This window comes from Mesoplodon densirostris, chromosome 9 (genome assembly GCF_025265405.1).
Source record: "Mesoplodon densirostris isolate mMesDen1 chromosome 9, mMesDen1 primary haplotype, whole genome shotgun sequence".
Lineage (NCBI taxonomy): Eukaryota > Metazoa > Chordata > Mammalia > Artiodactyla > Ziphiidae > Mesoplodon > Mesoplodon densirostris.
In genome coordinates, this window is record NC_082669.1 from 68710070 (window position 1) to 69639072 (window position 929003).

General features: G+C 41.6%; 8 protein-coding genes, 1 long non-coding RNA gene and 1 other non-coding gene across 15 annotated transcripts; 4 read left to right on the forward strand and 6 right to left on the reverse strand.

The window, feature by feature from the left end:
- Positions 1 to 4625: 4625 nt before the first annotated feature.
- PPP1R17 (protein phosphatase 1 regulatory subunit 17) lies at positions 4626 to 16116 on the forward strand. Its single transcript, XM_060108858.1, has 4 exons — positions 4626 to 4707; positions 8397 to 8549; positions 9825 to 9977; positions 16046 to 16116. The coding sequence occupies exons 1-4, from the start codon at positions 4626 to 4628 to the stop codon at positions 16114 to 16116; spliced, it is 459 nt and encodes a 152-aa protein (XP_059964841.1).
- Positions 16117 to 36679: 20563 nt separating this feature from the next.
- PDE1C (phosphodiesterase 1C) lies at positions 36680 to 582519 on the reverse strand. 3 transcript variants are annotated; one of them, XM_060107830.1, is made up of 19 exons: positions 582210 to 582519; positions 424098 to 424148; positions 390310 to 390481; positions 147710 to 147823; positions 145494 to 145676; positions 144476 to 144542; positions 139348 to 139464; positions 137263 to 137403; positions 126756 to 126856; positions 123869 to 123997; positions 116176 to 116277; positions 114128 to 114248; positions 104883 to 104964; positions 101077 to 101197; positions 99060 to 99235; positions 90301 to 90531; positions 83417 to 83494; positions 55887 to 55955; positions 36680 to 36849 (listed from the first exon to the last, which is right to left on the reverse strand). In XM_060107830.1, exons 1-19 carry the CDS (start codon positions 582517 to 582519, stop codon positions 36680 to 36682), a joined length of 2535 nt encoding a protein of 844 aa, XP_059963813.1. The 3 variants fall into 3 exon arrangements, with proteins under 3 accessions (XP_059963813.1, XP_059963814.1, XP_059963815.1); XM_060107831.1 differs by lacking the exon at positions 582210 to 582519 and adding an exon at positions 510758 to 510842; XM_060107832.1 differs by lacking the exons at positions 390310 to 390481; positions 424098 to 424148; positions 582210 to 582519 and adding exons at positions 294288 to 294314; positions 312803 to 312903.
- A 39213-nt stretch (positions 582520 to 621732) lies between these two features.
- LSM5 (LSM5 homolog, U6 small nuclear RNA and mRNA degradation associated) lies at positions 621733 to 625700 on the reverse strand. The gene is made up of 5 exons (XM_060108122.1): positions 625555 to 625700; positions 623926 to 624021; positions 623618 to 623645; positions 622829 to 622901; positions 621733 to 621995 (listed from the first exon to the last, which is right to left on the reverse strand). Exons 1-5 carry the CDS (start codon positions 625598 to 625600, stop codon positions 621963 to 621965), a joined length of 276 nt encoding a protein of 91 aa, XP_059964105.1. The 5' UTR covers positions 625601 to 625700; the 3' UTR covers positions 621733 to 621962.
- A 7521-nt stretch (positions 625701 to 633221) lies between these two features.
- On the forward strand, positions 633222 to 703806 carry AVL9 (AVL9 cell migration associated). Its single transcript, XM_060108121.1, has 16 exons — positions 633222 to 633543; positions 649856 to 649976; positions 652188 to 652273; positions 655416 to 655487; positions 658899 to 658988; positions 659687 to 659753; positions 661155 to 661195; positions 662328 to 662366; positions 666735 to 666804; positions 681052 to 681590; positions 689092 to 689226; positions 690851 to 691070; positions 693337 to 693454; positions 695747 to 695800; positions 696261 to 696349; positions 698688 to 703806. Exons 1-16 carry the CDS (start codon positions 633451 to 633453, stop codon positions 698801 to 698803), a joined length of 1950 nt encoding a protein of 649 aa, XP_059964104.1. The 5' UTR covers positions 633222 to 633450; the 3' UTR covers positions 698804 to 703806.
- A 26540-nt stretch (positions 703807 to 730346) lies between these two features.
- Positions 730347 to 741316, reverse strand: KBTBD2 (kelch repeat and BTB domain containing 2). Its single transcript, XM_060107495.1, has 3 exons — positions 740883 to 741316; positions 735250 to 735415; positions 730347 to 733041 (listed from the first exon to the last, which is right to left on the reverse strand). Exons 1-3 carry the CDS (start codon positions 741050 to 741052, stop codon positions 731506 to 731508), a joined length of 1872 nt encoding a protein of 623 aa, XP_059963478.1. The 5' UTR covers positions 741053 to 741316; the 3' UTR covers positions 730347 to 731505.
- On the forward strand, positions 734677 to 734749 carry TRNAK-UUU (transfer RNA lysine (anticodon UUU)). Its single transcript has one exon. It is a non-coding gene; the product is annotated as a tRNA-Lys (tRNA).
- On the reverse strand, positions 741317 to 753766 carry LOC132495643 (uncharacterized). Its single transcript, XR_009533324.1, has 3 exons — positions 753275 to 753766; positions 752111 to 752192; positions 741317 to 741395 (listed from the first exon to the last, which is right to left on the reverse strand). It is a non-coding gene; the product is annotated as an uncharacterized LOC132495643 (long non-coding RNA).
- Positions 753767 to 778713: 24947 nt separating this feature from the next.
- LOC132495642 (retinitis pigmentosa 9 protein-like) lies at positions 778714 to 800843 on the reverse strand. 2 transcript variants are annotated; one of them, XM_060107497.1, is made up of 6 exons: positions 800550 to 800843; positions 798102 to 798132; positions 796832 to 796961; positions 789984 to 790075; positions 786210 to 786271; positions 778714 to 783460 (listed from the first exon to the last, which is right to left on the reverse strand). In XM_060107497.1, the coding sequence occupies exons 1-6, from the start codon at positions 800699 to 800701 to the stop codon at positions 783412 to 783414; spliced, it is 516 nt and encodes a 171-aa protein (XP_059963480.1). In that variant the 5' UTR covers positions 800702 to 800843; the 3' UTR covers positions 778714 to 783411. The 2 variants fall into 2 exon arrangements, with proteins under 2 accessions (XP_059963480.1, XP_059963479.1); XM_060107496.1 differs by having other exon boundaries at positions 778714 to 785211; positions 800550 to 800826.
- Positions 800844 to 806860: 6017 nt separating this feature from the next.
- Positions 806861 to 855358, forward strand: FKBP9 (FKBP prolyl isomerase 9). Its single transcript, XM_060107559.1, has 10 exons — positions 806861 to 807234; positions 821258 to 821403; positions 821953 to 822142; positions 822409 to 822554; positions 832009 to 832198; positions 836634 to 836779; positions 845928 to 846114; positions 850793 to 850938; positions 852563 to 852726; positions 853953 to 855358. Exons 1-10 carry the CDS (start codon positions 807002 to 807004, stop codon positions 854127 to 854129), a joined length of 1725 nt encoding a protein of 574 aa, XP_059963542.1. The 5' UTR covers positions 806861 to 807001; the 3' UTR covers positions 854130 to 855358.
- Positions 855359 to 858770: 3412 nt separating this feature from the next.
- Positions 858771 to 901570, reverse strand: NT5C3A (5'-nucleotidase, cytosolic IIIA). 3 transcript variants are annotated; one of them, XM_060107865.1, is made up of 11 exons: positions 901354 to 901442; positions 878985 to 879080; positions 875320 to 875374; positions 868882 to 868980; positions 867506 to 867575; positions 866461 to 866507; positions 864920 to 865005; positions 863394 to 863483; positions 861862 to 862024; positions 861060 to 861260; positions 858771 to 860134 (listed from the first exon to the last, which is right to left on the reverse strand). In XM_060107865.1, the coding sequence occupies exons 3-11, from the start codon at positions 875353 to 875355 to the stop codon at positions 860033 to 860035; spliced, it is 894 nt and encodes a 297-aa protein (XP_059963848.1). In that variant the 5' UTR covers positions 875356 to 875374; positions 878985 to 879080; positions 901354 to 901442; the 3' UTR covers positions 858771 to 860032. The 3 variants fall into 3 exon arrangements, with proteins under 3 accessions (XP_059963848.1, XP_059963849.1, XP_059963847.1); XM_060107866.1 differs by lacking the exon at positions 878985 to 879080 and having other exon boundaries at positions 901354 to 901438; XM_060107864.1 differs by lacking the exons at positions 875320 to 875374; positions 878985 to 879080 and having other exon boundaries at positions 901354 to 901570.
- Between the last annotated feature and the right edge of the window lie 27433 nt (positions 901571 to 929003).

Consider the following 929003-nt stretch of genomic DNA (forward strand, 5'->3'; position numbering starts at 1 on the left):
CTGGGCTGGGAGCTTGACACACATTGTACTGTTAATACTCTCAACAACCCTGGAGAAGAGCCACTATCGTGCCCATTTCACAGATGTGGAAACTAAGTTTCCAAGAGGACATATAACTTTCCCAAGTTTACCCAGCTAGAGAGTGGGACAAGCAACCAAGCCTTCGTTTCTACCTTATATCACCTCACAGCACCAAATGCTTACAGTCAGTGAGGAATTTTCTGTGAATTAAACTACATATTCTAACACCCAACTGAGAAATCTACTCAGTGTTAAGAGAAAGGACAAAATGCCCAGAGCAGCTTCTGACCTTAAAGTGAACTGACCAATCTTCTTTAGCTGCAGAAATAGCACTACTATCCTCCTGAAATAGGAACCAGCTGTGAGCTAGTGGAGACAGGCTCCCTCAAAGGTGTCCTCGGCTTTAGCAGGCTGCTCTGGCGTTCCTGTCCTGCAACTTAGCCAGCTTCCTTCCCTGGCATCCAGCTCCCTGGACCTTTCCTCTCCTGTTCTCAAAAGAGAAAGAGACCTTTGTCATTAATAACCCCTGTGTGTTGTGACATCAGTTAATGTATCTCCTCTCTCAGTGGTATTTGTGTTTACAAGTGTCTCTCTGAGAAAAGGAATGTAAGAATTACCAAGAGGAATTGCAAGAGTTTAGCGTCAGGATCCTGAAAACCTCCTCAAACCCCTGAAATGCCATCACCTGGTCTCTTGTACATGCTACAACAATACATCCACATTCTTTCAAACAACAATGAGAAAAGTAATACAGACCCACAGCTCTTTCTTCTCTAATGGAAAAATCTGAAAACCAAAAGTTTTTGTTGTTGTTAGGTTCAACATATATTTATTTGGTAGCTAAACCTGACATGAAAGGTATGAATCATTTTGCAGGCTTTATTTATGTGATATAGTGTGAATATTCATATTTTTGCTACAGAAGTAATGCCTGTGATTGTGGAGCTTCCTGAGACTCCTCTGGAGGTGTTACATAATAAAAATATCCTGATTTCCACCATACATGTGGCCCCAGGCTTTTCAGGAGAGGTTGGGAGGGCCAATACTGACAGTCACAGTGGTGGTCCCAGTCGCCACTATGTGAGTATTCAAATTCAGAGACCACACTGAACCAATAAACGGCAAGAGAATGCTAAAGGATCACAAATCTTTGACTAGAAAATAGTTTATAAAATAGCCACAAAGCATCTCTTCAGTCCCTAGCCCTTTGGTTGGAATCTGAAGACCCAGGGTAGCAGGTGTTTAGGTACGAAAGAAAGAGCTGATTCTTCAGAAATTTCCCATATTACAGTGAACTGCTGAGGGAGATGATGAAACATTCCCTGGGCAGCATGACAAAAGCAACATCCATATGCTGTGCTTGGGGTGGAGACTGAATTAAAGAGAGAAATGCATGGGCAGAGTCAGGAATACAAAGTAGAAATATTCCATTTCCCAGTTCAAGAATTAGACCAGCTCCTGACTTACAATGGCTCAATTATCCTGAGCACCCCTTCTCACTGAGGATAGAAATGCAGAGGGGGTCGGGAGACGGGGTCATCTTATACTAAGATTCAACAGGCAGATAAAATGATGATCATTAATAAGGTAATGCTAAACTCCAAATACATCTCTCCTCCGTGTAATCGTTCCTTTCTTTGTGTGAAGGTTTTTTTTTTTTTTTACAGCCAAGAAGACTGTAGTGACATCATCCATAGTAAAAGTAGCTTCTAATCCCATGGGCAAAATGCATCCCTGCCCAGCATGGAATATTTTTGTAAAGTAAAATCCCAAATGTGAAAATCATCTCTCAGCCTCCTAGTAAACAGAGGCTTAACCATCATTTTTTCCCTCACACTGATTTAAAATAGTGATGTGTGCCCCATAGCACACTAGGTGCTACCTTGGGGAGGAGGCATGTGTCAGTTTTGTGACTAATCACCAGGTACGCTTACCTTGTCCGTGTAAGTTTTGTGACTCATCACCAGGTACGCTTACCTTGTCTGTAGACTTCTGACACTTGCACAGTTCGTCTCTCAAGGGCAGCCTCCTTTCTCTCAAGTCCAGTACTGTGAAAGCCAATTTGCTCAGATGGTGGCTGGCTGTCCCATGGGTCAGCATCTAGATGAAAATGAAAAAGTCAATGATTTTTAGAATTGTTCAGTTCGTCAGCTGGTCTGCATTAGCCAGCTATCTAGTAAGCTATAGACAATGTTACATGACTGACATTTACTCAATACCTACAATGTGCAAAGCACATAGCTACTATTTAATCGTCATAGTAACTCTGGGATAGTTACTATTAAGTCTATTTTACAGATAAGAAAACTGAGGCTAAGAATGGGGGCAGAGAGGACCATATGTCCCCGGGTACCAGTCTGTGGGTGCACCAGGAAGACGCTCACCTTGGCAAATTCTACCACAGCAGCAATAGACTGTAGGTAGAAAGGGCAAAAACGATTATATTGCACTTGGGCTCCATCTACCCTCACTACATCATGACGATTTAGCCACTTCATCAAAGTATTACTGCTTTTAGGTAAAGGGCTGAAACTTAACCTAGATCTATTTGACTTGAAAGCTCAGATTCAAATTAAATAAACCAGCTATTGAGCACATAGGAGCAGCCATATGATCCAAGTACAAAAAACAGCTTACATTATGTTGGAGAGAAGGAGAGGGGTACTCCTGCCAGAGAGGACCTAGAGTAGAATGTAAGAGGCCTGAGTTCGAATGATGACTCTGACTCTAAGTATGTAACTAATTGAAGGTCATTTTTTTTTTTTTTTTTTTTTTTTTTTGCGGTACGCGGGCCTCTCACTGTTGTGGCCTCTCCCATTGCGGAGCACAGGCTCCGGACGCTCAGGCTCAGCGGCCATGGCTCATGGGCCCAGCCGCTCCGCAGCACGTGGGATCTTCCCGGACCGGGGCACGAACCTGTGCCCCCTGCATCGGCAGGTGAACTCTCAACCACTGTGCCACCAGGGAAGCCCCTAATTGTAGGTCATTTTAAGCTCTTTGAGTCTCAGTTTCTTCTTCTAGAGAATGAATATTTTAACTAGTTCCTGCATGGGGTGATGTTTAGCACAATGTCTATGACAGGGCCCATGACTTTCTGCCCAAAGAGATGAAAGATTGAGTAGGTACACAGGCCATATCTGAATGACTTTGCCTCCAGACCCCAACACTAACACTGAGCCCACTAATCCTGAATGATGGTCCCATAGCTTTTCTCTTCACACAAGCAGGTAGGGGCCGGCCACCCAAGTTAATAGCGTACTTCCTTATGGTCCCAGGGAGTTGGCAGTCTCTATACAAACACTAAAAACAATGGTCTGAATTGATTTCTGCTGAAGTCACTCAGTGAAGTCAGTCTGCTCAGAATGACACTAAAAGCTGGCTCAAGTAATCCGTTAATGGCTCCATCTGCTACACAATGATCTCAGCTTGTAGGAGGAGAGGCCTTCTAGCTTTCCCGGAGAACATTGGCTTATTCCTCAGAAGACAACTGAGTTGAACTAATTCAGTGAGCTTGAAACGTTAACACAATTGGTCTGTGTGTTCCTCTGCATGGCAGTGATCCAAGAATCTCAAGATAAAAGGACCACTTGGGTCATTTTAATCTTATTCCTCTCCAACCATTCTTGCTATGGTAGGACATGAGTAATAAATTATCTAAAAGAAACAGAATATAGGCAGACTCTAATGAAGATTTCCTATAAATCTCAACTAATGCATTTCTCATTCAGACCTGACACATGTCCATTCTGAATTTCTACTCCTTCTGGACAATGGCTACAACTAATAGCTCTGAAAAATTCAATGGATTTGCGGTTTAGGAAAAATGGGCTATGGGGGGAGGAGGAAGAGGAAACAGATTTGCTATAACGTCAGAAATCTCTAGGGAGAAAATAATAAAGATCCATTTCAAGACCTAGATTTTTTCCTACCACGTCTCTACGACTGTTGTAATACGGATAGGGAAGAAGTCTCATTACTTCATAGTTATAAGCATGTAATGGTAGAAAACCAGAAGCCTGTTTCAATTTCGATTCAAAGGAACCACAGTTTTAAGAGTCTTGGGTCTCTAGTGGAAGTCTTCAGAAATGGAGACGGATCCAAGCTTTGCTATTTAATAGATGTGTGACTACATAATTAGATGTTCTGATCCTCAGTTTCCTCACCTGTGAAGTAGGCATAATCTTACTTTGCAGAACTCAACAGAAAAAAATACAGGCAAGGTTTAATCAAGATTTTCTGTAACTCCCAGCTAACTCTTTTCTAATTCAGACTTTACAAGAGTTCATTCTTGAAACTCCCACAGTGCTTCTGAAAGACAGCAAATATTGAACATTTGATACGTGACAATTACTGATAATCTGTGTGTGTGTGTGTGTGTGTGTGTGTGACTCATTTATTTTGGCTTAAATCTTAAGTTTGGAGCTTCTGGTAGCTAAGTAGAAGAAGCAGACTTTAAAAATAGGATTGAATTGAGAACACAGTAGTCAGTGCTCAGTAGATATACTTATTTAATACGTGAGTGAATAAACAGAAGAGGTACTAATGGACTTGTTTCTATACTTCTGTGGTGCTGGAGAAGAAATCCACACACGGGCCCTCCTTTGATGATGTCCACTGAGCAAATGCAGCCACTGGAGCTCTCAGAAGACAGACTGGACAAGCTTGACCCTCGTTGTGGCCACTTAGGTAAATGCTCCAGTGTGAATGTCAATGGTGAAAGTCAGAAAGGGGGCATCTCTGCCATTCAGTTTGCAAGCAAGTCAGAGGGAGGCATCCTGAAACCTGATAGTTTGTGACTTTTGATGACAGCCAACACCAGATGGACGGGCAAATAGCCATGGGTCTGTGGGGTCTGCCATGTAAATATTAGCTGAAGCACTGTAGAGAAGTTCATTAGAATTAAAAAAAGAGGGGAGAGGCATTGTCCTCTTTTTTGGGTCTGACAGAGTCCCAGGCAGAGCATTTTTGAGGCAATAAATGGAATGTGACATTATAGCTTGTTTCCAGTACTTCCCAGCACACTTACACCCCATGTGCAGTGCCAATAAAATATTTCAAATATCTCTCTTTGCCTATCAAGACAGAATTTTAAATAGCCTTTTTCTGCTTTATTGTCAATCTGTTTCCTTTCCAGAACTGACTTTTTGCATAACATTTGTAATGAAAATACCAGAAACATTTCTGCCTCTACCCATTTCTAAAAATGAGACACTCAGACTTTTGATGGATGGGCCTTTTGCATATTCATAGCCTTTGTTTATGCCTCGCCTGGTTATGACTCCCCTTGCCTCTCCCCTCTCCCCATCTACCATCAAGATATTTTATATTCAGGATTTCTCCAAAAATGGGAAAAAAGGCAATTGAAGTAAAAGTCAAAATTGAAGGAAATGTCTTGCTCTTTATACGGTGCCCTGAATCACTTCTTGGGGTTGAACGGTGACACATGGCTGGTCCATAGCCAGCCTGTACTTCCAGAGACCCCACAGCTGGGCAGCACCCATTCTGAGCCACTTTAATTGATTCAACACATGTCTATGGTATGTATAATATGGGGGGAAATGAACTGTGCTCTGTGGTAATAAATTTTTAAAATTACATTTTCCGCCCGGCATTAAGATACATAGACTCAAGAGCCTGGGTTTAATCCTGATGCCATAACCTGCCAGCAGTGGAATCTTCAGCCTTTTAGCTGGCCTTCTAAACCTCAGTTTCCTCATCTGCAAGTTCGGGATAATTGTACCTTTCCTCGTGGGCATGGTGTGAGAACTAAATGAGATAATATATTCAGGATGGTGTGAATATTTAACATCTGGTAAAACACAGGCATTGACGAATCAGGAAAGGTGTTGGTCCAACCCACACACTAAAATGAGGTGAAATCACCTAGTACATAAGTAGTACTCAATAAAGCCCCCTTCTCATCTCCTTTTTTTGCATGCATGTAAACATAAAATCATATAGTCCAATGCCTTACACATAGTACAATTTCAATCAATGCTTATTAAATTGAAATGATTGGATGAAATTATTAAAATCTCCTAGATAAAAGGAACTATTTATTACTATTAAATATGGCTGGAGAATGATGCTGCTGGTTTTTTGGTTATATATTATGATTTTCTGATGAGGCAGGCATAATGATATACAGTTACTAAATATTTCTGATAGTCAGTTCCTCACACGTATTGGGTTTTCTAAAACAAAGGATCATCCAGATATAACATCCAATAGACCATAAGTAACTTGGAAGCAAGGGCCATTTCTTACTTTTCTTTTTAGTCCTAGCTCAATGCCGGCATATACAGTAGAGGTTTAATCAATGTTTGTTGAATAAATAAATGAATGAATGACACAGGTTATGTCTAGACCCACAAAAGTGAAGTGAAAAGGTTTGGCACATTTAATCCACAATATTTTAAAGAAAGTGACCTGAATATTTTCATAAACAAAAGAAAGAGAAAGAGAGGGAGGGAGGGAGGGATTAAAAAAATCCAATTACTCTCTGAATTTCCCCAACATCATTCATAGTTGTAAATCTAGCTGGACAGTATCCAGGCCATAGTGAGTTTCCAGAGAGACAAATAGCTTCACTGCCTTGCACCTTCTTTGAATCCTAACGGGATAGCTCCTTATCCATAATATGTTTGAGTTCATTCATTCAAGCATACATTCGACAAATATTTATTCATTGTTGCTAAGGAGATAAAACACAGGACACCTGTCATAAAAGAAGGCCAAGAAGATATGCATAAGTAATCATTAGATCACCCTTTAAAGGTGTTAACATGAGTAAAAATGCTGTGGATACTTAGAAAATGAGAAAGGACACCCAGGACTAGGGTTAATAAGAAAAGACAATGATGGGGTGGGAGTGGGAGGGTTGGCTTTCCTCTGAGCCTTGGGGAAAGTATTGGGGGTAAGCAATGGCCAGAGTGAACATTTTTTGAGGATATGAAATATATCAAATGTATAAAATGCTTTACCATCCTTAACAAATTTAGTTATCTCTCTCTCTCCCTTTCTCTCTCTTTCTCTCTCTTTCTCTCTCTTCTCTCTCTCTCACACACACACACCGATTAATATTATCCTCACCTTAAAATTTGAGAGAATATTAAAGTTCCTAGAAATTAAGTCCGCCTCCCAAAAAAAAGGAAAAAAAAAGAAATTATGGCCTACGTTCTCAGAACTAACAAGAAACTGAGTCAGGATTTGAACTTAGATCAGTCTAACTCTACTTATTTATCCATTCAGCAAGCATTTACTGGTGGGAGAGGCAATTAAGAATAACGTTATCAAAAGGATATATAATCTTTAATCTCCAAAAAGGTTCTATCTAAAGCAGGAGATAAATCATTATGGAATGAACAAATGCTAGAACAGTGACAGAGGAGCTCAAAGGACAGCAACATAAACCAAAGCACAGAGGAGTAAAATGGAACGGAGAGAATACTTTAATGGGCAAGGGGTGATCAGATCGAATTAATTACATACAATGACATCTGATGGACATGATGTAGAATCCAGGCTTCAAAAGCTCTAGTGAGGTAATGCAGGGGACTGAGGAAAATAAAGAGATGAATAAGAAGATGTGAGGACCTGGGGTTAGGATGGGCAAATAGAATTGCAAAGCCAGGGGGCAGGGTAAAGACCAATGCTGATATACACACTACTATATATAAAATAGATAATCAACAAGGACCTACTACTGTATAGCACAGGGAACTCTACTCACTACTCTGTAATAACCTATATGGGGAAAGAATCTGAAAAAGAATAGATACATGTATATGTATAACTGAATCACTTTGCTGGACACCTGAAACTAACACAACATTGTAAATCAACTATACTCCAATATAAAATAAAAATTTTTTAGAAAGACCAATGATGCAGTGTAAGTGTGAATCACTGGTATGACTTGGCCAGTCATAGAAATGAAGGCAGTGAGGAACAGACTGAGAACCCAACTACAAAACCAAAGAGAGCCTAAGGCACCATACCGGCCCTTGGGCTCTCCAAAGAGAATAAGGCTTGAGCAAAGGAAATTGGGAAGGAGCATTTGACACCTGTTCTCCCATCAGAAATGTAACTTAAACCCACTCTGTGCCTTGCTTAACTATATTTTAAAATTCCTCTTTGCCTTGATTATCCATCCCATTTAAGCTCTCTCCATTTGGAATTTTACAGAATTGTAGTTGTATTACATGATTTATGCATGTAAAGTCTGCTGTAGAAGAGGCCACAATAAATAAACACTTTTCTTTTTCAGACCAAACGACTTCTACTCCTATCATCAGGTATAATTGGAATCCAACCAGTCCATGACTGGACACTTACGTAATATTCTTTTTTTCTTTGCGTCTTGTCAAAATCAGATGACCTTTCAGACCAGTTTATTAAGGACTGTGATCTCAAAAAGAAGCCAAGAAAAGGGAAAAATGTACAAGTCACCCTGAATGTTGAGTCAGACCAGAAAAAACCAAGGAGAAAAGATACACCGGCCCTGCACATCCCACCTTTCATACCAGGTAATGGACAATGAGGAGAGTTTGCACATCTGTAAAAGGGAACTGATTGCCTCTAGATCACATTGGTCTTACAAATTTTTCCTTAAATATCTGGAGGTTTTTAAATCATTGTTACAATCTCTACATTTGTCTTAGTTACGATAAGGCCAGCCATTATAACATATATATATATATAGTCCAAAATATTAGTGGCTAACACAATACAAGTTTACTTTTCCCTCATCAGTGGAAGTTGGGGGCGGGAGAGGCAGGCTGTGCTCCAAACAGTCCCACAGGGACTCGAGTCGATGGACGTCAGCACTACACGGTTTCTAAAGTCACTGGAGGCATCCAGTAGGCCCAGGGCAGACAGAGTGGAGAACTGGCAAGCCTGCAAGTGGCACACACACTTCCTTCCGTCACAACCCTCATCCGACTGCAAGGGAGGCAGAGAAATGCAGCCCAGCTGTGTGCCCAGAAGAGCAAAACAGTCTGGTGAATAGCTAACGAGTCTCTATAACAACCATGCGTGTGGCATGTGACACTCTCTTGTTTCCAAACGTTTTATTTCCTTTACCCCTTCCCTCCAGGCCATTTATTTAATGTCCTCTCTATTCACAACCCACTCAGGGGGATACAAAACAAATAGAACACAGAGCATTCTGAAAAGGAACTTCCTTTCAGTTTTATAAGAAATAAGAGAAACACATAAACAGCTGAAATACACAGCAAGAAGTAACATCATAACGGAGGTCCTCAGATAAGGACCCTGGGAGCTCAGTGTGGGCAGTGAATTTGGACAGTTTTATAGAGGAGGCTGTTTTTAGAGAGTTTTCTCCATTCTACAGATGGAGAAAACTCTCACGCGTAGAAGAGAGGAGAGTAGGCAGGTAGGTGGAAGTAGAGGGCTAATTAAGTCAGTGAAGAGTGTAGCCCGTGGCTTATGGAACAGCAAAGGCCCCATCGCTCTAATGGGGGTGGACTTTGGCAGCAGACAGACCTGGGCTCCATTCCTCAGGCACAGGTCTTTGCCTCACTTTCCTCAGCGAGTGGACGGTGGTAGTAATATTAAATTGCTCAGGGTTTTGTGAGGTTAAAATGAAATCAGACATGTAAAATCCTTTGCACAAGTGATGTTCCCTAGTGTAGCCTCAGTAGATACTAATTCTTATTTTAAAGAAACTGCTTTGATTAAGATGTTTGAAAAGATCTATTGACTACCATCACCAGGTGTATGTGCAAATATGGATGCATGTATTTGACCCTGTTTCTCCCTCTGTTCCCCTAATTATGCAGGTGTGCTTTCAGAACAATTAATTAAAAGATACGATGTCCAAGAGAGACATCCAAAAGGCAAAATGAATCCAGCTCTTCATAATACTGACCTGGAACAGAAAAAGCCACGGAGAAAAGACACACCTGCCCTGCACGTGTCCCCCTTTGCAGCAGGTAAAAGAGCTGGTGCAGGGCATTTTCAGGGTGTGATGGAAACAGGTCAAGAGCCTTACCATCTGGAGGTGCCAGAGGCATGGCCTTTGTCCTGGCCCAGCAATCTGTGTCTCAAAGAAGTGCCCAGGGGTGGAGCAGCATTTACAGCTGCCTTTCAGGTTTACCTTCATTGGCCGCTCCCCTGGGGCTGACTTGGAGCTGGGTGAGGATCAGAGCATAACTCATGCTTCAGCAGAACTGGTCGAATTCACTGAGCCAATGAAATAGAAATGTCAGTGGGTCCTTGAAAAGAGTTTAAATACCCTCCTCCCCAGGCTTCCAGGAATCTTGCCTTCTATGGCTGACAGCTGAGTCTCTCAAGACACCTGGATATATTTACCAAATCCTCAAAGGAAGAGAAAGAGAGAGCGAAAGGGAGAGAAAGAGAGCTGCAGAAATCATGATAGCTCTCTTAATGTGTCAAATCAAACCAAAATATCTTGCTGAACTATGTGCACAACCCCACGTTATAGGGCAGAGCAGCCAGCATGTGAGGTATAGTCTTGTCCCTGAGAATTTTATGTACAAGTTGGGGAGAAAGACACATACAATCACAGTTAGAGTATAAGACGGAGTGCGTGTTTGTTTTCTATAGTAGTTGGGGGTGGGAGAATGGCAGAAGAGAAAATATGCTAATGTTTATTGACACCCTACTTAATGTTAGCTACTGAGTTTACATGTCTTGTGGATTTTCAAAAATCAGCTGAATAACACAATAACTATCATCTCACTTTACAGATAAAAGAAATTGAGAGAGAATTTAAGTAACTTAGCTACTCTAAAGTCTTCTGTTGATGAAATTGATGGATGGATGGCTGATGGGCTAATTGATGATGGGATGATTAGAACGATTGATGAATGGATCAAATTATGCTCACGTTCAAACACTGTCACATGACAGAGCTGAGGCTCCCATCCAGGTCTGTCTCATCTGTGAGCAGTTTTTCATCGCACCATGCTATGGTTTGGACTGGTAGCATTTTAGCAATCCCGAAGGGACACTTGGGAGGAGATGAGATTTAGTCATTATTATAAAACTGTATTTTCCCATTATTGCATCCAATAACAAAATTGAAAGACGGCTCAGAACACATCATGAAAAGACAGTCAGGGGAGCAGACAGGGGTACTGACCTCTGAGAAGAGCCAGGCAAGGAGGAATGGAGCATGAGGAAGCACCTGTCTGGAGAAATGGACCAAGGACCAGTTGGGAGGGTCTGAACCTGCCTCGGCCATGTTTCTTATAGGCTACATGCATCCCTTCCTACACTGACCCTTCAACCCACCACACGTTTCCTCCAAGCTCTGCCTCTGCCCCACTTCTAGTCACCTTTTAAGACTCAGCCAGCTTGAAGTCTCTGCCAACAGACCCCTCCAAGGCCAAAATGAATACTTTTTATTCTGAACTAACTCTGTATTAGAGCTGGGCATGCAAATACCAAGACTTGGCCCTCTCTTTTAGTATTGTCCTTATTGTTTTTGTTGCTGTTGTGGTAGCTGTTATTTAAATTGACTTACATCAAAGACTTTTTCGATGAAGTCATGAGAATTGGCCTGGGATTGCCCTGTGTTGCTGGTATTCACCTTGATATCTGGTCCACTCCCTCCTATATAGCCGTGCTCAATAAGTATCTGTTCATTAGATATTCCATTTGGCAATCATGGCTTAGCAGTTTCAGGTTCTCCATTAGGAGACTGATTATTTTCTGCTCATTCTTGTATTTGTTTTTATTGAAGTCCTTCTAGAGGAAGACTTAGTAGAGGAACAAAAATACTGACGGTCAGAGTTACCTTAGTACACAGCACTGAACATGGGCTTTGGAGTCAGACAGGTGTAGGTTTGATCTCTGGTTCTGCTCCATTCTAGCTTTGTGACCTTGGGAAACAGACCCTAAGAGCCTCCTTCCTTTCATCCATCTCTTAAAGGAGAACCATAAAATCTGTCTCTCAAGGTTGTTAACACAATTAAATAAAGTATATAAAGCACCTAGCACAGTTCCTGGCTTATTGAAAGTCCTCAATAAATGTTAGTTCACCTTTAACTCTTTTCAAACTTATATTCTTTTTTTTTAACATCTTTATTGGAGTATAATTGCTTTACAGTAGTGTATTAGTTTCTGCTTTATAACAAAGTGAATCAGCTATACATATACATATATCCCCATATCTCCTCCCTCTTGCATCTCGCTCCCACCCTCCCTATCCCACCCCTCTAGGTGGTCACAAAGCACCAAGCTGATCTCCCTGTGCTATGCGGCTGCTTCCCACTAGCTATCTACTTCACGTTTGTAGTGTATATATGTCCATGCCACTCTCTCACTTCGTCCCAGCTTACCCTTCCCCCTCCCCGTGTCCTCAAGAACCTTATATTCTTTGAGATAAGTTAAATCATTTCTAAAGGTGAGAATTTTTCTAGTCACAGTATTTTACCTCTCCACAGAACCCTGCTGATTCAAGGAACTTCCTAAACTGTTAAGCTCTATTTCTCTGGGAATGAAGGCTGCTTACGTCCCAATATCGACATCCTAAGAGAGCAGCTTCCCGGACAAATAAAAAATGTTTATCAAACAGTGCAAAGTACACAAGAGTTGGAGCAGTGGCCTGTATACATTATGGAATTCATTGAATCAGCAAATCTTTGGGTTGCAAGTATGTGCAATTATAGATAGTGTTCTATGATTCTAGCTTTCATTAGCATATTAGCTGAAGTACTTTATTTTTGAAGAGCCTTTTAGTATCTAAAGATTTGGCAGTAATCGAAATGCTAGTTAGGCTGATAAGAATAGAGCCTTCAGCAGAGGTTCAGAGAGACACACTGGTTCTAATAAGGGTTTGAGAGGAACTCACAGGAAAATGCACTCCAGAGACATCTCCTCTCATTAGCCCTTGGCAAGTGAAGGCTGGACAGGGATTCACTCTCTTCTTTAAATCTCTAGCTAACTACCTTCATTCCCTGAGGTTAATGAGCTTCTCTGACAGCTTCCAACCATCAGACAACTCCTCTGAGCAGTGAGGAGGCATCTCGGGCTTCCTTGCCAGCCCAAGCTTTGCTCTCAATGTGACCCACAGTTGCCAGGGCCAAGGAACTGCAGGGCAGGGAGCACTGGTTTGGGATTGGTCAGATCTGCGTAGCCGAGACCTGCTTAAGAAGCAGTGAAGTCTTCAGTTGAGGTCTGTGGCAAAAGGAACTGGAGAAAGTAATGAATAATGAGGCTGCAAGCATTGAAGAGAAACTTCCTGAAAAATTGGCCTATGAGCTGTGAACACCTGGAGATCAAAGCTCAATATGGTGCTTGTAGAAAGGAGCCTGATGTGTCCTTTGAAAGTGACATCTCTTCTGTCCTGCCGGGAATAGAGCGCTCTCTCTGGTGTGGTTTACCAGAAGTGGTGGTGTCTTAGCCCTGGCTGCCTTAGATCTGCACACACCTGTAATGCAGGTGACTGGCTTTAGATGGTGCTCTGGCGGGGATCATGGCCTAAACAGCTTGCTGCAGGGCTAATTGACCCTTTAGAGACCTTGGACTAACAGCTTTGGCCTTAAAAACACATCAAGCTCTAAGAAGCAACCAAGTGCCCCTAAACTCTTCTACATAGAGAGTGGAAGGGAAAGAAGTGACATTTTTCTAAATCCTTACTATATTCCAAGTCTTGTGCTAGATGTTAGAATATCCTTTGAGAATCTCATAGTTTGGTAAGGAGACGGATGTCTTGTCCAGTGATTCCTACAATGTGTAAAGTACTTTAACAGAGGTTCATGTAAGGTGTGATTGAAGCATAAAAGAATGTTGGGCTAAATCTATCTTGGCGGAATCACCCCCTGTGGGAGATACAAATTATGCTTCCTCCAGTTTTACAGACGAATAAACTGAGGCTCAGACAGGTTACGTGACCTGCTCCAAGTTCAGTGGCCAATGAAGGGAAAGCTTTCTGGCTCTAGAGCACATTTCTCCAATAATACACCTCTGCTTATACAGGAAAATGTGAGGATCAGGACTGGGTTAAATCAGATAGACTAGTGTTTGTTAAATCTCATTCAAATGACCAAAGGCAATGATATGAAGCATCAGGGATAAGCACACAGTGATGACATATACATGCTACTGATTTAAGCCTCATCCTAAGCAATGATATCCATGAAATCAAGATTCTGATAAACTACCATATATTTTTTCATTATAAGACATTAAAATGAATGCTTAATTATACTAATATAAATTCTAGTTCACCTCCACTTGAAAGTATCTCCTGTGTCCCTGTGGAAAACCTAGCCCACTTTGGGAAGGGCTGACCTTGTGATTTAACAGCCTCCTCCCTTCCCTGACATCCCAGGCTTTTTTTTTTTTTTTTTTTTGGCCCAGATGCTTGTACAACTAGGTGTCAAGGATACTTAAAATAACCAGAAAGTTGACTAGGATCTGAGAATTTAAAGGCTCCTGTCCACATTGAACCCACCCAAATTTGGTGTAATGTGAAGAAATATCAAGGATGGAAGGATTGTATGCTTGGGGGTCTCAGCATAGCTAACTCTATGTTCTTCTATCAAGATAGCCTTAATTCTAAATTAAAATCCAAACCTCTGTGCAACTGGTATAAGAGAAAATATCTCCCACTCTGCTTCATAAGTGATTTATGCAAAAGCCTTATTTTCATCCAGACTCTTGAAATTGTTTTTCTCCTCCAATAAATATCAGCTAATTGGTAAAGAACCCATATGAACAGACTAGGGACTGAATCAAATGAATAATCATTAAGATCAACACATAGTTTTCATCAATTTGCCACTGTTGAATGGAGTCCAGTGTTGTAGAAAGGCCTCTCGTGGTGCACAGCTTTCCTCCCTCAAGTTTAGATCTTTATGAAATGCTTCATGAACAGAAAGGTCTCTAATTCTGAGAAGAGTGGGGAGTGATTCAAGGCAGTGGTGGGAAAACAAAGCTGACTGACTGGAGTGGGATGACAGAAACCATGGAGGACTGGCCCTGAATCACAGCTCCCTTTCCTTTTATTAAAACAACCGATTTCACAATTCACAGGATGAGCAGAACCATCCAGACCTCCTTGGATAGTTTTTTCTGGGCTGATCAGTCCAGAAAATGGTGCTCAGGTTTCTGAATTCCACAGACTAGTAAACTTTTAAAAACAAGATATTGTGAGCCTAACATAGGGATAGCAACTTCGAATTTTTCCTAGTAAGGATAATGACAAAACAACCATCTAACACCCCTAAAATTTCATAAAAGGATATTTTAATCCCCAAAATAAGAAAAAGAATCATCTCAAAATAAAGGACAGAATTGTAGCCATATAGCTGTATGAAAAAAATTCACTGCATTTTCCTTATTTTCTCGTTTTGCTCTAAACCACATAAAATTTATCATCTACCAGCACTGACATTCAGAAACAGCATGTTCAGAGTCTCAGCTCAATATTTTCCCCAGATGTTAGTAAAATATGTTTAGTTTGACTTCATGAGGCTTACCAGTTCTTTTCAAAGGGAAAATAAACTAGCAAATTGTGAAAGGAGAGGAAGAACTGAGTTGCTCATGGCTGTAGCACTGTGCTAAGAATTATTACATACTTCTCATCTAGTTGTCACAATAACCCTTAATATAAATATTAATGCCCTCATTTTACATACCAGAAAACTTAGGTCTGAAGGTGTTATCTGGCCCAACACAGATTAAGTGAGTGGCAAAATGAGTCCAAAGCAGTTAGGCTCCAAAATCCATATGCTTCCATCCTACTGCTGTAAGCTTAAACGTAGAATGTAGAGAAGGGGGTGAAAGTTGCCTCTGACTCCTAGGTTGAGCATCTCTTATAACAATAACGGTGTTCTCACTCAGCCACAGCTCCTCTGGGAAGGCCACATAAGGCCCCTCAGTTCCCTCTCTGTTGGCACCTTTAGCAGTTAGCTTTGCAGACATTCAAACGTTTCTGCGTCGCCATGCTCCTGTGTACTGTCTATGCTGTAAGGTCGTCTAATATTTTAATTAGAGGCATTTAATTGCAGATCTGTGCTTTGTTTTGCAGGTGTGACACTGCTCAGGGACGAGAGACCCAAAGTGATCATGGAAGATGATGAAAAAGATGGTGACAAATAGCTATTTAAAGATATTTCCCCTGAGACCACCTGTAAATAGGTTAGATTGGTTCCCTATGGCGACCTAGAAAAAGTAGACTTGTTTCTGCTCTCATTTTGTCATAGTCTGCCTTTAAGATCCAGACACATTTTCCCCAGGAGGCATACTATATCAGATTGCCAGTCACCTCTTTGTCTTCCTCTTCTTTTTTTGAATCTAGTTTCTATTCCCACTTCTTGAATTTTCATTGTCTGATGCAGTGGAAAGGAAGCAGATCATCCTAACTTGGGAGATAACAGGGAAAGCTTTAGTGCTCAGCATCTGCATCTTCTGGATCAATTCGTGGAACAAAGAGCATGGATCACATGGGAAGCCTTTACTTCTTGGCTTATGCTGCTGGGTGGGACTTGACTTCACATCATCCAAATACTAGTTCATGTTGGGGCTCCCTGTTGCCAGTTAGGGAAATCAGAATGTTTGGGTTCTAACTCACTGATTGCTTTGGAGAACATGGTCTTTTATCTCTTTTATCCTTTCTTAAGAGTCCAAGTGTCTCTTGTGACATACCTAACTAAGACCCTTGTAACTGGTACCCTAAAAGTGAATATGTGAGCTGGGGGAGTCAACCCAACCAACCATGCCTTGACTGAAAACACCACAGGTAGAGGGTGCTGGTCTATCTGGGAAGCTTAGCAATATACCCTATTTATTTCTTAAAATGTTTCTTAACTATGTTGTCCTGAAATTTTGTGAGCTGTGTCACAAATGACCATTACTAATGATAGATATAATACCAATGTTTGTGATGAATTTACTTTTTAAAAACTTAATTAAGATCAATGGAAGGCCATTCTTATACTTTTAGCAATCTCACTTATTTAGACCCCAATATGCTTTCTTGGATGCGAGGGAAAGATGTGGCATTAGCTAGTAAGCAGGAGTCTATGTATGACCCCTGCCCCAGCCTGCCGTCTGTGAGTGCCGTAAGAAGGTTTTGCACGAGGGCCTCATCTATCAGGTGATGGACATGGGGAAAAACGAAAGCTGTCGTTCAAAGGTATAAAGGTGGATATTCAAACAGATCCTGCCTAAGTGATAATTTGGAAGCTCTGTATACATCCTGACTCCAATAGTTTGTTAATCCCTTCTGTCTTTCTGTCCTTCTCACAAATGTGGAAAAGATACAGGACCCTGCTGGTAATAAAGATGCTTCTGGTAATAAGATGCATTGCTATGTCTGGGTGCATTTCTCCTAAAAATACCCTATTTTACACTTATAAATACCCTATATTACACTTATAAAGAGAAGAGGTTGCAAAAGAGACTCAAGGATTGTTTTGTTTGTTTTTGGCCCACAGAGGTTTAAAAATGTTTGAATCAACATTAATATTTAATAATCTAATCAGGAGAATTTACATAAAATCCTAGATTTCCAGATTCTCTTGAGAAACCATCTCAAGGTCTGGCAACCTGAGCCTGATTTAGAAGCATGGCGACCATCAGCGGGCACTGAGCACCAGATGTCCTTTTAGGAGAAATATACATTCTCCAGCTCTCCATCTGCCCCACCTGGCATATTTCACCCACTGACTTCACCCCCCAGCCTTCACGTTTGAGTTTGGAACCTCTGGTGAAAACCCATACGTTGTGTCCCTAATGATCTCTCCCTCTTTGATCCCACTCCACTTTTACTAGTGGTGGCCCCAATCACAGCTTTGGGAAGAGGGGAGCAAGATTGTGGCCAGGCTGCTGGTTGAAGCATAAGTGGTGAAACAGGCCACCATAAAGAAGCCAAATGCATTTACACGTATGTGGATAATAGGATTACATCACCACCAAGGGATTCTTAGTGAGAAAACACAGATGAACTCTCATTCTATCAGCTTTGCCGTACAAGCATGGTGTACGTGCAGCCATGCCCATCGGTTGTGCTCAATAAACTCGCAGGTGCTCAGAAAAGCTCTCCTCATTTCTGATTCCTGGGGTGGGGTGGAAAGTAGACTGGCTGTTGAAGAGACAAAGGTCTTGGGTTCTTGCCTCAACTGTGCAACACTGAGCAAGTCCCTCGATTTCTCTGAGTCTGTTTCTTTATCTTGAAAATGAGGTTAATAATCCCCACTTTGCCTTCATAGTCTGAGAATTAAGTGAGATAATATAAGGCAAAGGGTGTAGTAAGCTTAAAAGCCTTATTCGTCTGTAACAGGATTGTTTTAAGACATTTTCAGAGTGAGGAATGTGCCTTTTCTATTGCCAAACCCCATTGCCAGGGTATTAAATCAGTAGCAATTATGTGGACTTGAATCAGAACCTCTGAAGAAATACTCCAAGTAGGGAGTCACTTGCGTAGCCTTAACTGAAAGACCAGCCCTCCTCTTTCCAGGAAGATGGTCTTTGTAATTCTCCCAGCCTCAAAGAAGCACTCACAGAAATGGTGAGGGACAAAGCCAGTCAGAATATCTAACCAACGCTGGATGTCACTGGGCGATTTGGAATGAAGCCAAATCTCCCTCACCTCCCTTGATGCATGTACCCCTTTTCTAGGCAGGTAAAATAGAGGTTTAATGATTAGGATTACATTCGGATTAAAGTCGTTTTCAATACATTGTGAATAACTTCCCTCCAACTAAATAATCATCATATTAAGAAACTAAAGAGCATTACATGGGAGCCCATTCAGAAAGAAGGCCCCAACTGAAGGCATCCCAACAGAACTGGCAAATCGGTCGGCCATCTGTTCATTTGGATGGCATCTACCCCAAGCCCAGGCTGCCTGAGAGGAGGAGGCGCTAGACATGAGACTCTTAGCTGCACGTAGCACTGGTGGCTTCATTTAAATCCAGATCCTCCTTAAAAGCTGCTGCCTGAGATCACAGGGCCAGCTTCTAATGTTTAATTATTATCACCTGGAGAGGCCGGAGCCAGGTGCTGGGAAAGGACTCAAGCAGCGTTTCCTTTTAAATGCAATTAAATGAATTGCAGGCCTCCCAAGCCTGTGTTGTCCACATTGTTTTCTTAAAACAAGGATAGAGTTAGATGACATGTGGTTGTGCAAATAGGTTGATTGAGCACTTACTTTTCCTAGTTACATGAAGGATTGTGTAGACTCTCTGTCATCTTGTGTAAATAAGGCTCCCTTGTCACTTGTAATTTCTAAGTGTGGAAGACTTACTCAGAAAACTCCCCAAGGCAGTGAATGAATGCAGAGAAAATAGATGGACTGAAAATCTCCTCCTCCTGGTCTCCTGGACACAGGATCGCCTTTGAACTGGCGTTAAGGTATCACCTTCACAGAAGTTCAGAACACAATAATGACCATAATTCCTGACCCCCAAAAATCAGGGCAGGAGACTCTCCACAGATAAGTGTATTTACAGGGAAAACAATGTAGTATTTGAAATGTGGTCTGCCCTGGAAAAATCCAAGATATCAGCTTATTTTTCTCAAGAAGAAAGGATAGGTATTTCCTAACTTACAGTAGCAGGTCCTTCCAACAACGTGAGACTCCTCGTCTTCAGGAGACTTGCTGAGAAGAAGCAGCAGAAAATGGAAGATAACTGAGCTCCTCTGAACCAACGTCACTCTTCCAATCTGTTGCCAAATGGGAATTTTGAGAGTTGCATAAAAACAGCGAACCAAGGCTTCACTGGTGGCGCAGTGGTTGAGAGTCCGGCTGCCGATGCAGGGGACACGGGTTCATGCCCCGGTCCGCGAAGATCCCACATGCCGCGGAGCGGCTGGGCCCGTGAGCCATGGCCGCTGAGCCTGCGCGTCCGGAGCCTGTGCTCCGCAGTGGGAGGGGCCACAACAGTGAGAGGCCCGCGTACCGAGGGAAAAAAAAAAAAAAAAAAAAACAGCGAAGCACAGATCCTCACATCCTTACAATTATGTGTTAGTGCGCCAGAAAAACAATATTTATCCATCAAATCATGTATAATCTATATTTAAAATGTATTGTTTAATCACTACTTAAATAATGCCCTTCATGAAAAGAACAGCGTGCTCTCAGCCCTTGCATTTGTTCAATCTTTTTCCTCTATCGTCTCGTTTGATCCTCGAAAGCAATTGTAAGGAAACTAAATAGCCAAGGAAACTGACTTGGAGAAGCCAGGATGGAAACTCAGGCCTCCGAACTCATGAGTGCTGTGATCCTGGCAGCTGGGTGTGGAGGAATGACCACTGTGTACAACCTTCTGCAGCTCCTAGCTGCTGGGCACCCAGGGTAGTTCCTATGGGCTTGTCACGGGTCCTAAGGATCGCCTTAGGGGGAAGGTGTCTGAAACATCCTCTGGTATAAGTAGAGTCAAGGTTGTGCCCCTCCTGGAGTTATATAACTAGAGCCTTTATACCAAACTGACCCTCAGTTACCAACACGGGGCCGCCAAACAGCAGCAGTGATACAGACAAAGTCAGGTTAAGAGACAGGAGTTTGAAAGGTGTGTGAAACCTGGAGACGGGGTGGGGAGGATGTGGGATTGGGGAGAGGTTGAGGCCAGTGGTAGATCCAGGTTCTGGAATCTTGAATATCTGGGTGCTTTTCTTCTGCAATTTCTTTAGCAACTTACCAGAAATATTTTCTGATGGCACCCTGGCTTTCCCTGCTCCCTGAACACTCTGTGGTTCCCAGCTACCCCCAGAACTCAAGAGGGCACATGCTAGTGAGGGGCCCTGGAGTTTAAGCTTTATTAGCTCCTTGATAAATCTGCCCCTAGCAGGCAAGAGACAGCTGTCTGCCCATACTATGAGGGAAAGGGAGCTGCTATGAGTCTGAGCAAGTCTGGCCACCTGTTTCCTTCACCCTTTTTTGCAGTGGTTCTCAAATAGTATATATTCACCACACAATTTCATTAACCACATTTTTTAGCAGGATGATTGCTGGAATTAAAAGGTGAATACTAATAACATAAGAGTACCCATTTCAGGAAATTCAAAAAAGAAAACTTCCTAGAGTTCTTGTAGTGTTGACGAGGTGGTCCTTCAATGCTGAGTGACTGATACAGCGCTTTACTGCCCTGGTCAATGCTATTATAATTTCTTGGTATTGAGTTCTCACTTGTCCCAGGAAACATAGCTCTTTCCTTGATCCCTCTATCCTTTCCCCAGCCACACGTTACCTTCCCACCCCATCCCACTGCATGACCACATGGCTCTGTGTTCCATCTGAAAGGCAGTAGCTGGAACAAGAATGAATCCCACACATTCATTGAAATGAGCCATCACACATAGGAGAGGCTTGAGGCATACCAGCCAATACCCATTGCTCTAAGGCTTCTACCCAGAAAGAAAACAAGTACCATGGCCAATCCCGCTCCTCCCTAAGCCCCTTAATCCCACAGGAAAGCTTCTTGCTTCCATTATCCAGTGTTTGGGGGATCCTTTTGTTGAAGGGAAATCATACTGAGAAGGCTAGCATGTAGAACACATCGAATCTGAAGAACTGAGTGGGAGTACGATAGGAAGCCCCATGATCACCCCCGCCTTCCCTCCTCCTCCCATCACCTCCTTTGGTGGCCTTTAAGGAAACACTAGGACTTTGCCAGGCAGGGTCAGAAGCCCTGTAACTAGATAAGTAAGGAGGCCAAGCATTCCTTCAGCTGCCTCCAGCATGAGAGGCCTCCATTCACACTCAGCCCCAAGCTTCCCGTGTCCAATGGGATGAGGGTTTTCATTGTGTGCGTAATGTATGGGTTTTAATATGCACGTTTGCAAGCTCCGTCTTTGATATACCCTGTGCATTTCTGAATAGGAGCAACATCCCTGGCGATTCCTCAGTCTGAGCAGCAGCCAAACCTGCAGTCGCTCTCCTACAGAGCAAAGCAAAAAGCCAGCAATAAACAAAACTAAATAGCAAATCAACAGGGTGTAGTTCTTGAACAAATGCACATTCATAATTTGTAATTGTGTAGTTATAAATCCCCTCCTAGGGCTTTGCTCTAATGACCCAAAACAGAAAGGAAGCCTTTATTTTCTTCTGCATTTGGGTATTTGGTGACAGAGCAATGTACATTTGCCAACAGTACAAATATTTATATTTTTTTAGTACTTTAAAAGCATTATTTCAGGTGTAGTGGAGTTCCAGAGAATCAATACCTGATTTTACCAAACCCTGCCTCTGAAAAAAATTCTTATCAGTCTATGAGATATTAATCTTAGAGAGAAAAGAGTATTCTTGGTTTCTCCCAAGAGGTTTAAAGACACAGGCTCCATCACCAAATCCCCAGTAGAATGCTTGTATGTGTATATGAGTGTATGCACATAAATCCAACCAAAGCCAAGCACACAATGGCTTGTCAAGAGGCAGAACATTCTGGGGTCCATTTCATTTCAATCTCAACCCTGATTGAGAGGCATAGAGGAAGAAGTCAACAGAAAGAGAATTCTAGAGCAAAGGTTATGTTTGTCATTCAGAGATGATAGGACCCCAACTACAGGGCTCATTTATTACGGTGCTGAAATTAGGAAACAACACCAAATTATTTGGAACAGCGCTGACCATAGAACTCCCTGTAATGATGGAAATGTTCTAGGTCTGTGCTGTCCAATATGGTAGGCACCTTGTGCCAACTGAGTACTTGAAATGTGGCTAATGAACTATGGAACTCAATGTTTAATTTTACTTAATTTTGAAGAATTTAAATAGTCACATGTGGGTGGTGGCTACTGTATTGGACAATGCAGGTTTGGAATGTTAAACTCTCTACTTCAGGAGGCTGTGGTTGGAAATAGAATCAACCATCTAAGCAGTCTGATGGAGGACATGGGGCCCAGGGGACCCTGGAGCTGCCACCTGTCCTCCAGGAAAGAAAATAAGCCAGCACTTCTCTCTGGGGTGAAGACAATCAGATCTCCCAAGGCACAACCCATCAGCCCACAGGCCACCAGCCTGTTTCTCCCATTTGCTAATAAGGGTCATTCTAGGCCAACCAAATCCCCAAAGTATGAGAGATGCAGCAAATGTTTTATCTGGTTCTGTTTTTGACTGTCTTGTTTTGGAAGTCATTTCACAGTGCTTGTAGTCAATTTTCTGTTCTGAAGTTCTGGAATTTATGTTAATTCATTTATGTATGTATTCTCTCATTCCTCAGGTATTTATGGATCATCCACTGTCTTCTGAGCACTGAGGTTCAGAGATAGAATCAGACACAGTCCCAGGCTTCCCTGAGCTCACACCATCCTGGAGGGAGCCACCAGCAAATATCGATGACCCACTATGTTCAGTGCTGAACAAATGTCAGTCCGGGAGCCCAGAAGAGCTGTGGGGCAGGGGATGCTCAGTGCTGTCAGGGAGGTCTTAGGAGAATTCACAGAGGAGGTGAAATTTGGGCTTGCTTTGAAAACGAATGGAAAGGAGGGAGTATTTCAGACCTAAGGACACCTGAATGAAAGCAAAGCAGGGTGGAAGCAAAAGAATCTATTCCACCTCCTATGGGGATAAATCTTTCTGCCTAGAACCTGAGTTTGTTTTTTTGTTTTTTTGTTTGTTTTGTTTGTTTGTTTTTGTGGTACGTGGGCCTCTCACTGTTGTGGCCTCTCCCGTTGCGGAGCACAGGCTCCGGATGCACAGGCCCAGCGGCCATGGCTCACGGGCCCAGCCACTCCGCGGCATATGGGATCCTCCCAGACCGGGGCACGAACCCGTATCCCCTGCATCGGCAGGCGGACTCTCAACCACTGCGCCACCAGGGAGGCCCCAGAACCTGAGTTTTGTACCTTGTGATCAGGTGGACTTGGTTTGGTTTCAGGCTTCACACCACTGACTTGGGACTTCACCTTAGACCTGCATCTTTACCTCCTTGGAGTCTTGCTTCCTCACTGGCAAAAACAAATGATACATGTAGATTTTGTTAGGTTTTTGTGAGGATTAAATGTAAAAACACTTGTGAAATTTTCTAGTCCTCATCCTGGCAAGAAGGAGGGACAAAAGTTAATTTTCTGTCTTCATTCCACTGGACAGCTAATCTTCCATGTGGGCCTTTCTTGGAAACAGCTGCCCCGGCCCAGAGAACCACTTGACAGGCCTTGTCTGGGGTTACCTTGGGTTGAATGAATTCCATTTGTTCCTTCTCGAAGGATTTGCTCTGGCAGGAATGACAAATTTCATAAAAACTCAACTCCTGATACTCCACAAGTCTTCACAGGGGAGACATTTGGTGAGGAACCAGTGAGAAAAAAAGAGTATGATATGTTTTGCATTTTTGAAGATTTTCTCTGTTGCATGATACTTTTAAAATTGAACAATAGCAGTAAATTTAATCTCAGCAATACCTGCGGAGTTTGAATCTAAAGCACCCAGTAGGTGACACACCTGTTTCCATTGGGGAAGAATGGCTCACACCAAGGGTATGAGAGAAAGGGAGGGCTACCACCCAGATAATTCCCACCCAGACTGTTGACGAGAGGTCAGGTCCAAATCTTAAGCTCAGTCCAGTAAGGAAAACAGGATCTGGCAAGTGAAGGATGCTTGGACTCAAAAAAGGATCTCGAAAGATCTTCTCCCTATAATCCGGGATCCATAATAGCTACGTAAGACATGTTTTTCTGATGGAGTCACCTTTGGGATGCAAAAAATTTTTAACTGTCCTCAGGACAATTCTGTATAGAGATCATGCAAACATAATTGATACAATGAGGAGCTTTGGAACCAGACTCCTGGGATACCGCTAACAGCTCAGTCGTTTGCTAGCTATGCCTCTGTGGCAAGTTACTGAACCTCTCTTAGCTTCAGTGTCTTCGTCTGTAAAAACTGTTTGGTTATACCGCCTTTCCAGGTTGATGTGACAAGCAATTGAGATCATGCATTGAAAGCCTCTGGTTCCCTAGACATTAATTCAATCTTAGTTCACCTCTCTTTCCCATCACTTTCCTCTTGGTGTCTGAGACCTTGTTTACATCATTTAGGAGGTTCACCAACAGATACTGTGCTGCGCAAAGTGCACATTGAACACATACACGCACGCACACACATACACACACACACTGATGTCATCCTTTCAGCTCAATCAAAACAATTCAGGATCACTGACCTCCAATCTCAGTTCTGCTCCCTTCACTCTACTTCCTCCTCAGCCCCTTCACCGGGCAAAAAAGAATATGAAGGATGGACAAAAAAAGAAAATGACACTGCAGAGGGATGAAGGAAGCAACAAGTAAAGTAGACCCAAAATCTCCTGGTAGGTCAGAAAATCTAATGACTAGATCAGAAAATGCAAGGAGATTAGGGAAAATAAGATGAGAAAATTACAGGGAGGCAGACCATGGAGGGCCTTGCAGGCCATGCACAGGACGTGGACCTTCATCGTCCCATCAACAGTCAGCCATGGAGTGGGCATTACAGGAAGGGGTGACTCCATGGTTTGTGTTTCGCTGCATGGGGGTTGGGGGCGGGTGTGGATTGGGAGTTGGTCCCTGAGGGAGGCAGGTAAGGGAATCAGGAGCCACAGCTCAGCAAGCCAAGCTCACGGAAACCTGCAAGACCCTAAGGATGGAAAGGGAGCCTGAGGATCAATGGGTGAGTTGGTTTAGCTCTTTTCAGAAGCTCCAGCCAATCACTGGCTAGAAATCACCTCCTAATACAACTAAGCACAACATCATTTGGGGAGTGGGAGGGAGGGAATGATACATTTTAATAAGTAGGCAAAATATTTCTAAGAATACCTTTTTCATGATACTCCAGGCATGGGCCAACCTTCCAACACGTTAACCTCTTGCCACCAGGCTGATCTGACTCACGTTCTGGCCGAGGGAGAGGGAAGAGATGGGTAGGAGGACATTATTTTCCCTGAGTGACGATTTTGCATTGTTTATTTTCCCAGAGCTCCACCCCTCCTCTGGATCTGATAAAGCAGAGAGTTACTCAGAAAGGACTCACCCCAGTGGAGGAGAAACTATTGATGAAAAGGGTACATCAAGCCAAAGATTGATTGCCTTGCAGTGAACACACCTGTGCAGGTGTTTCCACACCCACCCAGATGTTCCCGTTCACTGTGTAGAGCCAGGAAGCCCAGACACGGGCTGTTGGAGGAGGGACTTTGGTGTTTCATTTTCCTAAGACATTTACCTGGGAAAGTTTCTCCAGCCTGAGTCTCTACTCCCACGTGGTTTTATTCATCTTACGGTGGTACCAGTTGAATTACAATAAACAGCTGATTTTAGGCTGTTTTGGATGGACTCAGTCATTTTTTGGATACCAACTCTGATGCTTGATTTTATATGTCAACTTGGGTAGGCTAACATATTCAGTGGTTTTGTCAAACACCAGTCTAGATATTGCTGTGAGGTAATTTTTAGATGTGATTAATTTAAATCAGTAGCCTTTTGAGTAAAGCATTGGGCCTCATCTAATAGTTGATGGCCTTGAGAACAAAGACAGAGATTTCCCAAAGAGCAAGAAATTTGGACTCAAGACTGCAAAACAGAAACCCTGTCTGAGTTTCTAGGCTTCCAGCGTGACCTACAGGTTTCAGACTTGCCAAACCCCACAACTGCATGAGCTAATTCCTCAAAACCTCTCTCTCTCTCTTGCTCTCTGTTTCTCATTGTGTGTGTGTGTGTGTTATTGGTTCTGTTTCTCTGAATAACTCTGATGAATATACCCACACACATAGAGTTCTTCATTCCCACAAAATGTGTTTGGTCTATTTTAGGTTTAATAGTTAATATGGCTAAAATCAATAATGATGAACTGTAAACCCAAGAGACACCTTTTGGATTAATTGGTGTCTGTTCTTGGATCTGATTCTCAAAAGAGAGGGTTAGGTGGCGCAGTGGTTGAGAGTCCGCCTGCCGATGCAGGGGACATGGGTTCGTGCCCCGGTCTGGGAAGATCCCACATGATGTGGAGCGGCTAGGCCCGTGACCCATGGCCGCTGGGCCTGTGCGTCCAGAGCCTGTGCTCTGCAACGGGAGAGGCCACAACAGTGAGAGACCCGCGTACCGCAAAAAGGAAAAAAAAAAAAGAGAGAGGGTTAGTAGAACCCTGAGGCCTCATCAATTAGGGGACAGGAGGACGGCTTAGGTGGGTGGAAAAAGTGATTCATCTTGATACTGAGGTGAGATCGGAAGATGGTTCTATCGTTTTAGGGAGAAGTATCAGGTTCTGAGCTTGGAATTTCCATTTTTAAGGGAAAGCCATTCCATAGCTTGATTTGTCCCAAGGAAAGACTAAGAATGATTGGCATTCTGCTGATGTCCATTTTCTTTTGTTCCTTGGATGAAGATGAAACAGTCTGTCTCAAAGGACACACACGTATTTATGAAATACATTGACTTATGATGCCTCATTTATCACCTCTCACAAGGCCAGAGATTGAGTGCCTCTTTGTCTTCTCCTTCCCGCTCTTCTCCGATTACCTGGATCACATCGGAGCCCCATAATTCAAGTAGGGATGCTGGGCAGGGATCTCTACTCCTCAGGGTCCTCCCATGTGTACGTGTGTATCTCTTAGCCAAGATGGATTCTAGCAAAGAAGCCTATGGGTAGGCTATGGGTAGGTTGCCATCTTCTACTATGCGGTGGTACCTCCTCCCTTTTTGACCTTCAAGGAACCTTTCTGCATGTGTGTAGCCGGGAAGGTCTCCTGGACTTTGAGAATGAGGAATATGTGGTCTTCTATCTAGGCAGGGCACGGCTTCTCCCGCCTCCTGCTATTTTGTAGTTTCTGTCCACAGAAGACGAACTCCAGCTGCTCAGCCTGGGGCCCATCTATCTCCAGCCTCACTACTAGTAAGTAATTGTGCTTATTCAAGAATAAAATAAAAACATTATCGTTTTCTTCAATTTACATATCCATAATTGTTTAATGGCTACTAAGCTGTTAGAACATAATACTTAGTAAGTTGTTTGGAACTAACAACTTAAAAAACAGAATAGGGGGCTTCCCTGGTGGCGCAGTGGTTGGGAGTCTGCCCGCTAATGCAGGGGACACCGGTTCGAGCCCTGGTCTGGGAGGATCCCACATGCCGTAGAGCGACGGGGCCCGTGAGCCACAACTACTGAGCCTGCACGTCTGGAGCCTGTGCTCCGCAACAAGGGAGGCCACGATAGTGAGAGGCCCATGCACAGCGATGAAGAGTGGCCCCCGCTTGCCACAACTAGAGAAAGCCCTCGCACAGAAATGAAGACCCATCACAGCAAAAATTAATTAATTAATTAATAAACTCCTACCCCCAACATCTTAAAAAAAAAACAAAAACAGAATAGGAATTTCTTTAGAACCCAAGTCCTGAGAAAAAGCTGCTGAGACAATGAGAAAGTTTGGGAACCCCTGCAAATTAAAGTCTTGCTACTCAAAGTGATACCAGCACTTTTGGTATCCCCTAACAGCTCATTAGAAATGCAGAATCCCCTGCCAAGCCAAGTCAGAATTTCATTTTTTACAAGGGACGCCGCTGGGGATCCCTAACACTTGATTCACATTTGAAAAGCACTGCATTTTAGCATCATAAAGGCAGTAAAAGCAAAAGGCCCACACCTGTTAGCTCCTCATCAGACCACACAGAGAGCCTCCATCTGAGCAGTCAGAACTCAGATCCTGCCCCCCTGACGCTTACTAGCTATGGATCTTGGGTAACACTGTGAACTTTGAGCCACAATTTCCTTACTTGCCAAGGGAGAATGATGGCTGATCCTGTCTCTTTGAGGTGATTAAATAAAGGTTAAGCGAGACAATGCTCACAAAGTAGAATGCCTGGCCCAGAGTAGAACAATAAACTATGGTGTCTTTTTGCTTCCTGGGTCTGCAGCTTTAGGGCAGGTGACTGTGTTCTTTTTCTACACCTTTGAAAGGTCACAACTGCAGGAGGGAGAAATCAAATTTCATATTCAGTCATTGGATTGATGACCACACCTACTACGATAGCCAAGCAAACGTCAACACACCCTCTCTTTCCAGGTCTTGAACCAAAGTGTGCAGCCTAGAAATGTGTGTAGGTTTGCCTTAGGGATTTCGCTGTGTCCCTACAGTATGGGGAAACACTGCAGACAGGCTAACAGGCAGAGAAGAATTTGCTTCTGGGGTGGTGGTGTGTATGTGGTAAAGTACACATAACAGAGCATTTACCATCTTAACCATGTTTAAGTGTACAGTTCAATGGTGCTAAATATATTCATATTGTATAACCATCTATCTCCGGAACCCTTTTCATCTTGTAAAACTGAAACTCTGTAACTAAACCCTAATTCCCCTCCCTCCAGCCCCTGGCAACCACCATTCTACTTTCTGTCTCTATGAATGCAACTACTCCAAGTACTTCATAAAAGTGGAATCACACAGTATTTGTCTTTTGTGAATGGCTTATTTCACTCAGCATAATGCCCTCAAGCTTCATCCATGTTGTAGCATGTATCAGAATTCTCCTCCTTTTTAAGGCTGAATAATAAATAGTCCATTGTATAATATACCACATTTTGTTTATCCATTCATCCATCTATAGACACTTCGGCTGTTTCCACATTTTAACTATTGTGATTAGGGGTATTATGAACACGGTGTACAAATATCTCTTCCAGACCCTGCTTTTGATTCTTTTAGGTATATATCCAGAAGTGGAATTGCTGGGTAATATGGTAATTCTGTTTTTAATTTTTTGAGGAACCACCTTACTGTTTTTCACCACTTTACATTCCTACCAACAATGCACAAGGTGTGGGGTTTGTTTTTAAGTTCTTTTCCAAGCAGCATGAATGAATGACTTTGCCTGACAGACAAGGACACATTCTCCCCTAAGACTGTGAGCTCCCAAAGCTGAGGGACACTACCTCACTCCTTTTGGATTTACTGCACACCTAGGGCAGTGCCTGGAAACTAGAAATGTTCAATTAGTGTTTGCTGAGGGTTGTCCCCAGCCAGCCTCCATTCTCCTCTAGCCTGAGGGTAGCTTTTCCTCCTGCACAGCATCGCCACCTGCTGGAGAAATTGTCACATTGCAGTTTCCTGTCTATTGTTAGTGCCTTTAATACTCAGCAAACGTTGATTTGCAATATTCAGATTTTTGTGATCCTTTAGACAAGACTGAGGTTTATTTTTTGCTTTGTGAAGTTTTTTTTATCAGAGATAAAAATGTAATAGAGTTAACATTATGGAGGCACAAACAATTTGTCTGTGTGCGTGTGTGTATGTATGCAAGAAAGAGAAGCCAGGTAACGTTCCAAACCGTAAAGTGTGGCAACGGTGTGAAAGGACACGGGAGGCTAAGGCCAAACCAGGTCAGCCTCGAAGTATTTTAAAAGTGGCCATTTAATGCGGTTAACATTCTCATTGCAAACCATTTGTTCATTATAACAGCTCCTCTAACTCTAGCCATTGCTGCAGGAAAAAAAATAAATGAACACCACTACCATTAACCTAGTTTGGTCTCTTCGTCTTCACTTACAATAAAACTATTCCTGTTGAAACCTAGTATCAAGCATTTAGCTTTTCAGCAGTTCAAACTGAACTCCCCAAAAGAGTAGTCTGAATTCATTCTCTCACATATGAAATGTTCCCTCACTCCAAAGAAATTAGATGTACTGTAGTAAGTCTAAAGCCTAAACTCACGTCTATTTCTTCTGCCACAACCATTCTGAAATACTCTGATTTGGGTCCTCATTAATGAGAGGAATGAACAGGTGATTTAAGCCTTGGTTGCATCAGAGGACTGTAATGTAGGTCAAGGAAGATAATACAACACCTGAAAAACATAGTAACAGAGTAGATGCTCCATAGACATTTGTTTGCTTTCTCAGTGGGAGTTTCTCTCCCCAGCCCCCATCTATGCTCCACCACCTCCCTGCCACCACCATGAAGCCAAGGCCATGGTGGCAGGCCATGAAGCCATGCCCCAGATGATGCCGTTGGTCCTGGGAGTTATCCCTTCATACCTCCTTCCAGCAGCTCAGCCAAGCAGGCCAGGAGGAGGGATTGTGTAGTTGAGAAGGAGTAAGGAAAAGCTGGGATAAACATAAGCTCATCTCAAACAGGTGTTGCCTGAAAAGACGCATGGCTAGGCGAAGAGGTGTTTCTGAAAGGGCACCCTAAAGGGGAGTAATTTCCACAGCACCAAGCACTTCAAAAGAGGCCCTCAAAGGGCCAGGATGACATCAAACCCGTGGGTTCCCTGGGGAGGGAGTGAAGCCAGGGCTTTGGGCTCAGGCCGGGGTTCAACCACAAGCTTCAGCTGTCGCCAGTCGTGTGGCCTCATGCAGGGCACTGGATCCTCTGAGCCTCTGTTTTCTCCTGTGTAGAACAGGGATGGTCATTCCTACTCATGACGCGATAAGAATATAATGGTCTAACATGTGAAAGCCTGCTCTGTAGAGACCTTCTCATCGGCAGGGCTCAAAATGTGTTTGTCCCCTTTGGAGAAACACCTGGTGCCCCTCCTGGTCTCACCCCCGACCCGCGAAAACATACATACATACCTTACCTCACCGCATACCCCTATGGATGCCTCCACCTGTTGGCCCCCATCCTCAAGTACTTGGTCTCCTAAATCAGTGGCAACATGGACACTTTAAATGACTCAATTTCCTAATTTTAACTTGACTCTCTCTCCTACATCTGCACTGTCTGAGATCTGATATGCATGCTCGTGAAGATTCCATTTCCTATCTCACTCTGCAAAAGGTAGGCACGACACAGGCACACCACAAAACGTCAGTCAGTAACCAAAGCTGTCTTTTGCTATGAAGGGTTAGAACACAGCATTTGGTTTTGCTGTCACGGAACTCCTTTTCTTTGGGGGATGCAATGAAGTCACCCACCACCCCACTCTCTAATGTGCCAAGAGAATAATATTGACATGGATGCACTGAAACTAGTGGTTCTATTTTCCCAAGGGGTGAATGACTGACATGCAGACTCATCATTGATGAGTTTAGGTAAAACATTTTGGTGTATTTGAAAAAACTGAGAAAGTGAGTGACTCTAATGCCTAGATTAAAATCCTTTTCCAATTCAGGTCATTTCCAATTCTTCACTTACATCAAAATTGAAATAGAACATATTTAAGTTGTCAGAATAAATATTTGATGCTAGATTACCACAGGCTTATTGTGGGTACGTTACCCACAAAGAGTTAAAAGATTTAAAGAACACTGCCACTTTTTAGTTTCTTAATTTCTACCTATCCTTCAGATGTCTGAGAACTGCCCTCCTACAGCAGTTAAGATAAAGGGAAGCAAACAGGAACATAAGAAAAAACAGTAGCTTGTAGTTTCAATGGTGTCAACAACTGAAATCATAAGATCACATCAGCACTGGATAATTGCCCAGAGAATGCAGTGTGCGCACGTGCACGCGCACACACACACACACACACACACACAAATTCTGTGTTTTTTTTTTTTTAAAACTAAAATGTAAGCATCTTAATGGAACTTTAGGGAAGCAAGGTCTTTTACTTAGGAATAGGCTTCAGAGGTAGCAAGAGAAATAATAACAGTTACTCAAAGAAATATGTTTATTTTCCTCACACAACACTAAGTCTCAAGGAGTCAGTCCAGAGATGGTATAGCAGTTCGGTGATATAATCAGAGCCACGGGCTCTTTCTAGCTTTCTGCTCCATTTACTTTCAGTATGTTGGACTTTATTTCCATGCTCATCAACACCTCACAGACCCAAGATGGCTGCTGCACATCCAGGCTAAAGTCTCTATTCCAGGCAAGAAGGAGAACTGGAAAAGGCAGCTTATAGCTCATTAGCTGAAACTGTGTCACATGGCTGCCCCTACATGTAAGAAAACTGAGGAATTGAATGTTAACTTTTACAGCTTCTCCAGGAGAGACAGGTGAAAAGGAAAGGGTTTAGAAATGGAGATTGTGTGAGCATATGGGCATACTAGGGATAATAAAGTAATGGTACTGTAATTAAATGGTAATTAATTAATTAAATGGTGCTGTAAATAGTTTATTTCCATATTTTAAATGTCACAGGTATTGTCTTTTATTTAGCATTCTGTCACTATTACATTTACCAGGACTTCTGCAATTTGTCTCCCAATATGCCCCCCAATTTTATTTTATTTTCTCCATAGATTAAGATTTCTTAGTGTGTTCATGTGTGTATTATTATTGTTTTTAAACAATAGGACTCTTCAAGGCCCTGTGTTTGCTAGCAGAGTAAACCTATTCAGAAATGGAGCAACACTGTTATGAGAATGAGAATGGTTTTCTCCACAGGCACCTGCCCTTTTAAATTCCAAGATTCATCCAGCTAAAAACTATCATCATTAACCATAAAACTTCCTTTTATAAAGGAAAAAAAAAAAAAAGATCTCGGGGAACTCAGCAAACATTTCATGCCTCTAAGAGACACCAGGTGGCAGTGCAGCGTAAGAAGTGAGTGGATCTAGTTGGATCCATACCTTGATTCCATCAAATTGAATAAATATAATTTTTAAGTGTGTGCCTTATCCAGATCCTTGTGCCACCAGTTCATCATGGTTTCAACCTCATTTCCAGAAATGAGCTATTCATGATGCCCTTTGGGTGACACACATTTCATTTGACTTATTAACATAAAGATTCTCTTCAGATGGGAGATTGTTTACTGGAAACACAATTGTGTTGTCTAATGCAACATCACCCAAGGCATTTTAGGAAATGATGAGTTCACAACCTGATATTTGTGTCCACAACTCTGGGTCATATGGGACCTCCATGGGTAAATGTTTGTGGTGCAGAATGGCTTAGGCAAACTACCTACTTTTAAGGGTGAGGCTCTAAGGGCTAGAGCTGCATTCTTTTCTTCTCCAGGAATTTTGAATCCAAAGATAAAACAGAGACACATATGAAGAGCAAAGTCGCTTTTTTTTTTTTAAAAAGAAAAGTATAATGGCACTTTAATCTTCAAACATATATTCCTTTTTCTGAATCCACTGAGATTTCAGACTAAGCTATACACCTTCATCTGAAATGATATAAACTGAGTTGATAACACAGATGTTTACTTATGGACTAGCTGCTATTATTACTCAACAAATTAACTTACTGGGTTTGTGGTGTAGGGAGGAGGAGGTTTTTTTTTTTTTTTTAAAAAAAGCTTTCGCCTATACAATCAGGAAGCAAGCTGAAAAGGGTTAGCCTATTCATCTTGACAAGATATTCAGGACTGAACAGTGCCAAGCATAAGGGAAATCTAACTCTTTTCCTATGAATCCCAGAATTCTGCAGAAGAAAAAGATGACTCACATACAAGAAAGTTCTTTAAAAGCATCACTTTATTTGCTATAAGAATATAATCTGGCCTGTCCATACAACCAAAAAAACATGGTAGGCATTTTACAAGCAATGCAGAATTTCAATACTTGTACATTTGCTCAATTAAAAGATTAGCAAAGGCTGAAGAGTAACAGCTTGGGATAAAAGAATACAGAAGGAGTCAACTTTCTTCCTCAGGATCATGGCTTCCAATGCCAAGGAGCACAGTCAAGAAAGCACAGCTACAATCTCAATACCTAAGACTGAAGATATTGAGGGACAGGTGAGGACCATCATTTGTGGGTTGATCCACTGGAGGCCACTACCCCATGGACAGTTTCACTGTGTGGCCAAATAACTGTGCAGCAAGCACTAAGGCATCTGTATACAAACAGGTAGAAATTACCTGTTGAGTTAACCTAATTCAGGTTGATTAGACTCTACCAGCCTGCAGAAGGGTCCTCTTGTTCAGGCACCAAGCAGGGAGCTAAGAATTAATTGCTTCCTTAATGAAAAGTCACAGTGATTTTCCTTTCTGTATAGCAATTAAATTTCCCTGAAATACCGTTGTAAAGCACATTATAAATAAATTTCTCAATAGCCTGATGGGCACTAAACTCTGGTGCAGACTCAACTTGCAAAACTGTGGTTTATCGGAAATGAACGTGGAGAATAAGAAGAGAAGATGCTACGCCCTTTACAATCAGACCCCAAATGCTGTGGCTCAGGGTACAGTCTCCTCTTTGAGGGGCATCCCAGAGAGTTTTCTCAGCAGTGGGATGCTCACGGCTACCTCTGCTGTGTACCTATGACTCTCCAGGCTCAGCCATAGCAAACAAAACCTATGTTATCCCTAATCTTCATCACAAAAGGCAAGAGTGGGGATTATGAAGCCCATTTTCTAGTCAAGCAAACTGAGCCTTTTAAAGGTTATGCCATTTAGACTGAGGACCTGCAACTAGTTATAGACAGAACAGGCTCGGAGATCAGACCTGACAGACAACAAACCTGAAGTTTTCCACCACACCAGACCATTTCTGAAGGGATCAAAAGCTATTTCTGACCTTGAGATTTTTCTCACCATTTCTGTGAATTTAGTCCCAAAGTAAAAACTATAGGGAGAGATACAGAAAGGCTCAAAAATGCCACCGTGAAGAGAGGTAAGTTATAGACCTCTATCCCGCCAACAGCTGTGAGAGCAATTGGGCTCCCAAAGGGACTCAGATCTGTGGTCTGTTGGGAAGATGACCTGAAATTTAACTTACAGTCACCTCCAAACTTATGGAGAAAAATCTGCCAATAAGGAATTCAAATTAGCTTCAGCATTTTATACTCTCTTGAACCAGGACCGTAAGACTAAATGGACATTTCCTGGGTAAATCTCAAACCAGGAGTCCCTGAGGTACAGGCATCCCATTGACTTCTGGCATTGTCTACTGTGAGTGAAGAGGAAAGATCGGAGAAAAGCAGATCCAAAATCCATCTCCTATAAACTCTCATGTTCTTAAAGGTACAGCGAGGCTATCAGGCATGAGGCATACAATGAGAACCGAAGACAACGGTCTTTATTTTTAACTTGGATCTGCTTTATGAAGCCTAAGTTCAGAAGTACATATGAATACAATTCATCAGTTCTCCTTTCCCTCTAAGATAGTTCCATTCAGAAGTACAACTTTTGTTGGGAATGCAATGACTTTGAAAGTTCCATGTTTACTTGAATTGTAAATATTTGTATTAAAAATTGGAAAAGATGTTTTTAGAAGTGCATTTCTTTTTTTTTTTTTTTTTTTTTTTTTGTGGTACGCGGGCTTCTCACTGTTGTGGCCTCTCCCGTTGCGGAGCACAGGCTCCGGATGTGCAGGCTCAGCGGCCATGGCTCACGGTCCTAGCCGCTCCGCGGCATGTGGGATCTTCCCGGACCCGGGCACGAACCCATGTCCCCTGAATCGGCAGGTGGACTCTCAACCACTTGCGCCACCAGGGAAGCCCAGAAGTGCATTTCTTAAATACAGTGATTATTATTAAACTGATATTCTCATTGGGGCAAGTCAATTTCCAGGGATGAAAAAAGTGTCAATGGGAAGAATTTCATTTTTTTCTGAACGGGTAGCATCATTTTAACTTGGGTCCAATTTAGACTTTGAAAGATCTATACCAATAAAAGCCACATGAGACAACTCTCTTACTGGTTTGCTGCTAGAGGCTGCATGGGCTTCCAAATCCTGTGACTGATGGCTCTATAACAGAACAGCAAAGGGGAAACTCACATATAGGCTTCACCGTGCCTTGGTAGAGTCAACAATGTTAGCACCAGCCCTGAAGGCCTCATTCTGGAGACATATCCCACTGTGGCTGGTTAGTGCCCAGAGGCAGATGGGTGGGCCTCTCCTTCACTCCCTCTTCCCCTTGATTTATTTTCTGTTCCAGTTATGTGAGATGTTCTGAATCTTTTTCATTTTGATCCTCTGATCCAGCATCTTGTACCTTGCAGGATGCTCATCAGTTTTCTTTGGGACCGAAGGTGCGTAGGAGCTAGATGCATAAGCAGGGCATTTAAAATAACGCAGAGGAGGCTTGATGACTGCAGGCCATGCAAAGGAAGACAGACAATGGTTAGCCTTACCAACTACACAGTGCTCCTAAATCCTGCGGGTGACTTCCTGGCCCCCAGACCTGTTTGTCTTCTTTAAAACCAGGAAACAAACAGGGTTGAACTCTCACTAGAAAACTTATTGCAAATAGATGAATAAGCACATCATCACTTTGGTCATTCACTTAAAGTAAATAAAGACAAATGCCTAGGAAAAGAAAATTCCTAGAGGTAGACAGTGATGACCCCAGAATACAAAGGTTCTTTGACAATGAATGGATGGGGTTAAGGAAGTGAGAGGGAGCAGTGGCGTCACTTTGGGAAATAGCAAAGCAAACACAGGTGAGCACAGCCATCTCATTAATCAGCACTTAGCACTGTATGTAAGCTTTTAGGGTTGCAAAGTGGCACACAATCCCGGAGTGCTAATAAGAAGCACATCACTGGGTCTCCCTGGTGGCGCAGTGGTTAAGAGTCCGCCTGCCGATGCAGGGGATACGGGTTCGTGCCCCGGTCTGGGAGGATCCCATATGCCGCGGAGCGGCTGGGCCCGTGAGCCATGGCCGCTGGGCCTGCGCATCCGGAGCCTGTGCTCCACAACGGGAGAGGCCACAACAGTGAGAGGCCCGCATACCGCAAAAAGAAAAAAAAAAAAAAAAAAAAAAAGAAGCACATCACTGAGAAAATATTTGCAAAGCACATGTATAAAGGTCTTGTACCCAAAATATGGAAAGAACTCTTAAAATTCAACAAAAGGAAACAAACAACCCAATTTAAATATATGCAAAGATCTGAACAGACTCCTTGCCAAAGAAGATATACATATGGCCAAAAAGCATAGGCAAAGATGCTCAACAATTTTTGTCACTCGGGAATTGAAAATTAAAACAACAATGATATATACTACACACCTATTAGGATGTAGTACTGCTGAATGAAAAAAAGCATATATACATCTAATCTTAATATTATAAAAACGTATAAGTGTGTGCATAGGAAAATCTGGGAGAACATACATTTAAACCATACCAGTGATTATCTCTGAGTAGTATAAACATGGCAATTTTATTTCTAATTGTTTACACTTTCTATTTTTTCTATGATGATCAAGTTTTAGTGATGTAACTTTTTAAAAAGAAACATACTACTAAAAATTTCTTCCATAGAATCAAGTATCAAAGCTATTCTACAAAACTATACATAATGGAAAGTCAGGAAACCTGAGTTTACTCTGCACTTTAGTCCGAGACCTTTCAGAGCACTCATAGCTGAGTATACTTTTCACAGCCTAGAGATCAATATTCATTCACCCGCTTCTTAAAGCACTTAACTGTGTGTCCTGCTGATACAACAATGAAAAAAACAGGCAGAAACCTCTACCCTCATGGGGCTTCCATTCCAGTAACCCCCTCTGAAACCTGTGACTTGCTTATAGAAGAAAAAGTGTTCAATCATAATAAGTAATGCTATTACTACAAGCTCCACACTATCCACACCTACTTTGCCTTTGGAGTTAGGCTAACCCATAGGTTAAGATTTTCAGCAAATGGTCCTATAGTGCCATAATAATGTATATGCAGATTTTTTTTTTAAAGATCTCAGAATGTTTAATTCTGTTTCTTGGGGTAAACAAGGGATTGCAGCACAAAACACTCTAGGAACAAATATAAAAACAGTCCCGTTACCCTGGAGAATGGAGTAGAAACAGGCGAGGGCTTCGAATTAAAAGCTGATTGTCCCACACTTCTGGGCTAGCTGATTTACTGCTCTTTAAGTCACAGTCCCTCTCCATATTCATTCTATTTTCACTACTCAGCATGAACCCAGCCAAAGTATTATTGAATTTCCCACTTCTCAGCATGAAGAAACATTTACCCTTTGCTAGAATTCTGATTGTCAGAACGAAAGCTCTCCTTGCCACTGGAGTCGCTGCAAATAGAGTTGAATCTGCTGATAGAGATCGGCTCCCCACCGAGATTGTGGAAATACTTATATGCCTGCTGTCACCCTCACTCAAAATGTGGGAAAAAATAAAAATTCACACAGTGTTGTTTGTATGCATTGACTGCCTTTCCCCTCTCCAGGGGAACATGAAATGATGACAGGGCAAAACAGCAGCACCTGGGATGAGGGTACCATTTTGAATTTAATGGGGACCTTTCTTCCGGGGTGGTGCTGTGGCTACTTAAGGACTCTTTCATTTGTCTTTTGGCGATTCCTGAGATATTTCTGGAGGGAGATCTGGCCCTTTCCCTTTCGATGGCTGGGTACCTCCCACAGCTGAACTCAGGCAGTAGTGTTACAATCCTCTTCTGCTCTCTCACCCTGAGCCCCTCCCTGCCCCAACCAGAGAAGAACCAAATTGGGAACAGAATCCCCTCCCTTCATATGCTTATCAACAAGTTGGACCCTTTTCCTCTTGGGGACACATTCACAAAGTCTGCTCTTGTCTCCTAGAGCAATTTACTTGGAGAAAACGATCTCATTGGCTAATGAAGATTTGACAAAGGCACGTTTCTCTGCACAGAGCCTGAACTAGGGAAAGTCATTATCTATATTACTTTCAAATGTGCTTAGGAAAAGACAAGTTCAAGACAAAAACTGACACATCATCATCCTTTATTATACAATTACAGTGTTTGTTTTTCATAGATGTTAACGCTCTTTTAGGAGTTTTAATCCTCATTTGTTTAAATCTTATCTTTTTCATAAACGCAATTTCTCCCAAAGGTGTCTATGACTTTCGCCCTTTTATCTGCCATCACCAACCTTTTATTCTCTCTCTCTGAGGCCACTTTGCTTGGTGGCTACTTTTTTTCCCCATAGGAAAGTAATGCATAGACTTATTCTTCTTCAGAAAATAGACTGCGATTTATTCATATATCAAACGTAACTGTGTTAAACTAGTATGTCCATGGCAGGACTTCTCAGAGACCTAAATGATGGCGACATGTATTATGAATCCCTAAGAACAGCCAACAGCATGTGTTTTTCTCATTTTGATTAGGCCAAGGCGTCCCTTTATCAGGAGCATGTCACACTTTCGGAAAGACTGGATTAATTCATTATCACTGTCGTTATCATGTCATAACATGTTGTATCTTATTAATTCGGTATGCCCTGTTGTTTGCACTGACAGCAGGCAGAAGGAATGGTCAACAGGGCTCGTCTAATCTACGTGCAGCCTAATTCCCGTGTGGTAAACCATGATCTGTGTTAGAACCCAAATCTGTGTCTTCAATCCCCCACGGCTTCAGTGTGATCTTGCAGGGCCACTGCACAGCAGCGGCAACTGGGAAAATTTCTGAATCTCTGCGGTAGAGGACTGCCTCCAAAGGCAGAAACTTGGTTTACTCTTAGCTTCTGAATAAATTCTAATATTGGCACCTTTAAAAAAAAAAAAAAGTGTTGTGCATGTGTTTTCTTCTCTTTCAAGATAATGCCATAACATGACCTTTGGAAAAAACATTTCCACATGTAGACATTTTCTAACTGCATTTACACACACACACACACACAACACAACACATACACTAACAAGATAAAAAACAATCATTTATTGCTTCATAAATGTTGTTTTACATGAGGAACAAAAGCCCACTGCCATACATTCCATTTCTAAAAGTGTCTACTGATATCTGTCTGAAATTTGATGCAAAGTCCTTATAAAAATGCTCAAAAATCATCCATGAGTTTTGAATTGCAAGGGATTGACGTGTCAACATCCATTCCACGAGGATAAAATGATGTAAGAACTGAGCCTGTGATTTTCATTTCAGGATCCGTGATGGTAAAATAATGATAATATCTGACATGCATCGCGTACTAGGCACAATGCTAAGAACTTAATGTGAAGCAGCCTTTAATCTTCACTACAATTCAACAGGCAAGCACTATTATCACCACCATCCCCCCTTTTTTTTTTTTGCGGTACGCGGGCCTCTCACTGTTGTGGCCTCTCCCGTTGCGGAGCACAGGCTCCGCGGCCATGGCTCACGGGCCCAGCCGCTCTGCGGCATGTGGGATCTTCCCGGACCGGGACACGGACCCGTGTCCCCTGCATCAGCAGGTGGACTCTCAACCACTGCGCCACCAGGGAAGCCCCGATCACCCCCTTTTTGAGTGAGGAAACTGAGCTTCAGTAACTTGCCAAAGTTTACACAGCTAGCATTGCAGGAAGTCTGGATTCTGGGTTCACATCCAAGTGGTCTAGCCTCAGACCTCACATATTTAAAATAACCCGGGACCAAAGTTCAGGGTAAGTTTTAATAACTACCATAATAAGTTAAAATAGTAATTCATTTATACTCTCAATAATTTGAGTATATATCTATGATATATAGGATTCTTGAATACCATTGTTAGTAGCCATAATCATACTTCCCCCAAAGCAAAAGCAAACCATTCCTCCTTAATACAATTTGTGTGGTAATGGCTCAGGAAGGAATTGCATAAAAATCGTGGCTAACAGGTCTCTTAAATAGCTGCTTTTGTCTTTTCCCTCACCTACTGTGGGTTTGGGATGGAACAGGTGTTCCAGAAGTCTAAGCACCGGAGACAAGCAATCAAGTCAGAGGAGCCCCAGGGTCTTGGGTGAAATTTTTAACTTGGTGGTTCTCACCCCCTCGCTGCATATGAGAACCACCTGGGGAGCTTTTAAAAATCCTGGGTACCACAGACCCATGAAAGCAGAATCTGTGTGGGGTTAGGCTGAGGCCTCAGGAGTTTCTAAAGCTCTTCAGATAATTCCACTGTGCCGGAGTTTGCAAACTACTGTTTCAGTCTCACCAATCTCCCCCCTCCTTATCTTCACAAAGGGAACAACAGTGATGATATTTTGCACACACTGCAAGTATTCTATAAATTGTAAAGAGCTCGCCAGGGCTCTTGCTATAGTTTGATCACAACCAACTGCCTGGCTGGTGAAGAGTCCTTTACGCATCAATTAAAGTTACTTGTGGTCTTCAAAATTAGGCTTTTTTTTTTTTTCTCTCCTACCCACATAGTGTGTTCTTCCTGTTGGGTCTAACATGAAGACAAAAGCTCTGAGAAATGAAGGAAAAAAATGTTCTTTTTGTTGGAAAAAACAACTTTGATGCTATCACCTGAGGATTGTGAGGAAATCTGTAACATGAAGAGCCAACACTTAGAGTCAGCGATCTTTCCTAAATATATTGAGCACTTGGAAAAGCAAAGAGTAAGACCAAAGAGGATGTTCCTGGTGTCTGACTAAGGCGTCAGAGCAAGAGTAGGTGCTTTGAAGTCGGAGAGACCTGGTTTTAAAGCCTCCTTCACCTCCCCCAGCTGTTCAGTCTTAGGCAAACACTTCCCCTCTCTAAGTGTCACTTTTCCCCTCTGAATAACAATGTTACACACTTAACAGGGCTTCTTGGGAGGACTCGGCAAGATGGGGCATGTGGACCATGTGAATCACAGTGACTGGCATATAGAAGGCCTCCGTTAAGGGCAACTTCTATTATTATTGTAGTGACAGTGACCATGTCCAGGGGAACTGCTGATGGGTAAGGGGAGCTCTGGAAAGACTCTGGGACAGGCACCACCATCCCTGGCAGTGCCGATCTTGGGCTGGTGGAAAGGGTGTCGCTCACTCCTCCTGCCCTTTTCAGAGAATCGGCCTGACATCAGTTTCGCCCTCTGGATTCGTCTTCTCTCTGGACTCTTTCTAGCTTCTTTCTGGGACATCTTCTCAGAGCATCTGGAATTCCAAACCCGACTTATACCTGTTTCTGACTGAGGCAGCCACACTAGCACATTTGGTCTGAATTAACTGCCTTCTGGAGATAAGCTCGTGGGAAGACACACAATCAGCCAAAAGACTCCTCTCACTAACGTCAGCTCCACAGAGAGTGGAATCAAGACGGGTTCATCCCAGTCCCAAAGGAAGAAACACACCCTTTAAAATGAGCAGTTTGGCTGAATTGGTTTTCATAGCTGGTCTTTTCCTTAAAGGGCAAGTGGAAGATGTTCATTCTTTCTCTGTCCCCATATGACTGGGACACATAATTTCAGTTTCCCATAAAAAGAAAAAAAAAAAGGTAGTAACACTCACTGCAGAGGCCTGCGTGAGAATGACAAGAAACCAACGTATAAGAAACAGCCAGCACAGCGCTGACACATAGTAGGCGTTCACCCAGTATCAGTTTCCATCCCTTTCCTCAGAGGAAGATCCTACATTTCAGGAATTATCTGGAAGATTTGCAATTGCCAGGAAAACTCAACAGCAGAATACTTTCCCAGCTAGGGAACTGCTTTGTCTCCTCAAGACATGAAAGCATTACATGAAGGCCACGCTGATAGGTCTTCCTTCCTTTTGCAGAAATACAATCTAGCAACATGAACCCAGCCAGAAAATTACTCTTAAACCCATGCACATTAGATGTAGTGCTGTCTAAGGTGAGGGTCTATGCTTAAACTCTTCAAGGTGTAGTTTATATTAAAACTAGAATAAAAAACCCAGCATCTACACTGGAAAAGACTGGTTCTCCAAGGACTCTTCCTCAAGAAAATGAGAATACTAACTAATCTACTGGTTCCATATCTGAAGCTCACAGAGAAAAGAGCACAGGAGACAGGAAGCTTGCTGTCTGAGAAGCTATCCAGAAAAAGCCAGTTGACACTGCCTGAACCAAACCACTCCCTAGTGTGGAAAGATCACCTGACCAGCATTTCCAGGTCCCCAGAGGAATACATGGCCACAGGGAAAAAAAATAAACCACATAGTTTTATTGCCCTTCATCCAACCTGAAGCTGTTTGCTTCCACCTGCATTTCTCAACCCTGGATGTCCATCAGATCACCTGGAAAGCTTCAAATTTACTGATTCCTAAGCCCCACCTCCAAGAGTCCTGAAAGTAATCTGTTATTTTAAGGTGAAGCTCAAGCAAGTATGTTTGTAATGCCCAGTGGTTCTAACTCGTAGCCAGGTTGAGAACCACTGGCTTAGGTGCTGAGTTTGTTTTGAGAATATGTCGGCTTATCCTTAAGTTTCGAGGGATGCCTGGGGCAGCTGACAGGGTCTGGTCATTGCACACAGGAGTGGCCAACCCTTGGCCACATGCTAAGATCTGTGACAAGAATCAAATCCACGAAGATCTACTTTTGGGAGAGGTGGTGTGGTATTGTGAGAGAAGCGTGGGTTTGGGGTGTCACAGAACTGGATTAAACTATTACCAGCTGTGAGATCCTAAGGAGGTACTCTGTTTGGGGATTCAGGGTTTTGGGTTTGTTTCTGTTTTTTTCTGTAAAATGGGGAAAATGGTAACTTCTTTGCATGGTTGTTGTGAGGATTTTAAAGGGGCTATAACTGAGATGACGTATGTATGGTACCTTGCAACCTCGCGGAGTGCCAGTATGTCGTAGGTGCTTGGTATGTGGCTACCATCATTACACAGCACAGGAGATGAAAGGTCATCACCAGGAGCCTTTTAAGGGTGGCCTCCCTGGTGGATTTCTTATTATAGTATAGGAAAGTCATGTCATTCCCCATACAAATGGATTTTACCACATGAAAGACCTCAGCACACAACGAAGAGATTAACTTAATGAATTTATTTGTGACTATTTGGCAGAGAACACACCACTGTGACTCACAAAAGGCTAATTATCCAAAATGGGCATTTGTGGGGAAAAAATACATACATACATATATATATACATATATATATATATATATGTATGTATATATGTTTGCTTTTCCATTCAGCTACCTAAGAGAAACACTTTGCTGAAACCCAGTGCCATTTTAAGCAAAGCAGAAACATCTATCCCACATTCTAAACTATTTATACCATGTACAAATACGGAGGTTCATTCAATCACTTTGGGCTATTTCTAACCATGAGTGTAGAGCACTGGAACCCCCAGATGGGAAGTGTGGCTTAGATACCCAACCAGGATGGAAGGAGTTTCAGTCCCTGAACTCTCATCTTGACGTAATTAGGAAAATGACAAACAAATGACTTTTGATTCTTAAGACTCTTTGCATTTATTATGCTGAGCCATAATAATTCTTTGAGTCACCTTCATTGGAAGCCATTCGCGAGCCACTGATTCCCTGGTCTTTGAGATACCTCTTCCTTATGCTTCACCCTACAGATCACTGATCCTGGCTATAAACTTCATTAGGACGGGACAGGGTGTTATACACATTTGCATCCCCAGAATTTAATCCCAGTACTGATAACAGTTGGTGCTGAAAAATATTTAATGAATGAGTAAACTACTCGGCATCATATTCAGTAACCTTCATAAATCTCTCATTTACTAAAGAAGAGGGGAATCACTTAGAATACACACCAGCTGACCCAGTTGACTAGAATCTACAAAACCTAATATTTCTCCCTTGCATCAGCAATGCCTTGATACCTAGATTTGCTGCCCGTGTTTGCTCAAAGAAGAATGTCGGCAAGTTCCTTTCCTTTGAAGTTTCAAACTTGAGGCCTGAGCACTTTTGTTTGACACCAAAGCTATAACCTCAACTCAGGTCTTACTATCGTCTGGAGAGGCTGAGGCACAGTTTTCAAGTCTCTCTGACAAACAGGTGAAAGAGCAGGAACAATTAGGTAATAAGGCTGGAAAATAAGCTCTTTTCTTGTTCAAACAACTGCTAGCTATTCAATGCCCTGTGACCTTATGATTTAATGATTAATTGTTTAATTTAACAAAAATATTATTTTAATTAATAAAAACGAATAAGAAAGCCCTCCCTCAAGGAGATGATCATCTTCAATTGAGTTCTTTGTTTTCATTTTGTTTCTCCTGGCAAGCACAAAGAACATGAGGCATGCTCCTTCAAAGGAGAAAAATATTGGGGAGATTACGCAAGCTAAGTCTTTTGTTCGATATTTTTCATCAGTGTGTGCCTTTTTCCACGTGTGCATCTGAAGATGGGGAGTGTAAGGCCAAGTCAGTAGCTCAGTCCTTTGCTCACTCCAACTATGACCTCTGCCAGAAGAAGCCTGTAAAGTTAAATTTCTTTAGGGTTCTAGAGCTCTGAAGTGCTAAATCACGTATAACAAATGTGTTTTGCTCTAGTCCATAGTAAGAATGACAACTGGCATCCCTTAAACTGAACTCAAGATAAAAGGCAATTGCAAAGAGACCACTCATGGGAACCTTTACTTAAAATGAAGACAATGCAGGATCCCTTCACACCCCACAGCTGTGCCTGAAATCGGTACATGCCTAATTGTACTCTACCCCAGGCAGAGTACAACTGTGAAAGAAAGGCTGTTCCAGTGTGGACTGTTTGACACCAGTCTTTACCCTTGACAATGAAACTCGAGCAAAGAGTACAGGATTGCCATCTGCTAACTTTGGGCAAGCTATTTATCTGAGTATGCCTCCGTTTCCTAATTTGTGAAATGGGGATAACAGTACCTTCCTTAGAGGGTTGTTGTGAAGATTAAATGAGATAATACGTGTGAAGAACCTAGCATTGTCCCTGATATTTGAGAGATGTGCAATACATACCAAAGTATTTACTGTTAAAAATCTGTATTAGGAAGATCAGAAGTTACCATTTTTGAAGTTAATCGCTCAGTAACTTACAATACACATAATATTTTGTTTCTGTAAAAGCAACATAAGCTTCCTAAAATGTCTTCAGACCTCAGGGCTGGTCAGTTCTCTTCCGAGGAATCCTCTGGATGGATGTTTTATCCATAGTCCCCTAGAACAGGACACACAAAAAATGTCATTGCAAGCCAGCTGGCATCTCAACGCACCAACTCTTTCTACATCAGGCAACGGAGATTAGAAGCAGAGCTGCATCTATGGCCAACACTACCGTGCAAGCCAGAAGCTGCACACACAGGAGCAATCAGCTATCTGCATCAGCAAATGACTCCGGTACTGTACCTTTCCATCTAACGATCACTTCGGGAAAGTGATGTGACCGAGGCGCTGGGGGCATCTGCTCAGAAGCCACTGACTAGTCTCCATCGTTAGCAGTCATGATTGGAAGTGAAGCTCTGGGCCACTCCTCCAGCGAGAGCCAACATTTGCTCAGCTCTCCATCATTTACGGCCCGCCCATGAGCTTGACTGCGTTCACAAACCTCATGGGCCACACTTGAAGTTGGCACTAGAAAAAAATTGTCTGCAGGTGCTATTACTTTACCATATAAGAGTCACTTTGCTATGGGCGTGCAAGGAATCAAGGTGATGTCCTCAGAGCAGGTTCCTGGTGCTGGCATGTCAGGAGAAAGCTTTGATAATTTCGGAAACCACACAAGCAGTTCTTTAATGAAGTGGTCTCTGGTGGCTTCAGGACTGACACATGTGACAAACAAAACTGTCTTGGAAGACAGTCACAGGTTTTTCACTAGGAAATTCTCTAGTATATAATACTTGACATACAGAACCTATAATTAATAATATAACAAATACCCAGGTACTCTCTCAATACAGTTTAAGCAGATCTTAACATTTTGCATGTGTGTTCAAAAATTTGTTTAAAGAGATTAAATATCAAGGTAGAATTTAAGTACCTAATATACCCTTCCCTTCCCCCCACAAAAAAACATCCAGAATTTGATGTTTATTATTCCTGTGCATATAGTCATTCAATTATTGCATTTCTATGCAACCATAAAATATCTACTTTTATTTTTTGCTTGTTTTTAAAAGATAATACAAATTGTGTTAGATGGTATAAATCTTATTGAAACTTGCTTTTCTTGCCCAACATTATGTTGAGCATTGTTTGCAATAGCAAAAAAATGGAGAACCACCATCAACAGAAAAATGATTAAATATCCTGTGGCACATTTATATAATAGGATTTGTACAGATGTTAAAATGGATGATATTTTTCAAAGAACTAGCTTTATATTTTGCATGGAATTTCTTTTGCCATACATTAGCAGACTTTCTGGGAGTTTTTCTTTTTTTTTTTTTTTTTTTTGCTGTACGCGGGCCTCTCACTGTTGTGGCCTCCCCCATTGCGGAGCACAGGCTCCGGACGCACAGGCCCAGCGGCCATGGCTCACGGGCCCAGCCTCTCCGCGGCATGTGGGATCTTCCCAGACCGGGGCACGAACCCGTATCCCCTGCATCGGCAGGCGGACTCTCAACCACTGCGCCACCAGGGAAGCCCTCTGGGAGTTTTTCTTAAAAGTGTTTCTTTTAAAAGACAGACAGGGCTGGATTTTGTTTTTCTTATCCAAATTTCTGTATTTTAAGAGCAGAGTTTGAGCCATTTGCAATTATTCTTATTACTGATAGTTTTGGACTTGATTCTACTATCTAATTTTGTTTTGGTTTTGGACTTGATTCGACTCTCTGATTTTATAATCATTCTTTATTCCTTGCTTCTTTTTTTTCCTTTCTGCCTTCTATCAAGTAGATACATTTTCTGTATTCCCTTTCTTTGTTGTTGTTCATTTGCTGACTTAGATGCTATAGGTTATATTTCTATTATTTTACTGATGATCCTTTGCGTTGCAAAAAAAGTTACAAAATTACAAAGCTCTGCCCAAAGACAGAATAGATCTTAGCATTTCTTAACTCCCTCTTAAATATCCCCTCTTCCATCTATAGCTTCTGTTTCCTATTTTAATGCAAAAAATATGGACATTATTTTTATGGTGACCAGTTACTCACATTTACCAACAGGCTTTATTTACTTGTGTGCTCACCATTAATTCCTGTCTCTCACACTATGCTTTTGGGTTCACTTTTCTTCTTCTTGAGGTATATCCCTTATACTTCTTTTAGTGAAGTCTGGAGTGCTAAATTATGTCATTGTAAACCTAAAATGTTTTTACTTTGCCTTCATTCATAACTAATAATTTAGCTATTTTAGCTATTATATAATGCTTTATTTTCCCTCAGCCTATGAAAGATATATCTTCATTGTCTTTTGGCATCTGCTGTTGCTAACGCAAATTTTGCTGTCAGTTGGTTGTCATTTTATTACAGGAAACCTGCTTGCAGCTCCCTTGAACACAACCAGCTTCTTATAGCATTTAATATTTTCTCACCCTTGACATAATTTGGAACAATCTCACACAATGCATTTTGGTATGTGTTTGGTATTACTTAGGTATGACAAGTGAGGTGCATTTACTGTCTAGGAATTTGAGCCTTTAGAGCTGTTTATCTATCTTCCACGCTCTTTCATTTTTAAAATTGAGATATAGTTCACATACCATATAATTCACCATTTGAAGTGTACAGTTCAGTGCTTTTTATTTTATTCACAAGGTTGTGCAATCATCACCAATATTTAATTACAAAACATTTTTTTTCACATCTTTATTGGAGTATAATTGCTTCACAATGTTGTGTCAGTTTCTGCTGTACAACAAAGTGAATCAGCTATATGTATACATATATCCCCATATCCCCTCCCTCTTAAGCCTTCCTCCCACCCCCCCATACCATCCCTCTAGGTCATCACACAGCACTGAGCTGATCTCCCCGTGCCATGCAGCAGCTTCCCACTAGCCATCCATTTTACATTAGGTAGTGTATGTATGTCCATGCTACTCTCTCACTTCGTCCCAGCTTTCCCTTCCACCCCTGTGTCCTCAAGTCCATCTCTACGTCTGTGTCTTTATTCCTGCCCTGCCACTAGGTTCATCAGTACAGCTTTTTTAGTTTCCATATATATGCGTTAGCATACAGTATTTGTTTTTCTCTTTCTGACTTACTTCACTCTGTATGACAGACTCTAGGTCCATCCACCTCACTACAAATAATAACTCAATTTCGTTTCTTTTTATGGCTGAGTAATAGTCTATTGTATATATGTGCCACATCTTCTTTATCCATTCATCTGTTGATAGACATTTAGGTTGCTTCCATGTCCTGGCTATTGTATATAGTGCTGCAATGAACAGTGTGGTATAGCTATCTTTTTTTTTTTAAGTTGACCATTTTTTTGATATAAATTTATTTATTTATATATATATTTTGGCTGCGTTGGGTCTTTGTTGCTGTGTGCGGGCTTTCTCTAGTTGTGGTGAGCGGGGGCTACTCTTCATTGCGGTGCACAGGCTTCTCATTGCGGTGGCTTCTCTTGTTGCAGAGCACAAGCTCTAGGCATGCGGGCTTCAGTGGTTGCGATGTGTGGACTCAGTAGTTGTGGCTCACAGGCTTAGTTGCTCTGTGGCATGTGGGATCTTCCTGGACTAGGGCTCGAACCCGTGTCCCCTGCATTGGCAGGTGGATTCTTAACCACTGCACCACCAGGGAAGTCCACATGTATATTTTTGAATTATGGTTTTCTCAGGGTATATGCCCAGTAGTGGGATTGCTGGTTCGTATGGTAGTTCTATTTTTAGTTTTTTAAGGAACCTCCATACTGTTCTCCATAGTGGGGTATCAATTTACATTCCCACCAACAGTGCAAGAGGGTCCCCTTTTCTCCACGCCCTCTCCAGCATTTATTGTTTCTAGATTTTTTGATGATGGCCATTCTGACTGGTGCGAGGTGATACCTCATTGTGGTTTTGATTTGCATTTCTCTAATGATTAGTGATGCTGAGCATCTTTTCATGTGTTTGTTGGCCATCTGTATGTCTACTTGGGAGAAATGTCTATTTAGGTCGTCTGCCCATTTTTGGACTGGGTTGTTTGTTTTTTTGATATTGTGCTGCATGAGCTGCTTGTATATTTTGGAGATTAATCCTTTGTTAGTTGCTTTGTTTGTAAATATTTTCTCCCATTCTGAGGGTTGTCTTTTTGTCTTATTTATGGTTTCCTTTGCTGTGGGAAAGTTTTGAGTTTCATTAGGTCCCATTTGTTTATTTTTGTTTTTACTTCCATTTCTCTAGGAGGTGGGTCAAAAAGGATCTTGCTGTGATTTATGTCATAGAGTGTTCTGCCTATGTTTTCTCTAAGAGTTTTATAGTGTCTGGCCTTATGTTTAGGTCTTTAATCCATTTTGAATTTATTTTTGTGTATGGTGTTAGGGAGTGTTCTAATTTCATTCTTATACATGTACCTGTCCAGTTTTCCCAGCACCACTTATTGAAGAGGCTGTCTTTTCTCCATTGGATATTCTTGCCTCCTTTGTCAAAGATAAGGTGACCATAGGTGTCACCTATATTTTGTGCCAGTACCATACTGTCTTGACTACTGTAGCCTTGTAGTATAGTCAGAAGTCAGGGAGCCTGATTCCTCCAGCTCTGTTTTTCTTTCTCAAGATTGCTTTGGCTATTCGGGGTCTTTTGTGTTTCCATACAAATTGTAAAAATTTTTGCTCTAGTTCTGTGAAAAATGCCCTTGGTAATTTGACAGGGATTGCATTGAACCTGTAGATTGTTTTGGGTAGTATAGTCATTTTCACAATGTTGATTCTTCTAATCCAGGAGCATGGTATATCTCTCCATCTGTATATGTCATCTTTGATTTCTTTCATCATTGTTTTATAGTTTTCTGCATACAGGTCTTTTGTCTCCTTAGGTAGGTTTATTCCTAGGTATTTTATTCTTTTTGTTGCAATGGTAAATGGGATTGTTTCCTTAATTTCTCTTTCTGATCTTTCGTTATTAGTGTATAAGAATGCAAGAGATTTCTGTGCATTGATTTTGTATCCTGAAATCTTACCAAATTCATTGATTAGTTCTAGTAGTTTTCTGGTGGCATCTTTAGGATTTTCTTTGTATAGTATCATGTCATCAGCAAACAGTGACAGTTTACAAAACATTTTCTTCACCAATAAAAAAAAATCCCATACCCATGAGAATTCACTCTCCATTCTTCTCCCTCCCCAGGCTCTAGTAACCACAAGTCTACGTTCTGTCTCTATAGATTTGTCTATTCTGCATATTTCACATAAATGGAATCATACAATATGTGGCCATTTGTGTCTGGCTTCTTTCACTTGGCAAAATGTTGTCAAGGTTCATTCATGTTGTAGAACGTATCAGTACTTTATTCCTTTAGTACGGTCAAATAATAAGCTATTGTATGGATATACCACATTTTGTTTATATATTCATCAGTTGATGGGCATTTAGGTTGTCTCCAGTTTTTGGCTATTATGAGTAATGTTGCTATGAATATTTGTGGACAAGTTTTTGTGTGAACATATGTTTTCAGTTCTCTCGAGAACATACCTAGGAGCAGAACTGCTGGGTGTTATGGTCACTCTATGATTAACATTTTAAGGAACTGCCAAACTGTTTTCCAAAGTAGTTGCACCATTTACATTCCCATCAGCAATGTATGGTGGTACTAATGTTTCCACATCATTGTCAACACTTGTTATTATCCATCTTTTTTATTCTTGCCTTTCTAGTGCATGTGAAGTGGTATCTGACTGTGGTTTTGATTTGCATTTCCCTCATGACTAATGATGTTGAGCATCTTTTCACGTTCCATTTGCCTATCTTCTTTGGAGAAATGTTTCTTCAAATCTTTTGCCCACTTTTTAATTGTCTTGTTTGTCTTTTTATTGTTGAGTTATAAGAATTCTTTACATATTTTGGATACTAAATCCTTATCAGATTTATGGTTTGCAAATATTTTCTTTCATTACATGAATTTTCTTTTAGTTTTCTTGATAACAGAACGTTTTTAATTTTGATGAAGTTGTATTATTAATTTTTCTTTGGCAGCGTGGTCTTTCAGTATCATATCTAAGAAACCGTTGTCTAATTCAAGGTCATAAGGATGTTTTCTTCTAAGAGTTTTATGGTTCAAGCTCTTTCTTTTCTTTTTTTATATGGTTCCATCTGTACAATATGTTTGGTAGAAAGTCCTAAGGACTATCTTCCAACATTAATTCTCTTTTCAGCTGTGTTCTACCTTGAGTTTATACCACCAACTGTGTTTTTCTTTGTTTTTAAAAAATTCCAATGACTATATGTTTGTTTGCTTTTTAAAAAATTATTAATTAATTTATTATTTATTTTTGGCTGCATTGGGTGCTTGTTGCGGTGCATGGGCTTCTCATTGCGGTGGCTTCTCTTGTTGTGGAGCATGGGCTCTAGGCACACAGGCTTCAGTAGTTGTGGCTTGCAGGCTTAGTTGCTACGCAGCATGTGGGATCTTCCCAGACCAGGGCTCGAATCTATGTCCCCTGCATTGGCAGGCGAGTTCTTAACCACTGTGCCACCAGGGAAGCCCTGTTTGTTTGCTTTTTAACATTTCAGACTTTGGATTGCTTCTTTTGCATATCTCTGTTCTTGTTTGGCTTCAGCATAATTTTCCTTTATTGGTTTTAAAGGATTTTTATTCCTCCATTTGGCTCTTTGAGTATCTTAAAACATATTTTAAGTTGCTTGACAGCCTGCACCAAGAGCTTGTGATAGAGGCATGTGCACTGTGGGAGGTAATGTGTGGCGTTCGTGAGGTCACAAGGAGAAACAGCGGGCTGGCTGTCATTATGAATGATGTGGAGGGCGTCTGCTAAACAAAGCATGGTTTATTATGTCAAGTGTTTTGAGAACGACCCACTCCACCTCCACAGGTTTTCAAGTGGTTGGAACTCAGGTCCTGACACCCAATTTGGGACCACTTTAGACTGCGAAACTAAGGCCAAAGACAGGTGGCTGAGACTCTGACTCAGAGGTCTTAGAATCCTAGCAGGCCAGCAATAGGTCCCTGGCATAGCAGGTGGGAACCAGGTTAGGTCTGCATGTTCATGCAGATGTCCAGTATGTCAGAGGTCCCACCTGACCCAGGAATGTTATGACTTTACAAAGAAGAGCAAACACCATCACTATAGACTGAAGTTGTTGGGTTTAGAAATGTTTTCCTCATAATGACTATAATCCTAAGAGCACAATAACCACAAACAGGGACAAGATGAAATGGGCTTCCAGAGACTACAGAGCAAGGTCTACTCAGTACTAAAAAACAGTCAGTACAGTTGTATAGTTATAGTTGTATAGCTGTAAGTTAGTATAGTTGATACAAATCCAATTTCCAAGATGAGCCTTCTTCTGAGGATGGCTGCTTTCTATCTAGTCATAAATTAAATTGGATAATGCTCACTCACACACCAGGGCACCCGGCCTCATAAACATTTATGAGCACACAATATGTGCTTGTCACCTCAGCAGGCACTGGGACAAAAAAGAATAAGACAGTCCCTACCCTTGAAAAAGCCACCGATCAATGGTTAAAGGACTTATAAGCAAATAATTATACGTCAGCATTAATTCTACCTAGATAGTTTGGAGAGAATGCAAAGAGAAATTAACCAGGGGAGAAAAGGGTAAAGACTGTTCTAGGCAGAGTGAGAGGCAAGTAAGTTCAGGGGCTACTCAGTGGACACTGAGTCCAGCTGTTGGACTGGGGTAGGGACACTGCATTAAGCTGAGGCTGAAAAAGCAGATGGACATAGATTATATTTCATCTAATCTAAGATGCCGCTGATTATAAAGTGAACTATTATCTCATGTACAACCAAGAAAAAAATGCTGTTAATCCAATTATAACACCCCATTGCTTGCAAAACATTCCTATTTCAGAGTAGCTAAAATGCAAGTCACTGTCCCTCTTTGAATGGATGAAATATGGAAATTCCCCAAAGAAACAATGTAAAAGATAAATCAACATTAGAAAACAGATTTTTTTAAAGATAAACTAAATGCAAACAAAATATGAATATAATTTTTCTTATCAAAGTAGTTAAGTATCAATGTTAGCAGTAGCAAGAGCAAAGTGAAATGGCAAACTCATTGCTTAAAGTATAAAATAATACTACTTTTCTGGAAATCACTTTGATAATAATGGGTCAAGAACCTAAGTATGTACATACTCTTTGAGTCAGTAATTGCACCTACAGGAATCTGTCCTAAATCCATATTTACAGACTCAGAAGAAGACTTATGTACAAGAATGTAAAGTTATTAATGATAAAAAAGGCAAGCTATATAAATGCCAGATTATTAATGAATACAGTTGGCCCCTTGTATCTATAGATGTGGAACCTGCAGATATGGAGGGTTAACTGTGGGTGACTTGAGCATCCATGGATTCTGGTATTTGTGGGTAGTCCTGAAACCAATTCCATGGATGCTGTATATAAATAAATGTGGCATAATCATATGAAATGTTAGTCAATTGCTGAAATATTTTTAAAATATTTAATAACACGAGGGAAAGCTCATAATGTAATAGTAAATTTTAAAAGGGGGGAAACAAAACTCCATGTAGAGTATAATCTCAATCTAGAAAAAAAAAGGTATTTAAGAAGCACTGGAAGGAGAGGTAATCTTGATTAGCTCTGAGTGGCAGCATTTTGGCAACATCCTTCCTTCTTTTAATTTGTATTAATTTTTGATTTTTCTACAATGTCTATATTTACCTTTTATAATCTCTCCTTCCCTCCAAATAAATGTGTTTTTCCAAGTTTTACTTGGAACCTAATTTGCATGGAGAATGTAAGCCTGTGTATGGAGACAGTGACCAATAGGTACCTCTCATATTAAATAGTGATTACACAGGATTGTCATGAATGCTTAAAATTTTCTAATAAATGTTAGATAGGATCCAGTACAGATCGTCCATGACCTCCTTATTTCTCAATAGTAGATACTCGCTATGAGCACCCTCTATGAGTCAGTACTATGTTAAATTGATGAGTATTATTTCTAATTCTTATTATCATGCAGACAGATGAGAAAACAGATGCTCTAAGAAGCTGAATAAGTGTAGTGAGCCTGCACAGGGTGAACATGGCAAAGCTGAGATTTGAACCCAAGTCTCTCTCTCTCACCAAAAATTCATTCTTCCCCCTGTGCCATCTGCCTCTCAAAGAAATACTTGCACAGCGTGTCCTGATGAACCTTAAGGAAGATCAAGATTCTACCCTTTCCATCAGTGAGCAGGAGAGATTGTGAACCAACTATGAATATGTTATGTCCATTCTTGGGAGAACCTTACAAATGTGGATGACAGAGACAAAGCCCTCTGATAACATGGGGTCAACAGGATACACAAGGGGCCAGATTCCCCACTTATCAACTGCTAAACTCAACTCCTGAGAAACGGGTCCTTTCTGCTGTCTGTGATCAACTAAGATTATGAAGCAACGATATTTACCCACCTGGCAAGGTAAGGCAGCTCGTGGAGCTAGTGCTTGGGGCTGGTGAGCCATGAGAATGTTTCTTTGTGCCTGTAAAGAGGAAAGAGAGGATGAGAAAGAATAGGATTGTGGACAGACTTTTCAGACCGGTAAATGCTTATGTGCAATGTTATCAAATGATCCAAAAGTTTGTGTCTGAAGACAACATTGAGAAGAAGGTTGGGTGATGGTGTAGGAGCAAAGCAGGGCATAGTCCACGGTCCAGTAAAGCCAGGAGCACAGCCTTTACCTCTGTGCGTGTGATGGTTCTCGGTCTCCAGACTGGTCTGAGCAGGCGTGCACTTTAGGATCACCAGGGAAGCGTTCTAAATATGCAGTTACCTGAGCGCCACACCCAGAGATTCTGTGTTCATTGTACTGGGCTGGAGCTCTGGCATCCGGATTTTCAAAGCCCACCCCAGGTGATGCTAATGTGCATCCAGAGTGGAGAACTGCTGCGGTGAAAGGGAAAGTTCTGGATTTAGAAGTGAGAAGTCAGGGGTTTGTCCCTGCTTTGTCCCTATAGCCTTTACTCCCTATTGGACCTCAAGCAACAAACTTGATTTCTCTGGAACCTCTGAAGAGCTGTGAAGATGAAGTCTTCATCTGCAAAACGAGGGAAATAACAACTACGTCTAAGTGTTCTGGCGAGAAATAAAGGAAGCGAGGTGAATTGTTCTGCAAAAGAACATTTACACATATGTGTGTGTGTGTATGTTTGTATATATATATGCCTATACACACATACATGTATATATTATTTTATACATAAATATACGTATACACATAAAATGCACATACACATATATACATATATATTTTATCTATAAATGCAAATATTATTTGTTTATTCGTTCGTTTCTTTGTTTATTTGGCCATACAGAGTGGGGCAAAAGAGGCCTGAAGGCCAGAATCCAGCAACATGACAAATGCCTGGAGTCTGAGCTGGCAGAAAAGCAGAGAGAATTCTCAGGCAGAGGGTAGGCATGATTTAACGTCAAGTTATTTGTCACAAGTCCCCTGAACCTACGCAAACTTTTTGTAAAGCCTACTTTCCATGCAGGGGCCTGGTGTGAGTGGAGGTTGTGCTAGTCTGAGTGAACATAGTCATGGGCAAAGATAACGAGAAGACACACTGACTGATCTCAACATCAGACAAAGTAGGAACTTGGGGTCCAGGCGAGGGATAAGCTTTCCCAACCTCGGAATACCTGGTGAGATGTGAAGATATACACTAGGGATGGTGTTTGAGACTGTTCCATTTTAGTCTTAAAGAATAGGGTACTACCCTTGACATTCTGTGTTACTGTTAATTATTATTATTATCATTATTATTATTATTATCAGTGGAAGTACCATTAATAGTGTTAGTAGTAGTAGTAATAATAATAGTAAAAATAGAGAACACGAAATTAATCCAAATACCTCAGACCCACAAAAACTGTTAATTTGCATGGGGTGAGAGAAGTGGTATCTGGCAGAACTTTTAGGTCTTCATTTTCCAGATCTTGTAGATGCCCTGAACGTAAGAGTTGGGGGATTTTTATAAATATGGCTTCCAGGGTCATTTGCTGACCCACTGAAGGGGAACCTCCAGGGAATGAAGCCACAAGGTTGCAGGTCAACACGTTCCCCAGGTGAGTCTAATGATCATCCATCATATGGGGGTGCTCAGATACTAGAGGTAAAAAGATTTACCCAAAGGGATAAGTGGGGTCTGGGCCAGGGATGCCTCACCGCACAGCTCCAGGGGGTGCCACTCACATTGTATCCTACAGGAAGAATGGTGGACCTGAGTGTATAACAAGCCAGTCCCGATCAAAGGCACTACCAGGGTGCAGACCCATAGCCATTCCTGACCCACCAGAAACAACCTGTGTCCCACTGGATCTGCCTCCACGGTGGGGAAGCCAATGATTCAAAGTGTTTATCCCTCCACTCACGGGATGTTTCACTTGTCTCACTGTCCCTTTCAGATAGGGTTTCTCTCGACAGATGCACACTGATATTTTGTCACATCATTCTTTGCTGTCCTGTGCATGGTAGGATGTTTAGCAGCATCCCTGACCTCTACCGCTAGGTGTCAGCAGCAAACCCCCTCCTCACCCCCCCACCAAGCCCTCCACCGTCATGATCATCAAAAATGTCCTCCAGACACTGACAAATGTCCCCTAGGAACAAAATTGCCCTCCGTTAAGAACCATTGCTTTAGGAAGGAGGCAGAGTTTAGGGTTTTTTATTCAGAGCTGTGACACACAATTTGGCCACTTGGTCATTAGCGTCCGTCACTGTCACATATCAGGCAGCTACCATGTTCTAGGCACTGTATTAGTAATGGACAATTAAACGTACGTTAGTTATCTTTTCTGATACTAACTCTCTGATGATAGAATGATTCCTAATTTATGGAATTTGGAGACAAAGTGTAAGTAATTTTCACAAAGTTACTGAATGTTGGGGGGCAAAATTTAAGCCAAGATCCTTCAGAGTTTAAACCTAGAGAAAGGTTTCCCAATGACTCTTGCTATTTCTTGACCAATCCGTTATTCAGGTTTCCTTCAGGTGCCTTCTTCCTAAATTTGCCTACACATAAGAACTACCTGGGATTATTAACAAAAAGGAAAAGAAACCCAGATCCCCTAGCCCAGCCAAGCGCTAGTGAGCCAGCATTTCTGGAGGGGCGTGGATCTTTCACAAGTGTCCCAGGTGATTCTGATCTTCAGGGAGGCTTGGAAAACCTTATGTGATAGAAATTTCCTTCTTTTTTTTTTTTTTTTTTTTTTTTGCGGTATGCGGGCCTCTCACTGTTGTGGCCTCCCCCGTTGCGGAGCACAGGCTCCGGACGCGCAGGCTCCGGACGCGCAGGCTCAGCGGCCATGGCTCACGGGCCCAGCCGCTCCGCGGCATATGGGATCCTCCCAGACCGGGGCACGAACCCGTATCCCCTGCATCGGCAGGCGGACTCTCAACCACTTGCGCCACCAGGGAGGCCCAGAAATTTCCTTCTTTAACTGCTGGAAAATAGGGCACTCTGCTTTCCACAGATACCCTCATGAAGCGGAGAGATCAAATGTAATGTGACCTAAATGAGCACTTAAAAACCTGCAAAGCACTGAATGACGACAAGCTTTTAATGGTGTTACCTGTAGAAATATTCACTATTGCCAGGTTATTTCATAGAAATGCTTGGCGCAATTAAAGTCACCTATCAAGGGACTTCCCTTGTAGCGCACTGGTTAAGAATCCACCTTCCGATGCAAGGGACACGGGTTCGATCTCTGGGCCGGGAAGATCCCATATGCCGTGGAGCAACTAAGCCCGTGCACCACCACTACTGAGCCTGCGCTCTACAGCCCGTGCTCTGCAACAAGAGAAGCCACTGCAATGAGAAGCCCGTGCACAGCAACGAAGAGTAGCCCCGCTCACCACAACTAAAGAAAAGTCCGCGTGCAGCAATGAAGACCCAACGCAGCCAAAAATAAATAAAAATAAAATAAATATTTTTTTTAAAAATGACCTATCATGAGCTTCCCAAAGCCTGAAGCTTGATGGCTTTTTCTTGGGGCAGCTTTTCATTCCCTTGGTGTCTCCTTTGCAGATAGTGAATGAGACAGAAAACTCTGGGGGCCGTGGGTCAGTGGAAAAGCAGAGCTGCAAGCCCTCTACCAATGCGGTTATTTTCTCTGTATGCTTGACGAAATGCCCAATATAACAGGAAAAGGGAGAAACCACGTGCGCCCCTCCTAGTCGTGAGTCACAAACAGGTAGCAGGCAGAGACGCATAAAATAAAACTGTTGCCAATTTCTCCAGACCATCAGGTAGCCCCATGGACCATTGGGGGTGGTTAGGCTCTGAGTCAGCCTCCCCTGGGCTCCCTGTTAAGTCAGGTTGTGTCCCTGAAATCATTTTCCACTCCATAGCCACCAAATAACCGATCACTTTACTCAAAGTTCCGTTTGTGGGAATAATAGCTTACCTAAGTTTCATTTTCTACTCAGCTTATCTAAGTTTCATTTTCTAAAACCCTTCACCCTCCCTTGCTCCCATTCCCAGGGAACACATCAGAAATTAAGCTGGGGCCTCCCTGGTGGCGCAAGTGGTTGAGAGTCCGCCTGCCGATGCAGGGGATACGGGTTCGTGCCCCGGTCTGGGAGGATCCCATATGCCGCGGAGCGGCTGGGCCCGTGAGCCATGGCCGCTGAGCCTGCGTGTCCGGAGCCTGTGCTCCGCAACGGGGGAGGCCACAGCAGTGAGAGGCCCGCATACCGAAAAAAAAAAAAAAAAAAAAAAAGAAATTAAGCTGGAAGATCCACGTCCAGATCAGCTTTCAAACTGACCCCTACTGTTCCAGGCTGGTGGACACTAGACCTCATTCTGGGATTTATTGTAGAAATCTACCTGGGATGCTGCTCCGTGAGTGACTCAGAATTCACTCTTTCAGTGCTTTTCATTCCTGGCTCCACATTAGGATGGTCTGGGGAGTTCTAAAGAAAATATGCTGATACCTGGGCCTCCCCCTAGACATGCTGTTTCACTGATCTAGGATGGGGCCCGGGTGAGCCTGTCTGCAGCCAGGAGTGAGAAGCAGTGTACCCAGTGAATACCTGTGGAAGACATTTCTTTCAGCTGTAAGGGAAGCGTTCTTTCTTCTGATGAACTGGCGTGCTTTATCCTCATGAATGATGTGAATCTTGTAAATGGTTTCTTTTCATTTTTATTTAGGTTTCCCGGAAACTCAGACCCAATTTATGATCTAACGCTGGGAACTGGGGAGGCCTATTCAGCCTGCATGACCATACACTAACGTTTGCCCTGTTTGACTCAATCTACACTAGCTTGACTTCCTGCCTCTGGTTTTATTCTGCAGTCTTCATTTTTTAAAGGTAAATTGGTTACATTTATGTGATTTTAGACTTCTGAAATATTTTGTAAATGAGGTAAGGAAAATAAAAACATGAATAAACAACTACATCAGCTCTGACATTGTTCCATTTTCCTCATCTATAAAAATTTAAAAACATCGATTTCAGGATGTCATTGTGAGGACCAAGTGAGAGAACTTAGCAAACTGAAGTGTGATAGAGTGTGTGTTATTAGTTTATATTCAAAAGAAAGGGGTGTGTGTGTGTGTGTGTACAGTAGCTAATATGTCATCTTTGGGAGAGAAGCACCTTAAGGTCACGCATTACACTGTCCTTGACCCAGAGCATGTGAATGTTCAAGGAGTAAACAACCCAATCAGTCAGCTCGGGGCAGAGATGCCAACACAGCAGCTTGTGTGACTGGAAGTATCTTTTGACAAACAAATAGCTTTCAGATATTTCAAATTAATGTCCTTGGTTGGTTCAGCTACAGGGCAACAAATCCAATTCATCAGGAGTCTGGAGAAGAGGACAGTGATGAAAGTGACAACCAAGGCTTCCTGCCTTGGGGCAAATACACACACCTAAGACTCAGGACGTGAGGTTAGCACTAAACCCAATGATTGGCAACTTGACCTCAAGTAATTTCCCTCTGCAAAGTAAAATTAGCACGGCCAGGCCTAAGCCTGCCGGGAAAGGCGATTTAAAAGCCCTTGAGACCTAGCATCATCGTTAGTAATGGTCCAACAATAGAAATGTTGTTACAACACAAGCAGGTCCTAAGGCAGAAGTGGGTGCTGAAGGATTAAGGTAGGAAAAGTGTCTGTCAGCCTACTGTGCATTTTCACTTTCTTTCTTTTAGCCTATTGCAGTGTCTGCCTTTACGACACCCACAACATTTGATAGCCGTTGCTGAGCACATCCATCAACATTTTCTCTGTGTTCCATTTAGGGGGTGGCAGAGATCAATGAGCTAAATGAATCGTTATCTTTGCCCTTTTGCAGCCTTGAAAAAAGGGCATCAAGAGAAGTCCACGTTCTGCTTAGGGCTGTGGAATCTCTGAAAGTTTGGAGGGCTTCAAGCGCACCTCCTGTACTTTCCTAAGAGTTGTTTTCCAACAGTGTATAAGCTAGAGCAGCAGAGTCAGAGTGTTTGATAACATTTCTCCTCCACAATGCATGAATACCATGCTTTCTTTTGTGTGACCTGATCTCTATGCATCACAAAGAACAATGATCAAAAACATAAGAGCTATTCAGACATGCAACGTTATATGCTATTTAAATATGGCCGTCTTAATATCTGAATATGCCTTGGGATTGGGTCTATGAATGAGGAGTCTGAAAAAAGGTCCACGACCTTTGACCCAGTATTCTAAGAATTCTTCCAATGGAGATATTCAGAAATGCGACAAAGGCTTATGTACAAAGAGCCCCGCTGCTGTTATTTACAACTTCTGAAAATAAAAGCATATAACAATTGTCCAACAGCAGACAGGTAGTTAAGTAAACTTCACTAGAGCCACAAAATGAAAAATTATGTTGCAATTGAAATTATATTAGTAAAGAGTTTTTTTAAATGGGTAATGCTTACAATCCAATGTTATGAGAACAAAGCATAATACAAAATTAAATATATTGTACTGTATGGCCTCAACTGTACAAAAACACATAGCAAAAGACCATTGGGAAGTAAAGAACTGACAGTGAATGGGGTATTACAAGTGATTTAAATTTTATTATACTGCTCTATATTTTTCAAAATAAGTTCTGTTTTTTGCTCTCAGGAAAAAAAGGGAATTGAAAAAAAAGTGTCTCAACGCATGGCCGCTTGGGAGGAACATCCCAGCCTCTTTAGTCAGTAATTACCCAGCGGAGTTACTGCAGAGGAACAACATACAGAGGTGGTCCAGATAAGGGGGTGGTACTTGTATAATATGCACCATCACCACTAGAGGTGCCTCTTAGTGGCTGGTTTGAAGGCTGGACGCCATTCACTATATTAAACCATGTATGTATGCTCACAAATAGGGGTAATGGCTAGTCCCTAGTCAGACTCCCTATGTTTGTAGCTGGAGAGAAAGAAAATATTGCCAGGTAGCCCTTTCTACCTGAGGGAGAAAGAAAAGGAAAAAATGTTTGGAATTCAAAAACTAGCATCATAGGAATGTAAAACCATATCATGGTACCCAGAAGAAAACTGAACATGTGGAAGCCAGCCTAATTCCTGGAACACTGACATTTCTTATGCCTCCAAGGAGCTTCTGATAGCCCATCCACTCATCCCTCAAAAAAGATTATATGAGACGTGATACACTGTGTATATCTTCAGTGTGCAGGCAAAAGCACTTGGTACCTGGATATTGCTTGGCATTTGGAAGAATACAAAAGAGACAGATGGTTGAGTGAGTCTGGACAGCCTCCCATCTGGGACAGAACATTGACAACAATGAAAAGCATTAAAGTAAAGAAAAACAGCCTTTTCATTTTTCAAATTTCAATAGAGAGGTTAACTCATTGTTTTTATTTGGTAATCAGAAGAACATACAAGTACTTATTCATTACTAGATGCCGGGGGAAAATTATACATTGAGGGACTGTCAGCCTCATCTGTGCAATAAAGATTTACAATAAACACATAATTTACTGAGAGCAGTTTAGCATATTCTGTTTTACATGAATACCTATGATTTATTTTTGCATTTAGAGATGTGAGGCTATGGCATTTGAATAGTTTCTTTTAGTACAAACCAGCATCACAGGGAACAAAACACTTTTCTTAAAATGGATGGTCATTCTCTTGCAAATTGCAACCTGCATTTTATCTGCTAAAAACATATTTCACATCATGGAAGTACATTCTATCACTGCCATAAAACACAGACAAAGTCCATTTTATCATCTTCTGTTTTGGAAGAGCTGTCTCAGAACATATCTAGAAATATCTTCCTTATTCCTGAAAAGAACTATTTATTCAGCATGATTTGGGTTGAGGTTCGGGGTTTTGATTCTGCTTGCCTCCCTCTTTTGAGTCTTGTTAAACATTCTTGATTCTAATCCAGACATCTCCCCGAAATCCAGCTGAACAGCAGCAAGATCTCAGGCTGAGGAGATGAGCTGAGTTGGTGGCCAGTGCCCTAGTACGGAAAGGTCTAGAGACCCATGGTGAGGGCTTAACATCCTAAGGAGAAAAACCCTGTACAAAAATTGTGCCGTAGACTGAGAAGAGATAATAAGAGCATTATATTAGGCTCAAGGTGAGTCACCTTACTTTGGGTAATGGATATCCCATGAGGATTTCCTTTTTCCTGCTTCCTTTCCCCAAACTATTCCCTCCTCCCCATCTACCCATACCCCATCCCTGGCCCACAACCTTTCCTCATGTGGATCACACTGGAACAAGATAATTTTGTTTTTTCCATTATTTTGTGTTTCCATGTGCTAAAAAGATGCTGCAAGCAGAATGGCTTGCCTGGACAGAGGCAAAAGAAGGAATTTGCAAAAGGTATAAAAATGAGAGAAGAAAATAAGGAGAGAGAAAAAGTATGAAAAAGCGAGAGAATGCTTAGATTAGGTGGAGGGAGGAATCTGGCTGTACATAGGGCACCAGAGCTGATAAAAACCTAACTGAGCTCTACAAATGAAAATAGCAAATATTTAAAAAAATTTTTTACAGCATATAAAATTTTATAAAAATATCATCAAAGCAAGAAAAAAGGAAAATTTATACAGTTCTATCTCTAGAATCAGTTACTGGACAATACCTATGGCTGTAGATTTTTACTATAAATCTATGTTTATTGGTGTGCAACTATATTCTGTACCATCACACATATATCCACTCAAAGACAAGGACACTAGTACACAAATACCTACCCCACGACAGATCACCACAGAGAAGCAAAAACTGTACAAGGTTATGCCTCCAGGGCAATCTATTGAAAAGCCATTCCATAGCCATTGGGTTTTCATGGGCTTTATTTTAAATGAGTTCTCCTGTACTGTAACCTGACAGAGAGATGCTTCTGTTGTCCAAAAGCCAGCTTCCATGAAGATACTTGGGTGAGGTTCAGCAAACATGACTGAAGCTGACCAAAGCTGACAGCCTCCAAGATGGCAATGACTGACCTACTACAGCAAGCATTAAGCCCCAGAAATGGTGAGATCTCCTCAATGGAGGCTAAGTGTGCCCTGAGTGAGGTGAAGGGCCCACACACCACTCCTTGGTTCAGTGGATGGCTATCTAGGCTGGGTTCAAGTTCATTTAGTGAAGCCAGCCATTGTCAGTGTCAGTCCATTTCTGCTTGAGAACAGAAGCCAGAATAAATGTCAATTCATTTCAAATATGTCTGCCAATATTTTAAAGAAAAAAATGGATGAGGTGGAGGGGCATTAGTTAAAATAATCAGGACTTAATAATGTTGAAATTCACTTTCATGAACCTTTCAGTCCGGGTCTCCCACTGCACCCCACTCTTGTTCAATGTAAAAACAAGATATTCTTTTGATGAAACAATCCTTGTTTATTGCAGATTTCCTGGAGGAGCATCCAGGCTTTTGCAAATGTCCAATGAAAACATCCAGAGGACTTCTTCCCATTTTCTAAACTTTCCTGGACCCAAATTCACTTATCAGATGAACCCTGTCTAATGTCCTACAGGCTCTGTTACCATTCTAATTCTGCCATCATCTCTGTGCCCACCAGTGTGCTTGATGAGAGGAAACCTTAACAACTGACATCTGGTCTTGGCAGATAATGTGTCTCTTGGTTCTCAGAGGGATATTTTATACAAATATTGTGCTGTTCATTACAATTTTTTCAAGTTCATTTTCTAAATGATAATGAGGCCTTTAATCATGGATCACTATCAATGAATTACATATATTACTTTCCACTTATTCACAAAGAAGACCCAATATAACATCATTATTGCAACGTTATTTCTTTAACATCCAACTGTGCTGTGGTTCAGTACTATACCGACCATAATATTGGCAGAGCACCGATTCCCCATGCTGCACATATAGATGCTTTTACTCGCTTCAAGAAAGTCTATTTTGGATTTTAAATATTACAACTTGGATTATAAATAAATCCACTGGTAATGGTGTCATCATCCCTTTTGGAAGTGAATTTTCATATAAATCCTGTTTTGGTTTGTTTCTGTTTTTTCATTTGTTTGTTTTTCTTAAACCCCCAAACCACAGAGAAGTTTTATTCTCATAAACTTGGCACTGCTAATTTCCCCCATACTACTTGCAATTTCCTGTCCCTTATAATAAGCTATTTGTGTCACTAGGGTATGTCTGCACATACTTAGAAGATAAGCCTTTAGCAATACACTGACATACAGAAGATGTTGAGTGCGTTTTCAGGTAAATTTGAACTTTGCACTCACAGGTGGCTAGTGGAATTCAGCTGGACAGTTCTGCATGTGTTTCCTGAACGCTGACTGTATGCCAGGCACTGTGGTGGGTCAGTGGTGCAAATCCTGTTGGGATGTGTGGGAATCTTGCAACCAGAATGAAGTTTATTTCCTAAAATCCCCTTTATGGGGGACATAATGCTACATACATAGGTTTTAATCTCAGAATCTTCTCTATCTCATTATGAGAAGAAGATTTTGTGCCTTTTTTCTTTTGTTTTCCTCCTTACTCCATGGGGAATGATATGAAGTCATTTCTACCATGTAAGTCTCTGCTGAAAGGTTAAGAATAGAAGAAAACATATTACATATTCTTCCTATCTATCTATCTAAAGAAAATTCATCCATGACAGAAGTGACATTAAAAGACCAGCAACCTTACTCCTAAAATATGGATTACAAAATTAGTCTCCATCTTTTTATTTGCTGTCTCACATCCTGTGATAATATTGCTCTTTACTTTCTATTTTTCATATTTACTAGAGGCATCACTTCAGGTGGAAAATATAATATAATGGCTTTAAATCTGCAAATGAAATGAACAGGTGCACTAGATAGTTCTTTGGCTCTCAGATGTCTAGATAGCATTTTATTGTTTAAGTATATCAGGTCCTAAATGGGATCCTGTCAGATGTCTTCAATGCTTTTTTAAAGCTCCAGGAATGAAATGGACATAGGAAGAAAATCCATTTGAATTTAATGGGTTAGAAATGAGTCTCTTGCCTGCTGCCATAAACAACTAGGGCTCATAACCTAAGAAAGGTGGGAGTGAATAAAAGCTGGAACAAAGACCCACCTATGGTTCGGTCATTATGGCAGCAAAACATACTGCATCAACAAAACTTGGCTGTAGAGCTAGTTGGTGACATGGGGGTCCAAACTCAAGGGCTAATTCCATTTGTCACTTTCTACCCAGGGACATATAGAACTGGTGGTTTGTCAATGATGGGAATATCCCTAGTACTTTCCCCACATACCAGTTAATTCTTAACTCAGGTGTGCAAGCCTTTGCTTTTTAAGTGACAATGGGACACAGAGTAAGGTGTCACAATCCGTGCAATGGAAGAATGTGTCTTCCACTTCACTGCTCAACTTGGAAGAAGCTGTTTCAAGAGAATGGAAAGACCACAGCAAGTGAGCTAGAGCTCTGGAAATACTGTTCTTCCAGTTAATACTGTTGTCTTACCAGCTCTAGTATCAATTTATAGCACAGTAATACATTGTTTTTTATTTTAAAAAATAGATAATTTTGCTTTTTTACTCAAAGTCCCTTCAAAACACTTTCTAAGGATTTAAAAATAAGAGTTACACGGTGCTTTTGTTTTTCCACGCTGAGAGTTCCAAGCAGAGTGCTATCCTGAATAAAATTCTCTTCCCACCTTTTCCCAGCTAAATTAATGACTTAAAGCAAATGTAAAACATTTCCATCTTTATTGGTGCTAGAAAAAACGGCTATATTCCTATTTCTTTTTCAAATATTGTTTAGTCTTGATTGAGTATAAAAGGGAAGCTGTACCTTTCTATTTTGATTGGTTGCAAAGCTCTACATAGAAAAATACAGAATTGAAGTGAGGTCAAAAGTTCAGGTTCCAAGGTCAAGAACTGACACGCACTGGTTGTATTTCACTTCTATTTAAAACCACCTCAAAGAGCATAGTTTGCAAATCGATGTCCCATGCATTGAATGCAGTTCATAGGGATGTTTTCTTTGGCCAGCACAGTGTTTGTAAGTTTCTGAATTAGTTGCCAATATTAAAAAATTTGGAGGGGGTTTACATAAAATCTTAGGTATCTAGGACACTCATTCCCACGTAGCACTGATCCCGTAGCTGCCAGCCACTGCCCGCTTGGGGCAGTGCATGCCCTCCCCACTTCCTCCCTACTGTTCCTCACTGGCTCTCTGATACCCAGGCCCACGATGAATTGCCATTTATCGCAATCATTCTGATATTATAGCTTGCTGTACTCATTTACTTGACCTGCTGAGCTCCTGTTCTGAATTTGTGACCACGTGACTTACTGTGGTCACTGTTAGCAAAACAAGAAGATCAACAGAAAAATCCGTGTTATTACCAAGCAAAATGGAAATCTGATCTAAGAACGCTGCTCGAATATCAGTACACGACTGTGCATTCCACACCACAGAGTTCTCCAGATCTTTCTGTTGGGGAATATTTCAGTGAGACAAAAGGCCTGGTAGACTACATACCCAGTCTCCTTTCTGTCTGAAGAAATACCACCATTTTGCCTTAGTACTGAGAGGAGTTTTTAAATGTTTGTTTTCATGTTTTCAATGTGGAAATTAAATCTGCAACGAGGAATACAGTTAAGCCTACCATCCAGCTCTCTCTCTCTTCGTATTTGTATTCCTCTTCCATCACCAGCCTATTCATGTGATTTACCCTTAGGAAGGACTCAAAGATTCCTCTCTGTGAACCACAACTCCATTTTAAGAATCAGTTTCATTCAAATCACACCACTTAGATCCACAAAATTCCTTGACTTGCATTCCACTGGATCCCATTCTTGATTTGGTTTCAGGGGGCTGTGTTTTTCGTCTCTTTCCCTGTGACATCCACTATTCTTATTTTTGATTCGTGCTATTAATCATCTCCTATCTGGTATTTCTAAAGGCTCATTAAAATGAAAAAAAAATTATTGGACATATCTCCCTGATACTAATTCCCTTAGCACTTCCCTGAATAGAAGGAAGAGCAATTAGGTCAAACCATAAATATTCAAAAGAAGAGGACCAGCCAGTGGTAAAAATTTCAGTAATCACTTAGTCATGGATGCTACTCAATGAAAACACTGGGTTTCCCACCTGAACAATATGGTCATGAGCTGAAACATTCAGGTTTGTATTAATGAATGCACAGGTAAATTAAGCATCAAATAAAGAAGAGGAAAATCTCCTTTTTTATAAAACAGAAAGTATTTCATATCATACAAATGGAAAGAAAAGCATGGGAACAATTTCTAAGTCTGAAAGAAAACTGGAGAGAAAGAACGTTCCTGACTCAGGAAAGGAACAACCAGAGACTGAAATCATCATCTTAGCTGCAGTGAAGGCCAGCTTGGCTGCATCCACCATCAGCAACCAGTGCAAAAATAACAACACATAAAGAAATACAGTGGCAATTCCTGCGTGTGTGGCTTTCTCAGGCCTCTCTCAGCGTTTCCAGGATGTCCGTTCAGGCCAGACAGGTGCCTTGAAAGCCAGGGCATTAGCAAAGGATTCTGAGGAAGTCCCTTCATGTGTTTCTGTTTGTGCAAAAATCGGAAGTTGTGTTGTTTGCTTGGGCTGGGGGGGATTCCCCCAGAGTTCTAAGACCTCAAACCAGCTCCCAGAAAGTCATCTCCTGGGAGGAGATGGCATGAGAGAAGGCCAAGTGCAGGGGTGGGGCTTGTTTTTGAAAGTTGTACACCTTCCCCAGATACAGGTCTTTGTGGAAGGAGAAGAGAATGAAGCAGCTCAGCTAAAATGATGCAAGACATTGGCAGCCTCTCTTATTGTCTATGAGTTGTGTTTTTCTCTTCTGAATCTGAAAAAAAGACAAAGACAAAGAAAAGTGTCAATGCTGCCTTTCCCCCCCTTCTCAACCCTCCAGGTGTGAGAAGAAAATCTGAGGGACAAAAAGAAGAGGGATCAATTACACATTTCAGTGCTAGTCACTGCTGTCTCCTTTGTAACACAATCCTTCTATTCATAAAGGGGAAATCTCAGTGGAGAATTTGAAACACTGGTTACGTTGGAAGGCTTAATAGTTGCTTTAAACTGAAGCATCAAATATTTGGTTCAGGCAGTATGGGTTTTAAGATGCCTTATTTTGCAATCAGGATGACAGTGACTGCCAGATCTGATCTGGTCAAGTTGCCTCAGGGGTCAGTGGGACTGGAAGAAATTGGATTCATCTAATCCCAATCATTTCCATACCAAAGCAACGTTCCTCTATCAGGATTCATAGCTATCTGCAGGAAGATGTTCTGCCCCAGACTATCGGACTCCTTGAAGGCAGGGAAGATATCTTATCTTTATAACTCTTTTTGCATGTAGTGCAATGCCTGACACACAGCATATGCTTAACAAATGTTTCCCAAAAAGATTCAAAGCAAGATGCGCCCCAACTGAAATCACTGTGCAAATGGATAAATCACCTGAAGTCTCTACGGGGCCTAGAGTGAGGTGGTAGAAGAAGACAAAGATTGAAACAGGACTCATGAATGGAAATAAACAATCTTGGATTTTTTTTTCACCTGGCTTATTCGATAACATGTAACCTCAACAGACTTGGACAGGATTTTTAAAAAGCAAACAAACAAAAATTATTATGGTTGCTTCCCCTAAGTGTTGTGTGCTCTCCAAGTCAGCATGCCTCAGAGAGGATTCCCTCCTACGCAAGGTTCCAGAGGGATAGGAGACTTTAAAAAGAATAACATCATCATCTCCAGAAATGTTAGGAGTCACTAGAGGACAAGGAAATTTTCCATTCAACTTTAAAGACTTAACACTCTCCTAAATAAGACTTGGTCGAAATTAGGTACAAACCAGTTGGGAGACAGGAGAGCCCTTTCTGATCTATTGTAATTATGGTCAATTCTCAAATTTTCAGGGGCCACTGATCCAGACCTCCTGTGGTTCCTCTTTCTTCATTCTGGTCTTGTGAGTGTTTACTCTCCATTAGCACCTTCACCCATTTGGGAGAAATAACAGAAAAAAGAAAAACTTCTGGCCAATCACTTTACTCTGATTCTAGTAGGATCGGTGAGGGAAGTTGCCGGTTGCCTCACTGGAACTTGCCAGGGAGGGAAAGAGGTGAAACAAAAGCTGAAATCATGGATTAGAAATTTTCCATTGTTTCTGATTGTCTCTAGGTAGTTTGGGCCACAAGGGAATTGCAAGACAGGGCCCGTTAGTGCTCTGGCCCTGTCATTATCAATTTGGGGTCATAGGTAATGAGACTCCTTTTAGATGGTCATTATAGCATTAGTCACCTTAAGAGATGTCCCCAGGCCCTCACATATAAAACCCAATATATTGTTATGATGATATAAGGTTAATCTCCTACTAAATGATAGATTGGTCGGAAGGAAGTCAGGACAGATAGCTGGAGATGGCTGACAAGGATCACTGTTACACCCGGTGAGCTCCAATTTGCCAAGAAGGAAAGTGATGCACCTCCTGTGTCATAGAGCCTGGGTTAGCAGAGGCCCGCTGTCCAGACGGCTGTGTCCCAGAGATGGAAGAGGTACATCCAGGGTATGTGAATGGAACCCAAAGGCCCCTGAGAGGAGATCTTCCTCCCTTGCTAGTCATTGCTTATGGGTGAAATGGTGGAGTGGTCGGCTATGGATCTCTACCCTCCCCTCCTCGGCCTTCTGGTCAAGGGACAGAGGAAAGGAGTTGGTCAAGGAGTGGCAAAAAGGGGTAAATAAAGGCAGCCTGTATGTTTAAGCAGTGCCTGTGTTCACTGTCATTAAATACGACCAACATAAAAGAACAAGAGGCAGATACTCTGCAGCTGGGTCTGTGACCTGAGTGACTGTTCCCAGCCTTCCCAAACACGTTTTCTCTAAAAAACTTCCTCTTAGGGCACTCACCCCTGTGGTGGCTAGTATCATATCTATCTGCAGGAAGATATTCTACCTCAGACCGGAGACTCCTTGAGGGCAGGGAAAATATCTTATTTATCTTTGTAACTCCTCTTGAATGTAGTATAATACCTGACACACAGCATATGCTCAACAAATCATTAGTTTTTCATTGAAAGGAAGTGAATTGAATAAGCGTGAGGTGGATGGGACAGATGAAGGTGTAATGATGAATAGGAAGTCTCTCTCCAACCTTTTTCTAATCCTGACTTTCATAGTGTGACGTAAAAAGGAAATCATAAGTACATTGATTTTACAATTTATTCAACAGCAAATTATGATATGTCAAAAATGTATACTCCTTATGAAGAAATAGCCCCACTGTGCATGGCTCTTTGTGGAACTAAGCTCCCAGAGAAAGAGCACCTGCCATCCAGGTGGCTTCGACATGGTTTGTCATTCTCCTTACTCCACACTTCCTCTCCTAAACTTCAAATGTCATAGACTTGCTCTGTTGTGTTTTGGTTTCGTGTATATGTTTTCAATGTAAACTAAAATTGCATAAGCATTTAAAACAAAAATTGGGTAAGACTACAAAGTATATAAAAATGAGGATCTAAAAACAAAGTGTGAGAAGTCGCTCTGTATTGATCCGATTTACACGACTATTTTTGTTACAGCTGCTTTGAATTCCATTGATTGTAAGTCTATGTTGGCTTTTTGGAGGCCACAAAAAGTGGTTAAACTCCCTCATCTTTTTAAGAGTGACTGATGAACTGAAATGGAAAATATCTTTACCCAACGTGAGAAAATTCAAGAAAATATCTAAAGAAGTGCTACCTCCTGACCTGCCCCTGGAAGAAAGACTTCTCACATCTCATAGAGGGGCAGCCATGGGGGCTCTGAAGCCTGAAGTGTGTGGTGTACAAATTCACAGAAATGTATTTACTCTAAGGGAATGAATAGCAAAGAATGTTTCAGCAACTTAATTTAGAAAATAGGAGATGGAGACTTACAACAATGTGGCCTTACTCCTCCCTTCTCAGGCTACTCCTGAAGGTAAGTGGAGATGCTACAGAAAACCATTTGGTTTAAAGATAGTTGTTTTAAAAAGAGGCTTAAAGTTCAAGTTTGATTTGACTCTAAAAATGTGTTTAGCAATCATAATGTTTATTACTAGATCACAAGCTGACCATCTGTGAGGCAGCCCTCATAGAATCTGGCACTGGGTTTTAAAAACATCTGTAAACACTTTTATTTTTCATTTTCTTGGGTTTGATTTTTTTTTTACAGCCTGATTCAACTATCACCCAAGCTCAAAAGTAAGCTGACTTGGCTGAGCACAGAGCTGGGATTTAAACCAGATTTTCAAGTCCCAGAAACCCTTCCAGAGCTGCCTCTCTATGGAGTCAACTTTCTACAAAAACAACAAAGTGATACTGTAAGCAACAGAAAGAGGTGTAAAAGGCTAAATAGGAAACAAACAAACAAACAAACAAACAGGGAAGAATAAATGTGGTAAAACCAAACCCATTTTAAATGTTGAGTAGCAGGATTTCTGTGGGGCTTATAAGCACGTCTTGGTTTGGTTTTGTTTCTTAATAATGAGGAAATACTAAAAACAAACAAACATTGTCTGAGAGATAGCTGTTAAGATTTACCCAGGCATTGTTTTCACTCTTCTGGTCATAAGTGCAAGACAGATATTTTAAATGGTTACCACCAAATACCCCAACATATGCATCCATGCTTTCTCCTTGCCCCAAATGATAGAGGATATATTAGGATTATTCTATATTAATTTTACTGCATATAATACCAATGCTATAGCCCTGCTAAGATGGGTGGATTGTTGGATGGATGAATGGATGGATGATGGATGGATAGAATAGATAAATAGATGATAGATAGATAAATTTGTAGGAATATAACTTCCTGAAACCTTGCCTATGCCATCATGTCCTAAAATTTGCCCACTGGATCCAAATATAAAGAATAAGAATAAGTACTGTACAAAGGGTAGTAGCATTGCATTTTTAACAGCTCTCTAGCTTGTCGGCGACTAGAAGAAAAAAATGGCATTAACAATGGAGACATCTCTAGCTCCTGGTTTTGGCACATATTTCAAAGGCAGCTGTTATTTTAAAGAATTTTTTTATAATGTTAATAGAGTTTCTTTTGACAAATGTATTGTTACTTGCGTTTCTCCAATCACTTGCAAAGAATCTGACAAAATACAATTTTTCTAGGGGGAGAACAGATAAATATTTATTTCATGAATACTAAAAAGTTATTTTTAATCCTGAACATCAGTATTAAGAAAAAAAAGACAAATCACATTTCCCCAGTAGTTCCAAAATTGTAATCCTCTCTGTCAAACCAGGTTCCTTTAAAAATACAATGGTACATTAAGAGTGTAAAGAAATGTCTAGAAGATAGAGTGAAACAATGAAAGCTTATACACCAATAATTGCAAGGGAAAAGTTGTTTAAAAATATTAATTTCCTCATTAACAAAGAGTACACAATATAGTTTTATGTGACATTTCTACTAGGTAGTTATTTGGTAAGAGACTGGAATCTAAACAGCTATGTGAAAAGCATGAATTGACTTTAGAAGTTTTCTTTAGTAGAACACAATTTAATTATTTTTAAACCCACCAATCTTACATTGTATTATATATATGTATATATACATGTATACACACACAATACATATATATATATATACACAATATACATACATACATATATATGTATATACACACACACAATTTCAGTTGCTGTTTGATACTACAAATGTGAATTTCAAAAACACAAAACCTACAGGAAGATAATAATAGCTGCATGTCACGCTGTTCCTTTATAATCCACCATGAGGCTATGTACTATATACCCTCCTTAAAAAGCACAAGGATATTCACTGAACCTAAAACTATACTAAAAACACATTGGTTTGAAATGGATGATCGTAACCAAAAGAGCTCACTGTTCTGATTCACTGTGACTCATCAATGCTAGAACCATGTGGATGTCAATGGCTTCTGTACCTCCATGCTCTCAAGTGTATCATCCGCAGCAAAAAGGAACAAAGAAATTTTCTGAGTTCACCCCATTTGACCACTTCCAACCCACGTATAATGGATTGGTTAATAGTTTTCCCCAAAATCCATCCAAAAAAATTATATTGGGTTTCAGTATTGTTGCACTCACAACAACTCTTGTTGGGTCAACCTACAGCATGGCTTCAAAAATCAATTAGAAAATGGCACTGAAGTATATAAATCAAAAATTTTAAGCAAAAAAACCTTTTAGAATCTAATTAGGGGATCTTATCTAGATGCATAAGAATAACAGGTATCTAAAAACAATACTGCAATTCTCTCATACATTTATCAACTTTTTGTTGTTTTCCTTTGACAGGGACATTGCAGTGGAGGGTTAAGACACTTGGGTTATCACACTACTTGAGAAAATAAGGCATAAAATATTTTTTTTTTTTTTTTTTTTTTTTTTTTGCAGCACGCGGGCCTCTCACTGCCGTGACCTCTCCCATTGCGGAGCACAGGCTCCAGACGCGCAGGCTGAGCGGCCATGGCTCACGGGCCCAGCCGCTCCGCGGCACGTGGGATCTTCCCGGACCGGGGCACGAACCCTCGTCCCCTACACTGGCAGGCGGACTCTCAACCACTGCGCCACCAGGGAAGCCCAGGCATAAAATATTTTTAAAAGCAAATGTTTCATTCCTCTTTCTTGCTAAACCACAGCATGTACTTACTGTTGATGCTCTATGTGCTGCTACACATAAATATGTTAAGTAAATGGGTCACGAGAGTTTTCATGGACAAATGGCTAAGGGAAATGGGATATTAATCAGAACATGTGTTGTTATGATGACTTATCTTAATTGGGACCCAGGGCACTCCAGATGTTTTTTGGTCCCTGTACACTCATGAAAAATAACCCATAAGGATCCTAGATTCTCATGTGGAAGGCAATTCCTTCATTAAAGAAACAGACCACTTTTGTCAATACATAGAAGGCTACAGTGAGATATCTTCCCAGAACTAAGAAATAATGTTATCCTCTGAGAAGGAAGTGAATAAAAAATCCAAAGGACGGGATTAACTATTTGTAGAAACTACCTCAAGACAGCAGTGTTGATATCAGTGCCATAATCAATGGTGAAGTGTGTTGCAAATCAATCATTGCTAAAAAACAGTTAAGCCCTACAGTCTTACAGGTTTAATTTTTAAAGTAAACTAGAAAGGACTCAAGGTTATTGTTACAGTGTAGCACCATCCTGGGTATGAGAGAAAAGGACAGGGTACCAGCTAGTGTCCCCAGAACTGTTCATCATCTTTGGCCTATTTTACCCACCAGAGCTCATGATCTGGGCATAATTTTGGGAGGTATGCAAAGCTTATGATAATATGTTAGGAAAAGAAAATAAGAGAGAAAAAGTTTGAGGACCGTTGCCTTAAAAACAAAGAAGTTTCATCAAAATCAAGGTCCAGACATGTCATCAAGGATGACTGAAAATGAACAAGAATGAGAATCTACCCCAAGATATCAACATATCTGATACTGAATGTGAGATCCAAAAGGAGACTAGACGTAAAAGGGGTGCCATGGAGGGCCGCCTCTTGCACTGTCAGTATCTAGTGTACACAAGATGGTCCCTATTCCCTCTATTGGCAGATCCATCCCAATGGTAGAGACAGACATTTCAGGATATTCTACCTTGAAGTCACAATTCATCAACTAACTCCCCCTACATTCTCAGCTTAGCAGGCAACTTTCTGATATGATTTGACTTCCCCAGTAGGTTTTCCTTCGGGAGAAAGAAACCGCTGACTGGCCAGTAGATGTGAGCATTCCAGTGTACATGAAGGATATATTTCACAGTAAACTGGCAATCAAAACCACACATTGGTCACAACTATTCATTTTAGTGTCAACAAGTCTTCTACAGCATAATCCACCCTTCATTTACTGTCAATGTAGACTTCCTTCATCTGACGATGTCAAAAATAAGAAGCCCATATACATGTGGATCTATTTCTAGACCCTCTATTCTACTCCACTGACCCATTTGTCTATCTCGATGCCAGTACTATACTGCCTTGATTATTATAGCTTTATAAGTCTTGAAATCAGGCCTACCTGTTTAGTCCTCCAATTTTTTCCTTCTTTTCCCAAGTTTCTTTGTCTATTCTGAGTGATTTGCATTTCCATATACATTTTAAAACCAGCATGTCAATTTCTACCCAAAAAGCCTGCTAGGATTTTAATTGGGATTGCATGGAATCTACAGATCAATTTAGAAAGAACTTAAATTTCAACTATCTCTGGAAAATTCCCAAATATTTGGAAACTAAGAATATATTTCTAAATAATCCTTAGATCAGTGTAGAAATTTAAATAAAAATTAGAAAATATTTTGAAATGAATGTGAATAAAAATGCAACAAATCAGAGTTTGTTACTGAAATAGTATTTAGAGGGAAATATACAGCATTAAAGGCCTATATTAGAAAAGGAAAAACATCTCAAATCAATGACATTAGCTTCCACTTTAAGAAACTAGAAAAATAAGGCAAACCAAACCCAAAAGCAAGCAGAAGAGAGGAAATAATACAGATCAGATCAGAATCAATGAAATAGAAACAGAAAAACAATGGGAAATATTAATGACAATGATTAATAAAATTTATTAACCTCTAGCCAGACTGGTTAGGAAAAAAAGAGAATACACAAATCACCAATATAAAAAATGATAAAGACAACATCACTATAAATTCTATAGCTATTAAAAAGAAACTAAAACAATATGAACATCCTATGACAATGTAATTCCACTGTGACCTGTGAACATTCTTTGTATGACTTGAATCATTTTACATTTGTTGGGACTTGTTTTACGTCCCAAAATGTAATCTATATTTATAAATGTCCTATGTGCACTTGAAAAGAATATGTATTCTCATACTGTGGGTGTTCTGGGAAGGCCAATTAAGTCAAGTTTGTTGATAATGTCATTCAAGTCTTCTTTTCCTCGCTGATTTTATATATACTTAGCCTATCGATGATTGAGAGAGGGATGTTAATGCTTCCAAACAGAATTGTGTATTAAAATTTGTTTACACTTCATTTCATGCATTTTGGTACATAAATGTAAAGGATTATTATATCCTCTTGATAAATAGACTTTATCATGAAATGAACCTCCTTTCTCTGGTGACAGTGTTTGCTATGAAATCTACTTTATCAGGTATTAATATAATCATGCAAGCTTTCTTTTGATTACTGTTAGCTTGGCATACCAGTTTCCATCCTTTTGTTTTTGGGTTTTTGTGTCTTTTAATATAAAGGCAGAATATACTTGGGTCTTACAATCTGAAAAGTTCTGCCTTTTATTTGGGCTGTTTAGGCCATTTACATTTAATGTGATAACTGATACGCTTAGTGTTAAGTCTATATTCTTGCTATTTGCTTCCTATTTGTCTCATCTATTCTTTGTTCTCTTCTTATTCTTTTTCTACCTTTTTTTGGATTAATTATTCTTATGATTCCATTTTATCTCTTTTGGCTTATTAGCTATATGTCATTATCTTGTTATTTTAGTAATTGCTTTAGAGTTTATAGTATATGCTCTTAATTTATCTCAATCTATTGGGTTGGCCAAAAACCCAAATGAACTTTTTGGCCAACCCAATACCTTCAATTGATATTATATCACTTCATGTATGATATTAGAACTTTACAATAGCATATTTACATTTCTCCCCTTCTCACTTTTATGCTATTGTCATCATACATTTTAGTTTTATATATGCTATAAACTCAGTAATATATTATTATTTTGTTCAAATAGTCAATTATTTAAAGTCAAGATATTTAAATGATAAGAAAAATGTTGTATATTTATCCATCTAGTTACCATTTTTAGTGCTCCTCATTTCTTTGTGTGGATCCATATTTCCATCTGGCATATCTATCCTTCTGCTGTTCTTTAACATTTTTTGTAGTATAGGTCTACCAGTAATGAATTCTTTCAGTTTTTATATCTGAAAAATATTGCTGCTGGGTATAAAATTCTTGTTGAATTTTTCCCCTTAGCACTTTAAAGATGTTGCTCCACTGTTTTCTCACTTGCATTGTTTCTGATGAGATATCTACTGTTATCCTTATCTTTGTTCATCTCTCCATATGTATCATTTTTTCTCTAGCTGTTTTTAAATTTTTTCTCTTCATTACTGGTTTAGAGTAATTTGATTATAATATGCTTTTGGTGTAATTTTCTTTATATTCCTTGTGCTTGTGTTTTATTGAGCTTCTTAAGTCTATGGACTTATAGTTTTCATCATTTGGCAAAATTTTAGCCATTACTTCATCAAATATTCTTTCCTCCTTTCCCTCTTCTTTACTTTAGGGACTCCAATTACACATACATTAGGCTGTTTGAAGGTGTCTTACAACTCATTGATGCTCTTTACAATTTCTATTCTTGTTTCCTGTGCTTCATTTCAGATAGTTTCTATTGCTAATTCTCACTACTCTTTTCTTCCAAAATGTCTAATCATATCCAGTGTGTTTATCATTAATCCCACACAATATTATTTAGTTAATACCATCCAGTATATTTTTCATATCAGACACTGTAGTTTTCATTTCTAGACATTTGATCTTTTTTATATCTTTCATGTCTCTACTTAAACATATGGGCTACAGTTGTAAGAATTGTAAGAACTACTTTAATGCTCTTGTCTGCTAATTCTAACATCTGTTTCAGTTCTGGGTTGATTTCAATTGGTTGTTATTTTCCTCTTATTACTGGTAGTGTTTTCTTCCTTCTTTGCACGTCCAGTAAATTTTGATTGGATGTTAGATATTGTGAATTTTAGCTTGCTGGGAGTGTGTATACACACACACACACACACACACACGCTTTATCCTGGGATGCAGTTACTTGGAAACACTTTGATCCTCTTATATCTTGATTTTAAGATTTGTTAGGTGAGCCTAAAGCAACATTTAGCCTACAACTAATTATTCCCCTGCTAAGGCAAGACAATTATGAGTATTCTACCCAATTCCCTTTAAATTCCAATTCCCTTTAAATTATGAGGTATTCTAGTCTGGCTAGTAGGAATAGGCACTTTTATTGCTCTGTGTTAAGTGTGAACATCAGGACTGTTCTTTCTAAACCTCTTGAATGGTTCTTTCCTGGTCTCAGATGGATTCCTTATTGAGAGTCAATTAGTACTCTGATGAATACTCTTCAGATTTCTAGAGTTCTATCTCTCTTCAGTTCTATCCTCTCTGGTGTTTTATCCCATTAATTATAGCTGCCTTGGTATCCATGGATCCTTAGTCAACTCCTCAACTCAAGGAATCCATCAGGTCTGCCTGGAAACCCTCTCAATGCTGTAAGCTGAGGCAATCGTTGGGCTTACTTCATTTGTTTCTTGTCTCTTAGAGAGCACTGTCTTCATTTCTTGATGCCCAATATTTCTTGATGTCTTCATTTCTTGAAAAACCATTCTTCCACATATGTTGTCTTTTTTAAAAAATTGTTTCAGGTAGAAGGGTAAACCTAATTCTTGGTAGCCCTCTTTGCAGAAGCAGATGTCCATGGATTGTATTTTGTCCACTCTTTCCACTCTTCACAACTGACTTACATTTCATGAACTGACATCTTTAAACATTCCAATTCCCAGAACATTCAATAAAGGAAAAATTCCTGCTGAACTCCCTCCCTGGGACTTGGTAAATAACCTTGCAGGGCCTAATTATAGAGAATCATTTGAGAGACACAAACAGTGGCTATCTCTTATATCTCTGTTAATGTAGTCAAGTAAAGTTAAGGGAAAATTCATATTTCTGGGCAACTATAAAAATTATAGCTATGCTATTTCAAACATGACTAAAAACACACTGAAAATAATTCATTCATGTGGCACCCCACAAGTCTCCCAATGACAGTGTAAAAACTTAGCCCCTGAGAGAATCTTGGCTCAGAAACCTAGATCTTTTTATGTTAGTACATTTCTCCCTAAGAAACAAGGTATTTTCAAAGAGCATTCATTTTTTGAAGTCAGTTAGAAAATTAATGCTGCAGGGTACTAAACAGTACTTTAGTAGCCTGACAGAGATAATGTACAACTGCAATGTGTTCATTTTGCAAGGATGTAATTTACCCTTTCAGCACATGCTCCTTCCCTCTGTATGTGCCTCAGCTCATTGGAGTTTGGGAATAGCCAACTGTAGTCTAGTTTCCATTGAGTTTCTTTCTGAATGCATACAATATTAAACTTCAAAACATAGTGGGTTTGATCACACTGGGCACCAAATTGTGCTTGGATACGCCCTTTCAAAAATTAGAGCTGGTTCCCAGGCGTTGGATTAAGGGTAGGAGCATTAAAAATAGTTAAATTGACTCCCTCTGGTCATGAGATGTAATAAGATTCATTAAAAAGAAATGTTCAATAAGTATCTGTTTGTTACTAGATAGTTTCTAAAAATCAATATATCTACAGATATGCATATCATTTAAAATTTTTTCTAAAGTAGAGAGTTTTAATGCAATGGAGAAGGGGTATATGAAGCTGATCAAATTCTTTTCCACTTCATGCCACCAAGAAATAATTTTAGTCCTGATAAGATTTTGGGCTAAGATAACACAAGTAACTAAAGTCCAATGATCTAAGTCCTGATGACACCAAAGCAATAATGACTGATGTCGTGTTAGCCCATCAATGAAATTAAAATACAAAGTTGTTCATGCCCAGACTTACAAGTATATGGACACACCAGACTCAATTTGAATCAGTGGAAGGTTGGAGTTATGGAAGGAAAAAGGATAGACATCAGAAAATGTCCCTTCTTTATTTACTGCATCCTGTTCACTGCCCTATGGGATCAAGAATCCTGTTCATTAAATAATCAAGCTTTATGCTTATTTGTACAATAGAACAAAATATCTATTTCATCACTTCACCCCACCAAAAAAAACCAGTTTAATTATTTAAAATACTGGTGATAATTCAATTTAAAAAGACACAGGTAAAATAAAAGGGCGTAATGAAGGTGATAAAATTTAACCTACAATGCTCACATGAATACATTACAACAGTTATTTATAGCACAATACAAGCATACAACAAGATTCAAGACCCCGTGTTAAAGAGCTGGGAATTGGTTTATTCTGGGCTTTTATGCTGTAGGAATTCAGATGGGTCAGTCACTGGATATAGGATGGGTCAGGTGTCCAGGTGCTGGGTTTATAACTAACAGCATTCTCCTCTACTGTACATATTCTGGCTTGTGTTACCTTGACTTGGGTCTAATGATGTCTGGTACTTGAACAAACCTTACCCATAACAGAGTCTGGCTAAGAGACTGTCATTCTGAATCCTATTTTATCTCCATGTAATTCATGTCTTAGTCACAATTATTCAAGGAGGGTATGTATTAAGCAAGTGGTTTCCATTTGCATAAACAATTTGGTAAAAAAAATTGGACATGTATGTTCCCCAGATATTATGTGATAAGACACCTGGGATGAATTATTTGAATGATCTTCAAAGAAAGAACTGATTTCATGCATATGGGTAAAGAGAGCATATCACAATGGCTTAGAGGTGAAAACTAAAGGCAATTCTCTCTTTTTAACAGATGTATGAGTTGTATTCAAATTTCTTCTTACTCCTCAACCCAATTATCCTGCATTTGTTCTTCTCTGACTAACCAAACTACTCAAAGAATAGCTTAGCATCTAATACAATGTCTGCAGGGAGGTACAGTTCAAAGAGTCTGAGACCCTAATAAAAACCACTTCCTAAAACTTTCATTTTTAGTTTAATATCATTTATATGTATGGGGGGATAACTAGGAATAAGCCCATGTTATAATTGAAACAGGAGGATTATATAAAAGGTGAGAGTAGTTTTCTCAATCTGATGGTCCAAAGTTTGGAGGGCAATATAATTTGAACTTTCAGATTTTATAAAGAATGGAATGCTATTTATACAAAGTAAAAGCAGTGTTTATGAAGCCCATTACAATGTAGGTTCATTCTAACTGGTCTGGGATTGTCATCCAAAGCTTGCCTTTAAGACGTACTCTTGCTGACCAAACTGTATTCTACAGCTATGCACAGTCTCCAGTATGTGGGCCTCCCAACATACTGATAACACTGAACAGATTTCTGTTTTTGTTTTTCCCAAAAATAATAACTCATTAAAGGTATAAAAAATTGAAAACTCAAAACATGGAACATTTCCCATTTACGCTGCATAATTCACAAAGACTTATATTCCATTCCATTATAATCAGCAAGCCCAGAATCAACTTTTCATAAAGTTTAAAATGAAAAATGGCAAGTGGGAAAAGAAAGAGTATAGAACTCATTTGTGATGGAGAAAATATGGTGGAAGGGAAAAGATACAACAATAATTTGTAAATTATTGAAAAAGGGATAATAGTACTCTTTAAATGTAGTGAATGTTTTTTTCAGGGTATAAGGCTATATTAACAATTTCACACAATTGCAACTTTATGTGTAAATCTAACAAGCTTGCATTAAATTGCACAATTTATGGAAAAATATAATGGGAATTATGCTCTTACCATCTGTTTTCTTTGAATCATTTCTGACATTGGATTGATCCTTCTGGTCTGTCTTATTTTTACCATCTTTCAAGTCACCTGAAAGTAATAAACATGACAAACAGTACATGTATAAAGCTAACGGGGAAGTTATAAATATCTTTAAAACTGTCAAGGTAAAAAAAGAGAAAAAACCACATAATTTTAGTCGTGAGGGGTTACATGTCTGAGTGTAAATATCAGGAAACTGGATTAGGTCCTGAAAATTGGATTATGATCTGGAAATTAAGACTGAAAGTTCATGTTAAACAGGATTGTACTTAAGTCAATGGTGTTATTTTCCAAGGAAGGCAGTTCAGCTTTACTATTAGGCTGTGGAGTGAGGAAAAACCTGCGTTACTGTAAGTTATATCAATTAATAGCTACTATTTAACTTCTATGTGCTTTTCCTTATCTGCAAAATGGTGATAATAATACCTACTTTATAGGCATAATATAAGGATAAATGCATTTAAGGTATTGAATGTGCTATCTGGCACGTCACTCAATGACAGCTGTTATTCTAAAACAGAGCTGTAAATGGTACTTTAATTAATGAGCTTGTTGAAATGTAATACGTAAAAGTTAAAAAACACTATGCACACCAGTGTAGAGTGAACATGTGTCCAAAATTTATTTAATTCATTTATGAAGGAACCAGGAAGACAGTAAGGATGGTTCCAAGAGCATTTAAGGAAATGGATATTTCTAGGTATTTTAGAAATATGTTAAAATAAGATTGCTAGGTTAGAGACGAAACTGGTTATGTCTTACAGGGCAATAAAACTGTAACTGTTGGGGTTATCTCCTCTAGTAGTCAAAAATCTACACGTTAGTACATAACTTCACAGTACCTAGGCTTGAGCAAATAGTAAATGACAAAGTTAAACACAGTCATGTTCTTCTAAAACAAGGGGTCAGCAAATTATTGTCTGTGGGCAAATCTGGCTTGTTATCATTTTTGGAAATAAAGTTTTACTGGAAACATAGCTACATCCATTCATTTATATAATGTCTGTAGTTGCTTTCCTGCTGCAATGGTAGAGTTGAATAGTTCCAGCAGAGACATGCAAAGCCAGGAATATTTATTATCTGGGCCTACACAGAAAAAGTTTGCTGACCCCTGCCTAAGACAGTTAAATAATCCTTGGGCAGGTCTTTTTGACAATATGCCAGTGTGACATTGAAAGGACATGGTATTTCTTCTCTCAGATTTATTCTTAAGTTTTGGATATTTTTCTTACAAATCTTACCGATGGCGGCTTTCTTTTTAGCCTGCATAAAACCAAGAATAGATTACTACTAAATTACTGGCATTGATAAAGCAAAAAGACCCTAATAATTATTGCAGCCAGGAAGCAGGGAGTAGGGCCCAAGGCGGGAAGGGTACATTTATCTTTTCTACTTTCTTTGTGCTAGGCAGTGTGCTAAATGCTTTACATGCATCATTTCATTAAATTCTCATAGCAACCTCATTATGAAGGTACTATTATTGAAAGTAGACAAATTCATCAGAGATTAATTCACTAAGTGATCAATTTGCTGAATCACCAAATGATTGAGGATGTTTTCCAAGTTTGAGTTTTTCCTTGACTTCACTGCAGACACTCTGTCACACGCTGGTCAGGCCAGCTGTGTTGAGTGTAGTGGACTGCTCTCCTGAATGTGTTTCACATGCTCTCAGGCTGCATCTCTGCCCCAAACTTTGCAAGAGTGTCTGCTGCTATAGCAAAACTGCTCCTGTTGGCTACTTTAGATCTGGTTTAAGCCATCGATCTGACAAATGACCAACTGATCTTTCTACAAAGTGATTTTGCTTAAATATTAAATAGTCTTAAGCAAAACCCCACAGAATCATCTCCATTTTATGGCTCTGGAACCTAAGGCACAGATAAAGTAATTTACCATAACATACACAGACAGGTCTGATTCTAGAGGCCAAGCTCTCAAGTACTGTATTTTGCAACTTCCCTAGGAAGCTTAAGCTCTAGATTTCAGACTTCCATTTACTGTTGCCATTTTTATTTTTATTTTTATTTTTTATTTTTTTGCGGTACGCGGGCCCCTCACTGTTGTGGCCTCTCCCGCTGTGGAGCACAGGCTCCGGACGTGCAGGCTCAGCGGCCACGGCTCACGGGCCCAGCCACTCCGCGGCATGTGGGATCTTCCCGGACCGGGGCACGAACCTGTGTCCCCTGCATTGGCAGGCGGACTCTCAACCACTGCGCCACCAGGGAAGCCCTACTGTTGCCATTTTTAAATGCCTTTGGCCTATAGATTTATATAGAAATGGTTACCCAAGGATAATTCAAGACCATTTTAGGTTACATTCTACAAAATAAGTAGTTTTAATGGAATTTGACAAATTCTAAGCTTGAGGGAAGGGGAGTCATCTCTGGCCACAGTGCCAGCAGGAGGAGTGTGAGTGAAGCACATGGTCATTGCACATTACCACCACCAATGGCCAAAATAGATGGATTCCTTTGGAAACCCCATGGAACAGTTCAAACACTGGCTTTTCCCTATTTTAAGGATGCCAGAAATGAACTCAAGGATGATCCTGAGCCTTGTAGTCAAACTAATTCCCTACAGAAAAATGGTCTTTCTTTCCTCAATGAGACTTCACACCTCTAATGCACAATACTTTAAGGTTTCAGGGTTGCCCTGGACTGCAGCTTTACCCACAGCTGCAGCAGGGCCAGGATGTCTTCTAGAAGTCAGCAGGAGTAGTCTGATGTGCTGGATGCTAGCCAACAGCCTGTGGAAGCCTGCCTTCTCCTCAGTCAGGGTTGGGGAGGCTAAAGGGGAAAGTACCTTGATGGAGACCAAAGCTTAGGGGTTCCCATGATAGCTGATAGGGGACCAAATGTCTAGAACCACAATTAGCCAATATCCTTCAGCTCCATCCTGGAAGTATCTTGAGCGACCACAAAGAAGGGTGCCGGGAAAGTGACACATGTTTGTTTGATGATGTTCCTTGAACAGAATCCATTAGGTAATTTCCCATGGGTTGAATATGGACTAACGGCTGATGTGAGCTGTTATTCAATAAACAGGGGGAAACAAAAGAGCCTTTCTGTGCAGTTATAAATCATTTTAATTAGGCTGCTGCAACCAAGTCCCGAACCACCATTAGCTTTTATTATTATTGCTCAAAATTGATTTCTTTCCCCACCTCTCATTTAATACTTAATTTTTAAGGGAAATGGTAGACTACTGCTTACTTTGGGAAATGAATGCAGTTGTGAGTCAGTCCAGCCTAGCCGAAGGCTCAGGCTCCTGTTTTCTTTCAGGCACTCCCCTAACCATCTTAAAAATAAATTATTGCCACCTCTGCCCTCTCTGAGTATTTGTTTATACCTGTCTCGTAGAATGTATAACCTCCTTTGTGACCAGCATGTTTGTATTCATTGGCTTCTCTCCCTGACCAGACCAGGGGTTGGCAAACTATGGCCCATGAGCCAAACGTGGTCCCAATGCCTGGGTCATATAGGTCCCACAACCTGAAAACAGTTTTTAATATTATTAAATGGTTGAAAAAAGAGAAGGATATTTAATGACATGTGAAAATTTAAATTTAAATTTTCATAAATAAAGTTTTATTGCAACATAGCCATGCTCACTTTACATGTTATCTGTGGCTGCTTTTGTACTAAAACAGGCGTGTTAAGTAGTTGCAACAGAAACTGTATGGCTGCAAAGCATAAAATTTACTGTCTGGTCCTTTATAGAAAGAGTGTGACAACCCCTGGAATAAACAGATTATAAGATTCTTGTGGACAGTAGCTGGGTCTCAATATTCCTTCTATTTCCTACTCTCACCAATAGCGCCGAACCGCGCAAATAAGGGCATGCTGGTTAAGGAGTACAGAATTTGGACTCACACATTCCTATTTGACCTGAAATCTCTACTTAATGTTTGCTTGGCCTTAAGCAAGTGATTTAACCTTTCTGAGTCTCGGTTTCCTCATCTGCAAAATGGAAATGAGTATATCTACCTCATACAGTTGTTAGGATTTTTAAATGATTTAATGTATGTAAAATCCCACGTACAGTGTCCGGCACATATTAAGCATTCCATAACTGTTACTGACATAATAATGGCTGTTTTTATTAAGGAAAAGACATTTTAAACCCACTTCCCTAACAGAAAAAAAAGTAGGGAAGAAACACATCTTGCCTTTCTCACCAGTCCTTACATATTCCCCCTCTGGGAAGGAGAGACTCATGTAGAAGGAAGAGTTGAGTATGCACAGCTCAGCCCAGCCACCCGTTTCTCCAGCCCCCAGCCCCCTCTGAGATGCGTTTTCCACGAGACACACACCTTTTCTGTTACTGCAGAAGCAGCCTGCTTAGGTGTGGAGTGGGGGGTAAGGGACGAGGCCTGATCCCACCTGCTCTGCCAGTGTCCCGTGGGCCATGCCCAGTTCAGGGCAGATGTGTGCAGAAGCCCATGTGCTCAGCAGATCAAGTCTGTGTTTTCCAGTTCAGCTCCAGTTGCAGTGGAGCTAACATTGTGATCACTTTCTGATTCTGGTGTCTCCCTCTTAGTTGGTTCCACCCTCAGTAGGGGAAGACAGGGGTGTTTTGCATTGCTCTCTAAAACTCCAACAGTTGTATTAGAAATTCTTATTGAATTGAACATATTTTCTGACCTATGATGCGTTTGAATACAAAGCAAACTAGTTACGAGCTGTCTCCAGAACCTGGCTGCTGAGGGGCTGGGCAAGTCGGATGATGGCCTTCCCTGCCTCCTGGGGTGTTCGTGGGGCTTACCTGAAGGAATTTAGGCAAAGCTCTTGGAACACGACATGAGCTTTTTTTTTTTAAACACCTTTTCATTTTATTTATTTATTTATTTATTTATTTTATTTATTTGGCTGTGACGGGTCTTTGTTGCTGTGCGCGGGTTTTCTCTAGTTGCAGCAAGTGGGGGCTACTCTTCATTGTGGTGTGTGGGCTTCTCACTGTGGTGGCTTCTCTTGTTGCAGAGCACGGGCTCTAGGCGCGAGGACTTCAGGATTTGTGACACGTGGGCTCAGTAATTGTGGTTCACAGGCTCTAGAGTGCAGGCTCAGTAGTTGCGGCACACAGGACTAGTTGCTCCGCGGCATGTGGGATCTTCCGGGAGCAGGGATCGAACTCGTGTCCCCTGCATTGGCAGGCGGGTTCTTAACCACTGCGCCACCAGGGAAGTCCTGACATGAGCTCTTATCATTATTACATGTATTAAAACATTGTTTTCTGTTCTACATGTTATATATGTCAATTGCAAAAATAATTGGAGAGTGTCGTGCTAAGCACTTTCTACGTATTTCTCATTTACTTGGGCTGTGTAGCATAATAGCTAGACCATGGTTCAGAGGAGATCACCTGGACCTACGAGGCAGGTGAGAGTGAATATGTAAAGAGAGAATTTATGTATTTATGTATTTATTTATTTATTTATTTTTATTCTTTTTAAAGGATGGTCTTTTATTTTTTATTTATTTTTTGGCTGTGCCACGTGGCTTGCCCGATCTTAGTTCCCAAACCAGGGATCGAACCCAGGCCCTCTGCAGTGGAAGCGCCGAGTCCTAACCACTGAACCACCAGGAAATTCCCAAGAGAGAATTTTAAACAGCATCTGGTGTATAATCAACAAATGCTAGTTGTTTTATTGTCATTGTTGCTTTTGCTACCATTATTATTATTGGAAGCTCACAAGTGGCCCAAGCTATGAGCAGTTATTATTATGCACATTTTACAGAGACAATGGAAGGTTAAGTAACCTGGACAAGGCCAGCAAGAAGTGAGAGGCACAGCTGTGACTTGAATCCAGGTCTGACTGCCAAACGACCATGCCACAACCTGGCACTTGAAAGCTCCAGTGACTCTGAACTTCCTGCTCTTCCCTAAACAAGGTAAGCAATTCCATGCCCCTATGCATTAGCTCATCGTATTCTCTCTGGCTGAGAAGTCCCTGTGTCCCCCCAAATTTCAGCATTTGAAACACAGCTTAGACATCACCTCTTCTTGAAGCTTTCTTTGACATTTACTACATCTTGCAATCCCCAGACCCAACAAAGCTACTCTTTTCTGCACATGGCCCTTGGGTATTTTATCTGCCATGCCACTACTGTTACTGGCTCAGAATTAATTCTGAGGGTGTCCATATCCCCTAGGAGATTGTGGACTTCTTGTGGCCTTTTCATTTCTAAATTCTCAGTGCCAAGAGCAGTGCTTGGCATTGAGTTGTTAACCAATAAATATTTGTTGCATTAAATATAAGAAATCATCAACTGTATGCACACAAAAGTGACCAGCTCATCCTGGTTTGTCTGGAACTTTTCTGGTTTTACTACTGAAAGCCCTGAATCCCAGGAAACCGCTCATTCCCAGGCTAACTGGGATGACTGGTCATCCTAATGTATACACTTGTTCACCTACAGATATATAGACAATACTATGGAAATAGACCTTAGGCAGACATGAGTGCCGGCCCTGCCAGGGGGATGGTACCTACAGAAGACTGCCTTTCTATTCATTCATTCCTGTGCTAAGCACTCAGAAATGTGCTGGGATTGCTAATAGGAACTTCTCCTGCTGGTAGGCAGGCACTGGCCAGAGTCTCCAGGACTACCCAGCTGGAAAGGGCCCAAAAGATATAAATCTCCCCAGAGAGCATGGCTTAAGCAAGCTTCTGGCTGCTTTTGATGGGATCCTAATAGGATCCTCAGCCTAGGGAGGTATGATCATCAGCAGCTGGATGGCCAGGACAGCCCTGCTCTGTGACCTGTCCTCACAGGGGCAGTTCTTTGCCAGCATCCATTCATCATATCATTAGCACCCTGAAAAGAGCCCTTCACCAGTGCAATCCTACTCACCATCCTGTTGCTTTTCTCCTGATGACTTCTCAGCTTTGGAATTTTTCCCACGAGGGCTGTCACTTTTGTTTGTTCCTGTTCCATTGACTTGATTCTTAGCTTCCCCAGATGCCTTTTTCTCGGCTTTACCAGATGCACCTTCTTCAGCCTGGCTTTTGGCTTCCATTTCCTTTTGCTTCTCCTCTGCGGCCAGGCGAGCCTTTTCTTCTGCTTCCTTCTTGGCCTTCTCCTCTGCATCCAGAACAAGCCAGGAAAGGTGGAGAAAATATAAAAAGAGGTCATGCCATTAGGAGAATTGCCTCTTTGAACAAAAGCAAGAATTTGCATTGGGAATTAATGCATTAAAATGACCTAAGGTGTTTACTGTGCGTTTGGGGTATAATTTTGGTTATTTCAAGTCAGATTGGTATGTATATTCAGGAAACCAATAAAATCTGTTCATGGTGATGTCATTTCTGAAAACAGTGGGCTAGAAGAAGGGGATGGGGAGAAAGTAATAATAAGGATAATAATAATAATTAATAAACCAATACTGTAATTGGCATTAATATTAATATTACCACCAATAAGTTCTCTTGAGTGTGTCCTCTATGCCAGGTATTATACTAAGCGCTTTCCAAGGATTACTTCCTCTCATTCTCAACCTCATATGGCAGCTACTATTATTGTAACCCTATTTTACAAATGTGGAATTGAGGCTCAGAGACATTACAAAGCTCTCCCACAGCCCAGTAAAAACTGAAGTTTCATGTAGATTTGCTTAGAAACTGGAGTTTAAACATAAAAAAACTGATTACAAAACCAAAATACAGGGAAAATAACCACCACTAGAATAATGCTGTTGCAGGCCACTGTCTGTGAATTTAAAAGTAGGAGGAGGGTAATTAGGCCTCACAAAAAAACATGGTCTTCAAACTGTCCACAGGGTGAGAGGCAGCCTTTAGTTTGGCCAGGGATGCTGGTCTGTGTCTTCCTCTTTAATGAGAGGGTGTCAGCCTTATTTCCAATTTGGTTGACTGTGAAAGGGTCTGGCTCTGTGTTTAATCAAAAACATAGTGTAATTGCCTATGGTCAAGGATTCATGAAAAAATGGATACATTCATTCAACTAATATTTATTGAGCAGCTACAGTGTCAAGTACTGTTTTAGGCACTGGGAATACAGCAGCAAGCAAGAAGACATATAGAGTAGAAAATACCATAATTAAGCAAACAAATCACTAGGATAATTTCAGATGGTGAAAAGAGTTTTACAAAAAAGTAAAGCAGAGTAATATGATGGAACGTGATCAGCATAAGGGAAGGAGGTGGCATTAGGTAAGGAGGTGAAGTAGGTGACATTTGACCAAATCTTGAATGATGAATTGCTGACCATGCAATAATCAAGAAAAAAGAGCATTCCAGGCAGAGGAAATAAAAAGTGTAAGGCCGTAAGACTGGAATGAGCTTGGTATGTTCCAGGGACAATGAGTTAGCCAGTATGGCTAAAGCAAATTTAGTAAGGGGTTAGTGACAGATGATGTGGTCAAGTGACCAAGGACATGCAAGGTTGAGATCATGCAGAGCCTTGGAGGCAATGAAGTGGAGCTGGATTGTAGGAAGTAACCTACAGAGACCAACGGAAGGCACCTAACAGAAACCAATCCTCCCTTAAGGTCTACAGACTCACTGTCTAGCATTCAATTCACTCAAAAGGGCTTCCAACCTCCACTATGAATAGCATTATTGCATTTTTTTCTCTAGATGTGTTACAAATGCCCCACACCTCATTACCAGGAGTCTTCTTTACTTCCCTTGGTTAGCCCTGGTCCTGAAAACAGCTGGCTTTCATAGATGACAAGTGAGATTTTAATCTAATGGGCACCAGAGTGGTTATGCATGTGATCACATTTCCCTTAGTTTCAGCTGCTAAATAGCACAAAGCCCAGATTTGGTTCCAGGTTCACACACTCACCGGGCTTTATGGCGTTGTATTTTGTGTATGTCTATGACCTCTGGCTTCATTTTACTCTTCCTGCCCTTACATTTGCCTGGCTCAGATGTCCTCCTTAGTATATTATGAAGTTTTCATTCATCCTTTCATTGAGTCATCCAACCACCTATCCAAACCAATACCCTGGCCTCACCCCTGACAAAGTAAATCAGACTCTGGAGGGAGAGAGGCAAGAAGAGGATATTTTTAATGCTCTCCAGATGAGTCTACCATGCAATAAGGATTGATAAGCACTGATTTAAATTTTAAATGTTTGCCATTCAATATTTCATGATATTCTACTTCCCAACAGGATGTATTGATAATTTACAGTGAAAAGGTAAGGAAAATTTTCTTAACAAAATTGCATAATTATGTGCATATATAGTATAATATGTCTTCTGACTCCTACAGAAAGGTACAACTAAAGAGTAAAAGAATGCCCTTGCAGAAGATAGGGAGATGGCATTCTCAAATAGGCTGCAGGCCCACAGAAGGCTCCCTAGAATGTTCGTCCAGACTTCCTCTTATTCTTCTGTAATGCCCTGAGGACAAAGGTCAAATGTCATCTCCATCACTGAATTCCCAGTGCTTGGTATAACACCTGGCACCTAGCAGATGCTCATGGAGTATTTGTTGACTAAATGAAATGTACACAGAGGGTGTGATTCACACTATCTGCCAATGAACCTGACTCATATTCCATCATCAGCAATCCAGACCAGTATAAAATACAGGAACTATACACACCCTAAAGTCCTATCCTGAAAAAAATTAGCCATTTCAGGGGGCTTCCCTGGTGGCGCAGTGGTTGAGAGTCCGCCTGCCGATGCAGGGGACACGGGTTCGTGCCCCGGTCCGGGTGGATCCCACGTGCCGCGGAGCGGCTGGGCCCGTGAGCCATGGCCGCTGAGCCTGTGCGTCCAGAGCCTGTGCTCCGCAACGGGAGAGGCCACAACGGTGAGAGGCCCGTGTACCGCAAAAAAAAAAAAAAAAAAAAAAAAAAAAAAAATTAGCCATTTGACTGTGTTTGACTATAGGTAAGTAAAAAGATGACTGTACTTACTACGCAGAGAGGGAAAGAGGGCCAAGGGGGAAGAGAATTCATTTATACTCAGATATCACGTAAAATAATGTATAATCCTCTCACAGAATCCCCACTGAATCTACTGCAAACTTTCAACATTCAAAATATCCCCAAGTTAAAAGTAATTTTGAGGAAAGCCGAAGGTGTTAAATTCTGCTTTGCTACAAGAGTGCAACATATTATCCGAGCAAGAAAAATTCATTTGACAACTGAGTCAGACCAATTTTCTATGGAAAATCTAGCAAAACCCCCCCAAAAAACCAGGGGGTACATTTCAGAAACAAATCTGTTTGGGCTCAACTACAGTTGACAGCAGGCAATTAATGTTTAAATTAGTGAATGGTAGCTCTTATGACATCATAATCAGATCCGACATGATTCCTTTCTCTGCAGCAATCATGTTCCAATGGATGGCTCTGAAATGTTCTACAACTTCTCTACTCTGCTCCTATCTCTTCTTTGTATCTCTGAAATATCTGATATTAGTGAGATCAGCCATCAGCATCCAGTGCTACTACTCAAAATAAGTAGACAAAAACAAGCAAACACATAAATAAGAAAAGAGAAAATAAATTGACAGAAGGAACATCTGTTCCACTGTAATCCAATCCCCTTATATTTTCAAGGTGAAATATTAATATATATAAAATCTTTCCTACTATGAGACAAAGTAGGTGATAGAACAATTAATTTGTATATGATAACAGTTCTAGAGATGACATATATACAAAGAATTAACTTTTCAGGTTTTAGATTTAACATCCATGGAACTCCTAGGCTCCTAGACTAGTAGAAAGCAAACACTGTAGTTCAATCTCATTTCCTTCTGCTTTCCATTTCACACCATCTGTAGTGATGTGATCATTATGAAAATGGCCAAAAGCAAGGAGCTAAAGACTTAAGGTAGAGCACAGCCCTCATGATCTATAAATTACATTCCTCCTGAGAGCTGGTTCTATCCCACACTGAATGTCTGTGCAGTCTTGGAGAAATACATTGATTTCTTCATTTAATTTGCCTTTCTGAATAATGATACTATAGGCTCTTGGTTAAAAATGATATTGGGCTAATTATTCCTTAATATAATTCTCTGAAATGCCTACCTAAACCACCTACAAACAGAGAGAGAAAAGGAGAGAAACTAACTTAATAAAGACAACCAAGACACTATGTGAATTCTGAATAGTCAACTTTTGATTATATACAAGAACAACAGAAAGGTACTCTTAGCCAATTCAGGACTCAGAAGATGTTCCCATTGGACCTTTCTAAAAATTTTAGCAAAAGTGCTTCAGCTGACAGAAAAATTCAATCAACATTAAAAACTCAGAATGAGGGAATTCCCTGGCAGTCCTGTGGTTAGGACTCTGCACTTTCACTGCCAAGGGAGCAGGTTCAGTCTCTGGTCGGGGAACTAAGACTCTGAAAGCCACGCAGAGTGGCCAAAAAAAAAAAAAGGAAAAAAAAACTCAGAATGAGGAAAATATGTTAATGATGTACAGTAAAACTAGTACATCATAGTGTTAAATAAAAATAATTGTTAAGCTAGATATAAAACTTGATGCAAATATTTAAAATAATATTAAAGAATAAGTTAATTGTAAAATAGCAATTTACTTACAATCACCTAGGTTGAAAATCTTTTATTGTTTCAACAAAAACCGAGTGACAATGGAGGAAATTTTTAAAAATTCAATAAACTTCTCAGCACATGCAAAGGAGTATCATTATATACTATTTCATATTTACCTTGATAGAGAGATAATTCAATAAAAAATATGAAGATAATCTGTAGTAAAATAAAAATAGGATATATTTAAAAAATATATAAACAGGGCTTCCCTGGTGGCGCAGTGGTTGAGAGTCCGCCTGCCAATGCAGGGGACATGGGTTCGTGCCCCGGTCCGGGAGAATCCCACATGCCGCGGAGTGGCTGGGCCCGTGAGCCATGGCTGCTGAGCCTGCACGTCCAGAGCCTGTGCTCCGCAATGGGAGAGGCCACAACAGTGAGAGGCCCGCGTACCACAAAAAAACAAAAAAAAACAAAAAAAACAAAAAAAACCCCTATAAACAAAGTTAAAAGGTATAATATACGGCAAACTAACTAATTGGACAGAGGTAGGGCAGAAACTGCAAGACAGTTTGTCAACTGAAGAGTTACTATTCTTAATATATAAAAAGTTATTATTAATCAGTAATAAAAATATAAACATCCCAATGAGAAAAATAAAGGGGGAAAATATAGGGAAATGGCACTCTCACTACACTTCTACTGAAAGAGAACACGGTTTAAAAAAAAAAACTTTCCTGAAAGAAATTTGATAATATACATCAAGAGCTTTAGAATTTTTCATCTACTTTGACAGAGGAATTCCATATCTAGAAATTTACCCTAAATAATCAGATGTAGGCTCAAAGACTGCTGAACTTGTATGTTCATAACAATGTTATATACAATAACGAAGAACTGGAAACCAAAATGCTCAGTAACAGAGAAATGGTTCAACTATGGTATTCCAATGTAGCCATTTACATCATATTTTCTAAGAATATTCAGTATCAGAATAAAATCTTCAAAATAGAAATAGAGAAGGAAAATACTATATTACATACACTATAATCTCAACTTAAGGGGAAATTTTTACTTATAAATATGCATAGAAAATCAAATTAAAAAGAATTACATCAGAATTTCAACAGTAGTTATATTTGGCTGGAGAGGTTATGAGTGATTTTTATTTTCTTCTTTATATATTTTGTTTATATTTCAGCATGGTAACCTAAACACCTACTATTCTTATACCAGAAAAAAATGTTTAAAAAGTATTAAATCCTGAATGGAAACTGATCAATATTTATCAGACTTGCAAATTGTTATATCTATATATCTTTGTTTGGGAATAATGATTTTCAGCCCTAAGACCTGTAAAAAAAATACTGATTCAATCTTCCCTAACAACTATGCGTTCTGGCCTAGCTAGCTTTGTAAATCAGGTTGATTAATAAAACTAAGACTTTAGATCCAATTCCATTTCTGATCAATTTAATAACAACATATATTCAAGTGCCCCATACAGGGCAGCCTTTGCTGAAATCGGGGTTTTCTGGTAAAAACGAATCATGAGCAAAACAGCCTGGAATAGTATAGCACAAACCAATCACCAATGGAAAAACAGATGCAAACTGAATTTCTTAATACCAGCCAACCAGCCAACGGCATTATTGGGAAGCTGCAAATGTTATAAAATATTAATTATAGGTGGGCATTCTGACCACCACCTTCTTAACTTTGCATTCAAACTTCTTTCTTTTCCAGTTTTTCAAAATAACAGCTACTACTTATCAGGTACTAACCATGTGCAGGCTCTGTTCTCAGTGCTTTACATATGTAATTTCTGTTCTTTTCATCAACTCTGCGATGTCTATTATCATCCCCCAAAGGGAATTTTTCTCAAAGACTCGGCCTGAATTTGCCAAAGAGCACAGGGCAAGTAGGGATTCAACTCTCTCTTTCCCCAACTAACTTTTGCTTTGATACCCAAACTATCCGCCCACGAAATATATGTGTGCCTTTGTCTACCCCGTTTTCCTTGTTCTCCCTTTCCAAATTCATGGCTCAACCCCAGGCATCCTTCAAATCCTAGCTACAAGATGCCTTCTCAAGCACCTCAACCAAGGTTAGGGACAAGTTAGCTTAAGACTATCTCTATCAGCATACCTCACATATTCAAAAACTATTAGTGCTTATTTATCTGTTCTTTTTTTTTTTTTTTTTTTTTTTTTTTTGCTGTATGCGGGCCTCTCACTGCTGTGGCCTCCCCCGCTGCGGAGCACAGGCTCCGGACGCGCAGGCTCCGGACGCGCAGGCCCAGCGGCCATGGCTCACGGGCCCAGCCGCTCCGCGGCACATGGGATCCTCCCAGACCGGGGCACGAACCCGTATCCCCTGCATCGGCAGGCGGACTCTCAACCACTTGCGCCACCAGGGAGGCCCTATCTGTTCTTTTTAAAGGGCCAGTTTTCTCCTAGAAAAGAAACTGTCTAATGCTCCCCCAGGTGATTAGTTTCAGAAGGTAATTTTAGTAAGCCAGATAATAGTAAGCCAGGTACTTCAAATTATTTTGAAGTACCACTTTCAATTGCGTGTTGTCAGGAACTGAATTTTCAAGTGTAATGAGTGTAATTGACTATAAGAGAGTGCTTCTTTGAAATGATGCAGTAGCTACCATTGCTGTTTGCAGTGCCTGCCAACAGGGAGGATTTCAATGTTTAAAGCAGCTGAATAGACTGTGAGAGGCCACACCTAAAATATGGAAGAGATGTTGGCTCCCTCCAGAGCTCAGGATGCAACCTCTGTCCCCAAATGATGAGGGCCCAATTATGCCTTAAAAGAGTCGTAAAGATAAACCCTTTGCCCCACCTGAACTGAAGAGCCACTTGGACAGGACACAATGTTGGCCTTTGAATAACTCCAGCAGTGAGGTCTCATCTCTTCCACACTAGAAGCAGCCCCCTGCCCCCAATGTTTGAGGACCAAGACTGCCAGAATGTGCTGTGCCCGTCTACTCCTACTCTTCTTCTCACTTGTGCAGACACTGGGTGGATAAAAGTGTGGGATGCTGTGACTGGAGATAAAACTTTCCTTGCCTATAATGAGTGTCTGGGGCTCAGGGCCAGTAGGTGCTGGCGATGAGTGCAAAGCTTCAACTGAACTCCCGTTCTTACTTTGAAAGAAACTCTGTACAAATGCCTCCCTGCCCCACCCAGGAGACTGCGAGCTTTGAGGACAAGGATGTCTGTTATTCACCTCTGTGAATAACACAGAGTACAGAGCCTGGCATACGGTAGGCATTCAATAGATGTTGGCGAAAACTGACTGTTTTTGAAGGCTCACCTCCACAAACCCCATTGAGATCAGTCTCCTTGCTGAGCTCTAGAGCCATCCACGTCTGTGCCCTCTCTGGAATCAGGCATCACAGCTTCCTAAGACTTACCTCAGGGATATGTTCCTACCTAGACTATAGCATGAGCATGTAGTATGTACGAATCATGTAGCACATGCTCAATAAACACAAACATGCATATGAGCAAATGAATTTCAGCTTTCAAAAAACAGATTTCAGGGGTTTTGTTTGTTTGTTTCTAGTATCAACAGTGATGACTATTCTGTCTTCAAATTTCTGTTAACCTGCACATTACCTTCATCTTAAAAGGTTAGCCTGAGTAATGGCTAAAGGGAAATTGAGAACATGAAAGATAAAAATGCATGTAAGGAGATTAAAGCCCCTTCTATCTCAACATACTGGCCGAAGTGGCTACTGGCCAGGCTTCATTTAGATAAAAGAAGGAATAAAGCCCTAATAAATGTGCCACATGACATGAAATAAGAATGACAAAATGGCCTAGCAGAAACCAAGAAATAGCAACACCCATTCTCTGTAGAATCTTCATTTCGAGAAGAGTCTGGTCATATAGCACAAAGGTCACGCTGTCGGGAAGCTTGGTGGTCAGCCTCATTCTCTCATGCACTGAGTGTTAGATATAATGAAGATCAAAAGATGGTCGATCCTAACGTTCAGCAATTTGAATTTATATCCTGAGTTTGTGCTTCATTTGCAACACCTATAAATCAGGGGCGGCAGCGCCTTGCTTTGTAAGCGGGTCTGAGTGGTTTGGATAATATTCCCCAGCAGCACGTTACCTTTGGGCACCTTGGCCCTCCATCTCTCCCGATTGACGTGCACCACCTCAGTCCAAGTGACTTTAAAATTCTTATAGTCAACAGGGATGACCGAATTGTTGATTGGGGCACTTCCTTCTGAACCAGAGCTCTTGACACCTGATCGCTTTGCATCTGCCGAACTGATGCTGTTCAAACTGGAGGACAAAAAAAAAACATACGGAAGAATTGGGAGACTGGGATTGACATACATACACTAATATGTATAAAATAGATAACTAATAAGAACCTGCTATATAAAAAAATAAAATAAAATTCAAAAATTCAAAAAAAAAAAACCACACGGAAGAGGAGGGTTAGTCTTTGGAAAATGTGTGCCGATAAACAAGCCTAAGAGAAGAGTGGTTAACACTCAGTTAACACTCAATTTCACTGTTGTGAAATTCCTGGGGCCTGAGCTTTGTAATTCCTATTTTCCATATTCAACAGCTGGGAAAGTCTCCATATTCAGCAGGAAAAAAAAAACCCAAGATTTCAGCCTCATGACTATTGATTGTCCCCACAGTCCCCATATTTCAGGTGTTCTTTTTCCATATGACTAGGTTCCCCACACAAGAATTCTCTGCCTTTGACTTTCGGAAATTAATGCATTTAAACTTGACTTCTACTTGGTTCCACAGTTCACCCACCTGCCTCCACACTGACCACTTTTCCAAGTTACCCAGTCACTTGGTCCTCTTTCTTTCCAGCTCTCCCTCCCCCTGAAGTCAAGATCCTCTAATCTCAGGATCCCCAAAGCCAGAGTAAGGTGATTTCCTTATGTTCCTGGGGAAGGTGGAGAGGCACAGACAGCATGGAGACTGTGGGAGATCGGTCATGCAGGAAACCTTTTTAAAGATGATATCATTTTAAGCTTTAAACGTAGGGACTACGGTGTATAATATTATAATACAGAAAGTGCCATCCTTCTGGGAAACTTTAAAGTATCACACACTTCCAAGGAGCTACAGTAGTGACTGACACAAATGCAAATCCACTGAATGACAACCAAGACTGACTAGGTAAGAAGGGCAGGTCTCAGCCCAGCACCGGCAGAGCTGTGGAGCTGTGGGACTCGGGCAGGGGGCTTCTGTCCTCCTTGTTAGCAGCCTTGACTGGGTCCCTCCACCTTAAGCATCCCTGGGGTCCCACTGTCCTAATAGTCTTCTTGCCTTTCTTCCTCCTATTTACTCCTTCTCTTGCCCTTTTCTTCTTTTTCTTCATTACATTTCTCTCCTTTATGACAAAGCCCAAGGTTTTACGTGGACGAGGAGGAGGAGGGGAGAGTTGTACTACTGGTAATACGACTAGTAAAGACTGAGCGTTAGCTTTATTGTAGCTGACACTTCCCCTGTGCTGGACCCTGTTATAAGGGCTTCGGAGATTAAATAATTCATTTAATCCTCCCAGTAACCTATGAGTATAATCCATGCTTTCTCAGATGGGGAAACTGAGGTAAATTGCCTGAGATGGCACAGCTAATAAGTAATGGAATCAGGATGTTTAACCCAGGATTGTGACTCCAGAGGCTGTGCTCTTTGACTATGAAACTACCCTCAATATAGTGAAGTTGTGGCAGAAGGTGATTTAAAATTTCAGTTTTTTTCTATTTTCTTCCTGAACCTAGAAATGAAAGTCAGTTTCATTTCTTGTGATAACTCTGATCAGTGGTACTTTCCTTTTGGAGTATGGGGAGCAAGGACCCTCTGGGCACAGCAGGTAAAGTGCAGTGACTGATGCTGTTGTGAGCAAAGCCGCCAAAAGAGAGAATGAAGGGTGGGGGGTTGGTACTGGGAAGCTGCTGGTCATCACCTAGACCCTGGTCACCCCCTTACAGGCCAGCCTGGAGAGTACAGAGAGTACAACTTTGAGTCCTCTTTTTATCTTTTATAAGGAGGAGGTAGGATGAACATAATTATGAAGTCCCATCCCTTCCAGAAGAAGTCTATCCCCATGGACGGGCCACCCTGACCCCCAGCTTTCAAGATTCAGCACTGACCTTGAACGTCTCTGTCCTGTCCCACCAGTTTGAGAGGTTTCATCAATTAGTGGACTCAAGATCTTTTCTGTCATGTCCGTAAGCACAGTGAAGGTGGGTTCCACAATGAAATCAATGAAGCCTGAAGAGAAACAGCAAAACTTCAGAGGAACTGCATATTAACTTGGGCCTTTCCATATGTTCCCATGCCAACTGATGGGTTGTATTTTTCTTTTAAAATTCATCTTCATAGGAGCGCCGGATCAGATTAGGAGAGACTAGGTTGGTCTTAATCATTTAATATATTCCTTGTTTTGAATATCATGAGTCAGTTCCATTTCTCCTACATAACCTTCCTATAACTTTTTAGGAGATAGTTCAATAAAGTGCTTAAAAATGCAAGTTCAACATCTACTATGTAAAAAAACGATGTAATAGGTGCTGCATAAAAGACTAAGATGTGTAACACAAACTGCCTGCCCTTGGAAGCTTATAGGGGGAATTAAATGAGCACAAAAATGGAAGGGCTAAAGGAGAAGCCCAAATAAAGGCCCCTGAGAAGGTAAGGCAGGGAGGATATTTTCCCTCCCACCGAGAAGGCTGCAAACAGCATCATGGAGGTTGTGATGTTTGAGCTGAGCCCTTAAGGGTATTCATTCTAGATGCAGGGGGTGAAATAAGCAAAGTGACAAGGATAGGGAAAAGTGCAGGATGTGTCTGGAGAATGACTGGGGCTTAGGGATTCTTTTGAAGTCAGAAAGGGAAAGCCTGGGGAGGCAGGTCATTATCAGCTCAGGAGGGAGGATTTTTTTTTTGCGGTACACAGGCCTCTCACTGTTGTGGCCTCTCCCACTGCGGAGCACAGGCTCCGGACGTGCAGGCTCAGCGGCCATGGCTCGGGGAGCCAGCCGCTCCGCGGCACGTGGGATCTTCCCGAACCAGGGCATGAACCCGTGTCCCCTGCATCGGCAGGCGGACTCTCAACCACTGCGCCACCATGGAAGCCCAGGAGGGAGGTTCTTAAGTATCAGGCTAAAGGTTAGGATTTAGATAGGCACTAGAAGCCCCTTGAGATGTCTGGGCAGCATTGTAATAAGATTTTTTTCTGATGTTATTTGGGAAAGTTAATCTGGCAAGATGGATGGGAAGGGAGAGAGCAATAGGGGTTGAGGCTGGGAAACTCATTTTAGAAGCTGTTGCAATAGCTCAAAGGCAAGGTAAGGAAGGCAAGATCCAGTGCCATTTTAAGGTGAGAGTGTGATGGAGGCACAGATACATGCACAGCGGGAGGTGGTCCTGCCTCTAGGTGGGATCTGTCTGAGACTTCCAACAGGAAGGCAGAGAGAACAGGGACAATGGGGGAGAATGTGACTGGGGAGGAAGATGGTGGGCTTGGTCTTAGATTTGCTGACTTGAGGTACCAGGGACCTACCCAGATGGAAGAGGGTCAAAAGAATTGGAAGAAACGGGGTTGGAAACTAGGAGAAGGGTCAGATCTGGAACTATACCTTTGAGAGATCACCATGCTGGGGAGATAGTTGATGCTGGGCTAGACTGACTGTCTCAACAGTTCAAAAATACCCAAGTGTTCTGTGACACATCAGGAGAAAATACAGAATCTAGAACTAAGGGTGATAATTCATTACACAGCCACATGAAACTAAATACCAGTCAAAGGAAATATAGTGTTTGGAAATATACAAATGCTTATTTGGTTTTTACAGTGACCAAGGTGGAAGTGATACTGGCATTTAATGCCCAGCAGTGAAGGATGCTAAAAATCCTGTAATGTAATTGGCAAGACAAGAATTGTCCCAAGCAAATACCAATAGTGTCCTGATAAAGAAACACTGATAGCCAAATTTGAATTGCAGTTAATTGCAGTATAATTTTAAGCTGAAATGGAAGTGTTTGATGACAGTATTTTCACCTTTTTTTTTTTTCTCACAAGTTAAATTCATTCAACATGTCCAAACCCAAACTAACTCATCAGCTTTCCCTCCAATCCTTGTAAATAGGACATGGCTCAACCACTCAATCTAGATTGCTGCCTTTATCTTAGTCTTGCATCCAGCTGAATCCTTAATGTTTTATATGCTACCTCTCTCCTGTATTGTCTTAGTTCTGATACTCAACATCTCCTCCCTGTAACCTTGCAGGAAGCACCAGCTGGAGCCCTTGCCTCTAGTCTTACTCAAAACCCTCCAATTAATCCTCCATACTACTGATAGAGAAATCTTTCTAAAGCAGGGATTGGCAAATCTTTTCTGTAAAGGGCCAGATAGTAATATTTTAGGTTTGGGGGGCCACATACAAAACCTAAACAAAGGAGTTTGTCATACAACTGCTTAACTCTGCCACTGTAGTGCAAAAGCAGCCATAGACAATATGCAAATGAATGAGCTTAACTGTGTTGTAATAAATCTTTATTCACAAGACCAAGCAGTTGGCCAGATTTGGCCCACAGGCTATAGTTTGCTGATTCTTACTCTAAAACATCAATTTATATATAGTTTTAACCTTACTTAAAATTCTTTAGCTGTGCCCTCATTTCCTACAGGAAAGTATAAGCACACGCTATTCCTAACCTGGACCTGATTTTCTCTCCAAACATGTCCCTCACCACATCCTACTCCCTACCTACTGCTCCAGCCAAATGGAACTATTTGTAATTAATTCCCTGACAATACTATACTGTTTTAAATTTCCTTGTTTAGTATATGCTGATCCTTGTCTGCAATTTCCTTCCACCCACCCCTATCTACCTCTAACACATATCACCATATGCCTAGACACTGCCTACTTATCTCCTAGGACTTAACTCAAATATTACCTTTAAACAAGTCTTTCTGGGTCTAATGTTCACAACTCTGTTCTGTATCTCATTGTACCATGTACAATCTCTGCCTTAGCATTGTAACAATCTAATAGATTTTGTTTTCTCAACCTCTTGCCTACCACCCAATACTGGTTCAATGTCTTTGGGAGCAGACACCATGTATAATTTGTCTTTTTTTTTTTATAACATCTGTTACAGTGCCTAGCTGTGCCCTACACCTAACAGGAACTCAATATATTAATATGAAAAAAATTAATAAGTCCCCAAAACACAAGTAGAAAAAAATCAATAAATCTTTGTTGAATTTATTTTTTCAATGATTTCAGACTCTTCCAAGGTGGAGATCACTGATGACACTTAATTTATGTTTGGCACTGCTACCCTCCCTCACACCTGAAGAATTCTGTAATGCCCATATATTATGGTTATTAGCAGTGTAAAAGTTATCTTTACCAAAAAAAAAAAAAGGTGCTAAATTTTTTTTTAAAGGAAGGAAGGAAGGGAGGGAGGAGGGATGGAGGGAGAGAGGAGGAAGGAAGGGAGGAAAGAAGGAAGGGGAAGGAAACATTTTTAAAGAGCCATTCCTGGAAGTAGGGTCATCCAGGAAATGGTACTGTCCTGGAAACAGGGCTAGAGGAAGCATCACTGAGGAAACTTCTGGTATTGCATGCAGAATGGAGAGACTGAAATAGAATGGGCTTCCCACCACTAATTCTTGTCATTGCCTTAGTGTTAAGGTCCCTTTTTCTCTTGGCAGGGAATGATGGAGACAGCAGAGTGTCACTGTCTAATCTTCCTGGGAACCAGCTACACTCCAGGGAGAAGGATGGGGAGAGCTGCTCCATCAGCCCAACCAGCCAAAGCCATGAGCACAGCAAGCAGAATGGAGCCAGGTTCCCAGCTGAAGAATCACTGGGAGCATCTGAGCTTACTTCCAGACACTCCTTTCTGGTTTCTCGTTCCATCCAATGGATTGGCAAACACATACCTACTTGTGACTGGGCAACCATGGTGGACTTTCGGTCACACAGAGGAGAAAAAGGCAGCCCCAGCTCTGCTTCTCTATCACCCTAGAAAAACAGGAGGTCAAAGTAAATTAACAACAACAGGCTGAGCTGCCCAGATTTTATTTCACAACTTCAGCTGCCACAAAGGCCACTGGTCTTTATTTTAATTATTCCAATTACATTATGTAATATGTCCTTTTGGGACCTGCTCCTCTGCATAAAAGACACCAAGAGGCTGAAGCCCTCCGGGGTCCAATCATTCCATCCAACTGCAAAGGTGCATGCTGTTGTATAGAAAGCCTCATCAGACAGCTATAGGTCCCCCAAGGAAAATAAGAAAAGCAACGTGTCTTGTGGCCTAGAGCCAGCAGAGCAGTCAGAATTCTTGTGTGTTCTCCAGTTGCCCTGTGCTGACCTGTGGCCTTTCTTGAGCCAGCAAACCCCTCCCAGTTGTGGGGAGTGTCTAACACACCAATTCTAATGGGATTGATTTGGACTCATTCTCCAAGTGCTACCTAAAGCCATAAACAACTGGAATAAGTGCTTCTGGGGTCTTCACTGCAGGGCTCAGTGATGATGAAAAGTGGAACGAAAAAGAAGCAAAGTAAATAATTGCTTGTGTTTATCAAGTTAGACAATAATAAAACATGATTCTCTGGCCAATATGTTCTCAACCTCATCAAAAAGCAAGACTATAATAAGTGCTATGGAAAGTCTGAATAATGATGGAGATGATTTTTAAAAACCATTCTGAACCAGAGCACAATACTTCAGTCACACGCCCAGAGGAAAGGGAAAATGTCACCCTTCTGAGAGCCGCAAAGTTGTGCTGATTCAATTTAACAGAAAAGAATCTGCCCAGGTTAATGGCTACTGATTTGGGCTTGAATCTGGCCTTGCTCTCGCCACCTGTGTGATCGTAGGAAGTTTATATTCCCTCTCCACATTTCAATTTTTTTAAATAAATAAATAAATTAATTAATTAATTAATTTATCTATCTATCTATCTATCTGGCTGTGTTGGGTCTTCGTTGCTGCGCACAGGCTTTCTCTAGTTGTGGCAAGCAGGGGCTACTCTTCGATGCGGTGCGGTGTGGTGCGCAGGGTTCTCATTGTGGTGGCTTCTCTTGTTGTGGAGCACAGGCTCCAGGTGCATGGGCTCAGTAGTTGTGGCTCGCGGGCTCTGGAGTGCAGGCTCAGTAGTTGTGGTGCATGGGCTTTGTTGCTCTGCGGCATGTGGGATCTTCCCGGACCAGGGCTCGAACCCGTGTCCCCTGCATTGGCAGGCAGATTCTTAACCACTGCACCACCAGGGAAGCCCCACACATTCAATTCAAATGTGGGATAATAATCCCTATGTCATCAAGTAACAATGAAGATTAAGTGACAAAATGTATATAAATTAAAAGAACACTTACTGTTTCCCAGTAGATATTTCTACCATCTAAGTGAAGATCTGAGAAACTTTTAGTGAACTTGTTACATCTAATTGTTACACTCTGATTATAATAAATATCACCAGTGAACCTACAGTAAATAAAGAGTAATGACCTAATTCGATAACCAAAGTTAAAAAACTGAATGCTTTTTCTTTCTAAGGCATGTTACCAAAGAGAAAGGATGCTAGTTCACATGCACATTTAAGATCTATTGAAAAGAAGGAAAAGGAATGGGCATCTGAGGAAGCTGAATAGTGGGGGTCACAATGGGCGCTGGGGACATCCAAGGGTCTCAGGAACAGACCTGAAGTGGCTTAGTTCCTTCTGTACTCTTTCCTATATGAACAGCCCATGGGACACAATGGTCCCTCTGTTTCTGAGTATACCTTGCTGAGGGCTGCTCTATCTCTCAAGTGGCATGCTGAAAATAACTTACTCCAAAGCTATTTCTACTTGGGCAGTATGACGAGAAGGAAGAGTATTTATAACATAAATTGTTGTTGTGTAGCTGGTTTAGTGGGCTAGCTCAGCTAACACAAATAAAACCCACTCTTATTCCTTATGAAGCAGGGATATAAGTTGTTTTGTTGGTGCATTTTAATGGGTGTGGCTTAGAAGAACACTAACCACTTGACTATTAAGATGTCTGCATTAATTTGGATTTTATTACCGAAAAAGTGCATGATATTAAGCAACTTCTTATCCCATGGACTTGTCCATACCCACATCCACACATCACTTACATCTTTTGGATTTAATTAACTATTACTACCAGCTACTAAAAACCTATTTTAAGATAGTGGTCCCTGAATTCCCTCTGGAGGACAGATATATTTATAAATTGGAAAGATTATGCAGAAAGCAATACAGAAGAATGCACTTCTACAGGCGAATCCAGCTTGACTGATACAATATTGTACAACTCTTTAACTACTGGCCCTTGTGGAATTATTCATATACCTTCCTCTTTGTTAAAGAGGTCAATATTTTCAAAAAAGGGGGAAAGTCTCAGTCAGCACAAAGGATATTTTTTTTAAAGGAACTCATTTTTTTTTCTTCCAGGACAGTGCAGAAAAATAAGTAACTATCATTCTTGTGGTGGGGGTTAAGATAACTGACTGATAAGGTCACAGAATCAATCTACAAAAGGAACACAAGGAATGTTAGTTGAAGGAATGAAAAGATGAATTTGGTTAGAAACACTCAAGTTCCTTTGGTCACTTGGACATTTATCACAAGCAAGCTGGGAGAGCAATTAGGCAGTTAGTTGTTCACAAACCACCACCACCCTCCATTTCCTGTCCACAGGTAGCTAGACTATGATTCCCAGAATCTGTGCCAGTTTGTGCTAGATAATAAAACAGGGGAGAGGGAGTGTATTTCCACCACAGTTCTGGCCTATAAAATCACCTATGCCTATGTTTCTATGTCCTCCCTTCTTTTGCTGGCTTGATGTAGATAAGCACCATGGAAGCCATGTAGATGGTAGAGTCTGGATCTAAAATCACTGCTTACTGTAAACCATCTGCCAATCAAGAAACACTTGTCGGTACTTTACATGAGTGGGTGATAAAATTCCATTTTATGTGTACTGTTATACATGTGGGTGTTTGTTTGTTACAGCAGCTATCTGTAAGCAGCAAACCAATTAAGAGAAACAAAGGTTCTTTCTGTATTGGAAGTTCACAGGGCAGACGGCATCTCTCAATGCAAGAGCTTCAAAAGACTGTTAGGTGACATCTCAAGTGAGTGTTTCCAGGTAGACCGAAGAAAAGGTATTTGATTGGGGAGGCAACAAGAGCATCAAGTTGAACAAAATGCAGCAATATACATTCTTCTTTCCCAGAGGAAGACGTTACAAATGTGAGGTATGAGAAAATTATTATGATTTTGGATTTAAGATAAGTATAGTAAAGACATCTTTGCCCTTCTCTCTCAGAAATTATCTTCTCAAAACAGGAGAATGACAAACAACAGAAACACAAATGAATATTAGGAGAAATCTGTAATCTCAAATCAAAACTACATGAGGAACGGCTGCAAAATGCTGTGAATATCTGGGAGGGGTGAGGTAAGATGCCCAGAGAAGAGGCCTATGGCTGCAGATCTCAGATGAAGCTTGAAGAATAGAGGTTTCCAAAGTTCACTCAGACCAGAAAAGTACCCCACATCCAGTACATGGGAAAACCAGAGAGACAGTAAGCGCTGGTGTGAGGAGCTACTCTGCACCTTATTTAGCTCCAAGAATAGTAGAGAAGAAAATGTTGAATGATAAAACACACAAGCATGGCAAGAGAGTGGGTGGATGACAGAGACTGAACTGTGAGCAGTCCTACAACTGTTGCCTACTGTCGACCAGGAAGAAGTAAAGGCTAACACACTACACACACACACACATACCCCATGTCATAGAAGCCTCATAATAAACCATGGAACTTAGAATATTGCTGTTCCAGTTTCTCCCTGGCACATACCTCCTGCAAATAGTTGGTCAAAAAATAATATATTTCACTCAAAGATGGTAAATAATAATAAAATGAAGACGAAGAAGGAAGAAGGGAGGAGAATGAGAAGAGGGGGAGGAGCAACGGGGGGGTAGAAAGAGGGGGGGGAGAAAGAGGAGGCAGCACTATCACCACTACCAGGAAAAAAAAACTTATGAAAAGATACTTCACATGAAAAGAAAAAAACCAAAGGAACAGAAAAATAAAAATAACAGATAGGGAACATTCACCAGAAAAAACAGTGCCACCAAGTGATGACCAAACATACTGCCACGATCAGAAAGAAACTCCTGAAATTATCAAGAACCAGGGCTTAGGGAACCAGGAGCTAGCAGAGCTCAGAGGAGATATGGGAAAGAAAAACAGAACCATCATATAAATGAAGATTGTGTTGGAAGCCAAACAAAGGAGAGTTATTCTGGATAAAAACACATTAAGGGACATGGAGTTCAGGACTGAAAAAAAATACCACTGATCGAAGAGTTAAAGAAGATTTAAAGGAAAATAACAGACATGGAAGAAAAACAAGAGAGGCCACATATGAATAACTGTTTTTCCTAAAGAAGGAAACAAAAACAAATGGAAAAGGAAATCATGAAAGATTTAATGAATATAACTTGAACCTATACAGAAAAAGAGCATGCCAGGTCCCAAGAAAAGCTATTATAGAACAATCATTATTGAAATATATCCTAGTAATGTCACCGGGCTTCAAAGGTAAAGAAATTATCCTTAGGGCACATAAGCAAAGAGATATATCACCTAGACGTGGAAATAATTCTAGCATGGCCTCCAACCTCTCCATAACAACATTCATAGGTGGAAGACATTTGAACAAAATCTAAAAAAGACCTCAGGGAAAGAAGGTTTGATTCAAAAAAATGTCTTACCCAGGCAAACTGTGACCCAACTATAACAGCAGTAGAAAAACTTGCAAACACACAAAAATGTGGTTTTTAGCACTTCTAGAAGAAACCACTCAAGGAACAACTTTGACCAACCAATAGATGAATGGATCAACCATGGTCAAAGTGCCAGCACTGAGTAGAGCCAGGACAAGAACAACTGGAGAATTATGCCTTTGCCAAATTTGTTTATTTTCCACTTTTCTGGGTCACACTGTTTTGGGTGTGTTTTTTGTAAACAGCATATAGTACATGAGATAGAATGCTCACTTAGAAAATATTAAGAATTTAGAAATGATATAGCCAACAAACAGTAACAAGGAATTAGTTATATTACAAAAGGAAAATGGGAAAGGTGTTGAGAGGTATGAATAAGTGCTGTCCTTCTTATGCGTTAAAAATGGGGGTGCAAATATACCATTTAAACCTGATATATAAAGGAATAGAGTTCTATTTAAATAACAAAGGTACAGACTACAAAAATTAAGCAAGTTACAAGGAGGTGTTGGGGAAGCAGCAAGAGGAACAGAAGTTTACTATTGCAGGGAGGCAATAGATACTATCTAAATAAATAGAGGATGTAAAGTTTTCATTATCACGTTAGCCACTAGAACATAATATAAAACTTCCAAGTCATCAGAAGAAATAAAAACATAACAAAGCAGATGGTACCACCAACATAGTGAAAGATTTAAAAAGAAGCCACAAAAACAGAAATCATAATATAAAATATGACAGCACCTAAGAGCAAAGATGCCTGTCATTTCAATAGATGTTAATATGGCTGATTTCAAATAATAAAAGAATCTTAGACTGACTCATAGAAAAACCTCAATTATATACAGTGTTAAAAGACACACCCAAATGAAAGCATCTCTGAAAAGGTTAGAGTAGAAAGTTGTGCAAAGACAAGAGTCTCCTCTTAAAATGAACCGAATTTGAATTCTAGGTAAAAGCATTAGATAAGACAAAGAAGCAGGCTTTATAATGATAAAGGTACAGTAAACTATGAAAATTTAACAGTTATGAATATCCAAGAACACAAATAACACAGAATCAACATGCATGAAGCAAAAACTATACCACATAGTAAATGAAAATAATAGAAACACCTGTCAGCCCACGATAGATCAAAGTTTTTAAAATAATATATAAAATACTTAAATGACATAATTAATAAGGTGGATGTGCTTGGTGTTCTTTGAATTTTATACCCTGCAAGTAGAAAATAAACCTACTTTTCAAGAGCCATGAACATTCACAAAAATTGATTATATAGTAGGTGACAAACGAGTTTTACAGTAAGATCCAAACAATGAAAAATATCCTTTGATCAAATTTCAATAAGCCACAAATTAATTGCAAAAGTAGAAAGCAAAGGAAACTACCACTGGAAAATTACATAAAGAAACATCTCCATCTGAAGCAATTTTGGACAAAAGAAAAATCAAAACCCAAATTACAGAATATTTAGAAAAGAAGGATTGTGAACACCTACATATTAGAACCTACGAGATTCATGATAACACACACTCCTAGCCTTATATTTTCTAATATCAAACAGGCAGAATGAAAATAATTGAATTGAGCATCCAACTCAGGGAATTAGCAAAATAACAAAATAAACTCAAGCAGAAGAAATGAATTAATAAAAATGAAAACAGTAACTGACATCATAAAATAAAAAAGATTAGCTAAAGATTAGCAAATAATCAAATGATTAGCTAATTTCATACAGAAGAAAGGGAAAAAAAAGACTGATACAGGAAATAAACAAAAGTGGGGAAACCACCACAAACACAGAGGAAATTAAAAGAATTGTAGATGTTTGAAAAATATACAGCAATACTAAGGAAATGAATCTCAAAATGTATTCACCAAAGAGGCAAACTTATACTTTCTTAAAGTTAATATTTCATTGTAAAAGACTTGAGGCAGTGGCTTGGATTTTGTAAAAAATGGTTGTAAAACTGAACATGTAACTTACTCTTTTAGCAAAGCATAGAAGGTCTGGTCTATCAACACTGAGGCTATGCCCTTATTTTGAAATATAACCCAACTTCTAAATGTAATTTTTTCAAAGATCCTACAGTCCCATTGAGATTTCCCATTTGAACTGTCCAATTTAAAATCTATAGTTAAGAACTCAGGCAACATTTCTCCTACATGGGTTACTTACCATGGCTTAGGCATCTGGGTTAAAATATTAAGTCAATAAAAATAATTTACTGAATCATAATTGCTAAAAAATAGTTCCAGTCCAGTGAGATAACATTCCATTCCCAATTGGCAAGAAATTCAATATGCTTATTTTCACATTGCCTCTGGTACATTTTCTTTCAATTCAAGCTTATGTTTGTGCAAACAAGCCTTCCTTTAATGGGAAAAAATGTTCACATATTTAAGTAATTTCTCATATTCACTCTCTTACAATTAAAAAAAGGAATCACTTCAATACCTCAAACTTATATGAGTTAGTGATGATTTACCTCTGGCTATAGATTAAATATTCCTAGTTATAGGGAGTATCATTACAAAAGCAATAATCAAAAAAAGCATATGATAAGGGAAGTGGAGATTTGGAGAAAATTCTTTCATTAATATTAGAAAAGTAACCTCTGGAAAAATGACTCAAAATTAGCCCTCCATTAAGGATGATTTTGCAGTCATTCTTGTATATACAGCATGGCCACACCTGTACAGCTCTAGTTCCTCTCACACCCTTGGGTTCCCCTTGAGAACTACTCTGTGAGGCCAAGCAATGACCATGTAAGGGAAACAGCCATATGCTGAATAAGGTACCTGCTGGCGTATTCATAGAACAGCTTAAGGGGGCACACGTGTGTGCATGTGTTGATGTGCACCCTTGGACAGAATGAAGGAATTGTAGAACATTTAATGTGGGAAGGACACTAAGGAAAAAATCTGGTCCAACCTTCCTTTAAATCCTCCCACCTTCCAAAAAACAAATCACAGATGAGACCACTGGGAACCAGAGGAGTGATTTTATTAGTTCCAGACCACAAACCAGTTGGAATAAAAATTCCAGTAAAGGGCCTTCTGAACTTTGCCTAATATGTTGTTAACTCTAGTCCCACTTTGTTACTGGATATTGTGTGCAGCTTCAGAAGGAAAAAAACAAACACAGAAATGCCTTCTAAAATTTCTCCATTCAAACTAGAATCATAAGAATAAGAGTAATCATAAGAGTAATTTGCTTCCAAAAATCTGAGTAACCAGCGAAAGAGTACACCTCTTGTCAGTTGAGGGGACAAAGTTGAGACTGGTGTTGATATGTAGTGTTTTATGGAATCTCAGAGGTCTCTGAATCTGTACTGTAACCTCCCTCAGTAAATTAACAAGAATTAATGGGCCTCCCTGGTGGCGCAGTGGTTAAGAGTCCGCCTGCCGATGCAGGGGATGCGGGTTCGTGCCCCGGTCTGGGAGGATCCCATATGCCGCGGAGCGGCTGGGCCCGTGAGCCATGGCCGCTGGGCCTGCGCATCCGGAGCCTGTGCTCCGCAACGGGAGAGGCCACAACAGTGAGAGGCCCGCATACCGCAAAAAGAAAAAAAAAAAAAAAGAAAAAAAAGAATTAATGAATTAACTGTATTAATCTGACTTAACTGTAATTCAGGTCCCACAATCTACATGTCATCTTGCCTTCAGCCTCAGGACCTCATGTCTCGAAGCAGATATTTAATGGCAGCTCTTCTTGAGATGAGCTTAGCACACCTGTCTGGGTTTGAGAAGACAGCAGTCCTGGGCTATGCATTTATTTACCTTTTTATTTCTCTACTTCTATGCACCTCTTTAAAAAATAAATTTAAAGCAATGTATCCTCATTAAAGACTCTCACTATTCTTGTAGAAAATACAACCCTGTGTCTTAGGATGTACTAAGTTTAAATATAATTGGAATAGTAGCTTCTAGTGATTTCTTGACCTCAAATTGCCCCACCTGGCTTTGGAATTTGACAACATGGGTTTGTCTGCTAGAAAGGAACAATCCAGCCAATTATAACAGAGAAGCGAGTTGAAGCGACTGCCATTTGGTCACCCACCCCCCAAAAAAGTAAAAGCATTCCGCAGCTGACATTCTGACAAAAGACTGCCACAAGGAAATGCATTTTTTTTTTTGCATAGGATAGAAATACCATAACATTCCGAAAATCAGAATTTAGGTGAAATTCAAATATCACATGACCAGAAGACCAAAAAAAAAAAAAAAAAAAAAAAAAAAAGCTGTGATTCCTCCCTCCACAAAGAAGGTGACTGTAATCGTAATAGTCTTTATCACAATGTTGCTGAAATATAAAATTCAGGATATGTCCATGGATGACAGCAGTGGGAGCGTGGTTAGCAGAGCAACAAGGTACCTGTCTGAAGAACTCCTCCAGGAGTGACATCGTCCAGCGGTGGTGGAGCTCCCAGGCTTTTGCTGGATGGCTAATGTCTGCCGTGTGCAACATCAGGGATAATGCTTTCGGCTTTTCAATTCTGTAAACCCAAAGGATCCAAACACATGATGACCAAACTTACAGAACCTCAATAAGAGTTTTTAACAAATCACCATTTTTAAAAATCCCTTCCAGAACACTCTTTGACATAAATCATAGCAAGATCTTTTTTTTTTTTTTTTCTTTTTGCGGTATGCGGGCCTCTCACTGTTGTGGCCTCTCCCGTTGCGGAGCACAGGCTCCGGACGCGCAGGCCCAGCGGCCATGGCTCACGGGCCCAGCCGCTCCGCGGCATATGGGATCCTCCCAGACCGGGGCACGAACCCGCATCCCCTGCATCGGCAGGCGGACTCTCAACCACTGCGCCACCAGGGAGGCCCGCAAGATCTTTTTTGATCCACCTCCTAGAGTAATGGAAATAAAAACAAAAATAAACACATGGGACCTAATGAAACTTAAAAGCTTTTGCACAGCAAAGGAAACCATAAACAAGACGAAAAGACAACCCTCAGAATGAGAGAAAATATTTGCGAACGAATCAATGGACAAAAGATTAATCTCCAAAATACATAAACAGTTCATGCAGCTCAGTGTTAAAAAAACAAACAACCCAATCAAAAAATGGGCAGAAGACCTAAATAGACATTTCTCCAAAGAAGCCATACAGATGGCCAAGAAGCACATGAAAAGCTGCTCAACATCACTAATTATTAGAGAAATGCAAATCAAAACTACAATGAGATATCACCTCACACCAGTTAGAATGGGCATCAACAGAAAATCTACAAACAACAAATGCTGGAGAGGGTGTGGAGAAAAGGGAACCCTCTTGCACTGTTGGCGGGAATGTAAATTGATACAGCCACTATGGAGAACAGTATGGAGGTTCCTTAAAAAACTAAAAATAGAACTACCATATGACCCAGCAATCCCACTACTGGGCATATACCCAGAGAAAACCATGATTCACAAAGACACATGCACCCCAATGTTTACTGCAGCACTATTTACAATAGCCAGGTCATGGAAGCAACCTAAATAAATGCCCATTGACAGACGAATGGATAAAGAACATGTGGCACATATATACAATGGAATATTACTCAGCCATAAAAAGGAACAAAATTGGGTCATTTGTAGAGACGTGGATGGATCTAGAGACTGTCATATAGAGTGAAGTAAGTCAGAAAGAGAAAAACAAATATCGTGTATTAACGCATGTATGTGGAACCTAGAAAAATGGTACAGATGAACCGGTTTGCAGGGCAGAAATAGAAACACAGATGTAGAGAACAAACGTATGGACATCAAGGGGGGAAAACCGCAGAGGGTGGGGGTGGTGGTGGGATGAATTGGGCAATTGGGATTGACATGTATACACTGATGTGTGTAAAATCAATAACTAATAAGAACCTGCTGTATAAAAAGTAAATAAAATAAAATTCAAAATTTTTTAAAAATAAAAAATAAAAAAATAAAATCCCTTCCATTCTCCCATCTCAAACCCCACTGCAGCTGAACTAGGGGAAAACCATCAATTCATCCTACAACTTGGATTTTCATCAGCAAGGTCTCCATGCTTATTGAACTGGACACCTCAAAAACTGACTCAAAACCGTTTCTGGAATGACTGCCATCATTAAAAAGACAACAAAAATCCAAGAGTTACTCACTGACCTTTATTTGCTGCCTCTGCATTGAGTGGATCTTCGATAATTTCATTTCTGACAGAAATATTTTAAATTCTAATTGGGGCAAATTGTTACTGGGGCAAATTGTTATTTCAACTCTAATGAGAATATATCTGTGATAGGTACAATTCTCAGGCTTTCTCCTCCAAGCATCATTATTTTATGAGATCACTCAATAATGTCATATTGAAGGAGATAAACTTTAAAGGTACAGTGACATGGACAAAGACAAGGTCAAACACCTATGAAAACACATGATGTCACAGGCTCACTCACGCTTCTGGCTGCTGCAGAGCAGTCTTCATCGCTTTGATTTGCTGGAAATGACAGGACATATCCGTAGCCATCACCATCTCAATTACCAAGGTCCGAAACTCCCTTTCAGGGACACCCCATGGAGAAAAAAGGATAGAAGTAAAAAATGGAAAGAAAAATTAGTTTATTCTTTGCAATTTCTAACCAAAATCAGTTAATTGGTTGTGACATTTTGAATCTAACTTGAGTCTTTTAGGTGGACTTTTTTGGGAGGAATAAAGGAAGGTTAAAGATTAAGGATATCATTTATTAGGAATAGGATATGTGGAATGCACATATCATTTGGAAAATTAACTCACAGGAAAAATTCCAAAGAAACTGAAGGTGTAGTAAAGCATTCTTTTCTCTACTGAATTCAAGTTTTAAGAAAAAATTAATTTGAAATTAATCCTAGGAGGGGGACTGATAATCCATAGTACATGTTGGATATAGGTATTTCACTTTTTTTAATAGACTTTTTTAGAGCAGTTGTAGGTTTACAGAAAAATTGAGAAGATAGTATAGAGAGCTCCCATATACTCTCTCCCCACCCTGCAGTTTCCCTCAGTATTAACCTCTTACATTAATGCGGTACATGTGTCACAAATGATAACCAATATCGATACCTTACATTCACTCCAGTCCATAGTTTACCTGAGGGTCCACTCTCATGTTGCACAGTTCTATGAGGTTTGGCAAATGCATACTCGCATGTTCCCCCATTAACAGTATCAGACAGAATAGTTTCAACACCCTAAAATCCCGTGCTCCACTTATTCATTCCTCTTGCTCCTGAACCCCTGCCAAACACTGATCTTTTTATTCTAAGAACTTTATTAAAGTAGAATTCGCATAGAATAAACTGCTTCCCTAAAAGTTGCACATTTCAATTAGTTTTAACAGTTGAGTAAAACTTTTGGAAGGACCACCACAGTCGTGGTTCTGAACATTTCCATCACCCTCAAACCTCTCTGCAGCTCACCTCTTCCTCTACCCACAGGCCCCAGGCAATGTTTGATCTGCTTTATGTCTAGACAGTTTGCTTTATGTCTTTCTGGTTTTATTATATATGTGTGTGTGTACTCATACATATATATAACTAGAAAATGCAAACCAGAGAGGCATAAAGCAGATATATATGTGTATGTGTATATACACATATATGTAGAGTACATAGGTACATGCACGTATATATTAAACTAGACACTAGGTATACACACTTATATGTATCTGCCTATGCACACACACACACACACACACACACATATAAAATACAAAATGTACTCTTATTTTTCTAGCCTTCTTTGCTCAGCATAATGATTTGCAATTCATCCGCATAGTTGTTCATCAATAGTTCATTGGTTTTGACTACTGAATGGTATTCCATCATACGAGGACACCACAATTAATTTATCCATTCACCAGCTGATGGACATTTGGGTTATTCGATTCTAGTTTGGAGCCCTTATGAATAAAACTATGAGTGTTTATGTACTAGTCACTGTGTAGATATGTTTTCATTTCTTTTGAGTAAATACCTAGGAGTAGAATGGCTTGTTTATAAGATACAGGAGTGTTTAACTTTATTAAAAAAAACTACCAAAATTTTTCAAAGTGGTTTGTATCACTTTACATTTTGACAATCAGTGTATGAAAGTTCCAGATTTTCTATATCTCAGCCATTCTAAGGGATATGTAGTGGTATCTCAGTGTGTTTTTCATTTGTATTTCTTTGATGACTAATGATGTCAGGCACCTTTTCATGTACTTATAGGCCATTTGTATATCCTTATTTAGGGAAATGCCTCTTTCAGACCCTTCCTCCCCCCCTTTTTTTAAATTCAGCTATGATTGATTTACAATATTATATTAGTTTTAGGTGTAAAACATAAGGATTGAAAGTTTTTATTCCATTTAAAGCTATTATAAAATATTGGCCATGTTCCCTATGTTGTACAATATAGTCTTGTAGCTTATTTATTTTATACATAGTAGCTTGTACTTCTTAATCTCCTACCTCTATCATATAAGTGATATCATACAGTATTTGTCTTTCTCTGTCTGACTTATTTCACTACACATAAGACCCTCCAGGTCCAGCCATGTTGTCGCAAATGGCAAGATTTCATTCTTTTTTATGTCTGAGTAGTATTATATACATATACCACATCTTCTTTATCCATTTGTCTGTTGATACACACTTAAGTTGCGTCCATATTTTGGCTATTATAAATAATGTTGCTATGAACATTGGGAAGAATGTATCTTTTCTAATTAGTGTTTTCATTTTCTTTGGATATCTACACAGGAGTGGAATTGCTGGGTCATATGGTAGTTCTGTTTTTAGTTTTTTGAGGAACCTCCATACAGTGTTCCACAGTGGCAGCACCGATTTACATTCCCACAAACAGTGTACAAAGATTCCCTTTCTCCACATCCTCCCCAAGATTTGTTATTTGTGGTCTTTTTGATGATAGCCATTCTGACAGGTGTGAGATGATATCTCATTGTGGTTTTGACTTGCATCTCTGATGATTAGCAATGTTGAGCATCTTTCCATATGCTTGCTGGCCATCTGTATGTCTTCTTTGCAAAAATGTCTATTCATGGACCTTACCCTTTTTAAAATTGAGTTGTTTGTGTTCTTCTTATTGAGCGGTAGAAGTACACTATACATTCTGGATACAAATCATATGTAAGATATATGTGTTGTGAATAACTTCTCCTACTTCCTACCTCGCTTTTTTTTTAACAGTGTCTTTCAAAGAGCAAAAGTTTTAAATTTTAATACCATTTTAAAAAATTTTAGTGGAGTATAGTTGATTTACAATGTTGTGTAGTTTCAGGTGTACAGCAAAGTGATTCAGTTATACTTATTCATATATTCATTCTTTTTCAGATTCTTTACCCATATAGGTTACTGTAGAATATTGAGTAGAGTTCCCTGTGCTATACAGCAGGTCCTTGTTGGTTATCTATTTTATATATAATAGTGTCTGTATGTTAATCTAAATTTTAATACAATTTTTTTAATGCTTCATTCTTTTTGGGGTCCTATCTGAGAAACCTCCAACTACCCCAAGGACTTTGTTTTCCTCTGGAAGTCTTACCATTTTAATCTTTTATATTTGGTCTATGATAAATTTCAAGGTAAATTTTGAGTATGGCGTGAGGTAAGGATAAAAAGTTTTTTTCATATTGATATCCATTTGTTTCAACACCACTTGTTGAAAAGCTTTTCCTTTCCCCATTGAATGCCTTGGATGGAGATATAGATAAAGATATACAGATATATCTATACACACACACACATACACACACACACACAGACTAGCAGCAAGCCATTGGAAAATAAATAAAATAATTTATTTTACAATAGCACAAAATATAAAACACTTAGTAGTAACTTTAAAAAGTAAGTGTAACTCCTGTTCACTGCAAACTACAGAACACTGCTGATTAAAGAGGACCTAAATAAATTAAGAGATATACTGTCATCATGTAGTTCTTTAGCATTTCTTAAAATGCAGCTCTGTTGGTGACAAATTTCTGTAGTTTTCCATCATCTGAAAATAATGTTATGTCATCTTCACTTTTAAAGGATATTTTCATGGGACATAGCATTCTGTGTCAACTTTTTTGTTGTTGTTTCTTTTAACACTTTAAAGACATTATTCCATTGCCTTCTGGCCTCCATGGTTTCTGATGAAAAGTCCAAAGTAAATCAAATTGTTCCCTTGAATGTAATGTGTCATTTTTCTCTAATTTTATCTTTGACTCTTAGCAGTTTGACTATAATATGCATGCAGGTATGTTTTTCTTTGAATTTATCCTGTTTAAGTTTGCTGAGGTTCTTGCATCTATAAATTTATCTCATTCACCATGTTTGGAAAGTTTTCAGCCATTATTTCTTCAAACATATCTTGTGTCTCATTCTCTCTCTCTCTCTCCTGTCTTTCTGAGACTGTAGTTGTCCCTATATTTGACCACCTGAAATTGTCCCATAGGTCCCTAAAACTGCTCATTTTTAAAAATCTTTTTTTTCTCCTACTTCTTCAATATGGATAATTTGGATTGATCTTTTTTTTTTTTTGCAGTATGTGGGCCTCTCACTGTTGTGGCCTCTCCCGTTGCGGAGCACAGGCTCCAGACGCGCAGGCTCGGCGGCCATGGCTCATGGGCCAAGCCGCTCTGTGGCATGTGGGATCTTTCCAGACCGGGGCACGAACCCGTGTCCCCTGCATCGGCAGGCGGACTCTCAACCACTGCACCACCAGGGAAGCCCCTGGATTGATCTTTTCAAGCTCACTGAATTCTTTCTTCTGTCCTCTCCAACTTGCTACTAAGCCAATACAGTGAATTTTCTATATAGATACTTTACTTTTTCAGTTCTAAAATTTGTGTGCTCTTGCTTCTATTGTCATTTCACTGGTTAAATTTTACTGTATTTTATTTATTACAAGCATATTTTCCTTTACCTCACTGAGCATAAATATAATAACTGCTTTAAAAGTTCTTGTCTGATAATTCCAACAATAGTTCATCTTGGAGATTGCATCTGTTGATTGTCTTTTCCCTTGCAAACAAATCACATTTTCCTGCTCTCTGTATTGTCACTGAGACTGTCACAGAATTTAAGTTTCCCCTTACTTGGCAATCTCTTTTATGGAGTTCTAATTCACTTGCTAGCAGCTCTGGTAGTTCCTACACTGGTTTCTCTAGCCAGAAACATAGTGGAGGTTTTTGTATAAATATAGCTTTATCCATCTAGTGTTGCCTTGACTGAGACTGTGTTCAGAGTAAAGACACAAAACATCACACTCACCTCATCCTGTCAGATTCTCCAAATTTTAACACATCTCCAAAATTTGTCTGATTTTGTTTACTCTCTACAGCTCTCACATCATTGGAGGTTGTGTTTATTTGTGTCTTTGTATTTTGTCCATAGTTTATAGCTTTATTTGCAGGAGAATTGCTTTATCAGTAGCTGATTTGGCCTGCCCAAAGTGGAATTCCATATTTTTCCACTTTGAAATGCAGTAAATACCTGGTAATACATTCATTTATAAAGGTCCTAAAAGTCTAATGCGCTTATGTATCCAAATAGAATCTATCAGATATTAAATTGCTTTCCTAGAAAGACATAGGATACTAAACATATGTTGTGTTTGGGTTGATGGGCTTAACTGAGAGTCCTTAATAATAAGTTAACATTTTATTTGTGAGATAATACCACTGTCTTAGAGCAATGTATCTCAACATTAATAAAATATGATAACATAATAAAACAATATTTTAAAAACTGTCCTTAAATGAAAATATAATAGAACACTAAATCTATGTAACTTAAGTTACATCAACTGCAATCTTTTCTTAACCTACAGGATCCTCAAAAACAGGAGTAGCTAAAAAGCATGGCACTATGGGCTATAATTATAAAGTTTCCACTGAATCAGAATGTTCCTGTACCTGAGACGTTCCATGATTCTAAATCAATTATATTTCACTCTGTCTTTGAGATAGTAAAGACAGTGTTGAATAAAACACACAAATATATAAGGCTTGTACATAAACAGATTTCATTAAACTCTATTTTTCAAGTAACTTGTTTGACTTTTTTTATATTAAATTCACTTAAGTTTTGCTGGATCACTCAGTTTTACAACTTGCTTTGGTCAGAGGTAGTATTCAAATTATTCACAACTAGTACTTCACAAATACGCACCAATAAGAACGCAGAGCTAATGATACATAATTAGGATGGTTGCACTGGTGAATATCAGTGTATTCCAGTGTGAACTGATATACTCTGGTCTGTTGCAATGATTCTGGGTTTAGATATTGCCGAAACCAGCCTCACTAACACAGTAGCAGACTGAACAATGAACGAGGCTTATGATCATAGCAGAGTGGAAACACAAGTAATCTAAGCTAAATTTTGACAAATGTATAGTTAAGCAGAAATAGAAAACCCTTAACAAAAATACAGATAACAGAGGTGGCATATCTATGCTTTCAAAATAGATTAAGAGGCAATTATGCCTATCCAGCCATAAATCCCATGTGCTCACAAATCCCACAGGCCAGCAATATCAGTGCATTACCTGAAAGCAATTTGACAAAGTTCAACAAGAGCCTTAAAACAACATTCTTTGATCCATTAATTCTACACATAAAAATACATTAAAGAGATGTTCATTACAGGATTCTTTATAATAGCCAAAACACACGAACACACCCATACTCACACACTCAAAAGTAATTATGGGACTTCCATAGATGCGAGTATTATACAGCCATTTAATATCATATTTTAATTTCCATGGGACAGTGGCCATGAGAACATACCACACAGACCTCCAACTACAGGAATTTAATTGGCTATGGGCCTCAGCTACTACATTCTGAAAACTGTTGCCATTTTTGCCCAAGGCCATGCTTCCCATGGGCTGCTCCAAGCCAATGACTGAGGGCATCCCTTCCTGGGAGACATGGGACTCCTCTGATGGCCGACTTTGGCTCAAGAATTTCCTGACAGCCTTGCTGAACTTTTTTTAGGATGCATGGAGATCTAGGATGCTTCTACCCAATTCTCCCTCTCTCTCTCCTTCCTCTGGGATCAAAGGGATATATCTGAATATGTGTAAAGCTGTTCTCTGCCATATTCAAATCTTTTATTATACTTTTACAAACATTTAAATTGGATAGAGGGCTTCTTTTTCTACAAGATTTGCATTGATTAACTGAAATGCTCTGCATTTTTTAGCTGCTGCTTAAATCTAACATTTTCCAACAAAATTCAAGCCAAATATTCCTCTCTGTTTTAATGAACTAGAGTTGCAGGGAAACTAATAGCCAACTCTTACTGAAAATCAGTTTCAGATTTGTTGTTCAGAATGGCTTATTTCTCTGAATCCTTGAATAATGGTACAGAGATACTCAATAAACAGCTGATCATTTAATTAAAATATAAGTATTATTTGCATCACAGTAGATTCAGAAGTTTTTAAGCATTTAAATGATTTTGCCTACAAGCTTTGAAACACCTTCACCTATATTACGGATCTGTAGGCTACAAGGATCTGCAGGCTTGCTATATGTGTCACAAACTGTGCTAAGCATTTTAAATGGATTATATCATGTATTATTACCCTAACCAAATTACAAACTAAATGTTATCTATTTTCTAGAAATTAAATTTTAAAAAGGTGTAAAGGGGTTGAGTAACTTCCTAAATATCATACAGCTAGTAAATAATTGTGTTCACATCCAAATTCAGGTCTGCCCAAATTCAAAGACACATAGTGCCACTTAGGCGACAGAATTAAGTGCCCATGATTATTTTAAAGCGTCAATTTCCTCAGCAAATTTTGAAAGATTTTTTTTAAGAAGTCCAATCCAATATAAGGTGAAAAAAAAGTTAATTGATGAAATTTAGGTTTAAGAAGGTAAGATAAAAAGAACACAAGTTTCCTAAGGTAACCAACAGCAAATATTCCCAAGGTGCCTACAATATATTTGAGTATCTGTGTCAAGAAAGAGAACAGAGATAGAGAAAGAAAGAAACAGCAATAACAATTTCAAACAGAGTATTATTTCTTCAAAAGATGCATGCTCCGTCTCTCCTCACGGCTCCTTTCCTGGCCTCCTAATCTCTCTCTTAGCTCCTCCTTACCTCCAGTCATCCTTTGAGAGGTTAATCAAAATATTCATTTCCTCATCCTCCTGTAGAAGGCGATAGGCTGCACTTAAATGGTGATTTTCTAAAACAGACCTATCGTTGTACAGAATCGCTGGGTCAGACCTGAGAGGAAAGCCAAGCAAAATAATTTAGGATGTTGAACAGCTGAGATTTTTCAGGTAACTCTCCTAAAGGTAGAATACACCATCTCTTTATCCTATTTTAGCAATTAACTTTGCCCCCATGCCATTTATATCGACCAAAAAGCTAACACCAACACTACAAATTATCAATAGATGTACGTAGAGTATTTTAATGTCAATATGTGGATGTTATTTCACATGTGATGTCCAACTTGAGAACTCTCTGAAAACTATTCTGTAAGCAGATCTCAATTACCTGCAGTAGTGGCAAAGGTGATTATTTAAAAAATGTGGGTCATGTCAAACATCCTTATATTTTCTGGAATGACTTTTTATTTTTATTTTATTCAATGAGGGAATGTGTTTACATTTGTTTTAGTTGTAATTCTCTGAACACATACCACCTGGCAGGTACAGTTTTCAAGTTCTTCTGTTAGTAGCTTGACCTTAAAATTTTGCCATGCAGAAGCCATACATGGGAAATCGAGGAAGGGTTATATGACAATTGTTAGTCGCTTTCTCAAACAGCTGAATGACACCAAACATAGGGCAGTATACTATTTTAATATATTTAATTTAATGAAACCTTAGATTGTTAGAGCTTATTCATTTCTCATCAAGGAGGCTAAATCCCAGAGATATAAAGTGAGAGTTCACAGAGCCCCACAGTGGCTAAGTGGCAGTGCTGGGATGAAGGTAATGTCCTCTGACAGTTGAGCCATTTCTCCCCAAGATAACTTCCACCTGTCATCGGCCAAACTTTGGGATATATTTAGCATACCTTTAAAGTGTTAGGCTTAACAGTCTGTCCATCAAAGGGCAAAGAACCAGGTCACAGATTTAGTTTCCTAAACAGGGATCTCACAGGCTGAGATGCTTTGGATAAAATTCAGTTTAAAGAAGGCGAATGTTTAAATTTCATTCCAAAGCAAGCTCAACTGAACCCTCTGGCATTTTTCCATTCCAATGGACGTAACACAAAACAAGCAAATCCCGAGGTGAAGGATCTAATCTTATATCCATTGAGTAAGTAAGGCACCAACTGATGTGTATTTTGTGACATTAAGCTATTTTCCAACTCCTGTAATTAAGCCATTTTCCCCTGAGTTGTGACTACTTTTTTTTTTTTTTTAATTTTTATTTTTTTGGGGGGTGGGTATGCGGGCCTCTCACTGTTGTGGCCTCTACCGTTGCGGAGCACAGGCTCCGGACGCGCAGGCTCAGCGGCCATGGCTCACGGGCCCAGCCGCTCCGCGGCACGTGGGATCTTCCCGGACCGGGCCACGAACCCATGTCCCCTGCATCGGCAGGCGGACTCCCAACCACTGCGCCACCAGGGAAGCCCAAGTTGTGACTACTTTTGACACTGGTCTCCAGCCAAGATCCATGTACAACTCTGTTCCACCCACCTCTCTTCCTTCAGCAGGTGCTATTCACGGCTGTCTCTTCCTCAGAGCAAAGGTTCCACTGGCAGATACACATTAAACAGAGATGCTCTGTGGAATCCCTGTATTCAAAGACCTTGCAACAGAACTACAGAAGGCTGCTTCACGGCAGCCAAAACTACTCTGTGAGGAAGCAGGAGGCAGAAGATGAAGCATGTGGCTTAGGTCCTTTTGTCCGCTTCCATTCTGCTGAAATCCCCTTCTGAGCAGAGATCAGATGATGTTGTTGATATTGTCGTCTTTCGTGTTCCCCATAATTAAGTGCTGGCTTCGTTAAATAATGTATGGAATGACTTAACGAACACAAATCTATTTGGAGTGCGCACCTGCTTTTTTCAAGTGAAATCAGCAAGTATTTATTTAGCCTTAAACTCTCAACCCTCCCCACTATATTCTTTCTCTGTGTCTCACCACCTTTTTCCAATTCTAGCTTCTTTTGATTCCTACCTCAAGACCCAATTAATCCTACTGTCAGAGTCTCTCCAGTTCCACATCATTGTCTTAAGAGACGCTATGTTCTTAGACCCCGAGAAGGCAGATAAGGTTTCATCCTAAATGGAAATGACAGCTGACTGTACTGCTTGCCTGGAATTCTGTGCTAAGACGAATACTAAGGATAAATCTGCAGCTCGTTAAGAAAAAAAATACCAATATCAATTAGTGATGCCTGTTACAGTCAAAGGTTCAGAGGCAGGCAACTGGACCTGTATTTAATACCCCCACAGAGGTTTGTGTCTACCTGTGAAGTTCCTTACGGAGGGTGCAAAGTGGCCTACATGAGACAACCTAGCTCCCCAAGCCCTGTGCGAGGGAGTAACATATGCACTGAACAGAGCAGAGATGAAATCAGGGAAGATGAGAAGAGCATCACCAGAATTCCAGAGGTAAGAGGGTAAGATGGCTCTGCCATTGTTAATGTCAACAGACTCACTCCAATCCTTGCCCGTCCTCAGTGATTTAGTCTACACGGTATCTGCACCTTTATGGAAACTGTTCCACCTCCTATTAGAAATGGGTAGAGTATGCATAGTACATACATACATAAATAGCTAGCATTATAATAGAGAAGAAAAGGATATCCATATTTAATGTGAATAACATAGGAGAATTAGGAGCAAATGGCTTCTTTAAGTTTTGATTGAAGCTGACTGGGCTAATCTCTTATTTATAATTTGTTTTTCAGAAACTCAACATAGAGCCACCATGCAAAAGAAAGGGGACTGCACCCCTCTGACTTCAACACTCTATCCCTGCCCCCTCTCGCCTCTTCTCCAAACGTTTCAACATCCTCACCGGGTCTGAATGTGGAAATTGTTGGTGGTTCCGGTGTGCTCATAGTCATGGATGGCAGCTGAGAAGATTATAGCAAAGATCTCCAGCTCTGTCAGCCAGTTCTGAAAGGGAGATTACAGAGCAATCAGATAATCTGTCTCCTTCTCAAAGTCTTCAGCTTGCTGACAACACACCATTGCTGCCTTTCCTCTCTGCAGCTGGCAAGCTACTGCCAAACACACATTTTCTGACAGACAGAAATGGGTTTTTTCCTTCTGTAGGAAGACTGGAAGATGTGTGATTTGAAAACAGCATGCCCAGCACAGTTGAAAGAGCTAACTAGTAGTTTTTATTTTATTTTTTCAAAGAAGCAAAAAACAATGAACATGAAAACTTTACAGCCCTCATTGCATCCTCTCCCAAATTCCAAATGAAGTTCCGAAGTAGACAGAGAAAAAAAAAAGAATTTGCTTCAACACAATACCAAAAACTAAGAGTAACAGAAAACCTAATGCCTATCCACTAGAAGGAGGATAGGTAGACACAGATGGAAAGATAACATCTGGTCTTCTGCCTTGTGCAAGCTGATGTTTGAAGAGACCTGTCCCCATCCACATCACCAAAACTGGCTGTAGCTCAGTGGTCCTCAAATTGTGTTCCCTGGAACCGCAGTGTTAGTTATCACCTGGAAAGTTGTTAGAAATGCAAAACCCCACCCCAGTCCCACTGGATCAGAAACTCTGGGTTGCAGCACACCAATCTGTGTTTTACCAAGCCATCCAGATAATTCTGATACACACTGGAGTCTGAGAACCACAGCTGTGTTTGAAGTTCCCTCAACCGACTTCCATTTCAGAGACTCTATGGATTCACTGATGCCTCCCCTCCCTTCTGTAAACCACACTGCTCAGTGCCCACAAGATGGAGCTTCCATACTCTCAGCTCACCCTTTGGTATCCCTGCTTACTTTTGTACTAGTTGAGTTAATGATTCCAAGTTTCAGTGTGGTTTATCCCAAACCCAATTTTAACAAATTGCAGTTATTATTATAATTATGTAATAAAATATAACCTAAACCAATAAAATGTGAATACAAAAAGTTATGTCCATAGAAGTTCAATGCTTTACACAGTCACTAAAAGAACTGGTATCATAATAGATGTGACAACTGGGAAACAGTAGAAAACAATTATAAAAATTTAGGGAGATTCTGCACTCAGTTTTCTTCATGAGAATCATTAAGTTCCCATTTCCTTTTAAAGAAATGACACTAGAAGTCTTAGACAGGAGCAGGGGTAATGCAAGACAAACATGGGAACCTAAACTGGAAGAATTCAGAAAGCAGCCTGGGTACTGAATTAAAGATTAGTGAATAAAATATATTTATTTGATTTAAGTTAATAAAATGATTTAAAAATGAACAGGTCAATTTTTAATAATTCTCACTTTAACTTTTTTCCAATTATTACTAATTTTCATCTTCACCTAAGAAACTTACTGAAATTATTACCTTCTTTGAAGATGGCTAAGGGAAAAATAAATAAACTACATACAACCTATGAAAAAAAGACTTCAGAGTTAAGGAAAGAATGAGCACAGAAATAGCTCAGGAAAAAACTACATTTAAAAAAGTGACTTCCATTCTGAGAAAGCCTCTGTGCCATTGCCTCAAAGTAGAGTGGCTACTGCAGATGGGAAGCCAGAAGCCACGTCTGTCAGTTGATAGTTTGTCTTGGGAACCAGGTGACTTCGGAGGATTTGTATTTCAAATTCTTTAAACAGAATTCTTTCTGACCATCTCTCACTAAAGGACAACCCAGACTACCTTGTTTTTCTTCTGGGTTATCAAGTGCTACAGTCAAAACTAAATGTTGGGGGAAGGGACCAATAGTGTCTAAAAGTTGTGGATGTCTTCCCACTCTAGGCAAGGAAGAGAGATAGGTGATTCCTGTCAGAGCTGCTGGGATTGAGAGTATTTGGGACTGTGCTTACTTAAGGGGAGAGAGATTTCTGTAATGCTATTTCCCAAGTCTTGGGACATTGATGGACCCAATGACTGGATAACTGTCTAGCAGCCTGTGTTTTAGCCTTTCCTCACCTCTCACCTAATTGGGTAATCTGAAGCCCCTCCCCTCAATGAACTCTGACCTATAGCCTCTGAGAAAATAGCTCACAGACTGGGCCCTCCCTAACCATCCATCTTACTTCTTACGTATGTAAATTTCTGTAGTGGCTATCTTATGTAAGATACAATAAAAAAATTATTGTACCTAGTTTCTATTAAGTGTTAAAATGTTATGAAAATGTAAAACAAAAACAAACAAACAAACAAAAATGATTTCTAGCAGAATCCAGCATGAAATGTCAGGAAACGTTTTGGAATCCTTGATAATACGTTGCAAAATACAAATTGATGTACTACTAGGAGCAGAAAGACACAAGGAGAAAACAGAATAAGATGAAAAGTCAACAGAATTAAATAAAAAAGAGATGGGTAAATAAGTGCAGACTGCAAGAAAACTGAAAAACTCGTCTGAAAGCAGCAAAGGAAATCATCCTCATCAGGGTTAACACTTACGGGAGCTCACTTTGTGTCGGCTTATTTATACATAGAAACTCATACAATACATACAAGTCCATAAAGGTAGGTACTCTGTCATCCACGTTTCATAGATGAGAAAACTGAGGCTGGGAGAGGTTCAGTAACTTACCCAAGGTCTCAGAGCTAGTCCTGAGACAAGCCACACCCTCTGACTCCAGAATTCTTACTTATAATTTTTAAGTCACATTTCCTTTGGGTCGTTGTTCATGTGTTTACTCAATTCTTCATAAAATTACATAGGTATGATTTTATATTACAAATTTTCTTGATATTTTCCATTCATATGTACTTTTCTCATTTTGGCAATGTCTTTCTTTTCTTCCCCAACGCCCTGTCCCCACCCATCTGCCCCAACTCCCTCTACCCACTCCCAAGTACCAATGTATCTCTTTCTCCAAGTTCATGCCAAGTTAATTTAACATGTTAAAATAAGATCATGAATGGGAGACAGTGTACCATCTAAATAAATCTGAATCACAGAGCATCAGCCCAGCCAGCAGAAAGTGTCTAAGTAATTACATAATCACAGTTCTCACAAACAGCAGTGTAACTCCTGTCCTTATCCAAATATACTGATAAAATCCTATCTTAAGTGTAACTTACTTCTAACAAACCAGAATCAACAAATGATTAAATGAACAAACAATAAAACCGTAATGAAGATTGGACTGAGCAAGAATGGAATTAGGCATTTTCAGAATGAACAATGAAGCAAGTCCCAGTGGCAAAAGCTGATTCATCACCAGTAAGGAAATGATTCCCTTTAGTGGAGCAGGAATGAGGGTTGATTAGGGCCCTATGATGACAGGCATTAAAAGCCAAAGGAACACAAACCAGGTTCATTAGGCAGTGAAGTTTACATGCAAGAGAGTAATATGGTCAGCATGCCACTGAAAGGGAGAAAGAAGAGCTGAGAGCAGAAAGGAAAGAAATAAGAGCTGAACTTTTGGATTGGAAAGTCCTTATAGAATGTACAGACAGTATGGAGGTAGAATCCTTAGAGCTGAGCAGTTCACTGAATGCAGAGGGGCAGGAAGAGGCTGCAGTCAAAGAAAACAATGCATTCAAGATGACCGTGACATTCCTAGCCTGAGCGGAAAGAAAAAATGGTGGGTGGCATTAGATGGCAGGATTAATAGAAACAGAGAAAGTGGGAGAAGCTATTTTGAGGGAAATGGGATTTAATATTTTAATATAGCTCAGATTTCCTTGCCTTTTCCAAATTCATTATTACTATGAACCCCGAAGGTTTTATGACCATCCATAAAATGTCAGAAATCTAAGTCCTGTGACAATTTTATTCAAGATTTATCAAACTGTGACAAGTACAAGTCACAGATCCTATCCAGAATTTCCCTACCTACAAAATATGAGTGTCACAGCTAATTCAATGACAGGGATACCTTGACAACTGGTAAAGGTAGACTTTGAATTCTGCTGTGTAGGACTCAGGAGAGCAAGCTGTGCATGTATGTGGGTTAGGGGGGACACGTGGGGGGCAGTGAAAACCTGAAGGAAAAGACACGGATAATTCCCCATTGCTAGTGGAGACATTATTAGCAAGTTCTGACTTCGATAGGTAAATGATAGAGTTTCTTTAGTAATCTGTTTCCAACTCTTATTGGTTTTCTATTGCTCCCTTAACAGATTACCATGAATGTAAAGCACACACTCCCATTTACTGGCACACGGTTCTGTAGGTCAGAAGCCAGCACCATGAGGCTGGATTTTCTGGTGAGGACCTCACAAGGCTGAAACCAAGGTGTTGGCAGGCTGTGTTCCTCCCAGAAGCTCTGTGGAAAATCTGCTTCCAGGTGCACTCAGGGTACTGGCAGAATTCATCTCCTTCTCATGCTTTCCACTTGGGTCCTCCATCTTCAAGCAACAGCTGATTGAGTCCTGCTCACCCTTCTTCTGTCACATCTCTTGACTTTTAAGGACTCATGTGATTACACTGGGCCCACCTGAAGAATCCAGCATAATCTCCCTAGTTTAAGGCCCCCTGATTAGCAACCTTCTGTATCTGCAGAATCCCTTTTGCCATCTCATGTAACTTATTCACAAGTGTGACATCAGAGGGCAAAGGTCATGGGGGCCAAAATTCTACTGACCACAACCTTTATAAAATTACTTAGCACCAAGATGCCATTTAGATAGATGTCCTTAGTGTTTCCCTTGTAAATACAATGATGTCATATATGATCAAAAGAATAAGATATACAGCTTCTCCCTTCTAAAAAAAAATAAGCAAAGGGAAAATTAACAGCACCTTTCCTGATAAAAGCAATGAAAGGGCCAGAGGACAGGTTTGGAGTCTGGAATCTTTTGACCTAACTCAAAAGCAGACTGGAGCTCAGAGTGTGATTCATATCTATTCAATCAACAACTCTTCAATCTAATTCTGTTCAAGGATTTTCTCTTAGACGTGAGCAAAATCATTATGAAAAGATTCAAGCATCTCCTAGGCATCTTAGCTAAGCAATAATGAGTAATATAAACAGATTACAATGAGTAATACTGTTGATGTTGAAGCCCAGGCACCACTTTATCAATGGGATATTTTTATTCCCTATGTGTCTTACAGTTTATAAAGCTGAAATGCTCTCCAGCATTTTCCCCCTCTTGGTTTGTAATGAAAGGTTAGTGTAACAATATGTTCTCCATTCATCAGAATGCTTCCTACTGTTTTCGTAAGCTTGCAATGAAAGAAGCTTGTTTTGAGCTGCGTTTCCAAGAGTGGGTGGGAAGTAGTTTCTATATTTAAGAATTATTCTGAATATGGCCTGAATTGATAATGAAAATTCAATGGCAAATGAGCTCATTTAAGAATAGTATGCAGTACATCATGATCATTGGCTGCTATGATATAACATCTATGTAATGATAACTTGCATTAGTATAAAGACTTGAGAGTTTTTCTAGGGGGTAAAAAGGCTGTGTATGATTCACCTTTATATCTCCAAAGTACAATGTACACAGTAGGTATTAACTAAAGATATGTCAAACAGATGATTTCAAAGTACATTTTCACATCCATTTTGATCCTTACCACAGTACTTTGAAGTACCACATGAGGATACTGAGGTGTAAGAATATAAGGGGTCCTTTTTTGCCACCAGCATTGCAGAAGCATGGCTAAATATTTAAACTTTTATATTTTATATTTAAATATTAGACTGAAACCAAATCCTGGCTCTGCTACTGTATTAGTTTGCTAGAACTGCCATAACAAAATGACACAGACTAGGCAGCTTAAACAACAGAAATTTATTTTCTCAGAGTTCTGGAGGCTAGTAGTCCAAGATCAAGGTTTTAGGAGGGTTGGTTTGTGGTGACAGCTCACTTCCCAGCTTGCAGAGGGCCACCTTTTCTCTGTATCCTCACAAGGTCTTTCCTCAGTACACATGCATGTCTGTGTCCTAATCCCTTCTTCTTATAAGGACACCAATCATATTGGTTTAGGGCCCACCCATAAGACCTTATTTTACCTGAATTATCTCTTTAAAGGCTCTATCTCCAAATATAGTCACATTCTGAGGCACTGGAGATTAGGACTTCACCACATAAATTTGAGGGAGGGGGAACAAAATTCAGCCCATGCCAGAGACTTTACGATAGGAGAATCTTAACTCTGTCAATGTGTTTCCTCCTATTTTTCCATGGAATTTGTGCCATTTTCTTTTTGATTTATTTATGTAATCTGGATCTTAATCCTTGCTCTCTATGCATTTTCCTCAAGTACTTACTTCATTATGGTGATTTTTTTTTATTCTACAGAAGGCTTTAATTTCCATGTACTCAAAATAATCAATATTTTGTTATATAACTCATGTTTTGAGGCTTATTTAAGGATTTCCTTTTTCAAGCCTATACACATATCCTCATATCTTCTTCTAATATAATCAAAATTTTATGCTCACATCTTTAATTCATTTGTCTGATATTTGGTGAATGATTTCAAGTAGGACAAAAACAGTATGTTTTTTCCAAATGAACTGTCCCCAAAACATTTTTTGAACTGAGTAATTTTCCCTCTAATATTGTTTTCTATAGACGTATCCTCACCTTCTCACCTGCGATTCTGTCCTTATACTCCAGTCCATGTTCCATCCCCACCAAACTACTGGGACTGGTCATGACAAGGGCACCAATGACTTCCATGTTACCAAAGGCAGTGGTCACTTCTCTGTCCTCATCCCACTAGACCTTTCAGTATGTCCCGCATAAGTCACAGTTTTCTTTGGAGCACTTTCTTTCCTTGGTGTCCATAACCCCACACTCTCTTGGGTTTTGTCCAATGTTACTGGCCATACTTTTTTAGTTATTATTGTTGGCTCTAATTCTTTACCCTCATTTTAAACTTTAGAACTGCTCCAAGACTCACTTCAGAGCCCCTCTACTTTTCTATTTATGCCGTCTCTTTATATCACGTCATCTGGTTCCATGTTCTTAAATAATATTGATATGCCCCTGAATGCTTAATCTCCATGTCCTTCCCTGACCCTTCTCCAGAACTCTAGACTCCTTAGTTTTCTTCCTGCTTGACATCTCCACAATGATATCTAATAAGGATCTTAAACTCAACATGTCTGAATCAAAACTCTTGACTTCCCTTCCCCTAAAGCTTGCTTTGCTACCAGGTTCTCTCATCAACCCTGTTTATCAAACCCAAAAATCTAAGATGTCCTCTTGATTCCTCTCCTTAGTGTTCCAAATCCTATTCACCACCCAATTCTTTTAACTCTACCTCAGAAATAGAACTTTTGGTCTCTATATCCCAGCAATGTCCTTCCTAGTCCAAACTACCATTATCTCACCAGTATCTCTTCTAACAAGCCACCTCAAGATCCATTCTCCACAGTAATCCTTGTCTAGTCTTTATCAGATCATCTCATTCCATTGTCAAAACCCTTTAGTTGCCTCACACTGTACTTAGAATAACACTGGAACTCATTACCCAGGCCTACAAAGCTGACCTGGTCTGACTCCCATTTTCTCCTCCAACTTTATCTTGAACCTCTGTCCCCTTCATGTGCTTGCCTTATTACTGCTCCTCGAATGTAGCAAAGCTGCTCTCTCACGAGGGACTTTTTTTTTTTTTTTTTTTAAGTTGAGGTATAACTGACATACAACATTACATTAGTTTCAGATGTACAACACAGTGATTCAATATTTGTACATATTGCAAGATGATCACCACGGTAAGTCTCCACACCACACACAGTTATAGAATTTTTTTTCTTGTGATGAGAACTTTTAAGATCTACTCTCTATGCAACTTTCAAATCCACAATACAGTATTATTAACTATAGTCACTATACTGTACATTACATCCCCATGGCTTATTTTATAAATGAAAGTGTATACATTTTCACTCCCTCTAGTCATGAGGGACATTGTACTAATACTGCACTAATTCTGCTGGCATACCTTCCTCAGTTCTTAGCATGGCTCAAGCCTAAAATCACAACTGTCTCAGATTAAACATTACTTCTGGAAAGGTGCCTTTCCTGACTATATAATAAAACTCCCAGTTTTCCCTATGTGGGTGCCCTATTTTAATACTCTGCAGAACACTAGTGATATTTTCTTGTTTACTTTTTCATTTGTGTTCTATCTGTAACCTCTCACTAGAATGCACGTTCTGTAAGAGCACCAATGTATCTCCATCCTGTAAAGAAGTACCTGGCACATAAAAAGTGTTCAATAAATATTTGGGTTCAGTTTTTTAAATTCCACTCAATTCCATTGATACATTTGTCTATTTTTGCACAAATGCCACACTGTTTTTATTACTATAGCTTCAGCAGATATTTTAACATCTAGTAGAGTAAGAACTACCCCACCACACACATTGTCTTTTTCAAAACTGTTTTTTCTAAGGTTGTTAAATATCTATTTTACATAAATTTTAGACTCAGCTTATCATGTTTCATGTTAAATCCTACTAGAATTTTTATTGGTATTGCTTTGAATCTATAAACAATACTTTGAGGAAAATTGACATCTATTTAATACTGAGATTTTCCATTAAAAACATGGTGTATTTCTTCACTTATTTAAACATTATTATTATTATTATTATTTTTTTTTTGCGGTACGTGGGCCTCTCACTGTTGTGGCCTCTCCCGTTGCAGAGCACAGGCTCCGGATGCACAGGCTCAGCATCCATGGCTCATGGGCCTAGCTGCTCCACGGCATGTGGGATCTTCCCGGACCGGGGCACGAACCCGTGTCCCCTGAATCGGCAGGTGGACTCTCAACCACTGCGCCACCAGGGAAGCCCTAAACATTATTTTTGTACCCTTAATTTAATTTTACAGTCTCCTTTTCATTAATTTTGAAGTTCTTCATGGGTAATTTATAGATTTTTTAATAACTGTTGGGAATGCATGTCTTTCTACTATACTTGTTAATTTCCCGTGTATAAGACAGCTATTTTATCCATATCTTATTGAGGCCTTTTATATGATCTAATAATTTATAGTTGGCTTTTTTTGTTGTTTTTTAAAGGAGATGATCAAATTATTTTCATAGGATGCTTCTTCAACTTTTGTAGATACCATATTGCACTGCCTGAGATCTCCAGAAAAATGCTCACTAGCAATATTAATATCAGCATCCCTGTTTTGCTCCATGCTTTTACTGAACCACCATTAACTATGACGTGTGCTCTAAATTTTGGGCAAAACTATCATATTAAACAGGTTTCCTATGTAGTGTTTCTAAAATTTAAAAAACAGCTCTTTAAGCAATATTTTTAAGAAATCAGCTTTACAATAAGGAAAAAATGAAAACTGCTGAGAGGTTTGGGGGAAATCTTTAATAACAACACTTCCTAACTGTTGAGCTTCCTTTATGAGACACAGCATTTCATACTTTTGATACTTTATTCCTAACCAACACAGTACTTTTACAGACAGAGTATTTTTCACTATTTTAGAAATGAGGAAATCCTGACTCAGAGATTCAAGCAATTTATCATAGATCACAAAATCTAATAAGTAATTATGCAAGGATTTATATGCAACTATATCTAGCTCTAGAGCCCACACTCCTCCCACTTTATTCCATATTTAATATGAGATATTAGACCAAGCCTCTCAACACACCCTAGCAGAAAAAGATAACAAATGTGTACTGGGTTTATGGGTTAATTAATAACCACACCCCCCAAAAATGTCTATCTCCATGTCAATTCAGAAGATTTCAAAGTAAAAAGTCACAGTGTCTATTTACTATAGAGACCTAGCTGTTTGTCACTAACAGCTATACATTTAAAGTGAATGGCTTATATTAAGGTAAAGAAGGCAAAGGCACAGATAACCAAGTTGAGTAGGTCTGTTAATGCAATGAATTATAGAACAGAGATTCAAAAATATCTAAAGAGCTAAAACGTTCAAAACAAGCAAGAAAATTCCAAATGGTTGGAGGTAAAGACTAATCCTTAGGTTCAAAAAAATCAAATGCATATAAATGAAAATAAACAGAGTCCTTGTGAAAAAGATCTACTGGTTTAAACCAAAAGCTAACTGTGTATAGCATGGTTCCCAAGTATACTCAATATAATTTCAATATGCATGGTTATCATTGTAACTGACCATAGCAAGAGATTAATAGTACCACTCTCCATACCTGGAAATACATATTTAGTTATAGAAATTATATTTAACTTGGCCATAGCCTAGTAAGGATACAAGGCACTACCAGATATTTCTTTCATCAAGTCCAAGATGGAGAAAAATTCAAAGGCAATAAGGAACCCCAAGACTTTCCATGATTGGTTAGATAATTACTGGGGAACAGGCAGTCCATGAAACAATGCACTTCTTGTGGGTTCAACCTCATCAGAATAGAAACAGCCTCCAATTCAAAAAAAATTATCACATCTTTTGTGTAATCTAAGAGTTTCTATCTGTACTTACTGCTACTCCTGTCTTATAGAGGAGGTAATGCACAGTCTGTGTAACGTCGGCAGCGTGCATCAAATTGTGGTAAGGGTTTTTGTGCTTGCTGTATCCTACTTCCAGGGCCTCCACAAATGAGACAAGTGCAGAAATGGGGATCTGAAAGAGAGCGGCAAGGTTAATTAGCTAGTGATTTAGCAGCTTTGAGTGACGATGCAAAAGTCTAAGGTACTCTAGCTGCCTCTTTCTGAAGGCGTAAGATATCATATGAGGACATTAGAACTTTTCTAAGTTAATAAAAGTCACTGAACAAAGTATTGGATAATTTGAAAATCTAACTGGACGCCCCTGATCCACCCTGCAAATTGTTCTTTGTTCTCCAGTTCAGAGGCCCAGGGTAATGACACAGGATCATCTCAAGGACATTGAGGGCAAAAAGGTAGGTGCTCATTTATTTCTCAGGCAAAGGCTCAAGTCTTTATTTCCTGAGAAATAAATGAACACATAGTATGCAGCATCTCATTTACTTGTGGGAAAACATAAGTACACAAAGATCTTAAGCTATAAAATGACTGCAGACAAACACAAGCTGCCGCCTTCTGAAAACTGCACCCTTTAGAAGGAGTGATGTATACACTGGACAGCTGAGAAAAAAAAAAAACCAAAACACAAGTGATAGTCTGTTCTATAACAGAAACAAGCTGTGTTCTTGTGTTTATTACTTGGCAATTTATTATTGGTGCCTTGCAATTTGGAAAAATACTTCCAGTTATCCTAGCCGCTTTCTGTCTCAAATATGTGTAACACACACACCTTCGTTTCCTATTTGGCAGAAAGTAAGCAAGTGCAGAATGCCTGTACAAAATAAGGAGACTCGGAAAACATTCATTGTATAGTTTTCTGGATCAGTTCCTTGGCTTGGGGTAAATTATCAATTACAAGACTGGGGGAAAAGGAGAGAGTGTATGTTCCAGGAGACTAGAAATCACATTCATAAGAAAAAATGAGGAAAATACTACTACAGTGCTTCATGAGAATCCACACTATGTTCTTCCTTGGGCACATTGTTCCATATTTACTATTTGTGGATTTTTAAAATTTAAATATAGCCTTTTAGATGTGAGAGATTAATTCATTATCATTTTAAAAAATGAAGATCCAATGAACCTCGGTTCTTTGGGCTGTTCTTTGGAGATCTATGAGCCACTGAAATGCTAGGTAAAGGTGTGTGCATATGCACGGGAACTTTCTTCTGAGGTCTTGAGGAGCCATCGGCTCTTCAAGCAGGTTTCTGATGCAAAAGAAATTAAGGACCATTGCCATAAAGTGCTTATGGCTATGTAAGAAAGATATCCCAAAATGTGCACTCCTTAGGAAAGTGATAAAGAACCATGCTGACCAGAGAAATCAATATGTTATACAGAAAAAGACCTGCATTTTCCGGAGACTCATCCATATGATGAGAGAAATGTAACTGGCAAGATATGACAGATGCCAGCAGATGATGCTCAAGTTCTCTAGAGAACCAGACCCCACCCCCAGAGTCTGTGGAATTAGAAGGCCGAGGAGGTGGAACACTGGAATCGATTCATGCTCTTTACTTAAAGGTGAAGAATTAATTTGAAGCATGAATGGCTGGGAAATACCAATGATCTGTCACAGATGATAAGTGAGAATATCTGTGTGAATTTGAGCCAAGTGGCCAAAAGAGAAGTTTCTGGAGATAACAGACGGGCACTCTGTCTCCATTCCTGTCTCCTTGCTGGTGGTGGTCATTAGCACACGAAGTCTCACTGAAATGAGATCTGTGGGCAGAGCCGGCGGGGGATCTCTGCTGGTTCAGGCTTCCAGCCATACTTCTAGGATGACTGGGATCTAAATGGGCAGCTCCAGCCTCTCCCCTGCTGATGAGCCCACCAGACAAGGGAGTAATGAAAAGTTCCCACCACAGAGGAGTTCATGGCAGTGGCTGTCCAGATGATGCTTCCCAAGTCACCCCAGAGAGTTTTCAGTCTACATTAAAAGGATTCTCTTGGTCTTAGCCCCAAAATCATGCAAGGATGGACAAATGTGTGCAGTTTTTTTTTTTAATTAGACACTGACCTTGAAACGGCTGATCAGATCATAGCGTGTGAGTAATTCATAGAAAATGAATTTCAGTGCATGATCCCCGCTGGCTTCATTGAGGGAAAAGACATTAAAGGACCACTTGTCCACATCCTACAGGAGAGGATGGAGAGAAATAATTCATTAGTTGGTAGCCACTTACACAGCTACTAATCTCCCTACTTTGGAGTTAGCCCACAGCACTCACCTAGGTATTTACAGCCTAAGACTCTAATACCCTTTCCACTCTCAAACTGTTTCCAATATGGCAGTCCTACATAGCATTTACTGATGCAATATTCAATAGTTTTATTAGTAATAACAATAGCTCTAATTTATTAGGTACCTACCATATGCTAGGCATTCTGATCAGTGATAAACATGTAATCTTTCCTGAAGACAACTCTAAGTGGTAGGTATGATCAGTCACATCTTACAGATGAGAAAACTGAGAAGTTACCTAATTTCCCTAAGACCCATGGCAAGCCAGTGCTAGGGACAAAACACGAACACATGTTCAACTGATGCCTAAACTCAGGCTCTTTCCATTAACCTTCTATTATCTCTGCCGAATTCCAAAATTTTAATTGATTTCACAATAACCTAGGGTGTTCCCTACTCTAAACTTCTCCCAAGCCCCATGATACTATCTACTGACTTCCTCTTAGTCCACCATTGAGAATGCTAACCCACTTAAAAGTGTTCAGAAACATGCATGATGTATATCACAAAGTAATGTGTCACCTCAACAATCCAGACTGCTGAGCTGAAACCAAGGAGAGAGCCCTCATTTCACGGGATGGAAAAATGCTACCACTTCTGGAGTCACTGATCTGGGGACTGAGCCCTCAAATCTGTAAGTCACTTTACTGAAAAAGTAAAACTAAGGGCTAAGCTGAACACACTCCTCACACACCACTCCTGAAGTTCAAAGCCTTATCTGTCCATAAATAGCGACTCTAAAATATATGTAAACATTGCCTGATGTGTCTTTGACTTATAACTAGCTACTTGTGGGTGTTATGAACAAAGGTGTGTTTAAGCAATAATTAAAGCAATAGTATTTGGTTTCTCAGTATACCAAGAGTCTCCCTTTCAGTGGCTAAGGAAAGTGTGCTGCCATGAGTGTGACAATATGGACCCATATGAGACCACATTGAGTTCAGGCTAGGTGTCAGATGGTCCCCTGGAAGAGACCTTGGCTCTCAGGAACTGCTGGACCCAGTGACTCCCACCTCAGCCCTCACTGCATTCCAACATCATCTATCCATCCCAATCCTGTCCCTCTCCCAATATCCCAACCATCAAGATCACCCCAAGACCATGAACAGCCTCTCTCATGGATGCCAGGGCACAGGAAAACCAAATTGTATACAGGTGAAACCAAATATTTCCAAAAGGGTTTCAAATAGATTGTTTCAATTCACACTTAGTGGTAACCACACCTCAGCCTTCAATAATTTCTCCTCCATTATAATAACTAAAGAAATAGCTACAAGTATTAAGGACATTTTCTGTGCCAGGCACAGTGGGAAGTGTTGATACACATTTGCAAACCCTCACAACTCTAGAAACAGGCATCACTTTCCCCAGTTTCACAGATGGCAACCTCAGAGAGATGAAATGAAGTGTCTAATGCCAACTGGTAGCAGAACCAGGTAATAACCCCACTGACACCCCTTGGTGATACCATTACTGACAGATGACATTGTAAACTCAATGAATACATGCTGTGACCCAAGCCTCATGCCCTAAATACCCCAATAGGGCCTAGGCCATAGACAGTGGGGTCATTTAAGATTAATCCAAGACCTAAAGCTTCACCTTGGCTACTGTAATTGGCATTGTCATGACAGCCACTGTCTAGCCAATAGTCCTAAAGAAAAGTCCACTGACAACTCAGTAGATAGGAAAACCCTTTGTCATATCTGACAATTTTTAATCCTCTTCACTGGAATGACTGAAAAAGAGAAGAGCTCTCTAACACTGGAAATCAAGAGATTATCATAGTAAAAAGTCAAGATTTATTCTGAATATTAAGTCTTAGAGAAACAGAAGGATGAGTAAATACAGACAGTGAGATAGACATTCACTCCAGCCCCTCATTTTTGGGAAGACTTAGCTGTGATTCTCAAATTTCAGTGTTCTTTAGAACCACCTGGGGGTACTCAGAAAAAAATGTCGATTCCCTGGTGGAGGGCTCTGCAGAATCCTGGCTTGTGGCCTGGAATCTGCATTTTAACAAGCACCTTAAACTATTCTTCCTTTCTTAGCAAATTTGGCCCAAGCACCATTCCTGTGGAAACACTGCATGAATTTACTATTAGTCTAAAGTGAAGAAAGCCTGAACCTCCTCATTTCCTCCCGCTTTAAACCTGGAGTCTGTCCAGAGTGTCTCTTCCTGAGTCACACAACAGATGCCCTTCTAAAGAACAGCACAATTCTACATTTCCAATAACCCCACCTTAGAAGGTTAGAGATAAAACACCCCAAATTAGAAGTGAGTATTCATTGCATGGAAACAAATAAAAAGAACAAAACTGCAACATATTTAAAATTTAGGAATTGGTGGTGGTGAAGTATTCTCTTTACTTAAATGTTATTTTATGCCATGTTCTTACATTAATCACAAAGGTTAACATGACAGTAGCATGATGATTATTTTATAGACTTGTATTCTCTCAGGCTTTAGGGAAATTTTCTGTAATAGAAGAAAACAATAGTGATTCCATATAAATTGCTGGCACTGGAGTGAAAGTAACCTTTTTCTAATAGGCACTATGTAAAAAAAGAATCTATGTCATATCTCCAATTTACCTCCAATCCACTGAAAATAAAACTGGAGTCTAGGGATGCAGAAAAATATTACATTGTAAAAAGGTCTTGAACTTCTGCAGTAAACAGAGCATACAACCAAGAGAAACAACAGCTTTAGCCTTCTGTACACATCAGCAATAGTGTGGAGAAGGACAGCAATTCAGAGAGTTAGTATTTACTTTTTGTCTGAATCATCAAGGTAACGTTCCCCTCAGAAAGACAACATGTGTGCCTCTGAGAATTACTTTTCCCTAAGCATAAAACAACAATTCATGCACATCACAGGTTATTCCACATTTCTTCAATTATTCTGCATAGAAAAGATGCTCCAATTTGGAAGAAATATTTTCATAAATTTCTTAGCACTGGTATAACCACCTGTATTTATGTTCATGATAAAGGAAGAAATTAAGGATAAAAGATGCTTTTAGGGCTTCCCTGGTGGCGCAGTGGTTGAGAGTCCGCCTGCCGATGCAGGGGATACGGGTTCGTGCCCTGGTCCGGGAAGATCCCACATGCCGCGGAGCGGCTGGGCCCATGAGCCATGGCTGCTGAGCCTGCGCGTCCGGAGCCTGTGCTCCGCAACGGGAGAGGCCACAACAGTAAGAGGCCCGCGTACCGGGAAAAAAAAAAAAAAAAAAAAAAGATGCTTTTAATGTTCCCAAGATTTTCACTGAATGTTTCGGGTTCAATTATGAAAATCAATGCAACTTCATAGTGGGTGTTATGAAACATCAGATCTCATGAAGTGATTTCACAGATTAAATGGGAAACTGCTGTAAATTACACAATAATTTATTGGGCATTAGAGTGGGGGTTGAAGCGGAGGGAGAGAAAACATGTGTCTTCTTGCTGTTTCCTTCCTGAGCATCCTACCTGTCCTAGATCAGGGGTCTCCAACCCCCCAGCCTCTGACTGGTACCAGTCTGCGGCCTGTTAGGAACCGGGCTGCACAGCAGGAGTTGAGCAGCGGGCAAGCGAGCAAAGCTTCATCTGCCGCTCCCCATCGCTCCCCATCGTTCGCATTACCACCCTCCCCACCCTGCCCCCCGTCCGTGTAAAAATGTCTTCCATGAAACTGGTCCCTGGTGCCAAAAAGTTTGGGGACTGCTGTCCTAGATGACTTAAGAAGAAACATAAAATGGAGAACTGAGGATCTGAATATATAGGGTCTCCCAAATTCAGCTAGTGAATGTCTCTGAGTCAAGCGAAAGGGACTATGAAATACAAAATCAAAATGACCCTCAAGGGCCCTCTCTTGACATTAAATTGATCAAGAAGCACTCCCACCTCTGATTCTGTGAAAAGGGAATTTAAATTATCTTCTGAAAATTTCATCAGGAACACACTTTTCAGGTTTCAGAGAAAGACTAAAATAGCTTTAAGAAGAGTCGGAATGCTGGGATGCCCCTGAGCAAGTTGACACAACTCCCTGTGTAGGCACCAGGCAATGTCAACCAGCTCTGTGATCCTGAACCTTAGCACAGCCCCTCCTTCAAATCCAGAAGTCAAATCAGCTTCAGCACAGCTGGGATATCCTTAGACCAATGGGTCTGAATGAACACACTTCTACAGGAATACATCTACTTGGGGGCTCTTAGAGATACTCTATACAATTCCAAGAGCTTGCCTGATTGGGACTCATCTTGCAGTATTTAGCCCCTTTAAACTCAAGCATCTGTGTGACTTCCCATGGAACTTCTGGGCTCAGTGAGGGACTTGGGAAAACAGTAGGATATATGAAGAGGACAAGGGCTCTGGGGGACATACTTTCATGCAGTAATATGTTACTGAGAGCTTAGCTTACTATGTGCTTGGAACTCTGGTATCAAACCTCAGTTCTGTCTCTGTGTCTTTTTTTTGTTTTTTAGTCTCACTGAGTCTTAGTTTCTTCATCTATAAAATGGATATAGAGCAGGTAAGCAGATAATGGTAGAATTATAATCACCAAAGATCCTCTTAATGTTGAATATTTATAACCAGTACAAATTTGATCTCCTATGGCCAAAGTCAGACTGAGTCTCATAATGCCAGATCGCTATACAGATCACTAAACTACTCCAAGAGAGTAGAAAGAAATGAAACCAAACAGAGTTCAATTTTTAAAAAATTTGGCAGTACAAAGGCTGAAAAGATAGTGATACTGTTAGAATGAATAGCAAACAGATAATGAAGGAAAGAAGTCAGGAATGACTAGGAAAACTGTAAATAGAATTGTAAATGAAAATTTCTCATTTTCTAACAAGAAATTTAACTGTACTTTTTATAAGGTACCTTGAACACTGTAAGACCTTTTTATTGGTATTACCTTTAATGCTTCAATAACAGCTGGTGGGTAGCTCAGTCCAACCATGTTTGATGTTCGTCTATACATTCTGGCAAAGTCAGAAGGGAAAAATGCAATATTATGTCTTACAAAGAAGAATTAGCAGGCCACAGACTTATACCAGTATTGACAATTAACAAGAAGTCATGTCATCTGATGGACCCACGGAACCTAAAATTTCTTTTATAACCTTTTTCATAGTCATTCAAGTGGCCTATGAAATGAAATTAAAGCAACCTCAAACATGTACAGCATTGGAAATAAAAAAAATTAAGTCTATGTGCCCCAAATTGGAAATTAAATTATTAAAATGGGTCTCCTCTTCTGCTGGAAGTGAATTATAGTATAGCACGGACAGTATGTAATGTAGTACTTTAACCTGAAAAAGAACTCCTATGGGTAACCTATTTAGAAGAGTTTGTTCTTTAGAACTGTCAAAAACTAGAGGGAACTTCAAGCTGACCATGGCATTTCTAAAACGTGTAATTGTGTGATAAGGGCTGTAGGAAGAATAAATCGATTTCTGGAATCTATTTCTGGGAAAAGGGGGCAATTTAATTTCAGAGAGCAAAGTGACTTACAAAATTGGAAAGTGTCATGGGGAACTCAAACACCTTGAATGAACTCCTCCCTGGCTCAATACCCTCAACAAAGCATCTCTAACCTGTTCCAAATGTAGACATCATCCATATGTGTCAAATGATAATGGATGAGATGTCCTTCTTTAAAAATTAGAGACTCAACTCAAACTAAATCTTTTCTAGTTAACATTAACAAAAAGAATTCAAAGCAAAGGCAAAAGCTTGTCCTAACGATGCTGCGGAGATATGTTTTTGCCATCTCTCATTCAAGACTGTCTGTTTCCACCCAGAATTTTCAGCATTTATAAAGATACCAAAACTACATCAAAGCAAAGCCTTTGGTTATTAGAAACTGGTGTCCCTTTTGCTGCTTTGGTCACTAAATGACAGCCTTGTCACTGAATGACAGCCATCTTTACCTCTCCACAAATATCCCAGCTTGCACTGCGTGGACGATGCTCTTAAACCGCGGCTTCTCCTCACTCCTTCTGAGTATCATCCCCATCTGCCGTGTAAAGGTGGAGGCCAGCCAGTCTCGGACCTCAGAGGGCACCGCATCTGACTGAATGTCACTGAGCTCATCTTCTGTATCCAGGAGTCTCCTGAACCCAAGAAACAGAACCAGGACACAGCTTAAATCTGAACTTAGAGCTCTCTGTTCAAAGCAGCTGTTCCTTCTCTCCACCCCACCTGCATACACAGGTGCAAAGAAACCAAAATAAATTGGCCACAAAAAAATCCAGCACCTTTTTGACAAGGCTTGTGAAAGCCCACCATTTGTTTTTCAGGCTGGACAAAGGAACAAAGGAATCAGAGAAAGTCAAATATACTTTATCTCATGCTTTATAGGTCCAAGACACATTGCACTCAGGAGCACCCAGTATCTTTATTCCTAGATGGTTTGTGGAATTTGAATGGAATCTAAACCTTCCATTTAAAAATGCATTCACCGGGAGGTTTATTTCATAGATGGCCATGTGGCATTATTTTGTTTTAAAAATAATGGCACTTAAAAACTATAGACAACAATACTGTATTATAAACTTCACACTTACTAAGAGCCTAGATCTTAATAGTTGCCACCACAAAAAATAATAATTAGGAGGTGTTAGTTAATGCTATGGTACTAATCATATTGTAATATGTAAATATATCAAGTCAACACATTGTACACCCTAAACTTATACAATGTTACATGTCAATTACATCTCAATAAAAATAAATTTTAAAAAAGAAAAAGAAAGACTGCAAAGTATTACCCAAATCACATCAAATCAGTCCTCTGAAGTAATGAACCCAAATAATATCAACTGCTATTCTCTCTAGTTTGTTAGGACATTACAGAAACTTAAATGTCTAAATTTAAGCAAAATTTCCAAAACAATGCAGTTCTTTATTTGAACACAGTGATTTAAGTCATCTGTCAGGTGTGCTCAGCAGATTTTTCAAATGTGTTCATAGGTCAGGCTAGAACAGAACATAAGTAGTAATAAATTACAATAAAACTTTGAATGCTGTATTTTATACTTATACTAAGCCCCACTAAAAATAAGCAGTAAAAACAGGTGTCAATGGAAAGTTTTGTTTTGTTTTTTTTCCCTTTAGACCCATCAATTGGGAGGTAGGGGAGAAAAATGTAACATTTGGGAAAAAACTATGGTATCAAATTTCCTTAAATTAGGAACCAAGCATATCACCGAAAACCAAGCCACACGATTCTTAGATTACTGGGAAATCCTTTTGGATTGGAATTTGGCATAGAAAAGTAATACAACACAAATACTAACAGAGAAGCTTGTCTGAAGTAGAAAAAAGAAGAAAAGCCTTTCATGTTTACCATTTCCACACTTTTCTAAAGAAAAGCAATTTTGTTACTTTCAAATTCATTTTACAATAGTAACTGGAAGTGCTTTAGTATTTATGGATAATTCAAGTGGAGAGGGTCTGCTAAGTAAATCAATAACATACCTAAGGATTAAGGGAGGAATACTGGGTGTTTAAGAGAACAAATGCTTCTCCATCCCTTCAGAAGCTTCCATTTACAGATAGATAACATGAATTAAAACATGAACATAATTTTTAGGCTGAGATGAATAATATTCAATAATTCCAGTCGAACTTTACATTTGATTAAAAATCTGGTAAGATTTTTTTTTTTTTTTTTTTGCGGTACGCGGGCCTCTCACTGTTGTGGCCTCTCCCGTTGCGGAGCACAGGCTCCGGACGCGCAGGCTCAGCGGCCATGGCTCACGGGCCCAGCCGCTCCGCGGCATGTGGGATCTTCCCGGACCGGGGCACGAACCCGTGTCCCCTGCATCGGCAGGCGGACTCTCAACCACTGCGCCACCTGGGATGCCCTGGTAAGATTTTTTAAAATCACTTTTTTTCCTCTTACATTTTCTTACTTCACTGTCATAATGGGCATGTGAGAGGTAAGTTCTATTTGCTCCTTTTTATAAATGAGCATGTACAGAGGATATGTGATGTCCAAATCTACCCCACTTGTTTGTGAAAACTAAAGCTCCAAGACCAATCATTCGAATGCTACCTCCTACATGCCATGGGGGACATTTCAGAAAAGCCATATAACAGAAAATTTATATTACCACATCAACTTCTTGTCATTTTAGCTTACCTGGTTTCATCAATGTATACGGATTCAAGCACTGTGGCTGCATAGTCCAAATTCTTCTTAAGATCTACCACTGAAGCCTCCCCTCTCTCTAATTGTTTGACCAAAGACCGTAACCTGGAGGGAAAAGACATGATTCAATTAGAATAGAGGAAAAACAATTAGAGGAAGCCAAAGATAATCCTACAATTAGAGGGACACAGTTCATAGCCATTAAATGTTTTTATTTATCCCAATATAACTGAAAGGAAAATACAAATCTAATGATGGAACTGACCAGTATTTCTCAAAGAAGCAAGTTATAAAATAAATGCACACATTTTTTCCACTCTAAATCAAGAACAAAAGTATTCTCATCTACCAGGCACTGACAGCCCCCAACACTTTCTAACTACCTTTTATCTTGCTAAGAGTTTCCTAAATTATCAGTGATTTTGCTTCTCTTCTGATTTTCGTTATTTTTTTGGTCCTAACTGTATGTAGTAAAGCATGACCAGCAACAACATCACCAAACACTGCTTGAGATCCTGCTATGTTGCAGGTACTTTGTTCAGCTGTGACCACAGAGAATAGCAGTCCCATGGCCCACACATGTTCCAAGACAGGTGAGGAGACTTAGACCACCAAAATAACCACGGAGGGCTCCATAAGGAATACATGAAGGCAAACTGTTTTACTGGACAGGAAGAATTCCTCTAGGAGCAGATAAATACCCTAGTTTTTTTGTTTGTTTGTTTGTTTTTTGTTTTTTTTAAGGAGGATGGATGACAAACCAAGGTACTGAGGACAAGACCTTTCCCACTGCTAGTCAAGAGCTCCAGACAGTAAAAGAGGAACAATAAAACATGCTCTCCTCTTATGTATATGAACACTAACCCCACAGAGAAGGACTCAGTACATATGAGAGCAATAAAATGCCAACAGATTATCAAAGACCAGCAACTGGGAACACTGTAAATACCACAGAGATATGGAGATTGGACAAGTCTTCAGGCTCTTTGACAGCCAGCAAAGAACAGAAACTTTGAGGACAACCTTGGGTTTGAATTGTACATCACAGAGTATTAGCTATGCAATCCCAGGCAATAGCTGAATGTCAGCTATAAAATGAAGAAGCAACCACCAAACTTCCTAGGTTGATATAAAGATTCAATCAAATTGATATTGATGTAGTCACAACAACCATGTGACCAACGATTGGTAATTTTTTTCAGCTTTCTGAATATAATTGATATATAACATTGTGTCTTTATACAACATGATGATTTGATACACATATATGTTGCAAAATGACTAGCACAGTAAGGCTAGTTAATACAGCCAAAACCTCACAAATTTAATTTCTTTTTCTGGTGAGAACATTTAGGATTTACTATTCTAGCAACTTTCGTATACAATACTTAAAACCAGTACTTGCTAACTATAACCACCAGGTTGTACATTAGATCCCCAGAATTCATTTATCTTACAACTGTAAGTTTGTACTCTGAACAACTTCCCCCATTTCCCCGTTGTTTTTTTAAAAGGCATTTGTTATCATTATTGTCATTGTTGTTATTCAGTGACCTTGGTCATCAGAGGTAACCAGATGAGAAACACGCTATCAGGATACTTAAGATTATTATCAAGTCTCCATTTCCCAAGGCTGCTCCCACTTTCCTGACTTCAAAATAGCCTCTGATTTGCATTTATAAGAGAGCACAGGTCAAGTTCTCTGCAAGGCATAAACCACTCCCCTCCAGATCTACATGAAAATGATCAACAATAAAGAAAGAGGAAAAACTCAGGATCACCCTTAAAAAGTAGGCAAGAGGGTCAGCCATACAAAATAAATTCCCAGGAATTTCAGGGATGTAAACTACAGAGGAAATTAGACTGAGGGTAGTGGCTACCTGACTTGTGAATCTCCAACATGCAAAAGGGAAATATGCAAAGGAAATCAGCAGAGGCCTCTGCAGTCTTGGGAGGTGAGGGTTAGCCTGTGGATCCCATTAGCAGCACTAGGAGGTGTTCTGGTTTCAAGGGCAGTGCGAGACAGGGAGTTGGCATGGAAGGGTTTATCAGTCCCTCACACACGGTGGACAGCCAGCCTGCCAAACAATGGGGAGACTGCAGAGGCAAGCCCTGAGAGTTGTTCCAAATAAGAAATGGAAGCTCTTTAGCAAAACACATTCCTGGCTAAGTCTGCCTCCAATTCTGACTCTCACTTCCAGAAGCCCAACTACCCCCAGCCTGTTTTGACTCTCCACTGGCAAGGAAAAATGAGGGTAAGTTTAAACTTCCTAAAAATGTTCTCCCTTGATTTGGGGCTTAAAGATTCTACCAAGAATTGACATGAATCCCTAACAGGACCCATCTCAGCTCTCAAAACCTGAGAGGAGAAGACAAAACATAAAAAATGATGACGGAAACTACAAGACTAACAGAAATAAGAACCAGATGATTCTATCTTCCTACAAAAGGAAATAAGAAATAAACCAACAGAAGCAGCTTTAATCAAAAAAGTTTTCCTAGACTGAAGAAAAACCTTTATAAGCAGATGAAAAGGGATCATATAAAACCAGAAAAAGAAATCCAACATATGCAGTTGTAATTTTTTATCTCCAAGAATTAAAAAAAGATGAAAATTGTTGAGAAAAAAATATATTACTTACAAAGTAACAAAAATTCAAGCTGGCCATAAGACTTCAACCATGCCAAATATCAAAAAGCAATTTAATAACAACACCAGTTTTTGAAAATAATATGGTATAATTCAAGATATCTACATCTGCCTGTGTATACTAGGACTGCCATGTATATGTGAAGCCAACAAATACATTCTCAGTTGTGGACAAGCTCAAAATTTCATCATTAATATGCTTTTCCAGAAAATAAAAACAAAAACAAAAAACTTTAAGGCCAACTGTGGGACAGTGATCTTTCAAGGAGGATAGATTCATGAATCTCCAATTAAATTGACTCATGACTGGAGAAGCTTCAAGATGGCGGAAGAGTAAGATGCGGAGATCACCTTCCTCCTCACAAATACATCAGAAATACATCTACATGTGGAACAGCTCCTACAGAAAAGTAAGGTACTGAATGCTGGCAAGACCTCAGACCTCCCAAAAGGCAGGAAACTCCTCACGTACCTGGGTAGGGCAAAAGAAAAAAGAAAAAACAGAGACAAAAGAATAGGGACGGGGGCTTCCCTGGCGGCACAGTGGTTGAGAGTCCGCCTGACGATGCAGGGGACACGGGTTCGTGCCCCGGTCCGGGAGGATTCCACAGGCCACGGAGCGGCTGGGCCTGTGAGCCATGGCCGCTAAGCCTGCGCGTCCGGAGCCTGTGCTCCGCAACGGGAGAGGCCACAACAGTGAGAGACCCGCATACCGCAGAAAAAAAAAAAAAAAGGATAGGGACGGGACCCGCACCAGTGGGAGGGAGCTGTGAAGGAGAAAAGGTTTCCACACACTAGGAAGCCCCTTTGCAGGCGGAGACTGCGGGTGGCAGAGGAGGGAAACTTCGGAGCTCCAGAGACGGGCGCGAGCCGCGGCTATCAGCGCGGACACCAGAAACGGGCATGAGACACTAAGGCAAAAAGCCTGTGTGCGAGCACAGGTGACTATCCCCACCTCCCCTCCCGGGAGCTTCTGCAGCCCGCCACTGCCAAGGTCCTATGATCCAGGGACAACTTCCCCGGGAGAGCGCACGGCGCGCCTCAGGCTGGTGCAACGTCACGCTGGCCTCCGCTGCGCAGGCTCGACACGCACTCCGTGCCCCTCCCTTCCCCCCGGCCTGAGTGAGCAAGAGCCCCCGAATCAGCTGCTTCTTTAACCCCGTCCTGTCTGAGCGAAGAACAGACGCCCTCAGGCGACCTACACGCAGAAGCGGGGCCAAATCCAAAGCTGAACCCTGGGAGCTGTGCGAACAAAGAAGAGAAAGGAAAATCTCTCCTAGCAGCCTCAGGAGCAGCGGATTAAATCTCCACAATCAACTTGATGTGCCCTGCATCTGTGGAATACCTGAATAGACAATGAATCATCCCAAATTGAGGAGGTGGACTTTGGGAGCAACAATATATATATATTTTTCCCTTTTTCTCTTTTTGTGAGTGTGTATGTGTATGCTTCTGTGTGTGATTCTGTCTGTATAGCTTTGCTTTTACCATTTGTCCTAGGGTTCTGTCTGTCCATTTTTTTTTATTAAAAATTTTTTTTCTTAATAATTATTTTTTATTTTAATAACTTTATTTTACTTTATTTTATTTTATCTTCTTTCTTTCTTCCTTCCTTCCTTCCTCCCTCCCTTCCTTCCTTCCTTCTCTCCCTTTTATTCTGAGCCATGTGGAGGACAGGTTCTTAGTGCTCCAGCCAGGCATCAGGGCTGTGCCACTGAGGTGGGAGAGCTAAGTTCAGGACACTGGTCCACAAGAGACCTCCTAGCTCCACGTAATATCAAACGGTGAGAATCTCCCAGAGATCCTCATCTCAACGCCAAGACCCAGCTCCACTCAATGACCAGCAAGCTACAGTGCAGGACACCCTGTGCCAAACAACTAGCAAGACAGGAACACAACCCCATCCATTAGCACAGAGGCTGCCTAAAATCATAATAAGGCCACAGACACCCCAAAACACACCACCAGACGTGGACCTGCCCAGCAGAGAGACAAGATCCAGCCTCATCCACCAGAACACAGGCACTAGTCCCCTCCACCAGGAAGCCTACACAACCCACTGAACCAACCTTAGCCACTGGGGACAGACACCAAAAACAACAGAAACTACGAACCTGCAGCCTGCGAAAAGGAGACCCCAAACACAGTAAGTTAAGCAAAATGAGAAGACAGAGAAATACACAGATGAAGGAGCAAGGCAAAAACCCACCAGACCTAACAAATGAAGAGGAAATAGTCAGTTACTTGAAAAAGAATTCAGAGTAATGATAGTAAAGTAGATCCAAAATCTTGGAAATAGAATGGAGAAAATAAAAGAAACGTATAACAAGGATCTACAAGAACTAAAGAGCAAACAAAAAGAGATGAACAACACAATAAATGAAATTAAAAATTCTCTAGAAGGGATAAATAGCAGAATAACTGAAGCAGAAGAACGGATAAGTGACCTGGAAGATAAAATAGTGGAAATAACTACTGCAGAGCAGAATAAAGAAAAAAGAATGAAAAGAACTAAGGATAGTCTCAGAGACCTCTGGGTGGATTTTCCTTAAAAAACTAAAAACAGAACTACCATAAGACCCAGCAATCCCACTACTGGGCATATACCCTGAGAAAACCATAATTCAAAAAGAGTCATGTACCACTGTGTTCATTGTAGCTCTATTTACAATAGCTAGGACAAGGAAGCAAACTAAGTGTCCATCGACAGACGAATGGATAAAGAAGATGTGGCACATATATACAATGGAATGTTACTCAGCTATAAAAAGGAATGAAACTGAGTTATTTGTAGTGAGGTGGATGGACCTAGAGTCTGTCATACAGAGTGAAGTAAGTCAGAAAGAGAAAAACAAATACTGTATGTTAACACATCTGTATGGAATCTAAAAAAAAAAAAAAAAAAGAAAAAAAGATCAGAAGAACCTAGGGGCAAGACGGGAATAAAGATGCAGACCTACTAGAGAATGGACTTGAGGATACAGGGAGGGGGAAGGATAATCTGGGACAAAGTGAGACAGTGCCATGGACATATATACACTACGAAACGTAAAATAAATAGCTAGTGGGAAGCAGCCGCTTAGCACAGGGAGATCAGCTCGGTGCTTTGTGACCACCTAGAGGGGTGGGATTGGGAGGGTGGGAGGGAGGGAGATGCAAGAGGGAAGAGATATGGGGACATATGTATATGTATAACTGATTCACTCTGTTATAAAGCACAAACTAACACACCATTGTAAAGCAATTATACTCCAATAAAGATGTTAAAAATAAATAAATAAATAAATAAATAAATAAATAAATAGACTCACGACCAAGATTTAACAAAGCCAACCTTAACAACATGGAAAAGTAGTTTTAAAAGATTAAAAATGAGTGGTAGATGAAATATAGTGCTAACTATACTAGGAAAACTACACATGAAAAGGGCTGATACATCTTCTTTTCCTGAGACAAGCTCCTATTCCTAGTGTAAATGCTTCCTATGTCACTTTTATGGACTAAAAACTCATTATAATCATTCAGAAAACAACTGAAATTATTAAGAACATTATATGGAATATCACTTTATAGCCATTACTATTAACAATTCCCACTCCAGGGAAAGCACAATATTGGGGGAACTGAGTTGTGAAGAGCCTCATGCAATATGTCATCCAGGACCTTAGGCCAGAGCAGGAGTAGTGCTCTCGGGGAAAGCATCATTTGGACTCCCACTCAGCAGTTCAGATCAGCAGCACTGAAAATCCTCTCTCCCGGAAAGTCCCAGACTTTATGCCATAGTTAGCAGAAAATCAGCAGTGTGGGGCTTCCCCCAGATGTAGTCACCAGCAGTGCCTGACAGACATTAGGCACGGCCACATTTATGTATCCAGTGCAAAAGTCTGACCTAACAGAAAGCTATAAACAGAAGCAAACCCCTAGCCCAGTGGCTTCGACAAAGCCAGAGATGAAATGACACAGAATAAAGTACTTGCGGGATGCATAAGACATGCTAGAAATTCACATCTACTCCCATCTCTCTAGTTAATGAGATGAGCAGGAGATCCACTAACACCCTGGCAGACAGGAAGGTAGCCTAGGACAACATATCCCCACAGTTTATGGAAAACACCCAGCAACATTCACCTCTCTTTATTCAAGGACAACTAAACAGGAAAAAGATATATTTACAGAAAGATTCAGCAATAAAGAAAGTGAAGAATAGTCTTCAAAATGCAGAGGAAGGACTCACTTTTCAAGATTCACTAAAGGAAACACAAGTAAATTTTAGGGAGCATCTGCTTTGTGTTCAATAAAATGCAGGAAAACAGATCTTTGAAACAAATGTGAAAGCTGAAATCATAATGTAATAAAAGTGAACATATGGAGAGAGAAGAAATGAAAAAGAAACAAAACATGACATTAAAAAGACTATAAGAACTTTTTTTTAAAAAAGTGACCAACTTCTTATATACCCAGCTCCTATTTGGACTAGCACCTATCAGAGGTATAAGCTACAGCTGTCCCTGTCCACACAGCTGCCAGCTTTCTGCTTTATGTAGCTGCCACACAAACCCTAGGAAATTCCAGATGTCCCTATTTTCAAATATTGTTGAGTTCTAGGGTATCACTCAGGTGGGTGCTGCTCCACTGGCCCCTAAGTCCCTCCTCTCCTCCAATCCTTTATCCTTCTTGGAACATCCTGCCTTGACCCTCACCCCACTCTGCCACCTACCATCTACCTCTTGGTAAAATTGCTGCTTTGTGGGCAGAAGAGTTTCAAATTAGCCTTTCACCACTAGTCACCAACTAGTCTCAAAAACTGAAAAATGTCCTAAAGTTTTCGGAATAAGGAGGCACCCTTCCCTAGTACGGGTTTGCCCTGGATCTCAAGCCATCAGACTGCAGGTTTGCCCTAGATCTCAAGCCATCTTAAGAAGGGTTGTCTAAAAATAGCCAAGATCCTTCATACCCATACTACAAAGTATTTTTGTTAAACTTGAAGAAGACTAGCTAAGCAGGAAGGCTCAGATGCCTTCGTTTTCCTAGTAAAGATTGTCTGGATGTTTTTCTCTGTGAATTCATTTACCTAAAAGGCCAATGTCCCCAAGGACAAGTCCCACAGTAAGTTGCAGTCTGTACATCTAGCTTTTTAATACTATTCAAAAGGATTTTTGGTCTGGGCACCTAAAGGAAGGGAGGGAGGGAGAAGAGAAACATATACTACAACAAAAATAATAATAGAGTTTCTCTTCTGAGTGAATGTTCATAGTTTCCAGCACTCCATCCATTTCTGTCACTGTGGCTGCCAGATAATAGTTCCAGTATAGAAGCACAACACCATTTTAGGAATAGCTTACACTTTCAAACTTTGGCAAGACGTCTTTCTCTGAAGAGAGTGTATAATTTCATTGTGGATGAGCCCTTGCATCTTTACACGAATCTTTCATTTCTCCACATAAACTCTTTGCTTTCTCTAGGCTTCTTTGCTACAAGGCATATGATAAAATGCTGCATCACTTCGGTTCCTAGTGCCCTCAGGTCTGGAGCAAGTCCTGGATGGATGCTGAGTTGCTTGGAAACTATGTCATTATTTGGGATGTAGAAAAGTGTTGGAAGAGAGAAACTAAGTGAGGCAAGGCCCACACACTGTATTTTGGAACTTGAAAGGTTGTTGGAGTGGAAGAGACAAAGTCTTCTTTTTTTCCACAAAGATAATTTCTAGGACCAACGGGGTTGACTTTATTAGGAAGCAACCTTTGAACTCAACTTCTTAACTTAGAAAACTGCCCTACCATGGACTCGGCATTATTCCCTATCCAAGTGAGGTCCCAAAAACCCTTCAACACCATGCCTTGAGAGCACACTCATTTGCTGAGCTGGAATGAAATCAGAAAAGAACAAGCAAAAATAAACTGGAATAAAGAGTCATGAAACAAAGTTTCTTATATCTGTCCATTCTGCCCAAGGTTATTCCTCCTGAGAATGGATAAGCAGCTCCTAAAATGCCAGTGTGGCCGCCAACGGCTGTTGTCTCAGACAGGCTTTGTTAGTTTGAAAGAACGTCAAAGGGACCTGGATCCTTTACAGCACTTCCCGTACATGTCCCAATGAATCATGTGTCCTAAAAACTCATCTGAATAAAAAAAATCACCATCTCAGTTCATCACATCCGTGTATTTGTAAGGCAAAGGCGTCTCTGTGTATTTATACACACCTGTTTCCTCTGTCACTCCCATCCCTGCCACTTACCTAAATGCCATAGAAAGTAAATTGAAACAACTCCTCCAAATGGGATTTCAGGCTTATGTTTTAATGTCACCCAAAGATGTCATCTGAATATTTGTCTGGAGATCTGTTTGTTTCTATAATTAACATTGTGGTACTTGAAACATCCCTTCAACATAGACTGGGTGCTCTCTGAATGCAAATACTGTGATAGGCTCCAGGAATACAAAGGGGGACAATGCAGTGCCTTCCCTCAATTAGGGAAGACAGACAGCTAATCAGCACCTACCGTGCAAGTACAGCAAGCGTGATGGCAGAGTGTGACAAGGGTGCTAAGAAAGCACACAGGAGAGGAATCTCCAAGTAACAAGGCCCTCCCTAGAAGAGGTGACATCAGAGCTGAATTGAGGCCATATAGGCATCATCCAGGCAAGAAAGATGGGATAGAGAAATGGTGGACTTGGAGGACGGTGATCCATTCAAGGAATCCCATGGTAGCTGGAACTCAGGGGACATGAAGAGATAAAACTTCAGAACAAGGCCGGAGTCAGACCCTGGTGGGCTTAGCAGGCCAAGCTAAAGAAATTTCATTTTCTCCTGGAGATAACGGGGAGTCCCTGGAGAATTTTTAAATGGGGTGGGAGGTGGTGTGATAAGATTGGCAATTTAGAAAGATCAATCTAGCAATAGAGTAGAAGAGTGCAGGTCCTTGGTGAGTGGGGAGATTCTATATTTTTGTTGTAATTTGGCTTGTCTGGTACCCTGAACAGTGGAGTATGAATATCATTTCTCCTGTGATAGCACTTTGATAAGGTGTTACAGGAATATGGTTAGGCAGTACGGATCACTGCTTCTAGTAATTTTTAGGAAAGGGCTTGTTTTAGGTATGTGGTTTCCTGATTTAGTGACCTCCAAACCAAAAACAAGAATACCAACAAAAATAAAGACTGGCAAGAATAGCCCAGCTATGTAAATTTTACCCCCTTTCAATGCCATAAGTAAACAAATTTTGCTTTTACATTTCTCAATTACACATGCTTAAGGCAGAGGTACAAATAGATTTAAATAAATTATTGGCCTCTAATTACTTTTTCACTTAAGAAAAAAATTCGGCACCTAGGTTCATATCTCTATTTTTATATACCTCTGTATATAAGTTATTAACTAGTAAAAAAAATCAGTAACGTTATAGAAGATTTTAAATAACATCATTAATAAAACTGACCTAATTGAACATGTACTGAACACTACACCCAGTGAACACTACACCCAGTTGCAGAATAAAACATTCTCTTCAAGTACACATGTAACAGTTATCAAAACTGACATTATGCTGGGTCATAGCAAAAGCCTCAACAAATTTCAAATAATTGAAATCATACAGATAATGTTCGCTGACAACAGTGGAACTCAGCTTGAAATCAATAACAAAAAAATGTCTATAAATATTCCAAATGCTTGGAAATTTAGGAATACACTTCTAAATAACCATGGGCCAAAGATTAAAACAGAAAATAATTATTTTCTGTTTTAAACAAATGGGATCTAATGAAACTTAAAATCTTTTGCACAGCAAAGGAAACCATAAAGAAGACGAAAAGACAACTCTCAGAATGGGAGAAAATATTTGCAAATGAAGCAAGTGACAAAGGATTAATCTCCAAAATTTACAAGCAGCTTAAGCAGCTCAATATCAAAAAAACCAAACAACCCAATCCAAAAATGAGCAGACCTAAATAGACATTTCTCCAAAGAAGATATACTGATTGCGAACAAACACATGAAAGAATGCTCACCATCACTAATCATTAGAGAAATGAAAATCAAAACTACAATGAGGTATCACCTCACACCAGTCAGAATGTCTATCATCAAAAAATCTACAAACAATAAATGCTGCAGAGGGTGTGGAGAAAAGGGAACTCTCTTGCATTGTTGGTGGGAATGTAAATTGATACAGCCACTATGGAGAACAGTGTGGAGGTTCCTTAAAACACTAAAAATATAAGGTAGATAGCTAGTGGGAAGCAGCCGCATAGCACAGGGAGATCAGCTCGGTTCTTTGTGACTGCCTGGAGGGATGGGATAGGGAGGGTGGGAGGGAGACGCAAAAGGGAGGGGATATGGGAACATATGTATATGTATAACTGATTAAATTTGTAAAAAAAAAAAAAAAAACACTAAAAATAGAACTACCATATGACACAGCAATGCCACTACTGGGCATATACCCTGAAAACCGTAATTCAAAACGAGTCATGTACCACAATGTTCACTGCAGCTCTATTTACAATAGCTAGGACATGGAATCAACCTAAGTGTCCATCAACAGATGAATGGATAAAGAAGATGTGGCACATATATACAATGGAATATTACTCAGCCATAAAAAGAAAAGAAATTGAGTTATTTGTAGTGAGGTGAATGTACCTAGAGTCTGTCATACAGAGTGAAGTAAGTCAGAAAGAGAAAAACAAATACCATATGCTAACACATATATATGGAATCTAAAAAAAAATGGTCATGAAGAACCTAGGGGCAATACGGGAATAAAGACGCAGACCTACTAGAGAATGGACTTGAGGACACGGGGAGGGGGAAGGGTAAGCTGGGACAAAGTGAGAGAGTGGCATGGACTTATATACGCTACCAAATGTAAAATAGATAGCTAGTGGAAAGCAGCCGCATAGCACAGGGAGATCAGCTCAGTGCTTTGTGACCACCTAGAGGGGCGGGATAGGGAGGGTGGGAGGGAGATGCAAGAGGGAGGAGATATGGGGATATATGTATATGTACAACTGATTCATTTTGTTATAAAGCAGAAACTAACACACCACTGTAAAGCAATTATACTCCAATAAAGATGTTTAAAAAAAATGTCTATTGAAAAGGTTATGCCTTTTCTTGCAAAATTATGCTATGCAAGGATCTGTAAAATAACTTCCGTCTACACTTTAGAGCCAGGAAACATTTTGCCACTTCAACGGACAGTTGCAACTATATAACTTAATGTGTACACATTTTTATCTTCTTTTAAAGCCTTTGTGGTTGATCACAGTGGACATTAAGTAAATTATGTTGGATGAATAATAAATGTGAAACCAAACATTTTACTTTAAGTACATTTTCTCTTGGGTGTAAATTGAATACAAAATGAATCACTATCAGTTTCTTTTTAAATCTTCTTATATTTGAAGTCATTATGTAACCATAACCTTCTTTAATGTTTATGTTAAATATTCTCAAGTCATTTCTTCACAAATACCACACTTAACAGCCTTAATCATCTCACTCATTCTTACACAAATCTTCTAGTTTCTTCAGGCTCCTTTCAAAGTGTTAGTATCAAGAGTTTCTAATTAGTTATTATCTCTCAAATGTCAACTTCTCTTAATAATTCCTAAGAGCATGTTAACTTTTTATATTACATTATAAGTTTTTACTCGGATGGCAATCAATCTGTGAATGCTGTCTTTGCTTTTGCTTTAAATATATTAGATGTACAGTGAAATGCACTTTCTTTTGGTTGGTCTTGATATAGGAAGATGTGTAGATCAGAAATCGCCATGCCCTTGGCCAAGTGTACTGTTGAGTCAACAGTATTTGTTGTTGCCAAGTCCATGGCAGGTGCCATATAGGCTATAGAGAGAAAAGATGCAAGAAGCTTCCAGTTGAGTGTTGGAGACAAGCATTGACTCATGCACCAGTGAGTGAACAAAAGAAGGGATAGCCCAGCAGTCCAGCATGTGGTGTTTGGAGTATAAAGCCTTCTGATCCAAAGCCTAGCTTTTCCATTTACTAGTTGTATAACCTTGAACAAAGTTTTTCAAACTCCCAATATTTCCATTTCTTCTTTGGTAAAATAGGGATGACAAGAGTATCTACGTCATAGGTTAGGTGATAATTACATAAAATAACTTATGTAGAGAGTTTAGCACAGTGCTTTTAAACCCTCAGTAGCTGCTGTGTGTGCATGTGTGTGTATACTTTGTGCTAGGTACTCTGCTAGGTATATAAATAACTATGCTGCAAGGCAGAATTTTAAAAGAGAGAGGGCTAAACTGAAGAGCAAGAATAGATTTTGAGAGTGAGCCAACCACCTTCTAATAGATATGTCATGAATGTCACGAATGTGTGTGTGTGTGTGTGTGTGTGTAGTCAAAAATAACTTCAGCGAGTGAGAAGTTCTGAGCCTACAGGTAAAAGCAAGATAAATATCCTTTTCCAAGGAAGTAAAGAGCAAGAAAAGTGGCATCCAAGTAATATTATATGGGAATCTAGCCTCATCTGCATTCCTGTGCACAATTCTTCCCTTCCCAAACCATAGAGGCCTCCATAGATAGGGTTGACTGTGACTCATAAGTCCTTCTATACAGAGACTAGCACCGAGAAAAGTCGGCAAGCATAAAAGGTATTTAATAAATTTGAACCTGTAAAACTTTATGGGAAGCAGGTGTTTGAGTCCCATTTTATGGAACACGAGCCCAATGAAAAGGGTTATATGAACTATTGTGAGGCTGTTCAGCCTGTGAACAACGATGGGAATGTAATCACATGTCCCACAAACTAGACTATGTTAAGTCTCCTATTGTTAGAATAATGCCATTTATACATCTATTTATAATTTTGTATTCCTCCCTTTCATTTCACTCTTCATTGAAAGTTAATGTATTGCAACTCACTGGCAGGCAATTTATTTTAGGGTAAAAATTAATCTAATAAAAAACAATAAAATCTGTGAATGTGAAAAAAATCCCAAAGATATAAGCAGATTTATTATACACAGCTGGAAAATATCTCTTACACGAAGGCATTCATAAAGTGAGTTAACGGTCTCTGTGCACAAGTTCTTTGAAAATATACTTGACAGAGTCATTTACTTTCAACATCAGAAATCACCAGGGAACAGGTGAAAATTACTCCTGCAAGTAAGAAGTATTTATATACAGCCAAATAACTAGAGCAAAATAAAACCTTATGGAAAAAAAACAGATGAGTGCAAGGGGAAAAGGGGGGTAGGGAAGAGAGAAAGATGTAAAACAATAATTTAAAGACAAAGTTAAAATGAAGCCAGTAACCATACAGTGATTTAATTACAGGACACAACTTTGTAAAGTTATCTATACAAAGTCACCATGACAAAAAGGAGGATAAAAATCAATAAAGCCTATTAATTCTGAAACAACAGATAAGGAAAAAGAACTCTACCTCAAATCTAGTTAATCTTATGGTCTTATAGCCACACTATTATTACCAGAAATATTCAGAATATTTTGACTTGGCATACAGATATCTTTCTGTTTGGGTAAACATGTATTTCTAAAATGAAATTTATTGGGGGAGAGGAAGTACTATTTTCATATCATGGTATATTAAAACATAGATAATAAAAAAATATTTTGGCCTTTGAGACAGGGAGTTAGTTCCCTTTAAAACAGCAGGATGCATCCAATAGGGCTGTTTTTAAGAAGGACAGCAGTTAGTGGGCTAGAAATTATATGGAAAATACATTTTATTTTTTGCACACACAAACATGTTTAACAGGTAATCACTGAGGATGATTTGTTTCATAGATTAGTACTCCAATGTTTGCTGACATAGTTGGGCTTATTTTTATCTTCATGACCCCAAGTAGTTGGCTAGACCAAGTGTTTCATACTTCAACTTGTAGTTTTGGTGATCAAGAGACATTAGGGCCCAGGACCCAAAATGTCTTCCCAGCTCTATTGATTTACCCCATAAATTCGAGGACACAAACATCCTGGACCTCAGATTTCTCCCCTGAAAAGGGGTGGTGGTAAGGGTTCAATATCATCATTATCATTAAAGGATTCACACACTTGGGGCTATACTTTATCCCACACTCTTTAAAATTCATAAACCTTATTTTCACTTTCACTTTACCTCTCTATGTTGTACACAGTCAATCACATGAATGTTCAATGAAAAGCTTTCAGTGAAATTTCAATGTTGCTTAAAAGAAAAGCAATCCCCAGGGTACGAGCCAATGCTGTGCAGCAGCTGTGTCCAGCACCATTTTATAAGGCAGTGGACTGGGGAAAAAAGCACCCTGAATAATAAGTGGTGGCCACTTGGGGGTCATGTAGAAGGAGGGAGGCTAAAGGTAACAGCTAACATTGGGCCAGAAAGACAAAGCCAAAGTCTGGAGTCAGAAGGGCAGGAGTGATGCAGCAGGTGTCAAATTGAAGATGCGACTGTGGATGAACAGAGAAATAGCAGACAAAAGACACCAGAATGACTAGGGCAAGCAGTGGGCTGATTTGAGGTTTAAAGGCAACCCAAATGATCAAATCAAGTCTGGGGTTTGTGGTCTGGGGCCAAAACAAGAATAGTCTGGAGTCATTTCAAAAGGGATGCTGGCATCAGCACCCCTTCTGAAGGACCAAGCGCTAACCAGTATTCATCCTTACACGGAGCTCTCCAATCCTAGTCTCATAAGACCAGTTCAGCTGTGGCTATGGAGCAGCATTTGCATGCTGGTTTGCCATCTCTGTTCATGAGCACAAAGAGAAGAGTTTTTCAAAAAGAACCTGCACAGTCCATTTCATTAATCTCCCTTCAGCTTGCTACCTTCTGCCTACATCTCAGGGTTGTATGCCAGTTCAATCTACAACAGCCATATATATTTTTTTAACATCTTTCTTGGAGTATAATTTCTTGACAATGTTGTGTTCGTTTCTGCTGTATAACAAAGTGAATCAGCTATACATATACATATAGCCCCATATCTTTTCCCTCTTGCGTCTCCCTCCCCCACTCCCTATCCTACCCCTCTAGGTGGTCACAAAGCAGGGAGCTGATCTCCCTGTGCTATGCGGCTGCTTCCCACTAGCTATTTTACATTTGGTAGTGTATATATGTCCATGCCACTCTCTCACTTCGTCCCAGCTTACCCTTCCCCCTCCCCGTGTCCTCAAGTCTATTCTCTACGTCCAACAGCTATATTTTTAAACCAGCAATTATCTTCATTCCTTCTTACTGACACTCCATACAGTGAGTCTGAATTCAGTCCAAGGCAAAAAAAGAAGCATATACTAGCTAAAATAAATTCACATAAACCTAACACAGATTGTCTCAGAATCACTCAGATGATTTTTAAGCAGCTCCAATCTGATTTACAGGCCAGGTTCAAAGTTGGTTCTGTACCAAGTATAAATCAATTACACAAATTCTCCAAAACAGCTATAAAAGAAATCAAAGGCCAAGAACTTAATTAAAATACAGTCTACTTTAGAGAATGTAGAGATTATCATTGGGAAAAACTTATCACATCAAAACAAATGTAATAGTTCTGATTACATGTGTGAGAATAAGCATGGGCTGGAAGGGAAAACTTTATGACAAGGAGTTCAGGGAAGAATTTAGCAATTCTATATCCAACTTGATCCATCTACATCCAAATGTCAATACACGCCTTGCTTTTTCTTTGTGTATTAAATAGGGATGCTTACACTGGCTTGATAATAAGAGGAATCTAGTGAAAGCAAATAGTAGACCTAACATAATACCTCTCACTTTACCTATAGTCAACCCGCTCTAAATACATGTTTTCGAGGCAAGGATACATGGATAAAGCAAACTGATTCCTTTCTTTCCCCCATTACCAGATGTCTTCTTCAATCATCACAAAGGTTGAATATTAAGCTATCAAATAAATAAAAAGACATTACCTCAATAACAACTTTGGTAAAAGATGTTCATGCTACATAGACAAATATAACTTCATGGTTACTTCAAGTTTTTTCTTCTATTATAAATGCTGCCTTTTAGCATCTATAATAGCAAAGATTCCTGTCCATTTGAAAACAGTTTGGAAGACAAGACTCAAGTTACAAAATACAGTCACCATTCCTCTGAAGCTACGAGAGGGTTTGCTCAAGAGTAAATCCATTATCACAGAAAAACCACTTACATGACAACGATGCATCTGTCTGTCTGTCCCTAAGTATGTCTAATTCATTTAGCTCTATTTACTTAGCCTCACCAAGACGATGTCCATTCATTCATTCATTCATTCATTCAAATATTCACTCATTCTATTAGCCCTCTAGAACCAATCCATTTGCTAGCCGAGATGGGACTTAAGGTTCCCAAAGAATCTAATCAAAAGTCAGCCGTATTCCTGTGTATACACTGACCTGTAGGTTCTGAGCCTGTGTCCTTCAATAAGACCCTACCTAACCCAATGAGAGTTGTGCTTTCATGTCCCAATCTCTGTCACAATAGCCCAACCCAGATGCTCCCCAGCAGCCCCAGACCCAGGCTTGGCCTTGCTCTCCAGTGTTTCCAATATTCAAGGTTCAGCTGCTGTTACAGTCCTTCCATCTAGGTCTTGGATGGATATTGCTATATCTTCCTAAAAATCCCTGCCTGCCTGCTATGCCTGCTGCCTGAAGCTGAGTTACCTCACCATGAAAACCTACCCTACCTCCAGTTTTTTTTTTTTTTTTTTTTTTTTTTTTGCGGTACGTGGGCCTCTCACTGTTGTGGCCTCTCCCCTTGAGGAGCACAGTCTCCGGACACGCAGGCTCAGCGGCCGTGGCTCACAGGCCCAGCCACTCCACGGCATGTGGGATCCTCCAGGATCGGGTCACGAACCCGTGTCCCCTGCATCGGCAGGCGGACTCCCAACCACTGCGCCACCAGGGAAGCCCCTACCTCCAGTTTTGATATTAACAAAATTGGCCTAGACTGATGCTACTTATGCATTATGGGGGATTAATGGTATCCACTTATCTTTCATATTTCATTGAATCCATGGAATTATTCTCCAGGAATGCTTAGCGTTAAATGTCTATACTAACTTCTCTATGTCTTGGTTTCCTTATCTGTAAAAGAGAAATAATGCTAGTATCTACCACAGAGGATACTATGAAGATAAAATTTATATATTTTATAAGTATATTAAATGTATACACTTTATAAGTTTTATAAATATATAAAACATAGAACCTTACAGTAGAGCCTGGAAGATAATACATGCTCTACAAGTGTTAGTATTATTATTACAGTTATGATTGACTTCCTCCAGTGAGCTGTAGGATCTCTGAAGATACTGTCTCTTTCATTCTTAAAACTCCTCAGACCTAAAGGGTGATTTGCATATCTCAGGCAATAAGTGGTTTCAAGTAAAACTGAATTACTGAGTACTTTACAAAGCTATCTAGAAATACTATATCTATCATATAGCTGTAGAAAGTATGACCATAGAAATCCAGGTACCTACTTAAGAACATAAAGTCACCAAAACAGCCAAGAATGCAAGATACTCATAAGCCCACACTGCTAGTTCCACACACCATCTTCACACCATACTGTTCTCGTGATATGAGACCTAATGCATTTACTCCAACCTTGTCTTATGTAAATTTACTTCTCCGTAGGCAAGGACATGGCATAGGGTAGTTTAGGCATTGGTCATTCATTCATATATTTATTGTGCAGTCCTGTGTTGGACTCTATATTAGGTATAAAGAGACTACAGTAAACCAAACAGACAAAAAGCATTGCCTCATGGAGCTAATGTTTTGGGGGAGGAGGAAGAGGGAGTTTATACAAACAAAACATTCCTTCATATCAAACTGTGATAAGTGTGGAGCATGATATTGAGGGACTGTTCCATTGTATCACCTGTAATGATAATATCAGCTTATGTCCCATTTATTCATATCCCTTTCTAGAAGCCACTGGACCAGTTTTCCCCAACACTTGGTCGGTGAAGGGAAATGTATTGATTTGATGCTGAGAGAGGTGCGATATTATCTTGCTGCCAATCCCTGCGCTGAAAGTATATACTTTCCAACCTACCTAGAGAAGAATCCCAACTACCAGTTATGAACAGAAATGTTAAGTGGCCCCTAGGAAGGCCCAGCAGCTCCAAGTAAGGCAGTGCTCCTGCATGGGAAAGGCATCACTTCTATTCAGCCACAGGTGGAGAAGTAACTGGCCCCAATCCTGACCCAGGTTCCATCTCAAATACCACAGATTAACAAAGAATTTATTTTCGTGGGGATAATCCTCTTTTTACAAATAGAAGATAAGCTATGTTAGATGATCTGATCTAAGATTCCAGGGATCGTTTTAAAGAAAGAGAAGATTTGTACAGTCATCAATTTCATTTTAAGGTTTTTGAGCCACATTCAAGATTTCATGACCTTTTACCAACACAATAGTCACAGATGGGCATTGCTTTTTAAAGCGAATTAATGTCAACCTAAATATAAGTGAGTCAGACCTATGAGTCTCTGAGCATTTTGGTTCATTACACTGCCAAAACCAAGCCTTTGTAGAATAGTTCTAATTTTTCAGCTCTACGAATAAGCCTGCCGAACAAATATTTTGCTTAATGACATTAATTGCCTTGATACTGGGTTTGGGTAAGTTGCTTTTTCATATAGCAACTGAGTGAAAAACCAAACCTAACAAGAAACACACGAAAAACCATAAGGATCAATCAATAATATTATTTTTACCTGAATTAGTATACTAAACCTACATCAAGGACCTGGCAAGCTATCGATCTACTCGTCATAACTCTCTGTGTTTCTTCCAAGTAACCATACTCTTCAGTATGATACTAATCTTCAATCATGATGTCTGATAATCAACTTGCCTTGCCAAAAGACCTGTTAAAAATATCTACACCTCTGCACTAGGAAAGCCTCTCTTAGAAATGCTGTATTGAAGAGTTTAGATTCAAATCACTGCCCTGATTTAAACCCTGTGGAAATAATAATACAATAGTAAATAATATTGAGTGCTACCCACATCCCATATATCAAAGACCGTCAAAGATATTTAGTACTGAAGGCCTTTCCAATACCAGCCCCAGGAGATTTACAAGAGATCAAGGTGATTAGACCTCCTTAATTAGAATGTAAATTCATTTATTGATTTACTGTATCAAACAGATCCATGAATAGCTACTGATTTTTTTAATGTGTTCATTTTCGATTTCAATGAGCAGTATTAATAAAATATGAATCAGACTCCCCCACCTCACCTGTAGTTCCAGTGTCCTGGTCTCAAGTTAAGCATGACAGAGACATTTTGTGTCACAATTTTCTCCGCTTCTGGCTTCAGAGTTTTGAAAATGGAATATCCCATGACAAACAAAATTTGCATCAAACTGCCAACTCTGAGGCAAAGCATTATTCATTTTTGTATAGATACGTATCATGCATGTATGCCCAGGCCAGCTCTGCAGACTCATGAAAACCCAACTGACTTCTCTTCATCCCAGAGTAAAAAGAAGAGAGTTGCTTAGCTGGGCATATTGCAGAGGGGACTTGGGGGTCCAACTGTCCCTGTGAAGACTGTGAACCATCATTTGAGCTTCCTCAGCCCCCAGGTCCTGAGTCTTTCTGTTGTTATGAGCACAAAGGGGCTTGTTTCTTGTCACCTTCTCTTTCTGAAGGCTTTTCTGCTGTGTCCAGTCTGCTAAGACAGTGACCACTAGCTTTCAAATTTTTCAGGCAATTCCCAGCTTTTGATTTTTTATTGATATCTCTTTTCTTCTGTCATTTCCTCTCCCCTTCTGTTCTTGTACATTTATGCCTTCTTCCTTGCTTTACTGTCACATGGAAGAGTTTTATAAAGGAGCAGAGGTAAACCCAAGTGTTTAATCTGCCATATTTTGCCAGAAGTCTCCACTGTACTATACACAGTATATCACTCCAATCTAAATCTATTTGGCTCAAGATGACCAACTTCTAATGTGGAACAGACTAAGATAAAATAAAGTGAATGGCATTCCTTTTCTTCTTTCCTGATCCTCTGTTTCCATGGATCAGATTATATGCAAATAATAATCAGCAGCACTGCTATGAATAAATTATATTAGGCTGGGACTTACAGATAAATTCCAAAGTTCAAATTTGAGCATCTGGATAATTATTAGTATCTTATTAAAATACTTAAAATAGGAACGAATGCTCAGGACAACAGAAGTAGTTGAGTCATGGTGTCAGGGGATAACTCATACAACCCTAAATACAGTATGGTCATATTGGAAGTAAAAAGAGTGAGGTTGATGAAGTAAAGATTACATGATAAGAGAACACTTCTTCCACTTGATCTTGTCCGCTGTTGAACCTCTCAATTCAGTTTTTCAGTTCAAGTATTGTATCCTTCATCTCTTCAATTTCTGCTTGGTATTTTTTCATATTTTCTATGTCTTTGTTGCATTTCTCACTTTGTTCATGCATTGCTTTCCTGACCTCGGTAAGCAGCTTTATTACCATTATTTTGAACTCTATTCTATAAATCACTTAGCTCTGGCTCATTAAGCTAGAGTTCTGGAGATTTATCTCATTCTTTTGTTTGGAACTCATTCCCATTTCTTCATTTTCCTTGACTCTCTGTGTTGATTTCTGTGCATTAGATAAAATAGCTACCTCTCCCAGTTTTAACAGACTGTGTAGTCTTGTGTAGGAGATAAACCTCATCAACCAGCACAGCCTGAGCCCCTATTTGCCTTTCAAACCTTTGTGATTGTCCAAGTGGCTTGCAGTAGTTGAGGGTGTGCTAAGACTCATCAGTACCCCAAAGGGGAGGATTACAGTCAGCACCTAGATGCAGGCTGCTCAGGAGGCAGACCCACAGGCAGCAGCTGGGAAATTATGCAGTCAAACCCCTTCCAGGGAGAATCTGGGAGATGGGCATTTTTGTCTCCTCCCTCTGCACTGAGCCCAGGTGTATAGCCACTGTGCTATATGTCCATTTAACAACTGCTTCTTTGTTTGCTATAGTCCTGTGGGACTCATGAATGCGAGCCCCACTGACTTTCAGAGCTATGTGATTTGGGGGCCTGTCCTTCTGGTAGTAGCCTTAAAAATTGGGGTGTCACACCAGTCAGAATGGTCATCATCAAAAAATCTAGAAATAGGGCCTCCCTGGTGGCGCAAGTGGTTGAGAGTCCGCCTGCCGATGCAGGGGATACGGGTTCGTGCCCCGGTCTGGGAGGATCCCATATGCCGCGGAGAGGCTGGGCCCGTGAGCCATGGCCGCTGAGCCTGCGCGTCCGGAGCCTGCGCGTCCGGAGCCTGTGCTCCGCAACGGGGGAGGCCACAACAGTGAGAGGCCCGCATACCGCAAAAAAAAAAAAAAAAAAAAAAAAATCTAGAAACAATAAATGCTGAAGAGGGTACGGAGAAAAGGGAACACTCTTGCACTGCTGGTGGGAATGTGAATTGGTACAGCCGCTATGGAGAACGGTATGGAGGTTCCTTTAAAAACTACAAATAGAACTACCATATGACCCAGCAATCCCACTACTGGGCATATACCCTGAGAAAACCATAATTCAAAAAGAGTCATGTACCACAGTGTTCATTGCAGCTCTATTCACAATAGCCAGGACATGGAAACAACCTAAGTGTCCATCATCGGATGAATGGATAAAGAAGATGTGGCACATATATACAATGGAATATTACTCAGCCATAAAAAGAAATGAAATTGATCTATTTGTAATGAGGTGGATGGACCTAGAGTCTGTCATACAGAGTGAAGTAAGTCAGAAAGAGAAAGACAAATACTGTATGCTGACACATATATATGGAATCTAAAAAAAAATGTCATGAAGAACCTAGGGGTAAAACAGGAATAAAGATACAGACCTACTTGAGAATGGACTTGAGGATATGGGGAGGGGGAAGGGTAAGCTGTGACAAAGTGAAAGAGCAGCATGGACATATATACACTACCAAACGTAAGGTAGATAGCTAGTGGGAAGCAGCCGCGTAGCACAGGGAGATCAGCTTGGTGCTTTGTGACCGCCTGGAGGGGTGGGATAGGGAGGGAAGGAGGGAGGGAGACACAAGAGGGAAGGGATATGGGAACAGATGTATATGTATAACTGATTCACTTTGTTATAAAGCAGAAACTAACACACACACAAAAAAAAGTTGGGGTGCTAGACGTGTGGTCCAAATGCTTTGGGAGTTGGGGATTCCCTCTCAATTTCATGTGCTATGCCATTAGTGGGGTTTATGGCGAGAGCATGTCTCAGCCTTTACTACCCGATTTAATGTGGGTATTCTCTGTTTCCTGATGGGTAGGAATCACACGACTAGTTTCTGGATTTCTCTTAGAGGGACTTGATCCATGTGTAGCTGTATATTTGGTGAGTCCACGGGAGGAGGGAACTCCAGGAGCCTCTTGTCACCATCTTGCTCTCAAGTCTGATTTTTATTTTTTTCTTTGTGAAAATGGAATCAACAGACTCAATACTGCTTCTATTATTAATAATTAATGTATTTAACAATTTAAATAACTCCTTTGAACATTTGTTTTGTTTCAGCCATTATGCCAAGTGTTTGATGTACGTTAACTCATTTAATCCTTACAACCATATGAGATACATATTATTAATTACCAATTGTATAGGTGAGAAAGTTGGAATTAAGAAAGGTCAATAAATAATTTGCCAAAGTTGCACAGATAAGTGGTAGAACTACAGTTTGAATCCTGTCAGCTTACAAAGCTCACCTCTTAACTTCATTATTATACTACCTTAGTATGCTGTGAAATTCCATAGCATGAAGAATGAAAAGAGAAGCTACATTGATAATATTTAAGTTTTCTTTAAATACTTTATGGTACAATGTCCTTGGCCCCTCTTATAAATACTTCAGATTATTTTGGGTAGACTTGTTAACAATCTTAGGGAAATGCTCTGGAAACACCAATGGAATTGAGCTTTTAAAATATAAAATCTCATTGCCCCAAGCAAGAATGCTTTCTGAAATTAGAGCCAGATTTTCTTATAATGTAATAGTCTTTTTTCTCCATCATTTGCATAGTGATACAGATTTTATAGAGTTTTAATTCTGAATTTATATTCTGAAAGTGTCAATCTGGAGGCTGTAATCCTACTAACTTTTCTGTTTGCCTATTTTTCTGAATGAGTATAAATGTTTACTTTCTTTAAGCAGCATATTCCAGAGGTAAAATGTATCCCAAAGCCTTTAATCTAAGCACAGGCTGTCGTAAAACTTCCCTGGCATATCTTTCTCTTACAGTTAATCAAATTACATTTGGGAATTTGAAGCAAATGAGGATATAACAAAGTGATTTGGGTGGACAAAATGTATGAACTGCATCCTGTTATGGAACATTTTTACAATTGTATAGCTGACAGCTATGCTCAGAGAAACAGTTGAAGAAGCAAATACAATTATTCACTCAGTGGTTTATAAGCAAAAGGGGAAAAAGGATATTAATCTTCAAGATAAAAGTGTGGAGTCAAAAATGAGTTTTATTTTTAAAAAATCCATTACAAAAGTCGTTGAAAGGATGTAAAAGACAATGTAATTGGGAAAGTGGGTCCACTATTCCAGAATTGAAAGCCTCTGTCCTTTTTTCTTCCTATCTCTCTCTACATAAAGACGTTTCTGTCAGCTTGGGTGCATTTTCATCATATCTGGAGTGTACGTTTGGGAAGCTATAACTAAACATAGACCAATGGCATATGCTGAATCGACTTGGGCAGAGAAATGTGGGGGCAGTACTCAGAGCAGCTGATGCTCAAGCACAGTAGGGAGATCAAATCAACATGCATTAATAAGATCTTCTAAACAGAGAAAGCTACAGGGATTTTAAATGTGAGCCCCCAAATCAATAATTCCAGTGGCAGATACTCTAAAATGTCCTGATTTTGGATTGAGCTGCTTCTCACCTGAGCCACACAGTAGGATTCAAGCACAGTGGCCGCGTGTTAGCATCATTTGGAGGACTTTTTTTTTTTTTTAATTTTGATTGGAGTATGGCTGCTTCACACTGTTGTGTTAGCCTCCACTGCACAAAATGAATCAGCCACACACATGCAGGTAGGCCCTCCCTTTTGGACTTCCCTCCCATTTAGGTTACCACAGTGCATTAGGTAGAGAAGAGGACTTTTAAAAATCATGAGTGCCCAGGTCCCAGCCAGACTAGTTAAATTGGAATCTACTGGGGGATGAGGGGAGGCAGATGAAGCGTCCCAAGGCATCGGCATTTTTAAAAGCTCCCCAGGTGATTCTAAGGAGCAGCCAGAGTTGAGAACCACTGGTTCAGGGTGAGTAGAAGGCAAAATTTATTTGATGATTAATGATTGAGTAAAATGGAACTAATATGGAAGAGGCCAGCTAGCACTCAATAAAAACTTTTTTAGTTAAAAAAAATTTTTTATTGACGTATAGTTGATGTACATTATTATATGTTTCAGGTGTACAACATAATGATTCACAATTTTTAGGGTTATACTCCATTTATAGTTATTATAAACTATTGGCTATATTCCCTGTGTTATATAATATACCCTTGTAGCTTATTTATTTTATACATAGTAATTTGTGCCTCTTAATCCCCTACCCCTATCTTGCTCCTCTCCCCACTGGTAACCACTAGTTGGTCCTCTGTATCTGTGAGTCTGTTTCTTTTTTGTTAAATTCACTAATTTGTTGTATTTTTTAGATTCCACATGAGTGATATCATACAGTATTTGTCTTTTTCTGTTTGACTTATTTCACTTAACATAATATACTCCAAGCCCATCTATGTTGTTGCAAATGTCAAAATCTCATTCTTTTTATGGTTGAGTAGTATCCCATTGTGTGTGTGTGTGTGTCTGTGTGTGTGTGTGTGTGTATATATATATATATTGTACATGGTAAAAAAAGGTATTCTCCAGTAGCAAGTGTAATAGTCCCAACTTCCTAAGGTGAATTTTTTTTCTATTGCACAGGGTCCCAAGAAACCTGAGTTTTAAAATCCAAGTGTGAGGGTTCCTATAATCTTGGCTAGCGCTATTTGTTTTGGGTACTTTCAATAGAAAAGGGTAATACAGGGTCTCTGCCCAAATAAGTAGAAGCACCCATTTTATTTTTTTTTTATTTTTTATTTTTTATTTTTTTTTTTTGCGGTATGCGGGCCTCTCACTGTTGTGGCCTCCCCCGTTGCGGAGCACAGGCTCCAGACGCGCAGGCTCAGCGGCCATGGCTCACGGGCCCAGCCGCTCCGCGGCATATGGGATCCTCCCAGACCGGGGCACGAACCCGTATCCCCTGCATCGGCAGGCGGACTCTCAACCACTTGCGCCACCAGGGAGGCCCAGAAGCACCCATTTTAATTTGCAGCAAAACTGAATAGAAGATTCCTCTGAGCTGACAAGCATTTCCCATTCCTCGCATGGGATCAGCTTTGGAACCCAACCTAAGGAACCTAAAGGACTCGCTTGTGGCCTGCAAGCACATGACTGGCACTGATAAATCCCTGCCTTGCAGCGTTTCAGACAGCTTTGATCAACAAATCAATGAGAGCCACAGGCACCTGGTTTATGTAAAGAGCCTTTCATTTCCTCCACTGATCCAGCAGCTGCTCCTTCCTTTTGGGGACCCTGCTTTTATATACAGGCAGAGTTCAGAAGAAGGACACTGCAGCAGTGTTTACTCTGATGCCTTCCCCATTCAAGGAAATGGGCAGCCGTCCACGCTCTGCTCTGCTGCTAGAACTAACTGGAAAGTATAAGCATTGCACTTTCCTCAGGGGGAAAATGTTGGTGCCTATGGAGACAATATGTTCCTGTTATTAAAATAATTTTAGGATCCAAAAGAGTGAAGTTCAAACACAGGACCATCAGCAAAGAATGAGAAGAATCTTAGACTACTGTAACTCTTACATGCCAACAGTACACTTTTTTTTTTCACATCTTTATGGGAGTATAATTGCTTTACAATGGTGTGTTAGCTTCTGCTTTATAACAAAGTGAATCAGTTATACATATACATATGTCCCTATATCTCTTCCCTCTTGCATCTCCCTCCCTCCCACCCTCCCTATCCCACCCCTCTAGGTGGTCACAAAGCACTGAGCTGATCTCCCTGTGCTATGAGGCTGCTTCCCACTAGCTATCTATTTTACATTTGGTAGTGTATATATGTCCATGCCACTCTCTCACTTCGTCCCAGCTTACCCTTCCCCCTCTCCATGTCCTCAAGTCCATTCTTTTTGAAGCATAATTTATTCAGATTACATCTACCAAGTCAGCTGATGTACATTCCACCTAATGCCAAAATATATTAAAGATGGGAGACAAATGAATGAGTGAAAGGTGATATATCATGGATCTAAGTAAGAACTATACCTTTCTGAGATGTGAAAAGAAGATAGAACTTCAGTGTTCAATCAAACACAACCTAACTATAGTAATCAAGGAGCTTTTACAGCAGATCAGAAAGAGCAGTCAACTCAGACATCAACGTCAAATTCCCAAATACATGGCTCAATTGGTCAGATTTATAGAAATTATCCGATAGAAAATCTATTCCAGGGCTTCCCTGGTGGCGCAGTGGTTAAGAATCCGCCTGCCAATGCAGGGGACACAGGTTCGAGCCCTGGTCCGGGAAGATCCCACATGCTGCAGAGCAACGAAGCCCGTGCGCCACAACTACTGAGCCTGCACTCTAGAGCCCGTGGGCCACAACTACTGAAGCCTGTGCACCTAGAGACCGTGCTCTGCAGCAAGAGAAGCCACCGCAATGAAAAGCCCTCGCACCACAACGAATAGTAGCCCCCGCTTACTGCAACTAGAGAAAGCCCGTGTGCAGCAATGAAGACCCAACACAGCCAAGAATAAATAAATAACATAAATAAATTTGTTTAAAAAAATCTATTCCTTATACTTGAAGCAGCTCTTTAGGCACGGACATGTCTTTATATGTGTGTGTGAAATTCATTACTACCAAGATCAGAGCTGAAGAATTTCTTTAAGCAGTGGCAACACTGAGTAGACTCCAAGAGATAAAGGTTTGTAATGCTGACTTGAACCTAATTATTAGTTTTTATTTTTCCCTTGAATATGTCTCTTATCAGTCAGATACCCTTCTCCATCAGTGGGAGGGGCAGTTAAATAAATTACTAAAGTTATTAAATCAACAAATATTTACCAAGTGTATATCATGTGTGAGGTACTAGTTAAGACACTGGGTCATCCATACAATAAAATTCCACACAGTCTAAAAAGAATGAGGAAAATCTGTACAAGATGCTTGGGGAAGAAGAAGGAGGAGGGGGACAAGGAGGAAGACGAATGAGGAGGAGGAGGAGGGGAAGGGGGAGGAGGGGAAGAGGAGGAGGGGGAGGGAGAGGAGGAGAAAGAAAGAAAGAAAAGATGATCATGTAAACAGTCTTTCATTTACATTTTTAAATTATTTATATTTGTATTTGTATGTGCACTTAATTACATGGTCGACTTTTGGTACAATAGACAAGAAACCACTGACAATCTCTGGAGAGTGGGGTGCCTTTGGGTGGAAGGGAAACTCAATTTCCATCACCGTGACTACATTTTTTTTTACCATGTACAGATGTATTAAATATCTCATAATTAAAAAGTAAATGTTTAAGTCACAGCACCACTTTCTAAAGTAGACATCATTTTCACTGAAAATGAAAAAAGCGATTTCAAAGATGATCCAGCCCAGGACATGAATCATCACTTCGTGTACCATATACCACCTATTAGTTACTTAGTAGCCATCTGGGTTATCAGATCAACAATCATGGTATCAAAGTGCTTGTGTTCAAGTAACCTTTATTTTCCTTAATAACCGCCCCACTCCTTGCTCCCAGAATTGAATCAAAGGGTATATCTGCTCCTGAGATCTTGACAGATCCAGGGAGGAGGTATCAAATAATGTCGGTACTCTAAATTAACATGTAAATATCAAGGATTTTGTTGCCCTCCCAACATCCCCCTCCCGTTAGTCATCCCTAATCGAAATCTTTCAGACATTTTGAGAAAAGAGCATTGGACTAAAGTTGTCAGGGAACCTAGTTTCTAATTTTCTCTCTCCTGCTTTTTAACCTGGTGACCTGGGCACATCCCTTACCTTCTTACATCAAGGACTTTGTCATTTGTAATCTAACAATGATGTGAGCCTCTCAGGGTTCCAATGTTGGCCAAATAAGATGATGTATGAAAGTGCCTTGAAAACTGTTAATCACAATTTAGTGGTATTTTGAGTGGTCTTATTTGATAGAAATGATGTTGATACTTAAAATTAAAAATGCAAAGATGCATGAAACAAGGAATATTCTTCCAGCTGAGAATCAGGTATATATCTGTGAAACAGATATCTACTCATGTGAATACACAGAGGGGAGGTAGATAACCTTTCCGGGTTTTCTTTTTACATTCACCTCTAAAGACAATAACTAAACATCTTCCTAAGAATAAAGAAAAAAGCCCATTTTTTTCCTTCAAGAGCAGCCTGAGGAAACCACACTAATAAGAGCCTGGCGTGATACAGACTCAAGTGGAAGAGTCCGTGGATACCTCATTTCAAAGCTCAGGAGGGAAATCATAAGCTGTATCAAGCACTGTGTTTTGTGTCAGTCTGAATCATGACTCCCTCCAAACTTCTCCAGGAACAGTTATCAGCTTAAGGGTTGCTAGCTCCCAACTTATGCCCCTAAACTAGCCTTTTATCATAACGCAATTCCCTCATGCTGCCAGTGTTGCCCCAGAAAAGGGTACATTTTTTAAGTTATGACCCTCAATAATTTATAAACCTGGCAAAATGATGCCAAAGCCATTTGAATTCCCAGAAGAAATACACCCTAGAAATGGCATGGGTTGAAATTGATCCAAGGGGTATTAAAATGGATGTGTGCTGCCCTTTGTCTCATAGGTAATAAATGATGCTGTACAAGTAAGCAGCAATGCAAAATATTAGAAGGATCTGAGATAGTAACTTGAGATCAATCTTCTTAGAAGCCACTTATTTCTAGAGGCAAGTGATAGTTACTGTCTAGAGGCAGTAATAAGAAAGCATAGTCTCACTTAGATTAGATCTATCATGATGGTCAATTGCTATCCTTAGGATATGTTCCAATGTGAAAAGCAAACACAATCTATATTGTCCTCATTTACATTTCATCCAATAGAGCTGATCCTCACATGTAATAACAAAATATCTCTTCATTCACTGAAGAAATTGTTTTCTGCTGATAAGTCTAACAATCTTGTTCCTGTCACTAAGATGTTTTTAAAAAGTTACTGTTGTTGATATACAAAAACTACACATTTTTAATGTATACAATTTGTTGAGTTTAGACATATGCATGAAACCATATCTCAGTAAAGCTGTTACAAAAAATAAAAAAATAAAGACACATGTAAACAAGAAAAAAAATGCTACCATGTGGGCTATTTTAGAAGCAAGGTGTCCACAATGCTCAAAAACACAAATGGCCATGATTGGTGGAGAATAAATAGCTGTAGTAGCTGAGGTGTCCAAGAACACATCCACAGTATAAAGGAAATTCCCAATGCCTGAAAGCATGCAAATTTCCTATGCTAGGAGTGCTTCCTGGTTAGGGCTTCCCTTAAAAAAGACCCTGTCCTTTGGCAGTTTGGAAACCTTTGAGCTCCAGGGTACAGGGTGCACGTGGAAGAGCTATAAATGCAGAACAAGTGCTGCTGGATTAGTTCCATGTGAGGTAACAATTAAGAGCCATATGCCTATAATCTATCTCCCAACATCAAAAGCATATATGAAGTCTAGCCCAGTGAGGCTCAGAACACATGAGGTTTGACCTCTGCCCTGCAGTCACTGCTCACCAGACAACTGGGGGTCAGAAACCTGTGGGAGCCACATCAGGGAATTTGTTCCAAGGGAAGTCTCATTCAACAAAGAGATATATTGATTGTTGATTCATTTTCTATTTTTTTAATGAAATAGATAAATAAACTGATTTGCCTAACCCAGGGTAATACACCTGGAGATATGAGAGTCCTCATTTTCTGTCAATCTAAAATTAGTACTCAAATCTTAAGGTAAGAGCAAGTCCACCAACAGTAGCCTCATAAACATCAATTACCATTAGTATAAACTCCTAAATAACAGGGGTTTCCAAGGTATTTAACTAATTCTCCCCAGAATTTCTGTACACACAGAGGTCTTCTTTCCAGAGGCATGTGATGAGGGCTTCCTCTCAAGGAATGGGAAACTACATATTTCATTGGAATAGGATCAGAATTTCAGATAAAAACTGTTAGAGGATTTTACTGAATCCCTACCAGTGAAAGAACAGTAAATTCAGAAAAACTATAGTGGAATCTCTAAGATACTATTTCTTCATGATATGGAGAGTAGATAAAAAACAAAGAATATCAGAATCTCATCAAATAAACATCAAGTAGGACAAAATTCATATTTGTTAAATCTCCCCCAATCTTCACAGTGGGACCCCACCCCCAGTCATCCTGTGGTCAAGTAGAGCTCTCCAACAGAAGCTGTCCATTACTCTCAGCACAGTTCCCTGCCCTCCCGTCCCCAGACCAATGGCTTCGCCTCAACTAAAATGATTTCCTTCTTACCTTGTATTTAAACTTCACTTAGGCCAAACCCCACTTTTCAAATCACCAAAACAAGACCCATGAAAAGACATCCTTTACCAGTTTCAAATTCTTTTGAGACTTCCTCATCTTACTCTGCTCTTGCTGATTTTCTCTCCCCATCACTATCATGCTCAAGCATTCCCCTACATCAGGGTCAACAAGTACATGGCACATGATTCACTACATGGCCAGGAGCTGGCAGAATAATGGCCCCCCCAAAGATGTCCACATGTTAATTCCCAGAACCTGAATACACAGCAAAGAAAGAATGCAGATATGATGAAGATTATGAACCTTAGAATGGAGAGTGTGTCCTGGGTTACCCAGGTGGATCAAATCTAATCAAATGAGTCTTTGAAAGCTGAGAGCCTTTCCTGGCTGCAGTAGCAAGAGGAGGCGGAAGAAGAGGCAGGAGAAATTTTAAGCACGAGAGAGACTCAACCCACCATTGCTGGCTTTGAAGATAGGAAACGAACCACAAGCCAAGGGATGTGGGTAACCTCCAGAAGCTGAGAACCACCCCTGGCCAACAGTCAGCAAGAAAATGGTTGTGTTGTTTCAAGCCACTAAATTTGTGGTAATTTGTTACAGCAACAATAGAAAATTAATATAGTGGTCATTATCTGTATTTACAGCTATAATAAATTGCCCTTCCTTAATATTTAGTACAGGCTTTTGTCTGGTTCTTTGTGAATTATTTTCATAACACAAGAATTTGACTAGCTTACTATTTTACCATTTTATTGCTTTTACTTTAAGATTTTCCATTTATGTATAACTGAGTATAGAAATCCACCATCTTATCAAATGATTAGGAAACGTTTTTAACAGAAAAATCATAATCCTCCATCCCCAAACTATCTAAATAGGTACATTCTTTAGCTCTATAAATGTTATACTAAGTTCTAGTAATGCCAAATAGATTTGGTTGCCTAAATATGGAAGAATCAAATTTCAGGCTGTGAAAGTTCTAAATTCCTTCAAGTGAGACAGCCCTAGAAGAGATACGGTGCTAAGGAAACTCAGTAAACAGTTCTATTCAGTCCCTAACTCTGTTTCAACAACATACATTCACACTCACTCTCACAAATGGAATTTGCTTAAAAATAAAACCTCTCAAATCTGTTGACCGATGTTAACATTGTCCAAGGCCCAGATTACCCGTAAATGTAGTTATTCTTAAAACATTCTTTGTTTATCAAAGTGTTGGTACTTTGAGTTCTCCTTTGAACCAGTTGTAACATCTTACTAGTTTCCTCATTAATAAGTGAGTTAAATAAAATATTTGGCATGTATATTAGTCAGGGTTCTCCAGAGAAACAGAACCAATAGTAGAAATATATACATAGTATATTTAGGGTTTTAAAATTATCATTAGATATATAGAGGTGTATAGATATACTGTACAGTAGTCCCCCCCAACCGTATCCATGATTTCTGCAGTTCTAGTTATCCAGTCAAACACAGTCCAAAAATATTAAATGGAAAATTCCAGAAATAAACAATTCATCAGTTTTAAATTGTGTGCCATTCTAAGTAGCATGATGAAAGTTTGAGCCATCCTTCTCCATCCCACCCAGGAAGTGAATTACCTTCGTCCACTACCTGTGTACACTACCTACCCATCAGTATAGGAAAAAACATAGTATATATAGGATTTGGTATTATATTCGAGGTTTCAGGCATCCAATGGAGGTAGTGGAACATATCTCCCACAGATAAGGAGGGACAGACTACTGTATATACTATATATATATGATATGTATAGAGAGAATATATATATATAATCTATATCTGTAGATAGAGACGAGAGAGCCTGAGAGATTGATTTTAAGGAACTGGCTCCTGTAGACTCTGGTAAGTCCAAACTCTGCAGGGTAGGCCAGACCCAGGAAAGAGTTAATATTGTAGCTTGAGGCCAAAGGCGGTCTGTTGGCAGAATTCCCTCTTCCTCCAGGAAGTCAGTATTTTTTCTTTTAAGGCCTTCAACTGATTGGATATACTGACTGGATGAGGCTCACCCATAGAATGAAGGGTAATCTGCTGTATTCAAAGTCTACTGATTTAAATGTTAATCTCATTTAAGAAAAGTAGCTTCACAGAAACATGTAAATAATGTTTGATCAAATATCTGGGTCCCATGGTCTCACCAAGCTGACACATAAAATTAACCATTACAACATATGTCCATGTTATACCTGAATGAGAGCCATGATTTACCTCTATTAAAAAAAAAATTAACCTTTAACAACTGGCAGGCCTTTGAGGCCAAGTCAGGCAGCATCTTTTTCACTTCCAAAGGCATCACTGCACACCTCCAAAGTCAGCCAGGCCTTCACAGGTCTCCATTCACCACAGGGGGAAAGCCTCCAATCATACCTCACTGCTGAGGAAAGAACTCCAAATATCATTTTACTGATCTGTGTCAGTGATCTTCATATATTCAGGGTCACCAATGATAAATGTTCTCATAGTCCCTTGTCCTGAAGTAGCTTTTAGAAAATTAATTCAGCATTCACTCAAAATATTGATTGAACATCTATTGTAATCAAGTCATTGTAGGAGATTAACGGTAGTAAATACCTCAAGGAACTTAAAATGTAGTTGCAGAGATAAGATATAATGCATCAGTTCAACACACACTCTTAAGGAGAGGTCAAGTCCAGATACTAGGTATATTTACCTGGAGAGGCCCACTCTAGCTATATTACTAATCGAAAGAAAACGCAGTCAGATGCACAGGTGACTGTGGTAAAATGTGACAAACAATGTTAAGAGATTTACCTCTATTTTCAGGATCATGTCAAAGATTGGGAGACTAAACCCCCATACTAACCAGATCAGCCGTGAGGTCCTGCCCACTGGTACAGCTCCTGAAACATTGCTAGTCCTCAACCACAACTTCTCTCTGGGACTTTTTAATAACCCAGCTCACCAGGCAACTAGCTGACATCTTTTCAAACACTCACACAAAAATACATTCCAATTCCCCTAGAGATGTCACTTTTAGGGACTCATTTGAGAGTTCCTCCCTTATAAATACAGTTATGTATACTTTGAACCTGACTAATAGGAATTCTCTTACTCGGTAAACATAGGTATCTTAGCTGATTGGTAACCAGGAAAAGGAGCTGTAAATGATAAACTCTGCACAAGTATAGTTCAGTTTACCTTTAATACAACGGTCTAGATACTAGCTGAAAAAATATCACCTGAAGTTTAGAAACAATTATTTAAAGTGATAGTTGAATTTTATTTTATTAATATCATTTGGAAATGATTCATTCCTTTACATCCACTTAGCTCCATGAAGGTTGTGAATCATATTCTTGTGACTTTAAGCATAAAATAAAGTGATGTTCAAAATCACCACTTCTTGACATCTTCTCCAGACTTTTTTCCTTCTCCCAACTTTCTTTCCTTACTTTTCCATGTCCTGGATGTTTTAGTATTACCTATACTTTTGCAGGGAGGGACGTATCTGTTTGGGGAGGGGGACATTTTTATGTTTGGTTTTTTTTTTTTTAATTATCATCCTAACACCTAGTACTCTTTCCTGATCATCTAGGTGAGAGATAGTTTGTTAAAGCTACAGATCACAGTTTAATAGCAATCACAAATCTGGCAACTAAGATCCATGACAAGCCCCAAGCTGGAGCACAGCAAAAAGAGAGCCCCCAAATTTGTGCAGTTTTCTGGAAGGCCCCTAATCTTACAGATAGCCCTAACTGTGTAACGACTGGTTCACCACTCCCAAGCATATTAGAAATTGCAAACTTAAGGGGTGGGCAAAGGCAGTAGGCTGACATGCTGTCTCCAGTGGGAGGTTTTACCGGGCATGAGAAAACCTACAATGAGCAAACAAAATTGCTCAAACAACGAAGACTGGGTTCCTTTAGACTGATGAACTATTTTCAATAGCCCTATCCAGTTTGGTCTTAATTACTAACATTTTCCTCTACGTTTTCACTTTTTAATGTTTCTGAAATTGAAATCAGTCTTGGAAATGATGTGTTCCTTTAACATAGTAGTGTTTCTTTCCTTTAATGAAATTCAGTAATGATATATCTTACAATCTACAACAGAAGAAATGAAGTCATTAATATGCATTAAAAGGTTGAACTGGGCTCACTGTCCTCTGGATTGAGAACTTTCAATATTTTACAGGAATTTTCACCCCAAATAAAGCATTTTTATCTCTTCATTTGACGTAAAGGGGTAACCCAGGAAATTATGTTATATGGAGCACTTTGTTCTCCAAAGATGCCTGATCATAAATGAACTATATACTTAGGCATACGGAGCGCCCAAAAAAGCAGCCAACTGTTACCACAAACAGTTGCTAGTTTAGTTTCTTTTTTCCTCATTAACTGGTGTTTGACTTTCCTGTGTCTTCAAAGACCTGCTCTAGTGAAGTCTGAAGGCTTCATAAGCTTGAAAGTATAACTTTTCAGCTTCCACATTAAAAAAATGTACATGTCTTTCTATTCTCACTTAATAAAGAAAAGCTCTATACTAGAGCAGACAGTGTTCTTGCCCATTTCTCTTGCTTTATTTTGGTAACAGTTAACTAACCTAGTCCTTAAGCTATTCTTCTGCAAGTTAAAAAATTGAAATTCCCATTTAAATATTTATAAATCTCTCTGGCACTGCGATCAATCAGCACTGCATGCAAAGGTCTCCCAAGGGGTCCGAGAGAGTGTGACATAAAAACAGAGGTCTTTTTAAGGGCTGACCATTAATCAATCTAAAACATGTGAAACACATTCTCACAGCTCATCCCAATTTTGATAAAGTGAAACATACTTGCATAGCCCACCCCAATGTCAATACTAAATTGAAGCATACCCTCATAGCTCACCCTAATTTCCCTAACACCCTAAAAATATGCAGAGCAGAATAGAACTAATAAATTGTTATTGCCATAATTGCTAACCACATGTCAGATAAGGGATCTCTTTGGCAGAGACTTTCAGTACATGTGAGTGTGAGTTTAAGCATGCACACACATATGTTCTTATATGTTCTAAGTATGTTCCTGTTATCACTCCACTCCCTTTCTCTCTCATTCATGAAAAGTATATTTGAAGGAAAGTAAGAGTTACAGGAATTGGGCTTCCCTGGTGGCGCAGTGGTTGAGAGTCCGCCTGCTGATGCAGGGGACACGGGTTCGTGCCCCAGTCCGGGAGGATCCCACATGCCGCGGAGCAGCTGGGCCTGTGAGCCATGGCCGCTGAGCCTGCGCATCCGGAGCCTGTGCTCCGCAACAGGAGGGGCCACAGCAGTGAGAGGCCCTCATACCGCAAAAAAAAAAAAAAAAAAAAAAAAAAAAAAAAAAAGTTACAGGAATAGCCTTGAGTCCACTTATTAATTTAAGTGAATCATTCACAAACTTTACTGTTTTCCTATTAGTAACAAATTACTTGTGACACCCCACAAGATCAATCCACAGTGGACATTGCCCAGAGACTCTAATCTCATGTAAATGTTACATATTAATAAAGAATAAAGACCTCAACTTGAAATAGAATTAAAGAAGATTAGAAATGTCAGTATCTTCACCAAGGTACAGAGTACCCTGACTGCATGATAACCTCCCAGGAGTTTAGCTATTATTCCTATTAATGTAAGAGCCATCTGACCCAGAAATTATCCATGAATAGATTCAAAGAAAAGTAGGTTCCAAACCTATTAAGTGATTTGGAACCTACCAACTACATGTGGTAGTTCAGCCACTAGCTCCTAAACTTTTCAGGTCTCAGTTAAGCTGTCTTTCCCTCCCCAAGTTTGCTCTTTCTCACTGGAGGTTGCTATCAACATTTATTGGTAACCAGTAAGTCTGAGCAATGAGGCAAAGGAGAAATGGTGAAACTAACAGTTATTTCACTTGCTACTGCACAATTCTCAGTTTTTCTTCCCAACTGTGGGCATCACTCAGTAGGCTGAGACTTCCCCCTAATAGCTAACCACATGTTGGCAGGGCCTTCTTTTATCCAGCATACCCTCATGGGTCTTCTCCGTGGAGAATAGTTCTGTTTTACTTGGCCTAATATCCGATCCCAATGGCAGCTAAGCCTAAACCACGTGTGTGAGAGAGCTAGTCTGGCCACTGTCTCTCTCTCTCTCTCTCTCTGTGCCTTCCATGGAAAGGTTGGTGCACTAACCTTTCCCACCTTCCCTTTGATCTTCCACAAGGAGACACCAACTTACAGTTCCGCTTGCCCTACCACTGTTATGAAATCCATATGCTATTTGGAATAGAATGAACTTCCTGATTTCAAGCTATATATACTACTGTATTTTCTCACTTATATGTGGAATCTTTAAAAAAAAAGCAACCAGCTCACAGGAAAAGAGATCAGATTTGTGGTTATCCAAGGGCAGGGGTGGGAGGGAGGAAATTGGAGGAAGGTGGTCAAAAGGTACAAACTTCCAGTTACAAGATAAATAAGTACTGCAGATGTACAACAAGACAAATATAATGAACACTGCTGTATGTTATATATGAAAGTTGTTTAGACAGTAAATCCTAAGAGTTGTCACCACAAGGAAAAACATTTTTTGCTCTTTTTGCCTTTTCTTTTACTATTCCTATATAAGATGATGAATCGACCTAAACTTATTGCAGTAATCATGTCACACTATGTGTAAGTCGAACCATTAGGCTATATACCTTATACAGAGATGTATGTCAATTATATCTAAAAAAAACTGGAAAAAATACTTTAAAAATAAAATAAGAAGTACTAGTTAGTGAGTGCTTACTGCTTGCTAGGCACTGTGCTATTTCCCTTATATTGTTTTGCAAATCCTCTCAACAAATCCAAGTATTTACAGAAGTGAGAACTGAGACTCAGAGAGGTTAAGTAACTCCCCCAGGATCATATAACTAGTAAATGGCAGAGTGAATATTCTAATCCCTTTATTTCTAACACTCAAGCTTTGTCTACTATCTTTCCCTGCTTACTCAAGCATAAATTTTCTACCAACTTAGGTATAAGAATGTACCTCTATTAGGGAACTATTTATTTTTAGCAAAAGTTTATTATATAGGGAGGTACAAAGTCTCATAGAAAAAATACTACTTCTGGTTTAGTCCTGGATTTCACACACTCTGGATATCTGGTGGAGCTCCTGCTATGACTTTCTGTGCTTCAAGTTCCACATCTGGAAAACAGACCAATAATACCTGCTCTTCACATTTACAAACAGCTGAAACAATACAAATGGGACGCTGCATGTGAATGCGTTTTGAGGAAAACCAATAAACAGTCAATCAAAAAGTTAAATAAACTTGTCATTTATATTAATCAAAGTTCAAGGAAGAATACCATTACCCATGGTATCTCCCCTGACATAAAAATCCTAGCCGTCCAAGTTCCCTCCCTCCTCCAAAGTCGTCTAAGAATTCAGTTTGTTTCACTCTCTTGGCCCTAAGACAAATGTCACAGCTGGTATTATTAACATGCATCTATCTAGAAACATGGATGAACCATAAATACCTCGATTTTGGAGATTATGTTTGCTCATTATTCTTAATATTTCCAATAGTGCGCCCTGTATGCTTTCCATATGATAGATATTCAAAAAATATCGTGTGGTGGAATTGATAATAAATATGTATATTTACTGTCACAGCCAGAAAGCTGGTATTAACTGGCAGCCATTTAAAACAGCAGATTAAAAGGTATTTCAAAATTAACTGCATGTTTACTAATTGCATCTTTGACCAACATGCCTAAAGCTGTTCGGGCCTACAAGAACACAGATTTGCAACTGCGCTGATTCAATTAGTAATCGCAGGAGGTTCTACCCATAACTCGGCTTAATGGACTCCACCATTTATATCCCATTTCCATAGCTAAGGGACCCCACACTCCATTCTGAAGGCAGAGGGGGAACCTTGGGAGTGAAGAGGAAGGTTCTGACTCTTTAGTCTCCAAGTAAATGCAAAATAATTTGCCCCACTGTCTAAGTTTGATATCGACAGGTTCTCAGCAAAATTACTGAAAGTATAAAAGCCAAAACTGGAAATTGGTAACAATCAGGGTACTTGACAGCTCTATATAAGAACACCTTCACTAGGAAGAGTCTTTGCTAGATTTCTCAATAAGCTCAGATTTTGCTTTCATTTCAAACCAGTCTCTCCAGGGAAAATATTTATTCATCCTGCCAGCTACTCTGACACAGGAATTCCATGCTAAGAGAAATGCATTTTGACACATCAGAATAGCTGTAGAAACTGTCACAGATGATGTCATTAAAAACACTCTTGGCAAGCCTCTGTGTTTACAGAGCTACAACTCAGAAACCATTTCATGATCTCTTGCATGAAAAAAATAGAAAAAAGAAAGGAAAAAAAAAGGCAGAAAGTCCTGTTCTTTTGAGTTTGTAAAATGTTAAGAAAACAACAACAACGAAACAGGAGAAGTAGAGCTACAGAAATAGGGTATCTTAGGACCTTGTGCACAATATTTTGATGGGAATATTTTAAACTGTGATGACTGGAAACGTCGCCATTTGAAGTTAAGCACCACGCTGCCCCTTTCCCAAATATATTCTCCAATTCAATCCTCTGCTGTGACAAGTAAGTGAAACTCATTTAGGTGAGGTCTAGAAGGCCCATTTGTGTAGCCAAGTGGCTGATGATCTCCCAAAGACTCATGCTGCCTCTTCCAAAGTGTAGAGTTGTTTCTGGGAAGTGGCTGCACAGTCAGGGGCTACATTTCCCAACCCCCCCGTTGCACCGAGGTGAGGAGGCCACGGGACTAGTTCTTGAGTGATACTAATGTATGTCACTCTAGGACCAGGAATATTAAGGAGCAACTGTGCTATCTTCACTCTTTTTCCCCACTCTCTGCCGAATGCAGAGGTTTCACAGACTGTACAAAGAACAGAAAGAGCCCGCGTACCCAAATCACTGATTAGATGGGTGGTCACCCGCTTGACCAGGAACATGAGAGCAAGAAGTAAAGTTCAGTAACACTGAGGCACCGAGAGTCTGGTGTTTGTTATGCAGCTAGCTTTACCCTAACTGGTCCAATTTGCTATTTTAGTTCTCTATCTATTAAACAACTTTTCATTTTGACGTGTCTTTTAATGAGTCTGTGGCTCTATAACTAACAGTTTGATTCTCTCATCTATTCCTGGCTTTGATGTAGTGTGGATTGCCAAGAATTTGTCCCTCTGCCTTACTGAAATAGTTATATATCTGTTATTTTCTCCATTCATCCGTAGCAGCTTGGCTTACCATACCACACTACTACTATGTGATGGAAGTGATTAAAATAGAGTTGTTGTGTAGTGTATAGATGTAAGTTTAACAGCTGATTCTGGGTAACCATGGGCAAATTATTTACTTTTTGCCAAGCCTCAGTTTCTTCCTTTGTAAAAGGACAATAACACATTTTATCTCTCTTTTGACATTTCATTCTCTCATCTCAAAATATGAAGAGATAACTTTTCACTTAGTCTCCAAACGGTCTCATACACATCTTTCTTCAACTCTGAATCATCACCCAACAGACCTGGCAATAGTTCTGGTACTAAGGAATCTTGTTTGACGTAACAGATGAGAAGCACATCTGGAAGCAGCCACATGTGATCTGACGCAGGTTTATCCTGACAATCTTCCCCACCCCCAATCTGGATTATGTTATGTACAATTTGATGTGGCTGCTCATTTATTTGTCAAACTGATATCGATTAGGCCCATTTCATTAAATCCTTCTCGCTGAAACAGGCCACATTCATGGATACCCATTTCAGAAGTTTTCCTCCTCCTTATTCTTGCAGTTAAGGAAAAAGGGCTCAAGTTTCACCCTCACTGGTAAAACTACTCACCCTCAAATCAAAACCACATGCTGAAACCATCAGTTAAATGTGAGCTAGTCCAACAAAGAAGTCAAAAAGTGTGGCCTTCAGAAGGCAATTTCCAGAGAGTAGGTTCAAAAACAAATCTCCTTGTGCCCAAAATGGAGTGGGGCAGTATGAAGTTTATACTGGTTAACTGTCTTAAAATGGAAAACTCCCCCACTCTCAATAAGTAATTGAAGTACTCCAGACTGGACATTTAACCTATGGAAGTACATACTTGGACGCTTAAAGAATATTATCAAGCCCAGATGGCATTCTGTCCAACTGTCTCGTTTGAAACGTAAGGAAACTGAGGCCCCAGGAGATTAAGTGACCTGCCCGTGGTCACTGAAGGAACATACTGATTTACCATGTAACAGCCAAGCGACTCCCACTCCCCTGGCTGCATGTCACTCTGGTGTCAGAAGCTCACTGTAGAGAGAGCTCCTCTTCTGTCTGAACCATCTTCCTTTAGAGGCAATACAGATAATGCTGAGAGCTCTGGGGAAATAATGACCTGATTCAAGCTGAGTAACCGTGACCCAGTCACACCCTTACTAAGGTTCAGTTTCCCCAGCAGTAAAATGGGATTAATAAAAGGACCTAAAATGGGGGATGTGATGGGGACCCATGGAGCCTTCTGTCCTGGCACTGAATGTGGCTTCAGCAAGTGTCTGCCTTTTTTTCTTTTGAACATAGATTGTCTGACTGAACATCCAGTCAGACAGTCTATTACAGTAGGGAAAGCCCCTTCTGACTGATCTATTTCTTTGATCATTCCTGAGAGGATTCTGGTTAAAAAAAAAAAAAAAAAAAGAAGGCTGCAACTCATATATATGTAAGTACCCATATGCAAACAAGCAGAAGGGCCCTGCTCAAGGAGGGAGAAAACCCTTCTTCCTACTTTAGATGTGAATTTGAAGGCTTAAGGAACTGTCCCCACGTGAATTAGTTCAAAAGTCTGTCTTTGCTTATACTTTCCCAAGTTAAAGGTGAAGATGATCAATTTGACTTGGAGGGCAAGTCATGAAAGATGAAACATTTTTAAACTTTTAATATTTACACTTTTAATGTTTTAATATTTAAAATACAGAGTTAAATGTATGGACATAGTGTGATCAATAACAGATTTACAAATAAAATGAGCTTCCACATGTGTGCACAAACCTTCTTGTCAGGGAGAATGTGCTATTTAAATCTCTCAGTAGGCAGAGATAAGTTAAGCTAGGTGAAAATTTCTTAAATGGGGTTTAAATGGAAGTGACTTGTAATTAATAAGTTTCTCTCTTTCTCCCCACAGGGTGAATGTGTGAGTCACCTCAAACTTGCCTTTTCAGGAATCTTGCCTTGAAATTTGCTTCTATTTAACCTACTGATCCACATCACCTGCAGCCACCCAGGGAAAAAAATATTCAGAATGAGTTAATCAAGAAAAAACCCAAACTAAAATCAAACTCACTTGTTTTCCAAGAATCAAAGACTCAACAACCAAACCAAAATTCCTAACCTTTATCACAACTATAAGAGTTTTTCAAAATATCCACAAACAGAAAATTGAAAATCAATCAGTCAAAATCATGGGCAGATAAACAATGAAACGAATTTATATTTGTACGGGTTTCTGCTACCCTTTTATAAACTGACATGTCCAATTATGCAGAAGAGATTTTTCTCCTGGAGTACAATAATTCTTCCTAAGCCCACCTATTTCTCTACAAAGAGATCATAATCTAAACATATGCCAGTGCCAGAGGCAAAATTGGCTAATATGTACACTATAAGGAATAAAAATTGGAAGACTCATTATTTATCCTGTTTAAGGAGGCAAAAAAATGCTCTGTATTAAAACCATAGTGCCATTAACATAGAAGTTTTGTTTCTTTTTTTAAAGCTTCTTTTTTTTTTAAATTTATTTTTGGCTGCTTTGGGTCTTCGTTGCTGCACGCAGGCTTTCTCTAGTTGTGGTGAGCAGGGGCTACTCTTCGTTGTGGTGCATGGGCTTCTCACTGCGGTGGCTTCTCTTGTTGTGGAGCACGGGCTCCAGGCGTGTGGGCTCAGTAGTTGTGGCACGTGGGCTCTAGAACACAGGCTCAGTAGTTGTGGCGCACGGGCCTATTTGCTCCATGGGATGTGGGATCTTCCGGGACTAGGGATTGAACCTGTGTCCCCTGCATTGGCAGGCAGACTCTTAACCACTGCACCACCAGGGAAGTCCCTAAAATAGAAGTTTTAAAATGTATATGATTTTCCCGAGTCTTACATTTCATTTCATTAACAGCCAAGTCAGTTAACTCCTCTGACGCTGACATAAAGAAGTTTTATGCAACAAAATATTTGGCATTTCAAGCATAAGGTAACATGTCAGTTTTTCATTTGTTCTTCTACTGTGGACATTAGCTAACCTGTGGCTCAGGCACAAATATAAACCTCTTCCTGTAACCCTGGCATCACCCAATTCTGTCATTCAAAAGTGTCTTTCTATGTGGTCCTCGAAAACAGCTACAGACAGTAGAGTCTAGGTAGTCCATTTCCTGTATGGACAGAACAAACCACCTAACCCTCACTGATACACTGGGTTCTAACAGTCAAGGTGCAGAGCAAGAGGACAGTAGGAAATGACTCAGTATCTGGGAGCTGTGCCATCACTGGCACATTTAGATTGGTCCTCTGTAAGACAGAACAAGAGAATTCTTCCTTTTTCTATTAGCACTGTCGTTTTCTTAAAGTGGGAAACACTGGCCACATTAGTTTGCATGCAGCATTACCTACACTGGTGTTCCCTTCCTGAGTAGCTTAGCAAACATGCATTTTCTCAGCAGTTCATGTCTCAGGTGTGGCTTTGGTTACCGGTGGCAGTGGAGGAAGCTGAGGACAGGGCAAGTAGAAAACATCATCTCTATCAAGTCACTGCACAGCAACCAGGACCTGAAGTGCTTTATATTTTTTAACAAGCTTCCATTCATATGATAAATGACTGAAAATCAACTGGGTTTTATTAAAAGCACAGTTTCTAGCCAAGGCTCTCCAGTTGGCCCCACATGGGATGCTGGATATGCCAAACGAAGATATGCCATCTTCACCTTCAACTTGGGAAAGTATAAGCAAAGACAGACTTTTGAACTAATTCATGTGGGGACAGTTCCTTAAGCCTTCAAATTCACATCTAAAGTAGGAAGAAGGGTTTTCTCCCTCCTTGAGCAGGGCCCTTCTGCTTGTTTGCATATGGGCACTTACATATATATGAGTTGCAGCCTTCTTTTTTTTTCTCTTTTTTTTTTTTGGCTTTCCACTCGCTGAGGAGTTCTAAACCTTGAATATACTGCAGCGATTAAATAAAAAGCTTCTTCTGGTTTACAAACTGTTCTAAAGTTAATGTTGTAAATGTTTTCTTATGCAAACATCTGCAGGGTAAATTACCTTGCATCCATGCTAGAACCAAGCCATGTGACACAGACAAGAAGGGCATTTGATCCATCTTGAGTTCATTTTTGTGTATGGTGTTAGGAAGTGTTCTACTTTCATTCTTTTACATGCAGCTGTCCGGTTTTCCCAGCACCACTCACTGAAGAGGCTGTCTTTTCTCCATTGTATATTCTTGCCTCTTTATCAAAGATAAGATGACCATATGTGTGTGGGTTTATCTCTGGGCTTTCTAACCTGTTCCATTGATCTATATTTCTGTTTTTGTGCCAGTACCATACTGTCTTGATTACTGTAGCTTTGTAGTATAGTCCGAAGTCAGGGAGCCTGATTCCTCCAGCTCTATTTATCTTTCTCAAGATTGCTTTGACTATTCGAGGTCTTTGTGTTTCCAAACGAAGTGTGAAATTTTTTGTTCTAGTTCTGTGAAAAATGCCCTTGGTAGGTTTTTTTTTTTTTTGTGTGGTATGCGGGCCTCTCACTGTTGTGGCCTCTCCCCTTGCGGAGCACAGGCTCTGGATGCGCAGGCTCAGCTGCCATGGCTCACGGGCCCAGCCGCTCCGCGGCATATGGGATCCTCCTGGACCGGGGCACGAACCCGTATCCCCTGCATCGGCAGGCGGACTCTCAACCACTGCGCCACCAGGGAGGCCCGCCATTGGTAGTTTGACAGGGATTGCACTGAATCTGTACATTGCTTTGGGGAGTATAGTCATTTTCACAATGTTGATTCTTCCAATCCAAAAATGGGCAGAAGACCTAAATAGACATTTCACCAAAGAAGATATACAGATTGCCAACAAACACATGAAAGAATGCTCAACATCACTAATCATTAGAGAAATGCAAATCAAAACTACAATGAGGTATCACCTCACACCAGTCAACATCAAGAATGGTCAACATCAAAAAATCTACAAACAATAAATGCTGGAGAGGGTGTGGAGAAAAGGGAACCCTATTGCACTGTTGGTGGGAATGTAAATTAATATAGCCACTATGGAGAACAGTCTGGAGGTTCCTTAAAAAACTAAAAATAGAACTACCATATGACCCAGCAACCCCACTACTGGGCATACACCCTGAGAAAACCATAATTCAAGAAGGGTCATGTACCATAATGTTCATTGCAGCACTATTTACAATAGCCAGGACATGGAAGCAACCTAAGTGTCCATCAACAGATGAATGGATAAAGAAGATGTGGCACATATATACAATGGAATATTACCCAGCCATAAAAAGAAATGAAATTGGGTTATTTGTAGTGAGGTGGATGGACCTAGAGTCTTTCATACAGAGTGAAGTAAGTCAGAAAGAGAAAAACAAATACCATATGCTAACACATATATATGGAATCTAACAAAATGGTTATGAAGAACCTAGGGGCAGGACAGGAATAAAGCCACAGACATAGAGAATGGACTTGAGGACACAGCAGGGTGGGGGGCAGGGAAGGGTAAGCTGGGACGAAGTGAGAGAGTGGCATGGACATATATACACTACCAAATGTAAAATAGATAGCTAGTGGGAAGCAGCCACATAGCACAGGGAGATCAGCTCAGTACTCTGTGACCACCTAGAGAGGTGGGATAGGGAGGGTGGGAGGGAGACGCAAGAGGGAGGAGATAGGGGGATATGTGTATATGTATAGCTGATTCACTCTGAAAACTAACACACCATTGTAAAGCAATTATACTCCAATAAAGATGTTAAAAAAAGTATAACTGCCTATATTTATTGATCAATTGATCAATTACTATATGCCAGACACCCTACTAAGCATACAAATACTATCTTATTTAATCCTCGTGGTAAAACTTGTTTTAAAAAAAGAAAGAAAGAAAAGGAAAGGGAAAAAGTTGTGAAGCCTATTTTACAGGTATTTGAGACCAAATGCCATGCTGCGTTGCAAGGTTATATTGTGCAGCATATATTTGCTGGTTTGTTTGTTTGTTGTTATGCACTTAGACACTTACTGAGTGATGAAATGATTTCTATCTTAAAATTTGAAGTCTTCCCATTCAAAAACATGGAATATTTGCCAATTTATTCAGAGCTTCTCTCAGTAAAGAACTACGGTGTTTTGTTCTTCATATATATTCTTACTAGCTGTGTGATCTTGAGAGAGTTACTTAATCACACTGAGGCTTAGTTTCTTCATTAATAAAATGGGGAGAAAACTTTTTTTTGCTAGTAAACAGCAGAGCTGATATTCAAACCCTAGTTTTATGTTCCCAAGCCTGTGTGTATATGCCTCACTTATGCTATAACTAGTCTGAGCCTCACTATGAGAATTATGTATATAGAGTACTATGAGGGTCTAGGACCACTATGACGATTGTGGATACACAGCAGTTTGCACAGTGCCTGGCACAGAGCAAGAACACAACAGATGGCAGCCAGTATTACTCGGATCTGCATGGATTCTTCTGTTTGCTTTCACCTCCACTCTGGATCATCCTCCTGCCTTCTCTGCCCTGTTCTATGACCTGAGACTTCCTCCTAAAGATACATTACCCAGAGCCCCTCTACTGGCAGGCTTCTGGTTGGACTAGACCAATGGGAGCCACTAACTAGAGGTCAGGTCAGGAGGAAGGAAGTTGAGGAATCTTCTCCCACTGTCTTCTTCCAGTGAGCTACATTTTCGGGCACTGTCTGTGGCCCCCCGAGACTCCAGCTCCTGTCTCTCACTGGCTTCCTGTAATGCTAATTCTTCTCCTTGTGCCGTCAGAGCTAAGGGTAGTAACAGCTTCCCATTGTTACTAGTCTCTGGGAACACCAATACCCTTATCCTGTGCCCATGCTTGCAAGTAGCCACTTCCTTAAAAATCTCTTGCCCACGCACATATGGTCAACTTATCTTTGATAAAGGAGGCAGGAATGTACAGTGGAGAAAGGACAGCCTCTTCAATAAGTGGTGCTGGGAAAACTGGACAGGGACATGTAAAAGTATGAGATTAGATCATTCCCTAACACCATACACAAAAATAAGCTCAAAATGGATTAAAGACCTAAATGTAAGGCCAGAAACTATCAAACTCTTAGAGGAAAACACAGGCAGAACACTCTATGACATAAATCACAGCAAGATCCTTTTTGACCCACCTCCTAGAGAAATGGAAATAAAAACAAAGATAAACAAATGGGACCTAATGAAACTTCAAAGCTTTTGCACAGCAAAGGAAACCATAAACAAGACCAAAAGAGAACCCTCAGAATGGGAGAAAATATTTGCAAATGAAGCAACTGACAAAGGATTAATCTCCAAAATTTATAAACAGCTCATGCAGCTCAATAGCAAAAAAACAAACAACCCAATCGAAAAATGCGCAGAAGACTTAAATAGGCATTTCTCCAAAGAAGATATACAGACTGCCAACAAACATATGAAAGAATGCTCAACATCATTAATCATTAGAGAAATGCAAATCAAAACTACAATGAGATATCATCTCACACCAGTCAGAATGGCCATCATCAAGAAATCTAGAAACAATAAATGCTGGAGAGGGTGTGGAGAAAAGGGAACACTCTTGCACTGCTGGTGGGAATGTGAATTGGTACAGCCACTATGGAGAACAGTATGGAGGTTCCTTAAAAAACTAAAAATAGAACTACCATATGACCCAGCAATCCCACTACTGGGCATATACCCTGAGAAAACCATAATTCAAAAAGAGACATGTACCAAAATGTTCACTGCAGCTCTATTCACAATAGCCCGGAGCTGGAAACAACCTAAATGTCCATCATCGGATGAATGGATAAAGAAGATGTGGCACATATATACAATGGAATATTACTCAGCCATAAAAAGAAATGAAACTGAGCTATTTGTAATGAGGTGGATGGACCTAGAGTCTGTCATACAGAGTGAAGTAAGTCAGAAAGAGAAAGACAAATACCGTATTCTAACACATATATATGGAATTAAAAAAAAAATGTCATGAAGAACCTAGGGGTAAAACGGGAATAAAGACACAGACCTACTTGAGAATGGACTTGAGGATATGGGGTGGGGGAAGTGTAAGCTGTGACAAAGCGAAAGAGAGGCATGGACATGTATACACTACCAAACGTGAGGTAGATAGATAGTGGGAAGCAGCCGCAGAGCACGGGGAGATCAGCTTGGTGCTTTGTGACCGCCTGGAGGGGTGGGATGGGGAGGGTGGGAGGGAGGGAGATGCATGAGGGAAGGGATGTGGGAACGGATGTATATGTATGACTGATTCACTTTGTTATAAAGCAGAAACTAAGTAAAAAAAAATTTTTTTTTAAATCTCTTGAACCATCTGAGTTGGAGTCTGCTCCCTGCCAAACCCTTTGTAATACCCAAACTCAAAATTCGTATGTTAGTAAGTGAGGGACCCAGCTACCACTAAGATTCATTGCCAATGGTAATTTACAGTACAGCAGAAGTTTATAAACGACCAAATATTTTAAATAACCATTCTTAGAAGGGAGAGGAGCATTGTTAAACTAGCAATTACAGAAAAACCCATTTGGTGATTTGATGATATTGGAAACATTCTCTATCTCATTCCTAAAGCCCTACCACAATTACACAGGTTGGTCCAAACCCAGTCCCACACATGGCACCAACTACAATCCAGCTTTCTTCCTGTGAAATGTCGATATGACTTTACTCTGAGAAAAAGGAAGACCAAGACTCTTGATAGAATCTTGAGAAAGACTTCCCAGCTGCAGCCAGCACAGTTTTTCTCAGGTCCTTCTGAAAACTGTTTATCACAAACTTCAAGTTTTGGAAACCATCATTATCGAAATAACCACCAGAGTCATTTTGCAAACAATCATTTTCAACCATGTTTAGTTACCACTTGACAGAAAACACTTCAGCAGGTCTCATTCTTTCCCCTAGCAATTCCATGTGTAATTGCTAATCAATCCACAGGGCATGAATAAGCATGTAATTACTCAGTTAAAGAGTAATTATATGGGCATTTATTTGTACACTCCAAGCTCAAGGGATATTGGTTGCAATATCCAAAAGAGGCGTAGTGTATGTTTTCAAAGACTCAAATTTGTGTTTGCTTCAGTGTTTCCTTTTTGCTGTTTCTGCAGATCTTTTTATAGCTTTTGTTTTGGTGCAGTTTTGCTGTGTGAAGCTTAGGCACATTAGATGAAACATTCAAAGTAATGTGCCATAGTGTTTCACATGACTGTAATCAGTTTTGATGATTTGAAGCAATTTTATAAGTGACCTCACATTATTAGTGAATCATTGAAAATTTCCCATTTTGGAATGGAGCTATAAAAGAGTGGTCTTGACAACTGCTGGTCATCAACAAGCTGGCAAGGCAGGCACAGAGTATGAGCTCTGAGAACCTGGCGGCTTGCCACTTTCAATAAGTATATTCTACTAATCTTAATTCCCAGCTGCAATGTCAGCTGGATACATAACTTTTACCAACTCCCTGCCCTGTACACTGCACCACACGGCCACACAGCTGCTGGGTTTTGTCCCAGATGCTAGGGCATTCCACTGTGGATTGTTATGCTTATAAAATTCCTTCCTATTAGAGAGATATGCCATCAGAGTATTTTGGAGTCAGATGGGCCCATGAAGAATGAGGCCACCTAAGCCACACTTCCTCGTCATCTGGGCCTCCTTCCATGCACACTCTATTCATCCAGACCTATTCATCCTTTTTGTCAGGATGCTTCTATATTTACATTCATCTTTCCAGTTGCCAACCCCTATTTAGCTCTTGGGTTATTGCCTAGCACATAGCAGGAAAAAATAAATACTTGATAAATGGGTAAGTGAACAACTGAATGGACGAATGAATGAATGAGTCCACCTGGATGTCTCAAAACTTAGCTCACGGGCTTCCCTGGTGGCGCAGTGGTTGAGAGTCCACCTGCCGATACAGGGGACGCGGTTCGTGCCCCAGTCTGGGAAGATTCCACATGCCGCGGAGCAGCTGGGCCTGTGAGCCATGGCCGCTGAGCCTGCGCGTCCGGAGCCTGTGCTCCGCAACGGGAGAGGCCACAGCAGTGAGAGGCCCGCATACCGCCAAAAAAAAAAAAAAAAAAGACTTAGCTCACTTTGCCATCTAATTAATGTGTTCCACATCAAAGCATCGCTCATTGTTCCACACCAAATGTCATGGGCATCCTATACCCATCAGACCCTACCTGGTTTGCACACACTCAGAGAACCCAGCATGTGCTTGGCACCTCTGCTATCAGAGCTCCACCTCCTGTCTACCTCTACACTCCCCGTGCCAGACCCATGGCAATCAGCCACTACAGGAGGAACCATACCTGGGAGAGAGCAATTACTCAACAAATGTTCACTATCGTCAGTATGAACATTTTAACAAATGCTGTACCCTCATCTGAGTGCTATATGAGTGACTTAAGATGCACCTGTCAACTTTTCCCACATCTTTTTCACAGAAGTCAGTTATATATTGGAAATCACAGCAGATAAAGTTAAACAATGGTACCAAACCAAAACATGAGGAGAAAACAGCAAATTTGGCATGGAGATGTCAACAAAACCATGGAATTGTTTCCATTTGGAAGGAAAGTATAGAGCACGGAGTTCATTCAGCCCCTTCCTTTCTAGAGCTAAAGAAACTCAGGTCCACAAAGGTGATGCTCCCAAGCCAATGTCACAGAGCTAATTAACAGCAGAGTCATACGTTGAGCTTCCAGCTCCCTAAACTGGAAGAGGGAACGGGAGGAAGAACAGATGATGAGCAAGACCAAAGTGAGGTTAGGTTGAATCACTTCATGGCAAGAGCAGGAAATGAGAAAGTAACACTTTTAAAGCTGATGTTTCCCTCCTACCAGTCCTTATGCAGAGCATCTCCTCACTGATGAGGATGTAGTATATGTAGTTCAGGGTTTGTCAAAGTGTGCATGAGGGCTTCCCTGGTGGCGCAGTGGTTGGGAGTCCGCCTGCCGATGCAGGGGATGCGGGTTCGTGCCCCGGTCCGGGAAGATCCCACATGCCGCAGAGTGGCTGGGCCTGTGAGCCATGGCTGCTGAGCCTGCGTGTCTGGAGCCTGTGCTCCGCAACGGGAGAGGCCACAACAGTGAGAGGCCCGCGTACCGCACAAAAAAAAAAAAAAAAAAAGAATAAAGTTTATATTCTGCTTGCAGTACACAAGTCAAAAAACTATGTCAGCAGCAATTTAAAAAAATGGGTTAAAACAACAACAACAAAAACACTCTCATGTACAGTAGTAAGAACAAACTTTGAAGTCAGGGACCTGAGTTCAAACCCTGCTCCACCATTTACTAGTTATATCCAAGTTACTTAACCTCCCCAAGGAGCACTGTTACGGAGTTTGCTGAAATCTAATCCCCAGTGTAATGGTATTAACAGGTGGGGCCTCTGGAAGGTAATTAGGTCCTGAGGGCACCCTTATAAGAAGAGGCCAGAGAGTGAGTTCACTCTCTCTGCGGTCCACCATGTGAAGCCACAATGAGAAGCTGGTAATATGCACCCCAGAAAAGGGTTTTCGCCAGAACCCAACCATGCAGGTACCCTGGTCTCAGACTTCCAGACTCCAGACAGGCAAGAAATAAATTTTTGTCATTCATAAGCTACCCAGTCCATAATACTTCATTACAGCAGCCTGAACTAAGACAAGCACATAACTTTCTCATCTGTAAAATGGAGCTGTACCTACACCTCACAGTTTATTATAAGGAATAGTTACACTATTTACAGATGTAATTTCATTTCTATTTCCTTATTTAGGTCACTGGGTCAATAATTAACATTATTGAAAACCAGATGTGCTAAGAACCACATCACTGACTTACACTCTCCTCCATGTTTGACCCAGAGGTGACCAACCAAAACAGCATCACAACTGAGACTGATGGCAGCCAGTCTCACCTCCCATAGCATCTCCATCTGCTTTTAAAGCCACAAGTCTGTAGAGCTTATTCCAATAGACAATGTTCATCATCAGGCCATGAGCCGTCAAGAGAATACTCAATTCTTTTTAGAACACTGTGTAAGAAGGCAGGGAAATATATATGGGCTATAAGCAGGTTTCCTTCAAAGGAAAATAACATTTTAGCATGTAAAGAATTAACATACAACCTGGGAAATCAAATAATATGTAATTGCACGTTCCCACAGTAGATGAAAAATTCTGGGATCTCTGTATGCAATCTAGTTTAGGGAAGAAGAAATTTATTCATTCAACAACCAATTCAAACATTTGTTGAACAAATGATAAATGAAAGGGCAAAAGCACCAGTCCAGAAGGTGGAATGTTTATTACAGAGGACCATAAGAAGAATGCTATTGGAACCTTAGTCTTAGAATTAATAAAAGATTCACGGTCAGTGATAATTAAATTTATAATAAGTATGTAAAAGAATGAAAGATGAACATATCTAAGCAGATATGGGGTTTCCATTAAATATTCAATATTGATTAAGTCATCCTTACTTAGTACCTTTTCCTCTAGTCATATCCAAACTACCAGCAACCACTGGAGGGTCTACCTCCAAAGTGCTTGTTGAACCTGTGCACCCCTCTGCCACCATCTGGACCATGTCAGTACAGTCCCTCATAGGGACAAGTCTGGTAACCTCCTAACCAGTCTCCCTCAAAGCAGAGTGAAGCTTTGAAAACATATCAAATTATATCATGCCCCAGGTTAACACTTATCAAAGCCTTCCCTTTGTGCTTGGAATAACAAGCAAATCCCTTCTCATGGGCCCATGACCCGCATGTCCTGGCCTCTACCTTCCTCTTTAGCATCATCACCAGCCAAGGTGTGGTCCCAGAATCAGCAGCATCAACATTACCTGAGACCTTTTTAGAAAATCAGATTCTCAGACCTCATTTCATATCTGCTGAATCACAGACTCTGTTTGAGGCCCAGAAAGCTGTGTTTCAACAAGTCCTCCAATGATTCAGAAAAACAGAATTTGAGAACCACTGCTCTAGATTCATTAGCCTTCTTTCTATTGTCAGAAAACTCCAAGTTCTTTTCCATCTCAGGGGCTTTGCATTTTACTGTAGCGCTGCCTAGAACGTGCCTACCCCAGATCACTGCCTTGATCACCCTTTCCCCATGGACATGTAAAAACTGCATCTGACCCTAGTTATTCTCTATCATATCACACTATTTACTTCCATCATAACACTTAGCCCAGTCTTATTTTGTCTCATTTGCTTCATGTGTTGATTTTCTGTCTATACACTAAAATATGACTGCCTTGAGAGCAAGGAACTTGTCCGTCTAATCAATCCCTGGGACCCCAATGGGTTAAACACAATAGTTGCTTAACAGCTACTAAAATAAGTTAATAAATAAATCCAATATAAACTCACTTAACATAAAGTTAGAACAATAACAGTGATAAAGACTCAATCCTGGCTTACAACAACAATGATCCAAATTGCCTGCTTACTATGGGCCAGTCCTTGGGTTGAATCTTTTCTGGTATTTTCCCCTTTAATTCTCCCTAGAGCTCAGTGAGGTGGAATCATCATCATCCCCACTTTAGAGATGAAGACATTGAGATGTAGAGAAGTTAATTCAACTACCTGAGACTACAGAGCTGGTATTTACAGAGCCAGGGTTCAAACCCAGCCTGCCCAATTCCAAAAGTTCATACTCCTAACCACCACATGACCCTGCCTGGATATCTTCAACATGGGTTGCAGCCTTCTCTCTGTGGCGATGCCCCAAGTCTGATCTCCTACAGATGGAAGCTGGGCACAGGAGTAGCCAATTCTGCCCTCCTAACCTCATGAAATTATTATGTTAACTGATGGGCACTTAGAGAATGTACGTTCCAGAAGACTCTTAAATTGAGTACAGATGTTTGGAAGATGAGTGTCAAAGCAGGAAGCAGTAAGCTGACATTCAGGCAGACCAAAGTGGTCTTTTTGGGAAGCTGGGTCAGAATGAAAGATGTGCGTCCTTGCTAAGAAGGCCAGGTGATTCAGGGCAGAGACTGAGCCAGAGTAAGACATCTAAACCCTGGGCTGAAGGACTGAGCTAAACACTTTCAGATGAGGTGGAAGGACGGTGGATTACCCATATTTGCAGGCTTTGCTTTGAGATCTCCATGTGAAAATTCCTAGAAAAATACATAATTATTACTCCAAGTCCTAGACAAGGAGAAACAGAAGCAGCAGGATCGTCTGGACCCAAGTACAGTTATTTTGCTACAGGTCAACAGCTAGAGCAGATGCTGGTCTCCATCTTCTTGACAGGTGACAGATAGGACCAACCTTCTCAAACCATAAGACCTCAAAATACTCATCTTACCCTGACAGTAGGGGAGAAATAACATATAAATCACCATGGGGAGATAGAGGCCTACGTAAATGTTCTAGGAAAGAGCTCCTTTAGCAAAAAGTAGCCTTCTTCACACTTGCTCAGACTTCAGGAAGGAGGTACCCTGTGGCTGTCAGCTCTCCTCTGCTCTGCAAATGATGAGCCTTCCAGCCAGGTGATGGCTTCTTCTAGCAATTCAATCTAGCATTCTGCTGGTTCCCCAGCACAAAGCTGTGTAGATCCACTTCATCACAAGGTTTCAGGTGAGTCACAAATAAAAAGGGAGTCCATAAGTATCAGGGATTAAGATTTTAGGAAGTCATTATTTTTTAGAAATAATATTTAATTTTAAGAAATATAGAAATTAAAGCTTTATCCTATACAGAATGATTTAAATTATGGCTTAATTTCCACCTATTAATATAATTATGAAGACTAATCTTGATAAAAGTACTTTGAATTTGCCTAACACCTCCTAACTGATGAATTCCAAGGGCTTCAGTAAGTCCTGGGTAGCAGGACTACCAATTTTTTTCTATATTTTATAAGATCTTTGGTTTACTACTCTAGGAAATGAGCCACAAACTGGTTTCACCTTCTTGATCAAAAACACATTTATACCTATGACCAACCCACTTCCTGACTAAACTCAGTGGCTTAAAACAACACAAATCGTATATTGCAGTTCTGGAGGTCAGAAATCTAAAATGGGTTTCACTGGGCTAAAAACAAGACATCAGCAGTGTTGAGTTCCTTCTGGTGGCTCTATTTCATTGCCTTTTCTATCTTCTAGAGACTGTCTGCGTTCCATGGCTTATGGCCCCTTCCTTCCTCTTAAAGCCAGCCAGTGTGGCATTTTCAGTCTCTCTTGATCTCTGGCACTCCTGCCCCCCTCTTATGAGTAGCCTTACAACTACATTGGGCTCACCTGGATAATCCAGAATAATCTTCCCAGCTCAAGATACTTAACTTAATCACACCTACAAAGTCCTTTTTGCCACCAAAGGTAACATATTCACAGATTTCAAGGGTTAGGATATAGACAACTTTAGTTGCGGGGTGGGGGGGGGCCGGAGGGCAGGGTCATTATTCTACCTGCCACTTGACCCTTAAGACTTTAATTCTTTTTTTTTTTTTTTTTTTTTTCTTTTTGCGGTATGCGGGCCTCTCACTGTTGTGGCCTCTCCCATTGCGGAGCACAGGCTCCGGACGCGCAGGCCCAGCGGCCACGGCTCACGGGCCCAGCCGCTCTGCGGCATATGGGATCCTCCCAGACCGGGGCACGAACCCGTATCCCCTGCATCGGCAGGCGGACTCTTAACCACTGCGCCACCAGGGAGGCCCAAGACTTTAATTCTTAAAGCCTTTTCTCCTACTCTATAAAACCACTAAATGCCCCAAATACTGAGTTTTAAGTTATTTTTGCAACTATACACCACCTTGTCCGCATCTAGCAGCTCAACCCTATAATAGAAAGTTACGTTAGACTACAGCCAAGACTACTGGCATTGTAATATCAACTGTGTAAAAGTATAGCAAAAAAAATTTAAATCTTAAGTTATGCTTTTGTGCATTCATATATTTATGAATTTATAGATAATTGAGATTTGGTAGACCAAATTCTAAGTAAATTTAACATTATAGCATATCACTTGTCTTTAGCCCATTTCATATATTTTAATTATAAAATTCTTTGCTAACAAAAAAATCTTTGCTCAAATGTTCCAACAGATCCATCAGTCTAAATCAAGTTTTCTCTCTGGATTTTGATCAATAAAATTTTCACTCAAGAATAAAGACCTGGGCCTCCCTGGTGGCGCAGTGGTTGAGAGTCCGCCTGCCGATGCAGGGGATACGGGTTCGTGCCCCAATCTGGGAGGATCCCATATGCCGCGGAGCGGCTGGGCCCGTGAGCCATGGCCGCTGGGCCTGTGCATCCGGAGCCTGTGCTCCGCAACGGGAGAGGCCACGACAGTGAGAGGCCCGCGTACCGCAAAAAGAAAAAAAAAAAAAAAAAAAAGAATAAAGACCTTACAAACCATGATCTACAGTTTACCCCACTACCTCCAATGACAAAATTTTAATCACTGCTTTAGTTTTAAAACTTATGTCTGCCTACAAGCACTTTTTCTAGACAGCCATGCCTACTTTCTTAGCTTAAGGAGATGATACTTATATAGCAATACATACAGTTGTATGTGTCAAAACACATAAAAGAAAAGAGGAGATAACTGGGAAAGTGTTACCTGCATATATTATATCTTTTCATGATATTGAAGCAATTTAGAAAGTGTTCTATCTGAAAGTTAAATATGAGATAGAAAAAAGAAAGTTCCATATCTTACAGATGAACTTGATGCCTGGCAAGTGGGAATAGAACATTTTCTGAGCACAGTTCACGTGTGAGACTTTGTTCCAAGTGCTCTGCTCAAACAGCCATTCTCCAATCTATCATAGCATTCGTCAGTGCCTTAAAAATAGCCTATTAGATTACCTTAGATAACCCTCTTCTAAGCTGCACAACACAATTCATTCACTATCGGGTCTGATGTTCTACCTGAGGTGCAGAGTAGAGCATTGTTCTTTCCATGTGCAAACATCCAAACAGAGTTATGTGGAGATTAAGCGTCTCTGCCAAGGAACCAAAGGCAACCCAGGGAAGGGCTCTCAACTTGCCCCCAGATCTGGCAGCCATTTAGTCACAGGCGGCTGCCAGCAGAAGTCACAGTGAGGTTCCTGCTGTTCAGACATTCCTCTCAACAAGCACATCAGTATGAATTCAAAAGAATGAAAAACAGTTCTCTATGATATTCATCTGATTGTCAGATACAAACCAGGAATTTAATGTCAACCTCTCTTTTCAGCTAGGCATAACAGTCCACTCTCGGTAGCCTATATAAAAGAAGGTGAAAGGGCTTCCCTGGTGGCGCAGTGGTTGGGAGTCCGCCTGCCGATGCAGGGGATACGGGTTCGTGCCCCGGTCCGGGAAGATCCCACATGCCGCAGAGTGGCTGGGCCCGTGAGCCATGGCCGCTGAGCCTGTGCATCTGGAGCCTGTGCTCCACAACGGGAGAGGCCACGACAGTGAGAGGCCCGTGTACCGCAAAAAAAAAAAAAAAAAAAAAAAAAGAAGGTGAAAGGATAAAGATAAACAAAATTCAAAAAACTAAGAATACTTAATTGGAACCAATAGGTGTAACAACTTCCTGTCATTAAACATATTATTATAGAAGGTTCTATGCTTCTTTTTTTTTTTTTCTTGCATACAGGTAGAAGTCAATGGGTCCCTCTTAGTTTGGAAAATTCTTAGTGACAAGCCAAAACCAATAGATTTTGAAAGGGGCCTGTGAATAACACACACACACACACAAATTGCCTAACTGGAGTCAAGATCCAACTCACCATAATAATTGTTGAATCTAGGTGGTAGGTGTAAGGGTGTTCATTACATTACTCTTTTCACTTTCCTTTATGTTTGGAAAAAATTCAAAATCAAAAGTTGGAAATAAAAGAGTAAAATAGAAAAAGAAATAATTCATAAGAAATTTTTTGAAACATGAACTTTGAGAAATTTGCATAAATTTGGGGCACATTCAGACAAACCAGTTACTTCGTCTCTCCGTGTATAGCCCCATCCCCCCAAAATTTTTACATACAATCTACCACATGAGAAACTGGAAATCCACATTGCTTCATACCTCTCCTGAATGACAAAACGTGACTGGCATAGGGTTAAATTCTTTAGAGAAGTTTCCTTTTGCAGATCATGTCATACTGACATGTACTAGAACAGCAATTAAAATATTCTAAGCCCATCCCCCTCTTCATGTAACTGTCCTTGTCACACCCTTTAAGTCAGAGTACAAACTGCCCCAGGGTTAAGCAATGACAGAAACATCTCCCAATCTCCCAATTGCTCCTCATTACACAGACTCAGAGATAGGGACGATGAACATTCTAATGCCTGCACACTCCTTAGTGAACTCAAATTTCCCAAAACAATGAATGATCAAGAAGAGTCTCATGAAAGCTTCTGTGAAAGAGGAAGGAAATAAGACAGGAATGGGGTTGGGGAGGAATAACCCAGGAGGGAGATACAAAAAGAGCCTTTACTTAAGACCAGTTGATGGATGACTCCTTAACACACACAGAAAATCTGGCACAAAAGCAAATGCACTGAAATGTGAATTCCCTTTACTATCACGGTTGATAACCCAAAACATTTTGTCATTATTAGAAAGTGAAACAAGTGCTCCTGAAAAAGTGAAATGAGAATCAAAAAGTGCCATGGTTGGGACTTCCCTGGTGGTCCAGTGGTTAAGACTTTGCCTTCCAATGCAGGGGGTGTGAGTTCAATCCCTGGTCGGGGAACTAAGATCCCACATGCCTCGGGGCCAAAAAACCAAAACATAAAATAGAAGCAATATTTTAACAAATTCAATAAAAGACTTTAAAAATGGTCCACATCAAAAAAATCTTAAAAAAAAAAGTGCCATAGTTCACAGGGAAGAACACTGCTACTGCTACCCAGAACTTACACATCCCAAAGAGTGATGCAAATGCCTCCTTATCCTTTTCACTAAACATGAGAGTTAATGTAAACACTAGGAAACCCTGGGATTTATAATTCCAACAGCTTACATATTTTGCTTGTAAAACCAACTAAGCAGGAAAAACAAAAGAGTAACTCTTGGCAAAGGTGCCAAGAACCTCTGAGTTACTCCAGGTAGCAAACTTCATTCTCCACACACCTCACGCCCTGACCTCTTCCTTCTCTCCCACCTCATCTCTCAGGTACACTACCATCCCTTGTAGTCCAGTATTTCTTTTCCACTTTTGTCTTTCTATTTTTGCCTGCTCCTTTTAGGCAACCTGCAGCCACAAGCACACGGCCATCCCAGCTGGCTATAGTTAGTTCTAAAGAAATAACACCGGCAGGAATTAGTGACCAAACCATACAGAAAGTCATTTTAGAACTTAGTGACCAAACTACATAGAATGAGTGACCGGACTATACAGGACATTGTAAAGAAAGAATAAGAAGAGTCCTGCTTATGCTTTGTAAACTAACCTTCAACAAGCAGATGAATCTCCAGTAAGTGGCCAACCCAACCAAATGTAGGTGAAGAAGTATTCAGGGCATACACAAGGCTTTAAAAACTAAGTTACCTGAAACCCTCTGTAAAAACATTAACTGAGGATTACCAACTTTTGAAAAGCAGTATTTGTCTTAGAAAGACCAGTGACTTTGGAATAGACAGATCTGGGGCACCACCCAGCTGGGAAACCTTGGGCAAACCTTTCTGAGCTTTGTTGTTTTATCTGTAGCAAGGAGATAACACCTATAGAACAAAGCAAGAGGAATAGGAGAGTATCCATAAAAGGGCCCCTGGTATACATTCAGTAAAATAAACAATACGCACGTGGGTTAGTGAACACCAGGCATTGTGACAGTGTTTTGCATGTGTGGTCAGCCAAACTTTAAGACAACCTGATCAGATGAAGCTTTAGCCTACTCCTCCCTGGGAGAGGTCAGAGTCATTGTCAACACCAGTGGGTCCCAAATTTGACTTCATGTTTGAATTACCTTAAACAATCCCAATGCCTGAGCTTCTTATTTAAGCCTTCTGGGGTGAGGCCTGGGCACTGAGGATCTCACACACTCCCTAGGTGATCCCGGTGTGCAGCCGAGGGTGAGAATCACTGTTTTAGAAGCACTTCCCCACCCCACCACCACCTTCTGCCTTGCTGTATCTCTGGGGCAATACTTTCACCCACAATGAGGAAAATGCATTTCTTCCACACAGCTGGGCTATTTCCCTCTCATATTATGGTGGCCCTTATCAATGAATGAATCATTCATGCATTTCTTCACTGGGAATTTGGAGAGAAATAAAATACACAGGAATACCTCTGAGATACTGCAGGTTTGGTTCTAGACCACTGCAATAAAGCAAATGTTACAATAAAGCAAGACTGAATTTTTTGGTTTTCCAGTGTATATAAAAGTTATGTTTACCCTATACTGTAGTCTGTTAAATGCACAGTAGCACTATGTCTAAAAAAACAATGTACATGCCTTAATCAAAAAATACTTATTGCTAAAAAATGCCAACCATCATCTGGGCCTTCAGTGAGTTATAGTAGTAACATCAAAGATCACTGATCACAGATCACCATACCAAATGTAAAAATAATGAAAAATGTGAAATATTTCGAGAATTACCAAAATGTGACAGAGACACAAAGTGAGCAAATGCTGTTGGAAAAATGGCGCTGATAGACTTGCTCAATGCAGGATGGCCACGAACCTTCAATTTGTAAAAAACACATTATCTGGAAAGCACACTAAAATGAGGTGTGCCTGTAGTCACTGCTACAGGAAATAACTCAAAGTCTAGAGTGTAAATATATGAGTAAGCCAACAGTAATCATCTGGAGTGTTTACTCATGCATTAAACAGATATATAATTTAATGCCTACTAAGTCCGTGGCCTAGTGCTAGACCCTGGAAACAGAGCAATGAACAACCCTGACACACAGCCTGACCTGATGGAGTTTCCAGTCAACTGATAAGAACTATAACCAAGGTAAGTTCTGGTTGCTATGGAAAAAAAAGAATGACCTCTGTTCAGGCTCTGTTTTCCAGAATCGTCCTTCCAGGTTGGAGACGCACTAAGCCTTCCAGCAGACACGCACGCAGGATGCAACACAGTGTGAGGGTGGGAAGGTGGAAAAGAGGAGAGGTCTAGCAAAGCTGTAAGTCAAATTGCAAATACTGAGTTATCAGCAAAGCCTTGAAAGTATCTTGCTCTCTCACACTCAGCCAGGGAATTCAGGAACGTCTGCATGAGGAGAACTCTACACTGACTCTTTTTTTTTTGCGGTATGCGGGCCTCTCACTGTTGTGGCCTCCCCCATTGCGGAGCACAGGCTCCGGACGCGCAGGCTCAGCGGCCATGGCCCACAGGCCCAGCCACTCCGCGGCATATGGGATCCTCCCAGACCGGGGCACGAACCCGCATCCCCTGCATCGGCAGGCGGACTCTCAACCACTTGCGCCACCAGGGAGGCCCTACACTGACTCTTCATGAAGAGACAGTGATGCTCAGGTTAGAAGATGGTGTGAGGATCCTAGGGAAAGAGGAAACAAGCACAACTTTGAGGCAACATCAGTGGCAAACTGCATCCAGACCATCTAGCCCTTTGCCTCTCCTTCTCTCTGGTACCATCTTTCACTTACTCTTAATCCTCGTTCCCTTTTGACTGTCTTTCCCCACGCCTTTATTTTCCTGTCTTTTTTTGCCTTATTCTTTGCTTGTTCCTTCTGGTCAGCCTTCAGCATCTTTAACGGACCCCACCTCACGTGTACCCTCCACTGTACTCTCTCATCCTGGGTCATCATCCTGGAAGTCCACCAGGATTCATCAGCCCCTGCACTTGATTTAATGCTCTGGTGTCGTCGTCTTGAAATTCTTAATAATTTTTGAACAAGGGGCCCCATGTTTTCATTTTGCACTGGGTCGCACAAATTATGTAGCTGGTCCTGCCAAGAAGATTTAGGGATTCGCCAGTCTGGACAGAGAGTTCTGAGAAAAAATTCCTGAGAAAGGTCACTTCTGGTGCAATGATCTTTTAAAAATTGATTCAGTTTGGGGATTCTCTATAACCTCAGTTTATAAAAACACTGACTGCTGAACTAAATGCTGACATAAATGGAATTTGTCATGAGGAATACCAACATTTTCTGTCTCAGAAATTCCAGTAAATCAACAAATTGCAATATGGAAGCCTCAGACAGGAAAGCCAGGAAGTTAACAAGACATTGTCCTTCGGAGCAGCTGTACATTAAAGTTTTTAACCCAGGTTCATTCCTCAGCTCCTCTGAAAGAAAGATGATCCTTACTTCAAAATACTAGAGGAGAAATGTAGGGAAATGATAATTAAAAATCAACGCTTAGAGGAAAAGCACTGAGGGACTGCTGTTGAGAACCATCAAGCCATGAGTGTATAATATTTCTCTTCTGAGGAAAGATTTATCAGTCCAGGGAGAAGGGCTGAGAGAGTCAATCAGTACCATAACAGTCATGAAATAAAATACCACATCCTCACTGGGAAGGGAAGGGATGAGCTTCCCCATGATTCTCCTTTGCTCTACCAAAGCACTAAAAAGCAGGGGTCCCCAACCCCTGGGCTGTGGACCAGTACAGGTCCGGGGCCTGTTAGGAACCGGGCTGCACAGCAGGAGGTGAGTGGTGGGCGAGGGAGTGAAGCTTCATCTGCCGCTCCCCATCGCTGCCCGCCTCGTTCTCCACCTTGCTCCCCCCCTCCCCCCCGCTCCCCCTGGCTCCCCCCGCTCCCCATCTTTCCCCCTCTCTCCCCATCACTCCCCCTTCTCCCCCTCGCTCCCCCCCGCTCCCCATCTTTCCCCCTCATTCCCCCTTGCTCCCCATCACTCCCCCTGCTCCCCCTCACTCCCCCTTGCTCCCCATTGCTCCCCATCACTCCCCCCCGCTCCCCCTCACTCCCCATCACTACCCCCCGCTCCCCCCTGCTCCCCCTCGCTCCCCATTGCTCCCCCCCATTCCCCCTCGCTCTCCATCACTCCCCATCGCCCCCCTCGCTCCCCCTCGGTCCCCCTCTCTCCCCATTGCTCCCCTCCACTCCCCCTCGCTCCCCCTCTCTCCCCATTGCTCCCCCCGCTACCCCTCTCTCCCCCTCGCTCCCCTCCACTCCCCCTTGCTCCCCCTCTCTCCCCATCGCTCCCCCTCTCTCCCCATTGCTCCCCCCCGCTCCCCCTCTCTCCCCTCCACTCCCCCTCGCTCCCCATTGCTCCCCCCGCTCCCCCTCTCTCCCCCTCGCTCTCCATCACTCCCCATCGCCCCCCTCGCTCCCCCTCGGTCCCCCTCTCTCCCCATTGCTCCCCTCCACTCCCCCTCGCTCCCCCTCTCTCCCCATTGCTCCCCCCGCTACCCCTCTCTCCCCCTCGCTCCCCTCCACTCCCCCTTGCTCCCCCCCTCTCTCCATCGCTCCCCCTCTCTCCCCATTGCTCCCCCCCACTCCCCCTCTCTCCCCTCCACTCCCCCTCGCTCCCCATTGCTCCCCCCACTCCCCCTCTCTCCCCCTCGCTCCCCTCCACTCCCCCTCGCTCCCCCTCTCTCCCCATTGCTCCCCCCCACTCCCCCTCTCTCCCCCTTGCTCCCCTCCACTCCCCATCACTCCCCCTCGCTCCCCACCACTCCCCCTCGCTCTCCATCACTCCCCATCGCCCCCCCTCGCTCCCCCTCGCTCCACCCCCGCTCCCCATCGCCCCCCCCCCCCCCCCCCCGCTCACATTACCACCTGAACCAACCCCCACAACCCCATTGGTGGAAAAATTGCCTTCCACGAAACTGGTCCCTGGTGACAAAAAGGTTGGGGACCACTGCACTGAAGGGTCTTAGGGCACATTTTTTAAATAGCAGTGTTGTTTATATAATTAGATAAATCAAATTTATAACTGAACCCAGAGAAATGGTTTCTCAGAAAACAAGAATTCTTATCTCCAAGAGAAAAGAGTTTTGAACTTCAATTCAGAAAACAAAACAAAGTAACGTAAAATAAAATAAAAAATAAACTCAAATTCTTGCACTGTGCTTTCCTTTAGTGCCTCATTTGTGTAACAGGTAGAACAACACTGGCCAACTCCCCTCACAGTACGGACTCCTAACAGCCAAATAAAAAGTTCATTTATATGAAGGTGTTTCTGAATTAAGCTGGGTGAATAGTCGCTAATGCAAAGTGTTGCTCTTCCTACCTGGGACAGCTCCCTTTCTTCCCCATAAATCAAGACGTCCTAAGACATGCTTTTCCTCACTCAGACTAAGCCTGTCAGCCCCTGCCTGCCCCTGCCCTGCCCCAGCTACAGATGCTGCTCAGGATCTCCCTCTTCACGAGCAGGACAGCTTTGGAATTAGGGCACCTGCACTAGACCCCCAAACTGGCATAAGCAGAGTGTGACCCCAGCCAAGCCCGGACATGTCCTCTCCCAGTGGCTCTCTCTGACCCCTACAATGCACACACTGTTCTGGCTTCCTGGTTTCCTGAAATGAGGGTTCATTCTTCCGATTTCAATTTGGATGTTGGTTACAAAGTCACTTCTTTTTTTTTTTTAAAGAGAAAACTTCAGAGCTTTAATACAGAAATACAGAAGTCCATGAGTACCCAAAAGTTATCTAAGTCCTACAATTTAGCAAACAAGAGATACTTATTTTGCAAACATTTTCTTTTCAACTTTCCCAGGCATTTGAGCACAGGCTCTTAAGTCATAGCTAAGAATTACTTCCCAAATAAGTTCCATATGTTATAACTCTCATTCCTGGTCTTTTCCAAAGTCAGACCTGGGCATAAACTATGGGCTAGTTTACCACATACAGTGTCAGTTCTTCCAAGAAGTCTTCTCTAATACACGTGTGCAGCGCACGTGTGCACGCACGCACACACACTCCTGATGTAATGGCATCCCTGCATTCTTCCACACCACTCTGCCTTCAACCGTACCATAGCACTTGGAGCAGTATAGCATAATAGTATCCTCCAGGTGGTGTTTTTCTCCCCCTCACTAGACTGGGAGCTCCTGGAAGGCAGGACCTGTGTTTATTTTATTTTGGGGAAGTTTTCACTTGGCACAGTGCCTGGCAAGAGTAGATGTTCAGTAAATGTTTAAAAAGTGGCAAAGAAGAGAAGTAGGTGAAAGAGGTATGGTGGATTGAATAGGGTCCGGCAAATTCATGCTAACCTGGAAACCCAGAGCGTGATTGTTAGTTTCCTAGGACCACATAACAAATAATCACAAACTCGGTGGTTTAAAACAGCAGAAATTTATTCTCTCACAATTCTGGACTCCAGAATGCCAAAATCAAAGTTTTGGCAGGGCCATGCTCTCTCTGCAGACTTGAAAAGAATCCTTCCTTTTCCCTTCCTAGCTTCTAGTGGCCCCCAACAATCCTTCATGTTCCTTGGCTTGTGGCTGCATTATTCCAATCTCTTCCTCCTACTTCACATGCCTTCTTCTCTCTGGGTCCTCTGCCCTTCTTATAAAGATACCAGTCATTGGATTTAGGTCCACACTAATCCAGTATGACCTCATGGTAATTTAACTAATTACATGTGCAAAGGCTCTATTTCCAAATAAAGGCACATCCTGAGGTTCCAGGTGGACATGACTTTTGGGGGGACATTATTCAACCCATTACGGTGATCTTATTTGGAAACAGGTCCTTACAGATGTAATTAGTTAAGGATTAAGGTGAGAGCATACTGGAATAGGGTTTCCCCTAAATCTGATGACTGCTGTCCCTTTAAGAAGATGACAGAACACAGAGTGAAGATTGAGACAGAGATTGGGGCCATGCAGCCCCCAAACCAAGAGACGTGGAGTCACCAGAAGCTGGAAGAGTCAAGGAAAGATTCTTCCCTAGAGTCATCAGAGGGAGCATGGCCCACTAACACCTTGATTCTGGACTTCCAGCCAACAGAACTGTGAGGGAATAAATTCCTATTGTTTGAAACCACCAAGTTTGTGGCAATTTGTTGCAGCAGCCCTAGGAACTAACTGGGAGGATGAAAGGTTGATGAAGATTAATTATTGCAACACTTACTGGAGCTTCCATTTTCCAAAAGAAAAATGGAAGGGAGGGCGGGAGGGAGGGAGGAAGGGAGGAAGGAAGGAAGAAAAGAGGGAAGGGGAAATACATCTGTTTCAAGACAAAAATCCAAACATATAATTTAATATCAACACTGATTAAATCAGAGGAATATAAGAGTCAGAACGATTTAAATTTCATTGAATCTGTGCCTTAAACAGCTGAGTGGAAAAAAGCATTCTTGGATGGACTAGGATTAAGCTACTATTTTCTTTCTTTATTTATTCATTCATGTATTTATTTATTTAGTGGAGTGTGTTTTTAAAAAGGGACCTTTAAACTGTTTATCAGGAAATCCCTGCTAAAGAAACAACCAGCTCTTAATGCACTAAGGATTCTTGAGGAGACTAAGAAAAGTAAACAAAGAGATGTGCTATTGAAAGCATTTATTCCCAGTGGCGCTGAGGAACCAGGACAGGGTGGGTCCACCCAGCTGAGCTCATCTTGCATCCATCTCACTCTTTCAGAATGTCTCTAAGCTAAATCCTTCCTCAATCCCTTCTCAGGAGCACTGGAAGCTACTACAGAGATCTGGAACTTCTTTTATTGCCTAAAGAGAAAACCACACCCGGCCTAAAAGAAAAAAATGAGCTTTGAAACCAAGAAAATGTCTCCAGCTACAGTTTCCTTGCAGGGCTTTGTTCTCTCAGTCTCATCTCTGCAAAGTACCAGGATGAAATGAAGGGGAAGGGTCCTGGATAACAAAATATCCCCTTCCCTAATAAAACTAACTTATTGAAGCATAATTACAATTTTTCCCCTGGAGAACCATGTTATAGCTTCATTAGCATACAAAGTAGATTTAAAAGAGGTTATTTCTGGTAGCTTCAGTAATAAAATCTCTTTGAAAGATGCCCAATATGGAGCTATTTTTCTGAGTTCTCTGATGTAAACAGTTCTATAATGAACTTTCAGTTTAAAGCTGGAATCCGTAGAAAATACTATGTATCTGTGCTGGTTATCCTCTGCCAGCTCCTATGGGGGTGACTCCCATGGCCTGTGCATCACTCTGGCCCTCCACTCCCTGTTGAGTTTCTGTTGGAGGCACCAGTAGAAGATCAGAGAGTGGAAAGAGAAGGAAGCTGGAGTACTTATGACATGACCTATCCCGAGATCACTATTGTTCCAACAGTGACAGGTGGAACTGTCACTGTTCACACAGCTCTGAGCTGTCTCCAGCCCTCCCCCTGCCCCATCAGGCCCAGGCAGGGACAGCTTCCTGCTATTGCCAGTCCCTGGGTGCCTTACCATTCCTTTTGGTTCTGTTAACTCTGCCCACATGTCTGTAAAGAGCACCTTCATTAAATGGCCCTGAGTTAAACCCTCAGATGTGTCATTGGCCTCCAGCCAGAACCAGGACTGATAAGTAACAATGCCAACATCTGTAAGTCTATTTTGAATATGTCCATGTAATTTAAATAAACAATCACAACAACTCATAAGATGACTGACTTCATCTTACCTGCCTTCTCTCCATTCCACCTTCACCTGTTGAAATTTTGCCCATGCTTCAAGAACCATCTTTTAACAAATTTTCTAACTGCATACAGTTTCTTCCACATTTGGGCCTCTATGTTTTTTTAAAATTGTATCATTTTGGACTCTACTTATGGTATTTTTCCTCATTCTGCTTTATTTTCATTTGTATTCAGGTCAAATCCTCTTTCTCTGGCTATTAACTCCTTAAGATCAATGACAAAATAGTCCTAATTTTTATATCTCCTCCCACGCCAGTAACTAGTTCAGTGCCAGACACATACTCAATAAATGTGTGCTGTTGCTATAAGCTCTAGCCAGGTGGGTACTGTCAATCATAAATCACCATGAAACCAAGAACATTTCCATAAACATGCATAGCAGGTTTTTATATATTACATACATACATTATATCTTCTATATCCACATACACACTGTACACTGAAATTTTCTTGTTAAATCAACTTTTCCTCTCTATTTTGACATATATACATGTAGATAGATGATACAGATACAAATATAGATATAGGGATAGAGATAGAGATATAAAAAAGTTTCCACCTTTGGTCAAGTAGTTTTCCAAACACTTTATACATTCTTATACTTCAGTGTCTCTTCAGTGTCTCTGTCTCTTCAGTGTCTCTTCAGTGTCTCTTCAGTGTTTCCAAGAGAAAATTTACTTTCTCCCTTTTTGCTTTAACGAGACCCCATTAATGTTGCTCATTACAGCCGTAGTTGGCCCCTGATGGGTGAACTGTCTTTGGTCTCTCTGGCTATGATAACTCCAGAGACCAGCTGTGTCTTTGTCTTTAGCCTTCTTCTGGGCAGGCACTTTCTCCATCACTTACTTATACAATCACAGTCAATTATTCTGTCTGAGCTTTGCTTTCCCCAACCAGAAAAAAATGGGAATCATTTAGTCATTCACTGATTTGATTATTCAGTAACCGCTTATTGAGGGTTAGACACTGTGCGGGGCACAGGGAAGGGGTGGATCTGAAGCAGCCCCTCCGACAAGGAGCCTGCAGTCTGGTGGGGACCCAGAGGAACAGAAAGACCACTACAGTGCGTGTGGTCTGGGAACAAGACGGGTGGTTAGTGCAGGGCCGTGTGGGAGCACACAGGAGGGTGTCTTCCAGTTGGCTGGTGGGCAGGGATGAGAGAGGACTTCCCAGAAGAAGGGGCCACTAAACCAAGTCCCTAATGCTAAGTAGAATTAGACAGATTAAAAAACACCCTCAGGGCTTCCCTGGTGGCGCAGTGGTTGAGAGTACACCTGCTGATGCAAGGGACGCGGGTTCGTGCCCCAGTCCGGTCCGGGAAGATTCCACATGCCGCGGAGCGGCTGGGCCCGTGAGCCTTGGCCGCTGAGCCTGTGCGTCCGGAGCCTGTGGTCCGCAATGGGAGAGGCCGCGTACAGCAAACAAACCAACCAACAAACAAACAAACAAAAACACAAACAACCCTCAATATCTGGTTGATTTTGAGAATTATGGAAACAATATCACTCACAGTGGCAATAGCCAAAAGATGCTTTCCTCAACTGAAATTAATACAAATTTACTTGAATTTTATATGTGTAAAGAGAAATTTTCTGCTTTTCTGAGTCTGACTACTGAACTTAATTCAGCTTCAAAATTAAATTGTTCCTCTACTGGAGATTCCCTTAGAGCAGCAAGATGTAGGGGAAAAATTCATTTAAATGAAAAGTACACTTAAAAGTTCAATACATCATTGTGATCTTACTATTTATTTCATGTTTAAACCACAAGAATTTTCTTCTCATATCAGGGAGCTTCCTACATGACTTTTACCAGCAACTCTGAGCTGCCTCCATCCTGGCTCCTAGAGTCCTCACACATGACTACAAGAGAGGGTGATGGACACTGAAGAAGATAGTTCTCTTTTTTTTCTAATAAATTTAACTCAATTAATGCTATGTATAGCCAACTAACAAATTTTCAAAGTTTATTACATATATATGTTTGAATATCTATTACATATTCAAAGTTTATTTGTAAGTTGTTTAATTGGAATGTGCCATGCATTTTCTTATAGAAATGATATTTAATAGTGCTGAGGTTTCCAGGCTAGCCCTCAAAAGTCTATTATGCTAATCTGCAAAAATACTGAAACCCTATGCTGTACATCTGAAAATAATATAATAGTGTAAATCAACTATACTTCAATTTTTAAAAAAATAAGTCTGTTATACTATAGCATCTGGTCACCAAATCAAACACCTCCATGGAGAAAATACGGAAAATGGTCAAATTCAGAGGCTTTGAGCCCTGGTTCTGGCGAAGTAAATAACGTTAGGGTGTCGGAGGCAAAAATTGGAAATGGGTAGTGGGTACAGAGTTAAATGAGGTCTCCACGGCTCTTGTCTTGATTCTGACCAGGGTCGGAATCTCAGATTTATCAGTAACTAACTTTGTGGCCATTGACAAATTACATTCTCTGTGCCTTTATATCTGTACCGGCAAAATGGGAATAGCTAAGAGGACTAAGTAAGGTAACACATGCACTACACCTCCACGATGCCTGGCGCAGAGCAGCACTCAGTACATACTGGCTCCCTTCCTTTCCTTCCTCTGCTTTCTGAGCCTGTCACCTGTCCTAGTGTACAGAGAAAATGACCTCCATTGTAGGACTGAAAAAAAATTAAATGAAATGCATGCATATATGTGTTTATGTGCATATATATGTGTGTGCATGCATTATGTGCATATATACCCGTGTGTATGAAGTTAGTAAATATCAATACTAAGAACATGGTTCAGTGAATGGTAAGAACTCAGTAAATACTGGTTTATTTTTGCACCAGCTCGAAGCAATCTACCGAACAGCGCGCTTCCTTTTCCACTGATACAGCCTGTAAATTCTTGCTCACCATTCTGCCCGAGCCTCTACAGTACAAATCACACTGTTTCTTCTAACAGTCACAAAGCCATTGTCATGGCTGGTAATATGTTATAGGGTTGCTAGTTGGTTCCAGATCTCTGGGTTAATCTGGAAAAGGGGTAGGGAGGCAGCCTGAAGACATCTATTTCATGAGTTGATTTGCAAGGCCTGAAAAAGGCTCTGGAGTCAGGAGTGAGTATAAAGAGAATGACCGGGCTTCCCTGGTGGCGCAGTGGTTGAGAGTCCGCCTGCCGATGCAGGGGACACGGGTTCGTGCCCCAGTCCGGGAAGATCCCACATGCCACAGAGCGGCTGGGCCTGTGAGCCATGGCCGCTGAGCCTGCGCGTCCGGAGCCTGTGCTCCGCAATGGGAGAGGCCACAACAGTGAGGGCCGCCAACCCAGAAAAAAAAAAAAAAGAATGACCTGTAAAGAGTATCTGTCCCCCAGTGGGCTCCCCACACACCAGGCATGAGCCCATTTGAGAGGAGGAATGTAGTCAGAGGCTGTAGGAGTATCTTCACAAGGATATCCAGGGTGTGAGAAAATGGAAAAGAGAAACCCCTCTCGTGTATGCACGGAACACCCATGACTTCAACTCAGTGACACCCGAGGGACCACAACACCATTGGACTATCACAGAGTTTGCACTTTTAGGAGAAACAGAAATCTACACCAGTCCAGGGAAAGCCACTTTCCTAAAGAGGACACCAGCCACAGGGGCAAGGATGAGTGAAGCACTAGAATCTGGGGTTCCAACCAATTTGAACATCAGGGAAGAAAGGGTTCACAGAGGAAAACCATGAAAGGACTTCTCATGACCCCATCTGAGACACCCCTTGCAACTCCCAAACAACTGGGGAAGACTTGGTTGGGGAGCAGGGAGGTGGTAATACCTCCTCAGTAGCAATGCCAGCCAGGAAAATTTGAATTCCCTCGATGTGATTCATTTTGCATCACAGGCTGGGAAGGTCTGAGGAGGGGTGCAGAGAGAAGGGCACATCCAAGAAGTCCAGCACCTTAAATAAGGGGTGTCTGCAGCCATGCTCAGAGTCATTGGGGGAGCTCAGTTTCAATGGCTTGATAGCACAACAGAGTAAGTGGTTACATTATAGCTGTGTAAATAACATAGTTTCTAAATATTATGGCACCAATATTAGTAAGCTTGACTTTTCTTTTTTTTTTTTTTTTTTTGCGGTACGCGGGCCTCTTACTGTTGTGGCCTCTCCCGTTGCGGAGCACAGGCTCCAGACGCACAGGCTCAGCAGCCATGGCTCACGGGCCCAGCCGCTCCGCGGCATGTGGGATCTTCCTGGACCGGGGCACGAACCCGTGTCCCCTGCATCGGCAGGCGGACTCTCAACCACTGCGCCACCAGGGAAGCCCTAAGCCTGACTTTTTTAAGCAAACATATGCTGAACCCTTATTGTTCACTGCCATACAGAAATGACAGATAATGATGGCTTGTCCAGATCTTGGGAGAAAGACACTATATAAATATCAATTACAAGCAGTTGAAGCTTTATTGTTTTCCATTCTACAGTGGCATTTTATACAGAACATAATGAAGTTTTGATCTCTAATCTTCACCCCATACAATCAGCACCTATGTAGTGTATTGTCTATAATACTTAACTCTGATTAGTTTATGCCAATTGCTCTGGGAACATTTCTTACAAGGGATGGAGGTTCCTCAAAAAACTAAAAATAAAACTACCATATGACCCAGCAATCCCACTACTGGGCATATACCCTGAGAAAACCATAATTTAAAAAGAGTCATGTACCACAATGTTCATTGCAGCACTATTTACAATAGCCAGGACATAGAAGCAACCTAAGTGTCCACTGACAGATGAATGGATAAAGAAGATGTGGCATATATATACAATGGAATATTACTCAGCCATAAAAAGAAGCGAAACTGAGTTATTTGTAGTGAGGTGGATGGACCTAGAGTCTGTCATACAGAGCGAAGTAAGTCAGAAAGAGAAAAACAAATACCGTATGCTAACACATATATATGGAATCTAAAAAAAAAATAATTATGCTTTTGATGTCTTCCAATACTTGCCAATACATACTGGTTAATATTTAAGTGATTTCACACTGAGATACTATAAAATGATGTTGTGAATATGCCTCAGCTATGTCTGACACATAGAGAAGAGCTGTGACCTTACTCTCTGCCTGAACCAGAACATGATCATTCGTGATCATTCAATATGAATGTTTAACCCAATAAATAATTGTTTTCCAGGCTAATACTTGAGTTGGCTGATTTAAGGGTATTCTGGGGTATGCAAAGCATTCTAACATACACAAAGGATCACAGTTTGAGCTAGAAATGAGGGGAGGAGGGCAAACGCAGAGTGCTGGAGGGCCTGGTTGGCAAGCATTCAGAACTGGAACTTGGGAAGAACAAGAAAGAAAAACATAGGGATGCGGGGCATATATTTTCAAATCTCCTACATGATCGACTAGAAATAAGGAGGATGAATGGATACCCTTTATAAGTCTATTTTTTTCCTATTACACAACATAATCGTTTATAGATATAAAAGCTTTCGATATGGGAAATTGAAGGAAGAAATTTTGGAGGGAGAAGTCTCATAAAATCTTACAAAACGGTAGGAAATATTATTAAATAACAAATAGTTTGCATGCCAACATATGCAAAAGATATAATAGAGTAAAAAGTGAATAGAACAGAAAATGAGAAGGCTTGAGTCCTGGTGCTAAAGTTTGTAAGCTTAACAAGTCTTTTCACCTCCCTTAGTCTCTTTCCTTATCAGTAAAAAGAAAATGATGGACAAAAGTGATATCTTAAAAACAAACAAAACTAAAAAACTCTTTTGTGGCTGACCAAATGTAACAGTCCTGCATTTTCCCTTTTTGGACAATATTTATGTAAAAAAGCATACAACCCACTTCTCAATCGCCCTATGTAGAAGACAGAATAAATCATTAACCTCCAAGGCAGAGAAACTAGAAAGTGGAAATTCCATGATGTTGCTGAATCACAGTTCGTGTCAGATACCCACGTCCCCTTTTCCTGTATTTCTTCAATATCTCAAGTAGCAGCAAGTGCTTCAAGCCGGAGGAAGCAGGACACAAAGGCAAACAACAATCGCAATGTGCGGTAGAAAAGGCCAAATTCTCTGAGGCCCCGCCTCTAATTTCATTTTATGACCTTGAGTAAGCCCCCAAATTTCCCTATGCCTTAGTTTTCTCATCTGGATATGTAATTAATATTATCTAAACTACCTTTGTCATCAAAAGAATAAATATTTTTAAAATATTCAAAATCAAAGCATTAAAGAATAGAAAGCACGACTAGTTTTGAGAGCTAATGTGCTTAATGGAAACAGTACTGAAGTTGGAATAAAATACTGATTTATAGCAGGTTTACTATCAATGAGCTGGATGACCTCCTGACCTCTCTCTCTCAGTTTTCTCATCTAATAAGGGCAAATTGTAAAATCTTCCCGTCCACCCCAAGGTTGCCAAATTCAAATGAGATTATGAAATGCATGGCATTCTTTGAACTACAGCAGGCGATCAAAAGTGAGCTCTGGATAGCTCATCACAATCAGAAGGAAACCAACAACCATTTTCCCACTCTCCTTTAGCCATTCGGTTTCACAGGTCCAACAGCTGGGCAACAGGGAACTTCAGGATCCTCAGAAAGTGAAAGAACATCTATGAAGGAAGTAAATTCAACCTAAGGTTCATAGCTTTATGCGAATCTAAGAAGAGTAACTGATTCTTGTCAGAATCTGTTTAGCCATCATTCTTAACTGGTTTGTAAAACAGCAGCAGTAGAGGGGTTAGCAAATGCTTATTCACCAACGATTACAGCAAAATCTCTGGTCCCACTCAAAATGTAGCAAGCGCTAGTCTGTAATGATATGGGTCTTCACCCATGGAACAAAAACCCACGTTGTCAGGACAGACTGGACCATGATAACGCTTTCTAGAAATGTTTTCCATCCTGTATCCTAAACAGGACCATCCTGGAGAGAAGCCCAAATAATCCTAGATGATCTTTGCTCATTTCATGGTTATTCTTGTTTCTAGATACTATTTTGGATATTTTTCCTTATTCAAAAAAGAAGCTTTTTCTTCCCCCTGAGTACCCCCTGTAATGCCTGTAATTACAGGTATACTTACTGGGCAAGGTCCTCCTAAAATTATAGTGAAAAGATAAGGGGAAGGAAGAGAGCCAGCGAAGCCCCTCTTGGTCGGAGGTCTATTTTGTAAAATACTTAACGGACAAGATAGTCCATTCTGCAACTTTTGAGGACCCTAAATACAAACTTACACACCCATCTGAAGCGACTCATTCTCCACCACACCTCCAATGCCCAGAAGCCCTGTTCTATAAGTAGAGAATATTTCTTCAGAATTTTTCCATTTTTCCAACTCTGCAACTAAATCTATTTAATAGTAAGCCATTTGTAAAATTACAATGTAATTATCATATTGCATGCCTAATTTTGCACCAAAGGGTTTTTTTTTTTTTCCCTAACTCCCTTAGATTTTGGCATTGGAAAAACTGTTTGGCTCACAAGCTTCTTGGGAGCAAGAATTGATTATCTACTCAACTCTTAAATTCCCCAAAGAATCTCATAGAGTTGATATCTATACAGAGGGAGTGCTGCTTATAGCTGATAGGCCAACTGGTCTCCTAGCAGAAAGCACCAAATTCAAGGACCAAAACAAACAAACAAAAAGCATCGATTCTAAATTGTCATCAGCATTCAGGCCAAACAAAGGCCTTTGTGCTTGTTCATGTTACTTGAGGTGCAGGTTGCCCGTGCAGAGGAAGGATCCTTGGCAATGGGTTTAGGTGCCAGAAAACAGAGGTTTATCGGGCAGCCGGCATTACCCCAAGAGGGAGAGCTGCTCAGCAGGAAGTTCCCACTTTGTGCCAGCTTTCAGAACCATCTGCCGCTTTATGCTTCAGGACACACACACAGACACACACACACACACTCCTCTATGCATTGACTGGGTATGAAACCCAAGCTGGAGAGAGAAGCTGGCAACATTAAATGTTGAACAATGAAGAACCACTATGATTACTATAGACTTGTCCTTGCCTGGGAGGACAAGGACCTCATCTGCTCATGCTCCACTCCAGCCGCAGCCTCCAGGCTAGAGTAGTCATTTATAGCCTGAAAGACTTAAAGATCATCCAAGGTAATGTCCAAAACTAAATTTCAAGGTCATAGATCTACTGTAAAGTCTTCAAATACTCAGAAATTGCCTCTTTTAAACAGCTTTAACACGAGGGAGTTAGACGAGTGAGAGGGAGTGTCCTCTGGATGGATGACCTTTAGCTACACTGTGTGGTTGGTCAGATCAGGTGACCAGAGGGTCAGTGAAACCAATGCCACACAAGACAGACAGATGCAAGCCATGGGCAGGAGACTCAAAGGGCATGTCCCACTAATAGTGTGTGTGCATCCACATGGATATACTCGTGCACACGTTTGTGCGTGAAAGGACAAGATATAAAGCTATAGCTTAAATGGATCCAGTATCTCCCTATTTGTTGAACATTTTTAAGCTGATTTCCAAGATGAGTAAAGCTGTTTAAATGTTTGAAAAATACTATGATGATTTTATAATTTATACTTTAAGAAATAATTTGGAAGCTTAAGAGGCAAGTTAAAATAAGAGAAAAAGATCAATAGAAAATTCTAGATAGAAAGGGGGAGATAATAGTACCAGAAATCAGAGATGAGAACTGTTACACCTGAGCACTCAACTTGGCTCTCCAGTCAAGCAAAAAGAAACTATGAGAAGTGAAATAACCCTCATGATCTAATAAAAAGGAGCATCATCAGCTTATAGAAAGATCAGTCTTTCTGGCACAGAATTTAGGAGAAATTTACTGCATGAAAATGTAGAGAATGAATTGATAGGTTGAAAATATTAACAAAACATTAAATAACAACAAACAGTGCTGCATGAAGCAAGTCAGCATAGAACTTTCGAGTATGGGTTTTGCAGTAGACAAACCTGAGTTCAAATTAGTAACTAGAACATTGGTCAAGCTACATAAGCACATGAGACTTCTGATTCCTCATCTCTAAAATGGAGGTGATGGTACCTCCCTCTTTAGGTTGTCATGCAGATTAAATGAGATAACACAGGCAAAGGATCTTACATAGTACCTGAATAGCAGGTGCACAAAATATTGGTTCCATCTCCCATCCCTTGCCCCCACTCCCAATGGTTAGATTCAGGTCTTTGTATGAATGGAACAAAAGTCAGAGACCTAATGCCCTTGAAGACATTCCACTCAAAGTGTAGATATTACAACGATCTAAATAAATTGTTAGACAGACTCAACAACAGAGAATCCGAAGAAATGGTGGCTGGTCTGTCTCTTAGATTGACAGTGGTCTCAACCACAGTCAGGGAGTTGTTGCAGGACTCACTGCCAAAGTGGTGGCGTTAACATCTTTTGGACTGTCTCACCCAGATAGTGGGCCATCCTACCTCCACATAGAGGGCCGACTATAGGCATGATTACAGACAAAGCTAATTCTTTGTCTCAGAGAAAATATATATCGTAAACCAGTCAAATGCTTAGACGGTAATGAATTGGGATTCTAGAACTCTGTATCATAGATCTCTGCAGCAATAATTTGAACTTGGAATATTTAACAATAAAGGCCACCTACTTTAAAAAAAAACAACAAAAAATAAAATGCCCCTATATGGCTGCAAAAAAATATTTTAATAGTACTACCACCAGATGGGAAAATGGATGTATGCATATTAGATAGATGACTAAATACTTAGCAATCCTCTACCATATGTCTGACTCTGTGCTAGGCCTTTGCATGTATATTATTTCAATTAATACCAGCAACAAGAAAACAAACGTAATACACTGGATTATCATCATTAATCACGCTTGTACACATCTAGGTACAACTATAAGATTATATCAGTGATTCACAAAAGAACTGTTAAACTAAATTAAAGAATGCTACAGGATTGTGTATATGGTCCACAATACAACTGAAGGGACGGAAGCAGAAAATGACCATTAGTAGCAAAATTATGGTAATTTAGTCATCATATACACTGCTTTGAGCATAATTAATAATTTGATTAACACATGGCTAAAAGTTCTTTAGTTAAAGGTGGGATTAACTGAAATTCACTTCCATAGGCAAATTCTGGGCCCTGGCAAATTTTCGAATATATGCACTTTTTCCCAAATGATGAAGGCAGGTCAACAGCACTAAGCCAAAGCAACAGTTTAATTTTAGCAACTCTCTGTCGAAAAGCCAATGCACCAAGAAGGTTACAGCCAAGGTTACTGTGCCACCTCCTAATGGCTGTGGTCAGAAACATCACGAATCATTTGCAAGTAAAGAAACATGAAGGAAATGTCAGGGTTCAGTAACAGAGGAACTGATATACTTGCAGCGTTTTCAGAAACTCTTTCCCACCCAGAATCATTCTCACCTCCCTAAAGACACAACCATTAATTCACTCAATATTTATGTTATGGTAGCTCACTGTGTGCCAGGTACTGTGCCAGGGGACAGAGTTACATTAGACACAGGCTTGGCTTTGCTAGAACTTACAGATATTCTCAGACCTAAGCACAAACTTCAGTGGCACAGTCCTAAGGAAGTAAAGGGCTTAGAATCAAAATGCAGGCACATTAATATGCAAATATACTCTTCATAAGGGCACATCACTTGTTCAACATGCTCAAGTTGCACTTGGGAAACTGACCCAACATAACTGATATACACTCTATGACAACTCCATCCAAACGCCCATCTCAGGGTCTGCACAGCCAGGTGTATGTGGGTTTGGCCAGGGGATCTGTGTACAACACCCTCAGTAGAGCACAGCAGAACCCAGAAGAAGCGCCAGGAATCCCTGTGGGTCCCCAGCTCTTGGACCCTGAAGCCACTTCACAGGACAAGCCCCATGTGACACTGATAAATTATTAAATCTGTTGATTTCATGTAACGTCAGGAATGTGGAAGGAAAGGCACTCCCACATGGATGTAAAAACACCTTTGGGCAAGAACACAGACGAGGGCTTCCCTGGTGGTGCAGTGGTTAAGAATCCGCCTGCCAATGCAGGGGACACGGGTTCGAACCCTGGTCCGGGAGGATCCCAATGCCACGAAGCAACTAAGCCTGTGCACCACAACTACTGAGCCTGTACTCTAGAGCCCGTGAGCCACAACTACTGAAGCCCGCGTGCCTAGAGCCTGTGCTCCGCAACAAGAGAAGCCACCTTAATGAGAGGTCTGAGCACCACAACAAAGAGTGGCCCCCGCTCGCTGCAACTAAAAAGAAAGCCCGCGTGCAGCAACGAAGACCCAACGCAGCCAAAAATAAAAAAATAAATATATTAAAAAAAAAAAAAGAATACAGATGAACTCCATGTGACATGACAACATTAAGCCATCACAGGTTTTGACACTTTTCCATCTATAATTTCAAAATGATTGCAGTGAGACATGCCTTTCAGTTTAGGTAAGGTAAGAACCCTCACACAGCCAAAAGAAAGACTGGTCATGAAACAATTACTTACTGGGCATCGGCTATACGCCAGGAGCAGTGCCAAGCATGGTTGCTGCTGGGGGAGAGAAGAAGACTACAGTAGCGGTGAGTACATCAGGCACAAGGGCCTCTAGTACCCTAGGTGTATGTGCAGAGACAGTAAGTTAGAGGGGAAAGGAGATGCGAACCAGATGGAAAAAACCCAGTTCTGCCTCTTACTACTGCATGCATTTGCCAAGTTGCTTTGCTCCCATTTCCTCATCTGTAAAAATGGAGATAACCAAACCTACATCAAGGTCATTGTGAGGGCTAAATGGTAGAAATTACGGCTGTTACATCAGACAGTTCATTGGACTGCCATAATTTGAGACTGGGCTTCACCACTGATTAAATGCGTGAACTTTCTGTGTCTCAGCCTCCCTCATCTATAAAAATGAGGATGATAAGAGTCTCTCATAGGGCGGTAGTGAGGATTCAATGAGCAAATTCATGTAAAGAACTTAGTGTCTGGAATGTAGTGAGAACTTGGAACAATTCAGCTCTTACCACTGCTACACTCCCAGTGTTTTAAAAGGGAGCATGTAGGTGCAGGGGAAGGTTTTGAAGGAAGAGTAGGATTTCACCAGGGAAGGTTGGTGAGAGCCTGGGTCAGGGAGGAGTAGAAATGCAGAAAGGGGTCAGGGCGAACAGACCAGGTAAGTGGTCTGGGAGGCCTGGGGCCCAAGATTGCGGCCCTTTCCCTCTCAGGTCCCTGTCATCAGCTGCACTGTCCCATCCAATTCCCAAGCTAAGCCTGACCAGCACAGCACCCTCCCACCAGCCTCAGCCACCAGCCAGAGGGGTGGGAATTAGTGCTTTCCCCACAGAGCAGGTGCCTGAGATGAGCCCTGGACACACACTGCCCAGCAACACTCTCTCCACAACCACCCACTTGCCCACAGAGCCACATTCCACCTCCTTAGGTAAGCCGCCCCAGAACCAGAGTCCTTTCATGATGCCACTTAGCTCGAGCTCCAAGACCCCAGCCAGTTCTTAGGGGTTATATTTACTCTTTTATATTTTTACGGTTACAGAATACATTCACATGATATGACTTTTTTAAACTACTGATTCCCCGAGAAAGAGAACTAATCACTATCAAAAGTAATGAGGTGGAGATTGACCTCTCTCCGTGTACGTGTGTGTGTGTGTGTGTGTATGTGTGTGTGTGTGTGTGTGTGTAGTGAGACAGACAGAGGGAGAGACAGAGGCAGAGACAGAAAGAAAGTGCATGGAGTATAAAAAGAAGATGTAGAATTGTACACAATATGGTTGCATCTGTGTGAAAGAATGGATATGAGTATATTGCCAGTACCTGAATGAGAGTTCTTGAAGGATACAAAAAAAGTTTACAATGAGTTTACTTTGGAGAGTAGGACTGAGAAATCTACAGTGAAAGAGATGAACTTTTCATTTAATGCACTTTTGTATCTTAATTCTATACTACACATGTGTCCTATTTTAAATTTTTAAGTGATTTTAAAAAACAAGCAAGAAATCTCACATCAGAAGTTGATTCTAATGCCTAAATAAAAGTACATTTTCCTGATACATAGTTAACTGTTGTTGGTAAATGGCAGCTGCCTGTTGCGCTACCATTATTATTTGTATAGAACTATTGCATAATTAATAAGTAAGGTATAATTATTTGGATGATAATTATGTGTAGAGTAATAACTGTGCTCAAGCTCAGTTATGTGCATCAGATTCCCCCAGTGAGGCTGTGAGCTCCATGGGGACAGCTCCTGTCTGGACTGGCCTGTACTCACACAGGATACACAGTGTCTCCCACACATGAGATCATTATCACAGACTAGCTGAGTGAGCCAACACACAGGCATAAATGTCCTGCCCACAGCCCCTGGGTGAGGGAGCAAATTCATCCTTATGCCCATTATGCAGATGTGGAAACTGAGGTCCAGTGGAGTCACGTGAATGGCCAAAAGTCAAAAAGTTGGGAGAGAAGCTAAAGAAAAATCTAGGTCCCCAAGACTTCCAGGCAGAACTTTCTATCAGCAGTAGTGGGCACATTCAAACACAATAGATTGGACTCAGTGCTGGAGACTAATACTGAGAACCCAGTGAGAACCACAGCTTGGACTACTAGGAAGTGAGCTTTCTAAAACAGACCAACAATGTCATTTCATTGCACACATATGTAGTTAAGATATTCCCCTGACACGAGCTGTATTAGTCAGGATTCTCCAGAGAAAAAGAACCAGTGGGATGTATACATACACACACACATAAAAGGAGATTTATCACGAGGAATTGGCTCATGCAATTACGGATGATCTGCTCTTCTCAAGCTGGAGACCCTGGAAGGCCGGTGGTGTAATTCAGTCCAAGTGTGAAGGCCTGAGAACCAGGGAAGCTGATGGCATAAATTTCAGTCCAAAGGCAGGAGAAGATAAGGTGAGATGTTCCAGCTCAAGTAGTGGGAAAGAAAAAAGAGGCAAATTCCTCCTTCCTCCACCCTTTGTTCTATTCAGGTCCTCAATGGATTGGATGATGCCCACACACAATGGGGAAGGCGAGCTACTTTACTGAGTTTACCATGTCAAATGCTCATCTCATTTGGAAGCATCCTCACAGACACATCCAGAAACAATGTTTAATCTAGGCACTCCAGAGCCAGTCAGGCTGACTCACAAAATGAACCATCACATTAGTAAAGTCACTTTAGAGGCACACACATATGATGGATTCCACACAGGAAGAGAGTAACCTGTATGTACGGGAAGGAAACAACCCCTTAGGATCCACAGAGAGCACTTCCAGGAGACTCCTGTCAACTAGCATGGAAGCAAGGGGTCCAGTGGTGCTGGGAGGCCACAGGTAACAAGAGTCACCTAGACGAATACAGGCTCTGCCTCATGAACCTGAACAAGTTACTGATCCTCTGTGAGCCTCAGTTTCCTCTTTTGCAAAATGAGGAAGATCCGGATACCTTCTCCATAGAAGCTACTACAAGGATTAAATGAGATCATAGGTATAAAGTAATTAGAACAGCGCCTGACATAAAAAGCACTCAATGAATGTTAACTGTGTATTTACTGCTTCCATTATTATTAGAGATAAAAAGCCATAGGCAGGGCATAAATACCACACGCATATATACACACACACCCCACTCCAAGAAGAATTACTTGCCACTTCCTATGGTATTTTGCACAGACTTCTATCATACTACTTACCATAGATTTTCAAATTAGGTGTGTGCAGATCTGTCTCTCCTTTCTAGACTGAGTGTTTTTCTGAAACCAAAACAGATTTATCTTATTCAAATTTATATCCTCAGTGCTTAGTACTTGGAAAGTGCTCATATATGTTCGTTAAAAATGTCAAAATGGAGTGAAAATTTTTGAAACATTTAGACTCACAGAGTGATGACTACAAGCAATATTCTGAGAACTGAAATTCACTTTCTTTTCATTTTGTTGATGTCTTTTTAGCTAGTTCACCATAAAAGCAATATCTATAAATAAAGCTAACTTGTACTCTGAGGTCCACTAATGTGCTACACCATCAGCCCTGTAGCTTCTCTTGACCTCCATTCAACTTCATTTCTGCAAAGTTGAAGCCAACACATTTGACCAAATGAATCCAATCTGTCAAGGAGTCCAGCCTGCCACAAACCTACACAGAGATCCAATCTCTAGGTTCTCTCTAGAATGGGGAAGTGCAGACCCCCTTTAACAAGTGCAGTCACTGGAATCAGTTTTCCTTCTCACGGCTTGCTGGGAGGAGGGAGGCACGTGTGGAGGAATTAACAATGGAAACTCTAACTCACTTCCAGGCACTATGGTAAAATTCTCTGGGTAATGACTTAGAAATCTCTGCCAAGTAGATTGTGAGACCGTGAGCTCCAAGACTGCATTAATAACAAACCTTATTCCATTTCTACATAGTCAATCATGCTTGTCCTCAGATGCAATTATGTCGTTCAAGATAAAAAAGTCCCAAGTACAACGCTTATTGTCTTGTGTAAGCCCCATCTATCATGGAGGCCAGACTCATTCCTTGCCTAAAGCCAGTAATATGTCTTTTGGATAAAGTACAAACTTTGGAAGTTAATAACTTCACTATATTACATGGCCCATCCATTATAACAACATGGCTATAGCTGGATTCAGCTATTGTATTTACTCCAGCCAACCTCATTTATAGAGGACACTTCGCGCCTAGTGAGGCAGTATAAGAATGGTTTGTAGGAGCCGTTCATTCATGCCCTAGTGTTTGCTGAGTGCCTACTATGTGTCCTACACTGTTCCAGGTGCTATGGCTACTGAAGAAAACAAAATAAAAAAATTTTTTTGCTCTTATGGAGTTTAACATTAGTGAGGAAAAAATAAATAAAATAAAACAAAAGCTATTTTCAGATAATGATGTATTGTTAAGAATCAGGAAGGCCTTTCTGATGAAGTGAAATATGGATGACAAGAAAGGGCCATCCATGCAAAGAACTGCCCTTTGCCCAGAATTAACATGGCTGTTCTGTTCATACTTCCGTGGAGCTTCTGTGGAGCTATTGTTCAGTTTGCCAGAAAGTCACAGCTAAGATGGATTGTGAACACTTGAACTCAATTCCAAGCACCAAAATCTCTGGATCCCTAGAGAGATCATGTCAGACCCTTAAGTGTAGTTTAGACATTTGGGGAAAGCCTCTGTTGTTTAAATGACCCCCAAGATACCTGAAAACAGATAGGAATCATATAACAAAATAGACTATTTTGAATTGTCACTACCTCGTTAAGGATAATATCCCTTCTCTAAACTTTACTTGAGCAGGAATGGGTTACAAAGGCCTGAAGAGGACAACCAAGGGGTCCACAGATGGAGTGAACACTGGCTGTATATTGGCCACCTGGTGTCCCCTTTCCCTGTCTTCTGGCAGTAGCTCACTCTTCCATCCCCCATTCTCAGATCACCTGCTTCCAGAGGAACCCACTCCCAGCTCCAAGCAGGCATGCCTCACCCAGACCTGCCAGTGGGCATCCTGAATCCCCTCCCTTCCACAGGAACTGGCAAGCAACAGGTATGTGGCTCAAGCTTCTCCAGGCCACGTAAGTCCTGGGATTTGTGTAAGAGTTCCTACAGACAACTTTTTTTTCTGCTGGACTGAACCTGGAGGTATGTGAGGCCTCATTGCAACAGGTAAGCCTGGCAGAGAACAGAGCCTCTGTGGAACAGGATGTGGGAAGATAGAGTGAGACACTGGGCCTAGATGCCTTCATCTGAGCATCTGGATCAAGCCACACATAAATCCAATAGGTTCTCAGACTCTCAAAATCATTGGTTAATTAACTATCTCTTTTTTTTCCTATTCTATTTGAAGATGGGTTTTTTTTTTAACTCACATGCCACAGAAAGAGTCCAAACACATATCATAGGTAAATTCCCCTTAATACCAAATTATTGAGAACTGAACATACCTCTCAATATAGACAAAGAGCCATTTGTTATAAGAGAAAAATGAGGTCTCTTCTGATTTCTATTAATCAGTAATTCTTTATTTGGCACATATTACGTGTCCCTATTGGTGCCAGCTCCTACAGAGGTTGAAAATGTATACAATATTGCTTCCCTGGCCTTAAAGTGTATATCCTATAATCTATCACAATTACTAACACTTTACCAATTCACAGAGCTTTCTAGGATATAGAGCACTTCTAAAACATTGAAGTGCAGGTGCAGAGAATCAGACTAGATTCATCCAAATCCTTAGTTTATGAACTCTCACCACTGCCCCACACATGGGCCTTTTTACTGAGTCCCCACCAACGCCTTACTCTCCTCATCACACAGCACCTGCACACTGAACAAGGAAGTGGAGATTCTGAGAAATCACCCAAACCTCACAACTAGTGAGTTCCAGATCCAAAGTTTTAACTGTGCTCTCCCCACACCCCTCACTGGCCTGTCCATAAATGTATACAAGGAGTTCCTCCAATCACACCAGCAAGGAACTACACCAGACTGGCTGGTATATTTGAAAGGTGTGTAGTTCAGGACAGGCACTTTACCACTAAGCATGGAGCCAGAGTTTACGGGATTGCTTCTAGCCAATTGCTGATTTGGCATCTTTGAATGTGGTCATTTTAAAGAGATCTGCAGACACACTGAAATACTCAAGCCAGACTGAAATCAGATTTTCCCAGTGTAACAAGAGGAGATAGCTTAAAGTATTCATGAAGAAAACATTTTTTTCAAAAGTCACTTCTTTAAAATGTCATTACTGCCTTTGGTGGCATTTTCTTTTTGCAGATCAGTATCACTATTATCACTTTCTTGGTTCCACTGGTCTGACTGAAACCAATCAGGCAGGAAAAGGTAAGGAGTTTCATTTATTTAATCTATAAGTAAATTCACCTAAAAAAGGAATTAAAAAATTTTTACAGGTAATTGATTTCTACTTCTTTGCCTGAAATGACTCTTCTCTTGTTCTCCTGGCATGCTAAATTGGTGAAGCAGTTTCACTTTATAGGAAAGATGCTCTCAGAAGAATTAACATTCTCTGCCTTGGCTGATCAATTTAGAAAAATTGTCTTCTTCACCTTAAAATACAAAATCCTCTCCCACACTGTACAAGTCAAGGGGGTGGAAGATATGAGTAAAAGAAAAGAAATGCCTCTACAGTAGCGGATGTTTACAGGGGAAATAAACCATGGCCTGGGTCCCAGATCCTTCAGACACCAGTAGATGGGTGTCCTGGTTCAGAAGCCCTGTGCTCCATTGCCAGGCCCATCACTTACAGTTGGTGCTGGCAGTACAGGAGATTGGTGACATTTTCCATAGGAGGATAAGCGCTCAATGTTGGAACGTTTTCCTTCTACCCAGAGGCACAGCAGGAAACAAAAACATGGTGAAATTCCATATATGGGTAGGTTGGGTGTGGAAGAGATACATGATTGACACTGGTAATGAGGTGCACTTAGGGCCAATAGACATAAGAAAGAAGATGATGCTGTGGGCCCTGGAGCCACCAAATATAATCAGAAAAAAAGGGACAGCCATGACCCAAAGTGCTCGATCCATGGAGTCAGCCAGGGCAGGTCTAAGTCCCAGCTCTGCTACACTCCAGCTTCACTGTCAAATAGCAAGACAAGAATATGAAGCATCCAGTGCCTGGCACATCAACACTTCGGTGGTACTGGTCTCCCTTTCTCTCTGCCCCACTCAGTTTCTTTTTTTTCTAATTGAAGTATAGTTGATTTACAATATTGTGTTAATTTCAAGTATACAGCACAACAATTCTTTTTTTTTTTTGCAGATTATATTCCATTATAGGTTATCACAAGATATTGGGTATAATTCCCTGTGCTATAGAGTAAATCCTGGTTGCTTAGCTATTTTAAATATAGTAGTTCGTATCTGTCAATCCCACACTCTTAAACTATCCCTCCCAGACCTCCCCTTTGCTAAACATAACTTTGTTTTCCATGTCTGTGAGTCTGTTTCTGTTGTGTATATACATTGATTTGTATTATTTTTTAGATTCTACATATAAGTGATATCATACAGTATTTTTCTTTCTCTACTTGACATTTCACGAAGCATAATATTCTCTAGATCCATCCACGTTGCTGCAAATGGCAGTAGTTCATTCTTTGTCATGACTGAGTAGTATACCACTGTGTGTGTGTGCGTGTATGTATACACACACACACACACACACATATATATCACATCTTCTTAAGCCTATCCTCTGTTGATGGGCACTTGGACTGCTACTATGTCTTGGCTATTGTAAACAGTGCTGCTATGAACTGTGGGCTGCATATATCTTTTTGAATTTGAGTTTTTGTTTTTTCCAGATATACCCAAGAGTGGAATAGCTGAATCATATGGTAGATCAAAATGAGTGTGCAAATGATGCGACCAATAGGTTAGTATCCAAAATATACAAACAGCTCATAAAACTCAATATCAAAAAACAAACAACCCAATCAAAAAATGGACAGAAGACCTGAACAGACATTTTTACAAATTAGACATACAAATGGCCCACGACACATGAAATGATGCTCAACACTGCTAATTATTAGAGAAATGCAAGTCAGAACCACAATGAGGTATCACTTCACACTTGTCAGAATGGCCATCATCAAAAAGTCTGCAGGGCTTCCCTGGTGGCGCAGTGGTTGAGAGTCCGCCTGCCGATGCGGGGGACACGGGTTTGTGCCCCGGTCCAGGAAGATCCCACGTGCTGCGAAGCGGCTGGGCCCGTGAGCCATGGCCGCTGAGCCTGCTCGTCCGGAGCCTGTGCTCCGCAATGGGAGAGGCCACAACAGTGAGAGGCCCGCGTACAGCAAAAAAAAAAAAAAAAAAAAGTCTGCAAATAATAAATGCTGGAGAGGGTATGTAGAAAGGGAACCCTCCTACATTGTTGGTGGGAATGTAAATTGGTGTACCCACTATGGAGAACAGTATGAAGATTAATTAAAAAACCCACCCAATTTCTAAGATGGTCCTTTGTATAATTAAAGTCCCATGTCTTCCAAGGTTTACCTTATTGTTAATGATATTCAAGTGCAGGTACCACGACTAAATTAATGAGTACAGAATTTGAAAGCCCATAGCAACATATTTTTCATTTAATTAGTCTAATTAACTCTATCAGGACCCAGAGAGGTTTTAAAACTAGAACTTACCTGTGTCAAAGTTAATTGTATGCCACTGTTACTCAATACTTCTGTCTGTACCTAAGCCTTGTGGTCTCAGAAACAAGCTTTACCCTCACATATGCCGCATTAATTCTCTTCCCCCAAACAGCCACCTCAGCACACCTACCATATTGGCCTGCCACACATACTTTTCTGTTTTTTTGTTTTTTGGGTTTTTCTTGGGCTGTGCCATGCGGTTTACAGGATCTTAGTTCCCCAACCAGGGATTAAACCTGGGCCCTTGGCAGTGAGAGTGCCGAGTCCTAACCACTGGACTGCCAGGGAACTCCGCACCCCTCCTCCACTTTTTCTTTTCCTAACAAAGCCTCCACCCAGTGGCTTTAAGAATACTGTAAATCAGATCTGCCGTACTCCTAATTCGCTTGGCTAGGATCAGGATTATGAATAAAGGAGGCTACTGAAAAGAATTGAGCTTGAAAATTGATTTTAATTGTTATTTTGAATATATCATGGAGGTTTACCACAAGATAAATAATCAAAATAGCTAATGATATAAATAATGACCACCCACTTCAGGTCTTTGCCTTACCCCACCTCACTATTTTTATTTGTACCCCAATACCACTAACACCACCACTATCATCACCAGTCCCAACTAGCCTTATTTTTCTCCATAGCACTGGTGGTTCCACATATTTTACTTATTTACTTTCTTCATTTTATGTGTCATGCTATTCAAATGGAAGCTTGAAAAAATCAATTTGGTTATTTTCACCTCTATACCCTCCATATCCCTAAAACACTATCTGGCACAGAGCAGGTGCTCAAAAATATCTGTTGAATGAATGGTCAGATCTAATATTTCTTTGAGATCTTCTCTCTAAAAAGAAGGTCATAAAAAGTAAAAGCTGGGGCTTCCCTGGTGGCACAGTGGTTGAGAGTCCGCCTGCCGATGCAGGGGACACGGGTTCATGCCCCGGTCCGGGAGGATCCCACATGCCACAGAGCGGCTGGGCCCTGGAGCCATGGCCGCTGAGCCTGCGTGTCCGGAGCCTGTGCTCCGCAACAGGAGAGGCCACAACAGTGAGAGGCCCGCCTACCGCAAAAAAAAAAAAAAAAAAAAAAAAACTAACTAAAGGCTAGTATAATATGAAAAATATTAAATAATAGGTTTCAGGGAAACTCCCAAGATAAGTGGTAGAAGCATGTTTTCTACAAACAAAATCTTCTGATAGCAATTCATGTATGGTTTTTAGACATAAAAAATGGTAAACATGGATATTTCTAATGCCATCTGGATCAATGGGCCCAATCCCCTACTCCACTGGACATCAAGGCAACAAAGAATAGGTAAGGAAGAGTGGTATTTAAGACTCAGGAAACAAACAAGGGGAGCTCTATGACTGCCACAGCTTACAGCCTTGAGAAAGTTTACAGGGCTCAGTGCAAGGAGGGGTAACCCAGCTGAAGGCCCATGGACTCTCTGAGTTAGGAGGGGGATTTGAGATTCCAGAGAGACCAAGGCAGCTAGAAGGTGCAGGAAACACTACCTGAGAAAGAAGAAATGCACAAAATGAAAACACCAGAGATCTGCAGAGAATCCCACCTGAGTATGCAGCAAAGTAATGTCAGTGCATATATGTGAGAAAGATATGGCTGCTTCTGTACTACCATGTCAGAGTCGAGTAGTTACAACGGAGACCATGTGGTCCTCAAAGCCAAAAATGTACTATTTGGCTCTTTACAGAAAAAAAAATTGGCAACTACTGAGTAACATCATACTTAACAGTAAAAGACTGAACACTTTCCTCCTAAGATCAGGAACAAGACAAGGATGTCCCCTCTCACTACCTCCATTCAACATTATTCTGAAGGTTGTACCCAGTGCATTAAGGCAAGAGAAAGAAACAAAAGGCATACAGATTGGAAGGGAAGAAGTAAAACTGTATTTACAGACAACATGATCTTTTATATTGAAAACCTGATGGAATCTACCAAAAAGCTACTAGAACTAATCAATCAGTTTTCAAGCTTTCAGGATACAAGATCATCATACAACAATCAATTGTATTTATATATACTATAAATGAACAAACAGAAGTTGAAATTTTAAAGTAATACCATTTATATAGATTATCTTACTTACAAAGCAGAAATAGAGACACTGATGTAGAGAACAAATGTATGGGTACCAAGGGGGAAAGGGGTGGGGTGAGCGGAATTGGGAGACCAGGATTGACACATATACATTACTGATACTATGTATAAAACAGACAACTGATGGGAACATACTGTATAGCACAGGGAACTCTACCTAATGCACTGTGGTAACCTAAATGGAAGTGAAGTCCAAAAGGGAGGGGATATCTGCATGTATGGCTGATTCATTTTGTTGTGCAATGAAGGCTAACACAACATTGTAAAGCAACCATACTCCAATAAAAATTAATTTAAAAAAAAGTATTATCATTTATAATAATATCAAAAATATGAAACACTAATAAATCTGATAAAAGGTTGTCAAGACCTGAATACAGAAAATTACAAAATGTTGCTGAGAAAAATTAAAGAAAACCTAAAATAATGATGAGATAAAGCGTGCTTATGGGTCAAAAGACTCAATGTTGTTAAGATGTCAAGCCTCCGCAAATTTATCTATATATTCAGCACAATCCAAATCAAAATCACAGAGGGACTTTTTGTAGAAATGGACAAACTGATTCTAAAAATCATATGGAAACATAAAGGTCCTAAAATAGCCAAAGCAACTATGAAAAAGAAGAAAGATAGAAGACTAATGCAACCTGTTTTCAAGTCTTATCATAATGTTAGTTTGGTATTAGCATAAAGATAGACAAAGCAATGGAACAGAATGTCTTAAAACAGACATACAAATGCATGAAAACTGATTTTAATCAAAGATGTAATAGCAATTCAGTGGAGAAAGGATAGTCTTTTCAACAAATGGGGCTGGAACTACTGGATATTCATGTGCAAAAAATTAAGCTTCAATACTATTTACAATAGCCAGGACATGGAACCAACCAAAGTGCCCATCGACAGATGAATGGATAAAGAAGATGTGGCACATATATACAATGGATATTACTCAGCCATAAAAAGAAACGAAATTGAGTTATTAGTGAGGTGGATGGACCTAGAGTCTGTCATACAGAGTGAAGTAACTCAGAAAGAGAAAAACAAATACCGTATGCTAACACATATACATGGAATCTTAAAAAAACGGTTCTGAAGAACCTAGGGGCAGGACAGGAATAAAGACACAGACACAGAGGGCTTCCCTGATGGCGCAGTGGTTGAGAGTCCACCTGCCAATGCAGGGGACATGGGTTCGAGCCCTTGTCCGGGAAGATCCCACATGCCGCAGAGCAACTAAGCCCGTGCACCACAACTACTGAGCCTGTGCTCTGGAGCCCACAAGCCACAACTACTGAAGCCCGTGCGCCTAGAGCCTGTGCTCCACAACAAGAGAAGCCACTGCAATGAGAAGCCCACGAAGTCCACGCACCGCAACGAAGAGTGGCCCCCGCTTGCCGCAACTAGAGAAAGCATGGGCGCAGCAACAAAGACCCAATACAGCCAAATAAATAAATTAATTGAATACATTTATTTTAAAAAAAAGACACAGATGTAGAGAATGGACTTGAGGACACGGGGAGGGGGAAGGGTAAGCTGGGACGATGTAAGAGAGTAGCATTGACATATATACACTACCAAATGTAAAATAAATATCTAGTGGGAAGCAGCTGCATAGCACAGGGAGGTCAGCTTGGTGCTTTGTGACCACCTAGAGGGGTGGGATAAGGAGGGTGGGAGGGAGACACAAAAGGGAGGGGATATGGGGATATACGTATGCATATAGCTGATTCACTTTGTTATGCAGCAGAAACTAACACAACACTGTAATGCAATTATACTCCAATAAAGATGTTAAAAAAAATTAAGCTTCAATCTATACCTTCCACCACATACAAAAATCAACTCAAAATGTATATAGACCTACATATAAGTCCTAAAACTATAAAACTTCTAAAATAAAATACAGGCGAATATCTTTGCGACACCGTATTAGTTTGCTATGGCATAACAAAACTGGGTGACTTAAACAACAGAAATTTATCGTCTCATAGTTTTGGAGGTTAGAAGTCTGAGGTCAAGATGTTGACAGGTTGGTTCCTTCTGCGGGCTGTGAGGAAAAGATCTGTTCCAGGCCTCTCTCCTTGGCTTGAAAATGGCTATCTTTACCCTGTGTCTCCTTACCTAGTCTTCCCTATGTGTGTATCTGTCTCTGTATCCAAACTTCCCCATTTCATAAGGATACCAGTCAGACTGGATTAGCACCCATCCTAATGACTCATCTTAACTTGATTACCTCTGTAAAGACCCTATCTTCAGTAGGTATAAATAAGGTCATATTCTGAGGTACAAAGGCTAGGATTCCAATATATCTTTTTGGGGTGAGACATAATTCTGCCTATAATAAACACCAAAAGCACAATCCATAAAAAGAACAAATTGATAAACTGGCCTTCATCAAAAGTAAGACCATCTACTCTTTAAAAAACAGTGTTAAGAATATGACAAGCAAGCCACAGACTGCAAGAAAATATTTTCAAATCACATATCTGATAAAAAAAATTGTGTCTAAAATATACAAAGACTCTCAAAAAGCAATAATAATTAACAATTTTTAAAACAAGCAAAAGAGTAGAACAGGCATTTTACCAAAGAAGATCTTCAGGTGGCAAATAAGCACATGAAAGAAGCTTCAACATCATAAGATGTTACAGAAATACAAATTAAAACGACAATGAGATACCACTGCTCATCTATTAGGACAGCTAAAATTAAAAAGACTGGCAAAAAAAAAAATGGTTATGAAGAACCTAAGGGCAGGACGGGAATAAAGACGCAGACCTACTAGAGAATGTACTTGAGGACATGGGGAGGGGGAAGGGTAAGCTGTGACAAAGCGAAAGAGTGGCATGGACATATATACACTACCAAATGTAAAATAGATAGCTAGTGGGAAGCAGCTGCATAGCACAGGGAGATCAGCTCAGTGCTTTGTGACCACCTAGAGGGGTGGGATAGGGAGGGTGGGAGGGAGACGTAAGAGGGAGGAGATATGGGGATATATGCATATGTATAGCTGATTCACTTTGTTATAAAGCAGAAACTAACAACAACAACAACAAAAAGATTGGCCATACCAAGTGCTTCAAAAGTGCTTCAAGGATATGGATTAGTGGAGCTCTCATACTCTGCTGGTGGGAATGTAAACTGGCACAAGTTTGGAAAACACTTTGGCAGTTTCTTAAAACTTTAAACATGTGGCTACGATATGATTTAGCCATTCTACTTTTACGTATTTACTCTAGAGAAATAAAAGTCTATGTCCATACAAAACTTGCCTATGAATATTCTTAACAACTTTGTAACAGCCCCAAGCTTCAAACAACTCAAATGCCCATCAACAGTGAATGAATAAAATACTGTGGCATATAATCCATACAATGGAATACTATTTCACAATATAAGGACTGAGCCACTGATGCATGCAACGACATGGATGACTCTCAAAACGGTTATAGTAAGTAAAAGAAGCCAGTTTTTAAAAAGCACACACTGTATAAATCCATTGATGTAAAATTCTAGAAAATGCAAATAATCTACAGAGCTAGAAAGTAGATAATTGGCTGCCTGGAAAGGGGCCTACGGGGAGAGAAGGGTAGGGTGGAGCTGGAGGGAGGCATTAAAAAGCGTCCTGAGCAAAGTTCTGGAGGTGATGGATACGTTCTTTCTTGAACGTGGTAATGGTTTCACGGGTGTACGCATATGTCAAAATTTATATTGTGTACTTTAAGTACAGTGCATTACATGTGAATTATGCTCAATAAAGCTGATTTTTAAATGTGTATTTCACATTCAGATGGCCTCCTGTGTCAAGTCCTGGCTCTATCTCTTTCCAGCTTTGTTACCTCAAACAAGTTATCTCTGAGCCTCACACTGTCCAAGTGTAAAAATGGTAATTCATAATACTTATTTTCCACAGTTATTGCAGATGTCAGCTGATAACTAACTCAGTGAAACATGAGTTACTCAATAACTTGCATCTATTATTAATAATAACAATAATAACATTACCCATTCTTACTTAATCTCCTATAAAAGCTAATGTGAAAGATAAGACATACAGCCCGTATTTTTAGAGCCTAGAAAGCTGAGTCTTCTCCACTTTCTTCAGTGTTTCAGATAGTGCTAATGTGAATTTTGCTAAATCAAAGGTGCACTGGCAGAAAGCCAAAAGGGTGTTTTTCGGATTCTTTAAAATCATATTTTCAAATGTGAGTTGTGACCTACCCTGGTATAAATGGTTATACAGTCTCAGCAAAATAACACTCTTTCATACATATGTAATCCTTCTTCAATTGCAGTTGGCAAAACCACATTTCAAGTTTTAAACACACACACACGAATACACACACACATATGAAAATGTTCAACTTTAAAGGTCTTTTTACACATGTGCGGTTTAGACCATCTAGAAAAAAAGCATGCATGATTGCTGTTCTCTCCCATAGACTGGTGGGTAGGCCTGTGGGATTGTGCAAAGAGAAAAAACAGGTCTGATTAATGTCCTCATAATATGTGGGTGGAAGACCAAGCCTAGAAAGATGCCCTTAGCACTGCAATAATTCAGTAAAAATGCAAGATACGCAAGTACTTTGCTGAGACTTTGGAAAATAAAATAAGGAAAATTTACATGCAAAAGGTATCAAATGTCAAGCCAGTAAGAAGATAGTTTGAAAACATTTAAAACCTATACAGTCAACAAAACGAACCAAAACAAAAACCTCTGGTGTAATCTGACTGAAAAGATCACATCTTCACAGCAATGGATAATGAAAAAGCAATGACATTTTAATGACTACAGATCTGGTTTGTTGAGGAACAAACACCTTCAAGAACTTTTATTTACTGAATCTCTAAGAAATATATTAACGATTTTTTTGTAACTCTGAGATTATAAAGTACTCATTTATTCCTAGCACGTATTTTCCAAGCTCATAGAAAAAGATAGGGTCTACAGTCCTGCACAGAAATCTCAATTATACGTATGCTGTTGAAAGCCTAGCTTTCTAGGTGTGTATATTTATAACTTTCAGAGGCAAAACAAACATTAGTGAACACATGACCAAAAAATGAGGAATCAAATGCTTAGATGACAATATAAATGGTGGCTCTTTTACACCTTTAACTTATATAATATTGTACATCAACTATATACTTCAATTTTTAAAAACTGAAAAAAAATTTATAAATGGTGGCCCTCTAGTCTGCAGGTTTTTACAGATATAATAACACCTATAATAATAATGGGTTTCTATTGTAAAGCAATTATACTCCAATAAAGATGTTAAAAAGATAAAAAAATTAAAAGGGTACATTAAAAAAAGAATTTAAGATAAGAAAATAAAAATGGGTTTCTAGTATGTACAGGCACTAAAGTTTATCTCCATATGTGTAAGGCTTCAACTACACTTAAAGTCAAAATTGTTATCTAACTCCTTTCCCCTATGTGCTACTGCACAGCCCTACTCTGGAGACCTGGATTTGAATCTGTAGAACTTTTTCCTAGATCTTTGATCTTGGGCAGCTTAACTTGACCTCACTCAGTTTCCTCCTATGCAAAACTGGCATAAAAATAGCATATTTTTATTGTGAGGATTAAATGAGATAAAACTGATAAAGTGTTCAACAGTGCTTTGCAAAAGAAAGTACTTAGTATTAGCTTCTATTTAAGGCAGGCACATTTCCAGTCCTCTGTCTAAACCCTTTGAAAGAGAATAAATCTGAAATGGAGCTGGGAGAAAATAAGCAATGTATTTCATCCATGTGGGAAAACCAGACTAAAGTGAAAAAAATGCATTTTCTAAATCAATCGTGTGAAATCAATCTGCTTGTCATCATCATCTTTTTTTTTTTTTTTTTTGCGGTATGCGGGCCTCTCACTGTTGTGGCCTCCCCCGTTGCGGAGCACAGGCTCCGGACGCGCAGGCTCAGTGGCCATGGCTCACGGGCCCAGCTGCTCCGCGGCATATGGGATCCTCCCAGACCGGGGCACGAACCCGTATCCCCTGCATCGGCAGGCGGACTCTCAACCGCTTGCGCCACCAGGGAGGCCCTGTCATCATCATCTTAACCACAAATCAGATTAGGAGACCAGAAAATTGTTCCACTGCTTGAAGAATAACCAGTTGACTCAGGCAGAAGATCCCAAATCTCCATGTTATACTAACTGAGATGGCACATGAGTGAAGCTCACAGTTGGATAGTATGCAATTTTTCTAACCTATGTTGCTAAGAAAGTCCACATTATCTCATACAAATTAAGTTGTTTGAGTTTTAAGATATCATGTCTAAATGCTAGGAGCAAACTTAAATGAGTACACACCATGGAGCGGGCAGTTAAAATACTGCCGAAAACCATACACCATGCAATTTAGAGGAGACCCGAGTTCTCCATCCCAGCCTGTCTCACCACTAACATTTTAATGCCAAATGGTTCAATCGATGGTTTATTTTCTCTATAAGCTAAAGGAATATAGATAACCAATGTTTAAAATAAAACAAGCTGGGGAAATATAAGGGAAAATTACTAGTTCTCATATCCTGCCCCAGCTCATGGAAGCCAGATGCTGAAAACAGTATTTTGACACTTTATTTTTAAATAAAAAGATGCCATAAATGAAAGGCTTAATATATTTTTGCTACTATATTTTGGTTTTTTTTGTTTTTTTGTTTTTTTGCGGTATGCGGGCCTCTCACTGTTGTGGCCTCCCCCGTTGCGGAGCACAGGCTCCAGACGCGCAGGCTCCAGACGCGCAGGCTCTGGACGCGCAGGCTCAGCGGCCATGGCTCACGGGCCCAGCCGCTCCGCGGCATATGGGATCCTCCCAGACCGGGGCACGAACCCGTATCCCCTGCATCGGCAGGCGGACTCTCAACCACTTGCGCCACCAGGGAGGCCCTGCTACTATATTTTGATACTAAGAAATTTAATTCTCTATACATCAAAAAAGTCATGAGAAAAAATTTAAAAACAATGATAAACTAGAGGGGAATGCAAAAAAAGGACACAGGGTTAATATTTTTTAATATATAAAGAGCTCTTAGATGAAAATAGGAATAAAATATGAATAGGTAATTCACAAAAGAAAAATTACAGTTGTTGATACATGTTCAATCTCACTGATAATAGAAAAGATGTACACTAAAGCAATGTAGGATCAGAGTCACCTATCAAATATAAAATATCAATGGTAAGCATATGGAAACTTCTTGGAGAACAAGTTTTCAATATGTATTAAAAGCCCTACAGATTTTTCATACTCCTTAAATTCCCGCTAAAGGAATTTTTCCCCTATCCTAAGAAAAAAAAAAGTGGAAAAGTACATAAATGAATACATGCATCAGAACACTGTTTATGAAATGAAAAACTAAAAGCAACCTAAACGGCCAACAACAGTGGATTGGTTAAATCAATGGTGGTGCAGACATGTGGTAGAATAGTTTGCAGCCATTAAGAATGATGCTTTAGATGCAGATTTATGGACAAGGAAAGTCAGTAATAATACACCAATAAACTGAATAAAACCACCTCAATAATGTATATGTAGTCTAATCCCATTGTTATAACATTTTTTTACATTGAACAAAGTTTGGAAGGATGTATATGAAAATGTCAACATTAGTACTCTGGAGATTGAATTTTGGCTGTTTTAAATTTTTATTTTTCCTGAGAACAAGACACAGTCAGACAAAGCATAATGGTTAAGAACACAGGCTGTAGAGTCAGCCTGCCTGTGTCCAAATCCTGGCTCCAACACTGCCTGTGTCCAAATCCTGGCTCCAGCTGTGTGTCCTTTTTCAAGTTATTTAGCCTTCCCATGCTTCCTTATCTGTAAAATGGGGATAACAGTGGCTATCTCACAGAGTTATCATGAGGACTAAATGGTAGGTCTCCTAGAACAGTGCCTGATACCTAGTAAAAACTTAATAATGCTAATTATTATTACTGCTTTCTGCCATGTATTACTTATATAAATAATAATAATAATAGCACTGAGAACAAGTAAGACGAAAACACCTGGACACTGAGAAGAATGCCAAGAGAATTCAATGAGAAAATCAACGTCTTTTCAGCAAGTGACTCTGGAACAACTGAATATGTGCACACAAAAGAATGAAGTTGGACTGCTACCTTTCATTATACACAAAAATCAACTCAAAATGGATTATAGATCTAAATGTAAGAGCTAAAACTATAAAACTCTTAGTAAAAAACATAGGAGTAAATCTCAAGTTGGATTAGACATTTTCTCAAATATGACACCAAAAACATAAGTGACAAAACAAAAAAACTGAAAAACAGGACTCATTGAAAGCCTTTGTGCTTCAGAGAATACCATCAAGAAAATACAAAGATAACAAACAGAATGGAAGAAAATATTTCCAAATCATATATTTGATAAGGAACTTGTACACAGACTATATAAAGAACTCTTAAAACTTAATAATTAAAAAGACAAATAACCCAATTAAAAATGGGCAAAGGATCTGAATAGATATTTCTCCAAAAAAAATATACAAATGGCCAATAAGCACATGAAAAAATGCTCAATATAATTATCCATTAAGGAAATGCAAATCAAAACCACAATGAGATACCACTTCACAACCACTAGGATGGCAACAATCCAAAAAAACAGATAATAAGTGTTATTGATAATGTGAAGAAATTGAAACCCATATTCCTTGTTGATAGGAATGTAATATTATGCAGCTGCTTTGGAAAACTATTTGGAAATTTCTCAAAATGTTAAACATAGAGTTACCACATAACCCAGCAAATACACACCTACTTATATACTCAGTAGAAATGAAAACATTAAAAACAGTCCACACAAAAACTTACAGAGGAATGTTCACAGCAGCATTATTCATAATAGCCAATATGTGGAAACAACCCAAATGTCTATCAACTGAGGAATGGTTAAAGTCATCATTATCAACTGATGAATGGATAATGTTATATCCATTAGATGGAATATTATTTGGCAATAACAAGGAATAAAATACTGATACATGCTACAACATGGATGAATCTTGAAGACATTATGCTAACTGAAAGAAGCCAAACACAAGAGGCCACAGTGGTGAGCTTGGTCAGCCTGGGCGCTTATGGCCTGACCATTGAAGGATTTGCTCTTCCTTCCTTAGCCCACAGACATCCTAGCCCTTTGTGCTCCTTGGATGAACTTTCATCCCAAGAATATTAAGTGAGGCTGAGTGCCAAGCACTGTCCTGGGTGCTGGGATATAAAGAAACCAACAGATCCCCTGCCATAAAAACACCTAGTTGGGCAGGGAGACAAAAAGAATGCAAGTGACATCAGGCTCACGTGGCAAGTGCCTCTAGTGAGGGCCACACCCACAGGAAGAGCACACTTCTACTCAGGAAGTACAGGCAGGTCCCAGCAAAGAGTGCTTCCAGCCTGTGCATTTTAGAGGAAGGGGAGAAATCAAACACACCTAAGTAAAACACACCCAGAAACGTTTAGGGGATGCAAGTATTTCAGAATGGCTGTAGCTCAAAGCACAAGTGAAGAAATCCTTTTATCTCAAGATGGGGGAAATCACTGAAGGATGTTGAGTCAGATAGTGCTTTGATGAGGTTTGTGTTTTTAAAAAGCAAGCACTAAAAGGAAAATTCTAATCCATGAGCCAGAGCCAGGTCCCACTCACTAGGGTGCCTTTCAAAAGTGCAATACAAATGTTAGTCTATAATCATTTTGCTATATGTGAATACACTCGTAGAAATTCTAATAACTCAAGGAGCAGCTGTGCTAGCCAAAAGGGACCAACATCTTCCAGGTAGCTTATCCACCAACGCATTTACAATTTCTGCACCTTTTCATTACACCTAAAACAATAACCAAAAACAAACATACAGAAATTCTCTATATTTTTTCCTCCTTTTTTTGTGGACAAAAACCAAAAGAAGGTAATTTAATTTTATAAATTCTGGATTTGTTTTTCTGAAATAGTAAGCACATACAGTGATACAAGGACTTCCAAAATACCAAAATTTTAATAGATCCTTTTCTGAAAATTGGACACTTAGGACAAATCCCATAGATCTAAAAGCACAGAAATTTGGAGATATTTTAAAATCAAGACAGAAAAAAAAACACAGATTCTTGGTTTTACAGAGTAAAAACATTTAGTGTAATATTGCAGTTACATTTTCTGAAAAGCACACCAGAGCCTCAAATCCAGGCAATTTGTACAAGGATAGACTGTATTCAAACAAGGCCCAAAAGAGTTCAGTCTGTGTCGAATGAATTTTACACAAATCTAAAATTTTACTCTGGGGAGCAAATCAAAATCTTCCTGACAAAGTACAGATCCTACAGCGTTTGTTTTCCTTGCGACTGCCAGGAACAAAAAGTCATGTTTTTGCATTGCAGTAATTTCTATACCCTCGATCTGCTAAAACTCTTATGACCAGTGATGGGGGGGGGGCAGCTATATTTCTCTGCTGCCAAATGCTTTGCTCTGGACAGAGGCCAATTACCCGCAGAAGAAAAACTCCACAAAACTAACATCAGAGGAGGACATATAAGTGAATTTTAGAAAGAGCTCCTCAATCCATCCCTCTACATTCCTTCCTATCTTGCACTGTGATCCAGTTATACTGGTAACCTCACTGTCCATTTTATACCACGTGAAGCCAGTCATCAAAGGCTGCCCTGAATCTTCACTTTCTCAGCCCATCTCCTTGAGATTCCCACATTCATCGTTCCATAGGCCTTCCTCAAGCTTCACTGAAAGGAACATTTCCCCGAGAGTTTGTTGTTTAGAAATGGACTTATTCAGTCTCCTTACAATTTTTTCCTTGAAATCCAGGGCACTCAACTTCTGACAGCTTTGTAGACATTTCCCTAGAAATCCCTACCTTGCTGACTTCTCTTTAAACAAATTATACTCAGTGAAAGTTCTCAGTTTGGGTTTTTTTTTTTTTTTTTTTTTGCCGTACGCGCGCCTCTCACTGCTGTGGCCTCTCCTGTTGCGGAGCACAGGCTCCGGACATGCAGGCTCAGCGACCATGGCTCACGGGCCCAGCCACTCCGCGGCACGTGGGATCCTCCTGGACCGGGGCACGAACCCGTGTCCCCTGCATCGGCAGGCAGACTCTCAACCACTGCGCCACCAGGGAAGCCCTTGGGTATGATTTTTCCACAGTAACTTTTTTAGAGAAGAGTTAGAGGATGCCATGAAGAAAACACATCTACCTGTTATAGACACAATTCCTGTTTACCATTTATCAAGCACCTCCATCAGGGGACAAGATACAACATCAGATACCATACAGGTAAGTGATAAGCAAAACAAATGCTTATCCTCTACTTCCTCTTATCTTTTTACATTTTCAGAGCTTCCAAAATGCTTGGCTGAAGCATTTTATGTACCAATAAAAGTTATTTTAACACATAATTTGAATTCCAGTCATGTTTTATTTGACATTTTCAATTTTTATCATCAGCTGACACTCTCCTGATGTCTGTCAACAAAACTTAGGAACACAATAATTTTTCTTAAACTCACAGAATCCTGAATCTAGGAGTGAAATTGGTCCTATTTAAGGAAGACTACATTTACATGCCCCTCTCTCAGGAAAAAAACAATTTACCTTTGTGTAAAATTTCTGAAGAGGAATATTCCATACTCTCTCTTTTAATATGTCCCTGATCTCTCAATAGACCAATCAGATTTTTTTTATTCCTAATGTGTAACTTAAATACATAATCAAGTTAACCCAGGGACCTAGTATTTGTTTTTATTCTCTCTACCCAAAACCCCTATTATAGTCTCTGGCACATAGCAGGTGGTAAGCAAATATTTAATGAATACCCATAAGAGGGAAAAAAATGAACAGAAGGAGACATGGAAGAAAAGGCAGAAGAAAGAGCAAGAAGGAGGAAGGAAGAAAGGAAAGGGAGATAAGGAGAGAACAAATAAATACTAAGGAGAATCAAACATGAATTCAGCATTCAAGCAATTAACAGTAGGTAGCAAAGATGTGAAATGTACATAAATAATCATAATACAAAGTAGAAAATATTAAAGGGCTACAGATAAAATGTTGGGGAAAATCAAAAGAAAGTTTTGTAATTTCTAGATAAGAGAGATCAGGAGCAAGTCAATAGAGAAAACATTTGAGGTGCCTTGAAGAACAGGTAGAATTCAGACAAGTGATCATAAGGGGAAAATGTAATCCAAGCAGAAGTCATGAATGTGAGAAATCACGGGATGAGAAATAAAGTATTTTCAGGGAGTATAGAATATGGAAAGGAGTTCCTTTAGTATCCAGGCTTATAATGATATAGCAGAAGTATTACTAATGATTTGGGAGACCATTTGAATGAGTAAGGAAATGAATGAATGAACAAATGAATAAACAAATGAATGAGGTTAGACCTGGCACTTTAACAATAAAAGAGGAATATGAATATGGCTTCTACTATCAATCGGCTGATGTCAATTGCAAATTACACTTCTATCTCTCTGTAAGGGATCTTTTGGGAAAGGCTTCTTCCATCAAATTGGGTCTACTTGAATTTAAAAAAATGAATGCCAAAGCTATCTTGAGAAAAAAGAACAAAGCTGGAGGTATCACACTCCCTGACTTTAGACTATACTACAAAGCTACAATCAAAACAGCACAGTACTGGCAAAAAAAGAGACACACAGATCAATGGAACAGAATAGAGAGTCCAGAAATAAACCCACACATTCATGGTCAATTCATCTACAACATAGGAGGCAGGAATATATAATGGAGAAAAGACACTCTCTTCAGTAAGTGGTGTTGGGAAAACTGGACAGTTTCATGTAAAAGAATGAAATTTCATCAGAACATTTTCTCACACCATATAACAAAATAGACTCAAAGGACTTCCCTGGTGGTCCACTGGTAAAGAATCTGCCGTACAATGCAGGGGACCCGGGTTCGATCCCTGGTCAGGGAACTAAGATCCCACATGCTGCAGGGCAACTAAGCCCACATGCCACAACTACAGAGCCCACACGCTCTGGAGCCCATGCACCACAACTAGAGAAGAGAAAACCCGCACGGCACAACTAGAGAGAAGCCTGCACGCTGCAACATTGAGCCCATGCTGCAACAAAAGATCTGGCATGCCTCAAGGAAGATCCTGCGTGCCACAACTAAGACCCGATGCAACCCCCAAAAATTAAATAAATAAATAAACTCAAAATGGATTAAAGACCTAAATGTAAGACCAGAAACCATAAAACTCCTAGAAGAGAACATAGGCAGAACACTCTTTGACATGAATCACAGAAATATTTTTTTGGATCTGTCTCGTAAGGCAAAAGAAACAAAAACAAAAATAAACAAATGGGAACTAATTAAACTTAAAAGCTTTTGCACAGCAAAGGAAACCATCAACAAAATGAAAAGACAACCTACTGAATGGGAGAAAATACCTGCAAGTGATATGACTGATAAGGGGTTTATATCCAAAATATATAAACAGCTCATACAACTCAATATCAAAAAGAAAACAAACAACCCAATCAAAAAATGGGTGGAAGACCTAAATAGACATTTCTCCAAAGAAGATATACAGATGGCCAAGAGGCACATGAAAAGATGCTCAGTATCACTAGTTATTAGAGAGATGCAAATCAAAACCACAATGAGATATCACTTTGTACCTGTCAAAATGGCTATCATCAAAAAGTCTACAAATAACAAATGTTGGCAAGGATATGGATAAAAGGGAACCCTAGTACACTATTGGTGGGAATGTAAATTGGTGCAGCCACTATGGAAAACAGGATGGAGGTTGCTCAAAAAAGTAAAAACAGAGCTACCATATGATCCTGCAAGTCCACTGCTGGGTATATACCCAAAGAAAATGAAAACACTAATTCAAAAAGATGCACACACCCCAGTGTTCATAGCAGCATTGTTTACAATAGCAAAGATATGGAAGCAACCTAAGTGTCCACCAACAGATGAACGGATGAAGAAGATGTGATCTATATATACAATGGAATATTACTCAGCCATAAAACAGAATGAAATTCTGCCATTCGCAACAACATAGATGGACCTAGAAGGTATTGTGCTTAGTGAAATGTCAGATAGAGAAAAACAAATATTCTGTGTTATCACTTATATGTGGAAACTTAAAAATAAAACAAATTAATAAAACAAAACAGACTCACAGATATAAAGAACAAACTAGTGGCTACCAGTTAGGGGAGGGAAGGAGGGAGGGGCAAGATAGTGGTGTGGAATTAAGAGATACAACTACTATGTATAAAATAAATAAGCAGCAAGAATATATTGTACAAGACAGGGAAATGTAGTCATTATCTTATAATCTCTTTAAATGGAGTATAATCTATAAAAATATTCAATCACTATGTTGTACACCTGAAACTAGCATAACATTGTAAATCAACTGTACTACAATAAAAAAGAATGACAATTTTAATTATTTCACATTTGCATGCCAATTTATTTGAATCCCAAGGATATGGGAAATCAATATGAAATAGATTGTTATTTTCCTGTTAACAATACAGAAATCCAGTGTGAGTTTGCTTTCCGTGGCTTTCTTTTTATTTCTGATATTTTCTAACATTTAAAAGTCAACAAAAAAGGCTCTGTTCCTATTCTTCCACTTGCCTGTTTGTTCCCCACCATTTATTACATGTACACGTTAAAGACTGGCCAACCAATGGGTCAACGAAGTACTTCTCCTGTTGGCTTTTATGGCTGAGTTATTTCTATTAAAGAACTAAGAAATAGGACACGCGGCTGCACAACTGGTCCTGGCAGAAATACCGACTCTAAAGTAAGATGGATAAAGCAAAATCATATAAAAGCCGGTGAGATTAGTGAAAGCTTTAACATACGGCTTACAATGGGGGAAATCTCTTCTGACAGTGATGTTAGTTAAAGATTATATTTGCTGAAAAACAACCTCAGCCACTATCAAGTTCTAATGGAGTTTTCACTCTACGTCAAACTTCCTATACAGCATGATGATTTATTTTCATGCCTCAGTTCAAATAAAATTTTAAACATACATCAGAAGAACTTAATTTCTTTTTTATGTACACAAATGTTCATAGCTGATTTATTTGTAATAGTCCCAAACTGGAAGCTACCCAGACATCTTACAATGAGTGAATGATTAAACAAACTGTGGTCCATCCGTACCATGAACTACTACTCAGCAATAAAAAGGAAGTATTCTCATGCACAACAACTTAAATGAACCTCAAGGAAACTGTGCTGAGTAGAGAAAAAGCCAGTCATAAAATTATACATACTGTATGATTCCATTTATGGAACCCTCATTAAATAAAACTATAAAGATGAAGAACAGATTAGTAGTTGCCAGGGATGAGAGATGGAGGAGAGGAGATGAATATAGCTATAAAGGAATAACATGAAGGAGTCTCATAGTAATGGTACAACAGCCTTTTGGTTGTGGGGGTCATTACACAAGGTTATACATGTGACAAAATTGCATAGAGCTATACACACACACACGTGAATGAGCGCATGCATAAAATCTGAATAAGCTCTATGGATTGCACCAATGTTAATTTCTTAGTTTTGATATCATGCGATAGTCATGTAAGATGTTAACTCTGGAGGAGGCTAGAAGATGGATGCAGAGGACTTCCCTGTACATTTCTTCATAACCTCCTAGGAATCTATCATTATTTAAAAATTAAAAATTTTTTGGGCTTCCCTGGTGGTGCAGTGGTTGAGAGTCCACCTGCCGATGCAGGGGACACGGGTTCGTGCCCCGGTCCGGGAAGACCCCACATGCCGCGGAGCGGCTGGGCCCGTGAGCCATGGCCGCTGAGCCTGCGCGTCGGGAGCCTGTGCTCTGCAACGGGAGAGGCCACAGCAGTGAGAGGCCCGCGTACCGCAAAAAAAAAAAAAAAAAAAAAAAAATTAAAAAAAATTTAAATATATGGTCAATTCATATCAGAATGTGTCAGAGGATCACTGCTACTGAACTCCAACAGTACTAAATCCAGTACTGAGCGCAGATTAAGGTACAAAATACAGCAGCCCTCTGTATCCGGGGGAGATTGATTGCAGGACCCCCTCAACAGATACCAAACCTGCAGATGCTCAAGTCCCTTATGTAACATGTAGTACAGTTGGCCCTCTGTATCCTCGGGTTCTGCATCTGTGGGATGAATCCACGGTTGGTTGAATCCATGGATGCAGAACCCACGGATTTGCAGGGCTGACTGTAAATGCTTTTTGAAGAAAGGAAGGGAGAGAGGGAAAAGGGAGGAAGATGGACAACATCCCTAGCAGATCTAAAATTGATGAAAACCTGATTTGGAGAACGTTACAAAGTTGTCTTAAGTTTTCAGTATACCTTTATACGATGGGGACACTACCATCAACTTTGTAAGGTAGTTGTGCAAATTAAAGAAACATCCATGGCATTTACTAAGAGCTTGGGAATCAGTAAGTATTCACTCTCTTCCAGTAAGCAAAAAAAAAAAAAAAAGAAAAAGAAAATTCTCTATCATTTCCTTCTTCTTTCCTTATTCCCTTATTGCATGACCTTATTTCTTGATAGAATTATTTCTTCTTTCTTCAACAACCATCAGAGACAGCAAAGATTAAACATAAAATCAGAGCTCATTTCATCCAGGCACATCTGTTGCAAGTATGCCTAAGTTTAATCACTGAACTACAGAGTCACAGTTCTATAAGCTCTCAGAAGCACAGAATCCCATACACAATTCAGCCACGGGGCTGAAATGTTACAGCACTTTAACAAGAGCCATGCTTTGAACATTTAACACCTAAACTCTCTACCTCTGTCTTCTTCCCAAGGTAACTGCAATTCCCCTTCTCTCAGTGAATATAATCTCCCCTCACCTTTTTTTTCCTTTCAGTGAATTATTATAACCTGCGCAGATGGCAAACAGAACACTAGAAAAGCGATGCCTTCAAGTACCGGCCCAACGAGGGAATCCATCCAGGGGGCTTAAAATGTCACAGTCGAGCAGGTCAAGGACCAGCAAAGCAGGAAATGGTCCCAGGATCAGCTGACGGAGAGGCAAATATCCCAAGGTCACTGGGTCCTTGCTGACCTCAAGGGTCAAAGCAGACACAGCAGAAAATGGGCAGCACACTGAGAGTCATCTTCGTATCACGTTGCCATCTTTTCAGAAAACACTTTCCCATCTCTAAATGTGCCTACTTCTTTACATTAATCTGTATGTTAGACACCAAAAAGACAGTATAAGAGAGAGGTCAGACACAAGGACAGACTGAAACCCAAGGCCAGGGGCCAGGTGGGTGGAGAGGAGGTGGAGGTGAAATACAACAGTAGGGGGTGGGGAGGGACACTCAGCAGAAACCGAGGAGCATGAAGACAGGAAGCAGGGGCGTGTATGTATTCATGGCGTGAAGACATCACGGAAACGGCCGCCTGCTACCACTCAGAACACGAGCGGCTGATGCCAGCAGGGCTGGCTGAGGCTTCCAAGATGGGACAGACAACCAGAGGAGCCTGGCAGAAGTGGGAGGTGCCTGGGAGAGTGGGAACAGCAGCTCCAGGTGAGCCAATTCTAATAGCGTCAGCACAGAGGCAGAGCCATAAGGTAGGTTCGCCATGGGTGAGATTCCACCACAGTGGGGAAAGGATGGTTAAGGTCAATTATCGGCCGACTCAGACTGGCTTGCCTGTAATTACTCATTCAGCACCCATGTTACAGATGCAGTTCCCAATCCACTCTTACAGCCAAAAGTCACACAGTCAGGGTGGAGGCCCCCCTCCACCGATCTGTTCACAGCGGAACACATTCCCTTTCAGTCTCTTTTTGATCAGAAGGGGGAGGATCAGAACACCTACATAGTTGTGTCTTTTCAGGCCAACCAAGCCCTGGCAGTGCGTTTCCTTGTAATAACTTCCCGGGAATTTGCTCCACTAATGAGACCCCTCCAACCGACAGCTGGTTACACAAGCTGCTCTCAGAGAACAAAAGCTGCATGTTGAAGTAACCAGTATTCCCCTACATGCACACACACAACGGTACAATTCATAAACTGTGGTCAGAATGAACCCAGCACCAAATAGAACAAAGGCTGCCTCCAGCTTAGACTCAGAATGCCCACTTTTTCCTTTGGCAGGTCCACAGCCTGTGCTATACTTGTGTTCACCCATAGAGCAGAGGTGGCCACAACTTGCAATTCTGGGTGAAATGTGGGTGCCCCATCTTCTGGTCTGCCATCTTCTCTTCTGTCTTAATAGCCACCACAGAAGGGACTCACTGTCCATCTCAGAACATCAAGAACATACCTCATCCCTCTAAGAACAGCATTCTGCTGGGACAACAGAATTCCAACCGAATCACTCACTTATCTGGTCATATTAAAGCAACTGTCACCACTACCCACCTATTAGAATGGCCAAAATCCAGAATGCTGATAACACCAAATGCTGGAGAGGATGTGGAGCAACAGGAACACTCATTCATTGCTAGTGGGAATGAAAAATGGTTCAACAACTTTGGAAGACAGTTTGGTGATTTCTTACCAAACTAAATATACTCATCTTACAATCATGCTCCTTGATATTTACCAAAATGAATGGAAAACTCGTCCACACAAAAACCTGCAAACAGATGTTTACAGCAGCTTTATTTATAACTGCCAAAACTTGGAAGCAGCAAAATGTCCTTCAGTAGGCGAATGGATAAACTGTGGTACATCCAGACGATGAAACATCATTCATTGCTAAAAAGAAATGAGCTATCAAGCCATGAAAGGACACGGAGGAAACTTAAGTGCATATTAGTAAATGAAAGAATCCAATCCGAAAAGGCTAAATACTGTCTGACTCCAACTATATGACATTATGGAAAAGACAAAATTATGAAGACGGTAAAAAGATCAGTGGATGCCAGACGTTGAGGGAGGAATGGATGAATAGACGGAGCACAGAGGATTTGGGGGGCAGTGAAATTACTCTATATGATACCATAATGAATGGATACATGTCATTATGCATTTGTCTACACCCATAGAAAAAACAACTCCAAGAGTGAACCCCAGTGTAAACTGCGGACTTTGGATGATAGCGACGTGTCAGTGTAGGTTCCTTGATTGAGAGTGGGGAGGCTGTATGTGCGTAGGAGTAGGGGTATGTGGGAACTCCCTGTGCGTTCCATTATTCAGTTTTGCTGTGAACCTAAAACTGACTTAAAACAATAAAGCTTATTGATTAAAAAAAAACGCTTCAGAGACTGACAAAGCCAAAGAGAAACAAAAATACTGACATACTAAATTAGTGGTGTGTTGTGTGTTTATGTGTGTGTTCGAATAGATACTATATTATAGCACTCTAAAGGAATGCTGGTTTTACTAGATGTGGCAAACTATAAGACTTCAAGTAGGGCAGAAATGAATGCAACTGCTTCAGTTTTCTTTGCAAAGGAGCCCATAATAAAATGGTAGAGGCTAAAGGAGGGAGTTTTTATCAATCAAAAATCACAACTCTGATTCTCTATCAAAATGAGCCTCACTGCTATGAGCTGCATTACAAACGACTTCAGGAAAACTTGGAAAAGGAATTGTTTTTATCTGTTAGGCTAGTGTAGTGATTACCATTTCCTCAAGTTCTTCACTTTATATTTTCAGAGCAGCAAAAATATGATATAATAAGTCTTACACTGAAACCACATTAATTAAATCTTCAAAAACTAATCGGAAAGAAAGAATAAGCAAGCCTTCTTGGGATTTTGACGTAATCACCTTTAGGGACTAAAGGTAGGATTAGAATTTAAGTATGTCCTTAACAAAGAGGGTGATGCAAAAGCAGTCCTGGACAGTTAACAGCTAGAGCAGTGCTGTCCAATAGACAGATACTGCCAGTCACATACGGCATTTTAAACTTCCTAGTACCTACATTTTAAAAAACAAATGAAATTAATACTAATGGTATATTTTATTTGGCTCAATGTAGCCAAATATTTACCATTTTAATATGTGGCAGCAGCAGCCATATTTCAAGGGATCAATAGCCACATGTGGCTAGTGGTTACCATATTGAACAGCACATATTTTGACTTTCAGTGGAAATCTAAACAGTCCCAAGCTTCCCCTTCTCAAATATTAATTTATTCATTCAAATACACTTATTGAATCTCTTCATACATGTCATTATTCTTGCTACAAGGACTTCACCAGAAGAAGCAGTAATAGACTTAAGTCACCGCTTCAATCTACGCAAACCTTAAAAAAAGGTTAAGATCTATTTTAATGTGAAAACCAGTTCAACTTCAATTTTTATTATTATTATTAATTTTATTTCCAGCTCATATTCTTCCCACGTGGTTTGAAAAAGCAAAGAATTTCTCATCTCAAGTTTATCTTTGTGATTCATAGTGATGTTGTACATAGTTCTGTCTTAATAATCTACAGATTCTCAAGATGTAGAATAAATCAAGAAATATCATGTGCAAGGCTATTTGGGGCCTGCATAACAAGTGGATGTAAGTGCGGTGAGAGACGAGAGGAAAGGAAAGGAGCAGAGGAGAGAAAGCTGAGGTGGAGGGCGGATATAACATCATTTCATACACATAAATTCAAGGGGGCTTCCCTGGTGGCACAGTGGTTGAGTCCGCCTGCCGATGCAGGGGATACGGGTTCGTGCCCCGGTCCAGGAGGATCCCACGTGCCGCGGAGCGGCTGGGCCCGTGAGCCATGGCCACTGAGACTGCGCGTCTGGAGCCTGTGCTCTGCAACGGGAGAGGTCACAACAGTGAGAGGCCCGCGTACCGCAAAATTAAATGAATAAATAAATAAATAAATTCAAGGAATCAGGAGTTTAAGAGCAGGATGTTCATACTGAATGACTCTCACCCAAACAGGTAATGTGACCTGGGTTTTAAAAAACTGTGTAAATGTTATAAAAGGGGTTTTCAGAGCAATGAACCTTAATTACATGCACCAATACACCTGAAAGAACAAGAAAGCAGAGTTTAGCCATTGCGTTTGTGCATTTTAAAGACTGTCGCTTAATAAACACATGATGGGCCTTCCTATTTCATTGCAGCATAACTTATCCCAGCAAAGAACCGGAAACAACCTAAATGCCTATCATTAGAAGAACAACCCAATTAATTATGATGACCCATATTATGAATTTATTTAAAGAGGTAAACTTTTATGAGCTGACCTATAGAACTTTCCAAGATATCATTGAGTAGAAAAAGCAAGTTGCAGAAAAATGCCTATTATATAAAATATGTATACATCCCATGCTGATGAAAGTTACACTATCTGAGGAGGAACCTGGGAGAAGGTTGGTTGAAGGGACAGACAGGGAGTCGAAGGAGACTGGACACTTCAGCCTTCTCAGCAATATTTTAATTTCTTTATAGAGAATGTATTCATATTTTACTTGCAGAGAAAAAAAAAGAATTTAAAACAAGGCACACCCTCAAATGTGCTTATCCAAAATCAAAATTTAATACATTAGAACCCACCATACTTATGCTTAGGTGTTTGTGCTCACCTAAGAATAAAGCTTCTCCCACTATATCTGTGTGTGTATTTGAACATGTGGATGGATTCTGAATACAGAGAAGTAGTTCCTCTGAATTGTTTATTTTAAAAAATTCGGATCTCTGCAAGTCTTCTCATGTAAAGCTGAACACATCAGCATGTTTCTACATATCTGTGTATGAATCAGGGTCTTGGTGATACTATGAAATAAAAATAAAATGGAGAAATAAACCAGATGAGCTTGACGCAAGATTGCAACTGTGATTCACAGCTCTTCATCATCTTTGATCAACTTTATAATAAACCCGATTTAGAATTTATAATAAATCTGATTAAGAATTTATAAAATAAATGCTAACTGCTGAAGATGCTATTGTCATTTGCTAATATGGACCTCTTCTCCCTCCACGGGAGGACTACACTCCTCCATCCACTGATGTTGGATTCGGCCATAAGATTTGTATGATCCAAAGCAATGTGAGTCATGACATACACTGCAACGAAGTAAAAGCTTTAAAGGTGACCAAGTGGTTTGTCTTTCTCTTGCTTCTGTCCTCACCACAAGAGGCACATCCCACATAGCCTTTGAGCTACTTTACGACTTTGTAAACTGTGGATAACTGATAATAATACAAAATAATCCTTGTCTATAGACAGGCAAATACATTCTGTCTGGTGGAGAATCAGTTGACTTCCCTTCTCCATGGTGGAAGAAGTTTTGCCCGGCCATTTGCACATTTCTAATTTATAAATATGTCTACTCTTTGGATTGTCATCTGAACTGCTTGTAACTTCTTACCAGTTCCCTCATTAATAATGAGTTAATGAAGATCTTTAACACACATTTATTTTACATCTGAATGAGTTATAATTTTACTATTTAAAAAAATTATCTTAACAGTGTTAATATGCATTAGATAATTTTACTATGCATTTAATCCTCCTAACAGCCCCATCTTTTACTAATGATGAAATGGAGACCCAGAGATTAAACAACTTGCATAATGCCACACAGTGATAAATAGTAGAGCTGGAAATCTAAACTCGAGTCTAGTTGAGAGAAGTGCCACTATTCTGAGAAAGGAGTGATTAGTGTGGAACTGGAGTATCGCAAAATCAGAGAAATATCAAGGTCCAGTTCCTTTGTCATAGGAGGGAACTGGGGCACAAAGGTCTAAAGATTTTGTGCATGTCACATAGCTTATTTTGGGTAGAGACTAGAACTCAGGGCTCCTGACACCCAGCCCAGTGATCTTGGGTTCAAGGAAGAAGATGAATTTGACCAGGGTCTTGATGGATAAGCAGAATCAATAGAGTTGGCAGGACACAGGAAACAGACGTAAGGGCACAGTGTGGATATGTGGTACGGCAAAAAAGGGAAACCCCACCACCATCACCACAAGGTCCAAGGGCAGGTACACAGCAGGGGGTGTGAAAGTGGGAGGAGGTGGGCAAGGAGGCTCTGTATCCAGACGTTGTCAGAGGCACCAAAGAGCAGAAGCCACAGGTGTGTATTGGAGGCGCAGCTCTGCTTGGTGGAAAAACACCAAGAGGCTGTGAAGTGAGCTCTCTACTTTCCTAGAAGTCAGGAGATGAGATGCAAGGCTGTAGGACCTTGGGCACAACCCTTCACCATATGAGTTTTCTGTCTCACCTGAGGCTGAACAAGATGACATCTAAGATTCCTTCTAGGACCAAGCTACAGCAAGGTCAAAAGAACAGATGAGATTTAGGATTCCTCCTAAATTGATGGTGGTGGTGTGTTGCATTATAATTGCATGCGTTACAGAAATCCAGGATGCCATAACTAGTTAGAAAAGCCATGTGCTGTCCTGGAGAAAACAGGCTGCACTGAGGGGTTTTTTGAAGAGGAGTGGAAACCCCAGGGCTTAAAGAGGAAAACAAAGCTACTTGCTGTCGCTCGACTGAGTGTTAGGCTCTGTCTCAGATCAGCAGGAACTTCACAACAAGGCTAGGCTGCTTTTTTCTGGTTTAATGTGTCACTATCAAGAATTTCTCACACCCTGAGAGTTTTCCCATCTCTCTGCCACCTGGGCATACCATGCTCCTCACAATTGCAAGGCAAGAATCGGGGTCACAGTGAATCCATTCACTGCCAAGGGTGTGTGGAGACAGCCACTGCCAGGAAACAGGACCTTTATTCCCAAAAGGCACATGTGAAATACAAGATGAATGCATAAAGAGAAGTGATCAGACTGGAGGGTACAGAGCAACTCTACCTTGAAGGAATGATCAGTCCTGCTTCTCTTCTCATAGATTAAAATCTACCACCCCATAGTCACATATATATCACTTTGAAAACGATAAACACACACACAGACAGTGCCCTCTCAGCCATCTACACACCAACCTGTTGAGTCTCGCTATTCACAGAACGGCCGAGGACCCGGGGCACCAGCATCATCCATTAGAAATTCAGAGTCTCAGGCCCTACCCCAGACCTACTAGATTGAAATTTGCATTTTAGCAACCTTGCTAGATGATCACATTAAAGTTTGAGAAGTGCTGCTTGTAGAGTGTGTCTAGGAGTGATGAGGCAGCAAAGCATGGGTATACAGAGGACTAACAAGCAAAGAGATGGAGGTGGGGAAGACCAGGCCATGAACTGGAAAACAGGAGCTCTATTACCAGCACAATCCATTCAGAAGGTGACTGCTCAAAAGTCATCCTCAACTGAGATCAGCTGACAACTCTAAGGCCTTCCCACGGTGAACTGAGGACAGAACCCAAAGACAGGGAGAAGCAAGAGGGGAGGGGCTGTAGCTCTCTTGATTGCATCCCAGCAGAATCAAACGTCAGTCCCCAAAGCTGTGTCTTAGGATGCGGGATGCACTGTGGTGCATCTGCTGTCTCTTTGTGACTCAGCCACAGCTGAATGAGCTTAAAGCAAAGGGAGAAGCGAGCCATGAAGTATAGTAAATTACAGCTTAATCTTCCCTACCCTGGAATTCATTCAGTAGTTTTAACGAACTTACAGTCTGGAAGGCAGGGTGAAGAACACATATGGAATATGTTGGCAGCAAGCATGTCATGCCACCCTGTGCATCAGAGAAGCCCAACTCCCTTTGTCATTAAAGGGATAAATGTCCTTCCCCCGTCAGTACTTTGGCAAAGGAAAACAAACAAAAATTGCTTTCCATTATTGCTGTTATCTATTCTGAAGTCCCAAAGAATGCAGATGGTCAAGGGCTTATTACAGTAAGAAGTGGTTCCCAAGACACAGTCAACTCCCATAACTTATGCCCTCACCTTGCACCATGTAGGCAGGCGAAGGCCAAGGGCCTTCACTGTGCAACTCCAACCGGTTCATTCTCTGTGGGTTACTTCCTTTGGCTTGACCCACAGACCTGAGAGAGGTGTTCAAATGACTTGCATCTAATTCAGGTTAGAGGAAAATCTAGAGACTCCTGAAAGGATACTGAGTTAGCCACAGAAAAAAAATATGACACCTGGGTTTATTAATGCACTCAGGCTGGACATGGATGTTCAAATATATCCACAAAAGGATACAGTTTATGCTCTTATACTCAGTTCCCACCAATGACCATCAGTAATTTTCAAATTATGGGGTGCCACCCATCAGTGAATAAGAACATCAGTTTGCTAGGTCACAGTCAACATTTTGTATGTTAATAAAACAGAATAGAGGAGATAGGTTCAAGATACCAGAGTAGAAGGAGGTGCACTCACTCCCTCTTGCGAGAGCACCAGAATCACAACTAAGTGCTGAACAATCATCGACAGGAAGACACTGGAACTCACCAAAAAAGATACCCCGCATCCAAAGACAAAGGAGAATCCACAATGAGACGGTAGGAAGGGCGCAATCACAATAAAATCAAGTCCCACAACCGCTGGGTGGGTGACTCACAGACTGGAGACCAATTATACCACAGAAGTCAACCCACTGGAGTGAAGGTTCTGAGCCCCACATCAGGCTTCCCAACCTGGGGGTCTGGCAACGGGAGGAGGAATTCCCAGAGAATCAGACTTTGAAGGCTAGCAGGATTTGACTGCAGGACTTCAACAGGACTGGGGGAAACAGAGACTGCACTCTTGGAGGGCACACACAAAGTAGTGTGCGCATCGGGACCCAGCGGAAGGAGCAGTGACCCCACAGGAGACTGAACCAGACCTACCTGCTAGTGTTGGAGGGTCTCCTGCAGAGGCAGAGGGTGGCTGTGGCTCACCGCAGGGACAAGGACACTGGCAGCAGAAGTTCTGGGAAGTACCCCTTGGCATGAGCGCACCCAGAGTCTGCCATTAGCCCCACCAAACAGCCTGTACACTCCACTGCTGGGTCGATTCAGCCAAACAACCAACAGGGAGGGAACTCAGCCCCACCCATCATTAGACAAGCAGATTAAAGTTTTACGTAGCTCTGCCCACCAGAGCAACACCCAGCTCTACCCACCACCAGTCCCTCGCAACAGGAAACTTGCACAAGCCTCTTAGATAGCCTCATCCACCAGAAGGCAGAGAGCAGAAGGAGGAAGAACTACAGTCCTGCAGCCTGTGGAACAAAAACCACATTCACAGAAAGACAGACAAGATGAAAAGGCAGAGGACTATGTACCAGATGAAGCAAAAAGATAAAACCCCAGAAAAACAACTACATGAAGTGGAGATAGGCAACCTTCCAGAAAAAGAATTCAGAATAATGATAGTGAAGATGATCCAGGACCTTGGAAAAAGCATGGAGGCAAAGATTGAGAAGATGCGGCTGCCGCCGCCAAGAAGCCTGTGTGCGAGCGCAGATCACTGTCCACACCGCCCTTCCGGGAGCCTGTGCAGCCCGACACTGCCGGGGTCCCGGGATCCAGGGGCGGCTTCCCTGGGAGAACGCACGGCGCGCCTCGGGCTGGTGCAACGTCACGCCGACCTCTGCCGCTGCAGGCTCGCCCCGCACTCCGTGCCTCTCCCTCCCGCCCGGCCTGAGTGAGCCAGAGTCCCCGAAGAGGCTGCTCCTTTAACCCTGTCCTGTCTGAGCGAAGAACAGACACCCTCCGGTGACCTACACGCAGAGGCGGGGCCAAATCCAAAGCTGAGACCGAGGAGCTGTGAGAACAAAGAAGAGAAAGGGAAACCTCTCCCAGCAGCCTCAGAAGCAGTGGATTAAAGCTCCACAATCAACTTGATGTACCCTGCATCTGTGGAATACAGGAATAGACAACAAACCATCCCAAATTGAGGAGCCAGGAGTCAGTGCTGTGCCTCTGAGGTGGGAGAGCCAACTTCAGGACACTGGTCCACAAGAGACCTCCCAGCTCCACACAATATCAAATGGCGAAAATCTTCCAGAGATCTCCATCTCAACAGCAGCACCCAGCTTCACTCAACGACCAGCAAGCTATAGTGCTGGACACCCTATGCCAAACAACTAGCAAGACAGGAACACAACGCCACCCATTAGCAGAGAGGTGGCCTAAAATCATAAAAAGTCTGCAGACACCCCAAAACACACCACCAGACGTGGACCTGCCCACCAGAAAGACAAGATCCAGCCTCATCCACCAGAACACAGGCAGTAGTCCCCTCCACCAAGAAGCCTACACAACCCACTAAACCAACCTTGGCCACTGGGGACAGACACCAAAAACAACGGGAACTACAAACCTGCAGCCTGCAAAAAGGAGACCCCAAACACAGTAACATAAGCAAAATGAGAAGACAGAAAAACACACAGCAGGAGAAGGAGCAAGATAAAAACCCACCAGACCTAACAAATGAAGAGGTAATAGGCAGTCTACCTGAAAAAGAATTCAGAATAATGTTGGTAAAGATGATCCAAAATCTTGGAAATAGAATAGACAAAATGCAAGAAACAGTTAACAAGGACCTAGAAGAACTAAAGATGAATCAAGCATCGATTAAAAACACAATACATGAAATAAAAAATACTCTACATGGGATCAATAGCAGAATAACTGAGGCAGAAGAACGGATAAGTGAGGTGGAAGATAAAATAGTGGAAATAACTGCTGCACAGCAAAATAAAGAAAAAAGAATGAAAAGAACAGAGGACAGTCTCAGAGACCTCTGGGACAACATTAAACGAACCAACATTCGAATTATAGGGGTTCCAGAAGAAGAAGAGAAAAAGAAAGGGACTGAGAAAATATTTGAAGAGATTATAGTTGAAAACTTTCCTAATATGGGAAAGGAAATAGTTAATCAAGTCCAGGAGGCACAGAGAGTCCCATACAGAATAAATCCAAGGAGAAATACACCAAGACACATATTAATCAAACTGTCAAAAATTAAACACAAAGAAATCATATTAAAAGCAGCAAGGCAAAAACAACAAATGACACACAAGGGAATCCCCATCAGGATAACAGCTGATCTCTCAGCAGAAACTCTACAAGCCAGAAGGGAGTGGCAGGACATAATTAAAGTGATGAAGGAGAAAAACCTGCAACCAAGATTACTCTACCCAGCAAGGATCTCATTCAGATTTGATGGAGAAATTAAAACGTTTACAGACAAGCAAAAGCTGAGAGAGTTCAGCACCACCAAACCAGCTTTACAACAAATGCTAAAGGAACTTCTCTAGGCAAGAAACACAACAGAAGGAAAAGAACTACAATAACGAACCCAAAACAATTAAGAAAATGGGAATAGGAACATACATATCAATAATTACCTTAAATGTAAATGGACTAAATGCTCCCACCAAAAGACACAGACTGGCTGAATGGATACAAAAACAAGACCCATATATATGCTGTCTACAAGAGACCCACTTCAGACCTAGAGACACATACAGACTGAAAGTAAGGGGATGGAAAAAGATATTCCATGCAAATGGAAACCAAAAGAAAGCTGGAGTAGCAATTCTCATATCAGACAAAATAGACTTTAAAATAAAGACTACTAGAAGAGACAAAGAAGGACACTACATAATGATCAAGGGATCAATCCAAGAAGAAGATATAACGATTGTAAATATTTATGCACCAAACATAGGAGCACCTCAATACATAAGGGAATTATTAACAGCCATAAAAGGAGAAATCGACAGTAACACAATCATAGTAGGGGACTTTAACACCCCACTTTCACCAATGGACAGGTCATCCAAAATGAAAATAAATAAGGAAACACAAGCTTTAAATGATACATTAAACAAGATGGACTTAATTGATACTTACAGGACATTTCATCCAAAAACAACAGAATACACATTTTTCTCAAGTGCTCATGGAACATTCTCCAGGATAGATCATATCTTGGGTCACAAATCAAGCCTTGGTAAATTTAAGAAAATTGAAATTGTATCAAGTATCTTTTCTGACCACAATGCTATGAGACTAGATATCAATTACAGGAAAAGAGCTGTAAAACATACAAACACATGGAGGCTAAACAATACACTACTTAATAACGAAGTGATCACTGAAGAAATCAAAGAGGAAATTAAAAAATACCTAGAAACAAATGACAATGGAGACACGACGACCCAAAACCTATGGGATGCAGCAAAAGCAGTTCTAAGAGGGAAGTTTATAGCAATACAATCCCACCTTAAGAAACAGGAAACATCTCGAATAAACAACCTAACCTTGCACCTAAAGCAATTAGAGAAAGAAGAACAAAAACATCCCAAAGTTAGCAGAAGGAAAGAAATCATAAAAATCAGATCAGAAATAAATGAAAAAGAAATGAAGGAAACGATAGCAAAGATCAATAAAACTAAAAGCTGGTTCTTTGAGAAGATAAACAAAATTGATAAACCATTAGCCAGACTCATCAAGAAAAAAAGGGAGAAGACTCAAATCAATAGAATTAGAAATGAAAAAGGAGAAGTAACAACTGACACGGCAGAAATACAAAAGATCATGAGAGATTACTATAAGCAACTCTATGCCAATAAAATGGACAATCTGGAAGAAATGGACCAATTCTTAGAAATGCACAACCTGCCAAGACTGAATCAGGAAGAAATAGAAAATATGAACAGACCAATCACAAGCACTGAAATTGAAACTGTGATCAAAAATCTTCCAACAAACAAAAGCCCAGGACCAGATGGCTTCACAGGCGAATTCTATCAAGCATTTAGAGAAGAGCTAACACCTATCCTTCTCAAACTCTTCCAAAATATAGCAGAGGGAGGAACACTCCCAAACTCATTCTACGAGGCCACCATCACCTTGATACCAAAACCAGACAAGGATGTCACAAAGAAAGAAAACTACAGGCCAATATCACTGATGAACATAGATGCAAAAATCCTCAACAAAATACTAGCAAACAGAATCCAACAGCACATTAAAAGGATCATACACCATGATCAAGTGGGGTTTATTCCAGGAATGCAAGGATTCTTCAATATACGCAAATCAATCAACGTGATACACCATATTAACAAACTGAAGGAGAAAAACCATATGATCATCTCAATAGATGCAGAGAAAGCTTTTGACAAAATTCAACACCCATTTATGATAAAAACCCTCCAGAAAGTAGGCATAGAGGGAACTTTCCTCAACATAATAAAGGCCATATATGACAAACCCACAGCCAGCATCGTCCTCAATGGTGAAAAATTGAAACCATTTCCACTAAGATCAGGAACAAGACAAGGTTGCCCACTCTCACCACTCTTATTCAACATAGTTTTGGAAGTTTTAGCCACAGCAATCAGAGAAGAAAAGGAAATAAAAGGAATCCAAATGGGAAAAGAAGAAGTAAAGCTGTCACTGTTTGCAGATGACATGATACTATACATAGAGAATCCTAAAGATGCTACCAGAAAACTACTAGAGCTAATCAATGAATTTGGTAAAGTTGCAGGATACAAAATTAATGCACAGAAATCTCTGGCATTCCTATATACTAATAATGAAAAATCTGAAAGTGAAATCAAGGAAACACTCCCATTTACCATTGCAACAAAAAGAATAAAATATCTAGGAATAAACCTACCTAAGGAGACAAAAGACCTGTATGCAGAAAATTATAAGACACTGATGAAAGAAATTAAAGATGATACAAATAGATGGAGAGATGTACCATGTTCTTGGATTGGAAGAATCAACATTGTGAAAATGACTCTACTACCCAAAGCAATCTACAGATTCAATGCAATCCCTATCAAACTACCACTGGCATTTTTCACAGAACTAGAACAAAAAATTTCACAATTTGTATGGAAACACAAAAGACCCCGAATAGCCAAAGCAATCTTGAGAACGAAAAATGGAGCTGGAGGAATCAGGCTCCCTGACTTCAGACTATACTACAAGGCTACAGTAATCAAGACAGTATGGTACTGGCACAAAAACAGAAAGATAGATCAATGGAACAGGATAGAAAGCCCAGAGATAAACCCACGCACATATGGTCACCTTTTCTTTGATAAAGGAGGCAGGAATGTACAGTGGAGAAAGGACAGTCTCTTCAATAAGTGGTGCTGGGAAAACTGGACAGGGACATGTAAAAGTATGAGATTAGATCACTCCCTAACACCATACACAAAAATAAGCTCAAAATGGATTAAAGACCTAAATGTAAGGCCAGACACTATCAAACTCCTAGAGGAAAACATAGGCAGAACACTCTATGACATAAATCACAGCAAGATCCTTTTTGACCGACCTCCTAGAGAAATGGAAATAAAGACAAAAATAAACACATGGGACCTAATGAAACTTCAAAGCTTTTGCACAGCAAAGGAAACCATAAACAAGACGAAAAGACAACCCTCAGAATGGGAGAAAATATTTGCAAATGAAGCAACTGACAAAGGATTAATCTCCAAAATTTATAAGCAGCTCATGCAGCTCAATAACAAAAAAACAAACAACCCAATCCAAAAATGGGCAGAAGACCTAAATAGACATTTCTCCACAGAAGATATACAGACTGCCAACAAACACATGAAAGGATGCTCAACATCTTTACTCATTAGAGAAATGCAAATCAAAACTACAATGAGATATCATCTCACACCAGTCAGAATGGCCATCATCAAAAAATCTAGAAACAATAAATGCTGGAGAGGGTGTGGAAAAAAGGGAACACTCTTGCACTGCTGGTGGGAATGTGAATTGGTACAGCCACTATGGAGAACGGTATGGAGGTTCCTTAAAAAACTACAAATAGAACTACCATATGACCCAGCAATCCCACTACTGGGCATATACCCTGAGAAAACCATAATTCAAAAAGAGACATGTACCAAAATGTTCATTGCAGCTCTATTCACAATAGCCCGGAGATGGAAACAACCTAAGTGTCCATCATCGGATGAATGGATAAAGAAGATGTGGCACATATATACAATGGAATATTACTCAGCCATAAAAAGAAATGAAATTGAGCTATTTGTAATGAGGTGGATAGACCTAGAGTCTGTCATACAGAGTGAAGTAAGTCAGAAAGAGAAAGACAAATACTGTATGCTGACACATATATATGGAATTTAAGAAAAAAAATGTCATCAAGAACATAGGAGTAAGACAGGAATAAAGACACAGACCTACTAGAGCATGGACTTGAGGATATGGGGAGGGGGAAGGGTAAGCTGTGACAAAATGAAAGAGCGGCATGGACATATATACACTACCAAACGTAAGGTAGATAGCTATTGGGAAGCAGCCGCATAGCACAGGGAGATCAGCTCGGTGCTTTGTGACTGCCTGGAGGGGTGGGATAGGGAGGGTGGGAGGGTGACGCAAAAGGGAGGGGATATGGGAACATATGTATATGTATAACTGATTAAATTTGTAAAAAAAAAAAAAAAAAAAAAAAAAGATTGAGAAGATGCAAGAAATATTTAACAAAGACCCAGAAGAATTAAAGAACAAATAAACACAGATGAACAATACAATAACTGAAATGAAAAAAATACACTAGAAGGAATCAACAGCAGAATAACTGAGGCAGAAGAATGGATAAGTGACCTGGAAGACAGAATGGTGGAATTCACTGATGCCATAAAGTACAGACTAAAGAAAAAAGAATGAAAAGAAATGAAGACAGCCTAAGAGACCTCTGGGACAACATTAAACACACAAACATTTGCATTATAGGGATCCCAGAAGGAGAAGAGAGACAGAAAGGACCCAAGAAAATGTTTGAAGAGATTGTAGTCAAAAACTTCCCTAACATGGGAAAGGAAATAGCCACCCAAGTCCTGCAGAGAGTCCCAGGCAGGATAAACCAAGGGAGAAACACACCAAGAGACACAGTAATCAAACTGACAAAAATTAAAGACAAAGAAAAATTATTGAAAGCAACAAGGGAGAAACAACAAATAACATACAAGGGAACTCCCATAAGGTTAGCAGCTGATTTCTCAGCAGACATCCTACAAGCCAGAAAGGAGTAGCACAATATATTTAAAGTGATGAAAGGGAAAAATCTACAACCAAGATAACTCTACCCAGCAAGGATCTCATTCAGATTCAATAGAGAAACCAAAAGCTTTACAGACAAGCAAAAGCTAAGAGAATTCAGCACCACCAAACCAGCTCTACAGCAAATGCTAAAGGAACTTCTCTAAGTGGGAAACACAAGAGAAGAAAAGGACCTACCAAAATAAACCCAAAACAATTAAGAAAATGGTAACAGGAACATACGTATCGATAATTACCTAAATGTGAATGGATTAAATGCCCCAACCAAAAGACACAGGTTCACTGAAGGGATACAAAAACAAGACCCATATATATGCTGTCTACAAAAGACCCACTTCAGACCTACAGACACATACAGACTGAAAGTGAGGGGATGGAAAAAGTTATTCCATGCAAATGGAAACCAAAAGAAAGCTGGAGTAGCAATACTCATATCAGATAAAATAGAGTTTAAAATAAAGAATATTACAAGAGACAAGGAAGGACACTACATAATGATCAAGGGATCAATCCAAGAAGAAGATATAACAATTATAAATACATACACACCCAACATAGGAGCACCTCAATACATAAGGAAAATACTAACAGCTATAAAAGGGGAAACCGACAGTAACACAATAATAGTGCAGGATTTTAACACCTCACTTACACCAATGGACAGATCATGCAGACAGAAAATTAATAAGGAAAACCAAGCTTTAAATGATACATTAAACAAGTTGGACTTAATTGATATTTATAGGACATTCCATCCTGAAACAACAGAATACACTCTCTTCTCAAGTGCACAGGCAACATTCTCCACGATATATCACATCCTGGGTAACAAATCAAGCCTCAGTATATTTAAGAAAATTGAAATCATATCAAGCATCTTTTCTGACCACAACGCTATGAGATTAGAAATCAATAACAGGGGAAAAATGTAAAAAAAAACACAAACACACGGAGGCTAAACAATACATTACTAAATAACCAAGTGATCACTGAAGAAATCAAAGAGGAAATCAAAAATACCTAGAGACAAATGACAACAAAAAAACAACAATCCAAAACCTACAGGATGCAGCAAAAGCAGTTCTAAGAAGGAAGTTTATAGCAATATAAGCCTACTTCAAGAAACAAGAAAAATCTCAAATAAACAATCTAACCTTACACCTAATGGAACTAGAGAAGGAAGAACAAACAAAACCCAAAGTTAGTAGAAGGAAAGAAATCATAAAGATCAGAGCTGAAATAAATGAAATAGAAACAAAGAAAACAATAGCAAAGATCAATAAAACTAAAAGCTGGTCCTTTGAGAAGATAAACAAAATCGATAAACCATTAGCCAGACTCATTAAGAAAAAGAGGGAGAGGACTCAAATCATTAAAATTAGAAATGAAAAAGGAGAAGTTACAACAGACACCGCAGAAATACAAAGCATCCTAAGAGACTACTACAAGCAACTCTATGCCAATAAAATGGACAACTTGGAAGAAATGCACAAATTCTCAGAAAGGTATAAGCTTCCAAGACTGAACCAGGAAGAAATAGAAAATATGAACAGACCAATCACAAGTAATGAAATTGAAACTGTGATTAAAAATCTTCCAACAAACAAAAGTCCAGGACCAGATGGCTTCACAGGTGAATTCTACCAAACATTTAGAGAAGAGCTAACACCCATCCTTCTCAAACTCTTCCAAAAAATTGCAGAGGAAGGAACACTCCCAAACTCATTCTATGAGGCCACCATCACCCTGATACCAAAACCAGACAAAGATACTACAAAAAAATAAGATTACAGACCAATATCACTGATGAATATAGGTACAAAAATCCCCAACAAAATACTAGCAAACAGAATCCAACAACACCTTAAAAGGATCATACACCACGATCAAGTGGGATTTATCCCAGGGATGCAAGGATTCTTCAATATACAGAAATCAATCAACTGATACACCATATTAACAAATTGAAGAAGAAAAACCATATGATCATCTCAATAGATGCAGAAAAAGCTTTTGACAAAATTCAACACCCATTTATGATAAAAACTCTCCAGAAAGTGGGCATAGAGGGAAACTACCTCAACATAATAAAGGCCATATATGACAAACCCATGGCAAATAACATTCTCAATGGTGAAAAACTGAAAGCATTTCCTCTAAGATCAGGAACAAGACAAGGATGTCTACTCTCGCCACTATTATTCAACATAGCTCTGGAAGTCCTAGACATGGCCCACAGAGAAGAAAAAGAAATAAGTGGAATACAAACTGGAAAGGAAGAAGTACAACTGTCACTGTTTGCAGATGACATGATACTATACACAGAGAATCCTAAAGATGCCACCAGAAAACTACCAGAGCTAATCAATTAATTAGGAAAAGTTGCAGGATGAAAAATTAATGCACAGAAATATCTTCCATTCCTATACACTAACAATGAAAGATCAGAAAGAGAAATTAAAGAAACAATCCCATTCATCATTGCAACAAAAAGAATAAAATACGTAGTAATAAAACTACGTAAGGAGGTAAAAGACCTGTACTCAGAAAACTATAAGACACTGATGAAAAAAATCAAAGATCACACAAACAGATGGAGAGATATACCATGTTCTTGGATTGGAAGAATCAATATTGTGAAAATGACTATACTACCCAAAGCAATCTACAGATTCAATGCAATCCCTATCAAATTACCAATGACATTTTTTACAGAACTAGAACAAAAAATCTTAAAATATGTATGGAGAGGGCTTCCCTGGTGGCGCAGTGGTTGAGAGTCCACCTGCCAATGCAGGGGACACGGGTTTGTGCCCCGGTCTGGGAAGATCCCACATGCCACAGAGCAGCTAGGCCCATGAGCCACGGCTGCTGAGCCTGCATGTCCGGAGCCTGTGCTCCACAACGGGAGAGGCCATAACAGTGAGAGGACTGCGTACCGCAAAAAAAAAAAAAAAAAAAAGTATGGAGACACAAAAGACCCCAAATAACCAAAGCAATCTTGAGGGGAAAAAAATGGAGCTGGAGGAATCAGGCTCCCTGACTTCAGACTATACTACAAAGCTACAGTAATCAAGACAACGTGGTACTGGCACAAAAACAGAAATATAGATCAATGGGACAGGATAGAAAGCCCAGAGATAAACCCACCCACCTATGGTCAACTCAGCTATGACAAAGGAGGTGAAGATATACAATGGAGAAAAGGCAATCTCTTCAATAAGTGGTGCTGGGAAAACTGGACAGCTACATGTAAAAGAATGAAATTAGAACACTCCCTAACACCATACACAAAAATAAACCCAAAATGGAGTACAGACCTAAATGTAAGACCAGACACTATAAAATTCTTAGAGGAAAACGTAGGAAGAACACTCTTTGACATAAATCACAGCAAGATCTTTTTTGACCCACCTCCTAGAGTAATGGAAATTAAAACAAAAATAAACAAATGGGACCTAATGAAACTTAAAAGATTTTGCACAGCAAAGGAAACCATAAACAAGAGGAAAAGACAGCCTTCAGAATGGGAGGAAATATTTGCAAACAAATCAACAGACAAAGGATTAATCTCCAAAATATATAAACAGCTCATGCAGCTCAATATCAAGAAAACAACCTAGTCAAAAAATGGGCAGAAGACCTAAATAGACATTTCTCCAAAGAAGACATACAGATGGCCAAGGGGCACATGAAAAGCTGCTCAACATCACTAATCATTAGAGAAATGCAAATCAAAACTACAACGGGGTACCACCTCACATGGGTTAGAACGGTAATCATTAGAAAATCTACAAACAATAAATGCTGGAGAGGGTGTGGAGAAAAGGGAACCCTCTTGTACTGTTGCTGGGAATGTAAATTGATACAACCACTATGGAGAACAGTATGGAGGTTCCTTAAAAAACTAAAAATGGAATTACCATATGAACCAGCAATCCCACTATTGGGCATATACCCTGAGAAAACCATAATTCAAAAAGAGTCATGTACCAAAATGTTCATTGCAGCTGTATTTACAATAGCTAGGACATGGAAGCAACCTAAGTGTCCATCAACAGATGAATGGATAAAGAAGATGTGGCATGGGCTTCCCTGGTGGCACAGTGGTTGGCGGTCCACCTGCCAATGCAGGGGCCACGGGTTCGTGCCCCAGTCTGGGAGGATCCCACGTGCCGCGGAGCGGCTGGGCCCGTGGGCCATGGCCTCTGGGCCCGCGTGTCCAGAGCCTGTGCTCCGCAACAGGAGAGGCCACAGCAGTGAGAGGCCCGCGTACGGCCAAAAAAAAAAAAAAAAAAAACAAAGAAGATGTGGCACATATATACAATGGATATTACTCAGCCATAAAAAGAAATGAAATTGAGTTATTCATAGTGAGGTGGATGGACCTAGAGTCTGTCATACAGAATGAAGTAAGTCAGAAAGAGAAAAACAAATACCGTATGTTAACACATATATATGGAATCTAAGAAAAAAAGAAAAAAGGTCATGAAGAACCTAGGGGTAAGATGGGAATAAAGCCACAGACCTACTAGAGAATGGACTTGAGGATACGGGGAGGGGGAAGGGTAAGCTGTGACAAAATGAGAGAGTGGCATGGACATATATACACTACCAAATGTAAAATAGATAGCTAGTGGGAAGCAGCTGCATAGCACAGGGAGATCAGCTCGGTGCTTTGTGATCACCTAGAGGGTGGGACAGGGAGGGTGGGAGGGAGGGAGACACAAGAGGGAAGAGATATGGGGACATATGTGTATGTATAACTGATTCACTTTGTTATAAAGCAGAAACTAACACACCATTGTAAAGCAATTATACTCCAATGAAGATTTTTTAAAACAAGAATCTGCTGTATCGCACATGGAACTCTACTTCACTTTGCTGTACAGTGGAAACTAAAACAACTTTGTAAAACAACTATACCTCAACAACATAATTAATTAATTAATTAATTATTTTAAAAAAGAAAATGAATTGAGTTCCACCTCAGTGCCAGGCACTGTACTAAAAGCTGTGAAATAATGGCGTATTATTTTTCACCTTCTACAAAAATAAATAAATAAATAAAAATAGAATAGAATAGGAAATATCAGATGTAGTCACCGGTAGTAAGATAAAACTTTTATTTCCATGTTGAGTGTGAGAGTGTGTGTGTGTGTGTGTGTATGAGTATGAACACACACTGAGCCACAGTGTGTGTTCATGTGTTTTTCACTGTGGGTCACAGTAAGCAGGAAAGGTACTTGCTGCCTTACAGCACCTGCAGATCGGCCCCTTGCTGAAAAGAGAAGGGAAGAATCATGGGAAGAGAACAGGAAAAACCAGTTTCCTCATATAATAAGCTTCTATAAACAGACAGAGGAAGAAATCAAGTCCTCCTGTGGTCAGACAGATGGGACTGGAGCTTCTGGGTACTCCCCTCTTTCCTCCGTCCCCTCCCCCAGTTACAGCTCAATCAGAAGCCACATCTCATAAATCTCATTAAAAGGAAGAAAAGCTGATTTGTGCTCTTCTTCACAGATTTGTGCCTCGCACAGAGGTGCCAATCTGGCGTGTGGACTTCCCTTAGCAGTAGAAGAAAAAAGAAAGCCTCAACAAAGCGGAGATCCTTTTCTTCAACAGAGTTTTCATTAAGGTCCTCGTTCTCTACAAAGATTATTTTCCTTTTCTGCCCTGGGTATGTTCATGGTAGCCCCCACTCACAAATGCACAGGAAAACTAAACAGAGGAATTAAGAAGATGTCCAAATCATCTACATCAGAATGACTGTAATCAGCACTTATGATGAATTTTAATGCAAACACCAAGTCATAACCCCACTTTTGTCACCATATCCCAATGCCCCCAAAGTGAAACACAGAGGCAGGATAGCACAGGGCTTAAAGGTTTGGGGTCAAGAGCCAAACCAACATCATTTGAAACCAAGTCCAACTATTTTCTACCTTGAGAAAGTTATATTCTCGAAGACTCCGTTTTCTCACCCATAAAATAGGGACAATAATAGCCCCTACCTTGGAGGCTATAGTAAAAACTAAATGAGATACATGTGGAAAGCACATAACCCAGTGCCAGGAACATAATAACTATCATGTATTATCATGTATTATTATGGCTATTATTATTATTATTATTACCATCACAGTCATTAGCATTTCAAATCAAAGTTTGATTTCTCCTCAGCCTAGCTTGTTTGTTTTGAGATCTATACCACTGGTGTAGATTTTGAAGTGTGAGAATAAAAAAGAATATTTTGGTATAATTGTTTATTGTAAGTGATTTGCACAATGATGGGCCCCAAAACTCAATCCCCCAGAGAAGTTCCCATTTTCCCCTGGGAAACAAACACCCTAATTCTTCTGCCTTTAAAGGAGTTGCCAAAAGTCAGAAAATCCATGCACTTGAGAGTTTTTGTCTCTGAAGAGCCAGGAGCTAGAAATTCCAACAGGATGGCTCCGCATCTGCCCTAGGATGGGAGTACATTAGCAGAGGGCTGTTCGTGCCTCTCACAGCCACAGATACCAGCTGCTGCTGAGGAAATGGGAAAAGCAACCCCACTTTTCAGCTACAATGCACCTGGTCAATTGTGAAATCCGACTTGAATGGAGAGAAATCTCATCTTGACTCCATTTGGTATTGAGCACGAAGGGTAGCCTGGCCTCCAAGGAAATGCCAGAGGCAGGGAAACTCAGAGAAAATTCAAGCAACAACCAGCTTAGGCAGTGGAACAGTGTTCTCTGAGTGCCAGGCCGGCCTTACTGACACCTACTGTAACAGTTTTTCAAAACAAGGACAGCTCTACTCTCACATAGCTTGCTTCAGAAAAGACTTTTCCTCGTATAAGTGGTGTTCCTTTGTCTGACAACCACACATGCAAGAAACAAGAACAAAGGAGGAAGCATCTAAGCCACCAGATTGAACACATTCACACATCCACCTGCTGCAACATACTCATCCTATGAGTTTATTAGGGGGACAAAAATGAGTAGGAGGGTCTTTTCTATGAAGGAGTTTATCGGACCGTTATGGAGAGAAACAAAAATCCAGCTGACAATTGTAAAACTACAAGTATGGATGAGGTACCAGGGAGGTACAGAGGAGAAACAGAACTCAGAGGGAACTGTATAGCTTAGATGCTTGTATTAGAAAAGATGAAAGTTTAAAATCAATGCTTTAAGTTTCATCTTAAGAAGTTAGAAAATTAAACCCAAAGTAAACAGAAGAAATAATCAAAATAAGAACATAAGGCAATGAAATATAAAACAGATAATCAGTAGAAAAAGTTAGGTTTTTAAAAACATTAACAAAAGTAATAAACAAGCAGCAAGATTGATCAAGAAACAATGAGAAGGGCCTCCCTGGTGGCGCAAGTGGTTGAGAGTCCGCCTGCCGATGCAGGGGATGCGGGTTCGTGCCCCGGTCTGGGAGGATCCCATATGCCGCGGAGCGGCTGGGCCCGTGAGCCATGGCCGCTGGGCCTGCGCGTCCGGAGCCTGTGCTCCGCAACGGGAGAGGCCACAACAGTGAGAGGCCCGCATACCGCAAAAAGAAAAAAAAAAAAAAAAAAAAAAAAGAAACAATGAGAAAAAAGCACAAATTACCAATACCAGGAATGAAATCCACTGCAGATTTTACAAACATTAAAAAGATGGTAAGCAACATTATACCAATGAATATCACAACACAGATGAAATGAACAAATTTCTTGACAAATACAACTTATCAAGAATGACACAGAAGAAATAGAAAATCCAAATAGCCCTATTCCTATTAAGGCAGTGGTTATCCAAGCGTGGTTCTCCAGAATGGCACCATCAGGTACACGTGGGAACTTTTTGAAAGGTAAATCCTCAGGCCCCACTCCAGACCTACGGAATCAGAATCTGGGGGTGCAGTCTCAGCAAGTTGTGTTTTAACAGGCTCTCCTGGTGATCCTGATATCATTTGAGAATTGCTTGAATACCATCTTCCCACAAGAAATGCAGGCCCAGATGGTTTTGGCTAATAAATTTTACCAGACACAGAAGAAAGAAAAATACCAGCCTTACAAAAACTCTTTGAGAAAATAGAGAACACTTCTCATCATTACTTTTAATTTCTACTCCCTTATGGAAGATGTAGGAGATTTTTTTAATCCGCCCTTTGATTCTTGTTTTGAAGTGACAGTTTCTTTGGGATGAGGCATTCTGAGAGACAATAGGTCCACAGTGCCCAGGTGGCCACACCGCATGCCTTCAAGTAGAGAAGTCTTTATGAATTGTCTTCTCTCCTTTTCTTGCAGCCCTAAGAGGAGTGATTATCTACTTCTCTGTGCAGCAGCTAAGGCTCGAGGCTCACCCACAAGGATACCCACAGCACAGTGACCCTGCCTTAAGCTGTCATACCAAACCTCACTCAAGCCAGAGCAGACACCGGAGCTCAGATAACAAAACTGATTAAAATCGACTATCTGCTCATGTTATTCCCTCTAAATAAATACCCATACGACCTTTCCACATCTGCCTATTTTCGCTTATTCATCCTGAAGTTTCAGCTCAGGCATCACCTCCAGCAAGCCTTAACTGAACCCAAACTAAGCAGAGTTTGGGTTCAGTAAACGGTAGGGTAGAAAGGGTAGAAACCACATCTTACTCTTTTTATTTATTTTTGAATGTCTCACAGTACCTGACCATCACATAGTTGACACTCAGTAAACATGAAGTGAAATAAAGAGTCTGCAAGTGGAGTCAGACAGGCCAAAGTCTACATCCATAAATAAAATATGCTTAACTTGATTTTACTCAATACTTTTGGTAGAACTCATTTTTAAAACTAAACACCTCTAATGTACTCTTCATTCAACCTCTCAATAACACTGTCAGTGCAAACCACGTGGACTGGCTTTCATTTTGCATACTTGACCTCCCTTTTTAAAAACTCTGGTGGGTGTGTTAGGTGTCTGCCCATTGACCTGTGCATTGCAGGACCTCTTTGAGAATGAATACAGGGACCAAGAGAGCAGCAGTGAACAGAGGACACCTAGAATCTCTGACTAAAATGGCTGGATTCCTTCTTTTAGGCTCTTTCTACAGACCTGTACTTTATCTTCACGCTTTGTGGATCAGCCTGAAGCAAAAGGCGGCAACTTCTCCCACCCCCTGCCCATAATTTGCTGGCACCATTCCAACTACTCCTTTGCCACATGAGATCACGAAGAATTAATCTCCTGTACAAGTAGAATAAGTCCTTGAGGGAGGTCAAGTTTTGCAGAGAACATGCAAGGTCTCATTCTTAATTATGATGAAGAATGGCATTCTGTGGCCGTTAATTTTTATTGGAAGGCAGGGCATTATATTAACAGCTAATATTTATTAGGCACTTACTATATACCTAGAACTGGGTCACATACTATACATACATTGTCTCATTTAATCCTTATCAACAACCTTATGGTACTATCAGTAGCCCATACCCTGAGAATATTTATGTTTAACCAGCTGAAAAATCACAAAGTTAAGGAGGGGTGAAAATGGGATTTAAATTTAGGCCTCTCAGACCCCCAAATCTATGCTCTGAGTGCCAATGCTGTATTGTCTTGCTTACAGACTTCTGGTGTAATTATGCCCCTACAAGATCCCGTGCAAACCAATGGCAGAAGTAAGTCACTGATATCAAGGAGGAGGAACCATCCAGCCCACCAATTTAAAGATCAAAAGTACCCTTCAAACGTGATTCATTTTCCACATAAGAGACTAATTTAAGGAAATTTTCTTTCTATTCAAAATAATGGTGCTAAATGAAAAGCAATTTAGCTTTACAATGGCTTCATCAGAACCTCATCTGTCAAATCCCTAAATCATGCTCTCGGAACACATTTCTCAACGCAGAGAAATCAGCAGGGGAAAAAAGCAACTGTAAAGCAAACAGGCGAAAGTATGAAGTTAGTGTGATCTAACGAGCATAAGCTACAGTCTTAATGAATAGCTGTGCTCGTGGGCCACCACCAACACCATCACCATCGTCATCACCATCACCACCAGCATCACCATCATTGGCACTGTTATTATAAAGCACCTTCATTCCCAAGGCGGAACACTGTGACCTCTAATGAATGAGGCTTCTGTTTACCCATCAAACAGGCACTGTTTGCATTACCAAAGGGTTAATTTTCGATCTTTCTTAATAATGGGTCACGAGTGAGCAGTGGTAGCTAGCAAATATATTACTCTTCCTAACAACACAGTACACTCGAATTAGTAAAATGATCACAAAATCATGACAACGTTATTTGGAATTATGGACTTGGCGTACCAGCAGAAGTGATCACACACCTCACAGTCCACATTGCACACATCACATTCTTTTCTTAAGCTATTTAATTGTTGTGCTAACTCTAAGAAACGCTTGATTATGATGTAAATGATAAAACGTACCTTAAAGATTAAGAAACTGATTATTAAAAAGTCAACCATTTGTATTTATATCAGAGGGCAACAAGACAACAAGGGCAACCCTATCCCCTAGCGGCTGAGCACTGCCATTCACAAACTCACAGCAGAGAGGAGCTTGCCCTGTGACTCCAGATAGAGCCAAGCTTTCAGAGGTGTTGCACTGGCTCTGGACTTGTATGAATATCAATTTTTGTTGTCTGGTGTACTAAGTAGGAATCCATCCCAATTTATATTGAGGCTCACTTTGTCGTTACCAGCTTTCACTCAAATCACTGTGATAATTAACTTTCTCTACCCCCGCATGTAAGAGATGGGACTTGATTTCTCAGTAAATTTGCTCTGTTTTATTGCCTATGTAACAATATGCCATATCAAATTATTTCTTTTAAGATCTGTGATTTTATGCTTTTTAGGTCTAACAGACTATAACAGCATGTAGAACTTATGGTTTCTGATTTGTTTCAGCACAGAGTATACATAAGCCAAACAGTATTATCCCTTCAAGACAACTTCAAAATCTCTTTTAATGCATGATTTAAAGTACTTCAAAATGTTTTCCTTATAAAATTTAAATGCATCTAAACACCTGTAAAGTTGTATGTGTCAGCTCCATAAACTATGAAACAGAATTCATAAATCTGCTACATTAACAATGAATCATAGGTCAAAACAGTAATGTTAATAATAATGGCAAAAATACTCTTTACACTTACTAAAAGCCAGGAAGTGCACTGAATGTGTTTCATCTTTATCTCATTTAACCCTTACAACAACCCTATGAGGTAAGTACTATTATTATTCCCTCTGTACAGATGAAGAAAGTAAGGCTTAGAGCAAGGTTTCTCAACCTTGGCACTGCTGACATTTTGGACCAGATAATTCTTTGTTATGGTGGGGATGTTCTGTGTATTGTAGGATGTTTAGCGGCATCCTTGGCCGCTAAACATCCATCTATCTACCAGATGCCAGTAGTATATCCCACTCCCAGATGTGACAACCAAAAATGTCTTCAACACTGCCAAATGTCCCCTGGGGGAAAAATCGCCTCCACTTGAGAACCACTGGCTTAGAGAAATTAAGGAATTTACTAAAGGTCATATACTTAAAATAGTAGAGCAGGGATTAGAAGCCAGGCATGCTGAGTCTAGAAGGCATTCCATCAACCAATAAAACATAGTGCTGTCCACTCTGTGATAGTTTAAAGGACATATATTTTCCCTCAAAATAGAAAACTAAATATGAAGATGAACTATGAGTGTCTTCCTGTGGAAAGATTTTCCATGACTACACCCAACTGGGCCCTTCCAAGTTTTTTTCCTAATTAAGGCCCATGTCTCAGTGGCTGTTGACCTTGCATAGGACTCCCCTACCCCACCTACTCCAACCTTCTTTCCAAAAGATGGTCACCAATCACTTGGTTAAGGCTGATTCCATACTTCAGTAAAAAAGACACAATCCCTGCCCCTAAAGAGCAGGGCCATCTGCTTCCTACCAGTTCCCTTACTTGACCCTACTCTGTCTCAAAGTGCAAGCCATTTGCACAGTGGCCACTGAATGCTGGTTTCTCTCTGAGGGATCCCCCTAGCCTTCAGTGACTAAGCACTTTCCAAGTACCAAAGCCTTCCTATGTGCTTCACATATACTATATCATTCTGGGCTCCCAAGAACCTTAGGAAGTATCATTATTTCCATCTGACCTACAGGAAACAAAGGTTCTGGTAAGTACTCATATTTCAATCTAGAAATGGGTGACTCCAAACTCCTGCTCTTGACCCAACTTTCTGCCCTTCTTTCATGGATGAGCAAAGACTACAGACATGCCTCTTCCAAAGCACATTCTCGGCTTAGTCTACTCCCTCCAGCTTGCTTAGAAATTTTCTTGCAGGTCCCCTCTCCTCAAAGTTATGGGAATAAACAATACAGTGCAGAGAGTCATTCTACTTGTGCAGAGACAAAGGGAAAAATTCAAGCAGTGATCTCATGAATTTTGAAAAGCCATTATCATATTAAATCAGAGGGTAGAAAAATACAGGACAAATTTTCCTTTATCTGATTCTATTTTGCTGTTTACTTTTTATGCATAAAGAGTTATGTATTCATGTATGACTGATTACATTGCTCCAAAGCACTTTAAGCAGTTAAGTACTAAAACAGATGATTTTGAAAAAAAACCTGGTGGTAGAGGTGAAGGATTTTTCCCCTTTCAATCACATTATTTAAATATCACTGTTGCTTGTTGGGTTTCTTTTTTTAAGTCTTCATTGAATTTTCCTGAGAACTTCAACTTGTGGGTTGAGGCCAAATATGAAAAATTTCAGATGTAAAATGTCTTGATGAGAAAATAAAAATTGGCAGAGTAGGGAAATGAACTCCAAAAGGCATATTTTTCTGACACTTTGATTTTATCCAGCTTTAAGCTGCTTCATTTGGGGGCGGGCAGGTTCCACAGCTGTAAAAAATTATAAAACCACCGGAATGGAAAAAAAAACCAAGACATTTTTAGCATCTCAAATACCTGCCTTTAAACCCTAGCCCAACCATTTCTCTGCTTTGTGACATCAGTCAAGTTACTTATTTTCCCTGGTTCTTCATCCGTAAAAGGATCACTGTGAAGATTAAATAAGATAATGCATGTGAAGCCCTGCCACATGGTAAACACACAATAAATTTAATCAATAAAATGCCTTTTAGACATATCTATGTTTTGGCCAAAGTTTATGTTTTGGCATTTGTCCTTTTAATGTCCTTCTCATGATTAGTTCACACTATTTAGGTGAAATTAGAAGTATCTAAATCATGGGTAATCTGGCTGGTGGCCAAAGGACCATCACTATGAGGCCAGACCATGGTACCTGCCCAATGACCTCCATGCTAATCAGCAATGTTGCTCCTCCTCAGTGATTCAGTTATAGGTCATAGAGGGCTTGTCATCACTGGAAATGTTGTTTGGTGGTCTCGGTTTTCCTGTAGAAAACCTTAGTAATTAGAATCAGAGAGTATCATTCTTGAGCCAAAAGGAACCATAGAAATTCTTGTGTTCAACCTCATCCCTTTATAGATGAGGACACTGAGATCAGAGAGGAGTGAACTGCAAAGCTAAACTAGCGACAGAATACAAATCTGATCCTTCATCTTTCATCTATACCAGTGGTTTTCAACCACAGATGACTTTGCCCCCCAAGGGACATTTCTGGTTGTCACAACTAGGTATAGGGGGTTTGCTATTGGAATCTAGTGAGTAGAGGCCAGGGATGTTACAAAACACCCTACAATGCACAGGACAGTCCCTACAATGAAAACACCCATAGTACCAAGGTTAAGAAACTCTGATCTACACTACTGGACCCAGTGTCTCCCGATACTCCAAAAGCTGCCTCTTAAGCTGCTGTTGGGCATTGGACTTGGTCCCAATTTGGAAGCTCTCACCAATGATTGAATCGATCAAGTTAATTCTGCCTCTTTAGTATTGAAGGCTATTGGGATTAGGAGGGATTTATAGAGTTGCCTACTTGGGCAACTGAAAGTCTGGGCGTAACTTCTGAAGCACAGTGATATGCCCAGCGTGAGTGCTGCTGAAGTCTTAAAGAAGCACTTAGGTCTTATTAGGCAATCTAAGAAAATGATTCTCAAAACACCACAGAACAGTCAAATGATGCACACCACACAGTTATCAAATATTCAGAATAATGCACCACAAACAAATACACTGACACTGCACTAAACATCTCCAGGACTAATGGTTCGAATGGAGGAGAGGTAGAGATTGAAGTACTGATGTAGAGCAAAAATACTCTCAGAGTTTCCACCCAAAGCTAGAGACCCATATTTAAAGTACTTAAACAGAAAAGCAGAGTCAATGATCCAAGCAATTGCATATTTTTTGATTCTTGTCCATGCATGCCATCTGGCTTGCTGACCTCATAGGTCCCCACCCTGGCCAGTGTGACGGCCAAATAGAGGCTGAATGTGGGAGTATGTGGTGATCTACAAGTATGAATCATTTATCAATCTGAGCTTATTTACCCGCAGTTCCACCTGGTAATTCTGGCTTTAGTTCTGACCCATGGTAGAAATACATGAAGGATCCCAATCTGATACACTCATAAATTCAATCCACACTAATAAATACTAATCAGGTCCAAGGCACCATGCTTTGGGGGAGCAAAGCCCCTACTCAAAAAAGAAAAATCACAATGATGCCAAGAAGAATGACATGCACCCAGCTAATTCTTGTACATGGTTCACAGGCCAACAGCCGCGGCTTCAGAGCCGGGAAAGGGCGGAGAGCATAGCAAGCACGGCGCCCCTAGCCCCTGACCCGTGATGCTCCGCGGAGGCGCCGGAACCTCGCCGCACGCTTCCCCAACACAAGCGACCTCTGAGCCCGCCTGTCCCACGGACCCGGGCGCACCTCCGGCCACCGGGACCCAGGACGGAGGCGCGGGGCGCGGGGCTCGGCTGGCGGCGGGCGCTGGGGTGGGCGGGGACCCCGGCTCCAGCCCTGAGGCCGTGTGGACCCGCCACACCCACCTCCGTCCCCGCCGCCAGGAAAGCCATATGTTTCTTTTTTACGTCCCTGAGTCTGTTTATGTTTTCTCAATGATTTCAGTGGTGTGCATTTTTTGATTCCACATATAAGTGATATCAAATAATACTTGTCTTTCTGACTGACTTACTTTACTTAGTATGGTTACCTACGTTTACGTTTTACCTATCTTTATATTCCTGTAAATGACATTATTTCATTCTTTCACACAGCAGAGTCATATACCACTATGTACATATATCACTTGTTTTTTATCTGTTCATCTGTCCATGGACATTTTGTATCTCTCCACATCTTGGGTATTGTAAACGGTGCTGCCGGGCACACTTGGGTGCATGTGACTTTTCTTTGGAATTCTGGTTTTCTAAACATATACTCTTAGGGGAGGGGATATGGGGTTATATGTATACATACAGCTGATTCACTTTGTTATATAGCAGAAACTTAACACAACATTGTAAAGCAATTATACTCCAATAAAGATGTTGGGAAAAAAAAAAAAAAAAACTACAATGAGGTATCACCTCACACCAGTCAGAGTGGCCATCATCAAAAATCTACAAATGGGCTTCCCTGGTGGCGCAGTGGTTGGGAGTCCGCCTGCTGATGCGGGGGACGCGGGTTCGTGCCCCTGTCCGGGAGGGTCCTGCATGCCGTCGAGCGGCTGGGCCCGTGGGCCATGGCCGCTGGGCCTGCGTGTCTGGAGCCTGTGCTCCGCAGCGGTGGGGGGGCACAGCGGTGAGAGGCCCGCGTACCGCAAAAAAAAAAAAAAAAAAATCTACAAACAACAAATGCTGGAGAGGGTGTGGAGAAAAGGGAACCCTCTTGCACTGTTGCTGGGAATGTAAATTGATACAGCCACTATGGAGAACAGTATGGAGGTTCCTTAAAAAACTAAAAATAGAACTACCATATGACCCAGCAATCCCACTCCTGGGCATATACCCAGAGAAAACCATAATTCAAAAAGAGTCATGTACCAAAATGTTCATTGCAGCTGTATTTATAATAGCCAGGACATGGAAGCAACCTAAGTGTCCATCAACAGATGAATGGTTAAAGAAGATGTGGCACATATATACAATGGAATATTACTCAACCATAAAAAGAAACAAAATTGAGTTATTTGTAATGAGGTGGATGGACCTAGAGTCTGTCATACAGAGTGAAGTAAGTCAGAAAGAGAAAAACAAATACCATATGCTAACACACATATATGGAATTTAAGAAAGAAAGAAAAAAAAGGTCATGAAGAACCTAGGGGCAAGACGGGAATAAAGACACAGACCTACTAGAGAATGGACTTGAGGATATGGGGAGGGGGAAGGGTAAGCTGTGACAAAGTGAGAGAGTCGCATGGACATATATACACTGCCAAATGTAAAACAGCTAGCTAGTGGGAAGCAGCCGCATAGCACAGGGAGATCAGCTCGGTGCTCTGTGACCACCTAGAGGGGTGGGATAGGGAGGGTGGGAGGGAGGGAGACGCAAGAGGGAAGAGATATGGGAACATACATATATGTATAACTGATTCACCTTGTTATAAAGCAGAAACTAACACACCATTGTAAAGCAATTATACTCCAATAAAGATGTTAAAACAACAACAACAACAAAAAGACACATGCACCCCAATGTTCACTGCAGCACTATTTACAATAGCCAGGACATGGAAGCAACCTAAATGCCCACTGACAGATGAATGGATAAAGAAGATGTGGTATATATATACAATGGAATATTACTCAGCCATAAAAAGGAACAAAATTGGGTCATTTGTAGAGACGTGGATGGACCTAGAGACCGTCATACAGAGTGAAGGAAGTCAGAAAGAGAAAAACAAATATTGTTTATTAATGCATATATGTGGAATCTAGAAAAATGGTACAGATGAACCAGTTTGCAAGGCAGAAATAGAGACACAGATGTAGAGAACAAATGTATGGACACCAAGGGGGGAAAGCGGGGAGTGGGTGGTGGTGGTGGGATGAATTGGGAGATTGGGATTGACATATATACACTAATGTGTATAAAATAGATAACTAATAAGAACCTGCTATATTAAAAATAAAATAAAATTCAAAAAACAAAAAAGACAGCCTCTTCAATAAGTGGTGCTGGGAAAACCCAACAGCTACATGTAAAAGAATGAAATTAGAACACTTCCTAACACCATACACAAAAATAAACTCAAAATGGATTAAAGACCTAAATGTAAGGAAAGATTGTTAATGAAGAAGGAATGATAGAGAACACAAGGCAAATATGACCATCAGCAAGGAGTTGAGCTTGACTGGAACTCAGGGTGAATGAAAGAGCGTAACAGAGACAAACAGGAAAATTGAGATGGAGGTAGATGACGAAACCCTTAAAATCCCAGACAAGAAGATAGTCTTTACTAGCTGAAAGGAAGCCAGTGGAGGTTTGTTGCTGTTGAGTTACTGTTGCTTTTTTTCTAAACAGATGTGACACTGTGGAAAAAGGAATGAGACATGGGTAAGCAGAATGGAGATGAAGAAACCAGAATAACAAGAGTGGTTAGGAGGCTATTCAAGACTCTAAGAGATGGATAATGAGACTGGACCAAGATGATGAGAATGAAAATAGTGAGGAGGAAAAGCCCACAACCTGTTAGAGACCCATGTATCACAGGTGAAGGAGAGAACAAAAAGGAAAAGTTGAAGAAATACACACAACAGAAGCTCATATAAAAGGACTCAAAAGTGTTGATCCTGGGTGAGTGGGAGAATGGTAGTAATTATCAGACCTGAAGATGGAAGAGAAAAGAAGATTGAATTGTGCCTAGACAATCCTCGATTCAGAAAATGACAGCTCAATGCCAAGGTCATTCTTCCTACTAGTGTCTAAATATACTACCCAGACTCAGTGCCTGAGCTACTGACTCCACCTCTGAGGGAGGGAGCACCCTCTCACCATACTTCGTTCCCAACTCCTGCTACACAGACTCTGAGTCTAGATCCCTGCACCTGTGCTGCCCAGACTCCTGCTGATCTATTAAGAAGGCGAATGAGTGAGTGAGGGATGATGAGTGGCAGTTGCCTGATACTTTGAAATCTGACCAAACTATCTACGTGGACCCTCCATCACCCTCCTTTCTCCCCTGGCTGTTTCACCTGAAATCACAGTACTTGTAGGCCATTTCCCATGTTAACTCCCTTGGGCATTATCCTTTGTGGCTAATTCTCAGTGTCCATCTGTGATTTGTGCCCTAACCAGACCACTTGGCTCCTTTCTCTGGCATTCTGTCTGCCACCATTCATTGTAAACTCACCCTGACTCAGCTGGCCAACTTGGAATGTAAACTGGACGTATTCTCATAGCTGATGCGCACGTTCCTACTACTTTGAGAATTATAGTCATCCCAAATACATATAGGAAAATATTTTTTAAAGGACTTTATTTCTTAGAAGATCCTCTTGCCCCAGATTTCACCACTAATACTTGGGCTCTAAATGTCAATACTACTGAGTAAGTAGTAGTGTGCAAGATTGGTTATCCATAAGCATGCACAAATATGTGCGTTGATATACCCTATCACCCCTTTAACTTCCCCCACAAGTTATCTGGCTGTCTTTTTTTTACCACAAAGGTAGGGGGACCAACATCCACTGAGTCTATGTCAGTGACTCCAAAAGAGCTTCAGGATTCACCAATGAGTCCGGAATGAAATGGGACACAATTCAGCAAAAGATGCACCTGCTAACGTAAGAATACGAGTGCTTGGAAGGCAGTCGTGCCAAAGGGTGATATCCACTCACCTTCCTACCCATCCCCGCCCACACAAGACAATCTATTATTAACAGCAAAGGTGGAGGTTCTGCTGATGACTCATTAAGTATGCTGATTCATGGAGGACGACATGGGCAGACCTGACTAAAGAAATCATTTGCTGGATTTAATCAATTATTGGGTTCATCAAATGTGAGTACTGAGCCACATAAAACTCCAAGTAAAAGAAGGCATTAGACACTTGAGGGAAAAAAATAACTCCTTGTTATGCCTTGCAACAGATAGAGGCCATTCTGTTATCTACATGTGCAAGACGCACTTTATCAATTATTTCCACACGTTTGTATCCTGGGCTGTCTTCCTCCTAATGTCCAGAATATTTTTGAGCCATTTGCCCCTTTGAGAAAAAGTGTAAAGAATCAGCAAAACATACATGTTTAAAATAACTGAAAACATGAAGAAAAAAAATTCTCAACTATCCCATTAGACTTTAATACGCGCATACGTTCAAGCACCATGAATAATAAAAAATACTGTCAGCTCTCTTTTGTGATCTAGTGAAAGAAGAGCAGGCGATAATGTAAGGATCCTCCCCAAAGATCTAACTGTTCCCAATGACATTCAGTATTTACATCTATTATAGTACTTACTAAATTTTATTATAATTTTTTCACAGTCACACCTACAAGCCTGTATACCTCCTCACAGAGGCTATTTTTTATGTATTGTTTTATTTCTGGTATTGATTTCAGTGTATGGCAACAGTAAGTATTCAGTAAACTTTTGTTAAAATGGGAGATTTTTGTAAAGTGCTATGCATGTGACTATCAATCTGATTATCAACAAAAAGAGAGAAAACTTTGGCTAAAGTTAACTGTTCACAGAAATGTCTAGGTTTATGAAATGAGTAAATCAGAGTCAGAACCAGAACTTCTACTTAAATGATCTTAACAAAGCTAGGGTTAGTAACAAACAAATCAACAAAAACCTTCATGCCACTGAGAGTTTTGCTATCTGGTGGCCTTAAAACTCCAACCCCTGGCCATCCTGACCAAAGTATTTCCACCGCCCACACATATGAAAACAGAACAGTTGTCTGTGGAGGTCCCTCAGGTTTGTGGATATGTCTTTATTTGTACAACTGCCTCTAATTGTGTTGACCATTCACAGATTCCCTAGCACACTGAAACAGGGAGTGAGTGTGTGTGCATGGTGTGTGTGTTGGAAGCTCTTCTAATATAGACTCAGCTTATAACATCATCCCTCATAGAAATTCTATTCTTTAGGGGCAGCCCCGAAATATTAGATTATTTACAGATATTTGTGATTATTTTGTACATGGTCTGGCATGCTTTCTCAAAGATACAAACTTCTCAGAGCCAGACCTGATAACTTGAAGCTGCAGCTGTATTGAAAACAACCTGATGAGAATTTTATGGGGAAGCAGGTTTCCGGTGTAATCCCCTCTAGCTGTCAAATTACCATCCCCTCTAGCTGTGAAATGGTAAATCTCAGCATTTCAGCAAATCTCTTGAAATGATTGGCCTTTGTGGACAAGCCCCATTCAGAAAGCAAAAGGATGGTTCCCCTTAATTGTGTTTATTTAAAGCCCAATCTAATAAAGTTGTGCAGGGAGAAGCTTACCTCCTACCTACAGGTGCCCTTGCTAACCCAGTAAACAGTACTTATAACATCACTCTTTCTGTTGAAATTCTGGTCTTGAAAGACATGAGTACATTTCCCTTAACACTAAAAGTGAGACTTAGTAGAGTCACTGTCATCAAAATATTCTTCTGGACGGGAATAAAGACACAGACCTACTAGAGAATGGACTTGAGGACACAGGGAGGGGGAAGGGTAAGCTGGGACAAAGTGAGAGAGTCGCATGGACATATATACACTACCAAATGTAAAATAGATAGCTAGTGGGAAGCAGCCGCATAGCACAGGGAGATCAGCTCCGTGCTTTGTGACCACCTAGAGGGGTGGGATAGGGAGGGTGGGAGGGAGGGAGATGCAAGAGGGAAGAGATATGGGGATATATGTATATGTATAGCTGATTCACTCTGTTATAAAGCAGAAACTAACACACCATTGTAAAGCAATTATACTCCAATAAAGAGGTTAAAAAAATATTCTTGTGGGTTACTAAAATCTGCCTAGTACTTTATGAAATATTTAAAGAAATATATCTACCTCAGTGGAGTTGTAGTGGGATAATGATGACGTTGAAAGCTAGTCAATTTTTTTTTCTTTAACATGGCTTTAGAAGGTAAATAAATACATGAGTAAAAGGAAATGAAACTTAGCAAGAAAAGTTTAAACAAAGGTAGATTATTTTTGTATCCTGGGCTGTTTTTCCCCTTATGTCCAAAGCAAACCTACAAGACCTAAATGTTTTTAATGTAGCATTTGTGTCACTTAGTTTTCCTACATGAAGCCACCAACTTTACCTGACTAATTATTGACTGAATCCAAATAACCACACTTAGAATTCAACTAACCAGTTGAGTCCACACTAGTACACCTGTCACTAACATGAAAAAGGAATCACAGCTATTCCCAGTCCAAATGAATCATCCAATAGACAAGCATATATTCAAACAGACCAGCATCTGACGGGGTATCAAGATATATTTAGAAGTGTCTACCATTCATCAAATGAGGTATCCACATACTCCAAATTTACAGATCCCTGGAAAAGGTCTCAAGCAAGATCATTCTGATAAAGGTTGAAGGTTTGATGCATGACAATGGCCTCAAATTCTTTAACACCTTCCCATCAAGAAATGTAATCTATATCCCCTTCTCTTGACTCTGGGTGGATTCTGCAATAGCTTGACCAATAAGATACAGAAGAAGTAACATTAAGGCAGTTTCAGGGACACCAGCACCTTCCACTCCTTTTCTCTTGGAACACATGGCCTAGGAAGCCAGTTAAGAGTGCAACACCCCTGAGACCACCATGCAGTAGAAGCCCAAACTCCTGGAGACATTCTGGAGGATGAAAGCCATGTGGAGAGAGAGAAAGAAAGGAGCACCGAAGCTCCCCACACGCGAGTGAAGAATCGATCTTGGAAGTGGATCCTCCATCCACATCAGCCCCAGCTGACACCAGGTGGGTCAGATCCAAACCACCCAGACAAGTCCTTCCTGAACTCCTGACCTATAAAATCATGAGCAAAGTAAAACCCTTGTTCTAAGCCGTAAGTGCAGGGAGGGTTTGTTACTCAATGATAGATTAGTAGACATGGATATATTTCACATGAGAATATGCATGTGATTAAAAGCAGAAGAGCTCACACCAAGCCTCTATTAATTTGCACTTTATAAGACTTCAATAAAGCTGATACAAACCAGTTTTTTTTGACATCGACATAAAAATGCAACAGCTTTCACATCAGACATGCAAAAATATGCTTTCCCAAAAAATTGACACAGTAATTTGAAACCTGACAGGTTTGAGCAGTTCTCTTGAGAAACTCCCTCTTACCTGTCTATTTATCTCCCCTTAAAATAAAATTGAGGCAACTTTGAAACATCTCATACCCTAAGTTAACTACATGTGAAAATGATAAATTACCTTTTACTACTAAAGACTACTATGCCCTCTAATCTGAGTGATTAATTTACACCCTGCTCAGTGGTTCACATGCAATTACTACCATGAGCCTGATGAACCTGAACAAGACAGAATTATTCGGCCATCTGTATAAGCTCGCTAATTTTAGAAAAGTATAGCAACCTCTAGGAAGCTTTTAAAGTTTTAGTTCATTTTCTCTCAATGATTTGTGTACCTCCACACTGCACATCAAATGATGACACCACTACTTTGGATTACTGACTTTATTTGGGAACCACAGGACATAGGAGCCTCTACTATGAGATGAGATCCACTAGAAGAGGTCAGATTAAAGTCGTCACTGAAAGTACCATTGTTGAAACCTATTGGAAGATTTTAATTGCAACAGCAATTTTTGATCTCATAGAATCTGTTTAAAGCCATAATACCAAAGTCAAACAATGAAAAGCAGACACTAGGCTTTGAGACTGAGCCGTAGTCTTCTGCTGCTTGGCGAACAGAAGGTCTAAGCAACTCTATTTCTTTGGAATGTGCTTTCCAAACTCTTCTCAATAAAACAGAGTAATGGAGGGTGAAGACAGATGATATTCTACTTTAAATTACCCTTTCCATGGTTAAATCAAAAGACTGCCCTTAAAGGAATTTGTATCTATGTTTTGAGCTCAACAGCATTTTGTCAGCAAATCAGGCAAAGGAGAATCCAAACACTAAACATGCATTTGCAAACCTTTTCTGCTCCACCTATAATCCTTCACACATGCCCTCAGCCCAGCCCCACTCTGGTCAAGGTTTTAATAAAATCACTAGATAACTTAGCAGTAAACAAGCTTTTTAAGCCACCGGATCCACTCTCACGTGAAGGTGTACACTTACTATGCCACACTAAATGCCTGCAATCAATTTTTAATTACAGAAACAGTAGTGACTCGAAGATAAAGCAGGCAACTCACTGAGAAGGAACTGAGAGACTGTTTATTACAATGAACGCCCACCATGAGCCAGACTTGCGAAGAGTTGTGACACAAAGGAGTCAACCAACCAGTTCCCCTTTCTCAGAGGGATTTCTCTTACCTCTGGGACGTTTTCTTATATTTCCTCCTGTGGGAAAAGAAGCATAAACACACATCAGAAAAGAGTTTGAGGCAGGTGGTAGGTTAGAAAAAGATAGCTTCAGCGGGGATGGACACAGAGGTGAACACTTTGTAGAAAGTTCTCTCTGTGAGGCTTGTGGGTCTCAAAGCCCACTTAAAAGTTTTGGATTATTGTGTTACATTGTGGCTGGATGCAGAGAATCATAGTCTTATCAGCTACACATAGCATCCCAAGAGCTCAATGGCTCTGCCCCTGATATTCTGCTCTTTCCCCTCTGAGAGCACTGTAGCATCTTGGTTGAGATCAGACCTTAAAGACGGCAAGATCCAGGTTCAGATGTAAATGTGTAATCATGTGTAATCATGCAACTAAACCGTAAGACCAGTCTAAGGTCTTCAGAGAAGGAAGACATGAGAAAAGGGACAATGAGAAAGTCTAGAAGCAAAAATAGTGAGAGCAGAATCAGGAACTTGCTACTGGCTAAGCTGTGGGCTCAGGCCCCTGGAAGAACAGGTCCCCAGGAAGCACAAGTAGCTGGAGTTCTACTCCACCTCTGCTATTTAGAGTCCTCACTTAGCCTTGGGCAAATCTATTGGGTGCAGGGCTTCTTAATCTATCAAACGGAGGTCACATCTTCCCTGGTTATCTCACCTGGGTCACAGTGGCATTCGAGGAGGAAATGGCCATAAAAGTTTATTTTCCAGTGTATCCCAATGTTTTTCACATTTGTGTCAGCTTTTGTAGGCTCTGAAGACCCTCAAAAGAGTTTTAAAAGACTCTTCAATGGAGGGGATTAAAGGAAAGGAAGTGCTGGGAGAGGAAGACGCATCTCCCGGTAGCATCTCCAGGAAGGGCAATGCAGCTGTCCTTGGTTCCACACCAACATTCCCATTACAGTCACTGCACCAGAAAGCCAAGCTACTGATTTGTTAATAGAGCTACATGTCACACATGCTTTAAAAAAAGGCACAGATGTTTCAAATTCAGAATCCCTATGACCTGTGACATCTCTGTTTAAATGAAAACATACATGGCAGTGTGACATGTTAAGTGACGTAAGCAGCATGCAGCACCGAACCCACAATATGATCTTGACCTGATAGGTACTGATACCTATTTATCTATAAGGAAAAACACCAGAGTGATAATCACGAGCCCAGGGTAGTAGGTTAATGAATCATTACTTTTATTTTTACTTGTATGAATTTTCTATATTTTCTATTTTAAATGAGCATTATGATTATAATTAGAATAATTATAAAAATTTATAAAATATTCAGTCACATATACAGATATATACATCTATTGGAAGAACATACAGAGATATTTACATGTTTGAATTATATCATATATGTAGGGAGGAAGGTCAACTAACAGATGGGTTAGGGCTTGGGCTTGAGAGCAAACTACCTGTGTTCTGATCTTGGCTGTGGCACTCAGCTCTACAGTGTTGGACCAGATATTCAACCCCTCTGAGCCTCACTTTCTTTATCTGTAAAGTGGGAATAATCAGAGCACCTCTCTCAAGACCTTGTGGTGAGAAATAAATGAGATAACCCACCTGAATGTCAGCTCCCCACAGGCAGATTCTTTGTATGCTGCCCCACTGTATCCCACTGCTTAAAACAGTGTTTTGCACCCCCTCCAAAAGCTGTGATGGGTGTGCACTGACTATCCTGGACCATCCCCCCACCCCAGCAGTGATAGTTCACACGCTCTAGGCAGTAGCAAAGGCAGAGGTTTCATCCACAGGCACAAACACAGTGAGCTGTGGGTGTGACCCATGCCCTTGGCCCTCGTTAGAACTGCTGTCTAATGCACCGGGCTCGGGAGTCTCTGGCAAGACTGGAAAATAACCCAGTGAGAGTGTGCAAGGGCCAAAGGTAAGGGGGCAGTCGGGGCAGATGGATGCCCCTGGTTCCCACCCAGAAACTCAACTAGTTCTGTCAACAGAGTGTATCTTCAGAGGCCAGAAGAAGACAACCTTTGCTATTGGCTTCCACAGAATTCTGCCAACATTTGCCAAGGATCCTACAAAGGCACTGCTGGGAACGCTGAGTGCATCAAAATGAACAAAAATAAGAATAGCTTCCAATTTCAGCACCTACTAGTAACAAGCACTTAACATACATCACTAATCCTCATAATAATTCTACTAAGATCTACCCTCTGAAAGAATCTGAATCCTAAAAAAGGAAATTAATACATGTTACCAAAAATGTTATATTATAACAACCAAGACAAGGGGTGGCTCAGGAAGCTTCGTGAAAGAGGTAGCTTTGATTGATGGGCAGGAGTTCAACAAGGAGGAATACGTAAGTACGTGGGCAAGCAGGTAAGAAGGGCGTGCCTAATGACCTCCAACCAGCCCAACTCAGCCCAGCCAGATTCAGAGGCAGATAGCGGGTTCTAAGGCTAAAAAGTGCTGAGCTAATCAAAAAAAGTAATGAAATGTATACTTTTTTTAAAAAGATGACACCTGAGAGAAGGGGTCACCTGTTGCATTGTCTTGTGGAAAGACAATAGGTTTCTGGAATGTGATAAACCTGGTTCAAAATCCAACTTCTCCCTCTCTAGCCACGAGACTCAGACAAGCTCTACACTAAAGCAAGCTTTAGCTTCCCCATCTATAAAATGGGAGGAATGATCTCAGAGAACATAATGCACTGAATTTGCCAGGTACCATGCATGCCATATAAGGGGAATTCTAAAAGTTTTAGGACCCTGTCGCCTTGTTTTGAGTTTCTTGAGCTCAGGGGTCCTGTCATATGAGTCTCTGTATCTATCCCAAGGGCATGCACATCGACGGGCACATGGTTGGTACACAACCAATGTCTGGCAAAATAAATACATCATTCGTAGCTGCCACCCACACATATCAAAAACATGGGTTGTGCATTTGGTAGACCCAAAAAAGAGAGACCAAAAAATCTGATTTTCAGTCCAACTCACCTTCCCAACATTCACTCCCCACCTTCACAGATGCATTCCTGACTTCACAGATTCTGAAGCTCTCCCTTCCCATGTTGTCCCATTTAGACAGACAGCCCCCATGTCCAAAGAGACCCAACCCAAACAGTGTCATCTTACACTGGAGCTGGAAGGTCAGCACTTAAAGCACAAGAGAAAATACAGATCCATGGAAATTACTCTACTCAAGATCCTACTCACAGATCATCTTGACTGGGCAAGATGGTGAGGCTTGAGTCCTACTTATCCTTGAGCTTTCAGCTTTCAGCTGAGTCATCACTTTCTCCTGGAAACCTTCTAGGGCCTCCCAAACTGGATCATCCCTTTTGTGTGTTCCATGGTGGCCAGAGCTCATCTGTTATGCTGATAGCAAGATCGATAGCTTGTCCACTACCTGCTAGTGTTTCTCCCTTGCCTAACATCGTGCTTGACAAATGACAGCTGTTCAATATACTGCTGTTGCGTGAATGAGTGAATTTATCAAGACACTGATCAAAATGCTTTCTTTTTACTCATTTTTTTTCTGTTTAGTGATGAGTTACTACAAGCAGTGAGGCCATCTACCACAGTCATGGTTTTCTACACACAGGAGGAATGCAATGAGAGAAGGCTGGCAGGGGGAAGCTGGAGAGGAGGCTCACAATTGTTGAGCATCTCCTCTGTTCCATGTCTGTTACATAAATTAACTCACTTTGACCTCCTACAGACCCTAGGAGGTTTACCTCACTTTATACTTGATGGCAATGAGGCTCAGAGAGGTTAAGTAACTTTTCTAAGGATACAGAACCTTGAACTGGTTGAGACAGAAAGCAAACTCTGAAGCCCTCAAAGAAAATTGAGGACATTAGTCAAAGAAGTCAAAGGATGCCTGGAGGAAATTTAGACACTCGACAAAAACAAACAAAACCAACCACAGAACATACTGGGCTCTTTCCATCCAAACGCAGGAAATGAGCTGGAAAAGAACCTAGTTTATTCTTGGCCTTTTGTTTTTAAGAACTTCAACAGAATTTGCCCCTGATTCATAACCTTAAAGACAAAGGGAATGTTTTTAAATGCTCTGTTTGGGTTTCTCAAACTTACTTTACATTTATAATTTTTTGAAACTTATAACAATACATCACAAGTCTCAAGATTCACGGAGCTAGACTGACCTCATTCAGACCACAGAGAATGACCAGGAGCTGCTGTGCTCTGGTATCTCGGCAGTGTGGGAGATGGAGAGGGCACACCTGCACACTGAGGCAGAAGGCAGGCCATCTTCACAAGGCCAGGCTGAGGAAGCCACATGGATGAAGGCCTAGGGCACTTTGCAAACTCTGTTCCCCGGAAGGCCCTCTACCCTTCACCACACACACACACACACACACACACACACACACGCACACACACGGCATTGTTTGTTTGTCTATTCACTTGTTTTTTAAAGAGAGGCATTACAGTATAGAGTTTAGGATCACTTACCTAAGCTAAATCCCTTCTTCAACTTACTGTGTCCAGTAAGCTATGTGACCTTTGGCAACTTACATCACTTTCCCAACCACCAGTTTCCTTATCTGCAAAATTTGGGTAACAATAATATGCATTTCACAGGTTGATGTGAGAGTTGAATGTAATAATGAATGTAAAGTTTTAGCACAGTGTTGGGCATCCAGTAAATGTTCAAGAACGAGTCAGCTACTGTACTTATAACAGTAGTACTGCATAAGTCATAATGGTATTATAATTCCATACGTTTCCAAATTTTGTTTGAAAAAAAAGCCTTTCATTGATTAAAAAAGTTTTAAAAAGAAGTTTAAGATTGTTTTCTAAAGTAGAAAAATTGAATACTCCCAGTTCTCATCTTAGAACACTTGAGCCACAAAGAAAGCAGGTGCTAATCTCAGTCCTACTAAGCAGAGGAGGAACTGAAACTCTGCCCAGCTCTCCTCACTCCTCACACGCCCAAGGGAGCCTACAGGCTGTATACACTCTGACACCCACCCAGCAGTGGTCCCTGTTAGCCTAGCAGACCCACACACTTTCCTCTAATGTCAAAGCTGGGTCGTTGCTCAGAAAGCAGGAAAAAAAAAAAGTAAAATTAGATATTTAGGAACTGGACACCATGATAATCCTTAGAAATATCTAAAATTATCTTTAAGAAAAAACCTTTTTATCGATAATTCCCTAAAAACTGAAGCCCAGTGAGTTGCTTACACAGAATCCCTAAGCATCCTCTAGAAGTTATAACTCAACACAGAGATATCATGCTATAACTAGTAAAATTATTGATTGACCACATCCACTTACCTGTTAGGCAAATTAAAAGACTCCTGGTCTTCACTGAAAATCCATGTCTGTTTAACTCTGGAATGTTTCTATGAAATCGTGGATTGCCCAAGAGGTATCAAATAGTGTGCACGTGTCATGTGTGCATGCATGTGTACAGAACAGGGGAAGTGATAAGTTGGAAAAATCTCCCCTGGAAGGCTTCAGTCCATTTACGTCCAGCTGATCACATTCTGACAAGTGGCTACTGAGAAGGGAGTATCAGCAAAGAGCACTGACCCCCAATATTTAAAAAGGTTCCCCAGGGCTTCCCTGGTGGCGCAGTGGTTGAGAGTCCGCCTGCCGATGCAGGGGACGCCGGTTCGTGCCCCGGTCCGGGAGGATCCCACGTGCCACGGAGCGGCTGGGCCCGTGAGCCATTGCCGCTGAGCCTGCGCGTCCGGAGCCTGTGCTCCGCAACGGGAGAGGCCACAACAGTGAGAGGCCCGTGTACCGCAAAAAAAAAAAAAAAGGTTCCCCAAAGCTGTCCATGGCTGTGTCATCCACACCTTGAACTTCAAGACCCTGCACTTCATTTTACCTCTCTTGGCTCCAATTTGGGAGAGAAGGGACGAAACTAAGCAAGCATAAGGAGTGATTTCGGCCACAGTACACCTGGACCTGCCAAAGGGCAGAGTAGAGACAGCAAGGAAATAGCAAAAAAGAAACAACAGTGTGGCAGACGCAGGATGCTTTTAAAGAGCTTTTTTTGTTTTTTGATGGCTAGCAGTTTGCAGAGTACTGGGCATACCCACAATCACATGTAAGTTTCACAGACTCCAAAGTCAAACAGATGACTTGGGAATCATTCCTGATAGCCTGGGTGAGTGAGAGTCAATTAAGCATTGAGGTTAAATCATGAAGTACCTGGCAGTCTTTCACTTTTTTAAAGTGGGTATCTTTGAGTAAGAGCCATATGGTTGCTGCAATAATGAGGTTTATAAATAGGCTTAATATTCAAACAAGCTGGCTTAGAAAAAAACCAAAACTTGCGCTTAGTCTCTAAGTTGACAGCAAGATAGCTCCCAGTTGAGCACAAGAAGATTTTCTGGTCTGGGAAGTTGAATATGCAACAACTCCACACACACAGTGAGAAGTCCAGTTCTGTCTGCAATGTTCTCCAGGGTTTCTGAGCAATAATGACTCACTCTGCTCCAGATCCCATCAGATCCCATCTCCATCCTTCCTTAATGAGGTCACTACTGCCGCTGATGCATAGATAGCTTTGGAAATGTTGGTTCTCAGGCTTCAGCTCCCTCAAGGGAGAGGAGATTGGGGGACAGGCTTAGAAAAAAAAGTGCACAGCAAAACTCAGGGAGTGAAGTACAAGTTCTCACGAGTTCAGGTCACATGCGGCTCACTCGTGGGAAAGTGGACTGAGATAAAATGCCACAAATATCCGTGAAATGATCGAGGATCTGAATGATCCTCTGATCCTCTGGTTTTGTTTTTTACTGGCATATGGGGTGCCGATTGAACAAAACTGGATATCGCTAGAAACTTCCACTGAATCTGTCTTAAATCATTTGTATGAACTACTTTAGATGTTGCTGAGAATGGAAGGCCCTTGTACATTTCTTCTCATTTCTCCCAGTGATTTCATTTCCATGATACCCATGTTAAAACCTACATTTGCAAAGCTATATATACTGATTGCTTTACGGCCTTTCACTTTTTTTTTTTTTTTTTTTTTTTTTTTTTTTGCGATACGCAGGCCTCTCACTGTTGTGGCCTTTCCAGTTGCGGAGCACAGGCTCCGGATATGCAGGCTCAGCAGCCATGGCTCACGGGCCCAGCCGCTCCATGGCATGTGGGATCTTCCCAGACCAGGGCACGAACCCGTGTTCCCTGCATCGGCAGGCGGACTCTCAACCACTGCGCCACCAGGGAAGCCCCTTTCCCATATTTTTAACAAGTAAATGCCAATGAGAAAATATATATAAATTGTGGTTTCCTGGCACCTTCCAGCAGACTATTTGGGGAAGGGGTGGGGAGAAGAAAGATATTAGAGAAAATGAGAAACTTTCTTCTCTTACTAGCTCAAATATTTCTTAACTGATGAGCTACAGAATGAAAATCCATATGGGCAACAATTCTATTTTCCTGGTTGGCCAAAGATCCAAGGCAGGACAAAAAATAAAAAATAATGAAGTAATATAAACTCACTTTTACTTGGAATAACCCAATAATTAGGAAGGAGTTGTTTTTGCTTAAATTTTCTACAGAATTTTTCTGCCAGGTTGTCTATTGGGGAAAATTGTCCTACAGATTCCCACCCTTTCATTTAGGGCTCTTAGAAAAGGAAGATCATGTCTGGGGACAGCAACTCCCAGAGTACAAAATTCCAATATGTTTAACCCAAAGTGATGAGATCAAATTCAAATGAAGGAAGCCTTCGAGAGTGTGGTTTGGGGTTGAGCATGGTAAATCAGAAAAATGAGAGAATGCTAATCCGAAACACAGCTGTAAATAAGATGATCAATGTTTAACTCACTTCTGGAAGCAAATGTGTTTCTATCTAATGCCGGCTGGGCAGTGGAAACAGGAGAAATCCTTGAGGAGAAGGTTTAGTTCAAACTAAACAACCCCATAGGAAGCCCCACCTGGACCGGCACCAACTCACAGTCAATCCACCCCGCGCCGGGTGCGCCCACATTCCCACAGGGCTGTGTCTTCATTGCTCCCCCTCCCCAGACCCCTCATCTAGCTGCAGTCAGCTGGCCAGACACAAAAATCCAAATCTCCTGTTCATGCTTGTTTCTCTCCTGGGCCTGGGTTAAAAATTCCAGCACTCAGATTACTGTCTAACAGATCCCAAAATAGGACCCCTCCCCAAAGAAAGCTGAAATCTTCCTCTGAAAAGCATTATTTTTTAGCAAACCAAGGACCATTTCCCTCTAGCTTAAAATCTACTGCTTAAAGCTGGGCAGTGAGCTCATCAGTGGCACCAATGAAAAAATACGGAAAGGTTGTTAAAGAAAACAGGAAGTAAATGTCATGCTTGTAGAAGTCCAAGTAGTACTTTTTTGTATAAATAATCTATCCCTCCATTCACATATTTACAACCACTTGCAGTGTTCTAAGTACAATAAAACTGTGTGGGCGGGAATGGAAGAGATCTTTGTGACCTCCTTCCTGGGAGCCTGTCTCCTGTTTCGATAAACATCAGTGAGAAAGGCTGAAAACAAAAATATTTCTTAATATCTGTGACAACACTGCCAGAGTGGAGATAAATCCAAAGGACTGAGACAAAACCTCACTCTTCACAGATATAGCCCTGTAATTAGGGGAGGGATAGGTTTTTTAACTGAATTATCCAGAGAGATGCTTGAATTCTCTACTCTGTTTTCCCCATGTAGATTTAGCTAGAACAAGAACTGTATCTTCTGCCAAGTTTAACTTCAGTGACCAGTCTAATGTTTTTAAGCCTTTCCTATCTCCCCAAGTAGTACCTCCTTCCTTCTCTCCTCCACCTTTCCTCCCAACTTGTTATCAAAACCTACTCCGGGCAGAAAGCAGCTATTGGCCATTTACAATTCCAGGTGAACGTGAGTCACTACAACAGCTCCTTGAAAGCAGATGTCCTTCCTATTTCCTCTCAAATCTTCTCTCACAATAGAATCATCTATAGAAGGCTCTTCTCTGGACATAGGCTCTGTAAATTTCAACAATTTAAATATGGCAAAAGCAAGGCCAATCCCCAAAATACAGAAAAAAACCCCAACCCACTCAGCTAGCAGATGCACTCCTAGGGACCATTTTGAGCGCCACTGTCAACTGAATCAGTTGAGTATTTGAACCAGATTCTCCTCAGCTACAGTTATCCTCACTGAAAGTATCCAAGACTCCCACAAATGGATGCTTTGAACAATTCTTTCATTTTTTTAACCATGACTAATTTCAGTTAGTAGTTTTATAGACAGAATGGCAGTTCTAAACATTTATGAAGCTTGATTTACAATAATTCATCCTTATATTTCACAAATGAGCTATGCAGGACCCTGTTCATGAAAGTGTTTATAGTTTCTCATAGTTAGCAGACAGGGCTCCAAGTTACAACCTAGAGTAGTACACTAAATATAAAATACTTTGGGGGGGTTAATTTAAAGATATTGTAAGACCCCTTAGAGTCATCCTCAGACAAGACTCAGAGACGTAGAGAAAAAAAAAGGGGTGGGATATTAATCTGAATTTGAACTACTCCTAAAAACACACCTGGAAGTAGCTTTCAAAGACTAATCTTTCACTACCAGATTTACTCAGTGTCTCTAGAGTGTAGGAGAAGTCTTGCTTATTTAAGAATTTTGGTTGTTTGGAATCTGGATAAACAGAATTTAATGGTCTTTGGATGTCTAATAGTGACTTTCAGTCAAAATGCATCCTCACATTGCTTCTCACTCTTCTACTGGCCTTAAGGGAAAGGAAAGCTCTATTTTGGCAGACTATTGAATATTGGGTCCCTGCAATAGGTCTTTGGAAGGGAGTGGAAAAGAAGGGAGGAAGGTCCATTTTTGGAAGGCCTTCAAGAGCTTCCGGGGAAAAGGCCATGAATGAGGCACAGCTGATGCAGAGGGTGAGCACCATGGCAGAACTGTGGATGCCCCAAGAGACAGAGGCCTGGTGTGTGCACGCAGGACACCTTGGGAGCAGCAGCAATGAGGCGGCGTCCACTGGACGAGCCTAGACAACAGGACAGCCTCCTGCAGGGTCCAGGGAGCCTCCACCCAGCCAAGCTCCACCAGACCCTTCTGCAGGGGGCTGGGCTCCAAGTTCCGAGTCTCACTGCCTGGCTCATGCCTGACAGTCCCCACGAGGTCCATGATGAGGGCCTCATTCCATTTAGCTTCTTGGGTCACGGGCTCTTTCTGCCTCTGGAATACTGGAAATGACCCTGCCTAGCCCTCAGGTTTCTGTCTTTGCTGCAAACCCATGTTGTGGTGGACATGACACCAAGCAGTCAGTACGAGGGTTCCAAGCAAAGCCATGTAGATTGGCTACTAGCTGGTCTTTCCCAAATGTTAAACAAGTAAATGCCAATGAGCAAGTATATATAAACTCATAGGCTTCTGGCAACTTCTGTCAGACTATTTAGAGAGGTCACACTAAACTATGTTCTCTCTACTTGTAAAATTTATAGAAATATTAATTTAGCATCATTCAGACACATACATGAATACACATATTCACATATACATATTTATACACATATATATTATTTACAATATGTATTATATCATTATTTTATATATATATAATTTTTTCTTCTTACTTTGTTGGGCTGTGCCTTATATCTCCAACACAGACCTTTCCTTAAATCTCCAGGCCCTCTTATCCAACTGCTCATGTCTCCTCAGGGACATCTTATAGGCCCCTCATAGCCAATATGTCCAAAACTGAGCTCATGATTTCTACTCCGCATTCATTCTGCTGCCACACACAACCAAACTTGCAAACTTGATCCCTCCTCAGTGATCCCGATCTAAGTAAACAGTACCTGTGGATTCAAGCTAAAAGCCTCGGAGTTATTCTAAATTCCACATTCTCCCTCACATGCCAAGTCCAAATCCTGTTGAGTCTATCTCCTAAAAATCTCTCAAATCCATCCCCACAGACCTACAGTGGTTTCCCATTGCTAAGGCTCCCTGGTCTAAAAGAAGAGGCAAGATCTGCCCCTTTCTCCAGCTGTGCCTTGAGCCTCCTGTCTCCACACTGTTTTTGCTGCAGCCACTTGGCCTTCTTTTGGCTTCTCGGAGGCGTCATGTCCCTTTGGCTCTTTGCACGTGCTATTTTCCCAGGTCTTGGACACCTTAGAACACTCTTCCTCAACTCTTAACTAACACCTACTTATTCTTCACATCTCAGCTTAAATCTCACTTCTTCAGAGAAGGCTTCCCTGATTCCTAGACCTGGTGTGGGCCCCCTCTTATGTGTTTCCACAGCACCCTGTACTTCTTTGCGGCACTCATCACAGTAAATATCTATTTGGGGAATTAGATGTTTAACATTCGCCTCTACCTGTAGACTGAATGCTCCCTAAAGGAGGGGACATTTGTCTTGTTTCCCACTGTATCCCTGGTGCCTAGCATAGTGCCTGCCACATGGTAAGTGCTAGAGAAATGTTTGTTGAGTGAATGAGTGATAGATGAGATTCCTGCATTTGGATGAGTGCGTATTCATTCAAATTTATAAATAAAACTCATTACCTATAGTTATGAATGATGTCTTCTTGACTGAATTATTCTCTTAAGATTTTTCATAATTTCACAACCTAGGAACATCTAGATTTTTCTTATACTCGTTTATTTTATTCAATAAGAGCTGTCAAAAGGTCTTTAAATAAAGAGTACATTCCAATAAGCCTGAAGAATATAGCACTTTACATGGATTCAGTATACGTTCTCCAGAAATAGAGTATTTTATTTGTTGTAGAATTCATTTGTATTACTAATGGGAAATTGTGATGGTCATTCTCAAAGCTGTTACAGACTGCATTATGTGTCTCATATTTGATCATTATTTTCCTTGTCATCTCTCAAAAAGCTATGAGGTGGGTCATGTGAGCACTTTCCCTCCATATGGGGAAACTGGAACCAAGGAAAGTATTTTTCTATGAACCAAAGAAAATTAAAGACGGAAAATGGAGCTAGAAATGAAGAAACCTCTTTGCTTAGGGCTGCTTACCAACAGACAGAGGCTGTAAAACTTAGCCAAAATAATAAACAGCTGCTAAGTACTGAGTTGTAATTAGTTAATAAGTTAGCACAACCAAATTCTGATAAGCAAGTGATGATGTACTAATATATGACATTAGTATTCAAGTAAAGAAAATTTCATTCTAAATATAAGAATCTACTTAACCCTTTTTGATATTCACCTCTTTCTCCCCTTCAATATACATTAAGAACATAATTCAGGGAGACTTAACTGGCCTTTATTAGGAAAAGAAAGACTCAAAAACAATCCCTCAAACACAAATGTCTTCCTTCTCTAAATCCTAGGACATTGTGTCAATGTCATTTACCTAGCAATTAATTATTGCCCATACTTTTTTTGTTGTTTTATAACTTTTCACTTCTATAAAGAATTATCCTGTCTCCCTAACTAGACTCTGTTTCCTGAAAGCAGGGCTTTTCTCCTGATACTTTCATTTCTCTTCTGAAGCTCCTAATATCCGGTATATAATAAGAGCCCAATAAAATTATGCTGAACCACCTGACATTTGCAATTAAATGGGAGAGTGAAAGGCCCAATTAACACCCTAAAATATGTAATCTGGGGGAAAGAAACATCAATTTTTAAAAATTATTCTTTTGGAATTGCTTTATTAGTGAGGTTCAGGTGAAGCCCCTCTTCCCTGGGTCATCTGTTCACAAGGCTTTAACTCAGAACCATGACTCTCAGACCTGAGGCTCTAGGCCAAAGGTCTCTCCACAGTTCCAGGCTGCTATCACCACCAGCTACTTGAACCTTACAGAGCCTGCTCCAGTCCAGCACGTCTAAACCCAAATTTATCATTCTGCTGTATCCAAGCCTGCACTTCTCTTCGTGGTCTCTAACAAGGCAAATGGCACCAAACTCACTAATACATCCGAGACAAAACAAGCTTGGAAGACAACTTCTCCTTCTCTCTTTCTCTCTGCTCCATTCTACTGTCAACTGTACCCCTTATTTTTTCCTCCTCAGTAGTACTACCATAACTGAAGAATCTTCTCCAACTGATCTCCAGGCCTCAAGTCTCATCTTCAATCTGTCCTCCATACTTCTTCCAGAATAGCCATCCTAAAAGTCAAATCTCATTGTGTTACTCTCTAGCTTAAAGTCTTTTTAACAATTCCTTAGAACTTAAGGGATAAAGTGTAAACTCCTTAAAATTACATGCATTCAAAAAAAAGATTCCCTGAAAGATGAATGGAGAATGTCTGAAACACATTTGGATGTGTGTGTAACGTGTTCGAAGACCTGCCTCCTTAAACTATGAGGATGTATAGTTTTGAATAAAACAAAAAGTAAATTTTTTAAAATTCCATGTGTCACTACCTGGCCCATGCTTTTTTTTCCAACTTTCTCTCTCATTCCTCCTTGATGTGTCAATGTCTCCCATACCTCTGTATTTGTACACTGTTACCTCCATTCACTAGCTTTATCTATCCCTCAATATTGCACTAGATGAGCTGCGAGAGGATACCTCACAACTACCTTTTAAGGAGAGTATCTAAGACCTCTGGGGATTGGTTTGTCAGGGAAGGTAACCCTGTTACCTGCACAGCTGATGGACCAGGGACCAATGTAGGGGCCAACTGCTTCTGAGGTGACCTGGGAGATTTCTGTCCAATAGCTCCATGTTGAATGACAGCAGCTAGACCCAACCACACCCTCTCTTTTGGGATTACCAGTAAGAGGTGAGCATAGGGAAGGGCACTAGGACTCAGGCTATATTCCTAGTTAAGTAGACACAGCTTTTCCAGTTGTCCATAAAAACAGCTCAGAATTCTGAGCTGATGTACTCTGTGCTGACTGGATGACTCCTTGTTTTCCTCACATCTCTGCAAAAGGCTGACATGAATGAAAGAAATCTGTGCAAGTTTCTTCCTTGTGACTAAGGACTCTGCTCCGAGTAAGTCTGCAGCTCACTGCTCACACCTTCTCTGGCCCTTCCAGGCAGAGGTAGCTCCCCGTGTATCCTCTGTAACTACAGGCAACACTTCAGGGTGTTCATCTCTTTAGCTATAGCCTTATATCTTACAGCCTTATGGCTTATCTACTTTTGCACAGAGTTTATCAAAGTGCCCGGCACATAACAGACACTCAGTAAATGTTAACGGACTAAACTTCTGTTGCCTGAACACTGATGACCCTATTGAAAATTTCACATGAGTAGAAAGAAAATACAGAATGAGACGCCTTTATTAAATAAGAAATACAAAACCAAAGATCCAGGCTTCTTTGCCTCTGGATTTTGCCCCCCCCACCTTTGATGTATACTTTGGAAAAGTCACTTAAGTTCTCTGGACTTCAGTGGCGGGTATTAGTGAAGACTTTCAGAGACACCAAACTTGAAGTAGCCTGTGCAGGAACACAGCCTGATGGATTCGCGTAGCTGGGACAGCAGACAGAATCAGAGAAACAACTGCAGCAACTGGGGCTTGTGGGAGCAGACCCAGGGACTTCCACTCCATCTTCTCCCCTCTGCTTCTCTGTAAGTTCTGGCCTGTCTTCTGTCACTGAAAGCTCTTCTCCATGCAGTAAGAAATGGAGCCAGCAGCAGCCACCAGGAAAACCCAGAAGAGAAAGCAGCACTCTCCCCCAGCCAATAGAGAATCTCAGCGGAGGACTCTACTGCTTCTGCTTGGGTTCTGTGCCACACTTGAGACCAACCGCTGTTGGCAGAACGGCGAAATTCTATGATTGGCCAATCCTGGATCTTGAGCCCATGGAGGGCTGGGGGGCAGGGGGGAGGGTCTACTGCCATAATAAGGGGGATGGGAAAGCTTGCTGAATAGACAGAAACAATAATCCCAGTCTGTGACCCTAATAACCATAAACCTGGGGATACTCCAGTAACCAAAACAGATCAAAAAAAAAAAAAAAAAAAAAAAAAACTATGTCCTCATGGAACTTATATTTTAGTTGGAGGAAATACACAATAAACATAATAAACCATACCTCTGTGTATGTTCATAATACTATTTTAGATCATGCAAAAAAAGCATCATCATCTTCATAGAGTATTATAAAAGCATAAAGTTTATTGTACTGATTACCTCATAGTTGGGCAAAACAAATATACAAAAGCTTAATTACAATTGTGACAATAAATGCCAAGAAATAAGTGAAACCTGTTCTCTTGCTCTAAATTTTTTTTTTTTTAAAGTATAGAACACCTTTTGTCATCATATAACAGGAAAAAACTCTTGGTCAGGACCCAGGGTACAAGTTATGACTCAAAACCATACAGCCGTGAGGCTCCCCCTCATCATCAGAGGAGGCAAGTGCAGTCGTCATGTTTTCCCTGACTGGAAGATTCCCTAACAAAACAGGCATTGGGAGGGGCTCTTAACAATTCCACCCACTCCTACAGAGGATAGAGTAAGGACAACAGCACTTGGGGGACAACCGAGGAAATGGAAACACAAAAAAAGAGGCTCCTTCCTCAAGGAACTTCTATTTTAATTGGAGGAAACAGACAATAAGCATAATAAATAAATTAAATATATAGTATTAAGACAGTGAAACATGCTAGAGAAAAAAGGAAAGCGTGGAAAGGGGGATGTGTGGGGCTTGTAATATAGAGAGGACCATCTCCTATAATCTCCACACTGTAGATTCTTGGCAACAAACCTCTTGCTGCTGGTAAAGACCACTCCAGGCAAGTGCAGAAAAGGGAAGGAAAAGAGAGAACCTGGGTAAACATAAGAGTGGGATTCTGCCCTGGGTCGTGGCTTTGCCACATCTTGCCCAGTTTCCACCTCAGTTTAGATTCCTGTGCCCAACCTGGGTAATGATGTTAATTAAATCCACCTCCCATCTAGTTCATGGAATATTATGTTGATAGTATCACGTGGCCTATAAGCTGACCCAGATATACACTTACCTTCATTTTGAATACTGAAAAGTTCATCTTTGGGTCTTTATGCTTCCTTCATCACCTATTCATTGAGCACCTACTATGTGCCAAACCCTGTTCTAGGCACTGGAGGTACAGCAGTGAGCAAGACACACAAAGTGTCTGTCCTAAGGAACTGACATTCTACTGGAGGAGATGAAAAATTCAAGGATAGATTAAGTAGGCGAGATACTGACAATACCACTAAATAGTCCAGGCATGAGATGATCAAGTCCTGAAACTTAGATGGCTCTCAAACAAGGTGAACCAAATTCCTGACTATCTGTGGTCACCTGTAAAGCCCCTTCTATACAGGTGTCATGGTAATAAATTGGTATGAAAATTCAATTTTGGCTATTGAGTTTTCCTAAAATGTTGAAAGAACATCTTCCTTTCTCTTACTGTTAATCCACTGTGGGAGCAAAGAGACACACACCCTTCCATCTCCTAAGGTTTCTATTTTGTTAACTGCAAAAGTGTTATTCCAAGTTGTATAAAAAAGCATGCGCTTTGGTTTCCGGAGTCTTTAGCAACTTATTATAGCACTACTGTTTTGTTTAAAAAAAAAAAAAAAGTGGTAGTAAGAACCATAACAGTAGTAAAAAAAAAAAAAAATGTCATAACAATAGTAACATGTCCTTTTCCAAATCAGAAAGTGAAGCTACAGATCTCCTGGGACTGCTGTTGGGCAGGGTGTTTCAGTAGGAAGGGTAAAAAGAGAAGGATTCAAAAACACACATTTGGAAAAGAATCAACCCACACCTTTTACGTTCAAAGGTACAGGGTGCTAGGTAAACACGAGAGACTTGAAAACAAAAATGCAGACAACAATTTGGGGAGAGAAGCCTAACAGATGAAACAGAGGAAGCTACAAGACAGTGCGTTGTAAGCTCTAAACGCTTTTTCACACAAGTTTCCCACCTCAACCTGGCTGATTTGCCCAAACACTCTTTCCCAGCCTGAGTAGCTCTGTGGAGTTGGTTGGAATTGTAAAGCAGCCTGAGAGAAGCAGTTCCTGAGTGTGTGCACATGAGTCCCTCCAGCTGGGACGTCAGGAAGACCAGCTTGACAACACTTTGACATTGTATATTTTGGACCCAGATTTTGTGGATGCAGCAAACTTTCTGTGTGCACCACAATATGATCACAAGGAGTGTTCATCACATATAACATGAGCTTATTGTAAACACCTCTCTGAGACAGGTGCTGCATTGTGTGCATCTCAACTGTTGGAAGAGCCCGCCAGCCAGAAAGACAAGATTTCCAAATAAGTTTACAGCCTCTGCTTGCAGCAGCCAGACAACCCAAAAATCATGTTATTTGGCATGGTTTCCCATTTAGATCAATGGCAATGAAACTCACTTTGATTATTGATGGAAGGGCTTTTATAAATTGCACTTTAAATGGGGATACCTTGAAGAAACACCTACATTATTGCTTCCCTCTAGAAACTGTGAATATCCTGGTTGGAATGTGGTCTCCCCCAAGATAAAGATAACTTAGATCAGTGCCTTTCTGACTTGTTTTGGGGTGTGTGTGTGTGTGCGTGTGCGTGTGCGTGTGTGTGTGTGTGTATGCTTTCAAAAACAATAACTGCAGCAAAACAAACTGCCAAGATGCTGGTTTTCCCATCACTGCCCTTGGTAGGAACAGAAGGTCTGGAGAATATACTTGGAGAAAACCTATTTTTTTTAATCTGCACTAGATATTTGATGCCAAATATCTGGGAAATGAGTATCTGGTGGCTATGGAAGGTATCTTTGGGACCTGCCTGGTCAACTGAGGAGCAAGCTGTAACCATACAGCTGTCACTACAGCTTCCTGACTGGGATAACCAGCAGTTCATTGTTTATGAAATCTATTCACAGAAAATAACACATATTTTCAGGTCACCTCTCCTAAGTACCCAAAAACAGACAGCACCCAATGAAGTGAATGAAATTCAGAGATCTCTGTTCACCAGTCCAACTAGAATTCTGGCCACTGTATTGAAAGCAAACGCCTTATTTCACTATTCAAATATTACTAGGAAACTCCAATATTGGTTCTGAACCCTACTTTCTCCAAAAATAGTCCCTCCTTTCAGTAACTATTTTCCTGCTAGAAAGAATCCTAAGAAAATACCAGAAGTTGAAGTAGGCTAGGGAGAGGGAGAGGAAAATCTAACAGCCAGAATGCATGCTGAATTGGAACTGTTGGTAAGTTCTTGGACCACCTGCCAAGGTGTCTGCAAGCATTCTGCAGAGAATAACTCTTCCTTTGATTAAAAGTCTGTGACCTGAGTCCCCAAACTTTTCTCCCCTGACAAACAAACAAACAGAAATATCTCCATGAATACTGAGCTACTATAACTGAAATCTAAGGACATCTCCTCTTCCCCAAAGAAAGCATGACTTGGAAACAGCAAGGCATTCCGAAGCACTCAGAAAGACAAGTCTCGCTGTTGAAAGGAAGGTAGCAGTGACTGTAATTAACAGAGAAGCGGTTGTGGAACTTCTAGGGCTGTATTTTTAAGGGTCACGCAGGAATGGGGGTGAGCAGTCGTGACTGTGGCTGTGTAGTAAAATACTGATGAGAGGGAAATAGGGCGAGAGAAGTAAACAGATCTACTTACAGCCCTCGGAGCCGAAGCCAGATTTTCTCGATCTGTTCTGGTTGCAGGTATTTCAGAGAGTTGCTCTCAAATTCTTCAATCTCCTTGGTTGGCGACTCCATAGCTGCAGGTTATCACTGGGAGTGAGGCCGAGAGAGTTTGGGCTGTCCCCTCCCGCCTCTTTGCCCAGCCCTGCCCTCGAGCCCCAGTCAGGTGGCGAGCGCGTCTGCCTGTCACTTTCTGCGTGCGCTCCCCCTTCTGCGACCCCCAAATCATGGCTTAAAGCGGGCCCGGAGGGCTGGCGACCCCGGGACCAGGTGCCCCCCAGAGGCAGCTGCGGGAACCAGCCATGATCGTGGGCTAATGCCAAGGGCAGGAATTGTGCTCCTGATCTAGGAGAAAACACCTCAGACCTATTCGGATTCTTTTTTTTTTTTTTTTTTTTTTCTCAAACAAAGCCAAGGAAGCGAACAGTTTGGCAGCTGAAGGACTGCAGGGGGGGAAAGGGAGGACCGAGTGGGGAGGAAAGGCGGCGAGGAGGGAGAAAGTGAGAAGGGGAGAGCGAGGAGGGGGGTGAGCCTAGGGGGAGCCGACACGGAGCTGGGCGGTCCGACCCGGAGGCCGTGCACCCCGGCTCCACCCGCGCCCCCTGCCCTGGGGCGCCCCGCGGCTCCCCCTCCAGGTCGCTCTCTCCCCAGCCACGCTGCCTTCCCGTCCCCTCTCTGTTTTCTGTCACTTACCAGCAGCTCTGCTGACAAGCGAGAAAACTGACAACTGAGAAGAGTCGTCTGCGAGCGCGCCGGGACCAGCGTCTGGTCTGGCACCCGCGGGCGCGGAGGGAGGGGTGCGCCGGACACAGCCGGCAGCAGGGCACACGCTTGCCGGGCTCCAGCCCCGCACCCGGTGACCCGCGCGTGCCAGGGCGGCCCGCCGCGGCGCAGGGCCCCCAGCCCTGGCGCGCCGATGGCTCCCAAAGCCCGCACAAAATGAATAGCACGGCACCGCGCGCGGAAATCCCAGAGAACCGAGGTCCGTGTCCTCCCAGGGGGCCGGTGGGACAAACAGCCACGGCGAGGTTCCGCGGAGTTTGTGCTTGGAGCTTTCATTCACAGCGCTCACTTCCACGCCCGCCAGAGAGTCGGTTCCATTTTGAAATATTAAAGCAATTGACAGGGACTAAAGTAACCACATATCACACTTAGAAAGTCCTGATATGTTTTTGCTAATGAGAGTCCTCTCTCTCTCTCTCTCTCTCTCTCTCTCTCTCTCTCTCTCTCTCTCTCTCTCCAAAATGGTGTGAAAAAAGGAAAATATAAACAAAAGTAAGGAAATTGGAGTTTCCACTGATTCATTACAGTCTCCTCAAAGGGTCCCTGGGCAGATGTTGACACTGGAGAGGAGTTTCAGCTCCACGAAGCTACAACTCAGTATCTGCGTCCCCCTACGTCATTCACAATGTCAATAAAGTGTAATGCTCAGGGAGAGTGGGACCAGGTAATGCAGTTAAGAGGGGAGGAGAGAGGTGGGATTAAAAGAAAGACCAAAGACAGAAAAAGAAAAGAGAGAAAAGATCCTGGCTCAAGCTGACTGAGGCCCGGACATCACAGGAACTGGTGGTCAAGCTCCCTTCTAGATGCAGCCACCACCACTTCCCACTTCCCAGGGGCCATTTCAAACCTGGGACTCAGGGCTCCTGAGATTCAGGACGCAGCTTGCCCTATAATGGTATTGTCCCTCATTGGCAGTTAATGATTCAGTCACAATCCCAGCATTCTGATTCTATCCATCAGATATTTGCCTGCTTCTCAAAATTCAGATAAACTTAAAGGTGAGAACTAGTTTTTTTCCATTGCTCAAGTAAATTTCCATTCAAGTGGCCTTGATAAAGAAATTTTAAAACCAGTGTTTAAATGCTAAATGCTCATATAGTTGGAAGTGGGCATTTACTTTCCAGAAATTAGAGATGAGAGTGATGAGAATGGCATGGCTAGCCCCATTCATTGCAGTGGAGAAGGTACCTGCCTCAAGGTGAGATGACAGAGCTTTTTGATTGAAAAGAACTTACACACTCACCTACCACACAAGCTGAAGTCACCTCATTAAAGTCAGTCCTTAAGGATTTTCTGGAAGCACATACAGTTCCAGTGAGTTAAAGCATTACTCTCAAGCAAAGACAGCATTAAGCAGTCAACATCTTACAATAAAATTTGTTTACCTGAAGAAACCAATTTACCAACCCAATGTCACCCAATGCGAAACTGTGACTTGATGGAATTGGACTTTAAGAGATTATTTTATGTTATTTTATTTTTTAACATCTTTATTGGAGTATAATTGCTTTACAATGGTGTGTTAGTTTCTGCTTTATAACAACTTGAATCAGCTATACATATACATATATCCCCATATCTCCTCCCTCTTGCATCTCCCTCCCACCCTCCCTATCCCACCCCTCTAGGTGGTCACAAAGCACCAAGCTGATCTCCCTGTGCTAAGCGGCTGCTTCCCACTAGCTATCTATTTTACATTTGGTAGTATTTATAAGTCCATGCCACTCTCTCACTTCGTCCCAGCTTACCCTTCCCCCTCCCCGTGTCCTCAAGTCCGTTCTCTACGTCTGCGTCTTTATTCCTGTCCTGCCCCTAGGTTCTTCAGAACCTGTTTTTTTTTATTCCATATATATGTGTTAGCATATGGTATTTGTTTTTCTCTTTCTGACTTACTTCACTCTGTATGACAGACTCTAGGTCCAACCACTACTACAAATAACTCAATTTCTTTTTCTTTTTATGGCTGAGTAATATTCCATAGTATATATGTATATATGTGCCACATCTTCTTTATCCATTCATCCGTCAATGAACACTTAGGTTGCTTCCATGTCCCGGCGATTGTAAATAGAGCTGCAATGAACATTGTGGTACAAGATTCTTTTTGAATTATAGTTTTCTCAGGGTATATGCCCAGTAGTGGAATTGTTGGATCATATGGTAATTCTATTTTTATTTTTTTAAGGAACCTCCATACTGTTCTCCATAGTGGCTGTATCAATTTACATTCCCACCAACAGTGCAAGAGGGTTCCCTTTTCTCCACACCCTCTCCAGCATTTGTTGTTTGTAGGTTTTCTTATGATGCCCATTCTAACTGGTGTGAGGTGATACCTCATTGTAGTTTTGATTTGCATTTCTCTAATAATTAGTGATGTTGAGAAGCTTTTCATGTGCTTCTTGGCCATCTGTATGTCTTCTTTGGAGAAATGTCTATTTAGGTCTTCTGCCCATTTTTGTTTTTTTTTTTTTTTTTGCGGTATGCGGGCCTCTCACTGTTGTGGCCCCCCCCGTTGCGGAGCACAGGCTCCGGACGCGCAGGCTCCGGACGCGCAGGCCCAGCGGCCAAGGCTCACGGGCCCAGCCGCTCCGCGGCATATGGGATCCTCCCAGACCGGGGCACGAACCCGTATCCCCTGCATCGGCAGGCGGACTCTCAACCACTTGCGCCACCAGGGAGGCCCTTCTGCCCATTTTTGGATTGGGTTGTTTTTGTTTCTTTAATATTGAGCTGCATGAGCTGTTTATATATTTTGGAGATTAATCCTTTGTCTGTTTATTCGTTTGCAAATATTTTCTCCCATTCTGAGGATTGTCTTTTCGTCTTGTTTATGATTTCCTTTGCTGTGCAAAAGCTTTTAAGTTTCATTAGGTCCCATTTGTTTATTTTTGTTTTTATTTCCATTTCTCTAGGAGGTGGGTCAAAAAGGATCTTGCTGTGATTTATGTCATGGAGTGTTCTGCCTATGTTTTCCTCTAAGAGTTTTATAGTGCCTGGCCTTACATTTAGGTCTGTAATCCATCTTGAGTTTATTTTTGTGTATGGTGTTAGGGAATGTTCTAATTTCATTCTTTTACATGCAGCTGTCCAGTTTTCCCAGCACCACTTATTGAAGAGGCTGTCTTTTCTTCATTGGATATTCTTACCTCCTTTATCAAAAATAAGCTGACCATATGTGTGTGGGTTTATCTCTGGGCTTTCTCTCCTGTCCCATTGATCTATATTTCTGTTTTTGTGCCAGTACCATATTGTCTTGATTACTGTAGCTTTGTAGTATAGTCTGAAGTCAGGGAGCCTGATTCCTCCAGCTCCGTTTTTCGTTCTCAAGATTGCTTTGGCTATTCAGGGTCTTTTGGGTTACAATACAAATTGTGAAATTTTTTGTTCCAGTTCTGTGAAAAATGCCATTGGTAGTTTGATAGGGATTGCATTGAATCTGTAGATTGCTTTGGGTAGTATAGTCATTTTCACAATGTTGATTCTTCCAATCCAAGAGATTATTTTAATGACTTGTTTTGGGGATACAAGACAGAAGGATGATCCCCAAATGGAGTTGCCATCAGATTGTGCACCTTGTGCAGCATGCTGTCAGAATATGGAAGCTAGTAATGATAACAATGGCAACCTTATATCCGAAACTTTCTACGGTCTGGTCTGTACTATTCTAAGGGCTCTACACTCACATAACACTAGCAACAATGTTATGAAGCAAAAGCTACTATTGTCGTCTCCATTTTATAGCAGAAAACTGAAGCACAAGGAGTTTATCTTGACCTACCAGAAAGAGAACTGAACTGGAAAAGACCAGACATTACTGTATCCAAGACAAAACTGTCAACCTCACAGGATCCCATTTTCCACATCTTTAAAGTAAAGAATTTATGCAAAAAGTTTTTTATGTCTGTTCCATCTTCATGATTCTATGAGGTCATCTGGAGAGAAGTGGGGAAAGGAAATGCTGAAAAGGCAGATGCGTATTGCTGAATACATACTTTAACTACGTCATGGTTTCTCCAAGGACTGGCCTACAATGAAAGGATCGAAGGGAATGATAAAGGATGATACTCAACTTCCTACCCTCCACCATACCTATGACTTTTCCTCATATTAGTGGGATTTTTTTTTTTTTTTTTTTTTTTTGCTGTACGCGGGCCTCTCACTGTTGTGGCCCCTCCCACCGCGGAGCACAGGCTCCGGACGCGGAGGCTCAGCGGCCATGGCTCATGGGCCCAGCCGCTCCACGGCATGTGGGATCTTCCCGGACCGGGGCACGAACCCGTGTCCCTTGCATCGGCGGGCGGACTCTCAACCACTGCGCCACCAGGGAAGCCCATGAGTGGGATTTTGATCAAGTCAGAGAAAAGCAAATTTTGAAAGAAAGAGGAAAAGAATACCCTTTCACTTTAAGTAAGCTAATCAGAGAAGGAGAACCAAAAATCATCTTTAAAAAAGTTTGTGAAACATGATTTTGTTTCATTTTAGAAAACTTAAAAAGTAAACATGTATGGGAAAGTTAATAAGGATATAACTTTTCTTTATTTTAGAGCCATAGTTTTTGGAGCTGGAGGAACCTTAAAGATAATCTAATTTAGACATCTTCGAATTTCTTAAGCAACAGAATATTTTACTTCAAATTAACATCTTATAACTGATTCTAATGCCTACCTCAGATTTTAAAAGTAAAGAAAGAGCTGCTCTGGTTGAATGAGGAAGTGGAGTACTTAGTTCTCAGGGTCAGAGTCCACCTCTGCCTTCTCCATATCCCATCTCTGAGTGACCAATGCTCCCACTTCACAGATGAGAACACTGAGGCCAAAGTACCACAAAACACCACAGGATTCCTTGCTTCTCATTCAGGGTTCTTTCTAAACTACATTAGGAAGAGTTTGCCTTCTCTCTGCCAACAAAATATTACTACTTTTAGATACACCATGTTATTATGTTACTCAGATTTTATTTTCTCTTTATCTATCAAAGACAGGGTATGCTTGTATGTTGTAGCAACATTACAAGCCACAATTTCTACTGGCATCCTGCTCAGAGGCAAGCAAAAAAAAAAAAAAATTTAGATACAAATCCACCCAGAAACAAAAGATCTAGGAAAACACAAAGCCATTCCCAATCTTGTTTTGGAGGTCAATTTCCATGGTGACTTTCTATCCCAGCTTTTTGAGTAAGACTTTTTAGAAAATCTTATATGGTGAAACATCATTAATTATACATAGACATGCATATATACATAAATATATTATATATAACATATATACAGATACATCCACACTCACATATATACATACATATAACTGCCAATTTAAGGTAGTCCACCAAATCAACCTACCTAAGGAGGAAAAAGACCTGTACTTGAAAAACTATAAGACACTAATGAAAGAAATTAAACACAAGCAGATGGAAAGATATACTGTGTTCTTGGTTTAGAAGAATCAGTATTGTTAACATGACCACATTACCCAAGGCAATCTACAGATTCAATGCAATCCCTATCAAAATACCAATGGCATTTTTCACAGAAATAGAACAAATAATTTTAAAATTTGTATGGAAACACAAAAGTCCCTGAATAGCCAAAACAACCTTGAGAAAGAAGAACAGAGCTAGAGGAATCATGCTCCCTGACTTCACACAATACTACAAAGCCACAGTAATCAAAACAGTATGGTATTGGCACAAAAATAGACACAGAGATCAATGGAACAGGATAAAGAGTCCAGAAATAAACCCACACACGAACGGTCAATTAATCTAAACAAAGGAGGCAAGAATATACAATGGAGAAAAGACAGTCTCATCAATAAGTGGTGCTCGGAAAACTGGACAGCTACATGTTAAAAAATGAAATTAGAACAATTTCTAACACTGTATACAAAAATAAACTCAAAATGGATTTAAGACCTAAATTTAAGATTGGATACTATAAAACTCTAGAGGAAAGCACAGGCAGAACACTCATTGACATAAATCATAGAAATATTTTTTTGGATCCGTCTCCTAAAATAAAGGGAAAAAAAGCAAAAATAAACAAACAGGACTTAATCAAACTTAAAAGCTTTTGCACAGCAAAGGGAACCACTGACAAAACAAAAAGACAACCTACTGAATGGGAGAAAATATTTGCAAATGATATGACCGGTAAGAGATTAATATCCAACATATATAAACAGTTCATATAACTCAACATCAAAAAAACAAACAACCCGATTAAAAAATGGGCAGAAAAACTGAATTGACAATTTTTTCAAAGAGGAAATGCAGATGGCCAACAGGCACATGAAAAGATGCTCAACATCACTAGCCATGAGGGAAATTCAAATCAAAACCACAATGAGATATCACCTCACACCTGTCAGAATGGCTATCATCAAAAAGAACACAAATAACAAATGTTGGCGAGGATGTGGAGAAAAGGGAATCTTTGTACACTGTTTGTGGGAATGTAAATTGGTGCAGCCACTGTGGAAACATTATGGAAATTTCTCGAAAAACTAAAAATAGAACTACCATATGACCCAGCAATTCTACTCCTCGCTATGTATCAGAAAAAAAACAAAAACACTAATTTGAAAAGATACGTGCACGGGGACTTCCCTGGTGGTCCAGTGGTTAGGACTGCGCACTTCCACTGCAGGAGGTATGGGTTTGATCCCTGGTTAGGGAACTCAGACCCCACAAACTGCGCAGCACGGCCAGAAAAAAAAGAAAGAGAAGATATGGGCACCCAATGTTCATAACAGCATTATTTACAATTACCAAGGTATGAAGCAACCTAACTGTCCATCAACAGATGAATGTCTAAAGAAGATGTATATATTCTATATACATAATGGAATACTACTCAGCCATAAACTAGAATGAAATTTTGCCATTTGCAGCAATATGGATGGACTTGGAGGGCACTATGCTAAGTGAAATAAGTCACACAGAGAAAGACAAATACTGTATGATCTCTCTTATATGTGGAATCTAAAAAAATACAACAAACTAGTGAATAAAACAAAAAAAGAAGCAGACTCACAGATATAGAGAACAAACTAGTGGTTACCAGTGGGGAGAGGTGGGGAGAGGCAACAGAGGGATGGGGGAGGGGGAATGCAAACTATTGGGTGTAAGATAGGCTACAGAGATGTATTGTACAACACAGGGAATATAGCCAATATTTTGTAATAACTGTGAAGTGGAGTATAACCTTTAAAACTGTATAAAAAATAAAAACAAAAATAAATAAATAAAACCTCTGGTTCAAGAAAAAAATAAAGTAAAATAGTGTCCCAAATAGACAAAGAGTAACTTAGCCTAAGTACTATCAAACCTCTGCATAATCAGCATTAAGTATCAGAAGATCAGAAGGAAAGTGAACTCCCTGTACATGGCAGAGTTCAAGGAGAAGCTGCATGACTATCAGACAAGGGAGCAGGAATCAGGCTTCACAGGCATGAGAATGACCCCTCAGTTCCCTTTCATCACTAAAATGTCACAATTCAATAATAACCGCAATAAAAACAACCACTACCCTTACTGGCTACTGAGAACTACCATGTGCCAAGCACCATGCTAAAAGCACATCACAGGTCAGTTCATTTTCACCCTCAACGAAACACTTCAGAAGAATTCATTACGTCCATTTACAAGTAAAGATAGAAGAGGCTCCCAAAGGTCAGATCAATTTTGCAAAGACGTACTGCTAAAGTGGCAAAGCCGTACTGCTAAAGTGGCAAAGCCAGGTTTTAAACCAAGACCAGAGAGCAAAGTTCTTTTCCCTTTGTTATTATCTCCTCCCTACAGACACATAAAAAGACAAATTAAAAGGTATATAACAGAGAGGGTGGAGCTACAGGAGCACAGATGAGGGGTCCCGAAAACTGCGGGGGAATTACGGCGGCTACGTAGTGGAGATAATATCTGAACTGGATCTTGAAGGTGGAAGGTGGGTGGAGGCAGGTGATTCTAGAAAGATGGAACTGTATGAGAGGATACACAGAAGCGTGAGAAGGGGTGGAGTGGCCAGAGATCCACAAACAATTTTGTGGCTTGACTATAAGTGCATGACTAAGAAGAACAGGAGAAAAATGCTGGCAGTGTCAGCCAGACCTGTGTGGTCATGGAAGAAGTTTGGGCTCTCTTCTGCAGATGATAGGGAGCTATGGGTGGCTCTAGGCAGAGGGAAGCATGGTCACATGTGGAGGGTACCTGCTGCCTGAATATGCATCATATACTGAGGTCAGCTCAGGGAACCTGCCTCAGGACCATGCATCAACCACGGGGCAAATGATGACCAGGGCTCCATAAGAGGAATCCAACTACCAAATGCAAACAAGCTCCTCAGCTTACCAAGGAAGAGCTAGACAAAGAAAACAGACAAAATCAGAAAAAGCACAGCATTATTTCCCATGAACACCCATCTTCTAGCTACAAGATTATGACTGCTTGCTTTGACCTCCATGAAGCAAGCCAGTGTCCTTGATACATTTTTCATAATTTGGCAATGGCGTCATCTAGAGTCTTTTGATGGGAAAATTCTGGAGAAGCATTTATGACATTGGAAGTAGCACCAGCAAGCAGAGCAGCCCCTCCTTCCTGCCCACACCAGGAGTGAGCCAGCCCCCAGGACACACAGTCAACACAGGCTCTTCTCTCCCATGAGCGTTTCTTTCCAGCAAGGGGCCTCTTTGGTGACAGTCACACTGCTTTTCCATTTGATGTCTTCTCTTTTTGGTTTCAAGTTTGGGGCAGATTCTATACTAGGAACTACCTCCACCAGGAAAAAAAAAAAAGATGCAAAAAGAGACAGTGGACTGACGAAGCCCAGAGAACCTATTCTCAGCCCCATGTGAAATGGGGCTCAACTATCCAGAGTGTAGCCCAGCGAGGCAGGGAGAGGAGATGGGAGGAGAGACAGCATGGAGTCCCAGCTCAGGGGTGGTCTGATGTAACCTGCATGTGATCCAGTTTTTGCCCCTATCTCTGGAAGGATCCTTCAGTTGCTCTGACAGGAGAAGTTCATGTAACCCTTCCAGTGGAGGTAAATACAGGAAAAGGAAAGGACTAGGAGTAGCACTGAATTGCCTGTGACCCAGAACAAGACCCTTCTCTTCTCTTCTCTGGCCATGGCTGGGTTGGGCTTAGTGACCTCTGGATCTTTTCCCAGCTCTCACATACCCTGATTCAAAACCCGCAGCCTGACCTGAGCTAACCAAGCTTTTCATTGACCCAAAAAAGCTGTAGGAAAACCTGGAGTCTAGCCCCTGGCTAGATTTGACTATAACAAACATGGCCTAGGTTGGCCAATCAGAGCCATCCACCTCCTATCTCTGAACAAAGTGATTGGTCTGAGGGTGACATGTAACTAAAGCAGATCCAACACCAGTTCCTTATGGGAGATTTGATGTGGTCCCTGGGAAAGAGAGAGGAGGTCTATTTGTCTTTTCTCTGGGATAACAGAGAAAAGCAGACAGAAGAACTAAAAAGACAAAGAAAAAAATGTGAAAGGGTCTTTCGAGCCCCTTGATCCTGCTATGCCTGAAGCCAGAACTACCCATGGACTTTTAAGTTATATGAACAAAATAAATATCTCCTCCACACCCATCCCGTTTTTTTTCACTTAAACTAGCGTGAATCAGATTTCTGTCACTGACGACTAAGAGAATCCTAATAATACAACTCCTCCCTTAGAGGACTACTGTAAGGAATTAAAAAAAAAAAATGTATGACCAGTGCCTTAAACACTGAAGGCTCTCGTGAGACGGTAGTTCCTCTCCCATCTTACCCGTCCAACAGCACATGAAGGAAGGGAAGATGGAAAACGGTACAGGACCCTTGGCGTGCAGAGCACCCAAGATAAATATAAAGACACTTTATTATCCTGATAAAGAGATAAGTCAAAAATTGTGTTTCAGCATTGATGGGATTACTTTTGAAGATGGTGGAGTAGAAGGACGTGCTCTCACTCCCTCTTGTGAAAACACCAGAATCACAACTAGCTTCTGGACAATCATCAACAGGAAGACATTGGAACTCACCAAAAAAGACACCCCACATCCAAAGACAAAGGAGAAGCCACAATGAGACAGTAGGAGGGGCGCAATCATAGTAAAATCAAATCTCATAACTGGTGGGTGGATGACTCACAGACTGGCAAACACTTATACCACAGAAGTCCACCCACTGGAGTGAAGGTTCTGAGCCCCACGTCAGGCTTCCCAACCTGGGGATCAGGCAATGGGAGGAGGAATTCCTAGAGAATCAAACTTTGAAGCCTAGTGGGCACTGATTGCAGGACTTCAACAGGACTGGGGGGAACAGAGACTCCACTCTTGGAGGGCACACACAAAGTAGTGTGCGCATCGGGACCAAGGGGAAGGAGCAGTGACCCCAGGGGAGACTGAACCAGACCTACCTGCTAGTGTTGGAGGGTCTCCTGCAGAGGCAGGGGGTGGCTCTGTTTCACCATGGGGACAAGGACACTGGCAGCAGAAGTTCTGGGAAGTACTCCTTGGCGTGAGCCCTCCCAGAGTCTGTCATTAGCTCCACCAAAGAGCCCAGGAAGGCTCCAGTGTTAGGTTGCCTCAGGTCAAACAACAAACAGGGAGAGAACCCAGCCCCAACCATCAACAGTCAAGTGAATTAAAGTTTTACTGAGATCTGCCCACCAGAGCAACAGTCAGCTCTACCCACCACCAGTCCCTCCAATCAAGCCTCTTAGATAACCTCATCCACCAGAGGGCAGACAGCAGAAGCAAGAAGAACTACAATCCTGCAGCCTGTGGAACAAAAATTACATTCACAGAAAGACAGACAAGATGAAAAGGCAGAGGACTATATACCAGATGAAGGAACAAGATAAAACCCCAGAAAAACAACTAAATGAAGTGGAGATAGGCAACTTCCAGAAAAAGAATTCAGAATAATGATAGTGAAGATGATCCAGGACCTCGGAAAAACAATGGAGGCAAAGATTGAGAAGATGCAAGAAATGTTTAACAAAGACCTAGAAGAATTAAAGAACAAACAAAAGAGATGAACAATACAATAACTGAAATGAAAACTACACTAGAAGGAATCAATAGCAGAATAACTGAGGCAGAAGAACAGATAAGTGACCTGGAAGACAGGATGGTGGAATTCACTGCTGAAGAACAGACTAAAGAAAAAAGAATGAAAAGAAATGAAGACAGCCTAAGAGACCTCTGGGACAACATTAAACGCAACAACATTCGCATTATAGGGGTCCCAGAAGGAGAAGAGAGAGAGAAAGGACCAGAGAAAATATTTGAAGAGATTATAGTAGAAAACTTCCCTAACATGGGAAAGGAAATAGCCACCCAAGTCCAGGAAGCACAGCAAGTCCCATATAGGAGAAACACGCCAAGACACATAGTAATCAAATTGGCAAAAATTGAAGACAAAGAAAACTTATTGAAAGCAGCAAGGGAAAAAACGACAAATAGCACACAAGGGAACTCCCATAAGGTTAACAGCTGATTTCTCAGCAGAAACTCTACAAGCCATAAGGGAGGGGCATGATATACTTAAAGTGATGAAAGGGAAGAACCTACAACCAAGATTACTCGACCCTTAAAGGATCTCATTCAGATTCGATGGAGAATTCAAAAACTTTACAGACAAGCGAAAGCTAAGAGAATTCAGAACCACAAAACCAGCTCTACAACAAATGCTAAAGGAACTTCTCTAAGTGGGAAACACAAGAGAAGAAAAGGACCTACAAAAACAAACCCAAAACAATTAAGAAAATGGTCATAGGAACATACATATCAATAATTACCTTAAACATGAATGGATTAAATGCTCCAACCAAAAGACACAGGCTTGCTGAATGGATACAAAAACAAGACCCATATATATGCTGTCTACAAGAGACTCACTTCAGATCTAGGGATACATACAGACTGAAAGTGAGGGGATGGAAAAAGATATTCCACACAAATGGAAATCAAAAGAAAGCTGGAGTAGCTATACTCATATCAGATAAAATAGACTTTAAAATAAAGAATGTTATAAGAGACAAGGAAGGACACTGCATAATGATCAAGGGATCAATCCAAGAAGAAGATATAACAATTATAAATATATATGCACCAAACATAGGAGCACCTCAATACATAAGGCAACTGCTAACAGCTATAAAAGTGGAAATCGACACTAACACAATAAGAGTGGGGGACTTTAACACCTCACTTACACCAATGGACAGATCATACAAAATGAAAATAAATAAGGAAACAGAAGCTTTAAATGACACAATAGACCAGATAGATTTAATTGATATTTATAGGACATTCCATCCAAAAACAGCAGATTACACTTTCTTCTCAAGTGCGGACGAAACATTCTCCAGAATAGATCACATCTTGGGTCATAAATCAAGCCTCAGTAAATTTAAGAAAATTGAAATCATATCAAGCATCTTTTCTGACCACAACACTATGAGATTAGAAATGAATTACAGGGAAAAAAACGGGAAGAACACAAACACATGGAGGCTAAACAATATGTTACTAAATAACCAACAGATCACTGAAGAAATCAAAGAGGAAATCAAAAAATACCTAGAGACAAATGACAATGAAAATATGACAATCCAAAACCTATGGGATGCAGCAAAAGCAGTTCTAAGAGGGAAGTTTATAGCTATAAAAGCCTACCTCAAGAAACAAGAAAAATCTCAAATAAACAATCTAACCTTACACCTAAAGGAGCTAGAGAAAGACGAACAAACAAAACCCAAAGTTAGCAGAAGGAAAGAAATCATAAAGATCAGAGCAGAAATAAATGAAATAGAAACAAAGAAAACAATAGCAAAGATCAATAAAACTAAAAGCTGATTCTTTGAGAAGATAAACAAAATTGATAAACCATTAGCCAGGAAAAAGGAGAAGTTACAACAGACACCGCAGAAAAACAAAGCATACTAAGAGACTACTACAAGCAACTCTATGCCAATAAAATGGACAACTTGGAAGAAATGCACAAATTCTTAGAAAGGTATAAGCTTCCAAGACTGAACCAGGAAGAAACAGAAAATATGAACAGACCAATCACAAGTAATGAAATTGAAATTCTGATTAAAAATCTTCTAACAAACAAAAGTCCAGGACCAGATGGCTTCACAGGTGAACTTTATCAAACATTTAGAGAAGAGCTAACACCCATCCTTCTCAAACTCTTCCCAAAAACTGCAGAGGAAGGAACACTCACAAACTCATTCTATGAGGCCACCATCACCCTGATACCAAAACCAGACAAAGATACTACAAAAAAATAAGATTACAGACCAATATCACTGATGAATATAGGTGCAAAAATCCCCAACAAAATACTAGCAAACAGAATCCAACAACACCTTAAAAGGATCATACACCACGATCAAGTGGGATTTATCCCAGGGATGCAAGGATTCTTCAATATACACAAATCAATCAATTGATACACCATATTAACAAATTGAAGAAGAAAAACCATATGATCATCTCAATAGATGCAGAAAAAGCTTTTGACAATATTCAACACCCATTTATGATAAAAACTCTCCAGAAAGTGGGCATAGAGGGAACCTACCTCAACATAATAAAGGCCATATACGACAAACCCACAGCAAACATCATTCTCAATGGTGAAAAACTGAAAGCATTTCCTCTAAGATCAGGAACGAGAGACAAGGATGTCCACTCTCACCCCTATTATTCAACATAGTTTTGGAAGTCCTAGCCACGGCAATCAGAGAAGAAAAAGAAATAAAAGGAATACAAATTGGAAAACAAGAAGTAAAACTGTCACTGTTTGCTGATGACATGATACTATACATAGAGAATCCTAAAAATGCCACCAGAAAACTAGTAGAGCTAATCAATGAATTTGGTAAAGTTGCAGGATACAAAATTAATGCACAGAAATCTCTTGCATTCCTATACACTAATGATGGAAAATCTGAAAGAGAAATTATGGAAACACTCCCATTTACCATTGCAACAAAAAGAATAAAATACCTAGGAATAAACCTACCTAGGGAGACAAAAGACCTGTATGCAGAAAATTATAAGACACTGATGAAAGAAATTAAAGATGATACCAACAGATGGAGAGATACACCATATTCATGGATTGGAAGAATCAACATTGTGAAAATGACTATACTACCCAAAGCAATCTACACATTCAATGCAATCTCTATCAAATTACCAATAGCATTTTTTACAGAACTAGAACAAATCATCTTAAAATTTGTATGGAAACACAAAAGACCCCGAATAGCCAAAGCAGGCTTCAGGGACAAAAACGGAGCTGGAGGAATCAGACTCCCTGACTTCAGACTATACTACAAAGCTACAGTAATCAAGACAATAGGGTACTGGCACACACACAAAAAAAAACCATAGATCAATGGAACAAGATAGAAAGCCCAGAGATAAACCCACGCACCTATGGTCCACTAATCTATGACAAAGGAGGCAAAGATATACAGTGGAGAAAAGGCAGCCTCTTCAATAAGTGGTGCTGGGAAAACTGGACAGCTACATGTAAAAGAATGAAATTAGAACACTCCCTAACACCATACACAAAAATAAACTCAAAATGGATTTGAGACCTAAATGTAAGACTGGACACTATAAAACTCTTAGAGGAAAACATAGGAAGAACACTCTTTGACATAAATCATGGCAAAATCTTTTTTGATACACCTCCTAGAGTAATGGAAATAAAAACAAAAATAAACAAATGGGACCTAATGAAACTTAAAAGCTTTTGCACAGCAAAGGAAACCATAAACAAGACGAAAAGACAATCCTCAGAATGGGAGAAAATATTTGCAAATGAATAAACAGACAAAGGATTAATCTCCAAAATATATAAACAGCTCATGCAGCTCAATATTAAAGAAACAAACAACCCAATCCAAAAATGGGCAGAAGACCTAAATACACATTTCTCCAAAGAGGACATACAGATGGCCAAGAAGCACATGAAAAGCTGCTCAACATCACTAATTATTAGAGAAATGCAAATCAAAACTACAATGAGGTATCACCTCACACCAGTTAGAATGGGTATCATCAGAAAATCTACAAAGAACAAATGCTAGAGAGGGTGTGGAGAAAAGGGAACCCTCTTGCACTGTTGGTGAGAATGTAAATTGATACAGCCACTATGGAGAACAGTATGGAGGTTCCTTAAAAAAATAAAAATAGAATTACCATATGATCCAGCAATCCCACTACTGGGCATATACCCTGAGAAAACCATAATTCAAAAAGACACATGCACCCCAGTGTTCACTGCAGCACTATTTACAATAGCCAGGACATGGAAGCAACCTAAATGCCCATCGACAGACAAATGGATAAAGAAGTTGTGGTACATGTATACAACGGAATATTACTCAGCCATAAAAAGGAACGAAATTGAGTCATTTGTTGAGACATGGATGGATCTAGAGACTGTCATACAGAGTGAAGTAAGTCAGAAAGAGAAAAAGAAATATCGTATATTAACGCATGTATGTGGAAACTAGAAATATGGTACAGATGAACCGGTTTGCAGGGCAGAAGTTGAGACACAGGTGTAGAGAACAAACGTATGGACACCAAGGAGTGAAAACTGTGGTGGGGTGGGGATGGTGGTGTGCTGTATTGGGTGATTGGGATTGACATGTATATACTGATGTGTATAAAATTGATGACTAATAAGAACCTGCAGTTTAAAAAAACAAACAAACAAAAACAACTAATACTAAACTTTCTTTGGGTTATTTGTATGGAAATATGTTAATATAAATGTTTCAGACATTACATGAAATTTCTAAAAATCTTATATGTTCTGGTATAATGTTATAAGTCATAATTCTAGTCATTACTTCAAAATGTATATCTCAGAAATAACTAAATTTCCTTGTCAATTGCATTATTATGAACTTACATCAAATCTTTAAAAAAAAATTGTGTTTCAATAATTTTTTGATAATGGCCTCTCAAAGCATTGCCATATTACACACATCAGCCCCTCCGAACAACCCTAGAGTGAATGAAACACATATTATTTTTATCCCCAGTTTAGAAAGGAAGTGGATGAGATCCAAGAGGTCTCTCGGTGCCCTCTGGATGGCCTACACTCCAGCTAGTGGCCGGGAAACATGACAGCACAAGGCTTTTCTGACTCCTGGCCCCAGTGGCCACTCTGCCTCTCAGAAAAATTGACAACCCTGCAAAATTAACTTGGCTGTACTAATGAAATTGAAAACTTTGTTCATGTAAAACTGCTTATGATACAGTCAGCCAAATTCTGACCCAAATGCACATAAATCAGCGGGTTGTTCTTCTGTCACTATAAAGCAAATTTGAATGTGGAAATCCTCAGTGCTGAAAGGGAACTTAGCGATCCCTTTACCTAAGCTCCGAATTCTACTGAGAGAAAAGGGCAGCCCCAGCAGGTTAGATAACTGCACATGGCCCAGCGCTTGATGTTGGCAAAGCCAGGAGCAGAAGCCATGTCCCCATACCCCCAGCCCAAGGCTCCTTTATCTCTGAACTTCCTTCCCAGGTCTCAAGAACAGCTCCTGCTTCCACCTGAGGATTTGATTCAAGGGTTTGTTCACAGATAAGAAGAAGAAATGCCCACTAAAACCAGAGGCCACTGGCAAAGGTTTCCTGAAGGAAAAAACTAGAGGAAGAGAGACTCCAAGAAAGTGGAAATGTGTGTGATGGCTCAGGTCATAACCAGGAGTGATGGGTGTAAGGGGGCCAAGAAAGGGACAGTGGAGAAAGGCTGGATCTGCAGACTGAGGTGGGCCTGAACTACCATAGGAAAGTGTAGTCTTTTTATGCTCTTGCCAATAGGGAATCATTAAAATCTGCTGAGCAGGTGTGTAGCAGATGCAAAGTAGAATTGTGATTTAACAAGTATGATTTATAAAGAACGATAAAAAGAAATTTTAAAAATTGTTTTTGAACCGCCACCAGAAAAGATTTGCAGATGCTTGTCTCTGTATTTGGGGGGTGGGGGGTGGAGGGAGACAATCTTACAAATAAATGCTGGAAACTTTTAAATTCATTCATTCATTCATTCAACAAACCTTTTCTTAGTGCTTACTATGTGCCAGGCACTCTGTGATAATAGGTATGCAGTGGTCAATAAAAAATCCAGTGCCTGCACCATGGAGCACCAGTCTAATTAGGGTAACAGATGTTAAACAGATCATAAAACAATAAATACATCAATATCAATTGTGAAAAGTGCTGAAAAGAAAAAAAACAGAAACTGTTTTCTCCAGTATAGAAAACAATGGGGGTGGGACCTATTTATAAATAAGTTGGGCATTTCAACCAACTACTGCTATGTAACAAACAACCCTCTAAGATTTAGTGGCTAAAATTTAGAACAACAGCAAAACCATCTTTAATCTCCCATGATTCTGTGGGTTGACCAGGCAGTTCTTCTGCTGGTCTTGTTTGGGGTCTCTCATGCAGTTGCAGTCAGATGTCTGTTGGGGCTAGAATAACCAATATGATTTCACTCACATGTCTGGGGCCTTGGCAGGGACATCTCCCTCTCTCTCCCTATCTCTCCCTCTCCCCCTGCCCCCTCTCCCTCTCTCTCCCTTCCCCCCCCTCCCCTCTCCTCTGTCCACATGGTCTCTGTGTGGTTTGCTGAGACTTCTTTATTTATTTTTTTAACATCTTTATTGGAGTATAATTGCTTTACAATGGCGTGTTAGTTTCTGCTTTATAACAAAGTGAATCAGCTTTACATATACATGTATCCCCATATCTCCTCCCTCTTGCATCTCCCTCCCACCCTCCCTATCCCACCCCTCTAGGTGGTCACAAAGCACCGAGCTGATCTCCCTGTGCTATGTGGCTGCTTCCCACTAGCTACCTATTTTACATTTGGTAGTATTTATAAGTCCGTGCCACTCTCTCACTTCGTCCCAGCTTACCCTTCCCCCTCCCCGTGTCCTCAAGTCCATTCTCTACGTCTGCGTCTTTATTCCTGTCCTGCCCCTAGGTTCTTCAGAACCATTTTTTTTTCTTAAATTCCATATATATGTGTTAGCATACGGTATTTGTTTTTCTCTTTCTGACTGACTTCACTCTGTATGACAGTCTCTAGATCCATCCACCTCACTACAGATAACTCAATTTCATTTCTCTTTACAGCTGAGTAATATTCCATTGTATATATGTGCCACGTCTTCTTTACCCATTCATCTGTCAAATGGACCCTTAGGTTGCTTCCATGTCCTGGCTATTGTAAATAGAGCTACAGTGAACATTGTGGTACATGACTCTTCTTGAATTATGGTTTTCTCAGGGTATATGCCCAGTAGTGGGGTTGCTGGGTCATATGGTAGTTCTATTTTTAGTTTTTTAAGGAACCTCCATACTGTTCTCCATAGTGGCTGTATCAATTTACATTCCCACCAACAGTGCAAGAGGGTTCCCTTTTCTCCACACCCTCGCCAGCATTTGTTGTTTGTAGATTTTTTGATGATGGCCATGCTGAGACTTCTTTAGATGGCAAGTTCATTGCCAGAGCAAGCGTTCTAAGTGGGAGGAGGCAGAAGCAGTCATAACCTTAAAGGCCAGGCCCAGAACTGGCATAGCATCATTTCTGCTGCATTTGGCTGATTAAAGCAACCACACGGCCTAGCTCTGATTCAAGGGCAGGAGAAATAAAGTCCACCTCTCAAGGCAGCGGGGAAGGTGGAAGTGACACAGATTTTACGGCCATCTTTACTCCACCTAGGTGGTCAGGGATGGCCTCCGTGAGCAGGTGACATCTGAGCCAAGACCTGAAGGAGATAAAGGAGTCATCCAGGTAATAAGCAGAAGAAAAGCATTTCCGACAAAAGGGAACAGCAAATGAAAAGATTCTGGGGCAGGAAGAAGCATTTGATGGGGTCAAGGAACTGGAAGGAGACAAGTTGAGACTGGAGAGATGCGGCAAAGGGAAGAGTGGCCTGGGATTAGGTGGAGGAAGCAGGTGGCTAGGGCCACAGCAGAGACTTGAGGGCAGATTTACAGACCAGCTTCCACTTGAAGTGCAATGGGAAATCATTAGGGATTACAAGAGCTGCATGTTCATAAAGGGTTACTCTGGTTGCTATGTGAAGAATGGCCGGAAAGGAGCAAGAATGTCCCCTGGCTTAATCAAAGACGCTAAAGGATCTCAAGAAGTGACCTGAACTGAGGACAGACTCTAGACACATGAGCTCCAGCATCCAAAATCCACAGTGACAATACGGGACTAATTCGTCACTGATGATGAACTAATTTCCCTGTTGGTAGGGTTACTACAGGATTCACTAGACCACTCTCCTGGAGGACAGAGATCACAACTGTCTTGTCCATCCCTGTCTCTCGAGTGCATAACAGACCAAATGACAAACGACCAAATGGGCTTCTCAGAGAAGGACTGTAATATTTATTTCATTATGGTCCAAGATGATTCCTTCCATATAAAGTATAATCAAAGAGCAAACCCGAGACATGGAAACAAATGAACCTTCAACAAGACCAGAAGCGAATGTGGGATTATCCAGGGACAGGCAATAAAGCATTGCCCAGGTTACATTTTGGTGCATAAAATGTTACTTTCAATTATCTGGCAGCTGTACCTCCAGAGAAGTGAAATGTTACTTTCTGTGTGATTGAGCACACAAGGGGAATGAGGGATATTAACTACTCCTGACAGTATTTTCAAAATTGTCCTTGGGTACATCTACATGGTCCATTCTAGTCCCTGTGATTCTCAGAAGTGAAAGGATTTTTAAGACCCAGGAGAGTTAAAGAACAACAGCTCCATTAATGCCTTCCACCCACACACTTTTGACAGATTCGGGCTAATAAAAAAGACCCTGAAGGCACCTTGATTTGGCCCATAATCCTTCACACTTACAGACTGTCAGACCCATCAGAAGTTGATATATGTTTACATTTCTACTTCTAAGATATAAACAGACTCCTATAAGCAGGGAGTGGGACTTGGTTTATGGAGAGGAATGGAAACTTATGGACACAGTTTAAAAGTAATTAGCATGCAAAGCAAATTAGCAAAAGACTCTAAACGTGTTAGATGCCTCCATTACCACCATGGGAACAGGTGGACCCTCACACATACGGTTATGTGACTTCCCCACAGCCTGGGCTGATGTAAATGAAGACATGAAAATTACTCTCCTCAATGGGACTGAGGAGGCACGCGACAATTTTAACTAAAGCGTTGAAAGGGAAGAGTGCTGAGTCCTTGAAAATACCTCCAATCAAGTCAATTAAGATCAACTGTAAGTCAATTAGAAGCCATTCTGCTTTCACTATGGGCAAACCAAACAGAGCCTTCTGAATCAGTCTCTAAATAAAAAAGACTTCATTTAATACTTCCCTTTCCCCCCCCAAGCACAGAGAGCATTCGTGAAAATCAGTCCCCACCTCACTCATCCATACAACATAATGGAAGTGCCCTCTGCATCCTGTGCAGAAATCAGTCTCATCTGCCGCGGAGGTTGGAATTTTAATGATCAGAATTTTAATGTTCACAATAATTTCCCATTCTTCAATTCTATAGTATATGATTCAATCCACCAGAAACCAACCATTTCTGCCAGATCAGTTCCACGCAATTCCTCAAGATGCTACCATTGCCTGAGACTTGGGACCACTTTTCCTATTAATTTATTGCAGGACTTATCTGCCTGTGTGTGCCAGAGCCAGCTGGTCAGAGAGGAAATTTTAATGCATGACCTTTTCAAAACCTCTCCACCTCCCATAGCAAAGCCCAACTTGGTTAAGGGTTTATTGACAGAGGGCTGGTCATTTACTACTGGTAACCTCGGGAGTTTTATTTGATAACTTTGGCTTTTAGAAACAACATTCCCATCAAAATGAAAATGTGTTTATGTTAGAATATTGGCAGGGAGACTTACACCATTCAATTTGATTTTAAATTTTGATTAGAATTTCAGTGACAGCCTACCTTCCACGGTCACTATCTAGCCCTGGAGGCCACGACTAACAAATGCATCATCATAAACCATTTATAACACAAAAGAAAGGAGGTAAAAAAAAAAAGGAAACAAGGAACAAAAACCACTCCTAAAAAAGCTATGGAATATTTCAAGGCAAAAGGACTTCTGAAAATGTAGTGACTGGACTTTCTCTCTTTTTTTAAACCAATTAAGCAGGTGCCTACATTTGAGAGCTTATCTGAGCTTGCTCTGCAAAAGTACACGTGAACAATTATTCTGGGCATCCTGGCTGTAGCCTGGCTCGCGTCATTTAGTGCCGCTGGCTGAGCCCATCCCGCCTGGCATTTGCAAACACTCGGCCACGCTTTTCTTGTCTTTGGGTCGCAAAGGCGGCCGGAGCCCCGCAGCGGCGAGGAGGCCCCATTTGTCCCAGCTGCTGCGAACCCTCGCACCGAATCAATATTCCGTCAGCCTGCGCTTTCACCGCCGCAACTGATAGCGCCCCCGAGGCTCCGTGATGTCGCCCGGTGTTTGCAAAGCGGAGGAAAATCCCTCTTCGCATTGTCGGGCTCTGACCTCACTCCAGCGGAGCGGGGCGCGCTGGCCTGCCTTTAATCACCCGTGAAATGGTGCAGGAGAGAAGCTGCGCGGAGGAGAGGCTGCGCAGAAATCACCCACCGGGACGACCAGATGTGACTCACGCTTTTCACCTTTGGAGGGAAGTAACATTTTGGAGCAGGATTGCACCCTGGCCTGCCTCCAAGGGACACAGGAGAGAGAGAATACCCTTCCTGTTCTCGACAGACAAGGAGCGTGCAGTGCAGCTGGAAGAAAAAGGGCCAACATCAATAATGCATTGGGACCCATGGCTGACATTTTTCAGCTATCTGGGTAATTGAGCAGTGGTCAAAATACAGCCCTAGGGCTTCCCTGGTGGCGCAGTGGTTGAGAGTCCGCCTGCCGATGCAGGGGACACGGGTTCGTGCCCCAGTCCAGGAAGATCCCACATGCCGCGGAGCGGCTGGGCCCGTGAGCCATGGCCGCTGAGCCTGCGCGTCCGGAGCCTGTACTCCGCAACGGGAGAGGCCACAACAGTGAGAGGCCCGCGTATCGCAAAAAAAAAAAAAAAAAAAAAAAAAAAAAACAGCCCTAAAAGGCCACGTGTGAACAAAGCCATCACTGTTACTGAAAGGGCAGGTTTAACCCTGGATGATATCTAGAGGACCTATCCAATCCCTCTTCTTTCCCCAGACATAAATATTGCTCCCAACATGAGTAGTAACAGTAACAGTAGTAGTACAATTAATAATAGTAATAATAATGGCTACTCTCTATTGTATGTATGTGTGTACTTCCCTCTTGGCAAGTACGATATCCCATGAAACCCTCACACTGCCACTTAACTTGCCCAAGGTCACACTGTAAGGGGCAGAACTGGATTTAAACTGAAGGCTGTCATTGACCCGCCCCACTATGGGTTCTCTCAGACGTCGGGGTTTTTGAGTAAGTTGGGAGGCTAACTCTGTGTCTGAACAACGAACAGCCCTCTGACCCAAAGCCTTCTGACGACGGTACCAGAACTTTGCAGTTACCAACCACTTCAAGCCATGTTTAAGCAGCTGTACAAACAAGAATGAGTACAGTAGAGACCGCTAGCCCAAGGCCACACTTGCAGACAGTGGCAGTGCTGGAATAAAAAGAAGCCTGCAGTGAGAACACTTGAGGGCAAACCTCAGGTACACAATACAGTGTTATTAACTACAGTTGCCGTGCTGTGCATTAGATTTCTGGAGCTTATTCCTCCTGCATAGCTGAAACTTTGTACCCTTTGACCAGCATCTCCCCATTTCCCCTTTCCCCCCACCCCTGGCAACCACTATCCTACTCTCTGCTACTCTTTGTTGGACTGCTAAGAGAGTATATCTCTTTTTTGGCATTTTTTCAATTTGTATTAAAATATAGTTGATTTACAGTGTTCTGTTAGTTTCAGGTGTACAACAAAGTGAAATATACATATATGTGTATATATATAGATATTCTTCTTTAGATTCTTTTCCATTATAGGTTATTATAAGATACTGAGTATAGTTGCCTGTGCTATACAGTAGGTCCTTGTTGGTTATCTATTTTATATATAGTAGTGTGTATATTTTAACACCAAACTCCTAATTTATCCCTGCCCCTCCCTTTCCCCTTTAATAACCATAAGTTTTTTTCTATACCTGTGAGTCTATTTCTGCTTTGTAAATAAGTTCCTTTGTATCATTTTTTAGATTCCACATATAAGCCATATCATATGATATTTGTCTTTCTCTGTCTGACTTGCTTCACTTAATATGATAATCTCTAGGTCCATCCATGTTGCTGCAATTGGCATTATTTCATTCTTCTTTACGGCTGAGTAATGTTCCATTGTGAATATATCCCACATTTTTAAAAAAAAACATCTTTATTGGAGTATAATTGCTTTACAATGGTGTGTTAGTTTCTGCTTTATATCAAAGTGAATCAGCTATACATATACATATATCCCCATATCTCCCGGGAAACTCCTCCATTACCCACTCTGGTTTTTGCTTTTGCCTGGCAGCATTTTTCCTACTCTCCAAGCAGAGAGAAGACCACAGTAAAAATTTTACTTGCTTGCTTCATTAAGGCAAGGCAAAGCAGTTTCTTGGTACCATTTTCTTGCCTTTAAAACTCCTCTCATTCCTTTCATCTAATTTTCCTCTTGCAAGAAGCAAGAAATCAAAACAAAATGTTTTCCTGGAATGATACATGTAAATGAAGACAAAATGATGGGAACTGGGATTAAATGCTACAGAGCTGGAAATAATGCATGGGGCTAAGTGGGCCAGCAGCCCTACTGTTAACAACGTAAATAACAGTCATAATAAAGTAATAACGCTTCTGCATTTAACTCTTTTTGGGATGGTCCTTTTCTCAGGCTTTCCAAAATCACAGCCTAGAATTACGCTGAGGGCTGGAGGGGTTCTGCCCTCTGTGATCTGTACTCAACCTAGATTAATGAAGCCTTCACAACACCTGTGTCTACACTTCTTGCACTGTCATCCCAGTCATCTCAGGGGTGGTTTCATCTGCGTGGGAGCAAGCCTCTAAATTCCAGTGGTACCAGGGATTCAAAAGGCAATGACCTTGACATACACAGGCTCTCCTCTCACCACCCACGAAGCTTAGCACCAAGACTAGACAAAAGCTGTCTTCCACCCTGGAATTAATCATCATTTTGGAGTTTCCATTACAAATCTTTGTTTAGAGAAGCCCAGAAAAGCAGACCAATCATTGGGCGTTGGAAATGTTTTCAACTTTTAAGGATCAAGGGCACACTTTGAGAATCTGATAAAAGTTACAGGCTTTGTTTCTATCTATTTAAATAAAATGTGTATACCATGATTTGCATATATTTTAGGAGGCTCTTTGACCCTCCCAGAGCTCATCCAGCCCCCTTTCCCAAAAATCCTGCTGTAGCTTAATGACGACATGGGGTGTGTGTGTGTGTGTGTGTTTGCTCTTCATAGCACCAAAAGAAAATGGCATGAACTAAAAAGGGAAGAAAATTAAAAGTATATTCAAGGTCTTCAAAAAAAAAAAAGGAACTGTGCTTAATGAGCAACAAATATATGTCGAGCTCTCTACCAGGCATATGACATGCATTTTTGCATTTAATACGCTTCACAGTTGTATTAACAACAAGGACGGTGTCTTTCATATTCACCTCTCTGTCCCCAGAGCCTTTCACAGTGCTGGTGCTTACTGAGTATTTGAGTGAATTAATTATTACTAATTTGTAGATGAGGCAACAGAGCCTCTGAGAGGTTAACTGACACAAATCAGACAGGGAATGAGTGGTAGAGGTGGAATTTGAACTCAGATCTGTCTGTCCCCTTCCTCCTGCACTTTGACGAACATTTGATGTGATCTTCTCTGAGACTAAAGCAAAGACATGAACACAAATAAATTATATACAGTGTTGGAGGCCAGTGCTGTGGGAAACAGGAAAAGCCAAGGAGGAGGGACTGAGAGTATGCGGGAGGGGCAGGTTATAGCTCTGACCAGGGTGGTGAGTGTCAGCCTCTCCAGAGGTGAGATTTCAGCAAAACCTTGAAGGAGGTGAAGGGGTGAGCTGTGCAGAGGCATAGAGGAACAGCTCGACGCTCGAGCGAAGAGCTCAAGCCAGGCCCCCACGCAGTAGCATGCCTGGTGGCTCAAGGAACAAGGAGCTATAGCGTGGCAGAATCAGGCGAGGGGGCGCAGAGAGGTAACAGGGGGCTGAGAAAGACCATGTGTCAGTCACTGCAAGGACTCTGGCCTTTACTCAGAGTGAAATGGGAACTCACTGCAAGACTCAGAGCAGGGTGGGAGCATAATCTGACTTCCAGCCTACAAAGACGTCTTTGGCTGCAGGCACGAGGCCGGAGCGTAGCAGGGGCCAGGGCAAGAGTGGGGAGACCAGGCGGGAGGCCACATCCAGTTATTCAGACAAAAGATGATGGTGGCTTGGCCAGGTGCCAGCAGTGGAGATGGGGAGAAGCATATCCCTGATATGCAAGAGGGAGTTAAGGATGACTCTAAGGTTTTTGCCCAAGCAACAAAACTGTCATCTGTTTAGGCTCATTCCTGCATTCTAAGAAGGCAAGCCTTAAAAGCCTGCTGTCTTATTCTCAAAGCCTCAAAATCAACCTGGGAGAAATAATATGATGTTTAAAGTTTCCGAAGATGTTTCCCTTTCTCTTTTCATAAGAGAGATGTCACTCCGTGTAGCCCTGTGACAAGAGGCAGGAAGGAATTCCTTTAAAAGTGTTTGTTATTCACTTGATTTAAGTTTTGGAAAGCAAGCTTTGGAAAGTGTTTCCTTTGTCTTACTCTCTCCCTTCATGTCTAAGGCTGCCCAAGGCTGCAAAATCTTCTCTCCTGCTCTGCTAGACCCCAGGTCAGTACCTGGACACACACACCCCTGCTGGCCACAAAACGCTGGTGGTTTCAAACAGCTTTCTGAAACTGGGAGCTCTCGACAGATGCTGACTTCCGGGTGACCTGAATCTGACACCAAGAGTGGGAAGTCCGGGCTGTCTCTCCCCCACCAGCATTCCTGGTTAGTCTAGGCTAGGCTGCCAGGCAAACGTTGAGCCACCGGCTCTGGACACAATCAAGAGTGAAACTGGAGCTCACTTCCAGACCACACTGCTCAGCCAAGCAGATACTCCACAGGAAGTTAAAGCAGAAAGTGCTGAACACTTTGCAGAGGGTAAGTGTCCCACTTTTTCCTTTGAGGGTTTGCTTTTAAACATGCTAAAACAGAAAAAAGCCAAGATGATAGACAAACTATATTTTTGGAAGGAAAAATTTATTGCATGCCTACTAGGTGCCTGGCACTGTGCCGAGTGTTTTTTAAAAGCACTGTGTTGCTGAATCTACACAACATCTCAGAAGTCAGCATAATTTTCTCCATTGTTCTGAGAAGGAAAGTTTAAGAGAGGTTAAGCAACTTGCCCAAAGTGACCCAGCTAGTCAGTACAGATGTCCGACTTCAGAGTAGAGCTTTCACCACAACTGCCTCTAGGGTGACTGACAGTCTCCATGTGCCTGGGACTGAGCGGGTTCCTGGGATGCTGGACTTTCCATTTTAAATGCAGGAAAGTGTAGGGCAAACCGTGCCCAGAGAGTCACCCTAGCACCCTAGCTGCCTCTTTAACTGAAAATATGCACATGTAAAATGCAGTCATTTCACAAATACCTAGATAATTCAGTAGAAGCACTGAAGTCTTTTAAAACATCATTGAGAGAGTTATAAATAACACCTTTAGTCAAGGTAAATACGGGCTCCTACGGGGTCCACCTTTAAGAAAAGCAGGTTTCTTTCCCACCCAGTTAAAAGCCAGTCTTCTGCAGTTATAAGAGTGGAGTCCTTGGTGAGAATTTGCTGCAGAACATTAATCCCCAATTTCCTACACATTTTACCAGGATCGATTCCGCCAGCTGACTCCCAAAGCAAGCTTGCCAGTGTGTGTTCCCCAAATCCAGTTCCCTTTTGCATCTGTTTGCTGCAAAATGTCAACTAGATCTCTTGCTCTGGTCATTGTAATTTATACCCTTGACTAATTTACCGGAGGACTCTGGCCCAATACCTTGCTAAGGGGACATCAATGAATTCAGCTGCTTGGGATAAGAGTCAGCTGCTTAGAACCTAGAACTTGGGAGAATTCTCCAGAGCCTGGCTTGCACGATTTGCTAGTACTGCTCACTCATTGTTATGCATCTTTCCACCCATTTATTGTCCTTAGTTCTTTAAAAGACAGTCTAGCCCTCTATACTAAATAAACTCTTCAAAGGCAAGGACTAGGCTAATTTTTCCTCCAGAACATATACGAAAAATTGAATAAATGTTTGCTGAATCATCTTGTTGTTTCATTAAGAAGAACAGTTTTCGTGCTCAGATTGCCTAAAGACTGAAAATCTCCTTAGGAAAGAAACCAGCCAAGGTATTTCTGATGAGGCTGAAGTCAGACAACAACCAAAGACTGTGTTCCCAGGATGGGCAGATCTGGTGCCCCTCTATGGGTGCACAGGAAATTCCACCTTATCTTCAGTTTCTTCCCTCCAGACAATGGCATCTGAGATGTGTCACTCCCAGCAGACTTCCTCAGCTGGACTGGCCTGCCCTTTGCTGCTGTGTATGCAGCTTGGCCACAATCACACTGGCCTTGACCTGGGTCAGGGTATCCCAAGCAGGACATGAGTGTCTATTCTCATAGTTGTACAGCCCACTTTGGCTCTCAGACGTATGTGCAGCTTTGTTACATACTTCTAGTATACCCAATATGCTGCTTCTAGCATGGATGTTCCTCATCAACTCAGTTTGCAGAATTAGAACACTGCTTCTAGGGAAGCTTTTCTTTCTGCTTTTTGAACTTTAGAAACTGGATGCATCAGACTATCCTTATGCAAATGTGGGTATATCCTCCAGGCCTTCACCCCAAATAAGACCTAAACAAACCAGGCCCTAAGTAAAGTGCCTACAGAATAGCACAATCCAATGTCCCTCACACCTGGCCCCTCCCCAGTCTCGACAAGTGCCACTTCAAACACCTACCCCATGCTTAGGCCAATATTTCCCATAATATTATGTTGCAAAGAATTATAAACTGGCATCATAAAAATGGCCTTTGGTCAAATAAATTATGGAAATGCTGGGTTACAGAATATGAAGAGGGTGTCTTTACCGGAGGACATTTGAGACCTTTAACATGCTAAGGTATATTATGAACCTCCAAAATGGGGTACAGTATGCAGTGTTTCCCAGACTTAATGGACCATGGGAACCCTCACCACCTCCATCTTTGGTGCATCATCTTAAGGCATTGCTGCTCTCCCAGCATAACTTTGGAAATTCAGCTCTAGCCTCATGAACTCATTCAATCACTGAGCAGGTGAGGGACGTCACCCAAAGCCAGAGGAAGAAAGCATTAATGGTTTTGGAAGATGTTCTTTAAAGCCCTCATCAGAGGTATACAGGGTGAATTTAGACAATAGAATGTTAAACAGAAAACGTTAAGGGATCTCCAAAGCAAACATTTTTTAATCCTCAGTTTAGAGCCATAGTGAGCATCAAATACTGTCAAGAGAATGAACTGTTCATTTCCCCTGACATCTTATCAATTCTCATCATGGTGGAATGAGCACAGGTTTGGGAATTAGATACATCTGTTTTCAAATCTTCACTTCTAGGTCTGTTGTGAGAATTCAATAAGATAATGAACACCATCTCATAATAAAAAAGAATTAGGGGCTTCCCTGGTGGCGCAGTGGTTGAGAGTCTGCCTGCCGATGCAGGGGTACACGGGTTTGTGCCCTGGTCCGGGAAGATCCCACATGCCGTGGAGCGGCTGGGCCCATGAGCCATGGCCGCTGAGCCTGCACGTCCGGGGCCTGTGCTCTGCAATGGGAGAGGCCACAACAGTGAGAGGCCCGCGTACCACCAAAAAAAAAAATGAGCAAAAAGAATATGGAGGAGGTACCAGAGGGTGAAAGATTCCAACAGATCACTGGAGGGCTAAAGATAAAGTTTGGCTACGCTACCAGAGCAGAGAACACTACAGTCTAAAAGAGGAGTGAGCTGATTCATCCTGCAGAACACTGGGAAAATCTGAGACCAGAGAAGTCAAGTTCAGTAGAAGGTAGGGATGAGGATGGGGCTGAGGACACAAGTCTTAGCCCAGTCCTTATCCCCAGGATGCTGGCAGCCAGACAGATATCTCCCAACCACTCCTGCCCAGCTGGGAGACTGGAAAATTCTTTCTTGAGAATTGGAAGAGCGTCAGAGAAAATACCACTAGGTACTAAGATGAGATTCCCCAAAAAGAGATGATGAGCCAGAAACCTGCGCAGTTACCCTACAGTAAAGCCCAATAGTTGACAAGCCTACTCATGTAGACAGGGCTTGCTGTCAGCTTTTAGTGCTCTTAAATATGAACGGACAGACAAGGACTGTCATATATTCAAGAAAATCCTTCAACATGATAAGAATCAAAAACAAAAAAACAAAAAGAAACTTGAGGGGGGGTAATCAATACAACGAGGGAAAGAGAAGAAACTTCTGAAGGTAAACAATAACTAATATCTGCAGAGATATGAGGAAACATTGCAGGCAAGACACAAGAATAGGATGCTACTCAAATAAAAAGAAAGAGAACAAGAAAGCTATAAAATATTTAAAGTATGTTAGAAAAAATAAAAAGATTCAACACAAAGGATAGAAGATAAGGTTGGAAAAATCTAATGTAAAGTTAAGCAAAAGACAAAGACATGGAAAATCCTAGAAAAGATCTTTTAAAATGAGAGGACAATGCAGAATATCCAACACCTCATGGAGGAGAGTTCTGGATAAAGAGAAAACGGAAGGGAAAAATTATCAGAGGAATGATACAACACATTTCCCCGAACTGGGCACAATTAAAATGAAATCAAAGCTCATAATATATGTTGAGGAATCCTTCCACAGAATAGAGCAAAAAAGAAAAAATGCATAAGCAGAAATAGAAAATCTGAGAAAATTAGAGGATCAATTCAGAAGAAAGTGAAAGCTCAAAGGATTTGCCTAGGCCATGATGCCAGAAGAAAATTATAGAGATGCAAGACACACAACCCCAATCCTTCCCTAAGTGTTTACTGAGCACTTACTATGTTCCCAGTACCATGACAAAGATCAACATTTGGCTCCAAACCTGTATCAATTTGCTCCCTCCTTGTTCTAATAAGCACATAGGATGCACAGCATAAAGGATCATGATCTAGAAAATCTGGCCATGTTTTTTTCCTGTATTCCACGTTGTCAAATATCAACCGAGGTCCTCCCTGGCCTGATCTAGGCCCACAGAACCAGGCCTATGGGTTGTGCCAGAGCTTGAAGATTTGAAATGGAATCTGAGTCACTCAGTGCAGAACTCCAGCTACCACATGCTACTGTTCCAATGTTCGTGGCTTCTCTTCAGTTCAACCTTACCCCTGGCACACACATACTCTGATTCATCTGGTCCTCACTCCAGGACTTTACATAAAATAAGAACCCTGGGCCAAAGGACCATGCAGGGAATTGGACACAAATACTGTAGAAGCAGAGGATTGAGAGAGATGAAGTTCAGCCTTGGGATACACTTATCAAGTTCCCACCCTTCTCTAGGCACAGTGTGAGTCACTGGGGTACAAAATTTAACAAAATGCATAAATATTTATGTACAAGAATTCTCCTCATACTGTTGTTTATGATCAGAAAAATCAAAAACAAAAAGCTGGAAATAATCCAAATAGCTGAAAATTTAGAAGAGGTTATTTAAGTCACAGCACATCCATACGAAGGAAAGGATAACACAGACTCTAATAATAACAGAGAGATGGGTTTATATACAAGGATAGATGTTTATCACTATGTGAGGAAAAAGATTACAAAATAATATATACCTTTGATTCCATTTTTGTTTTTAATAAAAGTACAGAGAGCACATCTAATAGGTCTAAATGAGGGTTTCTCAGCTTCACAACTATTGACGTTTTGTACCAGATAATTTGTTGTGGGGCTGTCCTGTGCGTTACAGGATTTTTAGCAGCATCCCTGGACTCCACCCACTAGGTGCCAGTAGCTACTCCCAAGCTGTGACAACCCAAAATGTTTCCGGACATTGCCAAATGTACCTCAGTAGCAAAACTGTCCCCAGTTGAGAATCGCTGCCCTAAATGAAGAAGCCTGGAGGGCACACAGTGTAGATTTTGGTATTTACTAGTCAGCAAGTCTTCACCATGGCTATCTCTGCTTGGTAAAATAACAGGTGATTCGCCTTTTCTACATTTTAGAGTGAGGTTGTCCTCTGAGGTATCTTCAGATTTTTATAGCTTAAACATGTATTTCTTAAGGAGTTATTAATAATTTTAAATACTGCATATTCAAGTTGAAACAAAGAACTCGCCTTGGTCAGTGGAGTTTGTTGATAAACCCAAAATGAAACGTACTATTTCTGTGCTTGGACCTTGAATGTCCATGCTTAGATATACCTGAAATAGAGATGATTTTTCATTCAGTGAATAGCAGAATTTCAGAGATGGAAGGGAGCTCTAGTGACCCTCTAGTCCCCCCACATCCCCCTCACGTCCTCCACCTCCATGCTCCCCACTCTGCTCCAGCCCACACACGCCATCCTCCTCACTGTTCCTCAACCAACTCCCTCCTCCAGGCCTCTGCACTGGCCCTTCCTGTGGCCTGAAGTTCTCTCTCACAGGTCTACCTGACTCACTCCCTCACCCCTCTCAGGTCTCTGCTCAAATTCACCTTCTCAGGGAGGCCAGAATTGACATTGTAACCCCTCTCCCCACTCCAGCACTCTCCACCCACTCCTTTCCCTGTTTTGTTTTGTTTTTGACTTTTTGCCCATAGCCCTTCTCCAGGTGACACACTCTGTGTTTTAGTTATTTACTACTAGCTGTAGAATGTGAGCTAAAAATGACCAGGGACTTGTGTCTGTTGTGTTCACTGCGGTACGCCCAGTGCCTAGAACAGTGCCTGGCACATGCCAACATTCTAAATAAATACCTGAATATCAAGCATGCAAATTCACCAGCAGGGGTACACATGTTCCTCCCGATACCCTCGTATATGTGCATGAATTAGCTTTCTTGAGGCCACAGAGAGTGGGTTCTGGCTGGGAAGTGTGTAGGCATTCTCACCCACTACCTTCATGAATCCCTGAGAGAGCTGTCACAGCACTTTCATGATCTATTTAGCTCTGGCTGGCCCCAGCCTGGCCCAGCAGGGAGAGAGCAGCAGAGAGCTGACCACTGCCCTCTGCAGGGCTTCACTTTCAAGACAGACATGTGAATGTGCACAGGACAGAGGGATGGACGGCCAAACAAAATCACTAGACCATCACATGGATGGGGAGTAACAGACCTAGGTGATGCACAAAGTGAGGGAAGGATATTTCACAGCAGCAAGATGAGGACATGTTTAGGGCTGAGATGAGATGTACCACACCCAGGTCAAGAAGAATCAATGAAGGATCATGAAACAAAACTGCCATGGAGGGCCTGCCACCAGCCAGTGTTACAGCACCTTCTCTTACTACCCTTCAGAGTAAGGCTACCGAGGCTTAGAAAAGTCACTCTCCCAAAATTACAACACACAAGTGATAGATCCAGGTGTGTCTGTCTTCAAAGCCCGTGAACTTTCTCCAAAATGATATCTATCATTAAGAGCTTAGAGCAGTGCCCAGCACATAGTAAGATACATAATTCAGCATCACTTTCATTACAAAGTCCTGATGCCTCTCCTGAAGAAACCATGGCAACTAAGGAAGAATGGGTCTTTCCCTTGACTGACCAAAAGAAGGCGGTAGCTACACAGTGGTCTCACCAAGTCCCACTTCCCTGGTCCTTTCTGTCATCATCCCTTTCCCTCCCCGCCCTTTTCCTCTCTCTCTGCCTAATTTAAAGTGGACTAACCTCACTCCATACACACTGTAATGATGATGCCGATGAGTCATCGTCCCTCAAGATGGTACCGCTGCCACCAACCCAGCAGCCTTTCAGGGCCTGCCATCTGATTAAACCCCAGAGATGGGTGGTATTTTCCAAACAACTGCATTTAAAATCTCGGAACCAGGTGGGGAAGTAACAACTCCGCTCTTGAGAAGACAACTTTAACTGCCTGAGAAGAAACCAGAAATCTCCTTCAACTCCCCAGAGAAATCTCAAAACCTCCAGAGCGCCTCCAAGCATAGCTACACATTTGCTAGAAATAAGATATCTCACGTCGAACATACTCTCATTCAGTGAACAAAGCTGGCTGCTGCTGGCAGAGGCAAGGGAGGGAATGAACTGACACGAATGAGACTCGTGTTGTGAGGCCTTTCACACACACGGCAGCAAGAAAAGGGGGTTGTAGCCAGATGGCAAAACAAGGCTGCTGTTCCATCTTCTCTGACCCGCAGCAAACTCAAGAGCCCTCTCGAAGTCAGGCTCAAAAGGATGAAACCTCTTAAAAGTTCGAAAAAATGTAAGCAAATGTAATCAGAAGCTTCAAAAATTACATATGACCAGTTCCAAGTCTCTAGATTTTCAAGCTTGGAGCAGAGAAGGCAGGTGTGAAGTGACAATAGGGATGTTTCTGCGACACCAAAGATGGTACATTTGATTATAGACCCTGAAATCTTCTAACGATTACCACACTCATAGCATTTTAAAGACACAAAAGTGTATGAGTGTGGGGTGTTGGTCATATTTAACTTGCTGGAATGCCTCTCTCATTATGGGAAGTGGTGCAGGGACTAGAGGTGGAGTAAGGCAGCAGGCAAGGATGGCTTCATCACAACCAATTAGCCTGAGACTGTAGAACCACAGTTGGGGGGTGGGTTCTTCTGCCACTGAAGTGGTAGGAGCCATGAGCTCCCCAAATCAAAGTCTGTTTGGGAGACTGAGGTTCAGGCCAGAAGACCTTCGGACCACAATCAGGCAGCAATCAGAACTGCAGGGGAACAAGTCAGAGCTAAGGAGACAGGATGAGAACAAGAACAGCTTGGGAATGAGGGAGGTGTACCACCACTCTTTAAAGGCTGGGACCTCACCTTTATGGGTCAGGACATGAATGGCCTAGGGGCAGAAGGGTAGACAGAACAAGATTCAGTAATGAACCCCTGTAAGTTACCTGCCTGCCTACTTTACAAGAAAATATCAATGGAAAATAAATAAAGCTGACTTTCCTTGATGTTCTCCCAACCTCATCTTGGTATCTTCTTCCAACACTGCTTGAACTCCTTCATGGCTATAATATTACCCTTCAATCATGAAACCAGATTCTCTGTTCCCAAAAGATGAGTCATCAGAAACCTAAATTTTCTAAACACCCTGGGAATCATAAGGGAATCTCTGTTTTAAAGAGAATGTGTCTCCCTCAAGGTGGCTATGAGGCCTCTCATGGATCTTCCCACAATTTCAGGTCTTTACCCCAGGCTGCTGAAGAGCCCCCCCTTCAGTCTTCCTCACCTCAGAAATGATGTTTTCTACGCTTTCTCCCACTTCCTTAGGTTATTTTCCTCATCTTCCTCTTCTTTCTCCTCCTCCTTATGCTTCCTCATCCTCTCTCTCCTCTTCCTCTTCTCCTTTTTATATTTTTTTCTTTCTAAAGCTTATTGTATGAATGACATAAGGGCTCCAACTTCATTCTTAACAAATGTGTTGCCAGTAATCCCAATATATTTTATTGACCTCGCTATCCTTCACCCACCAATTAAAAAACCTTCTTTATTATACATAAAACTCATATATACTTGGGTCCATTTCTGGACTTTTTTACTCTGTTTTCATCATCTCTGTTTGTCTACACTTGAATCTGTACACAGCATTTTAATCATTATAGTTTTATAATACATATTTCTAACAGGGAAAATCTTCCTCCATTACTATTTTTTGTGTTCTAAAAAAAACCTATCCTTCTATTCTACTTTTGTAAGAGATAACTTAGAAATGGATACTGCCAACATTACACTTAAAAATCTGTTAAGAGGGTAGATCTCTTGTTAAGTGTTCTTACCACATTTTTTTAAAATAACAGAAAAAAAGAAAAGAAACGGATATTGCCTTTTAAAGTCAATTTATCAGGCTTCCCTGGTGGCACAGTGGTTAAGAATCTGCCTGCCATTGCAGGGGACACAGGTTCGAACCCTGGTCCGGGAAGATCCCACATGCCACGGAGCAACTAAGCCCATGCGCCACAACTACTGAGCCTGTGCTCTAGAGCCGGTGAGCCACAACTACTGAGCCCATATGCCACAACTACTGAAGCCCATGAGCCTAGAGCCCGTACTCCACAAGAGAAGCCACCGCAATGAGAAGCCTGCACACCACAACGAAGAGTAGTCCCCGCTCACCACAACTAGAGAAAGCCCGCAAGCAGCAACGAAGACTCAACACAGCCAAAAATAAATAAATAAATTTTAAAAAATAAAAAAATAAAGTCAATTTATCTTGTAATATAATGCATTTCTAGTACTGAACTATCCTTGCATTTCTGGCCTACACTTCACTTGGTCATTATACTACTAGACTTAATTTGATAATGTTCTTAGAATTTTTCACATCTGTATTGAGAAATGAGATTGGCCAGTAGTTGCCTCGGAGGTACAATTTCTAAGAAAAATTATAACCAAGATCTGCAAAGTTGAGCTCACTGTAAATCTCCCAGTTTCTAAACTCTGGGAGGCTGAAGAGTCCTAATGAGGAAAGATAAGCCAAAAAAGCCAATGAGTCTAGGCAATCTGCCAAATAGTTGGTCAACAAGTGTGATAACTTAATCTTTATAAGATACAATTATAAATGTAGGGTATTTTACCATATTTCCTCAATTTCTTTGCTCTCTTACCTTCTTCCTTGCCCCCAGCTCTCTGAGGAGAGAAAGGATGAAAGCTGCACAGGCAGATTCTGAAGAGAACAGCCATCAGAAGGAAGAACTACACCTCCTGAATGCTCTGCACAGTGGAAAGATGTGACTTCTCAGAAGTCCATCATGCAAAGGGACCAAGCTGGTGGGGGCAAAATGGCATGGATGAAAGAGGTCTGCTCAAGTAAAAGTGTAAGGAAATCCCAGGAGATTGGGGTTATAAAAAGAGAGAATGAAATGGTGAATAATCTATAAAAAATATTGAATCACACTATTGTACACCTGAAACTAATATAATATTGTAAATCAAATATACTTCAATAAAAAATAAATAAAGACAGAATGAGGGGTTTTTAATTGAGTTTCCTTAGACCAAGCCTTTAAAATCCCTGAAACATTACAAAAGTATAAGTCAAGAAAGTTTTGTCCTTAAATGCGACATTTCCCTGGGATGGAACTATAGGGTGCTTTGAAACTTCAGGGGATGTTTTAGAAGCATCATCTTCGTCAATCCATCCCCCTTTTTATTCCTGCATCTACGTCTGCTATGGGGTGCTCATATGCTACTCAGTTTGTAGGAGATTTGGCATATTTCTCTTCTTCCTAGCACAGAGCTGTACCTACCTCATTGACAAAGGACACTCCTAATAGGCTCAGCAAACCCCAGAAGATAATACACCTGCTATTCCCAGGGGATGGGAGGATCGTGTCCTTGCTGCTTCTGATTAGAGCTGATGCATCCTAATAATGAAGAAGCAGGCGGGGTTTGTCAGATTTATTCCACGTAAACACCTTGATGATCTCCCCAAATGGCAGGGGGGCTGCTCATAACAGGCACATACATAGGTAAAACGCAAAAGAGAAGGTGCCAGAATTTTTCTGCCACCTGTACTTTCTTCTCCTGATTCCACCGCCTAGGGTGAGAAGGATGATGAGCTATTGGAAACATAGAAGGTGCAGTAACCTTGGAAAGCTGGGAGCTGAGGGAGCCAGAGAGTGAGAGGAAGCCAGAACAAGAGAGGTGGATCTGACAGCCCTTTCAGTCCACATTCCCTGTTAGGTGATTTGGATCCTCTTTTGCTATTGTTTTGGACCATAAAACTACAGAATTATAAAACTTGTGCCCATTATAGTTACAGAGTTATTTCTGTCCAGAGCTTCAGTCACATCTCTGGACAAGTTCATCAACAGCACCCTATAGCCCATTTCATGGCAATAAACTAAACATTAAAATGGAGTGCTAGCACTCCTCATCTCACTTGACTTCCTGGACCATATGGGAAAGAGCATTCTTATTTGCAAGTTATTACTCAGCAATGCAAGTGAAAACCTCTGCTTCTCTGCTCTTGGGAGCAGGCAGATGCAAAATGCAGAAATCAAAACCGTTACTTGGTATGCATCTGGAAGCCCATCAGAGGGAAAACAGCCTTGAAATTTCTCATCCCCTTGACATGATCAACTTTTCTTTCTATTCAACCCCTCAAAGAGATTTTGTTTTAAAGGTCAAGAGAAAAATATTCATCTCAAGCTGTTTGTCTGGCTAGGCTTTCCAAACTAGTTGACCAAGCGTTATTTCACCAAACTCGGCTAATAATAATAACAACTATAAGAAAACTATCTCATGTGTAAATGGAACTTTACAGTTTGTACGGTGATTTCATGTATGTGATTCCTTTTGGGTCTCAGAGTCTGTGAGTGCAGGTTTATTACACTCTTTTACAGATAATAAAACAGAGACCCATAGCAGTTGAGAGACTTGCTAAAAATTATTATCAGAGACATAACAGGAACATAAGACTTCTAACTCCAGCATAGTAAGTACTCTTTCACCTCTTTGTGTCTTAAGTCTTTCAAGTTTATTATAACAGTTAGTTCACCACATAACTGGGCACACACGTGGCACAAATACATGTATGTGTACCAGGATCTATAGTGGTGTCCCATCCTCCATTCCTGATATTGGCCACTTGTCTTCTCTCTTATTTTCTTGATCAGTCTGGCTAGGTCTATTTGTTATCATAGGTTGTGGCCAGGAATGTTCAAAATGCACTGCTCGGGCTTCCCTGGTGGCGCAGTGGTTGAGAGTCCATCTGCCGATGCAGGGGACATGGGTTCGTGCCCCGGTCCGGGAAGATCCCACATGCCGCGGAGTCTGCGCGTCCGGAGCCTGTGCTCCGCAACGGGAGAAGCCACAACAGTGGGAGGCCCCGTGTACCGCAAAAAATAAATAAATAAAATAAAATAAAATAAAATAAATGCACTGCTCACCTTTTCTCCCCTAAATGTCTAAAATAATTCTGGAATCGGGTAAGTTATTGAAAAATTAAATTGGTACCATGCTTTTAATTTGCGGGGGGGGCGGGGCCAGGATGTTGTGATTTCATTAGCTGCAAGAACAAAAGCTATTCTTGCATTCTCCACTCAAGAGGGAGCTGGGGTCTGTGTCCTTAAAGGCTGGTTTCTGTTGCCCTCAGGGAAAAGTTAACAAGACAATACTTTAGGAAAGACTGTCCAAAGGAGGACAGGATAGACACTGGTGCAACAAGAGGAAGACAGACTTGTCCTTTCCCTAAGGATTGGATTCCCAGAGCCTGGGAAGTCATGTGAGTATGTTTTAGGAAGTGAGGGGTAGGGAGAAGGAAGTGAGGGGGTTGTACAGTGTCCCATGATCAAGTCGGAAGGGATCCTGTGAGCATCCTCACATGCAAGTCTAGAAGCAGAGCCTGACAGAATGAAGGACCAGGTGTCAAGTGGAGCACTTAGGAGCAGATGGAAGGATACTGATAATGCTGACCGCTGTGGACTTCAGGCCAGTTCCTTCCTCCATTTCACGAGGCACATATAACTGCTGAGGTCTCTGCATGATTCAGTAGAGAAGAAAGAGAGCCCCAATAAAAAGGAACATTAGATTCTTCCCCCACCATAGCTAGCAGCGCTTAAAGCCAGGTTTGATTTTATTTTAAAAATAAAAATAAAACATGACAGTACTTGTACCTCGAGGTCATAAAGCATTTTGCAGTTGCTCTGTGTTCTTTGTGATACTATGATGATATGGCTGACTTCTGACCTGACCCAGAATTTCTTCTATAATTACTCCTCCAGGAAGGGGGGAGTAGCACCAATGCCAAGCCAAATAATGTGTGAGAGGGTAACCAAGGCATGGGGACTGAGGAGCTGAAAAATACCAGCCTCAATGGCAAACTGAAAGTCAGTTTTTATTTTCTCTTTCTCCCTCCCTCACTGAATCCCTCCCTTTCACAATGACCATGGATATATTTGGACATCCTTTGTTTATACTAAAATTCTAAGTCTACAAAAAGCTCAAGAAGATTCTCAGGAAACTGGAAGAAATGAAGGGAGACTGCAAACACTCAAGCTAGTAAGCCAAAACTGTCAACTGGAAACATACAGGATGACACTGAAAAGCCCCAGGTTAAGCCAAAGTCTTAAATGCAAGTCTAAGCTTGCCTCACTTAAGGCTCCTACTGAGGGCTGACAGAGGAGTCTCAAAAAAGCAACAGCTTAATAGGAAAGGTTCCACTTTTCATAACAGCCTGAAACTGACCCTCTGGTGAGTAAGAGGGAATAGCCCCTGCCTGACTTTCTTCAGCGAGGACATTGGTTCTTTTCTGCCTTCAGACTCAAATTACCCTTCCTGGGTCTCAAGCCTGTCAGCATTTGTACCAGAACCATAACATCGACCCTCCAGGGTCACTGGCATGGCAAATGCAGGTCCTGGGACTTGTCAGCCTCCACAATCATGTGAACCAATTCCTTAAAATCTCTTTCTATCTATACATACATCCTATTGGTTCTGTATCTGTAGTGAACCCTAACTAATATAGAGATTAATGTGGAAGACCAACTTAAGAGCTCTTCAGAATGCAAAGAAAAACACTGAGAAAGTACAGTCAACCCTCCATATCCTCAGGTTTCTTATCCTTTAGTTGAATCCTGCAGATATGGAGGGCCCTCTGTATTCATTGTATTATTTTATATCCGGGACTTGAGCATCCATGGATTTTGGTATCCACAGGGACTCCTGAAACCAATCTCCCGTGGATACTCAGGGACCATTATACTTTAATATAATAGTAGCTCCTAATGAAGGAGCAGCACTAATGAAACAAGAGTAATAATCAAAGACATAAGAGAAGATAACTTTTCTGGGTTGATCTGCAAATGCTGTGATTGTCTACCAGGAAAACTCAAAAGAGGACCAATAAGAACTCTGAAAGAAAAATAACAAAATATAGTATAAAAAATTTCCAATATATATCAACAACAATCAAGACAACATAATGTGGAAGGTGGGGATCTTCTAATAGCAACAATAAATATAAAATACCTAGAAATAAGCATAACAAGTACCATATAAAAAAATAATAAAACCTTCTTGAAGAACACAGAAGAGGACTAGAATAAGTAGAGAGCACACCAATTCCAGAAAGGAAAGATTCAATATTGTACAGATGGAAATTATCCCCCAAATAATCTACACATTTAATGCCATCTCAATTGGATTTTGAGATGTATGTAAAAGATACTCTAATTTTTTCTTGGAAGGTTAAATGTATACATTGATTAAGATGTTTCTGGAAAAAAGAAAAGAACAGCAATGAAAGGAAACTTACCCAACCAGAAACTAATAGATGTTTTCTAAAGCTACAGTAAGTCGAATAATGTGATACCAGTGCAGGAAAAATAAGGCAGATTAACAGCTTAGAATTTGAAGTCCAGAAAGAATTGAAGTAAACTTCAGAATTTAGAATATGAAAAGGTGGCATTTAACATTGGTGGAGAAAGAATTTTAATATTGTATTAGCTATACAGCAATTTGGTAAAAAAATTAATTTAGTACCTATCTTATGCAAAACACCAAAATAAACACCAGTACATTAAAGGTAGAAATGGAAAAAATTTGAAATACATACATGCTAAATTAAAGCTTAAGGAACTGTGTATATGATATGAAAGTGAACATTTTATTCATAAATTTTACTTAGAAAATATTTTTCTAAGCATGAAAAACAAAGAAAATAGTTAAGAAATTTGGCTTTGTAAGAATTCTTACATGTCAACACCCAACATAAAATTAAAAGTAAACAATAGGGGGCTTCCCTGGTGACGCAGTGGTTGAGAGTCCGCCTGCCAATGCAGGGGACACGGGTTCGTGCCCCGGCCCGGGAAAATCCCACATGCCGCAGAGCGGCTGGGCCCATGAGCCATGGCCGCTGAGCCTGCGTGTCCGGAGCCTGTGCTCCGCAACAGGAGAGGCCACAACAGAGAGAGGCCCGCGTACCACAGAAAAAAAAAAAAAAAAAAAAAAAGTAAACAATATATGAGGGAGAAACTGTAACATGTTAATGACATAAAAATGGAGTAATGTCATAATTCTTACAATTCACAAGATAAATATATATTATGAAACACATATAAAAAGAAATTCAAATAGTCTATAAAATTATAAAAATGTTCATCTTCATCATTCAGTTTTAAAATGTGAATGAAACAATGATAACTTTTTTCTGTCATCAAACTGGCATCGATTTTTTAAAATGACCTGGGCCTAAATGGTAGAATATGGACAATCTCATAAACTACTAGTAATAGTATCAACTGGAATGACACTTCTGGGGACAATTTGGCAATGGCCTAAAATCAAGGTACTGCTAGTGCAGGAAAGGCTCTTTGATAGCATAATTCTATGCCTAGAAATTTATTGTAAAGAAATAACCAGATGGGGGTGGGGAGGAGTGTTTATCACAATATTACACATTATGTTTCAAAATTAGAAACAACCTAAATGGCCAACAATTGGGAATTTGTTTTTAAAACATTATAATTTATACAATCATTAAAAGTGATGTTACAGATAGCTATTTGTCACGTGGAGCTTTTTCGACATAAACTGACCATTTTTCCTCCCTCCTCTCCACCCCATCTCCTCACCCCTTAAAAAAAGAGTCCCGGGCCTCCCTGGTGGCGCAAGTGGTTGAGAGTCCGCCTGCCGATGCAGGGGATACGGGTTCGTGCCCCGGTCTGGGAGGATCCCATATGCCGCGGAGCGGCTGGGCCCGTGAGCCATGGCTGCTGAGCCTGCGCGTCCGGAGCCTGCGCGTCCGGAGCCTGTGCTCCGCGACGGGGGAGGCCACAACAGTGAGAGGCCCGCATACCGCAAAAAAAAAAAAAAAAAAAAAAAAAGAGTCCCACGTAAAATAGATAGCTAGTGGGAAGCAGCTGCATAGCACAGGGAGATCAGCTCGGTGCTTTGTGACCACCTAGAGGGTGGGACAGGGAGGATGGGAGGGAGGGAGATGCAAGAGGGAAGAGATATGGGAACATATGTATACGTATAACTGATTCACTTTGTTATAAAGCAGAAACTAACACACCATTGTAAAGCAATTATACTCCAATAAAGATGTTAAAAAAAAAAAAAGAGTTGACAGAATACCGCTATCGATACTGTGTTTAATTCCTCAGTTATGCTGGAGTAAAACAAAATGGTTGAGACCACTGTATTGAAGATGCACATCTACTGATATGGAAAGATGCCCCTGATATAGTGTTCGTGCAAAGAACACATTATAATTTGCTTTATAATTATAATTTATAATAAAATTTAATTATAAATTTAAATTATAAAGTTGTTCTTGAGAAACACATATGAAAACAGTAAAAGACATTGCAATGGTTATATCTGGGTATTGGAATTACATTTTAATTTTTTTCTTATTGTTTTTATACTAATTTCAATATACTAATGTATACTCTTTTTTTTAACATCTTTATTGGAGTATCATTGCTTTACAATGTTGTGTTAGTTTCTGCTGTATACCAAAGTGAATCAGCTACACATATACATATATCCCCATATTCCCTCCCTCTTGCGTCTCCCTCCCACCCTCCCTATCCCACCCCTCAAGGTGTCACAAAGCACCAAGCTGATCTCCCTGTGCTATGCAGCTGCTTCCCACTAGCTATCTATTTTACGTTTGGTAGTGTATATATGTCAATGCCACTCTCTTACTTCGTCCCAGCTTACACTTCCCCCTCCCCATGTCCTCAAGTCCATTCTCTATGTCTGCATCTTTATTCCTGTCCCACCCCTAGGTTCTTCAGAACCATTTCTTTTTTTTTAGATTCCATATATATGTGTTAGCATACAGTATTTCTTTTTCTCTTTCTGACTTACTCCACTGTATGACAGACTCTAGGTCCATCTACCTCACTACAAATAACTCAATTTCGTTTCTTTTTATGGCGAATATTCCATTGTATATATGTGCCACATCGTCTTTATCCATCCATCTGTCAATGGACACTTAGGTTGCTTCCATGTCCTGGCTATTGTAAATAGTGCTGCACTGAACATTGTGGTACATGACTCTTTTTGAATTATGGTTTTCTCAGGGTATATGCCCAGTAGTGTGATTGCTGGGTCGTCTAATGTATACTTACTTGCTTACCAAATTCAGCATATTAGTGAACATGTGACATAATACTTTAGTAACAGGAAAACAAATTATTTTTAAGTTGTTAAAATATAATAGTAGCTCTCAATTTTCTTTTTATCAAGGCATTACATTAGTAGCGATTTATCAAAAGAAAAAAACAATACTAATAAACTCACTCTTGCTTTTCAATTGCCTTGCTGTTAAATAGTTTTCCTCAGATTCAAAGCTTTTTGCATTTAATCTCTTCAAGTCACTCCACATTAACTTGAAATAACACAAAAACAGTCTTGTAATAGTATAACTTCTTTACTGCTTTCATTCAAAGACCCTAAGTTGTTTTAATGGGCTTATATTTTTTTTCTTCGTCTCCTAAATTAAGACAGAAATAATCTTCCCAATGACTCTGTTATCTCAGTTCAGGATTAAAATAGAGCACACATTGTTCCAATATAATTAAGCCTAAAGTTCTCTTATATGGTACTTTACAAAGTTAGAGAATTATAAAATTGTGATTCTGAGCTTCCAAGCTTTTTCTTCCCTGTTACCTGGAAACAACATACCTCATACAATAATAATGAAAGAATATTTCCAATACACAAGTCTAAAAACGAAGCTGACCACTTACTTAGATTAAATAGTTTTAATATAGATTTCTCTTTCTGGTTGTTGTTTGTTCTTATTTTCAGAAAATAGTGCTAATATGTGCAAATAGGAAAGGCAGAGCCTACAGGAACAGTTTTTCACTCATGTTCAAAACAACTCTTTCTCTCTCTCATTACAGAAGCTACGTATCTATCTATCTTCCAAAGGAAAAATACCACAGTTTTTTCCTGAAATAAATACGAACTAACAATTCTCTATTACAAAGTACAGAATCTAAGTAACTAAGACCAGGAAAGTACATTGCAAACTTGGTCAAAATATGAATATTAATTAAGGATTTCTTCCTCTCCTTCCTTTTTCTCCTCTCCTCTCTTCCTTTCTTTCTCTCTTCCTCCCTTCCCTGTGGTATTTCGGGGAAAAGTACCTGAGTAGGAGTTAGAATACTTGGGTATTACTGTCCTAGTAGGACCATTATTCGTATCTGTAATCTCAGCATAATGAATTTCCCTCATTAGACCCCCTGTTCCTGAGCTGCAAAATGATCACAGTCCTTTACTTCCCTAACTACTTATGACCAAACTCCTCTGGCCCTGCAGCATTCACCAACAACCTAACCAGTAGAAAGCAGATTCCCTTGTGCCTCTCTCTCCTCCTTGATCAACTCTGGTGCAAGAGATAATGAAGTACTTAGATGGCATCTCCACAAATATTATTGATATGTTGAGGAAAAGTAGAGAAGCAAGACCCTGAAAAATGACAGCCTCTCTGCCCTTACTACCTCCCAACTGGGCAAGTGATGACAAGAAGTACAAGAGAACCTCCTGAGCTCATCTCTGCCCAGCCCCCATTCTACTGATAATGGTAATAAGTGCCATCATTACTGCAAACTTTTTTGGGGCATTTTGGATACTAATCCCTGCTTCATGTTCTTAGTTTCTTCAAGTTGAGGGGGTCAGGATAAAGCTATGTGAATCAAGACTGCCACATTCCACCAGAGGGTGCTGGAATTTTCCCACTGGTTATGGACCCCTTCATGGTTTCTCTGCATGGATCTGCACACAAGCTTTTCCCTTAGTGTCTGAGGAGTTTTATTTGTCCTTCAAATGTCACAACTCAAGCATCTCCTTTCAAAATGCTCCCTGAACCCTTCATACTCATTCTCAAAGTGACAGGCCCTGGCACATACCCTGTATAGAGCATTTTATCATGCTGGATGGCACTGACTGTTTTGAACTTCTGACTCTACTAGTCTTATAACATAAGGTACGTACATAATCACCCCTGTATACTCAGGATCTGGCCCAGGATCCAACTCTCAGTACGGGTAATAATTTGTTGGTTAGATGATTGGTTCCTTGGATGGATTAACTGAAAATCTTAAATCCTTAAATATTTAGAAAGAAGCAAATGCTCTGTCATTTGTACATCAGAGCCAAGCCTTGGGCCCCCATGAATGAATTAGTGACCCTTAGGAGCCCTAATGAAGCCACCTCATTAGAGTCAATGAGATCTATTTAAACCTAATTCACTCAATCTCTGCCTTAGGATAATCTGCTTGAATTGAATTTCAAACTGATCTGATAATATTACTGATGATAAGATACCTTACTGGGTATATCTTTTCTTCCTCCTGATTGCCGGTGTCCTAGTTCAGCTTCTCCTTGTATCACTCTAGACCACAGACATTACCTTCTTTCCTTGCCAGACATTGTTCTAGATAGTGAAGACACAGCCGTGACCAAGATAGACAAGGACCCTAACTTCATTAAGTTTATAGTAGGGGCAGACAGACAAAGAAGATTCGGTGAATTTGAAGATAGATGTCATAGAAATCACCAATCTGAAGAACAAGGAAAAAAATTGAAAAAAATTAAAAGAGCCTAGGGACTTGTGGGAAATTTCAAAAGGTCCATCATAAAGGTAGTTGGAATCCCAGGAGAAGAGAAAGAAATTGGGCCAGAAAAAATATAATAGAAAAAATGGCCCAAACTTCCCAAATTTAGTAAAAAACAAAAATGTACAGACTCAAGAGCACATTCAAGAAAACCTCACCTAGGCACATAATAGTCTAAGTGTTGAAACAAAAGATAAAGACTTGGGACAGATAAAATCAGCAAAGGTAAGCCTAGAGAAGAAGCTGAAGAATAAGCCCTAAGATCATCTGAGATTGAGAGGTCAAATAGAGGATGAAGAGCTGGTAAAGAAGACTGAGGAAAAAAATGGCCAATGAGGTATTTTTTAAAAAAACAGGAGAATGTGGTGGTCACATTAGCCAAGAGAAAAAGTGTTTTAAGAAGAAGGAATTGGTTAATTCCTTTGGCATGGACCAAATGAGATGAAGGCAAACAAGCTGCAATCAGATTTGGTAATGTGGGAATCAGTAGGAACCTAGACAAGAGCAGTCCCAACAAAGGGATAGAGAGGAAAGTGCAACAAGAAGAAGTTGAAGAAAGAAAGGAAGGCAAAGAAGAGAGGCAAGGACTTCCATCCTTCACTCTGATGATAGAGAACTCCTTCTAAATGCAAAACTCATTATGCCTTGCTCCTAAGCAAAACCATTCAGTAAACTGCATACAGAGATCTAAAGTCTTCCCCAAAAAGAGTTCACAGCAGATTAAGAGTCTTAAGTGTTGCTTCCCAACATGCCAATCTAGAAGGAAGACTAAAGCATCAAGGGATATGTGACACGATAGAGAAAATTACATTGCCAGAACTCCTCTCACAGCAAATCCTATAGGTTGTTGGAAATACTTTGAAAAAGACCTTTTGGGGTAGTGATGGTGAGAAGGGAGACCTCTCAAAGTAAATTTTGAAGGAAGCACGGATAGCCCTCTATGGTCAACTCTGCTAACTTAACCTTAATTCATTCATCTGTTTTTTCTTCCTCTGTGCCCAGAAGTATCTAACACATAGTAAACGGCCAATAAATATTTGTTGAAAGAATGAATTGATTCAAAGTGCTCAATGTTACTTCTCTCTTGGTTTTATCTCTCATCAAAGGACTCTTTCTGACAAAAATGATTATTTAGTTACAAAGAGAGAGGGGGCCAAAACAAGCATGTATCAATAACAGCAGGCCAAAGTTGCTGAAATATTGTTCCATGTTGAGGAGGCTTTAGCTCAGTTCTTTGTTCCCAGGATAAATCTATACTGCATCATTCACAATATATACAAATATCAAATCATTATGTTGTACACCTGAAACAAGCATAAAATTATGTCAATTATATTTCAATTTAAAAAATATCTACTGCATCATAATTAAGCAGAGGAAGTGTGTGAGCCTCAGAGAATCTAAAATGTCTGCCTCCTTTTCCAAAAAGTTGCCTAGTTGCCTTCATGTGAAAAGGCATGCAGAGTTCACTTGTTTAATTGGAAGTAGTTTGGTATTGTTTATTTAGCAGTCCTTAGTAGAAAAAGAAGGAAGCAATTACACCCAAGAGGCTGTTTTTAAACTCAGTAGTTATAAAGCATTGCAATTTCTTTATGTAGTTCACCCCTACTCACAGAGTCATGTATTCATTCATCCATTCACCCATTTTATTCCTGTTTATAGCAATCTATGATGGGGCATGAGAATATCACAGTGCTTTTACAGAGTAAGGGTCTGGTTCAATAAAGACCCTGCAAGATACAAGACACAATATGTATTATGAAGAGAAGTTTGCTTCCAGAAACCAGCTTTCCTGCTGCAAGCAAAGATGCACAGCAAGTAATCCACAGCAAGATAAACCAAGATCCACCTCCAGTCCCAGCACTTTCCATCTTCACTCCCCATTAGGAAAATGTCAGCATCACCTGGTTCTTCAAGGGCTGTACAACTGCAGCATCCTTAGAGCCCATGCTCCATTTTCTGGACAACACAATTAAATTAATCCTTGTCACATGCTTTGCTTGGGTGCCACCATTATTAAAAAGCAATGTGGAGACTGCCTGGATAAAAGCTGATTAGCAACCACAGTTAAATAAAGGTCCTAAAATTGAATAATCAACCAGGTGAGGGATGGATTCATTGCCAGCTGTTGTATCTCCTCTATCCACTGGGTAAGAAACAGAAGGGGAGGTGACAAAGGATGTTCATCATCAGGTTAAATAATGAAAAGATCCAATAACCATTTTCCACTTCAATATTTGTTATCCAGTTCACTCGACCTATTATTCAAGTTTTGTCTACATCAGTTGAAACAGTGTTTCCTCTCTGGAAACAATATTAACAGAGAACACATGAGAGAAAAAAGACATGTCAGTCCATTCAATTCACCATCTCCTACTCCTACCCTCCATTCTCTTTGACATTATCCCAGCATGTACATAAAAATGGCTACTTATGGTGAATAAGAGGCTTGCGTCAACCCATAAGTGTTTACATCTCTGAATGAAAAAGGAAATTCTATTATAATCTATGTACCTCTATATAATTATAATTCAGCAAACCTTTCACGTCAAGATCCCCAAGTTCTTTCATGACTATTTATGAAGTGAGTCCCTTTACTTTGTATTTCACAACTTCCTATGAGAGTTTAGCATGGCCATGTGTCAATTATCTCTGGCAAAGGGGAAAGGTACAAAGTATAGAAAAGAGCAAAGAATGCAGCCACAGATATGAATAGCACCAAATTTTGAATCAGAAGTTCTGTGTTCAAATTCTAGTTTTATAACCTTTTGAAACACATGCTGTGTGTGTGTGTGTGTGTGTGTGTGTGTATTCAGTGTGTGTTTTATTAAGCCAAATTCAAATAAAATTAAATAAAATTAAAAAATATTAACCCCAACCAATGTACCACATTACACAATAGTAATTTAGTCTCTTTTCCTGTATGAAAATGAGGATAATGCAATAACTTACAGGAAGATTAAATGAAATAAAAAATGTGAAAGGGAGATGCCTATATAAGGTACTATTAGTAATAATACCAGTCTATAGTTAAATCAACAGATGGTCCAAACTTCTTATTTGAACCAATGTTCTCTCACCAAACCTCCACTCAAGACACTGACAAGCTGTAATTTTTCACTATTTGAATTCAATACACTCTCCTTTCCCCATCTTCTGGTTGATGAAGATGTTAACAGCTGGGAAATGCAGAGTACTGGGCAGACCAAGACAAGAGAGAAAATAATAAGGTCAGAAATTATCACTCCCAGAATACGCAAGAATTGAGGTTTGTAGGAATAAATGAGTAAGCACAAAAGAAATTAAATACTAATTAATTAAAACTCATATTGCAGATTTAGGCACATTGAGAATCATTAATTCTACTTCACATGGATCAGTTGACAAATAATTTATGGTAAGAATTTCTAAACGTTGACCCATAAGTTATTTTTGTTTTTTTTCCAACCGATCAATATACCCATCAAATTATTAAATCTGTACATAGACATTGGTAATCCTGAGTCTGTTCTTCAGAATTTTAAAACTGGAACGGTCTGGAGGACAACCTATAGCAGTGGTGTCCAGAAGAACTTTCTGCAATGATGGAAATGTTATATAATTGGAATTGTTTAATACAGTACCTACTAGCCACATGTGGCTACTGAGCACTTGAAACGTGCCTAGCACAACTGAGGAACTGAACTTGTAACTTTATTTAACTTCAATTAATTTTGATGTAAATAATCACCTCAAGATATGACCCCAGGGTTGGTTCACCAGAAGCCATTCATCCATGCTTCAGGGAGACTCCTGTATACTGGTGGGAGTTCAAGAAAAGGAAGTAATCATTCTTTAGACATGCTTTAAAGAGATTCCTTCAAACTCTGACATTCTACCATATTAAAGAGTGAACCAATTTAAAGGGGAGGAAGAGATATCTACATTTTAATCAATCAGGTCAATGTCCATCCTCATGAACTACTGCAATAACCTTGTTTTGCTGAACCTGCAAAAGTTTTGACATATTCAGATGCTCCTCCTTCTTAACAGTATTCATATTTTTCTTCAGGTATCAGGGAGGCTGGACCAGCATTTGCCTCAGGATGGATCCTGATTGGTCTAACCAATTACAGTGTCCCAGGAGTGGATCCTGATTGGTCTAAACCAATTATGGTGACCCATGATTCAGACACAAATCTGTGGTGTAATTCTCGTCAATGAGATGTGAAGAGCAGTCAACTAGGAAAGGAAGAATGGGGATGGGTTGCTTTTGAAAATGGTTTCCTCACCCTTAAGAAAGACACTGGGAGAGATACCTTATCTTCCTCTGGGGTGTCATCTATGAACGTGATGCCTGGAAGTCAGCAGCCATGTTATGACTGTGAGGAGAGCTACTCTGAAGACTAACCCATCCTGCTGAGGACAACAGAGCAGAAAAATGGAAAGAACCTGGACTTTTGATAACAATGTTGAGCCTCTGAAACAACCAATCTTGGAGTAATCCTACTATTATTCTTCTATTTATATGAAATAACATAAATATTCTTTTGATTCTTTTGCCCATTTTCAGTTGGATTTTCTGTTATTTGCACCAAAAGCATTCTGATGCAGCTGCCATCTATTAAATATCAGGTAGGTACATAACAGGTATTTCCTCATTTAATCCTTGCAACAACTATCCTAAGAAAATTTCAGTAACTCCACTTTGCAGCTGAGAAATCTGAGGCTCAAGAGAGATAAAGTTGCAAAGGTTACTTGACTAATACAAATGGCAGTGTCAATATTGAAACTCAGTTGCCATACAATCCTGCAATCACACTCCCGGGCATATATCTGAAGAAAACTCTCATTCGAAAAGATACATGCACCCCAATGTTCACTGCAGCATTATTTACAATAGCCAAGACATGGAAGCAACCGAAATGTCCAATGACAGATGAATGGATAAAGACGGTGTGGTACATATATATACAACGGAATACTACTCAGACATAACAAAGAATGAAATAATGCCATCTGCAGCAACATGGATGGACCTAGAGATTATCATACTAAGTGGAGTGAGTCAGAAAGAGAAAGACAAATACCGTTATGATATCACTTGTATGTGGAATCTAAAATATGACACAAATGAACTTATCTACTAAACAGAAACAGATGCACAGACATAGAGAACAGACTTGTGGTTGTCAAGGGGGAGGATGGTGAGGGAGGGATGGATTGGGAGCTTGGGATTAGCACATGCAAACTATTATATATAGAATGGATAAACAACAAGGTCCTACTGTATAGCACAGGGAACTATATTCAACATCCTGTGATAAACCATAATGGAAAAGAATATGAAAAAGAATGTACATATACGTATAACTGAATCACTTTGCTGTACAGCAGAAATTAACACAACATTGTAAATCAACTATACTTCAGTAAAATAAATTTTTTTAAAAAGATTGAAACTTGGGTGTGCCTAATGCCAAAACCCACATTCTTCTTTCTCTTCCAGCTCCTGCCTCTCAGAACTGTATGTCCCAATGAGCAAGTGAATTAGCAGGTATGTCTTAAGGTGGCCTGGTTCCTGCACTCAGCTGCATTACTTCTCACATCATCTGTAGATTCTCACATGTAGAATAAAGTGATCCATCTAGATGATCTCACCCAACTATGATTATAAATGGAAAACAATTAGAGCTGTGATTCATTTCAATTTTTATTTCAAAAGCATTCTCTTCACACTTTTCCTGACAGCTGAGAAAGGGGGCTTTGAAGTGAGAAACCCCACCTCCCATCAAACATTCTAAGGTTCCTCTCTGACATCCCTGAGGCTCTTAGCTAGCTAGGGAGGGCATGACTGTGGCTGTTACAGCAGCAAAATGCACCCTCTTGCCCACTTCCCTTACTCACCAACAGAACACCCCAGCACCTTAGCCTGCCACAAAGAACGGGAGCAGTTTTGGAAAGCTTAGGCACCTCACCACTTCACCCAAGAGTGAGCGTGTGCATTCATGAGTAATGGAGGTGGTGATGAGTCAAGCAGCGTTTTGCAGTCATTAGCCGACTCCAAGGTGTGCTACTTCACAGAAGGGTTAGATGCTAATAGGTTTATTTGCTCGCTTTGTTTTGATTCCTCAGGATGGACTCTTCCTCTTACCTATGGGATAAGAATTTGCAAGGCTCTTCATTTAGTTGTCAGAGAGAGAGTTTTTGAGGCCATGATTTATGTCTGCCATTGAGGCAAAAATCTATTTATAGGGGCTTTGAAAGCATTTAAGTGGGAAAGCATAAAGAATTGGAGGCTCCAAATAATATTAAGTAGATATTCTCTCTTTCAGGAATCCCATTCCCCCTTGAGCTGGACTTAGTGAGTAGTAGCCAGTGAATAAGAGTATGGAAGGAAGAAAACAGTAACATTACAGTAGAGAAATTTAGCAAACACTACCTTAAACAAGTGATCAAGTTTATTATAATGAGTGATGTCATGTGGATATCATTTATCCCTGGATATGATGCGATGGGGACAGAACTTCACCTCTGTGGTCTTCCTCCCAAGAACCCTGACTAATCATATGAAAAATATCAAATAAACCCACATTGAGGGACTTTCTACACAATATCTGACCAGTTTGCCTCCAAAAGTGTCAAAGTCATCCAAAACAAAGACTGAGAAACTATTACTGACTAGATGAGACTTAAGGAGACATGAAAACCAAATGCAATGTGGTACCCTGAATGGGATCCTACAACAGAAAAAGGACACTGGTGGAAAAAATTGGCACAATCCAAATAAAGTTTGGAATTCAGTTAATAGCACTGTACTAATGTTAGTTTCTTAGTTTTGACAAAAGTACCCCATAAATATAAGATGTTAACGTTAGGGGAAACTGGGTGAGGGGTATATGGAGATGCTCTATCATCTTTGCAACTTTTCTGAAAATCTAAAACTATTCCCAAATAAAAGGTTTATTTAACACCCCCCCCCAAAAAAAGAATAGAAGGAATTGGAGTGGTTAGCATCTTTTCAACCTGCCCAAGAACACAAACATATCCATTCCTGACTCTGTGTATACTTACACCTTTTGCAATTGGCTTTTGGGTGAGAATTAAAGTAGGTTAAGAGAAGGCAAAGAGGATAGGAAAAATTTAGATAATAAGGAGGAAAAATGTAAACAGAAGAAGGAGGAGGAGAAGGGGGAGAAGAAGTGGGGAGAAGGTATAAAGTGAAGGCACTAAAGGTTTTATCCCTGCTCAGGAGCAAGAAAGCAAAATAAAGTAGCAAAAGATAATGTGTGCAGTGCTGCCCGTACACAGGTCCTCATGGGTGTCAATTTCACTGTCACCTTATATGTTTAGGGCCCTTTGTTCAGAAATGCCAAAGGGTGCAGAAATGATGAGACAAATTTCTCCAGTAGGAAGCTGGAAGTGACTCACCGATTCCATTTCTTCTTCCAGGGTTCACATGGAAACTACATGGAAACTACATTCCCCAGCCACCCTTGCTTTTAGACTGGTACCATAAGGCTCAGTTCTGGCCAGCGGCATGTAGATGGAAATAACATGTGCCACTTCCCAGCCTGGCCTCTAAAACATCTCACACCATCCACCATCCTCTCTCTCTTTCTCTCCTGCTCTCTAGACAGAGAAGCTAAGGTCTCTGAGATGGTAAAGCCACATTATGGAAGATGCCCAGATTCCTGAGTTTCTGAGTTGGAGGTGGCCAGAGAGAAGAGATGTTCAGGCTGCATAGGATGGTGGCCAAGTGAGAAATACAGTTTTATTGTGTTAAGCCTCTGAGATTTGAGGCTTGTCTTGTTCATTACAGTGGCAAGCCTATCCTAATATAGAATGTATATACAAATGACCCTAATGACTAAAACATTCTAGGGCAGTTCCAAATGCGGAAAAGGGAGGGGGTGACATTCATCTGTGGCATCAAAGGATGACAGCTATTGGTCTTGCAGAGTTGGGAACTGAATATTCCAGGTGGAGAGGTCTCCCTAAGAGAACTACCAAAACAGAAAACAGCAGGCCATGGTCAACAGTCAGGACTGGCATATGGTTTGCTTTAGCTGGAACACTACAGGGAAGAATGGGAGTCCTGGAAAATGAGCCTGTAAAAGAAAGTTCAGGCCCTACCATAGCAAGTCCTAAGTGATGATTTAAAGAGGTATCTCAGGGACTTAAAGCTTGCAAGCAACTGCATGACAGGGGCAGATTTACAGGATCATTCTGACCCAACATACAGGATGAATTCTGTGTGAAAGAAGGTGGCAAGGAGCCCAGTGAGAAGACTTCTGCAGTAGTCCAGTGTTCAGGGACAGCCTGAACCAGGGAATATGAAAAAGAGAGTCCTGAGAGACATTCCAGAGTTGACATCCCATCAGCGGGTAGGAGTTACTCAGCTGTGCAGGACACAGTATCACTGACGGTGACTTCATGTAACTTAGAATCATCTCTTCAGCCTCTCTTTTTACCATCCCCGTATGCTAGCCTAAATTCCTCCCATCTTCGGGCTACCAAATATTTTGCAGCTGTCAAGTACAAACAGTTTTCAGGAAAAGGGATTAAATAGGTTTAACTTGTTATTCAACAAGTTGTTCCCATCTTCCTTTATCCACAGTCCAAGACCAAGACTCACATTTTAAAGGGCAAAATGCACTTTTTCTCTTTCTTTTTCTTTCTTTATTTCTTACTTTTATTATTTCTCTTTTTCTACTAAATTCAGATCAACAAGTATTTATTGTTTATTCACAGAAGCTATGCAAAGTGTTCGGGACATACATTTAAATAAGAAAGTGTCTGAAATTAATAAGTATCTCATAAGTAAGGGGTCAGAAATTCCAATGCACGTGTAGCAACTGTAAGACAAAATGAAATGACTTGTGTGACCCCAGGATATAGGAACTCACAGAGAAGAACTCATTCTGCCCAGGCAGGATGCGAAGGCAGTGGTGATACCTGACCTGGGCGGAGAAAGATACATAGAACACTGCTGGGCTGAGAGAGGGGGAGGAGCATTCCAGGCCATGAGCAAAAACATGTCATGGTAATGAGCTTGCCAAGATTGCAGATGGTAAGGAGTCTAGTATATTGGTCAGGACTCAGTTTGAGATGACAGAAACTAAACTCAAACAGACTTAAGCAAGGCAGACAGACAGACAGACAGACACTAAATCGGCTCATAAAACCAAGCTTTATCTAGCTTCAAGTGGATCCAGGGGCTCAAGTGATGCCGCCAAGACTCTGTGTCCACTTCTCTCTCAGTGTTCCTATCTTCTGTGTCAGCTTCATACCCAGACAGCCTTTTCCTCAGGCAGCAACATAGCCCCTGGGAGGACCTGACACATCCTACCAGCTTTGCACCACACTCCCAATACTTCCTACAAAAACACAGGTTGGTTCTGATTGGCCCAGCTAGAGGCACCTGCCCATCTCCAGCCAATCCCCATGGTTGGAGGAATCCTATACTTCTGCCAGTCAGGCTTGAGATACAGGGCCAACCCAGGAGGCTGAAGGTGGGGTCAGCCCCACCCAAGCCATGTGGGTGGAAGGTAGAGGAACAGAGCTTCCCTAAAGGGAATGAGGCTGCTGTTCCCACAGAAGAAAGAACACATGCTGGGTAGGAAACAAAGGTCACCACAACCGGTATGGCTGGGGAATAACACAGCGGGTAAGGATGGCAGGAGTGGTGAGGTGGGGGAATGGGGGAGGATCAAGACGAAATAAGGACTTACCATGGATCATTTTTATGATACGCAAAGGAACACAGATTTTATTCTTCAGGCTCCCATTTCTCAACTATTTTCTCCCATAACATAAATGATGGATGGCACCATCTTGCAGGTGTATCTGGGGTTTATTCGCGATTTTTCCATGCATTAGCTCCAATTCCACCCTTACTCTCTCACGCTAGACAGAATGATACAGTGAACCCTGCTCTAGTGGGTTTTTAAAGAGTAAAACAAAAAGAGAATAAATTATTCACAGACTTTTGATTCAACAATGTTTCCCAATGCCTCAGATGAGCACAGATGCTGTAGGCAGTGGGGAGTCACTGAAGGTTTTTAAAGGTAGGATGGGTCCGATGAGGAGATTCTCAAGGCAAAGCGGCCAGTTGGGAGGCTATTAGAGTAGAAAGGTGAGGAGTGTCAAGGACTTGAGCCAAACTAATAGTTGGAGAGAATGGAAAAGGAGAAGCTAATTACAGAGCTATTGCACAGGATGTAACTACTTACTGAATGGAGAGCAGCAACAGAGGATGCTTCAGGTTTAGCTGACAGCTTCCACACCATCCATTCTCATCCCTCCTCCCCTTCACTCTGCACTTGCCTCCCAACTACAACATTCACATGGGAAAAAAAGCAAATCATGGGGAGCAGATATGGAGATTCCTATCTAAACAAAGTTCTTCCTCTCAGGTTCAAAAGAGTGTTTCTTCATAACTGCTTATTAATTGTACTTTAAAATATAGTCAAATTATAATTTGTAACAATAACTGTTGGTGATTTTATGTGATTATTAACGATTGTGTGGGCATTGCTAATAATACCTATAATTGTAATTGCCAATTATTACAGAATTATTATTACTGACAACTCAAAACAGTGCCTTATGTTTTATAGCACTTTGCCAACTTTATACTTTTATTTATCTCCATTTATTTCATTTTCACAATAATTCTGAAACAAGTGTTATTGATCCCATTCCACAAACTTTATCAGAATGAGCGACTTGCCCAAAATCATACAACAGATAAGTGGCAGGGGCAGGGTTGAAACTCCAGATTTCTGATTCCTAGGACCATGATTTTTCCACTTGGTTTTGGTCCTCATTACTTGCAGTAAAAATTAATAAATAAAAACTGTATTCCCAGTCTGAGAACTGGATCAACATTTAGCTTTTAGATTTTTAGCTGCTCACATTTGCCCAAAAAGAACATTTAAATCAGGAGGAATGAGGTATAGGTGGTTTGGGGAAAGTAGAAACTAATACTCAGCCCTAAGGGCAGATGGCAGATGGCTGCCAAGTGGTTTGGTCTTAAGGATCCCACAAGAATCCTGTCTCCAAGTCACTCTGGCACTAGAGCACCACAAGACTGTCCCAAAGTCACTATGGCCCCAGAAACTACCTGTCTGTATTTCTGTTACAGACCTATGTCCAGAATGCCCCAGCTAATGTGCTTTTGGGAAGAGTATATATTTTCTATCACCCCCTGGGGGATCAGGATGACATTGCAGGATACCTGGGCAGAGCTCAGCATAAGAGAACTTTAAAACCCTGAGGCTTCCAAATAAGGCAGAGCAGAAGCTGATAACATTAAAAAAAAAAAAAAATCCATTATACTTCCTAATAACAGGTCCCAAACCCTCTGACCACTATACTTTTGTGAAAGCTGCTTCCTCTTACTGGAATTTGCTCTTCCTTAATAAAACCTAACCTTAAAAATAGTCATATAGCTTGCCTTCAAGGCTCAGTCAAATGACATTGTTCCAAGAAGCTTTGCTGAACCCCCCCACAGGTGAAATGCTTCTTTTCTCCACCTCCAAAATTCCCAGAGCATTTTGCACCTCAGTGCAGCCTGCACTAGAGCTCCCACTGTGGCTCACTCATCTCTACTTACATTGGTGCTGCCAGTAGAAACATAATGCAACCTGCATGCCTAATTTTCCAGCAGCCACATTTAAGAAAGTAAAAAGAAGTAGGTGAATTAACAATATATTTTATTTAACCTAATACATCCAAAATATTATTTGAACATATAAACAATATTGAAATTATTAATTAAATATTTCACTTTTTTGTATATGTTAAGTCTTAGAAATCAGTGTAGATTTTACTCTTACAGAATATCTCAATTAGGAGGCTAAATTTTCATTGGAAATCCTTGATTGTATTTAGATTTCATACAATGTACAGCTTAAAATGTAGATTCACATACTCAAGTTGTTCCAGACATAATTCTCAATGGAAAACGTTAGTTTTCCAATAATGGTTACTGAATGATCTCTTTTTTCAAGCTTATATTTAAATAGCTTAAAATTAAATAAAATAAAAAATTCAGTTCCTCACTGGCACTAGCCACATGTAGGAAATGGCCATCATACTGGACAGTACAGCTATCTATACTACTAGATTATAAACTCCTCAATGGTTTACAGGGCCTTATTCACCACTGTATGCCCAGCATTCAGGTCATTGCACTGCACATAGTAGTTACTCAATAAATGTTTGCTGAATAAATGAATGCATGAATGCATGAATGGTTCCTCTTAGTATCGCCCACAGTATCAAGCAGAACACTTTCCATGTATGACAATAATTGTGCCTCTTACTTATATAACACTACACAGTTTACTAAGGCCATCATCTTTTCATCTTCATGAATACCCACCGAGAGAGATGTTATTTCCACATCTTAGGCAGAAAACAAAACTACAGCAAGCTTAGTCTCTGTGTGTAAGGTCACTTAATAAAGGGCAGAGCCAAACTTTGAACCTACATTTTCTGACTCCCAATTAACACTCCTTCAAATTCACTGGCAGCTGCTCTTTAGTGATCAACAAACGTATGTAGAATTGAATTAAACACTTCAGAGTGCACAAAGAATGCTCAGTACAGCTGCAAAAGGATTCTCTCCAATGTCCTGTATCAATAGATAATATGAATATCAATATTACATAGATCTTGTGCATCAATTAGCGGAAGATATGGTTGCTTGACAAAAGTCAAGTCAAAACATTTTAAGACCGGGCCTCCCTGGTGGCGCAGTGGTTGAGAGTCCGCCTGCCGATGCAGGGGATACGGGTTCGTGCCCCGGTCTGGGAGGATCCCATATGCCGCGGAGCGGCTGGGCCCGTGAGCCATGGCCGCTGGGCCTGCGCATCTGGAGCCTGTGCTCCGCAACGGGAGAGGCCACAACAGTGAGAGGCCCACATACCGCAAAAAGAAAAAAAAGAAAAAAAAAAAAACAAAAAAAAACAAACATTTTAAGACCAAAGAGATTACAGTTAATACCTGTTTGATAAGAAAATGCCAAGTGAAGGAGAGTTAGAACAGTACCTAAAGAAGAACATCAAAGGCATTAACAGCTGGAGCACCTCTTATCTCAGACCACACTGTGCTTCTGGGGAGTTCCACAAATCTGCCTGGGGTATGAGAATCTAACCCAAGTAAATGATCCTAAATCTACAACAATCTATTTACACAAAGATGTCCCTCATAGCATTGTTTATATTACATTTGCAAAACACTGGAAAATTTTCAAATATCAGCAAATTGTTTACTAAATTACAGTACATCCACTAAGTGACTAAATTTAAGAGTTTTTGATGTTCATAAAAGTTTAAACATGGAGAAATGTTGGGTGGGTCATAATGTTAAATTTTAGAACATGATACTGTGAGATTAAAGAGAACTTAAACATATTCATAGAAGAAATCAAATTTTAGCAATCTGCAAAGAAAGAATAATGGGTAACATTTTCCCTTTTCCTTTTTCTATGAGCATGTATTACATTTATAATAGAAACATATTTTTTTAAAAAAGCTTTAAACAAACAGGTAAACACATCTCAATACCCCCTTGTCCATCCCTCACCATGGATAAGGAAGCTCAAGTAAAGGAAAAGATTCTTCTACTTTTTGTTTAGAAAATGGGCTTCCACTTGTAATCAAGGAGATAATCCTTTTCTCTGAATTGTTGGTCTAAGCTACTGAGTCAAGAACTATCATCACCCTTTAGAAGGATGTGACAACTGCAGGGCCACAGTCTAACTTGATGCCCAAGGTCGCACAGCTCTGCAGAACTGAGTCCAGCCCACAGACGCACTCAACTTTCACAGCAGAGCTGCTCATATTCCCAAAGTACTCTGGCTGGCTTCCAGCAGATCCACTTCCCACTGGGCCACAACAGTGTGGGGCTGCCTTACACACTTGGCTGATCACCTCCCAGCTCTGGGAGATGTTGTTCACACTATTTTAAGGGAATCAGCCACATCGTGTTCTCAGTGATAAAGAGACTGGGATACGAAATGCTCTTACAGCAAGCCAAAAGCTGGCAAAGACCACTCCCAAACCTCCTAGGCTTCCCTCTGGCCTGGACTATGAAATAGACCATCCTTCTTCCGAGTTTGGTAGGATATCCCAAGGATGAGCAAGGGCTAATATGCAGAAGGACCCCTGCCAAGAAGACAAAGTCTCACATCTTGCTGATGGCTTCCAGAAGGACAGGCAGAACCATTCAAACTCAGCTGAGGGGTTAAGCATAGTTCAGTGATTAATCACTTGGATTCTGGAGACAAGAGAGAACAGAGGTTCAAAACCCAGCTCCAACACTTGAGAGCTAAGTGATCTTGGACAAGTTATTTAACTATATTTCAGTATTCCCATCTGTCAAAGGAGCATGCTAGTAGTACCTATCCCAAAAGATTATTATAAGGATTAAAGGAACATTTAGAATAGGGCCAGGCCCTTAGTAAGAACCATGAAAGGGTCCTTCATTTGCAATATTGGTTGACCACCTCCTAGTACCAGGACCATTTGCAGTTCACCAAGCACTGTGCTGAGCTTTACATACTGTATTGTTTTTAATCCTCACAGTAGCCCCAAAGCATAAGTATGATTATTTCTGTTCTACACATGAGGAAACTAGTGCTGGGGGGGGGGGGCGGGGGGGTTGGGATTAAGCAGCTTGGCCGGGTCACGTATGACAGAGGCCCCATCCAAACCCAGGTATCTTGGGATCCAAAAACAAAAGGTCTTCCCAGGTGAGGCCCAGACTCAGAGTAAACGTATTTAGGAGAAATAAGTACATTTCTCTATCATACTTACTTGGTAAGGTTTGCTTACTCTGTTAAGTGTTCTCTCTTTGGTGTGGGGTTCTGTTTTTTCCTGCGTATGTCATCCACACAAGATTTTCTCTTCCTTCTCCTGACTCCTGTTTCTTACCCTAGGATGAATTAGAGCTCACAGCAAAGGCCCCAGGGCTTGGGTGAATTAAGGACACTGAGGCACCAGGAAAGATTGCTAATCCTCTCCCTGATGATGGGGAAAGATGCCTTGCCCAAATTCAACTCCTCTCCCTGTCCTGCATCCCCTGCCCCAGCTACTAACCCCACCATGATCTGCCATGGTAATAGCAGCAACAGTGTACTGATTTTCCATGGTACTGGGCATTTTCTAAGCACTTTCATGTACAATCATCTCCTTTGATCTCACAATGATCCCGATGGGTAGAAAGGGAAAATATTTATCCCTGTTGTACAGATGATAAAACTGAGGTACCGGGAGTTAACAACTTGCCTGATATATGGCTAGAGAAGGGCCCAGGTTTCTTGCCACCTACAGTGCTCTTTCCAAAGCACTGAAGGTTCTGAAGCTTTTCTTGAATCACAAACTCTCGTGACAATCTGTTGAAAGGTTCAGATTCCCTGAAAAATAAATATGTAACCCTAGGCCCTCTTTGAGGCATTCCCAGACCCCCTGAAGTCATCCACTAGTGCCTGACCCCAGGTTAAGAGCCTGCACTACACTTAATGCACATCCATACTAACCCAAGGGAGAAAAACTGAACATCAGGAGCCACAGGGAGGTGCCAAGGCCTTGGTCAGGACAGAATCCTCAAGAAAAAAATCCTCCACATTGTTTTGCTTTAGTCAGTGTGGGACAGGGAAGTGAAGGATTCTCTTGTACCTTCAAAGAATGCCTGGTAACTCTAAGTTCCAGAAATGCCTTTCCGGGGTAAACACCCAGTGACCACAGGACCTAAGTTTTTCAGGGCAGAAAAGCTAGGTTTTAGTCCAACGGTCTCTTTGATGTTTGATTAGAATAAAAATGGTCACTTTGGAGGGCCTCTTTGAGTCCAGACTTGAGGAAGTCCTTAGCTCCCTGCCATGTACTAGAGCTATAAACTCTACGAGGACAGGGACCACGCCTATTTTGTTTCCATGTTAAACCTAAAGCCTACTACAGTGCCTGGCACGTGGTAGGAGTTCGACAATGGTTATCATGAATGAATGAACCCTAAGAAGTTCCCACATCCATGCCTGACCTGATTCCCCTACTTTTCAAAACTTGCTCTTTTCTAAGCCACCTCCTCTACATGGCACATCTGACCACATTCCCTGATTGTACTTCCTCTGTGCCATGGACATGGTTCAGTGGTGTTTCTGCCAGGTAACTGCTGCTATTCAATGATGAATGCAGAGATCAGAGAGGAACATTTTGGGATCATGTGGAATAAAAAGCAATCCTATAAATGTAAATTGTTACCCTATAAACATGGATTATTATTCACAGAGAGGAAGATGTATAAAATACTAAAGGACAGGGCTTCCCTGGTGGCGCAGTGGTTGAGAGTCCGCCTGCTGATGCAGGGGACATGGGTTTGTGCCCCAGTCCGGGAAGATCCCACATGCCGTGGGGCGGCTGGGCCCGTGAGCCATGGCCACTGAGCCTGAGCGTCTGGAGTGTGTGCTCCGCAACAGGAGAGGCCACAGCAGTGAGAGGCCTGCGCACAGCAAAAAAAAAACAAAAAAGAAAAAGAAAAACTGGAGACAACCTAAATGTCCAACATATATTCTCACACACACACACACACACATTATGTGGCAACTTGGAAAAATGCTTAAGATAAAACATTCAGTAAAAAAAATTAGAATACAAAACTGTATCCACACTGTAATTATGACTGTAAGAATAAGTCATAGATATAAAGACTTCAGGAAGGATGCCAAAATGACAGCAGGGATTATATTCAGGATTCTTTTCTTTTACCCTTTATCAAATGTTCTACAAAATAAGTATATTATTTTTATGACAAAATCTCATTTTGTAAAAGATGAATAAAGGAGGACTGGTGACTAAGAAACTGAGGCAATGTTGCAAAGTGAGTTTATCCAGAAGGTGGTGAAAACACGTCAGCCACTGAAACTGTAAGCAAAAGTAGTCAGTGCCTTCTGAAAACTTCCACCTATCACATTCCCAAAAGAAAACATGTACGTCGCCTAAATTCTGTTGAATTGGCTTTTGGAGAAAGACAACATAAGGGACATTTGGTGACACTTAAGTTATCTAAAATGTCATGGACATATGGCATCTCGAGGGGTGGGAGAGCTCATTCTGTGATGATTCCAAAACTCCAGACCTCCGCTCCAGATAAAGACTGTAAAGAAAAGGAGCAACGTCTGTATCCAGGAACCATGGTCAGGAAAGGCCTTGATGGTCATTAGAAAAATGGTGCCCTGTGGAAGCAGCAAACACCAAGGCAATGTGGATGTGGGAGAAGGAGGGAAGGGAGAAAGGGCCGAAGGGGAGTCTGCAATGCAGGTAGAACCGTGGTTCTCAGGCCTGCTGCACTCCACAAACCAAAGAAGCTTTCAAATCATACAGCTCTCTGGGTGCTACCCCAGGGATGCTGTTTTAATCACTCGTGAGTATACTGTGAAGCCCGGATTAAGAACCACTGAAATAGAAGGTAAATAATAAATCTGAAGAGAATAGGGATTACTAAGTAAAAGACAAGGTTTTCAACTGGGAGAAGATGAAACTACAGCACGGAGGGAATTTGCCTGTGGTTGCTGCTGATGCCACTGATATTATTCATTAGAAAAGGGAAATAATTTTAGAAGTTGTCTGGTCTACTTTATCTTAGACCTCTCTCTCTCTCTCTCTCTCTCTCTCTCTCACACACACACACACACAAATACACACACCTCAAAAAGTTGAACTTGAGCCAAGTAACTGACTTGTTGGTGATATTTTATAATTTAAAAACTACAATTAATTGAGATTTGGGACTATGCTAAATGTTTTTTAAATCTTTTTTTGAAATGATTCCATGGCTTTTTTTTTTTTTTTTTTTTTTTTTTGCGGTACGCGGGCCTCTCACTGTTGTGGCCTCTCCCGTTGCGGAGCACAGGCTCCGGACACGCAGGCTCAGCGGCCATGGCTCACGGGCCCAGCTGCTCCGCGGCATGTGGGACCTTCCCGGACCGGGGCACGAACCCGCGTCCCCTGCATCGGCAGGCGGACTCTCAACCACTGCGCCACCAGGGAAGCCCTGAAATGACTGTAGACACACAGTAAGTTCCAAAACTAGTACAGAGAGCTTCGACATACCCATTACCCAGTTTCTGCCAATGATAACATCTTACACAACTACAGTATGTTATCAAAGCCAGAAAGGTGACATTGACACAGTATAAGTACCTAGCCTATGACCTTACTCAGATTTCAGGAGTTTTTATGCTAAGTGTTTTGACATACACTTTCTCATCTTATCCTCCCATCATTACTATTTCCATTTTGCAGAAAAGAAAACTGAGGCCAGGAGAAGCTGAGTAACTTTCCCAAGGTGGTAAGTGACAGACAGGATTAGGATAGAAACTCAGCTTTGCCTGATTCCAAGCTCCAGTTCTAAACCACCTTCCTGTACCAAGTCCCTGCATTGCACACACACACCACCATGGTTCATGGCCGCTGGGGACAAAGGGCTCTGGCAAGACTGCAGGGTGATGCTGGTGACAAGCTCGTAGGAGAGGCCTGTGGGTAGCAAGTGTGTGAGGCCACAGCTAGGAGAGCAGTAAGTCTTAAGAAGGGCCTTCTAGGGCCTCCCTGGTGGCACAGTGGTTGAGAGTCCGCCTGCCGATGCAGGGGACGCGGGTTCGTGCCCCGATCCCGGAGGATCCCACATGCCGCGGAGCGGCTGGGCCCGCGAGCCATGGCCGCGGGGCCTGTGTGTCCGGAGCCTGTGCTCCGCAACGGGAGAGGCCACAGCAGTGAGAGGCCCGCGTACAGCAAAAAAAAAAAAATAAATAAAATAAAATAAAATAAGGGCCTTCTAGTTCTCCAGCCCAGCAGCTAAAGTGGCATTTGTGGGCTGAGCTATGTTCTGCAGGAGGAAGGGGCAAGCAGGGGATGAAGCCCAAGAGAGCAGGCCAGCAGGCAGTGAAGTAAGAGTCCATCCTGGGCACGAGGAAATGGCAGGAAATGAAGAGAGTAGGCTGATGCTGGTACTTCACTGGGAAGCAGGCAGGAAGCAGGAGCCTAGCTAGAAAGCAAATCCACACCAACAACCAAACCAGAAGACAAAGACCCCCTCGTCCATGCTAGACCAGGGAGGAAGTGTGGTCTAGTGGTTATATGTGGGTTCTGGAGCCAGAATGTGTGGCTCTAAATCCCACCCACACCTACCAGTTGGTGGTCTGACTGACTTTTGGTAAGTTAACTTTGCACCTCAGTTTCTCCATCTGTAAATGTAAAGTAATAAAAATTTAAAAATCTCCCAGGATTGCTGGGCAGATCGAACAGACAGCAATGTAAAGCATGTAGAAAAGTGCTTGACACATCACCTTCAGTCGGGTTAGCTACTGTTATTACACACAACGTGACTGGACAAGGATTAAGAGGAAAACGCTAGAAACTAAAGAGAGGGGGAGGGTGCCTCAAAGGTCCCTGGTGTCAGAGTGGCTTTTCAGTACTAAGGGACACACCTGAGGGACAGCCAGATAAAGCGAATTCCTTCGCACAACACAGGGCCTACAGCTAACTGTACATCTCCCAGCAGCACTCAGCAGGATGCTGACACGGGATGGCATTACCTATGACTACAAGGCACTTGCTGGTACCAGACACTGTGCTCACTGCTCCACATGCAGAGCCCCCTTGACTCCTCACAGGTATCCCTCGAGGAAAAGAAGATTTCATCCCATTAAACGGTTGAGGAAACTGAGGCTCAGCTTCAACTGCCTGCTCAAGGTCACACAGCAGGCGAGGAGTGGAGCTGGGATTAAAACCAGAGCTCAGAGGCTTCCCTAGTGGCGCAGTGGTTGAGAGTCCGCCTGCCGATGCAGGGGACACAGGTTCGTGAGCCATGGCCGCTGAGCCTGCGTGTCCGGAGCCTGTGTTCCGCAACGGGAGAGGCCACAACAGTGATAGGCCCGTGTACCACACACACAAAAAAAGTCCAGACAATACATTCACACTCCTTTCTCTGGCTAAGTAATGCCTCCCCCAACCCACTCCATGGCACTCTCGCCACTCTGCAATTTCCCATCATTCCAGTGGCACCACCAGCTTCAGGTCAAGATACTGCCTTCCACCAGATTAGAGCACCCAGGAGCCCCTACCCGCAGGACAGGGGATTATTTAGAGCCTGGATTTGTTGATACACTTCTTCATATTCCAAGTCAAACTTATTTCTGCCCATTAGGGTTGATGCATTTTAGACTAAAGGACTGCCCATACCACCCTTCTTTGTGTCCTTTCTCTCACAAACACCCTCCCTGGGCTCCAGGTAGGATGAAGATATAACAGCTTATAAAACAATGGATGAAAGAAAAATCCAGAATCCATACTGACACTACAATCTAGAAAGGGAGCAAGAGAGGAAGGAAAGGGAAAGCTCTTATTTACCATCAAATGTCATTTAATAAATGGAGAAAAAATAATAGAGTTAGAAACTACCATTGATTCAGGCAAGAATCATCAATTGATGCTAAAACCATTGCATAAAAGTTTGTTAAAAAAGAGATTATCAGCAGCTGCATAGCACAGGGAGATCAGCTCGGTGCTTTGTGACCACCTAGAGGGGTGGGATAGGGAGGGTGGGAGGGAGACACAAGAGGGAGAAGATACGGGGATAGATGTATATGTATAGCTGATTCACTTTGTTATAAAGCAGAAACTAACACACCATTGTAAAGCAATTATACTCCAATAAAGATGTTTAAAAAAAAAAAAAGAAAGAAGAGATTATCTTCATCGTCTCAAAGTTATCTCCCGCAGATAACTTACTACCTACAAAGGGCAGAACGGCACCTTTACCGGGGAGACATTAGGGGAAACAACCTTAATGAAATAAAGCTAACATCACTAGTAATGGGACAATCGACAGCCCTCTTTCAGTGCTGCATGGAGGACGCAACATCTACATCACTTATATAGTATTCCTGTCAACATGAATAACCTGAATCAAATCGCAAGGCAATGATCAGACAATCCCAAATTGAGGAACATTCTGCAGCACAAAACATGTGACCCGTTTGCTTCAAAATGTTAATGCCATGCAAGACAAAGAAAGACTAAAAAGCTGCTTCAAATTAAAGGAGACTGACAACTAAATGTAATGTGTGCTTCAGGAATGGGTTCTGGATCAGAAAAAAAGATTGTCATAAAAGACATTGGAACATTTGGTGAAATCTGAATGTGGGCTGTATATTAGATAATAGTATTATAGCAGAGTTAAGCTTCCTGAATTTGGTAATTATACTGTGTGTGTAAGAAAGTGGTCTCACTCTTAAGCAATACAAGCTGAAGCTGAAAGGTCATGATGTCTACAACTTAAGGTCAAAAGATTTGGAAAAAAAAGATAAATAGATGATAGATTTGATAGCAAGCAAGCAAAAGTGACTCTAGGTGGAAGATAGACAGTTGTTCATTTTACTAGTCTTATAACTTCTCTGAAGGTTTAAAAATTGTCAAAATAGTTTTTTGAAAAACAAGGTAGGTACCTACCAGTTGGCTCAGAGCTAGACACAAAAGCCTGATTCAGTGCTACCCATGGAAACCTAATGACCAATGAAACTCAGCCCCAACAGGGCCAGACAGGGTCGAAGATAGAATAATTATCAAAACAGTAGAGAAACACAAAATTTAATAAATATAATTCAGCCCCCTGCATACATCCCCTTTCTAATTCTCAATCTAGACCATTTTCAAAGAATGAAACTGATGTACAGATCAAGGTTTGGATCCCGGAATCCAAGTTTGCTATTTGATTTACATCCTCCTGTTTCTGGCTTTGCAGAGTGTGCACAAGTTATACTCTTGGGCAGTTTGCAATGTGTCTGCCTCCAAGTACTTGACCCCATCACCTGAGCCAGAATCATCATCCCTTTCAAAGGAGGACAAGCATGTCTACAGCTCTTGTTCAAATAACCATCCTTCCCCAACGAAGCTGGCCTCTGGGGTCTACAGATAATTCACCTTAGCAAATTCAACTCCTGTTGCACTTAACAGTAATCAATAAATGGGGAGCAGCTAGACTACAGTTATGGGGCTGTCTATTCAATAACCATTAGCTGCTACTACATTTAGAAGTAATAGAAAAAACAACGGTCCCTGTTCCAATCCACGTGGGAAGACATATTTTCACAAGTGTCTTCCCCAGATTGTCCATGCTCTTCTTCCTCCATAGGTTTTTAAATCCCACGCTGTTCTCCAGCTCCATTACTCCATCTCTGCTGCCAGGCAGAAAACCTTAGTCTTGATGTTCTGTGTATAGAGGGCAGAAGCATGTAAATATAAATCCTAATTCTGTAATTTAATTAGAAAAAAATATGCAGTCTTCTTTCTGCTTCCCCAAAGATTTCCAAAAGCTCCAAAGATCTCTGCCTATGGAATAAAAGTGAACCTTCTTCTCGTGGCAAACAACACCCTGCCATATTTGGTCTCAACTTTACATTTCCAATACTGCCTCACTTTCACATGCCTTAGACACAAATCCAACAGTTCCTTCAACATATGCTGTGTCTTCCTGCCTCCTGACCCTGGCTAACACCGTTCCTTTTGCTTCCCTTTTAATGTCCACCATGATCCAGCCTGGCCTGTTTCAATGGTTACACCAAGTGTCATTCAACATATTCACTGATCCATGTGAGGTCCGGGGGCAAGGGTACGTGCTGGTCCAGTTCTCCTCAAGTGGCTCCAGTGCCGGGCATGGGATGTGACTGCAGAACAAGCACTGAGCACTTGAATGGGAAGAGAGCATCTGTTATTAGAAAGATTCAATAAGAAGGAAATCTCTCCTTTCCTGCTAGCAAGGGCAGAAACCCTGCCTTAAGGCTGCAAGTGGGGACAAAAATTTCTACAGAGTAAAACACAAGGTAACATTATTGTGAGGTTCATAACATAACCCGGGATCCCCCACTGCTGAGGACAGGGACCAATCACCAATCAAGGGATATCCAGACTTGCATTACCGCAGGGCACAGTTTCAAAGGGTTTTGCTCTATTTTTATTTAGGGAACCTTAATTTTACTTCAGAAAAACCAATGAGGTAAAGTCATTCATCACTGAAAGTTTCTAAGGCATAACATATGGTGCTTCTGAGGTATTTCCCACTGTAGGGTCCCGTATCAGTTAGGCCAATCTGTCTCTTTACCTCATCCACCATTAAGACTTAGCCCAAGGCCTGGTCCTGGGAAAGAGGAGGATATAATGTAGGAGAAGCAGGAAGCCAGAGACCCAGCTTTTCGGACTTGGGGGATTATAGGGAGATGAGGCAGACAGGGCAGGAGTGAGACTTCCTCTTCTCTTTCTAGAGGGACATCTACCCATAAACCAGAAGGTCCACATCTGAGTAAACTCTGTGGCCAATAGAGGCAGGTAGAAGGAGGCTGGGTTTTAGCTTCCCCAGGTTGTCTCTTGGGTTCTGTGTGGTTTGGACAGGACCCAGAGGTTCCCACAAGCTCCTGAGGTTGAACCTCAGAAGTTACCAGGGATTGTGCTTGGGGAGCTGGCCCATGAGGTTGACATGGGACAAAGTACCCAAGGGCTAAAGGCCAGACCATCTGATCCAGAAGCACATGAGAATCATGACCAGACCTTGATGGGATGCACAGCACTGCCATAGAGAGATGGGAGGCCTTCTTTCACTTAGAGAGAGCTTCAGAGACTCCTAGCACACTTCAGGTCTCTGTGTGACCAAGGACAGAAGTTCCTGTTGCTCATCAGGAAGCACGGGAGGTTGACCCACGCTGCACTCTGGCAGAGAGATGGAGATGAAGCCTCCAGGAGTATCCGAGCCTCTCCCCTGCCTGACAGTACTGAAGCTCCCCACTCCTCCCTGTGGGATTCTCCTAGGATGACTCACTCACACTTTGTAAAATGTGCTGCTAGGAGCTATTCTGATTTAGGCATAGACCAAGCTGTTGAGGACACCTCGGATGAGTGCCATTCCTATGGGTAGAACCCTGGCTTCCCCAATAGCCTGATGAGAATGTGTCTGGTTTGAAAAAGGATTTGCTCTTAAGGGGAAGTTAGCCTTGGAGACCGGTCCACTGGCTGGCAACCAAAGTGTTCAAACCAACTGTACGATGTCCAACATTCTTTAGCATTTCCCTTGTACAAAAGAAACAATTATATTTGGGGTACGATTTTAAATGCTCCCTTCTCATGTTGTAATTTCTTTAGTTAATCTCAATGTTTCAGCAAAGTCTCCAGTGGGTAATAAAAGTACAAAAGACTAAAAAAAATTGTGGCCTGCCCCATGTTCACCCCACCACTAGAGCCCACGGGGGAAGATGCAGCATCAAATATAAAATCAAGTACAGAAAACTGGTCCAGGATTCCTAGGCCAGTAGCCTTGAAGCTGAAGCTGTGCCCACAGCACAGAGCTGGCAGTGGTGGGCCAGCAGAGGATCGCAGCATGGTGTGAGACTGCGTTAGCCGGGGCCTTCTGAGAAGCAGGTGCCGAGGAAGGATTAGACGTGCAAGAAGTGTATCAGGGGGGAACATCTGAAAGAGAAAATGGGGAAGGAGCCAGAGGAGGCAGGGAGAGGCGAGATGCAGGTCTGACTCCCAGTGAAGGAGACAAGGACGGCAGGTTGGGTGGGAGCGTCTTAGATCACAGTGCAGCTCTAAAGAAAGTTCACCAAGGAACTTGGAGTCCTCGAGCTGAAGTCACCATCAGAGGAGTCCCGTGTCTCCCAGGAATGGCCACCCTTAGGATCCCTGGCACTCTTAGCCATTGGCTGAAAGTGCCCTTGAGAAACACAGCCAGAGCCATCATAGGGACAAATATCCTCGCACAGAAGCTGGGGCCATGGGTCAAGTACATTCCCTTTGGTCAGAGATGTGAGAGGTGCATTCACATGGCCACCACAGAGACAAGCTGCCTCTTTCCCAATATACTAGTGGAAGGACCAGGAAGAATGCAAACGGAATGGTGTCTGCATGATATATGCTTTGTCAATTTCCAACACTGGAAAATCTGTCTATAAAAACTTGCTTTGCAAAGAGAAGCCTAAATATTTCCCTTGTGGGAAGCCAAAGTTGCAACAGAAACTCTTCTGAGTTTTAAAAAAAATCAGAATTCATTCTTTCATTTTTCCCCTTCACAGACCTGAGCAAAACTCTACTGCTTTGGATTAGCGAAGACTAGAAAGAAAAAATGTCAACTCCAGGGAGACAGCACTAAGTCACGGAAGTAGGGGACCCCCGAAGTTCCCGGTGGGTGACCAACATATGGTGATAGAGAAAGACATGTGACCAGACTTTCCCATGAGCTAATTGGGAATTTTAACCCATGACTCATCCCGGGGTGGGGTCTGAAGCTGCAGGGGACGCTACCCCACACCAAGCCATAGCATCAGCCAGACTGCACATTTCCTGAAAGTAATCAAGTCAGAAACTGGTTTCTTGGCTATAGCTGTTGGTGGAAAAATGAATGCCAAAAGCCAAAATGAGGATGAGTTCAACGACTGAATTCTGCGTGGAAAACGCAATCCATTAAATGGCACCTGACAAGGACTTAATCTCATCTGCGGCCGAGGGTGTTGGCTCAATGCAGTTTTGCTGTCTGGAACGTATTCTTAGTAAGTTATGTATAGAATCAGGAACGCTTTTGCCAAAGCCCAAATAAGTCCATTCTGTGTGGGAGGAGAAGTTCATCAATCCCCCAGTGACTCTCCAGGGAGTGAGCATACTCTTCTTCCAAATGCAAAATTATCAAAACCTATGTTGAGTCACACAATTCAAGGTAAGTAACTGAGATGGCCAACGTGCTGGATGGCTTCAGAATTTCCACTACTGCGCAAGGAGGTCAGGCCAGAGGCCAGCCTTGCTCACAAAGTACCTACTGGGCTTGTATTCCCAGCCTGGGGCACATTGCACAGCCCAGTCACAGAAGAAGGGGTCAAGGTGCAGAGGATCAATCCACTCCTCAACAGGATTTTGAAAAACTGGGAGGGAAGGAATGAGGGGCTGTCATATTCATCGCCCACTTAATCCTAGCAACAGGACCCAAGGCCACTGCTGTTATTTCACTGTTTCCATTTGTAAAATGAGGCAACTGAGAATCAAAACCATGACTCAAAATCACACAGTTGAGAAGAGCATTTGCAAATTCATGCCTGTGGTATTCCAAAGCCCATGCCTCACTCCTCAGAGGGTGGTCCTTGGACCATCACATCACTTGGGAGCTTGTCAGAAACACAGATTCACAGGCTGCTACCCAGACCTACTGAATGTGGGTCTGCATTTAACAGGATCCCTCAACGAATTTATTGGACATAAAGTTTACCTTAATGGGCTCCTACTGGAAAGGGGTAGGTGGATCAAAAACGTAAGTTTAGACTAGAAAAAAGATTGAGTGAAATAGAACAGGGTCAGTCTCATAGGATAAGCCTCAAACTATATGTCCAAATTGCACATCCAGATTAGTAAAATCAATCACACTATCTTATTTCACCAACAGCAAACCCAGAAGCAGGAAAGCCAAGGTGATGTGGTGGTAGAACATGGTGGACAGGTAAGGCTTTGGAGCCAGGTGGACTGGGTTGAAATTTCCAGCTCTGCCACTTGCTGGGTGGCTTTGGGTAAGTTACTTGATCTCTCTGAGACTCAGTTTCCTGACCTGCACAACTGGGATAGCAATACACACCCTGCCAGGGTTTGGGGAGATTCAATGAGCAAATGAATGTACGGTTCCTAGACATAGCTGATGCTCAATAAACATTGGTTTCCTTGACTTTCAGTACAATGTGGGCTGGGTCTCACCTTTGCAAATGTGCACACTAGAAGCTGGGGAGATAAAGGGTTCTCAGCAGCCAGCTCTTTCCTGTTCTCTTGGGTCCTCTAGTGGTAAATACTAAGATTCCGGTCACTAATCAGACTGGCTGGACTGGTCTATCTTCCTTAAGCTTCAGGCTCAGCATATTCTCCCATCTCTTTTAAGACAAACCTGAGCAGAACAAGGTTCAAAGGGACAGGTCGTGAGGAACAAGGAAAACAGGCATCTGGGTACAGTTCCCAGAAGTGTCTGTTTTTGAGACACTCGAGCCTTTTTATTTAGCTATGGTTCCCACTTTCCTCTTTTCAAAAGTCTCGGGTTTTGAAAGCAGACTTTTTCATGCCAGAGGCTTCGTGAGCTTTCAGAGCCCACAGTGTCTGCACCTGGACCCACAAAACCCAAGTCTGATCTTATTCACTCTGTGTGTATCTGCTCAAAGGCGTGGAGGAGCGGGAAGTGGCTGCCAAGCACTACCTGCACATGCGTCCCCAGCTGCTGCCCGGAAGGACACCCCCACCTACCACGCCCACTTCTGCATCAGTTACAGAAGCTGATACAAGAGGTGCCCTTGGAACAGAGTATCTCCCACGGATGGAAGTAGCTGAGGGCAAGGGTCCCAGTGAGGGTCCCATGGTCTGACTGCCTCAGGAACAGCTCCAGCACCAATAAAGAGGAATTTATTTCCTTGCCCAAGCAAAAAAAATTTTGTGGCCCCAAATTCCAAATGCCCTCCAAGTGTGAACAAGGAGAAAGAGAAGGGAGTAGGCAAAGCTATCACTTCTCCCCTGTTGCTCGGTGGTAACGATCCTGCAGAGGAGCGATGAGGACAGAGGATGCCAATTCACGAGAACCATGTGTTCCTCCGCAGCAAACAAGACTGCAGAACTGCAAAGGGCAGGATGTTCACAGTCACATGCCTGGATCCCTTAATTGTGTGTGGGGTTGTGTATAAGTGTGTCCACACACACACACACACACACACGGCACGGTGGCTGAGACACTGAATTTCAGAGTCAGAAAAAAGAACCCAACACCTCAATCTCAGCAAAGGGACGACTGTACTGCTTGGTTAAAGAAGTTCTCGTAGGGCTTGAGAGCGCTGATCATGGATACACCCCTGAAGTTTAAAGCTGTAGGAGCATAATGCACTGGTCGTCCTAGATTTTCCAGAGTCACTAATATTGGAGTCAGCAATTACCAGGTTTTTTCACTCCTGGAGTAAAAAGGGAGGTGGGAGGGAGCACACTGTGATATATTCCTATCACATTATTTAATATCCAGCTATAACTCATTCCTTCTCTGCAATCCAAAAGACATCTAGAAAACAAGTGGTATTATTACAAGGACAACCTTTTTTTTTGAATTTTATTTTATTTATTTTTTATACAGCAGGTTCTTATTACTTCTCTATTTTATACATATTAGTGTATACATGTCAATCTTAATCTCCCAATTCATCCCACCACCCCCACCCCTGCTTTCCCCCCTTGGTATCCATACATTTGTTCTCTACACCTGTGTCTCTATTTCTGCCTTGCAAACCGGTTCATCTGCACCATTTTTCTAGATTCCACATATACGCGTTAATATATGATGTTTTTCTCTTTCTGACTTACTTCACTCTGTATGACAGTCTCTACAAATGACGCAATTTCGTTCCTTTTAATGGCTGAGTAATATTTCATTGTATATATGTAACACATCTTCTTTATCCATTCGTCTGTCGATGGGCATTTAGGTTGCTTCCATGACCTGGCTATCGTAAATACTGCTGCAATGAACATTGGGGTGTATGTGTCTTTTTGAATTATGGCTTTCTCTGGGTATATGCCCAGAAGTGGGATTGCTGGGTCATATGGTAGTTCTATTTTTAGTTTTTTAAGGAACCTCCATACTGTTCTCCATAGTGACTGTAACAACTTACATTCCCACCAACAGTGCAAGAGGGTTCCCTTTTCTCCACACCCTCTTGAGCATTTGTTGTTTGTAGATTTTCTGATGATGCCCATTCTGACTGTTGTGAGGTGATACCTCATTATAGTTTTGATTTGCATTTCTCTAATGATTAGTGATGTTGAGCAGCTTTTCATGTGTGGTCATCTGTATGTCTTCTTTGAAGAAAGGTCTATTTAGGTCTTCTGCTACAAGAGCAACCTTGATTCTGCCCTAAATTATTTCTCGATAAGTAAGCTGTTCCCACATTTTGCTTATAATAATTTACCTGCAACAAATCTCACAACTGACGTTACTACCACAATTAAGGACAACTGCATTAGAGAATATTTACCCTCTAACATTGCTGTTGAAATCAACTATCTTCTTTGGAAGAAAGGATGGTTCCAGGATAGCACAGAATTGTATTAAGGAGACCAGTGAATGAACAACAAATGCCAATACATTTCTGGCTTCCACTGCTATAGGACTGGCATATTTACACCTACTGTGTTTTTCCTACTACACGCCAAGCTCTACAAGGAATCAGAAATAAATCCTGACCTTAACAAACTTATAACTTAATCTCTTTCTGGAACCAAGACAGTGGCACATAATACAACTAGCAGATCAAAAGAAGTTCATGGTCATCAGTACCTTTTCTCTATTAAAGAGCACAGAGGGAATGCAAAAAGAAGGGATGATGGTAATGGAGTTGGACTAGCAAATAAGATGTTCCTTTCATGGCGGCAGCTCTTTAGCTGTTCACTGAAGAAGACGATGAACCTGGTTTGAGGTGGCAGGTGTAAGTACCAGAAGACAGTATATGAAGGGGTTGACTCCACCAGAGACACTTGGAGATAAGAACACACAGACCATGAGACCCATTCACCCTCCCCTCTTCCCCCCCACCAGTCACTTGCAGAGAATCACAGGTTCACAGAATGTACTTCTCTCTACTTGAGTGGTTTTTATTTTATTTAAACCTCACAATGCAGTAAACCCTTACTAGGAATAAGAAAAGCATTTGCCTTGCAATTCTGGTCCCGCCACTGCATCAGTCACATTATATAAAGAAATCCAAACCCCTATTCATCACTCCTTTTCAGAACTCATCTATAATTCAGTCCACACTAAGAACCTTCACACAATGAAATGGTTTTTACTGGGCGATTACACATATCACCTAGAGGCAAAAGAGAGCACATTTTTCGAGTATATTTCCTGTACTCCAAATCCTGTCTGATTTGTTTATGAGGGAAGAAAAGGGAAGCTTACATGTACTACTAGCCATGTGGAGAGTATGAAAGCCTTATATAATGGAAAGAAAAATGAAAGAAGTAAAATTAGAAATACAGGGGGAAAGGAGGGGAGGAAGGCAGGCTGGCAAAATCATTAAAACGTAATTTCTGATACCAGTACGACTGCATATTTCAAAAGTGAGTTTGAAAGACCCATTCAGAAAAAAGAATCACTTTTCTATACCGCATCCATACCCAGACTGATTTTTATTTAATACAGGTGAGAAGGTAAGGAGATGCCTCATGATGGAAGTGGAGTACAATACAAAAAGAAAACACCAGAGAATTTTGCAGGAAAACGCAGGACTAAACGATGAACAAGAACAGAGTCAACAGCCACCTGGGAAACCACACAAGAAGATCCGCACTTCATTTCAGAAGGCAGCAGCTCTCATTTCTCTTACAACTAGAAAACTTCCCCCAGCAAGGGACTCTAAAGGCACGGGGCTGAGTTAATTCCCACCACATGCTTTTTCCCTGTGCACTTATCTCCCTGCGTCATCCTCCTTTGAAGCAAAAGACTCATTAATCCAATGCAAATTGCCAATGTCAGTAAATCCTTTGCCTCAGCATTTAAACGCCAATACCAATTAAATACCAACAGCAACTTAACTACTGATACGGTCTTCACTACATTCAGGAAATCCAGCCAGAAGTTTAGTGGGCATTACTTCCGACACTACTTCATCAATTCTAATTTACTTCGTGCAGAGAAATGAGGTAATTTGCTGGCCACGCTGACGTGGCATCCAACTGGACTGAAATAACTCCACAAGCAAATAAAAAGGAACAAAGTGAGTTGCAATCCACCAAACCTGAAGGACGTTTTCACCAAGGCTTCCGGGCTATCAAGCTGAGGCAATTCATCAGCTAGGATTTCCTCCGGTGGCCGGGGGTCATGGACAATCGTTGGCCGTGGCTTCTCCTTGACATTCCCTGTGAGACCGTCGATGAGGGAGTTCCACAGACAGTTCTGCGACTTAGACCCTGAGGCATGAGGGGGAAAAAGGGGTGCAGGTGAGTTACCAACCAACTCCATGGCCTGCTTTGCCCAACTCGGGATTTTCAAAAGCACAGCAGGAACACTGACATACCTTTCATGATCTCCACCAACATCAGAGGGCTCCAAAAGGTTTTGGTCAGGCAACTTATGGAGTAACCAGGATTTTTAAAATTTATATACAAAAATAGGTTAATACTCTGAGCATTTTAACTCATAGCTAAGTATTATGAATATATATCCTGTCTCATTTCAGTGGTAATCAACTCCAATTCCTGACAGAGTTGTCGGTATTTACTGAAGTATTTATTCAGCAACTGGAAGTATACAAAGGACTACCATTTTAGAGAACAGCAGGATATTCAGACAAAAGTCTCCCCTGTGAACGTATCTTGCCTAAGGCCCAAGTTTCAAGACTGTATTCTGTGGAGACACCCACCCCAAAGAGGGGCCCCTGTCTAAGAACTAGAACCCACTACAGGCAGGTTCATTCTTCTGGAAGATCAAGACTCAAGGAAAACTACACTGGATGTTTACCAATACCTTACCCTACAAACACTTCAAACATATGAGATGAACATTAAAGGCAGACCTGAAGTAGATATGATGCCAAAAATAGGGCCTGATCAGCCAGGTAATCAAGGTCAATATCAACAGTGATAAGTTATATCCTTGATACGATGTGATGAAAATGGCACTTTACCTCCATGGTCTTTCTCCCCAAAATATATAACCCCAGAGTACTAAGCACGTTTCTATCTTCTGTAAACGTAATACTTTAATATCTGCCCTACATGCGTATCCCAGACATTCCCTGTTTGGACAACCAGAAAATACCCTTGAGTCATCTTGCCTTGGCCTCCTGCCTCTGTCACCTCCCCCTTCCTCCCTCCCCTCCATTCCTCAGGAAGAGTCCCCCCTCCAAGGGGCATGCTTTTCAGATACCAGCCAACCAAACCAGCAACCACACCCCAACACCTCCCTCACCAAGCTTTCACATCCTGAGCCACTCTCCACCTGCCCCAATAACCCCAGACAGGTACCAGACATCTAGGGGCAGCCCCTATGCCCCAGAGCGCACTAAAATTATTCAAACTAGCCAGTCCTGAGCCTGCTTACCTGGCAGAACCCATTCCTTCCTGCAGAAACCACAGTAAAGACTCTTGCCCACAGTTCCTCCCTCCCTCGGCCTCACAACAACCCCAATGCTTCTCAGCGTGGCTCCGTGGGATGACGTGTACCCCCTCTTTTGGGATCTGTGAATACTAACAAACTATCTTTTCAATGGCAGTCATCCCCTGATCTGTTGGCCTTACCACACCTAAAAATAATAAAACCCATTAAAACACTCAGTCTAGTCACAGGGAAAAGACAGATCCCAACAGACAGAGACTCTGCAAAACATCTGACCAGGACTCCTCAAAACCGTCAAGGTAATCAAAAAACAAGGAAAGTCTGAAAACCTGTCACAGCCTAGAGGAGTCTAAGAAGACACGATAACTAAATGTGGTATCCTGATGGGGTCCTGAAACTAAGAAAGGACATTAGGAAAAACTAAGGAAATTTGAATAAAGTATGTACACTAGTTAATAATAATATATATCGATATTGGTTCATTAATTGTGACAAATGTACCATACTAATATAAAAGCTTAATAATTGGGGAAACTGGGAATGGGGTATTTGGGAGCTCTTTGTACTATCTTTGCAAATTTTCTGTAAATCTAAAAATGTTCTAAAATTAAGAGTTATTATAAAAATACAAATAAGTATTAAAAATAAATAATAAAAATAGTTATTATTTTAAATGTCTATGAGCAAGTTATATTTTTAAGGTACAGACTGAGGGCATGACCACTATCATTACCCAGTTACCATTGGCTGGAGCTGGTTATCCTCTTCCCAGAGGAAAGAAAGCCTTTATCTTTGCTCAGATATACTGTCAGGTCTCTTAGTCATGCACCCATGGAGCTGTGTCCATCCAGAGGGGGTTGGCTTTTTCTATCCCATCCGTGCAGAAGGAGGACCTTTTTCTAATTCACACAAAGACTCTTTATGGGGCATGACGAGGTGGGCACGGAGGGGTAAGGGGCAGTGTCAGCTAATGCACATGCATGTGATCGGTGGGTAGAGAACAGATTCGTATGCTTGTGAGGATGCCTCCCTGATCAACCATCCACAGCCCACAACAGAAGAAATCACCGTAGTTTGTTGTGCCTGAAGGTTGTCTCTGCAGCTAAGATCAAAAGAACTTCACACACAAAAGGGAGCACCTCATGAGGACCCCTGAACCTTCACCAAGGACACCCATGGGTCCAAAAACAACTCTTTTAATGACCATGGTCACGAATGATCCTTGGGGGTGTACCACATCCAAACTGCTTTTGTGTCAATCCAGAGAAAATTAAGGCACATTAAGAGCAGGAAACAGAGCCTTCCAACTCCTGAAATGCAAGACAGCTTTTTCAAAGTCCTAAACACATATCTTAATAAGATCTGGTCCTATTAATGAAAGTCTGGTTTTGTGTTAATGAAGGTCTGGTTCTAGGAGGAAGACAAAAGCAGCAGCCTGTTTTCTTAGATTTGATCTAAGTGAAGACCTTACAATAAACTCCCTGCCTATTTCCCTTCATTCTTTCATTTACTCATTCAATATACAAATTTTGAATTCCCTCAATATGCCAGATTCCATTATGGGCTCTCGAAATAGATGAATGAGACTGGTTCCCTTGGGATGAGTCAGCCTATAAGTAATCACAATAAATGGACAATGCACCATAACTAAGGGACAAAGAAGTGCTAGAAGGGGCAGAGGAGAGCTCCCCCCCTCTGCCTCAGGGCCCTGGGGAAAGCCACACAGCGAACGTAATGTCTGATATGGGTCTAAAGCAGGAACAGATCTTCAGCAGATGGGGAAGAGAGAGAAGAGCATTCAGTGCAAATAGAATGTGCAGAGGCTCCGCGGCAGAACAAAGCAGCTCGAGAGAGAGGACAGTGACCAGAGATAAGGCCAAAGATTGGTTGTATAGGGTCTTGAATAAAATGCTAATTATTTTAGAATTTCTTCTGTAGGCAAAAAAGAACTAAAGATTTTTAACCAAGGTTATGGTGACATGACCATTTCTGTGTTTCTGAAAGGAAACTAGGGTGCTGTAGAGTAGTGAACCCGTGGGGACTAGCAAGGCTATATGAAGAGGTCTGTGAATCCACTGTATCTGTAGATGAAATAATGAAGTCTATATATACGACTAATTTTTAAGTATATATAGATATGATTAATAAACTAGAAATTTATGTAAAAGCACTAATGAATGCATAATAGGTTTTTCATTTTCTCAGTCAGTGAATCAGAAGGGTCATGTGATCCAAGCTATCTGTCCATCAGGGGTCCCAGATGGACATGCAATAACACCTTCAGAAGTTGTACCAGCAGCTGCAAAGATACACTGGCAAGTTTAAAAGAAGACAGCCGCTATGGAGAACAGTATGGAGGTTCCTTAAAAAACTAAAACTAGAACTACCATACGACCCAGCAATCCCCCTACTGGGCATATACCCTGAGAAAACCATAATTCAAAAAGAGTCATGTACCACAATGTTCATTGCAGCACTATTTACAATAGCCAGGACATGGAAGCAACCTAAGTGTCCATTGACAGATGAATGGATAAAGAAGATGTAGCAATGGAATATTACTCAGCCATAAAAAGAAAGGAAATTGAGTTATTTGTAGTGAGGTGGATGGACCTAGAGTCTGTCATACAGAGTGAAGTAAGTCAGAAAGAGAAAAACAAATACCGTACGCTAACACATATACATGGAATCTAAAAAAAAAAAAAAAAAAGGTTCTGAAGAACCTAGGGGCAGGATAGGAATAAAGACACAGATGTAGAGAATGGACTTGAGGACATGGGGAGGGGGAAGGGTAGGCTGGGACGAAGTGAGAGAGTGGCATTGACATATATACAATACCAAATGTAAAATAGATAGCTAGTGGGAAGCAGCTGCATAGCACAGGGAGATCAGCTCCGTGCTTTGTGACCACCTGGAGGGGTAGGATAGGGAGGCTGGGAGAGAGACACAAGAGGGAGGGGATATGGGGATATATGTATATGTATAGCTGATTCACTTTGTTATACAGCAGAATGTAACACAACAATGTAAAGCAATTATATTCCAATAAAGATGTTTAAAAAAATACAAATAAAAATAATTTTTTAAGGTTAAGTTACGTAAATTTCACCTCAATAAAAAAATATATAAAAAGGAAGAAGAAAAAAAAAAAGAAGATGACTGTGGCAGAAGCTATAAATACGATTCACTCAACATTCATTCCCAACTCCCTTTTTACTTGCCTTCCTCTTCCAAAGAGGCTAGAAGACAATATACTCAATTTCCCAGCCTCCCTTACTGCTATGGCTAACCATATGTTATAATTCTGGCCAATGAAATGTAGGTGGAAATCCCTGGGACTAGTGTCCCTGTCCCAATGAAAAAGTAAAGCCTCAACAGGAGAAAAACATTTTTGTCCCTTTAAATTTTGCCTTTCCTTATTTTCCCCTTTGCTTTTCTTTCTTCTTCTTACTGGAAGGTGAACGGGTGTTAGAGCTACAGCAGCCATCTCGTGACCATGAGGTTGACAAGCATTAGGACAAAAGCTTACACCTTGCATATGGAAAAACAGAAAGGTGGAAAGAACCTGAATCCCCGACAACACAGTTGAACAGCTTCCCTGGTCTCCCTCATCTCCAGATTTCTAGATGTGAGACATATGAATACTGACTTATTACATTCTTAGGTATTTGGTTGTTTGTAGCCAAATGTTTTCCTAAATGTTATATGTGTGCTCAGCATATTAACATAAAGGTGTTCCCCATATTCAAATGATACACCCTCTATAAAGTACTAAGAACTGACATTTTAATAAATCCTCCAATTATCTTGTGAAAGGCATAACTACACTGCAGTTTTCTCATGTTAAAATTATTAATTTGTTAAACACAAACAGTTGTAACACACTACAATTTTTATAGCTTATTTTGGCATTTCCTCACATTTTTTAATATTCTGGGAAACTCAAAAAATGGAAATGGCCTGGTTCTCTTGACCTTTGAGAACCCAGAGAACAATCACTCTCATGGGATAGTCTTTGATTTGATTTTTGTTTTGTTTTGTTTTTTAACTTAAGGGGGGGCGGGGCGGGGTCTTTGCTCAAAAAAATGTTGGGAACCAGCAATACAGAGGATGTTTCAGTTGGGAGGTGTGCGTGAGCCTAGAACCGGGTGATCAACCAAAAGGCAAACTGGCCGTGAGAAAATAAGGGGTCTGGAAAAGCATAGTGATAATGAAGACAGACAGAAACAGGTGGATTTAGGAGATAAGCAAGTAGAATCAGTAGGATTTGGTAACTGATTGGGTGTAGACGATGAAGAGAGAAGTGGCAAGATGGATTGAGGTTTCTGGTTAAGCAGCCAGGTAGACTGTGATGCCGTTAGAAAATGCTGGGGGTGGAGCAGCTCATGGGCCTGCAGTTGAACCGTGCTCTGAAAAGCTGTATTTCAAGATAGAAAATATAAGCAAAGATTCCCTCCATATTCATGAAGAGGAAGCACACAGATGATGAATATGTGATTCAAATGAGAATATTCTATTTCAGCAAACACTTCTATCGTGACTGAGATAAGAAAATTTTTCACAGCAGGATAAACTGGGGAATAAATTACCCTTCTCACTGAACCCAAACAATAATTTTTAAAAAACTATAATAATAATAATAAATGTTTCAAAGAAGGGCAATATCAAAGCCCCAGCCCTGTCCTGGAGTGTTCCAGCCATTATCTGACTTGATAAAAGCTGTAATTTAAGTAGAACTTGGGCTCCATCCACAAGGATCTAATTATAACAGCTCATTAGTACCATATCACCTATAACCTGGCCTAAGGCACAAACCTGAGAGAGATCCAGGAAGCTGGCATAACACGAAGCATTAAAAGGAGAATTTTGCTATTTCTGTTTTAATCTCTTTCAGAAGGTAAATTACTGACAACAGTCTGCTGTACGTCAACAACACAGCACAAAATGGGAAGACAAGAATAGTGGATATGACTGGGGCATGAGTCCACTGATACATGCCAACCATCAACAGAAGGGGATTTACGATTGTGCCCCCAATACTCTAGCACAGTGCGGAGCACTCTAGAGCTCTGTGCTGAATCCTTCAAGACATACAGAAGCTTTTATTACACCATCCCTGCCCTCAAGAAACTTTGGAGAGGCAGAAAAATGCAAGGCAACTACTGAGTGGTTCAGACTAGAGCCAGTCTTCGGAAAAATAAATCTGTTTTCCCCTACCCCTCATCCCCATCCCCTCCATAAACATTGTTAAGAAAAATGGTTAAAAACTTGAAATGAACAAAAAAGTTTAGTGAATATCCTGTCTAGCTCACCCATCTCAGTTATCTCCATTTTCTAATATCTTGTAGCTATTTCACAGTTCTGAAAATTGGAGAAAACTAATAGTAATGCAAATGATTTTTGGTTTTAGAAATGTAAAGTTGTCCCATGGAATGCAATTAATTATTGCCTTGTAGATATGATGTATTTTGCCAGTTTTACATCTAATAAGCAAATTCACCTCAGCTTTTCTGACGGATTTGTATATTTGCTCTTTGGATTCTCCTTCAAACCAGTTGTAACATCTTACTGGTTTCTTCATCAATTAATGAGTTAAATAAGATCTTTAACATATATTCACTTTGGATTCTTACGATTTTTTAAATTAGCCTTTAGCAATACCAAAGTCCTCATGCTGTCCATAACCAATATTTGCTGCACCCCTTGAGAAATTCCTATAATTAACCTAACCATACTAGTCAATTGAATTAACTATGCTACATATATATAATGAGCTACTAATATCCCAAAGTCTGTAAACTGATGAGGAGTGATTTCCAATATATATTCTAAGTAGGGAAAAAGCAACATGTGTGAGTTGTATACTATGCTATCTAGTATTTGATAGTGTATTATGCTATCTCTGGAGTAAAAGATAGGGGAGATGTCTTTGCATATTTTTGCAAAAAGACAAACAAGAATAACAGACTAGAAACCATGAAAATGGTTATCTACAGGGGGATGGGTTGACAGTAGGCAGAATACACTAAAGATGACAGAAAGACTTCGCATTTACAGATAGTTTTTACTTTTGAACTATGCAAATGTTTTAATATTCAAAAAGAAAATCATATCAGCAAGGAATAAAGAAATCCTAAAACTGAATACAAACAGAAACTAAAAATCTAACTGTATATCAAATTGGTAACATAACCATAATGGAAAACGAGAATTAATTTAAATATCTTTTGAATACCATACTCCAACTATACATCCTCAGAGACCAACTCTTAGGGCACACACACAAACATATACACTGCAAAGAAATCTTGAACTCCCATTAGCAGGTTTCTAGTCAGTAGTAATCATAAAGTAGTAATCTAAACTATGTCATACATATCGTAGGAAAGAGCAAATGAGCAGCTGTCATGAGGGTGCAGAGATCCAGAGTTCTCACTTCAGGAGAAGGAAAACAAAAGTAGGCAATAGGAGAATGTGAAGAATCTTGTCGTTTAGGATCTGAATTAGAACTATTAGTATGAACTTATGATTGTTCTCAACAGGCCTTGGAAAGATGTTTGCTAAGTAAATTAGTTAGTAATGACAGACTATTTTTCAAAAAATAAACCTTTGGGCTTCCCTGGTGGCGCAGTGGTTGAGAGTCTGCCTGCCGATGCAGGGGACACGGGTTCGTGCCCCGGTCCAGGAAGATCCCACATGCCGCGGAACGGCTGGGCCCGTGAGCCATGGCTGCTGAGCCTGCGCGTCTGGAGCCTGTGCTCCGTAACGGGAGAGGCCACAACAGTGAGAGGCCCGCGTACCGCAAAAACTAACTAACTAAATAAATAAACCTTTAAGGCAAAAGGTGAACAGAATGGTTTCAACAATTTTAAGTAAAAAATATATCACAGGAAACATATTAAGAGTGAAACAAAGAATACCACCATATCCAGAGAAAGGGGCCTTTCCTAGCCCATCCTGAATTGCTTCCAATGTAGGGTCATGGCCTAGTTTCCTTCTAGAAAGTAGATCCTGAGACAAGGGCTAAGTAGGTTATCTGAATGTGATTTCAGGAAGCAGGAGTGAGTGGAGGACAGAGAGAGTGGATCAGGGTACAACAAGGGAAAGCCAGCCTACAGGGGCAATATTGAGCTATCACCATGGTTGGTTATTAACCATGTTTTCATCAGTACATTGAAACCATTGGTCAATTTAGACCACTGACATTTAAATGATTATTTATATAACCGGATTAATAGCTACCATATTTATTACTGTTTTCTCTTTGCTGTCTTTGTTTTCTGTTCTTATTTTTGTCTTCCACTGTTTTTCTGCCTTTTATGGTTTTAAATGAGCATCTTACATGATTCCTCTTTCTTAGCATATTGCTTATTGTTATTTTTTAACTTTTTTTAGCTGTTGCCCTAGAGTTCACAATATACATTTACAGCTAATATAAGTTCACTTTCAAATAATACCATACCCCTTCACAGGTAGTTTGAGTACCTTATAACAACAAAATAATCCTAACTCCTCCCTCCCATCTCTTATATTACTGCTGTCAGAGACCTTCAGAGGAGCTGTAGGTGACGCTCAGAATGATCCTCCCGAGGAATGGAAGAGACAGCATTTATCTACAGGCTCTCATCCCATGGATAAGGGTAACACCATAGGGTATTAATTCCCTAGCTCTCTGGGCCTACTGTGCATGACTGTGGCGCCACTTCCACATCATCAGAGACTCCCTGGGACAGAAAGAAAGAGAACGCAGTAGAGCTAGAGCTTTAGAAGGGGGCCAACAGGAGTGACACTGAGTTCAAAAGGTACCCAATTCATAGAGTTTCCACACAGTCTTTGGATCCTAGAGGATACAACCAGAATTCCATCTGCTACTCATTCCTGCCTTAGGAGGATCACAGCCCCCTGACACGGCTCATCCCAACTCAATTTGATGTGAGCCTTTTGGGCACTCTCCTCTTTGAAATCCGAGAGAATGGGAAAGAACTCTTCCTCTGATTCTCCACAAACGTGGGCCTCTGAGCAACCTCCAGGGACACTGGAATGGTCTGTTCTGACAAAAAAAAAAAAAAAAAAAAAAAAAAAAATTCCCCTGCTCTAATTTATTTTAAGTTGACTTTGAAAGCATGAAACGTTTCTGACTAAGTAGAAGCAAAAATATGGAAACAGTCACACAGGTCTCTCTTAATAATATCAAAAACCCCACGAGGGAAATCATAGATAAACTGAGCCTTCAGGGTACCAAAAATAATGCGGCTCAGGTGCAGGAGATGAGCAACTCCATTCAGCCCATCTCATCTGCTTCTGCCCACTCCCCTCCCCTCCCCATCCCAGCTTTCCTCTCTCCTTTGACTTGTTCCTGACTCTCACTAAATGCCCATTACATTCACCTTTGCTGTTATCACCCCCTCTTTCCCTGCCATAAATCTTCTCTGTTCTCTTCACGAAGACAACTTTTTGTATACTCTATGAACGCTCCAGATTGATTATAAATTTTCCAGAGTCACAAACTCTGGTAGCAGCATCCTTATCACTGAGCTTATCAGGAGAACAAGTGCTCAGATTCAGATGAACCAACATTTGTTCAGTATTTGCTATGTGCTGGGCACTGTCATGTTGCCTTCATCTGCATTACGTCATTTAATCATCACATCAACCCTCCAAAGTAAGTATTATTGAAACACTATTGAACACTAGGACATTAAGCCTCCAAGAGATCAAACCACCTAGACCATAGAGTTAGAGTTAGAAAACACAAATTGCTTTGACCCCAAATTCTCATTCTCCTAATCCAGGGCTCAGGGTGATACATCACACTGTTTGTATTTTATTTATGAGTAAATAAACACACACATAGTGTAGATCAAGCAAAATATTCTGCATTTTTTACTATGAAAAAGACATCCTTTTACATAAGAAGTAAGATACACCCCATCTGCAACTAGAGAGAACCTTGATGTGTAGTCTCTTGCATGTTTGCAGCTTCCTTTAAAGAAGGAGGTTCAGGCTGCAGGGAGAAATGAATAATGCAAGATGAGTTTAATGGGTTAAGAAAAGACAAGAAGGCAAGAAAATGAGATGAGAAGAATCTAAATCCGAAATAACTACAGATTCATTTTGAAGCGTGTCTAATGGTGGCAGCCTGATAAACTGCTGGCATGAGGAGCCCAAGGTGATGTGGTAATCCTATTGAAATCTGACAAGTGACTTATCAGCTGGGTTCCTGATTAAAAAAAAAATACAGAAGCATTATGCTGGCAGAAGGCTGAGAAGTTAGAGTTCTACAAAGGACAGAAGAGACTTAATTCTCCAGAAAGGTAAAAAAAAAAAAAAAAAGAAAAAACCTTGGAAACCTTCAACGATTCTCAAAATATCTATGACATGGCATCCACAGGCATTCTCTCTTTTTGCAAGGATAAGGCTCCTAAAATTCCCAAGGGGTAGGAAAATTGGGGCTTGGGTACAGAGGTCCGGAATGAACCTAATGAAGCCCAGATGAAGAGTTTTATGCTGACTAAAATAGAACAATAATGATGGTGCAGAACATAAAGTGTCAAGAATGTTTTGAATATCTTTAAAAAGTCACACAGGTACTGCTCTGTTATTTTCAATATACTAAGTCTTGGTTTTAGAAACTTTTCAGAAATTCTGCTACCTGCAATTTCAAAGAGGTTTGAAAATTTAATTCCATTTCAGATATCATACACATTGAGGTAGGGCGCGGGGGGCTAGCAAAATATAAGATTACAACTTGATTTGTGATGACATTCTAAATTCTCAAATATGTTAGTGTTTATTTCTGAGTTATCATGTTAAATTAACCTTTTAAACAGCTGAATCACATTATTTACTTATAACTTTATAATATCTGATAGTGCAACACTTCCCCCTTTCTTTCAGCTTTTCTTACTTGTTTAAGTCTCTAAGAAAACCTTAGTTAAAATCACTTCTTTTAATTTCTAAAGAGAAATCTCCCTTCTGAATTTATATTGAGATGGTATTTAACAAAAGTATAATTAATTGTTTCATTAATTTATTTCTCATAAGCATTATCATCTTCACAATATATCATGTCCATATCCAGGGAGATGAAATGTCCTTTCAGTATGTAATATCTATCATATTTGTTTACCCAAGCACCATTTCCTCCCTACTTATAACAGCCCCTCTCACTTTATTTTGGGAATGTCTCCTCCCCATTACTCATCCCATGTGAGTCTGGTGGGCTTTCTAGCTATATTATTCCATGGCCCTAGCCTCAGTAATGAGCCAAGGAGTTGGTATACAACCCAATCTCAGATAATCACAGTTCTTCCCTGTGGTATTTTTCATACTGAAACCAAAGAGGAAAGTCACTTCCTTCTCTTTAGATTGCTAGTGCCAGCAACCATGTCCCAATCAATGCATGGAGGAGCCTGAGAAAATGAAGCCAGTCGCCTAAGGAAAGGAGGAAAAAAGAATGAGAGTGGCATGTGCTGGTTCTAATGCCTTATATTCCCAAATGAGAGCCAGAGATAATAAGAAACCTAGAGAAACTCCTGAAAAATCCACTGATTGAATTTTAGAGATTGAAACTGATGTGGGATGGGGATTTGAGATAACCATGCATAGGTCTTAAAAGTCATGTCTATACGACATCTGAATTATACTATAAAATGCTTCTTAATAGTGAAGCCACCTTGCATTACTCCAATAAGTTCTATTTGGTCACGTTGTATTGTTATTGTAGTATACTTAGAGATTTGCGTTGCTAGAATTCTATTTAAGACTTTTTGCATATTATATTCATAAAGGAAATAAGCCATTAGTTTCATCTCTTATGTAGTCATCATGGGAATAATCTATTCCCTGGTATTTGAATAAAGTTGCCTATAAAACTCTTAGGATCCAAAGTATCTTTAGCAAAGTAATCATTTCACAAATTTTTCAATGTCTTCTTTTGTTATTGCTGCATTCAGAGTATCTATTTCTTTTGGAGTCAATATTTTCCTTTAGAAATTACCAGTTTGTAGAGATATTCAATTTTCTTAGCACAGATTTCTATGGCATTTTGTATTTTAATCTTCACCTATATATTAATAGTTTTGAGTATTTCTTTATTTATTTTCTTCTCTGTTTACTTTCTAGAGCTGTTTTGTCCAATATGGTAGCCATTAATCATATGTGGTGACTTAAATTTAGATCAATTAAAACTGGATAAAATTGTATTCAATATCTTGTAATAACCTATAATGGAAAAGAATCTGAAAAAGAATATACATATATACATTAAAGTATAGTTGATTTACAATGTTGTGTTAGTTTCAAGTGTTCAGATATGTATGAATCACTGAAACTAACACAACATTGTAAATCAACTATACTTCAATTAAAAAATTAAAATAAAATTAAATTAAAATGGAATAAAATTAAAAATTTACTTCCTCGGTTGCACCAGTCACACTTCAAGTGTTTAACAGACACATGTGACTAGCAGCTACTGTATTGGACAGTGCCAATATAGAACATTCTATCATCATAGAACGTTTTCTGGACAGTGCCGTTCCATAAGTTACTTTTATTTCCTTAAGGAGCTAGCTCTTGAATCTATACATTCTACTGCTTTTCTCATTTCTAATTCACTTGTTTTGGCTTTTAGATTGATATTTTCATTCCCCTACTTTGAATAAGTTTATATTCCTCTTTTTTCCGTAATTTATTTTTTTAAATCAGAGCATTTGTGTCTATGGCTTTGGATACATGTTATCAGTTTTGATATGCCAACTTCTCATTGAATATCCTTTCTAAGAAGACTGCAATGGAAATTTTCATGTCCTTTTTGACCCAGAAGTTGACTACTTCTGAAAAAATATTTCAAGTGGTTAAAGTATTTTTGGTTGTTGTAACTTACGCTTTTCTTTCTTTCTTTTTTCCATTCTCCTTTTTTCTTTCTTCCTTCCTTTTTTCCTTCCTTCTTTAACTCTTTTTTTTTCTTTTTACTTTCTAGATTTTATAACAATATAGTCAGAGATTATGTTCTATGTGATCTAATCTTGATTTGGGGAATCTATTGATGTCATCCGTCATCCAACACATGGTAATTTTTGTAACTATTTCATGGGCACTGAATTTAAAGAAAAGATTCACTCTGTGTGTAGAAAACAAGGTATAGAGCTATCACATCTGCATTGTGGACTACATCCTTCATCAGGAGAAAATGACTCAGCTCTTTATTTCTTGAGTTCTGCATTTTATCAAGTTTAATACTGCCACAGCTATCTCCTTCTCCTTTGTACTCACCTGAAACATTCTTGCTTATCATTTTTTTGTTTTAATTTTGCCTTTTGAAATAATATATAGTTGTAATAATTGGAACACTATGATGGTTACTTTTAAATTTAAGAATATACATTCTTCTATTCTTTCTCTTATTATCTTATTGCCAACATCAATAACAACAGTTTCCATTGATTCTTGCCTGTATGAGATGATTAAATGAGTCTTCCTAGACTTCCTATTCCTCTATTCACTTTCACTGATGTTATGTGAATTTTTGAATTTTATTTCTAAATTGTTATTTTAATATTAAGAAGTTCCGCTGTTAAGAATTGCGTTTCACATTACATTTTGTTTTCTAACTTTATGTCCAATAGCTAGTTGAACTTAAGGATAAATTTACCTGGTTTTGATGCTCAACAGTTCTTCAACATAATAATTTATCTTCAAGAGCAGCACTGTCCAACAGAATAGATATAAGCCACATGTGTAATTTTAAATTTTCTGGTAGCTACATTTATTAAAGACAAGCAAATGAAATTAATTTTAATAAATTATGATCTTTAAGTCAATAAATCCAAAATATTACATTTAAATAAGTAATCAACATAAAAATTATTAATGAGATTTTTATATTTTTCTTTTTTTTTCAAAACCCAATGTGTGTTTAAACTTACAGATCTTAGTTAGGACTATCCACATTTCAAGTGCCCAACAGCCACATTTAATGGGACAGAACAGCTCTACAGAATTTATTTTGACTCATGTTTCAGTTGGCTTAAGTATATCCTTGAATAATTCTTTCCAAGAATGATATGTTGGTTAATGAGATACACATGAACAACACTGTAGGGACAGATTTATTGAATTTACATTAAACTCTGAACAATTTCTCAATTATCTTCTGCTATTTATATGCTGTAGAAGAGAATTAGGAACCCAGTCTTGATAGTGCTTTTTCCCTTTGTAGGCAGACATTTTTCTTTATCTTTGTATTTCAAAAATTTTGCTGGCGTATATGTAATTGTGGGTTACTTTTACTGATTTTTATTTTTTTTCTGGAACACAACAAGCCCTTTCAATATGCAGACTCAGACCTTACTTTTTTCTGTTCAGGCAAGCTGCCTTCAACTTTATCTTTGATTACTGCTTCTGTTCCAACTGTGTGGCTTTAGTCTCAGAATATGTATGATTAATTTATTTGTGTTGGTTCTTTCTTCTCTGACCTCCTACTATCTTTTCTCAGCGTTTTCAATTCTTCATCACTTTCCTCTATAGTCTAACACACTGGTTCTCAAGTTTGTCTTCCAATCATTGATTAAAATCTTTTCAGTGCCATTTCTATATTTCAGTGAGGATTTTAATTCCTATGCTTCATATTTACTTTCTGTGCATTGTTCCTTTTTGCATCTCAACTCAAAATCAACCTGCTTTTCTTCTTAGCGGCTTTCTGCTCCTATCTCACAGGGTCTATGTCTTTTTGCTTCTTACGGAGAATGCAAAGTAGCATTTATATTTTTTCTTTTGGCTCCTATATTAGGTAATTTTTTAGAAGTCTATCTATTCCCTAAGTCTTTAGGATGGTGTTTCATTTCCCTAGTTCTTCATATTTTGTTTGGAGTTTTATTTTGGATTTAACCCTAGTTTAATCATTCTGGGATGCAAAAAGATTGATACAGAGCCTGTTGTTTTCTGAAAGGCAAGGTGTGTAAGTCACTCTAGGTTTCACTCACTGTCTACCTCGGCTGCCAGATAAATTCAACAGAAAGAACCAAGAGTAAGACTGACATTCCTATTCAAACAGCTAGTTTTCACAATAAGTAATGCATAACCCAAGCCTAAAGAGAACACTAAGAACAGTGCCCAATCTGCTTTGTAGCAAAGCCTTGCATCTGTATTTACCCAACTGATGGGCACAGCTCCCACATAATTTTCAAAGTCTATTTAGAAATTCATCTGGTGCAGTGGATCACTATATAGTGAGACCATCAATTCCAAGAGGAAATGTCTCGATTACTCTTCATCACACATCAAAAGAATGAGTCTGTTCAGCAGAGTAATGATGTAGACAAGATTAAAGGGAGACTGTTTTCAAGAAATTTGACAGCATTCATTTAGTATACTAATTAAAAGAGAAGCTTTACCTACTAAGAGTGAAATCTACTTGACAAACACCATTAATGGTTAGGGTAAGTTGGGTACTTGAGAGTTAGAAGATAGTATTTTTTAAGTTTTCTATAACTTAGACTATCGCTAATTCAGATACCACCTCCCCCATAATTGTGAAAATTTTTCAATGCATAACTACCTTGAAGTATGCTAATGTCTGCAAAGCATGCAAAAACCCAAGTCTTACCATCTGCTGGATGATTCATTTGTAAATCTGCCTAGTATTCCTTTGGGAAGTTCCAGGATTGATTTTTTAACCTTATTATAAAAACTTGGTGGGAATGAATTCGGTAATATAGTCTATATGAAAGTGCTCTGAGCACTTGGGAGAATGTGCCACATTCATTCTGGACATGTTTAAATGGTATGTATATTGTGATCAAAAATATAAGTGTTTGAAAGTAATTGCTTGGAGATTTGGAGATTTTAATCAAGAGTTCCAGAAAAACAGAGGCTTTGGGGACAATATATTAGGCACAGAGAAGAACTCTTTCTAATTCTGGCCCAAACTAGCCATTGCCGATAATAAAATAAGAACAATGGATCATCTGTTGGCAGTAAACTCCTTTAGGGAAAGGACTGTGATTTACTCATTTTCATACTCCTGCACCCAAAATGTCCTTCCAGGTTAACTTTTTTTATCTGCTTCTAAGATATCTGCTTCTGAGGCTGTAAACCAATATTAAAAACATGAATGAATCTCTTGTCAGTCTTTTCTTCTACGTGTTTTAATTGTATCATGCATGAGTTTTCTTCAGTTTCTCACCCAACTGGCTTCACATCTTGACCTCCCTTCCTATCTTGCCCTGTATCAGGGAACCTAGCTTCCCTAAAGCTAAAATTTACAGACTTGGAACCAAGGCAATTCTTTCACAAGTTTCAAGAACTGCACCTGCAAACATGAGACTTTCAACAGAGCCTCCAGGACTGTACAGTTGCAGAGGAAGTTGTTCATAGCTTAGTTTATAGGATGATGTCCTTGGAGTCACATATTTCACAGCCTACAGGACTATAGGTGTCCACCCTGTGCTTCAATCCAAGACTTAGCCAGGGCCTAATGCACATGATGGCAGGAACCACTGTACCACCTTGGCCTACCTGCCTGTCCAAGGAGGGGAGTAGACACAGTACTTGGCACACAATAAGGTGCTCCATAAATAGTTGTTGAAAAGAAGGCATCACAGGATGTTGTGACTGGTAAATCATGGGAGTCCTGTAAGTTAAAATGCATCTGACTTCTTTCTAGTTAGGTAACTGAGTATGGATCCCTAAGAGCTGTCCAGTCAATAAGTGGGATTCCTCCCCTTGTCTGGAATTGTTACAGATCTAGAACATTCCCATTCACTCTGCTTTCAGTCCAACTAAACAAACATTTATTGAACATTTATATACTGACTGGCAAGGCATAGTTTCTGCTTTCAAATGACTCAAAATCTAGTAGGGAAACAGTCAATAAAGAGCTACTTATAATACAGTATGAAGCAAGTAATAATATAACTGTGTAGAAATATATAGATGTCAAACAAATGAGGGAGTGATCATTTTGTCCTGGGGGCCAGACCAGGCTTTATAGAAAAGGTGCCCTCTGACCAGAGTTTTGAGAGATGAATGGGTTGGCTTGGTGATAAGCAGAGGGAAACACACGTGCAAAGGCACGGAGGAGTGAAGCAGCATGGACAGGCAAGTACTTTCATGTTTCTGGGGCTTAAATGATGAATTAGTGTGACAGAAGAGGTCAGCTGGGGCCAGATTTTGAAGGGCATTTCGTGGTATGCCAAGAACTTTGTAACAGGTAACACGAAGATCCCTGTACCCTTACCCAGTTTCCCCTGATGGTAACATTTTGTAACACTATATACAACAGCACAACTAGGATGTTGACACAGATGCAGAACACTGCCATCACCACCAGGATCCCTCACGTTGCCCACTTACAGCCACACCCACTTCCCTCCCACCTCACTCCCTCTTTAACTCTGGGCAACCACTGATCTGTTCTCCATTTCTATATTTTTGTCATTTCAAGAATGCTATATACATGGAATTTATAACCTTTTGGGGTTGGCTTTTTCACTCAGCATCATTCTCTGGAGATTCATCCAAGTTGTTGCACATACCAATAGTTTGTGCTTTTCATTGCTGAGTAGCATTCCATGGTAGAAACGTACCACAGTCTGTTTAACCATTCACTGGATAAATACATCTGAGTTGTTTCCAATTTGAGGTTATTATGAATAAAGCTTTTATAAATATTCATGTATAGGGTTTTTTAAATTGTGGTTAAAATGCACATAACATAAAATTTACCGTCTTAACCATTTTTAAGTATACGGTTTAGTGGCATGAAGTACATCCACACTGTTGTACAACCATCACCACCAACCATCTCCAGAGCTCTTTTTATCTTGCAGAATTGAAGCTGTGTACCCATTCAACAATATTCTCCCCTCCTCTGAGTCCCCTGCATCCATGATTCTACTTTCTGTCTCTATGTATCTGAATACTCTAGATACCTCATACAACTGGAATCATATAGCATTTGTCTTTTTGTGACTGGCTAGTTTCATTTAACATAAAGTCCTCAAGGTTCATTCATGTTGCAACATGTCAGAATTTCCTTTGCTTTCATGAATGAATAATATTCCATTGTATGTACTTACCATATTTTGTTTATTCATTCATCCATCAACGGACAATTGGGTTGCTTCTACCTCTTGGCTGCTGTGAATAATGCTGCTATGAACAAGAGAGTACAAATATCTTTTCAAGTCCTTGTTTTCAACTCTTTGGGGTATATATCCAGAAGTGAAATTGCTGGATCACATGGTAATTCTATTTTTAATTTTTTGAGGTGCCATCAAACTGTTTTCCACAGTGGCTACACCATCTTACATTCCCAAAAACAGTGAACAAAGGTTCTAATTTCTCCACATCCTCACCAACCCCTGTATCTAATAGGTGTGAGATCTCATGTACAGATTTTTGTGTGAATGTAAGACTTCATTTCTCTGGGATAAATTCCAAGGAGTGCAATTGCTGGGTCATATGGTAGTTGCATGTTAGTTTTTTAAGTAACAGCCAAATTTTTTCAGAGTGGCTGTACCACCAGCAATGTATGAATGATGTGGTTTCTCTGTATCCTCACCAGGATTTGATGTGATCATTATTTTTTTATTTTAGCCATTCTTTTTTCTTTCTCTTAAGACTTTTTAAATAGCTTTACTGAAGTATAACTGACATGTAATAAATTGCATATGTTTAAATAGTGTATTTGTTTTTTCTAATTTTTATTTTATATTGGAGTATAGTTGATTAACAATGATGTATTAGTCACAGATGTACAGCAAAGTGATTCAGTTATATCTATACAAGTATCCATTCTTTTTCAAATTCTTTTCCCATTTAGGTTATTACAGAATATTGAGCCAAGTTCCCTGTGCTGTACAGTAGGTCCTTGCTGGTTATCTGTTTTAAATATAGTAGTGTGTACATATCAATCCCAAACTCCCAATCTGTCCTCCCCCACCCTTTCCCCCTGGTAACCATAAATTCATTCCCTAAGTCTGTGAGTGTTTCTGTTTTGTAAATAAGTTAATTTGTATCATTTTTTTTTGATTCCACATATAAGTGATATCATATGACATTTGTCCTTCTGTGTCTGACTTACTTCACTTAGTATGATAATCTCCAGGTCCACCCCTGTTGCTGCAAATGGCATTATTTCATTTTTTTAATGGCTGAGTAATATTCCATAGCATATATATATATATATATATATATACCACATTTCCTTTATCCATTCATCTGTCGATGGACATTCAGGTTTGCTTCCATGTCTTGGTTATTGTAAACAGCGCTGCAAGGAACATCGGGGTACATGTGTCCTTTCCAACCATAGTTTTCTCCGTATTTTAGTCATTCTGATAGGTATATAGAGGTATCTCATTGTGGTTTTAATTTGCATTTCCCTAATGGCTACTGATGTTGAACACCTTTTCAAGTGCTTATTTGCCACCTGTACACCTTCCTTGGTAAAATGTCTCTTCATATCTTTTGGCCATACTCTAAATGGATTGTTTACTTTTTTACTTTTGAGTTTTGAGAATTATAGATACCAGAACTTTCTTGGATAGCAGCATTACTTGCAAATATTTTCTCCCTGACTGTAGCTTGTCTTTTCAACCTCTTGACAGAGTATTTTGTAGAAGAAAGGTTTTATGTTGATGAAGTCCAACTTATCCATTTTCTTCCTGTTATAGATCATGTTTTCAATAACATTTTTTTTCCTAGCCCTACCTATATTCCAAAGATTTTCTCCTGTTTTGTTTTTCTAAGTTTCATAGTATCAGTATTACATTTTACATTGAAGTCCATTTTTGTATAAGTTTTGAAACATAGGTTGAGGTTTGAATTTTTGCCTATGAATGATCAAATACTCCAACAACATTTAACTATATTATCTCCATTGAATTACTTTTACACTTTTGTCAAAAATCAGTTGGGCTTATTTGTATGGATCTATTTCTGGCTTCTCTATTGTGTTCCATTGATCTATGGATCTGTCCTTCCACCAGTACCACCTAGTCCTTATTTATACATTGTTTTAAATTCAAATACACTGATTCTTTGCACCTTATTCTTCTTTTTCAAAATTATTTTAACTATTCTAGTTTCTTTGACACCTAAGGAGGGGAGGCAAATTTGTTACTGCTGGAAAAGGCTGAGCATTTCAGCTCCCCAAGTGACCTCTAGTGACATCTGATGAGTTTGGCCTCTGTACCATTTGGCAGTTACGGAGTCCTGATTCTCCACTAGTCCTCCTGTGACATCACCTCAACAGGGAAGAAGAAGGATGCCTCATTACCAGTTGGAAGTGGAACTCCATGTTCCCCACATGTTCTCCACTGATACCATGGTGGGAAAGAAACCTCATTACTGGCCAGCTCCCTACTTGGCCTTCTCCAAGGCCACCACAGGGGGGGGTCTTAGGGCACCTCATAGTCATGTGAGGCTAGACATTCAGTTTCCCTACCCAGCCATTGTTGGCATGGGTGAGGATGGGGCCCCAGTTTTTCTGTGGTATTTGGTTGGAGTGGAGTGTCTAGTTATTGTCTAAACGTTTTCTGTCTTGCTAGACTGTCCCTTCCCTGGTCCTTTGGATACAGAGAGCAGGGTTTTGCTGGGCCTTTTGTTGTCTGATCTGTTGGCATTTCTAGGATTCTGGCTTCTCCATCTCCAAGAATGGGATGTATAAGGCAAAAAGAAAATCCAGAGAATTCACCACTCTTTCATTACCCAGGCCCCAATTATCTCTAGCTGGTCTGGCTTCTTCTCTTCATCTTTCAGAGTCTTTTGTTTGTTTGTTTGTTTTTGTTTTTTGCTTGTCTTATATACAATGACCAGAGTTTTTAGTTGTACTTAACAAGAGTGACAGGGAAAAGTGTGTCTACTCCATCTTCCCAGAAGCAGACATCTGAAGGCTTTTAAGGAGAGGAATGACATGGTCAGCTTTATCTTTTGGAAGATTGTTCTGGCAGGGAAGAGAACAGACTTCACAGAGGAAAATGGAGGCTCAGTGAAATCTATTAGGTAGGAGATGACAAGGGGCTAAAATAAAGCTGTGGCAGTGAGAATGGAATGAAAGGATCTGAAGGAAACAGAATTCAGGCGATGGATCCAGTACAATTTGGTGACTGCTGAGGGAGAAGAGGGATGCACGTATGATTTCTAGGTTTTTGGTTGATGTTGCCTAGTGAATAAAATGGCAACAATTCAGTTAGGAAACACAGGAGTAGGAACTCATATAGAGATGATGAGTCCAGTGTGGGAACTGATGCTTTTGAGGTCTCTGTTTTCTTCCACTTTTTATTCATAAATAATTGGCAGCTTCCTTGTGATGACTGTTCTTCATTTTATTGTACTTCCTTCAACTAGAAAATCAGAGAATGGAATGCTGCCTTTTGTCTTAAAAACTAACTAGCTCTCCAAAGAAGATATACAAATGGCCAAAGAGCATATGGAAAGATGCTTAATGTTATTAGTAATTAGGTAAATGGAAATCAAAGCCACCATATGATACAACTTCACACCTACTAGGCTTAAAATTTTAAAGAATAACCATACCAAGTGTAAGGGAGGATTTAGAGAAACTAGAACCCTCATATATTGCTGATACGAATATAAAATTGTCTAGCCACTTTGAAAAAGACCTGAGCAGTTTCTCAAAATGTTGAACTCAGTGTTACCTTATGATCTAACAATTCCACTCCTAGGTATACATCCAAGCTGAATGAAAACAGACATCCACACAAAAACTTGAACACAAATATTCATAGCAACATTATTCACAGTGGAACCAACTCAAATGAAAAGAAAAATAAAATGTAGAATATCCATACTATGGAACATCATTCACCAATTTAAAGGAATGATATTCTGATACATGCTATGACATGGATGAACCTTGAACACACTATGCTAAGTCAAAAAAGCCAATCACAAAAGACCATATATTATATGACTCCTTTTATAATATATACAATGGCCAGAACAGACAAATATATAGAAACACAAAGTAGATTTGTGATATACTAGGACTAGGAGTATGAGTCTCAATGAAAAGTGACTGCTATTGGGCACAAGATTTCTTTTAGGAATGACAAAAGTTTTCTGAAATTAGATTATGGTGATGGTTGCACAACTCCACAAATACATTAAAAGCCATTGAATTGTACACTTTTAACAGGGAAACCTTATGGTATATGAATTATATCTCAATAAAGCTGTTTTTTAAAAAACTAAAAACATCCCAATATTCTTTTTAACTAATTGTTAAACATAATTTATTCTTATTTCTGGGTTCAGTTGTCTTCTTCCTGAGATATAGCATTTAGTAATTCTCTGTGCAAGGGTATACATATAATAAATTCTCTTGGAATTTCTTTGCCTGAAAAATGTCTTTATTTTGGCCTCACTCTTGAATGATATTTCTCTCAGTATAGTATTCCAGGTTGGCAGTTCTTTTCCCTCATCATTGCACAAATATTCAATTGTCTTCTGACTTCTAAATATGCTATTAAGAAGTATGCAGTCAGTCTAATTATTACTCTTGGTAGATGCATTAGTTAGCATTATACATGTCTGTGTAGCAGAGACTCAAAATTCCAAAATATCAAACAAGATAGAAGTTTATGTTAAGCTCTCTAAAATCTAGAGGTAAGCATTTCATGGCTGATATAGCAGCTCTGTTCCACAAAGTCTTCATATTACCACACTAACAATCCTTGGTGTGACAATTATCCCTGTGGTCCAAGGTGGCAGCTAGAGCTTTCAGTATCACATTTGTGTTCCAGGAAGCAGGGTGGAGAAGGGATAAATAAGAAAAGGAAAAAAGGAAGCACAGACCCTCAAGAAAGTTTCCAGAAATCTGCCCCAACAGTTCTGCTTACACTTCATTGACCAGAACTTAGTTACATCATCATACCTAGCTTCAAGAGAACCTGAGAAATGCACTCTATTTGGAGGGATGGGGACATAGGCCCCACTAAAAAATCAAGGTTCTTTTAATATAGGAGAACTAAACTTACAGTTTCAGACACAGTAGGTAATCTTTCTTCTCTCCAACTGTTTTTAGTTTTTTCTCATTGCTTATGTTCTACAGTTTCATTATTATATGTCTAGCAATGGGTTAATTTTTATTTTCGGGCTTGAAACTAGGTATGATTCTTCAATCTGATGATTCATATCACTAGTCAATTCTGCAGGACTCTCAGCTACTAGATTTTCAGTTACTAGTTTTCCCATATTCCCTCTGGTCTTTCGTTCTAGAATTCCTATTTGATGTATGTTGGACTTTCTCGTTCTATCTTCCATATTGTTTAACCATTCTTTCATGTTTGCCTGTGCTGCATTCTGGATAATTTCCTCAGATATATCTTCCAGTTCATTATTTCCCTTTTTAGTCCTACCCAACACAGGTGGATAAACTGTGTTTGGGTTTATTTGTCTGTTTGTTTGTTTGTTGTTAATGTTAACTTTCACATTTTTGGAAGTTCTATAGGTTCTCTTAAAAATCTTCCTTTTTGTTCCTTTCTTAGAGTTTCAATTCTTTTTATATCTTTATTTTTAAATATATATAGTTCATGTTTTCTTTCAGTTTGTCAATATATTACCTCGAGGTCTTAGGGTTCTAATTCTCTATTCATTGTGCTCACTGACTCTTGTTCATCCTGGTGGATTGCTGCCCCTGTGGATTTTTTTTAAAATTTTGATTGTGAGCTGATACTTAGTGCTCCTTGTTTTCTTTATGAAAATACATTATGACTTGGGTTGCACTTCAGAATATTTTTACAATTGATTTTACTGCGTTTTTCCATTTGATTCTGCCATTACTAGCCCACAGAACCAATTTTTACTAATTTCTTAGTTTGAAAGGGTACCTGGACCAGGCAGGTAGTTTCCATTGCCCAGGGGAGACTTTTCCTCAACAGCAAGAGGAGGCAAACAAGCTTCCTAGTTATCTCCCTATGCTAATAGATGTATTTTGTTCTTCAGGTCCCTCTTTCACTGAGGATGTAGCCCTTTGTTCCAGTTATCTATTGCTGCATAACAAATCACCCCAAACTTAGTGGCTTCAAACCACAACAACAACCATTTATTTTGCTCACAAACCTGTATTTTGGGATGGGTGGTGCAGCAGTGGGCTCACCATATGGCCTCTCTGTTTCCTCACAGCATGATGACAGTGTTCCAAGAACAAGCATCCCAACAGGCCCCAGGTGGAAGCTGCATCACTCTTGATGATGTAACTTTGCAAGTCACGGAGCAACATTCTGCCAGGGTTATAGGCCACCCAAATTCAAGGGGAGGGAACATAGGCTTCACATCTCAGTGGGAGGCTTGTCAACATCCCTCTGCAAGAAGAGCATGTGGGATGGGAGATAGAGCTGCAAATATTTTTGGAAAACATGATCTGCCATATGTTTTAAGAGTCAAGTTCAGGCAGAAGTCTCATATCCAACTCCCCAGCCTGCACAGGCCAAGGCCTTAACTTCTTTCCCCAGTTGGATGTTAAAACATGTGTTACTAGATCCCATGGAACTAGCAGCACCACCCCCATGCAGCATAGCTGCAGAATCAGCAGGCATGTTTACAGCTTGCTGTACTGATATTAAATTCCTCTTTCATTTCTACCACCTGCAGAGTTCCGTTTCTATATTGCACGTTTAACTATGCATTTAAGGGCATTTAAAAAATATTTTACTCAGCATTCCTACAGGCTTATAAAAATTGGAGGATTTTCAGGTTTTCTTAGTCCACCTCTTACTGGAATCAGAAACTTTATCCTAACTTTATTGAAAGGAGTATACATTGAGAGGGGAGGGGAGGAGGTGCTTGGCATACAACAGCCAATCCATGTCTTCCCTGCCCTCCCTGGGGTCACATTACACACACACACACACACACACACACACACACACACACACACACTCTAATCAGATTTTTTAATTGTGTAAGCTTATACACTTGTGGCAAGGAGTTAAATATCTGTTAGTACCTCAACAGGTTGGACCACAATTCCCATTAAGGAAGAAGAAACTCGCCTTCATGGACAAAAAGAAATAAGTTGAAAGTAAAGGAGAGATGGTGAAGGCAAGGGTGTCAGCAAATACCAAAGCAACTAACATGATGGTCATGCTGCTCTGCACGAGAGACTGGGAGGAGTGTCTTTTTATTCCTAAGAGAGAAGTGGAAATAAAGGGTAAAGAATGGAGGACGGTGGATAGAGGAGGATCAAGGGGTGGTAGGACAGGAGCTACATGGGCAGCGTGGTCTTTAAAAAAATTACTGGCTGTGGGATGGGTGAAAGAACTGTTGAGAAGAGAACTATGACTTTAAATTGTCTGCACACAATTGCATATTGTGATCTCTCTTTCCCTAATCTTCAGTCAAGTCTCGCTTTGACCAATAGCCTCTGGTTACACGGGAAGAAGAGAAGAGGAAGGGGCTTTGGCTTGCATCTGAGTCTATGTCAGAGCAGATATGAAAATAGCCAGAAGCATACAGAGGAACACAATCAAGAGAGGTAGGAAATCAGAGCCAGAAGAACACTAAATCAATCCCAGATATTCACGGAAACACTGTGGTCTGCTCTGAACCTCCAAAGGGCACACAACAGTCATTTGAGCCTCTTTAACTAGATCTCAATGGACCAAGAGCCTCCAGCTAACATCTGGGTTACATATTGTCCACAAGCTTCTAGAAGCTACTTATAGTATCATCAGCCATCCACTGGTGGACCAAGGGCTAACATATTGGGGACCAAGTGATATAGTGGACGTATTCAGAGACTTGATCAAACGCATTCAAAAAAAGAAAAGCAGAGTGAGTTTCAGTTCCCCAAACACATAACATTCCAGTCCATCACTATACCGTTACCATCAACCCTCGCTAAGACAAGGTGAGTTTTCCATCACTGGATGGGTTCCTTCAGAGAACTCATGACCCTCTGACAGGGATGTCACAAAGAGGATGAGTTTTACAGGAAGTAGTGAGGTTTGGACTGGATCATTTGCAAGTTCTAGTCTAACTTGAAATTTTTCAAATCTAAGATAATGGGTTGATATATCTGTTTACTGAACCAAGCAGATTTGCATGGCTGATAACGACTATATTTGATGAAAGGGATGGAGAAAGGGGGTAAGAACAAGCAGTGGGACCCTTGTGGTCAGGCAGATAAATCTTGGATGAACACAAGTTAGGGAGTAACTCCCTGTGGTTCTGAAACACAAATATGTCATGACAAAAACTAGAGCGTGACGGTACAGGTTACTGTGGGGAGGGTGATCTGAAGCTACAAGCAAGCTAGGGGCCAACCAAGCAGTTCTTATAATGACCTTGTTGTGGAGTAGGAAAGTCAGGGCCAGGTAGGAGATGATCTTAGAAAAGAGAGGATTAGATTCAAGAGATGATGCAGAGCAGTGCCAGTCACAAGGGAGGATTAGGGGGGACCTTTAGACCATCTTCCCATAACCTCCATCAGCCCTCACAAACTCCTCCAATAAAAATAAAATAAAATAATAATAATATACGATTCTTTGACAAGGACAATTAACATTTGCTCTGTCTTATGTCTGTATGCAATTACATATTACAAGCAGTTATCGAAAACTGCTAGTTGTATTATTCTGTAATGTATAAACTAAATAAAACCATTGTACTGCTCTGCATGCTGCCTTTTACCTCTACCTCTATCTCTGCCACCAACATAACATAGTCCTTCCAACTATAGCAGTGGTTCTCAAATACTGGCATGCATCAGAATCACCACTAGAGTCTGTTAAAATACATATTGCTGAGACCCACCCCCAGGAGTTTCTGATTCAGCAGATCCAGTAAAGGGCTCAAATACTCATATCTCTAACAAGTTCCCAGGGACCCCACTTTGAAGACCACTGAGCTGCGTTGCTACCCCTAAGCCCCTAGAGCTGCCACTGCTGAAGTTAACTTTCTGCGGAAGCAAGTAGGAAATGAAGATGCTCGGTCTGTGGATACTATTGAGGTAGGACCTAGAGCTCTACAGAGGATCTGAACATTTTGGAAATAGTTACAGTTGTTTAAGACAAACCAGGACATCTCCATATCTGCTTCCTACCCTGTCCTGGGCCCTTTAATATGGCTCTAGCTCATAGTACACACCCCTGAGAACGCTGAACACCCAGCCAACAGCCACAGCCCATCACTGCTCATGGCATTTCTCAGCCCTTACTCCCACCCATTTTATCCTTCCTTGTTCTCATCATCCTGGTTCTGTAACCCATCCACCCCCAACTCGATGCTTGTGAGAAACCCTCCTTGCTGTGACAGTCAGTTTAGAAAACATCTCTGGCTGGACTTGAGCGCTCTGTCAGACATGATTTGAATTTGCCTTGGGGTTCCACAATGGCCATTACCGGGTAATAGGTACTAGGCTCACCCAGCACCCACCCTAGCTGTACATCCCTGCCTGCCCCTGCCCATCTCTGCCCAGGAAAGGGGACCATTCACCCAATCATACACCCAATATAAAAATACTAGGCGACCTCCCTTTGCTTTATCATCCATCCACCGAAACTACTCCAGCTCTTTTATAGAATAATCTATTTTCAACACTATCTGGATTATTACCTCCCAAAGCAAAAGAGGCCAAATTTGCAGGCATTACTAATTAGGCTCAATTTTCTTACTGCTTTTGACACCACTATTTTCTTTTCAATCATTACTCATCTCAGGGGAGAAACTGTTCTTCCTCAATTAGGGAAGCAATCAAAACTCCAGGATGGAGCTGTCCAGCTACACAAGCTCTGGGGCCAACCCCTCCCTCAGGACAGTCTCTTCCAATTCCGCGCACTCCCTTCTCAGAAGGTGCTCTGTCCATTGCACTGCATGCAGCCTCTTTTAAGCCTTCTGGAGTAGAGATGTACACCCAAACCTGAGCTTTTCCTGCCACACTGTGGCCACGTCTGAACACTACACATGGCCTTTATTCCTTGAAGAGTGGTATAGCTTCTTTTTTTTTTTCCCTACCTTTTCTACCTGTTAACCCACACACACTCCCCAAGCCTCAGCTAATGCTTTTCTCCTACAGGAAGACTCCCTTGAACCCACCCCCAACACAGGCCAGATGAGGTCTCCCCCATATAGCTCCCACCACCCCCGTACCAATCTCTCGCATTTCCCTCCGCACACTGCACTGGAGCCATTTACTTCTCCAACTCTCCAACTCCCTGATTAGATTGTGAGCTCTTGGAAGACAAACTTACTCATCTGTGTGTCCCCAGGGCCTAGCAGAGAAAAATCTTCAAGAAACACATGTGAAAGGAATGGAGGGAGGAAAGGAGGGAGGGAGAGAGGTAGGCGGGGAGAGGAAAATGACTCAGGGTAATAATATACGTAACGACAATCACCCACACTTACTGAGCTCTTACAGTGTGCAAACACTATGCTTTATATTATTTACCCCAAGTAATCAGGGCCCCCGCCCCACCCAGTGACTGACCTATCAGTGCCTCCTGCACCCTCCTTCACATCAGCCATGGCCAACATCTGTCCTGATTGGTCGGTGACCACGTCACATGTTTTTAAGCATTTTAGCACTCATTTCTGCTTAGAGTAATTAAGTTACCTGCCCAAGTTCACACAGAATTCAGAATTCCTGGACTCAGAACCCAAACCCAGGCCTGACACCAGAGCCCATGTCCCTCGTGGCTTCTGAGGACCCTCACGGTAGTATATGGGATCCCCCTGAGGGAGGCCTGGATCCAGAGGCATCTGGGAGTGTGTGTGCTGGCAGTGGGAGAGCCTACCCTGCCCACGAAGTTAGGATAAGGAGGAGTGGGGACAGCTGCAGGCAGGGTAACAGTTCACTCAGTCTTCATTCAACAGGCAGTTGTTCCTGCACCAGGCGCAGTCAATATACACTCAACCAGGGGTCCGTTGGCCTCCAGGAGCCTACTGTCTAATGGGAGACAGACATACACATAAAACAGACCTCTCCAGAGAGGAGGGCTCTCTGGGGCTGGCGCTGAAGGGCAGCCTCCCAGCATCCCAGACATCTGGACCAGCAGGAGTCCCGGCCCCAGAGCCAGCTGACTCCATCCCAACAGTCCCAATGTCAGGAGCCCAGTGTCAGGGGGCTCCAGGAGCTCGTCCTCTGACTGGGATCTGGAGCTGGGCTGGGAGGTCCAGTTCTTCACCACACAGCTCTGGTCCCCCGAGGCCACCTCCAGCTCCAGGAGGAGGGGGAGATGCTGGCCAAGTGGGACACCCTTCAAAGGTTTCCCCAGAATCAGGGTCCACTCCATGGGCTAGCACAAAGACCCCTCTTAGCCTGACCCGGGGCTGCCTCTCCAGCCAGTTTCCCTAACGTGCGAGGCTCCTCTGTGCCCATGTGTTCTCTCTGCCTGGGACATGCTTCCCACACCTTCTTCAAAAGCACCCTTCAACACTCAAGGGTGTTGAACTCGCAGCACCCTTCAACACTCAAGGCAAGCATGCCCTTCCCAGGGAAACCTGATCTAACCTGTTTAGAGGCCCTTCCCTGTGTTCCCTCTGCCCCCACTTCCTGAGCCCCTCTGATAGCACACTCCTCATTGTTGACTAAGTTTTCTGTCTTCTCACATCAGGCTTTACACTCCTTGATGGCAGGGATCTTGTTTTAATCAGCATTTGTATCCTCAGCACGAGGATGAGCCAGGCCCCTGATGAGTGTTCAGTACCTATTGAATGAGTAACTAAATGAATGAGTGAGTGAACAATTAAATGAAGTACCCCTTTGTCCCCTCTCTTTACACACTGAGAATACATTTTCAGGTATCTGGAGAAAACAATTAAAAGGTCTGCTATCAATCATTTTCACCATAGTAAAAATGAATCCCTGTGTTCCCACTTCCGAGGGGATTTGTATATCAAGTTTTTCCCTTATTTTAGGTGATTTCTGATATAAGTAAGCTGGTGGAAGGGCATGTTGGAGGAAAAGTCTTCCTGCCCCAGATGAAACCAACTGTAGTAGAGGTCACAGCCACGTGGATCTCTGAAGCCTGCCCTGTGGTAAAGCTTGAGTACCTCCATGACTGAGCTGGAAGACCCCCAATCCCCAAGTCCCAGAATCAGCAAACTCTAACCCCTAGACCAAGGAGGAAGTCATGTGCACTGGGAACAGCCAAGACTTGGAGTTGCAAGATCTAGAATTCCAGCAGTGAGCGATTCTCAGTGTTTTCTCCCAGCCTCACTGTCCTCATTTGTAAAAATGGAGACACCGCATAGCTGTGTGAGCACTGCCTGTCAGAAAGCTTTGCATGCAGTACCCATGGGAGATGCTCTGCCCACTCACCCCACCCACTGCACAGAGAGGGGTGGTCCCCACACACAGGGACTCCAACCCAAGGATAGATAGCCTTGTGGTGGGAGCCATTCTAAACCATCCGTTGACCCAAAGCCAACGTGCTTTGGGCTCACACGGTGCCTTAGAGTCGGGGTCGCTCTCAATCCTTCATTCTCCTTGACACTGTCATTCTTCTGTAGGTTTTGGAGGGAAAGATAATATTCTCCACTTTTTTTGAATACGGCTCCCCCCCCCTGCTCCTTCCCCAACCCACTCCTAGGAGGATGACTTCCTTGTTACTCTATGTGTCCGTCGTTGCTAGATAGATGCTCTGACTAAGGCTGAGTCGATCAAAAGTCACTGCTAAGACTAAAATGATGAAGATGGGGTGGCAAAGGGTCCTGATAGGATCCAGAGTCTCACAGGACTCACTCCACGGCACCCATCACCTCAGCACTGCTGTTTGATGGCACAGCAAGTGTCTCCAGTCTAAAAGTCATAGGAAGTAAGCTTGACCCATATAGGTTTTTGAATCCATTTCTTTGAGGAAAGCACAGTGTCCCGGGTGGTGGTGTCAGTCACATAGAGAAGAAAGCCAAGCACAGGGTTGTATTGTGGAAGCGACCCTCTTTGGAAACGGACTGGAATGAGCCTGCAAGGCTGGTAAACTAGATGGCCAAGGTAGGATGGGAAGCCAGCCCTTGGAAAAGCCAGATGTCTTCATGACTCCTACACTCTATTTCCTCTGGTTCTCCTTTAGGATTTCTTACTACAATCATCATAGCTCATTTCCATTACAGGAGAGGGTAGCCAAGAAAAGTATATGGATTCAAGCAGGGGCAAAATCTACAGAGAAATGAGGCACTGGGAATCAGAATGTGAAAACCCCAAAGGGGATGAACATCTTGGGACTACTTGGGTGGCCACTGGGCCAGCCCCTTCCTCCCTACCCTGAGCTCTTTTCTGCTTAACCCCAGAGGGTCCAGTTTTCACAACATTACCGGCCTGTGTTCTTGCCTCCCACTCTGAATTCCTCCTAATTACGTGCTGGGCCACGAACACTGTCAGGGCTTTCATATGTCTTGCAAAGTGCAAAAGTTAGAGAATGCTGCAGTATTTCATTTTCCAGTCTCCCAAGGAAAGTCCATCATCCAAATCCTTCCAGTCTTCCCAAACTGAACACTTCATTCACATGAAAAAGGTCATTTTCAATGTGGTGACGTGTGGTGAGTGTCAATCAGACAATGCTACATTAAGGATTTTTTTCCCTTCCTAAAAGCCACCTAATTTTTTCCCTCTAGTATTTGCTACAAAAAGATTTAGTAGCTAATGTGCCATCTCACTTTTTTCCAGGACATTGCACTAAGTCAGGAGACTTTTTTCCTTTTTTTCTTTTCAGAATCAGCCCAACTTAATTGGTTTGCCACTAATTACTTTTTTCCTATATAGATATTATTTTCCCTCATATCCTCACTTAGCTCCTACTAATAAGCTTTCAAGTGACACACCATCCCTCCAACCCAGTCACACAATTTAGAATCTGTAGAAGCCGTTCACAAGAGAAGGTACCCTCTTCTCTCTGTGAAGGGCCAAACTGCTCCAGGTTTCATTCTAGCTTCTCGGTTAAAGGGCTCCATCCCCTTCCCAAACCTCGTGATGAGCCTCTGAACGGCAGAAACTCCCATGGGGGTGCAGGCTGCACAGCATGGTCGGATTACCACCCCAGCTTATTAATTTGCCTGACTACTGCTCAGGAGATGAAGAAATAAAGGGACTAAAAGCATATTCATCATCCTCACTGAGCTGTGGGATGAAATACTTATTTTGGAAATAATGATTCCAGGTAGGAGGGCAGTGAAAAATGGGGCCTGTGAGAAGCAAGTGTTTTATTACACAGTTTCTAAAATGTGAGCATTTAATGCTCTTTCATTAGCATATATTATTACAGTTCTATAAAAGTCATTTTTAGGAATCAATCCCAAAGTTCTGAAGCCCCCCCCCAAAAGTGCTAGAAGGCAGAATTTGGAAGAAGCCCTATAAACAGAGAAATGATACTTTCGACTCTACGTGTTAAGACTTATGTTGGCAGAATCCACACACAAGACTTTGTCAGCCCTATGTGAACAATGCAGTGACTCTCATGCCATCACTTCAAAAGATGGTAAGTTTTTTATAAAAGAAGATGGGTATGAGTTTACTATTTTTCAGATGGGAAAACTGAGGCTCGGAAAGCATAAGTGAAATTACTTTAAGTGAAAGCCAGCAAGTAGTGGTGGTGCTGGAAAGAAAAATCCATCTATTTTGATTTATAGTTCCACTATTTCTCCACTGGATGCTCAGCCCATTTGGGGAGCATCTCCACCCAACCCTACTCAATCTCCCTTGGTATTTCCACTCCCTTCATTGGCATCTGGGTTTTCATCCCAGGGAATGCATTAACTTGCAAATGTATTACTTGCTGATCACTCTGGCACAGAAAACATCAAGAGGCTTTTGACTCTTGCTCATCCATTGGGATGAAGACCTGGGGACAAAGGAGTCAAGTGAAATTGATGGGGAGCTCCTAGGCCCTTACAAACATCCCCGTGCCAAAGGAGAACCAGTTACAGATTCCATCTGAGCTTCAAAATATCACCAAACTGAGGTAAAGCCAGTGGAGCTAGGCCTTACATCCACATGGGGAGGTGACGATGCTTCCACACGTGTAACGGACCTTGACAACTACAGGCATTTCATAGACTCTTCTGCATTCATTCTTCAGAAAAAGCCCACCCCACGGCAAGGTACTCTGAGGGGATTCTCCAGTGCAGTGTTTCTCAAACTCAATTGTGCACAGGAATCTGGGGATTTGTTGAAATCCAGACCCTGATTCAGTAGGTCTGGGGTGAGCCTGGGGCTCTGCATTTCTAAAAAGCCACCAGTCAATGTCGATTCTGCTACTCCCAGGTCCACACTTCGAATAGCAAAGCCCTAGAACACGGTTTGATAAACCACAATTCTAAGGACTGAAAAGGCAATAGCAATGAATAACTCACTGGAGATGGGGCTCAAATGGAGTAATAACCCACTGAAGACATTTCCTATATTACTCTTACTGGCAGTGTTTTACTGACACCTGGCAGGGTGAACCACACAGGCAAAAAGGCTCTGAAGGAGCCCAGGAAAGGAGTAAAACAAGATTTACTCACGAGAGAAGCAGGCAAGTGGTCTGGCAGTCTTATCTCCGGCTTCATTTGCAACTGGAAAAAAAAAAAGATACAATTAAGAGCAAGGCACATGTGTCCATAGAATATGCCCAACCTACAGCTAATCCTCTGGATGATTCACTATTAAGCTGTTTTTGAGAGTCTTTGTAAGAGGATAAAAGCAACTTCACTCCCTCTCTTTCTATATTTCCAGTGCTGCTCTCAATGTCTAAACGAGGTCAAGAGTCTTAATCATTCTGATTAGAAGAGTGAATTAAGCTGGAGACGACCTAAACAATACCTAGTTTACTAGGCTTACAGGAGTTAACTGGCTTGCATGCACTGATTAAGAGGCGTGCACACCAGGCTTCAAAGCCAGCGCACATCCTTCTGCTTTAAGCTTCCTCTCACCGGGATGTCCTTCAGCACAGAAATGCACCCCAACCACCTGACATCAGTCTGATTTTCTTGATCCATGGCACAAAGCAAGGCAGGGATTTCAGAAGATAGTAAGATTGGTATTGTTAAGAAGGATATTTAAATTTAGAGTCTAACAAATAGGAGGATGGAGAAAATTGTCCAGAGAGCTGCCCTAGAAAACCTTACCCCTAACGCTTCTCAGCAGGGTCGTTCACCCTCCTCTGAAAAGCCTCTATATAATTTATCATCTTGATAGGGTCATAATTACTATCCCCTATATTTACGAACACCATCTTCATGGATAAAAAAAGATATCAAGGGCTTCCCTGGTGGCGCAGTGGTTGAGAGTCCGCCTGCCGATGCAGGGGATGCAGGTTCGTGCCCCAGTCCGGGAAGATCCCACATGCCGCGGAGCGGCTAGGCCCGTGAGCCATGGCTGCTGAGCCTGCGTGTCCGGAGCCTGTGCTCCACAAAGGGAAAGGCCACAACAGTGAGAGGCCCACGTACCGCAAAAAAAAAAAAAAAAAGGTATCAATTGTTAAATTGAAACACAAGTATCATCCCCTTTAAATATCACTTTTAATGCCCATAATGATTATAAACTTGGGTGTTTTGTAGATATTTGTGATCAACTTGAATGAACATTCAAAGCAATCAACTGGAAAAACCTGTTCATTTTAGTTTAGGAAAGAACATCCAATACATGTGCAGAATAAAGGAGACTGCCAATGTAATCATTAAAATCATTCTCATCTATGAGAATTTACAGTACAGGACAAAAGAAATAACTACTTCAGAAATGTATTACATCATTTTGCAAAGAATGGAAGGAGTCAAAAATTCCTTTCACCCTTTCAAAAGGGTGAAAAATTTTAAATTTACCATAATTTTTTAAATTAATGAATTTAATCCCAGTCTACTTTGTGCTTCTGTCATTTGCATTGCCCCACTGTCTGCACTCTCTGTATATATTACAAACAAGACATTATACAAAACAACCAGCAGGGAGAGGTGACATTGCATCCTGCTCCCATTATCTCTCACACCCCAGCATTTTGGAAAGAAAGAGAGAGAGAAATGGAGAGTGGAAGACAGAGAGGGAGGGCGGGAGAACGGAGCAAGACCTAGTTGGCTATTGACGTGAGTTTCCTGGCCTTGAGTTCAAATCGTTTCCTCTTTGGACACTACAGATCTCTAAAGAAAGAAATAGAGCAAGGTTATGTTTGCTGCAGAAACTGACGGGCTGCTTTTAAAGTAGGAATATGAAGACCATCGCCATTGCTGAGAACACCAGCAAGCACTAAAACGTTCAGCTTGGAGAGCGCGTGTATTCCCTGAGGGAAGAAGGAGGGGTGGTCACAACACCATCACAGTTTCACATGCAGCCATGGCTGCTTCCTCACCCACAGGCTTTTTCCTCCCCTCCCGCCACCCTATCCAACAGTGGGAATTGCTGACCCAGATCCAAGTCACGCCAGGAGAGGCAGGAATCAAGATCTAGGCCAGTGAGAGTTGTCTCTACCCAGAAGGAATCTGAACCCTGCTACCAGTATTATTTTCCTAAATGCAGACCCAGTGCCCCAAGGTCTCCCATGATGTCCCAACATCTACAAGATGCAATCCAGCTAACCTGACCTAGTACTGAAAACCTGGCACCACCTAGTCTTCTCAGCTCACTGTATCTCCCAGCGCTTCCTTCAGAGCCCAGCCACAGGCTCTAAATGGACAAATCCCAAACACGCCCTACATACTCTCTGTCCTCTTTGCTACTGCTCCTTTGCCCCCTCCCCTCTACACACCCCTCCCCACTGCTTCATTCCTGCTCATCCTTTAAGATTCAGGAGGAGCCGTTCATTTCTGAAAAGCTCCCCTGGCTCCCAGCATGGCTTCTGCAGTCCACAGACCTCTGCCCGTGCTCTGCACTCCCCGCGCAAACCAGTGCTTCTCAAGCTTCAGTGGTGAGACCAGCGATGCCCCGCGCAGGCACCAGAGTTACCAGGAAGGTTTGTTAAAATAAATTGCAAGGTTTCTTAAAATGCAAGTTCTGATTCAGTGGGTCTGGGATGGGACCCGAGAGTTGGCATTTCTAACAAGTTTCCAGGTGATACTGAGAATGCACGTCTGGGGACCATATTCTGAGAACAGCCGCTCTAAACTATAAATTACCCCACCCAAGACAAGGATCATAACTTTTCATCTTTCTGTTTCCAATCTTTCAAACAGTGACTGGCACACAGAATAATGCATTCAGTCAATATTTTTAGAACTGAATGAAGTAGACTGAAATTCATACCAAGTGCCACAGATGGCTCCGTAGAGAGAGCCCTCATATTGGCTTCCAGAGGACTCTAAAAAGCCCCAGGTGTGTTCTGCTTGGCCCCTACAATGTCCTTAATTTTTAAACAATTAGTTGTCTGCATTTAAAAATCAACAGGTTTCAAATATAAATGCAGATTGTCAGCTTCTCTCAATAACTGAGTAACGATCCAGACCCATGGGCCAGCAATGGGTCACCACTGAGACGCCCCCTATGGGTGAGTCCAGCTCCTCGATGTTCGGGAGGCAGCTCTTTGCTGACTGGCGTGGGCTTTCTATACCCTTGGTGTGGGTCCAGAAGGCAGGTGAAAACAGGACCTCTTAAAGGTCTTAAAGAATGAAACTAAGACTCAACAGAGACCAGCACTACAAGGAGTGGCTGTGGCCAAGCTTGCTAAGCCCCTCTGTTCCGAGCCCACAAACTGCCCCGACATGTTCGATGGTCCACCAGCACAATGCTGGCCGGGTCAGACACACGGGGGCTTCTTGACCAGCAGAGGGGCTTCCCTACACTGCTGTTTGCCTTTTATTTAAAAAAAATATCTAGGGCTTCCCTGGTGGCGCAGTGGTTGAGAGTCCGCCTGCCGATGTGGGGGACACAGGTTCGTGCCCAGGTCTGGGAAGATCCCACATGCCGCGGAGCGGCTGGGCCCGTGAGCCATGGCCGCTGAGCCTGCGCATCTGGAGCCCGTGCTCCGCAACGGGAGAGGCCACAACAGTGAGAGGCCCGCGTACCACCAAAAAAAAAAAAAAAAAATCTAGCAAGCTCCAACAATGAAGTACATGTTCCATTTATCAAGTGCAATTAGAGCTTGAATTTGGCAAGATCTCATAAAAATGATTCTGTAGATTTAAGGAAAGTTAACCATTTAAGGAAAGTTATGTAGATTTACCGAAAGACATGTTGGGTATAACAGGTAGACCGGTATGTATTATTAATTCCATTGGTGTTGAATTGTATATCTCGGCTGCGTGTGTATTTAGCCACAGAGAAATGAGCGGAAGGATGTGCACCAGATATATTAACAGTTATTTCTTCCATGTGCTGGCATTTGGGGAGATTATCAGCCTTTTTTATACTTTTCTACATAAACCCAACAGTTGGATAAGCACATGCCATCCATAAAATCAGAAACAAACGTTTTCATTAAAGGGGTAGAAAACAATTAACTATTATATATAGTTTGGGTCATTATATATGTATGTATATTTATTTATATGAAACATATTTTAGATTCAGATTTCAGAGCAGTCTTGGATCACAGAATCCAGAGGACCTTCTATCTTTAGTCCAAGGGGACTCCCTATAAGTCTCAAGAAATGAATCACCCACTCCCCTCTCCAGGGGGTTCCACACTTTCTAGGTCAGTGGTTTGCAGCCCTGGCCACATGTAAGAATCACTAGAGAAGTTTTTAAAAATCCTGATGCCCAGACCAATTAAGTAGGGCCTCAGCGGGTGGGACCCAAGCATCCATACTTTCCAAGTTCCCAGATGATTCCAATGAGCAGCTAAGGCTGAGAAGCACTAACAAATGGTGTAACTTCAGACACCTTTATCAAAGCAACATTCAGAGAGGAAGATGCCTTCAAAAATAATTACCCCTATTCAGTTCTTCTTTTCAGGATGCTATTGTTTTGTCATTAAAATCCTGAACAGAGACATGCCTCTGCTTTATGAAAAATTCAACAGTTAAGACTGCAAACATAACTATGGAGACCAATTAGTGGGCAACTCTTCACATAGTGAAGGGTTCTTTATAAAAGGATTCACCTCACATTGCCTCTAACCTTCAATACATGTGTACTGAGAGCCACCTGGGAGCTCAACACAGGGCTAAACTCTGGGAGGATTGCAACAGTAGATTTCATTCAGTTTTGACATACAAGCAAGTTAGGGAGGTAAACTATGTCTCTCAATCTGGGTTTATCCAAGTGTGTTCAGCTAGGGAACTGACTTTAAGATAATGATGATGATGATATGATACAGATTCCTTGGTCCCATTCCAGACCCACTGAAATGGAATCCTGCAGGGGAAGACAAGATTCTAGAATTTAAACAACTGCCTCGAAAGCTACTTAATGTTTGAGAGGCAGCGTTCTAAATGAAGTGTGCCCCTGGTATGTTTGCTTTATGTTTTCCCCCCAGAAAATTGGCCAGAAACAAATCTTAAAGATTCTCCAAAGGAGACCAGTGGGGAGAGGCAGGTGAGACAGGATGGTGAGAAAGGAAGTTAACTCAGAGCAATGAGCATCTCAACCCCAACTGAGTCACAAACATTCCAGGCCATCAGAAAAAGATGGGGAGGGTGGTCCAAACAGTCATAGTGGTGGCATGGGCAGGTACACACTGCTTTGTAACCAAAACTAGCACCAAAAACACTGCCACCCTTGTTTTGAAAACCCTGGCACCTGGGTGAACATAAATGCAGCTGGGGTGCTGGGTGCCAGGGCAAACACACAATGAGAAAGCTGTTCCACAGGAGAGCCTTGCTTCCTGCAAGGAAATCTGCCTGGCATGCTGGCTGGCTGCTGTTCTGCCACTAGCTCTGGGGCTTGCCAGGGACCCTCTCCAGGTGAGGTCCTTTGGGAAGCCTGCTGGCTGGAAAACCACACACAAGGGACTTCAGAGAAGAGAGTGTTGCAGTGAGGTTCCAGGCACCCTCCTAGTTTCTGTAGAAGGTGAAGCTCGGCATTGCTCACAGATGCTTGGCCTCACCTCACCTTGCCTTCCACTTGCAAAGACCCAAGCAAGGAAAACCGAATGGAATACTGGGGAGAAAGAGACTCCGTCCAAGATCGAGTGACAGCTTACCTAGCTGTCACCTTCTAATTAAGGTGTTCCATGACCACCTTATTAAGATCGCAGCTCCCGACTCCCCTTCTCTCTCTGCCTCATCCCCCTTCCCTGCACGATCCCTCCTGGAAGCACTTATCACCTTCTCATATGCTCTGTTCTTCATTCACTGGGTTTACTGCGTTTTCCTTCCACTACAGTCTAATCCCCACACAAGCACAGATTCTCTGCCAATGAAAAAACTATTATATTCCTAATGCCTAAATGCCTGGCACAGTATTGAATCAATGACCAACCTCCTACCATGCAGAGTGTGATGGGGGCCAAGAACTGGAAGCAGAATAACAAGATGGTAAAAGGACATTAACACCCACTGAGCACTGAAATGTTCTATAAGTATTAGTTCTGGGGACTCGCTGGTGGTCCAGTGGCTAAGAGTCTGCACTCCCAATGCAGGGGGCCCGGGTTCAATCTCTGGTCAGGGAACTAGATCCCACATGCTGCAACTAAAGATCCCACATGCCGCAACGAAGATCCCGCACGCCGCAACGAAGATCCCGCCCACAGCAACGAAGGTCCCACATGCCACAACTAAGACCCGGCACATCCAAATAAATAAATAAATAAATAATTTTCTTTTAGAAATTTATTCATTTGTTTTTATTTTGGGCTGTGTTGGGCCTTCATTACTGCGCACTGGCATTCTCTAGTTGCGGCGAGCAGGGGTTACTCTTCATTGAGGTGCACGGGCTTCTCATTGCGGTGGCTTCTCTTGTTGGGGAGCATGGGCTCTAGGCACACAGGCTTCAGTAGTTGTGGCTCGTGGGCTCCAGAGTGCAGGCTCAGTAGTTGTGGTGCACGGGCTTAGCTGCTCCGTGGCATGTGGGATCTTCCCGGGCCAGAGATCGAACTCATGTCCTCTGCATTGGCAGGCGGATTCTTAACCACTGTGCCACCAGGGAAGCCCAATAAATATATATTTTTTAAAGTATTCATTCTGTCCTTCAGGAATACTTATAAAGCATTGACTAAATTGCAGATAAAGCCCTGAACAATCAGTCATGGTCCCTGCCTTCACACTGAGTAAGACTGTCATTCCCATTTGATAGACAGGGCATTGAAACTCAGAAAAGTCAGGTAACTTTTCCAAGACCACAAAGTTGTGTGTCAGAATTCCCAATCAAGGTATGCCTGTCTCCAAAGCCCAGGTTCTTTCCATTTAGCCTCTCTGCCTTCCAAGAAAGGTAGGCAGATAAGAGCTGTGCTCCAGAGAGAGCTACCCCTAGAGAAAAGTCACACTAAGTCCTGACCCTCTACCCCATGGCTCTAGCCCCAGTGAGAGCCATGTACCAGCCTACAGAGATTGGGGTAGGTCACCTGCCTGGAGATTTCGTACCTGGCACAAGACCAGGAGGTGGTCAGCAGAGAGGGGCCCTTTTGTGAGATGGTCACAGGGGCCAGGACTCACAATAACAGGATCCAGAAGAGGAAGAATCTAGTTACAGAGAGGAGCTTCATTGCCACATTCATGCAAGAACCCCAGCTACCAGGTGTCTCCCTAACCCTATTAAATCTTCCACAGTTAGAAAACAGTAACAAGGGAATAGGAACTAGAATCAAATTCATCTTCACGTGAAAACAGTACAACTCATAAAACCAGCCCCCAGGAGGCAAGACCTATTCTCTTAACAGGGGAAGAAACTGACATTCCAAGAGATCAAGTGGCTCATCCAAGATGAGACCAAGGCCAAGCATCAGAGTTGGAAATATCATCCATTTCTTCCGGCTCCAAGTCCAGCATTCTCAGAGAAGGGAAGGTACCCCATCTCTTTAACTCCCTCGTAGTGGTCTGTCAAGGGTAAAAGTAAAGGGCTTGGTTTCCTTTACCCCCATTGGGTTTGATAAATATTGATGCTTGACAACCCCAGGATATGTTTTAAATGTAAACATATACAACTCTGCTTGGCAATGGCTGAGCAGAGTACTGTTAGGGAGCCTTGTGATGCTGAGTCTGAGTTTAGCAAGATGTGTCTGTGATACATTACCAAAGCCTGTCATGGGCGGGATGGGGAGAGGCTGGAGGGGGAAGGCAGGATGGGTATGTGGGAAAATCTCTGCCAGGTTGCATAGACCATAAAATAATAGGGCCCCAAAAATGGACAATTCGCAGAGATAACTGAATTAATTAAATACTTATATAAAAATATATTACTTGACTTGCTTAAAATGAGAGCTGCTATATAACTAAGGACCAGACTAAGCACTGCTCGTTCATTACCTAATTTTATCTTCACAGCAACTCTCTGAGGTTATCACTATTATTTTCCTATTTTCCAGATATGGAAACTGAGTCTTTGAAAACTTAAGTAAATTCCCTGTGATGAAACAACTAGCGAATGGCAGATGTGGAAACTGAATCCAGTAGCACCTTATTCCAGAGCCAGTGCTCTTAACCTGCATGCTACCCATCACACCTTTAGCATGTGAGTATCAGTACTGTTTGACAAGCCTTACTGCCGAGAAACCCAGCCCTGGCAGGAGAACCCCTTGCCTCCCCTCCACTGAGCCTCAGGTCAGAAGCACCACAGAGGGAGGCACTCTGTTCTCCTGCCCCATAAACGGAACAGAGCTCTGCAGTCCAACTGGACTGTGTGCCCCAGAGACATAAAGGGCCTCACCACCCCTCAGCCTGTTCCTTTCTCCACTTCGTTCTTCAGAAATGCTTGGTGTTGCCTCATTATACCTTTTGGGCCCATTTGCCTGTCAAATCGACTCCGAGTCAGGCTCTTGCACAAAAGAAAATAAAACCTATTTGTAGTGATGACTCATCGGTGCTGATAATTTGAGAGTGGAAGGGATGGTGCACCTTCCAGGCCCTTCTCTCCTGGAGTAATGAGCAAATCCTTGCAGAGGGCAAGGCTTGCCTGACAGAGGGCAGAGTGGTTCGCCAGCTCATTCAACCCAGGGTGCGATGAAACACAGACAGAGAGGAAAATCAAAGAAGTCTTTGCCAACCGGAGAAGACAGCTTGGGAAACAGATTGCCCTTTATGTTCTTTTTAAAATTAATTTGAAGGAATTGGGGTCATATGAAAAAGCTCATGTAATATATTTCTTTCTTCCCTGGTCCTAATTGTATACATTTGTTTATCTATATCCAACCTCATTCCACAAATTATACTTTATTTCTATTTTGCTCTGTACACCAATCCTTTATGTAACAAAGTGGGATATTAATAAAAGTGAATTTTACGTTTTTCAATCACTTCCTGGCTCCCTTTCCCTGGCCTCTCTTTCCAAGTTGCCAGGTTTCAGACTGACCTTCCACGGCTTCCAGTTACTCTGATCAAACAATCTATTAACCTCTACTGAGCACTCACTCTCTGAGCCCCTTCCTCCCCATGTCTTGCTGGACTCAAGGATGGATACAACTGGTCCTTGGGTGGACAGGAGTCCACTGAGACCAGAGGCCTGGCACTGAGCTTCCTGACACAGATTACTGGAGTTACCGCAATACAAATTTATTATGGTACCTGGTATTTCTGCAGAAACCACCTGGCCAAGCTACCAGGTCCTGACCTCAGGAGGCCCGAGGCCAAGTTGGGGAAACATAATATTAATACATGACATGATCTAAACTCTGCTGAATGCCAAATGAAGGGTCCTTGTTCACAGAAGGTAGAGACTGTCGGTTTCGGAGAGGAGAACAGAAGGCTTCTAGGAGACCCGGGGCAGGTGAGAGCCAGGGAGGTGGAGAGGATGATGGGATCTGTTCCAGGGAGAGGGGAGAAGTGTGGTATATTCAAGGCCTGGGAGCAGACTGAGATGGACCAACCATACCCTAAATCTCTCCCTTTCTCAGGCCAGAAAAGCTTTTAATTGAGGGAGGGGGCTGTAAAAAGCAGAGAAAAGAGCTCTCTCCTCTCTTGATACATTATAAAATGCCTCTCACTGCAACTCTGCCTTCTTTCCTATTCCCATCTACAAAAGTGTTGCATCTGCGGATGGACACATGAATTTATCCAAGAGCAGATATGTCTAAACATGCTCTAAATTCAGGTGCTGGTACACCAGTCCAGAGTCAGCAGTCACTCCAAAGCACCACCACCCGACATGCACCTGGCTGCTTCCCAATGGTAACAGCCTGTGGGGCTCTGTCCAGCCCTCCTGGCTGATGCCCTGGTGACAACCACAGACCTCGGGCTGCAGGATTGCTGGCTCACAACAAGGGTGACACCTGAGTGACCAAAGCAGTGCCCATACAGGGCCACCTTACTACTCTGGCCTCATTAAAACACCCCAGTTGAGCAAACCAGGACCACTAGCAGTTAACAAGAATCAGAAATGAACAAGGTTAAAATACAATATCAAGCCAGCTGTCCAAACTGTTAACTAATTAAGTCCAACCCAAATAAGGCAAAGGAAATAAGTACAGAGAAGAGGAAGGAAAAACACTGTAATGTATTAAGCCTTACTTCATGCCAGGCACTGGTAAGAACTTTACACCCATAATTTTTTATACCCATAATTTTTATTTAATTTTCACACCATCCCATGAGATGAGTATTATTATTCCCGTTTTCAGATAAGGAAACTGAGGCTTAGAAAAGTTAAATAACTTGCCCAAATCAGGTCTAGTAAATGGGAAAGCTGGAACTGAACCCAGTTCTGTGAGCCCTTTTCTTTTCTCGACAGTTCACAGGACTGGAACTGGTCCAGCTCCACATGTCCTGCTTAGACCCCCTGCAACATCCCAAACAAGAGCAGGTCCAACTCATGCCTGGACTGCCCCTACAGATGGCAGCTCGGCCCCTGTGGAGATAGGCCCCCCTTCACCTCTAACTAGTTCTGCGACCTTAGCAAGGTCATCTTCATGATTGTGGAATCCTTCTGAAGGTCTTCCTTCTGCCCTCACAGCACAAGCCTGATTCCCATCCCTCCTCAGGGTCCTTCCAACATTTGATGACAACTATCATGGCCTCAGCCCTTTGAGCCCCCTCTTCTCCAGACTGAAAAGCCCCATTCACTCCGCATTTGACAAAAATATCCCAAGCCCTTTACGCACAAAAGTAAAATCACTTAAATCATTGCCAAAAGAAAAGAGAGATGTTTTTATTTTAAATAAGCCTCAGCAACCCACTGGTTAACACTCACTTCCACAATGATCTCCAGGCGAAGCCAAACCTCCACCTCCTCGGCCAAGCCTCTTTTTTTTGCTTGATTCTCAGGAGATACGCAGGGCGCCTGGGAACCTTCTTCTGCGTTGTACATTCAGGAGCCATCCAAAGGGACTGAATTTTCCAGAAGGCTGCCTTCCAAAACACTGAATCTCAGACTTCCCCATGCATGAAAACCACTTGGGGATCTTGTTAAACTGCAGATTCTGTCTCAGTCGGTTTCGGGTGGGGCCTGTGATTCTGCATCTCAAATGAGCTCCCAGGTGGCGCTGATGGTACTGGTCCAGAAGCAAGGTGTTGAAGGACGTAACCCACCTTGAAAAGGAACAGCCAAGCACACTTTCTAAGAGATCCCTGACAAGCCCCTGGGTGGTTTTGAAAATGCACACTATTGAATTCAATGTCCAATTCCCCTGGTTTCTTTCAGCCATGCTGTGAGAAAGAACAGTTACCAGCACGACTTTGAAACCTACTTGAGGATAGATGCTGAGAGGGTGTGCATGTGAGAAGGAGGGTCCAAGCAGAGAGGGCAAGGGAAACTCACCCCCCTCCACAGGCATTAAATAGAACAGCTGACCTAGAAGATCACTGCCCACCCTGGCCAAGCCACCAGCAGGGCGCAAAGCCTGAAACAAACAAGGAGGTCCTCAGATCCGGGGTACGGGTCAACCACACAGCCACAACTAACCAGAGCTGCTCCATTTCTCTCTAAGCACCTCACAGTAAGTTGAGCTCATGAGAGCCAATGTGCCCGGGCACGAGTGCGAGCACACACCACACACACACACACACACACACACACACACACACTAAACATTGCTCAGACATGCACTGCCAGCACTGTTACATCCAGCACCATAAATCACCGCATCATTACCAGCTGCCTGCAGGCTGAACAGATCAAATGCATCCAATAAATAAAACTAGCACACAAGTATCTACTGTATAGCACAGAAAGACCCTGTAAATAAATGAATGTGGCTGAACACCAGAACACTTAATTCTGTTGGGGAAACGTGATATCGGCCTCTAAGAGGGCTCCCAGTGAGCCTCACCTCCTAATGCTCACACCCTTGTGTGCTCCCTTCTCACACTGAGTCAGTAGTAACCCAGGGACCAACAAGATACTGGGGTAGGGATGGTGTATGACTTCCAAGTCCTGGTCATAGAAACATCACTACTCACACCTTGCTCTCTCTTGGATCCCTTCTCTGGGGAAACCAGGCAGCCATGCTGTGAAGACACTCAAGCAGCCCTGTGGAGAGGTCCACATGGTGAAGAGCTGAGGCCTCCCACCAAAAGCCAACGTCAACTTGCCAGTCATGGGAGTGGCCATATGGAAGCAGGTCCTCCAGGCCTAGTCAAGGCTTCAGATGAATGCAGCCCCAGCTGACATCTTGAATGTGACTTCATGAGAGACCCTGAGCCCAAACCCACCTAGCTAATCTGATTCTAGATTCTTGACCCACAGAACTGTGTGAAATGATATGTGTTCATTGTTGCTTTCAGCTACTAAGCTGCAGGGTAATTTGTTACTCGGCAATAGATAACTGATACGGGAAAGGACTAGAGAACCTTCAGAGAACAGGGCTTTGAAGAACAAGGAGGATTTCACCAGGCCCAGAAGAGACAAACACTGTATTTCCTGCAGAGGGGAAAAAATAAGGAAAGGCATGGAGCGTGCATGGGGATTGTGTGTTTGGGAAATGGGAGAGCATCTCAGATGGCCAGAGGGCAAGGTACCAGGAAAGATACTGAAAAGGTAGGTTGGGGCTGGGTCCTGACGGTCCTTGAATATTATACTAAAGGGTCTGAACTCTCTAGAGGTGGGAATAATAACTATTTACATCTTATAAGTGAAGCAATTGAAGCTCAGAAAGGTTAAGGAATTTGTCCAAGGGCACCTGCCTTCTTTTTGTATCCTTGTGTGGATGAGAGACAGGGGTGGGGAAAGGAGGGCTAGCTCTCTTCCTCTTCATATAACGACACTGATTCCATCACGGGGGCTACACTCTCATGACCTAATTACCTCTCAAAGGCCCTACCTCCAAATACCATCACATTCATTGATTCATATCAATTGGGAGGGGGGCGGGGACAAAAGTAGCAGTCCAGAAACTCAAAGGCAGGAGGAATTAACACCAGAGCCAGTGCTCTTACCAACACCTCTGTGTTAGGAGAGCTCCATGACTCCAACCAGGGGCCACAGCAGCCTCCACCCCAGCTCCTCTGACTCAGTGGATGACCAATGCTTCTGCCCTACCTGCCGGGAGGAGCAGGACAAGGCATGAACTGCCTGTGTGTCTCTGCTTGCCCTGCCCATGTAGAGGGCTCTCCAGGGTATCCCCAGGCCAGGCAAGAACTCCTTGCAGTCTGTGCCACTCTTCCTTTCTGGCCCGGCTCTCCTGAGCCTCCCCACTGCCTCGCAATAGTGACGCCACTCTACGCCCCAGGTAATTGCCCTGCCACTGGGGGTAAACCAAGGCAACATTCCAAGGCATCTTGGAATGAACTCCCAAGACAGCACCGGAAGCTGAGGCAAACTGACAGAATGTGATTCCAAGCTCCAAACCCACCTTGGAAACACTAAGCCACCACCTGCTGCTCTTTTGGGAGGAGGAGGTGCTTTGGGCCCTGAAGACTACATCCCAGGAAGACTATTCCTCGAAAAAGAAAAGGGAAATTTATATTTCCAGAGCAACTACTCTATACGAGCCCTGGGCTTTTTACGCACAATTCTATCCTCACCACTACCCTGTGAGACAGACATCGTATCTTCTTTTTCCAGATGAGCAAACAGAGTTCCAAAGAGGTTGAGTAACTTGCCCAAGGACACAGACAGCTGTTGTGTACAGCTGGCCAGGCTGGGCACTGCACAACTCTAGGAAGCACAAGTCACATCACAGTCACTGTAGATTTATATATTTGTCATGAAAATTTTCCAGCAGAAAGTAACTTCAGAAATCTTTTTCTAATCTGCACAAAGGCTCATATGAGTCAGCAATGGTTCTACTAGACAACCACCACCTTGCTGGTAGGTGGGGATTTGACCCTATGTATGTCTGACTCCAAAGCCCTTGCTCTTTCCCCCAGATGTCTATACCTTCCTTAGGAGAACTCCAAGAATTTCCATACCTTCACAGTTCAACTGGCAGAGATGGAGTCACAGACCTCAAGACCATCTCAGCTGGAAAAAATGTTGACAATCAATAATCTACCTCAAAACTTTCCTTCTGCATTGAAAGAATACAAGGCCCAGAGAGGGGAAGTGAGCTGCCCAAGATCACACAGCTAGCTATGGCACAGCTGGGGCTTGCATCTTGTGCAACTAAAGGCAGGTCCAGCCCTGATACAAAGTTGTTCTAAGCACAACCATAGATGATCAGAGCTAGATTATCTAGGCTAGAGTCTCAACTTTTTGCATCAGAATCGCTTTTTCAATTGTAGGTGGAGGCAGTGAGTGAAGGGTCTTAGGGGGTATCCCTTACCAGACAACTTTCTGAAGTCCAAGCTTAAGAACAAAGGAGGTTGGAGGGAAGGGGGAGCTGAAGGGGCCACAGCTCAGAAGCGTCTCCAGCATAGGCAAGAAGTACGTTCCTCTGTAGGCCTGCCAGGTCCTGGGAGGGAAACTGTTGCTAAGTGGAAGCTTCCAGGCCCTCCCCAGTGGCTCTCAAGGCAGTAGGCATCCACCTTGAAGGGAGAACTCAGACTCTGCACAGGCCTCCCTGGGAGCCCCTAAAAACCATGGTGACGGTCCCCAAGCAGCAACTCAGTTCTGTCTGGGCTCCAGCCAGCATGACAGGGGCCAAGGGAGAAAGAACACAGGTAGGAAATCTGAGCACCTAATTTCCTATTCCGTGGAAGATGCCAATTAAAACGCTTCATGCTTCTGAGGCTGCTTTCAGCCCTGCTCCTGTTGGTGCCTCATTAACAGCCCCTTCCAGATGCCCTAAGGCCCACCCAGCTTCCTTTCCAGACAGTGGAGCCCAAGAATCCCCAAGGTAGGCTAAACAGCATGATGGCCTTAAAAACCTCTAGAACCATGGAGACTCCCCCGGACACTGAAGCTTAGGGATCCAGCGTGACCTGCTCGAAATCACTGAGCTGGTCCTTCCTGGCTCAACAGCATTCATGAGATGACATTTTAGACATCACTGAACACAGTCACGCCCATCTTCCATGAAGCTGGCCCATCCATTCTCTGCTTGAGTCACTGACACTGACCCAGCACACAGCTAGTTAGGAACCAGGCAGGAAGAAGATCCAGGACTCCAGGCTCCCAGGTTCCACACCTTGCACACAGCCCAGGAGGGAAGAGACTAGTGAGTTACCTGTAAACTGATGCTGGAAGAAGCTTTTATGTAACTCCTAGAAGAAGGGTCTAGTGACCACTAACAGTTCTCTCTGTATAGCTGTCTTCTAGTTTAGCACTCTTCCATTATACTTAGAGTCCAATTTTTATAAAGTAGGAAGACCAGCTTACCTTTTCACAGGGGCAAAGTAAATCTTAAAGCCCGCATGTGGGGATAATTATTTAAAAGAGAAATACATTGAAAGAGTATGGGAAAGTTTAATATTTTCATGTTACTAACATAAACATGCACATAGGGGAAATAATAGTAAAAAACACCAGAGCCAACACCAGTTAGTAAACTGAAAGCAAAACTGTTTTTTATAATACAGCTTAAACAAATTCTGCTTATCACAGAGGTGTAAGAATAATATTAGAGAATCTATTAATGTTATAATTTAGCATACTAAGAAATTACAGCAGAAAGCAAAAATATCATATCCATAGATGTAGGAAGAGTCTTTGAAAAAAATCAAAGAATACTTATTCATGAATAAAAGAACAGAATAAACAACAAGGTCCTACTGTATAGCACAGGAAACTATATTCAATATCCTGAGATAAACCATAATGGAAAAAAGAATATAAAAAAGAATGTGTGTGTGTGTGTATATATATATATATATATATATAACCGAGTCACTTTGCTGTACAGCAGAAATTAACACAACATTGTAAATCAACTATAGTTCAATTTTTTTTAATGAATAAAAGAACACAAACACAAAACAAAAATGATGATCCAGCAATTCCACTCCTAGGTATATACCCCAAAGAACTGAAAGCCAGGATTCAATGTGATACTTGTACACCAATGTTCATAGTAGGATTATTTACAATAGCCAAAAAATGGAAACAACCCAAATGTCCATCAACAGATGAATAAATAAACAAAATGTAGTACACCCATATAGTGGAACATTTTTCATTCATAAAAAAGGAATGGAATTCTGATAATGATACATGCTACAACATGTATATACTTTGAAAGCATTAAGCTAAGTAATATAAGCCAGACACAAAAGGACAAATGTTGTATGATTCTACTTATATGAGGTACCCAGAATGGGCAAATTCATAGAGATAGAGAGCAGAACAGAGGTTACCAGGGAGTGGAGGGAGCAGGGAATGGGGAGTTATTATATAATGGGTACAATTTCTGTTTGGGCTGATGAAAGAGTTCTGGAAATAGATGGTGGTGATGGTTGTACAACACTGGGAATGTACTTAATGCCACTAAGTTATAAACTTAAAAATGGTTAAAATGGTAAATTTTATGTTATGTAAATTTTACCATAATTTAAAAAAACCCAATAGTAGGAAAAGAAACAACACAATTAAAAACTGGGCAAAAACATAGCCACTTCACCAAAAAATATATACAGTAGGCTTAAAAAGCACATAAAAAGATGATCAACATGCTTAGACATTAGAGAAGTACAAATTAAAACCACTATGAGATATCACTACACACTTCTTAGGACAAATAAGATAGCTAAAATAAAAAACTTTGACAATATGAAGTGCTAGTGAAAGTGCAGAGCAACTGAAACTCTCAAACATGGTGAGAATGCAAACTGGTAGAGCCACTCCGGAAAATAACTTGTCACTTCCTTACAAAGTTACACATACACTTAAGTATTTATCTAAAGAAATGAAAATTTAGGCCACACAAAAACCTGTATACAAATGTTTATGGCAGCTCTACTCATAATCATCAAAACCCAGAAACAACCCATATGCCCTTCAGCGAGTAAACAGACAAACAGACTGTGGTACCTCCACGCAATGGGTTACTGCTCAGCCACACAACAAACTTCTGATATTTGCAACTTGGATGAATCTCACAGGCATTAGGCCAAATGAAAAAAGTCTCAAAGGTTATATACTGTAAGATTCCAATCATGTGTCATTCTTGAAAAGAATAAAATTATAGTGACAGAGAAGAGATTAGTGGTTGCCAGACATTAGAGCTGGAGAGAGGGTTTAAAGAATAGCATGAGGGAGGTATTTGGGACAACAGAACTGTTCTATAAACTCACTGGCAGTGCTTATACAAATCTAAGCATAAGTTAAAATATTTAGAACCATACACCAGAAAAAATTCTATGTTAAAAAATAAAATTCAAAACAAAACAAAAATCTCTCAGCAAACTAAAACTATAAGGATACTTCCTTAATCTGATAAAAAGAACCTACCAGACAACTACAGAAAACTTCTCCTTAGTGGTGAAAAATGAGAAAGATTCTCTTTAAAGTCAGGAATGAAGTAAAGATGCCCATTATCACCACTTCTGCTCAACCAGGAGTCCTAACCAGCAGAGGTTATAATTTTCACCTAGGAAATCCAAGAGAATTCACAGGCAAATAATGAGAATTAACAAGAGAGTTAAGCAAAGTTGCTGGATTTAAGGTTAACAATAAGAATCTATTTGCACTGGCTTCCTTTACACCAGCAATCTACAATTAGGAAGTGTAATTTTTCAAATGATATCCTCTACAACAGCAATAAAAATTTACAAAGTGCCAAGGAATAAATCTAGCTGAACAATCAAGATCATTATGGAAAAAATTATAAAATGTTATTAAAAGATATTAAAGAAGGCCAGATCTTTTGCCATGTTCATGAATGGGAAGACTCAATAGCATAAAGATGTCAATTCTCTCCAAATAAAAGTATACTTTTAACTGAATAAGTATTCGTAAAGCATTTAGAACAGTGCCTGGCACATAATAAGTGATATATAACTTGTTAAACAAATAAATCAAAATTCCAACAAGGCTTTCCATGGAACTTGACAAGCTTGTTGTAAAAATTTTTAAGGCAGAACAATGGTCCAAAAATAGCCAAAGCAATCTTGAAGAACAGAGGTGGGAAGAAGGATAATTCTCATTCTATTAGACATTAGCACTTAATTATGAAGCCATTAAGAATGTTAATTAGCCCCGGAGCAGACACACAGAGTAATGGAACAGAATAAAGAGTCCTGGAATATTTGCTATATGAAAACTTGATATATAAGAGAAAAAGCATTATAAATTAGTGGATGCTGGAACTGTTCATTACTCTTACTGGAGAAGAAATAAAGTCCTAATTCACGCCATGTACAACTTTCAACTCAAGGTAGAATAAAGACCTATATTTGAAAAGCAAAACTTTCAAAAGAAAGTATTATTTCCTCAGGGTAGGAAAAGATTTCTTAAGCAAGATGCAAAAATCACAAACCATAAAACAGAAGATTAAAAGGTAAACAATAAAGTGTTTTAAAATTTCTGTGTTTCAAAAGATTCCATAAATAAAGGGTATTATACACCATGGAGTAGAATATATTTATAACAAATAACCAACAGAGTGCTAGTATCCAAAATACATAAAGAACTCTAATAAATCAATATAAAAGCAACAAATAATATAATTTTTAAAATTATATATGTTTATATAAACAGGCAACTCACAAAAGAGAAAACGAAAATAGTTAATAAATATAAAATGATGCTCAACTTCAATAATAATCAGGGAAATAAAAATTAACACAATGAGATATCACCAAATTAAGCATACTGATAGTCTCTAGAGACAGGGAAAAATGAGGCCAGGAAGGGGTTCACAGAGGGCTATAACTATATGTGTAAATGTGACAGTTATTAGACTGATATATAAATGTCTGAGTTCCCCTCCTCTGAGTACACAGCAGGATTGCACTTCCCCACCCTGTTAAGCTAGGCAAGTATGTGTGATTTGCTTCTGCCAAGCAAGTGTATGCAGAGGTGTCACTCATAGGTAGAAACCTTTGAGTCAGTATGCAATCTGTCATCTCTCTTTCCCTTTGCATGATTGACAATAATGCTCTCAGCCTGGACCCTGGACTGGGCCTCTGCCAGCCCATGAATGGACTTGCAACATGACTAATTATTTATCTATTTGTTTGTCTTAAGCCACTTAAATGTGAGAGCTGCGATGCTTTCTGACCACCTAGAGGGGTGGGTTAGGGAGGGTGGGAGGGAGATGCAAGAGGGAGGGGATATGGGGATATATGTATACGTATAGCTGACTCACTTTGTTATACAGCAGAAACTAACACACCATTGTAAAGCAATTATACTCCAATAAAGATGTTAAATAAATAAATAAATAAATAAATAAATAAAAATGTGAGAGCTGTTTGTTACAGCAGCATAAACTAGCTCCCTGATTTCATGCTCCCTGGTTTCAAACTCTACTACAAAGTTATAGTAATCAAAACAGTATGGTAGTGGCACAAAAACAGATACAGATCAATGGAACAGAATAGACAGCCCAGAAATATGTTTATAGGGTCAATTAATCTATAAAAAGGAGAACTGGGGACTTCCGGGTAAGATGGCGGAAGAGTAAGACGCGGAGATCACCTTCCTCCCCACGGATACACCAGAAATACAGCTACACGTGGAACAACTCCTACAGAACACCTACTGAACGCTGGCAGAAGACCCCAGACCTCCCAAAAGGCAAGAAACCCCCCACATACCTGGGTAGGGCAAAGCGGAGAGATCCCCACACAGAGGATCAGTGCCGAGCGGCACTCACCAGCCCGAGAGGCTTGTCTGCTCCCCCGCCGGGGCACGCAGCGCTGGAAGCTGAGGCTCGGGCTACGGTCAGAGCTCAGGGAGAGGACTGGGGCTGGCGGCGAGAACTCAGCCTGAAGGGGGCTAATGTGCCACAGCTAGCCGGGAGGGAGTCCGGGAAAACTCTGGAGCTGCCGAAGAGGCAAGAGACTTTTTCTTCCCTCTTGGTTTCCTGGTGCGCGAGGAGAGGGGATTAAGAGCGCTGCTTAAAGGGGCTCCACAGACGGGCGCGAGTCGCGACTGAAAGCGCGGAGCCCAGTGACGGGCGTGGGACGCTGGGGCTGCTGCTGCCGCCGCCAAGAAGCCTGTGTGCGAGCGCAGGTCACTGCCCACACCGCCCTTCCGGGAGCCTGTGCAGCCCGCCACTGCCGGGGTCCCGAGATCCAGGGGTGGCTTCCCTGGGAGAACGCACGGCGCACCTCGGGCTGGTGCAACGTCACGCCGACCTTTGCCGCTGCAGGCTCGCCCCGCACTCCGTGCCCCTCCCTCCCGCCCGGCCTGAGTGAGCCAGAGTGCCCGAAGAGGCTGCTCCTTTAACCCTGTCCTGTCTGAGCGAAGAACAGACGCCCTCCGGCGACCTACACGCAGAGGCGGGGCCAAATCCAAAGCTGAGACCCAGGAGCTGTGAGAACAAAGAAGAGAAAGGGAAACCTCTCCCAGCAGCCTCAGAAGCAGCGGATTAAAGCTCCACAATCAACTTGATGTACCCTGCATCTGTGGAATATATGAATAGACAACACATCATCCCAAATTGAGGAGCCAGGAGTCAGTGCTGTGCCTCTGAGGCGGGAGAGCCAACTTCAGGACACTGGTCCACAAGAGACCTCCCAGCTCCACATAATATCAAACGGCAAAAATCTTCCAGAGATCTCCATCTCAACACCAGCACCCAGCTTCACTCAACGACCAGCAAGCTACAGTGCTGGACACCCTAAGCCAAACAACTAGCAAGACAGGAACACAACGCCACCCATTAGCAGAGAGGTGGCCTAAACTCATAAAAAGTCCGCAGACACCCCAAAACACACCACCAGACGTGGACCTGCCCACCAGAAAGACAAGATCCAGCCTTATCCACCAGAACACAGGCACTAGTCCCCTCCACCAGGAAGCCTACACAACCCACTAAACCAACCTTAGCCACTGGGGACAGACACCAAAAACAACGGGAACTACGAACCTGCAGCCTGCAAAAAGGAGACCCCAAACACAGTAACATAAGCAAAATGAGAAGACAGAAAAACACACAGCAGGAGAAGGAGCAAGATAAAAACCCACCAGACCTAACAAATGAAGAGGTAATAGGCAGTCTACCTGAAAAAGAATTCAGAATAATGATGGTAAGGATGATCCAAGATTCTATTTCCCAGATCCAAAATCTTGGAAATAGAATAGACAAAATGCAAGAAACAGTTAACAAGGACCTAGAAGAACTAAAGATGAATCAAGCATTGATTAAAAACACAATACATGAAATAAAAAATACTCTAAATGGGATCAATAGCAGAATAACTGAGGCAGAAGAACGGATAAGTGAGGTGGAAGATAAAATAGTGGAAATAACTGCTGCAGAGCAAAATAAAGAAAAAAGAATGAAAAGAACAGAGGACAGTCTCAGAGACCTCTGGGACAACATTAAATGCACCAACATTCGAATTATAGGGGTTCCAGAAGAAGAAGAGAAAAAGAAAGGGACTGAGAAAATATTTGAAGAGATTATAGTTGAAAACTTCCCCAATATGGGAAAGGAAATAGTTAATCAAGTCCAGGAGGCACAGAGAGTCCCATACAGAATAAATCCAAGGAGAAATATGCCAAGACACATATTAATCAAACTGTCAAAAATTAAACACAAAGAAATCATATTAAAAGCAGCAAGGCAAAAACAACAAATAACACACAAGGGAATCCCCATCAGGATAACAGCTGATCTCTCAGCAGAAACTCTACAAGCCAGAAGGGAGTGGCAGGACATAATTAAAGTGATGAAGGAGAAAAACCTGCAACCAAGATTACTCTACCCAGCAAGGATCTCATTCAGATTTGATGGAGAAATTAAAACGTTTACAGACAAGCAAAAGCTGAGAGAGTTCAGCACCACCAAACCAGCTTTACAACAAATGCTAAAGGAACTTCTCTAGGCAAGAGACACAACAGAATGAAAAGACCTACAACAACGAACCCAAAACAATTAAGAAAATGGGAACAGGAACATACATATCAATAATTACCTTAAATGTAAATGGACTAAATGCTCCCACCAAAAGACACAGATTGGCTGAATGGATACAAAAACAAGACCCATATATATGCTGTCTACAAGAGACCCACTTCAGACCTAGAGACACATACAGACTGAAAGTAAGGGGATGGAAAAAGATATTCCATGCAAATGGAAACCAAAAGAAAGCTGGAGTAGCAATTCTCATATCAGACAAAATAGACTTTAAAATAAAGACTACTAGAAGAGACAAAGAAGGACACTACATAATGATCAAGGGATCGATCCAAGAAGAAGATATAACAATTGTAAATATTTATGCACCCAACATAGGAGCACCTCAATACATAAGGCAAATACTAACAGCCATAAAAGGAGAAATCGACAGTAACACACTCATAGTAGGGGACTTTAACACCCCACTTTCACCAATGGGCAGATCATCCAAAATGAAAATAAATAAGGAAACACAAGCTTTAAATGATACATTAAACAAGATGGACTTAATTGATATTTATAGGACATTCCATCCAAAAACAACAGAATACACATTTTTCTCAAGTGCTCATGGAACATTCTCCAGGATAGATCATATCTTGGGTCACAAATCAAGCCTTGGTAAATTTAAGAAAATTGAAATTGTATCAAGTATCTTTTCCAACCACAATGCTATGAGACTAGATATCAATTACAGGAAAAGATCTGTAAAAAATACAAACACATGGAGGCTAAACAATACACTACTTAATAACGAAGTGATCACTGAAGAAATCAAAGAAGAAATTAAAAAATACCTAGAAACTAATGACAATGGAGACACGACGACCCAAAACCTATGGGATGCAGCAAAAGCAGTTCTAAGAGGGAAGTTTATAGCAATACAATCCCACCTTAAGAAACAGGAAACATCTCGAATAAACAACCTAACCTTGCACCTAAAGCAATTAGAGAAAGAAGAACAAAAACATCCCAAAGTTAGCAGAAGGAAAGAAATCATAAAAATCAGATCAGAAATAAATGAAAAAGAAATGAAGGAAACGATAGCAAAGATCAATAAAACTAAAAGCTGGTTCTTTGAGAAGATAAACAAAATTGATAAACCATTAGCCAGACTGATCAAGAAAAAAAGTGAGAAGATTCAAATCAATAGAATTAGAAATGAAAAAGGAGAAGTAACAACTGACACTGCAGAAATACAAAAGATCATGAGAGATTACTATAAGCAACTCTATGCCAATAAAATGGACAACCTGGAAGAAATGGACAAATTCTTAGAAATGCACAACCTGCCAAGACTGAATCAGGAAGAAATAGAAACTATGAACAGACCAATCACAAGCACTGAAATTGAAACTGTGATAAAAAATCTTCCAACAAACAAAAGCCCAGGACCAGATGGCTTCACAGGCGAATTCTATCAAGCATTTAGAGAAGAGCTAACACCTATCCTTCTGAAACTCTTCCAAAATATAGCAGAGGGAGGAACACTCCCAAACTCATTCTACGAGGCCACCATCACCTTGATACCAAAACCAGACAAGGATGTCACAAAGAAAGAAAACTACAGGCCAATATCACTGATGAACATAGATGCAAAAATCCTCAACAAAATACTAGCAAACAGAATCCAACAGCACATTAAAAGGATCATACACCATGATCATGTGGGGTTTATTCCAGGAATGCAAGGATTCTTCAATATACGCAAATCAATCAACGTGATACACCATATTAACAAGTTGAAGGAGAAAAACCATATGATCATCTCAATAGATGCAGAGAAAGCTTTCGACAAAATTCAACACCCATTTATGATAAAAACCCTGCAGAAAGTAGGCATAGAGGGAACTTTCCTCAACATAATAAAGGCCATATATGACAAACCCACAGCCAGCATCGTCCTCAATGGTGAAAAACTGAAACCATTTCCACTAAGATCAGGAACAAGACAAGGTTGCCCACTCTCACCACTCTTATTCAACCTAGTTTTGGAAGTTTTAGCCACAGCAATCAGAGAAGAAAAGGAAATAAAAGGAATCCAAATCGGAAAAGAAGAAGTAAAGCTGTCACTGTTTGCAGATGACATGATACTATACATAGAGAATCCTAAAGATGCTACCAGAAAACTACTAGAGTTAATCAATGAATTTGGTAAAGTTGCAGGATACAAAATTAATGCACAGAAATCTCTGGCATTCCTATATACTAATGATGAAAAATCTGAAAGTGAAATCAAGGAAACACTCCCATTTACCATTGCAACAAAAAGAATAAAATATCTAGGAATAAACCTACCTAAGGAGACAAAAGACCTGTATGCAGAAAATTATAAGACACTGATGAAAGAAATTAAAGATGATACAAATAGATGGAGAGATGTACCATGTTCTTGGATTGGAAGAATCAACATTGTGAAAATGACTCTACTACCCAAAGCAATCTACAGATTCAATGCAATCCCTATCAAACTACCACTGGCATTTTTCACAGAACTAGAACAAAAAATTTCACAATTTGTATGGAAACACAAAAGACCCCGAATAGCCAAAGCAATCTTGAGAACGAAAAATGGAGCTGGAGGAATCAGGCTCCCTGACTTCAGACTATACTACAAAGCTACAGTAATCAAGACAGTATGGTACTGGCACAAAAACAGAAAGATAGATCAATGGAACAGGATAGAAAGCCCAGAGTTAAACCCACGGACATACGGTCACCTTATCTTTGATAAAGGAGGCAGGAATGTACAGTGGAGAAAGGACAGTCTCTTCAATAAGTGGTGCTGGGAAAACTGGATAGGGACATGTAAAAGTATGAGATTAGATCACTCCCTAACACCATACACAAAAATAAGCTCAAAATGGATTAAAGACCTAAATGTAAGGCCAGACACTATCAAACTCTTAGAGGAAAACATAGGCAGAACACTCTATGACATAAAACACAGCAAGATCCTTTTTGACCCACCTCCTAGAGAAATGGAAATAAAGACAAAAATAAACACATGGGACCTAATGAAACTTAAAAGCTTTTGCACAGCAAAGGAAACCATAAACAAGACCAAAAGACAACCCTCAGAATGGGAGAAAATATTTGCAAATGAAGCAACTGACAAAGGATTAATCTCCAAAATTTATAAGCAGCTCATGCAGCTCAATAGCAAAAAAACAAACAACCCAATCCAAAAATGGGCAGAAGACCTAAATAGACATTTCTCCACAGAAGATATACAGACTGCCAACACACACATGAAAGGATGCTCAACATCTTTACTCATTAGAGAAATGCAAATCAAAACTACAATGAGATATCATCTCACACCAGTCAGAATGGCCATCATCAAAAAATCTAGAAACAATAAGTGCTGGAGAGGGTGTGGAAAAAAGGGAACACTCTTGCACTGCTGGTGGGAATGTGAATTGGTACAGCCGCTATGGAGGTTCCTTAAAAAACTAAAAATAGAACTACCATATGACCCAGCAATCCCACTACTGGGCATATACCCTGAGAAAACCATAATTCAAAAAGAGACATGTACCAAAATGTTCATAGCAGCCCTATTTACAATAGCCCGGAGATGGAAACAACCTAAGTGTCCATCATCGGATGAATGGATAAAGAAGATGTGGCACATATATACAATAGAATATTACTCAGCCATAAAAAGAAATGAAATTGAGCTATTTGTAATGAGGTGGATAGATCTAGAGTCTGTCATACAGAGTGAAGTAAGTCAGAAAGAGAAAGACAAATACTGTATGCTAACACATATATATGGAATTTAAGAAAAAAAAATGTCATGAAGAACATAGGGGTAAGACAGGAATAAAGACACAGACCTACTAGAGAATGGACTTGAGGATATGGGGAGGGGGAAGGGTAAGCTGTGACAAAGTGAAAGAGCGGCATGGACATATATACACTACCAAACGTAAGGTAGATAGCTAGTGGGAAGCAGCCGCATAGCACAGGGAGATCAGCTCGGTGCTTTGTGACCACCTGGAGGGGTGGGATAGGGAGGGTGGGAGGGAGACGCAAAAGGGAGAGGATATGGAAACATATGTATATGTATAACTGATTAAATTTGAAAAAAAAAAAGGAGAACTGGGAGACTGGGATTGACATATATACTCTACTATGTATAAAATAAATAACTAATGAGAACCTTCTGTATAGCACAGGGAACTCTACTCAGGGCTCTGTGGTGACCTAAATGGGAAGGAAATCTAAAAAAGAGGGGATATATGTATATGTATAACTGATTTACTTTGCTGTAGGGCAGAAACTAACACAACATTGTAAAGCAACTATACTCCAATAAAAATTAATTTTTTTAATCTCCAAAAAGAGGTAAGAGTATATGATGGGGAAAAGACAGCCTCTTCAATAAATGGTGTTTCCTCTTCAATAAAAGTTGAGGAAACTCAACTTTTGCAACATGCAAAAGAATCAAACTGGAGTACTTCATCACATCATATACAAAAATAAACTCAAAATGGGTTAAAGACTTTAATGTATTTGCAAATGATATATCCAATAAGGAGTTAATCCAAAATATACAAAGAATTCATACCACCCAGCATCAAAAAAAAAAAAAAAACTTGACTAAAAAATGAGTAGAGAACCTGAAGAGACATTTTTCCAAAGAAGACCACCTGGCCAACAGGCACATGAAAAGATGCTCGATATACCAATCATCAGGAAAATGCAAATCAAAACCACAACAAGGTACCTCCTCATACCTGTCAGAATGGCTATCATCAAAAAGGCAACAACTAACAAGTACTGGCAAGGATGAGAAGAAAAGGGAGCCCTCGTGCATTGTTGGTGAGAATGTAACTTGGTGCAGGCACTATGGAAAACAATAAGGAGGTTCCTCAAAAAATTATAAATAGGGCAGCCCTGGTGGCACAGTGGTTAAGAATCCACCTGCCAATGCAGGCGACATGGGTTTGAGCCCTGGTCCGGGAAGATCCCACATGCCACAGAGCAACAAAGCCTGTGTGCCACAACTATTGAGCCTGCGCTCTAGAGCCCGCAAGCCACAACTACTGAGCCTGCAAGCAACAACTACTGAAGCCCATGCACCTAGAGCCCGTGTTCCACAACAAGAGAAGCCACCGCAATGAGATGCCCGCGCACCACAACAAAGAGTAGCCCCCACTCACCGCAACTAGAGAAAGACCACACGCAGCAACGAAGACCCGACACAGCCAAAACTAAAAATAAATAAAAGAAAAGAAAAGAAAAAGAAAATCTAACTTTAAAAAAAAATTATAAATGGAACTACCATATGACCCAGCAATTTCACTTCTGGGTATTTACCCAAAGAAAACAAAAAACACTAGTTTGAAAAGATATATGCACCCCAGTGTTCACTGCAGCACTATTTACAATAGCCAAGATATGGGAGCAACTTCAGTGTCCCTCAACAGATGAATGGATAAAGAAGATGTGGTATATATATACAACAGAATATTATTCAGCCAACAAAAAAATGAAATCTTGCCATTTGTGACAACATGGATGGATCTAGAGTGTATTTTGCTAAGTGAAATAAGACAGAGAAAGACAAATACCATATGATTTCACTATTTGTGGAATCTAAAAAACAAAACAAACAAAATGAAAATAGTCTCATAAATGCAGAGAACAAACATAAGGTTGCCAGAAGGGAGGGAGGTCAGGAATGGTAGAAATTAGGTGAAGGGGATTAAGAGGTATAAACCTCAAGCTATAAAATAAATAAGCCATGGGGATGCAATATACAGCATAAGAAATATGGTCAATAATATTGTAATAACTTTGTATGGGGACAGATGGTTATCAGACTTACCATGGTTATCACTTCATAATGAATGCAAATGTCAAATCACTATGTAGTACACCTGAAGCAAACATAATACTACATGTCAACTATATTTCAGTTGAAAAAAAGAGAAAACTGAGCCAGCATGTATAAAAATTATGCTGAGAAATTTTTCTACCAAGGAGATCCAAGAAATGGGGCAATCACTGGAGGAGAATGTTATGTTCACACAGGATTTCTTTCTTTCTTTTTAAGACAGAAGCTTTTAGAGCATGTTTGTATGCTGGTGAGAATGACCCCATGGAAAAAGAAAAATTGATGAAGAAATGGAGGAGAATTATTGTGAGCAAAGTTCCTGAGAAGGTGAGAGGATATAGGGTCCACTGCACAAGTGGAGATGTTGGCCTTAGACACAGTCCATGTGCTGTACCTGGAGAGAGTACGTGTGGAGAAACAGCAGGTGTAGGATATAAATGCAGAGTCTATGAGTACAGATGCAGGAGGGTGGAAGACGTGGCAATGGGAGCACGTGGAAGTTCTCTTCTGATTGCTTCTATTTTCTCAGGGAAATAAGAAGCAAGGTCATCAGTAGAGAATGAGGAGGAGATAGAGTGAAAGTTTTGAGGAGAGAAGAGAGTATATAAAACAGTTGTCTCTCACAGTGGGAGAAGGTATTAAGGTTTGCCAGGAAGTACAAGCGTCCAATATGAGATTCATTCATGGTCATGAATTTTTCTTACTGAGGTATAATTGTTGTATAATATTATATGTTTCAGGTATACAGCTGAGTGATTCACAGTTTTTAAAGGTTATATTCCATTTATAGTGATTAGAAAATAGTGGCTACATTCCGTGTTGTACTATATATCCTTGTAGCTTATCTATTTCATACATAGTAGTTTGTACATCTTAAGCTCCTACTCCTATCGCCTGCCCCTTCCCTCTCCTCACTGGTAAACCACTAGTTTGTTCTCTGTATCTGTGAGTCTATTTCATTTTTGTTATGCTCACTAGTTTATTTTTTAGATTCCATATATAAGTGATATCATACAGTATTTGTCTTTCTCTGTCTGACTTATTTCATTTAGCATAATACCCTCCAAGTCCATCTCATGGTCATGAATTTTTAAATAAGACAGTCAGCCTGGCTATATGTTCTTCTCAGCCACATTCAGCTGCCAGAGAGCAGGCAGAGGGTTGCTGGCTTACCTGCCATGGGGTTGTGCTAGGCAAGTAAAACAGAGGGTAAGTAGAAACGGTAGGCAAAGGAGTGATTATAATGGTGGCCTGTGGAAACGAGATGGGTAAGAAGGAAACTGATGATCTGACAGGGGCAATGGCCAGTGAAAAGAAAGTAGGTTCAGTAGTTTGGAGTTGCCAGGGGGTTGAATAATTGTTGGAGGTGGGCTTCTAGAAGGAATGATCTGGAAGGAAGGAAAGGATCAGTCAACGAGTGGGATATTGCTAATGGAATTATGGGTTGGGGGTGGAGAGTACAATGATTGGTAGCGACCAAGTCTGGGGCATACCCAAGGGAATGAGTGGCTGAGAAAGGACAAGATCATTCAAGGGGAGGCAATAAATTAATAGAAATTGAGGATCACCTACTTGGTATCTTAAAAACACCAAAAACTGTGACAAGAGTTGTGAATCAGGTACAGCAGTCTGCAAGGAATGACTAGAGAGGGTTTATAGATGACCATAATGAGGAAGAGTGGTAGACAGCACCAACTGAGGCAGGAGCTTCAAAAGACCCGGGGGGGCTTCCCTGGTGGCGCAGTGGTTGAGAGTCTGCCTGCCGATGCAGGGGACACGGGTTCGTGCCCTGGTCCGGGAAGATCCCACATGCCGCGGAGCGGCTGGGCCCGTGAGCCATGGCCATGGAGCCTGTGCTCCGCAACAGTGAGAGGCCCGCGTACAGCAAAAAAAAAAAAAAAAAAAAAAAAAGTAAAAGACCTGGGGGCTTCTCAGGAGAAGACAAGAACAACGGGCTGAAGTGGCCATGAGGAGTGAGAAGTTCACGTACACACCCCTGAGCCTGGTGGGCATGGGAGAATAAAACCGCCAGTGGAAGCAATGTCCTCAGAAGACAGCCCAGCTTAAATTGGAGCAAAAAAGGTAAAGTGGCCATTCAAAGAAAAGATTGAGGACACAGGGGATTTTACTGATAAGATACTGAGGGTTCCATAGGGCCCTGTGGAAGGTTTAAGGGAACAGGGAGAAGAGAGAGATTTAGTCCAATTAAAAGATACAAGAGCCGGGCTTCCCTGGTGGCGCAGTGGTTGAGAGTCCGCCTGCCGATGCGGGAGACACGGGTCCTCCGCCTGCCGATGCGGGAGACACGGGTCCGTGCCCCGGCCCGGGAGGATCCCGCATGCCGCGGAGCGGCTGGGCCCGTGAGCCGTGGCCGCTGAGCCTGCGCGTCCGGAGCCTGTGCCCCGCAACGGGGGAGACCACAGCAGTGAGAGGCCCGCGTACCGCAAAAAAAAAAAAAAAAAAGATACAAGAGCCATATGGAGATGAGTGTCCAGGAGATAGTGATGGATGACCCAGAGTCTTGACTTCCTGGGGTGCCTGATACAAATGAGTTACTCCCAATGGACAACTAGGGAGAGATGGTCTATTGGGCAGATTGGGGTGGGAAGTTGGGGGGGACAGGAGGAGGGAGAGTGGGGCTTGCCTGGATCACACGGGCACTACACACTCTTGCACAGTGAACACATGCATGATGTATTTTTTTAGGGAAATGGCTCCAAGACAAATAGCTTTTTTTTTTTTTTTTTTTTTTTTGCGGTACGCGGGCCTCTCACCGCTGTGGCCTCTCCCGTTGCGGAGCACAGGCTCCGGACGCGCAGGCTCAGCGGCCATGGCTCACGGGCCAAGCCGCTCCGCGGCATGTGGGATCTTCCCGGACCGGGGCACGAACCCGTGTCCCCTGCATCGGCAGGTGGACTCTCAACCACTGCGCCACCAGGGAAGCCCCGACAAATAGCTTTTTACATATGAATGCTGTAAGAGGCGGCTCCACGCACAGGCAGTGCCTGTCTTCCTGGGTTGACGTGCACAGACTACTTACAAGGCAGAGAGAACGAGGAACACTCAGATTAGCCCTTTGAGCCCTTAAAGATCAGCAGCTTGGGGTGATGTTTTTGAGTGGGAGGAAGCTGATGACACTAGTTTAAAATGGAATGTGGAAATCATCTGTGGTTTTCAATGAGTCACCCTTTCCTTGACCCACCTGCCACGGGAACTGGCTCTGGGTGGACTTAAAATCATTCAAACTGCACATCAGAAATAACAAAACACTGTATGGTAATTATACCTCAATAAAACTGGAAGAAAAAAACAAAAACAAAACAAACAAATAACAAAACAGTCCTCCTCCATCACACAGGTCAGCAGGAGAGTCAGGTCTTCAAGAACATTGTGGTTGGGGGGAGAGTTGGTGATAGTGGGGCCTGGAAAAGTCCTTCTAATAATCAACAGCTGAAGGTAAGAGTCAGCAGGCCTGGGTTCAAATCCTGCCTCTTTCCTGGGGGAAGTCATGCCTCCAAGTTTTAGTTCCTCTCCATGTAAATATAGGGGACAATGATATTTACATTTGAGAGCAGCTGTGAAGAGAAAGTCTACTGAGCTCTCAGGACTAAATCAGTGCTAGTTTTCTTTATCACCTTTCCCAGAAAGAAACACTGAAATCCGGGACATACAGACCTGAGTAAGAGGACAAGAAAATATCGGTGTTGCTGATCAGGAAGCACACTTAGCCACAAGAGTTTCTGAACTGGCTGTAGAATGAAGCACGTCTCAAAAGCCTTCAAGATGAGGATTTATGTGTCAGTGGGTTTCCAAGGAGATAAATTTTACAAAAGCCACTATGAGACTCACTTCCTCTACAAAAACAAGATAACATCATGCTCCTGCTCTCCGAGAGCTCTTTCTACATTCTTATCATCGATGGAAATGTAGGAGGAAAAGGCCTAGAAGCAGGATGTGAAGGCAACACCTCCACACCCAATTTGTGGAATGAATGAATGGATGAATGAACGAATGCTGTGTTTTTCCTTCAAGCAGAGATGGAGGAAGAGAAAGGAGAAGGACATGTAAAAGCAGCCACATGGGGCCCCAGGCAGTAGGTACAAGTAGTAGTGCTAGATAACAAGAAACAAGACAAGAGCCCAGACTGGTTCTTAAAGCTTCCAGTGCACTTGAAGGCCATGCGGCCATGCAGCCAAAAATCACACATGGAAGCTGGCCTCCAGAGAACACTCAATATTCCAGAACCCACTGCCCTGACCTGGGCCAGTCCTGCACTGAAGCAGCATTCTGACAGCAGGTGTCTGTGAGCCCTGACATTGAACATGGAAAATGGAATCCACTTTAGTTCTCTTTCCTTTGTGGGTGTTCAGTATTTCTACCTAATCACTGGCTCCCTCAGCCTAGGGCACTGTTTTCCAATGAGCATTCCATGGAATACCAACCTGCAAGACAGTCCATGCAGGAAGGGTGTCTTCCCACCAAAAAGACCTAAGCTAAAGATTTGGACTCTGCAAAAGTGAGGAGACTCTGACTTCCTTCATCCCACAAATAAAGAGGAAGAATGTAAAGATTCTTTAAAAGATGTTGGCATCATGAAAGAGGAACAGACAAGATGTTATAGGACTTCAGAAGAGGGGAAGGTTGACAATTTCGATGACCCGAGAATACTCTTAGAAGGAAGGCATTGTGAAGACCATCTCAATTTTAAGGTTTCCCTTTGTCACATGAGTATCTAGGGCCATTAACCAACCTCACTGTGAGGATAGGTGCTTTATACCTGTTCCTCAAAACTACCATTTTTCCCATAAATCCATGGATTGAAAAATATCACATGAATTAAAAGACTGTGAGTAAAAATGTTGTTAACGGGAGTAGGGCAAATATTTCTCAGTGTGTCATCACCCTACCTCCTGTGTTGGAATCACAAAAGAAGCTTGATAAAATGCACATTCCCAAGTCCACTCAGACCTTCTGGATCAGAATTAGGGGGGAGGGTGTCCTAGGAATCTGCATTTTAAGCAGGCTTCCCCCACATGCTTCTGATCCATGCTTGTGTCTGAACACCACTGAACCCGGGATTTCCAAAACTATTAAGAGCTCACAACACAACACTGTAAATCAACTATACTTCAATTTAAAAAAATCATAAAAAAATGGAGTTCACAAAGAGTTTTGGGGAAAGGCATGACTTTAAAAAACCAAGAGCAGAAATTGATGGCATCAAATTCACGGTGACTAACAACAAAGGAAGCCCAAGAAAAAGAACGTGTCAGTTACACGCCAGATTTTCGGGAAACTGCCTTGACAACAGCCAAGGATTTTTACGGTCCCACCAGCAGGGACACTCCCAGGTGGAAGCAAGCTGCCTCAGCTGGTCACAACTTGACAAGAGCAGCCATTAAAAGCATGTATTTTTCAATGGGAACTCTAATCTCAGCAAGCACACTTCCAAGGGTCACGTGGCTTTTCATATAAACTGTCAAACTGAGGAGCTCATCTCTCTGAGCACAGCCTCCTGTTGGAGCAGTGCTGGGTGCTCTGCACATGTTAGCTCATGGGGACCTTGGGAAAGCCCTGCAAGGCAGGCCCTCTCTCCTCGTGCTGCTGGGCTGGGCCAAGCTTGCACAACTAGTGTGTGGCAGGGCAGGATCCAGCCAAGGCTGGAGGGAACCCAAAGGCTGCACTCTTGCCTTTGCTATGTGTGCTCCGCAGAAGAAAATGCACTGGCCTCAACACGGTAGGGCTAGCGCCCTTGGAAGTTAAATTTCTCCCTGTAAATAAATAAATTGGTGGGAGCCGTGGTAACCCTATCCTGGCACTGCCATCGAGTCTTGCCCAAGCAGACAGACAGACAGCTCCTCTCTTGGCTTATCTTTAGGTGAAACAACAAAACCTCTAAGACCCCTTCCAATCCTGAAATACCTTGCATTTATAAAATAATTAGGCAATATAATAAGCTCCTTGGTTGCACAAAGCTAATCCTAAGTCCATTTATGAAGAAAGCAGAATTCATTTCTGTGAGCTCTGCTGCCTAATGCCATTTTCTGGCTCTAGTCCAGCCCAGCCCCTTCCACTCCCCGCTCTCACCCCCACCCCCTGCCATCCCACCTCTGCTCTCTGCTCACCAGCGAATGACAGCCCACTGAGCATTCTGTGCTCCTGTGTTCTCTTCCAAGTGCATCAGGTATGGACTCAAACTCATGATGAAAGAAGGGCTTTGCCCCCTCAGAGGCAGGTCAGAGGCAGGAGCAGGGGATGGGGTGTATACTCTCCCTGCCCCAAAGCCAACTAGATAATGCCGAGAAAACCTGGATGTTCAGAGCTCCTGCAGGGAACACAGCCCTAATTCGCTATTGGCCATACTATTCCATGTTTATGTATCTGGAATCTTCTTAGAACCCAGAGAAGCAGCACTTGGCAAAAGTGAGCCAGTGGTATAGAAACGTGGAAATGTATAACTTCTGGGAAGTCCTGTCATTGACGCATTCAAGAAATATCTACTGCAAGAGGCAGGGAGGCACATTTGTGAAGAACAGGGGCTCTGGAGTCCAAGAGATGAGCGGTCAACCCGGGCTCTCCTAATTACCAGCTGTGTGACCTTAGGCACGTTAACACTGTAAAGCCTCAGCTTCCTCAGGTGCAAATGGGTTTCATAATAATGTCTCCCTCAGAAGACCGCTATGAAAACAAAATGAGATAACTCGTGTTAATAACTTCTTGTCACAATGCACAGCACTTAAGAGGTCAATAAACAATGGCTATAATTTTTATTAAACGAACTGGGTGACTTCCCTGAGCCAAGCACAATACTGTGCTGAGGCTGAGGAGGTAAATAAAACACAGTGCCTGCCTTCAAGAAGCACTCAGTGGGGACTTCACTGGTGGTCCAGTGGTTAAGAATCCGCCTTCCAATGCAGGGGAGGTGAGTTCGATCCCTGGTCGGGGAACTAAGATCCCACATGCCGTGGGGCAACTAAGCCCACATGCCACAACTACTGAGCCCACGAGCTCTGGAGCCTGCACTTCACAACTAGAGAGAAACCTGCATGCCGTAAGGAAGATCCTGCATGCCGCAACTAAGACCCGATGCAGCCAAATTAATTAATTAATTTTTTAAAATGCTCGTTAAGAAGCACTCAGTGGAAGAGACAGGCATGTAAACAAATAATCATAATCATAACCTTACAGGTTCAATAAGAGAAGTACAAAAGTTAGTGCTGTGGAGATCCGGAAGGAGTGACTAACCTCCTTGGGAAAGTTAAGGAAGGCTCCACAGAAGAGATGACACTTGAACCTATAAAGGAGAAGTAGGAGTTAATAGATGAAAAAAAGAGTTCAGCATGTGCAAAGGCCAAGAAGCATTTATGAGTATGATGTGTTTGGGAATGACTAGCAGAGATGTTGTATAAGATGGAGCAGGGAACAAGGACTAGGGCTTGAGAGCCAAGGGCCTTGTTGGCCAAGCTCAGGATTTTTTATTTATTGCCTGTCTCTCCAAACAATGTCAGCTCTATGGTAGTAGGGAGGGCCTCCAGGGAGGCATGACTACAGGGATGGAGAGGAGAGAATGGATTTCACAGACATTTCCAAAGTTGGATTACCTCAACTCAATAAATAACTGAATATACTACATGGGTATGGTCAAGGGCTGGCTGTTAGTTGAAGTAAGATATGTTGCCATGCAGAACAGGCTTGGGTGGCCCAGGTGAGGGTTTAAAAGATACTTAGTTAATATGGTATATGTTGCATTTGAGGTCCCTGGGGGATGTATAAAAAGAGAGATTCAGGTGACAATGGGACGCATGGGTCTGCGGTTTGATATAGACAACGAGGGAATCCATACAGAAACCACTGCAACAGGTGAGGTTCCAAAGGAAAAGAATTTAGTATTGAAGGGAAGACCAAATCCTCTTCAAATCAATATAGTCATTGAACACCAAGAATGTGAAAAATCAATGGACTAGAAATACTCATATGTACAAGCCAGAATCCTGACCTTAAATGAGCTTATCATCTAGCAGGGGAGTCAAGAGAGAAACATATGGAGAATGAAAACAGCATGTAAAATTGAAACAACAGCTTGATTCAGCCCCAGAAGGGATTTCCCAGGACCTGGAAGAATGCCTACACAGTGAATTACATAGATACAAAGCCAGATGACATGACAGAATGACAGGAGACCTCCAGAGGAGGTAAGCCCAGCAGAGACCTAGAAGGACAGGTAAGATTCACTACAGAAAAATACAACCTCGACAAATAACCACTACTGCCTCTCATCAAAGAGACGTGCCAGGACCCACTGCTGCAGCAAATTCTCTCTGACCCAGATGTTGCAGCATTATTAACTTCTAACCATACCGTTGGGCAAAATGGCATCAACACTTGGAAAACAAAACACTTGGAGAGAAAGACGCTGTGAAAAGCTTCCTTTTGTTTCTGTGCATTGCACATATGTAAAGAACAGGCAGGAGACATGCTGGGTGGGAGCAGCAGTAAAGTTGTTTATGCTCAAGAAGAGAAGTATCTACAGTCTTCAAATGTATGAAAGGCTGTCATGCAGAAGACAGACTGGCCGTAGGTTCTAAGGTACCAATGGATGGAAGCTCTTGGGAGTTAAATGTTTCATGAAACACTATAAAGAAAAGAAAATATCCAATAGTCAAAGATATTCAGAAGAAAGTGGGCCACCTTGGGTGAAAATAGGACAAGTGATTCCCTGTCATCACTGGAATTGTCCAAGCAGGGTCTGGACAACCTCTTATCAGGGACGCTATGGAGCACATTCCAGTATGTCACAGAAAATCCCTTCTAAGATTCTAAGGTTTTATAGTTCTTAAGCAAAGAATCTAGATCATTTCACTGAAGGTGGTGCTTCTAAATGCTTCAAAATATGGCTTGGAGAACCAGCGGTGGGTCTCTCCTTTCCTTACAGTGGGTAAATGCAGGCCCACAGAAGTGGGCATTTAACTGCACATTAGAGGATCTGGTCAACAATAACGTCCACACCTTACTTGGACCATGGGAAATGGCACTAGCGCTGTAAACAACGGTGTCCCCTCAGTTCCTCCATGGGATGCTGGGGGAAAGGAGAAAGGCCCCTTGAACACCAGCCTAATAAAAATGCTATTCACAGCTGTGGGAAGGGGACAGAAGATGCCCCAGATCAGTTTCTGGGAGTTGATCATAATGGGCCATGCCACCACACTGGTGACTATTTTTGTCAGTTCTACTTTGGACTAATTTAAAACTTTTTCTTTTTAAGAAATAAGTGCCTTTCACAACTGCGATCTCATGTATCCACCCAACATCCCATGAGATGATTTCAATTTTGCAGATTAAAAAAAAAAAATCAAGGCACAAAAATAAGTTAATCATTGTGTCTTAAGTATAGTGGAGTCACACCTTCCGTGGGGGTGAGGTTCTAAAGTTAGCTCAGAAGACAAAAATCAAATGTGCTCGATTGCCTTTGAAAATCCCTTAAATCAATTGTAAAGTAGAGTCTCTTTGTTCTTACGTATACAATCCTAAACAGTGCCCGAGATCAATGCATGCAGTTAGGTAGAGTGTTTATAAAGAATATACATGCAGGGCTTCCCTGGTGGTGCAGTGGTTGAGAGTCCGCCTGCCGATGCAGGGGACGCAGGTTCGTGCCCCAGTCCGGGAAGATCCCACATGCCGCGGAGCGGCTGCGCCTGTGAGCCATGGCCACTGAGCCTGCGTGTCCGGAGCCTATGCTCCGCAACGGGAGAGGCCACAACAGTGAGAGGCCCGCATACCACAAAAAAAAAAAAAAAAAAAAAGAATATACATGCAAACTATAAATTTGGAGAATTTTAAATTACATCAAAGAGAGGAAAATGAGCATGTACAGTTAAGTTTTTGTAAATCAAGCATGCATATGCTACCACTCTACCATATGCAGAGCCTATTAAACTCTATAGCTTTGTATTAAGACAGAGGAGCTGCCCTATGTCGGCTAGCCTGGCAGGAGCTGAATGGTTTCCATTTACTGGGCACCTACTGCCTGCTAAGCTCTGCGCTGAGCATTTTATTGAATCCTCTCTACCACCCATCTATGGGGTAGACACTGCTCCTATCCTCATTTTACAGATGACACATTTGAGGCTGAAAGGAAGCAGTGACTCTGGGTTACACACACAGCCAATAAGTAGCAGAACTGGAGCCAAAGGTCTGTATGATTCAAAAACATGGGCTTACAGGTGTGATTCTCAAATCAGGTGATTCTGCATCAGAATCACCTAGGGAGCAAAATGTTAAAAATGGAGTTTCCTAGGTCCATTTCAGATTAATGGACTCAGAATCCTGGCTCCCTTCCCCAGTGGATTCTGTCTGGTGTGGACAAACCACCGACCATACTTTGAGAAATCCTGCTGTAGGCTCTAACTCCCTGCTTTATACACTTTCTACTAAACCACATTCGATGTGGAAGGTGAGGGAAAAGGAGCGAAGGTTGGTGGATGACTAGGTGCCTGGTCTGGAAAGCTGTCTGCCTGGTGCTGTCAGGGCTATTAATAAAATGCTTGATGATGATGGCTGATAATACTATAGCCGCATCTTCTTACCACTCATCTCGGAGGCAACGTGCCCTGAGTCCTTCCAAAAGCACATCCGGCTGCCCGGGGTCTACTTTAATGATTCAGGGCAGAGTAAAGCCCCTGAAACTGTGAGAACTTTTCCTGCATGAAATCTATTTTATTGTTAATCCAAACAAGCTTTGTACTTAAAAGATACCCCAAAGGCTGATTACAAGTTCGAGTTTGGCCATAACACACCACGAAGGCATTCAGTCATGGGCTTACATTTCTGAATGGAATCATTCCACTCTTTTTGATTGAAAAGGCACACGATCTAGTGCCAGATGGTGACATTTGTACAAGTCAAGCTAGATTAAGTCAAGAGCTTTAGTGAAGCATGATGCAGATAAAGAAAATGATGGATTAAACACACATACACACACGCACACATGGCTAATGCTAAATTCTTTGAACTGTGGCGGCAGATTCCCCATCAGCCTAGTTCTGCTCCCAGCCTCTGCAGTCCCCAGCCCCTCACAGCTGGATATTCTTCTGCATCCATTCACCTGCAGCTGGCATGTCCACAGACAAGTACACTTAGGCCTAAGGCAAACAACCCAGGCTAAGCCCCTTAGGTCCTTTTCCAACCCACCCCTGCCTGCACATTTGAAGCTGGGTTGGCCCAATCTAAGCATAGCACAAGCAGCCTGAAGCTGCAGCTCAGGGAAAGGCACCATCATCCATTCAGCTTTCCAGACCAGGCACCTAGTCATCCACCATCCTTCGCTCCTTTTCCCTCACCTTCCACGTCGAATCCATCACCAACTCCTGTCAATTCTACCTAGTCTGTCTGCCTCTTTCCATCCCACCACTACCAGGATGATCCTAGCTTCCTGTTCTAGCCGCTATGCTCCCTCACAGGATTACTGTAACAGTCTCCTAACTGCTCTCCTGCCTCAAGATTCTTCCCTGTCTTGTGGATTGCTCTCTCCCCAGCACCTGCACAGAGGAGGTACCTGGCTCAGAGGAGGGTAATATGCACACTGAACCATCGATCCATGCATAACAAAGACCTAATTAAAATATGTACAGCCTCTTGCCCTTCCCCCATTCTCCATTCTCTACTCCAAACGCCTTAAACTTTCACAGCTCCCTCGTGCTATTAAAATAAAGCCCAAACTCCTTGTGATCGCTTACAAAGTTTGGTCACAGTCATCGCTCCAGCTGTGTTGTTGGCCACTTCCCTCATCCCACTCTACACTCCAGCCAAAGTGAAATTCTTTTAGCTGAGATCTCATCTGATTGACTGTATCAATCAGATTTCAGCCTGGGGTTGTAAAGAAACCCAACTGATGGCTAATGTGTCCAGGGAGGATTCCATTTTGTATTTCTCTATTAAATTCAGGGATTATGAGTATTTTAGGCAAATTCTAATTATTCTGGGGGTGATGATCTAATCGTGTGATGTACAGATCACCTGCATCCCCTCCTCTCTCACCTGCCTACTCTTAGGCAACTGCTCTCGTTTTAAAATTATAGCCAATATAACCAGATAAACAATGTGTACCAAGAACATTTGCCAATTGATTCTGCACTCACTCACTCGGTAACTTTATTGAGCATATACTAGGTGCCTGGCACTGTGCACTATCCCAAGATTACAGGGCAGTCTGCAAAGCAGGAACAGCCCCTTTCCTCTTGGAACAATATCCTAGTCGGAAAATAGGCTTTAAACAAGTTATACAATTAATTATTTGATGATTATTTTGTATTATAAAGAAGAACCAGGTGCAAGGAGAGCATATAACTAGCCAGTCTGGAGGGAAAAAGAAAAAAAGAAGACTTCTTTGGGAAACTGATGAGTGAGCTGAGACCTGAAGGATAAGCGGGAATTAAATCCGTGGGGAAGACAGGCAGGGAAGAAGCATCCCAAGCCGAGGGAACAGCGTCTGTCAATCTCCACGTGGAAGGAGAATGAACGTGAGGAGGCCGGTGTGGCTGCAGCACAAAGGAGGATGTGACAAGACCTCTAGGGAGGCAGGCAGGGCCAGAACTTTCAGGCCTTGAAGGCCAGTGCTGCTCAAACGATTTACTGCCAATGTGTCCCAGACTGACACTTTTAAAAAATAGCATAAAAATTAAAAGACAGAGAAAATACAAGCCCATTTTTTTTCACTATTAGATTTAACAGACATAAAATATTTTGCCAGTTACTATAAGAGCTTCTAAATGCTTGCTCTCAATGTGTGTCCTTTCTCAGGGCTTACTGGTAACAAGCAGGCACTTGTCCACAGACCACATTTTGAGAAGCATGGTGGATGGGAAGCCATCAAAGGCTTTAAGCCTGGGTAAGGTAAATTCAGAATTGGGTTTCAGAGATCACTCTGGCTGGTGTGTGGGTAATGCCTTTGGGGCCAGAGGGGGCAACTGGGGCTCTTGAAGGTGTCTTGGTGAGAGATGACATTCCTTAGTGGGAATGATATTTAACACTTGCAATAACCTACAAAGGAGTCATCAACATTCATTATTAAGTGAGATTTAAGGTCATCTCCAGAAGTAGCATTCACATTTCCCAAAACCTGGTAAATCCAGGCTCTCTGAAGCCTTATTTAAATACAGTTCTTAGGGCCACCTTATTGGTGACCTTATAACAAGATCTTTATTGCTGCTTCTGTAAATAGCCTTTCTATGCCATCTACAGCCGACTGGCCTTTACTGAAACCCCACAGTGATCCATCAGCATTACCCAGCCTTCCAGAGAACACAGCTGCCATTCTTCATGCAAATGCCTTGCAATGAATGAAACCCCAGAGGTAGAAAGAGAATCTGCTTATAATGGGCTGTGCTTTTCACCATTTTCTCATCTCTCTTAAGCTGATGGATTTCCAAAAGGTCCTGATGACTTTTAAAAGGAGACAATTGAGTTTATGCAGCTGGGGAAGGGAAGGGTTCAGGGGGGCCAAGAAGCAGCCCAGCCCAGGAACAAGAGCAGAGGACTCTGCCTTTACAGATGGGAGGCACCTGAGACCCGCCTCTATCATGCACCTGCTGCAAGACCCAGTGCCCATCACTCAGCCTCTCTGAGACTTGGTTTCCTCATCTACAAAATGGAGCCAATGATCTCTGCTCTGGCTCACTCACAGGGCTCATGTAAAGATGGTTTCAATTTCATTCAAACAAACATTGCTGTGGCACGAGCAATGTGCCAGTCATTGAGCCGGACCCTGAGCTTACAGACACAGGGCGACAACGTGTAAATAATAAAAGGCAATGCTGCAGGGTGAATGCCCTACACAGACACACACACCTGGAAGAGGGAGTGTCCACTCTGAGGGCAGGGGACAGTGGGTCAGGGAAGCCTTCCTGGATGAGGTGGTGGCTGATCTTTAAAGCAGGGAAAGGAATTTCCCAAGCAGACACTCCTAAGAACACCATCCTGGGCAGCGAGATCAGCATGATGCATTTGGAAACCACAGGAAGCTCACTACCGGGAAAATGTATAGGAATAAGGGAAAAGCAATAAGGCAGGACAAGGACAGGGGTACCACAAAGGGCCTTGTGCACCAATGAAACAATGAGATGAGACAATACAGAGCATGTCTGAGGATCTGGGCTGGACCAGACTCCACATCTGAGTGTGGGTCATTTTTGGCATTATTTGTTATAGCTGAAAGAGCACCAAAAGGTGGTTGTGTACTCATGACACCCCTTTGTGGATACCTCCAGAAACAACGGTGAGACTCTGAGGGGGCTGGAAGTCCTATGATATGCAGGTTGGGGCAAAATCCAGTGACATCTGACTTGCTAATGTGACCTCACGGGTACTGACAGATCCAGGAAACTCAGGTTCTCTGCACATTCATAAGAAGGTACAAAACTCTGGGTGGTGCCCGGTGGGAAAGAACAATTTTTCTCTACTCAGCCCCGAGAGAGCAAGGAAAAAACCCTCACCCTTCCTCCCAACTTTAAAATGTAGCCAGAAAGCCCAACAGCTTCCTTCAGTGATATCACCAGATTCCCAAAGCAATCAATAAATGCTATTTTTTAGGCAGATGGGGAAGAAAGGAAGATCCTGACTTTTTCTCTCTACTATTCTTAGGGAAATAGCATCTACTTAGGGAAATCCACCCACAGTGGATGAATGTGTGTGTGGCCGGGGGGCAGACATCTGCATGTCTCTGTGCACTGGCATGTGTGTATGTGTGTGCACATGTGAACGTGTGTGCATGTCTGAGTGCCTGTACATGCACGTGTGTGCACACGTGTGTAGGTGAGCAAGGAGAGGGCAGAGGACATCTCAGAGACCCCCACTAGAAGGAGTTGTCCACTTCTAGGAAGGACTGCCGTAGAAAGGGGTCTAGGACCCTACAATCAACTCTATGCTTCCAACACAGCCTTTCCTGCTGATGTAATTCTCTCAGGAAATAAAGGCTCCCCCAGAAAGTCAAATGCACATTCTTAAATCTGACTTGGAGAAACACGTTTCCTTTCTCTTAGAAGTCTGTCAAAAGCAGCCATTCTAAAGTAACTGAAACAACTCAACCTTTTCCCGTTGCCAAACTGTTCCCAGAAGAGCTATGAAACCCAAGACTCTCTGTTGTGGAAATCACCCACATTGATAACAAGAGGTCCCAGAGGTGGGTGAGAGCCCAGGGCATGAACCCAGGGTGCCTGACGTCGCCTTGCAGAGCTGTTAAGAGCATTAATGAGTTAACAGGGGTCAAGGCCACTCAGATGAGAGACACCAACATAAACTGCCCAGATTTATTTCTACGCCAGAGGGGTCCTTTCCCACATCCTTCCCTTTTTTCGCTGAGAGAGCAGACCCAGGGAGGGAAGGAGAAGCCTTCGGAGATGCGTATACCTCAGTTTAAATACAGCCAGCATACTTAAAATTCTTAAACTTGAGTGTCCATCAGAGCTACCTGGAGAGTTTGTTAAAACACAGATTCCTGAGCCTCACCCTAGAGTTTCTGATTCAGTGAGGCTGGTGAAGCCCTGAGAATTTGCATTTTGCCCGAGCTCCCAGGTGAGGCCAGTGCAGCCCAGGCTGTGGACCACATTTTGAGCAGCCCTGGGCTACCACTTATTAACTCTGTGACCTGTGCCAAGTTACCTAACTTCCCTAGGCCTCAGTTTCCTCATCTTTTGTTTTCTTTTTTTAACTGGAGTATAATTGCTTTACAAAGTTGTGTTAGTTTCTGCTGTACAATGAAGTGAATCAGCTATATGTATACATATATCCCCTCACTCTTGGACCTCCCTCCCATGCCCCCGCCCCCGTCCCACTCATCTAGGTCGTCACAGGGCACCAAGCTGAGCTCCCTGTGCTATACAGCAGGTTCCCACTAGCTACCTATTTTATACATGGTAATGTATTTATGTCAAATCTAATCTACCAATTCGTCCCACCCTCCCCTTCCCACCCTGTGTCCACACGTCCATTCTCTATGTCTACGCCTCTATTCCCGCCCTACAAAAAGGTTCACCTGTACCATTTTTCTAGATTCCACATATATGTGTTAATATACGATATTTGTTTTCCTCTTTCTGGCTTATTTCACTCTGTATGACAGACTCTAGGTCCATCCACATCTCTACAAATGACCCAATTTCGTTCCCTTTTAAGGCTGACTAATATTCCATTGTATATATGTACCACATCTTCTTTATCCATTCATCTATCATTGGACATTTAGGTTGTTTGCAAGTCCTAGCTATTGTAAATAGTGCTGCAATGAACACTGGAGTACACGTGTCCTTTTGAATTACGGTTTTCTCAGGGTATATGCCAAGTAGTGGGATTGCTGGGTCGTATGGTAGTTCTATTTTCAGTTCTTTAAGGAACCTCCATACTGTTCTCCATGGTGGCTGTATCGATTTACATTCCCACCAACAGTGCAAAAGGGTTCCCTTTCCTCCACAGCCTCTCCAGCATTTATTGTTTGTAGATTTTTTGATGATGCCCATTCTGACAGGTGTGAGGTGATACCTCATTGTGGTTTTGATTTGTATTTCTCTAGTAGTTAGTGATGCTGAGCAGCTTTTCATGTGCCCCTTGGCCATCTGTATGTCTTCCTTGGAGAAATGTCTATTTAGGTCTTTAATTGGGTTGTTTATTTTTTTGATACTGAGCTCCATGAGCTGTTTGTAGATTTTGGAAATTTCAGTTTCCTCATCTTCTGAATGAGCATAACAGTACCTGTCACCTAGAGTCACCATGGGCATCGCATGGGAGAACCCGTCTTTCAGGGACTAGCACTTAAGAAGCATTCCATAAATGGAATCTAGACTTTTAAATGGAATCTAGACTTTTAAATGGAATCTAGACTTTTAAATGGAATCTAGACTTTTAAATGGAATCTAGACTTTTAAATGGAATCTAGACTTTTAAATGGAATCTAGACTTTTAAATGCAATCTAGACTTTTAAATGGAATCTAGACTTTTAAATGGAATCTAGACTTTTAAATGGAATCTAGACTTTTAAATGGAATCTAGACTTTTGCACCAAGAGAGCCACAAGCTCCCAAGGTACTAATACAAGTGGAATCCTGGGGCCCTGAAGCCCGGATCTCAGAAATAAAGTATCGCGCGCGTGCGTGTACTTGTGCACGCGCGCACACACACACACACGCCCCTTCATTTACTAAAATATTATCCAATCTCTGGGTTCCTTAAGGTTTACCTCTTCTTGAGAAGAAAGAACGCAGCTACAAAGGACAGCCCTACTGGACTCTGGCTTCACCATCATCTAGTCGTGAAACATTTCATCAGAAGGAGCCACAGTTTGTGCTGGGCACTGGGGACTGAGCTGAACAGGCCCCCTCTCCTGTCCCTGAGCATATCATGGAGCCAGGCACAAGCAGATGACTAAAATGCATTGTTTTAAGTACAACACTGGAAATATTATGAAATGCTATGGAAACCAAAGAAAAGAGTATATTTGTCCTGCCTGCAGGGAAGCAAAGAATTTGAAAAGCTTCACCGAGGAAGGTGCATTGCAACAAGCCTTGAAGGATCCACAGGAAGAGGAGAAAGGACACCCCAGGCGGAAACAAGAGCACAGGCAGGACAAGAGATGGCAAGCCTGGGAGTGAACTGGCTCGTACTGTTGTGTGTCCAGACACACATAAGTACGCATGGACAGGAGGGGCAGAGGCTAGTTCAGACACAGGAAGGGCCTGGTAGACTATGGTGAGAAATACCTCAGGATTTCAGGGGAATAAAGACACATTGAATGTTGAAGCAAAGTAGTGACACAATCATATCTGTGTTTTGGACTGAGCGCTGTAGCCACTGTGGAGGTGGGCTGGAGGACCAAGATTAGAAGTAGGAAAATCTTTCAGGAGGCAAGATGGCAAAAGTCTGACCCAGAGTCATTACATGGGGAAGAAGATGCGGGAAGGAAGCCAAAAGACATTTCACAAGACTTGCCCTCACTGCTTCCTGTGTGTTTTATTAGTTCATGTAAGGCAAGGTTCATATAAGGAATTAATTCTCAGAGACCTAAGCATCTGAACTTTAACAAACGGAATCTCCTAGAAGGTTTCACTCAAGTGGGTACAAGGTATAAGCAGCTTGTTTAATGAAGCTTTCTGAAAGCTTAGTGTAGACCTCCTATTTGGAGTTAGAGATAAGGAGCTCCCACCGTGAGCCTGGCAGTATGACTGTCCTGCCAGGTGACAAGAGTGGAAGGCCCAAGAAAGGGAGTGCCAAGGCAGCTGTCCAGTGGCAAAGCCCTAGGCATCCACATCCTAGCTCCCCTTCCTCCAAAGCATGGGCTGAATGGCAGCCAACTCACCAGGGGGACTGTATGTCTGTCACAAGCAGCCAGTTCCCTCTGCCAACACTTTTACCAGCCTAGCCAAGAGATTCCTGCTGCCCACTCAGCCTCACCTGGCCACAGGGGTGCTCAGCGGCTCACCTGACACCCCTGCCCTACTCCGGGTCTGGCCAGTCCCATGGAGCAGTAGGAAAACCACTGGATACACAGTAGTGTGACCTTGGGCAAGTCACTTCTCCTGCCCTCAGTTTCCTCATCTGTAAAATGGAAGCAGTAACATCTGCTCTACCCCTAAAGTGGGCTATTGTGAGGATTAAATATGACAATGTATATAAAAATGTTTTCTGATCTGAAAATCAGTAAATGGTCCATTCTTTCTACTTCCAACCCAGCCTCCTAGTTTCAGCTTCTTGCTTGTCACTTCTAGCCAATTCATCAGTCCATCCGTCCACCCCTCCACAACCCTGTTCTACAAACATGTTCCAAGAATAGTTTATGCATCAAGCTTTGTATAGCTGCTGAGATGACTAGGCACACAGTTCCTGACCTCCAGGAGCCACAGAGAAGCCTCTCAGCCAGAGTTTGATGACCAGGGAGGCTCGATGAAGATTTATTTATACTTAAATGATGCGTCAGAAACCAACTCCCTAAATTCAAATCCCAGTTCCATCATTTACTGGGTGATCATGGGCAAATTATGTGACTTGTCTATGCCTTGGCATCTTCATCTATAAAAGAGATAGATAATGGTTGCACTACTTTAAAGTGTTGTTGTGAAGATTAAAATGAGTAAATATTTACAAAATGCTCAGAACAGTGCTTGGCAACATAATCATTCTATGAGTGTTTTTATTATTGTTGTTGTCATCGTTATTATTACTATTATTATTATCAATTCTTAATCAATCGTGAAATGGAAGAGGTGGCGGCTGTCTCTTGGGCAGCAGGACAGACGGCGCACTCAAGTTCACATTCATCTCAATTGCCCGAGCCCAGCATAGGTTCTTGGCGAGACTAGAGTCCCAGTGGGGGGCGGGCAGGGGAGGGCTGCCCCCAGCCCACCAGACACCAGAAGAGCCCTGCCTGGCACTTTGCTTGGCCACATTCTGTCTCTGGGAGCGGAACCAGATACGCTCACTGCATCCTGACAGTGCATCTGCAAGAAACAGAGACCAGCCCTAAACAGGGCTGCCCTGCAGCCAAGGAGATAGGTTCAGCGGGCTATGTGCTATCCATCCCATCTACATGCTCGGCAAGTTGGCTGATCTCCAAGGAGCCAGCCAGACAGGCTCAAAGACACCAGACCCCTCTGCAGAGTTTCCAAGGGCAGCAGATGAAGGAATAAGTGCCCCAAAGGTATAGGACAAATGCCTCTGAATTCGAATTTGCTCTCAGCCTCCCACCAGCTGGGGACCTTGGGCAAGTTCCCTAACCTCTTAGAATCCATGCATCTTCATCTATATAATGAGAATACAAAATAAACTTCTCAAAATTAAATCATGTCATAGCACAAGGTCTAGCACATCAGAGACATTCCAAACTGTAAAAGGAAATGGAATCTGTACTGAATCTGGTATGAATATCAGCCCTTGTCTGTTAACCTGCCAATTCAAAACACAGAAGCCTGACAACGACTCTCTCACCAACACATCTTCTGTGCGCTTCCCTTCTCCCCCGTGAGAGCTGGGCCCCTGCACGTGGCATGACGGGGATGACTGGTGTGCAGAGGGACAAGGGCAAGGGCATACCCTTGGCGAATTCTCAGCTACCAAGCTTTGTGTGCCAAGCACACCCCGTGCCAGCCAAGGGAATTCAAGATTTTGGGGTCCCTGAGGAATCATCATGTTTTTAAAAAAAATAGCCAGGCCAGTGAATGCAAGTGACTCAATTTAGGGACTTGCTCACACATGGAAGCTCCAGGAAACCCAGAAGGCAAGGCAGTCAACTTCCTGAAACTTTATTCTGGCCAAGCTTGCAGCCTTCTGTGATTTTTTTTACTGAAGCCAAAGAATATCTTTCGTCATAACCTCAAAGAATTCTTCAGAAGGATGAGCTCCTTCCTGGGGCAGCTCTCGCTCTCAAAAGGCCTGCTAGACCCAAGTCAGTGACCCTCCCGGAGCCTCAGTCTTCTCACCTGTGAATTGGAAACAACTGGATCTACCTCTCAGAACAACTATGGGATTGAAGGAGCTGACATATTCGTCATGCCCAGCATGGAGGTCCTCAGCAGGTCCCCTATCTCACTCCATGGTTTGGACCTCGATGGACCATCGCACATGGTAGGCAATCAGCAAAAGTTTATCAAAACAAAAAAGACACTTTTACAGTCCTGATTTTTAAACATTTCATATGGTGTGTGTTTCCCAACTCCCCAGACTCAGAGGTGTCGCCGGCATTTTTATCCTGTCAAAAAAGTTCTGATAAACTGCTGTCCCGTACTGCAAACAAGGAGGATGACAGGGCCAAGACTGGTAAGGGGCAGTAGCGAGACCCCAGTTGGAGAATTTCCCTCTCCTGCTTTCTTCTTCCTTCTCCTCTCTGCCTTCATCAGCGCATCCTTAAATTCCACCCATGCACCGGCACAGGTAGGCGTGACTGGACAAGTGCCCCAAAGGTACAGGACAAATGCCTCATGTTCGTGGGCCCGGGACAAGTCTCTGCTCCAGACAGGATACTGCCTTGGAATCAGGACAAGTGCATCCAATTTGGGCTCCGCCTCTCAGCAGCAGGGGGACCTTGGACAAGTTCTCAAACCTCTACGTGTCCTCGTATGGAGGATGAGGTATTCCTGGGACTTGAATTTTGATCTGACTTAAAATCTCAGTTTCCTCACTACACTGGGCTTAAGTTTTAAAAAGCAAAACAAACAAACAAACAAACAAGCAGAACACTGCTCTTCAGGAAGGAGTTTACTTATTCTCTCATCCACTCCCAGAGAAACGCCTTGAGCAAATATCGTCACATTTCCACCCTGTGATATCGCGCTAAGGTAGCCAAAGTGGACCCAATTAATCTAAAGATAGAGAACACTGTCAACAGAGGCCACCTGTCACCCCAACTCGCTCCTCCAGCCTTCAAACAGAGGATGAGTCGATTTATTCTGCAGGCTGACTTCTCAACACTTCCGCTCCACACATCTGTCAGAGTCACTGCATAAACAAACCCTAGCGTGTCCTTCCTTTCACCCAGTCATGGACGGGCGCCCAGAAATTCTCTGACCCACCTAAACATTGGGCTGTTCCCCAAGAACTGTGGTCAAACCCCAAGAACTGGGCCTAACCAGTCTCCTGAGAGACGCTACGTGGATCTCCCTGTGTCCAGGCTCACTGACGAGGGTCACCTCTCCAGAGGAGACTTCAGTGATTAGGACTTCGGCTTCAAGTTTCTGACCCCAAGCAGGAAGTCTGTGAATATTAGAGTCAAGGCTGGGGAGGGAGGCAATGACGGAAAGGGCAGTAACTGAATTTAACACCATCCAACCGAAAGTAAGTGAACTAACCAGTCAGCAGTGGAGAGGTAGGCAAGCCTGGCTCCACCCCTCATTAGCTACATGACTTTGGAAAAGCCATGCAATTTTCTGGGCCTCAGTGTTCCCATGTGCAAAATGGGGATGCGTAATTACCTCTACTTTTCAGGACTGCTGTAAGCATTATGGGTCGACGTATCAGTAAAACACGTGGCACAGAGAAGGTCCTGATGAAACATGAGTCACTTTTCTCTCAAATTCCACCCACCCCAATTCTTTGTTTCACGGACAGAGTGGTCAGCTCGTGGAGGGCAACCCTCCATGGGTTTTCTCTGGGGAGAGATCTCATCTTCCTCACCCCTGGGGGACTGAGAGGACCCAGAAAGTTCCCATCTCTGCACGGTGAGTTCACTTCTGGCCTCTAGGATCAGAAGCCAGAATTTAAGTCAACTGTGATTTTTATACTGAACCTGCCAGGAAGTGTCTAGTCATGTGACAGGAAAACAATGGGAATCAAAAGAGCTACACAGACATTTTGGTGGGTGTAAGTCATTCACTACTTTGAAATCATTCATTCCCTCCACATCAATTCAATATCACTACTTTGTAGAGTTTCCTTTTAACATGCTACCAGTCTTAAAGTATTGTTCTTAGTGAAAAAAAAAATCCCTGACGGACTAAAATTATCCTGAGCCTTCCATTCTGAACACCAAAATATTTATAAACCTGTGTGCTGACCCCAAAAGAGAAGGTTCACACCTGGGGCTGCTCTGAGATTTTCAGATGTGACACCTAGTGGCTGGTGAGAAAACAGCTTCTAAAGACCAGGCAGAAATGCCCCCGATTTGCCCGTATTGATGGGAATATTTTTAAAATTTGAAATTGGACTACGTATACATAGGAAATAAAAAGTTACACGTCAAGATATTTTTTGACATTCATTTGTTTTTTTCTGTGGTTCCCACCTCCACCTCACACCCAATTCCAAGCAAGTAACTAGGTGGCTAAGTCTGTGGTCCCATCTTGTCTTTTGTAAAATCCTAAACTCACTGAAAAAATTATGCTGATGGGTGAGTAGCTAGTCTGGGAGGATGGCACAGAGGGTGCTGTGTAACTTTGAAGGTTCTGAAGAAGGAAAGGCAGACAATTCCCCAGATGGTAAGCAATCCGGACTGGGGATGGGGTCCCATGGGGAGCAGTGGCCCACACCCTGCCATGTGCACCAGGGTGGTAGTGGGAGGACCTCACAGGGGTGACCGCAAGAGGCCCCCAGCATGGCATCACCCCTGGCACACAGGTGCCCCGACTGGCCAAAGACTCCCTGTGTATTGAACACGGTGGAGAATCAGCCAGCCAAGCCACCAAACAGGGTGGGACCTGCAGGAAACCAGGCTGGGACCAGGCAACGCCACGGTCCCCAGTGTGGAACTCCATGGTCCCCAGTGAGGACCAGTGACACGCTCATTCCTAGGACCTAGGAAGGTGAGCCCCCGTAATGACTCTTTGAACTTCCTGCCAACCAACTGGGATAGGAGATCGGAATAAAGCTTTAAATAATTCTTAGAAAGACAGTATGTCTTGCACACCTAGGTGTGCGGGTGAAAATTTCTACCCAAAGGCTCTCCTTGCCCCTTACGGCCTCGATTCCCTCTTTCTTTCCTGAATCCTCTAGTCCTCCTCAGTCACAAATACCATTTCATTCAAGACTCTGCAAAATTATGACTGTTGATTTTACCACCTCTGAGTCGTGATTAAAGAACTAAGGTGTCAAGTGGGATTCCCCCCGCAGAGTCCAGCTCCCACCTTTCAATCAGGCATGGTTGGGAGGATATCAGAATCACCTTGACAGTTTTCCTTATGCACACCTGTTCACCTCCACCACACCAAGATCCTTTGTGCTCCAGGTCTCTGGGGGCAGGGAAGGTGAGAAGAGCATGACGAATTATTTTTAACTGTTGAGAAATTTTGCAAAAAGTTGCCCCAAAAATGGTACAAGGAACACCCATAAACACTTCACCCACATTCACCTATTATTACCATTTTACCTCATTTGTTTTCCTTTCTCTCTCTCTCCCTCTCTCGCTCTCTCTCAGCCGCCCCTTCTCTCTCTCCCCGCTCCATAGGTATATGTTCATTCATATGTAATGTGTATATATGGGCGTGGGTGTAGCTGTGGATATACATATAAATTTATTTTTCTGAACCATTTTGGAGTCAGTTACATACATTATGGCCTTTTACTCCTAAAGGCTTATGGGTATATTTCCTAACAATAGGAATAACCACAATACAGTTTTCACCTTCATAAATTTACATTGACAGTGCTTTTATCTAAGCGACCATCCATATTCCAATTTTTTCACCTGACCTAATAACATCCCTTATGGCCTTTCCCATCCATAACAGGATCCAGTTTAGGGTCAGGCATTGCATTTAACTGTCATGTCTCCTTAGCCTTCTTCAATCTGGACCATTTCCAATAACCTTTGCTTATCTTTTTATGACATTGACATTTTTGAAGACTACAGCTCCACCCATGCACACTTGGTTATTTTCAGGTTTTTTTAATTTAATTTAATTTGATTTTTGAAGTACAGCAGGTTCTTATTAGTAATCTATTTTATACATATTAGTGTATACAGGTCAATCCCAATCTCCCAATTCATCCCAAAACCACCCACCACCCCATTTTCCCCTTTGGTATCCAGGTGTTTGTTCTCTACATCTGTGTCTCTATTTCTGCCTTGCAAACCGGTTCATCTGTATCATTTTTCTAGATTCCACATATGTGCGTTAACATACGATATTTGTCTCTTTCTGACTTACTTCACTCTGTATGACAGTCTCTAGGTCCATCTCCCTCTCTACAAATGACCCAATTTCGTTCTTTTTTATGGCTGAGTAATATTCCATTGTATGTATGTGCCACATCTTCTTTATCCATTCGTCTGTCAATGGGCATTTAGGTTGCTTCCATGACCTGGCTATTGTAAACAGAGCTGCAGTGAACACTGGGCTGCATGTGTCTTTTTGAATTATGGTTTTCTCTGGGTATATGTCCAGTAGTGGGATTGCTGAGTCATACGGTAATTATATTTTTAGATTTTTAAGGAACCTCCATACTGTTCTCCATAGTGACTGTATCAATTTATATTCCCACCAACAGTGCAAGAGGGTTCCCTTTTCCCCACACCCTCTCCAGCATCTGTCATTTGTAGATTTTCTGATGATGCCCATTCTAACCGGTATGAGATGATACCTCATTGTAGTTTTGCTTTGCATTTCTCTAATAATTAGTGATGTTGAGAAGCTTTTCATGTGCCCCTTAGCCATCTGTACATCTTCTTTGGAGAAATATCTATTTAGGTCTTCTGCCCATTTTTTGATTAGGTTGTTTGTTTTCTTGATATTGAGCCGCATAAGCTGTTTATGTATTTTGGAGATTAATCCTTTGTCCTTTGATTTGTTTGCAAATATTTTCTCCCATTGTGAGGGTTATCTTTTTGTCTTATTTATAATTTCCTTTACTGTGCAAAACCCTTTAAGTTTCATTAGGTCCCATTTGTTTATTTTTGTTTTTATTTCCATTACTCTAGGAGGTGGGTCAAAAAAGATCTTGCTGTGATTTATGTCAAAGAGTGTTCTTCCTATGTTTTCCTCTAAGAGTTTTATAGTGTCTGGCTCTACATTTAGGTCTTTAATCCATTTTGAGTTTATTTTTGTGTATGGTGTTAGGGATTCTTTTACATGTAGCTGACCAGTTTTCCCAGCACCACTCATTGAAGAGACTGTCTTTTCTCCATTGTATATCTTTGCCTCCTTTGTCATAGATTAGTTGACCATAGGTGCGTGGGTTTATCTCTGGGCTTTCTATCCTGTTCCACCGATCTATGTTTCTGTTTTTGTGCCAGTACCACATTGTCTTGATTACTGTAGCTTTGTACTATAGTCTGAAGTCAGGGAGTCTGATTACTCCAGCTCCGTTTTTTTCCCTCAAGATTGCTTTGGCTATTCAGGGTCTTTTGTGTCTCCATACAAATTTTAGGATTTTTTTGTTCTAGTTCTGTAAAAAAAAATGCCATTGGTAATTTGATAGGGATTGCATCGAATCTGTAGATTGCTTTGGGTAGTATAGTCATTTTCACAATATTGATTCTCCAAGAACAGGGCATATCTCCCCATCTGTTTGTGTCATCTTTGATTTCTTTAATCAGTGTCTTATAGTTTTCTGAGTACAGGTTTTTTACCTCCTCAGGTAGGTTTATTCCTAGGTATTTTATTCTTTTTGTTGCAATGGTGAATGGAATTGTTTCCTTAAATTCTCTTTCTGATCTTTCATTGTTAGTGTATAGAAATACAAGAGATTTCTATGCATTAATTTTGTATCCTGCAACTTTACCAAATTCACTGATTAGCTCTAGTAGTTTTCTGGTGGCATTTTTAGGATTCTCTATGTATAGTATCATGTCATCTGCAAACATGACAGTTTTATTTCTTCTTTTCTAATTTGGATTCCTTTTATTTCTTTTTCTTCTCTGATTGCCGTGGCTAGGAATTCCAAAACTATGTTGAATAATAGTGGTGAGAGTGGACATCCTTGTCTTGTTCCTGATCTTAGAGGAAATGCTTTCAGTTTCTCACCATTGAGAATGATGTTTGCCATATATGGCCTTTATTATGTTGAGGTAGGTTCCCTCTATGCCCACTTTCTGGAGAGTTTTTATCATAAATGGGTGCTGAATTTTGTCAAAAGCTTTTTCTGCATCTACTGAGATGATCATATGGTTTTTATTCTTCTATTTGTTAATATGGTGTATCACATTGACTTGCATACATTGAAGAATCCTTGCATCCCTAGGATAAATCCCACTTGATCATGGTGTATGATCCTTTTAATGTGTTGTTGGGTTCTGTTTGCTAGTATTTTGTGGAGGATTTCTGCATCTATATTCATCAGTGATACTGGTCTGTAATTTTTTTTTGTAGTACCTTTGTCTAGTTTTGGTATCAGGGTGATGGTGGCCACATAGAATGAGTTTGGGAGTGTTCCTTCCTCTGCAATTTTTTGGAAGAGATTGAGACAGATGGTGTTAGCTCTTCTCTAAATGCTTGATAGAATTCACCTGTGAAGCCATCTGGCCCTGGACTTTTGTTGGTTGGAAGATTTTTCAATTTCATTACTTGTGATTGGTCTGTTCATATTTTCTATTTCTTCCTGGTTCAGTCTTAGAAGGTTATACCTTTCTAAGAACTTGTCCATTTCTTCCAGGTTGTCCATTTTATTGGCATAGAGTTGCTTGTAGTAGTCTCTTAGGATGCTTTGTATTTCTGCAGTGTCCATTGTAACTTCTTTTTCATTTCTAATTTTATTGATTTGAGTCCTCTCCTTCTTTTTCTTGATGAGTCTGGATAAAGGTTTATCCATTTTGTTTATCTTCTCTAAGAACCAGCTTTTAGTTTTATTGATCTTTGCTATTGTTTTCTTTGTTCCTATTTCATTTATTTCTGCTCTGATCTTTATGATTTCTTTCCTTCTACTAACTCTGGGTTTTGTCTGTTCTTCTTTTTCTAGTTCCTTTAGGTGTAATGTTAGCTTGTTTATTTGAGATTTTTCTTGTTTCTTCAGGTAGGCTTGTATTGCTATAAACTTCCCTCTTAGAACTGCCTTTGCTGCATCCCATAGGTTTTGGATTGTCATGTTTTCATTGTCATTTATCTCTAGGTATTTTTTTATTTTCTCTTTGATTTCTTCAGTGATCTCTTGGTTATTTAGTAACGTATTTTTTAGCCTCCATGTGTTTGTGTTTTTTATGCTTTTTTGCCTGTTACTGATGTCTAATCTCATAGCATTGTTGTCAGAAAAGATGCCTGATATGATTTCAATTTTCTTAAATTTACTGAGGCTTGATTTGTGACCCAAGATGTGATCTATCCTGGAGAACGTTCTGTGTGCACTTGAGAAGAAAGTGTAATCTGCTGTTTTCAGATGAAATGTCCTACAAATATCAATTAAATCTATCTGATCTATTGTGTCATTTAGAGCTTGTGTTTCCTTATTAATTTTCTGTCTGACTGATCTGTCCACTGGTGTAAGTGAGGTGTTAAAGTCCCCCTCTATTATTGTGTTGCTGTCGATTTCCTCTTTTATAGCTGTTAGCAGTTGCCTTATGTATTGAGGTGCTCCTAGGTTGGGCGCATATATATTTATAATTGTTATATCTTCTTCTTGGATTGATCCCTTGATCATTATGTAGTGTCCTTCCTTGTTTCTTGTAACATTCTTTATTTTAAAGTCTATTTTATCTGATATGAGTATTGCTACTCCAGCTTTCTTTTGATTTCCATTTGCATGGAATATCTTTTTCCATCCCCTCACTTTCAGTCTGTATGTGTCCCTAGGTCTGAAGTGGGTCTCTTGTAGACAGCATATATATGGGTCTTGTTTGTGTATCCATTCAGCAAGCCTGTGTCTTTTGGTTGGAGCATTTAATCTATTCACATTTAAGGTAATTATCAATATGTATGTTCTTATTACCATTTTCTTAATTGTTTTGGGTTTGTTTTTGTAGGGCCTTTTCTTCTCTTGTGTTTCCCACACAGAGAAGTTCCTATAGCATTTGTTGTAGAGCTGGTTTGGTGGTGCTGAATTCTCTTAGCTTTTGTTTGTCTGTAAAGCTTTTGATTTCTCCATCGAATCTGAATGAGATCCTTGCCTGGTAGAGTAATCTTGGTTGTAGGTTCTTCCCTTTCAACACTTTAAATATGTAGTGCCACTCCCTTCTGGCTTGTAGAGTTTCTGCTGAGAAATCAGCGTTAACCTTATGCAAATTCCCTTGTACGCTATTTGTCATTTTTAACTTGCTGCTTTTAATAATTTTTCTTTGTCTTTAATTTTGGTCAACTTGATTACTATGTGTCTCGGTGTGTTTCTCCCTGTGTCTATCCTGCCTGGGACTCTCTGTGCTTCCTGGACTTGGGTGGCTATTTCCTTTCCCATGTTAGGAAAGTTTTTGACTATAATTTCTTCAAATATTTTCTCGGGTCCTTTCTCTCTCTCTTCTCCTTCTGGGACCCCTATATTGCAAATGTTGGTATGCTTAATGTTGTCCCAGAGGTCTCTTAGGCTGTCTTCATTTCTTTGCATTCTTTTTTCTTTATTCTGTTCTTTACGGTGGCAGTGAATTCCACCATTCTGTCTTCCAGGTCACTTATCCGTTCTTCTGCCTCAGTTATTCTGCTATTGATTCCTTCTAGTGTATTTTTCATTTCAGTTATTATATTGTTCATCTCTGTTTATTTGTTCTTTATTCTTCTAGGTGTTTTTTCTTTAATTCTTCTAGGTCTTTGTTAAACATTTCTTTCATCTTCTCAGTCTCTGCCTCCATTCTTTTTCCAAGGTCCTGTATCATCTTCACTATCATTATTCTGAATTCTTTTTCTGGAAGATTGCCTATCTCCACTTCAATTAGTTGTTTTTCTGGGGTTTTATCTTTTTCCTTCATCTGGTACACAGTCCTCTGCCTTTTCATTTTGTCTATCTTTCTGTGAATGTGGTTTTCATTCCACAGGCTGCAGGATTGTAGATCTTCTTGCTTCTGCTGTCTGCCCTCTGGTGGATGAGACTAAGAGGCTTGTGCAAGCTTCCTGATGGGAGGGACTGGTGGTGGTAGAGCTCAGTATTGCTCTGGTAGGCAGAGCTCAGTAAAACTTTAATCCGCTTGTCTGCTGATGGGTGGGGCTGAGTTCCCTCCCTGTTGTTTGTTTGGCCTGAGGCAACCCAGCATTGGAGGCTACAGGCTCTTTGGTGGGACTAATGGCAGACTCCAGGAGGGCTCATGCCAAGGAGTACTTCCCAGAACTTCTGCTGCCAGTGTCCTTGTCCCCACGGTGAGCCACAGCTGCACCCCGCTTCTGCAGGAGACCCTCCAACACTAGCAGGTAGGTAGGTCTGGTTCAGTCTCCTGTGGGGTCACTGCTCCTTCCCCATGGGTCCTGATGCACACACTACTTTGTGTGTGCCCTCAAAGAGTGGGGTCTCTGTTTCCCCCAGTCCTGTCAAAGTCCTGCAATCATATCCCACTAGCCTTCAAAGTCTGATTCTCTAGGAATTACTCCTCCCATTGACAGACCCCCAGGTTGGGAAGCCTGACGTGGGGCTCAGAACCTTCACTCCAGTGGGTGGACTTCTGTGGTATAAGTGTTCTCTAGTTTGTGAGTCACCCACCCAGCGGTTATGGGATTTGATTTTATTGTAACTGTGCCTCTCCTACTGTCTCATTGCAGCTTCTCCTTTGTCTTTGGATGTGGGGTGTCTTTTTTGGTGAGTTCCAGTGTCTTCCTGTTGATGACTGTTCAGCAGTTAGTTGTGATTCCGGTGCTCTCACAAGAGGGAGTGAGCGCATGTCCTTCTAGTCCACCATCTTGAACCAATCGCCTTGTTCTTTATTATAAGAGAATGTTCCTCATTTTGCGTGTCTGAAGTTTCCTTGTGATTAGACAGAGGTCTGCATTCTCAGCCAGAACACTGCACAGACATTTCCCTCTATGGGTCTCACAGTCAGAGGCACATGATGTCCATCTATCCTTCATAAGTCATTTTAATTTTGAACACTTGATCAAGGGGGATGTCAGATTTTTTTCTCAATATCCCTACTGTTTTATTTCTTCCCCTGCAAGATGCTTTAGGACCATGCAACTATCCTTCATCAAAACCCCACCCAACCCCTTAGATTTAGTACATATCCATTGATGATTCTTTCCTGATCCAATCTTTACTATGATGTTTGCAAAATTATAATTAAATGCTCCCACTTCCCACAGAGAGGTCTCTAGGGTACCATTATACTCCAAACAATTGAGAACCATTAGGTAGAAAACTCCCAAAACACTGGCAGGTGTTGAAGATTTAATGTGCAAACTACAGGGGTCATAAAAGATAACGTTTGAAGGAACGGAAGCCAATATTTATCAATCACCTACTATTTTCAAGCCCTTTATATACATTATCTCAACGACCCTATGAGGTAGGTGTTTTTATTTTTTTCACAAATTCACACTCAGGCTCAGAGGGATTAGCTAACATGCCCAGAGTCAAACAACTACCAAGTGACTGCCTTGAGATTTTAATGTAGGTCCATCTGACTCAAGAGCCTGTGCCTGGGCTTTCCTGATGGCACAGTGGTTGAGAGTCCACCTGCCGATGCAGGGGACACGGGTTCGTGCCCCAGTCCAGGAGGATCCCACATGCCGCAGAGTGGCTGGGCCCGCTGAGCCTGCGCGTCCGGAGCCTGTGCTCCGCAACGGGAGAGGCCGCAGCAGTGAGAGGCCCGCGTACCGCAAAAAAAAAAAAAAGCCTGTGCCTTTGACACACTAGTACTTTCACGGCTAGTTTCTGATTCCCTCCGAAATGGATCCAAGCTGTTAGGTCTCATCACACTGTGTCCACTGGGGTTGGAGACCTCAGGCAGGAACATCCCATGCCACCCAGGACTCTGGCTGGGTGCAGCCCACGTACAATGCTCAAGGAATGGCCAATGAAGTCCACCAGGAAGGGACTTCCCTGGTGGCGCAGTGGTTAAGAATCTGTCTGCCAACGCAGGGAACACGAGTTTGACCCCTAGGCCAGGAAGATCCCACATGCCACAAAGCAACTAAGCCCATGTGCCACAACTACTGAGGCTGCGCTCTACAGCCTGCGAGCCACAACTCAGCCACAACGGCAGCTACTGAAGCCCGTGCGCCTAGAGCCTGTGCTGCACAACAAGAGAAGCCACAGCAGTGAGAAGCCTGTGCACCACAACGAAGAGTAGCCCCTGCTTGCCGCAACTAGAGAAAGCCCATGTGCAGCAACAAAGACCCAACGCAGCCAAAGGTAAATAAATAAAATAAAATAATTTTTTTTAAAGTCCACCAGGAATTATTCAAATGGATCCACTGGATCCGGTGCTCACATTGATCCTATCCTTTTTTCCTATCTGTCCTAACGTTGATGAACCACAGTGTTCCACACTCCACATTCTCTAGGCCTATCATGGAGCTAGAAAACAACCAACCATCCAGCACTAACAAAGGTTCTGCCTAGAAGCCTTCTGAACTTCTCCCTCCCTTTTCAAGCAGGCTTTTCCAAAATGCCCAAACAGATGCTTTTTTGTTCCTCCAGTTCATACTACAATGCCCCCTATTGTTCTTTAATCCAAATTACATTTCCCTTTGGAATCCAGGCTGACTTTGCCAAGAAACGGGCAACAGTCCAGTTTGTGATAAAACTCATTCAGATATATAAAATTAAGAATAGTCATAAACATTGGACACCTGAACTAATATAATGCTGTCAATTATACCTCAATAAAAAAATCTTTTAATAAAAAATGTTTTTTTTAAAAAGAGTATCAATGGGTTTAAGCAGTTAACAAAACAGAATAGCTGGACCACTCAGAGAAGGCAAGATTAGCAAGAAAGAAGAGAGAAGGAAATTCATTTCACCAGCACTCTGAGCTGTCTCACTACCCTTTAGCCCGATAATTACATTGCTACTAACAGCTAATGAGCAAATCTAGGCAGGGCACACACTCAAGCCCTCTCACTTGATGAGGTGTGATGAAGCTCCTCAGCTCTAGGGGTGGTCATCTGATTTAAGCCTAGCCAATCAGGGCATCCTGATGAGAAACACAGATAAGAAAGAGGCTGGAGAGATGGAGAGAAGGGTGGATTTGAGAATATGTAAGAGAGAAAATCTCCAGGAGCGGAATCAAGGATGAATACCAACTTTCTGATTAAGGCAGAGGTAGGGTGAGCAAGTGGCCCCATTAGCAGAAGCAGAAGAGAGACTTGGAAAAGAACAAATTAACAATTCAAGAAACCATTCTGGAGAACCTGCCATATGCAGGCAGTGCTCCTTACACTGGAACCCAGGTGAGAACAAGACAGACAAAATCCCTATCTTTTAGAGCTTACATTCCAATTGATGGGTGAGGGAGAGGAGTAGCAACAAAAGCAAGTTTGGCAAATAAAAAGAATTCAGAAGGCTGTGAAGGAATTAAAATCCATGATGTGACAGATAAGGTCGGTGGCCAGGGGTGAGGGGTGGCCTTCTTTCTTCTTTAGAATAGAAAGGTCAGAGCAGGCCTTTCTGAGGACACGGCATTTGAGCAGGGACCTGAATGAGGAGATGAGCTGGCCCTGAGGATGAACACTCAAGGCAGAGGGAACCACAAGTGCAAAGGCCCTGGGGTGTGAATGAGTGTGTTAGCTCAATCCTCAGTGCAAAATGGGATTAAACAGGCAAGAACATCATGAGATGAGATGCCTGTGAGTAAAGAGAGGGAGGGAGCTGGAGAGGCTGGAAGAGCCCACTGACTGTGCAATGCAAGAGCTTGACCCCAGGGGAGGAGGGTGGAAGAGAAGGCTGGGTGGAGGTATCCTAGACCACAGAGCAGTCTAAAGGAGGCCTGGCAGGGCAGTACCGGAGCCAGAGTCAGCAGTCAGAGGAGTCCCTGGCTCGGCTCAGGGAACCTGTCTGCCTCGGTCTCCCTGCACCTCAGTCACTGGCTGGGAGAGGCCCTGGGAGGCACATCCTCAGCACCAATGCCACTAAACACTGCAGAGAGGCCCTCGGTCAGTTACTCTCCTTAGTTACAGATCCGGTGAGGGGGAAAGGCCCTGTGAGCAAGGCCTAGTGTGGAGATGGGGTCAGAAAGGGATACACAGGCCAGACCACAGGCTGGGGTTAGGGGACTTCATCTAAGGGCAGAGGGAGAACGGGAGTGTGTTCAGTTTGGGGCAAGTTGAGCGGGACGCGTCTAGGGGACATGAGGGTGGAGATGTCCAGTGGGCAGGGGGAGCAGGGGTCAGGAGTTTGAGAGAGATCTCGGGGCTGGGGAGGGAGCTCTGGGAATCTCTGGCACAACCTTGAAGTGGATGGGAACCCTCAGAGTGTGTATTGCGAAAAGAGGGTGGGCTGAGATCCAAACCCAGGGCACCTCCATGTAAGGAACAGGTCGAGAAACAGGAGCCAGGTGGAAGGGGAGCATCCATCAAGCACTGGAGGCAGGGAAGCTTCTGGGAGAAGAGGGAGCCAAAGGGCCTTTTCCCCTCAAACTGCAGAAAAATCTCTCTCTCTCTCTGTCTCTCTGTCACTGTCCCTCTCTGTCTCTCTCCCCCCTAACATCCCAGCAAATGACACCCTCAACCACCCGAAGTGGAGTCTCTTCTCACACCCTTGGCAGGGAAGGGATATAATGTCACAGTGGAGAAAATCCCCTCCAAAATCACTTCTTTTTTTCCTGTCACCGTCTCCTTTCTCTACCCAGCAGGGGCCACCCACAAACAGCAATCACAATACCTCCTCTACTGGAGCACTCGGCACTTTACATTCATTATTATTTTTAATCGTCACAGCACTCCTAGGAATTAGGGATTATTCTCCCCACTTTACAGAAGTGGAAACAGAGGCTCAAAGAGGCTTAGTGAGGACAACTGTCCTAAAAGTGATACCATGTGCCCGTCAGTAAAGAAAGAGGCTGGCAGCGCTCCAGGGACGTGGCAAGCGCACCAGATATGGTCACAGGGAGGCGGGGAAGCAGCAGGCTCCTGCAGGGCTGCCAACCCAGCCACATGGGCTGAGCCAGACGCGGAGCCCCAGCTGTGGTCGTTCTTTCCTAGACCTTGCCTTGAGGTGCTGAGGGTAAGACCTGATGTCAGGAATTTAAATTCAGTTTGGTCTCGACGTTTCTGAAGGATTCATCCCTACATTTTCCCAAAAGGCTTAGGAGGCTGCCTTGCTGAGCACAGATTGGGTCAGAGGTGGGGCGGGGGGCGGGGGCGGGAAGTGGAGACAGACCTGGGTTTCAACTCTAGCCCCACCGAATACTGACCCCATGGCTATGGGCCAATCACCAACAGCTCCAGCCCCCATTCCTTTACTAGAAAAATGAGACTAATGATACCTCTCCTTTTGGAATGATGGAAGGATTGAATAACAATATATAAAGCACAGCATTTGGAGGATACAGGAAATGCTACAGTGAAAAAAAAAAAAAGTAGAGGCTCTACATTTATTTATTTCTACCTTGCCTTGTTCTAAAGACAGTTAAGGCAGCTGGCACATGATAAATATTTGTTGACTGAGTAAATGTGAAAGAGAGACTAATGAGCCTGCTCTGCCACAGAGAGACTCAAGGAGAAAATGAGGAAAAATTGCCTACAGTGAAATTCGTTAGGTTGTTTTTAATATCTATGATTTGAATTCCAGCCTTTCACTGGGAAGGGGAGAAACAGTCTAGTGTTTAAATGCACTTAGGATAATAGGTAACATTTCAAATAACATGCAGCTTTTCACTAATTAATAGCATTGAACTAAACCTCTCGTCTCCCCTCCTCAAACTCATGCACATGAAAGGATTCCTGGATGCCGGTCAAGGAGGGGGCAAGAGAGGACACAGAACCAGTTAGCACCCCTGATGATGAATTATTACTTAACTTGACTTGGCGAGAACCTCTCAAATCTTGTGAGTTCTTTCCCCATGAGGCCTCAAAGAGTCAGTGAGTTATAAAACACAAGTTGCCAGGAAGTGCTCAACTCACGTTGTCATGACAGCTGTGAATGCAGTATATAGAGACCTCCTGAAAAATGCCTGCTAAAGATGTGTTCATCACAGTGCTGTTTATAGTTAAAAGACTGGAATGTTCCACGAGGAAGACTGCATCCAACCAGTGCTCCTCACGCATTAACGTGACACGAATCACCTGGGAGTCGTGCTGAACTGCAGATTCCAAGCCAGCAGGCCTGGCGGTAGCAAGATTCCGCCTGTCTAACAAGCTTCCTGATGAGACAACGCTGCTGACCCACAAACCACACTTTGAGTAGCAAGGCCTTGCTTACACAGTAACCAGTGTATATAGGAATAATGTGCACCTGTTAAAAATGATGATGTGCGTATACATATATTCATACAGACAGGCGTTTAGGATATATTTTTAGGCAATAAAAGGAGGCCATCCGATTAAAAAGATTTAAAAGCAGAGCATAAACAGTATATACATAACAATTCTATTTTATATGCAAATTTTGCATGTAAAAAATCTAAAATAATACACTACAAAATCTAACAGTATTTATCTCCAGGTGGTGGACTTTAGAGTGATTTTAATTAATTTTTCTGTTTGTGCAACTGTACTTTCTAATGTTTTTTCTTTTTACAATAATCAAGTAGCATTTGAGTTGAAAGACAGAGAGGGGAAGAGAGGGAGGGAAGGAGGAAGAAAAGAGTGGGGGAGAGAGAGAGAAGAAAGAAATCTGCAAAAGGTTCTGAGGCCAAGGAGAAGGCTTTCTCTCTGGATTAATAGGCAAGAATGTATCTACAAGCACAGCCAAGAAAGGAAAGAGATGAAAGACTTCTCGGGAAGTCAGGCTGATTTCAAATGTGCCCACCCTGCCCATCAAGGTCCTCCAAAAGGCCTTTAGAAAATGAAATTGGTCTCCAGGGGCCTGACCTGAGGAAAGAACTCTATACATGAAAACTCAAAACTCCACAAATAAGGAGCTGGTTAGGAACAGTGGCCAAGGTGCCACCTGGCCTCGAGAACTGAGGCACCCCTAGCCTGGATGCCGTGACCCTCAAGATCCTAGTCAACAGTCTTCTGGCACACGGGCTGAACGGTGCAGGGGCATGGGCTTTGGAGTGGCTGGGACCCAGATTCAGATCAGCTTTGCCATTTGGCGCAAGTCCTTTAACTGCTCTCTACGTCTCCATTTCCTCACATGCAAAATAGAGGTACAAACAGGGCTCGGATGAATTGTGCAATGAGATGGCCTTTGAGAAGTCCCTTCCATAATGCCGGCCCTCTGGACAACCTAATCAACTTCAGGCAGTGCCCATGGACAGAATTTTTTTTTTAACTTTTTATTTTATATTGGAGTATAAGTGATGTTGTGATAGTTTCAGATGCACAGCAAAACAACAACCATATATATACACATATCCATTCTCCCCCAGACTCCCCTCCCATCCAGGCTGCCACGTAACACTGAGCAGAGTTCCCTGTGCTATACAGTAGGTCCTTGTTGGTTATCCTTTTTAAATATAGCAGTGTGTACATGTCGATCGCTAACTCCGTAACTATCCCTTCCCTCCACCCTTCCCCCGACCCTCACCTCAGTAACCATAAGTTCATTCCCTAAGTCTTTGAGTCCTTTTCTGTTCGGTAAATACGTTCATTTGTATCATTTCTTTTTAGATTCCGCATGTAAGCAATATCATCCAATATTTCTCTTTCTCTGTCTGACTCACTTCACTCAGTATGACAATCTCTGGGTCCATCCATGTTGCTGCAAATGGCATTATTTCTTTCTTTTTTATGGCTGAGTATTATTCCATTGTATATATACCACATCTTCTTTATCCACTCCCCTGTCGATGGACATTTAGGTTGCTTCCATGTCTTGGCTACTGTAAACAGTGCTGCAGTGAACACTGGGGTGCATGTATCCTTTCGGATTTTTTTAACCTAAGTACATATTGTTGTGCTAAACCGGGTAAACATCCCTTCCTTTGAATGACTGTGTAGGAGGATAGAATGCTATGATATTCTAGAATAAACAAGAAGAGGTACCTTTTTTTTTTTTTTTTTTTTGCGGTATGTGGGCCTCTCACTGTTGTGGCCTCTCCCGTTGCGGAGCACAGGCTCCGGACGCGCAGGTCCAGCGGCCATGGCTCACGGGCCCAGCCGCTCCGCGGCATATGGGATCCTCCCAGACCGGGGCACGAACCCGTATCCCCTGCATCGGCAGGCGGACTCTTAACCACTGCGCCGAGGTACCATTTTTTAAAGAAATATTTGTAAGAGAAAAAGTTTAAAAATAAGAATTTTTTCTACAAACAATGAACGCTGGAGAGGGTGTGGAGAAAAGGGAACCCTCATACACTGTTGGTGGGAATGTAAATTGATACAGCCACTATGGAGAACAGTATGGAGGTTCCTTAAATAACTAAAAATAGAACTACGATATGACCAGCAATCCCACTACTGGGCATATACCCTGAAAACCATAATTCAAAAAGAGTCATGTACCACAATGTTCACTGAAGCTCTATTTACAATAGCCAGGACATGGAAGGAACATAAGTGTCCATCAACAGATGAATGGATAAAGAAGATGTGGCACATACATACAATGGAATATTACTCAGACATAAAAAGAAACGAAATTGAGTTATTTGTAGTGAGGTGGATGGACCCAGAGTCTGTCATACAGAGTGAAGTAAGTCAGAAAGAGAAAAACAAATACCGTATGCTAATACATATATATGGAATCTAAAAAAAAAAAAAAAAGGTCATGAAGAACCTAGGGGCAAGATGGGAATAAAGACGCAGACCTACTAGAGAATGGACTTGAGGACACGGGGAGGGGTAAGGGTAAGCTGGGACAAAGTGAGAGAGTGGCATGGACATATATACACTACCAAATGTAAAATAGATAGCTAGTGGGAAGCAGCTGCATAGCACAGGGGGATCAGCTCGGTGCTTTGTGACCACCTAGAGGGGTAGGATAGGGAGGGTGGGAGGGCGGGAGATGCAAGCGGGAAGAGATATGGGGATATATGTATATGTATAACTGATTCACTTTGTTTTAAAGCAGAAGCTAACACACCATTGTAAAGCAACTATACTCCAATAAAGATGTTAGAAAAAAAAGTCAATTAAAAGAAACCCACAACTACCCACATGCTTGTACAACTATTTAATTACAAGGATAAATTTTTTAATTAAAAAAATATATAAGTGGGCTTCCCTGGTGGTGCAGTGGTTGAGAGTCTGCCTGCCGATGCAGGGGACACGGGTTCATGCCCCGGTCCGGGAAGATCCCACATACCGCGGAGAGGCTGGGCCCGTGAGCCATGGCCACTGGGCCTGCGCGTCCGGAGCCTGTGCTCCGCAACGGGAGAGGCCGCAAAAGTGAGAGGCCTGTGTACCGCAAAAAAAAAAAAAAAAGCAAGTTAAACAACCCCCCCACACTTCCAAAAGCATTAAACTTTCCCTAAACCTACTTCTGACATCTTGGTGAACACCCTTTATTATTCTATTGGGTGTGTGTGCACATGAACACACACATTCACAATTTGCCATGGGGTCACTCTATATATGCTGGTATGAAATCTGCATTTTTTTTCCACTTAAAATTTGTTGTAGTCATCTTTCTGTTGCAATGAACATTTAAAAAAACATTAAAAATTAAGTTCTTCTTGGTAAGAAACGTCTGTATTTTTCATCAGATCAAGCAATTAGGCTTCTCATTTTTTGTCCTTTTCTTGTTTGTTTTACTGTGCTTTATGTACAATATTTTGGTTTTTTGCTCCAATCTGATAGTTTTAATTTTAAATTGAGGAGACTAATATAAATATCATTACAGTATTTATAGTTGCTCTTATTTCTGTAACATGAACAATATTTTTTACTGAAAAAAAAACCCTGCGTTCTCTTTCCTATTTATTTTTTTGGTATATGGACTGCATTTTCTTTTATCTTTTCTAGTGTTTGGAAGGCATTACATTAGCAGTTAACTTTCATTTTTCAAAAGTTTCTTTAATCAACTTTTTCAGATTGTCAGAGTCAAATGTGAAATGGTATCTTTGGTGATAAGGTATTTGGCACACTTTTACTTGTCTTGCCCACTTCTTAGGCTATGTTGATATAACCTTGGCTTTGAAAATCCAGATGATTTTTATATTATTATTTTTAGCATTATAAATTTTTCTCTTTGGATACATTTTTAGATTTGATTTTTGAAAGCAATGTGATGGTTAATTTTATGTGTCAACTTGACTGGGCTAAGGGATGCCCAGAGAGCTGGAAAAACATAATTTCTGGGTGTGTCTGTGAGGGTGTTTATGGTAAAGATTAGCTTTTGAATTTGTAGACTGAGTATAGACCACCCTTATTAGTGCTGGTGGGCATCATCCAATTTGTGGCAGATCATGGGACTTCTTGCCTCCGTGATTGTGTGAGCCAATTTCTATAATAAATCTCCTCCTATATATCTCCATATGTATCCTACTGGTTCTGTTTGTTTGGAGAATTCAGGTTAATACAAACAGCTTTATGGAGGTGTAATTTACCATAAACTTAACCTACTTTAAGAATACAACTAAATAGGCTTCCCTGGTGGCACAGTGGTTAAGAATCTGCCTGCCGGGCTTCCCTGGTGGCGCAGTGGTTGAGAGTCCGCCTGCCGATGCCGGGGATACGGGTTCGTGCCCCGATCCGGGAAGATCCCACATGCCGCGGAGCGGCTGGGCCCGTGAGCCATGGCCGCTGAGCCTGCGCATACGGAGCCTGTGCTCTGCAACGGGAGTGGCCACAACAGTGAGAGGCCCGCGTACCGCAAAAAAAAAAAAAAAAAAAAAAAAAAAAAAAAAGAATCTGCCTGCCAATGCAGGGGACACAGGTTCAAGTCCTGGTCTGGGAAGATCCCACATGCTGCGGAGCAACTAAGCCCGTGCGCCACAACTACTGAGCCTGCGCTCTAGAGCCCACGAAACACAACTACTGAAACCCGCGTGCCACAACTACTGAAGTCTGGGGGCCTAGAGCCTATGCTCCACAACAAGAGAAGCCACCGCAATGAGAAGCCCACTCACCGCAATGAAGAGTAGCCCCCGCTCTCTGCAACTAGAGAAAGCCTGCACGCAGCAACGAAGACCCAACGCAGCCAAAAATAAATTAATTAATTTATAAGGAAAAAAAGAATACAACTAAATGATTTTTAGTAAATTTACAGAATTGTGTCACCATCACTACCATCCAATTTTAGAACATTTCCATTACCCCCCAGAGAGCTCTTATACCCATTTGTAGTACTTGAATCTGGTTTCATAGCCAGCTTTCTGCCAGTTGATTATCTCTTTGACTAGTTTTACTTTTTACTGCCAGTCACTTTCGTGCCATTCTGGAACTGTTGTCTTAATATTCAGATTGTTAGATTACAAATTCAAGAGATTTTCTAGAAGCTCCTGTGTTAGCTTAAGAGCTCACATACCTGAAAATCCCTTCCTAAAATAACAAATAAATTGGTGGCATAAAATTGCTGCATGGTAACTTTTTTCTTCTTTAAAATTCTGTAAGCATTGATTCAGTATCTCCTTGAATTTAGCCTAGCATTGGGGAAATCTGGGGCCTGACTTATTTTTCGTATTTTCTAGGCAAGCTGGTTTATCTGCCTGAGTACTTATATATATACATATATATGTTTATATATATATGTTTTTATATACTTATATATATCTAAGTTATATATATATATAAAAAAGTAACCTCCATTTTTCAGCACCCATGGCATATTTTTTAAAGTTTATTTAGAATTAGGTCACCTGGGAAGTTGCTAATTCATGCTTATAACTACAACCTTATCAAAAATCCTAAGGACTTTAAAATGCAAACTAGCAAATTTAAAGTCCATCAAGAAGAAAAATAAGCAAGAGTAGCCAATAACTTTTTGAAAAAGCTGAACAAGTATAGCCTTGCCATACTGGATATTAAAATGTATCACAAAGCTCCAATAACTAAAGAGCATCACACCAGCATAGGAAAAGACGGACTGATAGAAGAATGGAATAGAAATTCCAAAGGGACACCCAAATGTGTGTATGTATGTGAGTGTAACATTATATTATAAAGTTAATATTTTAAATCAGTGCAGAGAAAAACGGATAAATTTAGAGGGGAAACAAAATTAAATCTCTACCTCAACACAAAATGAATTTTAGATGAATTCAAAGATTTCAATCAAAAAATTTATAAAAATAAAACTATAGGGCTTCCCTGATGGCACAGTGGTTGGGAGTCCCCCTGCTGATGCAGGGGACACGGGTTCATGCCCCGGTCCAGGAAGATCCCACATGCCGTGGAGCGGCTGGGCCCGTGAGCCATGGCCACTGAGCCTGGGCATCCGGAGCCTGTGCTCCGCAGCAGGAGAGGCCACAGCAGTGAGAGGCCCACATACCTCAAAATAAATAAATAAATAAAATAAAATAAAATAAAATAAAATAAAACTATAAAGTACTAGAAGAAAAAGAGTGATACATATTTTCATAATCTGTTCAATTTAGAAGGTTTTTCTAAATATGAACCAAAAATGGGAAAAAAACTGGTTTATTTTTAAATTTAAAGTCTGAACATAAAAAAGGGTTAAAAGGCATATATACAAATGGTGAAAATTATTTGCAGAAAATATCACCAAAGTTTAAATAGCCTTAATATATAAAAAGTTTATAGAAATCAGAGAACTCCCCAATAGAAAAATGAGTATGCTATTTATAAAAGAAATAACAGATAAGAAATAAAGGTTCAAATTCACAAATAATCAAACAAATTAACAGAAGGGTTATATGCCATTTTTTGACCTACCAAATTATAGCTTTTTTTAAAGGTTGAGATCCAATATAAGGGTCAACAGGCAAAGTCATACTTGTGTGTGGAATTGTAAACTGGTTCAATTCTGCGGGGGTAGAATATATATTTCAAATGCTTCAAAAATACTCAACTCTTATTACTCAACAACTTTACTTCTAAGAATTTATCCTAAGGCAAAAAGGATTTATAGGGCTTCCCTGGTGGCACAGTGTTTAAGAATCCACCTGCCAATGCAGGGGACAAGGGTTCAAGCCCGGTGCGGGAAGATCCCACATGCCGCAGAGCACCTAAGCCCATGCGCCACAACTACTGAGCCTGTGCTCTAGAGCCCGCGAGCCACAAGTACTGAGCCCACGTGCCACAAATACTGAAGCCTGCGCGCCTAGGGCCCGTGCTCCACAACAAGAGAAGCCACCGCAATGAGAAGCCCATGTACCACAACGAAGAGTAGCCCCCGCTCGCCACAACTAGAGAAAACCCATGCACAGCAATGAAGACCCAACACAGCCAAAAAATTTTTAAATTTTTTAAAAAAGGATTTCTAAAGATGTAAAGATGATGGTAGTCACTGAGCAGTATTTGTGACAGCAAGAAAGCAGAAAGAACTTAAACGTCCAACAACAGAGACCAGTTAAATAAACCATGGTACCTTAAAAACTCTGTTGAGGAAGACTATTGAAATGAAATGATATTAATTACACACTGTTAGATAGGAGGAAAAAAGTAAACAACAATACAATAATGGTCTCATATTTGAAAAAATGAATGTTCATGTGTTAAAACTCAAGCAGAAAACACTTTTCTCAAAATGTTAACAGTAATTCTCTGTACGTGTTGATATTATAAGTAGGATTTTGTGTTCTCTTTGCCAATCTTTATTTTATAACTTTTTCCACAATCAACATGTACAACTTGCATAATAATTGTTAAAATGATAACAACAATAGAAGTAATATGTTTAAAATCATTAAGCTTTATTCTCCTTTCAAAGAGCATTAATATGCTAGTTCTTTTTCTCCTCATCATGGAAGAAAGCACCATGAATTCCCATTAATGAAAAAAGACGTGGCTTCCCATCACCCTGAGGGACACTTTCAGTGGGATAATTACACTGCTATGACAACAAGGGGAGGATGTGATGTCACATAATGATCCAGTGACTGCAATGTCCCTGTCCCAATGCAGAGCTCTCACTGCCAGCTGGAAATCCAGCAGAGACCTCATTAAGAGCATCTGTTCAGTAATTACTAGAAGTTTCCCCTCATCATGCATCCAACTCTGAAAACAGCTATACCACAGAACTCCCAACTCCTGATTCACAGAGGGCTTAATCTCCCCCTTCTGTAGAGCACAGACTGACAGCCACCAGAGATCCCGGTCAAGTGTTGGCACAGTCAGTAAATGCAACCTGGATCAACAGGGACCAGGAAAGAAGCAGCAGCCAGAGGACTTTCACTGAAGTAGACATAAAGTCTCAAGGTGTTTAGAATATTTAAATATTGTCATTTCCATTAGAGAAAATCTAATACACCTCTAACCCACAGAAAGGAAGAGCAAATAGCAGTGATCACATAGCAAGCTGGAGAGTCAAGTTTAATATGAAAATGCATAATGAATTCTTCTATAATGAATATGAAATCCCAAGACCCTGTTCACACACTGTGCTCTGCACAGAGTTGGGGCAAATTGCTATAATGGAAAGAGCTAGACAAACCCGGTTTCAAGTCCCAACCCTACTACTTAATTTCCAAAGCCTCAGTTTCCTTACCTGTAAACTGAGAATAATAAGGTTTAAAAAGAATTGCTGAAAATTAAATATAAAGCTCTGAGCCTAGTGCCTGGTACTCAAAAAAAGTTAGTTCCCCTAAAAATTTTCACAGAAAACTAAATGGATAGGTCAATGAATTAATTGGTCTTGACTGGACCAAGGCAAAAATCTCCTAACTGGCCTCTCTCTCTGGCCACTCCTACTGCTAACCATTCATTACAAGCACATATTATGCAGTTCTTACACATGCCATTTTCTCTGCCTAGAATTTTCCCAGAATCTCTCCTCTTCCCATCCCCTCCTGAACCTCATACAGTTCAGTGATTCCCAAACAAAACCACACATCAGAGTTACTTAGACAGCTTCCTAAAAATGCACATGCCCAGGTCCCACTCCATAACTACAGAAGCAGAATCTCCAAAGCATGGGGCCCAGAAATCTTTAACAACTTCCCCATTTGGTTCGTATGCAGCCAGCCCTGCCCTTGCAGTATCTGAAAACCACTGATATAGCTAATTCCTACTTCTTTAAAACTTGGTTTAAAACTGGGACTCTCATACAAGCTGGTAGAATTGTAAAATGGTACAACCACTTTGGAAAACAGTTTGGCAATTCATCAAAAGTTAAACATTAATTTATCATACAACCCAGCAATTCCACTCCTAGGAATCTACCCAAGAAAATGACAATACGTGTGCACACAAAGACTTGTATGTGAATGTTTATAGCAGCATTATTCGTAGTAGCCAAAAAATGGAAACAGTGAAGTAATTATACATGGTAATGATTGCATAACTCTGTAAATTTACTAAAAATCATGAATTTTACTTTTTAAATGGGTGAATTTTATGGTATGTAAATTGAATAAAAACTGAATAAAGCTGAATGAATGGAAGGGAAGGGGGAGGGAAAAGGAAGACAAGATAAGACAGGAAAAAACTGGGTCCAAACTCCCGCAGGCAGTGAGCCCCTCCTGCGCTTGTGTTACCCTCGTTCTTCATAAATCCCTCAAACAACACTTGGCCCATGGATGTTATTTTTTTAATATCAGTCTCCTCACAAGCCCACACACTTTTCAAGAATGAGAAAATTGTCTAATGTCTCCGTATATTTGCAGGGCAGTCAAAGGGCACCTAGCAAATGTTTGTAAGACAAGGAATGAGTGGCTGACTGAGCTTTCTGTTGAAATAAACTGTAAGAAACATTCTGGCCCTAAGACCTTCATACCCAGTTGCCTCCCCCATTCAAGGTCATAAACCCTCTCACTGGGAGGCTAAGAGGAAATGCTGGATGTCCCAAAAGTACTTTGAATTTTTACCAAATGCATGTGCCACAGGTGTAAGAAGGCCCTTCCTCTGACATCTCCCATGCATGGCCAGGCTCACACACGACCACGTTAGCTTCAGATGCCCCGGATTCAAGCCCTGGGCTCTTCACTTCCCAGGGCAAGTGTGATGAAAATGGGGAACTAAATGAGCTAGTGCTTTCAAAGCCCTTAGAACACTGCCTGGTGAACAGCAAATGCTCAATCACAGAGAGAGAGAAGATAAGTGTATGTGGTGTGTGTGTGTTTGTACATAAAATGTGTGTGTGTATAACTGGTGAGACGGCACTGCCCAAACAGGCCACCTTGGGAGATGCTCAGATAAGTTTCACCTGGCTCGTGAGGTATCCAGGTTGAAGCAGCCAAGAACAGCGCAAAAGAGGGCCAAGGCACTAAGAGAGAGAGGGAGCTGAGTAATTTTAAATGTCCATGCATACAATTAAGTTTTGAAATGCAGATAACAGAACAACATGGATGATCCCATTTAAATATAAAATTGCTACAGAATATTATGTGAATTTAAGATAAAAAAATATGGAAGCAGATTCACCTAAATATTAACAGAGGTCATCTCTGGATAATGAGTTTTTCTTTCCTGAGTTCCCAAAATGAATACAAATCATTTTTACAGGCAAATGAAATTAATAATCCCATCTTCATTGTGTTTAAAAAATGAATTAAGTGATTAGGAAAGTGAAGAAAGTCTCCTGCCCCCACGGACCACCTGCCTCTCTGGCAGCCTGAAAGTTTGTCTGGTTTGTTCCGAAGACAGAATCAATACTCCGAAGGGTATAGGAAGGCCCAGATACAGAGGAGGAACACCATGTGCAGTAGTTGCCCATTATGACACAACAGCAGGGCCAGTCAACAAACACTCACACAGTGATTCGCCCCAGTGCAGCTAACCCCTGCATTTGTGAACACAAATCTGATCAAATCACTTCTGCTTAAAACTATTAGTTGCCTCCCACTGCTCTTGGGAAAAAGACCAAACCCTTCAGCTGGTCCACAAGAACTTCTGCCCACCTTTCCGGACTCTTCTTAACCCATATTCCTCCTCTACCCACCCTCCAGGCGCAGGGCCTGGGCTGCCCGCTCCATCTGGATGCTTCCCCACCTCCTTCTCCCACCCCCTTCATCAGGGGAGCCCACCCCAACACCCCCCGGACTAGGTTCCATGCCATTTCCGGGCACTTGGACAGCACCCCAGCCATTCCATCAGAGCACAGTTACACCACTGTGGGCTCCACTGGACTGGTCAGTTTGACTCACATTGTATCCCTACTGCCTAACACAATAGCTGGCATGTGGTGGGCACCCCATAAAGAAAGGCCAAGTGAATGACTACCATCCACGCGTAGGCAGGGACACTGCAAAGTGTAAGCCTAGAGAAAAGACCAGATCACAGAAGGCCTGCAAGCCTCACTTGGGAATGTGGGCTTGATCTTGCTCGTGACAGGAAGCTACTGGACAGTTTTAAACTGCAGGGCAGCAGGATCAGCTGTGTGTTCCAGAAGAACATTCTAGCTGTGGTGCTGAGAGGCGTTTGGAGGGGAGGCAAGTTGGGAAGGGGGGGAGACCACTTGGAAATATTGCAGTAGACTCGGGGAGAGTAAAGGGGGTCTAAACTAAGGCAGGGGAGGTGGAGGGCAAAGTATGAAGAGGAAAGAGCTTAGAGAAGAAAATCCACAGGACCTGATGACTGACTAGATGTAGGGACACAGAAAAAGGAATCTATTAAGATGGTTCTCAGATTTCTGCTTCAGATGCATGAGCTTTCCAAAATGCAGAAACTGGATTTAGGTCACTGCTCTTGAAATAAGTCACTTTGACTTCTTGAAGCCCCCTTGAAATGGAGCTGCTCATAGTTCTCTTGCAGGGTTATTGGTAGAATCAAATGAGTTGCTGTTTGGGAAAGTGCTTCACAAACGGTAAAACCTTATTATTATCATCATCAACATGGGGGTAACAGCTTACAAAACAACTGCATAATCACGTCCAGAAAACAGCTTCCTTGGGGGACTTCCCCAGTGGCACAGTGGTTGAGAATCCGCCTGCCAATGCAGGGGACACGGGTTCGAGCCCGGGTCTGGGAAGATCCCACATGCCACAGAGCAACTAAGCCCATGTGCCACAACTACTGAGCCTGCACTCTAGAGCCCGTGAGCCACAACTACTGAAGCCCGCACGCCGCAACTACTGAAGCCTGCATGCCTAGAGCCCGTGCTCTGCAACAAGAGAAGCCACCGCAATGAGAAGCCCACACACCACAATGAAGAGTAGCCCCCGCTCGCCGCAACTAGAGAAAGCTGGCGCGCAGCAACGAAGACCCAACGCAGCCAAAATTAATTAATTAATTAATTAATTTTTTAAAAAGAACACAACAAATACCTAGGAATAAATCTGAAAAAAGTTGTGCAAGACCACTATTCAAAAAAAAAAAAAAACAGCCTCCTTGGAATAGTCACCAAGACCAGGCTTATAGTCTTACACAACTGGCCAAATTTCTGCATCTTTTAAAGTTTTAAACTTTTAAACAGTTAGCCTCATGAATAACCCAGATAAGAAAAGAAGAAAAGGCATCTTGTTGGAAAGTTGGGTTTCTCTGGGGCCCAGCAGATGGCTGGGATCTGGTCCAGTTCAGAGTGCTGTTGGTTCTCTCTTTAAGAGATGCTGGATTCCCCTTCAATACTTACTGACTTGACAAATTTTGAAAATCTAAACTTCCAACTGTTAAAGAAAGATGAGTCACTAGACACAATGAGCCTTTCTTGGAAATTTTAAACTAATGACTTTAAAATAGAAATCCATCCACTTTCCCACTTGCTGACTAAATCCCATGTGTTCATTTGGGATCCTCAGGAGTCAGGAGTAAATCAATGCCAGCTTTTTCCGGGGGGCCTCTCAGAGAGATGAAGTTTCCAAAGGGCTGGAGGGTTCCCATACTTTGTATCACAGGTGAACATGTAACCCAGCCAAAATGCCTTCAGGTCTGGCATGAGCTAAGGAAGGAGAATAGAGAAGGGAAAGGAATTAAGATTTATAAGTACCTGGGATGGTCTCATTACTAGGCCAGCACTTTATAAATGGCATAATCGAATATAGATATTATTATTCCTACTTTACAGGATTCAGAAAGGTGAAGACTGTAGTCAGATAGCTCATCAATGGTGAACATCAGAGCTTAGCAATTCAACTTCTGGTTTGTGCAAAAAAACAAACAGTCGATCCCTAGCTCCCCAACCAGGGATCGAACCTGTGCCCCCTGCAGTGGAAGCTCGGAGTCTTAACCTCTGGACTGCCAGGGAAGTCCCTAGAGGTCCCTTTTTAAAGGCTAAACAAACGCTGGTAGTTAGTAGTGATGCAAGTCCAGCATAGCTGATCCTTCTCCTACTTTCTTCTCCAAGCCCAGGGAATCACACCGGAGCCACTCTATGCCGTTATCAAGAAGAGAGGAAGCACAGCTGTCTGGAGAAGCAAAGCAAAAAGGCAGGAATCAGCAAATCAATTAATGTGATGTCCTCTCCGAGAAACGAACCTCGGCAGCAGTGTTAGTGGACTAATACTCATAGATGGAGTCTTGAGTGGTTTGGACCTTTGTCCGGCAGATACTGCCCTCCAACAGGTAAAAACCAACTTCCAGCAGCTCGGCTTCCAAGACCCCCGCGGGCCCCTTGAGGAAGGCCTGGTTCTCAGGCCAAGCTGCTGCCACACTCCAGAGCCTGCCTGCCAAACAGCACAGGAAGTGCCAGCCAGCTCTCCCCAGAGTAGCTGGCACCAATTACCCAGAGCCAGCTGGAAACACTCGTCTGGGCTCCAGATCCCTGGCCTGATGGGAAATCCTACACTAAAACAAAGACAGCCTTGCGGCCACGCCAGCACCCAACGTAAGTGGCTGGTCGGGGGCTATGAGAGGCAGCCAGGGGGCAGGCTGGGGAGCACCAGCCAAGGAAGCAGCTGTGGGTCCGGGAGACTTGCCCGCTCCCTGATTTCAGAGCCTCTCCACAGTCACAACCAACAGCTACCAATTACTGGGCATCTAGAGTATGCTGGGTTCCATCGTTGCCCATCCTACTGAATTCCCCCAACAACACAACAAAGAAGGAAGTGTTATCCTCATTTACAAGTGAGGGACCCGAGGCTCAGAAAGATTGATGCTCTTTCCCACAGTCACAGAGACAGGAAGCCCCAGGGCTGGATCTAGAGCCCAGGTCTTCTGCCTCTCCTTCCTTTCCACATAACATCGTGACCTAGGAGAGCTAACCACCTAAAAAGGGCCTGGCAGTTAGGGACTCACTCTGCAAAGCTATCACAAGTCCTAAAAGATGATTAACTGGTTAAGAAGATGGGAACATTTGTAGGTCCACCATGGATTCATCAAGAACAACTGTACAGCACTGGGACGCCAATGTCCAAGAACACACAGAAGTGAATGCCTTTTGGCAGGAAATGCCAGTTTTGAACAACAGAAAGCAGAAGACCAAGGTCATCCTTACAGCTTTTCAAGGAACGGCATAAATGGGTGTTTGATCAAGCAGGACTCAGCGATGGTTATTATTATCTTCATGTTAATAATATTGTTATGGAAATTTATTATTATTATTACTACATACAGTATGAATATTATAATAATAATATGGAAAATATCATAACATTTTATAGAGAACTTACTATGTGCCAGGTGCTGTTCAGAGTGCTTGATGTACATTAACTCATTTAATCCTCCAACACTCTAGGAGACAGGTAATATAATTATCTCTGTTTAACAGATGAGCACATTGAGATACAGAATGGGTAAGTAACTTGTCCAAGGTCACAGTGATCACACAGCTAATAAACTGTGAAGCCAAAATTCAAACCAAGGTAGTCAAGCTCCAGAATCCATACTCTTAACCTCTACACTTACTGCCTCTCAAATACAGCAAACATTCATTAAGCAGGATCCATGCTAGGTGCTTCCATGACTATCATCTATTATCACATTTATTGTTCATTACAAACAAATCTAGCAACATGAACGGAAGCCATGAAGGCTTCATAACACATCAGAGTGGAGCTAACCCTGCAGGCAAGCAGAAACACTTGGAAATCTCCACCTAGCCCCCCATTTCTCATTGGGATTTGATATCACAAAGGTGAAACAGCCGAAAGGCCCAGGCAGCTACACATTGACTTGTCTTTGGTTAGAGCTCCGCAGTTATCAAACTTCACTGTGAGTACAGTGAATTACCATACAAAGTCGTGTACACAAAATCTAGTCTACTTACTTCAAGAATAATTTCGGTTCTTTGCTAGTCCTACATTCAATTTGCCTCTGCGTTGTTCTGAACTCTGCAAATTTCTTTCACCAGAAATCCTGAGAGTGCCAAACTTAGCCATTCCCCTGCACCTTCCGGCTCTGGGACAGCTATGGTGGTCTTCAGGACTCAAAGCTCACCGCCTTCCCTTCCTGGAGTGGCAGGAACCAGAGAGATTTTTGTACCCAACCAGCACACTTACAGGTGGAGAAACTGTCGCCCATGTTAAGCGACTGGCCCAGGATTACAGAGCGAGTTAGGAAGAAACTAACCCTAACTTTCAATTCTGAGTCTGATACATGTTTTCCACTACACTGTGCATTTTATTTCCCCTGGCTCTTCTACAGTGCTATATTCAGCAAACGTTTATTAACCCCCAATATTAATAGTGCTATAGACTGATTTTGTGTCCCTTCAAAATTCATATGTTGTAACCTAATCCCCACTGTGATGGTATTAGGTGGTGGGGTCTTTGGAAGGTAATTAGGTCATGAGGGTGGAGCCCCATAAATGGGATTAGCACCCTTATAAAAGAGACCCCAGAGAGCTCCTTCACCCCTTCTGCCATGTGAGGACAGCCCACAGTGAGAAGACAGCCCTCTATGAACCAGAAGCAGGCCCTCACCAGACACCAAGTCTTCCCAGCCTCCAGAGCTGTGAGAAATACATTTCTGTTAAGCCACCCCATCTATGGTATTCTGTTATGGTCGCCTGAATGGACTAAGATAATGCCTAGGAGCTCTGCTTGCATTATCTCACTTAATTGCCCAACCCAGCAAGGTAGATACTATATTTATTATGTCCATTTTACAGCTTAAGACACTAAACTTTAGCCATTTGATGCCACCTCTCCAAGATCATGGCAAAAGATGAGGTTCAGAATCTGAACCCCAAGTGTCTAACTCCAGAGCTTGTTATATTCTGGACTCTATGAGGTCCAATTTCAACATCCCGGTCCCCTTTTCTTTCTGTGTCCCACGGCCAATCCCCAAGTCAAGTTCAGAAGCTCTTTCCTGCAATGCTGTTCTCCCCACTACCCACAACGTCCCCATGGCCCCAGGTGGACTGTGCCCATTGCTCTGCTAGGTCCATGAGCGTTGGTAGACATGCCAGGGACACCGTGTGGCCCCAGAAGGTGCATCGGTCCATGAGAGGGCAGGAGGGTGTCCAGTGCCCATTCTGCTCTTGCTCCCATCTGGTGTCAGTGGCCAGGTATACAGTACAGGGTTTCCTGGTGGCCACTCCCGCACCAGCACAGACCAGTAGTGACCCGCGTCTAAGCCTGCCCCAGAACACACCCACAAACCCTCAGGATCACACCACCGACCCTCACCTACTCGCAGCCAGAGCCAGCTCTAGTCAGTATAATTTCAGGGGAAGGGAAGGGTTGCTGAGCAAACGCGCAGTGTGACAGCAGGCACTGGGCGTAGAACTTCACTCCCCAGGCCGCGTTCACGCACGAGGAAGCTGTCACTAGCCCCGTTTATTCTAAGAAGGAAACCGAGGCTCAGAGAAGCTAACTGACTTGCCTGACCAGCACAATAAGTCTTTGTGTGACTCCAAAGCCCAGGGTTTCCCACTACAAATGCCCCCTCTCAGCTGACAGACATCCTTAAAGCTATGCACTCCAGTTGCTGGCTGACCATCAGAACCCCGTCATGAGAGCCTCATTCCTCAAGCTTCCCTTTGTTGAAGTGCAAATGCTGTGCAGAGGGGTGCACAAGTTTCAACCAGTATTTAAGTCTCCCCTAATAACAAGAAGCATTTTAATGGCATTTCAGGGTTAACAAACAACTTTTTCATGCATAACTTCACTTGATTCCCACCACACCCCGTATCTTACACGTGACGAACTGAGGCTCAGATGCAGGAGTTGGGATCGAGGGGGGCAGCTGAGAGCCAGAGTAGAGACTGCAGTCCCAGGTTGCGTGAGCCCTCAGTCCACACACCACCTCACCTCACTCTGCTCCAGTCTCCCCAGGGATGTGAGAAGGAGGAGGGAATTAGGGCAACGGGCACTGGGAGGTGGCGGTAGGACAGTTTGCCTTGGATCCTTATTCAGTTCCTTGTGACCCACCATCACCCCCAACCAGGCGTACAATGCCCAAAGGTCTCGCCTCCACCCAGACAAACAAGCAGGCAGACATGACTCTCAGCCAACAGAGCACTGAGACCGGTCTGGGCTGAGAAAGTCCCCAGCCATACGCACCAAGGGAGGCCAGGGGCCGCTATGCCTGGGCTGGAGAGGGGGCCACACCCCCAGTGCATGCAGCCCCATCACCCCAGCCACCCACGGAGCCCTGCCCACCCAGAACCCCTGTGAAAGGAGCATCCTCCAGCAGACCTCCCCACTTAGTGGGGCTTCCCAGCACCCGGCAGTCCCAGGGTGGGACAGGGAACCCTCACTCCTAGCCCCTTGGGCCTCTGATTGCTGTCTAGGGGCCCCTTGTTTTTCCTCCTCTGGGACAACCCTGCAGAGAGAAACGCAGGGGCAAGGGAGCCAGTGGCAGCTGCTACAGGAAACATATCCCTCTGTTAGCAACACTTCTTCAGTACAGGCCTAGAATTTTCCACAACACCACCAGGTTCATTTTTGAAGGAGGCAGCTTCTTTTCCATACGTCCCACCAACTTCACATCCTCCCAGCCCATGGCTTCACCCACTTCCTTCTGACACCCTGGAGGTCATCGCTGAGGGGAGAAGGGGAAATGAGGATCCCCCGAGCCCAATTTTCTCAGCTATAAACTGAGTGGTGAGTAGCACCAAGGGAGATCGAGGGAGGCCCCCTCAGGCGGCTGAAAAAGAAAAAGTGCTTTTGTTTTCTGAGGACATACCTCACTTTGGGGGAAAAGGTGTGTGCTTGTATTTCAGGCAGGCTCATGGAGAAAGTAAGAATCTACAAATCCACTGAATACAAACCCAAACATATAACCAAGCCCCCGAAGACGAGGAAAGTTCTTCTGGAAACCAGCGATACTGCAACTCCCGCAACAAGCATTCATTTCATATTCAAATGCGAGTTCACAGTCAAACTACACTTGAACTTCTACATATGGGCTTCAATTAATGTTAACAGTTAAAATCGTTGGCTACAATCATCACTTCAGTGGTTTCCTAGGGATGGGACCCTCAAATCACGAAGGCTGATGACAGTAGTGCTTTCTGGATGTGGCATGTGTTCAAGCTCATGATCTCGTTTCCAAGACCTCTTGATCGCATACCTGATTTCATGACCTGAGAACATCATACAGAGAGGACACAAGACCATTTCCCAGGTACATGAGGGGAGCGCTGAACAGGCGGCCTTGGTGGGAGGTGGATTAACAAGCCTATTTCTTCAACCTGATCTTCCTCTCAGGAGCAGCCCTCCCCTACCTGTGACAATGGTCCATCTTTTCCTGGTTTTGCCCCAGCCTGTGCTCGTTCATCAGACCTTGGCAAACTCCCTGACCTGTCCTCATCAGGATGATGGGCTGGTCCCAAGGCTCAGGCACAAATAAAGTCCACCATGGGAGGGAGCATGGTTGGGACAAACCCTGGGCTGAGGAGTCAGGGCAGATGTCGTCTGAACCCAACCCTGCCACGTCCTAGCTTGTGACTTCCGGCAGATTACTTCCTCTCGGAGTCTCAGGAGCTTCTTCTCCTAAAATGGGGGTCATGACACATACCTTTCAGAGTCGTTGTGAAAGGTGGTCAAATGAGCTGAGTAGAACACCTAGTTCAGTGCCTGGCCCACACCCCATAGCTATGCATGGCAAATGGCAGGGCCCGTTCTTCGTGCAGCCTTGACCGTCAGTGTCCCAGAGTCCCTGCAGCCAGGGCATAGGCCAGCTCAGGAGCCCCAGGCTTCCATGTCAGAGGGAACCCTCACAGGGTTTCTCCCTGGGGGTGTCACTGGCGTTCAGGGCAATTCCTCACTGTGCAGGACTGCCTCTTACACTGCAGAACACTGAACCCCTCTGATCTCTGCTCACTGTCTGTAGAGCCTGTCCCCAGCCCCCTAGAACTCAACGACTAATAGTGTACCATATGTGTCCAAACACCTCCTGGGGAGTATCATTCCTGGCAGAGAAACACAGCTGAAGCCTTCTCCCTGCCAATCTGAACCACACGTCTCTGAGCCAGATGCCTCCCCTTATCCCAGAGACATCCATTTAACAGAGAGAAGTTCTTTCAGGAGCCCTCCAAGGAAACGTGATTCTTGACCTTGTCACAGGGGTGGGTCACGCCTCCCTTTCTTTTTTTTTTTTTCTTTTTTTCTTTTTTTTTTTTTTTTGCTGTACGCAGGCCTCTCACTGCTGTGGCCTCTCCCGTTGCGGAGCACAGGCTCCGGACACACAGGCTCCGCGGCCATGGCTCGCGGGCCCAGCCGCTCCGCGGCACGTGGGATCTTCCGGGATCGGGGCACGAACCCGTGTCCCCTGCATCGGCAGGCGGACTCTCAACCACTGCGCCACCAGGGAAGCCCCACGCCTCCCTTTCTGAAGAACCCTCAAGACCCCCATTGTCCTCAAAAGCTTCTCCTGGTAAGAATCTCTTGACTCGCCAGGACCATAACATAAATTCCTTTAGTCAAGTTCTTTGACCTGGAAATTTTACATAATTAACAGACTGGAAGAGAAGGTGATTCTTGATGACAGAATGTCAGACACTTGAGAAAGGGAGTGATCTGGGCACCAGGATCTCTTCAGGATTCTTCTCTCACGTGGTAAGAGGGGGACTGTCCATTTATTCCACCCTGCTGAAACCATGGGACAAGCTGGCGACCATAGGCATGGGCTACAAGATATCTGTATGTCCTGAAATCAAGTCCTACCTGCCACACACTGACGTTGCAGTAATATGAAGTCCCCTGCTCAGAAAAAAAGTCACATAACATATATGACAGACAGCACTTGCAAATCATACACACACACGTACATGTTTGTATATAATGTGTATTATTATACATATTAATTATATAATTATTATGTGATTAGTATATTGTATAATTAATATATAGTGATTATAATTATATATTATGTATATTAATATATTGATTATATGTATAACTAACATGTATTATGTACATTAAGAGTACAGTTGACTCTTGAACAACTCAGGGGTTATGGTTAGTTGAAAATCTGCATTATAACTAACCTCAGCCTTTCCTGTATGTGATTCCTCCATATCCCCAATTCCACATCCGCAGATTCAGCCAACTGCGGATCGTATAGTACTGTAATATTTACTATAGAAAAAAATTCTCATATAAGTGGACCTGCGCGATTCAAACCCACGTTGTTCAAGGGTCAACTGTACTTGCAAATTAAAAATAAATGATGAAATTCCCCCAGAGGAAAAACATACAGGCAAAGAACGTAAAATGGCAATTTCACAAAAGAAGTGAAATAACATGTGGAAGTAAGATACTACCTTCCACCTCTCAAACCAACAGCTTTTGAAAAATTATAGTGTCCAGTCTCATGAGAGTGTGTGAGCACCTGATATGCTGCTGATGGGAGTGTAAGTTGGTATTTCCAGAGGGTAGTTGAGCAATATGTTTTAAAATCCCTAAAAATATACATAGTCTTGGACCAAGCAATCGTACTTCTAGAAATTTATTCTCAGAAGTACTAATGGATGTACTCAAAGATTGAGCCTGTTTTCATTGTCTATTATGGTAAAAATTAAAAGCAACCTAAATAGCCAACAATAGAAGATTTTTTAAATAAAAACGTTGTATATAGCTTGAAACAAAGCTATTATGATATTAAATAACATTACCAAACATTATGACTGCATTTTGTTAAAAAAACTGTGTATATACAAAAAAAGTACTGGAAGTCTATATAAGAAATATTAATAATGTTTAGCATCAGGTGATAAAATTACAAGTGATTTTCTTTCTTTCTTTTTGATCATCTGTGTTTGCTAAAATGTCTATATTGGCCTAAAACTTCTAAAACGTCTCTTATGGCATTTAGTAGCTTCTACTTTGTAAAATGTTATGTATGAACACATCGCAGCACCTCAAGAGTACAAATTCCTTGAACACTAGGTTCTAAGTCTGATTCATCATCATAAACTCCCCATGATATTAGCTTAGGGCCTTGAATAATTACAACAATTACCATTTATTGAATGTTTGCCATATGGCAGGCACTGTACTAAATTGTATCTTTTAATACAATAAAATTCAATAAGCATTTTTTGAAGAAAGGAGGAGGGCAGATGGAAAGGAGTGAATGAATAAATGCCCAAAGATCTGAAACAAGCTGGCAGCTCTCTCAACAGGAAGTGACCTGCTCACTTTTGAGGTCCTTTCTGACTAGCAGACCACACCAATGTGCCAGACCATTTCCTCTAGTGAGGATGGGAGCAAAAAGAGGGGCAGGGAGGGCCACACTGTAAACCTGGGTTTTAGAAGCCACACTTTGTGGAAGATAAGATTTCACAGGGAACTGCCAGGTAAAACTTCAAAATCATTTTTGGGAGCTTCCTTATCAGATTCCAAAAAACTAATATTAAGACGGCAAAGCCCTTTTAATGCATCACTTTTGACCTTGGCAACCTTTAATTCATTCCTACAAAAACTCCCAAGCACCCACCATCACCATTATGAAGGATAAATTAGACACAGTCTCATCCTTAAGGAATCTGTAATGCAAGAGGACAACGAATAGTTGCTGAAATAAGTGATTCAAGGCCGGGTGTGAGCTCTCACCGAGGACTAAGAGGCTGAGAGGAGTGCAGAGCGAGAAATTCTTTCTGATGGGGAAGGAGAGCAGAGGAGGTGGCAAGTGAGACCCAGGAGAGACAAGATGTCTCAATGCAGAGCTGGGGGAAATGGCACTCCTGGCTGAGCCAACAGCCTGAGCAGAGGCTCTGAGGGGTGGGATGTGGGCAAACAATCGTGAGTGTGTGGAAGAAACAGGTTTGAAGTGACCGTTGAGGCAGGAAAAGCAAGTTCAAGCCAGAATGGAGAGGCTTGGGAAGCAGGCAAAGGAGTGTAGACTTAATTCTGGTAATACTTGTTCAGCCCATGCCCCCACATCTTGGGCCACTTCATGAGAAGGAGCAAAAGTGGTCCAGAGATGAGCTCCTGTCCATCAGCCTCTTCTCGCCCCTGGCAAATTCCTGCTACACTTCCAAAAAGCACATTAATACACCCCTCACTTTCAAAGGCTCTGGGGTGAAGTTCAGATTTAAAGCCATAGTGACCTGAGCACACACAGAAGTAGAAATGCTGAAGCAGCTCCTTGACACCTGGCTCTGCCCTGCCATTCTCCAAACTCTGACATTCCAGAGAGGAAGCTGCCCTGGCTTAGCCCATCTCCTGGGAAGATGAGGAGGCAATCCCTGGACCAGCTGGTGTGCAGCAGAGAATGGGCAGTAAAAGCACCAAGAACTGATCTCTTCAAATTCAGCTTCCAGAGGGTCAAGCCCTGTGGTCCTGCTTCCTCTAATAGCCATGAAGACACCCCCAGCCCCCTCTGGTACCCCTCTTGGTAAAGGGTTTGGGAAAGGAGTCACTAGGAGTCCAGAGGACAACAGACAGATTTTTCTCAAATATTTCAGCAGCATGATACATCCTTCCCTCCCTGCCTTCTCTCTCTCTCTCTCTCTCTCTCTCTAAATGTGCCTCTTTTTCTGCTTTATCTTCACTCTCTCCCTCCCTCCCTCCTTCCTCTTTCTCTCTCCTTGTGTCTCTTTCTCTTCTTGCTTCACTTTTTGTAGAACCTATCCTTCAATCTCTTTCTCTGAATCTCTCTATCTCTATGTGTCTCTCAAAGCCTCTGCCTCTCTGGTTCTATAACTGTCTCCACGTCTTTGACATTCTATCAGTCAGTCTCTGTCTTGGCATCTCCGACTTTGTATTTCTGACCTGCTGTCTACGTGTTTCTACTATTGTCTCTGTCTAGATGTCTCTGTCATTCTGTCTCTCTATGTGTCTCTGTGTCTCTGTCTTAGTGCCTGTCATGCCCACGTCTTTCTGTCACTCTCTCTCTCTCCCGGTATTTTCATCTCTCTGCCTCCACATCTCTGTCTCTATTCCTCCTCTCCCGGCTTGTGTTACTAAAATCGCAGAGAGGAAATCGAGCAGTTCCAAAAGCTGTGACCCTAAAAAGCAGCTTCAGCGGGACGCCGGGTTAGAGCGGCGGGAGGGGCACCGCGGGGACAGCCCCGGTGAGGCGGCCGGGCCACACACGCGACTTCGCGGCCCCGTTGCCGCTCCCCGGGTCTCCCGCCTGGCGAGCGCCTCGCCTCGCCTCGCCTCGCGGCCCAGCCCGACCCCGAGGACCCTCGGCGCCACCGGCGAGGGGGTTTGCCCCAGCCGGGAGTAGAACAACAGAGGGCGGAAAGTTCTCACCGATGGTGAAGCTGTAGCCATCGATGCTGAAAGTGGCACTCCGGCATTTTTTGAAGCCCTCTTTCCTGTTGCTGGCGTCCGTCATGGCTCGGCCGGCGGCGTCCCGGGGTCCCCCGCGGCGGAGCGCGCAGCCCCGCGCCGGCGCCCCGCGCTCGGCCGCGTCCCCTCCTCCGTCGCGCCGCGCGCTCTCCCCGCTGGACCGCCGCTCGCTGCGAGCGGAGCGCTCCGGCTGCAGGCGCCGCGACCGCGAGGTTGACTGACGAACGCACTAGGCACACGGCGCAGCCAGCGAGCGTCGCAACTGCTCCATCTCCAGTGCCAGGTTCCAGACACCACGAGAGGAGTGCTAAGAAAGGCAGGCGACGCGGACCGGTGCGCGTGGATGCAGGCCGGTGGGTGGGTGGGTGCCGAAATCCCTGTCTTTGCCACCCTACTCCCTGGGAGCCGCTGAAGCCGGCACGCTTCAGGCACGCCTGTTTTCTCTCAGCTTCGCCTTCCCCTCTCTGGAGGCTGGTGGGGTTTGGGGACTCTAGGGAATGGCTAAGATTTGGCGTCGGCTTCTTCTAGATGTTTTCTCTGGCGGACAAGAGAGCTCCCAAAAAGCACATCAACAGATGGAAAAGCAAACATCTAAGCCGGTCAGATGCCGCCAAAGTTTGCTCCAAACAAGGAAGTCAGGCAAATCGCCACGCCCACTTCCTCCCAGCAGCTGTCTCCCTCACTAGCCTGGAACCCCGGTAAGATTACCTCTTGGCAGTCCCTGGCCAGAAGGTAATTATCAAAGTAACCCATATTTGTGGCTAAGCGCTTACACACAGAGGCTCTAAGATGTGCAAGTTCTAGTCGATTCCAAACGAATTGTCCAAGCTCTTTCCAATTTGGTTTTGACAAATAGAGACTCCTGGAATGTGTTGCCAAGTAAAGATGCCTGGAATTTGTGGAGGTGGCAGAAATTTAACCAATCCTACAGCTAACCCCTCTTGTTACAGAAGAGGAAACTGAGGTCGACAGGGCCTTGACTAAGGTCCTACAGGTAAAAAGTGGCAGCGTTTGGACAGAGGAGTTTCACTTTATGACATCAAATCAATCATTGGTCTTTCCAGTACCTGAAATGACTGAGTTAGGCAAGGTTTGTACAGGGGAAATCATTCCCTCCAACCAGCAAGCAACTGCTAAGGATTTACAGCTGCAGTGTTCTGTGTCAGGGGCTGGGGAGCTCATGTAATGAGACCAGAGCTGAGTCCCTTGGTGGAGTCCACGCAGTGTAACACGTGGAATGACAGTGCTACGCTCAGGTTATTAAGGGACTAGAGTTAATTTAACCTCATTTGTCATGATGGAGTTTGACACAATTACCAAACACTTGTCAATACTAACAGAGTCAATCAGGTATATCCCTCATTGTTTCTGAGAGAACAGTGGGTCCACACGTCTTCAGAATCTAACTAAAATTATGTCTTCTCCAAAAAAAAGGCAGATATACACACATGTGCAGTATTCCACATGCAATTTCAGGGGACCCATAAAACCCTCAAGCCCACTGGCAACCAGGTTAGTGAATATCTCAGGAACTGAATCTTCTTCAATTTACCATATATTTTTAGAGAAATGGATATTTTTTTAATGTCAGATGTAGTTGGAACGTCAATTATAAATTCTCTCTGGTAAGACCTAGAACCACATTAATAGTTTTCTCAGGTCAGTGGCAAGATTAATTGATCCAAAAGGCAATGGATGTCACAGACCCCATGTCACACAGAATGGCATGTCCTAGCTTGGAAGTAAGAGAGTGCTTCAAACCCTGAGGCACTCCTTGAGACTGAAACTTGTTACAACACAAAAGCATGAAAAAGACTCTAGGAACAAACAGACCTGGGTCTGAAATATGGCTCCACCACTTACCACTTACCAGCTATATGACCTTGAGCAAGAAGCTAGACCTTCCTGAGTCTGCTTTCCTCATCTTACAATGTGAATTAAGGAGAGGAAATGGGTGAAACCTAGGCATGCAGTGGGCCTTCAGTTATTGCAATCACCAGGTGACTCCCAAGTTTCATTATGTAGACAGTGAAGAAAATTCTTCACAGCAATAATATATTTTCATTACTGTTATCATTAATTTTTTTTTTTTGGCTGCATTGGGTCTTCGTTGCTGTGCACTGGCTTTCTCTAGTTGCAGGGAGTGAGGGCTACTCTTCGTTGCAGTGTGCGGGCTTCTCATTGTGGTGGCTTCTCTTGTTGCAGAGCACAGGCTCTAGGCATGCGGGCTTCAGTAGTTGTGGCTTATGGGCTCAGTAGTTGTGACTCGTGGGCTCTGGAGCACAGGCTCTAGTTGTGGCACATGGACTTAGTTGCTCCGCAGCATGTGGGATCTTCCTGGACCCGGGCTCGAACCCATGTCCCCTGCATTGGCAGGTGGATTCTTAACCACTGAGCCACCAGGGAAGTCCCTGTTATCATTAATTTTATAAGAAAATTTTATACATAAAATGTTTATATGTATTATATAGAATGTATTTTAAATATAGTACCCCCAAAAGTTTCTTATCGTTCTCATTTTCCTGTATTTCTCCCACTTTCTCAAACCTTCAGCAGAATCACATGCCTTCTTTTCTGGCACTGTAAGTTCCGGAATGAGGATCCTGAAAGCCCTGAGTTATAGTCTCCTACGGTTAAGTTATCAAGAAAAAAAAATCCTAATGTGATGGAAAATTTTCCCTGAGTGAGTGAAATTACAACTTGGTATTTAACCACTCTTAGCAGAAAAGCTTTTTGAAATATAATCTATAAAAATAATAACAATGTGATCATTTATCTGTCCCCTAAAGACTGGTAAAAATAACTTGCCTGAACAATTAGAACTGTTTTTAAATTGCTTCTCCCCAGAATCGTTCTCTCTCTCCCTGGTTTTAGAGATTGCACACCTACAGAACCACTGAATGCACTGCTTCAAGTGCAAGGTCTGAAAGCAGCCTTCTCAGTGTGGGGCTCTTACACGAAACCAAGTGAAGTCGAGTGCTGACGTTACATAAGCCGAGGAAGAATGAGTTCAAGACTAAGATCAACAGAAGCATTGCTTTTGCTTGTTCTTTCAGAAATGCTCCTTTAAGAATGCCTGTGAAGTAAGGAAACTAAACCAAGATACCCAAGCAGATGGGTGAATCCTATGCTCTTATTGTTAGAGCAGGGGTCAGCAAACAGACCTGCAGGTCAGATCCAGCCTGTCACCTGTTTTTGTAGAGTCTTCAAGCTAAGAAGTGATTAAGTGAATGAAAAAAAAATTCAAAAGAAGAACATGTGACACATTAAAACTGCATGAAATTCAAATTTCAGTGTCCACAAATAAAGTTTTATTGGAACATAACTACGCTCATTTATTTACATATTGTGTATGGCTGCTTTGAAACCAACAGGCAGAGTTGAGTCGTTGTGCCCAAGTCTGCATGGCCTACAAAGCCAAAAAAGGCTGTCTGTCCCTTTACGGAAAATGTTTGCTGACTCCTAGATTATAGTAAATATCTCACACCTGTCCAGGCTTAGATAACTTCTAGTTTTATTATATTTACTTTAAAATAAGTTTGGAAAATCATTGATCTGCTTTTAATTACTGGAATGGATTCTAACAAGGAAGGCACAGCAACAAATGCTTGATGAACAAAAGAAGGAAGGAAAGAAACAATATACATAATAATAGTTTGCTCCAGTTATTAGCCAAGATTAATTAGGTTAGAATTAATTTCTCCCAAGATAATGCACGACCCTGGTTTCATCCCAAGAAAGCAGAATAGGAACTGAATTCAGTACCTAAATTAGTTCATAGCTCATGGAACAAATAATGTCCTTCAAACTAAACAACTATAAAGGAAAAATTTTAATCTGGCAGGATACTCCTCTGACTCAGGTGCTAATATCATGTCCTTTGATACTCCTTGTGAAGGGGCTGATAACTGTTCCTATGTAAGAGAAAGAGTGTCAGTGGAAAGTACTTATTGTTCATTGGTTTTAAACCTCTAGAAAAAGATGAGCATATATATATGTGTAGCATATGTTATCCAAAAAGTCCATTTTCTAAGAAAATAACTTTTTATTTGTCATACCAAAGAGAAGACAGCTACTCAGCACTTCATTAATGCATTTCAACCGTTCTCAGATAGGAAGCCATCTACCATTTGGAATTCTCCCAACAGCCAATGGCCCAAGAATTGTAAACCCAAGTTGCCCCAATAAGAGCATTGTTTATACCCCTCATGGACATCCTCAGCTCTCTGACAACTACTCCAGTTATGGGAGAGGACCCCCTTGCATTCACATCATCACAGAAATGGCTACAGGCAATGAAGTTTCTGAATTGCAACCCTGTTCTTCTGGCTGTAACTGGTACAGTCCAGATAAGGCTAATGAGTATCTTTGCTGCGAGTAGGAATTGTGAGAGGTGAAGAGAAAGTTCTAGGAAATTCTAGTCGCAGTTCCAGCCTGCATCTAAAAATCAGCTCCTCCCAAATTCTATGAGATGCCCTAGTACCTTATACTACATTCCCTTTTTGTGAGTGACCCAGCATAAGGGAGTTTCTGCTGCTTGCAAACATGAGTCCTAACTAATCCATCAAACACGCTCCCTTTCAAGGAGAGAAGGAAAAAATAAACAGAGAAAGAAAGGGTGGAATTAAATTAACATTACTGAGTGCCAACTGTGTGTTAGGCATTGTGCTAACCAAGAAACAGTCCCTGCCTTTGAGGACTTTACAAGAAGAGAAAGTCCCAGAACACTCTCTAGAACCAGGGGTCCAAACAAGAGAGCAGTCTCAGAAAATCTGTATCTATGGAAGCGACTCCCTTCAGCTGTCACTAACACCCTTCTCTGTTTCATTTTGCTTCTACCTTATTGCTTCCCTAGAGCCTATTCTTTGTTTCTCGTATTAATTAGGCCCAGGGATGGCAGCGACTATCTAAATAAACAGAGAGAATAAAAAGCAAAGTGCCTACACACTTGAGGGTCAGAGAAAGTTCCCAGAAACATGACTCAAAAGCCCTGATGAAAATTACAGAATTCTATTTGCACAATGAGGCAATTTTTCTTTGTGATAGGAATGGCCACTGTCCATTTTTCAACTTTTTTTCTAAGTTTACATATCATTAGTGCATCTGTGAAAATGACTATTTTTCTATACCTGCCTTCAGTGTCTCAAAAAATCCTTCCATGTCTCAAAAAATATTAGCTGAGCAATGTTTCCCCCATAACATCAGGAGCAAATTAGAGTAAATTAATTCTTTTTTGCTCTAAGAATTTAGGGAGAATTTTCTGGTAGCCTTTGTAGTTACGAGATTTTTAGAACTGGAGACACTCTGCAGTGGACGTGGAGAGACCAAAATGATGGTCTTGAATTTCTTTTCCATAATCCTGAATATCAAGCCTGGACTATTCTTTCACCCTCAGCCCACCTAGTTTGCCTAGAGACCTCCTCCTCATCCTTCAAGTCTCCACTGATGTCCCAGGTCCTCCAGAAAGCATTTCCTGCCTGCCTCTTCTGGAGGGAGGTGGCCACTCCACTGTAAGCCTCCCCTGGACCCCATTCTGCACCTCCATACTAGAACCATCACACTGCACTCACACGGCTTGTTTGCATGCTGGTCACCCCACAAGGATATAAGCTGCTGGTAGCAGGGATGGGTCTTCCATCTCAGCCCCAGCAGTGCCTGGCACAGAGTAGGCCCTCACTAAAACATTTGATCAATTAAGGAGTGAACACAGATGTAACATGCAGTGCTGCACAGCCAGCAGGTGACATGATTGGGGCAGAACAGTCATTCCCTCTCTCCATTCACCCTCTGTCTTCCTCTGTGATGGGCTTTGGAGCCAGCTCATAATAAACAGGTTAACAACATTTAAAACTAATAAATACAGGGAGATCAGCTTGGTGCTTTGTGACCACCTAGAGGGGTGGGTTAGGGAGGGTGGGAGGGAGATGCAAGAGGGAGGAGATATGGGGATATATGTATATGTATAGCTGATTCACTTTGTGATACAGCAGAAACTAACACACCATTGTAAAGCAATTATACTCCAATAAAGATGTTTTAAAGAAAACTAATAAATAAAACAAAAAGCTCCTCTGTTTGCTAGCTGTGTGACCTTGAGCAAGTTGCTTAGCCTCTCTGAGTCTCGACTTTTTTCTTCTGTAAAACAGAGGTGTAATAACTACCTTATAGGGAATATGTGAGTTATACCAAGATAAGTTAAAGACGTTCCCTGAACCTGACCCATAGTAAACTTTCAATATATGGTGTATTGTTTTTTTTTTTTTAATTTGGCCACACTGTGCGGCTTGCAGGATTTTAGTTCCCCTACCAGGGACTGAACCCGTGCCCTTGGCAGTGAAAGCGTGGAGTCCTAACCACTGGATCGCCAGGGAATTCCCATCAATATATGTTATTTTTTAACATCATCATCATCACTAGGACACTAGGTCCCTTTTGTGCTTGTTTCCTGCATAGAGTGCTGGAGATAATGCATACTCAGAGGCAAGAGGAACGGGCTCAGAGCTCACTCACCCTGGGCCCAAGGCCCCAGAGTATCAATCACCCCGTGAGCAATGGAGCCAGAGGTTCTAAGCCTCCATCACTCAACTGAGCTGCAGACACCCACGGGCTGCCTGAGAGCTGGAGTCTGGAGCATGGACAGGGCCTGGCTCAGAAAGCACCCTCAGGAAATGCTCAGATACTCTCCCACCCACCAGCCTCCGTCCCCCTCCCTGTTCCACGACACTTCTGTCACCTAGGCATCACTGCATTTAGTGGACATGTTGTGGCCTTCATCTTCTCAGCCTCTTGTCAGCGTTTAACTCTGTGGACCACAGCTGCATCATTTAGGATTTCTTTTGTTCCCTGGGCATCCAGGGCACAACCTGCTCCTGGTTTTCCCTCTAGCTTTCTTAGCCACTTCCTTTACTGTTGTTAACCAGAGAAGCTCTTATCCAGGAACCTCTTCTCACTTGATTCCCTCGCTGCTGAGCAAACCTCTTCACTCTGATAGCTCTGTTAATGACTCTCAAGTATCTATTTCCAGCTCAGATCACTTCCCCAAGCCACAGGGTATCTCCTTTCTCTTCAGAAGGTCCTATAGGCACCTAACCTCGACTCATCCAAATCTGAACTCTTCATCTTCCTAATCCACCTCCAGAGTTCCCCTGGGGTGTTGGAGAAGGGGGATAATGCTTCCACTCCCCTTCCCAGGTCAGGCCCACCTTTATCACCCTCCTTCGAATTTCTTCTCTGGCTGATTAGGGTTCCAAGGCATTCCTCAGGCCAAACTCACTAGGACAAGGATCTCTGCTAGGAAGAGCCACCCGGCACCTTAGAGTTAGAAAAGGGTCCCCTTCCCCTGGGGGAAGCAGCCCAGGCAAGGACAAACACAGAGCTTGGTGAGTGGACGTGGGCTGAGTGTTGCTCCCATACTGTCCTTGTAGTCCTCAGGCATTTTGGGGTTCCTCGCCATAATACCTCCAGAATACCATCAAAGCCTCACTCTTAACCTCCAATCGCCCCATCTCTGTAAATGGTCCCCATCTCTGTAAATGGTCCCCATCTCTGTAAATGGTCCTCCCGTGCACTCTGCCATCGGATCAGAACCTACGAGCCATGACTGCCCCCTCTGTCTCCTCATCTAAACAGCCACGAAGTCCTGACGGAACTACCACCTAAACGTCTGGCATCCACCCACCCCTCTCCATGCTCCCCCTCCGCAGTCCAGGCTACACTGTCCCTCACGTGAACTGTCACAACGGCCTCCTAACCCTGCAACCTGCTGACGTTCTTGCTCCAAGCCTTTGTCTATCCAGCAGCCAAGATGACCTTTTTAAGCAAAAATTTAGTCCTGTCCTTTCTCTTTCTAAAACACTTCAGACACTCCCCATCGCTCTAGAAAAACTCTCAGAACAAAGTAAAACCTCTTAGAATAAACTAACAGAATAAACACTTAAAAGTTAGTTAAAACAAAGAAACAAACAAACAAACAAAAAAAAACCCACCTCCTTACCTTGGCTCATAAGGCCCTACAGAATCTTGGGGGGAACTGGGAGTGGTCCAGGGGAGTATAGGTGATACTGGGAGAGGTAAGTCCTGAGTTAGATCATGAGGGACCTTGGTTTTCATGATGGGAAGTTTGGACTGTCCCCTATAGAAAGTAGAAAGCATGAAATGCTTTTATAGGAGATGGGGACTCTCAGGAAGGGAGTGGGAAAGTTTGACAGGGTAGGGAAAGCAGCAGTAAAGACAGGCTAGTTCTGTGGGCAACTGCAGCTTAATCCTCTACAGAACATCAGGAACCAGTGTGAGGCACCTGCCTCAGCTGTCAGCCAGAAGAGAGAAGGAGCGGGGCACTCCCTCAGTCACTGGTGAAGGGCTGCTCCCAGAAGACACCAATTCCCTGGCACAGTCACCCCCTGCTGTCTGCAGGGGATTGATTCCAGAACCCCCGTTGGATGCCAAAATCCTCAGATGCTCAAGTATCACATAAAAGGTAGAGCATTTGCATATAACCTACACACATCCTCCCATAAACTTTCAATCATCTCTAGATTACTTATAATACCTAAAACGATATAAATGCTATATAAATAGTTGACTGAGCATGGCAAATTCAAGTTCTGCTTTTTAGGAACTTTCTGGAATTTTTTTTCAAATATTTTCGATATGCTGTTAGCTGAATCCACAGATGCAGAACCGTGGAAACAGAAGATGAACTGTATTCCTGGCCTCCTGAAATGGCAGCAGAGCAAAATCTGGTGGACAGATGAAGGTTGCAAGCAAAGAAATGCCAGTTCAGCAACTGGGAGTGGTAAGAGCATGGGACAGAGATCAGGCCTCGACAGAATCTGCTACATTGCGCTCATCTGATTTGCTTTGTATAAAGAAGACTCTAACTACAGTTGCAGAGAACAAGCCAGAGAATGGGCATTTGGGTGTTTCATTTTTCATGCACACTTTGACAGGTAGAGAGTGCATGTGAGGGCCAAGAGGATTGTGATGGCTAATTTTATATCAACTGGGCCAGGCCATGGTACCCAGCTCTGTAGTCAAACATTCTGGATGTTTTGTGAATATCTGGGGTGGTGGGGGGCGATGAGATTAACATTTAAATCAGTGGACTCTGAGGAAAGCTGATTACACTCCATAATGTAGGTGAGCCTCATCCAATCAGTTGAAGATCTTACTACAAAAAAGCCTGACCTCCCGCTAGCAAGAAGGAATTCTACCAACAGACAACCTTTGCACTCAAACTGCAACTCTTCCCTGGGTCTCCAGCCTGTCAATCTACCCTGCAAATTTTGGACTTGCCAAGCCTCTACAATCACATGAGCCAACTCCTTAAAATAAACCAACCTCTCTCTGGAGAGATAGATAGATAGACAGACAGACAGGTTGATAGATAGACGGATGGGTGCATCCTGCTGGTTCTGTTTCTCTGACTAATACACAGGTAATAAGAAGGAATTTGGAGAAGATGGGAAATGGATACTAGTGGCCATCAAGCAGCTTGAGAGGACCCAGGAATCAGAGAACCTACAGGGATCATATTCTACACCTCAAGGAAGGTCTGAATGCCAAGGAAAAAAAAGTCATAGATGCCCCGGTGTGTTTGAGCCGTAATTTCTTCTGGCAGCAACGATCTCTGACCTTTACTTAGCATGCCATAATATTACTCAGTCCCTTTGGGTCATCCAAGCATGCCTCACACTAGTACCCACTGCTCAGTAAAGATGAGGCACAGATGCTTCAATACTGTTCACAGCAGCGGTTCTCAACAACAACAGCATGCTGAAATCACCTGTGGAATGAGTCGATCATATAGACATCAGGGCTCACCAAAACAGATTCTGATTCACTGGTCTGAATAGGGATGGGAGGCTAAGCACTGGTATTTTTTTAAAGCTCACCAGATGATTCTAGGGAGAAGCCAAGGATCAGAACCACTGCCAGTTTGCAACATTCATCCCAAATACTCCTGGTCTATTTCCATCGTGATGTTCCTATCTGGCTCCTGGTCTGGAGCCCTGTCTTCCTCGCAAACCCCACCATGTGCCATTAGCGATGTATTTGGCTTTCCTGCTTGACTGCTGACTTTCTCTCAAGGGCTTTGCTTAGATGTATCAACTCTTCTCAGTTCAGATTTCCTTGAGAGGATTCTGACATTCTGTGCTTCCTGAGGACCAAAAGAAAAACACACTAATATTTGCTGAACTAATATTCCTGTGCCCAATCCTGTATTAGTTTGTGTAGCTAATTTCTATAACAACTATCCAAAGTGTCAGTGGCCTGACACCACTTAAAGGTTTATTTCTTGCTCATTACGAAGCCCTATATGCAGAGGGCAGGGAGAGATTGAAGAAAGAGGCAGACCACTCCAGACTGGTGGGTGGCAGGTTTAATAAACAAGGGAACTTTCTTACCAGGCCTGTCTTGGGCGTCCACGAGATGAGTAAGTTTCCGCACACACCCGCTGAATCTTAAAAGTTTATATAGAGGACTCAGCTGGGTTCAGTCACATATACCATCCAGATAGTCTCAACACCACCTTTCTATCTTAAGGCTGTATCCTTAGAGAAGCTTCTGAAAATGCAGAAGGCAAGGGGCCAAGGACAGGGGAGGTGGTGGGGAGCCTCCAGTTGCCTGGGTCCAGCTCACAGGTCAACCAGCCGTCACATCTCCTCGAAGACCTCCCCCAAGAGCCTGGAAGAAAACACATATCCCTTCTTCCTACATTCCATTAGCCAGAAATTAGTCATATGGCCCCATCAAACTGCAAGAGGGGCTCCAGGAAATGAAATTAGGAAAGAAAAGAGGGTTTGGTAAACATGTGGATCCATTTGAAACCCTACCCTCTTCACCGTTTTGACCAAATTTCCAATTCACCAGGTGCAGACATAGTACACCAAGGGCTGAGGGAAAAATCTGCCCCCAAATCACAGCTGTAACCTTTTGGTCTGAAGTTGCAAAAAGTACCTAAGCCTACCGCCATGATATATAAATTAAAACTTTGCCCCAGAAAGAACACCTCTTTTTCATGTGGTCTGATGTTGGTATTATCACTTACAGAAGGTTTAAGAGTATAGACGAGAAACACACACACACACACACACACACACACACACACACAAAGAGTATAGACAATTTCAATAGTACATTATAGCTCTGGCTTTAGTAAGCAAGCCAAAAGAATAATTCGTTAATAGTAGTTGAAAATTACATCATCTTATGACATATGATTTTTTCCTTTCTGTAAATAGAAAACATAAATATATAGAAATACAAAAATGTCAGTATGTTATGAGGCAAGGGGCAAAACAGAGAGAAACTCGGTGAAGAATCTTCTGTAGGCCAGCAAAATCTGCCACATCCAAGATGTCTGACGAGGCTCTGGGGAATAGGGATTAGAATAAATACAGAGCAGCCAGGGTTACAACTTGCACAGCAACAGGTCCCAGATGGATAACTGTTAAAGGTAGAGTCAGCACGCACCTGCACTTGAACGTGGGGAAGGGAGCATGGTTTCTTAGGGGTCTAACATAGTGGCCTTAGGGATCTAACAGCTACCATGTGCCAGGCTCTGTGCTAAGTATTTTACACAGGCATCTCATTTCAAGCCCTCCAATAACAAAGAATGGAATTATGGTGTTAGATTTAGTTCGAAAATCTTTCTTACTGTGGTTCTGAAATCCCTGGAGGAGGTAACTCCTCTCAGTGGCAACCTTGCAACAGAATCATCAAGAGCACCAAGAACACTGGAACCAAAGAGAACAGACAGGCAGCTCAAAAGGGGATTTCTGACACCAGAGTGGATCCAACTATTTGTTGGAATGACTTGTAATAGAGAGTTTCTCCCCCATCTGTTGTTCACTAGCAGCTAAATTCATCCAGGACTTTGTTCCAGCTTAGTGATTCACTTCAAACAGAATTAACAAACATGTCCCTTATCACCAGCAAACACACACCCACACAGATATACACAGCTAGCTACACACACACACACACACACACCACCCACACTTTGTGTCCTGGATGTGGTCTCTGCTGCTGATGATAATGATAAGGATGCTGGGGTTTTAGAGAAAATGTCACAGAAAAACATTGTTGGTGACAGCAAAAAACTATAAGAAAAAGAGCAAAGTAGGATACAATATGGTCACAACTATGTAAAAAATGCACTTCAGAAAGACAGGGAGAAAACATACCAAAATGGTGATAGTGATTACAGTCTAGTGCTGGAGTTATAGGTAACCTGGTTACCCAGAGGCAACAAGTTCAGGCTTATCCTCCCACCCAGGAACGTTGGTAGAATTTAGTTTCTTCTTTTATGTGTCCTCCAAATTTTTTACTCTGCCCATTATTAGAAAAAAAGAAAAACATTTAAAAAGTCAGTTGTCAGGAATTCCCTGGAGGTCCAGTGGTTAGGACTCGGCACTTTCACTGCATTGGCCCAGGTTCAATCCCTGGTCGGGGAACTAAAATCCTGCAAGCCTCAAGGAGCAGTCAAAAAAATAAAATAATAATAAAATAAATAAAAAGTCAGTTGTCAATGCAAACATGGGTCTCTAAATTATTTCCTGTATTTGTCCTGTTTTGAAATTTTTATGATTTAAAAAATATATTAAAGTAAATTATCCTGAGCCAGATCAATGACCCGTGCCTAGACTGTAAGCTTCATGAGGGCTATGTCTGTTTTGCTCACTGATGTATTCCAAATACCTAGAACAATCCTGGCACTGAGTCAGCAGTTAATAAATACTTGTTGAATGAATATTCTGGTTCTGACAGTAGCTTTAAGAAGAAACATGGAAATTAACATGTCAGCCTTCTCAGTCAAGGATGTGCTCTAACCAGCCTCCATGAATCAGGATAAATGGTCCATCTTTACCACCAACTGTGTAAAGGAGAATTCATATTCATTGTCTAAAAACTCTTGGGCTCCTCTTCTCAGAAGAGATTTCATTCTTCCATCATACCAGGACTTAATGGAAAAGTCCTGCTATCACATTATCAGTGACACCTTATTTACTGGTACTTTACAAAATATTAGGCATGTTCACTATACAAGGCAACCTGGTACAAAGAGATTGTAGTCTTGTATAGTGGAAATTCTAAATTACGATCTTAAATTATAAAAACCTTCATGGGTGGGGAAAGCACAAAGTCTCTACATTGACAAGATGACTGAAATCTCAGAATCACAAGCTCATTTTTCCAGATGTTGATTATGCTGCCGCCCAAAAACTCTACCAGAGAATCAGACAGTCTGTATTATCATGACAAAAGAAAGCAGTTATGTTGGCAGCAGGTGGGAGTATTAACGATTTAATGCTGAGATGCTTTTGTCAGGTATTTAAGTTACCAAAAGGCATTTTTTAAATTGTGATAAATTGTTACACATACATTTGGCAACTGAATTTCTAACAAAATGGCTCTCAGGCCAACAAAGGGCATTTGAGAGAATGGAAGCAATTTGGTTTCCTCTTTTCACATGAGTTGCCTCTTGGCTTAATTAATCTCCCTGTGATTTTGAAGATATCCTCCAAACAACAAAGCACTGTCACTGACACACGGCCTGCATTCAGCGAATGGTTACGGGATTGACTCAAAATGTGTGACAACTGAAGCAAATCACAAGAAAATTGAATTGATGAAGTGTGCTGGAAATCAAGACCAGTTGTTGGAAATAAGAAGTGAAACAGGTGTTAACTCAGTGGTTAAATTCAAAGAAGAGTCAGTGGGTCCTCATTTTCAACTCCTGTTTGTCGAGGTCCTCACTGTGGTCCAACCACTGTGACAGACCCTTTCATCTCCAGAAAGAATCTTAGCCCTCACAACAACTCCCATGTTGCAAATTAAGAAACCAAGGCCAGGTGCAGCAAGCTGGATGTGACATCTAAATGGGGACCAATCTGACTTCTCCCCAGACCTCCATCTGCCATGCTAGGCTGCCTGTCTTCATCTTCTCAGAGGGTGCAAAGTTCCAGACACTCCCATCTGTGGGCCCTTCCACCCATTATTACTTTTTCAACCTCTCCCTTGTTTAATCAAGTCCAAAGAAATACATAAGCAGAGAGGAGACAGGTGCTAGTTAGAGGCCACAGAGTAGGCCCTATTCCTTTCCCATCTCCCACCTGGAATACAGAACTGTGCCCTTGAGCTGTCCTTGAGGTTTCTGTCCCTGGGAGAGGAGCCCTTAGCCACCTCCAAGCCTCTCCCCCAGCCCATCCTCCAAGTACCTTATGTGGTCCTGGTTCCCATCCACAATACTGGCCAGGCCCCAGCCGCACTGACCACCTTCAGCTTCCTGCTACACAAGGGGAAGTGAGAAAACCCAAGCGTCATGAAGATGACTCACCTAAAGTCAGCAGCCCCTTAGAGGACTGCAGACCTGCCTCTCTGATTGATACCCAGATGGACCCTGGAAACCACTTAACAGGGACTCTCCTGGGAAGATGGGAGGGAGATCTAGTTGCCTCAAAGGAGTGTCAAGGAGAGAGGAAGGGAAGAAAATGCCAACAGTACCCAGAGGCCCAGCGTCCAAGCTCCACAATCTACCTGCCAGGCTCATTGTCCCTGCCTTCAGGCAGCTCACTGTCTAGGTGGACTGACCCACAAGTGAACAAATGATAACTGAACATGATGCATAGACAGAGGGACATCCAGGAGGTGGGGGGAGCCCAGCATGGGGCCGTTAGTCCAGCCCACAATTTCCTGGAGGAGATAACATCCACACTAGTCTCTTTTTTTTGAGATAAGAGTGATAAAAAGAGGTGAGCAAAAAGGATAAGGTTTCTGTTTGTCTTTTGTTTGTTTGTTTTTATAACAATATTGGTGTCATTTTCACCCTAACCATACTCATTTTCATCCGACCCCACTCATGTTAAGGCAGTAAAACATCAACGATGAATAGCACAAGTTCTGAAGCTGACCTGCCAAGGTCAAATCCTGGTGCTGCTCTTACTGGCTGTATGCCCTTGGGCTTTGCCTCAGTTTCCTTATTTGACTGCTGTGAGGACTAAATGACTTAACACATGAAAGGTGCTTAGAGCAGTATCTAGCACAAAGTAACCACTCAACAAATATCAGCTGCTGCTATCATGTCATTGTTACTTTGTTTTCACACCTTATGCATTTCGGTGCACTTTGGCACAGTAGTAACCTGTGAAGGGTCGGAAGTCATAGGTAAAGTGACAGGGTCAGAGAGGGAAACAGGTTGTCCTAACAACTAGTTAGCGCAGTTCCAGAACCAGAACTTCTGACAGCCCATGTTATTTCTAACGCTTCACAACACTTTATAAAATTGTTTTAAAACCCTGAACTCTTAACACAACATTGTAAATCAACTATACTTCAGTAAATTTTTTTTAAAAACCCTGAGCTCTTAGATGAAAGTTCCTTTAAAAGCCTTAATTTTCACAAAAACAAGGAGGGAAATGGCACTAGGAGACAGTGTGACTGTCAACATTCAACAGATTGGAGGACCCCACACCTAGGGTTAATTTGGTTAGAATCCAAACCAAACGTCCTTCTGAGTGTGATAAAAATCCATGCAAAGTCTCACGGGGTTCCTCTGTCCAAAATCCCCCAAACTGCCACAGCCCACAGCACCAGGAACCTCACTTTGGAAAACACAGGCTCTCCCTCCCCTGCCCAGGTCCTTAGGGCGCCGTCCACACAGCTGCGCTTACCGACAGCACCGCTGGGGGGCGCCTGTGTGCTGGCAGGACTCCGAGCACAATTTCGGGCTGCCCCTGGTCTCTTCTCACCGGGACGAAGGGACCCCCCCGGGACCCCCCTCCCCACCCCCGACTTAACTGGCAGAAGTGATCAGGGGCAAGGGCGGTGAGCACAGGAGCAGGAGTAAAGGCAAGAACTCATGAAGTGATTAGCCATGAGGATGCTAAGATGGACCACATTTGCTTGGATATTTTTCCATAGGGAGAGACAGCGTGGAGTCCTGCATGGTGGCCTTTTGCGTGGCCAAGAGACCTGCAGGAAGCGCTGCATTGCTGCTTTGGTAGACGCTTAGGAAACTCCCGAAAGACGCGGCCGGTTCAGTGAGAAGGGCTCGGGACTAAGGTTCAGAAGAGGTGGATCCAAACCTAGCTTCTCCATGGCTGAAAAAAAGCATTAGCACTCTGAGTCCCGATTTTTCCATCATTTCACTGAAACTGATAGTACTGGTCACTTCTGTGTTCCCTTAAGCTGTTGCCAGAGCTGAGGAAAGAAGAGTGTTTGGAGGATTCTGAACCAAGTCAGGTGCGCACAGGGGGGCTGACCTTGCTCTCCTGCGTCTTCGAGTTTCTCCTTGGTTTCCCCCGGGCTGTTCCACTCTTCTTCCACGGTTGTCCTCCTGGCTCCTGCCTCTATCCGCAAAGAAAAGAAACGTGCCCTGTCAGCCACCTGAAGATAACCAGAGGAGCCCATCCTCGCTGACCTCTCTGGGGTGTCTGCTGCAGTTCACTAGTTCTTCTGCCTTCACTTTTGACTTTGGGTCTTCCTGCACTCCCATGCCCAGCTCCCTCCTGGCTGGCCTTTGACCCTCCTCTGCACCCTAAACACTGGTGTTCTGTTCCAGACCCTTTTTCTCTTCTCACTCTCCAAGTGATGGCATCCACCCCCTCGGGTGCTACTGACTCCTAATCTCTTCAGCCAACACAGGAAGGGACTGAGCCATCTGGGCAATGGGCAAACCAACCCTGGAAAGGGACCAGCTGGAAAAGTGAGAGGAGCTTCCTCCAGACACTTGGGACGATCCCCACAAATCATTTTGGAGGAGGCAAATATTCCTGCATCTTGACAGTACTGGTCCAGAGGAGACAGGAATAGGAACACAAGACAAACTTCAGTATAGAATATCACTTGCTGCAACTCTGTGAGTAGTTATAATGACTCCCATTTTTCAAGTGGAAAAATAAACTCAGAGAGGTTGAGTAATATGCTCAAGGTCACGGAGCTCATAGAGGCAAGTCAGGGTTTGAACATGGGTCTTCAACAGGTCTAGCGCACTTTCTTCCTCTCCGTAGCCACCCCTCTGAATACGAAGGCTGGAAAGTTAAGTCCATTCTAAAGTGAAGATACTCCTACAGAAATTTTTCTTAAGATGGTGTTTAATTGCACGGATTTTACGATGACAAAGCAGTTTCTCTGTTTTCTATAGTTTTTATGCCTCCTGAGCATAGATAAATAAAACATAATTTACATTTTATTAACCCAAAATCCTAATGAACAGGGTGGGTAAAAGACCATCCAGAATGCCATGGCCTTGGACACAGAGCAAAACTTCCCTACCCACAACTCAGCCAACTTGTGATTTTAAGTCAATTCTATAATAATTTTATCATTTTAATAATTTTATCATTTTAAAAATGATAATTTCCCAAACAGTTAATCTTCAACCTGCTAATTGGCAGATTACTGACAGACTCTTGTCTGTAGTGACATGCCGTAATATTCACAAATTTGGGGGGTCACTGAGACTACACAATGTATAGTATATTTTGAGAATGACAATTGCTTGTGTGTTGTGAATTTCAAGTATCATGCTTGTCACAAATAGCAAAGATTTTGTAAGAATGGAATGGGGTTTTCTTGTTCGGTGCCTTTTCAGACCTGTCTGCTACTTTTTTCTGTTCCTCTTTGTTAATGGATTTGCTTTCTTGATGGAAGAGAAGAAAAAGGTGGAGTTGAAGGTAGTATGCAAGTAACTGTTCTAGAAATATTGTCAGTCTTGTACGTGCCTGCCCTCCAAGAGCAAACACACACAAACATGTACACCCATAGTCCTGTACACATTCACACAATAGATGTTTCATCTGGATGTTAATTTTCACATATCTTTGTCAATTTAAATATGTTTAAGGAAAATCCTACCATTCATAGGACACTTTCTGGGAGAAAAAAAACTTTGAAACGTGAGGAAAGAAGCATTTCTTGAGCACCTACTAAGCCACTGGGGCTCTGCCTCTTACTGTCACCGCAGAGCTCCATCTCACTGAAACCCACACCTCCAGCCAGGTAGGTGTCATAATCCTGTTTACAGAAGACAAAAGTGAAGCTCAAAATAAAAGGTGCATCACAGGTCTTAGATAACTCACTGCAAAGTGACAGAGTCATTCAAACCAGATCTGTCTTGCCTCAGAGGCTATGAATTTTGGAGTGGGGGGAAGACGAAGGATAAATTTCACAACAGTCCTGATTCTTCGTCTACAGCAGTCCTCATCCCTTTGCTCTGATCTACTCCTAGCAGCTGAAGAACAATTACTCAATAACAAAGGAATAAAAACCTCAAAGAGAATTATGTCAACCTCAATCACTGTGCAGGTCCTAAAAAAGGCAAATTAATACCCCTCCCTTCTGTGGGGAAGCAGCCTTTCTTTTAACACAATCACGGGGCAGAGCCATGCATTATCAGTGAGCGTGGCTTTGATTTGCCAAAAGACAGCACAGGTGAGTTCTGAAAGGAAAAATAATTCACAAAAGGCAAAGTGACAATGCATGTGAGAATGGAAAGGGTCAAGGGGTCACAATCTCTCAGTCACTGTAAAATTACTTTTGGATGCTGTGGAAATGTCACCATCTTATGTTAATTTCTCCAGAATGCATAAAATTGATGCTCCAGAGTTACAGAACATTCCTGACTTCCTGCTTTCCCTTCAAGTGCATCGTTCAATAATTAAAATCTATTATATTCCTAAAGCAAAACACTTGGAAACACCTCAGCAGGCACTGGGGAGGAGAGAGATGAAATTTTGATAGCAGGTCTGCTACTAACTTGAGATGAAATCAGCTTAATGCTAATTATTTTTCACATTCAGTTTCTATATTTACCAAATGGCCTAACTTTTGGAGTGCCAACTGAATTAACCATTAACTTTCCCCAGCTATCCACACTCAACCAACCCTTCAAGCCCTATTTCAAATCCCATTAGTTGTTCAAATCCCCTTACTACAGCCCACAAGGATCACTCCCTTCTCTACCTCTATTTGTACTTTTGCTCATACAATTAGTATTTAATATACATATTAAATGTATTAAGTGTGTACCATATCACATGTGCCAGACAATAGATGGGAATTGAAAACATAATGATTACTAATAATAGCTGAATTCACCGAATGTTTACTAAGGGCAGATATTGTTCTAGGTGCTTTTGTGTACATGAAATTATTTAGCCCTTGCAAATCTGACCAATTATACAGATGAAGTAAACTGAGTTACTTAATAACTCGCTCAGGGTTACTCGGATCATAAGTGATAGAACCAGAATTTGGACCCAGACAGCCTGGCTCTATAGTCCTGACAATTAATCACTACTCTACGGCTGCCTCTCCAGGCCCACATTCCAGGAGATCACAGTTGAATGAAAGACACACATAGAATCAGAAGATGACACAAAAGTGTGATATGACTGAACACACCAAGGAAGAGGGACCAACACAAACTGGGAGAGTCTAGTAGGAATGTGTCAGGAAGGTACAGGAGGGCAGTACCTTCCAGGCATTTTTAACAGTTTAGTAATTGACACTACACTACACTACACTACAAATTTCTCCCAGGCTGAGTAGGGTTGTATAATATCCTAAAAAATAATCTTGCCTGGGCTTATAAAGAGTGCTGTGCCGGGCTTCCCTGGTAGTGCAGTGGTTGAGAGTCCGCCTGCCAATGCAGGGGACACGGGTTCGTGCCCCGGTCCGGGAAGATCCCACATGCCGTGGAGCGGCTGGGCCCGTGAGCCATGGCCGCTGAGCCTGCGCGTCCAAAGCCTGTGCTCCGCAACGGGAGAGGCCACAACAGTGAGAGGCCCGTGTACCGCAAAAAAAAAAAAAAAAAAAGAGTGCTGTGCCAGTAAAACAGTTTTCCTGGGCAGAAATGGCCACAGCTGAGGGGATGGGGCGGGGGGTAGTGCTGATTTGTATTTGCAGGTTTTCTTTGCCAATTACTATGGGGTAAATACTTCCACCACAGCAGATTTCAAGCTACCAACCAAACGTCACTGAACTCATTTGGGATGAGATGTGTACGTTTGGGTCTCATGAGCCGATCTGCACTGGCACCAGCACACCACTGTGTGAAGTTCCTGTAGTGATGAGTGCCAGAAACTGAGGGAGCGGAGAGCTAGGTGGGTGGGGAAATACCACCCCCTGGGGAGACAGGCCGAGGGCACTCAGGAGGGAGGGAACACGTGCTCAATCTCTAGAAGGTTGCAGCAGCCAGGAGGGTACTCGAAAGTTAAAGCCCCCAAAGTAAACTGGGGGCAAATGAGGATATAAGACCATAGAAACAAGTCAAGGAGGCAAAAGGAAAATAGTAGCACCAGAAAAGAGACTCTAGGTGAACACTAATGCCCAGACAGAAAAGGAAACCCTGAGTTCAGGCAGGCATACCCTTCAGGCAACATCCAACCAGGTCTTGAAGACAAAGCAGAGAATCCAGAGTGCCTTCGCTGTTAGCTCCCCTCCTAACCCATCCAACTCCCTCCCAGCGCCTCCTCTGGGCTCTCAGAGCATCCTATGCTGACCTCCACTACAACCTTTTCCACAACACACTGTAATTACCCATGTACATGTCTCCCACTAGGCTGGGAGCTCCTGAAGGCATACAGCACACGATGTTGGCAAACCAGTGTGCCAAATGTGGCCCGCCCAACACTTGCTTTTAAAGGGTATGCAGGGACTTCCCTGGTGGCACAGTGGTTAAGAATCCACCTGTAAACGCAGGGGACACGGGTTCGAGCCCTGGTCCAGGAAGATCCCACATGCCGTGCAGCAACGAAGCTCGGGTGCCACAACTACTGAGCCTGCGCTCTAGACCCCATGAGCCACAACTACTGAGCCTGCGTGCCACAACTAATGAAGCCCACGTGCCTAGAGCCCGTGCTCCGCAACAAGAGAAGCCACCGCAATGAGAAGGCCGTGCACCACAACGAAAAGTAGCCCCCGCTCGCCGCAACTAGAGAAAGCCCGCGCGCAACAATGAAGACCCAACGCAGCCAAAAATAAATAAATAAATAAAAATTTTAAAATAAATAAATAAATAAAGGGTATGCAAGCCAAGAATGGCTTTTACAACCTTAAATGGTTGGGAAAAGAAAAGTAATATTTTATGATACATGTAAATTATGTTAAATTCAAATTTCAGTATCCATAAACAAAGTTTTATTGAAACACAGCCATGCTCCTTCATTAATGTATTATCTATAGCTGCTTACATACTACCATATGGCCCACAAAACCTAAAATGCTTACTCTCTGGTCCTTTACAGAAAAAGTTTGCCAACTCTCGGCACGTAGACGCCACAAGAAAGGAAACATTGAACAAATGTTTGATTAATAATTATTTGACCCTAGATGCATTCCCAGCCATTCTTAATCTCATAACTATCTAGACTTTCCTGGTTGGAGGACCCCACTCACCCTAGCAACTAGCTTTGTTTTCCAGCTCCTGCAAGCACTTTGCTCCTAGTGAGAACCCAATCAAATCTTCCCAGAATGGTTGGTTCCAATCTGTCTATGTAAGTATTTCCAAGTTTGTAGTTCTATGGAATTTAACTAGAAGTTCCATCTAAAAAAAAAAAAAGGATTCCACAACTAAATAAGCTTAATAAATGTTGAGCTAAACATGCTTCTTTAGCGCAGAATCCCACAAAGCCTTTACGATGCTGATGTTCCCTGTGAAACTCCAAGGAACATTTACCAAACTCTTTGCTCATGAAATCGTTTTGCTGAGAACTGTTGCTCAGAATCCACTTTGGGAATCTGATTCTAAAGGAAGTAGGGATCTGACAAATATATTTCCATCAAGGCTACATGGAGAGCTCATTGTTCTGACCTAACTTACTTGGCTTAACCATGACCACCACTCCCACTCCTTGGCTGTGGGTAGCATAATCTCCATGGCAGCTTCAGCCTGCATCACGCTGGAGGGAGCAGCCATTGCTCCACTCCCAGCATGGCCACTGCCTGAAGACCTCATCACCACTGTCACTTGCAGTGCTAACTCCCCCCACTACTACAAGGCTTTGCTGAGATATCACTTTCTCAGCAAGGCCACCTTATTTAAAACCACACTCTCGGACTTCCCTGGTGGCTCAGTGGTTAAGGATCCACCTGCCAATGCAGGGGACACAGGTTTGAGCCCTGGTCTGGGAAGATCCCACATGCCGTGGAGCGACTAAGACCGCGAGCCACAACTACTGAGCCCACGTGCCTAGAGCCCGCGAGCCACAACTACTGAGCCCGTGTGCCACAACTACTGAGCCTGTGTGTCTGGAGCGTGCGCTCCACAACAAGAGAAGCCACCGCAATGAGAAGCCCGCACACCGCAACAAAGAGTGGCCCCCACTCAATGCAACTAGAGAAAGCCTGTGTGCAAGAAGGAAGGCCCAACGCAGCCAAAAAATAATTAATTAATTAAATTTAAAAAAAAAACAAAAGACCACACTCTCCCCCCCCCTCCAAGACTCTGGATTTTTCCTTACCCTAACTACCTTTTCCCCCAATACTTATTTCCTTCTAACAAATTATGTAATTTAGTTATTTACTATGTAAGTTCCATGAGGCAGAGACTTCTTATCTGATTTGTCACCAGCATGTCCCAAGCACCTAGGAGTGCCTGGCACATGGCAGGGTCTCAATAACTATTTGTTGAAGGAATGACTGAATGAATAAATGGTTATAGCCACTGATTTCCCCCTCCAGTGTTTTACCCACTGGCTTTTTTTTTTTTGAGGTGTCCACATATCTAATATTTTCTTTAATTTTTATTGGAGCATAGTTGATTTACAATGTTGTGTTAGTTTCAGGTGTACAGCAAAGTGAATCTGTTATACATATATATATATATCCACTCTTTTTTAGATTCTTTTCCCATATAGGCCATGACAGAGTACTGAGTAGAGTTCCCTGTGATATATAGTAGGTCCTTATTACTTATCTATTTTATATACAGTAGTGTGTATATGTCAATCCCAATCTCCCAATTTATCCCTCCCCGCCCCACTTTCCCCTGGTAACCATAAGTTTGTTTTCTACATCTGTGCCTCTATTTCTGTTTTGTAAATAAGTCCATTTGTACCATTTTTAGAGACTCTACATATAAGCTATATCATATGATATTTGTCTTTCTCTGTCTGACTCACTTCACTCAGTATGACAATCTCTAAGTCCATCCATGTTGCTGCAAATGGCATTATTTAGTTCTTTTTTATGGCTGAGTAATATTCCATTGTATATATGTACCACATCTTCTTTATCCATTCCTCTGTTGATGAACATTTAGGTTTCTTCCATGTCCTGGCTATTGTAAACAGTGCTGCAATGAACATTGGTGTGCATGTATCTTTTCGAATGAGAGTTTTCTCCAGATATATGCCCAGGAGTGGGATTGCTGGGTCATATGGTAGTTGTATCTTTAGTTTTTTAAGGAACCTCCATACTATTCTCCATAGTGGCTGTACCAATTTACATTCCCACAACAGTGTAGGAGAGTTCCCTCTTCTCCACACCCGCTCCAGCATGTATTGTTTGTAGATTTTTTGATGATGGCCATTCTGAATGGTGTGTACCCACTGGCTTTGTACCCAGGATCTAAGAGGTAAAGGGAGGGGCCAGATTGTACAATGGTAAGAAAGTTTGCTTTCACTCTGAGATGGGGAAACATTGGAAGGTTTTGACCACAAGAGGGAGATAATGTGACAGCATTCTTAGCCAAGCTGCTGGGAAGTGATTGCAATAATTCAGACTAGAGAGATGGTGGCTTGGATCGGGGTAGAGGAGTGGAGGTGGGGAGGAGTGGTGAGATTCTATTATAACTTAGAGGAGGCAGCTGGATTTTCTGGCAGGGCAGGTGTGGTCTGAGAAGGAAAAAAGGAGTCAAGGATAATGCCAAACTTTCTGACCTGAGCAACTGGAAAGATGGAATTGCCAAAAACTGAAATGGAAAAACTGCAGGTGAAGTAGGTTTGGGGGAAGAAGGGTGGGCTCCCACTGCATTCAGAATAAACCCAAGCACATAACCACAGCCTCCAAGTGCCTGCATGATCTGGCTTCTACCCACCTGTCCACTTCATCTCACGCCAACCACACTCCCCGTCTTTCGCCATGTTCCAGGCACACCCATCTCCTTCGTTGCCTGGAACAAGCGAAGCTCTGTCCCAGTTGAGGGGCTCTGCGTACGTTGTCCTCTCTGCCTGGAACACAGCCCTACTCTCCATCCCCCACCCCACCTTCTTGCTTTAATCCTTCAGGTCTCAACTTACAAGTGGCCTCCTTAGATGGGAACTCTTACCTGACTTCCCTATCAAGAGTTTATTTCCTCTGCAGCACCTACACATCTACACATCGTATTTCTTTATTTATTTGACCACATTCTGTCTTCTCCACCAGCTTATGAGGTCCAAGGCAGCAAGGACATGACTCTCTTGTTCACTACTGCATACCCAGTACCTGGCACATAATAAGAACTCAATAAATTTTTATCAGCTGGTTGGTTTAAAAATAGTATCTCTGGGCTTCCCTGGTGGTGCAGTGGTGGAAAGTCTGCCTGCCGATGCAGGGGACACGGGTTCGTGCCCCGGTCCGGGAAGATCCCATATGCCGCGGAGCGGCTGGGCCCGTGAGCCATGGCCGCTGAGCCTGCGCATCCGGAGCCTGTGCTCCACAACGGGAGAGGCCACAACGGTGAGAGGCCCGCATACCGCAAAAACAAACAAACAAACAAACAAAAAATAGTATCCCTATCTGGAGGGAATCCAAGCTAAGCAGGCATTTCTCACTGAGGAAAATAGAGCAAAATGTTCTGAGATCATTGGAAGAGAAGCACCATTCATTCATCACCTTAGCTACTGTTTACTGAGCACCTACTATGAATGGAATAAGCCTCTTGTACTCAGCAACAGAAACCACATTCATGTTCCCTCTTAATGCTGATGAGCTTTTAATCCAGTATGTATGACCTTGAGGTGCCCTGGGCCTGCTGCTCCCTGCTTTGACCACTTTACATAGGTTCACCCTTGCTTCAGAAGTGCAGCAGCATTTAAATTAACTTGCCCAGTGTTTTAACTCAGAAAGTTTTGGGGGAAGGGGATTCTGATAATAATGCTAATAAATTATCACTTACAAAATGTGGGACACAGATGAGAAAAATAATAACCATCCATACTTCTACTACCCAGGAAACATCAGCAGATCTCTTCCAAGTCTTCGCTTTTTCTTTTTTCCCTTACTGTCAGTGTTGCTCAAAAGGCTCACAAGAGCACATGTCCAGAACTGCTGAGTAAAGTAGGGCATTTGGGGGATTCTAATTAATCAGGCCTGTGCTAGGAGTGGAGGGAATTAAAGTCCTCTACACCCATAACTGGTGGGAATTAATTGGGAATGAACTGAAGATAGATTATTAAAAGCTTCAGGGTTTGGGCCTGTTTCCAGCTCATTTGCTCAAATCAGCGTCTACACCTTGCCTTTGTCTCCCCATCAAGGATGCCAAGGAGGCTGGCAGTACCTTGCAGTATAGCAATTCAGCAAATACTGTCCTAGAATCAGGAGTGTAAATGTAGTTATCTCCCAGAACAACCAAATAGATTCAGTAAGCCATATTAGACCATCTTTCCCAGAAGATGGGAGACTCTGTTTGGAAAAAGAATCATCTCATACAGGACACCTAGTCATACTAGCTACAGTGCTGGACACCTTCTATAACTTACTTAATCTTCACAATGGCCCTGGAGGTAAGAATTAGCTCCACTTTGCAGATGAGGACATTGAGACTCAGCAAGGTAAGTGAATGTCTGGGGTCCCACTTGACAAGTGGCTTGATCAAGCTAGAATGCAGCTCTCTCTGGCTCCAAGGCCTTGTTGAGCTACACTGATAGACTTAGCCTTGGCTGTGAACTGTGGGGATACAAGGAGTACCTTTCCTGTGTTGGATTTAAAATTGCTCATGAACCCACAGTGCTGAGTACAGACTATCTAAAGGGAACTGGGGAAGACGTCAAATTAATTGAGGTCATCACAGGGTGAGATTCCTACTTAATAGACTAACTAAACACTGGGGACACGGCCTGAATACAGCCAGAATTTCAAACTGTAGCCTTGTCTCTTTCAGGGGATGCATTTGGATACCTAGCTCCCTGCCACCACCTCTGATGAAAGTGAGTTCAGTAATTCACATTCAGGTAAGGAGCTGAGCCACTGAGAGATGGGTGAGGCTCATTTTGGAGGCCCAGATCATGATGTGTTCCACTCTGGACCTCAGTTCCAGAGGGAGAGGTCAGAGCCATGGCATGGGAACAAGATCGACACCACCTCCCAAGCTTGTTTTGCCCCCAAAACAGAAGTGCACTGTGTTCCCTAGAAACACTGCGGGTGGGAGGGAAGTTAGGGCCAAAGAGCCAGGAACTGCATCTGATGACTAAGGGGAGTCTTCCAACTAAAACAATTAAGCAAGGACATTGGTGCCTTGGGAAGATTTTCCTATTTCCGGTCTTACTGGGACCTCAGCCTTCCTTCAGCTTGCACACTTTGCCTCCTCTTTGAACACTGAAGTTAGGTATGTTGCTTTTCTTTCAAATACAGGACAGGTGGCCTCAGGGGTACTGAGAACTCCATCCCCTGAAGTATCCAGAAGAGGCTGGATAACCACCTGAAAGGGGAACTGGGGACTTGATTCAGATCTGACACGAGGTGTTCATTCAATCTCTCGTGTTCAAATGCAACAACTATTGAGCTGCACTGGTGTACAAAGTAGGTCTGACCCCTTCACGGAATTGACAGGTCAGTGGAGAAGACAGACATGAAAACAAAGGCAGAAAGAAACATGTAATTACCAATTGTGATAGAGCTATGAGGGAAAGAAGAGGGGCTATGAGGACTAATAACAGGGAGAATAAAGAACTTCAAGGAAGGTTCACTATGTGTTTTTAAACAGTTCACTGCGGCAGTTGGAGGCCCATTTGGAAGCCATCTCATTGGCCTCCGGGAAGAGCGACATGCCTTGAACCAGGTGCTGGTGGTAGAAGCGGGGCACAGTGATCCAATTGGATGCATATTTTGGACATAGAATTGCCAGGACTTGGTGGGACTGGAGAGGTGAGGGCTTGGAGGAGAGGTGAGGAAACAGAGAGGACACCCAAGTTTGGGACTGGACAAGAGCATCTGAAATTGTGAGTTTAGAATAATGTATAGATTCCCAGACGATGGGGCTTCAAAATCCAGATCAATAGGCAAGAGGTGGGGCCAGCCTACCCCTTGGTGAAGCACAGAGCCACCAGGGACTAAAGGCATTGCCGCCTAAAATACCTTTCCCATGTCAGGGCTGAAAGGAGAAGCAAATGGGGTTTTACCCAGGTGCCCCAAACTCCTTTCTGTTCTTCTCCCCTCAGTACCACACCTTCCAGGATCCCAGGACTTTCATGCTGCCTCTAGCTGCTACATTATCTGGGAGAATACAAAGAATTCCTGCAATCAATAAAACAACACAAACAACCCAATAGAAAATGGGCAAGAGATCTTTTTTTTTTTTTTTTTTTTTTTTTTTTGCGGTATGCGGGCCTCTCACTGTCGTGGCCTCTCCCGTTGCGGAGCACAGGCTCCGGACGCGCAGGCCCAGCGGCCATGGCTCACGGGCCCAGCCGCTCCGCGGCATATGGGATCCTCCCAGATCGGGGCACGAACCCGTATCCCCTGCATCGGCAGGCGGACTCTCAACCACTGCGCCACCAGGGAGGCCCTGGGCAAGAGATCTGAACAGGCATTTCACAAAAAAAGGATATCCGGGGCTTCCCTGGTGGTGCAGTGGTTGAGAGCCCGCCTGCCGATGCAGGGGTCACGGGTTCGTGCCCCAGTCTGGGAAGATCCCACATGCTGCGGAGCGGCTGGGCCCGTGAGCCATGGCCGCTGAGCCTGGGTGTCCGGAGCCTGTGCTCTGCAACAGGGGAGGCCATAACAGTGAGAGGCCCGCATACCACACAAAAAAAAAAAAAAAAAAAAAAAAAAAAAGATATTCAAGTTTCCAACAAACATATGAAAAGGTGCTCGACTTCATTAGTTATTAGAGAAACACAGACTAAAACCATAATGAGCCTACCCACTAAATGGCAAGGATGAAAAAGACTAACAGTATCGATTTTTGGCAAAGATCCAGAGCAGCAAAATCTCTTATATATTATGAATGGGAATTTAAATTGGTACAACTACTTTGGAAGAAAGTGTTTGGTAGCATCTACTAAAGCTGAATATGTATATAGCCCATAACCCAGCAATCCACTCCTAGGCATTTATCCAATGACATATATATGTATTTGTATCAGAAGATATGTATGAGAATGTTTTTAGGGGCACTATTCATAATAGCAAAAAACGGGAAAACTCAGGTGTCCATCCATAAGAGAATGGATAAAATAAATTGTGACTTATTCTGACAAAGTAAAGCTGTGTAGAAATGAACGTGGATAAACAAATACTGCATGTAAGAGCATGGATGAATCTCACAAAATAACATTGAAAAATGAAACCAAATGCAAAATTTTCTATGATTCAACTTACATGAAGTTCAAAAACAAGCAAAACTGGTGATAAAAGTCAGGAGACTAGAAGCCTTTGGGGAGGGGGTGATGGTGATTAAGACTGGGTATGAGGGGGTTTCTCTGATGCTGGTAATGTTCTTTTCCTTAATCTGGGTGTCAGCTACACGGGTGAGTCCATTTCATGAAAATCCATCAACCTGTACCTTGTGACCTGTCTACCCTGAAACGTATTTATGTCATACATCAAAAAACAATGTACTCTAAAAACATCTCGGAAGAGTGTTTGCCTATGGCAACCAGGGGCAATACAGCTGCAATAAATAACCAAAAGCATAGTCAAGGTAAACCAAGGTCATAGCCAATCAGTGCCAAGCACCAAGTTAAAAGAATGAGGGTGAAAAAAATAGTAATAGGGGCCTCCCTGGTGGCGCAGTGGTTGGGAGTCCGCCTGCCGATGCAGGGGATACGGGTTCGTGCCCCGGTCTGGGGGGATCCCATATGCCGCGGAGCGGCTGGGCCCGTGAGCCATGGCCGCTGGGCCTGCGCGTCCGGAGCCTGTGCTCCGCAGCGGGGGAGGCCACAACAGTGAGAGGCCCGCATACCGCAAAAAAAAAAAAAAAAAAAAAAATAGTAATAAATAGTAAAACCTTTTTATTTTCAAATATTAATTTTCTGAGCCTTGATGTACTGTTATTACAGCATTTGGCTGCCAACTTGTGTTTTGACTATAGGATTTGGCTGGGTTTTGGAGGTTTACAAAGGCATCATTCTATCCTTTTCAAGGTAGGCTTTTGTACCTGTATATATGTACACACCCACTACCCACAAGGATATATACTCTACATAATGTAAGTTTGTGACTATAAAACAAAGAGAATGATTCCCATAACCACCCACAAAATGAGTCTGATTATTTTATCATCACACCTGGTCTATGTGTGCATGCTCCTTGCCACTGAATGCCCATTAAAGAAGTCCAAAAATGATCTGAGGAGCTGTCCTGGTCATCAAAAAACTGTACTGTGTAATGAAAAAGAACACATGCTTTGGAGCCCACCACTTACCTATGTGCCTCTGGACAAGCAATTCAACCTCTTTGACTCAGTTTCTGCTCATATAAAATGGAGAAAATTCTACATAAATTGTGAGACTGGAGTGAGAATGAAATGAAATAATTTACAGGAAAGTGCCTGCCATGTATTAAGCTCTTGACAAATGCTAGAGAGTTGCAGTAACATAGCAGATAGTTAATCTTGCAATTCTACTCATTTTAAAGTAAACACATTAACATTCTCTATTTTCTCCACAACTTAATGAAGACAAAAGTTCAGGTCTTTTGAACTTGCTTCATAGATATTTTCAGAAAATGTTTAAAAACGTGCCAGGCCCTTTCATTTCAGAAAGAAAAGCAGACAAATACAAGGAGGAAAACCATTGGAACCTTAAACTGGAATTCATGGAACAGACACCATTTCAGGTACACACACTTACACTAAAAATAAAATGAACCACCAATTAACGATTCACTGAAAAGAAGGTTAAAAATAAAAGTCATAAAAGTAAATTTACTCAAATTTCATAATTTAATCAAATTTCTTTCAGTAAAACTAAACTACCTACAGTGACAACACATAATTACTGAGAAAGAATAACTTCAATTGCAATTGTCTAAATAAAAGTCCTTAATTTGGGGGTAACGAAATATATAATATGTCCTTTAAAAATTTTTTCCTGACTTACATTTTTTCAACATAATTCCACTAACATTTTGACCACATCTGTGATTAGAAAATGAACTTAGTGAAGAGGAGAAGGGAGCCACAGTGAGTTTCCAGTGGCCACATACTAGCCAAGGCTTGTCAGTGAAAAGTTCCTGGGGCTGAAGAGCCAGCTGCATTGTTCCAAGATGACTATTTCAGTGGCAGAATTTTGCCTAAGCATTGCCAGTTTCGGTTCCTCAACAAGCCTCATTCAACAGGGTCACCTTTGAATCTGTCAGCTACCTAATACTCTTCCAATAAATGTATTTTATGCTTCAAAAATAAATAAATAAATAAATAAAATGGTAAAAAAGAAGAAAATGAACTTACTTTACTTGAATACTAGGATATTAATTAAATAAAGTGTGGCGTATTTGTATAATGGACATTAAAAATGTAACTGTAAGAGTTGCGTTTTCAAAGACTATTTGATGATTTGGGAGAATGTCCATAAAATATTTCCAAACGGGGACTTCCCTGGTGGCACAGTGGTTAAGAATCCGCCCGCCAATGCAGGGGACATGGGTTCGAACCCTGGTCCGGGAAGATCCCACATGCCACGGAGCAACTAAGCCCGTGCGCCACTACTGAGACTGTGCTCTAGAGCCCACGAGCCACAACTACTGAAGCCCATGCACCTAGAGCCTGTGCTCCGCAACAAGAGAAGCCACCACAATGAGAAGCCCGCACACCACCACGAAGAGTAGCCCCGGCTCGCAGCAACTGGAGAAAGCCCGCGCACAGGAACGAAGACCCAACGCAGCCATAAATAAATAAATAAATTAAATTAAATAAATATATATATATATTTCCAAACGGATAAAATAGATGTTATAAAATTGTACATGTACACTGTAATTTCATTTTTGTGATACATATGTATGTTTGCATAGGCATAGAATAAAATTTTGGAAAGATGGCTATTTAATTGTTCCTAAGAGTTATTTTTGAATGGTCAGATTGTGAGGGATAGATGTTTCTTTCTTTAAACTTTTGCCTTTTGCAAATGTTACACCATAAATATTTATTACTTTTATAATAACATAAGAAAATATTCTTCTTTTTAAAAATGACCTGTAATTGATTTTTACTTTTTTGGTGTTTTTTTACATCTTGGCAGAGATCTAAGTGTAGGTTTGTAATATCTCCCCTCCCCCATCATTGCTCTCTCCCTTACCACTTCTGTCATTTTGGCCATTCGTGTGAAACATTTAAGAACATTATCATGAAATCTAAAGAAGGATAGCATCTGTTTGCAAGTGATTACATGGATGTATTCAAAATGGTATGCCTTAACCAGCATTTTATCAAATAGACTAAAAAATTGACAGGTCCAAATCTCTCAAGGGGGCTATGTGGTGAACAGTAAACTCAAATCTACAGTCTGGCCTCCTCCTGGGCGTGTGCCTCTGGACAAGTCATCCTACCACTCATAACCTCTGTTCCTTGCTTGGGCCCTAAGGGAATGCTTCTCCACCTCTAAGGCCCAGAGGACCCTGCAAGGCTGAGAGGGTGTCCAAGGGGTCTCACCAGTAAGGCTGGTGGCGTTTGGTCAAGGAGTTCTGTATTAGTGTGCTGGGGCAGCCATAACCAAGTACCACAGACTGGGAGGCTTAAACAACAGAAATTAATGTTCAAACAGTTTGGCAGGCTAGAAGTCCTAGATCAAGATGTTGGTAGAATTGGTTTCTTCTAAGGCCTCTCTCTTTGGCTTGCAGATGGCCATCTCCTCCCTGGGTCTTCACATGGTCTTCCCTCTGTGTGTGTATGTCCTAATCTCCTCTTCTTAAAAGTCATATTGGATTGGGGCCCATCCATATAACCTCCTTTTACCTTAATGACTTCTTTAAATGCCTTATCTCCAAATAGAGTCACATTCTAAGGTACTAGGGGCTAGGACTTCAACATTTGAATTCAGCTGGGGGGAGAGGGTGGAGCACAATTCAGCCCATAACAAGTTCCTGTCAAAGAAACGAACACAGTGAGTAGAAAGACTAGCTCCGATAGAAGCACGAGAGTCCAATTAAAGGTATTACACAGAGCTACCTGCAAATTTCCTGAAGTATAAGTAGAGTTCCATTTTCTTCGCAACCCTTTTACAGCAGGGCACTTCTTAACAAAGGTGCCCTCAGCATGGGGGATCTTTTGTATATTACCTAACAAGCAAACTGTTCAAACTGTCATGCCAGCCAACAGTTCATAGTTCAATTTTAGCAGCACCCCACTTCTATCCATTAGAGATTGTTTACACACTTATTTGAATATTTTACTGCATTTTGCCCTTATTATGTCAAATAAAGGTGTAGACAGTGGGAAAATGACAGACTGGAACTATAGTGATTAGACACATTAAGTCTCATAACCTAATTGCAGTTGACACAAAAATGGGAATTGTCATTTGAGCTTGAATCAGGGACTCTCTCAACTGGGAGTTCACTGAACTTAAGCTGATGTGTGTACATCTGTGACAGAAAAAGAAAAAAAGCTAAAGAACACAGATTAGGTTCTAAAACCAGATGATGCAAGATTGCACCTAGAAGACAAGATGTAACTTGGGAAGTGTGTCTTAGCTCTCGGAGAATGGAGTTCACCTGTAGCATCCAAATACCTTATACAGCCTTCATACATTTAACATTTGTACAGTTTTTCAGGAAGTGCCTATAGAAAAGAACTTTCCATAGCAAAGGAAATTTTCTACACAGAAGAAGAGAATTCTCTACAGGAAAGTAGGAAACTACTTAATATAGTTCTTTGCTAACAGTGTTTCAGTAAATTATATTAAACAACTCTGGTGAGCATGATTTATCAAGTACCAGGCCACATCACTGAAGCATACTTTCTGCACAAGTTCTGAGTCACCCCTCCCTCCTCATCCCCAGACATTCATATTCCATGGATTCAGCTTTCATGATTCTTAACTATATCTCTTCCTTTCCACCCCAACTTCCCTAGCTCAGATATTTATCACCTCTTACTTAGAGAGATTCCTAAATGGGTTCCCTAACTCCAGTCTCCTCACCTCTAAGCCTCTCATACTCCACGGCCAGATCATTCATTCGTTCAATCAACAGGTATTTATTGAGCCCCTACCATGTCCCAGACAATACGCTGAGGGCTGGGGATTCTATCTTGAGCAAAGCAGGCACACCCCTGGAGGTGATAGTCTAGTGTAGGAGACAGCCAATTGCTAGAAACAAATAATTACGATAAACTAGAGTCATGGGCCCTTTGGTAGGTAAGAACACATGCTATGAGAGCAGGTAATTGGGAGACCCAAACCAGTGCAGTAAAGTGAAAAAAAAAAATTTGCTGTTAAAAAATGATTATTCTTTTTTGGGGAAGATCAGCAAAGTGGGAGATGGTGGGAACAAGGAAGGAGCAGACTTTGATGGGGTAATCAATACTGTGAGGTTAAGATGTTTCTTAGACATCTGAATGAAGATATCAAAAAATAAGTGGATGTGTGAGCCCGGAATACAGGATCTGGGATGGAGGTAGAGAATTGGGGGTTGTCATGATTTAAAAACATGGAATTGAATGAGATCACCTAGGGAAGGGAGGGAAGGGAGGGGAAAGAGACAGGTACTGAGCTTATAGAGATTCAGTATTTGGAGGTCAGAAAGAAGAGGAACCAGCATAATAGATGGAGAGGGAACAGTCATTGAGGTAAGAGGCAAGGCAGGAAAATGCAGAGTCACAGAGCACTAGAAAAGCAAGTGTTTCAGAAGTGAAGTGGAGTCTTTTCAACAAATGGCGCTGGAAAAATGAAATATCCACATGCCAAAAAAAAAAAAAAAAGAATTTGGATCCTTATGCTACATAACAAAATTAACTCAAAATGGATCAAAAATGTAGACATAGGGCTTCCCTGGTGGCGCAGTGGTTGAGAGTCCGCCTGCTGATGCAGGGGATGCGGGTTTGTGCCCCAGTCCGGAAAGATCTCACATGCCATGGAGCGGCTGGGCCCGGGAGCCATGGCCGCTGAGCCTGCACGTCCAGAGCCTGTGCTCCGCAATGGGAGAGGCCACAACAGTGAGAAGCCCATGTACCACACACACACAAAAAAAGTAGACATAAGGCCTAAAACTATAAAGCTCTCAGAAGAAAATATAGGGGGAAAGCTTCATGACATGGAATTGGCAACGATTTCTTGGATATGACACCAAAAGCACAGGCAACAAAAGAAAAAATAGATAAATTGGACTTGATCAAAATTTAAAACTTCTGTGTGTCAAAGGACACAAGCAGTAGAATGAGGAGACAACCTAAAGAATGGGAGAAAATATTTGCAAATCATATATCTGGGGCTTCCCTGGTGGTGCAGTGGTTGAGAGTCCGCCTGCCGATGCAGGGGACGCAGGTTCGTGCCCTGGTCTGGGAAGATCCCACATGCCGCAGAGCAGCTGGGCCCGTGAGCCATGGCCGCTGAGCCTGCGCGTCCGGAGCCTGTGCTCCGCAACAGGAGAGGGCACAACAGTGAGAGGCCCACGTACCGCAAAATAATAATAATAATAAATAAATAAATTTTAAAAAAAATCATATATCTGATAAGGAGTTAATACCTAGAATATATAAGGAACTCTCATTCAACTCAACAACAACAACAAACCCAACAATCCAATTTAAAAATGGATGAAGGACTTGAATAGACATTTCTCCAAGGAAGATATGGAAATGGCCAACAAGCGCATGAAAAGATACTCAACATCACTAATTGTTAGAAAAATTAATATCAAAACCACAGTGAGATACCACCTCACACTCATTAGGACAGCTACTATATAAAAAAAAAAAACAGAATATAACAAGTGTTGACAAGGATGTGGAGAAATTGGAACTCTTGTACACCGCTGGTTGGGATGTAAAATGATGCAGCCACTAAGGAAAAGAGTTTTGGAGGTTCATAAAAAAATTACATATAGAATTACCATATGATCCAGCAATTCCCCTTCTGGGTATATACTCCAAAGAACTGAAAGCAGGGACTTGAACAGATATTTGTACACCCATGTTCATAGCAGCTTTACTGACAACAGCCAAAGGGTGGAGGCAAATCTACATGTCCATCAACGGGTGGACAGATAAGGAAAATATGCTATATACATACAATGGACTATTTTACAGCCTTAAAAAAGAAGGAAATCCTGGGCTTCCCTGGTGGCGCAGTGGTTGAGAGTCTGCCTGCCGATGCAGGGGACACGGGTTCGTGCCCTGGTCCGGGAGGATCCCACATGCTGCGGAGCGGCTGGGCCTGTGAGCCATGGCTGCTGAGCCTGCGCGTCCGGAGCGTGTGCTCCGCAACGGGAGAGGCCACAATGGTGAGAGGCCCACGTACAGCCAAAAAAAAAAAAAAGAAGGAAATCCTGCCACATGCTACCACATGCATGAACCTTGAGGACATTACGTTAAGTGAAATACGTCAGTCACGAAAGGACAAATACTGTATGATTCCACTTATACGCAGTACTTAAAGTAGTCAAAATCACAGGGACAGAAAGTAGAATGCTGGTTGCCAGGGCTGGAGGGAGAGAGGAATGAGGAGTTGTTGTTTAATGGGTACAGAGAAAAGACTGCTGGAGACTGGCTGCCCAACAACGTGAAGGTGCCTGACACTGCTGAACTGTGCACTTAAACATGGTTAATATGGTAAATTGTGTATCACATGTATTTTACCACAATTTTAATTTTTTTGAAGGATAAAAAAATGAATAAAGGGCCTCCCTGGTGGCGCAGTGGTTGAGAGTTCGCCTGCCGATGCAGGGGATACGGGTTCGTGCCCCGGTCTGGGAGGATCCCATATGCCGCGGAGCGGCTGGGCCCGTGAGCCATGGCCGCTGAGCCTGCGCATCCGGAGCACATCCGCAACGGGAGAGGCCACAACAGTGAGAGGCCCGCGTACGGCAAAAAAAAAAAAAAAAAAAAAGAATAAGTAGTTCATTTTACTAACAGGTCGAACAAGATGAGGACAGAACTGTCTGTGGCAAGATGTGGCATTTGGAGGCTTTGATAAAGCTCTTTCAGTACAGTGAGTTATGGAGCCTTATGGAAACATAGGGAGGAGAGAGACCAGGAGGTGAGGGAATCAAGCAAGTGAGGACACATGACTTCTCAAACTTCTTAGCTTCGAACAGAAGCACAGAGATGCGGCCATAGCTGGAGGAGGAGGTGGGGTCAAGGCTGGCAGGGTGAAGATGAGCAAGATTAAAGGCTGTTCATGGGGAACCGTGGTGCCGCCGTTTGGGTTCTCTGGTCTTATGTATTGAAACAAGTGGTTATGGCCTTTTCTCCAACAGAGCACAGCTGTGCAGGGGCAGGGGCAGAGTTAGTGGCTTTAACCTGGCTTTAACCAGGTTGTGGTTTTTTACAGGCAGGGACAATAGAGGAGGGAGAGAGGCAAGAGGCTTATAAGCCTTTGCAAGGGAAGGATTAAATACCAGGCCATAGAATCTATGCTGCACAGAGAGGGAAGTGAGGGTATGAGGAGGGGGATGGGTACAGAAGTAGAGGCTGCACTGTGGTCTGCAACTTGCCTGGGTGGGAGTCCTGTTTAAACAAGTGAGCTGGAGACATAGGAGGGAAGGATCAGAGAGCAGGATGCCAGAAATCCAGATTTAAGAGGTGGGGCAGTTATTGTCCATGACTTTTCGAATAGGAGGCTTAATCAGGTCAAATGAAAGGTCTTTGGAGCCGGAGGTCAAGGAACTAAGAGTCCAGAATATTGAATGAACCACCTACATTGATGCTAAAGTCACCATGAAGAATGATAAGATAGGAGGAGAACAAAGAGCTAGAGTAGGGGGAGGATGTGAAGCAAGGGGGAAACAGCATGTGCAAAGGCCGTGGGGTAAGTGAGAATATGTCACTTTGAGGAACAGAAAGAAGTTCATTAAGGATGGAGAACTGAGTACCATGGGGAAGGTAATGGATAGAATGCAAGGCTATTTTTGTGAAGACTTTGGAACACATGCAAATGAGTTTATTTTTTATCCACAGGGAAGCTATTAAAGGACTTTAAGCAGAGAGAACTACAATCAGATTTGTGTTTTTGAAAGATCACTCTGATAAATAAACTGGTACATCTGACAATGGAGTATTATTCAGTGCTTAAAAGAAATGAGCAATCAAGCCGTGAAAAGACATGGAGGAACCTTAAAGGCATATTTCTAAGTGAAAGAAGTCAATCTGAAAAGCCTACATCCTGTATGAATCCAACTATGTGACATTCTGGAAAAGGCAAAACTATGGAGACAGGAAAAAGAAAAGATCAGCAGTTACCATGAGTTAGGGGAGAAGAAGGAATGAAGAGGCGGAGCACAGGGGCTTTTTAAGGCAGTGAAACTACTCTGTATGCTGCTGTAACGGTGGATACATGTCATTATAGATTTGTCCAAACCCACAGAACGCACAACGCCAAGAGTGAACCCTAAGGTAAACTATGGACTTGGGCAATAATCTGTCAACATAGGTTCATCAATGGTAACAAACGTACTCCTGGCAGAAGCCAGTGCAGGAGGCCAGCTGTGTGGACGGGGCATATGAGAACTCTGTACTTTATGTTCAATTTTACTGTGAACCTAAAACTGCTAGAAAAAATTAAGTCTATTTTTTTTAATCACTCTGGAGTGCTGTGTGGAGCATGGATGGGACAGGGTTAACCCTGGAGAAAGGAAGCCCTGACAAGAGACTGTTGTTGCCACCTGCTGAGACAGGGAGCAGAGAAGAGGAGTGAGTTTAGGGACTGGGGGAAGGGCATGGTGAGTTCAGTTGTGGGGTGGGGGGAGGCGTGTGAAATCTGAGTTTCCCGGAGCTGAAAGGAGTCCATGCCTAATACTTTTTCCATCATAAGCACTAAGCACAGAAAAAGCCACGCAGGGTGCACCCCTGCAGCTCTGTAAACACACTCATCATAGCCAAGGCCAGCTCAGACCTGTTTGCATGAGGCCATGTAGCATGGTGGTTGAGCTCATGGACGCCAGAGCCAAACATCCTGGTTTGAATCTTAGCTCTGCCACTTACCAGCTTGGACAACTTATTTAACCTCTGTGCCTCAGTTTCTTTACCTATAGAATGTTGAGTAATAGCAGTACATACCTCATAAGGTTGCTGTAGATAGAATTAGTGCATATAAAGTAGCAAGGAAAGTGATGAATCATCAACAGCATATGAGCCTTTGCTATCAATACAATGAATACTCACTACTTTGAATAAAGTTTAGCTCATATATTGACTCCATTATTCATCCATTCAATAAGTATTGATAGATTCCCCACTACTGGCACTCAAAGTTAAATCATATCCTAATTCTACTCTCAAGAAACTTAGACACAGAGATTAAGACATGCAAACTTTATATTTTCAACCCCAATCTGAAGAACAACTTGAATTAATAAATGACAGCACACGTTATCAGAATATATGCATCACCACAAAGAAAACAACTCAAACACTTCTGAAGTCAAAGCGATGTATTTATCTTCCTTCATATATATAATCTTCCTTTTTATATAGCTGTCTTTAAATGATATATTTAACTTAATATATATTTTACGTGTGTGTATGTACAAATACATACAAGTATTTCACCTTGCTTTGCTTTTAAAAAGCAAAGTACCCAGAGAAAACCATAATTCAAAAAGACACATGCACCCCAATGTTCACTGCATGCAGCACTATTTACAAAAGCCAGGACACAGAAACAACCTAAAAGTCCATCAACAGAGGAGTGGATAAAGAAGATGTGGTACATATATACAATGGTATATTACTCAGCCATAAAAAGGAATGAAATTGGGTTATTTGTAGAGATGTGGATGGACCTAGAGACTGTCATACAGTGTGAAGTAAGTCAGAAAGAGAAAAGCAAATATCGTATATTAATGGATATATGTGGAATCTAGAAAAATGTTATAGATCTTATTTGAAAAGCAGAAATAGAGACACAGACATAGAGAACAGCAAATGTATGGATACCAAGGGGGAAAGGCAGGGCGGGGGGACGGGGGGAATGAATTGGGAGATTGGGATTGACATATATACACTACTGATACTCTGTATAAAATAGATAACTAATGAGAACCTACTGTATAGCACAGGGAACTCTACTGAATGCTCTGTGGTGGCCTAAATTGGAAGGAAATCCAAAAAAGAGGGGATATATGTATACGTATAGTTGATTCACTTTGCTGTACAGCAGAAACTAACACAACACTGTAAAGCAACTATACTCCAAAAAAAATTAGTAAAAATAAATAAATAAATAAATAATAAAAACAAAAAGCAAAGTATTTGAAGAATGACAAGAGAACCGGGCACTGACAAAACCAACTATGTACCCAGCCAAATAAGGGATAGTATAGTGTAGTGATTAAGAGCACAGAATCTGGAAGAAGACTTCCTGAGTTTAAATCCCAGCTCTCCCACTTACTAGCTGTGTGAACTTGTGCAAATGAGACCTCTTTGTACCTCAGTTTCCCCTTCTGTAAAATGGGAATATAAGAGCACCTCATGCCTCTTCAATAAGTGGTGCTGGGAAAACTGGACAGCTACATGTAAAAGAATGAAATTAGAACACCCCCTAACACCATACACAAAAATAAACTCAAAATGGATTAGAGACCTAAATGTAAGGCCAGACACTATCAAACTCTCAGAGGAAAACATAGGCAGAACATTCTATGACATAAATCACAGCAAGATCCTTTTTGACCCACCTCCTAGAGAAATGGTAATAAAAACAAAAATGAACAAATGGGACCTAATGAAACTTAAAAGCTTTTGCACAGCAAAGGAAACCATAAACAAGACCGAAAGACAACCCTCAGAATGGGAGAAAGTATGTGCAAATGAAGCAACTGACAAAGGATTAATCTCCAAAATTTACAAGCAGCTCATGCAGCTCAATATCAAAAAAACAAACAACCCAATCCAAAAATGGGCAGAAGACCTAAATAGACATTTCTCCAAAGAAGATATACAGATTGCCAACAAACACATGAAAGAATGCTCAACATCATTAATCATTAGAGAAATGCAAATCAAAACTACAATGAGATATCATCTCACACCAGTCAGAATGGCCATCATCGAAAAATCTACAAACAATAAATGCTGGAGAGGGTGTGGAGAAAAGGGAACCCTTCTGCACTGTTGGTGGGGATGTGAATTGATACAGCCACTATGGAGAAAAAAACTAAAAATAGAACTACTGTACGACCCAGCAATCCCAGTACTGGGCATATACCCTGAGAAAACCATAATTCAAAAAGAGTCATGTAGGGCTGCACTAGTGGCGCAGTGGTTGAGAGTCCGCCTGCCGATGCAGGGGTCACGGGTTCGTGCCCCAGTCTGGGAAGATCCCACATGCCGCGGAGTGGCTAGGCCCGTGAGCCATGGCCGCTGAGCCTGCACGTCCGAAGCCTGTGCTCCGCAACGGGAGAGGCCACAACAGTGAGAGGCCCATGTACCGCCAAAAAAAAAAAAAAAGAGTCATGTACCACAATGCTCATTGCAGCTCTATTTACAATAGCCAGGACATGGAAGCAACCTAAGTGTCCATCAACAGATGAATGGATAAAGATGTAGCACATATATACAATGGAATATTACTCAGCCATAAAAAGAAACGAAATTGAGTTGTTTGTAGTGAGGTGGATGGACCCAGAGTCTGTCATACAGAGTGAAGTAAGTCAGAAAGAGAAAGACAAATACCGTATGCTAACACATATATATGGAATCTAAAAAAAAAAAAAAAAAAAGGTCATGAAGAACCTAGGGGCAGGACAGGAATAAAGACGCAGACCTACTAGACAATGGACTTGAGGACGTGGGGAGGGGGAAGGGTAAGCTGGGACGAAGTGAGAGAGTGGCATGGACATGTATACACTACCAAATGTAAAATAGATAGCTAGTGGGAAGCAGCCACATAGCACAGGGAGATCAGCTCAGTGCTTTGTGACCACCTAGAGGGGTGGGATAGGGAGGGTGGGAGGGAGACGCAAGAGGGAGGAGATATGGGGATATATGTATATGTATAGCTGATTCACTTTGTTATAAAGCCGAAACTAACACACCACTGTTAAGCAATTATACTCCAAAAAAGATGTTTAAAATAATAATAATAACACCTCATACAGTTGTTGTATGACTTAAATGAGTTAATAAATGTGAAGCACTCAGAATAGTAAGAACCCCAAAAGTACTAGCTATTATCATGCAGAAATATTCCACGTGCTTATTTATTTGTAAGCCCAAATCAGTGTTCAAGTAATTTTATTAAACTCTGGAATATGCACCACTAACAAAGGGAAATGCTAGATTTTACAAGCAGTGAGTTGGTACACTCATTTCTCATGAAGTAAGGGCTGTTAGGCCATGTTAACAGCAAGGTGTTGCCAGTCACTAGGCCTCATCTTGAACCTGCCACCAGAGGGCGCCAACAATGGGTTTCTGACAAAGCTGCGCAAAAATGAACACCGAGAAAGGCAGAAAACAGGTCAATTTACACCAGAATGACTTCTGGGTCTACTTCCAGTCCCTCTGAGGCAGGATATTTTCTTTACATTTAAAGGTCCAGTTTCGGCTTGGAGAACCTTCTGGTCTAAATGATTGATATTTGTTTGAGTTTTAAGCCACATAGCCGACACTTTTTCTAAGTCACGTTGTCACCCGACTTGTAGATTTGGTTGCAAGACGCATACTTTCTCGTAGATGGTGAGCTGGGTTCACAAACCACCAACGGTGGGCCCAGCCCATTCCCTAAGGAGTTAGTGGGTTCATGCTGTACCTTTCTTCCCCCAGTGCACAAGGAGATACTCTGATTGAATCACTGTCCATATTATTCCATATTACTCAAGTGTAAGTAAAAATATCTTTAAGCGTGCATCCTACTTGTACCTAATAATGGCATATTCTGGTGAGTCACTTTTTAAATCTACGACTTCACTGTAACATTGTACTTCCCCATTTATAGCCTGCTTTGTAATAAATTATCTTTTGTAATTTCCCAGTCTCCATTTTTAATAACCCATTTAAAACCTATTTCAAAGAAAATAGATGCATTTTTATATTTAAATTTTATTCATTTGTACATAGGCCAGTATTTTCATCTTTTTGGCAGCTCCATAATAACATTTTAGATCCACTTGTTATCTTTTATTATCCACACAGCATCATTTGCCATTTTTAAAAGTTAACTATTATTCAGTCACATACTGAATTCCTTGTATTCTTCAGGAAATCATTTAAGGAAAATGTAACTGTTGAACACCTGAATGGAAAAGAAACTTGGATATTACAGTTGCACAAAATGTGTCCTAGTTCACTCTCTGTAAGAGCTCAGATCTTAATGGGTTTTGAGGCCGACATTATCCAGCCCCATTTCCTCTCTGGTGTGTCTCCTGCTTCACTCTTCCCTGCCCTTTCTACCCGGACCTCCACACGAGCCCATGAACGTGCTGGGCAAACCATCGTCTTGGAGCTTCTGCACTGTCTGAGGTCTCTTCCTTTTTCGCTCTTTCCCCAGATACCACTTCCTTACCTCAAATAGCACCCCTTCAGTGAGTTCTCTCCTGACCACCCTATATGATATGAAACATCTTCAGCATCCCTCACCCCCCATCCCCTGCTATTTTTTCCTGTGACATCTGTCACTTCTATCATACTGTGTCATTTTCCTTACTTTTATTATTTTTTTTTTTGCAGTATGCGGGCCTCTCACTGTTGTGGCCTCTCCTGCTGTGGAGCACAGGCTCCGGACGTGCAGGCTCAGCGGCCATGGCTCACGGGCCCAGCCGCTCCGCAGCATGTGGGATCTTCCCGGACTGGGGCACGAACCCGCGTCCTCTGCATCGGCAGGCGGACTCTCAACCACTGCGCCACCAGGAAAGCCCATTTTTCTTACTTTTTATGTATTGTCTGTCTCCCCCTCCTGGAATATAAGCTCCACAAGAGCAAGGATTTTTGTTTGCTTTGTCCTTTATAGGACAAAGGGGGCCTAGAACAGTGCCTGCACATAATGGGTGTTCGGTAAATACTTTTTAAGCTAACTGAAAGATATTAATAATATAAAAATATCCTGAGTGATAAAATGTCTCTTTACCATTTATGAGTATCGCATCTATCATCCTATTTGCAGTTTTAGCTAAAACTGAGGTTTCTGCTAATCATTCACTTTGAATGGTGCTTAGATTTTGAAAAAAAGAAAAAACTAGAGCTTCAGCTTCAAATCATTCCCCTTCCAGCATAATCACAAGGTCAGATATTCTGGAAAAATCCCTCATGCAGGGTCGGAGGATCCCACGATGCCTTAAATTTCCATGTGATGTTTTCCCTTTTCATGTGGAGAGTGGAACTGTCAGGCTATGACTCTTCTCCATCATCTCTAAGTCTCCCCACAAGACTCTCCCCAGACACATTGTACTGCACGTCTGCAATGGGGAGGAAGGCAAGGGGAGGCTGCAAAAGTCCTGTTCATCTAAAAATCACATTCATTTTCTCTGTGTGTTTCTATAAAACAATCAAGATAAATCAGTCCCTCAGAGCCCCCAAACAAATAAGAAAGCAGTGACTGTCTTTCACCATGGCCCCCAATTTCTCCCCTGAAGCGAATAATAAAAAGAATCAGATGTGGGCCTCCCTGGTGGCGCAGTGGTTGAGAGTCCGCCTGCCGATGCAGGGGATACGGGTTCGTGCCCCGGTCTGGGAGGATCCCATGTGCCGCGGAGCGGCTGGGCCCGTGAGCCATGGCCGCTGGGCCTGCGCGTCCGGAGCCTGTGCTCCGCAACGGGAGAGGCCACAACAGTGAGAGGCCCACATACCGCAAAAAGAAAAAAAAAAAAAAAAAAAAAAAAAAAAAAAAAGAATCAGATGTCACCAAAAGTATGGACCATAAAAGAAAAAAATTTTTTGATTAATTGGACTTCATTAAAATTAAAAACATTTGCTGTTCAAAAGACAGCATTAAGTGCTTCCCTGGTGGCGCAGTGGTTGAGAGTCCGCCTGCCAATGCAGGGGACACAGGTTTGTGCCCCGGTCCGGGAAGATCCCACATGCCGCGGAGCGGCTGGGACCGTGAGCCATGGCCGCTGAGCCTGCGCGTCCGGAGTCTGTGCTCCACAACGGGAGAGGCCACAACAGTGAGAGGCCTGTGTACTGCAAAAAAAAAAAAAAAAAAAAAAAAAAGCACCATGGCAGACTAAGAAAGAGACCACAGAAGGAAAGGAAAAGCTTTATATTTTAATAATGTTAATGGCACTTTTTCCTGCTTTTTGAACAAAGGGACTGGCATTTGCATTTTGCACTGGGCCTACAAGTTATGTAGCCAGACCTGAAAGAAATAGTATGCAGTAGTAAAGAAGAATGAAGTAATGATACATGCAACAACATAAGTGAACCTCACAACCACTCTGCTTGATAAAACAAGCTGACATCAAGGACCACATATTACATGAGTCTATTTATATAGTATTTCTAGGGGGAAAAAGGCAAAACTATAGAGTCAGACAGCAGATCAGTGGTTATCTGGGGCTGGGGGATGGGAGGAGAGATTGAGTACAAAAGGCTCAAGGGAACTTTCAGGGTAATGGAGGTATCCTAAAACTGGATTGTGACGCTGGTTTAAATGTATAAACAAACTAAAACTCATTGAACTGTACACTTAAGATGGGTAAATTTTATGGTATTCAAATTATATCTCAATAAAGTTGCTTAAAAAAGAATCTGACGTCCTCATTCCTATTTCCCACAACTGACCCACACATCTCGTAAGGTAGCCTGGTCAGGCCGGCAGACTCAGCTGCACAGGACAGGGATATCTCAGTCCAAAGCCAAGGAAACACTATCAGCCCTGAGGCTGAGAACACCTGGGCAACTGAAGATCCCCCCCACCTTCTGCCAAGAGGGGGAACAGTACAGCCAATACCCAGGTAGTACACGGTACTGAATTTTTTTTAAGGAATCAAAGAAGAGTGGAACCCTATTGGCTAGCCTGTCTTTATGGAACCTGCATTTTCTGTGATACTGGAATACAAAAGAATCAAGAACAATCTTACTGTGGTAGACAGAATTTTAAGATGGCCCCCATGGATCCCTGCCCCCTCATGGTCATTCCCTATATAATCTCTTTCCTTCAGTGTGGGCGGGATCTGTGACTTACTTCCAGCCAGTAGAATATGGCAAAGGTGAAGACACTGCAGATGTAATTAAGGTTCCAAATCAGTTGATTTTGTGTTCATCAAAAGGGAGATTATCAAGGGTGGGCCTGGCTTAATCAGGTGAGAGCTTTTCCCGAGGTCAGGGATTCTCCTTGCTGGCTTAATGAAGTAAGCCAGCATGTCGAGGAAACCCACAGGCAGGGAGATGCGGGTAAGCTCTAGGATCTGAAGGCAGCCTTCAGCTGAAAGCCAGCAAAAAGCTGGAGCCCTCAGTTACAGGGCCGTAAGGAAATGAATTCTGCCAACAACCTGGAGGAGCTTAGAGGCAGATACCTCTCCAGACGAGAATGAAGTCCAGCCAACACCTTAACTGCAGCCTAATGAGCTTGCCAGCAGAGGACCCAGCTAAACTATACTAACCTCCAGACCCACTGAAACTGGGAGATAATAAATGTATGTTGTTTTTAACAGCTATGTTTATGGTAATTCATTACCGTAAACAAGAAAGAAAGAAAAATATTCATTGCCTATACAAAAGAGGCATCCTTAACTCTGTCCAACCTTAAGACAGATTGTTACATCTTATCAAGGCACTTGAGCTGCTGTGCTCATGGGAGTACACTATAAGTGCGGCAACTGTGTTCACTGAACTGAATATTAGCATCCATAGTCTGAGAACTACAAGTGACTTTACAGGGGGAATGGGACTGGGTCTGAAATCAATTTTATCCCATGAACATCAGAATGGGTGGTTGCCATAGCTTAAAATGGGAAGGTATGTGAAAGGGCCTACAGCAATATCTGGCACACAACGGGTACGCAGTTAAGTGTAACTTTACTCTTTACCCATGTGAAGACTCCTCCTCTCTGCCTAACCCAAAATGTCAGTGTGTATTTTAACAGTGACCTTCTAGAGGCAATAGATCCAGCTTCGTTTTCTTATCTAGGGTAGGAGGACTCCCTAGGAGGCCAGCAAAGGATGTACCTTAAGCCAGTGACTCCCTGAAGCTATTACAGAGCTGTACATGGCCACCCCATTTGCACCATCCAATGGCCTGGCATATGCAGGTGGGCTCACCTATACTGGCCACTCCTACATTAAAGAGCAATAAATGACAAGAGCTGCCAGTTGCAGCTTGGATTCATGACAAAGGATTCTAAATTCTCTTCTGCCACACAGCCCAAGCAGTGAATGACAGCTCCTTGAAGAAGCTATTCTAACAGAGAACCACCAGGGGGCGTCACAGCATCAAAGAAAAAATGAACCGGCTCCTCAAACAGGGATCACTTCAAATTCATTCTCAAACGTCAAGGACCCTTTCCAAGCCCCTCCACAGAGGCAGCCCTCCGGGTGACCTGTGGCCTCCTGGGAGTTCTCTAGACATGGCAGAAAGTTCAGAGACTGGACCAATTGTTATTCAATTCAGTTCAGTTCATTTTTGTTGAATCCCACGGTGCTCCAGGCCCTGGGCCGTGGCTGGGGACACAAAGTGCGATTGAGGCACATCCTTGCTCTTAAGGAACTCAGGACAGTAGGGCAGACCATGGCACAGGGCAAATATGCTTGATCTATAAAGACACAGATGAGTGAGGAGGGGTGAGGGAAAGGGCAGGACTGCCTGTTCCAGAGAGGAGATCCAAATTAAATTCACCCAGAAATGTATGGGCTAAAGTTAACTTTAGAGAACTGTCTTCTAAGAACACTGAGAGCAAAGGATTTTCAAAACTGGCCTTTATAACATCTATTAAGGAATGTGTTTGTCAATTAGAGCTGTCTCCTCTATTCATTAAAGTGGATCCAAAAAAGCTCTGTTTAGAATATTCTGTGAGACCTACTGTATAGCACAGGAAACTACACTCAATACCTTATAATAACCTGTAATGGAAAAGAATCTGAGAAATTATATATATATATATATATATATGAATCACTGTGCTGTACACTTGAAACACATTATAAATTAACTATGCTTCCATTTTTAAAAATAGTTCCTTTTTAACAAAAAAATTAATTTAAAAAAATCTTTAAAAAAATAATATTCTGCGGGCAATAAGTTTCTTTACTCTATGAACAACAGTATGCTCCTTACTTTGTATTCATATCCCTGATACATTACAATTACGTGATACATAACCGTGTCCTGCCTTGTGGCATTCCTCTGTATTGTCTTTTTTGGACATACCTAAAAGTAGACAAAACAATACGATGAACCCCCATGTACCCACTGACCAGCCCCAACTACCAGCAATCTACCACCAATTTTGTTCTCTGTACACCTCCATCCAGCTCTCCCCCTCTGGTATCATTTTGAAGCAAACCCCAGACGTCATATCATTTCATCTTACATACTACAATACGTATCTCTAAAACATAAAGGGTCGTTCTCTTTTAATATAAGCACAATACCATCACCATACCTAAACCAAGTGAAGAACAATTCCTTAATATCATCAAATATTCAGTGTCCTAATGTCCCCTAAAAGTCAAATGGTTGTGGTGTTCCTTTTTAGTTTGTTAGCATCAGGGTCCAACTAAAGTCTGTACATGGCACTTGATAGATACTTGCTGAAATCTCTTTTAGTCTATAGGTATCACCTCCATTCTTTATTTTCCATGCAATTAATTTGTTGAGTATTACTTGTTGCCTTTTAGATTGCTTAAATTTCTTATGTTACAGGATCTGAAGCTTGGAGGAGTCTATGAAATGATCTTAGAGAAAAAGATATTTTTCTCTTTCTCATATTAGTCTTATATTAGAAATGTCCGTTTTGGAGCTGAGATAGGGACATTCGTATCCTCACTCCCAGTGTGCCCAACTGAGTATCATGACATCAAAACAATCTCTTCTGATCCAACAAGTCAGATGTTGTCTCCTTCAAAGTCAATCCCGGATCTCAAAGAACCAAAACTACTGAGAGAGTGCCCCAGTGCAGGGAACAATGCAGAACAATGGCAGGACGCTTGGGCATATTCATTCCTTTGACATTCACCTGTCCTCTTTCCTTCACAAGACTGTAATCCTCACTGATTAGTATGACATCTAAATCTCTTAGAAAAGACCTAACTACCAAATGATTTCAGGAGAATAAAATACACCAGACCCCAGGCCACCCCCTTGAGCTCTGATAAAATGTAAATATCTAGCCAGTGAAGATGAACGTGGAGAATCCTCTTTTTTTTTTTTTTTTTTTTTTTTTTTTTTTTTTTTTGCGGTACATGGGCCTCTCACTGTTGTGGCCTCTCCCGTTGTGGAGCACAGGCTCTGGACGCGCAGGCTCAGCGGCCAGAGCTCACGGGCCCAGCCGCTCCACAGCATGTGGGATCTTCCCGGACCTGGGCAAGAACCCATGTCCCCTGCATCAGCAGGCGGACTCTCAACCACTGCACCACCAGGGAAGCCCGAGAATCCACTTTTTCTCTTCATTCATGACATTTGTCAGGATGCTGTTATCTAGTTGACTCCCAGAGATCTCTGAATTTTTCTGACTTTTATGAGGTTGTAAAAATCCTCGCGCGGAAAGAGCCTATGCCCCATGGGTTCAGAACGGCCACACCATGTGTCCCAAAGTCCCGCCCAGGAATCACGAGATCTGGATTCCAACGTTGCCACTCACCTCACAGGAGACCCTTTCCCATTTGTCCAAAGCATCCTCAAGCCAGCCTTCCAGACAACCACCACCATTCAATGAGAGACAGTACAAAAGAGGAAACACACTTGCTGTCCCAAGGCTAGAAGATTTCTACAAGGTCTAAGAATCCTCACCACTCTTTAGGACTTTCTTTTTAATTCTAAAACCTTCTTTACAAAGTCTTTCTCAGGCCCTCCCAACCCCCTGAGGCTCTTGCAGCGCTCAAAGGGTCGCAGGCAACTCACCGCAGGCCCTTCACCCACAAAGAAGTTCAGAAAGCCAGAGATGGCTCTGTCGGGTAAAGGGAGGCCTAAGTGTGAAAGCCAGCCACCACCATTTAAACTGTACTTCCAGTTAAAAGGGGAGGTCTGGGGCTTCCCTGGTGGTGCAGTGGTTGAGAGTCCGCCTGCCGATGCAGGGGACACGGGTTCGTGCCCCGGTCTGGGAAGATCCCACATGCCGCGGAGCGGCTGGGCCCGTGAGCCATGGCCGCTGAGCCTGCGCGTCCGGAGCCTGTGCTCCACAACGGGAGAGGCCACGACAGTGAGAGGCCTGCGTACCGCAAAAAAAAAAAAGGGGGGGGGGAGCTCTGAATTTTTTATTAACTAAAGAATCTAGGTAAGGCAAGATTGCTGAAATCAGCCCAGTCCTGAAGCAAGCCAAGCCTCCCTTATTCCTCACCACAGACTTACTGTAAAAAGAAAACACACAACCCCACCCAGGAGAGGCAGTCAGGCTCCAAGCATGCACTGCAGCACCTCACTAGGTGAAAGGATTTCTACTGAAACAAAGAAAAGGCATCATGGCACTCACTCCTTAGAGTGTCACAATACTGTTCCCTTTCCTACTATGTGTCTCCACCTCACCAGTTCTCTTCCACTGCTTCTGCTTCTTCACCAAATCCAGTCAACTCCTCCCCATGTTTCAAGATCTAGTAAGTTCCATCATAAATAGTGTTACCTGTCTTAGCTCTCCTTGCCTCTCCACACCTGGAGTGAACGCTCCAGGTGTGGAGCTCCCTCATCTGAGTTCCCTTAGCAGTTTGTTCCTGTTTCTAAGGTATCTCCCAATGTGCTGTACTATAGTTATTTGTTTATTCACCTGCATCCTAGGCAGACCATGAACTCCCCAGGGACAGGGACCTTATTTATCTCTGCAGCCTCCTGGTTTATCCCAGGGTCTGGCAAAAGGGAGGTACTCAACAAATGTCAGCTGAATTAAAATGAAACTGAATTACAGTCATTCTTATCACTTCAACTTTATGAAATAGATATTTCCTAAAGGAGCTTCAAGGTTTTATAAATATTAGAGATAGCTTTTCTCAAAGGCCCCATCTAAGCTAAGATACAAATTTATTCTCAAGTTCCCCCATGATACTCTTTTTTTTTTTCTTTTTTACTTACTTATTTATTTGGTTGTGCCGGGTCTTAACTGTGGCAGGTGGGCTCCTTAATTGTGGCACATGGGCTTCTTAGTTGCAGGAGACAAACTTTTAGTCGCGGCACGCATGTGGGATCTAGTTCCCTGACCGAGGATCGAACCCGGGCCCCCTGCATTGGGAGCGTGGAGTCTCAACCACTGTGCCACCAGGAAAGTACCCCCCACCATGATACTCTTAAGTGTAAAGTATAACTCACTTGGCCACCATTTTTCATTTCACTGGGATGTGTTCCTCACTGAGAAGAAGAAATCCATTGACAATATCTTGAAAGATGATTGTACAACAGGATCTGACCCATGCACAAAGTGGACATTAGGGGAACTAAGAAACCACTTCAGATGGAAAAAATTCTCTGTTCCACCAGAGAATGAACGGATGGTCTGTCAGAGGACGGGGATGGAATATTGGAGCAGATGACCACCTAGGCTCTAGCCAACCCTCAGACTTCAGAACTACAGGAAATCCAAGACACTGGTCAACTGGCAAAGGCACCATAATGTCTCCTTGGTAAACTTAGTGTTTCCCACGCACTGGGACAGCAAAGAAAGAAAAAACTTCTGCCCTTTGTTAATTACAATGACCTTGCCTTGATGGTATTAGGAGATAAATGCCTGCTCCATGAAATAAAACATTGCTGACTGGGAGCTGTTAAAAGCAGACACGGTGGTCTGAGGGTGTGAGGGTGTGAGGGACCCCCGGGGTGGACTAAATCAGCATTTGCTGGAGCCTCCTAAGCCCATATCTCTTTGTATAAACATAAAAATACAATGCCTTCCGCTTTTCAAAGATCCTCCTGTAGCCATTCCCTGAGTGTGGGCCCCCTTTTGGGGCCCAGGTAAGAATCACCTACTGCAGCCACCTCTCCCCCTACCCTTCCACTCTCCAGTCAATCTAAGAATGAAATGGAAAGGATGAGACAATGACCCCAGGATATTCAGTAGCTGAGCAAAGTGGAAGCTGCCCCAGGGTGGTCCAGATAGTCACAGTGTGTAAGGCTGAGTCTCTGAAGCTTGCCTTAAGATTAATGTGCGCTCTCTTTTTTTTTTTTTTTTTTTTTTTCCGGTACGCGGGCCTCTCACTGCTGTGGCCTCTCCCGTTGCGGAGCACAGGCTCCGGACGCGCAGGCTCCGCGGCATGTGGGATCTTCCCAGACCGGGGCACGAACCCGTGTCCCCTGCATCGGCAGGTGGACTCTCAACCACTGCGCCACCAGGGAAGCCCAATGTGCACTTTCTATTAGCTATTTTAAAATAGTCTATGGGCCCCATCACTGCCTCTTTGGTACCCCAGTTGGGAAGGACTATTTTGGTGAGTCTTTTTATAGTCACTTTGCCACTGAGAAGCATTTCATCCTTGCCCTCTGGTCCTCAAACGTTCCAAGTCACCAATAATAATAGGTAAGATGCAGTAAGTCCTACTATGACCAAGCCCTAGTCTAGGTACCCTACAGGTATTATTTCACTTAACCTTCACAGTAACAATATGATATAGGTTACTATTATTATCCTTATTTTAGAGATGAGGAAGTTGAAACAGGGGAGGTTCAGTAACTTGCCCAGAGTCACTAGTAAACGGTGGAGCTGGGATTCAGGCAATCCAGGCAATTCAGTTACAAAATGTGTGCTTTCCAACACTATACTCTGTTACCTCTCATCGAGCAAAACAAAGCAGCAACAGAGGAAGGAAAGGTGAAAACAGCACATGAGTTTCCTCTTTTGTTTTGTCTCAATGGTCCATAGGCTGGGAGTGTAATTTCTGGTGCACAAGAGTCCACAAAGAAAGATAATCCCTTCCTCTAGTCTCTACAAAGAAAGAATATTTCTGGGAGGAGGAAACAGTATTTAAAGTCACACCACTGCCAAGCCCCTACGTCTGGGAGAGTAAGGGGTTTGTATGAGGACTGAAGGAAATCAGGTTTGTGCAAGGAACTTCAGCAGCATCGTGTTCTAGAGCCGAGCTGGGAGTCCTGCCAACTGAGTGCATTTACTCTCTTTGATGTCTGCCTCCACATCTCCTCCGCCACCTGCCTGGCTCAGACAGGTGCAGAGATGAGTGAAGCCTGCTCACCTGTCTTCCTGTCCCCTCCAGCCTGTGCTCCTCACACCAGCAGCAGAAGCCAGAGAGATATGCAAATCTCAAATGCAAATAATACACATCATTGACCTTCTTAAAACCTCAGTGGCTCCCCCTTGCCCTCAGTGTGAAGTCCCAGCTCTGGCCCACCTACGTCCCCAGCTCCAGCCCCATCACACTTCAGCTCCAGCCCTGAAGGACTTGCAGTTCCCTGAGAGAAGGATGGTGATTCCCCGCTGTGGCTGGTCTCCCCACTGTACTGTCAGACCCTTGAGGGCATGTCCCAATTGTCTCTGAGTCCCCAAGGCCAAGCATAGCCCTGACCCAGCATAGAGTATCAATATAGGTATGAGGCTGGTCCAGGCAGGCAGGTGGATCTCCTCAGGGCTCAGGTAGGGCCTGGGGCACCATTCCTCTGCCAGTCAGATCTTGGAGCTGACAACCAGAAACTCAGTAGCCATACAGGGCAAGACCTGCAGGCAGGTAGGATAGTCAGAGCCCAAGTCCAGACAACAAGACACTGCTCAGGACAGCACAGGTGGAGACCCCTTGAGCTAAGGACAGAAAGATCAGAGGTACCAACCAAGACGATCACTTGGGATTCAAACAAAAGGGACAAAGAGGGAAGGTTGGGCTTTCAATAATGAAGAAAAACAGAAACAACATCAGAAACAAAGACAGAACTGCTCTCAGCCACAGCAAAATCCCCAAATGCCCTGTTTGCGGACAATGCCACAAGCTACCCCAGCCAGTTTGCAAGGTTATAAGCCATAATTAGGGCTGGCAAATAGAGACTGCCTACAACTCAGGATTCCTGAAAAAAAAAAAAAAATGAAAGAAATTGTGCCTTGGGGTAAAAAAGGAAGACGCTTGCCCATGAGCTGCAGGAAGTCTGTTATTTGAAGGGTCAGCCTCTCAGACTGTCAATTCCCGGCGCAGCAACGTTGACATAAAGCAGCCCAAGATTCCATCCTTATAAGAGTTGCCTAGAATATCTAAAAATAAGCCGAACGGGTGGACTTGCATCTCATGAATTTTCCTGAGGGTTTCACTCTGACCCTTTTTAATGCTGACAAACCGCTGTTGCCCGAGAGCTTTAACTGAGCTGTTGATGGACAACTGCATAATTTGGAAGCCAAGAACTTCCTACAGCTGCTATTAGCGGCTGGCCTATCTGGTTTCTGGTAATAAGCTCATCAAATTCACTGTACATGTAAGACCAAAACTCTGAAGCTGGGCTTCCCTGGTGGCGCAGTGGTTGAGAGTCCGCCTGCCGATGCAGGGGACACAGGTTCGCGCCCCGTTCCGGGAAGATCCCACATGCCGCGGAGCAGCTGGGCCCGTGAGCCGTGGCCGCTGAGCCTGTGCGTCTGGAGCCTGTGCTCTGCAATGAGAGAGGCCAGAGCAGTGAGAGGCCCACGTACCGCAAAAAAAAAAAAAAAAAAAAAAAAAAAAAAAACTCTGAAGCTATAAAAAGAATTTAGCGTTGGTCTCTGGAATGAGCCTTTCAACGTTCCCTGCAGGACTCCCTATGCCACCGCTGCCCCTCCCCCAGGAAGTGCCCAGTCAGCACCTAGGGCTCCGCTGGGAGTATGAAGAGCTGTGCAAGGCCAGCGCCTCCCCAGGGTACACAGGTCCATCCCCTGTTGTCTACTCAAGGACACGGCTCCTGCCATTGCCCCCTCTCCTGCACTCTCAGTGTCCCTCCCTTTACTGGATCATTCTCATCAGCACACAAATCTGTTATTTCTTCCATCATAAAAGAAAACCCTCTCTCACTTGACTACACGCTCTTCCACATACTGTTCCATTCTCTGCTCCCTTTTATAATAAAACTCTTCAAAGGACGTGTCTATAATTATCACCTCTTCTCCTCTCTTCCCAGCCTCTCTTGAACCTGCCCCAGCTGGACTGTCACCCCACCACTCTTCTGGCGCTGCTCTTATCAAGCTCAGCAATGGCTCTGTGTTCCCAAATCAATGGTCAGCCTCAAGCCTCACCTCACTGGGCCTCCGAAGCCTGTGACACATTTGATCGCTATCCCCTTCTGGAAACATGCACCTCACTGGCTTCTGGACACCACGCTCCTGGTTTTCCTCCCTCCTCAGTGGCCATTCCTTCCCAGCCTCCTTTGAGGACTGTCCTCATCCTTCTGACCTCCAACTTTGGGGAGCCCCAGGGCTGAGTTCTTCTCTATTTAGTCTCACTCCCCAGGGGACGTGCCCACATACATGCTAACCATGCCCCGTTCCACACCTCCAGTTGCAGCCTCTCGCCTGAACAGCTTCCTGGCAACCTCAGTTAGACGTCTCCCACTATTCTCAAGCTTAACACGTCCAGAGCAGGACTGTTTTCCCCTCAACCTCTTCTCCTCCCCATCTTCTTTATATCCAAGGAGATAGGATACAGCAACTCCATTTTCCAGTCGCTCAGACCGAAGGTGTTAAGAGTCATCCTTGACTCCCCTCTTTCTTACTCCACCTCCACTCTGCCTTCAAATTACATCAGAGTGCGGTTACTCCTTACGACCCACCACTTCTTCTCTAATTCAAGCCACTGCTCTGTCTGGCCGGTACTACTGCAGTAGCTACAAAGGTTACCCCATTTCCCCAACACACCAGTCTATTCTCTACTCAGGCACCCTGGGTGAAACTGACACCTCAACTGCTCAATTGCCTGCCCTCCATGGCCTTCCATCTCCCTTATAATCCTCACTGTGGCTTCACCTAGGTCTACGTGCACTTGCCTCAATTACTTCTCCAACCTCACTCCCCACTATCCTGCTGGCTCCCCACCACTCCGGCTGCACTGGCCTCCTGACTGTTTTCTGAACGCCCAAGCATGCTTCCACCTCAGGCTCCCCCAGTTACTCTTTCTTCAGCCTGGAAAGCTACTCTCCTCTAATATCCACATGACTCTCTCAATTACTCATGCCTCTTGGTTTGTTTTTTTTTTACATCTTTATTGGAGTATAATTGCTTTACAATGGTGTGTTAGTTTCTGCTTTATAACAAAGTGAATCAGTTATACATATACATATGTTCCCATATCTCTTCCCTCTTGGGTCTCCCTCCCTCCCACCCTCCCTAAGTCTCCTAGCCAGAGAGGCTTTCCCTGACCACTTCATCCAAAATACTTCCTCCAGGGCTTCCTTGGTGGTGCAGTGGTTGAGAATCCGCCTGCCAATGCAGGGAACACGGGTTCGAGCCCTGGTCCGGGAAGATCCCACAAGCCACGGAGCAACTAAACCCATGCGCCACAACTACTGAGCCTGCACTCTAGAGCCCACAAGCCACAACTCCTGAGCCCACGTGCCACAACTGCTGGGGCCCGCATGCCTGGAGCCCGTGCTCCGCATCGGGAGAGGCCACCACAATGAGAGGCCTGTGCACCGCAGCGAGGAGTGGTCCCCGCTCGCTGCAACTAGAGAAAGCCCGCACAGAGCAGCGAAGACCCAACACAGCCAAAGATAAATAAATAAATAAATATTTTTTAAAAAGAAAAAATACCTCCTCCCCTTTGATCTTTCTGCCCTGCTCAGCCTGCCTTACCTATTATTCCTCAACAGTATATATGTATTTGTGTATTTGTTTATTATTTGTCTGCCCCTCCCCGCCACATACACACTATAATGTCAGCTCCATGAGAAAAGAAACCTTGTTTGGTCTCCTGCCACATTCCTGGAGCCTGGAACAGTGCCTGGCATGTAGAAGAGCCTCTAAATCTTCACTGCATGCTGCCATATGTGAAGCACTGATTTGGGTCCTTTACATAAATGAACTCATTTAATCCTCCAAAGGGACTACAAGATAAGCAATATGATTATCATTCCCATTTCACAGAAGAAGGTAAAGCACAGAAAAGTGGTACATCTTGCTCAAAATCACACAGCTAGTTAGATGACAGAACCAGGATTCGAATCCAGACAGTCTGGTCCCAGCACCTGCTCTCTAACCACCACTGTGCACCTCCCTTAAGGAGCTCAGTGTGTAGTTTGGAGGAATTTTGAGGCTCCATCCTGCCTAGACTTAACATCCAGCACCTTGGCTCTGACCTTGGCCCCAGCTCTGCTCACAGGGCTCTGCCCTGCTGACAGCTGGGCCCCAATTCTGGTAGCTTCATCTCCATCTTACTCTTTGGTAAAAGAGTCCTAAGTCTCTGTCTTGGCTCACCTGCTCAGAATCCCTGTCCCCAGAACCGGGTCCTGTAAGAGCCCTCCCCAGAGACAAGAAGGCTTCTGGTTCTACACAGGCCAAGGGGCCTTCAGGTGCTGACCATCCAGCTATTTGGACAGAGCCCACCCCAGGAGCACCATGCAGTCGGCTCACCCCTCAGAACATGGCTGGCAGCCTAGTAGTAAATGCATCCAAAACCAGCCCATGGGGAGAAGCCTGTCCACAAGTCCCTACCAGCTAACCTTACCAGTCACTCCTGTACGGTTCACTAACCATTCCCAAATCATGTGCAATGCGCCAGGCGCTGTGTACAGCACTTCCCACACGTTACCTTATGTGATCCCGTGAGATAGGTAGTATCAAACCCACTTTGTAAATCTATGCCAAGGGTCAGGGTGGGACTGAGCCCAGAGTCCATCTGACGCCAGCGCCTGTGCTGTCCCTCCTCCTCCTCACTGTGGCCAGGCAGACTCTCTCCCAGCCTGCGGACATGGCTGCTTGTTCTTCGTGCATCTCAAAGGCAACAGCAGGTAGAAAATTCTGAAACATATTGTCCTGGCTGTCTGGGTGTTACACTCAAATGCATGTGTGCATGCGTGCACGCACACACACACACACACACACACACACACACACACACTCATTTTCTCCATGTCTCTCTCTCTCTCTCTCTCTCTCTCTCTCTCTCTCTCGGAGTCATGAGGCAAGGCCTCAGCCAGTGCATGTCTCTGTTTAAAATTAACAGACATCTGCATTGGGGCATCTCAGGACTATCCCCCTTTACATTTAATAATAACAATCAAGTTATTATCTTTGACACTAATTGCAGGCATTTGAACAGATAATCATAGCTCAAGACATGAACTTCTCCTTTGCTTACTAAGAATCACTGGGGACTTGCCTCTGACTGAGGCCTGAGTCACTCCATACACTTCCAGAGCTGCCAGCAGTGAGCAACAATCACAAGACTATCAATAAGCATTTCTTGAATACCTATTGCATACGAGGTGGCAAAGTCCAGCAGATAGAGCTCTGAATGGACTCCTCAAAGGTCCAGGTTTGAGCTCCAGCTCAGTCACTTATTTGTTGTGTTACCTTGGGTAAGTCACTCTGTGTCTCTGAGCCTTGATGAAAAGAGAGATGGAACCAACTGGAGTCTAATGAGATCTCTTCTACATTTGGCATTCTATGGAGAGGCAAAGAGGCTTCAGATCCCACACAGTAGAGGCCAAAGGAAAGTTTTCTTTGAGGGAGTCTGCTGTCCATGGAAAACACCAGAAAGGATTGTTCTACGTGAGAGATGGTTGGCCTTTTGAATGTGAAATGCCTGATATACTAAAATAACTATCAGAATGATGGACAGATGCCTGTATGCACTCATTCATTCATTCAGGATGGGAGTGGCCAAACTGACCTTTACTCAGGTCCTGACTCTGGAAAAAGTTCCCAGCTTTGGAGTCAGCCACCCCTGGGTTGGAGTCGCAGCTCCAACTCTTACAATCAGTGGATCCCTTGGCAAGTTGGTTAACCTCTCTGAACCTCAGTTTCTGCATCTTTAAAATGAAATAATCGTTCCCATCGCCTCCATTTCCCAGTCTCCAGAAGACTGAGAATAGACCTCTTTGAGCACACTCAGATAAAAGGCAGTAAAAGTTTGTCATCACCCCCCCTTAATTCACCAAATAGGTCCTTTATATTCCATACTCATCATCAGTATACTTGGGGCTCCCCATCCATTTAACAAGTTTTTATTGAGTGTCATTTTTTCCTAATTATATATTTATTTTATGTATCTCTTTTTAACATCTTTATTGGAGTATAATTGCTTTACAATGTTGTGCTACTTTCTGCTTTATAACAAAGTGAATCAGCTGTATATATACATATATCCCCATATCTCTTCCCTCTTGCGTCTCCCTCCCTCCCATCCTCCCTATCCCACCCCTCTAGGTGGTCACAAAGCACGGAGCTGATCTCCCTGTGCTATGTGGCTGCTTCCCACTAGCTATCTATTTTACGTTTGGTAGTGTATACATGTCCATGCCTCTCTCTCACTTTGTCCCAGCTTACCCTTCCCCCTCCCCATGTCCTCAAGTCCATTCTCTATGTCTGCATCTTTATTCCTGTCCTGCCGCTAGGTTTATCAGAAACATTTTTTTTTTAGATTCCTTATGTATGTGTTAGCATACAGTATTTGTTTTTCTCTTTCTGACTTACCTCACTCTGTATGACAGACTCTAGGTCCATCAATCTCACTACAAATAGTTCAATTTCGTTTCTTTTTATGGCTGAGTAATATTCCATGGTATATATGTACCACATCTTCTTTATCCATTCATCTGTGAATGGATGCTTAGGTTGCTTTTCATGTCCTGGGGCTACTGTAAATAGTGCTGCAATGAACATTGTGGTACATGTCTCTTTTTGAATTATGTTTCTCATGGTATATGCCCAATAGTGGGACTGCTGGGTCATATGGTAGTTCTATTTTTAGTTTTTTAAGGAATCTCCATAGTGTCTGTATCAATTTACATTCCCACCAACAGTGCAAGAGGGTTCCCTTTCTCCACACCCTCTCCAGCAGGAGATTTGTTTGTAGATTTTGTAGATTTTGTTTGTAGATTGTTTGTAGATCTTTTGATGATGGCCATTCTGACCTGTGTGAGGTGATACCTCATTGTAGTTTTGATTTGCATTTTTTTTTTTCTTTTTTTTGCGGTACGCGGGCCTCTCACTGCTGTGGCCTCTCCCGTTGCGGAGCACAGGCTCCGGACGCGCAGGCTCAGCGGCCATGGCTCACGGGCCCAGCCGCTCCGCGGCATGTGGGATCTTCCCGGACCAGGGCACGAACCCGTGTGCCCTGCATCCGCAGGCGGACTCTCAACCACTGCGCCACCAGGGAAGCCCTGATTTGCATTTTTGAGTGTCATTTTGCTCCAGGTATTATGCTAGGTCTCAGGATCACAAGTGAATAAATAAACATCGCTTCCATCTACACTAAGCTTCAAGTCTAGAGGGGGAGATGGAGATGAACACAGCATCCACAGGGTATTCTCAGCAGCTTGCATCCCAGCACAGAGCAAACAGGTACATGTACTGTATAAATATTATTTGATAAAGTTAAAAAAAGAATTAATTGGCAAGAAAAGGGAAATCCACAGGAACACATAGAAGGGAAACCAAGATCAGATATGGGAGGTCACAAAGACTTCCTTGGGGAAGAAATGTTTCAGAGAAAGAATATTCCAGGCAGAGGGAAAAACACATGCAAATCCTGGAGAAAAGACACAGAGAACTGAAAGCAGGGCAGTGACTGTTTCTCAGAGGTCACCACAGTACCAAGAAAAGAGACATATCTGCCTAGGTCCATAGGGACTAGATCTTAAAAGACATTATGGGCTCATTTAAGGAGGACGGATTTTACTGAGGGCAGTAGAAAGCCTTTAAGGGATTTTACAAGGCAGAGATATCATGAGATATTTATTTTAGAGCTATGCTTCTCAAATCCCAGTGTACTTAGGTATGTATCATCTGGGTGCTTTATAAATGCAAATTCTGATTCAGCAGATCTGGGGTGGGGCCTAGGATTCTGCATTTCTAATGAGCTCCCAGGTGATGCTAATGGTGCTGGTCCATGGACCACATTTTTGAGCACCAAGGTTTTAGAGTGATCACTCTAACTAGTTTTGATAAATGAATTGGGAGAGAGCAGAACCAAGGAGACAGGGACACCAGCTGGATAAGTGATAGTGAGGAAATGGGCTGAGGAAGTGGCAAATGGAACAGAAATAGATGAGCAGAGATGGAATATTACAGGATTTGTCAGGGGAGAAGAAGCCAAGAATGGTGTTCCTGTTCCTGGCTTAGGCATCTGAGTGAATCAAGGTGGCATTCACCGAGACAGGGGCCCAGAAGGAAAAGCCAAGTTCGGGAGAGAAGATGAATTTATCTTTGTACACACTGTTCTTATGAGGTTCCTCTAAAAATTTTAAGTAGAGATATCAAGTAAGTAGTTGAATATACAGATAGAGAGTTCAGAAGAGAATTCTAGATCACAGACATATAACTGGGAGCCATCAGCAGGTATATATTTTTTTCTCTTCTCTGAAATGCCAAAGAAGCTAGAGCTGCAATTTCCTTCCTTCTGGCAGCTTCTGAAATACTTCCAATATAATGGGGCAGGGAGCAGGTAGCTGGTAGCTCCATGGCACTCCCCTTCTTAAGCTTGTCTACTGCTCCCTCAAGGTTCCCCACAAGCAATCATGGTTGGGACCTGCTAGGGAGAAGAGTGCTCCCTCACAGAGGCTAGGGGACTTTATTTCTACCCACTGAAATCCAAATTCAATCTCCTTCATAGACTATTTGAGAAAAGGAAATAAGAGAAGATTATGAAGGGTGTCTGGCATGATGCCTACTAGCAGAGAGTGGAGAGAGGGAGCTAGGCTGTAGTCGCATGCATTACCATGTCCAGGAGGACTAGCAAGAACTTGGCAGGGCTTAAGTCCCAGAAGGTCAAATAAGCCCCAGAAAGGAGCAGGCACAGGAAACAAGAAAGACAGGAGGAAGCCCCACATATACAGTCAATTAATATTTAACAAAGGATCCAAGAATACTCAATGGGGAAGAAAATGGTCTCTTCAACAAATGGTGTAGGGAAACTGGATAACCACATGCAGAAAAATTAAACAGGATCCTTATCTTACACCACTCAAAAAAGTTAACTTGAAATGAATTAAACACTTAAACATAAGACCTGATACCATAAAATTCCTAAAGGAAAACAGGGGAGAAGCTCCTTGATATTGGTCTAGGTGATGATTTTTTTGGATGTGGGACTGGGACTGACCAAGACTGGGACCTGTTTCAAAGACTGGGGTGACCAAGTAGCTCTGACTGTAGGGTTTGAAAGATGCTATTTCACAACCCCGCCTCAGCTCACTCCACTCCTTCTTTCATCTCTCCACCCTTTCCTTTCAAACCCCAGCTCAAGTCAGCTTTTGCCAGAAGATTTCCCTGGACCCTCTGTTCATGTCTTTGTGTCCCCATTTACCCTGTATGGATGACCAACATATCCTCCATATCAATTTTTTGTGTATAATGGTTTAATGACTACCTCCTTCAATAGACTGTGAGCTCCATATGGCTGTTGCACTGGAGTGATATCAAGATAACATCCAAATGTAACAGTCTAACTCTTCTGCTGAATATAAATAGACTTTCATTTTCAACAATATGACAGACTTGGAAGTCAAGGAAAAAGACTCCTGGCACAGGGATACCAAAAATGCTACTAAAACATTTTAAAACCTCTTTTCATTGACATGTCTGAGCTGGCATGAGAGTTATAGAAAGGCTCAAAGGTTAGGAACAATGAGAAACCATAAATCCAGAGAGATAAGCAAGTACTGAAACTGGCATTCTCCCTGGAGAAATCTGGCAATCTCTGTTGGCTTAGGGACTGATTTTAATTGGCCTCATGAGCATGAGAGGACAGGAAATAAAGTCTGGAACCAAAAAGGGGTGGAATGCTAAAGTAGAGCTCTTACCAAAAAATTGGACCTCAAAAAAAGCACCATCCTCAATTGTATGAACTAGATTTTTTTTTTTTTTTTTTGCAGTACATGGGCCTCTCACTGTTGTGGCCTCTCCCATTATGGAGCACAGGCTCCGGACGCGCAGGCTCAGCGGCCATGGCTCACGGGCCTAGCCGCTCCATGGCATGTGGGATCTTCCCGGACCGGGGCACGAACCCGTGTCCCCTGCATTGGCAGGCGGATTCTCAACCACTGCGCCACCAGGGAAGCCCGATTCTACATTTTTTGACATTTTTGCAACAAGTTGTATTATTTTTATAACAACAATAATGCCATTTTTAACTCATACTAAAATAGTAAAAGAAGTTGGTACTATCTACTACCAGATGATCTCCTTGGAACCTTCCAGCTATGAAGATTCACTAATGCCATGTATGCCCAAATGACGAGCAAGGATTGTGTGTGTGTGTGTGTGTGTGTCTGTACGCACGCACATGCGCACACGTCAAGTCAGCCCTCAGGAAAGAGGGACTCACTGAAACTTGAGCTCTCAAGTCTCTCCTTTCTAGCAAGTTAGAGGTCAGACTTCACGAAAGGAGGAGGAGAAGTGAATCTGAATGTCTGAAAGCTAAACCTCGGTCAGTCCATGCCTTGTAAAAGTTCCTGGGACGGCATTACTCACAGATTCCAAAAGTGCTGTCATACAAACAGCTTAGACACAGGTGAAGATGATGTGCTCTGGAAAACTGTTAGATGATACCAAAATGACTTTAGTAAAGACAATAATACTAGTGATAAAAAGCCATGTAAGAAGAGTAAATAAAAGTGTTTTGGGTACATAAAGAACATGCAGATATCTGTTAAGTTATTGAATAAATCAGGTCTCGGGAAAACCAAAATAAAAACAGTTTTATGAAATATAAGAGTGGAAAAAGGAATATTTTAAACTAATGCATTTTCTGCCTCTTGAGATTTTTAAATAGGTATAACAAAGTAAAATAAATATTAAAAATACATGTGGGGCTTCCCTGGTGGCGCAGTGGTTGAGAATCTGCCTGCCAATGCAGGGGACACGGGTTCGAGCCCTGGTCTGGGAAGATCCCACATGCCGCGGAGCAACTAGACCCGTGAGCCACAACTACTGAGCCTGCGCATCTGGAGCCTGTGCTCCGCAACGAGAGGCCGCAACAGTGAGAGGCCCGCGCACCGTGATGAAGAGTGGCCCCCACTCGCCACAACTAGAGAAAGCCCTCGCACAGAAACGAAGACCCAACACAGCCAAAAATAATAAATAATTAATTAAATAAATAAAATTTAAAAAATATATGTGATTTTTTTTCTAGTCCCCTCGAAGTCTGTATGTTCAAGTACGCCATTTTAAAAAATTTTTTTGAGGAATCTTCTCAAAGGGGAAAAAGAGGACTCACCTTGTATTAGGGGTCATTTCTTTATGAGACAGCTTGAAAAGCGACGTGGGGTGCAGGCAGTGGTCTGGGGCCCCTACTTACCTGGCACTCTCATCCTCTCTCCCTTTCCCAACCCAGTGGAGCCCAAATCTCAGGACATAACAAAGCAAAAGGCTGGAAGCTGGAGAGGGCTGGAGCAGACTGCACACGCCGCCTTTCCTTCTCCCTGGGGAGGCCACAATTAGTATGGCTGTGGAAAAAGTGACAAGGCAGAAAAAGCAAAAACTCTTGCTGGCTGGCTTACAGGCGAGTCATTGCCAAGGCCACACGGTGAGTGAAAATCCCTGTAGAAGAAGAGTTTTCCCCTGAATTGGGCAGGGGTTGGTTCTTAGGGAAGGGACCTCAGAATTCTGAAAAGCCAGGGCAGTGGGTGGCGGGCTGAGAGCTTTTCTCCGTCCCTCCCTCAGCAGTGCAGAGGGGCTGCATGCTGTGTGGGACCCCCTCACCACCCCTGCAGCCTTCAGGTGTGATGAGGCTCGATATACCTGCCACTGGAGACTTGGAGTGGGTCAGGGCGCTCAGGGCTGATGGGTGCTGATATGTAAATAGGGGTCTGGGTTGAGCTGACAGGACACATTGAGAATCTTAGATCTAAGATCACAGGATCTTCCCAGAGCCCTCCTCCCATCCTCTCTCCCTCCCTCTGGGATGCAGAGGCTCAGAGTGTGCTTGGGAATGACCTAGATATTTATTCAGGGGCAGGGGTGAGAAGGGCCTCTGGGAAATCCTTGCCCTCAGGGTGTGGTCTGGAAGGGAAAGAGAGGTGGAGACATCCCCTGCCCCGCTCCACTAGGAAACTCAAAATATAACCTTGGAGGGATTTGGCCAAGTGGCTACTCTCTATGAAGAAACACACCACACCCATACATTAAAAACAAAGGGACATTTTGATGTCCATTTTGACATGGTTGTCTTGTTTTTGGTTTTTGTCTTTGTCTTTTTTCTTCTTGACATGACTGTTTTGATGTGGCCAACTGTTTTTTAAAAAGTTATTATAAGGGCCTCCCTGGTGGTGCAGTGGTTGAGAGTCCCCCTGCCGATGCAGGGAACACGGGCTCATGCCCCGGTCCAGGAAGATCCCACATGAGCCACGGCCACTGAGCCTGCGCGTCCGGAGCCTATGCTCCACAACGGGAGAGGCCACAACAGTGAGAGGCCCGCATACCGCAAAAAAAAATTTTTTTTGAAGTTATTATAATCAATATGCACAACTTAATCAGCTAGCCTCAGCCTTTGTCTCCCACCCAAATCAGAGACGTAGGATTAGGATGTCACTCAGGCAGGTATATAGCGCACTGGACTCGTCAGATTCTTACTCCTCACTCGTGCAAGGGCAGAAGTTCCCTGGCATACCTTCAACATCACTCATTGTGACCAATGAAAAATTATTCCCAATTACCTTTATTCTGATTTTAAAATCTTTAACACAATTAGGCATTACATAATTGGAGCAGTTGGAGGAATAGGTGAAGAATGTAGGAATACACTTCTTATTGAGTATTTCTGAATAGGGCGTTAACTACCTGCCCCTAGAAAGCAGATTGAAACACACACACACACACACACACACACACACACACGCACACACACACACGCACCACTGCACAGGCTGAACAGTTTGAGTAAATTACAGACAATATAACATCAAGGGTGACATATGTATGTGGGATCTATGTCCTTACCCCAGAAGTAGGTGATCGAGGGCCCCAGCCCCCTAACACCAAAGGCTTTGTGTTTTCTTGCTTTCTTCCCCTTTGTCTCCAGTATTTCTCTGGTTCTACATCCTCCTCTTTCCTATCTTTCTCACTGCAGTTATTGTTTTATTTCCACAGAAGAATCACCATGACATTGTGAAAAGAGAACTGGACTAGAAATCATATCTGTACATCTACATGTACAGAGTCTACATCTCTGATTGTTTATTTATCTGTAAAGATAATTAATATTTAAATGATTATCATGTCCCAACGCATGTACTAAGTTCCTTGCATAAATTACCTTGTGTAGGTGAGGTCAATACCAATACCGTTTCCATTTCCATTTCCCAGGTAAGGAAATGGGCTCAGAGAAGGCAAGTTTCTATAGCCAGGATGTATCAGAGCCAAGGATTAAGATTCCAGAGCCTATTTTCCTGGTACCCACTTGCTGGAAGAATTAATAATGGGCCACCTGAAAGTCTAACTAACTGCAAGTGATCTAGGATAAAGCATGTCATCAATAAAAAATAAAAGTTGATTTAAATCTTTCTTTATTAAAGGCCAGCAATAAGGCCACGTGTCTCACCTACCACAGAAAGCTGTCCTGAAGATCAAAGACAAAGAGACTCTCTAGGGCCTTTCTAAGCTGTAAAGTGCTGTACAGCTGTGAAGCATCCTCCCCCAAGTTCTCCACCCAACAGGAGCAAATACACCACTGGTGGCTCAGAGCTAAACAGGTTACTCAACCCTGCCCTAAGCTGAGACTGGCTTTGCAAGCAATGACTCAAGTAACTGCCAGGAAAGAGAATCAAAGGAAAGTGACTCAGAGGCTTTTCAGCCTTGATAGGGCACTGGGACCAGGGCTGGCCTACCTACGGGGAAGACATTGTGGAAGTGGGGGCAGTTCCTGCAGGTAATGCCAAATCCATAGGGGTCCAGCACTTGCCCATCACACCTCCGTTCTCATCAGTATTGCCTGACACTAACCTAAGCTTTTAGAAGGCCATTTGTGTCTGTTTAAATTACCTTGGAACAGGGAAATACCTTAGAAGATGCTGTGAGTGTTAAAGATTAAGACACTAGTAGTATCACCATCCACCCTCTGGTCTTTAAAAATGATAAAAGCTTTTGTTTTATTTTTATATTAATCAGTCCTTTTAGTTCGGCTAAAAATTTCCAAAAAATGTAATCCCAAATTAAAAGCATCACTGGTAAAGAATCGTAATTATCCTGTCATTTTAGAAATTAGCAATAGTGGTTGCTAAGGGGCTGGGCAGGTGAAGCAGAGAGACTGGGCAAATGAAAGCTGCCTAGGATCCAGAGTCTCTTTTTGGGGATCTGTGAAGATCCCAAATCAAGAATTCAATAATGGCTATAACACAATGTATCTAAGAATAGTGTTCCTTCTAGGTGGTTTCTATGCATTGACCAGTGGTTTTCAAAGTGTGATCCCTTGACCTGCAGCATCAACAGCATTTGGGAACTTGTTATGAATGCAAATTCTCAGACTGCTTGCCAGACTTACTCATCAGAAACTCTGGAGTTGGGGCCCAGGAGCCTGTGTTCTGGCCAGCCTCCAGGTGACTATGATACATACATTGGCGGTAAGGGAGTCACCTGGGAAATTTGGTTACAGTAATTAACACCCCCAGCCCTATCTCATACCCACAAGCCTGGGCTTCGGAAATTAGCTCTCCACGTGATTAAGATAAACACCAAGATTTGAAAACCACTGATCCTAGCATATGAGAGGACTGAAGTTAGAGGCAAACAGTGACAAAGGGATTAATAGCCCACCCACCAAAGTGGTATGACATTTACTTTAAACTGAAAACATCTTATCAGCAGCAACAGCAAGAAACACTTTCTAAACTTAAGCAGAGCCTCCTGAAAATACAGTTGCGCTTGACCACCACCCCACCCCAAGGGGGTCTCCAGATTGCTGGGACGTACACAAATTCAGCTGTCCATTAGCATCAAAAAGCCCAATAAAACCTTTCATATTTTCCCACTGAAGGCCTAAACAGCCTCTCTTTTTTTTGTCAAGTCGGTATATAAACCTTTATCTCTAGCTATTCAGCAAGTTACTCATTACTAAGTACTCCCTCAGGTGAATATAATTAAACCTTGTCTTTTCTCCTCTTAAACTACTGTCAGTTAATTTGCAGGCTCCTGACTATAAGCCTAAGCGGGTAGAAGAAAACTTTTCCTCCCAACGGCGGTAACGTTTTCAGGAGTCACAGAGGATTTAGATGAAAACCAAGAAACAGAAAATAAAATTCAGCAAGACAGGGAATTCCCTGGTGGTCCAGTGGTTAGGACTCGGTGCTTTCACTTCCAGGGCTCGGGTTTGGTCCCTGGTCGGGGAACTAAGATCCCATGAGATGTGAGGTGTAGCCAAAAAAAAAAAAAAAAAAATTCAGCAAGACAATGTTCCAAGACCATCATTTGACAAATATCGGTTGCAGTATGAAACTACCTCTTGTAGGACAGACCTTTTCCAAACGTTAAAACAGCAGGACAAAAAAAAGGCAGGGGGGGAATAACAACTGAAAATTGAAAAAGCCCTAATAATTTTAATACACAGATTATTAACCAAAAACCACCTTAATGAATAATGTCAAAGTCTCTCCCCATCCAGGGGAATTTCTGACAAAAGCTAGGAGCCTCAGATAATCTACTGCTGATTATTACACAACAGACAGGTAGCTGTGGAAGGTATTTTGTTTATCTGGCTATTGGTTTATTCTGAGATACCTTTTTATTGAAAATGGATCAACCTGATCCTTACTTTCTACCAGTGAGCAGGGCCGCAAAGCTCTAAAATACAAACATACAAAACACCCATGCTTAATATAAGCCAGGTCCCCACTTGGGTTTTGATACCTTACCTTCACAATAGTATCATGAGAGAGGAGTAGGGAACTATCACCATCCGGAGTAAAATGAATCTCAGAGGCTCAAAGCCTTTAATGAAGATGAGGAGAAACAGCTGGCCTTACTGCCCTGATTCTGCGCACTGAGTCTTTCCGCTTAAAGTTTTTTCACTTTAATTACCACCACAATAATATCCAAGGTAACTGTTTCTTCCTTAATACTCTGACATCTCCCTCCCAGGACCAACGCACTTTCCCTTGGTTCCCCTGGGTATAGCTCAGACAAGACAAAGCTTTCAAAGGACGTTACTAAATACTAGTAAAGTAAAGGACTGGAAAATGGGAAATAAACCCATAGCACTTAAGACAAGTAGTATAAAGAAGTAGATAAGAATATAAGTCCAGGACTAGACTACCAAGGTTTAAATTCTGGCTGTCATTTACTAGCTGTGTGACCAGTTACTGAACCTCTCTGTGCCTTGATATCTTCATCTGTAAAATGATAATTAAAGGACCCATCCCACCATCTCATAAAATAACATCTGGCACATAGCACACATGTATATATTCAGTTTGGTTTGTAAAGTACAAGTTTTAGTTTGCAGCATATCTCCTTTTCTCCCAGATTCACAAGCTCTGTGCTATTCGACCCAATATCTGGAGAAATTCAATCTAGTCCAACAAAGGGCCACCCAGATTCACAGGTAAGGGCAACTCACCTCACTTTTAAAGATGATAAAACTGAGTCTCATCTGCAATTCCAACTATCTAAACCCACCACACTTCAAAGATTCAAGCTCAAATACCATTCTTTTTCTTTTAAGAGCAAAATATAGAAATTGAATAACTTTGTATAAGTATCCTAGGTGACATAAAACTCTGAATGTTATTTTTAATTTGAGATATTCTTTATGAAATAAAATGGAGGGAATGGAAAAAAGGAATTTTCATACAGTCAAAAAGTTAAAGTTAGGGGCCTCCCTGGTGGCGCAGTGGTTGAGAGTCCGCCTGCCGATGCAGGGGACACGGGTTCGTGCCCCGATCCCGGAGGATCCCACATGCCGCGGAGCGGCTGGGCCCGCGAGCCATGGCCACGGAGCCTGTGTGTCCGGAGCCTGTGCTCCGCAACGGGAGAGGCCACAGCGGTGAGAGGCCCACGTACAGCAAAAAAAAAAAAAAAAAAAAAAAGTTAAAGTTAAAAGTATTTCCAAGGTGTATTCATCAAATCCAGAACAGAAATTAATTCAATGCAAATTCCTAGAAATTAGTTTTCAGGACTTACAAATGTGTGAATTAACTGCAATATACAACTCTTCTGTCCATATCATCAAAAGCATGAGGAAAAAATATGGTAATATTCTTCCATAGACATCTATATATTTGTAATTCAACTGATATCACACACAATCTAGTATTGAGTTGTTTCATCCAATGTAACTATGATAAGATTATATAAAAATGAAATTTCCTTCCTACACATTAGAAAATATTGTCTCCAGATACTTTAATAATGTCTTACACTTGTATAGTACTTATAGTTTACAAACCAATTTTATCTCCATAATTTCCTTTCAGCTTCATGGCATAGGAGATGGCACAACTCTATTTGTACTCATTTTAAAAGAGCTGATAGTACAGGCTTAGAAAATATAGGTCTCCTGGCCTAGGATGCAGACCTTAGCAGGACCCAGATATCCTGACTCCAAATCTGGTTCTCTTTCCATTAACACCACAAGATATCCTATGAATGCAAAAAAAAAAAAACTAAATATTTTATGATGATAAATCCCCCCTTGCAAGCATAATGTACATGTATCTTCTTTTAATTTTTGTTTTAAAACGCTGTTTGAGTGAAATGAGAACAAATAAAAGCTAATAGATAAACTCACACTATTTTTTTAAAGGAAATTCTCAAGGGAATAAGGTTACACGTATACTTACCTCTCATGAGTCAAAGTGAGAGCCAATCCCCCTCTCCACTAACCTCATCTTTCTCTTCAGGGGAACTAATATTGCCCACTGTATCTACTGAATCCCTCTTGAACACTCAACAGACAATAGCAATAAGCATCACAACCTTGCTTGGGATGAAGTGGGGATTTATGTATGAGACCAAAAGCCCAGCTGATGTATTTGGTAACTTTTCTAGTGTGATTTTTTAAATTACATGTACCAACTGAGAACTCTTCCTCCCACTTACACAAAACAGGACTTACTCTATGAAATGGACCTTTGAATATCTCAAACTAAAAATTGAAACGTTTCACAATTCCCTTCAGTTTCAGCTGAAGAGTTTTAGAGGTCTGGTTCAGGCATCATACTCAGTATTTGCACAGCACTTGACAGTTTCAAAGTACTACTGCATGCACTGTGTCTGGTTAGATTTTCCAGCTACCTAGTGAGAAATGTATTATTATCATCCCTATGTCAGAGATGATAAAACTGAGGCGCAAGGAGGGTATCCTGCCCAAGACCACAATGAAAGCAGGAGATGGAGACTCAGACCCACCACCGACTCCAAATCTCATGGGCTCTTTTCACTTCTCCCTTGCTGCCTACCCTTAAGATGTCCTCCCCAGCCACACACCCCCAAGTCCCTTCAGAAGAGACTAGCTCAAATACCGGTTTCCTTCTTCACACATGGATAAGTCTTGGACAAGCTGCAATCTCCTGCCCGTTTCCCACTTCCCCTGGGAGGAAGGTGCACCTCCTTTATCCTTGTCTTTCCAAGACAACAAGGAAGACGTCTCCCCATGGTGCCGACACCAGTACAAAGATAGGGAAAGGGATCCTTAGGGTGTAAACTGCCTTGCCAGCTACTGTTTAAACCCCTGTGAAAGATGATCCTTATGAAATAACCCCTTATTGACATGAGTCAGAAATGAGTCTTAACCTGTGAAAGTTAATGGGCAAGTTTTATGGGCAAGAGGTTATGGGCAAGTTATGGGCAAGAGGTTATGGGCAAGTTATGGGCAAGAGGACAAGAAAACCGAAATCCTGTTGGGAGACAGAGCCTTCATGCCTCCCCCTGACGGTAAGGAGGGCCCCCATAGGTCTCCACGGAGCAGCTCCCCGCGATCCTTACACAAGAGAAGGAGACTTACCCGCGGCGCCGGGGCTTCCAGACAAATGGGGCCGAGACATACTTGCCGCACGCTTCAGCACCGGGGACAGTTCCAAACTCTCTAACTTCCCGCGCCCTTCCGAGCTCGGCGCGGCCCGCTGTGCCTCCCCGGCTGCGGGCCGGATGGCGGCCTCTCCACGCCCTGGTCCAAGCCTCCGGGTCTTGGGGAGCGCGACAGGGTCTCTGCGAGCAGCGGGAGCAGCCGGGGGCGCCTCGGGCTGCGGCGGCGAAAAGCCCAGCTGCACCGAGGCGCTGCGGGACCGCGCCAGCGCCGAGGAGACGGAGCCCATCTCGGAGGGCCGGGCTGGGCCCAGCGGAGCGGCCAAGGCTCCCGGCGGGACCCACACCCCTTGCGTGCCAAAGGTTTACTCTCTCCTTGCGCCGGAGCGCCCCCAGCCTCTGCTCCTCCTGTGCCTCCGCGGGGTGCAGCCCCTCCTCGGCGGAGGAGGAGGAGGAGGCTGCAGGGAAGGCTGCGCGCCCACGCCGGGGACTGAGGAAAACCCGGGCGGTGTCCGCGCCTGTCCGATAATCCGGCATGGTGAGGACACTTGGAGGGGTCAGTGCGCAGAGACTGTCCAGAGGTTTTACTGGGGATTGTGGGGGGAAAGGGCGTGGCATTATGTGAGGGATACCGTTTTTTCCTCTACTTTCTGCACTTTGTTCACCTGGGGCCAAAGGACTGGCACGTCCTTCCTGCTCCTTCCGACACATCTGGGCCGCCTCTGTCCCCCGAGAGGATGGAGGCTTTAGCGAGGGCAGAGAAGGAGCCTACCTTCTTCTCAATTACTCTTCTTAGGGCCAATATCACTACTCCTCCAGGCTGTGCCTTCCCGCTGAGCCCGGCTGGGCTCCTGGCTGTCCCTGAGGAAGGCTCGGCGATCCCCTTCCCCAGCGTACCTCCTCCCGCGCCCCTCATCCTGGGTGCCTCCCTCTTGTGGGGACCAAGAAGATGCCCACCCTTCCCACGGGGGATGGAGGCCAGAGAGGGCAGCCAAGGTGCAAGGGGAGGCAACTCTGCTAGTACTCCTCAGGAAAGCAGCCCTGGGGGCTCCCATGAAGGGAAGCCAGAGCAGCCAGGGACCCTATCCCCACCCCTTCTCTGACTGCAATAAGAAGGTGGTGACACCTAATGTGGATCCAGAAGCAAGAAGAGCAGCCTGGAATTAAGTTCCAGCTAAAACCCTGTTGCCCAGAGAGGTATCAGGTCTTGCCCAAGGTCACAGCCAGTTAGTTAGTAGCAATGGAGTTGGATCTTGTGTCTGGGACTCCTCTTTCTAAACCCAGTCTCCTATCCTCCCTGCTCCCCATCTTGAAGGTTTCAGGCACTGAACTATGAAGCAAGACAACTGTGAAATACACAGAATATGAGGTTGGAATGTGTGAAGGGAGAGGGACTTTATCAGGGATTCCTCAGCTGGCCTGGGATCCAACCTCCCCTGCTCCCTCAGTGCCCAGCACTGATATGACTCTTGGCACCGTCATCTGTGAAATGGCATACAAATAAGTATGCGGGAAGTAGTACTGTCACGGAGGTGGCTTCCAGATTGACAAACCCCAAGGTGGGAGGAAGAGGAAAAAAGGTTTTAGAATGCTCAGCGGGCATTTAAATCAGAGGATGAACTGAAGTGGGACAGCTGCAGGGCCAACACAGCTCTCTGTGCTTGGCATTGTCTCCTGTGAAGTGGGCAGAAGCTGAAGTCCTAGGCCCTGAGCTAACATTACGTGGAGGCAAATGCACACCACGATCCCCATGCCATGCAAGGACCATCAGGAGTGTCCTCTCACCTCTGCTAACATCAGGAACCCATCTTCTCAGGGCACACAAAAGGAAAGCAACAGTGTCCCTCAACCCATTTGTGTGTATGGCTATATTAACTTCTTTATCATTTTGAAGTGCTTTTTATTCTTTCCTTGCTCACTTGATGGACAAGTAGAAATCCTCTCTCTGGGCAAAGGACCTTTTAGAAAGGGAGCTCCCTGGGCAGACATTTCCTATTCTTGTACCTTGACTCGATTTTCCTGCAAACCTGACATAGGCATCATTAGCAATAATGTAACTGTGGGCATGGGAGGAGGTGAGGAAGGAGGTATTTTGGACCTACTTAGGAGTACACACTCCACTTGACTGTACCCACTGGGAAAATATTTACATAAACATAAGACTTTTGAATGGGATGGTAAAGAGCCGCTACCCTAAACCCTCAGAGTGCCCTCTGACACACTGATTGACCTAAACCTTTCCCCAGGACACACGCGCGCGTGCGCACACACGCACACACACACACACACACACACACACACACACACCCCTCCTCCAGGAGGGAAGCTAAACTCAACTAAGAGTTCGGTTGTTGACACTGCTGCTGATAATCAGATTCTCCCCAGTTCTCCTGTAAGTGGGAAGAGATGAGCCTGAAACAATCTTCCCTGTTTCCTTTTCTACTTGCATTAAAAAAAAAAAAAATTATCGAAAGCTAGAGCTTGGTTAGAGGAAGCTGTTAGAGAATATGCCAGCTGTAGGTGATGTCATTCTCATGCCCTTGCCTTTCCTCTTCCAGGTCACTGACCTCTTCCATCAGGGCAGGAGCGCTCCTATCCAGCCAGACTTCCACCAGTGGGTGGTCAGCAGAGTGTGCGTTGAGGGGCCTTGGAAAGATCTGATTCACCCATGCTACAAGTTGAGTAACTTTGGATCTTGGACATTCTACCACTGACAGTGTTGAATATTACCTGAAACACTGAAGGTGGAGAAATCCCCTGTCCTTTCATGTCCTGGAAAATAGCTTACAACCAAAAAAACCACCCTTTCCCAGATGACTTAGATAACACTCAATGATGTCCCTTTGCTTACCTATGACAAGGGTAGACACTGACCCTATAAATTCCCATTCTTTGCCTCATAAATGATTAGCTGAACTGTTTCATCCACACTGATCAACTGGACAAAATGCTTGCTAACCAAACTGTGGGTAAGCTTCTCTCTTTCCTCCAGGCCTCTGAACTTTGGCTCACTCTCAGCCTGAGCCAGCATACAGCCCTTCCTGAGAATTGAATTGGACACTAAAATTTGAATTTCATACAGTTTTCACTTGTCACAAAATACTATTCTTCTCTTGATTTTTTCCCAACCACTAAAAAATGTAAAAATCATTCTTAGCTTTAAGAGTGTACAAAAGCAGGCAGCAGGCTAAATTTGACCTGTGAGCTATAGTTTGCCAACCCCTGCTCTAGACATTCTAATGAAAAAGTTTATTGTGGAAAGGAAGAAAGTCTCCCTGGTGAAGTTTTCGGATCTGTGTGATTGGGAAAGCAAATTTACCATTGCTGAGATCTGTTTGGGGACAAGATATTCTGTTTCTTTTAAAATTTCAAATAACATTTTTAAAGGGCTTGAGATTTTTCTTTTTTTTCAAAAGGAGCAGGGCTCCCATAGGTTGAGAAACATTCCTCACCACAATCACCTCACACCCAATAAGATGGCCACTATCAAAAAAACCCCATAAAATATTGTATTTTACAATATGTCCTTGTATTGGCAAGGATGTGGAAAAATTGGAACCCTGTGCACTGTTGATAGGAATGTAAAATGGCACAGCTGCTGTGGGAAACAGTATGGCAGTTCCTCAAAAAGTTAAGCACAGAATTATCATGTGATTCAGCAATACCAGTTCTGGATATGTACCCAAAAGAATTGAAAGCAGGGTCTCGAAGAGATTTCCCTGTTCGTAGCAGCATTATTCACAAAAGCCAAAAGGTAGAAGCAACCCAAATGTCCATCAATAGATGAATGGATAAAGAAAATGTGGTAAACACATACAGTGGAATATTATTCAGTCTTTAAAAAGAAGGAAATTCTGTCACATGCTATCATGTGATGACTCTTGAGGACATTATGCTAAATGAAACAAGTCAGTCACAAAAGACAAATACTGTATAATTTCACTTTTATGAAGTACCCAGAGTTGTCAAACTGATAGAAAAAGAAAGTAGAATGGTAGTTGACAGGGGCTGAGGGGAAGGAGAGATAGGGAGTTGTTTCATGGGTATAGAGTGTCAGTTTTGCAAGATGAAAAAGTTCTGGAGATGGGTTGCACGGCAATGTGAATATACATAACACCACTGAATCGTACACTTATAAATGATTACAATGGTAAATTTTATGCTATGTGTATTCAACCACAATTTTTTAATCCAATTATCTAAAAGGAAGAAACAAACGAAGAAAGATGCCCCCAGAGTAACAGAGAATCAACCTGTGCCTCCTTCTAGGTGATAAAACTATGAGTATATGAAGACAGCTATTGTGCTCCCACAATCCTTCTCTCTGTCGAGCCAACTGCCCGCTTCATCAGCTCATCCCCATATGACAGGCTGCTCAGACCCTTTGTTCCCCTCCATTGTGTTCTTTTTAATGCTCTCTAGTTGTTGTTGTTGCTGGGGGTTGGGGAATTCCAAGACAGAAGACCATGATCCACGTGTGGTCTAATCAGGATAGAATGAATACTTTGGAACTGTTTCTTCCTATATAATCCAGCAGACCCTGGACTTCCATCAAAGTGTTCTGAAAATGCCATCTACTAAAACCCCAGGCCCATTTTGGGCAAGCTTCTTTCCCCGTTTGGTACATGGGCCTTTAAACCTAAATGAAGAATTTTTAATATATTTCTATTCTAATTAAGTTCATGTCTTGCCCCAACTGTGTTAAATTAAATTAAACTGAACCACTTCTAAGAAGCAAAGAATTTTAAAAAGTAAAGATAAAAAACCAGTAGATTTCATGGTCTAAGTAAAAAAAGACCAAATCTGAAAGTCACATGAATCTCCCTTCCCAGCTTTTCAACTGTTCTTCACATAATAAATTTCAACAACTGAGCTTTCTTAGATCAAGATTGAGACAAAAATATCACATACATGGCAAATCAGTTTTGTTTAGTGTGCCTGCCTTTGATTGGTAGTGGCTGCCTGCAGCACTGTGTTTAGCAGGAATCTGGAGCCACAGTGAAGGCATAGCAGGGAAGATGCAGGGATAGATTTAAGGTGTCTGTCAAAGACAGAGGTAGGGAGAGAGAGGCAAGTATGCTACTAATTTCCCAGCAAGGCGCCATGGGTTTCACTGTGGTTGAATTTCTGCCAAAGGTCTTGTGATTGAAATCTAGAGGCTGTTAGCAGGGAGTGGTTCAATTGCTCTTGTCATCACCCTGTGGTAGGAAATAAAGCTAGAAAAGGAAACATAATATCTGTAATTCCCTCAGACTCTAAAGGACATCTGCACTTACTGGGCTGGTTATTCTGTTTCGTTCCCTCCCATCCAGTTCTGAGCCAGAGTCTAAAACAGAAACAGGAAACATAATTCTAAAGGAAGCCAAAGACAGAGAAGACATCATGATGTTATTTTTAATTATCGATAATATATAAAACATATGTATGTTAAAATATTCTTTCAATTTTATACGAAATTTGTATGTGGGGTGTGTGTGTGTGTGCATGAATCTAGCCTCACTAAGATAAAAAGACATATACCTTGTACCATATACCATATACAAGGACATATAAAATCACAGCAGAAATACATAGGAAAAGGACTGACGAGTCTCAATATCATCTGTATTGCCAGCTGTTATATTTAAAGATATTCAGAGTATTTTTATGTTATGAGGCAAACAATGGCCCCTTAGCCAAATGTGGTCTGTCACCTGTTTTTATACAGCCTGTGAGCTAAGAATGTTTTTTATTTCTTCTAAATTGTTGGGAAAAAATAAAAAGAATTTTTCATGATATGTGACAAGTATATGAAATTCAATTTTCAGGGTTCATAAACAAATTTTAGTACTGGAACAGACCAACACTCATTCCTGTACATGTTATCTCTTGTTGCTTTTGCTCTGCAACCCTCAAGTCGAGTCATTTTGACAAAGACTGAATGGCCCACAAAGCCAAAATATTCACTGTCTGGCCATTTACAGAAAAAGTTCTGAGGGAAAGTGGCCATGATCATGTCCAGGACTTAGTTTCTTTTACAGATTCAGCATTGAAACCTCAATTTTGGATCCAAAAGTAGGTAAGATTTCAAGCAACTTGGGGTTTGTACTTACCCATGTAATTTTATTATAATACATCTTAATCTAAAACAATTTATAAATAATAGATCAGTCTGAATGTTTTGATAAAATATTAAAATACAAATGGTTGTTTTAATTAATATATTAAATATTAAAATTTTATTAATTAAAATATTACATTTATTTAATTTTAAAAATTATGATAACAACCATTTTCTTTTTAAGTAGTAAACAACAAATAGCCTAACACCTGGCATATACTGGGCATTCAATGAATGTTTGTTGCATTTAATTAAAATAAATCTTCTATTTCAATTCATTAAATAAAGCAGATATTCCAAAGGCTATTATTTTCAGAGCCTGCTCTAGCAAAGGAGTCAGCCACCATCACTCATGTTTTGGCAGAGACTCAAAGTCAGGCAGAGGAGTGGAAAAGCTTTATGGTGGAAAAAAGGGAAGACCTGAGGCATGCCCTTGACTGAAGGCTGTTGGCACAGGAAGCTGCAGGCAGGCTAACTAGAAGTGGAGCACCTTATGTGATTAGTTAGGGGAGCATATTTGGCTTTCTCCAATCGGTCCGAAGTTGAAAGTAGGGGCAAAAATTAGAGAAGCTGTCAGTTATTAATCAAGTCTTGACTATTTTGGGCCAGTTGCTATGGGAGTTGTTTGGTTTTCTGGACTGGTTGCTGTAGATAGAAAATCAGAGTTATATTTTCATATATGGTCTATTTGTATATTAGTCTGTCAAATGCAAAAGACTAAAATTCACTTCAATCCCACAAACATTTACACAACCACCATCTACATGGCAGGAACTGCATCGAATGCTAGGAATAAAAAGATGAAGAGGATGTGGCCACGGCCCTACACTGAGGGGGAGGGCCTATAAAAGAACCTATTAGGAGAACAGTCCATCCCCTTATCTCTTGCAGACATGAATTAAAGCTTTTCTTAAATGAACTATTGACCTAGAACCCTCCAAAAGAAATTTCACTGCCTTCACAGTAATGCAAGACCCTTAGAGTTAGGAAATAAATGGTTTTCATATCTGTCTAGGTGTCAAGACATTATTCTCAAAGCTTACCCAGCAAAATGAGAAATCCATGAAATTTCTTTACTTAACATTTTTTAAAATTTAAGTTCTGCCATTTTTTTAAATGAAGTCTTTGATTCACTGTTGCTTCCACTCTCACAAACCAGAAAAGTGAAAACTCTATAAAAATTAGACTAAGCTAAGGTGTACCAGCTTCCCAAAACCAGTCTGTTGATTTTTTAGAAACATATTCTTGAATATTGAATGGTACCAGCCAATCAGCAACTGTTATACCCCTCTGTCCCAATCCCAGTTTTCTACCTAGAGCCCTGCTTCTCCTTCCTCACTGTACTTGGGGCTGCTCCCTTCCTCTGTTCTTCTGGGATCTTACAAGTCCTGCTGGGTTCACTGAGGCTTATCAGTGGCATCCATCACTTCTGCCTCATTTTATTGGCCAGAGCAAGTCACACAGCCAATACCTCCACCTCCTCCTCTTCCAGCCCCCTTTCTCCCACCAGTGCCTCCCACTGATCAAACACAATGGGAAGCCAGAGGACAGGAGCCTGTTGATGAAGCCTCCCAAACTAGGGTTGCCAGGTTTAATAATAACAGTAATATAATAATATACAATGGAATATTAGCCATTAAAAATAATGAAATCATGCCATCTGCAGCAACATGGATGGACCTGGAGATTATCATACTAAGTGAAGAAGTAAGTCAGACAGAGAGAGACAAATAGCATATGTATCACTTATATGTGGAATCAAAAAAAAAGATACAAATTAACTCATTTACAAAACAGAAACAGACTCACAGACTCAGAGAAAGGAACTTATGGTTACCAGGGGGGAAGGGGAAGGGGGAGGGATAGACTGGAACTTTGGGATTGACATGCACACACTGCTGTATTTAAAACAGATAACCTCAGGAATTCCCTGGAGGTCCCGTGGTTAGGACTCTTGTGCTTCCACTGCAGGGGGCCTGGGTTTGATCCCTGGTCCGGGAACTAAGATACCGCAAGCCTCGTGGCGTGGCCAAAAAAAAGTAAAATAGATAACCAACAAGGACCTACTGTATAGCACAGGGAACTCTGCTCAATATTCTGTAATAACCTAAATGGAAAAAGAATTTGAAAAAGAACAGATACATGTATATGTATAATGGAATCACTTTGCTATACACCTGAAACTAACACAACATTGTTAATCAACTATACTCCAATATAAAATAAAAATAAATAAAAAATACAGGAGCCCAGATATATTTAAATTTCCGATAAACAACAAATACCTTTCTGGTATAAGTATGTCCCAAATATTGCATGAGACACACTTATACTAAAAACCTGTTTGTTTACTAAAGTTCAAATTCCAATTAAACTGGGCCTCCTGTATTTCATCTACATCCCAGGGCACAGAGCAGGATAAAGAAGAGTAGAGCTTCCAGTAGTGGTAGCAAGTCCAGCCGCTTTGGCCATTGTGTGGGTCACTGCAGCTTCATCACTCACCCTGACTGGTCCAAGGATAGGAACTTCATCATGTCCAATGCTGGGACTATGAGATCCTTTACTGGGACGTGGCTGGAGGCTGTAAGCTGCTGAGGAATCACTATGAGAGCTGAGACTGGGAGTGGGCCACCTACACCTGCGTGCTGGGCTTCCATGTCTATGGCATGTGGCCAGATGGCTCGGATGGAACCGACATCACTCCCTGTGCTGCTCCCACAACGAGCGCACGGTGACTGTGTCCGACGACTTCTGCCAAGCGGACCTCTTCCTGTACCTGTGCGCGTGCGCCAAGGTGCCGAGCCTCATGGACTGGGGTCACGGCAGCCACGTGACCAGCGTCCGGTTCACGCACAACGACTCGCACCTCACCTCGCTGGGCGGCAAGGACACCAGCAGCTTCCAGGGAGGAATGCTGGGCGCTGGGGACTTGGGGCCGGCGCCCACTACGCCCTCTCGAACCCCCTCCTAGTCCCCTGCTTCCTCTCTCGACATCTGACAGCTGCCTAATGGAACCCACTAGCCCTGCAGCCTGGCCCCATCTCACCCAAATCCCCCAGGACCTGGCCGACCATGTCTTTGCATTTACCTGGAGAGGGCGAACGGCACCCCTGCGCACACTGTATAGACTCGCTGGCTGAGCCGGGCAGCCCCAGCCTGGGCCCTGATTCCCAGTATCTGCTTAAGGGCAACAAACTAAAAGCAAAGTTAAAAAAAAAAAAAAAAAAAAAGAGTGGAGGTGGATGGCCAGGGTGGGGAGAGAGGGGGTCACAAAATAAGACTCTTCAGAACAGCGCGCTTGTGTCTTTTGTTAATAACCCTATTCTACCGGTTTCCCCTTCTCCTTGTTGGTTCTGAGTTTCTCAGGTCAGCTTTTGTTTCTATCAGTACTAACTAGAGAAAAATACCAGTCATGTCCATGAGAAAGAAATGCCACCCCACCTGCTGATGACAGAAATCTCCACAAGCTAGGCCTCTCCTCCAGCTGCAGAAAAGCAGCAAGGACTCTGCCACAAACTTGCCCTTGCAGGTGGTTTTTCTACCAAAGAAGTCGTCTAAGACACCCCAACTATGAAAGTAAACTTTCACCTCTTAAAGTCTGTCATTTTACTTTCACCTCTTAAAGTCTGATCTCCTTTCTTAATAATGTATTGCCCTTGTAATGATATTTAAATTGATATTTTGTTTTCTGGAAGGTTCTGGAAGGTACAAATAAATATTTGGAAATTTTCTTTAAGCTGGGAAAAGATTGACGGCACTTTCCTTTCCTCCCACATGCACAAGCTAAAATCAAACCTATGACTCTGGCTAGATTTTTTTACTTTAAGAGTTTTAACGTCTGTATCAAGATTAGAATTAATAATAGTATCTGTCTCATTGTGAAAGTTAAATGCGCTAATGCCTGGGAAGTCGTTAACGATTACACATAATAAACTCACTTATTTCAGACTGGCTATTGAACTCGCAAACTAAGTTTGTGCACCTGTGCATTAGAACAGAAACTCAGAAAGTGGAACAAACAAAACTAGGAGGGACATTACACATGGCCAGTGTGGGGCAGGCCCAGTGCCCAGCCCTGGGAGAGAGAGAAGCCAGGTGGAGGAGCCTAGTCCCTGGGGCCTATCTAGGCTTCATCAAGGGCATGAGTGGGCCCCAGCAGGAAGGCAAAAATGGTGACCGGGAGGCTATAAGAAGCTGATACATAACAAGGACAAGCCGGCAGGCCACATCTGACAACAGGAAGTTGGGCCTCTTCTCCTCTAAAATAATTTATATGATTACAAGTTATGTTATAAACTAAAATTAATTTTTAACATTCTGCAATGTCTTTGCATCTGTTAGCTTGTATTATTCTTATTTTACCATCTTTGGAGCATTTTAAGGAATTTTAAACAAATTCATCTAATGAGTCTTCAGACAATGTGCTTAATAACAATTATTATCATAGACAGCCTTCCTTAAGCACTTTCTATGTGTTGGAGGATATGTTAAACGCAGCACTTGCCTGACTGTTCAGAGCAGGGCTTCCGATGATGTCCTAGATTCAAAGCCCAGCTGCACAATTAATAGCTGTATGATGTTGGGAGATTATCTCACCAATTTTTTAGGTTCTTCATCTGTGAAATGGGTGAAGATAATAAGAAATCTGCCAGCGAAATCTCTATATAAAATGCTGGCCCTAGTACATATCAACACCTGTTAGCATGTCATCACTGTATAGTCATGTCATCATTATAACAGCGAGGTCAAGCTTGGATTAATCCCATTTTATGTTCAGAGAGGTTAAGCTACCTGTCCAAGTTTAGGCAGGTTCAAATCTAGGTCTTTCTGACTCAGACCCACGCATGTTCTTAACCACTGTGCTATGTCAAACTCCCACCATTTATCAAATCTGAGCATTTTGAAAATGACAGAATTGTTTTAGATCTGTGTGCATTTACTTTGTCTATTTTTTAACATTTGAAGAAATTTTTTTGCCAGTTTGTCCAAAGGACTATTTATTCAAAATGGAACCAGGGTCACAACAGACTATGAAGCCATGGCCTGACAAACAAAGGACCAATCACCAGTTCTGCTGTATGAAGGGGGGCTGGGCCCCAGCAACCAGGGGGTGCCCAGTGGCATCCTAACCAGGACAGGAGGTCAAAGCAGGAGAAGCAGCAGTGCCCAACTGAGACCAGGGCATTTACACTTCCTCTGGTCCCCACAGTAACAATTAAATACATGTGTGATTATCCAGCAACTTGGAAACTGTGAGATAGATATGTTAAATGACTTACCCTTTAAGTAAATGCTGCAGCAGGACTTGTACTAGAGCTTAAGGTGTGGGGCATGGAGTGGAAGAAAGGAAAGGGCAGACCACAGAACAGAGAACGCCTCAGAGGTGACCAAGGTGATTGCAGGTGGAGCACTGCATCTACACCCATGAGCTGTGGGGAACTCCTGGAGCTTTGTCTAGGTTGAAAGGATCTCAGCCAAAGTGGAACACACCCGGGTCCAGTTGGAGCATGAGCTGCCTCTGGGGTCTCCCTCCAAGCTAGGGGCTGCTGCCCCAGCCGGCAAATGCAGTTCTTAGAGGAAGGAGGAAGGGAGTGCAAATGAAGGTAAAGTAAGGAGAGAGACAGCTCTGTGGGGACCAGACCCCAGTGTGATGCCTAGCAAGCAGAGCAAACCCAACATGGGCCCAGAGCACGACCTCAATTCTGCAGTTGTCTCAGGCTGCAACTTGGAAACTCCAACTCTGCACTGCAGGTGAAGACAGTGAAGCATCCAACTTCATTTAGCCCATGAACAGAGTAGGGGAAAATACTTGGGTTCTATATCAGCTGGGCATAACAGGAAAACCTGACCAACAGTGGCTTGCTTAACCACAAATGCACTGAATCGAGAGACTGGAGATAAAAGCTTGTCAGCGGGCGGGGCTTTGCTTTCTCCACCCACCCCTAGCTCTGGGGCACAGGAGCATCCCCTCCTCCTGGCCCAGGTTCCCACACAGCCGGGGTGGGTGAGCTTAGGGGGAAGGTGCTACGCTGTTGGTGATCAGGCTAAGCCTTCCTGTCCCTGCCTTATCCAAAAGGAAAAGCTCCAGCGTCTTGCGAGCCTGGCGCCTCGAAGCTTCATTGACCCCCTGGGAGTGGCCAACATTATGCTAGGCCCTGGCAATCCGACTACAGACAAAGCAAGTTTCCTCCCCTCTTAAGGAAAAGTCCCCTTTCACCCCGCACCTCCTTGTAATTGCAGCTCTGGGTTCCTACTTCCCTACCTAACGAAGTTTCATCCAAGAACAGGCTGTCAGTGGCTGCAGCTATCTCATCTCCCACCACCTTTTAAGAATTTTTCTTTAATTTAAAAAAAATGTAGAGACTTCCCTGGTGGCGCAATGGTTAAGAATCTTCCTGCCAATGCAGTGGACATGAGTCTGCATCGATCTCTAGTCCAGGAAGATCCAACATGCCGTGGAGCAACTTAAGCCCTTGAGCCACAGCTACTGAGCCTGTGCTCTAGAGCCTGGAAGCCACAACTACGGAGCCCATGTGCCACAACTACTGAAGCCCTCGCGCCTAGAGCCCATGCTCCGCAACAAAGAGAAGCCACTGCAATGAGAAGCCTGCGCACCGCAACGAAGAGTAGCCCCCACTGGCCACAACTAGAGAAAGCCTGCGCGCAGCAACCAAGACCCAACGCAGCCAAAACTAAAATAAATAAACAAATAAACTTTTTTTTTAATGTAGAAAAGTAAAACAAAGCAAAATCACAAAAGTATTGATTTATCTCATCTAAGAAAATATCTGGAGATAGGTAGTTCCAAGATTGTTCAGCTTTTCTGCACTTGTGTTGGCCTTCTCAGGATCACAAGATGGCTGCCAAAACGTCAAGCATTGCATAGTCACATAATAACAATCCAAGCAGGAAGGAAGAGGACTGGTGGGAAAGAGCCTTCTCTTAGTACATAGCTCTTTTTTGTTAGGCAAAAAACTTGTCCCTAGAAATCACCTAGCAAATGTCCCCTCCTACATCTCACTGGCCAGCACCAGGTCATATGCCCAGTTCCCTAAAACACTAGCAAAGAGAAATGAGATCCCATGATTAGCTTAAGCCAATCCTGATTCCTCACCTGGGGCTGGGAATCGCCTCCCAAACAAAATCGGGCTTCTTTTAACAAGACTAGGCCAGCAGCAGTGGCTCCATCTCCTACTCCCAACCTACCCATTACCCCTCCCCAAGAAGTCAGTCCTTGATTTCTCAAATCCATTTGGCCTACTCACAGAAGAAAAGAAGAGAGCTCTTCTTAATGAGTGCGGAGGCACTTTGGGTGAAGGCCAGTTTCTGCTAATTATACCACGGAAGTTCTTGCCACAAACATTACCAATGGCACCCAGGTGGTGTGGCTCTCCATGGGAAGGCTCTGCTTCCCTCACACCCAAGGACTCAGCACTTTGATACATCTCAAAACAGACCAGTTCCTCAGCAAATTTACTGGTCATGGACATTTCACTGAAGAGTCCATAGAAGCAGACACAGAGGAGTGGGGAACCTCAGTGCACAGCCCTTCACCCCAACAATTCTCCCTTGAAACACCCCTCCAGACCTACCTCCCTGGTAACTCACCACCTCCCCTCTGCCCTTCCTTCACACACCCTCCACAGAAATCTCCCTGAGTAGTCTCTCTTGCCTTCAGCCCACTTTATCCACTCAGCCAAAGGCCCAACAGCCGTTCCTGGGTTTGGAACCAAATATTATTCCTCAAGCAAAGCAATTAAAATTATTCAATATTATAGATGTTGATAAGTAGGATGAGTAGGAGAGCAAGGGATAAAGGGTGGAGATTAAGCTGAGTAATTTCTGATAGACAATATTGCAAAGAGAGCATTTATTGTTATATCTTCCAGCAGGTGTTTGTTTTTTAGGTCACCTAAGAGTAGCTAAGTTCTACAATTAAAATTCCTGGGACTTCCCTGGTGGCGCAGTGGTTGGGAATCCGCCTGCCGATGTGAGGGATGTGGGTTCGAGCCCTGGTCCGGGAGAATCCCTCATGCTGTGGAGCAGCTAGGCCCGTGCACCACAACTACTGGGCCTGAGCTCTAGAGCCTGCAAGCCACAACTACTGAGCCCAAGTGCCACAACTACTGAAGCCCACGCGTCTAGAGCCCGTGCTCTGCAACAAGAGAAGCCCATGCACCACAACGAAGAGTGGCTCCCGCTAGCTGCAACTAGAGAGAGAGCCTGCACGCAGCAAAAAAGACCCAACGCAGCCAAAAATAAATAAATATATTAAAAAATAAAAATGAAAAAACTTTCCTGTCTCTGTGAGATGAAAAAATATACCCAAAGCAAGAACAAATCAAAGTCAGTTAGGGTTGTCATACCTTATTTTCATTAGCCCTAATTTCATGTTCAAACTTTTTCTTATACGTGTGTGTGTGTGTGTGTGTGTGTTAAATATAAAGAAAAATTAGCCAAATGGACCCAATTCCCCAAACCTCTCAAGAGCTTGCTATGGTGAAACCAATTTTACAGGCGTCTGTCTTACACAGACAGCCAATTATTAGGATCTCTCTAGAATCCCGATTGTACCTTGGGGCTTGCCATGTTTCCTTTCCCTCTATTGAGATTCAGGCAGAACAGGCAGGAGATAAAGTATATGAGGTGCTCAAAGAACTACTGACTTTAGTCAGCTGAGAGCTGAGGCTAAAACAGCTCACAAAGAGGGGGCACTTGCTACCTCACTGAAGATAGGAACTGTGGTTGAACAGAATCGCTGGGGCCATTGATTGAGAATTTTTCAAACAGTGAACTTGGCTCAGATGTACCCTTCCTGGTTGCCCTCTAGGAAAGCTGCTCTCACCCTATTTCTATTTCAGTTTCCCTTTGCTGTATGAAACACACACATGCACACATGCAGCAAAACTTAGCAGCTTAAAATTATAACAATTTATCATTTCTCCTAAGTCTTGAAGACTGTGTCTCAGGTCACTCATGCAGCCTACATTCAGCTGGGAGCTGGCAGGAACCCCAGTTCTCCTCTACATGGCCTTTCTTTTCATGTGCTATCTCCAACTCTGGCTCCTCCCAGGTGGCCTCTCTCCAACAGGGAAACCTAGACTTCAATAGAGCATGGTAGTTGGGTTCCAAGAGAGAATGTTCCAGAAGACAAAACCCAACACACAACCGTGTATCCAGCCTCTGCTTATACCACGCCTGATAATGTCCCGTTGGCCAAAAAAGTCACAGGGCCAGTGTGGGAGGAGACTCCACAAGTGGTTCACTGGAGGCCCTGTTGAAACTGTCTACCACAACCTTAAAGCACCAATTTCTGTACTTACCTTTCTTTGAAGCATAACACTCTTTCTAGACAGGACAATTGTGAGACCCTATGGGCTAAAGATTCTGAGTCCACAGAAACAGCGCTGTAACAATGAGTACAGAATTGAGTTAAAGAGGATTTTAGAATATGTGTTAAGATTTGGTACTCGGTGCTACCAAAAAAATCATATTAATAAGGGTCAGTGAAAATATAAATCGAAAGCATTTAATCAGAAAGTTTAAAAAAAATTTTTTTTTTTTTTGGCTGTGTTGGGTCTTCGTTGCTGTTCACGGGCTTTCTCTAGTTGCGGCAAGCCAGGGCTACTCTTTGTTGCAGTGGCCTCTCTTGTTGTGGAGCACAGGCTCTAGGCACACAGGCTTTAGTAGTTGTGGCTTGCGGGCTCTAGAGCTCAGGCTCAGTACTTGTGGCGCACGGGCTTTGTTGCTCCGCAGCATGTGGGATCTTCCCGGACCAGGGCTCGAACCCGTGTCCCCTGCATTGACAGGCAGATTCTTTTTTTTTTTTTTTTTTTTTTTTTTTTGCGGTACGCGGGCCTCTCACTGTTGTGGCCTCTCCCATTGCGGAGCACAGGTTCCGGACGTGCAGGCCCAGCGGTCATGGCTCACGGGCCTAGCCACTCCGCGGCATGTGGGATCTTCCCAGACCGGGGCACGAACCCATGTCCCCTGCATCGGCAGGCGGACTCCCAACCACTGCGCCACCAGGGAAGCCCGACAGGCAGATTCTTAACCACTGCGCCACCAGGGAAGTCCCAGAAAGTTTTAAATTATTGAGTCTGGAAGGTAGTGGGTGTGCTTAATTGAAACTTGTCTTCAGAAATGCTTCTCTGATCTCCTCTTTCCTTAAGTTAGTACTTAATTTGTCCATTTTGTTAATCTTTAAGTGTTTATGGAGCACCTGGCGTCACTACATGTTAAGGCTTTGGGCTGGGCCCTACTCCATCTCCCACCTTCTCCTACCTGGACTCTGGCAGTGGCCCAATAGCTGGTCTCTCCACCCCAACCACATGTGTTTGTTTGAAAACACAAATCTAAACCCATTTTGTTTCTGCTTTGATAATCTCTAACACTATTAAAATTTAAACACTCTAAAGTGGATTTCAAGGCCCTTCAGAACTGAACTCTCATCTATTTTCTGTTAAAGTTTAATTTGTCATAAAGGATAAAATCATGACTCAGACAAATATAAAGTAAGCACATGTCAAAGATTTTACTTAGCCATGAATTAATGAGGAACTTATAAGGCATTAAAACCCAATTCAAAGGAGTGTCCACAGAGCAGACACATACACAGGCACTCAGAAATGCTGAAAGGAATTCGTTAACAGATGCAAAACTAGATGCTTCAGCTGTAGGGTTTGGGGTGTTGAGGAGGCAGGGAATCAACTGCAACTCTGCCAGACAAAATTTGTTTTCATTTCTATAGACAAGAGTCATTTGCATTGCTATCAGAGTTACATAACTTACAATGTGTAAAAAAGGTCAAAGACACTGAAAGGTGCAGACCACTATAGAACCAGATGATATGGACGAGGGCACAAGTCAATGCCCAGCATTCTACTGATATGACACCTCGTAATCTTTTCTTTTCCTTTCCTATTTCAAAGTCTTTGACAATTTTTTTACACTTTCCAGCCTTGGCAGCAGTGCCTCTAGCCCTCCACTCTAAACTGTAGCCATACTGTGTTCCGCATAATTACTCTGGAAAGCCCCAAGCACTTCTGACCACATTCCTGGGCATTTTCTGCATCCTCTGCATGGAGTGCACCCATCTTTATTTGGAGATCTATCCATAATTTTTTTTTAAATTCCGCATGTACTTCCTTCTGTACGAATAATAGGCCAAGCAGTGAGGATTCAGAAGTGAAGAAAACAGGAGGTCCCAGACTAGACTGGGAATTGTACTTTGGGTGTTGCTGTTTACCTTGAATCATCCGGACTTCAGGAAATACTCTGATGTCTAACCATTGTGTAACTGTGAGGGGTGATGGGGCTTCCCTTGCAGTACACGGACATTTCCGCTGTTGATCATTCTGAGTTAAGAGGAGCCCTCAAAGGAGACTGAGGAGGAACATTCAGAGGAGTAGGATCAGGACAGACCAGGACAGGCAACCAGAGGAAGTCAGATGGTGGTCAACAACGCAACCACCATGGAGAGGTCCAATAAGAATATGATTAAATATGCCCATGTGTTCTAGAAACTGCCCTTTGCAGAGTGTTTCAATGGAAAGATGGAAGCAGAAATCATATTACTCTGGCTATAAAATGAAATTGGGGTACAGAATTTTAGAGGTTGGCTGTGGTTTTGTCTTTTGAAGGAATACGGATTCTACTGTGGAGCTAGAAAGTGGAGGATCATGGGAAGAGGAAGTGTAGTGAAGGCTAAGTCATCCCCCAAAGAAAATCAGCTATACTGCGATAGAGAAAAAGCACTGGATATGGAGGCAAAAACTTACATTCAAACCCTGGTGGGCTTCCCTGGTGGCACAGTGGTTGAGAGTCCACCTGCCGATGCAGGGGACATGGGTTTGTGCCCCGGTCCGGGGGGATCCCACGTGCCGCGGAGCAGCTGGGCCCGTGAGCCATGGCCGCTGAGCCTGCGCGTCCGGAGCCTGTGCTCCGCAATGGGAGAGGCCACAACAGTGAGAGGCCTGCATACCGCAAACAAACAAACAAACAAAAACCCTGGTTACAAGATTCAGGCTTGTTTTGCAATCTCTTTAGACCTTAGTAAAATTAGAATAGTAATACCTTGAAATATCTTTCGATGACATAATCTTTATAAAAGAACATAGTACAAAGCTTAATACATCCTATCTGCCCAATGTGTGTTATTTTAAGCCTCAGCGAGAGAGTAACTACTACCCTAGGTAATCAGGTCAATCTTGACAAATACCCATTGCCTTCCTTGAGGTTTTTGTTTTGTTTTGTTTTTATATCCTGTCTGAGTTGGGTTTCAGAAGTAAAGAGTAAGGGACTTCCCTGGTGGCACAGTGGTTAAGAATCCACCTGCCAATGCAGGGGACACGTGTTCTAGCCCTAGTCCAGGAAAGATCCCACATGCCGTGGAGCAACTAAGCCCGTGCACTGCAACTACTGAAGCCCACGCACCTAGAGCCCGTGCTCCACAACAAGAGAAGCCACTGCAATGAGAAGCCCGTGCACCTCAACCAAGAGTAGCCCCCACTCGCCACAATTAGAGAAAGCCCATGCACAGCAACGAAGACCCAACACAGCCAAAAATAAATAAATAAATAAATAAATAAATAAATAAATTTTTTTAAGTGAAGAGTAAAAGAGCACACTGTCCAAATGCTTTGAACACTTTGTTAATAAGAGCTTGTTTCAGGATCTGATTCTAAATAAGGACCTGGGAGATGATCTTGCTTTGCTCTGATTTACCTTACTGAAGAGCAAGGCCCAAGAAAGAGATCCCAGAGCAGACCCTAGAAACCAGGTCTCCTGAGAATTGTCCACTGCCCTTTCCACCTTACTAATTAGACCCCAGAAAGATTCTGTGATGGACTCGAATGGGAAATATGAACAGCTTCCTTTTATCACCAAGGAGACAAAGCAACAAAGAACCAAAGCATCTTGCAGTAGAATTGATACAAACCCCATGCCTCCTATGACTAACATTCCACCCACCACCCTCTCCCAAACCCACCACTCCCACCCCCCAGAGGAAGAATTAACTACTTAGAACAGATGAGTTTAGGTTTCTCTTCTGTCCTAAAGAGGGGAAAACAACTTCACTTTCTCTCCTCTAGACAGCATCCTAATTTGTCTCCACTTAGCCAAATAGCTCAGGATAAAAGCTTTTGAAATTAATGATGCTTTTCTAAGAGTAATTTCTTCTGCTCTAATCACATGCTAGTTCTTGCTGCTCACGGGGCTCAGCGTTAAGATTGCCTAAAGGAATCAGCAAACTGCCCGAAATGCACTGCTCTCAAGCTCCCAGGTTGCTTAATAAACGATGATGAGTCACCCTAAGCCAGATAGTCACCTCACACATCTCTTAAAATGTGAGCTTTCACATCAATATGCTCCGTAGGATGCAAATCAAAATATGGGGCTGATGACTTCCCTGGTGGCACAGTGGTTAAGAATCCGCCTGCCAATGAAGGGGACAAAATGTTCAAGCCCTGGTCCGGGAAGATCCCACATGCCACGGAGCAACTAAGCCTGTGTGCCACAACGATTGAGCTTGTGCTCTAGGGCCCACAAGCCACAACTACTGAGCCTGTGCTCTAGAGCCCGCATGCCGCAACTACTGAAGCTCACGTGCCTAGAGCCCATGCTCCACAACAAGAGAAGCCAGCACAATGAGAAGCCCATGCACTGCAACAAAGAGTAGCCCCTGTTCGCTGCAACTAGAGAAAGCCGGCTCAGCAATGAAGACCCAATGCAGCCAAAAAAAATAAATATATATTTTTTAAAGAGAGCATCTGGGGCTTCCCTGGTGGCGCAGTGGTTGGGAGTCCGCCTGCAGATGCAGGGGACACGGGTTCATGCCCAGGTCTGGGAGGATCCCACATGCCGCAGAGTGGCTGGGCCCGTGAGCCATGGCCGCTGAGCCTGCACGTCCGGAGCCTGTGCTCCGCAATGGGAGAGGCCACAACAGTGAGAGGCCCGCGTACCGCAAAAAAAAAAAAAAAAAAAAGAGAGCATCTGGGACTTCCCTAGTGGCACAGTGGTTAAGAATCCACCTGCCAGTGCAGGGGACACAGGTTCGAGCCCTGGTCCGGGAAGATCCCACATGCTGCGGAGCAACTAAGCCCGTGCGCCACAACTACTGAGCCTGCGCTCTAGAGCCCGTGAGCCACAACTACTGAAGCCCACGCGCCTAGAGCCCGTGGTCTGCCACAACAAGAGAAGCCACTGCAATGAGAAGCCTGCACACCGCAACGAAGAGTAGCCCCCACTCACCACAACTAGAGAAAGCCTCACGCAGCAACGAAGACCCAATGCAGCCAAAAAAATAAATAAATAAATTGAAAAAGAAAAGTGAGCATTTAAAAAAAATATGGAACTCAGAAAACTAGGGGCTCAGATTTTTTAGAAACCTTCCCTGCTCATTTTTTTTAATGGATAGGAAATTCACAAAACATACAGTTAAGCATATTATACAGTTCAGTGGTATTTAGTATATTCACAACATTGTGCAACCACCAGCTCTCTCTAGTTTCAAAACGTTTTCATGACCCCATAAAAAACACCCTGTACCCATTAGGTAGTCATTCCCCATTCTCCCCTACCTCATCCCTGATAACCTCTAATCTCTACAGGTTTTCCCAAATCTATGGATTTGCTTATTCTGGATGTATCATATAAAAGAAGTCACACAATATGTGCCTTTTGTGCCTGGCTTCTTTTACTTCACATGATGTTTTCAAGGTTCATCCATGCCGTAGCACGTATCAATACTTCTTTCCTTTTCATGGCTGAATAATATTCCATTGTATGGATATACTATTAATTTTCTGTTCATCTATTGATGGGCATTTGGATTGTTTCCACCTTTTGGTTATTATGGATAATGCTCTATGAACATTCTTGTATAAATTTCTGTGAATCCCAACTGTTTTTTTTTTTTTTTTTTTTTTTTTTTTTTGCGGTACGCGGGCCTCTCACTGTTGTGGCCTCTCCCGTTGCGGAGCACAGGCTCCGGACGTGCAGGCTCAGCGGCCATGGCTCACGGGCCCAGCCGCTCCACGGCATGTGGGCATGTGGGATCCTCCCAGACCAGGGCATGAACCCACGTCCCCTGCATCGGCAGGCGGACTCCCAACCACTGCATCACCAGGGGAGCCCCTCAACTGTTTCTGATATACTTCTTTGCTCCTTCAGCTCATAGAGATCACTTGACTAGAACAACTTCCAAGAAACCCCCAGTAAGAAGAAATAAGGTATTCTTACGATGAAAGGGATGTTCTTCTTTGTCGTTTTGTTTTCAGTTTGCTGCATGATTTTATTGAAAATGTTTAGCATGGTATTGGAGGAACATTGTATTCCAAACAGACGTAACAGTACCACTATTCCTGGATATTGTTGGCATATAATATAATCTAATATGAATACCTGTAAGTTGGTTGATATAATGTAAGTTTAGGTTCAATGACTTTTGCATGTTCATATTTTCCTGACTCCCTTATTTGACTAGATAAAAGTTGAGTCTCTTTGCATTCAACAGAGTTAGATGTGACCAGAAAATGTGGTCGGTCTCACAGATTCTGGATCAGTGAGGAGCAACAGATGGGGAAGCACTGAGATCTGCTGCTTACAATCTTTATCAACTGGGTTGGATTGCAATCCTCAAATCTCCTTAAAAATTTGGCCCGAGTATGCTAAATCTAGCCTAATTAATTCACAAATGTGTATAAAATACTTTAAAACACAAAAGTAATGTTAAGTAATGATAGAACAATAAATTCAAGCCAGGGAAAGACAATACAGATTGTTAAGTCATATATTCTGTCTGAGGATCATTTTTTTTCCAAGTTCATAATTTATTGTACAAATTGAGTACCACATGATCAGTTAACATTAGCTTCCTCAGGCATAGGAACTTAGATGAGGTACATTTAGAACCTGTTTATGTTGCTTTCACAGCTGGAGGCTTTTCTCTTTTTTTTAGCATCTTTACTGGAGTATAATTGCTTTACAATGGTGTGTTAGTTTCTGCTTTATAACAAAGTGAATCAGCTATACATATACATATAGGAGGCTTTTTAAATATTAACTTGAAGGATAAGACCATCAAAAGCAGTGAAATATTTTTTAACACCAGTGAAATGGAATTGGGCATCAGTTTTTTTTTTTGTTTTTGTTTTTTGGTATGCGGGCCTCTCACTGTTGTGGCCTCTCCTGTTGCGGAGTACAGGCTCCAAACGTGCAGGCTCAGCGGCCATGGCTCACGGGCCCAGCCGCTCCGCAGCATGTGGGCATGTGGGATCCTCCCGGACCAGGTCACGAACTCGTGTCCCCTGCATCGGCAGGCGGACTCCCAACCACTGCGCCACCAGGGAAGCCCCATCCTTCTGTTTTTTATTGAGTTATAAAGTCAAAAAATTTTTTTAATTCGAAGTATAATTAGTAGTAGCAAAGAAAAGGACTACAACATAAAAAGAAAATGATATGAGAATAATTCAGTACAGACGATAAAACCACTACTATTGGAACTTTTCTGAGATTTCTTGAACCACTGTAATTTCCCCATATGTGTTACTTTGGCTGCTCCTTCCCTATGATTAGCAGGAAAACCTTTAAAACAAAAAAGGCCTGCGTGTTTATTTAGCCCCTGTACTAAGAGCCCTCGAGTTCAGGCACATCCTTGTGCTACTCCTGCCAGAGAGGATGTAGACCATATAACAGGAAATGTCACAGTGTTATGCAATGGGGTGGGGATGTCATTCTGTGCCCAGACAAGACCCCCATCAGAAAGGATCTCTTCTTGCCACAGAGTGTACAGAGGTAAGGCAGAGAAAGTTCATTGAAGTTGAGAACAGTCACCAGACGAAGCATCAGATGGAGAGAGTGCTTCTCAGCAAAGCAAAAAGATAAGAGCTGCTCCCAGAAAAGCAAAAACAGAATGACCTCAGCATTTTGCAAGACAGATGAGAGGAAACAACCCTTAATAGAAATCAATTGATGAAAATCGCAGTAAACATGAACTTTTTGCCAACAACTGCAAAAGTAGAGTCAGAAGCCTTGATATGAGAATACCATCTACTGGGATTAATCCCAATAGAATGAGAAAAACATAGGACAAATGGAAGAGGGGTGACAGATTCTGGATACTGAAGACTTGATCTGAACAAGATTATTCTTGTGGTTCATTGGTTGAGAGTTCTGTATTGATTAGCATACTTCCAGCAGCAAAACAACAATAAAATAGAAAATTCCAACCCAAATTAGCTTAAATTATTATAAGGAATGCATTCCTTCCACTAAACTGCAAGACCAGAAGTAGGGTGGTTCTTTCTCCATTTCTTTGACCTCCTCCATGTCTTAGCTTCATTCTCAGACTGGCAAGGAGATAGCTACAGCAGGTGCCAGCCTCACACCCACACATAACAAAGCCCTGAGAAAGAAGAACAAAGCATGTTCACCAGGCCAGAGAAAACCTTTAAACAGAAAGAATCATGTGCTTGAGGTAAGAGGTCATTGGTGTGATATGGAAAACTCCACCCAAGTTACAAGTGACCTCCAGGTCCAAGGGGATAATAACAAGGGGCATTGACAGCATCCACTACATTTCCCAGAACCCACTCCCCAGGCAGGACCCTCAATTTCCACACCTCAACCACAGTCTCTCCTCTGAGATGTTCCTGGTGTCCATTCTAACTAGATTTCACCTAGATTCAATCAGCAACAGGGGAGGCATGGCTTGGGCCAGCCCCCAGCAGTGGTTCTGGAAAGGATAAGACTCGACATGTATTGAGTACCTACTACTGTACATATATTGTCTCATGGTGATGCTCAAAACAGCCCTATGTTTTTCACACTGTCCTCCCAATGCTATATATTGTACATATACATACACATACCCATATACTTATATATACACATATACATATACACATACATATATATATGGAAACAGACCTGGAAAGGGTAGTAACTTGCTCCATCTCAAATGTCTAGGAATTGACACAGCCAAGACTCAAACCACGCATGGTTAACTCCAAAACCTCACACCCTTTCCTCCTAACACATGACGAGAAGCCAGTACCTCTTCACTTCTCAGCACATTTCCCTTAGATCAAAAGACCCAAGTTTACATTCTTGGGAACTTCAGAAAGCCCCAGTCCTCCCAGAGCCAAAGGTAAAATAAACCTGATTGTTTGCCAGGATATCTTCTACTAATACTAACGTATTAGTTCCTAAACCCTGCCTACAGGTAAACCTCTCCTTAAGATACATCCACTTAACACAAAGCCCTTTTCATGTCAGGCCAGCTATTTTGCTACTTGGGGTTTATATGAGGAGGGACTGATGTAGAACAAACCAGAGAAGAAACCTATTCACGTTACCTCCCTCCAGGGGAACACTTTCCAAGGCTGGGGATTAAAGGAATTCAGTACTCATTAAGTGGAGAGACTTTGCCTACAGGACGAGCAAGCTTTAAAGAGTCCAGGTGACATATGTGGCAGTGTTTTCCAGCCTGGGGAGTGTGTTGCACCAAAGGAGTGGATAATTTTAGCAAGTTCACCTGCAGATGATTTCCCCAATGAGTCTCTGGAGAAGACTCCTCCTTCCCTCTCAGGGCAACATGAGCTGGGATTATTTTTTCAGCTCCAACAAGAGACTGGATCCCATATAAAATCCTTTGCCCCGCCCAAGAAGCTCTTAGCAACCATCACCTTGGTCTCATGTTTCACCACTGGGCAATAATTCCATTGACTCATAGGCATTTAATGGGTATCTCCACTGCTCCCAGCCCTGTGAAAAGCAACAAGGATACGAGCAAGGTCTAGTTGCCCTCAAAGAACATTGAGGAATGGAGGATTTGCATTTTTTGTGAGTATTAAATTAGACAACAAACGTGCAGATGCTGGCATTGTGTCTGGCACATATAGGCGCACGGTCAGTGTTGGTTTATTTTTTCTCATCATAGTCTTCAAAATACCTTTATGGGGGGCTTCCCTGGTGGCGCAGTGGTTGAGAGTCCGCCTGCCGATGCAGGAGACACGGGTTCATGCCCCGGTCCAGGGGGATCCCACGTGCCACAGAGCGGCTGGGCCCGTGAGCCATGGCCGCTGGGCCTGCGCGTCCGGAGCCTGTGCTCCGCAACGGGAGAGGCTACAACAGCGAGAGGCCCGCGTACCACAAAAAGAAAAAAAAAAAAAACCTTTATGGGAATTCACTTATTGATTTCTCAGAGCTTCCTCGAATCCAATTTGGAATGAGAGAGAATAAAAGCACATAAATAAGTACAGGAATCCTGTGAGTAGAAAGAGGCAAGCAGTATTAGCTTCATCTGTACTTGAGGAAATCGCAATCAGTTAGGCCATGGAGCAGCACAATGGGGAAGGGCACAGCTGAGGAGCCTGGGTTGACATTCTAACCTTGTCACATCCCAGCCCAGACCTTGGGCATGAACTCTCTGCCTCAGTTTGCTCATGTGTAAAAGAGTTTGTGATGGTCAGTTGCATGTGTCAATTTGGCTAGGCTGCAGTGCCCAGCTATTTAATCAAACACTAATCTAGGTGTTGCTGTGAAGATATTTTGTAGATGTGGTTAACAGCTACAATCAATTGACTTTCAATGAGGGAGACTACTCTCAGTATTGTGGGCAGGTCTCACCCAATTAGATGAATAGCCTTAGGAGCCAAAACTGAGGTTTCTCAGAGAAAGAAATTCTGTCTCTGGCAACACAGGCTCCTGCCCAAGCCTACTGATCTGCCCTACGGACCTAGGACTTGCCAGTTGTGTAAGCCAATTCCTTGAGATAGACAGGTAGGTAGGTGGCCAGATAGATAGATAGATAGAAAGATAGATGATGGATAGATAATAGATCTATAGAGATAGAGAGAGATACGAGATACGAAGAGAGAGATCTCATATTAGTTCAGTTTCTCTGGAGAACCCTGACTGATACAGGGGACAATAATACATCCCCTCTCACCGGGTCATTGTGAGGAGCAGTGTGCTTAGGAGAGTGCCTGACACAAAGCAAAAACCACACTAAATGTCACCTACTCAAGATCACTTGGCTGGTGGCTGTGAGCTAGGACAAGCCCGCAAGGGCAGGATGTTTACACCACACCCTCTATATCATCTGCCAATGCGGAGAGAGTTGCGCCCATGTGTCCTGCCCCGCAGAACCACTCGAGTGAAAAGGTGAGCACACATTTCCCGAATTCCTGGCCACCTACTCTCTTAGTTGATTTACTAAATGGCTGGGTCCCCCTGCTTGCGTGATGGAGATCCCGACTAGAATGTGCATCTCATTCTTCCCTAAGGGCTTCAGGGTTACTAATGGGATACCCTCAAGAATCCCCTCAAAGCTGAAACCTGGGTTTGGCTTTAAGTCACAGGTGGGGAGTTCACTTTTCTATCAAGTGTCATTGACCCATGAGGAATAATCAAAATCATAAAGGTAAAAAGTAATTTATTAAGAGTTTGCTTTTTTGTAAGAATGGAGATATTTTTAGCATTATCTTTTGGTTTTACCTTGCTTAGCCTAAGAAAAGAGACTGGGAAATGGTAAAGGGGGACGGAGAAGAAAATGGAATTTTGGAATTTGCCAAATTTGCACACAACAGAGCAAGTATTAGAAGGCAGATCCCCACATTTCCTTTAAGTTCCATACTGGGCCTTCTTCCTTTCTGCCTCCTGTTCCATCTAAGCCCCTCCTCCTGGTCCCCCTGCACCCTTTAGCTCCTGCTGCAGATTGTCAGCCTTTTTCAAGGTACCAGGGGCCTAGAGGCAGATGAGGCATTACTACAATTAATCCTGTGCCTGCAGGGAAGAAATGGTACTTTTGAAATAAACTGGGAATGCATATGTCTAAGACACACATGGAGAAGTGCAGGTGCTCAGACACAAGCGATTTCGATCAGCTTCTGGGAGAGAGGGGGTAATTTTATCCAGTATAAGCCAAACATCACCATCCAGTCATGGAGATGGAGTGGCATAGCCAAGAGCTCTGAACCAGGTGTCAATGACCTAAGCACCGGTTCCAGCTCAGCCCCTAAGTCCTGTAGGCAAGTCAATGCCCCTCTCTGGACCTAGGTCTCCTCTTCTATAAGGTGCAGGACTGGGCACAGAGGTGCTGAAGCTCCTTTCCAGCTCATCACACTCTGGATCCTGTGCTCTAAGAGACCACAGCTCTCAGTGCAAGCTTGTGTCATCTCCAAGCACCAGTCACTAGGCCAGCAGGAGGCCAGGCTTCATTGGGTGAGGTCCTCACCTCTCGGAGGGTGGGGGGAGTCATCATTTGCTTTCCCAAATAAAGCAAGGGTGGGAAAGAAAAAACTAGGCGTCCCTGGGGGCTCATTTGTGGTTCCCATCACTATGGAAAATTTCTGAAGCTTCTGTAATCTCCACCTGTGGTGATGTGAACACCCAATCTGGATCTGGGAGAACACCTGGGCCAAATTGCCCCACTGAGCATATCACGTCTTCCCCAGCCTTTTCTCACCCTCTTGCCGGCACAGCCTGCATCTTCTCTGCCTCAATTTTCTCCACTAATTAAATGTCACACTTCCAGCTGCAATCACTAAGAGATGCTCTCCAGGCACTTCAGCAGAGGGAAAAGTAAGGTCCTTCCCATTTCTTACTACCCTCATGAGATGGTGACCATGAAGATAGCTAAAACCAATGACAAATAACAGGGCTGCTCTGAAGAAGTGTTAATGGGGCCCACGGCCCAAGAAGTTGCAATTAGGAGACAAAAGGAAATACTTAAAAGGAAGTAAATAGACTCCTTCCCAGAGATCAGGGGAAGCATGTGAGCCCATGACCCACATATCTATGATTCACCACACTCCATGGTCATGATTTCTACTCTATTTCTCTATTTTATAGAAAATAGAGTGATCAATTATTTTGCAGGCATTCTGGTTGATGCCACAGTTCTTTTTGGAAAGCTGTGGGGTATAGATTCAAAAGTCAACCAGGATGTTACCAGCTGGTGTCCAATGATGAACGAATAGGGATCCAGAATCGGACCCCATGTCAATACATACAGTTGGCCAAGTTAAAGCATTTCACATCTGTGAGACCCCTGCATCTTCAGAACACCTGTGTAGAATGGGAAAGGCATGAGTTCTTATCTTGGTTTAAAAGATGAGGAAACCAAGACCCAAAGAGGATGGCCTGCCTGAGCTCACTCAGTGAATAAGTGATAGAGCTTCTACACCAGACCATGATTCCTCTCCATGTGGTTTCCACTCTGACAGTTTTCAGGTTCACTCTCATTGAAACAGAACAGAAAAGGAAGAGGCAGCGAGGAGAACAGGAAGCATCATAGCTTTAAAAGATTAGCCACAGTATCCAAAAACCACTAGATTCCCATGGGACAAGAAGTCATGGGAAAATCCGCAGATGTGGGAACATGCCCTCCATTCCCAACGGCTACCAACACAGGACAGATTCCAAACACACCACAGCTGGCAGTGATGGGGTGGCTGTTGACAGGAGGGAAGAACGAGCATGCCTGGGCTTTGCAGATGTGACCTATCACTTATGGTTAACCACCCCTCCTCCCCACTTGGACCTCAGGCCCTTGACTGATTTTCTCTTCCGCTGAAATGAAGACAACCAAAGGTGGAGAGTTGAGTGCTGGAAGGAAACCCAAACATCCAATTCAACTCCTGTTTTATGGATGAGAAAACTGAAGTCCTAAAAAAAAGAGGTGACTTGTCTGAGGTTACACAGCCACTTGGCGACACACTCAGGTTTCCTGATTGCCTTTTCATGCCTCTTTCTGAACTGTTCAGCTGCCCACTTTGCCTGCGTGTGACTGAGATAGACCTAGTGACACAGGACTCCTATCAAAGTGCTCAAGGGAAAAAGTCAGGCCCTCAATGTATACAGAGTTTGGAGAGACCGCTCTTACCATTCTCTTAGACACTCCCTTTCCTCCTCAGGACATGCACCCCTGGGGGCATGAGTTAGGATGAGTTCTAGCATAGTCGCTTTCCTAGGACCTTCACTCCTTGCTGATCCTCAGCTTCCTTCTGAAGCCACTTCCTCATACTTATGACTCTTTGTTCCCCTCTGATGAAATTCCAAGACCTCTGAAATCCCTCCCTTCAACCTGTATTGGTATTAGGTTGGCCAAAAAGTTCGTTCGGGTTTTTCCATATTTCACCAGAAAAACCCGAACGAACTTTTTGGCCGACCCAATGTGTAGCCCCTCTCTTCCAAATGCATCAGGTAAGCCTGAATTGGTCTGAACCTACAACCTTCAAAAGACTCCCCATCCTCCTTGTAAACCAGAGGTACAAACAGATCCTTTAGAGAAGGGAATACCTTAACCCCACCGTCCGGATGTTGCCAGGGCTCAGTTCTGAGCCAGATCCAATTTTCAGCAGTCCTCTGTATTCCAGCTTCCCACTCCCACCACAAGCAGAACCCATTCCTCTCTCTCCATGTGCTCCAAAAGCTAACCTACTCATCACACTGTATCACAGCTAGGGAGATGTGTCTCCCGGCCAGGCAGTGAGCTTCCGGAGGGCAGGCACAAAGTAGGTGCTCAGTAAATGACTGCATTATTCATGATAAACATGAATATTTTAAAATCTCCCTGTCTCTTTATTTTACTCCCTCTGCTAACCTTAAAGCTAACTGCTCTGCAAGTTCAGCCATTTTCCAAGTAATAAAGCCCACTTTCTCGGGCTCGTCTTAAAAGATAGCTTTACTGACACCACTCAGTTCAACAAATCACATGCACCCTTGTGCCCAGGCACTGAGCTTTGTGGTAGAAGATTCAAAGAGGACAAAGGGCTCAATTCTTGGGGGAAATGTTGTGGACTAAGTGACAGTTAGCTTGCATTGTTGAAATGGAATTGCTGTGACAGGAAAACCATAAAAATAAGTTGATCCAGGGTCTCTTAAAAATAGTAGTAATGACTACTGCCATTTATTGAGCACTTACGATATGACTGAAAGCTATACTGGATGCTTTACATGTATTACCTTAGTTTTTACAACTCTGAGAGGTAGTTATTTTTCCCAATTCACAAATGAGGGGATTGAAACCAGAGACATTAAGTAGCCGCCTAAACTCACACAACTAATAAATGATTGATTGGGACTAGACCTGAGGTGAATCTGACTCTAGAGCCCATGTTTTCATCCACAACGTTATATACTTAGAGACAGTTTTTTACAGCACCTCATGTAGAAAATATGAAGGAAAAGATTCCTCCTTTTCAAAAATAAGTGTAAAATAGTATGGATCCAACCCTTTACCTGCCCTTGTGGTGTGATCCCAAAGTAAGTACAGCAGAGTAGAAGACCAGAACCTGATTTGGAATGCAGGATCTGGGGAAAACGAAACACCCTTGGCTTCAGCAACTCGTAGCCTGTTCCACAGTGCCCTCCAGCGGCCAGCTGATGTCACGCATGATTTTTCTTCTTAGGTTCAGGAACGAAATGTTTTAACAGCCTAAGATTCAGTCAGGGTCTACCTTGAATAATAGACGCAGTCTTTTCCAGCCATTCTCTGTTCCAGCCTCATGCCAAATGACCTCACACTCCTGTGACTGGAGCAGACAGAGAGCAGCAGATTTGGGCATCAGGCTGACCTGAGATCAACTGCCAGCTTCACCACTTAGAGATGTCAGTGAGTGGGAAGCACAGGGCACCAGGACCATGCTGGTCACCTAATCACCATTAATCCTTGCTTTCTATATTTCCCTGACTCAGTATTTAGGTATGAATTATTTTTTCTTAATAGGTATAATTTTTATCTTTACAAAAGGAAAAACTCAATCTTGAAACTGACCCAGAACAATAAAATGCATTCTTCCTTATCAGAATCTATATGTCCTTAGTCAAAGAGGTGAGACCTTTATCCATTTATTTTTTTAATGGGCATCACTGTTTTCAACGCTTATCAATAATATATTTTGGGGACTTCCCTGGTGGCGCAGTGGTTAAGAATCCGCCCGCCAACGCAAAGCCCTGGTCCAAGAAGATCCCACATGCCGTGAGCCTGCGCTCTAGAGCCCGTGAGCCACAACTACTTAAGCCCGCATACCTAGAGCCTGTGCTCCACAACAAGAGAAGCCACCACAGTAAGAAGCCCGCGCACCGCAGCGAAGAGTAGCCCCTGCTCACCACAACTAGAGAAAGCCCACGCACACAGCAACGAGGACCCAACGCAGCCAGAAATAAAATTTAAAATCTTTTAAAAAGATACAATATGAATTTCTTCCTCTCAGAAACCTCTCCCGCTCTGTATGCTGTACTTTTCCTCACACAATTCCTGTCTCTGCACCATTTCAAAACAGCATTTCAACGTCTGTACTAATTAGGGAATCTCCAGAGAAACAGCCAAGAGTTTATATACGGTAAGATTTCTTGAAGAAGCTGGCTCATGTGGAGGTGCTAGTCCAACATCTAGCAGGTAGAGACACTGAAGAATTGTAGGTCACAGGCCATACGCTGGCACAGGTCCCTGTTGCTCAGACTGAGACTACTATTCAGCTGGCAACAGTGATGAATTCAGAAGCTCTCCTTATCACACCTAGTTTTCTACTTGGAAAAGCTGCATAATATTTACAACACGCTTTATCTCCAGCAGGATACTCAGAAGAGCAAGTTTAACATTATCTTTCCTACTTGGAGAGGTGAGATGGGAGAATCACCCCACGGATCCTCCTGCCTGCCTAAAGCCCCTTCCCCCATGTACTGAATGAAACGCTAGATGTCTACCTTCCAAACATTTTCAAGTCCTGCTTGTCATTCTTCCTCCAGAGTACTTCTCTGACTTCACCATAATAGGTTTGAGAACCTTTAGGCCTTGTCAAAAACAGTACAGGGACTAGGAGCTCTAAAGTACCTCTTCCAGCCAGACTGGTCTCACACATGAGGAGACTTTGGTTGGATTACTCTGTGACCCTGGGCCAGTCCCTGACTGGGAGCCTCAGTTCCCTCATTTGGGGAGCAAGGATAGCAACAATACCTAGCTCATGGGCTGTAGAGGTCAATGAGAGAACCTATTTCTAGCATTTAGCAGAGTAACTGGCATATAGCTAGAATTCGAATGTCTCCTATTAACCTGAACAACAAACACTGCCCCACGCGCTGCTCCAGTCTCCTTGGTGTGAGCACAGGGTGAGGAAAGGGAGGTAATGGACACAGGTGTTAGAAACCTTCAGGCTTTGGCTCACAGGGAGGGTCCCTAATCCCACTGAACCTCTTTGGGGATTCAGATTCCTTACCTACCCCAGGAATGGAGAATGGATTATAGACAGGATTCTGGTACCAGGGACCCAGGTGAAGCTGCTGGGCCACGGGGTGCACATAAAAGAAAGGTCTGGAGTTACTGCCTTCAAAATTGTCGTTGTTTCCTGAAGAGTTCATTTCCCAGGCTGAAAAGCAGGTGTTTGTAGTTAGGAAGGGACAGCCGCACTCTGCCCTGTAAAGTGCTGTGAAGGAAGAAAGTCGTCCCAGGTGTTTGTAGTTAGGACAGCCGCACTCTGCCCTGTAAAGTGCTGTGAAGGAAGAAAGTCGTCCTTGTCGCCCATCAGAACTGGGAGCCTGGGTGGAGGTCCCTTACCTTCTCTTCCCGCTCTTCTGGGATGGGGATACGCGGGGGCTGCCCTGCGTGCGTTTCGACCAGGGGAATAGCGCCCAGAGGCCCGGGACCGCGTCGTGCTGAGCAAGTCTGGGTCCCCAGGCAGGAGCACCGAGGGGAGATGAGGCCTTGGAGGCGCGGGGTACCTAGTGCTGGGCGCCAAAGGCCAGGGGCCGCGCCCCGAGGCTGCACTGGGAGATGGGGCCTAGGCCTCGGCTGCACCGCCCCGCCCTTGTCCGCAGCCTCTCCAGGCCCCGGCTCCGCGTCTCCTAACACCCCCCTCCCCGCAGGCTAGTCTGTTCCCGCGGCCTCCACACCCTGCTTCAGTAGCTCTGGTGCGCAGGCTCAGTAACCGTGGCTCGCAGGCTCTAGAGCGCAGGCTCAGTAGTTGTGGTGCAGGGGCTTAGTTGCTCCGCGGCATGTAGGATCTTCCCGGAGGTCTCGAACCCGTGTTCCCTGCATTTGCAAGCGGATTCTTATCCACTGCGCCACCAGGGAAGTCCCCATATTGTATCTTAAACATTCTTGGAATTCACAGGCTGAGCTGCTATATACCCCTGGTTTTTCTACACCCTTAAGGTTTACAATATTTTATTTGTCCTTTAGAGTTGTGGTTTAGGAGAATTAAAGGGGTAAGTGCTGGAAGTAGGAATAAGATTTGTAGTCGGTTTTTCTTAATTGCAACATGACTCAGATTTTAGTGAGAAGAAACTTATAGGATGTATTGTCTTGTGAAACCTGGAATTCCAGGAGTGAAGCCACTTCCGGTTGGCTAGATGGGGATGAGATCCCCTACGGGGTTTGTGTTCCTGTATGTTGTGATTGTCTGTTCACGTCTCTCCAATACTGGGGGTAGCAGTTTTCCCTGTACACCCACTGCTGTGAATGATCTGAGAAGAGTTTGTGATATATTAGCTTTTTTACTGTTTTGGGAGTGACTTCCAAGCATTTTACATATCCAGAATGTCTACCACCTTTTAAATATTTAAGACATGGAGTACACAGTGCTGTAGAATTGAAAGAGAGGGCTGAATTATGGGGGACGGGGGGGGTTGGTTTTCTGTTTTTGTTTTTGGCCACGTCCTGAGGCTTGTGGGATCTTAGTTCTGCAACCAGGGATCAAACCCATGCCCTCAACAGTGAAAGTGCAGAGTCCTAACCACTGGACCGCCACAGAATTCCCTGAATTATGTTCTTAAAAATGGGCTGATTTTAGTAAATATTTAACTTCTCTTTGCCTCAGTTTTGTCTTCTGAATACTAAGCTGAATTAGAGGAGTTTTTGCCATCGGCCAACGTCTCCCCGTTCCCCCACACCCCACGCCTGTCAATCACCATTCTACTTCTGTGATTCCACTTTTTCCATATATTTACGTAAGTGATCATACAGCATTCGCCTTTTTCTGTCCAACTGATTTTTCTTAGCAAAATGCCTCAAGGTCCATGTGTTGGCAGGATCCCCTTTGTAAAATGATTAGGCTTTGGTAGCAGTTTGGTAGCAGGGAAGGGAGGAAAAGAGGAGTTGCCTTATGTGGAAGAACCCGTCTATGGCAAGGTCCTTATTGGACCACCTACATCTTAATGAGATGATACCATGAGAAACTAGATAATGAGATGCTTTATGCCATCCTAAGAAATGTGGTCATTGTTCCTGGTTATCCTGACAGGCAATGATAAGCCATTCAATACTGTAACTGAAGTGAGGATCACAGATTGTTCAGGAAGCAAAATGGATTACAGACCTGTGAAATGTGTGCAAGATGGGTTAAGAAAGTTGTTAGTAGTTATTCATGTAAGAACTTGGGGAGGACTTTTTAGTCCTTTGCATTGGTAACAGAAGAGGTAACAGAAGACTGGGTGGTTGTCCTGTGGTGGATTTGAAGTTGTGGCTGTACAAGTGTAGTGTGTACTGGCTGAATGTAGTGACCAGCTGCAGGAGACAAAATAGCTAACTATTCCATTCTCTTTCTAGGTTTCACAAATGCAGTCTGTATTTTCCATATCCTGTGGTGCTCAGTCAATATCCTAGCTTCCTCGTCCTTCAGTCCCCATTGCCCACTACTCTCAACCAAAGACCCATGGTTCCTATGTTTTATAACACGGCACAATTCCAACAATATGGTGGCTACTGGGAAGAAACAAAAACAAAAGACACACAAACAGAAACTGAACCTCAACCGGCTGAAAACTTGAATGAAAAACAAGATGTTAACTCAGAAGGTGACAGCCGTGACATAGTAAGGGTGACCAGTATCCCTGTGAATACATTCTCCCCTGAGAATGTGGGTGACAAGGAAGAGGCAGAGAACATTAGCTATCCTGAGGGAGGTATTGCCTCCCCGACCTGGTTGGCTCAGGTCAACAAAGTAGATGAGGCCACTCAGGGTGCCATGGGTCAGTGCTATGATGCACAGCCTGAGCCATCAACAGAAAGCAGTGAAGGACCATGGGGGAAGTACAGGGACCTCTTTGAAACTGATGAGGATGATGATTATTCTGATAGTTACGAGGATGATTTTTATTCCCCTGTAATTTCCCGTCCCCCTGCCGAACGAAGTAGGTGAGGGCATACAGCTCGAGGAATTCCCCCAGCAAACGCCCTCTGGAGGTGACTCTCATAGCCTCTATGAGGAGTGTCAGTATTCCTCCCCTCCTTCCACCCTGTACAGAGTAGGTTGAGGGCATCCAGTGGGAAATGAGAAAGGGAGCAGATGTCAGTGGGGAGCAGGAACCAGGATGAAGATGAAGGTGAGGTAGAGAACAGTAACTATGAGGGCCGCGTTCCCTCCCCTACCTGGTCGGCCCAGTTTACCAAAGTAGATGAGGACATCCAGTGCGACATGAGTTGGTACGAAGCACAGGTAGAGAAATCCCCCCAGCAAATGCCCTCCAGAGATGAAGGGACCTCACCAGACTGCAAAACCAAGGGGTCATGGAAAAAGCCAGTCACAAATAGGAAATTAAGTGCAGACAAAGATGAAGTGATGGTGAATGATGAGACTGGGGAGGTGCATAAAGAGAACTTGAAAAGGTGTGCAGAGATTAAAGAGACTGTGAAAGGCAGGAAGCTGAAAGACCTGAGCAGCTTCTCAAATGTTAAGACAGCCTATTTGTTGAAGAAAAGCGCTGCCTTGACCATTGTGCTTCCTGAGGATTCGGAAGACTCTGAGTTGGAAGTTGAAGATGAATTGCATGAGGTAGAATGCCTCCTTGAAGAAGTGAGTCCGCAGGGCCCTCTGACATCTTCCAAAGGAAGGTCTTACCTGAAGGCTGGAAGGATCATCAGGATGCCACTGGAGTGCTGTGTCCCTCCCCACCTTACGGTCTGGCCCACCAGAAATAAGTACAGGTTATTACAAGCTGGTGAATATGAGCACGTCGTCCCTGTGGTTTACCAGCTGAAACGACAGGATGGCTGTGAAAGCACTGGTGTCAGACTCCGAAGAAAACACACTATGCCCAAGCCAGAGGGACTGGAGTCCAGGAGAGCCTCTCACAAACCATTGGAATGTAAGTGACTAGTGGGTTCATCCTATCTGGTTGTCTGTGGCGGTTCCATACTGGGTCCTGGATGCAAAGGCAGCTGTGAATCAATAGCATTTCTCTGTTTTGAAAGTATGTTGTCACTTAAACTGTACTGCTCACATTCACAGCATTTGCAAAGGGAATCCCAAGTTAGAATCCCTGCATTCTAGGAAATTGCAGTGTAATGTGAAACAATGTTCTCTAGTAGATGATGATAGAAAGCTGGGTGGTAGCAGTGAGGAGAGTTGGGCTGAGATAGGACATCAGTCTAGCTGGATTGCTGAGAATGGGCAGTCCATGTGGAGGCAGAGAATTTCGACACAGTTTTAGGTTCTGCGGTTTGGAGATAAAGAGGAGGAAGTTTGGAGTGGGAACGGAGACAGTAGCGTGAGCTCAAATGGGCAGCCAGGGCAGGACTCCTCTCGAGACCATCCTGCCAGAGACGGGAAGACTGGCAGAGGAATTGGGAAATAGGAGAATGGGGTAAAGTAGTAGTGTTTCTCTTCACTTGTAGATTATTATCCTGTAGGCAATAAGGGGCTAATCCAGATTGAGTAGAGAAATGAGACAAATGTGCTGTAGGAATTTCAACCAGCAGTATTCTATAGGAGAAATTAGAGTGAAGAGTGCCTATATGGCTGAAAACCAGTTTTATTCAACAAAACAAAGTGGTGAAGGTTTTGATTCACATGGCAGTAAAAGATATGTGAGAGGACTAACAGAAATGAATCTTTAAAAAAAGTCTGGAGTCAGAAGTTGGGAAGAGAAGTTGTTTTGCTTTTCCACGTGGGTTATGGTGGGAGGGGCATAAAATGGTGAGATTGAGGGACTGGACTAGCAGCCTCCCCACACCTGAGTTTGGACCATCCTATGACTGGTGGGGGCACAGCTGACAGGAGTGGGGAGGGAGGGAGGGCCCAAAAGAGAGCTTTGGGAGATGATTACCTCTGGGGTGCAAAGAATGAAGCAAAGCAGGTAAGTGAAGAATGGGATGCATAAGAGCCCCAGAGAAGTTTAAATAAGTTCCAGTCTTAGTTCTAAAACCATTAGACTCAAGAAATACTTAAGTCTACCACTTCTACTTAAAGGTTGGGGTATTGTCACATCTTAACTCTTGGCTATTATGACTCCGATTGATGCTCGGTGATTTGGAAGGGATTTTTAAAAACAAGGTGAGTTTATGAGCAAATTTTTTGCCTTTGGTATGTTTAGTCCTTGTTTAGTCCAGAGCTAAACTTCAAAATAACCTTCTTAAAAGAGGTTGAGGTGGTCCCTTGGAGGTGAGGGGAATGAAGGAAAGGGGCTGGGAAACACTATTTTCATTGTGTGCGTGAAAAATCTTTGTACAAATGTCTTTAAAGGAAGCTGTACCCCTTCTTCAAACACCATCTTACGCTGGATGAAGGTGCTGCTGCTCTGGTGCGGAGGAGGGTGTGCACACAGAGCTCCACCTGTTCCAGACCCACCCTCTGTGGCCCAGAGCTCCTCTCAGGTTACCTGGATAAAACCTTAACATGGAATATCCTTTCCGTTACAGGCATATTACTGAGGCATATACTCCGCAGGCAGCTACGGCCCCGTGGAAGTCCACTGCCCTTGCAGTCAGAAGCCCTGGAGTCAAAGCACTGCTCTGCCTCTTACCCCAGAACACTTAACAACATATGCAAGGCGGCTTCCTCATCTATAGCACAGAGATCATGCCCTGACTTGAGCAGGGCTGCGGGGAGAAGGAATTAAAAGAAGTGACCGTGTTTGTAAACAGTGGTCTATAACTTGCATGTATTGAGGGTGTTACTTGAAACCCTTCCACACTCACACTGCATGACTTTGACTTCTTTCCCCAGTGGCATCCAAAGTCCTTTGGTTGGTGCATGGGCCAGAAATTCCCTGGCATACTCACTGCCTGGGACATCTGGTATACAGTCTTCTGGCTTAGTCTCACCTTCCTGAAAAAGGAAAGTGTGTAAGCTATGTGGCAAAAAAGCACCGGAACTCTCTCCCACTTGTTTGAGAACACAGCACTGCCAATGCAGGAGACATGGGTTCGAGCCCTGGTCCAGGAAGATCCCATATGCAGCAGAGCAACTATGCCCCTGTGCCACAACTACTGAGCCTGCGCTCTAGAGCTCGCGAGCCACAGCTACTGAGCCCGTGTGACAACTACTGAAGCCCGCGTGCCTAGAGCCCGTGCTCCGCAACAAGCCACTGCAATGAGAAGCCTGCGCACCACAACCACGAGTAGCCCCCGCTTGCTGCAACTAGAGAAAGCCCGTGCGCAGCAATGAAGACCCAACACAGCCAAAAATAAAAACAAACAAACAAACAAACAAAAGTACCAACAGGCAAACTACAAACTGGGGAAGTTATTTCAAAATGCATGATTAAGAGTAACCTATTAACAATTCTTACAGATTAGTAAGAACAGTATCTCAATGGCAAAACCCTCATATAAGTAATTCACAAAATACAAATCAGTTCAAAATTAATTTTTAAAAATTTAAACATACCAGGTTTTGCCTATCACAGTGGCAAAGAGAGGAGAAAATAGAACATAGCCAATGTTGGTAAGTGTGTGAAGGGTACTATGAAAAACTACAACTATATGTAGGTTGGCACAAACTTTTTGTTGGCAACATGACAATATCTATCCTTTGACCTTACATATTTATGAATTTATTCTAAGAAAAATAAAAATGTATAAAGATTTAGTTAGACTACTGTGGCCAGTAATAAAGAATAGGTTAAGTAAATTATGGTAAGCCCATTTAATAAAATACTATGCACACATTAATGTTGCCAAAATATTTGACATGGAAAGATTCTCCCCATTTAAATTCAAAAAAAAGTCTTATATGGAGGCTACAAAACAGTACATTCAGGAAGAGTAAGTTTTTGTAAAAATAAAATGTGTACTGAGAGTATATTAAGAAAGTCTAAGAGGATATACAGCAAAGTGATTAATATTTTCCTTTTTACTTTATCTGCACTTCTACAATGTGCATATATTACCTGTGTATTTTGCTTCTTTGTTTTTAATAGGAGTTAATGGAACTGGAGTTCAGCAGAAAAATCCTCATTTCAAAGCATCAGAGTTTGAACTGAATTTTGTAAGTAATCATTTCAGGTTTTTTTAATGCACCTGTTCAAAATCAAAGCTCATCATTTTGTTTGGAACAATTTTTGTTTGAGAATCAAATGGTCACCTAAATGAGGAAGCAAATAATCATAAATGACTGGAAAGCAAGTGACAAAGTAACTACAACCACTGGCTATTGCAGTATAATAAATAAAATGAGAGTTAACAAAAACACCTTTATTTTTGTCTTCAAAGAACAAACTGTTCTTCTTTTTCCAACTTAATCATGATTAACTTACAAAAACAGGCATTTACAATGCATCTTCAAAGCATTTCCCTTTAACGGAAAACTTGGCTTCACAGAATACAAACATTAAAAGGTTAAAATAAAAATTCTATTTTGTTGTCATTATAAGACAAAACAGAATCTAGCATAAGTCAAGGAAATCCATTCATACTTCAGGTCCTTCTCCTCCAGGAACCAGCTGCAAAGGAGGAAAAAGTTTAATATTTAGTTTAGTACTACATAGTCTAAAAACCCCTACTGAGAGCTCCTCATTGATCGCCCGCCTCTTTGCCACCCCCCATATTTCCATTTTCTCCATGTCACTGCTGTTTACAATTCCAACATCATCAATTAATACTTAGTGTCTCAACAATGATTCTTGGCAAAACAAATAATTAAAAAGCACAAGCAGGGCCTCCCTGGTGGCGCAGTGGTTAAGAGTCCGCCTGCCGATGCAGAGGATGCGGGTTCGTGCCCCGGTCTGGGAGGATCCCATATGCCGCGGAGCGGCTGGGCCCGTGAGCCATGGCCGCTGGGCCTGCGCATCCGGAGCCTGTGCTCCGCAACGGGAGAGGCCACAACAGTGAGAGGCCCGCATACCGCAAAAAGAAAAAAAAAAAAAAAAGCACAAGCAGGGCTTCCCTGGTGGCGCAGTGGTTGAGAGTCCGCCTGCCGATGCAGGGGATACGGGTTCGTGCCCCGGTCCAGAAAGATCCCACGTGCCGCGGAGCGGCTGGGCCCGTGAGCCATGGCCGCTGAGCCTGCACGTCCGGAGCCTGTGCTCCGCAACGGAAAAGGCCACAACAGTGAGAGGCCCGCGTACCGCAAAAAAAAAAAAAAAAAGCACAAACTAATCTTAGGCCTAATGTCATCTTCAACAGTTAGGCCATAAAGCCCTGACCACCAGAGCACCCCTTTCCCAACTTAAGCACCACTGGACCATGAGCATTTAGTCAATCAAGTTAGTTCTCTAATCCCTGCCCCACAAAAATGGCTTAACATCTAAATAAAAATAGCTTTACTGTGTCTTACCATTGTTATGTTATTTCCATTTAGCAAAATTTGATCTAATTTAGTAATTCTTCTTCCTTCTGGTGTGATTTCACTAAACAAATAGATTAAAGGTTAATTATTATATATAAATGAACATGAGGTCAGGCCAACTGTACCAACACTTTTCAGAGACAAAGTGGGTGATGTACATCACCCCTGGGTGATGTAAATTCTTCCCCAAAGGCAACAGAGTGGACTGACTGGCCTAAGATCCACATCCACTGGGCTGATCTTCATCTAAAAAGGTGAAACTTGCCAAGGAGATCAAATATGAAATAAAATGTTTACTATCCTCACTCTTTTTACTATTATTTACTACTGATTCTTACCCATTATACCAATCTGTAATTAATTCAAATCTGAAAGCAGAGCTACTGGTCATGATTTTTATAATTAATATAACTGAGGCATCATTTACATTTTCTATTATATATAAGTTGTAGAATAATTAATTTAAAGCATTAAATGCTCTTATTATCAGTTCCTTTATTTGACCTGAGCCCTAAGATCCCTGGCTGTTTTTAGTACCTTTTACCTTAAAGCTTTGTCTCTACTAATTTCCTAACAATTTAGTGACAATTACATAAAGGTAATAATCCTCTAATCCAATTTTACCAGCATCAGTAGGTAAAACTTCTATCTTTAGAGTAGTTCGAATAGGCAGTGTTCTCTGACTCAACAGATAATTTTACTGACTCAACAGTACTAAAACTGCCTTAAATTAAAGAGATTCCCCTGCCCAATTCCTTAATTTTTAACACTACTCACAACTCAGTGACATCTTCCAGTACCATATCTGAAATTTGGTGTTAAGAAAATAAATATACCAAGTTAAATTTACTCTGGCTTCTGCCTTTGTTCAGTTTTAATTATAACATTGAACACAATGGCTCAAATTCAAAATGCTTGTGATTGGTAATTTCATCTTCTTTCAGTACTCGCACCTCTTAAAACACTATCACAATTTCCATGAGAATAAATTAATTTTTATTATAATAATCCGTAAGTACTGATTGTCTACAGTTTTTTAAAAAATACTGAAGAAAAAAACATACTACCAACTTTTAAAAGGATACTGACAAAGTCATCAAATCCCAGAAGTGTGCCAACAATCTCCTTATCACTCTTCATCACAATGTGAATCCTTGATCCTATACACTTGTCCACAAGCTCTATGGATTTTTTTTTAACAAAAAGAGGGGGGTGGAGAGGAGAGAAAAGATTATTTTGCCCATTCGTTACTTCAACAAATATGTGAGTGCCTATTGGCACTTATTACTTGCATATGGTGAAAGATAAACCAGGAAAAGTATTCACTCTAAAACTTTAGATCTTACACTACATGTCTCTGTTAATCATTCTATTAACAGGAAAGTTTTCCCTGTTCTCCACTTACCCCTCCTTTGTAACAATTTATCATGGCTGTGGCTTAATATTATTTTAGGTTACCTTATTGACATATGAACCCCACCCCCACCCCCCAGACTCTAAGGTCCATGAGAGCAGAGATGGTGGTTGTTTTTACTTATCAGTGTATCCCCAATGGACACTGTCTGGCATACACTGATCATTCAAAAAGAGTTTGTTCCATGACACTTTACAATCACGGCCACATCCACTAGCTCAATCACCCTTCAGATACAAAATATTAAGAAAGAGGCCTGGGCTTCTCTGGTGGCGCAGTGGTTGAGAATCTGCCTGCTAATGCAGAGGACACGGCTTCGAGCCCTGGTCTAGAAAGACCCCACATGCCGCGGAGCAACTAGGCCCGTGAGCCACAACTACTGAGCCTGCGTGTCTGGAGCCTGTGCTCCGCAATAAGAGAGGCCGCGATAGTGAGAGGCCCGCACACCGCAATGAGGAGTGGCCCCCGCTTGCCACAACTAGAGAAAGCCCTCGCACAGAAACGAAGACCCAACACAGCCAAAAATTAATTAATTAATTAATTTTAAAAAATTCAGAAAGACACAGCACATTATTTTTTTTAAAAAAAGAAGGCCTAACTATCTTCACCAGAGATCCCTTCTTGTCACTACGTCTCCCCCACCCCCCAAAAGTCTACCCTCTGTAGTCTGAGAGCAGCTTGAACTTGCTCTTCAGCAGGCTTAAGCGTTATTTGGTACGGTGTTTATTTGCCCGGTATCCTGCTCCCTACACGGGTTTGTATGCTATCTGAAGGCAACGGCCGTGATTTTAGTTTGTTGAACAGTGCCCAATCACAGTGTCCAGTGCACAGAGGCGCAATAACTGTTGAATGAATGAACGGCAAGAAAAGCTAGTTTCCAGAGTCCTCTTTTAAGGCGCAGTCCAGATTCTGGCGCCTCTCTCAACAACCAGCCATATAGGCAACAGGGTCTAATATGGGGATTTTAAATGCCAGGTTGAGGAACGGGACTGCTATCCACTACTGTAAAGGCGAGCTCAAACAAAGAAGGCCGACGACTTATTCACTAAGCGTGAACCTCTTCCGGTGACGGTTTGGTCTGGGGAGTCAAAAGTCCCTGCCTCGAGAAAACCCCACCACGCCGAAGAGACGTGGGCGGCCTGAGGCCGCAGAGACTTGGAGCCTAGAGGAGAGCCGCGGAGAAAGAAAGCAGTTGGTCATATACATTTTTCTAACACTCAGCCAGGGGCTGCGCTGCCCCTCGGGCCCCGACCCTAACCTTCAGCTCCCCGCCCCGGCACCCCAACACGACAACGGTTACCTAAAGGGAGAAGCTGAGACGGGTTGGTGGTAGCGTTAGCCGCCATGGCTACGCCGGAAGTAGTCTGCGTCTCTCGAAGTTGGGAAGGCGAGTTTGAAAGAGCGCGCTTCCGCTTTTTCCGGCAGCCCGGACAGACTCGACCAATCTGAGGCCGAGAGTGCGATCGGGCCGGTCCAACGGGGATCGCTCCCAGTCACTCCTTCCCCGGCAATGAGATCCTGGGAAAAATTTCCGTTCCCTGAACGTTCTGCGGTCTCGACAGACACTCACTTTTCTCTCCAAATTTCCAAGAGACTTTAAAGCTATCCCGCCTTGTAAATAAATTATTCCTCTAACCCGGAAGACTTTGCCAAACGGAAACCTTTGAGTCGTCTTATCTTCCCCAAGTTGTATCTCATTTCAACCCAGGATCTTTCTTCAGACCAGTATAAATAAATTTGATTTTCCCGCCACCGATTCATTGTGTTGTAATTTTCGTAAATTTTTGTTGTTATTTTTGTTTCTTTTAAGGAATCTACCGCTTCTTTTAAAAGTTCGGTGGATTGAAAACCCACAACTAAGGGACTTCCCTGGTGGTCCAGTGGTTACGACTCTGTGCTTCCATGGCTCGGGTATGGGTTCGATCCCTGGTCAGGGAACTAAGATGCCGCCTGCCGCATGGTATGGCCAAAAATACATACATAAATAAATAAAACCCACAACTAACATTTTAAAAAAACCTTTCTGGGCGAGGGGGAGATTTTAAATATGTGTCCTATTTTCTACTATCGCTCTTAAATCCTGTTATATCTAGGAGTCTACTATAGACTTTTTGTATTCACTATTTCTTCCACAAACACACTGTCCAACAGGCAACCACCAGATGTCACTCTATGTTAATGACATCACATTTAGGAAACCTTGATGCTTTTACACTTCTTTTTTGAAAAGAGAAAGCAAACAAATTTTCTGCCATAGTATATTTTATGTTTGTATCTGAGGAACTTAAAACTAAAGAGCCTAAGCAGGAGAGGCCAGAAAGAACATCCTTCATTCATACAACAAATGGCTGTAAAGCACCCATCATTCATTCATTGAACAAATACTTTAGTTGCACACTGTCTGGCATTTTGCTGAGTATAAAACAGTGTAAAGAACAGAACTACAATGTCTTCTGTCCTTATAGGAGCCAGAGGATAAATAGGGGAGAAAGACAATTAACAAACATTATGTGGAAGGCATATGAAATTTAATACATAAAGCAAAAAGTCCTCTTTTAGCTTCAAGGATCCTAGAGAAGTAGGTATGATTTAAGGCAAACATCAGCGAGGAGGCTCAGAAGCCCTTACAGGTGGGCCCTTGAGTTCAAAGCCCGCTAGGATTCAGCCTCCTTCTAAATACTAAGCCAATCCTGGCTTTTTTGCATTTCATAAATATTGAGTACCTCATATGTGTCAGGAAACTTACAAATACACTTACTCCTAATCTTTACTTTTTTAATAGAAATAGAGTAGGACAATTAAATAGTTAGTTTATAAATCCCACTAGGGGATTAAAGAGAGAGAGAATTTTAAGGGAGTTTGGGAGACTGTTGTAAACTAATGACCATTCAAGAAAACAATCCAGTTTAAAAGAAAAAAAAAGAATCCAGTAACATAGCGGAAAATTTACTCTACCTTGAAGGAATACCAGGCGCATTCAAGCCACAAATCCTGATAGTTAAAACACAAGACAGTAGATATGGGGTCTACATCTAGTTACATGAAGTCAGGGAGTTAACGGTTCTTGAAGAGTAGCATTTCTGCATGAAGCCAAAACAGGAATACAGGTGAAAGGGAAAGAAACTAGGTGAAAGGGGACATTGTACTGAAACCTGAGATGAATTACCATATTTTAGTATATGTCACCACCCTTTCGCTAATATACATATGATTCAAATAGCGCCATTACAGTCTGGGTTAGACCAAATAGGGTCAAAGGAGGAGCTAATGATGTAAGCTTTGACATCTACCCATAAATGAGGAAGGAGCTGGTCTTCTCCCCTCCCCACTTTTTCCTTGATTATAAAAATATAGCCCTCTTTGTTCTCGGAGCTGTGCTCCCCTGCCTGACTACTGGTATCCCTCACAAGCATCCTATGCTAATAAACCCACTCTTTGCCTATCACTCACTTTGCTTCACACTGAATTCTTTCTGTGCTGAGACCAAAGAACATGACCTTCAGTAAGTCCTGACACCATGTAAGCTGCTTCAATGAAAAGACAATGTGTTTGAGTCCCCTCCTAAGTCTGGTATTGTGGGTTCAAGTCCCAATCTGAAGTACGGCTGGGTTCAAGTTGCATCTGAGGAAGACTTCGGTTTCACTTTGATCTGGTATTTGGATAAAGTTCCTCATACTCAGAGAGTTAAATTTGCCCATTGGCCACATAGATAGCTTGGGAAGCTTCACAAAGGAATTGACAGGAATCTAGTCTTGGAGGATGAATAATTGGATAGGCAGAAAGGAGACAAGAGCAGCATTCCAAGTAGAGGGAATATTGTGTGCACTTGGCATGTGCCCTCCTCCAAACATCTCTCGCTGCACTTTAACTTAAATCTTATATACTTCCCCTGAGTTTGTCATAAAACCCTCCCTTTTCTAAATGCTGTCCTTTAATAACTTCAGTCCTTAGTGATTTTACTTTATTGCATTTAGGATGCTCTGTCCCCAAGTTCTAATAAATCCCATTCATCCTTCAAGACCCAGTTCAAATGTGACCACCTCTGTGAAGCTTCTCTGACTTGCAGAGTTGGGTTCTCTCATTATCCTGCAACAATGTTAATAGCTCTCAGAATGCTCTCAATGCTCTCCCCTGTGGGCCCTCCTGGGCACGAAAGACTTTCTGTGTCCCCCATTTCTTGTTTGTAGGAAATAGGCTTCATTCAGCCTCCTTGACCTTCCCTGAGTTCCAAAGGGCAGATTCAAACAGTTTCTAATTAGGGAAGGGAGGGGATGCAGAAATAAGGGAGGAGAAATCAGGAAACAATGGTGCAGCCTTGGGGCAGGGTCCTGGTTCTTGCTCAAGGAACATATATAACAATACCTTTGAATTCTGTAGGAACTATGGCCCCCACCCAGGTGGAGGATAGTAGCTTCAGGTTGAGCATAAGATTCCTAGGGCTTCCCTGGTGGCGCAGTGGTTGAGAGTCCGCCTGCCGATGCAGGGGACATGGGTTCGTGCCCCAGAGTGGCTGGGCCCACCTGTCTGGAGCCTGTGCTCCGCAACGGGAGAGGCCACAGCAGTGAGAGGCCCGTATACAGCAAAAAGAAAAAAAAAAAAAAAGATTCCTAGAGCACCACCCTGTTACCTCACTACCAATCAATCAGCAAGAAGTCACACACCCTGCAGTCCTCACCCCAAATTTTGCCTATAAAATCTCCTTCCCAAAACCATCAGGGAGTTTGGGGTTTTGGGGGGCATGAGCCACCCATTCTCCTTACTTGGCCATACAATAAATCTTTCTCTCCTCCAAACTCCAATGTTTCGGTCTGTTTGGCCTCACTCTGCATTGGTCACACAAACTTGTGTTCGGTAACATTTTCTTCTAATTATCTACCCAGGGGGTACCACACATCCCACCCAACCCCATTCCTGCAAAAGACTGTGGGTTCCTCAAAGTCAAGAATTTTGGGAAGCAGCATGATTAAATCCATTAGTTTTTAAGTTAAATTACTTTAACTCAAACCTCATCTCCACAATTCCTTCTAGTTATTTGACCTATTCAAACTTTGCAAGTCCCATGTTACCCATTGGAAAGAACAGAATAATAGTGTCTACTTACAGGATTGTTGTGAAGATTAAATGAGATAATACGTGAAAAGTAGCTAGCATAGGACTCATTAAATATGAGCTATTATTACTTATTTATCTTTGTTTCCTAATATTTAATATGATGGTTGGTTTAGAGTAGGTGTTACAAAAGCTAGCATTGCTAGGTAGCTAGTTTCACACTTATCTTACTTTTAAAGACATAAGCCATTTTAAGGCAGCAATTTTGTTACCGGAAAACTGGGTTTGCCTCTTGGTGGGTGTCTAGCTGAAAGACGCAACCAAGCCAAAGATCCAGAGAAGGCAGGATTTCTTACTTGCAGCAAGTAAGGATAACACCAGGGATCTTTTCCAAAACAGTGTCTCTCCGAACAGGAAAATTGGGGGAGTTTTAAGCTAAGGTACATGCATATTCATGAGGGGGCTTGAGCAGAAAATTCAGCATAGAATTGGGGCAAAGGTCGACAGAGTCAAAGTTTTTGTTGGTTGAAGGCAGGAGGGTCACAAAAGGTCAACATCAAACCTCAGGTTACAGTTGAGCAAAACAGCTCAAGAAAGTGCTTCAGGCTAACCTTTATCATTGAAACAGAGCTGGGAGTCTTTATGACAGATTTATTATCTTTGCTATTGTTACTTCTCTTGTCTGATAACATTTTTTTGTTCTTTTGTTCCACTAAGATCATTATTACTGAGACCTGTTCAAGGGCAAGCATTGTGGCCAGGTATGGTCTAAGTTCTTTAAGTTGATTCTCATTCTATTTCATTTATATCCATCAAAAACCTCCTTAATCTTCACATGATTCTAAAGACAAAGTAATGCCAAATTTGTTGTGAAGCCCTTTTCTTTTCCTGTTTGTTTGTTTGTTTGTTTTCCTATCTCTATTTTTGTTTTATTTTCACCATACTATAATATGAGTAGGGACCAAATTCAAGGCATTATTGTTACTTGATAGAGTTTAAAATTCAGAAAATATGCTTTAAGAAAGTCAATACTTTGTATTTCATTACAGAAACCAAATTAACATAAGCAATATGCAATATTATTGATGAAGAATAAAGAAAGTCTTTTTATACTCTGAAAAAGGAGATACAATTTGTTTAGAGAGTAGAGTTAATGGGGATTGCAGGAAGTGAGTGGTTTTATTTTACTGAGTAGTTTCCTGAGGCAAGACACAAAAAGAAACGATATGCAATTCCAGATGGAGAGTTCATTTTTAATGAATTTGAAAACATGCCACAGCTCTATGTCTCCAGGGTTTTTCTCCCATTAGCTCTTACTTACAGAGCAGATATAAAATAGAATTTATAATTCACCATAAAATATATATATAATTAAAAGAAGCTCTTCAATGTAATGTATATTCAGAAAAGCATTTCTAATTTTTTCCCTGGAGATAAATGTCATCATAAAAATACAAGCAAAAGTTTCCTTTCAAAATAATGTTCAGAACAGAAATGGACTCACAGATTTAGAGATTAGAGAATGAACTTATGGTTGCAGGGGGGCGGGGGGGGGGGAGGGAAGGGATAGTTAGGGAGTTAATTGAGATGTACACACAACTATATTTAAAAAGGATAACCAACAAGGACCTACTGTATAGCATAGGGAACTCTGCTCAATATTATGTGGCAGCCTGGATGGGAGAGGAGTCTGGGGGAGAATGGATACATGTATATGTATGGCTGAGTCACTTGGCTGTGCACCTGAAACTATCACAACATTGTTCACTGGCTATACTCCAATATAAAATAAAAAGTTTAAAAAAATAAAAACAAAACAAAATAATGTTCAGGAAGTATTCCATTATCTCAAATTGTTATTTCCAATCTTGTTCCTTACAACACTTTTTAAAATAAAGGAGAAATTTCTATTTTCCCCTCAATAGATATTTGTCCTTGTAGACAATATGTTGTTAATGAATTTATTTTATATTAATACAACTCATTAAAAACTAACGTAGGACTTCCCTGGTGGAGCAGTGGTTAAGAATCTGCCAGCCAATGCAGGTGACATGGGTTCGATCCCTGGTCCAGGAAGATCCCACATGCTGCGGAGCAACTAAGCCGATGTGCCACAACTACTGAGCCTGTGCTCTAGAGCACGCGTGCCACGACTACTGAAGCCTGTGCTCCTAGAGCCTGGGCTCCACAACAAGAGAAGCCAGCACAATGAGAAGCCCACGCACTGAAACGAAGAGTAGCCCCCACTCGCCACAACTAGAGAAAGCCCTCGTGCAGCAACGAAGACCCAATGCAGCCAAAAATAAATTAATTAATTTAAAAATATTTTTAAAAAACCTACCGTAAAAGTTGTTATTCTAAATTGTTAAATGGACCAGTCTGTATATTTAGAGATGGAAAAAATTCTGGAAATCCACTTGTTTACTTTCTCTTCCAATTTTCCCTGTAACATATCTTCTTTGTTTATAGCATTATTTTAAATGACATAATTTTTAAACATTTAAGCAACATAATGGTTATGAATAAATGATTTAATCTTAGTTGGAGGCCCTAGGATGCAAAATGACACGGATTTTTATAAAGTTATTACTGGGTCTCCTGCACAATGAATAAACAATTGGCATTCACTGTAGATACAGAGTCCTAAGATGCCCTGCCCTTACACCCTTTTGAAAAGATGTTCAATTTCACTTCAATTTTAGTTAGGCCAATTGTGGAAAATGTCAAGGCAGATGGAACAAAACAGTAACATAGTCTGTATACAGGCAATATTATAGTTTCACATACAGTTTTGAGCCAATGCCAAGACTTTTGTAATACAGAAAAGAAATAGTAGCAACATCTTGAAATTTTTCTACAGTATTTTTCTTAGCATTAAAACAGTTCAACTGAATCATAGAAAGTATATTCTAAGAAGAGTATACTGTTTTTCTCAGCCATACTTAGATTAGAATGAATGTCCTTAAATTTCAAGGCCAGAAGTGGAATCAGCTGCTAAGGTTGCCTAAACTAAGGGATGTGCAACTTGTAATGATAAACTTCACAGCTCATTATTGTAATAATTGTGAATGCTATTTGAAGCAGGTACCTATCCTCAAACTGCCCTGGATAAGACTTGTTAAATCTATTAGTATTTCCATTATTCACTTTAAATTGACATAAAATGAGATTCAATTTTTTTTAATTGAACTAGTACAATCAGTAAGGAAATAAAAAATCCTGGTGACAACTGACCCCATGTATTTTAGTACTCTGTGCTGACCAGAGTACTAAACCCAGAAAGATAGAATGAAATTTTTTTTAATAGCAGGATTAAAATAATAAATAAATAAATAAATAAAATAGGACTAGAAGGATCATTTTACAGGTCTCCCTGTAAATTTACTTTCAAGGATATTCTGCATCAGGCCTTAAAACACTTCCAAACTCCTATACATAATATTTAAATAAGGGAAAAAACATAGTACGAAGCAAAAGAGAAACTCTGGGTAAGCAAGTAATTTAAAGGTTGAATACACAGATATACAGCCGCACCAATATGTCTCCGTGTTATCAAAATTTAAGAGTAAAGAACAGAGAGACTGTAGGCCAGAGAGGCGAAGGAAAGGAAGCGAAAGAACTGGATACTCCGAAAGTGAAGAAAAAAAAAAAAAAGGAAAGCTGAGGGAAGAGATGGGAAGGGGCGGAGATTTTAAGGGGGAAGAAACAAGGACAGAGGAGGAGGAAGCGGGATGAGATCGCACCTAGAGGGTGTGAGCGGGGGACAGGTGTGCCAGGTGACCCCACCAGGCTCCGCCCTATCCCGGCACCGCGCCCCCTCTCCAGGCCCCGCCAGGCCCCGCCAGGCCCCGCCTCATCAGGTGCCTCCCGATCCTGCCCAGTCCCGCCTTACCGGCGGCTGCCGCCGCGTCAGGTGACAGCCCGGAAGCAGCGGAAGCGGATGAGGGAAGCTCGGCCGCGGCCCGTGGGGGCGGTGCAGAGCTGCAGGAGCCTCGGCCTCCTCCCCGTTCCCTGCGCGGCTCTCATGCGGCGCCGTCGCTGACACCTGAAATCCACTGCTCGCCGTCCTCCTGGGGATCACGGGGTTGCTCGGCTTGCCGCCCTCGGCGGTTGCAGTCATCGTCGTGCGGGCCTGCGGCGGTCACCCATGGAGAAGAACGGGCGGGGCGGCGATAGCGCCCCCCGGGGGCCCGTACTGCACATCGCGGTGGTCGGCTTTCATCACAAGAAGGGCTGCCAGGTGAGGTAGGGGCCCGTGCCCGCCCCCGGCCGTTCGGGCGTTCGCGCGCCGCCGGCACCCAAGCTGCTCCGTTCTGCTTAGACCTCCCTCTAGTGCCCTCGGCTTCGCCCCTGAACTTGATTCCTCTCTCCAGCTCCTCGCACTCACCCCACCTGAAGCCCACCCCCCACGCTCCCTTTTTTCTCCTGCCCCTGAAAATTGTATCTTGAGCAGCGGAGGAGCTATGTGTCGGTATGCTGGGGTTGGTAGGTATTTAGGTTCTTTGGTGGGGTGGGAGGAAGGAATCGAAGGTCGGCCCACTCTCTTCCCCATCCAGCTCTGCCTCCGCTGACTTTATGGGTGTCCACATATAATGGGATCCTCCAGAAAAATTCAGCACTTGGGCTGCGTTTTCGAGGTAATGAGCTCTGGGACTCCACACGAGTGAAGCACACGCGGCGCCGTGGGGAAATCAACTTCCTTTGTTTATCTGTGGAAGCCCTAGAACCCCTGTTAGGCTGGTGTACTGACTCCACCCCCCCCTTCCCATTCGGCCTTGGTTTTGCTGTTTAGTTTTGTCCAGATACTGCCTTTTGGTGAGAGATCGACCTCTCCAGCTGAATTGCAGTGAGAGGAAGTGTATTTACCGAGCTAAGAAACGTGCAAATGTAAAGTCATTTTTAAGCTTCTTCACTGAAATGGTGAACGGGAACAATAGAACATTTGCAGTCTATGTATGGAAGGCAAGGGAACAAAGATAGAAACAGGATTATTTAATGAGAGCAAACGCTGGAAGACAGTGATGTCATAATGTGCTAGTGAACGGTAAATTGAAATTCTTAAAGTATTAAAAATACTGATTGCTACCACTAGGTAATGTAACATTTTGTTTCTTGCATTTCACAGAAAATGTAACATTTTGAAGACTTTTATTGGCAAAATTTAAGTTCGTTAGAGGATGATAACAGAAAACTGAGGGAGTGAAAAAGTAGTTGTGTTTGTACGTGTTTTAAAGACTGTTTAACTTTAAAATATATCGTATTCCTTGTCCCTCAGGTAAAAATGGCATAGAAAGATACCAAGGAGGAAGTGGCATTATTCAGTATGGTATTTAAAAAAATTCAAAGCAGCAGCAGTAGAATGTAAGTTTTTAAAATGTGGCCCTCACAGCAGAAACTAACACACTGTAAAGTAATTATACTCCAATAAAAATTAATTTAAAAAATAAATTTTAAAAACTGTGGCCCTATATTTAGAGGTATGAAAATAGATATTTGAGATAATTGTATCATGGCATGTAAACACAGTGTTCATCATCGTTAGATTTTTTTTTTTTTTTTTTTTTGCGGTACGCGGGCCTCTCACTGCTGTGGCCTCTCCCGTTGCGGAGCACAGGCTCTGGACACGCAGGCCCAGCGGCCATGGCTCACGGGCCCAGCCACTCCGCGGCATGTGGGATTCTCCCGGACCTGGGCACGAACCCGTGTCCCCTGCACCGGCAGGCGGACTCTCAACCACTGCGCCACCAGGGAAGCCCATCATTAGATTTTTAATACTTTAAAACTTCACATCTTTGATGTTGTCTTTTATAACTTACCTTGAATATGGGCGAAGTAACTGAAACTTGGAGGAAGTAAAACGATCTTACTGAAGTCACGCTGGAGTCAGAATCGCCTGGGCACCATGTGTGTTCATTCGGCTGAGCCCCGTGGCATTTAGGAGTCTTTTACAGTAAAGTAAGAACTGGGGCCCATTTCACAACCAAACTGAATGGAACTTTTAATGACAAAACAGAAGGAAATATTGGTAGGAAATAGAATAAAATCTTTTAATCGTTGCTGTCATCTAAAGTCAAGATTAATTATTATGTGTTCTACGTGTTTTATTGGTAAAAGTAGTATAATTTATGTTTCCAGAAAGGAAAAATGATTTATCTTATGGAAAAAAAAATGTAATGCTGCTTAGGGATTAAAGAGTACTGAACAACAGATTGTAAGGTGAAGCAGAACTCTGGGGTGAAATTGCACCCTGGGTATACCCTTTCTCTGGATTTGTCTGGCTTTTGGTTTCAGCATTGAGATTGATTTTTTTTTTTTTTTTTGACCGCGCTGCATGGCTTGCAGGATCTTAGTTCCCCAACCAGGGTTTGAACCCAGGCCCTGGCAGTGAAAGTCCTAACCACTGGACCACCAGGGAATTCCCGGTGACTAGTTTTGTAAAATGGACATTGTGCTGGGTGGGAGTCAGAAGACCTGGATGATGTCCTGGCTTCACAGCTCTATGACCTCCATCAAGTCCAAATTGCTTAATTTTTTCTGTACCTCATTTTCCTCTACCAGATTTCGTCATGAGAATTTTAGACCTGGTAGGGATCCTTAGAGGTCGTCTACTCTACCTCCCTTAAATTTACAGATGAGTAAACTGAAACCCAGAAAGGTTAAGTGACTTAAACATACTTACATAGCTAGTGGTAAAAGCAGATTTTATTCAGAAAAGCAATTGCAACATTGAAAAAGAGACCTCAGTGTACAGCTGGACTTGATTCCGAAAATAACAAGGAAAAGTGAGAATTTATAGCCAGGAAGCAGAGTGGGGGCCAGTGGATGGAAAATTAGTACCTCAGGGGTAACAGGGGTTTCTAGCTAAACCGGCCTAACAGGATTCTTGCTAAAGTTGGACAATGCGGAGATGAGCCCAGAAGCCCAGAAGTCAAGGCCTAATTGAGAAGAGAGGTCAGAGGAGCCTGACTAAAGTTTGGTTAAGGAGAGCCTCTTTGTCAGCACTAACATTAAAGCCCAGATGTCCCTAGTCTTTATAACTGCATCTCTTTTAGTAGCACTTTAGGTTGTAGGCTTTTAGTAGAGTGGAAAAAATACATGCCTTTTATATATATATTTGTAATCCACAAGGTGCTTCAGGGAGACTAAGGCAATTATTTTTGAATACATACACTTGTTGAGTGCCTGCTCACCTGGGTTGTTGATAGAATTGAAGAGAATGCGAAGGGTTCTGCCACAATGCAATGAAAGATGATTTGGCTGTGCCTGGTCTTAGTTATGGCGCACGGGATCTTCGTTGCCGTGTGTGAGATCTAGTTCCCTGACCAGGGATCGAACCCGGGCCCCCTTGCATTGGGAGCGTGGAGTCCTAACCACTGGACCAGGGAAGTCACAGGGTTATTTTCTTATTGCTGGCTGAAAGCAGCTTTTGAAAATTATACTTACCTCACTTTTGGTTGCCCTACTCTTTCTCCCTTTTTTGTCTTAGTTTTTATAAAATATCAAAGTGTACTAAAAATTCCAGTATATGTCATATTAGTTCTTAAAGGATGTTCTTCACTTCTGCAAATGATTTTGGATGACCTACAACTCTTTTTTTAAAAAATTTTTATTGGAGTATCGTTGATTTATAGTGTTGTGTTAGTTTCAGGTGTACAGCAAAGTGAATCAATTACACATTTACGTATATCCACTCTTTTTTAGATTCCTTTCCCATATAGGCCATTAGAGTATTGAGTACAGTTCCCCATGCTATACAGTAGGTCCTCTATTTTTTATATAGTATTGTGTATATGTCAATCCCAGTCTCCCAATCTATCCACCCCCACCCCCCCACTGCCCCATGCTTTCCCCCCTGGTAACTAAGTTTGTTTTCTACATCTGTGACTCTATTTCTGTTTTGTAAATAAGTTCATTTGTACCATTTTTTTTAGATTCCACATATAAGCGATATCATACGGTATTTGACTTACTTCACTCAGTATGACAATCTCTAGGTCCACCCATGTTGCAGCAAGTGGGATTATTTCGTTCTTTTTTATGGCTGAGTAATATACCGTTGTATATATGTGCCACATCTTCTTTATCCATTCCTCTGTTGATAGACATTTAGGTTGCTTCCATGTCCTGGCTATTGTACATAGTGCTGCAATGGATATTGTGGTGCATGTATCCAACTCTGCTTTCTTAACCCTTCAAAATGCAAATATATTTGATGTTCTGTAAAGTACATGCATTAAGTCTTAGGCAGAAGGACTGTTCTAGAGACTGCCATTCTTTGTTAATCAGTAGTGTATCAGGTGTTTCAGACTTTCTAATTATGTAAGATTTCCCTCAGGATGCATTAATCAGCTACCTTCTCCACCGTTAAGATTTTACTTCCAGGTGTAAAGGATTAAAAGTACATGGCTCATTGAGTTGTAACTGACTTCGGATTGTTTCAGGTGGTTTGAGGGTGCTTTGTTAGACTGCTTTTCCAAGTACTCAAAATGCAGCAGGTCATGTTGATCACCAGTTCATTCCACACGCTGAGATTATTCATAGAGAAAATTCCCATACTTGGTTGTAATTTGTAATATTTAGATTCAAGTGAGCCGAAGTAAAACCTTTGCTTAAAAAAGTAATTTCTGGGATTTCCCTGCTGGCGCAGTGGTTAAGAATCCGCCTGCCAGTGCAGGGGACACGGGTTTGAGCCCTGGTCGAGGAAGATCCCACATGCCACGGAGCAACTAAACCTGTGTGCCACAACTACTGAGCCAGCACCCTAGAGCCCGGGGGCCACAACTGCTCAGCCCACATGCCACAACTACTGAACCCCATGCTCCTAGAGCCCACAACAAGAGAGGCCACCGCAATGAGAAGTCCGCACACTGCAACGAAGAGTAACCCCCGCTCGCCACAACTAGAGAAAGCCCGCATGCAGCAACAAAGACCCAACGCAGCCAAAAATAAAAAGATAAATAAATTAATTAATTTTTTAAAAAAGCCAATATATTTCTTTAAAAAAAAAAGTAACTCCTTTCAGCAGTGTGCTGGGTTGAACATGATTATTTAGGGGAATGTACTAAATCTTTGTAGACTCTTCTGTTATAAAGGTGCTCTACAGTGCTGTGATAAAGAGGTCGGTTTACATGGGCAAGATGAAAGCCATTTATGTTGAAGATCCTCAAACTAGGCATGTAGATGTTGATTCCTTCACTTTGTTTCCTATTTTTTCTACCTTTGAGGCCTTCAGATGTATTTTAAATGAAAAATGCCTTCTTTTAAATTAAAATGAACATCTGTTTATCATTTGATTATTTTTTCATTTTTATTTGGGTAATTCATGAGAATGAATTCTTCTATAGATACCATGTTAATTTCTAGTGGTCATTATTCTAGTTTATTGATCTACTTAACATTTAGAACGTTTTAAGTGAGGTATAGTACTACCATGACAATTCAAACGGTTTTGAAATATTTATCCATTCCAACTCTTTCCCTGAAATTTTTTAAAATTTAGCACTTAGCAAAGAATTCTTCTTCCTTCTTATTCACCTGCAATTGGACTCATTGACATGAGGTAATTTATGGACATCTTCTATATAGTAGTTTGCTTGTTACAGATTGTGTGTCCCAGAGTTTTGCTTGTTCCTTATTTGCTTTGTGGACGTAAATATATAAACTGTATTTGTCACATTTGCATGTTTGGCAAAATAGTATAATCAATGTATATCAAACTTTTTGGTTCTTTCATAGATAGAGTGGAACTTTTTAAAACACTCAAATTAATAGAGAATAGTTATTTTCCAAAGTGATGTCATTAAAAGTTAGTTATTACTTGAATTTTGACCACTATTCTGATAGAGTTCATGGTTTTGTAAACATAACTAGCAATTTTAATTCTTGGATAAACTGGTTTTACCAGACTGTACTTCTTTAAAAAGTAGAATTATTAAAGCACTAGAACTCATGTTTACATGAGTAGTTACAACAATGAATAAAGCAACTAGAAGCAGTGAAGAGAACAGTATATTTTCCTTTTGGTCTGAGTGGGCTGATGATGGGGAAATCTCCATGAGTAGCAGGATGTAGCATTGTAAATTCAGGAATGGGTTGAGGAGATTTGAGGGGAAGGTTGGTTTATGTTAGGGTGATAGTGTCAAGCCTGACCCATTCAGGTTTTGGTGACAGAAGGCTGGCTGACAGATAGAAAGTTTATGCACCTGCTATTGATGGAATCTTGTGGTGACAATGATGAAATATTAGGGAGGTATTGTTTGTGATTCTTGTTGGAATAAGTAGGTCTTTGGAACAGAAAAAACAAATTTTTGGAGAACTAGAGGTTAGGGAAGAATAAAAGTCTGAGTGGGCTGATTATGGGAAAATCTAAGGATTTTTTTTTTTAAGCTATGCAGAAAAACTCCTGAAAGAAGATTGCATTTTCTGGCCCTCCATAGCACCTTTATATTTGGGTGGAGGTTTTTTGCTGATTTTAGCCATGCTTTTTCTATGCTGAAATGATGAAAATCTCTGACTTTTCAGGGCTGCAACATTAACACTTAATAGCAGTGGAATAGTTTTCTTTTAGGCCTTGACATCACAGCTAAACAGGGTGGGAGGTCAACCTGTGTAATGGAAATTTAGAAATATCAGGAAGCTTCTTTTGTCCTCTTATAATTCTCCCCAGGTAGCTAGAAAGTGCCTAACAGTACATAAATTTCTTTTTTTTTGAATTTTATTTCTTTATACAGCAGGCATAAATTTCTTTCTTTGCCTGAAGTCTTTTTTTTTTTTTTTTTTTTGAGGTACGCGGGCTTCTCACTGTTGTGGCTTCTCCCGTTGCGGAGCACAGGCTCCGGACGCGCAGGCTCAGCAGCCATGGCTCACGGGCCCAGCCGCTCCGCGGCATGTGGGATCTTCCCGGACCGGGGCACGAACCTATGTCCCCTGCATCAGCAGGCGGACTCTCAACCACTGCGCCACCAGGGAAGCCCTAAGTAGCTCTCTTTTTATGTCAGCCAACACTCATATGGCAAAATCTATTTTGATCTCAATTAGTAGTAATAATTTACATACTTAACTACAAAAGAAGATAAGAGGAGGGAAAAAGAAGACAATGGCTGATTGCTAACAGGGGAAAGCTGAATAAAGATGCTCTAATCACAAGGAATAAAAGGCAGTTTTTCTTAATGCTAAATGAACTATGTAAGAAATGGTGACATATATATATATTTTTTTAAATTTTTGGCTGCTTTGGGTCTTCGTTGCTGTGCGCGGGCTTCCTCTAGTTGTGGCGAGCAGGGGCTACTCTTTGTTGTGGTGCGCAGGCTTCTCGGTGTGGTGGCTTCTCGTTGCAGAGCACAGGCTGTAGGTGCGTGGACTTAAGTAGTTGTGGCTCTCGGGCTTACTTGCTCTGCAGCATGTGGGATCTTCCCGGACTGGGGCAAGAACCCATGTCCCCTGCATCGGCAGGCAGACTCTCAACTGCTGCGCCACCAGGGAAGCCCTGCCTTAAGTCTTTGATCCCCAGTAAAATACATATCATGGGTAGCCTTCTCCTTGTTATCAGTGTGGTGCAGATCCTTTGCTGAGCACAGATTTTGCTAGACAAGGGGAGACTGCAGAGGGGCCCTGGTCTATCATGGATGGGCACTATAAGAGGAAGATGAAGGCCTACTTACCTAATAATTTTGAGAAAGACTGGTCCTATTATATTCTTTGGTTACAGTGCCATCAGAGGGAATTCCCTGGCAGTCCAGTGGTTAGGACTCCCCCCTTCCACTGCAAGGGGCACTATGGTGAACTAAGATCCTGCATGCCATGCAGCGCGGCCAAAAGAAAAAGATGCCACCAGATTAAAAACTGTTTCTCCCTAGGATATTTTTAGAAGATGTTATTTAAATTGATATTTTTGACAATTTTTAAAATCGTATTTCAGCTGTTTTAAAAAATGACTTCAAAAAAATAAACGTATTTATTTATTTTTGGCTGCGTTGGGTCTTCATTGCTGTGCATGGGCTTTCTCTAGTTGCAGCGAACAGGGCTACTCTTCATTGCAGTGCACGGGCTTCTCATTGTGGTGGCTTCTCTTGTGGAGCATGGGCTCTAGGTGTGCGGGCTCCAGTAGTTGTGGCACGCGGGCTCAGTAGTTGTGGCTTGCTGGCTTATTTGCTCCGCGGCATGTGGGATCTTCCTGGAGCAGGGCTCGAACCTGTGTCCCCTGCATTGGCAGGCGGATTCTTAACCACTGCACCACCACCAGGGAAGTCCCAAAAAATGACATTTCTTTTCAGAAGTAATATGTACTCACTGTGGTAGAAAAGTGAGAAAATATAGAGAGGGGGAAAAAAAAGAAAACTAGCACTTAAAGTCCTATATCCTAGAGAAACCTGCCTTGAATATTCCTGGAGGAATATTTTTTTTTTTTTTTTTTTTTTTTTTTTTTTTTTGCAGTATGCGGGCCTCTCACTGTTGTGGCCTCCCCCGTTGCGGAGCACAGGCTCCGGACGCGCAGGCTCCGGACACGCAGGCTCAGCGGCCATGGCTCACGGGCCCAGCCGCTCCGCGGCATATGGGATCCTCCCAGACCGGGGCACGAACCCGTATCCCCTGCATCGGCAGGCGGACTCTCAACCACTTGCGCCACCAGGGAGGCCCTGAGGAATATTTTTTATGAATATTTATAGCTTTTTCCAAAAATGTAACATACTATAAACAAATTTTAGGACCTGCCTTTTTTTATGTAATATTTTACCATTAATATCTTCCATTTTGATAAGTATTGAATTATAGCATTTTAAAAATAGCTAAATAGTCTTTTGTAGAAATCTTTATTTAACTGGTCTCCTTTTTAGACACTTAGGTGGCATTCCAATTTTTTGCTATTTTGAATAGTGCAGCAAAGAACATCCTTGTGACTTTGCACCATTTTTCTAAGTGTGGAGACTAAGTCATCTTTTCTTTTCGTTCTTTTTTTTTAAAATGGGGATCTTGTTGAAATAGATTTTGTAGCAGCATATACTGAACACAGTTTAAGTTAGCCTGGATGATTCTGCCTTCATAACAAATGTCACTCGTTGTACTATGGCATTATCGGTTTATTTTAACATAGAGTGATTTGCACATGCCTCTGACTCAGCTGGGCTTTTGATAGCCAGTCAGAGAGAGGGAGATGATGGAGCAGTTACTTCTCAGTGTTGACCAGAAACATAATGTTGTAGTTTTCAGCTTCCCCTCCCTGCTTTCTCATATGTTGCTTCTTTTCTTCAGTGGACTGGGAGGGCACATCTACTAAATGTGTATGAAATAAAATGACTCAGTCATGGGTTTTGAAAGAAGACCTAAAGACTTGTCCTTAGTATATTTTCTAGGGCTGCATGACAGCTGGTTAGGCTGATAGATGCTTTTCTTACTTGTTCCTAGTTGGCAGTGTTCTAGGTAATTAAATTGTCAGAAGTCTGACTTCAGAATAAACTATGTTTGGGTGTCCAGTTAGATTTGAAATATGGCCCTCTGCACTTGTGTTTTCTTCATCCAACTCATCACAGGGTATGCTAGCTATTTATTAATATATGAGGAAATCACTGCAGGGTTGTTAATGAAACCTGTTCCTGCCCCCATGGTTTTCACAGGTGATATTAGTAATTTGTTAGATTCTATTTTGTGGGTGTGGTGCATGCCCAGAAATTGGAATCTTTTTTGCCATATAAAAGTTCAATATTGAAATATTAAAAATAAATTGATGTGTGGCATTTCCCTGGTGACGCAGTGGTTAAGAATCCATCTGCCAACACAGGGGACACAGGTTCGAGCCCTGGTCCGGGAAGATCCCACATGCTGCAGAGCGACTAAGCCCGCGAGCCACAACTACTGAAGCCCACTCGCCTAGAGCCCGTGCTCCACAGCAAGAGAAACCACCACAATGAGAAGACCGCACACCGCAACGAAGAGTAGCCCCCGCTCACCACAACTAGAGAAAGCCTGCGTGCAGCAACGAAGACCCAATGCAGCCAAAAATAAATACATTAAAAATAAATTGATGTGTAAAAGATTGCTAGGGTAGAGTTCATTAAGACAAATTGATTGTTTTGGGCTGTGCCGGGTCTTAGTTGCATCATGCGTGTGGGATCTAGTTCCCTGTCCAGGGATTGAACCCAGGCCCCCTGTATTGGGAACCCACTGGACCACCAGGGAAGTCCCTAAAACAAACTGATTTAAATCATTTGTTAGGAAGTTTCTAATTTTTTTTTCCTGCAAGAAAATAATTTTTGTAGCTTTGATAATCATCTTTATATATTCTCGATAGCGTAGGGATAAATAATGTTCTATTTATATCATCTCATCCAGAAGACCAGTCTTCATCATTCCACCCTATGTTTTTTATAAATCCTCTTCCTAGCTCTCCTGTGTTAGAGGAACTTTACATACAGTATTCCTAATATCCCTTTGTAATTTCAGCTCTGCCAGCTTTGTAAGAGACTAATGAGGAAGAGTGCCATTTCTTTTCTAGTATTGAATCATCAAGAAATTTGTGAGGGAAAATATAACTCAGAGAAGATGTGTCTTCTACGTCCAAAGTTTCATTTAAATTGAAAAACATCATCGGGCTTCCCTGGTGGCGCAGTGGTTGAGAGTCCGCCTGCCGATGCAGGGGACACGGGTTCGTGCCCCGATCCCGGAAGGTCCCACATGCCGCGGAGCGGCTGGGCCCGCGAGCCATGGCCGCGGAGCCTGTGTGTCCGGAGCCTGTGCTCCGCAACGGGAGAGGCCACAGCAGTGAGAGGCCCGCGTACAGCCAAAAAAAAAAAAATAATAAAATAAAAATAAATTGAAAAACATCATGACAGAGCCTTGGTGCCTAAAATGTTTTGACTGTTAAGAAAACAAGTACCCTGTGCTTCTGATAAAGGAGGTAAAATCCCTGAGGTACTTAGGAAGGGAGCGGAGAGGTGGAGCAGTGGCTTCAGAATTTCAGGAAGCCCTCTCCTTCCCTTAGTAAGCCCTGTTGTAGCCATATCTGTGGGGTCCAAGGATGTGTTTAATTTGTGTGCTGTTTAGCATTGTGGCTTTTATGGTTCTCTAGACAGTGGAGTGGATTGTTAGACAGTGAACAAAGGATATTTTTGAAGTACTCAAAGTCCACACCAGGACACTATGTTAATTATTTTGTTTTTGTAGTTTTTCATTGTTGTTTTTTCAGTCTTTTGCTTCTGAAGACAAAGTAGATGGAATCTGATTAGAGCACCCCAGTTTGACTTGTGAACTATGGAAAGGGGTTGTAATTTTTACCATTCCTGGAGGATAAACATACGTCACAGGACTTGCCTGGTGGCGCAGTGGTTGGGAGTCCACCTGCCAATGCAGGGGACATGGGTTCAAGCCCTGGTCCAGGAAGATCCCACATGCCTCAGAGCAACTAAGCCCGAGAGCCACAACTACTGAAGTCCACGCACCTAGAGCCCATGCTCTGCAACAAGAGAAGCCACCACACTGAGAAGCCTGCGCACCACAACAAAGAGTAGCCCCTGCTCGCCACAACTAGAGGAAGCCCGCGCACAACAACAAAGACCCAAAGCAGCCAAATATTAAAAAATATATATGTCACCATTTCTTCTTCTTCTTTTTTTTTTTTTTTTTTTGCAGTACGTGGGCCTCTCACTGTTGTGGCCTCTCCCGTTGCGGAGCACAGGCTCCGGACGCGCAGGTTCAGCGGCCATGGCTCACGGGCCCAGCCGCTCCGCGGCACGTGGGATCTTCCCAGACTGGGGCACGAGCTAAGATCCCAGGTGCCTCGCGGCCAAAAGACCAAAACATAAAACAGATGCAATATTATATCAAATTCAATAAAGACTTTAAAAATTGTCCACGTCAAAAAAAAAATTTTTTTTAAGCAGTCATTTAGGGACTTCCCTGGTGGCACAGTGGTTAAGAATTCACCTGCTAGTGCAGGGGACACAGGTTCGATTCCTGGTCTGGGAAGATCCCACATGCTGCGGAGCAACTAAGCCACCACACCTACTGAAGCCCGCGCACAGCAAGGAAGAGTAGCCTCCGCTCACCACAGCTAGAGAAAACCCGCTCACAGCAACGAAGACCCAGCACAGCCAAAAGTAAATTAATTAATTAATTAATTTTAAAAAGCAATCATTTAAAAACAAATGCCAATTTACTTAAAAGTAAATGATAATATTTTCAACTTATTGTCAAATGGTTTAGAAAGTATTTGTATACACGTGCAACACAAATAAAGCACATATGGCCAAAAATTTAGCAGTTTGTGAATATAGATGAAAGTTACAAGATTTTTGAATTCTTTCAAATTTTCTGTAAGTTAGAAATTTTAAAAAAAGATGGAAAAAAATTAACAGGAATATTCCTTTAGCTCCAATCCCCAACTCTTTTCACCTCTCCAGAGATAAAACCTCTATTAAAGGTTTTTTCAAGCATGTTTTTTAATCCATTTACAAAGATGTATAATTGTTTGCATAAATGGAATCACAGTATAAGTAGGATTATACTATATTTACTGATACCCTGCTTGCTTTTTAAATTTAACAGTATGTATTAATTTTCTATTGCTTCTGTTACCACAAACAACACACTTAAAACAACACAAATTTATTAGCGTTCTGGAAGTCAGAAATGGGTTTCACTAGGCTAAAATCAAGGTGTTGGCAGCTCTGCGTTTCTTCAGGATGCTCTAAGGGAGAATCAGTTTTCTTGCATTTTCCAGCTTCTAGAGGTCGCCTGCATTCCTTAGCTCATGGTCCCTTCCTCCATCTTCAAAGCATCTTGAAGCATAGCATCTTCAAATATCTCTGACTCTGTCTCTTCTGCCCTCTCTTATAAGGACCCTTGTGATTACATTGGGAACGCCTGGATAATCCCCATCTGGAGATAATCTTATGTGCACTGTCCTTTTACATTGTAAGGTAACATTGACAGATTCTAGGGATTAGGAGATGGACATGTCTGGAGGGCTCTTATTTTACCTACTATATACTATACCGTACCTATCTTGCTTTATCAATATATTATAAATCTACGATTCCTTTTTACAGCTGGATAGAACTGATGTAAAATTTATTTGACCAATCTTCTGACGAATATTTAGGTTTCCGATTTTTATGCTTCAATAAGTCATGTTTCTGTGAGTATTTTTGGACTTATCTGTGTGAATATCTGTGTATTCGTGGGATAAATTCCTAAAACTGAAATTGCTGAGTCAATGTATTGTTGATTTGATAATACTGCCAAATAGTCATCCAAACTGCTGTACCAATTTACAGTCCCACAGCCAAGCCCCATACTCTTGTCAACACAAAATATGAATAATCTTTTTCATGTTTCTCAATATATGAGTAAAAACTTTATTATTTCAAATTACATTTCCATGTTTAAATTAGAGATTGAGGGACTTCCCTGGTGGTCCAGTGGGTAAGACTCCGTGCTCCCAGTGCAGGGGGCCTGGGTTTGAGCCCTGATTGGGGAACTAGATCCCACACGCATGCCGCAACTAAGAGTTCACATGCTGCAACTAAGGAGTCTGCATGCCCCAACCAAGATCCCACCTGCTGCAACTAAGACCTGGCGCAGCCAAAATAAATAAATAAATAAAATAAATAATAAATAAGAGGTTGAGCGTTGTCATACTACTTTATTTTGGAATTTTCTAGATTAAACTTGTCAAATGAATACAAAAAAAGAAACCACACACAATGTGAGAGTTGTGAGTTAAGTTTTATTTGGGGCAAAATGAGGACTATAGCCCAGGAGACAGCCTCTCAGAAACCTCTGAGGAGCTGCTCTGAAGAAGTAGCAGTAGAGGTTAGTATACCTGTGATTTTTTTTTTTAATGGAGATTTTGTTTGTTTGTTTATTTATTTATGGCTGCACTGGGTTTTCGTTGTGGTGTGCGGGCTCTTCGATGCAGCGTGTGGGCTCAGTAGTTGTGGCACTTGGGTTTAGTTGCCCCTCGACATGTCGGATCTTAGTTCCCTTACCAGGGATCAAACCTGCATCGCCTGCATTGGAAGGCAGATTCTTTTTTTTTTTTTTTTTAAGGAAATATCCTAAATCTATTATTATTATTATTTTATTTATTTATTTATTTTACTTTTGGCTGCGTTGGGTCCTCGTTGCTGCCCACGGGCTTTCTCTAGTTGCGGTGAGTGGGCTTCTCATTGCGGTGGCCTCTCTCCCTGCAGAGTCCACGGGGTCTAGGTGCACAGGCCTCAGCAGTTGTGGCACACGGGCTCCAGAGCGCAGGCTCAGTAGTTGTGGCGCCGGGCTTAGTTGCTCTGCGGCATGTGGGATCCTCCTGGACCAGGGCTCGAACCCGTGTCCCCTGCATTGGCAGGCAGATTCCTAACCACTGCACCACCAGGGAAGCCCTGATGGCAGATTCTTAACCGCTGTACCACCATGGAAGTCCCAGTATACGTGTGAGTTGGTGAAGGGGGATGTGTGCAATCAAGCACACATTTTGGCAGAGGGTTGCTGCTGGTCACAAGGAGCAGATGTCTCTGTTAATGATTTTAGTGCTTTTCTAGATATGAGAAGATACAAGAAATTGGGCTCAAATCTTCTGAAAAGATCTAACTATCTGAAGGCCTGTTCTGCCAGTTTTTCCCAGATCACAGAGTGCCTCATGCCTGATCTCCACCCTGAACTCCTTTCAGGGTGTGTTGAAGGTCAGTGACTGCAGTGGCTAGTGACCTAATCCTTGTAGAGGCAGATTGCAAGTGATAATTTTTAGTTGGCAAACTTTTTGGATCCTAAAGAGCAACATACTTCATGATGCATTTGTGAGAATTTGAGTCCATGATGTTTATATTTATTTAAAAGCATGTTTATTCCATACTAAATGCTTTTAAAATAAATACTATACATAAAAATTAGTGGTTTTCCAAAAGAAATTATTTTGTGATAATTACCAAGACTTCTTATGTGTTATATATTGGACTTTAGTGTTTACATAAAATACAATAATTTATTTCTTGTTTCTTTTTTTTTTTCCCCCCTGTTTAAAGTAAGAATTCTGAGTTGGGAATTTTTTTTAGCTCTGTAACTACCAGCTTCATAGCATCGGCTTTGAATTTATGTCTTTCCCTCTATGGCACACCTTGCCTTCCCTTACACTTTTAAGATTTGCCAATATAAAACTGGTATGATAGAGAAGATACAGAGAAATGTGAAATGTAGCTTGAGATTATTTATGCCCAGCCTTCAGTTAATTGATGTTAAGTAACTGATCCTTTCAAACTGAAATGTTGATTGCTTTTGGAGGTGGGCACAGGGAAATTTAAACATTTTCAATATAGAACTAGATCACCTGTTAAAAATAATCATTATTAAATCCCTTTTATAATCGGCTCTCATGTGACTAGTGTGGCACCTTGATTACCTTGAGATGTGGGGAAATGAGCCATCATGTCTTTCCACATTAAAGACGGAATCTAAAAGTGATTCTTATCCCTATGTTGTTCCATCTTCAGTGTATTTATTACTAATGCAATGCAAATTCCTGCTTAAATATACTTTGAAAGAAAATTAAACATTAGACACTTAGAACTTACATCAGTATGATAACTCAAGTCCTCAGCATTTAATTCTGCCTTCCTCTCCAAAAGTCTCATTGAAATAACAAACAAACAAAAAAAACCCATAAGCAAGGGGAAAATGTTAGTAAACCTAGGGAATGCCAGAAACTGGGGGCTTATACTAGAAACTTTGTTATTTCTACAAGACAAACAGTATTAGAGAGACTTCATTGATCAGTTCTCAGTCTTGGGGAAAAAATAACCTGAAGTGGTGGTTAATGCCCATTCACCTCCCTAACAACCCATCGAAACCATAGACTCAAAGCTTCAAGTATTGGGAGCAAGGGAGCCAATTGATGGGAAGCAAATCTAGAACTTGGCTCAACTTCTTAGGCTTCTTTGTTGGATCTCTCCTCCTCAGTTCAGGAGGATATTGGTTTTTCTCAGGGCTCCATGTCTTCAGTTACCGTCTATTTGATAACAGCTCCCAAATGTACATCTCCAATCCAGTCTCCACCACCACTACCCCCTACCCTTGTGCACATCAAAGTTAAACTCCTTTAAATAAAAAAGAGGAAAAAGGCTTACAAATTTTTTTCCTCATTTTTTCTTTCTTTTTTTTAGGGTTTTTTTCTTAAACTTTATCTATTTATTTATTTATGGCTGCGTTGGGTCTTCATTGCTGCTCACGCACTTTCTCTAGTTGCAGCGAGCAGGGGCTACTCTTCGTTGTGGTGCACGGGCTTCTCATTGCGGTGGCTCCTCTTGTTGCGGAGCACGGGCTCTAGGCGCGTGGGCTTCAGTAGTTGCAGCACGCGGGCTCAGTAGTTGTGGCACCTGGGCTTAGTTGCTCCGTGGCTTTCCTCCCTTTTTCTTTTTCCTCTTATATACCATAGGTTTGCTGAAAATGGCATCAAGAAGTGTGGCTTATCCTTAGTTCTGTCACTCAGAATTTGAAAGCATTTTTGTCTGCCAGGATATAATGCTCCTTTTGATAATCAACCTGTTGGCTAACATTCCTTACCATTTTAGGTTGAATTCTCTTACCCGCCCCTGATTCCAGGAGATGGACATGACAGTCACACTCTACCTGAAGAATGGAAATATTTGCCCTTCCTTGCCTTACCAGATGGCGCACACAACTACCAAGAAGGTATGTAAACAGTGGAGCAATCAGTAGGTGGCTTTTTAAAAAATCTGCCACGAGTCTGAGTACTTTGGTAATGAAAGACCTTTGGCCTATTGTGACTATTCATAAAATATTTAAATGCTTCTTTGGAGATGACTAGTTAGTCATATACTAGAGGATCTGCAGAGAAGTGCCAGGCTTATATTGGTAATGGTTGGTGAACACTGGCCACTCCTTTGCCAAGAGCTCTGGCCAAAGTAAGTGATTAGCCATATTAGGACATCTGCTCCTGGTAGCACCTTCTGCATTTAAACTTCAGACTCCTCTCAGAGACAAACTAAGGAGCTTTACCTGCACCAGCTGCAGATTGATTGGAGCTCTAGCTTCGTCCTCCAGTGCCCACCTGAAAACAGCTGTGATTGTTTCTCCACCTCTGGAGCACTGCCATCACAGTGTTCTGCTTAAAAGTTTGCTTGCATGCGTGGGGAGCATGTTAACACCCTCAAGGAAAGCAATGCTGTGAAGTTAGTACTGAGTCTTCTATCACCGTATAGATGAGTGCTTTGAATGGCTTAATGAAGAAATATACTATACTTTATCATGGTATTAGAGGCTCTACCAAGACACAAGATTAAACTTGGTTTGGCTACTTGTTTTTCTAATATTTACTAATTTTTGTATGAAATGAAGCAAATATTACTCTGCAGTTTAACATAAAATTAATTTTTAAACTTATTTATTTATTTATTTTTGGCTGCATTGGGTCCTCGTTGTTGTGCACAGGCTTTCTCTAGTTGCGGAGAGAGGGGGCTACTCTTCATTGCGGTGTGTGGGCTTCTCATTGCCCTGGCTTCTCATTGCAGAGCATGGGCTCTAGGTGCGCGGGCTTCAGTAGTTGTGGCTTACGGGCTCTAGGGTGCAGGCTCAGTAGTCGTAGCGCATGGCTTCAGTTGCCCTACGGCATGTGGGATTTTCCCAGACAAGGGCTCAAACACGTGTCCCCTGCATTGGCAGGTGGATTCTTAACCACTGTACCACCAGGGAAGTCCCTAACATAAAATTAAAATGCTGTACTTTTAACCTCACAAGTCTTCTTTTTTTAACCTTTTTATCATGAAAGCTTTTAAACATACAGAAAAGTTGGAAGAATGGTAAATATTCCACAAACTTTCTTTATATATGTGTACAGTTTTGCCTATACTATTTGAAAGTCAGTTGCAAACATCATGACACTTTAAGTACTTCAGCCTGCATCTTGTAAAAATAAGATCATTCCCCGGGATGACTTTCAGTTCTTTTACCACAGCTAAGATATTTAACAGTAATTCCATAATACCATCTCATATCTAATCTATGTTCAAATTTCCCCAATTGTCCCAAGAATTTCTTGGATCTATTCAAAATTTATGTGTTCCCTTTGGTTTGTATGATTCTTTTCTTTAAAAATAAATTTATTTATTTGTTTGTTTCTGGCTGCGTTGGGTCTTCGTTGCTGTGTGCGGGCTTTCTCTAGTTGCGGCGAGCGGGGTCTACTCTTCATTGCGGTGCGCGGGCTTCTCATTGCGGTGGCTTCTGTTGCAGAGCACAGGCTCTAGGCGCGCGGGCTTCAGTAGTTGTGGCACGTGGGCTCAGTAGTTATGGCTCGCGGGCTCTAGAGTGCAGGCTCAGTAGTTGTGGCGCACGGGCTTAGTTGCTCCACAGCATGTGGGATCTTCCTGGACCAGGGCTCGAACCCGTGTCCCCTGCATTGGCAGGCGGATTCTTAACCACTGCACCACCAAGGAAGTCCCTAAGGATAAACTTTTTTTTTTTTTTTCTTGTTTTTGGCCATGCGGCTTATGGGATCTTAGTTCCCCAACCAGGAGTAGAACCCAGGGCCTTAGCAGTGAGAGTGCAGAGTCTTAACCACTGGACCATCAGAGAATTCCCTGTATGATTCTTTACTTTCTTTTTATCTGGAATAATCCTGTATAATATAGTATTTTCTGAGAAAAGTGATTGTAGTCTCAATTCGACCTGTTACGCTTCAGCCTCTTGGGCTTTTTGTGATGAGTGCACACTGGAAGGCAGTGAGAGGAATTCTAAGAAACCAGTGGTTGTGATGCTAGAAATAAGTCTGACATGGGTTCCTTGTTACTTCATCATTTTGTTTAAGTGACTGCATTATAATGTCAAAGTTCATTATTAATATGGGTAGTTCACTTTGGTATTTACCTTTTTCTGTATATCTCTTAGATACTGTGTTTTTTCACTTGCCACCCAGAAATGGAAACGGAGCCACTGTATATGGTATCTCTTGCTATCGACAAATTGAAGCCAAGGTACAGTTAAAATGAATAACACCAAAAAACACTAAAAAATTGTTTAATTGTTGGCCACTTAAGATGTAGAATTTAGGGAAATACATAATCTTTATGTTTCATGTGGTACCTGTGATATTGTTTTAAATTTTTATAAACTATGTAGCTGTTTTCTCTAGTACCAGTTTATTCACGTGAATGTTTTTCTAAGTTGACATTGGTGACTAATTATATTGTATAATTTTTTTTTATGTTGGGGGTAGGAGTTTATTAATTAATTAATTTATTTTTGCTGTGTTGGGTCTTCGTTTCTGTGCGAGGGCTTTCTCTAGTTGTGGCAAGCGGGGCCCGCTCTTCATCGCGGTGCGCGGGCCTCTCACTGTTGTGGCCTCTCTTGTTGCGGAGCACAGGCTCCAGACGCTCAGGCTCAGTAGTTGTGGCTCACGGGCCTAGCCGCTCCGCGGCATGTGGGATCCTCTCAGACCGGGGCTCGAACCCGTGTCCCCTGCATTGGCAGGCAGATTCTCAACCACTGCGCCACCAGGGAAGCCCAATATTGTATAATATTTTGTACATTGTTTTTAGATATTGATAACAAAATTATCCATTTGTCTTTAAAATACTGTATGTCAATTTCATGGTGTCCTTGAGTTTTCTATTTCTAGTGTTTGGTATGTAACTTTAAAAAATGGAATGGTAATAAGTGTTGTATTTTTTTTAAGGAACATTCTAGAAGTAATGGAAAGTACTTATAGTAGCTGCAAACTACTTGCAAGTTATCTTAATTATATATAACTAAGATTTTGATCATTCTTTTTTTTTTGATCATTCTTAAACTTACCTTCCTGCTTAATGCCTAACTTACTATAATATCTCTAATTAATAAATTTAAATAAACCAGGATGGGTAGCTTCCCCTTTCCTGGTTTGCTTCTATACAGCACTGTTCTTTTTGTGGTGGGGATACCCTTTCTGAGTAAAGATCTCTTTCCTCTTATGAAATGATTAATACTCTGAAGTAGTGAGCGCTTTTCAACCTCGGCTTCATGTTGGAATCACCTGGTGAGCTTTAGATACTTGGGATGACTAGGTCCCAACCCCAGAGATTCTCATTTAATGTTCTGGGCATCAGGAGTATTAAAAGTTCCCCAGGTGATTCTAATATGTAGGCAAGACTATGAACCACTGCTCTAAAACAATGGTTTTTAACAGAACTACATGGAGACTTTGCCAAGAGACTTGGCCAACATGCGGGATCTTAGTTCCCTGACCAGGGATCGAACCTGTGCCTCCTGCAGTGGAAGCACAGAGTCCCAATCACTGGACCGCCAGGGAAGCCCCAGAGACTTTTTTTTTTTTTTTTTTTTTTTTTGCGGTATGCGGGCCTCTCACTGCTGTGGCCTCTCTCGTTGCAGAGCACAGGCTCTGGACACACAGGCCCAGCGGCCATGGCTCACGGGCCCAGCCGCTCCGTGGCATGTGGGATCCTCCCGGACCGGGGCACGAACCCATGTCCCCTGCATCAGCAGGCGGACTCTCAACCACTGCACCACCAGGGAAGCCCGAGACTTTTTTTTTTAATTTAAGTATACTTGCCGGGCCTTTCCTTCTACAGACTGAAGTAGAATCTCTGGTAGTAGATCCTAGGCAATTGCAAAGTTTTAAAAGCTTCCTCAGGTGGGTAATTAACTTAGTAAGTCTTTAAAAATTTTCTTTCGACTTTCATAATGAACGTTTCAAACACGTAGATAAATTAAAAGAATTGCACAATAAACACCTGTATACCCACCATCTACATTCAACAGTTGTTAATGTTCTACCACATTTGCTCTGTGTGTGTGTGTGTGTTTCCCTGAAGCATTTAAAAGTAAACTGCACGAATAAATCCCAGCATACCCAAAGTAGTTAACTACCGTGAAATAACCCTCCATGCACAGGCCCTGGAACATAGGACACACCCAGTAAATGTTTGTGGTTCAAATGAATAACTGAGTTTAAAGATTAAAGAAACCTGCGAATAATTACGCATTTGATTTCTTCATGTACCTTACATCTTATTAGATGAGATGAATTGAGCTGCTGCCCTTTCTTGGAAATCTGTTCCTTTCACTACCTCTTATCCTCTGTAAATTATATAACCACTAGTAAAATTATTCCTCTGATGCTGTTGTCGTTAACAACAGTTCTCATGCTCTACATAGACAGCCTTTAAGTGGCATTTCATACTGCTTGTCTCCGTCACCTCCTGAGTCTCACCCACTCCAGAGTATATTGGGGTTGCCCATTTCTCCAGGTTGTTCTCACCTCATCTGATAACCAGACAGATAAACCAGACATCAGAGAGCCCTAGAGCCTAGGAGAAAGCCTTTCCTTTCCTTTTGAACAAAGCTGAGACCCGACGGATGAATCCAATCAAGGTAAAGAGGTAGAAACAGATTGAGGAAAGGCTCTACTCTTGATGTAATCTAATGATGAATCATCAGTCCTCAGGCAGTTGAAGACACTGAGACCCCATGGTCCTCAGGACAGATCCAAGGAGACGTCAGGCAGTACACTAGAGGGGTAAGAGTCGTTCTTACTGCCCTCACAGCCTTACCTGAGGTTGATCAAGTCCTGTTTCCTACTAGCAGAGAACTGCAGATATCTCATGTAATCATCTTCAGAATCACCGAGGCTTGAGTTATGGCTCAGGGCTGGGCTACAATACAATACAGGTGTGCCAGGATAGACTCCAGTAACGTAGAATAACCAGCTTAACAAAACTGCTGACAATTCTTCCATCTCTGGAGAAACAAGCTGTTAAACTGTCCCTTTCTCACCAGAAACATTAGTCTCCGAAAGGGGTGTCCATTTTAAAACCAGAACCAGGGATGACTGATTTGCATTACGGATGTGGCAATTTACACATAAAGTAATCTCCACCAGACTGTCAGTTCCTTGAGAGTAGAGATTGTCTCTCACTGTTATATTCCCGTTGCCTGCCAGATTCTGGCAGAGTGCTCTGGCTGACACTTATTCATTCAATAAATACCTTCTGAGATTCTCAATAAGTACTTTTAATTAAGTGTAAGATACTTTTTCTGATTGCTGTTTTATATTGAAAAATAATTACTTTTAAATATTTCCATGAAATATTTTTAATAATGACTATTTGTTTATAATAGGCGTTGAAAGTACGGCAAGCAGATATCACCAGAGAGACCGTTCAGAAAAGTGTCTGTGTTCTAAGCAAGCTGGTAAGAGACCAAATAACCTGTTAATGTTAAACTCTCATGGCAGCTTTTTTTTTTTTTTTTTTTTTTTTCTTTTTGCGGTACGCGGGCCTCTCACCGCTGTGGCCTCTCCCATTGCGGAGCACAGGCTCCGGACGCGCAGGCCCAGCGGCCATGGCTCACGGGCCCAGCCGCTCCGCGGCACATGGGATCCTCCCAGACCGGGGCACGAACCCGTATCCCCTGCATCGGCAGGCGGACTCTCAACCACTGCGCCACCAGGGAGGCCCGCATGGCAGCTTTTTATTTGATGATAAAGCATTATTAGAATGAGGAGAGATTTATGAAAACAGTGATATATTAAAATTAGTCAGAGGCTTATTGTTGATGCTCTTGCATCTCCTCTTTGCCTTTCAGCAGGTTCACTCTCATTTCCCCTCTGCCCAAAACTAGTTAAGAGGGAGGAAATCTAATAGATCAGTTTTGGGGAAGTAGGTTGATAGGTAAGCAAAATGAGGCATTGATATATTTAATTTATCCAGCTTTGTTTTGTTCTCGAGACTGTGGATAAGTAATATTTTACTAAAATTCAAAGTATCATAATTACTCAGATTTTATTGATGATACAAAAGGGCATGGCTCTTTGCAGTGAAAAATTGTATCCCTAGCTTGCTCTTTAAAAACTGAAAATGTTTGGGCCTCCTTGGTGGCGCAGTGGTTGAGAGTCCGCCTGCCGATGCAGGGGATACGGGTTCGTGCCCCGGTCTGGGAGGATCCCATATGCCGCGGAGCGGCTGGGCCCGTGAGCCATGGCCGCTGAGCCTGCGCTCCGCAACGGGAGAGGCCACAACAGTGAGAGGCCCGCATACCGCAAAAAGAAAAAAAAAAAAAAAAAACTGAAAATGTTTGAGGAAAGGAAATGACATAATGAATTGTTGTACTATAACAACACTTTAAAATTGTGTCTTCTCTGTACAGGTTGATCAGATGCAAGTTTATAATCATTTTAACTTTTTAGTTTTCAAAAGAAAATATATAGCATTTCTTATTTTTCATAACTGTCTCTATTAACTCATTTGTGATGTCCCATTTGTATTATTAATGGGTTAATAACACCATTACCAGTAACACCAGATGCCTAGTTCTACATGTAAAATATAGTCCCCCCAATTCTGTTTGTGGGAAAAAAATATCTAGATATCTATCATATTAATTATCTTAGATCTATGTGATTACTGAGTACAGATGTTTCTGCAGTTAACCTAATGCAAAACTGAGAATATTTCATTAGCCTAGTCACCAACGAAACTATGGTTTTATTTAATTATTTCTTCTGCAATTGTTCCAATTTCTTATATTCACAGACAATTTAAATGTAGCTTGCTTAGTACTAAGCTTTAAAAGAAAAAAACAAAGCCTGAGTGAGAATAATTTAGTACTATGGACCTTACTAATACGATTTTGAGGATCAGGGTATTTGTTCCAAGATAGTAATTTTTTGTTTGTTTGTTTTTTGGCTGCGTTGGGTCTTCGTTGCTGCATGTGGGCTTTCTCTAGTTTGCAGCGAGCGGGGCTGCTCTTCCTTGCGGTGCACGGGCTTCTCATTGCAGTGGCTTCTCTTGTTGCGGAGCACGGGCTCTAGGCGCGCGGGCTCAGTAGTTGTGTGCGTGGGCTTAGTTCCTCTGCGGCATATGGGCTTGAACCCATGTCCCCTGCGTAGCGGGCGGATTCTTAACCACTGCACCACCAGGGAAGTCCCAAGTAATTTTAAATATAGGGCAAGAATAGTCTCCTAGAAAAGGAATGGTTATAAAAGATTTCAATATCAGAAAATTGGTAAATTGCTAATCTGACTCCTGTACACAGTTTCTAGAAGGGTAGCCTGAAAAAATATACATCAGTGAATTATTGTTTTTTAATGCTGGACCAGATGACCAAAGTATAGGAGTGCTGGATATTGAATAAGCACAACATGTTTGTTGAAAGGCTTCCTGAATAATTCTTCAAAGAACAGTAATAATAATAATAAGTGCCATTTATCAAGTGCCTATATGTCAAGTATTCTATACCAGGCACTTTTTAGATATAGTTGTCATTTTAATCCTCATAAGAAGAGAGATCTAAGTATTTATTGTTCTCATTTCACAAATAAAGATATATCTCAGAGAAGAAATGTCTAACTCTCATGAACATGTAACTGCTATATGATAAAATTGGGGTGAAAAGCCAGTTTTATCAGACAGATAAAAAGGCAGGGGGCTGGTGAGAGCCAGCTCACACAAAAATGTTTGGTGGTTCTTAGTGCATTTTAGTCTATGTATAAAAATATATTTAGGGCCTCCCTGGTGGCGCAAGTGGTTGAGAGTCCGCCTGCCGATGCAGGGGATACGGGTTCGTGCCCCGGTCTGGGAGGATCCCATATGCCGCGGAGCGGCTGGGCCCGTGAGCCATGGCCGCTGAGCCTGCGCGTCCGAAGCCTGCGCGTCCGGAGCCTGTGCTCCGCAACGGGGGAGGCCACAACAGTGAGAGGCCCGCATACCGCAAAAAAAAAAAAAAAAAAAAAAAAAATATATATATATATATATATGTATATATATTTAGATAGAAATAATGATATATTAACCGGAATATTGGGGGAGAAAACTATTCCAGTATTACTTGTTTTAACTAATTAGAGTATATATTCAGCATTAGTCTCTGCATCCTAAAAAGGACACAGAAACCAGAAAACATCTAGAACAGAACATAAAAGGATGGAAATGGTAGGAAGAAGGTTTTAAATAGAGAAATAAGAATTAAGGAGTAACTTTTTTCAGATATACAAAAGAATATTACGTAGGATATTATAAAGGACACAGACTATTTGTTTTAAGCCTCTATAGAGGGCAAAAATGGGGAAATGAAATTAAATTTAATCATGAATGTTCAACTGAATATAAGAATTAGTGCTATAAGGATGATTAAATGTTACTACAAGCTAGCAGAACAGTGTACAGGATTATGATATGTTTTAAATTTTATGACAATGATGGCTAGCGTTTAAGTGCTTTCTATATGCCAGATACTCTAGAAAGTGCTTTTACCTGTGTTATTTAATACGAGAAAGCCCCATAAGATGTACTGTCTTTTCATATACCCATGTTCACATCAGTCAGCAGACGTGGAGAGGTTAAGTGCCCAGAGTTACGCTGCTGAGTGACTGGAGCAAGACCCAGGAGGTCTGTGCTCACTCTCAACCCCGGTGCTCTGAGTGGGTCAGGCACTTTGCAGCTGCAGTCCAGGAGTTAGAACAGTGACTTAACAATGTTCAGCTGTGAATAATAAGATACTAAAGTTGTCAGTAACTTTTTCCTTCTCGGTCTTTTCAAGTTAAAAAGTCGTGGGGTGTTTTTTTTACTATTATCAAACTAATGGTAATTTCTCTTTTTCTTTAAGCCTCTCTATGGCTTACTTCAAGCAAAACTTCAGCTCATTACGCATGCATATTTTGAAGAGAAGGATTTTTCCCAAATTTCCATTCTAAAGGTAACTTTATCCCCCCCCATAGATGTGTGTGAAGACAGATTCATGAATCAAGTAGATTTTTAATAGTGTGAGCTAATCACTTATTAGCTTAAGAAGGACATTCTTCTTTGAAAATAATATTGAAGGGCCAATGATCATCCCAAAATGTACAGTTCATATTTATTAAACTTAATGAAACCATCTTTTATTAGAAAATAATGATTGACAGTTGACTATAACATAAATGTTTCTGTTAATGGATAGTAGTAGCCCTTTCGCTATGGCATTTCTTCTCTACATTTGTTATCTTACTAATACACTGAGCAGTATGTTTATATATCACATTTCTGGATCCTAACTCCCATACTAAAAAACACAGAAAACCCACATTCCTACTTTACTGAAGATGGATAATATGTTTTTCTTGAGGCTGCCATGGATGTATAGAACATGGATCTCTCCTGGATTCTAGTGAGAGTAGGACAGTTAGTTATTTAGCAGGGAAGTAGAGGAAATTTATCCTAGGAATCCGTACCACCATGGGAATGAATCAAGCTCTAATATGTAGAGGAAGAGAAGGAAGGATTGCTGGAAACTGGCAAGTTTCAGAGAGACAAAGTCGCCTCAGTTAAAGAACCAATTTTCCCTTGGTCATCCTATTTCTAATTCAGTGTCTAAAATGATAGTAAATTGTTCTAAACTGAATTTGTATTTTACAGGAGCTCTATGAACATATGAATAGTTCCTTGGGAGGAACTTCATTAGAAGGATCCCAGGTATATCTTGGTAAGTTACTTTTTTACAAGTCAGAAGAAATGCCCTCATTTCTTTTTTTTTTTTTTTTTTTTTTTTTCTTTTTTTTGCTGTATGCGGGCCTCTCACTGCTGTGGCCTCTCCCGTCGCGGAGCACAGGCTCCGGACGCGCAGGCCCAGCGGCCATGGCTCACGGGCCCAGCCGCTCCGCGGCATATGGGATCTTCCCAGACCGGGGCACGAACCCGCATCCCCTGCATCGGCAGGCGGACTCTCAACCACCGCGCCACCAGGGAGGCCCCCTCATTTCTTTTTGTTTGGCATGCTGAGTTGCACGTAAAACTTCATGATAAGAATTACGTTTCTATATGGGATCTAAATTCTCCAACATTTGATGCCGCTGCTTCCTTAAATATCTTCTTAGACAGTATTTACATTAAGAAGGGTTGTAACATACTTGTATCAAAATTTACAACTATTATTGTATATGGAAAATCTCTGCTTTTCAGAGTAATAATGGAAGTTTTTTCTTTTCCTTACATTAATGCTGACCAGGTCAATTCCCTGTCATAACACAGAGGGAGAGCAAGAGAGAGAGATCTGCTTATTAGCTCTTTTCTATTCTAAGATTTTTCAAGTTGAGGGTTTTATTCTATTTTGACAACCCAGAACATTCGTTCGTGTGTTAGGCACTCAATAAATGTCGTTTTCATGTTTTAAAAAGAATTGTCGATCACATAGTGATTTATGCTTGCTCAATTCCCATTTTAGCATGATGTTGCCAAACCCTGGAACTCCACTTTTGCAATCCTGTGTGTAATGTAAGCTGGTTACAAAGCTCCTATTCTGAGAATATATTTTTCTCTAAATTAATTTATCTTGTCTTATGGCAGCTGATCAGAGAAGATTGTGATTCAGAAATAGTAGCCTATGGGGTGTAGTGACCAAAAACCATGTTTAAATGATTGACTGCCACAGTAGTACAAGCTTCATAGTTTCTAAACTTGGGTAATTTGTAAGATGGCTGGAAAATGGGGAGGTGTTAGAGCTGCATGACCACAACACGAGCCACTAGCCACATGTGACTGTTTACATTTAGATTAGAATTAATAGAAATTAAATAAAATTTAAAATCAGTTTGTCAGTCATACCATATTTCAAGTGCTCAGTGACCACGTATGGCTACTCTATTGGACAGTGAAGATTTAGAACATTTTCATTATTGCAGAAAGTTCTATCGCAGTGCTGTTTGACTGTTAACAGTATTTGATAAATTCTGATTATGCGTGTGCATAATGAGGTATTACATAAATATTTAAATATTTGCATATTCCTACTTTTACCTGCCTTTCTTTTGAGGAGGTTAAAACTTTCTTTGACAAAAACAGTAGGTGGTAGTCACAGATTAGCTTTTTTTTTTTTTTAACGTTATAGGTCTATCTCCTCGAGATCTTGTGCTTCATTTTCGACACAAGGTATGATATGTTATTTAATTTATGATGTACTAAAATTATTTAACTGGGCAAATTCCATGAGCTGCATGGTCTAATGCAGAGTGTGGCATAACCATGTTTTAGTTTTTCTGAGACAGCTGGCATAGTGATACAAAGTTGAAAGTGTTGGTAGTGCTTATATGATAGAAATTTCTAAAAGTATACAAATAGTGTCGTTTACTTCTGTGCAAGATAGGATACTTTTTTCTATGGTTTTTGTAATTTTGGATATCATAAAATCAGAGTGGGAAAAAACTTCTTTTTTTCACAGGATGTTGAGTATCGTTCCCTGTGCTATAGGACCTTGTTGTTTATCCATTCTCTATATAATAGCTTGCATCTACCAATCCCAGACTCCCAATTCACTCCTCCTCCACACCCCCCACCTCATACACACGTGGCAACCACAAGTCTGTTCTCTATGTCTATGAGTCTTTCATGGATAAGTTCATTTATGTCATATTTTAGATTCCACATATAAGTGATATCTATGGCATTTGTGTTTCTCTTTCTGACTTAACTTCACTTAGTATGATAATCTCTAGGTCCATCCATGTTGCTGCAAATGGCATTATTTCATTCTTTTTTATGGCTGAGTAGTATTCCATTGTATATGTACACCACATCTGAAAGAAACGTGTTTTTATCTTGCAGAATATTTTATATGTTGCCCTGAGAGTGAAACATTTTCCAGTAAAATATCTATGCTTATATCTTTTGATCTTTATTCTTAAGGCATCTGTTGACTGGGACATACACACATGGATCATTCACTTAACAGCTGTAATGAGTATCTGCTCTGTGAATGCCCTGGACATCCAGAAGTAAATGAATAGTACCTTACCTTTAAGGAGCTTGCAGATATTTCAAGCAAAAATGGCGCAACTTATTCCAAAAAGTGCAATTTGATAGCAATTTAAGTGGTATACACATTTTTCAAGGACACAGGAATTTCTCAGTATAAGTTCATAATTTTCAATGTAGTGTTTAAAGCTCTAGAATTATTTAATATTATTGATTCAATGATACATGGTTATGTTTGAGGAGAGGCAAAGGCAAATGAAAAATAGGCTTGAGTTTCTTATTTTAATACAGTTTTTTTTTCTTTCTTCAGGTCCTAATCCTGTTTAAACTAATTCTTCTTGAAAAGAAGGTGAGATTTGAATGTTTGTAATATTTAATATTTATTGACATTTCTTAAATACTATATAAAATTGAAACTAATGATAAAATATAAATTAAGACTTTTTTGCCTATAAAAGTACAGTGGGCTAAAGCACATATTTTTGTCCACTACTATAGAAGTGTAAATTCATGCAGTCTTTTCTGGGGGCAATTTGATAGTATTCAGTTATCAGAATGGTTTTGACTATAGATAACAGAAAGTTCTCTTGATTGATTGATTGATTGATTGATTGCCATGCCATGCTGCATGAGGGATCTTAGTTACCCTACCAGGGATCAAACCCATGCCCCCTGGAGTGGAAGCACAGAGTCTTAAACACTGGACCACCAAGGAAGTCCCGAAAACTCAATTTAAATTGACTTAAAAAATAAGGAAATGGGGGCTTCCCTGGTGGCACAGTGGTTGAGAGTCTGCCTGCCGATGCAGGGGACACGGGTTCGTGCCCCGGGTCCGGGAAGATCCCACATGCCGCGGAGCGGCTGGGCCCGTGAGCCATGGCCGCTGAGCCTGCGCATCTGGAGCCTGTGCTCCGCAACGGGAGAGGCCTCAACAGTGAGAGGCCCATGTACCCCCCCAAAAAAAAACAAAAAATAAGGAAATGTATTGGATCGCTTCAGACTTCAGAGTGGATTGACTGAATGGTTTGACAATATATTTAAATACCTAGATTTTTTCCATCTCTTTGTTCTACGGTCCACAGTGCTTGCTTTATCTTGAGCCTAACTTCCCTTGTAGTGTAGGATAACTGACAACAGTAATTGAACTATGTGCTTCCTTAGCTATAACTGGTGGCAGAGATAATACCTCTTCCCAAACCATTTAATAAGGATTCTTCCTGTCAATTCCTTTGGGCCTATGAGGCCATGTGCCTACCCAGAACCAATAATTGTTGCCAAAGAAATGCCTGTACTGATTGGTTTAAACCTGGGTTCCAGACCACTCTCTAGTACAAAGGGATGGGATTGCAATGATTTTAGATCAAAGATTTAGATGAGGGGTTTTAGACTAAGAGTCTGCACACTAGGCCCCAGGGCCAAATCTGTTCTACCACCTATTGTAAATAAAGTTTTATTGGAACATAGTTACAGACATTATTCTTTTCCTTATTGTTTGTGGCTGCTTTTGCATTACAGTGGGAGAGTTGAGTAGTTGGGACAGAGACCAAATGGCCCACAAATGAAAAATGCTTACTATCTGACTCTCTATAGAAAACTTTGCTGACCCCTGGCTTAGAGTAATCAGGAGCCATCCCTGGATCTGTGGCCAGTTGTATACACTGTATTACTGTGCTTAGTAAAGTAGGGTGGAATGGATGTTGGAGAGTCAGCCGTTCACAATATCCAGTATATTTTGTTTCCATAAAACTGTTTATCCATTTGGCCCAATAATTGTCCTCTTAGAGGTTTAATTTCCAGAATTAATCTTAGTTGATGCAAAGCTCTATCTAAGAGATTCTTTGAGTCATTTTTAATAATGAATTATCAGTGACTAAGTAAGTATTGATTTATTTTGTATATAATTTCCAAACAACAAAAAAGATTCTGGGTGTTTTTTTTTTATTGTTGTAAAGATGTTTCATGGCATGTTAAGTGAAAAAAGTTTGCCCAGCTACATATCAAGCCCATGACTCCAATTTTATAATTAAATATATATTAATTGAAAAGAGTAGGAGGAAAGACAGCAACAGTTTGGTGAGAATATCGGCTATATTTTTAAGAAGGAAGTACACTTTTCTGTATTCTAGCTTTCTGGATGAATATGTATTCTTTCTTCAAACAGAAAGAAAGTAAATTTTAAAAAAGTGAATGAAACTAACACATACTAGTACAGTGTTTCAACCTTTAAAAAAAGTTTATACTTGTAAAATACACATAACATATAATTAACCATCTTAACTGTTTTTAAGTGTACTGTTTCATGGTGTTAAGTATGTTCCTGTTGTACTATTATCATCCATCTTTAAAACTCTTCATTGTGCAAAACTCAAACTCTGTACCCATTAAACACTAACTCCTCGTTCTCCCTTTCTCCCACCTGCTGGCAACCACCATTCTACTTTCTGTCCATGAATTGGGCTACTCTAGGTTCCTCATATAAATGAAATCATAAGTGTTTCTTTTTGTGACTGGCTTATTTCACTTAGCATAGTGTCCTCAAGGTTCATCCATGTACGACAGATGTCCGAATTTCCTCCCTTTTTAAGGATGAATAATATTCCATGTATGTACATACCACATTTTGGCTGTCATGAATAATGCTGCTGTGAACATGGGTCTATGTATGTCTCTTCAAGACCTTGCTTTCAGTTTTTTGGAGTGTATACCCAGAAGTGGTATTGCTGGATCACATGGTAGTTCTATTTTTAATTTTTTGAGGAACTGCCATCTTTTCCACAGTAGCTACATCATTTTACATTCCTACCAACAGTGCATAAGTGTTCCGATTTATCCACATCCTCTCCAACACTTGTTATTTTCAGGTTTTTTGATAGTAGCCACCCCTAATAGGTATGAGGTGATATCTCCTGGGTTTGATTTGCATTTTCCTAATGATTAGTTATGTTGAGCACCTTTTCATGTGCTTTTTGGCCACTTGCATATCTTCCTTGTAGAAATGTGTATCCAAATCCTTTGCCCGTTTTTAATCAGGTTTGTTTTTTTGTTGTTGAGTTGTAAGTTTCAAACTTTTTATTGCAACCCATAATAAAAAATGTTTTTCATTGCAACCTAGAGCACATGTGGATACATGTATCTGAAACAAAATTTTGCAAAATAATATTTAGCCTAACCACATGTAGTGGCATTTATGATCAAGTAGACTTTATTTAATGTGGCAAATCACAGGTACACACTTTTTATATTGATTTCATAAAGTAAGGACATCTTTTAATGCAGTCTTGGTTTCTCTGTACTTGCAAAGTGCTCAAATAAGCAATGTGTAAGGAGAGCACAGGAGATTGTGGGTGTTATGCTTTACTGGATATCACTTAGTGCCACTAAATGATTTAATTGTTTTAAAAAAGAAAAAACTCTCACCTGAGCAACTATATGCTTGTTTTTTTCCTCTAATTTAATTATCACCAGCATTAGTTTTAGTGCAGTATCTAACTGAACCCTGTTCCAGATTAATTTTTCTCAATTTTTATTCTGAAAAATGTCAAACCTATAGGAAAGTTGATAGAGTAATATATAATGAACACTTTTATACCCTTCATCTGTGTTTATGAGTTGTTAACTCATAAACATTACATTGTTTTATATGTGTTCATTTTTCTCCCTGAATCATAATAATTTAAACTAATTTGTAGACACCATGGTTCTTCACCCCTAACTACTTTAGGACAGCAGTCCCCAACCCTTTTGGCACCAGGGACGAGTTTCATGGAAGATGGTATTTCCATGAATCGGAGGCGGGGCAGGGGGATGGTTCAGGCAGTAATGCGAGCGATGGGGAGCGATGAGGAGCGGCATATGAAGCTTTCCTTGCTCGCTGGCCGCTCACCTCCTGCTGTGCAGCCCAATTCCTAACAGGCCCTGGATATATTTCTTAAGAATAAGGGTACATTCCTACATAGACAAAATATTATTTTCACATTCAAGAAATTTAACACTGATATAATAAATGCTATCTAATGTACAGTCCATTTTCATATTTCCCCAGATGTCATAATAATGTCCTATAAGCTGGTTGCTTTTCTTAATCTGGAGACCAAGGATCATTTATTGCATTGTTAGCTTTCTTTAATCTCAAACAGTGCCACCACCTTGCTTTTTTTTTTTTTGTTTCTCTTGTTTTTATGACATTGGCCTTTTAATTTTTTTTTTTTAAGAATCCAGATTAGTTGCATTATAATATTAGATTTGTCTGGTTGTTGTCACTAGTTTCAGATTAAACTTTTTTGGCAAGAATACAGGTGGTGGTGTGTCCTTCTCGGGGCATCACATCAGGAGCCCCGTAACTGTTTGTATTATTATTGGCAATGTGAAATTTGATGATCTGATTCAGGTGGTGGTTGCCAGATTTCTTTAAATTAGGTACTTGTTTTTTCTCTTTGCAATTAATAGGTAAACTGTGGGTTGATAAATTTGAAGGTATGTGGATATCCTGTTGCCCAACAACCTTTCACAATAGTTTTAACATCCATTAGTAATTTTTACCTGAACCATGATAGATGCTTGGTGATTTTCTGATTCTATCATAAATTCTGTATGTATTAGCTGTTATACTTCTGTAAAGAAGAGTTTTCCCCTCTCCCTTCTTTTCTTTTTTCTTGTTTTAAAGTATCACTGTGGACTCATGGATTTTCTGATTTAATTTTGATTGACTCCATTTCAGGTTCTCTTTTATATTTCTCCAGTGAATAAATTGGTGGGTGCCCTGATGACGGTGTTATCCCTTTTTCCAGGTAAGAGCGTAGCAGTTTCTACTCTTCCTTCTTTTAATTTGTCCTGGACCTTTTTTTAAAAAATTAATTTATTTGTTTACTTTTGGCTGCATTGGATCTTTCTTTGTTGCTGCACGTGAGCTTTCCTTAGTTGCGGCAAGTGGGGGCTACTCTTCATTGCGGTGCGTGGACTTATCATTGCGGTGGCTTCTCTTGTTGCAGAGCACGGCTCTAGGTGTGCGAGCTTCAGAAGTTGTGGCACATGGGCTCAGTAGTTGTGGCGCCGGGCTTAGTTGCTCAGTGGCATGGTGGATCTTTCTGGACCAGGGCTTGAACCCGTGTCCCCTGCATTAGCAGGCGGATTCTTAACCACTGTACCAACAAGGAAGCCCTGTCCTGGACTTTTTTTTTTTAATATTAATTTATTTTTATTTTTTCGAATTTTATTTTATTTTTTATACAGCAGGTTCTTATTAGTTATCTATTTTATACATATTAGTATGTATACTTATTTATTTTTGGCTGCATTGGGTCTTCGTTACTATACTTATTTATTTTTGGCTGCATTGGGTCTTCGTTACTACCCATGGGCTTTCTCTAGTTGTGGTGAGCAGAGGTTACTCTTTGCTGTGGTGCGCAGGCATCTCATTCCAGTGGCTTCTCTTATTGCAGACCATGGGCTCTATGCATGCAGACTTCATAGTTGTGGCACATGGGCTCAGTAGTTGTGGCTCGCAGGCTCTGGAGCGCAGGCTCAGTAGTTGTGGCACACGGGCTTAGTTGCCCCACGGCATGTGGGATCTTCCTTGACCAGAGCTCAATCCCATGTCCCCTGCATTGGCAGGCAGATTCTTAACCACTGCTCCACCAGGGAAGTCCCTGGACCTTTGAATGATAAAAACTTTCAAGGAAAAAGTTGTTAGGGTTAACATTCTATTTTTCTTTTCTCCAGAAGTTTATTTATTTTTTATTTTTTTTTTTTTTTTTTTTTTTTTTTTATTTTTATTTTTTTTTTTATTTTACAAATTTAATCAGTTATACATATACATATGTTCCCATATTCCCTCCCTTTTGCATCTCCCTCCCACCCTCCCTATTCCACCCCTCCAGGCAGTCACAAAGCACCGAGCTGATCTCCCTGTGCTATGCGGCTGCTTCCCACTAGCTATCTACCTTACGTTTGGTAGTGTATATATGTCCATGCCGCTCTTTCATTTTGTCACAGCTTACCCTTCCCCCTCCCCATATCCTCAAGTCCATGCTCTAGTAGGTCTGTGTCTTTATTCCTCTCTTACTCCTATGTTCTTGATGACATTTTTTTTCTTAAATTCCATATATATGTGTCAGCATACAGTATTTGTCTTTCTCTTTCTGACTTACTTCACTCTGTATGACAGACTCTAGGTCTATCCACCTCATTACAAATAGCTCAATTTCATTTCTTTTTATGGCTGAGTAATATTCCATTGTATATATGTGCCACATCTTCTTTATCCATTCATCCGATGATGGACACTTAGGTTGTTTCCATCTCCGGGCTATTGTGAATAGAGCTGCAATGAACATTTTGGTACATGTCTCTTTTTGAATTATGGTTTTCTCAGGGTATATGCCCAGTAGTGGGATTGCTGGGTCATATGGTAGTTCTATTTGTAGTTTTTTAAGGAACCTCCATACCGTTCTCCATAGTGGCTGTACCAATTCACATTCCCACCAGCAGTGCAAGAGTGTTCCCTTTTTTCCACACCCTCTCCAGCATTTATTGTTTCTAGATTTTTTGATGATGGCCATTCTGACTGGTGTGAGATGATATCTCATTGTAGTTTTGATTTGCATTTCTCTAATGAGTAAAGATGTTGAGCATCCTTTCATGTGTTTGTTGGCAGTCTGTATATCTACTGTGGAGAAATGTCTATTTAGGTCTTCTGCCCATTTTTGGATTGGGTTGTTTGTTTTTTTGTTATTGAGCTGCATGAGCTGCTTATAAATTTTGGAGATTAATCCTTTGTCAGTTGCTTCATTTGCAAATATTTTCTCCCATTCTGAGGGTTGTCTTTTGGTCTTGTTTATGGTTTCCTTTGCTGTGCAAAAGCTTTTAAGTTTCATTAGGTCCCATGTGTTTATTTTTGTCTTTATTTCCATTTCTCTAGGAGGTGGGTCCAAAAGGATCTTGCTGTGATTTATGTCATAGAGTGTTCTGCCTATGTTTTCCTCTAGGAGTTTGATAGTGTCTGGCCTTACATTTAGGTCTTTAATCCATTTTGAGCTTATTTTTGTGTATGGTGTTAGGGAGTGATCTAATCTCATACTTTTACATGTCCCTGTCCAGTTTTCCCAGCACCACTTATTGAAGAGACTGTCCTTTCTCCACTGTACATTCCTGCCTCCTTTATCAAAGATAAGGTGACCATATGTCCGTGGGTTTATCTCTGGGCTTTCTATCCTGTTCCATTGATCTATCTTTCTGTTATTGTGCCAGTACCATACTGTCTTGATTACTGTAGCCTTGTAGTATAGTCTGAAGTCAGGGAGCCTGATTCCTCCAGCTCCATTTTTCGTTCTCAAGATTGCTTTGGCTATTCGGGGTCTTTTGTGTTTCCATACAAATTGTGAAATTTTTTGTTCTAGTTCTGTGAAAAATGCCAGTGGTAGTTTGATAGGGATTGCATTGAATCTGTAGATTGCTTTGGGTAGTAGAGTCATTTTCACAATGTTGATTCTTCCAATCCAAGAACATGGTACATCTCTCCATCTATTTGTATCATCTTTAATTTCTTTCATCAGTGTCTTATAATTTTCTGCATACAGGTCTTTTGTCTCCTTAGGTAGGTTTATTCCTAGATATTTTATTCTTTTTGTTGCAATGGTAAATGGGAGTGTTTCCTTGATTTCACTTTCAGATTTTTCATCATTAGTATATAGGAATGCCAGAGATTTCTGTGCATTAATTTTGTATCCTGCAACTTTACCAAATTCATTGATTAACCCTAGTAGTTTTCTGGTAGCATCTTTAGGATTCTCTATGTATAGTATCATGTCATCTGCAAACAGTGACAGCTTTACTTCTTCTTTTCCAATTTGTATTCCTTTTATTTCCTTTTCTTCTCTGATTGCTGTGGCTAAAACTTCCAAAACTATGTTGAATAAGAGTGGTGAGAGTGGGCAACCTTGTCTTGTTCCTGATCTTAGTGGAAATGGTTTCAATTTTTCACCATTGAGGACGATGCTGGCTGTGGGTTTGTCATATATGGCCTTTATTATGTTGAGGAAAGTTCCCTCTATGCCTACTTTCTGCAGGGTTTTTATCATAAATGGGTGTTGAATTTTGTCAAAAGCTTTCTCTGCATCTATTGAGATGATCATATGGTTTTTCTCCTTCAGTTTGTTAATATGGTGTATCACGTTGATTGATTTGCGTATATTGAAGAATCCTTGCATTCCTGGAATAAACCCCACTTGATCATGGTGTATGATCCTTTTAATGTGCTGTTGGATTCTGTTTGCTAGTATTTTGTTGAGGATTTTTGCATCTATGTTCATCAGTGATATTGGCCTGTAGTTTTCTTTCTTTGTGACATCCTTGTCTGGTTTTGGTATCAAGGTGATGGTGGCCTCGTAGAATGAGTTTGGGAGTGTTCCTCCCTCTGCTATATTTTGGAAGAGTTTGAGAAGGATAGGTGTTAACTCTTCTCTAAATGCTTGATAGAATTCGCCTGTGAAGCCATCTGGTCCTGGGCTTTTGTTTGTTGGAAGATTTTTGATCACAGTTTCAATTTCAGTGCTTGTGATTGGTCTGTTCATATTTTCTATTTCTTCCTGATTCAGTCTTGGCAGGTTGTGCATTTCTAAGAATTTGTCCATTTCTTCCAGATTGTCCATTTTATTGGCATAGAGTTGCTTATAGTAATCTCTCATGATCTTTTGTATTTCTGCCGTGTCAGTTGTTACTTCTCCTTTTTCATTTCTAATTCTATTGATTTGAGTCTTCTCCCTTTTTTTCTTGATGAGTCTGGCTAATGGTTTATCAATTTTGTTTATCTTCTCAAAGAACCAGCTTTTAGTTTTATTGATCTTTGCTATCGTTTCCTTCATTTCTTTTTCATTTATTTCTGATCTGATTTTTATGATTTCTTTCCTTCTGCTAACTTTGGGATGTTTTTGTTCTTCTTTCTCTAATTGCTTTAGGTGCAAGGTTAGGTTGTTTATTCGAGATGTTTCCTGTTTCTTAAGGTGGGATTGTATTGCCATAAACTTCCCTCTTAGAACTGCCTTTGCTGCATCCCATAGGTTTTGGGTCGTCGTGTCTCCATTGTCATTTGTTTCTAGGTATTTTTTAATTTCCTCTTTGATTTCTTCAGTGATCACTTCGTTATTAAGTAGTGTATTGTTTAGCCTCCATGTGTTTGTATGTTTTACAGCTCTTTTCCTGTAATTGATATCTAGTCTCATAGCATTGTGGTCAGAAAAGATACTTGATACAATTTCAATTTTCTTAAATTTACCAAGGCTTGATTTGTGACCCAAGATATGATCTATCCTGGAGAATGTTCCATGAGCACTTGAGAAAAATGTGTATTCTGTTGTTTTTGGATGAAATGTCCTGTAAATATCAATTAAGTCCATCTTGTTTAATGTATCATTTAAAGCTTGTGTTTCCTTATTTATTTTCATTTTGGATGACCTGTCCATTGGTGAAAGTGGGGTGTTAAAGTCCCCTACTATGATTGTGTTACTGTCGATTTCTCCTTTTATGGCTGTTAATAATTCCCTTATGTATTGAGGTGCTCCTATGTTTGGTGCATAAATATTTACAATTGTTATATCTTCTTCTTGGATTGATCCCTTGATCATTATGTAGTGTCCTTCTTTGTCTCTTCTAGTAGTCTTTATTTTAAAGTCTATTTTGTCTGATATGAGAATTGCTACTCCAGCTTTCTTTTGGTTTCCATTTGCATGGAATATCTTTTTCCATCCCCTTACTTTCAGTCTGTATGTGTCTCTAGGTCTGAAGTGGGTCTCTTGTAGACAGCATATATATGGGTCTTGTTTTTGTATCCATTCAGCCAGTCTGTGTCTTTTGGTGGGAGCATTTAGTCCATTTACATTTAAGGTAATTATTGATATGTATGTTCCTATTCCCATTTTCTTAATTGTTTTGGGTTCGTTATTGTAGTTCTTTTCCTTCTGTTGTGTTTCTTGCCTAGAGAAGTTCCTTTAGCATTTGTTGTAAAGCTGGTTTGGTGGTGCTGAACTCTCTCAGCTTTTGCTTGTCTGTAAAGGTTTTAATTTCTCCATCAAATCTGAATGAGATCCTTGCTGGGTAGAGTAATCTTGGTTGCAGGTTTTTCTCCTTCATCACTTTAATTATGTCCTGCCACTCCCTTCTGGCTTGTAGAGTTTCTGCTGAGAGATCAGCTGTTATCCTGATGGGGATTCCCTTGTGTGTTATTTGTTGTTTTTGCCTTGCTGCTTTTAATATGATTTCTTTGTGTTTAATTTTTGACAGTTTGATTAATATGTGTCTTGGTGTATTTCTCCTTGGATTTATTCTGTATGGGACTCTCTGTGCCTCCTGGACTTGATTAACTATTTCCTTTCCCATATTGGGGAAGTTTTCAACTATAATCTCTTCAAATATTTTCTCAGTCCCTTTCTTTTTCTCTTCTTCTTCTGGAACCCCTATAATTCGAATGTTGGTGCGTTTAATGTTGTCCCAGAGGTCTCTGAGACTGTCCTCTGTTCTTTTCATTCTTTTTTCTTTATTTTGCTGTGCAGCAGTTATTTCCATTATTTTATCTTCCACCTCACTTATCCGTTCTTCTGCCTCAGTTATTCTGCTATTGATCCCATCTAGAGTATTTTTTATTTCATGTATTGTGTTTTTAATCGATGCTTGATTCATCTTTAGTTCTTCTAGGTCCTTGTTAACTGTTTCTTGCATTTTGTCTATTCTATTTCCAAGATTTTGGATCATCTTTACCAACATTATTCTGAATTCTTTTTCAGGTAGACTGCCTATTACCTCTTCATTTGTTAGGTCTGGTGGGTTTTTATCTTGCTCCTTCTCCTGCTGTGTGTTTTTCTGTCTTCTCATTTTGCTTATGTTACTGTGTTTGGGGTCTCCTTTTTGCAGGCTGCAGGTTCGTAGTTCCCGTTGTTTTTGGTGTCTGTCCCCAGTGGCTAAGGTTGGTTTAGTGGGTTGTGTAGGCTTCTTGGTGGAGGGGACTACTGCCTGTGTTCTGGTGGATGAGGCTGGATCTTGTCTTTCTGGTGGGCAGGTCCACGTCTGGTGGTGTGTTTTGGGGTGTCTGCAGACTTTTTATGATTTTAGGCCACCTCTCTGCTAATGGGTGGCGTTGTGTTCCTGTCTTGCTAGTTGTTTGGCATAGGGTGTCCAGCACTATAGCTTGCTGGTCGTTGAGTGAAGCTGGGTGCTGCTGTTGAGATGGAGATCTCTGGAAGATTTTCGCCGTTTGATATTGTGTGGAGCTGGGAGGTCTCTTGTGGACCAGTGTCCTGAAGTTGGCTCTCCCACCTCAGAGGCACAGCACTGACTCCTGGCTCCTCAATTTGGGATGATTTGTTGTCTATTCCTGTATTCCACAGATGCAGGGTACATTAAGTTGATTGTGGAGCTTTAATCCGCTGCTTCTGAGGCTGCTGGGAGAGGTTTCCCTTTCTCTTCTTTGTTCTCACAGCTCCTCGGTCTCAGCTTTGGATTTGGCCCCGCCTCTGCGTGTAGGTCGCCGGAGGGCGTCTGTTCTTCGCTCAGACAGGACAGGGTTAAAGGAGCAGCCTCTTCGGGGACTCTGGCTCACTCAGGCCGGCCGGGAGGGAGGGGCACGGAGTGCGGGGCGAGCCTGCAGCGGCAGAGGTCGGCGTGACGCCGCAGCAGCCCGAGGCGCGCCGTGCGTTCCCCCAGGGAAGCCACCCCTGGATCCCGGGACCCCGGCAGTGGCGGGCTGCACAGGCCCCCGGAAGGGCGGTGTGGACAGTGACCCGCGCTCGCACACAGGCTTCTTGGCGGCAGCAGCAGCAGCCCCAGCGTCCCACACCCGTCTCCGGGCTCCGCGCTCTCAGCCGCGACTCGCGCCCGTCCCTGGAGCTCCTTTACGTGGCGCTCTTAATCCCCTCTCCTCGCGCACCAGGAAACCAAGAGGGAAGAAATAGTCTCTTGCCTCTTCGGCAGCTCCAGAGTTTTCCCGGACTCCCTCCCGGCTAGCTGTGGTACATTAGCCCCCTTCACGCTGAGTTCTCGCCGCCAGCCCCAGTCCTCTCTCTGCGCTCTGACCGAAGCCCGAGCCTCAGCTTCCAGCGCTGCACGCCCCAGCGGGCGAGCAGACAAGCCTCTCGGGCTGGTGAGTGCCGCTCGGCACCGATCCTCTGTGTGGGGATCTCTCCGCTTTGCCCTACCCAGGTATGTGGGGAGTTTCTTGCCTTTTGGGAGGTCTGGGGTCTTCTGCCAGCGTTCAGTAGGTGTTCTGTAGGAGTTGTTCCACGTGTAGCTGTATTTCTGGTGTCCGTGGGGAGGAAGGTGATCTCCGCGTCTTACTCTTCCGCCATCTTACCCGGAAGTCTTGCTTTCCGATTTGGATCTAACACTGTAATCTTGGATCAAGTTTACAATAAAACTCCACTTTGATCTTTCCAGATTGCTCCCTGACAATCTTTTTTTTTTCCTTTGTGCTTGCTCATAAGGTGACGCTCGCAGAGGCCTTGCAACTGGCACTTCAGGCCGGAGTTCCTAGTCTATTTTTTATTTTTTAAAAAAATATTTATTTACTTATTCGGCTGCACTGGGTCTTAGTTGCAGCACGTTGGATCTTCGTTGTGGCACATGGGATCTTTTAGTTGAGACATGGGGTAATCTTTTTTTTTCTTTAACTAATTAATTATTTTTAATTTATTTTATTTTTGGCTGTGTTGGGTCTTCGTTGCTGCACACGGGCTTTCTCTACTTGCGGCGAGTGGGGCTACTCTTCATTGTGGTGCATGGGCTTCTCATTGTGGTGGCTTCTCTTGCTGCAGAGCACAGTCTCTAGGTACACAGGCTTCAGTAGTTGTGGCTCACGGGTTCTAGAGCGCAGGCTCAGTAGTTGTGGCGCACAGGCTTAGTTGCTCCATGGCATGTGGAATCTTCCCGGACCAGAGCTCGAACCTGTGTCCCCTGCATTGGCAGGCAGATTCTTAACCACTGCACCACCAGGGAAGCGACATGAGGAAATCTATTAGCTGTGGCATGTGGAATCTAGTTCCCTGACATTTTCACTTTGGCCATAGGTTTCTCTTTTGTCTGAGATTTTCTTTTCTCTCTCGTTTTTTTTTTAATTTATTTTTTTATACAGCAGGTTATTATTAGACATCAATTAGATATACATCAGTGTATACATGTCAATCCCAATCTCCCAATTCATCACACCACCACCACCCCACTCCCCACTGCTTTCCCCCCTTGATGTCCATACATTTGTTGTCTACATCTGTGTCTCTATTTCTGCCCAGCAAACTGGTTCATCTGTACCATTTTTCTAGGTTCCACATATATGTGTTAATATACATATTTGTTTTTCTCCTTCTGACTTACTTTACTCTGTATGACAGTCTCTAGATCCACACACGTCTCTACAAATGACCCAGTTTTGTTCCTTTTTATGGCTGAGTAATATTCCATTGTATATATGTACCACATCTTCTTTATCCATTCGCCTGTCAATGGGCATTTAGGTTGCTTCCATGACCTGGCTATTGTAAATACTGCTGCAGTGAACATTGGGGTGCATGTGTCTTTTTGAATTATGGTTTTCTCTGGATATATGCCCAGGAGTGGGATTGCTGGGTCATATGGTAATTCTATTTTTAATTTTCTAAGGAACCTCCATACTGTTCTCCATAATGGCTGTATCAGTTTACATTCCCACCAACAGTGCAAGAGGGTTCCCTTTTCTCCACACCCTCTCCAGCATTTGTTGTTTGTAGTTTTTCTGATGATGCCCATGCTAACTGGTGTGAGGTGATACCTCATTGTACTTTTGATTTGCATTTCTCTAATAGTGATGTTGAGCAGCTTTTCATGTGCTTCTTGGCCATCTATGTCTTCTTTGGAGAAATGTCTATTTAGGTCTTCTGCCCATTTTTGGATTGGGATGTTTGTATTTTTAATATTGAGCTACATGAGCTATTTATATAATTTAGAGATTAATCCTTTGTCCATTGATTTGTTTGCAAATATTTTCTCCCACTCTGAGGGTTGTCTTTTCGTCTTGTTTGTAGCTTCCTTTGCTGTGAAAAAGCTTTGAAGTTTCATTAGGTCCCATTTGTTTATTTTTGTTTTTATTTCCATTACTCTAGGAGGTGGATCAAAAAAAGATCTTGCTGTGATTTATGTCAAAGAGTGCTCTTCCTATGTTTTCCTCTGAGTTTTACAGTGGCCAGTCTTACATTTAGGTCTCTAATCCATTTTGAGTTTATTTTTGTGTATGGTGTTAGGGAGTGTTCTAATTTCATTCTTTTACATGTAGCTGTACAGTTTTCCCAGAACCACTTATTGAAGAGACTGTCTTTTCTCCATTGTATATCCTTGCCTCGTTTGTCATAGATTAGTTGACTGTAGGTGCGTGTCTTTATCTCTGGGCTTTCTATACTGTTCCATTGATCTATATTTCTGTTTATGTGCCAGTACCATATTGTCTTGATTACTGTAGCTTTGTAGTACAGTCTGAAGTCAGGGTGTCTGATTCCTCCAGCTCCGTTTTTTTCCCCTCAAGACTGCTTTGGCTATTGGGGGTCTTTTGTGTCTCCATACAAATTTTAAGATTTTTTTTTCCAGTTCTGTTAAAAATGCCCTTGGTAATTTGATAGGGATTGCATTGAATCTGTAGATTGCTTTGGGTGGTAGAATCAATTTCACAATGTTGATTCTTCCAATCCAAGAACATGGTATATCTCTCCATTTGTATCATCTTTAATTTCTTTCATCAGTGTCTTATACTTTTCTGCATACAAGTCTTTTTTCTCTTAGGTAGGTTTATTCCTAGGTATTTTATTCTTTTTGTTGCAATGGTAAATGGGAGTATTTCCATAATTTCTCTTTCAGAGTTTTCATCATTAGTGTATAGGAATGCAAGAGATTTCTGTGCATTAATTTTGTATCCTGCAACTTTACCAAATTCACTGATTAGCTCTCGGAGTTTACTGGTGGCATCTTTAGGATTCTCTATGTATAGTATCGTGTCATCTGCAAACAGTGACAGTTTTACTTCTTCTTTTCCAATTTGGATTCCTTTTATGTCTTTTTCTTCTCTGATTGCCGTGGCTAGGACTTCTAAAACTATGTTCAATAATAGTGGCGAGAGTGGACATCCTTGTCTTGTTCCTGATCTTAGAGGAAATGTTGTCAGTTTCTCACCATTGAGAGTAATGTTTGCTGTGGGTTTGTCGTATATGGCCTTTATTATGTTGAGGTAGGTTCCCTCTATGCCCACTTTCTGGAGAGTTTTTATCACAAATGGGTGTTGAATTTTGTCAAAAGCTTTTTCTGCATCTATTGAGATGATCATATGGGTTTTATTCTTCAACTTGTTAATATGGTGTATCACATTGATTGATTTGCATATATTGAAGAATCCTTGCATCCCTGGGATAAATCCCACTCGATCATTGGGGTGTTGGTCATTTAACATCCTTTTAATTTGTTGTTGGGTTCTGTTTGCTAGTATTTTGTTGAGGATTTCTGCATCTATATTCATCAGTGATACTGGTCTGTAATTTTCTTTTTTTGTAGTATCTTTGTCTGGTTTTTGTATCAGGGTGATGGTGGCCTCGTAGAATGAGTTTGGGAGTGTTCCTTCCTCTGCAGTGTTTTTTTTGTTTTGTTTTTTTTGCGGTACACGGGCCTCTCACTGTTCTGGCCTCTCCCATTGCAGACCACAGGCTCCGGACGCTCAGGCTCAGGGGCCATGGCTCATGGGCCTAGCCGCTCCGCGGCATGTGGGATCTTCCTGGACTGAGGCATGAACCCGCGTCCCCTGCATCGGCAGGCAGACTCTCAACCACTGCGCCACCAGGGAAGCCCCCTCTGCAGTTTTTTGGAAGAGTTTGAGAAGGATGGGTGTTAGCTCTTCTCTAAATGTTTGATAGAATTCACCTGTGAAGCCATCTGATCCTGGACTTGTGTTAGTTGGAAGTTTTTTTTTTTTTTTTTTTTTTTTTCTGTACGTGGGCCTTTCACTGTTGTGGCCTCTTCTGTTGCGGAGCACAGGCTCAGCGGCCATGGCTCACGGGGCCCAGCCGCTCCGCAGCATGTGGGATCTTCCCGGACTGGGGAATGAAGCCGTGTCCCCTGCATTGGCTGGTGGACTCTCAACCACTGAGCTACCAGGGAAGCCCAAGTCGGAAGATTTTTAATCACAGTTTCAATTTCATTACTTCTGCTTGGTCTGTTCATATTTTCTATTTCTTCCTGGTTCAGTCTTGGAAGGTTATACCTTTCTAAGAATTTGTCCATTTCTTCCAGGTTGTCCATTTTATTGGCATAGAGTTGCTTGTAGTAGTCTCTTAGGATGCTTTGTATTTCTGCAGTGTCTATTGTAACATCTCCTTTTTCATTTTCGATTTTATTGATTTGAGTCCTCTCCCTGTTTTTCTTGATGAGTCTGGCTAATGGTTTATCAATTTTGTTTATCTTCTCAAAGAACCAACATTTAGATTTATTGCTCTTTGCCATTGTTTTCTTTGTTTCTATTTCATTTATTTCTGCTCTGGTCTTTATGATTTCTTTCCTTCTGCTAACTTTGGGTTTTGTTTGTTCTTCTTTCTCTAGTTCCTTTAGGTGTAAGTTTAGATTGTTTATTTGAGATGTTTCTTGTTTCTTGAGGTAAGATTGTATAGCTATAAACTTCCCTCTTAGAACTGCTTTTGCTGCATCCCATGGGTTTTGAATCGTTGTGTTTTCATTGTCATGTGTCTCTAGGTATTTTTTGATTTCCTCTTTGATTTCTTCAGTGATCTCTGGGTTATTTAGTAACGTATAGTTTAGCCTCCATGTGTTTGTGTTTTTTACGTTTGTTTCCCTGTAATTGATTTCTGATCTCATAGCATTGTGGTCAGAAAAGATGCTTGATATGATTTCAGTTTTCTTTACTGAGGCTTGACTTGTGACCCAAGATGTGATCTATCCTGGAGAATGTTCCGTGTGCACTTGAGAAGAAAGTGTAATCTGCTGTTTTTGGATGGAATGTCCTATTAATATCAAATCTATCTGGTCTACTGTGTCATTTAAAGCTTGTGTTTCCTTATTAATTTTCTGTCTGGATGATCTGTTCATTGGTGTAAGTGAGGTGTTAAAGTCCCCCACTATGATTGTGTTACTGTCGATTTCCTCTTTTATAGCTGTTAGCAGTTGCCTTATGTATTGAGGTGCTCCTATGTTGGGTGCATATATATTTATAATTGTTCTATCTTCTTCTTGGATTGATCCCTTGATCTTCATGTAGTGTCCTTCCTTGTCTCTTGTAACATTCTTTATTTTAAAGTCTATTTTATCTGATATGAGTATTGCTACTCCAGCTTTCTTTTGATTTCCATTTGCATGGAATATCTTTTTCCATCCCCTCACTTTCAGTCTGTATGTGTCCCTAAGTCTGAAGTGAGTCTCTTGTAGACATTATATATATGGGTCTTGTTTTTGTATCCATTCAGCGAGCCTTTGTCATTTGGTTGGGGCTTTTAATCCATTCACATTTAAGGTAATTATCGATATGTATGTTCCTATGACCATTTTCTTAATTGTTTTGGGTTTGTTTCTGTAAGTCCTTTTCTTTTGTGTTTTCCACTTAGAGAAGTTCCTTTAGCGTTTGTTGTTGAGCTGGTTTGGTGGTGCTGAAATCTCTTAACTTTTGCTTGTCTGTAAAGCTTTTGATTACTCCATTGAATCTGAATGAGATCCTTGCCAGGTAGAGTAATCTTGGTTGTAGGTTCTTCCCTTTCAACACTTTAAATATGTAGTGCCACTCAATTCTGGCTTGTAGAGTTTTTGTTGAGAAATCAGCTGTTAATCTTACGCAAATTCCCTTGTATGCTATTTGTCGTTTTTCCCTTGTTGCTTTTAATAATTTTTCTTTGCCTTTAATTTTTGTCAACTTGATTACTATGTGTCTCTGTGTTTCTCCTTGTGTCTATCCTGCCTGGGACTCTCTGCGCTTCCTGGACTTGGGTGGCTATTTCCTTTCCCATGTTAGGGAAGTTTTCGACTATAATCTCTTCAATTAATTTTTCGGGTCCTTTCTCTCTCTCTTCTCCTTCTGGGACCTGTATTATGCGAATGTTATTGCGTTTAATGTTGTCCCAGAGGTCTCTTAGGCTGTCTTCATTTCTTTTCATTGTTTTTTCTTTATTCTGTTCCACAGCCGTGAATTCCACCATTCTGTCTTCCAGGTCATTTATCCGTTCTTCTGCCTCAGTTATTCTGCTATTGATTCCTTCTAGTGTAGTTTTCATTTCAGTTATTGTATTGTTCATCTCTGTTTGTTTGCTCCTTAATTCTTCTAGGTCTTTGTTACACATTTCTTGCATCTTCTCAATCTTTGCCTCTATTCTTTTTCTGAGGTCCTGGATCATCTTCACTATCATCATTCTGAATTCTTTTTCTGGAAAGTTGCCTATCTCCACTTCATGTAGTTGTTTTTCTGGGGTTTTATTTTGTTCCTTCATCTGGTACATAGCCCTCTGCCTTTTCATCTTGTCCTTCTTCCTGTGAATGTAGTTTTTGTTCCACAGGCTGCAGTGTCCTTCCTTGCTTCTTGCTCTTGTTCTTCTTGCTTCTGCTCTCTGTTCTCTTTTTTCTCATTGAAATTTGTACAAACATAGCTTATTAAAATTTTTATAGGAGAGTTCCACTATTTTGATTATATTTTTTTATTTCATTTATTTTTTTATACAGCAAGTTCTTATTAGTTATCTACTTTGTACATATTAGTGTATACATGTCAATCCCAATCTTCCAATTCATCCCACCGCCACCCTCACGTCCCACATTCCCCCTTTGGTGTCCATACATTTGTTGTCTACATCTGTGTCTCTATTTCTGACTTGCAAACCAGTTCATCTGTACCATTTTTCTAGATTCCACATATATGTGCTAATATACAATATTTGTATGTCTCTTTCTGACTTACCTCAAGGGAGTTCCACTATTTAAAACAGAATATACAACTCTTGTTTTTCCTTTACCTTATTATAAACCAAACTATTCACCAATATTGTTTGTTTTAGGCATGATTGAACATGGTCTCAGTGATAGTTCTCAATATAGACCCCGAAAGAGTATGTCTGAAGATGTTGGGCTTCAAGAAAGTAATCCCCCTGAAGATGAATTTGTTTCTATGCCTGCTCCTGACATTTCAAATACCAACTTGGAAACTGTCGAGAAAATCATGATGAGAAACTATGGAAGATATGCTGCCATCAAGACTGAAGAACCTTTGTTCCAGGTAGATGATGACAACAGTGAAGGACAGGAACCCAATGACAACAATCAATATTTGAAACCTCCTTCTCGCCCATCTCCAGAGTCTTCAGAAAGTGACTGGGAGACCTTGGATCCTAGTGTCTTAGAGGACTCCTCCTTGAAAGAAAGAGAACAGGTGGGATCAGAACAGACAAACTCATTTCCAAAGGACTCTTTGCCCTCAGACAGTCCTCCGATTACTGTACAACCTCAAGCTAACACAGGCCAGGTAGTCCTGATACCAGGGCTAATTTCCGGTTTGGAAGAGGACCAGTATGGCATGCCCCTGGCCATCTTCACAAAGGTAAGGTTTAAAATGCTTTATTAAGGCCCTTAAGGATATAACAAAATCCTTTTAGAATTTAACTTTTATTGTTAAACATATTTTCCGTCTGAAAATTTTTTCTTTGACTGTAAAATACACACTGCTGTGGCATCTATGACCATAGTGTAAGGCTATAGAGAATTAATTCAGGGGATTTTGAGGTCACCAACCACTGTATTTGGTCTGTTTTTAATTATTCAGGTTTATCTTTGGTGGGGGAGGAGGCAGTCTTGATTACATTAAATGAATGTATATTAAAATTTGATAATTCCCAAAGCTGCAATTTTGTAAGAACAAAATTTTAAGCTTAGATGGCTACCTTAAATATTAGTACCCCTCATAGGTATAATAAATATAGTGTTTTGGTTAACTTGCCCTAAAAACTATTTTTTAATCTTTTTATGAAAAAACATTCAAAATATATTTATGATTTAACTTAAACACAACATAGTAAATCTAATTGAATCTTTAAGCCAGTATCTTATGTCCTAGGATATCATTCCTTAATGTCAGGAATATTTTAGGATTCTGGAAGCGACATTTGGGTTTTTTTGATTTTTTCATTCTACTCAGGAGAAACTCCTTATTTTATTGCCGTTCATGAATTATTTTTCAAAATGGAACAGAAGAAAAAAATGCCATTTTTGTTTTAAAATAAATTTTATTTATTTATTTATTTATGGCTGCATTGGGTTTTCACTAATGCGCGCAGGCTTCCTCTAGTTGCAGCGAGCAGGGGCTGTTCTTCATTGTGGTGCATAAGTTTCTCATTGCGGTGGGTTCTCTTGCTGCAGAGCACAGGCTCTAAGCGTGCGGCCTTCAGTAGTTGTGGCAGACGGGCTTAGTTGTTCCATGCTGTGTGGAATCTTCTCGGACCAGGGATCGAACCAGTGTCCCCTGTATAGGCAAGCGGATTCTTAACCACTGTGCCACCAGGGAAGTCCCCCGTTTCATTTTTTAGTCAAAAAGTATTTATTGCCTTCCTATGTGCTAGGCTCGTATTAGGTTCTAAATTCTTGCAACCATGGTCTTGGAATCTACCATGAAAGACAGATACATCTGTCCAGTAACTAGAGCAATGTTTTATGTTTTCTCGAAGTACCTTCCTTTATACCTGAAGTAAAAGAAAATGGATAGTATTGACTTGAACATGTATTTCCACTAGATGATAAATTCTTTCTGGGTTTATTCAGTTTTACAAATAAGTACTTGCCCCAAGTTAGTGTTGCTGAATAGTTAACAGAAAATGCTGTCTTTGTTCATTTTGTGACCTGATAGGGGATGCTGAAATTATCTTAATTGATTTCATGATTGAACTAATGCACATTTTCTTAAAACTGGGATTCAGGAGCCTGGGGAGAAAACTCAGGGCTCTCAAACTACTGAGTATACTCAATAGACACAAATTGTGGGTTTTCTGAATTCATATGTGACTGTCATGACTGCCTATACTTTTTGGAGCCCTTACTTTGCTGCTTCACCCACCCACTCTAATTTTTATCACTGTGGAGATATCAAGAGGGAGGGATTTTGTTTTTGTCTGCCAGGTTGCTGAATTAAAGCAATGTTAATGTGTTCTGTGTGCTGTTAATAAACTGTTCGGCAGAATATTCTTTTTGTGTCCATTATACGAGTACTGAATATATGATGGGCTTACCACCATCATTATGGTAAATTAAACTTTTTTTTTGGTTTTATGTTTTATTGTGTAATGATTCAAATCTAACTTGTTTAATCACAGTTTCACATACAATTGCTGATTCTTTCATGTCAGTAGCTTTCAAATATGGAATATACTTAAAAGTGAATTGCCTTTAGGCTTTTTTTTTTTCTCTTGAAGATGTTAAAAATCCTTGTACAGAAGAACTAGGTTAAAAAGCATCTTTAAAAATATATTATTTATTTATTTATTTATTTTTGGCTGTGTTGGGTCTTCGTTGCCACACATGGGGTTTCTCTATTTGTGGCGAGCAGGGGCTACTTTTTGTTGTGGTGCGCGGGCTTCTCATTGCAGTGGCTTCTCTTGTTGAGTAGCTCGGGGTCTAGGTGCGTGGGCTCAGTAGTTGTGGCTCACGGGCTCTGGAGTGCAGGCTCAGTAGTTGTGGCACACGGGCTTAGTTGCTCTGTGGCATGTGGGATCTTCCCGGACCAGGGCTCAAACCCGTGTCCCCTGCATTGGCAGGAGGATTCTTAACCACTGCACCACCAGGGAAGCCCACAGTTTGCACCTGTTTTAGTAAAACAAATATATGAAAGAATTAAAAGTATATGTAGTTGGAAGCCAAAATTTTTTTCTGCTACATGTATTAAACTGCTTTATGTATTGCTTCTGAGTTTATATTTGGTTTGCTTGCTTACAGAGTATCATATTCAAATTTAGGGAACCTACAGATAACTTGTGACTAGCTAAAAAGTAATGGATGCATGTTTTTTAGTTTTATTTAAGTGGCACTATACTGTTTTTTTTTTTCCTCTCAACATTGTTTTTAGTTTCATCCGTAATTTTGCATGAAGTTGTGTATTATTATTCCTCTGTAGTTTTCTGTTTTTGGCTATTCTGCAGCTTACGAATTCTGTGGATGGACATTTACATTGTTTTAAATTTCTGGCTACTACAAATAATGCTTCTATGAAATTCTTATTCAGAAATCTTGGCTGTATACATGCAAGCATTTCTTTAGGATTCAGTACCTAGAAGTGGGAATACTGGATTACAGGGAATGGGTATGTTAGCTTTACTAGAATAATTCCAAACTGTTTTCTAAAGTGGTTGTGACAGTTTCCATTCCCATAGCAGTGGTTAAGAGTTCCCATTGTGGGGGCCTCCCTGGTGGCGCAAGTGGTTGAGAGTCCGCCTGCCGATGCAGGGGATACGGGTTCGTGCCCCGGTCTGGGAGGATCCCATATGCCGCGGAGCGGCTGGGCCCGTGAGCCATGGCCGCTGAGCCTGCGCGTCCGGAGCCTGCGCGTCCGGAGCCTGTGCTCCGCAACGGGGGAGGCCACAACAGTGAGAGGCCCGCATACCGCAAAAAAAAAAAAAAAAAAAAAAAAAAAAGAGTTCCCATTGTTTCCCATTCTTACCAACACTTGTTATTGTCAAACTTCCTAATACTTAGCCAATCTGATAGTATCTTCTGGCTCTTAGTTTGTAATTTTTTTTCAGTAGTCACTATTGAGGTTGAGCATCTTTTCATGTTCTTCTTAACCATTTGGATTTCCCTTTGTGTAGTAATTGTTCAAAGCTTCTGGGTTGTTTCCCTTGTTGTCACTGATTTGTGGGACTTAAAGCTTTGTAGTTTTGACTTTCACATTTTGGGTTTTATCTACCTGGAATTAATTTTTGTGTATGGTTGAGAAAGGGAGTCTGTCTCTGTGTTTTTTGTTGTTTCATTGGTATATCTGTCTATCCCTGTGTCAGTCCTGCACTGTGTTAATTACCATGTATGTTGAGTCAGGCAGAGATTCCCCTCTTGCTATTGTTCTTCGAGAGTTTCTTAGCCCTTTGCATTTCCACATTAGTTTTATGATCAGCTTAAGTTCTCAGTCACACAGGTTGAGATTTTGAGAGATTACCTTTAAACGCTAGATAAAATTTTGGAGAGAACTGACATCCCTGCAGTATGGAGGCTTCCAGTTCATGAACATGCTTATCATCCCTGAACAGAGGAGAGATGAGAAAATGGCAGTTGGTCCTGATGGCATTGTAGCCCTTCCCAAGTCGCAATGGAGAAGGCACTATACTTTTGCAGCTCTCTAGCAAATCAGCTCACAACAGGTTTGCCAGATTTACCAAGCTGAGGTGTGTTTTTTGATGTTATTTGTTTTTTAGTTTTAATTGTGGTTTAAAAAAAACATAAGATTTATCTTTACCATTTTTAAAAATTTTATTTTTATTTTTTTCTTTATTTTTGGCTGCGTTGGGTCTTTGTTGTTGTGCGCGGGCTTTCTCTAGTTGCGGCGAGCGGGGGCTACTCTTTGTTGCGGTGCGTGGGCTTCTCATTGTGGTGGCTTCTCTTGTTGTGGAGCATGGGCTCTAGGGACACGGGCTTCAGTAGTTGTGGCACGTGGGCTCAGTAGTTGTGGCTCACAGGCTCTAGAGCTCAGGCTTTAGTAGTTGTGGTGCACGGGCTTAGTTGCTTTGCAGCATGTGGGATTTTCCCAGACTAGGGCTTGAACCCGTGTCCCCTGCATTGGCTGGCGGATTCTTAACCACTGCGCCACGAGGGAAGCCCCATCTCTACCATTTTTTTAAATTAATTAATTTATTTATTTTTGGCTGTGTTGGGTCTTCATTTCTGTGTGAGGGCTTTCTCTGTGGCAAGCGGGGGCCACTCTTCATCGCGGTGTGCAGGTCTCTCACTATCGCAGCCTCTCTTGTTGCAGAGCACAGGCTCCAGACGCGCAGGCTCAGTAGTTGTGGTTTACGGGCCTAGTTGCTCCGCGGCATGTGGGATCTTCCCAGATCAGGGCTCAAACCCGTGTCCCCTGCCTTAGCAGACAGATTCTCAACCACTGCGCCACCAGGGAAGCCCATCTCTACCATTTTTAAGTGCACAATTCAGTGGTGTTAAGTGTATTCTCATGGTTGTACTACAGATGTCTAGAACTTTCTCATCTTGCAAAACTGAAACTCTGTAACCTTTAAGCCACAACTCCCCATTCTCCCCTCACCACAGCCCTTGGCACCCATCATTGTTTCCATGAACTTGACTACTTTAAAATAGCTTATGTAAGTGGAATCATAATACAGCATTTATCTTTTTGTAACTTTCCTCTTTCAGTTAACATAATGTCCTCAAGGTTCATCCATGTTGTAGCATATGATAGGATTTCCTTCCTCCTCAAGGCTGAATAATATTCCATTGTACATATATACCACATTTTCTTTATCCATTTATCCATCGATGGACATATGGGTTGCTTCTACATTTTGGCTATTTTGAGTAGTGCGGCTGTGAACATACGTGTGCAAATATCTCTTCAATTTTTTTTTAACCGTTATATATGGCAGCTCCAAATGTGGAAGTTAAAGCATCCTAGAAAAGTGGAAAGCCATGGTGAGTTTGGGTGTAGAGGCTGCTCTATGTGAAAGTACCCAGGCTCTTGCTGCCACCAGACACTGAAGACCTTTAAAAGATTTAGGCTAACTTGACCATCGTTAAAAGTAATGATGGCAAAATTTTAAGGCCATTTTGATCTACTATTTAAAATAACTTTATAAATATGTAATACTTTTACATGGTTCAATATTCAAAAGGTTCCAAAGTATCTATAATAAAAAGTCTCTCTCATTCCATCCCCTGCTATTCAGTTGCTCTCTCCAGGGGCAACCAACCTTATTTATTTATTTTTTTTTAAGCAAAATATTCCTTGGAGATGAACTTCATCACTTGCTGCAGTGCGTTCCATCATATAGAAGAACATTTATTCATTGCCCTGTTCATGAATAGTTAGGGTTCCTGTCTTTTGCAATGATAAGCAATGCTGCAATAAATAACTTTTTACAAATCTCACACGTGAACAGGTGTATCTGTAGGATAAGTACAAGAAGTAAAATGCTGAGTCAAAGAATATATGTATGTATAATATTTTAGGGAATTTTTTTTCATATTTTTAAAAAGCTTTGAACTATTGCCTTTTTTAAAAAAAAAAAACACATTCTTAGTTTTCATGCTGTTATAGACTTAGCCAAGAATTCCACTGTTGACGGTAGACTTTTCTTCTCTAACAGAATCAATTATGAAATGCAATACTATGAGCAATTAAATCAATCTTTGTAAAAATTGGCAGTTCTGAGAGTGCCTTTATCAAGAAGGATTCTCAGGCCTAGTTGGGGGAGTAGGGTATTCTGGGGTCCATATCAAGTTTGAAAGAGCATTCAATTTGTAGTATTTATGTTTAGAAACAGGTAGTTGGGGAGCGGGGAGCCTGTTGTTTTTAATACATAGCACACAAAGTAAAGCATGACCTGTGAGCCTTGCACCAGCTGTTTGAGTGATTTGGCCTAAGGACCAGGGGTCCTTTCCACCTTTAGTCACAAGAGGGTGTGGGGCTTCCCTGGTGGCGCAGTGGTTGAGAGTCTGCCTGCCGATGCAGGGGACATGGGTTCGTGCCCCGGTCCGGGAGGATCCCGCATGCTGTGGAGTGGCTGGGCCCGTGAGCCATGGCCGCTGAGCCTGCGTGTCCGGAACCTGTGCTCCGCAACGGGAGAGGCCGCAGCAGTGAGAGGCCCGCGTACCGCAAAAAAAAAAAAAAAGAGGGTGTGGGTTGAGAGGCACTGTATACTGAATATGTCTAATGCATAGACATAGATTTTTTTTTTGCGGCTTCTATTAGTTGGCGTTTTATAGAGCAGAGGAAGACACTGTCAAGATGAAGAATAAAACCAGGTTTCTAGACATATATTCCAACTTTTGGAAGTCTTCTTTCATGTTAAGTATGTAACAACCAGCTGTGAGGTACAAGGCAGATGGTACATGCACGGAAGGACATGCAGTAGCAGAAGGGGTGTCTCCTGCCCTCCGAGAAATTCGTCTCGTGAGGGAAACAAGACACTATCCAGATAACTATAGTCAGTGTTTCTTAAAAAAAGAAGGTGAGAATAAAAAATAAATGACTAAAACTGTCATCAAACTTGATTGAAACAGATTCAGGGTTTCAGCAAGTCCTCCCTCCTGCCTCCACATGCAAATTGTGCCACTAGTTGGAAATCTATCTTGATATAGAATCTTTCAGCAGAAATTCCATTTCCTCCTTCAGTGCATCACTCCAGTGCTAACACCTTCATTTTCAGGATATAGGCTGCTTTCTGTGCACTTAACTCCCTGCTGTGGCTTGGTGGTTAAAGTATAATTTTCAGGGCAATGGTATTTTCAAATGCAATTCAAATGGAAAGTAATTAAATACACTACTGCCACTGTCATTTGTGCTTTAAACATTTAGTAGCAAGTGTCTTGAAATACTGTTGCATAATTTTAAACAATAGGACAGTAAAATAATTGCTATGCAGTGTTTGCTATTCTTGTAATAGTACTTTGCTGGTTATGTGCAAATGCATGTGTTTTAAAATTTTACAAACAGCTTTTACAAACAGCTTTCTACTAAACAACATACTTTTTAATGGGCTTAATACTTCATTTCCTAAATGAAAAAAAATTCGGTTTGTTAGTTACAGTGGAGGCTTTTAAGTTGAACTGAGGAACAAAGTGGTCAAGTAAGACAACCTTCATGGTAGACCACTTTGCCAAGATTGACCATTCATGGGGAAGCTTAGCAATTAACTGGCCTTAATACAGTCAGGACCTATGGTTGTTATTATTGGAATATTATTGTATTGAGTCAAAGATCAGCTGTGTTAGGAATGGTGTGGGGCTGGGGAAAGATGGGGAGTTTTTTTTCCTACTATTAGCTGTCTAGGCTTGAGGAGAGACTTGGCTTTTCCATTACTTTTCTAATATTTTCTATTACTCTTGTAATTCAGGGATATCTGTGTTTGCCTTATATGGCATTGCAGCAACATCATCTTCTCTCTGATGTCACCATTCGAGGATTTGTTGCTGGAGCTACTAACATCCTTTTTCGACAACAGAAACACCTCAGTGATGCCATTGTGGAAGTAGGTTAAATATGAGTGTGGGTCCTTGACACCGCTGGTCTGTTTTCCTTCTTTCTTTTTGTTTTTCTTTTTTTTTAAACATCTTTATTGGAGTATAATTGCTCCACAATGGTGTGTTAGTTTCTGCTGTACAACAAAGTGAATCAGCTTTATGTATACATATATCCCCATTTCTCCTCCCTCTTGCATCACCCTCCCTTCCACCCTCCCTATCCCACCCCTCTAAGTGGTCACAAAGCACCGAGCTGATCTCCCTGTGCTATGTGGCTGCTTCCCACTAGCTATCTATTTTACATTTGGTAGTGTTATATATGTCCATGCCACTCTCTCACTTCGTTCCAGCTTACCCTTCCCCCTCCCCATGTCCTCAAGTCCATTCTCTACGTCTGTGTCTTTATTCCTGTCCTGCCCCTAGGTTCTTCAGAATCTTTTTTTTTTCTTTAGATTCCATATATATGTGTTAGCATATGGTATTTGTTTTTCTCTTTCTGATTCCTTCTTTCTTAATTGGAATTTGGGGCATAGTAATAATACTAATCGTGGTAATAATTGCTTCCTTTGCCAGGCATCCTAAGTGCCTTAGGTATATGAACTGGTCTGGTTTTCATAACAACCTTTGAAATAGGCATTGTTACTGTCTGTATTACACCTGCAGAAGCTAAGGAACAGAGAGATCAGACAGCTACTAACTGGATGAGCCAGGATTCCTACCTAGGCAATCTGGTCCTACTACAGTCTCACAATTAAAATGTGTTTATCGTATAAATATTTTAAATACTTCTAGCTTGTTTAATATGCCCCGATATCAAGAGGAAGGAATTAGAGATAAATATTTGACATCTTATTAATATATAAGAAATTTAAATAATTTGTTCAATTTTACAATTAAAATAATTTTTACAAATGCTTGAGGGTGATTTCGGCCACCCTAAGGTTTTTGTAGTTTCTAACAGAAAGTACCAGAATGTGCTTCCTGGGAAAACGTTTATAATACAATAAATGAAAAATCTGGGATTCAAAGCTATATGTATCCCAATTTTGAGGGAGAAAAATACATATACTTTCCAAGGCAGGAGGATACAGATGGGAGGACCACAGAGTTTTCTCAACATTATTGGTTACATTCTAGCTGTGCAGTTGGTTGGCAAGTTCATGAGTATTTGTTTTATTGTTATACTTTAAAACTAATCTGTAAGTTACATATATTTCTTTCTGTATCAAGTATTACATAATAAAAATATTCCAAAGTGTCTGTGCAATCAAAGGAAAAATTTTTAGGAACTATATTTAATTGTATTCATTTCTGTTTGTATGATAAAGGTGATTTTAACTATACATTTCTATATTTTCCAAAATATTTAGTCAACGTGAATTACTTTTATAATTCAAGATTAAGTATTTATGCATATATTTTCTAAGAACAGAAAATGGGCATTTTTAAAATAGTGAAAGAAAAAAACCTTCAGTGTAAAAAACCTGTCTCTTTCTTAGGCTCACCTTTTGAGAATGCTGTTATTCATATTTTTTATTTCCAGCTCCAACTTCCCAGTAGTTACTCTTTAAAGTGTGGCATGGATATCTGCGTGAATGCCCAGACTCTGACTTATACCTGGGTACCCTCTAGGTAGAAGAAGCTCTGATCCAGATCCATGATCCAGAACTCAGGAAGCTGCTTAACCCAACCACTGCAGACCTAAGGTTCGCAGATTACCTAGTGAGGCATGTGACCGAGAACCGGGATGATGTCTTCCTGGATGGCACGGGCTGGGAGGGAGGTGACGAATGGATTCGAGCCCAGTTTGCAGTCTACATCCATGCACTGCTGGCCGCCACACTGCAGTTAGGTAAGGAGCTCACAGCCTCTTTCTCATTTTGTAACCCTTACGATGTTTTGAATTGCGTAAGAAACAAGTTTATGAAAAATTACCTGTCACTCCCTTATACAGACTTAACCACTCTTTGCATTTTGAGTACTTTATATCCTTCTAGACCTTTTTCTAAGCCTGTGTTTTGGATTTTAGTTTTGTGGTATTTGTGGTAGTCCTTTTACAAACATGGATCCCATTTTTCATGTTTTTTATAACTTAGTTTTTCTTTATAATAGAAACATAAACGTATTATCAAGAGAGTAAATGCAGATCTTCATCACTTTTTACATGGCCCCTTAGTATTCCACCATATGGAAGGATATATCAGTATTTGAGTGCTATTTATAAACACTGCTTACATGTTAAGATATATAATGGGTGAAAAGAGAAATATAAAAAATAGAAATCATTGAAAATCACATTCTGAGTGATTAGACCTTCAAATTTATCCCCCATTCTGAGAAATTTTATCCCTATTAAGTGGTTAAAATGGAACAGGCAAACATGGAATCACTGCTGAGTTAAAATTATCTCATTCCCCATGGAAAAGAATATATACAAGGAGAAAATGAAGCTCTGCAATGAACTCTCACACCATGGACACCTACCCACCCTGGACACTTGGCATATATTCAGTACCTCTGGTGGTGGAGGTGTTAAAAGAGTATAGAGCTTTTGTTTTTCCTTCTTTTCAATTATCCAACTATTTGGCAGTTGCTTTTTAAAAAAATGTAGTGGAATCCACATAACCTAAAATTTACCATCGTAACCATTTATGAGTGTATCGTTCCACGGTGACATTAAGTACCTTCACATTGTTGTGTTAGTAGATTTTTAAATCAACCTCACTACTGCCACCTCCCAGGTTAGTTCTTCACATAATATATATAGTTTTAAACCCAGGCTTCGGGCATATTCTTCAGTCGTTAGGAAAGCTAACGGAGCGACTCCTTATTTGCTAATGGGATTTTTTTTTTTAATGTCTGCCTCTTCTATAGTTGTAGCAGCTGAGACCCCAATATTAAATCCTCTAACTCAGAATCATTCAGTTTATCTAGTAAGAAAACCCAAGTCTCCACCAGCCATGTAGCTTCCTGAATAATTAATTTACTTCTTAAAAATATTTGCCCAGGTAGCTGTGAGCACTGAGTAATACATAGTAGCTAACTTTTGGGGGGAACGTTTAACGTGCAGCACCCCCTTTTTTGAGCACGTAACATCTGCTAACTCATTTCATCCTCCCAGCAATCCTAGAGGTAGATACTGTGTCATCCTCATTTTACAGAAGAGAAAGTGAGGCATAGAGAGGTTAAATAGTTTGCTCTTCTACCTGGTAAGAGGCTGAGCTGGGACTTCAGCCCAAGAAGTCTGGCTCAGGCCCAAGCTCTTAAAGGAAATTCAGTCCAATGAGCCGTTTGAGGAGTATGTTCTTAAAAGAACTTCCTTATGCTGCATACAGAACCATGTTATGTCCTTCTCTTCCTCTCCCAGCAAAAAAAGTCACATGTTTCACCCTCAGAGCAAGCAACTTGAAGTTAACATATGGAGCAAAAGCCATTTGAATCAGTCCTCGAAACCTTTTCTATTCTTCCAAGTAGAAGAAACGCTCCGCATTGAAGCTTCGCCTCAATAGTGATAAAGCCAAAAAGTTTTAAGCATTTAAATATATGAAAATCTCCTTGTTATTTTCAGTATTTTGACTGTGAAATGCATGGAAACTCAAGAGTAAGTTTCACTGAATAATGAGGCAAAGAAAAGTAAATAGTGTCTAAAAAGAACCAATTAATGTATTCTTTCTAATTGCCTTTCTTAGAAAAATGGCATTTGTGAAAAGATGAAAAGATACCCTAATTGCCTGCTCCATGTATATACATCAGTATGTTTAACCCACTGTCCAGCCTATAGATTTTAATAAATAATACTATGCCTCCTTACCTTGGTAAGGAGAACTTGGAAATATTTTGGAGTTTTAAGGAACCTTAGAAAATATTTGGCTCAGCCCCCTTATTTTCTAGTAAGAAAAATGAAATTCTGAGTGAGTAGTGACTTACCAAAGGCCACATCGCTTCTTTAACAGGATTTCTGGAATTAGACCCAAGATTCCTGACATCTGGTAGGCTGTCTCCCCAAGAAAGCAGGGGGACAGGGAGGCTAAAGCTATTTCTTTACTGGTTTAGGTTATTAATCTTTACATCCCTGACTGGCTACAGTCCAGCTCAATTTTCAAATATTTACTTGACAGATAATGAAAAGATCTTATCAGACTATGGGACGACCTTTGTTACAGCATGGAAGAACACTCACAACTACAGGGTCTGGAACAGCAACAAGCATCCAGCACTTGCAGAAATAAATCCGAAGTAAGCACATCCTCTGAAGGTTGATAGAGGTGGCTCACTTACTAAGTGTGCCCCAACATAAAGAAAATCATACCTTAACTCTGATGATATTGTGAATATCTTCAAGAATCTCCCTGAGTAGATTTTTATAAAAAGGCTCCCAAGTACAGAGAAGCAGCTGAAAACTGCTTCCTTATTCACACTTCTTACCCACAAAGCACAAGGCATTTTGGAAGCACTAACATTTCTCCCAGCTTCCAGCGTGATTTGGAGACAAAGTCCTGGCCTGTGAGGATCCTCCTACCTCATGGTTCTTCCCTCCCTTTCCCTGGATCTGTGCTCAGCAGAATGGTCAAACAAGACAGAACCCTTGAGGGAAATAGCACTGGTTAAAACTGAGAGGTTATTTTAAAATATGAAGTGTGAACAACTAAAGTTAGTATTTGAACTCCTAGATTTGCAGTCACATCTGATGCAGTTTCCACATCAGCTTCTAGATCCAACAAAATTTAATACCTTTCACAGTGTCGACTGCTGGGCAAAGACTTTATCCCATGTAAAAGACATTTAAACGTGCTGGGGAGTGGGACCATTAAGAAATAATACTATGTGAATGGCAGAGTAGCGTCTAAGGAGATCAATTAATATAATGTGTACATCTTGGGAACTTCTTTTCTAAATTAAAAAATATAATTTTTATTTACAATACAAGTATACGCTGAACGTTGGTTTTCATTTGTACTTTAAACTTTACTTCTCAGTGAGAATCTGAAAAAAATCAATTTAGTACTGATTACCATATTATTTGGGAACTATGGTAAACTTAGCTCAACTGGGGATGTGATTTAAGTGGTGCTACAAACACAAAACCCAGGAATTATGTCATAGTAACTTGCAGAAGCATCTGTAAGGAAGCAGGGTTTGGGAGAACATGTCTGCCAATACTTTGTACCTATCAAGAACAATGACTAGGTTCCGGACCGATTTGGGGGAATTTAATCCTCATACTGGGCTGTAGCAGAAACCTATGTTGCCATTTGGGTGTGGTAGAAACATAGAGAATTAAAAGGCACAAGCGTTTTAATGGTATTAAATGAAAGGACTAAGAGTTCAGTTTTCTCCCTCACTAACCACAAGGTCTATGTTCTAAAGAGTAATAAGGAGAAACAGATGTGAGTTTGTTTGCCTGGCGGCACTCCTTGTGGTAGTGCTGGGGGAGTGACCGCTCATAGTTTGGTCTCCTCCCCGGTACTCTGACCTTCATTTCAGCCTGGTCAGATCTTTACGCAGCCCCTGCCTCTGCTGTAGTGCCTTTAACTTGAAGCAGCTCGACAGATTGTGTTGCAGGTCCATATGAGGATTAGCTGAAATGTGTTTTAAAGGAATGTAAAAACAATACTCTTAAAAATATGTAAATAAATTGCAGTTACTTAGATTGAGGAGAAAACTGAAGAAAAGGACCAGAAAAAAAAAAAAGGTTCGGAAATTATGCAGATATGACCATCAGCAGATTTTCAATATTTTCACCAAATTCAAAACAAGAAATGATAGTCTTCAACTGTCACCAGGGGGTATAATTTAGAAATATTCAAAACTAAATGTAAGGTTTGAGATCTATGAAACCCTTTCTTCAACTCCTAAAGATCGGAGAAGGTAGTCCTCTGACTTCCCTTAAAAGCAGCAGGCATGTTTCATCCTTTAAGCCCAGCGTTTGCAGGAATAGAGAATGTTGAACTAATCTCTCAATTCTTTGCAACCGGTGATTCAGAAATCCAGAAAAAGAGGGGTTGTTAACGTATGCTTAATATGGCCAATATATCAATTTGTTTTCATTTGAAAAGCGATAAATAGCATTTTGATATTTCAGTAAGTGGCTACAAATTTCTCTAGGGCCACTTTCTTTGTTAGACACTGACAGAGAGACCCCTGCGTATGAGATAAGAATTTGAATATTTATTGACGCCTTGTTTTATAGTGTAAAGTTGATCAGGTTGCCTGATTTTAAAATGTCGGTGCTTGGGCCCCACCCCAGACCAGGTAAATCAGAACATTAGGGAGGCACTAACACAAATCATCCCCACCCAAGAAAAAAAGCACACCTAGTTTACAAGCAAGGACATAAGCTCAGAGGGACTTACATAACTGTAAGTGGAGAGCTGTGATCAAAGCCCTGTTTCCTATATCGCATTTGGAGCACTGCCACCCGGCTGAGTCGCCCCTGCGAGGGAGGTTTCCTGATTCTTCCATGTGATAACTGTGTTGCAGCTTTATTGGTGAAATACTCACGGTCTAAACTCAAACTTTGTTTTACAGCCATCCTTTCCAAGGCCAGTATTCAGTGTCAGACATGAAGTTAAGATTCTCACAGTGAGTATTTAGGGAAAATACTAGGAACAGTCTTACGTCTGAATTTATGCCATGTGTTTCATTGCTAATTGGGAATTGTTTTTCTCCACTTCACAGACTTGTGCTTCAAATAGTAACCAAATATGTGCATAACATTCTCTAGCTCAGCAGTGTGTATGTTTCAAAGTGAAAACACTGCTGTTTCATGGAGAATGGTGTGAACTAATAGCCAGATATGCCATTTTTATTCTGGTGAAGTTACTTTAGCATATTGTGACTGTAGGAAGAGTTAAGCATATATCCTTTAGTGTTTTCTGAAAATTCACATGCTTCAAATGTTAGTAAATTAATTGATGCATAACAAATAATGAATTATTTAGCTTCTTTTCTCAGTACTGATTTGGGGGATGGTTATGGAGTGGTGAATGTATACCTGAGAGATTTTTTTAAATTGTACTTAACATTTCTCTCCTTTACTCAGTTCTGTTCAAAACAGTGAACGTGGCAAAAAACTTGGAAACGTCATGGTCACAACGAGTCGGAATGTTGTGCAAACAGGAAAAGCTGTTGGTAAGGATGTCTTAGGCAGGAACAGATTGGAATCATAACACATCTCTTCTCTATCCTCAATATGTCATTGATAAAAACATAAAGTTGTAGAGATCTGTGTATCACATAATAATGCAAGATGATCGAATACAGAGGTTTTTGTTTTAAATTTTGGCCTTATTCATTAAAACAATTCTTGTGGCACTAGATAATGTCAAACCAAGTTTAGCAAATTTTGTCCTATCTGTTCTGTTACCAGGATTCAAGCTTCTCTGGAGTTTTCCCTCCATTCCCTGAGCTGCCCACAGTTCTTTTTTTAAAATTTATTTATTTATTCATTTTTGGCTGCACGCGGGCTTTCTCTAGTTGCGGCCAGCAGGGGCTACTCTTCGTTGCAGTGCGCGGGCTTCTCATTGAGGTGGCTTCTTGTTGCGGAGCATGGTGGCTTCTTGTTGTGGAGCATGGTAGCTTCTTGTTGCGGAGCACAGGCTCTAGGCGCACCGGCTTCAGTAGTTGTGGGTCACAGGCTCTAGAGTGCAGGCTCATTAGTTGTGGCTCATGGACTTAGTTGCTCTGCGGCATGTGGGATCTTCCCCAGACCAGGGCTCGAACCCATGTCCCCTTCATTGGCAGGTGGTTTCCCAACCACTGTGCCACCAGGGAAGTCCCAGCCCACAGTTCTTTATAAATAGTAGAGAGCCATAATAATAAAGTAGGCATTAGGAGCTGCCATCTTTTAAGGTAGTATCACACAATAAAGAAGATCAGTGAAACCAACAGTTGTTTTTATGAAAAAATCAACAACATTAGTGAAACCTTTTAGACTAATAAAGGGAAAAAGAAGATACAAATTACCAGTATTGGGCATGAAAGAGGGGACACCACTGTAGATCTTACAGAAATTAAAAAGATAATAAGAATATTGTGAATAATTTTATGCCAATTTTTCAACAATTTAGGTAAAATCTACAATTTCCTTGAAAGACTCAAATTGCCAAAACCAATGCAGTAAAGAAATAGAAAATCTGAATAGCCCTATATCTGTTAAATAAGTTGAATTAAAATTTAAAAGCTTGCCACAAGGTTTTAAATATAATCTAAACACAGATGGCTTCACTTATGAATTTTATCAAACATTTAAGGAATAATGCTACTGTTACACAAACTCTTTCAGAAAGTAGTGGTTGAGGTAATACTCCCCAACTCATTTACTGAGCCCAGTATCACCCTGATACCAAAGCCAGACAAATGGTAACATGCTGTTGTATACACCCTTCTGTACCTTTTTTCACTTAAAATATTTTGAAGATTATTCCATATCCTTTCTAAAGAAACTTCTTGTTCCCTCTTTTCTATATTTTTAACTTTTTATTTTTATATTATTTCAAACTTAAATTGTGCAACAGTGTACAAGGAACTCCCAGTTATCTCAGATTCACTGATTATTTACATTTGGCTATGTTTGCTTTGTCATATCAGTATTGAAAATAGGACCCGTCTCCTTTCTTAGCTCCTGAGAGAGCTTGGCTAACCCTTACTGAACACAACTCAAAAGCCCCAGAACTAAGTGATCTCTGTGCAGGGGTCCTCGTAGCTCTAACGTCCTGTATATCCAGAGATAGGGTGAGAGAACTACTCCACACACTCTTCTTAGAAGAGAGACACAAGGCACATAGCCCCATCACTATGGAAAAGTAGGAAAATTCTACTTCCTCATAGTTATATGATATCAGTTGTTAGTTAGATTTTAGTGATGCTGCTGATATTTAAATTCTAAGGCCTATTCTCTTCTTCCACACTCCCTTCATCAAGAAGAGTGAGTATGGATGATTCAGCTTAAATACTTCACTTTAACATGAGATAACACTCTTAAAAACAAAACAGACCTCAGGCAGATAGAGCTCTGTGTGTCTTCATTTGATGCAACATCATTTTAGATGACAACAACAAATTTCCCTAAGCAGCCTAACAATTCTTCCCTGCAGGTGGTTTTTAGTTATCAACTTAGATTTAGGGTACAGCGAGCTCATAGAACTTTTTCAGCTGTCCAAGTCATTCTGCTGCACAGCCAGTGCTGACAACCACTGGCCTGGCACAGTGGGTATTAAGGAAAGAGTTTGCTCAAGATTTTCAAAATGCTTAGGAGAGCAGGGTCTTCACCCTGGTATTATCCAGGTTCCTCTTAGACATTCCCATGGTAAGGGATTATTTTGAAACTAGAAGTGTAAATGGTATTTTAGTAACTATTAACATATCGGTTGCAGTTAATTAACATTTATTCATTAACATTGGTTTTTCAGTATCTCTTAACAAAAGTGAAGACATTTTTCCTTTTGTTTTTCCCCTTCTTTCCATTCAGGCCAATCAGTTGGAGGAGCTTTTTCCAGTGCAAAGACAGCCATGTCTTCATGGCTTTCTACTTTCACCAGTTCCACTCCACAGAGTCTCACTGAGCTGCCTGACGGGAAACCCTGAGTGGAGCAAGCCACCCAGAAGCTGCTGTCGCTTTCTTAGGTTTAAGCGTCCCCTGTCTGTCTGCTGCTCCCAGACTGTTCCTCTTCATCGACCACAGGTCCACAGCAGGGACCGACAGGTCAAACTGTTTACATGGATGGTTGCCCTCTGTGTAAATGAATGTCATGGGATGCTGAAAAGACAAAACCACAAACGTGGCAGGGACGGCTTCCCAGGTTGGGGTTTAAATTGACTACTTTTATTTCAGTCTGAGCCTGATTGAAACGCAGTGAACGTTCTAGTGAATTTTGAGTTCTGATAGTATACATTTGTTTACTTTAGAAAAGTTTTTACTTCGTGTAAATTTTGTTCTGTTGTTGCTGTTTGAATATCCAGATGGATGTTTATATGTGCTAAGATTAAGTTATATTACTATTTTAATTTCTCTAAAGTGGGCCCTAAAATGTGCTTACATTTAACAGTAAGGGGCCATATAAACCAGCCCTTCATTATTATCTTGCTGAATTATATGAGGATTTTTTGTTTGTTGGTTTTCTACCTACAAAACACATTTATCACTTCACTTCCTCCTAGAAACCGTGGAAGTCAGAGGTGGTAGTTCTGAGGATGGAGTGTTTTGTTTTGTGCTTTTAATTTATTCTTTCCCAATCCTAAGCACTTGCTTTGAGGTGTCAAGGTGGGTCACTGTGCTTTCTTCCTTTTCCTAATTGTTCAAGTAGATGTGCAAAGAAACAGCATGGTGACGGTTTTAGCAGTGTTCAAGCAGTTTAACTGAGTGTGTATTTAGGGCAAGACTTTTAAAGATCTAGTTGTTAGTTCTATTGACTGTAGTAATGTTGCAATCTTTACATGCATTTTTTAACCCAAAGTTTGTGCCTTCTATTTCTTCTTTTGAACAGTTTTCCATTGGGTGTTTACAGACTTACAGGTTTTTTCTTAGTCTTAATCTTCATAAAGCTTTTCAGGGCGCTTGGCCTTCCTACTTCCCTGATAGAAAATCCTCGTGTAATCAGTCTCTACCCCCTTCCAAAAGTATTTATGAAAGAAAAGCAAGATGATCTGTAAATATTAAATAGAAATCTCATCTTGGCTCACATTTAGAAAAGCAAGAGAAGAAAACTACAGCCATGACATCAGTCATGTTTCATGAAGGACACCTGGGTTCATTTTAGACACAGGTGTACTCACTACTGAAGATTTTTACACAACTAGACCTCATGTGGCTGCTAGGCTCAGCTCTCATTTGCTTTTCAAGGGGACTTTGGCTGGGTGTTCTCAGGGAGTACTTACAGGCGACAGACTGCTTTTTCAGTAACAAAAGATACTTGGAAAATACATCATGAGTATAATCTACATTTGATATAAAGAGTATTGAGAAAATCGGGGACCTAATTAGGGAGGACGCTTGATTCTATTTGATTTATCCTTTAAGAAATGTTTGTGTAAGAAGCACTACTAAGGCATGTGAAATGAAACATAGGGACATAATCTAAATATCCCTAAAATTTCCAATTTGTGTTTTAACACAAGTCCTGCACACCTAAAAGCGTACTTCCCTTTGAGTATAATAACTCAAGGTAAAGGGCTTATTGTGAGAACTCTGTTAATTCCACTTCTAGGAAAGTTTGCTTTCTCAGGAAATACTATTTGAAGAGAAGAAAGTAGTACCAAACAAAACTTTAAAAGGTACTTTAAAGTTGCACTGAGACTAACATCTTATTGTTTCGTGAGGCCACATTGTTGGGTAGAGTGTGATAGCGTATCGGGGCTCAGTTGCTACTCTCGACTGCCGGGCTGTTCACGGCGCTAAGAGTGCTGTGAGTGGTCAGCCAGCATGCTGCTGGTTCCTCCTTTCGTTTATATGGCTTGTATGATTGGGGTGAATTCTCATCTCTCACTATTCAAAGAAGTCCAATCCACTTTGGAATCCCACTGAAATAAAACAAGTTACATAATACTTAACTTTGCTTTAGTATCACTTACCCCCTATTTTATATACACCTTAATGGAACTTTCTATTTATGTTTCTGGTTAAGAGTTCAACTCTTATTTACAGTGGTCATTTAACTGACTTTCAACATAAAGTGAGTATTTCAGAAGATAGAACTTTTGTCATAGAAATGGTCAAAAGACCATAACTCTGTTTCCTTCAGGTTCTAGAAGGTATGGGCATCTTCAGGGAGTGCAGGCTATTACATTGTTGCTGGGGGGCCCTGGGGCAGCCAGCACAGTTGCAGGCAGGAAGCCTGGCCCCTGGTCCCGGGAGCCTACGTGCTTCAAGTTTGGGTTCCAGCCTCCAGCCCAGCATCCAGCCTGGAAGCAGTAGCCTCCTCCAGCCACTGGCTCTGTGAGTGGAGCCAACACTGGTGTGGCTGTCTTCGGACAAATCACTGGAAAAGGTATGTGCTTTGCTTGGCCAGTGTTTTTGTCTGAGAACTGAGTGCGTTTATGTAGGCCCGAGGGAGCTAGGGTCAGCCAGGCTTTTTCAGAGTGTGCCAGGCAACACAGACTGCATCCATAGCTTGGTGGAGACCTCGCTCCTGTCCAGATGACTTAAAAAGAGTGTTTGGAAAAAGTCCCTGGTGTGCTTTAATTCCTACTAGGCACTGTAAAGACGATGACATAGGTAAAGGAAAGAGTGTTAAAGCTGGCCCAAGTGTCCTGAGTTAAGTGAATAGGAAAAGTTGCCTGTCACAGTACGGCTTAGGGTTATTTTGCACCTGCATTTATTTGGCTCACATAACCAGTATGAATAGTCTATCTCCAAATCCGTTAGTGATTTACTAGCCCCCAGGCCCTAAAATACAATTCTCTTCTACTTTTTTTTTTTGCGGTACGCGGGCCTCTCACTGTTGTGGTCTCTCCTGTTGCGGAGCACAGGCTCCGGACGCGCAGGCTCAGCGGCCATGGCTCACGGGCCCAGCCGCTCCACGGCATGTGGGATCCTCCCCGACCAGGGCACGAACCTGTGTCCCCTGCATAGGCAGGCAGACTCTTAACCACTGCACCACCAGGGAAGCCCCTCTCTTCTACTTTTTGCTTTAAGAAGCACAGCAGCTATATCTTTGGGCAGCAAACCGGAGCATATGATGTGATTTCCTCAACCATATCTTGCTTTCCAAGTCCTATATTAAGCATTGGGTTTTTTTTGTTTGTTTTTGTTTTTAGAATAATTTACTTAGAAAGGCAAGGAGAAAACAAATTAGGAAGGGAGAGGTGAGAAGTTGCAAAGCCGAGAGACAAAGTCCTTTAAAATCTGAATGAAAGTACTTTGAGAGCAGTATTTTTTTTTCTTTTGGTATAAATTTATTTATTTTTGGCTGTGTTGGGTCTTTGTAGCTGCGTGCAGGCTTTCTCTAGTTGCGGCGAGCGGGGGCTACTCTTCATTGCGGTGCGTGGGCTTCTCATTGTGGTGGTTTCTCTTGTTGCGGAGCATGGGCTCTAGGAGCACGGGCTTCAGTAGTTGTGGCATGTGGGCTCAGTAGTTGCGGCTCGCAGGCTCTAGAGCTCAGGCTCAGTAGTTAAGGCGCACGGGCTTAGTTGCTCTGCAGCATGTGGGATCTTCCCGGACTAGGGCTCAAGCCCATGTCCCCTGCATTGGCAGGCTGATTCTTAACCACTGTGCCACCAAGGAAGCCTGAGAGCAGTATTTAATATGCTAAAGGTTATAAGAATTCTTTTATGAAGAACTTAGATTTTTCATCTGCTAGCTACAACTTTTAAAATGAGGCTTTAACTTTATCTCCCTGGCAGGCAGTTTTTGTTTTTAATTTGTTTTATGGAAGTTACAGCCAGTGGTCCTTTTCCCTGAGGCCTGGTGATGAGTTTCGGAGCACCCAGCCCTGTAAGGGGCCAGTGGACTTACCCTGAACTCCTTGAACTTTTATCTGCTTCAGCAGTTTGGGAAAGTAGCCTGTTAGGCTGGTAGCCGGTAAGTGTTGCCTGTTATTTTATCAGGGAGTTGGTTGGGACTCTTGAGATGGCATTGACATTTGCATGCTCTGATTGTTTGACCAGAGGTGGCACGTCATTCATGGCCTTTCCACCCAGTTCTGTGGTAGCCTCTAAACATGATAGGGAATGCAGCCCTAGTTTCTAGAAGATGATTGTCATGCCATGTAGCTCAGCGTGCCACTACGAGTCTTTTCATTCCAAGTCTTTGGACTTCATAACATTGGAATTGTTTTTTCATTATTTCCAACATTCCATAAATATTTGTCAAGGACAAAGAAAAGGAATGTGGATCTTTATTCTTCTCATATAAATAACTTTGTACACATGACTTCCTGCTTTCATATGAAGGAGAAGAAACTAGCTCCCTTGTATGGCAGCTCCAAAACTAAAAGATTGTTGGACGTATAAGGGGTTGAATATATTTTGTAAAATGCTAATGTATTTGTATCTCTGTGCTGTTCTAAAGATTACCTTTTTACTTATATTAATTAAAGATATAGAAAATATATATTTAAATCATGTTAAATGGGACACAACTTAGGGATTTTCCTCAATCTTATTTTTCATCAGCTTCTCACACTCATGTAGTATGCTGCTCAAATTTTTTTGTGTGCAATATGAATATTTGAACATTTCAGTCAGGTACTGAGCCAGAAAAGGTAATTGAAGTTTTTAGAAAACTTACGTGCTTAGAAAATATATTGTTTTCTTGAAATATTAATAATTTATAGCTGGAAATATAGGATCAAGACTTGTTTCAGGCCACTTGATCACTGGTTCCTAAATTTAGGAAGCATATGATTAACAAGTTGGTGAAAGCATTTAGTGGGTACAGGAATAGTTTAAATACTTGAGATTAAAGGTTTTCCACACACCCCGTTCTAAGAAAGTTTAGCTTAGAAATCTTAGAAAGTTTTCTTAGGAAGTTTAGAGCTATGGTACATGTTTTTGATCAGAAAGGTAGTTTCTCTTTGCTCTAGTAGTTTTATAATTTGTACTAGTCTTTTGTTTCTGTTGTCATTTGTTTTTTAAAAAATGTTAAAATTATAAATCACGTCCAATCATACTGAATTGTAAAACTTCTACTGTATCTTTATTTTAAGGAAAAATGAGAATAAAATTATCCTATTTCTCCTGCATACAGTGGACTTGGCCTGTTTTTCTAGAAGTACCCTTCATGTTGTCAGTGTGGTTTCTGGCCTGCTTCACAGTTGGACAGAAGGGCCAGCTTCGTTTATTAGGAAACCAGCGGAACTAAAGGACGCATTGCTCGTTTTTTTTTACTCTCTCATTTTGAAAATACTTGTGGTGCTTCAGTTTGTGAGGTGGTGACCCTCGCAGCAAGAATGTTTAGTGCCTGGGGCTGCACAAAGTACAACCAAACGGAGTTTGGTCGCGCAGTAACATCTTGTTACATGCTCACGGACGAAATCCCCAGGGGACTAGGATATTGCCCCACGCAACCCATTTTTCCATCCATACTGGTGAGCTTCAAAATAACCTTGACATTTCCACTGAGGACTCCTAGCACATTTTCACATATGTATTTCCATGTACCATGGTTTCCTTACAGCTGTGCTGCAAAACAGCTTCACAGAAGGAGGAGACAAATTTCTTTGCTTCCAGGAGTGTGCGCTGCCTTGAGTACAGGGTTAAATTTAAGGTACCGGTGTTCTTACAGCGTGGACTGTTGCTGCCTGGAGCTGACAAGGTGACTCGGGCAGTAGAGCTCGACACCGCCAACATCTCCCTTTTCTGAGGACCTGTTCCAGCTGCGCTTCAGGCTCTGCCGTGGTGAGGGGATGGTCCCCCATCGTCTCCCAGGTCAGAGCTGCCTTCTCTTCATTCTGATAGGATGGGAGTTGCAATGATCAAACCTGGCAACATCTGGAAGGAGCATGATTATAGAGCCAGTTTCTTCCAAGGAACCACACTTTGTGAAGGGCTCATCTCCTCCTGTGGTAATCACAGGCTTGGGGAACTGCTCTGCAGCAGGACTGATCTGTCCAAGTTCACAGTCGACAAATCCCCAGCTGACCTTCCAGTCGCGTGACTGACAGCCAGCTCCAGTCGAGGCAGCTAAGGTCTAGTCATCCAACACAGGTAACACGCTTTGTATGGCTATGGATTCAGAGGCCAGGGAGTGTCTGGGGCAGGAAAGCCAGATGGTTGTGCTCTTTGCTCTTGATCCCATGTATACCTGTTTTGGAACCACTGACATCCCAGCGTAACACAAAAACTAAGATTCAAATGTTTCTAAATGTATATGTTTTATCCCTCACCAGACCTGGCTTCCCTCCTGGGGCACATTGATGTGGAGGGTGGGAAAATGACGAAAACCACTTGATAAAATATTGATCATTGTTGAAGCCAGGAGATGAGTACACAGGGGTTCGCTAGACTATTCTGGTGTCCTGTATGTTTGAGATTTCCATAATGAAAAGTTAAAAACTCCTTGCTCGCCATTAAACTACTCTGCTGCTGCTGAAAAGGCTCCACCCTCTGTGTCCTCCCTGTCTGCCCCCCAGCCCCCAACCCTGGCAATACGCTCAAGTAGTTGCAGGGAATTTTGAAGCCTTCAGTCGGGCTCTCGGCATCAAATCAGTGTGTCTGCTAGTCCTCTTCTGACCTTACGTGGTTCCAGTCACTTGTCCTTGTAAAGCAGAATCTCTCTTGAGTTAGCTTTAGAATGGAAGGGCTGGGAAAGAACAGAAAATAAGTTTTTGAAAAAGTTTGTTCAATCACTAAGTTCCTACTGTTCTTCCTCAGTAACTCGTCTTCGTTCCATCTCTTTCTAACTTCACTTCCGTCACTCCTGGTCTATTATGCCTGAGCCTTTATCGGTTTCTCTACTTTCAGTCCACCCTACCCCTCACACCCAGAATCATCTCCCTAAGACATTAGGGTTTTTTTTTTTTTTTAAAGACACCAATTGTACCTGAACATTTGTTACTTTTTTTTAAAAAATTAATGAATTTATTTATTTTTGGCTGTGTTGGGTCTTCGTTTCTGTGCAAGGGCTTTCTCTAGTTGCAGTGAGCGGAGGCCACCCTTCATCGCATTGCGCAGGCCTCTCACTATCGCGGCCTCTCGTTGCAGAGCACAGGCTCCAGGTGCGCAGGCTCAGTAGTTGTGGCTCATGGACCTAGTTGCTCCGCGGCATGTGCGATCTTCCCAGACCAGGTCTTGAACCCGTGTCCCCTGCATCGGCAGGCAGATTCTCAACCACTGCGCCACCAGGGAAGCCCCATTAGGGTATTTTTAATTGTCCCTTTGCTGCATGGTAATCCTCCAAGTCTACTTACTGTCTACAGAATTAAATCCAGATTCCTGAATCAGGCACTCAGAGTCCACCACACAGTAACATCCCAAACTTCTCCCCTGACACCATGGCCGCCACAAGCCCCCGGCTAAGTGACACCTTTGCTGTGGTCATGCTTTCCCACCCCTCTCGTTGTTGGAGAAGCATTATTGAGAGAACCCCTTAACTGAAGGTCAGCTCCAGCCTCTCTTGCTCTTCAAAGTCTCCCCTGGGGCTACTCAGAGTTCTTTCTAAAATACTTGGACTCAGCTTTGATTGAGCACCAGGCAAACAGGTGCTTCCGTCTTGAAGATTTTCAACCAGTAAAACTTTAAGAAAGGGATGGGCAACTTAAGTGTGAAATACACATACAGAAAAGAAACGTATACATTAAGCTTAACCAATCACACAACTAGTAGCCAGGCAAGAAATAGGATATTGCCCACACCTAAAATGCCCCGCCCCTTGTGTCTCTCCCAGATCATAATTCTTCCTTCTCCAGATACATTTGGTTTTCTGATTTTTGAGATAATCGTTTTCTTATAATTCAATCTCCTCCTTCCTGTGTATGTTTCCCAAACAGCATTGTTATTTTTTGTCTGTTTTTGAACTTGTATAAACGGTATCACACCATCCATATTGTCTTTTTCTGCTTAATTTTGGTTTTAGGAGATCATTCTCTTTCACTGCTTTATAAGCTGTTCCACTGTACTACTGCACCACAGTTTATCCAGTCTGCTATGGGTGGGCATTGGCTGTTTCTGGTTTGAAGCTAATGTGAAGAGCAGTGCTGCTCTGACCCTTCTAGTATACATCTCCCAGTGCACCTGTGCATGTTTTCTCTAGGGTATAAATGTGGGAATGAAACTGCAGGGTCATGGGAATATGTATCTCTTCAAACTTTTTAGTTAATGCCAACCTGTTTTTCAAAGGGATGATACCATTTTACCCTCCCACCATCAGGGGATGAGAACAATATTGTTCCACATTGTCTCCCATGCTTTGGTAACACCAGGAATTTAAATTTCTGCTGATTTGATGAGTGTAAGATGATATCTCATTGTGGGTTTTAATTTGCATTTCCCTGTGTACAAATAAAATTGAGTACTTTTTAATTTACTTATTGACTATTTAGATTTCCACTTTTGTGAAATGCCTATTCGTCTTTTACCCATTTTTCTGTTAGGTTATCTGTTTCTTATTTGCTTGAGTTTTAATTTTATGAGTGTGTATGTATGTGTGTATACATCAATCTATATATAGATATAGATAGATAGATACATGGATGGATTTCTGGATACTATTTCTTTGTCAATTATGTGTGTTGCAAATACTCATTCTGTGACTTACCTTCATTCTTTAGGTCTCTTGATGCATAGAGTTCTTAATGTAGTCAAATTTATCTTTCCTCTTATGATTAGAGGAAATCATATCTTTTTGTGTTTTATTTAAGAAACTTTTCTTTACCTCAAGGTCATAAGGATATTCTCTATAATCTTCTAGGAGGTTTTCAGTTTTGCCTTTCACATTTAGGACTTTCTTCACCTGAAATTTCTTTCCCAGTCCCCACTCCCCCCCTCCCCTACCCAATATGGCTAGAAAGTTTTGGCACTTCTTATTTGGCCAAGTAAGGACTCTATTTATTTATTATTTATTTATTGGTTTTTAAAAACCTTTTATTGAAATATAGTTGATTTACAATGTTGTGTTAGTTCCAGGTGTACAGCAAAGTGATTCAGTTTTATATATATATATATTATATATATATATTATATATTATATATATTATATATATATATATACACACACTGTTTTTTTAGATTATTTTCCATTATAGGTTATTACAAGATACTGAGTAGAGTTCCCTGTGCTATACAGTAGGTTCTTGTTGTTTATCTATTTTATATATAGTAGTGTGTTTATTTTAATCCCAAACTCCTAATTTATCCCTCCCCTGTCCCCTTTCCCCTTTGGTAACCGTAAGTTTGTTTTCTATGTCTGTGAGTCTATTTCTGTTTTGTAAATAAGTTCATTTGTATCAGTTTTTTAGATTCCATATATAAAACATATCATATGATATTTGTCTTTCTCTTATCACTGTCACTTTTTACAAAGACGTTTTAATACCAAAACATGGGAAGAGCATAGGGTCAGAGTAAAGGAGAATCCTTTAAATCAAATTAGTAACTCTTTGTGTTGTATGAGTTTAATTTGTCCCTATTTTTCTCATTTTGTTACAGGTCCTGTGCAAAACTTTGCCTCAGCATGAGTTTTTGAAGACAGAGGAAGGAACCCAATTTTTTTTTACTTTGAAGGGCTGATGTTCTTCAAGTCTAGCAATCACATAAACATCCGGTGTGTCCAGAACTGTCCTGGGCAGCCACAAGCCCTAAGGACTTTTAACACCGAAGCAGAGACTCACACTGGCCTCCAGAGATCCAAGATGTGCGCATCTTTGGCTGCTTGCCCTGGGAAGTCACTTTCAAAACTAACCCAAGTGCCTCACACTGCATTTTAAACCCTACCTTCTTCCCATCAAGTATTTGAGTGCCTACTGTGTACACACACAGTACATGCCACCCACATAGCAGGGGGAGAATGGACGGTTACCATAGTGGGTAAAGAGGCTGGGTCAAAGTTCAGCCCAGTGTGTTTGAGCACAGCATGGTGGCCAGCTCCTTTTTGACAGGGGTGAGTAGATGTCTTTTCCCCTGAAGGCTAAGTGATAGTTTTAGGAGTGAGGTGGGCTTAGATACAAAGGGCTCCAGGGCCTAGGAGAACAACATAGGCAAAGACTGGGAAGCAGTGAATGTTCTTTGGTGTGGCTGGAACCTAAATGGCAAGGTGGGGTGGGCAAGAAATGAGGCTGTAAGGTAAGGCCAGGTTTGGAAAAAGAGATCCCTGTGAGCCTGGCAGAGGCGGGTGGACTTGATCTAAAAGGGCAGGGGAAAACCTTAAAGCGTTCTCCAAGGGCAAGTGGCAGGTTGGGTGCCGCATTTGAGAAAGTTCATTCTGGGTTGGGCACCACTGTATTTGCATAGCCATTAGCTCTAGTGATGTTTCTCTGAACTCAGCAATCACCGCCTTCCTTTTCCTCAAGGGCCCAATCTCTTAGATTTGTACCGACTTTAAATCCCATTTGCCCCAAACAATGGGCCGCAGAATAAAACTCCTATGGACCCAGCCCTCAGTCAAAAACCAGTCACCCTGATGTCCCCCTGAGAACTATTTTCCTTTGATTTCCCCAGCCGTTAGACTAGCGGTGAGGGGGGCTTGTGAACGAGGAGCGGCTCTAAAGTGATGGTGGGCGGTCCCGGGAGAGCACGGAGGACACTTCAGCATCTGCTGAAGTTACTCTTTTTGGCAAAGGGGAGACCCAAGAGACCCGTGCCGCCACCACCATGTTGATAAACCTGGGTGAAACTCACTTTTTCTTCCTGAAGTTTACAAGCAGGAAAGGAAGACTTCGTATGTTCAAAAAGTCCATCTGCAGTTAACATCCGGGCTTTCATTTATATTCGATCTAATCCATGGAATTTTTATTCTGATCAACGTTACCAGATGAGCCATGTGCACTGAGGAATGATTAGCCCAAAGTAGGACAGAAGAGAATCTGAAAAGTAGCCTTTCCACCTGCCCCCTGGCTCTGCCCTAGAAAACAGTCAGCAGCACTTCCTAGAAACCACGGAGACAGAAGTTACGCTGCACCATCTTCAGCTGCAGGAATCCTGAATTGGTTCTTTGTAGAAGATCATCCATTAAACGCCAAAGCCTCAGTGCCCTCGATAGATCGTTCACTCCCACTAAGTGCCTTAGAAATGGAAATTCCAGGTAAGGTTTTAACAGATGAAGATAAATGAGTATTTTTTTGTGTCACCCACTTTTTGGTCATTTAAAAGCGCAAGGACTGAAATTTTAAAATCTTTTTTTTAATACATATAAATTATTTATTTTTGGCTGCGTTGGGTCTTGGTTGCTGCGCGCGGGCTTTCTCTAGTTGCGGCGAGCAGGGGCTACTCTTCATTGCGGTGCGCGGGCTTCTCATTGTGGTGGCTTCTTGTTGCAGAGCACGGGCTCTAGGCACGTGGGCTTCAGTAGTTGTGGTGTGCAGGTTCAGTAGTTGTGGCTCGTGGGTTCTAGAATGCAGGCTAAGTGATTGTGGCCCACAGGCTTAGTTTCTCTGCGGCATGTGGGATCTTCCTGGACCAGGGCTCGAACCCGCGTCCCCTGCATTGGCAGGCGGATTCTTAACCGCGGTGCCACCAGGGAAGTCCCTGAATTTTAAAATCTTATATTTTACAACTTTTAAAGTGTGTTTTTCTATTAGTGATAGATCCTGCATTTTGAGACTCGAAGTTTAAAACATTTTTATGTTGTGTGCCATTAATTCCACTCCTTTGAGCATCTGGGCTTAATGAATACTTAGAATTTTTCTTCTTGGGTCTCCTTGGAAATGAAGGATACTAGTCACTACTCCTGGTTGGAAAACGTTTTTTTTTTGTTTCCTTTTAAATTATCAGGTTAAATTCTGTGACTATTCTCCCTTGAAGAGCAGATTGTATTTCCAAGGTTTCTGATACAATTCTTAGGGAATGCAGAATGGGTTTCCTAAATGGACAGTGTTGTTTATGGGAGTTGTGTCTCAGCTCATGAAAGCCTGCATGTCAGAAAGCCAGAGTGTGTACTGAAGTATAGTAGAAGGTGCTAGAGAACTGAAATGCTCCGCACAACAGACAGAAGAATGTAACTTACAACTTGACAGCTGAAAACATAGCTCCTGTCTGCACAGCCCCAGCAGGTGTAAGTCAAGATTCAGTCACAGAACCACTTGCTGTGGGTGAGGTGCTGTTGGGGCTCCAGGAGACAAGAGGAGATCTGATAAAAAAAAAATTTGATAGTGAAAAATGTGATGAGTGTCTTGAGAGGTCCAGTAAAGTGCCGTGGCAGTCCTTTCACCTAGGACAATCAGAGAAGGCTTCCTGTAGGAGGTGGCATTCACACTGCTCCTTGAGTGAAGATGGTATGATTTTGAATAGAGACAGTAAAGATAAGAGCAGATTTTCAGTCCACCCTAGGGGGGCCTGTGGCCTGTGATGCAGAAGAGCAGGTCGGTGAGTATAGGCCTAGGAAGGGTTATGGAGTGATGACAGAGGAGAAAGAAGGAAGAGAACAGTCTTTGGGGATGCTAAAGCCAGAAGGAACCTGAGAAGTATAGAAACCACCGGAGATCACTCTTGGTGAGAATACAAGGATTAAGGAAAAGATTGAGGAGGGGGGAAATCCCTGCCGATACAGGAAGGAAAAGAAGTACCTGTAAGGGGTCATCTGTATGCTGAGGACTTCTGTTGGATGAGGTGGCTGCCTTCCCAGGGTCAGGAGTATGAAATACTTTCCATCAAGTAAGCTGGAAAGTTTTGGAAAGTGCAATTGCCTTTATATCAACTTCACAAAACAAAGCATTTCGAACAGAAACATTAAGTTGTTTTCTTTGGGGACCAAAAGATACTTTATCCACTTTCAAGCTGTGACAGATATCAAGGCCAAGCATAGTGTTGATTAAAATCAACTATTTCATTTGATCTATGTGGTTTCATAAGTATATACAGAGTTAAATCAAATTGTACACATAAGACACACTAAAAATTTTTAATCATAAAAAACCCCAACCATTTCAAACTGTAATTTGTTTCTGGAGTTAGGTAGCCATGGTCAATGGAAGGAATATGGTTTCCATTTTTCAGGCACATCTTTCAAGAAAACTGCAAACCCAAAAAGGCTGGTGTCTCTGACAAGTGAAAATTACCAAAAAAAGTGCCTGCATTTTCATTTTGCTAGACTTTGGCAACAGTAATCAGCATCAGTCTTTGCTTTTGCTCAGGGCTTTGTAGCTTACAAGTTAGGATCTCATAAATTGGATGTAGACAGGCCTGAGTTTGAAATCCAGCACCCACACTTACTTATTACTCACCATCTCTGAACCTTGGGTTTCCCATGGGTGCAGTGGGTTTAGATGATGAATGTGTTGTCGATGCATTTATTTGTGTTCATATTTGTTTATTGTCCATCTTCCCCCATAGAAAGTGAGGAGGGATTTCTTTCTGATTTATTCACTGCTGTGTCGTCAGGGACTAGAACAGTGCCTGGGACGTAGTAAGCCCTTAGTAAACATTGGATGCATGGACAGTTCTGATTTGTGACTTTGGGAGAAGGGAGAAGATATATGTAACTGGAAGGTGAAAGGTCACAATCCACAGACAGATGAAAGGAAAATGAAGAAAATGGTGTGAATTCCTAGGGTTCGAGGAGGGGGGACCAGAAATGAACAGCATAATTGGATATAAAAGGAAAGTGTGAATATCCTAAGCACACGCATGGGCAGTGTATCTGATACCAGTTAGCTTTGAATATACATTTGCTTTCAACAATTTTTAATTCTTTATAAATTAACAACTGAAGAGATTCAAATGAATTTTTATCCAATGTGTAGGGTATAAAGGATAACAATAAAATGAACGCTCCACCACCCAATTTAATGGATGAGTAGGAGTAGAACTGGACACCTTCTCATTAAGACAGAACCCTGGAAGGGAGCTACAGGGTAGATTGACTTATGGCAACATCTGCTCATAACAGAGGCAAACATATATTGTATCTGAAAGAAAGTATCTCTAATCCTGTAAAATCTCCACAGATGAAGATTGAACTATTTGGAGTTCACAAAGATCATTGATCATAAAGAAGAACAAGATTCCATTGGGAAAAGTAGGGGGGGAAAAAGGAATATTTAAAAACAGATTACATCCTCTCGTTTTCATATATTTGAATCATCATAAATAGCATATTGAATAGTCATGTATGAAATGCATAAAGAACTGAAGGATGGACTCTCAAAACATAGGCAAGCTATAGGTGATCACCAGGAATGACTACATAGATCTAAATAGGAACAAAATGGAGGTTCAGAAGTGAAAGTATAATCAGGGCCTCCTCCCTTGGGTTCCAATCGCTACCTCAGTTTCCCTTACTTACTAGGAGAGGATGTCTGTACAGAGACCCCAAAAGCTGAAGGCAGAATACAGTCCTAGACTGTTGTGTGACCTTGGGCATGTTAAAAAAAGACTTCTCTGGGCCTGTATTCTGAATAAAAGAAAGGAAGTAGATTGGTGGTTTTGAAATCCTCTCTTAGGTGGGAAGCTGCTCCAACAAAATCCTCCCGGATGATGACTGACTGAAGAGGATGCCTTCCCCAGCACTTGACCGTTTATTCCTTCCTTATTTAAGTCTCCATGACGCAGTGCTTCCTGTACTGTATCGAGTTCCTGCACACTCCAGCGGAGTTCTTTTTTGAGTGTGTTTGAATGTTAAGCTAACGCTTATTTCATTGCTTTCAACGAGATGCACTTTTAAGGAGTGTCAAAAACGCAGGCATGAACATTTTTATGACCCTGTACCTTCATCAGGAGAGCGTCCAACTCAATGTAAACGGACTTAATCCCTCCCAAGCCTGATTGGCATTCCATTCCTAAGAATTAATATCAAGGAAATAATCCAAAAGGCAAAAAAAAAAAAAAAAAAAAAAAAAGCCATGTGCATGGAGTTCTCTGTCATAGCATTTTTCATTATAGTGAAAAATGAAAAACTGGGAACAACCAACAGAGGAGGACTGAGTTATGATGCTTCACTGTTATACTAGTGAGTGCGATGCTCACTGTCACATTCGACAGCTATCAGAACAATCACTGTGGAAACTGGGGTAACGAGGAGAAGAGGAAAATGCAGAATCTACTGAAGTATACAGAGGAAGCAGGAGGCCAGCTTGCTTCCCCTGCGTTTCTTTTTTTTTTTTTTTTGCGGTACGTGGGCCTCTCACTGTTGTGGCCTCTCGCATTGCGGAGCACGGGCTCCGTACGCGCAGGCTCAGCGGCCATGGCTCACGGGCCTAGCCGCTCCGCGGCATGTGGGATCTTCCCAGACCGGGGCACGAACCCGTATCCCCTGCATCGGCAGGCGGACTCTCAACCACTGCGCCACCAGGGAAGCCCCTCCCCTGCATTTCTTCTTCCTGTTTCCTATGTCTTTTCTCAGTTTCTCCCACGTTGCTATGGGAACATGGAAAAATGAGTTGATATATGAGGTCAATAACACAATGGTGATTTTCTGCTTCTGAACTGTGCCAGGGCACAGAATACAAGCACACTGCATGGAAATTAGAGCCTCTCAGGCCTTCAGTGCCTTTTTTCCCCCAACTGGGCCCTGCATGTATTTCTATCACCATCCTTACTGTTCCGGTTTTGTAATGAACTTTGAGGACTGGAGCCCGGCACACAGTAGCACTTGACTTACATTGTGACATGAACAAAACCTCCCTTTCCTTCCTCTGTGGTTGTGGCTTACCAGAGAAGCCCCATGTAACTGACGCACTGAAACAGCCAGAGGAACTGAGAAAGCAAAAGAAGCAGTGCTTTCAACTCTTTCTGTCTTACAAAGTGCTTGGTGAAACTGTAAGAGGATATTTAGCAGCACAAAAAGTAGGCCAAGGGTAAGAAAAACTCTCCATACCCAAGAGAATTCAGATGACCAAATTAAGTCTGATCCAGAATAAACAGTTCTCATCTGGAAATCTAGCAGTTCCAGAAAGTACTGTCTGGGGGAAAAAGGCCCACGATGTCGAGCTGCATAATTATGTAACCCTCCAGGAAAGAGGGAAGAAGTGCCATCGTACAGGGGTGCACAGGGAAAATCAAATGTGAGCAAGTAACAGTTCTCAGGCCTCAAAGAGGAAGACTTTTTTGCTGAAGAGAAACCAGGCCCTTTCCCATGAACTTGACCAGCTTCCCCATCCTCACCCAGCATCCAGAGCCTAAAACAAGGTTGTTATTTCAAATCCCTCCAATAGAAATAACTTTCCAATAGTCATGTGAGTAGTGTTGCACGTGAAGGAACTCACCTGAAATGAAACGGAAGCTTAGCTATTATGAATAGGTCAAGACCATTCATGTTAGTATTTTATCAGGAAAAGCATTATCATTGTCCCCTTACAGGTCACTTAAACACATCAAACAAATTAAATGCCAGATGGTAAGAGGAATTTAAAATATAACTTTCTCCCACAAATTGTAAAAATCCAAGCTTGAAATTGAAAGCAGGGACTGGAGGAGATATATGTACACCCAGTTTCATAGCAGCATTTTTCACAGTCATCATGGGGTGTGCACAACCCAAGTGTCCATCGCTGGATAAATAAAATGTGGTGGATACATATACATACAATGGAATATTTTTCAGCCTTTAAAAGGAAAGAAACCTGATACATGCTGCAATGTGGATGAACCATGAGAACATTACATTCAGTGAAATAAGCCAGTCACAAAAGGACAACTACTGTATTGATTCCCCTGGTGTGAGTCACCTAGAATAGTCAAACTCACAGAGACTGAAATTAGAAGGGTGGTTACCAGAGGCTGGGGGAAGGGAGGAATGGGAAGCTATTGTTTAATAGGTACAGAGTTTCAGTTTTGCAAGATAAAAAGTTCTGGAGGTGTATGGTGGTGATGCTGGCCCAACAATTTGAATGTACTTAATGCCACCAAACTGTATACTTAACAATACTTAACATGGTAAATTTTATGTGTGTTTTACCACAACTGTTAATGCAGGCTTGATTCCACCAGTCCTTTGTTTAATGATAGAAAAGCTCCTAATTTTATGTCTTGTACTTTTACTGGGGGCTCTGTACAAGATATTTTGGGTAAATAGAGGACTCTGTTACATCCTGTTAAAAAAAATTTCTTAATGCATAGGAGTCAACCTAATTAATTATAAGGACGTTGCTCTTTCCGCAGCACCCAGGGTGAACCTATTCCAATACCTCATGCCTATAGTGGTCGTGGTTATGCAGGTCTAATCCCTTAACAACAAACTCTGAAGACAATACTTCTTTTAACCTCAAGTAGAAATTAATCTTTATATTTCACTTATTCATCCAATAGTAATAATTATTACTGACACATATTGAACAATTGGATATGCTAGAAAACGTGCTAACAACTTTGACATGTGTAATATAAAGTTAATAATCCTATTAGTAGAAATTATTATCCCCAATTTTTGGAGGAAAAACTTGAACGAAGGTGAAACTCAAATTCACATCACCCGTAACCCACCACGCTCAAAAAGACCATTGAACTCAGAGAGACATAGGGGATCTTCAAGTTCAGTCGCTTCATTGTTGTTTACCTTCATTATGGAAATTTTCAAGTACATACAAAAGTAGTCAGGAGAGTATAATAAACTTCCTTTTAAAAAAAACTATTATTTATTTGGCTGTGCCAGGTCTGCGGGATCTAGTTCCCTGACCAGGGATCAAACCCAGGCCCCCTGCATTGGGGGTAGCGCAGAGTCTTAACTGCTGGACCACCAGGGAAGTTCCTAAGCCTTTTATAATAAACCACTCAGCTTCAGTACTCATCAATTTATAGTCAATCTTTTTTTTTTTTTTTTTTTTTTTTTTTTTTTTTTTTTTTGGTGGTACGCGGGCCTCTCACCGCTGCGGCCCCTCCCGCCGCGGAGCACAGGCTCCAGACGCACAGGCCCAGCGGCCATGGCTCACAGGCCCAGCCGCTCCACGGCACGTGGGATCCTCCCGGACGGGAGCACGAACCCGCGTCCCCTGCATCGGCAGGCGGACTCCCAACCACTGCGCCACCAGGGAAGCCCTTAAGATTCTTTTATATGGATCATTTTTAAACTCTTTATTGAACTTGTTACAATATTGCTTCTGTTTTATGTTTTGGTTTTTTGGCCCTGAGGCATGTGGGATCTTAGCTCCCCGACCAGGGATCGAACCCACAACCCATGCATTGGAAGCCTTAACCACTGGACTGCCAGGGAAGTCCCCTATAGTCAATCTATTTCATCTTTACCCTCACTTATTTCCCTCCCTCCCATAGAATATTTTTGCCATATGATTTTTTTTTCTTTTTTTGTCTGTGTTGGGTCTTCGTTGCTGTGCACGGGCTTTCTCTAGTTGCGGTGAGCGGGGGCTACTCTTTGTTGCGGTGCACAGGCTTCTCATTGCTATGGCTTCTCTTGTTGCAGAGCACAGGCTCTAGGGCATGCAGGCATCAGTAGTTGTGACACAAGGGCTCAGTAGTTGTGACTCTCGGGCTCTAGAGCACAGGCCAGTAGTTGTGGTGCATGGGCTTAGCTGCTCCGTGGCATGAAGGATCTTCCTGGACCAGGGCTCGAACCCGTGTCTCCTGCATTGGCAGGCAGATTCTTAACCACTGCGCCACCAGGGAAGCCCGCCATATGATTTTCTAAAGTTTTTATTTGGAAATAATTTCAAACCTACATATAAGTTGCAAAAATGAAAATAGTAAAAAACCAAATACCCATTACCTTTTACTTTCATCTATTATTAACATTTATTCCATTTGCTTCATTTATAGGTCTCTCTCTCTCTCATACACACACACACACACACACACACACACACATATAAAGTAATAGTTCAGTTTATAAAAATAAGTTTCTGTATTTTGTCAGGAACACAAATAGAATTTTTGACATTCATTATATTAGATGATTAATGATATTTCTTTTGATATAAAGTCCTCTTATTTAGGGTTTAATATTCCATATATTCTAATGAGTACACTTTTCCCAAATAAAAATAATTAAGAAATTTTGAAATTTTTCATGCTAATGTTTTAATTTCTGAAGACAATAAAGAAAAGAGATTAAATATTTAGTAGACCATTTCTAGGAAAAAAAAAACATTGACATATTTTATAGTGGTATCCCCTAGGAGGTTCCGTGGATTAAGTTCCTTTGCGTACCACTAAACAGCTGGCACTCTCCCACAGAGAGAAGAATATTTTCAACATGGAAAATATATGATACACCATGTGCTTAGTATTGGGAAAATATCTACTTTCAAATACATATATTAATGTTTGTATTTCAGTGTTTTTCCTCTAAAAATAATGTTACTGGTACAATGAAAAATAACAGGGAAAAGGAATCACAATAAAAATGAAAGGGGATGGGCTTCCCTGGTGGCGCAGTGGTTGAGAGTCTGCCTGCCGATGCAGGGGACATGGGTTCATGCCCCGGTCTGGGAAGATCCCACATGCCGCGGAGCGGCTAGGCCCGTGAGCCATGGCTGCTGAGCCTGCGCGTCCAGAGCCTGTGCTCCGCAATGGGACAGGCCACAGCAGTGAGAGGCCCGCGTACCGCAAAAAAAAAAAAAAAACTACCATGCAGGCTACTCCATGTTTGGGGCTGGCTTCACAGTGGGCCTGTCTAACCTCTTCTGTGGAGTCTGTGTGGGCATCGTGGGCAGTGGAGCCACCTTGGCTGATGTGCAGAACCCCAGCCTCTTTGTAAAGGTTCTCATTGTGGACATCTTTGGCAGCGCCATCGGCCTCTTTGGGGTCATCGTTGCAATCCTTCAGACCTCCAGAGTGAAGATGGGTGATTAGATGATCTGTGTGGGTGGGGCCACCCCCCACTCTTATTTATTTTTGGTTTTCCCGGGACAGCTGGAGCTGTGCCCCTTAGGCTTTCAGGGGGCTTGGTGTTCAGGGCCCTCCCTGCACTCACTTCTGCTGCCTGTGGACTTGGAGGCACTGCCTGGCTGGCCCCTCAGTGTGGCGAGTGGGCTGCTGCTGACTGTGTGCAGCTTTGCACCCGTGTCCCACCTCTACCTCCAACCCATCTTCCCAGTGTTTGTGAAATAAACATGGTATTTGTCTGGGTCAAAAAAAGTGAAAGGGAAATGTGTTATAATTCAGAAGCTTTAATTTGCAACAAATCATTAGCCTAATATATCTTCCTCTTGTTGGAGTTTTTATTCTTACTGTTGCTCATACTGCCCTCTCTCTGCTCAGTGGTTTTTTGGTTCATTTTTAATTTTTTGTGGCCTCATCTATCTCTACACAGCCAGACCTGAGAACTGATTCCAGGGAGCCTCGATGCTGAGTCACAGTGGAACACACGTTCGTAGTTAGCTCTTGCACACTTGCCCTTGGGCGTCAGGCCCCTGTGGCCCACCAGGCCATATTCCTGGGACCAGAGGTTTGCCCACACTATGTGATTGACGAGGAGGTTTGAATGGTGGTTACAGTCCCTGCTGTCCTTGTGGGTCTAGCAGTCAAGAATCCCAGGTGTCTCCCATCCCATGGAGCAGTAGTCAGGCCTGGTCAATGGTTCATGTTGACTGTTGGGCTGCAGAGTCATTTAACGTGACTCTAATAGTCTTTGATAGCTTTCTTTATATCTTGTATAAGATATTCTAGGTTCCTTGTACATTTCTTCTTTATTTTATTTTTTTTTGCAATTGAAGTTATTCTTTTTTTAATTTAATTTTTATTTTATATTGGAGTATAGTTGATTTACAATCTTGTGTTAGTTTCAGGTGTACAGAAAAGTGATTCAGTTATACATATACATATTTCCATTCTTTTTCAGATTCTTTTCCCATATAGGTTATTACAGAATATTGAGTAAATTTCCCTGTGCTATACAGCAGGTCCTTGTTGATTTATCTTTTTTATTTATAGTAGTGTGTATATGTTAATCCCAAACTCCTAATTTATCCCTCTCCCCTCCCACCTTTCCCCTTTGGTAACCATAAGTTTGTTTTTGAAGTTTGTAGATCTGTTTTTGTTTTGTAAATAAGTTCATTTGTATCATTTGTTTAGATTCCGCATATAAGTGACATCATATGATATTTGTCTTTCTCTGTCTGACTGACTTCACTTAGTATGATAATCTCTAGGTCCATTCATGTTGCTGCAGATGGCATTATTTCATTCTTTTTTATGGCTGAGTAATATTCCAGTGTGTGTGTGTGTGTGTATGTATGTATCACATCTTGTTTATCCGTTCCTGTGTTGATGGACATTTAGGTTGCTTCTATGTCTTGGCTATTGTAAATAGTGCTGCAATGAAACATTGGGGTGCATGTATCTTTGTAATTATGGTTTACTCTAGATATATGCCCAGGAGAGGGATTACTGGATCATATATGCTAGTTCTATTTTTCGTTTTTTAAGGAACCCCTATGCTGTTCTCCATAGTGGTTGTACCAATTTACATTCCCACCAATAGTGTAGGAGGGTTCCCTTTTCTCCACACCCTCTCCAGCATTTATTGTTTGTAGACTTTTGTTTTTTTTCTTTTGCGGTACGCGGGCCTCTCACTGTTGTGGCCTCTCCCGTTGCGGAGCACAGGCTCCGGACACGCAGGCTCAGTGGCCATGGCTCACAGGCCCAGCCGCTCCAAGGCATGTGGGATCCTCCCAGACCGGGGCACGAACCCGTGTCCCCTGCATCGGCAGGCGGACTCTCAACCACTGCGCCACCAGGGAAGCCCCTGTTTGTAGACTTTTTGATGATGGCCATTCTGACTGGTGTGAGGTGATACCTCACTGTAGTTTTGATTTGCATTTCTCTAATAATTAGGGATGTTGAGCATCTTGTTATGTGATTTTGGCCATCTGTATGTCTTCTTTGGAGAAATGTCTATTTAGATCTTCTGTCCATTTTTTTGATTGGGTTTTTTTTTATATTGAGCTGTATGTATATTTTGGAGATTAATCCTTTGTTGGTTGCATTGTTTGCAAATATTTCCTCCCATTCTGAGGATTGTCTTTTTGTTTTATTTATAGTTTCCTTTGCTGTGCAGAAGCTTTTAAGTTTAATTAGGTCCAATTTGTTTATTTTTGGTTTTATTTTCATTACTCTAGGAAGTGGATCCAAAAAGATACTGCTGCGATTTATGTCGAAGAGTGCCCTATATTTTCCTCTAAGAGTTTTAAATAGTATTCAGTCTTACATTTAAGTCTTTAATCCATTTTGAGTTTATTTTTGTGTATGGTGTTAGAGAATGTTCTAATTTCATTCTTTTACATGTAGCTGTCCAGTTTTCCCAGCACCACTTATTGAAGTGATTGTCTTTTCTCCATTGTATATTCTTGCCTCCTTTGTCATAGATTGGCCATAGGTACATGAGTTTATTTCTGTGCTTTCTGTCCTATCCCATTGAGCTATATTTCTGTTTTTGTGACAATACCATACTATTTTTATTACTGTAGCTTTGTAGTATAGTCTGAAGTCAGGGAGCCTGATTCCTCCAGTTCTGTTTTTCTTTCTTAGGATTGCTTTGGCTATTCAGGGTCTTTTGTGATTCCATACAAATTAAAAATTTTTTGTTCTAGTGAAAAATGCCATTGGTATTTGATAAGGATTGCATTGAATCTAGATTACCTTGGGTAGTATAATCATTTTGACAGTATTGGTTCTTCCAATCCAAGAACATGGTATATCTTTCCATCTGTTTGTGTCATCTTCGATTGCTTTTATCAGCGTCTCATAGTTTTCGAGTACAGGTTTTTTGCCTCCTTAGGTAGGTTTATTCCTAAATATTTTATTCTTTGTGATGGTAAATGCGATTGTTTCCTTAATTTCTCTTGCTTATCTTTCGTTGTCAGTGTATAGAAATGCAAGAGGGACTTCCCTGGTGGTCCAGCGGTTAAGACTCTGTGCTCCCAATGCAGGGGGCCTGGGTTCGATCCCTGGTCAGGGAACTAGATCCTGCATGCTGCAACTAAAAGAGCCCACATGCCACAACTAAAAGAGCCCACATGCTGCAGTGAACATCCCACGTGCTGCAACGAAGATCCCACATCCTATAACTAAGACCTGCTGCAGCCAAATAAATAAATAAATGTTAAAAAAAAAGAAATGCGAGAGATTTCTGTGTATTAATTTTGTATCCTGCGACTTTACCAAATTCATTGATGAGCTCTAGTAGTTTTCTGGTAGCATCTTTGGGATTTTCTGTGTATAGTATCTTGTCATCTGCAAACAGTGACAGTTTTACTTCTTCTTTTCCGATTTGTATTCCTGTTCTTTCTTTTTCTTCTCTGATTGCCATGGCTAGGACTTCCAAAACTACGTTGAATAAGAGTGGCAAGAATGGACGTCCTGGTCTTGCTCCTGATCTTAGAGGAAATGCTTTCAACTTTTCACCATTGGGAGTATGATGTTAGCTGTGAGCTTGTCATATATGGCCTTTATTATGTTGAGGTAGGTTCCCTCTGTGCCCACTTTCTGGAGAGTTTTTATCATAAATCTGTTGAATTTTATCAAAAGCTTGTTCTGCATCTATTGAGATGATCATATGTTTTTTATTCTTCAATTTGTTAATGTGTGGAAAACATCACGTTTAGTCACCTTGGAGCCCACTGCCTGGTCCCATTGTTTTCCCCCATCCCTATTCCCGACCACCCTTTGATCTCTCATTTCTGGAAACAGTAAGCCCATTCATCTATTGTAGAGTAACCCCCGTGACTCAATATTACCATAGTGTGATGTCATTTTGTGCTCTTTTGAACAATTAAAAGACTTTTTTTGAAAAAAAAAATTTTGTATCACACTGAATGATATGCAGATATTAAAAAACCTTTGCATCCCTGGGATAAATCCCACTTGATCATTCTGTATGATCCTTTTAATGTGTTGTTGGATTCTGTTTGCTAGTATTTTGTTGAGGATTTTTGTATCTATGTTCATTGGCCTATAATTTTCTTTTTTTGTGGTATCTTTTTTTTTTTTTTTTTGCGGTACGTGGGCCTCTCACCGTTGTGGCCTCCCCCGTCGCGAAGCACAGGCTCCGGACGCGCAGCCCCAGCGGCCGTGGCTCACGGGGCCCAGCCGCTCCGCGGCATGTGGGATCCTCCCGGACCGGGGCACGAACCCGTATCCCCTGCATCGGCAGGCGGACTCCCAACCACTGCGCCACCAGGGAGGCCCTTTTGTGGTATCTTTGTCTCATTTTGTAATCAGGGTGATGGTGGCCTCATAGAATGAGTTTGGGAGTGTTCCTTCCTCTGCAGTTTTTTAGAATAGTTTCAGAAGGATAGGTGTTAACTCTTCTCTAAATGTTTGATAGAATTCACCTGTGAAGCCATCTGGTCTTGGACTTTTGTTTGTTGTAGGTTTTTAAATCACAGTTTCAATTTCAGTACTTGTGATTGGTTTATTCATATTTTCTATTTCTTTCTGGTTCAGGTTTGGAAGGTTATACGTTTCTAAGAATTTGTCCATTTCCTATAGGTTGTCCATTTTACTGGCATATTGTTGCTTGTAGTAGTTTCTTATGATCCTTTGTATATCTGTGGTGTCAGTTGTATCTTCTTTATTTTTAATTTTATTGATTTCAGATCTCTCCCTTTTTTCTTGATGCCTCTGGCTAAAGGTTTATCAATTTTGTTTATCTTCTCAAAGAACCAGCTTTTCGTTTATTGATGTTTTCTATATTTTTCTTTGTCTCTATTTCATTTATCTCTGCTCTGATCTTTATGATTTCTTTCCTTCTACTAACTTTGGGTTTTGTTTGTTCTCCTTTCTCTAGTTGCTTTAGGTGTAATTTTAGGTTGTTAATTTGAGATGTTTCTTGTTTCCTGAGGTAAGATTGTATTGCTATAAAATTCCTTCTGAGGACTGCCCTTGCTGCATCCCATAGGTGTTGGCTCACTGTGTTTTCATTTTCATTTGTCTCTAGGTATTTTTTGATTATCTCTTTGATTTCTTCTGTGATCCCTTGGTTGATTACTAACATATTGTTTAGCCTCCATGTGTTTGTGTTTTTTACAGTTTTATTCTTGTAATTGATTTCTAATCTCATAGTGCATAGTGGTCGGAAAAGATGCTTGATATGATTTAAATTTTTGTAAATTTACCGAGTCTTGCTTTGTGGTGCAGCATTTGATCTGTCCTGGAGAATGTTCCATGTGCACTTGAGAAAAATGTGTATTCTGCTGCTTTGGGATGGAATGTTCTATAATTATCAATTAAGTCCATCTGGTCTAATGTGTCATTTAAGGCCTGTGTTTCCTTAGTGATCTTCTGTCTGGATGATCTGTCCATTGATGAAAGTGGGGTGTTAAAGTCCCCCACTGTTACTGTGTTACTGTCGATTTTTTCCTTTTATGGCCTGTTAGCATTTGCCTTATATATTGAGGTTCTCCTATGTTGGGTGCATATATATATATATATATTTTTTTTTTTTTAGTTGATTTGTTTATTTTTGGCTGCATTGGGTCTTCATTGCTGCACCCAGGCTTTTCTTTAGTTGCGGCGAGCGGGGGCTACTCTTTGTTGCGGTGTGCGTGCTTCTCATTGCAGTGGCTTCTCGTTGCAGAGCACAGGCTCTAGGCACATGGGCTTCAGTAGTTGTGGCACATTGGCTCAGTAGTTGTGGCTTGTGGGCTCTAGAGCACAGGCTTAGTAGTTTTGGTGCACAGGCTTAGTTGCTCTACGGCATGTGGAATCTTCCTGGACCAGGTCTCGAACCCATGTCCCCTGCATTGGCAGGTGGACTTTCAACCACTGCACCACCAGGGAAGTCCATTGGGTTCATATATGTTTACAATTGTTATATCTTCTTCTTGGATTGATCCCTTGATCATTATGGAGTGTCCTTCTTTGTCTCTTGTAACAATCTTTATTTTAAAGTCTATTTTGTCTGATATGGGTATTACTACTCCAACTTTCTTTTTATTTCCATTTGCATGGAATACCTTTTTCCATCCCCTCACTTTGTCTGTGTTTGTCCCTACATCTGAAATGGGTCTCTTGTAGACAGCATGTATACAGGTCCTCCTTTTGTATCCATTCAGCCAGTCTATGACTTAATTGGAGTATTTAATCTGTTACATTTAAGGTAATTATTGATATTATGTTCCCATTGCCATTTTGTTAATTGTTATGGATTTGTTTTTGTAGGTCTTTTTTTTTTTTTTTTTTTTCTTGTGCTATGCAGGCCTCTCACTGTTGTGGCCTCTCCTGTTGCGGAGCATAGGCTCCGGACGCGCAGACTCAGCGGCCATGGCCCACAGGCCCAGCCGCTCCACGGCATGTGGGATCTTTCCGGACCGGGGCACGAACCCGTGTCCCCTGCATCAGCAGGCGGATTCTCAACCACTGCGCCAGCAGGGAAGCCCTTGTAGGTCTTTTTTCTTCCCTTCCTCTTTTGTTCTCTTCTCTTGTGATTTGATGGCTATCTTTAGTGTTGTGTTTGGATTGCTTTTTCTTGTGTGTGTGTGTGTATGTATTGTAGATTTTTGGTTTGTGGTTACCATGAGGTTTTGATATAGCAGTCTATATATATACAAGATTGTGTTAAGTTGCTAGTCTCTTAATTTCAAATGCATTTCCAATATCCTGCATTTGTACTCTCCTTTTCTCACAGTTGCTGGTTTTGATATCATATTTGTGTGTGGATGATTTCCTACCTTGCTGTATGTTTGCCTTTACTGGTGAGCTTTCCCATTCATAATTTTCTTGTTTCTAGCTGTGGCCTTTCTTTTCCATCTAGAGAAGTTCCTTTAACATTTGTTGCAAAGCTGGTCTGGTCATGCTGAATTCTCTTAGCTTTTGGTTGCCTGTAAAGCTTTTGACTTGTCCATCAACTCTGAACAAGAGCCTTGCTGGGTAGAATATTCTTGGTTGTAGGTTTTTCTCTTTCTTCTCTTTAAATATGTCATGCCACTACCTTCTGACCTGCAGAGTTTCTGCTAAGAAATCAGCTGATAACCTCTTGGGGATTCCCTTGTATGTTATTTGCTGCTTTTCTCTTGTTCCTTTTAATATTTTCTCTTTGTTTTTAATTTTTGTGAATTTGATTAATATGTGTCTTGATGTGTTCCTCCTTGGTTTTATCCTGTGTTGGACTCTGCGCTTCCTGGACTTGAGTGTTTCTTTTCCCACGTTAGGGAAGTTTTCGGCTATTATCTCTTCGAATATTTTCTCAGGCCCGTTTTCTCTCTCTTCTCTTTCTGGGACCCCTACAATGCAAACGTTGGTGCATTTGATGTTGTCCCAGAGATCTCTTAGACTGTCCTCATTTCTTTTCATTCTTTTTTCTTCTGCTCCACAGCAGTGATTTCCACCAATCTGTCTTCCAGCTCACTTATTCGTTCTTCTGCCTCATTTATTCTATTAACTCCTTCTTGTGTATTTTTCATTTTGGTTATTGTTCACCTGTTTGTTTGTTCTTTAAATCTTCTAGCTCTTTGTAAAACATTTCATGTATCTTCTTGGTCTGTGCCTCCATTCTTTTTCTGAGGTCTTGGGTCATCTTTACTATCATTACTCTGAATTCTTTTTCAGAAAGATTGCCTATCTCCACTTCATTTAGTTGGTCTTTTGGAGTTTTATCTTGTTCCTTTGTCTGCAACATATTTCTCTGCCGACTCTTTGTCTAACTTTCTGTGTTTGTGGCCTCTGTTCCTCAGGCTGCAGGATTGTAGCTCTTCTAGCTTCTGGTGTCTGTCTCCTGGTGGGTGAGGTTGGTCCAGGGACTGTGCAAGCATCCTGGTGGGAGGGACCAGTGGGAGGGACTCCCTGCCCACTGGTGCGTGGAGCTGGGTGTCCTGTCCCTTTTGTGGGTAGGGCTGTATCAAGGGATATGTGTAGAGGCAACTGTGGGATCAGGACTACTTTAAGCAGCCTGTCTGCTGATGGGTGGGGCTGTGTTCCCACCCAGTTGGTTGTTGGGCCTGAGGTGTCCCAGCACTGGAGCCTGCAGGCTGTTGGATGGGGCCAGGTCGCAGTGCCAAACTGGTGACCTCCAGGAGAGCTCACGCCAATGAATATTCACTGGGGCCTCTACCACCAGTGTCCTTGCCCCCACTGTGTGCCACAGCTGACCTCTGCCTCCCCCGGGAGACCCTCCAAGACCCACAGGTAGGTCTGGCCCAAGCTCCCAGTGCATGTGAAACCTTGTGTGTGTTCTCTAAGAGTGGAGTCTTTGTTTCCCCCAGTCCTGTGGAGCTCAGGCACTCAAGCCCTGCTGGCCTTCAAAGCCAAATGCTCTGGGGGCTCCTCCTGATGCAAGACCCCCAGGCTGAGAAGCCTGACGTGGGGCTCAGAACTTGCACTCTTGTGGGAGAAACTCTGTCTGCAATATAATTATTTTCCAGGTTGTGGGTCACCCACCTGGCAGGTATGGGATTTGATTATATCATGAAAGCACCCCTCCTACCATCTCATTGTGGCTTCTTTTTGTCTTTGGATGTAGACTATCATTTTTGGTAGGTTCGAGTCTTTTTTTTGATAGTTGTTCAGCAGTTAGTTGTGATTTTGGTGTTTTTCATGAGAGGTGAGCTCAAGTCCTTCTACTCTGCCATCTTATCTCTAACTTATAGCTTCCTTTGTACATTTCTTGCCTCACATCTGGAATTAGCCTTTTTTTTTGGTCAAGAATCTTTGTTTCCTTTAGTGGGAAGTATTATTTCAAGACTACCATCCACGGGCTAGGATGCTCACTGTCATAGGATTGGTGATTGTTTTGAGGCCTGTTCAATAGAAAGGAGAAATTTTTTTTTTAAATAAAATGTATTGTGAATTTGTATAGGGTTTTATTTATAAAACCCTGCAAACTCAGGGTTTTATTTATCCTCTTCTACTCTTCCTTTCTCCTCTGCAGGGAATTCCAGTTCTAAGAAGATTCTGGTAATAACAGGTTAGATTATTACTCATTTGCTTTAACCACAATATACACACAATAGTCTTAGAATACTAATACCAACACTACCACTAATAATGTGACTAAAAAAAGTTAAAGGTTTTTTTTCCTTTCTTTTTTTTCCTTAGGGTTTATTCCACTAGGGATGCACAAATTACTGTTTTAAGTTGATTGAAACTTCCTTTTTGTGGGGTTATGCCACCCCCATATACTAATTTAGATTCTTTAGCTTCATCTTAAAATCTTTAATTTTAATCTTGTTTTATAATTATGTAAAATATTTACATAATTCCAAAGTCAAATTTATAAAACAAGGTATGTTCAAAGACGACTTCTATTTTTATCCCTCATACTGTTCTTTTCCTTTCCCTCTAGTTAACCATTTAAAAATGTTTATATTTATCTTTTTACCTTAAACACATAGCAAATTTTATAAATCATGTACATTTTACTGTATATACACACTTTTCTCCACTTTGCCCTTTAATGATATATTCTGGAGATCTACTTTATGGATCTGACATTTTTTAACCAATCCTGATTTAACCAATTGCTGATGGATTTTGTGTTGTTTCTGGCCTTTTTGCTATTACAAATACTGTTGTAAGGAATAACAGACCTGTGCATACATTTAAAAAATATTTTTGCCAGTTTATCTTTGGGAGAGATCCCTAGATATAGGATTGTGATCAAAGGATTATTTTACCAGTATTGCCAAATCTCCCACAGCTACCATGATATTTTGCAGGACTATGAGGAATGTATGGGTGTGCTTGTTTCTCCACCAACAGTATTCAAACTTTTGGATTTTTGCCAATTTAATATATGATAAATAGTATCTTAGTGTTGGTTTTATTGTGTGTTTCTCTTAGCATATATTATATGGTTTATTTTTCACCTCAGAAGCTCAATTTCTTATAGTTCTTGGCCTTTTTATTTTTAAAAGCTCTTTAAAGATATTAGAGATACTACCACTTGAATTTTTTTTTCCTGTTTTGTTATTTGTCTTCTTACTTTGCCTATGGTGTCTTGCCTAGGTGTCTTACTCTATACCAAAGTTTTATTTTTTTGTATGTGAAATTACATTTTGTCATATTACTTCTGGAATTTGAGCTATTATTAGGAAAGTTTTCCCTACTCCCTCATTATAGAGGAATTAATCTGTTTCTTCTATTACTTCTATGAATATATATATATATCACAAATGGTCCTTGGATTTTGTCAAATAATTTTTGTGTCTACTGAAATGATACGATTTTTCTCCTTTATTCTGTTAATATGTTATATTATGTGATTTTCAGATGTTAAACCAACCTTTCATTCCTGAGATAAACCCCACTTGGTTAAATCCTTTTTATATTGTTGGAAAGTTTGTGGGGTTTTTTGTTGTTTGTTTTGGAAAGTTTGTGTTTTAATTTAATTTTATTTATTGTTTTTGGCTGTGTTGGGTCTTCGTTGCTGCGTGCGGGCTTTCTCTAGTTGTGGTGAGTGGGGGCTACTCTTCGCTGAAGTGCACGCACTTCATTGTGGTGGCTTCTCTTGTTGCAGAGCACAGGCTCTAGGTGCACAGGCTTCAGTAGTTGTGGCATGCAGGCCTCAGTAGCTGTCGCTCACAGGTGCTAGAGCGCAGGCTCAGTAGTTGTGGCACACGGGCTTAGTTGCTCTGCGGCATGCCAGATCTTCCCAGACCAGCGACCGAACCCGTGTCCCTTGCATTGGCAGGTGGATTCTTAACCACTGCACCACCAGGGAAGCCCCGGAAAGTTTGTTTTTAATGCCAGCTCATTTGATGTTAATCTGACAAATCCTTTTCCATACTGTCAGATACTCCAATAATTACTACAATTCCAAAATAGTGGTCTGAATGATTTACTGTAATTCAAATTCCCCTTGTGACCTATGCATGCCTTTATACAGGTTTTATTGCATGCCTACTATGTGACAGGCATTATTAGATGTTGAGGATGCAGAAATAGGGTAGACACAAGCCCTTGCCCTCACAGCAGTGGTGAAAACAATCGATAAGTATAAGATAGATAGTTTAACGAGTATTAGGTAATATGGGGTACAATTGAGATTTATTCCTTTTTTTTCAAAAAAAAATTTAAAAATATTTATTTATTTATTTGGCTGCACCGGGTCTTAGTTGTGGCTTGCAGGATCTTTTTGTTTTTGTTTTTAGTTGCAGCATGGAGGATCTAGTTCCCTGACCAGGGATGGAACCCAGGCCCCCTGCATTGGGAGCACAGACTCTTAACCACTGGACCACCAGGGAAGTCCCACAGTTGAGAGGTAAACAAAGGGAACTCATGGTAGTATCAATAGAATTTTTTTTTTTAAGCCAGTTGGAGGAAGTTACCTGAAGTGTAAACTGAATTCAACCAGGGTTACCATATCATTTACTATCCAAACAGGGACACTCTTCAAAGTGAAAGGGAAAACAGGCACAAACTAGGATGTATAATCACCTGAGAGCTAACCAGTCAAAGGGGAAGAGTGTTTGAGGCAGAAAAAAACCGTATGTGAAAGAGGACAAGGCCCATTCAAATAACTAAAAATCTTTTTTTTTTTTAACATTAGGCTCTGGTTTCCCTCTTAGTTTTTACGTAATTTGTGTTCCTACAGTAAGGCTCAAATCAGACAAATATCATATCAACAAAATTCTGGAGAAATCACCTGTAACAAACTAAGCTGACCCCATAAAACTAAAACTAAAAGCACACAATTCCCATCACAAAAGAAAAACAGATATTGAATATATACAATTTATTTAATAAATTAATGTCATTCAAAATACAGTGCCAGAACATTATGCAGTTGAACATGCTAGTAATGTTTGTCATGAAGCACCTGTGCTCATGTTAGATTGGCGGCACCCCGCTACTGCTAGTGGTTCCTGGGATTAATGCCAGAGCAGCACTAGTTATCTGCTCTTCTGCACCGCTAGTGCAGAGAATTCCTGAACAGTTCACCTTTCTAATCCTACCCCCCACACACAACAGGTTAAAAAAAAACACACCCTGACAGCTAACGAATATCTATACACAATCACTCTACAGTAATGTTTGTTATTAAATTAAGATGTAATGACCTGGTTAACCCACTCTAAATCTTTAAGATGGAGAAATACAACAGCAGCAGGTAGTTATATGCATGAGCCAATGTTAATGTAATACAGAAAGTGGAGGCATTTACTGATTAAAGCTCCACACAGACCCGCACAATGAGGGACTAGCAATTCTTATTGCAAGCCCAGCAACTTAAGTCCACACCTGGTAAATGACCAGCTGATTGGAAGACCTGTATTCTAGATAGACAAGTATAAGTTAGTGAAAAGAGAATACATGCACCTAATAGTTAGACTGATCCTGCAGTCATACTTTCCCTGTGCAATACCATAAAATGGAAGATCTTCCTCAACTATAGGATTTAGACAACATTTCTATACCAACATGGACGTTAGTGTTAAGTGCAGCTCAATTAACTACACCGAAAAAACTATTCCAGGACTTCAGAACAGAAGCACAGGAATGAAATACATGTAATAAAATAACCTCAGCATAATTTGCGATATACCACACTAGGAACAGGAAACTACTTTAATAAGAGAACTTTTGGAACTGTACATACACAGGGCTAACAATGTTAGATAATCCAGATTTTTATGCTCTCATGATACACATAAAAGTTTCTCAATTATTGGATAATCTATTTCATATTATGGAAGCATATCTTTCTTAAGACTCACTGATATATATTATACTGATGCAAATATTAAGTAGGGCATAAAAATAAAATTTATCAAAGATAGATTTTTATGTACTCATATTCAGTCCTTTCATAGCCTCTCTCATTTAGCAAAGAAAATGACAAAGCAAATAGATGAGGCGTGCACTCCCTGAACTCCTTACTATACAGATGGTAGTGCAACCATTTCTCCATCCAGTTCAAACTCCTCTGTTCCATCCGGTGAAAAAAGATACGTTGGTGGTTTCCATGGAGATTCTTCAAGGCAGGATGGATAAAGTTTCCCCACAGTGCATCGAAAATCTCTCCCTAAGTCCCACAGTACACGTTCAGATATATGCTGCCGCAGAGACCACCGGTCAAGTTCCAGATCGTATTGGTAAGTGACATATTTAGCTCTCTCATTTAAGTGGGTTTCTCGCATAAACACACATAGAGAATTTGAGATCACAACAGCTCTAACACAGGGATCTGAGTACCTCTTAGCAGGGATGTTGGCTGCCATTTTCCACTCATTTTTATTCACATCATAGATTTCCACAGTTACTGAAGACCCATCTACAGTGCCAGAGGGGAGTCTTATGCCAGAATTGGTAGCAATGTGCAACCCTCCAATATAGAAAATTTTATCACCGAAAGCTGCAGCTGAAGCAAAAGACCTGCTAGTCTGTCTCATGGCCATTTCTACCCATGAATCAGACCTTGGAAAATAACAATACATGAGGTTCAGTGTCATCACATAAATGCAGTCATGAACCACAACTGCTGCACTCCACTGCCAAGCACAAGGCAAAGGGCTTACCATTGTCCATTCATCTTTCTCAGTGTCATATCTTTCTACGGTCCTCCGGTTAAGTTCTCCACCTACACTGTCTCCTCCAATTGCATAGATATAGCCTTCACAGCAAACCAAAGATGGCTTTACGCGGACAAAAAGCATCGGGGTCTTTGGAAACCAGGTATTTTGCTGTGCATCAAACCAGTAAAAGCAATTCACAGTTCTAAAGGCAGTCTGAAGTTTGCTTGTTTTACTGTGATTTGTTTTTGTGTTTTTCAGAGGAACTTGACCACCTGCTATATAGATGTCATTATCGGGAGTTACAACGGTCCCAACCTTATGTAAATCAGCTGGTGGGCTGCATAGCTTGTAAACTTTTTCTGCTTGGGGGCTGTAACAGACAGAAGAGTAAAGACTACAAGGATTTTCTGAAGATGCTTCAATGAAAATCATCATCTCTTCTTTAGTCATTCCAAGTCTTGGTTTGAAAAACTTGGGCATGGACTTATACAGACCTTGAACAACTACAGACTTATCATTGGGTGGCAGACCTTGAAACCAAGCTCTCTGTGTTACTTCTGAAAGTGCATCAATTCTGATTTGGCTAAGAACTGAAGACAAATACTGGGATCGTGATTCTGTGTTGTACTCTAGCCACAGCATAGCAGCTTCACGAACTGTCTCCTCCTTTTCTACGTTCAAATTGTCACTACTGAGAATGTCTATCAGTAAGTCATGTGACAGCTGCATGAAAGCTTCCTGGTGATACACAGCAGTGAACTTGTGCTCCACCATCCTTTTAGCACTTTGTTTTAATTCCTCACAACTGAACAGATCAGCAAAACTCAACAATCGCACACAGTTCTCTGCGTTTATCTTTTTAATTAAATATTCTCGACAACGTTGTAACACATCTTCTACCTAAAATGGAAAAAAAAAAAAAAAGGCTGATAAAGGCAGGCTAGACAAATTTTATTTTTATGTAACACACAGGTATATTAATCAGGTCCCTATACTGTAGTTTTTATTTTTAGATACACATGTTTGGGCTAAGAGATAATGTCTTCCAGTAATAATAAAATTAGAAGACTATGCATAGTTTTGCATTTCGTCTTCCTGTCCAGTGGCCTACTTAACTGCCCTATTTAGGAGTCAGTAGTATAACATTAAATAGGCTCTTAAAAACCTAAACAGCCTTAAAGGGGAAGGGAAAGAAATTAATTCATGCATAAGTTATGTATTTTTTTAAAGCCTAGCAAAATATGTAATTGAGAGAACCAAATGAAAACAATGTTAATCAGTATAGGAAATGATTACTGTTGAGAAGCTGGATTCTGGTTTTCTCAACATGGACAGGACAGTCATATAGAAGCAGAAAATCATACACAATGCCTAACATACATAATGTCTTATTTGCCTTTCTTATGTGGAGCAGTAGGATAATCAATCAAAAGAATATATTCATGTGCAATTACAAATTACCTACATTTAAACGACCCATCTTAGCCACTCTGACTTTCCTAGATTTGTTGTTTCTTAAGAATCAGTAAATCTCAGTTGAGTCAGAAGTGCTACCTACTATACTTATTCAACGTCACAGTGATTGACTAGAAGCAGTTTGTGATAAGAAGTCAGGTTGCTTGGATTCAAAACCTGGATTGGCCAGTCAACACTTGTACAATATCAGACAAGTAGCTTTACTTCTCTAAGCCTCAGCTTTCTCCTGTATAGGATGGGGAAATCCTTCCTTACAAGTGATTATTTTAAGGATTACATGAGAACCTATATAAAGCATTAGTACAGAATCTGGCATATAAAAACATCATTTCATGTGGTTAATAATAAAAGCCATGTTGGTAGTCACAAAATGCCACATTCCCAGGCTTGCCAGGGCAACTTACTCCCAGAGGCAGAGTCCTGTTTTGCATTTGGCCAAGCATATGCCTATAGGTTTCATTAACATGATAGAAAAAATTATAAGGAAAGGTATCACTATAATAACAGTGTTCTGGAATCCAAATTTCTTAAAATTCCTCAATTTTTTTAGCAATTCTAAAAATACGTGCTTTTAGAATTGTTAAAAAATTAAAAAAGGTAACGAAAACATATAAGCTATGGAAGAAAGACAGTTCTTACAGTAGGCATTTCTCCCTTTTAGGTTTGGATTTAGGATGTGAATGTCTTCCATTCTAAAGCACCAGGAAGCTACCATGGCTTCGGTGTCCCCAGAGTTATAGGTAGAGTAGGACACTGCACAGTTTATGGGGGGGGCGGGGGGAAGAATACAGAACTAAAAAGGAAAACAGGTACTTAAGGCACAGACAGACTGAGTTCTGGTTCCCAGAGTTACACCCAGAAACTGGCATTCAACTGGCATCATTGACATTTATTCAGCACACATTTATCAAGTACCTACTAGGTATCATGAACTGTACTCCCAGAATTTAACCTTTAAAGTTTCTCCCTTTGGAGAAACTTTATTTCTCCCTTTGGAGAAAATGAGGAAAATATTTTTATATTCCTCTTAAAATTAAAAGAAATGTTGAAGGGGGGCATTCCCTGGTGGTTCAGTGGTTAAGATTCTGCACTTTTACTGCAGGGGCCCCAGGTTCCATCCCTGGTCGGGGAACTAAGATCCCGCAAGCCACGCGGCACGGCCAAAAAAGAAAAAAAGTTGAAGGGGAAACACAGTGAAATAGTTTATCATATGTAAATATATCAATCATCACTTTTTAATTCTCCTTAATAGCTCAGTAAGGTCTCATGGCTATTATAAACATTTATGTTTGATAACTTCCATAAGAATCTTGACATTTTCTGTGAAAATACCATCAAAAATTAGCACATCTAAGCTTCTAGCCAAAAAACTGAAGCACTTAAATTTAACAAATGCTGTTAAAAGTTTCTTTTACTTGAAATCTAAACCCTGTGGTATATTAGGCAGAATATGAAACTAATATGAAATTTTCACCTATCTTTTTAGTCGAGTTCCCATCATAAAACTAAGTTTATTAGCTGATCAAATCCTATTGTTTTTCCCTTACATATTTTAAAAAGAGGAGAAAACTTTTACCTTCTAAAATCTGCAATAAAATTATATAGCTATAAGACACTGAAAAAACTGCTTACCTGCAGGAAGCAAGCTGTTTCATAAAGTTGTTCTACAGTGCTGTCATTTATTGCCAGGTTACCCGTGTATGCGTACGTTATTATTATCTGTAAGGTGGCTGAATCCACATTCCTCAGGTGTATGTGTGTCTGTTTGCTTTCACTTAGTCCACTCATGAACATGGCCCTATAGTAGAGATGGGGAAAACAAATGTAAGGCTAAAAAGAAAAACTAGACAACATGGGATGTTTATTTAGGGTATTTGCTGATGGACAACTTATAGGGAAAGCTTTCAAGGGAGACAACAGAAAATTATAATCCAGTGCCAAAGATATACCAAACTATTCCACCATGCCATTCTGATAACATCAAAATTAATTTAATCCTTATAGTCATACAGGAATTCAGCAATAAAAAGGAACTCTATTATACGTACTACCTCAAAATCACAAACCTCAAAATCATTATGCTCAGTGAAAAAAGGCAGACACAAAAGACCACATACTGTATGATTCCATTTATATGAAATGTCCCCCCAAAGCAAATATATAGAGGCAGAAGGGAGATTAGTGGTTGCCTAGGGCTGTGGGTAAGAACAGTGAGTGACCGTAAATGGGCACAAAGTGATGGAAATGTTTCAAATTAAATTGTAAAGATGGTTGTACAGCCCTTTAAATATACTAAAATTCATTTAATTGTGTGTAAACTTGATCTCAATAAAGCCGTTAAAAATTTCATTTACTCAAATGATTTCCTAAAAATATGCAGAACAGTTTCCTAAAAATTACATGCAGGAAAATATGCTGGAAAGGCAATTAGTGTTGTGGAGAATACAAAGTAAAATGCCCATATACATGGAAGAGGTAAAAAAACAAAACAGAATATTGTTGCATGTACAGAAATGCCTATAGTGATCATAAGTGGGTAGCACAAGAACTAGCCTGGGCAACCTCAAGGACAAGAAGATGAGAAAGGCTTTAAAATGGATAAAACAGTGAGTCAGGGTAGAACATAAGAACTGTTTTTCCCAGTGACATTGCTGAACATAAGGGCTCATGCAAAACATCGGAAAGATGAGTGGCAGTCAGATCACAGAGGGTTTTTGTTTGTTTGTTTTTTTTTTTTTTGGCCGTGCAGCATGTGAGATTCTCAGTTCCCCGACCAGGGGATCAAACTGGTGCCTCTTGCATGGACAGCACAGAGCCTTAACCACTGGACCACCAGGGAAGTCCCACAGAGGGATTTAAAAATGAGATATAGGAGGGAATTCCCTGGCTGTCTAGTGGTTAGGACTCAGTGCTTTCACTGCCGGGGCCCGAGTTCAAATCCCTGGTTGGGGTAAGATCCGCAAGCCCCTCAGCATGGCCCCCAAAAAAAAAACCACACACACAGACATAAGAGTCTGAGCTTTTTATTGTAGATAGTGAAGAAGGATTCACTGAAGGGTTTTCAGCATGGATTTATTAGCATTATAAAATGTATTCTAGGATGAATATTTTGTACTGACAGACCTCAAGGGCCAAAGGCTGGAGATAGGAAAAAGGGGTCTGAGGCTACTGCAATAATCTAGATTAGAAAGAAGAACCACCTGAGCTATGGTGGCAGAAATGGATACAAAAGCTTTTACAAAAAACCAACAAGATCCGGTGATTTTCTGAATGTACGGAATAGACTAGAGTAGGAAGTAGACAGGGAAAGAATCAAAGCTATCGAATAAGTACCTGAAAAAATATTGTTAACCATTGAGAGAAAAATTATAAGGTCAAGGAAAACAGTTAATCTTGCAAAAAAGGTGAGTTAAATTTTAGATATGTTTAATTTGAGGTGCGAGCAGCTGAGTCAAATGGAAGTAACAATAATCAGTTAAGTGTTTAATACAACTGGAACTCTGAAGGTCAGGCATTAATGCAGAAGACTGTGAATTATCTACAAAACGACATGTGTTAAAGCCAAGAAAGTTATGAGAGAGACTAAAAAACTAAAAGAAGCCCACCCAGAATCCCAATGACAACCTGAGGTAGAGTTCAATTAGAAGAAAAAAGAATGACAGAAGGTTGAGAAACATTCATCAGAGAAATAAGAACAAGCCAGTCAGGACAATGCTACTCAGGGCAAGAGAGGTAGGGTGTCAAAAACTATAGAGTCAAGGATAACAAACATTGCAAAAGCAATTAGGAAGGCACTGGTGATTTCTAGTGTAGCTCAGAATGAGCAGTAAGAACAGCAACTAAACTTCAGGCAGTTAGGGAATGGAAGAGTGGCAAAAACATCAACCAGGGTGGTTGATAACCTCCTCCCAAAGAATACAGAATGACCATAAATAAACCCAACCAAGTAACAGAGATTAGGAAGTGCTGTTGAAAAATACCCAAGATGTGACAAGAAACTCTAATAAAAACACCAATTGCTACTGGCTTCACTTGTGTGACACGGGAGAATGGGAAATAACAAAAGCAACCTGAAAAGAACTATAGGAGCTCTGAGTAAAAATGGAAGATTTAGGGGTCATGTGCTTTTCTGTCTGTGCCAGTAGAAGGTAGTTAACTTTGGAAGAGGAAGTAGGGCAAGGGAACAGCTGACTGTACAGATGACACTGAGACTGGTTATTCTAGACTATGGTTTATGACACCAGAATAATGGACTTCTGTGAAGGAACTATGCTTCCTGAAGACCAAAGATTAGTAGAAGCCTAGCCAACTTGATTATAAAAATCTTAAACAGACATTTTAAAGAAAGAGTAAATACTGAATTGCATAATATTATAGGAGGCTAAATTACCATAGTGGAAGAGGTGTTGAGTAATTCTCAAGTAATCCCCTTCATTTAGGGTCTAAAATGAAGTGTATATGTTACCAAGAAGAAGAAACTACCATTTCAGAGGTTCTCTGGATTTCAGAAGTTCTTCTGATTCTTAGTGGGATGGAACTGGTAAACTACAAAGGAGGAATGTATCTATTTCAAAAGGCAAAATTTCTAATAGTAAATTTCTAATGATAAAGATTGATAGCAACATTATATGTAAGGATACCAAAATCTACAAACCTGAAAGCAGAATCCAGTTGAAGAATACTTGGGAGAAAATCAGGTTATTATTGCGGGAATATACAATAACAATAATCTACCCAGTCCAGAGAAAAGATATATATGGGAAGAAAAATTAATATATAAGTGTCTTTGTCTTGTGGATTATGAAACTGGCCCAGACACAGGATTTTAAAGATGGATGGCTTTAAGCCCAAACATGGATAGGACTACTCTTTCTACTATTATTTCTACTTCTTAGTATCTGATTTGCTTTAGGAAGAATATATTCTCTCAGAACACCAAGGATGCTAAAGAAGGGAACTAGTTAGTGATAATAACAGCAGCCTTAAAGAGAATGTGTTGTTTTTAAGATTGTAACATTAATGAAATACTTAAAACTTCTTGGTCTTCAGGAAAACCAATTCCAATCCAATTAAAGATAAATAATAACCTCAGGGCTAGAGAATTTAAAGAATAGTGTTTTATCTATACAATAAAAAACAGACTTATCGAGGAAGAAAAAAAGGTAAGATACCTAACCCATAAACCCATGTGTTGTTACTTCCTGATAAAGATGATGACAATTCAGAAAATATGGAGATAGACTTTCTGCATAGGTTTAAAAGTTACACAAGATGACTGCTAAAATATTACCACAAAAGATTCTACTCTATGATTACAAATATCAATCTGAAAATCTACAACTAAAGCATATAGCTCATTCCAATAATGGATAATCAATTTGTAATTAATAACCATTAAAAAGGAAGAACTAATGGACCCAGGTTTGATTGAATCTATAACCTTGAATTTCTAACACCATCTACTAAGTCAATAAATATGAAAAAACAAAAACAAACAAAAAAACCTGACCATCACAATCATCTGGGAAGCTCTCAAACATACAAATCCTGAAACTCTAACTCAGACCCACTGAATCATAATTTCTAGGTTTGAAATCCAAGAATCTCTATTTGTAGAAGCACAAGAGGATTCTGAGCATCCTCTAGATCCATTAGATTCTCTAGAACCACTGTTTGCAAATATGCTAAGCTTCCTAAGATAAGAAAATCAATGTCTGAAATTGCATGAAATATCCACAGCTAAACCTGAAACAATGGCAGGCAGAGCAAGGCAACTGACATTTGGGCCTTAGCTTCTAAAATCATCATGAGATGTGTTATATACTATGTTAAGTTTCTACACCTTTGTGTATGTTAGCCTTGAAAAGTCAAGATTAAACCTGTCCTGTCTACAGCTGCCACTAATGAGCAGCAGAAAATAACTTTCATTGCTGATCTCCACTTATGCCAGCTAAGATTTGTAGCAGGAATATACTGGTCCACATTTCATTCATCTTTATTCTCCCTGTCCCTTTCAAATATTAAGTAAAAATTCAACCTAAGGGGCCTCCCTGGTGGCGCAGTGGTTGAGAGTCCGCCTGCCGATGCAGGGGATACGGGTTCGTGCCCCGGTCTGGGAGGATCCCATATGCCGCGGAGCGGCTGGGCCCGTGAGCCATGGCCGCTGAGCCTGCGCGTCCGGAGCCTGCGCGTCCGGAGCCTGTGCTCCGCAACGGGAGAGGCCACAACAGTGAGAGGCCCGCATACCGAAAAAAAAAAAAAAAAAAAAATTCAACCTAAGGGCAGAGACCAAATATAGGAATTTATACGCCTTAATTCTTTTCCTCCCATGAAACACATAATAAAGGGAAACCTACCTTAAAAAGATTAAAAGTTGCAAAAGATCATAAAAATGTAAAGTTAAGCTTTATTTATTTGTAATTAGCAAACAAATAACTAAATCAACTTATAAATTCTAAGGCATAGAGAACAAAAACATTATTAACTATTTCAATCTGGCAAGGAGTCTGGTACGGCTAAAACGATAGCACAAATGATGAAAGAAACCAAGAGTGAGAAAAGGAACTCATTTTTGCAAAGGAAATAAAAGTCCTTAACATGTCTAAACAGTACCAATTATCTTCTAAAAGTTATTATTAAGCCTCCTGTAACTCTTAAATTTATAAACGATGACTGTTTTCTAAATTTAACATTTTAAAATCTTAAGAGTAAGTGAAAATTACTCCATTCGTTTTTTGCTTTCAATGAAAAAATAGTATTCTGAAGCTTTTTGCCTCCCCATCATTAAAAGCTTACCTTGGTTAATTTCAACAAATTTCTTGTATTTAATCCTTTGTAAAAACTTCTTTCACCTGCCCCTTACTTACACACGCAAGGAGGTGATTTGACAAGCACTATATCACCCAAACAGAATTTTTTTTTTTTTTTTTTTTTTTTGCGGTACGCAGGCCTCTCACTGTTGTGGCCTCTCCCATTGCGGAGCCGGACGCGCAGGCTCAGCGGCCATGGCTCACAGGCCCAGCCGCTCCGCGGCATGTGGGATCTTCCCAGACCCGGGCACAAACCCGTGTCCCCTGCATCGGCAGGCGGACTCTCAACCACTGCGCCACCAGGGAAGCCCCCAAATAGAAAATTTAAGCAAAACATTAAGACACCTAACTTTTTAAAAAATTTAAATAATGTTTAAAAGAATTCCTATTAAAAGATTAAAACAAGCTAACATTCTGCATTTGAAATTACAAACTACCCAAGATTACAGTACTTACCTAAAATAAGAACTACATGTTGCAAGAACCATCTTATGACAAGGGAATTCAGTGCCCTCGACAATTAACACTATGTCCGTAAACAACTGCTGTTCATAAAACAGTTTTAACTGTTCCAACAAGGACACAGCATATTCAGTATTGATCTGCTTCTCGTCTTGAGTGGACATGACTGTATTCCATTAATATATCCAGGAACAGATTAGAAAAGTCAGTCTTACTGATGGAAGGTCAAGTGAATGCTTCAGAAATAAAGAAAGGAGAAACTCTGCTTGCTGTTATCTGCAGCATTCAGAACCAAGATTGACACATTCACTAATGAGCAGTATCTTTTTAGGCTTAGAATCACTACCAGGTCATCCTGTGTTAATTAGGTTCTTCAGAGTTTTTCAACACAGTCTGCAGATATCTTGCTCAAATTTGTAACTGGTGTTCAACTCATGAGTGGAAGAGAATAACACACGAGGTAGATTTTGTGGCAACATCTTATGTTCTGTGGGTCCTCTGGAGTAACTAAAAAGAAAAAAAAGTTCAGTTACGAGTATCTAGGTCAGTACATTTTTAGAATACAATGTTTAAAATCGCAGACTTAAATATGAATTATATTTTTTGAAGTTCAACTTTAGACATTACCATAAAAATGAAACATGAGAAAAGGGACATTTAACAAGTTTATTACATTTGTGGTTTTAAGTTAATTTTTTGCCTTCTATACAAAATATAAACATTCTAGAAAATAAGGAACACATCAATAAGCATACATTTTTTAAAAAGTTCTTTAAAAATAAATAATTTCAATTACCAGCAAAGCCAAATCTCCTACTTATTTGTTTAGGAGCAATACATGACTGTAATTGAAGAGGAAAAAAAAAACCCTTTCTCTTGCAAGGAGATTCTCATTTGGGGAGTATAATTTAAATGTATTCACACAGCCTTTATATTTAAATTACTTAAACTATATGATAAATAGATTGAATTTGTTTATTTCCAAAGCATAAACTATATTATAAAATTTGCATGTCAATCCTATAACAGAGATAAATACAACATATCTCTCTGTACAGTGGTTCCTTCCTAGAAATCTTTATAAGAACATACAATTTTACTGAAAAATGAAACATAAAACATGATAAAATAGAGGAATGTATTCCTACATGAAAACTTCATACTATACAGATATTAATGTTCTCAAAATGTGTAAATTTAATACAAATCCAACTTGCAGAAGATTCATCTGCAAGAATTCACAAATACTGCCAAGATATTTGAGGGGAAGGGAGGACAAGTTTTTCCTCATACTCTTAACAAATATTAAAATGTATTACAATTCTACAATAAACCCAAGTAAACAAAAATAAGTATATACAATAAGTAAATAAGTAAATACAATACATCCATGTTAAAAAAAAGACATTAGATATGATAAAGATAAACAAGTCATTTCAAACTAGAAGACTGGGTTATTTCAACAAATAACGTTGGAACAACTGGTTACCCACTGGAGGAAAAAAAAAACCCACCAAAGTTTTAGTCATACTGCATACGATTCATCAAAAGAAATTCCAGCTGCATTAAAGTTTAATTTAAAATGTTATTTAGAAATCAGTATTTACAACATATGGCAAAGGAATTACAAATCAGGAAAAACATATAGAATATACAGTGCTAGTAACAGTTAAAAACTATCACCTATTTACTAATTAGATGACTCAGCTCCATAATCAGAAAGTCAAGTGCTGTTGACATGAAACCTATAAATATATTTGACCATCACTGGAACCACTAATATTTTTTCTCACAAAAATATCACCCATATGTCAAAGAGAAGATCACATTGTACTTCCTGCCAAACTATACTATTACATAAACTGCAAACTTGACGTAGACTGTCAAATTTCCAGCCAAGTTAACTATATGGAAGTAACCAAAACAGGTGCAAAGGCAGAGACTTTGGGTCATTTAAGGTAATGACTTTGCTCTTCCAAATCTGAAAGTTACGCTATAGATCTAAGTTTACTATTATAACCTCTAAAGCTAATAATACCTAAAATCACTGGCTATTTTCACATATTAATAATGCAGCAAGGCCCAGTGTTAGTGAGCGTGTCGGAAAATGAGCATTCTTACAGAGGAGTATAAGTTGATACATATGTACATGCCCTTAATCAAAACTCTTGGGACTTCCATGGTGATGCAGTGGTTAAGAATCCACCTGCCAATGCAGGGGACACAGGTTCGAGCCCTGGTCCGGGAAGATCCCACATGCCACGGAGCAACTAAGGCCGTGCGCCACAACTACTGAGCCTGTGCTCTAGAGCCCACGAGCCGCAACTACTGAGCCTGCGTGCCACAACTACTGACTGAAGCCTGCGCGCCTAGAGCCCGAGCTCTGTAACAAGAGAAGCCACTGCAATGAGAAGCCCACGCACCACAACGAAGAGTAGCCCCCGCTTGCCACAACTAGAGAAAGCCCATGTGCAGCAACGAAGACCCAACAATGAAGACCCAATGCAGCCAAAAATAGATAAATAAATAAACTTAAAAAAAAAAAAAAGAATCCACCTGCCAATGCAGGGGACACGGGCTCAATCCCTGGTCCAGGAAGATCCCACATGCCGTGGAGCAACTAAGCCTGTGTGCCACAACTCCTGAGCCTGTACTCTAGAGCTCACGTGCCACAACTCCTGAAGCCTGCGTGCCTAGAGCCCGTGCTCCGCAACAAAGACAAGCCACGGCAATGAGAAGCCCACACACTGCAACTAGAGAAAAGCCCGTGATCAGCAACGAAGACCCAATGCAGACAAAAACAAACAAACAAAAACAAACAAACTCTTGGAGCCACCTGTGTTCTAGAATTTAGAATTTTTCAGATCTTACAGAGGTAATGTGGTACATATATCATGTATTACAAAGGGTCTGGGGCAGAGCTCCAGAACTGAACATCCTACTATTCTCACTGAGGGAAATAGGCAGTGTGAAAAATAATACTATACCCAGTGTTATGTTACTTCAGGTCAAGTGTTGCAAAAAATAATTTTTTAACTTCATTTTAAGAGGTTTTTGAATTTCAGACTGCAAATGAAGTATTATAGAAGATATATTTGGCACTGAAAATGCTTAATACCTCAATCTTTCAATTCTACCTCTAAAAATTTATTTTACAGAAATGCATGTATTAATAGACCATAAGTCCTAACCCCAGCTGCAGGACCCAAAATTGTCCCCATCCGTATTTATTTATTATTTTTTTTTAAAAAATTTATTTTACTTTATTTTTGGCTGCGTTGGGTCTTTGTTGCTGCGTGCAGGCTTTTCTCTGATTGCGGCGAGCAGGGGTTACTCTTCCTTGTGGTGCATGGGCTTCTCATTGTGGTGGCTTCTCTTGCTGTGGAGCACAGGCTCTAGGCACATGGGCTTCAGCAGTTGTGGCACACGGGCTCAGCAGTTGTGGTGCACAGGCTTAGCTGCTCTGCAGCATGTGGGATCTTCCTGGGCCAGGGATCGAACCCGTGTCCCCTGGCAGGTGGATGCTTAACAACTGGGCCACCAGGGAAGCCCCCCCATCCATATTTAAACCAGGTGACAGGAACTGGTGGCCAGTGCAGGGATGGATTTAGATTAGACTCCAGAATTCCTTGCAGGGTAGCTGTACAGGTTCACTCTGGTCATTTCTCTGACCTCATACTATGACCTGATTTTTTTGCAGTGACTTTTTTGAGCCCCACTGAATTTGTCTCAGTTTTGCTAGATTTGATTTCTTTTTATCATATGCATGAAACTGTATTAAAACTGAAGTCTGCTTTTAGAATACTACATGGTGAGCCAACTTTATATAATCTCATTGTCACTGCTTTATACACCCTATTCCCACCCCTTCCTTTGAAATCTAGGGTACATTTCTTCCTAATAAAGTAATTTTTATTTATGATATCTTAATATGAAAATAGGCAGAAAAAGAAAGTCATTCAGACATCGTATTAAGTAAACTTAATTTAAACTGATCTGTATCTAGTACAATCCAAAATAAAATTCAGTGTCCCTTCTCTGGGAACACAGACTTCAAAATGTATTAAATAAAAATGTGAAAAATGGCAAAGTTTAAGATGATCAACGACAACCACCTTAAGTGCCCATAACATATTTTTTATAACAAGATTCCTTCTCTCCTAAAAATAAAACTTAAATAATTTCCCAACTTGTTCCAGAAAAAAAAAAAATTTAAAATCAATATCCTACATACTCTGAAACATTTCACAATGTCTGTACTATATTACTTAATAACCAATGATTTGACACATTTTATGGATTTTCCTTTTAATAAATATATTGTACCATATATCATTCTGTGTTATGCCTAAAATTAGGTTCAAAAAAAAAGTCATACTCCCTGCTGTCTGTAGAATTTAGCATCCTCAGGCTTAGTAATTCTCAGGTATCAATGAAATTGTTTAATTTTCTATTATAAATTAATGGCTACTTAAATTTAACTCAACAAATGTTTGAGTATTTACTAAGGGCTGGTCATTGTATTGTACTCTAAGGACTCAGACTGAGAGTTGCCAACCACTAGAGCTCCAAACCACCAAGTGCATTTACTCTTACTAGAGCCAAAACACAACTATCATTTAAAAACAGGGTGTTTTAAAAACCAATTATTCTAGACAAACTCAAAAACAAAAAGAGGCAGGCAAATGAATAAAATCTAGCTGTAGTGATCTTTCATTTCCAAACTTTTGATAGAGACATAATACAAGAAAATTTTATTCTTTACCATAAGAACAATTGTAGCACAAGTAAAACGAGGAAAGGAGGCAATTGGCACTTGTCCCCATTGCTAACAGTGGTTCACATTGCAGAGGAAGGAAAAACTTAATGAAGACCTATTTAAACCTTCTGAATTTTGTTAACATATGCAATGATTATTCAATTATAAAACCCAAACTTTCAAAAGGCATACTACTCTCTTTTCTCATCATAAAGACAAAATATTTTAGGCTTTGCAAGCCATTAAGCTCTCTGTCCCAAATGCTTAATCTACTGTAGCCTGAAAGCAGCAAAAGTCAACCTGTAAATAAATGGACATGACTGTTTCAATAAAATGTTATTTACAAAAACAGACTGCAGGCCAAATGTACCAATCTCTGCTTCAGGCTGTTTCTTGATCAAATATTAAGAAATTAAAAAAAAATCAGTGACAAAAATACGTATCTCAAGCTGTTTTTCCTAGAAGATTGTTTTCCCTTCAGATCACACAAACAAGGAAAACGCACAAACCTCAAATGCTTGAAAGTTGAATTAAATAAAATTCTTATAAATTTATTTATTTATTTATGGCTGTGTTGGGTCTTTGTTGCTGCACACGCGCTTTCTCTAGTTGCGGCGAGCGGGGGCTACTCTTCGTTGCGCTGCACGGGCTTCTCATAGCAGTGGCTTCTCTTGTGGAGCACTGGCTCTAGGCGCGCGGGCTCAGTAGTTGTGGCGCACAGGCTTAGTTGCTCCGCGGCACGTGGGATCTTCCTGGAGCAGGGCTCAAAGCCGTGTCCCCTGCATTGGCAGGCAGATTCTTAACCACTGCGCCACCAGGTAAGTCCTAAATATAATTCTTAATCTAACCTGTATATATTCCATGTTTCAACTGAAATATTTTAATGTCTCTTACCTAATCACACAACCGCTTTCCCCACTTACTACAGGCTCAGTGGACTTTTGAAACACTTTTTTTTTTAAATCTAGTGTGAGTATCCTTTATTAAGCTTAGAAAAAAAGGACTTTTTTCCTAAAGATAATCTGCTGGGAAAAACTCACAATGAGAAAAAACTATTTTAGAGTCAAAAACACTTTCTCTCTTTTTTTTTTATCAACTACAACATATTTACATACATTTGAAAAATAGAAGATGTACACAAGACAATGTGTAAAGACATTTAGTGAACACATGGATTCATTAGATGAACCAAGGGCCAAAGACTGGGAAACCACTATTACTTGCCACATTTCCTGGTACCAGGCACCTCAAGATTAATAGAAAAGTCCTGTTTGTTTGTATGTATGTATGTATGTATGTATGTATGTATTCATTCATTCATTCCTGTATTTTAAAGCTGGTTGTTAGAACATATTCCACAGCGAAAAAAACCAACTAGAATAAGAATTAAATGGGAGTCATACAAACACAATACAACGAAATTCAGAATCTAATGAAGTACAATGTACTCTGGCATTAAAACTATGCACATTCTTACTTTTTTTCTAAGTTCTGCGCTCAATTCAATATTTTTGATTGATCTGTTTGGTAGCAGAGAATAACAGCAATGAATAAGGTTAGAATGCTATACATAGGATGAGATCCTTTCCTTTTTACCGACTTCCTGCAAATAAGTACAGAACAAAGACCAACTTATTTTTAAATCTAAGAGCTTCCTATAAGAGCAGAAATTTTATAAATTGCCTAAGATTGAGAGAAAAAAAGGAAAAGCCAAAACTTTGATCCTAACATTTTCTCTAGGATAGGGGACGCCAATCCCCGGGTCGTGGACTGGTACTGGTCCCCAGCCTGTTAGGAAACTGGCCACACAGCAGGAGGGCAGCCTGACCGCCTGAACCATCGCCTCCCCACCCCATCCCCGCCCATGGAAAAACTGTCTTCCATGGAACCAGTCCCTGGTGCCAAAAAGGTTGGGGACCGCTGCTCTAGGATACCCAAGCCTACAAGGTTCTACTGAGTGAATTCCACCACACAAAACAGTTTCAAAACAAACATTCTATTATTAAATGGTTATTAGGATTAAATCAGTCAACAATCCATATCAATATATACAATTCTACTTAAAAATCTGAAACACCTCTCATGGAAAGTTATTTCAATAGATTTTCCTCCCTTTGAATAATCAATGCGACTATAAAGTAAATTTTCACAGAGCTAACTTGTTTTTCATTTTCACCATAGAATCAAATTGTAGAAAAATCCAACTTTCAAAGTACCTGTACAGCTGACCCTTGAACAACAGGGGTTTGAACTACACAGGTCCAATTTTTTTCAATGGTAAATACTACAGCACTACACGATCTGCAGTTGGTTGAATCCTCAGATGTGGAACCACAGATATGGAAGAACATAGAATTTGGAGGGCTGACTATAAGCTACATACAGATTTTCTAGTATTAGGAGTGTTGGCGCCCCAACCCCGAGTTGTTCAAGGGTCAGTTGTACTCCAGAAGTTTACGTTGGTTGTCTGAAATCCTCACTTCACTTTCCTATAAAAAAAAAAACTGTTGAAGTCCTTAGGCTGCAAAAGCTAAAATATGCCCAAAAGTGTATCTGCAAAGAAAATTTACACAGAGTAAATGCTACTATAATACTCATAATTTAAAAATAATAATAACAATAAATTTTATAGGATCTAAATACTGATATTCAAGGAACAGGAATCAAGATTAATTGGAAAAAGGTATGAAATATTAAAATTAAAAAAAATAACTCCAAATACTTTCACAGGTTTCAGAGGTTGATGGCAGTGGTTTTTTATTAGGGGAAGCAGATGTGTCTAACTTCACTTTGAAATCTAGTTTTCATTCCCATAGGTGTGTCATTTGTAGTGCCCTTCCACAGAGTAGCTATAGAAACTCAAACATACAAAACAAGCTTTTCCAATGTTATACAGGGAAGACCTGGAGGATAAAGGAAAGAATAAAGGATTAAATAACTACTGATTGTGAATATGAGACTGCTCAGCAATTAACTGAGCTGTATATGTGAAATGAGGAAGGATAAAAAGACGGAGAGGAGGCTGCAAACAAGGACTGCACAAAAATTACACAGTAAGGATAAAACAGTGATAAAAAGGAAGGGCAGTGGGCTACAGGTTATCATCTGTATAAAGCATTTTCAAGCTGTATATTATTAACTTAGGTGATGCTCCGTCTTCCAGTGCTACAAATGTCAATACAGAAGATCGAAAACTTTTGTTAGAAAGAATCCCGAGCATTCTGAATTTCATGTATTGCCAAAAAATTAAGAGCGTGAACTGTGGAGCCAAATTACTTGGGTTGAAATCCCAGTTCTGCAACTTACTAGTTGTGTGACCTTTTTCTGTCCTGTAGTATGCTCATCTGTAAAATGGGGGATAAAAATAGAATTCTTCTCAATGGATTAAGGATTAAATGAGTTCTATGAAGAGCTTGGAACAGCGCTGCCTGACACACAACACTACTACTGTGTGCAAAAAAAATTTGCAATTATTTTTATTAACGCACTCACTGGTCAAGTTTTTGTAGCACTTTCCTGACTTTCAAAACTTCACACCTATACAGGTCTAAGGGTCCCAATTACAGGGTCTTAACACTCAAACACAGTTCTCTTTTCACACTGGGTGAATATTTTAGATAAGAGAAATTTATTCAAAGATTTTAGGGAGTATTTTGATGGTACAAATCATGAAACAAACTAGTACAACAAAGACTAACCTTGAGAAGGCTGATGCCCATGCAGAAAAACTAAATGATACCAGTCATAAAACAAGCCTTTCTTCATTTCAGTGAGAAAACAGGTTTCTCCTTAGGGAGGACAAAATACTGGTGCCAGAAATACTTTGCTTTCAAGTTACCAAAACAACCCTGACAGTTGAGAATGTTTGGAAGACCACCTGATCTTCAGATTGATTGTCAACCACTACACAAACAGAAATTTTTGGAGTCGTGACAAGCATCAATTAAAAAACAAACACCTGGACTTCCCTGGTGGCTCAGTGGTTAAGAAGCCACCTGCCAATGCAGGGGACATGGGTTCGAGCCCTGGTCTGGGAAGATCCCACATGTCACGGGACAACTAAGCCCATGCACCAAAACTACGGAGCCTGCGCTCTGGAGCCCGAGAGCCACAACTACTGAGCCCACACGCCGCAACTACTGAAGCCCGCGTGCTTAGAGCCCGTGCTCCACAACAAGAGAAGCCACCGCAAGAAGAAGCCCGCGCAGCGAAACGAAGAGTAGCCCCCGCTCGCCACAACTAGAGAAAGCCCGTGTGCAGCAATGAAGACCCAATGCAGCCAAAGGAAAAAAAAAAAAAAAGACCAAACACCTTGCCTTTTAAATAATGTATCAAGTTTGATAAATTTCAGTACAGCTTCATCTACTCTAATCAGATTCAGAGCCTAGGTCTATTCCCTTGTGCTCCTCCTTTCCAACTATACTGTAAAAACTACATGGCTCCATCAAGTTACTTATGCTCAGTACCCTAAGTAAATTCAGGTCACAAGAATAAGCTCCTGTTCTACATTATGAATAATAAGTTATCTCACTTAAAAAAAATTAAACAAGAACATAAAGGAGACACCATCTGTGATAGAATAATTATATGAGTGTAGTATGTCCTTTTATTTTGGATATCACTTTTTTCTTCTCAGCTCTGCATAGATTTAAGAAAGCTGGAGAAGTATAGACTAAAGCAAAATTGACCTTAATCTTTTCAATGGGATTTCATTTTCCACCAAATCCATGATTTTTTTCAATCACAACAGCAGAAGAAAATATTTCCCAGATAGTAAATATATTCATGCGGTCATTAAGGGCATAGCTGCTTAACGATGATTATGACTATTTAAATTTCTCAGTTTCTTTAAAAAAAAAGGGGGGGGGGAGGAATTAGGAATACTTAGAATCCCCTGTCTATCATGGAACCGACTACATGTTGCCACTTGTCAGAGGTATGGGAGTGGAGCTGAGAAAAAAAGGGAAGACTTTAAAAAGCATCTCTCATTAAATGATTACAATTTCTCCACATTTTCTACAATAATCCCTTCTTTCCACACAGAGGAATCTAGGTACTGAAAAAAACAGCAAGGGAACCAGGAGTAAACTTCATATACTTAAAAAGTTACTTGAAGGCTTCCCTGGTGGCGCAGTGGTTGAGAGTCCGCCTGCCGATGCAGGGGACACGGGTTCGTGCCCTGGTCCGGGAAGATCCCACATGCCGCGGAGCGGCTGGGCCCGTGAGCCATGGCCGCTGAGCCTGTGCGTCCGGAGCCTGTGCTCCGCAACGGGAGAGGCCACACAAGTGAGAGGCCCGCGTACCGCAAAAAAAAAAAAAGTTACTTGAAATCAACTTATTTCCAATACCCTGAGTTATTTAAATATCATCTGCTCTATTCAAACTCCACAAAACTGAAAATTATGAGACTAAGATATAATGAAGGACTTTGACATTTTCATTCATATTTTTTATGATAGCAGGACCAATCCTTTTTCCTGGGCTTAGGAACGATAGCAAGAAAAAAATACAACTCTTTTCTAAGTATGCTAGTAAAATCTTTGGGAAAATCAAAGTATCTTTTGGCTTTTGTGACTGCATTCAAGTTTCTATGAATTTACCATCCACTTTACTTTTTTTTTTTTTTTTTTTTTTTGGCTGTATTGGGTCTTTGTTGCTGCGCATGGGATTTCTCTAGTTGTGGCAAGCAGGGGCTACTCTTCGTTGCGGTGCACAGGCTTCTGATTGTGGTGGCTTCTCTTGTTTCAGAGCACAGGCTCTAGGCGCGCGGGCTTCAGTAGTTGCAGCACGTGGGCTCAGCAGTTGTGGCGCGTGGGCTTAGTTGTTCCGCGTCATGTGGGATCTTCCCAGATCAGGGATGGAACCTGTGTCCCCTGCATACCACTGCACCACCAAAGAAGTCCCTACCATCCACTTTAAACACATTCAGTGCTCAATATTTGGATTTTATGAGACAGCTCGTTATTTCCATTAACCAGAAGAAAATATATGGAGAAGTGTGGACTAAAGCACTATGACACCTTTATTCCCACCCATCTCCTTAAAGGGCATGTGAATAATCAAAGCTAACAGATTTTATGGTAATGCTTATGAGAGCAAAAAGGAGAGAAGCGTTATAGCACTTAGAACTCTTCTTACAAAACTGTAGAGAAAATAGAACTATGTGGAAAAGCACGAACTATAAAGCAAGCTCAACAGAAATGCCATAGCCCTGTACTGTTTACTGAGGACAACAACCTCTTGAGAATTTCAGGGCACAATCTAACGCGACTTCAATAAACACCGGACCAACAAAAGATCAAAGTGAAGAAGTAAACTTAACGTTAGGAAAATTCTACATCATCAAGACTGGAAAACAACTGACTGGTTTGTCTTTTCGATTTACTTTCAGTCAGAAAAAGTCCTTCTAAAAAAAGTCAGGAAAAAGGTCCTTACCAAAGGTTAACTAAAGTAAGTCACTCACAATTGCGAGATTTGAAGTCCATACCACTCAAATTCAGGCAAAAATTCACAACACAGCGGGAAGGAGGGAAAAAAAACCCACCCTGTCTTAAAAAAAAAAGAGAGAGAAAGAAAACCACTTTGTTAATTCCACCCAGTTAACTGGTTGCCTCAATAGAAGAAAATAAAATTTTAGTCAGACCACATTGCTGATAGTGTTGTTTCTGAATGCCTGAATGCTAAGTGAGCCAGACGTACAGATTCATGTGTCAACAACACGTGACCAGTCCTGTACCCTACGTTTTTGTAACACTACTGATATAGAAAATAGATATTTCACACAAACATACCCTTTCATAGTTAATTTTACATTTTTAGATTCTTTTTCTATTTTCATTTGAAGGGGCAATCGTGGCATCGGACAATTCTAGAGATCTGTGGAGGGTATATTATTCTCTCTTTGAGGTAGTATAAAAAGAGATCTTAGATCAACAAACGAGAAATAAAAAACCCGTTAACTCAAAATAACCGCTCCACATCAAACTAAGGGATATTCTTCCACTTCACGGTTTCTCAATTCATAGGGAGAGAAAGGTGGTCGAGTTCAAATAAGTTAGCGATTTCACAGTCTAAAGTAAATACGTACAGAATTTTCCGTTTCAAAGGGCAGTTTCTGCTTTCTTTTTAAAATCATCAGTAGATCACAATGGGGCCTCAGTTAATCTAGACATCTCTTGGTTACTTCAAAAGTACCGGGAAAAAAATGCAAGGAAGGTCTTGCCCTCCTACTGCCCACCGTCTCGCGAAGACGCCGCGAGTCCTGAAGGGAAGCAGCTTCATTTTGGCAATGCGGGCGCCAGACGGGGCCAGGGCTCCGCCTGGGAGACCCGCGGCCGGAAACGCCCCCGCGAGTGGCAAGCCCCGCCGCCGCTGTCCCAAGCACCGGCCGGAGGCAGAGCCGCAGAAGGGCCGCCGCCGGGGGTGGAGGGAGGCGCCAGCCGCCCGCGCCCCTCCCCCGCCCGCAGCGGAAGCGTCTCCGGTTTGAAAGATGCCGCCGCCGCCACCGCCGCCCCCCGCCCGCCGAGCCACAAAGGGCCGAGCCCCCTCCCGCCGCGGCCCTCCTCCCCTAATTCCTCCACAGGTCGTCCCCGCGTACCCCCGCCCGGCGCTGGCGACGCCTGCTCACCCGAGTCCCTCAGTCCCGAGGATTGGGATCCGATGCGGCCGGTGGCCACGAAGACACTGGGCCCCTCAAGCGCGGCGGCGGGGGCGTGGCCCTGCTGCCGCGGCTAGGGCCGGGGTCTCGCTTCTGCTTCCCTCCGAGGAAGGCTGGCGCCGCCGCCTCCCCTTCCTTCCGGTTTCCCCTCGCGCCCTCCCTCGGTCAGTCCGTCCTGAGCGGAAAGCAGCGTCCTCTCTGGGCGCAGCTGCACTCTCCACAAGGCCCGACCACCGCCAGACTCCTCCCACGGGAGCCGCGCAGCCTGCCCGCGCCGCCTCGTCAGCCCCGGGGCCGCGAAACGCCCGACTAGTCGCTCCCGCCCCGCCCCTGCGGCGCGCTCTCGCCCCCTTGGCGGGCCCCTTCTGAGGCCCGGGAACGCGCGGACAGCAGACGGTGGGCCAGCCTTCGCCAGGTTTCCCTTTCCGCTGCTCGCCCGCGTCTAGCGGCACAAACGTCAATTTTGCAGTTTCCCGGGTTCTTGAGACGCCCCCCCCCCACCCCGCCCGCCCTTACCCTCGCTTCCCCCCGCTTCCCCGCCCTTTTCCTTTGCCGGATCCCACCGGAAAGCCAAAACAATTGGGTCCGCGCAGGCGCGTGGAGGAAGAGCCGGAAGGGCGGGGAAGGCGCGAGGTGAAGGGGAAACGCTTTTGAAGGGGTTTTCTGGAGAAGGTCAGCGGAGATCTCGCGTAGGGCGCGTGCGCGGCGGAGGGGTCGCTCCCGAGACGCCCGGGCCTGGGGCGCCAGGGGGTTCGGGCGGTGAAGGCTTCAGGCCTAGCCCGGCGAAAAGGGAGGCGGGAGAAATTCAGTGCTAGGAAGTGCGGATAGCAGGGCACCAGGTTTTATGCCGTAGAGTGACTTTTCCCTCTTGAAATATAGAAATTTGCAGGCTGAGTCGGGGAGTGGAAATGAGGACTAGACAACGCCAGACCAGGGAAGAAAGGGAGATGTTGGGCGGCTGGCTGAGTGGGCTTTGTCTCCTCGACCCCTGCTCTCCAAAACACGCTCTGCACGTATCAAAGCACGCTCCGTTTTCTTGATCTCATCAAGAGAGGCTTCATGTCCTGGTCTCTAGGCCAAGGGAAAACTCGAAGCAGCACCTGAAAGAGCCCGCGGTTCTGGGGAAGCTCTGCACGGGAAGCCTTGAGCTAGTTTGTGCTGCGATGCAGCGGCTCCCCGCTCCCCGCAGTAAGTTCCAAAGGAGAGCCTTCCCCTTCACAAAGCGAAGCCTTTGTAGCAGCTGTAGGCTGTGGCCCACACTGGTGCGGTTAACTTGGTACGGCTTGCGAGCCTGCAGGAAGTCGTAGATTTACTCTTTCGTTTGATAGCAGTAATTCATAGATCGAAAATTGTCAGAAATGCCCATATAGGCTTCTTCACCCACCTTCGTAACTTCCTTTCTTGGCACAAGCCCAGTCTGGAGGATGTACGTGACCAGTTATAAACTAAATGCGTACACGTTACTTTAGAGCCTCTTTCTTTAGGCCAGATTAAATCAACTGAATACACACCAAGATGTGTATATCTGGGACTACTGATAAAGGGTTTTACAGTAGAATCTAGAAACTAGATTAACTCAGCACATCTTTATTTAGACTATCCAGGATGCCATCACGCTGCTTAGTCTGATTAAATGTTTACGTGTTTTGATATTTAACAACAAAGAAGCTATACAAAAGATTCAGTCATTTAACAAACACCTGAGCTCCTACTCTGGGCCAGACTGGATCCTGGAGATGCAAAGCCTAAACAAGAAGGCAGAAACAACAAAAAAAGGAGTTTGTGTTTCCTCCTCTAGAGGACTGAGAGCCATTTAAGATTTTTAAGGAGAGTATCTTATAAGATTTTAGGAAAATAATTCTGAAGCATGGTGGATATTGGACTGGATGTGGGTATACTATCTAATTAGGGGGCTGTAAAAATAGTCCAGACAGGAGGTAGAGAGAGAGTCCAAATTAACGTAGTGGCAGCGAAGATAGTGAAGCAGAGATGGACTTGAAACTAGCTAGATATAATAAACAAGACTTGGTTACTAAGAGGATGAGGGAAAATAAGAAGTGAAGGATGACTGAGTTTTCCAGTTAGGGTGACTGGATAGTAATAGCAGTAACTATAGGAAGAGTAGCTAATAGTGAGGATGAAAGAGAGTACTAAAAAGGTGTTCATTTTAATAGCTACACAGTTAGGAATGCATATGGCTGCGAATTAAAAAACATTATATTGCAATGGCTTAAAGAAGAGTCTCTTTAGTCACCTAAGTCTGCAGATAGTTGGTTATCGTTGGTTCAACAGCTCAAGAACAGGAGAGCCACAATTTCTGTGATTCTCTTGACATTTCTCACATGGTTGCAAGGTGGTTGCAGCAGTTTTACTCTTTACACCCCGTTGTTCAAGGCAGGAAGATAGGGAAAGGAGTGGCTTCAGCCACCTTTTTCTTTTTCTTTTTTTCCAGGAAAGTAAAAGCTTTCTCAGGATAATACTCCATACCCCCAACTCAGCTGACTCTCACATACATCTCATTTTCTAGAACTGTCTTTCGGCCAACTATAGCTGTGAGGACTTAGTTTTTCCAAGCTCTAGCAAAAGACTATTTGGGCCAGACAAATAGCAGTCTGCTACTTGGTTAATACTTACACTTTTTTTTTTTTTTTTTTTTTTTTTTGCGGTACGCGGGCCTCTCACTGTTGTGGCCTCTCCCGTTGCGGAGCACAGGCTCCAGACGCGCAGACTCAGCGGCCATGGCTCACGGGCCCAGTCACTCCGCGGCATGTGGGATCTTCCCGGACCGGGGCACGAACCCGTGTCCCCTGCATCGGCAGGCGGACTCTCAACCACTGCGCCAGCAGGGAAGCCCAAGCATCACTTTTTAACATTTAAAACACTGTGGACTGGTAGCCTGGATTGAAGTTTCTAGAGTTTCAAAGAAGCCAGTCTTTTTGGTGTTTTAACTGGGAAAAGAACAGGCTGAAAATGTATCCTCACATATTTGTAATTGTTTACCATTCCTTCTCTCCTCAAAGTTGCCATCCCCTTAAAAATCCTCAGAGGGAACTGGAACAATCAGGAAGAAGTGCCTGCTGCAGTCAGAGGAGGCTGACTCCTTGCAGCTGCTGTGGTAGAACTATAGCGTGCTTGGCATTATGAGCATCAACACCACCTTGACTTCTTTACAGATTTCACCTCTTAGCTTGGAAGCAGAACAATCACAGCTAGTTTGAGAGTCCAGTTTAGGGAGATCATAAATCAGTATTTTCTAGCTATTATACTATTTTTTTTACAATGTAAAGTAGCTCCCATGTGATCTATATCCAAAAGTAGGCACATGACATTGTTTTAAGCATTCCTCTTTAGTTAATAAGGCATTTTCTTTAATTAAGTGCCAATGGCCATGAAACAGAATCCTTCTAAGACTGCATTTTAAACATTGTCATAATTCTAGACAGAAAACAGAAATGATTTCCTGGGGAAATAAAGATGCAACTACACATTTTCTAAAGTTGAATCTTTGCTTAACCATTTCTGATGTTACACATCATAATCATTTAAGATATTAAGATAATCTAAAATATTCTTAATGTTAATTTTAACGTACTTAAAAACCTTGGATTTGGGGGAGGAAGTTACCAGGCCATCTGTGAGGGGGGACAGTGCACAATCCACAGTTGATTGAATCTGCAGGTGTGGAATTGCAGATAGGGAGGGCCCACTATAAAGTACATGGTCTTAGAGAAGGGTCAGTGCCCCTAACCCCCATGTTGCTCAAGGGTCAACTGTATACCCTCTCCATCTTGCTTCCCTGTATTATATACAGAGAAAATTAGTTAAAATGGACATCATTATTACCAGGTAGCACAAGGGAGTTCTTTATGGTAACAGAACATTTCTGTATCTTGATTCTGGTATAATCATAAACATATATATGATAAAATTTAATAGAACTACGTATAACACCTACCAAAAAATATGTGTATATAAAAGGTGATGAAATCTGAGTAAGGCCTATGGTCTAATTACTTGCACTGTGCCAATGTCAGTCTCCTAGTTTTGATAATGTACTATAGTTATATAAGACGTTACCACTGTAGGAAGTTGGGTGATGGGTACACAAGGAATTCTCTGTACTATTTCTGCAACTTCTGAGTCTATAATTATTTCAAGATAAGAAGTTTTAGAAAGTGGATATCATTTATTCAACAAAGATTTGCTTTAGTACCCTAGGATACAGAGATAAAAGACGCATAGAGGAATAGGAATGTTGGAGGAAAAGACCCAAGCAAATCAACAGTAGGATAAATTCTGTGAAAGCAATATGTACACTGGTGTTATAAGAGTACATAAGAAAAACATAAAGAAGCTCAAGAAAGTTTTTTCAGAAAAAGTGGAGCAGGGTAGGCAGAAAAAGAAGGGGACCAGAAGAGGAACATAGCAGGGGTCAAGGATAGAGGTTTAAACAAACGAGCTGGTAGGTTTCACTATTAAGTTTTCATTGTACACAGTATTTTTAACTCACAGCCCTTCTGATGGTTATAATTAAATGTTTTTATAATGTAAGCTCCATGAATGCAGAAACCCCTTTCATATCTTGTTGACTCTTCAATGCCTTACACGGTGAGTGTCTAGGCACTCATAAATATTTGTTGGGTGAACAAGGTCATTAGCCATGACTAGAACATGGAGTATTTGTGGGGGAATGACAGGGTATCTGGAGAGGAAAGCAAGAGGTAGATACAGATCATGAAGCTGCTTATAGGTGAAGTTTGGACTCTATCCTAAAGTTAATGGGGACCTAGCAGTAGAATCAGTTTTGTGTTGTAAAAGACAGTATGAAGAGTAAGTAGTAGAGTAGAAGCAAAAAGGAGCACTGTCCCAAAAAGTCAAAATGCAACCTGAGTAGTTTGTGTGTTAGCAGAGGAAAGCAAGCTAGGCTGTTAGTAACTGCAGGTCTCACTCAAGGGATAGTATGTCTACCAGCCTCTGAGTGTCTGAGGTCTTTGTTCTACACCAATAATAATAAAAACAAAACAAAATCTAACTCTTGTGAGTACTTCTTATGTGCCAGGCACCTTATGTCAACTCATTTAATCCTTACAACAACTAGATGAGTTTGCTGCTATTGTCTCCACTTTACAGTTGAAGTGACTAAGGCACAAAGAAGTGAAGTAACTCACTCTAGATCACACTACTAATAAATTAGCAGAGCCAGGATTAAATCTAGGCTGCCTGGCTCCAGTGTCTATGGTTTTAACTACTCTGTTTTACTGCCTTCTTTTCTCCTAGCCAACTGCTTCCATGTATCACTTCAAATCTTAGGAACTACCATATTATCTCAGTAACATGGTTTAAATAGTATGAGCAGGAAGGAAAAGGAGGTGATTTTTCTTCTCCCTTCTCTTGGATTAACAGATAGGAAAAATATTTCCCAAATCTTCAGCAAAGTTCCTCTTATATTGGTATCTTCTTGCCCAGGATAATGAGATTCCTGTAGTTGGTTTTCAGACACTGATGGGGCTAGAGCGGGAAAAGACCCACTTTCTCTGAACACATTGCTTTTCTTTATCTGGACAAAATTGTGGTTCTCCCAGCAAGGAAGAAGTGGGTGAGACCACTAGTAAAACTGGCAACAATGCCTGCTACAAAGACAATCAATCCCTGAGACCAACATGGTAAATGAGAGTGTACTTCAGGAAGAGCACTGGACTGGGTTTTATCAACTTGCCATTCAGTAGCTACATCTTCCTGGCAAGTTATTTAACCTCTCTAAGCCTATATCCTCATATAATAAATGGGCATACTATACCTTAAGATTGTATAAGGATTCAAGACAATATAAGTAAAGTGCCTAGCACACAGTAGTCATTTAATAAATAACAGTAGGGCTTCCCTGGTGGTGCAGAGGTTAAGAATCCACCTGCCAATGCAGGGGACATGGGTTCGAGCCCTGGTCCGGGAAGATCCCACATGCCGCAGAGCAACTAAGCCTGTGCACCACAACTACTGAGTCTGCGCTCTAGAGCCCGTGAGCCGCAAGTACTGAGCCCACGTGCCACAACTACTGAGCCTGTGTACCACAATTACTGAGCCCATGTGCCACAACTACTGAAGCCCACACATCTAGAGCCTGTGCTCCACAACAAGAGGAGCCACTGCAATGAGAAGCCCACGCACTGCAACAAAGAGTAGCCCTCGCTTGCCACAAACTAGAGAAAGCCCATGTGCAGCAACAAAGACCCAACACAGCCAAAAATAAATAAATTAAATAAATAAGTAAATAACAGTAATTAAAATTATGTTCTTTTCCACATGTTAAACAGAATTACTATACTCTCCAGCAATTCCACTCCTAGGTATATACCCAAAAGAACTGAAAGCAGGGACTCAAGCATATATTTGTACACGCATGTACATAATAGTACAATAGCCAAAAGGCAGGAACAAATGTCCATCAACAGATATATGGAGGGGCTTCCCTGGTGGCGCAGTGGCTGAGAGTCCGCCTGCCGATGCAGGGGATGTGGGTTCGTGCCCCGGTCCGGGAAGATCCCACATGCAGCAGAGCGGCTGGGCCCGTGAGCCATGGCCGCTGAGCCTGTGCATCTGGAGCCTGTGCTCTGCAACAGGAGAGACCACAGCAGTGAGAGGCCTGCATACCGCAAAAAAAAAAAAAAAAATGGAGAAACAAAATGTGATATATACATTGGAATATTATTGCAATGGGAATATAATATTATTCAGCCTTTAAAAAGAAGAAAACTAACACATGCTACATCGTGGATAAACCTTGAAGACATTATGCTGAGCAAAATAAGCTAGGCATCAAAGGATAAACATCATATGATTCCACTTATATGAAGTACATAGAGTAGTCAAATTCATAGAGACAGAAAGGTAGAACGGTAGTTGTCAGGGGCTGGTGGGAGGGGAGAATGAGGAGTTCCTGTTTAGTGGATACAGAATTTCTGTTTGGGGATGATGAAAAAGTTCTGAATACAGATAGTGGTGATGCTTGCACAACATTGTGAATGTACTTAATGCTACTGTATGATTAAAATGATAATTTTTCTGTATATTTTACCAAAAAAAGGTTAAAACAAAACAAAACAACAACAAGAAAACATTGGAAAGAGGCCTGGCTTTGTCACTTACTAGATCTGTGATCTAAAGCAAATTACCTGATCTACCCAAGCCTCAGTCTTCTCATCTATAGATTGGGAAAAATAATAATAGTACCTACTTCCTAGGTCTATTGTGATGTTAAAATGAGATAACTTTTGTCTTATGCTTAACTTGTCTTGGCTTCAAAAGTACTCTAATTCTAAAAATCATGAAAGTCCTTAGTACTTTATCTAGCAAAACTGCTACTGTCACAGTGTCAGAGAGAAAATGTGCATTTTTAATAGTTGGCTGGATTGTATGGTAGGAATATGTTTAGTTTTGTAAGAAACTGCCACACACTCTTCCAAAGCAGCTATACCATTTTCCATTCCCACCAGCAATGAGTGAGAGTTCCTATTGCTCTACATCCTCACCAGCCTTTGGTGTTATCAGTGTTCGGGATTTTGGCCATTCCAATAGGTGTGTAGTTGTATCTCGTTGTTTTAATTTGCATTTCCCTAGTGACATAATGATGTGGAGCATCTCTTCACATGTTTACTTGCCATCTGTATATCTTCTTTGGTGAGGTATCCGTTAAGGTCTGTGATCTCTTTTCAAATTGGGGTGTTGGTTTCCTTAGGGTTGAGCTTTAAGAGTTCTTTGTATATTTTAGATAACAGTCCTTTATCGGATATGCCTTTTGCCTTTTGCAAATATTTTCTCCCAGTCTGTGGCCTGTCTTTTCATTCACTTGACAGTATCTTTCCCAGAGCTTTTAATTTTTAACGAAGTCCAGTTTATCAATTCTTTCTTACATGGATTATGCCACTGGAATTGTCACTAAAAAGTCATCACCATACCCACAGTCATTGTGGTTTTCTCTTCTGTTATCCTCTAGGAGTTTTATAATTTTGCATCATTTTACATTTAGATCTATGATCCATTCTGAGTTAAATTTTTGTGAAGGGTGTAAGGTCTGTGTGTAGATACTTTTTTTTTTTTTTGCATGTGGATGTCCCATAGTTCCAGCATCATTTGTTGAAAATACTATCTTTGCTCCACTGTATTGCCTTTGCTCCTTTGTCAAAGATCAGTTGACTATGTTTATGTTGGTCTATTTGTGGGCTCTCTATTAGATTACATTGATTGTTTTGTCTATTCTTTTGTCACTACCACATTGTCTTTATTACCGTAGCTTTACGGTAAATCTTGAAGTTGGGTAGTGTCAGTCCTCTAACTTTGTTGTTCTCCTTCAATATTGAGTCAACTGTTCTAAGTCTGCCTCTCCATATAGGCTGTAGAATCAGTTTCTAGATAGCCATGAAATAACTTGCTGGGATTTTTTTTTTTTTTCTTTTTGCGGTATGCGGGCCTCTCACTGTTGTGGCCTCTCCCGTTGCGGAGCACAGGCTCCGGATGCGCAGGCTCCGGATGCGCAGGCTCAGCGGCCATGGCTCACGGGCCCAGCCGCTCCGCGGCATATGGGATCCTCCCAGACCGGGGCACGAACCCGTATCCCCTGCATCGGCAGGCGGACTCTCAACCACTGCGCCACCAGGGAGGCCCTGCTGGGATTTTGATTGGGATCGCACTGGATCTAGAGATCAAGTTTGGGAGAACTGACATCTTGAAAAGATTGAGTCTTCCTATGCATGAACATAGAACATCTCTCCATTAACTTAGTTCTTTGATATCTTTCATCAGTTTTGTAGTTTTTCTCATAGATCTTATACATATTTTGTAAGATTTATACTTAAATATGTCATTCTTAGAGGGTGCTTGTGTGTCTTTTATTTCAAATTGAAAATTTTCATTGCTGGTAAATGTGAAAGTGATTGATTCTTGAATAATAACCTTGTATCATCTTGCAACCTTGCTATAACTGCGTATTAGTTCCATGAGTTTTCTTACCCACTCTTTTGGATTTTCTACATGGAAGACCATGTATTCTGAAGACAAAGACAGTTTTATTTCTTTTTTCCCAATTAGTATACCTTTATTATCATTTTATTTTATTGCATTAGCTAGGACTTCCAGTATGATGTTGAAAAACAGTGCTACTTGCCTTGTAGCAGATATTAGTGGGAAGCCTTCAAGTTTCTTACCATTAAATATAATGTTACACATGAACTTGAGAAGAATGTATATTCTGCTATTGTTGAATAAAGTAGTCTATAGATGTCCATTTTATCCAGGGGATTGATGGTGTTGTTGAGTTCATCTATGTCCTTACTGATTTTCTGTCTGCTGGATTTGCTCATTTCTGATAGAGGGGTACTGAAGTCCCCAATTACAATAGTGGATTCATCTATTTCTCCTTGCAGTTCTATCAGTTTTTGCCTCACTTAGTTTGACACTTTGTTGTTAGGCACATACATGTTAAGGATTATTATGTCTTCTTTGAAAACTGACATTTTTATCATTATGACATATCCCTCTTTATTTCCTGATCACTTTCCTTGCTCTGAAATCTTCTCTGTCTGAAATAAATATGACTACTCCCACTTTCTGTCTTTTTTAAAATAAATTTATTTATTTATTTATTGGCTGTGCTGGGTCTTCATTGCTGCATGTGGGCTTTCTCTAGTTGTGGTGAGCAGGGGCTACTCTTCATCACGGTGTGTGGGCTTCTCATTGCGGTGGCTTCTCTTGTTGTGGAGCATGGGGTCTAGGCACGTGGGCTTCAGTAGTTGTGGTGTGCAGGCTCAGTAGTTGTGGCTCGTGGGCTCTAGAGCTCAGGCTCAGTAGTTGTGGCACACAGGCTTAGCTGCTCCACAGCATGTGCGATCTTCCTGGACCAGGGCTCAAACCTGTGTCCCCTGCATTGGCAGGCAAATTCTTTTTTTGTTTTGTTTTAATTATTTATTTATTTATTTTTGGCCACATTGGGTCTTCATTGCTTGTGCGGGCTTTCTTTAGTTGCGTCAAGTGGGGGCTACTCTTTGTTGCGGTGCACAGGCTTCTCATCACAGCGGCTTCTCTTGTTTCAGAGCACAGGCTCTAGGCGTGCGGGTTTCAGTAGTTGTGGCACATGGGCTTAGTAGTTGTGGCATGTGGGCTCTAGAGCACAGGCTCAGTAGTTGTGGTGCACGGGCTTAGTTGCTCCGCAGCATGTGGGAGCCTCCCGGACCAGGGCTTGAACCTGTGTCCCCTGCGTTGGCAGGCAGATTCTTAAACACTGCGCCACCAGGGGAGCCCTGGCAGGCGGATTCTTAACCAATGCACCACCAGGAAAGTCCCCTCCCATTTTCTTTTGATTAGTGCTAGTATGGTACATCTTTCTCCATCCATTTAGTTTTAGTCCCCGTGTGTCTTAATATTTAAAGTCAATTTCTTGTTGAATCTTATTTTTTGATTCATTATGTCAATCTGCATCTTTTATTTGGTGCATTGAGATCACTGACATCCAAACTGATTACCCATATAGTTGAATTAATATCTACCATATACATTACTGTTTTCTACTTCTTGCCCTTGTTCTTTGTCCCCATTTTTGTCTTCCACTCTTTTCTGCCTCTTGTGGTTCTTACTGACCATATTATATGAGTCTGTTTTTTCTTAGCCTATCAGTTGTACTTCCGCTTTGCTCTTTGTAGTGGTTGCCCTAGAGATTGCTATATACATTTACAACAAATCCAAGTCCACTTTCAAATAACACTATACTGATTCCACCAATAGTATGAGTACCTTACTAATTCCTAATTCCTACTTCCTGACCTTTTTATCATTACTATCATTCATTTCAATTACAGGTAAGCATATATAAGCATATATATACACAAAAGCATACATAATTGAATACATTGTTGCTATTATTATTTTGAGTAAACTTTTTTTTTTTTTTTTTTTTGCAGTACGCGGGCCTCTCACCACTGTGGCCTCTCCCGTTGCGGAGCACAAGCTCCGGACACACAGGCCCAGCGGCCATGGCTCACAGGCCCAGCCCCCCGCGGCATGTGGGATCCTCCCGGACCGGGGCACAAACCCGTGTCCCCTGCATCGGCAGGTGGACTCTCAACCACTGTGCCACCAGGGAAGCCCTTTGAGTAAACTTTTATCTGTCAGATTGGGAATAAGAAAAATAAAGTTTTTATTTTACCTTCACATATTCCTTCTGTAATGATCTTTTCTTTATAGGTCAGATCTGAGTTTCTGATCTATATCATTTTTCTTCTCTCTGAAGACTTCTTTTAACGTTTCTTGCAAGGCAGGTCCACTGGCAACAAATTTCCTCAATTTTTGTTTGTCTGAGAAAGTCTTTATTTCTCCTTCACATTTGAAGGATAATTTCACAGGGTACAGATTTCTAGGTTGGTGGATTGGTTTTTTTCTCTCAACATTTTAAATATTCATTCCATTGTCTTCTTGCTTGCATGGTTTCTAAGAAAAAGTTAGATATAATTCTTATCTTTGCTCATCTATAAGTAAAAGTGTTTTTCTCCTCTGACTTCTTTCAGGATTTTTTCCTTTAGCTTGCATTTTCTATAGTTAGAAAATGATATGCCTAGGTGTAAGCTTTTTTTTTTTTTTTTGTATTGATCATGCTTGGTGTTATCTGAGCTTCCTGGATCTGTGGTTTAGTGTCTGTCATGAATTTGGGGGAAATTCTCAGGCATTATTGCTTCATATGTTGCTTCTGTTCTTTTCTCTTTCTTCTCCTCCTGGTATTCCCATTATGTTTATGTTTCACCTTTTATAGTTTTCCCAATTTTTAAGTATTTTGTTCTGCTTTTTTCAATTTTTGAAGTGTTTAATTCTATTATTACATTGTCATATTCTCAAGCTCAGAGATTTTCTTCAGCTGTGTCCAGTCTACTAAAGAGTTCATCAAAGGCATTCTTCATTTTGTTAGTATTTTTGACCTCCAGCATTTCTCTTTGATTCTTTCTTAGAATTTTCATCTCTCTGCTTAATTAGCCATCTGTTCTTGCATGCTGTCTACTTTATCTATTAGAGCCCTTAGAATATTAATCACAGTTGTTTCAAAATCCACGTCTAGTAATTCCAGCATCTTTGCCACATATGAGTCAGATTTTGACACCTCTTCTGTACCTTCAAACTGTGGTCTTTGCCCTTTAATATATCTTGTAATTTCTTTCTAGATAGCTGGACATAATGCACTGGGTAAAGTACATCATGGGTACTGGCTGAAGAACTGCTGTAAATTAGCTTTTAGCAATGTAGTGGTACGGTATGGGGTCAGGGCAAGAGTCCTATATTCCTACGATTATGTCTCAGTCTTTTAGTAAGCTTAAATCTCTGATTGTGAACTTCACACATGTCTCTCTGTCCCACCTCCAAACCCTTAGGTGGGACAGGACAGCTAGAGTGTGTGTAGTTCGGAACTTTCCTTCCCAGAAGTAGTTTAGGTTCTGATAAAACCCCAGAAGGGTAGGCTCCGAACAGTTTCTCCTGAGGGCAGACCTTGTTAAGAAGAAGAGAATGATCAGGCATATTTTAAAATGGTTCCTTTTCTGACACCCCTGCTGAAAGCCCTCTGGGATTATTCTCCAATATGTACCATGAGAAAACTGTAGAGCTCCAGGAGGTAAAACTCATAAAAGTGTGGGGGCTCCACCAATGACTGGGCTTACCTGGAGTTTTTATTTCTCCATAAGAAATAAAATTTCTTATTTTATGAGGCCAGGATATCTTGAAACCAAGAAAAGACAATATGAGAATTAAAAATTATAAAACAATTCCACTTATAGTCTTAGATTCCAAAATTCTAAATAAAATACCGGCAAATGGAATCCTGCAATGTATATTAAAATGTATCAAGACCAAGTTGAGTGTATTCTAGTAATATAAGGATTGTTTAATGAGAGAAAAATTTAGTAAGGAATCTGCTTTATTAGCAAGATGAAGAAAGAGGAAAAAATATTATTATTTCAAAGATGCAGGAAACCACTTGCTAAAACTTAACATTCATTCAAAATTTTAAAACTTCTCAGCCAATGTGGAATAACAGACCCTACTAACTTGATAAAGAGTATCTTGAAAATAACCTACAATAATTCTTTATAGTGTATCATTAGAAATTAAGTACAGGACAATGCTATCTGCTATCAGTGTTTTAAATTGAATATTGTGCTGAAGGTCTTAGAAGATTAAGACAAATAAGAGAAATGAGAAGATATTCATTGAAAAGGAAGAAACAAAACTTCATTATTGGGACTTCCCTGGTGGCACAGTGGTTAAAAATCCGCCTGCCAAGGCATGGGACACAGGTTCGAGCCCTGGTCTGGGAAGATCCACGGAGCAACTAAGCTCATGTGCCACAACAACTGAGCCTGTGCTGTAGAACCCACGTGCCACAACTACTGAAGCCCGCGTGCCTAGAGCCCGTGCTCCGCAACAAGAGAAGCCACCGCAATGAGAAGACTGCACACCGCAGCAAACAATGGCCCCCACTCACTGCAACTAGAGAAAGCCCTCGTGCAGCAAAGAAGACCCAACGCAGCCAAAAAAATATATATATATATATTTTTAAAAACTTCATTATTTTTAGATGATTTGAGTGTTCACACAGAAAATCTAGTCAAATCCACAAAAAATTGAAACTAAAGAGTTCAGCAAAGTTGCTGGAATATAAAATCAATATGTAAATATCAATATTATTCCTATATACCACCAACACAGTTAGAAAATGTAGTTTAAATAAATCATTTTCAATAGCAAGAAAAACTATAACTCTAAAAGATATTTATAAAAGAAATTATAAATTAGAACCTTGTATTTAAGATTTATCCATGGAGACAGATGTGATTCTAGTTCATTCATTTAACTCCTATGTAGTTTCCCATAATTTATCTATACTACAACTTATTTATCCATTCTCTTGTTTCATGGATATTTAGGTGGTTCTCTTGTTTCATGGATATTTAGGTAGTTTTCATTTTTTTAAATATATATATTAAAAGCAATGCTATGGTAACAAACATTTTTAATAAACAGCTCCTTGTGTGTATACACAAGGTTTTTTCCCTAGGATATTTTGAGAGGTAGAATTGCTGGTTCATGGGGTATGACACATTTTCAACTTTTTCAGATACTGTCAACTTGCTCTCCAAAGTGATTTTTACCAATTTACACTCTCAGGAGTAATGTATACATGTTCCTGTCACTCCACTTCCTCCTTAACCCTTAGTGTTGTCAGACTCATTTTTTCCCCAGTGTTAGTTGTGAATGGCATCTCATTGCAAATACCACAAGAATGAAGGCTCCTTAGGAATTACAATTTTGTTTTTCTTCCGTTTCCTTAGGGCTAAAATTGTGCTGGTACCATTATAGGGACTCAAATTTTGTGAATGGAATGAGTAAATGAAGGATCACTAGTGAGGGTGAAGGAAGTTTTTAGGTGTAGAAAGCAAGACTATCATTACATTTGTGTTTAAAATTTCTGAGATCAGCATGTCAATTGAGGGGGAAGTAGAAATTACTCTGTTTTAATGGGAGACGAAGACTGTCAAACTGTCAAAATAAGAGTGACAGTGACCACACAAACAGTAGAAAAGGCACTGGGTCTGGGAATTCAAAGACCTCACCCCACTCCCCTTCCAACTAGTAGGACTGCAACTTAATATATGTGGACAGATTATTTAACCTTCCTGAATCTCAGATATCCTCATCTTAAAATAGAGATGATAATAATAAAAACCATTTGGAATTCTGAGCAGAGAACACACAGTTTACTAGCTGGACCTTAATGTAAAAATAGCAACCACCATCTAACCTCAGACACCCCACCCAACACAAAATGCCTCAGCTGGCACAAAAACATCCTTACATCAGTGGTCTAGTTGGAATCTATGGACCAGGTAGTACCACTCTATGTTTCATTCTTGACATCTTCCAGCACTGCCTCAAATTCAAAGTTCCCAGTTAGCTGCCATTTCTGGGACACTTTCATTCCAGTCCTTCTCCCTGATGACCTACCTACCAACTCTCCCAGCCACTGCAACCTGGAAGCCCTGTCTGGCTAAGCACAAGCCACCATATGCCTCACCCTATTTACTGAATAGTCATTGAAACTTGTTCCCTCATGAAGGAGGTTCTTCATTCTCCCACTCTCCATGCACTCCAGGGCTGACATGGCCACTAGCATGTGGCAGATCCAAGTTTTCTGGGGACTGAAGATTATAAAATTTGGGGAACTCTCTTTAAGAAAAACATCACATTATGAATACAAACATCTTGTAATGTTTCTATCTCTCACCTTGCTGGTCAGTCTGCCACATTCAATGAGGACATGGGAACCTCTAAATGACTACAATACGAAAGAGGTGAAATGAAGCAGGGTGCAGCGGGGCCTTCCCGGGTACAAAAGCCTTTCTGTGTCTGCCATTTCTCATTTGTAGAAAAAGGTTTAAGTCTCCTAGATTTTCCCTGAATCCCAAAGAGCAGATTCAAACAGTTACTAACTGGGGAAGTGAGGGAATGCAGAAACAAAGGAAAAGCAAGCCCAACATAACCTTTTCCATGATTGTTAGCTTAAACTAATGCCTTGATTCATGACCCCAAACTGTCGAGATAATGTCCTGTGGCTTCAACCAGCTGGCCCCAAGCCGACTTAAAATTGATGACACCTGGAGGGTCAATTAAGAACTGAAGCTCCTGAACCATAATGAAGGCTCTAAGTACAGAATAAAATGCCTCAACCATTGCTTGTACTCTCTCCTAGAAAGAAGTTAAGGGATCACAAGACCACGATTTACTAGTTTGCTTTGCAGGAACACATAGATCAGTCACAGTCACCAATGACACATCAAGTCACAGGAAGCCAGGGAGTCTTCAGTTGAGGTCTTATCAGGAAGCTGAAATCACAACGAACATTTACCTCTGCTGTCTTTCAAAACCTTGCACCCCAGCCAGCCAGCCAGCAAAATGGATTTGAGATGAGTCTAGGTCTCCCATCTTTTGGGTTGGTGCCTCTTCAACAAATACTGTAAAGCTTTCTTTGCTCCAAACTCCGATGTTTCAGTTTGTTTGCCCTCACTGTGTGTCTGGCACACAAACTTGAGTTCAGCAACAGAGGGGGTGACTCAAACAAAACCCCAGCCTCCCAGATCTTTTCCTTTCTCAGTGCAAATGACCTTCATGCCCACAGGACTTCAGCAAACCAATAGCCACCCCATGGACCTTGTTACAACTCACAACTGCTCCAACTCTGGAAGCCGAAACTTCAGATTTCCATTCTCGGACCACGAACGCCCTCCTCTAGCTCTTTCATTCTCATGTATAAAACCTCCATTACTTTTTCTTAACTTGATCAGTTCCTCTCTGACATTACTTTCTCTTCTCTGACATTACTTTCTCTTTCTTCCACTAAGTAGGGTGAGGTGAGGTACCTAGGGAGCACAATTTATGGAGGCACTCAAACTCAGGGTCACACAAGTGCAGGGTATATACATCATGTGCCATGATGTATTTAACTTCTCACCATCACACTGAACTTTCTTGAACCATTGACTTCTCTTCCCACAAGCCCTACAAAACCACAGTCTTTGATCCATCCAACCACTGTGTCTCTCCCAAGCAACTGAAAATGACTAGGCAAGTGACATAACACTTCAGATGAAGGCCAATACAAATTACTGAATCTCACCCCAGGTCAGCCCCCAACTCTACCAGCAGCTCTTTTTGCATGTCTGTAAATTACTGCTCTTTCCATTCCATGGGGAAATATGGCAGACATGCTTAGTACTATTCCTACCCCTCTTGACTGAAAATATAGTAATAACAAGGTCATCAGATGCTAATGCACTTAAATTCCTGCCTTCGGGATTTCATTTCCCTCCGACCTCAAGGACTTTCTTCTGTCCAAGGCCAAGCACTGTAACCAGCCTAGGCTACCCTCCCATTCTCAGAACATCGTCCTAACAGCCTTCTCTCTCCACTATCAGTAACGTTTTCCTCTCAGTCCATCCCAGGATAAATATACCTCAATCCCTTTCTTTCAAAAACAAAACGAAATCCACAATCCTCCTTACAACCCCACGACACCCCTCCACTACTGCCCTATGACTTTCCTTCCACTCACACACAAACAGTACTCTGTACTTGCCAGCTTCCCCCTTCTAACTGCCCATCCATCACCCCACAGACTTCCAGTGCCTTCCTGTCCCACCACCTCCCCCGACCACTAGCGTCCTAATTGTCGAGGCCCCTGCCCCTGCGAGATGCTGCTCTCCGCAGCATTAAGCACGCTTGTTCACCTCTCCTGTGTGAGTCTTCCTCCTCTCAGGTCTGTCCTCCGTCCACGTTGGCCTCCTTCCTCTCTGCTTCTCCTCGGTAGCCTCCTCTTCCTTAAGTGTCAGTAGCTTTAGGCCCAAGGAATGAGGAGACCAGGAGCTCAGAGGAGCGGCCTGACCCGACCTAACTCAACACACTCAGAGGAGGGGACAGTCGTGGAGAGCGAAGGGAACGGGAAGGGCTCTGTCCTCTAGAAGAGTCAAGGCCAGGGCGCCCACACACACAGGGATGTGCAGAAGGGAGGACTGGGGTTCACCTGGAAGCAGGGTGCACAGGGCCGCTCCCCTCCACCAAGTCTCAGCCCCGGCTTCTACCAGCGCCTTTGATCCGACCCACCTGGCCTACGAGCTCTCACAGGGCACATGCGCGGGAGGGAATGGGCTGGGGGCGGTGCCTGCGGAAGAGGCGGCATGTTGCCGTCCAGCCGCCCAGATAAAGGCTGGAGCGTCGGCCACCGGCAGCGCAGATTCACCCGGTTACAGAGGTCGGATTGGTGCGGGTCGTGTGCGCCACCGTAAAGGCTGCCAGTCGCAGACGTCGAGCTGGAGCAGGTTGGTGTCCCGAATGGGAGCGCAGGTTCTGCAGGGCGCGGGGGTGCTTGGTGTGGAGGTCGCGGGAACAGACTGGCCTGCGGGGAGGGGGGGCGGTGGTAGGAGACGCGGAGCCGGGGGCCTGGACTCCCGGACTGAGGAGGGGTTCGGCCCGGGTGGAGGCTGGGGGGCAGGCTGGAGAGGCTGCGGACAAGGGCGGTGCAGCAGAGGCCTAGGCCGCGTCTCCCAGTGCAGCCGCGGGGCGCGGCCCCTGGCGTTTGGCGCCCGGCACTAGGTACCCCGCGCCTCCAAGGCCTCATCTCCCCACGGTGCTCCTGCCTGGGGAGCCAGACTTGCTCAGCACGACGCGGGGTTTCTTCCTTCACAGCACTTTACAGGGCAGAGTGCGGCTGTCCTAACTACAAACACCTGGGACGACTTTCTTCCCTCACAGCACTTTACAGGGCAGAGTGCGGCTGTCCTTTCCTAACTACAAACACCTGCTTTTCAGCCTGGGAAATGAACTCTTCAGGAAACAACGACAATTTTGAGGGCAGTAACTCCAGACCTTTCTTTTATGTGCACCCCGTGGCCCAGCAGCTTCACCTGGGTCCCTGGTACCAGAATCCTGTCTATAATCCATTCTCCATTCCTGGGGCAGGTAAGGAATCTGAATCCCCAAAGAGGTTCAGTGGGATTAGGGAGCCTCTCTGTGAGCCAAAGCCTGAAGGTTTCTAACACTTGTGTCCATTACCTCCCTTTCCTCACCCTGTGCTCACACCAAGGAGACTGGAGCAGCGCATGGGGCAGTGTTTGTTGTTCAGGTTAATGGGAAACATTCGAATTCTAGCTATATGCCAGTTACTCTGCTAAATGCTAGAAATAGGTTCTCTCATTGACCTCTACAGCCCATGAGCTAGGTATTGTTGCTCTCCTTGCTCCTCAAATGAGGGAACTGAGGCTCCCAGTCAGTGACTGGCCCAGGGTCACAGAGCAATCAAACCAAAGTCCCCTCATGTGTGAGACCGAGGTGCCTTAGTGCTCCTAGTCCCTGTACTGTTTTTGACAAGGCCTAAAGGTTCTCAAATCTATTATGGTGAAGTCAGAAAAGTACTCTGGAGGAAGAATGACAAGCAAGACTTGAAAATGTTTGGAAGGTAGATCTAGCGTTTCATTCAGTACATGGGGGAAGGGGCTTTAGGCAGGCAGGAGGATCCGTGGGGTGATTCTCCCATCTCACCTCTCCAAGTAGGAAAGATAATGTTAAACTTGCTCTTCTGAGTATCCTGCTGGAGATAAAGCGTGTTGTAAATATTATGCAGCTTTTCCAAGTAGAAAACTAGGTGTGATAAGGAGAGCTTCTGAATTCATCACTGTTGCCAGCTGAATAATAGTCTCTGTCTGAGCAACAGGGACCTGTGCCAGCGTATGGCCTGTGACCTACAATTCTTCACTGTGTCTCTACCTGCCAGATGTTGGACTAGCACCTCCACATGAGCCAGCTCCTTCAAGAAATCTTACCGTATATAAACTCTTGGCTCTGTTTCTCTGGAGATTCCCTAATTAGTACAGACATTGAAATGCTATTTTGAAATGGTGCAGAGAAAGGAATTGTGTGAGTACAGAGGGTAGAAAGTTCAGAGAGAAAGCAATTCATATTGTATCTTAAACATTCTTTGAATTAACAGGTTGAGATGCTATACCTCTGTGGTTTTTCCACACCATTCAGCTTAAGGTTTAAATTATTTATCCTTTAGAGTTGTGGTTTAGGGGAATTAAAGTGGATGGTGCTGGGAGTAGGAATAAAATTTGTATTTTTTTAATTGCAACATAATTCAGATTTTAGTGAAAAAAGGAATGTATAGAATTCCGAGAGTGAAGCCACTTCTGGTTGGCGAGATGGGGACTCAAAACACATAATCCATTTTTTAGTCTATTTCCCTCTATTTCTAGGTTTTGACTTTCTCTGTGTTGGCCTCACTGTCAGCCATTATTTCAAAGTGGCAAAGATGGTCACAGCATTTCCAGGCCTGTAATGATTCTATGGCTAGTGATCCAAGAGAAGAGCCCACTCTTCCAATAGTTTCAACAAGAGTTCCAAACCTGACCCTCCATGGACTGGCTTTGAAGTTATCTGTCTCTGTAGTTAGATGAACTTCCTTCTGTGGCTTCTAACCTCTTAAGACAATGTTGAAACCCAAGCTGAGATTTCCTTTTCCTTCAATAAAGGAAAATATCCATATGCATATGGTTATACAAATATACTAGAGGTATCTTAGCCAGGTACTAGAGGCACACTGATACATTCCTCAACAGTGAAACTGGGTTCATAAGATCTACTGCACAATATTGGCTAAATTGCTTCATGAACACTGACTTGAATATGACTGCTCCTTCTTTTATATAGTTAGAAGTTTTACCTTAGCTTCATTTGTCAGTTGCACAAATCTGTCTTGCAAAGTCAAATGCCTTTCCCCAAAATATATTTGTTTGAGAGAACTATGTCTAGCATTACTGACAGCACTGCAGTGGTTATCCCTAAAGAGTGGAAATGGGGGAAGATGTGTGTATGTGTGTGAATGAATAGGGCTGAATACATAGGCTTAGAAAGGATTTTAAATCCAAAGAACTTTTGTTCCCTCTTGCTCTGTAAGGCCTGATATTATTCTTTTTGCAACCATGACAAGCCTGAGTTATGCCTGGTATGTGCTTGGTCTCTTTTAAAAGGCTACAAAGTAGGGGGTGCTATTCTTAATATGCTGACCAACTGATGGCTTGGGAACCAACCAGTTGGAACAGATGCCTCCTCTAGTGCTGTTCTGGTGTGAAGAAGGGTTCTGGAGGCCCCACTGTTCTAGTCATTGCTCCTTCACTGGTTGACTCCTGTGGATGTCCAGGGAGGAACTGGGGGCCTTTACCAACTGGCATAGAGAAAACTCAATATTTTAACCATTGGTGTGGCTGTACAGGTGTTCTGGCTGAATGTTGTGACTGGCCACAGGAGACAAAATGGCTATGCCTTTCTCTTTCTAGGTTTGAGAAATGGAAGTCTGTATTTTCCATATCCTGTGGTGCTCAATGAGTATCCCAGCTTCCTCATCCCTCAATCCCCGTTGCCCACTACTCTTAACCGAAGACCCATAGTCCCTGTGTTTTATAACACGGCACAATTCCAACAATATGGTGGCTGTGGGAAAAAAATGAAAACGAAACACACACAGACTGAACCTCAACAGGCTGAAAACATGAGAGAAAAACAAGACATGCACGCAGAAGGCGACAGCCATGACATAGGAAGGGTGACCAGTATCCCTGCTACTAATATTGACATTGAAACTGACAACATTCATCAAGAAACAGATGGGGCTTTGACTTCTGTTGCCCAGAAGAGGGAGCTACATAGCAAGAGCCCTTCTAATAACACTCTGTATAGAGATGCACCTCAAGGAATCTGTGTATCCGAGAAAGAGCAAAGGAGGCTAGTACAGGGCAAAGGATCCTCTATAATAAAATTCTGGAAATCATTGAAAGAAACTATGGGTTTGTATGATGTGGCTTATGGTAAAGCCATGCCAGAGAACATACTGCAGCACAATGGGATTTCACAGAGTTCCTGTGAAAGTAGAGGTGTGCTCTGTAATCCTCATGAGGGTGGAGACTGCACTGCATATAAAGATGAACATAGAGCTGTCCAGTCAGAGCAGTGTCTTGATGTTGTAAGACATGAGATGTTTAAGTCAGGATCTATCATGGAGATGAACTTGGGTGAAGAAAAGAAGGGATATGCAGCTGTTTCCCAAAACTCACCACCTCCAGATGACAGAGATGAGATCCAGAATAGTCTGAACTCAAAATTGTACCAGTCTCCTAGAGATATCAACAAGCTTCATCAGGAAAGGCCACTCTGTGCCAGCATGGAAGCAGTTAAAGACCCGAGCCTACATTCAGAATCTCAGAAACTCCTTACTGTAGGGGAAAGTATGCCAGAGAACAGTAGTGGGAGCCATGGCTCCCCCGAGAATGTGGGTGGAGAGGAAGAGGTAGAGAGCAATAGCTACCCTGAGGGGGGTGTTCCATCCGCTACCTGGTTGGCCCAGTTCAACAAAGTAGGTCAGGCCACCCAATGCGATATGAGTTGGTGGTATGAGGTACAGTCTGAGAATTCCCCTGAGTCTTCACCAGGAAGTGGGAGAAAGGGAGCAGAGCAGCTGTCAGTGGGGAGCAGGAACCAGGATGAAGGTGAAGGTGACGGTGAGGTGGAGAACAGTAACTATGAGGGCCGCGCTCCCTCCCCTACCTGGTCGGCCCAGTTTACCAAAGTGGATGAGGGCATCCAGTGCGACATGAGTTGGTATGAAGCACAGGTAGAGAAATCCCCCCAGCAGATGCCCTCCAGAGATGAAGGGACCTCACCAGACTGCAAAACCAAGGGGTCATGGAAAAAGCCAGTCACAAATAGGCAATTAAGTGCAGACAAAGATGAAGTGATGGTGAATGATGAGACTGGGGAGGTGCATAAAGAGAACTTGAAAAGGTGTGCAGGGATTAGAGAGACTGTGAAAGGCAGGAAGCTGAAAGACCTGAGCAGCTTCTCAAATGTTAAGACAGCCTACTTGTTGAAGAAAAGCGCTGCCTTGACCATTGTGCTTCCTGAGGATTCAGAAGACTCTGAGTTGGAAGTTGAAGATGAATTGCATGAGGTAGAATGCCTCCTTGAAGAAGTGAGTCCGCAGGGCCCTCTGACACCTTCCAAAGGAAGGTCTTACCTGAAGGCTGGAAGGATCATCAGGATGCCACCGGAGTGCTGTGTCCCTCCCCACCTTATGGTCTGGCCCACCAGAAATAAGTACAGGTTATTACAAGCTGGTGAATGTGAGCACGTCGTCCCTGTGGTTTACCAGCTGAAACGACAGGATGGCTGTGAAAGCACTGGTGTCAGACTCCAAAGAAAACACACTATGCCCAAGCCAGAGGGACTGGAGTCCAGGAGAGCCTCTCACAATCCATTGGAATGTAAGTGACTAGTGGGTTCATCCTATCTGGTTGTCTGTGGCGGTTCCATACTGGGTCCTGGATGCAAAGGCAGCTGTGAATCAATAGCATTTCTCTGTTTTGAAAGTATGTTGTCACTTAAGCTGTACTGCTCACATTCATAGCATTTGCAAAGGGAATCCCAAGTTAGAATCCCTGCATTCTAGGAAACTGCAGTGTAATGCGAAACAAAGTGCTCTAGTAGAAGGTGATAGAGAGCTGGGTGGTAGCAGTAAGGCGAGTTGGGCTGAGATAGGACATCAGTCCAGCTGGATTGCTGAGAATGGGCAGTCCATGTGGAGGCAGAGAATGTCGACACAGTTTTAGGTTCTGTGGTTTGGAGACAAAAGAGGAGCAAGTTTGGAGTGGGAACGGAGACAGTAGCGTGAGCTCAAATGGGCAGCCAGGGCAGGACTCCTCTCGAGACCATCCTGCCAGAGACGGGAAGACTGGCAGAGGAATTGGGAAATAGGAGAATGGGGTAAAGTAGTAGTGTTTCTCTTCACTTGTAGATTTTTATCCTGTAGGCAATAAGGGGCTAATCCAGATTGAGTAGAGAAATGAGACAAATGTGCTGTAGGAATTTCAACCAGCAGTATTTTATAGGAGAAATTAGAGTGGATGGAGAGTGCCTATATGGCTGAAAACCAGTTTGTTTGTTTTCATTTTATTTTTTGGGTCTGTGGCATGTGGGATCTTAGTTCCCCAACCAGGGATTGAACCCAGGCCCCCTGCATTCAATGAAGGTGGAATCTTAACCACTGGACCACTGGGGAAGTGCCCCCAAACCAGTTTTATTCAACAAAAAGTGTTGTATTGGGTTGGCCAAAAAGTACCGTAACATCTTACAGAAAACCTGAACGAACTTTTTAGCAACCCAATAAATCAACAAAGTGGTGAGGGTCCTGACTCACATGGGAGTATGAGATAGAGACATGTATTTATGAAAATGATTCTGTACTCTAGTAAATCTTTTTCCGCATGGACTAATTTGTATCTCTTCATAGTCATACTCTGCACGATCTGTATATAGTGCATCAAACTTAGAGGTGTGACCTTAAATTTAACTTTTTTTTAAAAAAACAGGAGGTCAGTAAAATTTAAACTGCTTAACAACTATGTATACAAAAAAAAAGATACAGACGTGAGAGGACTAATGCAATTAAATCTTTAAGGGCTGGAGTTTGAACTTGAGTAGATCGAAAAAAAATGGTAACATCTATGGAAAAGAGTTAACTTGGGAAGAGAAGTTGTTTTGCTTTGCTGTGTGGGTTATGGTGGGAGGGGCATAAAATGGTGAGATTGAGGGACTGGACTAGCAGCCTCCCCACACCTGGTTGAAGCTTGAGTTTGGACCATCCTGTGACTGGCGGGGGCACAGCTGACAGGAGTGGGGAGGGAGGGAGGGCCCAACGGAGAGCTTTGGGAGATGATTTACCTCTGGGGTGCAAAGAATGAAGCAAAGCAGGTAAGTGAAGAATGGGATGCATAAAGGCCCCAGGGAAGTTTAAATAAGTCCCAATCTTAGTCCCAAAACCTTTAGACTTGACATATTTATGCCTACCACTTCCATTGAAAAGTTGGGGTATTGTCACATCTTAACTTTTGGCTGTTGTCATGACTTCGATTCATGCTTAGTAATTTGGAAGGGGTTTTTAAAATAGGGTGACTTTACAATATGAGCAGAGTTTTTTGGCTTTGGTATGTTTAGTCCCTGCTTATAAAAGACGGCAAGAGGGCTTCCCTGGTGGCGCAGTGGTTGAGAATCCGCCTGCCGATGCAGGGGACACAGGTTCGTGCCCCGGTCCGGGAGGATCCCACGTGCCGCGGAGCGGCTGGGCCCGTGAGCCATGGCCGCTGAGCCTGCGCGTCCGGAGCCTGTGCTCCGCAGCGGGAGAGGCCACAGCAGTGAGAGGCCCGCGTACCGCAAAAAAAAAAAAAAAAAGACGGCGAGAGACTGTTCTGGACCACTGTGCTTAGAGACCCCTCATGCATAAGAAAGAAGCACTGTGTAAGCTCCATAATGAATGGGACCATTCCAGATGTGTGTGAGCCCTAGATCACGATGTCTAACATTGTAAAATGAATAAACTAAAACACCGGCAACTTTACCTTTAGCCTTCTCAAAGTCTTATCTGCTTCTGAATTCCCATGTCATTTCCCATCAGAGCGTGTATGAATCTTTTTCTGTTTTGGGTAATAACATTGGTTATAAATTTACTCCCTCTCCCCCTTCTTAATACTGTAGTTTAGTAGTTTTTAGCACTTTCTTCTTTGGCCATGTCTGAAAGTAAGTCTGGGGAATTCCCTGGTGGTCCAGTGGTTAGGACTCCTTGCTTTCACTGCCGAGGGCCAGGGTTTGATCCCTGATCGGGGAACTAAGATCCTGCAAGCCGCATGGTGCAGTTGGAAAAAAAAAAGTCTGACTGAGTCGTCCTGTGAAGAAGATAATGGGAACTTCAGTTTACTCCAGGTTACACAGTCAAGATTTTAATTTCCAGGCTGAAGTCTCTCTTCTATAAATTGTCTGTTATTATTTTTGCCAATGATATTTTTTGCTGCCAAGAACCACAGAATGATATAGAATAGTATCATAAAAACAGGTCAATTTCTTGAAAGATGTGTTTCTGATTTATTTTTTCCTTTTGGTTTTTAAGCAATTTGGATTATTTAATGTATGAATCACTTCTTCCCTCAGGTAACTGTGAGAGATCAAAAACCAAGTTGCCCTACAAAGTAACAGAGATTCAAGGCAGATGCTATAAAGTTTAGGAAATACCCAGCAGCTCTAGAGGTTGGTATCTGTCCTGTGTCCAGTTTGTCTTATGATTTGCTTTTTGGACTTTATTTAGTTGGGGTTTCCTACTTGGTGCCTGGTCTGCCCTTCAAAGCTAACACTGCTTATGGGCAATGACAAATGGCAGAGTTCTACCCAGGTAACAGACATACCTTCTAAAGAAGGCCCTAGCTGACAAGATTAGAGCCAAAGCCTTTCAATTCTGTGGAATGTTATTTTTAAGCTGGCTTTCACACTTAACTCCTGATCTGTTAATGGTAGTATGTAGTGGGTTAAAATGGGATTTTGTAAGTGATCCTGGCAGTTTCACTCTTAGTGTCCCAGCTTAGAGCTGGGTACTGGAAGCTTAGCATCTCCCTTAAGGGGCAGTAGCTTGACAGGCTTCCCTACACAGAGTCTTGGCATTGGGTAACCCTACCTCACCTCAACCCCTGGTCCTGGAGCAGTGGCTTGATGGCCCCTTAAAGGCCATTTCTGCCCTGCAGTGGTCATAAAGGGAAGACTGATAACTAAGCTCAGGCAAAATGTCAAGACCTTTGGCTTTATCCTAAAAATGGAAACTAAAGATATTGGTAATGATTCTCTGTATAACATCTTGAGTCTGTTACACACCAATTTAAGGAAATGTATTCCATTATTATTTCATAGGAAATAAATTGCTGAGTTCCAGTGTCAAGGAAGAGCTAAATATTGCATCATATGATATCTCTCTTGACTGAACTATTAAAGCATTGTATCAAAAAACAAGAAAATGTGACATTGTAAAGCCTTTGGAAATATAAGTTGTAAAACAGCAAATAAACTGAATTGCAAAAGTGTGTGATTCTTAAGCATTTTCTTCTCCTCTCATAATGGCCACATCACTCACGACAGCACTAGCTGTCATGAATAGTTTTGTCTTGTCATCTCCAATGACCTTTAGATAAGGAGAAAAGGATGGTGGGTTTAAGGACAAAATAAAAAGATTAAGCATTCCCCACAAAGAGGAACCATCTTGACGACAGAAAGGATGCCAAATCATTGTTTATAAATGGAGGCCAGGAACATAGTAGCTCCACTGATGGATATTTCCAGTAGTGGCCTGTAGAATCGTATGTTTTATGCGTTCAACTCCTTAGGAATAAAGGAAGCTTTAGGAAATAAAAGATCTTTCTACTAAGAACCTAGGACCTAGGTGGTCAATTTGTAGAACCAATCTCCCAATAAATGGTGCAGGTTAGGTCTGTGACTATGTGCTAAAAAGATTTTTATGTGATTGGAGGCTCTCCCATGGTTATTTGAAAGAACAGAGTGTATGTGACAGGATGGGGGTGCCTCCAAGAAAGGCTTTCTGGGTGATAGTATGGACAGTATTTTGATACATATCAATGTGTCCACTCAGTGCTGCTTCTAAGTAACCCTGTGATGAAAATGTCCTATAGAAAAATGTCCTTTAACTCCTGTATTAACCAAGTATCCCTCAAAATGGATTAAGGAGATGGTAAAAAGTGATTAAGTGCTACATTTTTTCAGATGAGAAGCAAAAGATGATAGTGTTTCCAAGGCTGGTCTTATGAGACCTATGACTTTATCTAACCCCTACTTAAAGATTTTGTTTAGATACTCCAGGAAAACACCTCTCACTCCTATCCCCACCCAAGGCTGGATTATGTGACACCCCTATGTGTTCCAGTAGCACCTGTGTCTTAACTTTCATAGCCCATTTCATGACATGACAGATGAGACTTGTGACATTCTTACCCTCATCAAAGGAGACCATGTATTCTTTCCTTAGGGCCATGGATTAGTGTAGCCAATGCAGTATCCCCATGGAAGAGTATAGATCCTGGGACATCATATATATTCAGGTATTTGTGAATGAATGGCTTAGTGTTAATTAGATTAACAAATTGGGCCTTGTGGGTTGGACCCTAGAAGGTGGGGAAACTGATAATACCAGTATATGGAAGAGGAAGCACAAAGACAGAGGAGAGTACCAATGAACATCTTCCTGTTCCGTAATCCTTCCCAAAGTCTCGCCTTTATCCTAGAGGGGAGATGAAAAGCCAAGTATAAATTTGGAAAATGGAGTCTAAAATGAATGATAATTCCTGACCACACCTACCCTTCTTCTTCCCTGCCATCTTACCTCTGTGGCAGGTTGAGTTCCTTAGGACCAGACTCTGAGATGGAGATCTGGGTGCAAGAAGTTTAATGGGGAGTGCTTTAGGGAATAACATCTCTGAGGGGACAAAGAAAGCATGATTAAGCAGGAGTTTGGGTGTGATGCAGGCATAACAAAGGCCTTGGCCAATCCCACTGAGAGCTCATGAGCTGTAATGACCCTGCAGAATTGTCCTAGTTGGGGCAAGAGGCTACATCTTACACCCCTGCATAGACCAGTCACTGTGATGCAGGATGCCCCTGGAAATGAGGCATGGCCTTGGATAGGGTAGCTCTCTTCAAGAAAGAACAACTAATCCCTGGAAAGTGGAGGTCATTTGCAACTGTTAACTGAAGTCAGCTGTTAACCAGCAGTTGGGAGAATAAATACTTCAGTCCTGAAGTCAGGCATAGGGGTTAGGAGGCAAATACAAGTGGCACAATACAGCATCCACTACAACTTCCAAATCATGCTCCAAATGGAAAATGTAACTATACTTTAAATGAATTCCCATTGAACACCACCATGCATGACACATTGTGTTAGAAGGTGAGGCTACAACATGAAACAAGATGGTCTCTGCCCTCACGAATTTTCCAGATGTGGGCAGGAACTAATTACCACAAACGTAGTGGCTTAAAGCAATATCCATCGACTTCCGATCTCTGGTCTGGCATGTAAAGAGATTAGAAGTCTTCACTCTGTCCTAACAAGTAAAAAGCCAAACAAACTAATCATCAAATCTTCTTAAATCTGTCAGAGAATTGAGGTCACAGGGCAAACCGTTGACCCAAAAATTGGAGAGATGGGCAGATACAGAGTCAAAACTTACTAGAGCAGAAACCTCTATGGGAACCACTGCCATACTTTGCTACCTGCCAGAAAAAAAAACTCTGGTTTTAAAATTTTCATGTGAGGGCATCCCTGGTGGCACAGTGGTTAAGAATCTGCCTGCCAATGCAGGGGACACAGGTTCGAGTCCTTGTCCAGGAAGATCCCAAGTGCCGTGGCGCAACTAAGCCCGTGTGCCACAACTACTGAGCCTGAGCTCTAGAGCCTGCAAGCCACAACTGAGCCCACATGCCACAACTACTGAAGCCCGCACGCCTAGAGCCTGTGCTCCACAACAAGAGAAGCCAGGGCACCGCAACTAAGAGTAGCCCCCGCTCGCCACAACTAGAGAAAGCCCACACACAGCAACAAAGACCCAACGCAGCCAAAAATAAATAAAACAATTAGAAAAATCTCATGTGATTTGGTTCAGATCACCCAAACAGTCACCCTTAAAAGGCCAAACTATCTTTTAACATAATCTAATCATGGGAGTAAAATCCCTTAAAGTAACAGTTCTATAGGTTTGGGTAGGAAACCTTGGGGCGGCTGTTTTACAATTTTGCCTACCACAACCATGACGGCAGGCTGATAAGATACCTTGGTAAAGGGAGGTCTGGTGGCTTCTTTTGACTTCCTTAATAGTAGAGAGTACTGAGTTTGAGGAAAGAGGTTTCAGGATGAAGGAATTTGACTGACAGCTTTATGGGCTCAGCAGTCTGGGAATCAGAACAGAGGAGGAGGAGTTTGGTTTGAGGTTCTTTTGGGTAAGCTGGGCAGAAAAACCACAGGTCAAGGGAGATAACAGGCTTAACTGATGGACCACAGAATGTAGGCCGGAAATAGAAGACAGAGAAACCTGGAGTGAGGGAGAAGGGATGGGAATTAACTTGCAGGGGCTACAGTGGATGGAGAGATTCCCGTTAAAGCAGAAAGTGGAGAAAGGCTTTAGTAAGAGGTTAAACATTTAGATCAGCGGTTCTTCAAATCTGGTCCCCAAACTGACAGCATCAGCATCATTTGGGAACTTGTTAGAAATGCAAATTCCACAGTCCATTCCAGAATTAGTACAATAAATCAGAAATTCTGAAACTAGGAGTACAGCATGGGAATCTGTTTTAACAAGCACTCCAGGTCATTTTGATGCACCATAAGCTCAAGAATCATTGATATTATTCTTCCACATTATAATAGAATATGTTTATCATGAATGGGACTCTAGCAGGAGAAAGAAAATTCCTGGAAGGAGAATTTTCTGCTACATGCTGAGCTAGAAATGCCAAGAATAAGTGTAAGGCACTGCTTGAATTAACTGGACTTACGGTTTTCAGGAAGAGCAAGTCCTGGGCCATTCCAGCCAATTGTGTTATTGAGATAAACTTTCCAAGGCCAAGACTAGGAGCAGTTACTGAGGAGAATTGGGAAGGAGTCAGACTGGCCCACATCCGTTATTCTTTAAAGAGGGGGGAATCCAATCCCTAGGAAAAAAAGGCAGGAAGTGGGAACAGTGAGGTCCTGGGACCCTGAGTGATGAAAACAGCAAGAGACTCTAGTGGAGAGGGAAGGACACTTGCTCATGAGCAAAGTCTGGCTCCACTTTGGCTCAGCAAGAACAGACGCCCTCTCCTAGCTGCAGGTACCATCCCAACCTGCTGAGCTGCCTCAGCTGCAGCAGTCAAAGCCAGAAGTTCTCGTGTAGGCTGTGCTTAGCCAACAGGATGAGGATATATTTTGGGATGTGGGTAGCTGACCAGTACAGTAATTCCTATATCCTTGTAAGTTTTCTGAATCAGTTATTCTGGGAATAATAATAATCATGGGACAATGGCAGTAAGTGCTAAGGAAGATAAAGACATGATTGTTCATTGTTATTATGGGATAGCCTTTACCCCTAAAAAACTCAACCAAGCATAACAGGGATTTATGAACTCAAGACTTCTGTGTGCAGCAAAGACCAACATATTTTACACTGTTGATTTAAAAAATGAAAAAAACAGGGCTTCCCTGGTGCCGCAGTGGTTGAGAGTCCCGCTGCCGATGCAGGGGACACGGGTTTGTGCCCCGGTCCAGGAAGATCCCACATGCCGCGGAGCGGCTAGGCTGGTGAGCCATGGCCGCTAAGCCTGCGCGTCCGGAGCCTGTGCTCCGCAACGGGAGAGGCCACAACAGTGAGAGGCCCGCGTACCGCAAAAAAAAAAAGAAAAAAACAATGCAGACAAATGTGTGTGGTATGCTAGTATTTGTGTTAAAAAAAGAGAAAAAACATTTGCTTGTGATACACAAAACATTTCTGTATGACTTCACAAGAAACTGGTAAAATGGATAGTCATTGGGAAAGGGAACTCAGTAACTGGGGAAGAGAAGAGAAAAGTTTTTCATGATTAAATCTTATATACCTTTTATATATATTTTTTGACCATACCTCGCGGCTTGTAGGATCTCAGTTCCCTGACCAGGGATTGAACCCGGGCCACGGAAGTGAAAGGGCAGAGTCCTAACCACTGGACAGCCAAGGAATTCCCCTTATATACCTTTTAAATTTGGACCATATATTATTATGATTCAAAAATAAATGATTTTTTAAAATAAATAAAGTAATGAGCTTTTATCCTCAGTGACAGAGGAAAGTCAAGCCTGAAATCTAAGGGCATTAAGTAGCCCCACCATGGAGGGTGGAGGCTGCGGCAGCACCTGGAGGAGCTTCCTCAGAGATTCCCTTAGTCTGGCCACCCTGCCAGAGGCATTTCTAAGGAATCAGGACCCACAGTGATCAGCAGGGAGGAGAACAATGAGAAAAGCTTTCCAGCCTGAAGTCATCCACTGTCCAGAGCTAGCACCTGGCAAGATACAGTCACTCTCCTCGGGGTCATATCTTTACTGGAAGGTAGGTGAGATTTCACACCTGTGACACTAAATCTCCTCCTCTCTTGGTGTCTCTCTCTCCTATTCCTCTCTGATTCCACATTCCTCTGATCTTTGGCCACAGTGTTTGATTTTTGAGAAGAGAATGTTGAACAAGTCAAGCTCTTGTCATTCTGAGTCTGAACTCTCATTTGACTTGGAAGACTTATGCTTTCGTTTTTTCTTCTTTTTCTTTTCTTTCTTCTTTTTCTTATGCTTCTCTTTCTTCTTCTTTTTCTTGTGTTTCTCTTTACATTCTGAGGAACTGGAGCTGTTCCCATCTTCATCTGATGTTGAATCCTCCAGTAACTGTTTTAACTGTTGTATCCTAAACACATAAGATTAACCAAAGAAACATATTCAACATAACTTAAAAAATTTTTTTAGATAAAAATATAAGAGCAGTAGTGATGTCACAAATCATTGCCTCATTAAAGACAGTACTTATTTTTATTTTTGCATGTTTTCCCCATTCTTGCCTACATCCACACCTATTTTACATGACTGTAACCAGTGTACAAGCCATTTTGTATTCTCAAGTTCATACTAGGCAATCTACCTCCTCAACAATTATAATTCAATATCACCAATTTGAAAAAAAAAGAAAAAAAACTCGTTTTTTCACCCTATCTTTATTCACGTCTAAGAACAATTTTTAACAATAGCTCAGATCCTTAAAGACGTTGGACAAGATAAAGTAAACATATGAAAGAGAATCAATCATATAGCAGAACTAGATACCACAATGTGGGTTGCCAACATCAACTATCAGTGACATGAGTGGGCTGGGCAAAGCCCACTGCTTTTTTAAAATAAATTTTAATAACGGTTCTTTTTTAAATTAATTAATTAATTAATTTTTGGCTGCACGGGGTCTTTGTTGCTGCATGCAGGCTTTCTCTAGTTGCAGAGAGAGGGGACTACTCTTCGTTGTGGTGCACGGGCTTCTCACTGCGGTGGCTTCTCTTGTTGCGGAGCACGGGATCTAGGCGCGTGGGCTTCAGTAGTTGTGGTGCACAGACTTAGTTGCTCTGTGGCATGTGGGATCTTCCTGGACCAGGGATTGAACCCATGTCCCTTGCATCTTAACCACTGTGCCACCAGGGAAGTCCCAAAGCCCACTGCTTTAAGTTAACCCAAGTAGAACAGGCTGGCCTGCTCATTCCCCACATACTGGCCTCTTGAGGGATTACTCCTGCTCTCCTAACATTTCACAATTAAAATACCATATTTATTAAACCATTTCTCTAATATTGGAATGGTTGTTTCCAACTTTATATAATTTCGGACTTTAAGAGGATATTGTTATCATCAGGACAACCTCACCTTACATACTTTTCATGTCTTTTATTCTCTCGTATGATGTCATACATGGGATCTTCATGTGCCTTAAGGGTGAGAAAAGGTTAAGGTTGGGTTAGGCTTCATGAGTTGTTAGTTAATTAAACATTAAATCCCTGTTACCAAAAGCCAGTTATTCTTTTCCAGTTTGGTTGTTCAAACATTCTAATCCTTCCTAAGGGTCACCAGAACTGCAAACTCCCTGAAGCTGTGAAAATAATTTTCCAATTAGAAAAATACAGAAGGGAATTTCCCAGTGGTTAGGCCTCCAGGCTTTCATTGTGGAGGGCCTGGGTTCAATCCCTGATCAGGGAACTAGGATCCCGCAAGCCACGCAGAGTGGTCAAAAAAAGAGGGACTTCTCTGGTGGTCTGGTGGGTAAGACTCCACACTCCCAATTCAGGGGGCCCAGGTTCAATCCCTGGTCGGGGAACTAGATCCCACGTGCATGCCACAACTAAGAGTCCGCATGCCGCAACTAAAGATCCCGCATGCCGCAATGAAGATCCCGTGTGCCACAACTAAGACCCAGCGCAGCCAAAATAAATAAATAAATATTTTTTAAAAAGAGAAAAATAGTGGGAGGGAGGGAGACGCAAGAGGGCAGGGATATGGGAACAGATGTATATGTATGACTGATTCACTTTGTTATAAAGCAGAAACTAATAAAAAAAGAGAGAGAAAAATACAGTATATAATTTAAATATCCTTTATAAAGAATTAAACCATGGCAGAATCATGAAAAACTATTCAAGGAAGAAATATTGAGGCAATTCTCTTTGTTCTATGTGGATACACGACCAAGAAATAGTATTAAGAAAAACAGTTATAAAATTATATATAACAATGAAACATTTATAGGTATGCAAAAATATATAAGTATCCCAAACAAAGTCTGGAAGTATACTGGAGGTATAGATAATTTTAAATGATTTGAATTACTTAAAAGTAAGGACATGTAAGGGAAATGTTATGGTATGTGAATTATCTCATTTTAAAAGAGAATAAATGTTTATTACAGAAATTTTAGGTATTATCAGAAAATTAAGTTTTTTAAAAAAAATCTACTACTTCACTACCCAGGGATAACAGTAATATTAACATTCGGTCTCTCTCTTTCTTTTCTTTTTTTTTTTGGCTGCACCACGCAGCTTGTGGAATCTCAGTTCCCTGACCAGGGATTGAACCTGCACTCATGGAAATGAAAGCGCCAAGTCCTAACCACTGGACCACCAGGGAATTCCCTGGTCTCTCTTTTTATTTATTGGCCGCATTGGGTCTTTTTTTTTTTTAATTTATTTTTGGCTGCATCGGGTCTTCGTTGCTGCTTCCTCTAGTTGCGGCAAGCGGGGGCTACTCTTCACTGCGCTGCATGGGTTCTAGGCACTCGGGCTTCAGTAGTTGTGGCTCGCAGGCTCTAGAGCACAGGCTCAGCAGTTGTGGTGCACAGGCTTAGCTGCTCCGTGGCATGTGGGATCTTCCTGGACCAGGGATTGAACCCGTGTCCCCTGCATTGGCAGGCAGATTCTTAACCACTGCACCACCAGGGAAGTCCTGCATTGGCTCTTAGTTGCGGCACATGAGATCTTCGTTGAGGCATGTGGGATTTTCAGTTGCGGCATGCAGGATCTCTCGTTGTGGTGCACGGGCTTCTCTCTAGTGGTGGTGTGCAGGTTTTTCTCTCTCTAGTTGAGGCGCGTGGGGCTCAGTAGTTGCAGTGCGCAGGCTTAGTTGCCCTGCGGCATGTGGGATCTTAGCTTCCCAACCAGGGATCAAACCCGCATCCCCTGCATGGGAAGGCGGATTCTTTACCACTGGACCACCAGGGAAGTCCCTGGTCTCTCTTTTTAGATTGTTATTCATAATTTATGAAAAATTATAATCATACCATTTATATATAAAACTCTATTACTTTTCACCTGTGTTTTCATAAACATTTTCCCATGATATTACACATTCTTCTAAAACACAATTCCTAATGGCTAATTTCTGTTACAGTAATTTATGTTGATATATTGGACTATTAAGGTGTTTCCTATTTTTCTTTAGCTCCCATTTTTCTAACCATATAAATAATAATGAAAGCTATCCTTATACATACATAAACAGTTGTGTATATATTAATGTTCTCTTACATCCTTAAGGTTAATTAAAGTGGGATTTCTGAGTCAAAATGAGTATGTTTAAAGTTTTTGAGATTTATCACTGAACTATGTTCTATAGTATCTGTAGAAATTGTCATTCCACCTAAAAGTAGAACAATTGATCCAAAATAAGTTATTTCAGATTATTAAAATGAAAACACAACATCTTAAAATGTCTTAAAAACTGGAGAATGGGGCTTCCCTGGTGGCGCAGTGGTTAAGAATCCACCTGCCAACGTCAAGAGAAAAGGGTTCAATCCCTGGTCTGGGAAGATCCCACATGCCACCGAGCAACTAAGCCCACACACCACAATTACTGAGCCTGCACTCGAGAGCCCGCGAGCTACAACTACTGAGGCTGCATGCTGCAACTACTGAAGCCCGTGTGCCTAGAGCCTGTGCTCTGCAACAAAGAGAAGCCACTGCAATAAGAAGCCTGCACACCACAACGAAGAGTAGCCCCCTGCTCACCGCAACCAGAGAAAGCCTGTGCACAGCAATGAAGACCCAACGCAGCCAAAAAATAAAATTAAAAAACAAAAAAAAACCTGGAGAATGTCTGTTGACTCCAGTTTGATATATGTTGATAACCTCAGTACATCCAGACAGCTACATATTTCACTTGACAGAAGCAGTTACTGAATGGAGAATTTACACCCCTGGGAAGTGACTCTGTTAAAATAAGGTGAGGAAATAATAATTTTACTGTCATGTAAAGAGCAAATATAATTTATATATACACTTCTAGCTTATAGTTTAAAGACATATAATCTTCAGGTAAAGCCTGGAAAACTAAAACCCTCATTTTAGTTATGAAACATGATTTTTTTTATACAATAAGTTAAAAAAAAGTGATTGAATAAATAACAATGTCTGCTTCAGAAAAAGAATCACTATTCCCAAGGTATAAGCAAATGACACCTTAATAAGAAGTTTTTTGTTAAGAACTAATCTGTCACACAAATGTACAGGCATGCCTCATTTTACTGCACTTCACTTTATTGCATTTGGCAGATACTACGTGTTTTACAAATTGAAGGTTTGTGGCAACTCTGTGTTGAGCAAGTATATCAGCATCATTTTTCCAACAGTATTTGCTCACACCATGTCACTGTGTCACATTTTGGTAATTCTTACAATATTTCAAACTTTTCATTATAATTACATTTGTTAGGGCAATCTGTGATCAGTGATCTTTGATGTTAGTACTACAACTCTCTGAAGGCTCAGATGATGGTTAGCATTTTTTAGCAAGAAAGTATTTTAAATTAAGTTATGTACTTTGTTTTTTTAGACAGAATGCTATTGCATATTTAACAGAATACAGTATAGAGTAAACATGACTTTTATATGTGTTGGGAAATTTAAAAATTCATGTCATTTACTATATTGTGATATTTGCCTTATTGAGGTTCTAGATATTGCTAGAACCAAACCTGCAACATCTCTGAGGTATGCCTGTAATTTAACACAAATGTAGTTAACACCAGATACTTTGGCCAAATGACTCCTGGGAATGTATTTTGTGTGAATTTGCAGTTCACTGTTAGTACCTAATCAACTGATATTCACTATCTCTGATAAATGTAAATTGATATGGTGGGGTTCTACTTACTACTTTGAACTGTTCTAACTTTTGGTTGCCTGTGATAAAAAAAGGGCATTCTTTGTCGCCTGTTCGGTGACCATATCGTTTACAGCGCCAACCTGAAAACAAAGAAAAGAGGAAATATTTCTGTAAGATAACACAGTTTCCTTTAATGAAGACAAAGGATCAGTCGATCATATTAAAGTTTTTCTTCATTAAACTCCAATTCTAAAAGCAAATGCAGGGCTTCCCTGGTGGCGCAGTGGTTGGGAGTCCGCCTGCTGATGCAGGGGGCGTGGGTTCGTGCCCCAGTCCGGGAGGATCCCGTGTGCCGTGGAGTGGCTGGGCCCGTGGGCCATGGCCGCTGGGCCTGCGCGTCCGGGGCCTGTGCTCCGCGGCAGGAGAGGCCACGGCAGTGAGAGGCCCGCATACCGCAAAAAAAAAAAAAAAAAGCAAATGCAATCAGTGAATGAACCATGTAAGATCCTAAAAAACAAAGGGAAACTATAGATCTTCCTTGAGTTATGATGGGGTTACATCCCAATAAACCCATCATAAGTTGAAAATACTGTAAGTTGAAAATGCACTTAATACACTTAAACTACTGAACATCATAGCTTAGCCTAGCCTACCTTAAATGCACTCAGAACACCTACATTAGCCTACAGTTGGGCAAAATCATCTAACACAAAGCCTATTTTGTAATAAAGTGTTGAATTTCTCATGTAATTTATTGAATACTGTACTGAAAGTGAAAAACAAAATGGTTGTATGGGAACATAATTTTGAGAGATGGATCTCAGGAAACCATTGAAAAACAATGAAGTTTGGGGGTTCTCTGTTGACTGCCTCTGAGCTGTCCCTGTCTTTATCTCTCCTAACATTTAAAGTTCAGGAAAGGAGGATAACACTCCTTCAAACCAATGTCTTTCTTTGTGTTCAAAACCCTCTTACCTTTAAAGGAAAGGTGATCCTTACTATTCAAAATGTGGTCCATGCACAAGCAAAATCAACAACACATGGGAGACTGGTAGAAATGCACAGTATTAGGCCTATCCCAGAAACACTGACATATACTTGGAGTTCAAAAGACTTATTGGTGATGTGTAGACATATTAAAGTTTGAGAACCACTGTTCTAGATAATACTACAATCACTAAAATCAATGAAAGTATGCATATGTATGTGTGTGTGTGTGTGTGTATATATATATATATATATATATATATATATATATATATATATATATATCTTGTTTGGAATGAGTCCAAGTTTTGTGGTGCCTGAGCTTAAATTATTTGGTGGGGGTGGGGATGGAGGGGGCTCTTTAGGAAAAACAAAAATCTTGCCTTGGCAAATTTTACAAAATCATATGACCATAATCAACACATCACTATGGTCCCTGCAGGTCTTTGAAAGACACAAGTGAAGGGCCCTGAAACAAGCTTCATTTACTTCTTGGTAAAACTGGATCTGGTCCCAGCCCAAACTTTTATTTTCCAAGTCAATGCAAATAACTATAAAATACTAAGTGAAATGCAACTAATCACCTCATCAAACAGAGCAGTGGTTTTCAAACTTTAAAAAAAAGCCATAGACTTCTGGGTAAAGATGACAGACTAAACACATTCGTCTCCTTTCATTTCCTTCCTGAGATTCAATGAAAATGACAAGAGAATTCTTTTCAAAAGGAATAATCCAGTAAGTATCTCAAGAAGGGCCAAGTAACAACCTCCATAAATCTGTTCCTCCCTAGAAGCATTGGAAATAGTTGCAAATTTTTCCAAATCAAGTTATCTGAAACCTTCAAAATTAACCAAAGGCTTGCCACAATCTAAAGAGTATTAATTAAAGAAACCCTACTGAGCCTTGGTAAGAACAGCAGGATTTCTGTCATTTTAACTGGGCTCACTCCCAGCCCCTACTTCCACAACAGTCTTAAAACCAAGCAGCCCTGCAACCATGACAGCTGTGAAAAGCAGCAGTGTCACACCCACTGAAGAGGCAAGACTGGATTTTGAGCACCTCAAAAAGCCCTGATTTCAGAGCACAGAGCCACGCTGGCAGGGTACTGTTGCTATCTGACCAGTCATGTAGTTTGCTCTACAGAAAAAGCCCTACCCCAGGATATTTGTCAAAAATAGTCACTTGCAATTGTTTAACATCACAGATTATTATGGCTGTGGTATCACTGGGTAAACAAGAGCCCAGCCAAAAGTTTAAAAGGAAGATCTGGGGAATGAGATGTCCAGAGAGGGCTCTCAAAAATTCTGACATAGGGCTTCCCTGGTGGCGCAGTGGTTGAGAGTCCGCCTGCCGATGCAGGGGACGCGGGTTCCTGCCCCGGTCCGGGAAGATCCCGCGTGCCGTGGAGCGGCTGGGCCCGTGAGCCATGGCCGCTGAGCCTGCGTGTCCGGGGCGGGTGCTCCGCAACGGGAGAGGCCACGACAGTGAGAGGCCTGCGTATCGTAAAAAAAAAAAAAAATTCTGACATAATTCCGGGAATCTAGAAGACTATACACATGTGTAAGGCTGTGTGCATGCATAGTAAAGGCCTGAGAAGGCCTTTTTTTTCACTTCTGACTCACTGTTAAGGCTCTGTGCAAGCAGGCACTAAAGGCTAAGGCAGACATGTAAACCAAACCACATGAGCATTTCAGGTTTGTCTTAACACACACATATAACCTCTTGGCAAAGGGCAGAAGGCTTCTTAGATCAATGCATTTAAGAAAATCTCTGTCATATTATTAGCTGACCCCTAAGCTAACAGAGGAGACTTCAGTGGCCATACACTACAGGGAATACAGACTTACAGAATTAGTTCAGGAAAATCACTAAAAATACAAAAAGGAACAATAACAAAACCTGGGTAGAAGGGAGAATCTGATTTTCAGACCACCTTATATTATCTAAAATGGGCAGTTTTCACCAAAAAATTGCAAAACACACAAAGCAACAGCAAGTCCAGATACTGGACTTACTAGACAAAGACTTTAAATCAGCTATTATACATAAGTTCAAAGAACTAAAGGAAGTTATGTCTAAAGAATTAAAGAAAAGTATGAAAGTGATGTCATAACAGATGGAGATTATTAATAAAGGGATACAAATTATAAAAATTAATAAAAAAGAAAGTCTGGAGTTGAAAAGCACAATAATCAAACTGAAAAATTAACTGGAAGGTCTTAACAGCAGATTTAAGATGGCAGAACAAAGAATAAGCAAACCTGAAGGTAGGTAACAACTGAGATTATCCAGTCTGAGGAACAGAAAGAAAAAAGAATGAAGAAAACTGGCCAGAGTCTCAGAGACCTGTGGGATACCATCGAAATTCACAGCATATGCATAAAGAGAATCTCAGAAAGAAAGGAGTGCTAGAGAGTGTAGAATGTTTGAAAAAATAATGGCCAAAAACTTCCCCAATTTGATGAAAAACATTAATCTACAAATCCATGAAGCTCAATGAACTCCAAGTAGAATGAGTTCAAAGAGATCCATCATAGGTAAACTGTTAAAAAGCCAAAGATAACAAGAAAATTTTAAAAGCAATGAAAGAAAAACAACTCATCACATATAAGCAATCCTCAATGAGATTATCAGATGACTTCTTATCACAAACCATGGAGACCAGAAGGCAGTAGAATAACATATTCAAAGTGCTGAAAGAAAGACTATTAAGCAAGAATACTGCAGCCAGCAAAATTATCCTTCAGAAATAAAAGGGAACTTAAAGTTCAGATAAACAAAATCTGAAAATTTATTGCTAATGGACTTGCCCTACAAAAAATAACAAAGCTGAAATGATGAAAGGATACTAGGCAGTTACTCAAATCCACATGAAATACACAGTACCAGTAAAGGTAACACAAACATAAAAGTATAAATACATTTTTTGTAATTCTTTTATTCTATCTCATTTTAAAACAACTAATAGAGAAATAATTATAAAACAGTGATGATGAGCTTATAATATATAAAAATGTAATTTGTATGACAATATCACCACAAAGGAGGGGGGAAAGAATGGAGCTGTATAGGAACAAAGTTTCTGTATTCTATTGAAATTACATTAGCATTAATCTGAATGAAAATCAAAAGGCAGGTATTGGCAGAATGGATAAAAAAATGTTTTCCAAGTACAACAGACAAACTTTAGATTCAAAGACAAAATTAAATTGAAGGTAAGAGGATGAAAAGAGATACAAATAAAGCAGCATTTATAGGAAATTTATGGCTTTAAATACCAACATTAGAAAAGAATAAAGATCTCAAATAAATAATCTAAAGTTCAGTTTAAAAATCTAACTGAAAGAGAGCTGGAGTGGCTATACTAATATTAGAGAAAACAGACTCAAAGGCAAAAATTGTTACAAGAGACAAATATTGACATTTTATAATGATATAAGGGTCAATCCATCAAGAGGATATAACACTTATAAACATATATGCACCTAACAACAAAGTTCCAAATAGATGCAACAAAAATGGACAGAACTGAAGGGAAAACTAGACAATGCAACAATAATAATTAGAGACTTCAAAATTCCACAATGGATAAAACAACTAGAGAGAATATCAACAATGAAATAGAAGACTTCAACAATACTATAAACCAACTAGATCTCACAGATATCTATAGAACACCTGACCACCCCAAAAGAGCAGAATACACATTCTTTTGAATCCCACATGGAACATTATCCAGAATAGAGCATAGGCTAGGCTATAAAACAAGAATTAATAAATTTAAAAGGATTCAAACCGGAACTTCCCTGGTGGCGCAGTGGTTAAGACTCTGCGCTCCCAATTCAGGGGGCCCGGGTTCGATCCCTGGTCAGGGAACTAGATCCCACATGCATGCCACAACTAAGGAGCCTGCAAGCCACAACTAAGGAGCCCATGTGCCACAACTAAAGGAGCTGGTGAGCCACAACTAAGGAGCCCACCTGCCACAACTAACACAGCACAACCAAATAAGTAAAGAAATACTTAAAAATAAAATAAGGATTCAAACCATATAAAGTATGTTTTCCAACCACAAAGAAGACAAATTAGAAAGCAATGATAGTAGGAAACTTTGGGAATCTACAAATATGTAGAAATTAAACAACACATTTCTAAACAATCCATGGGTCAAAGAAGAAATTTCAAGGAAAATTAGCAAGTATTTTGATTTGAATGAAAATTAAACATAACATATGAGATGCAGATAAAGCAGTGCTTAGAGGGAAATGTAGAGCTTTAAATGCCTATATTAGAAAATGAAGCTCTCAAATCAATAATCTCAGGTTCAATTGAAAAATCCAGAAAACAAAGAGCGACCCAAACGGAAGGCAAGCAGAAGGAGGAAATAATAATAATGAACTACTGGCATTACTGGCATGTGCTATGCCACAGATGAACCTCAAAAATATTATGCTTAAAGAAAAGAAGCTGGGGGCTTCATGAGGCAATGAAGATCCCGCATGTGGCAACGAAGATCCTGGGTGCTGCAACTAAGAGCCGGCACAGCCAAATAAATAAATAAATAATTTAAAAAAATACTAAATGCTAAATGAAGAGCAGACACCAGAAAATTGAATTCTAAGCCACCAGAGGGGAGAATGGAGAATCAGCTCAATTTCTATTTGTAGCACCTCCAAAGAGCTTAGGAATTGAGCTCTGAGCACCAGATACCTCTGAAAGTAAAGGTAAAGGAGGAGCTGAAATAAGGAGGATTGATGAAAAGTCCAAGGGCAACTCTTACTAGCCCTGGTGAAAGAAAGTTTATTGTCTGAAAAAGGTAAAGCATACATCTCTGGCAAAATGACATCAGATACATGTGAAGGCAAGGTGCCACAGTAAATATAGAAGATTACATGAACAAATAAAAAGTAAATGGCAAGATTTCCCAGCCTTCTTGCTCCAGTCAGATCCCACAACACTAGCAGCTTGGCCTTCACCCTCCATGGAGGAGCCTTCTTCTCTAGGAAAATATAACTCACCCCAAGAAGAAAAACCTACAGGTACTGACCTCACAAGTTCCCAATTGACCGGACTAGAAAGATCACCCTCCAGAGAAACTCAGCAAGCCCCACTCACACACTTAGAGCTCCTAATCAACTTTTTATCTCCCAATGATGAGCAATAACTGTGGTTGCCAGTCTCAAAGATGGACCCCCAAATCCCTGACTTCTAAAAAGCATGCCCTCATGTATTCCCTGCCACCCTGAATAAGGCTAACTGTTGTAACCTAGGTATTGGAAAAAGGATGATGTGTGAATGGAGGTAAAGAGACTTCAAACTGCTATTTTAATTATGTGTGTGAAGAATCTTTGTACAAACAAATGTCTTTAAAGGCAGCCGTATTCCTTCTTCAAATGCCGTCTTACACTGGATGAAGGTGCTGCTGCTCTGGTGCGGTGGAGGGTGTGCACACAGAGCTCCACCTGTTCCAGACCCACCCTCTGTGGCCCAGAGGTCCTCTCGGGTTACCTGGATAAAACCTCAACACCTCTGATGAGGATGACTGACTGAGGCAAGACCCAAGGGACCACCCTCCAATGCACCCCTTGTCCCCCATGGCATTTCTACATGGAATATCCTTTCCATTACAGGCATATTACTGAAGCATATACTCCGCAGGCAGCTACGGCCCTGTGGAAGTCCACTGCCCTTACAGTCAGAAGCCCTGGAGTCAAAGCACTGCTCTGCCTCTTACCCCAGAACACTTAACAACATATGCAAGGCGGCTTCCTCATCTATAGCACAGAGATCATGCCCTGACTTGAGCAGGGCTGCGGGGAGAATGAATTAAAAGAAGTGACCTTGTTTGTAAACAGTGGTCTATAACTTGCATGTATTGAGGGTGTTACTTGAAACCCTTCCACACTCACACTGCATGACTTTGACTTCTTTCCCCAGTGGCATCCAAAGTCCTTTGGTTGGTGCATGGGCCAGAAATTCCCTGGCATGTTCGTTGCCTGGGACATCTGGTATACAGTCTTCTGGCTTAGTCTCATCTTCCTGAAAAAGGAAACAGTGTGTAAGCTGTGCGGCAAAAAAGCACCGGAACTCTCTCCCACCTGTTTGAGAACACAGCACTGCCTGGTTTTCTCACGGGCTGGAGATCCCAATGTCATCATAAGTTACCCTCTGAAGAGCTACAAAGAAGGACAAATCCTAACTGACAGAAAAAACGGAAGTAACTATACTAGAAGAGCTAGCTATACCATGAAAACAAAGTAGCTGTTCTTAGAGAAGAGTTACAGTGTTTACATAGGATTGATCTGTGAGCTCCAAATTCTGATTCTAGATCACAAAAATTAGATTCTAAGATCACAAAAGGTTTTCTGCTAACTTAAAAGCTTTGTGGAATGAGGCAGAATATAGAGTTAAACAAGTGAGGTTTCCTGGAATAATAAGAACAATGTGTTAGAGTAAAATAGGTTATTAGACCTTGAAGGCCACTGTCATGTTTTATAATCTCACACATGCCGTATTTGTGAGATGTATTTTCATTACCAAATAACTGCACTATATAATTAAGGTGCTGTTTTTTTACCTCATGATTTTTTCAAGTTTCCACAAATATTAAATTTATAATGGAAGAATGTTTTCTAAAAATCTTTTTTTTAAGTTGAAAGTTACCAAACAGAAAAGGTTACTTTGGCCTTAAGTCCTCTAAGTCTCGCTCCTGCAGAAAGACACTGACACTGTGGCCAGGGTGCTGGAGGAGGGACTCCTGCAACAGGTAGGGCTGGACTGGATGAGCTTCACGCCTCCTCAGAGTCCAGTGTTCTCTGAGCTGATGACATTCAAGAAATCAGCACCAGGGGGGTCAGAGAAGGAACATGGGGCAGGAGAGCTTTGAGGAGATGCAGTCACAAGTGAGACAGAAAGAATGGGAGTGAGCGCTGAGGAGCACTCGGGGGGCCTGCAGTGGTTTCTTAGGTGACAGACACAAGGCTGATTACATTTCTGCAAAGGCACAGGCTGTGACAAAGCCCAAAGTGCATGAACCGACTGCCATCTGCAGGGAAGACACAGAACTATCATAAAAGGAGGTTCAAACCTTATGCAGCTGTTTTTCATAACAAGTGACTGAGTGAGCACTGAGTCAAATCTGTCTCAGAGAAAAACCGAAAGTACAAACTTCACACTGACCTTGATAAGTCCAGGAGGAGGTTTTTCATAACTAGAAAGGAAGAAGACACCAGTCATGAACCATGTTCACAGGAATGTTACACATCTCAATCAGCAAAAGGCAACTGCAGACCAAAATGAAAAGGCTTTTTTTTAAAGAAAAAACTTAAAACTACATTATAACTAAAACAGTTAATAAAATATGCGCAGCAGTCAGAAGTCCTATATAAATAAACTGATGCTATACCACATCCTGTTCGATGTAGAACTTAAATTCACTGAAATCATAACTTGGTGTCTTGGCACAGCGATTTTATTTTTGGAAGAAGGGAAAGCAAGAGATTGCAGGGAAAATGTGAGGTAAGAAGAGCCTTGAGGGCCTCCCTGGTGGTGCAGGGGTTAAGAATCCGCCTGCCAAGGCATGAGAAACAGGTTCGAGCGCTGGTCCGGGAAGAATCAACATGCTGCGGAGCAACTATGCCCGTGTGCCACAACTACTGAGCCCATGTGCCTAGAGCCTGTGCTCCGCAACAAGAGAAGCCACCGCAACAAGAAGCCAGCGCACCACAACGAAGAGTAGCCCCCGCTCACCGCAACTAGAGAAAGCCTGCGCACAGCAACAAAGACCCAACACAGCCAAAAAAAAAAAAGTTATAACAATGTTAACACTGACATTGATTAGGAAAGTTATTATGATGGTGCTATATTGGAAGGACGGAAACAAGAAAGGCAAGTAAGAGAACTAAATCTTTATCTACTATGACAAGAAGTTAACAGATGTCTAAAATTGTTGAGTCAACAAAAAGTTATAAGCATGTAACTTAGAAATGTGCAGTTATATCCAAGAAGTAAAAACTAAAAGAGTCTGCACATGGAAGGCTTGGCCTTCTTAGGAGGGAAGGGGGTGGAGGGTTGTGCAGGTTACTAGGTTACTCTGGGGGGTAAATGAGGAGTTGGGCAGCCCACCGCTATTTTTTGTAGCATTTTTAGTACTATTTGAGTTTTAAGCTATATACAAGTGTTACTATGGTATGAATTAAACTTAATTAAAATCAAACAAAACCCTGAACTAGAAAAAGCAAATATGTCCATAGCCTAGGCAGTTTCAAATCTGTGAAACTGGAAAAATCCCACTGGTCTGAGAATCACACTCCTGAATTCTGCTCTAATTTTGTTGGCTAACCAGGTCAGTGGCTTAACCACTGAGCCTCCATTTTCTCATCTACAAAACGTTATCATCTTTCTCTTGTCTGTGAAAAAGCTCTGTGAGCTACAAAATAAACATATAGTATTAACCACCACCTGGCATCCTACAGTTAAAAGATACAGAGGGCTGGCGGGGTTAAGCCCTGCCTGAGCCCAGAGTGCCTTGAATGCACCAGGACTGTGGATGCCAGCAATGCGGCACCTGTATCCAAACCACAGCCCACTGAGGTGAAATTCAGCTCAAGAGACACACTGAAAAGAGCAGGCCAGGCTCCAAGGAAGCATGCATTTTGTATCAAAGCTCCCAGAAGGCTAATGAGGGCCTTTCCTTACACGACTGTCTCAGCAATCATGAGAAGGTAGGTAATGAGAAGTGCCTGAAACAGAAATAACTCAGATAACTCAGTGAACACCAAACTTAGAAAAGTCAGACTTCTAAAGCTGATTACAGAACGACAGAAACACAGAAAAGAACCGCAAGGGTCATTAATCCAACCTTCCACCTGATGTTTAAATCTCCTTTACAACCAACCCTTCTCTCAGGCGTTATCTGGACTCCCTCCAACCCCGGGTAGCTGGGGGAGTACAGTGCCTCCTAGGTCAGGCCACGCTGACCAGCAAGAATCTATGACTCTGGTCCTAATTCTTCTTGTTGAGCTGGAACTGGCCTCTTTGAAGCTTCCACCCTTAACCCTGGTAAAAAAAATCCTGGGGACGAGAGAGAAGTCCACGCTCTCTTCTACCTGACAGCTCCTCCCGAAGAGTCAGGGACCAGGCCCTCACGCCACATTTATTCTTTCCTTCCTCACCGCGCACTCATGCTACGGGACTGGGGTTTTTCCTCCCTAGTTAACAGCACTAGATGAAAAGAATGGGGATTTTACCCAGTTCAGAGCGAGCCCCTTGAACTGAGAAACGGGAAAGGACCCAAGGGCGCAGCCGCACTTCTCCTGTATTCAAATCCTGACCGACACCGACGTCGCCGCACGAGGAATAAAACCGTCGTTTCCGGCGGGGAAGCGCCCGCCCACCGCCGCCTCACGCGTCCGGGACGACCCTGGGAATGGAGCCTCCCCGCTCTTCCTCCAGTGGCTGGGAGTACAGCGTCCCGCAGCCCGGGATCAAAACCCGCACCCGGCTCGCTGGGGTCCGACGAGCCCACCTGCCCACTCGCAGGTTTCCAACCCGGGCGGGCCCCGCCGCGCGACCCCGGGCCCCGACCCCATTCCTCGCATTAGTCGGGGGCGGGCGTGACGGACTCACAAGGACTCCAGGTGCTTGAGCTGCTGCAGCTGCTGCGCGTCGTGCCGCCGCCGCCTCTGCTCCCGGCGTCGCTGCAGCTCCTGCCCCGGAGGCTCCTGCGGCCGCCGCGCGCCCCCGGTCCCCGAGTCGTCGCGCCCGAGCCGGGACGACATTGCGACCCCGCGCCGAGCCGCGAAGACCGCACTTCCTCCGCGCCGCGCCCGCCCGGCTCCGCAGCGCCCCCTCTCGCCGCCGCTCCGCGGCCCGCCGGGCCGGGCCCAATGTCCCGGCTGAGGCCGCCAGTGCCCCGCCTCCCGACAGGCCGGCCCGACTGCCTCCGCAAGTCCGCGCTCTGAGCGCCCGAACCGTGCTGCGGAGTCAGCGGGTGCCGCAGGCTGGAGCGCGCCCCCTGGCGGCAGCCAGGAGCCCCGGCGCTGAGGATGCTGCGGAGGGAGCCAGAGCTTTCCCTTGGTTCTCTTGTATTCCCTCCTGAAGCCTTCAGGGATGTTAAACTGTTCAGTTGCATAGAAGCCACCATGCTAAGAGGAAGCCCAAGCTAACAAATGGGGAGAGATCACGTGAAGAGGTCCTGAGACAATAAAAAAAAGGGATGTCAGGTCAGACCCCACTGCCTAACCCCACCCCACCCCTGGTCAGACGACTCCTTGATGCAAGCCAAAGCTAAATCTTAAGGGGCTCACGTCAACCAAGAATTGCTCCTGTCCGCCTGGGGAGGCTTTGTTGCTGGCCAAGTTATGTGCTTAAAGTAAAAGAAAAGAAGATGGAAGAAGGAAAAAAGAGAAAAGAAAAGACGACAAACATTATCTAACCACAACCAGTGACTTTATGGCATGCAAGCAAATAATCTGAAAACTTTAGTATATACTTATATGCAGAAAGCAATTGTGTTGGATTTTTCTCACTTGCAGTTGAAAGAAGTCAATTCAAAGTCAGTTTGTCTAACATAGTGATTTGCTCTCTCAGGAAGAAAACCCAGGGATTGATAATTCCATTTTAGCAAGTATTAGTCAAAATTCTTTTGAAAACAACAATGGACCAAAATCCAAATCAAACTGCTCTAAGGAAAAAAATTAAGTAATTTATGGGCTTACATATGTGAAATGTCGTGGGATGGAACTTCAGGAATGGCTGGATCTAGGTGCTGAAATGTTATAGTCAGCAATTTCAAAGCTTCACGTTCCTTTGTATTGCTTCATTCTTTATAGTTTCTCCCATTGTGGGGCAAAGATGGCCACTGGAATCCAAAGATGGCCAACAAATTAGCAGCCCCAGCTGGAAGAAACTTTCTCTTTCTCAGTTCCAATAAGAATTCCATGTATTATACTCATTGGCTTAGCAAGAGTCATGTACTTGTCATGGAAACAATCACTGTAGTCAAGGAGTTGCAGAACACTGACTGCTCATGCCTATGTTACATGTCCACCCTAAATCCGAGGGGTGGATCAGCTTTATCCAAGCCATATAGACTAAGAGAGGGGGAGGGGTTGTTCCTCAAAGCAAAATCCAGGTGCTATTAACAGAGGAAAAGAGAGAGAGAGGAAGAAGAAGAAGAGGAGGAGGGGGAGGAGGAAGTGGAGGAGGGGGAGGAGGAAGGGGAGGAGGAAGGAGAAGAGAAGAGCAATACTGGGCAGAGAAAAATAACAGGTGTACGGTTCAGTAGTCTGACAGCCTCACCCAGTACCACATCCTGAGCTGCATTCTAGGCATCTCTCTTTGATGATGACCCTGTTAGAGCCTATAAAGCAGTGAAAATTCTTTCTTTTAAATTTTTTTATTGGAGTATAATTGCTTTACAATGCTGTGTTAGTTTCTGCTGCACAGCGAAGTGAATCAGCCATATGCATACACACATCCCCTCCCTCTTGGACCTCCCTCCCCTCTCCATCCCACCCAACTAGGCCATGACAGCCCTGAGCTGAGCTCCCTGTGCTATACAGCAGGTTCCCACTAACTATCTATTTTAAACATGGTAGTATATTTATGTCAAATCTAATCTCCCAGTTCATCCCACCTTCCCCTTCCCCCTGTGTCCACACGTCTGTTCTCTACGTTTGCCTTTCTATTCCTGCCCTGCAAATAGGTTCATCTGTACCATTTTTCTAGATTCCACATATATGCGTTAACATACGATATTTGTTTAGTGAAAATTCTTTTGCTGCTTATATCCACCTGGGTTCTTTATGTATTTTGGCACCAGATTGAGAAGTTTCCTGGTCACCGATCCAGGGCGATATGCAAGGTGTTGTGGTCACTCCACAGAAGTATGCTGGACCCTCCTCCACCCCAAATCGGTTTGCTGTCAAGACTGATGATGCCGCATATGCACCGAGAGGGTAGGGAGAAATTTATTATTCACATATTGAGGCTTTCTGGGAGAGCAGGTCAGGCACCTAAGACAGTTCAAAAATAGCTTCAGCAAAGGAAAGGTGAGTGACCCTGGGTTTTATTGTGTTTAGGAGGTAGAACCTGGGTGAATACTCCTGCACACAGGCCAAGGCTTTGTGGGGTTTGAACTTTCCTCTGGTGCCAAGCGAAGGAGTGTGTGGGCTTTCTTATCAGCTTGTCCACAAGTGGGGAGGAAGCGGAAAGTGGAGGCGGGGCTTGAAGGGTGACAGTGGTCAACATAAAAAAATGGAGTCAGATTGTTTATGACCCAGGGCCATCTTTCAAATTCAGCCCCATTTTCTTATTGTGATAAACTCAATGTAGTGACATCTAATAAGCAGTTAGACAAACGGGAATTCTTTCTCTGTTGGTTATGATTCTGAATCATTCTTCTTACCCATCACCCTTTCTTTATGCCTATAGCATCTGGAGGTATGTGCAGGTACAGCTCCTTTCCAGAAAGAAAGAGTAAAGTGATTATTACCCAACTGTGAATACACATGGAGCCACCCTTCACGTTGTACCCAGGAGCCTAGCCCAGGTGAGTGAGAGATGCCTTCTTTGTCCTCCCTCTGTGTTCTATCCTCTGCTTCAGTCTTTTCTACCGCTCCGCCTCATCCTAAGATAGCAGATTCACTCTCAAGGCCAGCCAGAGGGCCTTGGTGTTGGCCTAATTGTAGAGGGGTGGCTGCAGCTAGTCCTGACTCTGTGTTACTGGATAGGTTTAGAAGCCTTTCTGAATGAAACAATTTTAAAAAGACTAGATTTTCTTCTTCTTCCCCCCTCCTCAACCCCCCAACCAGGGATGGAACCCAGGCCCCCTGACGTAGAAGCATGGAGTCCTAACCACTGGACCACCAGGGAATTCCCTCAAATGACTAGATTTTCTCCTGCTTATATGTATTTTTAAATTAATTAATTTAATTAATTTATTTTTGGCTATGTTGGGTCTTTGTTCCTGCGCGCGGGCTTTCTCTAGTTGCAGTGAGCAGGGGCTACTCTTCGTTGCGGTGTGCGGGCTTCTCATTGTGGTGGCTTCTCTTGTTGCAGAGCTCGGGCTCTAAGCGCGCGGGCTTCAGTAGTTGTGGCTCACAGGCTCAGTAGTTGTAGCTCACGGGCTCTAGAGCACAGGCTCAGGATTTGTGGCACAGGGGCTTTGTTGCTCCGTGGCATGTGGGATCTTCCCGGACCAGGCCTCGAACCCATGTCCCCTGCATTGGCCGGTGGATTCTTAACCACTGCGCCACCAGGGAAGCCCGCTCCTGCTTATCTTGACCAGCTTTTGCAGCATAGCTTTGATGCCATTGTTTTGCTCACAAGGTGTTTTTTTAACTAGTTCTTAACTTACCAATGACCTTTTCCCCACTGGGAAGATGGAGGAAGGAAAAAAATGAGTAAAAGGGAAAGATCACATCCTATTACATACTAATGAATCATGGCTAGATTAGAGGGTAGACTGCAGAATGTCTCCCCCCTTCCCCCCTGCTAAACACTAGACTTCAAAGAATTCTGGTCAAGTAGTCAGTAAGCTCCCAAGGGTCCATGTCCACAGTTCTCTGCAGCACAGTGGAAACATTTGAGAAGTCCCATATTATTATTTCTAATAATTTAAACTGGTATTCTATTTAGTAACCAGTAGGATTAGAGGAAAAATTGAAGACAATGTGCGTTGCTTGATGCTTGGAGGGAAAGGGGGAGACATCTAACGTAACTGACAAAACCTGTTGGTTGACAAACCAATTGCCATTCCTCCTTCGCTTCCTTGCTCACAGCACTCTGGTTTTGTTCAGGAAGCTTAGGGAGCCATCTACTTCAGAGGAGGCTGGTTAGAGAGTCGAGACTCTTTCCTTCCTTGCTCTCTGGAGATGAATCTTGATTAGTCTTAAACCAATCGTAGTAATCCTATATCTCTTCCACTGATAGGTTAGCAATGGGCATGGGATACAGTTTCAGTCAATGAGACATGAGGGGAGGTCTGTTGGAGGGAGGCTTTCTGGAAATGCTTGCTCTTAATAAAGGATACTTGGAAAGATAAAAGATCCCTTTTCTGCCTCAGGGTGGCGCTCCCTGCATGTGGTAGCTGGATCTGGGGGAGCCATGTTGGAATCATGAGGGGGAGCAGTGAACCCCCTGAGGAGTACAGGAGAAGACACCTGAGCCCTTGAGTATGTTCTAGAGACACTTTATTAACCACTCCTGCAGCTGCTTCCCTTCCAGACTTTCTCTTCTGAGAGACAGTATCCATCTTTATGGGTTAAGTGATTTTTGAGTTGGGTCTTCTCTCACTCATAGATAAGTGTGATTCCTTACATTTACACAGTACTTTGCAGATTTCCATCCCTCATAAATTGCTTCACTTGATCCTCATAGAAACTCTATGGAGGTAGGCAAGACATCTTACAAATAAGGAAATTGAGGCTCAAAGAGTAGGGGGATGAGTGGCCTTACAACCAGGGTGGTCTGATTTCTAGTCCAGGGTTTTTCATCAAACTACATGGTGACTCCAGGTGTGTTGTCAAATACTGAAGGTGGGAGAATTTCTTGGAAACTCTTGAGGAGGGAGAGAACACACTGCTGGAAACATTTCTCCTACTTCACTTTTGCCTCAGGTCAACTCAGATGAATTGGGGGGAGGTGATGTTTTTCTTAATACTGGCCTTTTCTTTATCCCCAACTCAGTGTGTGCCAAGCTGAAGTTAATAGCTTATAAAGCTTAGCCTCCAGGGTTTACTGCTCTTGGAAGATCTGATTCATGCATGAGTCCTTCTCTATTTCAGGCTCAATGAAAACTGGAATTCTTTCTTTAGTGTCCTGCTTTACTTGACGGATTATGTTTGTAATTTTTTTTTTTTTTTTTTGCGGTATGCGGGCCTCTCACCGTTGTGGCCTCTCCCGTTGCGGAGCACAGGCTCCGGACGCGCAGGCTCAGCGGCCATGGCTCACGGGCCCAGCCACTCCACATCATGTGGGATCTTCCCGGACCGGGGCACGAACCCATGTCCCCTGCATCGGCAGGCGGACTCTCAACCACTGCGCCACCAGGGAAGCCCTGTGTTTTTTTTCTTTAATAAGTTGTTGGATTCAATTTAGTCACAATTTATTAGCATTTTTGCATTTCTAGTTATAAATTAGGTTGGCGCCCACATTCTCTCTCTCTCCTGCTATCTTTGCCAGGTTTTGGTATTGGTATTGTTTGCTTCCAAAACGAGTTCAGAAACCTTTGGTGATCTGCTTTCATTAGTCCAGTTTCAATAAATGAGAACAACCAATTCTAAGCTAAGAATGCATTAAACTACTCTAATGAATTTCCCGCAGCATCTGAGTCTCTAATGTGGGGTGTTAACCGGCTTAGTCATGCGGGTGGGACCACGTGGGATGTTTGCTATTAAGTATCACTCACAGGTAGCAACTTAAAACTTCCGTCTGGACAACTGTTAGGGGAGTCTCACAATTCATGTCTCCCCCTTTCTCTGGGTATTAAAAGAAAATCCTGGAAAAAAATCTTTAAGACGGTTTCAGTCATTTTCAACGTAGAATCCAGCCTTGAAACTAATTAAAAAAATTTTTTTTCCTCTTCCCCAAAGCAGCAAGGGGTAATTGCATCCGCGGCCACGTAGAAGCCTCTGGTGGCACTAAATCCGGAGAGTCTCTAGCGACAGGCAGAGACCAGCGGATTTGTCTGGGTAGTAACAGTTTTTCCCTCCCAACTTTGGGCCGAAGCCCAGTCCCGAGGAGTTCACGGTTTCTCCCTCGGGGACGGGTCCCCTTTGAACTCGCCAGCCGAAGAAGGCCCGCCTCTTCCCCGGGCGGGCCAGCCCACCCGACCCTGCGGGCCCTGGCGTCTCAGGGCGCAGCAGGCGGGTCCTGGCGCGCGGCCGCGGCTCCTCCCCTCCCTCGGATGTGGCCTGGGGGCGGGAGAGAGGGGGTGGTTGCTACCGCCTGGGGAGGGCCAGGAGTCTTTTCCACGTTTGCAAACGCAGCCGCACGCCCAGGCCCGACCCGCGCCGCCTGAGCTCAGCGCGCCTCGCCAGCTCCGCGCCGCGCCCCCCGTTTCCTCGCTGCCCGCGATGGCGATCAGGGCCCGGGGTTGGCGGCCCCCGCCGCCGCCGCTGCTCCTGCTGCTGCTCTGGGTGACCGGGCAGGCGGCGCCCGTGGCGGGCCTGGGGCTGGGCTCCGACACGGAGCTGCAGATCGAGCGGCGCTTCGTGCCCGACGAGTGTCCCCGCACCGTGCGCAGCGGCGACTTCGTGCGCTACCACTACGTGGGAATGTTCCCAGACGGCCAGAAGTTCGACTCCAGGTACCTCGCACGGCGTGCCGGCCCGACCTCCGAGGCTGCAGCGCCCGTTCTCCCAGCTTCCCTGTCTCCGGACAGGCCTTTCCCTCCCGACGGACCTCCCCCAGCTCCGCCCCGCGCTCCTCCCTCTCCCTCTTCCCACCCAAAGCTTCCCAGACCCTTCATCCCTTCAGCCTGGAGTGCTGGGGGCTGGGGGTGGGGGTGCGGTGCCGCGAGAGTTTCCCGGCCCTTTTGCTTCCCTGGTCAGCGGGAATCTTGATAGGACCTTGCGCAGCAGCTGGGTCGGGACAGATCACGCCCTCCCTCTCCACGCTGCGCATGAACACAGGCGAAATGGGTGTAAAGTCGTCAGCCCGTGAGCAGACACCAAGAGCAAATGTTGGTGTCCGCCTGCTGGTCTCCCTTTACTGTCCCTTCTGGCAAGGCCCTTGAGTGTCTAGTAAGACATGCCCCTCGAATGTGATAATGATGATGATGATGAAGGTGATGATAGCAGCCGCTAACATATATGGCGCTATTACAGTGTGCCAGGGTAGTTCTAAGTGCCTTCCATATAACGAACTCATTTAATTCTTAACAATTCTCTGAGGTAGGTACTATCATTACCCTCATTTTGCCAGTGAGGTAACTTGAGGCCATTGAGGCTAAGAAGCTTGTTTAAGCGGAATCATTTTGAAACCCAGACAATCCAAGTCCAGGACTGTGCCTGTTAACTACTGCCCTTCCTTTACTGCCTTACAAAAAACTCCCTGGGCAGGAGGTAATCCAGAGCAAGTCACTCAGCTTTGACACGGGGCCATGCACCGTGTCCACAATTTCAGCCCTAAACTCTGCCCCAAGATCACAACACCTCTCCCAGCTTCTCTCCAGTTTAGCTTTAGGGTTGACAAGGCCTCTTCGCCTCCAGCTCCAGGCTGCTCTCCTTCCCAAGTCTTTGTTATAATCCTAGGTCTATGCCTTATAATCTCTAAAGTGAATCACCAGAATAAGTAAAGAGAAATGTTTGTTGAGCATCTGTTTTGTGTTCGAGGCTGGGCTAGGCTCATTCCTGAAGTTATCTTTTAAAAAGTACTCTTAGCCTCTCTTGCCTTTTTTGAAATTCCAGACAATAAGTCAATATAAAAAATCTGGTTAGTATGCCACGTGGCACATAGCAAGCGCTGAGAAATAGTCATTCTCACTATTGTTTCAGTTGCTTCTTTTTTTTAAAAAAAGAACAGCTTTATGAGAGATAATTCACATTCCATACAATTCACCCATTTAAAGCATACAATTCATTATTTTTTAGTATATTCACAGAGTTGTGCAATCATCACAAGTCTCTAATTCCAGAACATTTTCATTGTTCCAAAAAAGAAATGCTGGATCCATTAACAGTAACTCACTTCCCTTCCAGCTCTAGTTAACCACTAATCTACTCTCTGTCTGTTTATGGAATCATGCAGTTTGCAGCCTTTATGTCTGGCTTCTTTCATGTAGCATAATGTTTTCAAGGTTCATCATGTTGTAGCATGTATCAGTACTTCATTCCTTTTTATGGCTGTATAATATTCCATACCGTACTTTGTCTATTCATTAGTTGGTGGACATTTGAGTTCTTTATGCTTTTTGGTTATTATGAATAATGATGTTATGAACATTCATGTACAGGGTTTTCTGTGAATGTGTGTTTTTACTTCATTTTTTTAAAAAATATTATTTATTTATTTTTGGTTGCGTTGGGTCTTCATTGCTGTGCACAGGCTTTCTCTAGTTGCGGCGAGTGGGGGCTACTCTTTGTTGCGGTGCGCAGGCTTCTCATTGCGGTGGCTTCTCTTGTTGTGGAGCATGGGCTCTAGGCGCGCGGGCTTCAGTAGTTGTGGCATGTGGGCTCAGTAGTTGTGGCTCGTGGTCTCTAGAGTGCAGTCTCAGTAGTTGTGGCGCATGGGCTTAGTTGCTCCATGGCATGTGAGATCTTCCCGGACCAGGGATTGAACTCACGTCCCCTGCACTGGCAGGCAGATTCCCAACCAGTGCGCCACCAGGGAAGTCACGTCCTTGCAGTTTTGATTCATGTTTCCCTAATGGCTAAAGATGTTGAGCATCTTTTCATGAGTTTATTGGCCATTTGTATATCTTTTTAAATTTGCTTCATTAATTAGAAAATAGGTAAGAATTTCCTGTTTGTGTTAATGTTAATAATTCCCATTGGAACAAATTGTCTAACACTTTCTACCCTCTAGGATGGCAGCCACTGTGAGGCAGTGTGGGACAGTGGAAAGAATACAGAGGAGCTACCATCCATTCAGCAAATGTGTATGCAGTGTCTGCCCCTGAAGATGGTATCCCCTCCCTGCCCTTTCGCTTATAGTCCAGACAGTTATATAGTGCGATAAGTACAGAAAGAATAATAGCACACACTTCTGTCTCTCACATAGAGTTCACACATAGTTCTTACCATGTGCCTTTACATACAGGAACTGAAATGAATTCTTTTAACCTCACAGTTCAGTGAGGGAGTTATCTCATTATGAACGAAGACACTGAGGCTCAGGGAGTTCAAGTAATTTACCCAAGGTGGAGTAAACTACTAAGTAGTTTAACTACTTAACTACTAAGTGGTGGAGTGGGGCTTTGAATCTAGGCAGTTTAGTGCCAGAGTCTAAAGTTTATGATCTGTAGTCTACCACATATATGATGGAAGAACGGCAAGGAGCTTTGGAAGCACCCAGAAGGCTTAACTATATGGTGTGTGTGTGTGTGTGTGTGTGTGCGTGCGTGTGTGCGTGTGTGTGTGTGTGTGTGTGTGTGTGTGTGTGTAGGGGTTGGGGGTGGGGGAGGGGGTGGTCAAGATGGAGCTCTGGGATAGCAGGAATAAAGCCTGAGGAAGATTAAAATTTACCAGGAGGAGCTGAGGGATGAGCGCTGGGGAGTAGGGGTCAGAAGAAAGGGTGTGACTGGTAGAGAGAAGAGCATATGCAGAGGCCTGGAAGTGAGGGCATGTGAAAGCTGTTCAAAATAGCCTGAGCCTGGGCTTCCCTGGTGGTGCAGTGGTTGAGAGTCCGCCTGCCAATGCAGGGGACGTGGGTTCGTGCCCCGGTCCGGGAAGATCCCACATGCCGTGGAGCGGCTAGGCCCGTGAGCCATGGCCGCTGAGCCTGCGTGTCCGGAGCCTGTGCTCCGCAACGGGAGAGGCCACAACGGTGAGAGGCCCGCGTACCACCAAAAAAAAAAAAAATAGCCTGAGCTTGGAGTGGGAGTGGAGGAGTGACAGAGGGGTTAGAAGAGGAGGTGAAGGGAGGCCAGAGAGGAAGACAGGGCCAGCTTTGAGGGCTCTCCTCTGCCTGGCTATGGAGTTTGGTCTTTTCGAGGGACCATGGGAAGCCACTGAAGAGTTAATCAGGGGTGTGAGGGATCAGATTTGCATTTTACAAAGGTCCCTTTGGCTGCAGTGTGGACAATGGAATGGTGGGAGCAGGGTACACAGTAGGTGATTCATTAATGTGAGTTTCCTTCTAGGGCCTCTATTCCTTTGGGAGTTTATGAAGTATTAGGGTGTTACTTTGCTATTCCTGCACAAAGAGCTTAGGGAAGGAGAAACCCGCATGCTTTGGGCTTTGGCTGTTGATCTGGAGGTTTTGCCCAGAAGAAAATGATAGCTGTCGTTCTGACCAGGGTCATAAACCACAAAGGGCCTTTCTTTCCACAGAGCATTCTTCCTGCATCTGTGCCTGGCGCTTGGGGGCAGTTGGTATCTTTTCAACTTATGGACATTTGCAGTTGCCAGGAGGCCCAGCCTTTCAGCCCTTGGTCACTGGCTTGGACGTGGTTTCATTTTATTTCGGAGCCTTCGTGGGCTTGTTAATATGCTCTGTGGCTGCTGATACAGATCTAAGGAGAAGACAGCAGCTTCCCGCCTGCAGGTTTCTGTGGGGGGCTTCTGCTCTCACTCTCTAGTCCTTGGAAACTCCTTGTCCACCACTCTTGATTCAGCTTTTGAGGAGTTCCATAGCATTCCTAGTAGTAAGGGACTGAAGTTTAACATGTTCCTGTTGTCTTTAGCAGGCAAAACCAGCATCTTGGTCAGTTCATTCACAGTCTCAGGCCTGTCTGCAGGCCTTTAAGGTCTATACATTCAATAAATATTACTGCGTGACCACTACATGCCCTGTTGGGTATATAGGTTGTAAATGCTCAGACCCAGTGGTGTTCAAACTGTACATGCATCAGAATCACCTGAAGCTTATTATACACAGTTCCTGATTAGGCAGGTCTGGGATGGGGCCTGAGAATTTGTATATCTAACAAGTTCCCAGGTGATGCTGATGCTGTGGGCTAGGACCACATTTTGAGAACCATTGCTCTAAAAGAATCATAGACTTGTAACAGAGGTCAACTTCATTTTACATATTCATTCATTCATTCAACAAATATTTATTGAATACCTACTATTCTAGTTGTTGGGATGTAGCAGAGATAAAACAGACAAAAATCCCTGCCCTCAGGTAAAACTATTTTGTATGATACTCTGATGGTGGATACATGTTATTTTACCTTTGTCCAAACCCATAGAATGTACATCACCGAGAGTGAACCCTGATGGGGGACTTCCCTGCGGTCCAGTGGTTAAGACTCCACGCTTCCAATGCAGGGGGCGCGGGTTTGATTCCCGGTTGGGGAACTAAGGTCCCACGTGCCGTGCGGCCAAAATAAATAAATAAACTTAAAAAATAAACTTTAAAAATAAACTTTAAAAAAAAAAAGAGTGAACCCTGATGTAAACTATGGACTTTTGGTGATAATGACGTGTCAGTGTAGATTCATTGATTCTAACAAATGTACCCCTCTGGTGATGCATTCTGCTGATAATGGAGGAGGCTGTGTGTGTGTGTGGGGGGGTGGTGTCAGGGGGTGTATGGGAAATCTCTGTATCTTCTGTTCCATTTTTTTGTGAACTCAAAACTGCTCTAAAAAAACCAAAGTCTATTAAAAAAAAATCCCTACCCTCAAGCCAGGGTAGGGGGAGGGCCCAGAAACCCATTACAGCTAGCTTAAGAAGAAAGGAAGGGAATTTATTGGAAGGATCTCCAATTCCTCCTGAGGATCCAGAATCGTGAATGGAGGTGACTTTCTGGATCTCTCTGAGGGATTGCAGAGGGGCCGCATTTTCCCCTTCCCTGTAAGAGAGCTCCAGCAGGCTTTCCATGCCACATACATGACCTCTTGGGTCCAGTAATGCTGACTCACTGGAATCTGTCTCAATTCCACATTCCCAGGATCTCTCCCATTTGATTGGTCCCATTTGCGTCAGGTTCCCGGCCCCCCTCGCCCCCGCCACATGGGTGTTAAGTCATGTGTTAAGTGAAAGGGCATTATGGCTCATCCCTTCTGCAGGACTGGATCTCAGAGAGCCGGTGGGCTGGGCAGTACCTCGGACAGTGTCAGGGTGGACCGGAAGGGTTAAGTTGCGGCAGAGAGACTCAGGTCAGGACTTGCTCACTTAGGTGGGAAGCATTTAAATTGTTGATCTGCATGGTAAGCCTTTCTACAGAAAAGCCATGTAAAGAAAGAGAAGCTTCCCATTGCAGTTCTGCTAACTTTAGGAAAAGTTCTTCTTTTATTGGCAGGCCAACCTAATGCCCCCTTTGAAGAGTTAATGGCACTGCTTTTTTTTTTTATATTTATTTACTGATTGATTTTTATTTATTTATTTTTCGCTGCGTTTGATTTTCGTTGCTGCATGCAGGCTTTCTCAAGTTGCCGCGAGCGGGGGCTACTCTTGGTTGCGGTACGCGGGCTTCTCATTTGCGGTGGCTTCTCTTGTTGTGGAGCATGGGCTCTAGGCGCATGGGATTCAGTACTTGTGGTACGCAGGCTCGGTAGTTGTGGCTCGCGGGCTCTAGAGAGCAGGCTTCAGTAGTTGTGGCGCACAGGCTTAGTTGCTCTGCGGCATGGGGGATCTTCCCAGACCAGGGATCGAACCCATGTCCCCTGCATTGGCAGGCGGATTCTTAACCACTGCCTTAATGGCATTGCTTTTAATTTTCATTTGTGGGTCATTGCAAGTAACTATACATTCATATTGATTATTTAAGTTGGCTATATTTTGCTGGGCTGAAAACTTGTGTAAAATAAGAATTATTTATAGAGAGCTGACATTTTAACTTGTGCAGTTGCTTAAAAGCAAAAATCCACAATAGCAATGTAACGATTTTACTTTCCTTTGCAAAACTTTTCTTTTAATGATACTTTAATGCACCAAAGACCATCCAGGCCAGCCGCTTGCATGTCAGTGTCTGACCCTCCGTGGAGGTGTGAATAGATGCGTTCTCTCCTTTCCTTCCTCTGCACTCCTACTTGCTCCTCTTTTCTCCCTCACCTTCTCTCTCTTCCTCTCATTTTTCCATCTGGGTAGCAGACAGGTAGTCTGCCAGATCATTAGTGGCTTGCCTTTCCCCCCTGCCAGGGCTCATTAGCTGCTGGTAGAGGTGGTTGTTTGAGGAAGATACTCTTGGGCAAAGGGTCTGGGAAGCCCAGAGTCACCTTTGGGAGCAAGAGGTGTGGGGAGGGAGGTGGGAGGCAGAAACATCAGACTTGGCCTCCCTCCCTTGAGTTGGGCCCAAGCTCAGCAGTGGAATTCAGCCTGGGGAGTGTGTTGAATCTCACCTGTGTCATCATCCCAGGGCTAGGCATCCAACTAGGAGGTGAATTTCTACTTTTGTGCCTTTCATGAATGTTCTAGTCTCATTCACCAAGGGCTTTGGCAAGGACCACAGTCCTCATGTCAAGCACGTCCCATGTAAGCCAGCCATCTGACCAACTCTGAGACACCAGAAGGCGGTTCCCATGCCCAATCGACTGGCTCTTTATTAACTTGCTTCCCTCCTGTTATGAATTCTCAAAATATGGCAGTCTCTTTAATGTTCAAAAGAAATTTATTCAGTCTAATGTACAGCAATGTGAATATAGTTAATAATACTATATTGTATACTTGACATTTGCTAAGAATGTAATTCTTAAGTGTCCTTACTACAAAAAGAAAATAGTAACTATGTGAGGTGATGGATATGTTAATTAGCTTGATTGTGACAATTATTTCACGATGTATCAAAGCATCAAGTTATACACCTTAAATATACGTACTTTTTATTTGTCCATTATACCTCAATAAAGGTGCAAGGGGGAGTAATGTATTCGGTTATTATTTGTCTAAACTGAATCTAAAATTGGCATTTAGAGCAAGCTGTCTTTTCCTTTCATAGTTGATCAGGGCTTCAGCTCTGCTAACCATAGGGCCATTCTCTCTCCCCTTTGTAATGGCCATTTTAACTTCATTTCCGGCTCTGAGATCAAAAGAATCTCAGCAACAAGTAGTATACATGCATGTCAATTTTCGGCAAAATGTTTAAAAATTAATTTAATTTTTAAAGCAATACAGATGCACAGAGTTTTAAAAGCAGTTAAATAATTCCATAAAGCTTAAAATTATAGTTACCAAGCTGCTAAGAGTGGGGAAGGGGCTCCGGGATGAGGTGTAGCTGTTCTGAATTCGGACTTTGATGCTCCAGGTTTCCTTCTGCCCTGTGGTCTCCGCAGGCTCTAGGAGGCACACGGCGTCCACCCTTGACCAGATCCCCTTTTGCATACACCTAGATTCTGTTTCTTCCCTTCTAGGTCAGTTTCTGCCCCTCCGTTCCCTTTCCATCTTCCAAAATGTTGCCATCTCTTAACAGCAAGGGTCTCCGCTCTGGTTTTCTCAGTCCTTTTTTTTTTTTTTTTTTACGGTACGTGGGCCTCTCACTGTTGTGGCCTCCCCCGTTGCGGAGCGCAGGCTCCGGACGCGCAGGGTCAGCGGCCATGGCTCACAGGCCCAGCCGCTCTGCGGCATATGGGATCTTCCCAGACCGGGGCACGAACCCGTGTCCCCTGCATCGGCAGGCGGACTCTCAACCACTGCGCCACCTGGAAAGCCCTCTCAGTCCTTTTTAAAAAAAAGAGCTGAGGAGCTTGACTAGGAATGGGCTTTGGGGGCTCTAGAGAAGTGAGTGTGTTCAGTTTGCCGTATGTTCTTTTTAAAGTTCATCCTCACTGCAGGTTGAAACCTGCATTTAGAAGTAGAGCCACAGTATTTATGCTTTAAGAATGCAGCCACAGGGGTAGTTACCTATCCTGAGGAATAAGCGCAAGACAGTGTATGCTTGTTTGTAGCAGATGAGTGAGTTGAATTTGAGTGAGTTGAATATGATGGGTGTTATGTGATGTCTCCTGTCATAGTGGTCCTTGAGCTGATCAGCTGGAAGAGCATCACTGGAGGGTGCTGCAGCCACCTCCCATACCCCCCTTGGGGCAGAGGAAGGTAGAAGTGTCAGGGGCAGCAATCAAAGGGTCTACAGCAGTGAATGAGCAGGGGAGAAAAAATAAGCTGGTGGAGAGGAAAGGGGGTGTTGGATGTGCTGGATAATTTCCATTTGCCTTTCTAGGTCCACTCTACCCCTGTTGCACTTGCTTTTTGCTCTGGGAGGTTGACCTATATGGACTACCTGTGCATAGTACGGGTTATATCAGTGACTCTCTTGTAGTCCGGCTTGTGGTTGGGTTCAGCCATGGGGCATCAGCAGGAGATCAGAGGGAGGGAGAAGAGTGTGGTGGAGATATTTATTCCTCTGGCTCCCTGCCTATAGAGTCATCACATGGGCTGTGTCCCTAGACCAAAGGTCCTAGCTTAGCTTCTGTCAGGTGCTCTGAGCTCCCTCTCTATTCCTGGATCCTTCAGGTCTGGGTGGGACAACTGCACTCCCTTCTTGTCCCCAGAGGCACTGCATTGTGCCTTAATTGTTTCTCTGCACCCTGCACACAGCCCCTTTATTAAAGTATCCTGGAGCTGCCTAGTTTGTGCCTATCATCTCTTTCCTGCAGGACCTCGATTGGAACATCTGCAAATCAGCCCAATACTGGGACAGGCTGAATAAGGGCTAATTCCAGCACTTGCAGAAATAATTTTCATGACCAGCTCCTGGCTGGACCCTGCGTATGAATTTGTTCCAGTAGTACTGATCAGCACAGATTTGCTGAGAACAACTTTATTTTTCCAGATGGTCAGAGTTTTCAGCTGTAGACAAAACTGGCCTTGCTTGTTAGTTTCTCATGTATGTAAATTACACATTTTCTTTCGGAAAGGTGTTTTTTGTTTCTAGCATGTTGCTTAGGCAGTCATCAAATGAATAAATTAATGCTGCGAGGCCATACCAGTTTTTATACATCATCTAGGGAGGCCCTGTGCATGGAGGATAAGAGTCAGATAGTCCTGGGTTCTAGCTTTTTTTCCCATTTGGCTAACTTTGTGAGCTTGGGAAATTTTTTCACCTCCCAGGAGCCTGAGTATCAGCACTTACCTTCAGGTGTTGTATGAAGATTAAATGAGGTAGCGTATAGAAAAGCTTAGGTTACCCCTGTGCCTGACACATAATAAATGCTCTCTAAATAGTAGTTACTATTAAAAACTCTCATTAAACTTGGGTTCTGTGGATGAAAAATATAAAGTTCTGTGCCTGGGAAGTCTTCGAAGCCTGAATTCAGGTCCATAAATCCTCCAGTTTGATGATGGTTCAGGGTGTGGCAAAGCCCCAGCCAAGTGAAACTGAAGAGCTGGCATTCCCCAGGGTGGGTTTTGGTTTCCCGGAGACAGAGGGTGGAGGCGTCGAGCCGACTTCGGCACAAAGCTGATTATGTGCTTTTGTTCTCTGGCTTGTCAGCCAGAACTTGGACATTTGCTTTCTGTTCACTGACCTGGAGAAAGGAAGGCTGTGAAATGGACTAAAAACTAGGAGGAGAAAGGGAAGGAGAGGGCAGGTCTGAGGAGGATGACCTGACAGGTGGTGAGGTGGACCGTGCTGCTCTCCCAAGCTGTTCATTAAGGAAAATGAGGAAAATGTAGCAGTAATTTACCAAGTGAAGGGCAGGTAAATTCCAACAGCCCTTATTTAACATTTTATTACACAAGTACAGTCGTCTCTCGGTATCCATGGGGGATTGGTTCCAGGACCCCTTTGGATACCAAAATCTTCAGATACTCAAGTCCCTTATATAAAATGGTGTAGTATTTGCATATAACCAAGGCACATCCTCCTGTATGCTTTAAATCATCACTAGATTACTTCTGATACCTAATACAATGTAAATGCTATGTAAATAGTTGCCGGTGTTCAGCAAATTCAGGTTTTTGCTTTTTGGAACTATCTGAAATTTGAAAAAATATTTTCAATTTCCAGTTGGTCAAATCCATGAAGTGAAACCTGTGAACATGGATTCCATGATCATTTTGAAATTAAGAGAGAATTAAAGAGAAGACAAACCGTCACCTGAAATCTCCTACCCATAGATTACTATTGGTAATATTTTCACGTTTCACCTTGTGGATTTTTCACATGCATCTATGTATGTAAATTCAAAATGGGATTATTTTATATGTGGCTCTGTAACCTAAACTTTTCTCTTCATGTGTATGTCCTTCTATGCCAATGAATAGAAACGTTAAATTTTTTTTTATTGAGGTATAATTGACATATAGTATTATATTAGTTTTAGGTGTACAACATAATGATTTGATATTTGTATATATTGCAAAATGATCACCACAATTAGTGTAGTTAACATCCATCACCATGCATAGTTACAAAAAATTTTTTTCTTGTGATGGTAACTTTTTTTTTTTTGGCTGTGTTGGGTCTTCACTGCTGCATGCGGGCTTTCTCTAGTTGTGGAGAGTGGGGACTACTCTTCCTTGCAGTTCGCGGGCTTCTCATTGTGGTGGCTTCTCTTGCTGTGGAGGACAGGCTCTAGGCACGTGAGCTTCAGTAGTTGTGGCTCACGGGCTCTAAAGCGCAGGCTCAGTAGTTGTGGCGCATGGGCTTAGTTGCTCTGCGGCATGTGGGATCTTCCCCAGCCAGGTCTCGAACCCGTATCCCCTGCATTGGCAGGTGGATTCTTTTTTCTTTAACATCTTTATTGGAGTAAAATTGCTTTACAATGGTGTGTTAGTTTCTGCTTTATAACAAAGTGAATCAGCTATACATATACATATATCCCCATATCTCTTCCGTCTTGCATCTTCCTCCCTCCCACCCTCCTTATCCTACCCCTCTAGGTGGTCACAAAGCACCAAGTTGATCTCCCTGTGCTATGTGGCTGCTTCCCACTAGCTATCTATTTTACATTTGGTAGTATATGTAAGCCCATGCCACTCTCTCACTTCATCCCAGCTTACCCTTACCCCTCCCCGTGTCCTCAAATCCATTCTCTATGTCTGCGTCTTTATTCCTGTCCTGCCCCTAGGTTCTTCAGAACCTTTTTTTTTTTTTTTTAGATTCCATATATGTGTGTTAGCATACAGTATTTGTTTTTCTCTTTCTGACTTACTTCACTCTGTATGACAGACTCTAGGTCCATCCACCTCACTACAAATAACTCAATTTCATTTCTTTTTATGGCTCAGTAATATTCCATTGTATATATGTGCCACATCTTCTTTATCCATTCATCTGTCGATGGACACTTAGGTTGCTTCCATATCCTGGCTATTGTAAACAGAGCTGCAATGAACATTGTGGTACACAACTCTTTTTGAATTATGGTTTTCTCAGGGTATATGCCCAGTAATGGGATTGCTGGGTCATATGGTAGTTCCATTTTTAGTTTTTTAAGGAACCTCCATACTGTTCTCCATAGCAGCTGTATTTAGGCAGGTGGATTCTTAACCACTGTGCCACCAGGAAAATCCCAATGATAACTTTTTTTTTTCTTGTGGCAAACCTGTTTAATGAACAAGTAAGAACCCCTTAGAATTATCACAGCAGTATACCAATGATAACTTTTTTTTTTTTTTTTTTTTTTGCGGTACACGGGCCTCTCACTGCTGTGGCCTCTCTTGTTGCGGAGCACAGGCTCCGGACGCACAGGCCCAGCGGCCATGGCCTACGCGCCCAGCCGCTCCGCAGCATGTGGGATCCCCCCGGACCAGGGCACGAACCCACGTCCCCCGCATCGGCAGGCAGACTCTCAACCACTGCGCCACCAGGGAAGCCCCACCAATGATAACTTTTAAGAGTTACTTTCTTGGCAACTTTGAATATGCAACACAATATTATTATTATTTTTTTAAATTAATTAATTATTTTTTTTTGCGGTACATGGGCCTCTCACTGTTGTGGCCTCTCCCGTTGCAGAGCACAGCTCAGCGGCCATGGCTCACAGGCCCAGCCGCTCCACGGCATGTGGGATCTTCCTGGACCTGGGCACGAACCCGTGTCCCCTGAATTGGCAGGCGAACTCTCAACCACTGCGCCACCAGGGAAGCCCTAATTTATTTATTTTTATCTTTGGCTGTGTTGGGTCTCCGTTGCTGTGCGCAAGCTTTCTCTAGTTGTGGCGAGCGGGGACTACTGTTCGTTGTGCTGTGCAGGCTTCTCATAGCGGTGGCTTCTCTTGTTGCAGAGCATGGGCTCTAGGTGCACGGGCTTCAGTAGTTGTGGCACTCGGGCTCAGTAGTTGTGGCTCACGGGCTCTAGAGCGCAGGCTCAGTAGTTGTGGCGCATGGGCTTAGTTGCTCTGCAGCATGTGGGATCTTCCCGGACCAGTGCTCAAACCTGTGTCCCCTGCGTTGGCAGGCAGATTCTTAACCACTGTGCCACCAGGGGAGCCCTGCAACACAATATTATTAACTATAGTCACCATTAACTATATTCACTATACAGTATTATTAACTATAGTCATGTATAGTAATGCTATACATTACATCCCGATAGTAGAAATCTGTTATTTTTAAATGGCCATAGAGCATTTTATTATATGTCCTTGCCTTATATGCAATCAGTACCATACTCTTGAACTTCTAAGTTATTTCCAGTGTTTAGTTATTATAAACCAAGCTCTGTAGTCATTTTCTTAAACACAGTGTCTAAAACTCTGTAGGTGTCTCTGCCAGTATGTAAGGTACTTGTAGGCAAAGTCCATGCCTTGGACTTTTTTTTTTTTTTTTTTTTAATTTTTTTTTTTTTTTTTTTTTTGCGGTATGCGGGCCTCTCACTGTTGTGGCCTCTCCCGTTGTGGAGCACAGGCTCCGGACGCGCAGGCTCAGTGGCCATGGCTCACGGGCCCAGCCTCTCCGCGGCATGTGGGATCTTCCCTGATCGGGGCACGAACCCGTTTCCCCTGCATCGGCAGGCGGACTCTCAACCACTGCGCCACCAGGGAAGCCCCATGCCTTGGACTTTTTTATATCCCCCAAAGCCCCTAGCATAGTATCCTAATTGGCACCCCCTTGTTGTTGCTAAGTTTGACATGGAAGAGGATGAGAGCTTGAGTCATAGCCATGATTCCATTATTTATTTTCCTACTTAAGGCCATCACCAGTCAGCCTTTAAAACACATGTATTAGTGATTTCAAGACTACATCAGACTTTCTATCACCTGCAATAATTATGTATAGTAATATTGGCATAACCCTTAGGTTTTGAGAGTACTTTTCACATTGTTATATGGTACGGATCTTGTGATGGCTATTATCACTCACATTTTGCAGTGGAGGAAACTGAGATTAAGAGAGTTTAAGTGTACTTCCTGCTACACCACGCTGCCTCTTTGTTTAACTTATTGGCTTAAAAGAAAAAAAAAAGAAAATTAGTGTTAATTTGCACATGAGTATCTGTGATGTTGCTGTTAGGTACCAATCACACAGAAATGGAGTAAACGATTTTTTTTTAATGGAAGAATTGGTAGATATTTCACAACAAACCACATATATTTTTTTCTAGAGAGGGTTATGCTGATGCTTATCTGATTAGATGTGCTGGCAATATTCAAGGTAATTAAAAAATTCCAACCCTGCAAGTACTGTCCAATGAAGATATGTCCTGTATCAGTAACTCCTCTGTGGGCTTTTTACTTTGCAGCGACCTCACTCTGTCCATGGGTACATTTTTACAGGTTAGTTTCACTAAGGGAAGGATTATTTATACTTTTCCTTCTCTCTCCCTACCTTTTGGGTCTTCAGCTATGACAGAGACTCCACTTTCAACGTGTTTGTGGGAAAAGGACAACTGATTGCAGGAATGGACCAAGCTCTGGTCGGGATGTGTGTCAATGAGAGGCGTTTTGTGAAGATCCCCCCAAAGCTGGCCTATGGAAGTGAAGGAGTTTGTAAGTGTTTGTTCTGTGCTTGTAAACACATCTGCCGAAACCACCAGAACATTTGCAGGCTCTTCAGTCAGGCAGACTAGAGTCTTTGGAAGCTTCGGGTAGGGGAAAATGAGAAGCTGTGAGCACACACACACAGCTAAAATTTAATCTTAAAAGTTTATTTATTCTAGATATGAAAGAAGTGTTATTAACACAGGTGTACTGAATGTTATCCTTGCTGAGAGGAAATTTTTGTGTTTTTTCTCTTTTCTTTAAATTTCATTTGGAGGGACTTCCCTGGTGGCCTAGTGGTTAGGATCCTGGGCTTTCAATTCCATGGCCTGGGTTCAATCCCTGGTCAGGGGACTGAGATCCTGCAAGCCACAGGGTGCGGCCAAAAATGTTTTTTTTTCATTTGGAAAAAAGAAGGAGGGAACGTGGCTCATTTTGGAATTGTATGTGACCTCTCGAGCCCTTTTGGCTTCCATTCACCTTGGCAGCATCCTAGGTGTTTATTTATTTGGCCCAAAAGGCAGCAGCTTCTCAGTGTGAACTCTCTTTATTTTCAAGCTGGTGTGATTCCCCCAGATTCAGTGCTTCATTTTGATGTACTTCTGATGGATATTTGGAATTCGGAAGATCAGGTTCAGATTCACACTTACTTCAAGCCCCCCAGTTGCCCTCGGACCATCCAGGTGTCTGATTTTGTTAGGTACCACTACAATGGAACGTTCTTGGATGGGACACTGTTTGATTCGAGGTAAGTCCTGCCATTCATGGTAGTATCATTGAAATGCCCCTTAGTTCTTTCTCTCTCATCAGCTTTTTTATGCCCATGGAGAAATCAGAAAAGGGATTCATTCCCAACTGCTCTGTGATTGGGAACAAAGATGTATACATGCTTTTTCTCCAGGGATGGGTATGAGTTCATTGGTAGCTGAGTTTTGGGCAACAAAAACCTTTTGAAGAATGAATTGGAAATGCCCTCATGGTATGGAACTTTTCCCCTTTCTCATTGGTTTTCAGTCACAATCGCATGAAAACATATGACACATATGTGGGAATTGGCTGGCTGATTCCTGGAATGGACAAAGGGCTGTTGGGGATGTGTGTGGGAGAAAAGCGCATCATCACCATACCTCCTTTTCTGGCCTATGGAGAAGATGGAGATGGTAAGTCCTTCTCATTCTTTGAACCACTCTCTTCTGTCTTTATTTCTTTTGCAGTGGTTAATTTAACTTACCATGTGAAACCCACCAGAGCTTTTGGTCTGTACTTGCAGTGTCCAATATGGTAGCCACTAGCTACATATAGCTATTTACATTTACATTAGGTTAAATAAAACTTTAAATACTGTACCTTGGTCACACTGCCACAGTTCATGTACTTAAGAGCCACTTGTTGCCAAGGGCTGCTATACTGGACAGGGCAGATACAGAGCATTTCCATCACTGCAGAAAGTTCTATTTGGACGGTGCTAGTCTAGGTCATTTGCTGTCTGATGAGTAAGTTGCAGAAATCTCTACCTATTAATGGTCATTGTTGTTCTTTTTTTTTTTCCACCTAGCACTATTTTATTAAAAAAATTTTTTATTTGAGTATAGTTGCTTTACAATGTTGTGTTAGTTTCTACTGTACAGCAAAGTGAATCAGCTATGCGTATACATATATCCCCTCTTTTTTGGATTTCCTTCCCATTTAGGTCACCACAGAGTATTGAGTAGAGTTCCCTGTGCAATACAGTAGGTTCTCATTAGTTATCTATTTTATACATAGTATCAATAGTGTATATATGTCAATCCCAATCTCCCAATTCATCCCACCCTCATTATTGTTCTTAAGTAAGACATCTCAGGACTTACCTGGTGGTCCAGTGGTTAAGACTCCGTGCTTCCAGTGCAGGGGCGTGTGTTCCATCTCTGGTCGGGGAACTAAGATCCCACAAGCCGTGTGGCCAAAAAAAAAAAAAACAAAAAAAAGAAAATAGAGAAAAAAAAAAAAGAAAATGTGATGCTATTTAAGAAGTTTACTGACAGCGATACCCGACTTCTAATAACCCCCTAATATAATGTTTTCCAAGCTATGTTTTCTGAGAGCTCTAGGTCTACAGAGAAGGAGGAGGGGGAGCCTTCTCTCCTGTCGAGCTCCACTTTTATTACTGGGAATCTGCAGACAGTTTCTTTAAAAACCTGCTAAAAAAAAAATAAAGCTTGAAAATAACTGCCGCAAATATATCTTAATTCTCCCCTCCCCAAGATATGTTATTATTCTTATCACTACTCAAACTCCCTCATCCTTGGCTAGTGGAAGTTCATTCTCCTTGTCTCCCAAATCCTTTTATCATCATCCACATGCATATGAGGTACCAAATAAAGCTAGATGCCTAGCCCAATGTGAGGAATGTTATTTATTTATTTTAAATAAATAATTTAAATATTTTAAATAAATAGTTTATTTAAAATAGTTATTTTTAAATGCTTTATACGTTGACACTGTGCTCAGCTAGCCAGGTATAAATTTAAACAGGTGAATTGTATAGTATGGGAATTATATCTCAATAAAGTTGTTATAAAAAAAAGCAGGGCTTCCCTGGTGGCGCAGTGGTTGAGAGTCTGCCTGCCAATGCAGGGGACACGGGTTCGTGCCCCGGTCCGGGAAGATCCCACATGCCATGGAACGGCTGGGCCCGTGAGCCATGGCCGCTGAGCCTGCGCATCTGGAGCCTGTGCTCTGCAACGGGAGAGGCCACAACATTGAGAGGCCCACGTACCGCAAAAAAAAAAAAAAGAAAAAGCAAATATTCAGGTAGTACATAATAATGCTAGAAAAATTTAAACCCTGGGGTTACCGTAAGGCCTTCTGTTTTCTATTAAATTAAAAGATACAGAAAAGTAAAAAAGATTAATATTCTATCACACACCCTCCCACACCCACACCTGCATTTCAGGAATTAACCACACCTGATGATCCAGAGGCTGACTCAGCAGCCTGCTTTCAGCAGATTTCACCATTCCTCTGAGGGGAAGGAGACAGAGGGGTGGGCTCTGCCAAAGAGCTGGTTGAAGGAGCACAGTCTTGGCATGCCCTGTGGTTCAGTTGTCTAGGCCTTCTCCTTTGCATGACATAACAAATGGCAAGTAAGAGTGTTGAGGTAAGTGGTTTGTCAGGTAACTAACTTCCTTTTATCCCAGAGTCCTGGATTTAGAGTTACTTATTGGTTGATGTTGATCTTTGCAGGAAGAGCTAGTGCCCAATAATCTCTTCATGTGGATTATCGTGTTGCACATATTCAATAAATCCCCACTGTTAGGAACATCCATGAGAAGCAATACCGTCCTGAAGTGAAATAGAAATGATTTGAGGACTATTTATGTTTTGGATTGTGGGTGCCGTTTTTTCCCCTCTTATCTCAGCTAACTTTAGTTTTACTTATATCTTGTTTTGGATGCACTTAAAGGATTGAATTTTTGCCTCTTTAAAAATTGGGGGGGGGCTTCCCTGGTGGCGCAGTGGTTGGGAGTCCGCCTGCCGATGCAGGGGACATGGGTTCATGCCCCGGTCTGGGAGGATCCCGCATGCCACGGAGCAGCTGGGCCCATGAGCCATGGCCGCTGAGCCTGCGCGTCCGGAGCCTGTGCTCCACAATGGGAGAGGCCACAACAGTGAGAGGCCCGCGTACGGAAAAAAAAAAAAATTGGGGAACATCCCTGGTGGTGCAGTGGTTAAGAATCTGCCCGGCAGTGCAGGGGACATGGGTTCGAGCCCTGGTCCAGGAAGATCCCACATACCACAGAGCAGCTAAGCCCGTGCGCCACAACTACTGAGCCTGCACTCTAGAGCTTGCGAGCCACAACTACTGAGCCCACATGCCACAACTACTGAAGCCCACGTGCCTAGAGCCCGTGCTGTGCAACAAGAGAAGCCATTGCAATGAGAAGCCCACACACTGCAACGAAGAGTAGCCCCCACTCGCCGCAACTAGAGAAAGCCCGCACAGAACAACGAAGACCCAATGAGCCAAAAATAAATAAAATAAAATAAATAAATTTACTTTAAAAAAAGTTGATTGTGAGAGACTCTGGTAGAGCTCACACCAAGGAGTACTTCCCAGAACTTCTGCTGCCAGTGTCCTTGTCCCCACAGTAAGCCACAGCCACCCCCTGCCTCTGCAGGAGATCCTCCAACACTAACAGGGACTCAGATTGATCTCCGAGATTACCCGAGAACTTTAGCAAGACTGAATGATATGAAGGAAAAAACCTATATGTGTGGAAAAAGGACAGAAACTAGAAAAAAAGCCGTGTGGCTGACAGGGTCTTGGTGCTCCAGCCGGGTGTCAGGCCTGAGCCTCTGAGGTGGGAGAGCCGAGTTCAGGACACTGGACCACCACAGACCTCCAGGCCCCATGTAATATTAATCGGCAACAGCTCTCCCAGAGATCTCCATCTCAGTGCTAAGACCCAGCTCCACTCAATGACCAACAACCTCCAGTGCTGGACACCCCATGCCAAACAACTACAAAGACAGGAACACAACCCCACCCATTAGCAGAGAGGCTGCCTAAAATCATAATAAGTTCACAGACACCCCAAAACACACCACCAGATGTGGTCCTGCCCACCAGAAAGACAAGATCCAGCCTTATCCACCAGAACACAGGCACCAGTCCTCTCCATCAGGAAACCTCACAACTCAGTGAACCAACCTCACCCACTGGGGACAGCCACCAAAAACAACAGGAACTATGAACCTGCAGCCTGTGAAAAGGAGACCCCAAACACAGTAAGTCAAGCAAAATGAGAAGACAGAGAAATACGCAGCAGATGAAGGAGCAAAGTAAAAACCCATTAGACCAAACAAATGAAGAGGAAATAGGTAGTCTACCTGAAAGCAAATTCAGAGTAATGATAGTAAAGATGATCCAAAATCTTGGAAATAGAATGGAGAAAATACAAGAAACATTTAACAAAGACCTAGAAGAACTAAAGAGCAAACAAACAATGATGAAAAACACAATAAATGAAATTAAAAATTCTCTAGAAGGGATCAATAGCAGAATAACTGAGTCAGAAGAACGGATAAGTGACCTGGAAGATAAAATAGTGGAAATAACTACTGCAGAGCAGAATAGAAAAAAAAAGAATGAAAAGAATTGAGGACAGTCTCAGAGACCTCTGGGACAACATTAAACACACAAACACTTGAATTATAGGGGTCCTAGAAAAAGAAGAGAAAAAGAAAGGGACTGAGAAAATATTTGAAGAGATTATAGTTGAAAACTTCCCTAACATGGGAAAGGAAATAGCCCATCAACTCCAGGAAGCACAGAGAGTCCCATACAGGATAAATCCAAGAAGAAACACGCCAAGACACATATTAATCAAACTATCAAACATTAAATACAAAGAAAAAATATTAAAAGCAGCAAGGGAAAAGCAACAAATAACATACAAGGGAATCCCCATAAGATTAATAGCTGATCTTTCAGCAGAAACTCTGCAAGCCAGAAGGGAGTGGTAGGACATATTTAAAGTGATGAAAGGGAAAAACCTACAACCAAGATTACTCTACCCAGCAAGGATCTCATTCATATTCGACAGAGAAATTAAAACCTTTGCAGACAAGCAAAAGTTAAGAGTATTCAGCACCACCAAACCAGCTTTACAACAAATGCTAAAGGAACTTCTCTAGGCAGGAAACACAAGAGAAGGAAAAGACCTACAAAAACAAACCCAAAACAATTAAGAAAATGGTAACGGGAACATACATATCAATAATTACCTTAAATGTAAATGGATTAAATGCTCCAACCAAAAGACACAGCCTGGCTGAATGGATACAAAAACAAGACCCGTGTATATGCTGTCTACAAGAGACCCACTTCAGACCTAGGGACACATACAGACTGAAAGTGAGGGGATGGAAAAAGATATTCCATGCAAATGGAAATCAAAAGAAAGCTGGAGGAGCAATTCTCATATCAGATAAAATAGACTTTAAAATAAAGACTATTACAAGAGACAGAGAAGGACACTACATAATGATCAAGGGATCAATCCAAGAAGAAGATATAACAACTGTAAGTATTTATGCACCCAACATAGGAGCACCTCAATATATAAGGCAAATGCTAACAGCCATTAAAGGGGAAATCGACAGTAACACAATAATAGTAGGGAAGTTTAACACACCACTTTCACCAATGGACAGATCATCCAAATGAAAATAAATAAGGGAACACAAGCTTTAAATGACACAGTAGACCAGATGGACTTAATTGATATTTATAGGACATTCCATCCAAAAACAATAGAATACACTTTCTTCTCAGTGCTCATGGAACATTCTCCAGGATAGATCATATCTTGGGTCATAAATCAAGCCTCAGTAAAGTTAAGAAAACTGAAATCATATCGAATAACTTTTCCGACCACAACGCTATGAGACTAGATATCAGTTACAAGAAAAAAACCGTAAAAAATACAAACACATGGAGGCTAAACAATATGCTACTAAATAACCAAGAAATCACTGAAGAAATCAAAGAGGAAATCAAAAAATATGTAGAAACAAATGACAATGAAAACATGACAACCCCAAACCTATGAGATGCACCAAAAGCAGTTCTAAGAGGGAAGTTTATAGCAATACAATCCTACCGCAAGAAGCAAGAAACATTTCAAAAAACCAACCTAACCTTACACCTAAAGCAATTAGAGAAAGAAGAACACACAAAAAAACCCAAAGTTAGCAGAAGGAAAGAAATCATAAAGATCAGATCAGAAATAAAGGAAAAAGAAGGAAACGATAGCAAAGATCAATAAAACTAAAAGCTAGTTCTTTGAGAAGATAAAAAAAATTGATAAACCATTAACCAGACTTATCAAGAAAATAGGGGAGAAGACTCAAATCAACAGGATTAGAAATGAAAAAGGAGAAGTAACAACTGACACTGCAGAAATACAAAGGATCATGAGAGATTACTACAAGCAACTCTATGCCAATAAAATGGACAACCTGGAAGAAATGGACAAATTCTTAGAAAAACACAATCTTCCAAGACTGAACCAGGAAGAAATAGAAAATATAAACAGACCAATCACAAGCACTGAAATTGAGACTCTGATTAAAAATCTTCCAACAAACAAAAGCCCAGGACCAGATGGCTTCACAGGCGAATTCTATCAAACATTTAGAGAAGGGCTAACACCTATCCTTCTCAAACTCTTCCAAAATATAGCAGAGGGGGGAACACTCCCAAATTCATTCTATGAGGCCACCATCACCCTGATACCAAAACCAGACAAAGATGTCACAAAAAAAGAAAACTACAGGCCAATATCACTGACGAACATAGATGCAAAAATTCTCAACAAAATACTAGCAAACAGAATCCAGCAGCTCATTAAAAGGGTCATACACCATGATCAAGTAGGGTTTATCCCAGGAATGCAAGGACTCTTCAATATATGCAAATCAACCAATGTGATACACCATATTAACAAATTGAAGGATAAAAACCATGTGATCATCTCAATAGATGCAGAAAAAACTTTTGACAAAATTCAACACTCATTTATGATAAAAACCATACAGAAAGTAGGCATAGAGGGAACTTACCTCAACATAATAAAGGCCATATGTGACAAACCCACAGCCAGCATCGTTCTCAGTGGTGAAAAACTGAAATCATTTCCACTAAGATCAGGAAAAAGACAAGGTTGCCCACTCTCACCATTTGGAAGTTTTAGCCACAGCAATCAGAGAAAAAAACGAAATAAAAGGAATCCAAATTGGAAAACAAGAAGTAAAGCTGTCACTGTTTGCAGATAACATGATACTCTACATAGGGAATCCCAAAGATGCTACCAGAAAACTACTAGCGCTAATCAATGAATTTGGTAAAGTTGCAGGATACAAAATTAATGCACAGAAATCTCTTGCATTCCTATACACTAATGATGAAAAGTCTGAAAGAGAAATTAAGGAAACACTCGCATTTACCATTGCAACAAAAAGAATAAAATACCTAGGAATAAACCTACCTAAGGAGAAAAAAGACCTGTATGCAGAAAACTATAAGACACTGATGAAAGAAATTAAAGATGATACAAACAGATGGAGAGACATACCATGTTCTTGGATTGGAAGAATCAACATTGTGAAAATGACTACTCCCCAAAGCAATCTACAGATTCAGTGCAATCCATATCAAACTACCAATGGCATTTTTCACAGAAGTAGAACAAAAAATTTCACAATTTGTATGGAAACACAAAAGACCTCAAATAGCCAAAGCCATCTTGTGAAAGAAAAACGGAGCTGGAGGAATCAGGCTCCCAGACTTCAGAGTGTACTACAAAGTTACAGTAATCAAGACAGGATGGTACTGCCACAAACACAGAAATATAGATCAATGGAACAGGATAGAAAGCCCAGAGATAAACCCACACACGTATGGTCACCTTATTTTTGATAAAGGAGGCAAGAATATCCAATGGAGAAAAGATAGCCTCTTCAATAAGTGGTGCTGGGAAAACTGGACAGCTACATGTAAAAGAATGAAATTAGAACACTCCCTAACACTATACACAAAAATAAACTCAAAATGGATTAACTCGTAAATGTAAGGCCAGACACTATAAAACTGTTAGAGGAAAACATAGGCAGAACACTCTATGACATAAATCACAGAAAGATCCTTTTTGATCCACCTCCCAGAGAAATGGAAATAAAAACAAAAATAAACAAATGGGACCTAATGAAACTTAAAAGCTTTTTGCATGGCAAAAGAAACCATTAACAAACGAAAAGACAACCCTCAGAATGGGAGAAAGTATTTGCAAATGAAGCAACTGACAAAGGATTAATCTCCAAAACATACAAGCAGCTCATGCAGCTCAATATCAAAAAAACAAATAACCCAATCAAAAAATGGGCAGAAGACCTAAATAGACATTTCTCCAAAGAAGATATACAGATTGCCAACAAACACATGAAAGGATGCTCAACATTGCTAATCATTAGGGAAATGCAAATCAAAACTACAATGAGGGCTTCCCTGGTGGCGCAGTGGTTGAGAGTCTGCCTGCCGATGCAGGGGACACAGGTTTGTGCCCTGGTCCGGGAAGATCCCACATGCCACGGAGAGGCTGGGCCCATGAGCCATGGCCGCTGAGCCTGCGCTCTGCAACGGGAGAGGCCACAACAGTGAGAGGCCCGTGTACCGCAAAAAAAGAAAACAAACTACAATGAGGTATCACCTCACACCGGTCAGAATGGCCATCATTAAAAAATCTACAAACAATAAATGCTGCAGAGGGTGTGGAGAAAAGGGAGCCCTGTTGCACTGTTGGTGGGAATGTAAATTGATACAGCCACTCTGGAGAACAGTATGGAGGTTCCTTAAAAAATTAAAAATAGAACTACTATACGACCCAGCAATCCCACTACTGGGCATATACCCTGAGAAAACCATAATTCAAAAAGACATGTACCACAATATTCACTGCAGCACTATTTACAATAGCCAGGAAATGGAACCAAACCTAAGTGTCCATTAACAGATGAATGGATAAAGAAGATGTGGCACATATATACAATGGAATATTACTCAGCCATAAAAAGAAACAAAATTGAGTTATTTGTAGTGAGGTGGATGGACCTAGAATCTGTCATACAGAGTGAAGTCAGAAAGAGAAAAACAAATACCATATGCTAATGCATATATATGGAATCTAAAAAAAAAATGGTACTGATAAACCTAGTTGCAGGGCAGGAATAAACACGTAGACATAGAGAATGGACATGGGGTGGGAGGGGAAGCTGGGTTGAAGTGAGAGTAGCATCGACATATATACACTACCTAATGTAAAATAGATAGCTAGTGGGAAGCAGCCGCATAGCACAGGGAGATCAGCTAGGTGCTTTGAGATGACCTAGAGGGGTGGGATAGGGAGAATGGGAGGGAGGCTCAAGAGGGAGGGGATATGGGGAGATATGTATGCATATGGCTGATTCACTTTGTTATACAGCAGAAACTAACACAACATTGTAAAGCAATTATACTCCATAACGATCTATTAAAAAAAGTATATATATGTATAACTGAATCACTTTGCTGTACAGGAGAAATTAACACAACATTGTAAAACAACTATACTCAATAAAATAAATGTTTTTAAAATTGTCTGTGAGTTCCAAAGAACAAGTCTATGTAGTGTTCTCCAGAACCAGATCCAAGCTTTGGAATGTCTGTGATTTGCATCTGTATACAAACAGAAACCCACAGAGGTATGTATTTGGGTTTGCATGTGGGTATATAACCACTCACATAGAGCCTTGATTTGCAAGGACAAGCATAGAGAATGTGGTCACAGTATTCTCCATGTCATTATTATCGGTTTGCTCATTTTTCTGCGGAAGTCAGGCTTCAAATTATACCTGCCAGCCCTTGGTTGGACACCATGGGGGACCACCCAAGATGTGGAAGAACATTTGTTTCCTTGGCTGGGAAACTTCAAGGAATGTGTAACACCAACACAGTGGTGTTGAATTGTAGTTAAAGTATTGATACTTCCTAAATCTTGTGTCCTGATTTCATCATCTTCCTTCATTCCACTCTAGGGAAAGACATTCCTGGGCAGGCATCTCTCGTGTTTGATGTTGCGTTATTGGACCTCCATAACCCCAAGGATGGCATTTCCATTGAGAATAAGGTAGTACCTGAAAACTGTGAGCGGCAAAGTCAAAGTGGGGACTTTCTCAGGTATCATTACAACGGCACACTTCTGGACGGCACATTCTTTGATTCCAGGTAAGCAAACAACAGGGTCCTTCACTTACCAGAACATCTTATTAAATATAGTTTATAGCTTGTCAGTGCTGATTTTGAGTTAGTATTTTCATCTCCAGTATAGGTTTCTATTTTCTGATACTGAATTCCTTCAGAGGTTGTTAGAACAGTCTCCTTGGGGCCTGTGGGAGATGGGTCTGCAGGAAAGCAGGAGAGGCTCACCCTAGACTCCCACAATCCCTCTAGACTGTGCTTGGCTATCCAAGTATAAACCCAGCTCTGGGGTCCAAGGGGGGAAGTGACCAGAAGGCAGGTCCAGGCGGTGGGATGCGAAGAGAACAGACTTGGTGCTGGGAGACCTGGATTCCAGTCCCTGTGTGTGGTGCACTAGGTGTGTGACTTTGGATAGCATTTGACCTCCCTGAGCTTCAGTTTTTTCGCTGTTGTTAGCACCTTTCTCAAAGAGATGATTAGATTAAAGAGAGAAGGTAGGCAGAAGCACTTTGCAAACTTTAATGGCTTATCTGCTGCAGGGACTGTTTGGATGCTGGGCTAATTACCGAGCCTGTTGTTATTCAAAGCTTTGTTTTGTTTATCAGGCTTAGCTGCAGTTGTGAGCAGGCAACAGGTGTTTGGTATGTGTTGCTCATTCAGGTGGCATGTTTTGTTTGGATTCCTTTAGCTTCCTATAGAGCAAGCAGGTAGTGACAGCAATCTACCTGTTTCTCTGAGGTAAGAGACTTCTCATTTAATTAGTGACCCAGAAACATTACAGAATTTTTATATGGTATAATTTTATTTGCATAATTCATTCTTACTACTCCGCGGATTGCTTCTTTTAAATTTTTCATTTGATTTTTTGGAAAAAGGCAATAGTCTCATGGTTCAAAATTAAAACAAAATATGCATTAAGATATGTTGTACCAACCATCCCTGCCAACTTCACATCCCCCTCCCCCCAAGCCACTTAGAGTTAACCACTGTTATTAATAAGTTTCTTTTTTTATTCTTCAAATGTGTAGATTTTTTTCCTAAAGCAAATATAAGCAAATACAATTGTTATATTATTTTCTCTGCTTTATAGTATATAGCATATAGAATACTATATACATACATATATAACTATGTATTATATACATATACACATAACATAATGCTACGTACTATATACACTATTCTGCTCCTTGCTTTTTTTTTAAATTAATTAATTTATTTTTGGCTGCCTTGGGTCTTCGTTGCTGCACATGGGCTTTTCACTAGTTGCAGCGAGCAGGAGCTACTCTTCGTTGTGGCGCGCGGGCTTCTCATTGCGGTGGCTTCTCTTGTTGTGGAGCACAGGCTCTAGGCGCGCAGGCTTCAGTAGATGTGGCATGCGGGTTCAGTAGTGTGGCTCGTGGGCTGTAGAGTGCAGGCTCAGTAGTTGTGGTGCATGGGCTTAGTTGCTCCGCGGCATGTAGGATCCTCCCGGACCAGGGCTCGAACCCATGTCCCCTTCATTGGCAGGTGATTCTTAACCACTACGCCACCAATGAAGCCCCTGCTCCTTGCTTTTTTTCACCTTGGAATTTTTCCATATTAATGCGTAGAGAGAAATCATTTCTTATGTCTGTGTAGTGTTTCATTGAGTGAATATACCATATTTATCTAACCATTCCCCATTGATGACATTTGAGTTGTTTTTATTTTTTCTATTAAAAAAATTGAGAGAGTGTGTGCGTATGATTACTTGTCACATATGAGCTTGGTTCTGTCTTTTATTCCCTGGAATTTTATTTTTAGTTGAAAAGCCATTTTTCTAGTGGATACCAGATTTCTTTCCATATTAATAGAACCACAGTTTTCTTAGGTTTCAAACAGATTTCCATTTTAGTACACTGGGGTCTAATCCATCCTAAGAGCTAAGTAATATTCCATTATATAGATTTGCCTTAATTTAGTAATCAATCCCTATTATTTTCTATCTTTTGATGTTCTAAGTGGGACTGCAATAATTATTTTTGTAGCTAAATCTTAAATAATATGATTGTTTCCTTAGGATAAATTTCTAGAAGAATCTCTAGGTCTAAGGTTATGTGTATTTTTACAGCTTTTGATATAAGTATCAAGTTGTCCTCAAGGAAGGTTTTACATCACTAAGTGTACCCCATTTCCTGCAAGCTCAGCAACATTGGGTATTATTTTAAAATAATCTTTGCCAATTTATAGGAGAAAAATAGAACTTTATAATTGTAATGTGAATTTCTTTGATTGCTATTAAGGTTGAAATTCTTTCAAATGTTTATTGACTATTTGGATATTTTCTTTTGTGATTTACCTGTTTGTGTATTTGCCTGTTTTTATATTGAGGATATTGGTATTTGTCCTTTTCTTATTAATTTAAGATCTCTGTACATTAAAGATATTAACACTTTTATGGTTGCATATTATTGAAAGCATATTGCCTGTTTATTTGCATTTTAATTTCTGTTGTGATTTTTGATCTTTTAAATATAAACCTTTTATGTTGTTAAATACATTCCATTTCTCCTTTATGTCTTCCTTTATTCTTACTTAAATTCTTATATATTCTGTCTTGAGTAACTTGCTAAAAAGTCTATCCCCTCCCCTGGACTTGTTTTTTTCCCCCTAGAGTATATAAATATTCACCTGTATTTTCCTCCTGCTCTTCTAATGGCTTTATTTTTTTATCCTTTAAAATATTCTCTATCAGAATTTTTATTTTAAAAAGTATTATGTTCTTGTTGTATAAGTGAAACAATGCAAAGATATTTAATAAAATGTAACAATTTCACATCAACCCCTTCCATTTTCACCACTCGAAGTAAATATTAAAAAGCTTCTGCAGGCTCTCTCCGTGTTTATAAATGCTTTCATGTTTAAATCTTAAATCCATCTGGAATTGATTGTGGTGTTCAGTATGACAGTAAGGATCTAAATGGTTTTTTCCAGATGGTTAGCCAGTTTTTCCAACACCCTTTATTGAATAACTGTATTTTCCTCACTCATTTAAAATCTGACATTGATCATGTACCAAATTCTTGTATACACTTTTGGGTCTTGGTCTAGAATTTTTATCCTTTTCCAGTGATCTAGCTATTCCTGGGCCACAATCATACCTTTAGCTATTGTATCTTTTTAATTTGTATGATAGAGAATATTCTTTTTTTTTAAACATCATTTTTTCCTACTGTGATACATTGATATGGTTCAAAATCCTAAAAGTATAAAAGAATATACAATGAAGAATTTTCCCCCTATTCTTGTCCCTCAATCACTGAGTTCCCCTCTTCACAGGGAACCAGAGTTATGCATTTCATAGGTCTTCCATACATATACAGTGAAATACAGATAATTATGTAGAAAATCTGCTTCCTGGGTGAGGAGAATCATTTGTTACTATCATTTCTTCACGCCCCTTGGCTTTGTGGTCCCTGAGGGGTGTTGAGGAGGAAGAGCCTCTCACAGCTCTGCCTTTTCATCTCCCTGGTCCCACTGCTGACCATCTTCTCTGACACAGTCATCCTTGGGCTGTGTTTGATGAGGTGACAGTGGAACTGACTGGCTCTTTCCAGACAAGCTTTTTGCCACATCTGCTCCAGCTGGGGGTGGGTAATGGGTACAGATCACTGTGGTTCAGAGTTCAGTATCTGAAGTGGCAAATGAAGTTTTATTATTTTATTCTGGAATCATCAGGCTTTGTTTTCTCCAAACTCATAGTAATCAGACTCAATTGGCAATTAATACAGAGGCTGGATCTCTCCACTGAGTGGAATGCTTGGGGCTCCTACCAGAGGCACTTGGGAAATTCAGGTACTCACTGAGAGGTAGCTTGGTGAGCATGGATTGCAGTAGGGCGAGTTCACTACAGTGTTAAATTGCTCTCAGTATATATATGCTACTTTTCTGGCAATCTGAATATTCATGTCCCACATATACAGAAACTCTCCTCTTTAGAGAAATTCTTAGTTTCTTTCTTTCTTTTTTTTCCCCCCCTTTTTGGGCTTTCATTTGAAACTTTATGTTAGAGTAATAGAAGACTCTAGAATTTCTAAGTTGTTTCTTTACAAGAGATAACAGAGAAATTCTTAGTTTCTGACAAGGGCCCCCTTGCTGCTTTTTTCATTAACCTGACATGGTCAACAAGCATACAGTCCGATTTACATTATAGCTACATTTCTGCATGATTGCTTCTTGTAACCCGCATCCCATTCATAACCTGACCAAACCAGAGGGCTGGAGGGCTCGTTTCTGGGAGCGTTTGTGTGGGCGGCAGCTCCCACGCAGTGTGTGGATCCTTGTTCATCATTTCAGGGGAGCGTCTTTCCTGGCTTGTACTCAGATTCTAGGGTTCACCCTATTCCGGGGTCTGGAGGCCCCTGCACTCTGTTGCCTCATGGTACCAACTACACTGCTGCTGCGGTATCCCTCGTGACCAAGCTCTTTTCCTCTTTTCCAGCTACTCGCGGAACCGTACCTTTGACACGTACATTGGGCAGGGCTACGTGATTGCTGGGATGGATGAAGGTTTACTCGGCGTTTGCATTGGAGAGAAGCGGAGGATCGTGGTCCCCCCTCACCTGGGGTATGGCGAGGAAGGAAGAGGTGAGTGCTGGCTGCCTTCTAAAAGGTTAAACTGAGAGGCACTACCTGACGCTTCCACGCTGCTTGGAACCAGGGCCTCTGGCAAAGCATAGAAACTAAAGTCTAGCTTCAGACTCGAATACTCAAATGACTCTAGTTTCTAGAGATGCTCTGTCATTACTCCTTGTTCCCCCTGCCCGTTTTCCTTTTCCTTTTGGAAAATTTAAAACCTACACCAAAGTTGAAAGAACTGTACAGTGAACTCCACTTAGATTCACCAATAGTCAACATCCTGCTATATTGGCTTTATATATATAACTACAGTACATTTTTTCTTTGTTGAGCCATTTGAAAGTAAATTGCAACCCCCCCCCCCTTTTTTTTTTTTTTGCGGTACGTGGGCCTCTCACTGCTGTGGCCTCTCCCGTTGCGGAGCACAGGCTCCGGACGCACAGGCTCCATGGCCATGGCTCACGGGCCCAGCCGCTCCGCGGCATGTGGGATCTTCCCGGACCAGGGCACGAACCCGTGTCCCCTGCATCGGCAGGCGGACTCTCAACCACTGCGCCACCAGGGAAGCCTGCAACCCCCCTTTTTGTGTTTTTCATTTTTATTGAAATATATTTGACATATAACATTGTGTACATTTAAGGTGTACATGTTATTTTGATACATTTATATATTGTAATGTGATTGCCATTGTGGTGATAATTAGCACCTCTATCATGGTACATAATTATCATTTCTTTTTGATGGTTGGAATAATTGATAATTAGCAAGTTTGATGATTATAAGACAATATTGTTGTCTATATTTACTATACTGTGCATTAGATTTTGGTTTTTGTTTTTAACAACTTTATCGAGGTATTATTTATATACCATAAAATTCACCCAATTTAAGTATACAATTCAATGACTTTTAATAAATGTTGTGAGTTGTGCAACTATCACCTTAATCCAGTTTTAGAATATTTGTCACCCAAACAGCAAACTTCTTTTTAAAAATTACACAAATAATATACGTTGACTTTAGAAAAAGAAAATAGAGATCAACAACAACAAAAATCTCCCATAATCTCACCACCCAGGAATAACCATTGTTAATGTGGTAGGTAGAATATCGGCCCCAAAAGATGTCCATGTCCTAATCCCCAGAATTTGTGAATATGTTACTTTACACAGTAAAAGAGACTTTGCAGATGTGATTAAGGTAATGGTCTTGAGATGAGATTATCCTGGATCATCCAGGTGGCCTTGATGTACTTACAAGGATCTTTGCAAGAGGGAAGCAGACCAGAGAGAGGAGAAAATGCTACACTGCTGACTTAGAGGGTGGAGGAAAGGGCCACAAGTCAAGGAAGGAGGGTGGCCTTGGGATGCTGGAAAAAGCAAGGAAACAGATTCTCCTGAAACCTCCAAAAGGAACACATCCCTGCCAATACCTTGAATTTAGACTTTGACTACAGAGTTATGAGAATAAAGTTATGGGGTTTTTTTTTTTGTTTCTTTTTGGGCGGTACGCGGGCCTCTCACTGTTGTGGCCTCTCCCGTTGCGGAGCACAGGCTCCGGACGCGCAGGCTCAGCGGCCATGGCTCACGGGCCCAGCTGCTCCGCGGCATGTGGGATCTTCCCGGACTGGGGCACGAACCCGTGTCCCTTGCATCGGCAAGAGGACTCTCAATCACTGTGCCACCAGGGAAGCCCGAGTTACGTTGTTTTAAGCCACCAAGCTTGTGTTAATTTGTTATAGCAGCAATAGGAAACTCATATAACCGTGAAGTGACTATCCTTCTATACTTTTGAGTATACATGAATCTATGTAGATAAAAGGAAATAAACACATATCCATCTACACTATTGACAAAAAATACTACAGTATTTTTTGTCAAATACTGACAAAAGTGGGATCATCTATACATATTGGTTTGTAATTTCTCTCTTTATGTAATTTGTTGTGAACAATGTTTTATGCCAACAGGTTGCATAGAATTTTAATGGTTGCATAGTATTCCAAACCATATTTCCTTTATTTATTTTTTCTCAGATACCATTTTTTGCTAACTTACTTTGGAAGAGTTGATACAGTATTTATTTTGCTTTTGTGTTCTTTTTGCTGATGAGATTCTGGCTGGCCTGGCTGGCTGTACACATTCATTTTGTTAACATGCTTCTGACTTCTACTACTACAGTGGATTTCAGAATTTTCCCAGTAGGATTTGTTTGGAGGATCTAAGAATCATCAGGTTGGTTGGAAACTAGGCTGTACCATTATTTTTCCTGACTTAAATTTCTGATTTATAAAGCCACACAAATCACAGCTTAAGGTCTTAAGATCATCCAACAAGCCTTGCTTCATGTTCTGTTTGTCTAGTGTCTTGATGCTCTGTTGTTTTGTATTATGTAAATTTCTACTTCTAGCCAAATACATGCAGGAATAGACAAATACTTCCAGCATATTCATGTTTCATATTGCCCTCAGGACTAATTCTTCCTTTCCCTAAAAAGAATATACTGATGGAAAACATTTGCTTAAATTATTTCTCCTTTTGGCTTTCTCACAAGTATGAGACAGTTGTGCAAAGAATTATATAAGGCTCTGGGAAACATCTGAAGTCTCATAAATTTTCTGGGCATGAGGCTACTTCACCCTGAATCATTTGTTCCCATGGAGGGGAGGGGCACCCTGGCAAGTAACACCCAGCTGCTCTTGCACAGGGTCTGTTTCTGTCCTATTGATTAGCGAGTGCCCTTGGCCTCCTTGTGGGGTTTGCACAGGACCTAATGCTAATCACTGAGGGACTGACCTTAGAAGGGTGTCAGGACACAGAGGAAGCCTGTGGCTTTCTCACCACATACCACAGGGCCAGGCACATGGTAAGCATTCAGTAAATATTTGTGGAAGGAAGAAATGCTGGACTTTCCAACCCATCAGCATTTCATTTTGTTGCAGCCATTTTCTCTTGCAGGGCTGGTGGAGGGGAGGGGGTAGGCCTTCTGTAAAGGCTCTGGCCCTTTCTGCTGTCTGCTTTGTTCCATGGGGACAAATTTAGCCCTGAATTTAGAGCGTTTGGATGTTTGCAACCCTGAAGTGGAGAATGGATTCTGCTGCAGGGTTCTGGCAGCATCACTTCCTCGGTGGTTTTCTGTCCCCCAGCTTCCACATGACCTTTTAAGCACTCTTTCTCGAAAGTGAAGAAAGCTAATATTTTACCCACACTGTGAGGGACTTCTCATGTACGAGCTCATTCAAACCTCAAAACAGTTCTCTGTTAAGATAACGAGGCCCAGAGAGGTTGAATCATTTGCTAGAGGCCACAATAGCTAATCAGTGATGGAGTTGAATTGCACCCAGGGTTCTTGCTGCCTGTGTCATAGGCAGAGGGGAAGAATGAGTTTCCATTACGCTGTGACTTGTTGATACCCATACATGAAGAACTGAGAACTCCAACCAGAAGTCCCAGAGCTCTCAGAGGAAACCCACACTGCCAAGAGCTGCCGTGTTTCCTTCTGGCCCAGCTGGCTGGCCGCTTTATTTTTTGTCATCCGTGTCTCTTCTTGAGGCAGCTTATCTAGTGAGAAAAATTGATGAATACTTTTCTGCATTGGTTAAGGGTTTATTCAGAGAGGAGGCTGGTGTCGGGGGCCTAATGAAACGTTGGATTATTTTCACCTGTTTGCTGGTGTTGGGGAGGAGATAGTTTCTCTGCCCTTCTAGGTTCTTCTTGCTGGTCTAAGAAATAAATTGATATGAGACAGATTAACAGGAGAAAATCAAACAAAGTTTAATGACATGTATATATGGGAGAGACCTAGGGAAACTGAGTAACTCACCAAAATGTCTGAAGCCCTCACCTTAAACACCACCATTAGCTAAAGACAGAAGAGGATGTTGGGGGTAGTGGTTTCGGACCTGGAGATGGAAAAGCAAATGTTTGGTAAACAAATGTTTACTGGGCCACACAGACATTGGGACACCAGGAGAAATTTTAACTAACAGACTTTGCTAGGTTCCTTCCTGTCTCCACATCTAGTTCATACAGTAGTTATGTATGGTGATAGCTCCCCCCATGCTCCAACAGGTCTTCTATCGACATTCTTTAGGCAGTTAAGGAGGTAAAAAGAAAGGTTTTCTTTTTTCTTTTTTTTTGAGTCTTTTGCGTCTTGTTTATTTTCAACTTGAAATAATCCACATGTCGAAGAGACATTTTTGGGGTGGCAATTTTACTCCCCTACACTGGTCAGCACTAAGTTTTACACTGTATATTCTTTGGAGAAGGTGGAGCCAGATAGAGGGAATGAGGGTGGAAGGGGTGCTGGCTGCCTGGGGCAGGTGGGATCTTATGGCTCGAGGTCTAGTCTGGGTTTTTTTGTGGGCCCAGCAACCCCATCTATCTGTCCATCAAAGATTTAGTGAGTGCCAGGCTTCCCTGGTGGCTCAGTGGTTAAGAATCCGCCTGCCAATGCAGGGGACACGGGTTTGAGCCCTGGTCTGGGAAGGTCCCACATGTCGCGGAGCAAGTAAGCCTGTGCGCCACAACTACTGAGCCTGGCTCTAGAGCCCGTGAGCCACAACTACTGAAGCCCGTGCGCCTAGAGCCCGTGCTCTGCAACAAGAGAAGCCACCACAATGAGAAGCCTGCGCACTGCAACGAAGAGTAGCCCCCGCTCGCTGCAACTAGAGAAAGCCCACGTGCAGCAATGAAGACCCAACGCAGCCAAAAATAATAAATAAATAAAAATAAAATTTATTGAGTGCCTTCATGAACAGGCACTGCCTTAAGGTGCTGGGGATTCAGCAGAGAAAAAGACAAACTCCCAGCCCACATAGAGCTTACGTTCTTATTGATGCCTCAGTAGATGTGCATTTGTGCCTTAATCAGACACCTGGTAGACTGACTCATGCTAACTTCCTAGGAGCTGACATAGAACTGGACATTGAATACTTACTTGACAGGGTGTGATTGACCTCTGCACTGATCAGAATACTTGGACCTGGGATCCTGGGGGCCTGAGAAGCTGGGTTAGTTATCAGGAAAGTGCTGGGCAAACTGATATCAGAGCACAGGGGCGTGGGTAATCCTGGTGCCCTAAGATAGTCCTGCACATGAATGTACCTTTGAGGGTGTCAATTAAAAACAAAAAAACAAAAAAACCCCAACAATGTAAGAGCTGTGAGTTCAGTTTTATAGTTTTATTTGGGGTTACTGAGGACTATAGCCTGGGAGATAGCCTCTCAGATATCTCTGAGGAACTGCTCCAAAGAGGTAAGGGGGATGGCCAGTATATATGTGAATTTGGAGGAAGGGTGTGTGCAATAAAGCACACATCTTTTTTTTAAAATTAATTAATTTATTTGTTATTATTTTTGGCTGTGTTGGGCTTCGTTGCTGTGCGTGGGCTTTCTCTAGTTGTGGTGAGTGGGGACTACTCTTCCTTGCAGTGTGTAGGCTTCTCATTGTGATGGCTTCTCTTGTTGTGGAGCACGGGCTCTAGGCACACAGGCTTCAGTAGTTACGGCACATGGGCTCAGTAGTTGTGGCTTGTGGGCTCTAGAGCACAGGCTCAGTAGTTGTGTTGCATGGGCTTAGCTGCTCCACGGCATGTGGGATCTTCCAGGGCCAGGGCTCAAACCCGTGTTGCCTGCATTGGCAGGCAGATTCTTAACCACTGTGCCACCAGGGAAGCCCTAAAGCACACATCTTGGTTGAAGGTAACTGCTAGTCACGGGGAATAGGTATCTCAGTTACTGACTTTAGTGCTTTTCTAAGTGTAGGAAGATGCAAGAGTCTGGTTTCATAAAGTTTTCTCCTGAAAACCTCTAACTACCTGGAGGCCTGTTCTGCCAGTTTTCACAGAGCACAGGTACCTTATCCCTGATCTTCCCCCTGAATTTTTTCCAAGGTGTGCTGTAGGTCAGTGACTGCAGTGGCTAATGACTGAATTCTTGTAGATCCAGGTGGCAAGCAACATTCACTTAGTTGGTGCTGGGCTGCAAGCCTTGTAGTTGCCCAGCCTCGAAGCTGAAGAAAGAGCCCAGAGACAGCAACAGAGACATCAACCAGTTATTGGATAAGGGATCTTACAAGTCTGCAGCAAAAGCTCCTGGAGTAACACCCCATCGTGAACGGCAGAGAGCAGGCAGAACATGGCAGGAATCTTTGCTACTTGTCGGGGAGAAGGGGCTACCATTTAAAGGGGGAACTGATGTCAGCTTGGCTCATCAGTTACCAGGGAAACCAGCACCTGGGGCAGGGGGCAAGCATGTAGGCAGTTACTGATTAAGTGCTATGATTAAGAGAATTGGATAGTCATGTGAGTGAAGCAGGGACTGGTTGAGCAGGGGCTGTACAGAGAGCAAGAAAACAGCCCTCTTGAATGGTCCAACCATATAGTTGGCAAGGGGAGGTTAAGTTTGTACCAGCCCAATGCCATCAGTTTCTTGTCCCTTTCTGAGCTCCATCCACATGTTTTTTTCAGAGAGGTTATTGGAGCTGCTCAAGATGCAGCTTTCATTTTTGTTTGTTTGTTTTTTGCGGTACGCGGGCCTCTCACTGTTGCGGCCTCTCCCATTGTGGAGCACAGGCTCCGGACACGCAGGCTCAGCGGCCATGGCTCACGGGCCTAGCCGCTCCGCGGCATGTGGGATCTTCCCGGGCCGGGGCACGAATCCGTGTCCCCTGCATCGGCAGGCGGACTCTCAACCACTGCACCACCAAGGAAGCCCAAGATGCAGCTTTCTTTTCCACCAATCCCCTTCATCACAACCATGGCCTGCACCTTGGTCCTCCTCATGGAGATGAGGTGGGGCTCCTAAATATCCTCAGCTGCTCACTTACGGACCATTTAGCACAGTGCTCCTAAACCTTGGCTGCCCCTTAGAAACTCCTGGAAAACCAATGCCTGGTGCCACTGTAGTCCACCCGTTCTGCAATGTTGTGGCATATCACAGGCAAGAATCACCTGGAGAGCTTAAAGAACCAGAGGTGCTGCATGGGAAAGGGCCTGGCCCTTTGTGTTTTTACCAGGTTCTCCAGGACATCCTGATGGCGCTCAAGGCCGAGATCACTGCACTAGGTGAGCTACATCTGAATCTCAGAGTGGGGCCCAGGTGATGTTTTTTTCAGATGATCATGATTTTTTCTTTTACTCTGTGAATGTGGTGAATTATATTATTTTTTTATTGTGGTAAGATGCACATATTTACCATTTTAACACTTTTTAAGTTTACAGTTCAGTGCCGTTGAATATATGCACAGTGTTGTGTAACTATCACCGCTGTCTATACCCAGAACTTTTCCATCATCCCCAACACAAACTCCCCATTACCCTCTGCCCCTCCAGCCCTTGGTAACCACCATTCTACTTTCTGTCTCTATGAATTTGCCTATTCCAGGTGCCTCATATAAGTGAAAGCATACAATATTTGTCTTTCTGTGTCTGGTTTCTTTCACTGAGCATAATGTTTTCAAGGTTCCTCCCCAGTTGATTTTAATGAGCAACCAAGATTGAGAAACCACTTGTCTGGCTCCACAGCCACTGCCACCCGTTAGTGTGTGCTGTTTCCCGCAAAGAGCTGCCCTTGGCCCTGGTTCCAGGCACCCTCCTATGGCAGTTTGCAATACCTGGTTCCTCTGGGAAAGATCCTGGACCCTGTTAACCACTCACTTCAGCAACTCCCCATCACTAGTGAGTATGAGGCACCTGTGTGCTGCTGTAAAAGCCCAAGCTTCTCTAATTACTACCTCGGTAACTTTGGGCAGCCATCAAAATCTGTGCCTCAGTTTCCTCATCTGTATGTTGGGAATATAGGATTATATATTATATAGGATTATAATGAGAATTAAATAAACTAATACATCTAAAGCACTTAGAAGAGTGCCTGGTAACAAGCACCTACCCATTAAGTGTGTGTTAGAGAGACAGCAGCTGATAAACAGAAGAGCACATGGTGGGGTGGGGGTGGGGTGATCTGGAGGATGGGGGGTGGGGAGGGGCTGTTGATGTTCACATTGCGCTACTGAATTCTGTCTATAGCTGTGTTGTTTTCTTGAACAAGTTATATCTGAGTTGGTTTTCTTGTCTGTAAAATGCTCATGAAAATATACCTCCTTGATTCTAAGTAACACTATTTACAAATTTTTTACATGTAAACTTCTCTGAAATGAACTGGGGGTGTGGTAAACAACTGATACCCCTCTGAGAAGCTGTCATTAAATGAATGGATGACCTGCTACTCCTGCATTTATGGTAATATTTACCCAACAAGGTTACTGCAGGGATTTAATGAGAGAGTGTATGTGAAAAATGCTTTGTAAACTGTAAAACATTATTCAGATGTGAGATAATGTTTTCAAAAATGGAAAAGAGTAATAATTTTGTGTAGAACAAACAGGATGTATTGTAAAGCACTTTGTGATTTGTTAGGTGTAGTATATCTTAAGGGGCATAGATGGGCCAAGTTTGGCTAGGTGATTTCCCCTGTGAGGTTTCTGTTGGTTCTTCTTCTCTTGAGCAGTGGTAGGGCACTAAAGTGATTTTCATTCTACAGCTGATTTTCTCATCTCACCTCTTACTTCTAGCAGGAGCGGGGCAAGCCTTAATTTGGCTGAGCTTTAGTTTTCTTATCTGTGATGAACTTGGCCATAAATCTTTCAGGTTGAACCATTCCATGGGGCTGTAGTACCATGTCTTGACTTTTAGTCCAAAGTGTGCTCCTGACTGGGGACCCTGGACAAATCTGTGCCTCAGTTTCCCCATCTATAAAATTGGGTTAGGCTACTTTTTTTTTTTTTTTTTTTTTTGCGGTATGCGGGCCTCTCACTGTTGTGGCCTCTCCCGTTGCGGAGCACAGGCTCCGGACGCGCAGGCTCAGCGGCCATGGCTCACGGGCCCAGCTGCTCCACGGCATGTGGGATCTTCCCGGACTGGGGCACGAACCCGTATCCCCTGCATCGGCAGGCGGACTCTCAACCACTGCACCACCAGGGAAGCCCTAGGCTACTTCTAATGGCCCTTCCAGCTTCACTCTTCCAGCATTCCCTAGGATTTCACAGCTGGGTCCCCATGTTCCTCACTGGAGGTCTGTGAGGAATACCTGATGATACTGGGGAGGCACATGTGCTGCTGCTTGGAGGGTTCCCTCTAATTGCCTTTGTCTGTCCTTTAGGGAACATCCCCGGCTCGGCCGTGCTGGTGTTTGACATCCATGTGATTGACTTTCACAACCCTTCAGACTCCATCAGCATCACCTCCCACTATAAGCCCCCCGACTGTTCAGTGCTGAGTAAGAAGGGGGATTACCTCAAGTATCACTACAACGCCTCGCTTCTGGATGGGACCCTGCTGGATTCCACGTAAGGGCAACCAGGGATCGGTGGGGTGTGAGCCTGGCAGATAACAGTCAGTGTTCCAACAATCCTCCTTTTCTTTTCATCAGATACTGGTTGAGAGCTTTTATCTTCATGCCCTTTGCGCTGAGTATCTCAAGTGTACATCGTTACTCTGGTGCATTGTTCCGAGAGTTCCCTATGAATGGTTTCATCCTGCACCCGTGAAACTGTCTTTCTGAAAAGCAGATCTCATCTTATCCTGCTGTCTTTAAAAATTAACCCACAGATAAAATCTAAACTCCAGAGTCTGGCACACCAGGCTCTCTTGTCAGCTCTGTTCTGCCTCGCCAGCCTCATCTTCTGCTGAGGCCCGTCTTCCGCCTCCCAGGGGTGCCATGTGCAGTGGTGCAGGATGTGCACTACTTACATCCTTCCTTCTGGCCAGCTTCTGCCTTGGCTTAAATGTATTCCCTTTTCTCAAAGTCTTTGCTTAATTCCTAGGAAGAATCAACTGCTCCCATTTCTGTAGTCTCATAGTCTCATGTTTTATGTATTACCTGCCTTTTAGTTATTTTTGTTTCTATCACTGTTGCTGGTCTGAAAACCTTAGACACCCAACATGTTTATTCATATTATTCCTTACACCTAGCCCAGAGCATAGCACAAAGGGAGTATTTTATAAATGTTAAGTGATTGAGATGAATCTGAAAATATATTACTAGGAACCAACAGTGTATACTAGTATCATACAGGTAAAAGGAGCTTTCCTTCTTACGTATCTGAATCTTCAGAGGTATCTATAAGTTAATACACTATTCTCTTCTTTGGGAAAGAAACATTTTTGGCCTTTCTTTTTTTTAAATTTTATTTAGTTTAGGCTGCATTGGGTCTTCGTTGCTGTGCACGGGCTTTCTCTAGTTGTGGTGAGCGGGGGCTACTCTTTGTTGCGGTGTGCTGGCTTATTGCGGTGGCTTCTCGTTGCGGAGCACAGGCTCTAGGCGCACGGGCTTCAGTAGTTGTGGCACACGGGCTCAGTAGTTGTGGCTTACGGGCTCTAGAGTGCAGGCGTAGCAGTTGTGGCACGCGGGCTTCAGTAGTTGTGGCGCACGGGCTTATTTGCTCCGTGGCATGGGGGATCTTCCTGGACCAGGGCTCAAACCCGTGTCCCCTGCATTGGCAGGCAGATTCTTAACCACTATGCTAACAGGGAAGTCCCTGTTTATTTGTTTATTTTTGGCTACATTGATTCTTCGTTGCTGCGCGTGGGTTTTCTCTAGTTGCGGCGAGCTGGGGCTAATCTTTGTTGCAGTGCGTGAGCTTCTCATTGTGGTGGCTTCTCTTGTTGTGGAGGACAGGCTCTAGGCATGTGGGCTTCAGTAGTTGTGGTACACGGGCTCAGTAGTTGTGGCTTGTGGGCTCTAGAGCACAGGCTCAGTAGCTATGGCACATGGGCTTAGTTGCCCTGCGGCATGTGGGATCTCCCCGGACCAGGGCTCGAACCCGTGTCCCCTGCATTGGCAGGCAGATTCTTAACCACGGTGCCATGCAGGGAAACCCTCAGTCTTTCTTTATGTCTCCATGTAAGTACACCCATTTTTGTATTGAGCCTGACTTAGATTCCCAAGTTTAGTCTTGAGGAGAAAGAAGGGCTTCATATAAATATGTGCTACTGCATTTATTCTAGATGGGGAGGGTCTTCTCTCCCTCTCACGCGTACCTCTGCCTTCTAGCTTCAGGTGACAGAGTGTGGCTGGGGAGAGCCAGCGTGGAGAGCCTGAGGCACATACTCCTCAGAGCATTCTCTCTGGTTCTATGAGATCCGGTATCCTCAGGCAGTTAACGTATTTCATGAGATCTAAAATGTGCTGGTTGTTAGAAGCATCATCTTATGTGTCTCAAGATAGTAAGAACACTGCCAAAAAATAATGAGATGATGTCAATTGTAGGATGTATCCCAAATCAAGAGATCTTAAAATGTGAAAAAAATATGCATTATAGAATCAAGGAAATATGTTCTAGGTTCTGGGGCCCAGATTTACAGGGACATGGCTTACAGCAAACCTCTTTGCACTGATGATTAGACAGTGAGGAAGAAGCATGGCTTGTAGTTGTTTTGGGATCAAGTGAGCTTATGCTCGGGAAAAGTAGGTTAGAACAGTCTATAAGGCCGATGGCTAGCTGTCATTGCTCTGGCCAACGTTCATATTCTTGTCTTGTGCTCCTATGGCCTTGGAAAGGGAAGTGGGGTTGGGAAGTGAACAAAGGAATTTCTTCTCTGGTGGGTTCAGGATACGCTTCTCACGTGGGGTGGGGAGAATCAGTCTTCCTGCTTCTAATGTGTGTTTGGCGGATGCACAATACTGTTACAGAGCCTCCGGGAGCCATGTGATGCTCCTTCCTCTTCTCAGAGACTCCATTCTGAACCACTTGAGTCATTTGTGGCACGTGTAAATCGATACGGAAGAGCAGTGTCTGGGCGTCCCTGCTGGTCTCCGCTGGTGGAAGCTTCAGAATAATGGGAAGTGTGGCAGGAGACTGCTTACCTGGGTGTGGGAGAGGAGCTCCTTCTGGAAGAGGGGATCTGGTCCCACCCCAAGCCCACATGGGCTCTGTCAACAACGAGGCAGGTGCTGCTGTGGTTGCTCGTTCATCAGCGCTAGGAGAATCCATGATGGAGAGGATAGAGGGGAATGTGGGTGAAGAGCCAGGGTGGGCAGCCTGCAGGCAGGAAGCAGGAAGCTTGCAATGAATGGGAAGCCGGGAATGCACAGAAGGAATGAGGAGAATGTCTGAGAGAAAAACTGCAAAATAAAAAAGAAAAAGAAAATGATGACTTGAGGAAAAAGAATTAGCAGGGTTTTCAGAGATGACACATGAAAACAAATTTCTTGCTTGGAGGATTTTTTTTTTTAATTTAATTTATTTATTTTTGGCTGTGTTGGGTCTTTGTTGCTGCACGCGGGCTTCCTCTAGTTGCGGTGAACAGGGGCTACTCTTCATTGCGGTGTGTGGGCTTCTCATTGCGGGGTTCTCTTGTGGAGCATGCATGGGCTCTAGGTGCACGGGCTCAGTAGTTGTGGCACACGGGCTTAGTTGCTCTGTGGCGTGTGGGGTCTTCCTGGACCAGGGCTCGAACCCGTGTCCCCTGCATTGGCAGGCGGATTCTTAACCACTGTGCCACCAGGGAAGCCCTTGGAGGATTTTTTTTTTTAATGTATGTTGAAACTGGCCTCAGAGAAGAGTAAACATTTGCTATTTGATAACTAAATGAGTTCTGAAATATTCTGTAAGACTTTGAAACCCAGTAGTCCCACGGGAAGTTCCCCACGGTCCCTGCAGAGAGGCAGTGTGAGGGTGCCTCTGTGCTGCTGACAAAGGAGGGATTGTGTGGGGGGCAGGACAGAGGACCCGCCTGCCCTCCCGCAGGCCTGGGGCCAAGGCATCCTGTGCCAGAATTGGCTTTGTTTCTGCTTCCTCCCAGGTAGGACAAATGCAAACGCGGTTTTAATTTGCTAGCTCCAGAGAACCAGCCTGGCCCTGGGAACCAGCTTGAGGAGGGAAGGAGGCTGAGGCCCTGCAGCCAGGGGAGGCTGGGAAGCCTGAGAAGGGGAGGTGACCAGGGGCAGTCCCTTCCCTGTTGTCACCACTTGGTGATGGACATCAAGGGGGCGCCAAGATATCCAGGAGGCTTTTCTTCCTTGCCATTGAAGAACATTCCCACTGTTTGCCTTTAGGATGTGATAGGAATGCCATCAATTTGGAAATAGATTTATTTTCAGTAGTGAATGAGGTGATTGAGCCAACTTTTATTTGTTCAGATTCCCCTGGGACCTTGGGCATCAAGGATAATTCACACCATGGCCCAAGTTCACAGTTATTTTTCTGGAGTCATAGGCTGTTACAGGCACACAGCACTTCACACTGTCAAGGCCATCCAGTTATTGAGCTCTTCATGCTTGCTCTCTGCCATGCCAAGCATATTATTTACTATTTGGAACCTGTGCAATAGCTGTTATTATCTCCATTTTATAGATGAGGAAAACTGAGAGATTATATTTCCTAGGGTCAAATTAAATTTGACCAGGATTCAAACTCAGGTCTTGCTGAATCCAAATCCCAGGATCTTAACTACATTATATATTTTTAAAAATTCTCATGAAAATTTCTGACTAGCTACAACACTGATTAAAACTTAGAGAAAAATTGCAAGATCAATACAAAGAACTTGCCCCCCACACCGAACCATTGGGGAGAAGGTTGCCACTATGATGTCTCTTCACCTCTGAAAACTTTAGTGTGTATTTCCAACAAAGGTGGACATTCTCCTACATAATTCAATTAAAATCAGGAAGTTAATGTTGATACATTACTTTTAATCCTCAGACCCCACTTAAGTTTTGCCAAATGTTCCAATAAGGTCTTTTAAAGCAAAAGGATCCATTCCAGTATGTCCACAACTCTCGAACTCTCGAACTCCTTTAGTCTTCCTTTGATTTTCACCTTGACACTTTTGAAGATTACAGGCTGGTTGTTTTGCAGAATGTCCCTCAATGTGGGCTTGTCTGATGTTTCCTTATGATTCCATAGGGGTTCTGTATCTTTGGCAGAAAGATCACAGAAGTGATATGTTCTTCTCAGGAGGATACTCTTAAGTACCAGTGGGTTCATGGTCTAACTGGGGACTTTTCTGTTTCATTTTTAGGTGGAACTTAGGTAAAACGTATAATATTGTTCTGGGATCTGGACAAGTTGTGTTGGGAATGGATATGGGTCTCAGAGAGATGTGCGTTGGAGAGAAACGGACTGTGATCATTCCACCCCACCTGGGCTATGGGGAGGCTGGTGTGGGTGAGTATGCAACAATGTTAAAAGGTGTTTAGGGCACATTCACCGTCTGTATTTTGTGCTTATTTAGAACCACAATATGCTTCTTCCATTTAAAACCCAAAGACTGGGACTTTTTTTTTTTCTAATTTATTTTTGGCTGTGTTGGGTCTTTGTTGCTGTGCGTGGGCTTTCTCTAGTTCCAGCGAGCGGGGGCTACTCTTCCTCGTTGCAGTGTGCGGGCTTCTCGTTGCCGTGGCTTCTCTTGTTGCGGAGCACGGGCTCTAGGCGCACGGGCTTCAGTAGTTGTGGCTCACGGGCTCTAGAGCGCAGGTTCAGTAGTTGTGGCGCACGGGCCTAGTTGCTCCGTGGCATGTGGGATCTTCCCGGACAAGGGCTCAAACCCGTGTCCCCTGCATTGGCAGGCGGATTCTTAACCACTGCGCCACCAGGGAAGCCCGGGGACTTTTATTTAAGTATTTAGCATTTTTGTTTCAAGACCCCGTGAATTCGGTGTTAGTGCCACGTTAATGGGATTAAGCAGGGGTTTCTGTGAAATAAACCTTGGATCTTCAAACCCACATGTGGGAAATGTCCCTGAAAGGGCTTGCCAGGTGATTTCTCTCAGGTGAGCCAGGTGCTTCCTTGGGGAACTGTTTCCCAGGACACTGGAATGCTGAATCTATAAGCTATCCAAGGAGATTTCCTTGTGGAAGAGATTTGTTTCAAGTTCTGGAAATACTGGCGTTACGTTGCCCTCACAGCTGTTTACTTCATGATTTTGGCCAAAATGAGCCCTCCTCATGGGGGTGGGTGGGAACCCCTTCTTTTTCAGTTTTTATGCCCCTACTGTCTGGAGATGGAGAGATGGGAAGTGCTAACTTACAGAAGTGATAGGCACTTTGGATTTTCTTTTTCAAAATTTTTAAGTAATTGTAAAAGATACTCTCTGCTAATGCCCCCAGTCAGAGAAGAAACACTTTAAAAAATATGTTGTATATCCTGTACGACCATGCTCCTATGATATAGATTATAGTTATAATGTATAATTTAAAATAATGCACATTTATTTACTTATAGTCACATACTTATAAGTTCTTTTGGGCCCATACTATATATACTGTTCTAGAATTTGTGTTTAAAAATCATATCCTGGATCATGATTTTAAGGCATACTGTATTATTCTTAAAGTTCAGCGGTAAGATTTATTCAAAAGTTCAAGCACCATTGTAGTTTCTGCGGCTTTTAAACTTTTTTCACCAAGACACAGTAAGAATTACATTTTATCTCCCGATCTGTGTTACACATAAGCATGCAATTTTACCTAATATACATATCCATTTAATTTCATATATAAAATTAAAACTAAGTTTCATAAAACAATACCTATCCTTTCTATGTGCAATGTGCTCTGATTTTATTCTATCCCTTAATTTAAAAAAATATTGGTCACCATTCTCTAAACTGATTTTGAGACTCACTACCCAGTTTGGAAAAACCACTCACTGATTGATGCTGAACTTTCTTGCTTTCGCAAGAGATGCCTCTATCCATGAGGCAGCTAGAACCGGGGTGGCCAGGGGGGGTATGAGAGGGGCATGCCCTCCGCCTTGTCACTAACGCCCCCTCCTCCCGTTGCTGCGGCAGATGGAGAAGTGCCCGGCAGTGCTGTGTTGGTGTTTGACATCGAGCTGCTGGAGCTCGTGGCCGGCCTGCCGGAGGGGTACATGTTCATATGGAACGGTGAGGTGTCAGCCAACCTCTTTGAAGAAATTGACAAGGACGGCAATGGAGAAGTCTTCCTGGAAGAGGTAACTGACCTTTTTGAAGGGAAGTGGGACCCAAGGAGCTCAGGGAGCCTCACTGGGCCGGGGTACCCATCCTGAATGTGAAGCCTCTCAGAGTGAGGACAGCTGTGCTTGCTTGTGATGGTGGTAATCTTCATGCTCATGTACCAAGCACTTGCACACACAGTCTCTAAGTTGAGCTCACAATTCCTCTTTGAAGAAACCAAGGCCCTTTAGTAAACTAGCAGGTGGAGCCATTCTGGCCTAAGGATTAGAACAGTCACTAGCTGGGGAAGGGGGCAAGCATGTTCTTGTGAGTAGGGTGTAGGTGAAGCAGAGACTAGTCAAACGGGGGATGTACAAAGACAAGAGAACAGCCATCTTGAGTGGCCTGACCATACATCCCCCTATTTCCAAAGTCTTTGCAGTGGCCCACAAAGGCCCTCCACTACCTGCTCGCCGTAACCTCCTCTCCAACGAGTCTCCCTTTGCTGTCCTGTAAACACACCGGGCATGTGTCCACCCCGGGCCTTTTTACCAGCTGTTCTCGGCTCAGAAGACACTTCCCCTAGATAACTGTTGGGCTTGTTCCTTCACTTCCTTCAAACCTTTGCACAAGACTCTCTTTTAGCATTAGGGTTTTACCCTAACCACCAAATGGATACTTCAACCCGTTCCCCTAACTGCACTCTGGATCTTCCTTACTTGGCTCTACTTTTTCATTTTTCTGGAGCATTTTACTTTCTAAGTTAACACGTAGTTTACTTACTTTTTAAATGTTCCTTTTTAATCATGTATCTTGTCCACTAGCATATGCTAGAATTGCAAGGGCAGGATGTTTTGCTTGCTTATTGATATATCTCCAGGGTCTAGGATGGTGCTTAGCACACAGTAGACAATAAGTTTTTATTGTATGAATGAATGAATGAATGAATGCTTAAAGGCGAGGGTGGTTAGGGGATTGGCCTTTGGTGGAAAACTAAGTGTTGATTTTGGGAAAACGGATAGTTCCAGTGGCTGCTCTGTATTGGCTGCCTGGGACCTAAGGGCTCCTGGAGTCATTTTGGCAGGGGTTTTTTAACCTGCATCTGGAGGAAAAAACCCGAGTCGTGTAGCTCAGAAGATTTTGTCTGTTCTGCTGGCTCAGACTCAAATTCCAGCCCCATCGCCCTTGGGCTGCTCTGTTCAGGCTCCAGCTTGGTATTCTCAGCTGCTGTATCTCATGGTCTGTCCTGCCCCTTTCTCTCCAGTTCTCAGAGTACATTCATGCCCAGGTGGCATCTGGCAAAGGGAAACTTGCCCCTGGATTCGATGCTGAGATGATTGTGAAGAATATGTTCGCCAACCAGGACCGGAATGGAGACGGGAAGGTCACGGTTGAGGAATTTAAACTCAAAGACCAGGAGGCAAAACACGACGAACTCTAAACCTGATATGAGCCACTTGTGTGATGCCAAGCCCCCTGTTGTGGCAGAATGTGCAGTGAGGGTGCGAGGTTCTCTCAGAAGGGGAATCGTCAGCAAGTAGTAGGTGGGTCATATGGTACCTGGGACATACATCGGGGTGGGTTGATACACATGGTGAGAATTTTAGGCTGATGCTGGTGATACTAAAAAAATCAGTGCGGGTGCCTTAGCATGGGTTGTATAGAATATTGAAAATGCTGCATTGTCAGCAGTTGTTTTGTGAGCCTTCTGGGTAGTTTTGTTATTAAAGGAAAATAGTGTCATACAGAAGTTATAATCATCTTGGAGGGAACAGAAGAAAACGTGTCTAGGATATTTACATAAAGAGGATTAAAAATGTTTTTAACTTGCTGGTGTTTTAAAATTATTCTCCAGATGGCTAGAAGAAACAGAGGGCATGCCCCAGCAGGATTCCCAGACAGGCCCAGAAAAGTTTTCCCAGTGGCCCGTATGGGCCCTGGTAATGCCCAACCTCCACCATGCCTCTACTCTCACACTCACACAGACACACACAGACACACACACACAGGTGTGCTCTTCTAGTTAATCATACCCCACCTCACTGTGGTCCTCCTATTGGCTAGGTAACTTGGAGGTTAAAAAAGAAAATCAGTGGACCAAACAAAAGGCATCTTGGACCATGAGTAGAGAATTTGATTCTGCATTTGTCACATAAGATTATCTTCTTCACTCTTGCTTATTCCCATCACTCTATCCCATAGTACCCTCTCTTCTCACCCTGAATCCTTTGATCAGATATAGATACACGTAGGGCTGGTGGCTAAGCCTAGCTCCAGAGTATCTCACTGTGGCCAAGATGGAAATGTCATCCCAACAGGTGAGCATAGACAAAGTGACATATTTCTGCCTCTCATTCGTGTCCTAGAGAGGGAGGTGCCCTAAGGCCTGGGAGCCTCTCTCTGCATAGGAGAAGGACACTGTACCTGCTGGCCTGTCCCCACGTTACAAAGTAACCACCTTGCTGCCTCATGTCCTCTGTTCCCAAGTGGTGGTGGCACTCAACCTGCAGTAACCAATGATTTTCCTTTTGAAACAGCTTTGTTTTACTAATTTAAACTATTTTGTACTGATGTAGCCCTGAGATAGATAGTTCCTGAAAATACTGTGCACTCATTCAATGGAATAAATGTTGGAAGATGACTTTTTCATAAGTAAAATATTGAATTATATCATCAGGTTTTGTGGTGTTTTATTTGAAGTCTCATTTTTCCCATGAGAATACACCATGCCATCAGAATCCCCCTGATAAAAACTCAGCAGGACTGAACTGGAAGAAGTGGAAGATTGCCGTACGGTATATAGGGGATGTATCAGTCAGAGTCCTGGCTGCAAACATACCCTTATGTGGGACTTCTGAAGAGAAGCTAATGAAAGTACTCTTTACAGAAGCGTGGGCAGGGCTCAGGGGGCCCAGGAAGGATGTCGAGGTACCCATGACCGCTGTTGGCCAATGATAGTAGGAAGCTGTTCCACCCCTGGGCCTGAAGGGTCCAGGGGAGCCTGGGTGGGGCTGCCTGGTAGGAGCGTGTGGAGGGACGCAGCCACTCCCAGAGCTGTGGCTGGCAGTGGAGAGTACTGAGGGAGGAAACACCCATCCTCTCTGTCCTGCCACTGGCTCCCATTAGCCGAAGCCAACCCGAAGCCAGAGGGCAAGGAGCTCAGGGGCTGGTGTTCTCAGGGATCAGTGTTTTGGGGCGCAGAGGAAGGTGGAGAATGACTGGTTGGGGTTGGGTTGGGAGCAAATGGAGAATAACTGGCACATGTATAGGGAAAAAACTATATATATATATATGGCTTTTTTTTTTTTTTTTTTTTTTTGCGGTACACGGGCCTTTCACTGTTGTGGCCTCTCCCGTTGCGGAGCACAGGCTCTGGACACGCAGGCTCAGCGGCCATGGCTCACGGGCCCAGCCGCTCTGCGGCATGTGGGATCTTCCCGGACCGGGGCACAAACCCGTGTCCCCTGCATCGGCAGGCGGACTCTCAAGCACTGTGCCACCAGGGAAGCCCATATATGGCTTTTTAAAGAGCAAATCTTCTGGTTTACGCTTTGCAGAAGCAACTTCAGGGACTCTGTGTGCTTTTGGGAGGGGAAGGAGGTGCCCATGGCCTTCCTGGCTGTTCCCTAACCCTCTTCTATGGTGCACACAGTCACTCAGCCTTTTCATTTAACAGAATTCCTTAAGTGCACTACATACGTTTATGATCTGCTAAACTGAACTGTTCTTTGGAATGCAATTGACCTGTAGCACTTCATTACGCTTACGTATCTTCATGAAGATAAACATTCTGTGCTTGTTCTCTACCCTAGATCTTTAGATGGTCCTGTTTGAATTTCTTCACTGGCTGTTTTCTATAGTGGTGGAGACAGGTTGGCTGAATAAAAAATAAGTTTCTCTGGGGAAATTAAGGACTGTGGGCCTTAGAGCTTCAAGAATGGAGGGAAACTTTAGCTTGTATTTGTTTTTGTATTTAAACTGCCTACCTGACTGCTGAGCTGGAACACTGGTCTTTTCTGGCCTTCAGACTCAGACTGAAGTCTTGGCTCTTCTTGGGTCTCTGTCCTGCAGGCTTTTGTTGTTCAGCTTTACTGAGGTATAATTAACAAAACTGTAAGACATTTCAAGTGTATGTGATGATTTGACATAAATGTACATTGTGAAAGGATTCCCCCATCTACTTAAATTAACATATACATCACCCATCACCTCTCTTTTGAGAACGTTTAAGTTCTACTCTTAGCAAATTTCAGCTATATGATAGCGTTATCAGCTGTAGTCACCATGTTATATATCAGATCCACAGACCTTATTTATCTTACAGCTGAAAGTTTGTATCTTTTTTTGTATTTCCCCCACCCTCTAGGCCCTGGTAACCACTTTTTTACTGTTTCTATAACTTCAACTTACTATTTTTTGATTCCACATATAAGTGATACCATGCAGTATTTATCTTTCTAAACCTTTGGCTTATTGAGTGCTGCCTGGCACTTCCATTCTTTCCGTTGCTAAGGGAACGTATGCATTTTGTTAGGGAAGTTGGCCCGACTGCAAGATTATACATAAGCACTTTAATATCTTAGGTTTCTAGGAACAGAGTTGCTTTCTTTGAAGGCTTCTTCCCTTGGATATCTTAGGGTCCGGAGTCTTTTTATAAAATAAGAATACTGCTCTCAATTATTTATTGCTAGTTGCAGATATTATTAAAATAGTGTTTGATTCTGTGTGGTCATCCTTAATGTTGGAATTTCAATAGGTCAGGGGAATTCCTTCCAGCTTACAGTGGCCATATTTAAATCTCATTGAAATGCAGACAACATCCAGATCTATAGTTCCCCAAATTTCTCCTCTGAGCTCTGCCTATGGTATCTTCTCCTGTATATCTCACAGGCATCTCAAACTGTGTGTTCAAAATAGAATGTATATTCCCACTCCCTTCCCAGCACCTTCCATCCAAGCCTGTTCTCCTCTCTCATTCTTCTCTTGTTCCCATTTGCTCAAACCAGACACCTGGGGTCACCCTATTCTCTCACGCCACATGTTTAATCCAACAGCAAGTTTTGCCATTTCTGAACTGGTAATGGCTAGAAGATGCTGTAGAGACTGCTCTCATGGCTTTCATTTTAAAGGGAGGTGACTGACCTATAGTCTTAGTAAAGGACTGAGCAATGACTAGAATGCAGGTCATAACTTTAGTATTCTTTACACTTACACCATGCAGTGTGCTTATTTGTGGAAGCATATTATAAATCCTTTGGAAAATAGCCAATATGGCAAGCTCTAATAGCAAATACAGGAGTAAAGAGCTCTCATTAGATAAGGATTCCCAACTTTTTCTATGTGAAAAAGTCCTCCAGGTAATTGATACTCCCATGCCATGCTATCTGCTTTAAAGCAAGAAGCTTGGTTTTGAGTTCCATTCTGGAAATACCCAAGCAGGGAACAGTCTACTTTGTGCCACCGAGTACTTCGTTTCACTGTTTATTATAAAAAGGAGAAGTAGTGATGGAAGATAAGGATGGGCTGCAGGAAAAAGGTTTGCATCACAAGACCTTGCCTCCCTACCATATTCGACTGGACTAGAGATTACTGACCACACTAGATGTCCAGAACCAGCTGGATCATGCTTTGTCTGTATCACAGCTCACATGCTAAGAAAACCAATTAGTTGCTCATAGACTCTGCAGTTCAAGGGCTAGAAGTCAGGGTCAAATTTATCACAATGGTAGGTTTCCCTGGTGGCGCAGTGGTTAAGAATCTGCCTGCCAATGCAGGGGACATGGGTTCAAGCCCTGGTCCGAGAAGATCCCACATGCTGTGGAGCAACGAAGTCCGTGTGCCACAACTACTGAGCCTGCGCTCTACAGCCCATGAGCCACAACTACTGAAGCCTGCGCGCCTACAGCCCGTGCTCCACAACAAGAGAAGCCACTGCAATGAGAAGCCCGTGCACCGCAACAAAGAGTAACCACTGCTCATCGCAACTAGAGAAAGCCTGCATGCAGCAACGAAGATCCAACACAGCCAAAAATAAATAAATAAAATAGATAAATTTATTTTAAAAAAATTTATCACAATGGCAAGTCTAAGCCTTGTGTAAACCATTATGGTGCAGCCAAAACTCAGAATCAGAAGTCAGACTGCATAGAGGAATGTCAGTTCCTAACCCTGAAGTACTCTGTTTTAGTCATCATGAGACCCAGCTATATTTTGTTTTATGCCTATGGCTCTTTCTGAAACGCTTAGACTTTCAATATAGTACCTTCTTTTACTAATATTTTCAATGGGGGAAAACAATTTTCCTAGGCCCCAGTATTTTCTGAAGGACAGATTAAATTTTCTCTGCAAAAATCTTTTTATTTTTATCGTGTGTAAATCTGAAAATAATCTAAATAGCCACTATGACAAGGACATTAGGATTCATACATCACACACAAAAACATGGCAGGTTTGGGCCTCCCTGGTGGCGCAAGTGGTTGAGAGTCCGCCTGCCGATGCAGGGGATACGGGTTCGTGCCCCGGTCTGGGAGGATCCCATATGCCGCGGAGCGGCTGGGCCCGTGAGCCATGGCCGCTGAGCCTGCGCGTCCGGAGCCTGCGCGTCCGGAGCCTGTGCTCCGCAACGGGGGAGGCCACAACAGTGAGAGGCCCGCATACCGCAAAAAAAAAAAAAAAAACAAAACAAAAAAAAACATGGCAGGTTTTGTTGAATGAATAATAATAGTTTTGACAGAATTAAAAAGGCTTTTCATTTCATTTTTATCATCAGTGCTTCAATATAGAACATTTTGTAATGATTAGTGGCATGTAGATACCAATAGATTTTTTTTCAAACATCAACTGCCAATATTTTTTGGTAAATATCGATTTTCACCAAACAAAATAACCAAACATAACACAATTTTAGGAGATGGTTAATACCATCAGCATAATTCACCCAAATTATAAAAATGACAACACTTAAAGTCATGCAAATTATTTCACCATTTCATAAAACTTTTTAAACGTCTACAAACTTTCCCAATGTAAAAAGACTTCTCAAAAATGTCATAATAACATTAAGCTACAAAATTCACTATGGAAATGTAGGGAGTTATTCTTCAAATTTTTGCTCTAAGTTTTTTTTTAATCTGTTAAAAAATATAGTGAGGAGTGTGTTGAGAGAGCTGGAGAAAAAGGAGCTTCCAGTTGATGGATTCAATAAATCTGAAAATACTTCAATAATATAGAGGAAAAACTTCAAGATCAAGAACATATAAATAAAATCTTTAACAAGATGAACAGATGAGCAGCTCTTGCATCAATTGCACCCACAGGTGAGAGGTCTTCTTGAAGAATGCTTGTTTATAGAATCTTCTGTAAGATAGAGTTGGCTACATCCAATGATTCATCTTTTACTAGAACAATATCATAAGAGTCCATGTACTTTTCTAAAAGCTCATCCACCTAATCAACAACCAAAAAAATCACAAAAATTAAATTAATATGCAGGGAGGGAGAAGTAAATAATCTCAGTATAAATCTCACTGCTATGTTAAATCTTTTGGGTAAAATGTTGTAAATTAATTTGCTTTCATAAAACCTTTGAAATGAAGAAATATTTTCAAAATTTTAAAATTCATTGACATAGGAAGTTTCCCATATGGTGGCTTTTCTTCTGAAATGATTTCTCTCTAGCCCAGTCGTTCTCAACTGGGGAGGTAGTGCCCAAGGAACATTTGGCAATGTCTAGAGACATTTTTGATTCTCAACTAGGGAATTATATGGGCTTCTAGTGGGGAGAGGCCAGAGACGCCTCATTTAGAATGTACACTCTCCCTCCCCGCCAATACCTATAGCATGCATATGTGCATACCAACTCCTTTAATCATCACCAAAGTAAAGGGATAAACAGAAATAAAAATGTCTCTAAAATAACTGGGGCTTCTCTGGTGGTGCAGTGGTTAAGAATCCGCCTGCCAACGCAGGGGACATGGTTTTGGGCCCTGGTCTGGGAGGATCCCACGTGCCGTGGAGCAACTAGGTCTGTGCGCCATAACTACTGAGCCTGCAAGCCACAACTACTGAGCCCACGTGCCACGGCTGCTGAAGTCTGCGCGCCTGGAGCCTGTGCTCCACAACAAGAGAAGCCACTGCAATGAGAGCCCCGTGCAGTGCAACAGGAAGTGGCCCCCGCTTGCAGAACTAGAGGGCCCATGTGCAGCAACGAGGGCCCAGCGCAGCCAAAAGTAAATAAATTAAATAAATAAATTAAAAAAAGAAAAAGTCTCTAAAATAACTACTTTCTCAGGCACCTTTGATAACAGTTTTCTATAAAGTTTCATCCTAATTTTTTTTTCTAAAGAAAATTAAATGACATCTATATACTTACTCTATCATTTAGATATCCAATTTTCAGAATGTGGTCAACATTGGCTACTCCATCTGCCATTTTTAAGTCCCCTTGGGAGTCTCCCAGCAGAATTATGTTGCTATTGTTTTTTAGTTGATTGAAATATTCCGTATTCTTCAAGGATCCATCATGTTTGTTAAACACATGAATTAGTTCTCCTTTAAATCCTCTGAGCAGCCCCTGTTAAAAATATAAATCCTCTGAAACAATAGGTTCTGCAAGTTCTACTTGTTGTATTTTTACATTCATGATAGGTAAGAAGGGCTCTGAGAAGTTAATGACTTCCTAGAGACCACTTTAAATACATTGAAAACCACTGAAAAACCATTGAAAACCACTGAAAGCACAATGCTTTGAAAACCCAATTTTTACTTTTCATTTGTTTCCCAACCAAAAGGTCTCATTTTATGTATATCATAATATATTGTCTTTCTTAGAACTCATTCAAATAATGTCAGTTCTAATTCATTTTTTCCCCATCTATGGATATTAAGTGTTCAGAATTGCTGCATTAAATTACTTTAAAAGAAGTTTTACTAATTTTATTATTAGTCTGCAGCTTCAGAAACAGAAGAAGGGTATATTATTTTTTTTTTTGGTATATATTTTTAAAACATGGATGTAGATATAACCCTGGGAGAGATGATGATTTCCAGAGGAAGCCTATCAACTTGGCCTAATTTAATGAATATACATTAAATAGTAAATTAAAATGCATTTACACGATTAAAATATTTTCTGATACTAAAATTAATCATGAAGAATGATTTGCTATTCTTACATTGTCATCAAAATCCATGAAGTTGGACACTACTTTGACATTTGGATAATAAACACCATTTTGACGGATAACCTCCTCTAGTATATCACCGATACCAGCTGAGAATATGAACACAGGAATACTGTATTGTTGCAGCTTATCAAAGAAATTCTCATATCCGTCCCTGTAAGATGGAGGTAAGAAGTGAGTGTTAAAGAGCAAGGCATATCTCCTTTTCGCCTAGAAGTTATAAAAGCTAAATATTTCTAGTTGATTCTATGGCTCATTTATCTTCTCATTTCAAAATACTGCCCAAGAGGGCTGTTACTGTTGTCTAGGACACTACTGAAAGTTTTTCAAACTGGTTAGCTTTTTAGCCTCCTTTCAATAAATTCTAACAGTACAAATTAGATGATTTTTAGACTTGCACTGAATATGGATATAAACCTACAGTTCAGAATGTATATCATTTTACAGCAAATAATTGAAGCGCACCTTGAAAAACCCATAAAAGGTGAGCTGGAGGACCTCCTGCTTGTCATCGTGCTCATCTACTCCTTATTGTAAGGAAAGCAGAGCGGTGTATTCTCTTTACAGCTGGCATCTCTCTTACCTAAGATCTGGCAGCCACAGGTAATGTCTTGATCTTAAAATCAAAACTCATTTTACTATTAATGGACTACAGGTTAAGCTGCCTCAAAGGAATGAAATACTTACTAGCTGTCCTCACACTCTTTCTGACAATTTAATGCTTTGCTCCTTAGAAGCAGATTACCTTAAAATGTAGCATCATCAAAAAAAAAGACAAAAAAAGAAATAGCATCATCATATTCACCTAATGAATTGAAAAATTTAAGAGGTGGTAAACAGTACTGAAAATAAGCTGAAAAATGTTTATAGGGCTTTCCTGGTGGCACAGTGGTTGAGAGTCCGCCTGCCGATGCTGGGGACGCGGGTTCGTGCCCCGGTCCGGGAAGATCCCACATGCCGTGGAGCGGCTAGGCCTGTGAGCCATGGCCGCTGGGCCTGCGTGTCCGGAGCCTGTGCTCCGCAACGGGAGAGGCCACAACAGTGAAAGGCCCACGTACCACAAAAAAAAAAAAAAAAAAGTTTATATATTATAATTCATATATTACAAATATTTTTATTATCTGCTAAAACATATTCGCCTTTCCTAGAGATAGTAGTTTTCAAGGGGAGTTTGAGAATTCAGAAGGCAGATCATGTAACAGAAACAGACTTATGAGCTTAAAATCCTTTTCAAGTTGATTTATAAACATTCCTTTCATATTTCATCTTTCAAAAGTATTTTGCTAAAATATTTCAAAATGGTCTTGGTTTCATAAATTTTTAAGTTAGTCTTGAAATTATCTAATATGTCATTCTACATTCCTTATCTTACCACTGTTTTATGATAGGTGGCATATTTTGGATATGTTTTTATATGTGATATTTTATAGATTATTTTAATAAAAAAACACACTTGAATACATATATAACAACAGTTCAAGTCCGTAGACTATTAACAACAAAAAAGCACCTGAGAAACTTACTTGAGCATAATGTCAGATTCTTCCACAATTTCTCTAAGTTTGGCTTTTGGTAAAGCCTGTTCAACAAGCAAACCATGTGATTTAGTATACCTGGAAAGTATAAAGAGAATATCAATTAAAGCAAATTAAGACTATTATCTTTATTAAAAAGCATTCTTCAGTATGAGAAAATGAGTATTTCATTCATCATAATTTTGAATTTAAATTTTAGAGATTTAAATTCATCACTAATGAATGTATACCCCGTGTGTCTCAAAATGTGATATGCATGTTCTTACTGTACTTCCCAGTTCTCAAAGTCTGGTTTAATTTAAATGTGTTAATAAGATAATGAAAGGATACAAGGTGTAACTCTTTCCTCAGTCTACAGATAAAACTGAATTGAAGCTAGGGAGGCACAATCATTTCTCTGATTGCAGTGAGAATTAGAGCTAAGCCATTTTTTCCCACCTGTTTGTGGTCTGAATTTTCATGAAGAGCCGAAGTACTGAGGATGTTGCCTAGTGAGCCAGAGAAAATCCTTGCTATGGAAATTTTTAAATATAGGTGCTTTGTAATTACATAAAACCACCTATAATTATAGCATCTCAGTATAATAGGCCTTTAGAACCTCTCTAGCTGATATCTAAAAATCCACCTATAATATTCCTAAGTGACCCTCCTCTCTGAGTCAGCTCCCATCATGCTAGTGAGCTCATTCTCCCAGGGAAGTTTATACCATTGCTAGAAAATTCTAATTGCTGGACAGTCCTTTCTTTTATCATGTTGAAATCAGTTGGCTTAAGCCTTCCTAGTTCTGTTTCGAGAGGCATGTGGAATAAGTCTAACCTCTTTTCAGTGTTTCATACCATAAACGCTAATTAAGTGTGCAACGTATTCAGGTTAGGTAATGGGATAATGAAAACCAGTAACATCATTCCTAGTCTCTTGAGACTATAACCACAAGTTGTTGCTTCTCAAATCAAAGCATCCTCTCTATGCCTTGAAATTTTCCTCAAATGGGATGGCTCCAATTCCTGTGATTATCTTAGTGGACTCCTTTGACACACACTAAGTTTGTCAACATCTCTCTTAATAGCATTCTCCCAGGACTCAACACAATGCTTCCACTGTGGTCTGCTTGGAATGCTGCATTTCGATTAATGTGACCAACATCAGAGGCTCATTTCTCAGTAACTATGTCACCTGCTGGCTCCAACTAAGTTCAGAGTCAACTTAAATCCTAATTCTTTTTCTTTATACATTCAGCCACATCTGTCCATATACTTAAAAAATTTTTCTTCTTTTAATTTAAGGCTTGAGTGCAGGATTTAAATTTATTCCCACTGATCTTCATATTAACAAAACAAATTCTAGACTGTTGCAGTGATTAGAGAATTCGAGTTCATTTTATCATATTTAATCACTGCTCTAACTCACTTGATAATCTATGAATCTATTTATATACAGTACAGGGGAAAACCATTAGTTGTAACTGTAATGTTATTTTATATTTTTAAACCTCCCATCACCCAATACACACTTACCACTCTACTATATAAGGGTACTTCTCTTCTACAGTAAGAGCAGGATCAATTTCAATAGCATAATACTTTTCCTTTAGTTGCAGTAACTAGAAATAAGTGAATAACAATCATTAAGACTACAGAGTTGTCATTAAGCTGCTTAGTTTTACAGAAAGCAAAACAATGTAAGCAAGTGTTTTCCACAAACTGCTTTATATGGTAAAGATTAGATCACGCCTAGCTAATGCATAGATCCACTGAAGACATCTTTGTTGGTCTTAGTTTACATGTAACTAAATATACCTGCAAAAAGTTACCTTGCTTTTTCGGGGGCTTCCCTGGTGGCACAGTGGTTAAGAATCCACCTGCCGGGCCTCCCTGGTGGCGCAGTGGTTAAGAGTCCGCCTGCCGATGCAGGGGATACGGGTTCGTGCCCCGGTCTGGGAGGATCCCATATGCGCGGAGCGGCTGGGCCCGTGAGCCATGGCCGCTGGGCCTGCGCATCCGGAGCCTGTGCCCCGCAACGGGAGAGGCCACAACAGTGAGAGGCCCGCATACCGCAAAAAGAAAAAAAAAAAAAAAAAAAAAAAGAATCCACCTGCCAATGCAGGGGACACAGGTTCGAGCCCTGGTCTAGGAAGATCCCACATATCGCGGAGCAACTAAGCCCGTGCGCCACAACTACTGAGACTGTACTCTAGAGCTCATGAGCCACAACTACTGAGCCCGTGTGCCACAGCTACTTAAGTCCATGTGCCTAGAGCCTGTGCTCTGCAACAAGAGAAGCCACCTCAATGAGAAGCCCGCGCACCACAACAAAGAGTAGCCCCCGCTCGCCGCAACTAGAGAAAGCCTGCGTGCAGCAGCTAAGACCCAACATAGACAAAAATAAATAAATTAAATAAATTAAAAAAAAAAAGTTACCTTGCTTTTTTAAAGTACTTTCAGGTCAGTAATTCAGTGAAACCAGTAATCAAATTATCACTACCAAAAAACTCTTGTTCTCCTATGAAAGTATTCAATTTGATTCATATTTGGAGTCTTATTTGTTAAAACAGACACAGACACTTACTCAAGGAAGTAGAGAACTGAGCCAGTTTCCTGATCAATTTAAGGGGACAAAATACATAAAACCACAGTACTTTTTTTGGCTGCAAGGCTTGTGGGATCTTAGTTCCCCGACCAGAGATCGAACCTGTGCCCCCTGCATTGGAAGCTCGGAATCCCAACCACTGGATGGCCAGGGAATTCCCATCACAGTATTTTTGTTTTAATTCTCCAGTTAACGTAAGGACGCCAGAATATTTTGGTAATCTATTCAAAGTTTCTCATGTAAGTTTTATTGTTATTGTTAAAAAGTTACTGTTAAGTTTTTCATTAAAATAAGTTGGGAGCATATAGTCCATACAATAAACCTAAGATCTATTGAGTGTTTACTATGCATCAGATATGGCTATAAGCACTTTGCAACCATTCTTGTTTGTATGAATGAACCTGAAAAAACTCTAAGCAAAAAGGGTAATGAAGTTTTTGAGTAACTCTGGATTATAGTTAGTGTTTACCTTTTCTCGACATTCATCTGTAATTAGCTTACAGTTGTCAATGACATCTAAAGAAAGAAAGCAAACTAGGCATTAAAAAAATACTCTGAACTATATTTAATATTCTGGGAAAAACCATAATGGAAAATAATATAAAAAAGAATGTATATATATGTATAACTGAGTCACTTTGCTGTACAACAGAAATTAACTAAACATTGTAAATCAACTATACTTCAATTAAAAAATAAATTTAAAAAAAGAAAAGAAATTCTCTGATGCTACTAGTTCTAGAAATAACTTATTACTTTTAACTTAAATGCCAAGTCAAGTAGCATATGGTCATTACAACTTTTGGTGTTAGTGCTGTAATTCACATGGCATTCCTAAAGAATCTAATGGTTTTAAAATCTAAACCTTGGATCTAAAGCTTTTTTCCTATATTTGGGATTACTTGATTAGAAATTCTCCAGAGAGGAATTACTGGGCCAAAGGGTACAATTTTTAGTAGTTTTTAAAAATAAATTATCAATGATTTGTCAAATGACACGTTCCAACAGTTAGTGAGAGGGCTTATATCAGGTTAAAGAGTATTATTTTAAAAACTCACTGCCAAGTTTGGAAACCAAAAAAGGTATATTATCCTAGCAACAGATTTTAACTGGATATTTATTTAGTAACTCACTCTTTTACTTAGTTTATCAATGACACAAAAATTTAGTAACATGCCTAGAAAACACAAAGCATTTGATAAATCTGTTTCTTTAGCCTAATTCAAAGTTTAAATTCATTTAAATATTTCCTGAATAATAAGTAGACCACATTTGGGAGAAAAATTTCAGAAGTCTTCATTCTTCTTGCAACCAAAACCATACAGGAAAATAGCCATTTATGTAACATGGGGAAAACAAATCCTAAAAATCTAATAATAAAATAATAAGGCTCCCTCACTTTCAATGTCCAAGAAGAAGAAAAAACCCCAAGCAATCTCATATATAATACAGGTAGAAAAGGAACTTAAAATAATGATTAATTTCATAAATTTGTTTATGAATGCCACACTTACTATGACATGATGGGCATCTTTTCCCTCTGTAGGAAAATCGACTCAGTGTCATATCAAAGTCTGTTATTATCTGTAAGAAAAGGGAAAAAGGCATTATGAAATTACAGCCACCAAGGCCAGACACTTAATGCACATTTCCTAGAGGCATAAGACTGTGTTCCGTTCCTGCCCTCCACCGTAGGTTATTCGGTCTACACTGAGATTTCTAATGCAGTTCATATATCAAGTCCTGAGAATTTCCTTAACTACAGGTGAACCTTAAGCGCCCCAGCACTGTTGCCAAATAAAATCTGACTAATCGGTATAGGAATTTGCAATTGCAGGTAATATGGTTACTATTCCTGACAGCAATAAAACATTGCATGATTTCAACCTACTTGGTCAATGTACAAAAATGCAGTGGAAGCAAACTATATGAAGCTTTTCGTTACTGAAACTGTTACCTTCTTGAGTTAACTTGTCTATCTAGGTAAACTCTACCAATGAATGAATGATATGTAGCAGCAGTTTACCAACTCTTGAAACTTAGGAGACTGGGCTAAATATTTTTTCAGAAATGTTTAAAAAAAGGAATAAGTTTTTACTGAATATCCAGACTGCTGATTTAATTTACATGTAAAACATTCCTTTAAAAAAAAGGGAAGAATTAAAAAAAAAGTTATCTATCTCCTAATAAAGTTACATCTTACTTTGAACTACTATGATTTATTAAAAAAATTTTTTTGGCTGCGGTGGGTCTTCATTGCTGCACGCAGGCTTTCTCTAGTTGCGGCACGTGGGATACTCTTCATTGTGGTGCGCGGCCTCCTCATTGCAGTGACTTCTCTTGTTGTGTAGCACGGGCTCTAGGGCGTGCAGACTTGAGTAGTTGCGGTGCGCGGGCTCAGTAGTTGTGGCGCACGGGCTTAGCTGCTCTGCAGCATGTGGGATCTTCCTGGACCAGAGCTCGAACCTGTGTCCCCTGCATTGGCAGGCAGATTCTTAACCACTGTGCCACCAGGAAAGTCCTGAGCTACTATGATTAATTAAATTAAAAGAACAACTTGAAACTGTACACATTTTAAAGAATATATTATTAACATTAATATTTTACTTAAGATGGTTTAATACTTATGCACAGCACTAGTTAGCTTAGCACTTAATATTAAAGAAAAGCTAAATTTATCTCAAGGCTACTAATTTTGTTTCCAGTGGGTCATTCTGCATATTTTAGACCAATTCTAGATATATCTCTTAGATTTTACATTCCAAAAGGATAGGCGAAGCTTGCTATCTAAACTTTGTTTACTTAGATTGTAGCAACACATAGGATGAATGTGTCTGCTTGAACATGAAAATAAAGGTTTAATACTTAAGGCTTCTTGATAATTATTCACCTGAAGTTTGGCAGCTCCTCCTTTGATAAGACCACAGATAATTTCTTCTACTCTTGTAGGGTTCTTGATGCGAACTGAATTTTTCTGGAATTCTGGCATCTAAAAATCAAAGAAATTAATTAACTATTTTTAATTCCTTTTTCCCCAGGTGCCTTTGATACTAAGCAGGATAATATAAAAAGCTTATATTCTTTAAAGATGTAAATGTTGGGGCATTATTTTTAAAAAAGCAAACCACCATATCAAGTTGCCATTTATTTATGCAAAAAATTTTAAAGCACATCAGTAGTTTCCATCTAGAAGATTCAGGCAAAACTACATTTGTAATATATTATCAGAAAATGCAATTTTTCTAATTATAAAAGTCATGCATGTTTACCACAGAAAAAAACCGAAGTATAAAAAAGAAATAAAAATTGCCTGTAATTCTACTGCCCAAAGATAAACAAGCAAACATTTTAATCAATTTTCCATTATTTTCATTTTTATGATTGCAATCATACATGTATATGCACATAATTTATCTCATTCTCATTACACACTTTTGCACCTGGCTTATTTTTTTTTTAAAGTAAATACTGGGGCTTCCCTGGTGGCACAGTGGTTGAGAGTCCGCCTGCCAATGCAGGGGACACGGGTTCGTGCCTCGGTCCAGGAAGATCCCACATGCCACGGAGTGGTTGGGCCCATGAGCCATGGCCGCTGAGTCTGCACGTCTGGAGCCTGTGCTCCGCAACGGGAGAGGCCACAACAGTGAGAGGCCTGCATACCGCAAAAAAATTAAAAATAAAAAATAAATAAAAAATAAAGTAAATACCGTAGTTTTAACAGTACTTTTTTTTTTCAAATTAATTATTTATTTATTTTTGGCTGTGTTGGGTCTTCATTGCTGTGTGCGAGCTTTCTCTAGTTGAGGTGAGCGGGGGCTATTCATCAATGCGGTGCACGGGCTTCTCATTGCGGTGGCTTCTCTTGTTGTGGAGCACAGGCTCTAGGCACGTAGGCTTCAGTAGTTGTGGCACGTGGGCTCAGTAGTTGTGGCTTGCGGGCTCTAGAGCGCAGGCTCCGTAGTTGTGGCGCACCGGCTTAGTTTGCTCCGCAGCATGTGGGAATCTCCCTGGACCAGGGCCTGAACCTGTGTCCCCTGCACTGGCAGGTGGATTCTTAACAACTGCACCACCAGGGAAGTCCTTGCATCTGGCTTTTTGAAATTAATATTAATGTATTTAATTTGAAAAGCTGCTTCAAGATCTTTGCTTCTTTATTGTACTATATCCCCCAAAACTACATTGTTCTTGGCATAAATTTTACAATGGATTTATTTCAAGTTAAGACCCTACTAGGTATTAGACGACCTGGGCTTAGAAGCTGCCACTAGGCTGGTTTATGCAGGCTTTAGTTTTGCTCAACAATTTAATGTTATATAAATATTGTTTCTCTTTTCTACCATATCACAGAGACAATGAAATTGATCAGAGTTTGATCAGAGTAAAGTCAGCATCAGCACAGTGCTCTTACAGCTGTACAAGAAGACTGGGAGAAGGAAACTATGAATCATTTAATAGTCAGCTCACAGTATAAAAAGAAAATAACTGAAACTCAAATCAAGATTCTATAGTGGTTTGTATCAGATAATATTTATTTACTTTATATCCTATTATTATGGGTGTGTTATCACCAATATTAACATATTTCATGTGTGTTATGGACACAGTTATGAAAAATTCCCCAGACCTTGTATCTCTGCTACAAGAGAGTCTGACCAGTTCAGTCTATTAGGTCCCATATTGTCGCTACATAATGGACAAAATTAGAAAATCAGAAAAAAGCTAAAATGTTTTCCTAAGACTGGAGGATGAATACAGAGTGTACAGGAAAGAGAAGTGGGAACATTAAATTTTTCTTCATGAATGAAAGACCTGGACTTATATAATACACTTAATTTTAAAAAGCCGTATTTAAATAGGATAGGATAACCTGCAATGCAACTAACCTTCATACAGTGATCTTTTTAGTTTAAATGGACTTTAAATGGTTTCAAAAGAATAAAGGTTATTTAAATCATCTAAATAAATCACTATTTTATTGTGATTTTTTAATAGATGAGAAAAACCAATAGGCATTTGTCCCTACATTCCTTTCTTTTCATTAATATCCATTCACTTGTTTTATAAATACTTACCATGTGTCTACTTTGTGTCAGACACGAGAAGCTAGAGATATGATGATATGATGCTTATACTGTTTTCTTGTTGAGTTTTAGGAATCACTGCTGTTTTGGAGTATCACTTCTGTTGTTCCCTTACAAATACCTTAGCTAGTAAATGACCCCCTAACTAAATTCTGCTCTTACTTCTGCCTTAACTGGCAGATGCATAACAACCAGCATATGCTTGATTCGATAACTAACCCGTTGATGAAAGCAATAGAGGGTATATGTCATCTACTGTATTTTCGCCAAGAAAATTAGACATTTGGTTCAGTGTGTCGATACTGAGGAAGATGTCCTGCCTCAAGCAAGTCACATATTACAATACATTTAATTTTAAGAAGCCATGTTTAAACAGGACTTCAAAGTAGGCTGGTTTCTGCTAGGCTAAACAACTATTAGATTGGTTTATTTGACAGTGAAAATAAAGAGAACCAGCGGCTAGAGGCATTCATATCTCTGCTTCTGCACAAAATATAACCATTCATTTTCAGATAAATGAGTAGCAAATACTCCAACAGTACTAGGGTGAAATACCAGTGATGAAAACAGATGGAAGGGCAGCTACTTTCTCTAGAGAACACGACAGGATGGAGGACACCGGCGTAAGAAATAAAAAAATTATAATTATACTTGCCTTGGACTATATGGTAATACACCACACACACCCCTTTCCACGATACACATACAATATTACTAAAGTATATGATAAATACGTCTCAGGAACTTGAGATATTGGACATTTTACTCAAATATTTTAGAATACAGCCTAAGAAATACAATTTTATGTATGAAATGTGTCAATGAATATCAGAGTATCAGAACATTACGAAGCACACCGCAGGTGTATGCACTTCATCATATGTCACATACTTTTGTTACCTCCTCAAATCCCTTCCTCATATTCCTCTTGGACAAAATACACCTTCCTCTTTGGTGGTACATAAAATAATGATACTTGAAATTTGAAGGGCAAGTTATTTTAAATTTTTCAAAAACTTTCCAATTTGATAATACAATTTTATGAAAAATAAGGGGCTAAAAATTTCCATCATTTGTGAGCAAAAGAAAACAAATGCATTTTCTAAGGCCATAATATAAAATGTTAGGGAGGGAGCGAAGCTTTCCTGACAAGAATCAGGGTATTCTGGTTGACTGGAGCCTAATCTGAAGCAATGCTAAAGATAACTATGGAAAACCTAAAATATACTTATTCTGGCTGATCTTTAATATACTGTATTTGTACAGATGAAATGAATTCCTAATTATTAGTCTACTTACATATTCAGAATGCATGATTTCTAAAGAAACTGATTGCAAAGTTATATAGTTTTGTTCACAACCTTATAGCAATATTAGAGTGTTTGATATTATCTTGTGGATACACTGAGATGATATAAATGAATATCTGCATGGTAGTCACAAAATTGTCGTAAGGATGTCTACCTGTATTTTTCTAAACATGGCCACATCAAAATTAGTTTGAATTACTTAAGAATCTTTGTCTGAAGCTCTCAGGGGAAATATTTTTTCTTTGTTTTCCAATGTTCAGATATGGTACAAGCAAAAGTCTTCATTACTGGTACAAAGGAGTGGGCACTACAATTTTTATGTGATGACATAAAAAGTATAGATTTTTAAAACCACCTATTCAGACTGGTACATTTACTCACTCACGTACCTGGATGATTCTATGATTTACTTTGAAGATTATGCACTGCTAAATTTTATTGATAGCCATCTCTCCTGCCTACCACGTATCTGGCCTGTCTCCACATTAAGGGAGTGTAGGCCAAATTCTTTCCTTCATTTACCATATAGTCTTTAACTGTAAGGCATTCTGTTAAGCAGCTCTGTAAAAGATACAGAAGTTTTAGTAAGATATACATCTTATACTCAAATGTATGTTCTCTAACATGGATTATAATACAGGAACCCAAATAACTAATACATTGCCCAGATGTCCAAGTACAATACCAGAGAAACAGAAGAAATTGAGATTACTTCTGCTGGGGTCAAAGGAGGGAGGGCCAATGGAGCTAGGATTTCAGAGTGAAGCAGGATTTGGGTATGCTGAGACTGGGGAGGGGTCAAAGTACAGGGTCTAATGTGGGAAAAAGATAAATAGCTCTGTTTTTCTAGAACTTAAGTGTACATGGAGAAGAGTGTGAGTGTGTGTAAAATCTGGAAGGAGAGATTTGGACTCAAATCATGAGAAGTTAAGAATAACATCCTGGGGCTTCCCTGGTGGCGCAGTGGTTGAGAGTCCGCCTGCCGATGCAGGGGACGCGGGTTCGTGCCCCGGTCTGGGAGGATCCCACATGCCGCGGAGCGGCTGGGCCCGTGAGCCATGGCCGCTGGGCCTGCGCGTCCGGAGCCTGTGCTCTGCAGCGGGAGGGGCCACGGCAGTGAGAGGCCCGTGTACCGCAAAAAAAAAAAAAAAAAAAAAAAAAGAATAACATCCTAAGGAGATATCAACTTAAAAGATGTATCAATGTTTTTAGAAAAGCAAACCCAAGGTAAAAATTGTGTAAATTCACGCAATGATAGTAAAAAGTATTTAAGTATATATCATCTTTTGGCTTGTTTTCCTTCAATAGTGTTATTGTGGGTTAACTACATTGCTACTTGCTTCTAAAGGAGACACATGTTAGAAGGTTCTAGGATCCAGGTAACAACAAATTATATGGTAAGACTTTCCTATGTCTCTTGTATTCATTTTGGTTAAAAAAAGAAAAAGAAAAAGAAAATCAACTCAAGCAAGAAAATGAGTTTAGAATGATTTAATTCAGTGATGTTCATGCTCAGTACCAATGAATCAAATGTCAATCATGCAATGGATGCAAAGATCATGTCCAAGTATTAGGCTGAACCATACAAAACTGCCAATATTGGACTATATTTGATGTATTAAAAAAATCAGCAATTTCATACGCTTTATCCTAACAGCTCTAAGTATACTGATGACAAGCTTAATCAGCACTTTGAGTCAACTTTAACCTCCCATCACACATTGGGTGAGGAAAGTTAAACGAGAGATTTACTAATTGTGACACAAAGCTGTTTGCATGCTAAGTTCTGGTTTATAGGCTCAAACCAGGAAAAGAAAACTAGAAAGAAAAAGGATGAAAAAATAGAGAAGAGGAAGAACAACAAAAAGGACAGAAAGAGAAAATACGAAAGAGATCATGGGGCAGTTGTTCTCTTTAAAAGACAGAAACTGTGATTTAAAAAATTTTTTTGAATAAGGAGGATGGACATAATTTTCCCCACACATACAAATAAATGCTACTTACAGAGCTAAAACACTTACTAACATAATATAGGAGATTCACATTCACTGAGTGCTTACTATGTGCTATGAGGTACTTTATATATTCTTTTTCATTAAATATGTATAAGAACATTTCAATTATAAGATGAATAAGGTCTGAGGACATAATGTATAACATGGTGATCATAATGTTTAACACTATCACAAAATTGAAATTTACTAAGAGAGTAGAACTCAAATGTTCTCAAAAAAAAAAAAAAAGGTAAATTTGTGAGGTCATGGATGTGTTAACCAGATGGGGTAAACTTTCACAATGTATATGCATATCAAATCATCACACTGTACACTTTAAATATCTTGTAATTTTATTTGTCAATTATATCTTAATAAAGCTGGGAAAATATATGAATGAAAACAACACAAGGTTGGTGCTTTCACACCCATTTCTTAAAGGTGAGATGGTTGCCTTCATTCAAGGGTATCACAGCTATCAAGGACTGAGTTAAGATCTGAAGCCAGTTATGATGCCAAAGCCTATATTTTCCCTACTTCATCCTAATTTCTATAATGCAATGAGAGCTACTGTACTGCTGTTCAAGAAGTTTTTTAAAATTCTTAAATGCTGGTCATTTTAATTCAGAGGCCTAAGATAAAAGATCTCATGTTGTATGATTTAAGTGTGCTGTTGCTGAGCAAGGAAAATTTAGCACAAAAAGGAACGGGGTAATCATTTTATATGCCGAGAAACACTTTAACGCACATTATATTTCAAGCAAAAAGAATTCCAAAGAAATTCAATTCAACAAACATTCGAAGTTCTACTATGTGTCTAACATTGGGAAGAAAGATCTGTATACAGTTACAGTCCCATAATTAATTATCTGGTTAGAGACAGAGGTAAAAGTGGTGAAGATTCACCATTAATAAATGGAACTGGAAATATTCAAATACCCACCATTTTCACATGTACAGCAGAATCTTGATTAGGCATTTCTTGGTTATCCAATCTTCTGGATTTTCCCAGGTGATGTCACAGTGAAAGAGAGAGAAAAAAAGTACATGTGACATACATACATTTTAGTCTCTTCCTTTATGTTAATGACATACCCGGAAGGTGCTTTTGGTTTGATCGAAATACCGAGTTACTGAAGGCATTTTTTTTTTTTCTTTCCTAAGAAGCTCAGCAAAGATTTTACTCTATCTCACAAAGTTTGGGGTTAAAATTGTGTATGGAGAAGTTGCAGCTCTCCTATAAAAATTTATATGGTGTTAATAAGATTTGAATAGAATTAAAGTAAAGTATATATTTGCAAGAAAATGCTTTATTGCAAGAGCACTTTATCAACATCTCTACATGTAAGGGTGAAGTCTGTGGGAAAATTATGCATTATTATTACTGAATAAAAATGTAAGGACAAGCATATTCCACACAAGTCAAATTTATTCTTCAATTTTCTCATATTAAAATCTTTAATTTTGTGAAATGATGTGACTAAGATCTGACTTGTGTTTGAATCTAGCATAGTGTCTGGCACAAAATAGGTATGTAATTGAATGATCATTTAAGGGTTTTGGGTGAAATTTATATGCATCTATTTGTTAACCCAAAAAGAAGTTTTAAAAATACCCTATCATTATACTAAGTTTCATTTTTGCAGTATAAATCTTAGGGAAAATTATTTATTTTTGTTTCTCAATGACTTTACTTTTTTTTTTTTTTTTTTTTTTTTTTTTTTTTTTTTTTGCGGCACGCGGGCCTCTCACTGTTGTGGCCTGTCCCGTTGCGGAGCACAGGCTCCGGACGCGCAGGCTCAGCGGCTATGGCTCACCGGCCCAGCCGCTCCGTGGCGTGTGGGATCTTCCCGGACTGGGGCACGAACCCGTGTCCCCTGCATCGGCAGGCGGACTCTCAACCACTGCGCCACCAGGGAAGTCCAATGACTATACTTTTACTTTATTCCAGGTAAGCAAAATTTTACAATAAAAGCACTGTTTAAAAAGGGTAAGTTAGGGCTTCCCTGGTGGCGCAGTGGTTGAAAGTCCGCCTGCCGATGCAGGGGACGCGGGTTCCTGCGCTGGTCCGGGAAGATCCCATGTGCCGCAGAGCGGCTGGGCCCGTGAGCCATGGCCGCTGAGCCTGCGCGTCTGGAGCCTGTGCTCCGCAACGGGAGAGGCCACAGCAGTGAGAGGCCCGCGTGCCGCAAAAAAAAAAAAAAAAAAAAGGGGTAAGTTAGTTGAGAGGGAAAAACTGACTTTTTCTTACACTCTAGTAATGTAACTTTTTCTTACATTAGATCTGTGTTCTTTATAATTAAAATGTGTGTAGCGACATAAAAAAAATTCCCAAATTCTAAAATCCATCCCCCCTTCCACTTAAAGTACATATATAAAATTGGGAAATACCTTACTTAAAAAAGTATTTCCCACCCCTCTCAGAAAGGCTATTAGTAAGTTGATGATTTTATAACTGATGGTATCTTAGCGTTGAATAAACAGTATTTCCAAATAGTAAGATACCTCCATTTTTTCACATCTGAAAAATACTGTCATCAAAACTGCCTGGCAAGTCGGTTTCTTCATTTATAGAATCCAAAGCGTAAAATATTAAATGCTTATGGCTTTTCTTCAATATTTAATATCTGAAAAGGATTTCTAGATTTCTCAGAAGGCACTATTTAAATAAAACCATTTTATTAGCTTGAAAAAGAGGAAGGAGGATGTGAAAAAGTACAGTGGAGTTTACAAAAATATCACATACTCTGAAACATTTGAAAAGCTCAAAGGAAAACAATTCAAGTGTGAAGAATACATTTTAATATCTGGGAATCTAAAGTCTTTTGTTACACATAGCCAAGTAGACCAATTCCTCTCCACTCTCCGCCCCCAAGTATGGCTCTTTTTGGAGCATTCATTCATGTTTAGTAGAAAAGGAAAGAAGAAGGAAAAAAAAAAAAAAAGCTAGTGTTAGTAGGCAAAGGAGTTAATCATCTTTCTCATGGTCTCTTCATTATTTATACAAATGAAAACAAAGAGTGATCAGAAATTTGCTAATGGCCAACTTTAGGACATTATTTTTAATAAGTAGACCTAATAGTTTACTAGATACTCTGCAAATTTCAAAGACGATATTTCATTCTTCCTAATCCTCACTGGCAATCTGACCAGAATTTATCCTTACTCAAAGATAATCTCACATGAAGTGATACTGCAGTCCTAATAGAAAAATCACTATCATTATAGAAGTGTAAAGACTAAGGTATAAATGTCAGCATTCTGGCGCTATTCTAAGGAAGACATTGAAAATTAGGGCAGGATATTTTTAAACCAATAGGCTTGTAAACCTATACTTGGTATATAAACTTCTGGCTTACTTTGCCAGCAGTCATCTGTTGCAGATGCTTCAAGAGAAGAGTTGCTGAAAAAAACACATCATGTGTAGAAGACATGTTCAAAAACAGAAAATATTACCCTTGAACTATGAACTCTCTACTAAGAAAGTTCTGAAGTTTTAAGTATTTGGAACCTTTAAATGTGGACTGGAAAATGTGGAAACTGGAAAATAATTACTTTGTGTTCTTTCACTGTGAGGTTAAGGTCTCTACTGTAACAGTGTTCATTACAAGGAACATGTAGGACAAAGCTGAAGACTGAAGCAAGAGATAAGAAGAACTTCACTTGCATAGCACAAACCTGATAACTGAAAGTTTTAGCTATCGTGGTATTTCATTCTGAGATGATTCTCTTTACACCTTGAAGTTATTTACAAATCAAAATGACTCTCAAAATTTCTATATCTACATGAAAAATTTTTACTTGCCTTTATACAAGTTTTAAAGTATCTATTTGAATGCAAATTGAATACTTTTAAAGGCCCACTTGACTGTCTTATGGGAAAGTGAAAAAAGATTAAATTCATTGATATTCTTAGCTTAAAAAGTTGTGATTCTGCTTTAAGCTTGATACTTTTAGAAACATTTAAATTACACAATAAATTAATGAAATTTTTAATGGTAAACTGTACACTACTTACATAAGAAAAGGTATGCATTACTACAGTATGGACAGTGTATCAGCAACAGTCCTAAATATCTTACTGCACATCTCCAGCAACATATATTACTTGTCCTAAGCTTGGGTTTTAATAATGACACTTTTTTAGGGTGATTAGCACATGGAAAATCAAACTATAAGTTCCTTATTTGTATAGCATTATAAAATCAATTTCTTGGGGGCATTTAAAGAATTCTCCCTAATTATATTTTCAAGGCAGCAGTGAAAAAAAAAATACACAAACTGGAAAATGAAACTTTCTCTTGATACAGAGATAAAACAAAATGAAACTGAATAGCAAAAGGTGGGAGGGTAAGAGAAGGTGGTAGAAGAAAAGAAAATAGATTTCAAAGGCCAGTTATTTAAAAATTGGCAATTTATACCAATTTTCTTAAATAGTAAAATGTGGCTTCTCAGTCAGAATTTTGTAGATACTTATGAAAATACACAATTTCAAAGCTTAGAATTTATTCATCTATCCTCCCCACCTCCACTAACCTAATAGCTAATAGCGTTTTTCAAGATGAGTAAACCAAGGCACATAGAAAGTAGATAATTTATACTGATTACCCTTAGAGTACTCTGAGTTCCTCTGTCCTTGAATATGTCCTAGAACAACAGCAGAGGTAGTAAGCAGTATCCAGAGATGCAGGGCTTGGATATAGGCTGCCAATAAAAACCAAGTAAACTACTTTAGGAAATGGTCTTCTGCATTAGCTAACTATAAAAAATAAGGTAAATTCAAGTATTTAAATCTAAGTTAACTACAACGTTCTAGGCTATTATGATGATATATATGTTTGAATCTTAATTTTCAATATACAATGTGTTATTAATCCTTACAGACAGCAATCCAGCTTTTATTAATTTATAAAACATACCAGTATAAACCCATTCCAAGATATCCTGGATAAGGCTTATGGGCACAAAATAAAAATTAATTATCTTTATTACTAGCCATAATAAATAGTTCCTAACCCTAGGTACAAAAAGCATGTGGCTATCAGCAAAACTGAGTCACACAACAACTAATGAACAACAAAATTGGATCTTTTTTCCCCTTGAAAAGAGATTTCTGAGGGTACTTTGCTTTTCCTTTACATCTATGTGTGAAACAATAAGCTCTTTTTTTAAACAATAAGCTCTTAAAATTAGATCCTACAAATTATAATTTCTGAGACTCAAGACACTGCAAAGTTTTACATATTCATATCTTTGCAAACTATAAAGAAGTTTTACATTATACAGGATCATTCTGTTTTTATTTCCTTAATTTGGATGCTTAAATGCCTAAAATTTCAATAAGATACAGAATCAAATAGAATCAGATAAAGTTAAACAAGAGAAACTTATTTTTACATGAACTGTACACACTTACCCTGAAGGTAACCGGACAAGCTACCGCAGCAAAAGAAAACTCTTCCTGTCTGAGGAGTACTAATATAGCACAAGGTGCAGCTGAGGGCGGTTCCAAAAGCCTTGGCTAATAAGCTCTATGCAAAAACAGTCTTGTGATGCATCACTACACAGTGCTTTATTATGCTCTGGGTGACAGGCTTGCTAGCTCTGAGTTAGTCACCAGTTAGTCTACAGAATATGATCAAATAAAATAATGTGGCAGTTAAGAGAAGGTAAATCTGTACTATTAGAGCACTGCCAACTTGCTCTGCAAAGAAAAAAGGAACCTCAACAGTAACACTTAGAAACACTCTCTTCCTCATGTGTTTTTTGGCTGTCAGCGTACTTGTAGTATGTGTACTTTTCTGTGTGAATATTATATTTCAATACAAAGTGAAAAAGAGTAGGTAGTGGTTGCCAGGGGCTGGAGGAGGGGAGAGCGGGGAGCTATTGCTCAACGGGTACAGAGTTTCAGTCTGGAAGATAAAAAGAGTTCTGGAGATGGATGGTGGTGGTGGTTTCACAAGGATGTCAATGTACTTAATGCCATCGAATTGTACACTCAAAAACAGTTAAGCGGTAAACTTTGTTATGTATATTTCACAGTTTTAAAAAGATTAGTTCATTTAAGACGTGAAAAAAACATGATGCATAAAAGTGTGGTCAGTAAGATGTTAACAGTCTTTATTGCAGGGCGGTGGGATTTAAAGTGACTTTTATGTTTTTCTTCATATTTTCCTACACTGTATATTTCAACAAGACCACGCATAGATCTACTAAAAAATCTGAACAAAATGAAAACTAATATTTATGGTTAAAAAAATTGAAAAAAGTTCCCTTCCTGCTGGAAATGAAAGCAAACTGTTGTGAAGAAAAATATTTTTAACCTTTAAAGAAAAATCAGTCTTGTTTTCAACCTGAGTAGTAGGATTAAATATGCTAATACCATGTGGCAGGGCCTGATACATAAGCTATGCTACAGGCTCTGGGAAGATTTATCATTAGAAATATGGCTATGCTACACTTACGTAAACAAATTTTTATATCAGCCTTCTCTCTTCTACGCTCAAGAGAAATCAAACCCACAAAACATTTCCAGTAATCAAACTTTGTGAAGTGGCATTCTCTATTACAAACAACACAAAAAATTTTTAAATGGCTTTTAAAAAAGGCCACTAACAAATTAACCAAATTTGGTATCCTACCAAATGTTAAAAATTGGCATTGCTATCTTAATAAGATGAGAAGATTGACAACATAACATTTCTCTTAGAGGAAAATCTTTTATATTCTAGTAATGGAGGCTCAAGGGCAACCAGGTGATCCATTTGGAAAACACCTCTGTATTATGCATGAATGTGATGACTTAACTGTCCTTTAATATATTAATATGGTTAGTAATGATAAGAATTTAAAAAATATCTCTTTGAAACATGACTCCAAATAAATCATCTTCAACAAAAACAACAAAGAATGCTGGAGTTAGAGTTCCATAACCTTTTTGGAGGGGTATTTAGAAATACTATTAAAAGCTTTAGAAATATACATTCCCTTTGACACACCAATTTTATGTCCTAAGGAAATAAGACAGTACACAAAAATTTAGTTGCAAGGGTGTATATTGCAGGGTTGCTTTATAATACTGGAAAACTGTAAACAGCCTAAATGCCCAGTATCTAAATGTTTATTAATACTGGAGAGGTGAATAAATTGGGGTAAACACATAAAAAATTATACAGTTCTCAAACATGATTATTATAAGTAGCTAAAATTTATTGTATGTTTACTGTGTGCCAGATACTTTTAAGCACTTGACATACCTCATCTCATCTCAACTCATCTCATATTCATATCACTAGAAGGTATGTATTTTTATCCTCTTTTTTTTTTTTGCGGTATGTGGGCCTCTCAGTGTTGTGGCCTCTCCCGTTGCAGAGCACAGGCTCCGGACGCACAGGCTCAGCGGCCATGGCTCATGGGCCCAGCCGCTCCGCGGCATGTGGGATCTTCCCTGACCCGGGCACGAACCCATGTCCCCTGCATCGGCAGGCAGACTCTCAACCACTGCGCCACCAGGGAAGCCCTATCCTCATTTTAAACGTGAATAAATTAAGGCTTGTAGCTGGCAAGTGGCAGAAATGGATTCAAATTCAGGTCTCTGTGACTTCAGCATACATGCCTGTAAATTACTATACAGTACTGCTCTGTGAGATCAATATTTACATATATACTGAGATATACATGATCTACTATTGAGTGAAAAGAGTTATGAGAGTATCTATAGCAAGAGTCCAATTTTGGGGGAGAAATCTTTATATAAGCATAGGAAAGTCTAAAGTAGAATACGTAAGACAGTATCAATAATGGGATTAAGGGGCCATTTTTATTTTCTGAGCTTCATAAAATAAATGAGTTCCTTGGGGGAAAAAAATGGCTTGTTAAAAATGATACAGTAGTAGAACCGATCATGTCCATAATCGGAAAAGAAAGTTTAAAAAAAATCAGAACCAGTCAACATCATACGGATGGATTATTTTAAACAATATTTCTAAAGTAGAGACAGAAGCAAGGAATTCAGCCAGTTTACCCTAAAACAAAACAAAATACTTTACAGCATGAAAACCAAGATGGCTAGTTTCTTATCAAGAAGGGTGTTTTGGTCTCTAAGAGATAGATGACTTCGGCTTTCAGTGTTCTGTCCAGCTACTCTAAGGAGAGTGGAGAAGAGAGGAAATATGAGCATTGTTTCCTGACCACATATAGGGGACTTCTTCGGCCTTTCAATTCCATCTAGTAGGTGGGTATACATGCTGGGGGTGGGATTGTGTGTCTGGTGGGGTGTCCCTCTATGTCTAAAAAAAAGCTCATACCTTAATTTAAAAATAATGTATTACTAGGGCCTCCCTGGTGGCGCAAGTGGTTGAGAGTCCGCCTGCCGATGCAGGGGATACGGGTTCGTGCCCCGGTCTGGGAGGATCCCATGTGCCGCGGGGCGGCTGGGCCCGTGAGCCATGGCCGCTGAGCCTGCGCGTTCGGAGCCTGCGCGTCCGGAGCCTGTGCTCCGCAACGGGGGAGGCCACAGCAGTGAGAGGCCCGCATACCGCAAAAAAAAAAAAAAAAAAAAAAAAAAAATAATGTATTACTAAAAAGTGCTAATGATCACCTGAGCCTCCAGCAAGTCAAAATCTTTTTGCAATAGTAACATCAAAGAACACTGATTACAGACCACCATAACAAATATGATAGCAATGAAAAAGTTTGAAATATTGCGGGAATTACCAAAATGTGACATAGAGACATGAAGTGAGCAAATGCTGTAGGAAAAATGGTCCCGATAGACTTGCTTGATGCATGTTTGCCACAAACCTTCAATTAGTAAAAAAAAAAAATGCAATATCTGCAAAGTGCAATAAAACGAGGTATGCCTGTGTAATTTAATCAGTAAAACCTTAAGAGAAAGATAATACTTCCCCCTTCATTATAAGTAAGGAATCTAACGTCTGGGAGAGGTCACTTGTTACTTACATACGTGAGCTGGAAGACTTTTTCTTACTTTATCAGCACTGTTTCTAGGCAATATTATAAACATAAGACTTACATGAGAGGGCTAAAGATGTGTATAAGAGTAATGTTTTGAAACTGTGCCATAGAAAAGGAACAAGGACACAAGCAAAGTACTGAATGAAAGAAAATGAACTTTGTTTCAAATAGCTCTAGGATCCTCTTTTTTTTTTTTTTGAGAGGAGACATAAGAGATCCAGGAATAAAAGAAGTCATAAAGGCAGTCTCTTTAGTAGCACAGTGGACTTTCATCTCTGGACATAATGACTGGGCCTTGTTGCCTTGGAGTTTCTTTATTCACTGTCATAGAAACAAAAATTACTCATATCACTCCTGATGCAAACTCTAAACCTGAAATTGACATGCCAAGAGCAAAGAATCATACAGGACTCAAGTATCTGGCAGATTTTTCTCCCCTTATAACACTGAAACTGGCTGTCTTTATCAGTGGAGAAAGGGATACTCATTTATACTTGTTACAACTTTTAGATCCCGTCAATTTTCAATTAACTTGAAAAGCTAAAAATGATCACTTCATATTTTGCCATCAAAAAAGTTTCTCAAAATTTTGAAATAATGAAAAAACAGAAAAGTCCACAGAAAACCTATCAGTTTAAATCTTAATAACTTATTAATTGATTTTGCCTTTAATCTTTGGGCAGGGAGTAAAGGGAATAAAGGTATTATATTAATTAATAGTTATATATGAAAAAAATCATTTCATAATCCCACATAACACCTGTGGTATGTAGTTATTTCTCAATAATCCAATCTATGACTTAACTACTAACTCACAGTTAATTTACCATAATCCAATTACCATTTCTCTGTGGAATGTATTTTTAAACTTCATTCTGAACTTGCTTGACACCCTAGGAAGTTATTCCAAACCAAACAATAAAGTCATATACGGAAGACAATTCAGTAGGAGGTGAGATGTAATATTCTATATAAGGACTCTTGCCAAACTTGTTCCTGCTAATTGTTGCACGATGTAAATAGAAAGACCATTTTTTTAATCATGCAAAACACCTGTCTAGGCATTTGACTTCTCTCAAAACTTCTCGGAAAAAGACAACAGTCAACTAACTTTAAAAGTGTGACTGTTCAAAATAAAATTGAAACAAGGTGATATAAATGTTTATATGAATATGGTTTAAAATGTTTAAGGAGCAAAAACAGAGATGAAAACAATTAATTATTATATGTTGGGGAAATGAACAGCAAGTAAAGATGTTCTCATAAGTTTTTCTCTCATTTAAAATAATTCCAAAGACTTATCCTATTAGGTGACTGTTAGCAAAGTTGATTGCTGCATTTATGAATTTACACACATATATATAAACTGAGGAAAACCTATGGTTCTAATCTCAATACATTTCTTAAAAACTCTATGCAGGGCTTCCCTGGTGGTGCAGTAGTTAGGAATCTGCCTGCCAATTCAGGGGACACGGGTTCAAGCCCTGGTCTGGGAGGATCCCACATGCCTTGGAGCAACTAAGTCCACATGCCACAACTGCTGAGCCTGTGCTCTAGAGTCGGAGCTCCGCAACGAGAGAGGCCACAGCAGTGGGAGGCCCGTGAGCACCGCAACAAAGAGTAGCCCCTGCTTGTCCAAAGACCCAATGCAGCCAAAAATAAATAAATAAAATAAATAAATGTATATATTAAAAAAATACATCTTTGTTGCTATGTACACATTAAAAAAAACTCTACGCAAAAATCTAGGATTGAATAACTTAATTTTCAGAAACTCAAATGAAGTTCTTTTTACTTTCTTATTTAAAAAGTAATAAATTCTGTAAACTCTTTTAGAGGAAATGACATTTGTGTTGCAATAAGTAGGTCAAGTTCATGAAAATCCGATGTAAGACAGTACCATAAATGAAGGAAGTCGTTCCTAACTGTCAAATGTACTATGTTCTAATCTTTCAAGATGCTTAGCACTGAAATTATTGTTCCTATTTCATTATATCTGGATTTCTGTGCCTGAAATGCAACAAGAAGAAAAACTTTTGTTTTAATTCCACATCATAAAGTTGGCATTCTATATGTTGAAAAGAAACAGTTATGTTTAGGATTGCTATTTTGATATGGGTTATAATAAAAATGGTAAAAAAGTTATGTTATTAGTGGCTTTTATTATTGATCTATTATATCCAGTACATCTAAAAGGAGAGTACAAAGAAACGTACTATCCCTTCTTATTGCTATGCTAAATAAACTCATTTAAAAAGTAATAAGGTAAGAAAACAATGAAGAAAATTACTGATATTCAAGTTCATAAACTAATAACTTGTAGCAAAGAATTATTTGAAATTATATGGATGATATCAGCGGTTAATAACTTGAGTTTTTAAAGTATATAAGTAGAAGAAAACACAAACTATAACCCTTTCAAAACCTCTCTGAATATTAATAAACTCAACATAGTAAACCAAAGTAATTAATTTAATCTTAGAAAAGTTTTGATAACATATAGTACATTCAATAATGGAATGTGTGACACAGAAACCAAATGTATGGTTACCAAAGGGGAAAGGGCTGGGGGGGAGGGATAAATTAGAAGTTTGGGATCAGCAGACAAACTACTACATATAAAATAAACAAGGTTCTACTGTATAGCACAGGGAACTATATTCAATATCTTGTAATAAACTATAATGGAAAATAATCTGAAAAAGAATATCTTTATCTATCTATCCATAAATAAATATATCTGAATCACTTTGCTGTACACCAGAAACTAACAGAACATTGTAAATCAACTATACTTCAATAAACCAAACCAAACCAAAACCAACAATGGAATGTGTGCTCATTAGAACAGAACTTATAAAAATAAGTTTATTAGAAAATGACCTTCAAAAAGCTTTGTGGTCAGGTTTTATACTTGTGAGCTCTTTCAAACTTTAACAGCTCCCATGCTAGGTAAACTAGAACACAGAAAAAGAAGTGAACTACCCAATTCCATTTATGAACTAACTACTATAAAACCCTGAAACGAATGTCTTTCAAAAAGAGACAAAAAAAGATACCTAATTTCACTTATGAATACACATAACAAAAGTTTTAAATAATAAACCAGTGACAGGGTGGGATAGGGAGGGTGGGAGGGAGATGCAAGAGGGAGGAGATATGGGGATATATGTATATGTATAGCTGACTCACTTTGTTATAAAGCAGAAAAAAAAAACCAACCCAGTAACAAACTAAATTCAATAGTATAATAATCACCTGACATGACTGAATCAAATATATTACAAAGTTCAAGTAATAGTTATCAAAGAGAAATGATAGGATCACAGGTGATTATATTTTCTCTTCATACTCTTTGGTATTTTCTAAATTTTCTATAACTAATACTATCTTATACCTAGAAGAAAATAAAGATTATTTTTTAAAAGTTACATGTCCCAAAATAAAAGAAAGTGAAAGTGTGTATAATCCTACTACATCTTTAGAAGAAATGGACATGGCATATATTAAGTAATATTTATGAAGGTAAAATGAAAATTATCTATTGGGGCAAAATCACAATGCCTTACTATTTTTTTCTGTAGTTAGCCTTCCTCATTCTATGGCTGGGAGGGTAAACTAGTGAGTAAGTTATACAAACTATTTAATGCTATATTCTCCTCCTACTCTGGCTATCGAATGAAGTCATAATGTGTAAATGAGGAGTCATGTGCAAATCAAGATTAGTAAAACATTCTAAAGAATTAGTCATTGGCTTAATGAACCCATTAAAGGTTTGAAAAGGAGGGTCAATTTAGATTACTCAAAAATGGAAGTGAAACAAAAAAACTTGGAAAAATATTTCTAACATACTCTCATGGCTGAAAGTCATTTTAAAAAAGCCCTTGAAAATCACAAAAAAGAACTCAGATGGTTCAGAAAAGAAGAAAATAAGTGGCCAATTTTTTTAAAAAGTTCAACTTCAAAAGTCATAGAAATATTAATACTTTTTAAAAAAGCTATCATTTGGCAAAGGTCAGAAAAAAAAAAAGATATCTACTCCCAGGAAAACACAGAGCTAGGTACTTAAATATACTGTTGGTGAAAATATAAATTGGTACAACCTTTTCAGAGGGTAACCCCTGGCAGCACATTCAAAAGGCTTTGATCAAGCAATTCCATTTAAACAATCATGGACACGCACACATGCTACAAGAATGTTCACTGATCCATTATTTATCATAACGGAAAGTGAGAAACAATCTAAATGTTCACCAATGAAGAACTTGCTAAATAATTAATGATATTCATATATAATACCAAAGATAATAGTCATTAAAATAAGTATAAGTTTATTATTTAGAAATAAACTAACAAGTTAAACATTGTTTTAACAAGTTAAAAACAATGTTATAGTATGGTCTCATTTTGGGAAAAATGATACTAATAGTTATATGTACAGAAGGAGAAAGGAGTACATTTACTAAAATATGGGGTTTTTTAGGTGGTGAAAATTGCAGAATACTTTTTTTTGCTTATCTAGATTTTCTAATTTTATATCAGCATACACTATACCAGAAATAAAAAGAGAAAGAATCAAAGGGAAAATTAAGTTTAAGATAGGTAAATAATTAAAAATGGAGAAATTCCTTGTAAAAAGCTGGATCTTAATTCAGGTACTCATGAGTCCTTAATCATCAAAGCTCCCCTAAAGCTAAATCAAATGATTAGAAATCCACACCTGTGGACCCCATGAATTAATTTTGAAATATATAATAAATCACATGATCTGTGCTTGTTCTAAGTATACTAGAGGGGACTCAAAAGTGAGTCAAACAGATACAGCTTTATCCTTTATAATAACTCATGTTTCTCATACAATTTTAGTGAAATTAAATCTCAGTAATTGTAAATGATATATGCCAAGCCTCCAAGTGTGCTACCCAGGTCAGCTGAACCATCTACAATTATGACAGCAGGCATGCAGGGATTGGGCTAGGTACTGTATTCTAGAATGCTAGGTACTCAGGTTAAAAACTGTTGCTCAGAATTTGGCATAATGCTGGACATTTCTCATTCCCAATCTTTTTAACTTTAAGAAAGATATATGATAAAACTAGTCATTCAGTTTTTATCTCCAAATCTGAGGGCTCAAATGGAATACTGTTTAGAGATCATTTTTAAATGAATTACTTAATATGAATAATATACTATCTGAGAACATCATGTCTAAAATAAAGTTGGGAAAATAATAGCTTTGTTTATTATATATACTGCATGTATATAATTTCTTTTTTAATCTTAATAACCCAGGTGGATATTAGAATAGTATACTGTTGGAATTCTCCCAGAGTATAATTATTTAAAACAAGTGAAATGAAAAATAACAACCAAAAACAGAACATATTCTAATATAATACCCTGAAGGAAATGGGGCAGGAGAGTTTTTAGGTGAATCTTCTCCACTCTAGAGAACTGGAAACTAAGGCTTACAAAAGTGAAATTTGTCCAGGGCTAAACGATTAGAATGTGGCAGCGCTGAGATCTGAACCAAGGATTTACCAACTACTAAACTCAAACATCTATTACATGACCCCATTCCCTTACAAGATTGTCTAGTGGTCAGATCACAGGTTAACATAACTTGTTAAAGAAAGAAAATACTGTGTATCTTTACTAGATAAACCACAATATTTATATTATGCAGAGAAAAACAGAACAATAATTATGGATCAGTAGACAGAGTTCTTTCTCCTGCCAAAACTAGGAACATGTGACAATATCATGCATGGTACACAGTTGTGCACAAAAGACAAAATAGAATAAAGTATTTAATTAGCTTAGAAAGACAAAATTTTTAAAGATCAGCAATACAACAACACCTTATTAAAGAAGTAATTCTCATTCCCAACTGGAAGCATGCTTTACTCAAAAGCTTCAGAGAGAGCTATAATCAGACTGAATGCTGGCTCTGCTATTTATTAGCCAAGTTCCTAAGCAAATTGATAGAAAATTACAATAATTACCAGCTGTACTGTTTTTTTTTTTTTTTTTTTTTTTTTTTGCAGTACGTGGGCCTCTCACTGTTGTGGCCTCTCCCGTTGCGCAGCACAGGCTCCGGACGCGGCCCAGCCGCTCCGCGGCATGTGGGATCTTCCCGGACCGGGGCACGAACCCGTGTCCCCTGCATTGGCAGGCGGACTCCCAACCACTGCGCCACCAGGGAAGCCCTGTACTGTGTTTTAAGGATTAAATTAGGTAAGCATGCAGGGCACACTTGGACATAAGTAGATACCTCAAAGTTTTAGTTCCTTTTCCCTGGTTACAAGATAACAAGGCAGTACCAAATTAACCCAAATGCAAATCGGTTTCTAATTGTTTTCTAGTTCTAATGCAGTGTAGCCCCCTTTTATCTTAGGGAACTTCAGTGGGTTTCTTTTTTGTAACATTTCACTATGCTTTAAAGCTAGGTTAGGTTCTCAAACTTTTCCTATCTCCCTCTATCAAAATCCATCGAGTGTCTCATTCCCTTAGAGAATGAGAACGCGAGAACGCTAGAACACTAATGGTGTGACTGACAGAGAAGTCAAGATAAACTGACAAACTGTTCATGGGGGAAGGCTGTATAATAATAACATGATGATTTTTTTGATGGCGTATTCGGAACCCAGACTCTGAGTGGGACATTTGGGGTAAGGTAAATGAGAGGGCTGTGCCACGAAAAGGCTTCAGAGGAGATACAACAGAGGCAGGAAGGATGTTGCAGGAACCCACATCATGTTAAACCTCTGACCATCTACTTCCACCTAATTATAAGCAGGAACTTGCCAAACAAATTAAGTAACCCTCCAATCAACTGCTAAACAACTTTGTAATCTATTAGCACCTTGAAAATGAAGAACATATGTTGAAAAAAAGTAGACAAATGGCATTTACATCTATAATGGCAGAATACTGTCATACTTGGTTTAAATTTCATAGGTTAATGGTTTTTAGGAGAGGAAAAAAATTTTCTCTCTATCCTTCTGGATTTTTGCCTGAGATGCCCCGTACTAAAAAGACAGATTAACAGAAAAAAATTTTTTCGTACCTACAAGAGCTCCCACGAAGATATGAGATCCAAAGACAGCCAGGCAATTGAGGCTTATATACCATACTGAGCTAAGGAGAAAGAGGTAGGAGTCTGGGGCTTTAAAGGGGAGGAAGGCAATTCATAGGAAGAGGGGAAGAGCAAACATTTGGTAAACAAATATTTGTCCTGCTATGCAGATTAGTCAGATGAAAAATGTGATCTCTGGTAACAGCTCTCTTCCTGGTACAGGACCCCTTTCTAAATTTTTAGGCAGTTTCGGAGGAGGTAAAAAGCCTTTCCTGAGTCTGCTGAGTCTTGACTGCCTTCAGTGCCAAATAACCCACATACCAAAATGGCACATTTTGGGGTGGCATATTCTGTTCCCCTTCAGGTTTAAGAAATAGATGGTAAACATAAAAGTGCATTAATAAGGAAGGTAAATAGTTTAGAAATGTAGCACCGTGCCATAGAAGAGGGAGAAGTCTGCCACCTGCTGACAGAAAAACAGGATTGTATAATCTCCCTGATCGCTGTTTTTTTTAAAGGGGGAAAACCTATCAGGTAAGGTTCATGACATTAGATTTCAAATTAGTTATTACATGAAGATATAAATTACAACCTATAATTAAAAGAAGAATAAAGATTAAAATAGGATTTCAGATTCTCTGTGTTTTTTTAAAATAAATTTATTTAGTTATTTTTGGCTGCGTTGGGTCTTCGTTGCTGCGCGCGGGCTTTCTCTAGTTGCAGCGAGCGGGGGCTACTCTCCGTTGTGGTGCGCGGGCTTCTCCTTGCAGTGGCTTCCCTTGTGGCGGAGCACGGGCTCTAGGTATGCGGGCTTCAGTAGTTGTGGCGTGCGGGCTCAGTAGTTGTGGCTTGCGGGCTCCATAGAGCACAGGCTCAGTAGTTGTGGCACACGGGCTTAGCTGTTCCACGGCATGTGGGATCTTCCCGCACCAGGGCTCGAACCCGTGTCCCCTGAATTGGCAGGCGGATTCTTAACCAGTGCACCACCAGGGAAGTCCCTTGTATGCTTATTAATTTAATAATAATTATTAATATTAATACATTATTAAATATTATTATTAATTTAATAATTATTTTAAAAACAAGTAAAATAGGAATATATGGAAATGATTTAACATAAATTATAGGGAACATTCAAACTGCTGTGAAAAATTAAGGATAACCCAAAACGCTTGGCAAAATTATAAAATCTGTTGGGGAGGGAAAGTGATTTTCCCTCTATCCTAGGTTCCTGGCTGAGACTCCCCTGTAATAAAAGACAGATTGAGAAAAACAAGTTGAATAACATATACAGTATACTTCCTGTATACATGAGAGATACCCAGGAAAACTGAGTTAACTCTCAAAATGGCCCAAGCCATCGCCTTAAATACCATCTCTAGCTAAAGACAAAAGATGCTGGGCAGGGGAAAGCCAGGTTTTCAGGCAAAGCTCAGTAAATGAGGGTATGGTTGTCATGTGGAGTTAAGACCTTTAAGAGTTTCTATAGATTCAGCTGTTGCCCTCTTTCTGACAGAGAGAGGTAGACACCCCTACAAATGGAGATTTCCCTTATAAGTGTAAATTGTTCTTATCAAAGGGTAACTTCTGCTTGCTTTTCAGAGTTTCTCTTGTGTCAGCTGTTTTTTTTTTTAAAAACTAATCAGCCTAAAATAATCCTTAATGCCATGGAGGCATATTTTGCGGTTACAAATTCTGCTCCCTTTCAAATCCTGTAGATTTCACCTCTGCAATCCTCTTTCTGTTCTCCTCTTCCAACTGTTCCCACAGCAGTCTAGAGAGCATAGTCATTCTCTTTACTCCAGGCTTATTTTAATTCCTGCTCATCCAGAGTGGCAGGTTTGCCACCCCAAGGTGTACCTCTTTGGCATAAAGATTATTTTGAGATGATTATTTCAAAGAAACAGCAGACACAGGAGGAGCTCTGAAAACAGAGTAGAAATTACCTTTTTGTAATGGAAATTTACATTTATGAAGGACATCTCCATTTGTGTGTCTCCCTTTGTACCAGGAAGAGAAGATGAGTAAAGCACAAGAAACATATTAATGGAGAATGAACTTAAATTTGTGTATCAACCCTAGGTCAGGCTTGCCATACTCTTCTTCTGCTGCAACTCTTAACAGGCTCCCACACCGTTCTTTTGTCTTTAGCTTTAGATGGTATAATTCTAAGGCATCCAGAAGTTACTCATTTTCCCCTGGTATCGCCCATGTGTACATGTTAATGAACTTCTGTTTGTTTTTCTCTTATTAGTTTGTCTTGTTATGGGGTCCCCAGTGGAGAATTTAGAAAGGTGGAGGGAAAATTATTTTTTCCTCCCCTATACCTCTCTCCTCCTGGTCCTAGTAATGCTAATTCAGTGTACCTCATCTACCAGGTTATTCATACTAAAATGCATTCCAGATCTTATTTATTTTAGAAAAACAAACTCAAAGGCTCTTTAGCAAATTAATTACAAACACCTGATAATAAAGATGCTTCTACAATGTGGTCCCAACACTTTTTATAATGTTATTGGTTTTAACTAACCAGTTTTTAAAAATATATAAAAATATATAAAATACATGCTCATGTTCTTTCAAACAGTATGAAACGTTAAAGGATGAAAAAGTTGAAGGCTTCCTCCACAGTCTCATCCTCCCAAGTTTGACTCTCACCAGCAACAACTATAAACAGCTTCTAATATAGTTTTTCAAGAATTTCTAATAACAAGCATAAACATGTGTATCTCTTTTGGAACCACAACTGTCCTCCAACTTGCTATTTTCCCCCTCGTTTGAGTTTTTGTTTTTTAATTTAATTTAATTTATTTTTTTATACAGCAGGTTCTTATTAGTAATCCATTTTATACACATCAGTGTATACATGTCAATCCCAATCACCTGATTCATCACACACACCCCCGCAACCGCTCTCCCCCCTTGGTGTCCATATGTTTGTTCTCTACATCTGTGTCTCTATTTCTGCCCTGCAAACTGTATCATCTGTACCATTTTTATAGATTCCACATATATGCATTGATATACGATATTTGTTTTTCTCTTTCTTACTTCACTCTGTATGACAGTCTCTAGGTCCATCCATGTCTCTACAAATGACCCAATTTTGTTCCTTTTTATGGTTGAGTAATATTCCACTGTATATATGCACCACATCTTCTTTATCCATTCGTCTGTCGATGGGCATTTAGGTTGCTTCCATGACCTGGCTATTGTAAACAGTGCTGCAATGAACATTGGGGTGCATGTGTCTTTTTGAATTATGGTTTTCTCTGGGTATATGCCCAGTAGTGGGATTGCTGGGTCATATGGTAATTCTATTTTTAGTTTTTTAAGGAATCCATACTGTTCTCCATAGTGGCTGTATCAATTTACATTCCTACCAACAGCACAAGAGGGTTCCCTTTTCTCCACACCCTCTCCAGCATATATTGTTTGTAGATTTTCTGATGATGCCCATTCTAACTGGTGTGAGGTGATACCTCATTGTAGTTTTGATTTGCATTTCTCTAATAATTAGTGATGTTGAGCAGCTTTTCATGTGCCTCTTGGCCAACTCGTTTGAGCTTTTTAAAATGTTAACTCATGCAGATTTACTTTTTTGTTTCCAAAGCTGCACAATATTTTATTATACAAATGCACCATAATTTAACCATGCACTATTATTTATTTAACCAATGTATACCACCTCCAGAGTAAATGAAAGTGCCCATTTTTCTACATCCTCATCACTCTGCTTTCTCTTCTTCACACAGTAATTTCTGGCAGCCCCAACTTTCACTATTTGTGAGCACAAGACTTGGAAGTCTTGTGACTTGTAAAATTTGTAATTTTGCTGAAGGCAAGAATTTGAATTGTTTACTTCAATGGTTCTCAAACTTTTGCAAGCCTCAGAATCACAGGTGGGGGGGTGGGGGGGGTGGGAGGGGTGGGAGGGGAGCTTGTTAAATGAAGAAAGTAAAAGGATCTAAGGATATGACAGCTTTAAGCCAGAAAACAAAATTCTTGAATAAATTAAAAATATTAGTATCTGGTTCAAGGGTGGCTCTGTCTGTCATGTAAATGAATTCACAACAAAAGGAATAACCAAAAAAAAAAAAATTTGTAAAGCTAAAACTTTTTCAGGAACTATCCTAGCTAATATAAAAATGGCTCACTAGGGCTTCCCTGGTGGCGCAGTGGTTGAGAGTCCACCTGCCAATGCAGGGCACAAGGGTTCGTGCCCCGGTCCGGGAAGATCCCACATGCCGCGGAGCGGCTGGGCCCATGAACCATGGCCGCTGAGTCTGCGCTTCCGGAGCCTGTGCTCCGCCACGGGAGAGGCCACAACAGTGAGAGGCCTATGTACCACAAAAAAAAAAAAAAAAAAAAAAAAAAAAAAGGCTCACTAGATAAGAGATCACACTTTTCACTGAAGTTGAAAATGTGGTTAACTTGCTGCATGAGGATAACACACAGGAAACATGACAAATGTGCTTTGAAAAGACAAAGTCATATGCCTGGTAGAAACATTTCCATACTTCCAAATTTGGAGATTCAAGATGACCTTGGATATTTTCTTTGCCAAAGTTAAGATTTTAATGTATTTTCCTGATTTGACAATATATTTTATTCAAATTGGACTAATCATGATTGCTACCCCTCAAATACCACATCCATCGAACATTACCCAATGTCATCTCCTGTTCCTTTGAAGTCCACAAAGCCTTCTGTTAATCTCTCTCTCAAGACATTTATATTCATTCATTCTAGAAGTACTGTTAGGACTTTAGTGTTTAAGCTAGTTGTGACACACTTGGGAGATTAGCTTCTAAATCTCATTAGCATGTATGATGGCAGTGGCCATGTGCAGGAGCTATTTAAGATCTAGATATTTCAGGTGTGAATGAATAAATCTTTACTCTTGGGGTGGACAGAAGATCAAAGCTATTCAGAATTTGTATTCTCTACTGCTGTATTACCAAATACTTGGAATAGTTGGAATGCTCTATCTTTCTACCAGCCTACTGACCACTGGTAATATTATATTATATACAGGTGTTTTCATTTGATTAAATATTGAATATTTATTGAATAGTCAATGATATGAAAAAAGAACAGGCACTGTGGTGTGGCATGGTAGACTGGTAATTACCTAATACACACCCTCCTCTTCTTCTTACTAATAGAATCTCAATTTTGTCAGAGGGTGGCAAGTTGCTCAATCAAAAAAAAAAAATCCTCAGCTTCACTTACAGTTAGGATGACCATACGACACTGTTCCCTCCAGTGACATGCAAGAAGAAAGTTTTGCTTATTAAATAAGTATTCTCCTCCCTACTTCCTCCTTTCTGCTGCCTGGAAGATGGAGATGTTGGCCAGGACTACAACAGCCACCTTGTGACCATGAGAAAAGCCAAGGACATTTCAAAGACCTCTTCATATCCTTGTACCCTCTAATTAACACCAGCAACTGCCTATTTTTTGGACTTCTCGTTACACTAAAAAAATAAAATCTGTACTGTTTAATAAAGCCACTGATTTGGGGTCTCTGTTTCTCTTAGTCAAGTACAATTAATAAAAAAGGATGACAAAGAACTATGCACCAATCCAGACTCTTCAAGAATATACATTACAGTAAACAATGTAAGAGAGTACATAAATTGCAAAATTATGAGAAATCATCAGGAAATGCCATAGGAGTTCAGGGAATATGCTTCACAGAACAAATCAAGAACTCAAAACAGGTGCAAAAAGGTCATAAATTTCTGTACTGATATAAATTAGATGAAAGTTGAGTTATAGAAATATTTTAAAAGCCTATGTGATAGTGTTGATCCACTAAAGCAGCTGTTTGAATCTTGGTTTTCCCCCCTCCCTTTTCTAAATATATCTAAATACAGACTCAATAGTGGGCTTTCCACTTAGAATAGTACCCAGAAAACATTTGATGTTATCTTTAGAAGAAAGGAAGAAGTTTTTGTTAGAAGTTTATCTCCAGGAAGGAAACACACTGAAGTTTCAAAAACAGCACCAGCTATTTAAGGAATAACTGCTGATGTTCACAAGGAAGCCATAAATACTTGAGATGTGTTTAAATTAGAAATGACAATTTTAACTGGTTGGGGAACTTCCAGTGACAGTTCCATCTCTCCTATTCCTGCTGTCCAAATAAGTTCCACCCTCTTTGTTGCTCTTTAGGGAATAGTGTTGAGACTACACATTTGTTCTGGTTTTGTGCTTCCATTTTATTTCATTTGTTAGATACTTCTACCTTGGGAGAATTCCCCACCCCCAAATTTATAGAGATATAACTCTATAAATATACATAAATTGTATTTATACAATATATACATATACATATGTCACTGTATAAATTTAAGGTATACAGCATAATGATTTGACATACATATATTGTGAAATGATTTCTGCAATAAGTTTACTTAGCATCCATCATCTCATACAGATACAATAAGAAATCCAAAAAAAAAAAGTCTCTGTTTGTGATGAGAACTTTTAGGATTTAATTTCTTAGCAGCCTTCCTATATATCCTACACCAGTATTAGCTATAGTCATTACGTTGTACATTATAACCCTAGTACTTATCTTATAACTAAGTTTGTACCTTTAACAAAGGATATGAGAAGAACTGAATAAGATTAAACCATCTCATCTTTTTTTGGAATTAGTTTTCTATTGGAGAAAAATAAGTAATCTGCTGGTAAAAAGTAAAACCAGAATATATTCTGGTAATACAAAATAAACAAAAAAGAAAACAGTTGGTATATAAAAATTGGAAAGAGGTGTCATTTAGTAGGAGAAATTAAGTCAACTGGACAGAAGTAAAGAACAAAGTAAGTAGACACAGTTAGTGCAGGGCTGAAAATAAGACACAATCTAAATTAAAATATGCAGAAATAAATGGATGCTATAAATCAGTGAGTAGTACAGTCGGCCATCCATATCTGTCAGTTCCACATCAGCGATTCAACCAACAAAGGACTGAAAATATGTGGGGGAAAAAATTCCAGAAAGTTCCAAAAAGCAAAACTTGAATTTGCTTCTTACTGGCAACAATTTACATAGCACTTACATTGTATTTACAACTATTTACATTGTATTAGGTATTAGAGATAATCTAGAGATGATTTAAAGTATATAGGAGGTTGTGTATAGGTTATAAGTAAATACTACAGCATCTTATAAAAGGGTCTTGAGCATCCTGGACTTTGGTATCCAAGCGGGTCCTGGAACCAATCCCCCATGGATAGCGAGGGGCTACTATTCACTCTTAGCGAGAGGGATGTTCCTTATTCCTTTAAAAAGGCATCTGTCCACCTGTGTTCTCTATTCCCTACCTTCCTATCTCCTCTGGAACTCAGCTTGATTTTCCTTCTCCCGCTCTCTCTTTTTTTTTTTTTGGCCAAGCTGTGGGGCTTGGGAGATCTTAGTTCCCCAACCAGGGACTGAACCCAGACCATGGCAGCCGAGTGCTAACCACTGGACCACCAGGGAACTCCGTTCCTCCTCTCTCACTTCTTTAAGCACTCGTTTTTCACTGCCATTCTGCCTGCCAACATGGTCACGGGCCAACCATTCAGAACCAAAACCAAACCAAACGTATACTGACGGCACAAGTATTTTTGTACTCGACAATCACTTTCTGGTCTTCTTCACTGCACTGTTCTTCTAGCGGCTGTCCAACCCACAAGGCTTTCAGTCAATTTTTGATCTGGGCAGACTGACCCTTCTGCCTCTGCCACTTCTTTTGGAAACATGTCCTGTCACCCCATCTCTGAGATCTGTTTTCTTTACTGAACACCCACTATATGTCGGTATTCTAAGTTTTCTTTTTTCATTTTGCTGCAAAGTTATGGGTGAGAAATTATTATCATTTCCACTATTACTGCCAAGAGGCTAGACACTTGAGAAAGTAGTTTCTAGTCCCAGTTTATCTTCGCAACTCCAGCACTACATTTTCAGTTGCTGTTGCTAATAATAACAGGTAATGTATATACTATATATTACTATGGGCCAATATATGGCAACAAATGCTTTTCTAAGCACTTTACTTATTTTAACTAATTTATGGACATTTCTACTTGGCTAAACAGGACAAAGTGAACTTATTGTTCCACATTGTCCCTGCCTCCTCTTTCTTTCCCCCTTTCTATCTTGGCTAATAATGTAGCCAGTATCACCATTTAGCTTGTAATCCCCCCCACCCCGGTGATTAATCTCTTTATTTAATGATCATAAATAATGATAAGCTCACAAATGATAGCAATTATGTCCACTGTGTTATTTCATGTAATCTTCACAACTATCCCATGAAGTAGGTAGTATTATCATCTTCCAATTAATAGATGAAGAAACAGACTCAGAGGAGTTAAATAACTTACCCAAGATCACACAGCTTGATAAATGAGAAAGCCTACATTCAAAGCGAGGTCTGTATGAGTCCAGAGTTTGTAGTACCACTAAGTCCTGTTGATTTTACCTCTGAAATGTTTATCCTCTGGTCGCTTGTTTCCTAGTCTAGACCCTAATCATCTTTCACAATGAATACTGCCAACAACCTCCTAAATTATTTCCTTCTTTCCAGGCTCTCCCCTTTCACCCTATCTTGTCTAAGTGATCTGTATAAAATATAGTTTTGAACATGCAACTATCCTGTTTAAAAACCATTCATGGCCCCCTATTGCCTACAAGATAAAGGGCAAAGCCTTTAGAATGGCTTTACAAGATCCCTTTACAATTTGGCCTCTTTGCCCACATTCCCCATCTCTTCCTTCCAAATACACATCTGTGGCTTCCTGGTGTCGCAGTAGTTAAGAATCCGCCTACCGGGCTTCCCTGGTGGCGCAGTGGTTAAGAATCTGCCTGCCAATGCAGGGGACACGGGTTCGTGCCCCGGTCCGGGAAGATCCCACATGCCGCGGAGCGGCTAGGCCCATGAACCACAACTACTGAGCCTGAGCATCTGGAGCCTGTGCTCCACAACGGGAGAGGCTGCGACAGTGAGAGGCCCGCGCACCGCGATGAAAAGTGGCCCCCGCTCTCCGCAACTGGAGAAAGCACTCGCACAGAAATGAAGACCCAACACAGCCAAAAATAAATATTAAATAAATAAATAAAAGAATCCACCTACCAATGCAGGGGACAGGGGTTCGACCCCTGGTCCAGGAAGATCCCACATGCTGCGGAGCAACTAAGCCCGTGTGCCACAACTACTGAGCCTGCGCTCTAGAGCTTGCGAGCCACAACTACTGAGCCCACGTGTCACAACTACTGAAGCCCACCCTCCTTAGAGCCCATGCTCCACAACAAGAGAAGCCACCACAATGAGAAGCCCGCGCACCACAACCAAGAGTAGCCCTTGCTCGCCGCAACTAGAGAAAACCCGCGCGCAGCAACGAAGACCCAACGCAGCCAAAAATAAATAAATAAACAAATAAACAAAAACAAATACACATCTGTACATTATGCTGTAGCCACAATACTACTTGTCCCTATGCCTGAATTAATATAACGTATCATGTATATATAAAGGTTGACTGATTTCTATACTACAAACAATGGGCCTTAATTATTTTCACAAAGATGGCAAACTGTTCTTATAATAGCTTCATTGTGGATTTTGTGAAAGCATTGATTTTTACCTCTACCTGGTTTAGAGGAGAAGTGATAGACTAATCCACAGTCTAAGTACATACAAGAAGGTATGGCAATGTGGGGTTTTTCCCCACATTTGTATTATACATTTTTGGTTTGGAACAAAAGGAAGCCACCAAAGTTTTCTATGCAGGACAGCAACATAAACAAAATGAAATTTTTGAGATAAAAACATTTGCTGCTATGAGTACAGAGATGGAGAAAGACTATGTAATAATAATCTAAGACTAATTTAACCGTACCTACCAATAAACAAAACTATTGGCATATGAGATATGTGGGAATTAACATTTTTTTAAACTTTTAATTATGGAATAATATTTCTGTATTCAACCTAGGGCCAACAGCAAACAACGGGACAAAAAGTTTCTTTGATCAATTATGATCAAATATGATTGGGCTAAGTATTCTAACATGAACCTAAAATGATATTATTTAGTACAGCGGTAAATTGTCAACTGACTTGTTAAAAATACTTGACCCCAGAAGTTCACGCGTGTAGTGCCTCATCCGGAGTATACACGGGATTCTTCACTCCAGGAAGTATATTAGAATGCAACTCACTGAGAAAACTGTCTTGACGAGTGGGCTCTAATTAAAAAACAAAAACCTAAAAAAATCCCTAACTTTGGAGAAAATATTGCTTATAATGTACCTCAAGTGGAATTCTTCAAACACTGTCTTACAATAAAATTGGAAATAAATTTCTAAAACGTTATGTAAGAGGCTTGCGGGGAAAAAATGAACACGAAGGTTCATCCCGGCAGTTTGAGACAAGAAGGAATAACATTCAAATACAAAATAAACCATTTTGAACTCCAGCTGGGTTAAATGGCATTCCTTTAATTAACCACTGAGAAGTTACACCTTGTCATAATCAAACTCATCCTAGCCACGGTGCAAAAAAAAAAAAAAAAAAACCCTGATCAAAATGGGATTGTTGCAACGGTTTGACGCGGGATGAGGGAAGGAGAAATCTGCCCAGAAACGTCCGTTTATTTCTCGAAAAAACGGGTTTTTGCAGCGGGAGGCAGCTTGTTTCCGAATCACCTATTTTGCTGCTTTTGTTTCAAATGGAGACATAACAAAGCCCATGGGAAGCCGAGCGCTGCCGTCGAGGTCACCTGGCCGCGGGGTGGCCGCACGCGGGGCGAACGGCTCCCCTGTGGGTCCCTCTCATTCCAGCAGCGGTGGGCACCGTTAGGCGAGGCCGGACGGACCACCCGCGGCCCCCTAAGCGCTCCGTAGCGAAGAGCCCCCATACTCACCATCTCGATGATCTTGGTCTTTCGGCCCGTCTTTCTCTTCAAGGTGAAAATGTACTGGGCCAGCACCGCCCCCGCCACGACGGCGCACACGCTGGCGCTCGCTACCGCGCCCACCCTCGCCACTGCGGATCGGTCCATGGACGGGACCTCCTGCGCCTCGCGTTCCAAGAAAAGAGGTCACTATGTGGCTGCGGGCCTCGGAAGCGCCAGCCAGTGAAGAAGCCCCGACGCCCCGCCCTGCTTGCATGAGCCCCGCCCCCAGTAAAGCCCCACCCACGAGCGCCCAGCGGCGGGAAGACGGAGGGAGGAGGAGGGACTAGCCTGCGTGGGCGGCCAAGGTGGGGAAGCGGATCTTCTCAGAACCTGGGTCCGAGAGACTGAGGACAGAAAAGGGGACTTGGAATTAATTCTCTCTCTCTCTGCTAATGAGGACCAGGCAGTGGTTCATTCCAGCCCCGCCCAGTAGAGATCTGATTCTAACCATCACTCAGAAAATATCCTCCGCCTTCCACCCGCCTCTGACGCTCAGGACTACAACCCCCAGAAGGCATGCGGGCTCAGCTATGTGACTTGCGCAGTAGCTTGGCTGTAAAATGCTCTGACTGCAGGGTGCAGCGAAGAAAACAAGGGAGTAAAAAGGCGACCTACAGAATGTGAGAAAATATTTGCAAACCGTTTATCTGATAAGGGGTTAGTATCCAGATTGTTAAAAAATTGTCAATAACAAAAAACAACCCTATTAAAAACTAGGCAAAAGCCTCAAATAGACAATTGGCCAAGAAGCTTACGAAAAGATACTCGATATCACTAATCAGGAAAATGCGAATCAAACCCACAATGACATATCACCTCACACGTTAGGACAACCATTGTCAAAAAAACAAAAGTGTTGGTGAGGATGTGGAGAATTGGAACCCTTGTGCACTGTTGGGGAAATGTAAATTGCTGCCGCCACCGTGGAAAAAGTGTGGAGGTTCCTCAAAAAATTAAAAATAGAATTACCATATGATCCAGTAATCCCATGTCAGGGTATATATCCAAAAGAACTGAAAGTAGGTACTCAAAGAAATTTCAGCCCTCTTATATTCATTGCAACACTATGTATAATAGCCAAGATGTGGAAACAACCTAAATGTCCATCAAAAGATGAATGGATAAAGAAATGTGGTATGTACATCAAATGGAGTACTATTCAGCCTTTAAAAAGCGGGAAATTCCGCAGTATTTGACAACATGGATGAATCTTGAAGACATCATGCTAAAGTAAGTTAAATAAGCCAGTCTCACACACACACACACACACACACACACACACACACACACACACACACAGAAGTACTGCATTAGTCTGCTTATGTGATTAGTCACTCTTAGAAACAGAAAGTAGAATGGTGGTTGTGGGGTCTGGGGAAGAGAAATATCGTTCAACTGAGTATTGAGTTTCAGTTTTGCAAGATGAAAAACTTCTAGAAAGCTGCTGCAAAACTATGTGCCTATATACTACTGTACTGTACCTTATTTATTTATTTATTTGCGGTATGCAGGTCTCTCACTGTTGTGGCCTCTCCCATTGCGGAGCACAGGCTCCGGACGCGCAGGCTCAGCGGCCATGGCTCACGGGCCCAGCCGCTCCGCGGCATGTGGGATCTTCCCGGACCTTGGCACGAACCCGTGTCCCCTGCATCGGCAGGCGGACTGTCAACCACTGCGCCACCAGGGAAGCCCTACTGTATTGTACCTTTAAAAATTGTTATGTTGGTAAATTTTATATTATGCGTTTTATGCCACACACATAAAAACTTGCTATGGCAACACAGCACAGTTGGCTTGAAGTTAGGCTGGAACAAATAGGTGTTCGTCCTTTTTCTGCTACATCTCAGTCAGTCATCACCTCTTCAATCATTTTCTCTTTGTGAGTAGCAGGACTTGTTCTCACCTTCCTGGTCTCTTTCAAGGGACGGATGCAGTTTCCTCTGCTTTTCTCTGGGGATGACAGGAAGGGAATGCAGTGGAACTACTTGTGGGGGTGAATCACGCCAACTCTGTGATGCTACTTGCTGAGGTGCTCTCTTTGCCCAGGACATGGAAGAAGTTGGAGCAGGAGAATAAGAGCGAGCAGTAAGGGTTGTTTTCTCTGCATCCTCTGCTCTTGCTCTAGTCATTCCAGCCCTGGGACCCTGGCAGGTGTTCTGCTTAAAGGGAAATTTGTGGAGAGTTCTTAGAAAGGTGGGATAGAGCTCACCTGAGCAGGCATCTGGTAAGAAAACAAGTCTGGAATTAACCACTGGGTGCATGAATGCCTTTTGCAGAACTGGGAAACACATGGTGGCTACTATCAGTCCATATGTTTGGTTTCTCTCTTGTTGTTTTTAACTTTTTATGTATGTAAACCTTTGTTTTTCAGTAAATTATTGTCTACAATGATACATGATGCCACTTGGGACAGCAGGAACCATGGGAAAAATATGCAGGAATTTGATGTAAATTTATGAATTTTGCTATGCACGACCTTACACTTTGCTCTGGTAGGATAATTGACTTGGCCTTGGTTTGAAGTAGTTAAGTAGTATTCTTGTGAAGAAGAGCCATTTGTTGGATGTAGGTTTAAGATCTCCTCACATTCACACTCCTGTTAAAAATTAAAACAATGTAAAGCAAAACTAAAAACACACCACTGACACCTGCTCTCTTCATTTCTTTGGATATTAAGTTGTGGGATGGTGACAGCATACAAGGAACTAAAGAGCAGGAAGTAGGCAGAAGCTAGCTTCTGCCATTAGCTGTGCTTAGAGAAGTAATGTCATATCTCTAGGCTTTGCTTTCTTATCCTGCAAAAGGAAAAAACCAAATGATTTTGGACACCTTTTAGCTATAAAAGCTCTTTGATTAGAAAGTAATGGTCTTTTTCATGCCTTGGAACTTGGCAGAGGTCCTAGGAAAAAGAAGAGGGAAGTCCTGCTATAAAGAAACATCCACCTAAGGCAATCAAGTGTCAGTTCAACCAGTGCTTCTCAAGTGTTGGGGTGAATGTGAACCACCTGGGGATGTTGTTTGGGGTGAGGCCAAGATTCCACATTTCTAACAAGCTCTTGGGTGTTGCTGATGCTCCTCGTCTGGGCACTACACTTTCAGTAGCAAGGAACTAAATTGTGATTGGGGGCTTTAAGAGACTTTAAGGAGTTAACAAATGGAGGGAGGGGTAGCTAAAGAGAATTGATAGAACAGGAGAAGCAAGAAGGAATTAAAGTTTGCCAATGTTATTTTGTCAACAGAAATAGATCTTCAGTTTTATGTTTGAAGTCCATGGGAAATTACAATTTGATATAGACAATGTTGGAAAGTTAGTTTTGCTTAATGGAGACATTTTTCTCTTCATTCTAACAACTTGACAGAATTTTTTCACTAACGAAGGTGTTCAAGGCCTTTGTCACATTACAGCTATTTTTACCTAATACAATTACTTCTTGTTTGAAGTTATTTAAATTCAAATAGAAGCCATGTCTCTTATCTAAGCATTTTGATTTTGCATATATCATTCAATAGCCTTGACTGAAGAAGAAAAATTCTCTTGCACCATTGCCTGGGTGTTTTATATGTTCTCTAGGCAGGGCGCATGAGGTTTTCTCTTCTGTCCGCATGAGCGGACAGTAAGACCTCTTCAGATGTTGGGCAGATCTTCCCTTCCTATTTTATCTCCTTGAGACTCTTTTTGCACTGGCTCCTGCAGACTATGTGCAAAGGATCACTTACTTGTTGGTTCGCCTATTGATTTCTATCCTTCCCTGTGACTCCAAATGGAGCTTGTGCCCCAAGTCTTCATTCTTTATGGTGGATCAGCAGCATTTGATATAGCTGGTTACTCCCTCTTTCTAGATACACTTTAAAAAAAAATAGGTCACAATGGTATTATTTTTATTTTGTATTATTATTATTTTTTGGCCACACCACTTGCGGGATCTTAGTTCCCTGACCAGGGATTGAGCCTGTGCCCTCGGCAGTGAAAGTGCAAAGTCCTGACCACTGGACTGCTAGGGAATTCCCTAGGTACACTTTTTTTCCCACTTCCTTCCAGATAACATTCCTGGTTTTCCTTTGATCTCCTTAGATGCCCTTGTTCAGTCTTCTGGTGACTCCTCTTCTCCCTGACCTCTACAGCACCCCAGAGCCCAGTCCTTTTGCCTCTTCATTTCTCTATACCTCAGTCACTAAGAGATCTCCTTCTGTTTTTATGACTTTAAGTATCATGTATATTCTGATTACTCTCTTTCCCAGAGCTTCATCCTGCACAGGTATATCCAACTTTTTACTTGGAACCGCCACTGAGATGTCTAATTGACATCCACACTTAATGTGTACAAAGCTGAACTCATTATACCTTCCTTCCTAACTTCTGCTACTCACTGTATTCTTGGTCTCAATAATGGAATTTCATCGGTACAGTTACTCAAGTCAAAACTTTGGAGCGGGCTTCCCTGGTGGCGCAGTGGTTGAGAGTCCGCCTGCCGATGCACGGGACACAGGTTCGTGCCCCAGTCCAGGAAGATCCCACATGCCGCGGAGCGGCTAGGCCCATGAGCCATGACCGCTGAGCCTGTGCGTCCGGAGCCTGTGCTCCGCAATGGGAGAGGCCACAACAGTGAGAGGCCCACGTACCGCAAAACAAACAAACAAACAAAAAAAAACTTTAGAGTCATCCTTGACCTCTCTCTCAAACACACCATCTGGATCCAAAATACATCCAGAATCAGACAACTTCTCACCTCCACTTCGACCATTTTGGTCTATTCTACCATCATCTCTCGACTGGATTATTGCAGTAGCCTTCTAAAAAATTTTCCCTCCAAAATCTATCCATGCTCCTTCACAGTCTGTTCCATACATGGTATCCATAGTGATACTTTGTACAGTACATCAAATCATATCACCCCTTTGCTCAAAACCCTCCAATGGTTCCCCGGTCCACTCATAGTAAAGCTAAAGTCCTCACAATGGGCTGTAAGTATATGTATTCCTATACTCTCCTTTATCTTCTTTTAATATTTGCTCAAAAGTTACTTTCTCAGTGATCATTACCCTGGCCACCCTATATGTAATTTCAGTCCTTCCAGCTCGGGCAATTCTGATCCCCATCACTCTTACCATAGCACTTACTGTCTCTAACAGACTGACAGACTAGTATAGAATTTATGCATTATGGTTATTGTGTCTCTCTTCCTGATACAATAACCTTCTTAATGGCAGAGATTTTTGTTTTCTGATGTATTTTTGGCTTTAGAACTGTACCTAGAAACAAGAAAGAAATTACATCATATGTAAAAATAAGGATAAATCTGGAAGACAGTACACTAAGTGAAATATGCCAGCTTCAAAGATGAACAAATACTGCATGATTTCACTTAAATGAGGTGTCAAAAACGGACAAACTCATAGAAAGAAACAGAGAATAGAATGTGGTTACTAGGGTCCAGGGGACAGAGACATGGGGAGTTGCTGTGCAACGGCTATAAAATTTTAGTTATGCAGGATGAGTAAGTTCTACAGATTTGCTGTACCACATGTGTCTATAATTAATAATACTGTATTGTATACTTTTAAAAATTTAAGAGGATAGATCTCATGTTAAGTGTCCTTATTACACACACATTAAAAAAAAGTGGCTGTACCAAATTACATTCCCATTAATAGTGTACAAGGGCTCCCTTATCTCCACATCCTCAACATTTCTTTTTTGTGGTCTTTTTGAAGATAGCCGTTCTGACAGTTGTGAGGTGATATCTCATTGTGTTTTTGATTGCATTTCTCCAATGATTAATGATTTGAGCATATTTTCATGTGACTGTTGGCCATTTGTATGCCTTCATTGGAAAAATGTCTATTCAGGTCTTCTGCCAATCTTTTAATCAGTTTGTTTGTTTTTCTTTATAAATTTATTTATTTATTTTTGGCTGCGTTGGTCTTCGTTGCTGTGTGCGGGCTTCTCACTGCGGTGGCTTCTCTTGTTGTGGAGCACAGGCTCTAGAAGCACAGGCTTCAATAGTTGCAGCACACACGGGCTCAGTAGTTGTGGCTCGCGGGCGCTAGAGCACAGACTCCATAGTTGTGGTATACAGGCTTAGTTGCTCTGCGGCGTGTGGGATCTTCCCAGACCAGGGATCGAACCCATGTCCCTTGCACTGGCAGGCAGATTCTTAACCATAGCACCACCAGGGAAGTCCTGGGTTGGGTTTTTTGTGTTTTTTGGGGGTTGTTTGTTTTATTGATGTTGAGTTGTATGAGCTGTTTATATATTTTGGATATTAACCCCTTATTGGTCATAGCACTTGCAAATATTTTCTCCCATTCAGTAGGTTGTCTTTTCATTTTGTCAATGGTTTCCTTTGCTGTGCAAATGCTTTTAAGTTTAATTAGGTCCCATTTGTTTATTTTGGATTTTGTTTCTTTTGCCTTAGGAGACAGATCCAAAAAAACATTGCTATGATTTATGTCAAAAGTGTTCCACTTACGTTTTCTTCTAGGAGTTTTATGGTTTCCAGTCTTACATTTAGGTCTTTACTGCATTGTGAGCTTATTTTTGTATATGGTGGTAGAAAATGTTCTAATTTCATTGTTTTTACATGTAGCTGCCCAGTTTTCCCAGCATCACTTATTGAAGGGACTGTCTTTTCCTCATTGTATATTCTTGCCTCCTTTGTCATAGACTGACCATAGATGCGTGGGTTTACTTCTGGGCGCTCTATTCTGTTCCATTGATTTATGTATCTGTTTTTGTGCCAGTACCATACTGTTTAGATTACTGTAGCTCTGTAGTATAGTCTGAAGTCAGGGAGCATGATACCTCTAGCTCTCTTCTTCTTTCTCAAGACTGTTTTGGCTATGTGGGGTCTTTTGCATTTCCATACAAATTTTTAAATTATTTGTTCTATTTCTGTAAAAAATTCCATTGGTATTTTGATAGGGATTGCATTGAATCTATAGATTGCCTTGGGCAGTATGGTCATTTTAACAATATTAATTCTTCCAATCCATGAACACGGTATGTATTTCTATCTGTTTGTGTTGTCTTCAATTTCTTTCATCAGTGTCTTCTACTTTTCCAAGTACAGGTCTTTTACCTCCTTAGGTAGGTTTATTCCTAGGTATTTTATTCTTTTTGATGCAGTTGCAAATGGGATTGTTTCCTTAATTTCTCTTTCAGATAGTTCCTTGTTAGTGTATAGAAAAGCAACAGATTTCTGTATTTTTGTATCCTGCAACTTTACTGAATTCATTGATGATTTTTGGTGGCACCTTTAGGATTTTCTATGTGTAGTATCATGTCATCTGCAAACAATGAAGTTTTACTTCTTCCTTTCCAATTTGGATTCCTTTTCTTTCCTTTTTTTTTCTTGTCTGACTGCTGTGGCTAGGAATTCCAATACTATGTTGAATAAAAGTGGTGAGAGTGGGCATCTTTGTTTTGTTCCTGATCTTAGAGGAAATACTTTTAGCTTTTCACCATTGAGTATGATGTTAGCTGTGGGCTTATAATATATGGCCTTTATTATGTTCCAGTATGTTCCTTCTATACACAATTTCTGGAGACTTTTTTAAAATCATAAATGGATGTTGAATTTTGTCAAAAGCTTTTGAGATGATCATGTGTTTTTTTGTTCTTCATTTGTTAATGTGGTGTATCACATTGATTTATGGATATTGAAAAAATCCTTGCATCCCTGTGTAAATCCCACTTGATCCTTTTAGATTCATTAAAAGATATATGATCCTTTTAATGTATTGTTGGATTTGGTTTGCTAATATTTTGTTGAGGATTTCAACAATGTTTCATCTATGTGCATCATGATACTGGCCTGTAATTTTCTTTTTTTGTATGACATCTTTGTCTAGTTTTGTTATCAGAGTGATGCTGGCCTCACATACTGATTTGTAAGCATTCCTTCCTCTGCAATTTTTTTGGAATAGTTTGAGAATGATAGGCATTAAATCTTCTCTAAATATTTGGTAGAATTCACCTATGAAGCCACCTAGTCCTGGATGCTTGTTTTTTGGGGGGAGGTTTTTTTTTTTAATTACTGATTCAATTTCATTACCGGTAATTAATCTGTTCATATTTTCTATTTCTTCCTGGTTCAGTCTTGGGGGATTGTATATTTCTAGGACTTTGTCCATTTCTTCCAGGTTGTCCATTTTATTGGCATAGAGTTGTTTGTACTAATCTCTTATGATCCTTTTTATTTCTGTGGTTTGGTTGCAACTTCTCCTTTTTCATTTCTGATTTTATTGATTTGGGCCCTCTCTCTTTTTTCGTGATGAGTCTGGCTAAAGATTTATCAATTTCATTTATCTTTTCAAAGAACCAGCTCTTAGTTTCATTGATCTTTTCTACTTTTTTTTGTCTCTATTTCATTTATTTCTGCTTTGATCTTTATGATTTCTTTCCTTCTACTAACTTTGGGTTTTGTTTGTTCTTTTTCTAGTTTCTTTAGGTGTAGGCAAGGATGTGGAGAAAAGTGTACCTCTGTACGCTGTTGGTGGAAATGTAAATAGATGTAGCCACTGTGGAAAACAGTATGGAGGTTCCTTAAGAAAATAAAACAAGAACTACCATATGATCCAGCAGTTCCACTACTGGGTATATATCTGAAGAAAACAAAAACACTAATTCAACATTAGTGAATTAGGCACCCCAACATTCATAGTAGCATTATTTACAATAGCCAAGATATGGAAGCAATCCAGCTGTCCATCAACATTGATATTTGCAACAACATGTGTGGATTTGGAGGGTACTAATGCTTAGTGAAATAAGTCAGACACAGAAAGACAAATACTGTATGATATCACTTATATGTGGAATGTAAAAAATAAAAAATGTAGTAACTATAACAACAACAACAGAAGGTGGTAGAGTGTGTGTAGCTACAGCATTTAATATATTTCCAAATGTGTATGTGTCGATTGCTTTGTATTTTAAGCCCTCATGACCAAGATCCTGAATTTAAAAAGTTTCTACACGTACATACACAAAGAATTGTACCTGACACATAGCAGGCGTTCAATAAATATTTGTTGACTGAATGAAGAAAGCATATTGGTACATTTTAGCATATGCCAGGAATTGGGTCTGGATGGATGGATGAAAGGTAGGGATCATATTCCCCTTCATCTTTCTTTTGAATACAAATTACCATTGTAGTCTTTTATGGGTTAGATAATTAGTTTCTTGTATCTGAAAGAAACCATTAGTAACTCAACAGTACACTAAAAAATAACCTGATGGAATATGGATGCAGATTTAAGTAGGATCAAAAGGCATGTGGGCTTAAATTTTCATCTCATTTACTTTTTTTTTTAAACTTCAGTTCATTTCTGCCTTGCCTTATTTACTTTAACTAATGGCTCTCAATTTATTATTATTTTTGCATCTACCCTTGCTACTGTCATGGAATACATCTGAACTGGCAGCTTGGTTGCCACAAGATTCTGAAACCTTGTTTGGAAACTTGTTCCACTTTGAAGCTATACTAAAAAAGCCTAGGTGATTTGATGAAGGTCCAGGAAAACTATGAGAATATCTACATTGATTCTGGGTCTTCAGAGCATTCAGAGTGACTAGGTGGTATTTCAGGCTGGGAAGCTGGGGAACATTCTGATCTGGGCTGCAAGAGAATGATGTATCTTTGGTTGTCCAATAGTATGGCATTTTATAGTATTCCTATGCTTTTGGAGTATATAAATGAGAATATATGTCATTTATTAAATACTGTAACTTCCCTCTCAAATTAAACAAAAGCAATAAAAGTACAATAAAAGGGTTTATTGCATTTAAGTCTGGCTGCCAGATTTGAAGTGTAATCATAGGCTGATTTGTAAGGTTATATAATGCAATTAGCAACAATGAGTGATGCAAATTTTTTTCTATAAGCTCTTCCACATATATTAAATTCATTATAAATTTATTTATCTGCTATGTATTTTTTTCTTCAGTTTCAGCAGTAACTTTTGTTTTTAATCTAATTTCTTTCTTCTTAGCAAGATACCTTGGTTGGAAGCATCTTTCTTTTTCCTTCCTTCCCTCCCTCTCTCCTTCCTGTATTCTTTTCTTTCCAGTGTTTTTTTCTTTTTTTAATTTTCATTTTGAAATAATTTTAGATTCCCATAGAAGTTGCAAAAATAGTGCAGAGAATTCCCATGTACCTTTCACACAGCCCCCTAAGGTACCGTCTTACCACTCTATCTTATAACCATAGTACAATTACAAAACAAATAAGTTGACATTGGTACAATATAGAAAGTCCATTATACATCTTTCTTGAATTTCATCAGTTTTCACAGGAACTATTTTTGTGGTAGGTATATAGTTCTAAGAAATTTTGTCGTGTGAAATCAGTTTAAGGATACAGAACAGGATCCTTTACCCCAAAGAGGTTCCCATGTTATGACCTTTTTTTTTTTTTTTCGGCAGAGCAGCTGTGGCTTGTGGGATCTTAGTTCCCTGGCCAGGGATCAAACCCCGCCTGGCAGTGAAAAGGTTGAGTCCTAACCACTGGACTGCCAGGGAATTCCCTTGTATGACCATTTTATAGTCACAGTCTCACCCCAAACTTAACCACTGGAAACCACTGATCTATGCATAATATCCTTGAGATTCATCTAAGTTGTTTTGTGCATCAATACTTCATTTTTTTCTATTGCTGAATTGTTTTCCATGGTATGGATATAACAGTCTGTTAACCATTTTACACATTACACATTGAAGAATATTTGTGTTTTTCCTTGTATGTTGCTTTTTGAAAACCACAAAAAGGAAACAGCATCAATGACTAACATTTCTTGGGTACTTAATAAACAGTGTCAATTTCAAGACTTTTATTGAACTCAACCTCCAGCTCCCTGCCCCCCCCCTCCCCGCCCAGAGGTTGAGGAGTGGGACTGAAAGTTCCCACTCTAATCACAAGTTCACAAGTTTGTCTTTCTGGTGACCAGCCTCCTTCCTCGAGTTATCTAGGGGCCCCACCCTACTCACCTTATTAGCATAAATTCTGCAGTGGTGGAAAGGGGCTTATTATGAAGAACAAAAGACATCATTTGCACATGTCCTAACAACAGCACAAGTCTTCTGTTGAGATATACATGTCTAGTTGAGAGACTGGAGATAAGAGATTTGGGTGTGAGCAGTATGCTGGTTGTATTGTAAGCCCTGAGGATGGGTGAAAATGCAGACAGTGGAATAAGATGGAGAAAAACTTAAGACCATCACCTGGAGAATATGAACATTAAAGAGAGAAATTTGGGAAGAGAGCCAGTAAAAGACTTTAAGAAGGGTCAGTAGAGAGGCAATCAATTAGGCTGGTACCTGGGAGGTGAGGTTTAGTGAAATGAACTGAAAAGTTTCCATGCCATTTATCAGTAAGTGGTTCATTAGTGTCCTTGGTGAGGGTGAATGAGTGGGCATAATAGTAACAAAATCTGGATTTGCAGTGAGTAAAGGAACAGGAGGTGGAGAAGGCTGAGTGTTTATGGTCCTTTATAGAGAAATTTAGCTGTGAAGGGAAGAAAGTAGGATGATGATTGGGGACAATAAGAGTAAAGGGAAGTGGAAGAAGAATGTTTCTTTCATTACCTGAATCCTTATAACAGACACCGTTAGCTGCCCAAGTAATATCTACTCTCCATTCTTAGCCACAGCATCCCAGTTTCTTCCAAGTGGCAATATGCCCAACTCAAAGACAAGAGCTCCCACACATCCTTTCAACTGGGAGTAACCAAAGAGATACAGCCTGAAGCTGCATGTGTTTTCTATTATAACTCTTTTTTTTTTTTTTTTTTTTTCTTTTTGCTGTACGCGGGCCTCTCACTGTTGCGGCCTCTCCCGTTGCGGAGCACAGGCTCCGGATGCGCAGGCCCAGTGGCCACGGCTCACGGGCCCAGCCGCTCCGCGGCACATGGGATCCTCCCAGACCGGGGCACGAACCCGTATCCCCTGCATCGGCAGGCGGACTCTCAACCACTTGCGCCACCAGGGAGGCCCTATTATAACTCTTTAAGAACACGACTGATGACTGACGAGCAGCTGCTGTGTGTCCTTTGTGCCCCCCACCCCTTTCCAATTTCCCTTGTTTTCCTCCTGCTTTCTGCTTGGAACAAGCATTTGGATAAAGAGGCAAGTTGAAGAAAGAAGCCAGTTCTAAGGATGTTGGGTAAAGAGTGAACTAGATGGACTCCTCTGTAAGACCAAGAAGCCACCAGGCCAGCCCTCAGGCAGTCCACCTCCAGAGTTTTTTTTATGACAAAGAAAACCTTTACTCTGGCTCACCAACTGCAATTTCTGTCCAAACACCATTGCGACCTGGTAACACAGTCATTCCAAACTTTCAATGCTCCTTAGAAGTACTATTCCTGCCCACTTTACCACTGTCCTATGTGTTTCCTTTCTCTCGTGTACAAAGAGGACTCTGTACTTGCAAGCTTCCCTCTTCTAACTGCCCATCCATCACACCACAGACTTCCAGTGCCTTCCTGTCCCACCACTTCCCCCGACCACTAGCGTCCTAATTGTCGAAGCCCCTGCCCCCGCGAGATGCTGCTCTCGGCAGCATTAAGCACGCTTGTTCACCTCTCCTGTGTGAGTCTTCCTCCTCTCAGGTCTGTCCTCCGTCCACGTTGGCCTCCTTCCTCTCTGCTTATCCTCGGTAGCCTCCTCTTCCATAAGTGTCAGTGGCTTTAGGCCCAAGGAATGAGGAGACCAGGAGCTCAGAGGAGGGGACAGTCGTGGAGAGCGAAGGGAACGGGAAGGGCTCTGTCCTCTAGAAGAGTCAAGGCCAGGGCGCCCACACACACAGGGATGTGCAGAAGGGAGGACTACGGTTCACCCGGGAGCAGGGTCCACAGGGCCACTCCGCTCCACCAAGTCTCAGCACCGGTTTCTTCCAGCGCCTTCGGTCGGAGAAGCCTGGCCTGGGAGCTCTCACAGGGCGCATGCGCGGGAGCGAATTGGCTGGGGCGGTGCCTGCGGAAGAGGCGTCACGTACTGCCCCGCATAAAAAGGCGGGAGCCAGTGCTATAGCACTGTAGTTCGCCTGTCGCTGAGGTCAGGTCAGCGCGGGTTGTGTGCGCCACCACAGAGACTCCCAGTCGCAGACGTCGAGCTGGAGCAGGTTGGTGTCCCGAATGCGAGCGCGGGTCCTGTAGGGCCCGGGGATGCAGGGTGTGGAGGTCGCGGGAACAGACTGGCCTAAGGGGAGGGTGGTGGTAGGAGACGCGGAGCCGGGGGCCTGGACTCCCGGACTGAGGAGGGGTTCGGCCTGGGTGGAGGCGGGGTGGGGGGCAGGCCGGAGAGGCTGCGGACAAGGGCGGGGCGGTGTAGCCGAGGCCTAGGCCGCGTCTCCCAGTGCAGCCGCGGGGCGCGGCCCCTGGCGTTTGGCGCCCGGCACTAGGTACCCCGCGCTTCCAAGGCCTCATCTCTCCACGGTGCTCCTGCCTGGGGAGCCAGACTTGCTCAGCACGACGTGGGCCCGGGCCTCTGGGTGCTATTCCCCTGGTCGAAACGCACGTAGGGCAGCCCCCGCGTGTCCCCATCCCAGGCGAGCGGGAAGAGAAGGTAAGGGACCTCTACCCAGGCTCCCAGTTCTGATGGGGGACAAGGACGACTTTCTTCCTTCACAGCACTTTACAGGGCAGAGTGCGGCTGTCCTAACTACAAACACCTGGGACGACTTTCTTCCTTCACAGCACTTTACAGGGCAGAGTGCGGCTGTCCCTTCCTAACTATAAACACCTGCTTTTCAGCCTGGGAAATGAACTCTTCAGGAAACAACGACAATTTTGAGGGCAGTAACTCCAGACCTTTCTTTTATGTGCACCCCGTGGCCCAGCAGCTTCACCTGGGTCCCTGGTACCAGAATCCTGTCTGTAATCCATTCTCCATTCCTGGGGCAGGTAAGGAATCTGAATCCCCAAAGAGGTTCAGTGGGATTAGGGACCCTCCCTGTGAGCCAAAGCCAGAAGGTTTCTAACACTTGTGTCCATTACCTCCCTTTCCTCACCCTGTGCTCACACCAAGGAGACTGGAGCAGCGCATGGGGCAGTGTTTGTTGTTCAGGTTAATGGGAAACATTCGAATTCTAGCTATATGCCAGTTACTCTGCTAAATGCTAGAAATAGGTTCTCTCGTTGACCTCAACAGCCCATGAGCTAGGTATTGTTGCTCCCCAAATGAGGGAACTGAGGCTCCCAGTCAGTGACTGGCCCAGGGTCACAGAGTAATCCAATCAAAGTCCCCTCATGTGTGAGACCAGAGGTGCCTTGGTGCTCCTAGTCCCTGTAATTTTTCGACATGGTCTAAAAGATTCTAAAAGCTATTATGGTGATGTCAGAAAAATATGTTGGAGGAAGATGACAAGTCTTGAAAATATCTGGAACGTAGACATCTTGGACCTAATGGATAGAAGTCCGTTCAGATTGTCATTTCTAATTGTGTGAGGGTTTTTTTTTTTTTTTTTTTTTTGCGATACACGGGCCTCTCACTGTTGTGGCCTCTCCGTTGTGGAGCACAGGCTCTGGACGTGCAGGCTCAGCAGCCATGGCTCACGGGCCCAGCCACTCTGCGGCATGTGGGATCTTCCCAGACCAGGGCACGAGCCCGTGTCCCCTGCATCAGCAGGCGGACTCTCAACCACTGCGCCACCAGGGAAGCCCCTAATTGTGTGAGTTTTGGCAAATTGTCTCTTAAGGAATTGGTCCTTTTTATCTATGTAATAAATATTGTGGGAATATGGTTCATAATATTCATTTCTTTTTTTTTTTTTTTTTTTGATGGTACGCGGGCCTCTCACTGTTGTGGCCTCTCCCATTGCAGAGCACAGGCTGTGGACGCGCAGGCTCAGCGGCCATGGCTCACGGGCCCAGCCGGTCCGCGGCATGTGGGATCTTCCCGGACCGGGGCACGAACCCGCGTCCCCTGCATCGGCAGGCGGACTCTCAACCACTGCGCCACCAGGGAAGCCCTCATTTCTTTTTAATGTCCATGGGATCTGTAGTAATGGACCCTCTTTCATTTCTGATATTAGGAATTTGTGTCTTCTGTTTTTTGTTTTCTACATTCACTCTGTGGTTTAAGCAGACATGTTATGATTATGATTTTAAATTTGTGTTTTTTGTGGCCCACAATGTGGTCTATCTTGGTGAATGTTGTATGTGCATGTGAGAAAAATATTCCGTTGGGTGAGGGGATCTGTAGAGGTCAGTTATGTCCAGTTGGTTGATGGTGTTGTGGAGTTCAGCGGTCCTAACTAATTTTTTTACCTGGCTGCATCTATCCATTTCTGCTATAGGTGTGTTAAAGTTTCCAATAATGTATTCATCTATTTTTCTTGCAGTTCTGTGACTTTTACTTCACATAGTTTCATCCACTGTTAAGGACATACACATTAGGGATTGCTATGTCTCAATGAAGAACTGACTTTTTCTTGTAATGCCCCACTTTATATCCCTGGTCACTTTCCTTGCTCTGAAATCTGTCTGAAATAAATACAGCTTCTCTCACTTTCTTTTGATTAGTGTTATTAGCATGGTACACCTTTCTCCTTCCATTTCCATATAATCCCTGTTTTGATATTTAAAGTGAGGTTTTTTTTGTAGACAGTTTTTGTTTTTTCTTATGCCTTATAATGTCTTTTGATTGTTAACCATTTTGTACTGGATAAAAGGAACTGATCTGAATAGGCCTTTAGTAATGGGGTGTTACCTTGTGGAGGTGGGGAAGGGATCATAGTCCTGTTTGTGAAAGGACTATGATTAGGTCTCAGTCTTTTAGTATGATTGTGCCTTTGGACAGCAAAATACACATGCTTCACCTTCCCCCTCCCATTGGGTTGGGAAGCGTGGCTAGAGTGGGCTGGATAAAAGTATTTCATTCCCCTGCGTCAGTCAGGCTTTGGTTAAATAGTTTCTTTTGAAGATGAGCCTTGTTAAGAACAGTGCTTTTGGTGTATGTTACAGTGATTCCTTTTCGTCTCTCCCTGCAGGACGGACAGGGGATTTTTCTCCTAGATTTACTGTGAGAACTGGTTGAACTACTGCATGTAGAACTTAAAGTCTGTGGGGTGGTCCCCTTATGAATGGGTTCCTCTGACGATTTGAACTCAGACTTCTCCATCCATCCTGATGTTGCAGTCTGTCAATAACAGTTCAGATTTCCGTACCCCATTGAGTTCCCATGGAGTTTTTTTTTTTTTCCTTTAATATTTATTTATTTATTTATTTGGTTGCTCTGGGTCTTAGTTGCAGCAGGAGGGCTCCTTAGTGGTGGCATACGAACACTCAGTTGTGGCATGCATGTGGGATCTAGTTCCGTGACCAGAGACGGAACCTGGGCCCCCCTGCGTTGGGAGTGCAGAGTCTTAACTACTGCTCCACCAGGGAAGTCCCTCCCATGGAGTTTTGATTTTTTGAGTTTGTGCTCCTGTAAGCTGTGAATGTATTCACATGTCTCTCTGTGTTGTGGTAGCAGTTTTCCCTGTAAATACATTGCTGTGAATGATCTGAGAATTCTTGATTCTTGTTCAGCTTTTTACTTTGGTAGGACTCAGTGACTTCCAAGCTTCTAGAATATCCAGAATTATGAAGCCTACCATCTTTTAAATATTAATTGGACATTCAGTACACCGTGCTGTAGAATTAAAATAGCTGAATTAGTTCTTTTTTGGGGTTAATGTTTCTCTTTTCTTTGCCTCCATTTCATCTTTTCTATAGTAAGAGGAATTAGAGGTTTCCTTTTGCCGTTGGCCAACATCTCCCCATTTCCCCACCATCTAGCAACCACCCTGCCAACCACCATTCTACTGTTTCTGTGATGCCATCTTTTCTAGATTTTACATAAAAGTAATCATACAGCATCTGCCTTTCTCTGTCCAACTGATTTCTCTTGGCAAAATGCCTCAAGGTCCAGCAGTTGTTGAAAATGGCAGGATTCCATTTTTAAAATGTTTTGGGGGGAGGGGATATGGGGATATATGTATACATATAGCTGATTCACTTTGTTGTACAGCAGAAACTAACAACATTGTAAAGCAATTATACTCCAATAAAGATTAAAAAAAAAAAAAAAGATTAGGGGAAGGGAGGATGTTCCAGAAAACGAAAGAGAAGTTTTCAAAGTTGGCTTGGTGGAGGAATGCACCTATGGCTAGAGCCTTGGTGGACCACCTACATTTTAATGGATGTAATGAGTTGATACAGTGAGAAACTAGATAATGAGGTGCTTTATGCCATCTTAAGGTCATTGTCCCTCATTATCCTGACAGGCCATGATAAGCCATTCAAATACTGTAACTGCAGTGAGGATCACAGATTGTTCAGAAAGATTGTTCTGGAAGCAAAATGGATTACAGACCTGTGAGATGTGTGGGAGATGGGTTAAGAAAGTTGTTAGTAGTTATTCATGTAAGGACTTGGGAGGACTTTAAGACCTTGGCTTTGGTAACAGAAGACTAAGTGGTAGTCCTGTGGTGGATTTGAACAGTTGTGGCTGTACAGGTGTAGTGTGTACTGGTTGAATGTTGTGACCAGCTGCAGGAGACAAAATGGCTATGCCTTTCTCTTTCTAGGTTTCACAAATGGAAGTCTGTATTTTTCATATCCTGTGGTGCTTAATGAGTATCCTGGTTTCCTCGTCCCTCAATCCCCATTGCCCACTACTCTTAACCGACGACCCATAGTCCCTGTGTTTTATAACACGGCACAATTCCGACAATATGGTGGCTATTGGGAAAAGATGAAAACAAAGGACACACAAACAGAAACTGAACCTCAACAGGCTGAAAACTTGAATGAAAAACAAGACATGCACTCAGAAGGCGACAGCCCTGATGTAGGAAGGGTGACCAGTATCCCTACAATTACATCAAAAGAAACTATGCCATTGTATGATGTGGCTTATGGTAAAGCCATGCCAGGAAACGAGGCGCCGCACAATGGGATTTCACAAAGTTCCTGTGAAAGTAGAGGTGTGCTCTATAACCCTCGTGAGGGTAGAGACTGCATGAACTTGAGTGAAGAAAAGAAGGTATATGCAGCTGTTTCCCAAAACTCACCACCTCCAGATGACAGAGATGAGATCCAGAATAGCCTGAACTCAAAGTTGTACCAGTCTTCTGGAGATATCAACAAGCTTCATCAGGAAAGGCCATTCTGTGCCAGCATGGAAGCAGTTAAAGACCCGAGCCTACATTCAGAATCTCAGAAACTCCTTACTGTAGGGGAAAGTATGCCAGAGAACAGTAGTGGGAGCCATGGCTCCCCCGAGAATGTGGGTGGAGAGGAAGAGGTAGAGAGCAATAGCTACCCTGAGGGGGGTGTTCCATCCACTACCTGGTTGGCCCAGTTCAACAAAGTACGTCAGGCCACCCAATGCAATATGAGTTGGTGGTATGAGGTACAGTCTGAGAATTCCCCTGAGTCTTCACCAGGAAGTGGGAGAAAGGGAGCAGAGCAGCTGTCAGTGGGGAGCAGGAACCAGGATGAAGGTGACGGTGAAGGTGAGGTGGAGAACAGTAACTACGAGGGCCGCGCTCCCTCCCCTACCTGGTCGGCCCAGTTTACCAAAGTGGATGAGGGCATCCAGTGCGACATGAGTTGGTATGAAGCACAGGTAGAGAAATCCCCCCAGCAGATGCCCTCCAGAGATGAAGGGACCTCACCAGACTGCAAAACCAAGGGGTCATGGAAAAAGCCAGTCACAAATAGGAAATTAAGTGCAGACAAAGACGAAGTGATGGTGAATGATGAGACTGGGGAGGTGCATAAAGAGAACTTGAAAAGGTGTGCAGGGATTAGAGAGACTGTGAAAGGCAGGAAGCTGAGAGACCTGAGCAGCTTCTCAAATGTTAAGACAGCCTATTTGTTGAAGAAAAGCGCTGCCTTGACCATTGTGCTTCCTGAGGATTCAGAAGACTCTGAGTTGGAAGTTGAAGATGAATTGCATGAGGTAGAATGCCTCCTTGAAGAAGTGAGTCCGCAGGGCCCTCTGACATCTTCCAAAGGAAGGTCTTACCTGAAGGCTGGAAGGATCATCAGGATGCCACCGGAGTGCTGTGTCCCTCCCCACCTTACGGTCTGGCCCACCAGAAATAAGTACAGGTTATTACAAGCTGGTGAATATGAGCACGTCGTCCCTGTGGTTTACCAGCTGAAACGACAGGATGGCTGTGAAAGCACTGGTGTCAGACTCCAAAGAAAACACACTATGCCCAAGCCAGAGGGACTGGAGTCCAGGAGAGCCTCTCACAATCCATTGGAATGTAAGTGACTAGTGGGTTCATCCTATCTGGTTGTCTGTGGCGGTTCCATACTGGGTCCTGGATGCAAAGGCAGCTGTGAATCAATAGCATTTCTCTGTTTTGAAAGTATGTTGTCACTTAAACTGTACTGCTCACATTCATAGCATTTGCAAAGGGAATCCCAAGTTAGAATTCCTGCATTCTAGGAAATTGCAGTGTAATGTGAAACAAAGTTCTCTAGTAGAAGATGATAGAAAGCTGGGTGATAGTGGTAAGGAGAGTTGGGCTGAGATAGGACATCAGTCTAGCTGGATTGCTGAGAATGGGCAGTCCATGTGGAGGCAGAGAATGTCGACACAGTTTTAGGTTCTGTGGTTTGGAGATAAAGAGGAGCAAGTTTGGAGTGGGAACGGAGACAGTAGCGTGAGCTCAAATGGGCAGCCAGGGCAGGACTCCTCTCGAGACCATCCTGCCAGAGACGGGAAGACTGGCAGAGGAATTGGGAAATAGGAGAATGGGGTAAAGTAGTAGTGTTTCTCTTCACTTGTAGATTATTATCCTGTAGGCAAGGGGCTAATCCAGATTGAGTAGAGAAATGAGACAAATGTGCTTTGTCTTCAACCGGTAGTATTTTATAATAAGAATTAGAGTGGAGAGTGCCTATATGGATGAAAGCCATAAAGTCAGTTTTACTCAATAAAAAGTATTGTAATTCAACAAAACCAAGTGGTGAGGATCCTAACTCACATGGGAGTAAATAGATAGACATGTAAGAGGGCTAGCACAATTGAATCTTAAAAAACAAACAAACAAACTGGAATTTGAACTTGAATACATCGAAAAAAATGATAACATCCATGGAAAAGAGTTAACTTGGGAAGAGAAGTTGTTTTGCTTTGCTGTGTGGGTTATGGTGGGAGGGGCATAAAATGGTGAGATTGAGGGACCGGACTAGCAGCCTCCCCACACCTGGTTGAAGCTTGAGTTTGGACCATCCTGTGACTGGCGGGGGCACAGCTGACAGGAGTGGGGAGGGAGGGAGGGCCCAACGGAGAGCTTTGGGAGGTGATTTACCTCTGGGGTGCAAAGAATGAAGCAAAGCAGGTAAGTGAAGAATGGGATGCATAAGGGCCCCAGGGAAGTTTAAATAAGTTCCAGTCTTAGTCCTAATAAAACCTTTAGACTGAAGAAGTATTTAAGCGTACCATTTCCACTTAAAAGTCAGGGTATTGTTAGCTTTTAAACTCTTGGCTGTTGTCACTTTGATTCATGCTCAGTGATTTGGAGGGGATTTTGTAAAAAAACACGTTGCCTTTACAATATAAGCAGGGTTTTTTGGCTTTGATAAGTTAGTCCTTGCTTACAAAAGGGCAAGAAATGATCTGGGCCACTGTGCTTAGAGACCCCTCACGCATAAGAAATGGCAGCATTTTGTAAACTTCAGAATGAATGTGAGCATTCCAGATGTGAGCCCTTGTTTATAACATCTAACATTGTAAAATCAATAGTTAAATTAAAACACCAGCCATAATACCATTGGTCTTCTCGGTCTTATTTGCCTCTGTATTCCCATGTCATGTCATTGCCCATCAGAGCGTGTATGAATCTTTTTCTATCTTGGGAAATGACACTGGTTATAAATTTACTCCCCTCACCACCCCTCCCCCTTTAATACTGTAGCTTAGTAGTTTTCAGCACTGTCTCCTTTGACCATGTCTGAAAGAACGTCTGAGTCTTCCTGTGAAAAGTTAATGGGAACTTCAGTTTACTTCAGGTTACACAGTCAAGATTTTAATTTTCATGCTGAAGGCTCTCTTCTCTAGATTGTCTATTATTTTTGCCAAATGTATTTTTTACTGCCAGGAACAATAGAATGGCATAGAATTGTATCGTGAAAAATAGGTCATTTTCTTGAACGATGTGTTTTTGAATTGTTTTTTCCCTTTGGTTTTGAAGCCACTTGGATTGTTTAATGTATGAATCCCTTCCCTCAGGTAACTATGAGAGAGCTAAAACCAAGGTACCTTACAAAGTACCAGAGATTCAAGGCAGATGCTATAAAGTTTAGGAAATACCCAGCAGCTCTAGAGGTTGGTATCTATCCTGTGTCCAGTTTGTCTTATGATTTGCTTTTTGGATTTTGTTTGGGGTTTCCTGCTTGGTGCCTGTTCTGCCCTCCAAAGCTAACACTGCTTATGGTAGATGACAAATGGCAGTGTTCTAACTGGGTAACAGACATACCTTGTAAGACCCTAGCTTACAAGAAGACTGGAACCAAAGTTTTTCAATTCTGTGGAAGTTGTTATTATTTAATTTATAATTTATTTTTATAGAATTTTTTTTTTTTTTTTTTTTTGCGGTACGCGGGCCTCTCACTGTTGTGGCCTCTCCTGTTGCGGAGCACAGGCTCCGGATGCGCAGGCCCAGCAGCCATGGCTCACGGGCCCAGCCGCTCCACGGCATATGGGATCCTCCCAGACCGGGGCACGAACCCGTATCCCCTGCATCGGCAGGCGGACTCTCAACCACTGCGCCACCAGGGAGGCCCTATAATTTATTTTTATAGAATTTTAAAGGTTACTTTCCATTTACAGTTATTACAAAATATTGGCTATATTCCATGTTGTATAATACATCCTTGAGCCCTGTGGAATTATTTTTATCCTAGTTTTCACATTTAATTCCTGATGCTGTTAATGGTAGTATATTGTGGATTATATGGGATTTTGTAAGTTTCCTGGTGGCTTCACCCTTAGTGTACTAGTTTAGAGCTGGGTAATGGAAGCTTAGCATCTCTCTTTAGGAGCCAGTAGCTTGACAGGCTTCCCTTCACACTGAGTGTTGGCATTGGGTTACCCTGCCTCATCTCAACCCCTAGTCCTGGAGCAGTGGATTGATGGACTTTTTATTCCATTTTTAAAATAAAATTATTTATTATTTATTTTTGGCTGCATTGGGTCTTAGTTGCCGTGCGCAGGCTTTCTGTAGTTGCGGTGCGTGGGCTTCTCATTGCGGTGGCTTCTCTTGTTGTGGAGCACGGGCTCTAGGCGCGTGGGCTTCAGTAGTTGTGGTACACGGGCTCAGTAGTTGTGGCTTGCGGGCTCTAGAGCACAGGGTCAGTAGTTGTGGCGCACAGGCTTAGTTGCTCCGCGGCATGTGGGATCTTCCCGGACCAGGGCTCAAACCCGTGTCCCCTGCATTGGCAGGTGGGTTCTTAACCACTGCACCACCAGGGAAGTCCCTAATGGCCTTTTAAATGTCACTTCTGCCCTGCAGTGGTCATAAAGGGAAGAATGATAACTAAGCTCAGGCGAAATGTCAAGACCTTTGTCTTTATCCTAAAAATGGAAACTAAAGATATTGGTAATGATTCTCTATATCACATCTGTTACACAACTGTATTATTCCATTGTTATTTCATAGGAAACAAATTGCTGAGTTCCAGCTTCAAGGAAGAGCTAAATATTGCATCATCATGATGGATTAGAACATGTGATCTCTTTCTTGATTTGAACTACTAAAGTTATACCAACAAACAAGAAAATGTGACATTGTAAAGCCTTTGGAATTAAAAGTTGTAAAACAGCAAGTAAGTTGAATTGCAAAAGCGTGTGATTCTGAAGCATTTTCTTCCCCTCTCAAAGTGGCCACAACACTCACAACACCAGTAGAATTGGATCATTCATGAATAGTTCTGTCTTGTCATCTCCAGGGACTTTGGGATAAGGAGAAAAGGATGGTGGAGCTGAGGACAGAATAAAAAGATTTAAGCATTCCCCATAAAGAGGAACTATCCTGGGGATAGAGAGGATGCTGACTCATTGTTTATTAACGCAGGTCAGGCACGTAGCGGGTCCCTGATAGATATGTGGAAGGGTAGGTTGTCACATGTTCTTTACTAGCATCTAGTGTCTACTCCTAGAAACAAAGGAAGCTTTAGGCAAGTAAGATTTCTTTACACTCAGACCCTAGGACCTGGATGGTCAATGTGTGGAACCAATCGCCCAATAACTGGTGCAGGTTAGGTCTGACTAGGTACCCAAAAAGTTTGTGTGGTTGAAGACAGGTTTTTTGAAAGAAGGTGTCATGGCAGAATTCATGGTTTTCCAGGTGTGGGAGACAACGGGAGTGCCACCAGGAATGTCTGGTCATTATGGGGATACATGGATGGGACCCGCCAATGTTCCCTCTGAGCTAACCTGTATGAGCATATCCTTGCTGTGCTTATAACTCCCTATACTAACCCAGTACTTCTAGCTGGTGTAATGAGATTGTAAAAAGTGATAGCAGGGCCTCCCTGGTGGCGCAAGTGGTTAAGAGTCCGCCTGCCGATGCAGGGGATACGGGTTCGTGCCCCGGTCTGGGAGGATCCCATATGCCGCGGAGCGACTGGGCCCATGAGCCATGGCCGCTGGGCCTGCGCATCCGGAGCCTGTGCTCCGCAACGGAAGAGGCCACAACAGTGAGAGGCCCACATACCGCAAAAAGAAAAAAAAAAAAAAAAAAAGTGATAGCAATGAGCAGAGACAAGCAAAAGATAGTGTTTGCAAAGCTGGTCTTATTAGAAGGTCTATAACTGCCTGACTAACTCCTACTTCAGACCTGCTTTAAGTAACATCTGGAAAGTGGTTCTGGCCTGTACCCCCACCCATGGCTGGATAAGGTGACCCTCATGTGTCATCAGTGCACTGTTACCACTTTCATAACATGACAAATGAAATGCAGTAGCTGTCAGTCTCCTGACCATACTGTACATTTCTGGCTGATATTGATTTGCTGTGTAATCAATAATATCCTCATTAAGTAGTTGTATAGAGACTGCCATTTAGTGTACAGTATTTAATGGATAGCTTAGTTTTAACTTAAGATTAACCCATTTTGCACTGTGGTCCCTGTCTCCACTAGCATTCCAAGCCCATCAGAAGACAGCTGAACTACAGAGGTAGTTCAAGATAGGAATCCTGGAGATAGGAATGCAACGGTTGGGGTAACGAAGGATTGGGTAGGAAGGGTACGTAAGCTTCCTTTGCAGATCCTGACACCAGCAGTGTGTCTTACGATTTAACTCAGTTCTGACACTCTCTGCCTGGAAATAGCATCAGATTCTATGTGGTAAGGGCTCAGTTGTACAGGACTGTGCCACCGCTCCCCCCCCAGCTTCAGATTCTACTCAAAAGCCAGGTTTCACCTGTGCTTTTGACACACTGGCTATAGATCGGAGGTCTCGGAACCTCCTGTTTGGGTTCGATTAATTTGCTATATTACTGGTTTATTATAAAAGGCTGTAACTCAGGAACGGCCTGATGGAGGAGATGCATAGGGGAAAGTAGGTGGGAAGGGGCACAGAGCTTCGACACCCTCTGCTTGCGGAGCACTCTCCCAGCATCTCCATGTGTTCACCAACCCAGAAGCTCTCTGAACGCCCCCTTGGGTTTTTATGGAGGCTCCATCACATGGGCATGATTGATTAAATCATTGGCCATTGGTGATTGTTTCAACCGCCAGTCCCTTTCCTCTTTCCCCAGTCAGGGTGGGACTGAAATTTCCAACTCTATTCAGTTAGGTTTTCCTGGCAACCAGCCCCTCCCCCCATCTTTAGGTACTTTTCAGAAGTCACCTTATGAACGTAAACCTAGTTGTGGTGGAAAGGAGTTTGTTATGAATAACAAGACACCCATTTCACCTTTCAGGCTCTGTCATGAACTGAGGACAAGAGACCAAATATAACAAAAGATGCTCCCATTGCTCTTGCCTCGCATGACATTCCAAGGGTTTTGGGAGCTGTGGGCCAGAAACTGTGGACAAAGACCAAGTATATCTGAGAAACATATTTTGGTCCTATGAGTGATCAAATATATATTATAAATCACAATATTGAAGAATGAGAAATAGGAAACAACTGAATTGCGATAGAGGAATGGTTAAATGAGTCATAACACCTTCAAACCAAGGAATTCTGTGGCATTTAAAGATTGTGGTATAGGGGCTTCCCTGGTGGCGCAGTGGTTGAGAGTCTGCCTGCTAATGCAGGGGACATGGGTTCGAGCCCTGGTCTGGGAGGATCCTACATGCCGCGGAGCAACTGGGCCCGTGAGCCACAACTGCTGAGCCTGTGCGTTTGGAGCCTGTGCTCCGCAACAGGAGAAGCTGCGATGGTGAGAGGCTTGCACACCGCAATGAAGAGTGGCCCCTGCTTGCCACAACTAGAGAAAGCCCTTGCACGGAAACGGGGACCCAACATAGCAAAAAAAAAAAAAAAAAAAAAAAAAAAAAATTAATAAACTCCTACCCCCAACATGTAAAAAAAAAAAAAAAAAAAAGCTTGTGGTATATATGGTATATACAGACAGCTCATGCAGCTCAATATCAAAAAACAGCCCAATCAAAAAATGGGTTGAAGATCTAAATAGACATTCCTCCAAAGAAGACACACACATAGCCAAAAAGCACATGAAAAGATGCTCAACATTACTAATTATTGCAGAAATGAAAATCAAAACTACAATGAGGTATCACCTCATACCAGTCAGAATGGCCATTATCAAAAAGTCTACAAACAATAAATGCTGGAGGGGGTGTGGAGAAAAGGAAACGCTCCTACACTGTTGATGGGCATGTAAATTGGTACAGCCACTATGGAGAACAGTATGGAGGTTCCTTAAAAAACTAAAAATAAGACTACCATATGACCCAGCAATCCCACTCCTGGGCATATATCTGGAGTAAACTGTAATTACAAAAGATACATGCACCCCGATGTTTCATTGCAGCACTATTTTCAGTAACCAAGACATGGAAGCAACCTAAATATCCATCCACAGATGATGGATAAAGAAGATGTGGTACATATATACAATGGACTATTAGCCATTAAAAAGAATGAAATAATGCCATTTGTAGTAACATGGAAGAACCTAGAGATTATCAGAGAAAGACAAATATCATATGATATCACTTATATGTGGAATCTTAAAAAAACGATACAAATGAACTTATTTACAAAGCAGAAACAGACTTAAAAAAAAACCAAATATATGGTTACCAAAGGGGAAAGGTGGGGGGGAGGGGTAAGTTAGGTGTTTGGGATGAACATATACACACTATTACATATAAAATAGATAATCAACAAGGACCTACTGTATAGCATGGGGGACTCTACTTAATATTCTGTAACAACCTAAATGGGGAAAGAACCTGAAAAAGAATAGGTATATGTATATGTATAGTTGAATCACTTTGCTGGACACCTGAAACTAACATAACATTGTAAATCAACTATGCTCCAATATAAAAAAAAAAAGAAAAAAAAGCTTGTGGTAAGCAGTTTGCCAAGGTATAGTAAGTGAAACCAAGTCATAGAACAGTATTCATAGTGTTCTTCAGTTTTTTCAACTAATAAAATAACCCTGTGCCTATGTGTTTGGTAATGCTTTTTTTTTTTTTGCGGTAACGCGGGCCTCCCACTGTTGCGGCCCCTCCCGCTGTGGAGCACAGGCTCCGGACGCGCAGGCTCAGCGGCCATGGCTCATGGGCCCAGCCGCTCCGCGGCATGTGGGATCTTCCTGGACCGGGGCACGAACCCATGTCCCCTGCATCGGCAGGCAGACTCTCAACCACTGCGCCACCAGGGAAGCCCTGGTAATGCATTTTTTAAAAGATCTGGAAGGCTATATCAAACCATTATAAGTAGACTCTCACTTTTTATAATGGCCCTGCATGGGGAACTTTTTATGACCATGTATTAATTTTATAATTTTAAAATAATTTTTAAATGCTGGGGGCAACATAGCAGTCAAAGTCTGAAGATGGGAAATGTGATAATGAAAGGAGGAAGATGCCCGAGAAAGCAGGAAGAGATGATGATAGCATAAGTAGTAGCAGGAGTAGCTAGTATTCATTTAGCAACTGAAATGTGCCAAAATGTGTCCTAAATGCTTTACAATACCAAGTCACTTGATTCTATGAGGTAAATATCAGTCAAGGAAATGAAGGCATAGAGAGGTCACACACCTTGCCCAATCTGAGAGCTCACGAATGGTGCAACTGGGATTTAAAACCAGGTGGTCTGAATTCAGAGGCAGTGCTTTTTATTTTATTTTTTTTGCGGTACGCAGGCCTCTCACTGTTGTGGCTTCTCCCATTGCGGAGCACAGGCTCCGGACACGCAGGCTCAGCGGCCATGGCTCACGGGCCCAGCTGCTCTGTGGCATGTGGGATCTTCCCAGGCCGGGGCACGAACCCGTGTCCCCTGCACTGGCAGGCGGACTCTCAACCACTGTGCCACCAGGGAAGCCCAGAGGCAGTGCTTTTAATCAATCACTGACCTCTACTGCTGGCTGACAGGTGGGGTCCAGAGCACAGGTGGAGGAAGAGAGA

Bases quoted from the DNA above. Each gene is read 5' to 3' on its own strand.
- FKBP9 (XM_060107559.1), top strand. From the start codon at position 807,002: ATGGCGATCAGGGCCCGGGGTTGGCGGCCCCCGCCGCCGCCGCTGCTC. The intron at 836,780-845,927 runs GTGAGTGCTGGC...TCTGTCCTTTAG, and splicing joins GTATGGCGAGGAAGGAAGAG to GGAACATCCCCGGCTCGGCC. The intron at 852,727-853,952 runs GTAACTGACCTT...CTTTCTCTCCAG, and splicing joins GAGAAGTCTTCCTGGAAGAG to TTCTCAGAGTACATTCATGC.
- KBTBD2 (XM_060107495.1), bottom strand. From the start codon at position 741,052: ATGTCCACTCAAGACGAGAAGCAGATCAATACTGAATATGCTGTGTCC. The intron at 735,416-740,882 runs GTAAGTACTGTA...TCTCTACTATAG, and splicing joins ACATGTAGTTCTTATTTTAG to GGCCATGTTCATGAGTGGAC. The intron at 733,042-735,249 runs GTAAGCAGTTTT...TTTCCATTTTAG, and splicing joins AAACAGCTTGCTTCCTGCAG to GTAGAAGATGTGTTACAACG.
- LOC132495642 (XM_060107496.1), bottom strand. From the start codon at position 800,701: ATGTCGTCCCGGCTCGGGCGCGACGACTCGGGGACCGGGGGCGCGCGG. The intron at 786,272-789,983 runs GTAAGTAGAACC...CTCACCCTTAAG, and splicing joins AGTTAGAACAGTTCAAAGTA to GCACATGAAGATCCCATGTA. The intron at 785,212-786,209 runs GTGAGGTTGTCC...TTATGTGTTTAG, and splicing joins AGACATGAAAAGTATGTAAG to GATACAACAGTTAAAACAGT.
- PDE1C (XM_060107830.1), bottom strand. From the start codon at position 582,519: ATGGGCTCCGTCTCCTCGGCGCTGGCGCGGTCCCGCAGCGCCTCGGTG. The intron at 390,482-424,097 runs GTGAGTAAATCT...CTCATGCCTCAG, and splicing joins ACCACTTGCCTGCTTCTCTC to GGTCTAAGTCGCAGAACTGT. The intron at 137,404-139,347 runs GTCAGTGTCTAA...GCTCTCTTTCAG, and splicing joins ATCTGATCAGCCGTTTCAAG to ATCCCCATTTCTGCACTTGT.
- PPP1R17 (XM_060108858.1), top strand. From the start codon at position 4,626: ATGATGTCCACTGAGCAAATGCAGCCACTGGAGCTCTCAGAAGACAGA. The intron at 4,708-8,396 runs GTAAATGCTCCA...TGTCAAAATCAG, and splicing joins CCCTCGTTGTGGCCACTTAG to ATGACCTTTCAGACCAGTTT. The intron at 9,978-16,045 runs GTAAAAGAGCTG...TTTGTTTTGCAG, and splicing joins CGTGTCCCCCTTTGCAGCAG to GTGTGACACTGCTCAGGGAC.
- NT5C3A (XM_060107864.1), bottom strand. From the start codon at position 901,491: ATGGACCGATCCGCAGTGGCGAGGGTGGGCGCGGTAGCGAGCGCCAGC. The intron at 867,576-868,881 runs GTGAATAATTAT...CTTTTCTTACAG, and splicing joins GAGGAGCTGCCAAACTTCAG to ATAATAACAGACTTTGATAT. The intron at 861,261-861,861 runs GTAAGAATAGCA...TATTTTTAACAG, and splicing joins TCATGGATTTTGATGACAAT to GGGCTGCTCAGAGGATTTAA.
- AVL9 (XM_060108121.1), top strand. From the start codon at position 633,451: ATGGAGAAGAACGGGCGGGGCGGCGATAGCGCCCCCCGGGGGCCCGTA. The intron at 655,488-658,898 runs GTAAGAGACCAA...TTTTTCTTTAAG, and splicing joins TCTGTGTTCTAAGCAAGCTG to CCTCTCTATGGCTTACTTCA. The intron at 691,071-693,336 runs GTAAGGAGCTCA...TTTACTTGACAG, and splicing joins GGCCGCCACACTGCAGTTAG to ATAATGAAAAGATCTTATCA.
- LSM5 (XM_060108122.1), bottom strand. From the start codon at position 625,600: ATGGCGGCTAACGCTACCACCAACCCGTCTCAGCTTCTCCCTTTAG. The intron at 624,022-625,554 runs GTAACCGTTGTC...AAAAATCCATAG, and splicing joins GTCTCAGCTTCTCCCTTTAG to AGCTTGTGGACAAGTGTATA. The intron at 621,996-622,828 runs GTAAGACACAGT...CCTCCTTTGCAG, and splicing joins ATGGAAATAACATAACAATG to CTGGTTCCTGGAGGAGAAGG.